The sequence below is a fragment of the Agelaius phoeniceus genome, chromosome 5, assembly GCF_051311805.1.
Source record: "Agelaius phoeniceus isolate bAgePho1 chromosome 5, bAgePho1.hap1, whole genome shotgun sequence".
In the NCBI taxonomy this organism is placed as follows: domain Eukaryota; kingdom Metazoa; phylum Chordata; class Aves; order Passeriformes; family Icteridae; genus Agelaius; species Agelaius phoeniceus.
The window spans coordinates 65,898,366-66,935,552 of NC_135269.1; the positions used below are offsets into that span (position 1 = coordinate 65,898,366).

The window sequence follows — 1,037,187 nt, forward strand, 5'->3', positions numbered from 1 at the left end:
TGTGTTGGTCACTGCTGGAGAAGAGTCAACTACCACTGGCTCCTAAATGGTGACATCTGCTGCTATCAGATTATAATTAAGTACCTGCATTTTACAGGTACTACTGGCTCTGGAAGGACAAAACCTGCAAACTTTCCCCTCTACTATCAAAGAATCCCAGAACCTATTTTTCAAAAGCAAATAGTAAAATCCTTTCTTTGAACAAAGATTATAGATCATTGAAGCTACTCAGTAATTTCCCTCTGTGGCTCTAAGACATAGTTTTCCCCAAACCTTAATCAATTGTATTCAGTATTACAAACACCAACTAACACAGAGCCGAGCCAGAACACATTCTTTGTGCATTTCCCCCCTAGCAAGCACTGTCAAAGCTCAGACAATGACGTTCTGCTAATTTGCCAATAATTTATACAGACACCAGTAAAATGTGTTTAATCCTCAAAGAGATTCAGTTGCTTGACTCCAGATTTCAAAGAAAAGCATGCAAATGCAGCAATAAAATGTATTCCATTTAATCAAGTGAACACATAACAGACTGATTCACATTGTTTTATGGCATCAAATAACAGTTTTCTAATGTGATTCCATGTGGAAAAAAAAGCTGGAGGTTTCTGTAAGTGTATTTTGGCAGAGCACTAGAAGAGGTCACACATAGCTGACTTTTTAGTGAATTCTTAAAGGCTTCCAAAATTTGTCTCTTATGGGAAAATGGAAACTTCCCCTCTCTACTACATCTTTAACAGAAAGAAATGAATAGCAGAAGTCAACTCAAATATTTCAGCTTACGCTTGGTTAATTCTTGGAAAATTCAGTTTTCTTATTTTAAGGTAAATGAAGTCTACAGCATTGGTTTGCTTTCCACTATGTTAGCACTGCACCAGGTACACCATTAGACTGCCTGGGAGAATGTTCAACAACATCATGATAAACCATTTGGAAGCAGAGCTGAGAAGAGTCATACAGCAAAGTCTGTCACAGCTGTCAAAAATTTCCACTCCATTTTATTTGGAAAATATAATGGAAAGAGAAGGGAACCCAACGAAACCTGTGCGGTATTAAGTCAAATTAAATATAGTTCATGAAAATTAAGGCATTTCTGCATTACAGGGATATGGGTCCAGCAATAAAAAAAGAAATGGTGTTCTGGAGAATGAAGTGTAATTATGGCTGAGAAAACACATGGAGAGAGAGATGGGGAAAAATTAAAGGAGATGTAGACAAATGCAACTTGATGGCAGTGAAAAGCTCTACTCATTACTGAAGACCAGCAACATTCAGGGAAGGTTGCAGTGCCACCAAACATCTCAAGTCCAAAATTTCAAATATATTTTTACTTTATTTTATGAATGTCCATCAGATATATATCTTTGATGCTACAACACACTAGTTGAATAAAAATCAACAACATAAAACCCCTCATCATAAAAGATTCAAGAAGTGAAATCCCAAAGCCATAACCATTTACTCTGTGAGCATATCATCTTTGACAACCATATATAAATGACATCATGACAACAAATACAATGTACAATAATAAGTGTGCAATGGTACAAAATATACAAAAAGGAATGTGTATTTAATATACATTCAACATTACCCCATAAAAATCTTTGTTGGGAAAGCGAAGTGCCTTTTCAAGACCAACAGAAAATGTACACCACTTCAGTTAAGATGCCTGAAGGATCTCCCATCAAAAGAGTAAAGTGTGTGTTCTTTGACTGGAACTATAAAATAACAGAGCTGAATTTTCCCTAACGAAAAAAAAATCTAAACTTCATAAAATTTTTGTTCACATCTAGAGTATAATAAAATATTTAGAGTGCAGAAAATTCAGTTTAATTTAAATTTTACTTAAAAGTGGGCCCTCTTTTATTGATAGACCTAGCTCAGTCATATAAAATCAAAAATCTATATTCCTTATAGTAAAAACACCATTTCTGCCCATGTCTCTTTTCTGGTTTTCATGCATTCCACACTTCACATAAATTTGCTGTAATGGAAATATGAGTCTGACCAGAGGTCAATACAAGAATTGTGGCTCATTTTCTCTGGCTCTGTACAAGTCTTGCATAATTTTACTCAAATATTTTTTGCCTAAGTTTCAGATTCCTTTGAGTTCGACCTCAGAGGGAATTTCAGGAAATTGTTACTGTGGATATTATGAAGATCACATGCTTATAATGTGGCTGATTTTATGGAAATAAAATCACCCAGCCTCCAGTTTCCAAGGCACCACTTTGTGCCTTTCCTCCAGAGCTGCTACTTGCACTGACACAGGATGCATTTAGATGCTGTGTAAGTACATAACCCATGCTCAGCTCTGCTGGACATCCATCCACCCATGCATCCCTCCATCCATCCATCCATCCATCCATCCATCCATCCATCCATCCATCCATCCATCCATTTCTCATCCATCCATCCATCCATCCATCCATTCCTCATCCATCCATCCATCCATCCATCCATGCATCCCTCCATCCATGCATCCCTCCATCCATGCATGCATCCCTCCATCCATCCATCCATCCATCCATCCATCCATCCATCCATCCATCCATCCATCCATCCATCCATCCATCCCTCCCCCTTTCTCACATGAGTCAGGATTAAAGGAGGCTGGGTGTTTCTAACAAGCCTCCCAACTGACAGAGCTGATGCCTCATTCCCAAAAGTTGAGATTTTTGCTGTACCTCCAGAATTCAGGTTTTTCTGGTTCCCAGTCCTGGGAAAAGTGATATTTACACGGCCCAAGGGAGAACACTGAATCTGCCAAAGACCTCTCTTGAAAGGACAAGCTTCCACAGAGAGGGACAAGTGCCACTTGCACTGTAGGTACCACTTTACACCTCTATAAAGAGTTTGAACCTGCTACTGCCTACAAACTCATGGGCCCAGACCTACAATTCACACAACAGCTGTTACCAAGTTTAAATTTAATAGCACTAGGTTTTACTCCAACCCTGATGGCCATGACTTAGGCACCAGAATGGGTTCAATTTGCAGGTGCAACACAATTCCTTTTGCATTAGAGGTCAACACAGACCATCCAGACCTTCAAAGCATTAAAATCAAAAGTATTTTCCAAAGTTCAAAACTCACCTGAGGCTCATTCCGAGTACCATTCACAATTTTGATTTCAAGAAAGACTCACAGTTGTGCCAGTAAACAACAACATACAACCTTTGCAGGAGGTTGCAGGCCTCTCTGAAAATAATTTCTTAGGAATATGCACAGGAATGAGAAGGAAATGAAAGGTACCTATAAATCATATGGCATGCCTGAGTGTTGCCCAGGTGAATGCAAAAAATTCATGTTATTTGCAGTATGTATATCTCTTCCTGAGTTGAATTTCATTCCCAGTATGGAATCCAAGAATCTGCTTTCTTTTTTTGGCAAGGTACTCAATCACATGGTAAGGCAATCCAATTTTCTGGTTTGCTTCCTGTCTTCTTTCCTCCTAAAAGGCCAAGCATTTCTCACCAAGATCACCACTATAATGTGTGCCAGAATATGTTTAAAATATAGTCCTGTAAAAATAGAAATTAGGTTTGTTCCTTTGAAGGCAGCATTAATTCTTCATATATTCTGGGATCTTGAAGATTTCAGCTGAACAGATTCAAAATTATCTTCCTTTTCCTGCAATGGAAAGACAGGTTCCCATCAACTGGATTTCCTCAAAATCTCTCCAGCAGTCAGCACTATCACTTCTTCTCTCAATATCCTTTGCCAAAAACTTCACTTTATTTTTACTACAGTAATTAAGTGCACTGTTTGACCCTTTAATAATACAATAGCATTACTAATTCTGTAAAAATTTGCAAAACCAATAAAATTATGCTATAGCTATTGTTCATGATACTTATTTTAGAGGGTACAGGGAAAGTCTGCATTTCATATTCACAGAATAGGACAGGTAGCCTGAGTAGAGCAAGGTAATCATCTCTATGATTATTTTCACTTATGAATGTGTTTCTTGCAATGTATAAAATGCTTGAAGCACAGCACACTCACACGTGAGTGTGAACACCACTGCCTTGCTCCTGGGTTCCAATCTCAACAACTCCTCTGGGAGACCCACAAGACAAAACATCAGTTTCCATCTTAAAAATCAGGGCTAGAGAGTTGAGTTTTCTCTCTGTTTTCATTTGCTGGGTGACAGCCTTGGCCATTTGGCCAGCAGGTATCAGGGTGAGCGAGAAATGTGGACTTAGACACCCAAATAGTCTGCAAACTGTCCTGAACTACCTTCATAATCTGATTTTTAAAGCCCTTTCACACAGATCAGGACAGCCTGGTACAGACATGAGAAAGAAGGGGAGAAATTGTCCTATGCTAGTCCAGTGAAAAATATCTGTTCTGAAGAGCCTGGTATTGTCATGCTGGAGACAACAGACACAGCTAGAACAGCCCCCTATCTGAAACAGGTTTGTAATTATCTGGCTTATATCTTCTCATTAAAAATAAGTCATCCCTTTCTATATTACAGGCCTAGCCCTCAATCCCTTGGGTACTCAAACCCACTGATATCTTTGTGACAAGCTGGCAGAAATGCCATAGCCTGAGGCTTGAACATAGAGTTAGGACAATGCAGATTTTCTTTCTCTCTCATTTTACATTTCTCCTTTTTCTCCCTTGTTTTCCTCCATATATATATATTTATTTTTTTCTTTGTATTTAACATGCATATGTAGCAGGACATTAATTTCTTCATCTTTTGCATAAATGAAAAGCAATGCCTATAACATTTGTTTTTGATAAATATATATTACATTTGAGTTATCTGCAGGGGTACAGGACACAGAGCTGAGAAAGCTAATGAGGAACTGGGAGTTGAATTTGGCAGCTATTGTTATCAAGCAGTAAAAAAAGGAACAAGCTTAGAAATACCTGACAAGCTTGTTGAAAAAGGAGAGAACACTCAGGAGGCCTGCTACAGTGGATATAGGAGCATTAAAAAACTCCAAGTAGGCATTCAAGCTGTCTGAATACTGAAGTACTAAAGCTTAATTCTATTTTAGCAACATCACCAGAAAATTTTATGTGATTTGATTTTATTTACTTCTTCAATATTCTCAATATTGAATTAAGAATTAATATTGAATTTCTGCCCCTTTCCACAAGGAAAAATATTGATTTTGCAGGACAAATAGTCAGGCTGGGGTCAAGGGAAAGTTCTGTATATTATCTGTGCAATGGTAACTTCTAGGAGGGATATCTGAGGAGCAGGTAGTGTGGCAAGATGACACCAGTCAAACAAAAAAAAGTAAAAGAATGAAGAGAAGAGAATAATAAGGGAAAAGAAAGGCAGCACACAAGTTTTAATTATATTGCACTCAATCATAGAAAGAAAAAAAAAGGGATACAAGGAAAAAAATCTCAAAATTCAATATTCTGAGATATTATTTGGAAAATAAACTGCAGTACAACATTTTAAAATTAATTTTTATTATGATCTTTTAAGAGACTTCCTAAGAAATTGACTTCAACAAAACTGTTTGAAAGGGAAAACGTCATTTGCCTTTATCCTGATCATAACGGATGCCCCCAGTGGAATCCCTTAAAGACACTACCCTTTCCACAGCACAGATTTCAAGGCATTTGGAACAAAGACCAAAGAGCTTTTGGGATCTACCATGATGACCTTCAGAAATGTTCAAAGGACACCAAAGAGTTTGGTGCTGTCAATTCAGACATGCAACAATCCACATCACATCTACTGTAGAAAAAAATGCTTTTTTGGTGCTGCTTCCCACTGAAATGGAAGAGGCTGCTGTGTTGGGCAACAGCATGAAGATGATTTATCTTCAACTGAATCCTACTCAAAATTATGGCTCTCCAGGCAGCCATGAAGCTGCAGCCCAGGTGAGCTGCAAGCAGCTGGCTGGTGGCTATGCTGCCAGTGTTAATTTTTTGTATCTCTAATAGCTATGTTTGCCTCAGCAATGGATGTGCCTGGGAGGATTCCAGGCAAAAAGGTTCTCTCTGCCATTAACTGTTTTTTTCTGGTGTCACCCATGCAATAAAAAATGCTGCTGAAATCTCTCTGTGGAGGAAGAAGCATTTACCCAAAAACCCTACAACATTTCTTAATTTTATCCAGGCTGTGGATTTCAGCAGATCACTATGGGCTGGATGAGGTGTGCGTGGGAGGCTGCACTGCTGTGAAATTAGCATCAAAGACTCATCACATCCAGTAATAAAAAAAGGTAATAATTATTTTTGTATTAATATTGGTAATTACTGCTCACCTTTGTTGCCAAGGATTTGAGCTTCCCCAGCAGCGACTGCTTATTTGAATACACAATTTCTTCTTCATTATCTTCTCCTTCCATTATAGCACAGCTGTCAGCAGCTGGCAGTTCACACTCTTTTGAGTTCGTTGTCATCACTAATTTGGAATATTTATACTCCAGCCTGAAGATATAAAGCCACACAGGAATACTTTTTTTTTCTCAAATGTCCCATACTCAGGGGTTTTGTAATTTAGATTGTCTGCAGTCCTCCCACATAGCTACTTCTGAGGTAGTGGAAATTAGATACTTTTCAATCATTAAAAATATGTAACCAAAATAGTATTAACAATACACTGAGCTCTTGCTTTCCTATTAGTCCTCTATCCTTATAAAAGAAGCATGTTTTCCCACAAGACCAAGGGGAGGTCAAGAGGGCTTCCTGCAGGAGGGCTTCCTGAAGAAGTTCTGGTTGGGGTAACAATCAAAATAGAACTAAGCAATATGCTCAAGAACCATATTTATGAACCAAAATTTTTTACCAAGCTGAAAGGGACTGATTAGACTAAAGATACTCTTTTGGTCTTCAGAACTTGAGAAAGCCATGTTGCTTCAGAAACTAAAGTCAACTTCAAACTCTCAAGGGTTAAGAAGACAGTTCCTATTTGGAAATTATGCCATTGCAAATTACTGTGAGTGTTCAATACTTTCCTCACTGAAATTTTTTATAGCCACCATTCTGTCTGATGTTGACAGAAGAAACATCAATTTGGTGTATGAATGGATTGATCCCACAAGGTACTGCTCATCAAGAGTGTCATAAAGTCAGATGCAGGAAAAGTCACTCCATCAAGCTTTTAGCTAACTTTTATATAGAACAAAATTTGCAGTACTTACTTCTGGTTCTTCTTCCAAAAGTAGCAAGTCAAGGCTATCAGCAGAACAGCTGTGAAAGCACCAACACCAGCTCCAACTTTAAGCCAAAAATCCACTGTTTCACAAGTGCTGGTCCTTTTTTCTGGCAAGGGAACTCCTTTAATGCAATGCTTTGGCTCATTCCATACATATAAGGTTTCCTTTCAATCAGAAAACACCAAAAAAGTGAGCTGCTTGTAGGAAAAGAGAGAACTGTTTAGACTTAGAAAAAACAAGCTGTTCTGAGGTAGAAAGGTCAGATGACTTTTCAGTGAAAGCAAACCAAAACACACCCTTTAGGTTTTCAGACTTCAGGTTTTCAAGTTATTTTGTCTAATCAGTCTTCTCCTTGCTTGTGCCTGCAGGTTCAGGCATGGCAAAAGGATTTCTTCCCCTGTATAGGTCTCCATATGACACAATATGGGCTGGACAGCTATTGGGGATAAGTTGTGCCTGCACAGGAGCTGATAATCAACAGGCCAGTTTGAACCTGTGGAAGAACTTCCTAAGAAGAATACAGAAGAATTCTCTTTCTAGAGAATGCAGCAGCAAAAACATTGCAAGCAAATAGGATGAATTTATGAACTGACTTTTGGAAACATTTCCTAGCCTGCCCCTGATGTTTATGGCTATAAAACAACTGAAGTCTTTTGGGCACTCTATCCTTCAGAAATAACTGTCCTGCAAGTCTGAATGCATTGAGAGCTCACATCCTTACTCACACAGCTGGCCAGCACACACCAGCTGTCCTGCAGGAACCACACTGCCATTGACACAAACATTCCTGGCTCTCAACACAGCTCCTCCCTCAGCTTGCATCCCAGCCAGCTCAGAGCCTGGGCTGAGATCTTCCAACCCACTCACACATCAATTTGCACACCAAATCTCAGCAAGAATCCAAGGTATACCCAAATGAGCCCATCTGACTTTGAGACATGGATGCTGTACCTGAAATCCTTTTTTGCAGGCTCCCTCAATCTCATGGTAGTCTTGCTCTGTGCAGAGAGGACAAGCTTCTGCACTTTCCCAGAGGAAGTAGAAAGTGCATCCATCACAGGTGCCTGCAGGGCAGGAGCTACGAGGAGAGCAGAGCTCAGTTACCAGTCATGAAAGAAACACCCTGGGGTTTGCATCCTCATCCACCTTCTGCTGCTGAAGATTGGGAATGGGAAGGATGAGAAATGGGTAAACATCCATCAAGTCAGCAGATGGAAGAATCTGGGGGGAGAATTTTTCCTGGTTTGTAAAGTGTTTCCTTAAGTGAAAACAGGTGTTAGGCTTTCAAAGATCTAAAAGGAGAGGGAAAGGGAGAGGGGAGGGGAGGGGATACTACACCAGCATACACCTCCATCACTGTCCTCCTGCACAGGGTGGCTGTTCCACTTGACTGCTGCTATCTGGTTCCTGCCATTGTTCTAATGATGTCTGGGTGATTTAGTCCATGTGGAATGGACTTGTCCTGTCATGGTTAATTACTAGAAGGATATTCACCGGTTAATGAAGAGATAACAGCTTCTCTTACTCCAAGAAAAACTAATGGCCTATTTTGTATTCAGCCTGCAGAAGGAAGTTGTACTGGCAGTAGCAGGACAGTCATGTAGATTTTTTTTACTGACAATCATATCAGGTCTAACAGCAGCAATGGCCAAAGGCCCTGCAAGAAGTTTGTTCATATAAATATGAAATATATTCATGCAGAAATAAAAATTATTTTAAGTTGTATTATTCTATATTATCTGGAAACCTGGTATCCTGATCTGAAGCACTGAAAAATCCCAGCCCTAAAAGCCCATTCTGGCTTATCCAGATTTGAATACCTGACAACAGGTACATTCCTCTGTGAATTATGGAGCATTTTTCCAACCTACATGGCAAGAGCACTGACAGACCTTTCTTCTCAACTGCTTTCATCTTGTACTGCAGATTCATGTGATACTAAACACCAAGCCTGGAGGATCAAGGAGTTACATTATTTGACATATTTCTGATACCTCCCTGTGTGAAAGCAGCTGACTGCTGAGCTAATCAAAGGGGGATAGGAAAGGAGAAGCCAACATGAACTGAGATAAGGTACTGTGAGCCATTTCTGCCCCTGCTCACACTTTCAAAAGCAAAGTAGGCTGTTCCTTCCTCACTACTGGTGCTTTATCACAGTTCCCATCGTGTTTATCCTGTGGCACTGGAAGAACAACTGAAGAATTTTCATGCAGAAGCTGATAGTGGCTTATTGCCCACCATATTTTGTAGTAGGGCAGGTCCCTCAGAAACTGGGCTAAGCATCTCCAAAGGTGCTCAAACACCAATCATTCATCCACCACCTGTGAAGTAGACTTTACTCTGCCTTCATTCAGCAAGCACAGTTTGTGTGTCACAAGAGGAACAGGGACCAAAGGATCCCACACTTCTCACACTGCTCACTTTTGGGAAGGAGGATGAGTGAGAACTATCAGCAGATTTGTAGCAACATCCAGACAGACTAAAATGGGCCTTGATAACCAAAGAGGAGAATTATCAGAGTTGAAGGAAGCTTCTGAAAAATCACAGTGTGTTGCTAAAGAGTAATAGAATTGAGTATTTTACTGGTTTTTTTTTTCTCTGCAGTTTTTCAATCATGCTTATGCCTTAAGTTATGTTTATGCAAGCATAAACAGGATTTTGGAAGAAAGAAGCTTTTTAAAGTCCCTCAAATCAGACTGAAGGGAAAAAACATCAGGCAAATTAAATACAACTGGTACAGCCAGGATACAGCAATGAAACACATAAATAAATATATCCCAAAAATAAAATAGACAGAGCTCACACAAGCATTGCAATAGCAGATTTCAAAATTCCTAGAGCAGATTGCCTTTGTCCAAAAAAATAATTTTAACTAGCTACTGCTGTAGCTCAAGGAAGAAAAACTATCTCTCAAAGCCTCAACTAGGCAGTTTAATCAGGAGGCTGAAGATTAAAATAAGGAACTGAAATAAAGGAGAAGTGAAAACAAGCAAACATCACTGCTTTTCTTTTTTGCATTTAAGCTCAGAACAATCTGCCACACAGCCTAAACACAGATCAGTTTGTCTGCTGAAAGCTGATGGACACCTAGGAAAACAAGTGACTGATGAGGGACAGAGCTCTCCTCATTGCTATTATAATATAAAATTACTAATGAGTTTTGTGAAGATTACCCGAGGAGCAAAAGCTTTTTGGGACTAGTAGGACACAAAGAGTGAAATACCTGGGCACAGAAAGCTCTCCTTGGTCTGGTTTGTTGGGGTTGCATCTCATTGTCACAACAGTTGCACGGCCATTTTCACAGGAGGTTGTCACTGTTGAAGACCTAACGTCAAACAAGAGGAGAAAAGCAACATATTTCCACTACATTGAATGGATATTACTGTTTCACAGGTCTGTAGACACTCATGCAGCTGCAATGCTAACAAAATACCCTTTACCAAAATGCTTTTGACTTTGCCAGGTGAAAACAAACAAACAAACGAAACAAAAACAAAATAAAAGAGCAACAGAATCAGGGTAGGCCTCACCAATTCATTTAACTCTCAAAGAGCTCTGAGATGCCACTCAGGGAACTGCTCTGGTTTTCTAAATCTGCTGCATCAAGGAGTGAACTTTGCCAGAAAACAGAACGGAATGATTGCAAAGGAGAATCCCAGGTGCTGTGGTTGTTGTGTTACTCTGCTGGAGAGGCTCTGATGGCTCACTCCCAGCCTAGCAGCCTGAGAGCAAAACTGTCCTGGAACAGCACAGGGCAAAGGGTGTGCAAACCCAGGGCACTGGGAATATTTCTGTCTGCTCTGGGGTGCCCTGACCCCCAGGGGAACACTGACTTTGACCCTCATCCATGGAGAAAGTTTCCTAGACTTCAAGACTAGAATCCACAAAAGTGTGAAATAGATTATATAGAGTTCTGTAGGTGTATCACTTGGTGAGAAACATAGGTTTTGGGATTTTTAGTATGCTGTGGATGGAAGCAAGATGGAGGGCACAGGGTGTTGTCCTGGGTTTCTTCTTCATGCTTCTTCTTCATGGGTTTGGGTGGCATTTTGTAATTGGGCAGAAAAGTCAGCACTGCAGCTCTTTGGGATCAGTTATTGGGTTAAAAGGGAAAATAATCTGGGTGCCAGTTCTTAATTGGAGAGTTGAGTCTTAAAAGACCTTGGAACAAGAGATTGTTGGCCATTTTGTGCCTTCTAATGAAAAGCTGCTGGACTCACAGTAGTGACACTGTTTTACTGATAAGAAACAATAAACAGCTGAATCTGAACATGAATTACTGTCTCAAGTGCCTTCAATCCAGACACAGAGAAAACAACAACTGGTACCCCCAGTTAAAGGGGATTTAAAAGGTCTCATTCCAGCACGATAGACCTTGTAAGCCAAGTTCATAGTATGCTCAAAGTAGGGACTCTGGTGTGGGGCTCAGTTTGCAGAATCAGACACGTAATTAAAGTATTCACATAAGCATAAAATGCTGATATCCAAAGACCTATATTCAATTAAGTCCCAGCTTAGAAACACAGCTGACATGAAGACCAGCATGTAGACATCTGAACTGAGCTGATCTTTGAGCTACTTCCTACCCAAACTAAGGTATTCTTTTTATGGAGAAGAGTGAAGAATGGGAAAAGCATACTAGTAACTGTGCATGTTAAATAATCAAGATTATTTTTAATCTTGATTAGTCCTTTTTTGTAGCATCAAAGTAAACACAAATGAAAGTGAAAGAAAATATGCAACCAGAAGTGGAGATTTCAAAGTCATATTTGAGAAAATATGGAAAATAACAGGACATTGAAAGTGGCATCAGGATGGATGATTCAAAGCTCTGGGATCACTTCCTATGGATCAAGACTAATTTAGATTTGAGTAAAGATTTCTGATTTCATGATATGATCTTCAACATGTCAATCAATATCAGGCAGATACTGATTAAAGTGGCAAAGACTAAAGGTGGGTTATAGATCCCCCTTCACAGTTTTACTTTCCTCTAAACAAATGAAGACATCTGACATAGCAATAAGCAGCATTTTTTACCTACTTGTAAAAGAAATGCACATCTGGTATTTTGCTTGGAGAGGGAGGGAACATATCTGCCTTGATGCTGATATTTTCCAGCATTGTTTCAACAGTAGCTCCTAAAATTTAAGAAATAAAAAAAAAAAAAGGAAGCAATCTATTAATGGATTTTTGAGGAGTTCATGTGTAACATTTTCTCAGTCTGAAAGCTGTGGATCTCAATAGCATTTAATGGCATTGCTGTACATTGCACTCACTTTTTTCTAACTAAACTTTGCAGATATATATGTTCCTCATACAGTCTGATTTCCTCACGTAGACATAGCAAAATAACAAAAATAATGAAACAACTGTGTAAATACTTATTATTCTTTTATATTAATTTAAAGCAATCACGGGCTATTAAAGAAACATTAAATAATTTAGGCTGGCAAAGGACTACTGAACTCCTTTATCTGATGCAGCCCCTCAGAGCATTTGCCTTGAGTGTACAACCCTCACACATCAAAACCAGGTAATGACCTAAGCAATTTGCAGTACTTTGATAGATGGAATAACAAGACTCAGAAGGATTATGGAATCATAGGCAAGCCTTGATGGCACATTTTGGAACAAATGACAGGCTGGTGTATGAACTACATGGATTCTGGGCAAAAGCTGAAAAGGAGGAGAATGGAAGTAATCAGAGTTCTTAGAGATCCTTCCAACCCCATGAACCAAAGAAGACAGAAAATATTGGTGCTTCACTGCAACATTGCAGAAGTTGTACAAAGGGGGCTGCATCCTTCCCAGGAGTTAAAATTGACAGAACAAGAAGTGGTAGTGGTCAGAAACAGTGGTGAAAAGACTGAAGAAAAGAAGTTTTCCACTTGCTCTTGAAACAGTTCATAGAATCACAGACTCATAGAATGGTTTGGGTCGGGAGTGTCCTTAAAGATCATCGTGTTCCAAACCCCTGCCCTGGGCAGGGACAACTTTCCCTAGACCAGGTTGCTCAAAACCCTCTCCAACCTCTTCTTGAATGCTTCCAGGGATGGGGCAGCCACAACTTCTCTGGGCAACCTGTGCCACTGTCTCACCACCCTCACAGGGAAGAATTTATTCCTAATATCTAATCTAAACCTACTCTCTTTAAGTTGGAAGCCACTCTCCCTTTTTCTGTCACTGCATGCTCTTGTAAAAAATCCCTCTCCAGCTCTCTTGCAGCCCCTTTAGGTACTGGAAGATGCTCTAAAATTGCCTTAAATCCTTCTCTTGTCCAGGCTGAACAATCCCAGCTCTCTCAGGCTGTCACCCAGGAGGGGTGGTCAGCCCCCTGACCATGTTTTGGCCTCCTCTGGACTCACTTCAGCAGGTCCACATCCTTGCTATGCTAGGAAGGAAAATTTCAACCATTTTAAAATTTAGTAACTGAGATTAAAAAAAAAAAGGTGTCAGAAGAGCTTGACATCATTTCTTTGTATTAGGAAAAAGTCAGGACTATCTCCTTGTTTTTCAAGACAATAACTGCCCTCCCCTATTCCTCTGGTAATATTGGCATTTACTGGCATGAATGTTTGTGAACTAGAAACCCATACCTAAGAGTGACCTTTAACAGAGCTTTTGATGACAGTGAATTGTCAAAAGACTCATGGAGAGGGGATATGGTGACCTGAATTACAATGTGTCTCTCACAATGAGACACAATAATGGTGATGGAAAATGGGTTTCAGTTCATGGACAGATGCACAAGGAGAGAAAGTCAACAAGAATTTATGGAGAACCTCTTTTGTTGAACAAATCTGATCTCATTCCTTGAGTGCTGATGAACTTGGTTGCTAAAGAAAGTTATGTAAATGTATCAAGTATTTCACTGATTACCACATGAGTTTCTAATTAAAAAGTTAGCAGTGTACTATCAATTAAGAGCACACTCTGCATTAAAAACTATTTAGCTAAGTCATTATAAAATTATCTGGCCATGGGAAATTGTCATCAAACATGGGATGTCTCCAGGCTTCTCTAGGCATCAATATTGAAGTGTGAAAATGCAAGATTAACATCAGGGATCTGCAAGTAACTGTATAATCCATGCTGGTAAAGTGTGTAGATGAGACAAAGATTAAGAGGATTAAAAATAAAATACAGTGCAACTTGGTTGCTTGGTTCAATTAGCAAGATGGTCCCAAACTCAATATAAGATATATATATATATATAAATATATATATATATATATATATATAAGTGCAGCAAGAATTGAAGGCCAGTCTTAAGAAAGAGAGATTTCCTTTGGAAACTGTGACTTTGACATCAGATCCAAGAAGCCATCATTAAATCCCTTAAGTCTGGAGAAAAAAGGATGCAGGGATTCCAAATACAAAAGTGATTTTTATTGGCATTATAGCAAATTAAATACTGGAATAGTATTCCATTCTATGCTTTAAAAAATATAAAATGTTACAGAAGATGTAGAAAGAGCCTCAAAAGTAATTTAGGTGCTCAAAATAAATACATGATAGCAAGACAATTAGAAGAACTTGGTCTATTTAATTTATCAGAAGGTGTGTGATGATTCCAGTACACAAAATATTTCTTCAAGAAGGAAAACATTGGTGTGATCTCGAGAAAGACTAATAAAAAGCAAGAGCTGGAAACTGAACACAGGGAAATTCAAATAGGAGACAAGCCTGCTTTAAAAACAGAGAGATGATGTTTGATCAGTGGAAAAAAATACCAGTGACTGTGGCAAAGTTGTTATTGCTGGCAGTCTTAAAAGCCCAGGTTGAATGCTCTTCCAAAGATGTGCTTTTGTCAAACATAAGTTTCTGGACTCAGTGCCAGGGAGAAAGTACAAACACTCAGTGCTTGTAATGGATAGGTGAGCAGAGCAAATGACTTCATTGTCTCATCTGGCCTCAGATTCTGGGAACTTGTGATCTGGACCAATGTAAAACTTAATGATGTGCACAGCCACGTGCTGCCCTAAGCCTCCTGATTCCTTGTCTAATTATGTCCCCACATCAGTTTCTTCTTCTAAAATTGCCCAAGTGGGATTTTGGCAAGGGCAGAAACACTTGGACTGAAGTGAGTATCACAGTCATTGGTCTCGCCCTGAGTGAGGTGGGTACAGAACATAAAATAAAACCAGTGCTTTTTAATTACACTCTCCAGATTTTTGTGCTGAAATGCTATGCACTGTGAGACCCACCCAACCAAGCACAAGGAAGAGTGAATAACACAGAAATGGAAAACTAAAAATGTGCACAGCCCTTGCTTTTCTCCTCCAGCCATCAGCTGAACTGAAACATCAGCAAAACACAAAGGCATCTGTGCAGAGCTGCTTCACAGCTCAGGAACCCTCTCAGACTGATCCTGGGCTGCCCCTTCACCCTTCCCTCAAAGCAGTGCAGCTGCTGAGCCAGGAAGGATTTACCCTGCAGCCCTAAATACATGAGAGTACATTCACAGCAACGAGGAGAAGACAAATTGTGTACCTAAGAACCTGTCAGCAAGGCTGTTGGACTGCAGAGCCAGGGCTGTTCGGAAGCCCTTGCTGTCTGATGGGATGATGGTGGACTGACAGACAAAAGCTCCCACAAAATTGGAAAAATCTTCTGATTCTGCAACCATGTCCTTCAGAGTAACATCTGTGATATTGTCAGTGCAAATTGCCATCTTCTTCCCCTGTGGACAATCAGGAAAAAAGGGAGAAGCTGTTGGTTGTTGAGAAGATGTGAAAGTTTGGGAAGAGAGAGATTGCAAACTTGCTGATTGCAAACTGGATGAGATTCATTACTTTATCTTGTAACAAGCTGATGTCTCTATGTGTCTGTCATAAGAGGGACAAACCACAACAAACTGTGCCATTGTCAAAGCTCCCATTAAAGCCTTGTACAGACTCAGAAATACAATGTCACCTCTGGCAGGTGACTTATCAGAAATCTGTACTGTGGAGCACTCTTCTTTGTTTATCTTGACAGCACAGTGTTTACTTGCAGAGCGTAGTAAAATGCTTGCAAAGGAAAACCCTATTTCTCTTGCCTTTAAATAACATACTGTAGAATACCTCTTTGTTTGGGATTTAATCCAGATAAAATATTTTCAAAGCACAAATACATGAAATCCCTAAACAGATATATAGCCTTCAAGACTGCTTTAATGTGGTATGTCAAGATCAGTGCTAAAATCAGAGCAACAGCAATGAAAGACAAATTACCAGACTCAGTTTTCCTAACAAAATGTCAAGCACTCACCACCTAATCACTGGCTGGTTGTACTGTAGTGCCATTGTAGTAGTTTGGGAAAGTGAAGACCAGATCCACAGAGGAGAGAAAATATCTACATTTGTGGATCTAGCTGTCAGCAGCTGTAATCCAGGTGTAGTTAAACACACATAGAATCCTAAAAGTATGCAAAATGCTGTAAAGAAATGTGACTACTCATTTGTCTTAACTCATGCAAATCCTTTGATACATGGCAAAAAGACCTCAGAACTTTACAGGGCTGAGCATTATTGTTAACTACACATGCTGGCTTTCATGGGACAATGCACAACACTGGTACTGCTCTGAAAGTTAATTTATTAATTTATTTAATTTATCTGCTTCAGTCCAAGCTTCAGGCAGAGCGTGTTTAACTCACAAACTAAAAACATATTTTTCTGCCACTGTCCAAGGCTGCAAAGTCAGCACTGGGCATCTTGGCCACTGGCAGACAGCAGGGTGATCAGGGGCTCTGCATACAGCATCTCCAGCGAAGCAATGAGGGACACATATGGAAAGCAGTTGCCAGCTGAAAGACTCAAACTCTTAATTTGGGCTCCTTGGTGGCAGCACACAAAGGGCAGGGTCATGATGCAAGTGACTTAAAGGCACAGGAAAGAAAAAGCAGGGATGTGACAGGAATTTTCTTCTGAGCTTTATTAATGGCCTATAACACAGTATCTCTGCTCTGGAAAATCACTTGGCTGCTCAAAAGTCCTCTTGCACTGCAAAGCAAGATCCAAAGGGAAGTGTTTGCACAGTATTGGTAACAGCTCAGCTGACAGGGAGTCTTTGTCCTGTCTCAGTGTCACCCCAGAGCATCAACACAAGCAACAAACTGGTTCACCCTCCCAGCCCTCAAGCCCAGCTGAGCTCACCTCATTCCCACACAGGCTGATGTTAAAGAAGTGGAAGAACTTGGTGCCTCGGGAAGTGAAACTGGGTCCACTCATCAACGAGCCCACCTGGCTGAGGTTGCTAAAATTGTAATTCAGGCTCTGGTTTTCCTTGACATAGGACACCAGGCAATCACTGAAGCAGGCAGAGTGGTCCTGTAAGGCAGAGGCATCCATTAAAAAGCAGTTATGGAACAGTAGCAAACCATTCACCTTGGAGTTAAAGCATGGGTGCAGACTGGACTGCTCTCCTTGTTAAGGAATGAAGGGGAACTCTGTCCTATTCCTGTAACTGATCTTTCCCTTGGGGTAATTCCCATTCCCATTCCAGTCCCTTGCAATCACATATCAGGACTAAAATGTTCCCTAAGCCTGGTTTTTCTGTTGTCTGCTGCATTAGCCAAGAGAATGCAATTTCTTGCTTTCTTTTGTTCTGGGTACTTTTAGGATCCCAATGTTCCAGTTTAAATCCCTGTAAACAGACCAAAACATGTCCTTGATTACACTTGCATTTTGTAAAGGAAGCACAAGAAACAGCTCAAGAAACAAGGACAGGATATGAACATAGCAGAAGACAGGCAGAATACAAACAAACTGGAGCTGTTCTTCCACTACCAGCTCCTTGAACATGATAAATGTTTACTTATGCTTACAGTTTCATGTAAGAGGAACTTGTTACAGGTTTCTAAAGGCCCAGAAACATCCAGTTGAGGAAGTCCCTGAGTTTTAAAGAGCAAGCATTGGGATAGCTTTGGTGGAAGTAACATAGATACTTGCCCTGTTTGTTCACTGTCCACAGTACAGCTTCTTGAAATAAACTTTTTTTTGAGCTGAAGTTGTTACTTTTATCTGATTATTTACAAACAGAAATTAGACTAGTGACTGTCACCATTTTTAGTTTTTCTAAGCCTTCTGATGTTTACATTCTTGTAACAAACTTCCTCACATATTTACTTTATGTAAATAATTATTGTTTTGCATTCTTTTATGGAGGAGGAGAAATTTGATGGACTGTTGGTTTGTCCAGTGTCATTGGAGAGGTGGCACTGTCACCCTCCAATCCACTGTCACTTTTGGAAATCTATGAATGTTGAAGTCAGAAATTAAATGTTCTCTTTTTACCATCAGAGAGCTGCATGTCTGTGTTGTGTTATTTGTGTCCTATAGCTGTTGCGTTGTGATTTCAGGATTTACCTTAGAACCTCAAGTCCCTCCCCTGATAATTCCCCTCCCTGAACCCTGCCAAGTACTGTCTGTCAGTCCTGGAATTCCAGAAGGGCGTTGAGTGATTGACAGATTCAAAGGATGCCCTCTACCCCTGGGGGGGCATTGGGCCATCCAGATGTCCTTTGTCCCTTAAGACCTCCTCCTATGTACCTGGCTGGTGGCCTCCTACCCCTTCCCTCCCCCTCCTCCCCAGGGTTCAAAGAGCCAGCAACCACATGGTTCAGAGTTCTGTTGGAGCTGTTACTGGATTCAGAGGCCTGTGGGCCAGAATAAAGGTCTAGATTTAAACCCTCCATCTGAACCAACTCCTCTCCTTCACCTTAGCCTTAAAGCTTCTCCGAAAGAGGGAAACCCAAGGAGTGACCCTCTGTGAGAGGAGCTCCATCCCACCACCACCAGAGCTCCTGCATGCCTGGACTTGTCTCCGTGTGCCCAGCTGCAGCACACAGCTAGCCAAAAGTGTCTCTGGGGTGAAAACACCACAGTTGCCACTATTTGGTTCAGCACCAAGGGCCAGGCAGGCTCAAGCATGTCCATCCATCTATATTGGTAATATTACAATATACAGCAACAAGCGACATCTTTGGTGGGCACATTGGTCATAGCCCTGCTCCAGTGCTCACAAGGCACATGCCCTGCAGGAAAGCACTAGAAGCAGCCCCCTGAGAGCTTCCAGCCCAACAAACCCTGTCTGCCCATCTCCCAGAAATGCTCAGGCTGGGTACCTTGGTGCTCTTGCTGCCAGGCCCGCACGGGATGCAGGCCTCACTGCCATACACCTGGTGGATGGACAGGAAGGTGTTGTCAGGACACTCCTTGCACTGGCTGCTCTCCTTCTCGATGTAGTGTCCTGGAGGGCAGGGCACGCAGGACGAGCCCAACTGCTCGGAGCCCAGCGCACAGGCCCGGCAAGAGGAGGCCACTCCATCCACTGCGTTGGTCACCGTGATGGAGTAGATCTTGGCCATGTCATTGATGAACTGCCTGCTCTGGAAAGAGAGCCAAGGAAACCACCCCGGGTGCCGCCATGTTTCTCTTCACAGAGAAAAACAAGGCACAATTCTTCCCAAGAATATTTCTGGGTTTCACATTCTCTGAATATCAGAGAAAGAAAACACAATTCTTGTCTCGTTTGCTGTGCCTGTGTTTGTGCCAAAGTAGGATGCAATATGGAGATTGTTTACCCAGAGTGATGGTGTTTTGTTTCCTTGGCCTATCAGGGCCAACTGTGTGTGTGTGTGTGTGTTGGGACTGTTGGCTGGCAGTCATGAGATTCAGTGCAGGTGTGTGCAGAGTTAAGTGCTTGGCAGATTCAGTTTAGATATCATGTAATATAGTGTAATATAGTATAGAATAATATAGTATAATGAAGTAATTAATTAGCCTTCTGATAAGATGGAGTCCTCCTCATCATTCCCCCCTGCCAAGGGGATCCCTGCAAATACTATACCCAGTGTCATCACACTGGGGACACCACCCACACCTCTGTGCACCAATTCAGGGATCAGCTTATCCATGGCTCTGTCCTTCCTCATGGATTGTTTATGCACAGCTGCCTCCCAGGGGCTGCTTTTGCTGAGAGCCACTCGTCCCTCGTGGGAAACCTGTGAACTTCAACAGAGGGCTAGAGTTCTGGCAGAGAGTGTCCAAAGAATGCTGTTTTGTAAAGCACCACACATAAAGTACTTACATCTTGGCCTTCATTTATTCTCTGAAAGGCCCAGGTGAATGTGAAGGAAGCATTTTTGGAGATGATGTGAGTGTAGGATTGTCTTTCTTTGCTTTTTTCCCATGATTCCACCACATTGGTATTTTTTCGATTAACATCCTACAAAACGGGCATAATTTAAAAATAAAAAGGAGCAACAAAAAAGTGTGGTCATACCACACTTAGCACCAATGTTTTATGATCTAGAGATTAGCATATAAAAAGGACTCCACAACTGCATTTAACATTTAATAAAGCAAACATACTTATTTTGTTTTGCACAACTGACAAACTTTCAGCCTATTCTAAATTGCCATCTAATTTCTACTCAATTCTCTTCAAACTAAGAGCAGGTTCCTTTAAAAAGCCACTAAATACCAAAAAGAACCAGCTTCCCCTTTCAGTGGAAGGGGCAAGAGAGCCATTGCAGATCCATTTGCCTTCCTCAGCTAATGGACATTCAAACAAACATCTGTCTGCTGCTCTACTGATCCTCCAGGTCACTGACAGGATCAAGTGTAAATTTCCAAACTGTCCTCTTCCCATCCCTCTATCCCAGATCTTGATTTCTCACTCTGTTACTAGATGCTAACTCAACAGCACAAGAGACACTGACAATTTCATCACTCAGTTTAACAGGGGGAAAACTGGCTCCTTAGTGTCCAATGATTATTTAGAATAAGCAGATATCCAGGAATGGTTCACAACTCATGTGCTGGATGAATTTCACTAGGTCATTCATTAAATCCCTCCTGAAAGGGCACTGCAGATATTAAACTAATGCCATGCTTAATCATAATAAACCAAGTACAACTAATCACACCTATGCAGAGGTACTAAAGTGACTTGTGGCATACCAGGCTCAGCCCCCAGTGATGGAGAAAGAGGTCTCACTTACTGCCATAAAGTACAGCACACAATCTGCTGAACAGATGGTCTCAAAAATAAAAGTGATCCGTCCAAGTTCTGACCCAGTTGCTCCCGTCACTGTTGTTGGAGGTCTGTTTAACAGAGAAGAAACAAAATGTTTATACAGTGCTCTCTAGACAGGCAACAGCCAATCCTTCAAATTCCTTTTTCTACAGTCAAGCCATCAAAGTCCTGTCACAGAAAACCTGTCCTTGCATAGTGGGAGCCTCTGCACTGAATATTGGGTGCAGCAGGGTCATTTTTTAAGTGTCTAAGTTCTTTCTTGTACCTTCCCTCCTTATAATGAACACCCACATTTGACCATATTGGTAGCCTTATTATTGAAACACATTACATATGTCAAGTGATTTACACCAATGTAATTGCATCTACCTCAGCTGGAAAACAGCAGAGGGAGGGTGGGGTTCATCTTCCACACCTTACTGGTCTCAACATCCAGCACCTGGTCTGAGCTAAGAGTTTCATCTCTCTAAGTTCACTCTTTTGACAGAGACACAAGCACCTCAAGCAGGTATTTCAGCCTGTCTGAGGGTTCAGGAGTGGTGGCATTCCCATTCTCCTGCAGTGCCTGCATCTCCTCACTGGCTCCAAGGGAAGCACAGGCTGTGGAGGCTGCCTGGAGCCACAGGGCAAAGTAACTTGGGTTTCACTAAAATACTTTTAGGGCAGGCTCCAGTATCCAGCCCACGGCAGGTTTAGCTGGTTACCATGGAATAATTTAGAAACAGAGGGATAGCAATATCTTTTCTCAGCTTCCAGACAGCCAGCTGGCTGCATCTTGGACTGAAGCAAATACTGCTAAAAACCAAGGTCCCACATGCTTGCCTGCCTCAATGGACAAACTGGGGACATGGGAATAAAATTCAAGATTCCTCTTGTCTCTTATTCACTGCATTATTCCGCTTCAGAAAGGAAGACTGAGATCATCCCTGTGATAGTGTGTGAAAGAGGTATAAGAGACAGAAATAACTGAGAAATAGATGAAAAAATATCCCATTCCTTACTTAAATCCTGGGATGTGCAGGCTCAAGATAAGATAGTCATTGTCAGAACCTCCAGCCCCACTCTGGATGTGATCACCAGCCACCTCCCAACCTTCACAGAACAGAAAAAGAAAAAAAATTCAATAAATGGGTGGCAAAGGAAATCTATGTTACCATAATTTTTAAACAATTCAGTATGTCAGTGTATTTTAAAGATGCCTTATCAACTACAGATACAATATCATGATGATTTGAATGTAGAATTTTAGCAATTGTATGAACCACTGATTTTACAGGCAATTTTCACCTTTCAAATCAGCAGAGCAATTGATATTCCCTGATCTGTGCTGTGCAGCTCAAGGGGGAGAATCCATCTGATATCTTTCAGCTTTAAAACAGATGAATCAGTGAATCTGTGTGTTAAATGTTAAGCACATACTTCAGTTCCCCTCTACTCAACACGCATAATTCAAAGCTTGAGTTCCACCAGTCTGACAGGGTGGATCAGGCTGAGGAAAATCTGTCAGAGAAGGCTGGAGGAGTCCCAAACAGGATCATTTTCACCACTGAGCTGTGACTGCTCTCTGCTGCAATTTCAGCACATGTGCAGAGAGAAAGCTCTGAGCACTAAAGAAATAAAATTACAGACTGTAATTAAGATTTCCAAAAGAATTATTTGTGACCTCGATGGGCGCAGTCATCACAAAGCAGAAAATGAGATAAACTAGGGAGAAGACAAACAATGCTTTTTACAATGGGGATATGAATGCATCTGTAGATTCTTTAATGCCAGTGTGGGATAGGTCTTTGCAGAGGGAACTTCACATAGGCTGCAGCTCCTGCCCTCCTCTGGTATACAAGAGATTTTTTATTCCTTTATGATACTGTGACATTGCTTCCCACAGGAAATTTCAAGCCTGGTGCAACTAAAGGAAAGGGAGGAAACTGTGCTGTGAGTCAGGCAGCCAAGAGCACACTGATTTTGGTGGGTGCTCCATTACCACAGGGATCCATGCAGGGGGACATGGGATCACACAACACAGCGAGTTTGGCTCACCATTCATCCCATCACACTTCGAGTTGCCAACATTAAAGCAAGATGTCTTCATGTTTCCTGGCAGGATGTTCCACCACTTGTACTCAAACCCAAGAGCTGGCTCAGTCCCAGCAGGGCAGGCTTTGCACTCTGAGGGTGAGAGGGCAGGAAAGGATATCACACAGCCAAGGCACATGTCAAACAGTGCTTTGAAGAACATAGATACTGCTTTTTTACTCCCTGGTGCAAATAATAAGTAAGGAAAATAATTTATTTCTTTGTAGTTAAACAGTCAAAGACCTATCGGGACCAGGAGAGTGGAAGTGAGACCAGCATTTTGTAAATTGTAGATCATAACATCGTGTTAAGTAATCTGCAACTGGTCCCCCAAGTCACATTTACTTTTTAATAGATTCAGCTGAAAGTTTGGTGAACAAGAGTTCCCCCAAAATGCTGCAGGGGACAATGGGCCAATGCATCTCAGAATCAACAAGCCAGAGTTTAGGCTAGACAATGTTGGCAGGGTATTCATCTGACTGGGATTAAATTGAGGTTTTCATAGGAAAGAATTTGGCATAGACAGGAGAATGGTTGAGGAGGAATTGGTGACTGGAAAATTCTGATTCCCCTCTCAGAATCCCTTAAAATAACTCTCAGGATGTTTATATCAGCCAAGAAATGCATCCAGAACACGGCAGGTCAACTTGGAGCAGTGATCCCTGATAAGAAAGGACTCAGGAGAGAAAACAGATATCCACATCTTACTCTCCAATGTTATTTAACAAGTATGAACAAAATGAGCACTGGCTTATGATGATGGGTCACTAAATTAAGTCACATGCAAGCAGATGACTGCTTTTGGAAACACATAAATTTTTTTTGCAGACTCTTACCCTGTGTCCCATCTGAAAATGTGCCTGGTGGGCAGGGAGTACAGGAAGATGAGGCATTGTTGTAAAAGCCAGGATTGCAGGGTGGACAGTCCTGCCTCTCTCCAGAAGGAGGTAGGGTCAATGCATCAGGGAGATCCTCTCTGCAGATCTTGGGTTCAATCCACTTGTACATGATCTGAGTCTGGAAGGAGGAGACACTGAGTTCACACGAGGTACCATGAAGCTTTAGGACTAAATGCACCAATGAAGGTCCCTCTTGTAAACTAAATTAGGGTGTTCCCATCATTTGAGACCAAAAACAGACCTTGCACACACAGGACAATAAAGGGAAGTGCAGGTAAGGGCAACAGAAATGACCAGGTTCACAAGAGATTCCAAGATATGAGGCTTTAAGGACAAAACAAAAATGTGAAGCTTAAAACAATTACTATTTAATTAGTAAATTTCCTATTTAATTAGTCAATTTAATTTCTCTTTAATTAGTAAATTTCCCATGCAAGGGGTTCTGAGGAACATCAGATAAATAATTCTAACTGGATATGCAATCTCTGCATTATAACCCCAGAAACACAAAATATAACTTCTGCCGTGTAAAAGCCCTTAATTTGGATTAGCAGAGAGAACCCCAGGTTCTGCACTTTTAATTCATACTGGCCTGTTCTTTGGAAAGTCCCCAGTTTCTCTCCTGCCATTTTTCACCTATTGAGAAAATGTCAAAACCATGCAGGAGCTCTCCCCAAGCCCCTCCAATCCCTTGTCATCACATAAAAAGCAGTTTATGAACACCAACTTGAGTCAGTCCATGGTGTTACCATAGTGTGACCTCTTCATCATCACCCTCCTTTGAGGACACAAGTTTCTGTCTTCAGGAGAAGCATTGGGTGAGATGCATCACCCACAAAGTTGTGTTTCAAATTTCATCTGACTTTGTGTCTCTCTCTGAAAGGGTTTTACATCTCAAGAAGAAACTTAGCTGAGTTCCACAGCTGAGAAACCCAACTGGCAAGAGTTTAACCTGTCCACATCTCCCACTCTGGGTACTTCCACCCTTTGGTCCCAGCAGTCAGGGACCTTTGAGGCTGGAGGCTTGGGTAATGGAGATTTCACCTTATGAATTTGATCCAGACCCGCTGTCAGCCTGGGTGTTGAGCTGCTTGCACTCAGGGTTAGCCCTCTGGTAACACAGAGCACCTGAAGTATTGATCCTTCTTGAAGCTGTTCCCCAGAATAAGCTGGAAGAAGCCTCAGTTCAGACCTGAGCCCTGGCTCCTGGGAGCTCCAGTGATGCTGAGGCTGTCACTCTCCACCCCTGCCTGTGCTGTGTTGCAGCCATGCCTGTGCCAGGTCATGTTCCCTGGCTGACCCATGGACACAATGTCCCAGGTTCACACTGGTCCTGTTTTTTCTCCAGGGACTTGTCTGGCCACCTTGGCTCAATCTGGTCACTGGCACAGGGTCCTCAAGCACTGAGGGACTGCTCCTGCTGCCAGAGTGGCACCTCTTCCTATGGATCAGCCTGTCCTTGCTGCTCCTGAAAACCTGGAGGATTTTCTGGAGAATCACCCCAGAAATGCTTCAGCAGCATCGGGGTGCACAGTGTTTAAAATAAAAAGGCTCAGGAGATGGCAAAGCACCTGTGTGGCTGCCCAGAGCCCAGACACACTGCCCACCACAGGAATCCTCCTGCATCTGAGCAGGGAGAAGTGAGCCAGATGGTGCCTGTGGCCATGGGGTGAGGGGTTTCTCAGACTGGGGCTGAAGCATTCAACTTGGGATTTTTAAATCAGCAGGTAGATGACAAGTCAAGAGTAAAGTGCATAAATCTCCAGAGGCTCCTTCTACACATGGGGTGGGACAGCAGAAAGGAGACAATTTATTGTTCAGTGAAAACCTGGCTTATTTTAGCAAGCATGGATCAATAGGCTGGTCCTTTACAGCCACTGTTCTCCTGTAGATGGCCTGCAGAGTCAGGCCCTCTCATTGAGCTGCATCACATGGAGAGATGTGGAGTAGAGCAAAGCTGAACCAATTTCCAGACTTGCAGAGCAGTGAAACCAATCCTGAAAACTCAGCCAGTATCTGTGTGCCTGTGACACCTGCTGCTGTCATTGCAACTGGGCAGGGAAGGCTGTCTGCAGAAAAACACACTTTACACTCTAATGATATCCATCAGTAAAGGGAAAGGCCAGTGGAAAAGGGTCAAATAACAGGAACTTGTTCAGTGTCAGGGAGACTTGGACCACACAGAGCAGTGGCAGAACAATCCACAGGAGGCTGCAATTAGAGCTGTACCTGGGGGGGTAGCCATCAACACTGCTGCTGATTTCTTGAGCCATTAGAGACAGTTAACAGAGCAGAAATCAGCGAGTCAAGACCAGGTTGCAGAGCCTGACAGCTCTGGGGCTAAACTCACTGATGCTTCATTAGCAAAGCATGCAAGCTCTCAGCTGCATTTAGAACTCACTGATCAGGAGACTCCAAAATACCCAATCCTGCCAGCAAATATTAGGCCAGCAACATACAGGTGTTAGGGAATTTGACTATTTGCAATTCCATCTGATAGATGGGATCTAAGAGAGATGGGAAAGGAAAGACATGAAACAGGCGTGACCATGTGTCCACACCTCTGTGGGCTTCCTATTGCAGTAAACAGCAGTTTCTTTTCCAAATACCTCCCAAAATTCCACTTGACTGCTAGGACAAAGCCTAGCTAGCTCCACAAGCAGGTCCCTCTATGAGAGACCAAGTGAATCTAGGGTCTCTGGGTGAAACAATGTCCTGAGAGTCCAGGTGATTTGAGGCATCCCATGGGACAAGCACATTACCAGCAGCTAAGCTGACACACATGAACACTCCAGACTATGTATATACCATTATTCTACCTGTCCACAGGCAAGACTTTAACCTATCCTTTGATGCTTAAACCAAGGGCCATGACACATTCACACCTATGCAGCCAAATACTCGTCCACCTGAAATAGAGATGGTTGTATCCAGTGCTCCTGGGCCATGGTGTCACCTGAATTATGCCTGGGTGCTGCAGGGACAGTCATCACAAAGTATGCCAGAAAGATTATTAACAACTAAAGAGATGGGTTTATGCTGGGACAGTGCTTCACCCTGTGTTCCAGCAGCATGGAAGTATGGAAGCAGCCCCAGTGACCCCATCAGACCCTTCACAAGTGCAAGGAGCTTATCATCTCACCAAAACACATCCCTTAAGCAGACCCATTATCTGGCAGATTCTTACAGAGGGATAAAGGCTGCAGAGAGGGCAGGCAAAGGACAAACCTAAAGCCACAGATTCTACACTGGAAGCAAAATTGGGAAAGTAATTGGGAAGTGGATTCCTAAAAAGAACTACCTTGCTTTCAAATGCAGAGATAGCAATAAGGTCAGTGAGCTTAAAAATAGTATCTTGCCTTCTACTTACTTTTCCCTCCTTATCACATGGGGTATGGATCTGGAAAAAGTCTTTGCTTGTGCATGGAGGTCGCTCTATGCATGCACTGGATCCCTCCTCTAAAAGAAAAGGTGAGAAACAGGATATTAAATTATCAAATGGTCCCTGGAAACAACTATAATGAGCTTGAAATCTGGAGGTTAAAATGAGTCAGCAGAAAAATATAAAACAAAAATGAGAAATCAAGCTCTTAATGGTGTTTGCATGAACCTTCCCCTGAAATGAAGCAGGGGAACAGGGGAAATACCAGCTGTGAAATACTGTCACACTGAAATTCACTGATTCAGTGTATGCAGGGACAATTATTAGGAAGGAGTATTTTACTTTGAAATGGTGACTCACTGGAACAGGTCACCCAGAAAAGTTGTGAATATCCCATCCCTGGAAAGAGGTAAGGCCTGGTTGGATAGGGCTTTGAGCAAACTGGTCTAGTGGAAAATTCCCTGCCCATGGCACAGGGGCTGGAATGAGGTGATTTCTAAGGTCCTTTCCAACCCAAACCACTCTATGATTCCATCAAACCCTCCCCACTTCAAACAAAAATTTATACAGTTTACCAAGCATGGAAATATTTTCTTACTTGATAAGGAACAAAACCACTCTAATCCTGTAGGAACTTCCTTACAACACTGGCCCAATTATTTCTCTTGCCAGATAATTTTGCAATATTTCCATTCCCACTGTGAGCAGAGGCACAGGTCCCAAGGCATTTGCAATCATGGGTGATAGCAGGTGCTATGGTCAGTAACCGATCCTTCAAGAACTTTCTAAAACTACTACAAGGAAGAAATCTAAAGACCTTTTGACTATGAAGAATAGATTAGGACCATGTCATTTGAAGATCACCACCTAACCATAGCTGGAAACACAGAGGACTTTGGGACTAGGTTTTGCAACTTGATCACCCCATTTTCCAACTCCACAGGAGGCATGGGCAAGGCAGGAGAGAGTTTAGAAAGGACACTCCTCCAAATGTGTTAAGGCTGAAGGCAATGATGAAGCAAATTCCTGTCACTACCAACTCATAACACAAATTACCACGAGAGGGCACAGCACCACTGCTCCATCCTTCAGAAGAACTCTTCCCCTTCCCGTTCATAAGGGTCTCCAATGTCTCTTCATGTTAACACTGATGGTACTAGCAATGCTTGACTGTGGCCCATCATGTATCTATGTGCCCTCTGCATATTTTGGGAAGTCAATCTTTTCCCCTTTACCTATCAGCTGGAGACTGTCACTGCTGGATACAACCACACTCAGATCTGAAACAGCCCGTGACTGCACATACTCAGACTTTCCTGGTTTTGCTTGTCCCACTTGGTTTATGTACCTGCATAATACATTTCTTCTTTACACTTGGTGCACTCTTTAGCCCCTTTTTCAGAGTAAGTGTCTCGTGGGCACACCTGGCAGCCAGAGGCACCTGGCTTGTCACTGAAGGTACCGGGCTTGCACGCGAAGCATTCAGATGTGTACGCAACTCCTGTAAGAAAAATTCTGGGTAAAGCACTGAAAGAGACCCAGCTGTAACTGCTGCCTACCTGGGCTTATGGCTGAGAGCAAACCAGCTGTATGAAGCAGCATAAAAATCACACTCAGTTTCACCACTCACTTAAGACACTTTGGCTTCACTGACCCATAATTTAGGTCTTTAATCTTGATACCTCAATTAAAGTCTGACCCGTCTAAGAACCTTATATGACACTCCCAGTTTTATTACTCTTAGCCCAGGACCAAAAGAGCAATTCCAGGAGAAAAAAGATAATTTGACTATTAATTCAACTGTCACTGTTATGACATATATGACATTTATCACTTTTGAGAGGTTTACCAATAACCACCTTCTTTATTGTAGGATAGAAAGAAAACCTATTTATTCCTTTCTCTCTGTATTTGCTAATCTAGTCTTTTCCAGTAGATGGCAACATTTTCCAGATAAACTAATTTTTCAGCCTTTCCTCACTGTGACGTTTTGCTGTTCTGTTTCTACTCTTCAGAGGAGGAGGCAGGGGGCAAGGGGCTAAAAAAAGCCACTTCAGTGCTGTAGGCACAGCAGTAGAAAAAAACACTTGGCAAACATTGTGAAAAAAGAGTGAGATAAAACCTCAAAGACAAATTCTACTTACCTTCAATTGTGATGTTCTTCACTAAAACTGGTTTTACAACTTTGGAGCCCATGAGAATCCCTGTTGTTCTCCAGTATAATATATTGCTACCTGATTTCAGAGTTACCTGCAACAACACATGTGAGTTAGCAAACATCCCCTTGCCAAGACATTGTTTTATTTCCTACCTCCATTGAAACTTCTTGCATCCTAGCAGCTTTTCCCGTGCTGTTTAGTGGGTCAAGAGGTAATGGTAAGACAATAGACAGATGCTGTACAGACATATCTGAGGAGTGCCAAATGTGCTTTATGAAAATGTTTCTCAACACCCCAGTTGGAAAAACACCAAGAGCTGTTTCTGACCTTGTTGTAAGCAGAATTTGGAAAAAGCTGTTCCTGTCTTTATCCAATTACCCCTGGCACTCAAGAGCTTTTATCTCCAGCCTTATGTTCAGATATAGTCAATCAGTTTGTTTTTAAAGCCTTGAGATACACTTTCATAAAGAAACTCGACATGACCCGGAGTTTGAAAATCCAGTTCACAAGTGAGTTTTGTTTATAGGTTTTAAAAATCAAGTTCTGTCTGCATGTAACACCACAGTATCATGACCAGTAAGCCAGGCACAAACCATGGCTATCTCCAGCAGCAGTCTCATCCCTCCTGCTCACTTCTGACTGCAAACAGCAAATGAGATGCAGAAAACAACCTGGTTTCTGACTGCCCTGACCCACTTGTGTTCATGGCATGGTGCAGCAAGTGACTGCACAACCCCTGTGGAAGGATGGTGGCATTGTGGCTGAGGTAAGGGGCAGTAGGAAGGCAGGAAAACTCCTCCAGCTGCAGTTTTGGTGCCTTCTGCCTTCAACTCACTTGTGTAACTGTGGTATCACTCTCATCACTAAAAGCAGCAGGTTCACCAAGCCCCTGCCTGGCCTGGTATTCCATATCTAGTAGCCCAGTACAAGATGTTTAGTCCAATAGCAGGATAATGGCCTGAAAGTGCTATATTTTCACACAAGAAGAGGGATAAACTCTACCAGCAAAAGGGTCCAGGATAATGTGATTTACAGCAGGCCTGTCAGTGCCACAGTTTTTGTTCACCCAGGATAAAGAGTTGAAAAATTTAGCAAAGGGGAAGTACAGCATATTGTATCTCCCACACCCAAACATCTGCTACCCACAGGGGCAGAGGAGAGCTGAGCTATCATGGGTAACAGGGGAACTGGGACCATACTGAAACAGGCATCAGGTTGTGTGAGGTGATGGACCCAACATCAGCTCCAGTGCAGCAGGACCCACCTGCTGAGAGCAGAGACTGCAGCACCTGGAAAATTGTGCTCACAGAAGACACCTTGACAGGATTTACAGAAAAAGCCCTTCAGGACAGCCAGAATCATCATCTCACCTAGCTCATATGTCTACACTTCAGCTAGCCATCCCAACAACTTTTATAGACAGTGAGCACACTTGCCACCCCAGATGAGGAGCTCAGGTGGCACCATCTCCCATGCAGACTGCCAGCATCCCTCAGCTCACCCAGGTCAGTGCCCTGGCCTTGGATCTACCTCTCAGCTCATGGCACCCATCCCTCCTCAGCCAGATTTCCAGCCTCCCACTGTAACCTGCACTGGGCCTTGCACCTGACCTAACAGGCATTTCAACCAGAGCTGGCTCAGGAGCACAGTTTCTCCTCCAGCAGGAAAAACACACCATGAAAAACAGAGTGTGCTGCTGCCTATGCCCCCAAAAGCCATTTTCTTCTGGCACAATGTCCCCTGTGCTGCACCTTTGCTGATATGGCTCTGGGGACAAGGGTGTGATGGTGTAGTGGGAGCCAGGCCTCAGCTGATGAGCTGGTCTGCACATGATCCTGTGATTGTGATGCTCACAGGGCAAACTCAGCCAGCTGGGTCACAGGCCAGCCAAAAGGCTCCTACCCCCAACGTGGACAGGCTCATATCCCTGCTGCAGAGCCACCCTGGTGCTGCCAGCTGGTTTTTCACACAGGCCCGCATGGAGCAGAAGTTGGGTGCAGTCCAGCTCTTCTGCACACACTTGAGAATGAAATGCCCATCCTGCTTGTCTCCACATACACACCCCACTCCCACTGCTCTGCCAAGGCACAGAGAATAATTTTGTGCTCTCATGAGCAAACAACTGCTGTACAAGATTTCAATTACAATCATGCAGAGTGATTGTGGCATGCAGATTTGCATAAATACATTCAACCTCATAAAACACTTAATTCAAAGCCCAGGGAAATCAATACAAAGTCTTGCATCTATATAATTTCCTTTGGGATCAGCCCCTTAGGGATCTCCATGACTTTTCCCCTCAGTGCTAGGAAAGCCCTGCTTCTTCAAATGCATTCACAGGAGCTGGCCCATGTTTGGTGTCTGGACAGAGGAAATTACAGACATTTGGAAAAAAACACAAATGGAAAAAAACTTCATGAAGGAATTTTTCACACACTTACAGAATGAGAGCCCCATTCCCCGTTGTCTGTGAGCTTCACCCATTTGTCTGCTGTGGACTCCATTTCTTTGCACTGGTCATTTTGTATCTGTTAATAAAAACACAAGATCAGTGACTACAATCAGGTGCATCTCTCTGTCAGCATAATGACTTCTAGGAATGGTAAGATTTGGCTCTGTTCCTCTTGTCTACATATTTAGACAGCTGCCTTACTTGTGGCAAGATAAACCCCCAACTTTCAACATCTGCAACAGCTTAACAGTGCCTCCACCAGCCCCCTCTGACACAGATGGTAAAAAAAGAGCAGGATGAGATGATCTCAGGCTTGTCCTCACCCTATGTGATCAGACAAGGATGCTGAGCATCTTGTCTTGCTGCTTCCTCCTTCTCCTGAGCCTACCAAGACTTAATTCTCTAAAACCCAGAGGTTTCTAAGTCATAGGGGAAGCAGGAGTGGATGGGCCAAAGCTGGAAGACAAAGTGTTTTCTCTACAGCCAATATGTGCTTTGCCTTTGGCCTGCTGCCACCTGACCTAGGGATGAGAGTAAAGCTATCAAGGCAGAGGCAACATGCCATGGGGAGTCTGTCCTGGCAGGAGTGGGAGGCTGGCTGTCCCTTGCCTGGAGCATTTCCTTACAGCAGGGTTTGGTGCAGCTCTTTCTTCTTATACCTTTTCAGATGAAAAATATCAAGTCCCTTTGAGGCACAAGATCACATACTCAGCTTTTATTGCACCAGGGAGAAAGGCCACTTCAACATTTTCACACACTTGACCTGGAGTCAAGGATCCTCCTTCAAGTTGCTCGAAATCAAATCTGATATAAGCTATGCAACTCCATATCTTCCAAAGCATCTCTACACTCAATTCTCAGCTAAACCAACTGCATTGAGGAAAAAAGGTGTGAAGAAGCACCTGTATAGAAGGTAGATCCCTAATTATCTTGTGCAACCTGAGCTACAGCACCCTTTTGTCTTGGTTCCCAGCTACAAAGAGGAGGTAAGAATATATAGCCTCTTCTCAGCATATGTAAAGGGCTTCAATATGTAAATAGAGCCAAAGAAGGGCAGATAAAACATCTCACCATTTCCCAGTAACCTGCCACTGAAATGCCACTGTCCAGAGCTAAAGTGTCATTGTTAAATATATTTAAGCACAAATGCATGCTGGAGGGAAAAAAAATTACTTTTACAGAAGAATTAAATATGGTTTCCCTGAAATACTGAGGCTGACTAGGAATTTATGGGCATTTCTATAAAGGGCTGCAGCACTCATTGCTTCTTGAAGAGGGGATGATAAATTCAGAGAAGGCGAATGAGTGGGATATGGACAAAAGCAATAATCAAGAAGCCATTTTCAAAGCCAGTGCTCACAGAAACAATATATTTGCAGATCTGCCAGTCAGTCAAGCAACTGGAGCTGGGATTCCTAATCCTGGCACACTCACCTGACAGCAGAAAGCACAGTTGCTGCTTTCTTCCCATGAAGAAAGCAGGGTAGTCTAATACAAAACAAAATGGCTAAATAACATTGCCTGCATGGTCTGTTATCCAAGCACAACAGCAATCTGTCACACTGATGTAGCAGCATGAAGGTGCCTCCAACAGGTAATTGTTGTCCTCCTTTCCCAGCCTACTAAGGATAAGATACTTGGCACTTTTTCCCAAACTTCAATCAATATTAACCAACACCAGCTAAGAGTTCTCCCTCCTGTGAGGTGCCATGAGCTGTGTTTTTCTGATGAAAAAGAGTTTGTCAGACAGGTAAAGGGGCAGTAAGAGAGGAGACTGAAAGTTTCCAGTCATCTTCCTCTCTGAGTCACCCTCCCATCACATTTTTTTCTGTCCCAAATGGCAGGTACAACATGACAAGGACAGTGGAACCTTCCAAAGCACCTCAGTAATGTGAGGCATTTACACCCCACTGCAAATCCTGGTGCTGGGAGCCCTCCAGCTCACAGGGCAGCAGCCATTCCATCCAGGTGGGCAGAGAAGGGCTGCCTTTCCCATTCTGCTCACGGCTGACCAGACACTTTCAGCAATTTGAGAACACCATGGTGCAAGCCCAGCCAGGCTGTTCCCATGTCAGAGCTAATGATCCCCAGCCCTCCCTCGTCACAGCACAGACACATCCTCAGAGACTAATTCCTACTGAAAGTCACCTGAATTTCTCCTGCTTTTCTTTTCATCTTAATTACTAAATTACTAGGACACAAACTGACCTAAAAACAAAGGTTTCCACATAGTACTACCTTGGAAGAAGTCTTTTTAAATGTCAAGTCCCTTCAAAGACATCTCCAATCAGACACCTCTAAATAGGAGCATCTACCACCAACACCTGTCTTGCAAAAGGCTGGACTAACTGGGGCAGTCATGATCCCTAATGGCAGAATCCCAGTGCATAGCAGACAGAATCAGTTCAGACTGAGTTCTGAAGATTAAATAAATGCCACAAGACACTACAAGTGACAGAAAGAGAAGAATAATTATTTATGTTGTTCAGCAATAACAAGTTATGGGCATGCAGGGAACTTAAAAGGGAGAAAGCTGCTGCTAATGATCGGGGTGAATTCTTACAAAATAAGGTTGGATTCACCATTTTAAAGGCCTTACAAAAAATTCAAAGAAGATGTTGTTGTCAATATACTGATACTCAAAGAAGACAGAGCCAGATTTCTTCAGGTGCACAGCGTAGATGAGAGAAACGGTACAGTCATCTCTGTTTGACTCGATGTAATTCCCTCGAGGTGTCCATGAAGAGCTGGTGAACATAAACAAAACAAGCCTCAACTGAGATCACAGATACTGAGGAGACTTTTTGTACACTACTACACAACATGTTACATAATAAGGACCCCAGAATCCCAAAACAGCTAACTGCCGTGAATTTTTAAATTTATGACAGGATCTCCATTTATTTTTGCAGATACAGTAAAGATAATAATTTTATTTTATATCTTTATATATATTTTTATATAATAATATATAATTTTATATAATATATATCTATTTATTTTATATATAAAAATATACTAATATATAAATTATATGTAAATTATATATAAATTATTTCTATATAATTAATATAGAAAATAATGATTAATAATAATAAATATATAAATTTTATAAATATTTATATAAAAATTGTATATACATATGTAAAAATATTCTTAATTTATATAATTAATATAAATAATAAATCTTTATAATAGTATAAATAATAACCTAATAATAAACAATATAAATTGTTTAGATATAAAATTATTTTATATATTCATATATAGTATAAATTTATATCTTTGTATATAAATGTTTATATATTTATATATAGTATATAATAATATATAATAATATATAATACTTTTGTTTTATATCTTTATATATATTTTATATGTTACATGAATAATATAAAACATAATACTTTCCATTGAAACTGTGCATGGGAAAGGATATGGTATGAAAAATTTAGGACTCAGCCTATATAAGAAAGGTTTATAATCCACAGGTTCAATATACCTTCAATTACTCTCAGAAACAGCCTTCTGCAAGCACCACAGGTCTCTAAATAGGCTATAAAGGACCTTCTAGCCACATTCACTATACCATGACCCAAATAAGAGCAGCTCCAGGCTGGCCTTAAACTCGGTGGCTGCTGATGAGCCCAAGGAGACCAAGCTGACAGCAAAGAGATGGGGCTGCAGATTTCACCTCCCAGCCACCCTTGTTTGCCATTAGCAGGGCTGGCTGCTCTCTGCAGAGCTTAGGTGAGTCATTAAGCAGCTTTGTGCTGCTGAGCTGTCTCAGGTTTGCCCCCAGCTGCCCAGGCCAGGTGCAAGCAGAGCTCCTCACTTGTTGCAGCTGTCGGCTTTGCTCTCGGAGGAGCCGAGCGCCGTGTCCATGAAAGTCGCCACGTTGGAGAATCCTGCTGGCAGCTCATCCCACTCGTCAAACTTGATCCCACTGCCCAGTGAGTAGGTCCCCTCTGCACATTTGCTGCACACCTGGTTCTTCATCTCCAGGTACTCACCAGAGGCACAGGAGAAAGCTGGGGAGACAATAATTTACAATATAGGAATGAATTCACCAATCCTTATTAATTTCCTTTTTTTTTCCCCGCCACTTAATTAATTAAGATTGAATGGCCACTAAAGGGAACCAAACAGAATGTCCTAGTCCCAGGAACACAACAGCAGAACTACCAACATCACCAGCAAAACTGAGATGTTCACCTGGGTTTGCACTGGAGTGGCAGCACTGAAATGAAACCCCAGTGACAGCTCCTGATTGCAGCTCGCCTCCATTGGCAAAAGAAGATTTTTAGAAACAAAATCTCTATTGACAGATTGTGTCAAAAAGCAATTTGTGAAAATGAGTATTTATAATAGAGTTCTCCTCGCCCTTGTTCACCCAAGTGTTGCACTTTGAACTCAATTAAAACCACCAGTACTTGAGAGCCAGAACAGACTTGTCTCACTCACCTAAGCTAAGAAGGGCACACAGCAGCAGGCTGACAGTCATATAACACTACAAACCTTGGCTGAGGCTAGCAGACCTAATCCAAAGGCCTCTCTGTGTTTCTCCTCACATGAACTACCTACAAAGCCTCAAACATCTTGCCTGATAGACCATGTGGTCTTGGAAAAGGTCACCCACAGGGTTGTGACTAGAAGATGAGGATCTTTGATTAGGGTGACATTAACATGCTGAGAAAATAACCACTGGTTGTCAGCACAGCGAAGACATTATTCAAAATCTGTGTAATTAAGGGAAGTACAATTAGGAGGTATATTCACAAAGTGCTTTTTTTTTTCTGATGTCTCTAAAATTATTTCCTCCAAACAGCTGTATGCTGCTTGTCCCCCTGTCACATCTCTGCCTGTTAAGGGAAGGTTATTCCCATTCTGAAAGAGACACCTGGGCAGTAGCTGAAGTCCTGCATGCCCACAGAGCCCCATGCCTGTGTCAGGAATCATAATTCCTGCCTGGACACTCATTTCAATGGCAGGCCATCCCACTTTCCCTCAGTACAATGCTGCATCCTGTCCTCTTTGAGACTGAACATCCTGGATGGAAAACAAATGAGCACTTTCTGCAGCCCATAGTACTTCCTACAATGTTTGCAGATTTTTTAACTACACCAGTCAAGCCAAAGCAGGATCCAGAGCAATGCACACAACTCACGTCCCAAGAAATGATGGGATTTTCTTCTGTTTCACACATGCCACATTGCACAGTGACAGATCTTTCATACACTCTCTTTGACAGACAAAAACTCATTAGCCTGAGAAACTGCAGGATGAGACCAGACTGGCAGCCAAAGTGGTGAAACTGGCCCAAAACAATGACGTCGGCTGAAGTCCCAGAAAATGTGGTTCCACAGATGTGCCAGTGTTTATCTAAGTGCAGAAAAACTTGCTTTATTGTAAGCACTTTGATTAACTCATGGCTGCATAAGATGAATCTCCATCTGAATCCAACTAACAGTTCTGGCTCCCATTTCTGTCCCAGTACCAGCAGGATTTCTTTCTGTAATTGTCCTTTGTGCATGGCACTGGAAAGCAGATTAAAGGTCTATTTTGATGGAGTGGTCTGCCAAAGGGTCATTTTTCCTTCTTGGTCCTATCAGCATACTCTGAATTTGAGACAGATTTCTAACCCTGTTGCTCACTGGTGATGGACCAAGAAGGAAAGTGGGCAGGATCCAGGCAGAGATGGGTGTGGGGTGGGAATAAACAAGGAAATCCTGCCATGATGGATTTCTGTGAAAGACTGACAGACAGACAGAAAATCCACCCTCAGTGAGGGCCAGTGGCACACAAGGTAGAGCTAACACCCCATCTGACTGACTGTGTGACCTCAGCTCAAGCCACAGGATCTCCCTGCACCTGGGGTGGGAAACAGCTTCCTTCAGAGATTTGGGCAAAAGCAGTAAACACATCCCTGTGTGTCTGAACTGTGACCACACTTTGTACAGCTTTTGCACCTTAAATATCTAAAGACATCCTGACTCACTGCTTTAGCATTATTAATAAATCTTGCTTTATTTTTTCCTTTTGAAGGGTGCAGAGAGAAGCTATCAGGAAGGGAAGCAGAAAAGTAAGCTCCCTCCTGACATCTTTGAATTCTTTAACAGTTTCTGTTTCAACAGTTGAAACAGAAACTGTTGAAACTGTTTCTTTTTTAAAGAAAGCTAAATATCAAGAAATTGAGTGTGTTGCTTAACCATTCCAGAACCATGAAATTCAACTAAGGAGTCAAGAACCGTGAGCAATTCACTGCTATAATGAAGATGCTGAGAGCAGCAGAGCCTCCTCTTCCATCACAGTGAGGCTGAGCAGAGATTTTTACTTTAGGTGAACTAATATATTTTAACCCCTTGCAAACTGATCATTTGACAGAAATAAAAGAGTACAAGAGATCAGGCCAGCTGCTGTGCAAGACACATCACACATCTCTCACCTTCCAGAAAATAGGTGAGCCTTTATTTTATTTTGGTGGGAAATTAGCTTCTTTCCTTATAAGAATTGTATTTAAAAGGCAGCAGCATTTCCCATCAAAACACATTCCCCTGCAAGCAAACTGGCTCTGAGCATGCCAGCTGCTTGCCAGGTTCAATTTGGGGCTGGATGTGGCTAATGGCAACATGAAGCACTTTCAACATTGGAACAGATGCAACATTTGGTCTCGTTCCAGCTGGAGAAGGGTGGGGAGGAAATCCAGTGTGTGGTGAGCATGAAGATGGTCTCCTCTCCTAGAGTCCCACAGCTTGGTCTCTCATCAAGGGGGAGACCAAAAACAGGGCAAACTTCCTTTAGTCTAAATTGCATCAGTTCAAGTGTTCATCCCAGCTGGACACAGGGAGATCAGTCATTTGTGGAGGGACAGAGCACAGACAGATGATCCATCCCAGGGGCATCCCAGGAACTTTTCCTTCCTCGTGGCTCCTCCAATCACTAAGACATAGCTGAGCACAGATGCATCAGTTCCCAGCAGCCACAGAAACAGCTGGAATTACTGCAGCTGTGTTTGTGAGGGTGACACACACAAGATGCTGCCAGCAAGAAGGGCTGCATCACAACTTAGGAAGTTAAGGAGTGATGCAAAGTTTTGGGAACACAAATTCTGTATTTTAGGTGTGTGCTCTGATTTGTCCTCCACTAAACCCTCCCTCTTCAGAATCCAGAGGAAAAATTATTCTTCCAAATTAGAGGAAGATTCTGTGAACACCCCTGACTCCAGAGTCCATTTGTTTAGGCATTTAATTTAATTTTCAGATAAACCATCTCTACTGAATAACTGGACATCATTATTTTCTGTCCCTCTCTAACTGCAAACTTTACTATTATACCTCTCAAATATCAGTTTGGGTGTTACACACCAACTTACACAGAGCAATGCACATTGTGAAGACTCAATGTGATCTTGCTTTCTGTGAAATGCATGAAAAGATTTCATTATTTGCCCCATCATGGGCATTTTAAAATTGGGAGAACATTTCCAGAGGCAGTTAGGAACAGCATGACACACTGTGGTTCTGGGTACACTGCTGCCTTTGGAGCTGATACAATTATTGGTGATTTGAAGCTGTAGCTTTCCTAAATAACTACAGAAGCAGGAAAAAAAGAAAAGATATTGTGGTTTGTGCAGGTGACTGGTTTTTCTCACAAAAAGATGTTGTAAAGTACAGTTTAAGTAGACATTGCCACAGGCAGCCACACACATTCCTACACACATGCAATAAAGCTGACAGCATATGCACTTAATAAAAAATTGACATGAGATCCAGTGCTAATAGCCACCACTGTACAAGCCTTGTCAAAGAGACCTCATTTCATTCTTTAAAAGGTTTACAAGTCACTTGATGAAGATGATAGAGTGGATGTGGCATTCACATTCTCTGGAAAAATCCCTTTGCCCAGGATTTTTCTCCTGGAAAGCTGAGAAGTCTCAGAGAAAAGGAAAACAATAATTATCTGATTTGCTTCTTCTGTGTTGTGCTCACATGTGGAATGTGTTTGGAGATTGTTTACCCACAGGTGGTTGTTTCATTGGATTCTGCTGTGAGTTGTTTTCACTCTTTGGCCAATCAGGGCCAAGCTGTGTCAGGACTCTGGAGAGAGTCAGGAGTATTCATTACTATCTTTTTAGCCTTCTGTAAGTATCCTTTCTGTATTCTTTAGTATAGTTTAGTATAGCATTCTTTAATAGAATATAGTAAAATAAAGTAATAAATTAGCCTTCTGAGAGCATGGAGTCAGATTCATCATTCCTCCCTGCTATGAGGGACCCCACAAATACAATAGAGTGGATGTCATGGATTTAGGGTTCCTAACACAGTTAGCTTAGTTTTGCATACCACTCAGATGAAGAAAGGTGGGGAACACCTTAAAGGGATTGAGAACTGCCTGAGTAATAGACCTCAGGTGGGGCTGTTAGAAACCATCCTTGAGCAGGGAGGAAGGGGGCAGTTCTGCCTGCCCAGGACTGAGTCTGATGGCTGCCTACATTTTTCTCAATGATCTGCAGGCAAAAAGAAAAGGAATGGTACCAGGATTGACAGGGGAGAGACTGTTACCAAGCCTGAGCCCACTCAGTGTGCTTTAGCAGAGTCAGAGGTAAAGACAAGCTGCTGAGGGCAAGGAGTGCCAGCCCTGCCTGCAGAGGGCTGAAATGTATCCCAGAGAGCAGCAAGCTGAGGATGACAGCAGACCCACCATTCATCAAGAGCTTCCACTGTCAAGGCATCCAAAAAAGTCACTAGTGAGATCTGGATAAATTCAGAAGGTGCAGGTAGAGATATGGAGGATGAAACATGGATTACAGGGAAGGAGATTGTTATAATGCTGCATATAGATGTGACTTGGCATTTTTATGAGGTCAGTACAAAACAAAAGGACTTCAAATGGTTTTAAAATTAGAGGTAATGTCCTCCAGTGAGAGATCTGAAGTGCTTAATCTAGTTAGTTTATCACAAGAAGATTGAAAGTCAACTTGATTAATATATAAGCATCTCCAGGGGGAGAAAACACAAGATCCTGCTGCACTTTTTAATCAAGCAGACAAATGCATAAGAAGAGCTACCTTCTGGAAGTTGAACCCAAACAAACTCAAATTGGGAATAAGGCACAGATTTTTAATAGGAGGAATGACTGACTGTTGGAACAATCTGTCATGGCGTGTGATGGACCCTTTGTCTCTCAAGTGTTCCATGCCATAACTGGATACCATATGGAAGAAAAGCTCATGCCAAGTACCCATTATCAGCCCCACCATCAGCCTGGCTGGGTGTATTTCAATGGTCTGTGAGGGTCAGACCAGCAAATCTAATCCAACCCCTCACTCTTAAACTCTGTGAGTCGAGATCTGTGGTGCCCTGCCTCCCTCCTAGGACACACCATGAGGACTGGGGCATCCTGAAGCAGGAGCCCTGCCCACGGTGTAACCACTTCCAAGGAGTGCTTGCAGTCCATCACTTGGCAGATCTGATTGCACTTTACAATGACTTTGCTGACATGAAAACAACTCCCCAGAGGGCAAAACAGACCATAAACAAGCTTGTCTCATTTGCCCTTTGACTGCAAGTCTCCAGGGTCACATTCTGTCTTTTAGTACTGTGGTGGCCCTCCTGGTGATTTTGGTGGACTAGGATCAATATTAGTTGGCAAATATCTCTTCTATTAAGTGACCATAACATTCTCACATTGCTTAACTCTCTGAAGCTGAGGATCAGGACAGGATTAGCATGAACAAAGATTGACAAACAGAGTAGATCCTCACATGTAGTTGGCTATTCAGCTTTTCCTGAGCTCTGAAACTTTCCTCTGGAGTGTTTTCTCATGTCAAGTATCTTTCAGATTCTGCCACACTGTGAGGGATCAGAATATTTAAGATTTCACCAGAAGATTAACTAAAGCTGTCTCAATACCCTTCATCCTCCAACACCAAACTATAATGTAATTATATGCTTTCCTCCCTTATGCAGCCCTGGCCTCTAAGTCTTCCCTCTTTCCTCATCCAGCTTCCAATCCCATTTGGACCCACTACTTCTACCTCCACCACTCTTCTCAGCAGACTTTTACTTCCAGACATTTCTTATTTAAAACTAAAACTAAACTATCTCAGGTCTTCTGTTTATTCTGTTGCCACTGAACATGTGCACAGTCATGTGTTTTCTTCTGTGTCTCCCTGGCTCTCAATAATTAGGATTAAAAAAAAAAAACCACACAGGACTGGATTTTACCAGGTTGTACAACATCAGAAAGGGATAGCAATTGAGCAGTTCTGCACAAATCAGTGAAAATACAAAGCAAAGATAATCTCAAACACTGGTTTTCCATCTCTCCCCTCTCCATTCCTGTGTTGTTCACCCAAAGCCCCACGATCTGGGATTCAGGTGATGTGCTGCCATCTCTTGCAGGCAGAGTCAGGCCTGAACTGTCTCAGCTTCCCATGGGCAAAGGTGGAAATGTGAGGCTGGCAGCATCAGGCAGCTGTGTCCCAGAACAGCTGCTGTTTTCAGCAGACACATGCCACAAGCCTGGAGGGGAAGACGTGGCCAAGGACAAGCACATGGAGGCTTTTCAGTGATACCCTGGGGCCTCGGGGTCCACACAACATGGAACCAAGGATCAACCCAAACACAGGATGAGGAGGGAAAAAAAGAGGAATACAAAGGATGAGAGTAAATCATTGCTTTATTATTAATGTTTCCTATAATCTTGCCAGCTTCAGAATGTCTTCTGTGAATAATTTATACAAGGCTTCTCCAATAGACTGTGAATAATTGATGTTCGTTTTCTTCAGTCATTTTTTCCCAATGTGTTACCAGGAACTAGACTGAATCTTAATTAAAAAAAAAAAAGTCTGTCTAGGCTGTTTAGTGTTGAAATGTGATCATACTGAAACCTGATACAACTTGGGGAAGAGTACCTTCTGTGGAATACCTTTGCATTTCATAAGAATACATAAGTTTTCCTTTTATCCAAAAAATAATGAAATACAGCAAAGCTTTTTTCAGTTCACCTCTTTTCCCCAGCTGGCCTGGCACGTAGGACACTTTATTATCACTTTGTTGCATCACTTGGACACTGAGAGGTGTGGGTTTGGAATGGAAATAATCAATTCACAGCCGTGTGGTGTAGAGAGCAGGAATGCAGCGATCACCAAGAGGTTAGGAAGCACATTTCCTACCAGGGTTTGAACAGCCATCCCAGTGGAGATGGCAGGAAACAGATCTGGAGGTGAGTGAGCAACTCTCCAGCCCCTACTGACTCCATCATGCATATTTTGATTGCTCATCAACCAAAGTGGTTCTAGTGCCATTTGATGTTCTCTGCACAAACACACAGTTCTTGCCTCTCATCCCTCTACCAAGCCATAACAAATCTCAAGGTCTTGCCAGCTGCTTTCCTCTTGAAAGAGAAATTAGCGATTCAGAGGAATTTCTTTTTAACTTTTTTAATTACATAGTGTACACAACCAAGGCGAAGAATTCATCAAAAGACTCCAAGGCCAACCTTTCTCCTCATAAACTCAGTACACACATCAACATGCAGTTCCCAGTAACTCTTCCCCAGAGAAGAGAATTAAATTCTGAGGGTTCAGTGCAAACTTTTCAGCTTTTTAAACTATTTACCTATTTTGTTTTGAATCTCTGCTTCAAAAAGCCAACAATGTGACTCATTCTGCAAAGACAGAGTCTTGCTCATGCACAAAGTAAAAATTCTGGAAAAAATACTTGTAAAACTGGGGAGATACCAGTAAAACATGGAAATGCCATGAAGTCTAGCCTCAAGCTTCAGCCCAGGTGAGAAACCTAATAGCATCAGTAAGACTCACAAACCTGACTGGAGTCAGGAACACGAATTAGCAGGGATGCTCAAAGAGGAACAGGAATAATCATCTGCTCAAGTGCTTTGCTAAATCACAGCCTTTCAGTAGCAACTCCCAAACTATGCTGGGCACACCCCTGCTAGCTGAACAGCTTTGCTCCATGGCAGCCCTGCATTAATATGTGTGTGCACACAAAATTTGCAGATGCCCACTGACTTCAGGGGAGTTAGAAGCAGGCCCAGTTCTTACCTGGGATATCCAACTTAACCAAAGACTGGGAGAACATCAAACTCAAAACCTTCATTTAAGTTTTCTGTTCTGAAAGAAAAATGCTAAAACTCCTGCTGTTCACTTAAATTGCCCTAAAGTGTTATAAAGTGTACAGCCTTAAAAAGGTCATTTTGCCTAATTGAGTCTGCAATTAGCAGGAAGATCCGTATCTCCTCCTGTGGTATCCTGGGAGCAGATTACACAAGTTAGAATACACTCAACAAACACAGCTCAGTAGCAATAAATCAGGTCACATTCTGCTCTCAGACTCTAGTAAAGCCCATTGTAATTGAGGACAGTCTATTTTCTGAAGTTGCTGGAGCTTTTCACATTTCTCATTTGGTACAGGCTCACACGACTCTCTTCAAAACTGAAGGACATTTCTGATTTCAAAGAAGTTGCTCCCACCTTAGTGGCACCAGGTGAAGGTGCACTTTGCTAAGCAGAGCCACAGAATCACAGAATCATTAAGGTTGGAAAAGACCTAAAAGCATCTAGAAAAAAAGATGTAAAAGCATCAGGTCCAACCATTAACCCAACACTTCCAACTCCACCAATAAACCACGTCCGCAGGTGCCACATCTACATGTTTTTTAACACTTGCAAGGATTCCACCACCTCCCTGGTGATTCCACCACCTCCCTGGGCATCCTGTTCCAATAATATGATCAAATTCTTCTATAGTATCAACTTTTTTTTTTTGGTCTCTTTTCTTAAGAAATCTTCCTGATTACAACTGGCATTTTGATGCTGACTATAATAATGACCCTATCAGCTCTTGAACACAGCAAATCCAACTCCTTTAAAAATGCTGTATTATTTTCACTATAATTTCTTTATTATGCTCACAGCACTATAAAATGAGCAGACATTTATGAGATGAGGTACAACCTATTCTTGCCTAGGATGGCAAAAAAGAACTAATATTCTGCGGAATAAGAGAGAATCCTTAATAACATATTAACATGGTATTAGCTCAAAATGTGAACCCTTTAAGCTCTTTTTTGGCAAAAATTCTGCTCAGAGATGAGAAAATCAGTGCAGCTGGGCACATGCTATAAAGGGAGGGAAGTGGCGGAAGGAAGTGGCGGAAGGAAGGAAGTGGGGGAAGGAAGTGGCGGAAGGAAGTGGCGGAAGTGGCGGAAGGAAGTGGCGGAAGGAAGTGGCGGAAGGAAGGAAGTGGCGGAAGGAAGTGGCGGAAGGAAGGAAGGAAGTGGCGGAAGGAAGTGGCGGAAGGAAGGAAGGAAGTGGCGGAAGGAAGTGGCGGAAGGAAGGAAGGAAGTGGCGGAAGGAAGGAAGTGGCGGAAGGAAGTGGCGGAAGGAAGTGGCGGAAGGAAGTGGCGGAAGGAAGTGGCGGAAGGAAGGAAGGAAGTGGCGGAAGGAAGTGGCGGAAGGAAGGAAGGAAGGAAGTGGCGGAAGGAAGGAAGGAAGGAAGTGGCGGAAGGAAGGAAGTGGCGGAAGGAAGGAAGTGGCGGAAGGAAGGAAGGAAGGAAGGAAGGAAGGAAGGAAGGAAGGAAGGAAGGAAGGAAGGAAGGAAGGAAGTGGCGGAAGGAAGTGGCGGAAGGAAGTGGCGGAAGGAAGTGGCGGAAGGAAGTGGCGGAAGGAGGGAGGGAAGGAAGGAGGGAAGGAAGGAAGGAAGGAAGGAAGGAAGGAAGGAAGGAAGGAAGGAAGGAAGGAAGGAAGGAAGGAAGGAAGGAAGGAAGGAAGGAAGGAAGGAAGGAAGGAAGGAAGGAAGGAAGGAAGGAAGGAAGGAAGGAAGGAAGGAAGGAAGGAAGGAAGGAAGGAAGGAAGGAAGGAAGGAAGGAAGGAAGTGGCGGAAGGAAGTGGCGGAAGGAAGTGGCGGAAGGAAGTGGCGGAAGGAAGGAAGGAAGGAAGGAAGGAAGGAAGGAAGGAAGGAAGGAAGGAAGGAAGGAAGGAAGGAAGGAAGGAAGGAAGGAAGGAAGGAAGGAAGGAAGGAAGGAAGGAAGGAAGGAAGGAAGGAAGGAAGGAAGGAAGTGGCGGAAGGAAGTGGCGGAAGGAAGTGGCGGAAGGAAGTGGCGGAAGGAAGTGGCGGAAGGAAGGAAGTGGCGGAAGGAAGGAAGTGGCGGAAGGAAGGAAGTGGCGGAAGGAAGGAAGTGGCGGAAGGAAGGAAGTGGCGGAAGGAAGGAAGGAAGGAAGGAAGGAAGGAAGGAAGGAAGGAAGGAAGGAAGGAAGGAAGGAAGGAAGGAAGGAAGGAAGGAAGGAAGGAAGGAAGGAAGGAAGGAAGGAAGGAAGGAAGGAAGTGGCGGAAGGAAGTGGCGGAAGGAAGTGGCGGAAGGAAGTGGCGGAAGGAAGTGGCGGAAGGAAGTGGCGGAAGGAAGGAAGGAAGGAAGGAAGTGGCGGAAGGAAGTGGCGGAAGGAAGTGGCGGAAGGAAGTGGCGGAAGGAAGTGGCGGAAGGAAGTGGCGGAAGGAAGGAAGGAAGGAAGGAAGGAAGGAAGGAAGGAAGGAAGGAAGGAAGGAAGGAAGGAAGGAAGGAAGGAAGGAAGGAAGGAAGGAAGGAAGGAAGGAAGTGGCGGAAGGAAGTGGCGGAAGGAAGTGGCGGAAGGAAGTGGCGGAAGGAAGTGGCGGAAGGAAGTGGCGGAAGGAAGTGGCGGAAGGAAGTGGCGGAAGGAAGTGGCGGAAGGAAGTGGCGGAAGGAAGTGGCGGAAGGAAGTGGCGGAAGGAAGTGGCGGAAGGAAGGAAGGAAGGAAGGAAGGAAGGAAGGAAGGAAGGAAGGAAGGAAGGAAGGAAGGAAGGAAGGAAGGAAGGAAGGAAGGAAGGAAGGAAGGAAGGAAGGAAGGAAGGAAGGAAGGAAGGAAGGAAGGAAGGAAGGAAGGAAGGAAGGAAGGAAGGAAGGAAGGAAGGAAGGAAGGAAGGAAGGAAGGAAGGAAGGAAGGAAGGAAGGAAGGAAGGAAGGAAGGAAGGAAGGAAGGAAGGAAGGAAGGAAGGAAGGAAGGAAGGAAGGAAGGAAGGAAGGAAGGAAGGAAGGAAGGAAGGAAGGAAGGAAGGAAGGAAGGAAGGAAGGAAGGAAGGAAGGAAGGAAGGAAGGAAGGAAGGAAGGAAGGAAGGAAGGAAGGAAGGAAGGAAGGAAGGAAGGAAGGAAGGAAGGAAGGAAGGAAGGAAGGAAGGAAGGAAGGAAGGAAGGAAGGAAGGAAGGAAGGAAGGAAGGAAGGAAGGAAGGAAGGAATTCGGACTCTGCAGTGTAAAACATGCAGCATATGGTCAGGCTGGCAGAAGAGCCTGATGGTGGCCACAAAAACAGACTGCAGCGCAGTGTCAGCAGGAGCACCATGCCAAGTGCTGTTCCCACTGCCAAATCTCAAAAAGTCCCCATTAAACACTGCCTACAGCCCCACAACAAAGCAAAGGGCTCCCAGAGATCCCAGCCATCAAGGGGTGCAGGAAAGGGCTTAGCCCTAAAGGAAGCTGCTCCCAGGGACTGCTATCAATATTTTCCATTTAAAAAGCCAAGCAACTGCCCTGATGGCAGTGATCCTTATCAGCTAAACTCCCTTCCTGCTATCAGACTCATGAAGGGATCAGAGGGAGATCTGCGGTAATTAAAAATGAAGGAGATCAAATTAGTAAAGCACATTCCCAACTGTCAGGAGTGATTCAGAGGTCTGGATTCTGCTGAAGGAGGATCTGTCTGCCACTGCCACCTCCCTGTATGTACCCGACCTCCAGAACAGTATTGGGAAGATGCCCAGAGGGGATACCTTAAATGGGAAGCAGAGGAGAGCCAGAATAGCTCTAGGAGTAATAAATATTACCTTTTCCCTGGCCAAAATCTTTCTGGACTTTTAATGCATCTCTTCACAGGAACCCTTGCAACCATGATGTGGCAGCATCAAAAATGTGACTCAGCTCTGAACAAACAGAAACCTGAGAGAGGTGCCCAAGCAGTCTGGTGTGGCCATGACACAGGTGACACAGATGTGGCCAGCCCCACAGGGTGATCACTGAGGTACCACACCATGCTGAATGGGAAAACACAGGCTGCAGGGTCTGAAAGTGGTGATGACTGGAGCCCCACAGAGCAGGGAGAACAGAAAAAAATAGAGGGGAGTGAAGTACAGAACAGGGCACGTTGCAACTGCAGAGCTGCCACTGCAGCATCCCTCATGTATCTGGGTCACTGCATAGCAGGACTTCCTACATCACCACAAAAATCTCTCATGTGAGCCTCCTCCTTCCTTCCCACCTACATGGGAGAGGTGTGGAGGGCAGGAGTGCAGCAGGAGGGGAAGGTGGATCATTGTGCTGCTCTGTGCTCATGGAAAGAAAAAAGCATTAAAATGCTTCTCCTGGTAACCAGGCCACAAAGCAGTCAAAATATGACAGCCCTGTCTGCTGACGACACTGTCTTCTCTGCAGTTAAGCTGTGCTGATGAAGTTTCTGAAGTCTCAAAAATGGGGTAGAATCCTGGCAGGTTTTGGAGCCTACAGCAATTTCAGGGAATGTTGAGGCTGTGCTCAGCAGGACACAGTCAGCTGTGATTTGCAGGTTACTGTGTGCTTCAAAATGCAGCAGAGCACAGAGACATCCAGCCTATTTTTAAATGGTTTCATCCAAATGAGAAGCAATAAAACACAACATCCTGAACACAAGCACATCTCAGGACACCAACTGAGCTCTGATGCCACAGTCCAATTGCTCCAGATATGGGAAGCACCTGAACTAACAAATTTTTAGCAATCTCCAGTGTCTTTCCACTCCACTGGAGGCCACAGTCTAGACATATTTACAAAGCAGGAGACATTTAACATATTGTTATGTCATCTTTCAAATTTCTAGTTCAGGCACAATTTAAAGAGAGCGACTGCTGAGCATTTGGAAGAAGGAGAGGTTGGCACACTATTCTCAGGATTCAAAATTAATGACAGCCTGCACATCACTTCTCTTTTCAGGGAGCAGTAAAGATCAGTGGCAGATATTCTCAAGGAGCAGCATTTCTGAGTAGAGGGAAACAACTGCAAACATTGTGAAGTCAGCAGTGATGGCAGATGTGCTCCAAAAAAAATCACTTTCTCATACAGATTCCCTCATACCATTGTGTCCACTGAGGGCTCTACCAACCTCAAGGAAACAAAAAAAAAAGCCCTAAGAACTCATGCTATTTCACAACTGCAACTGCTATACAAGTGCAATCCTCTCTTAAAAGCAGAGACACAGTTGGCCACAGGATATCTCAGGACTAATGGATGCTGAACACAACTTCTGAAGATAGCAGACCTCTGGAAGGGGGAAACTGGAAGCTGGAAATTGTCCTACCCAGAGTGATTTTACTGTAGGCCCTGATTCTGCAGGTTGAAAGACCAAAGAGAAACCCAAGGGGACTCCAGGATTCTGCCAAATGCCAGAACGAGCCCCAGTTCCTATGTCCTGGCATAGGCTAGGACCTGTGAGATGAAGAAGAATCATAATTAATTTTTAGAATATCCAGAAAGACTCAGCTCAGAGGATATGGCATAGTTCTGGCATTTCTTCATAGACCTTGGGATAAAATAGCACCATGCCTGAGAGAAGGAAGGCATCTCAAGGAGCCATTAATGTCAGTTGTGTGCAAACCCTGGCCAAGCCTGCAGCACAAATCTCACTCTGCACACAGTCCACAAAGAATACAACTTTAGAAGCCTCAGATAGAGAACCTTTTGTTTTCCTTAGGCTGCAGAAACTCATGCTTTTGATGTAAGATGTCCTTGGTACAGCTGCTGCATTGTCAGATGAGACAGAAGCCACCAGCTTAGAGAATGTGACAAGGAGATATATCCGTCAGCATCTTCAACACAACTCATCATCAACAACAGACCCCACGTGCAAACTCCAGAGATTTGTGGGGCAGTCACTTTTCAAAAGATGTCTCTCCCAGTTTATCCCACCCACTGGAGAATGGACTGTCAGACAAACCCTAAGCTGGTTGAAATATTTTACAGCAAAACCCACTACATTAACCAGGCTGAATGTGAAAGGTGTTCCCTACACATTCCCACAGTGACTGACTGCTGTTGACAGATTCATGTTTTCAGGCTGAAAGATTGGTTGTTCTTTAAGCAAAAGGTGAAAGACTAAGAGATGAGAAAACCTAAAATTACTTTTGCCATCAGAACACAATCAGATCAGAACACAATCAGACAGCCCCTGCTGCCAGTTAATTTACTACACACAGAAAGAAAAGATAGAACTCCAAGAGCCCAGGGAGATGGGATCTGAGGGGTTCAGTAAAAAAGTCAAATATCTGATTGCTTCTCAAACCAGCTGAATTGCCATGGGATTTAACAGCAGCACTACAAGAAGGAGATGAGTTTTCCAGTGTATTTAACAGAATCCTGTATTTTGGTGTATGATATCAGAGCCCATCTCCTGGGAAAAGTTTTCACCTTGTCTAGCAGGGGCCAGATATTGAAAAGCCAGATTCATCTATTGTTATAAACCAGCTGAATTCTCATTGGAATTGATTTAAGACCAAACACAGACACAAACAATAGAAGATGGAGAAGGAAGAGAACCATTTGTCAAAATCTGTAGCAGAAAGTTGAGGATAGTGTAGTATTGCTGGACTTAAACCATTTATCACAAGATTTAAGAAGAAATAATGTACATCACAAAAAAAAATAGCTATACCTATGTCCTCTAGGGTACACCAAAAGTGGTTGTGCAGCAGAAGAAATAAAACTATCTGCTCCTTTATAGAGAAGGCAGAAAAAAGTGATAGGCTTGAAGTATAACAAGGGAGATTCAACAGCAGAAAAATCTTTAACAGGAGGAAAAATGAAAAGGACTAAATATATGAGCAAATATCTGGAGAGCTTCTGGGCTCTTCATCACAAGAGGTCCCTGAAAACAGCCCAGCCAAATATCAGCCATGAATGACAGTCATTTCTACTACAGCTATTTGGGCTGGAGGGTGAATTATGGGATCACCTGAGGTGTTTCTCAGGTCTGTATTTCTGTAATTGAAAAAGCCCATCCTAAGGATATGCAGAGACTCCACCTTTAAAACCCTGGAAACTAAATCCAAATATCAGGAATGACACATTCTCAAATGATGCTTGCAAGCAGTCAGAAACCTTCCATTGATCAACACTGCTACAGAAAATATTTATGTACCTCACACTGGAACATAGAAAAATGAAAATAAACCTTTAGAGGAGCAGAAGTGAGTAAATCTGACATCTGCTGCAATAGAACTGAAAAGACATAGCCATTGCTCATCCTGTTTGTCAGATACAATAATTTATACCCTCTGGTAGAAATTACTGCTAGGATCTTTTGTGGAGAGAATTGCTGGAGCAAGGAAGTGTGATGGGAAAGAGCATTCAGACTGGGGAGCTGTGAAACAGTGAGGGCTGTGTTTGCAGAGCAGCAGTTTGTTTAAATCCCCCAGATGCAAAAAGTGTTTCAGCATTAAAAAAAATGCAGAACCAAGTGATATGAAAACATTCCAAACTGTTAAAAAAATAAATGCATAAATAAATAAAATGCAGGAGCTTCATCATGAAAATAATTCAGGCAAATAAGACATTTACCATTCCTTATGCGTTCAGTTTATGAATTAGCTAAATAATGGAAATAATGAGAATGTGGGCACTATGTAGCTTGAACAATATATAGCAAATATAGCCTGACCACTGGTGGTCACCATTTTGACTGGAGAGCTGCAGAACTGGAGAGCAGGGCAGCTCAAGACAAGCAACCACAGCTCTTCAGGGGATGCTGTCAGAGATGTGCCCTGTCTGTGAATCAGCAGTAAAGGGTACCTGCAGCAGACAGTGACTTTCATGGAGACACTGCACAGACAATCCCTGCTCCACATCTCCAGCAGACAGAAAGCTGGGCTGGAGGGGAAGGACAACTCAGGGAAACTCAGGACATCAGTGACAGCCCTACAAATGTACATAGCACAAAAAAGCAGTAACAGTCTGTAAAATGAGAAGTCACAACATACTGCATTCCTTCCCTCTCACGGGGTCAGGTAGTCCAGAGCACTCCACGGCCGGGTTGGGGACAGCCACCCTCCACCTGGAGCCACTGCTGTCGCACTCCGTGTACTCGAAGTGGTAATCTGTCTGCAAGCAAGTACAAAGAGGTTCAGTTTCATCATAACATTTGCATATTAAGCTCATTAATCAAGGCTGGGATTAGCAAGCTGGGTTGTAATTAAACCAGAGAGGAAGTGGCTGTTGTGGAACACACAGTGCAGCTTTGATGATTGCCGTGTCTCATCCCAGAGCAAGCGCGGCTCCTGTCAGGTGCTGTGCAGCACAATTGCTGGGGCAGAAGGTGGGATTTGCAAAAGCACTTGATAGACAGGAGGAAGATTCCACTAGAATTTTTTTTCCCCAGTCTCTTAGAGCAGGATTGATGGAAAATTCCTGTCCATCACAGTATCTGGTCTACAGCAGCCAAGGAGGCTTCCTCTTTGATCAATGGAGCAAGCCACACTTGAGCACAAGTCATCCCATGATAGGCTGGATGTGTGAAATGCATGGAATGATTCCTCCTGCAAGAGCCTTTCCCTCTTGGTCAGTTTCAGAGGAATCCCAGGAAAATTAGGGCAGATAAACCCAGTATTGGGATACCTGAAAACGTCATCCAGAGTCAGCTCTGAGGAGCACCTCAAGGCAGAATTGTGGTGTGAGGGGAGATCAGTCCCCTGGTCTCTGGGGCTGAGATAAGCCCTGGGTGCACTCAGTGAAAAAGAGTAAGAAACCTCCTAGCATTAGCTAGGAAAGAATATTAGCTATTTGTCTTATTAATAGTATTGATTCAGATCCCACATAAATTCTAGACTCACATTTAATTACATTTTTATTTTTGTGTTTATAGCTCTGTTTTCAAATTCATAGCCCAGAAGTTTGTGATTAAAATAAACCTCAGCAACATCTCATTTTTCAGCCAGTCTGGGTGGAGCTGGCAGAAATGGTGAATAACCTTCTTCAGAGGGAACAGACCCATGTTCAAATAACACTCCCTGGCAAGCTCCATAAGATGGTTCCATATGGGCAAAGCCACCTCCAGCTCTCTCTGCAGTTAATCAAGGTAAAATATTGGTGTTTGTCCTGGTTCAGGGCAAATTTGAAAAATGTACCAAATTTGGATTCATATGCCTATTTTAGACACCTGTTGCAGAGGGGACAAGGAGATAACACATCCTAGAAACACTTCTTTCTCCCCAGTGGCTACAGAGGAAAACTAGCCACTTAATTTGGATGGAGTCTTCTCCATTTCCTATGGGGAACCCCACCTCCAACACTTCACATCCCTTCCTGGCCCATGAAAGCACCACCAAAAAGCATGGTATCAAGGAAAATTTAGCCACAGGCTCGATGTTTGAGAAGCTTTGGGGCAGCCTGGTGTGGTGATCCATAAAGTCTGGTGGGCTCCTTTCAATTTATCTGTCTTCTGCAGGCAAGACTGGCCATGAGCCAAGGAGGGGAGGCACAAGAGCTTTGGGCTGCAGACACAGAGCTCTTCAACAAGAGCTCTTCAGCTGCTGCAGCTCACTCTGATTGTAGCAATCCCCACCCAAGGGGCAGCAGAAATCTGCCTTCCTGCCATGACTGCAGGCCCTAATTCCACTGTCCAAGGAGGAGCTACTCTGTGCACCCAGGGATTATCCTGGGGGCAATCTTCTCCTGTTCCTTTCCTTGCAACTGACATTGTACATGATGGAGCAGAAGAAGGGGGAGCAGGTGGATAAGAGTGGATCCATGCTGGCTCTGATATAGATTGGTTAATTCCTGCAAATATTCAGCTGACTCATATGGAGAAGACTTGCAATGTTGCTGGACTTAAACCATTTATCACAAGACTTAAGAAATAATGTACATCACAAAAAAATAGTTATACCTATGTCCTTTGGGGTACACCAAAAGTGGTTGTGCAGCAGAAGAAATAACACATTCTCAAATGATGCTTGCAAGCAGAAACCTTCCAGTGATCAACACTGCTACAGAAAACATTTATGTACCTCACACTGGAACACAAGGATATTTTGGGGGCCATCTTCTCCTGTTCTTTTCCTTGCAACTAACATTGTACATGATAGAGCAGAAGAAAGGGGAGAAGGTGGATAAGAGTGGATCTGTGCTGGCTCTGATATAGATTAGTTAATTCCTGCAAATATTCAGCTGACTCACATGGAGAAGACTTGCAATTCTCCTCATTTACTTGCAGAAAAACAAACAATACTGAGTTTAATACTTCTCCTACTGTTACCATAGCTCTCCAGATATATTCAGATGTTAATAAAGTTCTACCTAAACATCATTAAAGCCTTTGCTATTTTGCATCCAGGTGCAAATAATAATCTGATTTCTCTGGAATTAATATTTTCATGGCTGAATAATTATCTTTGTAGTTCAACCAATGGTTTAAAATCCTAACTCGCAGCACAGTGAAAAGGAAAAGTATTTGTCTCAAAAAAACTCATACTAACACAGGAAATATTATAAAACACACTGCCAACTCTACAAATATACTCAATTATAATATGTATTTTCCCCCCTTCATCTCATTATGCAATCTTTCAGGAATACTTTAAAAAAATATTCCTGAATCATCTCAGTATAAAATCTGCCATAAGGCAAGCAGAATACACAAATGTAATAGATTCATCTCCTAGTTCATATGACATAAGAAAAAATGTATCTATTAAATTAAATATGCAAGACTGGAGTGAAGCAAAGAAAAGGATATTGAAGTGCTCTGACTTACTTTCAGATCCATTTTCTATTTAATATCAGATTTTTAAAAAATTACAGTGAGCAGTTTGGTGTCAACAATCCAGGTTGCTCTCATAGCCACCTTCTCAAAGCATACTTCAGTGACATTGAGCCAGCAATGCAATCCCTCTGCAGCCAAAGCAGGTCCCAAAAATGGGGCAGCTGTGAGAGACACATCCTGCAGTGCAGAAATATCCCCTCTAATGGCTGGAAAACTGTCAGCTATCAACAGGGATTCAAAATTCAGGACACTAACAAAAATTATAAAGAATAAAAGGCATCTGCTCTCCTTCCATGTTCAGGCAGATAAATTAAGTTTTCATCCCTCCATGGAAAACTCTTCAGCTTTAACCAGTCAGGGGAGGTTCCTGCAGAGATAGACCCAACACATTATTCCCTCTGATCATCCCATCCCTGTGTGTAGCTGTGTCCACAGAGGAGCCACAAGACTAAAAAGGTTTGTAGAGCAGAACAAGAGGTCTGTGTGGTCTCTTTGCATTACTTTTTGCATTACTGTACTATGCATTACTCTTTGCATTACTGTACTATGCTCAAGTCCCTTGTGGATGAGTGGTTGAGGTGGGGCTTTTTGTTTGTTTGTTTTCTATCTGACTTTCAACTCAGCTTTGTGTCTGAAAACACCTCTATGGGCATGGCATTTATCTCATAAATGACTGTATGAGGACTCTTAAAATTCCCTTTTGTCTTTGGGTGCACACACATGCATAGCTCCAAAAATCTCTGCCAGCTACTAATGCTACTCTCTTAAAATCAGAGAACCACAGAATGGTCTAGGTTGGAACATTAAAGATCATCTAGTTCCCACCTTCCTGCAACGAATCTGCAAAAAAAGATTGCCCAGAGAAACTGTAGATACCTCATCCATGGAAGTGTTTGAGGCCAGGCTGGATGGGGCTTTGAGCAGCCTGAATAGTGGAAGATGTCCCTGCCCATGGCACAGGGTTTGGCATGAGATCTTCAAGGTCCCTTCCCAATACAAACCATTCTGTGATTCAATGATTCTATGAAGCAAAAACTGAGGACCCAGCTGTATCCATCTTTAATAACCAAAATACATTTGTGCTGCCTCACAGGCACGGCAGCAGCTCACAACTTCAGCTTTAAATTCACCACCCTGGCTCCTCATGGTGGGTGAATGTGACTGCAGGAGCTCCTGGTTCAGCTGCATGATCCAGCACCTCCAACTGCTTCAGCAGCCATGGTGATGTCCTCATCCCCCAGCACAGCCCAGGTCCATCCCTGTGAGCTGGAAGCACAGCTTGGCTGCAGCACCCACAGCTTCCATCACACACAGTGTTTGCAGGAATGCTTACGGGGAATTGCCCTTTAATGCTGCTTACAGAGCTCAGAGCTTCTAATCTGCCTCAGGAATTTGGGCTCCCAAATATAGAAGGCTGACCATGGAGCCACCACAGCACCATGGGACATTTACACCTTTGTTCCTCATGGAAAAATTTGTGTTGGGATTTCCTCACAGAAATTGAGGAAATCGTTGCCATTATGTTGGGATTTCCTTGTGGAATCATAGAATGGCTTCTACTGAAAGGAGCATTAAAGATTGCCTACTTCCAACCCCATGACAGAAAAATTTCTTCACCCACCAGGTCTCTGAAGTGAATTTCATGGCAAATCCATTGCCAGATTTTATCTGTTGCCAGCTACTACTCTGGCTTTGCTTTCAATATTTTTCCCACTATCATCCACTCACACAGTATCTTTACATTTGGCCACAGGCCTATTTTAATTTTAACTGTAATTCTGACTCTGTTTCATTACTTTTCTGCACTTGGCCTTCATCTTCCAAATATATCACTCCTCCGGTTCAACTATAATTTCCTATATAGAATTTCCTATTTTATTGATCCTAATTCCTAGGATTTGGCAAAACCTGCTTGAATTTCAGACCCAAAGAGGAAGTTTCCATTGCAAAGTGTCTCTCAGGAAAAAATTAACAACATCCCACACAGGGTTAAACTTGGAAAAAATGCAATTGTCTAAATGGAAAATTGATGCTGTTCCAAGAAACCGCTCAGGATCAATGTGTAGTCCTCAGCATTAAATTTCAAATGAAAGGTTAATAGTAACCTGAAAAATGCTACCAAAAATAGGCATCTGCATTTGCTTTACCCTGTGCTGAATTTTGCTTTATTGTTTTTGGAGAATTAGTGAAATCACATCAGCAGTACCATGCAAAGCTGTAATGAGAAACTCTCTGACCTACACATTCTCTCTTTGAAGGACACCCTGCACGAAAAAGAAGCCCTTGTGCATGCACATGACGTCAAAGAGGTGGTGCACTGGTCACAGCCCTGCCAGGGGGAGGAAAACAGGACAGAATGTTTCCAGCACCCTCTGCTCAAAGCCCATCAATATGGGATCGATGGTGTGGGCCTGGCATCCCTGCACCCATGCTGTGAGAGCTCCAGCAGAGATCTCCTGGCTCCCTGGGGCACCCACACCTCCTGCCCTGCAGCCCTTGCCCAGGTCCCAGCCCACCAGGAGCTGCCTGAGCAACCCTTCAGCAAGGTGTGTCCCACCCTGTGTCCCCTGCAGCCCCACTGCCCCCATCTCATACAATTCTTGTCTTTAAGTGGTACCAAGTGTCCCTCTGTGCCCAGATCCCCAGGCCCAGTGCTTGTAATGTTAGATGTTTCCAGACCTCTACATCTGAGCTAGACATGTCAGAAGAGATGAGCTAGTCCTCCACAAGAGTTGACTGACACAGGCCTTTCTAGGGCACAGATCCTCTGTCTTAAAGTAAAAGACTGTTTCAGGGCATTTCTGAAACTCTACAAGTATTGTTTTCATCTCCACTGACTGAAGAGCTTTCTTCCAGACAACCCCCATAGCAATGAGCTTTCTCCATGACGAAGAGCAGCACCTCTTCAGTGCCCTTCCTATTTTTCTGCACCAATTTCTTCATTCCTGCCTTTCACATAGATGGGAGATGCCTTGCACTCCTTCCACTTAATTAGAAATGATGAGCAGAGAAGGCACAAGCCCTTACAACCAGTTCCCAATGCACTGAACCCTCAGTCTGGGCAGAAAGCACTGGAGGAAGCCCAGGAGCAAAGAGCATTTGCCATATCTGTTATGAAACACAATAGCAAAAAGCTCCTGCAATTTAACATCTTGCTCTACTCCTGCTGTTTTCCAACCGCAGACATCACTGAGTCAAATAAAGAACAAAACAAACGAAGAGAAGAGGAGAAGAGAAGAGAAGAGAAGAGAAGAGAAGAGAAGAGAAGAGAAGAGAAGAGAAGAGAAGAGAAGAGAAGATTCTTCTATGTTACCTGGCCAATATCACCAACCAAAACCTCTCAAGAGGTTGTTACTCCTTCCCTGAACGTGGACTTCTTGTTCCACTGATACTTTTGCTTAACCCGATTAACTGCACACAATGCTATTAAAAGATACTGCTTGCCAAAAGGGGCATCCATAATCTTTACAGACCTCTGTGCTGTCTATATTTACATGTACAATAGGGATTAGTTGGGTATTTATTTAAAAAAGAAACCTCAACCCTCCTCACAAATAAAAGCCTCTTTTAAGGAAAGAATGGCTACAGGCGGAGATAAGAAGGGAACCAAACCTCACTGAGCACTGCTGTGATTCCCCCAGACTAATCTCAATGAAAATGAGTCAACATTTTCACTTCCCTGCTACACCAAGAAATGTCACCCCAAAAGACAGCAGATGCAGAGACGTGGCATTCTCCCTGTGTGGCTGTTTCCCAAGTCTGGCATCCATAGCATTAGCACACTCAGGGATGATGCTTTCAACACTCTGAGACTACTCCAGAGCTTTCAAGGGCTGCTTATCAGTCACTTCCAACTCAGGCCTTGAAAAGGAGAAGCAAGTTCCCATTTCTTGTTAGTTTTGAGTTTCTAGCCCTTCCTCCTCTTTTACCACGCTCGTTATTTGGAATTCTATCCAAATATCCCTGCTGCCCTTCTGTGCTCCTATCACCCAGCTCATGAGGAAGCAACAGACCCCTGAGCCAGCAGGGCTGTCACATCACTCCTCCAGACCTAATGTCCAGCTCTACACCTCCCCAACATGAGCACATTCCCCTTTAATCTCCCTTGAAATTACTTATATCAGTGATTTTCAGCTAAAAATTTGAGCCAGGTTTTCAATTACTCCTAAATCCCCAAATTCCTAAAGACATTTATGTGTATTCCACCACATTTCTCTTTTCTGGACCCCTAATTCATTTGAGGCTGTTTTGGCAGTAAGAATCCCAGACCTAATTGCATTACTTAGAACTTCACAAGGCAGCTGCACATATGCAGACTTTCTCAAAATCAGGCTATTTCCATCTTGAATCTAATTCATGCACCGGGTTTCAATCACCAGAAGCTGAAGTTGGAACACTTCCAAAGCCATCTACAAATTAAAGATGAACTGAAGAGGTTTACTGAATGAAAGCCAGAATTCAGCAAAAATATATCATCAATATTTGCAAGGAATCAGAATAAGTGACATTTTTACTAAGTTTTTATATAACCTATTTGAATGTAAACCAGAATTCTAACCCAAATGTGTTAAAATAAATGTCCAGTTGTCCTAGGCCAGTGAGCAGAGTGACCCACAGTGGTCAGATGTCTGCAGAATGATGGGTGAAGTTCAGAGAGCCATGAGCAGCTCTGTCAGCAGGAGGAAGACAGGGACAACCCTTAGCAATGTTTACAAACAACAACTGATAAAAAAGTGTTTAGATGAATATAGTGTCCTGTAGGGGGATAGAACATAGGTAAATAAAGGTGGTATAGAAAGTAATCTTACCCCCTAAAGAGTTGCAGCTGGGTTAATTATAAGAGATAAGCAGCAGGCCTGATATTAACAGGCTGCAGCTGTAGCCAGTAAGAAGAGTGTTATAAAAGAGTGGATTGGTTGAGGGCAGCTGGAGTCAGTGGCTGCTGTGAGGACAAGGAAGAGTCAGTGCCCAGAGGAGATGCCTGCAAGAAACATCAAGGAGTTACAAAACTCTGGCAATATGGAACCCCTGCAATGTAATGACAATAGAACTCTTGCACTATAATGACAACAGTGTCCCACTGGACATGAAAAAGGCATTGAGCTCTCACACTAACCAGGCCAAAGGACTTTCTTTGCTCTTGGTGAACCTGCTGCAGCATGGGATGAAGATCACCAGGGAGATAACCAGGAGGTGGTTCCAGCATATCCCAGATGTTCAGAGTAGGACACAGGAACTGCATCCATTTCTCCCTCCACAGCTGCAGAGTTTGTACAGACTCCTTTCCACACAGGTACCTGAGGTTAGATGGGACAAGTCCTTGCTGTTCACACCTGCTGCACCCTGCTGGGCTGCCATGGACATTCTGAATGTGCTGGTGCAGCCTCTGAACAGCTCCCAGTCCACCTCTCACCTGAGCCTCCCAGAGATGCTGGTCACAGAAATCATGTGCTATTATACAGCAGGGTTTTAAATTAAGAGATTGCAGAGTTAGAAGGGCATTTCAGAAACTATTTAGTCCATGTTCTTGCCCCCCACACCTAAACCTTTCCTGACAGAAGCTTGCCTAACCTTTTAGAAACCTCCCAGTGACGGATATTGCACAGCTCTGCAGGGTGAAGCTCACAGTTATTGGTTCAATCAAATGATGCTAATGCACTCAGACCATTCATCAGGCAGCTAATGAAGCAGATATCATCAGCCAGGGAGCTGAGTAGAAGAGCTGAGAGAAATACCTAGAGGTAAAGAGTTTGTTTGTTGAAAAGTGCAGCCCAAAAGATACCATTTCAGCATATAAAGAGATTCAGAGAGCATGGCTGGCCCCAAAGGCTGGCTTCATCCCTCCAAGAAATCCCATTTACCATGCTATATATTTATATATATTTAGTACATGATTAGCTGAAGATATTTTTTTAAGGACAGTGCATTCCCATGTAACACAGCATCAGCTGCAAGGAACTGCAGGGCTGTGCTCTGAGCAGTTCTCTTGGCTGCCAGGGACCCTCCCTTAGCTGGAATCAGTGGAGATTTCTCCAGCCTCACAGGGCACCAGCCAGGTCAGAGATTGTCATCTTCCAGCAGAGATGGTGCTTCCTCACTCTGACACTCCTTCAGCCTTTGCCAAATCCCTTTCAACAGCAGTCTAGTAATGGCTAGGTGAGTTTTTACTATCATTACCTCATTTTTCTTTTCAGGGACCATTTTCAGTCTGAAAAGGTCAGGTCAGCCAGCAGCCCTTTGACTATGAGAAATTTATTTTTCTTTTAGATAAAACTTCACCAAAAAGCAGCCCAACCCCAGCCATCTTTGGAAGTGTCTGGGATTATTTATTTTTGCAACCTGCAGAAAAAAGTAGCCTCTAGTAAAACACTGTCTCTTTCATCCAGGGCCTTATCTGTTGCCCAGTTATGTCAATAAAAGATATTCATTCGCTTCAAAGGACAACAGGATGAGCCACAGTTAACCAGCTCATGTACTCATCACCCTGATGTTGTTTAAATAACAGGTAATGGTCATTGCCATCCTTGCAAGTGAAGCTCTAGAGAAGGCAAAAACCTTCCTCCCTTTTAAAATAATCCCACTGAATTTCATGGAAGGAGATACCAAACAGAGAATTCTACAGGATGGCACAAAATGGCCCTCAAAAAGATTATTTTCAGCCAGACAAACTGCATTTGCAGAGTCATATCCAGTGATGGCTTAATAAGCTAATAAGAAGTGTTGAGCAGGTTGCCTGCCCCAAACCACGTTTTTCTTTTCTCTTGTGTCAGCACTACATCTAAAAAGAACCTAATCCATCATAAAGTCATTTTTTCTCCTAGTTTTCAGCAGAACAGCTCCCTGCAGACTGTGTCAGCATTGCTGTGGACACAGGAAGGAGTGGCAATGGGTGGCTAAGGCAGAAAGATGGACAGAGGAAAGAAAACATTTTCAGTCAGGAACAGGACTGACCTATTGGTCACACAGACTTAGACTGGATTAAATTGGTGGTGAAACTACTCCTTGATCCTGATGTCTTCTTTCCCAGCTTCCACAGCTTTATTATTCAAGGGTTTGGGTCTCTCAGGCACCACAGAACATTTTAATGAATATGGAAATTAACACAGTCTCTAGGGATACACATCTCCAAAGCCACTCAATAGAATTTCCAAATGCATATTCTGGTTCTTAGCAACAAAGCCTTACAAATCTTCATCAAAGAGAGACTTTTTAATGCCAGTCAGACCATAGAAAATTGAGAGTTAAGAGAATAAGCTTTGTGCTTTAACTGCATCTTTGGTGAAATGCTGATTCCTGTTTCAAAACCTCCTATCCCCACTTTGCAGAAAGCAACTTGCAGGAAAGCCATCAAGAAGAAATTCAGACATGATGATACACGTTTGCATTGTATCTTAAGACCTAAAATATTCTTTTCCTAAAGGAGAAAGGAGGAGTTAAACCTCCCACCCTGCTCCATTGTCCCCCCCTAGCTGGACTTGGGTGGATTGGAGATGGGGGAGTGAGGCTGTAACACATCTCAGATAAAGCATGAGATGGATGTAGCAAATGGCACCTTGTAAAAATGGCAGGAGACATCAAATCCCCTGGCAAACAGGGCTGGGTCTCCTTTACAGTGCACAGGAAGGTCATCATGGGCCAGAGGTGTAAATCCTACTTCTTCATCAGCTGCTGGCTTGCTTGAGGAGTCTCAGAGAAGTCTTCACTCACCTGCCTATCAAATATAATCTCATTTGGCACACCTGGAGATGATACATTTTTCCACAAATTATTCTGGAACCCAGACTAGTTTATATTGTCTTACCTAATGCCAAATACTGAGACAGGTCAGGAGTGGAATCCAGAAGCTGAGTCCTTAAACAGATAATAAATGTCTTATCCACAGGCAAGGGGCAAAACCACAAAACAGATTTGAATTTACTAATGCAATTCCACAGTATTTTGTCCACTGTCTACATGGCTTCTGGGAAATGGAAAGCTTGGAGCACTTATTTTCTTTACATTTAAGACTCTGTAATAGGCCAGTCACAAGTGGAATAAAGAGGATGCTTCTTCCAGGAGAAAGCTTGTAAAAACAGCAGGTTAATAACATTGTCTCTGGCAGGTCATTCCACATATAAGAGCCACCAAAAACACCTACCAGAAAGAGGGAATAAGAAGTGAAATAGTATGGCACAGAAAGCAGAAGAAGTTTCCCACTCCAGTTTCCTACCATCACATCCCTGTCATCATCTGTCCCAAGAAGTCCCATCCCTAGGCTGAAGGGATACTCCCTGCAGGCATTGGCTTTTGGCTTCCACTGCTCAGGACTATGGAAAACAGTGCTGGGTAATGTCTTTGGAGTATGTTTGGTTTAGAATAGGATGCCAGTCAAACAAGAGCAGTTCAAGCATCAGGAAAAACACTTCAGCTCAGGTGGGACCTGCTGCCAGGAGTGGATTAAGGAGTTCCACCTCATCAGAAAACTTTTTATAATATCCATACCTGTATCTCCTAAAATACCACCAAACTTTTCAGCTGAAAGTTAAAAAGTTAGTGGTCTCAAGGGCAACGCAACTTTCTCAGGTCACAAATAAATTTAAATGATGGTATAAAACTGTCTGGCTTGTTTCCAACAGAGAGGATAGAAGAGAAATGAGAGAGACATGTCCAATATCCAGCGATTCCGCTGGGAGGAAAATCTGCTAGACGTGATCAATTAATTCATTGTAATGAAGAGCACTGTAACCTGCTATCAATCATTTTTGTCCTGTGCTTTGTATCACATGGATTTCTAATATATGCACATGCCAGGGGACCTGGAGGAATGTTACTCAGCATGTCTTTCAACTGGCTTTTTTAGCTGTAAATCATGGGATTATTTGTTAACAAGTTGGAGATGTGTTAACAATTTGATGACATTTCATTTATGACTCTTGTCTAGGTAGAGCCTCCAAGGTGCACTAAATACAAGCAAATAAAAAAACAGTCACCTTTAATGAGTGTGTGGGCACGTACACACCTGCTTGTGCATTACTGTATGCACACATAGCAACTCACACAAGGATAATTCTGTCATCATTTAACCCACGAGCTCCATCTCCCCTGGGCTGATAAAACTTGGTACAGCTCTGCTGCCTGCAGAGCCACACTGATTTACACCCACGGAGACTCCAGCTTCTTGTTTATCTTTTAACAGAACGACAAAAGGTTGTTAAAGTAACACACAGGCCTTGGGGGAAGTTTGGGGTACCTGGCCATTGCTCCATGAGACCCCCTGATGGTGCAGCCACAACCAAAACATCTTGGCTCTGCTCTCAAACCCTTCCAGCAATGACAGCTAATTAGGTGCTGCAGAATTAGCTTTCATCTTCCACCTGTGTGCTGGTGGTGACTAATTGCATTCACAGAATGAATCAGTTCACCATTGCAAATACACCAGTAAATCCCAGCATGGACAAGCTTGAGAAGATGCTATAAGGATGGGATTGACCTCACTAGGACACAAATGGCAAGGATGACAGAGCAAGGGCTTGATGTCTTCCCCCCATTTGAACCAAAAACTGCTCTGAGAAAGAGCTCCTTTCATGGCACAACACCTTGCTGCAGGTGGAGCACGGGGCACAGATGCTGCTCCCTTCCAGGGTCCCAGCACAGCTCCTCAGGGTCTGTGGCATGAGCACGTCAAGGCAATGCCCCAGTGCAGTGAAGGAAGATAGCAGCTAACTTCTGCCTTCTCTGCTTGCTAACACCCACTGAAATCTTGTGGCTAAATGCATGGCTGTATTTCCTCACGGGATTCAAAAAACCTATTTATTTTATCCCTCCCTCCCCAGATGCTTTTAAGTTGTGTTACATATCACTGAAGTGCTGGTGCTCTGGGAGGAATATTAACATCAAATATAAATATAGGCATTACAACCAAAGCCATCTGTTCCTTTCTGTTGATTACAAATCTATTCTCTTCTCCCAGAGCTACTCCAGCCTCGTGATCTCTCCTGCAGCCTCTGTCTCTGCAGCACCCCAACAAACGTGCAAATACACAGGCTCCAGTCCAATTAACCTCTACACAGGTTCAGACCAGCCACAAGGGATTGTCAGGAGCAAGGAAACAAGCATCTAGAGCTGGATAGAAAATATCCCCGTGGATCCTGAGAGGGAAACACATCATGGGGGCAATGCAATTGCCCATTCGTAGCACCATGAGTGCTTCAGTGCTTCACCTCAGCTGCTGGAGACAAACCTGTGGCTCTGGTAAGATAAAAATCACAGTTCAGGAAAAGCACAGTTGCCTGCAGACCACCCTAACCTGGCCTGAGACAAGAGCAGGGTCAGATACAGATGCCCCAGGAATACAGGAAGAACAATATAGAATTTGGGACAAAGCATGAAGGCGTTCAGACCCACATGACAAACCAGGAACAACCAAAGGCTCCTCCCTTTCCTTTAAGGACTGTGGCCTAAAGCTCCAGCTAAAACAGCTGCAGTAATATTTCCCCACAAGCTCCACATAATCCCTTTCTCCCTTTCATTATTTCTATTTCCTATTTCTATGCATAACTCCCATGGGAAAAGGTCACAAAAGATTTGGATGGAAATACCCTTCAGCAAGCAGAGCAGGAAACACAATTTACAACCCTTTTCCTGGGGCAATGACAACCCTCTTCCCTCTCTCGTGACATCAGAGATTCCAGTGAGAATTTTCCTTGCATCCTTGCCAAGCCAGCTCAGCCTGATCCTTCCAGCAAGGAGCAGATGCCAGACTCCCCTCTTGTCCCAGTTCCCTTGGCCAGCGCCCAGGACGGCAGCGTGGGGCGGTCAGGCTCTTTGGAGCTGCCCCAGGCAGTAACAATAGCTCAGGAAAGCTGTTTGCTCCCTCAGTTCCTTTGCAGGTAGCGTGGAGAAATGGAGCCAAAAGCCAGCAAACAGAAGTTCAATCAATTTAGGCTCAAAATAGAAACAAGACCGTGCTGACCGCCACGACAGAGCACAGCGAGGGCTGCAAGGGCTCGAGTGCACACAGAGCTGAGAGAGGTGTCACGTTTGCTCCTGGGGCTGCAGGATTTGCATGTGCCTCCCTCTGAGTTTATCAGCAGTTTCATTGCATAAGGAAGTAAATAATCAGGGATTTACAGAACAGAAGGCTCAGGCTTGCTGCCCTGCTCCAAGACAGATCCGCAGTCAGGCTCCACATCCCTGCCATGCAGCAGGGAGGGAGTTGCACACCCTAATATCAAAATCCACAAGAACCAACCAAAAGCACCAAAGGCAAAATTCAAAGCAATTTTGAAATTATAAGAATAGAACAAACCTATGAACCTATGCCTCTCCCCAAAGCATCACCTGAGGCCAGTCTATGAGGGAAGACTATTCCCTACTCAAGTCAGTCTCATTAAGCAAAAGTTTTCCCAGCATGCTGCAAGTTCAGCACATGAGCTCTGAACCAGCTTCACTAATCTTGCTGCAAATTCCTGTCCAAAGCAGGATCTGTCTGCAGGGGTGTCATATTCCTACCCTAACTGGAAAATCTGAAACTCTGAGGTAGTGTTGACACCCAGTGAAATGGGTGAGAACAGCCCTGATGTCCACACCTGCTCTGTAGTGCTCTTCTCAGCTCTAGATCTAAGATCTGAAATTAGAGTCTATTAAAAAATCTGATAATTCAGTGTTTAACTTACATCTGCTTCCTTATGACACAGAACATTGAAGCACAGCTTGGGTGCTCTGGTAACTTTATCCTCAGAGCATCTTTCCAACACAGAACCACAAAATCATTTGGATTGGAAATGACCTTAGAAATCATCTACTTCCAACCTCCCTGCCATGGGCAGCGATGTCACACATTAGACCACGTTGCTCAAAGCCCCATCCCATCTGCCCTTGAACACTTCCAGTGAAAACAAGTGTTCTTATCCCAAATGTAATTCTGCCCAGGAGCTAAAAGCCAGGACATTTAGGTCCTTATTTGTAAAAGGGACAAAAGAGCTTTGCTCCTATCCAGGCACTTGTTGCAACAGCAGCTAGGATCTTCACCACCATGGAATCATGTCCCAAGTGCTGTGGCAAGTGGCACACAAGAAGATCCAATGCAGGTCTGCTGAGGGTCAAAAGACTGGATCAAACTCTTTGTTAAGAGCTTTCTAAATCTGCATTGTTGATCCTGCCTGAGGCACTGCTGGAAGGGAGCTGTGGGAGGAAATCTTGCAGCAGCCCTCGCCAGGGCAATTCCAGAGAGACTTCTGCAGAGCTCGAAAAAGCAACAAAATAGGAACATTTAGCCCCACTTTTACAATTCTGCAAAGCTTTCTTGATAATCCATCTGTTTTCTTGCCAAGGAATGCTCATCACATAAGGGCAGGGGCACAGGGTTCCTCCCTTAGCCAATTGGGCAGGCGGTGCTGCCCAAGGTGCCTTCCCTGAGCAAACAGGCTGAACAGGCTTCCCCTCTGCAGGCACCAGCCTGTGGTGCTGTGCCAGGCCACCAACACCATCCATCTCCATCCATCTTGTGTCAGCCAGCCCCACAGAGCCAGCACAAGGTTAATGGAGTCAAGGAAGGTGCAAAAAAAAAAATAAATAAAGGGAAGAAAATAATAATACACTGATGAAAGGCAATGTGCATATAGAGCAGCTAATTTCCAGATACTGTGAACTCTGCATTTCCTCAGGCTAGTGCTGGCACAGGTTCCACAGCCTCCTCCCACCACTGACCACAGTGTACTTTGTAAGCTCTTAAGTTTTAAGCAAGGTTCAACACTGAAGGAAGAGCAGTGGATATTAAGAGATGTTACATGGGCATGACATGCTTATATTTTGACATGGCAACCAAACATATTTTTAATTTGCTTTGAAAATCAGAATTAAGCACAGCTGTAGCATAATTACATTTCCATTTTTCTCCACAAACTGTACCTATTTCAACAGTATCAAATCTGTCCTGAGTTGGGAGTCTGGAAGTTTGCTATCCTCCTTTAAAAGAGTCTAAATGTCTCTTTTGGTTGTCCAAGGAGAGAGGTGGGGCCTCCAGAGGATGGTAGGTGTCATCTCAGAGGAGTCCCTGCCACCTGGGAGTCTTTAAGCTGAAACCACTCAGGATGTCAAAGCCATTCACTCTGAAGGCTGGAAGGAAGGAGGGGAGGAGGGAGAAGAGTTTGAGCTGTGGGGTTTGCTCAGTTGAAAAGCAAAGGATGTTTCATTCTGAAATACTCATGCAACAGGAGATAGCCTGCTCTCCAGCTAAAAGTGTGCTTGTCAAAATGCATTAGAAAATATTCCCTTCAATGTGGAAGACTGCAAATCCCACCCAGAATAACATATGCTTCTAAGGCCAAAAAAAAAAAAAAAAAAAGGAAATAAAAAGGCACAAAACCAACTCAGTGGACATTTTCCTTCATTTGAAATAATGCAGACATCAAATTTTTTCAGGACTCAGAATACAACCACAGCACAACCCACAGAACCCAGCTAAAGCTTTATCACATCAGATGGAGACAGCCTCAGCACTAATTAATTGTAACACCCAATGCAGAGATAACCCCAATCAATGTGTGTTAAGGGTCTCCTGCAGCACTCAGGGAGACTCCAGGGATAAAGCAGCCCTGACAAAGCCACTCCATCCCTTCCCAACATACTGCCTTCCCTGTGCCTATCTCCCTGCAATGTCCTATTGTCACTGCCATATTTTCTGGAAAAATCCCTTTGCCAGGATTTCTTCTCCTGGGAAGCTGAGAAGCCTCAGAGAAAAATGAAAACAATAATTATCTGATTGCTGCTCCTGTGTTTGCTGCTTTGGAATGTGGTCTGGAGATTGTTTACCAACAGCTTGATTGGTTTCATGTGAATTGTTTTTACTTAATGACCAATCACCATCAGCTGTGTCGGACTCTGAGGAGTCAGTCATGAGTTTTTCATTATCATTCTTGTTAAACCTTCTGTCTGCATCCTTCCTCTTTCTTTGGTATAGTTTTAGTATAGTAGGATAGGATAGGATAGGATAGGATAGGATAGGATAGAATAGAATAGAATAGAATAGAATAGAATAGAATAGAATAGAATAGAATAGAATAGAATAATAAATCAGCCTTCTGAGAATATGGAGTATTCTCATCTCTCACCTCATCCTGGGGACCCCTGCAAACTCAACATCCTATCATATTTATTCTCAACCTGTCACACACCAAACAACTGGCTGCCTAATGCCATAATTCAAGGTTCGTAATGAAACATCCTAATTGTCTGCTCATCTCAACTACAGCAAATCAATATACAACTGTGCACCACCAGGCACAGAGACAGGGAAATCATTATGAATCTTCCACCACTGGCTGAGTATTTCACACACATACAGACAGGCACAGAACCAAAGGCAGCAAATCTCAGTTACAGCCTTTGTACCCGACGCCTCCAGCAGCCCTGGAAAATCCAACACAAGGGATGGCAAAGTCAGCGAGGCATTCCAGGGGTTTCCTGAAGAAAATAACCTGGGGGGGTCTGCAGGAAACCCCCAGTGAAGAATCCTGGGGATTTCCTCAAGAAGTATTACCTTTACATCCATGAAATCCATAAAGAGGAGGAAATAACTGCTTAATCAAATCCCTAATGAGCAATGCCAGAGTCCCTGACTCACAACTGTCTCTATGTCAGTCTCCTATGAAGATCTGTGACCATTTTAAGCTGTTTTGCTTCTGTAGGCTTTTACCTCCAGCCTCTACAAAAGCTTTCCAATTTAAAGGCTGAAATACATTTTTAAAAATACATAAACACAAGTGATAAGCAAAAAGTCACATGTTTGTGGGTTATCTCAACAGGAATGAGGTTGCTTCCCTTTCCAAAAAAGTCATTCTCTCTTCTGTGTGGTCCTTTTCTGTGAGAGATGCCCAAGTGAAGCAAACTGCTACAGCCAAGTATCATATCCCAGGAAAACTGTTCTCTCTGATGGAGAACCCTGAGGAGCAGTGAGCCACAGCTGCTCTGTCAGGAGCCATTATGATGAAGGATTACCAGCACAGGCCATCTGCCCGAGCTTGGGGGTTTGCTCTGCTTTTTGGTTTGTTTTTTACTGTAGGATGCTGCAGTAAATCAGGACAAAATTAAACCCAGGAGAGGCTGATCCCATTGGGGCTGAGTTGCCCCTGGAGCACCACTATCACCACTCCACCATCCAAGGATATTAAAATACAAAACACCCCTGAACAATGATTCAGCACGATATGAACTGATTGGCCAGCGTTTCTTTGTTAAAAACACAGTGCCAAACTGAAAGGAGGACTAAATCAATAGCCACAATTCAGGCCACATTAATTCCAAATCCCTTTCACTGTGCAAATACATTACAGTGATTCACAGAGACAGCCTCAAAGGGACAAGTGCCTCTGCGTTATTACACAGCAGAATGTAAGGGGCTTGGGAGTCACGTGGCAGGCAAATGATGGCATTAGGGATTTAATTGGCTCTTATGGATGAAAAAGCAAATGAGGAAGGGCAGAGCTGTCAGCAAGCAGCAGAAGCCAGGCCACAGGAGCTGAGATGTTTTCCCCATGCTGGCAGAGCAATAGGGCTGCTTGCTGGGTGTGAAAGCCATGGTCAGGAAGCAGAATCACCGAGGGATGCAGGGGTCAGGTCCTCCTCCTGGAGACCAAAGGGCCATAGGATATCAAAGGTGGGTGATGGGTGCCCTGCAGAGTGAAGGAGGAGGGTGTAATCCCAGGATTATCTTTACATTTAAAGCCAGGAAGCACTTTAAGGTACCTGGTGAAGAGGCACAACCTGACAGGGCAGAGGTGCAACCAACAGCAACCCTCTATCAGTGCAATAGAGTGGGAGATGTCCTCATCCCACTCACAGAGAGGACAGAGAAAATGCTGTTCGTTGCCTGAGACCAGTGATAAATGCACACTGGAGGACAGTGATGCACATCCTGATGCCTTTTCCTTTCTTGTTGGGAAGGACGAAAGTTTGACAAGAAAGTCTCACAGATATGGATGCTTAGCAGAAAGATTTTTAAATGTTGAGTCTGATGAAGGAATAGAGATGGAAGCAAGTTTTGATATAGAAGAAAAGAATTGCTGAGCCAGTCTTACTGGATAACCAAGGAGGCAAAGGCTGTGTTAGTTAGAAGGGGTTTCTATGGCTTAGAGCAAAGGATGAACCCACCTCAAACAAGAAGATGTTTTTAGCAAGCAGAAAGAGAGCACAGGCAAACAAGGCAGCAAAGGTGCAAGTAGAAAAAAGGTCTTGGAATTTTCCACTGCAAGAAAACTGAAAAACAACTTCTAGCTTAAACTGTAATGTACTAACTTTTAGTGATTGGAGAATAGTAACATGAATATGGTAATTATGGTAGTTATGATAGGCTATAGATAAAAGTTAAGGTATAGATTGGTTCTGCTGTATTAAGATGCTCAGCAAAGAAAAGTCTATAATGCACTGTAACCAAAATCGAAGGGTCTCCAGGGCTGCCTGCAGCTGGAGCTGACAGCTGTAGGCACAGCTCTGTCACCCACAACCCTGGACTGCTGTAACTCTTGGATGGAATAAACTGCATTTTGGAGAGCCCCTGGAGTCCCACTTCCCTCATTTTGGCTCTTACACTTTCTGCCATTCACTACAGCTGTGCAACTCTGGAACCCAGAGCACTGCAGACACACAGACAGTTCCCATCCTCACGTTCTGCTGCCCAGAAGAAATTTATAAGCACCAATGGTTGGTCCTGCCTGCAGCCCCTCAGCTCCCAGGAGCTGCACACCAGCTCTCACTGCAAGTAATCCCAAACAGGGAACACTCTGAAGAGCCAGGACCTACATTTTGTAGACAGAAGTGAGTGTAACAGGACCATGAAACACCATGCTCACATCCTGCACAGAGAATAATTCCCAGTATTTTGGAATAGTAATGATTAGGCTGACCACCAGCTGTTTGCACAGGGCCATTGCACTTACACAGAGTAGCTTCTAAAGAAGGAAAAATGCTGCAGATGCTGCTACCAGGCACATAATCAAGTTCTAATTACCTTTTTCTTCTACCACCACATGCTACCCAAACCATATGCTGCACCATGTTAGATGATGGTAGACAGAAGCAGGAAAGCAGCTTTTTAGAGCCTTTTTTTGTCCATGGGAAGCTCTTAGCCAAACAAGGTCCCACCTCTTGGTTAGTGGTGAAAAATCTGCAGCCTGCAAGGCACAGCTGACCATTCAGGTGATTTAGGATATTTTCCATCACAAATATTTCACCCAGCTGGGTCCTGGGCAGTAACAGAGGTAAATCATCTGAAGATACCCCATATAGTACAGAATATGAACTAGCAGCTAAACACCTAAATCTCTGCTGCTAATTAGCAACAAACAGAGAATACCTTGCTTAGGAAAGCCAAGCCTAACTGATCTTCCCTGCCTGGGGAAGGTGACCTGCAAGGCTGCTTGCAGAACTGAAGATGTGCCCACAGGGCTGTATTGGGGTCACAGAGGACTGTAGGACTATACAGGCTCTCCAGGACAATTGGAGTGTTTGCAGTGTAATTATCTGTGTCTGGAGATCATGGATTTAGTACAACCTAACAAGACACCTAGCTGGGTGGCTTGGAAAGGAAAATTTCTAATATAATTTAGTAGTTATAAAAGCACAAAGGTTTTCTAGGACTAGCATGCAAGTAAATTTTGTCTTTTTACCTAAGAGGATCTCATACATACTCCTTTTCTTTAAAATCATCTCATTATTCAATATTGCAGCTCATAGAGCATTTCACTTTCATCCTAAGGGTGGGGGGAAAAGTGCTCCTTTATGATCACATTCAGTCACAGGCTCCCCCTAAAGTCCTGATGAACCAGAGTGAGTTCATGGAAATGAATGTGAGCCCAAACAGCTAAAAAACTATTTTTCATGAGCAGAATTTAGGAAAGGAAGAAAGGGAGGCACAGATTTATTGGCATCTCAAACCCTACTAAAAATCACAGAATGCACAATAGTTCTTAACCCTTGGAGCTCAGGCTGGGGGGCTGCTGCAGGAACATTGGGCAGGGGAATCTGTGCTCCTTGTCTTAGAGAAAGGAAATCTCTAATTTCCAGCAATTAAACAATTTACTTGTCCAAAGTTAAGACAGAGATTAAATCTAAAGAGATTATTATATAATCAGAAATCACAATAAATGAGGAAAATGTTAAAGAGCCCAGTTTTGGTGGCCTCTTCCTTAGGTGAATAATGTGCTTTCCTTAGCAAAGGCCATGAGTTTCTGAAGAAAACTCTCCTGGATTTACACCAAGCTTTCATGAATACCCACACATGTGAGGGAGAAAAGGCTTGTCTTAGAAAGGATTAACTCCTCAGGCCAAGCAAGCTTTAACACATGACTAAGGATTCTCTGAAGATTTATGTAGCCAGGAGGAAAGGGGAAATAATAAAATAAAAAAACCAAAAAAACGAAGAACTGGCTTTTGCAGGCCAGTAAGCACCACAGCTGAATTAGATCTGCCTAATGCTTGGTTAAGATCTGTAGCCTCAGGCAATCATTCTCTATTAAACAGATTATATTCAGCACAAACACAGGACATTGGTGAGCTTAAAGCTAAGAGGCTACACATGAAAAGACAGAAAATAAATTGTTCAGGGAATAGGAGCAGGAGGAAATTTAGAGGTAAAAAAACCCTGTTTTTAAACTTAGGAAAGGAGGTGATTAGTGTTTATCAGAGAAATGATCACCCCCAAAAAGCATCTCCTTACCCCATAAATACATCCAGCATATACAGATCCCCTCCTGTCCCCTACTGAAGCAGGGAATGCAATGATGGCAGGTCTCTGGAAGATGCTCTCCCAGGGCTCCAGCATCCCCCAAAGCTCCTGCTGCTGCCAAAATGCTCCAGACACAGCAGGGCACATTTCCCATTCCCCATCCAGGGGGACCTCAGCTGGCCTCACACCATGGCAGAGGCTCTGGCTCAGTCAGATCAGTACTTGTGGACAGGAACTGGCTGGGAGTTTCTGGTTGAGAAATTGCTCTCTGGAAAAGCATCAGTTTCCTGAGAAATTCTGTGGGAAGTGACCACATCATTGTACAATTTTCAAACTGGACCATTTTAGAAAATCTTTATGGCCCTCATATTCTCACTGGCCATTTTATATAGGGATGATTATATATAGATGATTATTATATATGATTTTATATAGGGATGATCCACTTTTTCATTCAAATGGCACAGAATACTTTGACCTCCAAGTAGACAAACTCTTAACATCTAGCCTTGTCTTTTTCAGATTTCTTTTTCATTTTTTGTTTTAAAAATGAAGCTTGACTTCTATATGGATAGGAGTGTGCTTGTTCTGAGTTTTGCTGAGCAGAGAAACAGCTGGTGCCAGAGAAGCTCAGCTTTTAACTGACTCAGAAAAGGGCCACCATCCAAATCCACCAAATCTGTAACTATCTTTCAACTAGTTTCAAGCAGGAAAACAAAAAAAAGTCTTACTCAGGACCAAACCCTGCAATACACCATACTGTGTTCACTTCCACAGCATAATAAAGCTGCAGCCTTTAAAGAATGAACCTCTGAAAGGGCACCTAGGATTTGATCCACAAAGTCCTCCTGCCACTGGGGATTTGGTACTCCCATCAACTGATAAGAAAAAAATGTAATATGATCTGTCAGCAGAAAAACTGGATGATAAAACTTGTGTTATTTGTTCCTGAAGAGGCTGGAAGAGTCCCCTGCTTTGCTGGAGAAACAGCTCCCACTTTGGTTTGTTCTGACTGCATTTGCCACATTTCTGGAGTCCCAAGTAAGCCAAACTGAGCAGAGCAAAGCTGACAGCAGGACCCTCACTCTGTGAACCAAGAAATCTAGTGTGGATAAAGAAATTAAATGAGAGAAGGAAAAACCTCTTTTAAAATGAAAATGCTCCACACAGAAAAAAACTATTTTAAAATGGACCACTGAGACACACCTGTCCCCACCTCAACCCAGAAGAAATCCCTCTGGGGCAGGAATGAGCTCCAAGGGGAATCACACAGCTGAAGTAAGAGAAAGAGAAAAAGCCCCATTGCCATTCACTATTTCCAAAATGCCCTGGTGAAAAAGTTTAATAACAACATGGCCTTCATTGATGTCACTGTATTTTTGTTATCCAAATTATAAAAATCTTCAGGTCCATCCCCCAGCCTCACTCCTTTAGCCATGTGTGTTTTTAGCATGACTAGACATCAAGGACAGACCGAGGATGAGGTTTGATATAGACTGGAGCTGCTTATAGATCCTTATATCTTTAATGTATTTTAGTCTTACAGCATCCTATGACACTGTTGCCAAGCCAACTATAAAAAGAGCAGCTCTGTGTTTTCATTGTGAAGAAGCTAAAACACAGAAGGAAGAGCACAGGCTCTAAGTGAGAAATGGATGGGAGGGAAGGACACAAAGCAGTTAAAGAAACCCCTGAATTCAGAGGGAAAACTTCCCCTGCCTTCAGCACACTTTGAATCCGTCCTCCTTCAGGAGATTTGCATTTCAGACTTTTTTCAAATAAAAACCCAACAATATTTGCTTCAGAGCTAAAAATTGTCCTGGAGTTCAGCTGAGGAGAGAAGCTTTCTCATCTCTTATCGACTTCAAGGACAACTTCAATGCTTTTCAGGATTGCCACATTGCAATTTGCAAATATCTATGAATTTCCAGACTCCTACGCCAACTTGGCTTCACTGGAGGTTTCTTATCAGTTTCCTGTTAGTAGTAAGAGTTTCCTTCCTTGAATTTCCCTAATATGATTTCTTTTCAACTCCAAAGTATGATTCAATAACCAAATGATAATTCCTTTCCTTTAGCTTGACATAAATAAAGTCTTGTAAAAGTTAGAGGGAAAATTATAAATTCAATACAATTCCCAACTTGTAGCATGTCAGACAGGAGATATTATTTAGACTGGTGAGAAGTGTTCTCTAAACCATGAGTTATTTTTTTAATTGGAAGCAAGGGTATCTATATATAGCACATTTGTGTATTAAAAAAATAAATAAAGTCAGTGCTCTGTGAATGTAATGCCCCAAGAAATCAATGAGAGAATCCAACATATTTCATACCTTCAGTATAAATGTAAAGGTTTCACCCCACATCTAGAAACCACTTTTCATTTAAATCTTTGGTATTATTACCAATTTATCTTTCAGCACAACAGAATTGGTTGCCAACATTTGTCTTTATCTTTGCTGCCTATGTTCTCTTTCTTTAAACAAACAACTTGCTCTATTTTGATAACTCCTATCTACACTAAAATGACCCCTCGTGCATTTACATCCAATTTCACAGAACTGAATTTCTGCCCCAGAGAGCAAGCTGTGAAAAATGCAAATCACAAAGATTTCTACAATTCTCTTGATTAAAAGAAATTTCTTTAGCCCAAAGTCACCCTGTTATATCTTTACTGAAGTTACAACTTGTCCCAGTGCTTTTTTTCCTAGAACATGCATTCTTCAAAGGAAACTACTGAGACAAACTCAGTATCAAAATGTAATTTCATTTGCACCATTGAAGTCAATGGAGTTTTTTTACAGCTTGATCCAATAGCACATTTCAAAGAAAAGAGGGAAAAGAAAAAGCACCATAGGCTTATGAGTAGCAGAAATCTTCCCCAGCTTCCTTCAGGATTGATTCTCAAGGTTAATTGGTCTTTTATGTACAGATGACTTACACGAGCTGGCTCTTTATCTCTGTTATTTCAGTTCATAAAACCATTCCTAAACCTGCCTGTGCTATAGTAGGGGGAAAAGCACAAGCCTAGTAGGGAAAGGACATAAATTAAAGGATTATAAGGAGAAGGAAGAAATAAAACTTAAGATGGAGGCAGTAGGCAAGGTCATTGCTGCCAAATAGGAAGTAGGGGGCTGTTTTAACTGTAAGGGATACATTAGAAAGAAATATATCAGCTGTCATGTTATACATTCACAGAGTAAACCAGGTAAATGGTAAACATGCAGATAATATTGCAGCATGGTTACATGAAGTCAATAGAACATCCCACATTCTGGGCTGTTTTCATCTTACAATAATGAACATTAAGCTGGTTCTTTTTCCAGCAGGATATTTTTTCCTTTTTTTTCAGCTTTTCTTGCCATTTCTGGGCAGTGGACAAAGGCAGCAGGTAGAACACAGTGTCGTCAGCTACAAAACACAACATCCTCACAGGAACTAGGCTGCCTTTTCCTGATTAATTTAATGATCCTGAAACCCAAACACCACCTGTAATTGGCCCTCGGTCTCGGCCACTGTGAGAGGCTCATTAAAGGCTTCAGCACTGCTGGGAGCTGCAAGTCAGGAGGGACAAACCTTCCAGCCCTCAAGCAGCCTCAGCAACATGGGGTGGGTGCCACCAGAGCTGTTCCTAAAAGGATGCACAGCCCATCCCAGCCAGGACAGGCTGCTGGATCCCGGGATCCACCATGGCTCACACGGGTGCTCCGGGAAGGGAGCGGGGAAGGGGCAGAAGCTGTGTCAAGATTGTCTTGGTAATCATCTTACCTGCATTTTCAAGGGTCTTTAAAGCCAGCAGTTCCATCAATGCTGGCACTCAGGATACCTGTATTTGATTTTAAAAGGCTAAATCCACCCCAGTTTCCCAGGAAAATGCTTTTACACCACATCTTTGCTCCCCAGTGAAAAAGAAGGGCCCTGGAAATCCTCCACTGCTGCCACCACTGGATGCAGGGATGGACCCAGGAGTCCAGGAGCCAGCCCCAGACATCCCAAATTGTTCACCCTGTCAGCAGTGAGATGTCCTCATCTCATCCTGGTGGTATTCCAGACAGCTCAGCTTCAACTCAGTGCTCAGGGGCCATAAACAAGAGAATAAAACAGAATAAAACTAATGCCAGATTTTCCCACTCCATTACAACCACTTACAATCTATTTGAATTTGAATTGAACTTTTGAATTTAATTTGAATTGAGTTTGAATCAAATTTGAATTTTAATTGGATTTTTCCATAAGCTGTTTATTTACACCCTTCATCACTGGTATCTTCTATTATTTCTTCAGGGAAAGCCTCCACAAGACAGACTAGCACTTTTTGTCACCAAACTGATCTTCCTCACTACTCTGAATTTCATCTGTTAGGCTGACACCCTTTATCCCTGTGTCTATTTAGAATTTCCTATTTACAGGTTTCTACTTTCCACTAATCATGTCTTTTAGACTATTTTTACTACAGATACTTTAATTATTCAGTGGAAGTAATTTTACTGGTTAATATAATTCTCCTCTACAGACTCATTAGAAAGTAATTTTTTTAATTATCCCTAGATATCAGCTATCAGACAGACACTGAATCATCTGGGAGAGAATTTCTACCTGCAGCTACACAGTAGAGTATTCCAGCATGTGAATCCATCATTTAAACCAAAATACTGAGTATTTTCATACCCAGCCCAACCTCAGCACTAAGCAGGTATCTGTAGAGGGCTGATAGATCAGGGGCCAGGATCTATATTCTCTCCTGATAGTTGCATTCCCTGCTGCTGTGTGTTGTGCTCAATGATTTACAGGAGAGACGGAACTTTTAAAATTAAAATTAAAAAATATGCATGTGGACAAAAAGCTGCCTACAGGTGCAGGAACAGCCCTTAAAGGAGATGTAAGACAGAATTGGATTACCATTGCAAATTTGGGCAAATTTGGCTCAGTCTCCTTCTGAGCAAAGCACTGCAAATCTGCTCTTGAGTGGATTCACTGCATATGGCCAACCCTTTCTCCTGCATAGAAACAAGGGAGAGCTTCATGTCATCTTTTTTTTTGTTTGTTTTTTTGTGTACACTTAAAATACTGAAGAAAAAATAAAGCTGACCCTGAGGATGTAAAAATAATTTATTGGATGCTTTGTCACTAAGTTACACATGTAGCAAATTTCCAAATTTCTCCATGCCATGAATTATTCCTTTTTCCTCAGTGTTTCCTGTGCCTGCCAGTTTAGAACTATCTACACAGCTAAAACATGCCCTCATCAAAGGAAATGCTAAATGAAAGTGCTTTTTGCTCTGTGGATGAATTCCCTGCTATGAATCTCTGTCTGGACATGCCACTGCTTTGTTTTTAGTTCTTTGGTCACTTATCAATGTGGAGGGGTTCAAAGAACAGACTGAATTTCCTTTATGAGGGTTTTTCAATGCAATCTGATAGCAAGTGCAAAAATGCAATGAAATTTGTCTGGCATTATTTGTTCCAGTGAAATGCATGATTTTTTTATTTGCAAGATAATGGTTTTCTCTCCCCTGTTATTTGTTACACTGTTTCAATCAGGTTTATGGGCCAGTCATAGCTGAGGGTGTCTTTTCTTTAGAGAAACACTAAGAATTATTTTTTTCTATTTCTCAGATTTTTCTGTTACTCATTATCATACCAAACTCTTCATATACATTAATTGAATATTTGTTCTCTAGATTCCAATCATCCTTCCAGTTATTGTACAAGCTCTTTACTACTAATTATTTTCCATAAAGGTATTTAATGAGTCAGTATCCTTTCATCATAAAATACTTAAGATATTATCAGTAATGAAGTTAGTGTGAAGTAAACATTATTCTCTCTTCCCTAAGAGTCTAAAATCTCTCTCCATTTCTTTGATATATTTTAGCCCAACATCACCTATTTTATATAATATGTATAATTCTTCATTTCTGATGCTATTTTTCCTGTATTACACAAAGATGCCTCATTTTTTGTTCACCTGGTTGTTTACCTTTCTCAGAGCAAGCATCTTTATCCCCACTGCTTTTATAATACCATCACTTTCATCATGACCAGGATGATTAGTGGATCAATTAGTGCTTCTGCAGTCTAGTTTTGATAGTTTTGATCTGTTCAAGCTTTTGGGGGTTTGTTTGGTTGATTTTTTGTTTGTTTTTTGTTTTCTGTGGGGTTTTCTGTTGTTGGTTGTTTTTTTCTGTTTGGTTGGTTTTGATTTCTTTTTTGTAATACCAATACCACTACTACTACTACTACTACTACTACTACTACTAATAATAATAATAATAATAATAATAATAATAATAAATTTCCAAGTCTTGCTGCATACCTAGCTCGTTGGGAAGCAGCTTTTGATGCTATGAGCTGCATGTTGCAACACCCCACATCAAAAGTTCATTGAATCAGATCACTAGGGAGAAAAAAACCACTAAATGATAAAACCAGCCCAATTGAGGCTGCAAACTTTTGCCATTCCTACCCTACACCACACCATGGAAAATGCATGGCAACAATATGAAGAACCTTCATATGCAGCTGTCTGGGAAAATTTAGAAACAACATTACTTGAGGTGAGCGGCTTTCATAGTCAGGTTTTGATTTTAAACACCTTTAGGTAACAGTTTCACAATATCCCAGTCTATCTGCATTCTTTTAACCTGATGAAGAAATTATGACTATTAAAGTCATCCAAGTTAGGCTATCAAATCCATCAAAGCCCTCATCACTGGCTTACAAATGATTACAGCAGGGATTGCTATTTGTGGCTAGAGGTGTTATTTGTGGCACAGCCTAGTGGAGACTCTTCTCTTCCTGCTGACCCCATGGCATCTAACCTAACCTAACTCAAAACATACTGGGAATTCTTGAAGGAAACTATTTCTTTAGTCATGCTTCCTAAAGTGATGAAAGTAGAGCAGGGATGATTGCCTGCATCATCTACTCAGTAAGGCTGGACCTGTGCCTTCCTCTGAGAAGCAGCATCCTTCCTTCAGTGCCACACACTTCATTAGGGCTGTGCAGGAGCTGTGACTGATGGCTTCTGCTCAAGCAAGCCGTCCCTCTGACTCCAGAGAAATTGCCCACGTGAGCCAGAGTTACCAAAAAACACCATTTGTCACAGACTGATGCTTTCAAACACATTAATCTTCCTACAGCTGCTCCTTTTTAAAAAGGGCTAGAAGATTTAGTGCTGATGAAGATGAGTTATTTAGCAAAGTCTGGCAGCCCAAAGGCTGTGGACTCCCCTTTTAGCCACATTAAAAGATGGGAAGCCACGTGGAAAGGTCTGTCTGTAGCACAGGGGGACTGAGCATGCCCAGGTTAATCTGAATGGGCAGATCTCTCCCTGAGTGACCTGGTGCCCAGGTGGCATTGAACACTAAAAACTGGATCATTGAACTGGCATTGAACTCTAAAAACAGGATCCCCTTTGTTAGCACCCTGCTCCAGCACTTCTGTCATGGGCCTGAATATACAACATCCACAGCACCCACCCTCCCAGAGCCACGCTGCCTGGAGACAGGGAATGGAAACCATATCCCACAAATACAGATGCCTTTTCCATGAATTCAAGACTGTTTTTATTAAGAAGTGTTTTTATTTGTGTTGGACTGGCAGGACTAACCCTTACCTCTCTGCACTTCCCTCCTCAACTCCTTCTGCTAGAGACAATTGACAGATTTTGCATGTGCTGCCTTGCTTTTCTCTGCACCATCCAAGAAGATACAGGAGGAGCATGTTCACTGCCACAGCTGCCCAGAAATTGAATTTGCTGCTGAGAATTTAATTACAGAGAGCAATCAAGGCAGCAGACTGAGAAGTGACCAAATGTGAAATGGGCTAAGTGCAGAGCAGAGGTGTGGTACAGCAGGGCCTCTCATCTTACATTTTACACTTCATGTGCATCCACCAGCAAAAGGCTTTGTAACAAATGGGGATGATATTAACCATATAGAAAGAATGGTTGGCCAAAAATAGTGGGGCTTTTTATCAAATTTCATCATCTTCTCCAAAACACTGTTTCTACAAAGCCCGGTGCAGTACAGTAGCTTTAACATGATGTTCACTAAATGGAAATGTATTAACATTTTCCAAGCACACATAATCCTTTATGTACAAGAGCCATTTCTAGTCCCAGAAAAGATCATTTTACTTTGACATTTCTAATTAAAAGAAAAACATTTCTCACAGATAAATAATAAATGAGAGTGCAGATGCTCTTATCTGCATGGCAGAAGGGAACAGGGAATTACTCATGAGTATGTATCCAAATGGAACTACCAGACCTGTCCATAACATGCACATCTGGGTACCACAACAACTACAGTCACTGACTCATTTTCCACCCACTTTTTCCCAATATCCCATCTAATTAATAATATGCTCTTTTTCTTTCTTCCTGAGGAGTACTGTGATGACTAAGTACAATGAAAATGTACATGTAAGAATGAATGCAGTCACCCTTTGAGCTGTGAGTAGTTTTAGCAGTTTCCCTAAGCTGGGCATTAGTTGCCTGCTTTCTCCTGAACTTGAGAAACTGTTATAAATAACTGTAATCAGAGATTAACATAATTTTACTCATAATGGTATAGAAGAGTGAGTCAGAACTGTGCATTAAACGCCTGGGAGGTTGAAGATAACTGGCTTATAAGCATCCTAAGTTTCACTCTCCTGGATATTTCACAACACAGACTTTAGTCTTTGGCTTTGCATTAAGAAAAGTATTCATTAGTGTTTAGAGCAAACACTGGGAATAAGGCTTATAGCTCCTGTTCCTCCTTCTGCCACCAGCTTGGGCTGTTCTGTGGCTTTGAGAGTACCACTGGGCCACCCACTTAAATCTCTGCATCTCTAATACCTTAAAAGCATGATCTGATAAAGCCCTTCTCCAGAAGAAATGGGTATTACCAGATATGATCATTCATGAACACACAGGCTTGTAAATGTCCCACTATGCAATGGTCAAGGGCTGCAGCATACTGGGTGATGCCTCACTGCTGGCAGCATGGAAAACTCAGAAGCAAGGCACATTTAGGGGCTGTTTAACTTCCAGGCAGCAAAGCAGGTCTCATAATAGCTGAGACAAATAGCTGCAAAACCTAAACCATGCACTGATAATAAAAAAATTCAGATGCAGATCCAAATTTTTCTGACTGCACTGGGAGGTTCCCCTGGACATCTGATGGTCTGAACTGACCCTGCTGTTCTTGGAATGATGACAGCAGCTTGTGCACACCCCACCTGCCCATTGCACAATCTGCTCCCACTTCCATGGGCAAGCACCTTCCTGATGGCATCAGAGAGAGTGGGAGCAGAGCAGAAAATGGCTCAGTGTGCTTCTCGTGGAAAATTAACAGAGAGGTCTTGCTCCTAAGAAATGTCAGTGGCAAAACACTAACATTATTTAACACCATTTCATCCAGCCTTACTGATTGGGAAGTTGTTAAGGCAGCAATTTAGGCTTAGTCACAAAAGGACATAATTAAAACTTCACTATGGATTCACCTAAACACCCAAAGCATTTCTCATCTGAATTTTCATTCCTGTTCAGATTACGGAGCCGAGCGCTCCTATCAGTAATTCCACCTCCTTCTTAATTTACTCAGACTGGGTCAGGGTTTATATCTGACTTTGTGTAAATCCTTTCCCTCCTCAAAGGCCATGCCAGCATGGGGGAAGGGAGGCAACACTTACACATCCTCATGTGTTCTCAAAATAATTAGTTCAAAGACCTAGAGATTAATTCAGAAGGCAACATCCAGCAATGGAGAGAGAATGAGCCACCATTAAGTCTCCAGTTTCAGCAGCACATCACTCAATCCTCAAGCCAACATGGCAACAAACAAAAAACCCAATTTCCTCTATAATTTCATTTTTATTACTTCTCCAGTAACAGAGAACAGGACCAGATTTTACCACTGCTAACTCTGTTACTCTGGGAATAAAAGGCAAACACTGTGTTACCCTGTGTAGGAGGCTGAGAAACTGAGATGTCAATTTTTCTCTTTTGTAGAATTAGAGCAAGGAATTATATCAGGCCATAACACTGAGGGAAAATAACAGCTTTGACAGTCAAATTGCCCAAAAGGCAGGAAAATGCTGCCCAATTCTAGAGGTGAAACACTTGAGACAAAACAGATTATAATAATTAGAGACAAAGACCTCAGGACTGTCAATATATCTTAAAAAGCACACCTAATTAATCCCCTAATGAGGAGCTGAGAGGTACAAAGTTACTACTTATCCTCTTAGAGGGCTCAGGGGTACAAGGAGTATTTTATGGTAAATATTCCAAATGTCTGAGGAGACTTTCCAGCACCCTCCACTACCTAAAGGAGATCTGCAGGTGAGGTGGAGAGGAGCTTTTCACAAGGGCACATAATGACAGGATGAAGGGGCAATGGTTTTAAATGAAAGAGGGCAGGTTTAGATTAGATATTAAGAAGAAATTCTTTACTCTGAGGGTGGTGAGATTCTGGAACTGGCTGCCCAGAGAAGCTGTGGATGCTCCTTCACTGGAAGTGTTCAAGGGCAGGTTGGATGGGGCCTGGAGCAACCTGGTCTAGTGAATGATGGAAGTTGGGACTGGATAAGCATTAAGGTCCTTTCCAACACAAACCATTCTGTAATTCTATGATCTCCCCATGCAAATGAAGTTTTTCAGTAGCCCTCAAACACACAAAGCCTCACATGCTTTGTTTAATTAACCAATGCAGTGATGGGGCTGCCCAAACCTCAGGCACCGAGGGGTACTGGCACAAAACTTCTTTGTGGCTCAGAGGTGATGATGCCTGGGGCACAATACAACTCTGGACAGGCAAAAACCTTGGCACAGCACCCAGGGTGGGGGGAGATTCCCTTTCCAGCCAGTACAGCTGCAGCTTGAAGCTTCAAGCTTGTCATGACCCCTCCTGTGATAACCAGTGCTTGTAATCCAGCAGCATTTATTGGATTAACACAGAGAAACTTTAGGAGCAGGAAAACATAAGAAGCTGCCTAGTTAGGAGACCATATTATATAGAATCTAGTTTAGTTTGTAATGTAGATTTATATAATTCTTGTGCAAAAAACAGCACAGACAATGTCCAAACAACTTCCACAAGGAGGGAGCCATTCCCACCACCCATCCCCACCTCCTCCTGCTCTGCAGCCCCTGCTCCTGCCAGGACACCATGCATGTCAGTAGTTCTCACCTGCCAGTGTTTCACCACACATTTAGCAATTGTTCTTCCCAGCCCCTGGGATAGATCTAAGGTTTTGCTAGCCCATGTGTTGATTTGCCTTTCAGGATTCTCAGCAGCAACCCTGTGCTTTTCTGATACACACTCATCCAGTTATAATGCTTAAACCACCCAGGGTCTTGCTCTTTCTGATCCAGAGGACCTTGCTCAAAAGGTTTTACAGTCTGAACACCACCTTGGACTTGATTATAAGGCCTAATTTTACCATTTCTGCCCTTAATAACAGCTGCTTTGGAGGAGGTCAGCTGCTTTAACACCAGCATTGTCTTTAATGTGGAGAAAAGAAATTTCTGCAACCATTTCCCCCCAGTTCTTCCTCGAAATTCTTTAAAACACTTTACCCTTTGTAAAAAGATGTCGAATGCAATAAGCCACAGTCAGACCTCACTGGTAATAGACTTGTCAGAGGCACATTGGCTTTCTGCAGGGTAGCAGCATGTCACTGCAGTCTGTGAGAACTGTCACACTGAGCACTCACAGCCTTTCATGCTCACAAAGCTCTACAAATGTCAAAAGAGACCAACAGATAGTTCAGAGCCTTCCCTCTTGAAAATTAACCTCTATGAAGATGAATTCCCTGTGACTAAGCTCCCTCCCTTCTCCATTTTCTTCCCTAGGAGTGTGCTGGTGAAAGTCCCTTGTACCCGTAAGGGAAATACCAAATTACTTTGTGGTCAACAAGCACAGGTGGAGGAGGGACTGGTGCAGGCAGGACAGGGTGGGATGCAGGTTGAAGAGGGAAGTGCTGCCCACTGGAGAAGCACCACTCAGAGAGATGAATTCCACCCAATTTCACACACTGAGAGAAGCCCAACCCATTAAAATAAAAACCACCAAGCATGCTGTTGCACTTGTGAATTCAAACTGGGGGTTTATTCAACAGAGAACTTGACCATTACTTTGTGACCAGGCAGAAGGGGTTGACCCTTTCAAATACTCTTTTGAAAGCTTGCTTCACACCCTAATTACTCCATAAACACTGAGGTTTCATCACAATTTACCAGCCTTTCTTCTCAGGGAGTTCTCCAGTGTCCTTTACACAGGATGGAGTTAACTGCACAACCAAAGCAAAAATCCCAATGATTCCTTTTATGCCATCAGATTTTGGGTTATGGGGTTTTTAACCCTTCAGTCTTGAAACCTAACAAATTCATCTGCAAAACTCTATTGCTTCTCAAACAGGTTTTAGACAAGACAGATTGGAAAATCATAATTTTTACGTGAGCTTCTACATTTTCTAAAACAAAAACAGGCTAAAGAGAAAGCTGAAGTAAAGAATATGATCATAAAGGATGTTGATACATAATTTGATCTTCATTGTTCTAATGTTATTGAGTCATCTAGTCTTTTAGTCACCCTGCAGTAATATTTGGACAGCTTTAATCCAGTTCCACAAACTAAATATTTTTCCATTAACTGCAACCAAATTTCTATGAGTTTTTGTATTTTTCCTCAGATTTTTACAACCAAATAAATGTAGTTTATCAAGCTGAGAATGACTTTTATTATCACCTATGCATAAAAAGAGAAAACTCTTCTTTAATATTCATGACATGAAAATCTTACAATTTAAAATTTATACATCATGGTGCTTTTTTTTGTGGGCTTTATTTTCTTTTTATTACACACATTTTAATGCACACATAATCATATTTTAATAAATGCACACCACTTCCTACATGACTGAATGTTTTCAGTGATAGTTTCACTATATATGGTGATTTTACACAATCCTACAGATATTCACCCCACTGCCTTGTATCACTTTGCTTTCACACAGCAAGAATCAGCATTTTCAGGAGGTCCAGGCTTTTCAGTGATTTTCCTGTCTCTCTTCCAAAGCAGGAATCCCTATTCCAATACTCAAGAAAAGCATTTTAAAAATAACACCTTTTTCACTTGTTCTTGTTTGTGACAAGAGGTTTTCAGGTCACTGCAAGTGCAGGTTTGTGGTGTCACACAAATCAATGGTGTCACAACGGTGCAGGGCACACCTTGGCAACAACCCCAAAAGACCAATCCCTAAAACCCCCTGCTGAAGTAAGTTCTTAGGGCTTAAATCTGTAATTATTGAAGTCAACTAGATTGAAAGATCATGCATTAACAGAAATGTTATGCTTAAGAAAAAACTGTCAGCTTTAATGCCAATATTCACAATCTCATGAGGGCCCATCAAAGTAGCATTAATGGGCTAAAACTTTTTAACTCTCAATATTTAGGCATCCTATGCATGGCTTAAGTAGTTGCCTTGTTAACTGCTGGAAATCTATCCCTTATACACTCTTTTAAAACAATTTTAAAAAGGCAAAAAGAGGTGTAGAGGTGTAATTTTATAGTATTTTCCCTCACCTATTGTATTTGCAGGGATCCCCATGGCAGGGAAGAATATGAATCTGACTCCATGTTCTCAGAAGGCTAATTTATTATTTTATGATGCTATATTATATTAAAGAATACTATACTATACTAAAAAATACAGAGAAGATACTTACTGAATGCTAAAAAGATGATAATGAAAACTTGTGACTCTTTTCAGAGCCCCGACTCAGCTTGGCCCTGATTGGCCAATGAGTGAAAACAGCTCACAGCAGAATCCAATGGAACAATCACTGTGGGTAAACAATCTCCAAACACATTCCACATGTGAGCACAGCACAGGAGAAGCAAATGAGGTAAGAATTGTTTTCCTTTTTCTCAGAGACTTCTCAGCTTCCCAGGAGAAAAGTCCCGGGCAATGGGATTTTCCAGAGAATGTGAATGCCACACCTGCCCACTGCAATAAATTCCTACCTACAAAACTATAAAGGAGAAAGCTCACTAAATGCTGTTTTGTCATTTGGTATTCACCAGTCAGAGCACAAAGCAAAGTGCCCTGCAGAGGGGACAATGCCAATGTGGCACCAGTGGTTTTCCCCACAGTGCTGGGGCCGAGTGCTGCAGTGCAGGACAGATGGACAGTCCCCAGCTGGCTGGGTGTCCCTCCCTGCTCCCTGCCACACAAACAGAGCAGCATCCAGACAGGCTGGCAGAGATCTGTTTGCACAAGGTCACTTCCATACACATAAACCCAGCTTTTCTCTTCAGGAAAGTAAATATTAGTGCCTGTTATTCCCAACCATCGAGTATACAGCACGCCTTATGCAAACGCTGCGTGCATATGGACACCAGATAAGCCACCCACAAGCTGTATCTCACATCCACACACCCTGGCACTGTGCAATCAGCCAAAATGTTCTCCTAGAACAAGATTCATGTTTCACTACCAATATGGTGAAGCTTTTTATTCAGAGCTACTCTGTTATTACAGTCGAACAGGCCTGACAGTATCAAAGTTGATCGCAGTTCTAATTATAACTTTTAATATGTTGGATTTTATTCATTCCTCCTCCTTTTAAACCTTGATGTTTTATTCCCAGCTATTCAGGGCTTAAGACTCATAAATGAAAAGAGAAGCTTCTGGTTTTTTGAGCATGGATGTTGCTGACTGTTGCCTATTCAGAAGGCAATCTGCACAGAAAGGGTTCAGGGAATAACTATTTAATACCTCAGAAGCAAATCCCAAGAAAGCAATTACCCAAGGTACCTGCAGTATCCCAAGTGGCTCTAATTAAGCCACTGCAAAAAATTGCTGAGCTTTAGTTTCTGAAGGATTCAAGGCCATCAAGGCCTGGCTGGGAGGGGGCCCTTAGCAGCCTGGTCTAATGAAAGGTGTCCCTGCTCATGGCAGAGATGGAACCAGAGGATCTTTAAGGTCCCTTCCAACCCAAGTCATTTTGTGATTCAATGATGCCAGGCCTGAGATGGACAGCAAGCTGCTCCAAGGTGAGCCAGCAGACCCAGGCAGTCTCTACTCAACAGATGCACAAGCTTCCACCAGGTTTCCCCTGGGCTCTGAGTTTTCCATCTCCCAAGACAACTTTTTCCTTTTTATTTCTGCTCCTAGTTCTCCTTCTGAACACCAACACAGTGGCAAATTTCACTGCTTCCTGAAGCACCAGCCAAATGAACTCACTTCTTTTCATGCCTTGTCATGGCCTTTCTTTACCACATGCAAGACAAGATGATAAACTGGGGTCCCTTTTTACAATCTCAAAATAAAGGACATGGGCAAACCCTTACTTTGGGTGCTCCTGAGATGTGTAGAATTCACAAACTAGAACTACATCAGATATAAAACAGCTGAGTAAGACAAAATAACTTACCTCAGATGAGGACCTGAGCTGCTAACTTCAGTGGGGAAATTATATCCATGAACTTGAGAAAAATTAACCAGATGGAGCAAATGGTAAGACAAATTCTATAGCATATGTATCTACAAGGCTCCTCCAATCTGAGTGAGCCATTTAGCTCAAAATTAATATTTCTGGGCATGTGCAAGTGCATCCAGGAGCTTGTGCCTCTCCTTCTGTACAGCCACTTCCTGACTGAGCCACTGCACTGAACCAGGTTTAACTTCTGCAATTACAGTGTCCATAGGGAAAATCCATCTCTGATGATTCAGTTCACTCCTGCCAAACTGCCTCATCCTCACAGGGCTCCCAGAGGGTTCATGTGGAGGAGGATAAAGGTAACAATATTTTACAAGTTGCCAACTTTAATCCTGTGAGGACCTGAACTATGGCCAGATTTAATCATCTGAGGCATCAACACAGCCCATTTCATTGCAGTTCCCCTCCTGCAGCAGCCCCACAGCATCATCCTGTCCAATCTGCTACATAAATTCCATTTTAAAAAGCTTATAAGAGGACATCATTAGTTAGTCTTAAAACATCTGCAGATATATACAGAAGAAAAATTTCTATGAAAACCCACAAAAGAGCATGAAATTAAACCAAACTGACTTAACATTTAAATATTCTTAACACCAATCTTTTTTTTTTTTTCTTTTCAACACTGAACCTAAAGCAAAATCCTCAGCTTACTGGAGGCAAAAGATTTAAATTCAATAATATATCTCAGTTATGTCAGAGCATTGACTCTGTGATACACAGAATTCCCTGACTTTAATCCAGGATGGTATTTAACATCAACTTCATCTTAAATAAGGCAGTCATTTTCAAACTTCAGAGGAATTATTCATGTGCTTAAAAGCAGGCACATGCACGAGCATTTTGCAAAGCTTCCTCCCCTGTCCCTCTGCTGTTGGTTATCACTTTCCATTAGGTGTAAGAAATTTTCACAGCAGGCACCAGAAAATTATTAGAAAAGGAACAACCCAGTTATTAGAGGGAAGCCTGGGTGATGTGATGCTCACTTGTCTGATCTTGTATCATTTTTCTGCCCTGCCACCTCCTCCACAATTTCCTCCCAAATGCATTTGCTCCACGTTTCCCTTTCTCCTGAGAGATGTTGCTACATGAAAAAATGCCCATGAGGTACTTGGCCTGCCCAGGGCAGGGTGTGACAAACCCATCCCTCATTCCCTCATCATGGTGACCCACATCCCTGAGCTCCTGGTGTGCTCCTTCCTCTCTCCATGGGGATATGAGCCTGGCTTACTCTTGGGCTCAGCTTGTCCCATTCAGACTTTGACTTTCTCAGGGGCTGATTTTAGGTACACCCAGGGAGAGAATCAGTGAAATAAACCTTCAATGTCCAAGGGAATGTTGCCTCAATCCACAGTCTCCTCTACCCATACATACAGTCCCCAAAAGGAAGAGCTGTAAGTATTGGTCAGATTTGTGTCAAAACAAGTGATTTGCACCCAAACTCACACAATTTTAAGCAAAGTGGTCACATTGACAGCAAACATGTTTATAGACAGGACTTGGTTACACTTCTATACAATATTACTTATTATATTACACTAATATATAATATTGCATTTACATGTAACACTACAAAGTAAGCACTTTGAAAATTAAGGAAAGGCATGCTTCTTTATCCAAACCTAATTAATCCTTGTGGGGAAGTAAAAATAAAAATAACTTCATTGACTTTAGGTTTTGCCAAAGCTGCATTTACTTATAGGAAGATTATTAGCAAGTTCTGCATTTTACAAATACAAATTTTATCCAAGAGTCTTCTCTGTGGAAAAAGAAAAAAAAACACTGCAAAACCAAAACCCACCAGGCTACAGAAAGACTGTGAACTGTTTCCTTCTCCCATTCATTGTTTTTCAGTGGATGTTTTGCTGCCAATATCCTTCAGCATTTTATTTGTTTGCTGACCAGATGGCTGAGTATTTTCAAACAGGAAAGAAAAAAAAAACCAACTCCATTACAAATAAGACAATTTTTTCTTTATACATTTTAGCTGAATCTTTATCAATATTCAAGTTTGGAAATGCTGTATGTTTTTATGAATATTCCATTCTGAGGGGGTGGAAAAGAGAGACAAAATAGAGACTGATGACACCTGTAACACTAGAGGGACATCATGTTTGGGATGTTTAGCTTGGGAACTTCTGCCTGACTTGCAACCACTCATCCCAGGATAGGATCAGCCCTTGTGAGCACTTAACTGCCTTATGTGAAACAACCCTGTTCATTGAACAAAGCAATATCTTAAATCACAGCCTGACAAAGAGAAATAGGTAACATTGTACATTATGAGCAAGCCTCATCCAATATTGCCCTCCTGGGCTGTCTCCAAGCCCACAGAGCCCATTTCCACTGCAAGAATAACTAATAAATAAATAAAACCAAGGAGAAACTAGCAGCCCAAGGCAGCCTGAGCTAAGTAAACAGTGGAGAAAACACATCTTGGATTTAACTTGGCCATCAGCTACATTCAGCTTCTGGACTCCTTTCTGTGTCTGTGCTGCTGACTCCAGGTAAAATGACCTCCAGTAGCAGGGTCTAGCCAAGCCTTGCACTATTCCTCTGAAGTCCAGATTTACCCACAGGGCTAAGGAAGCTTAGGCAGCTACAAATCCAAATTTGTTAGCATTTCTAGCAGCTAGAGAGTGCCCAGAGCTGCAAGATTCCCTCTTGCATCCAGGCAGGGCCTGGTGAAGGATGAGCTTGGCGTGACAGCAGAAGGCAGAGCTTTGTCCCTAACCCCATGAAACCCTGTTCCAGGGCAGGGTAGTGTGTTATCAAAAGGGCTGCATCAGTCAAATCAATCAGCAGTGACTCATCAGGCCAGGACTGGGGGAAAGGCAGGAGGGAGAGATCAGGGTTTTGCTCAGGCACAGTCCCACAGCTGTCCCTCGCTGCTGATTGTGCCCACGAGCTATGAGCCAGTCTGGGACACAAAGAGAGAAATGCATTCACAGCTGCTTCACCTGCCTGGGCAATGCAGCCAGCCTGTAACCACACACATGGGGAGCCATGAAAAACCCTGCAGCTGCCTTTTTGCAGTGGGAAATTAAACACAGATACAAGGTCTAGCTCATTTGACAAATTACAAGCTAATCATTACATAAGCTTAAGTGTGTGTCTAGAGATAGATAGACAGACAGACATTGGTATATCCTGCATGTATAATACAGAAATTTGCCCTGGCATTAGCCTGATGTTAATTATTTCCTGGAGAGGAAGGGACTCTGCTGTGAGATAATGCACCTTTGGTAGGAAGCTGCTACAAGGCAAAGCAATAAAACCTCTTGGCTCACAAACAGCTCTCCAGAACTAGGGACCAAGACTATGCTCCTGCTGTGTTTCCCTTCTAATTCAGCAGTTCAGAGGCAAAGATTTAGATCCCTTCTCCAGTATAATTAGGTCACTGCAGAGACCTAGCTGCACTGCTGTGATGTCCCAGCTTACCAAAACACCCTCACCCCTGCAGCTTACAGAGTGCTGCAAAGTGACCTTGGGGCTTGTGTAACAGCCAATGCCACTCACAGTGGGGACTGATTCCACTGATGGCTCCTCATTTTGCTTCAGGTAACTAAAAGCTGAGCATCTACCTGGCAAAAGCCAGCATCCCTCTGTAGCCAATGGAAAAAAATGGGCACATTCAGCAGAAAAATCACTTTCAGGATGATAAATATTAATCTTTAATGGTGAATGTCTCTGCCAGATACTAAAGTCAAGCTAGGCGCTCAACTTGTGCAATTAAAAGCAGGGGAAGTTCTTTTTATGGTAGAAATGCTGGTTCTGCCCTGTGTTACTTCCACACCATCAGGATCTCATGCTTGGAACATGCAGGGATCACTGGAGCAAGGTCTCTGCATGCTGATTTTCTGCTGTCCTGAAGAACAATGAGGGTGCTACGTGCTTTCCTAACATCTAACAAGTACCCAGTTATCATCATCCCATCACCAAACTGCCTCTACTCATCTTTACTGCCTAACTGCAGGGTTCCAGAGTTCATCCAGAGCTTCTACTGCAGTGTCCCATGCTGTGCCAGCTGCCATGGGCAAATCCATGCCAGGGGAGGCACATTGACACCTCAGGGACCACAGTTCTTTGGGTCTGTGAAAAACGCCAATCACTTGTTTTTAAAATTTTAGAAGTTTAATAGTAATAAAATGGTTATAAATAGCAATATAATTAGAATAATAAAAATTTGGGCAATTAGGATTAGGACAATATGAGACAATAGAGACAAAGAGTTATGGACGTCCAGGTACCTTTTCTGGGCAACATAAGCCTGAAAAAGGACCCACCTTAACAGAGGATTAACCCTTTAAAAACAATAGCCTGTTGCATATTCATACACCTCATACATGATGCATAAATTCCATTCAAATGAAGGATTGTCTCTGGTCAGTGTCAGCTTCTTCCTCTAAATCCTAATGGTGTTTTCATGGCTGAGTGAGGCAGGAAGAAGTTCATTTCTTCTGATAAGAGGGCAATAAATTCACTTTCTCTGAAGATTTAGGTGTCCTGTGGCTGCTTTCTCACTGCAAGTCCTTTTTTTAAAGTATCTTACATAGCATAGTTTCTATTTTAACATTATGTTATAACCTAAAACTATATTTAACACACTACTTAAGAGAATTAATACAGCATAACTTTCTAACATGATACATATAATATTCATTTTAATATTTGTGAAAAGCCAATCATAAAATACACATTTTGCACAGGTCTGTCCTGTTCAGCAGGCTAGAGACTGCCTATGAGAGCAGATCATTGTCCCAATAATTTATTCCTGTTTCTAGCATGTGTGGTGCCCAATGGGGCACTACTGTGTCTTCACATCAGACAATCTACAGTGTAAATTCTAAATTTAAATCGTGTCAAAGTTTGTTAATCAAATTGTACTTTTGGTAACAGTCACATGAAGCCTCCCAAAACCTTGAGTCAGGCATCATTGCTTCCACCCCATCAAATTCATATAACCTATTTAAGTGCCACAGGATCTTAAAACACTATACAACTTAGCTCCACCTCATTTAACTTTACAGACTTTCAAAGTTCACATTTTCTACTCTTCAATACTGAGAAGCCAACTTAACTTTTCTTTTCTCCCACCTTTTTCAACGAAAGCTGTGATTCCTGCATGAGCACATGACGAGGCTTTAAGGAAATCTTTTTCCCTTGTTTAGCAAAGCAGTTCAAGAGATTTGCAGGTCAGTATCACAATGGGCAGCAATGCAGCAAACCAGCTGGTTTGTTTGGATTTTTTTAATTTAAATGCTGGAACTGCAAAGCAATGACTTTTCAGAGGAGCCAGCAAACATTTAAGTAGAGTTGGCTTTAAGTGCCATTAAAAATACTGCAAAACAAAAAGATACAGGAATTGATTGGTTTTGGCATTTTGCCTCCTCTTAGCTGGGGTGAATGGGAGTGTGATCATTGATCACAGCTATTTCAGCAGCAGTTCAGGGCTCAGTGTTGAACTATTTGTGATACCTGGTCAGTGCCTCCCTGAAAGGATGGTTTAACTCTAACAGGATGTGTTCCTTTGGTGCAGGATAGAGCAATGCCTCTGGATCTACTGCCTCACTGTGCAGAGGCTAACACAGAGAACAGTGGGCTTCTAGCTAAAAAAGGGGAATTCAGAGCACATGTGTATCCTATATTCAGCATCAAAACCAGGCATTAATTGACAGTCATCCTGTCAGATCTTCTGGAAAAGCAAAGAGTTGGCCTGGGTTCAGCTGTTACTTGAGCAGCTCTAGGAGAGAGCCACTCTCCTGCTAATCAGGACACTTGACATTCATCACAAGGAAGACAAGCTGCTCATCAGCAGGTCTGCAGGGCAGGTGCTTGTGAGGAAGGTGCAGCATCATAAGCTGACTCATTTCCCACTCCAATTCCATCATGCAGCCTGGCCCCAGCATCCCTGATGAACATCAGCTCGTAGTCCCTCCATGCAAGCATGAATCCTGCCATAAAGAAAGCCTGGTTACAGCCCCTCATGCTTGCCTTTCAAGAGAAGTCTGAATTTTTTAAAAATTGGATTAAATAAGAACAAACAGAATAGAGAAGAAAAGAACTGTCTTGGGAAATCTTTCTTTTCTTCATTTGCTTCAGGGAGCCACAGAGCTGGAGATAAAAAGCAGCTTAAGCAGAAACAAGCAGCATTTGATCAGCACCGTTGACCTGCCAGCAGGAGGGAGCCATGGATATAAAAGCCTGGGGAAAACCAGCCATCATCCATTTCTGCTGTACATCTCTCCAAAGACACAGCACCACCCCTTGTGTGTATGAAACACCACCAGCCTGTGTGAAGGCTTTCCTTTAAGAAACTTCAGAGAGCAAGTACAAAACCAGGAGGATTTCATACACCACAGGAAACACCGTGGGAAATTAACACTTGAAGAGTCAACAGCCCAGGTCTAAATCACCTTTACCCTTCAGTTTGCTGCTAGAGTCACCACCTGGTACACTTCTGTTTTCTGTGACAGTACAATCAATTTAGACACTGATTTCTCCACCATTAAATGTGTCCTGTATTTTATCAAGCCAGCAGCAATTATGTTAATGGCATCTCCAGGTTTTGCACTCCCCATCTCTCCTCCCTCTGGCTTGGCTATCTAATGAATTTCAATTTTCTGACCATATTCATTACATCAAAAACACCTCTAAGCATGTTCAGGTCAGTTCCACCCTCAGAGGGAAAGCTCACCCTCTCCCTAAAGCAGGGGTTTTTTCAACAAATTGGATTATAAGATTAGCACTAGTAACCCACATTGGTAATTATCATATAGAAAATAGCTCTTTTGACTGGGTCAGCCCTGCTAACTAGAAGAGGGCCAGGGATCTGCCCACACTGATGGACTTGCTCATCTTGTTTACAGGAATATCTTCTCCTGATGCTCCTGTTCTTGGCAGGGTGGGCACAGCCTTTTAACCAATCCCAAACACCCTGAGCCACTTTCCTGCGGATTATCCCTGGAAAATATTTGTACCTCTAAGGTGGAACAAAATCTAACCAAATGAAACTTGAGCTACCCAGCATTTTCACCACCAGATAACAGTTCCTATCACTTTTTGTAGGTACTTTCCAACAAATACCATAAATCACCTCTGTTGTATGTTGTATTTCTTGACCACAAAACACTAACAGGTAAGAGAGGTTAATTCCATATCAATGGGATAAGCAATTTGTCTTCTCTTTGTAGCAGTAAAAACTCAATGCCAAAGAAATTTTCCAGTTGGGAATACACCATCATCTGGAATTATTATTTTTTTCATTGAAAACATTCATGTCTTTCATTCATGTCTTGCAGCCAGCAAATACCTTTCCTTGCAGGGACAGCACTTGTGTCTCTTAAGTCAAAGCACAACAGAGAGCAACAATCCAGTTCTTTCACACCTTTAACACACAGCTCTCATTTTCTTCTTCCTACATGACAAAATACAATCCCCTTGCCATTATCTCAGTGTAAATCCAGGCTAGCTCTATTCCACCAAAACTTTATGTTCTAGGAAAAAAGAAGACCAAACTTGTGCCCTGGAGTAGGTCCCAAAGCCACCTGTATCCCTTCTATCACCCCAGAACCTAAACCCTGATTGAGTCATCTCTGACACTCTCCCAGCTAAACTCTCACCCTTTTTTTTTTTTTTTGTCTTCTTTTAGGTTTTTTTCCCTTGTGGCAGGTGAGTTTGCAGCCAAATCAGCATTAGTTCTGACTCAGCACAGTGACAGGATCATCAGCACCACCACAGCAGAGCCAGCAGCTCAGCGGCACACGTCGTCCTAGATCACCTTAAATCAGCTCTGAGCCCATGTCCCAAGTGCACAGTGATTACTGTCTGGCACTATTTATCACAGAGAGTATCACAATGCTGGTGAAACAAGGTCATGATGAGATTTAGACAATGTTTTGTACTTGAAAGGGTCTTGTTTGTTTGTTTGCTTTAAAAGATGGTTGTTAAAATAAAAAACAAAAACGGGGGGTTGTCCATTTCTCTGCTTCAAAACCAGAGGTTTTTGTGTTCAAAAGACAAAACCAAAATGTTCCCAGTACCAGCAACCAAAATCTAAACACACTTTCAGGTCCAGGGCAAGACCCAAAGTATTAACCCAAAGTACCAGCAATCAAAATCTAAACACACTTTCAGGTCCAGGGCAAGACCCAAAGTATTAACAAGGGCTAGTGAGCAGGACACTCTTTTCCAAGTAGGTGTAAGAGTTAGGGAAGATGTGGCCATGCTGGATAATAACATTGGACCTTCACAGCAGCAGCCCCTAGAAAAACCTTGGCACCATCTGGGAGACATGTGGGACCTGTTCCCAAACACTCTTTCTTTCCTATCTCAAGCATGAGGCACTCAAGGCTGCTTTTCCTTTTACCAACCATTATCTGTTCTTCTCTAATCTTTTTATTTCTACTCAGTTGATGCTCACTACTTCCTTCAGCAGGCGTTGACAGCAGCCTACCATGTGACACAGGGAAGCCTGCAGTGATGGCATCTCCTGCTGCCCCCAGCCTGAGCCCTGCAGCTCTGAGAGCCCCTGGCTCTGCCCCAGGGTGGCTGCACTCAGTGGGAGCCCTGCCAACACCTTCATTGACACATGGTCAGGCTCATGGAAAAGGTTCCCTTCAAGTGATTCCAGCATTTCTGACCTGGCATAAAGCAACACACAGTACTGCCAAAGCCTTCCCAACCAACACCTGGTGGAAAACATGGCCTGGAAAAGGCAGCTGAGAGCCCAAATCCCTGCAAAAACCCATCCTGGCCCCTGGCTGGCTGCTAGTCCTGATGCATGGATGTGTCAGGTGTCCCAGCACAGCTCCCATTCTTACTCAGCCTCAACCTATGAGGAAAAAAGAGAAAATAAAATCATGGCCTTCTTTATAAATGATAAACCTCACCCTGAATGATCCAGTGATATTTGATGGTGGAAGAAATGCAATCTTGTGTTGGTTTAATGGCTAGTACTCTTTTGAGTTTATGGTCTGTTACAGCAGTTTCCACTATGACTAATTCTCTTACCCTTGAATCATTACAGCCATGGCTCACTATCCAGTTTTTATGCCAGCATCTGTCTTCCTTGCCAGGTTTTCATTTCTGACACCTCACCAATCTCCCTGTGCTTCCCCCACCTTGATCTGCTCCTGTGCTTTCTGCTGTGGTACCTGTGTTTTAGCATCTCTCTCCTCACCTTTTGTGCACGTGTTTCCACTCCATCAGCTTCACTGTCAGCAGTTTTGTAGCCTGTTTTTTGCTCCTCTTTCCTCATCTTTATGACCCTTCATCACCATGGAAAATGGAAGCTGTACATTTCTCTTTCCCCCCCAAAGGCAAAATCTGTGTAGCAAGACATGAAAGAAATAAAATGGTCTGTGTAGAAATCTTTCCCCAGCCTCTTCTGCTGGCTATGAATCAATCACAGGTTAAGTGTCTAATATAATATCTCTCAAGGTGGTTAGAAATTAGGGAATACAACATTGGATCATCCCAGAAGCTGGTATAGGTAGCACCTGCTCTGTTGCCAAAATGGCAAATGCAGATGCTTCAGAGAAATGGACGAGGGTACCAATAAGAGGCAGCAAGGAAACCAACTTAGAAGGAGAATTCCTTCCTAAATAAGCTAATCCCTTCAAAGATTTTCAAGCCAACAGAGACTAAATGAATCTCAGAAATCAAATAGTTGCATTTGATCAACCCAAAGGTTGTCTATGGTCACATAAAAATAAAAAAAATATTACCTTTTAATAATAAAAGCATGTAGCCTCTCAAGTGCACAAAAATCATTTTTATTTCTACTTTATCCCATAGATTTGCATCTCATTAATTTTCTCTATCCCATGCATTAATGCATGGAATAATTCTTTTTCTTGCTGTGGTGGTTTGACAGGAAATGTGTTTTTTGGGATGCTGTGTTTCTGGCCAATGGATATTTAGGCGTTAATATTGGCATTTAACCTGGCCATTGAGACATGGACACGCCTCTGAGAACACGGGGTTAAAAGCAGAGCTCTCCCCTGGGAGGGTCCTCTTGGGTTTCCGGTGGGAAAGAGTTCGGGTCTCTCCCCCGGCCCAGCTGCTGGCTGGGCAGGGGGAGGGGAAAGCCATGTGGCCGAGAGAGGTAGGCCTGAGCCCCGGGGTGGAAGGGTGGAAGAGAGAAAGAGAGAGAGAGACACCGGGAGCCATCGGGTGCCCCCCCTGAGAGACAGAGAGAGAGAGAGAGAGAAAGAGCCGCTGCCTGAGACTGAAAAAAAAAAAAAAAAACACTCATTTGACCTAAGTGTAACTTTTAATACTGAAATTATTCATTAGAAAAAGTATGTGTCATGCAGCTGGGCCGGGGGAGAGACCCGAACTCTTTCCCACCGGAAACCCAAGAGGACCCTCCCAGGGGAGAGCTCTGCTTTTAACCCCGTGTTCTCAGAGGCGTGTCCATGTCTCAATGGCCAGGTTAAATGCCAATATTAACGCCTAAATATCCATTGGCCAGAAACACAGCATCCCAAAAAACACATTTCCTGTCAAACCACCACACTTGCTCTGTTAAGTTACTCCCTCCTTACCAAGACAGCCCCACCCTCTGCTGTGATCAGTGTGTGCTCATTAACCAGCTGCAGAACAAACACAGCATTCACGGTTCCTGACTACTAATGACAGGGCACACAACCCCTCTGACAGGTTTTATTCTTTTCTTTTCCTTTTACTCACCCACCCAAATTGTTCCACCACCAGCACATGCACTGCCTCCACAGAGCCTTCTGCAATGACTCCAGACCTCTTCCCGAGCAGGTCCAGCTCACTCACAGCACAGGAGTGTTTCAGATACCAAGGTTCCTGCCAGCACACATCCCTGCCACTCCTGCCATGTGCACTTGGTGACAGGCATGCTGGCTTATGTGACACCTTTCCAGGACTGACACATCTCCTCTCCATCCTTTACATGCAAAGACAGAATTTCACCTTGCTTCCCACACTGCTTAGCTCAGTACCTAATATCCTGATTTAACATACTGATATACTTAAAATACTTCACACTTAGCTTAGGCATACTCAATTTTTTTAACCTTTTCTCCTCGTGAGAATTGGCACTATTTCAGCACACCAAATCCCCCTTACTTGCCCTAAGTTCAATTTCCCTTTATTCTTAAGATGCCTTTGCCTTCAAGTGATTTTATAAGACTCATTTTCCAGGAAAATTTCTTATATTGTTTTTGTCTTTTCCATAAGGATTCTAGCAGACTAGTGCAAAAATACATTCCCTTAAAGAGAGCATTTAGCATTACCCTTTAATTTACCTGTCTACTAAAACAGCAGGTAAACTATGCAATGTATCAGAATCACATTTATTATCAATGTCAAAGGCACTTCTCAATCTGCATAATAACTGAGAGTTGCACAGGAGTATGAAAGAAAACATCTTTGCCAGCAGGATACTCTGTATCTCTCTTTGAAAGCAATTTGGCTGAATGGGAATCAACAGAAGAGTCACTCAGGGAGTTCAATTTTTTTATTATTATTGCAAAAATCAGCACAGGGAAAGATGAAATGAAGAAAAGACCCATTTAGGCTGAGTATCAAATGTCCTAAAAGCAAAATCTGCTCACATTTGGGTGAATGTCTAAGGGGAAGCTGAAGAAGACCCATTCATTTGAAAAGTTCAGAAAAGAAAAAGCACAAAACACTGGAATATAAGATGTAACAACCATTGTCCCTGCAGCAGCATGGGGACTGGCATGAATACCTCATCATTTCCAACATAACAGCTTAATGTGAATTTAATGGCAGTGAAAAGCATGGGTGTCATCAATTCCACTCAAAGTCATAATTTATGCAACACATGAAATATTTGCATGAGTACCCTGATCATCACTGGCACAGCAGAAAGAATTCACCAATGCAAAGACAGAATCTGCATTTCTTCTTCTACCACGGTCCTAATTCGAGCTGCCAGGTCACCAGAGGCACAGGGCACAGAAATGGGTCTCCCCAGGTGCTGTACCCCAGAGGTACCCCAGCCATCCAAGCTGAGCCTGACTCCATTTCTTGGAGATGCACAAATCACCTTGAAATTTGCTGCTGGCACTGGTGAGCTCAGGGAGGGCTCTCGATGTGAATGACCATCACGGCCTGGACTGAGCACTGCTGTGAACAGAAGCTCATGGCTGGATCAATTTACTCCAAAAACTCCCAGGAGCATTCACTGAAGCTGCTTGTACCTTTTGTTTGCAGCACAAACACACCTCTCCTAAATCCTGTGTGCTGAACTACTACAGTCCCTGGCCAATGGAGTCAATGACAAAAAGGTTTCTGGAAAGTGACATTGCTAGACATTATTATTTTACTATCTATGTAATGAGAGCACCACAGAGCCTCAGGCACAGCCAGAGATCCCACTGCTCCAAATGTTGTGCCAGCACAGAAATCTCACAAACCAGCAGATATCTGTGTTTGTCATAAGTGAGGGAACCAAAAACAAGTAGCCAAGGAAGGAGTGGGGAAAGTGCTGCTAAAGAAGGGTCCCCTATAGACTGAAAATTAACTACCTGTCAGTACATTAAGCCTTGTGCTTCTCAGACTTTTTGGGTATAAAACAAAAGACATTTACCAAGTCTTTAAAGGACTGCAATACCCTCTGACAGGCTGTGCTTTCTCATGGCATAACTTCATCCCTGTCTGAGTCTGCCCAAATCAGAGTCAATCTCATCAGGTTGTTAATGGCAATACACCCAGGTCACTCAAATTGGACTGAATTAGGGCAAATGGCAATGTTTTGAGACAAAAAGTATTAACTTCTGTTCTTTCCTTTTGTAAAGCAGTTCATCTGCCATCCTGGTTCTTCATAAGTTCCCTTTTCTTTCCTCCCCCCTCTCTCCTTCCAGACATGCTTGTAATTACATTTCCTGGGACACACACTTTCATGGCTGCACACACCCCAACACAAGCAACACACAGCTTTTTAACCATGTGAGTGAGGGCTGTCTCTGTTTCAAAGAGCACTCAACTCAAGCAAAACAACATTTCCAGCCTCTCTGAAAAGAAAGCAAAAGCCCACAGGTCCAGACCCACAGGTGTACAGGAGCAGGGCTCTAGAGAGAATTTGCACACCTAAAGCCCAATGCAAGATGCTTAAAATACCAGCTCTACACTTCTGGTACCACTGCACAGGTTCAGCTCCCACCTTTAACTGTCTGCAGAGGTTTTCATTTTTTTGATGCAAAGACTTTAGGATGAAAACAGCTCTAAAAGTACCCGTTTCCCTTCACTAGCTGAAAAGGCAGATAGGTAATTTAAAGCAGGTGGCTGCATAAATTCCTCTCTCTGAGAATGACTAACATTTAGGAAAAACATGCCCTAAGAATGATCAACATTTAGGAGAAACATGCCCAAAACAGACACTGATTTGCCAGACATCACCTCTCCCTACTGCAAGATTTCCCACGCTAGGCTAGCGCTGAGCTCTGCCACTTGGAAGGCAACAAGGAAATTTCATAGGCAAAGAGAGAATATTCCCCAGGTCAGAAATGCTCTCCTTCACCACAGGAAGGTCTTCTGCACCTCCAGCCAAGGAGGTCCCATGCTGCAGTAGCCTCCAAGCATGGATCAGGACCCTTCACCAGCCGAGTGCTCCCCTCTGGCTGCAGTCACCCACCCCCAGCCCACCCTGGGAATGGACAAATTCACTCTTGCTAAACGGTGCAACTGCAAGAGGTAACCTGGGGAAGCTCTTGGTCCCAGAGCATCCCCAGATGGGAGGGGGTTAGAAGGAAGGGGATTGACCGTTGTTAATGCACTTACAGGTTTCTGCTTGCCTGAGCAGAGCTCCGGCCACCTAGACCTGTTTGGGATGCTGGTACCCAGCCTCCTCACCTCTACTGCTGGCTTAAAACACAGCAAAGACCCACTTGCTGTTTAATAGCAGCAGAGAGGACTTCCCTGCATGTTGAAGTGAGGCTGGAAACCCTGGAAAATAGCTTCGTGAAGCCCAGGTTCCTTCCCCGGAAAACCTCAGGGGCCACCGGGGGCAGCGCATCCCTGTCCGGCCGCCTCATCCCCGCATCCCGCAGAGCCGTGCGGAGCGTCCCCGCTCCGAGCACACCGACTCCCTCCAGGTTCGGGTTCCTACAGCAGTAGAGAGCCAGAAAGTTTCCCTGGCCATGGCACACGCACGGCTCAGCCCCGGACACACCGAGCTGGCACCGGGCGGGCGGGACAGCTTCCCGCACCATCCCTCCCTTACTCTCCACCTTTGCGCTGATCCAACACGGTATTTTAGAAAAACAGCGAGGCCGGCCGAGCCCTTGGTTTGGAGGGGGGACTCTGCTATTTCCATGTACCGAGGGGAGCAGGGATCACCACGGGCAAGGGGAGTGGGGAGTGCGGATCGCGACCGACGGCCAGGGAGCCGCTCTGCTCGTGATGCGGGGGGGCTCGGCCGCCCCAGAGCCGCGGCTGAGGGTCCTTTCCCGTGGGTCTGAGCCCTCTGCCATCCCCCGAACAGCTCTGGGGAGCCAGCAGCACCCCCTGGCTGGGATACCACCCTCCTCCCCAGCCGGTGCGTACCTCCCAGCCGCCCTTACGGATGGGGAAAACCCAAAGAGGACTCGGAAAACCTCACCTCTTCGCAGGGCGGCAGCTGCAGGGCGGCCGCCTGCCAGCCCAGCAGCCAGCAGCACAGCCAGGCGCTGCCCGGGTACCCCCGCTCCGCTCCGGCCCGCCGCATCCTCAGCATCCTCAGCAGCAGCATCATCCTCCTCCTCCTCCCCCGCTCACCCCTTCCCGGGGCCGGGGGGTGCTGCTGGGGCTCAGCGCCCCCCGCTCCTGCCGGACACCTGCGAGCCCCGGCCGCGGGCTGCCCCTGGCCCTGCGCCCCGCCCGCAGCCGCGCATAACCCCGGGGCTCCCGGACACCGCGGCCCCGCCGGCCCCGGCAGCCGGCACCGGAGAGCCGGGAGGAGGGGCCGGCAGCGGGGGGAGGAGGAGGAGGAGCAGCAGCGGGAGGGGGAGGAAGGCTGGCAGCGCAGGCGCACGCTGCCGAGGCTGGTCCAGCCCCGGCGTGGCGAAGGGAGCGCGGAGCATCCTCCGGCTGCATCTCGCCAGCCCCAAAACCCCCGCAGGCAGCGCCCGCAGCCCGGATCTTACCGGGGAGCACGGCGGCAGCCCCCGCTGGAACCGCTGCTTTCGATAGGCTCCGGGATGGGAGCGGCGCCGTGGGATGGAATGCCCCCTTCCCCAGCCCTGCCCGGGGATGCTCCCCGCATCCCCCGCCTGGCTGCTGGCACGCCTGTCCCTGGCAGCTCCAGGCGGCGCGGGGTTTGTAATTGTTGCGCAGTATGCGAGACGAAGGTAAAAGAACAGGCTTAGCAGGGACAGGAGGGAGCTAAGTGTGGCTGCGGGGGCTATGTCTTGCTTAGTCAGTTCTTGAATGGTAAATTATTTGGGCAGGAATCCTGTCAGGGGAGGGAGTCCTGCGAGAGAGAGTAGGGTTAGGAGTAATATTGTGTTCAGTGACAGAATTTTGGTCGATGCAGTTATTAGGGTAGATAGCTTTAGGACTTTGATTGTGTTTAGGGTGAGGAAAACGGTCACAGTTATTATAGCGTGTAGGTAGAAGTTGAGGAGGGTGAGTTTAGGGTTGTAGATGATAACAGTTGCTATTCAGCCTAGGTGGGAGATGGAAGAAAAGGCTAGGATTTTTTGGATTTGTGTTTGGTTGAGTCCTATTCATCCTCCCAGGGCTGCTGAGAGGATAGCCAGGATAGTTAGCAGTGTAGGGTGGCCTGCACCCACCTCCCTGCTCCCTGAACTGCTAAGGATGCCCCGTGTCCCCCAGGCCAGGCAGGATCCCCCTGGGCAGGATGTGCTCTGGACCACTCAGCCCATGGCCAGAGCAGGGCAGCAACCTGCTCAGCGAGATGGGAAAGCAGCTTACTCGTGGCCTGACCCAAATTGTTCTTATCCTCCAGAATTATGCACATTTCTCCCTCAGTGGTTGACTTTCAGTCTGAATTTTGTCTCCTGTTCCCCAGCAATGTCCAACTATTCATTCCTAATGAAGTGTGTGACTGCCTCAGGCACTGATCATCCTCTGCTTCCCTGGCATCTCTGGGGTTGGCCCTGCTCACTTTCCTGCTCCCTCCTGGGTCTTCCTTTCTGCCTCCTCTGATCTAACTAGCAAACCCCAGCACAGAGCTTCCTATGGCTAGCACAAGATGTTCCTGTCCTTATTGATCCACTTTTCAGACTCCAATAGATAGCCCTTTTTTTTTCCTCTTTCTTTCAATTCATGGAGTGACTTTTTTTTCAGTAATTTTACTGCAGTTCCTGCTCACCATGATTCAGGTTTGACTCAGCTTTTATTCACCTCATGAAAAGAGATGCAAGTATAAGGGCAGAGTCAGATCTTTGCATCATGCAAGCTCTCTGTCCACCCCTGGCTGGTGTCATTGCTGTGACTGTATCCTAACACAAAAATGGTTCAATTTGCTCATTTTATGTCACTGGAGACCCTTGCTGGAGCAGTCAGGAAAGGAGCTCTGTGATGCTCTGCTAACAGAGGCAGGTTTGTAATTTCCCTTTGTTCTTGTACAGAGCCTTGCTCTGATTTGAGCTCCAGCTGGAGGAAGGAAAGTGGGTTATGGTGCTTCCATCAAAGGCCTCACTGCTCACCAGGGTGCCAAACAAAGCACCTTGTGTAATCAGTTACATGAAAAAAATAAAATTATCTTTCCAGAAAAAGTAGAAAACAGGATAGAAACCCTGCTGCTGCTTTATGCTTTGTGCTTCTGCACTGGGTAGGTCACAAGATTGGTCCCAAGGATTTGTTGCTCACCTTAACTGCAGGATAAAATCCAGTGTCTGAGGAGCACTGATTTCAGCTGGAGCAGCATTTCTCTTCACCTTTGGTAAAATAAAACACACACAACTGCAGGCACTCCCAGGAATTTCAGCAATGCTGAAAGTATATGGGAAAAAATATATTGGTTGGATACAGCATGGCTTTCACACAAGGAAAATGAGTGTAGGCACACAGTTTGTGGTGATTGGGATGGGGCTGTGGCTAAGCCTCATCCCCAATGGGTACAGCTGTGAAAATGAGGTGAGCAGCATTGAAGGTGGTGAGACTGGGAGTGCCCAGGTGAGCTACCAACCAGCAAAGGGAGCAGAGGGCACACAGGTGCAATGCATCAACAGGAGGGTTATAACAGGATGGGCTGAAGAGCAATAAAGAGCAGGTGTTTGAAGCTTTCTGAAGTGGTGTTACTCTGTATGGGCTGGTGTTTAAAGCCTTCTGAAATGGTGTTTCTCTGTGTATTGTGGCCATCTCAACTGTGGCACGTGCTCCAGCACAAGGTTACCTTGCAGAAAAGTGAACTTGTTGCTGCAGGGGCTGGCCTGCAGTGAGAATGCAGATCTGGGGGCTGCTGGCAGAATGGGTCCCTGCAGTGTGGGGCTACTGCTGCTGATGGCCAGGGACCCTCCAGGAGGAATCAGGGCCAGCAGAGTCACTTCAGGTGAGCAGAACTTCCATACAGCACAGGGACAGGTGAGGAAGGGGAGTACCAGAGTGTGCTTTGTCAGCTGCTCTGTCACCCTTTTGCATCACTAAATTATTTAACCTTAAAACTCAGAGTAGGGCTACGTCAATTTACAAATAAAAGGCTACATACTCTTCTTCAGGACTTGCTGCATGTTACCAAAGCTTTTCTACTGTCCTCTGTGGGGCTTGCTGTCTTCCTAGCAAGAAAAATCACTAGGATCTGAGATATTTATTTTTCCTACTTTGTTTCCAAATGACACAAGGTCCAGAAATTACTCAATCTTTAAAAGCAATATAAGCACTATGGTTGCTGTGCTATTTGAACAGGATCTGAAATGCCTCTGATACTAAATCCTGAAGATCGTACCTGAAAGCAGGATGGCAAAAATTTTGCAGAGCATAATAATCATGTGGCCAGTAGAAAATAAAAAGTTTAAAAAATTAATGAGCTTAGATAGACATGAACAAATGAAGTAGAGGAAAGCAGTGTGGGATTTGAGACATATTGTGTAGCTTTCATACAAAAAAGAGTAGTATATATAAGGTAGCAGAGATAAAGGAATTTAAAATCTAGTAAGAACAGAGAGTGAAACAGTTTTGAGATCTGTATCTGAAATCTTGACCTAATATTTTGAGTCAAGTGAAAAGATACAAAAGTAATTCAGAAGATTTATGCAATCTCACTTATAAACAATTGCTCAGCTCAACTACATTAAAGTGAAAAAGAAAGGAAAAAAGCAAAGTAGCAAGTAATAATTTATACTGTAATGTGTTTCAAACTGCATCTCCCCTATTACCTGAATTTTATTGTGCATCAGTCTGGTATAAGTTAAAGATCTAAAAGTGTACCTTTATACTGCTATTCTAAGCTGTGCCCAGGAAATAAAACCCAGCAGCTTGCAGGCATTTAGGACCCAGATCTGTAAACAGTTCTTCCTGACACCACCAAGATGCTGAAAGTTAATCATGCACTTTTATGTTTGCAAAGCTCAAGCCATAGGTTTCCCTGGTAGCCCCTGAGCTGGGGCAGGGAAAGAGCCATATGTCACCAATGTTAATGACACCAAGTGAAAGGGAAAATTAAATGGCTGCCAGCTACTGTTTGGATGACAGCAATTAGTAACCACACTGGGGATTAGTCAGGTCTGTAGGCTGACAGTGCCTTTCCTGAGAATACATCACACAGTAAATGAAGCTGTTAACCCTTTTCTGCTCTGCCTCTTTCTGGTGGAATTGCCTTAAAAACCTTGCCTGCACACACATTTCACTGCAACTTTTGGAAAAGCTAACCAACATAAAGGCATTTTGTGGAGTTTCTTCACTGAAACTCATTTTCTACCATTGTTGACTATCCATGTGGTTAAATTTTGTGATTGCTCTGCCAGCATAACTGCTTTCCCACAGAAGGTACCATTCTTTTAGCTTGCTAACACATCCATCTGTGAGCTCCACCACAGTATGTCCTGCTTTGACTTCTTCTTTTTCTTGTAAACCATATATTTTCCCATATAACCTGGTCATCTGTGTACCTTCCACGAGGGAATACTTTATCTGAGACCAAACTTAACACTCTTTCAAGACCTTGTGTCATTCTGGTGCTTTACTGAGTGCAGTTCAAGGTAATCTTAAAATATGTGCTTGCTCCTACAAATGTTTTTACTTATGGACTTCCAAGTTTTGGAAATTGAAGATACAAAACAATACTAAAAGAATGGTTATACCCAGGCCTCTGACCCACTTAAACATCACTTATGCTGTCAAATCATTCAAGGATCATTGTGACTCCATGCTGGAATAATCTGGAGAACCCAGCTGAGAAAGCTGATGTGATGGCTAAGCAGTCACTGTAAAAAATGGGGGGCATTTGCAGTGAGATCTCTCTCAGGTTCTCCTGTAGCCCATGGAAGAACCCAATGCTGGGATCCACCTCATTTAATTTTGTCACCCACAGCTTGTGGGGCTCTGGGAGTATTATTCACCTTCCCCTAAAAAATAAGTTATAAACACATCAGAAACCTTTTCCTAAAGGGTACCTGACAGCATCCAGAGCTGAAGGTGAAGGGAGCCTTCACCAGACATTGTTTTAATCATCTATTTGAGGAGGAGTTGAATGTCTTTTCTCTCCATTAGCTTCACAGGTAGTTCTGATACAGACACCTATACATGGTGCAACAAAGCCACCCTCAATAATTTTCTGCTGTCTAGGGAGTGTCTCCTCTTTAAACAAGGTTCACATCCTCCAGCCTTAGGGTGTATTAACTGGTACATGTCTGACTGGTTTATACCCTGCCCTCAGCCCCACCTGCTTCCAAGCCAGAGCCCAGCACAGGGGAATTGATGTTGTACAGGGGTTGCTGGGCTGTGAGATGCAATTGTGAAGCTTCATCACACAGCTATAGCCTCCTGATGTAAACCCACACCTGAAAAACAAGGCTTCCTGCATAGAGGAAAGCCAGGATCAGCTTGTACACCCTTGTCATGATTCCCACTCCTAGATGTAACATTTGGGTTTTATCCCTTTCTCTCCTTTGCTCCTCAATGCTGTATTTTTGCCCCTTCTCCCTGGAGATGTTTAGAGTGCCTGTATTTTGCTTTTCTAGCAAACTTCATCCTTTGGATCCACTTTAAACTCACAAAGCCTTCTATTTGTGATTTCTTTGTTCATCCTTTCTCTTATTGTGACTTTAGTTGAATTTTCCTGTAAATCTTGGTGTTGGCTTGGCACCAGAACAGCTCCTTGAATACATACAATTTAATATGAGCTGTGCAAAGGTTAGACATAAAGGACCCAAAGCACTTCTGTACCACTTCTATCCACAGGCCTGGAGAAGGGAGGTTAAGAGACATAATGTGCCTTGCTTGAATCTGAATCAAAAGAAATTCAGCTCTAAGAGAGGAAGTTGTCTGCTTTTGAGATTGCCAACATGATTTGACAGCTCTTTCTTTGCTTTCTAAACTAAGGGAAAAATACTAATTCTCAGTTTTATATAGTGTATATATATATATATATAGTGTATATACCATCTCATTCTCCTCCCTATCATATATAGGATAAAAAGAGATGATCACTGCATTAAAATCAGTTAGCATGTTTGTTTTGATTAAGAAGGAATAGCAAGGGTAAATATTTCCAAAAGAAGTGGGGACAACCATCAGGCTCAGCATCCAAAGCCTTTTACTGCTGCTTTTGGGGCTTCTCAGCCATTCATCCACAGGCATCTCTTCCCAGCAAACCTATTTGTCTGCTACTGGGTAGCAAGAGGGTTTTGAGTAATAATGATTCTCTTGACTTTGTGTGCAAAATCCAGCCTTGTTAGAGGACTCTCAGGGACCCCTGGTGACATGGTTATGTCCAAAGAGGGCATGCCATTTGAGGGTGGGGGGTAGGGTTAGCAATCTGAAAGGTAATGCAGTGTAAACTATCAGAAAGCTAAAATCTACATGTTCTGCCTGTGTTGATTCAGTGTGTGATTAAGTTAGGAGGAGTGGCATGGACTAAATTTCTTTCTGCAGAGGAGAGCAGTTATTTTGTGTACCTTTGTACTCATCTCAGTAGTGATGCCAGGTGTGTTGAGGCTGATCACACCCACCCTAGGCTGGCAAGGGCTCTGCAGATGCACTCTTGGCTCTAGGGAGGAGCAGAAGGCAGAGCAGCCTCCCTGCAGTGCTGTATTTCTGACCAAGGGGTCCCCGTGCTGCCCAACTTCTCCAGTCACCATTTGTCCCTTGTTCCATCACCAAAGTGCCAGAAGCCACTATCCCACAGTGTAGTGAGGAGAACTCCCTCTCCTACCTACCCTATCAGAAACATCTTACTTTTCAAGGAAAAGAAAAATCAAAACATCACAAGACTTTCACACAGTTTGACCAGATGACCTTTAAAGTTTGACCAGATGACCAGATGACCTCCCTTCCAACCCAAACATTTTATAATTTTATGATACTGTTCTCTGGAAGGAAACAGGGCTCATATTTTCTATTGACCTGCCTGATCTTGATGGAAGTTTTGTGATTAAAACACTGCATTTTCAATGGTCTCTTAAAGGTCTTTCTGCATCCCCTAAATCAATGACAATATCTCCTCACTCTTCAAAAGCTACAAACAAAACAATACCAGGCACTCCCAGGGATACCAATGGGAGCCATCCTGAGCTAAGATGGCTCTTTAATCTAAGATTAAAATGCTCTGAAAGTCCCACCTGTTTGATAAACAGGAATTTTTGTAGATAGGACATATTTTATCACCTTATTATTGCTGTGGTTGGTAGCAAAAATGAATTGAGCTGACACTGCTGATAGCACTGACACATGCAATGGCAGCAAATGACTGCAACTCAGTACTAACAACAGTATTGATTTTCTGCTCCCAAGCAAGCATTTGTAAACTTTCAAAACCCAGTTTTTCCAAATAAAAAGCACACAACTAAATGTCAGAGATTGTAATAAAGTCATTTTAGTGGAAGCCAGAGGTGTAATTCATCGTGTGAGAAGACTGACTCTGATCTCACATATCTGGGTGTGAAATTGTGCTGGCCCTCCACAAGCACGTGACAGAAATATAAATTTTCAAGGTGATTTCAAGGTGATGCTGTGACCAAGCAGCCTGATCTACCTCAAAAGGCTGATCTACATGTCAGTTCAGAGTCCCATCTCCATTTCTGGGGCTTCAGCTGTAAGAAGGCTGAAGGAGCAACACAAAATATTCCCTTGACTCCTAATCATAGAATGGTTTGGGTTGGAAAGATCACCCAGTTCCAGCCCCCTGCCATGGGCAGGGATGTCACCCACTAGATCAAGCTGCTCCTGTGGGTAAGGATGTAAGGCAAAGCAGGGCATGTGCTCTTAGATGATTTTGCAGCTATGACAGGGAAAGCTTAAAATGCTGAGTGCTCTTAGCAGCTTTCTTGGCACCTGGGAGCCTTTTGTCCATCCTCAGCAGTCCTGGAAGCAATAAATACCCTGAAACATGTGTGCTAATGCAAAAACCTTCATAACAAGCTTCTCTGTGCCAGTTACTGCAATTAGATGAGCACATCCAAGTGTCACATGCATCATCTGTTTGAGAAGTTATTTTATCCCAGCACAGTGACAGTCACCGTGCAGGCTCTCTGTGGTTCAGCTCTGGATGAGTCATGGTGCATTTACCCAGAGCATCAGGCTCAATTATGATTAATTTCTGAAAACAATTTCTGCAGCCATTCAGGTGCCACAGGCAGATGCCTGCGTGCTCAAAAATAAACATTGTGTAAACTCTTTGCCTGTCTTGCTGAGTTTACAGCCTCCCTCTCCTAAAACCCCCACATGTTTTCATTCATTAGACCCTGCTCACTCTATGGATCTTCATGGAAAAAAAGCAAGGTTTGGGGCCAAACCCATCAGAGGAGCAGTATTGTAAATGCACGGTGGGCCCCGTGGAAGGGAAGAAATGATGCATCTGATTCCATGTTGTCAGAAGGCTAATTGATTACTTTGTTATACTATATTATATTAAAGAATACTATACTATACTAAAGAATACAGAAAAGATACTTACTCAATGCTAAAAAAATAATAATGAAAACTCCCAAGTCTCTCCAGAGCCTCGACACAGCCTGGCCCTGATTGGCCAATGAGTGAAAACAGCTCACAGCAGAATCCAATGAAACAATCACTGTGGGTAAAAAATCTCCAAACACATTCCACATGAGCAAAACAGAGGAGAAGCAAAGAGATAAGAATTGTTTTCCTTTTCTCTGAGGCTTCTCTCGCTGCCCTTCAGCTTCCCAGGAGAAAACCCTGGGTGAAGGGATCATGTTCAGGGAGTGTGAATGATGCCACAGAGCAGCACCCCCCATCCTGGGGGCTTTTACCCCTTGCCCAGAGGGAGGACCACTTGTCTGTGGAAAAGGATGCACAGATCTGGGGGACAGCTGGGCTTTGCATGGTTTTCTGCAGGAGGAGGAGGGAGCTGACCTGTACATTTCACATCATCCCTCTCCCCACCTCCAGGAGATGCTTCAGAGCCAGCCTTGGTTGCTCCCCGTGTCGTTTCAGAGTAAATTGTCTCTTAAAGCAGGTGCTCTGAGTCCTATAAAGAGTATTATAGGATCTTTAGCCGTATAACCTGTTTCCCTTACAAGGAATATTCACAAGGAATAATGCAGTATTTATAAAGGAATGTACCTTTCTCTGCACGTTTGTTTCTCCAGCTCCCTCAGGATGATGTTGTTTTGACACAAAGTCTCAGTTTGATTTGCTCCACAAAAATACTGATTGCTCTGTCAGCACTTTTAAATTTGGTAACATACCTCAGCCTTCAAAATCCACAAAGGTAAATGTGCAATTTAAGGGATGAGGTGATTTATTACACTGAAAATAGCTCACTGCATTAACATGCTAGTGTTCAAGTGGCACTAAGCTAAGTAGAATTCTTGTAAATGTAGTTTTTATGCTTTATTAATTGCTCCCTCATGAGTTTGCTTTCCTTGCTGGGATTATGCTGGTGTCTGAATTTCCCCCCTCTTTGAAACCACTGCTTACCTACTACCTTACCCAAAGGTAGTAATTCCATTTTCCCCAACATCTTTCCCAATGCCCCCTTTCCCTACAACTTCAGCTGAAATAAAATGTTTTGAATTAAAAGTCTGTGAGGCACTCTGGTTTATCTTAAACCCAGCTTTCTGAACAGAGATTCCACACATCTGCCAGCCCACTGCTTATGAAGATGCAGAGCAGCACAGCAAGGGTGAGTCCCTGAGAGACAGCTGAGTGTGGTGGTAAAACAAGAGCTCCAGGGAGGTCTTTCCACCCACATCAGTGCCACTGATTCATCCCAGATAAAATTATAAAATTTATTCTTTTGCTGAACATCACCTCAAAACTTACACCTTGGTCAAACAAAGGCTTACTGTGGCTTCTGTTGTCTCAAGAAAGCCACTTTTTATTTCTTTCATTCAGTGTCTTTCTCTGTAAATTAGTATTTAATCAGCCTTTGAGATGTTTGGATGAAAAGGACTTACAGCAGGACAGGAGGAGTTTGTCTTCCAGCTGATTATATCCAAAAAAGTGCAGTGTCTGGCAAGTAGAATGCAAATCTCCTTGATCCAAGCTTCTATAGAGCCATGGATGCTCATGCTGGAGCATTTGTGTTTGTCCTTGGCACATGGATGCTCATTGCAGCCTAGACCTGCCCAAGATGAGGTAGAGGATGATCCATGAGGAGCCTGATCCTGGCACAATTAATTACAGGTGGGTTTTAGCCAGGCCTCCCAGGACATGAGGAGGATCAGACATCTCAGGATGGGACCAAAACAGCCCATCCCAGACCAAAAAGATGACAGATCTCTTCCCCTGCTGAGGGATGGAAAGATTGTTTCAACACCTCATGAAACTATGCATTAACTCATCCCTAGATATTACTGAGATACAGTGAAGGTGAGGGCAAGGTGAATCTTTAGTACCTCTGGCTGTAAAAAATACAAACACTGGCGTCATTAGAAAGCCACAGACCTGCAAGAGATCAGAGGGAGTGAATTTGAAAATAACTTTGCAAAGTGAATAGTGTGTTTGAATTAATCTCTAAAAAATGGGCTTTGCCATGGAGGTAAGGTAGAATGTCAGCCTGAGGTTAAAAGCTTTGTGAAAGCAATCTCTGTTTTAAGACTTAAAGTGACCCTTGATATTTATCAGAGTAATGAAATTACAGGCCTTTCCAAAAGGATGATGAGAGGTTGTGCTCAGCCCACCCATCATAACAACTGGGTGGTTTTGCTGCAGCTGAACAACTTGCTTCTCTATCACTTTCCCACATGCAGAGACAAGTCCTGCAGACTGAATTTTGGTATTTCCAGACATATTTCTGCCAAACTTCAGTGTTAATTAAATGTAGACATATATTGTATTTGTGGGGTTCCCAGACGAAGGAAGGAATGATGAATCTGACTCCATGTTCTTAGAAGGCTAATTTATTATTTTATGATACTATATTTTATTAAAGAATACTATACTAAAGAATGCAGAAAGGATACTTACAGAAGGCTAGAAAGATAATAATGAAACTCATGACTCTTTCCAGCTCTTTCCAGAGTCCTGACACAGCTTGGCCCCAATTGGCCAATGAGTGAAAACAACTGACATGAAACCAATGAAACAATCACCTGTTGGTAAACAATCTCCAAACACATCCCACATGTGAGCAAAACACAGGAGAAGCAAATGAGATAAGAATTGTTTTCCTTTTTCTCTGAGGCTTCTCAGCTTCCCAGGAGAAGACTCCTAGGCAAAGGGATTTTTCCAGAAAACATGACAGTGACAGACATATACGTAGATAGATATAGATGTTTATTTTATATTCTTATTTAATTAACATATTTATATCTAGTATCTAATATAATACAAACATACAGATAGATAGATAGATAGATAGATAGATAGATATAGATATAGATATATATAGATATATTTTCTTTTTTCTGCTGACTGAAGTGGCCAATCAGAGGACACCCAGCTGACCCCAGGCAAAGATGCTGCAGGCAGCAGGGATAACAAAGGTGACTCAGCCCCCTCCTTGCTGTGTCACACCCAGCTGGACAGAGGCAGAGCCATTCCACAGGCACAGCCATTCACTGCCCAGCTGGGCGTGCAGGCTGCTGCCCTATTGGTAATCCATGGATGCCTGAGGCTGATGCTAAAACAGGTCTTTAATTTGCTGAACACGAGACAAACACAGAAGAGAAAAACTCGTGAAGCCAAGGCACAAAGAAGTCCTGTGTCAGAAATATCACATGAGTAAACTATAACTTTTTTTCTAAGTACAAACTTCCCTGTCTAGTCAATGCAGGTATCTTATACTGCCACCTTCCCTTTTTTCTTTTCCCAGAAAGTCACTGGAAAACATTCAAACTTTGGAGAGAAATGAGAACCAACAACCTTTGTCCCTGAGGGTGAGGCAAAATTTAGACATTTTGTGAGCACTTGTGTAAGATGAATTGGGTGCTTCATCCTGTTCCAGTTGCAGCTGACATCTCTCCATGGGGGCCAACATGAGATCCAGCTTCCCAAAAAGCTGCTTTCCATGGGTACCCCTGTGTGTGTCTCCAGCAAACACAGGCAAATGGGATTCCATGAAGAAAATATCAACTAAAATCAAGTTTCTGAAGCAGTGGAAGCACACAGGGTCAAGAATCATTCAAAACCTGAAGGTTTAAAAGTAGCACAGCCATTTGTGGTATTTTCTGAGACCCCCATCAAAGGAAGGAAATGGTGAATCTGACTCCATGTTCTTAGAAGGTTAATTTATTATTGTATGATCTTTATTATATTGAAGAATGCCATACTAAAACTATACCAAACTATACTAAAGAATAGAGAAAGGATACTAACAGAAGGCTAAAAGATACTGAAGAAAAACTCATGACTCCTTCCAGAGTCCCAACACAGCCTGACCGTGATTGGTTATTAAGTCAAAACACTCACAACTGACTCACTTTAAGTCAAAACAATTCACATGTTGGATAAACAGTCTCCAGCCACATTCCAAAGCAGCAAAACACAGGAGAAGCAAATGAGACAATATTGTTTTCCTTTTTCTCTGAGGCTTCTCAGCTTCCCAGGAGAAGAATCCTGGGCAAGAGGATTTTTCAGAAAATATGATGGTGACCACTGTTGCAGACATCTTTTCATGAAAATCCTTTCCTTAGGATTTTTTTTCTCCTGAGAAGCTGAGAGGCATCAAAACCAAAATGTAAACAATGATTGTCTGCTGCTGTGGAATGCAACAGGTGGATCTGTGATTGGTCTCATGTAGATGTTTAGAATTAATGGCCAATCACAGCCCAGCTAGCTCAGACTCTCTGTCCAAGCCACAAACCTCTGTTATTCATTCTTTTCTATTCTTAGCTTAGCTAGCCTTCTGAGATGAAACTTTTTCTTCTATTCTTTTCGTATAGTTTTAATGTAATATATATCATAAAACAATAAATCAAACATTCTAAAATATGGAGTCAGATCCTCCTCTCTTCCTTCAACATAAGATCCCTGTGAAGACTGTCACAGACAACCATTGTCAAGTCTGATTCCATTTTTTATCACCCAACATGCTCAGGCTTTTGTGCTGATGGACTGCAAACCTGGCCAGGACCTTCTCCATCTGTAATACATTCACCCCATCGTTTTTAGACATCCCATTGCCAGCACAGGGGAACTGTAAGGAATATCATCACTTATCTTTCAATATGTCACTTTGAAACTAATAACTGATTTCATATTTTGCTTTTTATTAAGTGATGCTCATTTTACCTTAAAGATTTCTTAGTCATTTCAGAGATTTAAAAAGTTCTTGGCAGAGTGACAGCCAAGGAAGAGCAACATTAAAACAGTCAGCCTGCTGTGCCAAACATCCTGAAGTGGTGTCAGGAATTCCCAAAGCTGACAACTGAGTTTATGGAGAAGGGACTTGCAAACATCAACCAAAGCTGCTGTAATATCCAACAAGACTGTGTGGAGAGAGGTTGTGGGGTCTCCACACAACTGTAGCACTGAGTCTACAATATATATTTAGTAAGTGAGCTAACAATAAGTGTGTTTTGTACCAACTGCAGTTTTGATTGTAAAAGACTGTGGGATGATTGTTATCTATTGAATAATTGAAGGATTTTGTCCTGTTGCACTGATTTGCTAAAAATAGCCTAAAGCTCTCTCTGATTTTTAAGGTGGAGCTGTTGGAGTATCAAACATTTCAGAGCCATCTGCTGTGCATTTGGATTCACATGGCTTATTTCAGACATCTGCACTAGAATAGGATGAATGACATGCAACAGACACCTATTTCTTTCTGGCTAGGATAGTCCTAGGAACCCGTTGAAATGCAGGTATCTGTGCTGTAGACACACCTTTGCTCAGGAGCATCCCAAACTACCTGCCTTCAGAGAATAGTTAAGAGTCACTGCCATTGCTAAGAATATTTCCACTTGTTCCAATGAGGATTAAAAGTGACCCTACAAAGTGACCCTACAAAGCTCCTACAAGGCATTTAAATTACTCAAGCCCATACCAAGCCTGTTGTTTTCACCAAGACTGTATCCAAACATGAAGCTATTTCTCCACACTAGGGTCCACAAGTAACAGCAGGGATTGATTATTCACAGTTGGTAATGCTGAACTGCCCTGTTTGGAATTCCTTATTCTCAAAAACTGTCAAACCCCACAAGGAAACTGAATTTTAAGTGCTTTACAAGTTTCACAGTGCTTTGAATTTTGGACAGGGAAAAGGCTCTGTTTTGTTTTGGTTTGGTTTTTGGGGTTTTTTTGTTTTGTGCAGAAATGCAAAGTTATCATGTGCAATTTATATTAAATTAACATGCCCTCTTTGGTATGATACCACTATGCAGGATAACTGAAAGCAGAGCCCTTCCTAATCTTAGAAACACAGGTCTGGAAGCAATCTCCAGGGCAGGGGATACCTCATCCACATTCCAGGCACTGAAGCTCATGCAGCAATCCTGGGAGCTGCTTTTATAAAGGTCATTATCTTTCTTAACCTCTATGCAAAATTCATGGTGCTGGGAGCCAGGATTCACTTTCTATCAGTCATGGTAATAGTCTGACACTCCTGAAGTCCTTATTATCCCATACAGCAAAGCAATATGTATATATTCAGTTTTCTTTGTGATTTAGACCAGGCAGGACAAATTCCGGCTTATAGAACCAGTTCTGCCTGCTTAATTCATAAAATCACCCCCTGAAAATCCACTTTTGCCCCCCAAAGAACATCTGCTTTTAATCACATCATTAGGAGAATCACCTCTCAGATCTGCTGTAATGCAGAACTGTCCTGGATTGCCTCAGGGAGTAGCTTGGGACAGAAAATAGCATAAGCTGCTCTCTTAGTCTTCCCTGTAAACTTGGAGCCTAATAACAACATTTCTTCATCAAATACAGCAGAGTCAAACCTGCAGATTTACAGAGTAAATGAGTTGTAATTCTGGGACAAGGAATAAATAGATAAAGCAGAAACAAAGCTGATGGAGAGGGAGCAATGTCCCACTTGTGTTTGTTTGATAAATGACTGTTTTCCAGGAGGAAAATACAGGAAATTGATCTGAGACCCTTTCACAGCCAGCTGATTACATGGGCAGAGCTTTAAATTTGGGTGCAGCCCCACCACTGTTTCTATGGGGGATTTCACATGTTATTTCAGGTTATTATTACAATTATGAGAGAAAGGACTACAGTGTGACCCTGATACCTGGGATTTTTTTTGCTTCCTAGCTAATCTCTGTTAATAGTGATGCTTAAGGACCTTCATCATTTCGTGTTCAAATTTTATTGACAGAGGAACATTAGTGCACAAAAAGTATAAATCACACAAAACCTGTTTGCATGCTTAAGTTTTAATCATGAAGGATCTGGGGCTTCCAAATTCTGTTTTGGAAAGTGCAATAAAGACTGATGTAGAGATGGAGAATTTACCTCATTAGGAAAAGTTGCATATATGATGCTAGCTTTTTTACATATTTGGGCTTTTTGGTTTTAAGAATTACCTAAGAATTCACAGGAATAGTACTCCCCCTGGAAAAAAACTGAGAGAAAGGAAATCTCAATGCTGTCACACAGTAAAATACCATCTGCTTCTATTTAAGAAATCCACGATAATGGAACCCAAAACACTTTGATCAGATGTTTAATGTGAGTTTTGAATTAGTATTCCAGATCAGCCTCATAAAAAGTTGGCAGCTCCAAAATTGCTTCTCAGCTCCTTTCCATGACAACCAAGAAAGCAAAAACAATATTTCATTCTCTGAGAACAATAAAATAGACTTCCCCACCAATTTGATGAGTTTGTTACAGCACAGAAGAAAACCCTGGTGTGTACTCAGACTGTATGCAGTGATAAACAGCAGATTTGGGTCAGACCAAATGAAATAGCTCTTACTCTGAATCATCTAATTACAGAGCATTTAAGAGCCTTTTTCTATATATGTAAATGGGACTTGAATATTCTAACATGCTAAGATTGCAGAGTGAATACTGTACAAAATGAAGATTGAGTAGAAAAGTGAAATGGCAGAAAGATGCCTCTTTTACCCCCAAAGATTAGGAACCTCAGACACAATTTCATGCATGTCAAAATAAATGTCTATGCCTGACTGCAGAGACACCACATGACCTTGGAGGGGTCTCTTTAATCATGGTAGGACATGGCCAGGGCAATGGAACAAGAGGCAGGGGGAGACCTTATGATGGCCTTCAACATCCTCATGAGGGAGAGCAGAGGGACAGGCACTGATGTTTTCTCTGGTGATCAGTGACAGGACCCCAGGGAATGGCCTGAAGTTGTGTCAGGGGAGGTTTAAGCTGGATATCAGGAAAAGTTTCTTCATCCAGAGGGTGGTTGGGAACTGGGACAGGCTCCTCAGGGCAGTGGTCACAGCACTGAGCCTGACAGAGCTCAAGGAGCATTTGGACAATGCTCTCAGGCACAGGGTGTGACTCTTGGGGTGTCCTGTGCATGGCCAGGAGCTGGACTCAATGATCCTTGTGTGCTCCTTCCAACTCAGGATATTCTATGATCCTATGAGTTCCTAATGTGATGCTTATCAGCTTGCAAAAGCCAAAAATTCCTCTCCAGCTGCTATAGCATTTAATACACAGATGTCAGAATATAAAAGATCAAACCAGTCTGGGTTTATTCCAATTATTTCTGACTTTCCTGTTTAATTTGCATGTTTGGGATTTGGTGTTGCCCATTTTGCCACTTGTTCGTACAGGAAAAATTACCCAAGGTGTGCATAGCAGTGAACAGAGGTGCCTGGATGGGAGACACCTGAACCTTTGACATGACGAATGAGCAGATGTAATCATTAGGAGATTTTTAAGAATGTCATATTTCCTGTGAAATATACCTTTAGGTTCCCCAAAACACTGAATGCCTTCATGTAAAAGCTCAAGGAGCAAACAGAAAATGCTGTGGTTATTTCAGTCTGTAAATGACTGCAGCCTCATGAAGACAAACTCATTCTTTTCCTTTGCACCAACTGCAGAATTGCTTCCAAATCTGCCTAGAATCTAATAAATCATTCACATCACCTTTTCTTGTAAGGGATGAATATTCATGGTGAAGGTTTGCAATTATCATTTGTAGGATGCTAAATTTCTGGCAAAATTTGCACAGAAATAACCAGTTCCTTTTTTAATTTTAGTGATCACACATCTTTAAGGCACTTGTTGAAGCTGCCTCTAGGAATTCAGATGAGTACTGCCAATCAGTGAAACTCAAAGTATGCAGTGTGTATTGCTAATAAAGACACAGGTGAAAGCTTTGATGGAAGAAGTCTGTCTTGAGTTCCTGGCTTATTTTTATCTTTCCCTTTGGATGTCCACAAAAACTGGTGCAAGTGAAGTTTGGAAACAGGAGATGAATTGTCACCTCTGGTTTTTCCCTGTGTCTTACTGGCACTCCTGGCTGAGGAAGCTTTCACTCATTTGGTAAAACAAAGCCTGAGCTGTTTTCTTCTCTAGGAATAAAGCACAAAGCTGAACACCAGGACTGAAAGAGCTTCACACCAGGCAGGAAATTTCTCTTTGGTATCACAGCTCATCTGTGTGGAGGGAGCATCTACTCAAAGAGCAGCTCTGTCCATCCTGGCTCATTCAGGCCCTGGTGATGGGAGCTGGGTGACTCAGTCCTGTGCACAGGACATCTCCAGTGCCTCTGCAGGTGACCCAAAGCTTCCTCCAGGCCAGCTCTGCTTCAACCCTGCCTGAGTTAGTGCAGATGCACAACATTGACTCTGACCCTCCGACACAACCATCCTGAGGAGCTCACCTGTTCCCACATTGCTCCTATGCAGTCTTATTTTAGTGCAGTTACATTTTTTTATGCTGGAAACTTTCTCATTAAAAATTTAAACGATGTTGTGGCAGAAAAAAGCACGCGTGCTTTTATTCCAGGCTGCCTTCCAAACATCAGAGCTCCTTTCAGAGCTCAAGTAACACAGGGATTGTCACATCAGCAATTTTCTGAAGGCTAGGTACTAAGATTTTATTCATATTTTGACTCTGTAAAACATCCCAATAGTATTAAAACACCCATGAAACTTAAACACAAGTAGCAAGGGAGTTTTCCTCCATTTATCCAGTATTGTACTTTCAGGTGTGTCAGGGCTTTGGCAGGGTCCAGATGGCATGCACCCAAAGATCAGGTTCAAACACAAACCTGTCCTTTTCTTTCCCCTTTTTTCCCTCCCCCTCCCTTCTCCTTCTCCTTCCTTCCAAATCTCAAATATTGAAATATATTTATAGGATATAAACACCTGGACTGTAAGTGTGGGTACACTTCAGGGTTTGACAGAGAATTAAACTATTTTGTCTGCTAGCAATAGAGTGACAATTCAGTTATTTTTTTACAAATATCTGTACCAGTGCTATGTACTGACCCCATCTCCTTCCCTTTGAACCAGCTCTGCTGCTCTCACAGCCCTGCCTGACCCAGGCAGCACCCACAGCACAGCTCAGATAAACCAGGAAGGGAAGAAAAGGAAAGGCAAGGCAAAGAAAGGTAAGGCATGGCAAGGGGGCATTGTGCAATTAACACTCAGCAGCATCCAGTTGGCCTGGAAAGTGTTTTTTAATGCCTGAAACTTAGAAAGTTGAAGGAAGATGACACACTACCAGAAAAGCAGCTTTCAGGGCTCATCACTGCCTTTGTTCCAGATTCATGTGAAAAGATTTAGTATTTTTAAGAGAACTTCTTGCTGGATGTGCCCTGGAAAAGGAAGCAAAATTTGTGTCCTTTAGCCAGCAGGTAGGACTGGCTGGGTCAGGATTGCTGTGGTAGCTGTGAGTGAAAGATGCCAGGGCAGAAATTAGCAGGGTGCAGACAAAGTGCTTTGGAGGCTTTGTGACTCCTTATATCCCTGTTTTTTTTTTCTTGACTTTTTTATACTTTTCTGAAATCCTGCACTGACAGCACATTAAACTATTTAGCTGTTAACTGTTTGTTCACTTGTCACTGTCATATTTTCTGAAAAATCCCTTTGCCAGGATTTCTCCTCCTGGGAAGCTGAGAAGCCTCAGAGAAAAAGGAAAATAATAATTATTTCATTGCTTCTCCTGTGTTTGCTGCTTTGGAATGTGATTGGGGATTGTTTATCCAACAGGTGGTTGTTTGATTGATTTCATGTGAATTGTTTCTAATTAATGATCAATCACCATCCAGCTGTGTCAGGACTCTGGAAGCAGTCGTGAGTTTTCATTATCATTCCTTGTAACCTTTTGTCTGCATCCTTTCTCTATTCTTTAGTATAGCAGAATAGAATAGAATAGAATAGAATAGAATAGAATAGAATAGAATAGAATAGAATAGAATAGAATAGAATAGAATAGAATAGAATAGAATAATAAGTTAGAATTCTAAGAATATGGAGTCAGATTCTCAATTCCTCCTTCATCCTGGGGACCCTGGAAATACCACATTCACTGGACACACGTGTTGACTTAATATGTCCTAAGTCAAACAATGGGAGGAAAAAAGATCCTGCAGATCTCCTCAGATCACTTGAAGAAAATGGAAATGTGCAACTATATTTTAGCAAGGGTATTCCTGATGATGTTCATTTCCCTATGTACAATTAACAGAATTCTGATAAAACAGGAGTGGCTTTCTCCAGAAACTTCAGCTCTTCAAGTTAATTCTGACTCAACTGGGAGAGTCTTTCCTTGATCAAGATGATCACCACTTCATTCAGTGCATGGAGCTGCAGTGCTGAGTGTTCCCAATTCCTAATGGCTATAAAATATGTATGTGAATGGTTTGTGCCTTTTCACAGACTATTTATAGGGTGAGACTCTAAGCTCAGCCATTGGCAGGTATTTTCTGAGGTAATGAAATGGTAGAACCAAAATGCAGACACCTAAAACCCCCTAATCCAATCTGCAACTGAAAAAAAAATAGACACATAATTAATCTAAGTAAGTCTGGGAAGCTCAGCTTGCAGCAAAAGGGAAAAGATACCCCTTTTCCTCCATTTATTGAAGAATGTTAAAAGGTGCTTTGTCCACGAGTGCCTTTTCACAGCTTGTATAAGAAACATATTTTGGATTCTAGGTGGTTCCTTCCCCTCCCCAAAGAGACATAATGAGAATTATATCCAGCTGGAAACTGATGCTAAATAATTTCATATTAAAAAAAAAAAAGATAAGGCATAGAATGGTAACAGGAAAGCCAAGTCATGTATAGGGTTGTGTGGGTTATATGTTACCAGAAATCTTTAAATCATGGTCAGATTTATTCTGAAAGGACCACTAGAGCTGAAACAGAATTTCTCACTCCATGAAGAAATTACTCTGTGGGATTTGGAGGTCTGTGCTATACAAGAGGTGAGTTAGTTAAAGGTGATTACCAACATCCACTTGAAAAATCAAGAAATTCTTTCTCTCTGACCATCTCTCTGAGCTCCATGGAAAGGGGGAGTTTTTAACTTCCCCTTTCCACAGAGCTCAGAGAGATAGGAAGATAAAACCACCATTGTAGCCATAACAGAAAAAGATCCAAAGAGAGCCAAAGCAAACAGCAGCTGGCTCAACAAATATAAATTTCAGGTAATGGTCATAAACAACAGGCTGGAACTGTGGATGCTACTGAAGTGAGAGCAAAGGTCAAATCTTGCTCTTTAATGACATGGTTGGTTCAAAATACCAAATAAAATGGAAGTGTCATTCACAAAAAAGCCCATTTGTTTGAGCAGTGCAAATAGCTGCTCCCCACCCCAGCAGGGCCTCAGCTCCTACAGCAGGCACAGAAGTGGTGCCTCCAAACCACTGGAAAGGCACCTGGGAGACTGAAATTGCTGCTGATCCTGCTGACCAAACTCCCTGTTCCTGGTATTCCTCAAGCTCTTGATTTGCCCCTCTCTGCCATCTCTTCTCTGAGAAACACATTGTAAAGTGCTTGGGGGCAAACCCACTTTTCTATTGTTTCTTTTTGTGTACTGGGTCACACAAGGGGCTTCAGGTCTTGGCTTTGACACTTTGGGTCTATGGAAGCAGCTGGAACAGCTACAAATATTTCATCCTTTAATCACTGCAGAGCCTGCAGAGCCCCTGGAAATAAACAGAACTCACACTGGTACTCAAGTACTGATGTTTAGGGAAGAGATTCAGCATTTACAGAGACTCTGAGGATATTATTTCATAGCAGGTCAAAACCCAGAGCAGTTTGGTCTTGATGAGGTCATTGCTGGAGCTGGTTTCTTCCCCATCTGCCTGTGTGAGATTTTGGATGCAGCTGTGCAGACACAACAGGGGCAGGATGCTGAGCCACAGGGATGTGGAGACTGATCCAGATTCTCAGTTCCTGTGAGAAGCATTAGCCCTCAGATAGCTGTAAGTAATAATCAGATTTTATGCTTGTCACAAGAAAACCCCCATAATTGTCCTAATAACTCTATGAACAATTCATCCCATTATTTATTTCTTTGTTTGCCAGTGCAGTAACCTGAACACAGATGGCCAGGAAATACTTTTTTCCATCATGTGACCTTTGGGCTCTATTGTCATCTTGCTTTCTGCACCATGGAGCAAGCTCATTTGTGAAAAGATAGAGAAAAAAAAAATAGAATAGCCAAAACCTTTGTATTAAATGTATTTACTTGGGCTGGGGGATGCACCTCTGAGTCCAAACTATCCTGAAACCAGCTATTTACAAGGCAGAGAAATCCCTGGCTGACCCAAAGTTTATTTAAATGATTAAAGAAAGTGTAAAAAACCTCACAGGAGAAACTAAGAATGATGCCATGGAGCCAAGGGGGTATTCTGGAGGTACACTGAGGGCTGGGTCACTGCCCTGGGCCAGAATCCAATCCCAAATCCTCCATCAGGCATGAATCCTCCATTTACCATGTTTGTCCTGCCTCTGCTACAGGGACATTTCACTTTTGAAACTCAGAGACAAAGACAGATGGAGGTCAAAAAAGCTCTTCTTTAGCTCCCCATTCTCTAATGAGGATTGTGGTTCACAAATTGTGATGGGGAAATGATGGAAGAGTCCCACAGCCTCTGCACCGTAGCCATTCAGCACTGAAAATTATCTCACACTGGAATGGGCTAAGTGGCCAAGCTAGAAGGAAAAGTTAGAGAGAGGATTTCAAACTCAAAGAATAAATGAATATAAATGTTTGCTAGTTATGTAGCTCCAGGATATTATATCAATATTAATCAAACTTCATGTCATTTTAAGTCATTAAATAATGTTTTCCTTTTCTCAAAAACAAAAACCTGCCAGGTTGACAATGATGAGATAAAGGGAAAGAGGTGCTAAAACACTCAGATTTAAAATGCACAGTGCTTGGACTCTCACTGAAAACCAGCCTTGTCCATCTGAGTGGAACTAAAGTGTGTTATAACCATGTTATGAAACCATGAAAACCTATATAGGAGCCCAAACTGGGATATGTCAGCCATATAAACAGAAATGGACAGATGATGCTCCAAAAGTTAATGAATTTTAAAAGAACAGCTCAGACATTTTCTTCATAGAGAAAGGAAAAAAAATTTAAGACTTTGGGTTAGAGTTGTCTAGATGAAAAGAGATCTTAAAACTTTTTTTTTAATGAAATCCAAATATTATTAACAATAAGGGTTTAATCAAAACCTTTTTTTACTGAAAGGCCCCAGTTTTGCAAAAAGGGTGAACTAAAAATTGAGCAGTTCTTATTTTCAACCAGGACAAGGCAATACTTCATGCAAGGCTAGGCAGCAACACAAAGGCAAAGTGAGGAGATAACTCAGGTTTGCCTGCTCTGTGTGCAGCTTCACCACTATATCACACTTCTTTCCATTTCCTATTTGCAGAAGCAGAGCAAAACAAATTTGCACAGAGCTGTCCAAATCAAAAAGCAATGATTACCTGCAATGAGCAAATAGAAAACAGAGTCATTTTTATAGAAAGCTGTCTGACTCTCATATATGCTGCTGAACTGTTGGTGAATTGGCTTTTTTCAGAGCTTTTTCTTTCTGATATATTTGACTCCCCTGTCTCTTATTGGCAAAGCACATAATAGATATTATTGTTAATTTACTGGGAAGATAGTTCTCTGCAATTTTTTTGTGACTAAACAATGCAATGAACTTGCACAGAAATAACATCTGGGAAAATACATCATATTTTTGTCACTTCATTGAGATATTCACCTCTCTCTGGGCTCTTCATGCACATAATGGAGCTATCACACACAAGGTTAAAAAATAGCTGCACAGAAAAAATGAACTTGACTGGCAGATTCTGTGAAGGTCACAGAGCAAGAGAGACTTCACACAAATTCACGTGGCACTCAGAAAATATCTTATTCTACTGAATTCTGACAGGGGCCATACCCACACACCTTCATCTGATGCTGTGAAAACTGGATGCAGACACAATCTCTACAAGTGACCTTTGCTGCCTCTCTGCCTTGGCTGCAGACATAAGCAGCTCCACATTTAGAAGATATTCAGAGATGAATTCACATTGGAAATCTGCACCTGAAACCTGCTTTTTAATGCTGGAGCCTGACTTGCTGCCACCAATGATCAGAGTGAAGGCAACTCCATCAGCCTGAAAGAGCAGGGTGTGAAAGGTTAGAGCACCTCTACTGTCAATTAGAAGAACTTCTATGGTCAAACCATCATTAAAAGGGGAAAGAGAGAGGAAAAAAAAAACCAGGAATCTGTGCAGCATCCTGCACCAAACCTAATAGATGGACTGGCCTGATCCTCAGCTGCTGCTGCAGGAAGATTCAGACACTTGGCTCTCAGCTCTGAGATCAAAAGCATAGTACTGATAAGCAAAAAAGAAAATAAGCACAAAAAAACAAAAAGCCAAAGCCAAAGCAACAAATTCAGTCAAGGATTTCAGCCACACCACTGCACATATACATACATACATCTCAACAGTATTTATTTGTTCTCTCACCAAATTGATAAGTTCAATATTCACTGTAATTGCAGTGTACTTGGCTTTTTTCCATTTTTTTTGATACTTTCCCATTTACTCCTCACAACTGCCTGTGGTGTCTAGTACATACTACAGAAAAACATCAATTATTAAAGATGTCAATTATTGTCTTTTCAAGAGGGCTGAGATGTTTATATACATTTTTTCATATATGTAACCAAAGCTATATTTTTCCAAAATAATTTTGAATTGCTAGGACTTCTAATCATTGGACTGTTTGCCAGGAGCTGGCAATTATTCTGATATTATATATGGCAATTAATTCTATGGTAATTAATATTAATATTAATATATGGTAATTAATTTAATTTGATACAGCCTACAGTATTTCTCAGCAGGGAATTTGCAAAAAGTCTAAAAGGGATTTGCAGCTCTTGTACACAGACCTCAAATTCTTCCTTTCAGGAAAGGAAATGAAATTTTGAAATCAGAGGATAGAGTTGAACAAACACTCCTGAAAGGAGATATGGTCAATCAAAAATGAAATTGAAAAATCCAGAAAATTTGAAATGTGGCGACTACAACCAATTGTACTGAGATGAAATTGGGTGTAGCGAAATAGACCAAAACTTGCCAAAATTATTCCCTTGGAAATCCCTAAAATCAGGGAAGAAAGATAAACAAAGAGACAGATGAGAAACAGAATAGAAAATTCCTTAAAAAAAAAAAAGAAAGAAACAACTGGGTAGGATGTGAAAACAAGAAAAGCCAATGGGATGACATGAAGTGCAGAAATATGGACCTAAGCTTCCCCAGTTGATCCTCATGGAAATTACAAGATTGAATCTTGAAATCGGAGGACAGAGTTGAACAAACCCTCCTAAAAGGAGTTATGGTCAATCAAAAATGAAATTTAAAAATCCAGAAATTTTTTTTTTTCCTTTCAGGAAATTCTTTCTTTCCCTTCAGACTCTTTAACTTGTATCACTCCCTGCATTTCAGCCATTCTGATTGGGCTCTAAATACCCAAATAGAAATTTAAGAATTTTTATTGCTTGAGATCCCATAATAGAAATTCCTGATCTAAATTCATAGAACTACTCATGATTGAAATTAGGGATATACTGAGGTATTTACACAGTGAGAATGCTAAGGACTGACTTCTTAAATTCCTGCTGCTTGTATGGATGTTCCCATTGTCTCAAAGGGAAGAAAATGTAAGAAGCAGATCTCAAGAATATCATCTCAACATCAATGTCTTTAGATTTTCTTTCCAAAATAGCTGATTGATGACAGAGTATTTTAATTGGGATATTGTTCATTTGAGGTGGGAATACAAAGGGATTTTGTAATTTCTTGTTCTTTTTGTCAGTCCCAAAAGCAGAGATGCCTTTTTTTTCCCTTGAACACAGAGTTTTCTGATCACCAGTGACATATCTCATCAGCTGCAGAGATGAAGATGATTTCCTAGACAATTAACTCAGAATCACCTGTTAGAGACAGTCCAGGGATGCTTTGACTGTTCCTTACACTGATGGGTGAAGCTGGCTGGTTTATGTTATAATGCCTCATTTCCTGGCTGTAGCTTTGCCTTGTATCAACATTTGAAAAAGTTGTATTTCCAAGCTGTGGAAACATTTCAGGTTAAGTGAGAGAAGGAGATGGAAATACAGGTTCTCCATCCAGCTGAAATATCCCTCATAATTTTTTTTGCCACCCAGTGACCTCCATCATCATCAGCATCTTCTTATCCTGCCTCCTGCTCCTTCTAGAATCTGAGCTGCAGTGAAAGGTGCCCTGCCAAGTACTACATGCCATAGCTAAAGATTTGTGCTGATTTAATTTGAGAACAAAATCATTTTAAAAAGATTGAACAGATGAAAACACAAATTGCAACAGAAAGCAGGATGCAGTTTGTAGTATAGCACTGAACTGCTACAATGCAGGAATGTGGCCATATGTTTGGGAGTGTAACATTTTGTACTTTATTTTAATTCTGGTTGGTTCAAGATGGTTAGGAAGCTTTTACAAATGAGTGGAGGAAATGAGTCTGACAGTTGAAACACTCTGATCACTTCACTAGTAAGAGTGATTTTACTGGTTAACTCCATCAGTTTAGACTGAAAATCTATTAGAGAACAGTGGACAGATTCTGACAAGAGTCATCCAGGTAGGATAAATCCAGATTTACAGCTGTATAAATGAGGAGGATATGACCCATCTGGCATGAATAAAAAAATACATAACCACAAGATCTTCCAGACACTTTCAAATCCCTAGGAGGATCACTCCTTTTCTCTCATAAGAGTCCTGTACAGAGAAACCTGCACTCTCAAAATTACCATAATGAAGAAACTCACAAATCATTTGCAAGCTGGAAGCAAAGTTTTCTGCTTGGACACGATCCAATCCCCAGTGCAGCAGCACTCTGACATTTACTCAGGGATTAGCACATCCTCCAGCATCACATCCCAAACACCACAGCACTGCAACAACTCCTGGCCCCACACACAGGGCTGCTGTTTGATATCCATGAGATTTGCACAAATGCTGCAGCTGTGCTGGCCCCAGGTGAGCTGACATTTGTGTAATAGCTGTCAGAGGAGAAAGCTGCCCTGTAACTCAGACCTGGGGAAAGAGGGAATCTCAGGCAATCATGATAACAAGTCTAGAATTTCTTAGTTCAATCCCTTTTTGAGCTGGTTATGGATTGAATCCTGCAGCTCCTAGCTGGGCATCAATTTGCAATGCTCCCCTGTATTGCAGCCCCCAGGAAAGCATTTTAGCTTTTGCCCAGCACTTGCTCCTGGTCTGACCCCACTCAGAGGTGGATGGTGACTGCATGGGAACTTTCCCAAGTTCCCAAATTTTTTAAAAGAACCACCCAAACCCTGTAGGGCCAGGGTGCTCCAAGGGAAGCACAGCCACACACTGCTCTACAGGTACTGACCAGGATAAGGATGGAGGATAAGCTGTGATTAGGACAGCCCTTGGGGAGGATGTCACACACCTGAGTGGAACAGGAGGAGGGGGTGAGGTTGGAGCACCCACCTGTGAACAGATGCCCAGAGTAATTTCCATCTCACAGGGCTAGAATAGCCCAGAGGTTGCTACCAGCAACCAAGCTGGATAAATCAGTGCTCTGGGAACAAAGGATTTGTCTTGCAGCCTGATGTACACACAACCCTTCACCTGTGCTGGAGCACAACCAAAGGGCAGGACTGAGAGGTATTAAAGAGCTGAAAGGCTTTTTATTCCTGAAAGTTGAATTCACAGTCCAGTTTCTCATTTGATGAATTCATAGCTGTCAGCTACAGGCACTTCAGGGCAGATGTGCTGTGTAGGAGCACAATGTGCTGTACACAAAACTGTGATTCTGGAAGACATAAACACAAATGATTGGTTTCTCACTCCTTTGTTCAAAATGTGCCTATCTGTAAATGCTGATTATAAACTCATTTTCAATGAGATCTATGTTCTCATCCTTACTCTCTACTATGTAAAAGAAAAGTATCCAAACTGCAACAAAGAGAAAACTGGTCATCTGGTAAAGATGGGATGTTCACTGCATGATGATGGCATATGAGAAATTCTTCTTACATTGGGGTGCAAGCTAAAACCTGAGATTTTCAATAAACTATGAAGGACAGACAGACAGCCTACATCTGGGACAATCTTCCTACTCATTCACTCCCTACAGATTCACATCCTTAGTTGCTCTAATTCTGCACAGTCTGACTGATTCCTGCAGTGGAATGAGTTTGCAGCAGGTAAATATTCATCTCTACAAAGGTAAGGGGTGTTCAGACCACAGAGGAGCAAATCCATCTACTGCCTGAAGAACTGGATTTATCCTTCTGACCTCTGCCAAGGAAAGAGGATATGAATGAGATAATGAGAGGGAAAATAGAGACACAAAGCATTGAATTAATTGTGAGGAAAAGACCTGAGGCACCACACAGTCTTCCCATCAAGGTAGGAACAGGTGCCCAAAGCAATTGGTTAAAATTCATTTTGCCATTCATTCTGAGGCAGAGAGCAGACAGCAGAGCACAGACTACAGGGCTGAACAGCTTCCAGCCACCAGAGAAGCATTTAGATCTGCTGGGTCTTGGACAATGCTTTAAATGTCCTGAACACACACCTTCAGCTGTGGGACCCTGCAGACTGTGCTACAGACACATGAGAGGGTCTCCTGGAAAGGCAAATGTGGAAGCCCAGTCTGCATTTTCACACTGGTGACTGAAGCTACTGATGGCAGCTTCACTGGTGGAACAAATTCAGGAATCATCCCCCTAGTGAGCAGTTTTAAATTAACCTGATTATTTCATCCCAGCTCTTTGACAAATGAGTCTGATTTATTTAGCTCATTTGAAACAAGTTCATTTTAATGAAGTTATTTATATAACTCTGTGATGCCATTTGCCAGATTACACGCTGTCCAAAGGGCATAATGCATGATCTCATTTCCAACTTAGACCTCTTCTATTCCTTTCATCCTCTAACTTAAGTAGCAGGACATCAGAACATATGTTCTTCTGTTTCTCTCTAGATGGCAAAAAGTCATTTGACAGCTGCCAGGTATTATCAGCTCATTTCATATCAGTCACTTCTTCTCCTGCCTAGGAAATCAGGTTAGAATGCAAAACATATTTCTGCTAAATCACAGTTAAATACAGCCCTGTTTGAGGTCCAGAAACATATCACTGTCACTTTTGGAAATGGATAATGTTATCCTGACCACTACCCTCTAAACTCATATTTTAATTGCTTCTGAAGATTATTCTCACCAGTTTTTGCATGTCTGTAATAGGAAAAAACAAACCTGTTGCAGCTCAGGTTTCAAGTTCTACCCTGCCATGGATTTTCCAAGAGGCAAACTTCTCACACTCCTCACACTCATCCTTCCCTACATGAGTGCATGGGCACATGGGCACAGAAATTCACTCTACAGAGCACCTGGAACGTTTGAGCCTTGCTGTGAGCATGAGAGAGCCCAGGAAAAGGCACATGGGCACTTAAAATCACCACTGGAACTGAGCCCTGGCACTTGGTATCATTTTGCACTGAGACCCATTGATTTTTGTGAGCTCAGGTGGAATTGCCAGCAGCAACATAAATGTATCTGAAGAACTTGGCCATGCAGGAGTGGACTGATGTTCTTGATGTTAGTTATGAAGTGCTGAGTTTGGAAAACACTGCCTGAGGTCCAGATGTGCTCAAGCATCTGGGACCTCCCCTTGGTCCTTCTGATATAAATGGAAACATTTCTCAAGGCCTTGGAGGAGACAGAACAGTGCTCTGGAGATTTCAGGAGGATAACCTTGTCTCCCTAAGTTTACCTCTGTCTCTTATTGAATGTAAAGCATCCACAGAAAATTTTAGGCACATGCATTCTAAGAGGACACATCCACCTGGGCATCACCTCAGAAGTGGTCCCTGATGGATTGTTTTCTCATTAAAAGGGGAAAAAGGTGCTCACTTCTTTTTGCATGAGAGCTTCTGGCACAATTCCTTCCCCAGGAGCTGGCAGGCTTCTGTCCAGTCTCCTCCTCATTGTGGAGCATGGTCCATGGGATGTTCTCCTCAGCAGTGAAGCCACCCAGAGAGATGTCTCCCTGCAATCCCTTCTGCTCACATCCTGCAGCTCTTGTCTCTGACTTTTTAACAACTTTATAGGTTTGGGCTGGAAACTGGGTCACTGGAAAGATCCAGGGCAAAGCAGAAAAACAGCAAAAAATTACCTATTTTGGTAATTGGACATTTTCCTTAACCTAGATCATTTCAGTCATGTAGCATTCTGGCAGGAATGGTGGGGGGGTCTGCTCCCTTCTTACACAGAGCCTGAATCCAGGGTAGGAAGCCTGATGCTCAGATAGGAAGGATAGAACAGGGGTCTCCCACTTAGTTCCCTGGACTTTCAGATTACACTCACAGGAAAAACCCAAGGCAAGTGACAGAAATCCTTGTCTGGCTCCAAGTGTGCTGGCTGCAGGAATAAGGTCTTTTTTTTTTTTTTCTTGGTGCTTCTGGTCTTTAGCTCCAGCACTTTCAGCCACCCTCTGAGAACATGGGCGCTCCATGGACCTCTTGAGCAACACAAGAAGAGTTTGTGCACCTCCTAGACAGCAGTTACAAAAAACAAATGAGATCTAACCCTAATTTTTCAGCAGCTTTTTAGACATTTAAATTTAGATATTAAATAGGCTGATCCCATCCTTCACTAATGCCTTCAACATTCTTTCTTTTTTTTTTTCAATATAAAAGCATTTGGGTTGGTTCTGGGGTTTTTTGTTTCCCAGAAAGAAACCACTGAGAGAAACCTTTAATCACACACTGTACATTGCAAGGAAAACAATCAGCAATGGATCACAGTCTCAAGCATATGATATAAAAAGAAACATTAAAAACGAGGGCAAAAGTGACTCTCAGAGGTTGTTTAGGCTGTGTTTTAGGTGAATCTATTGACAGAAACTTCAGACTGCTCTTAAAGGGAGACTGCAAGACCAGCATGGGTCTGAAAGGCCGGATTTGCAAACATAAGAGAACCTCAAATTGTGGGGAATAATGCCACAAATAGATTTTCTTCCAGTGGAAACATCTGGGTTTGGAGTTGTATTCTTCCTGCCAGCCCTGTGATAATCCAAAGAGGCAAAACCAAAACTGGCTGATCTGCTTAGATAGTTGAATCTGGGAGCATAACAAGAGGAGAGAATTTCATTTAATAGTAAAACATATTTAGGAGCAAACTCGAATTAAAATATAAAGGAGATGCTGCTTGCTCACATCCTCTCAAAGTCGAAAAATCTGATTCCCAGCTCCTGGATAAATCACAGCACCATCTGCCAGCAGAGAGTAGAACTACATCATGAATGGCACATTTTCCCCAAAAAACACTTTGTCCCCTTCAAATGCATAGGAGGTTAGTAATTGCTTTTATGATAACCCAGCATTTAGCAAAAGCTGCCAAAAAAAGCTGAACCTCCATAAAAGCTAAATCAACATGCAGCTCAAAAACAGGAACAATTTTTCCACCGTGGAATACATCACTCTCCTCGCACAGCTTGAATTTATCAAATTATGACCATTCACTACTGGGATTTTATGGGTGGCATAGGCCAAGGAAGCAGCTCTTGGCCCTCTGGTTGTCCCTCCTTGCCCTACACAGCTGCAGCCCCCCTGCACACAACCTGTACACAATGCCATGCAGAAAGCACCTGCCCACTTTTATCTGTGCCTCCTACAGAAAAAACTACACTTACCACCCTCTCCTCATGCCTCTCCCTGTGAAGCAGGATGCTTTGCCTGGAAAAACAACTTGAACAATGCTCTATTTCCAAAGCTATCAGTGATAAATGAAAAAGGGAACCTCATGCTGCTTTAGGTGCTGATTAGTGCTGAAACCAGTGTGACACATCAATCTCAAAATTAAATATCCTGATAGTGAGACAAAGATGTGGTAGAGCTGGTAAAATACCTGGATGAAAGAACAAATAAATGCTACTACTGATCACTTACCTAGAGGTGCTGAGCTGACACAGCTGGCCTGGAGATATATGACTGAGAGTGCATCACTTCACACTATAAAAGCCCAGCTCCAAATTTTAACAGTGGGGTCTTATACACCTTCTTGGGGTCTATGTGTGGAGATTCCTCACTGGGGATGCCCCTAAAGGTTATTCCTGGAGGCTGAGTGAAAGAAATCTGCCCATGGTCATTGGTATGGGTGAGTAACATCAATCTCTACTTAATAATTGTTCTTGCTAGCTTGAATGCAATTGCTTTAATACAATTGCTTTAATGCAATTGCTTCAATATCGCTTCATAGTGCACTATAATAGCTATAGCTCCTGTACTGTCTACTAAATAATTCTGATTAAGATCTTCTTGTCTAATCATAATCATCCTAAATCATATCTATTTATATAAATACATCTGGTTTGCCATCCTTAATGCTGTGAGACAAAGTTGTATAAAGGTTTGATTACTCCTAAATAAACTGTGGAAACCCAGAGCACTGGGAATATTTCTCTGTCTCCTCTGGGGTGCCCTGACCCCCCGGGGAGCACTGACTTTGACCCTCATTCATGGAGAAAGTTTCCCAGACTTCAAGGTAGACTAGAACCCACAAAAGTGTGAAATAGATTATAGAGAGTAGTGTAGGTGTATCACTTGGTGAGAAATTTAGGTTTTGGGATTTTTAGTATGTTGTGGATGGAAGCAAGATGGAGGGCACAGAGTGTCATCCTGGGTTTCTTCTTCATGGGTTTGGGTGGCATTTTGTAATTGGGCAGAAAAGTCCCCATTGCAGCTCTTTGGGATCAGTTATTGGGTTAAAAGGGAAAATAATCTGGGTGTCAGTCCTTAATTGGAGAGTTGAGTCTTAAAAGACCTTGGAACAAGAGATTGTTGGCCATTTTGTGCCTTCTAATGAAAAGCTGCCAAACTCACAGCAGTGCGACTGTTTTACTGATAAGAAACAATAAACATCTGAGTCCAAACATGAACTACTGTCTCAAGTGCCTTCAATCCAGACCCAGAAAAACCAAGGACTAGTACCCCCACAATAAACCTTTACACATAAACTACTGACAAATCTAGGGCTCAGATTGGATCCAGCTGCACTCAGGCTCCTCTCTAAGAAGGACTTTAGAAAGCAAGGGGCATCCTCTCTGCACCTCATGACTCAACAGGAGGGCTTCTCTAATGAACTTTGCCTGAAGCTCCCTCTCTGCCCACCACACGCTGCCAGCAGCGCCTCTGACTCGGGCAGTGCACAGTAAAGCCCTTCCCAGCTGGGATCCATCTGCTCCTCCCATCTGCTCTGTCCTTTTCCCTCCCTTCTCTTCTGCCAGAGATGCTGTGAAGTCTCATTCCTTCTCCTCTTCTGCTGTCCATACACCCTCCTTCCAGAAACCAGTTCCTCCTTCCTAATTTCTCAGATATCCTCTCCAAACACCAAATCCTTATGGAGGCTGTGAACTGCACAGCTGCCTTCCTGCTAAACTCAGCAGCAGGAAGAAAGGCTCATCCCAATGTCACTGGCAGCTCAGATCCATGCAGAATTTGTCCTCTGCTCACTGTCTCTGGAATTCTGATCCTTTTTCTTCCTCCCAGTTAACTTTATCAACAGAACCACTCCTAGTCTTGGACTGGGTTCAGTGGGATTGCTACTGTCCCAAGATATGGAGAGGATTGGGCATGTCCAGATGGCAGCCCAGGTTGTAGGTGTGCAGCCTGCAGTGACTGCCATTGAATTCAGGTGCCCCAGCAGAGGTTTCAGGAAAAAAGAATGACAATGCCCTCATTCCCAGCTCTGCAGACTGGGTATTGAGGGTCCTGGATACATTGCTATTGCTCTAACATTTTCCAGGACTCTGACAGAGGGTAAGTGACAGAGCAGGCACTCAAAACCAATACACAGAGACTTTCAAGGTGGTCAGACCATTACAGCCTCACACAGGTGCAAGTCAGGAAATTACAAGATTGTCACCAAAGTCTCAGAATGAGTGAGTGCCCTTTATAGGGCTCTTCCTAGGCCAGGACACAAGGCAATAATTTTTCTTAGAGTGAAAAACCCACACAAACTGCTATCAGTGCTCTGTTACTCCTTCTCTAGCATCTCTCTCTTTCATGGCAGCTCTTCAGAGCCTGAGCAATTCTCCATAGCCAGCCCCTACCAAACTGAGAGCATACAAATGAACAAGTGTTATAGAAATACTAGATTGTTTATTTATAGATAAATATTTTTTTCTGTCAATGAGTAATGAATATATTTTGCTGTACCCATATGGAGTTAGGTTTCTATCTATACAGACAGAAATCTATAATCTATCTATACAGCTAGAAATAAGAAAAATCTCACAAACAAACAGGAATCAAGGCCTTTTCTAACTTCTGTGCTTTGCATTTCTTCCCTGAATCTTGCAGAATAAAACTTTATTTCTTCTATTATGAAAAAGGATCTGCACCAAGCTTTCTCCCACCACCCATGTAATCAGATTTGGGATTATTAAATTCACACTTTGCCTTCAGGATTTATGGTGAGTCATCAGCATGTCGATCCTCCTTCTCACATCTTTGCCTTATCAACAACACCCCAGTCTCACTTTCCCCCTAGTGCTTGATGAGGAGTGAGTTTGCTGTACCTACAGAGCAATGCTAATTGGGCTTTAATTGGAGCAGAGCTCCATCTCTGGATGCAACTGGTGGGTCTGGAGCACATGGCAGTAGGGACACCTGGTGGCCACCAGGAACACAGGGCCTCTGGAAGAAAACGAAGTGTGAGCTGGTGAAAAGCTAACTTAATCTAAAGAAGAGATTGTTAGGTCTGTAGCAAACTCTGTGTTTGAGGCTTTCATCAAGTTAAATAGGTAAAGATGCATGCAATTGTTCTGTTAACATGAGATAACTCAGGATTCATGAACCTCGTTTGCTCTGTGGAACAAGAATCTCTTACAAGAGTAAGAGTTCATCCTGCTCCTGAAACACCAAAGAATTCCAGTCATCCTTTTATCTACAGATACCTTGAATCTGATATAAAGTGAATGTTCCTGAGTGTAGTTATCTGGGAGGAAAATTAAATTCTCTCTATTGCATAAACAGGGAATGGGGCCCAAACAGAGGTCATCATCCCAAACTCTGCACAGAGTCTCGCAGATCTGTGACTAAAATGGTGGCAAAAAATTACCAGTGACCCAGTCCTCAATGTGCTGCCACTTCACAGCTAATCATCTTTGTATCTTGCTATGATAAGCCCCAGAACAACACCACTGTGTAAAATGAGGTACAGATTTTGCAGTTAAAATAATGTTTTCTACATGGTATATCCAGATAAGTAAGATAAAAATATAGTAAAGAGAAAGGCTTTATATCCAGCATGGGAAAGGCTCATAACTGAAGGGATGACATATGGGGAAACTAATTTATGGAAGGAGTCCTCTTCATGTTTGCTGCTTACTGCACAAGGTCTTTTTAGAAATTTCCACATGGTGAAGGCTTAGATGAAATTTCAGTATTATTTCCTGCAGTCTGAACACAGCCTCTTGATGAAGCATTTTGGTACAGCTCAAGGAAGTGGTATCTTGTTATTTCAAAGCAAGCCCATAGCTAAACAAAAGCAAACCAAACTAAACCAGCCAAACAAACAAACTAAACCCAAAAAACAAACAGAAACAAAAAACCACCACCACAACAACAGAAAAGAGAGGTACTTACTTCATGGAAGGCAAATGTAGTGTTCATGTTTCATTTCCTGCAAAAACTGGGGGGAAAAAAACCCAGAAGCTGCAAGAGATCATGGCTGGTGAGTCCAACAGCTGTAAGCAACCCTAGAATAGCAAACTATGTCTCTGCTTTGTCCAATTAGTGCCTAAGGGTACCAGGCACTTAAATTTTTCCCTGGAAGTCAACTACTGGGTGTGGAACTCAAGATTCCTGAGTTTTGATGTCCAGAAATACCAAGTACACATAGACAGAATTAATGTAAGTGTGCTTTGAACAAAGCAGGTGCTATAAATCCTGCTTTCAGCTCCTTATACCAGTTACCTTCTTGTCCCAGCTACACAGTCCATCTCCATTTTTTACCACCATTTTTATGTGCAGTGTCTCCTCCCCTAAACTGCCCTGTCTTCCCATGAAGACACTTTTTAAAGCTCCCAAGGTTTGGGGAGGACACAGCTGGAGGTCACACATAAGGGAAGTGGCCAAAAGGGGCTTTGTGGTAGAAGTGCAATGAGGTTTTTAGACAAAAAATTGCAGGCAGGGGATGCCATGCACCCTCTTGCCCTTATGTGCCCAGTTTTTCTGTGAGGGACTTAGCTTGTCTGCCAAGGATCATGGCACACACAGGCACCCATTCCACAGGGCAGCAACACCACAAGCTGGGCACCACTACAACCTTGTTTATTCTTGGCTTTATGGATAATTTTTGATTAATATGGTTTGGTTTTGTGAGGTTGTTGGGCAGGAGGGAAATGAAAAGTGACCACAGAGTCTCAGAATGGTTAGGATTCAAAGGGATTTCTGGAGACCATCCAGTCCAACCCCTCCTGCCAAGGCAGGGTCACCCTCAGCAGCTTCCACAGGAATCCAGGTGGGTTTGGAATGCCTCCAGAGAAGATTCCTCCACTTCCCTGGGCAGCCTGTTCCAGTGCTCTACCCCACTCTATGTAAAGAAGTAGTTCCTCATGTTGAGGTGAAACTTTCTGGGTTTTAGTTTATGGCCATTGCTCTTCATCCTGCTGCTGAGCACCACCAAAAAACGTCTGGAACCATCCTCTTGGCACCCACATTTGAGATATTTATACACATTGAGGTTCCCTTCCAGTCCTCCCCAGATTTAAAAGCCCACCTCACACAGTCTCTCCTCATATGAGATGCTTCAGAGCCCTCATCATATGTGTGGCCATTAATTAGATATTGATTGACATCCATTGATTAAACATTGGAAAGGGTTGCCCAGGGAAGTGGTGGAGTCACTGTAAAAAATGTATATTTAATGATTGGCTTCTCACAAATATTAAAATTAATTTTATATGTGTTGTGTTAGAAAGTAATGCTGTATTCATTCTCTTAAGTAGTGTGTTAAATATAGTTTTAGGTTATAACATAATGTTAAAATAGAAACTATGCTATGTAAGATACTTTTTTTAAAGATAAAAATGAGGAACCTGCAGCGAGATAGCAGCCACAGGACACCTAAATCTTTCAAAGAAAAAGAATTTATTGCTCTTATCAGAAGAAATGAACTTCTTCCTGCCTCGCTCAGGTAGAATGACGCCGTTAGGATTCAGAGGAAGAAGCTGACAGTGACCAGACAGAATCCTGTGTTTGAATGGAATTTATGCATCAAGTATGAGATTTATGAATATGCAACAGGTTATTGTTTTTAAGGGTTAATTCTCTCTTAATGAGTGTCCTTTTTAGGGCTTATGCTGCCCAGAAAAAGGTACCCAGACGTCCCTAACTCTTTGTTTCTGTTGTCTTATATTGTCCTATTTCCAACTGTCCAAAATTTTTATCACCCTAATTATATTGCTATTTTTTATAACCATTTCATTAGTATTAAACTTTTAAAATTTTAAAAACAAGCGATTGGCGTTTTTCACAGTCACCATCGCTGGAGGTGTTTAAGGAAGGTCTGGATGTGGCATTGCGTGCCACGGTCCGGTTGACAGGGTGGCGTTCGGCTGTAGGTCGCTGTTCTCAGAGGCCATTCCCAACCCCATCCATTCCGTGCGGATGTTCAGGGGGTCCATCCCAGGGCCCCTCAGCGAGGCGGGGAAGGCTCCGTGCGCTTTGTGGCGCCGCCGGCGCTCCGGGCCGGCTCCGTGCGCTTTGTGGCGCCGGGCGGGCGGGCGGAAGCGCCGGGCGGGCGGACGCGGGCCCTTCCGGCGGGCTCGCAGCGCCTCGCCCCGCCGCCGCCTCCGCCTCCCCCGCTCGCCGCCCGCCGCCGCCCGGCGCCTCCATCCTGGTACTTGGGAGTCTCCATCCTGGTTTCTCAAGTGCCCGGACCCAAAACAGGAAGTAAGTGCGCGGGGCCCTGCGGGATCGCAGGGCCGGGAGCTCCGGGCAGCGGCGGCGGCCGCGGGCGGAGGGGAGGGGACGGGGCGGGGAGCGGCCGTGTGCGGCCCCGCGGCTCGGCGCGCTCGGCCCGGGCTGCCGGCCGGGCGGGCAGGGCCGGGCGGGCAGCGGAGCCCGCGGCGGGGCCGTCCAGCGCCGCCGCCCGCCGAGGGCACGGAAAATGGCGGCGGCCGCCCGGGGCCAAATGGCGGCGCTGGCGGCAGCGGGGGCTGAGGCGGGCCCGGAGCCGCCGCCCCGGGGGCAGTGCCGGGGCAGGGGCCGGGCCGCTGCCTCCCGCCGGCTGCTCCCCTGGGAGAGCCCTGGGCCGGCCCTGGGCCGCGGCTCCCGCCTTCCCGGGGAGCTGCCGCTGCGCGCAGCGAAATTGGGAAGCGGACGGACGGACCGGCCCTGGAAATGACCAAACCCGGCTCCCTTGGGAGGGCAGGGCAAGGGGAGGCCGCCAGCGCGTTGGTTCTGTTTATTATGCTTTATTATTTTTTAATTGTTGTTGTTTTTTGTGGTTTGAACTCCTTCCCCCAAACCTGGATGTCTCTCATAAGAGGCCCACCTGCACGATCGCATTTGAATTTCTCCATTTCCTCTCGCTGGGTCTGCACTTGGGGTACTCTGAGCTTGTGGGCTTTATCTGTTTTGTTTCATAAGCTTTTTTCTTTTCTTTTTTTTTTCTTTTTTTTTTTTTTTTTTTTTTTTCCACAGCGAGAGTTGTGATTTGAGGTTGCTTAGGGCAAGTGGATTCTGAAGTGTTCGACTCTGCCAGTATCAGGGGTTTCATCTTAGGGCGGTACCAGGATTTTCTGCACTAGAGCTATGCTCTGTTCTGCCAAAATAAAGGATTCCGCTTAGAAAAGCCTATTTCTCCCCCCACTTTTTGGGGGGGTCTTTTTGGGTTTTTGTTTGGGTTTTTTTTGTTTTTTGAGGTCTCTTTATTCTTGGTTGTTCCCTTGGTCATGGTGAAGTGTGTTACACTTGTACCAGCTACTTCTTCAGCTGGCTGTGTAGTATTTGTATTCATTCACACGGAGTTGCACTGTTCAGCCCCACCTGGCCATTGTTAGTTGAAGTAATCTAGAAAATGCTTTTTGTTTGCCAGCACTGGCTACAGATCTAAGTTGGCCTCTTGGCAGCATAGTTAGAATTCCTTTGCAAAACCAGGAGATGCGGGTTTTGCATTGAGATGGACACATGTCATTCTGGTTTTCATTTACATCATTTCACATGATTATAATAATAAACAACTTCATGATGTTTTATCACTTACTGAAAAGATTGAGCATTAATTATAACTCCATAAGGAGAATGCCCAGAAATACTGATTTTTGTCTAAACCACAGAAAATTATAAAAAGCAGCCATATAAGAGACAAAGATCTCTCTGCTGTGTCTTGCATGTTCTCCTTTTTTTTGAGCATCATTTCTGTGCTTATCTATCCATCAGAAAGCAAGAAAGACTTTGCTTATCAGTCTTATGATTAGGATAATTTTTCTTATTTTTCTTGAATGCTGAAATTCTACCCATTGTTTATAAAGGTGAAGAAGTTACTGAAATGCTTAGCATGGAACTTGATTTACATGAAGGGAAAAGAATTTTAGTACATAGGAAGATTTCTATCCATAGCTATAGCCTTGTGCCCAAGAGCCAATTCCTGAAAAAGAAAACTTGAAACTTTCTGTGTTTGTTTCTTTTGAAAGAGCGAGGACATAGCTTTTATTTTGTTTTGTGTTGTTTTTTTCCCCTGTGTGACATTTAAAGCATGCTCAGTTCTTTTTATTAAACTTTCCATGGACAGGCTGAAACTCATGGAGTTCTGCCAAATTTGGATCAATGCAAATGAGAACACTTTGTCCCATTGTGTCTCCCATATATTCTGTTTCAGTGATGGCCCACTTCTCTAAACACCACTGATGAGTAGGATGCAATTGTATCTACAGGACTGTAATCTCATGCTGATACAGATTAATAAATCCTTGTATGCCCCAGACTCAGGTCCCTGGGTCCTTGTGATTGGTGTCTGCCCACTTTGGTTCCTTTCTGTATCCATTGTTGGCAGCTGTTAGGGAAAATTTCTGCCTGGTGGAATTTTAAATTTGAGCAGAACCCATTTGGTCTGGATTAAGGTTGGGGGGGGAGTTTTGTTGAATATTAATAAACAGCACTGGTTGAATAATAAAAGCTCCTGACAATGTACTGGAAGTAGTGACTTGGTATGGAATACACTAAACATTCAGGCATCCTAAAAGATGAGGTCCTGTAATGATTTTGTTTCCTTAGTGTTACTCCTGAACAAATGCCTTGAAATCCCAATGTGTTCCATGGGATTGCTCCAGTTAAATGGCACAGTAACTGGGAACTTCCCTCAATAATCTTCAATTTTTGCTTTTTACAGGACTTAGTGAAACATACCTATTGCCCAATTCAGAGAACTTCAACTTACTATAGAAATTTTAAGATTTACAACAGTCCACTAGAGACTAGACATAACATTCAGTTAATAACTAGGGGCAGTGAGAGAATTCTGTCTGCAAGAGTAAAAATACTATTTCTTAGAAGTGCTTATTTTTTACAGCCCACAGAATAATTGAGCCCATCTGTCTGATGAGGGTTATTTAGAATTAAAGGAATTTTGTATTAGGATATTACTTCTTTTTTTTTTTTTAGTTTGGTGTAAAATCAGCTTTGTGGGGTTTTTTTTTCTGTCATAATTCTGCTGCATGCTTCCCAGATAAATAAGAACAGCTCTATTATGTGGCTTTAGTGGAAAACTTGTATTGGAAATCTGTAATAAATGAGTCTTGTAGACAAAATATTTTCCCACTTCTTTGGCTGCATGTTGAAACTTGTTTGAAATTGTAATACTGCTCTAAAAAGTGTTGCATTTGGTCAATGCACAGAATTCCAATAAGGCAAAAAATGCTTATTGAAGTGGCATTGATTTCTAAGTTGCTATTTCATTATGGATTATGGCACCCACACTTTTGGTGCATGTCAATCCAACACTGTTCTCTTCCATAAAAGCTAACACCCTCCTTCAGAAAATGAAATATTAGTGATGGATTCTCTGTAAAGAATGTGTGTGAATCAAGGATTAAAGAAAAACCTTGGGTTGTTAATTTAAAATTCAAGGAAACCTTTTGTTTAAAATAAAACTTGTTTGCATTTTCAAAAGCACACCTCAAGTGAACTTGTGAAAAAAAGGTGACATTTTGGAGGTGATGAGACTACTCAGGTCCTAATTCTCACTAATTAATAAACCATGGCTGTCGTTTACTTTGCATTTAGCTTTTACAAGAGCAGACGTGTGGATGTGCAGGTGTGTGCAATGAGCAGAATTCGTGTGGCACATCCCAAAGCCTCTGCTGTGATCTGGCATTGCTCACCACAGCTCCAGCTTCTGTGCTGGGATGGATTTTGGGTGTCCTGCAGCCAGGACCAGGAGAAGGCATCCCAGGGTGTTGGCTCAGGCAGCAGCACTGGGCTTTGGCCACTGAGCTCCCTGTGGATGTGTTGTATCTGATGCATGTTCAGAGTACCTGGTAGCTGCAGCATTGTTTAAGTGTGAAACAACGAGGTTTGTAAGATCTGGGGATTGTTTCCTGTTCAGTCAAAAGAACCAACACAGTTATTCCTGATTTTGGTCACTCATTCATGTATTAATGGGTTGCTGCCCCTGTCCTGGGGTAAATGTAGCTTGAAAGAACCTGGTTGGTTGGTTTTTCTTTCGGTTTTCTTGTATTTATATGGTCTAATGAATAAAAAATGGTGTCCAAAATATGCATTTGACTTTGGCTTCATTCCTCATGTTCTTTCTACTCAGTGTTCAATTGTGGTCCAAGGCCACATGCATTAAAGTTGATGGGAATCAAGATTGTGGCTCTTTTTAAGTTTTTATCAAGGCTTGGTCAAGGTTATTAGCCTTACTCAGAAAACTTAGGATACACTAAATCATGAGTATCTTACACAGAGCATCATTATTTTTGGGGGGAGAGCCTGCACTTACAGGTGGCATAAATGGTTTTTGGGGAATCGAGGAGTTATGAACCCATCCTCCATCCAGGAACTCCCAATTCTTGGGAAGTCACAGGTCCTTGAACAAAGTGCAGTGCCCAGTGTTGCTGGAACAAATTGCTCTGCAATTTGGGGGAGCTGGAGCTGAGAGCTGGAGCTGAGAGCTGCAGTTGTGTGACTAGATCAGGGCAATCAGTGGTGCTCTCAGATGTGCTGCCTCAGCACTGTCTGGTAAATCCTGTTTCAGCTCTGCATGGAAGTGCCAGGGTGGCAGCTGCTGATCCTGGGTGGAGCTTCCTCCCCATCCCTGGAATGCCATATTTGGATGGATGGATCCCTTTTATGCTGTGTCCTGTTCCCTCCTAACTTGCAAACCAGAAAGGCAGGCAATGTAAAGGGATTCATTGCCCTGTGTTTTTAATTTGGTATCCAAATCCTCTAAATATACAGATTGATTTTTCATCAAGTTCTGATTAACTACTGAAACAATAACACAGCTTTACTGTGCCTGTACTCAATTTTCATCAGTCTTCAAATAAAAAGAAAGAATGGTCTGCTCTGTCTTCTGCTGTGGATGGTGCTATAATTTCCACTGCTTGCAGAACAGCTGTAGGTGAAGTAAATGACTGTTGTAATGTGCCTTATAAATCTCATGTTTTTCAGGCCTCTAAAATGGTGAAAAGTGGATGCTTTCAACTGATTGGAGAAAAATAAATGTTGTGACAACTAGTTGACATAAATTAAGGAAGAATCCTCCACCTCATTTCCAGTAACTTTAGGGATTTTTACTACAGCAGTCCCTGTAGTAAAACTTACTTAGAAAGTACATATGAACATGAAAAAGAGAATCTGTTTATTTTTGTCCAGTTTGTTCACTCCCCAAAAGCTAAATTAATAACTTAAAACTGGGTTGAAAAAGTTACAGCCTGCTAATTTAGCTGTAACGTTTTGGATGTCTTCCTTCTTGTTTTAGCATTAAGGATGCCTCATTGGGCTCCTAAAATCATAGGGATGCCTCATTGGGCTCCTAAAATCAGTATTACAGGCATGCAGCAAACAGCAGCTTCTGGTGAAGGATAGAGCAGAGGCTGTAAAACTCAGCAGCAGATGAATCCCAAGGAAGTTACTCCCTCCTACACTTGCATGTGGCAAGGAACTGTCGATGGTAGATGTGAAAGTAAGCTTGAGAACCCTCTGATTTAAAATGTCAGTGGGATCTGAAATTTTTTACATGTTCAGAAGGGTAATATCACTTCATTTGAGGAATCAGTCACTGTGTGTGCTTAAAGATGTGCCAAATCTTCAATGAACTCGAGAGGTGAGAAGTTTTTTAGAAGGACTGGCAGTAGTTTTATCTTTCTAGGATAACACTTCTCTTGGGGATCTTCAATACTGAAGAACATGTTTTCTGATTAAAAATTAAATAATCTCCTGCTGATGCAATAATGTTAACATTATACAGGGAATTTGAAATCCAGGTTGCAAATTCCACTTACATGTGGTTATATAGCTGTCCCTGCCTAGTACATGCAAAATTTGTAATGTATTTATGATTTCTTTTTTCTAAAGCTATAGCCAGATATTTTTAAACAACATTTCGGCTTCAAAATAAAAGTTAAAAGTAATTTTTTGTGTTTGTTGACATATGAATAAACACAGAAAAAGGACTGAGCAGTTAAAGGAGAAATAGATTATATTTTCTTTTTACAAATCTCTGCCAAAGTCAACAAAAGCAGGCTTAAAAGTGATGACATCTTTGTAAAGCTTCTGGATATTTTAGATGTGATTTCATTTAGCTTCTGCAGCAGCAAAAGTTGCATCTCTTTGTATTTGGATAAAACTTTTATTGTGGAGGTTTTGTTTTATTTCAGATTAATTACTGCTGGTGGTTTACATAGAAGTTCTTAGAAACTTTGTGTTTCATTGCAGTACTTTTATAATGGAAATGAAATTATCAGAGACACTTTATATTGCCTTAATTCTGTGACTTCAATGTATATGGCTTATCCTGGATTACTTATTCTCTCAGTTGCTTTTTGTACTGGTGATTGCTTGCAAACAATTTTTCTGTTGCTCTTGTTGTTTAAATTCTGAAGAAAAACTGCAAGTTTCACATTTAGTTATATGAATGGAAGGAGAATAAAACTTTGCAAGTTGGCAGTCTATAAATAGGGCAGCTATGACTAATAGGACACTAGAAAAATATTTGTCAGTCCTGACTTTCAGTTCTATAATAGCAGAATTATTAAATTAACAGGGGAACAAATACTGGACAAAAATCTTCAGATGTGAAGAATTTAGAAATTCTGAAAAAGCAATAGCCTAGGTTTGTGTTTGAAAAAAAAAGAAATCAGTAGATTGCAAATCCTCCTAATAAAGAGTTTAGGTACTATTTTTAACTGGGAAAGTTACTTTAAAGCTATCTTGTTTTAGTCTGTGCAATATTTGTGTGCAGGAAAGTAAAGGTGGGTGAATGTCTGAAACTGTGGCTTTGTCATGTGAAGGAGCAGGCTCATTCCCTGTGGGATTTTGTGTGGGGGATGGAAGCAGCACTGTGGTCCAGGTGGAGTCCAGCTGCAGAAGGGTAAAATCTGTGTGTTGCTCTTTCAGGTTTGAGTATGAGCACAGTTGAAGAAGAGTCTGACACAGTGACAGTAGAAACCGTGAACTCTGTGACTTTGACTCAGGATACTGAAGGGAACCTAATTCTTCATTGCCCTCAAAATGGTATAGAATTGTTTTACATAGTAATTTTTTTTCTTCTTTGTTTTGATTGATCCGACCACCATCCTTGCCCACAAATTCTCTTACCTACTCAGGTGCAGCTTACTGTACAAGAATTGTTCTGCTTTAGTTTCAAGAATGATAAAGTGTTGAATTAGGTATAAATCCCAAAACTGTCTGTGTGTGCCCAACAAAGATTCAGCTGCTGGTTTATTTCAGTTGAAACAGATTCTTAGAACCAAGCACATACCCAAATTTCTGTAGACTGATTTGTGTTTGACAGACTGTGGATGGAATTTTCAAAGAAAATGCATATTGAAGAAAGCATGGGGACTGTTGTTGCCCATAACTTAGACCAGGTTCCTGGGCAGCAGCAAAGTATGAACCAGCTTGTCACATTTGCTTCTACTGTTTGCTTTGGCCAGCTTTTTAGGAGAACTCTGTCCAAGGCTCCTTAGCTTACAGGAAGTAACCTGGGTGTGTTTTTGTTGTTAGAAGCTGATGAAGTAGACTCTGAAGACAGCTCTGAACCTCCACACAAGAGGCTTTGCTTATCAGAGGATGATCAAAGCCTTGATGATTCTACTCCATGCATTTCTGTTGTTGCAGTTCCAAGTAAGTTCTTTTATGTACTCCTGTAGCAAATATATCTGTTGGTAAAGATTAAAAGTGGACTCTTGAATCACAGTAGAATATTTTGCATGGGGTGTTTTTCTTCCAAATTTTGTTAATATATTTGGGTATCAATTTTTTTTCCCACCTTGAATAGTTCTGCAGCAATTAGTTCTGGCAAAATAAGCCTGTGTTAAAGTAGTTTAGAGACCTGCAGGTGCATTGAATAAAATGAGGGATAAGTAAATTAGCTACAAGATGCTCTCCTACGAAGAAATTTGGGGTTTTTTAATGATCAGACAGTACAGTTAGTATTTCAGTGTTCAATAATATTGAGGTGTGTGTAAAAGAGATTGATGTAAAAAATATAGGATGAATACTGGATTAGTCTTCTGGAAGTTGAATATTAGAAAGTTTAATATAATCTCCCAAAGGGAGACAAAACCAGATCTTGTTAAAATACCATTTTCCAGTACCTGGAGTGCCTGTTTATTAGGTGGAAATAGGTGGAAGTTTCTTTGAAGTAAAGGCATTATCATGTTGAAGTTGGAGGAGGACTGGGGAAAACACATGCAACCAAAAGATTTTAATGTTGTCCCTTAAATGGAAAATACTGGAGGTAGGGCTGGAAAAGAAATATTAATACAGTTTCAAATTTTTGCATCAAACACATTTTGTTTATGTTTCACATTAGGTCATAGTCAAGCATAAAACTGAAGGTTTCTAAATCCGTAGAATTTAAATTTTAAATTTAAATTTTATGAAGGGAAGCAGTTGATAATCATTTTAGTTGATAATCAGTTGAGAATCATTTTAGAATTTACTGTGTCAACAAATAAATACCAAATAAGGCTCTTCAAAATTTTCACTTCAAAGGTAGTAATTTATGAAATTTGTAGGATGTGTAAAAAAATGCTTCAGGGAGTTAAGTATGCAACTAACTTAGCCATTCTGAAGTTTCAGAAAATGACCAGAGCTTTGAGGTGACCATGACTGCTACCGCTGAGGTAGCTGAAGATGAGATTAATGAAGGAACTGTTACCCAGATTCAGGTACAATAAAACTTCAAAATTTACCTATTTGATGTATGTTTTTATTTAAATTGAAATGAAAAAGGAAACAAGTATCAGAAATGCTTACTAAATTAATAAGACTCTTTGATCCAAATGTTTGAAAGCATGGATCTTGTTTGTAAAATGCTGGTCTGTAAAAGAACAATTGAATAATTTTATGTGTGAGAGAAGTTATTTGTAGTCTGAAATTGCTGCCAAAGAACAATACTGCAAAGAGTAATAGAGGTAACCTTCTACTGGTAGTTATGTGCTCTGTTGTGATCTGCATAGAAGACAAATTCATCTGTTATTTCTGTCATGCTTTGATTATAAATTAAGCTTTATAACGTGCTCAGATAGTCTTTATCTTGTCACCAGTCCCAACAGTTACATGCAGTTTTCTTTGTGGGTATAGCATGTTTAAAATTCTAGATTGGAGATGCTGGATATAGTCCTATTTCTACCACAGCCAGTGAGACTCTTCTTACTTACTGTACATTAAACAAGATGAAGAATTTTACCTAATTAATTTTCACAACATCTGTATATTAATATGCTAAATCTTATTCAGGTGTTTTAAGAAAGGTGATAGTTCCAGTGCCATATCTAAGACATGACATTTTGAACAGTCAGCCAGGTGATGAGATGTGCTGATTTCATTTTCCTTCAAACTGTGTCTCCATGTTAATGGTAAAGTGATATAAACAAGGCAATATCTGACTGTATCATTTCATACTGGTCTTTTCAAGATTCTTCAGAATGAGCAGTTGGATGAAATCTCCCCAATGGGCAATGAAGAAGTATCAGCTGTTAGTCAAGCCTGGTTCACAACCAAGGAGGATAAGGATTCTCTAACCAATAAAGGTAGGGTATTTCAAATGCAGTTCTCCCATGCTGTAGAAAGGTAAACTATTCCAAATATCTCAGAACATTTTGCAGGTTGCATAAAGTCGTCTCTGGTCTGGCTTTTTGGAGATGGGCCATGCCTGCAGTGGAGACAGGAGAGGCCACAGTAAAGAAAGGCTGTGGGTGCTGGGTGCCAGCCCAGATTGGGCAGAGAGTTGTGTTTGCCTTGTCAGGGGGTGGAGAGCTGCAGCAGAACTGGGGGACACCAAGAAAAAAACCAATCCATGCTCAATTTTGCTTCAGAAGAAGAGAGCTCCTGTAGACCAGACCTAATGAAATAACCTCTGCTACTCCTAAAATTTCCACCCCACTGGGCATTCCTCCCTTTCCAAATATATCTGTGCAATCATGTAGTAGTTGCTGAACTCAAGAGATTTTGTCTTTTACTTTCCTGCCCACAGGGGAAGTGGCTTTCTAAACCTAGACAAAAAACTTAGTGTCAAATGAAGATGTGTTGTCTCTCTGGTTTCCTTGGCCCCTCTACTGTTTTTCTTACGTTGACTTCTACTTTTTCTAGAGAAAAAATATTTTTTTTTTCAGTCAGTTCAAAGCAACCCCCTCTTTTTGTTAGAAACCTTTAGGAAGAGACACAGCATTATCAGCCAAAGGAGGGCAGTCAATCTGGTGATTCCAGTTAAGAGATTCATAAATTGAGGAAGGTATTTCTAGTAAAATATGCCAAGAAAAATATTTGAGAATCTCTACTGGCTGAACTTTTCTTGTAAGCTCTGTGGTTTGTCACAGAGATAGCAGTGGGGGAATGCCTGTGTGGGTCTTCTTGTACAGTAGCTCAGAATTTGGCATGTGTTGCCTGAGCTCATCACTTTATAGCAGCCTCCACCTAATAATGCTTTCTTCCCAGACCTGTGGGCAGTTATGATCATCTTGACTATGAATATGCAAACATGTGAAGTGCAGAATATCTGTTCTTTCCTAAAATAGTTTGGTGTTAAAGGTTATTCCTTGTAAAAAGTAGCAGTGTCCCACTAAGTCAGTTCAGAGGCTTGGACCTGTGTGAATCACAGTTACTGTAATACATTATTTTGCTGTCTCTGTAACTGTGGAAGAAGAGATTGAAGCTATGGGACACAGGGAAAGAGTACAATCTCACCAGTTCCAGTGGAATTAGTAATAATGCCTGTACTTTTCATTATAATTGGATTTGAGTAGACAGTCTCTTTGGTGTGTTCTGTCTCTCAGCTCTGGTAATTAGCAGGCTGAGAAGGAAGTACCCTGATTTTTCTGAGCAGAGGTGGGCAGATAGCCAGCACACACCAATATGTAAACTGGGTCACACCAGCAGAAGCTCAATTAAAAGCATTGAATGACCATAAGGGGAAAAAAGGATAATTTAAAGTAGGAATGTTTTAATGTTTTGTTGATAGACTTCAGGTTTGAAATTTTCTCTCTGAATAAAGTTGGTAGAATTTGCTTTTAAAGCTTAGCTGGCATTGTAGTTACTGGAGGCATAGACAGAGAGGAAACATTGTTTCTATTGGCTTGCTACTTTTATTTGGGGAAGTAAAAGACCCACCACAAGGTTTTGTGTTGGCTGTGACCCCTGAGCATTACTCCCAATGCAAAAAGAAGGAAAGAGATGAGGACCAGCTTGTCAAAAAGAGACTTAATAGAGCCTTTACCTCTATGAAAAGCACTCACAGTAGGTGGCAGTACTCTCATGTTCAGCAGTGTTAAGGCATGCCAGAGAACCCCACCTTGTTGCCAATTCCTCAGGTAATCTGAATTGTATTTTAACTTCCAGCTTCTGGAATCATTTCAATGCATGGAAATTTCAGCTGTCAGTTTAAAGGCAGAAATTTTCTAGTTGCAGCTGAAGAGAAAGGCTGAAAATGTGACTTGACAGCTCATAGAGGAGTTCATATTCTGTTTTTAAAAATGGGATGTTTTTGAAGAGGGGTCTGACTCACATTATTTAAATATTAGTTGAATGTTACTGTCAGTTATGAAATAACATCTGTTTAAAATTAATGCTAGTTATATTTTAGTACCTAAAATTATTCTTTTCCTTGTTAATTGCAGCATGGGTCATGTTTTCAGATACTTCTGTTCTTGCTGTTTTTTGGCCTTTACTTCAGTAATTAGTTGTCATTTCTATTTTCAGGCCATAAGTGGAAGCAAGGGATGTGGTCAAAGGAAGAAATTGACATTTTGATGAGTAACATTGAACGTTATTTAAAGGTATGTTTAGAGTATATTCCCTGCATGTTAATGTGGGAATGCAGTTCCTGCTGGAATTCAACTTTCTTTAGTACTTCCCAGAATACACAATAAGTGATTTGGATTGGTTTGTTGTAGGAATGGTCATCACCCATTTGAAATACATAAGAAAAATTTTTTCATAGACAGGATTTAAGTGCTTTAATGTACGTAACATTGCTTTTCATTTTTGTACTGGAAATAGCTTGTTTTGAGCATCCTGACATGACATTTTACATGGTTAAATCTCTTTCTCTGACTATACATTAAGGACTCATAAAAAATGAAAAAAAGTGCATTAGCAGTTTCCTTACTGAGCACTGAATACAACTTTCAGACATCCTTGGTGCCAAGTCTGTGATTGTGTACTATACTAGCAGGATGCCTGTGTCTTCTTTCTTCCCCTTAAATTACTGGGGTCAGAGTTCAGTGTAAATGGGCATGTGGTGAACACACTGATGGTGATAATTGCCCATAAATCATATTTGTGGTAGGCTTGCAGCTGAGAATATTTGAGCCCTTACAGCTGAGAATATATAGCCTGGATATTACACTTTCACCATCCTTCACTTGTGGTTTAAAAAAAAGCCCAGAATTTAGTGTTCATTGGGATAAAAATCCACAGTATTAGTTGAAGAGAGTATGTCTGCCCACACACACCTATTAGAGTTTCTGCCACAAAATCATTCATGGGTAATACTACCTTTTAAATCTAGTGAAGCTTTTTTTAAGCTAGCTAAATAACTTTTCTGAGTTACTGATAAACCATTTGATTCATTCTTTTCCCATTTATTGGCTTTCTTGTACTGCTTTGAATAATTGAAATGTAGTGATTCTTAGTTTAAGCTGAAGTTAAGCTTTACTGGTATGCTTCTTTGCAGTGTTTTTCTATTGGATTTGAGTTTCTATCAGAACAAGAAGAGAGTTTGATTGAAAGAAATCACTTTTGCATAAGGAATAGCTAAAATTATGTAATAAATCAATATAGCACTGTTTGACAACCTTCCCTTGTATGGCCCCAGACTAATTTCACCACAGTACATATTCCATCATGTTCTATATGATGGTTCAGTTTTTGATCTTAAAATATGCATTGGACAAATTTTTTTATTATATGTGGATAGGTGTTAGAATTTCTGTGTCTCCCTGGACTCCAATGTGAAAGAACCAAAACAACAAAACCTAGTGTTCAAGGGTTTGTATTTGAGAGAGCTAATCCATAAATACTCAGTTTTACTTTTGGACTGTAGTATTTGTGATACACAGAAAGTTGCATAATGGCTTCAGTTCTTGTGTTCTACTTCTTGATTCCTAGGAGACTTTATCTAAGGTGTTTTGTTTGTGGTTTTTGTTTTTGTTTGTTTTTTTTTTTTAAATGCTTTGTTCTAGGCCCGTGGAATAAAAGATGCCACTGAAATTATATTTGAAATGTCAAAAGATGAAAGAAAAGATTTCTACAGGACAATAGCTTGGGGTCTGAATCGGCCTCTCTTTGCTGTCTATAGAAGAGTTCTTCGCATGTATGATGACAGAAACCATGTTGGAAAGTATGAAACCCTCTAATGCTGCATGGTTTTATTGGTATGACTAGGGTCATGTATTTATGCTTGACATGTTCTATGTGAGACAGAAAATTGTAGCCAAGCAGACCTAGATCTTGCTAATATGTCACCTCTGCTCAATCCTGATAGATCATCCTTGGCAATAGTTGTGTTCAATTGATGGTATTCAATGACAGCTTTAAAGAACAGACAAACCACCCAAAACAGAGGTGAATAACTGATTCTGATATGATGACAGGACTTGGACACAAAGATAGATCTACTGAGATGTAACTTTTTCTAGAGCTGTGACCTGGAAGTAATTGATCTTCACCCCTCATGCCCTTGCTTGCCATTTTTTAAAGCAGTGATCCGGTGCTATCCAGAAAGGATATTATATTTTACTTTTTGAAGGTAGTTTAAAATTAAAAATATCTTCTCAGTGCTGATATACTTTTTTGATGGAAAGTCAGCTTTATGCTTACGGTGAATTGAGACAGTAAGGAAGAAGCTGTTTATTCGAAAGACTAATGCAGAAAATTCTAATTCTGTTCATGGGAGTAAGATCACGGAGAATGAGGAATTTTTCTGACAAATGAGAGGAATCCTTTACCAGTTAACCTTAGAAATGCACTAATGTGGGAAGTGACATTTGTTCCTCACATTCTTCTGAAGTATTCAGTCAGAATGTATCTTACAGCTGAAATTCCTTAATCTCTTCTTGTAGCTAAATGTGTGCTGTGTGGTTAGTAAAATAATGATATTTATGCTGTATGCTTTCTGTTTAAAATAATGTCTTTTTATTTACCTGTTGCTTAGGTATACTCCTGAGGAAATTGAAAAGCTTAAAGAGTAAGTTATCTTACGAACAAGATCACTCTTTCTTGTTTATATGTAGTAGCTTGATCCATTTTTAAAGGTTTCCTTATATGAAATCAATGAAGAGTTACAAATAAATTTGACTGCTCCAACACTACCCAAAAGTAGTGGTTACTATCTAAAGAAAAATGAAACTACATTTGGATTCTTTTATTTTTTTTTCTAATGTATGTTCAGGACCTAACAATATGCAACAAAGTTCTAAAGCAAGGCTTCTGTCGTAACTAGGAAAGTTTCAGATTTTTGCAAGCTCAGTCAATATTTGTGGTTATGAGAAACAGAAGTTCCTTTTCTTTACGAAATTTGAGCAGAGGTTATTCCTGAAGGAAGTGGCAGGTCAAGAGTAGAATCTCCCCTACAAGTCTTAGAGATACATAAATTATCAGCTCAAAAAGCCTAATTTTGACTATGAAACTGATAGATCAAGGAGATGGGGCTGAAGACTTTATCCCCTCCTGCACATTTCCAGGGTTGAGCAGTTGGAAGAAACTGTTGGACTGAAAGGAGGAAAGGAGCATATTGCATTCCATTGATGGATCTGTTTGGATCAACTGAGCTGCTTTGTGTTGTTCACAAGGGGCCTGTGGTTCCAGATGTGTCAGAACTACTCATGGATCAACATTTTAAGCAGCCTGCTGTCATGTGAAGGAGGGAGATGATTGCTGAAATGATGAACATGATTATGCAGGGTTTTGCTTAATTTAAATTGTAGAATGCCTGGGGTTTCATTGGGCATTACTGAAATGTCTCAAGTGCTCTCTGCACCACCTGAAAATCATTGAGGAACCTGTATAGAATGGAAATCAGCTGTTTAGATAAACATTCATATTGTGTTTAACACACTCATTAAGCCTCACAATCTTCCTGCAAGACAGATAATGTGCATTTTATATGTATAGTATCTATGCATTTTATATGTATCTTGATTGATACTGTGCATTTCATATGTATCTTGTGACTCAGCTGGTCCAAAAGGCTTCTAGAAAAACATATGAAAAAGTAGCAGAAAATACTAATAGTGAAGTAGCAAAGTGATTTCCCCATTCTCTCTTTAAGCCTGTAAACTGCACATTCATCCTGTTTTTATTAGCAAATATTTGTTATTTTGGTGATTTCCTAACTGGATATAGTGTTAATGAGCACGTTTCTCTGTAGGCTGAGAGTAAAGCATGGTAATGATTGGGCCACAATAGGAGCTGCCCTGGGGAGAAGTGCTTCATCTGTAAAGGATCGGTGTAGACTGATGAAGGATACCTGCAACACAGGTGAGGTAAATGCTGGTGTCAGAAATGGATATTCTGGTTAAAATTCTGTCCCTTGTGTTTAACGATTATAGACTTACACAGTGTGTTTGGTGTCAAGAGAGAGACAGAGGCACTTCAGGAGTAAAGTGCTGTTTATTTTGTAATGTATATATTCAAATATAAAGGAAAATTCAGCCAGACCTCATGTGAATAATGTGCACCAAATTGTTGCATGGTTAATTCACTCCAGGTAATACAGTTCAGATAGCTTGGATCAGTTTGCTCTGATCACTATTTGGACAAGCTCTGTGTGGCCTTATTCATCTGTGAGAGGAAGAAAAAAGAGAAATTCAGCAGCAGAAAAATGGAATTGTTGATTTGCTAATCAAGAATGGATATAATATAAATTGTTAGTAATTAAGAACAGTTCCATCTTCACAAGTTAATATTTGCATCTGGAATAAGGTGTTGGACATGGCAGTTAAATATCTGCTGGCATGTTATGGATCAGAACAGAGGGTATGTGCTGCTGGTTAAGGTGCAGGGCTTCTCTCTCTTTCAGGAAAGTGGACAGAGAAAGAAGAGAAGAGACTGGCAGAAGTAGTGCATGAGCTGACAAGCACAGAGCCAGGTGACATTGTCACACAAGGTGTGTCCTGGGCTGCAGTGGCGGAGCGGGTCGGGACGCGCTCGGAGAAGCAGTGCCGCTCGAAATGGCTCAACTATCTCAACTGGAAACAGAGTGGAGGCACCGAGTGGACCAAGGAGGATGAAATAAATCTGATCTTGAGGTTTGTTATTTTAGTTACTTTTAAAGGTTTGTAATATGTGTTGCTAGCAGGATTCCCTTGGGGTCCATTTTGCTGGTTTCCTAGACACTGAAAATTCTAGAACCTTCCAAAAATCACTGCTGTGTTTACAGTTCCCAGAGATTTATTATTGAACATATTTTTTGTTTTTTGTTTTTTTAGTGAATGTTAGTGTTCGTGAAAGGTGTCAGATTGAAAACCCTGGAGACTGAAGTCTTCTTTATTCCACAGAAAAGGTACAGCACAGGCAGCAAACCGTGCAAGCTTCCCACACGTTGCCCCACCGATGCGCTTTAACCCTTTACTGGAGGGTAGCTCAGTCTCCCTGCCCGTTCAGTCCTTGGCCTCTCTGCTGAGATGACCAACAAGGGTCAAGTGTGGTGGTGGTTTCTGTGATGTGGACATCTTGTCTACAAAGAGCTAAACTGAGACTGCAAATTAATTTCATGTAGGCCAACAAACACTGATTGGATATCAGCATCTCTGACTACATTTGAACTGGCAGCCTGGTAGTGACTTTGGAAATCTTTTGCTCTCTCCAGTCCTCCTCCCATTTTGAATGCCTTTAACTCAAGCTTTTTAGCCAGTGGATTTTCATGGGTTGGGTGGGAATAAAAAGCCAAGACATCCAGGGAATCTTAAGGATTACTTAAAAAGTAGTATTAACAAATTTACTGAAGCTGTTTGACATAAACTCAAAATGAGGAGCCTGATTCCACATTTCAGAATGTGCTGGGTATATTTCTTAGTATTTCTGGTTTGGTCTGTCCAGATATCCTTTACTTATCCTACAGGGTTGGTTTTGGTCATTTGTTTTTTTTTTTCATTTTTACTTCTTTCTTTCTTTAGCTAGCAAGAGTGCTCTTGCCTTATTTGTGAAGAGGACTTTTCTTAACTTCCACAAAAATATTTTCCCCTCACTATTCACTTCTCTTTCATTATGTACAGATAAGGGAAAGTCAGAGATTTTTAGTGATTTCAAACAGATTCTGGTAGAGAAGACTGTCCCTTATCTGGAGAGCCTGGTGGGATTGATTTATGAGGAAGTGTTTAATGCTGTAGTTAACTTCATCTACTTTGGCTAAGAAGCATCTGAGAGAAGGCAAAAATCTGTGTTAAGGACGGATGGTTGTTACTTAGAAGAAAACAAGTAAATATCATAACATGAAATTAATTAAGTGAATGTTCAGAGTGAATCTCAGGAAGTATTTCCTGCTTTGGAGATGTGTTTGGGGAATGTTTTTTCAAAAAGCAAAGATGCAAGTACCACCACTTGGAATGCTTCACAATAATCCGATCTAAGACCTAATGTAGAAGTAAATAAGGAGAATAATCCTGCATGGCAAGGAGATGGACTGGATCATCTAACAGGTCTAGTCCATCTTCTGTTGTTTATGATTCTGCTTGACCTCTGGCAGCGTGGAGCCTTGGAAGCCTGTGTCGATTCCTGAGCTCTGGTGGGCTGGTCACTAGCATGTCGTTCTGCGCTGTTTCGTGTGACACGGCCGGACGCGTGCGACACCGCTGCCGCCCGGGGGGCCCTTTCTGACAGCTCCATGTGTTCTGTGTCCTGCCAGGATAGCGGAACTTGAAGTGTCTGATGAAAATGACATCAATTGGGACTTGCTGGCTGAGGGATGGAGTAGTGTCCGCTCCCCACAGTGGCTTCGGAGTAAATGGTGGACCATTAAAAGACAGATTGCAAACCACAAAGATGTTTCATTCCCTGGTAATGTACTGCTTGCACACTTCTCTTCTGAAAGCTTCTTTCACATATGTCAAAGAAATAAGGCTGCATTTTGTTGTCTGCTTACAGCATTGCTGGCCAAAGAGCACATTGCTCCTTTGCTGGTAGTTACTGGCCCCTTGGATCTGCTGGCTGAATTGCTCCTACAAGCAATCCTTAAGTGTTTCAGTCAAACAAGCCAAGCTGACATGTACAGCTAGACAGACTTTGCCATCCCTTCTCAGTTTGGCTAAAGTGAGAGTATGTATCTCAGCAGCTCAGCTGGCAGATCTCAGATGATGCTGATCTTTGGTATGGAGGGCAGTGACCTCTTCAGGTGGAAGAGGATATGTATCTGCAGCCCAACTATGGCATCAGGTTAGATGTGTTGCCTTTACTATGTTAAAATGTAATCTGTGTCAGGTGCTGAGCCTTAGCTGTAGACAGAAAGTAGATCTACTACTATCTGCAGTGAGAGGAGGGGAGCAATCAGGAGTATAAAGCTCCCCCAAATATATTTCATACCATTTTGCCATTCTGGCTTGGAGAAACTAGTGCCTAAGGCAAAGGGTTGTTTGTGACCTTCAGACCTTTGTCTTACTTGGGCAGAGGAAAAAAATCAGAGAGATTAGTCATGTCATAATTAATGAAAGATGTAATTTAATGCACACTTGTGCTGTGGTTGACAGTGTGGTTAGGTATTAGTCCTGCCTCAAGGCTGCAGCTGGGAGGAGAGCCCGTGTTACCACACATTAATAGGCAGTTGTTGTAGCAAATAATTCATAGATAAATGCAGCACTGAATCAACAGGCTCTGCTCTCTTTCCCCTGACAAAGGGGAGATGTTTAGGCAGTTTGCTGTAATGAATTCTAGAAAAGCTGAGGCCTCAGGTTTTGTGACCTGCTGTTAAATCAGCTGCTCCCAAAGCAATTATAGAGAAGGAGGGTGGGTGGTTCTGTTGGAGCAGTGGGCCTCCTCAAGCACAGGTGAAGAATTGTGATATAACCACTGTGGGATTCATTCTCTCTTGCTCCCCATTTTCAGTGACATTTCTGTCAAGCTCTTGAACAAATCTGCTTCCATGTTGTAGAAGATTGGAGGATTTACTTCTGGTAGCAGCATTACACAGCTAGTGATACTTGCACTTGATTGTAGCTTGGGGATATATCATGCATCATTCTAGAGAGTTCCAAAATTTTATGGGCTATGTGGTTTTTTTTTCCCCCAAGCATCGTGAAGTGCCTGGGTTCCATGAGGAAATCTTGCTCACTGCTGTAGTTGGCTATAAATGGTCTATGGATGTGCTAAATTTCTAGTTTCTGTATCTCTGGAGATTGCTTAAGTTCCAGATCCTGTAGGATTTTGTTTGCTCTTTTCATTTTGGGTAAATCACCAATTGCAGCATTTCGAATGTGCTTGTTCAACCTGCTTTAGCATGAGTGTTTTTTCTCTCAGTGCTGATAAAGGGTCTTAAACAGCTCCACGAGAACCAGAAAAACAATCCAGGGCACCAGCTTGCAGAGAACAAATGTGGCAGTGGCTTAGCAAGCAGCAACTCCAGCTCGGGGGTGCAGCACGTGCAGATCCGCGTGGCTCGCCTGGAGGAGAGCACGGGCAGCGCCCCCAGCCCCATGGCAGCTCTGCAGATCCCTGTGCAGATCACCCATGTCTGTAAGTACTGAAACAAACCACTCACATGAAACCTGGAACTTGCTTCTGCTGAGCTGGTGAAGGAGGAGTGGGCATGTCTGAAAGAGTTGTATTCATTCTCCCTTGCTCATGCCATAACTTCAGATCAAACATTTCTGTGTTCTCTTTACCTGTTTCTAACTTTGTTAGGCAAATGTAGATATTGCTGGGGCTGTAGTTCCAAGAAGCTACAATTGGAGCACCTGGACCCAGGTGTTGTAGGTGTCTGTTGGTGTGTGTGCACACAGGAGTTTGCCACATAACCTGTTCTTTGAAAAGCCTTCAGTGCACAAACCTCTTAATGCAGATAGTGTATGTTCATTCCTTTAGTTGTTTCTGGTCACTGTGGTGCAGAGCAGTGAGCATCATGTACAAGTTCTCCTTTTGTAAGTTACACAGATTGCTGTCCCTAAGCTCTGATGCAGGGCACTGAGGGGAAGGTATAAGTGTGTTTTCCTAGCTCTTTATTATGCAATTATTTCTAGTCACAAACACTCTGGAAAATGTTAGCTGCTAAGTGCCACCAACAGCCAGTGTTCTGCTGAACCACTGTATTTTTTTTAAAGTTGATGCTTCCCATGCTCTTAAGGATGAACTTTGCTCATTATCTAACGTTGATTACCAGATCTGCTCTGAGTGTAGTTCTTACTGCTTGATTTTGTAACTAATCTTATTAAGTAACTCCAGTCACATGCAGTCTGTCATCTGCACTGTATATTATTTTGTACCATTTTTCATTTGTAAATTTTATTAGGAAAATTTAGTGCTTTGGTCTTGCTGATTACCAAATTAGTTACAGAATATTCTGAATTGGAAAGGATCCATGTGGATCATGGAGTCCCAGATCTTAAATGAGTGGGCCATAGAGGGATTGGACCCATAGCCCTGCTCTGAGCTAAGCTGATCAGTCTACAAACTGATTCTTCAGACTATGCCTCAATAGGCATTTGGCAGACAATTTTCTGTTTATAATTTTAGTAGATCAATCTATCTTAATCTGTTTATTAAGTGCTAGCTTCATTTTATGTGGTTTATTTTCTAATTAGAATGACAGATGACACCAAGCCAAGAACTTTTTGTCTGTCATAGTAATGTCAGTAGTTTCAGACTTTGAGTGAAGCTTGATCCAAGCTGATGAGCAGGCAAGATGGGCTGGGATCCTGGAACCTTTAGTCATCTCTGAATTGAATCCTGTAATGGTTGTTTGTGACTTCACTTGCCCATGTCTGCCTAACAAGCCTTTTCCCCCATTTTAGTCTGCTTTTCTGAAGAATTTCTGGTTGTGTAATCACAGGGAATTTTGTATTGTGTGTTTCACAGTCCCATGGGAGCTGAACCTATTACCCACTTCCAGCTGCATTTGGTGGAAGGCTCAAGGTTTCAAAGGGGCAATTCCTGAGGTTTTATGAAAATACTGGCTGGGTGACTGACAGGCCACACTTCACAGCTCTCTGCTACTGAGTACCAGGAAACCTGCAGCAGGAAACCTTGAACACGCCACTACAACAATAATAGCTTCAAAACTGAGCTTTTATCTTCCTAAGAGACCAAAATTACTGTATTTTGCAGCCATGGAGTCTGAGATGGCAAAGTTTCCATTCCTTGGGTCACTGTTATCATCTTGTAGATCTTTTCCCCTTTTGGTATTTAGGAAATTACTGGAAAACCCCAGACAGAGTATTAATTTGGTTTCAGCTTCCTGGAACTTGTGGTTGATTTTTTTTAAGAGTAAGTAGAAATTGTAATTATGGTTACAAAGTTTTGAGTACGAGTTGTTTGGACCTGGTGATCTTAAAATACCTACATCAACTGTTTCCAGTGCTTCTCTTCACTACTTTTAGAATTAGTCGAGCTAATTGCATAAATAATTACATAGTTGTAGTAAGAATACTTACAGCTTTTATACTGCAGTCATAACACACAGGATAGGCAAATATCTGTAAAGCATCTGAACTTTCAGCAGGGGTGGACATACTGTGGAGGGCGGAAAAGATTAAAAAATACAAAAAAAGAAAAAGAGATCTGTGGGAAACACAACAATATTAAGCCTGATACTGGTTTAAAACCAGCAGTACATGATCCAAAGGATATTATTACACCAAAGGGTATCCTTACATTAGAACCTCTTGCAAATCTCATAACAAAAAGTAATTAAATCATGTTAGAAACTTTATTTTCTGCTTTTATCTCTGTGTGCTAAACCCATATTTACTTTCTTTTCCTCTTATGGATTGTAGAATGCTCTCTTTAAATAGAATTGTATCTTGGGTACCAATTAGAGAACCTTGTCATTAGGACTGCAGCCAGTTTTCTTTTTCCTCTTAGGGGAATTAACAGTACCCTGCCATGTATTAATTATAGTGTGTTATGCTCTCTGCAGGCCTGAACATTCTGGTTTACATACTTTTCTTTTTTTTTTCCTTTCTTTTGCAGCCTCAACCGATTCCCCTGCTGCTACTGTTGACTCTGAGACAATAACACTGAACAGTGGAACCCTACAGACCTTTGAGATTCTTCCAGTAAGTAACTGGTGTTTGTTACTGTGGCTTTTTCTTTTCAACCCAGCTACTTCTTAGACTATAGAAGTGTGCATTTCAAAAAAAAAAATAATAAAAAGGGGAAGGTTTTCAAGTAGGAAGAAGAAGAGTTCTAAAACTTATTTCTGAGAGTAATCCATTAGGGCTGCTGAGTAAACTGTGAATTATAGTTAAATGCTTTAAATTTGCACCAATGCTACAAAGTTTTCCTTTGTGCTTGGATTTTTTCATTGTTGAAATCTGACATAGAGGAGCCAGAGAAAGCTCCCAGCAAGTAAAGATCGTTGCAGTTCCATTGTCCTGTAATTTGTAGCACAGTTTCTCTTCCATCTCAATGTGAAAGTAAGTTGAATTTGTTCCTTTTTTACCTGCTGATGTGCAGCATATTTCAGACCTGCTGGCTCCTGCCCTTAATACTTGCCTTGGTAGCCTAAGGCTACAGCTGAGTTGTTTTCTGCTTTTTGAGTGCAGTGCAGCAGTCAGTGCAGAAGGGATTGGATTGCTGTGATGATTTTCCAGGGGAGTTACAGTTAGGCTGGGTCATGTAAACCAAAATGCTCCAGTATGTCCAGGGCACTGCATTTGGGTATTAAACCTGTGTTGTCTTTGTAGTCTTTCCACCTCCAGCCGACTGGGACACCAGGTACCTACTTACTGCAGACAAGCTCGAGCCAAGGGCTGCCTTTGACGCTGACAACGAGTCCCACCATGACCCTGACTGCCGCGGCAGCTCCGGCCTCCCCGGAGCAGATCATCGTTCACGCCTTATCTGTGAGAGCTCTGGGTGGGGACAGCGGGCACTGGGCAAGGGGAACATTGTCATGCAGGGCCCTGCACATGCCTGTTAAAACTTGCAAAGCAGCTCCTAAGTCATAACAATGTTACTTTGCTTAAAGAAGACTGAGAATTTGGGAGTTTGTGTATTGTTTTTAAAAAACAACCTCAGGTTGCTTCAGAACTTAGCTTAGTGAGGAAGTTCTGAACAGAATGTCTCCATTTAGTGGCTTGGTCCCCAGCAAAACCAAGTCTTGTTGTTTTGTGATGTTTTCAGTTACTCTCACTAATAGATGTGGTCCACAACACTTGGATAGTAGTGACAAGTATTGCTTTTTGCTAGAGGGAGGGAAGGGGAAGCAAACTGGAGATTGAATCACAAAATGGTGAAAAATTCAGTGGAAAAAACACTTTCAAACCCTTTGGAATCTACAGTGATCCTCACCTGAATGGTTGCTTCTTTCATATTATTATGTGTTTACTTTATTTGTGACTTAAAGAACACATGACACCACATTGAGTCTACAAAGTTATCCTTTAGGAGTAGGCAAAGTCAACAGATGATCTGGGCTGACATACTGTATATATGAAACTCTAAACTGCACTTAGCAATTGGAATCTTTTTAGCAATTGGAATCTTTTTGCTTGTATTTGCTTGAAAGATTTGTAGATAGTAACAGGAAAGTCTCTGACCTTGTTTGGGGTTTTGTTTGTCTCTTTTTTGCAAATGCTGCTGACAGCCAGAGCATTTGTTAAACACAAGTGACAACGTCACAGTGCAGTGCCACACGCCGAGTGTCATAATCCGCACCGTTGCTGCTGAAGACATCTCCTCCTCTGTCACCCAGACAGAGCTGACTGTGGATGCAGACATTCAGGCAGCTGACCTGACAGATCCTCCAGACACCCTAGGAACAAATACTTTCCCACATGATATCCATCAGTCCAAGCTGAGTGACGAAGAGCAGTCAGCCTACAACGAAGATGATGCTTCCAAATTTAGCAGCAGGAATAGTAGAGAACTGATGGATGGAGTTATGGTAAGAACAGAGGAGGAGATTGCTGATGCTAGCCTGAAACAGAATGAGGATTCTCACTCTGGTTTACCCAGCACTTACGTTACTGAGGTAAGGGAGGGCATAATACTTGGTGTTTTCCCCATTTCTGCAATTCTGGAGAATTATTTCATTGAGTCTGTGGCCTTGATGTTAAGCTATTGGTCTGAAATATCTCAGTGATTTCATTTATATTGGTAGCTGAAGGGAGAAAGATTAAGAGAGATTATTCATAAGAGATATAGTGACAGGACCAGGGGGAATGGCTTCAAACTAAGAGTGTAGGTTTAGATGAGGCATTAGGAGAAAATTCTTTCCTGTGAGAGTGGTGAGGCACTGGAGCAGGTTGCCCAGAGGAGCTGAGGGCTGCCTCATCTCAGGAAGTGTTCAAGGCTAGATTGGATGGGGCCTGGAATGATCTTCAAGGTCCCTTCCCATCCAAACAATTCTGTGATTCTGTATCACAGTTCTACAAGTATTTGCTGAGGTCCTCTACCCTTGAGCTTCGTTAGTGTGTTACAAGTATGAACACAGCAGCATTTCATTGGGTACCAAGGCTTATATTTGACTTCATCTGGAGCACTGAGCACCTCACTAGCTGTGGAGTTGTTTCACCACTCAGGATTCTTCTGCATGGTGACAGTGGAAAGCTGGAACATTGGTGGCACTCAACAGGTGCCTTCAGGTGATTCCTGCTTGGTGCTGTTGCTTTAAACTGGGCTGTGAATTGTCCAACACACCTGCATCAACAGATAGGTTGAGCAAGGGAGGAGAGCTAGAGTATTTGGGCTTTGCTTTATGAGTCTAATGACATCATTCAAGATGTACCTCAGTTTTCAGTTTTGAGGACTTCTGTTAAACATCCTGCTCCAGTCAAGTATCTGTTAAATGGGAATTTGAAACACTAAGCTATTTCTCTCTCTGGCCTCAGATTTATTCATCTCCAACACCTGAGATGCAGAAATGAGTTTATCCAAATGATTACAGCTGTTTGGATTGTTTCTTTCAGTTGCTGGAATTATGAAAATGACTAAGTCACAGAAAACAGAGGTGCTAAAAAGAAGATAACACTCTTTAGTCAGTACAAAATTCCTCTTCCTTTAGGGATTTGATTAGGTTGGAATTTGGGAAAAGATGAGTTAGAATGAAACACCCCTTGCTGGTTTTTAGAACACTGTTCTCTACAGTAGCTGCATTTCTGCTTTGTCAGCCTTGAAAATCCATCATTAATATGCTTTGGCCTTGTCTTTGAAGAAGCTTCTAATAGACAGTGCATACCTGTTATGCTCTTACAAAAGGGAGAATCTTTGTACATCTCAAATTTGCTACTACAGAAGCATCTGAATCCTGAATAAATCAGAAGATGGGGATTATTCTTCCATTTTCCTCTTTCTGTGTCATGGTTGACATAATTGTGATAAAATTTTCAACATTTGAGGCAGGTCATCAGCTTTCTATTCTCATTTTATAACTTAAGCTTCTTGAGGTAGAATTAACAAACTTTTGATATTAACTTAGTTCCTAGTTTAACTTTGAACAAATTGCTCATGGCTAGCAGAATGTAAAACTAAACTTTTTTTTTTCTATACAGAAAAACAAACTGAATTTGTAATTCTAATTTGCCTTACTCTTCAAGTCAGATTCAAGTTTGACATGTGTACTTAAATTCCAGGAAATAGTGAACTGTCTGTGAGTAATTCTCAGTGAAAAGTTACTCCAGAAAAACATGCCTACATTTTGTTTTCTTTAAGTCAGTGTTATTTTTATGAGCTTGCCAGGGTTGTATTGTCACTGTGGGTGGGTAGTGGGAGGCAGGCAGTCATGCTGCAGGGTTTTATTATTTCTGCCTGGGAAAGGTGCCCATTTGCCACAATGGCTTCTTTGGTTTTTCACGCCTCCTCTTCCCAGTTTCAGGCCTTGCAGCCCAGTGCTGCTGGTGGGCAGAGCTGTGTGCTCTGCTGAGAGCTGCTCCTGCAGTTCAGGCACACCATGCCCTTGTGCATGGCACCTTGTGCAGTTCACTGCTTGTCAGCTCCTCTCCAGCAGGAGAAAAGGAAGGGGTTTTCAGACAGCTGCCTTTGCAAAAACACTGTGCAGTTATGTAGGGAAACAAGTTTTCCTACAAAAAAACAAAGTGGAGGAACATCAGGATTTTCTTAAACACAGAGGGCTGTAACCTCTGAAAACTGTGATAAATCCAGATACCTTCCATTGTGGCAGCAGCAGTTGCTGGCATTTTACATCAGGGATTCCTGAAGTTTGAGCAAACCTTATGCATGTTATGCACAAAAACTGGAATCCAGATATCTCTGCTGGTTCTGGCAGTAATGTGTGGGATGACTTTTCACTGCACTTGTGGAACCAGGAGTGTGCTGTGAGTCAGCCAGATGTGTTGCTGCCATTGCAGTACCACAGGAGCCAGGGAAGGGGCAGGAGCAGCAGCAATGGCAGGGCTGGAAGAGAATGAGGGTATTGATAATTGTACCTGGAAGGAATCAATGTGTTGCCAATCTTATGGTACCATTAGGTTCAGCAAAAAAATGTCTGGAGCCAAATTCCAGCCAGTGACAGACCAAGCAAGGCACAGCAAATAAAGGGGGTCTTTTGAGTTCTGTTCAGTGTCAGTTAAAACTTAACAACAGGAGTTGTGAAACTTAAGGTAAAGCTGTTGGGTTTGTGGAGCAGGTAAGTGCTATAATGGTAATGCTTCAGTCTCAGAACATCTAGACAGAAAGTAGTGGAAAAGCCTAATTATTCCTCTTCACAGACTTAAAACTTGACTTGCAAGGGAACACCACCTTGCAGTGTCTCCCTTCCTCTCCACATTGCTTAACAGGGTAAAATTTTTCTCATCTTGTTTTTGGGTGCCTGCACAAAGATAACATGCCCTGGAAATGCTGAAATAAACTATCTCAGGTGGTGACATTTCAATTTAATGAGATAAAATTCATTCAGAGTGGAGTATGGCTGAGCAATGCAGGTTTTTATTTATGCTACCAGGAATACACTCTCACGGCCTGTTCTGTGTTGTGCAGGACCTGGGTTCCCCAACAATAGAAGAACAAGTTGATCAGCCTACAATAGATGATGAGACTGTGCTTATTGTTCCTTCTTCCCATGGTTTTATCCAGGCAGCAGATGATATGGATAATGAATCAGTCTTGCCCTTGACAACTCTCACAGGTATGACAGTCCATGTGATTAAAGCAGTGTACAGAGCTTCTGAGTCTCTGCAGACAACATTTCATACTTCCTTGCTTTCTCTTAAATAATTTTACATATCAGTGCTATCAAACTGCAAGTAAGCTAACAAATACTCCTCCCCAGAGGAAGCATCTCCCTGCAGAGCCATCAGAGGGCCAGCACTGATAGTGCAGTGCCTGATGGATGCAAGTGTGAGAGTCACACACCATTGCATCCATATCCATCCATATTGGTTATCAGTTACCTTCTCTAAAGATACTCAAACCCCACCTGGATGTGGTCCTGTGCAAAGTGCTCTGGCTGAACCAGCTTTAGCAGGGGGTTGGACTAGGGGATCTCCACAGGTCCCTTCTATCCCCAGGTATTCTATGATGCTGTGAATCTAGAGATTGCAAAGTGCCTAGTTTGAGCAACACTGCCTGTAATTGGTTAGAATTCCAGGCTACATTTCCTGTCTCCTAAGTTTGTATTTTATATGTTGTTATAATGGCACAGCAATAGTTTTAATGCTTTTTGTCCCTTGCCAGATCCTATCCTACAGCACCATGGAGATGGGTCGCACATTATTGGCTCATCGTTGGGCAGTCCTGACTCAGAAGATTCAAAGGATGTTGAGGATTTAGTGAGCTGTCACTGAGAAGCAGCAGTGGTGTCCATTTCCTATTGACCATGTTTGCATTGTGAGGTCAGTTACAACCTGTGCCACATCTCCAAAGAAAGCAGTCACAGTCTGTCTCTTTGAACAGAAGCTTCCAGTGTGAAATGACTACGGTGCACTTTCTCTGCTCAGGCTGTTGCCCTCATCAGGAGGGAGGACTGAGGTGCCACGTCTCACTGGGGTGTTCCAGTGTGCTGAAGAGCCTCTGTTGCAGTGCTCACAGTGCTCAGCTCCATCCAGGCAGTTCTGATCTGACTTGTTACTGATGTGCTGAACTGCACACGTGGAAAACTGGACAGAAGTCAAGGATTGTGGACTGTAGCCTCTTAGTGCTGCAGCAAGTAGTAGTTTGCACAGGTTTCATGAAGAATGGGTGAGGATTTTTGCACTTACTGACTCTTGTAACACATGGAGTAAGAGACTGTTACATTTCAGGAAGGAGTAAGTTCCATCAGAGACTTCAGGGAGCATGGGCAGCATTGGTGTGTGTTCCCATCTCACCTGACTCGTTCATATGTCTGTGGCATAGGAAGAAGGCAGAAGCTTATGGGACTTGCCTGGTCTGCTTGTTCCTGACGAGTCCATTGCTGGCAATGGACAGAGCTCAGAAAGATCACTTGTGGAAAATCTTGGGGTTTTTTGGGTTTTTGTTTTTTTTTTTCTTTCATCACTACAGCAAGCTAAATAAAAAGGAAAGGGCTATGAGAAAGGGAAGCTACTGGGACCCACCAGCCTCCCCCAACAAGCTTGGGATTTCTTGGAGATTGTTGTGAGTAGGTTGGAACGTTTGTCTCTGTTGCTGTTTACCTGACACTACCAGCCACCTCTCCAGACGTGATTTTTGCAGCAAGTTAGCAAATGGGGAGTGGTGTGGAGGTGGCAAAGTCTTGGAGGAATAGCTCTGTGAGAGTCTGGACACAGGGCCTCGAGGCAAAGAAGGCCAATCAATTCCTGCATTGTTTGAAACAGACACTAGGCTGAACAGCAGCCTGTTAGCTAGGAATCAAGAGAAAAAGCTATAGAAACTAAAGACTTGTATAAATTATTTTATTTATTTCTGTAATTAGCTCTTCATAATCAAGAGTTGGTCTTTTTCAGTCTGTGGTTTTGTTAATGTGAAAAACAAGTTGTAGTTTTAAATGGTTGCCTAGGGAACAGAAATAATTGTATATTCAGTTTCAACAAAATAAAGAGTATTTGTCTTACTTGACTGTAAGATGCCATTTATTTATACTGCCACAGATCCTTTCAGTGCTGCAGTTTATTTGTACAGTAATAAAAAAAAGTGCAGTTTTTTTCCAAAATGAAAAAGCTTGTGCCATTCTGAAACATCAGTACAACTGGAATGTTCATTAAGCGCAACAGTAGCTCTTCAAAAAAAAGCAGAATGTCACGTCTTATGGCAATAATTCTCCCCAACAAGAGGGACATTACATATACATTTACATGAAAATCATGTACTGATTTATCCTTGCACAACCCACTTCTTTCCTCTCAGGCTGATGGTTCTCACTTGGATGTCTCGAGTAGAGCTGAGAGCTGAGCTGGAAGCAGTCTGCCACAGCAGCATCATTGCTGGGTATTCCCAATGTCCTTCATTTACCCACTTCATGGAAGTACAGGTTGGCACATATACATAACATGACAATAGAAAACAATATGTAGTAAATTAGATTTCTAAATTTGGGTTCCAGGTCTCCTTGTCGATACCAGTAGATCTAGAAGAGAAGAGGAGTTTGTGTTATTTCAAAAAGCCAGGTATTCTAAGGAAACTATTTTTGGTAACTGAATTGGCAACTTGCAGATTTAGTTTTGGGGGTTTTTTTCCTTCCTGTAAAACAATCCAGCTTCCTCTGGCCAGAGGGACTGGGTGTGTGTGTCTGTATGTGAAACAGGCCCTGAGGACATGTGCTGTCTGGTCAGCTTTGCAGGGAGGGAAGGTGGCTTTAACTCTCAGAGCTGGCTCCACCCTGGTGGATGAGGGCAAACAGCAGCTTTGCACTAACACAGTCCATTCTGGGCAGAGTTGTGGCCACCAGCTGTAGGATCAAAACCTGGGACTGGCCAGGCAATGCAGAGCAACTTCCCAGCATACCCAGCAGGGAGGGGTTCAGGGCTGCTCCAGGTCACAGCTGGAGGAAGGAGAATGCTCCAAGTGTGAAAAGATACAGCAGAAGAAGGAGCCACCAATGTCCCTGCCCATGGAAGGGGGGTTGGACTACATGGTCCTTCCAACCCAAACCATTCTGTGATCCTGTGAACTCAGACCTGCCAGTTCCTTTTGCCAGTGCTTGGGACCAGCTCCCTTGGAATTCTGCAGTTGTTGAGTAGAGGAACATCTTCCACTTGCTGTAACTTCCTACCCCTGTAACCCCTCCCCTGTGTTTGAAAGGGCACTGACTAATGCAAGTGCATGGCTGAGCCCACTTTGCAGCACAATCCATCTCTGCATTCCCATTTCAGTGCTCTGCTCCCTGGTCTCCTACTCTGTGACTCCAGTGGCAGTGCCACAGAGGTGACAAGTCTTGCACCACAGCTGGGCTGCAGGAGCTGGCTCAGTTCACACACTTACTCTGCAGTAAACACAAAACTCACTGCTACTCCCTCATTGTCAGCTTGGGTTATGGAGGCAGGAAAGCTTTTCTAGGAGAGTGTAAAAAAGAAGGCAGCACCACATAAAGCAGATTTTATTCAAAGCCAAAAGCACGGCAAACGTGGCGGTACTTACAAGAATGCCAGCAGAAATGCAACACAAGGAGATGCAGAAAGCAAAAAATACATTCACAGGTTTTGGAGGTAGTTGTGGGAAGACAAAAGCACTGATTAGAGTGACCTGTATGGAGGAAAACAAAGATGAGGATTTCACTCTGGATTTCCAGAGCTGCGGTGAGAAGAGGCTCAGCCCAAGGGCTGGAGCAGAGCAGCGCTCACATCCTGATCTGCACACCCCTCCCTGGCCTCTGCCTCCCACCCCTGAGGAGCTGAAGGAAAATGTGCAAGTCTGGAGGAAAACTGCTTTGATACAGCTGAGAGGAGTGGAAAAAGACTTTGCCAAAAGCTTTGCCACGCTGGCTCCTTGCCAGAAACCACCCTCCAAGTGGCCCTGAAGCCATCAGGCCCAGGGCTGCACACTGCCCATGCAGGAGCATCCCTGTGATTTTGTTTATAGGGTTTGAGGATGAGGGAAGAGACAAGGATCTGACTCCATGTTTCAGAAGGCTTGATTTATTATTTTATGGTATATATTATATTAAAATTATACTAAAAGAAGAAAGGATTTCATCAGAAGGCTGGCTAAGAATAGAAAAAGAAGGAATGAATAACAAAGGCTTGTGGCTCGGACAGAGTCCAAGCCAGCTGACTGTGATTGGCCATTAATTAGAAACAACTCTATGAGACCAATCACAGATCCACCTGTTGCATTCCACAGCAACAGATAACCATTGTTTACATTTTGTTCTTGAGGCTTCTCAGCTTCTCAGGAGGAAAAATCCTAAGGAAAGGATTTTTCATAAAAGATGTCTGTGACACATCCCTTCAGCCAAGTGTTCCACCAGCTGGCACCTCACCTGTCCCCACAGCCTCCCTGCACCCCAGCTCTCCAACAATCCCCCCATGGACCACACTCATGGTCTCCAGTCCTGACAGTGCTGGGTTTGTCTTTAAAGCTTGGGGAAAGCACAGCTCAACACAAAGGGACAAACTTTGGGAAGACTTATATAAGCCATAAATAGAGGACAATAAATCATAAATAGAAGGAAATAGAAGCAAACACGCTCTCCTGGCACATAAGTGCTTTGTTGTCTCACCCAGCCTCATGTTCAGCCAGGATGGACAATCTGCCAGAGAACTTTGGGATTTTATTGCAGCTCTTAAAGAAATGTATTCCCCTTTTCCTGTTGTCAGAGTTTTAAAAGACAGATATGTCCCAAAATTACTGCCTGCCCTAAATCAGAGCCTCTTTGGAAGCTTCACCAGCCATTTTTGGGGAGGAATTCTGGTTTCTTCCCTGTCACTTAAAGATGCAACATGGGGTGGGATGGGAGATACTTACTACAAGCAGCAAGGTTGTTAAGCCACCAACAACTAGATTGATGATTCTGTCCTGAAGAAAAGAGAAGAGTGTTATGTGCACCTAAAAAACCAACAACAAAAAAACCCCAAACCATATAAAACAGAGCATTTCCCAACAGCACTGAGAGCATCAGCCAGGATCCACATTATTGCCAGCACACCCAAGGCTCCCTGCTCAGCTCTGCCACACAGGAAGGTTTCCCCTCCCTCCCTGGACCCCAGGGAGGTTGCACTGGTCAAGGCCTCATGAGGCAGGTTTGCTCCTTTGCAAATGGCTTCTCTGCCACATCTAAACTGATTACAGTTGTGCAAATTGTATTTAAATCTTTTTTTTTAAAGTGGGAGTGCACAGATGGAGGTTGTCAGAAAAAGCTTTTTTTAGCCCCACTGCCTGAGAATTAATAGACTGATAGAGTCTTAGGTGGGAATTTGTGGGCTGCTGCAAGGAGGTGAAGGATTGCCCACACCCCAAATGCTCCAACCTAACACCAGCAGATCTGAAGATGCCACACAGTGGCTCTGCTTGGACAGACAGACACCCCCACACTTCTTTCTGCTGCCCCTGATCAGTGTAGAACAGCTGGGAGGACACAACCTTGTGTGTCCTGGGACAAAGATCCCTCAGTGACAGCATCAGTCCCATGCCAGTGGCACCAGGGCAGGACTGGCTGTGACACTGGGCTGTGTGACCATGGGCTCAGAGGAGCACCACAGCAAGACCCTGTAGTGATGAACCTTCTGGAGCAAAAAACAGAGGAAAAGGAGAATATTCCAATCCCTGCCAGCACACTGCCTCCTCCCTGGTGCTGCTCTGAGTATAAACATGTATCACCACATGCACACAGCCAGGTGTGACACCCCAGATGGCTGACAACTCAAATCAAAGGCTAAAACAGCCACAGCAGAAAAAATGTGCAGAGGGAAAACACCCCAGACTTCTCTTAAGTGTACTGAGAGTCATTAAGTAGATATGGTGAAGGGAAAGTGAGAAAGGAGTTTGAGCAGTGAAAGCATTTTGCCCAAATGCTTTCACTGGGCAACACAGGTTTCCCTCCACCTGCTCTTGCACAGCTCTTCCCTCCTAGAATTTGGATTTGTAGAGGGAGAAGTCCCAGGACACCAAGAAGTACCACAGGACAGCAGCAGGGCACTAGAGAAAAGCAAAGAGGAGGCAGAGAGCAGCAAATCCTGGTTTTGTGGGACACCACCAGCCCTACCTAAGGCTGTGGAGCTCAGGTTGAGGTGGCTCAGGAACAGGTGGATGCTGTGCCCTGGGGACAGAGCCACAGCAAGCAGACTCCAAAGCCTCTCCTATTAGTCCCCAACTCCTCTTTGTACAACAAAAGCATGATGGTCCTGCAGCCCAGAGGCCCCAGGCTGTGGGGGAGCAGCAGTGGCTGCAGCAGAAGGACGTGACCCCCCCTCCATAGGAAATTGTCACCAACATCCCCTTTGCAAGGTCCTCAGCAGCCAGGCACAAACCCCTTCTCCTCACTGGCATTTCCACACATGCAGCTGGTGATGTGACAGCAGCCTCTGAGAGCCAGCTATGGGATACCCACCACTGACCCCAAAAAGGAACCAGGAGAAGTAAACAAGAGAGCAAGGCAAACGAGAGAAACAGCTTGAAAAGTGCAAGCATGAAATGCTCCATGAGAGCACATTGTGACAGCTCAGCTGGACTCCTCCTCCTCACCTAAAATAAAGAACTAAAAGCTGACTTTGGGCAGGACATGGAAGGGTCCTTACCCCAAAAGCCACTCCAGCACCAGGAGAGGATGGCAGTTTTGCTCTGCCCTTGCATTGCAGACCTGGCTGAGCCCACCAAGGCAATGTTACAGAGGGGGACCAGAGCTGGCACTCAGGCTCTGCTCCTCCATTCAGGGTGCCAAGAGGTGAGCAACTGGATCCCTTGTGCCAGGAGGAGAGGCAGCAGGGAATGCCAGGGAGCCACCTGCAGAACTGGCAGTGGGTCACCAGCCTGCAGGGCTCACCTGGTGAGCACAGCCAGCTCTGCAGAGAGCTCAGAGGGATGGACACACAGTCAGTCCCCATCCAGAATGACTGTGCTCCTCATTAACTAGAGACCCATTGTGCCAGGACTGGCAGGAGAAAACAAGGGGGTCAGGCTTGACAGCAATCATGGAGCATTTCTCTCTTGAGTTTCAGAGTGGGAGAGAGCATCCCCCAGCACAGGGACCTCTCATCTCACCCTGCTGACTGAGGGACCTCCCAGGGCCACCAGGATCAGGTACAGATGCCAGCAGTGCATCCAGTCCCTGTGGCCAAGGCAGCCCCTTCCCTGCGTTTAAACCTGAAGGCACTGAGATTTTCAAAACACATTGCTGGCACAAGAAGGTATTTCAGGATGCAGGGATTAGAGACACTGATCCTGAAATCCCAGGCTTGGTGAAGCAGTGAGAGGCTGCATTCCCCAGCGCCCACTGACACTTCAGCCCCAGGCAGCTTAGCACAGCAAAAAGGTTAAAAATACTCAGGCAGAGGCCAAGACGGCTAAAGGGATTGGGGATGACAGAGCCTTTCACCTCCACACAGTGTCTGAGAGCACAGCCTGGCCTGGGCACACGCTGCTGGGCATGCAGGGACTGGCTGTGGCAACCCTTGTGTGGCACCCAGCTGGCACAGCAGGCTCCTGCCACCAGCACAGCTGATGCAGGAAGGATTTTCCTCCAGCATCACTATGTACTGCAATAGCTGCTGGAGTGAAAAGACAAAAAAACCCCAGCAGGGACACCAAAACAGAGAGCCTGAGGTCACCTGGACCAGCCCAGGGTACTGGCACACACACCCCAGTTTCTGATACAGTCCCCATTCAGCCCCAGCTCCCCAGACGTTGGCCAGGCAGGGGATGAATTCCATGTTCCACTGTTGCACAAGATGCATTTTGAAACAAGAGGGTTTCTGCCCTCTCCTTCCACTCTGGGGAGGGGATTGCAGGGGCTGGAGGCATCAGACTTCCCCCAGGGAGCCTCTGCAGGGCAGAGGTCTCCCTCCATCTGCCTCTGGGAAAGGGACATAAGGTCAGGAAGCATCAAATCCTTCCAAAGCAGGACGGGACAATCCAGGATCCTTTAGGATCTGGGTCAAGGTCACTTGGAGCAGCAGGGAAACTGAGGCTAGGCTGAGGCTGTATCTGCACTCCCTCCACAGGCTCTGACAGAGCTTTGCTCTTTGCCCCATTCCAGCTCTGCACCTTCCATCCCGGAATCCTCCAAGTTAGCAGCACGTGGGCTGAGCCCCCAGGGGTCCTGGCAGAGGCTTGGACAGGAGAAGGGAAGGGGCAGGTCCCCTGGAGGTGGGTACCTGGTGCCATCTCGGCAGGAGTGACACAAAGGCCATTTTTATGCCTTACATCAGCAAGTCCAGATGGTCAGCAGCCATTGCAGCCATAGGGGATGCCTGAATGCAGTGCCAGGCCCAGCCTGGTGGAACTGCAGGCAAAGCAGGCTGTGCTCAGGGCCATGCTGGACACCCAGACATGGGGACATCCTGGTGTGTCCTCAAAAGATCATTCCCATCCCAAGCTGCTCAGTCTCTCTATTGCCTTCTGCTTCCAAATGAATTCCCAATCAACTCCCACCACTCAAACACTCCCACCACGGAGGAGCCCAACTTTGAGCCTCTCTCCTGAGGGAAGTGCTGCACCTGTGGCACTCTGTCCCCTCCTTGCCACCTTTGTGCAGCTGTGCCTTTGCCTTGTCTCACACCACTCACTGCATCCCTGGGGAGCACAGCTGCATCCACAGCACCTGGCATCCATTGGTGCCATGTTCCTGCACTCCCTCTGCCCACCAGCCACTTCCTTGGCACCACCTTGCCCCAGTCTCTGCTCAGCATCACACAGGAGAGCCAGCTTGGCAGGAGCAGCTGGACCATGACAGGGCAAGGAGGTGGGTGCTGCTGCCCAGCTCTGCCATCCCCACTTTGAGTGGCTTTGCCCTCAGTCACCAGCTTGGGGACCAGGAGAGTGCAGGAAGGCAGGAAGAGGGAATCCCCATCTCTACATCCATTTCCAATTGCTGGCAACCCTGATTTTGACTCAGGGCTTCCCAGGGCACGAGCACTGCCCCTGCCCTCCCAGCCTGAGCAGAGGATCCTGGTTTGCCAGTATCAGCCATCATTTGCAGAGAGCCAAAAGCAGAGCTGGGGTGTGGGCAGGCACTCCTCCCAGCAGACCTGCTCCCATTTAAAGGCAAAGTTTGGCTTTTCCACTTCTGACCCAGAACATTCCAGCTCGGGACCTCACCAGCGTCCGTTCCTAAGCAACCCCAGTGAACCAGGGAGGAAAGGACCCCGGGCCAGCACATGGTCCCCTGTCTGTGGGAGACGGGTACAGCAGCAAGAAACCATCTGAGAGGTTCCAAAAAAGCCACAGCAGACAGGCAGGGGGTGAAGTGCAGGACGCTGGATCCCCACCAGAGCCCAGAACTGAATTTAGCATCCCACCTTTATTATTTACCACTCCCCCTTGCGAGAAGAGGCGTAGCTGGAAAAATACAGAGATCAGGGATCGAAAGCTTAACCTGGGCTGAAAAGTTTGGGAGTTACGTGCCAGGACTGCCTCCCTGCTCCGATGGCACATCCCAGTCCCCAGAAGTGCCCGGTGCTGGGAGCTTCCCAAAATCCCTGACCCAGGTGCCCCAAAACCTCCAGTGCCCCATCAGGGCAGCACCGCTAGTGGGGTACCTGTCCCCCCTCACTTCATCACCTCCACATCATTCCATTTTCCCCCGAAAATCCGGCGGGTATCACTTTGTTCTCATTAAACATGATAATTGTAGCAGCAGTTCCAAGTTCTCGCAGGGAGGGCGGTGATGGACTTGATTCACTTCTGAATAATCTCAGGCAGTTTCAGCCTGCACCCCCCAAACCCACACGAGTGTGCAACCCCTCCCGACAGGGGACAGCCCCAGGTCACGGACGGATGAAGATGTGACACCCCAGGTGCCGTGGTTCCCGAGGGATCCCGATGCCGGGCGGCCCCAGGAGCCCCCTCCCTCCCCGGCAAAGCCCCGCAGCAGCGCCGGGAGCCGAGCGGCTTGCGGGCATTGACACCTGAGGAGCCGCTGCTGCCACACGCCAGCCCAGGAAGGAGCCACCGCCGGCTCCTCCAGCCCGGGGGGAAAATCAGTGCCCAGGAGGGCACCAAACGCAGCCCCCCCATCCCCATCCCCGACCCCATCCCCATCCCCGTCCCCCCAGACGGGGTGAGAGGCGGCCCGGGCTCCGCAGGGCACACCGGGTGGGACACGGCGGCTCTGTCACCCCCTGCCCCTGCCCAAAGCCCTTCCCAGCCCCACGCCGAGGGTCCCCCCGGCCCTGGGACCCCGAGCCCCAAGTTGCCGATAGTTTTGGGGGGATGTTGCTTTAGGGAGGATTATATGAAAGTTGATTTCCTTGCGGGGAGGGGGAGGGAAATGTTTTGTGAGTTATTTGGGGAGGGGGTCGTGCTGGAAGGGTTTAGTTCTGGGGATGTCGTTCGGATTTTTTAAAAAATTTGGCGCGGTGTTTATTTGGGGTTGACGGATTATTTTTGGTTTGGGGCAATAATTGGGAGACGGTTGTTTTTGTTTTATTTCAGGGGTTTTTTTTATAATTACGCCAAATTTGAGCTTTTCCTTTTTCTGGAATTCAAGGGGCTCCTTTAATATTTTTCATTGAGGTGCAGCCTTTCTGATCTTTGACGCTGTTTTGGAGGGAGACTGAGGATTCTTTCTTATTTCATAGGGATTTTTCAATTTGTTTGCAGGATTCGGGCAGGTTCCTCGCTCGGGCGGGCCGCTCCGTGCCGAGCCCGGGGGCAGGGATGGGTGCCGAGCTGCCGCTCTCCGGGGCGGCCGGGAGGAGGCTCCTCATAACCGGGGGGCATTCACACCGGCAGGGCGGGGAGGGGGGGCACCACAGGACTCCCAGCTGCATTTCCCCGGCGCGGTTCGCGTTGCCGGGGGTGTTTTGGGGGAGCGGGGTGCCGGGGGCGGCGGGTCCCTTACCCTGGCCGAGGTCTCCCCGAAGAGCGGCCGGTTGTCGGCGCCGCCGGTGCCGTACCCGCGGGCGGGGAATCCCTCCATGGCGCGGGGGCGCTGCGCCGGCGGCCGCGGGGGGGCGCCCGCTCATCCTGCGCCTCCGCCCCGCCCGCTCCGCGCCCCGCGGGCCGAACCGGCACCGGCACCGGCAGCGGCAACGGGAGCGGGAACGGGAGCGGGAGCGGCACCGGCAACCGCACCGGCACCGGAGGGGCGGCACCGGCACTGTCACCGGCACCGGCACTGTCACCGGCACCGGAGAGGCGGAGCAGCTCCGGCCCCGGCACCGGGCGGGGCGGAGCGGCGGGAGCGGCCCCGCGGGTGCGGAGCCGCCGGCCCGGCCTGCGCGGGAGGGGCGGAGCCAGCGCTGCCGGTGCCGATTTGTTGCTCAACAAAGTTGCGGTATTTGAGCAAATCTCATTAGGGATGATGATATGGCAGCTTGGAGGAAGAAGCCTGATTTGATTTGGTTTTGATTCGATTTGATTTTTCTTATTATAGGTTTTATTTTCTTTTGATTTTTTTGACTGGATTTGATTTTTCTTATTATAGGTTTTATTTTCTTATTCTTATTTTTTTTCCTTTATTTTGTTTTCCTTTATTGTGTTTTACTCTCGTAGAATTGTAGAAGCAGAATATCCAGAGTTGGAAGGGACCCAAGTCACATCAGTGCAACTCCTGGCCGTGCACAGGACACCCACAAACCTCACCCTGTGCCCGAGGGCATCGTCCAAACCCTCCTTGAGCTCTGCCAGGCTCAGGGCTATGAGCGCTGCTCTGCGAGCCTGTTCCAGTGCCCTTTGGGTGTAAAACCTTCTCCTGATAGCCAACCCAACCTTTGTTTTACAGCTGTTTTTCTTATTTTGTATTTTATTTTATTTTATTTTATTTTATTTTTAGGGGCTTATTTATTTATAAACATCTGATCCTGCTAGAGCTGAAAAATGAACTCACATGTGCTCTTCCTGGCCCCCTACATGAGTTACCCACCTAAACTAGATAAAAGAGAAGGATTATTCCTGGAGCTAGGATTGGTGGCAGTAAAACACTTTTGCTGTATACATTCCTTAGCCAAAGTTATCCCATGTCCCAGCTGCTGCTGCTGCTGCTTTGGAGCTGATGATGGGTTTGCATGTGAGAAAGCCTGGGGGCATTAATTTTATTGTTATTTTAATTTTTTAAAAATTATTTTAATTTTATAATTAAATTGTATTTACATTTTTATTTAAATTCATTTCTATTGGTTTGGGGGTTTTTTTTGTTTTGTTTTGTTTTTACTTTTTAATTAATTTCATTTTTTCTATTTACATCACTTAGTCTCAGAAAATAGTTTTCCTCTTGGGTGTCCCCCAGACCATCATGGATACAACCTTTCTCCAAGTGCACTTTAGGATGAAAATTAACCAATTAAGATGGAGTAAATGTTGTGCCTTCCAGGACAGATTGTAAGTTTTTTGTTCAAATGAGTTCTGTGGTTTCCCCTGACCCTGCTCCCTCCAGGAATTCCAGGGGGCTTTTTGCGCTGAGAGACAAACTCCCCTAAATATCACTGGAATTTAGGAGAAATAGCATGGCCATTTCCTTCTTGCTGGATAGAAGAGATTTCCAGGCCAGGTCTGTAGGTGAGAAGATCAGAAAGAAGAACACCAGCTGCAGACAGGAGCTGTCACAGCAGTTGCTCTCTTGGTGGCTCCAATTCCTGTCACCAAGGTCCTCCTGCAGGTCAGTGGTGATGGCTCATGGGAGCTCCCCGGCTGTTGAGCAAGAGCCGGGTGAAATCAGCTTCTCTTGCAAAACATTTCTGTCATTTTAGGCTCGAGTGCTTGCCCTGGGGCCGTGCTGTGCACACAGGGCTGGAGCACTGGAGCACTCCAGCTGCTCTTGGCCTCTGAGCTCGACAGCTCCGAGACCAAAGTACCACCGCCTCCAAGGGGAGAAGAATTGAATTCAAGTGAGCCTGGGAAATCATCACAGCTCAAAGGGGAAAATCATTGAATTCAAGTGAGCCTGGGAAATCATCACAGCTCAAAGGGGGAAAGTATTGAATTCAAGTGAGCCTGGGAAACTATCATAGCTTTGCCGGGGTACCTGTTGCTGATTCCCCCCCGACTTCTGGGACTCTGTCTGGGCCCTCCCAGCGGGCTCCCCTGTCAGGGGAGACCCTTCTGGAGTGGTTTTGTGTCAGAAAAGAGAGACTCAGTGGATCTTTTTGGTCTTCAGGTTCTTGTTTGTTGTTATCTTATCTAGAGTTTTGCACACTGTCCACACCAGGCTCAGTGCACTGGAAAAGCACCACAAAAATGGCCAACAATCTTTCATTACAAGGTCTTTTAAAGCTAAACTCTCCAATTAAGAGCTGACACCTGGATTATTTCCCCTTTCAACCCAATAACTGATCCCAAAGAGCTGCAATGCAGACTTTTCTGCCCAATTACAAAATGCCACCCAAACCCACGAAGAAGGAGGAAGAAGAAGCATGAAGAAGAAGGCCAGGATGACACCCTGTGCCCTCCATCTTGCTTCCATCCACAGCATACTAAAAACCCCAAAACCTAAATTTCCCACCTAAGTGATACACCTACACTACTCTCTGCAATCTCCTTCACACCCTAGTGGATTCTAGTCTATTCTGGAGTTTAGGAAACTTTCTCCATGAATGAGGGTCAAAGTCAGTGCTCCCCTGGGGGTCAGGGCACCCCAGAGCAGACAGGGAAATATTCCTGGTGCCCTGGGTTTCCACACAGCTTCAAAGGTGAAAAGTATTGAATTCAAGTGAGGCTGGAAAATTATCACAGCTTCAACAAGCTTGACCATGTCCTGAGCTGAAGTACTGGGTGGGAAGGCACAAAGGCCTCCTGTAACCCTCCAGCAGTCATTCCCAGGGTGAGCCTTGGGGAAGAAGGATCTCCAGGACCCAGTGGAGAGACCCTTCATGTCCTCTTGAGCCACTTGGTAATAACAATCCCATGGTGTGAAGGATGTGGCTTCCTGACACACAAGTGCTCTTGACCTACAGAACAGTTGGTTCTGTGTTCATTTTTCAGTACTTGTGTGTTAATTATTTTCCTGAGCAGGCTCTGGCTGTGCCCAGATTAAATACTGAGGGGGTTGTAGGGTCTGGGTGGGGCATGGCAGTGCTGGAAGGGGTGACTGTGGGAGTGCCCTGCATCATTGAAACTTGGAGTTATGGCTCAGTGGGACAAAGGCACATAACCTTCTTCCAACATCCACTGAATAACTGAGAACAAACGCAAAACACATGCAAAACTTGCTGAAAACCACACATTGTTACTTGTGCATAATAATCAATGAATCAATAATCAGGGAATACTGGAACAGGGGAGTCACTTGTTTCTCAGTCTATAGGTACTCAGCCTGTTGCTATAGTATTTTGTTTTTTAAGTGCTATACATCTTCTACACTTAACTAACCTACATGTCTCCCACCTGGATCACTCACTTGTGCATCCAAGTGCTTCCTGGGTGAAGTGATCACTTTGTAAACAGCAGCTCTAATTTGATGAGAGAGAGTCTGATTGAGCCACTAATGTAACAGCCCAAATAGATTCACTTCTTTCTACAATTCAAAGTATATCAATCTCCAGTGATTGATAAAAGTATCTATGCTTCTCAGGTCTGAAATAAAAACCAACTTGCTATTTAATAGAGGAAGTAATATCAAAGGAAATCTTGGATGATTTAACACTGGAAGGATTTGTACTGCTCAGGTTGGACACAACTCCCTTGGTCTTATTTAGTGTGTTTTACATTTATTACAGTTGGCTGCATCTCTTACAGCAGTTCCAAGGTTTACATGCTGAGCTTTGGCTCTCCTTCCTCAAAAATATTCCTGGCATTACTTCCTAGAAATAGATTTGGCCCATAAATTGCGGAGAGCTTTGGAGTCTCTTCAGAACATCAGCCCCACAGACTATATACTTTCTCCTGTCTAATATTTTATTTATATTAAAAGTCATCATGTGTTTTTCTCTGTACTCTGGGTGAAGGTTTAATTCAGCACATATATGAAAATTTCAATATATCCCAAGGCTAATTATATATCACTGTCACTGATGCTGCAGCCTCTGTAACTCACCAGCTGGCTGTTGGAGTGCCAGGGTGGAGGTCAGTAACTCATCTGGGCAGGCAGTGCTGCCTTCAGCCCCTCACTGGCTCCCTGATGCTCTGTGTGTCCTTTCTAGTGATCTAATGTGCTGAGGCTTCTAATGCATCAATTTATTCCATAACTCTTTGGTAGCAGGGGTTTTCTGCTGCCATTTATCTCATTTATCAGACCCTGCTCTCCTGTCTCCTTCCCTGCAGCAATTTCAGCTTCCTGACACAGCCATTACTGATTACAGCTGGTCATTGGCTTTTGCACTTTAAATCAGCCCTCAGCTCCCAGCATGATGGCCATGGGGCTATTCCACTTGGCACACTTTATTTTGAAAGGATAGCAATTTCCTCAGAGCTTTCTAACAAATCTTCCACAACACAAAACTTCTAGGGCAGCCAGGAGCTGTTTCATTGTGTTTTTCAAGTCCAAAGGAAACCTGACTAACAAATTTGGTTTGCTAGAATAGACTTTAATGTCAATCTCTATCAGCCCCCACCTGAGAAAATACTCTGGAAGAGAGAGAAATAAATGGGCAAGACATTTCCAACACTGAGATCTCTCTCCATCATCCCAGAAGAGTTGGGTTTGACTCTCTCTTCAGAAAGGGTCACCCAAGATCATCAAGGGACAACCAGCTCGAGGACAGCCATGTTCCCCCCCAGAGCAAGGGGCATGATTTTCTGTTCATCCTGCCACGATGAGATTGTACATTTCTTATTTTTGCTGGGAGCACATGTTCTGCTGAGAGGACAGGAAGTTTCTGTAGAGAGTGTGTGAAAGGAGAAGAGAATCCAAAACCTCTAAGTTTTGCAGTTCCCACAGTCAGTTTTACCGAGTAGCTGCCTACAAGGACCAAAAGGTTTTAAAACTGGTACCAAGAGGTGTTACAGATATATTCAAACTTTAAAAGAAAAAGAAACAAAACCAAAACCAAACAAAGCTAAACAAAAAACCCCAAACACAAACAAAACCCCCCAAAACCCAAAACAAAACCAACCAACCAACCAACCAAAAAACCACAAAAACAGACAAAATCAAAATTCAGTGAAGTATTTCCAGTATACCCTAGGTGTAATCTAGTGATGTAGCCTAAGGTCTCTGCCTGCATCTCTCAGTTTATGGTAACTTTCCTTGAGTCTCTGCCTTACTGCTTTCAGAGTTTTTCCCCTAAACAAGGATGTTTTAATTCAGAGTTAATGGAGAACCTGAGTGGCACTGGCAGTGCCACAAGGGGAACACAGGGCTGCTGGGGTGACAGCCACTGTCACTGTGGAGCTGGGGCTGATGTGAGCAGCCCCTACTTTACTGCCATTGCCTGGGACATGGGGAGGCACACCAGCCAACAGGAGGGGGAAAACAACCATGGCCTTTTCTGATTTGCAGCCAAGGAGAGAGAGGTCTGGGGAAGCAGTCAGCAGAGGGAGGCACAAGCACACAGATCCTGTGCAAACCTCAGCCCCTGGCATCCTTCCAAGCTCCAGAATGCAGGCAGAGGGCTTCAAACAGTTCTGAAAAACTATTTATTTCACTTTTTTCACATTTATGTTTAGCTCTTGGAGATCAGATGGGAGACTTAGCAAATGAGGAAGCTGAAACATTCTCATTCAAGAATGTATTGTCTGAATTATTCATTATAATCTTCATTCTCCTGTGGATTTTTCAGCATTTGAGTTTTATGAGGATTGTGGATTCTCCCTCTTTTATATTATCTTACTTAATGAATTGCAGGAGCTTTCCCATTTACTCCTTCATGCTCCAAAATCTCAGCAGAGAGTCAGCATTCAGTAGATTTAGAGAAAATTTTCCTTAATATTTTTTATTTTTGAGAAAAAATATCTTCAAAAAGATAAACATGTCATTAATATATGCATGTGTATGCATATACAATGCAAATTTCTCTCCTGGGCTTCTGATAGATGTATAAGCTGTTTACCAACTGCTCCTGTGAGCTGGTGGCAGACATTAAGTGGGGCAGCAGCTGTGGGGCTGCTTCAAAACACCCCTTTGAAGAGCAGAGGTGTGACACCGGTCCTTACACAGCAGCTGAACAGGAAAACAGCCCTTCATCTGCTGCATCTGCAATCAGACATCACCCCTCACCCCACCAAGGGTGGCAGGAACATCACAGGGAAATCTGCATTGGTATTGATCTTCAAGAAGAAAAAAGCTACTTTGAATCGCAAAAGGACACAGAGCAGCAGTACCACCTCGTGATTTTGCAGGATTTCCACAGTGGGATGAACAGAAAAGAAAATTATGCACCTATTTGTCCTTCCTTAGTATGTGCATATGCTCCCCTTTGGCACTGCCACAGCCTTGAAATGCAGGGTTTGTGATTCTCTGCAGAGAGGTGAGATGAAAAACCTTCTTTGCCCACAGCCAGCACACTCTGAGGGGTCATCCCACCAGCAGTGAGGGTCTGTGTGCCTCATCCATCTTCCCAAGCCACCTCAGGGCTTCCTGTCAGCCAAGCACATCCAGGAGAAGGAGATTTTCTTCCCAAAACTCAATGTTCCTGAGGCACATGCTCCATTAAACAATGGCTAGCCAGAGGCTGACTAAAACATCTGCCTGAAATCCAGACTGCTGCCTTTTGTGCTGAAATGTTTCCAGCTGGCACTGCCCCAGCAGCAGGTTTTTTCTTCTCCATGGGCATGTGCAATTCAAAACCTGCAGTGGCTACAGCCTCTGAATTGAAAAGCAAGTAATGCAAATCCTATTGGCACCAGGGAACTGTTATCTTACTGAAGTTTATGGATTTCACAGAGTCTGAGGGCAGAGGGCTCCGTGCCAAGTGAGAGGTGTGAACTCTCTTTTTGGGGTCTCACACTGCACAAGTCACTGCTTACAGTCAGGTAACTCTGGGCTGAGACTGATGACAATGTTTGGAAACTCTGTTAGTCCTCAGGCAGTAAAATAATGTTCCAGAAACAAAACATCTGCCTGCCTGCTCTGTATCTGCCTTACATCTCTGTATCCACCTTGTTTGTATCAGACAAGATGTGTCTGATCAGTGAAACACAGTGGAAAATACTTATTAACCTCTATTGACAGAGTCTCAGTGTAACCACTTCATTAATTTATCCCTGATTAGAGTCTGTTTATCCAGTCTAGTATCATTCCCTTTTAAATACTGGTTCATGTTGACTCTCCATCAGTCCTCTGGCACCTCTCCAGTTTTCCAAAATCTGTTAAGATCTAAAATTAGTGAGAGTACTGAGCTTCTGGTCTTAAGAATGGAAGTGTACATGACCCCAGGTTTCTGAACATAAAGTGTTTGTATTTAGCAGGTGATGTTTCACCTGATCCTCCTCAGCTACAGATTGTAAATTATTTCATCTGGTATGGATAGATCCTACTACCTTGCTCTGATATAGTAAAGCAGTAATTATGAACACTTGGTGTGATGTTTTTCCCACCTGATGATATAAATGGTAAGATTGTAAATAACAGAGAAGCTATTCCTAAATTAAGATTGCCAGTGATATTATAATGTCTTCTTACTGTCTAAACACACTTAAGTTTTTATATTTCTGTTTCTGTTGCCTTGCATTCTCAATAATCTGCTTGCAATATACATTTTATGGCAATGAATATCTCTTGTGAACTCCTCCTTCAGATCTGTCTGTCTGTCATCTGTCTATCTTCTCTGTTGAAATATTGATCTGGTCTGACAAAATATTAATCCACTGATGTTTAAATAATCTCTGTAGTTGCAGGTGTAGTAATCTTTCTCATTTGGTGAGGCCAAAGTTGTGAGTGATAGGCTATCTAAGAGATATTTCATGTTTTTAATTAGCATCTTCTCCAAACAGTGATCTTTCAGCTCTGGTCCACAGACCTCCTCCTTTTTGAAGGGTCCAGTGGAGGGAAGAAGGGTCCTTCTGGACTGTGACTCAAGTTCCTTCTGAACAAGATGGACATGGATCTCTCAGGGAGGTCAGGATAGGAGCTGGCAGGTTGTAACCACCACAGAACAAGAGCTTCACTGTCTGTAGCTTCAGGAAACCAAAGCCATGGAAAGAAGCTGCTCTGCAGGGACACCAGGCTCTTTTCTCCAGAAACACTGCCCAGCACATCCCTGTGTGGCTGTGCCTGGCTCCAGCCCATCTCTCCAGGCACAGCATCCCAGCACTTATCTCCTCACACTCCCAGCCCACCTGCTGGCTCCTCCTCGCTCACATCCAGCCCTGGCTGGAACATCGTGCACTTGGCACGAGGATGCTCCCAGGACAGCACAGCAGACATCCTCTAGACACCCTGGGCAAACATGAAGAGCCTGCCATATATCCAGTCCCCCTGCTTTTTGCTCCATCCCCCAGCAGCTGGCAGCAGTTTATCCACCCGAGCAGGACAGCTCCCACTTGGATGAGGTATTTGGGTGCTCCTGCCAAGGCAGGAGGAACATCTGCAGCGAGGAGCTGGGACTACATCCTACTTCCATAACCAGCAAGAGCTGCCAGCAGGGGAGGAGGTTTCTGTGAGCACGAGATTGCTGGCAAAAGCTGATGCATCTGTGTGCTTGACTCTTTAACCTGCTCGTCCTTCCCTGAACCCATCCCCTTCTTCCCTCCCTTCCCCTTCCCCCTCCTCCTTTTGCTTCTGGGCACTCCCTTCCGTGGATCTCCCCGCCTGCCAGGCCAGCTCCGCGGGGCGTGGGTGCCTCCCCACCGTCCCTCAGAGCCTGCCACAGCACGTGTGAAACTGCAGAGCATCTGCTTCAGTCAGTTGCTCGGTTATTTGGTATCACAGAAATAACAAATAAAGAGGAAAACAGTGATTTAAACACACAGGCACACAAGCATTAACGAGCAGGTGATTAGAGAGACAGTAAGGGAAGGCAGAGCTTGCCAAGCACTGACTGATGGGCCATTAAAGGAGCTACTCTGGCTTTGGAGAGGATCTGACTCAATATTGTAACTGATAAGATGGAGAAAACATGATTAGTGTGAAATTAGAGGTGTATTTGAGGGAGCTTGAATAAAACTTACTCCAGGATGTTTACAGAAATGACCAAAGACACAGGAAGGGAAGGATCAGGGTGGAACAAGTATGGGAAGATGACAAGGAAGGAGGTTGGAAGGATCAGACATGACAGCAAGTGTTTGGGCAGGACAATCACCTGGCTGGGCCCTGGCCCTGATCCATGCAGTCTGGCCTGCCTTCTTATTAAATCCCATCCCTGATTACCTTTGCTGTGTGCCAGGCCCTGGAAAAGACTCAAGGTCTGAGCCAGGGCTGGTTGAGGGAGCCAGGATAGAGGACACTGGACAGGCTTTTCAAGGGATCCTTGAGTGTGGAGTGCCTGTGAAGGCAAAGAATATGGGAGAGGATTGAGGGGAAAAGAGAGCCACAAAAGCAACAAGCAGCAAAGATTCTCTGTCTCTACACTGAGGGATCTAAATACACTGGCAGAACAAAGCATCCATAAAAATGATTATGTTTGTTCAAAGTTACATGGCAGTAATTTTTTGGGTGCCACCCTGGAACTCTGCTGTCAGTAGACATTCCCCAGTCACCATCTCAAATGCTGTTTGTGAGGGTGCTGTGCTTCAGACTTGAATTAAATATAGTCTCAATTGCAACAAGAAAGAAACTGCAGGTTTTTTTAAGTAATTACAGTTGCTAAGAGGTGTTCAGCACAGACAGGCTACTGAGAAAGCAGGTCCAATGAATAAGATAAATTCAGTGGAACTGAAGTACCAGGAGAGAACCTGCAAGGAGCATAGGGCAATTCCATTCCAGCTGCTTTCAAGCAGCCCTCATTTGTATTGACAATGTGAGGAAAAGCAGCACCAACAGCTGCTGAGTTAGAAAGTTGTTTTAATGATTTTGAGGGCAACCATTTTCAACTCTTTGAAAGAAGGGAATAATGTTTGAAAACCAAAGGGTTGAGGTTCTGTCTTCAGAGATGGAAAAACAACTGTCCATTCAGGTGCCTAAGTGAAAAATCAAAACAATTCCACCATCCTTGTGTGTGGAGCTTTGAGCTGCTGTGACTGCAAAGCAATCAAACAACCATGGTATCACTGTCAGAAAACACTGCTCCAAAATGGATTCCAGTAAAGCCTGAAAAACAGAGCACAGCCTGGAACACCCCAGGTTGCACTCTTGTCATTCTACATGTAGCAGTCAAACACAAAGTCTGAAAAGTAGGTCTTGGACCTTTGTTTTCTCTACTCTTGTGAGCTTCTACAGGCACAGAAAGGATTTATTCTTCTTGTACAAAGCTATGAAGGGAATTAGATCAGGCTTAGGCAGCTGCAAGCTAACAGAGAGCCTTGCCACCAGCAATTCCTTGAGCTGCTGCCATTGACAGCAGTACAGTATTCCCTGATAAGAGAAATACCAACAGATAAGCACCTGGGAAAGTATTTGTTACATAATTACTTTTTACTAAGACTCAAATCAGAAAAATGGCACATATTTTCATCTCTAGGCAATAAAACTGTAAATATGTGCTTTATGTCTTTAAAATTCAGTAAAAGAGTTTGTATAATGATGTTCAGAAATTATTTGTGTTGATAAGTACTGTTGTGTCACCCTTCATAACTAAGCTTAAGAGATGAGCTCGTAGCTCTCCACCTGCTTAAAACTGAGGTAGGGATATTTCAGTTAGGAAATATTTCAGATATTTCTCTTATCAGATGTGTCAGATAAGAGAAAACACTGAGTTCTTTTGACAGTTCTTCTGAGTGAAAGACACATCAGCACACAGGCAGCAGGGATACTTGCTGGTACTCAAGTATCAGCTTCATGCTCAGCCAGCACAGCTGAATGCCAAAGCCTGGTCAGGAGGAGCTCTGGCAGGCTGGAGGAGTGGTCACATCATCTTAAGTTTAGCACAAACTGGATGTCAAAAGACAATTAGAAGAGAAACCAACACTGCCAGTATAAAATCTGCTGTTTCCCTAATGAACTGAGAGAATTCCCAAATTCACCAGTCTTGACAAAGGCCATCTCTGTAAACTGGTCTTGCTAATTACAAGCCTTGTTTTTCTCTTTCATCCTGTGAATCTTATAAATATAACAGTGACATTCAATCTTTTTTACATTGACAATGCTGAAAAATGTAAGTAATATCTAGGTAATTCACTGTCTCAAAGTGGGAAGGATCTGTCAACTCATATAAAGTGGAACATGAATTCTCATGCTATTTATTTGAAGTGAAATATCCATGGGCTGCATGAAATGCACACTCATGGTTTTAAAATACAGACAGAAGCATCCAGCAATATTGCAAAAATATTGAGGAGTAGTCAGGTAAAATGAGGCAATGCCAGAATAATGTCTTATATGTGTTTCAACTTCTAAAAATCTTTCTTGAGGAAAAAAAAATCACATGAAATCATAAAAAGTTACCTGCAATTTTAATTCCTGGTTTCGAATGCCCAACTATGTCTTTTTTATGGACTGAGAAAATGGCTGTACCAAATGTTCTCACTACTTCTGTGTGTGCTGATAGCAATAATTTCTGACAATAAATTTGAGCTGGCTATACACCATATCTATTTTTCATGAAATTCTTTAAAGGCTGTTTTCATGTCCACTGGAATATTTTGTTTTTAGGAATCTCTAAAGTTAGAAAGAGAGATTCACTAAACTAAAGTGACAAAATAGACAGGTTATCTGGTAATTGCTCTGTTTCCACTATTTAACTGCAAAGTATGCAAAAAGTCCTGTCTTTAAAAAGTACATCCAGAGCACTCCAAGCATAAAAGAATCCATAATGAAAGGCTGAAGGGACATTCATTGCAGCAATGCTTTATTTCTCTACATTGCAGTAACTCTCTATATGCCATTAAAACTTTCTGAGAATATAAGTTTCACAGTTGCTTCAGAGTATCTTTCAGTCATTTCTCTAACAGAGCTCATCCAAATTTAAGCTAAAACTTTCCAAGTGGTCTAAATAAGATGAGGAGATCATCAGCAGTCATTGTCAATGAGGTCTTTTAAATATTGCACTCATACTGCTTATTTTGACTAGGAGCTGTAAGTCCTCTATTTCTCATCTTGAGTCTGCTTCCATCTTAGGCTCAAATAAATGAAGAATATCCATGAGACAGGTGGTCAAATGTACACTGCTAACTCATGCCTAAAACTAAGTTTAGGTACCCTTGGTCAACAGTCTAGAGATAGGAAGTATTAATAACAAATTTTTTGTAACTACCTCAAACACACCTACTGGTTTACATAACAACAGTCTGTTCTGCTGGTCAATTATCAAGAGTTTTGGCATCTCAAAGTATTTTCATTAAATCCCCTCATGAGTGAAGGTAAGTACAATCCCTCATCTTCATGGAGTGTCTCAGTAGCCCAGGTACAGGCAGCTGCTGCAGAGCTGATGTCACAGCAGCACATTCAAAGAAAACATTACATAGCTGCACTTAAAATAAATTAATTGTGCCAACAAGAGCTTCTCTCTATTCATAACAAAGGCTGTCCAAATGCCAGGATCAGGTGTGGATGTTAATAATGTGACATTTGAAGTTAGATGAGATGAATTCTGCCCAGAAATGCCACATATCATCTGTGCATGTCACTTTCCCCTAAATATTACCTAGTGTGGATTTCATATTCTCCCTGGAGTTTTGCACTCCATGCTCCCAACACCTGTGAATCCACAAAACACCCCTACAGGAAGGCATATGCTACTAAGTCAATGAATACTTCCTCTTTGACTAATTCATACTGGCACCTGACAAAAACACTTTGGGGATAGACAAAAAGACATTTCAGTTGTGACTCTTTCACAATAACCAGTATTTATATCTGTGGCTCAGCACTGGCCATTGTTACTTTATTGTTCAGCATCCTTCACTTAAATTCTTTCCTTGTTTTTCTTGCTCAGCTCCAAGGAAATGTCAGTCAATGCTCTGGCCTCACTTTGGCCCTTTGAAGTCTCATAACCCTTAACTACCACAAGGGACTGTGGCTGACATTAACCAGTGTCTTATATTGTTTGGAATAAAGATTGATGCTTGTACTTACAATGGATCTTATACAGTTAACTGAAATATATGATGACCATTTACCAGCTTTTTAGCTTTATGTCAAAGCATTTGTAACCAGAAAAATGAGGAATAATAAGACTTTTAGTTATAGGAAGGAAAAAGTGAAGTTTCTATGTCTATAGGTCAGGCTTCTCTACATTTCCAGCACTCCCCTTTCTATCTAAGCATGACATGGATACTTAAGGTAAGCCAGATTACACAGTTCATTTCCTTACAGGTCTCAAGAAATTATTTATAAAACCAAACCCACCAGAACAGTAACCACTCTAATACACATAAATTTTCACTTTACGGACATCTTTGTCTTCACATTCTCTTTGCCTGTTGTAATAATAGAATGTATTGTCCTTTCTCTGGAGTTTCTTAACAAATCCAGTTTCTGGCCAGCACTCTACCTACAAGCAGAACAAAAAGGATATAAAATCACCTGAACATGCTCACATTAAATGATGTTTGTGCATGATATTGCAAGGAATATAGGGTATACTTTCATAGGAAACCCTAATTTGCATCTAAATACTATTTTCAGATTGAGAACAAGATGACAGAAACCACTTTTCAGGTTGAGTATAAAGTTATGTGATCTGAAAAGCCTAGAAATAGGAATCTAATGATATTTAAAAGGCTAATTTAAAATTGGACAAGTCAAAGATTTTAAAACACCTTGTTTAGGAATATAACATTGATGTTATTCAGTTATTCAGTAATCTGAGAGGCTGCAAGTGTCTGCTTCTGTAAGACTGACATATATTTCAAGATTTCCTTCAGATCCTTCTGACCATGAAAAATGTGCTTTTCATTAGTATTTTAATGAAAATAAAGTAAGCTTCAGACTGTATCAGTCTCAAAGACAATAGGATCAGTCCCACATCAACTCAGCATCACCCTGGTGCTCTTCACTGTTTCATTTAAAGGTGTAAACCTTTAATTTAAAGACTTCAGCATTTGCACATTTAACAGCTTTATGGCTTTAGAAGCTCTTTCACCTTGAGCATCTATGACTGCTTCTGATTAACTAAACCTTAAAAATCAGGTAATAAGCATCTTATTTCTCTTCCAGGCAGAGCTGACAACAGGATGTCAGACTAGAGCATTCCCTAACTGGAAGCCCCAGAAGTGGTTTCATCACTTACCTTATGGCTTCAGGCATACAGCTGTGTTATTTGCATTGTCTGTCTAAACATAACAACCTTAATATTCATTCCACCTACATTATAATTGCATCTTTAGTAACAACTGCATTATAGACTAATGGGGACTCAACAAGAAATTTTGGAATATGTAAGTTGAAAGGGAATCACTGCCAGGCCCTGGCATGCTGGAACTGAATGCTCACTCACATTGCAATTAGTCAGTGGTATTCTTTAACTTTCATCAGGGTTTAACTGCCAGGGGCTGTGCCCTGCCATAAATCTTGAACACACAGATCCTACCACAATAATTACGTGATTTCCTTCTGCACTTACTGAAAATTGTACCACAGCCTTTGCAGTGGTATCAGAGCCCACAATAAAATAATAAATGGCATTTTATTATGCACATCAAAGTGTTTTGCTGTGTTTCGAGTTAACTTGATGGGGAGTGAGTTTCTTGGAACTTTCTGTGGTTTCTTATGTGCATGGCAGGTCAGCATATTTTAAAAGTGTGTTCTTTGTACTATATTTGCTGCTTTAGAAGCTAAATTACAGAGCTGTAATAAAAATGCTATATTGTTTGCTGTATTAACCTGTTGGTTGCTGTTTTGAACCTAGAGTAACCATGGAAATTTGGCCACTACTCAATAGCTCATTTGATGTGCTGGGGAGCATCACTAACAGCTGCAGTGAGCAGAGGCACAAGTCCCTGGTGTTGACAAGAGCCTGTGTCACAACTGCCTTTAGTACAGCTCAAATATTTGCATTGTGGACATCATTTTGATAGAGGCCAAGCTCTGAATGTGCACAAAGCCTGACTGTGCTACCACACAATCCAAGTGCAAACTGAAGCAGTAGCAGTGCACAGGACTGACTCCACGGACAATCAACAAGTTTCCTATCAAGTCTATTGACAGACTAATGGGGAAGCTTCAGGGAGCTCACTTGGAACATTTCTTTCCTGAACACTGAATGATTCCTTTGGAGATCAGCTACATCTGTTCAAAGAGATCTGTGATGCTTCTAAATGCATCAGAGATGGGGAACAAAACACTGGCTGGGTAGTATTTCTGCTTCACTTCTGTGAAATGAGTTATTCTACACAGTTAACAATAGCTCAAGAATTCAAGTCAGACCTGTGAGGAAAGCCACTGTATCAGAACCTAGCCTAAATGAAAGGAAATAAGCAGCACCTCCATTTTTATTTAACCATTTTATATGAGACAGAAGTTTAAAGTAGCAACTCTTACAAAGTTCTAAATCTTACCTGATCAACTTGTTTTACTTGTTTATATTCCACCTCATCTCTGTATCCAGCTTGCTGAAATCTGTATAAGTTCTCTACAACATCTGACCATATTTTGGCACGATGCATAGATTTTGGTTTGATGTCAGCTTCAGTCATGACTTCAGAAACTTTAGGCATCTTCCTGAAATTAGACTTAAAAAAATTAGAGAAGACAGAAGCAAGTGATTTTGTTGGGGACATAGAGTAATGGATAGAACAAAATTTTAAAATAAAGGAATTACAGAGTTCAAAGTCTGAGGTTAAAAAAGGGAAAAGTTATAAGCAGTTGGAATCCAATTAAATGCATTACTTGATCTCAAACACAACTCATCTGTACTTTTGTGTATATCTTGACTCAACCCTCCTAAAATTTAACTGTGCATATTGATGAATTAAAAAATACTAAATGCAGTAATTTTGAATTTCCCATCTTGGCAGTTGCTGTCCCCTTGGGGCAGGCAGGCAGACTTCCAGATTTTTCTTTCTTGCTCCTGAAGCGGCCCCAAACTGGGAACCACAGAATGAAGATCTGGGCTGTTACTGAAGAACAGCAAACACTCAGGATGGGAGAGGAGGAGAAAAGAGAAATGCACAGTCAGTGACATGGCCACAGTGCCAATGGCAGATGAGGTCCTCAGAGATAAACTGGATAAGGAGACAAGGCACACAGCCTGCCAGAATTCACCTTTCTGCCTTTGCTGAAGCAAACAGGCTGCCACTGACTTCCTCCTCACACAAAACGCATTTGTTCAGTCTGCTGAGACACTGCAAACAGGTTAATCAGCTGCTAAACCTGAATAGAGCAGAACTGGGACAAGCTGGAACTCAAACTCAAAAGGAAATTAATTAAATAGATAAATGAGAAAAAACCCAAACAAACTAAAAACAACAGCAACAAAAAAGCAATTAAAAATTGCAGACAGTGGATACTCGCCAGGGACGGATTTGAACTACATTAAAAAAATAAATAATTTGATTTCTGATTTTCATTGTATTTGCTTTCCTAAGCATATCTTATTTTGCTGTTCAAATAGAACTTTTGTTGCTTCTGCCAGCAAAACACACCCATCACTACCATGCCTAGCAGGTATGATCAGAGATGAGTCCTTTCCCAGTTTTGGAATGTCACCAAGCTTCAGCTTCATAACTAGCAAAGTATCTCCAAGGAATGAAAGCTTCTGGATTTTACAGTGAGCAGATGAATAGTTTCCTTCCCTCTGGGCACCATGCTGCCTCCAAACCCTGCCCAATTTCTTTATTTGGCAAGTTCCTATATCAACAGAGAGCTTGAAAAGTTGAATGCTGAAATCATATCAAATGCAAAATGTCACTAAGTGAGTCTTTTAGAAAAGCAGAAATTGGGAAAAAAAGTCTTGCACCACATGATAAAAATATTTGGAAAAATTATATCAGGAATTATTGTTATCACAATGTGGACTAGCAGAAAGAAGCCTGCACACCTGTCACCTGTTTGTATGAGAGCCAGCAGCAGACAAAGAAAGGGCCTTTCATCTCTTATCAAATACATTTATTAGAGACCAATAAAAATATGTAAAAGGGCATTTTTCTGGCACCACTAAACCATTTCTTGCAGTTCAGTACTCCAAGCATTCTTTTACCAGGCACTGCAGCAGTTTTCAATTGAAAGCAGCCATTCACTAAACTAAAAAAGTAATTTTCCCACCTGGTTATGAGGTATCAAACACAAATTAACAGGATAAGCACAGATGCCTATTCTAAATTCAGGGTAGTAAGTAGGGTAAGTTTGTTTCTCCTGTGCTGCAAAGGGCTCTTTTGTAGCCATCACAGGATTTTTCAAGCTCTGTATTTTTTATCAGTGTTTGATGAGAACTGTTGTCAGTCAATATTGACTTTAAACAGTCAATATGATTAGCAATAATATTAGATCCTAATAAATGCTAAGCTAGAATGCAATGAAGTGTCTTGTGATAACTTACATGTCCTTAGTGTTAAGTACTTCTTTACTGGACATGCTGGATTCACCTAATGAAGGTTTTTCTTCAACACATGTGGGTAGGTCTGGCTCTTCTTGAGTCACCATTAATTCACAGTGCCTGTCCACAGGCATTCCTGCCCAAAAAATAAAGATCATATATTGAAAGTTCCAGTTTACTGACTTCATATAATGAAAGCATCCCATCTTGGGGCTGCTATTTAAAAATTGTACTCTTTGTCTGTTGGGTGTCCAAGTTCCAGGCAGAGCTGTTTTCATTGTACCAGAGCAGGGGACAGCTGTACTCCAGCCAGGAATTCAGGGAAGAGACAGAAGACAACAGACAGACAAAAGCAAATAAAGAAGACAAGAGAATGGTAAGAAAACATTCAGTTTAATATTAACGCTTTTCTTTAAAGGGAATTTTTGAACAGTGAAGTGGACTTTGCTGAGATGACAATGTTTGCCAGCTCCTGATTTAGGGTAAACAGTGAGTGCTTTGGCCTTGGGAACACATTTTTTGATGTTAATCATAACACTGTGGAATCCTAACTAGCCTGGGTTTGCTGATGGTGGTTTCCTGAACAGTTACACAAGCTGTGAGGGTTTGTGGGAGGAAAGTGTCTGCTCCCTTAGGGCATCTGCCCAAGGACCACTTTCACTGCAACACGGGGTTACAGGAAAGGGAGGAAAACATAAAAAAAATACATGAGGACTCAAACCTGAGCAGCAAATGAGGAAGATGATGATGAGAACCAACCTGTGGCATGTGAAGAATGTGAGAATGTTTATTCTAACAAGGTTATCTGATTGGGGACCTTGTCAGTTGGGAAAAAGGGGGAAACAAACAAAATATGCAGACACAGCGACCTGACAAAACAAACACTGATAAACAAACCTCAACTCCAGCACTAATAGATGCTGGAGTTCATGAAACTACAGGAATGACATCCAGGGAGACCAACCTGGACTTTGCACTGGTAAGATTTAACCAGGGGGACCCAGACTTGGAGAGGTGTGGGAATCCATGGAACTGTATAGATCTGTGCAGGAGCAGTGAGAAACAAAGATGGGAATAGACAGAAAGGAATATAAAATAAGCCTGTCCTGTGTAAAACAGGACCAGTCAGTATTACATGCCCAGCTAAGCCCCACACCTGATCATCACAGACTGTCCTACCCTATTGTATCTTCTTAAATCTTAACTGTCTCTCTGCACAAACTCTGTATTCCACATGTGTGTGTGTGTGCTGCAAGGACAAAGTGCCAGCTCCTGGTGACATTTGCGTCTGAGTGAACACTGGTGCCAGCTCTGGGAGTCATACTGGGGGTATGAGCACCTAAGATATCTGGTGTAGGTGGGGGTACTAAGTTTCCATCCACCAGAGCAGGAACAGCATGTATCCTGAAAAATTAGCTACTGGGGGAGGGCTGTCATGAGTGAGGGGCTCCATGCCAGCAGGTGGAGCAGGACTGTGGGTCACAGCCTGTGTGCCTGGTGCTGGGGAGGGGTGGTGTCTGTACCTTCACCCATTTTGGTGTACCTAGGGTGAATGCCCATATTCACTAGCAAACTTGAGGCTGAAGAGTAGGGGCACCTTGGCTCCAGGCCAGGGTATCCAGCAGGCCAGGGAGCCCTGCTGCATCCTCAGCCCTTACAAGGAGCACCATGTCCCCAGGCAGGAGAGGCCCTGGGGCACAGCAGAGGGAGGAGATGGCGGTACCGCCTACATCACTTAACCCAATTCAGCAAACACAGGACCTGCTTGGGGTCTCAGAGCAAGTAAGGTGTTTCATAGGATGTTAAGGGGTTGGAAAGGCCCTTAAAGATCATCTCGTTCCGACACCTTCAGTGAGATCGGTTTGGTAAAAGCCCCATCCAACCTAGCCTTGAACTGTCCCAGAGCTGGGGCAGCAAAACCTCCCTGGGAAACCAGTCCCAGCGCCTCACTGCCCGCACTGTAAAATAATTTTTCCTAACATCTAATCTAAGTTCTCCTCTTTCCAGTGGCTTCTGCCTACTCTACCCGACAGTTCCCTGTACATCCCGAGGTGCTCAGGCAGACATCCCGGCCTGCACCCGTAACTACGCTGCGACCGTAACTTCACCCTGCTCCCATCGCCCTGGCCACAACCCGCCCCCCAGCCCTTAAGGCGGCCCACCTCGGTTCAAGAGACGCAAAACGGGGACTCTTGTCAGGCGGGGCGGGGAGGGGCGGCGGCCGAGGCGCGATGGCAGCGCCCTCACGGCCCCCTCACGGCCTCCCCCCGGCCCCTCACGGCCGGCCCCTCACGGCGCCAACGGTCGCCAGGCAACCGCCCGCCATGGCCTCTTTAAAAAGGCCGTGCCCGCCCCTGATAGGCCGGCGCGGGGCGGGGCCGCCTCGTGATTGGCTGGGGGCCGGGCGGGCGAGAGCGCGCGGCGCCCGCCATGAGCCGTTTCGGGGGCCGCACGCGCGAGTACCCGGCGCTGTCCATCGACCGCTTCGACCACGACAACCTGCGCGCGCGGGCCTTCTTCCTGTCGCACTGCCACAAGGGTGAGGGCCCGCCGGGAGGCGCCCCCGCGCGTCCCTCCGTCCGCCTTCTGTCCCTCCCCCTGTGCCTCCCTCCCCCTGTCCGTTGTCCCCGCCCCGCGTGTCCCTCGGCTGACCCCGTGCCTCTCTCCCCAGATCACATGATGGGGCTGCGGGCGACCGCCCTGAAGAGGCGGCTGGAGGGCAGGTACGGGCTGGAGGCGGGGCGGCCTCGGGGGGAGGCGGCCGGTGCGCGGCAAAGCTTGAGCTAAACAGTGCGAGGAACTGCCACGGGTTATCGATCCCGGGATAGGAACGGGGCAAGGACACCTCCCGCTAGACCGAGTTGCTCCTACCTGGCCTCGGACTCTTTCAGGGATGGGGTATCCACAACTTCTCTGGGCAGTTTGTTCCAGTGCCGCACTACCCTCACTCGTTGTATAAAACTTCTTCCTTGTATCTCATCTAGGCTTGCCCCCTTTCAATTTGAAGCCAGCTCCCCTTGTCCTTGTAGAAAGTCCCTCTTTATAATTCTTAAAAGCCCCTTTTAAATATCAAATGGTAGCAGTAATGTCCGCCCAGAATTTTCTTTTCTCTAGGCTGAAGAACCCCCAGGTATCTCAGCCTTGCTTTCATAGGAGAGGTGCTCCAGCCCTCTGTGCATCTTGGTGGCCTCCTCTGGAGCTGCCCCAACAGGTCCCTGTCCTTGCTGTGCTGGGAGCCCAGAGCTGGTGCAGCACTGCAGGGGGCTCTCACCACAGTGGAGCAGAGGCACAGAACCCCCTGCCTTGTCCTGCTGCCCAGTGCTGGTGATGCAGCCCAGGATAAGATTGGCTTCCTGGGCTGCATGTGCCCACTGCTGGCTCATGGCCAGCCTCTCATCCACCACTACCCCAAAGTCTTCTGCAGGGCTGCTATTAACCTATTTATCCCTCAGTCTGTTTTGTTACCAGGGGTTGCCCAGACTCAGGTACACTTAGCCTTGTTGAACTCCATGATGTTTACGAGGATCTCTCTGTTATTTCCTGGAAGTGTTGGTGCACAGAGACAGTGCTGTGTCTGTGCAGTGAAGGGGCCAGCTGTGCTCTCTGAGGTGTATAAGCAAGCAGGCAGCCAGCAGTTTGAGGGAGACAGTTATTTGCTTCTGGCCAGCATGTGTGAGACTTTTCTGGGGTACTGTGTCCAGCCTGGGCTCCCCTGGATGGTAAATTGATAGGTGTTAGCATCAGCACGCTGGTCTGGGGCCAGGGCCATGTGATGTGTGAGGAGAGGCTGGGAGAGCTGGATGTCTTCAGCCTTAGGAGTAGGAGGCAATCATATATCACTGCTTGCAGGTAGGTGTAGAGGAGATGGAGCCAGACTTTTCATGGAAGTGCATAAAGAAAGGGCAAGGGACACCTTTTTCATCATGAGGATGACCAAATGTGGTAATGAGCCCAGGGAGGCTGTGGGCCAGTTCCTAGGCTCTCTTTGATTTATTAGAGTAGATATTGTATCTTCTCTGATGCAAGCAGAGAATCTCTTTGCTCATCAGGTCTCTGTGCATCAGCTCAAGCTTCATGAGGAGTATTGTGTGTTCTGCTGTGTGCTGGCTGTGCCAAATGCCTGTTCCAGGGGTGTGTGCAGGGGTAGAGAAACAGCAGATAGGTCATGACCACGTACCACACGCTGCATTTGTGTCTGCAAACCATGCAGGCAGGGCTAGGTTTGGGTTTGCTGTGCAGAAGGGAAGTCTGCAGGCTTCCAGCTCTGCAGGTCTCCTCACATGAGAGGTTTCTGAGGGCAGGGTTTGATGTTCTGGGTGCCAGGTGCTGATGTGTTGTTAGATTGTTCCTCATGTCTACTTTAAAAAACATTATCTGTGTTTTTTGTCTCCTCACAGCTTGAAAGTTAAACTATACTGCTCACCAGTAACTAAGGAATTGTTGTTGACTAACTGGAAATACAAGTTTTGGGAGAATCATATTGTGAGTTTGTGTTTATTTTGACAACAGCACTTATCAAGAAGTGATTCTCAGAAAGAAGCAGCTCTCTGCTCCTCAGGAGTGTCTGAATATTGGTGTTGATAGAGTGTTTCAGGGCTTCAGTGCCAACAATGTGCCTTTCCTGCTGCTTGCTATGTGGTATTGGTTTGTTGCTGTTTGTTGTTTAATTATTTTTCCCCCCACAAAATTTTTCCTTTTCTCTCAACTTCAGCTTTACATGGCCTTCATCCTCACATTGATCATTTGTACATCTGAATTTGTATTCATTTTCTTACCTTGCTCATGTCTCTTTGCTTCTGTCCTTTATTTCTCTTTGGCTTCATTTGAAGTCTCTTATTGCTTGGAGTGTGTATAATCTGAAGTTATATGAATTTCTGATTGCTTTTTGGAAAATGAACTATAACATGAAGAAGTTGTAGTATAAAATCACTGAAAAACGTAATAAATTTACATGATTTCCAGTGTTTGGAGCCAGACTGCAAAGGATCAGTGTTATGTACAAGTGTGACATGAAGTTATTTCCTTCCCTTTGCAGATGCAAGCATTATAAAATGAAACATGAGTTTTTTTACAGAAATAAAAATAATTATATCATAATTATTATATCTATTCATATAATATATTATTATATATTATATAAGAGTTACATAATAATTATTAATTATAAAATAGGCATTGTAAAACAGAACATGAGGTTTTTTACAAAAATAAAAATAAAAACCTCTGCACAAATACAGGAAGATGTCCTTCCAGTGATTTGTGGGCTCTGCTTCTGGTAATAGGGGGCAGTGGGAAGTCCTGCAGCACACAGTTGTTCTAGCAAGATCCACTGCTGTGGGACTGGGATTTTTGGGCTTTGCAGTCATCCAGAAATAAGGCATGTGATCCATCCAGAGGAACAAGAGCTGTTGCTGATAGAAGTCCAACATGCTCTAACTCTTTTAGGCATGCACACCTTGGCTGAGGTATCTCCATTTAATTTTTAGATAACTTTAAGGAAAATTTATTCCACTGGAAATGGAAATTTATGACTTACTACGGGAAAATGAGTTTAATTTTACAGGCTTAGCATTAGCCACAGTGAGTGCTACAGATGTCTACATAATAAATAACTAGACATAAGCATGAAACAGAACATTCAGTAAATCCTATAATGCAATTAATCATTTTGTTACAGGTTGCATTGGAAGTTGAAACACCAACTCAGATTTCTTTAGAAGATGAAACATCTGGTGAGGTAAGTTATAGGGAAAAAAGATTTGTATGATAGTCATGGGCAGCAATGCTGTTTACATGAGTACAGGAAACACAGCTGCAGCATCTGAGGTGCACAAGCTATTTTTAAAATGTGTGTGCCCCTCCTCTCCTGTAGTGACAGAAACAGAGGTGGTAGTTCTAAACTAAAAAAGGCTCGATTCAGACCAGATAGAAGGAAGAAGTATTTTACAGTGAAACATTCAAGGTCAGGATGAGGCTCTGAGCAGTCTGATCTAGTTGAAGATGTCCCTGCTTATTGCAGGGGAGTTGGACTGGATGAACTTTAAAGATCCCTTCCAACCCAAACTATTCTGTACTTGCTCACCAGGAACCAAGGATGTAGAACTGTCTTTTGTCCAACTTGCTTTATAAGCACCATACAATTCTTGGTCCTCTCTTCTGCCATGACAGGATGGTGGCTGCAGTGTGAAGAGACTCTCTGGTTTTAAAGCAATGCTAAGTGCTGCAGGAGGCTGTGGGGAGTAATGCATTGCTCTCACTGTGCTGACAAAAGTACTGGTAGTACTTACTACAGTCTGAAGATAATGCTAACCCCTCTCTTCCAGAAAGAAGATGTAGTGGTGACACTTCTGCCAGCTGGTCACTGTCCAGGTTCAGTCATGTATGTCCTTTCAGCACTTTAAATGTTTCACCACCTGGCATTTAATGAGGAGCTTGACCCAAATGTTGCTGTCTGCAGGTTTCTGTTTGAAGGTGAGAATGGCACTGTGTTGTACACAGGGGACTTCAGGCTTGCAAAAGGAGAAGCAGCCAGAATGGAGCTTTTGCATTCAGGGACCAGGTGAGCTACTTGTAGAATATAAAAAGAACAGAAGATCATATGGCATGGGCAATTTGGCCAGGTATTCATTATTTTTTCCACATTTTTTAGTCTAGATTAAATATAATTGCAATACTGCAGTTACAAGCCCCCTTTGATGTATTCTTTGTAATCAAGAGGTAGAATTACCTCCTTTTGAAGAGAGAGGAAGTGGTGTATCTTAGCACTGTGGTATAATGTTTGCTCTGTATTACATTTCTATCCTCCAGGGTAAAAGACATCCAGAGTGTGTATTTGGACACTACTTTTTGTGATCCCAAATTTTATCACATACCAAGCCGGGTAAGTCTAATAAATTGTGAGAAGAAAGGCCCTTAAAGCTGTTAATTCATTAACTACCCCTTTGTTAGGAAGGTCTTACAAGGCAATGCCATTTTGCATTACTAAATCCCAGCAATCTGGAAGCATCTTCCAAGATGATTGACAGCACTTCCCACACTTTTCAGGAGGAATGTTTAAATGGGATCTTGGAGTTAGTGCGAAGCTGGACCTCACTGTCTCGTAATCATGTTGTGTGGCTGAACTGCAAAGCTGCCTATGGATATGAGTATTTATTCATAAACCTCAGCAAGGAACTTGGAATCAAGGTAATGTTTCCCTAATTGCTGCTTTGGAACAGATCCTCAGTGATGATTGTGGGCAGCACTGAGGTGCCAATGGCTGTTCAGAGGGCTGCTCTAGGCCACAGTTATGCCTGTTTCATTAACTTCCCTTGAAAAGTGCAGTTGTGCTCAGAATGAGGTAGCTAGTTGACTTCAGGCTGGAACATCTGGACTTTCCAAAGAGAATTTAATTCCCAGTTTTCAAGCTCAGTGTTTACCTCACTCCCTTTTATTTTGTGAATGATAAAAGTCATTTGCACACAGCATTAATAGTATATATATTGTGATTTTCTCATGAGTATTCATCCTTGTTCAGTATAGGTAGTATGTTCTACTTGTTCTAGATGTCCAAGTTTTGGCTGACACATCTCTGCTTGGACATTTTTGGGAGTAATAATTTAAATACCTGCCAGCATTTGAGCAGAGCAGAATCACATCTATACAGCTGCTCCAGCTGCAGTCTGCAAACACTAATAAAGAGTAAACTCTGGCTTTCTCTAGGTGCACACGAACAAACTTGATATGTTCAGGAACATGCCAGAAATCCTGTGCCACGTTACCACAGACCAGCGCACGCAGATTCACGCCTGTCGGCATCCTCGGGTGCGTTCCTTCTGCACAGTCCCCCCTGACCTTGCTCTGAAAATGAAAATGTGGTTATAGGTGCTGATGTTTGGGGCCTCTTGGCTTAATGAAAACTGGTGAAATGGTGACTTAATGTGAAGCAGAGTAAAAACCTTGGTTTGTGGGTTGAAGTTGTTTTGTTTTGTCTTTTAAGAAAAAAAAGGGAAAAATATTTTAGCTTATGCTAGAAGTAATTTAATTGTATTTGAAGCCTGAAAATTGTTTTTAAGTGAATTGAACAAGCAGCAGTGTGGATCAATCAGGTGTTACCCATTTCAGTGTATCAAAAGCAGCTCAGATGGTGCCTGTGTGGTTTTAGTATGTAGCCATCCATTTCCAGGATGTCTCTCAGACTGGGGGCTCCAGCTTGGAGGAACACAGATAGAACCTGAGATGGCACATTGGGGCATTGGTCTCTGACTGATTTTCTTTTCCAGCTGCACTAAAGAACCAAGGTGTGACAGGGTCTTTCAAGGTAATTAGAAGTGAGAGAGGAACCTGGTTTGGCTAGATACTATGCTACTTAATTTCTGGGTAAAAAAGGTCACCATTGAAGTTAATTTTATATCCATTGGACAGGATGATGACTGCTTCCGAGGGAACAGACTGCCCTGTGGGATGACTTGCCTCAATGGAACTCCCCTGCAAGTGATCAGCATCAAACCCTCCACAATGTGGTTTGGGGAAAGGAAGAAGAAAACCAATGTAATAGTGAGGTGAGCATTTGGGCCACCCTGAAACCTGTTGTTTCAGGTTTGTATCTTGCCTGATACGTGTATAATTGAATCTCAGAATGGACTTCAAGTGTGGGTTATGCTGGTCTGTTGACCAGGATGAAGAGCAATTACCTAATTTTTGTGCCTCTTCTGTTTTTTTAGGACTGGGGAGAGAACCTACAGAGCTTGTTTCTCTTTCCACTCTTCATACAGTGAGGTTTGTATACTTCTAGTACTGAGTATACATTGATTAAAAAAAATAGAAAAGGATTTTGATTATTCTGGTGTGGATGACATGACTTGTCATAATAAGAAAAAACCTGTCAGTAATAAGACATAAGGACATAGGAAGTTCTGAATACTGATGACAAAGAAATTCATTTTAATGTAGCTGCAGAGGACCTTGTTAAAGTAGGGCAGGATTGCAAGTCTATTTCCTGTTCTGTTCTCAATGTATAGGTCACATCTACAATTGTTTTGACTGCCTTTCTATTTTAGATTATTGTGTAACTATGCAATGTTTAAAGCATGGAGTTTTAGTTGACAATATGTTGTTTATCTGCTGTGACTTAGATTTGGGTGGGTTTGCCTTCTTTTCTCAGCCCACATATTTAAACCAAATTTTCTCTCATCCTGACAGCTGCTCTTGCCCCTTTTCCTGTGTTAAAAGACTAAAAAGAAATTGGTTATGGCAGCATCCTCCCCACAATCACACACTTTCATTTAGCATGACTTGATACAGCTCTAAAAACACTTTCTCCTAAGAAACTGAACTGAAACTGGATCAGTTCTAACAATGAACTGTCACAAAGTCTTGTACTACAAAATGGGGGAAGGCAGTACTGTTTTTAACCTCCTGATTAAGTATAAATTTGCTCTGCCATGGAGAATTTTAAATGGAGGTCCCAGTGTGGAATTTGCTGGTGGAATATGGGGGTTAGTGTAACTCTAACACTCCCACTTCCACATGCAAAAGTGGATGGGTCCTTGTCTTGGTTTGAGACAATTTAAAGGAGAACACAAGTTGTCTCTCTTTATAGGTTCAAGTAATCCCTTTCCACCAGCAAGGAATTAACTGGAGTAGATAGAAGTGAAAAAATAACAGTTTCCTAACAAGTGCACCAGCAACAGGCAAAAAACATAACAGTAAATGACTGCTAGATACAAAATTGCAATAACATTGAGGGTCACCCCAGGGCAGCCCTGATGTATGTACAGATAGCAGGGTAACCTGCAAGTGTTTCCAGTGCTCAGCAGGAGTGCCCCAAACCAGACACAATTCCTGAAGAAATTTACTGGAGATCTTCTAGAAGATGACAGAGTAAGGCTTGGAAAAAACAGTGTGTTTTGTCATAATGGGCTTTTACAGGGCACTTCAGGAGAGACTTTAGGAATAGGAAAGGAATACCTGATCTGCATAACTGGAGACTTGAACTCCAGTAAGAAAAATGCATATTTGAGAAGATCAGCAGCAGTAAGGACAAAAGGACAAGGAACCACTGGATCACATTCCAGGTCTGCCCAGCCTTTTCTTTCAGGGACAGGGATGGTCTTGTGTAGTAACTGATGATTGCAGTGAGGTGTTAGGTGAGGCTGAGTTCTCAGCATCCTTTCAGGTCTGTTTCCTTGTTCCAGAGATCCCCACTTTGACAGAGTTGTGGGCTACATTGGTCTTTTCATAAAGACTACTAGTAGTACTTTTGGATGTGCTTGCATCAGTTCTGCCATCATTCTCCATCAGGAATGCCCAAGTGACATTCTTAACTGTTGATGTAATTTGTTAAATTGCCTCTTCTTTTCTGGATTTCAGATCAAGGATTTCCTGAGCTATATCTGTCCTGTGAACGTGTATCCCAATGTACTGCCAGTGGGTGGGACAGAGGACAAAGTTATGGAAATGTAAGTGACAAGGGGCTGCTGGAGGGGATGATTCAAACTCTGTTCCTGTAAGAACAATTCCCCTCCTGAATAGCAGCATCTCAGGAGGGCCACTGCCTTTTGCTTTACTTGTCTGATAATTCAGATTTTTTTCTATATTCAGTCCCACAGACTTGGGTTTTCTGAAGCACACGTGTATGTTGAGCTGAGTCTCAGAGTTTGTATTCTACTTCTGTCTGTGTGTAGAGGCTTTTCTGCTGGTGAACTCTGTTTGGGAGGAAGCTGAATATAGATTCATCTCACTCTGTCCTGTGACCCATTTCTATTTATCATTGCTACTTCTCAGAAGTTTCTTTTAAAGGTGGTTTCTCTGGGGACCTGAACTCCTCCCCTGCACAGCATCAGAGAGGCCAGTTCTGCTGTGCTGCTGTAGATGTTGGCAGCTTAAAAAGCACCTCAGGGAGCAGGAGAGCTGTGGTGTCTCTTAGTCTGGACAGAACAAAGATTCCTGTTCATTTTTCCTTTCCTCCTTACTAAGAAAGGAGACTTGCACCTAATAATCACTGAATAAAACTGTAGTCAGATTTGGAGCCCTGTCAGCTTGTCTTCTATAAAGAAGGAACTAGATGGTTTCCAAAAAATGTACATGTTTTAAGGTAAATATATTGCAAGGACAGATTTCTACCTTTCAGCTGCTGAAGCTCACCAATGAATCAAAGACTTTGCCCTAGGTATTGCTGCCTTTGCTTTAACATTTTTGCTGCTGTGCCTATGAAAGGCATGGAGCACTGTACTTAAAACAAGTTAAAGGATTTACTCTTGCTCCTGAAAGCATCTGCTGAGTTCTAAATATTAACTGCTTTTTTCATTCCCTTCAGATTAAAGCCATTATGCAGGTCATACAGGAGAATCATGGAACCCAGGTACAAGCCCTTAGGAACCCTGAAGAGAGCCCACAAGAGAGAATTATCTGATACAGGTAAAGGTTCTGCTGCTGCTACTGCACCTTAAATGGAAGTCTGAGACTAAGCAGAGGTGCCAAAAGCTTTGGTGTTCACCACAGTCTGTGTGTTCAAAGCAACAGCTGGAAAGGAGAAATAGAAATTATGTGAACTTAGGAGGATGAGAGAGCACTAACTGTGTGAAAACACATTTGTTTGCAGTCTTAAAATGTACTTCATGCTCAACAGCCCTGTAAGTTTTTGGATGGAGTTTGTTCCCTCAGTCCCAGCCCAGCCCTAGGAAAGCTTGTTCTGTCTCTGTCAGGCATTGTGCTAGACAAGGCAAGGCAAACACTGACAATGGCATCCTGCAAAATCCTAGCTGGGTTAAAAACTATTTTCATCAATTTATACGAAATGAATTTTTATTAAAACTTTGCTCTCAATAAGATTTTAGCAGAGATGTGAACTTTTCTTAGTGATCTTCTGTTTGTTTCTTCCCAGATGAAGATGATCTCTTTGATTCAGAATTAATTTCTTCAAGGCCTAAGATTCCAAAAGAGCAGAGAGAGGAGTGCAGGCCCTCCAGCACAGGACAGGCTGAAAACTCTGAAGGAAACATTAATGAGAGCACAGAAAGTTACAAAGGGACCACAACTTACACCTCCCTCAAGGTAGACTTTGTGGACTGTGAAGAATCAAATGATGATGATGATGATGATGAAGATGATGAAGGTGACGATGAAAAAAATGCAGTTCAATTTCTTTCCCATGAGCCAGATGCCACTTCCACAGCCAATTTCAATGGAGTAACTAGTGACCAGCAGGAGTCTAATGCCAGTGTCCCTTGCTGGGATGAATTTTTTACAGGTAATAAACTAGAGGAGAGCTCTGAAAATGAGGATCACCTCCCATCTTCAGCAGATGCTGGTGGGTCCCAGTCACTCTTCAGCGATTCAGATGGAGTGAGTGACTCAACACACATCTCCTCCCAAAATTCTTCTCAGTCAACACACATATCAGAGCAGGGGAGCCAGGGCTGGGACAGCCAAATGGACACAGTGCTCATCACCTCCCAGGAGAGAAGTGCCCTGGAGCTCAGCACAGGTGGGAGCAGAGCAGTGGTTCCTGTGCTGCAGGAGAGTCCCAGGGACACTCAGCTGGACAGCAGCAGGGGGCAGCCACCAGGTCAGGACAGACCTTGTGCCCACGATGGTGCCTGTGGCTTGGAAAGCAAAGGCTGTGAGAAAGCTGCAGAAGATGGCACTGCCCACATTCTGGATGTGCTGGCAGAAATAAGTGACAGCTCCAGGACTCCTGATCTGGAGCTGAGGAGGGACTCCCAGAGCTCCTCTGACTTTGAAATTCCCTTGACTCCTGGTGCTGAAGCCCCTCAGCCAGATAAACTGCACCATTTATACAAGAAGCTTGCAGCAGGTGAAAACATAATCAGTGAGAAAAAAGTCTCCTGAGAACAGGTATAACTGATTACCTTGTGGTAATGCCCAGCATGTCTATTAATACCTGAATTATTTTTCTCTTTCCTGCTGATTACTCTCTGCAGTTATGCTGAGTCATGCTTAATTCAGAAGTATCTTACTGTCAGAACCAGGAATTTGCAGCCTGTGTACCTTTACTGTTCCTTCCATGAAATACTGAAAAGGAAGTATTCCCAGGAGGGACAGTAAAAGCCTTCTACCTCCCAAGGTTCAATTCTCCAGGACTGTAAGGAGACAAAAAATGGACCAGACAAAACTAAGAATAGTACACTAAATGAAATTTAGTGTTTATCATGAGCTCTAAGAGTTTGTCTTTGTAATGTGATCTCAGGTTTTAATAAAATAGCACATTATTAACTGTGGGGAGGAAGATAAGAATGACCATGCAAACAAGGCAGTTGTAATTTGGCTTTAATCCCTCTTAGCACTGTTTATCATTATTATAACAATTTAATCAGTACTCACTGCAGTTATTTTTAAAAATAACTGCAGAACAGATCAGAGAATTACTGAGGTTGTGAGGGGGTTTTGTTTTAAATCAAATTGTTCATTTCAAAAAGTCTCTGTTGACACTGTGCTTTAACTCCTGAGTTAGGTACTGCAGACTGCTGTCTATGCTTCACCTCCAACTGCAAACAACTTGTCATCACTTCCTTTGTGGTCTGGTTTGTTCTGAATTATTCTTCAGAAAAATTTGAAATCCTGTGGTTCCCAAGTTAACAGCCCTGTCCTGCTCTGGCAGGTAACTCAGCCACAGAAGGTAACTTGGTGTCCCAGACAGGCTCTTGTACTACAAAAACTTCACCTCCTCTACAACACTCTGTAGACTTTACTGTTTTAAATCAAGACAATATCAATCAACACTCCATGCATGTGTGCCATCATAACTGCCAAAGTTCTTAGCTTCTAACATAGAAATGTAATTCAGGTTTTTCCTAAACTAGAGTGCCCACAAAATATCTAAACCACAGAAGTTATCTAAAAATCCCTGAGGTTTTCCATCCATGGTTTTAAGTCCCAAAGAGTTAAACATAATTTAGCACAACATCCCTCCCCTCTGAGTGTGCCTTCAGTTGTTGTGCCATGTTTAGTGACATGTGAATGTTAAACCAACCAGTATTCTGTCACAGGGAACAGAGGCAGGAAGGACAAAGCACTGCCATAATCTAGGTATGATTCTAAGGATAAAGAGCCTGTATTTCTTCACTGTTACCTTTCCTGCTGTTTGTGGGATTTGTTAACCTAAATTCCAAATGTGATCCACCAACTCTGGGTTTTTTTTAGCAAGCCTGAGTGAATGGAACTGCTGTTGGAACTACCTCTGTGAATAAAGTCAGACAAAAGAGAACCTCTTGTGTTGGCTCATCTCATATCTGAAAACTGTGCATGTAAGTTCAAGGCTGCCTTTAACAGAATGCTCAAATATACAGGAATCTGTCGCAGACATCTTTTTGTGAAAATCCTTTTCTTTAGGATTTTCCCTTCTGAGAAGGTGAGGCCTCAGAGACAAAATGCAAACAATGGTTATTTGCTGCTGTGGAATGCAACAGGTGGATTTTTGATTGGGTCATCTTGAATGTTCACAATTAATAGCCAACCACAAACCATATAGCTTAGACTCTCTGTCCGAGCCACAGATCTTTGTTATTCATTCCTTTCTATTCTTAGCTAGCTTCTGAGAGGAAACCTTTCCTTTTATTTCTTTTTAGTATAGTTATAATGTAATATATATATATGTAATATATATATTACATTATAACTATACTAAAAAGAAATATATATTACATTATATATTACTATATAATGTAATATATATTACTATATAATTTAATATATATATATCATCAAATATATATATATCATCAAATATATAATGTAGTATATATATATATATATATCATCAAATATCATCAAGCCTTCTGAACGTGGAGTCAACATTCTCATCTCTCCCCTCATTCAAGAACCCCTGTGACCACTGTCACAGGAATCCAGTCTGTTCAGGCAAGTGTAAATTTATACCAGTTCTCATCAGCCCTAAACTGAAAACACATCACTTCCTCCTGGTCCCTCTGCTGGAGTCCTTAACACTCGTAGAAATTTTGGGTACAAGCCAGGAATTAAGAGGTTGCAGTCTTAAAGCAAATTCTACAACTAATTCAGACAGGCTAATTTTTTTTTTAAAAATGACAACAACAAGAGAAAAACTAAATTTAATTTATTTTATCAAAAACTAGGAAGACAGCAATACTAGAGATGACACAGTATGAAAAGAAAATGTTCCTGAGCTTACAAACTGCATATTCTAATACAGTTCCTAAAACATACATTAAAAATAATCAAAAGATTGACTTAACTTGGAGATAAAATAAATAGACAATAGCTTTTCTTACAGGTGATCTTGCAGCTTTAGTTTTGCTACAAAAAATAGAACAAACAAAAAAAGAACAGCTGGAGGGCAGGCCACAGGTTACCAGCCCCCAAGAAGTGCATACACACGACTGAATTGGTGACCATGATGATGCCAAAGGACCACAAAGCAAAACAAAGGCAGAAGCTGGGCTGGTTTAGCTTCCCTAAGAAATTGAAAACAGCTATTTCTCCATTTCCAGTTTGGCAATTTTCTGCCAAACTCATAAAAACAGTAAAAGGAGTTTTAAAAGTGACACAGTGTCCCGTTAAGCTAATTAATTGACTGCAATCCAAATACACTGTGAATACATAAATATAAAATACTGTTCAAGGCTTTTATGTTGGAAACTGGATCCATGGGTTTCCTTCAAATAAATACAAAATACTGCTACCTCCCAGGACATAAATTAACAGTTCTTTATTTATGGCAGAAGATAACACATATATCCTTAACAAACAGCAGCGTTATTCCAGTGCTGGTAATAACATTCTGTGCCTCTGGAAAAGGCAGACACTGCACTCCAGTCCAACTGCCACAGCTGTTACCTTCTAAAATGCAGCTACTTGGAATATTTCAATCAGACTGGGCATGGGCAGAGCCAGAGCCTGCCCCGTGCCCGCGGCACAGGCGGGGCTGGAGTGAGGAATCCACCTCCTGCCGCAGCCGCTCCATCCTGCAGGGACAGCGCAGGCTGCGGCGCTAAGGAGCTGGAGCCTGTGCCTTCCATCCACATGGAATGCACTGCTCATTTGAGCTACATGCAAGGAAAAGCACTAATGACTCCAAACGATGCAAGATCATCTGGAGTTTGCTGACGTTAAAGCTCCACATTCCACTTAAAACTTTAAATTAAAAAAAAAAATCATTAGAGATATGGCATGATAAAAACTGATGAGATTCAGCGTTTATCAACTGTGGATACAGGTTAGCCAGATTACATCAAATACTTTTAAATCTAAGCAAACTTATTCCTAATCATTAAGCAATATAAAGTCTCTATTTCAATGTGTATCTCTGTATTGTAGATTACAAAACTCACACAGCATTTCCAGCAGCCCATGCTCTTCACCAAAAGTGTAAAACTGATTTTGGCTAGTAGCATATAAAATGTCATTTGCTACCAAAGAGCCAGATCTTCAGTACAAATGCAACTGTGCTTCTTAAGAAACAACCTTGAAATGCTCTTTTTGAAGTGCTAATAATTAACATGGAATTTAAGGCATTTTCTAACTAATTAAGTAAACAGTTACATGCTAGGTACTTGACTTCATTCACCTGAGCCAACAGCTGTGCACCTTATAAAGATAACTAGCTGACCTATGATACATAGCCAGCATCCAGCTATGGAGCATCCATTTATGGAGCAACATTATTCTGCCTGACCCTGTCAACATTTACATGACTGGTAAGCAATAAGCAAGTTTTACAAGCTCTGAATCCACGAGAAAAAATGTGTGGATCATTCCTAGAGCATGGACCTTGGCTGTGACTCCACTCATCACCCACCTCAACTGCCCTTCAGTGGTTCTGAAGCCAAGCAAAACTTAGCATATGTTATGAATAAATTGAGACAACTTTAAGATGATCAGGAAAAAGAAAGATGACTCAAGCAGCTGAAGAACAGCACATTTCTCAGCCTTTACATTCAAGAACATCTTACAAATGTCTACAGCAAATGGGTATACTCACCCCTAGTCTAACTTCACTGAAGTTAACATTTTTGCAACCAGAAAGTACAGGCCTAGTATCTTAGAAGTCTGTCACTAGGTAAAAAAGACACAGTATGTAAAAATTGAACCAAGTCGTGAATATACATCAATCCCAGGGCTCTTTTGCACCTAACAGATAACAGACCATATCTCCACACTGCACTGGCTTTGTTAGACAATGGGCTGCTCTCCTTAACCTTTTGCTATCTATTTCCAAACTGTAGCCAGCAACTTGTTTCAGCCACGACTGCCAAATTTCTGTAATGAAAACAAACAGCAAATGTTACTTCTGACAATTCCATATTTACAAATGCTCTGTGGAACTGCAGTCCTCCTATAGAATCCTAACTAAAAATCAGAGCATAACAACTGAAAACATTCTACATAACATCAGCTAAGAAGTTCAAGTTTTACATTTGGGATCTGTTAATACCAATTACAGAATCACAGAATCAATTAGGCTGGAAAAGGCTTTTGAGGTCATCGAGTCCAACCTATGACCAAACACCATCTTGTCAACCAGACCATGGCACTGAGTGCCACATCCACTCTCTTTTTTAAACACCTTCAGGATGCTCCTCTCTGAGCAGCCCATTCCAGTGTCCAATCACCCCTTCTGTGGAGAAATTTTTCCTAATATCCAACCCCCAGCACACCTTGAGACTGTCTCCTTGTCCTATTGCTGGATCCCTGGAAGACTGACCCTCACCTGGCTACACCCTCCTGTCAGGGAGTTGTAGAGAGAGATGAGGTCAGGCCTGAGCCTCCTTTTCTCCAGGTACATGATGCTGAGCTTGGTGAGCTCATCTGCAGCTCCCTCATCACCCTAGGATGGATCCCATGGACTTATGAGCATCTAAGTGACTCAGTAAGCCTCTAACTGCTTCCTCCTGGATCACAGGGGGACTATTCTACTCCAGCTCAGGAGGCCAGTTGTCCTGAGGACAAAACAACTGTCTTAATGTTGAAAACTGAGGCAAAGAAGGTGTTAAGTACCTCAGCCTTGTCCCCATCTTTGGTGACCATATTCCCTCACTGTGTCCAACAAAGAATGGGGGTTTTCCTTGCGCCCCCTTTTGCTATTAATGCATTTATAAAAACAGTTTTTACCATCCTTTAAAGTGGCTATGTTAAGTTTTAATTGAGCTTTGGCCTCTCTAATTTTCTTTCTGCAATTATTTCCTTTGCATGGACATTTTACAATTCCATGGTCATTTTACAATTTGCACTCCTGTGAACCTTTATTTACACACTGGCTCTCCTTAATCCCTCACCCTGGTGCCATAAATGTTATTACTAAGATCTTCAAGCTTTTCTTTATATAACAAAAAAGCAAAAGAACTGTCAACTAAGATTTAGAATTCAAATCAAATGCCTCCTGACTTCTCAAGGTATAGAAAACATGTAGCTTGAAGCTGAGTCACAGGAGGTTTAGACTGGATCAGGAGGTTTAGGCTGGATATTAGGAAAAGGTTCTCTCATCCAGAGGGTGGCTGGGCACTAGAACAGGCTCCCCAGGGAGGTGGTCACAGCACCAAGCCTGGCAGAGCTCAAGAAGTGTTTGGACAATGCTCTCAGGCACATGGGGTGACTCCCGGGGATGTCCTGTGCAAGGCTAAGAGTTGGACACGATGATCCTTGAGGGTCCCTTCCAATCCAGCTTATTCTATGACTCTAGGAATATTCAAATCAAGGTACATTAGAGTTTTCTTTGCATCCATTTTACGGCTTCTTAAACAACTGCTCTAGAATTTTTAATCCCCAGTAGCAGTTCTGTATCGGCTTGAAAGACTACAATCTCTTTCTTTGGCCAATGCCATTTCAAATACAAACACAATACCTTGTTTTCACCATCCTTGTTTAGATTAGATGTAAGAATACTTGAATATATGTGTGAAAGAAGAGTCTTCTTAAAACACATTAAAAAAAGAACAAAATATTTGTGACTTTGGATACCCGAACTCAGTTGAGATAACCTCTGCAACACATGGCTCCACATTTACAGACAGTTCTGATGCTCTTTTTGGATGGGCTAAGACCTTCAGCAGAGTCTGAAGTCAGATCTATTGAACCTGCAACACAGATGAACACAAGTAAGAAAGTTCTAAAAGACAGACCAAGATCATGCCCAGTGTTCAAACAGCTTCTAAAGGCCTTCTAACAGCCCAGTTCAAAGAGCTGTGTGTGAAGCTCACTCAGATTCTACTGACACCCTTGTTACAGCTGCTTGTACAACACCTGGCATACACACCAGAATCCAAAACTCAGCCTTCATCTTTGTATCCCCCAGGTATCCACATGGATTAGCTGAGAGTGCAGCTGGCCTTCAATGTCAGTGCCACAAACAGAGGGAAAGAGGAGTTTTAAGATTCAAGATCAATTTGGCAGTGTGGTGTTTTAAGCCCAGATGGCAATGAAACACCACACAGACACTTTCTCACTTCCACCCCAGCAGAGCAGGGAGGAGAAGCAAAAGTAAAACTTGTAGGTTGAGATAAGAAGAGTTGAATAATTGAAACAGTAAAATATTGTAATAATTATGATATTCTGATCATGCTGATACTGATTATTATTATTATTAGTAGCAGTAATTGTAAAAAAAAGACCAAACCTGGGTGCTGCACATACAATTGCTTACCTTTGGCTCATTGATGCCCAGAGGCCATCCCTGAACTCTGATCAGCCCCTTCTGGATATCTCCCCAGTTTCTGCACTGGGCATGACATTCCCTGGCATGGAATATCTCTTTGACCAGTTCATGTGCCTACGCTTCCTACCAGATTTTTTTTTTTTTTACATTTTTTTTGAGTACCTCCTCACTGGTAAAGCCTGAGACACAAAGAAGTTCCTGATTTAAGAAAACATCAGTGAATTATCAACACAATTCTCATACTGAGTCTAAAACACAGCACTGTACCAGCTACTGAGAAGAAATTAACTCTATGCCATCTGAAACAGCTGTTCCATAGAACCTACATCCACAACTGAGGCCTAGAGGACACCAGAATTCAAAGACAAACTGATGGTGCCTCATGCTGCTGAACTGTTACAACTGCCTTAGTATCTATCTTAGAAACTATCACTAGCAGACTACCTAGCAAGTAGTTTACCTAAAATGCTGATTTGAATAAAGGAAAGCTTTATTTAAGAGCAGCTTGACCATTCCTCAGAGCATTCCTGGGACAAAGCTTCAAAACCATTTGCTTCACCAGTCAGTCTAGCCACAATCCCTGATGTGCTAGGAGCACTGAGGGAGGCAGTGCACTAGAGATGCAGGCAAAAGCTTCTGGGTGTGCTCCTCTCTGCACTACACATCATGAGCAATGACTGTTCTGAAAGCCAGAGCTATGTTATAAAAAGCTCTGCCTGAGCTAAATGCTACCCTCGTTCAGGCTGCAGTAAAACCCACCAGCACCCCAAAACTTCCACAAGAACCAATGTTAAAATGTGCAGACCTTTCATCTGATAGTCAAAGGTTAGCTCTTCTCCAGCCTTGATGGTCCGGGTAGAGAACAGCGCTATTCGAGGAAGACGCAAGTCGAGGTTATCAATAAACACATTGAAGACTTGAAGATTTGGATCACACTGTAAGCAAAAATTAATGCAATTTCTGTTTAGAAAAATTAACATTTAATATCACTGAAGTGTTTAAATAAACCAAGGTCACAGCAAAGAAAGAATGGGTTCTTGTCTCAGTGACAGAAGTCTGCAATTATCATCAGAAATCAACAAATTGAAATAATGAAATAGTAATTCCTAGCTCAGATTTAAGTCCTTCCAGGAAGGCAACCTTTGCACAATGTGCAGACTACACTAATATGCAACAACCTATAAAAAAATAGCACCTTCAAAGGTGACAACAAAAATGGTGACAAAATAATTAGAGCCTACTCTAGGCCAATGTAGGCTAATACTAGCCTACATTCAGAGACTAGTATGTACCAACAAAAGCCACAAAAAGAATTAAAGTTGAAAGAAAACTAAAAACAACCGAGTGTTTCAAGCCCCACAAACTCACTGCTCTGTAGTGATGCTCAAGCACTGCTTCCAGGCCAGAGATAACATCTTCATACTATGCATGAATTTCTACTGTAAACTGCAAACCTGCTTGGCTTCTGAATTCCCTGCCATGGTCTGGGTGCTAGGAGGAGGGTGAAGATCACTAAGCTGGAACTAGAAACCATTTCTTCATTTTGTCTGGATTAAGTGTCAAAAATCAGTAGTCCCTGAGATTGTTAAATTCTGAATGTTTTTTTATTCTTTAACAGTGAAATATATCACAGATTAAAGAATCAGAAGTGAAGTTACAGACATCTAAATTTACACTGAAGACTGAGAATACTTCACTCCCATTTGCGAAAGTGAAGAGCAATTGTCTGTATCTTAAATTCTCCTTGATCCTTCTCCCTGGCAAGCCTGCATGAAATACAAATATCATCATCTCACAGACCTGAAGACATGAATTTTCTGTATTTGTAGAATACTGACTGCATACCTCACAAACATTGGATTAGTAAGAAATAATAATTTTTAGTTCAGGAATCCTTACAAATGCAGCTCAGCTTTCTTGCCTTAGGTACTTCAGTTGAACTTCAACAAAACACTACAAAAACTGCTTGTGAAAATTTACTTTTGAGTACTTTGGCAAATTTAGATTAGGAGGAAAATTTATATTTCACTGCTGTAGATACCTAAGAAAGCACAGGAATTTTCTCTTTTTTCCTCTACCAAGTTTGCAGGATGAAAGTCAGAGTAACATTCCATCCTGCCCAGCTACAAAATAACACATTAATTCCTGTAATCTCTGACTCCTGGGAAATTTCATTAAGGAACTGTCACATGTTAAGTATTTCAGGTACTCAGGAAAAAACACACCCAAACCAACCCTATTTTTGTTGTCTAGAACCAGCTGATTCAGTCAAAATTCCAGTTCTATAGGATGTCCACTTCAGGCAGCATCTCTGCCCCAGATTTTTGTAGGCAGTCAATCCAAGTAAGGCCCAATATTCTGTTCTATTTATTACATCATCTGATTAAATGGACTGTGCTGGCATGAAGCAAACTACTCCAGAAAAACTGTGAATACAGTAAGGAAATATTTACATTAGAAGACATTTCTAGCACAATTAGAATAATTCTCCAAATTCTTAGTATGCAAAACAAAGTCTTACACTGTGGTTCACAAAGTGGGATACATTTCCATATCGAGCTGCATCTACTGTAAATTCATCTGAGTCATAGTCCAAGTCAAACAAGTAAGTATTTCCCTGGTTGTCATAGAACTGGCCTCGCCTCTCTGCTTCCTCACTTGTAATCACCTAAAAAAAAAAAAAAAAAAAAAGAATAAAAAAACCTGCATCATGTTATTAATTATGACTAAATCAAAACAAAAATCACAATCAAGTTAGAAAAAAAAGTTAGAAAAATACTTAGCAAAAAAAATACCACACTAAGTTTTTGATGTTGAAATAGCATCATTCCATCTAATGAATGAAGAATACATAAGAGTACATACAGCTGAACTAATTATTTTGATTGAGGCTTCTCTGGGTGCAATTTGTCTACAGCTGATGCACAGCACTACCTTGTCTCTGGAAAAAAAACCATATCAGCACCCTCTACTAATAATTTTGATGATGACAATACAATCAGCTGTTTTTACTGAAGTTTCTACATACACACGTTCTCCATTAGACCCAGAAAGCCTCGTTTACTTCACACAAAACCAAGATTCAACCTTTTCCCTTTGCAAAGATGATCAACAGGTATCAGTCTTTAAGCCCCAGCCACATTTACAGCCTGATATTCATTTCCTCTCTTCCCAGAAGCATCTCTTCCTGCTATTTTTGACTGCAATGAAAGATCCTATTCACTGCAGCTCAGTCACATCACTTCACAAAGCTCAATCTATTCAACATCTACTAGGCGAGTGTGTCACTCTCAACAGATGAAACAGCTTCAACAACTTCATCTGCAGCCTGTCACATTAAACACATTCTGTTGTGCAGATTCAGCAAAGAAATCATAATTTTGCAGCAAGAGAGATACAAAATGTGATGGAATTGGACAACGAATCCCTCTAAAATCTGACAGATGAGATTTGAGAACTCAGCAGTAGATATTAAGTAGATTCAGGTGAAGCAGTAAAATACACACTCTTTTCTTTAAGCAACAAAATCACAGAATCACCTTTGAGTGAATGCAGTGTATGACCTTGTGTATATTTAAAGGAAATGGATGACCATGAGAAGAAGCTTTGGGGCAGGAAGCATGGGGGAAATCTACTAAACACCAGAAACATTGTACAAAGGGACAGAAGGCAACACTTTGAGTCAACATAGTAGCAAGGCAGATTTGTGGTAGAAATGAAACACAGTGTAACAGAGAGGCTGCCAGGTGTGAAGAGCCCTGGAACAGAGCAGAGGCTGAAGCACATAAACACAGGGCAATACAAACCTCAAGAGTAGCTCAAGGTCTGTATTTTATAACATAAAAGTTCTCTTGGAAATAGTATGAGATTGAATAAGCAGATAATGTCTGTATTATGAATGTTACTCTTGCTGTTAATCAAAAGCAATAAATATGCTTGGAAATACTACCTTAGAAGTGCAGACAGAAAAGGGACTTAAAGTCTGTGCAGGGAGTTTCAAAAGAACTGTGCTTTGGGAATGGCAAAAAACTACAAAAGAGATGATCAGGGAAGAATGAAGAAGATGACTGCCATGAAAGAAATTAAGGACTTGCCTTTAGAAATACTATTAGGGCATTTATCTAAAATAATTCTTTAGTGCCATATGAGATAAATATTCTCTTTACTTTTGACCTTTTACAACTGCTCTGGAATCAAGGAATGTTCTAGACAACATAATTTTGCTGTCAACTTGAATGTCCCTCTCTCTCTACTCAAAAGCAGACCGATCTATTATACAGTAGAATTGCACAGTATCCTGAGTTGGAAGAGTCCCACCAGGATCACCAACTCCTGGCCCTGCCCAGGACATCCCCAGGAATCACACCATGTGCCTTATTGTCCAAACACTCCATGAACTCTGTCATGCTTGTTGCCATGATCACCTCCCTGCAGAGCCTGTTCCAGTGTCTGACCACCCTCTGGGTGAAGAAGTCAAGAAGTGTGAAAACTGAGAGAAAGCTCATTAAGACTTTGTCTAACATTTCCTTAATTACATGTAATTCATCTCTACAAGATAAATACATACCTACCTCTCCAACATACTCCATCACAAAACTGTTGGTTTTAATTTTCTGGAGGGTTTTTACTCCCCAGCCACGGCCGTTGTTGGTTCTGAAGATGCAGAGGGAATATGGGGTCCCTTTCTGCACAATCCTATTGGGGCAGTCAGGCCCACACCTACAATATGAATTGCACTCATAGATGGGCAAGCCAGGCTGGATTTTCAATTTCTTACGTTTATTGTAAGCCAAAATAAACCCAGCCTCCTTTGGACAGCACTTCTCAGCAGGGCAGTCAGCACATTCACAGCCACTTGTTATTCCATTGAGCACATTTATTCCTGGAGCAGGTTTATACTCATTGATGTAGTAGAAGTCTAAAGGAGGGCCTTCAAGATCCACAGTGTTTTCTACCAGAATCATTGCTTTGTGATTCTTTTTCCTGTTGAGTTCTTCTTTCCACCTCTGCAGAGCTATTCTTTGTTTAGCCTTCTTTACAACATAATCTGCAATTGCAGGTTTCAGAGTTTTAACGTGGTTTCTCAGTTTCATTGCTTTGCCTCCTCTCCCCCGAGACAAGTATTCATTCTTGTCTCTAAGAAAGTTCTGAATAAGCAGAGGGCAGTTCAGATGTTTCCGAGGTTCCCAAGTATTTGAAGATTCTGGCCATCCTTTCCATTTCACAAGATAGTATGCTTTGCCCTTGAAATAGAGAAACAGATACAGATTTAGCCAGAGCTCATGTTGCTGAAATCCACCATTACAGAACACAGACAAACACAAGAGATCTGGACTTAAGGATCAGCACACAGGGCAGAAGGCCTTGATGTCCCCATAAAAATTACAGCTGGGGAGAAAGAGAAAAATCAGGTTGTTTGCAAATTAACTTATAGCACAACTTTTCATACTTTACAAATTTTCTCTAGGGGCAAAGAAATCCAAAGCTGGGATGAACTCTGCTAACAGCATACCTGGAGGAGGAGGCTAGTTTGTCAAGGCAGGTGGTAAGTTATGCTAACTTGCTGTATGACTCCTATGCACAAGCAGACTGCAGTCGTATCAAATACAGAACAAAAAAAAAATGCAAAATGTAGCAAAAAAAAGTCTAAAACCCACTATTGGTCATATCAACCATCCTCCCAGAACACTATTTAATTTGATAACTGTAACATTGTATTTACAATGAAGCAGCATACATTTTGCACTTATTTAAAAAGGACAAATAACTGTAACAAGGACAAATCCTGAGACTGAATTTCACAGGAATCCATTGGCAGCACATGGCCCTAATTCTTCATCAAACAGACTAAAAGAATCAAGAGAGAAATACACAAGGTTGTCTGTAAATAAAGGAGAGGCATCATAATTCATACTGAGCTACCACCCTAAAGCATCAGCATCAGATACACAAAGGTGAAACATTTCATATTCTAAATGTCTGTAATTTCAGGAAAAGATCATCCTTCCACATACTGAAAGTAGCAGTTTACACCACTTTCTGTTAAAAGTTTAAAATATATTTAATTTGATGCCATCAAAAGCTTTGTCCTCACTGTCTGATTCTTTATATTATGAGCAAAACTACCTTTTGCTTGCTTCCAAATTTCAGCTGAAAGAGCGATCAAATTGGTCTGTGTTTCTCTTACCTCTTCTACCTTGTAGTCACACAAATATTCCACCTCATAACTCTTTAGACTCCTGTTGGTGATTCCAATGGATTTACATGTGAGATTTTCCTTCCTACATAATTCTTGGAGGGTCTCATGTGAAGCTAGGCATGGCACATACCAGGCTACAATAAGAAAATTGGTAAAGAATCCTATTTAATGTCTCAGCTAAATTGAAATCATTATGCCTCATCCCAGAGTCCCCACACTACCATTGGTGACAGCAGTCCACGAGTCTCTTGTACAACTGCAGCGTCTCCAACTCAACCCTTCCCTAACGGGTCAAGTGAAACACGTTCATGATTCCCTCCCTGCACCTTTATTCTGCACGGTACGTACGCATCCAAACAACAACAAATATTTTGGAGGGCAGAGACTTCCACAGGTGAAAGATACACTAAGCACCAGCAATTTTTCTACAATTACCGCATCGCATAACTGAATTACGGCAAGCAGGAAACCTCCATTCTTTAACAAGACCGCCAAATTTCTGTAGTCAGGCGCAACTGAGTACTTGCGATGCAACCATGGTGACCGGACGAGGAGATAGAGACCCACAGCCCTTATCCGGCAGGATCGCGAGTGCCGGGTCAGCCAGGCGGATTTAGAGGGACGAGACATTCCCTCAGGGCGCCAGCGCCCGGGAAACAGCGGGATCGCGGGGCTGGATGGAGTCCAGAGCGGGAGCCGCCGCTGCAGGGCCGTGCCCGCCTCCCCCCGGGGCTCCGCGGGGCTCTCGCGCCCCGGCCCCCGGCGCAGCTCACGGCACTCGGGAGGGGGCGGCGGTGCCTTTCCCGCGGCCGCACCGGGATCCAGCGCCTCTCCCCGCGTCCCACCCCCGCTTCCAGCGTTACCCCAGGCACCTCCAGCCCTCCTCGCACAGCTCCCCTGGGGCAGCGGGCAGGATCCTCAGGGCAGCGGGCAGGACCCCCAGCCCTTCCCTCCCCGCCCGCCGGGGGTCTGTGGGCAGGGGCGGTGGGAACGGTCCTGACAGAGCCGAGCTACAGGGACCGGTAGCGGCTCCCACCGCCGAAAGCCAGCGGGAGCTTCCCCACCCATCCTTCCCCCCCGTCCGTCCTGCCCCCCAGCGCCCCGGCGGCCGCAGAGCCCCGGGCGGCCGCAAACCCCGGGCGGCCGCGTCCCCAGCCCGCTCCCCCCTCACCTCCCCGCCAGCCCTCCATGTTGGGGAGTGGGGGGGGGGGAACAGCGCCGGCTCCGCCCCCCGCCGGAAGGGGGCGGAGCGCAGAGGGCGGCCCGGGCGCGCGCGCGGCTCCGCCCGCCCTCCCCTTTCCCGCCTCTGCCGTGAGGGGCCCCCGGAGGGACCGAGCCGGAGAACGGCTGAAAGGCAGCGGGACGGAGTTCAAGCCATTTTGCTTTTGTTCTTACTGAGCTCTGCAGTGCCTGGGACAGGCGGGGGAAGCGCGAGGCAGTTTCTTTTCCGGGTCCCTCAGCTGCAGAGCTGAAAAGAACCTTGGAGAAATGGTCCCGGCCTTATTACCCTCACTCCTCAGATGCGGGGTTTACTATTAATGTAGCTTCGACAGAATCGATAAGTTTACAAAAGGCCTCTGAGATCAAAGTCCAACCTATGACCAAACACTACCGTGGCGACCAGACCATGGCAGTGAGTGCCACGTCCAGGCTTTCGTTAAACACCTCAGGGTGTTTAATTAACCACCTCCCTGGGGCAGCCCATTCCAATGTCTAATTACCTTTAATGTGAAGAAATTCCTCCCACTGTCCCACCCAAAGCTCTCCTGTCACAGCTGAGTCACTAACCTCTCATCCTGGGGCTCTTTTTCCCAGGGAACCACTGACAGGAAGGCCCCGTTCAGGCAGATAATGGAATACAAGCCTCTGGAAACCCAGACTGGGAGCCCTTGCTGTGTTCTCTAATTCTTGAGGCTTCTCTGTGACACTTGCAGTGTTTTACACTGTTGTAAGCACTGAACTTGTTGTCCCTTTACTGCACTTTAGGCTGACACCCTCATATTCCATAACCACACTTGCCTGCTCCATCTCATTATTGAAAAAACCTGCCAACTTACACCCACACAAATGTATGACAATACAGATTTAAAACAGTACCACACATAATGGAGATTGCCAGGATCTGCATAAAAAATGTATTTTTTAATAACATATAAATAAGCACACTTAATTCTTACATTTCTCAGGTAATATGAAAAAAAAACATTTTACAGAAAAAACTTTTGAAAAAAAAAATTAATCTGCTCAAGAGGCCAGCACAAATGGGCTCCACCTTCATGGTTTTGGGCAATATCAAGACACCACAGGATTCTGGTATAAAATGAGTAGATTTTCACCAGTCTCATTCTCACTGGTTCAGAGCTATACTACTGAAGCCACAGTTGCACTGGCTGAATGGGTACAAGACCTGATTAGTCAAGGAAAAATCTTCAAACTATGTAATATGCTTGTTGCTGAACCACAGGCATTTGTGCTTTGCATTTTGTAAACCAAGTGCTGGTAATTCAACAATCTGCTGTTCACATGTCTTGACTAACGTTTTGCACCACACTCTAAAACAGACTTGGTGGCAGAATAACTTGGTGGCATTTTAGTTTATTACAGTTCTCTAAGAATCATGAGAGACATCACAGAGAGTCACTGCTTTGGCAGAAAAGCCAGTAAGCGACAAAAATCAAGTTAGAAAAATGTTGCCTTCCAAAATGGCCTATGATGCCACTTCAACAGTGATGATTTCACACTTTCCAGTATCTTGATCTGTGCAGGTGACGTGCAAGGACCCATCCCTAGATAAAAGAGAGAGTTATGTTTAGGATTATCTCAACACCACACTTACTGCATGTGCCAGAGAGGATAAGCAACAGCGTTCACACAGATGAAAGGATGACAGATCAGCATCAAAATATCCAGGGACAAACATGCCTCAACACAGATGAAATGGGTTTATGAAATTAAGTTTAATTTAGTCCATGTTTTTATATGCACTTTTTGCCCTTAAAGCATCTATCTTCTCTACATATGTTGGAATTAATCAAAGAACACATTTAAATATTGCAATTGAATTTATTTTCTACAGGTTTGTAAATAGAATATATGGTAATATTATTCAACTGAGTAAGAGCAGTGGATTGATAAACATTTCTTGTCATAGCATGAGAACTTGACTTCTGAAGTGTAAGTAGTCTTTAAATTCCAAGGATCTCCTTCAACAAGGAAAACCTTAATTGTTAAAATCCAAGACTTTAGAAACAGTATTGAGCCCTATTTCAGCTAGGCATACAGTCACACAGAGTAAATTTAGGTACAAATAGATGTTCCCTACTAAACTTCTCTCCCTTTTACACTCAAATATTTCTTAAACCTCCTTCCAAATAATGATGTTTTTCTGCATGATAGAGTTGCATCTATAATCCCCAAAATGTTTTCCTTATCAGTGCTCAGTATAAATCTCTGTATGACAAACCAGGCATTTTGGGTGAGGTCTGTTAACAGGCATTAATACACCTGACAGCTAACATAAGAAAATGAAGTATTTTGAAACTTAAATAGCAAGTAGAAATTTCCTGTGGCACTGTTTCTCTGTTTAACAAGCCTGCCTCTGAAAGGACAGGGCCACTGTAAATTCTGCAATCCTTCATAACTAAAAAAGACAAAACCTCCTTCAGCTTTTCCCAAGAGTGTGGGCATTCAGCAAAGCTCCCCAACCCACTTCCAGAGGAAGTCTGAGATCCTGACTGCTCTCATGCATGGTCAAACTGATCAACAGTTCAGAAGTTGCTAAAAATAATCTACACAATTGTATTAAGCTTTGTTTCTTTAAGAATCAAACAATGACAGCACCAAAGGTACTGCAGAAAACCCACATTTCTACAGAATTTACCCCTGCTAGGACTGTACAGCCCTGTGACCAAAGAAATGCTGACATTTCTCTCTCTCAAAAAAAATTAAATACTCTGTAACAGAAGCAAAGACTGTCAGAAGTGTGACATAGCAGGGCAAACAGCAGAACAAGTGCTTTGGGTACCTTTTCATTGTGAGAACAGTTAATATATCATGTAGGCCATTCTCCTTTTTATCCAAATCCTGGAGTACAATCTATTAAAAAAAAAAAGGTTTGATTACATTAGATTTTTCAAGTTCTTGATCAGCAGTTCAAGGGAAGTGACACAACAGCTAAGATGCTAAAATTCATGCATTTTAGCTATTTGCACTATTATTTTTATGCTTTGGTTCAGGATGTATGCCCAAGATAGATGATGTACCTATCACTCCCACAGCATCCTTTAGAATCAGAACTGTAATTATTAGGTAACATCCCTTCCCTATCCCCTTTAAAGCTCTTTGGGCAGAATTAAAGTGGAATAACAATCTTCTTAAATATTCCATCAATTTCAGACACATTGCCCCTTCCCTGATGCTTTCCAAGGAAAGCACAACTGTTTCAAAAAAGCTGTGATCTCTCTGTGGGTTGATTCCTAAACAACTTTAAACCCTCACTTGAAAAAAACATTTCATCTTACCACTATGATAAACCAAATTCAACACTTAATAACAATGTCCAATCTAGGGAGATCAAAAAGGGAGATCAACACATTAGCTATACCATTTTCTTCATCAGTTTTATTTTTAAAATGTTCAAGGATCTGTGTACGACTGGAATCACTGGTAAAGATCTCTCATCCCAGGTGATCTTTTTACAGTAGTGCCATGTGTCAAATCCTGTCAGCCATTCAGGAATTCAAAAGGGAAACTTCAGTACTTTACAAAGTAGGTCAATATTTTGCATGTGCAGAAGAAGAATTAAAAGACCAATACCAAAGAAATGCATGTCACTGTAATTTCCTAACAATAAATTTTGGTGTTGGTGAAATTGGTTTCTGTTTTTTTTCCCCAGGAGGCTGCTGTTAAAACTGCACAGGAGTGTGCACACACTCACCTGTGCAAATTTCTCTTCTTCATTCATGGGACTCTTCCCCAATGACTCGTAGAGCTCAAGGCACACAGAGGAAATGTTTCCAGGAGCATGCAGGGTGTGCTGCCTTCGAGCTGGCAGTGGTGTCCCTGATGGAAACAGCACTGTGAATTTGTCAGCCCCTGACTCATCTACTCCCTTAAAAAAGAATAAAAAGAACATAGTTCATGTTTTTCTTTAAGTGCTTCATTGAGCTGCAAGTGTTACAACAATGCTCCACAAGAAGTCCAAGCTTCATTCCCTCTGTCACATTTACCATCCCAGCAAGTAAAAACCCTGACATTCCTACCAATGAGAAGTCCAGCTATTGCAACATAGGAAAGAAACAATTATCTCCCTTAAAATCAGTTTTTCCTGTCAATTTTTTTTATCAATAAACCTAAGTTACCATGTACTGCTGATCTATAGCAAATCTGTAGCAGTAATAACAGACCAATGCTGTTTCTCTAACATTGATCACACATAGCCAGTGCTATATATTCACTGCAGCAGGAAAATTTTCTAATATTCTAATTTTAGCCTTACCTTAAGAAGAATATCTTTGGCAGAACACTCAATGAGTGCATCTTCTTCTAACAAGGTATTCTCTTTTCCTAGCAGGATTCCTGCCTCTATGGCTGCACCAATGGGAATAACTTCATCTGGAGGAATTGAATTCAGTAATTCCACAGTTGGGAAAATATCTTTGATCAGCTGCTGTAGCTTTGGGATTCGAGCAGACCCACCACAAAGAACTACCTGGAAAATACATCATAATAATCTCAAATCTTTAGTCTGTGAAATAAAACAGACAGGTCACACCCTGCTGTGCAAAAATGGATACTGCTCCACTGGGATATTTTATCATCTGCAGTTGTTGATATAAAAATTGATGTAATCTTTGGTTGACTTGATACTTTTGTTTCTGAAATTAAAGGAAATACGGTATCTTTGAAAAGTTTCTCTTACAGCAACAGTCACCTAAATAAAGTAACACAATTGAAAAATTCATCACAAAAAGAACTTCAGGTTCAAAGGGACTTTCAAAGGTGATCTAGTCCAACCTCCTGGCCAGACCAGGCACAGTTACAACAGGCTGCTCAGGACCATTCCTGCACAGATACTGTATTCCACAGACTCTGTAGCCCCTTAATTCAGCATCTGATTTCCCTCATATTACACATTCCTTTCCTGGAATCTAAAATTTCCCCATGCTGTAACTTGTGCTGCTTGCCACTCACACTTCCATCATGTACCTTTAGGAAGGAGCAAGTCAGGTTTTATCCAGAAATCCAAGTCTTATTACAGAGACTTTGGTGAAATTAGCCAGATCTGGAAAGAAAGCTAACTCCTACTTTTCCTCATGTAAAACATAAACCTAATTTACACCTCTGAAGTTATCTATTTTTACATTTTAAGTGTTCCACTGCCCTCCATCCAAAGCACTAAAGCCTGAAAGAGCCTGAAAGGCCACCTAAAAACCACTGCCACCAGAAAACAAAAGCCATTCTTTGAACAATGGCCTGGTATACTTCATTATCAATCAGAGCAACTGAGATGTGACACAAAAAACACTAATTAAAAGTCTGAAACAGCATCAAGTGTCACTGAAAGCACCAGGCAGCTCCAGCTGCAGACCTGATGAGCCAATTCTGGCAGCAATGAATGCAGCACCACTTGCCAAGCACAGGTACAAAGGGGGTGAGATGAATTTCCCCTCTTACACCAAGGCAAGAGAGACATGAATCAAACTACTGCTGTCTGCTGCCTTGCTCACATCTTTGGGACTAAAGCACTCTCTGGTTTGGCACCTCCTGTTGTTTTTAAGCCAGCAAGGAAGAGCACAAGCACCAAGTGGACACTTAGTGATCTGTTCAAGTTTAAGTCAAAACTTTGCCTTTCTTCAGAAGTGTCAGCAAACCCTGTCCAAAGTTCAATGCAGGCAGAACAAAGCCCACAGACTGAACTTAAGGAAGGTACTCCTCAGCTTGAATTTGGGCAGTTACACAAATACACCAAAAGGAGACAAATCCTCCCCACCACTCGATATGCAGCAGTAAAAACACACAATTGAATGTTACTATACCTTATACTTAATTTCAGATACCTGAAATGAAAGCAAATACAACAGTTCTAAAGATCCTGAATCTATAGACTTTGTTGGATCCCAGTCAAAACTGCTTAAATATATCATGACATAATCTCAGACTGCAAGGAAGACAGGCCCCACAAGCTTTGTTCTTGTGGAAGTGTCCTACAGACACATGATTTCTATTATTACCTTATTAATGTCATCTGCTGTAAATCCAACTTGCTGCAAGAGCTTTTTAATTGCTTCTACACATTTACTAAAAAGTGAAGAACAGATAAGTTCAAATCTGGCCCTAAAAGAGAAAAATAAAACATTCAAAAAGGATCATGTCATCCATTAGAGACAAGTACCTGAAATGGAAGAACAGTAATTTTTAGAATACACTTTAGTTCTCCAGCTGGTACTAAAGGATTTAAAAAAAATAGTATTTTCCCATCATTAATCTTCAAGCAATTTAGTTGTTGTGGAAGTACCTGTGCTATTAGTTCTCTCAACAACACCTACATGAATATACATTCATTCTTCAGTGTACTCCAGAGGAAAAAAAACAGTATTGTTGTCTTGACAACACCAGTATTGCTGTCTTGACTCATGCCAAAAAAAAAAAATAAAGAAAAATTCTGGAACTGCTTAATGATCTGTTAAATGAATACAAGGATTTAATTTTTAGAGGCAAATCAAGCTGTGCCCTGATTTTCACACAGGGAGCAGATTAAGCAAATTAAAAAGCAAACTTGTGCTTGCCTTTGTCTATTTCAAGCCTGCAAAGGAAGTTCTACTCTGAATGACTATCACAAACCAAAGTCTGCAACACTGATCCACAGGACTGGCATCCTGATCCAAATGGAGCTGACCCCATTTATACAGTATTGCTTCTCACACTTTCAAACATGCTGTGCCTTATTTGAGCAGCTCCAACTGCTGCAGTTCTGGAATGGAAAAGTCTGTTTCATTTTGCTAAAGCTGCTGCTGCCTAGAAGAGCAATCAAAGTGAGCTAAAAATCTCAGTAAGAGATCATCCCAAGGGAAAAGAGACTGAGTAGGACACAGCAGTAGGAACAAAAAGACAGAAAATGTCTTTCTAGTCCAGCTCTCACTGAGAAGCAACATCAAGACTTGCAGGACTCCTACCATTCTGGATCTCATTTAAGTGAAGAGTCCACATGGCATCTTTTCTTTAAGGAAAGTACAACAAAAACAGTATGGGGAAGGAAACAGCCACCTTGATTCACTGCAGTATCTACTCCCCTCCAATCAACAACCAGACTCTGGAGATGGGGTCTCATTGTGCATTTTTGCACTTCATTTTCTAACCATCGACACTGTTACTGTGACTGCCCTGACCACTACAGATTGCAGCAGAAGAGAACCACCAACATGAAACAGCAGGTTTGCCTTCAATCTTACTTCCTTCTCTAAAATAAACACCATCAGAAATCAAAGCTTACTGAATATCCATAATACCACCTAGAAAAATTTCAGTAGCTTCAAGATCTGCCTTACCTGGACACATTGCAATCAAAATCCAATCCATCATACAATGAATCCACAAAACAGTTTGCACTTCCCAGGGTGGATAAAGAGTGTTTTGCAATATCAGCACTGTTCATTAACTTCATCATGGCTCTGGGATTTCCTCTAATATCATGTTTACAAGACCTATTAAAAAAAAACCCCAAAAGATGATACCAGTTTAAAAAGACAGGAATTTGATGGTAACTTTCTGAAAGGAAGAACAGGTTAGAGCTCTTGCACTTTTTTTCTGTAAACATTTTAGCATTAACTACAATGCCACTACTGAAAGTTTGCACACATCATTTGGACACAAAAGAGTCCACAGCTGAGCCCTTACAGTTTAACACCAACTTCAGGCAACATTCACCCACACCCAGGCATTTCCCAGTCTTCCTCCTCCCAGGCATTCCCCTGACTTCCTCCTGTTTGGGGCAGTCAGACTGCTCCTTCAGCATCATCTTTACTTGAACCATTTCACCAACAGAAATTCTGCTAATTTTTTTTTTTTAAGCAAGCACCACATAATGAAGATCCTGTCCTAACAGCAACATGCTTGGAATTCAAATCTTACCTCTGAAATTCAGAAGCTAAGTGTTGTGCTAGAGCTTCTGTGAAGCAAACCCCACCAATGCCATCATCTGTGTTCGTAGCAAGTACACGATATATTCCACTGTTTACTTCTATAACTGTGATAGAAAGTGATGTTCCACCCAGTTTATAAACCAGCACGTTGCTGCCACATGAAAAAAATGAAATTGAAAGTAGCATTAATTTTGACACATTGTTAAAAGGTTACCACCATGTATTGAAGGTTTTAATCAGACAAGAAATATATGAGAATGGTAAAGAAACACCACACCACAAGAAGAACAAAAAAGTTAAAACTGACAGCAGTCTTTAGTATTTTGAAAGTGAATTATTTACATATTCATAAAGATGAATATATTCAACCAGATGCACTTACTGAACCCAGGAGCTCTGCTTTAGTTCTTCCAGCCAACATAAAATGATCCCATCTCCCCACAATTAAAACCAGCTATGCCAAAATATGTTTAAAAGGGAATGCATTTTTCTTCAAGGCAATCAGCTTATTAAACAGAAAGTTGGAAAATGGGAACAAATCTTTAAAGACAATTCTCAAAGTATAAAGACCAAAGCAAAGGGATTTAATACACTACAAAGTTACAACTTCTAAATGCTTATTGTCTTAAGAGAAAAAAGCAAAACAAGCCTCGTGCTAAGGCAACATGGCATTCCCTCATTTAAGATTTCTCAGCATTTAGGTACAGCAGCTTAAAAATAAATAAAATATTGGGATTTTACCTTTTCCCAGTAGGTGAGTCTTGGCCAATTCCATAAGCAAGGAGAGCTGCAGATGGTTCATGAATTAATCTCATAACATTGAACCCAGCAGCTGCAGCTGCTTCCCTGCAATGAGCCACAACAGCATTTCATTTTACTTTAAGATTTCACCTGAACTACATGTGCCACCTAATCAGACCTTCTTTATAGCATGGTATCAACAAAACTGAGTGACTGAAAAAGTACCAAGGTCAGTTGCTACTGAGTTCTTCAAAGAACTGGATCTTCTGTGTGCTCACTATCAAAGAAAACACTGGTCTATCAGACTACATATCCCATAAAAACTGCAGAAAACCCTGCAACTACACCCCACCCTAAATCAAACTTGGTAACTTATCAGGTGTGCTGTTAAAATTCTTTGATACATTATTTCAACAGGTAACAAATCAATTCACCATGCCTCACTTGCAACATTTAATTTACATGTTTTCTTGAAACTTCAGTAACCCTGGGAATGCCCTACAACTTGTTTCCTCCAATTTGAAATTGTACCAGAGCAATAGAATGTTTCATTATAGACATTGCAAATCCCCAGCTTGCAGCTTTCTGACCAACTTTTAGGTGTGTTTTATTTCTTTCTTTCATGCCAGTTAAATGTAAAGGCTTCTACATATCAGAAGGCAAAAATAGATGCTGCCATTTATGCTCAGCTTTAAGCACGCTTATGTTTACAATGCAGACTTCAAGAGGCCATGTAGCACCACTCTGGGGAGGATGGAGGGCAGGGAGGGGAAATTAGGAGGAGGGTGAGAAACTATTTGCATTTCAAAGGGGTCACTGAAGATCCTGATCTGAAATGTGATTCTATCCCTGATGAAATTAAAATTTCCTCTCACTTCAGTGATTCAGAATTTCCTTTTGGTCACATCAGCAAATTCCCATTGAAAGTTTTCCACTCATGATTAAATCTCTTGCTTTCATATTTTCCCAGTTTAAATAACATCTCAGTATCTTGACTGATGGTCATAAATTGAAGTTCAGCAGCAGAATTCCCAGTGCTGGTCTTCAAGTCCATCTGCTTTAGGCACATAAAATATCAGAAAAACCTCAATGCTCTTACCCAAGGGCATTTTTCTGATTCTCTCCAAAATCAAATGGTACAGTGACAACAACATCATTCACATCTGAACCCAAAGCAGACTGGGCAGTCTCTGTTTAGAAACACAGGCAGAGCATGGTGATTAAAAGCAAATAATGAAAAAATATATGACATCTTAAAAAAGAAAAGGACAGCTTAAAAAGCTAAAACATGTAAATTAATTTAATTATTATATACCTTTCATTTTACTGAAAATTAGTTTTGCCACATCTTCTGGGTTAATAAGTTTGTTATCTATTTCATACTGAAGTTTCCCATTCTTCTCAATCATCTGTAAACAAAACCAACACACCTTGGTCAGACAGCAATTTGGTCAATAACAAAAAGTAATGTTTAATTTAGGCTCTGTTTAAAGTAAAAAGCACTGGACTGTGTAAACACTCCCTGTCTTAGCATTCTACTACAAGGGAATAAACACCTTCAACATGCTTATCAAAGACCTGTAGCATATGACAGACATGACAGGGACATTTAAGACTTTAAAGAGTCAAGATTCTCCCTTTCTATTAAATTTTCCTGAGTACAAAAGCAATGTTTAGAGCAAAAGTACACTCCTGGTTATATTCCATAAGAAAAGTCCCAGCTATTTATAAAATCACACCAATATGAACAGCAGAAATCTCACCCATTTGTTATGAATGCATTTTCCAGGAGAATTTTTCTCCTGTTTTGCAAAATTTTCCAGCAACAAGGACAGCATTATGCATATTAAATACTGAGATTAAATCAGCTGGTTAAAGATGTTAACCACAAGGTGCTGCAACTTGAGTATCTTCCACTAGCTCTAAGAAAAACCACAATGCTACTACCTAAATATATTAGGATTCATCTGTTTGAAGGATGGCCAAGAGAGAAAAAATTCTGTTGGAACTAAGTATATTATGCTGGCAGACCCCAGAACATGGTTATCTACTGGACAAAAACAGAAACATTCCACACAGCAGCAAAGGGACATCATATGATGAGAGCTGATCACTACAGGACACAGACATGGTATGGCCCAAGCAATAATAAAATGATATAAATCATCATACTCACAGAGCATTTGCTTTCTGCAATATATTTCTTTGCCTGAGGGTCACCAGAGCTGTCCATAAAAATTGAAAATAACAAAATCAATCATGCATTCAAGGTTAATTGCACAGATGCATCTTACTGATATTCCTTTTACATTTCTAACACATCAAGCTATGCTTGAACCACAAATTCTTGGTTTCACTCTACAGATACATTTATAGAGTAGAAGAAAACCCAAAAGTTCTGACTGGTGGCATTTTTCATTCTTCTTTCCTAAAACTTATGATTGAAAAAATACCTAATAATTACGGAAAAGGGAAAGCAAAACCCAACACGTTGTTTTAACCTGCTATCCCCCATGAACATTTATAAACTATTTCAGTGAAGTTCTGCATCTGAGAAATACAGAATGGACAACATCTTGTCAGCTCCAGTCAATAAAAGGGCTGTAACACACAGCTAGGTCATCACTAAAAAGTTTTTTCACATCTCTGATGTTTACTCCAACTCAAGAGGTTTAGTTCTACTGTCACTGTAATTGCCAGTGCAAATTATCACAGGTCTCTAACAGGAATCACAAAAGGCACTAAGCAACAGTTTCATTATTGCAATAGAAGCAACACAAAGTTATTTGCGTTTTTCACAAGGTGTTGGGGCATGGCTGGACTCCATGATCTTTAAGGTCCCTTCCAACCCAGTCACTCTGTAAATTCCATAATTTCTCACCGCCCCTTCCACACCCCTTCTCTTACCTTCGCCCAAGGATCTGCTTCACTTTCACGACAGTGTTTGAAATATTTCTTATCCTGCTTTGCTTCGCAGCTAAGCCAACAACCTGAGGGAAAAATAAATGAAAACAAAATGGAAAAGCTAAGTAGCAGGCAGAGCCACCCCAGAGCGCCCCGCGGAGGGGCAGCCTCACCTCCTCGCTCTCCGAGAACGCCACGACCGCGGGGGTGACCCTGTCCCCGGCGTCGTTGGCGACCACGTCGGCGCGACCATCCTGAGGGGAGAGAGAGAGAGAGAGGGAGGCAGACCGTGAGCCTGTGGGGGGCTGCACCGCCGAGGGGCCTCTCCGAACGGCCCTGCCCGGGCCCCCCGAGCGGCAGAACCCCTGCCCGGGCCCCCCGAGCGGCTCTGCCCCTGCCCGAGCCCCCTGAGCGGCAGAACCCCTGCCCGCACCCCCTGAGCGGCGCTGCCCCTGCCTGTGTCCGAGCCCCCCGAGCGCGCCCTGCCCTCACCTTGTACACGGCGGCACACGCACAGGTGGCTCCCAGGTGAACTCCGATGGCCGCCATTGCCCCCGACGTGCCTCGCGCGGGCCACTCCCAGCCAATCCCGCGCCGCGTTGCGCCGTCACCGGCGGGACAGCCAATGAGAAAAAAGCAGAGCGAGTGGCGTCATCGCGCATAGCAACGGAGGCAGACTGCGCGCGCGAGGCGCGCGGTTTTGGCGGGAAGCGGCGCTGAGGCGGCTCCATGAGAGATTGCGTAACCCGGGACAGCGGCGGAGAGAAAATGGGAGAGCGGGACTAGAAAATAGAGAAATTAAATTAGAGAATCGAGATCAGAGCGGAGAAAGCGGCAAGTGATCGTGTGGTTGAAGTCGCTGGCACCTCTCGCGGTTGTGAAAAAGGCGTATTTTATGATTGGCTTTTCGCAAATATTAAAATGAATATTATATGTGTTGTGTTAGAAAGTTATGCTGTATTAATTCTCTTTAGTGTGTTAAATATAGTTTTAGGTTATAAAAAATGTTAAAATAGAAACTGTGCTATGTAGGATATTTTTTTTAAAGAAAGGACTCACAGCGAGATACCAGCCATAGGACACCTCAATCTTTCAGAGAAAAAGAATTTATTGCTCTCTTATCAGGAGAAACGAACTTCTTCCCTCCTCGAAGGCGCTGCTAGGATTCAGAGGAAGAAGTTGACGATGACTAGACAGAATCCTGTGTTTGAATGGAATTTATGCATCATGTATAAATATGAATATGCAACAGGCTATTGTTTTTAAGGGTTAATCCTCTGTTAATGTGTGTCCTTTTTCGGGCTGGTGCTGCCCAGAAAAAGGTACCCGGACGTCCGAAACTCTTTGTCTCTATTGTCTCATATTGTCCTAATCCTAATTGTCCAAATTATTATTACTCTAATTGTATTACTATTTTATTACTATTAAACTTTTAAAATTTAAAAACCAAGTGATTGGTGTTTTTCACACAGTTTAATTACTGGCAGTGAAGCGCATGAAGGGAGAGGTTGGAAATCACAGAATCGCAGAACCTTTTCCATTAGGTTGTGTGAAAAATGCCAGTCACTCGTTTTTAAAATTTTAGAAGTTTAATAGTAATAAAAAGGTTATAAAAATAGCAACATAATTAGAGTAATAATAATTTGGACAATTAGGATTAGGACAATATGAGACAATAGAGACAAAGAGTTTCGGACGTCCGGGTACCTTTTTCTGGGCAGCACCAGCCCGAAAAAGGACACACATTAACAGAGGATTAACCCTTAAAAACAATAGCCTGTTGCATATTCATACACCTCATACATGATGCATAAATTCCATTCAAACACAGGATTCTGTCTGGTCAATGTCAGCTTCTTCTTCTGCATCCTGACAGTATGTTCAAGGCTGAGCGAGATGGAAGTTCATTTCTTCTGATAATGGAGCAATAAATTCTTTTTCTTTGAAAGATTTAGGTGTCCTGTGGCTGCTATCTTGGTGCAAATCCTTTCTTTAAAAAGAAGTATCTTACATAGCACAGTTTCTATTTTAACATTATGTTATAACCCAAAACTGTATTTAACACAGTACTTAAGAAAATTAACACAGCATAACTTTCTAACATAATACATATAATATTAATTTTAATATTTGTGAAGAGCCAATCATAAAATATTCATTTTTCACAGTTGGAAAAAGACTTCTGAGATCACTGAGTCCAACCAGTGACCAAACACCATCCTGCCAACCAGACCATGGCCCTGAATGCCTTGTCCAGACTTTCCTCAAGCATTCCCAGGGATGGTGACTCCACCACCTCCCTGGGCAGCCTGTTCCACTGTCTAATCATCATTTCTGTGAAGAAATTCCTCCTGTTAGGAAAATTAATCCACTAACATCAGAGGCTTATGTCTAAAAAGGAGACAGATGAGTCCTTTTACTTTATTCAAATAAAGAGAGAGGCCATGGGGCATTCCCCTGGGATCTCTCAAATTTTTGGAGGACGCAGCCTCCCCTCCCTTTTTATCCATATATTATATATTCTTATATTATATATCCTTATATTACATTTATATAATTTCCTGGCCACATTTCCCTTCTCTCTTTCCCCATTGGCTGAGGTACTTGAGAGGTACAGACTTTCCAATACACCTGATACCAAAGATTTCCCTCTAATCTATCACCCTCCCTTTTAATTTTTAATTCTTATGGTATTTAGGGGTTTTTCTTCCCCATTGTTTCCTTCATCTTTCAATGTCTAATTTCATCTATCAGCAAACTTAAAGTTTATTTGTAAAAGCAAATATCTTTTTCCATTCATCAGTGGAATCCTTCCCATTGTTTCTTTTATCTCCCAGTGCTAGTTTTACCTACCAGCAGACCCACAGCTTGTTTGTAAAGACAAACCTGCTATTCCTCTCACTCATAATTGTGAAAAACATGCTCACTCTCCTGTGAGAATGTAAAAAGTTTAATAAAGGACAGTAGGAGACCAGGACCATAGGGGTGGTTATTATGGTGGGTGCATCATGGCACTGATCTTCAGAGACACCCCTTAAATACCTTTTCCCTTACATCAGCCTGTTACATATTCATAGACCCTTATGCATAATAAACCTTTCCCCAAGCTAGTTTACATTTCCAAGAATTATATAGCATATCTCCTCCCTGGCTCCACCTTTTTAGAGCATGCATATTCCTTGGCTGTGGTTTTAGTCCTTTTTTATCATCATCTTCAGTTTTGGCCCTGGCCCACATTGTCTTCACGTGGTGAGTGCTGAAAGTTGGCACATCTGTAGCAGGTGTCTTCTTCATATGTTCATTGGATGCTATCCCATCCAAGCAGGCATTTTAACACAAGTATACTTATATCAGCTATTTCACTACTATGTCTGAGCTTAATTAACAACAGAAAAACTGAAAATAGAAACAGAAATAATATATATTTATAACAAAGTTACTCTAACACTACACCTATGGAATCCATTTTAATATTTGTAAAAAGCCAATATTATAATATGTATCTATAACATAAATCCAACCTTCCTATATGACAGAAATATCTCTGTACCTAGTGCTGTAGGTTGAGTTGAAGTGCTGGTTTTCCATCATCTAACAAGGCATGAGCAATGCTTTGCTGAAAGCAAAGCTCATTGTCCCAGAAAGCTACACTGCTGTTAAAGAAATTCATTCTCAATGCCACAGGACAGGGAAGGAAAAAAAAATTATCTCTAATCACTCCTGGGGAAATCAGCATCACAGAAATTCACAGAAAAACACAGAAATTCATCATGGCCAGAGCAGTGTGCCAGCACCTCCACAGATTTCGTGTGGTCCCATAAAAGGAACTGCAAAATTATCAAAGGACAGGCCAGGCCACCTCACACTGTCCAGGTGACAGCACTTGTGTAGGTTTGGGTGCTCATTTGCATCTCATTTCCATAGGGAGGCTAAATGCCCCTCTGGGCCATCTCACTGCATTGCTCTGAAACAAAGATTGTCCTTACCTTGTTTGTAAATGATAAGTTGAAGGTTAAAGGAATGGACCAAGCTCACATAGAGGTGAAAGTTGTGGAGTGGCAAAGGAATTGTCTGTCCCAGAACAGATCCCAAGGTTCTTGAGTCATGGGATGTTGTCATCTTATTTCAAAAGTCTCATGCCTTCTCAGTGGTTTCTTGTGTGCAGCTCCTCACAGCACTGCCTCCTTCTCAGTACATGTGACAAACTCCATCCCTCCCCTCACCCAGCTACCCCACTCTTTTATAGCACTCATCCTTATTGGACACAGCTGTGGCCTGTGAAGGGCAGGCCTGTTCCTAATCTTTGGTGATCAGTACAGCTGCAGCTCCTCAGGGGTGAGATTGCCTTCTGCACTATCTTTATTTTCTTACATTCTGTCCCTCCACGATGGGATAAATCTTCTTTTGGGTAACTGAGCTTGCTGGAGGTGCCCAAAAGCTGCAGCTCAGCTGCCAGCAGTCCATGCCCCAGAGGTGATGGCAGTGTGACAAAGGCAAAGCTTATACAGCTGGGAACAATCCCTTTGGAGGGTGTCCAAACTGTAGCTCCTTTCTGTCTTTTGTAAATGGAGGAATGAAAAGAGAAAAAGGATAGAAGTGGGCAGAGGAGAGCAGTGGGGACTGGAAAAAGGTATTGTAGAAGGGGGATGCTCCCCGTGATGCTTTTGGCAAAAGAAAAGAGAAGGAAGTCTGGGAAGACACACAAAATGTGAGGGTAAAAGAGAACATAGGCCCCGATACAGAAACCAAAATATTTTTCCTGTACTTTCCTTCAAATCCTAATACTGGTTGCACCATTTATGTCAGCATGCAGGTATTTAGAACCCAAGCCAAAATGTGTAATCTGTGCATGGCAAAGTGCTCGTGGCCACCCTGGTAACAACTCCTACACAGCTAAGGACACCCACAGTTATTTTCCAGTTGTTGTGCCACAGACATGGCCATATGGACACACAGAAATTCTGCTTGTCTTAACCAAAGCAATTAATGTTCCTGCCAGGTGTAAGCAAACCTGAGTGGTAGCAGGTAAGAAATTCCTTGGCAGAGGTTTGTGGTGGCAAGTGGTGTTTGCTGAGGAGTGAAAAGCCCTTGTCTGCCCTTCCTGCTTTTGGGAATTGTTCTTATCTCATGGGAAGTTCAGACACTTCACTGAGCTTGAGTGAGCTGATAGATGGGACAACAACCCACCTCTAAATAAAGAGTGGGAGCAGCAGCCTGGCTTTGGAATTTGATCTTGCACTCCTCTGCAAGAGCTATTTCTCTGAGGCAGGAAGAGGAGAAACACCCAGCCACAATCTGACTGGAGTCCTGCACATCTCCATGCATCCAACAAACACCCACCATGCATCAAACTCAGCTCAGAATTAGATGGGTGCTCTGATGAAACCCTTAGTGTTATCTCCCAGCTGAAAAAGCAGGAGCACAAACCTTTCACAGGGTCACAGCTGTCCCTTCCCCTCCTCCAGGCTGTGGCCCATCTCTCAGCCATCCAAAAACCAGAGCAGCCTTATATCTTCATTTCCAATACAAATCACCCCCTCTTTCCATTTAAAACCATCACCCCTTGCAACAGGTCCTGCTAAAAACTCAGTCCCCATCTTTCTCACAGGTCCTCTTTAATGCCTTTAAGGTGGAAGCAAGTGTCTCTATCAAACAAAGATTGTTTTGCAGCTGGTAAATAGTATTTACTCTAAAATGTCCCTTGGGGTGAGGAAAGAGGGATGAGAGAACTTCTTTTAATTATTTTGTGTGTGTTCTGACTTAATTCTCAGAAAATTAAACTTCAAGGAGATCGGATGGCAGCTCCAAGACTGGCCTGTGATCATCTCTGGGCTGAGGATGTGAACAGAGGCACTCAGTGGTCAGGATTCTCAGGAGAGCTTTGTGAGAGCCTGGCTGTGGGGCACTGGACAGGAATCCTCTGTGTGGCACTTAAACCCAGCTTTGAAAACAGCTCCTTCCCCAAGCCAGAGCTGTAAGACCACACAGCCTTACTGGAGGTACTGTCATCTCTGTTAGAAAACTTCCATTTCCCTCACTTTTTTCTACAAAGAGAGGCTTTTCAAGCTCATTGTCTAAATTCCCCAAAGTGATGACACCATCCTTATTCATTGCAGTGCTGATTTTGGGCACACCTGGTGTGGGGGGTCTGTCTGTATATCACCCCCAAAGCTGCTGGGCTTTGGTGGAGGCTGTAGCTATTCCTGGCTTTGCTCTAACACTTGCCACTCATCCCAAAAGTCACTTAATAAAACTGATTTCAGTATCCCTTCTTCATAACCACAGTACATAAATGTTAGGGAAGAAGCAAGCTCAGTTAGTAGGTCAGATTAGTTAAATAATTTCCATAATATATAATAAGCGGAACAAATGTTTTTATGGGTCGAAGGTCGGGGCTGACTGCGGTGAACTCTTCCCTCAGCAGACCAAAAAAAAGAAGTACACAGAGAGCTTGGCAGGCAAACCCCTTGCAGGGCTGCTCTCAGTGCCTGTAGGTGGCAGAACTGCCGCACGAAATCTCAGCTGCAGCTCAGCTGCAGCGTCTATTTGGCAGCCCCGCAGGTCGGCAGCAAAGTTGAAGCCAGCTTAATTTTCTTTTACTCACACCAGAGTGCTTGTTAGAGAGTATCCCAAGGCTGGTTTATATTTAAGAGGACATAGAGTATATTAAACATCTCTGATTTGGATTGTAAAACAAGAATGGTAGTTTTCTTTCTTTTCTTGAAAAACCTTAGGGTACTTTCAAAATAAACCACCCTTTTTTCTTTTTTTTGCACTCCACATCACAAACTTGAGTCTCAAAGTAGGAAAAATTTGATTTTCTTACAACCTGAAACAACCAAACTGTACCTGGGGCACTGATGAGTGCTCCTTGAATGAGCTGCTCACCCACACTGAAGCATCCCAAGGGAATCTGCTGGTGACTCCTCTGAAAACAATATTGTCCTGAAAATGGGAAGCTCTTTCAGGTCACTCTGGTGCATTTCTTCTCTGCTGCCACTCAGCCAATTGTGAATTATTGTTGACAGGAGGCAGGAGCTACTGAAGGCCAATTAAACACAGCAAACACACTCCAAGGCTAGAACAGAGAGCTGGCACAAGTCACCTTTGACAAGGCTTTGTTGAAATTTGGCTATTAGGGAAATCAAACTCATATGAACTACTGTAGAGTAAATATAAGCACATGCCATGGATGATTGCAGGTATATTTGGTGTTAAGAAAACAAAAAATATACAATATTCTCATTGCTGCTTGGGGAATTGCTATTGACTGTGTCAGGCAGTATAATTTTTGGGCACATCTGTGATGACCAAAGTTGGCTAAACAACTTCATTACTTATGTCAAGCCTAAGAACTTTCAAACATACATACCAGCGTTGGGTTTTTTCCCCCAGTAAAAGTGCAAATATGCATATTTTTCTCCATTTTCCTCTCTGTGTTCCAGTTTTTCCATCTCTTAAATGATGTCAAGTTCACTCTGCAGGAATGTTGAAAGGCTTTAATAATAGATAGGAAGTGTGCTGAGATCCTTGGCTGGAGGATGCTCTGTAAATGAAAAATGTTATGGTTAATAATGCAGATCTAAGTTGTGACACGAATTACAAAGGATGCCATGAGGCAAGCTCAGAGCTCTCCAAGCAAACTACATGGTAAAATATGCCTGAAATTCACTTTTGTGCTCTCAGTGGAAAACCTTGTGTGCGTTGAGCACTGCCATGAAGTTCATACTCTGCAGGGCGAGGTGGCTACAAAAGGATGAGAGGAAATGGCCTCAAGTTGTGTCAGGGAAGATTTAGATTAGAATTAGATGTTAGGAGCAAATTATTTGCTGAAAGGGAGGTCAGGCATTGGAGTCACCATCCCTGGAAGTTTCCAAAAGGTGCCTGGGTGTGGCACTTGGGGTCATGGTGAGCACAGTGGGTTAAAGGTTGGACTTGATGTTCTTAGAGGCCTTTTCCAACCTGAACAGTTCCATGATTCTATGAAAACTGAGCAGTGTTTAAACCAGCAGTTTCAGAAAAAATGACTACCACAGCAGGTTATGATCAGCATCAGATTTGATAGTGATTAATGCAGGCAAAGAATGGATTTAGGCATGAGGGTGCCAGCTAGAAACGAGGAGTTCATTCTGCGCCCTGTCAGAGATTTACCACATGTTCTTGTGGAAGCCATTTATTTTTGCTGTTCCCTGAGTGCTTCATCTGAAAAAAACCCCAAACCAACAAATAAACAGGAGCAGCATTTTCCTTCCTCCCAAGGGTGTTCTGAGGATAACCACATTAATTAATTGCTTGCTTAGAGGTGAGTGTAATAGGATGGAGTAGCTAGAACATAGCTCTTATCTCTGCTGACCAGTCCTGGTCAGTATCATGTCAACTAAATTGATTTTTGCAGAAGGTGATTAAATGCAATTAAATGTCCATGTTAAAACCAACACTAAGATTAGCTTTACTGAACTGAGATCAAAGTAGTGATAGATTTTGAGCTCCTTTTATTAAAAAAAAAAAAAGTGTTAATAGGATTCATGCAGAGCTGACAGAACTACTTCCTTTCCCACAATCCCACTGTTATCTATAGACCTAAGAGATGAAATTACAGTTCTTCTTTAAACTACAGAGCAGTCATATTTTTTTTTAAGTGTTAATGATCCCTGCCTTTAGCTAACTTGTTAATATTCCTTTGGCAGTCTCTGCTGTTCAGCTTAAGGTTTTTATTATTGTTGTATGTAAAGAATTTTTTGACAGATTTTTACAATTCACTTAGAGAAATTTAGTTCTTGCTGTGGACATCATAGCTGGTCAGCAGCTGTGGGGATGCAAAGGAAAAGAATGGCATCTGGAACCATTCTTCTTTGTTTGAAGTTCTGAGAAAGCCCTGGTTAAATGGCAGAATTTGTGCTCAGAAAAATCTCTGTCCATCTGCACTCACGGGCATTAATTCAAATCCAAGTAATGACAATAATCATGCTAATTATGAATAACAGAGGACAGTCCTGTGGCCTGTGAGAAGCAGATTTGTGTGGTTTGTGCTTCATTTTCTGCATATATGGCTGTGTGTTGTTGGACAGCCATTGAAATCAGTGGGACTCTTTCCAGCAGCTTCCCTGGTCATTGGCTTGGGCCCTAAACTGACTATTACAGCAGGGGAAAATTAACAGAGCTGTTGGCAGCTCATCAGCTGATGACTGAATAGATACACTGAAATTCCCTTCCACCTTTACAGAGGAAGCTGGGAAAGGCCAAGGCTGCAGAGGAGGGAGCTGCTGTGCTGGTGAGCAAACAGCTGCACTTTTCCTGAGCGACAGCTTCAGGGAATGCCGAGGAATTCCAGACACCCAAAGATTTTACTGTGTGATGCTCTGGTTTTAGTGACCTGGACCCAGAGAGCTGCCTCTGAAATAACAACTGGCACTTCTGTGGGAAACTAAATTTTTTTATGGAGACAAAACCTCTTCTCATTCTGGGCAGACCTGGGGCCCAGGCAGTTGGGACACATCCACTGATCCTCCCTCCTGAGCCACAGGAGGGCTGAACAATCAGGCACTGTCCTAGGGTGATGTTATGATGCTTGTATCCCCATTCATGTGTTCTGTTTATGCTGGATATTATGTTCTCTACCTTCAGGACTGGCTCTGAAGAGAGAATGTTTTGTTTTGGTCTCTTATCAGCTGCTCCCCCACAGATGGCAGGACACACAGACAGGGCAGTACATGGTGCTGCTTTTGCTTTTTGCTTTGCTTTTCCCTTTGCTCTTGCTCTTGCTTCTGCTTTGCTGCTGCTTTGCTCCTGCTTTTTGCTTCTGCTCATTAGCTAGTTTAGCTAAGCAGTCAGAATTTTTCCTGGACTGTTCTTCCATTCCCTTTTTTGGACGCACTCAAACCTGCTCTGGGACCTGGGAACACGGAGAGTTTGCACCTTGTGGCTGCAGCAGCTGCCCCAGTGCCAGAGGGACTGATAACAGAGTGACCACCCCAAGAGAGACTTTCTGAATTTGTCATCTTTTTCAGAGCAGTGAAAGAGTGGTGTCACCCGGTACTGTTCATTTTGTGTGCTGGGAGTGCTGTGCCTGTTAAATAAACAGGTTCTTTCCACTTCTCTCTGAGGAATCCTTCCCAAACCGGTTGCGGGGAGGGGCTGTGTGGGTTTGCTTTCTGGAGGGGCCCCCTTTTAGAGATTATCTCCCAAATTTGCCCTAAACAAGGACAGGCAGTTTGTGGTGAAATCCCTCCATGCTCTGATGTTCATCAGTTGTGCTGCAGGGACTCCTCACTTCTTTGGAAATGGGAGGGCAATCCCAAAGCCTTCACAGAAGAGCTGCTGCAGGAGACAGGCTGATTTCTGGCAGCTCACAGGGGACAAATCCCACTCCACCAAGCAGGGGCTTTAGGCCAACTGCAGCAGAGACATCTGCAGCACTGATCAATTGCATGGGTCTACCCTTTGAATGAAGGTGAATGCTGAATTCTCAGCTCTGGATTTCCCTAGTTTGCCTTTTGGAGATTTTCCTGGCCTGTTCTCATGCCCAGGGGTTATTCCTCTGAGTGCTGTTCAACCACAGAGCCAAAAAGACAAAATCAACTTGAAGCAATTACAGTCAAACCACGAGGAATTTCCTGGGGTGCAGAGAACCAGTGAATCAGCCTGGGCAGAAGAGAAGCAGAAGTTTCTGTGGATCAGCCTCCTGCCCCTGTGCTGAAGAGTGCTTATCCACTATGGGTCCTGGTGGGACAGCCTAGGTGGGTAGAGCTGCAGGAGTCTCATTCTTGATTTAGAACCACAGGTGGTCTCTTTGCCTTCTCTGTGCTGTAAAAGCAAGTAGAAAACCCCTGCTGCTTTTATGGGATGCATTCTGCCATGAGGAGGAGAGCTTTCTTGCTCACATTACTCATTAGTTCATTTAATTGTACATTCGTTATGTTTGCTCATGTGACAGACTGACACAATCCAAGGCACACCTTCAGGATTTATTATAGGTGCAAATTTAAACAAAACGTTGCTAAATAGAAACAACACCATTCAGCGCCTCCTTGAAAACCCATTATTTTCACAGTTACAACATTCATTATGAGCAGGTGTGGCACTGCTGTGCCTTTTGCTTTGCCATGTGTTTTACCCCATGGAAGAGGGAATCCCATGATTTTAGCCAGTGGCTTGTGGCAATCCACATCCCTAGTATAATTGTGCCTTGTACTTCCATGGGTTTGTAGGAGTGTGCAAGCCTTCCCAGCTCTGCAGCATCCTCTCCCAAAGATCTGTGAAAAGTATAAGGTGGCAGATATTTTTGATGAGCTTGGATAAGGTAGGTTGAGGTTTAAAAGGAAGTTGCTGGGTTTTGGGGTCTCACTGTCACATTTGGGTACCTTCCTACAGACTGTTTCTGTTCTTCAGCCTTTCTAAACCCAGACAGAAAGGGAAATAAATAGTTCTGTAGTCCCTTCCTCCCTTTTCTCATCTACTTACAGCTCAGGCCAGGAGAAGTTTGAGCTTTCACTCTCCTGCTAGCCAGAGCAGCCTTTGTTGGAGGGCTGTCTGGATGACTCATGGATGTGGATGGGCACTTTCCCAGCTCTGCACTGAAGGAGAAGCAATGCTGACTCCTTCAGAGGGAGGTTGCTTGTTCAAGTTGAACAGCTGTGCACAAAGACTGCTGAGTTTTAAATAACTCTAATAAGTGAAGTCTCTTCTTGCTTTCTTTGTACATCAAAAACTTGTGTTCCTCTTACCCAGACAGCTTTTCATGGCAGACAAAAACTAAATATAGGACATAAACAACCAGTCCCATGCACTGAATGAAACCTCATTTCCAGTGGCTCAATGACTTTTGGATCTGCTATGTTTTTCCCAGTAAAGTGCAGGGGCTGGCATGAGCTTTTCTCATGGCTGGGCATTTCTCAGACTCATTCTCCTGTGTGATTTTTCTTGTGGCTAATGAGACATTCTAAAGCCTTTCTCTTCAGGAAAGAAATGAGACAGAGGAGATGGTGCCATCCCCTCTGGAGATGTTATGGACTGGTAAAGCCTGGTGCCCAGCCATGAGAAAAGCTCATGCCAGTCCCTGCACTTTACTAGGAAAAAACAGCAGATCCAAAAGTCATTGAGCCACTGGAAATGAGGTTTCATTCATTCCATGGGACTGGCTGTTTATGTCCTATATTTAGTTTTTGTCTGCCCTTAAAAAAGGCTTGGTCCTTGGCTTTAAACACTTGGAGCTGCAGACAGATCAGTGGAAGATATGGGACTACAAGCCATTTCCATTTGGGATGCAACAATTGGTGTCCCTGACTGTGCTGCCTTCTCTTACAGCAGTTCCTCCACAGCATTTACATAAACTGGGTGGAATTTTTTGCTTTCCACAGCACAGAGGAGTTAAGGACAATGTGAAAACTGACATACTCTCTAAAGCATCTCTCACATTCTTTCCTCTTGCAGAAAGGAAACTGGATTTAAAACACACAGAGCTCTCCAGGAGGGTGAGGGAGGCTGGCTGCTGGAAGTACTGACAGGCTGGGGAGAAGGCAGCAGGGTCTGTATGGAGAAAGCAGAGCTTGTTCCACAGTGTCTGTGTGGAAAGCCCAGATCACACCATGAGCTGACACTGCCCATATGGGTCACAAATGCTGCCTTAAAGGGATGGTTGGGATTTTTATTAAGGGTTGCTTTTGTAGCACCTTAGCAGTGCAAGGCATTTGTCAAACACCTTCAGGAAAGATTTCTAACAGACATACAACCATTAATTATTTACCTTGCAATAGGTGAGCAGAGGTCCCAGTATGCCAAGACCTATACATAACACACACATCAGCACACACACACACACAGAGGAACTGTTCTTCTATACTATTCTCTGAGGATATGGTGTAAATAAAGCCACAGACAGAATCCATAAATAAATAAAAGGGCTCTGCCCTGTTACTGGTGAAGTTAAGGGTCTCTCACTGATGATACTGAGAGCAGAATTAGCCATAGGGTATTCCTGGAGCACATGGTACTCTGGAATAGAGATAGGAGAGGAGGGGAGGGCCAAAATGCAGTGGGGGTGAAACTCACGTGCCCTGGCTCAGCTTCCTGAAGCGCAAGGTCCAGGTCAGAGCTAGTTCAGATGTGGCAGAAATGGGCATCTGAAGAGACACCTCCAACTCATCAGGTTATGGGCTCCTGGCAGGTTCCCCACACTCAGAGCTCTCCCTTGCAAGCACAGCCTGGCACATACACACCCTACCCTGTGCTCTCTCTTGTTTTTTCTCTCTTTCAGCACAGGTAGGCAAATGAGCAGCAATACAGAAACAAATTGCAGCTGTTAGTCAGAAAATGCTAACCAAAACTAACCAGCCTAAAGCCTGTGTTGCTAGGAAACAATCTGCCTCTTACTATGCATCATTGCCATTTGCATGCATACACTCTTCTGATTTGCTTATTAATATTCCTCACCTCAGACACTCTTAAGAAAATTCCATTACAAGCTGGCACAGAATCCAGTCCTCTCCAGGTCCCCCAATGGTTTAATTTAACCTCAGACTGCTGATGCAAGTGGCTTCAGTTACTTAATTTTAGTCTGGCAGGAAAATGACAGAATTCACATGCCCACATGCACATGGCCATATGAAAACAGGGACAGCTGAGCTTTGCAGGACACAGTGGCATGTGCTGCCTTCTGCTTTTCCAGCCTGTCTTGGAGCTTTCTTCCTTTCAGTGTTGCTGTTGACTTTTACATGCCTTGAGGAACTAACCTGCCTGCTTGTGATTGTTCCAACCGTACCCAAAAGGAAACTCAGGCAAAAATAATTAATCCTGCTAAAATTATTTTTCTTAGGACAAGTGCCTTTAACCTACAATTTTATGTCAGTTCTAGGTAGCTCTCGATTTACTATATTGGAATTCAATGTAGGTAAATCAATACCCAGCTGCAGTGGAGATTAAGTTCACCATTGATTTTAAGTGTGTGTGACACAGGTAGAGTTTGCCATTTACAAGCACAGGATTTATTGGTGTGAGGAAGCTTTAAATCTCTCTGGCCACGTTACACCAGCTCTGCTAAGATTTAGGCTGGGAGCTGGAGGGGGATTTCCAGTGGTGCATTCCCAGTCTGCTGATAAACAAAATCTCCTGATAAAACATGGTGTGTCACTGCTTCCCAGTGCAGTTCGACCAGAAAACTGAAGTTTAGCAAGAATCGTGGCTTTTGCTTTTGTTTCAGCGTGTTTTCAGGTGAGCTCGTTTCGAGCATGTGCTGATGCTGTCAGGATTCGGAAGGGGCTCTGCCTGCAGTGCCAGCAGCAGCCACGGCAGGGCAAGGACAGCACGGAGCCGCAGCATTCACCGTCCGAGCGCTCCTGCTGCAATCACATCATCTTATCTTCTCACACCCAGGTGCTTGGCACCGGCTGCAGCTTCCACAGGCAGCTCCTTGGCCACAAATCCATCTTGGCTCTCCTGGAAGGCTTTTGTCTTTTATCTTAGCAGTGAAAGGAAGGAGGCAGAGTTCCTGTGGATAACCCTGGCCATTGCATGTTACAGAATAAGGCAAAATCCTGGGGGAAAAAAAGCCTTTTTCCCCCCCAAAAATCTGATTGCAGTGCACAAAGGACAAAATGAGTGTTTCACCTTGCATATGTAATCTTATAATGGATGGGAGAGTCAGTGTGGCATCAATATACATACATGTTCCCTTGTGAAGATTATTCCCTAATCACTAGAGCTTTGCTGCTTGGGAATGATTCTTGAACAAGCCTCTGTTTTCCCTTGCTTGTTGTCTTTGAAGCAGTTTGCCTCAAATACAAAGCCAAATCCACTTAAAGCTACTATAAATGAAAATTCAAGCTTTTTAGACCTACTCTAAATACATCTCTTCCCACATTGTATTATACTGTGTCAAAATCTATAGGTATCCAAGGGTTTTATCATGATCTTCAGATATCCAAAGGGTTCTGCTGCCTCACTTTACTAAACTGAACTTTCCAGAGGTTTTCAGTAGAATTTGAGCTCTCAACTCTCTTATTGTTTTGGTGTTCTTCAAATCCCTTCCAATCAGGGATTGATACAATGGATGGCAACACAGCCAGAAAATCCCATTATTCCAGGGCATTCTGCTTGTTTAAAGGGATTATTGACACATATACAGGTAGGGTCTGTGAATTTAAGTACAGAAAATGTAGGTGCAGGAAGATCACCAGAAGATAATGGTACAAATCATAAAAGGAAAGCAGAAGGCTTTCCCATTATGTTTCTACCTCAAAAATTCCTGTGGGAATGAGCAGAATCCCTTCAAATTCCACCAGAAGGAAATGTGCTATATCTCATTCCAGGCTGCTCTGCCCAGGCACCCTCACACTGAGAAAGGTGTGGGAGCAGCAGGGCAGGTTGTGACATGAGAGCTTAAGCCCTGATGGGCAGGATCTGAGCTGGTCCCAAAGTCTGAGAGTGGCAGCAGATCCCTTAGATCCAGATAGCAGAAACCTTCCTCTGGTAACTTGACCCATCCTGGAAAAAGTGAGACCTAGTTTCTAATAGCAGAACAGAACAAGGTGCAGCACTTAGGAAAGAAACTAGTTCATGCATTGGCAGCCCTTTGAACAGTTTTTTATTTCACAGTCAAACCCAATAGAAAAAAGACTCTGATTGTATTGGTTAAATGCAATGGTAAAATTGGTAAAAAGCAGACTTGTAATGTTACATAAACGCCTAAAAATTCACATCTGAACCTGGGCAGCCTTGTCTTGGCTGGAAATCCTGGACTTGAATCTCTTCACTGAGCAGCCATCTCTAGGGCCATTGGGGAGGCTCAGCTGGGCTGGAAGGATGGGCATCTCCTGGAGGCCCCATTCACATCTGCCCACAATTGGTGTCTCAGCCAAGAGAGTTTGAAATGTGTTGAGGTCACTGAATAGAGCTTGTCTTGTGTGGGTTTGCAGTGAATTTTCAGTATCTCCTGTCACAGAGGGAAACACAAGACACATAGGTGGGCAGCTATATATCTTTATCTATATCTATATATCTATTTGTAAGTTATTTGGGTACATCTGCTTTAAAAAAGGAAGTGGAAGAGGAATTGCTAATTCTTCACCAGTAATGAACCAAGGACCTGCTTTACTCTCAATGTTACTTGCTTTTTGATTGTTCTCTGTCACAGAAGTTAAGTCCATCCCTTCCACCTATTTAAAATTTTCTATCACTTCATAAAAGAGCAGAGTATTACTGTGGGGATGTGGCCAAACACACCTTACCTAAACCTTCCTGTCTACCTCCATTTCCCTCCAGGTTCATTTGCATTTCCTATCCAAAACCACCATAGCTTTTTGCAGTGAGGTGTAAAACAAATGTACAAAATACATAAATTTGGATTTCATTACCAAAGCATTTCAATAAATGGATTTAATTGTGTTGCCTAAAGTTTGCAAACTCTTGTGATCAAGAATATATACATACACATATAAAAATTTAGAAAGATATTTAGGTCCTGTTCAAGACCACTTTCTGCTCAGGTATGACTTATTTGCCTCTGGAATAGGCAGTCAGGTGTGCACCTAAGGATTGACTCAGAGTTGCCAGGAGTCAAATGAGCTCAGCAGAGCCCTGACAATTCCCATCAGCCCATGGCTTGGTGTGGGTTCTTGTGCAAAATTACCTAGAGGGAAAGGCACTCAAGTCGCACACAGCGTTTAAGGAGCAGTTTTAAAATTTAAAAATTAGGAAAGGAAATATTCTCTCTGAACAAAACATGGAAGTGGGAATGTTTTGTGTACCAGGTGGGACTCCCTCATCCACTGAACTGGTGCAGAAATAGCTGCCATCAGCCCACAGCATTCTGGAGCTGTCTCAGTCTGTGAATTGACATTTGCTGATGCCAGCAAACTCAGCAGCCTAAAAAGCTATTTTTTTCCCTACTGCTGAGACCACCATTCCATAGACTCTGGCAGAGGAGGTGCCTTCTGTCTCCCAGCATGTCATGCCAAGAGAAAGCCTTTTGTCCCCCCACAACAGAGGCAGTGGCAGGGCAGGAAGTTGTGAAACACCAACTACTGTTGCTGGCAATGAGCCATAAAGGAGGGTCCTGCCATAAAGAAAGACACAGGCTGAGATCTGACCTCCCTTTCTGTGCTCACAGCCAGTGTGGGTAGGTGAGGCCATCTCCTGAAGGGAGCACTGGAGGGGCTGAGCTGAGCAGAGCCAGGAGCTCCCTGGAAGTTAACTCATGGTTAATGCTGGGGCAGAGACCCGGGTCCCTGTCGGAAGCACAGACAATGCTTCCCCTCAGTCCTGCCACCGAGGGATCCCTGCCAGCTGGCACCTGCCATGGATCTCAAAATGCAGCTATGAAATTGGTAGCTATCCCAAATTCAATAACATCCTGGAGGATGGTGCTGAGCAGTGTTCAGGCCAAATTTGGTGTCTTTTGTATTTGCTAAAATCTGCCTTCTTAATAGTCCTTGCCTGTGTCTGCCCTCTGTGTGCAGCATCAGCTCCAGAGTGTCTGAGCAGCAGGATGAGGTGCCTTTGGGCACAGGAGATGTGTGGATTGGTCCCTGCAGGTGCCCCCTCTTCTGCTCTTCTGCCCTGAAGAGGCATCTAAATCGGGTAGGACACTGATGGGGTGATCCTCTGCATCTGCTCTGAGGGGTGCAGTGTGGGACACTGTCCCAGTGCTGTGTGGGACACTGTCCCAATGCTGTGTGGGACACTGTCCCAGTGCTGTGTGGGACACTGTCCCAATGCTGTGTGGGACACTGTCCCAGTGCTGTGTGGGACACTGTCCCAATGCTGTGCACTGATGAAGGGTCTGTTCCCTCCTTTCTAAAGGTCTCCTCCCTGCTGGAAGCTGCACAGGGCCATAGGGACACATCAGTGTGTTACTGACTACTCCCAGGGTAAACTTCAGACTCTCTGTTACAAGCCCAAGGTTCAGAGATATATTTTAAATGTGGAATCTGAAATTCTGGCATTTCACTCGCCTCTGGGAACCAGGAGCTTTATCTGACTCCTTCCCAAGCCTTAAACACTGCTACAACTTCTTGGCTCAGCTCCTTCACATCTAAATCACACACTGGACCCATCTTTTCAGAAGATATTTTGCTACAATAAGATTTTCAATCCTTAAATTTTGTGGTTAATTTCACATTTGCAGCATGTGAGTGAAATGGCCAGATTTTCCAAGCTTTGAAAGCACCTTGAAAGTCACCATAATTTTTGTTCTATCCAAATATTTGCTCTTGAAGGCAGAGTCAAAAGACCTATGCTGTGGTTTATCATGACCTGATCATTCTGCAGTGAAGTCAAAGGGTGGGTGTGAGGAGGAAGCAGCTATTTAAAACCATTTTCCTCAAAATCAGAGCAGTCTGTGGGAGCAAGACAGCTGCTAGATGCATTGTGGGCACTGAGATGGGAATTCCTGCCTGTTTAATCAGGCAGCCAGCTGCAGCCAGCAAAACTGAGCGGTGGAAAGCTGCACCTGCGAGCTGTGTATGTGCCCGCTGTGGGGTTGGGAAGGAAAAAAAAAAGAAGAAATCTAAAGACTAGATCAAACAAATGAAACTTGAAGTGTGGAAGCTGTACAGAGGTTAAAAAGTAATAGCACCATGATGGATCACCTTGCAGGCTTGGCTGAGAGAGGACTCAGTGCATTGTGGTGAGGAGTCGTCTCTGCTTGGGAAATTTTCTGAATGTCTGCAAAACCAGCAATCCTCTGTTGAAACCTATGCAGCTTGGCTGTGTCCTAGGGTGATGTTATGATGCTTGTATCCCCAGTTGTTGTTCTGTTTTTGCTGGATATTATGTTCTGTGCTTTCAGGACTGGCTCTGAAGAGTGAAAGTTTTGTTTTTTGTTTTGTTATCAACCGCTCCCCCACGGCTGGTGGGACACACAGACAGGGCAGTACATGGTGCTGCTTTTGCTTTTTGCTTGGCTTTCTGCTTTGCTCCTGCTTTTTGCTTCTGCTCATTAGCTAGTTTAGCTAAGCAGTCTGATTTTTTTCCCTGGACTGTTTTTCCTTTCCCTTTTTTGGACCTACTCGAACCTGCTCTGGGCTGGGGCCTGGCAAACACCAAGAGTTTGCCCCTTGTGGCCTAGCAGGGCCTGCTCTGGGCAGCAGCCATTGCCAGTGCCAGAGGGACTGAAAACAGAGACACCACCCCCAAGAGAGACTTTCTGAATTTGCCATCTTTTTCAGAGCAGTGAAAGAGTGGTGTCACCTGGTATTGTTCATTTTGTGTGCTGGGGTGTGCTGTGCCTGTTAAATAAACGGGTTCTTTCCACTTCTCTCCAAGGAATCCTTCCCAAACTGGTTGTGGGGAGGGGCTGTGTGGTTTTGCTTTCTGGAGGGGCCCCCTTTGGAGGTTTTCTCCCAAATTTGCCCTAAACCAGGAGATGTTGCTATTCCCACTGCCTGAAGTTCTGGATAATTAGTCTTAAGGATACTACAGGGATGCCTTTGGATGGTTGCCTGTGAGGTCTCAGCGAGGAGTGTGGCACTGAAATGCCCTCAGAGCCCCGTGCAGGGGCAGTAGCAAACCCAGCCATCTGTTTTGCTCAGGCACTGTAAGCAAACATGGCACAAGTGCATTGCACCAACACACACATGTATTTGAGCCTGTTGGTTGGGAATTGCCCCTGTTGCACATGTGGGCAGGAGGCAGCATGATGCTGAAGGACAGCCCCTCACCAGCTGCCCACACAGGGGACCCAGGCCAGGCAGTCAGTCCAGAGCTTTGACTGTCAGACCTGAGCTGGTTGATTGCTGTGGTTCCTGGACTCAGTGAAGGATGTTTAGGTCACCCACTTCTATCTGAGATGGATTTTATGTGGTCATGAACTGGATGACACCAGACTGGGAGGGGTGTCTGATACACGGATGGATTACACTGATTACACTGATGGATTTCTCCAGATTCCAGTAATCTGGAGAAATGGGCCAGCAGGAGCCTCATGAAACTCAACAAGGAGAAGTGCAAAGTCCTGTGCCAGGGAAGAACAACCCCAGGCACCAATACCTCTGAAGGCCACTCAGCTGGAAAGCAGCTTGTCAGAAAAGGACCTTGGTGGAAACCAAGTTGAACATGAGCCAGCACAGTGCCCCTGCAGCAAAGAAGGCAAATGGTATCCTGGGCTGCACTACACTATTACCAGAAGTTGGAGGGAAGTGATATTTCCCTTCTTGTCTGCTTTCTTGAGACCCCACTTGGAGTATTTTGCTCAGTTCTGGGCTCTCCAATCCAAAAGTGACATGGACATACTGGAGAGTCCAGCAAAAGATCATGAAGTCAATGATCAGCTGTCCTAGGAGAAGAGGATAGGGAGAGTTGGGACTGTTCAGCCTGGGGCAGAGAAGGTTCAGAGGATCTTATCAATGTTTGTAAAAATGTTTGTAAAAACCTGAAGGAGGAGGGAGCTAGGCTCTGTTCAGTGGTGCCCAGGGACAGGGCCACAGGCAATGGGCACAAACTGAAACAAACAAACTGAAACACACAACTTGAAACTGAAACACTGGAGATGCCCTCTGAACCCCAGGAAACATTTTTTTAGCTGTGAGAGTGACTGAGAACTGGCACAGGTTACCCAAGGATGTTGACTCCATCCTTAGAGGTATTCAAAAGCTGTCTGGACAGAGTTCTGGACAGTTGCTCTAGGTGGTCCTAGCTGAGCATGGGGCTTGAACAAGATTACCTCTAGAGCTTCCTTTCAGCCTCAACCTTTGTGCAACTCCATGATCGTGTTTCTTGATTAAATACAGAATCTCAGCCACAGGCATGACTGTTCATTTTCCCAAGCATCAAGCAGGAATGTTGCAAAGTAAACAGAGCTGAGTGATGTGCAGCCATGGCCAAAATTAAATGGAACTGAGCAAAATGATTGAGGACCTTGTTTGGTTTAATCACCTATCTTTGGTCAAGGCCATGGCAAGTGCAGGCTTTATTTAGAGTTTTCAAGAATAGGCTTCTAAACCAGAAAGATCATTTAACAAAATACCATTTCCTGAAATGATAATTGCTTTGGTAGATTTTTTTCTTCCCCTCCACAGAAATGTTCTTATCAAGAAAGATTACTTTGTCATACAAATAAGAAAGAGAGATTTCCTCTCCTGTAAATAAAATGTTTTTTTCAAGTGTTTTTATAAAACACCCAGAGGTTTACAGGGAAATACAAACCAATTATACAATTTAAAAATCTCTCACCATGTTTCCCCTTAATATTGATTTTGGTTTTAACACTCACAAATCACTGCTGTGCTGAGTTGAAGAGCAGATTTTGTTCAGCAAGCACTCAGAACACAAATTACAATATATGCCTGAAGTGCTCAATGATGATGTATTTTCAAGCCCCTGTGAGGGATGAAAGAAATATGGTGCTTTTCTTTGCATCAGAAATTTCAGAGTGAGATTTTTGTGGCCTGTGTGTGACACAGAGTCAAAGGAATTGGGTGAATTTTTTCTGGGAGGCAATTGTTGCATTGTAATTAGCATAGTCAAGAATGAAAAGGTGATTTTAAGGGTGAGAGATAATGAAAGTACCTTGAAATCAAATATCACTGGCAATATTTTTTAGATGGATATGGGGAGGATTCAAAGAAGAAGTCAGTGGGAATGAAAAGAACCTAAAAATCCACCTTTTTTGCTTGCAGACATTGCTCTTTTCTTTTGCACGCCCCATTTCTCTGCTTGCCCATCCATGCCCAAAATCAGATTCCCAGTCCCCCGGGGGCAGGACTGTGCCATAGCCCTGGGTGCTGTGCCATGCCCCAGCTGCAGCAGAGCCTGAGTTACACAGGGATCTCATCTGCACAAGAGTCTGAATTACACAGGGATCTCATCTGCACAGCAGAGAGCCCATGCCCAGCGCAGAAGGCCACAGAGCAGATTTCCTCTCTCCATGATCCTAATGAGCCATCTGTGGTATGCAACTGGAAAAGGGCTCTGCTCAGCAAGCAGAGCAGGGCAGGGGCAGCCAGAGAATGATTCCCCCAGTCCAGGCTGGGCTGCATTTCTCTGTGCACAGCAGTGGAGCTGCCCAGTGCTGCCGGGAGCGGTGACACAGCCGCAGACAGCCAAGGAAGGGCTGAGACCCCCTGCTTTCCCATGACAAAAACTGGAAAAATCAGAGCTGTTTGAGCAAATCCCCACTGGGAGAGTGGCCTTCAGTCCATCCCTTTCCAAAAGGGCATCTGGCAGCTGCTCCATCCATATGCCAACACGTGTGGGCAACGCGACCGTCTGGGATATGAAGGATGGCTCTGGGACAGTGGATCCATCAGGGCCCACAGATGTGCCTGCTGCATCCAAGACATATTTCAGTCCAAAGGATTATTCCCCTCTGCTCTCCAGGGGTAATGTGTGAGGCTGGGGAACCCCAGTACAAGACAGACATGGACCTGTTGGGGTGGGTGCAGAGGAAGGCTGTGAAGATGGTCAGGGGCCTGTGAGGACAGGCTGAGAGACCTGATGTTGTTCAGCCTGGAGAAGAGACTGATATAGGGAGAGCTTACTGTCCCTTCCAGTACTTAGAGGGGGCTTATAAGAAAGCCATTTTCATTGCCAAAGTCATTTCCATTTAGATTGGAAAAGACCTTTAAGGTCACTGAGTTCAACCATCTAAGTGTCTTTTAAATACCTGCAGGGATGGAGATTCCACCCCTTCTCTGGGCAGCCTGTTCCAAATGGGGACAGACAGAGCAGAGTCTATTCTGGTAGCCCAAGGGTAATGGTTTTAAACTAAAAGAAGATCCAGGCTAGGTACAAGGAAGATTTTTTTATTTTCTTTTTGCAATGAGAATGGTGAAATAATGGAACAGGTTGCTCCGAGAGGTGGTGGATTGGAAATGCTCAAGGCCAGACTGGACAGGGCATTGAGCAACCTGGCCTAGTGGAAGGTGTCCCTGCTCTTACATCTTGAACTAGATGACCTTTAAAGGCCCCTTCCAACCCAAACTATTCTATGATTCTAAGTTACAAACAAGATAATCCCCCCTTTTTTATAATTCCTTGAAAATTACCTGCCTTTTGGAATGATTGCTAAGACTCAGCCATCAGGCAAGCCTGTGTTATTTTAAAAGGGCTGCACAGAGACTAGAATGCATATTTGTTAATTCAAAGGAAATCTTTCTATGAAGTAAAATCATTGAAACTCAAAGAAATATTTTGTCATTGCTCCTTTGTTTTACTTAATGCTCACAGTCACACCATGTTAATAGCAGTGGGTGAGAGTGAAAACCGGAAAATTGCTATAAATGAAGAAAATTGTGAAGGTTGGACGTGTAACTGAGAAAAGAGCAGAAAGTAAATGAAGCTGATCATTTACAAAGTGTCAATTATTTGAAACTGTTCTGGCTCAGAGGCTGGAAGTGTCATTTGTGCATGAAAGGCCATTTAAAACAAAAATATGGGTTTTAATCTTGAATCCTCTAAACTACAAAAGGAAGAAATTCTGCTGCTGCCTCAAGGACAACTTGTGCTCAGACAGGAGTTCTATTTTAGTTGTTGTTAATCCAGCTGTAGGAGCAAGGCTCTAAATCCATCTCAGAAACTAGTAGCACTTGTTATGAAAGAACTAATTCATCAAGCAGCCTTCTGATTTTCCCAAGTTTTCACTGATGGAAACAACCTGCCTGGCTGGAAGATTGCAAAGGAAATATAATCATCTCAATTGTATCCATTTCAACAGCACAATCAAGACCTGGTTTACAAAATCTTCTGGCTCCAAGGTCCTGGACTTTGGTTTGGTATGAATATTATTTGCATGGCTGAAAATGGAAAATTTGAACAATGACTTTCATGAATATAAAGAGTGCATGTGTACATCCATCCAGCTTCAGGAATCATACAACTTCTGTTATTAATTCTACAGTAGAATGGCACAATTTGTTGCAAAGGACTTTAGTTTAGCTCTTCATTTCCAGTCTTCTCTAATCTCTCCACATGGGTTTACTTTTTAGTTGTGTTTTTTCCCAGCTACTCAGTAGGAATCCCTTAGGGAATAAGCATTTTCACAGTCCCTCAAGATTATAGCCTTTCCAGGGAGGACAGAGGGGTGTACTCAGAGTCTGCCTCCAGCTGATCAGTTAGCCCTGTCAGGTTTTTGGCATTCCAAGACAGGTTTTTGTAGCCTCTCAGGGGTGACATTTTGACAGGCATGCTCAAGACCTTCAAAAACCAGATTAGCAATGGAATATGGGGGGAGGGGGGTTGTTTGTTTGTTTGTTTGGTGTTGAAAGTGTCAAAACATTTAGAAATTTCAGAAGATGAGTTGAAAAAAAAACTTTAAAATTTCCTGTTCATGTTTGTAAAAACTTGTTTACTATTAAGTAAATTCTTTCATGAATCAGTCTAATTTTTTCTTGTCTAGAAAAACAGGCTCTGCCCTAACTGGATGAGACCAGTAGTTCCTCTCAGCCAGTCACCTGCCCTCAGTGATGCCTACTAGCAGGTATAACAGAAGATGAAAGAAACTCTGAAATTATTAGGGAGTGTTTTGGCTACCATAATCACCTTATTTTTTAACCTCAATCCCTATGTGTCTCAGATAAGGACAGACTATCTTATCTCATTGCTTATCTGGCTGGTTTCTTGTTGCATCTCCAGCTGAGCTCTTTCAAGCCTTCCCTTATGAGCTGGTCCCTCTGGCATCTACAATGCTCTTCTCTGAACTAACTTCTATTCAGCTCCATCCAAGTAGGGCCAAGTTTCTTCCTGATTTCATGATTTCATGGTTTAGCAGCACTCTCTTCAAATCCCACTGATCTATTCTGTATGTGTGCAGAAAGCACACATCACACCAATATCATTCCAAACCCCTGCCACAGGCAGGGACACCTTCCACTATGCCAGGCTGCTCTAATCCCCATTCAATCTGTCTTTGAACACTTCCAGGGATGGGGCAGCCACAGCTTCTCTGGGCAACCCCTGCCAGGGCCTCACCACCCCCACAATAAAGAATTTCTTCCTAATATCTAACCTAGACCTGCCCTCTGGCAGTTTCATATGTTTCATATGAGGTAGGAGAAGACAGAAGCTCAGCTGGTTTCCAGCTAAAGTTTGGGTAATCTAAAAGGAGATATAAGAGATAGCAGGAGAACTGGATTTGTATCCTCTGATTCCCCAGATCTGAAAGCAGTGGAACTCTATTGATTATCATCAGCTCTGATTTAATCTAAAACTTTGGTGCAATGACCGTATTCCTTCTGCAGGCAGCACAGAGGCAGCAAATGGAGATTCTGGCTTTTGTCAGGATGAGAAAGAGGAGGTGCTGGGGAATGCTGAGTTATGGCCAAACCCACCAGACTTGGGTTTGGGAGATGTTTAGAGAGTCAGTGCTGCTGTAGGAGTGATGAGGAAAGAAGGGACAACTCAGAAGAACAAAAGCTGTGAAACAAAATGCTGCAAAACTGGCTCCTGAGAAGTGAGAGACACAGCTAGGCTTAGCTCCTGCTGCAAGCCTGGAGCATCTGAGCTAAATCTGACCTGATGGCTCCTGCTGAGAAGAGAGTATAACATCAGCCAAGGGAAGGAAAAATTCCTCCTGAAGGAATAATACTAAAGACAGGTCAAGAGTTGGCTGCAATTCACCTTCTCCATTTACTCGACATGTCCAGCTCCCTGAGCTGTTTAGCCAGAACATTTCAGCTCATCATTAATTTATGAGCAAATTCAGGAAAAATACAGCAAGTCTTGTCTCTTGTCCTAATAATATCTCATCACACATAAAAAGTGGTTAGTACAGTTGATTGATTGGTGCAAGGAGATCTGCTTGAATGAAATAAACCTTGAATCATGACTGCAGTGTGAGCAAGAGGGATGGGCTTTAACCAAAACCCAATGGCCCCAAGCTGTGAGGAGATGGAGCTCATGTCTCACTGCTGGGGCTCATGGCTGCCACTTCTTAGATGTCACCACCAAGTTAATTTTGGATATTCTCAGCTTGTGAGATTTCTCATGCTGTCTTTGAACTCAGGACAAGACTCTCAGGTTAATTACTCTTGTCCTGATCACTTCTCTTACAGGTACAATGGAGCATTTAGCTCTTTTTGTTGGCTGAAAAAGTATCTCTGTGACTCTCACAGCAAGCAGACACTGAACATCCTCCCTCCTCAGAGGTAATACAAGCACACACCCGATTTTTAGGACAACCACTCTTCACTCAGACATGCATCTGTGCCAGGTGGTGAATTTAAGTGGTCATGACTCACTCATGCAGGTAGTCTCTGTGTAGACTGGTGTCCCTATAAACTCACTAAGTTCTCAAAAACAGTTGAAGAAAAGTTGGCATGGCCAGCTGAAGGCCTGGAAATAATTGAATGTAGGTTGTTGACTGACTGACTTGTTGAAATAATTATTTCAATTCCAAGGACATCTTACTCTTTAATTAATGTCAGCTCATTGAAGTCTTAGTTGTGCATCACTTTGAAATTATTGTTCTTACCTAAGCACTAAAAGCTGTTCCCACATAAAAACAGTTCCTTGGTCCTGCCTCACCATCTGACTTCTCACAGCCACAGAGCTGTGCAGAGGAACAGGGCACCCAGGTGGGTGCAAAATTATTATTATTATTATTATTATTATTATTATTATTATTATTATTATTATTATTATTATTATTATTATTATTATTATTGAATCCACTTCCAAAGGAATCCATGGCCACCCCAGTGGATGCAAAGTGAGAGGAAGTTGCTGCATATCAGCACAGCCAGCCTTTTGTCTCCTGGCACTTGCTGGATGCTGACATTGGTGCTGAAACTTCCACCTCTAGTAAAGCAAGGTGGACCCTGAACCAAAATTAACCTCTGCTATGACAATAGAAATAAAGACAATAAAGCTAATGCTTTTCACTTCAATAGTTTCCAGTTTTACAGCACATTTTTCACCTCTGAGTTTGCTTTTCCCACCATTAGATCCTCTCCTAACTTTTTTCCAAGCCTTTTTGGGTCAGCAGGTACCTGATTCTCATTCCAAGAGCCATATGGTCTTCATTTAAATACTGGGCAGTATTTACAAATGGGGGAGTGATACAGGACAGCAAGAGCCTCTGCAGGCCAAAATGCATTGCTGTGCAAGCTGGAGGCCACTTTGGACCTTTCTAAAACCTAAAACCAGCCACTGAGATGTACAGATGTGCAAGACTCAGTTAGTAAAAGGGTACAAAGAGAACTTTAAGGTTATTTGGGATGAGGGATTGAGATTGTTTTGCTCCCAGTTCTGAAAATTTACACATCAGGAATTTAACCCTCAACATTCTGCACTTTGGTTCCTCATGAGCTACTACTGGAAGCATGAGTTTGTCTTAATATGTCACATTTTTGCTCAAGGTTACACCTTACAGGAATATGAAAGTAACAATTACAGGGAGGCTCTGATAATCTAACGATATCTAACAGCAAACCAGGCTAGAAAAATAAATGGAAAACTATGACCTTGTTGGGAAAGACTGAACCCCGAATTTCTCTTCAGAAGATATTAGCAGGTAAATGCCATGTTTGTATTCAGAGACCTTTTGTACCAGCAGCTTAAGGGCAAATAAGAACAAGCTGCTGCCCTCAAGAGTTTATAACCTTCTACAAAGAGACAGGATATGTATAATGGGTGGAAAAAAAGAAGTGATTACTCTCCTCCTTTTTACAGATGGAGATAGAGATCAAATAACATCTCTGCTATCACACAGGAAGCCTGTGGCAGCACAAAATAGAAGGAACTGGGATTTTCTGGAAGCAGATGCTCTAACCACAAACTCCCTTCTTCCCTCACTTCCCACATATTTTTGTTTTAACAGCCAGCCTCGAGGCACTGCACATTGAAAGAGGAAATGTCTCCCTTTACAGCCACCCAGCAGCAGATGAGTTTTAGTAGGATGCTTCCCTGGTTTTCTCTGGGGAATGGAGAGGGCCGGGAGAGCAGTGGGCGACTTTGAGAGGGGCTGGGAGATGTCACCCTCATATTTTGTGAAAAATCCCCTTGCCCAGGATTCTTCTCTTGGGAAGCTGAGAAGCCTCAGAGAAAAAGGAAAACAATATTATCTGATTGCTTCTCCTGTGTTTTGCTGCTTTGGAATGTGGTTGGAGATTGTTTATCCAACATGTGAATTGTTTTTACTTAATGACCAATCATGGTCAAGCTGTGTCAGGAGTTTGGAAGCAGTCATGAGTTTTTCTTTAGTATCTTTCAGCCTTTCTGTATTCTTTAGTATAGTTTAGGATAGTATTTTTTAATATAATATAGATCATAAAATAATAAATTAGCCTTCTGAGAACACAGAGTCAGATTCATCTTTCCTTCCTTTCCCTGAAAATACCACAGGGCGCTGCGATGCTTCGTGGCTGGAGGAGGAGCTGGGGGGACAGATCCTGCCTGTGCTGTATAATGGGTGTGCTGGACATGGGGTGCCCACACAGCCCCCCATCTTCCCATTCCTGACCATTTTCCCATCTCACCGATGAGCAGCCCAGCCAGAGCCCGGAAGCACATTTTTGATCCAAGCCAGTGACAGATGAACGATTTGGGGGTTTATCGCTAATAAACACCCGAGCAGCGTAACCAGAGCCAGTTTTGCTATTGTTATGATGACACTGATACAGTGTTGATGCTGTTATGGCTGCAGAGCTCGGGCTACATTATCTTTTTGCCTCCTTCACCAGGTAACTTGAGGCCCTGGCACTATTGATTGAGGACCGCCAGTGCTGGAGCATCCGCTCCTGTAACCGTAGCCTGCCGGGGCTATGGGGCTATTGTGAGGGCTTTATTCAGCTGCTGACAGCTCCCAGCAAGAGCATGCAAGGGTTGCAAACGTTTTTATTGTGCCTGCACCTCTTTGCCTTGTAGACAGCAGGAATGGGCTGCAGGGAGGAGATAGCAGGCTGACTTTGGTGGAGGACGGAGCAGGAGGTGTAGCACCCACTTCTGAATGCTCCTGACAGCAGAAAAGGGGGTGCTCTCTCCTGGGAAGGCTGGAATGCTGTCATGCCAGGGCTTTTATTTTGGGCTCTCCTGTGGATGTGAGTGCAGCCTGTTGATTATGCAGCTGTGGAAAGCAGGCTAAGCGGATCCGATAACCTGTCATCCAAGATGCATCCTTTCCCTTGCTCAGCCCTGCTCACCTGCTTCGGAAACACACCTGAAAACACTCCATTTGAGCAGCCCAACGCTGCTCCTGTGTCCATGGAGGAGGAGGAGAAGGCAGAGGCAGCCCCAGCAGTGTGCCTGCAGCCACCCACAGCAGCAGCAGCCAGCAGCATCGAGCACGGGGGAGAGAGGGACAGCGAGGAGATGTTCAAAGGCAGCAGGAGCTCAGAGAAGCAGAGCAGTTCCAGCAATCACACTGCTGCTCAGGCAGTGCCTGCCACCACCCAGCCATCAGTGTTTGCTGCTAAAGAGCTGAGCCAGGAGGTCATTGCACTCTGCACTCACATCCCCAGGCCGTCCATCATCCATGTGCCAAAGGTGAGTGCTCTAGAAGTCCCTGTGCAGCAAGGTAAGAGAGCTGGCTTGCTTTTACTGAGTACAAAAAGGGTAGGGAACAAAAAAATCCATGGGAGCATTTACCTTGTATTGGTTGGCATGAGGTCAGGAAGGGACTAATGGCTGTTCTCAGTAAAATAATACAATATCACAGCTATAGCTTTCCTGCTCTATTATCAGAAGCCTTAGGGGATGTTTGTAATAATACCAGGCACTTTTTACAGTATGTTTTGATCACTTGCCTTCCTATCTCTTGTTGATCTTCCCTTATTTTGTATCTCATCCAAAATCCCTTGAAATGAACAGGCATCATTCTTTCCCCCCTGACTTGAGTGGATGCTGAATTTTTACCTCAGCCAAGTGCCTCAAGGCTGCAGAATCCCTGTCCCATCTTATTTGTAGCTTGTGTGTGCTTGGAGACAACAGTAAGGTTTTGACTGCAGTTTTGGTGAATTCAATTTATTCTAACTTCAATAAGATCACAAAGTTGGGTGTTTTGCCATTGTTACTACTAAAATAATAAATAGTAATGGACAAATAGTGCTGTTCTCATTTTCTCTTGGCTAGGTAACTGGAGACCACAGGCTTTCCCCCCCCCGATAAACACTGAGGAATAGAAGCCACATGTGGGACTCAAATTCTTTATATCACAGCTTTTGTTTAGGAGTCCATTCCTCCCCCAATTTCCCTGCCAAATCACATTTATTCAGAGTGCTGCTGTTTGCTTCCCCTTCACATCAGGTAGTACTGTGTTTGGCAAAGATATCTGTCCTTCTTGTAGAGCAGGTGCTAGAAAAAGGTTTAATGTGAGATATAGCTGCTGGAATTAAGAAACTTATCAGAATCAGGGTTTCCAAGTGGGTTATGCTGCAATTACCAGAGCTGGGAGTTCTTAGACCACCTCAGTCCTGTTGCTATCAACCACAGCTCCTACATAGAATATAAGTAAAAAAGGTAAGGAAGAAATGGAGCTGCCCAAGAACAATAATTTGTAGAAGGAAGGGCTGACTATGAAGGTGCTCTGGATTCTGAAGAAGAGCTAGCTGGCCATTATCTGGGGATGGAGTTAGTATATTTATCCTTCTGACATTCAAGGAGCCAAACCAGATGTTATCAAGATCTCCCTCAACAGCTGTGGTTTCACTTTTTTTGTTGCTTCACTTCTGTAAAACATTTGTCTAGTTTCACTTTTGTTGTTGATATTGGTTTTTTGTCATTGTTTTGTTTTGCTTTGGTGGTGGGATTTTTGTTTGTTCATTTTGTATGTTTGTTTTTAGTTTCTTCTTTTTTTTTTTTTGGTTGTTTGTGGTTTTTTGTTTTGATTTGTTTTTTTGGGGGTTTTTTCCTTGCTTTGGAGGTTCAGGGTGGATGTTAGGAAAGGCTTTCTCACCTGGAGGGCAGTGCAGCATGGGAGGAGGTCACACAGAAGTGATGGGGATGCTGTGCTTGGGGGATTATAAGACTTGGCTGGACAAATCCAGGGCTGACCTGGCATACCCTTGGCAGCCACCTGGCTTTGAGGAGGAGAGTGGAAAAGAGCCCTCAGGAGGCTCCTTCCAGCCACCATTTCTGTGACTGTGTGATGTCTGTATTTTGATGCATGCACACAGTTTATAAGCACAAGGCATCTCTTTGCTGTCCCTGAGACAGCTCTTGTGTGGTTTTTTCTGGGGTCCTCTATGGCAGGAAGGAATGAATCTGACTCCATGTTCTTAGAAGGCTTATATTATATTATATTATAGAATGCTGTACTAAAGAATAGAGAAAGGATGCAGACAGAAGGCTACAAAGAAAGATAATGAAAACTCATGACTGCTTCCAGAGTCTGACACAGCCTGACTGTGATTGGTCATTAAATCAAAACAATTCATATGTTGGATAAACAATCTCCAACCACATTCCAAAGCAGCAAAACACAGGAGAAGCAAATTAGATGATATTGTTTTCCTTTTCCCCTGAGGCTTCTCAGGAATGAAATCCTGGGGAAAGAGGATTTTTCAGAAAATATGATGGTGACACTCTTGGCTTTACAATGGTGCTCTTGGTGTGATGCTCTTGGCTTTACAATGGTTTTGTGACAATTTCTCCCCTTTGTCTCCTCCCTTCCAAGCACTTCATCCTGCCTTTGCTGACCTGCTGCTCTTCTGTGCTGTCAGAGCCACTGCCAGCCCCTCTCCCAGGCTCTGAGTGCTCACTGTGGCAGAAGAGGTTCCTGATGTTGGGCACCTCAAACCTCTACAGGCTGTGGTGTTGGAACAGGCAGTGCTGAAGGGTCAATCCAAAGATGCTCCATGCTTATGGAGCAGGGATTCTGCTGGCTAAGCTGAGCCAGGGGTTTCTCCAGGAGCACACATGGTCTGGTTTTGGAATAAAATTTATAAGAATCTGCAGTCAGAGAAGTCAGGAATGAGCCCAATCCCTCTGGACAACCTGGGTGATTCAAATTCAAACATACAAGATACCACTTCAAATCTTTCATAACTGGTTTTAGGGATTTTTTTAAGAATAAGCTACAAAAGAAACTTCAGCAGGGAGTGGGGAAGAGAGAGGGAGGTTATGGTCAAGGCATGTGATGGGCTGGGGACCACACACACTGCTCCCGGTGTGAGAGGGAGGAAGAAGATGGAGAGGAAGGATGGTGGGAGGCACACAGGATATCTGGTGTACATGTAAGGGAAGGGACTCAGGGAAAATGTGGTCCATGAGGGGAGAAAGAGGAGCACAGGATCTCCATGAGCAGGGTGTGGGTGGCCTTGGTGGGAGGGTGGAGAGGAAAGGAGAGGAGAAAGCACAGGGCTGATGGAGATCCAGGGCTGGAGCGTTTCAGTCCCAAAGCAGAGCTCATTTCTGTCCTAAAATAATAATATCCAGACATTGCTGAAGGAGCCAGTGAGGCCCAATGGAGAAGATTGAGATTTCCATCCTCTTTGTCATATCTGAATTTCCCTTTGTATCTCAGTTTCTCCAGCTATAAAACCGAGAGAATTTGTCCTATTTCTTATGCAATCACAGTGAAATCTATAAATTAAAATAACATCTAGCTGCTAAGTGGCAAAGGCAAATATGCTATGTCCTCACAGGGATCTCACAGTCCTACACAGGAAATCTTTAATTCATGTTCTTGCACCAAATTCTTCAATAATAGCTGAAGTAATGTCAGGATAAACACTTCTCCTTCATTTCTGAAATGACATCAAAGAGCTAAAGACAAATACACTGAGAACTTCCACCATCAAGACCTGCTGTCTACCTGTCAGCATAATCCTGTTCAAGCAGAGAGAGCATCAGTCCACTTTTCACTAATAGCAGCCTACAATTCTCATTTGAACACATAATATACTAATTAAAGAGATCTTCCAGCTGACCCTCCCTCCTGGGACATGTAGTCACATATTTTGGATTACAGTGGAGTTGCATGCATGTAACCAAATCCAGAATTTGATCAGTTATTCCTTTTATGAGAAGACTGCATCTGCTCCAGATGGAGCCAAGCTTAAATCTGATATAAACATGATCCAAACAGAAATTAGACATGAAAATAATTACCAAAGAGATTGAGTTAGAGTTGTTTGGTCACAATTACCATGGCAGCAATATGCTTGTAAATAACCAACCATCATTTTAATATTATGGGGTTGCCTCAGTAATAAAGCATGATTAAATTTCAATGAAGTGCTTGACATCTTGCATCTTTATCCTGATTCTGATGTGTAAAGAATTAATGCTCTTGTGTTTTGTGTGCTGGAGAGTCTTTATCAGCCTTTACAAGGCCATAAATCAAAGCTGCCCCAACTGAAGACAGGAACTTGCCTGTCTGGTCTTTCAACCTCAGCTACAGCATAAAAGATTTTCTCATCTTTTATTTCCAAGTACAGTTTTAGCAACTGATAAAGTCTGGGGTGAAAACTTAGAAGAAATCCTTATTGCTCTGAACCAACAACTGTGCTATGGCTCCAATAAATGTTTCATGTTGACAAAAGCATATCAGTGACCCTTTCTACTTGAAATATCACTCACCTGACTTGAACTCTGTTGACCTTCACAGCTCAGATTGGTTTATTTTCCAAAACAAAAGAAGCCCAAACATCATCCAATGCATCAAGGAATCATTTTTCCCTTTCAAACTGTTTGAGCCACCAGAAAATCAGAAACTGAGACCTCATACCAGAGACCATGGGAATGATATGTCAGATGAAGCTTCCCATTGCTCCTGGGGAGCCTTAAAGAAATTGGTCTCACCTGCAACTTCCTAGATAAAGTGCCAGTCACAGCTTCAGGGTACACAGATCCCTTCAGAGGATCTCATAGCTACTTTCAAATATTGAGTGTGTAGCTTTGTCTGTTTTGCATTTGCACCTTTTTGGTACCTGGAGCAGTTCCTTGGCTAGAGAAGACGCTCAGTGGATTTGACACAGTGAAGTTTATTTTCAAGACTCTGGACATAACAGACAGACAACACAATTCACAACAACTTTACCAGGCTATGGCCCAGAACTGCTCTGAGTGTCAGGCTAAGGATGTAAAACAAAGCTGGTAATGACTTGTGACACATTTACAGGAGGAGAAAGTGCTCACTGAGTGGAGATACAGGACTGCAAGGATGAGCACAGTTGAGATGGAGGATACCCACCAGTAGTGGCCTAGGTGAAGCCCTACACTGAAGTTACACCCTGTAGGTAAACTCCATAAATACACTGAATATATCAACAGTCCCATTGGAAATAATGGGACTTCTCACAGTCAAACTCACTGAATACCAGCTCCTGGGGACACAATGCTCCTGAGGATTCCTGGCACTGAGGAATAGAAGCCACGTGTGGGACTCAAATTCTTTATATCACAGCTTTTGTTTAGGAGTCCATTCCTCCCCCAATTTCCCTGCCAAATCACATTTATTCAGAGTGCTGCTGTTTGCTTCCCCTTCACATCAGGCAATACTGTGTTTGGCAAAGATATCTGTCCTTCTTGTAGAGCAGGTGATAGAAAAAGGTTTAATGTGAGATATAGCTGCTGGAATTAAGAAACTTATCAGAATCAGGGTTTCCAAGTGGGTTATGCTGCAATTACCAGAGCTGGGAGCTCTTAGACCACCTCAGTCCTGTTGCCATCAACCACAGCTCCTATGTAGAAATAGGTAAATAACATAAAGAAGAAATGGAGCTGCCCAAGAACAATAATTTGTAGAAGGATGAGGATGGTTGAGATGGAAGACACCCACCAGTAGTGGCCTGGGCAAAGCCCTACACTGAAGTTATACCCTGTAGGCAAACTCCATAAATACACTGAATATATCAACAGCCCATTGAAAATAATGGGACTTCTGAGAGTCAAACTCACTGATGGATTTGTAACACCAGCTCCTGGGGACATGATGCTCCTGAGGATTCCTGGCACTTCTCATGCTCTCCTGGGAAAACAGCCCAGAGTGGCTGTGCTCAAACTCCCCCCAGGAGCTGGCTGGGCCTGGGTCTGACTGCTGAAGGAAGCATTTCAAGTACACTTTGGGGGTTGTTAAGTATTTTGATAAGCAGCTACAATTAGCAGGAAAAGAACATAATTATTTGGTGATTGGCAGCTGCTCAGTACTGAGCTGTCCTTTTGCTTACCTTGGCAAAGGCTTCACTACACCTCTCAGCAGAAGATGTTTGTGATCATTTCATCATGTAGGACTTGCACAGGGATAGTGGAACAGCAACAAGGAAAAACTACTTTTATTTTCCCCAGTATTACTCTGGTGCAAATTTGCTTTAATTTAATCAAATTAAACCCAAAGGACAAACCCATCTCTTCCAAGTGCTCTAGCTGGATGCTCAATCTCAGGCTGTGGTTGCCAGAGGAGCATTAACACCCTTGGCTCCTCTGACATCTGCAGGAGCTTAGCATCTCAAACAAAACAGTGTCATTTCTACAAATCACATTTATATTTTAATGCTTTGGCAAATTCATTTGGGAGATTATGGCCCTGGACATTTGGCCAGAGCCCTCCAAGAGACTTGAGAGAGTCCTTGGACAGGATTGATTTTTTTTTTTTCCCCTCTCTGTTTCCTTGCTCCCTGTGACCAAAATCTCTTACTAGAGCATGCTACTGTAATGCTTCCCTTCAACTCTCCCTCTTAATCTTGCCTCTGTAGCTGGCAGCTGTCTGGGGAGAGTGTGTGTGGGCTGGCAGTTCCTCACTCTCAACATAAACAGCACCTAAGTGAAACCAGACTTTCTCATTACATTTTTCTCTTTGCTCTCCACTCCCACACAAACACAGAGGTAATGGCAGCTCAGAGCCTTTTATCCTGGCTAACACACAACTCATTTTCCTCCATGGCCTGCACATATGCAAAATAAAATCCATCTTAGTGGGAGGAGCAGCAGGCTCTGGTCAAAGAGATGCTGTGTCCCATCCCAGCTGTGCTGTCCCGAGGTTGGCACATCCCTGCACTGACAATGATCACTGCCAACCCCCTCCCACCTGCAGAATTCCCCATCCAACAACTCCCCTTTCCTCCCTCATATGGCATTGCTTTAGCTGACCCCAACCAAAATGGTGCAGCTTCCCCTATTTGACAAGAAGCTTTTCTTTTTGCTTTTTCTGAATCTCTCTCTTACCTCTCACTTCCTCAGCTTGCATCAGCTGGGTTATTTTTTGTAGAGGGTTTATGCAGTTGCATTTCAGCTGCTGTTCTACAGCATCTCCTGCCTAGCAGAGTGATGAGGGACAGCCTAAGAGCTTCTTTCAGCCCTCTGCCACTCTGAAACCTATTCCAACAGCTCCCAGGAGTAATGAACCTCCTCTGTGCCAACAACAATAATAGTGGAGCTTTTATAGAAATGCAGAAACAGTGGAGCTTTCAGGGAGTGCTTGGAAGTCACGAGAGCCTCATTTAAAGGGAATTAAGGAGAATTTGTGAAGTTTCATGAAAGGTACTTCTGAAAACAAGATATTGTAACAGGAGCACTTTGAAACCTCTAGGAAATTGGAGACCTCATGAAACTTGACAGGTTTTGGGTTTCATCACCAACAGAACAGCCCAGGGTCAGCGAAGAGTTCATACCCCTTCTACTCTTAGGGTGAACACGAGGGTCCTGGGATGCTGCTGTGTGAGTAAACACTGGCATCCCTTTAGCATTCAGGCTTTGGCTTTTGCTCACTTTAGTACCTGCAGAGCTGGTACTGCTCTGTCACCACATTTCTCTTCACAGAGAAAAGCAAGGCACAATTCTTCCCAAGAATATTTCTGGGTTTCACATTCTCTGAACCTCAGAGAAAGGAAAAACAATTCTTATTTCATTTGCTGTGCCTGTGTTTGTGCCAAAGTAGGATGCAATATGGAGATTGTTTACCCAGAGTGATGGTGTTTTGTTTCCTTGGCCTGTCAGGGCCAGGTGTGTGTGTTGGGACTGTGGGCTGACAGTCACGAGATTCTGTGCAGTGGAGTGCTTGGCAGATTCAGTTTAGATGTAACATAATATAATGTAATAAAGTATAGAATAATATAGTGTAATAAAGTAATTAACTAGCCTTCTGATAAGATGGAGTCAGATGCATCATTCTCTCCCCTTTGTCAGGGGCAAAAATATCCACGATACTGTTCAGCTCCACAGGTGTTCATGTCCTGTTTGCATGTTCTCCACAACCTTGCTCTGAACTCAGTATGAATGTTATGGTAACATTCTCCTTCCTCCTGCCTTTCAGTAAATTAAAGGGTGCTTGCAGCTCTTGGGGGGAGATAAGATGCAGTTTGAATCAATGGAGTAATTACAGAAGAATATGATACTAATGGGACTGATTTGAATGCATATCTAAGGATGAATGCTGTGGCTCCCTGCCCAGACAGTGCACACTTTCCCCATGATGAGTTATTTATGACTTGACACATCACAGCTCTGCTGTTTTGTCGTTGATAAAGCAAACTCTGTCAATATTGTGCATTCTCACTGATCCAGGGCTGGCTGCTGAGCAGTTTTCACATCTGGTACAGCCATGGCCACTTGTGGTATTTGCTGGGTCCCCAGGATGGAGGAGGAATTGAGAATCTGCCTCCATGTTCATAGAAGGCTGACTTATTATTTTATGGTATTACATTATATTAAAGAATGCTATACTAAAACTATACTAAAGAATAGAGAAAGGATACAGACAGAAGGCTTAACAAGATACTAATTAAAAACTCATGACTGACTTCTCAGAGTCCTGACACAGCTGGACAGTGATTGGTCATTAAGTAAAAACAATTCCCATGAAACCAATCAATCAATCACCTGTTGGATAAACACTCTCCAACCACATTCCAAAGCAGCAAAACACAGGAGAAGCAATCAGATAAGTATTGTTTTCATTTTTCTCTGAGTCTTCTCAGCTTCCCAGAAGAAATCCTGGCGAAGGAATTTTTCAGAAAATATGACAGTGACAGCCACTCCCTCTGTGGCAGCAAAAGCAGAAGAGAAAAGCTGATAGAGCTTCACCAAGGGCAAGTTGTGCCTGAGTAGCCACAGAAGTGTCCTTCCTTGGCGGAGTGATGGCACCAGTGGACATGAGAAGAGCTACTGATCTCATCTGCCTGGACCTCTGGAAGATCTTTTATATGGTCTCCACAATATTCTTGGTTTGGGCTTAGGTTTAGTAACCTGAGAAGTTCTGTACCTAAGCAGCCTGATCCAGCACCAAACTACTCATCAGCCAGCAGGGCTCTGGGGATTCTGCTTGAGAATAAAGACCAAGCCTTACATGAACCTGACCTTATTTGCCCAGAGACATAGAGCTCAAGAAATCCACAACTTTATAAATCTTATATATATATATATATATATATATATAAATAAAATATCTGGATATAATGATTAATTTATAATGATACACATAGTATGTCTATATATATAATACTTATATATATAAATATATATACATACTATGTATAGAATATATATAATATATACATACTACATGTATTTATATTTTATATAATATACATTATATATTATATAAAATATATATTATAATATAAATTATGATATCTAATATATACTATCTTATATATATTATTTTTATATATGTATTTTCTAGGTATTATATATAATAGATTATATATATAATATTTATTTATAAAAATATATATACATACTATGTGTATATTATATATATGTATAATATACATAATATATATACATACTATGTGTATCATTATCAATTTATCATTATATCCAGATATAATAGATTGTAGCATAGCTACTTTGAGTCCTTCAGAATGCACTCTGTGTGGAATCACACACTTTTGGCATGACAGCATTCATCTTTGCTTTTTTTTTTTTTTTTGTCCCATTGCCATGTGTGGAGGACAACTGTACCCAGAGATATTGTTATATCTAATGCACTGGGGCTGGGTGTTTAAACAAAATCTTGATCTGAAGGGCCATGGCTTGGCAGTCCAGCTCTACACTGAGATCAGCATTCAGCCTCTCCCCAGACAACACACCTGAATACTGAGCTTTAGAAAAGTACTATTTAAGCCACTAGAAGACAGGTCTGATTTCTTGATTATTTTAAATGGAAACATTTAAACCACAAACAGTGCACCAACAGTGTCAAACCCCCAAATCATCTGGGCCATTAGTTCCTCTAAAAAAAACTACTGAGCACAGCCAGACCCAAGGGTTTGATATGGAGGGTCCCTCCCAATGGGGAATGTCACTTATTTCAGAGCATCAGATGCAAAATGCTGTGGTTTGAGCTCTGCTTCACACTGTACACACACACCCAGAGCTTTGTGTTGGGTCAGGACTCCAGTGGAGGCTGAACACCCTCCAGAGCAATGGCAGGCTGCTGTAATTTGGGACTAAACATCTGCTATACATTTGCAAAGTAGCCCTGTCCTGTTCCCCTCTTTTCCCCCCACCAGCAGTCAGGACTCTCCAGCTGCTCTGTCCAGACTGGTGCTTTTTTGTAACTAGCACTAGCAGCAGGGACCCTTAGCTCTCCTGGCCTGCCACAAAGCAGACAGAGGCTGTGCTAAAAGACAAAGCCTTCTCAGGGGACAGGGCTGCCCTCTCACCTGTACACACACACACACAGCTGCCTCCAGCCCTGCTGCTGTACTGGCTACATGAAGAGAAGCTAAGCACAGAGCTAACCAATAATTCAGTGGGTAGAAGCTGCTGAATGATATTTAGTCCCAAATGCTACAAACCATGTGTTCCTTGTTCTGCAATTTAGGATCTAAATAGTGGGGGTCAGTAAAAAGATCTAACTCTCCAGTTTGCTGACAGGATTTGTGTCTGTCCTTTGGTTTAGTATCAGAAGCAGTGGCTAGATGTCAAAAGATAATTTTTAGGTACTTAAAGTGAAATTTTAACAGACACTTCTTGCTGTTGAGTACCTTGAGTCCTTCACTTGTCATGTACAGGAACCAACCCCTGCTAACCAAAACTGGGCAACAAAAAGCAATAATAGGGCAGGACCTTGTTTCAGTGGTAGATCTCAATCTTCAATCCAGCTGTGTCACCATCATATTTTCTGAAAAATCTCTTCACCCAGGATTTTTCTCCTGGGAAGCTGAGAAGCCTCAGAGAAAAAGGAAACAATAATTATCTGATTTGCTTCTCCTGTGTTTTGCTGCTTTGGAATGTGTTAGGACATTGTTTACCCACAGGTGATTGTTTGATTTGTTTCATGTGAATTGTTTTCACTCATTGGCCAATCAGGGTCAAGCTGTGTCGGGATTCTGGAAGGAGTCACAAATTTTTCATTAGTATTTTTTTAGCCTTCTGTCTGTATCCTTTCTCTATTCTTTAGTATAGTTTAGTAATCTTTAATATAATATAGTATCATAAAATAATAAATTAGCCTTCTAAGAACATGGAGTCAGATTCATCATTCCTCCCTTCGTTTGGGGGGGGGCACTCACAAATAAAACACAGCTGCATGATCTAGAACCTTCCAGAGGAAAAAGTTATTATGTGCAGTGAGACTTTGCTGTCCAGGTTGCAGCACAATGAGATTTCAGATGACTGATGGTACAAATCCTTAATGGCTGAGTGTTGTCTTCACCAGCAACAGTGCTCAAGTGACCCAGGCATCAACACCTGCATGGAATGAAGTTCATCTCTCACTAGAGTGGGGCATTTTCCAGACTTTAATTTGTGTGAGCAAAAATCTGCCTTATTCCCTATGAGGGCCAGTAATGTGTGTTCAGCTTCTTTGGGTTTCTCCATGGGAAGGTCCTTTCCTAATATTAAGCTAAATTCATCCTCTGATTCCACAAACCTGTCCAAAAGCTCTTCTGTCTGCTGTCACCTTCCTCTGCAGAGCTGCCAGACCTTGAGAAACCTCTCCTTTAATAACCCAAAACTTTGTGGTACTCTCTGTCCCAATGCTGAGTGTGTATGTGACCTCCTAGACATTAAAAGCAAACATGTCTCAGGCAAAAATCAGTTTCAGTTCTTCTTCCTTCTACTCAGCTCTAAATCCTGAGTCAGCTTCACTCCATGTCGCGTTTTTCTCCTCTCTCTGGAAATTTTTTTTTCCACTTTCTGTGCTATTATTCAATCATATGTGATCATTTGACAGAAGCATCTAATATTCATTATGCTGCTCCCATAAAATTCCCATTATACACAAACATCCACACTTTGCAGCTTTTAAAAACTGTGACATTTGTAAATGAGAAATTAAAAAAAAAGTCCACTAGAATAGATTTTTCATGTTTCAGCCAAATATAGTCATATAAATAATTTCAAATGTTACAACCTCATTATTTCAAGACAAGTTTGTTTTCATTGCACAAGAATTCAGCAGTTCCTCATCTGCTATTATAACTTGGTTTAAAAGAAAAGTGTGTGAAATCAAGTCCCAGACCTTGGGATCCCACATCCTCTGGTCTGAAATCAAGCACAATTTCTGGAAGGGAAGAGTGGCAGAACCAGCTCTCAGGAAACTCAAACAACAAACCAAAGCAGTAAAAGAAAATTATTTATGCTGCATCACCATCCATTACCAGAAAAATCTCCCTAGTAAGATGGAATCTGTTCATGTACAATTTAGAGTGGTGAAAAAGAAAAGTATTTAAGGTCCAAAAATGGCCCTGAGGTGATAGATACAGGTAAATGTATAGGGAGAAGGGGAGAATTTTTGTGCCAACAAGATTCTCCCTGAAAGTCACAGTAAGAGCCTGTGGGTGCCTGCTGCTCCTGCCCCAGCACAGCTCCAGGGACATCAGGGACTGGAACCAGATATTTGGGCTCTGACTGAAGCCAGTGGCCTTAAGCAACTGCTTGTCCTTATTTTTCTGGCTATAATTTTTTGTGGATTTCTCCAGTTTTCAGAGGGATTTGTCTTTCTTGTAGGAGGATTTTCCCAGAGGGCTTTGCTCATACATGTAGGGAAGAAAGCAGGCACAAGCAGATTTTAATTAAACTATTCTTTCAGCTCCCCAGGCTTGTGCAATTTAACTTCTTCTCAGAGATAATATTAACACTTACATCATTTTTCATTATTGTTAGTTTTGCTTGTGGAATTGCACTGGCAAGAAACCCCCTGGAAGCAAATGCTCATTGAATCCTATTGTTTCCATTCCCTTCAGCCATCATTTCTCAGCCAAAGAACAAATGTTACCAGCAACAGGAAGGAGCTTGATTTTCCAACCAAATCAGCAGAATTGCACATGCAGAGAACAGGCATAATATCTCACTAAGATCTGCCTGGTTAAACGAGTTATTTGTCAATGAAATGTTTAAAAATTAAAGAGAAACTGGTACTCTCTGTAGAGGATTGAGATGGGAGACTTGGAAATCAGAGGCAGAGGTGTGGAGGAAGGGGGGGCAGGGGTGTGGGAGGTCGAGGGGGCCTTCCACTGGCCCCCAGTCAGCAGCTCTGCCCCTCTCCTGACCCCTGTGTCAGCCCATGAGCAGCCCTGATTGCCACCTGAAGTGATAAAATAGGCACCACCCCAGTGAATATCCCAGGATTCACCTCTCAGGGCACAAGTTCAAGCTTTGCCCTGCTCTGAAGAATGGACAGATAAACAGGAAAGTGGATTGAGTGAGCTGGTTATTACATTGCCCTCAAAGTGCAAACCCTGAGCCACCTCATGGTAGAGGCTCAGCATTTGTTGCAAGCACAGGGAGAAGGGGCAGCTCTCCTGAAGGTAATTGCAAAGCCCAGTTAGGTTTAAAACCCAAGAGGGAGGAATGCAAATATAATGGAGATATAAAGAAGCATCTGGAGCCCAGTGTGCTCTCTCAGCAGAGTTTGGTGCCAGACAAAGCTGTGATCATGTCAGCAGCTGACACCAACACATTGAGGTGATGTCTCATCACCACATGGGCTCCCAGCCAGAGATCTGCTGCCACTCCTCCCTTTCACAGGGTGAGATGCTCAGGGGCTCCCCTGTTGCCATTATAGTGCAAGAGTTCTATTGTCACTACATTGCAAGGGTTCCATATTGCTAGAGTTTTGTACCTCCTTGATGTTTCTTGTAGGCAGCTCCTCCAGGCACTGACTCTTCCTCATCCTCACAGCAACCACTGACTCCAGCTGCCCTCAACCAACCAATCCACTCTTTTATAACACTCTTCTTACTGGCTACAGCTGCAGCCTGCTAACATCAGGCCTGCTCCTAATCCTTAATAATTAACCCAGCTGCAACTCTTTAGGGGGCAAGATTACTTTCTATACCACCTTTATTTATTTATGTTCTATCCCCCTGGACAGGGCTGGGTGCAGGAGGGTGAGCCCTGGCTGTACCTGCCTTGGGGCATGGACATCACTCCCCAGCACAGGAGGGGACTATTTGAGCTCAGAGGGTTTTTGCATCCCCAGAACTCTCCCCCCAGCCTGCAGGACTGTGTGAAACACACAGGTTATTTAAAGAAGCCATGCTACTCTTCAAGATGCACCAAGGCATTGGAGGAAAGAAGTCTAATCTAATCTGATGGGTTTTTCATGATGACTTTCTTTCCTAAAATTCAGTGTCACTGTGATTTTCCTCTCTGCTCTGATAGCTGTCACAGTATGTGGGTCTGGCCCTTTGGTCCTTTTCCACACTTTTTATTTTCCTCTCCTCTCAGCCTGCCTTTCATCTTTTATTTCTTAACATTTCTCCCTAAAGTACATGTGCTGTTATAAAACTTATCCTGGTTTTTGAAATGCCTGTGTAATGTATAACAAGAAATGCTAGATGTGGGATCTGGAGGATGCTGCTCCCCCACTTCCTTCCCACCCTCTCCAAAACAAACAAATAATTTAAATTTTTGGGCTGATGAGCTCTGTGAGCTGGTTTTGCTTGAGGCTTTGGACCCAGTGCAGTTGGTTCAAGCACAACCAGGTGGACTCCTAGAAGGGCTAAGAATAAATGCAGAGGGTGTGAGACCTACCCCAGCCTGTCACCCAAGAAATCCCAGCCCGAGAGCATGGCCAGCAGGAGGCAGAAGTGGGAGGGAAAAAGAGACTCCTAATGCTGAAAAACTGGGAGTTTTGGGAGGTGATTGAAACCTGTCTTGGTCCTGCTTCCTCTCCCTCCCGAGGTCAGTGTGGCTTGAACAAGAGCAGCACAAAGACCTGACTATGTATTTTGTCATTTCAGTCTTTTATTCCTTGTCCCCAAACCATTTCATGCCTGAAATGATGTCTCTTTCTGCTAAAGAAATCTTTATTGTTGTTTGGCAAACAAAACAAAAAGCCAAGATGGAAAACTTGGATCAGCTCTAATAGGTTTATTAATATTCACCATGACTGTATGTCAGAAAGCTCTAGTTTCATAAAATGGCTTCTAAAAGTATTGATGTTTGCTAACAGTGGGGCTATTTTGGCTCTGCTCTTCTGTCTTTCCTGGCTGCATCATTAAATGCATCACAAGGGTGACACCGGCCAACCTCCAGAAATGCCCAACTACAGTGATGCTGCTGATTGTCTGTAAATGATCACTTCAAAGGCTTTTAATGTGTTCTGGACCTCAGTCCTAATGGATCTTTGAGGATGCCAAAGGGTAATAAGATAATGGTTGTGTATGTGCTTCCCTGCTCCTGCCAGGCTGCTCTGTGCAGGTGGGGCTGGGGCAGGAACCCAGACCAGCTGCGTTGCACATCAGGTCTGCAAATGCAATAATAAGGAGCAGCTTAGGAGGATTACTGGACTGATGCAGGAGTTTGGCATCCCATCATCTTGCTGCTCACCCTAGGGGAGAGTGGTGAACATGTGTGATTCATGTTCTGGGTCTTGCAGAGGACACGGGCAATCTAATATGGCAAGGCATTTCAACAAGAAATTAGAAGTGAGCTACTCCAATTTAGTTTTTTTAACCTCTTTTTTATCTTTGTCCATTGAATGGCTGGAAAACAAAGGTGGGGAAGTTTGGGAAGGAATGCCCCAGGTAACTGGGATGCAGGGATCTGATGCAGAGCTTTCCTTACTTCAAATTATAACATATCCTACCTATTATTATCAGGAGATTTGCGGGGCTGATACACTGCCAAGGTCAGATTAGGAGCTCTGGAAGTTTAGCTTTGGTTTCAAAGGGAGATATTCAGCCACTAATCCTTTGCAGGTCTGCACAGGAATGCAGAGGGGAGTTGTCTGTCTGCAGAGGGACTGACAGATTTATTCCCCTGCTATCTGCACTGAGCTGGGCTTGGGAAGGGCAGCAGTGGAAGGCAGAAGACATTAAGCCCTGCCTTGCTGAGAGAAGCAAATCATGGTGGCTTCCCCCTCCTGGCAGCTCATTTCCCTTTCCCATCTTTTGTCCCCCCTCCTGCCATATCAAGGCACTTTACAGCAGCTCTGGCAGCTGCACCCACAAATTGCTACAGCTCTGCCAGTGGTTTCTCTTCAGTACCCTCTGCTCTCTGAGAAAAAACATGCACAGAGCATGGTGGCTTGTTCTCAACTTAGGGAGCACCTCCTAAACTAACTCTCCTCCCTGCTTCAGAGGGACTTACAAACAAAACCTCCTGCCTAATATTTGTAAAGCCTTCTACAGAGCAGAGTCTGCAACCTCAGCCCCCCAAGCCTGCTAGGTGCTGCTGAAGAGGAGGGTGGCTGCTCTCTCTGGATGTTACACCTGGATTGAAGGTGCATTGCAAGGAGATACTTCCTTACAGTTTTGGAGCATCTCCTGTTGTAACCCAGATTTGGCAGAGCAGCCTGTGCAGACAGCACATGCTTCAGGTTTGTGTAGTGGCTCCTCACCTGCCTTCCTCCCCAGCAGAGCCTTCCTCATCCCCAGAGTCCTGGCTGCAGAGGGAGGATCCCTTTTCCCTCCCAGCTTTGTCCTGTTGGTTGACACATGGATCAACCTTGCCCCACCTGCACTCTTGCCCTGTTTGTCCCCTCTGCTCCCCAATTTCTTGCCACAGCTGGGACTCAGGAGGTTTGGGGCAGGTTTTGGTGGGGCAGGGAGCAGCCTGACCACAGCAACCCCAGAGCTGGAGCTGGTGTCACCACAGGGCTCTGCTGCAAACACTGAGGCTCACTGGGAGCAGCAGTGGCTGGTGAGACACAGGCTCCATGCTCTGCTGAGCTCCTTGCTCCCAACATTGTCTCTCCCAGAGGCATCCCCAGCATAACTGCAGGATAAGGAGCTGAAAGGGTTGGGGTGAATGGCTTCTCCAGGGAGCAATATTGCTCATGGACAGCTCCCACCCACACAGCAGGGCTGCTCCATCCTTTCATTTCCACCTTAATCCAGGATGTACCCTGGCAAGCAGCCTGCAGGCTCAAGTGACCTGTTGGCCTCCATCCACTGCTTGCATAAATTCTGCAAGGAAGTCTGTCAATACTAAAACACCCAAGAAATGAGTTTGTATCAAATTCCTCTGTTCTCTTGTGAGATATTTGAAATCAGACTGTTGCTGGCAGTTAAAGTTTGGATCACTTCACATTCCTGGGAAAGAAGTTGCTTTCCTTCACATCTTGTTATTGGGAGCCTCTCATTTATAGTACTCCCACATCCCTGCAGGATAAAATTGCTCATTCCTGCTGATGTGGTCATGCAAAGTCCTCTAGAGAATTAGAAATCACTGCCTGTCTTCAGAATGTTGATGTAATAAAAAGAAGGCACTCTGAAAGAAATCCATGACAAAATGAATAGCCTGAAAAGGCAGAATCTTTATGCACATCTAATCAAACCTCCCAAAGAGCACAACCATTGACTGTTATATAGCAATATCCCCACAAAGACCAACAAGAAAATTCAGCAGCTTTTCAGCTTGTCTTTGAGAGACATGTCTGTTTTACTCCATCAGTTTTGAAAAGGCATTGCTTAGAGCTAAGGAGCACGAGGGTTTTATTCAATTTCTGCAGAAAAATAAAAGGGGATGCAGCCTTTTTCTTACTGCTGATGGCTGAATTTACTTCTTTCACTAAATTCTTGTAGCTTGGGCCTCCTGCAGGCATTTTTGCCTGGTTAACTTCTAGGAATTGTTCCTCAGTAATGAAAAATTCCTTGTTAGCAGCATCCCAAACACCACATTCCTGATGGGCCTTTGAACTCATGGGAAGACACCACCTTCCTTTTCTGGAAAGCAATTCTGGACCAAGGATTTGAAAGTTATTTGTGCTTGGAATGCAGAATGCATTGGATAGGAATGCAGCTGTTTGTTCCCTGCCAAAAATCACACCTGTGAGCCTTTGATTCAGGGAATCCTATTGTGATGAAAAAGGCTTTGTAAAACAGCAGTGCAGCCTCCCCCTGTGAAACAGAAGATTAAATCATGATTACCCTGCTGTTGACTCAACTGTTAGCAGCTGAAATATTATTTGCTCAACACACTTAACTCAGTTATGATCTGCAGAAAGATGCTGTGGTTAGAGTGATTCTGAAACACAATGGAGCTGCACAACTTCCCCATTAAAAGAGAATTATTCGTATTTACCAAAGGGAAAATTAAAAGCAGGTTTTCACGAGAAGTTCAAGCCAACCCAGCTCTGCCTGGCTGCCAAAAGGGACAATCCTGCTTGCCTGTCCCATCCCACCCAACCCTATTCCTGGCTGTGCATTCCTGCCACCCCCACTGTGCCAGGCTGGCAGCTGTGGAGCCACATGGTGAGGCAGGTCAGCCTGCTAATCTGGCTGAAAAATGAGCTGCCAAACAGATCCAACGGGCTGGAAGCTGCACCACAAGCTGTGCTGACACAAGGCAGCAAGAAGAAACATGCAGCCAGGGCAGGGAGTAGGCAGGACCACATCTTTGGGTGACAAGATGGTCTCAGATTGGCTTAAACTGTGAGCTGTGGGTGTAGGGGCTGATGGTCAGAGCAGTGCTGGGACTGGTCCAGCACAGTCAGGTCCTGCTTCCCTCAGAGCATTTTACAAGCAGAGACCAGAAAATCTCCTGACCAAGTCAAGAGGAAGGCTGGTGCTGGCTGCAGCCAGAGAATGAGGGTTGAGTGTGGTGGGACCCAAGCCCAGCAGCCTGGCCAGTGCCCACATGTGGGAGCACAGCACCAGCTCTGCCCTGCCAAGGCTTGTTGTGGTCAGGAGCTGGTTTGGAGATCCCAAGCCGTTGTGTTTATGTTGATATAAAGCTGTAAATGCACGTGATGGCCCAAGTGAGGGATGGTGCTTGTGTCTGCCATGGACAGGCAGTGCTGCATGTGCTGGGAGGGACACAGGGGGTCAGTATGGAGGGGCTTGACAGCTGGCCTGCAAGCAAAGCTGAGTTAATAGAAAAAATAACAATTTATGATCTTTGAGTGCATCCATAGCAAAGAAGAAGACAGCCTGTCAGCATGGAAACAGATTAGAAAAGATACATGAAAATTTTTGTAAGCTAGAATACATGCCTAAGTAGATGTGTATACGTGCCTTATTAAAGTTCTGTAAAACTTTTGCCAATTATATTGACATTAATTGCTTTGCACCAATGAATATAATAAGTTATTGTGATGTAGTTAATGACTTAAAATCACACTTTGTTAAGAGTATATAAGCTGGAGAACAAGCAGAATAAAATACTTTTTTCTTCTTAGACCCTGATCACATGTGTATGTCACATCCAGCCTAACAGTAACAAGTTCCCAAACCTTTTCTTCTCATTCCTGCACATGGGTCAAAAGATGAATTTCCTGGGGCAATAAAGGAGGGAGTAACCCTCTCCACATTGCTACTACCCTGTGTAACATGCATTTAACAACTTGTGCAATATTAACAACTCAGCTCCCACTGCAGCTCTGTCCTCCCCCAAAGCTCACATTACATGGGCTGCTCCTGGCTCACAGGCTTTAGCACACCCTCAGTCAGGGGATGTCTTTCCCCAGACATCTTTTCTATGGTCTGCATTTCTGGAGGTTTTACACTGTGCTGCAGGCTCTACTCAGTCTCCTGTGCCATTCACATTCTCTGGAAAAATCTCCTCACCCAGGGTTCTTCTCCTGGGAAGCTGAGAAGCCTTAGAGAAAAGGAGAACAATTCTTATCTCATTTGCTTCTCCTGTGTTTTGCTCACATGTGGAATGTGTTTGGAGACTGTTTACCCACAGGTGATTGTTTGGTTGGATTCTGCTGTGAGCTGTTTTGATTTTTTGGCCAATCAGGGCCAAGCTGTGTCAGGACTCTGGAGAGAGTCAGGAGTTTTCATTATTATCTTTTTAGCATTCTGTAAGTATCCTTTCTGTATTCTTTAGTATAGTATAGTATAGTATTCTTTAATATAATGTAGTATAATAAAGTAATAAATCAGCCTTCTGAGAAGATGGAATCAGTTGCACAATTCCTGCCTTTGTGGGGTCGTTCCCTGCAAATACAATAGCCTCCTGCTCTGAGCTGATGCACAGCTCAGCCCTCCACATGCCACCTGCACAGAGGGGGGCTGGAGCAATGCTGAGGATAAATCACTGAGGAGGAACATGCCCAATTAGGGGGAATGTGACAAACCCCTGCACTAAGGCACCCCAGGGCTGTACACTTGTTTTCATCTTGTGAAAGCAGAACATTTTTAGATGGGACTTCTGCCAATGCTAGTGATGTTCAGATAAAAGGGTTTTTCCAAGGCTCTTTGGCTCATTTTCCTATCTAATGCCAGCAGAGGAGTGTAGCCCCTCTGATCTGGGTGCTGGGTGTCCAGGGAGTCCAAGCTGCTGCTGCTGTAGCTGCCCACCCTCCTTTCACTGTACATGTGCCATCAACTGGTTCCCAAATTGTAACAAGGGTTTTCCTCTTAGCAAATCTCAGCTAAAAATGTGGGAGACCTCATCTTGAGCCAGCAGGGGCTGTAGGGACAAGGCTATAAGGCAAAGGGACAGGCAGAGTAGTTGAGGCTGAGAAACTGTCCTTCAAGGCTCCCACAACATAAATTCAAGATCAAATTTATTGTTTAAAATCAGCCAAAAAAGGGCAGTCCATCCTCTCCCTCTTCCTTCCCCACACTGTTGGCCTGGTGCTGGCGTGAAGGTTGGTGCATTTACAGAGTGACCAGGGATGGGCAACTGTTAGAGCTTCACCCCAAACTGTTCTGCTCCCCTGAGGGTCCCTCCTGGCTTTCAGCACTGGTCCCATGGAACTGTTCTGCTAGACAAAACAGTTGCTGGAATTGTTAAAGCTGCTTTGCTGATAAAGATCTCACCACTCCCTCCCCCAAAAGCTCTACCAAGCTTCAGCAGAAATAAGAGCACAGAGGCTGCTGTTCTGCTGCCAGCTGGCCCATCCCACACTGTAGGGTCGAAGAGCAGTTTGGGGGTGATCAGTTCATGGCTCAGGGGGGCCTTTCCAGCCTGACACACCCAGGTGCCCCTGGACATGCAGGGACATGATCTGGCAGGTCTATCTGCCCCACTTCTGACTACACAAGATCACCAGCATGCTCCTTCCAGCCTGTGGGCAATAATTAGGTTTTCTGTGGGGACTGAATCTCACTGCACTGCCCATGATCGAGGCTGAGGGGTCTTTTAAAGTCTCTGCAGGTTTGGGTACCCCTGGTTCTGAGTGTATTTTCTGCACCCAGGGCTCTGTGGGAAATGGGGACACTCACTAAAGGAGATTAACTTTGCTCAAACTTTCACAACAAGAACAAGCAGAATGGAGAAGTCTTTATCCATCAGGTTAAAACAGACTTAAAGCCATTCTCTTCTGGAACAAGAATACAGTGACCCCCATCTGAGTAACTGATAGCCAAGAAACACAGTTATTACACTAATTAATTTATTAATAGCCAAGTACCAGTCCTGAAAGAAAGGTACTGGCTTTTCTGAGACTTTTATCTGAATGATTTAAGGTTGCGTGACTAATTCGTGCTTTTGAGCAGACCAAGCTGTACATTAATCTGAATTTAGTTTTTCCAAAGGGCAGTTCAATTCCAGGTTTTCAACACTAATAGACTTTTATGATTGCAGAAGTGAAGTTGAAAATAAACCAGACACTGCAGAACGTTCTTTACTCTGAAAGTTTGGTGACTTGTGGAGGCCAAGCAGATTTATGTATTTCTCCTTGTAGAGGTCACATATTTTTAGCTCCCAGACAGTTTTGTGAGATGCAGAATCTGAAGCACCAGGCTCTGAGACAAAAGTAACCAGAGACTTTAAAAAGTTGGTTCTGGTGTCTATGTCTCTTGCTCTAGATTCTTTTGGGGTTTATTTTGTTTTGTTTTTGTTTTGTTTGTTTTGTTTTGGGTTTGTTTTTGGTTTTATTTTCGGCTTGTTTCTTTTGGTTTTCTTTTGGTATTATTTTTGTTTAGATGGGTTTTTAAATTACTCTAAGACTAGAACATCACTGGATGCACAGGGATAGATGGATGGCAGAGGCTCTTTGGGAGTGAAGGGTGGTGGCAGAAGGAAGGAAGTTCTGCCATGGTGAAGGGGCACACCTGAAATAAGGGTATGGGAGTTGAGAAACCCATTGAGGAATGTGTAGAAGACACCCAGCATGTCCTCAGGGCCAAGAAGAGAACCTCAGTGCTAGAGAATATCAGAAGGGGAGGTTTGCATTGGAGAGGAGAGGGATGGGGCACTCTGAGGAGCAGCAGGCAAAGTTTCTGCTTTGAGTTTTACAGCCAAGGCTCCAGCTGCTAATCCATGGGGATGGCTGGATGGAAGGCTGCTGGGCTTGTACATGTGAATATCACACAGAAAGGTGCTGCAGAGCACATATCTAAATAGGAAGATCTGCTTGGTGAATTGTAGTGGTATCTGCACACGTGTAGTGCAAAGGAATCTGAAGAAGTTATATCCTGTGATGAGCTGTCCATAGAGTACCTCACTGCAGTGCTCTTTGACAGAAGTGACATCTGCTGTGTCACTTGAGCCATCTAGTGTGCCACTAAAGGCCTGAAAACACTGGTGATTTTTTGAGGCTGGAAGCATTCTTCAAGTTGTCTGTGGCATCCACTTTTGCCTTTATGCAGTGCTCATTTCATCACAGGACAGGCTTTGCCCTCTCTCCACAGCTGCCCACATTAATGTGCACCCACATGCACAGAAAATGTGGGATTAGGATTGATTCAGATGAGCCTTTGGGCTGCTCTGATTTCCCCTGGGAGCTGCAGAGGTTCCTTGCACGTCCCAGGTAATGCTATCAGCATCTGTCCCACCAGTGGGGTGGAGCACCAGGGTGCTCAGCAGGATGCTCATCCCACATCCTGAGCTCAGCAGGATGCTCATGCCACATCCTGCCTGCCCCATCCTGGCATGGAGGCTCCCAGGCAAGGGGCACATGAGGCTGGATGATGGCAGCCAAGTCACTGAGCCCCTGCCCCTTCCTGCCTCCTCTCACAGCACACAGAGCATCCTCTGCCATCCCACAGCAACTTTATTTCCTTCCGCTGCTGTGGCCCAAGGGAGATCAGCTGAGTGCTACAAAGGGAAAAATTAGGAGAAAATATCTCAGCTGTTCCCCTGCTGTGTGGGAGCACAGAAACAGCTGCAAGTGGCTGTAGCTCCTATATTCTGGGAGACAGCTTTGTGGGAAATGATCAACATTACCCAGAACTTTAAAAGCTGTGCTGGGGCGGTGAGGGGAAGGACAGTGCTGAGAACTTCAAGATTTGCTTTTATAATCTGATTATCTCTGCCTTGAGATGGACATACTTGTCTGTGGGTCAGGGGATCCTCTAAGACCCTAACTCCTGGCAGTGGGAAAATGGCTACTTTAACATTTCTAACCAAACTCGACATTTTTAGAAAATGCTTCCAGCACAATCACCTGGAATTCTCTGCAGCCTCTAAGTTCTCTGTCAAACTGAGAAGTGAAACGTTGCTCCCACCCTGTTTCCTCCCTTTTAACCTCAACATGAAGGGCTGGACAGAGAAGGGAAAATGCATGAGCAAACACTTGCTCTTCAGTAAATTCCAACTGAGAAACAAAAGAGAGGACTGCAGCTTTTCCACCTGTCCCTTCGCCTGCCCCACCAGCTCTGCTGGAAGGGACCCCTGTGCCATTCACATTCCCTGAGAAAATGCCTTCCCCCAGGGTTCTTCTCCTGGGAAGCTGAGAAGCCTCAGAGAAAAGGAAAACAATTCTTGTCTCATTTGCTTCTCCTGTGTTGTGCTCACATGTGGAATGTGTTTGGAGATTGTTTACCCACAGGTGATTGTTTCATTGGATTCTGCTGTGAGCTGTTTTCACTCATTGGCCAATTGGGGCCAAGCTGTGTCAGGTCTCTGGAAAGAGTCAGGAGTTTTCATTATTATCTTTTTAGCATTCTGTAAGTATCCTTTCTGTATTCTTTACTATGGTATAGTATTCTTTAATATAATTTAGTATAGTAATCTTTAGTATAATATTAATAATTATTATAATATTAATAAAAAGATTATAATTAGTACAATATTAATAATATAAAATTTAGTGTAATAATTCACTATAGTAGTCTTTAATATAATTTAGTATAATAATCTTTAGTATAATTTAAATAATTAGCATAATATTATAATTAGCATAATATTAATTATATAAAATTTAATATAATAATTTAGTATAATATTCTTTAATATAATCTAGTATAATAAAGTAATAAATTAGCCTTCTGAGAACATGGAGTCAGTCAGATGCATCATTCCCTCCTCTCATTGCTGGACCTGCATTTACAATAGACCCCACTAACCCAGGCACCCAAGCTCTGCTCCTGCAGAGCCCCCCTGTACATCTGGGGTGCAGGCAGTGCTGCTGCCCTTATTGCTGTGCTCCTCCTTGGAAGCTCTGCTGTGCATCCCCAGTGCCCCCCATACCAATCAGAGGGGAATTGTGGGGTGACACAGAGCCTGTATTCCTCTTTTTTGCCATTTTTCATGTCCCTCCACTCCTCTGGTGCAGTTAATGTGCAGCTGATCCTGGAGCTCTGACCCTGCAGCACCCCAGGGGCAGAAGAGGGGCCAAAGGGGCTTTCAGAGAGGGAGAGGAATGAGAGGTGTGAGTGGGTCTGGGGGTGTCCCCACAGGGAAAGGGGGGCTTCTTGCTGTGGGTGTCTCCTGTGAGTTTGGAGAAGCACCTGCAGCACATGCTGGGATGAGGGCAGCCTCAGAGCAGGCAGGAACATCCCTGCTGTGGGATATTTTCCATTCCTGGGTGTTTGGCAGCTGGCTTCAACCACAGAAACCAGCACTTCTGCTTCCTCAATTCTTATTGCAAAGCCTTTGCAGCATTGCACAACTTGGCCTCACATCTGGCAGTATTGCTGTATCAAGGACAAATATATAAATGAGGACTTCATGAGGGTTTCCTTTCTTTTCCTCTTCCTCTTCCCCCTTTGCTTTCAACTTTGCTTTTTTGCTTTGGGCAAACTTGCTTGCCTGTCTTTGTCTAAGGTGTGGAATCATAGAATAATTAATGTTAGAAAAGACCTCCAAGATCAAGTCCAACCTTTGATTCAGCACCACCCTGCTCACCAAACCATATCACAAAGTGCCACATCTGCTCCTTTTCCAGTTCCACAGAGCCAGCAGTGCCTTCCCTTGGCACCAAAACACACAGCAAGAGTGAGGAGGTGAGGGAATATTTTTATTCAAGGAAATTATCTTCTAGACTGTGTTCCTTAAATATCCAGTCTGTCAAATACAGTCACGCACTGGCAGGATCACCAGAAGTGGTGTGGGATGCAGAGGAAGTTGGAGGCAACTGTTCCTAGAAACTAAATGTGTCAAGGACAAGACTTTAGGCAAATGTCAATGAAAGTAAAGAAATGAGTAAAGAAGTCTACATGACTTGTTCTTTGTGAAAAATGTGTGCAAATGGGGTATCTTCTGGGTCCCCAGGACGAAGGAGGAATTGAGAATCTGATTATATTATATTATATTATAGAATGCTATACTAAAACTATACTAAAGAATAGAGAAAGGATACAGACAGAAGGTTTAAGAAGAATGATAATGAAAACTCGTGACTGACACCACAGAGTCCAACACAGCTGATGGTGATTGGTCATTAAGTAAAAACAATTCACATGAAACCAATCAAACAATTCACATGTTGGATAAACAATCTCCAGCCCCATTCCAAAACAGCAAAACACAGGAGAGGAAAACTGTTTATATATTGTTTTCCTTTTTCTCTGAGGCTTCTCAGCTTCCCAGGAGAAGAAATCCTGGTGAAGAGATTTTTCAGAAAATATGACAGTGACGTGCAAATGTCACTGCTATTGTCATAACCATGATCTATTTTTGTGTCCTCTACATAGAAAAGTACCTGGATGTGCTGAGGGCAGACAGGGAAACCTGGCTCATCCCCCTGCCTGTGTCCAGCTCCAACCCTGAATTTCCTCTTCCCACTAGCCACAAACTCCTAAGCTGAGATTTTCCTGCCAGCTTTTGGATGGATCTCCTGTGCTCTGCCTCTGAGCTGCTCCTTTATGCAGAGAAAGCTTTCACCAGCTTCTCCACTGGCAGATATCTGGCCACAGCTCAAGGCCCTATTTTGCTTGAGCTGTTTGTCACCTGTAATAGATTTTTTGTGAGCTCTGTCCTCCCTTTCAGATTTGGGGAAAAGTCATGATGGTGCTGTAAAGCCACAGAAAAGGAATATAATACAAACTATCTTTTGTACAATTATTAAGCAATACTCCCTATTGTAGCCTCCTGCCTCCTTAACTTTCTAAAGCAATGACAAGTAGCTTTAATTTAACATCTACTCTCCCTACAGGTTAAGCCACTCTGTCATTATTCAAAATGAGGCTATTTCAGGTGATTGGCAGTAAATTCTGTTTTGGGTGAATGGGAAACAGCTTGTACTCAGGAGCTCAGGTGTGTGAGTGCAGAGCAAATATTGCAGAAAAGGCAGAAATGAGGATAGGAAAAACCATGGAAATCAACAAGTTTAGCCAGGAAATGTGCTGTGTTGTGGCAGTGAGTTGGTTATAGACAAGCTGTCTGTAAATCACAGTCTGTTCTGGTGAGTAAATCATTCCTGGGAAAACAAAAAGCTGCAAAATTTGACTTGCTTCCAAATCGGTCCAAATGGAAAAGCCTTCAAAAATTTCCATAAACATACGAATTTCTGCAAGAAATTGATAAAATTCCATGTCCACAGTACGGGTTTTATTTTTTTTATTTTTTATCTTGCATTTATTGTAAGACCAGGGATCTTCCCTCCTCCCCTTCATTCAGTTTGTTGCTACAAACCCTTTCTCAATTCAGAGATGCACAATAATTGCAGGCCCAGTCTGCTCTCAGGGCCACCTTTGAGACCCAGAGGGTGGAAGATCAGGACTGACCTTCTGTTTTGGACAAACAGGATGGAGACTGGAATCTGATTCCAAGCAGAGACGTTAGAGTTAAGTGTTTGAGAGGCCTTGGTTATCTTGAGGTGGAATTAAAATTTGTTGATGCATCCAGTGCCTTTTAATACAATCAAAAGGCTTAGAGACAGACAAAGTGAGGCTTTTATTTCAACTGGAAAGTGGTTTCTGCCCAAAGAAATGGTGAGAAAATGTTTCTGTAAGAGGACAAAGAGGTTTTCCAGGCAGAAAGTACAAAAGCTGTTTACATGGGCCTCAGCATTTGATCACAAAGCCTAGGGCAGGGCTGGAGAGAGCTTGTGACAAAGCATTCTTCCTTGAGGAAAACCAGCAAGAGGGAGTGAGCTTCAAGAAGAGAACAGGCAAGACCAGTTTGACTGGCTTTAAACCCCTCCAAAATTCCACCCCTCTTTGTAAAAATGCCACCTCTCTTTGTGAAAAGCCATTCTACCATAAAGAGGACCCTTTCCAAAGCCACTTTGCAGTGCTGGCTTTGCCACTAACCTTGTAATTCTAACAGCTTCAAAATAAATGAGGTGAGAAGTGAATCCTCTCAAAATAAAAAAACAAAACAAAACAACAACAACAAAAAAAAAAACTTTCTCAAATACAATTTTGAGAAATAGTATTTATTTCTATACACCTATTTGTATATTAAGAAAAAAGAAAAGAGAGAAAGCAGACGAGTCCAGGCAATTCCCCACTGACTTGCTGTTGATTTCATGCAGAAAGAGCTCAGATCCTGCAGCAATGGGAAGCTCATGACACATCTGGAAGCTTCTTCTGGAGCTGAAAACCCCAAACCAAGAGCAGCCTCTGGCTCCCACATGCTTTTGGGCTGTGTGACTTGCACTGCTAATGGAGAAATGTGCTTGCCTGAGCCCCACACCTTAAATTAAAGGGGAATATTCTTCTCAGAGAGCTCTGATCTGGGTGAGGGGTGGATGGCAGTGGGGCTCAGCAGCTGTTTGCTGGCCTTGAGGTGAGGCTGGTGACTGTGCTGATGGGGTAGGATGGGATTTTCTTTTTTAGCTTGTATCAAGTTTTACATGCCAAAATTAAACACCTGTTGGGATCCCAGTAAAACCAGCTGTAGCCTGGGCAAGAGAAGTTCTTACACATGCATTTATCAAGGTGAAGCACACAAACAGTGCCAGTCTGGGTGGGTTAGAGACACTCCACTGTCCACCACTTGGAAGGCAGAGATTACATCTGACACCCAGAATGGCTGATTCTGTGCCTCAACAACCCTGGGGCCTGGATTAGGGAGCCTGGCTTGGCTTTTGTCACCTGTCCTGTGGTCCCTGGGGGCAATCCCAAGTCTGCATGAATAATGCATTGACTATTCTAAATTATTGGGAGCTCAGCATGGTGATGATCCCACTGTAAACAGGGGATTCTAAGTGACCCTCACAGTGGCACCTCCCTGCCACTTGGAGGAGGGGGACACTGTGTCTGTGTCAGGGCTTTGGTCAGAACAAGCCCAAAGTCCTTTCTGCTCAGGAGCAGTCATTCTGATTGCTCTCAGATGAGGATGTGGACACTTTGAGGGCAGCTCCTGGCCTCCAGGCATTTGTGTGAAAGGGCAGTGGGGTCCCTTGCTGGGATTTAGGAGAGCCTGGGAGCGGAAGCTGGAAGTGTGGGTGTGCGTGATGTCCCCCATGGCTTATCCAGGCTGAAGAAAACCATCTGTCAGATCCAGTGCTCCCTGCTGGGCACTGAAAAGATACAGCAGACAGGACCTGTGTGAACACCCATCCTCCATCCTTCCTGTGCATCCTGCTATCAGTGGCTCTTTCAGCATCCCACAGCCTCCTCCAAGCTTTACTTTTATCCCTGGAGACTCGGTGGGTTTTGTTCTTTGTCAGAGACCAAAAAGACACAGTCTGTGTTAGAGAAGCACAAAGGCAGATTTTCTGCCAAGAAGAAAATTCTGTGGTTTGTCTATGAGCTGTAGAGGCACATCAGAAACATGTAATAATCAAAGCTGAAAGTCCAAACAGAGCCACAGTCCTGCTATCATCTCTCTCCTTCCCCTGACATGGACCTGGGACACGAATCAGGAGAGTTTATTGATCCTTCATTCAAGTTTCTTGCCTGATCACTCATCTACCACTTACCACAGCCTTGGGCTTCCTTTTCAACTTCTCCCCCAGGCAGAGCCCTTCCAGCCTGTGGGGCAAAGGGCTCTGCTCCCAAACCTCTGCCCAGATTCTCAATGAGCTGTGGCTCTGCTGCAGCAGAGGGATGGAGGTGATGAGTTCCTGCTGGATAGATTCCCAAATAACTCTCCTGTGAGAAGGGTGCTGCAGAATTTAAACCAGTTGTGGTGGTGGGAAGCCAGAGGTGACTTTACCAGGGGAGGTGGGGCACAACACAAGAGGGAGAGGTAAAGGGCCAAGGCCTGGAGTGAGGGTTGTGCACCCCACTGCTATAACCATGGCTGGCTCTCAGCCATATGACCATTTCTTTGCAGGGTGATACAGCTGCATGCTCTGCTGGGCCAAGGGGGAACAGAAAGCTCAGCTTTAATTATTACAGCCCAAATTACATGATGGAATGAGCTGATCATGTAGCTCGTCTCTATGTCATAGTTGGCATGTGGAGCAAATACATTCATTTCCAAGGATTATAGGCCAGAAATGTAGCTATTATAAATCCTCTTATCTATTCCACAAGGCACGTAAGAAAACCTTTTCTTTTTATCTTGGAAGTGCTGAAATATGTATGAAATGTTACTTGCCCTGCACACCCATAAATATGGCTCTTGCCTATCACAGTGCTTTCATTCAAGACATTATTTCATCCCCCTGGCATTAACCACACCACCCCTCCCTTACCAGCCCATCCTGACAGGGAGGAGCACTCAGGCACTGCTTGTCCCATTGTTCCCTGATCCATTTGGGTTGGGCACACCATTCCAGGTTTGGGATGAGCTTTGACCCTCCCTGCAAGGAGAGACACAAGCTTAGGGCTTGCAACCTCCAGAGTCATGGATACTCTGGGAAAGTTTACTTGGATCCAAGCCAAGCTAAACCCGTGCCTGATGGAGAGGGGACCACTTTCCTTTCTCTCATCCTTGGGAGATGGCATGGAGAAGAGATTCACAGCACTGACTGGCAGGGAGTCTGTTACTCCACATGGCTTCTCTCCTAGCTTCCCTTTACTGCTTTTCTGGTAGATACAGAAATTAATTCATTCTTAAAAATTAAAAAGCAGAAAAGTGCCACTCTCCCCTTGGATCCACCTGGCAGCTCCTGACTAAGGAATCCTAAATGGCCCCATCAAACCTGGCCTTGAACACTTCCAGGGATGGGGCAGCTTCTCTGGGCATCCTGTTCCAGAGCCTCACCACAGTCAAGATACTTAAATCTGATTGAATTTTCCAGGAGAGAGTGGTGGCCCCATGTAGCAGGGAGTTACACTTGTTTGGATGCTTTGATGCTACATCCTGAGCTACAAGAAATGCCTCCCTCACCAAAAATTTTGGTCTGCTGCAGTGAAGAGTCACAAGACTTATCTCAAGTCCCCACTGCATTGTGGTCTGTACCTTCCAGGATATCTGCCTTCTGTGTCCACAAAATCTGCCTGAAATTTCCACTTCCTGAAAAAAGGAGATGGTTTTAGAGACAGAGTATGACCTGTAAAATGAGAACAGAGCACTTACAGCATACCCCACTCATCCATGAGCTCAAACCCAAACTAAACACCTGTGAGGCATCTTGGCAACATTTTGAGAATTGCTGCCTTCAATGTCTGATGAACTGTTGTTTTTGAATTTTCCCCAACATGAAGAATTTCCTATTTAGACCTTTCCATCCAGAATTTTCCCATGGGGAAGATTCAATTTGCAGCAAGTTAATGGTGCTGCCATCATGGTGGTGAGGCAGCCCTCAGACAGCTGCTGAGGGATGAATGATGAGAGGGACTGAAATGGTGCAGGGCTTACAAAACCTTTGCCTGCAGAGGGTGTGGCTCCCTCTTGGCATACACCCTTGTGCTGGGCACCATCAGCTTTACTCTTACAGGGACTTTCACTGTGGCCATGAAATGTGCAGCAGGTGGAACCTGGTGTGCTCCAGAGCAGTGGAAAGCCAGGGAGATGGCAAAAGTTGGTGGAGCCTTCACCCAGCTTGTCCCAGTGGCAATTCCAGCTCTTCCCCTCTGTCATTGCTGCTGCCACCTCCTCCCCTCCATCCCCACTTTGCTTCTCTCCCCTCTCTGTTCTGCCTCACTAAACTGATTTTCCTAAACCAATGCAGAACTTAATTCTCATTCATGGTCATCTTTCCCCACCACAAGATTTTAAAGAAGCTTCCAAGTGGAAGAGAACATTTGCTCCTTGCCCCCCACACGGCTGCTTTGTGTAGTTTCTGTCAAAACAAAGCTGAATAGCAGCAAACTGTTCACTGACCCGTCACTCGAGAGGCTGCTGTTGTCAGCAGGTTCTCCATAACCTCCTCATCCATCCTCCCCCTCCACGTGGTGCCTTGGGTGTGTGACAGATTTGCAATCCACACTGCATTTTTAATAAGCCTGTCCTCCCTCTTTGGACGTCAGAGGCCCTGTTCTGAAAGTCAATCTCAGCCTCTGACCTCTCTGAGCTTCCCTCTTATATTTAATCTGGAAATACTACTCTGAAAGACGAATATGATCTGCCTGCTTTATGTCCAGCAGTGCCTCCCTGCCTTGCCAGCAGCTCTGTGGCATTTTGCCACTGCCAGCACAGAGCCCTCCAGGCTGCCTCGCTCACACTCCTGTCCATGGCCCCAGGTGCCACAACAACACATCTTTCAAATACCTCCAGGACTCAGACACCTCCCTGGTGCTCTGGTCTGAGAGCAAAACCAGTGAGAGACTCCAAGTCAGAAAAACTATTTATTAGGAAAAGGAAAAAAAAAACCCAAAATACATGCAATAATACAAAAGAAAAACCAGAACACAACCTGACACCCTGTGGGTCAGGGTGTTGGTAGCAGTCCCATTCAATGGTGGCTCAGCCCTCCTGGAGTGTCAGGGGTGGTTCTGTTGGAGCAGGGATCCTGTAGAAGGGTGGAGTCTTCCTCTGAAGGTCCAATGGAAAAGGCAGCTGTTCCTCTGGGAAAATCCAGCAGAAAGGCTGCTCAGGTGTCCCAAAAATGGAGATTATATCCAGGTAGGAATGCTTGGCTCCTCCCCCTGGGTGGAGCATCTCACAATGGGATGCTGTAATTTTACCAAATTTTATCAGGCATGCAGTGACACTCATTGGCCCATTTACAGCAGATTAATCTCCCTGGAGCATTGGTTTGTGGAAGAGATAAAGAAAACTGCCCAATTAACAGATGGCAAATAGAACACATCTTGCCTTGCAATCTAGGACACCTGGGCAATCAGTTCCACTGCTCTCAGGGTAAAAAACTTCTCCTAACATCCAACATGAACCTCCCCTGGTGCAACTCAAGGCCATTTCCTCTTATGCCATCACTTGTTGATTGGGAGAAGACACTAACCCCCACCTGCTACACCCTCCTGCCAGGGTGGTGAGGTTCCTAGAGGTTCCTAGAGAGGAAGATGCTCCTTCCTCAGCCTCCTTTCATCCAGGCTAAACACTCCCAGTTCTCCCATATGCTCTGCACCAGATTCGTGCTCCAGACCCTTGCCCAGCTCCATTCCCCTTTTCTGGAGTCATTCCAGTCCCTCAATGTCCTTCTTGTCAAGAGGGGCTCAAAACTGAACCCAGGGTTCGAGGTGAGGCCTCAGCAGTGCTGAATACAGAGGGACATTGCTTGCCCTGGTCCTGCTGGACACACCATTGCTGGCACAGCAGATGGCAGGGCTCATCTGATCTGGCTCAAGACATCTGAGTTGGTGAATCAGAAGTTTGGCTGTGAACAGATTTTTCCTCTGAATACTGAAGACATTTGCTTATCAATGGGCAAAATAACACAAAAAAAATTTTAAAAATCAGCCTTTTCTTTGTTCTGTACTTGGCATCAATGGATTTTTCAAAGGAAAGGAGTTAGTGCTTTAATAAGGAAAAGTTGAATAATTCCAGTGAAACTTTCTCCTTTGAAATGGAAAAATAAGCTTAATGACTTCAGCTGGATCATGGGACAGGCAACATTGGGTTCAAATGTCAAGATTAAATCTTAGATTTAGAGGTGGCTCCAGCCAGCTTTTTCAGTGAAATGCTGTGTAATTCTCTGATGATTTCTCAGCTTCGCCTCCTCCATATGCACTACTGACATTATGGGGAGGTGATGCCTGACACAGGGCTGTTGGGAGCCTTGCTTTCATGCTAGGCATGAGTTACAGGAGTGTTTGATGAAAGATGATTTTGATGCAATTCATGTTTCTCTCTGGTATTAGTACTACTCAAAATTTTGTCTCATTTTGACAAACAGTTTAATGGTTTGCATTTTCTCTCTTTTTCTTTTTTCCCGCTTTCTATTGGGAAATGCAACATAAAAGGAAGAAGATGAAGAAGAAGAGTCACCACAGAAGCAGCTGGATTTGCCAGTCTTGGAGCATGAGCCCTTATCAGGTATGAGTGATGTTCAGAGCTTGCACCCATTCTGTGGAGCAAATTAAAACCAGTCTTTTCTAGATGGGCCTGAGCTGGGATGATAATGTGCTGACATTCAGATCATGGCAAATGGAAGGAGAGATATCTGTGGTAACAGGAACTTGTTGCCTGTCTATTACAGCTTGTTATTGCCCTGGGATCTGTTTCCATTTGTGAGCACCATGGTTCTCTGGGTCAGGCACTTGCAGCTAATGCAATTGAAATTGGCTTTCACCTCCTCCCTTGCAAAAGGCAGTGACTGTGGGTACATGCAGTGTTTGATCTCTCCCTCCATCTGCACACTGCAGAGACAGGCTCTGACAGCATGAACAGAGAGGAATTTGTCCATATCCCTGTAGAAAGAACATAATTCCCTTTTTGCTAACAAACAATAGGCCACGAAACCTCTCTGTAAAGTTTTGGATATGAATCACAGCCAGGCTAAAGGTTCTTAACTCCAGTTTGGTAGATCTTGCTGTTAAAATCATTGGCAAAAACATCTGTTAAAAAGACATCCAGCAGAGACTCTTTTTCTGCCACTCAGGCTCTGTTTTTGGTGGGAAGTTCCTGCTTCTTCTACCTTCACCTGCCCAGATTTATTCTGGGAGCCTTGTGCCCCTCCTGCATCCAGACATGTGTTGGGGGAAGTGGACAAGAGATATTTCTCACAGAGAGAAGCCCTCAGGCCTGCTGAGAGAGCATCCATCATCAGTGTCACTGTCCCCTCTCAGGCCCAGCTGCTGTATCTGCTTTGTAGACTCAAAACCTGCAGGGATTACATCTTTCTCTTGTGGCTTTCTAGACAAGGCAAAGCAAAGGAGAGGCCAGCACAGCTTTCAGCTTTCAGCTCTGTAGTTTCCCCTACCTTTCCCTCCCTGCCTGGTTTGCTGTGTGTAGAGCAATAAAATAAAACATTCTCAGCAAATCTGTGGTTATAGATTGAAGGAGGGGCCTGTGTTTAATATGGGCCCACCCAGACAGCAAGTGAGACATCAGAGTTGGAAAAGGAGCCTGGAAAGAGTTGCCTGGTCATCTATTATGGTGTTTAAAATGTTCTGGGCAAGTGAATGAATTGCTTGGTAATATCCAGTGCTGGGACCTGAATTCTCTCTGTTTGTTTATGATAATAATGCAAGCCCTGGTGCAAATGGTGTCACCAGCTGCAGATGCTGAGATTTAGGATGCTGGGGCTGGAGAGGGGAAAATAAACAACAACTGAGCAGCTGCTGGTCAGGGCAGCACATCAGGACAAACCTGCTGAGGGATGGCATTCAAACTGAAAGAGATGGGGAAAAAATGTAGGGGGGGAAAAAAGCCTTAAAGCCAAGCTGTGCCATCCTCCCCACTCATGTCAGCTCTGAACCAGCCTGGCATGGACTCTCAGGGCTCATGTGCAGCATCTGTGCCACATCCTGAGGGAGCATTGCAGGGATGCAGCAGGGAAATGAAACATTTGTACCATTGTAGCTTTTACCCTCCATCACTTGCAATCAGTCACAAGGCTGCTTTCATTTTTTGTGGCAGAGGAATGGAAGTGAACCTCCTGGCTGTGGCATTTACAGTCCAGCAGGCAAATTAGTGGGCAGAGATGCTCTGAGAAGCACACAGCTCTGGGACTGGTGTTTCAGAGTCAAGGGGAGATCAGTACTGAGCCCTCTGAACCACCATTTATCTAAACTCCACCAAAGAGAGAACATGAGCAAGGCTTATGTAATTTTCCAAGCAGATGAATAACAAATATTTTCCATGTAAAGTCTGAAAAGCTCAGACATGATTTTGTTATTGTTTTTTAATATTACTCAGAGGAATGTGAATTTTTAAAAATAAAAACTCACATATTTTCCTGACTAAAAACCAGAATGGTACCAACAGAAAGGCAAGTTTGTGAAGAAAATACTCTTTAAAAAAAACACAAACAACAAAAGGATTGTTTTTAATAAATCATAAAATAATGGAATAAACTGACAGAATTCTTTGGATTGGAAGGGACCTTAAAGACTCTCCTGCCATGGACAGGGACACCTCCCACCTAGATTAGGTTGCTTAAAGTCTAAGTTCAAGGCCATCCAACCTGGCCTTGTACACTTCCAAGGATGAATATCTGAAAAAGACTCAGTTCAGGACCAGCAAGATGCCAAGAGAAGCTGGGAGGAGAGACAAAAGCTCTGGGAACCACACTGATGTCCAACTGCTGTCTGCAGAAGGCTCTGCAGCACAGAACAGCCTTGCCTCAGTGAGGCTGGGCATGGAAGCTGGCAGGAGCTCTCTTGGGTGGCAGTGGAGCTGCTTTGCATGGTGAGGCTGAGGGAGTTTTCCTCTTGGCACCTCCTTAGGCCTCCCTCCAGGCAGGCAGGCACTAGGTCAGCATCTTCCCCTTCTGGGATTGCCCAGGCCTGTTACTGCAGAGGGGGGAAACTCTGACCACAGGCAGCACCCATGTGCTGCTGGGGACCTTCCTGGTGAGCTGGCAGGTTCCAACAAGCTGCAAAGTATTGTATTGCAGGACTCTGGTGGCAGGAAGGAGGGATGAATATGACTCCATGCTCTCAGAAGGCTCATTTATGATTTTATGATACTATATTATATTAAAGAATGCTATACTAAACTATACTAAAGAATACAGAAAGGATACTTACAGAATGTTAAAAAGATAATAATGAAAACTCCTGACTCTTTCCAGAGACCTGACACAGCTTGGCCCTGATTGGCCAATGAGTCAAAACAGCTCACAGCAGAATCCAATGAAACAATCACCTGTGGGTAAACAATCTCCAAACACATTCCACATGTGAGCACAACACAGGAGAAGCAAATGAGATAAGAATTGTTTTCCTTTTCTCTGAGGCTTCTCAGCTTCCCAGGAGAAAAGTCCTGGGGGAAGGGATTTTTCCAGGGAATGTGAATGCCACAGCAAAGGGTGGAAGAAGGAGCAGCACCCCTGGCAGAGCCAGCAGGAAGGGGTGAGGGTGTTTGGCTGCCTGGGGAGTGAAGGAGTAGGGGAAATTGCCTACAATTTCCTCATCTTAGCACCTGCTAACCTTGCTGCAGGAGCCAGCTCCACCTTCACTCTCTGGGCTGGAGCTGCCACGCTGCTCCTCTCCTCTCTTTGGTGACAGGTCCCTCCCTTGCTCTGGGCCATTGCCTGAACATCTGTGGCACAGGGATCCCTGCCAAGTGTGAGCCCTGTGTGATGCACAGAGCAAGTCTGGTCAGCCTCCTCAGCACTGCTCTGCATCTGCAGCCTCACCAGCCCCAGCACCTCTCCCAGCACAGACACCACGAGCAATGCTGGCACAGGCTGTGAGCTCCACAGGGACACAGCATCCAGGGAAAGGTCAGCTCCCCAGCCCAGCCAAAAACCACCCATCCCTCCTCCACAAACCTTGAAAGCAAAGCCAGAGTAGGAAAGCAAAGGAAACGAAGGAAAAACAACATTTTGGCTCCTTGCTAATGAAAACCCTCAGGGTGGCTCCTCTCTTCTTGCTGCTGTGCTGTGGCTGCAGCTGCACCACAAGCCAAGTGGCCATGATCCAAGCAAAGCAGAAAGCACATTTCTGAGCAGGAATCAGGGGCTTTGCAGGTAACTGGCAAGTGGATGTAGCTGCAGTAATTTAATATATTAAGCACTCTGCCTGGATGTGCTGCCCATCTGCTCCTGCACCAGGGAAGATGATTAAATCTTCTAGTGATAAAGAATATGGAAATTCCAGCTCTGGATGGTGAGCTGCCCAGTGAGCCAAGGGCCTGAGCTCATTCCTGCAGCCTTTCAGGTCAGCCTGTGCTCTTGGTGACACTAAAGCAAACATCTGCACTGTTGCAAAATGAGTTTTTTTTTAAATGCCTTTCTTAATCTAGGGCAGACTTCCTTCAATTCTGGCAGGATCAAGCCACAGGTATTTTTAACCAGCTCTGAAGCAACTGCATTTTTGCTCAGCTGCAAACCAGAGTTTTCTGGGTTCAGCAGGTCCATCCTCTCCTCACAGGGCTTCTCCAGAAAGCCACAACTTCCTTCTACAGCTACCAGAGAATGAAATATTTTGTGATCTGGAACTTTATCCTTTTCTAAGATAGCAGTTGCCATAACAAAAGCCTCAACTGCCCAAGATGTTTCCACCTTTGGCAAAAAAGCTGCTTGAGCAACAGTGGAGCCGCAGGTTAAAAAGTGGCAAATGAAGCAGCTGAAGTAACCCACTTGTGCAAAGGGGAGTTCAACCTCTGATTTGGGTCTTGCAAACCAGCAAATATCTCATGATCCAGATTAACCTCTCTGAGCACACTGTGGGTTTCTTTGTGTGAGTGACTGGGGGCCAAGCCAGCCATGATCTTGCAGGAAGAGTGTGAATCTGTGGGTAGAAAGATCTGGATTGTTTCCATCCCTGCTACACAGCACCTATTATGTCATCTATAAATGTGAAGCTGAAAATCCCAGGCAGTGCTGAAAATAAAAAAAGAAAGGGCCCAAGTTGGGCAGGTGTTTTATGACATGGAGCTCCCTCAATGTGGCTTCCCTTCCATTGACAAAATTCTTTTCTTGCTCAAAGCATCAGCAGCATCACAGATGCTCTTCCAAATTATAGCCTCTTTGTTTACATTGAGCCAAAAATAAGAACTTCAAAAAAATCCCTTCCTGCAGCCCAGGATGCAAATATATAGCACACACCTTGAGTATAATTTAAAATAACAACCCATGGCACATGTGACTTGATCCAAAATACAAACAGCACATAACATGGCAGGGAGCAGAGAGCAGATCCTCTCATGTTTGGTGAACCAGCCCTGCCCTGTCTTTCCTGAGAGCAGGAGCCCATCTGAAGGGGGCAGACAGAGGGAGGGTTCCTTGGCAGCTCCCCCAGATGCCAAGAGCTGGGGGTGTCCTTGTCCTTCCCTGCCCTTGGTCACTGACATGGAGAAGGTGCAGGGCCTGAAGCACCTGCCAGCTCAGGAACAAGCTGCTTTGGGGATTGCCTTCCAAAAAGCAGATGGTTTGCAGTTTCCCTGGTGGTGTGGTTGATAGGCAAGCACAGGATGGGGGATTTATCTTGAAATGGCCAAGTGGAGTTGGGAATCTGGAGGCATTTCTGGTATTTCCTACTTTCAATCAGAATAAATGTACTTAAGGATGACCTTTATCTTGATATCTTACCCCTACCTCTTCTAATCCTGATGTGAAAAACAAAGCAAAGAGGTTCCTGGAAATGTGAGGTTGAGGAAAAAAAAAGGTGCTGGTCCTCCTCTTTTTCCATCTCTGGAAAGGGAATGTGGTCATTAAGGGGTTTGGCAGTTCAGCCTGGTTATTTTTTTATTCCATATAAATCCAAAGTTCTTTCATTGTGCTCAGTGAAACTTTCCTCACCTCCTGCTTTTTTTAAATAGAAAATATAAATCACTTACATTTAAACTACTTTTGGACCACCATAGATCCCTAGCCATTAAAAACTTCTTACTGGAGGAATTAGTGCTCTCAGTTAAAATATCAGTGTCCTTGAAACAGAGTCAGCAAAACTTCTGACCAATTGAAGCTTTTTCTTTCAATCATAAGAGTTGTTTCCCAAAGCAAATTCCAGGAGAACAATCTGTTGTCAGCATTGTTTTAGGGAGCACTGAACCTCTGGCAGACCTGCTAGATAGAAATCCTCTTCTGGAAGTTTCTGCAAGGATTTTTCCTCCAACCTTTTGTATCTCCCACATTCCTTCCCTCCAGAATTAGGTCTTCCTCTGTGCTCAGTGAGACATCAGCCACTTTGGCACAACAGGCTTGGTCCGGGTTTTTATTTCTCACTTGGGATTCTCCAGCAGCTCCAAGCTATCAGCTCTTAGAAAAAGACTTTAGAAAAGAACAAAAAAAATAGTAAGTTTTTATATTAAAAAATATTGCATTTCATGCTGTATTTCAGGAAAGTCTGTGTGCAAGGATCCAGATGAGCTGTCCCTCTCCACATCTGCTTCTCCCTCTCTTGTTCTCCTGGAGAGTAAGACTTAGGGCATATTGTTTCTGTGTCCTGAAAGGCCCCTAGCAGACAGGCCTTTCAGGGAAAAAATGGTTCCTAATATCCAACCTAAACCTCTTATTTCTTCTTCTTATATTCTCCTCTCTTTTAACTCAAGGCAATGAAGTACTATGTATGGAGCAAGTAAATTAAGGCTCATTTAATGTTCAAATTCTTTAAATTCTTCAGTCTTGAAACCCTTTTTATGGGAGAGTTTGGAAGATACAGAATTTGCATGGGGCTAGTTGGGGCGGGAGAGAGATAAAAATACCAAATTTAGGGGTGTTTAAACTATTAGCACTTCTAGAAGGGAAATATAATCTTCACAGCTGAAGGGATAAACTTATCTGCTCTTGAAGTCAGTGGTTTCAGACTTGTTTGGAGGTTGGATACTCATCTAGCTGGACTCAGGTCAGAGCCAGTGCAGTGATGCTCATGTTGTTCCCATCCATTTGCAGGTCACACTCCCTGCAGCCAAACTCTTCCTGCTGAGTCAGTTCTGTATCTAGGCTGGATCTGTCCCTAATTCTGTCCCCTTAAAATCCCAACCAGCCTCTCAAACTGAGGGCATAGGAAGCAGAAAACACCTTAGGGTGCTGCTGGAAAGCAAATTTCAGTAACAAGGAGCTGTTTGCACACAGTTCAGGGATTTGGCAGCTCCTCTTACCCAAGTCAGTAGAAAAAACCCATTATCATTATCTTCTAATCTTTGAGTGCTGCTCTGCACACTTAGTGGCACTGTGTTTACCAGTCAGCACTGGTTTTATTTGTGGAAGGGGAGCTGCAAACAAAGGCCCAGCTCTTGTCTCCAGCAGCGGGGGAGGCTGGATTTCCTGTGGGGAGGAAGCTGGGGCAGGTGCTGAAAACTTTGTGCAAAGATTTGTTTTTCCAGCTGTGGTGTGGTGGGACACATCCCAAACACCCCACACCTATGGCTCCTGCTGCTTGTCATGCAGCAAGAATAAAACCTCAGGTCTCCTGGGGTTTGTTCAGACTGGAAAGTGCATCCTTAGAGCCAAAAAGGTCAGCAGAGTATTTCCTGCCTGCAGCCTGCAGAAAGTGGCATTCAGAGAGCAGCAGCACATCTCCAAGGGCCAGGAGGAGGCAGGGGAAGCCACTGAGGAGTTACACAAAGCCAAGTGTTGCTGGAAACTACAAAGAACTGTGTAATATCTGTGATGTAACGGCTGACTAGAGCAGAGAGAGATTCATTTCTATTCTTTCTGCTACAGACAGAACAAAAGCATCCACACTCCTCAGCACCAAGCCATGCCCTGGGCATAAAACCAGTTATTTACCCAAGAAGGGATGAGAGCTCCTGGTGCTCTGGGGTCAGAGCAGGCAGGACACCACCAAGCAGGGCTGCTGCTCACAGCACAGATTGAACAGCACTGTAAATAATTCACATTCTTCCTCTCCCAACCTCCTGTCCTATTTCAGTGTGGAGAGTGGGAGGGTACAGGATTGGTGCCAAGAGGTACCTGAAGATCCTTCAACAGCACTGAGGGAGGAATAAATAAAAAAACAGATGAATTTAGGTGCTTGGTTTTCCAGCTCATGCAATGAAAAATTGTGGTTTTCCTTCCTAATGGCTGGAACTGCATGAAGCATCCCAGTCCCAGGCCATGCTTGGAGCAGGGTAAATGATGTGCTCTGTAAAATATGGTCAGGTTTCTGTATCAAATTGGCTAAATATGCTTCTGAGGCAGCAGGGTCTTCTCCATGCTAGACTTTGCTGCTGTGTTTAAAATACCTTCAGCAAATGCAGATTCCTGCTCCCTCTGAGGCCCCTCAGATCCATCTGCTCAGGCTGGCAGAGCCCAAGTGCAGGAAGCAGCAAACTGCAGGAGCATCTGCCTTCAGAGCAGCACTGCCAGGCAGAGCACAGCCCAACACAAAGGAGCAAGAGCAGGGGCTGTGCCACCATGTCCCAACAGGGCCACCAGGGTCCCCAAAGCACACCCACAGCTGCTTCCCATGGGAAAAAGCATCTCTGTGCCATCAGCTGGGGGCTGAGGAGGGACAGGTCACCTCCCCTGTGCAAATCCTCCATCAGCACTGCTGCAGGGGTAGATTTGGGCCCCATTGCTTGTAGAGAATACCAAGAGGAAGGAAATGGGACATTTTTGTTTTCAGGTGAGAAGCACTTGCTGTGGCACACCAAATAGATCATGGCTCTGATTTCTATAGGAGTACTCCTATACCTGGGGGCCTGGAAGGGAAGAACCATGGATGTGAGCATAGTCCAAGGATTAGAAGAACATCCTGGAGGCCTGGGTTCAGATTTTGTTCTGCCACAGTCCCTCTGTATGTCCCTCTGTATGTATTCCCATCCCTGGAATGATTTAAAAGACAGGTGGATGTGGCACTTGGGGACGTGATTTAATGGTGGATTTGTCAGTGCTGGCTTAATGGTTGGAGCTGATGATCTTAAGGGTCTTTTCCAACCTAAAGAACTCTGTGATTCTATGATCATTGTCCAATTTGTGTCTCACTGACCCAGTGTTAATGGAAAGCAATGCCATTTTCCATGCTAACAGTGGTCTGGAGGAGGAAAGATGTGCAAGACTGCAAAGGGCTGAGCTGTTGCAGAAGAGCACAGGGAACAGCCAGTGCAAGGAAGCTGAGGGTGTACAATACATCCAGCCCTCTGGCAGTTTGTTCTGTGCTTTCTTACATTTCCACTTGGCTTCCTCTCCTGCCCCAACCCAGCTGCCCACCCTCTCTCTCACTGAATATCTGATTTCCCAGCTGGTAATCCTCACCCCATCCACATCCCTGCTGAATGTAGTCTAGACAGCCTAATTGTATATAATCCTAGAGCTACATCAACACCCCAGCTAAACCCTGCAGTTCAGTGCACCAGGGATTCATTTGCACACATATTCATTCTGAGCACGTCTCATTAAGGAGAACTTGGGGATTAAAAGGTCAGGATGAGGTGGAGATGAAGGCACATCCTCCCCAGTGTGGGACAGACAGCCCTGCCTCGCACTGAGTTTTGCTTATGATGTGGCAAATGTTGAAGGGAGTCATGATGTCACCTCAGAGCACCTTGTGCTGTCCTTGCTCTGCTACTGCTCTTGGCATCTCCCTCTCTCTCCTCCTTGCACAGCCTCCCTGTGACCCAGACAGGGTATCTGTGCATATCTGAGAGGGGCACAACTCTCTGCACCCTCTGCCTGCCTCACAGGAACCCATTGTATTCTTTATGGGCACAATGCACTGCTGCCTTCTCATTTCTGCTGCAAGACCTAGAAATCTCTTAAAATAACAACCCATTTTCACTTTTGTCTTCCTCCCCTTGCTAAAGAGGGGCTCAGCAGGGCCCCCCATAAGTGCACTGGGAGACCCAAGCTGAAGAGCTGACCTCTGAAATGACAGCCTGGCCTCTGCTGAGCTGGACAAGGGGCTGTGGCACATTCTGGGAAAGGCTGTTGCACAGTGAAGGCCTGGCTGGTGTTTTTGCTTAACACAGGCTATTCTCTATCAGTCTCAAGGGCATGTCAGCGTGCAAGCTTCAAGTTTTGGAAAGTGTGAAAATGAGCTGGATGAAATCAGGAAGGGAACTTATCTGGCTTTGCAGTAGAGCCAGGGGCCAGATGCCAAGAGGTTACTGGGAAAAGAGATGACAACTTTGTTTTATGACAAGTGTTTATCTTCAGTTGCTCACAAACATTCTTTGTCAGGAGAGGATGGGTGGGGAAGAACAAGATCTTTTTCTGTTTTTTTGAAGGCTTAGGAATAGAGACACATTCTTGCTATGGCAAACACCCTTGGAAGTTCCAACAGCCACATGCCCCAAGGAAGCAGTGGAGCAAGTGGGAGAGGTCTTTGGCAGCTCATGTTGTGGTGTCACACAGCTGCCAGTACCCTGAGGCATGTAAAGGCTAAAGGGGAACTTCATGGGAGTCAGGGGGAAAGGGCAGAGAGGGCAAAACCTTGCCTTGGAACTGGGGTCTTTGGGGTGGGACAGGGTGTGGTGGTGTTTGCAGGGAAGAGATGAGACTCGACTCCATGTTTCAGAAGGCTGATTTGCTATTTTATGATATATATTAAAAGAAAATGATATATTAAAACTATACTAAAAGAATAGAAGAAAGGATTTCATCAGAAGGCTAGCAAAAGAAGGAAGGGAATGATAATAAAATCTTGTGACTGACCAGAGAGTCCGAGACAGCTGGACTGTGATTGGCCATTAATTAAAAACAAGCAACATGGACCAATCAAAGATGCACCTGTTGCATTCCACAGCAGCAGATAATTATTGTTTTTCTTGTCCTCTGAGGCTTCTCAGCTTCTCAGGAGAAAAGATCCTAACGAAAGGATTTTTCATAAAATATCATGGCAACAACAGGGAAGGTGTTGGAGTCAGGTGATGGACTTTTAGGGACTTGTTCACAGCAGGAAAGACTCAAATGTGGCTCCTCTTACACAGAGGACATCCTGAAGGAGATTTCTGAAGCAGAGAGCAGTGGGCAATAAGGGGACTGCTGGCAGAACTCATCTGTGTCAGTGTGAAAGGACAGCCAGGGATACCTGAGAAGGAGCAGCTCCTCACACTGATGTGCACAGCTACCAAAACACCACTATCAAGGCCAGCTTTCATTGGTTTTCCTTCCCTTCACTGACTTCTTTTTTGCCCTTTCCTTTTTTCTTTCCTGTACCCAAAGCAAACTCGCTGTGCTCAGACTGCTGCCCTGACCCAGCAAGCCAGGCTGGCTTTAACAGCAATCCGTGTTTCCAAAGCTCCAGCAGATGAAGTGTGAAGCACTTCCAGCCCCTTGCAGGCTGGCTCCCGGAGGGGGCAGTGGCTGGTGCACCGAGCAATGTGTTTCCTGCCCTGCAGCAGCAAACCAGAGCTGGATGGAGGAAACAGATGTGGAAAATACACCCTCCCCCTCCCCTGCAGCCTGTCTCTCAGAAGCTGCAAAAAGCAGATTTGGGGTTGTTTTTTTTTTTTGGTGTGCTGGTAAGGACTGCTTGGTTTTGCTAATGGAAAAGGGCTGCCGATTCTGGCAGTGGGGTTATCATGTTGCCATGCAAACACACAACGCAGGAGGGAAACATTTTGCTTTTGTCTCTTGCAATTTTTCTTACCATTAGTCAGGTAAAAGCTGCACAGGGCACCGTGGTGGGTTTCTCAGATGCAGCCAATAACAACAGTCTTCTCTCTGAACCACTGGCTGCAGCGGGTGTGATGCCTCTGCTCATCTCCCAACTCCTTGCAATCCCAGCTGGAAGGCTACAAAGGTTCAGCCATCCCAAGTCACCAGAGGCAAGTTTTATCTCCAGCAGAGGTGAGGGTTCATTAGAGTTTGCATTGTTAACAGCTCAGCTCTCTGCTAGGGAATAAATACACCACCCTCAGATGCAGCAACTGCCAAAAGCCTGGGGGCATAAACCCTGAAACACTCATTGGGTTCCCTCTGAAAAGAGAATTTGACAGGACTACACTCATTTGCATGGAAAATTCCTTAAAGATGGGGACTGGGATCTGCACTGCTCTGAGCAGAGGCTTGCTGTTGCCCACTAAATGTTATCTTGTACATTATAACTGATGCACATGCAAATTCTCTCATTCTAATTGGAATATCTAGCTGAGAAAAGCCATTATGGAAATTCCTGCAATTATTAGCTATACACTTTATTTAGTCTTGGATTGCATTGAATCAGGAAGAGAAGTCTGATAAGGGTTTGGAAGAGGGTTTAAATACATTAAAATACTCCATAGAGAATAAACCCATGAGGGATATGGTGAATCTCTTAGTTAAATAGATACACATGGTCCCAAAATACCCATGCAGCTCTCACTTTTGATGAATTTCCCAAAGAAATCCCTATTAATGGATTCCATCTCCCCCAAACACCTGGGAACCCAGAAGGCTTCCAGTGCATCACTGGTGCATCAGCCTTCCTCTTTTCTCTGGAAGAGAATGGACATGGCCATGGACAAGAGAAGTTTTATGAGCCAAGCAGAGCCAGCAGAGCTGGGACTGCTGCCTGGGACTCAGCCATCAGTCAAATAAATAATCACTAAATGAAGAAAGCACTGCTGTTGCTGTCAGAACCAGAGGAATTTTTATCTTCAGTTTCACAGGAAACTGGATGGGCCCCTTAATCTTCCTTACTTAGGGAGGGGCAGGAGTGGGAAAATGCAACTTTTGCTAAGGAAGAAAAAAATATACAGATAATGTGCAGTGTTTTTGTCAGGCTTTTAATTGCTGTTGCCAAGGAAATGTATACACTTGGGTCAGGGATAGTGTAATGACAAAATGCAAACAGCTTGATTCATGTTTGTAGAGACACAGAGCCAAACTCATCCCTGGTGCAATTGGGCTGAAATGCAGAGATGGGTTTGGCTTGTTATCTAGCTAGCAGTTCTGTGTTAACATGTTCTCCCAAGCTATTTTACAAACAACACCTAATTTATTAAAAGGGAAAGTTTAGGAAATGTTTTTTGCATGATTTACTGCTACTTGCCTGCCAGTTGTTCAAACAAGACTCCACCAGTCTGTTCCTCTTTGCATTTTTATTTGCTAAAAGAAATGCTCTGGCTTTGGGATTTAAAATCTGCCTCAGCAAGCTTTTAAATCAACAGCAGTAATCCCTTCACCCTTGATTATCACTTATTCCTATGTCTTTTTTTTACAAGACAACATTTCTAAAATAATCAGCAATTATTAAATTCTCATTTGCAATATCACACTGACTGCACAATACTTTTACTACCAATGTGCTGCATAAATTATCACTGTAAATCACAGTTACAGCTTTAAAACAAGGGATTGGAATTAAAATACTTTTAAAAGTCTCTTGTTCTTTAGGTGTTTCCTCAGTCCCATCTCACTGATATGCTGTATAATGAAGATCAATGGGAGCTTTGCCTCAGTGTGGGATCAGTACATCAGTCTGGGCTGTGATCATGGAATAAGCTCCAGGTGTCTGGGTGTGCACAGGACCCTCTTTGACTTCAGCAGAGCCCAGAGCAGGCTCAGTCCTTGTTTGTGGGAAAATGGGAGCACCTTGCTTGTAAAGAGGAGTTTGGGAATGCTCAGCTTTCAGATCAGGGCAGGTCCATGCCCAGCCACATTAAAGAGCTCAGATCTCTGTACCTCCCTGGGTGTACACCCAGCTCTTCCTCCTCTAGCAGAGTTTGCAATAGATTTTTCCAGCAAAGCAAAGGTGACATTGGCTCCTCCTGAATTTCCAGCAGAACTGGAAAGAAAAGAGGGGCTTCTCCAAAACCAAAATGTGTTTTCAGAGGAAATACATTCTCCAAGACACCTCTGATGTGCACCTCATGAAGAAAATGAAAATGTTACAAGGTTTGCAATACAAAACTGAAAATTTTATGATTCTAAGCCAACATTTTTTGATTTGGGGATTTACAAAAAGCCCCAAAGATGCTTTGGGGGGAACCTCCAGTTAGCAGTTACCAGACTGGATTCTTGCAACTCAGTAATGCTGAGTATTGACATGGAAAGTGTCAGGGTGTCTTAATCTTGTTCTAAAATACCAAAGAGGAAGCAAGCTGAGGAAGAAGAGAGGGAGGGGCATGAAGAGATCTTTGATAAGGAGAGCTTTTAGCTGTGGAATGAACTTGCAGTGCAGTCAGAGGAGAGCTTGGATGCTATCTTTAGCCAGGAAGCAGGAAAGATTAATCCTAATCTTCCAAAAGACCTTGCTACCCCAGCAGAAAATGACAGATGCTGTGGAAACTCTACATTCTTCACTCTAATTGTCACCAAAAATGTCCACAATGTTCTTATGAAAGTTGCAACTGGAAGCAAAACTAAAAAAAAAACCCTGTAGAATTAATCAACATATAAAAAAAATAACTGAAGACGCTAAGAAGTTGATCTGCTCCATATTTTATGTGATAGATGCCTCTGTAGTACAGAACCTGATGGAAAATCCTGAAAGATGGGTGCCACCATTTCCCCACCAGCACACTGCAGAACTGCAGCACAGCTGATGTTTTACATAATTTAAAGAATTGGAATTTCATAGGAAGCTAGAATCACAGAACACCCGGTTGGAAAAGACCTCAAGGATCACGTCACCCAGCTTCTCTTGGCAAAAGCATGGTCTAGATGGCCCAGGACCCTGTCCAGTTAAACCTTGTAAGTGTCTAATGTTGAGGAACCAACCACTTCCCTGAGGAGATGATTTCTTTAGTGGCTGATTGTTTTCATTATGAAAAATTTTCCTCTTGTGTTCAACTGGAATCTCCCCAGGAATAACTTGTCTATGTCTCATCTTTTCTATGGGACTCCTTGTAAAAAGGGAATATCTTCTTTGTAGCCATCCTTTGAGTACTGGGACATGCTGATAGGGTGTTTTCCCTAATCCTTTTCTTCTCAAGGCTGAACAAACCCAGCTCTCTCAGCCTTTCCTCACTCAACAGGCTTCCCAATCCTTGGATCATCTCTGTGGCCCCTCTCTGCACCCCCTCTGGGTGCCCACACCTCTTTTTGATGGGGGCACCAAAACAGAACACACAATTCCAGGTGTGGCCTGACAAGTGCTGAGTGGGACAATGACTTTATCCTCTCTCAGCATCCTGTTCTCTCTTTGAGCAGCAGCACAGAGCTCACTCATCCTGAGCTGGCTGCCCCCAGGACCCCCAGGTCCCTTCCCACAGAGCTGCTCCCCAGCTGGGCTGCTCCCAGCCTTTGCTGCACTCCTGGAGTTTGTTTTCCCATGCTCAAGACCTCACACTTGTCCTTGCTGGACTTCACAAGGTTCTTGCCAGCACATCCTTTCAGCCTATCCAGGTCTTCCTGCAGGGTGGCTCTCCCTTCCAAAGTGTCCAATTCCCCACTCACTTTGGTGTTGTTGGCAAATTTTATTAGGGTACACTCAATCCCATCTTCCAGGTCAGGGATTTTTTGCTAATTTGTCCTTCACAAATATCTGCTGCTATTTTTTGCCTGTATGATCCTAATGCTGTATATTTTTAACCTACTGTTTACTGTTATCTGTTGCACAGGAATGCTGGAAAAGCTCAGGTTTAAATAACTTGGAATGCCCTGGAGAGATCTTATTTTGCTGGCTTTATTTTCAGTTTCAAGTAGCTGTTACATTTTGTAGTAATGTAAAACCACATTTAAAAAAAAAATAAAACCTCCAAGATCAAATTAGGCTGGTCCTGGGCAAACTTAACAAAGTTTGTCTATTTCCTGTCAGACACACAGACTGTTCTGCTCAGGAATTCATGCCTTTCAGTCCACATTTAATTCCATTTGCTGCCTGATTTCTATTTATAATGCACAAAGCAATATTATTTGCCAGTAACACTTTAAACAATGCCAGAAATATACTGCAATGTGAGCAGTATGGGAAAGAGGAGAAGGCTTTCCTAACTAAGTTACTCAACTGAATTTCTGTCTTGTTTGAATGTTCAGAGAACCACAGGAATCAACTACAGGTGTTCACATTGGAGCCTGACAACTCTGTGTTAATAAAGGTTCTGTTAACCATGTGGTGGCCAGAGTGGGAGGTTCTTTCAGAAGGGGCTTTGTTTTCCTCAGGTTTTGTTTTCTTCTGATCTGGGATTTTCTTCATTTTGTGTACACATTCGAACCAAACTATTGCAAGCTAAGCACAGACCTAAATCACAGGCAGAAACCAAATCACTGAACCTTATGCTTCTTTTTCCTCCCTCCATCCCACTGACATCTCCAGCTGTCACCCACATCTCTGTGTGTAGGTCTTCCCCAGATCTTTCCAGAGCCACTTATCTTCTTCTCACAGTTTTCCTTTCCTTTTGGATTATGGCAGTCCACCTGCTTTCATGTTTCCTCTCTCTGTTTGAGCATCCAAACCTTTGCTGAGTGTCTCACTGGGTGACACAGATAAAAGCAAAGTTCTTGAGCTGATGACTGAATGTCTGTGTGTTCAGGGGATCTCACCTCAGGCAGGTCCTTCAAACACATTGGTGCTTTTCCCATGGGGAGCTCTACTTCAGGAGTGCTGGTCAGCAGTCCAAGATGAACAAAAAATGGAACAGTTGCATCTCTGATGTTGGTCTCAAGTATAACATTCTGTCCATTAAACTACCCTACAGCCCACACAACACCTGAATGCTGTATAGGAGGTGGAGTGCTGCCAAACAGCAGATACAAATCAAAGGAAAGTAGAGAGTTCACCACAATGTTTTGTTGAGTTATGGGATGTCTGGGCTACCAGCAGTTTACATGAGTTCATTAATGCAACAATTCATAAAAATCACTGAAATGACTGAAGGTTGGTAAAACATAAAGATACCATCTGTGGCTCAGCACATCCCATACCTTGTTGAGGACTGGAATATAAACCATTATAATTTTATTCTGTTCCTACATACCTTCACTGCAGGGCCTTGTGGAAAACATAAAATAGAAAACAACCATAATGAGGTCAGTCCCATCTTTTAATGACACTTAAATGACAACTAAGTTCAGACTTCATTAAACAGAGACAATTCTTGCTCCACATCCTCAGAAATGTGAGGTTAAACCAGCAGAATCCTACACAGGACAAGTGTCCATCTCTAGCTCTGCTGCCTCCTCAGCTTTGCTGTTCAATAAAGTCCCAATAATTCAGAGCAGAGACACAGTCCAAAGCAATCAGCTCTGAGCCAGGAAATCCCCCCAGTGTCAAGAGCATAAATCTCCCAGCCCACGCAGAGCTTTGCATTCCTGCAGCACATGGGGCCCACTAAGGCCCCTCCCAGCCCTCAGGAAGGGCAGTGCTGGAGCAGCTCTGCTCCAGTGCCCTTCAGCTGCCACATCCACTCTGTCTGCCCCTGCTCCCTTTGGGGCTACTGAGGATTTCTTCAGTATTCCAGAAAAAGCCTGAGTGCATTTTCTGCCCTGCTCCAGAGCCAGGGGCTGCAGGAGGGGCTGGTGGCTCTTATCTGGCTGGCTTTGAGGACATCATGGTGCTGAATCCCCCAGCAGGGCCAGAAAACCCTGTAATTTTGCCTCATTATGTTCTAATGAAGCAGAAATGGGACAGAGCTTCAATTTAGTGGTGTTCTTTCCTGACAAGGCTGACAAATGTCATCTGTCACTGAGCAATGAAGCTCAGAGGACTCAGCTAAGATTCTTCCTGTTCAGATCAGTTCTTTAAAGCAAGAGGCTCCAAAAACAACAACAACAACAACAAAAAGGTCCTTCCAAGCTCCTCATGCCTTTCACCAAAGCTTTTCACTGCTATATTTACAAGTAGGCCAGGATTAGTTTGCAGCATCAGTGGGGGAAAGTGCTCTGGTCCTGGTCCTGGATGTGGATGATAACTTTTAAATCTGAGAAAGGCCATTCATGATGAAGGAGCAGCTCTGTGAGAGACAGCTCTCACTGCCTGCCTTGGCCTCAGCTGTGTTGCAGAGCATGGAAAGGGAAGTGGGAGCCACAGACATCTCTTCACATGGCTCCACTGCCAGCTTTCCTTCCACTACAGCTGGCCTGGGCTATTTGTTGGGGCATAGACCAGCTGGTTTCTTCTCACATGATTACAGCCTTAAAGAGGGAAATGGATTGTAAAATGTGTACACTGTTTTCTCACATGGGGAAAAATAATGCTTGTGTGGATCCTCTTACTGCAAAAAAGGCCCACAGCATTCTCATGGAGCACCTCGACCCATCTGAGCCAACCCTGCCTGAATTTCAAAGTTATTTATAGTTATTAACAGACTTTGGAAAAAGAAACAACACCAGCAAAGCTTTTTTATTGGCTTTGCCTCAATAAGATGGGATGCACAGGGTGATGCATAATGTGTTTGGAACTTGAAAAGTTTTACACCACTTCCAGTCTAAAGGGAAGCCTGACTTTTCCCTGTCTGAATGAAAGCCTAGCTGTGAACCTCAGTCTTACCAAGTCCTCTGAGTGCTGAGTGAGACAATTTCAAATGAAGACATTGAGAAGGAGGCATTGGTAGCCTCACTGGACATGCACTGGAGATATGAGAACTCAATTAGGCACAGCAGGATTTGACCTTGGCTCCCTCATCTTAAGAAAATGCACTAAATTCTGAATTCTTACTATTCTGAGGAAGGACAAGCTGATTATATCACATTCTGTAGATTTCCCCAGGAATGCCATTGTTGCTGAAACTGGTGTGAAAATTCCCCCAGAAACTCCTCAGCTCAGGTGCATGAGTTTTCTTTGTTTTCCAGTAAAAATCCATCTCATTGCAAAATTCCAAGTCTTGTCTTAGCATTATCCTTATAATTTGCACCCATGGACACACAACTGCAGGTGCATTTTGTTTCTCAGAACTAGGCACAAAGAAACCAGTGCCCTTAAGAGGCACAAATTATCCTCCCCTATAACTGAGGACAGAGGACAGAAAACCACACTTACAGTAATTTGTAGGTACAAAAGAAGAAAATTATTTTTAAAAGGAAGAAAAAAGTCAAGGCCCTGTTGCATAGCAGGGATCTGTCAGGTTCAAATGCATATTGAGAGTGTGAAAAGGCACAGAGGAGTGAAAGGAGAAGGCATGGGTGAGAAAGAGAAGTATCTTCAAGCAATTTAAAGCTGTGTCAGGAAAGCAGGAAAGCAAGCTGAGGAGGTAAAAGACACTGTGGAGGGCTGTGTGATATTTAATGAACTCCCTGCCCTTGACATGCTACTGACCAAAGAGATGGGCACAAGAATGTCCTACGGCTGAGCCTACAGAAATTAAATCACATTTACTGCCTTTGTGAGGTTCTTTCATTATAATATTAAAAGTAGCAAAAATTCTACTCATCCTACCACTTTTAATTCATGGCACTGCTGATGTTGGAAAGCCCAGCTCCTGTGTGAGTGCCAAAGAATCCATGTGGCAGTCTACACCATGAGCAGGGATGTGGGACCTGACATGGATTGTTCCAACCAAAACCAAGGTGAGCCAATCTATGCTGGTGTCACAGAATCATGGAATGGCCTGGGGGGCCTGGCTGCCTCCCTGGTGCTGTCATGTCCCCAGGCACAGCACCCTTGGCAGCAGTGCTTCAGCTCATGGACCCCCCCAGGAAGCAGCTCTTGTGCTGCTGTACTTGTTACAGTATTGAGGGATGCATGGATAACTTTGTCCTTTAACCCAGAACCTTTGTGAACAGGCAGACCTCAGTCAAATCCCTGCTCAGCTGCCTTTTCTCAGAGTGAAACTGAGTTTCAGCCTTTTCTGCCTCTCTTTATGAGGCAGCTGCTCCATCCCCTTGCCTTCAGCTGCCTTCCTCTGCACCTTCTCCAGCTCTACCAGGTCCCCCCTCTGATACATCAAAGCTGAGATGAATTGTGCTGGATTTGTCCTGCAGAGCCTTTGGACACATGTGACAAAGGGACACTGCAAATTATGAGTCACACAACCCTGGCTGCTTTGGAGACCTAGAATTCTCCCTAACTCATAACATATTGCATATCAATTATTCCATAATTAATAAATGTTTCCTCATTTGTTTAATTTCTGCAATCTGTTCATGAATAGTTCGTGAATATAAATAGTACAAAAACCAGGGAACAAATTGTGCATGGGATTACCTGCTGAGCTCCCTTTGCCATGAGTTTCTTGCCCTTGTTTTTGCTAAATTGTCACTCTAACTTCTTGCACTTTCTTTGTTTTTAATCACAACCTTGCAAAAATCCCCTGAAATACCTTTTTTGTCTGTTCCTAACAAAACAGATCAACTTGCAGCTGGATTTAAGTACAGTTGATGAGAAAAGCATTTCATTGTTCATCAAACTACCCCTTCTCCTTGTTTCCTTCCACTGTGAACCCTCTAGTTAGCAGAATATTTCCTACAGCAGAAAAAAGCCATCAGGCCTTTGGTCAGACTCCAGCTCTGCTAGGAAAGCTCTTGTGCTGATGGACCAAATGCTTCCAGTTCCACCCTTTTCCTCTGTCCTTTCTTGCCATCACCTCAGCACATTCCCATGATCCCAGGCACCCAAGTGGATTTGCAGACCCAAGTCCTGTATCCTGTAGTCAGACACAGAGCTGTACCAGGGGATTTCAGTATTCAGTAATCTAAAATTGGCTGGAACTGTTGTGTCATATATGAAATATGACAATCTCCTAACCCATATGTACAATTTATTAATGATGGTTGAGATGGGAGAAGATAAACTGATTATATAGACATATTCATGCTCTAGAGTCCTGAACGATCTAAAATATCAGAAGCACTGAAATTTAGTCTAATTCCATAGATCTAAATAGCTCAGGATTGTTTTAATTGGGTTATGTATTTAGTTTAAATGAGCATGAGATGGCTCTAAGTAGTCCCTGAATAATAAGATTAACAAAGGAGATAGATTGAAACCAGAACCAGAACCATTTGTCTAACACTTCCCAGTCAGGGGCTTTTGATTATACCCCTGTCATTCCCACTTTGGATTTTGCAAACAAAAATCTGCCATATGCTGTCATATGCAAACAGGGCCTCAGGTTCAGTGCTTGGGCTGGTAAAACCATGTTTGTATGCAAGATGTGGCAGGTCCTAGGAGGGCTGGTGACACATGCTAAGCTTCAGCTTGCTCCCTCTGATCCCTTGATCTCAGTGGTCTCTGAAATGGAACATGCCACAGGGAACGCTTCTGCCAGCCTTTTCCATTCACTTGATTGCTAACAAAATGTGTGTCTCCACTCTGGATGCTGTGAGACCAGGACAATGACAAAACCAAGGGGCCATGAGTAAGCACTACTGAGCTTCCCTCTCCAAAATTCATTCTGTTAACACATTCATAAATTAGGAAAAAAACATTGATTTTCCATTCTGTCTCTTTCTGGGAATGAACATATGGAAAAACACCACTCATCATAGGAGGCGAAGGAAATACCCCTCCACTGCCATTAAGTCCAGGGAATACAGACAATGAGAGACACACAGGGGAGAACTTGGTGTTGCAGGCAATGGAAATGCCATTTATCCAGGTTTTAATGCATAGGAAACTCCCATAAGGAAGAACAAACAGAATCACCCACATTACAGGGTCTGCCCAGGATCACCCAAAGTCTAACATCAGTTTTGCTAGGAGAATTGGCATTTCCAAAAGAAGATTTTTTTCCCCCCAGAAACAGGTTTTTAGACTAAACGGACTAAATTTGTTAACGTTTTAGGAAGGCATGTGGGTTTTGCTTAATACATGAACAAATCCTGAAAAAAATGTTTGATTTTAAACTGAAACAAAATTGTTTTCAAGTTTTCATTTAAATATTTTGCAAGAAAGCCAGAAATTATGTCTGAACAGCTGTTTTTATCAGATCAGAGTCAGCTTGAGTATTGTATGTCTACCAATAAAGACAAATTTGCAACTCAGTATAACTCCTCTCAGAGGAGTTTATATAAACTCCTGCCAAAACCCACCCTGTAACTATGTCCATCCAAGTGGTGCACTTTCCCCTTATGATTTCCACATCTCAAGGACACTTAGTCTGAGTGAAGACTAAATGCTTTCTGCAGGGCCATGATGGTGAGTGAATACACTGGGAAAACTCCCCTCTTCTCTACAGCCAAGTTGCTCATTCTCTCTCTTCTAGGGCTGTATTTTTCTAAAGATTGATTTCTGATGTTTTCTAACCATCCTTTATTTCCACAGGACACCAAAGTGAATTATTTCACTTCTGTGCTTCCAGGAAAAGGCAGCAGGAAGCCCTTTGTTTCCCTTTCTTTCTCCTTTGTGCTAAGGGGATTTATTTAATGCAGCTGGGAGGTCAGGCCCCTAGAGGTCTATTTGTACGTAATTCTCCAACTGCCTTGCATTATAAAAGAATGCAAATGCAATATGTATTGACTCTATGGGTCACAGTGGCACATCTTGTTTGGGGAAATATTGAAGTTATCTGTAAGTACATAAATAAGGGAGTGCACTGAAGTATGCTCGATTTGCAGGGTGCCTCTGCCTTAGTTAATAACACAGAAGAAACAGCTGATTGAAACCAGAATTCAAATGGCATAAATTTGAGGGAATTACAAGGAGATAATTCAGATTTAAATCCTTTGATAAAAGGGGCCACAATTTAGCAAGATGAGTTCTGTAGCCATGTAAATGAGAGCAGAGCTTTTTGTTGGACCTATTTGTTTCAGTAATTGTTTGTCATGGAGCAGCTCCACTCACCATTCAGCCTTTCATTTCTCCTTAAAAAACACTCTGTAGCTTTTTTTGAAGTGAAATTGTTGTTTTGATGAACACTGCTAGAATCTAAAGCAGGATTACAAAACCAGAACTGCAATAAAGGATACTGGGTACTTAGGGAGAGGTGAAACCTGACTTTGACTAAATTGTAATTTGGACTATTTTTTTCCAGTCAGCCAGGAATTGTAGACCTAACTAAAATTTAGAATCTCTTGCTTATTTTGAGGGGGCTTGAGTTAAACAATACTGCTGAGATCTAACACCAGAGAAGCCTATAGAAGTTTGCCTCCAATAGCCATAGGATAATGTTTCCTTTAAGAAGAATTGTACTAAGCAACAGTGATTAACATTTACAAAACCCTTACTAACCAGTGTAGAATGAGAAGGTTATTGAGCTTTGAAATTCCTTGCCAAAAGACACTACCAGAGTCTCACATGAATTTAAGGGGAGGCTGGACAGGTCCAGGGGAAAAAAAATCGATGGAGGGTTGTGTCTAGAAATCCTCATCTATTTGTAGAAATAAGTAGAAATCTGCAGTCAGTTCAAGAGGTAGTGAGCATCCAGAGACTGTGAGTGGACTATAATGTATGTTTGTCCTTTTCTTGTGGTACTCCTTGGGAATTTACTTTTGTGCATGGCTTGTGACAGATTTTTTCCTGAACACTACAGCCACTCTTTACAGACTTTTTATGCCTTTATACTATGATTGATCAGGGGGAAGCACAAGAAAGGTTCCCAAGAGGATCCTGTGAGGCTGTCCCAGGACAGGCAGTGTTTCCTTGGGCTGGCAATGCAGGCTGAGGAAGGATGATCTGTGTGTAGTCCCACCATGCCCTAGGATGAGAGCTCCTCTTTTATCATCTGACATCCCAATCTAGCACAAATTAATGATCTAGCAAACAGCTCATATAGCTGACAGCAGCAATGAGACAGATTGTTGATTTCCCACCAGAGATGTCAAAATTCACTCTGTATTTGGAGCTGGGTGAACAATAAACTTCTCTTTGACAAAAGGAAATGCTGAGGAATAAACATAATCTGAGACATTAATGCATAATTAGAATAAGTCATTAATGTTATGTTGAGTCAAACTGCCATGTAACCTTGGTGTGGGTTTACAGATTCCATTAATTTAATTCCTAAATGCACATTTTCTCCTGAATGGAATAAATCCTGTTTCTTCCCATTTATCTTGGTGAAAATACAAAGCTGTAAATAAGTCACCCATTTAATAGTGCTCAAACAGTTTTTTAATATTTGCATAAAATCAACATGCAATGTAAAGCTTTTTCCAGAGGAAGGGTTCTCACAAAAGGTGAATTTCAAGACAGACCAGAGCTCAGGCAGGACCTGCAAAGCTGGACTTGGCTGCTGTGGTGTGTGTGTGTAAGACCACAGAAAGTGACAGCAGGTGTCTCAGTAACTGGAACTTGGAGCAGGTGCTGATCCTGCAGGAGCACCAACAGGCTCCTTTACTCACCCTTCATTCACTATAATAGGATCACTCCAGAAAGGAGATACTTTTGTTCATGGAGATGTAAGATGGACTATTTCCATCAGCATTGATGTGCTGAAACTCATCCAGCAATCCAGAACATAATTTATCTGCCTAACACAAAAATATCTTAAGATAAGCTTGTCCCTTTTCCATTTGCTCTCTCACATTCATTGACCTTATAAATTAAATGTCTTTCCTGTATTTTGGCTTGGCCATGAAGCATCTCCCAAGGGTTTCTGTGGCAGGCTGGGGTCTCTAAAGTGACTTACCCAGTACCTTTCCTTAGGTTGTCACCTGAATTGTCATACATGTTGTTCTTGTAGATAGAAATGCTTACAAGTAGTTCTACTGACAGGTAGAACTTTCAAACTGAGTTTTAGAACTGATTATGATGAAATAACAGTCAACATTAATAGGAGTGGTGATATGTTTTTCCTTTGGAAACCACATGAAAATCAGGAGACTGGCCTGAAAATGCTTAGCTTCACTCTTGAGTAGTCATGTTTACCTCATGCAGGAATAGTTTATCTCATTTCATGTTCACTGGGGAAGCCACTTCTTGAATTGTACTCTCCAATAATTGAGGAGACGTGCAGGATTAGATCAGGATTTATAATGAGGGGAGAGCAGCCCTGAGGCAGATGCTCTTAAGCAGAGCTATAATTTACTGGCAACCTTATCTAAGATATGGTCAGTCAATAAGAAAGCCTCAGAGGATGTCAGGGTAGCCACAGCGTCAATCAACCTGCTGATTTCTTCATAAGGAATACCAGCTGGTTACTAAACCACAGGGGGCAGACAATAAAAATTAAGAGTTAGAATAATGATTTATTTCAAGTGAGAAAGCAGGAAAATAATTTGAAACCAATATCAGTTAATGGCTTGCTTTGCTGTCATTACTCCATTACTATTTGTAGCAGAATTGGTGACAAGAGACTCAGCTGAAATTCTAAACTGATCAAGCTGAACTGGACCTATTGTGCTCACACTGTGCCTCCACTGCCCATTGCTGAAGGCTCTGATACAGCATTCCCCATATTTCCTCTCTTGATTTACACAATACACTAATACACAACCCAGCTTCCCAGCCATGGCTGGAAGCTCAGCTCTGCTTTCCCCTGGGATTCTATCCCATTTACTTTGTCTCTTCAGCTTCTTCCCACAGTTCTCCCCATGTGTCTAGAGGACCAAGACAAGCACTCCCATGATGAATGACTCACTGAGAAAGAATCAGAGAGACTTTGAACTTATTTTAGCACAACTTCCCCCCAAAGGAAGAATGACCCCAGAAGTCCCAATTGCATGCAGGACTGGAGATAATCCAGGCAGAATTTTGTGGTGTGACTGCCTAAGATGGGCCTGAGCCAGTTGGAGATGCCATGAGGTGATCAGAGACCCAGTTCTGGGGTGGGCACACACTCCAGTGTGCCACCTGCCTGTTGCTGGGACAGTGAGAACCTGGAGCTCTGACTCCTGTTCCAAGAACTGCTACTAGCCCAGTGCGTTAGGCTGGAAGTCTCTGTCACCCCTACCACTCCTCTAAATCATCTCCCATCCTGTGGCTATTTTTTTTTTTTTTGTATTTATGGAAATTATGGAAAACCAGAGCAGCTTGGCTATATTAAGGATTTCTAGGTGCTCAGCAACTGTTGTGGTATGATAAATTGGGCTAACCTGTCCATGCAAAGGGGTTTGCATACATTCAAAACTCTTTCTGCATGGACCCACCAGTTCTGCAGAGCCTGCACAGAAGGTCTGAGATACTGAGCTTGCTCAAGACTCTCTGCTTGGCACAGCATAACCCATATTCATGGAATTCTGCATAGGGAATCCCACATAGAAATATAGGGAACTGAAAACCTAGAGATTCAACTTTTTGCTTTAGATATCAAAGGTGAGCAAGTGTGAGTTTTTTTCTTTTTTTCACTTTATTTTTAGGCATGGTGATTTCTAATTCTCCCTTCAACTTCAACTAGGGTTGAAAGTTGAAAATCTAGTTTATCATTTCTAAATTAGACATGCTTATAAATTCTGGTGATGGGCATGCTGCAAACACTATGGTTATTGACATCTTACAGTATCAGCTACTAGAAGGAAAATTAACTTTATCCCAGCCAAAACCAGGACAAGTTGTTAGGTTTAACCAGCACATTGAGATCCTGTGATGGAAGATGATGTAGAATCTTGATCCATGTGCATGATCCTCTGCCAGTGTGTACATGGCCCACTGAAAGTTCCCAGAGTGCAATCATTACTGCACAAAAGACAGAAATAAAGCTACTTGTCCCTTGAAATTTGCATGTACTTTATGGTTTAGAGCACAGAGAAAATCTGCCCATCTTTCCTTTCATGGAGGAAAGAGCACTTGACTATTTCTGGTAGTGGGAAATGCTATGAGATTGTCTGTTCCAATTGCTGTAGGGCCACCCCAAGTACAGCCTGCTAACAGCCTGTCATGCTGGGTAAATAAACCAGCTTGGGAATGGAAAAATTTGCCCAGCCTGCACAACAGTGCAGATGTGTCCTGGCTGGAGGCTGGGACAGACCTCCTCAGAGGCTTTGTCTCACGTTTTCTGTCTCCAGCTATTACAGCTGTATTTCCACAGACTTTCCTGTGTCATCCCTGGGAAGACAGCTGGCCATGTCTTTTTAGGCCCAGAAAAAGCAAAATTCCTCGTGATCTCCACAGGAGCAGGAGCAGCTTCCAAGCCTTCATCAGGCTTTGTTGCTTCATCTCATCTAAGAGGCTGACAGAAATACAGGTTCAGTCTAAACTTACTTGAGGGCTGTGGCAATCTTAGCAATGGCTTAATTAGCTGAATGAGGCTTTCCGTGTCAGACATGACTCTAGAGAAGTCAAATGGGAAGGAATTCTGGTATCATTACTTGCAGCACCTCAAGGCTTTGGCCTTTCAGAGGATGCCAGTGATGTGTCAGCTGAGTCTGTTAAAATGTTCTGCATTACAACCCTGAGCCCACCTGTAAATGTATGTCTGAGGATCTGATCTCCCCAGAAAAGTGCCATGGAATGCTAGGCACTGTATATCTGTATTTTACATAGGATGTGTATCCTTTCCACAGATCCTGGATCAAACTGACACATAGGCTCAGAGATCTTGGTACCTGCTTCCCTGTGCCTGTGCCAGGGGTACAGTTTGTGTTTCTAGAATGATGTAAGATCACTATAATGACATGAAAAGGCAAGCAAAGGCACATAAAAATGGCAAGATTTGGGGAGAAGGTGGTCAGAAAACTACAATCCAACCATAACTATAATTTTCTGACGTAATCTTATGACACCTTGAGGTTCTAGAGGTCAATATCGAGTTTTATCTGAAGATGAACCTCACTTAGTGTCTTCTATCTGCAAGTTCAAATGGTGTCAGTAAGGAAGTCAGAGTTATTTTCTCTATTCTACTAGACCAGCACCTGAGGCAAAATGACTTATTTCAGGTTGCCCAGAGAGTCAGTAGTGGAGGCAAGAAGAGAAGCTTGGTCTTAAGTCCTAGCAGAGGGAGTGCAGAACAGCTCTTCAGAGCCCAGACTACAGGCAGGGATAAAATCAGCCTTGAAAAAAATTATCAAATGAAATTCTGCTTTTGGAAGGTAAATTAAATCCCCCCCCTTTTTTTTTTCTTTTCCTGCAGCCTGAAGAATGAGCATGTTTTGGATCCAACTGTGTGACATTAATCACTATATGGAATATTTGAGCCAAAGGTCACCCACAGGGGGCCAACTATTAACATATAGGATTTATCTTTCTACTTCTTCCATAAAGATGCAGTGTGCTGGATAATTAAACTTCTGAGTGCCAGCGTGGAGTGAAGTTTGTTTTTTTCCACTGCTCTTTGTGATTCCATCCAGAACCATTTCCTTTCACTGTATGCTCAGAAGGGGAGGAAGCAAAGGTGGCATCCTGATCTTCATTATTAATACACAGGAAAACTTGGAGGAAATCCCTTTTATGCCCCTGGCTTTGTGTAAAGAAAACCCTGCAAGCTCTGAAGTCAGCTCCTATATATATATGTTCATCTATGTGCATAGCAGATGTTTCTTCAAATACTGAACTGATGTTTCTGCAGAATTATGGTATGGAAAAACATTCATAGCAACCTGCATTCCCGTTGATTTACTTCTATTAAATTAAAAATCTAGGGAAAAAATTACATTTAAAGTGGCTACAGAGGAATAAAGAAAACCACAGTCTCCTGTGATTCAAGTCAGGGCTTCCCCACATTATATGGAATTAAAATCCTGGTGTGCAGGCAGCACTTAACTCCTGTTTGCAAAGAGGAGCAGGACAGAGGGAGGCATTTTGCCACTCTGAGTGAAGAAATTACACAAAGCTAAAGAAATTCTGAGGAAGGCATCCAGCTGAAGCTGGTCAGGTGCTGCCTTGTACACCCACCAGAAGCACTTCCAAGGCAGTCAGTCCAGTTCTAACACAGACATTCAGGGTAGGAGGCACAAATCTCTCTCTGAGGGTACCCACCTCTTGCCCAGCCTTCATGACCTGCTTAGACGAGATGTCTGCTTGCAGACAGCCAAAACTAAGCAAGGGGAATCCCACAGCAGCTGACTCCACTTGTGTCTGCCCTTGTAAAATACTCCACTTTGTTTCTGCTACAGTAAAATTGTTATTGGTATTATTTAAGGTCATAATGTGGTAACACTCAAAGGCCAGGTATGGTGCAGGCACAGCATAAAATGCAATTCCCTGCCTCACAAAGAGGGATTTAAATTAAAGAATGATTTTGCTTTTCATTTTGCAGTTTGACTAAAAAAATTACAAACAGCAACAGGCAATTAAAATACATAATACTTGATTAATGAGATATCAAAACGCCAAAGTACATATTACAAATGTCCAGTGATGATCATATGATAGAATGTCTATGCACTTTTGGCTATTATAGTAACAAGAAGGGAATTTTTCATATTAAGTATTTCCAGTAAATCATTCTGTTTAAAGTGCAGCCAGTTTATTATTTTTTTTTAAATTCCAATACACTGCTTTAAGTTAAAATAAAATGGTAATGTTTTACATTTATATATTATTTTTCATCTAGAAAGATCCCTGAGGCTTTTTCCAGTGCTTTCTAGAGTTTCAGTACCCACAGTGCTGGGGGGAGAATGCTTGTCATGAGTAGAATGCAGTTGTGGCCAAATTTCTTCATCACGTGAACCATGGACTGTAATTTCCATGTGGTCAAAAGGCAAAAGGCACATATGAAGTGCCTTAAAGAAATAATAGGAATTCCAGGGATCTGAGTGGCTCACAGATGGGATACAGTGCTGACCACTGATGTGTTCCTCTTTCAGGGGCTGCAGCTGAGCTGGACTGACTCATTCCCCTGCCAGGGGCCTGAGGTACCAGGCAGCTCTTGCACCAAAGCCAGGCAATGTGATGACTCAAATTATCCCTTAAATTGCTCATGAGATGTTTGACTCAGAGCTTTCATTTGACCACTGTCTTTTATGAGGAATTAAGACAACAGGATAACAGGTTGGTTTCAGCCATTGCTGGTCTTCAGGTGTGGCCTTGGTGAGTCCTTTCAACCCCTCACAAATCTTCCCCTTTCTTGCTTCTGTCCAGCAATATTTTTCAGTCTGGATACAGCCATGGCAGCTTAGGGGCTGCACAGCATTACAGCAATTTCACAAAGCACAAGATAATTCTGTATGTGTGTGGACTTTGCTAAATCTGCACCTGCCACACACTTAAACTGAATGTAACTCTGGAACAAAACCCCAAGAAAAATGCCCGTGCTCCTTTGACAAGCCATGGCAAGAGACCCAGAGTTTTTTTGTCATTTTGCCTCAAAAAAGTGTTACATTCCATTTAAAGGTGTGGATGTGCAGGATCTGCTGGGAAGAACCATACATATCACAACAAAATAGCTGTCTGAGCTGGGGAAGGGTTGGGAAACACTGATGTAACATGTCAGATTTCAGAGCAGGGACAACTGCCTGTGCAGTGTCTAAGGCAACAGAGATAAAACATCTTGATCAGGGCTACTACAAAAAGCCTTTAGAAAACAAATTGTTAATGTTTGCATACAGAAATGATATGGAGAGGTCTGTAAGGTCAAGAATGCAAAAGATAGGGAAATCCAGCATTCTGCTGGCCTGGCAGTTGATTGTATTTCGTTGCAAATTTCTGGCCATAAACTATTTCCCCCTCCCATGCTTCAGACCGAGGGTTGCTCCCAGACCAGGGAACTAATCAATATTTATAGTGCCTCATTCATCCAGGCACATCATTTTACCATATTTATTTTAAAAGAATCAATTTTTATGAGGTTTTCTCCATACAGTGTCCATGAGCACCACATACAGAGCAATCATATCTCACAACACAAGGAAAGAGTGCTGAGGAACGAGGCTGCCCATCACCAGGGCTGACACTGTGGACATGGACAACACAAATAGCTGGCCAGATTGCCATGTCACAAGGGACTTTTGGAGGAGCATTTAGTATTTTTTAACATTTCATCTGTTCACAAGACAGCTCTGATTGTGTATGCAGGTGCTTGGCAGTGGGCTTGAATTGAACCAGATGTGCCAATGGCCACTGGTGCCCTGGATTTCATCCATTTCCTAGGTTTCAACCCGGCTGCCGTTTATTCCTAGTGGAAGAACAGCTGCACACAAAGACCTGAGCAGTCTTTTAGTCCACACCAGCACTCCAGATTTCAGCTCTGCCACACAGAAAACTTGTTTCTCCAACTGGCTCACTGCCCTTCCCATCCTGGGACAGAGGGTTATTTAGGATAAATTCGGTGGAAATAGCACCATCTACTGAGCACCCAACACTCTTCCTGCTGGGACCTCTGGGCATGGGGTTTTGCAGGGGAAGGGTCTCCACAGCCCAAGGGATGCTGAATGTTCAGGTCCTCAAATCACTGAGCTCCCCAGACCAGGCAGAAGCTTTCCATCCCTGAGGTGACTCCAGTCGCTGCGCTGTGATTCAAGGCATCTGTTTTGAAGAAACGCAAAATAATCCCAGTGATAAACACACAAAAGAAATCTATTTAATCCCAGTGTGTACCCCAGTGTAAACATACATTTCATCCCCAAATGTCTTTGTTTGAGTTCATTCCCAAGTCTGTGCACGCTATGCCGCGTCCCCGATTCTTTCTCATGTCCCCATCGTGTAGTGCTCGCAAGGAGACAGATTTTGGATACACTCCTGACCTTTGACTTGGATGGGGACCTTAATTCCTACAGAATGAACGGCGAGAGCATCCACAGCGACAGGGCTCCAGGATCCGGGAAGGAACCACTGGGAAAGTTGCAGAAAAAATTCTTTTCCATGGAAGGAGAGGTGTCTCCCGAGGGTGAGCCCCGGCAGGAGTTTGAGAACACCCGTGGCTGCCCCACGCGCGTTGTCCCTCCCGAGGCGGCGCTGAGCCCGTGGAGCCCGGCCCAGGCCGCCACACAGGCCCAGTTTTTCTCCCTTTTTTCTCGGGATTTCCCCCCAGCCATCCCCGCCACCCCGGATTTTTCCACGCCTGACAACAAAGGAGGCGGCGGGGCGGCCGCGGCGGTGACTCAGCGCCGGGCCCGCCCCCGGCCCGCCCCGCCGCTCCCCTCAGGCGCGGCCGGGCCGGCTCCGCGCGTGTGGCGGGGCCGGGCGGACACTCGGCAGGCATCGGGCGGGCGGGCGGGCTGCGGCCGCTCCTCTCCGTCCCTCCCTCCTCGGCTTCCCCTGCCCTCGTCCCCCGCGCTGCCGGGCGGGCAGAGCCGCCCCGCCGAGGTAGGTTCTGTGTCTGCTCCGCACACAAAGGCGCTGGCGCGGAGGGACGGGATATCCCAGCCCAGGGGGGGCTGAGGGACGGCGGCTCCCGGGGAAGACAGGCGGGAGCGGCGGGTCCCTGCTGGGGGGGCACCCGCGCCTTCCTTCGTGAAGGGAAACACGGGGAGTTCGTCGTGGCTCTGCATAAATTAAAAGGGGAGCAAGCAGGAGGGTGCCTGGGTGTGCGGGGCTCCGAGGTGCTGCCGGTCCCGCCGCCCCCCGTGGGTGTCCCCGGCTCTCCCGCCGAGTGTTCTGTGTGTCCGTGGGGTGTTCGGGTGTTCTTGGGGGGGCAGCTTTGATCCTTGGGTGCCTCTTGCAGCCGTGGGGGCACCCCCATAGAACCGCGGGATCCGTGGGTGCGGGACTGGGGGAGTGGGTGGTGGTGGTCGGGAAGAGGGGCTGGAAAAGCAAATAAAAATGATAAATGTTTTTTTCCTATACGTGGTGCTCTGTAAAGTGAGCGTTCAGAGCAGCTGAACTTCTGGTGTGGACAGTGGATGTCTTCTTACAAATCTTTAAACCAAGTAGAAGCTGGGAGCGGGACAAGCCCCGAGGAGTTCCTCTCCTGTGCTCCCACCAATCCCACCTGGGTCTGTCAAACTTTCCCTCAAGGACCCTGGAAATTCAAATGTCCAGGGTTCCCTGGGCATTGGGTTTAAAGGCTGCGAAGCTGGCCAGGGAAACTGCACGGAGAAATGCTTTGTGGGGGTGCATAAGGGGAAGGGGTGCAGTACAGGAGCTCTGTGTGCCCGAACTACTTGTTTGCCTCTGGATTTTGTCATAGCTTAATGAGTTCTGGCATAAATCGATACTATGCAAATGTGGTGTACGGCTGTGGCTGGCATTGGAGCAGAGTCTGGCCCTGTAAGCTCAGGACATGCTTGTGGCAAACTCGAGGGAACGGCAGAAACATGTGAACTTGTGGGATTTCGTTGGGAATTCACATGGCCAAACCAACATGTAACAAAAGGAGGAAAAAGATGTTTCTGTGTGAGCACAGTGTGGTCGCAGGGTATAGTTTGTGGTGGGAGTATTGTTGAATAACTCTGGCAGTGGAGCTGCTCAGTGTTGTGGTACATCTGTGTGTGTGCTGAGTCCTGTAGCACCAGTCAGGACATTCAACTTTCCTTGACTTGCCAGAGGAGGGTGGAAGGATGTTGCTGAAAATGAGAATGATTGCTTGTGGATCTGGTAGGCAATTTCGGAGGCATTTAAACTGTCTTTAATTTCCTTGTGATATGAACAGGACACTGGGAAACTGTTGCTTTATTGATGGATGTTGTCCTCTGGACAGACAGTGTGTGCTATGAATGTGATGGCTGCTTGTTTGCTGTCAGGGATATTTGCTTAGGGACAGTAAACAATTGCTGAGCTTTATTATAAAGAACCAGAAATTCCCTATATCTCCTGAAACAAAGCCTTTTTTGTCTCAGTGCAGCCGTGGGCCAATTTCATGCTTGGTGTAGTTCCACTGATGATGGTGGAGTTTTGCCAGGGATGATTTTGGCAGGTGAAATGTCACTTCTGTGTCCATAATGCTCAAGAGTAGTGTCACTATATTGTCTTCAGCACTTAAGTATTGTTAATTAAAATGGCATGCTGATGTTCCTGAAAGTTAGAAGAGGGAGAATAATCTCATGAGGTTCTCACAATACTTTCCCGCTTGCTTTCTCCTTTCTGTTTCACATCTCATATCCCTTAATTTATTCTCTTCCTTCTTTTTCAGTCTTTTTTCAGCATCTTTTTTCTCTCTTCAAAATTAAGACGTTTCTCTGAAGTCCAGTTCACCTCCAAGCATTTCAAGGCTTTGAGACTGTGTTGACCCGTGCACCACGCCTGCACCACTGGGTAAGTGAGGAGCACCGTGGCAGCTGCAGCTGGGAGATCTTTCTCATACTCTCCTTCACAACCTGATTTGTCTGGTGCCTCTGGTCATTGCATTTGCTGAAGTGGCAGATTGTTTGTCAGAGTCACACAGTGGAACAGCCTGGCTTGATACAGAGTGATAGACTGGCCTGGGGGTGGGGGAGTCTCTCAATTTTTGCACAGCTGCCCATACTTAGGGCATTGAGAAACTGGTTTTTAGAACATTCCTTCATAACTTCAGTAAGGACAGGGAAATTACCTAAAAATTGGGGCAGAAGGAAAAATGGGGGAAGAGAGAAGGAAATAATCATGTTTGCAAGCTGTGGGAAGAAGAGTGGAACTGTTTAACAAGCGGTTGGCTCTAACAGAGCTTTGGCTCTATCAAAGTTTCAAAGAAAATATTTTATTGAATAAAGCTATGTTATCTTTGTATGCGGTTAACAGTATTAAATACATGTGGCCAACTCTTAATCTGTTCTGGGACTGTGGTAATTGTAAACAGAGCCAGTTTCAGTGCTCAGCTTCTGCTGAGCCGTTCTGTGTCTGACATCTCTGTGCTGTACAACTTTGGATCTATTTGTATCTCACAAGAACCCCAAGAGAGCATGTCTGACACAGCTCAGAGCTGATTCCCCTCTGACACAGTATCAAAGAGCAAGATACATGCACACCTCACTGTGAGGGGAAAGAAAATTCTGAATGCTTCTTCAACTCAGTTATTAGTCTAAAGTTTGCTCTGGTTTGGGCAGACCTGGAGTGTTTTTCACTGTCAGGGAAGTATGGTTTGCAGCACAACATAATGTTGCAAAGAGCCTGAAACTCTTCTGTGTTTACTTAAAAGGCATGTAAGTCAGGGTTTTGATGTTTCATTTTGACATAAAACAGTGGAAAGATTCAGATGTGGAAAGAGAATAGTTTCACATGCTAACCTGAACATAAAGCTGCAAATTTGATAGGAAAAACATATTTTTACAAGAAAGATCAATTATCTGTTTAGAACTGCATTTATCAGTGATACTTCCACTTCCCATGTCTTGCATGCTCTTGCCAGGCTTATCTCTTCAAATGCTTCATTTATATTAATCCTTCTAAAACCATGCTGAAGTGGAATACCATGTGTTCCAGCTGTGGGGAAGACACCTTCCCTTTGCAGACGGGGAACAGGATTCCAAGCAAGAAAATGGGTTGTCTGTGACCACACAGGAACTGTGTAGGGGTGTAAGAACTTAAAGTCATGTGTCCTGAGCTGTTGGCTGGTGTTGAAATGAAAGTATTGCCCCTGCCAGAAGGAGTGGGAGAAGAGGCACAGCCCAAAAGGCACAGTGTGAAAACTGGTTGGGTTACCTGGCTGTGATGCACTCAGTGGGTGACTGCTCTTCCATCACAACTATGCTGGTCTTTGTTAGACTGTGCAGAACAGAAGGGTTTTGTAGTGATGAGTATTTAAACAAAGAGAGTTAGCATACACAGGAGAGAAGAGAAAAAGGAAAGGGACCTTTTTCTTCTCCTTCAGTGGGTGCTGTTTTTACAGATGGTCTCTGGCTGGGTCTTTGGGGAGGTCCTGCATCTCTCCCACTGTACAGTTGTGTGTGAGGAGGTGCCAGCAGAAGGGCAGAGGAGACTTTGCAGAGCCAGGTGGGTCAAGGCAAGGCCAGACTGCCTTTTCTGTGACCCCAGCAGCTGGGTGAGGTGGTTTGAGTATAGATCTCTACCCTGAGAGACCAGGTTTGTGTTTTTTTTTTTTTTTAAACTGTTTTCTAAATGGGTGGCTGCTCTTCATTGTGATATGCACAGACACTCACGTAGCTGCTCTTCTCACCTGGCTGCTTTTCTGCTTTGGCTTGTTGGTGTGAAGGGCTGTGGGTGTTGCATGACAGCAGGGGGTAGCCTGTGGCAGAAATCTTATGGGGCTGTATGAGCAGGGAGCACTTTTTTGCAGGTGTCTGCAAAAAAAGGAAGGATGTGGTCTTTTCTTCCCTTTTCAGTGTAACTCGAAGCACTGGAGCTTACCTGCTACCCCTGTGCTCTGTCACTTTGGAAAACCTGAAGTAAAGCTTTTCCTTACAGTACTGTGTTTGGTGCTTGATGGTTATAATTGTGAAGTCAGTTCTGTTTGTCACTTTGGTTTCAAAACAACTTTTGTGCTGACAGCCTACTTCTTGTGCTTAGGTCAGTGCTGTAAGTTTTGTGCAATGAAGGGTGGGACTCTCACAGGTGGGAGAACAGTGTTTCCAAGCCGTGTCTATTAAAGAATAACTTGCAAAGATTTTGGAGCATTTAGGGCTAGTGCTGTCTGCTGGTCTGTGTCATGTTTTAAAATAACTTTTGAAATCAGTATTTCCTCCACAGGTTTAGCTTGGGTGTGTAGCTGAAAGGGCAAGTTTTGTGGTGACTTGGTGCAGTTTGCTTGTAGCATAGATCTGGTCTGCAATGGAGTTTACTGAGTCTTTAGCAGGTCTTCAGCTTGCTTAGCTGGGACAAGAATCCTAGTTTTATGATATCAGCAGGGAGCACAAATGCAATAACCTTTGCCTTGTTTAGCTTTATTTATCCTAGAAGCAAAACTCCTGGATTTGCTTACATTTTTAAAATGTCTTGGACATCATGAAGGCAGAAGGTTGCCTTTTGTGCACATACATGGTCCTCATCAAGAAAGAAACAGTGCAGTCATTTAGGAGCAGTGAGACAAATCCCTTTCACTTAGATGAGCTCAATTTCTTTATTTTTACATTTTTACCACGATTTTTGGCAGCATGTATGTTTCAGGATGAACTGTAAAACCTCTGTGCTGTCCTTTAGCAAATCTCAGCATTTACATTTACAGCCTCTCTGTGTGAGCTGCATTAGAGTCCTGTAGAGAACTTGTGATGACAAAGCATGAACAGTGCTGGTGCTATGAGGGGTATTTAATAGCCTGCAGAACAACCTTGTTGCTTGTTGTGGTGGGATAGATCTTGTGTTTTATCTTGTACTGGGGAATTACTTACCTTTCTTCTAAGCTATAGAGCTGAAACCCAGGAATGCTTCTGAAGGAGAAACTGCCCTCATGTTTGGCTTCATTTGAAGCAGTCCCCCTGCTTTGTAGTATAGTATATTTTAGGCAGGAGAAACTCAGTCTTGAAAGTGTTACTTTATAAAGGGGAACTCATTTTGAGCTTCTTTGCCTTACTTGATTATTTAGAGTTCTCCTGTGCCCCTTGGAGTGTGTCCAGTTCACTGTGCTTGTGCCCACTGGTGCTGAGTGCCTCACCAGGTCAGCAGTGTCTGCCTTGAAGGGGAGGCAAGCTCTGCCCATCAAAGGTATTTCAATAGTCATGGCATTCAGTGGGCTGGCCAGAGGAGGATGATGATGGCAAATAATAGAACAATTCCTTTCATTCCTTGCCTGTGCAGTGAGTGGGCATTTGTCAGACCTCATGTACATACACAGGCGTTTTTTTGTTCTGGTGCTAATAATAAATCGAGTTCACAGCTCCGAGTGGCCAGGACCGTGTGGCGAGAAGTGGGTCAAGGCCAGTCGTGTGTGCATAACTGCATTCCTCATCCAGGCCAGTGCCTGTGCTGGATGCTTCTAAACAAGCTGAAAAGATTTCAGGGAAGCTGGAGTTCATGCTGTCAGCTGGGTGAAGTGCACCTCTAGCTGACTGGAGCACTTAAGGACAGGGCTCAGAGGGAATGGTCTGGAGTAGCTTTGCATGTTAGAAGGACCACAGAACTACAGCTTCACTGTTTAGTGCCTCTGAAGAGTGAGCAGTTTAAGGCTAAGTAAACTTTCCTCTTCCTGGCAGGATGACTTGCTGAGCAACCCTTTGAACATGTGCACTGCCCTGCTATTTCACTGAAATATGTCTCTGCTACCTCAGTTTCCTCTGAAGTGTCACTGGGGACAAAGATGACTTGCTGAATGTCTCATTGCATTGCTGCCACATCCTTCAGACTTGCTGCAGTGGTTGAGCTCCTTGGTGCCCTTCAAGGAAGAGTGGGTGCCTGGCCTCACCCTGAGATGCAGTTTGGGGCTTGGCTGCTGGTAGAAGAAGAAAACCTATTTTCATCTGAAGCCACTGGGATTTGTTGAGTTTATTTTTGGAGAGAATAGGGAGGAGGAGTTTGATTTGGTTATGATTTCTTTTATGGTTCTGTGCTTAGGGTTTTTTTTTTTCATCCTAGAGCTTTTTGAGGTTACTTGTCCTTGAAGAAGATCTATGACATATTAGGCAAGCTGTATTACACTTGCTTAACTCTCATAATACCTGGCACATCACTGCTGCTCCCTGAAAACAGTCTGTCAGAAATTTATACACAAGTCTGGATGGGAATGGAGGAAAGGATAGGGACAGAATCATGGTAGTTTTGCTATTTTCACTGTCTGGGATTGTTTTTTGGTATCTAAAAGTAAACCAATCTTTTCTTCCAAGCCTCAAGTACATTTGAGGCCATCCCTGTCTAACATGCAGAAGCAAACAAGTGCTGGGGGTTGTACCCAGGGTGTTGAGGGTGTGGGCAGTGGGCTTTGCCACACAAAGAGGTGACCTTTGGGAGGTGAGCATGGCTTGCCTTGGCACTGTCCCACCACCCTCCTGTGTCCTTTGTCATGGTGAGCAGCCAGTGACACAGCACCTGATCAGAAGGGCTCAGGCACAGCGAGTCTGGTGTGTTCTGGAAGGGAGCCCTGGCTGTGCAAGGGCTGTCTGTGAGTGGTTTGTCACCACAGATGGCAGCTGTGGGAGCCAGTGACTCTCCAAAGGCAATGTTAGCCTGCCCATTACTCTCTATTTATCTGTTTGTTCTTTCAAGTACAATAAGGCTGAGCAAGTCATAAACTTCTTACACAAAATATGAGCAAATATATTTTTCCTTTTTCAAAAACTACATTGAATGCAAACTTTGGAATTCAAGAAAATAATGTCTCTGAAGAGCAGAAAGCATTTACCTCTTGGTGTGAAACTAAATCCTACTGAAAAGATTTAAAAATATTTTCTGAAGTATAGCAACTAGAAAGCCAACCTTGAAGCTTGTCATGAAGATTGGAGTTTGTGAATGTCTGTGCCTGTGAGTCTTAACTGGAGGATTTAGTTTAAAAAGCCACAACAGTGTTATAGATGCCATTGTATCAAAACTCTCTTTTGAGGAAGCTCCAGTCTGAGTCCTTGGGCCTGTCTTGCTTTGTCTGCAGTTAATGACTGATTCATCTGGGCATAAAGAGGGAGAGGTTGGAGGCATCACCTGGCCACGTTATATTCTACATCCTTTTCCTAATTGGGCAAAAGTGCAGTACCTTCAAAGTTTCCTCTATAAATCTAACTCACTGCTTGTGCAATGACTGCTTTGGTTTTGGTTTGTTGGTTGGGGTCTTTTTCAGTGTAGCATGTAAGCAAAATAAAATAAATTTCTTTTCTTGAGGATTAGAGGACAAGTTAGCACATGAAGTTAGAAAGTAAGTGTGCCAACTATTGTTTTGTTTTCCAGTGGCCTGAGGGTCCTTCCCACTTATCACTGTTGTAAAGAGACAGTCTCTGCCCTGAAGAATTTACAGTTTAAGTAAGGAAGAGTGTGGGAGTGGATATTAGAGACACAAAAAGCTGAAGCATGTTGGTGTGAGGGTTGAAGTAGAAAAAATTTTCTTGCAATGAATACAGCTGCTTTGATGGAGGGATTAAGATTTTTACTTAAACTTCCTCTGTAGCATTATGTATCTGTATAAAGCTGCTTCATTGCTCATGTTTGTTGCACTACAGGAAAAAAATTTAGCATTGTAAGCTGTTCCAGAGGGTCCTATATAATTTTCAGCTAGCTAGGGCCTACTTTTTCTCTATAGAAGCACTAAAAAAGCATCTCCTCAACCTTGGTACCTATTTCCAGGTAACTAATAGGATCAACAGATCCAAGACAATGTGTTCCTTTAGCTAAATGTAATCCATTTGCCAGCTTCAGCCTAAAATACTGCAGGGAGGAGATACACTGGTCTATATAGTAAATTGAATTTTCAAAAAAAGCAGGGCTTAATACAAGTTAGACCAGTACTTTTTTTCCTAGAAAATTTCCAAAACTGTCACTTTAATTGTGCAATTTTAGAGCAGAAGACTAAAACTGGGAGCCAGCTCAAAATGCAGTCAGGGTCAGGCAGGTCAGTGATACTGGGATAACTTTTGAAAGGAACTGGGAGAAGAACTTCAGGATGGGGAAGGATCTGAGTCCTGGGGGACTTGCATGTTGTGGCAGTGGGCCATATGGATACCTAAGTAGCTAAATTTTTTGCTCAAATTGGAATTCCTGTGTCTGTCTGGTCTCTTCCTAATCCCCTGCCATGGTTTCCTGTGGCTAAGTAGTTCTTCCTTCTCCCAGTACTGCTAGCATGGGATAACTGCAGGCAGCAGCTGCCAGGGGGAGGCTCCTGTTCCTGTGCTGCTGAGGCTGAGGTGCCTCAGTGTGTCATGTACAGCAGCTTTGCCCCAGAAGGATGCCCAGGTTCATTATATTGCTGTGCCAATTAAGATCTTGGTGTCTGGTGTACAAAATTCTTAATTGCTGAAGCATCCTCATATCAGCTTTCAGCAAAGTTGTTTTCCAAAGCATTTTATTTTTCATTCCCCACCACAGAATTATGAAAGAAAAAGGTGACTGGTTGCTGGAGAACAAGTGGTGTCACCTGTTCTACTCTCCTGTGGATTTTTTTGTGTTGATGGAAGGCTTTGTTTTGATGCTTAATTCTTTTGACTGACAGCATCTGGTGGCATACAGGGGAGTGCTGCATGTGTAAGGCCTGTTCTGTGCACTAAAAGGCAAGAGTTTAGAAAGAGCTTTAAAGTAGAGGAGTGTGTGCTTGTGAAGACTTTATTCCTTCCAACACTGAAATTGGAGTAATAAATCAAATTGGGCATGGCATGCATTGATAAAGTGGTGCTTTGTTAAATGACTGCTCTAAGGGATTGTTTCAACCCTTTCCTCCCATTTTAGAATTGGATCTTAATCTCTTTATTGCAAGTAACATCAGCACTAGTAGAATTAAGAATTAAAGTTTGAGCCAGTGGTATTTATTCCTGTTTTATCTCTAATGATGAAGAATCCTCAGCTGATTTCCTGCTCAGATTTGATGATTCACAAGGCTTGAGGTTCACCTTTATTTTATTTCCAGAATCTCATTTTGGTTTAGGGTATTTTCCCCCCTAATAGGAAGCTGCTTAATTGACTGGTAAAACAGACACAGATGTAGTTCATTTATTTTGTAAGTGCAGATGTTTTGCGTGTGAGGAAGTTGGGCAAAGATTGGATTTAGAAAGGCCCAGATAAACAGACACCAGCCAACAAAACACTGAATATCACAAAAAACTTACTGCTATAAAAGCAATGACATAAGGAGCTCTTGCTTCTCTGTATTTTCCCCCAGGAAGAGGAGTGGAAAAAAAATTCTGTACTATAATATTCAGTCATTCAGATTCCTAAGATTAAATGTCTCTGTAATCAATGCACTCTTTCTTTTTTTTTTTAATTTTGTGTTAGACTGTTATAGTTAGGATGCCATGAACTCAGCTCAGGGTAGCATGGTTTGCTACATGGGAGGCTTTTCAAGAACTGTAGGAAATTGTCTCCTTGAGGAAGGAAAGGATAGGGAGTTCCTCAAGCCATTTGCAAAAATTACAACTATTCTAGTTAATGTGGGTAAACTGGGTAATTTTTACATAGAATTCTATAAAATGGTGTATTTTAAAAACTGTGTCAGGGTAAACACATCTTTCCAATATCTATTTAAAGTACATAAATATTTATTATTGTCCTTCTTTTACAGATTAAGAAACAAAGGCTGAATTGACTTGCCTAAAGCTATAACTAATTAATGCAAGGATAGAATGTGAACTTGGGACTTTGAACCGAGAGAACAAACAAGATGAAACACTGCAAATGGAAGCATAATGAAAAGATAATATAAACTTTATATTTCAAGCATAAACTCACTACTCCAATGTACAAATCATCCTCTCATAAATGCCTTTAGGCAAATAAGCAGCCTGAAAAGCTGTTTCTCACTGAAAACAGAATCTGTTTAGATCAGATAATTTCTTTACTTGCCAATTTTGTGCATCTAGCATTAAGCTTGTTGCTTCTGAGAAAATTCCTGAAGACAAACTGGAATTTAAATTAAATTTTCAAATAATTTGAGTTCAAATGAAGAGAATCGGGCAAATTTAAACTTCATCAGGAATAGCTGCAGCAAAATGATGCTTGAAATTTCCTTTACTTATCTCCCAGGTAGATGGTTGGTGTGAGTCAGCCAGAGCACTTGTACTAAATGTGGGAATGGAGCTGACTCAGAGACAAGTGATTGGCATCATTTTATGGGATGTCATCAACTGCAGCTTCAATAAATGTCAGTTTTTCATCTGTCTTGGTTAAATGTTAATTTTCATTGCAATTTTGACTGAACATAGCAGGAATTCTTTTTTTTTTTTGGCTTTTGGTGAGTTCCCTGGATCACAGGGGCCATCCATGATTGTTGTTTTTTTAATGGAAAAGATGGTGCATCTTCAAGCACAACTCTTATTTCTCTAAATTGCATGCCCTGGAGGTGATAGCACAGACATGGTCACTGCACCACTCCAGTGTCTGTGCATTTTAGGAGAACAGTGTGGTCCTGTAACAGGGTTTGGGATTTCTTTCCTCTTTTTCTGGACATTAATTTGGAAGGAATTTTGGAAAGAATTCATTGCAGTGGTTTTAGTGAATGCCTTTGTGTCACTGTTGGGAATTGAAAGATAGGGAGTTTTTAGTGGCATTTCTGTATAACTTTAAGCAATTTCTGACTTTCATAGTAATATTTTTTTTCCTAAACATGCTAAGTTAAAAGCAGACCAAACATTTCCTAGTTTTCTAAGCTGCTAAATGCCTTCTGTACTGGATGTTGTTTGAATTGCATTCCTTTGCCTGAACTGTCTTGTTTGTTCTGGTGTTTGTGATTCATCTGAATGTGCACCAGCCAGCACTTGAATAATGGAAAACCTAAAGTAAATAAGTGATAGTGCCTGCTAGAGAATCAAAAGGTTCTACAGTGAGCTGTGGTGCTCTTTAGAACAATTTAAATATCTTTCTGTAAACAAACTGTTGAATGAAGAGTGGTTGAATGGAAGCTGAAAAGGCTGAGTCATTCAAGTTTGGGACACTGGGAGTCTAGTCTAAATTTAAGTGTTATTACTTTGAAGTTCTTAAAAGGGACTATAGGGCATTCTGAGAAGGGCTTTCATTACCTCTGCTCAGGATTTATAATTTAATCTAGGGTTTGGAGGATTAAACTGCGTTTATTCTCATTGCACCAGAGTTACAGTGTACTCCCATATATGGCATTTTTTTAAAGGTCAATGGGTTGGGGTTTTTTTTCCTTAAAGTGAAAGATGCTTTAGAATTTAGATGCCAGTTCTGTAATTAACAACAGGAAGTTTGTAAAATGATGGGATGTGGTTTTTGAAAGGTTCTGAAATATTAATCATGTTCATCACATTGATGTAGGTATGTTCTTCCTAGTAGAGGACATATTTGTATTTTAAACCTGAATAATTTTGGCTTCTGGGGATTTTTTTTGTTTTGGGGGGGGGGGGGGTTGTTTTGTTTTGGGTTGGGTTTTTTGGGCTTTTGTTTTGTTTTGTGGGTTTTTTGTGTGCGTATTTGGTTTTGATTTTTTTCCTTAAATGTGCCCCAGAAGCCAGAGCTATCTTACAGGACAATTACTTTCAGAAAGATTGAGGAAGGTAGGTACCTTAGAGTTGATCCTTTCATCATGTTTGATAAATTTTGAAAGAAAATGGGTGAGACTGTAACATTAGACTGTAAAGAAAGTGAAATATGAGATAACTAAAAAAACAAGATATATCTGTTTGTACCATATGCATTTACACTTTCTGTCTGAGCTGCATGAGATAAGCTTGTGTGAATCTTTCACTCCATCATGACAAACTTGCCCTCTTCTGTGTCACATAACTGTTGTCATACAGTCCACATGTGGTCAGTGAGGTAATCCTCCAGTTTTGCCTTCTATAAACCTTGGTTTTGTTTTTCTGACAATTCAGTTCCTGTTGATTCAAATTCTTTGTTTGTTTGTTGTTGTTTTTAACATTCTGCCAAAAGCTGTTACTTGAAATTGTTGTCTGGCAGCACTGACTGCAGCTTGTCAGAGCCTGGACTCCTTTCATTGCTCAGCCACCAGTTTACATGAAGTTTAGGGGAATTTCATAGAGGCTTCAAACCTCTTAAAAATTTGGCTGATACTGGCCAAAAGTTATGGGGCAGGTTGCATGTGCACCCTTATGTTATCATACAAGAAATCTAAGAAGGTTGTTTAATGTAAATTCCTGACCTGGTCCTGTATTTGCTTCTGGGTTATGGAACAATTTCCCTCAATGTGTTTTTGCAGCCTTGCTTTGTTCCCAGGGAACTCCCTGTGGGTTTTGCCAGAGCCATACTGATTTCATTAAGATGTGGGCATCAGAATGGCATCCTAGAGTTGTCCTATCTCAAGTGTAAATGCTTTGCTACATGCTTGCTCCCTCTTTAGAAAGGCTGTTGTGCAAGCAAACCACACTGATTTCCTTCAGCATTATCTAACTGGCAGTTTGTGGGCAGCAAGTGAGGAACAGCAGATAAAGATTTTGTTCTTTCTGACTTTCTGACCAGTGAACCACATGAAATTTTGTAAAGCTGGAGGTGGGGAAAAACCCCAGTGTGTTTCAGTCACGTTATTTGGTTACAGCTGTAAAGGGTATTATTCATTTATGATTTCCTTCTAGAAGCTTTCTGTAACTGCATGAGCTATTCCTGCAATTCAGTGACATGTGCATCACAAAGGCTTGAAATCTGGAATGGATGGGAAACTCCTGTTATTTCCAATTATGTAGTTGTAAACTGGCTGCAGGCCTTTGGGTTGAAAGACTAAGCATTGGCTTGTATCACAGAGGAGATAAAAGCTGATTTTACAGGAAGAGGAAACTTAGACACGCTAGTATGGAGCTCAGTAAGCCCACAGTGAATATATGTTGGCTGCTCACAGATCATATCATAAAGCAATTTATTTGTATCAGTGGCCTGTCACATCATGGAGGATCAATCTTTCCTTAAATAGAGAATACTTATTAAGGAAAGCTACTGCAGACCTGAGCTTGCATTCTAGCTGTGATATCTCTGTGGGCCAATAACCACATGTTTTATCTGGTTTTCTTCCCAGTGCAGGGACATGCCTAGTGAGTAACACATGAAAACCAAATATAACAAGGGTTGATACATTTGGCCAACTTAGAGAGTTTAAGTATCTCAATATTTTTTCCTACTTCCTGCCTTTGTTTTTTTGTTTTTTTTTTTGAAATGTATCTATCTAATTTCTTTTTAGCAGCCTAGGCAAGGTTCTTTCCTATTTCATCTGCAAATTAGTCTTTTTATGGGTATGGCTATGTTGAATGATGAATTTGGTTGATATTTATTAATTTTTGTGGTAGCTTTTTTACTTGCCTCTTTCACAAAGTTACAGTTATTTTTTCTTGTTTTCTTTCTACATCAAGGAAGGTGAGGGTCACATTCTACAGGGGAGGAACAAAGAAAGATGTCAGAAATACACCACTTACCACTATCAATAAAACTTTAATTAACTAAATGCTCTGTCTGGCTTCTTGCCCATGTAATATATAAAAATCAGAGAGATTCTCCTAAGTCATTATTACTGGTTATCAAAAATACTTATGTTTCCATTTACAGTAAAGCCTGAAGAATAATTGGCTGACAAGTCTCAATATGCAAAGAAAACTTGATTATTCAGGTTATGCATTTCCTTACATTTGCATGTTTGCACTGGTGTGCTGCACAGTGCAGCATTATCATTCCAATCCATATTTAAAATTGCCTTCATATATGCAAAGTGTGAGTCCCATAGCAGGATCCCTGTTGACATTCTTGTAAGGTCTGCCCAGGGTTTGTAGCATCACAGAAGGGTTTGGGTTGGAAGGGGCTTTAAAGATGATCTATTTGCAACCCCTGCCATGGGCAGGGACACCTCCCACTAGAGCAGGTTTGGTCAGTGCCCCATCCAGTCTGCCTCTGAACACTTCCAGCATCGTCTGCATGTGCTGCAGTATGAGGGATTCCATCTGCAGGAATCCTGGGAGAGGAGAGCTCCTGGTGAGCAAAGCCTGGGCCTTGCCTCCTCCTGTGCCATTAACCTGGTTTCTCTTGATGTGATGTCTTGCTGCAAGTGCTGTTCACCACTCAGTCAGGATTTAAACTGTCTGAGCAGGAATTGGGCAGCTGGGCTGCCACTGCAGATGGTGTGACTCATCTGCCTCCCCTAGGAGGAATCAACCTCCCTGCTCCAAACTTCTGTGAGGTTTTTAATAATTCCCAACTTTTCCTGCTGGAGAGCAGTAACAGTCTGCTCACCTGTCCAGAAGGGATTGAGCCTGTATCAGTTTTGCCTGCAAGTGGATGTCCTTTGGCTGCATTTACAGTCACTTGAATGAGGAGGAAAACAACTCTGACTGCCTTGCTTTACTTTTTATTCCTGAATCTTCTGGTTTTTGTCTCTTAATCTTCAGGCTCAGACAATAAATGGGGTTTAACTGTGGATCCTAACACTGAGCTGATTAGGTGCAGATCTGTGGATCAAACATTGAGCTGTCAGAAGGAAGACTTGCTGTGCTGCCCACGATGAAGTGGTGTTTTGTTAGATCCCCAACAGACAAACCACAGGTCAGTGTGCTTTTCCAGAGCCCAGCAGTCCCTGGGTGCCATCCTGTGTGTACCACAGGAGGGGAGAATGCAGGGCCAGCATCCACACCATTGTTAGGGCAGCCCTGGCACCAGGCAGGAGCTGGGGCTCCATCAGCTTCAGATTTGGTGTGACTCTCCCCCAGCTACCCACTTGTGGGTTGGTGCTGTGGGATTGTGGGTCCCTCTTTCCAAAGGGTCACCTGTATCACCTGCTGCAGGAACTGTGGCACTGTGCCCAGGTGGCCCTTGAGCAGTGCAAGTGCTGGCACACAGGGGTGACCTCAGGCAGCACTTCCCACCACTGAGCCTCCCCACATGGCTTGCCCATTTCCCATTAATTGCAGATGCTGTCAGAGAATCTCCTGGCTCTTTTCTTGGCAGTGTTGTTGTAAGAAAGCATTTTTAGTAGCTGCTTTTCACCATCAAAATGATTATTCTGCTGTGAATCAGAGCTGACTTAAATGCAGGTGAAGGATGACTCCCTAAGCTGGGGTGTCTCTAGCAGACCCCAAAAGCAGTTGAGCTTTCTGCCCGTGTCCTGAGCTGCCTCACATCATCTCCACGTCCCTGAGTGGGGTTTGCCACACCTGACAGCAGCCTGTCCTGACAGCCTGCAAAGGGGGGGGGAAAGAAAACATCCTGAAATCCCAATCCCTACAAATGGAGAGCCCTGGTAGCCATTATTCTTTTGAGAGCCAGGACTTCCCAGGGTTGCTCTTTGGGGCACAGGAAAAGTCATTGTTTTCTTCCAGCCCATTTTTTTCATTCCCTGGTTCGCCATTCACGTACATTTCCTCTTAAGTGGTGTTTACGTTTTCAGCTTTAAAACGTGGGAAAGGTTCTGTCGTGGCAGGCTGTAATACAGTCCAAGTAACTATTTCTGAGCTGGCCTTGCATTGCCTCTTGCCCTCTCATCTGTCATCAGCTCCCTCCTGTGTTTTGTGAAGTTTTTGCTTCACTGCTGAGAGTGGCACAGCAAAAAGTGAGATCATACAGAGCTCAAGTTACTGTTGAACCAGTTCAGGTCTGTTTAATGGAAACCTTCCTTCTCCAAACCCTTTCACACTCCTTTTACTTGAGTCATAAAACTTCTTCTGTTTGAACTTAGTGAAAACAAACCCCAAACCCTCTCTGTTCTAGTTACAAAAACACTTTGATTCCTTTCTCTGTTTTGTTTCACATTATTTACTGAGCTCCTGCTGGAGCAGCGTCTTGGGGTAAAAAGACACTGCTTCTTAGCTGAACAATTTAAATTTTTTATCAAGGGAGATGTATAACCAAACTCTTTGTGAAATGAGTTAGCCATCCATTCTACTCCAGCTCCAAGAAGGAAGTGTGGATCATTTCAAAACCCAGGAGAATTCAGACACGACAGGGTAGGTACCCATGCAATAGTGCTTCATCAGGTGTGGACATACAGGACAACTTCTGTCTGCTTCTGCAAAAGCTGCCATAAATGTATGACTTTGGGTGTGTTTGTGTGTGTATGAGCTCATGAGACAAGGGTGAATTTTTGCATGTTATGCTGAGTAGTGGTGTGTGAGCATCAGCCCATATTTACAAAAACTGTGGTATGTGTCTTTTCCATTTTTGAAATTTTTTCCTGAGGCAAAGATGTGCCAGGATCTATTGTTAACCTTGTTAAGTAAATTCCATCTCTCCTTCTGTGTTCTAGTGCTGCTTTTTGGGTTTCTGTGCTATTGGCTAACCTGTTAGTGATGCTTAAGTTTAAGGGGATCTAAGTTGCAGAGTCAGTCATGTGAAGAAAACAATAAATTGTATTTACTTCTGAGTTTTTTCTCTGAACTCCTTGTATTGCTTTTGTTTTTTTTTTTTGAGATGGGTGATATGAAGTTACTATAGCAGGGTGTGGACAGCTTTTTAAAATTATCAGTCTTGTATTTATGCAGGAAAACCTTTGCTATCTTCTGCAGTCAGAATTTCAGCAAACCCACTATCACTGCAGAATCATTTGGGTGTGGGTTCTCTCTGCTTGCTGTATTTGACTTTCACAAGGATCAGTACATATCTAAAAACATTTAATGAGAACTAGTAAAATATTTTAGCCCTGCAGACTTGTTTCTCTGTAAGCATTCAGCCAACATTATTGAGATCAATGGTTTCCTGTGTTTTATTAGCACAGCAGTTTCAGCTGGTCGTGCAATCTCACATTTCTTTTTATAACTATTTTATAAGGAGAAGGACCCAGTTAAACCAGTTCAGGTTTCTCTGTTGCAGTGCTAATGCTTGCTCTCATTGTAACAAATCTGTCTTGGCTGTCCATCTGCTGTGCTTCCCAAGCCTCTGCTGTGTCTCTTTGGCACACCTGCAGTTGTGCCAAAAGCTCTGCAGTCACTTAGGCAGCCATATCTTTTTGACCATCTTTGCCTCCTTGTACCCAGATGTGTACACAAAAGTGCACAATCCAATGTTTGCTTGGTATTTTTGAGCCAACACAGGCTGAGATTACAGGGTGGTTCCACCTCTCCTTGCAGGACTGCTCTGGACACTGAGAATCACAATCTCCAAAGCCAGAGCTGTGTGTCCCTCACACCCTGGGGACAGAGCAGGGCTGGTGCAGGGACATGGTAAAGAGAGTAGGTGACAGCTGCTGTGGGGTGATTAGGACAGCTTGTGCTATCTGATACAGGGAGCCAGGTGGTTTCTGTTTGTTGCCAGTAAGGGTGGGGAGGATAAAAAGTGGGCAGGAAAGAGGGGCCATCCTGTACCTGCATCCATTGCTCCAGTGCAGGTAGATCAGCTGTAGCAAGAAGACTTTAGCTCTTGGGACCTTGTGCCTCAAATATTTGTTTTCTGCTTCTCCAGACCAGAAAAATACAGGTGAGCAGAACCTGAAGGCTTTTTCAAGACCTAATGCTGAGGTGACTCTGATCCTGCTCTGGATACCTGTGACTGGTAGAGCTGTGCCACTGTGGTCATCTCTGCTCTGCTGCTCAACTGGTGGCACCAGGAGATGAATGGGAGCATCCACTACATTTGTGCCTTTGTCTCCATGCAGGAATTCTGCCATTATTGTGGTACAGGAGTGAGGTCAGGGGAGGGTTCTTAACATCTCAGTTGGGGTGGTAAAAGTTAGGTAAAAGTTAGCTCACTATGAATTCAGGATTGACAAAAACCTGTTGTAGGGTGGAATGGCTTGGTTTGTCTTGGTAACTTCCAAGTATTTTGTTGAATGTATAAATGGGGGTAGGTCTTGAGGATTCTGCAGGTCAAAACGTTAATTTTAACTGGACTAGAAATACATAAAAGTAATGGTGAAATTTTTATTTGTAAATTATTTTTAAATAAATCTGTAGTTTAGCCATAGTGAAATAATTAAATCTAACAGCCTTCCTTACCTGCCCTGTTCTAAGAAGCTTCAGGCTTCCCCTTCTATTACCTCTTGAAATTTACTGGTTAAGAGGTCAGAACCAGGGTTTTTTTTTTTTTTTTTTAGAAACAAGCATAATGTCTCAGTAATCTTTCAAATTCAGAGATATTTTCTTGATTTTTATTACATTCAATGAATTCTGCAACTAGCTATTTTAATTCAATAAATAGCTGCTCCAAAGCTGAGAAAGTGATGAAAAGTCATGAATGTGACTAAAATAGAAAAAGACAGCTCTAGTAGTTCTAAAATCTGGAATCAGGACCAAAAATAATCAATTTGTGAACTTGAGATAATAATTACTTTCATAAATTTTATCTATAAATAAGATGTCTGTTCCACTTTGTGCCCAGCCTGCTTCAGGGGGTTTTAGCTAAGTAAATAAAATCAGTTTTGCTTTGATGCTTTTTGTGGACCTACTCTGCCTTCACTTCCCTCTCTTATTGCAGCGCTGATAGGAATATCAGTTGAAAGTGTGTTCATGTAGAACATTAGAACTGAGTAATTTTCCATGTGTAATGAAGAATTTGGGTAAGTGTGTGTTGTATGTGACTAATTAGTGGTGCAGTTTATTTGCTTCTTCAGCAAACAAAAGGCTCATGTTACAGCAACCCTTCTGCAGAGAATAGCAATCAAGATTTCTGCTTAAATGATTTTCATCTTTTAGCATCTGTTCACTTCTAGAATACAAATCAACACCAGTGCATTCTCCTCTGATATGTCTTCTTTGAATCCTTTTTAGCTGAAGAGAAAAATGGAGGCATGGCATTATTTTGAGCCTGCATGTGCTTTGCTCTTGATGTAAAACAGTGAAACTCACAGACTGCAAGCTTTCAATATGCAGATGTTGCCCCTGGCTGTGCAAGGAGATGTTTAGATGGCAGATCATGAAGAAAATTCCTGGTCTTTTAAGGAAAGATTATATTGGGTAAAAATGAGTTTGAAAATTGAAGCTTGCTATGACTTCTTTCTTAAATCTAATAGATGCCTGGATAGAGGGAATTACTCATAAGAAGGAAGTCATAAAACTGGTTTGAATTAGATTTCAAAGGCAAGGGTTATGTTGGTCATTTAAAGCCTTGGATTTCTCACCACCACCAGAGTCAATAAATAGCAACCTAACACAAGGTTCTGGCAAAGTATGGTCTGCTATGTAAAGGCCCTTTTGCAAGTTAAAACTGAGTGATTTGGGATCAAATTTAGCATCTGTGGCTTGTGCTGGAGTAGTACATGGGAGGAGATGGCTTGTTCATCCACCAGCATGGGATGCTTGGAGATCCCACTGAAACTGAGCCATTATTTTATTTATGCATGTTTTCACTTGGCCTTCAACTCTGAGCTGGTGAATGTAGGTCAGCTGCACAGTGAGGCCCTGGGTTCTGAAAGGAGATTGCCAGTCCTGTCCCAGTGCCTCTTTCCAGTACCTTTGGGCTTCATTAACAGTCTGCTTGCTGGCTCCCTCCAGCACAGAGACTATTAGCCATCTGACACTCCTTTGCCCAGGGGCTGCGTGTTTGCTCAGTAATGAAGGAAATGGGTACATCTTTCTAAAGCTGTTACAATTTCCCTACCACCACCATCTTTACTGTTAACCCAAATATTTGATATTAACAAAATCACAGAAGACTAAATAACATTTTCAATTCCAACTGGATGTGATTGCTTCCAGGATGTTACCAGGCAGTATCTTAAGCCATTTCTATCTGAATACAAAATCTGACTGATGGGAGAGGGAAGAGGCTGCTAATGAGATTATGAAGTGAAGTACTGGCAAACAACATTTTCTGTCATGGAGACTAGGGAAGGAGGAGAACAATTTATGCAAAATAAATAGAGGCCTTTTTTTTACATATTAATTATGGATTAAAATTTGTAGTTTAAGCAATGGGATTTAATTTCTTAGCTGAATCAGATTTTATAGTTAGTCTGTGGAATAGACTGCATTTGGGATAAATATTCAAAACATAATTATTTGTAAGCATATAAACCAGAAGTGAGAAGGGGAAAAGAATGGTGACAAGGAGGAAGCAACTATCTGTAAGGCTCTGAGACTAGGACTTGTGTATTTAATGGAGGGGTTTGTTTTGGTTTTATTGAAGCTTTTGAAGCTTTTTCAGTCAGTAATATACACCTTCTCTTCTGAGAAGTCAAGGATCTCTGACAGACAACTTAACCAGGGTTACCAAATGAAAACATATCATCTGTAGCACCCACCTTCCATTAAACTGTTTCAACATCAAAGGGCTTTCACTGAGGATAAGTTTTCTTATGTTTTGCATGATCCACAGTTCATTTTGGTTCTTGAATTCTTCATAGAACTGTCTGCTATGAAGCCATTTATTGCCTTGGTAGTAAGTGAGGGCTTTTTGCTTAGAAAACATTTTCACAATGATGGTGCCTATTAAACATAAAACGCTTCTGAGATATTCACTGGAAAGAATATCCATGAATAAAAAATGAACCACTTAAATCAAGACTATTACTTGTAATTCTCTGCTTTCTTAATCTTGCCTGTTGCTTTCATTCTCTTTATTAGCTTTCCATGATGGGAAAGTTTTCTTTTCAAAAGAGGCAATGTGGCCCTGTTATTCTCCATTGCTTTGTTTCATCTGCAGCTCATACAGTAATGTGATAGGGACATTGGGAGTTACAATTTCAGAACTGTGTATGCAGGCAGTTTATTCTTAAAACATAATTTTTTTCCTTCCCCTTGCTACTACGTGGGGGTTTTTTTTGCCATATCATCTCTTCTATTTTAGTGCTTTTTATTATTTCATTTTACAGTGTCTTACATAGTCTGTGAACACAAAGTAAATCGATGGCTTCTGAATCAGAGGCTATTACAGCATTATCCTGATTAGATGAGGTCTCCTTGCTCTCACTCAGCTAAATCTTAAATAATCCAAAGAACTTTAGGTGGAAGAATAGTTTTAATAAAACTCACCCTGTGTTGAATTCCTGGAGATTTTTGTCTTTCTATCAGCATTCCTCATTGGGGTTATTAATGTAGAGTTATTAACTTTCAGATGTTCACTAAGGCCATGTTTCATTCACTTCTCTTCAGTTTTCTTTTAGTCTTTTAATAAAAGACTATTTAATAAAATAGCCTCATTAGATCTTTGTCACATCTGGACTTGTCTCTTATGTGTGGAAGGTAGAGGTGATTTACTGTCTTAATTTCAAAGTCCCAGATTTTATGCTAAGTACAGTGGCCAGTGCTCAGTGCAGCTGACAGACCTTCCCCAGAGGAAGGCTGGTTCAGTAACAGCAGAGGAATGAGGATGATAACGAGAGCCACGGGGCTGGAGGAATGGGCAGGTGTTAATGCTGGGCAAAACCAGCAAAGTGTGTGAGACTGAGAGTGACCCTCCAGCACTGACTTCTATTCAGACACATTTTGTTGCCCTATTCTTTCTGTGATCACAAAACTTGATTCTAGTTCAGTGCATTCTCTTCTCTATCCTTGTTAGCATGGAGGTGGCAATGAGCCCAAGCACTGTCCAAAGTCAGGGAAGGCTGCACTTCATTGCTGCTGTGCCCAGGCTCATTTAATAAAGTTTGAAAGCATGCAGCAGTAGTGTGTGCATTTTATGGTGTTGACAGAGCCTCTTTGGCTTTAAATACACTTTATTTCCAGTACCGTGACAGGGTTTTCATGCAGCTTGATGCTGTGTCTAAGGTTTACCTCAGCATTTCCATTATAAGCCCCTGATTTCAAGGTATGGTGCTGTGCAGCAGCCTGGTTACAGAGGACTTAGTGGGGAAGGATTTTGTCAAGATTAAGAAAGGGAGAATTTGCAACTCCTTTTAAAGTTATGTAGAGTAAAAGTATTGAAAGGAAATAAATCCTCTGTGTGTGTGATTAAAATGGTCTTAGATGGAATTTGAGGTGTTTGGAGTAAGAGACATGTCTGTAGTAGAGTGGGAATGTGGAGGGGGTTAAAGGTAGAGTGGGACAGCATTTTCATGCAGTGAGGACTGTGAAGCTGTTGGCACTGACCTGGAGTAGTAAACACAAATGTTAGCAAGGCTCCTGCAGTGAGCAGGGGCTGGAGTGACTGTAAATGCTGCTCTGCTGGAGTTCACCACCCCCGTGTGCTGGGAGCTGTTCCAGCCACAGGATCTGCCTGCAGAGCTGTTTCTCTGCATCACCATTTCCATGAGATGGGATTGCTGATGGCCTCTGGCTCACTTCATGTGGCTTGATGCTGGAATGCTGTCTTCTATTTGTTGGGAATTGTCTCTAGTTTGGAAGGGAAACTCTTGGATCTCTACTGGTGGCATATTTGTGACTTGTAATAGACTTTTCTGTGACTGTGAACCATGTGCTTGACTAAAATGTAAGAGGAAATGAGTGGGACATCTGGCCTTTGTAAGGGTCAGACTTTCATTTTTACTTTCTTGACTGAAGTTTAATGAATTCTAAGTTAATGTGAGTTGAATGACCTTTTGACTAGGGTAAAGCCTATCTTGCCTGTCTTTTTCTTTTCCCAATTTAAAAAGGTTTCACGGATCTGTGAAATTGTAATTCTGTGTGGTGTCTGTATGGTCATTCCTTGCTCATACACTCAGATCTAAACACACAATAGTTGGAGGCAGTTTGTGGTATTAATTAGTGGAAAAGGAAGACTTGAGTTAATCAGCTCCTAGTGAATGAAATCTTAATGGTTGTATTGAGAGATTCCAGTGTTGGCCTTGTGGACTGTTGCAGGAATTCAGCAGTGTGCAGTGATACTCACTTCCCAAATGAAAGTCTGTTAAAAAAGAAGTACTGTCTTTGCATGACTTTAATTCTAAATCATCTGCATTAATTTTTAATTTCATATTTTAATGTAAATTAAATGAAGAGTTGATCTAGAACTAATAAAGCAAATGATATGTCAGATTTTTCGAGTGAGAAGGGATTTCTGGCACTAATGCTAAACAGGCTTACATGTTACTCAGCTTCCAACTTTAGTCTGCCAATCAGACTTTGTTTTTCACATATTTTCTTAATAGTTTGCACATTCAGGGAAGGTTTTTTACAAGAAACACTGTAAAAAAAAATCAAATAGAGGTGATTCATCAAGATCCATTCTGATTATTTATAAAGGCAGTATGTGTGCCTATGTATGTGCATATGTATCTGTGTGTTTATGTGTGTGTTTTAAGCCAGCAGGCCTTACCCACACACAGAATGTAATCACATTGTGGTTTTTTGAGCACATTTGTGGCCAAGAAATGGGCTGTTTAGTCTCCTTTTAAGTCCATTTGTGGACTTTAAAGGAAAACAAATATATGTAAGCAAGACTGACACTTGAGATTATAAGGAATTCTAATACTCTCTGCCAGAGTTGGGGTCATCTTTTTCCAAGGATGTAAAATTCACGAGTCATATGTTACAGTTTAAGTAGGCAGGATTTGAAATTACTGCACATCTAGAAGTGTAAGAATTGGTTAAATGCAGAAAGGCTTGTTTTACAGAGCTGACTTTGGACTTTCATGGTCCACCTTGAGTTTCCTGCTCTACCTAATTCCTCAAGTAAGTTGATTTCTGATTTGGATTTTAAATTTTATTTTAATGTTCACCTTCTTACAAAATAAGGAAGCTTGATCTCAGCTCTCCAGAGTGTCATGAAGGTAAATTGGAGCATGTTAGTAAATGAACACCATGTTTCTGCTCCTGACTTTAGACCTGTGCTACCACGATAACCAGTCAGGTGAGGAGAAACACTTGCAGAAAGTGACCCCTTTTTTTTATATATATATATATATTTCCATATTGCTGTAGAATATGGCAATTTTCATATTGCCACAGCTATGACAAGAAAGTGTTAGAAATTCAGTTTATGAACTCATGTTGTGTGTGGGGGCTTGCAAGGGGAGCCCTCCTGCAAGCTGACTACCAGCACAGGTGCATGCTCCTACATACACGGTGCAAAGCACTACAAAAAAAGCTCTGGAAACTTGAAAAAACACTGGTGTCTAATGAGAAGTCTCATGTAGATTTAAGCCTATATTTGATTTGAATTTATTTAAATAACTGTGAGAACATGTGCTACCAAAGCCACTTTTCTCAAGACCTAATTGCTTTCAAGTCTTGAAGAACTCATCTTGTGGATGCACGTCTGCAATTCTAAACAGCTTTAAGATAAATGTAGATTAATGAAATGTCTTGAGAGTACTTGCCTATACATGCACTTAACCTAAATGGATGAATAACTGATTATATGAATGTTTCATTACAGAGAGACAGAGGAGAGTCTAAAGTTTTTAATTTAAATTAAGAAGGCTGGGAGTGACTTTCATACGTGTCCAAATGGTATTCACGTGTCTCCTTGCTAGGAGTCTGCCACTCATTTACAGTCTGATCTCATCCCTCTCCAACAGGAGCAGATGGGGATTTTTGAACTTGGCCCAAATTCCTAGAAAGTCTCTGCACTGACATTTTGTAAAGTGTGAGAGGAACTGGGAATTTGGATGGCAGAGGGTGCAGTAACAGAGAATGGTACAAGGATGAAGCAGCAACACTTCCTGCACATCATTCAGCACTGTGGCAATGACTGTGATTATAGAATGTCTCAGTGTGGCAGAATAAATGCTCCTTCTTGCCATCTAGGTGACATCTGACATGGATATTCTTTGCTTGATTGTTATGTTCCCCATCACCCCCCCTCTTCCCCTCTCCCATTTAATTAGCTCAAAATTATCATTCTTAATGACATTTCCAAATTGGAACATCCTGATACTTGAGTCTTTCCCTCCCTCCTCTCTCAGATTTGTATGGGAATTTTGGCTATTTTGTGGATATTTTGAGGCCTGTGAAAAGGGTCTGAAAGCCACATGCAGATATTTCCTATTCCTCTTTCTCTGGCACATGCCTGCCTGTTTCCTTGTAGTCCTGGCATTGCTGCTCCCCTCTGGGGGAACCTGGGAAGGAAGGCTCAGATCCCAGGGGATTTTGAACATGACTGGCTCTGCTACCCATTGCTGTCTAATGGAACAAGCAGAGATGAGTGTGTGTATTATTGGAAATAAAATAGAGAGGGAAAATTTGGGTTGTTATATTTAGTTACAATAACGTTACCATTTTCCACATGGAAACATGATTCTGCCTTTTTTTAACAGGCAATTCTCCCTTGCAAGTCAGACTGGTAATCCTGTTTGCCCACAGCTTTTCTGATTAAGTTCTTGTTTGCTTCTTCAGGGGCTGGAGATTTTGTGAGAAATCTTACAAGTTGATTATTCATAATTTAAAGCAAAACACTAAAGATAACAGAGAGTGCTTCTGGTGGAGTAACTTCTGAATACAAAATCCTCTTGCTTCTCTCAAAACATTAAATATTCACACAAGGAAAAGTGTGGAAGCTCTTCTTGAAAATGTGTGACTTCAGCCTCTGTGCCAGAGATTTGTGTTAGAATGAAATTGCCATATTGTGTCTGACTACAGTTGTCTCTGTATTTATTAGGTGTCTATTTGCGTGGTAGGCTTTTCAAAGGAGAGCTGAGCACATCTTTTGTGCATTAGTAACATTTAATTAGAAGCATTATTTTAATGTGTGGAAAACCTGTGTCTCTGCATGTATGTAAAATTGCACACTAAGCTGAATTACTTCCTTGAAAATCATTTTCAGTTCTTGAACTTAAATTTGTTCCCCTTTTTCTTAAAGTTTCAATTTATCATTTATTTGGTCCCCTGTTCCAACACAAAAGTCAGATATTGTTAATTCATGTATTTTAAGTCTCTGGGACTGGGTGACAGCATGTAACAGAAGATTGAAGCAGGAGAGGGAGTTACTGCTGGTGAGTGATTAGATGGATGCTGTCTTTCAGTACCTAGCAAGAAAACTGGCAGATGTGTAGGCTGCACACCCAGTATCTGTTTAATGCAGGCTGTTGGAGTTATTATCTGTCATACCCAGCTCTGACAAGCATGGACCAATATTGTGTGCATCTCTCAGTGTAGGAGTCCTTTGCTGTCTCTCACTGCTTCCTTCCTTCTTTGTCTTTCTCTGTGACAAAACAGCCAGCACTGAGAATAGCTCATGTCAACCACCCTGCTGATCTGAACATACTGAGCCCTCATCCTCAGAAATTCCTCCCCAGCTTCCAGGCCCCTCTGGCACAGTGCAGTGCTGTGCTCTCCCCTTCAGGGTGCCCTATAAACCATGTGCAGTTTGAACCCAGCCCAGAGGCACTCTGGTTCTGCAGGAAGCACGATGCCATTTGGCACTGCTGTGCAGCTGAAAGCCACACCAGAGAAAATGCAAGGAATAGTCTGCCTTTCAAGCTAAATATTCAAGCAGCTGCTTTTGAGCAGCAAGCCTGCCAGCTCTCTGGATGCCATGGATAATAGTATCCCTTGCTGTTCAGTCTCCTTCTGTGCAAGGAACAGACCTCAGCTGACGTTTCTTCTCAAGTTTTTTACCCCCATTTTCAGGCCTGCACATGTGTTTGTGGTTTTATTTTAAACTGTATGATACAGTTCCTATAGTGAATCCTAATTTACTTTTTGTCTGACAAAGGTCCTCTTGTCTGTTTTACAAGAAGCATATGCTGACATCCACCCAATTCTTTTCATCAAGGATTTGGCAGTGTAATTATATACGAAGAGTTGTTCAGTCTGTACACCTGCTGAAAGATCTGGCCTACAGTATGTATTTTTTCCCTGGGTTTTGATCTACTCAACACTTGGAAGATAATACAAATCTGGTTGAGGCATAACCATCAGTATTCAAAATCTGATTTTTTTTAATTTCAGTCTTATCTGTTGGTTTTATATTTAGTTTACTTTATGAAAGCAAAAAACTATAAGCCACACTTGTTAATGCATAGATTATGTAAAGAATTTAAAAAGGCATAAAAGGTTTCAATTGCTAAATGAAACTTCACATTTTGGTGACTGTGAGGTGAATTGCTCAGTACTGAAAGCTTTCCTTCCCTCTTGGATGGACTGGGCCTTAAGGGATCTCTGGAATAAAGGAGACTCCTTGGATCCTTGTTTTGTTGCTTTCTTCAATGGTAAATTGGGACCTAATAAGAAGAAATCACCTGGTATTTTCTTAACTTCTCATGGAGCATAGGTTTTAGTAGCAGCTGGTGGGTTGTTAGACTTTCCTGACTCAGCCCTGGAAAGCTCAGGGATGGCTGGCCCTGAGCTGGCCCTGATGGGTGTTTTATCCAAGATTTAGGTAATGTGGCAGCTAACAGTTGTGCAGTTCTTGTACACCCACTCCTGCCTGTGCTCTATGGGATTCAGCTTAAATGGGTTTGTATGCAAAAGCCCTGGATCCCACATGGTGTCACTTGCTTTTTGTGAGCCAGTTCTAGAGGAGGCATCACTCTGTCTGTCTGGTTACCTCGAGAGGGAGCAACATTTGTGCTGTCTTTCACAGTGAACATGCCTGGAGAGTTTCTGTGATCAGTGACCTGTTTTATTGTTGTCTGAGCTCTGCACATCTGTGAGACTCAGCTTTTTCTCTCCCCGTTACCACAGATGCAGAACAGGCAGATGTTTTTATGAAATGGTTGTGACATCTGTGTAGGTGGTTGAGACCTGAGACTGAATCACAGGATCTTCAGTGCTCTGTGTCCATCTTTGCTGCTGTCACAGTCTGCGTGTCACAGCACATGGATGAGCAACAGGCACCAATGGGAATGGAACTGGGGCAGCCTTCTGACTCTGCATGTGATACAGCCACTTCTAGTGATACAGAGATTGAAGAGATCAGTGTTACTCCAGCTTCTACATCCTTTTTTTCCATGTGTTTAAACTTTTTAGGAGTAAGTAGCTTGATGCACCAAATAAAAAAAGTGTTTTGGGGGCCTCTCACTGGTCAGAGTGACTCAGAGAAAATGTTAGAAAGTCTCTTTTCTCAGCCTGGCACTTGAAGAAGGAGTCAGAGCTCTTCAGTTCTCAGTCTCAAAGTTTTTTATTGTTCCTTATCTATAAAATATTTTCTCTTGTCCAGCTGAGGTCCGTCCAGCAGGGCAGTTCCAGGCACTCTGCCTGCCCCCAGGGCAGTGTTATGTCTTTATACTAAAACTACATGTACAATGTTTACAATTACTTTCCAATACCTATCACCTATGTTAGGGAGTTTCTACTTAAACCAATCCAAAAGTGCCAACATCACAGCAGAAGATGGAGGCCAAGAAGAACAAGGAGAAAGACTGGACATGCCCAGATCCCTCCATCTTGCCTCCTGAACCCTCATTCTAGAAAACCCCAAAATCGACTTTTCCACCCCATGATAAATTCACTATCATTCTGCTTAATGGTCGTGGCCTGCAGATCTTCATCCAAGGCTGGTAACTTGCTCCACAGGTCATAATCAAAACCACAGGGGCATCCTGGGCTCTGTGCCAGGGTCTCTGAGCCCCCTGGCAGGGGTCTTGGCATTCCAGGACAGCCAGAGGGATGTCCTGAATTCCAACAGATAGGGACGAGCTCTCAAATGGAATTAAAGGCAGACTTCTGTAACCAATATAAGGACACATTGCCATTTCCCCTTTCCATCAGCTGGGACAGAGCTGGCTGTTGCAGCAACTGGATGCTCCTGGTACATGGGGAGCAGTTGTTTTTATAGCAGCTGCCAAAGTGGGGCTGGTGGGGTCTTCAGGAGGGCATGAACCGGTGCAGGACACCTCAGGCTTAACTGGGACAACTGTGCTTGTTGCCTTTCCAAAAACAAGGGGAAGTGTGTTGGGGGGAAGTCCTGTGCATGGGCAGCTGTGAGAGTTTGTGCTCTGGGATGGAAATCTGCCAGTGCAGCCCCTGACCACAGTGGGTACAATGTCTGTTATGGGTCAAGGGAGATACCCTGCCTGTCACTTGTACAGAAAGGGACAGAGGCACCACAGATGCTTCTTGTTCAATACTTTTGCCTTTTCTTGGTGAATGCACATTACTGGGGATTTTTAATGCTAACATCCAAATTGTTTAATTTAGTGATTCTCTGGTTTCTAAGAAAATGCTTTGCAGGTCTCCATCTCATTAATGCTTTATTCAAAGTGCAGATCCAAGCAGGAGACTAAAAATAGAATTTAACACTGTTTCTTTTGATTTGAAGAATGGTGTCAAATTACAATACATGAAGAATGGTGTCAAATTAAAGTGCTTAATTTTTTGTGTGTTGCTCTTTGTAGTCTGAACCCTTTTTGTGACAAGTGGCATGAATTTTCTACAATTCTATAAGAAAGCAAATGGCTATCTATTTCTAATTGCTACTGGTTAGGAATGTGATATGTGTGTAATGCAAGAGAGATTGATTAGACTCATTAATGACATGAAATTAAAATGTCAGAGTATAAAAATAAGCAACACAGTCACTGTGTTTTTTATTACACTTTTGCCTTGGGTTTTGCATAATTAAAAAAGGATCATACACACAAAAAGGAATCTTGCCCTAAAAACCAGAACATCTGAGAAGAAAAAAGCCTTCTCAGTTATTGCCAGAGACTGAGTCCCAGGGGACTCAGGAGTTGTTTAAATAATTGCATGAAAAAAAAAACCATATAGGGGAAAAAATAGAAGCAATATATATTCTGGTTTAGAATCACAATGAGAAAGCTGGGTTGCATCTGAACATGAGCACATGGTTGTTTTCAGGACTGGCAGAAGCAGTGGAAACACTTCCAAACAGATCCTAGTGATTCCATGCCTGGAAGATGAGGAAGGAAATAAATGTTCTTATTAGTGCCTTATTTTTTTTAAATAAGCTGCAGTGCCTTGTTACAAGAATTGAGGCCTTGCTTTAATAATTTAAAACTTTAAGACTTGGATCTTATGTTCAGACCCTTCTCCCTTTACCACTGAAGTGTCATCAGTAGCTGTTAGTCCTGAATTCTTCTGTGCTCCTGCGAGCCATCCAAGTACTATTTTTGCAAAATGGTTTATTGAATGGCTTTCCCCACCAGCCTCCCATTTCTTCCCTCCACAGACTCTTTATCTCTGAATTTGTGGCCCAGGAGGTTTGGAAGGCAGAGGATCCATGAGTTCTCTGCTCCTTGGGACTCTCTTCTGACCCTGTGACTTTCTGGTGGGAAAACAGAGGGAAGGACAGGTACATGCCCCTGTGCCACTGCAAGGGGATTCCATGGCAAGCTTGGAAAAGCTGGGGAGGTTAAAACCAGACTTGGTCAGTGCAAGGCAGGAGAGGAGACCTCTCTGGGAACAGAGTGGCCTCTTCTGTATGGCAGTGGGAATACTTGTCCTCTCAGTGCCTGCTGTGGAGATGATGGCTTCAATGAGAGCATTGCAGGTTTTCTCATGAACTCTGTGGTCTCTTCCAGATGTGCTAAAAATATCTACTGCAATGGAGATTAAAAAAAAATCTGTTGAACAGCTTTGTAAATTTCTGCTATGTTTGACTCCTGCTTTAAAGCAATTTTTAATCTACCTGTTTATATCTTCTGCTGTCCCCACATTGGTGAATACTCAGCTCTGTTCACATTGGATCTTAACCAGCCAGATGTTCTGTATGTTCATTAGCATTAAATATCAATGCCCGGGGCTTAAAATCAGATGAACAACTGGGTTTAAGTCACATCTTGTTTTGGATTAAAATCAAGAATGAAAAATTTTGGCTCAAAAATGTCTTTGGCAGGAGAAGACTTCAGGGGTGTGTAGGTGTGCTACAGCTCACCCTGGGGCAAGGAAGGGCTGAGTGGCCTCTTGAAGTTCCTTCCAGATTTTCCATGTTTCAACAAAAATATGATTACAGGGGTTGCTGGCTGTGCAAATTATTGTAGATAAATTGCTTTTGGCAACCTGTGTGTGGTTTATGGCTGTCTCCATCACTGCAGCTGATGCAGCGTTCCGTGGGAGAGCGTTACAGGTGCATCCGTGCAGGACTGCAGCGTCGTGTGAGGCTCCCCAGCCACTGCTCTCAGCAGCACTTCTGCATCTGTGACTTTGTGCAGAGCTGCAGTATCAATACTGCCCACATTCCCTCAGGAGTCAGATAAGCTGAGCATGATAAATTGATTTCAGGAGGCTGGCTCCAACTCATGCCAGCTGAGAGTCGAACCTGATGCTGTTTGTAGCTGTATTTTGTCTGATTGTGTCATCTCAATGTAAAAATTTGAAATCTTGAATCCATGGGTCTGATTTTCCATGTACATCTAATTTCTGAGCTTCTTAATTCATGGTACACAACCCAAGTTGCATATATAAGGTGGCCTTTATTTAAGACTGCAAATACTTAGGTATTAAGAAAAAACCAAAATAAATACCCAAACCAATCAAAAACCCCCACAATCCCTCCCCAGCCCAAAAAAAATCACACAGAAAACAAATGAAAAAATTGAAATATCAAGCACAACAAAACTACCTCCCATAGAACCAGACAGTAAGAATATGAGGTTGATCACCTGAAAACTGAGTATTCTGAAACACTGTCTTGACATTTTCCATCTATTTAATACTGGGAACTCTCTGTTCCAATTTATTTTTAAACAAGTGCTCTGGGAACACAAATGAAAATGTTTCAAGTATTTCCACCCAGATTTATTTTAGTAAAATTTATTCTGAAACTCATTTTTGTTGAAAAAACATTACTGGGCCAGATTTATCCCTGGAGTAATTGCCCTTGATTTTTAATAGCATTGCAGGAAGGGTACATTTGGCTTGTATTTAATTTATAGCACAGGAAATATGTACAGCTACAGAACATCTTTACCCAGGGCATGGTACACAAGGGGAAAACATGCATGGTTCTTTCAGTACTTTGTTAATTTAATTGGAACAACAGATGCAGCATTTCATTTATTTGACTGTTGTTACTGAGTTGCTATTCCAGCTCTGGGGCCCACAAGGTAAGAAGAACAGAGACCTGTTGGAGTGAATCCAGAGGCCCAAAGATGCTCAAAGGGCTGGAGCACCTCTGGTGTGGAGACAGCTCAGAGATTTGGGCTTGTTGAGCCTAAGAAGGGAAGGCTCTGGGGACCCTTAGAGCCCCTTCCAGTGCCTGAAGTGGCTACAAGAGAGCTGGAGAAGGACATTGGAGAAGGTGGAATGGCTTTAGACTGAAGGAGGGCAGGTTTAGATCAGGTAGTAGGAAGAAATTCTTTACTGTGAGGGTGGAATAAGTTGCCCAGAGAAGTGGTGTCTCTTTCCATCCCTGGAAATGTTCCAAGTCAGGTTAAACAGGGTTTTGAGCAACCTGGCCTCGTGGAAGGTGTCCCTGCCCATGGCAGGGCTGTTGGAACTCGATGATCTTTTGAGCTCCCTTCCAGTCCAAACCCCTGTATGATACTCAGAGTGTGTGTCTGTCTTCCCAGCTACAACACTGAGTAAAAAGCTTCAGACCTTCTTGAAATGTTAAGCAGTTTTGCAACTTCCTCTCTCTCTCTGCCTCAATAATCTAATATTTTTGCTGAGAGCTCTTGGTTTTGAATCTCTGAGATGTCTTCCTTTGTGCTTATACCAACACCTGTTTCTTCCTGTGTTCGGAGAAAGAAAAATGCCACAGAGAAAGCTTCTTCCTCTTTTCCTGTTTGGTTTTTTTATTCCCTCCTCTCCTCCCTTTTTAGGTTACAACATACTCAGACTTAATTTTAAAATGGAGCTCTCTAGGAGGTGCAGTTTAGGCACAATTATGTTCAGTGGCATTTGGTATGTGTTCAAATAAGTGCTTCCATTAAAGGCATTTCTTAAATTGGAAACCAGAGTAGTAAACTAGTGAGTGCTACTTGTGTTTGGTGGCCTGGAAATAACAGAAATATTTCTAGGGGTATTTCCAGTGGTGTGGTTTAGATTGCTTTCAAACAGAAATTTGTGCCTCTTGCTTAACCAGGACACACAGAAATGTGATGTTTCCAGCTGTGTTATGGGGAGTGGTGTGTAGCCATATCTGTGGCTGGGGAGAGCAGTAATTGTGCTCAAGGGCTTCCTTCACTGGTGTGGATGTCCTGGCTCCACGAGGGGAGCAGCATCTCTCTCACTGTTGGGAGTGCTTCTGTGCACAGGCTCCCCCAAAATGTGTTTATCTCCTCCTCATATAAATGTCAGCAGTCAGAGACATGGAAGGCTTTGAGCTGGAAGAGACCTTTGAAGTTCATCTTTTCCAACCCCCCCTACAGTGGGTAGGGACATCTTTCACTTGATTGTGTTTCTCAAAACTCCATCCAGCCTGACTTTGAACACTTCCAGTGATGGGGCATCCAGGGCTTCTGTGGATGTGCACCTGTGCCAGTGTCTCACCACCTTCGTCATAAAACATTTCTTCCTTGGTGACCCTTCTCTCCATTCCTTTAAACAGTTTGGCTTCTAGGTGTGAAAGCCCTTTTCTGTCTTTAATTTTCCCAATCTTTGGGACTTTCCACAGCTGCTTCATGGTTTACTCACCTTCCTGTGCAGGGAGGAAGGGTCTTTTATCACTCTTGTGTGGCAGGTAGGAGGGGGTTGTTCTGCAGTTCAGCTCTCATGCTGTAGATCACAGGAGCACACAGCTCTCATTATTTAGATCACTACTTCAGATCAACAGCATTAAAGGCACTTGCAGTCATTTTGTTATCTGGATAATTAATCCACAAGGTATTGCACACAATGTGGTGAATAATACAGGAAATTATTAAACTGAGTATTTTCCCTGGGTTTACATCATACTGTATGTGAATCTGGAAGTAATGGGCATGCTGGAGATCATGTAAAAAGCAGTGGCAGGTTGGATTTGTTCAGTATTGCTGTGGTTTATGAAATTTGAGCTGCAGTTTCTAACTAGTTTGATTTTTGAAGGAACTTTGCCCATTGCTTTAAAAAAGCCATTTGGGAATCTAGATTTTCTAGAGTTCTCATAAGCCCAGTGGAGGAAGGTGAGAGTGTCTGGAAGCTGCTTGAGAGTGATGATATTTGACTTTAGTGCTGAACATAGCTGCTTTGATTTGCCCTCTGGATAACCATGCTAATGCCATAAGGAGCTTGCTTTCCCATTTTAGCTGCAGCAGTTCAAGGCCTAAAGGTAGGTGACATGAATGCTTCTATAAATATGTATGTTTTAATCAAGCCATTGTTTATAATTAGATAATAATCATAATGGTGTAAATAAGGGTTAGAGTGAGATGCATAAAAGGTCTTAAGCAAGAGAGAGACAAGTGGTTGATGTCTTTAGTTTTTAGCTGAGGTATTGGGTAAGATTTAGAGCCGGCAGTTGCAGCTGAACAACGCTGATTCATCTGATGTAAGGAAGGGTAGAATGAGGAGTGAGAAATTGGATGAAATTCTTGTTGCCTTGGCCTTCTGTGTCTGCCTTGCTCATTTAATATGCTGTCTCCTCCTGCTTCTCGAGTCACTTGTTGAAGTAATGAAGCTGTCCCATGGGAGGTTTTTGGAAAGGGATGTTTAAAAGACATGTTCAAAGGTTTTCTGCTAAAGGGATGTCAGCACTTTCTAGCAATAGGAAAAAAACCCTGGATGGGATAAAAATCTTTGAAATCTGCATAGATCTCTTTTCCTGCTAAAGAGTCTGTGCTGTAGCCATTACAAACTTACCCATCTTGGCTCCACTATAAAATTAAAAATTTGTTACCTCCCTAGTAGTGAGAATAGGACTTCTGAGGTGCACAGGCACATTTGCTGGCATGCACTTTACTAAAGCTGCTGTTATGTGTGGGAAAGTTCTTCCATTGATTTCAAACTTTTAATGTTCTTATTGTAATTTTTTATCAGTGTGTGAATTTAACTAAACATTGTTTTCCTGGAAACACTGTGTTTTCAATGGTAGTTAATGTTTATGTTGAATGGAAGCCATAGGAAAGCACTGAGCACAGTAGGGTGCAGATCAAAATTAATTTGTAGACATACACTTCCTGAATCAAAACCTGCACCCCTGCCCAGCCACAAAGACTTGCTGTTTATTTCCCCAGGCCCTGAGGTGTTTGTGTAATTAAGTGTGTTGGTAAGGGGGAAATAGCTCTTGAAAAGAGGATGTTTCACCCAAAACTATAGGGCTGATGGCTTAGCTACATATGAGATAGTGCCATGCTGCTGGGCTCTCATGGGGTGGCAGCCACCCTGCTCGAAGGCACATAATACTGTATCTCATGCAGCCCAATTTGCAGCAAACAGGTTAGTAGTGCTGGCAAGGTCAGATTTGGGGATGAAGGTGGCAACCAACATCTTTTCTATCTGGGAAATCAACTGAACAGTTAGTTAAAATGTGAGCAGGATGTTACCTTTGTGTGAAGGGTGAGCTGACTGTAAGTCTCCCTGTAAGGACACAATGTTGGCTGAGCCCAGTCAGTAAAATTTGCAAAAGCTCTACTATTTTTAAGTCCCAAAGGCCTTTGGCTTCCAGGAAGATAGAGTATATAAAATGGGGATAATGATTCAGTCATAGTGACTCCCTCAAGTATGTGTGAACAGTGAGGTTGCTCTAATTTTGTTCCAATTGCCATTTGTAAAATAAATGTGTAACATAGGGTCTAATGAAACTGGAATAGGATTGATATTTTGTCATTTCAGACTTACTGGGATTCTAATCTTTTTCATACAAACTGTTCTGTAGGGTTCAAGGGATCTGAGTCTCTGCACTAGACAGTTGTGTTTTTGCTGGTACAGCTGTTCCCACTCTGGAGTAACTTTGCTTGAAACTGGTACAATCTGGAGTAACTTTGCTTGATCCTGGTACAGACAGATCCCTGTGCTGATTTTCACAAGTACACTGCACAGCAGCTGCAGTCCCTGCACAGCTGACTGTGCCTGTCTCTTCTGAGGGTTTTGCTTCCTTGCAGGGCTGTTTGCTCATGCAGGTACAGCAGGAACTGCTCTAGAGTTTCTCTAGTGAGAGGAGCTGGGACTGGCTGGAGCAGAGTGCTGTCTGCTGGACAGATATTTAAGATGCACACCTGGATGAGCAGACACTGTGTTCAGCCCATATCCACCATCTTCATTGCCAGTTGCAGTGTGCTGCCATTGGCACCTGTGGTGTTGCTGCTCTCAGCAGTGCTGGAAAGGTGCAGGTGAGAAAACAAGAAGTATTAAAGACAAATCTGTGCAGGGCAAGGCTCCTGGATTATTACTTCTGATAGCCTAGCTTTCATAAATGAATGCCTTTCTAAACTGGAAGTGGATCCTGTTGCTGCCTTTGTTGTGTTTCTGTGCAGCTTTTCTGATCTTTTGTGGGCATCAGTGGAACCACATCCTCTGTGCAGGCAGGCTGCTGGGTTCATTTTATCAGGTCAGAATCCTGTGTTCAACATCACATATCTCCATGATATGAAAAAAGTTATGGCTGGTTTGTTAAAATTCACATTAAAGGATGACTATTAACATTCCTAGATGAAATGGGACTTAATTATAGCAAGCATTTGCTTCAATCTTAAACACTAATGTACATGTTGAACTCCCATTGGGGAAGTGGTGAAGGTGCAGTATTTACACCCTGCTGAGCACTGAGGCTGTTGAGGAATACATGCTGTTTTAAAGAGGACAGATTTTGACAAATGGCTCTCTGTCTTACTACAAACATGCTCAAAAAGAACATGCTGTATTCACCAGTGGGATAGGAAGGCCCTCAGGCTCCCAGCTCTCATTCCAGCTTTTCAATGTGGATTTTTGTCTTGGAGTCATTTCTGAGAACATATCTACCAGTGCAGCTTAAAAAAGCATGTGTTTAATGTGTCTCTTTTTGTCGTTGAGATGAGAAATCCACAGACAAATAACAAAAAAAAAAAAAAATCACTGGGGATTTTGGTAATAACTTGGGAAGGAAGAAATTCATAAAAAAGGCTTGGGGTGAAAATAGCATCAATCCTTTAGGCATGAGACTTCTAAATCCCTGGCGTTTGTTTTGCAGCACCAAGAAGTTCACAGCCTCTGTGTTATTAATTCTTAACATCTTTCTAAATTTTATTCTGTGTATATCTTAATCTATAACTCTGTGCCTTATTTTAAACATCAGCAATTTAATTTTCTAAACTTCTTTCAGCAAATTACCTGTTTGGATTTTGCCTCTTGATTCTAAGGCAAGTCTTTGTTCAATCCTAAAAAAAAAAGAGTGGTTAACATGAAATGGCTTCAAAATGTCTGACAAAATGCTGCCTATAATAGAACAAAGCATAGTGTTGTTGTAATTTATGATGTTTCTTATTGATTTGCTCATCCAAAAAAGCCTGTCTTGCTCTTTCTGCATTCAGTATCCAAAATGTTGTCTTGCACTGACAACCACAGCTTGTTCCAGAGTAATTTAAGGCTCAGCAACTTGCTCAGCATCACAAATCCAGTTTTTGGTGAAGCTGAGAATAGAGCCTCTCTTCTGTCATGGCTCAGTTCCTCACTGTAATTGTGGGGCAGCTTTCCTACTGACTGAGTGAGTCTCTGATGTGACCAAGCCTGTTATAATGAACAGTGCTACTTCAAATTTTGATGAATTCCCCTAGTTCAGTAATTTTTTGTAGCTTTAAAATACAATTCTTCAGTGAATCATGGCAAAATATGATTGTCTAATTAAAAAAAGAAGCAGATGTTAATATTCTACTTTGCAGTCTGGAGTTCTCCACTGCTTGTTAAGCAAGCAGGTTGAGAAAGTGATTGTGTTGTAAGATGAGAGACAACTGTGGTGCATGCAGGAACTTGAGCAACTTGTGTTAAAATGTTTGAAAGTGTTGTGGCAGTTTGGTCTGGTTTACTCAGGTTTATGGGACTAGTAACAGGTCAAGATTTTACAGTAAAGGGCTTCCACTTCCTTTTATTTTTTAAGAAACTGTGCTCACATATGCAGATCACCTTTCCCTCAGTGAATGCAACCCCAGGAATTAGCAATGTATGGGATGGCTACATAAATATCAATTCATCTTTCATCCTTAGTCATAAAGAAAGTTCCTCTACTAAGTCCATAATATCTTTGTAGGTTAGCCAGAGAGAAAACTAGTAATTAATTTAGTGATAGAAAGCATGAGAGGCAGTACTTGTGCAATGTGACATGGCACAATGTTTCCACTTGGAGTGCTGACTATTCACCTGTGACCATTTGTTGGAATGCTTCTCCTTGTAAAACAGGAGTGTGCTTTTTTAAAAGTCATGGATGCCACATGGGCTCACTGGAATTTTAATTACAATTTTTCTGTGTATGTTTTTTTTTTTTTTGTGTTTTATTCTTTAATAGCCCATTTAGTTATTGAAGGAGATCAGGAAAAGGATGACAGAAACACCTCTTGCCATTTCTTCCTTTCTTCTACAAATGTTTGAGACAGTGAGGTGATATCCTGCTGAGGACACTGTGTGGTGACATTTTTAAGGATGCATTTTTACCATGCAGTTTGTTGCCAACAAAGAAAGTTTGCTTGCCTGAAAGTTTCCCCTCTTTGGTTGCAGGCCCAGCAGGTGCTCAGAGCCCTCCAAGTTGTGTTTTCAGCAGCAGAACAAAGAGCAGGACTGGCTTCAGGCATGAAGAGGTGCAGCTGGCAGTGGAGGCTGTGATTGCCTATCAATAGGTACTCACCTTATTAATTAAGCTGCTGCTGTAAACCCAGCTAGAGGACAGCTTTTCAGCCTGCCTGTTGCAGAGTAAGCTGAGTCACCTGTGAAATGATGTTAATAAGAGGGCTCCAAGGCTTGTAAGGAGGCTTTTTTCAAGCCCTCTTCTCCTGGGGCTGGCAGCAGCCTCTTTCAGGGACGTGGCTTCCAGGCTCTCTGTGAATGACAAATGGCACTCACTTCTCTGGAAGCTCTGTGTGCTGCTTTTGTGAACCTTGACTAGCAGGAGCCAAGCTGTGACCTCACACTGCTTTTGTTCCTCAGCTGTAGGCAAGTTATGATAAGGACTTTTGGCCCCTTTCTTGGCTCTACTGAAGTCTTGTTTTGCAGCCCTTTGGTTTTTGGCTTCTTTAAGGTTTTTCTTTATTTTTGAGCATGAAGAAGCAAGCATGTTCTAAGCCTACTTGCACATTTTATTTTCCATTATGAGACCAGTGTAAACTAGTATATGACTTTTTGGGATGCAGGTAGTTTGTTTTAACCATTTGCTGGAGATCCTTGTAGTGCCTCTTAGGACTACTCAGTGGTTTTTTCTTGTTCAAATTACATACTTCAGAGTTCTTGCATTTCAAGTTTAGGTACAGTTCAGTTCCACTTCTGTGGCACATAAAGCAAGTGAGCTGCCCTGTCTAAAGCCCTGGAGAAGGATGTGAGGAGCAGAATGGGGAGTCCTACAAACTCCAGCTCACCCTCTTCACAAGTGCTGCTGAGGAAGGACAGCCTGAGACTTTCCTCCAGGTGGTCTCTCAAGCAGAAAGGTAACAATTGTAGGAAATTCCTTTCCTGCCACCAGTTCACAAGCTCAACAAACAAACCCTTTGTGGAGGCATTGGGGTCATCCTTCTTGTTTCTTACTCTTCTTTGCTAACTAGTTGGAATTTGTTAAACAGTTCCTTTCTGGAGGCATTAGGGAGTGGTGGTCTGTTTCTCCCTTCCTGAACCTTTTCAAGTCTTTCTAAAAAGACAAGAAAGAGAAAAAGTTGACAGTAAACATCCTGGAAACAGTCCCATGTCACCATACACAACAAATTATTCTGCCAGATTATATGCTCAAATCTCCCTTGTGTTCATGCTAAGCTTGTGTGACTGCTTTTGCTTTAGGTATTGACATTCTGGGATCTTCATTGCAGGGAGGCTGGGAAGCAAAGGCAGCTCAGTTGTGTGCATAACACATCAATCCTGTTCAAATGGAGGCTTGTTTCTTTAAGAGAACAACGCCCTTCCTCCGCTGCCCTTTCATGTGCAGCCTTCTGGCTGATACTCAGCCCTGCCCTGGTGCCACAACTTCCTGATTTATGGGCTTGCAGGAGAAGCTGCCGATTGTAGCTGCTCATCAAGAGCACCAGTGAAAAGTCACCAGATTTGACAGATGTGACTGAGTGTCAACATTTTCCTCCATATTTATTTTCTGTAAATTCCTGGGTTTCAGACCTCTCATCCTTCCCATCAAGCAGTGAGCAGATGATGTTCCTCTCCATGCCCTGTGGCATGTTGTGTTGTTCACTGTTGTATTTTGATAGTCATGTGTATTGGGCTTGGCTGTTCTAAGCCCACTTGTAGCTTCCAGGAGGCTTGTGCTGACTACCATACATTCTTACACCCACTCAATCCTTTTAAACCATTAGAGCATCGTGCTCTTGCTTAAGGTCATGAATAGGGTGTGGAACAGCCTTTTTAAAGAATTTCTTACTCTACCTCACTACCAATCTTTTGGAAGATTGGTCATCAGTTTTACTGGTGTCCTCATTTTTGATTTTTCCTTCAGATTCTGTCTTCCCTCCTTTGTAGTGGTTTCTTTTTCCACGGAGTTGCAGTGCAGAGCCTCAATCTAAAATTTATCTGTGCCAGCTGAGAGTGGATAAAACAGGTCTGGGCAAGGAAGGGTGTTCTTTGTGGACACAGTGCAGGCTGGAATGTGGATGTCGTTGCCTGAGCCAAAACTAACTCCTTGAGGTGAAGGTTTTATTTCTTTCCTGTGATTAAGCTGGGAGTGTGTGTGTTTGGAGTAGCAATAGGTTTAAGGAAATGATTTCTTTTTGTTTCCTTTTGTCTGTTTCTAGGAAATCTCCCTGTGTTAAGAAATCAAAACAGAGGCTGAATTCTTGCTCTGAGCCATTTGTCACCAAAGAGAAGGGAGAAAAGCAATCTTTGCTAGTTCTAATTTTTTTTTTCCTCCTAGGAAAAGGGTTTCTTCCTAGAAAATGAAAAGAACTTGAGTTGTTGAGTTGGCAGGTAATTGATACATATCTGCCCGGTCTGAAGAAGTACTTAACTTTTACATAACTACCTATGAGTCCCGTTTAGGAAGCTGCCAAGCTGCAGTGAACGGTGTGGTTTTCATTATGGCAGTGTATTTAAACTTGTTGCAAATGGCCCTCTTTTATGGGTGGTTCGAATTCCTTTTAAGTTGTCATTCAGAGAGCCCCAGAGGGGAGGGGAGCTGTGACAGCTCAGCAGATCGTGCTGTGCCCTAACTCCAGGCAGGATGCTGCTGTGCCCTAAGGAACAGCACGTGGCACGGAGCAAATTCTGGTTCAGTACCCCTGCCGTGCTCCTTTGGCAAGACTTGGGGATTTACAGCACTGGAGTAACTGAGGCAGCATGAGAAATACTTTGCTTCTTGGTCTCATTCTTGATGCTGTAGCTCCTGAATGCATAACTACCTGATTAATGCAGAGATTTTAATCTTCTGACCCCCTTGCAAACACTTATTAATTGCACTCATAGATTTTAAATTTGTAGAACTAGAAGGGATAATTATAATCCTGTAATTTGGTCTCTCCATGCAGCTGAACACAAATCTTTTACTAAATCACTGTCTTTACTCCCCTCACTTTAAATGTGTGCTCCTTATTTTAGGAATTTGTTTTCTAGCCTCAATACCCAGTCATCAAAATTTCTCAAAGCATTGTCAGACTTGTTGCTTATACAATTATTAAGCTGTTACTAATCTTCACTTCTTAAAAACCAAATGAGCAGAGCTGTTAGAACAGCCTCAATATGGGACACATTCTCCCATTTACAGATGTTCCTCTTTAATTTGTTTTTTAAATTCCTAATTTCTTTTTAACAAAGAAAACTTTGTTTGATGTGCAGTTTGTTTGCTGTTGTTTGTCATGTTTACAGGGTTGCTAAGTAACTTGCCTCTTCTCTTGCTCCAAATTTTCTCCCATATATAAAAGGTAATTTTAACCTTTTTGGCTTGTATCTGATATAAACTTCTGCCTGGTTGGATATTTGCTAGGACCCTCCATCATCATCCTCACTATCATCACAGCACCCAGAAGAGGATTCCTGTTCCAGGACAATGTCCTACACCCTTTGGTCCTGGACATTGTTTACCTCACTGGGGCACACATTAGTCTTCAATCTTTTTCTCTGGATCATGTGAAGAAAATACAGAACAAGTGGGAAAACAGCCACTACCAAGATGTTTCTCTCTTCCCTGGAGGAATCTTGCTGAACTAGATTTTAACAGCATTTTTTTGAGGTTCACCAGTCTCCTTTTAGGTATCTCAAGTCAGATGTTTGAAATGTCTGCAGTCTCCCAATTGATAAGAGGCTGCTGGCTGCTCTGGATTTCCCCCTCTCCCTCAGAAATACCTGTTTAATGTTAAGCCTTTTGTATTTGAATAATCACTATTCTCTAGTGTTGATGTTTGCAGAAATAGAATGGCTTAGAAGTAAGACTTCCTGCTGAAATTGTGGAGGATTTAGTATGTTTGCTCTTTCAGTTCAGCATTTGTGTATATAAACATGGATCTGGGTCAGTGTTCCCCCTTCTCCCTCCCAAGGTTTTCTATCATGTTCCTATTTGCAGGAAGTCCTTTACCACTGGGTGCCACTGTTTGATAGTTCTTAACATTTGCTTCAGTGAAGCCCTGAAGAAACTCTCCCCTCGCTCTTTGGACTCCTGATTTTAAATCAAGGCTCAGTTTTCATGCAGCATCCCATGTTTCAATGTAGGAAAATTTGATTCAAACAAATTTGCCCTGATTTTTAATTTAGTGGTCCACACTGATGGGTCTGCAGCACTGATGGTGCACTGTTGCTGAAGGGAGTATAAACTGATTTTATTTGCTTTTCTGCTCTTAAAATCTATTTAAAAAATATGTCATTCCAGAATTGCATGTGAATCACTGTTGACCCATGTATAAATAAATTGCTTGTTACCTTTGGGGATTAATCTAGTGGCAAACTGTGCTGCTGAGTGCCTTTCCTAAGAGGCATAATTTCAATTATCATCTCCTGAAAATCATGTTACTGTGCTATAATTACCTGTGTAGTGTTTTGGTGGAAGTTATGTGTATATTCAGTTGTATACCTTTGTCAGTCATGATTTATTCCTTCCAAAGGACTGGCATAGAGGAGAGGACAGCAGGCTGTGCATGACATGCTATTGTTCTGCAGGGCAAAAGCACTGTAGGCACTTAGGGCCTTTTGGATGAGAGGTGTCCAAACCTCTGGGTCTCCATCAGAATGGCTTTCCACACCCCCAGCCCTGTCATGGGATTTAGATAATCACAAGATCCTGAGCAAAGTGAGTATGGGGAATATAAAGTCTTTCAGGAATACGCAGGGAGTTTAGGAAAGACAAATGATGTAAGATGCACAGTAGGTGTTACCTGTGGTTAGTCCCAGACTGGAACCATGGTGTTACAGTGGGTGGATCACAGATGATGATTTAGGGAAGATGAGTGCTGTTCAGTGTGCTGCTCTTCATCCTGTGTCTGTCTTTTCTACTGCCTGTATCACAAATTAGATTAAGCAGTTTTTTGCAGTGGAAGTCAACATCTGAGTTTTGCCTGTGTCTGACAAAAAGGGGACCTTTTGGCAGGTCTCCATCTTTTTCTCTCTCAGTATTCTTAAAGCACCTTGTGTGCAGACCTCTTCTTGCAGCAGGAGGAGACAGGCACTTTCTTTCTGTCTCCTGCCTCTCATTACACAGCTGCAGTGACACCTCTGAGTTTTAACCAAACAAGAGAAGAAAGAAATGCAACTATTCAGAGCTGATCCTTTCAGCTGGTTTGAAAGCCAATGGCAGAGGCTTTCAAACCAGCTGAAAGGATCAGGTCTAAATAGTTTCATTTCTTTCTTGAATTCTTCCTTGCAGATCTTGCAGCCTAAGGAAAATTTCTTTAGGATTAATACAAATTCTTCCCATTGGGGTTTTTAGTGGAAGGTGTGAGTCCATTCTTAAGGCTGTTTGTGTCTTCTTGCATCTCTTTCCCAAGTAAACGATGGACCAAGAGGAGGGAGCTGGTTTGTCCTCACCAGCACTGCTCTCCAGGCCTTTGCCTCTCTGGGGGTCAAGGCTGTTCCCTCCACACCCAAGACTTGACTGAACTTCAAAGCCCTGGAACAGAGATTGCCTGGTGCTGTTTAAATTGAATAAGAGCCATGAGCAGCTCTTTGCATTTGAGAGAATTGTAACACTGCCCCAGATCTTGCACTCTGCCTTCCTTTAGGTGTCAGTGCCAATGCAAACATCTTTAAAATGACCCTCTTTCTTCTGGTTTCTCATTTATTGGATGTTTTATCTTTGCTTTGTTGATGTTACTCTCAGCAGTACTTAAGGGAAGAAAATGAGTGTTAACTGGATTTCCTTCAGATTTTGAGTGGGTTAGGTCATTTTAATATCGTCTAAAGTGACAACAGGAACAGCTTCAGGAGCCAGCAAGTGCTGCTTCTTTCCATATCCTTGACATCACTGAGATTGCTTTGGGCTGCCCTAATCGAGTGAGCCTTGTTCCTGAGAGAATTCTATGTGGTCTGCCAGTCTTTTGGCAGCTGTGGAACTAATGAAGCCGTGATACCTCGTGTCAGGGGAGTGCTGTGTATTAAACTGTCCTGGCATGGCATGGACAGAACTTTGTCAGCCTTGGGATGGGATGTGAGATTTTGAAGTGCACAACAAGAAGCGGCGAGATTGGCCTTGCAGAAACACATGGTAGTTTCTAAGATGCTCTTCTCTTTCATGTGTGGAGCTGTAAACAAAGGCCAGATGCCTGCTAAAGGGTTTAAAAGCTCCATGATGTTAATTTTGAAGAACAGTAATGTAGGAAGTAACCTGGTGGCAAGATAGTACTCAGTGGGCAGTCCCAGGTACATGCTGCCCTGAATGTGTTTGATTTTGAGGCAGGTGAAGGCACTGCTCTTCAGATCTTCCACTGGCAAGTGGCAGCCTTTTTGAACAAAGAACCAGGGGCTGGGAGGAATTGCAGCCACCAGGACCTCTCTGGTCCTCCCCTCTCCCTCCTCAGGCAGTGTAGCTGTGTTTTGCCATGGCCCAAACTCCATGCTCCCTTTCAGCCACAAAAGACAGTATGAGCAAGAGTCAAATTCCTTTGTTGGTGTCTGGCTGAGCATCTTGGCTGGGGAAGAGTATTTTGTATTCTGTTTTCAGGAACTCTTCCTTTGAATTAAAAGGCGAACTGTGGGAAGTTATTAATGATATCTATAATCAAGGATTAATCAAGTAAATCTCTCTAGTCGAGTGCCTCTTGCTGCACTGAGAGCATGCAGATAAAGGAGATAGCAGTGTGGGCTTTCATGTGCAAACAGTGCTGAGGTGCTGCCTGCAAAGCACACTCTGCATTTAAGCTGCTCTTTTTGCTTTCTACCCAAACTGGCTGATGCAAGGTGGTGCTTGGTCATGTAACATCTGAGCAGAAACATGCTGAAGAATTTTTATTTCAATTCCTCTTGAAATTGGAAGGGGGAGAGTAAAACAAGATTTTTTTTTTTTTCCCAAAGAATGCCTTTGGGGTACTTGTAGCAAACTGCAAGTCTGCACGGTAGTTTAAAAAGCTAAAAATGTAAGTCTTAAAACAAGGTGTTTGATGGTTTACAGTACAGCCCAGAACAGATGTTAAAGCTTTTTCAAGAATAAAATCTTCAGGAGGTATTAATGTTTGAGCTAGTGCTCCTGTGGAAGATATTAGTTCAAGAATTTATTAAGGTAAAAAGGAAATCATGTGAATTTAGTCTTAATGTAACTTTTGGATCTAGTATAGTCTATTATTTTCATGTCCATTGGTATTTTTAGGCATTTATTTATCTGCTTTTTAAGGAGCCTCAACTCTACCTCTGCTTTCACAGCTGGAAATAATTGTGGGAATCATTTGAAGGGTGAAAATGCCATATATATGTGTAATAATATAAATATATGGTGTCTCACAGGAATTTTTATATTCAGATTCCATATGTAGAGGGTGATTTCTGGTATGAAAACTATCAGATAAAAATAAATGCAATTCCCTGAATGCCACATAAACATGAGAGGGTTGGGGTTTTTTTTGTTTGGTTGGGGTTTTTTTGGGTTTGGTTTTTTTTTGTTTGGTTTTTTTTTTTTGTTTTGTTTTGTTTTTGTTTTTTTTTTTTGTTTTTTTGTTTTTTTTTTTTTTTTTTTTTTTGTTTTTTGTTTGATTTTGGTTTTTTGTGAATTTCTTTCTCCTGTGGAAGCCATGGGAGCCCTGTGTAGCAACAACTCTGGCAGCTGCTGAATCCTTAACCTGGCACTGTTAAGATACCTGTTACAAACACTGGTATCTGTGTGTAGTTCTCTTTGTACACGTTTCCAATGTTACTACAATTAAGGGACTTTTGCTGGAAAAACCCTCTGTAGGTAGAATAAAAAGTAAATAACATTGGAAGCAAAGGTATCTGCTGGACCTGTTCCCCCAGGTGTGACTCGCACTTCTGGCATGCTCTGCTTTGGTTGTATCTCTTCAGCAGGACCAGTTTTTGAAGGGGCTTTTCTGTTTTCCCTGAACTTACTTGTGCTCCAAGGATATTAAAATGGGAGTTGCAAGTAGTGACCACTTGGTCTTGGCTCATCAAGGCTGAGGTACTTCTTGATTACTCCAAGAGCATCTTTTTTGTCTGGAAACATTAAACTTCTGTCTGGGAGAATACTTGAAGCAGTTTTTCTGCAGGGGCATTTTTTTGGTCTAGTGGGACGTTGAAATTGCTTTGCAGTTGTTTGAGGAGTTAAAATTCCTCTTCCATGCAGGATCCCCAGTTTATTCTTTCTGTGGATCAAAATCCACATATACTGAAGAAGAGGTGGACAAAGACTGTGTTAGTTACTCAGGCACGACAAATTAAGGATAGATAAATACTTTTGTGCTGCTTGTGCAGTAACAGATGATTCAGCACATGCACTGGGAAAGCACCTGCCAAATTAGTGGGTGTATTAAACTTGAGCCAAGCTCAGCTAAAACATCCCCTGAATCCAAATCTCCTTTATTTGGAGTGAGGTAGTGAGGAAACACAGCCATGGATTGTGCATTCTCAGTCGATCATGGAACAGCAGATGGTTAAAAGGAGCCTCTCGGATGCTCTTCAGGCAGCACATTCCTGCTAAGTGATTATTTGGATTATTAATGTCCCACTGTAGCACCTAGTGATGATCTGAAAGCAGCTTTATGGGCTGTGACTTTTGTGGTGATGAGCACTAGAGACTCATGGAATTAATAATGTTTTAATTGTTATTGCTTGAACATTGATTAAACTTGTTTAAGGACTTTTAAGGGATTCTGTCATTGAGCTGGACTGGTTTATTGGTGTGAGCCTGAACCTCTGAATGAAACTCTGGGGATAAACTGCTCTGCTCCTGTCTGCTCTTGGAGTGGTGAATCCTTTGTGCCTCAGTTTCCTTTTTATGTGCAACTTGCCTGTGCTTTGTAAATGTTAGCTTTGACAGGGTGTGGGTAGAGATCACCTTATCTTAATTGTATTGTTTGCATATAATATTACACAGTGACTATGCAGGACTTTGTTGGTGGCCACCAGCCAGGCTGAGGTTTGCCAGGGGTGTGAGAGAATTCACTGAGTGGGAACTGGGTGCCCTGTGTTGCTGGCTGTGTTTGGAAATCCTAGTTGAAGTCATTTGCAGCTTAATCACACATGGAAAGACTCTTCTCTTCCCAGGAGAGTTTTTATTCATTCATGTTTGCTGCTAGTAGAGTTCATGTTACAGTGGGAAACCACGATTCCTGACCTCTGAGTTGAATACATGTTTTAAAAATAGTGATGGGACAGAAGAAAGAAGAATAAATAAACTTCCCTTTAAGGGCTTGCTCAAACCAAATCGATGTGCTGCAAATTACAGCACCACACTTTGAGAAATGATTGAATCAAATTGTTTTTCAGGGGCTTGTGTCAAGAAAATTGTCCATTGTTTATAGCAGTTGTAGAGTAATTCTGTGTTTTTCATCTCCACCTAAGCAAACAAGAATTATCTTGAAGAAGCAGCAGGCTATTTTTGGATTTACTTTAAAAGAGAGCTGTTGATGATAAATAGTTTCTGGAAGGCTCAGAGGTCCATCAGTGCAACAGAACTGATAGAGGAGTAAAGCAAAACAAATATTTACAGAGAAGGTTTATTTTGGGTGGCAGTTGGATATGTAATATTTGAGTTATTTTAGATGTGATAAGCTTGATGTGAACACTGAGGAAGAATGAAATGTTATGTCCTTATGTAAGAAAAGAATTGCAGCTGGTTTACTCACTGTGCTGAAGAGAATAGACCTCTACAAATGTTTCATTGGTGAAACATATAACATATGTTCTGTCTATGTGTATATATAACATGTAACAGCATGGCTTTCTGTGGTGTGTATTGAGGGTTTTTGGGGGGTTGTTTTTGGTTTTTATATGGCATGCTATGGAGCAGTGAGGGATCTGAGATGTGATTTTTGCCAGGGGGCCCCCAAGATGGGCTGTGGTGGAGGCTGAGGGACCTGGGCTGGCTCAGCCAGAGCAGAGGTTTGGCAGGAGCAGCAGCAGCCCCCTGTGCCTTTCCAAGGTGCTTTCCAAGGAGATTGACCCAGGCTCTTCACCAGAGTGCATGGCTGGAGCATGAGAGGCAGCAGGCTGGAGCTGAAACAAGAGGTTCATGTAGGTGTGAGGAAGAACCACTGTTCTTCCTCACTGAAGAAAGGTGACAGGGGCCATCCACAGAGGCTGTGCAGCCTTGGGGATCTGCAGGGTCTTACTGGGAAATGTCCTGAGCAACCTGCTCTGATCTCATAGCTGTTCCTGCTCTCAGGAGGAGGCTCAATTAGAAGTCTTCCAAGCTGCTTCTGACCTGTTTTCCTGTGATCCTGTGTATTTGGCATGTGTGGTGATAGCTGGTTGCTTGATTGAAGCAAGGAGGATTCTGAAGGGGTGACAGGAGAGGTTTTCTGACTGCATGATCTATGCCATTAAGAGGTTTCTGCCATGTACAGCAATACATTTCCATAGTTTTGAACTGTGGACAATTTTTATAGTAGTTTCAGAGGTGTCTATGAGACCTGACACTGCCACAGAATTCAAAAATTCTTTATATGAACTTGCCTTGAAGAACCCATGAAGGAGCCACCCTGAGAGCAGTTCACACTGGTGAGCTGTTTCTCATTGAAGTTGCTCCACAGAAATTAGGTGTGTGAGATGTAACAGCACTGAAACACAGTTAACATCATCCAATCTAAAAAAGAAGCTGAAAGGTCTTTACCAGGTCTGCTGGACACATTCAAATCTGGAATGACCTTCTTGCATCTGCTGAAAACTTCCATGTTGTTTTGCTTCCTCACCTGCAAGCAACTGCAGCTGGGTGGTGGTGGTACTGTCCAGTTTTAATCTGCTGAAGTATTAAGTGAAAATCTTTCTGCCTTATCAAGTGGATTTGATCAGACCTGAGCAGCAGTATGAGATTCCTGAAAATAGTTCAGGGATTAAACTGCAGCTGAACATAGGTTTTGTAGCCCATGGGGTAAGACAGGGAGGGAAGGGCTGGTAACAATGGGATCTGAATTAAAGCCCATATTCAGCTTTTGCTGGAAACAGCACAGCAAATCCCAGTGATTCTCTGGTTTGTCCCTTAGCTCTGTGGGTACAGTGTGCAGCATTCAGCTGTTCTGCCAGTCAGGAGAATGGAAGGCTCTTGCCTTTTCTTTCATGTCCCACTGATTCATCTCTGTAAACCCACATGCTGTGAGATTATTTTTGGGGGGCCAACATTTCATCAAACTGACAATTGCAAATTCTGCATGCAGGTTTTCACAACAGTGAAGAGAGACAGAATTTCCCTGAATGTGCTTTGTTTTGGATGCTGGTTATCTTGTGAATGCTTTTTAATGGAAAGGGGTATGAATGGTCACATATGAATTATTTGAAAACCATCATTTACTTGTCAGCTGCTGATTAAAAATGTTGTGATTTGATGAGTAGATAAGTTTTCTATAGCAGGATAGGAAAGTGCCACTTTTCCAAATTAAATCAATCATGAATTCATTGTCTTCAGGTCAGTGGATTTCTGTGGATTTTCACTGGATGGAATACAGCCTTTAAAGAACAACCTCACCTAACTTTTTTCTCCTCAGCTTTGCCCCTCAAAAATCAGTCCCCATCACAAGAATTGCAGATCTGGCCATTTCCACATGGAAGCTTTTGCTCAATACAGTTCAGGCCTTGCTTATCCACAGAGGCATTTTCCCCACAGCTGACATGACACTGACAGCACAAAATGAGACTTTGCTTTTGATACACATTCACAGCATTTAATATAGACAGCATTTAAAATGCCTTTAGAGTCTCAGTACTACTGATCCAAAAATGCTTCATCTGAATAGGCTTATTAAAATCAATAAGGGTCTTCACACACCTAAACTAAATTATTTGTCAAGTTCTTCTCAAAAAGGGGAAAACTCTTGTCTCCAAGTCACTGCATGAAGGCTGTTGGAGATGCCGTTGTTATAAAATTGCTGCCTATTTAAAAAATGCTATTGATGTTTTCTCTGAGAGCCTTTACTTTCTACAGACAAAACTAATCCAGCAAAAGCATGACTGTTGCCAGTGTAATGTGCTGCCTTTGTTGTTTAGGACATCTTTAAAAGGCCTTTCAATGTAGATTCACTACAGTTTTTCCCATTTTACAGATACTGTGAACAAGGACACTGAACCCAAAGATCCATTTCCCATTCCAAGAAAGATTATGGCTGAACCAGACTACATAGATGACGACAATCCTGAATTAATTAGACCTCAGAAATTAATTAATCCTGTGAAGTCATCCCGGAATCATCAAGATCTCCATAGAGAGCTGCTTATGAATCAGAAAAGGTAAGAGTCTAAAAATCACTTGTGCCACTCTCCCACCCCAAACACACAATTGGAATTTTAGTTTCATCAAAATGATGTTGTCCCGAAAACCCAGCAGGCACTTTTTGTTGATTCAGATCTTGTAAACTGAAAGACTCTGATTCTGAACCATGGCATTTATTTCTGTTTGAGTTTCAGTGCAAAAGCTTGCCTTAGAAGGCTTCTCATTTTGTTTTTCTAAATACTCAGAGGGTCAGTTTTGAGAGGAAGCAGTTCAGTTCTCCTCTATTACATTTCATAGGAGTTACTTGGCCACTGTAAATTGTCTTGTACTCCTAATGTTATCAAGTATTTGACAAAATTTTGCTGTTAACAGTGGGATGATAAAATCTGTGAGCTTTCACCAGTGCACTGAGTTTATGAGGCCATTTCTCTTAAATCAGAGAAATCATGTAGCTTATTTCACATGCAACTGTTCTCTGTTTGATCTGTCTCAATGCAGTGTGATAGTCTGGGGCCTGCTCTGCTGCTGCACAAGTGTTTCTTTGTATGTGTTGCAAATGCTGCCTGCTCCTCTCTGGGATGGGATGCACAGCTGTTGCTCTGTATATTGCTTTTAGAGATGTAAGCAACCATGTCTTCATTTCATCAACTTCAGAGACACAAGCACCTGGCCCAGAAATAGCTGAACTCCTCTTAATAAATCTCTTCAGCAACAGAGAAGTCACTTAGAAAGCACATTAAGAAAATGGCCACCAGATCACCTGGTGGAGGAGAAGGCAGAAAGCCTGTTGATGCTGCTTTGTTTAAACCAACAGAAGCCAGCTGTGATATCAGTTGGTGATTTGTTGCATTGAAGACACCCAAAATGGATTTTTCAAAGGCAAAGTGTGGGGATCTATAAAATAGAAGTGGAATAACAGTATTTCAGAGTGCATTTGAGCAGAAAGCTGGTGGTAGCAGCCAATCTGACTTTTTGATACCTAGGACCTTGATAAAGAAGAGTAAAAAGCCATGAATTTGGCTACTCCAGCACAAGTGGATTTGTGTATTTGGCAGGAAGAGTCACATTATGGCAGTTATTCTCTCTCTCTCTTTTTTTTTATTTTTAATCCTTTAGCATTGTAGTATTTTGAGGGGAGAAGGGGTCTTTTTATATGTAGTAGCAAAATCCTCACAAATGCTGGGCTTAGAGACTTAATTCTAAATGAATTGCATACACAATATAGCATTTCTTTAGTGATGAAGGAGAGGTATTTTACAGAATGCCAACTGAATTGGAAGAAACTGGCCTAAATAGGTGTTTGTCCTATTTTTCGTTAATGGGATTAAACATCAAAGTCAGTTCCTGGCACCAAGAAGTTTATAGTCATTGAAAGAAAAATAGTTGAAGTTTTCTGATGATCTTAATCTAGAGGATGTGGAGCCTGCAATAAATTAAGACTAGTTTTTTTTTTTCTTTTAAGTTTATGAAAGCATAAAGCACTTTAAAATAGTATGGAGTTCTTTTCTTCTAGGAAAATATCCTATTACACAGAAAAGTTGTGCAGACCTCAATACCCTCTCTTCCCTTATTGTAATTTTGATTAGCTGCAGCTGGTAATTTTAGATTCTTATTTATTGGTGCAGAAATAAATACTTTGAGGATTTTCACCAGCAGAAAAGTTGGTATCTTTTAGGGAGGGTTAGTCTTCTGTGCTTTGTGTCACTGTAGGAGCTCTGATAGGAGGCTTTTCAGTAATGTAGATATTAGGCTCTTTCTGCTTTGTTACACCAAACAGTCAAATGTATGGAGAACTTTCTTACAGAAGTCTGCTTAACATGCTGCTTATTTTGTTGCAAAGACTCAGTGTTGACATCAGCAGCTTCACTTTTTGGACCCATCAGCTCTGAACAGCCAGAAATGGGTGTTGGAAGATGTTAGTACTGGTCCAGTCATTCTCCATGCCCCTGTGAGCTCTATCAGGTCTAGAACTGGTATAGTTATTTACTTACAGAAAGGGTAGCTGTTTTGGGGAGAAAGAAAAAAAAAAAAAGGATTCAGGTGGTTCTACCTCAAGGCACTGGTCACTTAAATTGTTTTTCCTTATTAGGAGTAAACCTCAACTCTGCAGAATATTGATGCTGTCCCTTCCAGAGGTTTTAGCCCTATCAGCTCTCACTTGTATTGTAACACACTTTGCTTGCTCTGTATGAAAGCCTTAGGATTTGTGGTTTAACCAGAACAGTCACCAGGAGGGGATACAAGACCCCAGTTAATCCAGTATCCACCAGTTTGTTGCTTTTCCTTTTTACTTAACAGTGGAAACAGGATTGACTTTATAGTTCTGTTACAGACCTGCCACCCCCACCTGACTGGACTGAGGGCTTTATTTACTTGTAGCTTCTGTGGGTTCCCTTTGTTACAGCACATCTGAGCCAGTCTGTGCCTCTGCTTTGTTATGGTGCAACCTCAGTGACAAAAGCAGCAGCAGTGATGTTATTTAGCAGCTGCTCTCTGGTTTGTGGCTGTTTTGACTCCAGATTGCCAGTGTGGAAGCTTCCACTGACTCTGCTCATACCAATCCAGTAGTAGTAGTAGTAGAAGTAGTAGTAGTAGTAGTAAAAAATTACTCCAGCTTTTCCTGCCTGACTTCAGCTTTATGTGCTAAAATGTAATTAAAATAGCATGAAACATAAAATATGAACACAGCCTTGTAGCTTCTGTTGCACTCAGGCCATGAGATCTATTATGAGAAATAGGGAGCAGCATTTGGTGTTGCTAAATATTTGATTTTGCTGTCAGGGTATCTACAGGGATAGAGTGTTGCATAATATATGGAGTCATTCCTAGATGCCACCATAAAATGGCATTTTAATGTTTTATTGGACATGCTGTCAGATATGCATATTAATGAATAATTAGGCAACCACAGATGTACTGCAAGTAGGAAGGGTAAAAAACACTTTCTGAAAGCTTATTCAGGTTATTGAATTTCTTAAAGTTGAAATAAAAAATGGTTGATGTTAAACTTAACGCTAAATGCTTTCACATAATCATCTTCCCAGGAAAGACAACAATAACAAAGACAAATTTCAGATCTCCCTGCTCTGCTGTAAGTGATGCTAATACCTGAATAACAGGGAGAGCTTTGAATCTTATAACAAATTTTGAAACCATCACAGCGTTACAGAGATAAAAGAAACAGCTGAAGTCACAAAAATAAGTAGGAGTGAGTATCCATGTGTATAAATAATGTCATGCATCTTCCCAAGGAGTGAGCTTTCTCATTCCAGAGTAGCTGCCTTGGAAAGCAATTTGTGCTGAACAGGCTCAAAACATTCAGTTCATGTAGCACCTAAAGGCTTCTCAGAGGGGGAATCCTCCAGGCTTTGTCTGGTCTCCAAGGAGATGGCAACTTTTTTATTCTGGATTTTTGTTGTCTTAGGCTCTTTGTGATGTAGCCTGGGAGCTCTCACTGGAAATAGCTTCACAACCAGGCATGGGTAAAGCTGTCACATTTTCAAGGCAAGGAGAGAATCCATGATTTCCAGGAGCAGTGTGACAGACCAGTTTTTAGTTTTGTCAGTGCAGACTTCTGTGGGCAGAATAGTCTGCACAGGACTGTCTGAACCCAGTCCTTCAGCGTTATCAGGCACCAAGCAAATTCTTCTTGTCCAAAATTTGTTTCTAGTTCTGATAAGGTCTTCATTTGTGATGGTTTTTTCAGTCCATTCTTCTGCAATCAAGATAATACAGTAAAGGCTAAAGATGAAAGTTAATGAATTATACAGAGGAAATACTGGCATGCACATTAAAGGGAAATATTTTAAAGGCTTAAATCTAGTTTAGGATACTGGTTAGAAATCAGGCAAATATCTGCATGTTTTTTCCTTTTATTTATGTATTTATATCCCAATGTATCTAAATAGGCAACTACTTGATTTTAGTGAAGCTGCCTGCAATGCTGTGTGAATTCCTGCTAATTGAAATTGATCTCTTTTTTTCCTCCCACCCCATGTAACTTGAAGGGGTCTTGCACCTCAGAACAAACCAGAGCTACAGAAGGTGATGGAGAAAAGGAAACGAGATCAGGTTATTAAACAACAAAAAGAAGAGGAAGCACAGAAGAAGAAGTCAGACCTGGAAATAGAACTACTGAAACGGCAGCAGAAACTGGAGCAGGTAAGATGAGGAATAACAGACATTTATACATCTGCATCTGAACCACTCACCTCAGGCTCCCTTTGTAGACAGAAAAGAAGCAGCAGCCAATTTTTTGGCATATTTTCCCTGGTTAAATTCAGTTGTCTCTTAGCATAAGTCAAATGATGCTCTTTAATTACCTGTTGTCACTTACTGTATAGGAACTGCTTATGGGGTCTGCCTTTGGTCAAATGCATCCTGCACTAGCCAACAGGAATGAATGTGTGTGGAGCACTGATGCTATTTAACCAATGAAATTGTGGTGATTTAGTCAATTTTTGTAGTCTAACTGTGATCCACTAAGAATGGCTGTTAGGCTGTAGTACATCAAAATTACATTTCATGAATTAAAACCATTTGATTCTCCTGGGTTATGTAGGAAACTAGATAACTTTAAAAGATCTTTTGCTGTCTTAAAATGTGTGAGCCCATTGATGTTTTTTAGTGAAAGAAAAAGTCCTCCAGCCCTGTGCATGGAGTTGATGTGGAGTTGGAGTTCCTTGTGGTGAAGCTTTTTGCCAGGCACAGGACCAGCCAAATATCTCTGTGCCTCTGGCTGCACTTCATGTGCCTGAGAGGAAATATTCCTACAGTGAAACAGCTCATCAGAGAAGTCACTATGCATTGAGCAATTTTAAAATAAATTAATGCTATAAATAAATGCTTTAAAACAGTACCTCCTGTTTCTCAAAAGAAATCAATTAAGCCAAATAATTGCTGTTAAAAATTACATGTAATCCAATCATTATAGGTTTTAGGGTTTTATTATAGCTTTTTTTGGTTTTTGTTTTGTTTTGTTTTAATTAGGTTTAGAAATATTTTTGGAGAAAGTTATTGTATTTTTAAGTGTATCATCCTGTCATTTTTCTTACTTCTCTTAAGGGCCCAGCTTGTGGGAAGATTTCATTTGAAACTGAGCCATCCAACATAGATTATGTAGATCAGAAAATTCTGTTAGAAGAGGAAAAGCCTGCCCATGCAAACAGTGCTGTGACTTTGTAAACATCACAGGAATGGCATTAATTGACAACATGACTCATGGAGGGACATTGTTCTGATTTATAGAAACAAGGCATGTCCCTTGTCAGTGAGCCAGAGACAAAGGAGAGATTATTAAGGTGTGCTGTACGTGGTCCCCATTAATAAGGGAGACCTTGGTCTGATGAAAAAGAAAAAAAAAAAAGCTCATTTCAGGCACTCTTGTTAGTTTTCTAAAGGGTTTTTTCCTCCCTTTTTGCCAGCTGATCTGCCTTCCCTAAGGATGGCTAAGCAATCCATATTCTGTGGGCACTGCAGAGCCTTGCCACACAGAGCATTTCCATTCCTCACATGGAAATTTCAAGTGTCTGCATGGACAGGAGCTCCAGCTTGGTTAAAAAAGGCAGTGAATGGCCTCTCAAAAATGAATGGCTAAGGTCCAACGAAGATTTTTGGGGTTTTATTGCTTTTTGTGATAGACAAACCAGATACTCTCAAAGAGGCTCAAGTTAGATGCAGAACTTCATAGCTAAACATTCAGAAATCAGTTCTGCAGGTGTGCTCAGTAGTAGCTGTTCATGTGTTCTCCCACGAGGCACATTCTTCCTTGTTCTGTTGGAAAAGCCAGAGAAGGGAATTACTGTTGTTTCTTTAATGAAGATGTCCAAGAATTTCTTAAAAAATGCTTCATCTTGTTCTTGTACTGGGCTTGCAGAGTTTTTGTCTGTCTGGCAAAGATGGACATCTGGAACAAGCTAGAGCCAAGGATTTGAAAAGATTTATTGTTTATGAGAACAGATACTCCCAAAGAAAAGCAATTTTATCTTTTCCATGAGACAAAGAAAGGAAGCAATTTAAAGAGTTTGGCCTGGCCAGTTATTGAAACCTTTAGTTTTTTGTCTTGTATTTCAATGATGTGTTTTCTAAACTTTTTTTTTAACATGTGATCCCCTTTTAAGCTGGAACTGGAGAAGCAGAAGATACAGGAAGAGCAGGAAAATGCGCCTGAATTTGTCAAAGTCAAGGGCAACTTGAGGAGGACGGTCCAGGAAGCAACAGAAGCACCAGACTCCTAGAGCCAGAGCCTGCTTAGACTTCCAGCTTTCCTGCAAGGAGAGGCTTTTGCAAGTTGTCTCACATTTGCCCCTCAAGAGGCAAAATAACAGCATCAGCTCACACTTACTGAAGATGAGATTTTTAATTCCTGGGACATGTGGATTAAAAAGACAATATCGTAAACAGATCGACTTGCCAAATAGAGTCCTGAGATCAATGGATGAGGAGTGTCTTTGTCAGTCCAGTGTCATGGGCCAGGCTGACATGCTTTCTCAGAGATTTTAACCAGGGATGTAGAGAAACTCCTTCAGTGTTGCACTGCTTTAACTCTTGTGATCCTCGTTTAGTGGAGATACACAGATTATGTTTTGCTTTAAATCAGAACAAAAATCCTCCTGTTATATCAAGCTTTGCTGAGCAGGTAGATGTCCTCCATCTAGACCTACAGCTTGTGTATATCCCACAATAAAGTGTGTTTAGTTGGAATTTTTATTAAATCTAGGAGAATATGAGGTGTGCTGATTACTGCTGCCCATCCCCACTAGGATAGGTAGGTGTGGGCAAGATGAGAATGCTTAAAATTCACCAGCAGTGAAAAGTTAAGCAGCCTTAAAGCCCATTTCTTGCTGTTTGGCATGTAGAATTTGGGCTATGAAAGAATGAAAATCTGATGATCCTTTCACAGGGAGACTCCAGAGGCTGATTTGTCTCTGTCTGTAAAGTTACACTGTTGTGTACAGGCCTGTGAAGTGCTACCTGTGAATTTACCTCTCAAAGCAAAATTATCTGTCTTCTACTTCTCATGTTTTGAAATCCTGCTTACTTTGGTGTTGTGGCCTTTCTCCTCCAAGGACATGCTGAACAGAGTACAGTGTTAACACATCACTTGGTAGTGTTTGAACTCATTTGCTGGAACTGATCTGCCATCAGTTCCTACTCTTTGCTTGCAGACACTTGCTGCAGTTTCTGCAGTAGAGAAGTGTTTAAACCAGACCAAAACAATTACTGAAATCTGCTGAAATGGATTTTTTTCCCTAAAGTGAGGCATAAAATGAAATTCATTTTATCCCATCCTTCATTCAGCCTCAAGAAAGAAGTTTGTTACCACTGAGACTTTGGGTCCAATTCTGTCATCTTCTGCCTTTCCAAAAGTTGCCCCTGTGACTTGCCATTACATAAAATATTGCTCAGCTTGCACAGGGATGACAGAATCTGATCCTTCATGCTTATGACTACTAGTTATCCAGGAAAGCCTGGGATGAGGAGTGGGGAACAGATTGTTCATGAAGAATTACAGAATTGGATTCTCACCTGGTGTGATTGGGTGCAGATGTATCTTCACAATGTGGGGAGAAACCCTGATCTTCCTTGGTCAGACCAGTCCTAGCTCTCACTGAAACTGTGTTCATACATAACCTGCTGAGGATCTAATCCCTAGCCTTTGCCTTAGGATGCTAAACACAATAATTTCTACTTTGTAATTACATTGGACATAACTGTTTGAGAACACTTTTTATTAATATCAGCAGTGGCATGTTTGTATTGTAAAGGTGTGGTGGAGGGTTGTTTTCTTGGTTTTTATAGTTCCTTTTGCCTTTCCTATAAGTATTGGACATTTTAAATACAATTTCAGATTAGCACTGGGGACCATACACTCGCAATTAGAAATGTTTCCTAGATACAGACTTCAATTTGTTAAGATACAGGCATTTTTTTGAGGACATAATCAGATTGAGGGTAAATTGAATTGTGATAAGCATATTGCCATTGATTTAGACTTGCAGTGTGACTCACGTCTAGAAGATTAAATGTGAAGATGGTCTAAGACTGTTCAGATTATGGACATACAAAAGACAAAGGCCAAATGTAAGACTCTTCCATGTATTATCTCAACAAAGGAGCACCCTGAATGCTGCAGGTACTTCCCTCTCTTCTTCCCTTCTCCTGGCAAGAGAGGATCTTTTCTGGCAATACATCATTCCAACGCTTGCACTGATTCTGTGTTGAGACATGCACTATGTCTGAGACTTCCACACCCCACTCATGCTTCATCTTAGCTGTTCCCAGCCTACCAAACATCCTGCCTCTTGGTTTCAGCTCCACATTAACCTTCTGCTCAGTATGCAAAAGTCTACAAGTGAGTGAGGAAACCTTCCTCTGGTTTGAGCAGACCGTTTGGTGTTAGCCATTTCCCCTTGGTGATCATGGCAATCCTCCCACACATTCACAGTGAAATGGAATCAGTGGCACTGGGAGTGGTGGGGGACAAAGATCCCCTGTTTGGCTTCAGTGGCTGTGCTGGCTCTTGCCCTCTAGGCTAAGGCAGCCTGCTTTCTCCCCAGGTTAGCCTGTGATTCAGGGTAGAGTTTCTCTTTCTGAAGCACAGGAGGCCAGAAAACTCCCTTGTACATACAGCATGAAGTGGTTTTTTGGTTTTCTTTTTGTTTTTCATTGGAATTAACTCTCTGTGTGAACAGAACATCAACGTGTGTGTTAGAACAGCTTTGAGTCCTGCTAATCCTAGGAACCCCAGCCACCTTCATATCAATTTTGACAGGAAAAAGCTTGATTTGAAGTTAGGATTGGGCAACCCTTCAATGGGTGGCCAGTCAGTCTCACCACAAGTGTCCTGTGCAGCTACTCAAGTAAGAAACTGCTTGCAGTGAGGTAAGCAATTCCTGCTCTGCCCTTCAGCTCTGTGGGTTTTGAAGCAATCCAGCGAATCCTTCAGTGATCTGAAAATTGCTCACTTACCACTTTGTACTTTTTTAAAAACTCTTGCTTTTGATAGTATAGTAGTAAATTTTTTAGCATTTTTGTGGCTTTAACATTCTGTTAATATCTGCACTTGTTTGAGTGTACATATATAAATATATATAAATATAAAAAGGGAGCCTTAATGGATTTGTTTTCATAATTTAATATTTTTTGTATTTGCTCTTGTATAATTGTTTTTAACTAAAGGTATTACAAGAATGAGGGTGGAATACTTAGAACCAAAGCTATGCTTAATAAAATCTACTACATGCTTGGTGTATGTGGTGGTGTCTGTCATATCCTGCCAAAAACAAAACTTTGGGGGCTGCACGGAGATATCCAGATTGTTTGAAATTCTGCAGTGTGGGGGGAAATATCAAGATCATGATGATTCTTTGTTCCTTAAAACCCTGCATCCCTCTTTATGTGTGCAAAAGTTGACAGAAAGAGTTTGCTGTGTCTCTAAACAGTATTATCCTTCAAATAAATTACATGCAGGAGGTTTTTAACAGGACTGTGCAGCTGTTCAGGTAATGCAAGGTGAGGCAGAGCATGAAGGAAAGCTTCTGATGGGAGTCAAGTAATTGTGGAAATCATTCCCTGTCAATCCTTGGAATTATCAGCATTGCAATAGCTCCATTTCAAATGGGAGTGAGAAGAGAGTAACAAGCTTGGTCCTGGGTTCAAGTCCTACAATGATCCTTTTAATTTAGCCAATGCTCCAAGGTGTGGTTCTAGTAGGAAAGACTGGGGCATGAGAAAGAAGGTGCAGGCACAAAGGATTTGCTGGGTTAGGGTCAGACAGCTCAGCACAAAGAGCAAAGTCCTGTGCCAACAGTAGACAGGGAAGGTAGCAGGGGATGGACAGGGCTGGAAGAGGTGTGTGCCATCAGTTCTGCACAAAGATCCTCAGCTCACACTGGGGAGCCCTGGTCAGCTGGGCAGAGCTGGAGAGGAGCATGGGGTGAAATGAGGTGGGGGAGGAGGAGAGCAGGGAATTCAGAACAGATGTCAGGAAATGGTTTTTTCCTTCAGAAACTGCTCAGCATGTGGAATGGGTCCTGGCAGCTCTGCTGATGCAATGGTGCTGGAGCCGCTCCCGAAGCTCTGAGATGCGGGGGAGGTAAAAAAGAACAGAGTTAATAAGGGCTGAGTTTCTATGGCCTGCTGGAGATACTGCCCTGTGCTCTGCCTACCTCAAGTGTAGCCAAATGTGCTCTGAATTATCCTTCAATATTTCACTCCAGCTCCATCCAGAAGGAAAATGGTGAGGGCATGTGATCTGCTTTTGTAGCATGTCCAGAAGAAAAGATGATCCTCCTTTTGTCTGCTTTCTTGGATTGCAGTGAGCTAATAGGTTCTGTCATGTGGCTTTGCAAGCACCAGTCCACTTGGGACCTTGCTTGTGCTCCTGTGGCCACAGGCAGATGGGCTGGGTGATGCCATAGCTGTGTGGAAAGAAGTACCTTGAGGTCCCTTAGCTGCTCTTACAGGGTCTGTGAGTAGTGCCTGTAACCTGAAGTGCCTGTGGCACTTGCAGTGACCAGTTAAGGAAATAACTGGAGACCAAAGAGAGATTGCTGCTGTGCAGTTTCCATAGGATCAGAACTGATGTTTATAGGGGGAAGAATGGGAGGGAAGTTGGGTTCTAGAGGCTTTGCAATAGAAAGAGCACAAACACTTGAGATCTGGGGGAGTGGAAATACAAGATGTTTTTTCCCTCCCCTTGCCAGTTTAAACTGTTTGAAATCTTTCATCTGTCAGAGTAAAGGTTTGTTGTGCTGCTGTCAATATTAAGGATGACTCTCCTCAATGGAAGTGGTGGAAATTTTGGCCAGAGGAAATGTTTGGTGGTGGTAACAGAGCACAGATGTCCTGCCTGTCACTCCAGTGCTTGTGTTCCACAGCTTATGCTTTGCTTCAGACCTAGGGGAGGGCTGCACTGGGTCCGTCCCATGGCCTGCAGTGCCTTTCTGAGCTGAGCAGGGACTGCTTCTGTTCTCTGGGCTGATTTTGCTCAGCCTCAAATACATGCATTTGAGCTAATCATCCACTTTTCCTTGCTATCAGGGCAGAGCAATCAGCCCTGTGGAGTGTGTTGCCTTCCTTTGACTGTGGAGGAGCTCACAATGCCTGACTCACAGGGAACATTGTCTACCTTGCAAGGATTCTGAATCCAGGAGTTCAAATGCCACCTCCACACCACCCCTCTCTTTTTCATGGAGTTTTGTGCTCCAGGACAGATGAGGCACTGGATGCCTTCAGGAGATTTGGCCCTTCATGGCTGTGTGGTTCATCACTGGCCAGCAGGAGGGGAGGTGGTGTGGGGGAAGGAGGAGGATGGGAAGCACCTCCCACAGCCAGAATCACACGCTGCTACAGCCACAGTACTTAATTATCTAAGTCATCATTTTGGGAATTAACTTCCATTATGCACCCAAGCCCAGTCTCTCAGGTGGACAGCACGAGCAGTTTAACACAGATTGAAGGTGGCACATGGAAACTTCAGCCTGATTAGATGGGAAGGAGAAACGTGTTTCTTTCCCCCTCTTCAGCTATTCGGAAACAAATCTTTAATAATGCAATCGAAATGCCAGGTCTACTTTATTGTGCTCAAAAATTAAGAGTGCCCAGAAAGCCTAAGCCCCTGAGTGGGGTTCATTTAAGGTGAGTGTTGCCTGGTACTGAAAGGCAAAGGGAGCTGCCTGTGGAGTCAGGACATGGCAACCCAGCCCATCTGAAATGGTCTCCCTGAAGGAGGGGTTGTGTCCATCTGGTTATCAGTCCTTTCACTCTTCCTTTGGTAAATGAAGCCTAAAAGATTCTCTGATGAAAAGCTGATGAGGATTTTGCTTTCATCAGTAGCAGCAGAAAAAGAGAGAGACTCCTTAAATTTACAGTGTTAAACCTGAAAGGTCCTTCATCACTGGAGTTGTGGGTCATAAGGGGTGATTTTCTCTAATGTGCAGTTTGAGCTCTTGTCTTCATCCAGCTTTGTTTTGGTGCTAATACTTTCAGTGAATTCTGCTCCATACAATCTCAGGGAACCAACTTCATGAGCTGAGCTCAGCAACAAAGTGGATTTGGGGAATTTGCTAAGCCCCGTGGGCCCCAAACATCACAACCTCTGGTTTGTTCTAGTACAGATAGAATTAACTTCTTAAATACCAAGGAGTAAATTATCTTCAAAAAGATATCTTGCATTTTTTATAATTTTCTTGTTGCAAGGGAGTTTTTTCTGTTTTATATCGGGAACTCTATTCCCAATGTATTAGGAAATTGTTAAGATAACCAGACAAGAGGTGAGCTGCAAACTTGCTACAGGCCCCTCTGCAGTTAGAGCCACTCAGTCCTGATGCTGGAAAGCAGGAGTTGCTGTCTGGGGAGGAAAAAGGAAGAACAGTGGGAAGGCAAGAGCCTGACTGATGAAGGTTTCCACCTTGCAGCCAAGGTTAAGCAGCAGCTCTGAGGATGATGCACTCAGCCTGCATCTGTGTTCACATCTAATGTACCCTGTGCCTTTTTATTTCCCCTGAAGCCTCATTGTGTTTTTGATTCCTTTCCTATTGTTTCCTTTCACCCCAAGCTCTTCCTGCCTATTCAGGCCTCCTTGCCTTTGGATTATTTCCCAGGGCTGGTTTGTAATGAAAGGCATTTAATTAACGAAGAATCTTTGGGATGGATCCTGAAATGGGTGTTTGAGGCTGACTGCTGCAGCTTGGAGGGAAACCCAGCCTGAGCCCTTGGTTTGTGGGGAGTGGAGATGGGAAATACTGGGTATGCAGGGACCAGGAGCAGATGGGGATAAAAACTCTGAGTGGCTGTCAGAGCATAAACAAGAAACCAATGTAGACATCTCAAAGCTTTTATCTCAGAGCCCTGCTTATAAAGGACCATGTGAGAAAAACCCTATGGGGGTGAAAAGGGGAGTGGCAAAACTTTGTTCCTTGATGCCTTCTCCACTGCCCCTGACCTGGTGAGACCCCACCAGGAATGCTGCATGCAGCCCTGGGCTCCCAGCACAAGGAGGACATGGAGCTGTCACAAAGATGATCCGAGGGCAGGAGCATTCTCTCCTCATTCTCTCCTAGGAAGACAAGCTGAGAGAGCTGGGTTTGTTCAGCCTGGAGAAGAGAAGGCTCTGAGGAGAGCTCATTGTGGCCTTCCAGTACCTGAAGGGTGGGACAGTGTTCACTGTCACATGAGGGAAGAGATGAGGATCTGACTCCATGTTTCACAAGGCTTGATTTATTATTTTATGATATATATTATATTAAAACTGTACTAAAATAATGCAAGAAAGGATTTCATCAGAAGGCTAGCTAAGAATAGAAAAGGAATGATAGCAAAGGCTTGAGACAGTCCAAGCCAGCTGACTGTGATTGGCCATTAATTAGAAACAACCACATGAGACCAATCACAGATGCATCTGTTGCATTCCACAGCAGCAGACAATCATTGTTTACATTTTGTTCCTGAGGCCTCTCAGCTTCTCAGGAGGAAAAATCCTAAGGAAAGGATTTTTCATAAGAGATGTCTGTGACAAAAGGAATCTTACAAAATTGAGGAAGAGCAACTTTTTTTGTGGGCAGATAGCCTGAGGACAAGGGGGGATGGTTTTAAACTAAAACAGGAGAGATTTAGGTTAGATGTTGGAAGAAGTTCTTTACTCACAGGGTGGTGAATCACTAGAACAGGTTGCCCAGAGAAGCTGTGGATGCTCCATCCCTGAAAGTGTTTGAGGCCACGTTGGATGGAGCCCTGAGCAGCCTGGTCTAGGGGGTGCATCCCTGCCCATGGCTTGGGATGGAAATAGGTGATCAATAAATTCCCTTCCAACCCAAGCCATTCTGTGATTAGCAAGAAGCCCAAAATACAGAGAAGCAATGTGAGGGCAAACTCAGCTTGCCCTCCTTAAAGCCATGAAAAGCCTCTTGGAAGGATTTGCCGTGCGGGCGTTTCCTTGCCCGGGTCCTGGGGCAGCGCGGCGCTGCCGGGATGAGCAGGGATGCTCGGGGATGCTCCCGCAGCCCCCGCTCAGCTCCCACCGCCTGCTGCCCTCTCCTGGGCAAAGCAGGGATCCAGGGCTTGCCTGTCCTTCCCTCCAAAGCTTTCCTCTAAAAACACCGCAGCGCTGAGCTGTCGGGACCGAATGACTGCTGCTTCCTTGGGGAAATGCCTTATTATTTCGTGATTTTTCTATGCAAATGGCATCAACATTTCCGCTAAGACATCGTTGATTCTCCGTGTTTAAAAGCCTTGACTGAGTGTGTTTCAAGAGCTTGGGAGCTGGATTCACAAAGGGGTGTTTGGTGTCCTAAACACGAGGGTTCACCATGGAGAGGTCTCTGATGGCTCCTGTGGAGTCTCTGGGGCTATCCCCAGGCAGATCCCTGCAGAGACCCCAGGTGTTCTCAGCACAGGTTGGGGATGTGATAACCCAAATGTGCCAGGGTTGTGCTTGGAGCAGCCTCCTCCAGCAGCTGATCCTTTGCTTTATGTGGTGACAGCCACCACTGCTGCAGTCTGGGGTCCTGCAGAGGATTCACCTCCTGCTGCAATCCCATCAGCAATCCCGTCCCCCTGCCATCCCCCCTGTGCCCCCTTCCACTGCCAACACCACCAGCAGGGCTGTTCCTCCTGCTGTCACCCCACAGAGCACTGATGTGCCCTCTGTGGCCTGGCAGCCCTTCCCAGCAGGAGGGACACCCCAGGCAGAGCCTCCCTGTGCCCCAGGGAAGGAGCAATGGGACCATCAGAATGCAGGTGGGGAGAATCCCCCATTCCCACATATCCCACTCATCTGCCTGCATTTGCCATCCTGGCTTCCATACCTACAACTTCTCTCTCTCTACCCATTCAAACTCTCTCCTTGGCTTTCTAAAAATGTCCCCCATCCTCAGCTCCATCCTCGCTGGCAGCAGACTCCTCCTGTTGCTATAACAACGAGCAGCAGCCCAGCCAAATCAGCCAGACCCTGCCACATTTCCCTGCCTGCATCCAAATCTTCCCCCTAGGTGTGAACACACTCTCTTCTTCCTCAAGCCTTTGCCATCTGCCTGCAAGGGGGAGATTGCTGCCTTTGGGGGGCTGCTGGCCCTCTGCACCCCCCATGTGCCTCCTTTCCCCTCTGTGCATGCTCTGGAGCCCTCCAGCCAGGTCCACACACCTGAGCTGGGCTCACTGACTGTCCCACATACCCTGTGAGATACAACACCACCCTCGTGGCTCCTAAACCCCATGCAGATTAAATTGTGAATGAGGATGGGGAGAATTGCTTGAAATAAAGAAAATATGTGCCCAGGGTTGTATCCTGGTCTGGTTTGAAAGCTGGAAGGTGTGTCTAGCACAAAGGTGCAGGGGAAAGAATTTTTTTTCTGTGTCTCTGCCCTGTGGCCTAAGGCACACATCCAGCCCAGGGAGTACCCCTGGTGCTGTGTAAATCCTGCCTGTCACTGCAGGGGTGCTGTGGGCACAGCTTGCTGATCCTGCAGAGAGCAGGCAAACAAGCCCTGCCACCTTTGAGGTCCTTGAGGGCCCTACTAGCAGACATTGATGGTGGCTTTTCCACCCTTGATCATGAGCTCCACTTAAAACTGATTTCTCCCAGCCTGTCTGGGCTGGCAGCAGCAGAGTGGAAGGTGCAGGTGGAAATGGTGAGTTCCTCTCTGTCACAGAGAGTGTGGCACAAGGCTCCTCTGCTGCCCTTTCCTTGGGCCAGCTGCTGTCCCAGGGCTCACCACAAGGATTTCTAACCTCCCTGTTGAAAAAAAACCCTAGCACAGCCCCTTGGGATAATGCCAGAATGGAGGGACACCAAGAACCACCCTCAGTGCTGTGCCCTCAGCTCAGGAAGGGCACTGAGGGGCTGGAGAGTGTCAGAGAAGGGCAATGGAGCTGGGGAAGGGGCTGGAGCACAAGGCTGAGGAGGAGCAGCTGAAGGAGTGGAGGATGAAAAAAAAGGAGGCACAGAAAGGGACTCCATCACTACAACTCTCTGGAAGGAGGTTATAGCCCCCTTGGACTCTTCTTCCAGGTGTAGAACAGGAGGAAATGGCCTCAAGTTGCACCAGGGGAGGCTTAGATCAGATATTAGGAAAAATTTCTTCACTAGAAGGGTTTCCCAGCATTGGAAGAAGCTGCCCAGGGAGTCACCATCCCTGGAGGCATTGAAAGGATGTGTAGATGGGACACCTGGGGACATGGTTTACTGGTGGACTTGGCATTTGGATTCAATGATGTTAAAGGTCCTTTCCAGCCTTAATTATCCTATATCCTCTGCCTCTTCTCACCTCAGGACAGCTCGAGCTGTTGCTTTACCTGTAACATTTTCCAATTTCCATTCCTAGGCTGGAGGCCAGGGGAAATCTGGGGGTTTCCCAAAATGTATTAAACAGTGCAGCCTCCTCTAGTGAGTGGGCTGGCCAGATTGAGGAGCTGTTTTCCTCCAACGTTTTTTGTTTGGCAAGCAAGGTACATGGCCAAAGAGACCTGCTGAGAGTTTGTTCCCTAAAAGTACCTTTGTGTGCATTTTTAAATCCTCCAGCCCCTTGGCATTTATATCTCACCCTCACTGACTGGAGTGAAATCACTTCAAACCCAGGAAATTGGAAAGCTCTTCAGAATACTTATGGCAATTTCTGCTCTTTTTAGCAGTGAACTGTTTTTGCACTCTTGGCTGCAGCTGGAACTACATATCTGCTACTGTTAATTTTGGGGGCTTTTGTGGCCTCAAAAGCAATATAAATTTATTTCTTTATATATGGAGCTTTGGACTAAAAACCTGTTCTTTCAGTTCATCTTGGATTTCTGGGTTCAAGAGCTCCCTTACTCCAGAGCTACGGATCTCTTCTTCTTTTAAAATGACTTTCAGGTGCAAAATGTTTTTGGCTGGGTGTCCAGATGGACTTTTCACACAACCTGGTTTTGGTAATTGGGAAAAGGCTCCAGAAGACAAATCTGAGCTGCTACTGGCACTCTTCCATCAGGAGGAGACATATGTTCTTCCTGTGACCCCAGGGGACAGTGCCCCTGTGTGCTGAGCTTTGCACCCTCCCAGGAAGCAGTGAGGATATCTTGAATGAAGCTGCTAAATGTTATGGGTTCTCCTGCCAAAGTGAGGTTTTGTCCCATGAGTGGAGACTCCCAGCTGCCTTTCTTTGCAGCTCCAGGCTGTGCAATCCCAACAGCAGCAAGCAGGCCCAGATGTTCTTTTGTAGCTGTGATGGTGTTTGTGGGTCCTCAGGACGAGGGAAGAGATGAGAACCTTGACTCTGTGTTTCAGGAGGCTGATTTATTATTTTATGATATATATTATATTAAGAGAATATTATATACTAAAACTACACTAAGGAAAGAGAAAGGAGACATCAGAAAGCTAGAAAGGAATGATAATAAAATCTTGTGACTGACCAGAGAGTCTGACACAGCTGGACTGTGATTGGCCATCAAATAAAAACAACCACATGAGACCAATCCCAGATGCACCTGTTGCATTCCACAGCAGCAGATAATCATTGTTCACATTTTGTTTCTGAGGCCTCTCAGCTTCTCAGGAGAAAACATCCTGGCTAAAGGATTTTTCAGAAAATATGTCTGTGTCATGTGGCCATATTTCTCTTCACAGAGAAAAGCAAGGTACAACTTCCCAAGGATATTTCTGGGAATTGCAGCGAGGAACCTCAGAGAAAGAAAAAACAATTCTTATCTCATTTACTGCTCCTCTTGTTGTGCTCATGTTGAATGTTTATGGAGATTGTTAACCCCAGGTGACCAACTGCATCCACGTGTGTGTGTCAGGACTGTCACAGAGAGTCATGAGATTTGGTTGAGTGTTTGTGCAGTTTCAGTTTAGATAGATGTAATGTAGTGTGATATAACATAGAATAATACAGTATAATAAAATAATTATTTAGCCTCCTGATATTTTGGACTCCTCCTCATCATCCTTCCCAGACACTGGGGCCACCCTGTAATACAATGTTCTTGTCCTCACCTTGGCTGAGGAACCTGCTGCTTCCAGCCCAACATCCACCTCCAGTGGTGCCTTCCTCAGTGTGGGGAGGCTCCAGAGGCAGGGACAGGAGCAGCTGCCCAGCAGTGACATGGGATGCCCACAGAAGGTAGCCCTTGATCCTGGACTTATCCAGGGAAATGGAAGAAATTCCAGTAGCAGATCACCTTGGTACCAGAAATCCTGCATCTCCTATTTTCTCCAGGGAGAGCATCACTCTTTCATTGATCCCATCCAAACAGGAATGTGTGAGGGATCCTGGCTTTCCACTCTCAGGACTTTAGCTGGTCAGAGTGACCCCAAGATGTGTTAGAAAGTCTCTTTCCCCAGCCCGGCGCTCGAAGAAGGAGTCAGAGCTCTTCAGTTCTCAGTCTCAAGGTTGTTTATTGTTTCTTATCTATAAAATTCTTTCTCCTGTCCAGCCGAGGTCTGTTCAGCAGCACAGTTCCAGGCACTCTGCCTGCCCCTAGGGCAGTGGTTTTTTTATACTAAAACTACATGTACAATGTTTACAATTACTTCCAATACCTATCACCTATGTTAGACAGTGAGCTTCTACTCTAAACCAATCCAAAAGTGCCAACATCACAGCAGAAGATGGAGGCCAAGAAGAAGAAGGAGAAAGGCTGGACATGCCCAGATTCCTCCATCTTGCCCCCTGAACCCCCATTCTAAAAACCCCAAAAATCTATTTTTCACCTTGTGATAAATTCACTATCATTCTACTTAAACTGTCATGGATTGTAATTCTTCATACAAGGTTGGCAATTGTTTTTTCCAAGGGCTAAATCAAAGGCACAGGGGTCTTGGGCTCTGTGCCAAGGTCTCTGAACCCCCTGGGCAGGGGCTCGAGCCCTCCAGGGCAGCCAGAGGAATTTCCTGGCTTCCAACATTCCACCTGCCATTTCAGGGGCATTTCAACCCTGCCAGGCTACATTAAGTGGGGATTTTCTCAGTATTTTTTCCATTCCCAGCTTTTAAGTCATCCTGGAGCATAGGGTTGTGCATAGAGGAGCATGAGAGGGAGTTAAGGCTCAGTAGCTTGAATGTCTTTTTCCTCCTCTTGCTGCAAGATTTCAGACCTGAGCAGTGCTTCTGAAAAGCTGTTTTTATAGGCCCTTGTCAATAAGTTTGTGCCAAAGAAGTTCTCCAAAACTTGTTTGTTCTCACCTTGAGTTGGATTTGTGCAACCAAGCATTCAGGAAAAGATAATGCCTTTTTATCAGCAGTTATTCTAATTCCTAAAGATTTTAGTACTATCTGCTGCATTTCATTCTGGATTCTAGGCTGAGTTTGTAATTGGATTTTTTAACCAGTGAGTTAATATGCAGCAATGATGACATCCCTAAACTTCAGCTAATATAAAATTGAAGATATTTGGAATAGCTAAGCTTCCAAATAAGAGGAAATCATCTAAGAAAATGCCTGAATAGTTTATTGAGTTTATTGCTGTTCACTAAAGGCATTTTTTATGTGCTGCTCCCTCAAAACAGCTGTCTTCATAAAGGCCAGTATTCAGGCAAGGAAGTTTCAAAAATCACTCATTGTCTCCAAAATGCCATGATTATCTCCAACATGGGAAGGAGGGGACTAGCAGACATGCTTGATCCTTCTTCCAGCCATGACTGACTGATGATTGTGTTTCAGCTCTGTTGAGCTGGGGGTTATCTCATGGAAAGGGCACTGAAGGCAGGTCAGAAATATCTCTGCTGATATTTAAGTTCAGAGATGTTTGCATTGCAGGCATGTGAATGTCAGAGGTTTCCAGGAGGGGCTGGGAGTGGTGCTGGAGATGTTTGCAGAGGCTGCTCTGCACGGGAGCAGCTCCAGGACTCTGTTTAAATGTGCCTGGAGCCCACAGCAGGAGGAGCAGAGCTTGTGCAGGGTGAGGTTTTGTGTCTGTGCCAGGGGGAAAATGCCCCAGGATAACTCATTAAGCAAAACAAAGTAGAGGCAGCTGTTGGGGTCATCTCATATGTGCAGTTTGTTCTTTTCCTTTGTTCTAAAAAAAAAGCTTTAATGAGGGGCTTTGTGTCATGAAGGGCCTCTTTAACAGTTTCTTACATAAAAAATTGAGTGTTCCTTTTTATGTGTTTTAGCATTCCTTTTTTGTAAGGAGGGTTGAGGAAACATGGTGAGCCTCATTCAAAGTTGTCAGTGCTCTTGAAAATCTACAAATGTCACATTCCCCCAAGTTCATTAATTTCATCACATATCATTGTAGCAGATAATACTGTGACCTATGTGTTTAATTATTTTTAATCTTAGCTTTCAAGCCAGTTAATTGTGCAGGGTTTTTTTTTGTCTCAATTATGTGTGTTCCAATTTGTCACATCCCTCTCCTCAATTTTTTCCTGTGTTGGTTTCCTGGAACATCAGTCACTGCAGGGATGCACACCCATCCCCAAATCATGCATGTGGCCTCCTGTGTCCTCCTTATTGCTCTTACATGAAATCAGTGGGGAGAGGAAGCCTGATCCTGTGTCTTGAATGGGCAGCACAGAGCCTGGAAGCTCCTGGGTTTTATTCTTGGAGCACTTTGTAGCTCACTGTGTGGTCCTGGCCTCCTCCTCAAGGCTCCAATTCAGCCAAGCATCTCAGCTCTTTGCTCCTGGTGAGACCCTGAGCATCCCACTGAGCTCAGGAAGTAACACAGTAAATGCTTTTGTGCTTGGACCTTAAATTCTGGTGCCAAGTGTTCTGGTGCCAATGTGTTGTGCATGTCACGTACCCAGAATGGAAAAAAATAAAGGTGCATGAAAAATGGGAATATTTGGGTTTCTCACTGCTCTCTGTAAGCTTAGAAAGTGAAAATTAATGAGGTGTAATTAAAACAAAAATGCAGCGTGCGAACACAAGTCCAGAGCACCAATTAACCTGACATCTTGTCTGTGAAGTGAGAAGACATGGATTGAGATGCCAATTTTGCTGATGTATTGTTCATATAGGTGTAGACCTGTGGAGTTAACACCTGCTCTTTCACCCTGTTAAAAACCAGAGACTCTGAGATGCTCTGTGGAGTGGGCAGCAAAAAGAAGATTACACAGAGCTCCTGTGAGACACAGGTCCCAAGGATGGGGATCCTGCTCCTGGTTCCTTCCCAGGCAAGTGCAAAGAATGTGGGTTCCTCAAGCAAAAAATCCTCAGGCTTGTTCTGGCACCCAGAGTTTTCCCTCTGCCTCGCTCTGTGCCTGGCAGAATAATGAGCTGCCTTCAGGTATGATTTAAAGCTGGTCATGGTGATTTAGGGATGGAAATACCCTCACTTTTTAACATGATTTGTCTGCCTCTAAGTGCCACTTTGAAAATGTATTCCCTGCTGATTAAAATTAATGAGGGAGTCTAGAAGGAGGAAAATAGCGTTCAATATTCAGTGCTTTCTGAATTTTGGAAGGTTGCCTGGGAATATTTCTAAATTTTGGAAGCTTTCTGAGAAAAATCTGTAAAACTGAAAAGCACGAGGAGAGTTCAGCTGACATGGGTTATTTTTGTGCCTAGCTAATGAAAATCAAATAAATACACTTGTTCTCAAGCTGTGTTTCCTCTCTGGAAAATCAAGCCATAACATGACCCTGGCTGAGATGCAAACCCCTGTCCCCTGTCCTTTGGAGGGACAAGAGCAAGACCTTTTTTTGGCAACCCCAATCTTATTTGTCTGTCCTGTGGGCCTCATCTTATCCCATCTGTTAGCCTGAGCTGTAGCATAATCCAGGTTGGGAGGGACCTCTGGATGTCTCTGATGCACCCCAAAACCAAGGCCAGCTTAGGGGAGGTCACTCACAGCCTCCTCCAGCTGAGTTTCTGTTGTCAGTGGCCTCAGTGACCACTCTGGGTCCATTCTGCTGGAGGATATTCTGTGATCTCCAAGGAGGAGATTTCACTGCCTCTCAGATCAGCCTGTTCCAGTGCCTCAGCACATTCCTCACCCTTCAGCTGGGTACCTCTCTTGTTTCTCTGGGTTCTTCTTTTGGGCTTGCTCAGATAAGGACATCAGCAGATTTCACTTGGCTGAACATTGCTGTCTGGTCCCATTTTGAGTTCCAGTGAGGAATATCACCTTCCCAGGGCTGCCTGGGGAGCAGAAATGGGGACAACTGGAATTATATGGCAGCCCAAGGCATGAAAATATTCCTGGTGGAGACCTCCATGCTGTCTGTGGAGCCCAAACCTTTGCAAGCCCAGCAAGGATCAAACCTCCCTGCCCTGCCTGATGAGCTGTGCTGCCCAAGGCTACAGGAAAAGCTGAGCTGGGCTCAGTCCCTGGAGAGCTGCACAAGGGGATGAAAGAGAGGAAGGTGCTGGAGTCCATCTTGGAGTGAGTTGGCAGAGCTGCAATGGTGTTGCATTAATTCTGGCTTTTGGAACTCTGGTCCATTATGAGAGGAATGTTGTGTAATTACTGGAGCTACAGCCTGGGGAGGACATGACAGTCAAAATCTCTTTGTATGGAGTTCTAAAGATTTAATACATGTAGAACATCTTATGTCAGTATTGTAATAATGTAGGGGGATACAGTATGGGTAAATGAAGGTGTTATAGAATGTAATCTTATCCCCTAAAGAGCTGCAGCTGAACCAGTTACTAAAGATTAGGAGCAGGCCTGATGTTAACAGGCCACAGCTGTAGCCAATAAGAACAGTGATATAAAAGAGTGGATTGGTGGGATCAAGAGTCAGATGATGGCTACTGCACAGATCAGGAATAGTCTGTGCTTAGAGGAGATGCCTATGAGAAACATTGAGGAGGTATGAAACTCTGGTGATAGGGAATCCTTGCACTGCAATGATATTGAACTCTTGCAATATATAAGATAACATGGACAAGGGATGAAGGGGAGGAAGATGATGCCAGTCCATCTTGGTGTGAGTTGGCAGAGCTGCAATGGTGTTGCATTAATTTTGGCTTTTGAAACTCTGGTCTATTATGAGAGGAATGTTGTGTAATTACTGGAGCTACAGCCTGGGGAAGACATGACAGTCAAAATCTCTTTGCATGGAGTTCTAAAGATTTAATACATGTGAAACATCTTATGTCAGTATTATAATAATACAGATATTTAATGTGTAATGTTAAATTTATGACATGACCAAAGGGTTTATCCTCTGATAGGTGACATCCTGAGCTGCACCAAGGGCTGATGATGAATAGTCAAATGAGCTGCAGGGGACAACCACAGTCAGGCAAGCCATAAATTTAAGCTCTTTGCTCTCTGCTGAGACCAACCTACAGCTTTTATATAAAAATATTACATAGGTGCACATTCTACCTGAAAAGGAGGGGTTGACAACACTAAGATTTCCCTGCACAGAGCCTCTGTTTTTCCTACCAGAGGTGCATTGCAATAGACACAAACATTAACATTTTCTGCTTCACAAGGCAACTGCTGGATGGGGAATTTTTCATCCAATAGTGTGGAAATAAAAAATATTTGACAGAGGCAGAGCCTGAATGGCATGTATGAATAATCAAAGGCACCAGCCTCCATCTGGGGTTTACAAAATGCTGTAGCACACTGAAGGTTTTTTCTAAACAACCTCCTTGAAGTTTGAATTCTTGAGCTTCCAGACTTCTCAAGGCCCAAAGGCACTAAAGAAAAAAAAAGGATGTACAAACAGAATTTTAAATAAAGCTCTCTCCAGAGAGGAAACTAAAAAGGAAAGAGACTTTTCTCCTGCAAAGCAGAAAAAGAGCTGAACACACAGGTCCTTTGTTGCGTTAGACCCTTGAACTTCTCTACATGGTGCTATCATTTCCAGTGGCTTTGTCTCAGGGCTGCTAACACCAGGAAAAAACAATCCAGGGTTTTATCAGCCAGCTTCATTGTGAGGGAGACTTCCAGGAACTAGAAATCCCACCTCAGCTGTAACTGTTTTATTTTTGTGAAGCAGCAAAACAGAGTCTGGAGGGAGGACTCCCTGTGGAGCTGGTCAATGGAGCAGCTCCCTCTGCTCTGGTGCAGCCAGCAGAGACCAGCCCAGAGAGCTGGTGGTCTGTTTGAACTCATAAACTACTGGAGACTTTGAAATGCTCTGCATGTTGGTCACCAAAGCTCTTGCCTCATGCCCAGCTATGCAAATCTCAATCCTGATGTGGATGGCAAATTTATCAGTGACCTGGGTCTTGGCTTTTAATTCCTAACAAAATCCCTGGAACATGAGCATGCATTCAACATCTCCACCCAGGCCATTCAACTTTGAGAAATACTGCCTGTGTCTGTCTTCAGAGAGATGCAATTAAATCAGGGTCCTCAGTTGGGTTTGATCCCTGGAAATCCTTGAGGGATTTGGCTACTTCATGAGGATTTTTTAATTAGGAGCAAATATGTAGTACCTTGTTTTGTACACGTGGCACCTGCTGCTCATTGCAGGCTGGAGACTTGAAGGACAGGCAGGTTGTGGTCAAAAGACTTGAGCAGAAGTTCTGCAGACATCTGAGGGTAATCCTGCCCCACTGACCTGCATGGGATGGAGCTCACTGCAAGGGGCACTCCTGACTGCATGAAAAATTTGAGGAAGGAAAATAAAAGTCCAAGGAGTGTATTGTGAGAAACAACTACTCACTTTTCATAGTTTAGGAAGGTTTATTAAACCTTATCAAAAATACAACAGAAGACTGAAGAGAGAAAAAAGGGAGCAAAAGATTTTCCCTGCCATGTGCTCAGCCCCCTCACAATGGAGGTTTTCCATTTTTAACCCTTTAACCCCTCCCAAAGTTCTGTCCATCAACCCCTTCTTCGCTGTCCAGGGGTGGAGATCTCTTCCTCGAACCCTGATTGGAGGTCAGGTGTCACCACAGTGACAAGCCAGCCCTCCCAGATGTCCCAGCTCCAGGTGTCCCTGGGTAACCATGTGAGGGGGTAAAACATAACTATAAATCTATAAAACATTTTTAACCTATATCCATGATATTTGTCTGTTAATTGTGAGAGTCAATCATCGCATTACTCATCTATCACACTAGAAAGGAAAAAAACTTGTCCAAACAAGAATTTACAGGTAAACATCTGATGTCTAAGTGAATTTTGCAGAGAAACTGGCTAGTTTCAGCACATTATGGCACTGAATAACCATTTAAATGTGGCTTCTGGCTCAGCAGATAAATAGGGAAAAGAAGGAGAAAAAATGAAGGGAAGAAAAAGCTGCTGCCACCTCAAAGTACTCTGGGTTTAAATATCTCCTTGTGCATCCCCACATAAGCATTTTGATCCCTGACAAATAAAAGAATGCATACCCCTGGGAAAGAATGTAAGGAATTGTTTTCCAAGAAAACTCTTTTAGGGATGATTTGCATGCTGGAGAGAGCAAGTAATCTCAGTTGTGCAATTCCTAAGGTATTGCAAAAATGTCTTGAGATGTACCTGTGCACTAATGACTCCCAGGACTACAAAGCAGAGTGAAAGAAATGAGGGATAAGCCTAAGAATGTTCCTCTGGGAAATTCATTGGCCTGTGATGAACAAGAGGCCTTCAACCCTTTGAAAATGCCTCTGTCATATTGGAGAAGTGAAAAATGCTCCCTGCACAGCAGTTCTCATGTGACAGCTAACAAAAAAATGGCTCACATTGCACCCGCATTGTTACAGAGCACTGGTTTAATTGTTGCTGAATAGAATTTCCTTCTGGCCTGGAATTAACGATTACTTAAATAAGAGGATCCCTGGGGATCCCCCACTGTTGATACTGTTTTATATCCCTCCTCCTGCCTCCCATGTCCAAGGGAGAAAGAAGGAATGGGTTGCTGCCCTTCAGCTGCCCTGACATGGGATTTGGTCCTGCCAAGCTGTTGCAGGATGTCAGGGTGCAGCAGGCACCAGCACAACCAGCCCTTCCTAATCTAATTCCCCTGCCAGAAGCAGCAAAATCAAGGATCTAAAATGACTGTTTCCAAACATTCAAAAAAAAAATCAAATGGTAATTAAAAAATTCATGAAGCAAGCTTTAAAAATTTGCTTGAAAAAGACTCAGTGGGATAGTTTCATTTTCTGCCTACAATTTGTCTACAGCTCCAGGGGCCAGACACTTGGAAAGTGATGGATAAGCTGTCTATGCAGTCATGGATGGTAAGGAGGCAGAACTATTAACAAATATGCCAAATCTTTCTGAATACCAAAGGATTTACCAATTATTTACAGACAGCCCTCAGTTTTGTAGAGCTTTTGGTGAAAAATGGGGAGAAGTATCTCTGGAGAGCCTTTCTCCATGGTGCTGTGTTCCTAGGGAACTCTGATAATTCATCCTTTTCTTCTCCATGGTGGTATCTGAACAGCTTCTTGTTGAGCCTGAAGCACATGAGTAATATCTGTCAACACTGATTACAGCTTTACTGCTGCTGAGACACTGTAATGTCAATTCTTCTTACATTTAGCTTCTCAATAGCCCCACTCTGAATTCAGATGTTTGCTGTAATTTAATAAAATACTCTAACAAATATATTTGTGTCAAACAGAAGTGTCCTCAGTGGTAAGTAATAAAACACTTAATCCAGCTGCAGAAGCATGAAGTGTAATATTTCCTGTAATCATTTCCTTTTCTGTCAAGCAAGATGACCTTAAAATCTCTCAGAATGTGTTGAGCTCCAGTGTTGAAGCAGTTCTGATTTGGTCTTCATCATCTAATGAGTATATTTTTTTCCTTCTCTGGTCTCCAGCCTGAAAGGAGAAGATATAAAAGAATAAGTACTGTGCCTACCACAGCACTGAGCGATCTCAGCCACACCTTGCTCAGTTTGTTTTAAGCAATTCAACACTTTCCTTTGTTTTTGATTTTTTTTTAAATGCACACAAATTTGAAAAGATAACTTTTAAAAATTGCTTTCATTTGAAGAGAATATATTCTGCTTTGATTTTTAATTCTGTTAAGAAACAAATATAATCTTATGGAATTCAAGCAAGAACCTCTTCCCTCCTCTTTCACTGCTTTTCTTCCTGATTATTTTTCTTTTATGACAAATTATTGCAGAGTATCTATTACCTGCCTGACTCCAGATTAGGTGGAGGAACACCTAATGTTTCACCCTACAGCTCATAGGAAGGACTGGAAGGGTTTTGGGTGGCTCCCCCTGAACTTGGGATTGGTTGCAAGTTGCAGATTTTTCCTTTTTTGATATTTCCTCCCTGGGGCTTTTAAGCAGGAGAAAATTTTCAATTATGAGCTGCAAATAGCAAACACACGAGGGTGCACCATGGAAAGGTGTGAACATCCACTGCTGCAGCCTGGTATTGCTAAAGACTGCTACCAAGGGAAGGGGCTGTACCTCATCTTTTATTTCTCTCATCTTTTATTTCTTTGTCTGGTGCATAGAAACTTTCTTCCTTGCTGTGCTGTGGCAGATCCTCTCCCAGATCCTCATTTATTTACATGACCATTTAAAATACATATATTTAAAAGCAAAAAATGAGCGTAAGGAGAAAAAAGAAACTGGAAAAACCCCGAGGGATGCACTGAAGCTAAACTTCAAAGCCATTCCTTCCCTGCTGCCTCCTGTGACTCCACATCTCTCAGTTATGGAACACCAGTGCTCCATTTAACTTGCTGCCACCAGCACAGCAGGACCTCCCATCTTTATTTGGGATGAAAGAGGAATCTGCCTCTCAAGGGAGCACAATGGAGAGCAGGTAAAGGAGACCCAGCCTGGCCATGGCTGGAGATCACAAAACCAGCTGAAGATCCGTCTCTGTGTTCTTCTAAGTTCTTCTAAGCCCTCTGATGTTTACATTCTTGTAACAAACTTTCTCACGCGCTTTTCTGTAAATAATTATTGTTTTGCATTCATTTCTGGAGGAGGCGAAATTTGATGGACTGTTGGTTTGTCCAGTGTCATTGGAGAGGTGGCACTGTGATTCTCCAATCTGCTGTCACTGGAAAATCTATAAATGTTGGAGTCAGAAATTAAACTGCCCTTCTTTTACCTTGAAGGTTCCAGTGCCCGCATTGTTTTATTTCGTGTCCTATAGCGACAAAGACAAGCTTGCCACACACCTTGGAGAAGCAGCCCTTAAGCCATGACCTCTGGTTATGGTGAGCAAAAGGGTTTCCCCCAGCATGTTTTGCTACTCTCTGTTGTTCTTTGTACCTCATTGGTCCTTCCCCTTTGTCCCACCCCTGTGCCCTCATCCTCACGCTCTGCCCTGCCCCTCACTATCCCTTAAAACTTATTGTAAATGCAGGTCCACCAATGAGGAGAGGGAATGATGCATCTGACTCCATCAGAGGGTTAATTTATTACTTTATGATACTATATTATATTAAAGAATACTATACTAAACTATACTAAAGAATGCAGCAAAGATACTTACTGATAGTAAGGAAAACTCTCTCCAGAGTCTCCAGAGTCCTGACACAGCTTGGCCCTGATTGGCCAATGAGTCAAAACAGCTCACACCAGTGAATCCAATGAAACAATCACCTGTGGGTGAACAATCTCCAAACACATTCCACATGAGCACAACACAGGAGAAGCAAATGAGATCAGAATTGTTTTCCTTTCTCTGAGACCTCTCTCTGCCTTTCAGCTTCCCAGAAGAAAAACCCTGAGTGAAGGAATCATGTTCAGGGAGCGTGAATGCCACATAAACCCCTGGTTTCCCTGCCTGTTTGGCTCTTCATCCCTGGACCCCCTTGGAAGAAGAGGCTCAATAAAGAGGGATCCTTTCCTTGGATCTCCACGTGAAGACCCCGTCTCTTCTTCTGAATCACGCGGATCCTAAAGGAGCTGAAATCACCTGGGGAGAGCACAGGCATGCCTGTGCCCCCAGGATGTCTTTCTAAGGGTGTGCCTGTGCCCCCAGGACTCTTCATAAGGACGTGCCTGTGCCCCCAGGAGTTTTCCTAAGGACATTGCTGTGCCCCCAGGATCCTTCCTAAGGGCATTGCTGTGCCCCCAGGACTCTTATTCCTAAGGACACTTTTTCAGGAATGTTGTGGCGCTCTGACCAGCACCCTGCCACCACAGCCCTGGGACTGTGCCCCAGGCTGCTGGCCCAGGCCAGGCTCAGCCCTTGGCTCTGCTCAGACACTGCTGCCCTTCCCCAGCACAGCTGCCCCGTGCCCCCACCCAGATGGGACACACCAGGTGGCACTGGGGGCCTGGGAGGGCAGCCTTGGACACAGGGAGGGATCAGCTGTTTCTCAGCAGGCTCCTTCTCCTGCCAGTGACAGGGTGGAGCTGTCAAGGTGTAGTGAAGCAGATCAGAGGATTTGAGACAAGCTGGAAAGATTAAAAAAAAAAAAAGAGCTACAGTGAGAAATCAACATCTCTGCTGTTTTTTATGGCTATAGAACGTTGAGTATTATTCAGCAAGAGTTGGTGGAGGTTGCAGGAGATGGCAAAGCCCTTAATTTCTACAAAAGCTGTGTGTCCTGTGGTTTTGATCTCTTTCATTTTGCCAAAGGTGGTTCCTAAGGGTCAGAATTTGTTTAGCGTCCACACTCAGACAAGTAAGATCAAGGGAGCTGTTTGAGACTGGCTAAAAGAACAGGATGTGACCTGAGCATCTGGGGACATTTCTCAGATAAGCATCACAGCCTTGAGAAGCAGGAATCTAATTCTGAAACTGATGTTTGCATTTCTGGAGTAACAGGGACTTCTGGATAACAGGTCTAATTGCAAAAGCAGAGTCTGAGGTGCCTGAAAATTTGGGCCAAAAATCAAGAGGCTGTTGTGCCCAAACAAGCTTAAGCTGTGTCACTGTGCTTCCTGCAGACAACCAATATACAAGATAAAGGACAGAATGACTTTTCTTCCCCTGACTTTGCCTACTGCCAGTTTTACAGCACCAAATAATTTCAGCATCTCATTCCAATTCCCAGTGATTGTGTCCTGGGTTAAGATTTAGCAAGAGGCACAGACAGGTTTTTGAGTCATATAGAGGACTAATAACCAACAATTAGACCATTCTCTGGAGTGTGAAAGAGCCAGGTGCTGGTCCCTCCTCTCCTTTGCCTGAAATTTGCATTGAACTCAGGCTCCTGCCCCACCAGGGACTTGCATTCCTCCTGGGCATTCAGAGATGTCTAAGCTGTGTCTGTCTTCACTGCCATTTATCCACTTCCTGTGGTAATTGAGATGATGGAAGAAGAGGAAATAAATGAGAAAGCTTGGGAGGGGCAAAAACCATAAAGCATTAAACAAATACTGTATTTGTTTTAAAAGGTGTAAACAATTTAAAGGCTCAAAAAATTATGCCCTCATTTATGACCTCTGAGAATTCAGACCTAAATTTTAAAATGACATAACCTGTCTTGTTGCCAATTCTTCAAAAACAATTATGCAGATCATCACTTTGTAATGAATGGGTTGGCAGCATGAAACCAGCTAGAGCTTTAAGGCTGAGCTTATTATTCAGGCCACTGTCCTCTGACAGATACAGAGGTCCAGGTTAAAAGCTGATTTTATGGCTTGCTCCTTGGGTTCCTGGTGGCTAGGAAAGGTGTCACTGTCATATTTTCTGAAAAATCCCTTTCCCAGGACTCTTCTCTTGAGAAGCTGAGAAGCTTCAGAGAAAAATGAAAACAATAATTATCTGATTGCTTCTCCTGTGTTTTGCTGCTCTGGAATGTGGTTTGGACATTGTTTACCAACTGGTCATTGTTTGATTGGTTTCATGTGAATTGTTTTAATTTAATGACCAATCATGGTCCAGGTGTGTTGAGGCTCTGGAGAGTCATGAGTTTTTCATTAGTATCTTGTTAAGCTTTCTGTCTGTATCCTTTCTCTATTCTTTAGTATAGTTTATTATAGCATAATATAACATAATATAATATAATATAATAATTAATATAATATCCTTCTAAGAACATGGAGTCAGATTCATCTTTCCTCCCCATGATGGGGGACCCTGAAAATACCACAGCAGGGTGGTCAGCAAGAGCAGCAGCATATTTACCTTGATGTAGCTTTAAAGATTTTATCTTAACTATATGTTGTGTGTCAAAGGAAGACTTCAGGTGTGGTATTCAGTTTTCTTCTCTTCTTTTCACCTGCTCCTGTGAGATTTGGAGAGGTGTCAGTCCCCTGCAGGTAGGCCACTTTGACTTAAATGAGAGTAATTCCTCAATATTCAGCAGAGTCTGGTGTAATTTCAGTCACAGCATCCGAGAGGGATTTGATCCATGCAGACTCTGTGGATCTGTTCATTACTGTGGCCTGATTGAGCAGACACATCAGTGCATCTCTGTTCTCACTCACAGACTCCTTGGAGTTCATTCTTCAGCAGCATTAATTACTCCAGTGCTTGATTCTGGGAAGCCCCTTTCCCATGTGCTCCAAATGTGCTTCCTCTCCCCAGGGCCCAGGAATGGCTGGAAAACCATCCCAGCCCTGCTCAGAGCACAGCCTGGGCAGGGAGCTGTGCTCCTCTGCTGCACAGACAGGGAGACAGCCACATCAGGCCCCTCAGACACCTGCAATACATCATATGAAAATGAAATACACATTTAATTGGTGTTGAGGCTTGTGAAATCATTTGTCTTCTCTGAATCTGACCACATTTTATTATTTTTTTTAAACAGCAAGGCTGATGTATAACTACCCCCAGATGTCTGCTGCTGACAGCTACTCAGATAAACCTATTTGGTTGTGCAAAGATCAGTATTGTATGAAATACAACAGTACTTGATCACTGCAGTATTTTTTTCAGGTCAAAAACTGGTGAAGGATAAAGAGCATGGGCCTCATGTTCCTGCATGCACAGACATGCACAGCCACCTACCCCATGTGTCCCTTTTGGGAATAGCCTGGCTGGAAAATTCATGCAGATTATATATATATATATATATATATATATAAAATATATTATAATACACAATATATATCATTATAAATATATATAATATAAATAATATTATATAATATATATTTTATATATATATATATATATATATATATATACACAAAAAGCAATCTTTTATGTCTAATTGGTAACTCCACTGTGTATGTTTAAGAGAGGACAGCTTTAGCTGCAGTATCTGCAATCTGTAGTAATATAGATTCTCTGGAAAATCAGTATCCTTCCAATTGGAAGGCTGCTCCATTTCTGCAAACAGGTATGAAATGCAGAGTCTCCAGGATGGTCCTGGAGCAGCTGCTCTCTGGCTGCTCACATCTATCCTGAATCACAAAATATCAGGTACTTTCAACAGAATTCTGAACACTGGATCAAAAAGTACAAGGAGAGAGCAAGAGGAAAGAAGGGTTTTATCAGCTTTCTGCACCTGTATTTATAACAGGAATTTTTGCATACACTGATGTTCAAGTAACCCTTTTTGAATCTTGTTTTGCAGTTGCCAATAAAAACTAAAAATATTTCATTTTTTTCCACTTCACCTTTACAACAAAAATGGGGGGGAAGGTTGTCTTAAGCAATGTGAGATTCAAAGTATTTACAAAATTAATAGCTTTTGCCTCTTTTTCTTTGTGGGGCAAAGTTATCTTCAAATCCACTTCATGGAAAAAATTCTCTGTGTTTTCCAGCTCGTGCAGACTGGTGACTGTGCTGGTGACCACAGGGTGAACGCTGGCACAGAGTCACTGCCCCAGCCTGACAGCCTAAGTTCTCAGCCCTGCATTCCCCTTGGAAATGAGCTGCTGTTTGTGCTGGAAATAAAAGCCATGAGGTTTTGTCCTGCTCAACAACGAGATGATGAGCAGGACAAAATGAATGAGATGAATTCGTTATTTGGCAGAATTTAAAACTTAGCCCTCACTTTTTTCATCAAGTCCTGAGCTGTTGAGTTTGACATTTTCCCATCAGGAGACAGGCTGTCCAGGCTGGATAAAAGCAGAATTCCCTGGCTCTGGCCTGCTTCCTGCAGCCTCATGGCCCCAGTGGCAAGAGATGGGGCCAGGGTTTGAGAAAAGGTGCCAGGTCAAACGAGGAGGGTAAGGAGCCATCCCCTGCAGACCCTGCTCTCCCTGAACAGATGCTGCCTCCTTTAAACCAGCCTCTGACCATTGGTGCAGGCGCAGTGGGCTTTGCTGTAGCTAAGACCAATCCTTTGTAAATGCTCCACTGGAAGTAAACTTCACAGCTGGAAGTGGAAGAAGGGAAAAAAAAAAAACCATTGCCTTATCTTTGTAGGACCCAGGCTGTTCTGGAGATAAGAGGAAAGACCTGTGCTTCCTTGAGCCCAGAGGTGTTTCATCTCTCTCTGGCAGAAAGAGTCCTCCCTCTTGTGTCAAAGTAGCTGTAGGATTTTCCAGTGGGATGCTGTGATGCTGCACAAACCCACCCCTGTGCATCCCCCGGTGCCAGTTACCGCAGGGCCACCCCTGTGATCGGCCATTCAGACACTCACGCTGAGCAAGGAGACTCACCGGGCCAGGAGGAAGAGGAAAAAGGCCCTAATTGACAGGAGTAGAAAAAACCCAATTACAGAGATGAAAGAGGCAGCCCAGGCATATGTTTCTCGGCTTTGGATCATCAGACCTGCCAGTTCTCATTATTTTCCAGCAAGGCTCAGTCTCTCCCAGGAAGGGGCTGTGGCAGGGCCGGGCCCTTTGTGCCTGCCTGCCTCACCTGAGGCCCGGTGAGCAAAGCACCATTCCTGTGGGGGAAAAAATAATGGAATGGAGGTGGATGGAAGAAAGGAGGAGAAAACAGGGAGATAAGGGAGGGGAGAAGGAAAAGCCTGTCCCTGGAGAACAAACTAATCAAAAGCACGGCATTAAATAAAACAAAGCAGCTGCCATTAATAATTGAGGACGCGCGCTGCGTGCGCCGAGGGTCTCTCATCTGTCTGAAGAATGGAGAGAGCAAAAGGGAGCAGAGCAGGTATGAAAGGCATCATTTCCCCATGCCTCTAATGAGCACTGCTGCTTGCTTTTTCCCCCCACACACCTCCTCCCCTCATTATGCTCCCTTTTTCCCTCACCTATTTGTCATCTGCAAATGTCTTGCTCTTAAGAGGACACCGGTGTGGTGTGGGGGCTGAAGGAGGCAGCAGAGCTGCTTTGTCCTTGGTGATTGTCAGCACTCCTCCCCTGATGAGGGCATTTCTCCAAAGGAGTCAGAGGGGTCAGTGTGTGGCATCTTTGTGACCCCAGACAGTGTCCAAATGTCTGACACACACAGAGACTTATTCCCTTGAGGTGGAGAGACAAGGGTGGATGTGTGAATATCTGGCTCTCACACACTGCATATCAAATAAAGATTTGGAACATTAATTTGGGCACTTCAAACTAGGAGAGGGCAGGGTTGGTGGTACAACCCAATTTGATCTTTCCCACGTGTGCAGATGTAATTATTTCTTATGTGATTGGCTATCTTTTCCATGCAGAGTGAGGAGTGAGGCTCATGGTACCCTGCCTTGCTGGCTGCAGCCATGGGTGATTGCAAAGGTAGCAAATGGGGTTTAATCCAGTGGCTAAAGGGGCCAAATACCCTTCAGAGCTGTATCCCATGTGTCCCTAGTGTGAGGGGTTCAGTGATAGGTGGTAAGTGGCACACATGTCCCTCTTCCCAGGACGCCCCCTGAGGAAACTGTGGCTCTGTTTAGTCTGTTATAAACATCCCCATCTGCAGGGACAAAAGAGATCTGAAAGAAAGCCTGCTTCCACTCATGTTCCTGTTTGGGTTTGCAGAGTCTGCTGCCCCAAGCCTCCTGCCTGGTCAAAAGAGCGGAATAGGAAACTCCTGACATCTGCCAGCCATGAGGACTCATCCTGGCCATGGGCTGAGCCCACCTCTCCCTCCACAAGGGAGGCCAGGGCCACCCAGATGGCCACAGCTGCAGGAGCACAGGCCTTGGGGAAGAACAAAACTGGGCTTCTGACTCTTGCCAGTGCTGCTGTGCTGCAGGGCAGGGACAGGGCTGTGCCCTGGAGTCTCTCCAGCTTCCTTTCCAAAGCCATTTCTCCAGGGAGTCACCGCTGCTTTTCCCAGCCAGCAAAGGAGCAGCCACACACCAGGAGCAGCTTCCAGACAGGGGGGACATGGGAGACACAGACACCCTGTGAGACACACTCACACTGCTCTGGGCAACATAAAGGAGATATTGTGCAATGGCTTGTTGGAAGGCAGAAGCTTTGGGAATGTTTCTACAAGCAGTTTAAGAAACCCCTTAAACCTCCAGCCACACAGATCCAGTAGCCCTTTTTGGAGAATGAAATTGAATTATTCCTATTTTAGTTAACATCAATAGAATCAAAACTGGACATGTGCATTGCTTCCAAAGGACACAGGGGCATTTTCAGTATTTTAAAGTGTACCAAAGTAGCATGGAGAGACCCCAGCAAGGGTCAGAGCTTTGCTTTGGTAAGTTAAAACTCTTCATCCAAAAACATGTAGTCTAAAGCTTCAACTTCATTACCCATTTGCTCTCAAGCCTTGGTGAGATTTGGAAGTGAATCCCCCAGCAGCAGCCCCCATGCAGGATTTGCAGTGGTTTTCATATTGGATTTGGTGTGCAAAGTTTGGGTTCCTTTTGGAGGACACACAAGCTCTGCCACCACCACTGATTCTGTCTAGAAACAGAAAGGACCCTGTGATTTGCACAAGCTCACCTTCAGTGAGCCCCAAACTCCTGGTTTACAGCCCTTCTGAAGGGTATGTGGATGGAAGAGAGCCAAAGGAAGATTTCAGTTTAAAGGAATTCCAATAGCAAATTGCTGAACTACCTGCAGGGGTGTGTAACCTATCACTGGTTACAGCAGGGATATCAGCAGAGAAATTCTGTTAAAAATTAGTTCTACATTAAAAAGGACTCAAGGGAGTCCAGAGAACTATTCCTTGGACTGAAATAGCTATTTGCTGTACCAGTGCAAATATCTTTGTTTACTAGTGTACCTGATGAGTGTGTTTGACTTCCACACCAGGAAAATAATTTAAAGTTATAATATAAAATAATCAGTGGACACAAAGATAGCTGTATCCAAGGGATAGGCATGACTTTTGTAGAGAGAAATCATTCCCCACAGGTGTGTCAGAGCTCTTTAGGTGTGCTTAGGGTACAGAATAACTGAGTGTTCTTAGCTGGAAGGGAGGAGTCGGTGGGGCCAGAGGGGTGAGCAAAGCTGTAGTGTCCCAGTGGAAAGAAGAAGGTGCCTGAGGCACAGCTGTTTTCTCTTTGGGTGGCAAGCATTGCACCAAAAGAGACCTGCAGGTTCCAGGCTTTTGAAAGCCAGCTGAAGGACACATGAAAAACCACTGCACTAAGAGTGAGCAGCAGCAAAATGCTCTGGAGGGACTGAGCTGCTTGTCACACAGCATAGATTAAAATTGTCAGATTCCTTGCTACAGGATGATCTTGAAAATTTTCAGGAGCTCAAAGAGACAGTAGACAAGTTGATGGAAGAAAAATTCCTTAAAAACCTTATAACACAAAAACACTGAGTCAGAGTCAGGAAGCCTTTAAGTTTCATATTTCTGGGTCTGGGAAAGTACTCAGAGGTGATTTATAACCCTCTCCATGTCCTACCCTTGTCCTCTTCCATGGAAAACTCATGGACTCTCCTTTGGCCTTGGCTCCTGCATCCACCACATGCTTTTATTGCACAGTGCTCAGGCGTCACCTTCAAAGTGAATAAGAAGAATATCTTGTCTCAGTCTCTCTGCAAGCCTCTCAAGTCCCTGGGCCTTACCCGGGTCGGCAGAGAGTGGGGGGGGTAGCCCCACCACGGCCGACTGCGGGGAGACACTCTCTGTGCCCCGAGGGTGCTGAGGGCACTCAGGCTGGTTGCCTTCGTTGCAGCAGAGACGACCGAGACGTCGGTGGAAGAGGAAAGGGGCCGTCTCCCAGCAGGGGGTATTCCAAGGTTTTATTAAGGAGTCCCGAGGGAGCTCCTATACCTCAGGGGGTTCCTCCTGCCGAGAGCGCTGGGGGATGTTCGGAGCTTACATTTAAAGGGGGGAGGAAACTAACATAGATAAAATCCTACTGACCAATAGGTATCTCTGGGGGATGGGTGCTGGGGGGATAGACATACAAAACAGCATATGGGGCAGGACTTGGGGGGCTGACCCCTGGCCTCTGGCTAATCACTCGACAACTTGGACCGAAACTTCTGGATAGGGGGCTGGGATGTCGAGGTGACTGACAGAGAGCCAGGGTGGGGGTTTTGGAGATCTTATCCCAGGAAAGGGATAACACAAGTAGAGGGAAAAGGAGGGGGGGGGTACAGTCTGGGATAAGCCATTTGGGAAAAACATGGGGATACAAAACAAACTACTTTAAAGTATTACAAAATATAAGAACGCACTACAACAATATCTTAAATGAGCAATGCAAAGAAATATTCTCACAACACTGCTGAAAGTCTGGCAGTTGCACAAGTTATTAAGGAATCCAAAGTTAAACTGGGTTTGAAAGTAAGCTGGTCAAATCCACAGCAAAAACACCCATTCTGGGCTATTAGACAAGATGCCCCAGAGGCATTGAGAGATTGGAAGTGACTGTGCTGCTGGTGGTGTGGAGGTAAGGAACTCAGTTTCCTATCTCCTCTCTTAATATCCAGCATTATCTGTTGTAAAAATATACATTTTTGCATTTCACATTAAAGAATGTTATCTTTGCCCTCATTGCTGCAGGGGCCCATGGAGGCTTTTATCAGCTCCAAGGTTTTATGACTCAGAGGAAGGGCTCCAGCCCAAATATGAGGTGGGGAAATGATGCACTGGCACAGGTACAGCTCTCTGGGGATGACTGATTCCCTGAACAAGCTAAGCCTGGTGTTAATGGAAGCCTGAGCCTTCAGTTTAAGCTGAACTGCTGAGCTAAGTCATCTCTCCAGCTGATACAGGTCCAGCCTCCTCCATCCAGCTTGCCTTTGAAACACTCAGTGCACAGCCTCTTTCCTTCACAAAGGAAATTTTGTTCAAACTGAGCCTGAAACACCTTCAACAGTTTTTCTCTGGGCAAGCCAAAGACATTTTTTCAAGCTGCACAAAAATCTGTAATCACTTGACAGCAAGATCTAAACCAGACCTTGTAGCAGAGGAAGCCTATCTGAAAAGTACCTTGGATTTATGAAGATGCTACTGCATTATAAAGCCAGCATATTCAGCATTTCTATAAAGAGATTTTACCCAGGCAATCACATTTAACTCCAGCTTCCATCCCTGCTGCTCCCTAATCTGTGAGGGTGTGTTGATAATATACAGGTTTTTTCAGTAGGAAATTCACTAAATTCTAAGTCATTTTATTTCCATGGAAAGCACAGAGCAAATTTGCTTAAAAACCTTTATTCCCCATAAAAACTGATAGGGGAAAAGTCCATGGTTTTTCTGGGGTTCATCTCTGTAGAAAGTGGTTATATGGAAATAAAACTGAATGCAAACAAGATTTTGTTGTGTTCATAGTTGCAGCACTGCAAACCTCATTAATAAAGCAAAATAATACATTTTGCTAATTAAAAGAAGCATTATATGAGCTACTGGCACTGAGAGGAAATTAATTACATGTTTAAGTGCTATATTTGATATTTAAAAGGCTTGGTAGGGAAGGTAGAGGGTTCTCTTTTCTTATGAGTGACATTTCTCAAAAGGATGCTGGGATTCCTATGAGAGTAAAATACCTTCAGTTTATATGGCAAGTGTCAGAAGTGTATGTCTCACTCCTGATATATTTTTCATTCCACAATATATTCATAATACGTCAGACATGCTAAGAAGTTGCTGAAAAAACGTGTTGATGGAAGAAATATGAGTTGAATTCCTGTAGATCCCCTCCAGAATACCAATGAGTAGACTGATCCATCAGAAATCTGTTACACAAAGACCTGATGCATTAAAAAAACCCCTGTTGCTGCAAGTTGTATGATTAACATTGCTGTCAGATGCTTGTTGTTCTCTCTCTCTCTCCCCTTTTAAAATCATAGTTTAAAACATAGATTTTCACAGTCATCTGCCCTCAAAAGTCAATGCAGTAATTTTATGCAGTAATTTTATGCACTCCAGAAGCAGTTTCACTCAGAGGAGCTCAAAGCACTTTACAAATAATACCCAGGCCCTGCTGGAATGGACAGAGTGGCTCTGAGGTGGGTGGGGACAGCTTCCAACTGCATCCACAGACACCCAGCAGTTCCATGCAGAGCTGGGCTCCTGTTTCCTCCTGCCTTCCCTGGGCACAGTGAGCAAACTCTCACATCACCAAAGAGGACCAGATGTGGTGCAGTTGTCACCTCTGGCTCAGCAGTGACATTCTGTTGCAGTTAGGTAGAAAAATTATAAAGAAAAGCTTTATAAAATCAGTCCTGCTCTGGCTGTCCTGTCCTTTCTTCTAAGTCAAGCTAACCCTTTGCAAGTTGACATGTGAAAGCAATCCTATTGTGAGCAGTTAGTTAACAAAACAATCTATTCCTAGGTAAAAAAAAAAAAAAACCAAAAACCAACTTGCATCTGTATAAATGTTTTTTACACTGTTAGATAGAAAAATGAAAACAATCTCTCACAAACAACTTTCCTGAACATACACACCAGGGTTTGAGTGACCAACCAATACAGAGTAACAACTTGTTACTAACCAATAAAAGTAATTGGCAAGAAAACTACTAAACAATTGAGTCACACACAAGGTCTGTAAAACTGTATAAAAAGGAGGTATGTGGATAAAGAATGGCCTTTTCCACCATGAAGGAAGTGGAGTCCTGTGTGATTTATTCCCCTAACATTCTGCAGCAGGTGAAGGTAATTCACAAAGGAAGAAAGTGACCAGGATTTCCCCATCCCTAGTTCACTTCTCTACATGCATATAGAGAAATCTTGAAGTGCTTTTGTAGTGCTTGTCATCAAAAAAGGCTTTTTTTGCCTTTTCATGTATTAAGAAAGTACTTTGATTTTGGAGAGTGACTCAGCGTTTACTAAAAAAGCAGGGATATAATGTCATTCCATCAAAGGCTTTTCCTGAGTAATTTTCCCCTGAGGAGTAAAAAGATAATTAATGGAATCACACATTAAAACAAGGCCTGAAATCCTGAGCCTGGTGGCAATATTTGTGCTCAGTATATTGGTAATTTAAAAAAAACCTTAAAGTCTTCTCTCCTCTTAGGCATTTAATTTACCCATTCTTTTATGCCAATTTTCCAGTATTTGAAAGACTTTTTAATAAAATGCAAGTTTTAAGAGGATAATTGCTAGCTAGAAAAGACAAGACTTTATTCTAAACTCTTTAACTGTGGTTGGAAAAGGGGTCCTTGGCCTCTTTTTAATTAATTCTCCTGGGAATGTCTATGGACTTCCCCAGTTTCAGCACTGATCAAGAACATCCAATGGGCCATTGTTTCTGTGCAGTCTCCAACTCAGCACAAGTCATGGCAAATCCCAGGTTTTTTTAAGTCCTTTAGATTTCCAGACCAAGAATCTGAACTCTCATGCAGTGACATCTATGCCCTTACAGAAACATCAAAGAGGCCCAAGAACTATGAGGATTTAAAAAAAAAAAAAAAAAAATCAAAAATCTGAAGACAAGGAGTTTAAACTGCATCTCCTTGATTTGGCTTCTATGCATAAACTCACTGCACTGAGCTTCCTCCTTTGATTTGGGGAACTGTGGAAACTCATTTTTCTTTAAGTGATCAGAAGTTCTCACTTAGTGCAGTATTTTAAACCTCACTGGAAGAATAAAGTGAATTCCTGTAACTCCAAAATTTTAACTCAAAGCAAACTGTTGGTACAAAAAGCAGAGATTCTTTTCAGCAGGTCTGGCCAATTTTATCTCACATCTCATTTTGGAGCAAACAGATTGTTGTCCAGGTGAAGCTGTGATGTTGGGGTTGATGCCAGCCCTCACGAGCTGTGCCTGGGTGGATGCTCAGGGTCAGTCCAAATTTAGGATGACACTTGTGCCAGGGGGAATTCTCCCTCTGGTGAGCTGGCAATGAGGAGCTTCCCAAAGAGCTCTGCTTTAAGATAGGGTCTGAACTGTTGCTGATACAGATCTTGTACACAGACACTGAGAAGACATGCCATCCATCCATGGAATGAGGAATAAAATAGAGAAATGAGGGATTAAAGCAGAGTACAACAGACAATAGGAGAGGTTCTCTTGCTGTGCATGTTTGACTACTTCTGTCCCACCTGTTATGAGGTCATTAACTCTTCAGTTTGGGATCTGTTTGTATCTGTTGGCAACACAACAAATAGGTCCCATTTTTTTACACCGAAGCCTTAAGCTGCTGCAAGCTCTGGAGATACTGCACTATAACCAAGAGTATTAAAGGAAAGATTAATGTAAGGGAATTTGAACAGTAATGGAGGTAAGAAAACGCCATGCAGAGTTTCAAAGGTGAAGTCTGAAAGGAGTTAAGGAAATGAATCATTCTTACTGTTGTTATTATTCATTTATATTGAGCCATAAGTGCACGTGTCAAATCTGTGGAGCGGAAGTCAGAAGAATCAATGTTTTCTTATTGCATTTATGTTTTTTTGTCAAAGCTTCATAAATTGCTGCCATTTTTGGAATCAGGTTTTGAACTTCATGCCAAATCCAGCTGTTGTTCTATTCCTAATAGAAAGCATTGCTGCCATTTATTGTTAGGCATAAAATTGAGAAACTAACCATAAAAGGATGCTCAGTACTGTAACTCTGACAAATCCATCTCAATGAAGGCTGTTATCTAGGGATATATAAATATTGAATGGGGAGATGCTTGTTTCCTTTCAGCACATCCTCCTGGATAATCCATTTGGCATCACAATATCAAAAGCTTTATTTTATATATTAAAGAGATTTGTTTCTCTGGTCCCTCCTCATTCTGCCTGTGGTTTGCTTTCCCATTAAACTGGTTGAATTTCAGTGGCAGGTGCCACGGGTAGGAGAGAGGGTTATTAAAATACACCAGGCTGAGCAGGTTTCTCCCAACCTGCCGCTTGTTTTTAAGAGCTGCCACTGTTTAAAGCTGATTTTCTAATTACTGCTGGGTTCCTGGTACAAGGAGACAGGACAATTCACCATGGAGGGGCAGCAGTAACTACAGTGAATGGGACTTGTGTAAAAGGAGAATGAATGTCAGGATGCAGGGAAATTATTAACTCACACACTTGGAACACCAGCAGACCATGCACATCCGAGCAGCCATCTGCATTTGAACACTCCCCTGGATGGAAAAGCTGTATTTAGATTAAATATGTCAGACTTCCTCAGGGGATGAAGAGATTATGTGAAGAGGGGATGGGGGGACTACTGTGCTATAAATAGCAGGCTCCTTGAGTGTGTCAAGGGACAAGTGACTGGTTTATCATCCAGACAGGCACAGGAGAGAGCTGCACAGTCCTGCTATTGATACACAGTCATCCTGTGTGAGCCTCTGGCTTCTCCACTCTTCCTTCCTTCACCTAAGTTGGTTGCCAAATAGAGGGGTAATAAAGGAAGAGAGTGAAAAATTTCAAACCTTTGAATGAGATTATGGGTCACCATTTTCCATCAGAGCAAACTCTGCTTTCAGCTTGTGAGTCACGGGGTTCCTCTGCCCTGTGCTCCATCCACTTGATGGCTTTGGGTGCTGATACTTTCCTACTGAATTCTGGAATCCCTTTCAGCCTCACAGTCTGCTGTGCCAATAGGAAAGTATCATTTTGAAGGTCAGCAATATTGCCTTTATTTATGTGTATAAAACTAATCCAGGAACGTGTTTTCCCCATTAAGTCCAAAATACAGGAGTTTGGGGTGGCATAATGGTGTTCAGCACTGGCCCTTGCACAGACCCACCACTGGGAATCCACAGCAGAAACACACATGAGGGAGAGAATGAAAATGAATAAATCAGAAATTGGCCACTTCATGTTTCATAATTCTTGCAAAAGCTGAAGACTTCAGAGGCTTCTGTGAGTGTCATTCCAGATGACCCAATTAACTCTTGTAGATGGGCAAAAGGAAAAGGGCAGGCCTACAGAAGAGTGATCTGTGAGTCTTTTTTCTGAGTCTTCAGCTGATGATTTCTGTGAACAACATATTCCATTTCCCTCTTCTGTGACTTCTCCAGCAATTTGTGCAGCCCAGTTTGCAAACTGTTTTGGCTGAGCTCTTTGAGATAGCTCAGTTTTCTCCTGCAGGGAAGTGCAGCACAAAGAAAGCAGCACCCCTGACTGTGTGGAGCCTTTGGAAATTATTATACCTTTGGGATATTAGCAATTAACTGCACAGGCTATAAGTTTTAAGGAGATACCATTTTGCAAATGTTTAAACAGATGCACCAAGAATATTTTTATATTTTTACTGTCTGACCATCTGTAAAACCAGGTGTCCAAATGACGTGCTTTAAGAAGATTAAAATAGACACATCTATAGCTAATACAGTCAGAAGCTGATGAAATAACTTAAATTACCTCAAGCACACAATTGCATGGCAGCTCTGGTGTGATGTCTGGGCTGGGTAGAGGAACCTTGCATTTCTGCACCAAGGAAAGCATTTATTGCTAAACTGGAGAGGGCCAAACAGAGTGACACTGGGATGGTTAGGATATAGAGAGGCAAATATTGTATTTATGAAGTTCCCCCAATGCAGGGAAGAATGATTTGCAGAACTCCATGATATCAGAAGGCTAATTAATTACTTTATTATACTATAACTATTTTACACTGCATTACACTAACAAGAACTGTACCAAACTGAAGAAACTCGTGTCTGTCTGCTGACCAGAGAGTGGACACAGCTTGGACCTGATAGGCTAATTAACATAAACAATGTCATCCAGAATCCAATCAAGCAATCACCTTGGGTAAACAATCTTCCAACGCATTCCACATGTTCAAAAACACAGGAGCAACAAATGAGATGAGAACTGTTTTGATCATTCTTTTCTATGATTCTCTCTGTTCAGAGGGCATGTGAACACCACATTTCCCCCTGTTTATTATAATAAAAAGAAAAGGAGCTGTGTTTGCAATTCTGCTGGGCCCTTGCAGAAGAGAGAACAAACACATCTCGAGAGGTTTATCTGTTGCCAATCAAAACCTCCATCAAGTGCTGACATAGAGTGATCAAGGAGATTCTTAAATGTAGAATATCAACTTCTATCATATCACTAAAACAAGGCTTACAATATCAGAGACCCAAACAACCATGCAAGAATGCTCATTGTTTCAAGTCCAAACAGCTGAGTTTCTGGAGAAGGTCCATTGGCTGGAGATGTTCCTCTTTGACATCTCTGAGGATCCTTCTTGGTCCTGAATCAGAGAACTGCCAAATCCTGAAACAGAGAACTTGCTAAAGAAAGTCACTAATAACTATTAAAAATCCACCAAATGTGCCATCATATATTATCAAGCACTATTGAGAAAATCTCTGGAATGCCCTGGCCACAGCCTTTAATTCAACCACTTGGGCCAAGGCCGGCTCGTGGTTTTCCAGTACTTTGAGCTGGCAGTGAAAAACTGCTGCCTTTTCCACATTTTGTTTTAATTTTTTTTTTTCAGAAAGGCCAACAACAGGCAAAGGGAACTTGTAAGAGCCGAAATGAGGGATGTGGGACTCCAGGGGCTCTCCAAAATGCAGTTTATTCCATCCAGGACATTACAGCAGTCCAGGGTTGTGGGTGACAGAGCCTGTGCCTACAGCTGTCAGCTCCAGACCCTTTGGTTGTGGTTACAGTGCATTATATACTTTACTTTGCTGAGCATCTTAATACAGCAGAACCAATCTATACCTTAACTTTTATCTATAGCCTATCATAACTACTGTAATTACCATATATTCATGTTACTATTCTCCAATCACTAAAAGTCAGTACATTACAGTTTAAGCTAGAAGTTGTTTTTCAGTTTTCTTGCAGTGGAAAATTCTGAGACCTTTTTTCTACTTGCAGCTTTGCTGAGTTGTTTGCCTGTGCTATCTTTCTGCTTGCTAAAAACATCTTCTTGTTTGAGGTGGGTTCATTCTTTGCTCAAAGTCATAAGAACCCCTTCTAACTCACACAGCCTTTGCCTCCTTGGTTATCCAGTAAGACTGGCTCAGCAATTCTTTTCTTCTATATCAAAACTTGCTTTCATTTCTATTCCTTCATCAGATTCTACATCCAAAAATCTTTCTGCTAAGCACACGTATCTGTGAGACTTTCTTGTTAAACTTTCATCCTTCCCAACAGGAACTGGTCTTGGTTAGCTTGGAAGAGGAAAGCAAGGGTGTGACAGCAGCTTTGTGACACTTGGATGGGCTGGTATGGGAGCCAAGGCCAGACCCTCCTCAGAGGTGCAGTGATCACAGGGTGGGTTTGGGAAAGTTCTTGGAGACTCCCAAAGCTCACTCCATGTGATGCTGGTTTCTCACATACAGATGGTTCAGGCTGCCAGAATAACTAAGTACCTTAAAATGCCTATTATGCCTCACAGCTCCTGGCGGCATGTGGCAGAGTTATTATTTCATTAGAAAAATGAGGAACTTGTGTCAACCTTTTCTCATAAAAGGGAAATTAGTTTCAACCCCCTTTAGCCTTTAGATAGGAGTCTGATTGATTTGAAACTGCAACGGTGGCTCCATGCAAGCCTTCCCTACACAGAATCACTCCTTCAACCAGAACTGAGAGAAGAAGCCCCTTTGGGACAAAGAGAAGTACCTGAGCTATTTTTTCATCCTTTTGATGTTGGAAAATAAATTTAAAGTGGGAAATGATGGAGTTATTAATGGACTTGCCTCATTAACTGCTACCAATTATCAGAAGGCAGCTGTGGCTACTGGTTCTGTCCTGTGGCATTGGGGAGTGAATTCCAATTTATTTTATTGAGGAGTTTTTTACAGGATCGTCCCAATTTATACCAAATTCTGCACAGTCTTTGTAGAATTATTGCAATATTAAAAAAATAGTATTGGTATTAATTTTGGGGGAATTATCTATCCTCCAGAGCTCCTATGTGCTCAGCCTGGTGACCTGATTTATGAGTGAGGTGTTAAGACCAGTAGGGTTTGGTTGGATCTTTTCTACTCGCCAGAAGCAACAAGAGATGATTTCTTCCAGGCAAATATTTTGAGAATTTCCTATTTAAATTTGGCAGACCTGAATCTCTGTAGCCCTAGATCTACCATGGTGTAATTAACTCTAGTTTTGCTCTGTTTTTCCCTCTTCATGATGGGAACCACCCATTTCCCTGTGAAAGTACCAAGGAAATTGTAACTGTGTGAGACTGAGAAAATGGGTAGTCAATCTATGTGGGTGTCTTAGTAAAGCATTTTAGCCCATGTCATGTGAAAATATTAATGGATTTTCCTTTTTTTCTTTTTTTTTTTTTCCCTGATGGCATTAACAAAATCCCCACTGGAATCTCTCACTAGCAGGAGATGTAGACAGCACTGGTGTGGGTCACTCCTTGTATGTAACTCCAAGTCATATAGAGATGACCTTTTGAGGTATTTATTTATATTTGTATGAATTCTCAGGAAGTTCTGAGATGAGAAGAGCAAGGACAGACAGTGACTCAAATGAGTGGAGAGCCCAAATATTGTCCTTCCACGGCAAGATCCTCACACCTTGCTGTCCCATCAGTCCAAGCAGCACCCCTAGAAACTGCACAGGCTACAGGATACTCTGTGATTTGTGCCCTATTTGTGCTCAGGGTCAGGCAGGACAGGGCTTTGAGCAACCTGGTCTAGTGGAAGGTGTCCCTGCCCATGGCAGGGGTTTGGAGCTACATGATTTTTAAGTTCTCTTCCAACTCAAACCATTCTGTGATTCTCTTTATGGCCCATCATTGTGAGGACAGTGCTTGGTAACCTGGTGTGAGAGCTCACCTCAGTCTCATGCATGCATTATGTGTATTTTCTTTTCATTCTCATTCTTTCAGCCCACACTTGCTGATAATAATGAGAATAGTAATTCCACTAGGGAAATTTACTGATCTGAGAGAAACACAACTAAATTAGGATGTAATTTTAGAAGGCATCTAATAGAAAAAAAATAATGCAGAACGAAAATGACTGATAGAAAAATAACATTTTAATTTATGCTAGTGCCATTAAAATCCTAGGCAGCCTAATTTCCATCTCTCCTTGCATACCCTCAGTATGCCAGTGTGTGTATTTCTGTGATAATTATGTCTATGGGATGACCCAGGGATAATAGATTCAAGTTACTTCAGAGCAAAACAGCTGAGCTCCTGGAAGTTACAGGAAGGTTTTGCAATGGGCAGGCCATCCATTTGGCCAAAAAAATGAAGCTGCTGGGTGGTCCTAGACCTCTGCCCAGGGGAAGGTGGTTCATGAGCTCTCACAGAGCTTGGGGTCTGGGGAGTGGCCAGCAGTAAAATTCAGTCACCCGGTGGAGTGGTGGTGTTTGTGTTCAGCTGATGTTGCTCTCAAGAGCATTGAGAATTTCCCTTTCTTTGGAAAACTTGGAAAATTTAGCTTCTGTTGTCCAGCAATTTAGATAAATCTGGAGTGAATCCATCACCTGGGGCTGTTTTCCCTTTCTGCTGTGCCCTTGCCACTCTCCTCCAAGCCATGGGTGGCTGAGGGTGATTCAGCAGCTGCAGAGGAAGGAAGGAAGGACAGCCAGCTGGTCAGACACACATCATTCCTTCTCATCAGTTATCAGGTGGAATCCAGCTGCAAGGTTTTGCTACAGGAAGTAGTTTGGCTTTTGCTGGAGTAATTTCATGGGAGATTCCTGACTTCCTATGCATGCTGTTGTCCAGGGAGGTAAGTTATTCCATGAGAATTGAGGTAATTCCCCAGTGTATGGGAAAGGGTCACTCTGGCCTCCATTGACATTTGAGATTTACACATTCCCTGGTGGTTCAGAGAGCTCAGCATGGTGAGATTTGTTTTACTCTCAGGCAAAATCCAGCTCTCAATTAACAACTGTGCTGTGGAATTGGAGGAGACATATAGGATAAGTGCCTGGGGTAGGGATTTGGCCAAGTGACTTAATGACCCCATTTAAACTAGCCTATTCTTTTTCCTGAACAGTGGAACAGTTTGGCAGGGAGCCTTTGAGTCCCAGAGTGAGCCTGGCTGTCAGCAGAGAGCCCTTTAGCTGGGGTAGCATTTGTACATCACAACCCATTGGTGGTGCTGCCCACACAGCACCCCCAGAAACTGCATCCCTGCTGCCCCTTGCAGCTCCAGGATGCTTTACTGTCACACACAAGCAAAAGGACAAGCACAGAGTCAGCCTGAGTGCTCAGGCTCACCCAAACCTCCCAACAGTACCGAACATAACAAGGTAAAATCTAATCCCAAACCAGATTTTGAAGGATTCATCTCCAAGCCCAGACTTGTGGAGGTTCTGTCTGCTTTGGGATAAAACTTAACTCCCCCAATCTGCTGCTCCTCCCTGAAATTGTTTTGTGTAGCCTGAATTGACATCTGCACAGCAATCCATAGATACTCTCAGAAAAGGAAGTGCAGTTCTGCTCTGCAGATATAGGGCATGACTCATCCACTAATTAGAAAGGACACCAAGAGTGTGTGAAATTTTATTGTGCTGCAGAGTTCCATTTGTGGGTCAGGCATGATCAGCAGACCATGAGACTGAACAGCTTGGGAACATGTAACAATTAATAATGAAATACAGCTGCATTCATTTGTAATTTGTAATCTGCTATTATCTAGCAGGGGCAGAGGTTTGTAAATACATGGTAGGAATTTTGTAAAAAAGGCATTTTCAGCAATGTGAACTTTCAACTGCTGGCAGTATTTTGGTTATGAATGGTTATTATTTGGTTTTAAGGGCTGAACTCTTTCTGCAGGGAAGTATCATCCTGAAGATGTGAATCCTGTTCTTAATCCTAAAGGCTTTGTTCTATTTCTCCATCTTCTCTTGTAGGTGATTCCTATGAAATGAACATGAAACATCTTGGGTGAAAGTTTCCATGGCTGTGCAGGAAGGGTATCAGGTGAAAGGCAAGGGAAGATCAGGGGTGCCAGGGTCTGTTTGAGCCAAGAGCACTGGAAATACAGTTCAGTTTTTATATTTCATGACTGAAAGTTAATATTTGAATACCGAAATTCCTTCCCCTTCTCTTCTTTCTTCTCTTGTGTTTGCCCTTTCCTCTTTATCTTCCTCTTCCTCATTCCCTTCCTGTATTTGTTTCATTGAGTCCAATTCATATTGGTAGAAGTTGCATGCAAATGAAGAGAAAAATAAATGGTGTTTCTTATTAACATTCCTGGCAAAGCTCTTCCACTTACCAGAGCAGGCAAGCTTAACCCCAAGCCCAGGAGTTAATACATGGCAAAATGAGGATAACTTGGCTAATCCAAGCTCTGCCCCTTTTCACATATGCACTCTCACTATCTATTTAAAAAACCTGCTCTCAGTGTGCAGTGTAGCAGTTTTGAATTTCTTCACACCTTCTTCATTCATTGTATGAAATTCAGCATATTTATGCCTCAATTAAAAATTAAATCCACAATTCCCTTGCATTGGAAATAGGGAGCTTTTCCATATAACCTTTGTGGAGTTTCTCAGAATGATGCTTGGGCATCTCACAAATAGTGTTTCCTCTACCCAAAAACAATCCTCTGAGTTTGACAAATATAATTTCTACTACACTAGGAGGGGACTGGGATGCAGAAGGGATAAACAAGACTTGCTGAAAGTCAAAAGTTTTGGATGAGAATCAAACCTGCTTTGCCTTCCTCTTGAATCTGGCTTTAGTCATTGGACATTGCACAGCAGAGCTCAGATCACTCATCCCACAGCCTGATCCTGCTGCCCTAGGAATCCTAGGAGAGTCAAGAGACAGAGATCAAAGAGACAAACATTTTTCTTGTATGATTCCAGAGGGTTTGGTTTCCCTTCATCAACAGTATATGGACACTCAACATAACAGCCTAACTGGTACTGAAAATCCAGGTGCAATGTAGATGCCTGCATTAGGTAACATGGATTCCACCCTTTGCTGACAAGACTGAAAACTTCTGTTCTAGGTCATTATTTTTACCCCATGTTCCATGTTTGACTGTGAGGAAAGTGGATCAGAATAATTGCACTTGATTAATGACATTTACTGAATGCCATTGAGACCTGCTCCCTGCTGAGACAGTTCCAGGAGGAAATTAACCTTCCACCAGGCCTGGATTGCCCCCTGGATGCATTTCTCTTTCTGGTACCTACAAAGTGAACAAAGTGGCTGATGTAGTGAGGCTCTCACCTCAGATAAGAAGAAAAACTCAAAAAACTACTAGGATGGAAATAATATACACAATGCCTACACATCAGGGTTCAAACACCTTGCCAGCTTCCCACATTGCAATCCCACTGTGGCCAGAATGCTTTTGCTCCATGAAACCCCTGTCAGACAGAAAGATTGCTTATGAGCTCCTTGTAAAAAGGGTCTGTATGAGAGCTGAAATGAGGGATGTGGGACTCCAGGGGCTCTCCAAAATGCAGTTTATTCCATCCAAGAGTTACAGCAGTCCAGGGTAGTGGGTGACAGAGCTGTGCCTACAGCTGTCAGCTCCAGACCCTTTGGTTTTGGTTACATTGCATTATATACTTCACTTTGCTGAGCATCTTAATACAGCAGAACCAATCTATACCTTAACTTTTATCTATAGCCTATCATAACTACTGTAATTACCATATTCATGTTACTATTCTCCAATTACTAAAAATTAGTACATTACAGTTTAAGCTAGAAATTGTTTTTCAGTTTTCTTGCAGTGGAAAATTCTGAGACCTTTTTTCTACTTGCCACATTTGCTGCCTTGTTTGCCTGTGCTGTCTTTCTGCTTGGTAAAAACATCTTCTTGTTTGAGGTGGGTTCATCCTTTGCTCTAAGCCATAAAAACCCCTTCTAACTAACACAGCCTTTGCCTCCTTGGTTATCCAGTAAGACTGGCTCAGCAATTCTTTTCTTCTAGATCAAAACTTGCTTCCATCTCTATTCCTTTATCAGATTCTACATTTAAAAATCTTTCTGCTAAGCACACATATCTGTGAGACTTTCTTGTCAAACTTTCATCCGTCCCAACAGGTCTGTCCACTATCCCAGAGGTTATGTGTGGGAATCACCTTTCATTACCCAGTGCATGGTTAATCAATGTACAGAGCAGCCTGCTGAGGAAATCAGGTTTGGTCACACCTTTGTACAGTGCCAAGGAAACTGTGTCTCTCCTTGGCCAACTCATCCATGCCTATTTTGTGGAGTTGGCATCAATTTTTCAGCATTTCCTTGCTCCCATTTTAGCTGCAGTGACTTTGGTGGTGGTGGTGGTGTAACAGTCTGAAACCTGGACAAGGGGAAGGGAAACAAAGGGCTGTGATCCCAAAGGGTGTCCACAAGCCAATTAATTAGGCATGTTAGAAAAGTTGTACTAAGGAAATAGGTCAGTTGCTACCCTCATTTATGCCTTTGTAGGCTCTTGACTCCAGTGGACCAGAATTGATTTTTCAGCAGCAAAGTCTCAGGACTGCTGTCTATCTGACATGCTGCTCCCACTATCGATGTGAAGTCTGCCTTTGCAATGGTTTACCTCCCTTGAAATGATTTCAAAAAGAATGTGTGAAGTCAATAAAGAACAGGCCATTTTTTCACTGCACATTTCCTGTTCCAGCACCAAAAGGGGAAAAAAAAAAATTATTCTGCAGACAATAGGAAACTCTATGGCCATTGAAAAGATAAAGTCTTTCCTTAAAGCAGGTAATATTGTTTTTTTTCAGGGTAATGAGACCTCTCTGTGAGCACTAATAAAAGCTGCAATATGTGAACCTAACTCTCTTTGTACATGTAAGAAAAACCATGTACATCTTAAAAGGTTATGTGGACATAAAAAAAATGTAGTATAGAAGCCACATGAAAGTCAAGAGAACCTCCTGAGAAATGTAACATGTAGTAGCAAACAGAGGGCAACATTTCATGATAGAATATATAGATCATACTGAGCACATAATGAAACACATAGATTTTATGGTGAAATTGCATTCTTCACTGATACATGTGTTATGTGGATGGGGTATTAAAGAAAATAGATGCACTTTTCCAGTAATCAAACCCAACACTCCACAGCACACACAGTAGAAAAACATGACATCAGTGAACTAAAACTGCAGGGTTGTGGAGCTGGGAGCAAAACCAATTTCAGCTCATAAGGGTGGATGCAGGGAAACTGCAGCCCCCCAAACCCACTCCCCTGCCTCTGCCTCAGGGTTGAAGCCTATCACATTTTTGCTGCAAAAAACAGAGCTGGGAAACCTGGGGGAAAATTACAGGTGGAAGCAGAGAGAATGGCTTGAGCTGGGATAATCAGAGGCGTGGGCAAGGCTTGGTAATTACAGCTCCTGCTCTGGATTCACTTTCCAGGAGCTGATCCCCGCTGCTGGGTTAACATATGTGCATTAGCATTGTTTAACATTAACATTAATATGTTTGTGCTTTTGTGTAAGAACCCCTGGTGAACTCAGGCCAGGATGTGGGCTTGATGTAGGACTTCTTTTCCAGCAGAAGGTGCGAGGCCAGGGCTCTCTTTTCAGGGTAATTTAGTCTGTCACATGATGCTGAAAAAGTGGGTCAATTAGTGCCTGCTGAGAAGTGTGCTGCCATTGAAACTGTGACAAACACCCACAGCCCTTCCATTTACTAATGTTTGCAGTGTTCCCACCTTTTCTCTTCTCTTGACAGGAAATGCAGTGCAGCTCCAGCTTTTGCTTGAGGGATAAGTCACATCCTCTAAAGTAAAGAGCAATCAAAGATTCAGTCTGGGAACTAAGCCTGGTTTTGCTGATTTGTGGGTGGAGTGGGAGCTTCAGACAAAGTTTATTAGAGAAGCCCTCCTGTTTTCTAAATGCCTCATGGAAATATCTCTGGGTGTGCCTGGATCCAATCTGAGTCCCAGATTTTGCCAGCGTTTTAAATCTAATGATTAAATCTAAGATTAAATTATCTTAATATTATCTTAATTAAATGTAAGATTAAAAAGGTGTGATCAAAGTTTTGTACAACTTTGTCCCTCAGGATTAAGGCTGCCAAACCAGATAGATTTACAGAAAAATTATTTTTTATGATAAATGATTAGATAAAAATATCTTAAGTAGGATTATTTGCTACACAGTATAGAAACTAAAAACTACTAACGTTGTATAGTGTATGCATGAAAGCAATTGTTTTAAAGCAAAAAACCCCAATTATTAAGTAGAGATTGATGTTACCCATATTAACAACTGTGGGCAAATCTTTTTTACTCAGCTTCAAGCAGTGACCTTGAGGTTTTGTCTCACAATCAGGTTGATGACTCACACTGGTTTTAGCATAATTCAACACCAAGAGCAGCATGATTCCCCCTCAGTTCACCACTGGCAGCCTTGCAAAATAGGGCATTTTTCAAGTTTTTTTAACCCATTCCAGGCAGAGCATCCTGTCTCATCTGTATCTTTGCCAATAGAAACTGGAATTCATGTCCTCAACAACACCTTCCTTGAAACATCTATGGAAAAATGGGATAAAACCTCTCTTGTAGGTAGTTGGAGAGTTAGCAACAAAGGAATCTGAGGCAAAAGGGAGTCCTCACTGGCCCAGTATTAGCCACTGTCCTAAGTCATCCTGCAGCAGCAAATGTGCTCTCTTGGAGCCCTGAATGGAGGTTTCGGCAGCTGGAGCCTGGAAATATTTTTGTTCCTTAATGCCAGAAAATGTTGGTGTCTCTTCCTATGGAAGGATCTTAAAAGATACAGAAAATAGCCACAGACACAACAGTAGCTAGATATGATGCCAGTGAAAGATTTCCAGCTATTGGTGACCTGCAGAGAATAGGGAGCAAATTTTCAAGAGAGACTTGCTCAAGAGTCCAGTCCACTCTTTCTCTCTGTGGAATCTCTTTGTACAGCAGCCACCCAGAGTGCTTTTAAAAAAGAGCTTTATCCTCTCATTGTGCCTCCTGTGACTGTGTGTCTGCTCCTGATGAGAAGCTGGACCTCACATTGCAGATGGCTTTCATATGGCTCTGGAGTGGTACTGAAGAAAATAATAGAAATACTGCATGGGTCTGGTCATGGAAAGATTTTATTTCTCCTCCCACACATCTCCACTAAAATCTTTGAAGGTCAAAGTCCTCTGCTTAGTTAAACTGCGGAAGGGGATTTGGTTCTTCATCTGAAGTCCTTCCTCAGGTCAGCCTAATGACCCCTCTTGGCAGAGGGCCATGGGCAGGGGGAGGGATGAGGCAGCCCTCCACTTTCTGGAGGGCAGTGATGAGAAGTGGAATTCGGTCTGTCCATAAGTCAGGCAATAAACCCCCATTAGTGAAATGATGACAACCTATTAGGGCTATTCAGATGTGTCCCTTTGGAGCCATAGAGAGCTGTTTAGAAAAGATTAAAGCTTGCTACAAAGGCTGTAAATGAGAATTATCGGCACATGATGACTCCAGCCCAACTCCCCTGTCTGCAGCACTTCATGAAGCTACAGGCAACACTGGGAACAGGTTCCCTGCTCCAAGAAAGGCAAATCCTGATGGTTTGTGTTTCCTATCTCTGACAAGTGCCTGGTCCAAGGGCAGGACAGGCTGTGGGACAAGCACACATCTGCAGGCATGACACTTGTCAGGGCTGTGAAGGCAGATAAAAGGGATCACAATTCCTGCCTCGTGGCAGCAGGGAGACTGCAAAGAGCAGTAACTGTGTCCTTTATCACTACTGGCTTTGCTGATCCCATCTCCACTGCTGTAAGCATCAGCAAGAGAAGCACCAAGCACTGGTACAGCCATGTGCTGGTTTTGGTTTGGTCTGTATGTGCTGATTCTGTACATATTGTGTGATACCAGCCAAAAACTGCAAGCTACTAGATCAAAAGATAGGAAGAAGACTTTTTTTGGCCTAAATTACCTATCAAAGAACTCCAGAATTCTATGCAGAGTTGAGATTTTTTCTGCTCAGTGGTTTTTCCAAAGTGTCTTCCTTCATTTGATGCAGCAAAACTCATAGTAGTTTCTGGAGAGCTGGAGCCAGCAGAGTAGCAGCACCACATCCTCAGCAAGGCACTTGATTGTATTTACTGCTTCCATCCAACCATGCAACTCCATTTCTCACTGTAAGTCAAATATCATTCTGGCTAGGGCTGGAAAATTCATAATGCACTTGACTTCAGGGAGAGTTTCTTCCATTGGAAAACAAACTATTTCTACTTGATTAAGTTTTGTGGGTTTTTCCCTGACATAGCTAGAGATAGATTACTGGAGGAATCTACCAAAGTGTGAAAACAGCAAGGAAATTTATGATAATATCTGTAATATTTTTGATAAAAGAACCATGGCCAAAGTAAAGGAAAAGTCTCACTAACTTTATGCCCCCAGCAGACTTTGGTGTCCATAAATCTGCTTGTGAATAAAACCACTGATCTGTGTGAGACTTGGTAGGAGTGGGATACTGTTATGATTTATAATTATGACCAGAATGAATATGAATTGATGAATTTAGGGTGCTCCATAGATATTTTGAAGCAGAGCTCACATGGACAGCTGGAGCTGGAGCCCTTCTAAGTGTGCTTATTCCAACTCCAATTAATATGCCATGTTCAACAAAAAGGATCCTTCCTGTAAGTCACTTCCCAGATGTCTCTCTCAACATTTTGATTATGACACTGAAATTTCATAAAGGTCACCACTGATTTTTATTATTTATTGAAATTTTGGATAACTGCCTCCCATCTAACTCAGACAAGGACAAACAGCTCGAGGCTGTCAGGTGATGATGTGCAGACATACCTATCATATTGCAAAAGCAAGCCATGTCTGCATTAATTTCCTTTTCCAGCATGATCAATAGCTATGAGGTTTATTGACTTCCCACAGCACCCAGCTTGACAATAAAGTATATATCACCCTACAGACCTGTCATCACATCTATCCTTATCTTTGTCATCAGACAACCCTTGTCTGAATCACCCCAGCAATAGGACTGGAAATAAAAGTGACAGGGTTCTAAGGTAAGAAACAATAACATTCTTTTTTAATTTCAGCTGAAAACAAGCCTTTGTACCAAGAAAAAAAAAAAAGGGTTAAATAAAGTGTTGTGTAAGGGACTCATTTCCCTTCACCTGCACTTGAACTCCTGAAATTTTATCTTCTGGCTAGGTCCAGGAAATCATACTCAATATCAGCTCCACTGCAGCCTTGCTGCAGTTCATCAGCTATGATCTGAATGAAAGCAATCCAGGGTCTCTGTTTGAAAAAGCAAAGGATCAGAGAGTGCTAACAAAAACTCAGCTTGGCAATTAGCACATCTGTCAGAAAAAGGGAAGTTCTGGGATGGTTGTCAGTGCTCAGCACCTTTTCTATGTTTCACATGAGACAAAACCCAGGAATGGCCCTGACTTGTCAGCCCCAGGCTGATGTCCTGCTGCTTGCTGAGTGTGGCTTGCTCCTGTGGCATTCACATTCTCTGGAAAACATCCCTTCACCCAGGATTTTTCTCCTGGGAAGCTGAGAAGCCTCAGAGAAAAGGAAAACAATTCTTATCTCATTTGCTTCTCCTGTATTGTGCTCACATGTGGAATGTGTTTGGAGATTGTTTACCCACAGGTGATTGCTTCATTGGATTCTGCTGTGAGTTGTTTTGACTCATTGGGCAATCAGGGCCAGGCTGTGTTGAGATTCTGGAAAGAGTCAGAAGTTTTCATTATTATCATTTTAACATTCAGTAAGTATCCTTTCTGTATTCTTTAGTATCATTTAGTATAGTATTCTTTAATATAATATAGTATCATAAAGTAATAAATCAGCCTTCTGAGAACATGGAATCAGATGCATCATTCCTGCCTTTGTTGGGGCATTTCCCAGTAACTGCAATATGCTCCTGGCTGCCCTTGAGTGCAGCTCTGTGCCCCAGAGACTGGCATCCTTTGCTGACTCTGCAGCAGGTGGAGCTCACATTGCTCTGACCCTGTCTTTGGGGCTGTTTCCTGGGTTTTCTCTGGCACACACAATTACTGGAAGCCTCCTACAGCCCAGGCTGGCCAAGGAGTGAAAGACAGGGGAATGGACATCACATGGTGTGTTTCAAAAAGCAAAAATGGGGATGTGCTCAGTTCTTGTGAGAAATAGAGACCTGCTAGGCTCAAGAAATTGTACCAATCTGGATTCAAAGATGGAGCTTTCTGCTGGCAGGCCTGGAAGAACTTCTGTGCTCACTCTTTGCATTGTCCACCCACAGGGAGTTTTTTCTCCTATCCCTTCCTCTTTTTGAAACAGAATCCCAACCCACCAAACACATGCAGAGAGAACTGCAGTGCCCCATAACTGCATCTGCAGTGCAGCCTCTGTAATGTCTGACAACTGAATTAGAAACTGAAATGGCTCCAAAATAACACTCTCTTAACAAACACATTAGTTATATCTATTTGTTGTGTGAATTTCTAGAGGATCATGACAGCAAAGGGCCATTTCTGAGCCAACATAAATGAGAAGTAGGTCTGCATTTGGTTTCTAGAGGCCCAGTGTGAGATAAGGCCAAGACAAGCATGCTGAAGGACAGCCAGACTCAGTGAAGCTTTGGTAGAGCTCAGTTTTGTAGAGCATTGGCCTCTGTCCAGCCAAGCACTTCAGTGCATGTTTAATGTTAAGCTTGCAAGTAATGCTGCTGACTGCAATGGGCATTTGGAAAAAGTATTCTCCTTTGATAAAGGTCCCTTTATTGCCTCCCTTCAGGTGTTTCCAGACCACATTTCCGTGGGTTTGCCAAATACTCAGTACTTTTTATGAAGGATGTGTTTAAAGGTGACCACTGAATGCACCTTCTAAAATGCTCCCAATTCCTTTGCCACGCTCAAGGGACTAAGATACTGCCACCTGCAATACAGCTTTTTCCTCTAATCACAGTCCCTAAAATATTCTTGTTTTCCTACTGTTTCCAAGGCAAGGTCTAAGTTCAGTGGATGTGCACAGAACATTATGAAATCCACAGGTGGCCCCTTTTCCATCAGATTTTCCATTCCACTCCATCAAATAAATTCTCTCTGTATGGGAGAAACTAAACAAGGAAACTGAATTTTATCATGGGTAATTTCAGAAAGACTTCTCTCTTCTCATTAGCAAAGTGCATGACAGAGATGCATCTTCTGGTGCAGACTGTAGTGGAGTTTAATCAGTCTCAGCTGAGCCACATCAATGTTTATCCCAGCACAGAAAATCCAGAGTTAATTTAGTGGCTGCATATGTAAACGCATGCTTATAAAGATCATGTTTCTTGAGGGGCTCCTGTGCCCATTTATTCATGTCTCCCTTATGTCACTGGAGCAGAGATATGTGTTAAACTGATATAAAGAGGACAGTAGAAAAATCACCACTGACTTATAAATATTGTGTTGGTATTTTTTATTTTACAGATAAATTTTTTTGTGATATTTCATGGATCTTCCTCATCCACATTTCTCCCAGAACTGATAAGTCTTATAAACTTTTATTAAGTATTTCCATGTGAAGGTTAAACTTGGCAGTGTAGCTAAGGAGCTACACTTCATCTTAGTGTAGGAATAAGGTTGTCCTTCTGTCAGGTTCTATTCCAGAAATTTGCCACACCACGTTAAAAATGTAAACTTTATAAAAGGTTTTATTTGATTAGTGCTGCAAAAATTTGTCTTCACAGAAGCTATGATTCCCCAAGAGTGTGCACACACCTGCATAAGCCCTGCCACTCCTGAACTGCTGGGATGCCTCTTTCCAAACCCCTCCATTCAGTGTTAGTTATTTCAGGGGAAAACAACCAAACAGAAGGATATGGGTGTGAATGGGTAATTCCTCCCATTGATTTCTGCAAATAATTACTGATTCAAATTGCCATGGAGAAGTGTATTTTCAGTTCCTCACCTCCTGCTTAGAAGAAAGGAAACCTAACTGCATTCAATTATTGTATAGCAGTTCTACATGTGACAAAGACTTGACTCTATTTTTGAGGCAGGAATAATTACATTAGCAATATTGTTACCATGGTGTCACCACTGCTTTGGAAATTTATTACACTGTAGTAAATAAAATTCAGGCTTCACAATAGCTTCTACAGACTAGTTTAATAAAAATTCCACCTCATTATGAATATATGTATAAAACATCTGTAACTCTCATGGCTTAGAGGGAAGTGTCATGTGATGTTAATATATGAGCAGCAGAAATAGGTATGATTGAAAAAAGAGTAGGGAAAAACCAGTGATTTTCCATGGTCCAAATCTTCTGCTCTTCCTTTTGGGACTGAGACACATTTATTCTTTCCCACTCATCTCCCTTCATCTGCTATGGATGTCCTTTCCTCAGCATCAGGACTTTCTCTGTGTCATTTTGTCCCCCTTAACTGCAAGTCTCAGCCCTTGTCTCAAATCCTCAGCCCTGCCAGGAGCTCAGGCTGCAGGAGGTGAGGGATTGTAATGACCCAGGTGTGACCTCATTGATGAGGAAGGCTTCAGCCTTTTTCTGCAGAAAAGATTCCTGCAGTGGTTTCTTTGTGATGGAGAGTTGCACAACAGTTAATATTTCAGCAATTTATTCCCCATTAGAGCATTTGTTTCGTATCAGTAAAGTACCACCTGTTACAAATTGCTTCATGCTTTTGAAATAATTTAGCTGGTTTTTTCTGCCCTTCAGTAAGCAAGGAAACTGTTGTGATAGAAAGGTTTTCTTTCTTACAAATATGCAAGCATAAATCAATGCCAAGGTGCAGCCACTGCAGGATTATTGCTGAAATGGGACCCTGCAGGCCATCTAGGTAATGGTATTGTGTTAAGCAACAAGGAAGAGCAATGCTTTAAAAAAAACACCAAACCAAAACCAGGCAATAAAACCTCATGAGAATGATGGGTTTAAGCATCATTCTTTTACAGCAGATCTGTAAGGAGATTCACTTTTTTACAGCAGATCTAAAAGAGATTCACTGCAATGCTGGGAGCTGCCAGGTGTGTTTGTCATGAATGAGTGATTCAGGGTCGCTCAAAGAATCACCACCAAAGGTATTGGCAAGATGTTTTTCATATAAATTTATCAAAGGGTGACTTCACAAAGTTTGATGGCAAGGTTCACAGTGTCAGTTATTATACAGATAGAACATACAAAGGAAAATTGAGTTGGAATCAATTTTGAGTGATTTATACGCAGACCAGAGGTACAAAAGGGTGAGTTAGACCTTCCTGTTGAGCCCTGAGGTTCACAGTGCCCCTCCTTCTTTCCAAAACTCCTGATGGAGCTTAGGTTCGATATCAGTCTCAGACTTGGACAGTGGTTTATGTCCATTAAGGAATTAACTACACAGATTTTATCAGTACTGATTTGGCATGCTACCAGCAGCTTTCTGAGAGTGTGTTGTGAATGAGAGGTGTCTTCACCTTGGGAAAGGAAGGATCTCTCAGGCTCAGGTAAAAAATATCAAACCTTGAGAGACATCCCAGCTCAAGAGTCACCAGTGTGCAGTCCAGCTGAAACTGAGATAGAGCTTGAGCTGGACTTATCCAAAGATGTGTCGTTGAGAAAGGGTCTCTCTGCCTCAAGGAACAACTTTGGGGGCTGTCCCAGCTCAAGGGGAGATCACCAGCACACAGCCACACTGCCAGGAATGGAAATCTCAAAGAAGGCTCTCTCAGGCTCTCATATTGATAGGATAAAATGGTTGAATCTAAGTCATATTGTACACTCTGGGAAGGGTGTGAGTCTCCTTGCACCCACAACCTGCTTTGTTCCCTGACAAATGAGTCTTGGAAAGATCACTGCTGTTCACGTGTCAAATGCATGCCCAGTGTTCCCAGCTCACGTGCATCCATGCTCACTGGGTCACTTTTCCCTTTTGTGGGTTTCCTGGAGGAGTTTTTGACCTGAATATTACTCCTGGAATCATGGAATCTTAGAACTTGCTGAGCTGGAAAGGATCCATTAGGATCATCGAGTCCAGCTCCTGGCCCTGTGCCTGACACCCCAAAAATCACAACACATGCCTGAAAGAGCTGAGTCCTTTACCTCCTGTGGAGGCTGTCAAACTTGTGCTGCTTTGGTTACAGGAGTCCAGTGCCTCCATCACAGGGTTAGCACTGTGAACAGATTTCTAAAGAAATGGGATTAGTTATATTTATCTAAATTATTTTGGTAGTGGAAGCGATTAATTTAGATGCAAAGTTAATTAGCATCCTTGGTACAAAAATTTCTTGAGAAAGAGTCAAGGGGAAGAATTTCCCCCGTGTTTTTCTCATTTGATGCCTTAAGAGAAGCTTTAAAAAATGGAGGTCAGAGTTTTTGTGTACAGCATTTCTTTTACTCTTTTTGCATCCTTGTGGATGCATTTTCCACTCTGTAGCTTATAAACCTGTACTCGTGTAACTGGGAAAATAATTCAGAGAAAGTTAGGTCAGAGTAAGTTAATACTTCTAATAAGTAAGCAAACTTAAACAAAACACGACCGAACTCCTCAATTCCCAAATGCCAAAGATATTTAATTAATGTGAGCCTTGCTGGCGTGCTGATAACTCCTAATGAATATGAATGTCTCTGAGTAATCCAGGGAAGGATTGCTGAGAATTTTGTTTGCACCTGAGGCATTGTTGGAGGAGCCCGGCACGGCACCAGTGAGCTGAGATAAAACACACAGGGGCTGCTTGATTTTGATTATTTTGATTTCTCCCCTTCAGCCACAGAAGGTGAGGGTCCCTCTCAGGGAGTTCTTGCTCAGCCATGTCCCACCAGACACTCAAGCTGCCACTGGGTCCCTCTGGCTCAGCCCATGGGATGGAGCCTGTAGGACCAGACACCAGGGATGCTCTGCCAGGAGTGGGAACCAGTTTAGGGAAAATAAAGTGATGGTACAGCTGTGAGAGGGGCAGTGCAGTGTCCCTGTTGGTTTCTGGAGTGAGAGGACTCTGTTTTTGGAGGGTAAAATGAGTGGAACCACTCACTGCTCTGTCTTAAACATTCACTGCCCTGGTAGTAGGACTTGGGGAATGACAAGAAAACAAGCCTCAAGCAGGGCTTGCTTAGTTTGGCAGTTAAGCATGGATCAGAACCTTGCTTTTGTTGCTTTTCCTCTTTCCACGTTCTATCATGTTTTCTTTTTTACAGGAAGTCTCAGGAGGACACTTCCAAACCCAGGCTCTGGACCCTGATAACAATTAAAAAAAAATCCTGTCCTTCAATAGCTCCAAATAAATGTCTTTATTTCTTCTAGGAATATCTTCACTATCTTCTAGACTATATCTTCAATATCTTCTAGGGTATCTTCACACACCTGACCTTATGTGCAGGGTCTGACCCAAAAACCACTCATATATGTCTCTCTCCTACTTTCAGTGAGCATTTGGTCAAAGGAAACACCCCAATATCTCCCTGCAACCTCAGTGTAATGGGGGCTTTAATTGGGATTGCTTTCATTAAGATAATTCCTTTTATATTCCTCATTGAGCTGAAAGACTGTCCAATCAATAACAATTTTATTCTACAAATCTCCACCACTTAATAGAGAACACATTTTCAGTAAAAATTTTCAATATCCTCTCCCAGAGGGTAGATTTTCAATAGAATTTGTATAATCAGTTTGTAGCCTTTTAGCAATTGTGACTTTTTCTCAAAGGGCATGCAAGATTTGAAGCTATTATGGGAAGGTTTTAAACCAGCAGCAATTGCAAGAATGACTTGTTGGGGTTTATTTTCCTCTCCTCCTGGAACAGATGGGCACAGCACAGAGCCAACATTTAGCTGGGGCTGCTTGGATCCACTCTCACACCTGCCTGCAGGGGTGTGCTCTGCAAACCCTCAGTGCCCAGGCAATTCAGCACATCTCTATCCTGCCCTGGAAGGTATGGAAATACCTCTGTCAGCTGTCACAGCTGCCAGCCCCACTGTGCAAGCTGCTCCTTGCATGCTCCCAGCTCCGCCCTGCCTCTCAGCTTTTGGCAAACTTGAGCCTTCACCACATCACATCTCCTCTTACCTCCCACTTTTCAGCTCATATCAAAGGCCCTGAGCACTTCACATGTTCTTCACCCAGCATTTCCCTTCTGAGGTGTCTTCTCACTTAAAATCAGAACTTATGTGGGGGATTCCTGTGGCCTAAGTTGAGATGTCTGCAAAAATGATGACTAACCCTGAGCAGGCTGGCTCGACTGTCAGCACTTTTTTCTGTTGCAGTCTTCCTTCCCACCACTGCTTGGCAACCTGGAAAAATCTGGAGTGAGTCAGCTTGTGAGACATATTTATTGGCTGGCTAATTAATTTTATTCAGAAAGACTGGGTGAATTCTTCTTTTTGAATTCCTCTGACTTCCCATTGACTGTCAAGGGGACCAACTCATATTTTTTTAATTGAGAGGCCCAGAACCCACCCCAGAGTCCCAACAATGGGCTGGGTACATGCTCCAGCACCAGGAGAGAACAGAGGTGTGCATCTGTGTATGAAATTGCAGGGGGATGCTGCTGCAAGAGAAAGAGACACCCCAACAGTGGAAGAAGGTGGCACAACTCAAGACTATCAAACCCAAATTTCTAAAGAAATTTCCTTCTCTCTGGAAGGAATCATTCCACTAACAAGGAAAAATTGACTTTATTAATGCTTCTCCTATGCTACCCTACCACATAAGTCTTATCAGGTCAGTGTTTTGCCTTGCTTGTCAGATGGCAGCAGAGGGGAAGGAGAGTTTTGCCAACACACCATGGGCTGCAAGGCAGAATGAGGGGGCTGAGGTTGAGCAGGGACAGCCTTGTCCAGAGTTTGCCCACCATCAGGAGCCCCTGGCAGTTGTTTTTGCTCAAAAATTGTTACAATGGAAAATAAACAGTTGTGTTTGTCCAGGCTGATAGCAGGCATTTGCCCACAGCAAATGCATCTATATGCAAAAGGCCCTCTTGGTGGATGTGGCCAGAGAAAGTCTGGATAATGAGATGCTTATTGCTTCACTGTCAATTCTCCACCAGGCAGCAGTTTAAATCTTTGCCCCCCATTTGTGTGCTGTATTTGGTCCATAATGGACTTATTTTCAAGTGTCATTTTTAATTTAATGCATGAGAGAACTTATTACCCCTGGCAGAGTTAAACAGTTAAACCAGGTTCTGTCAATTCCTCCTGATCTGTTGACAAGTGGAATAATATTGCACTGTGATGAGTTTTTATGAAGACTTGGGGACAAGCTGAAGCCCTGGGATTCATGCAGGGATTTCTGCTCTGCGTGCAGCAGGCAAAAGAGGCATCTTTTGGGTGTTTTTCTTGTAACCTCCCATGACAGAAAGCAGCAACTTGAACTTAGACAGGTTTGGGTCCCTGAGCACCCCAAAGGTTGAGTTTGCCTAATTACAGAGTTTGCAATGCTTGGAAGATGTTCCCAGGTGCAAAACTCAACACCATCCTTATTGACAGAATTCAGCATCCCTGAAGGTGCAGGTATGGATCTAGGCGTGATCTGTGGACAATGCCAATAAAAGACACTTCCATGGGGAGAGCTACAACTTTTATTTTCCTCATCTGTATCTTTCATGAGCTGAATGAGACTCTGTGAAATAATTTTTTGCTTTTGCTGGGAGGCAGACAGTGAGTTGGAGGCAGCTCCAGTTTTGCTGAGAGCTGTGACACACAATGTCCTGCCTGGTGGAGACTCCTTGCTGACTTTTATTTTGTTCCTCCTACTAAGAAATGAAAGGTCCCTCTGACTGAAGTAGCTGGTACATTATTGTGTACAAGGAAATGTAACACTGAATGCTGCTGTGAAGAATCCTTAAACAGGAAATTATTAAGTAGGAAAACCACATCCCTCAAAAAGACCCCAATGCTTTGGATCACCCTGAAGAAAAACTGTCATGAAATGCTTTTACACAGACCTACACTCATGGAACAAGATGATATTTTATTTATTGCTAAGGATATTTGGAAAAAGCATCACAGCTTGTGTTTGGGTGGGGAAAAATAATGAGTACCAGTTCTTATGTCAGATTTTTCACCAGTAGATCTTATAAGAGATCTGTATCACTGGCTCCATTTCACAGGAGGAGAAATTGAGGCACAGAGCAGGAAATCAACCTGTTCCTCTCTCACACAGAGACCAGAAATGGAGCTCAGGTCTTCTGAAACCTAATGAGCTCAGCCTGACAGCTGAGAATCCTGATCTCCACACATACTCCAATTTAATGTTTTCATTGATTTTTTTTTGGTTGTTGTTGTTTGTTTGAAATGAGGAAATGTTTATTTCCCAAGAGTGAAGCTTTTTGGCTTCCCACATAGCAATTGTGATGGCAGATGATGCTGCCATGCTGCTGCCTGAGAGCACAGCAAACTCTCAGGGTGATTTTTCTATCTTCTGGTTTGCCTCCTCCTTGGCACATTCACTGGCCTTGCCACCACAGCTATTTGCAACGTTTGTTCCTGGAATGGAGATGTCGAGAAGGGAGAAATGGCCAAGTCCCTCAGATAAAACCTGGGCAAAATCAGCCCTTCAATTGTCTCTTACCCTGGTGCAATGCTCATGGCAAAGGTTTTGTTCTCCTTCCTGGGAAAGTGACCCCTCCTGGTGGGTGTTTCTGCATGGGGGGGAGATGGAGCCCTGCCAGCCCTTCCCTCTGGAATGCAGGATGGAGCTGTAGCACTGTGTGCTCACTGACATCCTGCCTGGCAGCCTGTTCATACTGAGCCAGCTCACAAAACCTCTGCCCTGGGACGAGCAGCACCAGGACCTGCTGTGGAGGCACCCAGGGAACAGGGGAACAATTCTCCACAGGCACCACCAGGCTGGCTATTTCTGCAGGCTCTGGTGGCCTCACCCTGCTCAGCAGTGAACCCAGAGCTATAAAGAACAAAGTGACATGGATAATGGCCTTGCATTCCCAAGAATAGCTCTGCAACAGGCAGCCTGCCAGCTTTGTGAAGAAGAATTCCCACATCAGGTGAGACTCTTGTTGGGTTCCTATTATTGAGGTGCAATATTTTTAGGAGGAGACTGATTTGAAAAGGGGAATTACTTTGAACTTTCCTGGTTTAGTTCTACCAATTTTAAATACAGTCGATTTCAAAGGTCTCTGTAATAAAAAGTGTGGCACTGAGAGAGTCACTGCATAGTGAAAGCATAATTGATGATGGTTGAAGCTGTCAGATTTGCTGGAAGCACTGATCAGCCAGTCAAGGGAGGCAAGATAAATCTCACCAGACCATCATATTTCATTGGATGTGACTGCAGTGAGCAAGTTTGCAGCAGCACAGCCACTCTGGGCTGACACAGGGGGCTCTGGGTTGCATTGCAGTGCTGCAGGGACTGATGGAAGCTCTTGCACCACTGCAGGCTGAGGCTGTGGGCATGCAGGGCACAGAGCAGTATTTATTGCTCCCCAGGAGGGTTTCCTGCCTGCTGTTTGTGCTCTTCTTGCAGCTTCAGGTGATCATCCTCCTCCAGGGTGAGGTCACGGCCTGCCACAGACACATTTTACGGAAAATCCTTTCGTTAGGATTTTTTCTCCTGAGAAGCTGAGGCCTCAGAGGAAAAGAAGAACAATGATTGTCTGCAGCTGTGGAATGCAACAGGTGCATCTTTGGTTGGTCCATGTTGGTTGTTTCTAATTAATGGCCAATCACAGTCCAGCTGTCTGGACTGTCTGAGATTCACAAGCTTTTGTTATAATTCCATTCCTTTCCTTGCTATCCTTCTGATAAGGATATAAGAAATATATAAGAAATATAAGGATAGAAGAAATCCTTTCTTCTATTATTTTAGTATAGTTTTAATATATCATTTTCTTTTAATATAATATATATCATAAAGTAACAAATCAGCCTTCTGAAACATGGAGTCAAGATTCCCATCTCTTCCCTCATCCTGGGACTCCTGTGAGCACCACCACACCAGCCCAGTGTTTGTGCTGGAGACACAGCTTCTGTCAAACCCCACAGCCATTTGCTTGCCTTGCCAGGCTGAGTCAGAGCCCTCCTCATTTCCACTGCCCATGCTTTGATGCAGGGATTATTGACCACTCCCACAGTCCTAAAAGAATATTTGTAGTCAGGCACCTTTGTCACTGCATTTAAGTGTTGACACTATGTTATTGTGCAGATGAATACAAAAATAAGGTTTGGAATACGGATACACTTCATACAGAGAGGAGGGAGGGGAAATTTTCCCTCCCAGAGCCCAGGACTGTCAAGGATGTGACATCTGCACTAGCAAGGCTGTGCTGGCATCTTCAAACAAGTGGAGCAATTTTTGTTGTTATTAAAGACACATCAGTCTTTTCCTTCTGAAGGCATCAGAAATAAATATCCTTGAACAGGAAGGAGTAAATCTGGCCAGATGCTCCTGAAGGCTCTAAAAATGAAATTATCTATAAAATCTAGTGTCATCTACCAGGAGCAAGCTCTCTAAAGGATGAAGCTCTGACTGGAGCCCTGACAAATGGTTTATGCAGTTGGGATTCTGTAAGACAGAGAGACCAGGCAGAATTAACTTCCCTATGACCAGACTGTTCAAGTATGTTCTTTCATTTCTTAAATCTGTCTTTCGTGAGAATTGATAATTATAATTGGGTTTGTTGGTTTGTTTTAATTTTTTTGGTGTTTAAGTAAATATATTTCTTTTCACTTTACCTGAATAAAAGTTAAAGGAGATTTCTGGTTGGAGGTGAAGTGACAAGACCTCCCTTGTACACAGCCCCTCTGTGGTCAGGAAGAAGAAGAAGTTTCTTCTGATAAACCAGAGTTGTCCAGAAGAGCTGGGGAAGGAGATTGGACCCAGAGTGTCCCCATGATGTCTCCTACAACAGACTTCCCAAAATCATGTGCAGATTTGTATTTTTACAGTCCTGCTGGGTAGCAGGACTTTGCAGGCCTTCTAAGATGCTGCTCAAAAACTTCTAAGATGTTACTCCAAGACATTACTTCTGAGGATCCTGTTGGAAGTGTGTCTTGCTAAAGGTGTGACCCCAGGTCCCATCCCAGTTCAGACCAAGGAGGAGCAGCACCAGGCACACACCTGGCTCTGAGATGTGTCACAACCCTGTGTTGCAGGTCACCAAAATCTGAGTCTGCATCAGCTTTGCTGAATCCTCTACGTGCAGAGAAATGGGGAAATAATAAATAGCAATAAACAGCAGTCCCAGGTATCTTCCTGCTTTCCCCAGATCTCTGTGGGAGGTGCAGTGTTTTGGGGTGTCCTGAGCAGCAATCAGGCAATTGAGCCTTTGCTGTCCCTCTGCAGGAGTTTCAAGCTTTGCAGGAGGGAAGGAAGGAAGGAAGGCAGTCCCTCCATGTCCTCTTCAGGAACTGCTTTTTTCTCCTTCTCTACTACATTTGCACATAACTGATGCTGCTGAGTGTCCCTGTGGAGCAAGTAAGAGATTCAGCCCATAGATACCACACATTTGATGCACAAGGATGATTTATGGGATCAGGAATTAATTAGATTGCAATGATAGGGTGTAAGTGCTGTGTCACTCTTAATGATGGGGTGATTAAAGCCAGTTAAAAATACAGCTACTGTGATAAAACACAGTGGAGCTGAAGATGGTGGCTTCCCACAACTATCAAGGACAGAGAACCTGATTTTGCAGAAGGGAATGTTTAGCCCCAAGTTAGAACACTGTGGAGATGACCCAGGGGAGGAGAGAAATCCTGGACAACATGCTCATCCCAGCTGGGTGTGTGGGGCTCTTGCCACATCATGGAGATGGGTGCAAATGGAAAGAGCTGTGCCTATAGGCTCCTCTGGTGCAGGAGGTTGGTACAAGGTGTATTTACTCACAGAGCCTTTGCACCAGCCTGAACAGTGCATTTCTCATGGCTCAGGGGTTGCAGGGCTGGTGCATACAGCCAGACATTATGGAAGAGATCTGAACACTGAACACCTGTGCTGAGGGTATCTACCTGCTTTTCACCCTTCATGTGCCCTAAAGCAGTAAAGTATGAATGTTAGTAGTGTCTTTACCAAAATACTGATTCTGTATGGCTGTTTTGGTTGTGTGTCACTGTCATGTTTTCTGGAAAAATCCCTTCACCAGGATTTCTTCTGCTGGGAAGCTGAGAAGCCTCAGTGAGAAATGAAAACAATAATTATCTGATTGCTTCTCCTGTGTTTGCTGCTTTGGGATGTGGTTTGGGCATTGTTTACCAACTGGTCATTGTTTGATTGGTTTCATGTGAATTGTTTTTACCTAATGACCAATCACCATCAACTGTGTTGGACTCTGAGGTGTCAGTCATGAGTTTTCATTATCATTCTTGTTAAACCTTCTGTTTGTATCCTTTCTCTTTCTTTAGTATAGATATAATTATAATATAATATAAATATAATATAATATAATATATCAAATCAACCTTCTTAGAACATGGAGTCAGATTCTCATCTCTCACCTCATCCTGGGGACCCCAACAAACTCAACAGTTGTGGGATGAAGCTGCTGCACATTTCTGGTCCTTTTTCATCCCACATCCATAAGCACATGTGCTCCATCCATAATTTCAGATCTGTTCTTTACACATTTCCATTTCTGTTTGCTGGATGAGGAGCCCTGCCCTGGGTGTAAAGGCAGATTTGGCCTGTGCTGTTGTGTAAATGTCAGCCTGGCAGAGAGGAGCCAGAATGGCGTCAGGGACACGTAAGAAACAAGAGAAACTGGAGAAATGTGAACCTGTTGTTTTTGAAGCCTGGTGAGTAGGAGTCTGATCCTCCAACTCCAATATTAGTTAATGGGATCTGAATGCCTGACTCCCACACACAGCTCTGAAAATTTACTCCATCTGCTCCATTGCTTGTTATCTTGCCTTTTTTCTTTCTTCTTTTTTTTTTCTACAGCAGAAAAGACAGAGCCCTCTCTTTGCCTGAGATAAGATTTGAGAACTGTTACAGTTTGAGTAGAAATGTTCATCTTACCAAAGCCAGTTTTAATACCAATTTGGAATCTGGTTTCTTCTCTGGAGGCACTATATCTACCTTTAAAAATAGATCTGTGGGGCAAATTAATGCCCAAGTTCACAGATGTAAGATAGCAGTAATAGCCAGATTAAAACCTTATACTGTACTGATTTTATCACCCAACTAAAAAATGGATAGTGATCATCTACAGGGTCAAAGGGTTACATTTTATTGATCTCCTAGAGTTCATTTTATTTTTATTTGTGTTGCTGTTATTACTTCTCTGGCACACACAAACACCTAGGTTGTTCTAACTCCTTCAAACCATGCTGGAGTCAGCTGAGCTCAGAGTGACTTACTGGGGAAACTGATTTCAAAGGGAGCTTCTTGATAAAACAACCGTCAAAATCTATTTTGTCTTTTGGCTAAAATCTCTTTTCACCCTTTGTTCTTTCAATGGCTTTTTTTCACTCTTTTGAGAAAGTGTTGTCAAATTTTCTTTTATTTATTTCTATCTGATTTTTCTTTGTCTTCTCCTTTTTGATTTTTCTGCTTTCTTTTGTCCTTGTGAGTTTTTTTCGTTGGTCTTATTAAATGGCTCTAATAGCAATGGCAATTACATGACCCCCCCCCCCATTTGACTTCTAGCATTTTACAGTCTCTGATAAAACAAAACAGAAAATTTTACCCAAGCTATTGATTTCCACAGAGTATACTTGAAAAGCTGTAGAAATTATATTCCTCTCTTTACAACTCAATAAGGGAAACTCAGGCATTCTTGTGCTAAAGAAAAACATGACATATTAAGCTAAGCTGAAGCCCTAAACTAAACTTTGTATTAATTAGGAAAGCAATAAAGACATTCTGGCTCATTATTTGTGAAAAGGCACACAGCACTTACCCTGATGCAGCAATCACTCAGCCATTGGTAATATTGAGGCTACAAATTGCTTCCTAGATGTACTCCCAGAACATGAAACAACTACATCACATCATTGTTTAACAAACATCACTGCCTAATCTGAGCTATACAGGCTTTTATTTATGCCATTTGCAGTAAACATAGCATTAAATATGATGTCTGGATAAAAACTTTCCTAAGAACACTTGAGTCATAAAGAAAGCTGGGAGCTCTAAATTGATTGTAAGTTAATCTGACATTTTAAAGGAAATTGTCATTATCTAATTCACCAGAAGCTGTTCTGGATGACTGTAAGAAAGCTGTTTTCATTTTGCTTAGATCCAGCACTGTAAAAGGTCACATACTTCTAAGGAGACCTCCTCAAATTACTCAAAACACTTGGAATGACTTGCATTAGCAGAATTGGTATATTTAAATGTATTTTAATGAAGACAGTCATGTTCTTTGTCTCTGAAGAAAGGGAGGAAGGAAAGGCAAACTGTGATGTTCATTCACCTGTTTCTGTGTCTGTCAAAGCTCACAAGGCTTAGCATATAATTGGCTGTTTTGATTAAATTTAGAAGTAGAAAGAGCATTTAGGTCAACATTAGACAAAAGTAATATTTTCATATTTATAAATTTGTTTTTTCAAATAAAATGAAGCAATATCTTTTTTCCCTAAATAAAACACATGCATTTTGACTTACCCCATCAGGGTAGAGTGGGAATTCACTTGTACTTTGCTTGAAACAATGTCCCTTTTTGGTTCAATTTGTTTGCTGATGCAAAGCAGAAAGCTTCCTGGCTCTCTTCATTGACTTTATCTGTCCCTTGTTAAGCTCTGGTGCCCAAGGTCTTTGGACAGAGCTGCACCTGGGCTTGTCAAGGTGTGTCCCAGGTGAGACTGATCCACAGGAAGGTCCTTTGAAGATTCCAAATGAAGGAATAAGAGGGGTGGAGAGAGCTACTTGGGGAAGAAAGAGTCATTATGAGAGATATCAGGGGAGTGGCAATCATCTCATTGGCCTTGGAGAACAGCTTTGTTTTGGTATATGTTCCCAATATTATGTTTGTATGGAAAATCTAATACCCTGAAGGCAGTAGCAGAGTGGGTTACAGAATTTCCCTGGCTGTTGGACAGTTTAGCTGAGTTATCTGTTCCTGACACAGGAACACCAATTTGCAGGACAATACTCTTTTACCTGACCCAGAGATGGGGCATCTGAGACATGTTTTAAAACTTTTATTCCATTTTCAGTCCCTTGAGAAGGGTGAGACAATGTAGATGCTATAATTCATGCCATCACAATCAGAAGCCAACTATTTCCAAAATTACAATGCACTATAAGCACTTCTTGGCATAACTTTTTGCTACACCATGCTGTAGATGCCTTAAAGCCAATCACCTAAAGCTACCCCTCTTGGGTACTACTACAATGCATCTTTTATAGCTCTATTTCTCCAAAGTATCTAGTCTTATTTGCAAGGCCATCCTTTAAAACTTGTTTCTAGCTCCATTTCTCTCTCAACAATATCTGTCCTCTTCCATGGCATTTCTAAGTCAGCATTTCTTAATCTCAATAAGAAGATCTTGAGATAAGAATATCTCAATATTCTTATATTGAGATGCATACAGATGCACACTGTGTGGGCCTTCTGTCAGGCCCTGAGAACTCTCTACACAACCATTTCCTACACCTGCCCAGGAGAGAGGAGATACAGGCTTTGTGGATGAATTTCAGCTGCTTGATTTCTGGTTTCTGGATGCTGGGTTTGGCTCTTCCTTCCAAGGACATCCAGTTTGTCATGGGCAGTCAAACCCGCTAGCCAAGCAAAGTGAAGTTAAGCCAACTGAACTTGGTGTGTGGGTTTTGGTTGTTTGTTTTTCTGGGTTTCAAACAGGTTATGAAAATATGTCTGTCACACTTAGATGGGACTCCCATGACATCTTGTCTCTTTGGTGGCTCCTGCATGGAGACACGAGGAGCTCAAAGAGGGGAAGACCAATATGGGAATAAATCATACAGGACTCCATTTTCTTTAGGGTGGAAAAAGGCCGTTCTTTATTCACATAACTCTTTTCTATACTGTTTTACAGACCTTGTGTGTGACTCAATTGGTTAGCAGTTTCTTGCCAATTACTTTTATTGGTTACTAAAAAGCTGTTATTCTGTACTGACTGGTCACTCAAACCCTTGGTGTGTACTTGCAGGGACAGTTGTTTGTAGAGATAGTTTTCATTTTTCTATCTAATGGTGCAAAAACAGTTTATGCATGTGTAAGTTGTTTTTCACCCAGGAATACCTTGTTAGGTTAACAAATTGCTCACAACAGGATTGCCTTCACATGGAAACTTGCAAAATGCTAGCTTTGACAAGGCCAGCCACTGATTCCAGGAGAGCAGGCTTGGTTTTATGAAGCCTTTCTTTATGATTTTTCTGCCTTACTTCAAGAGATCAAAAGTAGCCATCCATGACTTGTGCCCCATCTGCTCAGATTAAAAGGCAGGACTGGCCAAGAGTGGCTCTGTCACCAAACCCAAGCAGGGTAATCAGGATGCCTCTGCCTTGAGGGGCTGGAGATGTGCTCTGGTCAGGGGGGGTTTGGTGGAATGGGATGTTCACCATGACTCTGGATTTAGCCTGGATAGTCTCATGCATCCTGAGGACCAGGAGGAGAGTGGGGCCCTCAGGGATATGTTGAACACAAGAGGAGTGGTGTTGATCTCCACTGAGAAGGTGAGCAGGAGCACTTCTGACCTTGGAGTCCAGTTGGGAGTTCTGAGGCAGATATCCTCGGAGAGGCTGTGTTGAAGTACTATTCCTTAGGATCCCAAGGAAATGCAATGATAACTATTCCTGTTCTCTTCTAAAAAATTCCTGTATTAGTCATGCAAATGTAGCATCGTTCCATGGTGGCACAGCCCCAAGCTAACACTATTTTTTTTAAGCTTTGACTCTGTGTTTTGTTAACAACCACTCTAAAGGCACTGCTCTTCCACACTCCTACCTGTGCCACTCCACATTCTGCTGAGGATACTGGGGACATGAGAGCTGTCAAGTTATGATAATGGTGCAAAATTCATGGTCAGAATATTCCATCTCAGCATGGCCTTTGCATATCTGAGCACTCAGACGTTGTGGCCCTGGGACTGTGCAATGTCAGCATTGCCCTCAGCTCAAGGATGCACTTCACCCACTGGCAGCATCTTGAGGAAATGAACAGGCATTTGCTTTATCCAAGGGAAGGCACTCAAAGCAAAATGCACATCTCTGAGCTACCAGCTATCTGTGTGTACCTAGAAGAGATGGAATTTATTTTCTCAGTGAGAATCTGATGTAAATCCTCAGTAGGCAAATGTATTGAGCTCAGCGGACTCTAATTTAGACACCCAGTGTAGCTGAAAATGCAGAGTAAAATATTATTTCACATGTATTTGCTTTGGAAGGAATGAAGTGTGTTTTTTCAGCTGCCTGTGTAAGTGAAATGGCATATTTAAACTGCTGGTGCAAGGCAGCCAGGATTCAAACATCTGTGTCTGAAGGGGGAGTGGGGAAGGGAGAAAGGGCATTAACACCACATTTAAATCTGGAAAATTAAGGAAACAAAAATGCAACAGAATGACACTATGAAACATAAGGGTTATATTTGTGTGTGTGGAGCCAAGTGTGCCATCAGCATCCTTCAAATTTTTGCTTTAGGTGGGTGCAGGGCAGTTCTGCCAACTCCACCCTATTGTTGGTGTTAAATGTTTTATCGAAACTCAGTGGGAGGTACCACCCAGAACACACTCCAATAATGTACAAGAAGATATCTTCTAGAGAAAACCCTCTGCAGTACCTCACAGACAAAATATTTGGTTTGAGCAGCTTCTCTGGAACGATGAAGACTGGAGATGTGATGACGATGATGAAGACTTGCTGTTCTGCAGGTCTTGAAATCCAGAAGGGTCCCCTGGAATTCCACCTGTGAGGCCATGCACACATGCTCTGCAGGGCAGAGGGAGGTGTCTGTGGGTGGCTTAGCAGTCAGCTGGGCTAACACAGAGTCATAGGAGTTTGAACTCAGTCCCTTGGCCCACTGTGGACATCAGTCTGTGGTGTCCCACACTGTTTGGGGGTGTTCAGCCTCCTGATGCTTGAATGAGGCAATTGTCTTTTGTGTATTCCTCATCTGTACCTTCCTCCACTTTCTGGGCTCCTAAAAGAGCCTGGCCTGAGCCCAGCAGGGCCTTTTAGACTTCAGACTCCTTTTATCACATCAGGTTGGTTGGATGCCAAAATCTCTGAGAAGGAGATGGAGCTTTCCATCTCCTCACTGCTCAGGGCTGTGGAGAGTGCTGGCCCTTCATCTGGAAATCTCATGGTCTTGGGAAAGAGCTCAAATACATCTTCTTGTCCCTGTGCTTGTGTGATTTGAGCTGTGGAGCCCTCTGGGGTCATCAGCACAGTGCTATGCTCACTCCTGGCAGCTGTCACCTCTGTGGCTGTGCCTGAGGTAGGGACAGTAATTAATGGTGAGAGAGGGTGAGGAACAGAGGCTTGATAAGGTGCTTCAATGGCAAAGCCCAACACAGGGGTGGGGAAAAGCCAATGTTTCTCTGAATAAGCTGAGGAGGGTTGGGAAGCCACCTCCCCAGCTGCAAACTGAGACAAGTAACAGCTTCTCCAATGGTTTAAATTTGGTCTTCTAAAAAAGAGACTAATTTCTTCAGGTCTGGTACCACACACACAAGCAACAGATGAGAAGTGGTGAGGAATAATTTTGTACACAGACCTGTGTCATTGCCTTCACACCCACAGATCTGAAGGGGTGGTCACTCTGTGGACCCTCCTGTTAATTGCTGTGGTCTAGAACAACAATTAAACACATTTGCTCTTCCTTTCCCCATAATATAAAAGCTACTGTGCATAATGTGCTCTATGGTGACCCCTGATTTCTAGGTGTAGAGCATCCCAGACAGAGCTTTATCTGTCTACATCATTAGCCAGAGACAACAGACATCCAAAAATCTCTGGCTGATGTGGCAACTTCTCAATATCCCACCAATTTTGGTTCCTGGGGGGGGGAAAAGTAGGAAAATAGAATAAAACCCCCATCTGTGGAAAACTGGACATGAAATGTCCCTAAATGGGCCTGGAGACGCAGGTCCTGGGTGCCCAGAGGTGTTTTAAAGAGAATCTGATTAAATCAGGTGGAGAATAAAATTGTCTTTCAAAATTGAGTTAGATGGGCAACCATAAAAGACTGGACTTAGGATTCATAAAACCAATATTCATTATGAAGTTGCTTTACTGTGAAATCACTGTTGGCTCTTTAATACTGTTAAACATAAAATACAGTAACTATTCTGCAAACTAATTGCCAAGAAAGAAGAGGCAATCCATCTTGGCATTTGTTTATATGCAATGAAGTTTTATAATCTAATTTGCAGATTACCAGCCATGATATTTAAGGCAATTAATGGGCTGAGCTGAATTGCTCACTCCCTTATGTGAGGTTTTCACAGAACATATTTCTGGACTAAGGAAGGGTACTTAAAATTCTGCACTCACTTCTGTTTATTAACGGCCGTGCTCCTCTGGAACTGTAGATGTTACCTTGTGAACACAGTTCTGGTTTTATTACTGCTCCTATAAATTAGTAACTTGTAACAGTAATTCAGAAATGAATAAAACTAATTTTCCTTTTTATTTCAAAATTTACTTCAGTTAAATATGTCATTGTTACCCTGAGTACATTATGAAACAGCAGCTGAATGATAAACCCTTAACGCTCCGATAACTCCCTCTGGCAAACACCAATATCCTGACTCCTGTAAATATTCTACATGCAAAAAACCTCTGAGTGTAATTTTACATCTTACTGCTCTGTGATTTTTTTTCCATCTTAAACCACTGTTTTTTCCATCTCATTGTGGATTGTCAGCTCCTCAGTGTGAGCAATGCATCTTACTTAGGTCATGCCACAGCAGTCACTGCTGAATAGCTGTGGTAGTTTGGGAGGTTACAGGGCAGGGCTGGAAGCCAGGTGAACAGGTTGGGAAAGTGTTTATCACTTTCCTGTCCCCTGAGCCCACACTTTGCTCAGAAGTGAAGGGTCATCCCAGGTCTAGGAAGGTGTGTGCATGTTGTCTAACACCACAGGGTCAGAGATGTCTCTGATGGAAATCCAAGATGCAGCTGTGGTACAAACAAATATTTTTGACAGACCAAAAGTAGATGTTGTATTTTTAGCCTGTGCTATTTTTCTTCCTCAGCCCAAGGGGGATGACAAACCTCTCTGCATATCCCATCCTTGCCACTCTAGGTATGATTTTCTTGTTTTTCTAAGGGAACCTTCCCCATAGTCATTTCTGTCTCCTTCTGGGTTTGTCTCAAGTGGTGGCTGAAGGAAATAGTGAACAAATGGCAGCACCCTGAGTAGTCAGCAGCCTCCAGGTCCTGGGCCTGTGGTTTGCATGTACCCTCAAAGGCACAGGTATCTCTGCAGTGGCACTTCTTGATCTCACAGCATGTACCACCAGCAATGCTGGCAATTGAGGGCAGCTCCCAGTGCTGGTGCTCAAGCTGAGATTTGCTGACAATGTTAGAATGGTCATTTAAGATTCTGCAGTAGCCAGTGGAGAGAGCCCAGACTCTCCAGAGAACAGTCATCCCATTTGAAGATTAATGGGGTGTGTAACCTACCCTCTGGAGCTGCATGTGTTAGTCCATTGACTGATGAGGAAGCTCTAATGGGTTATCTTTGGCTGGATGTCTTTACTCATAAATTGTTTTTACTAGGTTAGGTGACTCCTGGCCTGAGCACAGAAGCTAAGAATAGACAGCTCTCAGTGACACTTGCATTCAGGTACATATTATTTGATTTTACTTGTCTGACTGTCTGCCCTAAAGCACTATTCAGCAGAAGTCACTTTACTTAACATCCAGCCAAACACCAGAATGAAGCCCACACTGTGCAGAAGCTGTTCTGAGGCTGAGAGGCAGAGGCTCAGGGAGGAGAACAAAGAGGATTCACAGGAGGATATAGGTGGGCCTGAAGAAATGGACATGCAGCTCCTTGTTGCACCACAGACTGGCCCTGAGGATGGAGGCAACACTTACAGTGCTGCCCTGAAAGGACCCACAGGGCTTGGGCTCAAAGCCTTCAAACCTTTCCAAGCATTGAAAACTGGTCCACTTGATGTGCTGAGGTTTTTACTAAAGTCTCAAAAGGTCAACTACACCTTTCCTTACAGACCCAAGGACAGTGCATGGGGAAAAGATTGGAATTCCCAGACCCTCCATAATCCCTAACCACTTACTTATAGTCCTGTACAGAAGCACTTATCCATGTTCGTATCATGATTTTTTTCATTAGACTTGGGTGGCCATAAAGATGGCTGCAATGCATTAGCCTGAAAACATATTTAAGAGCTGATTGAATGCATAATGAGGTGCACTGATTAAAAAAATAATTTGAATGCTCATGTCTTTCCTAGAGAAAGAGGAAATTGCATGATCTGTAGAAATACGAGGCAGAATGTAGCAAAGGTGTCAGATCTCATCTGAAACAATGTAGAGGCTGCTGGTCAGTACTGTTCAGGGAAGATAAATCCTAGCTGATGTGGGTAGCAAAGGGTTTCTAATGGAAAGAGACAGTCTTTTTCTTTGGCAGGCTGCTGGAAAATTCACAGAGGGCAAAACAAAAGCTCAGAAGAAATTTGCTTATCTCAAATGCATCTGGAGGTAAGTGATTAGGAGCTAGAGCTACTTCATTGAAATATATTCTCAGCACAAAAATTAACCACTAGTTATCAATAAATGTAGATTGGAAGTTAAAAGTGCACTGTAAAACAAAATCTGAAAAGTTTTTTAACACAGCTACACAGAGCTTGACTGTAGAACTAGCCTCAATGAAAGATAACTCCAGATACCCAAGGCTCTTTTAAATGAATACTATAACAAAAAGAAAAAAACTGAATTGGTTGAAAAGTGCTGCTTAATTTCACTAAATTCACCTGCACAGGTGCACATTAAGTCAAGCAGCACAAGTAAAGCCCAACAGGTCATGCAGCAGCACTGAGGAATGCATTTCCAGAAAACAAATACAACTGCAGCAGGGATGCACATTTGCAGACTCCACATCCTCCACTGGGACTCTGTGTTCAGCTGGACTCATGATATCTGAGTCTGCTGAGGCCATAATCTTGTAAATGTCAAATTAATATTAAACAATCATAATATGAAGCCCAGACCCTTCAAATTGAGTAAGATGGTTATTGAATGTTAATTACTATGCCTCTATTAAGTCATACTTCGAGTTACGACATGTTTATTTTTCTAGTTATTAACCTTCAGGGTTTTTTAAATTAGGATTGTCCCAGTGCACCATTAGTGTTAAGTTCTTGCATGCTAAATTAAATAGAATATAAGCTGGAAGAACATAGGAGGTCAGCTTTCTGAAAACTTTAGTGTTAGGTTTTTCTTTAATCTACATCTTTTCTTGCCAGAGGTTTAAATGCCACAGGCTGTTTCATGAAGTGGAGGGAGTTTGGAGTTTCTCTGGGAACTGCACGTCTCTCCTGGTTTGCTTGGTGTGGGGTGAGATAACTGGGTGGGTGTGGGAACCCAGCACATCCCTCTGGCTGTCCAGGATGGCCAGGACCCCTGCCAGGGGGCTCAGAAGCCCTGGCACGGAGCCCAGAACACCTGTGGGTTTGATTATGACCTGTGGAGCAAAGTACCAACCTTAGATGAAGATCAGCAAGCCACGACAGTTTAGGTAGAATGATAGTGAAGTTATCACAGGGTGGAAAAGTTGATTTTGGGGATTTTGTTATGGAGGTTCAGGAGGCAAGATGGAGGGAACTGGGCATGTCCAGCCTTTCTCCTTCTTCTTCTTGGCCTCCATCTTCTGCTGTGATGTTGGCACTCACAGATTGGTTTAGAGTAGAAGCTCACTGTCTAACATAGGTGATAGGTGTTGGAAAGTAATTGTAAACATTGTACATGTAGTTTTAGTATAAAGACATAACACTGCCCTGGGGGCAGGCAGAGTGCCTGGAACTGTCCTGCTGGACGGACCTCGGCAGGGCAGGAGAAAAATTTTTATAGATAAGGAACAATAAACAACCTTGAGACTGAGAACTGAAGAACTCCAACTCATTCTTCAAGCGCCCGGGCTGGGAAAAGAGACTTTTAACAATCTCAGGGTCGCAGTGACCCGAAAGACCCCGAGAGGTGGGGATGTACTGGGGAATGGGAGATGACACATCTGGTTGAACCTTCCCTGTTTAGGGCAGAAGCAGCTCATGCCCAAGGCTGCCCAGTCCCTGCTGAGCTCAGAACACAAGTGTGGAACTGATGGACGGGAGATGCAGGAGGTGCTGCTGGGTGTCAGCTCCCACTGGCCAGGGCTCTGCAGGAAATTCCAGGAGTTCGGCTGCCAAATATCAGGTGCAAGCTGATTCCTGAAATCTTGCCCAGGGGAACATGGAAGACAGGAGTCTTTCTCATGTTGAGAGGCAGAAGAAAGTAGGCCAACCTCATCTCAAAACTGAAAGAGCAGTAGCTGTGTGACAGATGTTCCTGTGCAAGGGCAGCTGGTCAGCTCAGAGTCCACTCACTGCTGCTGGTGGGAACCCACCCCACTTCCCACTCGTATTTCTCATGTGTGAACATGGTCTGCTGCTGTAAACCAGAATCCTTACTACTGGCTCACCTCTCTGGGCACTCCAGTTCCCATCCTTGCCTACAAAAGCTTTTTCTGGCCTTTTGAGGTTTCTTGAAAGTGGGCATTTTCTTGAAAGGCTGGACATTGCCTCGTGGTTGGCATAGAGGTGACAAGAAGCCTCAATTCTCTTCCCAGCCCAGGCAGCTTCTGCAAAGGGACTGTGGTCTGGTATTGTTTTGCCAGGTATCACCCTCACACTTGTACTGCAATTTTTTGCAAGAATATTTGTACTCCAGTGATAGTCACCATCATGAGGAAGTGTCTTCAGAGGGTCCAAGAAATATCTCTGCCTCTGTGGTGGTATATCAGGAAAGTTTTGTGCAATCTCACTCTTGTCCATACAATAGATGATATTTCCAGGACTCTTCTTATTCCAAAGCAGTGTCTGTCAGAGCTAATTAGTGCTCAGACATAAGTCATCTGGAGAGTGAGACTGCTCAGCAATGAGCAGCCTGTGGGTTGCTTGCACAGCTCTACAGACAAATGATTCAGAGTTCAATCAGGGAAGCTTTCAGCACTTGGATGGAGCCAGAGCCTCTGGTTTGTATCACTCATGAGCAGCAGTTTTTTTTCTTAGTGAACAGTTGCCAAAAAAAGCAAGGCAAGGGAAGTGTGCCAATCAGCAAATTAGAGATGAGTTTGAAATCAATCCTTCTCCTAGCCAGTGTCATATTCCAGGTGTCCACCTAACCTGGATAGACTTCTAACAATATTTTATGTAATACCTCCTCATTGAGGGACAAAAGAAAGTATTTTCTCAAACACTTGATAGGGGAACCTTCATTAAGTTCACCCAAAAGAGTGGCAGTGGAGGAGGAGGCTGACCAGAGACCATCTCCCTCAGGTATCTACGTGTGGTGGCTTCATCTGGCATTCTGCTGGCTCCAGGAATGACATTTCTCTTCCTATTTGGTATTTATTTGGCAGCCTGGAGAGTCATCCTTATCTTATCTTCATCCTTATTTTATCTTATCTTCATCCTTATAAACTGTATTTATAATTATCAAAAGCTTCTAAGAGAGTTTTCAGAAGAAACAGTCCCAGCCCTGCTGAGATCTGTTTGTGGGGCATGACAAGTGGCTTTTAGAGCAATTGGGTTGATGGAAGGGAGCATAGGAAGGTGAGGAGAAAAGCAAATTCAGTAAGTTCCTTCAGAATCTTTTTTAAAGCTGAGTGAATTATTCACAATGAATAATTTACTTGTTAGCATCAGGCTTTTATCTTCTTTGGGGATATGCTACAAGCAGAATGTAGGTCCTCACGTTTGTCTGTTTGAATTATATGAGTATTTTTTTGTGTAATTTTCTACAGCTTGGTTAAGCATCTTAGACTTCCAGCTTTGTTACCTTCTTGTAGAACGTTGTAGGAAGTGGTTCCTCCTTTGTGGATTGAAGAAGAAGCACTTCTGCCATGGCCATTCATCATGCAAATTTGATTTCTGTGACTAACACATACTTGACAATAATCATTGAAGTTCCAGTAAATAGTTTAGATGCATGAGGAACACATGAATGGGTACAGGAAATTAAATAGACTCAGACAGACAGCTTTTCCTATTCTTACACCATATATTCTTTTCACACCACTGAAAGCTCATAGTTCTTTAAATTTAATATTAAACATTTAGAAGCATGGCATGAACTTTGATATATCTCGAGATCCAGTGCTTGTTGGGCTCTCCATTAATTTCTTGGATTTGTAATTGTCTTGTAAATGGGTGTGATTCTGGTCATGCCATTGCTTATGGTAGTATCCTCAACCTTAATGTATATTTTCATGTCAAAACAGTGGCAGGACTTGCTTCATTAACTCCCTATAAATTGAGGTAATGGCTTTTACTCCTCTTGATAGAATAATTTTTTCTTTATATGCCTTTGCTGAAACAAGTGGCCTCCTGGCACTTGTCATATAACTAGACAACATTTCACTCAAGCACACATCTATGATGCAAGAAGGCAAATCAAAATTCATGACAGGATTATGTTCTCTCATAAATGTCACAGCTGACTGGAGGGACAACTTTGACTTTGAGTGGTTAAACATATATGGTAGCAGTGCTTGGGAAATTTACTTTCACTGAAAAACAGAGCTCCTATTTGCTCATTGAAGAAAAAAAAAACAGGAAATAATAAGAAATATAAGCTCTGTACCAGATGGAGTCAAGTCTTGCAATTAACTCTGAATTCTGTCTTGTCTTTATTCATACCTTTAGTAACACCTTCTTCTCAGTCTCCTGTTGAGGACAGCAGGAGCCCAGCAGTGTCTGGATATCCATGAACAGGCAGCACAATGTGCTTCTAGCAGAGGGGTTTCCTACCACATTGCATTACCAGAACCTCAAATTGTGTGCCCAGCAACCACCAGCTCTAACAAAGGTGATCCATTTTACCATGATATTGCATCTCTATTCTTATTTATCCCTGTCAAAGTTCTACCAGTGATAACACTGGAATTGGAGGATGTGTCTATATATGAACCAGTCTGCAAGTGCTTTGTGTCTTCTTACTGGTATCAATTTTCCTATTATTGGGAAAATTAATTAAAATATATAATATAAATATTAAAATATATTTATATAATTAAATATAATATATAATATAATATATAATTAAATATATATAATAATATATATTTCTATAATTAAATATATATATATAATATAAAATACATTAAATTAATCCACAGTTTGCCATAGTATTTTTTCTTTGAGTAATTGTAAGTAGTTACTTTGTTTACCAATTGTAGGAGCCATTTATCTTAAAATACAGAGGGAGAAAAAGAAGACATGTAATCAATTCTTTTGCTAAGGTCTCAGAATCATGGAGCAGAGAAACACAGAATCAGTGAGCTTGGAAAAGACCTCTGAGATCATCAAGTCCAACCTGTGACCAAACACCACCTTGTCAACCAGACCATGGCACTGAGTGCCTCATCCAGGTTTCCTTAAACACTTCCAGGGATGGCGACTCCACCTGCTCCCTGGGGAGCCTCTTCCCAGGTCTAATCACCCTTTCTGTGAAGAAATTCTTCCTAGTGTTCAATATAAACTCTCCTGGTGCACCTTGAGGCCATGTCCTCTCACCCTGTTTCTGGTTTGCCAGGAGCAGAGCCCGACTTGCACCTGGCTACCTCCTCCTGTCAGGGATTTGTAGAGAGCGATAAGGTCTCTACCCGTGAGCCTCCTTTTCTCCAGGATAAACAAACCCATCTCCCTCAGCTGCTCCTCACAGGACTCATGCTCCAAACCCTTCCCCAGCTCCAGTGCCCTTCCCTGAACCCCCTCCAGCACCTCAGAGTCCGCCCTGAACAGAGGGACCCAGAACTGAGCACAGCACTCGAGGTGTGGCCTCAATGTCACAGCTTTAGGCCTTGAAACAAAACCACAAGTCTGTAGTTTTACCTGTCTATCCAACAAGTTCCTTTGGAAAATTTTTCTTCTTGTCTCCTGACAACCTGCAGTGAATAATGATCAATGGTTTTCCTCTTGTGCTACGAAATTTATTCAGGTAAATAGTAGAAAATGGCTAAGCTGTAGGTAAGTTTGCAAATATACCTTGAAGCCATAGATCATATACTTGTACACAGATGGCTCCCTACAGATGATCATTACTCTGAGACTTGCAGAGCTCAGGAAAAACCTAGAATTTTCTCAAGGACACCACAAATCATAACTAGCTCCTGGTGTTTGACAAGTTTTACCCTGCTCAACTGTGGAGTGAATTCAGGAGCTAGAGATGGAAGAACCATCCACACTTCCAGATTCTTCATTTCAGTTGAGTCCAAAAATGTAGGAATAGGCTGTTTACTTAAAATCTCCTGGCAAAGGAGAAACCTCCAACTCCAGAGCTACTGAACACGTCATTTCCTCAGTCCCCTCCTTACAGAACTTCAGACTGGGTTAGTGTAGGGGGAAAAGGAAATGGCCTTGGGATATTTGTCATGGTGCTGTTGAAACAGATTTAGTTACATATTTTATAATCTGATGCCTTGAGACATTTTGAGACATATTTTAAAATTCACCTTAATCTTTTATTATGCATATTTTCCCCTTTCAAGAGACTTTTAAGTAGCCTGTTTCTCCACTCCTTGCAACAGACTTGTCTTCATCCCTGAAGACAAATCTCTTAGGAGGGCAGGAGCAGATCACATTGTGTGACAGCTCAGAGTTTCAGATGGTTGTGAGGAAAGGGTGACCCTCTGCAGACAGCCACGATGGGCCCCATGATTAAAAACCACCTTGAAACTGTCTCAGCTCTTTGGTGGCTTGGAGCAAATGGCTGTAGGACAGAGCTCCCTGATGCTGGGGTACTTTTGTGGATTCAAGGAAGCTGGGCTCCTGTTTTCTCTCAGTGGAGATACACACAGGGGGTGGTGACAAGCATGGCTGCTGGCACCTGTGTGATCACAGCAGCTGCATTCACTGCAGGGAAAACGGTCAGGCCTCAGAAAGAAATCAGTAAATGCCACCTCCAGCTGTAGGACAAACAACTTTCCTTGAGTGTTGTTGATGTCTGTGATCCAAAACCAAGGAGAGATCATCCCAGAAAATGCTGCCTTCTGTGTCCATGAGTGAGTTCACCTCTTGAGAGGTGACCCCTTTGTGCATGAGTGGCTTCTCCCTCCCACACCTCTTGGTGGAAAACATGCTGGCACAGGGATCAGCATGTTTTCCCACCCTTGCCATCACCACCCAGGCTTGGTGACACAGATTGTGGGGAGGGGAGTGGATTTCACTCATCTGTGGATTTAAATGAAACAAACCAAGTTTCCCTATCTTAAAATACAGAGGGAGAAAAAGTCACATGCCCCATAGGAAAGGGGTGGTATGGCTGTGTCACAGATGTCCTGGATGATGTTCCTGGCAATGTCTGCAATCCCCCAGGTCACTGTGTTCCCTTTGTTAAAGCACAGTGAAAGGTGATCAAGAGAGTTTGGGCAAACAAGTACTCCAGGGCTGTACATGCCAGAGCTGACCTGCCAGATGTAACTTCCAGAACACAAGGAAGGATTTCTGCTGCCTTCATGGAGACAGTAATTTGATTCTCTTTTCTATCCTGGTGCCAATTTCTATAAAAGTTGCAGGAATGACATGTGTCAGAGAATTCAACTCTGGCTGAATTTGTCTGAAACTTTTAATTGGGTTCCAAAATCATGGTGGGGGGAGGGAGGGGAGTGTGCACGTGGGAGTTGGAAGATGAACAGACATTGTCATTAGCTGGAGCCTAACATTTTAGGAAAGGAAGCCAAAATTCTGCTCTTTCAGAGGGGTGATATGAATGTTGACACACTGAAATCCAGGAGGCTTCTGAGCCCCACAAAACAGGGCTCTGCCAGGTCTATCAGGGCACACCTGCTTTAGAGGACCGGCCTTCCTACCAGGGATGCTCTGTTTATTTCTAAAGGCTTTCAAAAGCCACCTTCCATTTGCACCTAGCATTTAAACAAGGGGCTTATTTTCAGGGCTAATTTGTCTCTGCGCCTTAAGCGGGCACATTTTGATGCTTAGCCGTGGGAGCTCGGCGGGGTTTGCAACGCATCTCTCCTTGGGAAGGGAAGGGAGGGAAGGGATGGGAAGGGAAGGGAAGGAAGGGAAGGGATGGGAAGGGGGGGCTGCCTGGCTGCCGTTTCCATGCGGTACAGGCAGCGTGATCAGAGCGCTAACACAACAGCCTGTGTAATTACATGTTTCTGCAAAGTGTGTTAGCTCCATGGGGAGCTGAGTCCATTTGGAGGGGAGGAGGAGGAGGAGGAGGAAGAGACTTTCTTTGAGGGTGGTGGTGGGGGGGATAAGGTGAAAAGGGTCAGTGTGTAACCCAGCTCTGGCTCGAATAGGATAAAGGTAATTGTTACTCTCAAGTGAGCACCGGGTGGCTCTGGCTGCTCTCATTGCTCATGTCTGTGCTGTGCAGGCGTCTGCTCTCCCGAGCAGGCGAGAAGAGAGGAGAGCTTTGACCCTGTTGGGAGCGGTACGTGGCGGTGTCTGACGTGCTTTCTGCGCTAGCATCACCAGGGCAGGCAGGAAGATGCAGAGTCAGGGGCACGGCACTTCTGTGCTAGCCAGGATTTATTTAGGTGGAGTAAGGACCAATTAAGAACAATTAATCGCAGTCTGCGAGCTGGGGCAGGGGGAGGATGGCTTGGACCTAACCTGTCATGTAGGTGTTTGATACATGTCCTGTGCTGCTGCTGCTGATTTCTGTGGTGGCGTGCGCCTGAGCTTTAAATATCCTGCAGTTCCTGATATCTTGTTTCTCCAGCCGGCTCTGTGTTTCATTTATTCTCTTCTCTCTAGTGTAAAATTTGGCCTAGCTTAAGCTTCTTTCCCTGGCTGTGAAGGTTATTTCTTTCCCTCCTCTCCTCCCCACCCCCTCATCCCTCCTCTCCTCCTCTTGCAAATGCTCTCCGACCCTGATTTGGGGTTTCTCTCCCTGCAGTGAGCTGTGGGCTCTGTGGATGCTTTGCTGTGACGGAGGGCCGAGGGCTGACCAAGTCGTGGGGAGGATTTGTATGTAGGAAGAGAGGAGATGGCTGTGCAGCGTGCTCCCGAATCTGCTCTGAGCTTGCTGATGGTAAGTGCTTGCTGAAATCCATTTGGAAAAGGGGGGGTGGGCAAGGGGAGCTGCACTGCACGGGTTCAGGGCTCCAAATCCACGGGAGGATTTTTTGTGAGCCGGTGCTTGGCTTTTACAGGTCCCAGGGAACTTTGCAAAAGGCTCATCTGGGGCTTGCATGGAGACATTCCTCCCACGATGGGTTTTAGCACATCTGGACCAATGCTCAAGGCAGGATTTTGAAGTCACCTTTCCGGCACTTGTGTTCGGGGTTTATCCTGAGCAGCAGATTTCATTTTGCTCATTAAATCTGTGTCTTGAATTCTCACGTCCTCCTGCTTTTGCCCTTGCTTAACTGTGAGACAACTTAAAAGATGAGAGGGAGAGCTTGATTTCTCTGCTGGTTGGGAGGCATGCTGTCAGCCGTGACCAGACTGAGCTGTGGCATCACCTGGGGAATGCTCCTCTAATGCAGTGAATCGCCATTCCCCTTCTGCAGAGTGTGTCAGATCTCCCACTGACTGCAGAGCACAGGGTAATGACTGGTGTTTATCCGAGCTATTTGCTACAACATGTTGAGCCACTGACCTACTTCTGAAAGTTCTGCATATTTATAATATTATAAAGAAGATTATTTAGAACACGTGGCTGACTCTAGAAACGTGCCAGTGTCCTGCTGCAATTAAAATAAGCCCTTTTGGTGGGGTATTAGAGAGTTGCTTTGCTTTACTGATTTTATTTTTTTTTTCCCCTCTCTGGTACTTCTGTTGCCATTTTCTGTGCAGCAGCATCAGAGATGATTTTAATGTAAGATCTCTGCTGGATGTTTTTCTATCTAAATGTCACTGTAACATTTCTGCTGGAGAGTTGTTGTAAGTAGCATGTGTGTGTGCACATGTGCGTGAGAATGCATAGATACATAGGCATTATATACATATTTATATAATTATTGTCATTACTACTGATCTCTCTTCTGATTGCATTAGGAAATGGTCTCTAGCACTCAGAGACATGATGAGTTTAGTAAAGGGAATGCTGCAGGATAAGAGCCCTGCAGTGCCTAAGGTTGTTAACAAAGGTCAAGTTGAGAAAAGCAAATTTTATGTCCATTACTCGAAATGCTAAACATGCTATTAAACCTCCGCATGGTTTGTTTTATATTTGTCAGTGACTGACTTGCTGTGCAAGCTCATTTTATCTCCTCTTGCTTACCTCCGGCCTTCCTGGCTTTTTAAACGACCTCTTTCTAATTTCTCTTTCAAAAATGAATTGATGAGTGTCCATAACCCCTGTGTCACTGGGCTCTATATGCTTTTAGTTTCAGTGCCCTTTGAATTCTGGAGTTAAACCTCTCTTTCCTCAATCTCTGTACTCCTTGAACAGACCTTGTCAAACTTCGGTGCAGTGCCAAGCTGTCAGCAAATTTTCCCTTCTAAAATGTGGCTTTCTGTGGTACATGGCCCTGCCCCATTGTTATTTTTAGGGCATTTCTACAGCTCTGGCCTGTAACCAGGACTCCTTGTGTCTCTTCACCTTGGGCACAGACCCACGTGGATGGGCTGGGTTGGGTGGGGGGTCCACAGCCAGAGGGGTTCCTGCTTGGACCCTGTGGATGGCTGGGGGGTGGAGATCTATTTCTGGGCTGAGAATGGATTCATGCCACAGTGGGCTCTGCTCTGGTACTAGAGGTTGGTTATGGGTGTGGAAAAGGTGATTTGTTATGGAAAATGCTCCACTTTGCAAACTACTTCTTTTGCCTTGGGTTTTTCTTGGGTTATGAATCAGCTTAGTTACTTAATTATAGAAACCTCATCCTTTCCCCTCTGTTCTGCCTTGGCTTTGATTGCATGCCTGAGCAGGCTACCCTTGAATCAATAATAAATTCTTGCATAATTCATCCCACAATTAGCAGCTATAATGGCATCTCTTCTAAAACTGCCACCCTCCAGAGATTCAAAGATTAGATGACTTTGGGAAGTCCACAGAAGTAGATTTTAATACTTTAGAGAGAGAGAATTCTCCAGTGAGAGAGTATTCTTTTAGCAGTGAGAAGCATTTCAGTACTGCATTTCCCCTGCAATAGGATGCAGAATGTGCATCCAACCATCCACTTTTCATGAGACATAATCAGCAGCAGCATTTGCCAGTGCTGCATCACAGTCTGAAAATATCTCCTTCTCCATGGGGTACTTCAGAGCACTTTGTGCTGCAAATAAAGAAACCAAGGTATAGAGCCATTAATTGCCTTTCCTGGCATTTGATGCACTGAGTGATCCAAATCAGGCATTTTCTCATCCCAAAATTGTTTCTGGTCGATGAAGAAAGATGGACATCTCTGGGCTCTGGGGCTTCTTTCCTACAGAAGGACCATTCACAGGACATGGATATCTAGCACCAGTGTGCCCCAGCAGAGAGCTGCTCAGGGGACCAGGTGACACTTCAGGGTGCCAGCTGTGCTGAGAGCTCATGACTTACCTGTGTTCAGTAAATGCTGCCCAGGACATGGTGTTGGAGTGGCCCAGAGCAGCTCCCAGTTGGACATTTCTTGTGCATCCATTATCTCATTACACTTGCAGTCTTAGGTGGACAGATCACACTTCTCTTTAGTGGGAAAAAATATTGCCTATAGAATTAATTAATCTAAATTGATTTTTTAAAAAAATTATATTGCTCTCTAGCCAGTTCAATACTCTGGTGTGTTTTTTTCCCCTTGTTTGTAGTGATTATTTTTTTTTCCCTCCCAGACCAGGGAAAAGGCTTAATAAAGGAGATTTTCATTCTTAAACATATATTTTCTTAAAATAAAGGTATTGTTTTCATACAAAAACTGCAGTCTGCAAATATAACTGCAACTTGTCCACTCTGGTAAATATCTTGTACTACAAATGCCTCTGGAATGTGCCTGCTCTGCAGGACTCCTGCCTCTGCCTTGCTCCAGAAATCACAGGAGATGAGGGATGTTGCCTGGTACACCAGGAAGGAAGTTGGGCAGAACTGTGCCCAAAGTGACTCTGCCTGTAGCATTATCAAATCATTAAAACAGAGCTTCCTCAGCTTCTGTGAGTCAAGAAAGGGGAGCATCTAAGCATGAAATAGCAAATTCCATGTCTTGTTAGGACTGATAACACCTGCTGTGTTAGGATCATTAATACTGATGGGAGTGATACCAATAAGTTTTTATGTCTGTCTTATTAGTATATTGTAAAATTTTAAAGCTGCAGGCATATTGACTGCACATATTTTAACAGCACAATAAGTTACGATACCTGGTGTCTCCTGAGACAGCGTTACTGCATCTCCTGAAAATACATCTCAGGGACTTGACTTCCAAACTGTTCTAGGTCATGACACTAACACTAATTAATCTCTGTTAAGTAACAGCAGAGGTTCCAATGAGCAACATCTGTAGCTCAGTGTTTACCAATTAATCTAATCTTAAAATGGTAGGGAAGAGAAGCGTGGTTCTCTGTTTGCAGTAAAGCTCCAGCTTCTAGCTTCATCTAGCTGCTCTCACCCTCGCCATCAAGATGAAGTTTTTTCCCTATTTATAATCCAGCTTTACTCCTTCTCATCTGTATATACAAATATTCTCCTTGAAGAAATAATATAACTTGAGAAAATTAATACACTTGTAAATTAATGGTAACTGCTTGTGTTTGTAGGAGCATCATTATTTTCAGGAGTCTGTGTGATGCTTTCATGCGGTGAATTTCATTACTTTGGGTCTGAGTTGCATCCAAACTGAGGCTGGAATAGAGGTGCATGTGAGATTTCCTAAGTGAGCTTCATTACATGGGCCTTGCTTATCTCTACAGTTCAAGGAGAAAAAGGCCAGCAGGATGGAGTATTAACTCAGTCTGTGGTGCTCACAATGCCCAGGGTGAAGAGGGAGAAATTGGGTGGCCAGTGCAGTATCAAGGGTGCTGACCTTGGTGTTTCCTTGTTCTGTTGGGAGGCAGACACCTGCCCCAGGAAAAAACTGCTCTGTGAAAACTGCTAAATGCATCAGAAATAATTGGCATCTGAGTCATTGTCCACTGAAAATCACAGATTTCTGATGTGATTCCAGCCCTTCTTTTTAAGAGGGCTCTCTTTAATCATCCTTCTATCCCTCAAGGAAAGCTACACTGGAGTCCTCAAAACAATGTGAATCTCCTTGATCTGATAATTTTTCTGGAGTGTAGCAATGAACTCTTCAGAACTGCTCTTAAAGCACGCTCCAAGATTTAACTGTATCCTTACTAAACCCTGTGAGGGCCATGCCCTGCTCAGTTGGACTTGACAACATTCCAGATATTCCATAAATTATTTCATATGTTTAACTGCTATGTTTTATGTCTGAAGTCTGCCCTTGAGAAGACAAATTTGGTAACTAAAATAATAGAGAGCTTCCAAGCCCCATTTAGACCTAGGATTGCCCCCCCCTCCAATAAAGCTGTGCTCTGTCCCCCTCAAACCTCCAGACAGATTGCAGCAGCACAGCTCAGCTTGGAGGATCATATTAAAACCTTTGGGAGCAGCAAGGTTACAGTGGAAGGATGAGGTCATTTTCTGCCTCTCTCATCTCAGGATTAAATTATTTCTGTGTTGACAGCGTGCAAAAGCCCTCGACATTCAAACCTCCTCGCTGCAACCTCCTCTCCAGACCGCACTGCCCAATGCTTGGCACGCTCTTTCCACCAAAACAAAACCCACTCATTGCTTTCTGTGGCGTGGTGAGGAGGTTAATGCAGCTCCAGCTGATGCTGAGGCAGGGTGACAGGGTGACATGTCACAGTGTGTGACTGGCACACACTGCTCTGGGAGTGAGCAGCACTGCTCGGAATGGATAGCGCCTTCCCCCAGGATCCTGCTGCGCCACTGACATCTGGCCCTCTTCAGCTTCATGCCCAAAATGAGGTCTGTGGGGACACTTGCACAGCGAGGGGAGGTGATTATGCAGCCTTCCCCATGCTGCTTTCACAGATATTTCCCCCGTGCAGGTGTGTGGGCTCCACCCGCAGCCTTGCCAGAAGGTCTGGGCAGGAGATGATAATGTGCCACGGCACCCGGAGGTCCCTGGGGAGGATCCATGCTGGCAGGAATCTCCCTTCCTCCCTGGCTCTGTCCTTGCTCCAGCCAGGCAATTTGTAATTTGTAATTTGCTAATGGGCTCCACGAGCAGCAGTAGCTGAGCTGTGCTGGTTGCTCTTTTGGAGGATGGGATGAGAGAAGCAAATTCCTGCTTGGTGCTGTGTGGCTCTTTGCTACCGTGGACTGGGAATTTAGCCATTTCTTGTTGATAATTTCCCCTGTAGCACTGAATTATTTCTGAACTTTACTATTTGCCTTTGTAAACTTGCAGTAAGTCTTCAAACACAGTGATTTAATTCAGCTAAATGAGATTAAACACTCCCTGGGATTACTCTTGGCTTCCCCGTGGTGGATGTCACCTTTTAGCCATCTGAGCTGCACGGCTGTAAAATTGTTATCCTTCCATTCTGCTCTAGTGCATGCCATCAATTTTCTTTTCCCTGTCCCTGTGCTCGAGCATGCCATTGAAGAAGCCGACCATAATGTTTGCTCATCTGAACTCTAATATTTATAACTATGCCTTAAAAAAAGAGTAAGAGGGATTACTGTTAATCTCTTTTTTTTTTTCCTTATGTATATGGCTTTTGCTTTGTGTTCTAGCTGAATTCTGAATGACTGATAAAATTATCTCATCAGAGATGTGGCCATTGATTTCATTTTTTTTTCCAATGCTATAGAGCATTGCTATTTGTAGAAGAGAATTAGTGGGCACTTGAGTAAATGATCATTATGATTAATTGGAGCATTTCTACAATTAGAATAAAAGTAACATAACAATGAGTTGAAAAGATCTCTAAATAAGTCAACTCCTTTTGACAATATATAAAAGAATCATACCACTCTGGCTTTTCATAAATAAAATGCATTGGAAAACTTGACTGATATCCCTAAACTAAAATAAAATGTTAAAAATCCTATAATTGCCCTAATAAAGATGCAAGGTTATGAATAGCTATTAATACATGAGAAGGACTTGTGACATTGGACAATTGCAATTTTTCCCATTCTTCGCCTTCTGGTTACCAATGTCATACTTCTGTAATTACTGTACTCATAATTTCTCAGCACAGCAATGATGCAGCCTGCTGACAGGCTAGTGTGGTTAGCACATCAGGGCTCGGAGATGTACAGAAGTCCCATGTGGATCCTTCCTCAGTACATCCCATGGAAATGCAGATTTTGTGATGTGACACCTAAAGCTGCTGTGCTCAGGTGGCCGGTCCTGCCAACCCCAGTGACGGCTGCCTTGTGTCGTGTGTCTTGATGAAAACAAAAGCCACCACAGTTTGGTGAGCCAAAATCTGGTTTGGAGGGGTCAGTCAGAGAGACTGCGTGGAGGTTTGGGCTTTCACCAGCCAGCACACTGTTCCCAGTTCTCTGAATCCACCACAAAGGCTGCCAGGGAATGTGTGTTTCCACCTTTGCCATCACTGGCAAACCTTGGGTAAACACCTCCCTGTGCTCCTCCAGACAGACACATATATTTTGCCCCCATGTCTCTTGATTCTTTTTGCTTTTAGCTATCAGCAAGCACAGAAACTTGCAGAAGTGCATTTGAAATCAGCCATTTCACAAAGAGGTTTTAATGGCACTGAGGATCAAACTAAGCTGAACCCATCATCCATTTCAAGAGATATGAATTTTCTTGTTTAAATGAGTTCTTGTGCTGGCCTGAAACTGCAGCTCTCAAAGCATGTGATCAAGGCTCCTGCTTGCTTTTTTGAAGGGTCTTATCATATGAAGGAGTCCTGCTCAGAGCCTTGTTAGCTTGCACTTGTCCAGCAGCAGTGCCTGAGACCAAGTCTTGATGGAAATCATTGAGATGTTCCTTGAGAAGCCTCCTGGCACAAAGACACCCAGAGAGTGTCTGTATTTCATGGAAACAAAAGCCACAGTGAATGCCAGAAACATATTAAGAGGAATAGATCTACAGGCACAATCTGATCAGCTTTTTGCATCCTTCATGGGACTGAAGCTGGTAATTCCCAAATTAAAGCAAACAACTCTTAGAGCTAGCTCTAGTGCCCAACCTTAGCTTTTCAGGTCCCCAAAAACTGAGTGATAGTGCTGAAATACAAAAACTGACCAGTACCAATGGCACTTGAGCCCACAGTGCTTGGTTTTCAGGGCATTTTGCAAAAGCCTTGCTGAAACAATAAAATGTAATGAATGAACATAAACTGGGAGAGCACAAACCTGGGTGCACAAATAACCTACCCCAATCTCTTTGTAAATCTGTTGGAGGGATATTAGGACACCACAGAACTTGCTTGAAAGCAGGATAGCCCTTCCTCTTCCTGTCCTTACTCCAGCACACACTCTTGGCAGTGAAGGGATGTTCTCTGCAGTGTGCCCCCCACTGTTTTTCTCCCTCCTCTCAATCCACTTACAACCACCAGAGAGACAAAAATTATTTTTAGGGAGGCTTTTCTAGTGCAGAAGCAGAATTCAGGCAGATCCTTGCTCCACAGCATTTTTCTGTCTGTGGGCAGGCTGTGATAATCCTGGTATTGCGAGACACTCGGCTTTGGCTCGGCGTAATTTGAGCAAAGTTAATGGAGGAGTGCTGTAGAACATATGTTTGGCTTAATATAGGTTCAAGGGGTTTTTTAGTCTAATATACAAAAATAAGATCCAGGACACCTTCACAGTAAATAAGATTGACAAGTTTTTCATTTTTCAATAATATGAGGCTAATTGAGCCATAGTGGCCAGAGCACATTGTATTTCCTGGTAATTAATTGCTGGCTGCAATAGTTGACTGCATAAAACGATGCCTTGGGCCATTAACCCCAGGTCATTAGTACTCGAGGAAATGTCTAGTGAAGGTCATTATTACTGCTGCTATAGAAGCTATTGTAATAGAAAAGACTTGGCATGAGCTTTTCAAGAACCCATTTTCCCTGTTCTGGTCTCATTTCAGAGATCTGGGTGCAAAGGCTGTTCCCAATTAGTCTGCATTTACATTCATTTTCAGGGGATTGGAGTTTGTCCACTTTTGTAAAAACAGAAATCATCTAATTGGAGTGTTTGTGAGGTTGCTCCTTTAGCTTTATGTGTCTTAAAATGTTGACCTTCCCAAAAGATTCACATGGGTTTGTGCTGTCAGTCCCAGGGGGATGGAAAACCAATCTCTTGTGTTGGCTTCTTCAGCAGCAAGGCACAGATTCTGGGTCGCTGGCTGTGGGGCAAATGGGGCAGTTGTTGCACCATGTGGAACCATTGGTGTTTGTGCCCTGATATCTCTGCTTTGGATTGGGTTTACAAGGTTTTGGTGATGGACCAAAAGTCTTCTCATGTGAAACAGCCTTTCTTTGTCTTTTCTTTTTCTTATCTTATCATCTCTGGAAGGGTTTCCAAATCCCAGATAAAGTAGGAGCTATAAGGAAATTTGTGTTTGTGCCATCCCTCAAGCTGTTCTGTAGGTCAGAGTCCCCAAAGCACTGAAAACTGAAGTTAAAAAACCACAGTCGTGAGGGTTAATTTATTTCCTCCCCTGGTGTAGTTGACAATTCCTTTCTGTTGTTGCTGTTGCTCAAGACAAAGTGCTAACAGAACAAAAAAATAATGAGAAACATTTTTTAGTACTTTGGTTTAACAAGATATTAGTAACAATAGCACTTATTTACTACCTCAAAAGCAGTTAAACATTTTTATGTTGAATGCCATTTTCTCTAATCATGTGTTTAAAATGGAGTGAGTATTTTGCTGAAACCAAAGTCCTTGAATCAATATTATGAGGCTGCTGGCTCAAATGACATTGTGAGGAAGCACTTCAGCTCTAAATAGACAAAATTACAGACTGCAGAAGATACAGTGATGGCACAAGAAAAAGGATGGGGGGGGTTTGTAATCTGCTGATGCTCCTAGCAGTGTTTCGCTTTTTACTTCCCCACTTTGAAATTTTGATTTGGAGTTAATTATATGAAGAGACCAATTTTGCCCTCTTGATCAATACAGAAACTTCTTTTGTCACCATCCTTATATAAGCAAAGGTTTACTTGTTCAGAGTCCCCTGCTGATGGAATGCCTCTCTTCCTCTGGATCTAATATCATCACTGTCTTGGAAGAAATAATAAACTAACCATGCTGCTTACATTGGTTCCAACACAAATATTTTTGTTTTGTGGGAATGTTTTAGCTATTCTTCCATCAAAGCTGTGCTACTAGACTTCTTTGGTCAGGCAGGGCTTAGGTCAGTTTAGGGAGTTTCTGATTTTTGGATGTACTACTTAAATCTGAAGATCTAAATAAAAAATCATCCATGTGAAGTTCCTGTGAAAGCTTTGATGCACCAGTAGAAATTAAACCTTAGCTGCAAAGCCCAGAGATGCCTGGTTTCTTGGACAAGGATCCTGTTTTGAATGTTCCTGTTTGGTTTGTCCCTGTTTAGGGATTACCCCTTCCAAATACAGGTTTTAAGATTAACTTCCAAAACTTCTTCCAAGAAAATGCATATGTGCTCACATTGCAAATAAAATGTGTCTGCTGTGGCTAACCATGAATATATTTGGGGGAGAGAGGAGGAGATGAGTGCTCTCCACTTCCATGATAAAATGTAAACTGATTGCAGAGTTACTGAATATTTTAAGACTGTATGACCACGTAGACAAATTGAAAAACCCAGCAGTTTTGTACATGATGGGAGTAAGGAACAAGTTCTATTTGAAATCTGACTATAATAAAGCAGGGGAGGCTTAATTGCCAAAGCATCTGCAAATTGAATAATATAGTAATCTCTTATGAGAGTCAGTTTTAATTTTTAATAATCTTTAATTAAGTAAGCATTCACAACACATTTGGTATTTGGGCATTAGTGCAACAGTCTCTGGGTAGTCAGTGTCATTCTTTCGTATGCAGGCTGGTGTCAATTGATTTTCCATGGTCAGTAGCTGTAGCTGAATCTGTTTAAGTTCCATAGAACTTCCCTCATTGCACAAAACCATTCGTGTCTGAGGGAGAAGGATTTGAGCTTTCTTCTCTTAGGATCATGCTGGGAATAGAGTGTAAATCCATATTATTCTACTTATCTCCATGACATTTCCAATTTCTACAGATGCAATCAAAAGAATTTGTCTCATTGATCTTCAAACTCCTTGACAATTTCACACTCTGAGCTGAGTGGTGTGAGCTGTTCAGTCGCCCCATTGCTTTTCATCAATAAAAGTTTGTACCCAGATCAAGACAGCACGTTTGCTGCATATGAGCTATGCATCTTGAAGATTGTTATTGGTTTACTGGTGGAATATTTATCTTCAAACTGAAATGAGTTCTTAGATGAGTCATTGCACACATACATACCCTGTCTTGATATTTTTAGGTGCTAAAGCCACTATTTCAATGAGGTTGGGTTGGGGAAAATTGTCCATAATGTTTCGGATGTACAATTAAAGTGCCATCTGCCTCTGTGATGCAGCAGATGTATAATTGATATTCACTGCTGATTTGCCTCTTGATTTTCTGCAGACATTGAATGCTGTAATTGTTTATACAGTATGATCCTGAATACCCATGTGAGAATTTTCCTCCTCACATGTTCCTGACAGAAATATCACTACCATCCTCAATACTCATGAGATGGATTCATTAAAAGATAATTTGCAGACAGCTACGCTAAAATCTTACAGAAATCTAGTGAGTAAGTAAAAAACAAGTTTTCAAAAGGAGTCGATTATTCCCATAGGATCATGTTTTAATATAGGAGAGCTTGTTGGGAAAATGTAAAATGCTGATGCAAAATCTGGTTGCCTTTGTACACCGATTCCAATGCAAGTTGTAGCTAGAAATAAAAAAAAAAGTAGGGAGAGTTGTTTTATTTCTCCCTCCTTTTTTGCACAGATTAAAACCTTCTTCAGGGGAAGAATTTTATGTAGAGTAAAACCAAAAGGTCAACTGTAACATCAAAAGAACTATTTTCTCTAGGGCAAAGACTACTTAATAAAAAACAGAGATAGAAACCACAGCAGTGAATTCTGAGCAGACGGGAAAACAGAGATATGCTGCTTTTTCTTTCTTCTTTTTTTTTTTTCTTTTATATGCACTGTTTTTCCAGTTCAAAATTCAATCACTAAAATCTTGATCAATCAGCAGGTGTTAATTTTACCCTATGACTGGTTTCTAAGGTTCTTCTGAGGATACTCTAGACCTGAATCTGTTCACACTGAAATAAAAGCAAAATGTGACCAGTCACCTCAGTGGCTGGAGGTTAGTGGCTCTATTTTATATTGCTGCCCTTCTTTTTGACAACAGTGGCTTTTAAGCACATTAGTTAAACTCACTATGAAGTGGCAATGATTGCCCAGGGCTTTGCATTCAGCTCCAAAAGAAACTAAAATTGGTGATATAGAACCTGAATCTGGCTTTGCTGCCAGTGACATTTTGAGTGATCTTTTCTTAAGCCTGTGCCTGTCTCCCAGGAAGAATCAGCTCTCTGGGCACCCAAAGAAACCAAGGTCCATTTTGGTGCAACCTTTTTGTTCCCTTTTTGTGAGGCATTTGCTGTTGGCTGATTGCTCAGTGTAACCCAAAAGGATCCCTTGTGTTTTCCCAAGGCTGAACATTTGCTCTCATATTTCAGTGGTAGCTGTGCAGATAAAGGACATCCTGCTGATGGTTACAGTCACTCCTGGGGCAGCCTGAGCAAAGGACTCAACGAGGGGCTGAGGGTGCAGCAGGAGGAAAGCACAGGGGAGGCAGAGGATGGTTTGGGGAGGGCAGGTGGAGTCAAAACCAAGCAAATGAGGTGCAATGCACTGCAGAGCAGTCTGGTTCTGTGTCACAGACACATTTTCATGAAAAATCCTTTCCTTAGGATTTTTTCTCCTGAGAAGCTAAGAGGCCTCAGGAATAAAATGTAAGCAATGATTATCTGTTGCTCTGAAATGCAACAGGTGGATCTGTGATTGGTCTCATGTGGTTGTTTCTAATTGATGGCCAATCTCAGTCAGCTGGCTCGGACTTTGTCTGAGACACAAGCCTTTGTTATCATTCTTCTTTTCTATTCTTAGCTGGCCTTCTGATGAAATCCTTTCTTCTATTCTTTTAGTATAGTTCTAATATAATATATACCATAAAATAATAAATCAAGCCTTCTGAAACATGGAGTCAGATCCTCATCTCTTCCCTCATCCTCAGACCCCTGTGAACACTGTCACACTTCTGTTCAAGTTTTCTTTCACATCTCTGTTGCTGTCTGCAGAAATCCCCCAAGTTAAAGAGAACCTAAGAGACAATGGGGAGAATCTGACTATGTTAAAGCTGTTGAACATTTGCAGGAGGGAGAGGAACTGCTTTTTCCCACAAGTCCTTTAGCCACAGCCTTGATGGGTGCTCTGGGATAAACACAAACAGAAATCCAGCTACAGCACCAATGTATGGGTAATTTAACCCATGTTTTTTCTTGCTGAGGTCTAACTGTGCTCTTCATCATGGAGAGATGACAAGATGTGAAGGCAAGACATTTCAGACTGTTGCTCTTGTGTTCTTGAGGAATTTATTTTATTTTAAAATTTTATTTCCAGTATCTTTCTCTCATTCATGTAACAAGCTTTTGGCTATGTTTATTACATAAAGATTCATCTTCAGGTTTGGTTTATAGCTACTGAGAAGGTCACTCCTGGAGGGGAGGTTGCAGACTCACAGATGTAGGGCTTGGGTTAAGCACACAAGAAATTAGGGGACATTATAGTAAAGAAGGTAATGCAGAGTGGACTGGGCTGTGATTAAACAGAGCTGAAACTTGCAGAGACACAGAGGCAGCATGAAACTGGGATCCCAGATCTTGTAAAAAGTAGGTTGAGCACATCCCTGTGCTAGCTCAGCAATACCACTGTCTTGCTGCTACCCTCTTGGATGAAGTGTGGCTTATTTTCTTAATTGCACTGTACTACATATAAATAAATCAGCCATAGAGAAATTGGTTCTGCATATTAGTCACTGGCTGGATGAAGTGCTCAGGTCCTGCTAACACAAACTGTCAACAAAATGAGTATTCTATCACTGTTTAATTCACATGCTTCAAAATGAAATTCCAAAGAAAACTATGAGCTTTTATTAAGATCAAAAGATCAAAATTAACCTTCACTGGTTACTTACCAGGTTTGCCATTCCTAAAAATTACTTGAATATACTTGAAAGAACTTGAATATACTTGAAAGAACTGCTTTCTTTTCAGTAGCATGAAAGACTAAGAGACTTTAGCAGTGGAGGAGAGAGCTGCAGTACCTATTTGGCAGTGGGAATTCAGGGGGATGCTGGCTGCAGCTCCTGCAGCATGTTTGTGTTTGTATAGGACAGGTGGGAGGAAAAGTGGAGAACTCATCCTTGGAGCAGGGGTGTAGAGCACAGGACTCCTGTCACCCAATTGGGTGCTTTCCAAACCAAGTGAAGGTTTAGGGAAAAGCAGAAAGATTTGCCTTTTGCATCCTTCCTTTCCTTGGGGTCCTGGCAGGAGAGGGGGATGTGCTCTGGGACACCTCATTATAGGGCCCTTCTGGGAGCTCACATCCCTACAGGCTTAGGAGAGCCAATGATGCTGATTTCTGTCTTTGGGGGCAAAATCTCACACAAAGAAGTGTGTGGGGAGATGTCTGGCAGGTTAATGGCAGCCTACCAGCTCTCCAAAGAGCAGCTGCCCATCAGCAGCTCTGGGGACACCTCATTCCCTTGAAGACATCACATGCAAGTGACAGCACACATTCATCAGAAGCCTTTAAAGTTTTTTTGGCCCTCTACAGCACTGCTGAGTCTATTTTTTGTGCTAACCAACTGCAGCTTGTGATTCCCATTGGACCTGCAAAAATATGTGGGCCACCCTAAGGGGAATAGTGCCTGGTTCCCCCAGGCAGTGGGCTGGAATGGCCTCCTTGTGGGAAGAAATAAATTTTCTCTCCTCCAAACCTCTTCTTCTACAGTTCAACTCAATTCTGCTCCTGTCAGTCTAAATAAGAAGGCAGCTTCCCCTCAGAGAAGTGTTCAAAGCTTCACATAAAGTGTCTTAATTTTTGTCCTGTGGAGCTGCAGCGTGCACAGAGGCACCACACCGCGAGAAACCACAGCGAGGGCTCCCGGAGCACAGCATCTGCTGGGGGAGTCTGCAGTGATTAGAAAAAGGGCTGTCTTATTGCCAGAATCAAATTATCTGAAGGTGTCCTGCTGGTAAGCATCAAGTACAAGCTGTACTGAGATCTAAATTGGTGAGTACAAGAGAGGTACTATTAGATCTTTAAATCCCTCTTTGGGTTTTGTTGGGTTTTGTCAATATTCTCATCTAAACCTAATGCAACATGTCTCAAGACACAGGCCGCAGCTGAAACAAATTTTATTTTCACTTCTACACATTAATATTCTGGTCCCAAGTTTTGGGGAAGGTTTCCCATCAGGGTTTTCCCTCAGGAGTTTGAAGGGCTTTGGTGAGAAGTAGAAATCGATGGCTCACTTGTCCTACCTGGTTCCTGTCTTTCTTAAAAATAATCTCTTCTGGTTGTGGGGGAGAAAATCCTTCACAGGACAGTAGTCAAGATAACTGTAGCTGAAAATTAAGCTTGCAGGGAATTGGAATGGGATTCTGTGGGATGATCTTTGCCACTCAAGGGATCAGGCCAGTTAGGTGTTACCTTCATCCCAGCTGAGATGAGGTCTCTGGCTGTGTGGATGCTCCCTTTCTGCTCTCAATGCTCTTCTTTGACAGTCTGTGGGAATTGATTTTCCTTTGCTTTGCAGCAGATGAAATTTAACTCCTGGGTGTCAGCTGAAGGACAGTAACCTCAGCTGCTTCAAATCCAGCAGTGAAGGTGGTCATATCATTCCCCATTGCACTATCTATGCAGCTATCAGAAAAACCCAGAAATGTCATATTTTGAAGGTATACCTAATTTTTTAGCAGAGGATGAGGCATCACTGACAGTGGTAGGTGAATTTACTCCTCCTGCCAGGAATCCACTGCTTTCTCCCTTCTACATCTCAATAATCAGCTGGGATAATCTAAACCTTATTCCCTCACCCACAATTATGTACTTCTATATTGCCCCCCTGCTGCTGTGTTTGCACACCTGTGGCACCTGGGCTCTTGTTAGAGGCAGGAACTTTATTCTGGCAGAACTTTGCAAACCTAGTAAAACATTATCATTTCCTTTTCATCCTTGATTCCAAATCTTTTAGATCACTGTAAATTGGACGTTTGTCTCCCTTGGCTGGTAAGGATAGATGCTCCATTGCAGGTTTTCCTCTGGGGAAATTTATGGGAAGATTTAAATATGAAATGAATGGTCCCCTTTAAAGTTGCATATGTTAAAGGAATGTGACTTATGAATCCTGTTAGCAGTAATGGCTGCATAAGGATATCAAACACTTAGTCAAATCAAGATTTTGCTGTGATGCATATCTCACTAGAAGGGTTGCTATAAATTTTTGAACTGTGCCAAACATTTTTATGTACCTTGGGTAGGCAGGCTATGTTTGATGCTTATAGAAGTTGATCCTGTTTTGCTTTTGTTGCTGACTACTGGAGGAACATGTGCATGTGTTTGTGTAGCTGAACAGAGTTAAAACTCATCTTGTTTGCAGACTCAACAACAGAGAATGCTGCTGCCTGCAGTAAAGACAGGAGATAATATTAAACTGAAAATAAACCATCAACCTTGTGCTGGGAAGAGATCAGTGTTATTTTCATAATTTCTAGTGGCCAGCATAGATGACACCTTCTGGATAGAGCAGATTCAGTGAAGACTAGTGACATACTTGAAAAGTGCCTGTATGAAATATGTACATAAAACTTTGCTTCACGCAGTGAATATTTGAACAATTAAAAATCTGTTCACGGTTGCTTCCTGGCCTTGGGCTAAGCTGAGGGGCTGGCTTGAGGATAGTGGTGGTTGTAGGCTGCCAGCTGAACAATACCTGTGAGATCATGCTGGAACAGATGGGAAGACCAGCAAGCCTAGAGGACTGCCATGGTTTAACCCCAGCCAACAACTCAACCCCACACAGCCACTCTCTCACTTCCTCCCAGTGGGACTGGGGGGAGAACTGGAAGGGTAAAAGTGAGAAAACCCATTCATTAAGAACAATTTATTGGACTGAAATGAATCAAATCAAGTCATAAATTTTGGAGTCTACAAGAGATCTGGAGAGGAACTTCTTACAAGGACATGTAGTCATGGAATAAGACACAATTTTGCTTTAAAATTTTGCCTGTGCAAATCATTCCTGTGACTCATGCTTATTTTGTGGGTTAATTGTCTTTGAAGAAAAGTCTTTGTTTTAATGTCATGATAATTTCTGGACTGCAGCAGAGATTTTAGGGCTTCTGCAAATTGTGGGAGCACCAGAATGTCCCAAGGGCTCAGCCTGGCCCTCAGCACCTTTCTAAGCTGGGGCACAAATCTGCAGGTTTGTTTGGTTGTTGACTCAAAATTCCTCTCTTAATGATGAGGCCATTTCACAATGCACCAGTGATATGGATACACTTGTGGCTAGATCTGAAGGAGGTTTTAAAACAAATTCTCCAACACAACATTAAAAAACACAGAGGGGACGCAGGGGGCTGTGATTACACCTCTTTGATCGTTTTTTCTAGCAGGGCTAAAGAGTTTAGTTTCTTTCAGCTTGCCCACTTGAATCCTGCTGAATCAGGAGAGAAAACGACTGAATGCATGAGAGGAGTGCAGTAATCATTTGGGGTCAGTGAGCTATAGATTGCAATATCTGGCAGAGTTATTACCTGCCTGTGAGCCACAGCCGAGTCCCCGCTGCACCTGCCGGGAGAGCAGGGAGAGGCTGCTCTGCTCTTCTCTGCCTTGGCCTCCTCCTCTGTGCTCTCTGGGTCACCAGCCCTTCCCACCTGCTGAAGCCTTCCACTGCTGCAATGGTTATTTTTAATCAAAGAGATCAGAGTTATTTTTCCCCGGGGTCAGTTTAGTTTGCATCAGGCTGCTCACTGAGATGATGAAAATAACCATCCAGATCATGAAGTTTAGAATAGGAAACCTGACTAGCCAAGGTAACCAGATTTATTTGATCTGATGCTTGATGTTTTTTGCCTCTGTCTCTGCATTCTTTGAGGTGTTTTAGTTTAGCTTCCCCAAGGCAATTTACCAATGATTCAATGACAGCTCCCCAATCTCACTCCTTGTTATTTAAGCTTCTGGATACTAGACTTGAATTTCGAGGACCTGTTTTCAAGTACTGGCATGTATTTTCTGTATGCCCCTGGGCAGTCTCCTTCACTTCTCAGAATATTCATAGTTTTGTAAAAGGGCTCAATGTCCTTTTTGCAGGACCACTTTGCCATCTCCAGTGTCCCAGATGTTTTGGCAGACCATTTATTCAAAAATGAGAAAGAGGAGAAATAAAGGTAACTGACCCATGCACAAAGATGAACATAAAGCCAAAAAAAAGGGAGATCTTGCTGGGCTGGATTCAAACTCTGCCTCCTTACCAAGGAAGACTTGTGTGAGCAGAGGTTCATTCCACAATGAGGGAGCCCCAGGCTGCCACTCACCATGGGAGATGGGACTCCTGTCTCCTTAAAACCATTAATTAGTTGGAATTGAGGCTCTCACTGTTGCTACCATGACTCAGTCTATAACAGCAGTGGGAACTTTCAAAGTCAACTTTATGACCATACACTGCCAGCCTGCTTATTAATGATATGCAAATTATAGAAGTTCAAACATTTGCATTTAATGCTCATAGCTGTTTCTTTGATTGCTAATGATGTTGATTCACGAAGAAAAGGCTTTCTAAAATAAAGAGACTATTTCATGTACCACACCAAAAGCAAATGAAAGGATGTTGCATACTGCATTTTTTTGGTCACATTAAGCCCTGTCCAAACACCTCAGGACTCATAAATTAGGTGGAAATGAAATGTGATTTACCAGCTAATGAGATAGGCTTTAATTTTTAAACAGAATTATAACTTAGAGTAAACAATAAACACGCACATTTAGTCATGAACTCCTGTCCTGAATTTTACTGCATGGTTGCCACAGATTTTTATTATTTATTCATGTTACAAGATCAACCCAGCCATTGCCCACCTCTAAAAACTCATTCCTGGAGCAAGTTTTCCACCTCCTGGAGCAAGTTTTCCACTATAAATTTATGGTGTGAATTACCTTTGCTACCCATCCTTGCAACCAGAGCCCCTATGAGCATGAAAGACAAGATGCCAAGCCCCTGACATAGGAAAAGGTCCTCAAAAGTTGTTACAAGGGGGGAAAAAACAAAAGGGATTTTTTTCCTTTTCAATTGCTTTTTCAGACAATGGAACATCACTTGACTCTATGTAGGGAAATTGCTCACAGGGCTGAATTAATCTGGTCTGGTCATCTGCTTTCCAATGAAAGCCATAAAAGGAAAATTTCTATGTCTGGGGCGCTGAACTGTTTTGGAGAAAGTAACAGAAACTGGAGAGATTGTGGCTTTAAGTATCCACTTCCCCTTCATTCACCATAAAGGGAATGTAGGGATCTGGGTTAAATCCAAAGGAGATGGGTCCAACCTTGGCAATGTCGAGGTTCAGTTCCTGGTTTCTTCCTGGCAGGTTTTTGTAGAGGTATGATCCTACAGAAACACAAACTGCACTTGCAGCACTGTCTCATTTCTAGCATTTCTGCCTGGAGTACCAGGCTCAGCATCAGTACAGCAATGCAGTTTGGCTTTATGGATAATTCAGGCAATTGAGTGTCTGATTGGTAACTCCATTATTTACTGGTCATAAAGATGTCCTCTATCCAAAATGTGTCCTCAGACTTCATCATGTCTCTGGTTTACAAGGAACCTGGCTAGTCTGGTGTGTGGGTACTTGCATACAAAGATGATGGCTCAATGAATAATTAGAAAGAGAAGAAATTTCGTTGAAATAAAAATGTGCATTTTAAAAAGTAGAGAAAAAGCTCAACAAGACTGATCAGCAGATCTTGATGATTCAGCTAAGTCCAGCCTATTTGAAGTTTATTTAATCAGACAAACAGAGGAAAAGTTTATCCCCAGATAGTCTTCTTTAGAACCTCTACAAACAATATTCTACAGCTGATTTAAAAAGATGACACTTGGGACTTTAAGTACTGATGCTATTACTTGAGAAATGCAACTACATCAGTTTTGTGCTATGTACAAAACAGAATTCTGCTTGGAAATTTAGAGATGTTTTGCACTTCATAATGTTGCCTTTGTCTCCTATGACACTTTCAATCTCCTTGTAACGCTATATTTTGCTGTGAAAAGGCTAAAAAACTGCAACAATAAATATTAATAAATGGAAACTGGATTGGGAAAGTTGTCATGGCAGACAGCCAAGTTACAAAAGATTGTCTGCTTTGACTTTTACACAATGACACTGAGAAAGGTACTGTATAAACTATTTTCTGGCTAAAATTAAATAGTAATCAGAGTGTCTGCAGATAGAAAACACCATCAGGATTGACATGAATCTTGGGGGCTTTTTTTTCCTAATCTATCCTGGCAAATATGAATCAGAGAAATAATGCCAGCAGTGCAAACAAGGAATGCAGAATAACATTTCTTCAGTGATTTTAAGCAGGGTTTTTATACAGAAACTCTCAAAGGAGTTAGGATTCATAGGCAACCTCAGTAAGATGCATGTTCTAGTGACAGCCAGCAAGATGCACCACTTTACCACAGGAAAGGTGCTGTTTTTCTTTAGTAGAGGAAATAGTTTACTGTGTTTTGGAGGAATTGACATGCTGAGATATGAAGGACTTCAGCCTTCTGTTCCTCTTGAAGCATCCTTGGAAGAAGGGCCTGATTAGGATTTGTAGGTGGATGTGCCCCTGACTCTGGATGTGCATGGTCAGGTGAGCTGCCAGCCCACTGCAGAGGCACTTGCCGTGCAGCTGCTGCAATGTATGGATTGATTTGAACAGTTCTGTAAGCAAAAACATCTTGGAAAACTTGGACACACCTCTGGTTTGCATTAGATTTAGTGATATTTAAAGAGAGGGTAAACAACTGGGGGAGAAAAATGACTGCATGTTAGGCCAACCTCAAAGTAGATCTGCTTCTGCAGAATACAAAAATTTAAAGAAAATGGAGAGATCAGTTGTCAGAGGTCCTTTTAAGTCACTGAGGCTGGGAACCATGTGTTCTAAGAGGCAGCTCACAGTTCCAGACTCCCCATCAGGATACCTGCATGTGCAGCACAGCTTCATGTTACCACCAGCAGTGGGGATTTAGACAGTGGAGCTGAGAGATGCTCCGAGCAGGAGGCAACTTCTGTAGGCAGAACTGGACCCCACTGATGGTGTAACTGATGTGCAGTGAGTGAGAGTCAGCAACCTGGTCACAGGCATCCAGATCTACTTGAGATGCCTTAAGATACCCAAGGTTTTCACTTTTGTCAGGTGGTTGTGACCTCTCGGGACTTTAACTGGTCAGAGTGACCCCAAGATGTGTCAGAAAGTCTCTTTTCCCAGCCCAGCACTCGAAGAAGGAGTCAGAGCTCTTCAGTTCTCGGTCTCAAGGTTGTTTATTGTTTCTTATCTATAAATTTTTTTCTCCTGGCCTGCCGAGGTCCATTCAGCAGGACAGACTGCTGGGGCACTCTGCAGGGGCACCACCCTCAGGGCGGTGTTATGTTATCTTTTTATACTAAAACTACGTGTACAATATTTACAATTATTTTCCCATACCTATCACCTATGTTAGACAGTGATCTTCTACTTTAACCACTCTAAAAGTGCCAACATCACCCAGAAGATGGAGGCTAAGAAGAAGGAGAAAGGCTGGACACGCCCAGGTTCCTCCATCTTGGGACCCTGAGTCCCATTCTAAAAACCCCAAAAATCTATTTTTCCACTCCATGACAAACTAATTATTATTCTACTTAGACTTTCGTGGCCTGCAGATCTTCATATAAGGTTGGTAACTTTTTCCATGGGTCATAATCAAAGTCACAGGCGTCTTGGGCTCTGTGCCACTGTCTCTGAGCTCCCTGGCAGGGGTTCAGCCAGAGGGATGTCCTGAATTCCAACAGTGACCCAGGACCAGAAGGGCACCTCTGCATCTCTGGAGGAGCAGCTGTAAAGTTCTAAAGGGCAGCTCAAATGGATCTACATCCTTGTGTGTGGGCACATGGGCTGTATTCAGAGATTTATTTTCTGGTCAAAGGGAATTGAGGAACCTCAGACTTGCTCTTAACCATAAACCCACAATCTCTGAGGGCATCTTACAAGGTTTGAGTTAGCTGGCTCTAATTTGCAGTTGCCCAGGCACTGGTGGTTCTGTAGGTGCATTTCTGTGCCAGCCTTGCCTTGCAGTCTGGGCTGAGGCTTAAGTCTGCCTTCTTGGGGCCAGGGCAAGACACCAGAACCATTCTGACATATTGATGCACATCTCTAAATCCTTGTAATAACTCAGGACAAGATTGTATCCTGTGCAGCCACATAGGGAGGGTCTGCTACAGGTTAGACTTAGGGAACAAAGACAACTTTTCCAGTGTTTTCTCATTCTACTCTGTGTAGGAGTGAGTGGGGTGGGAAATTATAGAATGAGGGGAAAAAGGAAACAATTTACACCTAAGAGAAAAGGCAGTGGATGAAGTGATGTTTCTAAGGCTAGAATGTGATGTTTCTAAGGCTGCCCCCACTAGAGCAGGGCAGCTGAATGCTAACCTGTCAGGGGAGAATGGATGGAGCTTGTATCCAAAGACACAACCCAGCCTTGGTGAACATGTAGGGGAATAGACTATAAGAAAATAAAGATAGTGTAGAAAGTAATCTTACCCCTAAGGAGTTGCAGCTGGGCCAATTATCAAAGATTAGGAACAGGCCACAGCTGTAACCAATGAGAAGAAGAGGCCTATAAAAGAGTGGGGTGGCTGGTTGAAAAGGGAATTGGAGTCAGTTGGCTGCTTTGTGATGAAGAAAGAGGCAGTGCTCTGAGGAGTAGCCCACGAGAAAACACCAAGAAGGCATAAAACCTTTGTGATAACGAGATAACAGTATGGAACCTCTGCAATAAGATGACAACATGAATGTGTACAAGTTACCCTCACTGCTCTCTCCTGGCAATATTGACGCTTTCAGATGTGTGTGTGTTTATTCACTTTGAAAGCAGAGACTATTAGTAACAAGAAAATGTAGCAGGAAAATATATAGCATGCCATGTGCTTTAAAAATTGTGCTTGGCTGATCTAACTTCATTGTAGTTTTAAACCATTTTTCCCTGCCACCTCTGCCAATGCTATAAGTAGGACAGAGCTGCACCTCCAAGACACAGAATTTGTGTTGCGTTGGTGTGAGCCTCTAATAGGATTCCAGGACAAAGCACTTTAATCCATTGCTAAGTAAGTGACAAGGTAGTAATATGGTTTGAGGACAGGACACAGCTAACATGCTACTTCTGCTCTTCAAAGACTTAGTTTTATAATCCTTTGCAAAAGTCTTTGTTCAGGTTTCTGGAAGTGTTTTGTTACTGCCCACACCTGCCTTGAGATACTGTCTCAAGCCAATGTAGCTGCTGCAGAATTCAGTCTATAATTAGTTATGCTCTCAGTCCCTGAATTACCATATTGTGCTGTGTTGTGTTGGAGCTGAAACTATTAGCTTTTATATTTCAGTAGGGTAATGGCTAATGCAATTTAAAGGAGCAATAAAGTTGTCACCAGCAGATCAGTGGCTTTATCACCATCACTTGATAAAACCCCTGAGTGTGCACATGACATCTGGTCAGGTATAGTGTGTCAGCCTCCTGTCTGAGTCAGGGATAATGGATACTTCCAGCCTCATTTCAACCCCACAAGTTTGAGTGCTTGTGTGGGAATATATTGCTGTGCTGTCTGGTGCTCATGGTGTGGTGTTTGTGAGCTGGTGGATTTTCCTGGTGTTTAAGCCATTTGTGCTGATGTTACTGAGGTCTGCTGTGGTTGAGGACTTCACATTTTCCTCACCTTGATAGTATACTGGGCTACTCTAGCTGGAAAAGTCTAATTCTTTTCTTTACAAAGTATTAAAGAAATCTTTAGCTGTTTGGAACACTTGGTTGTGAATTGTCTTAAATACTGCAGTGCTGATAGAATATAAATGTAAGCCTAGGATCCCTTTATAATGGAAATAGAGCTATTCAAATACAGATACTCATCAGTGCAGCCCAGGTTTGACTGGATGAGTTGCACCCTAAATTCTGTTGACCAGACTTCAAAGGCCATGATGGGAATGTCAGACAATTTGCTTAGATGCTCAGCCCTGTGCTGTGGATTGTAATCCTAGGTGACAGAGATCCTGCCATTGATAGGATTACCAGTCTGGAAGCTCCTTCTCCACCATTAACTCATTAAAATGGGACATTATTACTGCACTGCTTTATGTTGTGTTCTGTTGAAAGAGGTTCTGCATATTTCTGTTATTCCATAATAGCATCCATATGACCTGTCTGGATGCCAAAGCCTCAGCCTGCCCCAAAGCATATTCAGACCTGAGGTCTAACAGTGCTGCTGAGTGTGATTCTGAGTGGGGTGCTCAGCATCTTTACTGCAGCCCTGTGAGACTCACACAAGTGTCTCAAGCTGGGAAATGGAGATCTGGAGAATCCACTTAGCTGAGGTGTTGCCTTCACTTTCTGCTCAGTATGAGCAGCAGGGAAGGTGTGTGTGTGGTAAATGGGCAGAAAACCTGATATAGTATGAAAAAGCATGTGCTAGGGCAAGCTGGAATTGCACCTGTTTTATTACTCTGCCTCCAATACAATGGGAATTGGGGATATCCTGCACTGAGTAAAACACAGCTTTGTCTTGTCCCTTCTCAGGGACCCTGGCAGAGCCACAGGGTGGGTGACAATGAACATCACTCCTCATGCTCACAGCTGTGTCTTTGCAGGGCCAGATCATGGACTGCCAACTTGCTGCTTTTATGCAGCATAAATAATAAACTAAAAAGGCTGATGCTTTCACAAATGATTTAGAAACTTTATTCCCTTGTAGCTCAAAGAAAAACAGGCCGTTAAATCACTGCATAACTCATGGAAATATTGTCCCTTTGACATTAGCTGGCTGTATTAAGTAAATATCCTGGAGGTGTTAGCCTTGCAGTCAATGGCACTTTGGCTTCTAAATGCCTTTGTGAGTCCATTGATACCAGCTTTGCAGGAAGAGTTAATGTCTTCCACTATAGCAAATGATATCTGAGGAAAGGAGAAGAGGCTTTGGGGCATAGAAGCCATTCTTCAGGTCATCTGTACTGTGATTCCAGACCTTAGTTTCAAAGTGATGTACGAGCCCTTCAAAATGTCATTCAGGGAAAAGATTTACGATGTCTGACTTCCCTCTCCCCCTCCCTTTTTAGTGCTGGTGTAAATCAGAAGTGGTTCAGTGGAACTAGAGTGTGTCAAACTGTCCAAGAGACATGGGCAGTGCAGTATATTCTGGTACTGGCATGGAGAGAGACAGTAACTCTTACTTCCTCAGTACATCTTGGAAGGTGTTGGACAACCCTTAGCTCCCTGTCCTTTGCTTTTCTCTAGTGATCTCAAAATAGAGAAGAGCCTGTAACTCAGGGAGAAAAAATGGGAAAAGTGCCCTTTGGCTGGAAGATGGAAGCTGAAGAATTTTTTTTAAAATACTGTATGCTGCTAAGTAAAGCCATGGCTATTTTTACCAAATACTGGCTTTTTGGAAGCTTAATTATCTTCATTCTGCTCACAGAAATCAAAATGATACTTGTTGGCAGGATGGACCTAAAATAAAATCTAGCTGCTGTACTGACAGCTGTGAAAGATTTAGATGAACCAACTTTTTTTTTCTTTTTTTACTTTTTTTGCTTTTCCCTCGAAGCAATTATAGATATGTTCTGTGACCTGCCCTTATCTTTCTCTGGCTTGTCTGTGTACTGCAAGGCTTGTCACAGGCTGCGTGGGTCTCTCTAGCTATGCATGCACAGGTGCAGGGGGAAATGCAAGCTCTGGGTCCTATCTCGTTGCCGGGGAACAGTGATGAAGAAATGCCTGAGCTAAACTCGAATTTTGGGTCTTTGCAATGAGCTGCTTGTGTGACCTTGGGCAAGCAGTTTGTGTGGGGTGAGATTCCTCTCTTCCAGTATCAGGCTCTCTGCAGTTAAAACTTCAGTTTGGTGGAGGGCTCTGCCTATGGGAGGGGGAGAGTGAGGGAGGGAAACTGATTCACTGTTTTAGACATTTGTCTAAAAATGGGACAAACTTCCCAATGGGGACATCTGATTCTCTCCAGCTCCACTGTGAGCCCAGTTGGCTACCTTGGACCGGCACCTTTGACACTTTTACTGAAGCTCAGGCTGACACCAAACATCTGGAATTTGTGGGACTGTGAGTGTGTCTGAGCTCTGTGTTAATCCCTGTCCGAGCAAGATTCAATCTCTGAAGTCTCCACAGTTGTCACGAAGATGTCTCTCTGTGTTTGGTGTTACATGACATGGAGTTGCAATGTCAAGGGGATTTTGCACATCCTGGTATTTCTGAGGGTTGTTGGAGATGAGCTTTGAAGGTGTGAAGGATTCCTCCCTCTTCCTCCCTGTACTCCTGAGGACCATTCAAAGCACTTTGTGGCCATGGCCAGCCCTTGTCTCCAAGAATTTTTGAGCTGAGCCACTCTCTTTAAAAGTGCCATGAAAGGAACTTTTTCCAGCAACAGGGTTGGGATGTTAGGGGATGACTCATGGCACCCATCACCCAGCAGTGTCATGAGCCAAATAAATCAAGATGAGTAACAACAAACAGTCATCAGTCTGTGGTACAAAGATTATTTTGAAATAAACACAGTGAAAATCTGCTTTGAGGAGCTTGGAGGGTGGGTAAGAAGCGGGTAGAACAGCTTCTTACCACAATCATGTAATCCTGATGGGATAATTCTGCTGTGAGTGCATGTTCTGCATGGAAGTGGGTGCATCTTGGTTTAAAGAATATATTGAGGAAAGAATCAGACAGTTGGGACTGTTCAGCCTACAAAAAAAAAATCTCTGGGGAGAACTTAGAGCATCTAAAGGGGGTCTACAGGAAAACTGGGCTGTTTACAAAGGTATGCAGTGATAGGACAAGGCAGAATGGCTTTAAGCTGAAAGAAAACAGGTTTAGATTGGATATTAGAAGAATTTATTCACTGTGGTGAAACACTGGAAGAAGTTTCCCAGAGCAGTTGCAGATGTCCCATCCCTGAAAGTTTGAGCCCAAGTGGGATGGGATTTTAAACAAGCTGGTGTAGTGGAAGAGGGCTTGGAGGTGGATGGTCTTTAATGTCCCTTCCAACCCAAACCATTCCATGATTCTGTGAGTTTGGGTGAGGGAGTGAATCATCAGTTTACAACTTTTGATTTCAGGTCAAGAGAGTTTTCCCCAGAAGGAGAACAAAAAGACTACTTTCCTTAGACACATTTCATTTCAGATTCTCTTCTATTTGATTTAAAGCCATTTCATTCCAAAGGGGAAATGCTTTTCTGGTCTCTTCTTATGAACTAAAGCTGAAAGATTTCTTCTGTCGATGACTTGACAGTTTTCTGAAGCATCTACCTTAGCTTTGATCTCCTTCTCTCCTCTCCTTATTAATTTTTAACACTTGTTAAAAGATTTGTTCTATTTGAGATTTGCGAGAAGGTGTGTTAATTTATAGACAGCTTGAGTATATCATTGCTGCAATTTCAAAGTGTAATTTTTCCCCCTTCAAGGATTTAATTCATGTCCTCAGCTACCATACTGCAGCATAAGTACTTTCCATCTTATGCAACTCTTGATATGCACCTGACAAGACTTCTGACCTTGTTTCTGCTGGAACTAAGTGCTGATTTCTCACCAAGAAAGAGAGGTCTCTGTCAACTACAGCAAAAAAAAATCTTAGATTTTAGTAGAGGAGGAAAAAAAACCCAACAATTTTGATTGCAGGATTGCAGACAATACCAAATTTATCAATATTCATCTAGAAAAATGAGTCCTTTTTATTCAGAAAATAGTTGAAAATACAGCTTCCTTTTTTGCAAACAGCAAAGTCTTCTGGCAACCTCTCAAATGCTGTGCTTTCATTTAATAAGTGTTTATCCTCTACCTGTTTTCCAAGCCTGAAAGTGAATAAGCTTGCCTGGGATACTAGTAATAAACATGAAAAATATATAAATACACAGTCCAGACTTGGCTGTGACCTATGGGAGAGATGAACAGTATTAGTAGGAGCATTTCTTGGGAGAGTTCTGATTCTGTTATTTCTTTATGAATGTAAAGTGACCATATTCTGATCTCCTCTCTCTACAATTAAGTGAAGAGAAGAAATTTGGGTTTTTTTAGTTTTTCATCTGAAAAATTCTGGAAATCACAGGACAACCTGCAGCATTTTGACCATCTTAACTGCAATAAATGCAGGACAGGGATGAGGGCATACTGCAGTACAGTTTCAGGCTGTTGTGTGAAGGGTGAGGTGCTGCAGTTTTAGTGCTAAATCAATCTTTTTTTACTGGAGAAAGTGTTTTCTGATCTGTGCAATGGACAAAATGTCTCTAAGGTTCATCAGCTCGATGAAGGGCCGTGCTGCTGCTGCTGTTGTTCTAAAGCAGCAAGGATGAAATATGCAGGCCATGGTCAAAGAGACAGGGCATCAGAGCCCATGAGAGGAGATTAGGGTCCCTCTGAGAGGGTCTGAACTGGCTCCACGCTGCTGATACTCTCCTGAAACCAAGTGGCCCCTCTTAGAGATGAATTTGGCATTTGCCAACAACCTTTGATATGAGGTGCATTCCCTGGGCAGTGGGTGCAGGTTAAAGCAGCAGGAGCAGGTTCTGTTGCCCTGCCTCATGCTGCCTAATAAATGGCAGGTCATGCAAGTCCCTTAAAGATGCTATTCAGTTGTAAAATTCACTTCACCTCTTCCCCTGCTTCCTTCTGCCCTCCCTGCTATGTCCTTTTCTCTCTTTTTCAAAATTTTTTATTTCCCCTGGCATGTGATATTTGATATCAAAGAGTTTTTGTTGAAATGCAGCTCTCATTCATATCCTCAGCTTTTGCTTTTTTCCTCCCCCAGACTCAGAACATGGAATGCCCAAGCCCTGTGTTGGGGACAAGCCACTTGCTGGTTTTTTTGTTACTAGAGCATCACAAATGCACAATTCACCCATTTGGGGCTCTGCTTACTTTAGTCCATGCCCAGAGACAAACCTGTCTGGCAGCCTATTAACCCTCTCCATCTTCTGCAAGGCTCTGATGGGTGCTGAATGGATGAAAAGAAGGAATTTGAAATACCCCAGTGTAGTGCATTATTTGACACATGGGAGCATTCTGTTCTCAGGGGGTATCTACCAGCATCTGTTCATAAAAGGTGGCATTGAGATCTGGTTGAGTAATCTCTCCTGATCTGGGTAGCTAAAAAATTCTTGCAGAAAATGTAAGAGGTGCTCATGCAAAAATTGATGCACTGTGCTTGCCATTGCTTCCAGGAGTCCACAACCACCCCTCTGTTGTACCCAGCAGACAGAGGCACAGGAGAGCCTGGATCTAGACAGAGAAACCTTTCACATGTTGCATTGACTTCCCTCCTTCCTTCATTGGGCAGTTTGTGGGATCCTCTTTGATGGCACAGGAGCTTTTTGCATGTGCATCTCTTAGTTTGACCCCCAAGTACAGTCCTCTCTAATACACCTTTAGCTGCAAAATAGCTTATTTCATCTCTCTTCTGCTCAGAGCTTTGTGTGTCTCTGCTTTTGCTTTCTTCTCTTGTAAGTCCTTCTGTTTTCTCTGTTGTTTTGTTCTAAACAATAAATTTCTGTTGCTTCACAGGGTGGGGGAAACAACACAATAACTACTTCTCCCACATCATGGTGCCTCCAAAAATGCTTGTTGTTGGTCTGGTCTCAGCACAGACACAGATGCTAAATGCTGTGCTAATTTGAGTGTAAGATTACACAAGATCTTTACAACAAAAGATATCAAGACTGAAGTAGACAAATTTCATAAAACTGTTTTCCTAGAAAGAAAATTTTCACGTATCCTTTAATTAATCCATTTTTAATGGATTCATTCCCAAAATCTTCACATTTAAGAGAATAAAACTTTTTATTCTTCTCATACCAAGCACAAAAATGCTCCAAGGAAATCACAATGATTATGCATTATTGCAGCGAGCACATCTATACTTATTGACATTTGCTAATTAAATTTGTTCAAACAGGCATGTTGTACCCTGAAGAAGGTGCAGAATAAATGTGGGCTTTAGAGGGAGGAAGTGTTGGGAGGGAATAATAGTCAGGAAAATGATAATTATTTGTTTCTTGTGATCTATTTAAAAGGCAACAACAACAACAAAATTTGCAAAACGCTTTGAAATGCAAAATGTCCCCATATCAATGGGCCTAAGATCTGCCCTGAACAAGCAGGAGAATCCCAGCTTTGTTTATCATGAAAAGTTGAAACCGTGCAATGCCTGGATTTCAGCCTGGGTGCAGATGTAAATCTGTGTTGACAAAAAGCAAACTGAATGACTTTATACCACCTTCCACAACAAGCACCAGGAGGAAAGGTCTTGTTTCCTATGATGTTATTATTGATCAGCAATTTCACATCAAGCAGTTCATAGGAAAGCTGTAAGAACCAAACCTTGCTGTTTGTTCCATGTTCAAGGAAGGGGCAGTTTTGATTGCATTTGTTCTTTTCCCTCTGTTCTCTTTCACTCTTTTCACTCATGCTGCACCAGAGCTGTTGTGTTTTGCAGTGCTTGGAGAAGTCTCAGCCTTTCTATTCTGCCCAGCCTCAGTTGTCTCCACCTGAACAAGCCTCTCTGGCTGCCCTTTACTGACAGACACAGAGCTTTGGAGCATGAGTCAGCCATTTAATATGCTTTTTTTAGGGCAAAATGAATTTGAAGTTGCACTTCTAGTTAAAAGGGAAGATAAATAGCAGCCATTTCCATGTGTGAGTGGCCTGATGGATAGCATGCAAGTTGTCTTTGTCTCCCTACCATCTAGGACGTGTCCAATATCGTTCAATATGTAATTTCTCTTGAGCTAGGAGCTCCCAGTCAGTGCTTTTTCAAGTCTCTTGTTACCTCCTGTCAATATGGAGAGTCAATAGAATTTATGTCCCAGAGCAATATCTCCTGTGTGAAAAAATCTGTATCTGACTTAGCCTATGAGGACTGCTCTCTGTAAACCAGGACAAAAGACATGCCAGTTTTAGCAATAATATATTGTTGGAACATCCCCTACATCTCCAGTGTTGCCACATTTTACTGGCCTAATCTGGATATTTCAGGCTCATGGATTGAAGGAGAGGGGCAGGCACTGATCCCTTCTCCATGGTGATCTGGAACAGCAGGGAGTTGTGTCATAGGAGTTTTAGGCTGGATTTTAGGAAAAGTTTCTTCACCCACAGGGTGGTGGGGCACTGGAAGAGGCTCCCCAGGGAGTTGGTCACGGCACTGAGCCTGACAAAGTTTAAGAAGTGTTTGAACAACACTCTCAGGCGCAGGGTGTGATTTTTGGGATTGTCCCACCTTAAACATCCTGTTGTATGATGAGCTAAGGTGACAAGGTGACATGGCCAGCTTTGGCTGCCTGTTGAGGGCTGTGCTGATGCTGTGGTTCCCTTTCTAGAGCATCTTTCTGGGGCTTGCTTGGGCAGTTCTGCCCCTCTGAGATGTGGGGCCCAAAGTCAGGAGATCTGATTCCTTCTGAGCTTCCTATGGAAGCTGTGGGTGAAAGTCTCCATGCATGTCAAATGCACCACAGAACAAACCTGAAAGCTTGCTCAAATCAAGCTTTGCAGTCTGCATGTGCCTTTTCTGTAGCAAAAGCCTGCATGAAATACACTTTTCATTGACTTAAAATGAATAGCTTTTGAGAATCCCTTTGAAAATGTGTTTAATACAACTATTTCCTAGAAAAAGCAGGATTTCACCCTGTGGCAGGGGTTGATTTATGCCACACAGCACCGTGCTACCTGTAACTTTCCTTATTGTTTTAACTCCTCCACAATGTGCCTTCAGCTGGTCCTGCTGAGTGTGCCCTGCATAGCAAATCAGGCTGTGCAGAGCTTTGCATTCCACAGGGACAGAGGCTGGAGACATTCCAATGCATGAAAGAATACAGAGTTAAACCTTTCTCTCCCCATATTAGATACTCTCCATTTATTCACTGGAGGCCAGCGTGCAGCAGGTAGTACGGGGAGAACTCCAGCAATTTTCATTGCCAGATTATTTGATGAAGATTAATGAACAGGGAAGTGAGCAGGAGAGCTCAGCAATCTGTTAAATCAGGGTGTTTGGGCCTGTTTGGAACAAGCAAATAGGTCTGGGGAGAAAGTGATACAGATGAGAGGTGTTAAGATACATTCACTGATTTCAGAGATTTGCAAACAAAATTCCTGCTGTGTGATCTGTCATTCATTTTGATTATGGATTACAACCAGCAGTGCAAGACATCTTTGGATGGTACTGTGAGGAAGTGTTTTCTTGTACTGACAGAGTGAAATGTAGATCCTGTGGGCAGAACTACGCTGTTTCATTTTAAACATGGATTAAAGTGGAAGAAGTGGAGAGAAAGCTTTTGGAAAGTTAGGGTTCTGTTTGGTTTTCTTGTATCTTGTTTTTTTTTTTTTTGTTTTTTTGTTTTTTTTTTTCTTGGTTTTTTTTATTTTTTTGCAAGCATCTTTAATTTTAAAAGATTGAAACATGAACTCCTTTACATGAAATATCAAAATAGTTTCTTCTTGCTGCAAACCAAACTACTTACTGTAGCACTTGAAAGAGCAGCGCCCAACATCTTTCGAGAGTACTAAAAATTGAAATTAAAATGACATATTTTGTGTCTCTGACACTAAATATTTCTTGCTTAGCTGTTTGTAAAATAATAGTTAGCAGGAGCAATTTATAGCTGTGTATGCTGGAATAATGCCATGCCTGCTTAAATGTGAAGTCCCTGGGGTTTTGCAGATCAGTGATTACCAATGCAAGAGGCAGTGCTGGAGCTGAGCACACAAGCCTTCATCCTCCTCTTCATCTCACTGATGCCCATTACTGATGGAAACCTGTGGTGACAACACCCATATATAAACCTCAGGTCCTCATTTTCAGGTACTGGGGCAGGGCATTCCCAGTAACTCAATATTCTTCATGCCTGATGGACTTCTCAGCAGGCAGAGTAGAATCACCCACAGGAGTGGTGTGGGCAGCAAGAATCCTGTTAGAGTCATGGAACCATGGAATGTCCTGGCTTGGAAAAGGCCCTCGAGGATCACCAAGCCCAGCTCCTGGCCCTGGAGTCAAAGGGCCAGGCATGGGCAGTGAAGGCCATTCCTTAGTTGAGCCACGTAGGAAGGAGGGGGTTCCTTCACCCCAGGTGTTGGCAGGGAAGGAGTAGGACAGGTTCTTTTAAAGGCCATTCCATAGCTGGGTGAATCAGACCCCCACCAGGTGCATGTGCAAGGCAATTTCTTCCTTTCATTAGATAGTGATCTTGTTTTGTGTAGAAACAGGTTTTGAATTCTGAATTATTTAAGGGATTGGTTTGGAGGGGGAAGGTTCATGAGCTGGTACTTGGGAATGTGATGGTTTCTTGTCCACATCATCCTGTGAGCAATTTCAAAGGACATGTGACAGCATTTGTCCTCTCTCAGTAGTGAATAGAGACCCCTTCATTGTGGATTTATCAGACTGGTTTTGTCCTCTATCTTTCAGATGAGCCCCACGGTATTAGGGCTGCTGTGGGCCAGTGTTTGCTCATGTGCTGCTTTTCAATGGTGTGGTACAGATATAACTGTTTCATTCTTCCCTTTTTCTGCACAATGAGCAAAGTTATTTTGAGAGCTACCTGATATTTTTTTACCGTTCAGTGTTTTCAAAGTTCATAGTAGAAATTGCAGACAAATTCAGGCACACATGGCTTATGACTGTTATTGATACTTGTTTTCAAAAAATACCTCTTGAAATAAAATCAGTTATGTGGTCAAAGAGATATTAATTTCATGAGCTGGATGATGGAATTCTTCCTTTATGGCACTTTAGTTCAATGGTGCAAATATATTGACTAATATATTTGTGTGTGTGTAGATGCTTATTTCAAAGTGAGGAATTTTTACTGCCAACTGTACCAAAGCAATATGTTAGGGCTGTAAAACAGGGAATTATTCGCATGTAATTAATTTTTCATTGCTGTACATGCATATATGTGCTTTATTGCCTCTTCACCAGGCAGAACAAAAAATATACACAGTTTTACCTATGGGCAATTCAACACAGTAATGAGACTCTTCAGGTATGAAAATTCATCTCTCTTCTTTCTCACTCCCTGTCACACAAATGGGAACTGACTTCTGCTGAGGTGTCAGCCCAAAATTGGTTCTTCACAAGGAAGAGAAGGAAACCCAGGGTATTTCTATGCAATTAGTTCTGTATTGTTACATATGCTGAATGATAAGGCTTTGGCAGACAAAAATCAAAGCACCCCTTTACACCTGCTTGAACACTGAGCTCCTCAACTCTCAAGGCCCTCCTTATGTTTGTTAATATATATGCTATATACATGAGGTATATATAAATATGATCATTTTTTATGTCTCTGAGTTCAGATCACATGATGTATTTATGGGTTTTTACCTGTAACAATTAATGAAAGGACAGAACTGTGGATATCTGAGTCACTTGCTGAAGAGAAGTGCTGTTGACCCATTTTATAAGAGAAGTATTGAAATAAGGTCACAGCAGGCTTGCATGACCTATGGGAGTCCCTGTAGGTTGGACTGTCTTTGTTGGCTGCTTTGAACTCATACTTTATTGATTTGAATGCCATCTTCAGATTTAACTTAATCTTCAAAAGACAATTTAACTTCTTCAATAATATTTTTGTGTTGAGAGCAATGTTTAATTTCACAGAGGAATCATTTTCCAGAGGAAGATGGCAAATGTTAACCTTTAAAATCATAATGATTTATTCCACTAATTTGTTGCAGACTTCTGCTTATCATCCTGAGCTGATGGAGCTGCTCTATTCATAGGTCGTTGCTGCTACTGGATTCACTGATGTTCCTAGACACATCTCCTTGGAAATTGGGCTCAAAGATAAGGTTGGCAGAGCTGTATTACAGAATTGCCCATGAATGGGCATTCCTGCCTTTCTCTGATGTGTCTGGCACCCAGCACACTGAACACAATGGGTTTGGGATATGATCGATGGCTGATCTTAACAATTCCCAGTTTCCTTTGTTATTCTCCACTTTTGCTGAAGTAAAGAAAACAGCACTCTGTCTACCCAAAAAAAGAAGATAACAAGGTTTTCAGGTATAGCCTCCCAAAGAAATTATATAAATTTCTTTATGTCTGCAGCACTAGCTTATGGGAAATCTTTGAAACATTTAACTTTGCTGTAGCATCTGTCTCCCCCTGAAATTCTCTGTGCCTTGCTGCAGACCTCAGATGCAGCCTTGCCTGCTCCCCAGGTGAATGGGGCTGATTCCAAACCCTGATCATATTTCCATTTGCACTTGTAAGGGTTGGCAGTTCATCTATCAATCACCCCCTGCCACCTTGTCTCTCTTCAGAAGTCAAGCTTTTGATACCTTTTTCCAAGTAAGCCCATGAGACCTCTAAAAACCCTTCTACGAATATGCCCAAAGGATACTTGGGATTTTCTTATTGTGCTTCACCGCCAAAATAATTTTTAAAAACCTATCTAACAGATTATTATATAAACACTTTAGACAGATTACTGACTCTGATCTACCATTCTCCATTTCCATATGACCTTTTCAAGAAAAATCAGGATGTCAGGAACTCTAATGATAATAGCTTGAGACCTTCCAGAAAGTGGGCTATTAGGTAAAATAGTTACTGCAATAACTTCTGTCTGGTCAGTGATAAGTGTTTAAATGGTCTGTTCTCTCCTCATCATATTCCTCCCATTTGAATGTCCTGCATCAATAGAACAAGTTCAAGAGGGAAAAAAAAAGAGGCAGAAATTCAGGCTCCTTTAACTAGGAATGAAGTCTGCATAGTAAATTGGAGCAGCAGGGGGAAGAGAATTCCAATTTGATTTGCAAATTGACTCTCTTCCACTCCCATTTGCAGAAATAAGGCCCATATGCCCAGTAAGCAATTGCTGCTCAAGGTAAAGCTCTGCACCACAGAGGGTTTCTTGGCAGCAAATGAAAGGAACATTGCCACTCTGTTACGTATGCCAGCTCCAATAAATCTGTGGATTAGTTTCCTGGCTGCCACAATTGAGCCAACTGAAAACCATATGGTTCTCCTTTCTTAAACATTGCCATTCAAAAGGAGCACGGCTGCCTCCCTTCCAGAGCCTTTTTTGTTCTGAGGAGAGCTCCACAACAATAAGGAACCACAAATATGGGAGAAGTCTGTGACTTTATTTATCCCTCTTGCCTAGTCCAGCTGATGGCATGAGATCACAATTGCATTTTATTGGCCTTCTTGCAATTTCCTTCTATTTGCAGTCTGCCCTCTGGTTCCCTTTATGAGTTGGAGTGTGGCACAGCATGTTCGTCTGGCTTATTTATTTGCAAGGAAGAGTCCCTGAGATGTATTCTGAATCATTCTTTCTTGTATAATCCTAGAGAGTCTTATGAAACAGTTTAGTAGTTCTTGGGATGAAAATGAGATTTTTTGTTCAGGGAATGTGTTATTTATTTTATTTTTCCCAAGTCTCAATGATATGCTCTTTCTTGTTAAGCACTAACCTCCTTCTGTAAAGGTGCTGGAGCCTGGCCCAGCTGTTGTTCTCTTACAGATAGATTTGACTTTCACTAAGATGGGACAAACACCTTGTGTGAGTGAGAGATACAGGACAAAGCCAAAGGAAAAGACTGAGTCAAAGTGGGGGGTGCCTCTGTTCATCTGGAAAGCAAGGAATACCTTCCTTCTTGAAATCAATCTTTAAAGTCTCTTCTAAACAGAAGGGTCCCATTGCCAGGTGTAAATGTAGGCAGCCAGCAGTTGGTGTGGCTGCTACATCAGCAGGGATTTTGGTCAGGAGTGTGAGACTCCCACTGGGCCACCTAGATGGAAGATAGATTCCCTCTTGAATTAGCATAGTTTGAAAACTTCATCTTCATGCTTGTAGAATTGACAAGGCAAGATTTTTTTTTAATTTAAAGTCTGTATTTAGTCCTAATTATGCAGTTTAATTTTTTTTTTTTATAGTGCTTTAGCTACTTTTGGTTGGCTGCTTTTTCCTCTCCTTCTCTCTCACTCTCTTTTTTTTTGGATAAGAGAAGCTTAACCTAAATCTTGATACCAATATAATCTCCAGACCAAATATATCTATACAGGAAAGTTACTTACTCTCCTTTTCAAATTCCTGCTTTTGAAATAAAGCCTCTTAACAGCAACATAAGTGTCTCCACATTGGTGGGCTTGTACACTTCTGCTGAAATCAATACCATTAAAGTTGTTCAATGTTTTTTATGGAGACAAAGGTATTCTTCAGAAGGGCAGCAACAATTTAATTCAACTTGCTGTGTTATCACCAGGTAATCACTGTGCAAACCATTTTTTGTTTTGCCTGGGTAGCATTTCTGCTCTCACCTCTCATTTTGTTGTTGTTGATTCCACTCTTCAAACAGATTTAGATGCATCACTTTACACAACTCTTTCACTCCTTAATATAGTAGGGAAATAAGTGTAGATTTCTAATTCTTTTCCCTCTCTCACCTGTGGTTTTCATTATGAGCTAAGTAATGCCTTAACTCTTTCCAAGCAGTGAAATGGAGTCAGAGGAGTCTTAGAAGGTGAAATGGAAAAAGACACCCCAGCTTTAATTCTCCTGGAAGGCAATTTTACTTATTTAGAGCCTAAACCCAATACACAAATCCTCCTTCTGCTATACAGCAGGTTTCTATTTTTCCAAAGCCCTCAGTCTAAAATACATTTTCCCCAGCAAGAATAAGCTTTTTCCTTCTGTTATCTGAAACCATCTGATGAACTTCAGACCTAGACTCACCAGAAGATTGCTTTTGGCAGTGTGGTTGTTTGCAGTTCTGTGGTTTGCCACTTAGACTTGCAATTCTGGACAGAGCTACAAGATCAGCAATGCTTTATCTGAGGATCCTGCTGGAAAAGGGATGATCTTGTGCTGAGGATGCAGGAATGGGGCTTGTATCCTGTTTCTGCCACTGGATGCCTGTATGGTCTTTGTCGGATTTACATCAGGTGTTTCTTTTTTCTCAGCGTTTGTTCATATTAATTGACCTTTCTCCACTTATTTTTCAAGCCTGTTGCAGAAACAGTTGCTCTCTCCCCTGCATGGATCCTGGACACAAATCCCAGCAGTAGCTTTTATGTGCTGCAAAATACACATTACACATTTGCCTTGACCATTTTCCCCAAAATGCCTTGGTCAACTACAACTAAAGCTCTCAGCAAATGCTTAAACATCAAGTACTGAAACTGAAAGCCAAAATTGCCTTCTGTGTCTTGGACACCCCCCCAATGGAAAAACCAAACCAAACAAGGGGATCTTTGTTAAGTGAAATAGCTTCCCAGCAGAAAAAGATGAGCATGTGTAAGGTGGGAGACAACACAGAGAAAGTGAATGAGCAGTCAAATTGCTCTGGAAAAACACTGGAAGTCTGGCCTTACTCAGTGCTCTCCCCAGCTCTGTGGTCCCACTGGGGTCTCAGCCTCCCACCAGGAGCAGACCTGGAGCAGAAGTTGGAATCATTTGAGCCCTGGACTCAGTTTTGCAGACTGTTCAATTCAATTTGAGGTGTCCTTGTTTCATCTCCAGGTGCAGGAGGAGTAGGGAGGGGGGTAATGGGAGAAGCTCTCAGCTGATGTTCAATGCGAAGTGCTCCTATGAAATGGAGCACATCCCTCTGCAAACCTGCCTCTTGCAGAGGTCTCTCCTGCACCTTTAATACATCCTGTGACTTGGTTCATTCCCACAGAAGGTACCAGCCCTCCCCAGTTGTGCACATCAGAGTTGTTATCACTTCCCCAAGGACAGCCTATTTCTTTGGGGCAAATACATGGGACCAAATCTATCCCTGGTGCAATTCCATTGAAGTCACTGGGGTTTTACACCTGAGACAGATGTGAAGCTATTGCATAAAGGCAGATTTTCTCCCTTTCATTTACTTCTCTATGCATTTGAAATAAGCTCTTTGCTTCTGACTAATTTATGTTTAAACTCTGGGGTTTATCTTTTTTAAGCATGGTGTCCTTTTACATTATTGTTCCTACTGGAAACACTCAAATGATTAAGCAGCAAAAGGAAAAAACATGGGCCAGCATCAGCTGCCACTCTCTCCCACTGAAGCACCACAAGGGACTGCGCATTTTGGATTGCTTTTCATCCCTCAGCTCTCCAAGGAGGAAACTTTCATCAAAAATGGGCAGGCTGTTGTATTTTAAAGGGGAACAGCATCCTGCAAAGCTGTCCTCCAAACTCTAACCACAGATTTGCCTCAGCATCATTGAAATGCCCTCAGCTGATCTCAGTGTGTTTCTCTTACTGTAGGGGATTTTGCAGGGAAGGCAAACAGTTGTGGAGACAGAGATACAGTTTCAAAGCCACCTTTAGGCCTCCTGTTATCTGTGAACTTGCAAAATGTGAGTCTTTCATCCCCTTTTCCTTCCATCTGAGCTCACATAGATATTGGCTTTCAGAGGAATATTTCCCTTCAACAGACAGAGACAAACATTGAAGAGGAGTGAAGACTGGAGTGTATGCATGAATATAAAGAAAAGATTTTGGATACAAGTGCATGGCTCTGCAAGGATGTGATCTCCTTGATCAGCATTCAAAGTTCAAATTCAGCACCCTTCTCCAACCTGGAAGAATCCCACAGTCCTCTCACCAGTCCTTCCCTTTCAGGAGCCTGTTCATTTGGAAGGAGTTTTCTGTGGTCCATTTTTACAATTTAGACACAGCTATTTCAGGAGGTGAAACAAAATCCCAGCATTCAAGTGAGCTCCAGAAGTGGAAGGGATGTAGTATCTTTATCTGGGAGTGCCCCAAATGTGCCATTTGACTCGATGCCTTCTTTTGAAGAAGCATCTCCCAAAAAGTGTCAGAGCAAAACTGCTGAAGCCAGGTGTCTGTACAACCTTCTGGAAACTGCTCTGGATTCAGCAGCATTACAGTAAGCCCTGGGCTGGTTATTAACATATGTTTTCTGTGTGTTATAAGGTTCTTGAAAGTCTTCCAGGTGTCCCTTAAGTACTGTTTTGTGTCCTAGGAATCTCATACCACAGGACCACAAGTTGTCTGCAGCTTGGCAGCTCTCAGGAAAGAAAAACAACAATGAAGAGGATATTTTTTCCTTGAAAAATCAACAAGTATTGCTATGGACAGCATGGCAAGAATGAATTCCTGGGGATATGTAAGCCAGGATGCAGGCCTATGAAATACATTCAGGGGTTTAGTATGAGGGTGATATTCTTTTGCAGAAATGTGGGCTAGAAAAGAGCAGAAACTTGGACAACCAGGTGGGATGAGACTTGGAAGGCTTGGAAAATGAGTTAAGAAGGAAGACAGATTTCTACAAAAGCTCAATATTCTGAACAAAGCTGGCAACTTGGTAGGTGTTTGTTACCAGTGCTTAGGAAGGCTCATTTGGATGCTGAGCAGGGACAACATCTGACCTTGTGTAGTCTCTACAGTATATGTGCTTGCATGTGTGCTATTTGTCTCAACACCTTGTATTACCAGAGGAGAGAAACAGATGTTTGGAGGACCTGACTCATCTCCTCCCAATTTAGCTAAAATAGGACAGGGTGGTTCATGACCTCAGCACTCCCATTTCCATTAAGAGAACAGGGAGCTCAGGCAGCCAGTTTGGATGAGGAGTCCCAGCTGGGAACATCCTTTTCCAACCTTGTGCTACAAAATTGTCTTCTCTTCAATGAAATTTGTGGAGGAAATTGAGCTGTAAGTACCCTGGGTGATGCCATAGGCCACAGGGGCTGGTTTAAATGTGTGCAATGCACATTTTAAATAATTACATTTGTGTTTACACATGACTCTGGGAAATAGCTTTGTCTCATCCTTCAAATGCCCCTCTCTATAAGAAGCTGCATCTTCGCTGACAAAGAGAAGATTTAGTGGGTGTTTAGTGTAACTGATTATCTGCTGATTCAATCAATTCTGTGAACCTGGAGCCAAAGAGAACATTATGTGGCTTTATGCTGGTGTGGCAGCTGCTCTGCTGCTCGACCCCGTGACATGTTTGCTGTCTGCTGTAAATATTTGCATCTGTCAGAGCAACCTGCCCTGTCCCCTACTGCCAAATTGTTCTGCTACAGAGACTGAAATCTTCCTTATTAGTTTGCATTAGAGCAAGCACAACCTGATCAGAATTCAGGTGGAATAAATTGGGTGGAAAAAAGGAATCTTTGAAAAAAATAAATGCGGCGATATTCCAGCAATACAGCCAGAAAGGTTTCTAAGGTGGAGCCTATTCAAAGCCTGCTCTTGCCTTTAGTAGCCTTTCTATTCTGTCTTTACACAGTTGCCTTTTGTACTGAAGCTGTTTTCCCAGATGTAAAAGCAGAGAAAATGAGGCTGGCAGTGATCCTGTGTGGAGTAAATTGCAAAGGCAGGTATTGACAAGGAAAATGATGAGCAGCTCAGCATTGGAAAGGCCTTGGCAAGTGCAATTCCTTCTTTGTGGCTGGAACTTCCCTCCATGCAAAGCAGCACAACCACACAGGGGATCCAGCCAGCTGCCTCAGTGACAGTGACCTTTCCCAAGCAGTGACTGTCACTTTACAGAGACTCTAACACAGCAATTCTCCACTTCAGCTGCCTGGAGAGGCGGGGAGAAATATTCATATATACACTATTGTATCCACCTGCTTTGTGCTCAGCATCCCCCACCAAACAAGAGAAACAAATGCACTTCCTACAGAGACTTGTTCCTGTCTGGGTTTGGAAAGACCACAGCTTGGCTGCTCCTTCCAGCTCAGCCTGGGGGGTTGAGGTTAAGGATGAGCCTGGCCTCATCCTCCCTGCTTTTCCTCATCATCCTCCCTGCCTCACTCATCTTCCCTGCTGTCTGAAGAGCAAAGGAGATCCCAGATCTGTCCCAGGTGTCCTTCCCAGCATTCTGGGGTTCCCTGATTCTGCACAGCTCCTGGCAGCAGAGAGGTGGCACGGGCTGTGGCAGGAGGTGGCAGAGCAGCCCTCACATCACCTGGCTGCAGGAGGGACACCTCAGGTACCCAGCTGCACTGGGGGCTTAGGAAGCTTTGTCCTTGCTTTTCCTGATGAGAAGAAACAGCCTCCAGGTCTGAAAGCTCTCATTCCACCGGAAAAAAAAGTCCTGGCAGTTCACCAAAGTGCTTTGGAGGCAGTGGCTGTGCCTGGTGGAGGTGGGATGCTCAGACTCAGCGTGCCTTGGTGACCTGGCAGTGCCAGCTGAGCTGGGCCTTGTGCTGTGGGCTGACACAGGACAGCTGGCAGCTCTGGCAGCTCACTGCTGGAAAGTGGCTTATCTGTCTCCTGCTTCCTCCACTCTGCCTGCCTGCCTGTCTGTCTGTCTGTCCCAGGCTGTAAATCCTTTAACACAAAAAAGGAGCTTTCCTGGTGCTGTAGCAGCATGGCAGCTGCTCCATGCCAGCTGCTCCTAAATACTGTGATAACACAGATAAATAATTGAAGTGTGAGGTCACTCTGATATAAACAGGGTCCAAAATCAACATCCATCTTAGCCCTGTGTCTTAATTGACTCCACTTCTCAATTACCCTGAGGAGACTGAGATAAAAAGACAAGCCCACAATCCAGCTGTTATAATACAGCTGTTTTACTGCAGGGATGTAATGCAGGAGTTGTCATAGGTTGTGAAGAACAGGTCATTCTGTGCTTAGAGCTGTTTTTAATGCTCACAAACTGACAAGCAGAGGTAAAGACTGAAGGAAGTCAAATAGCAGCACAGCCTGAAAACAGGGACATGAGAAAGCATGAAAATAGGAACCTACCTTGACACTTTTTTTGAGTTTCTAAGCACTTGGAGGGATGAAATGGGAAAGTCTAGATTAAAAAACCACATTTTGCACTACAGTAATTTGAAAGGCCCTTGAAATACTTCTTTGTTTCTTTTGGGGTTTTGTTTTAGGGGATTTTGCTTTAAAAGCAAATGGGGCCAAATTATTGCTAAAAAAACGTTTCCCTAAGGATGATTAATTGTTTCAATAGACTTTGAGCTCTTTGAGTAAACAGATGTGATGTTCTTGAAGGCTTTAAAAGCAAGAGAAGGATAAGAGAGAAAAGGGATCAGTGTGGGATGGGGCAAAAGTGTGAAACCCCTCTCACTGGAGCTGGGTGCAGGGCTGAGCACAGACCACAGCCCCAGGTTAGGGAGGCACAATGTTCAAAGAACCAGAATCAACATAAATTCTGATATTTAAATGTTTTTACAACTTCCATATCAGGGCAATGCAGCTTTTGCAGCTAAAGCCATTGTAGTGAGGAAATAAATGGTGAGTTACAAGCTGTCCAGAGAGGAAGGAGTATGTGGCATTTACTTGGTTGTAATAAACTATCTGCCTAATTACTTTACATCCTAGGACATCCTCAGTGTTTTACAAGAGAAGCACAAAGAAATGAAGGTACAAAGCATGCTCCTACAGCTTATGTTTTCTTGCTGATAAACACCCAGTCATCTCTTTGAGTTGATTTATGCAGCTGTGAATATTTGTATGAAGTATCTATTGAAGTTTCCCTTTAATTTAAGACATGATAAATACAGCTTTGTTTGGAAAGTTAAAAGAATGCAATACAGGATTTGGTAAATGGAGCTATAAAAACTACAAAAAGTATAGGAAAAATTCTGTTTTCAGTGAAAAGACACATAGGTCATGGGATATTACTCCAGCATAGACCCATATACATTAGCATCCAGATCCTGTCTTCACTCTGAACATTGGACATTGAAGTGTCAAATCCTCCAGAAAAATCAAATGCTGTTTAAAGGCCATAGATATTGGATAAGCCACTTCATCCTTGGGCAAATTGCTCCAACAGCTAATTATTCTTGTTAAAAATATTCATATCAATTTATGTTGCAAGCCTCAGCTTTCAGCCACTGGATATTGTTACAGCAATTTCTGCTAAATCAAAAAACCCTTTAGTAAAATCATTTATGTTAAGTGAATTCTTCAAGATGATCAAAGAGATAAATCATGTTCTGCTGATGATTAAAAGGCTACAAAGAAAAAAATAGCATGAACATTTTTGATGTTCAGTTTAGCTGAGGTTTTCTGGCAACTGGACTTTACACAGGGCTGTGTTCTCCAAGAAGTTCCTCTCAGATTTATTTTCATGACATTATATACTCTGAGCCTCAGCAACAGGCTCCTCTAAAAAGCCTGTGTTTCAGATGAAGTCAATTCAGGATTAATTTCAGCCCTGCCATGCAACTCCACTCATTCAGCAGAGATTGCTTATCACCTGAAATGGCTTTCACATGATTTGGCAAAGGACTCCTGTTTTCTCTGGTACATAACAAAATGGTTAAGCCACCAATATTTGCTAATGGCTAAAACAGTCTTGGAGAGAAGCAGCAGTTCCCTCCTCCTTGTAAAGGAAAGTACCTGTGGCACCTCCATCCTGCAGAGCAGCAATGGCAAATACTGACCATGCAAAGCAAATGTCATTCCCATCACAAGCCATCAGAGTCACAGTCCAAAGCCAGGAGATAAACCAACAGGATGTAAAAATGTCATACTGCAGTTCATTCTTTGGTTTATTTAATTTTTTTTCTTTTATGAGGTTAGCAGCCAGAATGAAATTGCTTTTTATAGCTGCAATTAATCACGTTTATTACTGTAATAGCTGGAGACCAACACGATCCCACAAGCCAGCAGAGGATTCCTGTGACTGACGTTATGGATACAGGGAAGACACATTTGCTAAAGGTCATCTGCATTTCATGGCAGAATTTACAGCCTCAGCCAGGGAGACAGATGTGTGTGTGTTTGTTGGGAGCTCCTGGGATGGCAGGAGCTGCCTGGATTCCCATCCAGGCTGTGACCAACAGGATGAGACCCTTCAGCACAGCCCTGCTGCCTGGCCGTGCTGTTGGCAAGGAGACTGTGCCTGTGTGTCACAGAAAACAGGTTTTGCTTCTTTCCTTGGGGATGAAAGCTCCCAGTTTGGTGACCAGAACCCAAACTGGCAGCTGCCACCATCTTCAGGCTGCAGTGTCAGCTGTGTAAATGGATTTACTCAAAATATGGTGGCCAATAAAGGAGATCTGTATCTGCTTGCTCCTGTACCTGTTTGTTTATTTGGCTTGTGATTTTTATCTGCTTTAGTGCACCTTACCTACCCCATGGGTAAGAGCTAAAATCAGTTATTTTTCCCTTTCCTATAAGCCCAGGTGTTGCTGGTTGAAGGTTATGGCTGCTCTGCTGTGAAAGGTGTAATGCAGGTCAAGTTCAAAGCTTGACTGGCTGGTGCTGACCGGTTTTGTACTGATAATAATGAGACTGTGGGATCTCCTGGGAGACATAAATCCCTCCCAGTTATAGACCTGATGGATATTTATGCAACTGGCCTTGCTGATATCATCTTCCATCTGTCCCTGGTTTAAAGTTTTCTCAGGTAATTCTGTAAGAGTAAATTATCCTGTTTGGGACTCAAATCTGACACTTCTGCACTCCCAGGGAAATCCACATGCCCTCAATACATCACTATTGATCATGGTTGGTGCCCAAAATCAGAAAGATGACAGAAGATATCTGCACACTGAGCACTTGCTCATACATGTATCAAGCCTGAGAGGATGCTGAGCTGACAGTGAACCTGCTCTGCAGTGTCCATAATCCAAATATCCTGGAGCAGGCTGCTCTGGTGAGGTCTGGTGGACCTCAGTTCTTGTTTTATTTTACTTTACAAACTGCTTATTCAACTGTAGTTGTAAGTGGAGGAAAAAAAACCAACCAAAAAAAAAGAAAAAAAAAAGGTGTGTTTTATTTTTGATATTACAGTGTTCAGTGTCAGCTTCATCCTCACTGCAGTTCCTGTTGCTGCTGTGAGGAATTGATCAGCCTGTCATGTTCTGCTCTCACAGGATAAGGGCTCCTCCACTCTGCACCTTGGTAGTGAGACCTCAGGGGATAAGGGGAGTTGGGTTTCTGTGTTAGACTCCACTTGTGTTTTGTACTAATCTTGCCAAGTGTTTCACAGTTAAAGAAACCCCTCATGTTTTGTGGGTTTGAGAAATCCAGACCCCTCACTTGGTGCTGCAGGGATGTGACTGCTGAGGCCCTAATCTGGGATCCCTTTGGAGCAGCCCTTGTTACTGTGGCTGTCTCACCAAGCCAAGGAGCTTTGGGCTCAGTGAATATTGTGGAACATCCACACCATCAAATTCCTTCTCCAGTCTGCTGCTGCCATCTGTCCCAGCCACCAAATGTGAGCACAGGCACAGGGCAGCAAGTCCTCTGCACCAGGAGCCAGATTCACTGGTTCTTGCCCTGCTCTTGACCCTTTATCACACATCAGCAATCACAGTATTAAATACAGCTTCCCACAGCAAATCCTGGGAGATTTCTCTGAGAGATTTTCCTATTGCCTCAAGAAACTCCCCTGCTCTTTGACTTTTAATAAAGCAATTAGGAAAAAGGGAAAAAAATTGAATTAATATTATTAAGCAGCACAGTCACTCACTTGGAAGTTAGGAAATCCTTTGAGCTTCTTTGTGCAACTGAAGCAGCCAGCCTGCATGGTTGTGTCCTTCTGTCACACTGCCCTGGGGTGTTTGCCTTTGTGCTGGGTCTGTGTGGCAAGGTTTTGGTAGCAGGGGGGACAGGGGTGGCTTCTGTGAAAAGCTGCTGGAAGCTTTCCCTGTGTCCAACAGAGCCAAAGTCAGCCAGCTCCAAGATGAACCCAAAGTTCAGCCCATCAGCAATAGAAACAGCTCCTCTGGCATAGCATGGTTAAGAAGGGAGAAAAGTAACTGCAGCTGGACTGGGGAGTGAGAATATCTGAAAGGAACAGCCCTGCAGACCCCCAGGTCAGAGCAGGAGGGGCAGGAGCTGTTTCGGGTGCCAGGGCAGAGATCCACCCACAGCCCTGGAGGAGCCACAGAGAGCAGGGCTGTGCCCAAAGCCAGCAGTCATCCATGGGGAGCCCATGCCAAGTAAATGTTATATTTATAAGCATTATATATATGTTATATATATATATTATATATATTATATATATATATATTATATATATATAAAATATATATGTATGTATATATATTGTATATGTATATATACATATATACATATGTATATATACACATACCTGTATATGTGTACATATGTGTGTGCATATATATACATATATACATCTATATGTATATATGTATACATATTTATACATATCTATATAACATATACATGCTGTATATAATATATAACATAATATACATACATATACATATACATATGTTATATATATAAGCATTCACAGTTTAACAGAGTGGGCAGTTCTCCATGGGAGAGCAAAGCTCTGCAGTGGGATTATGGTGCACAGATGACCCTTGATGACTCTCAAGTAGGTGCCACATGGGCTGAGGTTTGTACAGCTCTGCAAAGGTTGGAAAATGCCTTCAGTCCACCTCCCCCACTGCCTAACCATCTTACTATAATGAACTCCAGCTTTTGACTGAATTTAGGAGGAGAAAGGAATAATCATCCAGAATGAAAATTTCAGCCTGAATTATAAATCCCAAGAAAATCATTAGCAAGGTGGAAAGGTTTTCCAGCTGAGAGGGGAACAACACTCTTAATAATGTATGTATCTAACCCTTAATAATGAATATTTCTATGGTGGTCCTAAGTAAAAACTATTCCTGACCTGCAAGTATCCCTTTATATCAAATGTTTACTGCTGCTTCTTCATTCACCAAACAAAGCAACAGCTTTTCACATATTGTGTTTTGCAGAGTAGCACAAATATAAGCAGTTTGAGAGGGATGCACTTTCTACTTCTGGGCTTTTCACACCAACAGCCACATGGCCCCACATCCAGAGGGAATCCCTTTGTGTCAGATATACTTTTTTTTCCTGAGTACATTCAGTCTTCCTCTCTGTTTATTGCTCCATTTTTACATCTTTCCAGCACTGTGTTTATAAAAAAAAAATAAAATTGTGTAATTCCTTTACTATTCATTTTCATCTTTTTTTTATCATCTTCTGGGTCATAAATTTCTTCTAGCATTGCCCTGATGATTTAGGACCTGTTAGTTTTTCCTCCTTCCAAACAGATTTGGCATCATAAAGCATGATTGCTTTAGAGGCTTTTTAAAATAAAATAAAATAAAATAAAATAAAATAAAATAAAATAAAATAAAATAAAATAAACTCCCCTAAAATAAAAACCAAATAACTCAATACTGCATTAGAAATGAGCAGAAAAAGAAGCACTAGGACTCACACACAAATACCATGCCTGAATGAAGTTCTCATTTGCAGATAGGAAGATGCTTTAATGCATCTTTGATCAGAGGCATGGAGTAAATAGGGCCAGCACCTTTGTAAAAGAGAAAAAAAAAATCCATTTAAAAATAATTAGTCTCTAGTCCTGCCACTATGTTTTACACATTGGTAATCCAAGTGAGCGTGGAGAGCACTCACTGCTGGAACCAGCACTGAATAATCAGATCAGTCTTCATAATGCAAATACCAGGGCAGACAGTAGAAGTGAGTGCTAGATTGATATGTTTGGAAGCTGTGTGATACACTCCTGGTAGTCTGGAAGGCTTGGCTGTAATCTGAAGGAAGCAAGATCAAAAGCATGACTACTGAGCATGATTCAGTGTTAGCAGAGCATGTCTCTGTCAGGCTGCACGATGCTCTGCTAACTCTCTGCTTATTTCTCTGTGAACCTGCATTGATTTTCTTGCAGATTGCATTAGTTCCAGTCACAAAAGAAATTGTAGCTGTTCTACAGCTAATGCAAACCTACAACTAGGATTTTTCTGAAGGCTGCTTCTTCGTGTCCAATGCAAGAATTCAAATACATCTGTGAGCGTGCACGGCCTTGCAAAATGAACATTCACATTAAAAAGATGTCAGAGGTGCTATCAGTTAGCACTGAGGGCATTGTAAATCTAATATTTGCTCTATTAATTACTGTCTTCTCAAACTTATGATACATCAGAGAAACCATCCTTAAAGTTTAATTCAATCTGTAGGTGTGCCTAATTGCCAAGAGCAATTAAAAGTAAATAAAATTAAAAGACCCTGAGGATCCTGTTGACATCCAGAGAAAAGGTTCTGTGACCTGGATGCTGGGATGAAGCAGCCTCATCCAACTGAGACAGGGCACCACACTGCAAAGTTGGTTAAATGCCTCTTTCTGTGCTGAGCTCCTTTGCCATTTATTATCTCTGTTTTTCACCATGTCACTGTGTTGATAAGAGATTTTTTTTTCATGAACCGTAGTCTTTCTTAGACCTACATTTTTTTTTTCCTTTTTCAGTCTTCTCTCCCTTCTTGATTTTTTTTTCCTTCTTTCTACTGCATTTTTTTCCACAGGACTTGAATTGCCTTGCATTTAAGGCTGAACAAATCTGTGATCACCCTATAAATAACCAGGTGTCAGATCTCTCTGAGGTGAAGACCATGCTTTTCCCTGCTCCTTTCACTTTCTCATGGTCTTCAGGAGAAAAAGGGTTAATTCACTGCTTCTGCTATTCCCATCACCTCAAAATTTGATGGTTTTTAGTGTCCTGCTGAAACAGCATGTTTTTTCTTGGATAATTCCTCACCCTCCTTTGCACAGGGTCCTGCCTTACTGTATGGGGCAGAGCTCAGCCCAAGGGCCTGTGAGAGCATTATTTGGAAATCCTTTCCAGGGGAGATCTGCCCAGGGATGGGATGTGCAGGGACATCCCAAAAGACTTGGGATTTTTAAGTGAAGCAAAGGACTGTAAGAAAAAAAGGACTTGCCTGTCGCAGACATCTTTTTGTGAAAATCTTTTCTTCGGATTTTCTCTCTTCTGAGAAGCTGAGGCCTCGGAGACAAAATGTAAACAATGGTTATCTGCTGCTGTGGAATGCATCAGGTGTGTCTGTGATCGGGCCATTTTGAATGTTTGCAATTAATGGCCAACCAACAGACCAGATAGCTTGGACTCTGTCTGAGCCAGCTGCCTTTGGTATCATTCTTTGGTATTCTATTCTTAGCTAGCCTGCTGAGAGACAAAACCTTTCCTTCTATTTCTTTTTAGTATAGTTATAATGTAATATATATATCATAAAATAATAAATCAAGCCTTCTGAGCATGGAGTCAACATTCTTGTCTCTCCCCTCATTCAAGAACCCCTGTGAACACTGTCACACTTGCCCATTTTCCAGATGACTGTGTCTGATGTGAAATTGCTTGTATAATGTTACAGTACACCTGAGATGATCCTTCTCCTTCTCCTTCTCCTTCTTCTTCTTCTTCTTCTTCTTCTTCTTCTTCTTCTTCTCCTTCTTCTTCTTCTCCTTCTCCTTCTCCTTCTTCTTCTTCTTCTTCTTCTTCTCCTTCTCCTTCTCCTTCTTCTCCTTCTCCTTCTCTTTCTCCTTCCTTTTCCTCTTAGCAGTAAAGGGGGAGAGTTTTGTCTAAATTTTGACACCTGAATGTCAGAATGTCCCTTCAAATCCAACTCATCCCAACGGTGAATGGTGGCTCTCTTTTGTTTCACTGGCTATGAGTAAGGGTCAAGGAACTGGCTCAGGGTTAGTCCATAGTGTCTGTGTTACAAGGCTCTAAAACTAGTTGAGAAATTTTCTCGCCAAAAAGTCTGAAAGCTGTGAAGAGAGGATTTTAGGCCCTCTACTGTATCCTAAGGATCTGATCAGGACTGAAGGCTGAGAGATACAGAAGGATATTTAGTCAAACAAGGCTGAGCAAGTGATGCTTATTCCAAGCAGAGCAGAATAATCCCTTGTCTGGCAAATATAAGCTTGAAATTCCTGACCAGTTCTCATGGGAGGGAGCAACAAGGCAATGATTCAACTGTAGGATAAACAAGGAAATTCAAATCTAAGTCTGACATAAGATCCATAAATCAACCAGTGGTGCCTAAGTATTATGGCAAATAATATTTCAACTGTTGTGCTGATCTGACAGCTGTGCAACTGCTTGCAATGAAGAGAATGTTGCCCACAACTTTGACAGTCCTGGCTCTTTTGGTTTGAATCTAAATATTGCTCCAACAGGGAGTTTGGTTGAAACTTGCCAAATTTGCAAGTTTGAAAGAGAAAGGGAAGAAATTATTCCTGGAAGACAAATAAAACACAAGGAAAATGGAACAGCACCTAATGAAGTAATTTAAATGCAAATGAGGGAAAAGGTATATGTGAGAATTGCTGGGAATTTTTTAAAAAATAAAAGTTTTTCATTCATCAAAACATTATGATGTCATTTCAGGATAAGCCCTTCTGATGCCAAATTTCAGACCAGAGAGGGCTTTGTATATGTGGTTTTTAGATTTGCTTTAAGGCTGAGATGTCAACTGCCTCAGAACAGGAGGTTTAACGTGAGTTGGCTGACAGCCTTAAGGGGAGCAGTGGGAATAGAACTCAGTAATTGATTTGAGATGAAATATTCATATAATCCCCAGGGAAGAGGCAGCCCAATGCCCTTCTCAGCCCGTATCACAGATGTCATCATTAAAGCTGGCGGTGCTCAAAACACACTTTGGCTTGATTGGCATAAAACCCCCATCACTTTTTTGGTTAGACTTTACCCATTTTGGTTTTTTTTTCTCCTTTAATCCAGAAGACCCTTCAGCATTCTGGCACCATCTGGAGAGTCCTGATTCAGAAGGACCGTCTGTGTTCCCACTGAAAATAAAAATGGCATCCTGAAAAAACAGATGAATTGTAGCAACTCCTCTTGTGGGGGATGCTCAGCAATTAGATGGCATTAGGCTACAGTCAGAATAAAATATTAAAGGAGCATTAAGATCATGGCTGCAACCTTACAGGCAGACACATGGCACATGGCTCTGGAAGTGCATCCCTGACACATCTCAACAGGGGACTAGTAAAGGGATTTCTTTGTAGCACATTTCAGAGATTCCCTAGCCTCATTTAAAGGCTCTGATGTGAATTTTAAGCAGGCTGGAGAGAGGACAAGGCTGTTGTGATCCTGGAGAACAAGCTAACAGCCTTGTAGTGCGAAAGGAGAAGAGACGCGCGTCATGTCCAGAACGGCCACTAGGATTTTGCTAAATTGATAATTTCTAATAATTGCTGAGCCTCACTCTGTGAAGTGAGTGTCTCTCAGTAGGATGGATTTGTGGGAGGGGGAAGGGAGGCTCAGTTTTCTCTGAGGTATAGCTGGAGCCTCCATCGTAAGCCGGTGGAAGCTTGGTTGCCGCTGAATTCCACGAAAAGATGCTGGATGCTGGCGTTGCCCCTAACAACGGTTGCTAAGAGACTTCTGCTGGCATACAGAGGGATGGAAATGGCCACAGATTATGGCCCTATTTATCATAGTTGTATGAATAGTCTTGTTAAGGGAATGCATGACATATAAATTTAGTGTGCACATGATAGAAATGTAACGCACACGTCACAAGATGAAACTGTTCTAGCAGGATATTTGCTGCTTTATAAATAGTTGTCTCAGTCCCTACTTCCCTCTTACTGCTTTTGTGGTTTCTCATTAAAACTTCCATGAGAGTCTATGAATTATAAAGCAGTGACTAACTGCTTAACAAATTGGCTATTTATATAAGAGTCTAGCAGGAGTGGGGAGATGAAAAATCCTGACAGTGTCGATGTAACATCATCATCATCGTCATTATTATTATTATTATTATTATTATTATTATTAGGTAGCAGCGAGTGACGTGGGCAGTTGGCCCAATTCTGCTTCCAATCACTGCAGCTTGGGAGTGGAGCAAGTCCCTCAGCATCACCATCTGATCCAGAGGATCCAGCCCCTGCCAGCCTGGATCTTAACTGGCCACAAAATGAATGGCTCCTTTTCATCATTAGATCACTTTATTAGTAAATTACTGTCGCTCTTCTGATATAATTCACTTCCTGGGGTGAAAAGGATTTATGCCAATACTTGTTTTGTGTTTAATGGATTCATTATGCTTTTCATCATAAAATTCATCAATGTTAATTGAACGGATTAGCTAAATGTAATTAGAAGAGGGATATGTAAGGGGGAGGGAGCGTGTCTCTATGTCTCTGCTTTCTCCTACATCTCTTTGCTTTAACTACTGCCCAAATGTTAATTCCCCTGTTTCTCTTACCCTTTCCAATTTGGCTGATCAATATAATCTCTGCATTCATGTCAGGGCTTGTATAGTGTATTAGATTGCAAGTTAATTCAGGTCCAAAAGAAACATTATTGATTTTCTAGGGCCAGTGGTTTTGGTGGCAGTGGTAGTGTGGATCTTTTCCCCAAATGCTTTACTTTGTAGCTGAGTTTTTGGTTAGAAAATGATACCAGTTTGTCAGAAATGACCATGCAACCTGATTATTCCCTTCTTAGTGGTGCAAAATCATTTCCAGCCCTTGGTGGGGAAGTGTTCAGGGACAGGGTGCCAGGTACAGTTGCTGAGTGGTCTGGTTTTGACTGGCTATAAGTAAATGAAGCAGTGATTAGGTTTCTGTAGCCACTTTTCCTGCAGATAAGATAATTGAAGCTGCAGTATCTGCCTGGGGGAGAAATGTCATACCTGCCTCACCATTTTCTTCATGTCAAGGATGCATTTATGTCACATCTTTATAGGTCAATAAACAGCTACAAGGGAATTTCAGCTGTGGGATGTTAAAGTAATGGAGCTTCCATCCTCACAGAACATTAATGCTTCTAAATAGGCTAAACCTGGTTGTTTCAATCCTCAATTACATTTACTAGAAGATAGGAAGGTAGATCTCAGATCAATCCTTGCAAGGCAGAGAATACAGACAAGAAGACCCTTGGGCTAGGCTCAGTAATGAAATAAAGTGCTTGAAATGGAAGTGTTGCCAGTGCCAGAGCAGCAAGACCTCCTTTGCATTTGGAATGTTAAGATACCCCTGAACTGAAAGTCTTTAAAGCTCAACTGTGCAGAGGTTTCATGATCACCTGTGGGCTGAGCTTCGGAGGGAGCCCTGTCAGGCCAGTGTGTGTGACAGCAGGAGAGGCTGAGCCAGAATCCAGGATTCAGCATCCAGCATCCAGCACCCAGCATCCAGGATCCAGCATTCAGGATCCAGAATCCAGCATCCAGGATCCAGCATCCAGGATCCAGGATTCAACATCCAGCATCCATGATCCAGAATCCAGCATCTAGGATGCAGGATTCAACATCCAGCATCCATGTCCTCGGCAGACCCGGCACCCCCGCGTCGGGTGAGGCTGCCTGGGGCACGAGGCTGTTTGAGGCTGTCTGCACTGGATCCCTCCTTGTCTGCTGGGCTGGCTGGGGAGCTGGCATGTTTCACAGGCAGTGGCAGAGCTCTCACTGCTGTGGGAGGCCATGGAGTGTGTCTGCACAGAAAGTTTCTCACCACACCGGTGGGGGACAGTTTGGTCTAAAGAGAATGGGACCACCTTGGATTTCTCTGATGCACATATCACACTGCAGCAGAAAGGTCATGTCCTGGCTCTGGTGGCTTTAGCTTGATAATGTGCCCTGTTTTTCTCCCATCCCTTCAAATGGATGTGCAGGGATGGCTGGAGAATGTGAGGCGGAGTTTGTCTGCAAGGAAGTGTTAACCTGCACCTGTATTTGACTTCAAATACACATTTATAGCATCCATCTTCCACCTTTACAGTAGTTATGTTCTTTTCCATAGGAAGCATGAGCATGATATTTTGTGTGAGAACACCTCTGCTGTGATCAATCAGGCATGTTTTTATTATCAGAGCTGAGCAATATCTCATGCGAAAAACAAAAGTTCTGGTGTTGAAATCTTCCTTTTAACAACCAGCCAGTTCTGATGAGAAGCTCTGTTTGCAGCCATCCATGCTGCCTGGCCTCTGAAAACACCCCAAGGTGGTTTTGGGGAGACTTTCCCTCATGGGAACTGGAGCAGATATGCATTTGCAATACAGGTGAGAGCAGGAGATGGTTGTGGCACAGGGAAGGGCACAGTAAGGTGATAGAATGACTTGGTTTTGCTGGGGAGCCCCCAGATGTGCTGTGATTCCTGCATGTGCAGGATGGTGTGTGTTTGGAACAAGGGCTGGATTTGTCCCAAGTCCTCCAGGGCCAAGATGTGGCAGCTGCCTCCCCAGCAGGCCAGGAGGGATCAAACTGCTCCAGTGGGGAGGAAAACACTGAATAATCATTTGAGTAAGAAGTTAAGTGGAAGGGTTAAACATTTTCCCAAGCCACCTTTCCCAGCTTGCTGTAATCTGGCTCCATCCTGAAAGTGAGCTGCTTATTCCTCACCAAGTGATAAATCCTAGAACCTCACAGCACCAAATGGTATTATCCTTCAAACTTACTTGTTTTCCCAGGCACCTGACGGGGTCTGCAGGCATGTATGTGCCTATGAACCCCCTCAGCCAGCATTCTCTCCAGCCTTGCTCAGCCTCTCTGTTTCTGGGCACGCAGGCTGGGAAGGGAGGCTGCTGCTGGCCACGGGAGGGCAGGGCCCGCAGAGGGAGCTGTGGCAGCGCTTTCCCCAGAGGGATGCTCGGCTCCCTGAGCCAGGAGCACCCCAGGTCCTCCTGCTGATGTCCCTGCAGGAGCTGTGTGTGTCCTGCACCTACAGCTCTGCCTTCCCAGGGCAGCAATCCCTCTGCAGAACCCAGCCTTGATGTTGCTGCTGTGAAGGTGGGACAGCCTGCCTGGAGAAGCCACAGGGACTGTCCCTTCTCAAAGGCAGGAGGAAGATTGGCCCTGGAGTGCCACCTCATCTGCAGGGCTTTCTGGGGCTCTGTTGCTCACCTATGGAATGGGTGACATTGTAAGACCTTCAGAGGGAATCAAATTAAAACTTCTGCCTTGGAGAAGGTCTTGCAGGGTCTCCCAGCAGTGATGGGCACTTGTGTCCCTGTGTGGGGACACTCAGGGGTGACCCACAGTGGATTATGGCCAACACATGCACACAGGTGTGCAGCAGTGAGGGAGCTCCCTGACCATGCTGGGCCAAGTGGCTTCACCCCCAGGTATTTGTTTCATCAAATGTAAATTCAGGAATAGGCTGTTTGCCTTCTTTGAAAAAGGAAGTGAGTTTCTTTCTTTGTCCTCTGTGCAAGAGGACATTATTTGCCTTTCAGAGCTGTTTATGGGAATGTTTAATTTATTATTTTGTTGCTGGTGTTCAGCAATAGACTTTTTTCAGCCTGTCTTGCAAGATCTGTTGTCAGTGTTCACTGGAGCAGATCGAAGAGAGAAACTGATGTCTTTTATTGCTTGATCTATACATGGTTTGCTACTTGGGAGAATAAAATATTCTATGCTTATTGAGAATCTGCATTATTGAGAATTGTATCAATGCTTGGTTTATGTTCATTGACATTGCATTTAGACTGGCTATTTGACTGCCATGTTGCATTTGATCAAGTTTAACTTTGTTTCTAGGTCACAGCAATCTCTTGCCCCGATAAAAGGTAAAGGGGGAATTCCTATTTTAAATGCAAAATAATTACAATTTAATTTTTTTTGGAGATATGCACATTGATGCATACAAGCCTTGATATCTGCCCAGTCCACTGGGGAGTCATTTTGACTTTGAAGTGCAGAATTGTGTTCATATTTAATAACCATTTCTTTTTAAAGTGAGGCTTAATGGAGGTTTGTTGGTAATTATTCTGCCTCATTGATAAAGATCCCAAACACACAAGAGTTTCAAATTATTTCACAGCTGATTTATATGCACAAAGCATAATTAGAATCATGTAATTTCCTTGCTAGTTTGGTTCTCATTTGAATATAGAAAGATGTCACTAAGAAAAACTTTTATACTTTCTTGTTTGACTGACACCGAAAAATCAAATATGAATTGCAACCAAAAAACCCATGTATAAAGTGCTGCACACTATTACTGAGTACTATTGAAATACTGCTTTGAAGGCAGAATTATAAATTGCCTCACGGGTGCTTTTAATGTTCTCCCTACTATATATTATCAGGGCCCTTCACAAATGTCAGTTTTATAAACACATCTGTGAGGAGCCAAGATGCTTTTACCACCATTTTACAGATGAGGAGCTGCAGTACAAGAGATTTTAAGGTCAAAAATGTCCACTCAATTTAGCTACATTATTGGAAACACCTAGAACTTTATTTTTCAAAGCATTACAGAACACAGTATATAGTTGAAATGCCACCAAGACAGACTTCAGTATTCAGTATTATTTCAGACCTAATTCCAAGATTTTCTCTTGATTTTATCCTGGAGAAAGGTGAGAGCTGCAAATTAAGTGAAGTGCCTGGTGCCAAGCAATGGAAGGGCCAGAGCCCAGGTCTCTCCCAGGGTGTCCAACAATACCTGACCAAGAAAACTTAACTTCAGTGAGAATGTGTGTCATGGTCAGAAAAATTATGTTTAGAGAAAATTGGGGGGTTAGTGGGAAAAAGACGATGCAGAGAAATTTCCACATTTGGAAGGGAGCTGAGGGAATATGTAAGTGGCTGAAATAGCCATTGGTGACATTTTCAGATTAATAGCTTCTGCACTGGGAGCTGATTTTCTTTTGCTTGGCAATTTTTCAGCATTACCAGCAAAGTTAAAGTCCAAGCTTATACTGAAATAGTGACTGCTGTGTTCAGGGGAAGGAAGGAGTGTTTGAATTACCAGACAGCAGAACTTCCCAGGGACTTGTCTTTCCATCCCAGTTTTGAGCCTGTGTGAGACAGGAGCCTTGTTCAGCTCTCTGTTTAACTATCTGCACTTGTGTTAAGCCTAAGCCCACTTCTTTTTCTTCCTGTACCTTTCTGCCACGTTTTTTGCACACTTCCCAGACTCAGCAAGTCTGTGGGCATCACCCTCCTGGGTTACTCAGCCACAATACATTGCCAGCAATTGGCCATCCTGCATCCCAAATGAAGCAACAATCCTTCAGGGAGAACAAAAAAGAAAATACATGATGGTATAATGAAAGGCTGTTTCATAATATAGAAGTACCAGGTGTGGGATTGAGCCTGCCTAATTTAGGGTCCCAATTTGTATCTATAATTTAAGTGCCTAGCAACTCAGTCCTGGGAGGTGGGGCTGAGAATCCCTGTGCTGACAAAGAGAGGAAGGTGCCTTTGGATGTCTCCAGAGGGGGGTGCAGGATGCTGCAATTGGAGGCCTGTGGTGCTGGAGCCAGCTCAGCCTCCCACCCCTGCATTTGATGTTTGATTTTTCTCTGGGTGGTTTGCTCTTTGGGCTTGGGCTCTGCTTTGGACATGGATACAGCACTCCTGAGCATACAGAGTTCCAGAGCTGGGCTGAGAATGCCTGGAGAAGAGAAGGTGTCAAGGAGAGCTTGGAGCACCTTCCAGGACCTGAAGGGGATCTACAAGGGAGATAAGAGGGGCTTTTGACAAGGGCATGAAGTGACAGGACAAGGGGGAATGGTTTTAAACTGAAAGAGGATAGGATGGCTTTAATCTGAAAGAGGGCAGGTTTAGATTAGATACTAGCAAGAAATTCATAACTGTGAGAGTGTTGAGGCCCTGGCACAGGGTGCCCAGAGAAGCTGTGGATGCCCCATCCCTGGAAATGCTCATGCCAGCTTGGACAGGGCTTTGAGCAACCTGGGAGAGTGGAGGGTGCCCCTGGCAGGGGGGTTGGAACCAAATGATTTTTAAAGGTGCCTTCTACCCATTTCTATTCTGTGAGTGTGTTCCCTATTCTGTGATTCTCTGATGCACTGCTAGAAGGCACTCTGCAATCCCACGTGGATTATGCTGTCCCCACAGATGTACATCTTCTGTTTCCCAACTCTGGGGGCAGGGAGTCAGCCAACCTGCTACAGCTGCTCAGCCTGGGAGGGGGTGTCCAAGCAGTTTACAAAAGACGTCATTAAAAGCCACAAGAAAGGAGGGGTTTGTGATAAGAAAACTGACAGCATCTAAATTAAATAGCATATGCAAGGTGCTGTGCATTTGTTTACAAAACATGTTCTTACTCAGAGAGAAGGAAAGATCTTGATACATCTCTGTGTGTGTTTCTTGTCCTGATGTGCACAGGTCAGACTGTGTACAGAGAGTCCTCAGAAATGATCCCCCCTCTGTTTTTCCTAACTCAGTGACATTGGCCTCCTCTTACAGGTGGATGGAATTAATTTTTCAATCTCTCTCCATTGTGGACCCGTTCTGCCTATAGAGAGTCTGTTGAATTGTTGTGGATTCTGTTACACAGCCTGTTTGACACTCAGGTCAGATCTGAACCACAAAGTGAAATTGAATTCTTCCTCCTGAATTTTCCCTTTCTTATTTTTGTCCAGGTCTCAATTGTGTTCAAGTTGTGCTTTTACCAAGTGCCACACAGAGTCCAACACCACGTGTATGTTAACTGCACTTCAACTCACACACAGATGAAGCAGTGTATGAGAAAAGGCTCATTTAAATTCTGTGCTATAATGGAGTGACAGATCCATACAGTCAAAATCATGAGTAATTTTCCTTCCCTGATGGTATTGGCTTCAAAACCATATTAACAGAAAGGTTGTGTTTTGTTGATTTGGGTTTTTTTTAAATTCATATTTTTCATCTGCATTTTGGAAGTCCACGTTTGAAAGTTTATTCCTCAAGAACAAGGGTTGGAAACTTTACTTCCATGCTGTCTGGTTTTCAAAAAGATGAGGCACAAAGCTGAAGGGCACGGATTATATGTTTAAAACACAGGAAATTCCATCCTGCTGTATATTTCACCAAAGAAAATACCTGATATAAGCTGTATATAGTCTGTTCATCCTATGCTGTTCCCTAACAGACTGTATGGAGCTGTCTCAGCTGTGTCAGAGGCAGGAGAGCTCTCAGCTCCATAATGAACTTTGGTCTATCACACATTTTTACCTCAAGCCTTATTTACCAGCCCATTCTTCTTCAGTTACTGAAATCAGCATTTTCTATCATGTTCATCACTCAAGAGCACTTCAACCAGACCTGATTTTCTAATGTGACCTCTGAAAACTTAGGAAGGTCCTTGACAACTTCAAATGCTGTACAAAACAAAAAAAAATAAAAAAAAATAAAAAAAAAGAAAAAAAGAGGACAATTGTTCACTACTTCCATCACTTCCATGAAAAGTGAGTTAAAAAAAGAGCAGAGAAGATGCAATAACAAATGGTTTAGCATTTTCCAGCACATGACTTAAAGGTCCCTCTCTTGCTAAACTCATGAGCTTCTCTCATATCTCTCATGTGCCACTTAGGCTGAGTTAGTACACAGGTTTTACTGATATTATTGCTCCTGTGTTTTGACTTGACTCTCTTCTCTGTACAAGGGGAAAATTGGCTTGTAGTCAGACCATTTCCTAATGTCCCCCCATCATCCAATAGATGAGTTTTATGGTAGAGTCCCAGTGTTTGAAGCCTTTGGCCAAGTTTCCTTAGCAGCAGGTCTGGGAAGTGAAACAATTGGTGCCAATTTTCACCAATTTCCAGGCATTTATTCCAGGCAAGCTTCAACCACATCCCATAAACTGTCTGGTCCATCACTGTTTGGAGCACATTGGCTGCGTTCCTGCAATGCTTCTGCATCATATTTCATTTGGGGTTTACTTGGAAGGAACTTAGCTTATGTGCTTCAAGACCACTTTGTGAGGTGAACCACACATCAACTGAGACAAACCAGAAGATTCAGTCCAAAAGAGCATTCCCCATGTGAAATAACACATGGCTTTACACACACTCCTTGGTCTGGGCAGAGTGGATTAGCTCCATGCTTGTGCTGTCTGGCAGAGCTGCAAGGGTTGTGCTTGTGCTCCTCAGGTTGGCTGGGGAGGCTGCAGTCTCCTCCTCTGGATCTGTCATGAGTTGGGCCTCATGTGGTGAGTTCATGGCCTCACAGGTGAGAGTTGATAGAGCAAAGCGTCACTAACCAGCAGTCCCACAAATCTCACTGAGAATAAAGTCACTCAGAGACTTAGAAAAAGCCCCACTATGGGCTAGAAATGAACAGGGAGTCAAAACAAAGGTAGGAGAAACAACCTTGATCAGCTGTCCCAATTGATAAAGTCTATGAGCTTCACCCTCTGCTCTGGCTGTGACATTGGCCAATAGTCAGCCAAGGGGTGTAAGACATGAACTCATAAAGACCAGGGTCACTGTGGGTGACCTGGTTTGTTGGAAACACCTTCAGGCTGCTGTGAAGTTTCAGCTCATGTAGTACTGGATGAACATCCACTCCAGTTGCTGATCTTAGCACTACCATACAGCTTTCAATAACCATTGTGGTCCTTCAAGTGGTGTGATTTCAAAAGGCTTCTTAGGCTTTTTGCATTCCTGAGTAAAATTTACTGGCTGGTGGAAGGAGGTTTGCTGTAATCTGGTTTGCAAATATGGTTTTTTCCCTGATCATACTGTAAATGAATGGACTTTTGTCAGGGTTTTATAGGAGTATGAGTCTTAAAGTTATGGACATTAAAGATTGTTAAGGACAGGGTTTGCAAGATGAACTCTACAAGATGCAGCACTGGGACAAACTAAGAGTCATATGACATGAACATTCTGAGTTTGGGAGTGATATTCTAGATCAGAGCTATGCACTGATCTTCCTGAAATAAAAGGAGAAGGCTGATTATTGCATGGCTGCTTTCCTATGTCCAAGGTGGATACATTCTCACAGATGTAATCTGGCCAATTTTAAGATGCCTTTTATGATGTTAGACCCTACCCCACAATCTCAGTTGCCTTAAGAGATCTTGTGGATGCCTCTGGATCATCTTGTTATGAACTCAGCCAGGTTTAATAACCTTTTGCCCCACAGCAATCCTGAATGAGCCCAGAGTTATTTTTAATCACACGTGGTGCCTCTGACTGCAAGTGATCCATGCAGCCCCAAAGATCAGCAGGCATCAGTCATCCACAAACCACTCACACACCATATGAAACATGTAGCTCATGACCTCCTGCTCCCTGAAGAACAGTCAATATTAAAAGCAATCCCACAATATTCAATGGCTCAGGCAGAGGTCAGATCACACTGGCCCTCGTTAATGCACTGTGTCAGTGTTTCTTTAGTGACCTCATCAGTCCTCTAAGAATTATCTTTCTTTAAAAGATGCCATGTCTGCCTCTTTATGAAGAAAACTGGATGAGATTTGATCTCACATGGTCCCACACCAAAGAGAGAGGCAGAATCATGGAAGAGGCAGTTTGACCCCTTTAACTCAGGGGGATTTTAACTCTGAAACTTAGCGACACTTATATTTCTACCTGTCCTTTAAAAGAGAAATACAGCCATTCTGGGGCTGTGGGTTTCCAAGAGGTGTGTGAGGGAAGCACCAGTAAATGTACATGTTCAAAAATGCTAAAAATGTGCCTGCAAGTGTTTGAGATGAGATTCAGGAGCAGATGGTCCTTGAGAACGAGGGATTGGCAACTGCGTCACCAAGTCCTTGAGTTCAGGGTGTTGTAGCAAGAGTAAGTGATTTTCACTCAGCTCATATTATTCATCAGAGAGTGTGTATGTGTGTGCTTTTAAATAAAACATGATTATGTTTCTTTGGGTTAGTTTTTGCATACTGTAAAAGCTGAGTATCTTTCATCAGTTGGTTTGGCTTTCAGACTTTGGCATTTTAACCAAACAAAATAAATGTTCTCCAACTTTCTTAAATGTACATGCAAAAATGCTGAAAAAGTTAAGTTTGCCATAAATGCCATCTTTCCACAGAGAGCCAAGCTACCATTTTAATTGTGCTGTCATGTATTTCAAGCTGTCTATTCCACATGTACATTATAAGGGAAGATCATTGTAGATAGGAAATTAGTTGGGTGGGGGTTAGGTCTGTTTGTTTGCCATGTTCTATTTGTTTGGGGCTTATATTTTTGCTTATTTTCATTGTTTTCTTTGCAAAAGCAAGGCATTTATGTCTATAAAAGTGAGCCTTATATTCTCTGGGGCTTTTGGAAAAAAAAAACCCACAACTGCTGTAAGATTTGCACTACAATAATGGAAGCTGGCAGTTCCCAAATAGTTTGAAATTTGTTTAGTTTAGTCTCATTTTTCTGTATCTTCTACTCATCTACCACCCTCCCTGAGAATCAGGCATTTTCCGTGTTTTTTCCTAGTTTTCCTGTGACACTTTTGCTCTCCACTTGACAAATGCAATCAAAACATAGAGCAGAGCAGATCTGGTAAATTAAGGTACTAAAGATGAGAGTTGATTCCAGAAAACAGCCAGGATTCTGTGTGGTTTTCAGACAAAACCCACTGAAGGTCATGCATGCCTTTTCAGCCAGTATTGCCAGATTGTCAGAGACAAGCTGTGGTTGTGGGAGAGGAAGCAAATTGTCTCACTCACATTTCTGTCACTGTATGATTTGGATTTCCCCCCCAAGAAGCTGTCTGGAGTTTTTAATTACTGCTGATTACCTATTCACAAGAGAGGTTCTTCACAGAAATACACATCTTCCTTCCCTCTCCTACAATACATCCATTGTGAAGAAATAATTGCACAAAACAGCTGCTTCCTGTTTCCTCCAGCCTGGCTGCTCCTGGGGAGCTGCACGGTGCAGCCCCCTCTGATCACATCACTCCAGTGGATCTGAGCCCAGTTCTGCCCCTCCCCTCCCTAGAGACCAGGACATTTTGCAATTCTTCATGTTCAAATCAATCTGTGCTCTGCCAGTGGTCAGCAATTTGCTCTTGCAAATCTCCCAAGGATACTCTGAGAGGTCCATTAGCCTTGGGTGGGATCAGCAGGGACCCAGTGCTTGGTTACTGACTTCTCCTTCAGATCCTGAAGGGGTGGTATTGCTCCTCTGATGGCTTGGAGGCAAAATTTAGAGTAGAGGGGACCCCAGGGAGATCCCAAGTTTTGTTTCATGTTGTTGGAAGTGACTCTGAGTTTTTTGCTCATATTACCCAAAGACTGCAATTGTAGTATCTCTATACAGAAGTAAGACAACAGCCTTGAGCAAGCTTTGAAGACCTCAGAAGGGAAAAATCCCCATGTGGGCAGCTTTAAGGGAAAGGCAGCTCGAGGAACCAGTAATGAGATGCTGTTTCAATTTGGGATAGAAACTGCTGGGTAAATAGAGCACTGTAAGCCACAGAGAGATCCAGTGTTGGACCCATCATGTCATGTATTTAATCAGGCTTGCTCATGGAAAATGGCTTGATGATTTGGAGGAATGTTTTGTATACTGCAAATGTTAAATGACCCTTGGTAAATAAGGAAAACCTATTAACAGGCTGCTCTGAAAGCAATCAGCCTTAATTACCTCAAAATACAGGGTTTGCCAGACTATAAAAACCTGTTATTTATTTTAAAAGTTTTGAAAACATCTGTAAGCTAAATATATTTCAATGTGTATTTGTGTATTAACATGCCCATGTATATGGTGATTATTCAAGGAGAATGGACTTCTGCTACTCATTTCTGCTGTTTCCTACCCTTTTTTGGCTCTGGTTGCATTTTCTGACTGCAGCAGTTCAATGCTTGGTGTCAGCGAAATGCAGAATTTTTCTCTGCATTTTTGAGCTTTTGAAGGAAGATTTGTTCTCAGCCTCTCAAAACAAAATCCTCACCCACAACCTGCTGGAGAACCCTTTGATGTCTGCTTACTCAGTATAAATTATACAGGATTCTAGATCTCTACCCTCCCCTGTTTGCCAGTCCAGGCACTAATTCTCCCATCTAATAAAACTTTGCAAGAGGTTAGAGTTGAATGCCATTTCTAATCATTGATCAGCCAATAATTAATCACATATATTATGTTAACACACTCAAGCTTTTATCTCACTGTGAGCATCCTTTTTTTTCTTTCTTAGAAAGGGGAGAAAATTTAACAGACTTTTTGCTGTTGTTATCAAGGGTGAAGAGTGGAATCATATCAGTCTTTTCAAAAACCAACCCAAATGCTGCCTTTTCCAGCTGCAGGGTTTGTGTACACAAAATGAAGATGCCTGTCTGATGGCTCATGCTGAGTGTAGCATTGCATGCAGTCATTAATGATCAAAATCTCTCTAATTCAGGTGTTAAATTTTAAGCAACTGGGCTGGTTAATATCAAATAACACAAGGCAGGAATGGCTGCATTTTGTTGACAAGAGACTGGCTGCTGTGCAGACCTAGTGCTGCCAGAGCACCCTCATTAAACACAGCTCAGCTGTGCTGCATCCCCCTCCAAAATCCAGTGGTGCCATTTCCAGCCTTATGTGCCATTTACCCAGGATTCAAAACACTGGAAATCTCACAGGAATATCTAAATGCACTGTCAGGCTTCATCTTTTTTCCTCTTTGTTGTTGTTGTCACTCTTTTTGTGGATGACAAACCTTTTGTTCGCCCTTAAGGGTGCACAAGGCAAGAAAGAAACAGCCCCTGGTGCCATTTCCACCCTGTTTCCTTCTGATGGCAAACACTTTGCCTGCACTTGCAGAGCCCTTGTGTCACTTGCATGTGTTTGGTTAGCACTGTCAGTCCCAAGGAGCAGGTCAGGGAGGGCACTGAGAGCTTGACTGGCGGCTGCTCCGGGTCAGTGGAGGCCACATGACTGCTGCCCCCCTTATTTACCCATCCTCCTGAGCTCCTGTCTAACTGGATTAAGTGATCCAATCCATCATGTTTGTGATAATCTCACTGAAGCAATTGATTGGAAAGAGTAGGTTCATGTAGTCCTGTGAGCCCTCTTCACTCTGCTCACGATACGGCCACTTGCTCCACGGCTGTGGCCAAGCCCTTTTTGAGACAGGGGGTGTCAAGGTTTGTTCCCTACTCTCTTCCCACTCTCTGGAGAGATTGCCAGGCTGACAGTGATCACTGCTCTTCCCACACCTACCACTGCTGGTCACCAAGGTGCTGAGGTTAGTATATGTATCTATTTTATAAACAAGACACTATATACTAAAGACAAGGCTAATCATGCCTTAATCCTGACCTTGAATACCATTGTGTTACCTCAAAGTAATGAATTCCTGTATTTTTATCCATTTTCCCCAAAATGCCTTTAACACTGTTTACCTGCAAATAGATAATTTCTTTACAAAACCCATGGATGACAACATAGGTGCAGAGCTGGTAAGAACAGGTGGAAAGAAATAAAAGACCATGACCCTGCACTTAGATTATCCCTAGTGGCTTCTCTTCTGCTTCATTATCCACTCTTGGTGCTCTGTGTCATCTTGTGGTTGCTTTTATTGGAAAGAACCTCAGACTAGTGCACCCCATTTGATTATATATCATATATAATATATTTGATTATACACTCTGACTCCATCACCAAGATTTATTTAGGTTTGATTCTCCTTCACCTCACTCAGGAAACTCTTGTCCTTCCCTTCATCCAGATACCACCTATTTTAGTTCTGCTCATGTCCCTGAGCATTGGCCCAAGCAGTTCAGCCCTGCCAATAAGGGCAGGAGGTGATCTTCCTGACCTAATTCAGGACACTTTAAAATTAGACATCTAATTCTGGGGTACTCACTCTCCCGTCTCCCTATAGTTGATGAAAAGTAGTAGGTGTCTCCAACAGGTGGTTCATGTCATCCCAAAATTGGCATCTAAAATCAGATAAGTGACCTCTGGACACCTGTGGCTAGAAGAAAACATAGTGTGAGGTGACTAACTTAAAATTAGTCATCTGATTCTGACATGTCTGAGTTTGGATGAGAGAAACTCTTCCATTAATGACTATTTTAAGTCAGGTAAGCCTAGCTCACACCTTCAGGCTGGACTTGGGAGAGCTGCGTCTGTGATGTTTGAAGTCTTTTCTGAGCATGTTAGGATTTGGGGTTTTTCAGAGCCAGGTGATGACAGTCCCACTCTTTTGGGTGCAGTTAGGGCAAGAGAAAGTTTGTGGATTTTCCCCACTGTCCCACTGCAGTTGTGGGGCAGAGGCAAGGATCTGGAAGGTTGACAGGGTCCCATACAAAGGTAGCTCCTTCCCCCAGTGAACTTTGGGGCCCCTGTGTGCTGTGAGGGGCTCCTTTCTGCCCCACTGCATCTGTAGATCCACATGGCTCAATGCCACTCTGTGCTGGCAGCAAAATCAACTCCACCAGCAAAAACAGTTTGCTGGGTGTCCCTGGGCCACCATCAGAGGCTGTGGATTTCCTACCAAGTCAGCAGAGATGACAAGTCAGGTGAGGCAGCAGCTGTGCCTGGCTGCTGAGCCTGAGCTCCCATGGCTGCAGGGAATGAGTCCCCGACAGCGAAAGAGCATCGCTGCCGCTGATGGTGATTCCCTGTGAGGAGCAGAGCAGGTGGCCTGCTGTCAGGCAGAAGGACAAGAGGCTGGAATCCAAAAAAATGGCATTTCTTATCCTTTAGCTGCTCCCATAGTGCAGGGTTTTCTGAGATCCCCTGGGTGGTTGTCCTGGTTTAGGGCAAATTTGGGAGATAATCTCTAAAAGGGGGCCCCTCCAGAAAGCAAACCCACACGGTCCCTCCCCACAACCAGTTTGGGAAGGATTCCTCGGAGAGAAGTGGAAAGAACCTGTTTATTTAACAGGCACAGCACCCCCAGCACACAAAATGAACAATACCAGGTGACAACACTCTTTCACTGCTCTGACAAAGATGGCAAATTCAGAAAGTCTCTCTTGGGGGTGGTCACTCTGTTATCAGTCCCTCTGGCCCTGGCAATGGCTGCTGCCCAGAGTAGGCCCCACTAGGCCACAAGGGGCAAACTCTCAGTGTTTGCCAGGCCCCAGCCCAGAGCAGGTTCGAGTAGGTCCAAAACAGTAAAGGAGAAACAGTCCAGGAAGAAATTTGGACTGTTTAGCTAAACTAGCTAATGAGCAGAAGCAAAAAGCAAAAGCAAAGCAGGAGCAAGAGCAAGAGCAAAGTGAAAAGCCAAGCAAAAAGCAAAAGCAGCACCATGTACTGCCCTGTCTGTGTGTCCCACCAGCCGTGGGGGAACAGCTGATAAGAAACCAAAACAAAACTTTCACTCTTCAGAGCCAGTCTTGAAGGCACAGAACATAATATCCAGCATAAACAGAACACACAAATGGGGATACAAGCATCATAACCTCACCCTAGGACAGAGGGTCAGGATTGGGGAATACAGAGATGCTTGGTGCCTCTGATGCTCCATCCACAGCTGAGGCTTGGTGCTGTCCCAGGGAAGCAGCAGCAGTGTCCAGGCAGGCAGCAGCACAGGAGGGAGAGGTCTCTGCTGCCTTTCCCACCTTCTCACCTCCTGTACAGCAAGCCCTCCACAGCATGCATGTAAATACATTTTAATCAATTGCAAGAGGTGAAAATGTTATGATTGAGGCCTGGTAGGCTTGCACAAAAGAAAGCCTGCCAGGATTTAAAAATGCAATGGATTTTAATGAATTTCTTGTCCCACTATTTAACTTTCATGTGTTGGCAGCAGCCAGGAGAAACTGTTAAAGGTGCAGTTAATGGCAATTGTCAAATCGTAACTCAAATGGGAAAAGCAGAGAGAGTCAATAAAAATAAATAAGAAGGATGGCCCCCCAGGTGGGATGGAAAAGCCATTGCTTTTGTTGGTCTGAAAATAACCTATTTTTCACCCAATATACAAGGGTGTTTCATTCTGTAGAAAAACACAGGTAAAGTAGTAGTGAGGTGACTTGACCTAAGACTGCTCATTGTGCTGTGCACCACAGGAACTGCATAAACCCAAACTGCTGCAAACAAACAGCAAAGGAGCCTGTCCTGGCTGCTGCTCTGACTGCTGCTACCCACTGTCCCCTGCCTGAAACCTGCCTCACACAGGAGCAGCTTTTCTCCACAAACCTCTGTGACTATGGATTAGTCCTCTATGACTTCTCCCAGAAATTTACATTTCCCAATAGTATTTACCTTCTTCCTGGTCAGGTGCTCTGGTGACACCACTGGAGTTTTCTCTAATTAGTGCTTCCATTAGAGTTTTGCTTGGTGCAAAACTTCACATGCACTCCGGGCTTTGCCTCTACCATCTCTGCCCCTATCCCCAGGAAAGATGCTGGTTCATCACTCCCTGGGTACCAGGGTGAACTCCCCAGGTTGTTTCAACTCCTCAGTGCAGACAGATTTGACCTCTGGCCTTTAAAGGTCAAAGGCTGCAGCCTGATGCCATTGTGCTCTCTAACTTCCACTTCATTTGATCTGTTTATATGGCCACTATTTTCCACATCATTGACAAGGCACTGGGTGGGTGATTTGTCACAGGGCTGACAGTTATAGACCGTAATGTGTATAAATAGCCCCTGTTTTTTAAGGTAATCAATGGAAAAATGAGTCTCAAAGCCTGAAAGGTTACAAATAAATGTATATGTTCCTGCTTTTTGCAGGGACAAGGGGTGGAGGTCTTCACTGGAAACAACCACAAAAAACATTTATTTTGTGGGCAGCCCATGAGCCAAGACCTCATCTTATACAGGGGATCAGCAGCTCTGCTTGTGACACAAGGGCTGCCTTTCTGTGCCAGACTTTATTTTACCATCACAGACAACCCTGCTGTGCAGTTGTGATGCCCTCACAGAATAGGGTCAGTAACACCTGTATGAGGCACCCCACAACTGTGGGGCAGAGGCAGAAAGCCCAAGGTCCACCATGAGTTCTTATAGGGAGGAATAAGGACCTGGATCATCCAGCAGTGAGTAAATTTTCTTCCTAAGCTAAAAGTTGCAGGTGTGCCCTTGTGTTTATCAGCCATGGAAGGACTTAACAACTCTAAAATTGTTAAATTCTTTTTATCTATTTACTTTTGAATCACTTACAGAGTATCTTTTTGCAGTAGGTTTCAGTTTAATGACATAGCATAAGGAAAGTGTGGTGTGAGGTTCATTTGAAATGACCAGTGACATTGCTGCATGCCCAGTAGTCCCTATTTTATGAGAAACAAACCAGTACTATTCTTCTATTCCACTTTGTTGCACTTTGTTTGTGATTTTAAAAACCTTTTGCTTCTCTTCAGCACTCTTCCAAGCCCAAAAGTTCTCTATTTTATTTCCTCCATTTTCTGGAAGTCCTGCTAAACTTTTGATCATCTCTACCTCTTGTCTGTCTCTCTTCTCTATTTTTTCAAGACAAAGTCATCAGAACAACATAGAGTCTTCAAAATAAGGGTGCACAGAGTTTTCTACAGTGGAATAATAAATTCTGTATTTTATTCTCAACCCCTTCCCTTACTTTTTCTAACATTCATTTTGTCTTTCTCACCACCACTTAGTATGACCCAAAGTTTTCAGAAAACTCTCCAGTGTCTCGAGCATCTCTCTCATGACTGCCATCAGCACTGTAAAAGCAGCACTGCACACACATAGGTAGGTTTATTTTCTCCCCCACAAGTCTCTGTGCACTAATGGGCACTGAATACCATCTGCCCTTTTACTGCTGCATAATCCAGTGCCCTGAGATCCTCCCACAGCCCCTCTTGCTCTGGAATTGGCTTTCCTGAATGATTTGTGTCACCTGCCAAGTTGTGACACTTGAGTGCCCATCCTTTCTGGGGTTGGGTAGGGGGAGCTTAAGGGATACCAGAGATGCAAGAAAAGACACTGCTGTTGCTGTGAACTTGGCCTCCACCCTTCTCCAGCTCTCTGCATAGGAGGTAGAGATTCCACAGGGCTCAGTGGAGGATTTCTTAATCTGTGGAGCAAACAAAAGAAAAAACAACGCTGACGGTGCGTGGCTGAAACAGGAGCTGCTCCATATTGCATGAACATCACAGGCTTTTTATGGCCTCATTAAAGTCAATGGGAGCTTGCCATCTGCTTCAGCAGGGGCAGCAGCAAGGTATAGAAACACTGCACACTGTTTGGATGATGGTTTTGCCTGAGCACTGGCTGATCCTTGCTGCGACCTGAGCTAGGTGTGAGGAATCACTTAGAATTGTGGAACCAAAGGATTGGAAGGGACTTGAAAGATCACCTTGGGCCAAACCCCTGCCATGAGCAGGGACACCTTCCACTACACCAGGTTGCTCAAAGCCCCACTCAAACTGGCCTTGAACACTTCAGGGATGGGGCATCCACAGTCCGTTTCAATGTCTCACCAACCTCACCGTAAAGAATTTTTTTCTTAATATCCAATCTAAACCTACCCTTTTTCAGTTTAAAGCCATTAATCCTTTTCCTATCACCACATGCCCTTGTCCAAAGTCCCTCTCCAGCAATCTTGTAGTCCCTTTTGGTACTGGAAGGTGCTCTTAAGGTATCCCAGGAGCCTTTTCTTCTCCGTGCTGAACACCACCCTCGCTCAGCCCGTCTTCACAGGGAAGGTGCTTCAACCCTCTGATCATCTTTGTGGCCTTCTGTTTTTCAGTAGGCAAAGCAGAAACTGAGAGTAACACAGAGACTTCAAAGATCATGACTGTCTCTCACCTGGTCATGTGTGTCTGAGTGCAGGGAAGGAGAAGCAGATGAAGGAATTCTTGGCAATCTGTCCTGTGTGACATCCCATGTCAGCAGGTCTCTGTGTCTGCCTGACTTTCTCTTTTCTTCAATCTTGCAACTTCACAGCAAGCTGGGAGTCTGCCAGGAAGGTTGTGAGCTAAGTAGGTGACAGTGAGACACAATTGCAGAAGCTGTAATAAGCAGTATTGATTTTGAATAAACACGTGAGAAATATTGACTTGGAGGAGCTCTCTCTTACCAAGTGGAAGGACTGACTGAATCCAAAGGATAGAAAAGTGTCAATCCCACTCTGGAGCTGGGTAAGGCAGATTTTAGTCATAGATATGAAATCAAGGTCTGTTTCCATCATCCTTTTTCTCAGTCCTGTTAGCAAATAAGAACTACAGGCTTTGCAATTGAATGAAAAATTTTAAAAAAGTTTTAGATGGATTTGTAGAGGAAGGACAACAATGAACAGAGCAATGTAAGCAAGTGGTGAACAAATCATGGTTCAGAAGAGGTGGCCATCTGAATGATACTGAAATGTTAAAGGAAATAATAAAGTTTAGATCAGGAAAAAAAAGCTCACAATGAGGCCATAATGGTTATAAGTGATTAAAAATAAACCCAAACCCAAAATCAAAACCAAACACCTGTTTCAGATCCACACCCTCAGGTCCCCTCAGGATAAATGGAGATATGCCATGGACTCAGTGGACTTTGAATCAGGCTCACAATTTAGGAGTTGGGAGCACTGAAATCAGTCAAGTAAGACACAATGGAAAATTATCATGTTGCCATTACTGCTTGAACTAAGGCAGAAGTGCCCTAACACTTCCCATTTCTTGATGAGCAGATTCCAGTTCTTTGGGGTAAGGATCCAACTCTCACCTCTGAGACTTTCCTGGGGTACCTCTCTGTCCAGGCAGGTAGCCATAGAAAAGTTTCTGCCCTGGGTGCTGCTGCAAAATTACTTTGGACTGTTCATGTGAGGTTCAAGATCACCCTGGACACGTGGACCTCAACCCTGGACCCCACAACCCTGATATCCCATGGATATATATGGATTATACTATCTGCAGTAATGCCACAGATGCCTGGCACAGAAGTAAAGAGTTCGAGCTCCTTTGCATAAAATCACACAGAAAGGAAAAGTAGGGCATCTGGGAGGAAAAACCCCATTTCTTACAGCTCCCTGGTTGTTTTTTCTGTATGGCAGCAAGAAGGCTGCTGTATGTAACAGGGGTCTGCTGAAATGAGGGCATCCCTTCTGCACATGCATATTCAAAGGCTAAAGAGAAAGCTTTGAAATATTTTCAGAAAAGGGGTCAATTATGTAGATTTTACATGGCTTGTTATTAAGGCCAAAACTCACATCGTTTTCACAAGGGCTGGAGGATACCAAGGCAAAGATGTAAGGGCTGGAGTCCAGATTTGCCTGGAAGAAGGGAGGGAGAATGAAAACATTGTTAATTATATCCTCTCAAGAAAGGGCTTGTGGTGCTAGGAATTCATCCCAAGAGGGTAATTTCAAGGCTACAAGTTTTAATATAGATCACTGCTGGTCTAAGCAGGAGCAGGGAGGAACTCCAGCTCTGGCACCTTTGGTAGCTTTTTGCAGGGGACTCGAGTTGTAAGTTAAACAATCTATTTTGGGGAATATGATATCCTTGCCTCAGCCTGGCTGAAGTCTTCAGCACCAATACAATAATGACTTGAAAGAAAACTAGTCAACAATGATTCCTGTGGACTTTACAAATGCTTTGATGAATTTTATTACAAAGGCTCTCAAGGAAACCAGAGCATTTGGTGGAAGGTAAAGTATTGTGCCATTGATTAAAAAACAGAACTAAAAACCAGAGGAGGAATGACTAGTTAGTTATTACAATGCCAAACACATAACAGAAGGCTATCACAGGGAACATATTAACCAACTTTTCATGCATAAATAAAAGGTTGCATTTAGAGGAATTAAGACTATTGTATTTCTTTTATATCCAGTGAAAACTCGAGAAGTATTGCTTTTCTCAATTAATATCGTATATATTCAAAGGTTATTAAAAGGTTACTGAAAATATGGTGCCTTGAAGGAAAGAAAGAGCTGGGTTTTATGATGTCCTGACCAGTGTTTGATGTCTTTCTTGAGCCCAGGAAGGAGAGCTGGGTCTTGGTGTTGGAAAAGCATTTTTGTGTTCAGTTTACACAGTGCAAAAAAGGAGAATGGAGAACAGGTGGGAAGAATCAACACTTTCTACCTGGAACAAAACCTCACAGTAGGTACAATGTTATATTTGGATAGCAATGAAAATTTAAAATCCCAACAGAGCAGCTTGCTGTTCCACACCTGATCAAAATTGATCACATAATACCATTTTTCAATGACAAGATTTCAGCTAAAGATTTAAAGATTATGAATAAGTATCACTTCCCATGACAAAATACCCAGTTTTCTCAAAAAGCTAAAACATTTGGGCCCAGATAGTAATTTTCAGAGGAAATAGTGGAATCTTACGATGTACACAGCTTACATCAGAGGGAAAAACCTTTTCTGATCAGCTTTGTAGGCCCTACTATTCCTGACTTCTTAGCATGAATCAGCTCTGAGTAAGGAAATTATAGGATAGTGGTATAACACTTTTCTTCTAGAGATGTCAAAACATTTCCCAAAGGCACTGATGTCTCCTCACCATAGGAAGACTGAGGAGAAGGAGAAGGAGAACTGAAGGAGGTTTTTAAAGCCAGTGTGAGGAATGAGACCTGCACGTCCCAGTTCCCCATGCAGGTGCCCTTTCCAGTAAATTGTGGAGTTGCTATCATCAAATGAAAACCTCCAAGCTGATTTTTCAGAGTTGGCAAAAAGAGGCAATGAATAGTCACAATTGGAAAGCTAACCCTGACTTTTTCTAAAGAGGAAAAGTACAGGACTGCCCATTTACCTCCAGACTGAATCGAAGACTGCAGAACTCTGCGTGAGCATTGTTATTTTCCTTTATCAGCAAGGCATTGTTTTGTTGCATGAAATCTGTGTGTTCAATAGATTTGATTTTCCAAGCAGCTGGGTTATCTTGCGCTGTGAAGACTCTGTCTTAATCTCAATTGCTGAGCTTTTCTCAGTGCCGTTCCCAGCTGCTCAGAAATGAGCCCTGTGCTTTCATCTGTCTTTTCTTGCTCTTATTAGGTGTGACAGTCTCAACAATACCCATATGTAGGAAAATATGAAGGTTTTAATTTTTTTTTAATGTGATTGTCAAAAATTATGGGCAAAAGGTGTTGCTTTTAAATAATAAAATTCTGCCACACTAATGATGTATTTCTTTAGAGGCATGGGCTTTTTTGCTCTAATACATAATTGCAGCAATCCTTATCTATCCACAGGAGACAAGGGAACAGAAAAGAGCTGAAATATGCAGAGTTGGGCCATAGGTGCTTTCCAAGCGAAGTTGATACACAGTTAGGATTAATGTATGCATCTGATCATTTGGCTTCTAGCAAACATCTGTTGAGACACTAGACTGTGGGTCAGCCACTTTTTTTCCTGTCCTCATAAGCCATTTTTGTGTAAAGAAACCCTCCTCATGATGTGAGGCAGCCATGATTTTAGAGAACACCTCTTGGCATGACTGAAGTACCAACATAACAGGAGAGAAAGGGGAGAGCAAAATGGTGTGTTGTCATTTCTGCTGGAGCTTGCACCTTTCAGTTCAAGGCACTGTTTCATAACCCAACCTCTGTACAGGCAGGACCAAGGGTTTTGCTGTCCAGAAAGAGCCAAGCATGCTAAATCTTCAGATTTAATAAAGTGGTAGCCATGCACAGACTTGGCCCAGACATTTTTCTCCTTGAAGCCCTGAGGAAGAGAGCAAAGGAAAGAAGGTTTGCCAGGAAGGAGGAAACAATGTGTTCAGGATGGAGGATTAGATTTGCAAAGGTGTCCACGTTTGCATTTCCTACCAATAGTTACAGCATGCAAAGCAAGTTCCCTTTTGGAGATTTTTCTGGGCTGCAGTGTTGCCAATGGCTCAAGAGAACAGGCTGCCCTTAAAGCAGAGTGAAAAGTCACCACACACCCAGCTCAGCCAGCCCAGCTGCAGGAGTGCTGCCCTGGGGGCCAGAAGGTCTTTGTCTCACTGCCCTAAATCCAGCAGATCCCAGACAGGGCTCTAAGAAATGTAGAAAAAAAGAGGATGTTCTCTTCTCTGGACCACAGTCACACTTTGTCTGTCATTGTAACAAAATGTGTGAGACAAGGAAATAGTGACAGAAAGTACTTTTGCTCTAGAAATGTCACCATCAGGTCTTAAGTTAATGTCACTTGGATTAGAGGGGGCTGTTTACATCAGCTGGAAATGTGGCCAACAAACTAAGACAGACAAGTAGGTAGGAAGGCAGTCTGCATGCTATTCAGTTTGAAATATTCTCCTATTTTCCCACTGCAGCTGTATTTATGAAATATGTGCTCAGCACACAGCCACTGTGAGGTTTTTCAGTGTCAAGCCAATGCAATATCTGGCCCCTGTATTTTAGATGTAGTGATACTGAAACTTTACATACCTGAGGCTACAATAAAGACTGTTAAACATTTTTCTTTTCCATGTGAAACTCAAGAAAGCAGTTGATCTACACAATAGCCTATTCTGCATTCTTAAAGGTTTATTGGTAAAAGTTTGATCTACAGCCCAACCCTCCTGGGTTGGGCAGCCCAGGGCAAAAGAGGCCTTTGTGTAATGTACTTCACTGAAGTTTTTAACAAAATAGATTACCAGCAAAGGGGTTATTTTGCTAGCCCAAGTGTGCCTAAGGACTTTGCCCGCATAAGAAAAGCTGACTTAAAAAAACAAAACACAACCAAGCAAAGAACAAAATACAATAAGTTACTTCTCACCAGTGATCTGGAAAATGACACTGCAAGCAGAAGCAGGAGTCCTGTATTAGACTTTCTCTAGCAGCAGATCAAAGTCTCCCCCTTCTCCTGGGTGTTTGCTCTTTCTGCTGTAACTTACTGCTCTTCACAGGGCAGATAATATAAACTTCATTAATTCACTTCTACTTTTTTTACCTTGCATGTTTTTTTACTTTTACCTGGGGTTCTGTTTCTAATCCAACATCTCCCAGATGAATGGGCACACAAATTTTGGGAACTGGGGAATGGATTTGGGTTGGGACAGGATGAGGAAGGACAGGAGCCCCTTCACTTGCTACTGCTAGATAAATTATCCCCTGATATCCTAAACTGCATGCCTGACACTGGTGCTTAGAGGCTGCAGTATGAGCTTTCCTTAGGTGAGACAGTTTTACCTCCCAGATGGTTATCAACAGTGGGTAATAAATCCAGTGATGTTTCTAAGTGACCTTTTAAAGTGAAGACCACTTAATTATCTATAGGACACTGATTCAGAGAAAAAAAATATATATATTCTATACATTTTTTCAAAGCACAAGATGTTAAGGATGTTTTTAAATTGCATTAAAATTAGAAAAGCGTCCTTTAATAGATTTCCAAATCTATGTGAGGCCCTGCAGGAATTAAAAAGTGTCTTGAAGTGAAACTATGGCAACTCAGTAGGGGTCAGCTCTGGCAGCCAAACACGCCCTAAAGACCAACAGGTTTAGGTCTATATCTATGACACAGCCAAGGAGAGGCTGCTGCTCCCTTGGGCATGCAGCATTTGCCAGGCAAAGGCCAAGCAGTGGCCAAGGGCTGCCCAGGTAAGGGTGTTGAGCCCAGGTGGCCTCACTCCCCCCTTTCCCCTTTTCCTGTGCCTGGTACTGGTGGGGATGCCCCATTAACACATTAAGCAGGACTATAAGGAGCAGCTTGCTGGTGATTTTTAGTCAGGGGAAAAAGAAAGGATCTAAAAATGTATTTGTGCCTGGCAGGGTTGTTCTGCAAAACGAATCCTTTACATTTCTTTGCATCTTCCATCTGTGATTTCACAGTTAATTGACTTATCCATGCAATGTTCCTCTGAGGTATAGATTATTTTCACTTTCATAGTGATAAACCCAAGTGCATTGGGGTTTGAGATGGAACTTGCCCTAAACCCTCAAGGGATTACAAGGCAGAGAATAGAGTAGACCTGGGTCCCTCCTTTACACCCCCAGGGTAGGTTCCTTTTACCCATGGAGACACACAGCAGTGCTCCACAAGCAACAAACCACCACACTGCACCCAGTGCCCCTCACCATTGCCCAAAAACTCCAGCAGGGATTTGTGGGTGTGCCCAGAGCATGAAGTGTGGAGCTGCTCTTGTCCCACTCCTGTGAGCCCTGAGGTACAAGTCAGGCCACTGTTCCTGGACAGATGCCACAGCCCCCATCATGAGGCTGGGTTTATTTTTAGCTGTCCCAGCTCAATATCCACACAGCAGCCGCGGCCGCATCGATCGCGCTGATGCTTTGGAGATCAATGTTTGTAACAGCCCTGGCTACAGCTCTTGGGGGGATCAGAGCTCCATCCTCCACTCCCAGGGCTGAGCTTCATCCCTCTGGAAGCTGTGGGTGGCTTTCACCTGTTACATGCTTTGCATAACTCCTGTAAGGACTCACAAGCATCAGCTGCCTTTGGATCAATAGCACACAAGCCCCCCCATGCCAGGGATTCTTTCCTTGGCTAAATTGACTTCTCCCCCAGAACTTTAACTGTGTTTTTGCACAGTGATGATGCCTTTTAGATTGGTTTTTAATAAGCAAAATAAGATAAAGAGGGGAGGGGAGCTAAGAAGTGGTCATATCATCACAAATGCAGGTGTGGAAACACTTCACAGGAAATTTGGAGGAAATTTGGGTGCCTAGCAGTCATTACATCCAGGTGATGCTGAGACTTCAGTGTAATGTTAATTAGCTGTTTAATTTCTTGAACTTTGCAAAGTTAATGACCTTTGCAAATGTCCCAAAAAAAAGGTTTTAAGCAGAATTCAGGTTTTTGACACATATTGTGGAACACCTACCATTATTTTTAAAAGTTCAGCTCCATTATCACAGAGATTGCTTTTCTTATTGCATGCAGGGTATTTCAGATGGGCAATCAGAGTGTCAGGATAATGAGCAGAAACCTTAATGAGATGCTGTCATCCTTATTTCTGCCAGGATAGTGGCACAGAAAACACACAAAAAGTTACATTTTTTCTTAGGCAGTAAGGGCACGTGTCACCTTTTCCTAGCACAGGTCAAGGGAACTGAGCCTTAGAAGTGCCAGTTCATGCCACTTACTATGACAAAATGATGATGGACCAGCTAAGCTGGAGCCAGTCACACTGCAGATATTTGAAGTTGTCTGGGATGAATCCCACCTCTGACATGTTCTGATGAGTTTTCCTGTTGTTTCCAGATAAAGAAAGACTGGGTTCCCTGAATTTTGACAGCATCTAATAGTGCCATGAAATCCAGCATTGGATATTAATTCAAATGAGGCTTTTATGCAAGTGGGGATTGTTGTTTAAATCAGGCTGAAAACAGGCTGATGATATATATTCATTATATTTAGAAGCTCTCCTGTGCCTTGCTGCTGTGCTGGCATCTTAATTTTATGTCTTTATTGACATCCTGGGAGATGCATAAATGTCCCATTAGCCCCTGCCCCAAGGAACTGAATCTGGGAATTTTGTGAAAGGCTTTGAGAGGACCAAGAGTTTGAATGACCTGAATGGATTCTAAACAAACCTCTGAATTTTTTAGCTCTTGTTTTATTTCCAGTGTCAGGGAAGCCTTGGCCAGAAACAATCCCAGCTGGGACATGCAGTGACCAGTAGCTGGGTGGCCAAAGGCATCACCAGGGGAGCTTGGAGCACAAAGAGGACAGTGACCCAAGGAGGGGCTGAAGCAGCCATGGGCACAGCTAGAAATATCCACTACAGCATAAGGAACATGCTACCAACATCACCTTTATTTGGGGCAGTGGTGGGAGCCCCAGATGAGATGAAAGGGAAGGGATATCTGGCTCCTACCCCAGGAGGTAAATCTAAGGGATAGTGATGGCTCTGAGTTTCAAGCAGTTCTCTGGTTCTAGGGAGTGGGGTTCATTAGGGATGGACAAACAAATATAAAAATACCAAAAATGAAAAAATGGAGGATTATCACAAAGAAAAATGGTTTCACATGTTTCCCTTGGTCCTGTGCTCTGGCATCTGACTATGTCCTGTGAAGCACTCTATCAAATAAGGGGAAGTGCAAGATCTACTTCAGACTCTGTCATCCAGGGGATCCTCCTGCCTGCAGGGTGTTTTCCATGCAGAAATGCCTTCTGAGACTGCAAAATTCTGCCCCAGCCTTCACCCTCAGAGGCATCAAAACTGCACACACACTTTGGAGAAGAGATGGTCTTTGGGGGCTCTTTTCATTTGGGGTTCTGATTTGCATCAAAACTAACCCAACCCTTAAAGATTAAAAAAATTTAAAAATCTCTGTGCAAAATAATATTTTATAGGACTCTTTTTAGGCAACCCCAAATTATTATTATTTATTATAATTATTAATTTTTTTCTTTCTCAACCCCTTTCTTACCCTTGCTCCATCTTCAATTTTTGCCAAGCCTTTCTGTTCATTCCCTCCTTTTCTCTTCTTCCCCAGGCCAAAATACCACAGTCCAGGATTTGCAGACTTGTAACAATATTACACTTCAGAAAAATGGCTATTTTTCTCTTAATGCCTTGCCTGTCTGCCCTGTGAGAGCTGGTCTTCTCTTCCAGCACACACAGAGATGTGTCCAGAGAGCACCAAATGCATTATGAGCTTTTGCAGAGTATCTGGGAGTCACTTTGCATCAGAGCTTGTGTTCTTACAGACATGAGGTGGCTCTAATCAAGTTTCTAACTGAGAGCATAATAGCTGTGCTTTAGCAGATCTGTAGCTTTGGGAAACAGTGTTTAATTTGACAGAGATATTGACAGGGATGGGATTGGAGCCCTTCACATTGGAAAAACAGCTTCTCTTACCCTGTTCTGTTGATTTCTTCCTGCAAACCAAACACAAACACTCAGTGTTTGTTGCTTTCTGCGTGTGCCCTGTTTGAATGGTTACTGAAGTGGATGAATAAATCATCTGACTGTTGGAACTGCATACACAGACCTAATGCTCTACTGAAAGCCTTTGTGTGTGTTTGGACTGTTAACGTCCAGAACTGCAAATACACCAAGCAGCAAAAGGAAAATATAGCTCAGTTGCTATTTAGGGAAGGGACCCCCTTCATATTTCTAGCACATGTTTTGTCAGAAGACTGAGGAGGATGCTCAGCCTCATGGTTGTACCTGCTGGGAGCCAGGACTGCCAGAGGCCATTTTCTCTGCTGGGGCAGAGATTTTGCATAGTAATTCTCAATTTGAGTCTGTGACCCCCATCTCTACAGCTCCCATTTTTCATCTGTAGATCTTCAAATCATCTATAGATCCTCCCAGTGAGACAGGATGAAGGCAAGAAAAAAGAAGGCAGACAGAGCCTTGCCCAAGCCACTGAGCCAGAGCCTGATCCTGGGAATCTGCTGGTTCAAACCCAGCAGTCCCCATCTCTGCTGAGGTGGTTCATTTATGTGAGAGAGGCAGCTTTACCTTCCCAAACTGCCTCACTGGCTTAGCAGGAATCATGATAACAATGGCTGAGATCACTGATGTGTCATAGAGATAATAAATGCCTTCCAGTTATTGGAGGAGGATGGACAGACCCTGATGGTCCTGCCAAGCAGGGCAGGATGCTGAACTGGCTTTGCTGTAACCCAGCCTTCTCACACTTGTATAATGACCTATGGTCCTCAAAGATGACTTTTTATGTCTGCCATCAGATTTGGAAGGCAGCTAAGTCAGCCTTATTAATACCTCGAGATTTTAATATTCATCATGCTGCTTTTGCTCTTGTGGAAAAAAGCCTAACTGTTCTGGAAAAAAAGCAGGTCACTAGAGCCTTAAAGACAAACTCCAATAAAACAGCTCGAGTTTCTGGCCCTTGCTGGAATTGGTGCCACGTAAGGGTAAGTGGCAAATCATTTTGAAAGCACTTACTCATGCAAATGCTGCATCATGGAACAGCTTGCAAAGAGCAGGGGTGTGTCCCCTCTTAACCTCCTCAGAGGCAAGTCCCTCTCCCTGAGAACACACAGAGCACATCTCAAAGGGCTGCACTGGCAATATTGGAGGGGAAAACCTTTCTCCATTTTGAAAATACGCCCTACAACCAGCAACAAATAAACCCAGCTCCAGTTTCTCAGTGCTGCCAAAGCAACACACCCAGTACAGCACTGCTCCTCCCTTTGCATCACTGACAAAGCTGCCAGCTGAATTCTGCCTCCATCCTTGGTGCCTTGGCCTGCTACCAAGCAGGAAGCACACAGATAAGCTCTTGGGATCCCAACAGCTTTTGGAGGGCTGCTAAGCTCAAAAAAGAGCCCAGTGCCTTGCTACTGGCTACTAAAAAGAGCACATTTCACTCTTTAAATCCTTGCAACAATTCTGGCCTTTCTGAGAACAAAGCTTTATATGTGCCAGGAGATTGCTTCAGAAAGAGATCTGATATATCACATTTTTTAACCTTGTTTATAACTTAATCTGTAACTAAAGAGGAGACTGAAGAGGAAGTGCCATCCCAGAGAGGATGCACTCAGCCATCAGCATTGGCTGGGTGCATGGCCTTAAACTGGCCTTAAACATGGCCTTAAAATGGCCTTAAACTGCAATATCTACCAACAGGCTGTGCCAGGCTGCATCCTCCTGGCACCTCTGGAGATGGGAGTCCCCAGGCTGGCAGTGCTGGGAGCTGCACCCACATGGGTGGGCACCTCTTCCCCCTGCCACCCCAGCCAGTGCTGTTCTCACTTCCCTTTGCCATCCTCAAAAAATAAATCAGCTTGTTCCTCACCAGGAGGCTCCAAATCTGCCTGCACAGCCTGGGCAGTAGCAGGTGGGACTCACCACCATGTCCAGCACATTTGCTTTTTAAAAAATGTGTCATAAAATAAAGCATAAAAAAATGTGACATAAAATAAAGCACATTAAATTATTGACAGTTTGGGCTTTTTGGCAGTTAGACCCTTTTTTTTCACTCCTGACCATTTAGGAGAAAAGGACAGAAGAAAGGAATTTCAGGACATTTTCAGGTGTGTATTTTTCCTGAATGAATGAATGAAAGTTAGATTGACTGATTAATTAATTTATTTTTTGCAGCACAGGGAATTAATTGTTGAAAGCAGGTATTTTTAATGAGGGGGGAAAAAAGAAAGCCCTAAAAGGAACAGGCTCTTGCAGAGCATGAGCAAATCTTTCCCTTTTTTAGGTAACACATGAAAAGTTTGCTTTCATGAAAAGCAAAGGAAACCTGGAGAAGCAGTGATGAGAGAAGCACAGTAGCAATAATATTCAAACCATTTGGAAGCAAATGTTGTGCTTATGAGAGTATGCAACAAAAATAAAAAAAAAAACCAAGCATGAAAGGCACTCCGGGTGTTAAATATTCATTAGTATTCCCCGCACCGCCTGTTCTAAATATAAGATCCGTTTCAGCACAGCCCTGGTGTGTGACTGGGATGTTTTCCCCTCCCTCCTAGGATGCTGCAGCCACTCAGCTGGCGGGGCGTTGCCATGGCAACACGGCGATGCCACCTTTTGTTGGATGAATGAAGTGACCGGTGCCGAGGTCGGCCGGGGGCACACGGGCAGGGCAGGCTGCGCTGCCATTGTCCCTGTCACAGGCAGGGCTGGGGACAGGAGGCAGGAGGAGATGGCATCATCTCTTTGCATCAATGGAGGCAGGGTCCAAATCCAAATTCTCTCCCATTTTTCAGGGCTGGTACAGGCAGCACAACTTGGATCTGAGCTGGCAGCCCCACCCCGAAGGTTAGGAGTGTTCAGCTTGCAGAATTTTATCCCAGCCTGGATGCACCCACAACGGGTGAACAAGAAGAAAACTGAGAGCTCAAATACATACTACAGAGTTCAGCTCTTTCAAGGACCCTCAGCCAGCAGTCTGACAGTGAACATAAGGATTTTTGGGGCCATAAAGATTTTTGGGGCCATTTTTCCTAGGGCAAGATTAAGCTCTGGATACAGGCATCTAACATCAGCCATTTACAACTACTTGGCTAAATATGAGGAGAATTTCTTCTCTCTTTCTGGTCCGTGGAGGTTGGCCATGGTAGTCAGCAGAGCTTAGAAAGAGATGGAGCTCCAAGGCTGGAGCCAGGTGGGACACACCAGGTTCCACATCTGCCTTGGTCTGCTGTCTAGAGTCCAGCAGACATTTAAATTATGACAATATAGGAGGGGATTGCAAGGTGTCTCACTCCCATGACTAGTTAAGGGTGATTATATTCCCATATATTCCAGGATCTGATGGTTTGAATCCATGACAGGATGAACCTCTGCAGCACCTGTGCAAACCAGACAAGTTGGTCCCTTCTTCCAGAGTTTGAGAGCCTGAGATACTCTGGGTGTAGCTGCCCAGGATCTGAGTCAAATGCTGCTCTCCTCTCCAGAAATAGAATGAGGATGCAAGTGTTCACATGCTCCTTTTGCCTGTGCAGTGCCTTTGATGTGAAATGGCAGGAGCAGAGGCTGCAGAACGAGTCTGCAGTAATTTGAGCGTTGCTGTGAGAGGCAGCCCAGCAGAGGAACGAGGTGTCAGACCATGGCACACACTGCTGGGGCACTGCTCCCCCAGCTACAGCAACCAAAGCTCTCATTTTGAAGTGAAGATAAACTTCCTTGGCTCCCACAATTTCAGTTGAACTTCCTTGGCTCGCTCCTACAATTTTAGTTGTAAAATTGCTGCTCTGAATGTGAAGGAGGGGTTGCAAGCAGTCTGGAGCACACCAAGTGTTCATCCTGCTCCTGTAGCACAAGGAGGGCAGGCTGGTGGCTGCACAGGCTAAAGCAGAGCATCTGCCAAGGTGCTGGTACAGCTCTAGTCACACCTGGTGCCTGGAGTTTGAGAGGAGGATGATGTGATGCACGATACCCATCCACCCGGTGATGCTCCAGCTCTTACAGGGGACTGCCAGGCTCTCCAAGGAGCCAAGACAAAACTACACTCAGGCAGAATCCCTGGGGTCCCCTGGCCCCACTGGTGAAGATGGATATGAACAGACCTTGCTGTCACACACATCACTTCAGCTGTGGCTCATGGATATGCCATGCAGGAGCTGGTAACTGATAACCAGGGACCCAGAGCATCCTTGGGATGCAGCTGGGGGGTCACAGCTTGCACTCCCTGGTTGAGGAGACACTGCTGGCCCACAGCCATTGGTGCTGCTCAAACAGCACCATACTCTTTCACTCTTTCCCATTCCTGCTCATCCTGCTGAGCTGGGCTCTGCTCTGACTCATGCAGTATCAGCACAATTCCCAATCCATTCAGATCAGAGAGGCTTTGAGTGCTGCTGAACCAGAAAGGCCCCAGCTTGCTTTTCTGGTCCCAGACTGAATTATTCTTTTGCACTTTAGGAGAAATGCCTTTTTCTTTTTTTTTTTTTTTTTTTTTTGCCTGTAAACAGAGATAACATAGGGAAGCTCGTGAGCTCATGAGGCACTGTGGTGTAGCTGAGTTCACAGCAGAGCTGAGCTTTAAGAGAACTGGGTGTTCATACACTGCCATGGGTGCATCATCCATATTATCCTATTGCATTTAACCTGGACCACCTGACCTGACATCTCCAAAACACCCAAAAGCTCCTCTCCCTTTATGTTCCTCTTGAGGCTATGGGCAAATTCCCCTGACAATTTGGACAAGATGATGCTTCACAGATGCACAGACTTGTAAGCCTTTCATCAGAGCCTGGCACAATGCTGTACAGCAGAAATCTCACAACAGCCTTGTCTTATTGGAGCCTGGAATTCCTGCTGCCATTTATTCAAAGTCTTATTAAAGTCTTGGAAATACCAATAGCAAAATGCATTTATATACAGCCAGCAAGAAATGGATGAGCCTGCCAGCATTCTACAGTCTCTTTAGCTCTGGAAAACTTATCTCTGCCTTCAGTATGATATGATCAGATTCATTCAGGTTTGATAAGAACCTGACTTTGGCTGAGAACACTTAATACTGCTTGAAATTAATATTAATCACTGTAGGGGGCACCTCCCCTCCCTGTTTTTACCCCATAAAGAATAATAAGAAAAATGGTCTTAAACTGCTATATCTACATGGTCAAAAGGACTGGAAGAGATAGAGAAGAAAAGGGATGTGTGGGGTTGGACACCCTCATATGTGTCACTGTCTGAGAGCACTTCTGCTGGGGCTTGAAGGGCAGGAGTTTTGTCTCTGGGTTCATTCCAGGCTTTGCTCCCTGGGATACCATGAACCAACCATGAGCATTTTCCATTGCACCTTCTCCTCTCAGTGTAGCCCCCAGGAGCCTGAGCTGAGCATGAAGGATACATGGGGTCAGAGATGGTCCCTGGTGTGAACAGCCAATCTCTTTGAGAAAGAACTGGTTTTGGTTTTGCAGGAGCCTCAGTGGCTGGCTTGGACCAGAAAGCAGAGTTTTAGTTGGTGGAGCTAATTGAGGTGAATCCCCATCATCATCCAGAGAACATGTGGTATTTTCAGGAGTTAACCAGACCCAGCTCAGTTCATGAATCAGACAGCAACAGTCCCTGAGCATGTAGCTTGCAGCACGTAGCAAGAGTTGGTGTTAAAGGGCATTAGAAATTTCCACCTGTAATGTGCTCCAGCCAGCCTGACAGTGATTTTTCTAACACTGAAAATCAAGTTCTGGTGGTGTAACAGGGTTTTTAATTTTGCTTTTGGACAGCAATTGGGTACTGGAATGTGGAAGGTTACCCCCTGGGATGAGGAAGGGAATCCTTTTTGTGTTTGTGTTAGGAAGTGGGGTGGCCCCGGGGGGAGCTGACCTTCAGAGCAGTGATGGGCAGCTGTGCTCATTTGATGGCATTTCAAGAGGGTTTGACTTTGGACTGGTCTGGTCTGGTCCTGTGGACTCAACACTGGTGTGTTTGTAGGTGTGAACCTCATTTTTCAGTTGGATTTTTCTGAAAGAGCTTCACTCCTAGCATCACCTCACGATGGAAAACAAAATGCACAAAGCAGGGGCAATCAGGGAATTTTCCACAAAGACACCCTGTGATCTGAATTAAAATGCTAATTGAAATGCGTTCAGGGAGTACCTTTTGCCGACCAACTTTGCAGGAGTATATTCCTTTTGTTTAGTGCGCTTTTCTTCCTTTCTCTCCCTGAATTCCCGGCTGACAATTGACAGGAACTCCCTTTCAGCGTGGGTTTGGTCACTCTGGCAGCAAACGCGCCCAGCAGAAAATGCTCCAACTGTTGGCGTTTCCCGAGCAGGGAAAACCTCCTGCAAGGCTGAGGCTTGCCATGAGGATTACACCCTTTTAAGTCAGTACCGGGGAATCCACGATCTGCCACGGTGACGAAGTTTTTCCTCAGTGCTTCCGTCGCTCGCAGGGAGAGCGGAGCAGCATCAGCGGCACAATAGGCAGGGCAGGGTCCCGCACCTCGCATCCCTGCGGGAAGGGTCCCGCACCTTCCATCCCTGCGGGAAGGGGCTGGGATCGCCCGTCCTGGGCTGGATGCATTACGTAAGGCAGGGATCGTTTGTCAGGCGCGATGGTACAAACATAGCTGCGGGCAGATTATGCACAGAGAGCCAGAGAGGAGGAGGGACAGGGAGGAAGGTGTCTCCGGGAGCGGGGCTCCCTCCCCGCGGCTGAGGATCGCGGCTTGGCAGCGGGCTGAGCTGCCCTGGACGGTGTCCCTGACATGCTCTGCTTCGTGTGGGCTGCTTGAGACGGGCACGAGACACTAAGTTGAAGGACCAGGATTGGCATGAGGATCGGAGCAACATGGAAGGGCTTCTGTCTCCGATGAGAACGAAGGTAGGGGAAAGATGTTCGTGTCTTTTGAAGCTCAATTTACCCTGCGAGGGGAAGGGGAGTTGCGGGGCGAGCTCTGTGAATAGGGGGCTTGTCGGGCTTTTGTCTCTTTTCTTTCCTGCCTCTTTTTTTTTTTTTTTTCTTTCTTATTTTTCAAAACTATGCTGGTGAATGTAACTCGGCAGAGCAGCGACAGCAGTTGCCTCCAAGAGGGGAGTAACGCATCACTCTTCCTCGACAGAGATGACCTTTGTAAATGAGTTTGCCTTTTGGAGTAGACAGCCATATTTTTGTTTGAATTTCCAGTTGGAGGCTCTCATTGTGTCTGTGTGTCTGTGCGGGCTCCCCGGGGGACGCGGACCTTCCCTGCGGCACAGGGATGGATGGATGGATGGATGGGGACACCGGGATACCCCAGCCAGGTGTTGGCAGCAGCAAGGGGGGCATGGGCCAGCAAAGTGGGTGATTTTGTGCCCAAACACCCTGCCAGGGTGCCAGACCTCTTGTTGTGGACCCAGAGCAGAAAGCTGTAACAGAGAGTGAGCGTGCAGAGCTAAGGGATTGCTGCACTTGTCTGCTGCCTTCTCACACTCTCAACTCTCTTTAAAGGTTTGACAGGAACCCTCAGTATTAGAGAAACTTGAATTCCAGCAGGCAAAAGACAGAGGAAAAACAGTGATGGTTTAGTTGGTAAAATTTCTCCCCATGCCATTATTTCTTTCTGGTCCTTGGGGATAGACTGAATCCTGATTGCATTTTATTTAGTCACTGCTTCCATCCCATGTGGTAACTGCCTTGGGTAAATCCTTCTGATTTCAGCCCATCACCACATCCAATCCAGCTCTGTTGTATTGTATCTCAAGACTGGAAGAATTGGAATTCAGTGGCAATTCTTGCTGGCAACAGGGTGTCTTTGTATGTCTTAGATGCAAACAGTTTTGAAGGGGCAGTCAGACAAGAGTTGCTTTCTATAAATGCCAGACTTGAAAAAATTCTGAGAAATTGTCTGGTCCAGCCCCTGTGCTGAAGCAGATCAGCTAGTCTGGTTTCCTCAATTACATCCCTGCCATTCACTATCCTAAATTAAAGGCTCTTCAATGATTTAAAGTCTTTTCAATATTAAAACCAAGAAAAGTGATTTAAATAAAAATAATTTGCCAGCAAATGTCTGCACTGCAATTCTCCAGGGGAGTAATTTTTTTTCCACTTTAATTCAGTTTTTTTTGTCTTGAGCAGTAAGTTGATAATTTAAAAAAGAACCTGCCAACTTCATATAGCTCTCCATTACCAAGAACAATGCTATGGGCAGTTTTTAGAATGAAAGATTTATAAGGGATTATAGACCCAGCCATTCATATCTCTCATTACTGAGGAATACATACATTAATGTTAGGCTTTGCAAGGCATTTCCCAGTACTATTTTTTAAAAATCAGAAAATAGAGGAAACCTCTAGCAGCTGTCCAACATTTCCATCTCATTTCCATTATTAGAAAACATAACTTTCATTGGTTTAGCTGATGTTTCCATTCTGCTGCTCTAACCAGGCTTGAAAGGACTGCTGAAGGCAGTCTTCCCCAGGACTGGTGAGCTCAGGCTGATGTGTGGATTACAGTCAGACCTGTGTACTATCAGCACCTGCAGCATGTGGGAAGCTATAAAAATGACAGAGTAAGGGAAGTGGTCCAGGACTGGGTATTCTGTTTGTTCATCTGATCTGCTTCGTAGCTGTAGTGTAAATCCCACTAACACCATCCATAAAGTGTAATCTAAATTGCCACTGTCAATTTATTGATCCTATAGAAGAGCATGCTTGGGAGTATAGACATGATCCTTTGGATCACAATCTGCCTTAATATTAGAGAAAGAGAGAAATTCTGACCTCCTTTGTGTGTGGGAAAATCTTCTCAAGGCAAAGAAATGTGATTTTAAATCAGTTATTGCAATGATGTAAGATCAGTGGGATTCTCTGGAAGATCCAGACCCTGACGTTGGTGTTACGTTGCTGTTAATCCAGAGTAGCTCCATGGCAGCTGATGGAGATTTCAAACAGACTCTGTGAAATAAAGGTCAGGATTTGGCCCTAACATCTTTACCTTTCAGAGAAACAACAATGCATAGGTCACTTGAATAGATTTGAAAACTTCTCTCATTTCCAAGATGCTTCATGACTGGCAGTGGCTCCCTGATCCCTGCCAGATAATCAAGTGTAAAATCTATTAAATCTCCAAACACAACGTTAATATGTGATTACTACACAAAAAAAAACTTGACAACAGTGAGGCTGCCAACGTGCTGAGACCCCTGCCTGTTCCACTCCCTGATGCTGCCTCATTTTCCTCCTCTATTCGCCCGTCTGTCTGATCCCATCTGTTGTCACTTGTTTTACACCAAGGCTGAAACTGTTGGGGACTAGTTAGAAGGTTTTTTGTCCTTTGGTTTGTACAGTGACATGAAGGACAGTGGGCTTCTGGTCATTTCTGGCAGAGCTGCCTGGAAAGAGCCTGGAGCATCTGGGAGCTCCAAGAGTTGAACCTGTGTGAAAACATCTCCCTGCCACAGTGAAATGCAAATAGACTCCATTTTATCCTTAGAGTCCCAAGGAGCTCTATCTAGCCTGCTCAAATGTAGACAGAAAACCAAAACCAAAGAATTTTCTTTGTTTCCATGGGTAAGTAGGGGCAGGAGCTGACTCTGCAGGCACTTCTCACAGTCTGTCACCAGCAGATGAGGACAGCCTACATCTGCCTCTGATAGCCAAATGCAAAGGTCCCTGGAATTAAAATGAGCTCTAAATCCCTGCAGGTGGGCTTGGGTGAATCTCATGGTGGCATTTGAAAATGAGATTGCTGTCAGCTCTCTGGTCCCTGTTGTTCACAGAGGTTGTCATCCACTGACAGAGGGACAGGTGGGCACATCTTGGCTAAAGAAGTCCAGTTGATTGTGCAGGAAGGCTGGAGCTGTGGCACTGGACAGAGACATGGACACCCTGTCCTCACTTCTCCAACCAGCTCCATGGCAGGGCTTGCCAGCAGAGGGCTGGGAATGTACAACCAGGAGCCTATTTCATAGAGAACTTGTTTCTTATTTCTTATATCACAAGGTAATAACCCATTTGGTTGCTGGGCCATGCTGGGTGATCATACAGTGGGTACCTTAGAAACTCTTTAAAATATTTGGTAAATTAGGTATTGAACACTAAGCACATTACACTGTGTAATGGACTCCACTGCAGCAAGATGTGGGTGCTTAAAAGATTTCTGCTTTTGTATAACCAGGGTGCACAGATGCAGGAATTGTAGGGAAATGGAAGGTATACCTGGTAAAATGGGCTGGCATATCAAAATTGAAGCAGATTAGTAGAATGCACTGAACAGCAAAGTTATTGCATTTTTTGTGTTGATGATTAAATTTCACTTGATTAGAAGTAATGGCTGGGTTGTAAATATTTGGTAGGTTAATAGAGGTACTTATAAATTATTACCAGAACCAGTTAAATTCTGTAGCCTAGGATGTCTGAGCCCCCGTTTTCAGAGCAAATGAATGTACACAATAGCAATGTCCCCATGCCACCTTAAGAGACTGTGAAGTTGATTGAGTACCACAAAGTGAAAAGAATGAAGAAATGCATAAATATTGCAGTCCTTTTGTTAGCCTCCATTTTAATTTGTTTTATAATCCTCAACACATGCACAATTTGCCTTAACCCTCAGTGCATCGCCTTCAGCAAATTACCATGGCATAAGAATTTCAGTAATTTTAGTTTCTCTGCTGCTGACACTTGCCAGTGCATGCTACTGAATTTGCAATGAGCACCTGGCTCGAACCACGCAGAACTGGCTACTGCTCTATTTTCCTTTCAGAAGCTTGTGTTTGGTGCTTTTTTGTTTATCAAAGCACTGCTTCTCTTTCAGAGAGGCTGAAAGAACTTTTTCAATGAACTTTTCGTCTGTTCAGAAACACACGCGGAGGGTAAATGGAGATTAATTACTGTCAAATTTACTAAGCTTTGCATCCAAAGATAATGAATTTTGAGTGTTCCTGTGTACAGCAAATTCAGCAAGGGAACTCAGTAAATAAAGTGTGTAGTATTTAGATAGTGCTCTTTAAGCATTAATGGGGCTGTTCTCATTTATTGAATCTTATTAACTTTATCTGTTTATTGTAGATTTTGGGGATTAGCAAACTCCCATGGTGTTACTGTTGGTTTGTTAAGCCCTGTTGGCTCTGCTTTCAAAGCCACTTAGTTTTTGACCACTGGATCTCTCACAAAGAATGGTTGAGTTGTCCTTGTGCCTTACTTTGAGAAGTTCACAGTGGCTCAAAGCAGAGAAACTTTGGAAAGTACACTATACCCTGAGAATCCTAAATAGCAAAGGCTGTGACAGCTGGCCTTTGAGATTGTTGGGGAGGAAGTCAGGAGGGGAAATTAACCCTGGGAAAGTGAAGTCTGGAGTCTGGGTTACACCTGTAGTTTTTCACCCTTCCTGAATGGCACTGAAAAGAAGTTTATATAAGCAGTTTCTTTGTGCAGCTGCATGCAGCAAAACATTTGAACAGATTCAAAACTTTAATCTCACAAGCTATCCTGCACAAGTTCAGGTTAGAATCCTGCACTGTCTGGACAGCTATGAATACTAAAATCACTTTAGAGCGCTCTTGTAAAAGCCAAGAGGCAGAATAAATCCTTTATGTGTGTTGTGAAACCAGTCCTGGTGTTTTTAAGAATACCAAAACACAAAAGTTGCCCCCATCCCTCCAAAAGCCTTCATGTTACTCCTATGGAGTCCAAGATCCCTGCTTTGATACAACTGTGGTTTTCACTCTCATTTTGAGTATCCCACCATGATAGACACACACTGGTGCTAATGACACAGAGTGAGGTTTCCAAAGCCATTTATTTCTGGTTTTATTTATTTATTTTGGGGCTTCTCATCTCCCCAGTGGAGTGACCTCACATGGGCAGTGACACAAACACAAACACAACATTTCAGGTTCCCACAAACCCAGGGAGCTCTTAGATGAACTGGGGAGGGCTGGTGCTCCCCCAGCAGCCCTTCCACAGGGCCCCTGCTCAGGCAGCTGAAGGGGTACCTCCTTCCCTGCCTTATTACCAGTTTGACACAGAGGTTAATGAGGCCATATGTAATTCCCTGAGCTTGTAGATAGTTAAAAAGAAAGGCAATTCAACAAATAATGAAGCCCTATGTCGGCTGCTGTTAATCATAATTTAATAAATACCTGGGAGAGAGGATGTAGGGGCATAACTCAGAGCAGAGTTTGGCTTTGGAACAAGTGTACCATAACATTATGCCTCTGGAAAAGCAGAGCAGTTTCTGTCCTGTAACATTTCCTAAACCCATTCAGATTTAAAGGCGATATATCACTGAACATAAAACTGAAAGGTTATTTTTCCTCCCAGGCTGTGCTTTGCAGCAGAGCAGTGAGCTCCATGCCTGACTGGGCCCTGCACTGGTGCCCAGTCACACCAGGGGTGGGTTATTCACTGGCCAGGGAGGGGAAACTCTGTGTACCCTGGGCTGGACACTGCACTGCTAATAGGAATTGCATTGCAGAACATCAAAATCCAGCACAGGGACTTGGATGCTTAGTGCTGGATCATGAGAACACAATCCCTGTCCCCAGATGCTCCCTACTAAAGGTTAGGAGGGAATAGGAGCATTTTGCCTCAGTTTTTAAGGAGGAAGGACTGCAGTTCAGACTCTGGTATTTCATGCAGGATCCAAAGCCTGGGGAGTGCTGCCCATTCTCAGCATCCTCAGGCTCACAAGTGAGTCCAGGCTACACTGTCCTAGGATCTGCCCTTGGCTGCACACCAGTCTGAGTGGGTTCAGCTCTTGCTGAGTTCTCCCATGACTACCAGACAGCCCCTGAGATGAACCAGGATAATCACAATACTGGCATTGCTCTGTCTTTCACACAGTTTGATCCCCTCTCTGCCACCACCAGCTCAGCACCAGGAGCACATCACTGGGAGGTGCACTTAGGCTTGGCACACTCTTGTGTTGGGGCCTGGAATGACCACAGCATGCCCTGGTGACCAAAGCTGCCCCATGGTGTATCAAATACCACTGGATCATTTCAGGAGATGGAAATAGGGACTGCTCCCACATGCCCTGCTCACCTCCCAGTGCCCAGACACCATGGCCCAGCTGAAGCCAACCTGCACCCTGGCCTCAATTGTCCATGTCTTGTTCAGCCTGTGCACAACCAGGCTGTAGCAGAGGTCCCCAGGAAGGTCTGACATTCCCTAAACCTTCATGTGGCTGAGGTTGCCTGAAAGTGCCAAAATATCTTCTCTTGGCTTCCATGGGACCTCACAGAAAAGCACTGGGGGGCTATGCAAAGACCACAGAGGTGCCAAAATGAAATTAATAATAGCAATCATATCAACAACAACAACAACAACAACAACAACAACATAATAATAATAATAATAATAATAATAATTTTTAAAATGCAGTATGGCAAGTCACAGACTGGAGGGAAGAAAGCTGATGATAGTGGCACTAAGAGCATAAAGCTTGCTAGCTCAGTGTGTGGGTCATGGGCATTCTTAGGAAGTGCAGAGAAAATACACTGGTGAACACTCATTTTCCCAGTCATTTCATTATTTTACTTAATGGCAGCTATTGTCGAGGCAATTTGCCACCCTTTTCAAAAGCAGAGCTCAGACAGAGACACCCACTCTTTAGCTGTGAATCACAGGTTGCATTCCCTGGGGAAGGTCACAAAGTCTTAACTGCTGCAAATATGGGAAAGCTGAAAAAATGAGAAAGATATTAGTGAGATGATTATGAAGCAAAAAAATGATGGTTGCCCCAAAATGCCAGCCTGGTAGTTATCTGTGGAGGATAACAGCTCTCCTGCATGTTTGCCTGGTGTATTAGGTCATTCTGAAGGCAGTGATGGTAGGGAGTGCATGTGTTTAGTGTTTGGGACTCCATGGAAGGAAATGAAGCACTTGAATGATGCACAATTCATGTAAAAAATGTCTGATATGTAACCAGTGCATGCCAGCATAGCTCTTAGCACCCCAGCACAGACTTCAGTAATGGTCAGCTATTTCTTATAGTATTTTACTGGATTTAAATAAATGGAAAATATGTGTGCAGCTGGGCATGTGGGCTTTCCTCCTGAGAGCACACACCCAATGTACCTTAGCTTTCCCTGCCTGCCTCCTTTATCTACATTGCAGTATAAACCCCACCAAATCTGTGAGACCAAAACTCTGACCCTGTTTGGAATTCAACCAGCAAGACAAAAATCCCCAGCCCTTCAGGTTGCTCCAGTTCAGAGGAGAGCAGAGGGCAGATGCAGGTGTCTTTTTGATGTGATTTATAAGCATATTACAATATCAATAAACAGACAAAGTCCTGTTTCCCTGACCACAGCAGATATTAACAAATGAGAGAGCAGTTTCCCTCTTCAGGGTGGCTTCTTTTATGCAACATTCATCCACACCTGTTTTTCCTTGGTGTCTTAGTCCTTGGCTTGATTATCCTGTGAGGATACAGTCACAGGGTATCACAACACATGGCAGACCAGCTGAGTGTCTCAATCCCTTCTTCTCTTCAAGCTCCAGGTCCCCATTTTGGTGATTTGTTTGGGGTTTTCTAGGGAAAGCCCCTGTTCATTTTGTGCAGGAGCTCAGCTGTTGTGGCCATGCTGTGGTGCAGCACCCAACATCTCCTCATGTTCAGAACAGGAAAATCTCCCCAAATGCAGCTGTCCTGAGGCAGAACCATTGACTTGGGTCCCACACAACAGGCTGAACAGCTATTTAAGGCTGATTTAGTAGTAAATGCAGTATAAATATCAGCAGTAAAAATGCACCACTCCTTTTTTTTTTCTTTTTTTTTTTCCCCTACAAAATCTTGTTCATGGCTCTCCCATCAACAAACACCATTGGAAAGTGGTGGCTCTCAGGACATGACATGGGATCCCCTGGGCCACAGCACTGATGAGGCACAGCCCAAAGCAGCAGCCAAACCCATCCAGTCCCTCTGAAAACAGGCAGATACCATCACTCCTCTGCTCCTGGTGGCACAAACACTTGCAAAGCTTGGCTGTGCTGAAGGAACATTAAAGGTAGAAGACATCTCCTGGGTAGACAGCACTCAAACCACTTGGGGCTTTGAAGGCAGGAGGTCAAAAACAATATATCAAGTGAGTTATCAGCCAGTCCTGTCTTCCCTTCCTCCCCTCCCTCTGGCTCAGAGCTGCAGGAGCTCAGGTCCTTTGATGTAAACCTGTCAGACACTTTGGTCTCTTCTCTGCCCTGACCTATTCTTGCACACACACATTTGTGTGAGATTTTAATTATAGGCATGAGCACATTGGTAAGAAAACCCTTCCTTAATTACACGCTCAATTAATTCTAGTAGCTTAGGAGTTGAAATACAAAGTTAGGTGAAATTATTACTGCTTCATCTAAAGTTGAATCTCTCCATGGCCAGGTTCCCAATAATACTGTGGAAGTAATTTTTCTTTAGAAAAATGGAATTCATTTAGAAGAGATTAAATTGTTGTGGATAGAGGGAGTTAGAGTATTATCTACCACTGATATTCTTTTCCAGAAAGACTAATTACTTATACGACTAATCTTTTCAGCAAATATTCCATGATCAGGCCAAAGAATTATATGGCACAAATAAGGCAATATTTAGCCTCATTAGGGCTGGCAAAACCCCTCCCCTAATGTATTGTGGTCTTTAGAGAGAGATCAAGTGAGATGGGAGATTAAATGTGTCTTCATAACATCAGATACCCATCCATGGCACCAGGGCCTCAGTGCTCACACCCTCACTGGAATTTGGGTGTCACTTTCTGCTGCTGCTGATGGCACCCTGGTAGAGATGGCTGAGAAACACCTAGGCTGGGACCTGCTCATCTGAGCTTTAAGCCAGGATCTGCTCTTGTCTCTGTAAAACTGGAGACTCCCAATGTGTGGGACAGGAAGCCTGTGCTGCATCCCTGGGATCCCAGCTGACACCCACAGCAGCGTGGAAAACAAGGCTCAAGTGCAGGGGAAACACAATCTGAGCTGGAATCAACAGTCTAGGAGGAGGGGAGCATGTGGACAGAGGATTAGGGCTGGAAAAAGGAGTTTGAGAAGAGGCAACCAGCATTAAACAGATAAGTTCTGGAGGCAGGGGTAGAGGGGCAGAGGTGAGGTGGAGCACTTGGAATGGCATGGAAACCCCCTTCAGCCCAAACCCCTGTCCCAGCTGGATGTTCATGGTGAAATTACACCTGTAAAGCTGCTTTTTAAAGAGGGAACACCATCAAGATGAGAAGTTGGGAAATACTGGAGCAAGGGACATCCCTGCAGCCCTATCCCATCTAACAATGCAGTCCCACAAATGTTTTTTTCATGGGTTTCTTCTTGTCTCCTGCATAAGATGGACAGTGCTTAGATAATGAGCAGCTATTCCTTATTTTCCTCATTTCCTACCAAATAACCTAGGTCTTATTTACTCAATACTGTCCTGAAAACAGAATTTTTCTTTTTTTGTGTGTTATTTTTCTGAAACATTAATTACAACAGTATCAAAGGTCATCAAAACCTGTAATCATGCTCTGGTTTGTCTCTGTTTAACTGATGTAGAATTGAGCCATGAAGGAATCATTTAAGGTCTCTTTCAGTTTTGGGCCATTTCTGACTTCTTTGTATCCTCAACATCATACAGCACTTTCTGTGTTCATACCCTCACCATTTGCTTCTGGTAGAGCCCAGGCTTTCTTCATGTGCTAGGAGTGTCTCTCAGAAACCCAAAAATAAAGCTTAGATGTCAGGGATCATTAGTAAAAGTTTGGGATATATGAGTCAATCACCACATATCTGCACCCAAAGACTTCTCCACCTTCTGCAGCACTCCCCTGCTTCATTCCTTGTGCACCTTCTGTCTGCCACAAATGCCAAGGAGCCCTTTAGAGAGCAGACACCTCCCCTGATTCATCCTTAAGGCAGCTCTACCCCACACAAGGAAGAAGGAAAATATGGGTGCAGAGGTTAGGGTGAAGGGAGCATCTGATCATGCAATTAAAAATTGCATCATGAAACATCCACTCATGCCTGGCCTTTTCTGAATTTTCACCCTGATATCCACTCAATGAGGTGTATAATATCAGCAAGCACATGACTGCTGTCACCTGGCTATTTTTTACTTAAGCTAATGTTATTCATTCCCTCTAAGAATTCCACATAAATTGACTGCAGTTAATCATTTCTCCTTGCACCTTTTTGGAGTAAGCCAGGCTGACAAAACAGACATTGGTGGGAGTAGGTGTGAGCAGGGCTGAACTGACTGTATGGAAATGCTGGGCAGCCTTGAATGCACAAACACAGCACTGAGGAAAACCATGTGCTGAGGGTGGGGAGGGAATTTGTGTCCTCCCATTTGCATCTCTCTGTATGCCATCTTTGCCTGGAATAAATGTCTTTGTCCACATGAAAGCTGAATCTGATTACTTCCCCCCATTTGACAGGGCAGTAAAGAAAGCTTTGTGAAATGGGTGTGACTTTTATGATGTTTTGCAACTCATTTTTAGAAATATGTGTCTGCATATGCCAGTAGTTACCCTATTTTAAATCACTCTTGGGCATTTACTAATGGTCTTTGCATTCTTGTTGAGTGCAAATTTTCTAGTTAGTAAGCACCACATTATTATGAAAGTAGACTGTCAGGTAGATTGAGAAGAAAAAAATTAACAAAAAAGTAATTTTTTGGCATTTATTTAAACTCCAACCAGCTCTTTACAAGTTCTAAGTACTTTTCTTCTATTTTGGCTTTGTCACGTGTGTCTGGGTTTGAGGATTTTTGAACATCATTTTAAATGGTGGTAACAGTGTCCTGGTGCCTCAGCAAGGGCAAGGGGAAACATCAGCCACATATTTCAAACCTCTCCCACAGACATAACAAACCTCTTTTGCCAAGTGAGCTGGCTTTTCTCCTGGATAGAGCAAGAAGAAAAGGGAAGGGTGGCAGAACAAGCAGGTGAATGGGACTACAACAGTGTAGGGTCAAAGTCTTTCCTGGCAAAACTCCTGAAACTCAGCAGAGATAAATTCTAGTTTCTCATGCACTCAGCCCAGTCCCAGGCTTATTGGTGGGAATGACTCACATTAATATGGGAACATCACAGATGTACAGAAAGATGGTAAAATAATTTAGGAGGCTATCAAAGACTGGAAAACAACAAATATCAATGGAGAAACATCCCCCAAAAAACTCAAGAGAAGATAACATTTTTCAATCTGGGCAGAAAAAGAGAAGGGGCTTCTTTTTCTTTTCTTTTCTTTTCCTTTTTCTTTTTTTTTTTTTCCCCTGTGGAAAGTATTCACACCATTAAATCAGCTTAAGTCATTAATCTTCCCTGGGAGATATCACCCACAGAACAAACAGGGAGATGAAATAAAGCTATCTTGCCTATTACGTATGTTGTAAAAGAATTAATGTCAAAAAATGAAACCCAAAGGGAATGAAATGCAGGGCATGGAGTCAGTGATGCAAACTTGTGTTATACCACCACCCTTGAGGGAGCTGTTCCTTGAAGGAGCTGTGCCAGTTTGTATTCAGCCAAGAGCGTGGCCACTCCTTTGTCTCTATGATGCTCCAGAAAGTGCAAAATAAGGACCAAGAACAAGGAATTATTTCAAACTCTAATTTCCAGCAAATAACTGATAAATTCAACAAACAAAACCAATTTGAATATCAGGACCGAGGAGAGATTCATGCCTATTCACAAAATGAAAAACACAGAAATATTTCCAAACCCTAAAAAAGCACTTAAAGACTCTCAGAAGCAAAAAATTATTGCTGAGCATTTACATTAATTTGACAGAATTTATCTACTCCCCTGCTCCATAAAACCTAAGTGCAATACTTAACCTGCAACCCCCAGTGAGGTCTGGTGTGTGTTTTACTTCCAGATGTGCTCTGGAATTCTGAATGAAGGATACAGTGGGGTCTGTGGGCTGAAGGGAAATCATTATTGCACAATAATCAATGCTGTGCATCTTGTGTGGCTTCTCAGCTTCTCTGGCATTCTACCACAGCTGTTAGAAGCTGGGATTGGGTTTTTTTTAATTTGAATAAGGTCATAGTTTGTTTGTGGGGTTTTGATTTGAATTGATTTTCTTCCTTTTATGGTGATGGCTGCACTCCTGAATTAGCCAGCAGTGCTGAAGCCTCAGTGTACACATTTTAGCACTGGGGGATAAATGCACTAATGGTGGGAGAGAATGTAATTCTCCCAAAATCAGTGCAGCTGAAAGTGGAGCGTTTTAAATTAATTAATTCTATATATTTTGTGGCTTTTTAAATGCATGAGTGAGACAGGGAGCAGTGACACCAAGTGCTTTCCTCCCTATAATATGTTGACAAAGAGGATAGACACAGTCCTGTCCATGCCAGACTTGAAAAAGCAAAGATTTTTACCATTCCTAGGTAGTCCTAGAGATGGACCATGTGGACACAGCTTGGGATGGACCATGGAGCCAAGATCCTTTTGCCAGACAGTAATGGGACTCACTGAGTCTGTAGGAGCAGCACAGGGTGGAAATTTGGCTTAAAATTTTCCTGTCAAAGCTTTTCCAGTTTGTAATCTTGCTTCCAAGATGTCTTGGTCAAATCATGAGCATTTCTCTCAGTCTAAGTCAAGGCTGCAGCAGGAGCTCAGAACACTCAGCTGATGGATTCCCCAGGGCCAGGGGCTCTGGGATAGCCCAAAGAAACTCACCCACAGGGGCCCTGCACCCCACAAGTTCTCTGGTGGAAAGGAGATGGATCTTGCCATCTTTGTCATGGCAAGATCTTGGCTCTGGTCCTTTGGAACTTTTAGGTCCTTTGGTTTGATACCAAGGTTCTGAAGAACTCTGGCGTCCTTGCTGTTCAGTGCTTCAGTTCTTCCTCAGGAGGGATGAAGATCTTGATACCTTTTTTTGTTTTCAGGGCTTCACAGGGATCTAGCTGATGGGCCTTGTCCTGGGAGTAGGGGTTACAAACACTTATAAGCATTTTCCAGTCCAGAACCATCAGTTCCCCATGCTGCTTCATCACCATCTTCTTCAGCAAACAGGGACTTTCAGTGTTTTCCACATGAGCCTCAGAACCCTCTTTGTGTTGGCTCCCTGCCCTGAATCCTCCTCACTGTCAGACCCAGGACATTCCTCTGACTGCCCTGGATGAGTCGAGACCATGGCAGAGGGCTCAGAGACCATGGCACGGAGTAAAAATCACCTGTGCCTTTGGTTTTAACCCATGGAAACAATTACCAACTTTGTGTGAAGATTTACAAGCCACAAGACTTTGAGTAGAATGATAGTGAATTTGTCACAGGGTGAAAAAGTAGAATTTTGGGGATTTAGAATGGGGGTTCAAGAGGCAAGATGGAGGAATCTGGGCATGTCCTGTCCTCCTTCCTCTTCTTCTTCTTCTTCTCCCTCTTCTTCTTCTTCTTCTGCTTCTTGTCTTCCATCTTCTGCTGTGATGGTGACACTTCTGGATTGGTTTAGAGTAGAGACAGATTGTATAACATAGGTGATAGGTATTGGAAAATTGTTGTAAATAAAGTGCACATAGTTCTTAGTATAAAAAACTAACACTGCCCCAAGGTGGTCACTGTGCCACAACCCGACCTGCTGGACAGGTCTCAGCAGGACAGAGAGAGAATGTCATAGATAAGAGAAAATAAACAACCTTGAAAACCAGAGCCCAGGAATATCAACTTCTTCCTCGGTCACAGGGCTGGGAAAAAAGACTCTTAATACCTTGGGAGCCATTTCAACCACAGAAAACCCAAGACTCACAGATTTGTACAAATGCTGTTGAAATAACACACTCCCATGGATAACACCCCATAAACTTCTGCTGCCTTCCCCCACCTCCCTCACTGTGAGATGGGGAATGTCAATGCCTCCAGGGCATCCTCTGAATTGTGTGGCACCCATCCAACGGCAGCATATGCACAAATTAGCTGTGGCTGCTGGGGCTCACGGGGCTGGGGCTGCCCAGGAAGGGCTGTGCTGCTGCTGTGGCACACACAGGAGGTAATTCCACACAGGAGTCAGCCATGCTTTGGCATCAATCCTCCAAAACAAGACATAAAGATTTTCTGGCTTGACTCTAAAAGAACCTGTGGTGATAACAGGGTCCTCCAACCAGCTGATTGTGAGAGATTAATTAATATCTGGCATATTGTTAGGGATTCCATACCTTATGTAGAAAGGCAGAAGAAAGTGGAAGGATATTTTGGTGAATGAGCAAGTCTCAGTGAGGAAAAAATGAGAATTATTGAATTACATCTGTACTATTCTAAATGTGATTGTTCCTAGTCCCTCAAGGCCGTGGCTGCCTTCTAAGTGAATTGAAAAACAATGAAAGGAATAAAGAAAAAAAGCAATGGCTGTCAATCTGAAGTGATACCACTGTTGTATTTGTTGTTTTGGCAGACAGAGCTCTCATCCTTAAGTGAGTTTGTGGTGTGCTCAGAGAAAGCAACCTCCTTTGTCAAGAACTCACAGAACACCAGCCCTCACGTTGTCCCAATGCCAAATAAAAGCTGATCAAATCCCAAATATTGTTTATTTCCTTCTGAAACTGACATTCTGAGCTGGCTAGGAGGTTTTTCCTGGGGATTTGTTTAAGGGAATAGGTTGGGCAATCAATGAGCACTGCTACTTGCACTCTTGCCATGTGCTGACCATCTTCCAGGCAAGAAGGAAAAATCCCCTCCCATCTGATCCAGCCCTTGTTCCTGGAGGTTTGGTGGTGTCATTGGTGACGGACTTTTGCTCACTGGGACAAAATCTTGGGTCACTCCTATGCTTTAGGCAGCTCAGCAGAGCTTTGGTAGAAGAGTTTGGAGGCTGCTTAGGAGCTGTGTTCACCTGTCATAAGGCAGCCACAAACTCAAACTGTGCAATTATTGATGTGGGGACCAACAAAGTGCTCAGGAGGAAAAAACAAGGAAGCTGCCAGGCAACTGTATGAAAATAGAGGCAGATGAAAATTGAGCCCTGAAAGGTAGATGCTCTGAGATGGAAAGGGTGGGTGTGGGCTTCTGAGGATTGCTGGGTGCAGAAATGCTTGTACTTGAACCTTGTCTGACATGCTTGTTGCTTCCTTGGCCTTAGGGAAATTACTTAACCTACGTTTTTCTCTCCCCCAGTTTTCTACACTGAAGTTGTAATACCTGCCCACCTACACACCTTTCAAAAGAATATTCTGAAGCTCTGTCTGTTTGTAAACTGCTCAGGAAACAGCATATGCCAAGCTATCTCAGTATATAGTAAAATTTATTTAAAAATTAGGCTTGGAAGGCTCTCAGGCTTGGACAGAAAACAGGCACATTTGCACTGTTCGCTGTAAGAGTATGCACAAACTATTCTCAATATTTCAAAGAGGACATTTGACTCCCAGGTAACCAGCTCCTCTCTCAGTGCTCATCTAGTCTTACCCTTAAAGAAGTTTTTCTAAGCCCACTTCATTTCTTCCTGCAGAGTAAACCAGATTGTCCTTCTCTTGTAATTAATCCCTGCCCTATCTTACACCTTTCCATCATAATCTGTTTCACAGCCCCTCAGGCTTCTCTTTCTTTTGTGGACCACAGAAACCTGCATCACTTAACCTTTCTTCACCGGTCATGTTTTCTATATCATAATCATTCCCACTGTTGTCTCCCAGAAATTGTCCAATATCTTATTAGAAGGTGGTGTGCAAATGTGGACACAATCTGTGTGTCCTACATCTCCCTTCATCTACATCCTGAACACATCTCTCAGATGAGATCTGCCTTGAATATAAATATATTTTATTATTATTATTATTGTAATATAGCATGTTGCTCTTAACTCATGTGCACTTTGGGATTCAAAACGCTATTTTTGAAATTATCTTTTACATGTCATGAAGATTTACCCAGCTGGTAAGCTAATGCCTGTTTTTGTTGTGAAACCTCTCACATTTTTTCTAATTTGTCAGCCTCTGGTATTTTTCTCTCTGCACATACCAAAATGCCAATTTTTATTGGCAAAGTGTTGTAAAATATAAGAGAAAATGCTATTATTGCTACAGTTTTACTTTAACCCCCCTATAAAAATTAATGTAAAATAAAATAAAAACCCTGACATAAAATGCTTTAAAAGCCCATGAGCAGGATATTCACCTCTGTTACATTTTATAGGGTTTAGAGTGACTATAATCCCTATGAATTTAGGGTTGGATCTTTATCATGTGTAAAGATATTTGCTTTGACTCCACATGTAGCAATGATTCACAGCAAGCAAGAAGCCAGCCTTTAACCTCCCCTGCAAGCCATGAAACTGAGACTCTGCACACTTTGGACCAGATCTTCTTACCCTGAGCACCTCAGGAGGGAGCAGCACAAGTGGTGGGAGGAGATGACCTCTCTGCATCTCTGAAGTGTGACCTGATTTCTCTTTTCTGGGACAACTAATAAAACCTTGGCACAGAAGTGCAGCTAAAACTCCCCCTGTTTCAAGAATGAAATAGTGGAGGTATCTGCCAAGTCCTCAGTGTTGAAAGCAGTTTCATAGGGTGCTGATATTTTAGTCCTGGCCATCAGATCCAGGTCAAGTTTGTAGCCAAAGGCTACAATCCCAAATTCCAAGCTTCACTGCAGATCTTCCCATTATGCTTCCAGTGACTCCATCACACCCAGCAACAGCAGGAACCAACATTTAGTCCTTGATCCAAGCCCAAAATTCTGCTTGGCTCACAGTCAGACATTGCATGCTGGGACATACAGTCCTTGCTGGATAATTAAGGGGAAAGATGGACACAATCTGGTAAATAACCCATAAATTAAGCCCTATGCAGTAGCTCTTGGCAGCAGGCTGGTGAAACACTTAGCTGAGGAAAATTTGGCCCTTATCATTGCTCCATGTGAAGCTAGCAAGCACCTTGCATATTGATTATTTACTAATCAGGAAATGTACTTTAACAAGTTTATTCCTGTATGAACTTCTCAGGCGTGCAGATGTTTAAAGCAGGCTACATTGCCACCAATTGTATTTTTAATTGCTGTGTTTAGAGAGTCTCATTGATCTAATCAGAGCTAAATAAGCCCCATGGTACTTCCCCTAGTAAAGTTTACTGAGGATGTGTTTCTTTCATTTGCTGAAAATGAAGCCTTCTGCTGTGCTGTGCCTGGTCAAACACAACCCCAGCGAGCAGAGGGTGATGCTCCATCCTTTTATAAATTTGTTTTTTCTGCAGTTCAGAATTCCTGTCACCCAGGCAGCAGGAAAGCAGCTGGGTGACATTATCAGTAATTGCTTAATATTGTCATTGCATTTGCTTACAAGGAAAAAAAAGCCACAGACTATCAATCAGCCAACAGAATATTCATAGTCTATGATAACACTAAGTGCTTTTTGAATGTCATGGCAACAGTCACACAAGCAACGTGATCTTGTACTTGATTACTTCCTGCTGCATTCCTGATAATGTCCATAAAGCTCCATTAATTTTGCTCTCTTTTTTTTTATTTTTAATATATTTGATTTGTGTTTGGCAAGTGTGCATTACACACAGTACCTTTTCCCAAGCTCCCAGGACTTCTCGGGGTATTTGCAGTTCTTGTGTGGCCTAAATGTGTCCTGTACTGGACCCAGCATTCCTGAGTGCATTTTAGGAATTATGTCTGGATTATTGCAGCAGGTAATCTCTAAAATCAGATTTAAGGCTGACTTCTGTGAAAAAGATTTAGGATAATCTCATTAAATAATTTGTCAGAAGCGCCTTTCAGACAAGGGAAAAGAAATTGATTTGTCTAAGACACATCTGCACCTGACTCATTCTCTGTCCTAGTGGCCTTTGTTTTTCAATTGCTTTATCTTATTCAAATTTGTGAGTTAATGGATTTCAAGGGCCAGAAAACATTAGTAGCCTTCTGCATCAGAAAATAATCCAGTGATTTCTGTATCAAGTCCATAAATTTTGAAAAGCAAGTGGCATATATTTTTGAAAGAGCTGCTTGAAAATCTGCAGCTGGTCAATATGCTGCTATATGCCCCTAATAGGTTGTTGTAGATATTAGCAAACATTCTTCTTAACAACATAAAAAATAACCAACAAAATGAAACAAGGAAAAAGATGATATCCTTACTTGCAATCTGAATTTGCTCAGCCTCAACTGTTGTCCCTGAGAGCTCATTATGAACTTAACTTCAGCTTGAAGAACTGAGTCCTGTACAAAATCTCCTCATGCAAATGCTGATAGGGTGTAATTGAACTCTCAGTAAACCTTCCAAGGGATAAACGACTTTAGATAAATTGGTTTAACAAAAGTGAAAGGTTCTGTTGGGCACTGGCGTCAGAACTCAAGTTAGACACCTAGAATATTGGTTTTCTCCGAAGAAAAATACTGTGTTTGTCCTAAGGACCATTTTTAATTCCATGAGGACCTGAACTAATGGTCACAAATGAATATGCTCTGACAAGAAGGTGCAAAGGGGTGGAGGGACCACGACTTGAAATAATTTCCATACAGCTCTTGAAGAAATGGCCCAGTTCCACCATCACCCACAGAAATGGTCCCTGCTTTCTCGATGTATTTTAAAAAATTAACTACATTGATAATTTTGTTGTAATACCTGGGCTGTTTTTTTTCTCTCTTTAAAAATCCAAAACAAAACAAAACCAAACCCCAAACTAACAAAAAGAAAAAAAAACCAAACAGACAAAACAACAACAACAACCAACCAACAAACAAACAAACAAACAAACAAACAAAAACAGAAGGAAAAAAAACAGAAAAAAAAAACAACAGAAGAAACAAGAAATGCAGTGTTTGACCAGAAAAGTAAGGGAAACAAGGAGCTTGGTCTCCTCTGAAAAAACAAACTCTAACTTGAGTTTTACCTTTTCTATTAGATCCATTTGTCTTATTCTCAGGGGCTGAATTTCTTGATTTCTACAGCGGAAATAATGGTGAGGTTGAGTGCATTTGGTCCATCCCTGCAGGCATGGTCTCCTCTGGGGCAAGTGACCACTCACATGATGGTGCCCAAGGACTCAGCTGCTCCTGTGCCTACAGATTATTTGGTTGTATTATTCATAAAGTGCTTTGATAGGCTCGTTTACTGGGAGCTAAGTAATGGCAAGGCCTTTGAGGGCTGGATGCTTGTCAGACACTACTACATTAAGTCTACAAGTGAAAATCAAACCTCCTGGCTTCAAAGAGGTTTGGTTGGTGTAAATTAACCTGTATTTTAGAAGTTCTGGAGCAGATGTCATGCTTTGCCCTGGAGATCTCATTACTGCTCAAATGTATGCACAGATTTTGCCACGTTAATAAAGCAGCGGGGCCCCCTCCCCCAGAAAGCAGGATTAGTGCCTGGTGTCTGTAGTTATTTTTGTCAAAAACCTTTTGAAAGTCTGTGTGAGAAGAGGAGGAGGGAAAGTTCAGAAAAAGCCAGTATCTGTCTTTATTAATTACAGGATGATTAATTATTTAATCTGCCCAAATATCTGTATGCACAACTTGGCTGATTCTCATTTATCAGGTTTTCAGCACCATTAATCAAGGGAAGTTTTAAATGTGAGGGAAGACAGGTTGATTTAAGGTGTTGTGTGGTGATGACCCCTCCAGAGCACACAATGCCTGGCCCCAGCACCAGGGCCATTGATCATGGCAAGGGATGCTCCTGCCTTCTGTCGAGGAGGGCGTGGAGTTTGGGACACTCCATGGTTTGCCTTAGGCTCCTCCAGGGCTACTTCTCCAAATTTCTTCATGGAGTTTGAAACCCACCAAGTGAGAGCACAAGCTAAATAGCAAGGGAGCATCTGAACACAGAGAAGCCAAAGAGAAGTTGCCCCACTTCAGCTGAGACTGTTGTGGTTCCTTTTCTGGGAGCATCTTCTGGGAAGGAGTGCATTTCTAGGCAATACTGAATGGTTCCTTAGCTCAACCCTACTGCACCATGGAGTGTTCCCTCAAAAGTGCAGGCAAGTTTCCAACATGCACAGTCACTGACAAAGACCCAGGCAGTTTGCCATGCCACAAGGTTGATCATCCTGCTCAGCTCCTGAAGTACACATCCAAGCAGATATCACTTTCCTACCTCCTTTAAATGTCTAGGAAAAACCCACAGCTCTGTGGTATTTTCTTGGGATCCCCCGTGGCAGGAAGGAAATGATGAATGTGACTCCATGTTCTCAGAAGGCTAATTGATTATTGAATGATCTATATTACATTAAAGAATGCTATACTAAAACTATACTAAAGAATAGAGAAAGGATACAGACAGAATGCTTAACAAGATACTAATGAAAAACCTGTGACACTCTAGAGTCCCAACACAGCCTGACTGTGATTGGTCATTAAGTAAAAACAATTCACATGTTGGGTAAACAATCTCCAACCACATTCCAAAGCAGTAAAACACAGGAGAAGCAATCAGATAATTATTGTTTTCATTTTTCTCTGAGGCTTCTCAGCTTCCCAGGAGAGCAAATCCTGGCGAAGGGATTTTTCCAGAAAATATGGCAGTGACACAGCTGGGATTCAGGAGGGAAAATTATAAACATGCATGGAAAATAAAGCATCTTGCATTGCTTGTGTACTCTTCATAGAATACAGAATGGCCTGGGTTGGAAGGGACATTAAAGATCATCTCATTCCAGCCCCCTGGCATGGACAGGGACACCTTTCACTAGACCAGGGTGGTCAAGCTCCATCCAAACTGACCTTGTGCACTTCCAAGGATGGGGTGAGCACAGCTTCTCTGGGATGCCTGTTATAGTGCCTCACCACCCTCCCAGTAAAGAATTTCTCTCTAATATCCAATCTAAGCTTACCCTTTTCCAGTCTGAATCCATTCCCCTTGTCCTGTCACTCCAGGCTCTTGTAAAAAGCTTCTCTCAATCTTTCTTGTAGGCTCCCTTTACATACTGGAAGACCACAACTGATTCACCCCAAATCCTCCATTTCCCTTGCCCAGTTGAACAAGGCTGTCAGGAAGGTGTAGATGGATGTAAGCTCCAAGCTGGCTACAGACTGTTTCTTCCATTTTTTCCCCCCACCTTCTGCTTAGGACTTGGAAAGCACCAGTTTATCAGACTGCAGGTGTCAACTCCAACTGTTTTAGAATTAATCTGATGTTATCAGAATGGCTTTTAGACCCTTAGCTCCTGAAATCAAGTTTTACTGAAAGTTGCCAGATTTCATTTTAAAGCACAATTTAGCTTTATGATTGCTACAAGCAGCTTAAGGGTAAACCCCAAAGGATTATTGAAAAACCAGAGGCTTAAAAGTCAGATAACATATACAAACCTGAAATTTTATTTTTCATGTACTATTTTTTTATGATTTATGGTGAATATTGATGACTTAGGATATTTAGAAATATTCATAAACAATTGAGCCAAGATATCTGGAACACTTGCACACTATTTTTTCATGGCAGAACCTTCTCATTGCTGAGATAGTATATCCTCATCCTGCTTAATTGCTTTGCTTGCCACTGTGTGGCCATACCAGGCAGGGACTCTGCCAAAATCTGCAAATCATTGTTGTTCATCCATTTCAAGAGCTAGCTAAGAAAAAAACACAAAATCAATGTCCAAATTTGCCTGTGCTGCACTGAAGGTAAATGTATACCTTGCCTTTATAAATAAATCTCAGTTGAAAAAATATAGCTGAATAGCAAGGAAGTCTTACAGATCAATAATTGTTTTAGGATAAGGAAATTGGTGACTAATTGGAGTTCCAATCCTTGTTCTGGCCCTGGGCAGCAGAACAGGGACAAGCCTAAAGTCTCAAGTACAGCTCATTTCACTCACAGATTCCTGCTCCTGGAGAAAAGACAAGAGCCTCACACTCCTTAGCCATGGCAGCATCCTGCACATTAAATTTACCCACTGGGCCAATCTCCAGGCATGACTTTAGCAGCAGAAGGAGGGGTGTCCTGTCTGCCAGGAAGAGCAAGGATTATTTTCCTTTCTAGGCAGGGTTAGAGGTCCCCTCTCATTAGTGTCCTGGCAGTGAGTAAGGTGTCCCTGTCCTCCCATTAGATGGTCAGGGAAGGGTGGATCAAGCCAGCCAAGGGCACTGCAGACCTCAGAACCCCACTGCAAACAGCTCCTGGAGCTTTACTACACCTTAATTTATTTTAGGCTTTTCCTTTCTAAGCAGAATCTCCCCCTTTCCCCTGCACACATCTCGTTTTTGGGAATGGCTATGCATTAGTCATTATTGCTGTGTTATTCAACTGAAGCTACCAGAGCAGAGCCTCAGTACCCAAAAAACCATGCAGAGCAATTCAGATGCCACTCAGGCAGCAGGGTGGCCAGTACAGGTGTGGGCAGGCAAGAGGTGGCCTCCAGCACACACCTGGATATAGGCTCTCATCCACTCCTCCTTGAATTTCTCTATTTCTTGATCCCTCCACAGCAAGGGGCCATGGGCTATTTCTGTAGATTTAATCCCATCCTGTGAATTCAACCCCCATCCAGACTGCAATGATTCATGTGGCACCAGAGAAGAAAGAACATAAAATCAAAATTTACCTTTTAATGAGGCACCAAGCCAGAAGCCAAGGGATAGGAGTTCTCTGCCTATTTTGGCTACAGTTTTTGGCAACTGCCCTAATCTCCCACTGTGACAGTGTTCACAGGGGTCTGAGGATGAGGGAAGAGATGAAGGATCTGACTCCATGTTTCAGAAGGCTTGATTTGTTATTTTATGACATTATGACATATTACATTAAAACCATACTAAAAGAGTAGAAGAAAGGATTTCATCAGAAGGCTGGCTAAGCTAAGAATAGAAAGGAATGATAACAAAGGTTTGTGGCTCGGACAGAGAGCCTGAGCCAGCTGGGCTGTGATTGGCCATTAATTAGAAACAACCACATGAGACCAATCCCAGATGCACCTGTTGCATTCCACAGCAGCAGATAACCATTGGTTACATTTTGTTCCTGAGGCCTCTCAGCTTCTCAGGAGGAAAAATCCTAAGGAAAGGATTTTTCATGAAAAGATGTCTGCGAGACTCCCAGGCTGCCATTCCTACAAAGAATAGAAAAACTCCTATTTCCTTTTCCTCCTAATCTCTATGTGGGTAAATTTTCATTTCATTGTCCTCATTAATTCAATATAATTTGAGCTGGGAACTGCTGTCCAATGGACAAGCATCTGAATATCTCTGTGGAATATTTTTTTGACCTCCCTTTCCTTTCTGCATCCCAGTGATGGACTTGTGAGTCACAGAACACAGCAACAGAGCCTCTTCCCATCATAAAATTCTAATTGCAAATTAACCTTTGTTTGATTCCTTGTAAAAACATTATTCTCCCTGTAATTGAAAAAGAAAGGAGTGCAGTAACAAAGCACCTGTTTATTGCTGAGCTTTTCCTGAAATGTTAAGTGTTATGTTATCAACTGTTGCCTAACTTGTGAACTAATTAAAAATATAATGTAAGTACATAGGATTTCTCAGGATTCTATGAGTAATAATTGGACTGCCAGGATACTTTAACATCTTAAAAATGCTGCTTCTGAATGGAGCTGCTACAATATGTTTTGGATTTTTAGCATGACTACATGTTCATATAATGAGGAATAAAATTTAACAGTGCTCGTAGCTAAATTATCTTTTGCTATTAATCATTTCTCTCCACTGACATCAATTCAGTTTTTCTAAAAGCATTTAAATGCTGAGGACAAATTTTGCAGTCTTTTTGCATGCGAACTCTCAGAGAAATCATTTGAGATTTTTATGTACCATCAGCTTGCAGTACATTAATAATCTGATTTAAAACATTGTGGAACAGTGGGGAGCCTCTGTTTGATATCAACTACTTTTTCATCCAGCCATAAGTGAAGAGCAGAGATGTTTTTTCCTGCTGAAGTTCTTTCATATGAAAGTCCCAATAGATGCCAATAAACTGAACATGTGAGTTGTTATGGAAAGATCAGAAAAAAGGCTTTTAGTTAGTGAGGAATGATATCCAGTATTTTCCTGATGCTTTTTGTTGGCTGAAGTCAACATTTTTGATGATTAAAAACATCTGTGGAAGCAAGTTCTGAGTGTAGTGAGGAGAAAAGAAATATTTCCACTCAAAATTCTCACTGCAATAAACAATTCTTTTCCTGAGTCTGTAATGGACTAGAGCAGTAAAACAATTGATGGTAACCATGGGAGAAGAAGAAGTACAACCTCCTTTAACATTTCCAGACTGATGCTGCTGAAAGACTTTCTAAATGCTTTAATTAAACAGCACAACAGCCCTATGATATACCATACAGGAAGAGTTATAATCTGTATTTTACAGGTGGAGATCAGCACTAAGGGCCCCCTCTGCAGGGTTTTGCTAATTCACCCCCAGCTTTGGAGGGTATATCCTCATCTCTATATAATGTTATTTATAGGTCAAGCTTCACAATAAATGGCCTTGTGACTAAGATTCAGATCCAAAAGAGTTTGTTTTGAGAGGAAGATGTTGCTGCTTTGGGTACTGAGAATCTGTTATTCTGTGTGTGGGGAGATTGGGAAAAATCAGAACAGAAATTATGAGGAGACAGAGTGGGAAACTCCACGAAACTTTCAGAGCAATATTTGCACATTACACATACCACCTATGTGTTCCTAATGTACTTTTTGGTATTTGGGTCCAGCTTATCAAAAATCCTGGTTCATAAGAGTTACTAGGGGCCCTGGGTGGTCCCCAATGTGTGATCACCTGCAGCTAGCCAAGAAACAATGAAGAAAATGGAGTTTACACCCTGACATTTGATGTTTAAGTGTCTCCAAACTTCCCTTCAGAAAATTGACCAGGGAATATTAGAACAGAAATATTAAAGAGGGGAAAGAATCTTCCTTCTTGTCTTACACTGTTCTCTCTGAAGACAGGAGGGAGCCAGGCTCAGTTTTCCCCTCTGTCAGGTGTCACAGAGATCCCAGGAGCATGTCCAGAGGTCTCCTTGGAATGGATTCCCACTCTCCACCAACCCTAGTGAGGCCTTCCCACCACATTTTCCTGGAGAGAAAGGAAGCATTCCAGAGCAGGAGAGGTCTTCTCCCAGGAGACCTCCCCATTATTTTATCTGAAGTTCAGCAGAGTGCATCTGCCCTGGGGTTTCTGCAGTGAAACTGCAACATATACAGTCCTAGATGCTCAGCTGGTGCATGGCAAAACTGGCTCCATTCCCAACAGATTTTCTGTGTCTTTTGTTTTCTTTCTCTCTCATCCTTCCATACATGTCCTTGATGTGAAACATGACCAGTACTCTTTCCTCTGCTGCCCCTCTGTCCTCCTGAGCTAAACAGTGGCTCCTGCCTTGCTTTACTCTTGGCACTTTTCTGTTGTGTTGGATAATGGGCAGCTCCAAGGGAGTGACATGTTATGAAAATAAACACGACCAAAGCACTTGCAAATGCAACATATCAGGTCTACCAAGAACTGGAGCCTGCTTCCTGCACTGGCTTTTCCCAGGCTGCTTTCACTGACAACTTCCAGCCCTTGACCTTAGCTGGCAGTGGCAACAGCAATGAATGTACTTCAGGGTATGCAAAGTTGTTCTTCCAGGCAGAGACCCTGAAATCCCCTCATTAGGTGCAGAATGAGCCATAAGACACTTATTTATTCAGGGATGATTATGTCATCTTCCAGTACAAGCACATGTGTGCCCAGGGAACTGAGCTGTGGCTGCTTTTCTACATCACAGACCCCTCCCTGGGACATCCAAAATGAGTTTCTCTTGGAAGCACTGAATAACTACATGTCAAAAACCATGGCTGTGCCTGTGCATCCCCTGCATGATGGGAGACACACTGGGGTGTTCTGGAGTTAAATTTGGCCTTTCAGACATAAAATATGAAAAGAAATGCTGTCCTTTTACCGTGGCTGAGCATGGGTCCTTCTCAGTGCTTCAGAGTGGTTTGTCTTGTCTTGAAAGCCTTTTTCTACTCAAGGCAACTGCTATGGGACCAGCCTCTGATTCAGGAAACTGTTTATTGAAATTAGGCTAAATTTCATTACTCAGTTTGGCAGACATCTCTCTTCTCTCATCTCAATTTAAAAAATTTTTAGACCCATCATGCATTCATTCTCTTCAATTATATCCTGCCTCTCATTGCAGCAAATGTCTCTCGAGAGCGCATCCGACCCCTCCATTGTGGAATGGAGTCAGCTCCTGGGCCCTGGGCCCCACAGCTCCCCATCCCTGGCTGCAGATAACCTCACCTGGCAGCTCTGTCCAACAGCTGCTGTCCCATCCCTGCTGTTGGCTCAGTGAGAGTTTCTGTCCTCCTGACCCTTTTCTCCTGTTAGGAGCCATGGCAGTCTGTGTTTGAGAGAGAGAGATGAGAAGCTGATGGCAGATTTCTGTTTCCCATGTATTTTTTTTATCCAAGCAGTGTTTGGAGTAGGTTGCATTTACAGGCATCATAATTGCCTGGAGTGCTTTTACCAAAGAGTGCCTGGTAAAAATGGCCTTTTGCTTTCCCCTCCACAGTGCTTTCAAGTATCTCAGCAGAGTGCATCTTTTATCTTCAGCAAAACCAACCAAGAGATGGAATTTTAAGCAGGGACTTTTTTTTCCTCATTGCTTTTCTGTTGCTGCTGTTGTTGTTTGCTTGATTTTTTCTTTTTTTTTTTTAGTTTATAAGCCAGTCTTTAGGGTGAAAGAAATGTTTGGACAGAAAGGAAAGTGATTATAATAGATAATGTAGTAATCCATTTGTTGTGGCTGCTGTACTACTGAAATTTGTATATACTGGAGACCACTAATAAAAATGGAGCCATCTACACATAATTTAGTTGATTGAGTTAGCTCTAACTCTTTTGCAGCTGCCTCTGAAGTGCATAGTTACTTAAGGTTATTATTTTGAGAAGATTTTTAATTTAGATGGATGCCAGAGATGTAGGCTACTCTTATTAGGAGACATTCTGTGCTGTCCTTGTACTGTGCTTTATATAATTAGTACATACTTAAAGAGTACAGCTATTTAATAACCCCTTTGTGTGTTCCACATAATGATTATAATTACACCAATGACTGAGCACAAAACAGGGGTATCCTACAGGATGTCTTTGTGGTGCAAAATGTAAATTTTAACCAATTCCTCACTCAGATTTGGCTGGGTAATTCCAGGTGCAGGCCACTGCAGTGCACACCACACTTTGTGGAAACAAAGTTCTTTGTGAGGCAATCCCAAGGACTGATCCATATCCCAGTCAACAAGTCACTCACATACTGGGAAAATTTAGAGATGCAGAAATGCAGAAAGCCTTGGATCATGTACATGGACAGTAGGACCTGTAAGCAAAGTCATCCTCTGGCTGTGGTGGCTAAAATCTAATGCTTTCTCCCCAAAATAAATTTTTAGTATCATTTTTTATTTCCTTTTAGTAGCTGCTCATGTATCACCAACACACTGTACATACTTCTTGGCAGAGAGAGCTCTGCAAAGGATGACAGATAAGAATAAAAGCCTGGAGTGCAAGGGTAGTCATGTGCCCACAGGCATTAAAATCAGCCAGCAGTCCCCCAGTTCATTACACACTTCTCTGCAAGATACATTTCAGCAGCTGTGGCATTTGAGCCAAAGAGGTACAAGGCAGAAGTTGATAAAAAGCATAATTTCCTTTCAAGATTATTTTCCTAGTAGGAATACCCAGAAAACCAAGCTCACAGCCTTTAAAAGTAATAATGCTCTACAAGTCTTGTGTGAAAATTATGTTTTCTCCAAGTCCTACAGTTGTTCATAGGCCTATCTGCCCATTCCTAGTGTAAGGTCTTGAAACATTCTCCTGGGAGGAAGGAATCATACCTTAACAGCAAAATGACCCAGCAGGCCCCCTGCCCTGCCTCTTTGAGTTTGTGCTTCCCTTGGCCAGCTAAAAACTCACATCAGGAGTAAGAGGAGTCCAAAATTCTCAGTGGTGCTCAGTGCCGTTCATTTGAAATCTTATTTAGGGATCAGCATTTATATTGAAAGAACAAATTAGATGGAGTCTCCTTCACAGCTTTGTCCATTAGCAGAGAAAGCATCACCCCATAACTGGATCTCTACCTGAGCTTGGTGTGTGCAGGGCAGGCAGGGAGGTCCCCATTGACCAGATCTGAGCTCTATCCAGCACCTCCCACATGGTCCTGGTGCCAGACCTCACACACAGAGAGATTCCCATTCCCCTTCTGCCAGGTGGGTGCTGCCCATGGCCAGGGCACCATGGACTGCCCCTCTCTGCAGCCATTCATCACTTTCACCCAGTTATTCCCAAAATTTCTGCTGACAAACTTCAGCTGGTTGGTTGTTTCTAAGTTGCCTCACTCCCATCCCAGACCCCACTGCAGCCACAGGAGACTCAGCTATTTCACACCAGGGGAAGACCTTCCCCCAAAATGCTGACATCCCTGATTTGCTGCAATGTTCTTCTCATTTTCCCCTTTTGAAAAGGAGAATAGCAAAAAGCAAGTGACTTGCAGAATTATTCATGCTAAACTTCTTCAAAGCTCTTAGACATTCAACACATTCACAAGCATTTGTTAGATCTTGGAAAAATTTAGCAGAAAGAGTAATCTGATAACAAATCCTTCAGTTTATTTACCTTCAATCCAGTCTGCTCCTTGAGTTATTCCCTTTGGCATCAAAATCCTTTCAGGCAAAATGTCTTTTATGTTCTTCATTGCCAACCCTTTGCTCATTACAGCTTGAGATGTCTAGTTTCATTGCTGGTAAGAAGGAGGACATTGGCCCAATAATTTTAATTTCTTTGGAATGATAAAATAAACAGATTTCTAGTGCAAGTTGTTGAAATTAAAAAAAAATCATACCTGCAGTACAATAGGATGAACTGAATGTATTTTGGTGTGGTACAGTGACAAAAGTTAGACCTTTTCCTGCCTCATGCAAATGCAGAACTGGCTGTGCTGTAGCTGAGGGAGAGACACAACCCATGGCAGTGGTGTCTGCCCTGCTGTGTCTACATCTATGCCCTGGGATGTGGAGAGGGGGACAAATTTCTGTGCTCAGCTCACAAGGAGCATCAGAAAGCTGCATTCTGGACTGATCACAGCTGCTACAGTCTGAAACACCTGCCTGAGAACTGCAGCCTGCCCCAGGCAGCTTGTATACTCCATGGAGAGACAGGCACAGCAGGCAGGAGGGCAGAAGTTAGGCTGAATGTGACAAGTGCTCCTTTTTAAACATATTTCTGCTCAACTTGAGACTGAGATCTGGCATGAAACTCGGATTTAGGTCCTTGGTATCTTTCAAACCTACAACACTATCACTATCTATCAACTGAGAGCACCTTCAGACTCAGCTCTCCACACCTCATGCAAGGAAGAGGGTTTTTATTCCAGAAATGACAGTAATGCTGAGGGAATAACAGAAAGAAGATTTGCTAAAATGCACTGTGCCAGTGAACAGAAAAAATGTGTTTCATAGGTTAGCATGTTGCCTGTAAGCAGATTTGACAGCTTAATTTTCTAACATGGTGCCTGGAAAACTTGAAATGAGCTTTTCAGTTGAGTGCAGGACACAGTGTCTCCACAGTGTGCCCAATGAAGAGTTTCAGCCATATCTCCTCTCCCTGCTCCTCACCTTCCTCATCCTGTCTCTTTCTTTCTATGAGATGCATTTCCAGATATAACTACCAAACCAAAAGACTCTGTGATTTTCTGCTGGCTTTACCATGGCATACTGTGGACAGGGATACCCTTATGCACTTTTTTACAACATAAACCTTCAAGACCTGAGCTCTGAGTATCATCATTGCACATATGACTGTTTCCAGCTGGGAGAATGATGCAAAAGTACTTCAGCACACATGCAAATAAGGCATTATAATGGAGTTATCTTTGTGTTAAAAAACCCCACCCAATTTTCATATCCAGGATGTACAAGACAGTAGTCAGCACTGGCATCCTTGTTCCTATAATGTGAGGAATAAATGGGACATCTCTTCCTGGCCCTGGGAGAGGGAGAGGTCTGAGGATCACATTGTCTAGCATAGGACACATATGGCTTAAGGTACAAGGTAGATACCAAACTGCTCTGTGTTTTTTCAGGACAGCAAAGCCTTGCACAATTCCTAGAGGAACAAAACTCAGAGACCTGGATGTGTTTAACCAAGCACTTAACTTACAGAGATGTACAGCAGTTGATGTTGCAGCACTGAAAGTTTCACCTGCCATAATAATGATGTAAACTCTACATCTCAGCTGAAGGTCCCAGAGAGCAAGCAGTGACACAGAGAGTGCTGCAGACAAATGTAGCTACTGTGATCCAAGGCATTCCAGGGAAAAGGAAAAGAGTCCAAGCAGAAGTCTCCAGATTCAGCAGAACAAGGGCAGGCCTTGGCACAAACGTATTCCAGAGTGCTTTACAGACATTAAAAGAAAGTCTTTTGCATAAGTCAGATGCTCAGAAATTCATTCTGATGGTGGGCATCATTTTTTCCACCTAAACCACGTGTGCAAGCATTTGCCAGTTAAATGGCTTCTGATGCTGATGATAAGTTTCTGGCCTAAGACACCCATAGGATGCAAGTATGAACCTTCATTTCTGTGTGTGAGGGTGTGACAGAACGAGAGAGACTACAGCTCACTCCTTTCTTGCTCTGACTTGCTTTTGGTCACCTGCATGTGGTAATGCCCAGGACACCACGCCTGAGTGTCACTGTTGGTGTGAAACCCATGAAGCTGTCACAGGTGCAAGAGCAGATGTTTCAGCCAGCCTTTCCCTTTCCTTCTCCTTCCCACCATGGAGTCCCAGATCTTTAAGGCTGTGAGGCCTGTTTTGAATATCAAGCTGTGGCCCTGCAGTTTGCCAGCAGCAGGCAGTAGGCATTGCTCTGCTTGGGGTTAATGGGCAAAGAGGAGAGTGTATTTCCCCAGTGCTTCTTGCTCACCAAGGTCAGATTAAGGCCAGTGAAGACTTCGATCTACATCCCTGTGTAGCTCAGGAACAAGCATCCCCATCCTGAGATCAAGCTCTTTTCTCTAGGAGAAGTTTCAGCACTCTCTGTTAAAGGTTAAGATAAAATTCTTCAGCCTCAAGTTCTGGCAAGCCCAAGCTATGACCATGGAGGATCCATTTCCACAGCCAGCATCCCTCCCAGTCAGAAATGAGTGCAGTGTTCCCAGTCAGAAATGAGTGCCGTGTTCCCAGTCCAATGAGTGCCATGTTCCCAGCCCAATGAGTGCCATGTTCCCAGTCCAGTGAGTGCCATGTTCCCAGTCCAGTGAGTGCCATGTTCCCAGTCCAGTGAGTGCTGTGTTCCCAGTCGAGTGAGTGCTGTGTTCCCAGTCCAATGAGTGCCATGTTCCCAGCCCAATGAGTGCTGTGTTCCCAGTCAGAAATGAGTGCCATGTTCCCAGTCCAATGAGTGCCATGTTCCCAGCCCAATGAGTGCTGTGTTCCCAGTCAGAAATGAGTGCCATGTTCCCAGTCCAATGAGTGCCATGTTCCCAGTCCAATGAGTGCCATGTTCCCAGTCCAGTGAGTGCCGTGTTCCCAGTCCAATGAGTGCTGTGTTCCCAGTCCAATGAGTGCAGTGTTCCCAGTCCAGTGAGTGCTGTGTTCCCAGTCCAATGAGTGCCGTGTTCCCAGCCCAATGAGTGCTGTGTTCCCAGTCCAATGAGTGCCGTGTTCCCAGCCCAATGAGTGCTGTGTTCCCAGTCCAGTGAGTGCCATGTTCCCAGTCCAATGAGTGCCATGTTCCCAGTCCAATGAGTGCCGTGTTCCCAATCCAATGGGTGCCATGTTCCCAGTCCAATGAGTGCCATGTTCCCAGTCCAATGAGTGCAGTGTTCCCAGTCCAATGAGTGCAGTGTTCCCAGTCCAACGAGTGCCATGTTCCCAGTCTGATGCTGTCTGAGTGCCATTCCCAGCTGCTGGATCTGTTCTCCCAGCTCTCCCCCATTCTGAACCTTTCCTCCCTGCAGACACTGGTGGGTTGTGCTGGTGGCAGCTCCTGACACACACATTTTGTTCCTCAACTCCTTGCAGCTCCTGCATGCTTTACAGAGATGCCACTGTGAAATGCTATGTGAGCAAAAACGTTATCCTTCCATGTTGGCGGCTTGAAAAAATTATAGCTGAGTTTCTGATTTTTTAAAAGCTGGTAGCTCTATCTCACTGCCCAGAGTAATTTAACTTTGCAGACTATGAAGGGAGAATGCTAAAGTGGTTTTGACTGGGAGTTAATCCATTAATTCCACCGAAGTACCCAAATATGTCAATCTTTGGCTCCAGCTCTCAGCTTCGAATAATTGCCCAGGGACCCAATTTGGGTGCTACCTCAAATGTGAGATGACAAGGACAACAACCCAGGAGTTTATAGCAGAACATGCAGGGTTTAATCTTCATTATCAGCTTCCCCCCTGCAGAATTTGGGGTGCACCCAGCAGCCTCCCCAGCCTCGTGGGTAAGCTTTGCAGTGTGCAGAGCAGGGCCAGCCTTCCCAGAATACAACACAGCTGGAAATCCCCTTTGGATGAGCTTCTCATTATCTCAAGAATTTTGTCAGTCAGAGCTGCAGTAACCAGAAAGAAAGCTACTTCAAACAGCTCTGGTTGTGTTAAGGTCCTTTAGGAAGAAGGGGAAATAATTTCAGGATGTTTTCATTTTGGCTTCTCCAGAATCAAAGACTGCAGACCAGTACACAACACAAGAAGCACTTAGAAACATTTCTACATGGAAATGAGTGAAGCAAGAATCAGAGCCTATTATGTACATCAGCTCAGCCAAGAGAGCTCCCTGGTTTTATTGCTGGTTTTATTTTTGATCTTTCTGATCCAAGGAGCACTGAGGTGAACCCAGACTGGGATGGGGCCTTTTTTACAAATTGTAGTTTCAGGAATAGTTTTTGTAGAAATTATAGTTTCAGGTATATGATGGCTCTTGCCTGTCTGGAAGAAATGGATGTGATGCAGCCTGTGTGGAGGTGAATGTGTGCTTATGGCTCAAGATAGTAGGGTTTTTAATAGATGTCTCTTGCTCTTTAAGCAGACTGTGATTCCAAGTGTCTTCATAGCTTCCATGGAGGGTGAATGACACAAAGTTATTGAAAACATTACTCTTCCAGACACAATGATTAACATAAAAATTAATTGGACAGCTAAAGAAACCCAAAGTTAAACTTTGCTCAAACAAATGTGCAGTGCATACAAACCATTGGTGTCTAGTTAGAAATGCACACCTCACAGAACACACACAAGCACTGTTTTTGCCCACAGCAGCATGGAGATGTAAAGCTTTTTATTTTCTTGCTGATATCTATCCCAAGGGATACCATTTCTTACAGGAATCCTTCCCAGCAGAGTTTAGCTCCTGCAAACATGTGTCTCACCTTTACATTAGAGTGACAGTGAGAATCTTAGTCCTGTTTTGTGCCTTTACTCCTGCTTTGGAGTACAACTGTACAGATTGCTGAGCTCCTTCACCTTCCACCAACATCACCAAAAGGCACAGAGGGGAACTCAGCACTGAGCAGGATCAGGCTGTGATGCATCAGTACTGAGGTCAGACTTGCAATGCATTAATATGGCTCAACAGAAATATTAGCTGTCAAGAAGCTTAGAATTATTCTTTTTATGGCTTAGGGAACAGTATTACAGCAGGAATGATGGGAATATAAATTCAGAGGGTGTTTACAAGGAGGGAAAACACGAGTCACCATAAAGGGGCGATTATCTGTGTTTGGGCTTGCCCGATTCTCAGTGAAATGAACGTGGACAAGTTGTGCTGAGTCGGCTTTTCCAAGGTTAGCAGGGACACAGATCCGCTCCGAGGGGAGGGAGAGGAGCAGAGGGTGATGGAGATCAGCTGCAACACAAGATGTCAGGTTCTGCACCCCACAGCAGTGTTTCCAGAAGCAAATGATGGAAGATGACTATGGCCCTGATGAAGCCATTTGGCTCATCATGATCTATGAAATACTGACTTTCCCTCCTACCCTAAGCCCCCAGCAGACCTGCAAGGGTCAGTGGGGTCAGCTCCTTCTGTCAAAAACGCTGTGGCTTGCCAAAAAGACGTTGAGACAAGGCAGAGAAATTTCTTCGGAGAATTAGAAATATAAAAAACCTTCAAGAATAGCTACAAATAATATAAAATAAAGCTGTGAACTCATTATGTTTGTTGCTTTTAGAGTTTAACACCAACACAAAAATACCATCAGCACAAGAAATCCAGAGGTGAAACTGCAAGAGGAAAACAAGTAAAGTCAGCCACTATTTGTTAATAAATGTATTTCAGAAAAAATATTTTGCTCTTAGGCACAATTAAGTCCATTGATGACATTAACTCTCAAAATATATCACATAAAAGCCTGGTCAGGTCAAAAGAAACATTCTGGCCTGGACTTAAAAGGGAATGTTTTGAAAAACTTTCAGCAGATTCGAAGATATAACAGACTTCAATTTATATAAAGATGGTGATTCCAAATATTATAATATCTTTCATGGAATGGAACACCATGAAGTTATTAAAATATCTGGTGGAGGAAGTAGTGAGACAAAAAGTAAATATTGCTTGTAAAGAAAATCTGAAGTAATTTTTGGCTTCAAGGGACACGTCAGGCACTCACATGGGTTGTGGTAAATCACAGTCAGATCTCAGCTTCTAGTTCAAAAATTGTTAATTTGATTGAAAACATTTCCGAATTATTTACCACAATTCAAAATGAAATGGAAAAACTTTCTATCATCTTTTTTCCCTTTTCTGGAGATAAATCTACTAATTCAACTGTATCCAAAGCTTCAAATAGTTTGGTTATTTTTCAGAGATGTTAAATCAATAACTGTTGTTATTTTACTTCCAGGATAGGTTTACAAAAAGGTCATACATTTAGTGCTTCTGAAATATAAAATGTCTTGGAAAGCTTCTAGAAAATATTTCCTAAAAGAAGACTTCAAAATGTTTTCTTGTGAATAGGAAAATCTGTGGTTCTGCCACTGAATTAATGGAAAAAAAGAAATAGATTTGAAAGCGAGAATGATGAGGTGAAATTCTATGACCTGGTGTTTTCAGGTCAGGCTAAATAATGAAAATTGCCAAACTGTAGCCTTAATATTCTATGAAAAAATATCCTCAAGGTATCCCAGTAATGCAGACATTCCTCCTGTCTCAAAAGCAATTTTACCACACTGGGTTTTTTTTTCTGTCTTCCTCATGGCAAAAGGTCCCACATCTCAAATACATCATGGTATTTCTACTGCCTCCAATTTAATTCACCAATAATCACATTATACTTCCCCTGTATATTGATCTTGATGAAGCACTGGCTCCTGCAGCTCCCTTTGGTGCTTTTAGGTGGAATATCTTCAACTACTGGAATAATGTCTGCTGTAATTAAAGACCTGGTGCTGGAGACTTCACTACACATACATGAACAGTGTTTGGTATGCACACACTGAGTTAGTCTTCACACAAAATAGGACTGCAAATGTTTGGGCTGCTACTAAAACAAAGCTCCAAGGCTGAAGAATTAATTTGCTTTTCCCAGAATCTGGTGGTACCCACACTATGGTAAATACTCAGATGTGAGAGATTCTGCAATGTGCAAATAAACCCCAGTCCCAGCATCCTGGAATGGGATTGGTTTGGGTTGGAAGTGACCTTAAACCTCCTCTAATTCCAAACCCCCTTCCATGGTCAGGGATACCTTCCACTAGGTCAGGTCACTCCAAGACTGAGTTGTGTCAGCCATGGTGCAGGCACTGGGCTGTGGATAAGCTTTGTGTGTGTTAGTGTAGAGTAAGCATGCAAAACCCTCCCACCATCTGATGGTGGCTCTGATAGGTGTTAGATGTAGAAAAATATTATCCTTCCTTGCTTCATAAAAACTTGGCATTGAAAGTACTTGATTGTCACACACTCATCACATTCATCTCTGTGTTCATGTATGAAGACAGCCCACTTCTTAGCACTGTTGGCTTTGCTTAAAAAAAACAACCCAAAATTAGCAAATAAATCTTGAGAGACCTCCAGTCCAACATTCCTCAACTGGTAAGACATCCACAGCAAGTCTTTCAACCCCCACACCTCAGCAGTCACTCCTTCTTTTGACCTGACTGAGTGAAAAGTTTGTCCTCCAAACCTTCAATATTAAGACCTTCAGATGTGGGCATTTCTTCCAACCTGAGAGCTGAGTGAAGGCTACATCCCCTCCCTGACCCCCCATGCAGTTTTACCTGGCTCCTAGTCAGGTCTGACATGATCTAGCCATGTAAACATTTCCTGAAGGGTCCTCAGTGCCTTCAGCTCTATCTTGATATTTAAGGGGTAGGCTGCTCCTGTTTGGCTTCTTCATCTTTGTGAAGTCCATCTGCCCCACTGCTTTGGGATAATATATCACAAATAGCTGCAGTCAGGACTGTTGCACAACATGCAGGACACAAAACTGATCTATGTTTGTGGAGCTTTGTTACTGTCTGCACATTTTTCAAACAGATGAACCCCTGGTTGTTTCCTTGCTGGAAGGCAGGGTGGCATCTGAGGTGCCCCAGGGCTCTACATGGAACACACAGCATGAGGAGAATTGGCCACTTGTAGCTTAATTTTCAGGATGCAATAAATTCAGTGCAAGTGCTGGTTAGAAAGGCCATACTTCTTTAGCAATTAGCTCTTTCTCATTTGGCATGGGAAATGTCAAAGCTTTTTATATATCGGAAAGAAACACATTGGCTATGTTTAAATGCAGCTCACTAAGCTCTTCTTTATGATAAAAACTTTCTGAATGGGAGTTCTGCATAGAAAACATCTCATTCTGTGTTTGAGAAGCTGAGGTTCTCCTGGTAAAGCCAGGAGACTTTTCCCTGCTCCCTTCCCTGGGCTCTTGTTCCTAAAGTGCAATTCCATGTTTTGGGGCTGGCTGTTAGCTCAGCACAGCCTCGTGCTTCTACCTGCCCACAGCCCTCATCCACATCCCCACCTTCTGATCACACTGCCATGCATAATTGTATTCTAGAGATTAGGAACAGGAAAAGGGAGCCCAGCCCTTCTTACCAACCTGTTTTAAGGAAACAAACCACTTTGGAAACTCCTCTTCACTGCTGTTCTCTCCTCTCCAGCTAAGGTAAAGGGTCCATGGTTTTGCCTCTTTCAGGGGGATCCACAGGGGTTATCACATGAGCAAAAGTCATGCAGGGCAGCTGGGTAAACCTCTCTTTGATCTAAAATCTTCTCTGCAAAGTCAGTAAACCTTTCAGAAATGGGATCATCAAGTACAAAGTGTCATCCTATCCTTCTGTCCCTCACCTGCTGCACAGTGATGTGCCTGGAACAACTGTTGCCTGCAAGGATATCATCATCATTCTCATCCTCCTCATCATCATCATCATCATCATCATCATCTTCCTCCTCCTCCTCCTCCTTCTCCTCCTCCTCCTTTTGATGGGTTTTGGGGGACAGGGAGGGTGGGGGGATGGAAGGAGAGTAATCGCCTTCCCAGCAAGTTTCACTAGATGGCAGTAAGCTGAGGGAAATGAGGGAGAAACCCCATTTTCGAAGGACTTGCTAAAACCTCAATGACAGCTGCTTACTCGGCGTTTCACCCCAAAAACAAGAGACTGTTCCTTGGAAGTAGCACCTCTGTAAAAGACATCATGACTTATTTACAATTAACCTCTCTTCAGGCTCTGTGAAGGTTTCCATGGTCAGGAGACTGTGCTGGAAAACTCCTGCCTTCACCAGCTGCTCTGCAGGGATACTGAAATTTGCCTTTTGCTTCCCAGCTTCTCCCTCTGCCATGTCGGCTCATCACATCATTTCCTTTGGGGGTCCAGCTCCTCTGTAACCCCAAAACAACCTCAAAGGGTCAGTTCATGCCCAGGAGCCTGGAAGACTTCAGTGCCCACCCTCAGGACACTGAGCAGGACACTCAGTGCCAGCAGAGCAGTTTGGTTTCCCTGCTGAGCTTAGATGCTCAGAACCTGCCATTTGGTTCAGGTGGGAATTTTTCAGCGCATTTATTATTTTATCAACTCATATCTGGTGTAAGTAACCCTTTGATTTGAGGCTGGGCACCTGGCTTTGCCCCTTTCTCCTGTTCCCTGGTGGCAGTGGTGGCAGTGTCCTGCCCCACACACGGTCTGGGGCTGCAGGGCTGGGTCAGACTGTGCAGGGAGATCAGAGAGCAGTGCAGCCACTCACTGACTGGCACTAGAAGGTGCCACCTGATGCCATAAGGCTTTTCCTTGCAGGTTCCCTGTGGATATTGTCAAAGCAGGCTGAGGACAGCCAGGGAAGAGCCACAGTGGGAAGTGCTGTCAGAAATGAGAGACTGACAAAAAATTGTGCAAATGGGTTTGTTTTAATAAAAGCTTTTGCAGGAGACTTCCCAGGGCAGCAGTGGGAAGGAGTGTGTCAGGGTGACCAGTCACTGAGTGAGACACTGCCCTCAAGCCCCTGTCCCAGGCAGGAATTTCAGTGCTGGCACAGGGACACCTCCTTCTCCAAGCTCCTGTGAGAAGGTCCAGAAGTCTCTCAAGTTTTGTTTCCTGAAAAAATGCAACAACCCCCAAATTTAAATTCACATATTCCTACGCTAGAAAACCTTCTAGTGGAAGGTCTCTGTCCATGGCAGGGGGGTTGGAACCTAATTATTTTCAAGATCCCTTCCAATCCAAGCTATTCTGTGATGCTGTGCTCAGAAGGGAATTTGAGGATATTTTTTTCCCTCAAGCTCTCATCTCAGTCTGCACAATGGAGCACAATGAACCAACTTCCCTGTGCATGAAGAGTAAAAGGACCCAACTCCCTGTCAGACCCAGGAGAACCACAGGGTGCCCCTGGTGCAAACACAAAGCTTGAACAGCATTTCACATTTTAGCACATTTAGAGGTGAAAAACGAGAGAAATGTTTGCAATGAGTGAGGACTGTGTCAAGACAAAGCTCACTGAGCAGAGGACAAGAAGGGGATCTGAGCTACCATGAGGGACACTCCTCATGGAATAGAATCAGCTGGACCATACCCCAAGAAGCCCTAAAATCCCAGTCTCCCCACCTCACAGCCTGTGTCTGTAATTGGTGGAAGGTGCATAAGTCAGAACATGGGAGTTTAGATGAAGAATTCTACCTGCAGTGGTCTCTGGAAGGGCTTCCCTCTTTCTGTTGGCAATTGGGGGAACTTAGACTCTTATTTTAGGAGATCTGGATGACCTGCTTATGGCTACTCATTTCACATTTCAGTAATGCAGTGCCTCAATGAGACAGAAGGCCCCAAAGCCCAAGGCTGTACATCTCATATCAATCTCTCTTACAAACAGAAATAACCTTCCAGGAGCCAATTCTCCCCAGTTTTGTTATAGCCCTAAATATTTATTTTGAATTGAAAATCCTTTCTAAAGCGTGGCTTTAAATGAAGTATTTGCTGCTTGGACAGATTTACAAGTTGGGCAACACTCTGCAGAGATTTTCTCACCTTTTTGTAGCCTTTCTTCCCTGCAGGACATTGAAGTATTCTACAGAACAATGCAATGCCATTTTCAGTCACATAAAATCAACCTTACTTTAATGGGTGATAGGAGCTCCCAAATGCATCTTGGCTATCCCTGAGGGTTGGCTGTGCAAGATCCATGCAGCCTCACTGGCATCAAGGATGGCACTGCCTTGACTTTCCAGGACTTTACTCCCTTTTGTTCCTCATGCCCACTGAGAATGGAGTTGCTATAATGAAATAAAGATATTAAACCCAGCTATTTCTTATGCATACTTGTCATGAACCCACGAGCTGTTGTCCCAGGAAGTCTCAGCAATCTTTCAATCTCATTGCTATTAAGCTTCTTAAAATTACTACAAGCATCAACACCAGTGCTTGGATTTGTTTAAAATCAGAGGCAAAAATGAAGCTTCAGTGATAACGCTGATGTTGATAATATCAGTCTCTCCTACCCTGGGAATGAAGAGTCATCTTCTGCTCATAACCCATCAGGGATTCCAAATCTGTCTCAGTTACTCAGGATGTGAAGCTTGTGAAAGCAGCAGCTGTGCTGTGTTAATTTGCTACTACAGAGCTCAGTGGGGCTGGGACACCAAATCAGCGCTCCTGCTATTGATGTGGCTGATCAGGAGCTTTCAAGGTTGGTTTGAGGTGATGTAACCTACACCTCCCTAAGAAGATTAAACACATTAAAGGGAGGTTACTGCAAGCACTGGACTGTTGCATGCTTGGCAAGGCTCTGCTGTTAATTATTGCAAAGTCTCTGCTGCAGGGATTGTGTCAGCTTTGATTGCACTGGTTTAGGAAGCAAAGAGACAAGGGGTGAATTTTAGCATTCCAGTTAAAAAGGACTCCATGGAAAACTAGCAGATAACTGAGAATACAACCAAGAAATGGATAGTATTGCCATTTTCCTTGCATTCATAGGTGCTGTCCTTACAAGCTGCTGTTTTCTAAAAGCTTTCGGGTTGTCACACAGGAAGATGGAAATGCAGCCTGCTACTGCTAATGAGATTACAGACTCTAATGCCCTCCAGAGAGACCAAAAATCCCCATTCAGTCGAGGGCTGAGAAAACAGGGGAGGGGTGATTAAAGGTGAGCTCTTACACAGCTCTTACTGTCATAACAGTGTCCATCCCCCTGCAGGAAAACCCACTGCACACACCAAGGATGCCTCCAAACTGCTCATCCCACTGTGGTCAACCACAGCTATTTATTCATAAATACTCTTGAGAATGTATTAATTGCCACTTGTTTCATGGGACGACATCATCCAGTGGAGGAGGAGAGCACACAGACCCTGGCACTAAGCCATATTTTAGGTAGGGCAAGTCTAAATTTTGGGTACATCAAACCCAGAAGTCCCTGCAACAAATCCCTCTCAAAAAAAAAAAAAAAAAAAAAAAAAAAAACCACCAACAAACCACAACCAAACAAATTCACCAAGAAAACCTCTCTTAAAAAGACTTCAAATAATTAATTTTGTGATTTTGTGACAAAAACAGCAGAGGTTCCTCAGCCCCAGGAATCCATCCAAGGTGTTTTACCAGTTGGCTCAAAGTACTGTGATTGTTTCTATACACATTTCTATGCTTAGGGGGAGGAAGATGGTGCTGGTATCTTGTATACTTAGAGTCTCTGATGGTGTAAGGAAGAAAATAGGGCACAGTGTTATTAGAAAAAAACAGTCTCTGGAGAATTGAATTCCTTATGGCAGCTATAATGATGGGAAATCTGAGGAGAAGGCTATCATCTCTCAGGTCAGACTTCCTGCCATGAGACATGAAGAGTTAGACCTTCCAGCCTTAAGGGATAGGCAGCTGGAAATGTGGAGCTGGGTCTCCACATGGATTGGACCTAAAACAGTGAAGTCAGTGATTTGGGTAACTCAGTCCTACTTTTCACTGCTGTAAATGAGAGATTAGCCAGGGCCTTTGTGTGTGTGGTGGGTACAGTGGTCTAAATGCAGCATTGCTTGGACTCAGAGGAAAAGGGGACTTTCCCATGAGAAAGAAGGGCTAAGGGTTTACAGATCCTGTTCCTACTAACACCTCTGATCCCCTCAGGCACAGTCATCCCTATCTCTCATGATAATAAGATGGGAGCATCATCCTTCTCCAAAGGAGAATGCCTGTATTGCTCAGAGTGCACATCCCTGGTCTGCTGTGCCCATTGACATCACAATGTGGAGGAATTCCACCCAAAGAGGAGAAGCAGGTGGAGTGGTGATATTTAATATTCCAGTAGCATCAGAAGAAAGGATACTTTCAGCACTGAAGCCTTGGGATCTTGGCTCTTGGGAGCATTTCTCTAGTTCCAATAGCCTCTGACAGGAGAGGGCATTTGCAGCTGCATCAGTGCAGACCAAAACTTGGCTGCACACAGACATGTCTGAGCAGCATTTTCAAAGTGCTTGGTAAAACTTGCCCTGAGCCATAATTGTGCTCTTAATCTTCTCTCCATAACATTTTCCTCTTTCTCTCAGTATCACTTTATTTTGCCAAAGTCAATATTTCAGCTGTTGTTTGCTTTAAATTTGATGTTTATTCTCAGCGTTCAGCTTTTATTAATTCAACTCCTTTTTATTACTGTTTGTCAGCCTTAATTCAGGAGTGTTTATCATTTGTAGATGGAGTAATATGACTACTAAAAGGCTCCCTGACATAATTTGCTGCCCTGTTAACAGCAGCAATAATTTGAGCAATTAGCAAGGCCTTGACATGGGGCTTAGCTTCTCTGTCACATAGGAACACCTCCTTGGTGCAGCTGCCATGCTATTCATCCTCCTCCAGCAGGTCCCAGACTGAAACAGTGCCCAGGAGAGCAGCCTATAATCAGTCCCCTTGCAATGGCTGTGACTGGATGAGCACTAAATAAGTCCTGGCCTTGATTATATTAATGAAGCTGTGTGGGGAATGCCCACTGGGAAATCCCCAGCCTGTGTGCACACAGCATCCCTGACTGTGTCAGCCCCTTTGCCAGTGACCATGGCTTTCATAACAGAAGGGTCATTTCAGCTCCTGGAGATCAAACCTGGGGGATCCTCCCCCAGGAGAAGCTGAACCAATGCCCCAAATGCTCATCTTCATCCTCTCCAGTAACTCTTGGCAGCAATGGTTTTTGCCCCTCACATTAAATACACCTCTCTGGCCCCTTGTATGAAGTGCAAGGTGGCAACATTAAGTCTCCTACACCAGTAAAAACTGGGAAAACTCCTGCAGACTGACAGAGCATCACTGGTTCAGCCAAGGGGCACAGCACAGTCTCAGAGGAGATCTCCAAGGCACCTGGGGATAAAAAATAAAACCTGTGTTTTGCCATCTCATAGTTTGGACAGGGAATTGTGATGGGGATGTCTCACACAGAATAAAAACTGATGGAGCTGGAATTGCCTCAGATCCTGAAGATACCTCTGCACCCTGAGACAGTCCCTTTGCCCATCAAGGCAGGATTAGACCCTGAATTAGAGGAGCCATGGAAAGCAACCCAAGCCTCTGACTGGCCAGCCAGGTAGGACTCAGAGCCCATGGGTCCCTTCAGTGCACAAAACACAACCCTTTCACTCTAGGAAAACCCAGCTTCATTAAACACCCTGGAAAATTTCACATAAAAAACCCTGTGCAATGTCAGAGCTTAAGCCTCCATGTTAAAGCTCTATTTTTGGATCTTATTAAAATAGATACAATCTGTGCATAAAATAAATTACTTGCCTTACAATTTTCAGTTCAGTTAAGGATTTACAAGTGCAGCAATTAACAAACTTGTTCTGCTTTTTGCCATCAAGACCCTGATTCAGCACAGGGTTTTGGTGAGGTCTGTGCTGGATGAGGGTGGTGACAAGGTCCAGGTGGATGAGGGCAGGTGACAAGGTCCTAGCCCAGAGGGGTGCTCCCCTCTGCCTCTGCTCTGTGGGCTGGGAGGACTCATTCACCCACACCTCAGCCTTGACTCTGCACAGCAAGACTCACACAGGAGGGTTGGAAGGCACCTCCTCACCTCAGCAGTGTCTGGGATGCAGGGAACAGGGGTGACAATATTTGCAGGTGTCCATCCCAGAAGGATGGGATTAGAGGACAATGGCTGAGGTCCATGCTGGTCAGCAGCTTGGCCTGCAGGCAAGTTGGAGCTGGCTTGTAAGTGTCTAACACACTGTGTTGATTTACTGTAAATCTATAGATTATCTGTTCAGGAGGGATCATTAGGATCAGCTAATCTGCCCTACAACACAACAGAGCGCTGCAGCCTCGCTCCTGCATGGGCTGTGTGGGGAAAGGTCTGTTCCAGGAACCTCTCCTGCAGGGCAGGTGCTTGGAGCCAAGCTTGAGCTGCATCCTAGACTTGCCCTTTCCTTTCACTGAAGTTCATCAGCAGGATCTCAGAATGAGCTTAAAGCTAAGCCTGATTAGCTCACACCTAAAATGAGTTAAAGTCTGTGTTTCACAGAAACAGACCTCAAGACTGACAGGTTAAAAGACTGCACAAAATAAGGTCAGAATATACAAAAGAGTGCAGTCTGCTTCAGCAAGCAACTAGCATCTGCAACCAGGAGCAATTTCATTCTTTTCCTGTGAGCTGCTGCATAACGTGATCAAACAGGCATAAGTATCTGGAATTAAAGGCCAAAAAAATAGAGCAATTGAATTGCTGATTTCTCTGTAAGGCTCCCTGAGATAAAAGAGCTGTCCCCAGGGAAAAGAAAGACTTGGGGAAAGCATGAAAGGCATGGCTGATGTTTGTCTGCTTTGCATATAATCCCCTGAAAATTGGAATGTCCAAAAGCTTGTGACAACACAAGCGGGACTAATGCTGTGGGATCACATGAGCCATTATCTGATGCACAGGTGAAGATGGTAATAAAGTGGCTGAAAAGCAAAGTGCCAGTGAGAGAGAGAGAGAGGAGCAGCAGGCTCACTCACTTATGGGTTGTGCCAGAAACACCTCTTGAGATCAAGCAGTAAAAATAATTAGGGTTGGGAAGGCAAGGAGTGAGGTTCCCAGATGGTGTGGGCGATAGATAAGGAGTCTCCTTTTTATCTGCTGCCAGGCCATCGGTTCAGCCAGTTCTGTGGCTGACTCACATCTCTGTCAACATGCAGGGCTCTGTGGCCCTGGAGCTGGCAGGGCAGTGCTGCTTCCAGCCTGCATGCAAGGCTGGGCAAGCCATGGCTTGTTTTGAGGTTTGGTTATTTGCTTTTGTGTTGATGCAACAGAGAGGAAACTCTTGCCGAGGTGAAGATGGGCTGGCACCCCTCTCTGGAGGATCACAGCTGGCAGCCCGAGGCTGGATACCCTGGCTGCCCCACACATGGTCCCACACCCTGCTGAGTAACTCTGGATGCAGCAGGGATGAGCTCTGCCAAACCTGTGCTCCTGCATGGAACTTGTGGAAGCCCTGCCCAAAGATCAGCTCCATCACTGCTTGTTCATCCAGCAAATATCAGACACAGGGGTCATCTGACCACAGCCACGACCAAACCAATCTGCCTTTCCTTTCCACATCTGCCCATGTCCACACACAAAGTTGTAATTTGCCCAGGGAAGCTGTAATTTGCCCCTTCTCTGACAGAGAAGGTCACAAATGGTCTTTCATAGCTCCCTGTGTGTGCAGTTTTGTTCTGGTTTCCCTTTGGTTAATGGTGCACCTGATCAAGACCTTTATTGAGCGTGTGGAAGGAATGTCCTCTGTTGCTGCATTACCTGAATAGCACTAGCATTTGCAATTACACTACTGCAACAAAACTCTCTCAGGCATCCCCAGCCTCCAGGAGACAAGGCAATCAACCCTGAGGTCAGGAAAACACTCTGCTCCTCAGGGCAGCATTGCACAGGCCAGGGCTGCTTTGCAATTCCAGGGCCTTTCTTTCCAAGCACACAGTCCTAAGCCTCCAAGAGACAGTGGCAGGTTTTTACAGTGCAGAGATGTGTCTTAGAAGGACAGAAAGTGGATGAATAACAGGGCTGGTCAAAAGCTGATGTCTGTCAAAAGGTCTGTCTGAAACTCAGTAATCAGAAGCTGCTGACTGAGCTACCCAAAAATTTTTCTGGCCATGTTGGTGATGGCAGAGCAGACCCAGACTCTTGAGTGTTCATGTTAGGATACCTGTGGTGGAGTCTTTTTTTATGGGTCATGTCACAGACATATTTTATGAAAAATCCTTTCCTTAGGATCTTTTCTCCTAAGCTGAGAGGCCTCAGGAACAAAATGTAAACCATGGTTATCTGCTGCTGTGGAATGCAACAGGTGCATCTGGGATTGGTCTCATGTGGTTGTTTTTAATTAATGGCCAATCACAGTCCAGCTGTCTTGTACTCTCTGGTCAATCACAAGATTTTATTATGATTCCATTCCTTTCCTTGCTAGCCTTCTGATGAAATCCTTTCTTCTATACTTTTAGTATAGTTTTAATATAACATATATCATAAAATAATAAATCAGCCTTCTGAAACCTGGAGTCAAGATTCCCATCTCTTCCCTCATCCTGGGACCCCTGCAAACACCACCACAGGTCATGCAGAGAGGACACAGAGTGCCAGCATTCCCTACACCTCCTGCATTTGGTGGTGTTCATGGAAACCTGAGAAGTGCCCAGAGTGGGAAATCTATCACAATCCTTTGCAGGGTGGCTGTGAAGCAGCCTCATTCCCAATCCCATGCTGCTTTTGAACAGCTTCTTGCTCCACAGGATTGGGTCAGATCCTCCTCCTTCACACAAAGATGTGCCAAAGGCAGGGACATAAACCTCTGGGGGGAGGAAAAACCTCACTGGGGAGAAGAAAAGAAACTGGAATGACAGAAGGAACCCTGTGTTCACTGGAGCTTTGTAGAGGTGGTACTTGCAAGGATATGACCAGGAGCCATCAGTGAGAAGCAGAGGGAACACTAGGTCGTGCTGTTTCCCTAAATTCCTGTGCAGCAGGGCTGTGCTGCTTGCACATTTCTCACAGGCATCGAGGGATCTTTTTGTGCTGTGGCTTAGCTTTTATCACACTGTTTGGGTGTTCTTGCAAGGAAATTAATTGCATTTTCTGCATGAAATGCTTTGAGCACACAGGCAAAGGAGTAGGGCAGTTTTTTACAGGGGACCAAAGCTCCTGTGCTAAAATGTGAGATAATGCCTCACTTCATAGGGAAGGAATGACGAGTACCAGCAACAGTTCAGAGTTTAATTAGCCTTGCTGCTATTCCTATCATGACAGGAAAAATAAAGCTGGAGTTGTCTGAGGACACAAACTCAACCATGTGCTGACATGAGGCATGAATTAATGCACCTGGGCATGGGGAGGAGGTGGCTCTCTGACTCTCTTGCTCTGCTCTAAGTGTGTGGAGCACTTGAATTCACTCTACCCAAGGGCTGAGCACTTAGCAAACTGCTGCAGAGTTATCCCATGTCTCAGTAGGGAAGGACCTTCAAGTGAGTGATTTATCAGCTTTGTTTCCTCTGCACAGTAAAGAAAACTCTGCTCCCAGAGAAGAGTTTCTTTGTGCTGCCACTGTAAAGTGTGGCTTGTGCCTCCCAAGGCTTTTCAGTGAACACATGGAATCACTGGGGGCAGTTCCAGCTCTGTGATATTCATTGCTGTGTGTGCATTTGAGCAGCACACAGGAGCTTTAAGCATTTTTCTTTAATTTAGCAGGGAGCTGTTGCAGCTGCTGAGGCACTTCAAAGACCATTCTGTGTATTGCTCCTGCACCTGACAAACACAAGGCCATGGTGTTGTTAAGTTGCCAGTTTGGAGAGAAATGGCTTTTGCAAGCAGCAGCCAGTGCCAGCTCACACTCTTGGGTCTGGCTGTAGCCCTACCATGTCTGTGTGTGCTTCTCCATCACTACAAACCTCACATGGCTTCAGAGCCACAGGAGGAGAGTTGTGGATCTCAGACAGATGAGAAAATGTGAGCTCCATAAATAATTTGCAGGTTATAAATAGTGGTATCTCCCCCAAGACCCAGTATAGGCAGGGCTGGACCAGCTCTTGAGAGCCAGGGATTCAGAGTGTCCAGCAGCCCTTTCCCCACCACAGATAACCAAATCATTTATATGCAAATGTAATATTTAGAAAGCTCTGCTCTTGTGCCTGATATTTTAACCTGGTCCCTGAGCTGATGGCTGAAAAATGGCCCTGACATGGAGAAGACTGGTAATAAAAAAAGGGAAGTTTCTGTTGTTTAGCTCATAGAATCAGAGAGTGGTTTGAGTTGGAAGGGACCTGTAAACCCTCATCTACTTTAACCCCCCTGCAGTGAGCAGGGACATTTTCCATTGGATCAGATTGTTCAGAGCCCTGCCCAACCAGCCTGTGAATGTTTTCAGGGATGAGGCATCCACCACCACTCTGGGAAACCTATGCCAGTTTTAACCCCACTCAATGTAAAAAAACTTCTTTTTTATGCCTAATCTGAATCAACCCTCTTTTACTTTAAAACCATCACCTCTTGTCCTGTCTCAACAGGCCCTGCTAAAATGTTTGTCCCCCTGTTTCTTACAAACCCCTTTTTGGTACTGAGAAACCACAGTAAGGTCTCCCTGGAGCCTTTTCTTCTCCAAGCTGAGCAGCCCCAACTCTCTGACAAAGGAGAGGTGCTCCAACCCTCTCTGTTGCTCTCCTCTGGACCCACTCTAACACATCCACATCCTTTTCATGTTGTGAGCCCCAGAGCTGGATGCAGATCACCAGGCTTTGTCCTCTCTTAGTTAGTAGCAGCCAGCAGATGCAGGTAAGAAGGCAAATTTTGGTCACCCAGGGGCACAAGACAGCTGTGAACATGGATGAACCTGGGTGAACCTGGGTGGACCTGGGTGAACCTGGGTGAACCTCTGCCTAGCTGGGAAGAGGAAAAGCAGTGACTGAGTGAAACCGGCCGGTGAATTTTTGCCTGCTTGGCATAATAAATCGAAAATAAATCAATAGATTGAGCCTGTTGGCTGTTAAAGGAAAAGGTGCCAGCCCTGTGAGGTTAGGAGCAGCTCTGTGAGCAGGGATTTGTTACACAACCTGCACACATCACCCAGGACCTGCACTGGAGGTAGCAGGGCCACAGAGCACAGCGCCAGGATTAGTCAGGACACGAGCTCACATCACAAAATCATTTGAGGCTGGAAAAGACCTTTGGAGATCATCCCATGCAGGGTCACCTCCATACAGCAGCTTGCCATGTCCAGGTGGGTTCTGAGTATCTCCAAGGATGGAGACTCCACAACTCCTCTGGGCAGCCTTAGGCAGTGCTCAGTGCTTGTCACAGTGAGAGGTGCCCCCCCAGCCCTGCTTCCACCAGCCTCAGTGCAAACATTGCACAGGCTTTTGCCTCCTGCAACAGAAGGCTGAGACACCTTGGCAAGGCAGGTGGGACTCATTTTATCTGTGCTGTACCTATTTCACCAAAAGACAGAAAACATCAAATGCCAAAGCAAGCAATTGGACCCCTAGACAATCCTCAAAATAATGGAAAGTATCCACCCCTGTTCAAGCTGCACATTTTAATGCCTTTCTTCTTATCTCCATTTCTCTTTTTTCCCTTTTTTTTTTTTTTGGCTGTATAATGACAGTTTTGAAAAGGACATAATTCCCCATGCTTCAGCCCAAAAGCTACCTCTTACTAAGAGGGGTTAGGAACAATTTTATTTTTCTTTTATTTTACTGCCTGACAGGTTTTTTTTTGGGGGGGAGCTTTAGGTACAGGGGCTGGCAGAGACCTGCCTACATGATGTTCCATTGATCTTGGCTATTCCTGCCTTCCTAAGCAGTTTTGTGACCATTTCATACCTCAAAGCTACTGAGAACAGAATATTTGCTTACAAGGATTGCAGTCATATCTGTCAAATGCTGTAAGACTGTGGTTCCTTATAAGACAGAGCAACTGCACAAACAGGCACTGAGGCTGCAAAATGGAATAGCTTAATTGGTTTGCTTTCCCAAGGAGATACTGTGCCAGACAATGAACACAACAGCTTAAATCTACACTCAACAATAGCTTTGTCTAAAAATAGGGCATTTTTAAGCAATGGGAAGAACACTTGGGGTAGAACTAGATAACATTTTTCAGGTGGATAGTTTATTTGCTAATAAATGCTGTTCAGGCTGACTGAAACTATTCACAGACTTAGCCTGAATTCAGCTAATGCATTCTGCTATAAAAAGGGGAACCCCATTTTTCTTGACAAACCAGAGAAGGTTCATTTTAGCATTTCAACGTGAAAAATTTAAAACGTAAAAAAACCACTCCATCTCAGACTTCAGCTTGATTTTATTTCTTTACTTTGAAAGCCATTTTATTTCTTTACTTTGAAATGAATTGTTTTATTTTATATCCACCCCAGATAAATCCTTTCTGTTTTATAGCAGGGAAAGCAAATAACTTAAAAGGGATTTTTTTTATTCTGTTCCCACAGGCCTGCTCTGGGGCTTTGCTTGCTTTCTCCAATGGCTTTGGAGTGTGAACATAATGTGCAGCTGGTGAGCTTGTCTTTACAGCTGATAAAGCCAGTTACACCAGGGTCATGCTGAAATGAACCCTGCACACAGGTCGAGTACATAAAATAAGAGTTCTCCTCCAGCAGCCTCATGTTACAGACCTGATTTATGTCCCCAGCACTTTGGTTCTGTTTGGAGCTTGGCATGGTTATGTGCAATCTGCCCAGCCAAGCTTGAAAGCTTCCCTTTTCTCAACTTGCTTGTGCAAGGCAAGGCAGGTAAGAGGCATAAAAATCAGCCTGAGAGGTCAGAGATGGATGGAGGCAGCACCAGTGGCTCTTGCTGCACAAAACTCCCTGCCTGTAACCTGTGGGAAGAAAACTTGCTGAAATACTTCTTGCAAACAGATAAAGCATGTCTTTTCCAGGCAATCTAACACTTGAAAAGCCTCATTAATAAGGATTGCAAATTGTGGAGGAACTATAGCTCTATCAATGGGTCACAAGGCATTTTCCAAGTATTACCTGAACGTCAGAAGATAAAAGGGAAGAAATCAATCTAGACCTGATTTTCACAGTTTCATGGTGATACCTGCAGAGATTATTAAAAACATCTAAGCAGATTAGGCACACCTAAGCCTTCTTAAAAGCCGTGGGGTTTAGACACCTCACTTGCTATTGGTTTTTGCAAATCATACCCAGAAATGGGGACATTTTACCTAAGCAACTTCAGGTGTTTAAGGCACGTGATTAAACAGGCTGTGCTGTCCCTGAGCTGCTCTGCAGGCCAGGCAGGGTGTGGGAGGGAGGGCAGGCAAAGCTGCAGCACAATCCTGAGCTGAATCACACCTGGGAGGACCCCCTGTGAGATAACAGGACCTGTGAGATAACAGCACAGCTTTGCTAGCTCAAAGCAAGGTGCATCTGCCCCAAACAAACAGCAGCCAGCCACAAACTCTTGGGAGAAGTGTAAAACAAGGCAAGGCTGGAGAGATGCTTCCACTGAACATCCTCCCACTGCCCAGGAGTCATCAATCCAGCCACTGCCTGACTTCACCAGGTTTAACAATCCTTTATGGAATTTCCTGTGGGACACTGTCCCTACTGTTACCACAAGCTATTCAAATAAGAGAATTCTCTTGTTCTGAATCTGCAGCCTCACCATGTCAGTGCACAGTTCTTTGGCCTGGTGTAATCGTATAGAATGACTAAAAAAATAAATTATCCTTCTCTACTCACCATCTCTCCCCCCTTCATGATTTTATCCACTTTGATCCTATCTCCCCTTTGTCATCCTTCCCAGCCTGAACACTCCTTATCCATTGAATCCCACTGTACAAGAAATTGCTCCCTACCTGTGCAGGGAGCCTGTGATTAAAGCTCAGTGTGGGTTGCTGCATCAGTCAGTGAGGAGACATTCCCCTTGCCCAAAACCAAAGTACAGGTACCTTTGATATGGCACACAGCAGGCACTGGACTGTGCCCAGTGCCAGGACTGACAGGGAATGGGATGGGCAGAGCTGTACTCAGCTGCCTCTGGGGAGGAAATGTATGAGGCAGGAGTAATGACAGACCTGTTCAAATATACTGTCTTTAGGACACACAAATGCTGCTTCTCTGGGATTCACAGACCAAAAAAAGTCTGCAAATCTTTTAGGAGAAGCCCCAGATCTTGGGGTTTTTTTCTTAAAGGTTGTGTGGATCAGAAGCCACTGCAATGCATTCAGACCTCAGTCCATGATGTGCTTAGTCCCAGCTCCCAGAGAGGCCCTAGAGAAATGTGGATTCTCCACATTTATCATGATCAGTCCAAATGTAAATGAGAGAGTCAAAATAACCAAGGGTTGGCAACCACATCAAAGTCTGGGTGTGCTTCTCATTCAGCTGTGCTCAGGTGTTCTCAGAAGGTGAATTTTCACCTTTCTTCAGCAATCCTGCATGCTGCCTTTCCCCATCCCTAGTCATTTTTCACACTAGAAGGAAAACCAAAACCTTTTCCAGACTGGGGAGAAAACACGTGGAAAAGGCAGAACAAGAAAAATTGATGAATTACAATAAATGAGAAGCAAGTGGCAGACTGTCCTGGGGAGGTGGGAGAGCCTAGTTCAGGATTTCTGCTGCTGTCCTCCATTTGCTGAGCACTGATTTCTCTCTTGTTTCAGGAAAAAAAATTCTGTCATTGGTCATAGAAACCACCCCACCACAGGTTTGTCAAAATTAGCCAGTCATCCTAAAATAATGAACCTTCTTTTTGTTCAATAGGTGTGTTTGAAAACATCATAAAAATCTTTTTCTAGGTGATCTACAAAGGAAAGTGTTCCTTGTATGTGAATGTCTCCCCATTCCCTCAACCCAGTGAGAGTAATCACAGAAACCAAGGCTATGCAGATGCTTGCAAGTGACTGAATTATCATAGATTAGCTACTTATTACTGCTGGTTCAAATTAATATGCTTTATATTATAATGTGCTGGAAGCATAAAAACATCTTCAAGCTGGTGACTAGCAATCTGTTAAGCCATGATAACTTCTGCTCTTGCAGTGCATCTCCTTTCTTGAGGGAAAAGCAGAAATATCCAATGATGCTTTAACCAGTGACAGGTGACTGCTGCAGTGGCATAAATAAAATTTGCATGTCCTTGATGCTTGAGTCAGAGCACACCAAGATATCATTTTGAAATGAAGTGGAACATATATTTTAATGCCTGCAAACATCAGAAAGATGTTTCAAAGAACAAACAGACCTTCTTCCCTTGTGGTTAAATGCTCCTTGAGCTTTCCACCATCCAGGTCCAGGATCAGTTCAGATAATCTGGTGAAATCCAGAAATTCAGATGTGCTGGTGAAATCCAGCCCAAATCCTATCCTTGGAGGGTCCCATGCACCTTCCAGAAAGGAGAAGCACTTTTACCCCAACCCCAACCATCCTGCACAGATGTTAAGTGGTGTTTTCACACACTTCAGCTGATTGCTCAAGTGGTGTGGGAGGCTTTTCCATACAATCCCAGAGCAGCAGGGATCCCCAGATATGTGGTCCCAGCCATTAGGCTGCTTCTTTGAGTGTTTTCCTCTTGCTTTTTAGTGCATGTGGCATCTCTGTGCTGTGTGCTTTTTAATCTTTAGAGATCTCCAAGCACCCCATGCTGCCAATCTTCCCCTCTCCAAGCCCTTTGATCAGAGCCCTTTCCCTGCCATGCCCATCAGTGACAGTGGCCACATGGCCCTCTGTAACTGTTGGGCACATCCCCCATAGACAGTGATGAACAGCTGATTTCCAGGCTGATTTTCCCTCCTGGATAATTTTTCCCCCTCCCCTCATGCCACTGCTGCTTGCTTCCTCCTAATGAAGGCTCACCAGAGCCAAGCTGCTCTCAAGGGAGCTGCTCTCAAGGGAGCTGCTCTCAAGGTGTTTCACCCTTCCCTGGTTTGTCTTCCAGTCTGCTCCCTGGAACCAGCTGGGAAATCTTTTGGTTGTGTGGGAGCACTGGCAATGCATTGGTGCCTTCTGCCATGGTTTCCAGCCTTACTTGCAGTTGGGTGTTGGTGGCTGTGAGTGACACTGAGCTCCTCAGGACACCCTGTGCCCCCTGACCTCCAGGCATGGACACAGGGAATGACTGAAGTACGTGGCCAGGATGGTGGAAAGGATGGGGATACTCCCTTTTTGTTTTGGTGGCCTTCCTTAAGGTGATGAATGAGCCCATCTGATACCTCTGCACCTGCCTGTTTTCCTCAGCAGTACAGGAGCAGTCTGCCAGAGCTGTCTGTCTGTCTGCTTGTTTGATATGATTGCTGGGAGAGAAGGGATGCATCAGTGAGGAAGATGTTACAGCTCCAACATTGTCCCAGTGCCACCCAAACCTTCTCCATTTCTTCAGACTAGGCCAGAAGGACATTTGGGACTTATTTTATGGTATATAAAGTGTGCAAAGCTACAGAGACACCCAGAAAACCCTTCTGTGGGTGTTCATGTGGCACCTCACACCCAGGGAATGCACTTCTGGGGTCAATGGGGTCCCTAATGTGACTTCTTAGATACGGAAAAAGAAAAATAATGAATGCACATTGCTTGGAGAGAAGCCTCAGGAGGGACTGTGCCTCAGCAAAGAACATAACCACCTTCACCTTATTATTAATATTTTTTTAAAAGAGGAGGAGGGTCATCTTGAAGCTGCCTGGTGTCTGGGCTTTGCTGGAGCACAGTGCTCTAAGGAAGGACAGGGTTAGAAGCATTTTGGGGCTGAAGGAATTAAGCAGCTGGCTTGTACCCAGAGTTGAAACAAAAATTGCTGTGGGGCTTAAACCTGTTTTTAACAAGAGTACGTAGCCTGCCAGATCTGGTGAGAGATTAGCAATTTAATTATACAGGCCCTGGCTTCCTGCTTCCCACTAAGTGCCTAAAACCCCTCTAAAGAGGCCCATTACCATCCTTTTTTTTTTTTTCTCTTGCATTAACTAGGCAATTCAGAGCAGCTTAAACACAGAGGAAGGACAGGGGTTCTCTCTCCGAGATCTCAGGGTTTTAAGTGCCTCCTGATGGCTCTGTCAGAGCATCCCACAAGAGCAAACCTGTCACTCCCCGCAGCGACCATTAGCTTCATCTCCAGCATCCCTGGGAGCATTTTCTGTGTGTCCCCTCCTGAACTCACCGAGGAGAGCACAGGCTTTTCTCGGGCTCTGGCTGACTTTGGGAGAGACAGAGGCAGAGTGAGCAGCTCTGGGCACAGGGCTCTGGGGCAAAAAGCCTCCGTGGGAGCCTTCGGGGATGGCTGAGCGCTGCTTCACGTGGGAAACAGGGGAAAGGCAGGCAGAAAGCTGCTGAGAAACATGTGACATGCAACCTGCTGAGCTCCAAAAGGCTGTTTGAGAGAGGGAGAAGGAGAAAGAAGTGGCAGACAGGAGGTTTTTGTCTTTTTCATTCACAGGAAGCAAGTTTGTTAAGGATTGTGAGGCTCCCGTACCATAAGCGATGAATTCTCTGCAACTGTTTTTCTTTCCAGCTCTGTCTGTGGGTGGTTTTCAGGCAGTCCTGCTTCACAGATGCTCTTCAGAGGTGGGAGTTGACTTGTGTTACTACTGCAGGTTCACCCATGCATGCAGCCATTGCAGTCCCCTTTGGTTTCCTAGGGCTGTTTTGGTGTCTCTGGGTTCATCTCTGCTCTGCTCTCCCAGCACCACATCCCCAGCCAGGCACCCACTGATGCACAGGGTCTGGGTCCCACTGTTTTATGTACCAGAGCTTGTTTTGGCAGTAAGGATCCTGATAAGGAGTGCAGGGAGCAGGTACCTGTAGCCCCACATTTCTCTTCACAGAGAAAAGCAAGGCACAATTCTTCCCAAGAATATTTCTGGGTTTCACATTCTCTGAACGTCAGAGAAAGAAAAACAATTCTTATCATTTGCTGTGCCTGTGTTTGTGCCAAAGTAGGATGCAATATGGAGATTGTTTACCCAGAGTGATGGTGTTTTGTTTCCTTGGCCTATCAGGGCCAGGTGTGTGTGTGTGTGTGTGTGTTGGGACTGTTGGGTGACAGTCATGAGATGAGGGCAGTTGAGTGCTTGGTAGATTCAGTTTAGATGTAATATAGAATAATATAATATAATATAATATAATATAATATAATATAATATAATATAATATAATATAAATAGCCTTCTGATATCCATGGAGTCAGATGTATCATTCTCTCCCCTTGTTGGGGCCATCACAGAATTGCAATAAGGACCAGATACTTTTAACAGGTATTTTCCTGATAAATGCCCTCATGATGCAGAAAAGTAGTGATTTCTCCATCTCCTACACCTTTGTACATCCAAAGGGCAGAGCTAGGAATGGATCAGAGCACCAGGCTGCTGCTGGCAGAGCTGTTGGCTGTTTTACCTAAAATCCTTCAAAAACCAGAGCAAAGACTCTGCAGGCAACAGGAAATCTTGCAAGAATGTAAGGGAGTGTAATCAGTGACAGATTTGTCATCTCTGTTCCATGGCTGAGGAAAAGCATTGTGATAGATGAGACCATGGCCTCTTCAAGCTATTTTTATGCCATGCTACGCCAGGCTTTAATTTCTGGGACAGTGAGGGAGAACTCCATTCCTCTTTGGTCAGCCCACTTTGGGGTCGTGCTGGGGTAGGGACAGGATGTAAGACAGCAGTGGCACTGATTGAGGTGCTGCAGTGTCCCCAGTGCCCAATTTTTGTGAGCTGATTGCACCTTCAGAGGTGAGCCACACTCCAGATTTGGGATTGGAAAGTCATTTCTCCCAGTCATATTGTCAGGTGTTTCACCCTTAACCTGGTTTGTCTTCCAGCCTGCTCCCTGGAACCAGCTGGGAAATCTTTTGGTTGTGTGGGAGCACTGGCAATGCATTGGTGCTTTCTGCCATGCTTTCCAGCCTTACTTGCAGTTGAATGTTGGTGGGGTTTGGGCACACAATCCAAGACCTCCCCTCTGCAGGGAGATCACTGAGGGTGAAATGAACCTGGGGGGAACTGGATGTCAGGTCACAGAGAATGGTATCCCTCTGAGATTCTCACACTCCCTGGACCCTTCCTAAAGCCTTGACTCCTTCAACCAAGAGATTATCTGGCCTCAACAGACTTAGTCATAAAAAAGATTTTTTACATTTCATTGTCCTGGGGAGGAGCATTAAAGTACAATGAAGTATAAAAAACAAAACGAGGAGCCACTAAGAAACACCCAAAACAGCATTTTATTCTTTGGGTTCCATAGTTGGAGGATTTTATTTATATTTTTTAGCAAATAAAATCATGCTGAGGTTTGATTCATGTTATTTTAATTCCTCAGAAGTCTGCAGTGTCATTCTCCTGGTTTGGCATCCTAATTCAAAGTGAAATACATAAAGCCAAAAGGAGTGTGTCAAGGAGTTTCTCTAGCTTTCATCATCTTTTTTTTTTTCCATCAGCAAACGCCATCCTTTTTGAACTGACTGGCAGTGTGTAAAAAGGAATAGAGGGAAGGGCTTGGTAATAAAATGTTAATGAGATTTTTATTATTGTTTTCAGTGACATCAGCATAGAACCTTTATGCATATAGCAACAGCTAAATATTCAACTACAGAAACTTGTTCTTAGCAAGCTTCTAACAACACTCTACAGCACACTCTCAGTGTCCAGCCTTTAGGACAAATTAACAGCTATCAGTACATGCTGCCTGAATCTGGATAGACACCATAAGAGGAGCTTTATCTTTACCAAAAAAAAGGATATGAAAAAATACGCGCGGATGAGGCACAAGCTGCCGCGGCTCTGCAGAGCCCCGCCGCGGGTGCCAGCCGAGCTCAGGGTCTGCACCCCCCTGCCAAAGGTGAGCTGCTGGCACCAGGGTGGTGCCAGGGGGTGTGGAGGGCTGGGATGGTGGGCTAAAACTTCATTATGGACTGCTGCAGGAGTTTTCTGAAGATGAAATTTCTGAAGATGGGGAAGGGAGGGGGATAGCATGAGATGGGGAGGTGGGGATTTCTGCTCTGTGGGATGAAGTGCTCTGGGACATCCTCTGTCCATGTGAAATGCTTCATTGCATTAAGTCTCTTCAAATTCAGTCTAGAAGGGCAAGAAGAGGCCCCAGGACCTCTGAGAGTGGTCAGCTGGGAGCAGGTTGGAAAAACATCTTCCCTAATCCCCATCTGTGGTCAGCAGAGGCACAGGTTTCTGCTCCAGCCTGCCTCTAGAGAAACCTCTCTCTCTCACTGATTCTGCAGTGTCCTTTAGGGGGGGTTAAAATCTCTGAAGATCTCCCTGTTCCCTCTGTCCTCCATGACCTCTACAGCATTATTGTATCCTGTGCATGTTTGGAGTTCCAGGACATTGCTTCTCCTTGAGTCATCTAACTGCTCTCCAAAAGCCCATGTGTCACATGGCAGGAAACACTGCAAGTAAATGCTTGCCTGTACAAAGAGTGCCAGGGAAATACCCTGGAAGTGCCTGAGGATAATTTCTGTGAGCAATGTGGATGTGAGCTTGAGGAGGAAGGAGGCAAGGTGATGGGAGTTCAGTGGTTTGAGCACAGATTGTTATTTTGGTACTTCTGGATGCTGGGGTTGCTCTGTGCCTCTGTGCATCTCACTGTGAGTGGCACTTGTGACTGAGAGCAGGGTACCTGCCACAGGCAGGGGATTCACTGCTGCTTCCAGCTCACCCAGGAAGCTCAGCCTCAGGTGGAGGGGTGTCCCTGTTCACTGATGGCTGATAAAACCCATCAGCAAACACAGTGGGATGGAAATGCCTTGGCAGCCCAAAGCCCCTCTGTGAGGGCTCCAGCCACAGGGGTAGCACAACAGGAGTGGCTGCTTGCATGGCCAGGGCCCCAGCTCTCTTGCTGTGCCAGACTTTGTAGAAATGCTAAAAGCAGAATTATGAGCGTGCATCTCCAGGGTACCATAAATATCATTTTTAATTAACTGGCAATTCTACAGAGGAGACTTTGTGCAGTTCTGTAAGACATGGGAACAAAGTTCAGCCTGTCCCTGTGACAGAGCTCCAAATTTCCCCTGCACTTTCCCAACCCAACGCCAGCAAACAGATGTGCTCTGTGCCTCCTATTTATGCGCTCCCAAGAAATTAGCACCCCGTTAAGCTACACAATGCAGTGCATTTATTTTTATTTCACTGTGCTGCAGCCTTTCAGTGGGGACTCCACATTATTTCTTACTGGAATCAAACCCAGACTAGCATCAAGGGCTTCTTAAATCAACAGCCTATGAGGGTTTGAATTTTGTGCAGCAGAACTAGTGCCTATAGCTTTAGATAACGTAAGATAAAGCAGCTGCCAAGATGCTAAGTGCAGTGTTTGACTCCAGTCCAAAAGGGAAGGGACAGAGAGGAAGTTTTAATTTCCAAATACCTGAAGCTGGGACTGTGATTTGTTTGCAGACCCAGTTTAAGGCAATAAACAGCTATATTTATATCCCCTGAATGTGCCTATTATTTCAAGATCTCACCCACCAAGTGAAAGCGACATGACAAAGCAGCACTGTAGGGAGCCAAAAAATGTATAAAAAGCAATTGATCCATTATAGATGCAGTCTCAGGCAAGCTCAGTCTATTTTTAATCATTTTAATAATGCAGCTGATTTGCTACATCAAGGAGGGAAGCTGAAGTGGGATCCCTCACGGCGAGCTAAACAATGGGCTCATGTGGCTCAGTGGCATCTGGACATCTCTGGGAGTGTGCATGGCTCAGCCATCTCCCAGGGAAATGGTGTCACTGCAGCAGCCCTGCCCAGCAGGTCACCCTGAGACATGGCAGACCCCAGAGACCAATGGATGGTGCTTTAGGAAAGCCAGGGAAGAAGTCAGTGCGCCATTGAACTGTGGGAAGTGGGATTAGAAAAGGGGAGGGTTTATCAACAGCATTTAAAAGGTGCATTTCTATTGCTGAGATTTGGGCAGATGGATGTGATGCAGGTTGCTGCCATGCCAGGCCAGGCAGATTTGGGCATGCACAGCCACGTTGTTATAGAGCGTGACACGGCACAAAGCACCAAGACTCCATCAGAAAGGTGCATAAGAGCAATTTATTATAGCAACATGTTGCTTTTATAGTTTGCAAGGTATTTACATTTACTTAACAGACACATTCACTGCCCATTGGTCATAAGAAAGAAACAAAGTTCTCAATAGGTGAACAAGGAGCCACATCATTCTGTGAGCCAGCTAGAATCCGTATCTTTTAACTTTCTCTCCTTCATCACATCGCCATGGTGACAACCTTGGTGTCTTCCTCAAGAGAGATACGGGGCTTTCCTTGTCTTTAGGAAGCCTTCACTGGCTCACAAGAACAGCACAGAATGTCTTTTCTACACAGCCAGACTAGGAGACTGATTCCTTCATGTTCTCCACATTCTCCATGACCACAGCTCCCTCTCTCCACTTGAAAGAGACAAAACCCCTCTAAGCAACACCCACTCAGCTTATTTGTGCCAAAATGGCTCCTTCATCCTTGGGTGGCTTTTTTGGCCTTGGGGGAAGTCTGGAAAAAAGAAAACTTGAGGTTTCCCTTCCCTTGCCCAGGGTGGCCTTTAAATGAAAGCGCATGTGAGAAGGACAGTAGACAAATGCCTTTAGCCAAAGGGTGGCTCTTAGGACACTCAGTTAAACCATGAAAATATGGCAATTCCTTAGCTAGAGAGCAGTGGGAGGCCATCAAGGAGAGAGGGACCACCCATGAGAAGCAATGCAATGGGGACAGTGAAAAAAGTCAGCCAGCAGCAGCTATGCCCAGGAAGAAGATGAGATGTTGGTCAAATATAGTGACAATAAAATAGAAATTATAGCCACATTTTTTTTCACTTGAAAGCTGAGTGCTCTGCAGCACCTGGGACTCCTCAGAGGCAGGATGATCTGGGACTTTATTTTGCTGACTTCTAAGCTCACTTCATAAAGCAAACAGGAATGTCCCAGTTAGAGGCTGTAAAAGGGCTGGGACAAGCCTTGGTGCTAAACCTGCCAGGACTCTGGTCATTGCTTTTCTTCCCTGAAATACCTCAGAGCTGCTGGCATCTCCCATCCGGAGACTTCCTTCTAAAAACGTTTGTGTTGTTGTCGTGTGGAAGCAGCACTTTTCCCTCCCTTATGGAGCCGTGTCAGTCCCACTGTGGGCAGGAGGTCAGGAATGGGACTCCCACGCTCATTCTTCATCTGGGAGCACGGGCCAGCCCCAGCCTGGCAAACCCCTCGCATGGAAGAGTGGCTCCTCAGTCCCATTGCCAGTGAGACCTCAGCTGGCCCATGGAGCAGCCCCAGATGTGTTGTAGCCTTGCCTGGCAGTGCATTGTGTACCTGCAGGCTTGTTCCACACAGTTAGGATGGGGAGATGCTCTTGAAGGAAAGGAATGTTTTACCCTTTCCAAATCACTACCATCATTCTGTAAGTCTCTTTCTCCTTATTTTTTCCCCATGGGCCAAAGAGTCCATTTTGCTTATTCAGTCATTTCTATATAGAAGCCATTTTTCTTACATTTAATCATCTTCATTGCCCTTCCTTGAATCCTGCCCCCCATCTTTATGTCTTTTCTGGAGATAAAAGGATCAAAAGACAGTATTCAAGATGTAAGTGAACCCTGGTTTGATTCAGTGGCATATTAATATTCTCTTTTATTTGCCCCTTGGTAAATGTTAATATTTTATTTGCTTATTCAACCACTACTGAGCAATGAACTGATGTTTCATAGAATTATTATAATCCAAATATCTTACTCCTGAGTGAGTCCAGAGCCCATAATCTTATATGTGAAGTTCAGAACATTTTTCCTGCTGTGAACATTACTTCACATTTGGTCACATTAAATTTAATTAGCTGTTTTATTGCTCATTTACTTAGTCTCATCATATCTTTCGGCAGGCCCTTGTTCTCACTAGCCTGAATCCCACAGTGTCACCTGGAAACTGCTCCCTCACTGCTCTCCCTCTTTCACAGACTGCCTGTTAGTAGGTAGAGCAGTGTGTGTCCTGACTCAGATCCCTGGAGAAAACTCAAAATCATCTCCCTGCTCGTTGCCTTGACTGCATGAACTCAAGGTTTGCAAGGTTCCTTCTCTGGAGATATATCACAGCTGGATGCCTTCATCAGATGAGGCTGTTGCATTTTATCCTGGACCAGAGATTTGAGGTGGAGCCATAGGCTGATGTCCACCCTTTGCTGCAGCACTAGTTTAATTAATTCACTGAAAAATTATCACCAAGGACTTCAGGTGACATTGAAAGCTACTGCAGGATGGGCTGACTTACAGCACCATGAACCAAGGTGAGGGCATATGGCTGTGCCCTGGGCCAGCTGGAGCCTGATAGGCTTCACACTCAGCTCCAGGTTCAGTGAATTACCACAGTCCAACCTGGAGGTGTCAGGTTGATCAGTTCCTGTGTCCAGGTTTTTGTGTGGAAAGGGAAATTGGAGATGGAAGGAAGGTTTTGGAAGCTGGTGGTTCTCTGTCATCCAAGTTTACCAAGAGTACGGGATGTCCCTCTTCACCTTCCCCAAAGAGAACAACTCTTTGTTGAGAGGAGAAAGCAAAGAAAAACCTGGGGAGGAGATCAAAAAGATTCTTCAAATCCTCACTTGGATTATCTCAAGTACAAAAGTTCCTAAAAGTTCTCTGCCAGTTGTGTAGAAGAACAGCCTGACTTGCCACAGCTGAATTGGAGCCCATCCCGCACCTGTGGGATGACAAAAGCACTGTCCCAAAGGCACTTTTACCCATATTTGTCACACAGATTCACAACTGAAGCCTTGGTCCCCTGGCTGGAGCAGAGGAGGAGAGCCAGGATGCTCTTCCAAGTGGGCTCCATGACCCAGGAATGTTTTTTGCCTCACGGACAAATAGCCTTCCCATCCTCTCTGGACTCCTCAGCTCCCAGCTTTGTAAGCTGGGCTGGCCCAAACATAACATTCTGGGACTAATTAAACTCAGATCAGCTCATTAACCCTTTCTTGTCAACTTTTGGCCTTACATAGTAAACTTTTTGTTCTGTATTTACACCCCTGTCTTTGTAAGCCTGTGCTTGCAGGGCAGCTCTTTCCTACCACCACCAACCACCTTCACCCCTGGAACTCTCCTAAAAAAAAAACAATTCTGGGACCCAGCGTGTCCCCAGATAACACTTCAGCTTTTGAAAAACAGCATATTTTGCTGAAATCTCATTTTGGCAAAAATGCTACAGTAGTCTCCCCTTTTGAGCTCTTTTCTGGTATCTTATTCCCAAATGGTCGAAGAAAACTGGGAAGGAAGTGAGGAGAAAATGTGGGTGTAGAAGAACATCCTGTTCTGCACAAATACCCTGGTGTGTTGTCAGATGGATGCTCTGCTTTAAATAGAAGAGGTCTCATGCTTGCAAAGGCCAAAGTAATACATTCTCAGAAATTAGAAAAGATGGAAATAATGATTTAATAAAGAATCATGTTTGGACCTACTGTGTTAAGAATTAACCGGGTTAGAGCTTCTCATTTTCACATGCAATCTCATTTCTGTGTGCACCTGTAATGCACAGGCATAGAGATTTTGGGAAAAATCCCTGGGGAACTCAGAGAAATTCTTTCTTGTTTATTTGAGTGGCTATCTCCATAAAAAGAGGTCACTTGGGGTAAGCAACGTTGAAGCAAGAGCTTGAAGAGATCCAATGGGATAGATTCAGAGCTTTTGTTTGAAGAAATACTTCTGCTTTGATCTGATTTTGTGACTCTGATTTCTGCTATCTGCTATTTCAAGGGGTTGAGTGAAACAGCTTTCTACACTTTAGCTTGAGAAAAAGTAGAAATCTACACTTTGGTGCCCTTTTCTTTCACCATCAGTATAATTCTACGACAGCCACACTAACTGCTTCATTCATCACTGGAACATCATGATTCTTTTTTCTCTTCTGCACATTTTCTATAATTTACATTTTTTTTCCCATTGTGCTTTTCTTTGAATCTGAAATTTTATTGCAATTTGAACAAAAAAAGGAAAGAGATAAACCCTTGAGTACAAAATGCCCTGCACTCTGGGAGTCAGGAAAATTCCACAGGACTTTCAGCAAAGCAACTTTTCCCAGCAACATCATTTTTACCCAAACTGAGACCATCTCTACAGACAGTTAATATTGATCAGCAGGAGAACTTCTCAGCTGAATATTGCAACTGCAAGAGCCTAAGACCTGCTGTATCAGTATATATTGTTGTAATAAGGGAATCCCAGGCCATGCAGAGCTGAGCCTGGGTGAGAACCCAGGAATTCATCCATCCTCCTTGCCATTGCCAGTGGAGCACGTGGTGTTTTCAGTGCCAGGTGTTTCTTGAGTGGGCACCAGAAAAGGCATTATGTGTTCCCCTAAGCCATTTTCTTGTGCCTGATACTATTTTCTCCATCAGTTTTGAAATAATCTTGAAATACATCTTTGTGAAGACAAAAATGAGCCTGTGTTGGAGTCAAAGAGTCTGTCACATGGACGCTGCATTCTGACCATGAAGATGTCTCCTGTTGTTTATCTCTGTAACCAACACAATGCAGCTACAGGGACACTCAAGGGGCACAAGTGACATGCTTGCCCTGTTCTACTGCACAGAGGGAGCCTACAGAAAAGAATCTTTAATTTAGTGTTTCAGTATTTAACACTTAGCCTTTGTGCAATAAATGGGGTGAAGAGGACAGAAGGGATCACATGTTTGATTCCAGTGAATTTCTTGTTGTGGTCAGACTGGTTGGACAGCAGTTGGGTCAATTAGAGGTGGACAAATGCATGATTCAGTCTGGCTGGAGCACTGCTGGCTCCTCTGACACAGCCCAAACACTGATCTCTGGGGCCAGGGACCTGCAGAAGGCCAGTCAGGTGTCCCTGCACCCAGCCTGGCTGTGTAGAAACCATAGACTCCTGGAATCTGAATTTCCACGCATGCTGGAGAGGATGAAGACCTTACCAGCCATCAGATCTTCTACAAATACTTCCTAGAGAGCAGAACACGTGAAATCCTGTCTGTGATGGGCCCTGCACACCAGCTCACTCATTGCCTTACTGCATCCTGATTCCCTGGATTTCCACCACCTCCCCTCCAATGTGTTCCTCTTTGTCTTGATCCACACTCATTAAAACACCCCTGCACTCACTCTGGTGAAGACAGACACTTTGTCAAAGCTTTAATGAAAGGGCAGCATGTGAATGATTAACAGGCTTTTTTGCAGCAGACAAGCTTCCCATGCTGGGTTTATTTCTGGAGCAGTCAACCCATTATCTGATGTAGGGCCATGTGTGAATGAGAGTTGGTCCAGCTGGAAAATGAATGACCATGTCCTTCTCTGCTGCTGAAACCATCCATCACAACATGTCCCAAATGGTCCATCATGTTGTTGTCTGGTAAAACTCGGCCATCAGAGGCAGCTCCTGTTCAGATGCTAATGGGTACATGTCTGAAAATGAGATTTCAGCTATAACTCTGAGAATATTTAGTTGGAATTTATGAGTAGGGGTCTTTCTAAGTTCCATCAACTCTATCCATCTCACACCTTTATAAACAATGCTGGTCTTCAGTTTCTGAGGCCTTCAGAGCAGCCTCGTGGATATTTTTTGTCCAGTGTCTGGAATATATCACATACAAGATTTCACTCTCAGATTTCAAACTAAGTGGGTACATTTCAAATAAATAAAAAATAACTTGGCTGGGCAATGTGAACATCATGAAAGTTACATTGATGAACCTGGCACTGTCTAGGATGCAAGAAGACTTTGACACCGGTCCTGGCCATATCAAGACTTTCAGTATTTCTCCTTTTTGTGCCTCAGTTTCCTTTCTAGTTGGTTCTAGTTAACATTATGGAAAAATCCTTGAAGGGAACCTCCACTGGGTTTTGCTTTGGTTGGGTCATGTCCATCAATACCTTCCCACTCCATGTGGAGCTGTGAGAGCTACAAAGTGCTGAGCAAGCAGAAACCTTTTCTCCATTAAGTGGGAGCAGATGTGTGGAGGAACAGCAAGCACTTGGGCTCATGCTTTAAACTTTCCATAAACACAGCAAATGGAAGGGTCTAGTCCTGAGAAGTGCTCAGGGATTGAGGATGCTGCAGAGCTGAAAGGGTTGAGTGGAGGGAGCATGTGCCAGAAGCAGTGTTTGCAGTGTCAAACCCTGCAGTGTTTTTTGGGGTTATTCCCCTCCATACATAACCTCAGCAGTCACCACTGCACGCCAGCGCCTTGGGGAGTGGGTAAGGGGATCTATTAATACTCTTAGGAAAGAATGAGTGCCAAACAACTTTTGTTTCCTTGTTTTTTACACGTCTGTGCTCTCCTCTGTCACTGCTGGAGCGCAGAGCCTGGTATGCTGTGACAAAGAGCTATTGATGGAGTGCTTGTGTGAATTGGCCCAGCACTGGTCACAGCCAACTTCTGTGGGACCCGCTGCCCCTCCTGTACAATGTGCTCCAGTGTGCTGGGCCATTTGTGAAAGGTCAGAAATGAACAGAGAAATGGACTGGAGTCAAAAACAAGCAGTCCTATAAATATCAGTCATAGTCAAAGGCAGTTTATTCCATTCCTCCCCTCTCTCTCCTTCTGTGTGTGTCTCTCCCTCCCTCTGTTGTGGTTTCCCAGATATAACTCCATGCTTCTGGCTGGGGAGCTCTGAAAGGAAGGCAGCACACACGCTGCAGCTTCTGCTCCCATCCTGCACACATGGAATGATCCTCAGCCCTGCAGCAGGGCCGGCAGCCGGCACTGAGTCCAGGCGTCATCTGGACTCTGATGTTAACTTTTGATTTCTTGGATTTTCCTTATCTGTGAGAAACTCATTTGTGACAGTCTGAGAACTAGAGTTGGCCACAGACGCTTTGGATTGCGACTTCTGACAGCTTTGCTCTGTTTGCCTTCACAATGACTTTAGCAGCTAAATTAGAGGATATTGAAGTGACGCTGGAGCACCTACTAATGGATGTGTTTGTAAGTAAGCCACAATTTCCCTTTTAAATTGAGTTGCCAATAATCCAGAAGACAGTATACAAGTTTTATGGCATATCCAAAGTGTTACATTGACTTAATTTCTTTGCATTTCCTGATAAACTGTGTGTAATCCAACTCTACAATATGTTTTGGTTTAGGCATCTCCTGTAAGCAATAACATGCAAAACTGGAACAGTGTGGGATCCAAGACAGGACAGATTTGCACTGGTTTTGTGTATTATCTACAAATGTGATGTGAAAAGGAGGAGAGATTTGGTCAGTTTGAGGAATATCTCTGTAAAACTATTGCATTGACAGAGATTTAAATTAACATCAAGTGTCCTTGACTTTAGGATTTTGACAGCTATTAGATTACAATTTTGACTCTTGGGTTATTTTGTAAGAGATGTAGGAACAAGCAAAACAGTTGTGTTTTCAAGAGAATCCAGTTTATGACTCCTGGATGTATCAAATACTTTAAACCCGTGTAAATCTGGGATTGCTTCCTTGGAATCATCAAAGCTCAGTGAAGCAATGTTTGATCTGCTTCTACACATCTGAGATAAGAATCTGTCTTTATCATCTCATGTTAGAGTTTCTTAAAAATATCAAAGCATTTCTTGCCTTTTCCAACACAGCTTGATGGATTTCACCTAAAGGTCAGAGATGGTCATGTTTTGGAAGGTTTTGTGGTGGGAGGGGATGGAAAGTAATAGTGAGGGATTGCCAGTTCATTTGTCTTTGTGAAAAAAGTCATGCCAAGGTGATCTGTACTCTCTGAATTCAGGCTATAAGAAATAAGATGGTGAGTGACCTTCTGAATTTTCAGAAGAGTTTTTGGCATCTCTTAAATGGAATATTTCGAATTTCAGGGTCTAGTGATGAGGAATCTTAGGCATCAAGCACAAAAGTGAAAAACAGGAGATCTTGCCAGATTTCTAGCCTGTGGTCCAGTTATTGTGATGTCCATCTGTGCTGTGAAATGGATTCAAGTTTCTCTGTGCTGGCATCTTCCCTCAGTACTTTGGAAAGTGCCTTTACCCCTTTCCCAGGCTGCTGAGATTGGGGTAGATGAACATTATTGGAGGCTGTCCTGTGAAAGCCTCTACATAGGGCACAAGATACTGAAATACTCTTTGGGCTGTAATATCTGAATCAGCCCAATGATTATTTGCTGCTCTGTGTTCAAGTCCTTTTCCCAGCTCTCAGCACTGTGAATCCCAGAGAAAATCCCTGAGGATTTCAGTCCCCATGACAAGCAAAGATGTAACATCCTCCTCTCACCACCACAGCACACTGTGAAAGTTATTCTGTGTGGGAAGGGGACAATGCTTTCTTTGGAGTATTTGCAAATGTTGTAGGATAAACTTGGCACCACAATTCCTCTTGGTCTATTTATAGCTCAGTGTTGCTTCACTGACTTGGGTGTTTGGCACCTGGGGGACTGAGATTCTCCTGGCACAGGTGTCATTGAACAGTGGGTGCTTAAAGCCCTTTATCACAGGGTAGCTCCAAGCAGAATCTCAGAGATTGACAACATCTAGAAAGCCAGGGTTGACTGAAGCTGACCAATCCTCCATGTGTCTGATTGTGTTTGAAGGGCATGAAAAGCCTCCTGTCTTGCTGGGAACCACACAGCCCAGTAAGACAGGGAAGTAGGGAATCATATCTTGGCTCTTCATGTCCCATTGTCTGTTTATATGTCCATGCCTTGATTCCATCCAGATGCCTCTCCTCATGAGTTTGTGGGTTTGGTGCTTGGTGACTTTTGCAATCAGGGTGAGAGTTGGCCAAATAAAATGTGGGCCAAATTCTCCAGAGGTGAAGGTGACCTCAGTTTGTGAAACCAATGGAGCTCTTCTCAGGTTGTGTTTTGAACCGCTCTCTCAAATTTGTAGTTCTAGAAACCCAGTGAACCACCCCCAGCTGGGACAGTGCAGTCACAGCTGAAATTGTGATGCAGGGACGTGTCAGTGCAGTGCCATGCTGTGCCACCCCTGGGCACAGCTGGCTCTGGAGGAGCTGGGGTGTGTGAGCAGCATTGTGCAGGGCACACTGCAGCAGTGCCACAGCTCTGCACAGCCTGGGGCAGCATGTCCAGGCTTCACATCTCACCTCAGGGCTGGGAATCCAATCTAGCCTCTAAGCAAATCAAGGAAAAAGGTTTTCCCTTATGAGCAACTATGTTTGCAGCTAGCTGGGCTCTTCTAAAACTTACCTAGGAATTAAGTCAGGAAGAATTTTGGATAATCTAGATCAAATGCCATGTGCAGAATCACCACTATCAGGCACAGCTTTTCAGGCTTTACTCATACATCACCTTGCCTTGCTGCTGTGTTTGATCTTCAACCACCTATTCATTTAGCAATGCTAAAAATAACCTCTGGATATACTGGATACAGAAAAGTAAATATGAAAGAAGGGCAAAACATCAGGCTCTGGCTGTTACAGAGCATTCTAGCAGCCAGATTTGTGCAAGGTCATGGATCCACTACCAAGTGTTTTGCTGCAGCAAGATGGGTATTTTGGTGAGGAGCATGGGCCAGACTGGTCAGGCTGGATGGGCTGTGGGCAGACTGGGAGGTAACAGGACCCTCCTGGGAATGATCTTGAAGTCTCCTCCAAGCCATGCATCTTCATCTGTGTCAGGTTTATTGCTGAAAGAGCGAAGCCATCTGTCACCGTAATGCTCCTCTTCCAATTCTTCAGTGCCCTCCACTGCTCCAAACCAGGTGATTACTTACAAAATTGGGAAATTGTGGTCTGTGGAGCCTTGAGTTATCTTTTTTTCCTTCCAAAGAAACTTAGTTTTAATGCTTCTTGGACCTTGGGGGCAGTAACCCATTCCTGGATCAGTGGATCCTGACAAAGCTGACTTTAATAGCTTGTACCAAGCTATCAAGCCCATTTTGTCACAGTGTAAAAGGTTACAGCAGACAACAAATGAGAAGCAACCACCAGTTTCTAACAAAAACTGAGACATAGCTCAGCTCAGACTAATACACCTTGATGTAATTTGGCTTCTGCAGTAATGCAGACTGAAGAAAAACTATAGGATCAGGCCAGCTTTTCTCTGGAGAAACTTTTTAGCTAAATTCTCCTGCAGGAACTCACCTGGAGTGGATTTAGCTGTTTTGCAGGGGTGATGGCAAGCCTCGCCAGCAGATGTGTTAAACACTTCCTCCTGAAAGCTTGTATTACATGAGAACACTTTTTAAAACATTTTTCTTTCTTTCTTTTTGTGGAGACCAGAGATTTGCATCTACATGGCACGAGCTGCCACTTCCTTGCAGGACAGGCTGTTCTGGCCACGTTGTCATCCTGCTATCAGAGAAGCAGCTGGTGCTGCTCTGACACTTCCTTCCCCTGTTTCCAAAGGGCACTGGAGAGCTTTGCTGGGCTGGATGAGATGAGATAAAAGGGAAGCCTCTGACATGACATTTCATAATTAGCTGTCATCACCAGCGGGCTGCTGCTCCATCAGCTGGGGTTGGCTGCCTGGAGAGAGCTGGACAGACAGACAGACAGACAGACAGACAGGGACCAAAGCAGGGGGGCAGTGCAGGGACAAGCTCAGCAGGTCCCTCGGGTGTGCTGCAGGGAAAAGGGAGTCTGGAAATGAAATGCAGGCTCTGAATCCTGGTTTCATAGCTTGCAAAAGGCATCCCTGAGCTAAACCCTCCTCGCATCTGGATACACTGAGCATCCTTGCGCAGTCTGAGACCTTTGAGGGAACCCTCAGTGTCAGAACTCAGTGCATCCCTCTGGGTGTCCAGAGTTGCCAGGACCCCTGCCAGGGGGCTCAGAGACCCTGGCACACAGCCCAGAACACCTGTGGGTTTGATTATGACCCGTGGAGCAAATTACCAGCTTTGTATGAGGACCTAAAAGCCACAGAAGTTTAAGTAGTGTAATAATAAAATTATTTACACAGGGTGTAAATGTAGATTTTAGGATTTTTGGAATGGGGGTTTTGGAGACGAGATGGAGGGACTTGGGCGTGTCCAGCCTTTCTTCTTCTTCTTCTCTACCTCCATCTTCTGCTGTGATGCTGGCACATTGGGATTGGTTAAGAATAGAAGTTCACTGTCTAACATAGGTGATAGGTATTGGAAAGTAATTGTAAACATGTTATATGTAGTTTGTAGTATAAAAAGACAACACTGCCTCAGGGGTGGTCAGAGTGCTGCTGGCTGCCCTGCTGAGCAGACCTCGGCTGGGCAGAAAGAAAATTTTATGGATAAGATTTAATAAACAACTTCAGGACCAAAAACTGAAGAGCTCTGACTCGTTCTTCAGACACGCGGGCCAAAACAGGGACCTTTCCCACATCTTGGGGCTGCAATTGACAACTGAACTCCCAGACCTCAGGATTAACCTTGCTGCCTGCCAGGCCTTGCCTTAGGACAGGTAGAGCAAACCTCCAGGGTATACCATGCCCAGCATGCAGGGGATGTCTGGAAGGGGTTGAAAGTGAGAAGGGTTCTGGAGCCTGCCCCACCAAGGGATGCTTTTCCTTGCATTATGGATGTGGCTTTAGACCTGCTGAAAACAGACTTTCAAGCAAACAGGATAAGGGATAATAATCCTGTTAGGAAAGTGAGCCTGAGGTGGTCAAACATCAAAAGGAGACTTTGGCATAAAAAGGAGACTTTGGATAGACATGGTGGAGCTGCAGTGGATATCCCAGGAGAGAAAAAAGCCCTTCAGATGAAGTCTTTAAACCATGAACCCTGTGTGCTGGCCCACTCCAGGTATCACCTGGAATACAACAAGCAATTTACCTCCAGTGGTTCCTGGGGCCTTAGAGCCCACCCAAACACATCCTGTCATATCCACAGTACACTCTATAGCTCCTTCTACATTCCTGCAAACATCTATTTTCACAGCTGGCTCCTCAGGCTTCTTCTCAGCACACTCCACAGAAAAATATATACTTGTGGTATATATATATGTGTCTATATATATATATGTACCTATAAAAATATTTAAAATATATTTTTAAATATCTGTATCTACATAGATAGCCTACATGTGTATATATCTGAGAGTATCTTAAGAAATTAAATTTGTGAGGGCTTTCTGGCATGGGGAAGGGCTGTGATTACTTTGCCCTGGGTGGATGCAGCAATCCAGATTTTCTGTGCTCCAGCCTCCTCCATCACCCAGAGAAACAGCTGCTCTTCTTCCTCTCCATGTTGTCAGGTTCTGGCAGAGTTAACACCAAGGTACCAAGAGTATGAAACTCAGTCAGAAGAAATGACCTGGGATGAACTGGAATTAAGGTGGGAGTCAAATTCCTGTATCCAGGCAGATCTGCAGCTGGATATTTGAAAGAGAGGGACTCAAATGCTAAGACTGAAGGGTCTGAAATGACATTCAGGTCTCTTGGCCAGTGGCACCACAGGAGACAGAGCTCCCTGGTGGACTTTGGCAATGGGGCTGGCACTATGAGGTGCACAAGGCCATCATGTTCCAGTAAAGATTTGGAGAGGTGGCTACCAATACTCACAGATTCCAGCTCTTAAAACTAAGCAGTGAAGGGAGGGGCATTTAGTTGACCTGGGTCTTTATTAATAATAGTGAAACAACAATAAAATCAGCACTGATAATTTTTAATGTTACAGAGAGAGAAGCTGAGACAGAGGGACATGGAGCCATTTAAGCAGCCTCCTCCTCCATCTTCCCACTTAGAAAAGAGGAGAAATTCAACTTCCAGAAGCTCAGTTTGGTGATTTGTTCCCTCCGGAGTATAAGACTCCACATTACTGCAGAATAATCCAACTATCAATGTCTCACAGATCTCTGATGCCAAACATGAAGTGTGACTTTGAATCCAGTCCTAGCATGCTCTGGCAAAGACAGCTGTGAAAATTGTCCATTCTTTGGGCAATTATACCATTAACCTTCCCATTTTCTCTTGCCATCAACACTAGTAAACAGTGGCCATCCTCATGGCTGGGCTGAGGACACTCTGGAGGCAGGAGGGGTGCAGGAAGATGGTTGTGATGAATTCAACCACCATTTGCACCATGAGCCCTGCAAGCAGCAGTTCCCCTCCCTGCAGTAATCAAACAAACATTCTTGCAGCTGCTATCGACTCCTGGTGTCTGTCTCACATTTTTCTTAATAACCATTGTAATTATAAGACACTATCAACATGTAAAGTGATCCATTAACCTCTGCAGCAGCAATAAATAGTGTGGCTTTGCCAGGCTGCCAGGGCTTGCTAATCGAAGAGCAAGAAGCAACTTTGTACCCAGAGCAGTCACAAATCAAGCATAATGCACAAGTCTGGGTGCTAACTCACCCCCTGCAATATAATGGGTATTTCCATGTGTTTATTTATCTGAGAAATTGGTTCTTTGAAGCAACTCCTAATGACTTTCTGTCTGGCAACAGCAGCATCTCCCAGTTTTTCCTCAGTATCCAGTTTGCAGGAGATTTAAAGCTTCACCCTCCACCATAGGAGTCAGCATGAGTTATGGCAGTGCAGAGAAGAGAAGCAGAATCAGGCCTCTTGACCTGCAGTAAAAGCTGAGGTTGCTTAGCAGGATTGTGCCATTAAAGAGATCTAATTAGGCAGCTTGCCTCAGGTTTTGTTTAGATACTTCTGAAACTGAGAAATGAAAAATAATCACATCAGGTATTCCCAGTGAATGATGTAGTCCAGCTCCATGTCTTGAGCAGCAGATAACATCAGGTCCCTAGAGACAGCTCTAAAAGAAGGTAAATCCACAATCCCCACAGTTAAATTTCAACAAACAGTTCCTTTCATGACCCACAACTAACACCTTCAGATTTAGCACCCACAGTAGATGTCCTTTCATGAGTTTGTTGGGTCATTTTTTGAGCCCAGCCCAGGGATCCAGCTGCCATGGACAGTCCTGGAGCAGAAGAAAAGCCAATGTGCTGTGCTGCCACCCTGCACACGGTGCCATCAGCAGCAGAGAGCTCCCACCTCACTCCCAGCAGAGTCAGGTTGTGCTGCTGACCCTCAGAGAGCCTTTGTGGAACAGAAGAGCTCTGTGGAGCAGCCTAGGCTTGGCCAGCCATGCTGAACAACACACAGACACGAGACAGTGAGAACGAAGAGCTGGGAGGGTGAATGCCAAAAGGGATGTTAGCAAACACAAGGTAATTAAATACAGCTACCAAGAGACAGAGGAGAACCTCTGAGAGCTGGCAAGGCAGACAAAGAGTGGCCAGTTGTCATGTTGTTTCCTAATTGGTGGGGAGACATGGACACTTTCTGGTTCCATTCAACCCCCAGTGAAATAAGCAGCTAAGGCAGGGCTGGTGTCTCAAACCTTGCAAGTGCCCATTTCCTTCCAGCTATGACAAAAGGAGTCTAAGTGACAACCTCACATAAAGGGACCAAAGTTAGGAGAGGTAAATGCCACTTTAGGTGTGTCCTACATCTGGGGTATGCTGTTGTATGAGCAGATAGGGATTACAGGGAGAGACTCCAGGATTCCAAGACTGAAGATCCAGAGAGTCAAAATTTTCACATTTTTTCATCTGCCCAGAAAATACACACAAAACACAACCAAGTTGGGTTTGTATTTTGCCAATGTTAGCAGCTCCTCTTTCAGCTTGATGCAGTTTTCTCCTCACTTGGAGAGAAGTCATCCTTATTCCATGCCTGCTAGACCTCAGCTACAAAACATAATTTGCCTGAGAAGCTGTTTACCAAGTCTGGCAAAGCTTAAAAAAAAAAACCCTTGTAACATCTCTCAGGGGTCTTCTACTTCCCTCCTTTCTTTAGGGACATGTTGGTCTCTCTGCCATTCATGTGGCTTTCTCTTGGGGCAACATAGCTCCCTCTCCTTCCCTTACACAGACACATATGCTTTCCCACAATATATTAAGATTAATCAAAGCAGTGCAACAAGGATGAAGTTTTAAAAGAGAGAAAATTGCACAGAACAAAGAAGCATTTATCTTCACAGTGTTTGACACAGTCCATATGTCACATATCCTGTTTAAGGCTTAAATCAAGCTCAAGGCTGAGTACCTTCCATGCCATGCTGAGCACGCCCCTATTTCTTCAGGAATTGAAGCAAATCAGCAGTGCTGAGCATTCCACAGGAACAGCCTGCTCACATTTTAAGATTTGATACTGAGATACACCAAGTATTCACACGTTCATTGCAGTGAGCAGGATTTGCAAAGGCTTTAGACCAGACCCCCAGCAGAAATATTGTGCAGTCATCCCCCAGCTAAGAGCTGGTGTGTGCATCACACCCGCCTCTGCTGCACAGCCTCCATGTGGGAATGTGCTATCCTTGCCAAATATCTCCTCCTTTGTTTATGTTAGCCCTGGAAGTCAGAGGTGGCCCCTTCAATCCCTCCGTGATGTTTACAGGGGCGTGTCTCCAGGGCAGTGGGGTCAGGCGAGTTCCCTCCCTAATTAATTACTGTCTCTGTGAGTTATGTGGGAAAAGAACTGACCTGCCAGCACTCTAAAACCCAAGGGAAATGTCCTTCCATCTAGCAGAGGCCCTGCTTGCTATCTGCTGCTGTTCTGGACAGGGTTTTCCAGGAGCCCACCTGCCTTGGGTGCTCCAAGACTGGGATCACCTTCCCCAGCCAGGACCAGAGAGGTCAGAGGATGCAGAGGAGAGCTGGAGGTGGGATGGGGGCAGCTCTGAGACAGCCTGCCTGGTGGCAGGAGGGGAAGAAGAAAGGTGTAGGTTGCTCTGTCCCCTTTCCTGAAGATATTTCCTGGGGTGTCTACACCTGTGTCATGATTTTCAGTAGGGGCTGAGCCAAGAACTTTCTGGCTTGGTGGACACAGCAGCTGATGGGTCTGAGTGCTTGGCTGGGTGTCACCTGGCTCAGCAGGTGACATCCTGGGCTTCACACTCTGTGCTGCCATGAACACCCAAGGCTGAGCTACACAGAGCAGCTCATGGGCAGCCATGCAGATATTTGTGCTGGAATGCCAGTGAATGAGGACATTTAGGAGCACCTGACATAACATTCTGTGTCAACCTATAACAACAGATATGAGTCCAGAAGGGCTTGGTTCTGGGTTTCTGATTATGCTTATGCTATTCAGACCCACTGATATATCTGGGTAAACAACCATGCTGCAGCACGAGGTAAATTTGTGACAGGAGCCCAAATTGCCTTTGCTGGTACAAGTGATGGACATGCTGCAGTCCAACACCACCACCCTGACCACTGCATGACCCAGAGCACCAAAACAGAGAGAAACAAAGCACAAATCTCTGCTGCAGTGTGGGGCTGACCTTCACATCCAGCCTGCACACAGCAAAGGCTCTCCCATGCACTGCTTGCCCAGGGGAGACAGGGACAGGATGGTGCAGGGGCCCCTGATGTGACACAGCCCTGCCACACACAGGGGAAGCCCCCAGGCTTTCTGTGGCTGGGGTTACCACCCAGAGCCTCTCTCTCTCTCTCTCACCCCTGCAAGCTGCTGGGTTATTGCCAGCTCTGATGGAAAGGACTCACGTGGGAATGGAGCTGCACCCAGTGTGTTTTCCCACATCCCTCCCCAGGCTAGAGTGATCATAGCATTTCTCTGTAAAACACCATGTAAGACTGGAAAATTGTTTAGTTTTTTTTTAAATCAAAGGCAAGCTCGATTTGCAATGACAACCTCTGCACATCTTTCACTCCCAACAAGGCAATTTCCTTTGCAGGCTGATTCTGAGTGCAATAAAATGTAAGCTAAGTCACTGTAGGGTTTGCAGCCCCAAAGCTCTGGGGAAGCTCTGTTCTCCTCATCTTTCCAACAGAATAGCTAGGGAGGATTGCTTACAGTGGGAAGAAAGAAATCCCACAAAGATTAATAGGAGCTGCTGAAGAGCTCAAATAGAAGTGGTTTCCCTATCAGGGCTCCAGGGAAGAATTTGGCTTTGCTACTGACAAACCATAGATATTGTCCAGGGTGGAAAAGACTGCCAGGAGCTGCAAATTATCCTTATTTCCCCCTCAATCTGTTGCCATACTTGTGTCTTCATGGAATACCAAACTTAAGTGGATTTTTCTGCACTGAGTGACTTTTCAATTTTACAATACAATGTCTTATTGATAGATCTGATGGATACCACTCACTGCATTTCAGGCTGTTCCTCTGCTGTCACTGGTTTCCATTCATTGATCTCTGCTGGGAGTACCCTGACTTGAAACTTGACTCCTGTGCTGCAAATATAAGACACACTTTGCAGCAGTAAATGGTTCCTCTCTCCTTTTCATTAAAGACCAAAAAAGAAATCTAGTCCAAATAGCAATCCATTGGATATACTTTCCTCTGATGCATTGTTACCACAACCCACTGCTCCTGGCAGCCTGCAATTAGTACTGAAAAGCATCCACTGCTTTAAAGAGCCTTGTCTTTCAGCAGTTAGTAAATACAGTGTGTCCCTTCTGAGGGTCTGTGGAAGCAAGGTCAGGATGCTCCCTTTGAATATTTGGGGATTTATTTCCTACTGCTCTGTTCAGTTGGAGATGGTCTCTGCAGACAGTGCAGTTAAATGAAGACTCAGTGATGAGCTTGGTCATCCAATCTGCATCTGCAGCCCCCTAAATGGGAAAGGGGGATCTCCAGAGGCAAATTCAGAATTTGATCGGCTGAAGTGCCCTTGGATGTGCTCGTGCTTGCCACAAACACCCAAACTCATCCTCTGGGAACAGCTAGAAAGACCCTCATGGGACCATGTTTTACATTATTACCTTTAGGCAACCTATCAAATGAATTCTAGCAGACTGCCCTGTGCAGTTGCCTACCAACATGCTTTGAAGAAGAAATATAAAGCAAACATCTCATCCTCCTGGATGGTTTCCACAGTCCTGATGGTTAGGTTTTGGCTTCCTTTCTCCAGGCTCACACCACCTGGGAAATGAGGAATGAAACAGGAGAAAGTGTCATGGTGGGTCCAGGTCTCCAGTTTTACATGGAGGGCACCCACAGAGTTGTGCCTGGGGTGCAGCACAGTGAGGGAGCAGGGAGTCAGTGGGGTATATGGGAATCTTACTGGAATTGGCTCCAGTAACATGAAAATGGATGGATTTCTTTTACTTTTCCCGTGTTCAAGATGTTTCCTGTAAAGAAGAGTATTTTTATTATCATTCAGCTGCCTTGAGCAGTACACAGATTTGCATTTCATTGGCAAGACCTAAAAAACCTAGGCAGGAACACTTGAGGTTTGTGGAAATGACTGAATGAATGTTCCCCTTTCCCCTGTGGAGAATATCAGTGTGTGGTGTTTCATGCTGGTACCACTGGACTGTCTGTGCCTTGTCCCACAGCCTGATGGCTTACAGACACATCTCCATGTGTCTAGTGGCTCTTTGTCCCCTCTAGTGGATAAATTTCTATCTACAGAGCTGCTATTTCCATGAGCTGGACCCTCAGGAAGGAGAACAGGCTTGCAGGAATCTGAGAGCTCCTGGGTGAGGGGGCTGGCGTGGGCAGGAGCCCCATCCAGGGCTGGGTGCGGTGAGCAGGGACAGCTTTGCTGCTCTGCTCTTGTCTGAAGCACTCACCCCCGAGCTCCTGACTCAGGCATGACTCAGGTTTTATTCAGGAAAAGCTCCCAGCAGGGCTAATTGCTGCCACCTTTGCCCTGTTTCCCCAGCAGTCAGTCCCAGGGGCTCTGCTGGCGCAGGCAAAGGCTCCCCCTGGGAAATGCCAACCACTTCATGCTTGACAAGAAGAGGTAGGCAGGCTGTGAGATAGCAGGGGGGGCACTAACAACCATTAAAAAACCTGCAAGACCCTAAGTGTACACCTATTCCACATAAAGAACCTATATAAGTCAGTCATGCTTAAGATATTTCCATCTTTTCCTGTCTTTTTCACTCTCTTTGGCAAGACACATATGGAACTCATTATGAACAAAGGCCAATTGTTTTAATATTTAGAGTTTCCCACATCAAGCTGCAGGTTTTTTTTTCTTTGACTGGTTTTAATGCATGTACATATGCTCAGCAGATAGAGTTTCTCTTTTTTTTTATTTGAAATGGTTGCTTTAATGTCATGTCCCTAACACCTTCATCCCAGCTTTTGGACTTGGATCAAAACAAAGTATTTTTAGTTTTGCATTAAAATGAGAACAATACATGGAGGAAGGGACTGGCTCTCCAACTCAGCAGATTTTTGCTCTCCCAGCTAGACTGCTTCAAGGAAAAGGACATGGGCCAACAACTTTTCCATTTTACTGGGCAAATTCAGAGTACCACTAGGGAATTGCTGGGTTGAGAAGCTCCCACTGTGCCCACATTAACTCTAAACTGCATGTGGACCAATATCTCTAACAGAGTATGGAAATGAACACAACACCCAAAACACTTTCCTATAAAAGCACAGATTTATACCTGGCTGCTTTAGGATAACTCGTGGTCTTATGGAAAGTCTGTGGGAAGGGGAAGTATTTTTCCCCTTTCCAAAGCATGTGTTTATGATTAAGAGTGTAAATAAAGTTTCAAACTTTTCTAGCCTCTAAAGTGGTTTTATAAGAGGAAAAAAAAAGGTAGACATTGAGAGTGACTTTCTGAAAGTAACACTTCACAATCACAGACTGCAACATAATCATTTTTGTAAGTGAGTACACATAGAAGCTGCAGGCATCACCCATCAGGCTCTCAGTGATGTGGATGTGAGTGGTTCTGCCTGTTCCCTGTCCCGATGCATGTGCTGCTCTGTGCCACACAGAGCCTGGATCTGTGAGCCCTGAGCTCAGCTGAGCAGCCCAGAGGAGCTGCCTGAGCCCTCTGCTCTGGCTCTGTGCTTCCCAGCACCCAGGAGGGAGGAATATCCGAACCAGGAATTAACACTAATCTCTGCACCAGATGGTGATACACCAGATATTCTTTTTAAGGTGGACATGTGATCTACTGTACAGCAAACCAGAGGGGTCTGCAGTCACATGGCAAAACGTGCAGTAACTCAGATAGAGCTTTGATTAGACAACTGACCTGGTTACCATCTGTAGCAACAAGAAGCGGGCTTGACGTTTTTGGAACATTCTCCCCAGAAGCTTAATTCTTCCACCTCTATGGCACAGCAATCCTGCTGAGCAAACCACACCAAGAAACAGAAGGAAGCTAAAGATATGCTGCTTGAAGCATGTTGTTAAGGTTACAAGGCTTGGGGTTTCCTTTTTTTAATTTTTTTTTTCCCGTTTCCCCCCTCCTTCTTTCAAACAAGCCACATCTTGACTCATATGGTCTGATGTGAAAACCCACTCAGCTATTTGATAGTTGGGAAATCTAGATGAGACTGTAAGTTATTTCAAGGGAAGCCTGTGTGTGCTGTGAGCTCTCTCTCTCACACACACAGATGAGTTAGCTCTGCACTATGGTAGTACAGGCAGCTGTGACTCCGGGTAGGACCCGAAGACTTTTATTCAAAATTCCATATGGATCACTGAGGAGACGCAGTGTGGAGAGGGTAAGCCATGATTTCTTTGTCCTGAATGCATGCCCAGAGGATGAGGAGGGTACCATTTGATGGCAGTTGTCTGCCCTGTTAGTAGTCAGAGCTAACAGGGATTATGTCATGGTGTGAAGAAATTACTGCTGGGGTGTGCCATGGCAGGAATTACTGAATTACTGCTGGTGGGACCCGTGAGCTGATGAATGGGAATTAATACTTGTCAGGGGCTGTGTGGTAACTTAGGGTGGAAATTGGTGCCAGAAGGAACTGTAAGATAACCTACAACAAGTGTGACTAGTTAAAGACTCTGTGGCAATACTTGGGGTAAAATTTCTGAAAAAAAAAAAGTAGTTTCAAATATTCAATACTCACTGAGAGAGCATGATGGCATATGGCAGCACTGACCTCTAGCAATGGGGAGTAAATAATAATGATAATAATTATAATAATGATGATGAGATAATAATAATAATAAATGTCAAATAATGAACACCAGAGGAAAGCTCAGGGTGTTGTGTGTGTGGAAGGGCTCTGTGTAAGTGAGCAGAGATGCAGATGCCCATCAGTGTCTGTCCCAGCTGAGATACTCAGTGAGCACTGGTGGCAGTGAGGGCTCTGCCGTGCACAGGGTCCCTCTAATTGGTGCCAGCTGAGGGGACACCTCAGGGGTGTCCCTGGACAGCCAAGGCAAGGCTGCTGCTTTCCTGCTGCAGCAGGAATAGCAGGGGACCCCAGGCAAGCTGCAACAGTGCCATTGATTAGCTGGAAGCACATCACCCAGCAGCAGTGCCCAGGGAAGCAGGGCGTGCTGGCACTTTGATGGGCTGGCAAAGGAGCAGCAGTGGCACAGGGGCTCAGACAGCACAGAGCCCCACTGAGCACACATGTGGCACACACCAGGTGCTCTCAGGCTGCCTTTGCCTGCTGAGCTGCCTCTGACAGAGCTGGCAGGGGCAGCACAGCCCCCAGGGGACGGGGACACCTCGCACACACGCTCACAGCCCAGCCTGTCACCGCTGATGTCCCCAGAACAGTGGTCAGCTCGAAGGAACAGGCACCCTCTGCTCATTCCTGCCCACAGGGGTTTTGGGTCGAGTGCCCCACGGGTGGGCAAGGGGGGCTGCACTCACTGGTGGCAAGTGCAGAAGCTCTACAAGCCCAGAGTGGCTCAGAGTTGGTCCTCTAATCCAGGACAGAGGAAAGCCTTTGCTTCAGGCTTCTGTTTTGCTGGAAAGCAGTCTGGCTGCAGCTGCAGCCACCTGTGAGTTTACTTCAAGTCTGTTGCACTCAAAAAAAAAAAATTAAATCTGCTTTGTACATTTCAAACCCTTTTTTTTTCTGCATTTTTTCTTTCAAAAAGAGTGTAATTTCATTTAGACAAATTCTTTCTTTTTTTTTAAGGAATATGAGAAAAATCTCAAAAATTAAAAGCTGTTCCAAAAATGTTTTTGGTTGAACGCAAAGCCTTTTTGTTGTTTGTTTTGCTTTCCCCTCCATTTGGCAGAAGAGAAAGCAGAATAACTTTGTGTCAACCTGAAAAATATTTCCTTTGCCTTTCCAGTCCGTCAAGCAAACCAAAGATAATCAATTATTCACACAGCTCTGGCCTGCTATTGTTTGATTGTGGGCTGTTGCTTTGGAGAGCATTCAGAAAGGTCCCTCCCGGTAAATTTGGGCTTTGTGGTTCAAGATGCTCATTCTGAGGGGCCCAGGGCAGGCAGCCCTGATGCCTTAACCTGCCTTGGGTCAGGTTTTATTGGGTTCCTGTTCCCTGCCTGGCACTGCTGCCACTGGGTCAGGGCTGGCATCTGGTGGTGTGCAGCTGCTCGTGCCAGTGTGGGCAGGCAGAGCACGGTGTCCCCTCCAAGGTGGCTTCCTGCAAGGTGGCAGATGATTTTCCATGCAGAGTGAGCTCTCAGCTGCTGCAGGGCCACCATCTCTGCTGCTGATGGCCACAGGGGGTCCCTCCCTGTCTGGAGTGGCTCATGGTTTCATGGAGACCGTGCCTGAGGCTGAGCAGAGACAAATCATAAAACTGTAGAATGTCTGGGTTGGAAGGGATCTCAAAGATCATCTCATTCTGACCCCCCCACTGGGGGTAGGATGCCCCCATCAAGTTTCTCAGGAAACCTGGCCCTGAACACTTCCAGGGATGGGCATCCACAACTTCTCTGAGCAGCCTGTGCCAGTGCCTCACCACCCTCACAGTAAAGGATTTTTTCCTAACATTTAATTTAAATCTCTTTTAATTTAAAACCATTCCTCCTTTTTCTATCACTATTTGAGAGACACATAGCAGTGCAGGAAATGTGAGGCCACTCTCCTCCATGCATGCACATATCCCCTTTGGAACATTTTATCCATACTGCCCTGCCTGGCAGCAGCTGCCTGAGCCTTTGCTTTGCTCTGTGCCTCACCCATGTGATGGAGAGGTGTAAAAACCAGCAGCACTCTCCCAGGGTGCTTCCAGGACATAGCCCCTTGCCAGGGAGCAAGGCAGAGCATGGAAATACCTTCAGAAGAAGGTGTTGGAGAATGTTAGTTTATATAGGAAGCAAGAACTGCATAAGGGTGGCCAGCACTGCAGGAGACTTTAGCACTGTGTACAGACTTAACAGCTCCACACACAGCCCAAGTGACACTGTCAGGGAGCTTGTGTTGTTTTATTTTCACTCACATCCACAGTTTATTTCTCTGCTTCCCACTTCTTGACCTAAGGTTGAGGTAGTTTAGACTTCTCAGGCAAATGCTGGAGCCGTGCTTTAAGGGTTGCCAGAGAATTTGATGGGATGATTTTTGCAATCACTTCTCTTTTTCCAGAGCCTCTGTCCTTGCTGCTTTTCTCTCTGCCTCATCACAGAACTGCCTCATCAGGCACTTGGCCCATGAGGTTGTGGTCAGCCTGGATGAAGGATGTTCATCATGTTTTCTTTCCCTGGAGCTCCCCCCCAACTTGAGCTGGCAGGGCAGATTCTCTGCACTTGGGCTCCTGAAGCCACCCAAAATCTGTTTCTAAGCTCAGAGCCTATAAAATTCCACAGCAGCAGTGAAAGAGCCTGAAATACAGTCCTGAGTGAGCAGGTTTCACATGCAAAGCCTGAGATGTGAGAGATCTGGGCAATGCATGGCAGAAGATAGGGTTTTACAAAGGCTTTTACAAGTGGAAAAGGGCATTGCTAAATCTTAGTAGGTATGACACAGAGACCACCAGACATGTCAGCTGAGGCAGAATGAAGCTTTGTGCCACAGGCCACACCAGCAGCTGCTGTCAGGACTGAGGTCTGAGTTGGGTCCATCTAATTCAATGCTGATGTCCATGAGATGTTGTCATCCTGACCAGCACTTGGGATTGCCTTTGGAACCACTGCAAAGGCAATCAGAGTACTGTGGGGGGCTGCAAAGGAGGACCCCTGAACACATTTTTGACTGATTTAATAACTGCTTCAACTGCAGCCAGCTCTACTTTAACCAGCACATACACCTTGGTTAGAAGACAATCCCCCCAACCAAAAGAAAAAACCACAAAAAAAAACCCACCAAAAAAAAACCCCAAACCAAACAAACAGGAAACATGAATCCCATCCCTAACAGAGCATTTCTCAACACAGAGCCCTCCCCACCAGATCTTCCTTCTCTGGGTCTTCCTCCCCCAGCACGTTAAACATGCAGTCCCTTCTCCCTTTGCATTATTGATGTGAGGCAGTTTGTGCCTCCCAGCTATGTTTATTATATCCATGTGCTGCAGATGTGTGTGAGAGGAAGATGAATGGAGTCCTGCTAATGTCTAACAAATGCCTAGCACCATCCAGAGATCCCTTTCTGCTGCTTCAAGGCACTCAAGGAAGAGCACAATTTACTCCTCTCAAGAAGTCACTGGCTATTTTCCATCCAGGGGAATGTTTCTCACCACAAACACAAAGCATTGTTTTTCTGAGTTAGAAAGCCCAGAGAAAACATGCAGCTTTCATGTATTAAAAAGGAATAAGTCTGCCCTCTCCTCTGCCTTTGAGGCTCAAAGCCTGGCACTACAGAGGCTGTGTAAAAAGGAAGGCCATCTCCAGGCAAAATGAAGTGCTGTAAGAAACTAATCAAGCTGGGAGAGGTCTGGCTGGAAAAGCCATTTAAAATTGGGTTTTGTGCCCCAGCTTTAGGTCACAGTTCTCAGCAATGGTAAATTAAAGGCCTCGTGCCCAGTTGTGTCAGAGGATGCTTGCAGCTCAGCAGGAATTTAGTCCAGATAGCCCAGATTGCTTTTTTATTTCTTGTGCTTCCAAAGAAGATAAGTAAGATTAAAAATGCAGCCAAAGCCCCAAGCCACAGCTCCACTGTCCATTACCCAAATGTAAATCTATACCAGCACAGAGCTGGGACTGCTATTCACCTATGACACCTCCTCCCTGAATGGATATCCATGAACACTCACTCGTATCATGACTTTAAAACACACCAGGCAAAGATAAATCCCTAAATGGATATTTATTGCCATAGAAAACAGATGGCAGAAGACAAAGCTCCCATGTTCTTATCCCAAGCTGCAAGCACGTTAAGAATGCAGCAGGAAACGTCATTCCTCCTATAAATAAATTTCTCTTGAGAAGAGAGAACCCAGGGCTGAAAAAAAGTCAGTCTTTCTGCTCTGCAGGCCAACTCCAAGGCAGGTTTTCCCACGCTACTCTGCTGCTTATGGCGACCTTTGCTTTTGGCAAGAGAGGAGATTGCCTTCAAGCAAACCCAGCAAAAGAGTTCCAGTATGTCTTGCTGCTGTACAAATTTTTTTTTATTATTATTCTTATTTTTTATTACTTTTATTATTCTGAGCTACTGATTTTTCTTTCTCTAGTAGACAAAGCATAATTCAGCATTCAGCTTGCTACTAAACCATTTTTCCAGCACAGATTCAAGAGCAGAGTGGTGAGAAAGCTCTCACAGTGAGGGCTGGAGGGCAGGGTCCAACGGGGTGGAACAGGCAGATCCTGCAGCCTTCACAGAGGAGTGATCCTGGCCCCTGGGACCCTTTGTGCAAACCCTGTGAGTGATGCTGTGAGCACTTGCTCTGACACCACAGCTCAGTGAGTGCTCTGAGGGAAGCTGATCCTTCCAGTTCATGCCATTTACTTGAAATCTCCTCCCCTGGCGTGCAGGTCCTGCAGACCTTTGCTTAGCACCTTCAATGACATTTTTTGGATGGGTGTCTTGCCTTGACAGCATCACTACTGATCTGATAGACTGCCGAGGTGACAGCAGAGTTACTCAGATATCACAGATAACAAACAAACAGCAGATATTTGAGTGCAGAACTTGCCAAAGAAAGAAGAAAGACCTTGAAGCAAGGAACTCCTGTTGTCTTAGCTGTTTTATGGAAGTTACTCAAGTCTCAAGGTGACAAAAAATAATTCACCCTCCCTGTAGTCAAATAATTGTATCCAAAAAGTATAAATTAATAAAAGGTTAATCTTAAGTAGCAAAGCTGTCACCTATGTAATGTTCTGATATAATCACTTGTGACTGCTGAAACATCAATTTTATCTGCTTCATCTGAGCTTTATCTCTTCTGACCTGTTCACAAGTATTTTGGAGGAATTGGTTTAATTTGAACTCTACCTAGACAGATAAATGCTTAGTGCACCTCTCAGGTGTCTGGAAGTTATAATATTTTGTGACACTTCTAAAAGGTGTAACAAATCAAAACAGACTTCTCTGTGAAGCGGATCAGGAGCTGTGCCAGACCTCATCCCCCCAAAATGCATGCAGGTTAACAGTGCAAGAGGTAAGAGCATGGCAGAGGCTAATGGATAGTGACTGGTGAGCTCTGAAGAATTTGGAACCAGGATACTGCTCAAATTGGCTTTCAAATGGTTGGAGCTTAATTGAATTATCGAACGCTCTCAAGGCCTGGAGACCTCACGAGCAGAGGTTCTGCTTTGAAATTTCCAGTGCTTCAGATTCTTATTTTGATGAGAAAATGAAAAGCTTTTTTCATTACAAATTGGCATTTGTTGCCTTCACATTGGCCAAGCACTGGGAGAGAAAGGCCAGGGGACAGAGCAAGGGCAAGCCCAAGGACAGAGGTCAGGAGCCAGAAATGAGCCAAATGTTTTGGATTTGGGTGAAGGGAAGGGGGGAATCGTGTGAATTCAGTTATAGAACTTCAGAGGGGGTGGAAAGGCTCCTCTGATTCATGGATCCTTTTGGCTAATAAGCCTGCTCAAATGGCTTTTTCAGGTAGCTGCTACCATGGTCACAGTCCCAGCAGCAGCCCCAAGCTCACACAAAGGAGCTGTGATGGTTCAGTACCAGGTTAATCTCTCCCAAGGTGGTGATCCACAGCCCAGGAGGCAAGAACTTGCCACCCCAAATTGAAGGTTCCTGGAAGGGCTTTTCAGTTCTGAGACAGTTTCTTGCAAAGTCAGCAGTGACAGATAATGCAAAGTGGCAGTTTGGGTGGTTGAAATACCTTCCAACCTGTCCCAGCCTAAAGTCCTAGTCCTAACTCATCTTCTAGCCAGGACTTATCCCTGGATAAGACACGCCTTCAGCTGGGTTTTAAAGCCCAGACACAGAAAGTCTTCAGACTTTATCAGTTCCTGATCTGTACAAGGGATTGCTTGAATGTTGGTTCAACACTTTCCAGAACTAACAGCATTTTCAGGCATCAAGTAGAAAGTACAACACATGACTTTTTCCACTTCTTAACTTCTTCAGTCCTTTCATCCAATTAACTCAGGATAATGTACAGTGTTTGAGGGAAAAAAATCCAAACAAAACAGTGGATGAGCAGCACATTTACTCCTCATAGACCTTTTCCATTTTCACTCTAAAGACTTCTTTGGTGCAGACTAGACACCAACACAAGCCTCTTAAACACCAGCAGTGACTTCAGTGAGGCTCACAAGCACCAGGGCCCCCCAGCCAGCCTGATGGAAATCATGGAAAAGGCTGTTCTGAGGGAATGTGTTGTGCAGGTAGTCACTCAGTTCCTATTTTGCTGAGATTTCCAACATATTTCCAAACTTGTGGCCAACCTTTCTGTCCGAGCTTACCTTATTTCCTGGAGAAGTTTATATTATCCTCATTGTCTCAAAAACTTCTAATGGCTTCAAAGAAAGATTTTTCATTCCACAAGAAAATGGGTATGATTCTTACACTTTAATTATTTTATTTTTTTTACCAAATTTTCACACTCTCCAAATTGCACAGACATGGAGTGCAATTTGTCTCCACTTGCCAAAGATACCACATGAGAAGCTTCTGGCAAGAAAATGGACAGCAAATGAGACCATTTAATCACCCTCACACTCTTTACAATCCAGCTGTATTTCTGGAATATATTTAGAAGGTGCATTTAGGGTTGTGTGTGCTTTGAAATAAGTGAGCAACCTTCTTAACTGAGGTTGAAAATCATTTTAGTTTCCAGTACTCCTGCTATACAAGCCACCAGTCTTGATGGGGTGGGACCATGGATATCTATTTTCTCTCCAAGTTTTGCATCAACACACGTTAGGTTGACTCTAAGGACTGATAGCCTGCAATTAATGTTGGTGCACTAAGCATCTACCCTTTGGGGATCTATGTGCAGAACTAGTATCATCTCACAGTTTTACTGTTTTAGTTCAGTACAGAAATCTCTGCAAGTGCAAATCAAATCAGCCTAAACTCAGAAGTTCCTGCCAGGGGGAGTTTCCACCCTGCCAGCTCCCAACAGATGAGTTGGGAGGATGAGATGAGTTTTGGAGAAACTCAGCTAAGAGAGATGAAAGGTAGGGATTGGTGTTTTTACTAAGGTGTGTTCCTCATGTCAGCTTCCTTCCAATTGTACCTTCATTCAGCTTACATCTACAATTTCATCATGAAACTGTAGTAATTGTTATTACTGTTTTAGGACTCTTCAGTAGTCAAAGAAAAGACAGTAATGTGTGTCTTCTGGTGACAACACACCCCATTATATTCAGAGATTTTGCATGGGATGAGTTGTTCTTTCCAGGACATAAACACGGTGTCTGCTCTGCATGTTTAGTCCTGGGGAGCAGCTCCTGAGGAGGCATCTGAACTAACCTGTTGTTCTTCTATTATTTCTAGAGTCCCATATTGTTGTTATTAGATTTCTAAAGTCCATACCTCTCTGATGTATTCTCATGGCTGCATATCTTTGCTGCACAGACTCCTTCTTCTGCATGCTGTTCTCTCTCAGCTCAGGGCTCCTCCAAGGCTCTCCCCAACTGGCTAACCCACCCCCTTTTATCCCAGTCATCTTCATTGGTTACAGCTGCAGCCCAATTAAGGACATCGCAGCTGCAGCCCATCAAGGGCAACCGGGACCTCTGGGGCAAAGCCTCCATACAGATATTCAAATACATTTCCTCTACTATACTAACCCAGCTCAGATGGCCCTGTGAATCCTCAGTTACCAGCCCAGGGTTTGGCTGGGAAGCCTTGCACTGCCATGGCTGTGGGAGTCTTGTTTGTCCTTGGAGGAGAATGCTAGGGGGGCATGTGCACTGCAAAACATATGGGTTGCACACCAGTCTAGAAAAAATATAAATCCATACTATACAGTTGTGCTTCCTTATTGCTGTGGATCACTGGAAGGTCACCTGAGTCCCAGCAAAGCTAAAATTTGTGTCATAGTAGCAGCAACACATGGTCTTGACAACAGCATTGTCCACCAAGCTGAACCAGGGCAGGTTTAGACTAGGATACTCGGGAATTTTCCCTAGGATACTAGGGAAAATTTCTTCACTGGAAGGTTGGTAAGGCATTGGAACAGGCTGCTCAGGTAAATGGGGGAATCACAATCCCTGGAAGTGTTCAGAACACTTGTGGACGTGGCACTTGGGGACGTGGGTTTGTGGTGAACACAGTGGTTCTGGGTTAACAGTCAGGCCTGAAGATCTTGGAGGTCTTTCCCAATCCCAATGATTCCATGACTCTCCTGCATGACTCCAGCAGGCACAGGGAGGTGCCAAGCAGCAGAGCCCTGTGCTCCAGCCAGCTCTGTGTCCTTGAGGCTGTGTCTGCACAAACAGTTGTTCAATTTTAGGAGATTCTGTTTGAGTCTTTTGGGTGCAAAGGAGAAGGGGAGTGAAGGGGGCGTCCTGGTGCTCACTGTTTCTTTTGGAGCCATCTGTCTTCAGGGACCCTGAAGAATGTCTGAAGCTGCTCTGAAGGACAGATCCATGACCATAGTCTGGAATAGTGTTCCATATTTATGTGTTTTCAGGCTGTGGGCACCAGGAGTAGATCATTGAGATTGCACCAGTGGCTTGATAAAGGGCCAGAAACCTCACCAGAGAACTGGGCAGCTGGGCAGGTACAAAAGGAACTGGATCCTGTACTTGCACCCTCTTCAAATGCCCCTCCTTGTTTGCAGGAGAGATTTAATCTGGCATTCAAAGAGATACATGTCTCATGTCAGTTTCTCTGCATAAATGCCTGTATTTAATGGATCTGTAAAAGATGCTGAGGTTTTCCTGGGTGAGAGCACTGTGGGATGCTCAGGGAAGATCAGTGACCTCCCCTGACTGATGTGATCCATGAGAAATTGCTGCTGTGCAGAAGGGAGAATGTCAATGTTCTTTTTGTCCTCCACAGTAATTCAAAAAAAGCTCTCCAACATCTTGCTTTTATTAACCCATTTGCTATAGATTCCATAGGCACAGTACACCTCTTGCTACAAGACTTGTCCTGCATGGGTTGTAATATTATCCATGATGCTTTGGAGCATCTTAGGAAGCTGAATGGGGTTGGCATCAAATAACTTTTTGTCTTTCAGTCTTCTCTTAATGCACCTGCAGACAGGGGAAGGAGGATGATCAAGGCTAAAACCCTACAGGAAGTTTACCCTCATTAAAGATCCAGATTTTCACAAAAAAACCCCAAGAAAAGTGAATTGCCAATATTTCACAGGCTCTCCTTTCCTCAGAGCTGACTTCAAAGCTGTTGCTGCTGCCTGAGGGCAGAGCCTGGAGTTCCCAATATTTGAAAGCATCATGCAAGAAAACCTGTCAAGGCCAATATGATAAACAGGCTATTGTAAGAGGGGAGTTTGGCAGCCCTACACCACAATTTAAAATTATTCCTTATAATACATTGGACTTTACTGCAAGGCTCTGCAGACACTGATCCTCTGCAGACCTCTGCACGACCCAGCCAGTGCTGCTGCTCCCACTTGGCAGCCAAGATGCTTTCAGGGTAAAAGCCAAGGTGAACTGCCAACACCCTGCAAATCTGGGAGTGTTGGATGCAGGATCAAACCTCAGGGCTCCCATTAGCTGGAAGTGCAGATCCACATCCCCTTCCTCCCTCTCCAGCATCTCTCCACCCAACTCATGCCTGCAAACCACACCAGAGACTTGGAGGAGGCTTTCTAATTTTCATAATTTCCACTCTGAAATGTTGGAAAGCTTCCTTTTTCCATCCTGGACTTTGTTGCAACGCAGGCATTGTGTATCATCCTGTAAACTTTCAAATGCACCAATAGTGGCAGTTTCCTGCAGGGGAAAAAGGGTTTGCTTCAGTTAAACCAAGTGGGAACCTGGCCAAGAAGAGTCATAAAACCAGAGGATGCTGATTTTTAAAAGCAGAGTTCTGTTAGTGCATTCCAATGTAGCCAATCAGTCACCAGAGAGTGGTTAAAGTGTCCTTGGGGCCAACTTCTGGCTTCTGGGGAAAGATAATCAGGCTGATGCCAGTGGATGACCTGGCCCCTCTTCCTGACAATCAGTCACAGCAGACGTTGTGCTGCTGGCCAGGCTCTGGGTCACTGAAGTATTTTGGAATTTTTTTCATTCCTGAACTTTGTTTCGTTTGAATCCATGGATGCTGTTATCCACCCTAGACTGGAAGGGAAACTGCTGAAAGATCAAGAGCAGAGCCAGGGTGTAGGCAGCATGAATGCTTTCCTGCAAAGGCCAAGAGATACCATGGAGCCTCTGAACATCCCTTACAGCACTCAGCACTAGTGGCTTTTTTTCTGAAATCAGCACCTTTTTCCCCAGGGTCCTCCAGGCGAAAGAACTCCATTTTAGAGGGAAGGGAGCAACGCATTTCTGAAATCACTGTCTTTTAGAGAAATTGCAGATGGAAACTCACAAATCCAGACACCCTAAATCATGTGAAGATGAATCAGGCATCTTGTGCAGCCCTACCACCTCAGCCTTGCACTCAGCCCCTCTCCTGTGAGGTCAGGACTTTGCAAGGAGAGACTGCAGGCCTGACCTCAAATTCCCTGGGCAGCAGCCTCTGAGAAACCTTCTGTTGTTTCTGTTTCATAACCATTGCCCACTGGGGAGGCAGTGACCAACTCTCCCTCCCAGTTCCTAGCTTGCAAAGCCAAGAAATACCAACATGAAAAGGTCCACATTCTCTTATCCTGGAATGAACTGACCACGTCTGGTCACACAGGGACAGAGCCCAAAATGCCATCTACATGAGCTTTTCTTTCCCATGACAAGTTTCCCAATCAGAGCTTGAATAAACATTAGGTCATCACCAATTTATAACGGCAGAAATTTATGTCTCTCTTGATCACATTTTCATAGAAGAAGAAATAAGCTTTCATTCTTGCTATTCTACCCATATCTTAATCACTCTCTGACAAAACCAAACACACCATTCTGAAATCAAACAGATTCACAGAGGGTGTTCCCTGCCCAGGCAGTGATTCTTGTCTGACTGGACCACTGCCGTGTTCAGTGTTGATTTTGGTTGGCTTCAGACATAAATCTTCCCAAAGACCATTTTCTTAGTGCACAGAATAAGACCCCCATTGTTACAGCAATGATGCATTTGGGACACATTTCCATTGCTCTTTAGACCAAGGCAGACACTCAATGGGGCAGTTCTCATAGCTGAGTAGCCTTTTTCATCTCCTTTTCATGATGGAGCAGAATAGTCCAAGGTACTGTACCTGGGGAAGGTTCTTGCTCTCTGTCCTGAGACAGAGTAGAAATTCTCCAGAGTAGAAATCCATTTTGATTTAGGTGAAATGTACGTCTTTGAGTTAAGACTCTAGTTTGAAAACATAGCTATTTAGTCTGACTGCAAAAAGCTTAGGCTCAGAGAAACTGCTTCAGTGAAAGACAGAGATAAAGAGGAGGAGACAGAGGGTGATAGAGACAGAGACTGCTATGAGAGCAGGTCAACCTGACCTGAGAGTTCTTTCTGATAAAGAAGAACTAGCGGCAAATGTCAAGCGAAATTCGTAAAAATGAATATGTATGAACCTATTGTGAAATTGTATGCATATGTATCTGAGAGGCAGATAAAAAGGGACCTGAAGTTCCCAGAAGTATGCATGTCATTTTAAGAGAACGATTCCCACATGTGTCCAGGGCTGTAATAAACATACCGGCTTTACAACTTTCACAAAAGTTGTAAAGTTTATTTATCTCCCAAAACAGTCCCCTCCACATTGGTGGAGCAATGGCTTGGAGCAGTGTTTATACTGAGGTCTAGGCAAAAGCACCACAACAGAAATGTGCAGTCATTGATGCTTCTCCTGAGTCCAGAAATAAACCAAATGAGGTGAATCAGGACCAGCTTGGAGTGCCTGGTTCTCACAGACCAACACCTCCGCCTGTGCAGGAAGTTTTCCCCAGCTTTGCCAGGCTGTGACATGGCTCTGCCAACTGATTCCTGTCTGTGGTAAGGCTGAACCAGGGCTCTCAGAGCCCTTCAGAGGTTGTTGCTCAACCCACACGTGCATGGCTTATCAATGGATAGTGCACTGCTGGTGCTGCCTGTGGGTGCAGGCAGTGGTGCAGGGACCAGGGGCAGCTTGCTGTCCTGGACTGTGACAGTGTGCACAGGGGTCTGAGGATGATGAGGGAAGAGACAAGGATCTGACTCCATGTTTCAGAAGGCTTGATTTATTATTTTATGATATATGTTATATTAAAACTATAAGAATAGTTTTAGTGTTAGTTAGTTAATGTTAGTTAATGTTATATTAAAACTAAAAGAATAGAAAAAAGGATTTCATCAGAAGGCTAGTTAAGAATAGAAAAAAAAGAAGAATGATAACAAAGGCTTGTGTCTCAGACAGAGAGTCTGAGCCAGCCCACTGTGAGTGGCCATTAATTAGAAACAACTCTACAAGACCAATCACAGATGCACCTGTTGCATTCCACAGCAGCAGATAACCATTGTTTACATTTTGTTCCTGAGGCCTCTCAGCTTCTCAGGAGGAAAAAAATCTCAAAGAAAAGATTTTTCATAAAAGATGTCTGTGACACTGGGCAGAGCTGGGGTGGGAGCCAAATCAGGGCAGCACAACGACACAAATCATCAGTGCAGATCAAGAGACCTTTGGCACCATGGGAGCTTCATGTCTGGGTAGAGATCCTGCTGGAGGTCTGAGCTGCATCTGGAGCTGGGGAGGGTGTGGGGGACCCACAGGAGAGGACATGGTGTGGCATTCCAGGCTGACACAGTGGAAACTGCCCAGAAGAAATGAGGGCAGTCTTGCATGTGGTTCAAAGTGGATTGCATGTGTAGAATATATGGCTCTAAGCAATGAAGTAGTGAATTTATTTCACCCACATAGAGCTATTCAACTTGTGAACAACATTAGCTGGGTTTTGATCGCTCCTTTTTTTCTGAGCTACTGTGGTGCTTGGGCAGAACTTCCAAGTTCATCATTCTCCTAAAAGTTCCTATATTTGTTTTCCTTAGACTCTAGACTTCTTTTTAAAAAGAAAATCTGCCATATCCTTCAGCTGCAAATGATTTAATAGCTCTTGGCTTTGTGTGATCTGAATATTTTCTTGTTCTCTTGCTTTGCAGCTGTGACCTACTTAATTACAAGCAGGAAACAAACCCCAGAATCATTAGACTTTCTGCCTGGCCTGAAGAAGGGGAAAAAAATAAAAATCCTATGTTGTTAAATACTAGGATGTCCTTCTTAATAACAGGAAGTCAAGCTGCAGATAGCAACAGTGAACATTTGAATTCTTTGTGAATCAAGATAAGAACAGCAAAGAGCTTATGGGTTTTAATTTTTATGGCATGGATGTTTTGGGGGCAGGGGAAATAACAGCCGCTTCTAACAGCCAAAATGGGAATGAGTCATAAATTTCTAAATCAAGAGCGTAAATCCTCTTTGTTTTAAGTTCTGAACAGCCTCAGTCTGCTCTGTCCACAGAGACAATGAAGTGACTGACTTGCTGCTTCGATCCACTTTATCCTCTTTTCAGGAAGTATGAGCAAACAAGGCAGGCAGTGAGTGAGGATCCCCCATGGCAAACCATCAGGCTGGAAGACAGAGCATGGGAACGTTTGATTAACTTCTCTCCACCTCTGCAGGAGTGTGGGCTACTATTTATACCTCCTGAAACTCAGAACCCCACCTGGAAATGCTGGTGTGGTGGTAGCTGTAGAAAGCAGTCAGGGAAAAGGAAGGCCAGGACTGCCAGCCTCTGAGAGTGCCTGTCCCACACTTCAGCCCTCTTGTCCCTGTTTATCACAGCCCTGGTGGCAGCTCAGCAGTGCAAACCTCCCAGTGCATCATGAGGCAATAGAAGCTGATGTTTGCTCAGGGTTTTAAACCAACCAGCAGCAGAAGTGCGAGTTATCCTCTTCTGTCAACTGTGCATGCATTATCAGTGCAGATGGCATGGATCCAGCACTGTCCTGCAACAAATGGAGATTTTCCATTAGCAGGAGCCACAGGGGTCTGGGTTTCAGCAGCAAACAGGGTAGAGGTCAACTCCTAGGCTCTACTGAGAAGGTCTAACTGGTCCCAGCTGGGGAGATGTTCTCAGCAGGAAGATCTGCTCCAGTACAGAAATCCCCCTCTGTCGACTCCTGCATTTCCCATCTGCAGATTAATTGTGCTGTAGACACAGCCAAAGAGTCCCCTGTGATGCAGCCCCAGTGCAGATGCCATGAGTGAGTGTGCAAGGGTGTGCACACTCAGGGTGCTGTGGTTTTAGCAGCCCAGTGGGGCTCAGGCTGGGACATCCCCTCCTCCCTGGCAGCCTCCCTGCGCACATTGAGCATCACCTGGATGTGTACAGCACTGCTCCCACAGGCAGCACACATGTACATAAGCAGTCTGCACCTCAGGGAACATTTATTTATCCACAGTTATGCTCATTTTGATAACCAGTGTAGGCGCTTTCAACACAGAGGGTATATTATCAACCCAAGATATCTTAAGTATTTCTGATTTTTTGCTGCAGAACTCCCATGGAACGTGACCAGCTGGCTTTCTAGAACACTTACTTACTATTTAATGTGAAACAGTTCCCCTGAGATTTCATATCACCTGACAAATGACAGTGAATTAATCTATTGAGGAAATGGAGACCCATAAAGCTATGTGACTCTTCTTATGTTGCTCAAGAAACTGATGACTTTTCTGGAATAGGATCAGCTTCCTCCTCATTTTCACTCTGAAGTTTATATTTAACCTGCTTATCTTCCTCTCTGTCCAGTGACAATTACATCCTAACCAGCAATATCAGTATTTACCAGTAACGATTTTTTATAAGGAGCTTTGGAATAAATTAAATATGCATTCTTTATATTAGGGAGGAACAGGCTTTCTAACCCATAAGCAAGATCAAACATGACAAATCTGGACTACTGATTTTCTAAAATATGTTCCCTTTGCCCTCCTCTTTTCTCACCCTTGTCTGTGAACAGAAAGGACTTTGTATCAGTCATTGAAAGCAGTGAGTGTTACCAGTGGGTCTGAATGAGGCAGATACTTAAAGATATCTGCAGGATAAGTTGCAAGAAAATGTTCTGCTGCAAGGGGCCATTTGTGCTGTGTGTAGGCTTGTTTTGCATGGACAGCAAGGCTGCCCTTCATTAAATTATCTACCATGCCATAGGGCAGAGCTGCAGACTGGCTGTTTATGAGCCACCAGATTTGTCCTTTCTCACAGGCAAATAGTGCCAGTTAGGGGACACCTGCAATGTGAAAAAGTGTGTCTTCCAAACCACAGCCCTCAGCCAAGGCCATTGGAACAGCTTGATCATCACCTGATAAAGGGTGGGAAGCACAAGATAAACATATAATTCAAAATTAAATGAACTCAGATGTAACATAAAGAAATGTCATAAAGAATCATAGAAAGGTTTGGGTTGGAAAGGATCTTAGTGACCATGTAATTCCAGTCCCCAAAGGCAAACACCCGCTCCAGTCACCAAAGGAATGAGCAAAAGCTTGAAACAAGAAGGGTGTAACTGCACAAGTGTGTGACTTCTTTTGTGGGCAGCCAGGTGTGTTTGATCCTCAGCCTGAGATTCAGTGCCCACCTGATGGGCACAGACACAGGTTTGTCTCAGATTTGTATTGTTTCACCCCTGAACCTTGTCAGAGGCTGTTTTAGACATGGGTTTTAGACATGGAAGGAAAACAGCTCAGCTGCTGGATGAGCTCTAGGCTGTTCCCTGTTCATACATGCCTCACAAGCAGGGTGTGATTTTTTTCTATTTTCTTCTGGTCAAAAATAATTCTCCTGAGAATTCCTGCACATGATAGCAGAGAGCAGAGGGTGAAGATGAACCTTGTGTTGTTGGGCAAGTGCAAGCACGTGCTGCTTTGACTGGAGAGCCTGGTCACAGTGCCCAGCAGGATCAGAGTTAATCATAAGCTTGGGTTTCCAAAGTGAATAATCGTATTTAGGATCTCACCATTCACTTTCTGTGGCTGTTCTGCACTATTTCCTTAATACATTGTCCTGACCTACATCCCCTCCTGCAGACTCATTCACCACAGCAGCCATGGAGAAAGAGGATTGAATAGCAAATCTCTGCACAATCTCTTTCACATCTCTGCATAGCAGAAGTGAAAATCACTTTAGCTGGTGGAATATTAGGGACAAGTACAAGCCCAGCTTTATAGGATTCACCTACTTTTAAACCTTGTTAAATCACTAACAGAACTTACTTTAGGCAATGAAATGTGTGTGATTTGAGGAGATGACATACTCTCCTGTGTCAGTCAATAAAAATCTCTCTGGAGTGAGGACACGAACAGCCTTACACAGGCAGAGCTGCTGTTGGCATAACAATAACACTTAGCACTACCAGAGCACTTCACATTTTCAAAGAGCTTCAGAAGTGTTATGATCAAGGTGGATGACTGGAATAGTAAATTTTCATTCTGTTATTACTGTGAAGCAGCAGTTCATTTCATTATGGAACATTTTAGGCCATATGGACTCGTGAGAACATCTTGAGGAAATTGGCCAGGATTTCTGACTCACGACGTTCATCCTAAAATGCAACCAGCAGGGAAGTTTTCAGTTTCTTGAATTTTCTCTGCAGGAAAGTTTTAGGGCTGTCAGCAGTGGCAGACCAGGGGAGCCAGGGAGAGGCTGTTCATATCTGTGGTTTTGGAGGCACGTGGAAGGTGAGAGTTGGGAGATAACTGAAGCAGTGCAGACACAGGCATCATATTTGCATGGGGCAGCAGATCCTTGGGCCAATACTTCCAAGAACAATTGCTTGTCTAGAGGCTCCAGAGAGGTGAGCTAGGGGTGTTTGTGCCTCCTCTACAAGCCTTTAAAGGTTCAGGCATGATCACTGTCCAGATGTTGTGGCCCAGCCAGACTGAGGTCACAGTTTTTTAGCAATCCAAAATTAATGCAGGGCCAACTCTTAGCTGATCAAAGCTCTCAGCAGACTCAATATGGAGGACATCTATACTTTATTTTCACTCCTCTTAAATTTGGGAGAGTTTCCTCTGCCTAGAGCATATATGCTGCATAATAGCTGTCAAGGTCTCAGGATTTGCTTTTTCAAATGAAACGCCATTCCCAGATCCTTTTAAAACCCTTCTCCCAAAGCTTTCCTTATACAAAAAAAAGTACAAAAGTAAAAGAAATGCAACTAATAATAGAAGTACGACTAATTGCAGTCCTTGCACTCCAGGAAGCTCCCAGCTGGACACACAGAAACCCACCATGATCTCTCCTTGGGTGGCAGCAAGGTCTCATGTCAGGGGAAAGATAAAGAAGCCCAGATGAGTCAGCATGAGGGATGACAGCACCTTGACTTGGGGGGAAACAGGGCACTCAGAGACTCAGGCTCTCAAGTGGATTTGGTGCACAATGACCATTTGAAAATCTTGGGGGATTCTGTGGTTCAGAGCAGCTACAGGAGGGAGGTCACTGCTGTGAGTCCCCCCCATCCCCTGGCTCTGCCTGGGCACATGTGAAGGGACAAGGGTGGCTCCTCACCCATGTGTTTGATAACTTGGCAGCAGGACATCCCTGAACTGCTCCCATCCTATCAGACACTAAACTTATGTGCCATTAAGGCAAAAGGAGAAACTTGTAACCAGTTAAATATCTCAAAACAGCATCTTCAACATAAGAAAGCATGAAGCTGTGACATGAAAGGGGGACTCTGGGCACAAAGATCTGACAACATTAATCCTCTTTACATTGTAGAGAAATAAAGGTCAAAAAGGGCCCTGAATTTGAAATAGAACCTAAAAGACCACATTGAGCTGGATCTACAGGGACCACAGGGGCCATGTGTGGAGCAGAAACAGGATGTTTCTGGTGTGTCTATGGCAAACTCAAAGGAAACTGCCTCCCACCATGCAGATCCTTCTTTCAACACACCCAAACACATCCACACCCATCAGAAAGTTGTGGGTAGAGGTTTGCTCTAGAGCATGATGGAGAGGGATGCTGAACTGCTCTTTCCAAGGCCAGAACACACAAAGGTGAAACTGGACCCACCTCTCAAGCTCCTGGTGCATGTAGCACCCACCTACCCCTGTGCATGGCAGGGATTTGCAGGGTCTGCAGAGAGGAGGAGCTGCCTGCAGGGTTTGGGATGGGAAATCCACCCCCAGCCTTCAAGATCCAGGACAGTCCCATGAAACAACACAGCAGCTCAAGGTTTTTTAGTTTCGTTTTTTGCTTTTTGTCAAGGGAAGTAAGGAGCTATTTTTATACCCTAGTAACAGCCTCTGGACTGTCAGTAAAACGTGGGAGGTTTCATAGTAAATGTTTTGGCTGACATTTTCTCAGAAACAGCGGGAAATAATCAGCGCATAATTAGAGAGGAAAAGACGTGCAAATGTCTACAGACCTCTGTAGAGCTTAAAGGGCTTTTTTTTTTCCTAACTGACCTTAGTGAAGGTGAAGCTGAGCATGTTTTGTACAATGATAAGATGATTTTACAGAAATTCACCAAAGGGTACAGCAGTGGAAGAGCCAAGTTGATAATGCTCAGTAATTTTTTCTGCTCTCTTCTGCCATTCCCTGTAGCAATAACCTCTTCTGACCATTTTGGATAAGAAAGAGCACATTCTGTGGTGTCTTGCTTGAAAAGAGCTCTCTTGGTGGAGTATCCCTTGGCTCTAGAGGGGATGGGCTATCTTTGCCTGAGAAACCTCCATGGTTGCAATTCCCTTGTGTCCTGCAAGGTGGGTTGAGCATTCAGTACTCAGACAGCTTTTACCCTCTCAAAAAACACTTGTGTCGGGTCAGCAGGAAAACCTCCACAGGAAACCAGACAATCTGCTCTAATCATGAAGGTAAATCTATCCACTGAAATGTTCACTGGGCCTTCTCCAGACTCAAGTGACTCCTAAGGAGACTGCTCCAGTCTATCAGTTAAATAAATACATAGGAGAGCTGTTTTCAGAAAGTCTGATTATGTCATCAGCCAAGTGAAAGGACTCCTTCAGAGCTGCCCTCATCTGTTGAGTAATTACTGAGTTGGGACAGGGGCTGAAAATCTCCTTTCAGCCATAAGGAAAGACTTGATGCACATATGGAGCAGCTAATTTTAAAACTGTGGTATATCCTCCATTTCCCCTCCTCTCCTCTTTCCAGAATACCAAAGGGGTTAGGTCACATCCCAGAGCAATCACTTGCTGTGGTTTCTTTTCCCCCCTCTGTTTTCCTTTATCAAACACATTTCTTTCTTTTCCTCTCTTGTGCTCCCAGGCAGAGATCTCATATATCAGGCTGTTGCCTGAAGCAAATATTGTCTGTATAATTTTATTTATATATATATATATATATATATACACACATATCTATACATATCTATATGTATGAATATATGTGTATATATGTATATAAAAATACATTTTAAATAATATATATAATACATAATATAATGCATATTATATATAATAATAAATTATATATATATATATATATATATATATATATATATATATATATATAAAAAATTAATTTCTTCCAAATGAGGCTTTATAATGGAGATGTTCCTGGTCCCTTCTCTACATTCCTGCTAAGAGAACCAGTGTGTTACCAAGTTTAAAGGCAGGAAAATAGCCAAGAGAGGATGAGCAGAGGGAGATTACAGCAAAGGCTGGACACCAAGAAAACAGGCAGGGACAGGGAGAGGAGGAAGGAAAACTGCACTTTGCAGAATGAATAGCTCCTAACAAGTTTAAAGGAAACATTATTACAATTTTATTACCATATTTTATGAAGCTGCTCTAAAAACGAAGTCCTGAAGAAGCAATCAGGCTGAGAACATGAATTTTGCAGCTGTATTTTCCTGGCCCTCCACCTGCCCTGTCAATGAGCTGACGAGCATCCTTGTGCTGTTATCATGTGATGCACAGCTCACTTCGTGTCCTTCAGTCCTCAGAGGACAAAGTATGGATGGGGTCATGGTGGGACAGACTACAGAAAACCAAGCAGATATTATTAATATTCCTGCTCCTTCCCTATCCAAGAAGTTGAATCAGGGAAGACATTGAGGGTTTTTTTGGAAAAGATGCCTTCTCACCTCTGTTAAACCAGCTGTTTTAGGAGTTCAGTGCATGCAGGTCCATCATGATTTTAGCTCAAGCTGTGCTGCCCACCCCTCTAAAAAGTGCCTCCATGTAGGCATTCTCCAGCTGACTCCTGCCTGCTCCCTCCAAATCCTGTGGCCTTTTTGCACACATTCCTCTGAAGGGAGAGTAAAATGAGTGGAAAATAGCACTGACAGGCAGCTGTCTCCAAGGGCACTGGCTTGCACTGTGCCTCTGATAAAAATATTTCCAACCTCAGTTTCCCCACCTGGTGATTAAATAGGAAGAAGGAGCACTGGTTGAATTTAGATGGAAAATGTCTTGCAACTTAGCTCCATGATTTTGTGGTGATTTACCTGAACTGCAAAATCCTCACCTTGATAATGTATTTTTGCCCTCACTGGACCACTTCCCCCAGCTCAACTCATCATAGATGGTGACAGAATTGAAGTCTCCACCCAGACAAGCTGCTCCTGTGGGGAACCAGGCAGGGAACTGATCTCTTCTCAGCACTTATTTTAGGAAGGGATGCCAGGAGTGAATATTTGTATCCATAGACCAAAAAGGGTATTTTGGCATCCAGATCTTCTGGAACTTCCTCCTGAGCTTGTTCAGATGAGACCCACCCTTATGAAGGCGAGCTAACCAAAGGTTAAAAATATCTCCACATCAGCTGAATCAGACTGATATTAAAAGGCCATCAACTTTCAAAAATATCACCCCTTGGATAAATAAGGTGCTTTGCAGACTGTTGCATAACTCTCATGTAAATATTAAGTTCCCTTACGAGTTCAAAACACAAAAAGGCTCCAGAAAAGACAGCTGGGTGGGGAAAAAGAGTGGAGTGTAACTAACTGTGCAGGGGTGAGTTAACACACAAAACAAAAAGATGAAATGTTGCATGTGGCAGAGCTGCCTTCTCAGATGCTCTTTGGGAGTGTTTGAAAGAGTTAAGCCCAACAGTGGAATGTCTTGGGAATGCTGGCAGACGGAGAGTGAGCAGCTTTTTTCTTCCCTCTGGATGGAGTCCCAGGACTGAGCATGCAAAGTGATGACTTTGGATCCCAGTTTGCCTCTCGGGTCTGCAGCAGAGAGCTGGGAAGTGATGCAGTGTTACCAAGAAGTCCTTTGCAAGGGATGTGCAAATGCCCTCCTAAGGCAGGAGAGGTATTTTTACCTCTTCCTTGCTCATCCTTGGGGGCAGCAGGACTGGCTCTGAGAAGATCCACAGAGGGAGAAACCACATCCTGAAGGGCGTGTGCAAAGGGAGAAAGACACATCCCCAAACAGTTTACTTTGGCTGCTGGTTTTTGTTGTCCGTTTTGGTTTGGTGGTTTGGTGGTTTGGTTTTTGGGTTTTTTTTGGTCCTTGCTTTTCGTTCTTCTTCTTTGATGGAAATTCCAGTGACTCCTTAACCCTGCAGCTCATAAGGCGCCTTGGGATTAGCTGGTTGCCTCGGAGCAGGGAATCTGGGGTGATTCACACAGGGAGCTGGCATGGCTGCTGTGCTCTTTGGCTTTGAGGATCTGCTGTACAGCTGGGACAGCCTGGTGTGGAGCCTGACGTGCCGGGCTCTGAGGAGCTGCCGCGTGGGGAACCTGAGGCTCCTGCAGCTCATGCTGAAGCCATGGTGCATTTCCAGAGACCTTTATCAGGTAGGGTAAAAAACAGCCAGGCCAGACCCCCAAACCCCAAGGCTGCAGGGGGGAGACCCCCTGGGAGTCTCACAGGGTCCTGTGCTGTTCCTGCCAACCACTCTGGGTCCTACACAAGTGGTGGGACAGAGGGGATGCTGTGGGCAGGGGAGGTGTGGCAGGAGAGGCATTTTGGTTTGGAGGATGGAGATGGGATCTCCTATGGTGGGACACAGGTCCAAACTCTCCTTCCCACAGAGCAGGGGGGGAATGAGTGAAAGCAAATTAATGTTCAATCTGCTATATCCCCTTTCCTTGAACTTTATATTCGTAAGTGTAACCTTAGTTTTTCTTCATCCTAAGGCTGTCCCTACAGCTGCACAGGAATAATTTAGAATTTACCCAGAGGAAAGGGTGCCTAAAGGCACCTAATCTGTGGAAAATGGGCATTTGCAGAGGGTTTTCAACTGTAGTATAACTAATTACCCCTAAGTGACTTGTGCAATGCCTTCTGACTGCTTCATCTTGCAAAGTCCCAGGCATCTGATTGCCTAAAATTTCTGGTTTGCTTGATGTATGGTTTATGTGGTACAGAGAGCTTTGGGGCTTGGACAACTGGCTTCTCTGTAGAGTTACATTAATTGCTTACAGCTTGAGGTATAGTGACACAGCTCTAATAAACTGTGTGTGTTTCTGAGACTGATTAAACTGGGTTAAACAAACTGAACAGCACAGAAGGAACTAGTCCTGAATGTCACTTTGAAAAGCAACTCGTTCAGTCCATAGGTGAGTCCAGGCTGCAGTGCAAACCCACCAGCTTGTCTGCTTTTTAAATCAGCCTTAGACAACTGAGGCTAGAGGTTTATTCTGCTGTGGGGACAAGCCCATTATGATATTTATCATCTCCACAGATTTGTCTAATGCCGGACGCAGGAGTGACTGATTGGTATTTGCATTTGGAAAATGGATTTTCTGCTACTCCCATTTACTTGGTATTTTGCTTTTCCTGTGCTTTGGAAGTCTCCATGTGTGAAGCCAAGTCATACAGAAGGCAACAGATTAAAAGCCTGTAGAAATTGTGTGTGTTGGTTAGAGGGATACCAGGGCAGGGCTCTTAGTAATTTCAGCAAACTTTGAACCAGCTTCAAATCATGCTCTGGTTTCATCAGACTTCAGGAATAGATTTTATGGTCTTTGGAATTCAGCAAGCATGGGCAGCATTTTTAGGTTAAGTATTTGTTTGTTCCAGAAGGTACCCACAGCCAGTAACACAAACCCATTGCCCAGGTTTGTGTTACCCACGGCTTTGAAACCCCACTGGGATGGCTCCAAGTGAACCACGCTGCCCTCCCTGGGCTCTGCTGGCTCTTGGCTGAGCTGAGCCCAGGGGTCAGGGTGTGCAGTGGCTGCCCATGGTGTGGGGCTGCCCCACCCTCTCTCTGCAGCTGCTCTTAGGAACCTGAACCTGAAGCCAATCAGCTCACACGGGCCTGGGAAAGGGGAGGGGAAGCAAAAGGGCTCAATGCTGAACCTCATTTTTACGCCCCATTATGTAAAACCATCTTTAAAAACTAAAGTGTTGATTTTCAGGTGTGTCCAGGTTCTGATTACTGACAATGCATCCCGCCCTCTGCTCCATGCATCAGGGGGTGCCACTGCCTGTGAGGACTCCCAGCATTGGTGTTCTCCCAGCAGATTTATGTTGCTGTAAGCATTGACCAATCCACAAATGCGCTTTTTCCATTGCAAAATGCACATGCCTTGAGACATTCCCCAAGGCATTTTATCACAATCCTGGCATATTATCCCCCTTTGCCAGAGTCACCAAGGAAATGGGACCAGCAAAGGTGCCTCTCTTCCCACCCAAACAAGCATTAATGCAGCCTGAAAGGCACTCACAGGTCAGGCTGGACTTGAATAGTTGTTTGTTTCTCAGACAGAGTCTGTGAACATCTGCAAAAGCTCAGTAAAACCACGTCACTTTATTTGTCAATGCCCATGAGCTTGCAATTCTTTGGAGAGGATCTGAAATGCTGGGTCAGGTACCAGGAGAATTGCTGCTGGGTGGAGGTTTGCTGGAAAAAGCATCTCATAGCTCATCACTGTGCAGTTCCAGCAGCAGCATTGTTATTAGGAGCCAGCATGAGCTGGTAGCTAACTCTACACTTATGGATATTAATCCTAAAAGCATTTCCCCCAGTAGCCAGCATCGTCCAATTTAAATGCTGGCAGGGTATTTTAGCAGAGTATTGCTTGGACAGAAAGCCTGACAGTTTAATCACTTCCCAGAGACAGAAACTTCTTCCACTGCTGATTATTTAGATGAGCAAATAAGCTCTTGACTGTGCTAGTTTTTGTTGTTACTATATATTAATCCCTGTTGCTACTGCACCTTGAGAGCAAGGCAGACCAGTGTAGGACTCCTGCCTGCTACCAGGACCAGAAAAACCCTAAAAAGAAACAATAAAGAGAAACATGAGTCAACTTTGTAAAATTAAGCCATGCTTTTTCATACCCTGAGAGGTATGTTTTGTGTTTTTCTTTGAGTTAATCACATCTCAGTGCAGCTCTGGTTCTGGTGCCTTTTGCTGAGACAGGGCTGGGGGCAGCAGAGCAGTGCAGCACACAGCCAGGTTCTGGGCACCCAAAACTGGGGGCAGCTCAGCTCCTCCACCAGCCAGGATCAAGGTTGTTCAGGTATGGCTCTGACTTGGGTAATTTTTTTGTGTCCTTGCTCTATTCTGTTGTCTCCATCATACAAACATCCCAAAGCTTGCCAATTGCCTTCTACTGTCCCACCTACAAAATGTATAAAAACTAAGGCAACATCGTACAGAGGGTAGATATTCACTATCAATACAAGAGGCAATGGGTTCTTGGAAACAAAACAAGCTTCAGGCATCAAAATAATCAGTGTAATTCCCTTATTTATGATGAGAGACTTTACTTTGCTCTCAGAAAATCAGCACCAATGCTTTAGATGAAATGCAGTTTTGGGGTGATGCTGGTGCAGTGGTTAGAGTGGGATCTGAAACATTTCAGTGTTCAAATCCAGTCTGACACAGCAACTGGAAGTCTGGACTTGCTCAAGCTGCACTCTGAGCAGCAGTTGTTACAAAATAGGTTAAAACAATCAAAAAATGGCTCCTTCATTCTTGGTCTCCAGACTGTATTTGTCTGAGGGATGCTGAGTGACTCCATTTTTCACTGTCTGTGAGCAATGCTTTGGTACTCAGGCCATCTGAGCAGTACTGAGAGCCAGAGGCCTTTGGTACCCTGAAGAATACCATCATCTGTCTCAGACTGCATTTCTTTCCTGGCAAATAAATCCTCCCCCAAGTCTGCTGTGATTCCCAGGGACACATTTATCTGCCCAGTCTGAAACAAACCTCTTGCCTTGATCTGTTTTCAGTGGGGCTAGTATTCACCAGTTATTATAATTTTAATATTTACACATTTGTCTGCCCAGTCTGAAACAAACCTCTTGCCTTGATCAGTTTTCAGGGGGGCTAATATTCACCAGTTGCTACATTTTAATTGTAATGAACGCTTGCTATATTTTAATTGGGTTTTTTGTGATCCAGTGTGTGGTTGTCTGACTGCACAATTGGAATTCATTTGAAAAAGGAGATGAACAAATAATAAACTTCCAGGCAGGGCTCTCAGACAGTCAGTTGTGCAAGATGTCACCGAGCTGTCGGATGTATTTTTACCAATGCCCAGATGTCTGGCTGCTCTGACCTACTAAACAAATGGCCCTGTGAACTAACACAGAGCCTGCTTTTGCAGAAATACTCACATTTCAAGAAGTACTGGGGGAGGGCTGGCTATTATGGGATAAGCAGTCAGTGCTGCATTTTAACATCCTGAAGATAATTCACTATTTATTTAATCTCCAAATCCATCAACAAATGTTTTAGTTTCCCAGCTATGCCTGTGCAATGTCAAAGAACATTAGGCAGTGCAGGACCTACATCTACAGTAAAAATGTGTTTATGTGTCTCGACTGTTTACAATCCCACCAACTGCTCCTACCAAGTCAGAGGCAGACCACTGGATGCAGAGCCATCTCTCAAGGATACCACTCACAGACATTTAATTCCTCACTCTCTGTGGACAATGTGCACTTTTTACACACTGCTTCTTCTCCACCAAGTGCTTGGAAAGACAGTTAAGTAATTTTACTGCGATAGAAACCGAGGCAGAATCAGATTAAATTCCTTCAGGTTATGGGCACAAGTGCAGAATTGTCTGCAGTACCTCACTGCTCCCCAGATGTCCAGTTACAGGCAGTGGAATTAAGGAAGGAGGTGGGATGTAGAATTTTGGATTGGAGATTTTTGGATTGTAAAATTTTGTAGATTAGCTGGGTGCTAATCTAACATGAGGAAGAGGAAAGAGCTTTTGCTGTGCTGGCAGATATGGAAATTCATGGAATATATTCATGGAATATATATATATCCTATACTTTAGCAAAAAGTTTAATTTTGGCTATTAGGAAGAAATTGTTGTATATTAGGAATTAATTCTTCACTAGGGCAGTGAGGCACTGGAACAGGTTGCCCAGAGAAGTTGTGGATGCCCCATCCCTGGAAGTGTTTGAGGCCAGGCTGGATGGGACTCAGAGCAACCTGGGCTAGTGGGAGGTGTCCCTGCCCATGGCAGGGGGGTTGGAACTGGAGGATCTTTGAGCTTCCTTCCAACCCAAACCATTCTGTGATTCTAGATCCAGATCCTATAATTTTCCCAGAGAAGAATGCCCCTCAGGTACATTCACACTTCTGGCCATGGGGTGCTAATGGTTTTTCCCCCAGCTGCCATGGGCACTGGGAAGTTGACCTGGAGGGTTTTGGGGTTTCTCCCCCATTCCCCTGGTGTTTTGCTGGCACCCTGCTGGGTAGTGCACCAAAAAAGGGACAGAGGACAGACTGTTTCCACCTCATGGTGGGATCTGAGATATCCCCACAACCCCATGTACCCTATGAGGAATCATGGTCTTCCTCCTCAGAAAGGAACAGTTTGGAAATTCCAAATTCTTCTTTCACCATCATTCTTCACCTGGTTGCCTTGAAGACATCTTATATTTAAGCACAGTTAAAGATTCAGGAGGAAAAGCAGCATTGCTGCTGTAAAAGGCTGTGCAAAGCAATTTTGGGCAAGAGGGAGGAAGGAAAGGGCTGAAATGTTAAACACATCATTTCAGATTGGCAAAATTTCCAGGTTTTGATTTATAGCTTCATCACCAAGTAGATTAATGTGGAATTCAAACACAACCAGCTCTTTGCTTTCCTTCCAGGCCTGACATATTAACATTTCCCATTAATCTAGTCAGCTCCAGCAGGATGAAGGCTGAGGAAATGGGGGATTAGGCATGTGGGAGTGATGGGTGGGCAGGGGAAAAGAGCCAACAAAACTCACTTTAGCTAACTAACTAACTGAAGTACAGAGCATAGGACTTTTTTCAGGTCTCAGGTTCTACCTGGAGCTGTTTCTGACTCCCTTAAAGACATCAAACTCTGATTCTTTCTCTTCTGGTGCTGGGCAGAGGGGTTTCAGTGGGGCTGCTGACTTTCTGCTCCTAAGGACAGGGGTGGAGGTGGGCACTGGTGCCCCATGAGCTGAGCATGAAGGGCTCTTTGCTGGCCACTGTTCTCAGAACTTTGCCATGCCCCAGTGCAGCTGGGGTTCAGGAGGCTCCAGGCCTCCAGTCTGCCTAATTCCCACCTTTGTGGGGAGGCAATACGAGTTCTTTTCCCCAGCACTCTCTGCTGATCTAGCCCACAGTCTCTGGAGTTGCCCTGGAGACTTCTCAAACTTTATTGCTACATATTTAAGCATTTATGAGATTTGAACAGCTTCTCTTTGGAAAAAAAAAAAAAAAGAGCAATGAAAACACCCAAACCAACAACAGCTAACAAAAATCACACCAAAAAAAAAAAGAGAGGGGAAAACAACCATCCACCCAGAGCTGCAGAAAGGCCTGATGAGCCTCATTGTGTTTCCAAAGGCAGCTCTGGAACTTGTGGCTTGCAGAGTTTCTCACCCCATCTTCATTACAGGCAGAGCAAAGAGGGTTAGACAGTGAGAGGAGGGGAAATGCAAATGCTAACAATTCATTTTTGCCAGAAATCATATCCAACAGACAGGGGAAAAAAATAAAAGAGCCTGTGGGGAAACCTCAAGGCATTTTCATTCAAGTTGTCTGTGGAGAAAGCAGAAGAGTGCTCACTGAGTTCCCACCCCCAGATATTTTTATAGCACACTGTAAAGTTGCCTTCAGCATTTGATACAGACTTCCCCTGGCTTGGTGGGGCTGGGAAGGGCTGGGACAATCTGGCAGGATCTGTGCCACTGCCAGCAGCCCCACCACAGCCCCTCGGGGGCCAACGTGGAGCTGCACCAGGCTGGGGCTTGTGCTCACTCATTATTAGCAAACACAACCCTCTGGTGTTTTCCACGGGCTGCAGCTCATCCAGTGCTGCTAGAAAATGAGGGGGAGCTTAACCCAACATTGACCCTCCTATGTGCCTTTACATGAACTTTCAGGGATGGTAGGAGGACACTGAGTGGTCAATCCCATGACTGAGCTTTTTTTTGTTCAATAAATACAGCAGCCTCCAAAGAGGAGGTGTACTTGGCCTTGCTTTGCTGCCCTGTGAATTCTTCCAACCTTCCTCCCTGTGGGAAACACTCAACCCCAGTTCCAGGCTGTTCATGGGACAGGAGTCTGGCTGCCCCTGTTAGGGACATGGGAAAAGTCCTTCATGGTGTTAAATCCACCCCACTAATAAATGGGCTAGGATTGCCTGTGGTGGTGTTCATGGGGGTCTTAGGATGAGGGAAGAGATGAGAATCTGACTCTATGTTTCAGAAGGTTTGATTTATTATTTTATGATATATATTATATTAAAACTATACTAAAAGAATAGAAGAAAAGATTTCATCAGAAGGTTAGTTAAGAATAGAAAAAGAATAGAATGATAACAAAGGCTTGTGGCTCGGAGAGTCTGAGCCAGCTGACTGTGATTGGCCATTAATTGGAAACAACCACATGAGACCAATCACAGATCTACTTGTTGCATTTTAGAGCAGCAGATAATCATGGTTTACATTTTGTACTTGAGGCTTCTTAGCTTCTCAAGAGAAAAAAATCCTAAAGCAAGGATTTTTCAGAAAATATCATAGCTTCAATTGCCAGTGCAGCTTACAGAGGCCACCAGCTTGAGCAGACACAAGCAATGCTGAATTGTTCCTAGACAGGGTGGATCTGAGTCTGTCCCAAGGCCGAGCTCTCTTGAAGTCCACCACCAGTGACTTGGGTGTTCCTGCACCATCTTTGCTTTAGTCTGCAAGGGATGAAAACTGTGTTCTCCTCAGGGAATACAAGCTGTCTCAGCTGTGAGACACTCTCCAGCAGTTCACCCTGCTTATAACAAAAATGCATCTTGCAGCAAAGCAAGGGAAGTATTTTTTGACCCCCTGGGTTTGCAGAAGCCAGGTCTGAACTGCTTCTTCCTAGGCTTCTCTGTTTTCTGCTCAGTGTCTCGAATCAGGAGATGGGATGCATCTTCTATTCCTTAATTTATCATAAATTAGGCAATTCATCCATGCTGATTCCTTCCAAGATATGCATCTTGTGCAAGTCATTCTCTAGAGGTGCCAAGCCCTTTGTGTGGAGACTAGAAAGAGCTGAGACTGCTAAACCAAACTGCATGCTCAAGTATTAAACACCCACAGTCCTGTGACCTGCAGCTCAGTCATGCTGTTCTGATTAAATATATGTCATCCAAGGCCTGGGTGGAAAGTTCTGGGAGCCTGCAGGAAGGTCAGCAACTGTCAGGACAGTGCCCAGCAGTCCTGCTCAAGTCACCAAGCTTCAGCTGCTGGAGTTACCACAACATGCTCTGCTTTTGGTAAAGAGCTTGGCTTCCCCAGAGAGACATTTGTGAGCATTTCAAACCTCTAAAGTAACTGAAAACAGCAGGGAGTTCCGCCAGCAGCGTTTTTGTTTGGTTCCACCCCTTCTGCCTCAAAGAGAAATCCTTCTTGAACATACAGCTCAGAGTAGCCCCAGAACAGGGTCCAGCCCCATCAGGCTTCCACATGTGTCTGCTCTTGCATAAAAGAAGATGATCATGGGGAAAAAAGGCTTTTTCCTTCACTGTTTGCAACATGCCTTTGAGGCCCCACCAGAGTCCTTGTGCAATGGAATCCATTTCCTTCATATGTTCTCCTGGAGCAAAGGTGGAGCTGGCTGGGGCCACTGAGCCCATCCTGCCCTGCCTGTGTTTGCAGAGAGGCTGCCATGATTCATCTGTGCTCTTGCAGAAACTCTCTTCACACCCAGCCAACAGCACCCAATTGTTTAGAGATAAACAGGAGCTCTTGGCCATGGGAGTTTTGGGAAAAAAACAGGGCAAATTAGGCACTTCAAAGATGACTCTTTTGTGATAGCAAAAAAAAAAAAGGAATAGAACAAAGGCTCTGAATGCCATGCAAGTGTAAGTACCAGAGGGCACTGAAGTTGAGGGATGGCTTGCCTCTCCTTTGTTCCCTCTGTCCCTCCCAGGTTGGATTGAGAGGATAAACCTGTGCACCTTTGACACCCACAAGTGGCTACAGGAAACATTTGCACATTAATTACTTCTTAAGCTTAAATATAAATTTCAGATTTCTAGTGTCCACTCCTTTTGATTCATCTATAAGACTCTCCATTTAAATCTCCTATGCACTGCATGTGTTCAAGTGAGATCACAGCAGAGGAGGGTTGTTGTTTTCCTAAATTTGAATCTTATGAGCCCAAGCTGGAGGGAAACATGGGATTTCAAACCCTGCCTTTTTCCTTCCTCTCCTTTCAGTCCAGGAGATGCCTTTTTTTAACCATGTGAGTCCACTGAGACTCCAAAACAGCTGACAAAGAGCAGTTTCAGGCCAGTCCTCTCCCCTGCTGCCTGGAGAAGAGATCGGCATGGCAGCCAGTGCTAAGTCCCAACCACAAAACGTTATCCAAGGTCAAATTCCTCCATGCTCTGAACTTCCATCTACCCCCCCAATGGGGATTAAAGTCTGTCCAGCACCTGGCAGGAGTCACCCCATGCCTGCAGCATTGCATAACCTGCAGGCCCCATTGTGTGCATTTACTCACCAGCCTCACTGTCACTGTGCTGCTGGAGCTGCTGAACACTGGGGTTTGAGGGGCTCTCATAAAGCTCCAGCAGGGCAGGAATATGGGGTTTACAAGTCACTGCAAACCTGCTTTGCTCCTCTTCCATAAGGCCTGATCTTAACCCCTCTGTGTTCAGGGCCTTAGCACATTTGTCCTGTCACTCCCATGCCCATAAAGAGGCAGATCACGATGAAGAGAGACCTGATTGAGGGCTGGGAATCTTTGTGTTACTGTATGTTGCTGTACTTGGGTTGACCTCTGCTTTTTTTGACCTCTGCTTTTTCTTCTTTTTTTTAATGTTTTTTTAAAATATTCTTCAGAACCCCACAGCCAGGGGAGCCTAGAGTCGTGCAGGTCCTCATGTGCACAGACACAGCTGAGACAACAACCTCCAGTATCATCAGGGCTGCAGGCTGAGCTGGGCTTTGCAAAACCTCAGGTGATCAATCAGGGGTTTTTCAAAACCAGACTGCAAATGAGGAACCGTTTGTGCCAGACAAATTATATCAGAGCAGCCACTGGGATGAGGAGGTAGTGAAGGAGGAAGGGGAATAAACAGCACAGGAGTTGGGTAATTTCTAATTAAAGTGAGAATAGAGCCAGTGTTCATCTCAGAAAAGAGAGGTTCTGGGAAGTTCAGTGCATCGCATATTCTCAGGCATTCGTCATCTGAAATGTCTTTTAATTGCCACTATTATATCATATCACAAACATTCTTGTAATTTATCAGTCATAACCTCCTACAAAGGGATTCTTTCATTCAAGCCATTTTCACAGAAATCTTTTCCCCTTGGATCCACACTCAGACCGGGAATCTGGAAGTGGAACTTTTTTCTTCTTTTTTATTCTAAACACAAGTTGTTGCTTTGCAGACAACGTTTCACTAACGGACTGTGTCCCAGTTTCAACTTCTTTCCTCTTCATCCCACGATAATCAGCTCTTAACAGCTCTCTTTCCTCTTATGGTAAAAGCTGAAATGTAAATAATCAGGATGTCCCAAGTGTCAGGAGCCAGCTGAGTCCTGCTAGCCCAGACCGTGGGTCTCCGACACCCGGCTGCCTTAAACATTTGGCTCAGGCAACAGACTGTATTTATAATGTAAACTCCCCTTGTCAGCTCCTAACTCCTGGCTCCAGTTTTAGAAAATTTAACATTTCTGGGGGTTGTATTTTCCCACCACTTAGTCAAGAGCTGAAATTTTTCCTCTCAGAAAATACACTTGTGTGTCAAAGGCCAACAATGAAAAAAATATCAGTAGTTTTGCAGCCTAAATATAGCACAGAGCTGAGATCCCAAATTCCTGTGAAAGAGCCAGTGTAAACAGCCATAGTCTGTGCAACATGGGAGGGGGCTGCACCCAGGGCTTTTTCCTTATGTTATTTTACACCACGGTGCCTGGATGTCCTGGCATGGGTGAGGAGCCCTTTGTGCAGGGACATCCTGGCCAAAGCCCTTCCCATCTGTGGCCTTCACTATCCAGCCTCAGCAAAAGGCTTCAGAGGCACCCCAGCCTGGAGATGCTGTCCTTGCACTGGCTTACACCCATGGGTCACAAAAGGTTGGTTGGGTAGTATTGATGTGAAAGCCCCAGGTTTAAGTGCTGCCCTTGGCTTTGCCAAAGAGTCACATTGCAAGGATAAGCCATGAGGATGATCCCCTTGTGACCACAAAACCAGCCAGAAGAAATTAAGCCTTGTCCCTCTGTTGGGTGCTGGTGATCAACACTGGCTCCAAGGAATAATCCACTGCCATCATGAGTGGGAGAATGTACAATAGCAAAGCTGATCACATCCTTACCCACGGATGGTTTAACAAGCACACACTCATTCCTCTGATCCAGCTCATCTTACAGTTCATACATAAAGCAAAAAGCTCATACATAAACTCTTTCTTACCAGTAGCTGGGGGTCACCAGGAGAGATGAATCCATTTGCCCTCCAGAGGTCTAGAATTGCCCAGGACCATCTCCCACCCACTTCACCTTCAGCCTAGGACAGTGTCTCTCATTTATTAATACAAATGGATAATGTCTTAACCATTAGCTGTAGATGGGAAAGACATAATAACCATTAGAGCTTCCCCTCCCTCTTGAATCAGGCTTGGGAGGGTTGCAATTAGATGAAACCTGGCCAAGGGAAGTGCAGCAGGGAATACAGTGTGCATGGTGCTGAAATGGTTTGTGAATGCTCCAGGGTGGGCAGAGCTAATTTCTGTCAAAGCTGATAACGCTGGTTTACCACATCCCTTTTCATTTCACCAACCCAACTCTCAGTGGATCTCATTATCCTGGAATTCATTCAGGAGTCCCCATCTCCTCTAACAGGGCTCCAGACACCTTGCAGGTCTCCAGGGATTAATTGATATTAATACAGAGTAGTCATAAGTTTTCTCAGTGGGGCATTTGCTCCCATGTCTCACAAGTTTGTTGTGTTTTAGGGATGAGTATATTTGGATGGCCTCTTGGGATTTTCTCCAAATGTTTTTTCAAAGGAAAGGTCTTCTCCAAATCTTTCTACTCGCGTGTATCTTTTTGTGGGATGTGCTTTCCTCTTTCATTCTCAGCCACTATTTGCTTTGGTGCAGCCAGGCTGCTGTTTGAGTAGCAGGTATGAGACCAGAGCAGGGTGACAAACCCAAAGGGATGACAAACCTGCAGCCTTGGAGAGCTGCAGTGCCACTGAAATACCAAATATCTGCCCTCTTACAGATTCAGGCAGACCTGCTTGCCTCCATCTGCTATTTGTCCTCTTGCTTTTCAGTATTTTTTGCCCTGCCTGTTCTTGCCAGGAGTTGCACCCTATCTCGTGTTCATAAGCAAATTAAAGTGCTTGCAGGTGACACTGCTCCTAACCTCCTCTGAGGCAAAACCCAAATGCAGCTCAGGGTGCCAAGTGCTGCTTCACAAGTCCATGGTGCACCCCAGGAGTGAGAGCAGCTGAGTGCTTGAGCATTGTAGTGCAGCAGCTGTGGAGCATGGGACCAGCTATTTGAAGAAGACTCCTATGTTAGTCATCACTGACCTCATTTTGATCACCCATCAATATGCTCATCCTTTTATTTCAAAATACCCAGAAAGTCTTCATGCAAAATGAAGCACACTCAGAAAAAAATACACCAAAAGGATTTTGCTGGGCTGTTTGGCAGTTTGGGAAATCTGCAGAATCACTATCATTTGACAGGTTTTCATAGCTATTTTTAAAAAAATGAGTTTTAAATTAGTACTGTGAGAGCCATGTGGAATCTGGAGTCAGACTGGGACAAAGCTGGATCTCAAATCAGCATTTGTTCTGTTCTGGACTGAAGAGGCTTTTGGGGCTTATTCAGCTTCTCAGTTGAATGCTGGGAAGTGGTGAATAAGCTGCTTCATATTTGAAGGAAAGACATGAATAGCAATATTAATTTAAAAGGACAAATTTGCCTTGGATCCATTGTCCTGGCCTGAGACAAGGACACTGGGCTCTGCACCCAGCTTTGCCAAGGACTCTGTAGCACCTTGGGATCTTGCAAGACCTGTGATGCCTGTGTTTCCTCCTCTGTTGTCCAGAATTGCTTTGGGACAATCTGAGTTTATAAAAGTGCACTTGACAAGAGAGTTCAGCCCAGCTACAAGAGGTGCACTGTGCATAATGAACAGCTCTCTTCATGAGAGAGGCCACCATCCTTCAGCACCAAATTCATGCAGTCATTGCAGTCATGGGCCTTCATCTTGAAAATGCAAGGGACAGCTTCCTCACCATGGGCTGACCGGAGCAAAGATGCTGTGCAGAGCTGAGAACAGAAGTCAGGAGGCAGAGCTGGATTAACTTGTTTGTACAGCAGGCCCTGGTGTGGAAGCAAGGGTAGGTGTGTTTTGTTGTCCTGCTGTGCTGGGCTGCTCAGACTTTCTTGCACAAGCAAGAAATATCCCTTTTCCAGGTTCCTTCAAGTCCCTTGAACTTGGATTATTGCCAAGAAACAAAAGGAGCACAGTGGAAATCCAACAAATCTCTCTGTTGTCCTTTTCCAGGCAGTGATAGGACTGATAAGGGGTCTTGTTACCAAAAAAAAAAAAAAAAATTAGAGATCCTATTTCTTTCCCTGTTTTCATAGAACCATTCCTGGTTTCTTTGTGTTTTCCTTCCCTTTCTTGAGCCTGAGCATCTGTACCTGAAAGATTTCATAACCCACCACTAAATGGCTTCACAAGGCAGCCTTAAACAGGCGCTGTTTGGCAGCAGGAACTCAAGCCAGGCACCAACCCCAAGTATTTGCTGAATCAGAGTCCTTAATTGTATTCAACAATAAAATCTGTAAAGTGAGGAGCAGTGAGAGGACTTGAACAACAAAACACAGTATTTACCAGTGAAACATCTAACCCAGGGAATGGACAGAGGAGTGAGGAATTAGGAGAAGGCACGAAGCTGTGATGCACAGTACCACCTAGTGACAGAGCCTGGCTGCATGAGAAGGGCAACCCCATGTTTGCAAATTCAGAGTCCATTTCCCCATCCCATCCTTAATCCGATTTCCCAACTGCTCCACATCCGTGTCCATCTCCAGCAGTGGAGGGACAGCACCGTTCAGGCAGCTGCTGATTTTTTCCTCTTTTTCATGGCTTCTTTTCTGCAAAGCAGGGGTTGGATGGACAGGGTTCCTGTGTCCCATCAGAGGCAGCAGTGGGTGCTGTTTTGTTGGCTGTGTGGGGCGTGCAGGTTGGGCTCAGCGTGCATCTCCCACTGAATCACCCACGAGGAATTCCTCAGTGCATTGTGCAAACAGGGAAGGGAAAAATGCAGGGTCCAGTGAGTAATGCAGCCTTTCAGGGCATCTGAAATGAAAAGAAATGCCACAAACTTGTTCCATTTGTAGAAACGATGTGAAAGAGCAGCGTGACAGGCTCTGCTCAAGAGCGAGCTTGTAACCTTTTCCATTAATTTCTTTTCAAAGAATTGCTTATTGAAGGCTAAGCTGCTTTTTATAAGCCTTAGAGGCTGAGTGTGTCTTTGCCCTTTTTTTATTATTATTGCTGCTCCTCTCCCTTGCTCTCTTTTTAGAGAAAGCAGTTACTGTAGAGTGGTGGTGTTTCTCTCTCTGAGACAAGCCCAGCATCGAGATGGGAATTCTGTCACCTTTTGGCAGAGGTGGGATTGCATACAGCAAAGTGAACTACAAGAAATCCAGTTCTGTTGAATTTCCCCATATTCCAGCTCACAGATTAACCCATGATCCAAGCAGATGTTCTTAAAAGAATTTGATTCCTTCTCCTCATTAGGGTCTCCTCCACACGTTCTGGAGCGAGGGCTAAAAGGCTCCGCTCAGTCTCCACGTGTGGGTGAGGAGCACAAGAGCTGGTGGGAGGCAGCACAAGAGCTCTGCACCTCCCTGCAAGGCCCCATCCACATGCAAGGCTCCTGCACACATTCTGCCCTAAATGTTTGTGTGAATTACACTGGGGCTGGAAGAGCCTGGGGCCACCCTCTGTGCTCTGTGTTTTGTGTGCAGACAGGGTGGGTGTGTGTAAGGTTAGAGTTAGGGTCAGGGTTAGGGTTAAGGTTAGGGTAGCCTTTTTGTCCTCCTTCCCAGAGAAAGGCTCCCCAGGAAAAGGATTTTCAGGCTCTCTCCTGGTCCTCAGCTAAATCTTCCCTAGTTGATGGGCAGACTCTTGCTTGCACACCAAGCAAGCTGAGATGATTTTCTTAAACTGACATCCCTTCCCTGAGTTTCACTAAAGACTGGATGGGAACCCAAACACCAATGCTGCCTTTCTTTCACTTGCTAAAATCTACTAAATCACTGGAGTGCAAAAAAATAGCACACTTGTTGGGGCCACCAACATGACTTTGTCCTGAAAAAGGTGATGTTAGGCCCCTGAGTGCAGTGATACCAGCAAGAGCACCTGGCCCCTGCCACCCATGGAATGAGGCCTCTCATGCAGACAGCCATCCCACAGCAAATACAGCATTTCCAGCATGATTTCTTCTTAGCTTTCTTATTCTTCTTCAGCTCATTGCTTTTTTCTTTCCCACAATCCATGGTGCTATGTCCAGCTCTGGAGGAGCTCCTGCAGCTGGGTAAACACTCCTGAGTGAATGGGGCCCTTCACAATGGAGCCACCAGGAAATCCAAACACTGTAAAGGCCAACAATTCAGCGGGGACATAATCCTGTCATTACAACCCAAGCACCAGGAAAACACAGTCTGAACTGAGCTGCACCCCAAACAATAGGTTTTCCACCCCACAGGTCTCCAGGAGTGGCTCTTTCCCTTGACTTTGTTCAGCCATTCTGCAGATGGATTTTGGGATCTCCCCCCTCCCCACCCAGGATATTGGGATGTCTCCCAATCAGATATTGGGATCTCCCCCCTCCCCACCCAGGATATTGGGATGTCTCCCAGTCAGACATTGGGATCTCCTCCCTTCCCACCCAGGATGTTTCACCTACACCAGGCTGCACCAGCCTTACTCCCCTTACAGGCCCTGTGGAGATAGGATGGAGGGATGATAAATGCAGAAATGTTAACAAGTTGAATTCTGTCCATGTTTCTGCAGGGGTAAATGTGAATTATGAGAGTGAGTTTAGTGCTGATTTATACCAGCCAGGCTGATGGAGGGCTGGGTCAGGTTGGCTGCTTCCACAGGCAGAGGGGTTTACGGCCTTTTAGGCAGCAGGGTGAGGAGCAGGAGTGGAGCAGTCTATTCCATAATGGTTTTCCCTGTCATGTGGGAAGAGGTGTTGGAAATCCAGTGTCATTTACTTCAGTCTGTGCATTTGTACAGTGCCTTTGTCCACTGTGGCCTCTTCTGGCTCTCAGATTCCTTGCTTGGACCCCTGCAAGCTGCCTTTCCCCAGGATGTACTAATCATATATATTTTTCTGGAATGCAATCACATGCAAAGCAACTCTCATTAATCTCTGTCCGTTGCTTCAAGGCAAACTTCCTTAGCTGTAAATTGGAGATTTTACCAGGATCTGACCTTGAACAGAGAAGCCAATATAATACATGCTGATATGGGCAAACTGGCTGTGAGTCTCAAGTGAGCAAACACCAAGCCAAATCCCCAAGTCCAGAATTAGGCAGCTTTATAGTAACTGAGGAGCTGGCTCACTGTGCTATTGGCATACAGGGAAATTAATCATATCCTGCAACAATGTTCACAGGATGTGTTTGATTTATTACTAAGCCTGTACACCCTTGCAGCTGCTGATGTGCTGCCAGAGGGTGCTGTAATGATGCAGCTGGCACCCCTGTCGTGACAGCCATCAACACAGCCAGTGCCTGCTCTGGATCCATCATCCTCAGCATCTCCTACCTGAGCTGAAAAATCAAGCCCTGGAGCACAGAGTTTAAGTTTGTCTCCTATATAAATAATATTTATATTTATTATTTTATTGATATTATTATTTTATTCATATTATTAATATTTATTATTGTTATACGTTCTTATACAACAATAAGAATGTATAATGTGCCCAGAGCGAGGGAGCATGTGTAAAATAATAGATACTTGAAATAATAGATACTTAGATATAATAGATATTAAAATAATATATACTTCAAAATATTTGGATCTGCAGGACAAAACTGATCTTGGCTCAGCCTGTGTGAGTTTCTATCCCAGCTGCCCCGTGCTGGGCAGTCAGTGGGGAAGCTGTGCATCACCCTGAGGCCAGGATGGTTTGTAATTGTGAATGGAAAGACACAGCTAGAGCAGTGCTGTCTTCCCAAAACACATCTGACCCTCGTGAGATTAGGCCATGGAAAGAGGATATGGAAGAAATTAAATTCTCATTCTCTGAGGGGTTCTTGCCTTGTTTTAGTCCTGGGCCTTGCCTGATAAAAGGCATTTCAGATTTTAAAATTCACAACCCAGTGTTTGGAAAAATTGAAATATATTGACTATGGCAGCATTTCTATTACATGTTTTGCTTAAGCTTTAAAGAAAATGCAAATTAATGCCTCTTTTTTTTCCAGTAGGAAAAGTCAAAATAAATTGTTGTGAATTTTCCCACTTTTTCACAACCACATATGACTCTTAGCAAAACATAAATTTCCAGGGCATTTTTTCATGGGTACTTTCTCTGCCAAAACACAATTTTCATCAGCACCTTTCCAGTTTACCCAAGCAGTCCCTTTGCTCAGGGAGGGGCTGGTCATGCAGACAGCACTAAATGTGCCTGCTGACCAGGAAAGGGCTGACTCCATTCTCACACCAATGGCACCACTGACTAAAGGAGATCAGACTTATTCAGTTCAGCTCACTTCCCATGGAAAAACCTGCCTTGTGCAGAGCACAAGAGTCTGATTCTCAGAGCAAGGGTGATGTGTTTCCAAGTGTAAAGATGAAATGCAAGGTAAGACAGCTTCTGAAGAGGGTCTCACTGAGCTCAAGGTTGCTTCAAAAGACCTTTCTTCTCTAGGATGTGCAGTCATGGCATGAGTTAAGCCTGGCTTTAAATCCCTCAAAATCAGAGATTGAGTGGCAGGGCTGGTTTAAATGCACATAACTCATAGCTGTGCACATCAAGATATAAGACTTCACCTGTTTTATTAACAGTGTTTTTGCCTGACATCCCTATCTCCTTCCACCCTGGCCAATAAAGCAGGGGGAAGTTGGTGCATGGCAGGAGACCCTTGCATCATCTGGAGATCCTTACCCAGGGCAGGGGCCTCCTCCTCCAGCACAGGCAGGACATCTGTGCCCCACTCTGGGGCAGAGATCCTGGTCAGGCATGGCCCAGCCTGGCTGTTAATTATCCCACAAGGAAGAGGAACCTGCTGTGTAAATCATGAAACGAGGGCTGTCAGCATCTGAGGGGATTCTCACTGGGATGACAGGCATGACCTGCTTTTCATGGTTTCTCTTTTTATTTGGTGACATGCTGTCATTCAGTGAATAATCTGGAGTTTTTCTCTCGGGGGTTTCTCCCTTGTTCCTTCAGTACTGAGGATAACCAAGGAGGGGATGTGGGGCAGCAGTCACACAGCTTCAAATGCCCCAATACAATCTCCTGCAGCTGAGTAACTCTACTCATCCTGGATGCATAAAGCTACTAAATGACAATGGTGCATAATGCACAGCACCTTCAGGATTGCCTTCAAAATCCCTTCAGCATGGTCACCCACTAGCCCTAGTGCTCACTGAGATGCATCCCACACCAGAGCAACAAATATCCATCAATTTTGCACATAAACACATGCACGTGTATGGGGAAGAGTCTTTAAAGCAAGCAAACTGCCAACCCTCCTGCAGCAGCTTTTGGTTTTATTCTGTGGGCTTGTTCAAAGAGGGAAAGCTGGGTTCTGATTTAGGACAGTCCTTGTTGTGCCAGGAATGGAGATACCAGCCCAAAAAGCCTATTCAAACACTCCCAAAAAGTGGGGTTGGTTTCTCAGCACCTAGGATTCAGCATGTACTTGCACATCACCCCAAATGAGTTGCATCAAGTTAATGCAAGTCTCCATTTGAGCTGAACTAAGATCTCTGTTTGCCTAAATGTGACATTTGGCACAAGGTCTCTCAGCCCTGCACCAGGGCAGCATTAGGCACCAAACATGAGATGTGGCAGCATGTTTAGACAGGTGGACATTCAGGCCCCATCTCCCAACCAAAATCTACCATGTTCAGCAGAAACTTGCTTTAATCCCTTCTAGCTCATCAAGCTGTTGATAATTATAAATCATAATTATATTATAATAGTAAGCCATCAATTACTAGAGACTACAGAGAGAGAAATGAAAACATTCTCTAAATTTATGCTGTTGCAAAGTGATTTTGACAGACTCTGCTGACAGCACCTTGCATCTGCCATACTGAGCACAACAGCAGGCTCAGAACAGGTCACTGCCTAAATGGGGGTTGAATTTTTGTTTTAATACATTGCAGATCTTCAGTCCTGTAGGAAAGGAGGCTCAGGGGTGATCTTATCTCTAGAACTACCTGAAAGGAGGCTGCAGCCAGGTTGGACTCCTCTCCCAGGTGATAAGTGACAGCAGGAGGGGAGATGGTCTTAAGGTGTGCCAGGGGAGGTTCAGGTTGGACAGTGGGAGGAATTCCTTCCCAGAAAAGGTGATGAGACATTGGAATGGGCTGCCCAGGGAGGTGGTGGAGTCACCATGCTGAAGGTGTTCAAGGAAAGCCTGGATGTGGCACTCAGTGCCATGGTCTGGTTAACTGAGTGGAGCTTGCTCATGGGTTGGACTTGATCTCAGAGGCCTCTTCCAACCTCATTGAGTCTGTGATTACAGCAGGGTCCATCAAAAGGTCTGGATGCTGCAGCATAGGGACAAATGTGCCCTTTCACAAGCATTTTCTGTGCCCACATAGCACCCAAAATGCAGGGCCAGCTCCTCCTGCCTGGACAATCCTCAATGCAAAGCAGAAGCAAAAGCACTTTTTGCAGTGATTTTTTTTTTTTTTTTTGCAGCCATCCTCAGGGGAATCATTCCCCAGGAAGCCTCAGGTGGCTTTGGGTACTCAGTGCTTTCCACAGCTACAAGCTAAAGAAAAAGCCAGAACATCATGGTTGCTCAAAACAGGCAAAGCCCATGGAAAGCTGGGTTATGTTTATGGCTTTAGAGTGGCTGGCATCCTCAAACCCCCCTTAGCAATGCTGTAGCCACAATTATGGTCCTTCAGCTGCTGCCAGTGGTGCCAGGGCACGTGGGTGAAGAAGGAGCAGTGAGACACAAGCCACTGCTCCCACTCCATTGCTCAAGCTGCCAGTGAGGCACAAGGAGCAGCATGGAGAAACAGCCCTGTGTGCATGGATACCCATCCACAGGGGCTGTGAGGGGGTGCTGGGTTTGTCATATTTATGTAAAAATAAATACATATTTATGTAAAAATTAATTTAAAAAAAAAAAAAACTTTAGGCTCTGTTTCAGATGAAGACAGGGGTTTGGGCAGGCCAGCTCCCTGGGGCTGCTCTGTAATTCAGTCCCTCTTCCCTTGGAGGCAACCAGATTGCACTGAGGGTTAGCCACAACCTTCAGAAAGCTATGGAAAAATGCACTGTGCCCACCATCCTCTGTCAAAGCACTAAATAACAGCCTGCCAAAGTTGGTAAATATTCCATGAAAGGCACAGGAGGCCACAAAGTGCATGTTTTATCAGTGGCCAGTCCAACATTTGCATCTGGCAGAGTTCATGCTCTGCACCCAGAGCCACTGTGAGTTTTCAGCATTAGCATTGTGCCTTGAATGCATTTTTCACCCCATCTCCTTGTTTCTAGGGCTGCCATTATAAACACAGGACCTGGTTTTATTATTCAGTAGCAAATCAATCCAGCTATGCTGAGCACAATCCAATTATTGCTTGTAGTTACAGTAGGCTGAAGAAGTCATAAATAAATGAGCATGGTATTTAACATTTCAGTGGCACCCTAAGCACCCAGACCCTTGCTGGCTCTGTGTGAAGGGCTTGGTTCAGGGAGGATTTTTGGCAGCCATGGCAGGGCAGCACTGTCAGGTAGTGGTGCTCCATGAGGGCCCAGACCATTGCAGGATAAATGAGGAGTAAATGCAGGTGCCTTTTTTTCTTTTGTTTCCCAGCATGAAGGTCAGCAGGAGCCTCTTCCTGCTCCTCTTGTGCTCACCCAGTGGGAGCAGAGTGAACTTGTGTCAGCCCATGGGTGCAGGAAAAGCACAAAAAGGTGCTCTGTGAGACCCCAGACAGCTCCCAGGGGGACAGGGCTGAATGCTGGGATCACTTTCCTCCACTTACCACCATTCCCAAAGCATCCCAGATGTTTGGTTTTGGGTTTCAAACCTTATTTTGAGAGGGTTGGGGTTGTTCAGTGGAAATAAAGCATCCTGCAGTACACTAGTTACTCATTACCTCATTATCACAATGATGCATGAGCAGCCACACAAGTACAACGATGCTCAGCTGCAATATAAACACACTCACTGCTAAACTGACTCATTCAAAAAAGTATTCCTTACATCTGCCTTTCTTTTGGATTGTTTTTTCCCCCTCTGTTCTATTCTTTTCCCCCAAACTCCTTTCCTATTTCTAACTTCACTTGTCCCAGTTTGTGCCAGCTGTCACAAGTGCTGCAAGGAGGGAAGGTGTCCCCAGGCAGGCAGGGACCTGCCACACAGAGCCTGTGTCCATGTCTGAGTCCCTCTCCATCGTCAGCCAAAGCAGCCCAGAACTCCACCCATGCTGTGATAGTGGGGAGGAGGATGCTGGTGTTTAACTTGTGCACTCATTTATATTCAACGCTATTATTATTATTATTATTATTATTATTATTATTATTATTATTATTATTATTATTATTATTATTATTATTATTATTATTATTATTATTATTATTATTATTATCTGTTTCTGCCAGGGAGTGTATAAAAATAAATGACATTTGCAATTCTGCACCATCCCTTTATGTGATTTTGTTCCTGGTCACTTGGTAGTGCTGAAATCAGTTTTCTTCACTAGTTTGGAAAAAAGCAAGTGAAGCATCAAAGCAGGTGGCAGCTTCTTGATTCTGTTTGTCAGAAGCAGCAAGCTGTCCTCAGCCACCCAGCAGTTTAAGGATTTTGTTTTGAGGGAATAAAAGGATGAGAGGGAAATGGGGCATTTCCTATGCATTGCCTTGTTTATTTGCTTGAGCTTGCTTGTTTCTCTGTGAGAGGAAACCAGCAGGAAAAATAATTTCTAGTGAAAGCCATGAAAAGGGAAGACTTCCAGATTTCCCTCCAGATATTTTGCACAGCTCTACATAAAGTATTTAGTAAGCTGCTACTGAAATCAGCTCCTCTCAAGGGTTGTTCTTCCCTTCCCTGACAGCAATAGAATGGCCTCTTCTGGGGTCTCCACTCTCCAGGTCTGAGGTGTTGGCTGCATTTTAGCTGAAATAACCATCTGAAACATTGAGAAATGACATCCTTGTTCTTTGGGGGAGCCTTCTAACATTGCTCTCACTCCCAGGGCTATAGGGGCATGGAAAGCCACAAGGACCAGCCAGGTCCTGATCTCCAGAGTGATGGGGTTGAAAAGCAGTGGCTGCTGCACACTGTCCCAGTTGCTCTAGAAAATCAAAGGCTAGAGCACACTGCACACAGATCCACTGCATCATCCTTAAAAGTTAAAAATCTAGTGACAAAACTTGAAAAACCTTCCTATTTCTAGGTAGGCTGGAGCCCAGAGGCCTGAACTCAGAGCTGATGGGATCCCTCCCTTGACTCAGAAGTGGCAGCAGATTTTTTCTGTGGACTGGCACAATCCTCAGACTTGACTGTAGGTCTGCTCAAAATCTGTGCATGTGTGCTCTTCCTAGAGGGTTTGTTTGTTTATTTTGTCCTTGGTGGAAGCACCCAGCCCAGCCCTGGCAGCTGCAGGAGCAGTGCTATAAAGGCTCTGGGAATAACCAGAGAGACAACCTATGTGATCACCACTGGAAAAACCCACCATTCACCACCAATTACCACACTCTAGGTCTCAAGAGAGGCTACAATTATTCCCTGCTCCAAGTCTAGAGCAAATCAGCATTTTCCCAGTAATTGCAGTGTAGTAACTATTGTAGATGTTGACTTTTTAATAGCAAACACTGCTCAAGCATTAGATTTACAGCCATGTTAGTTAGCTTTAGTGACTTGGGAATCAATTACCTTGCTGTGGAACATGACCAAAGATTATAGGGTAGCCCATGTAATAATTTACACTGCCATCTAGGAGGGAAACTGTACCTTCAGTGTTTCACATAGACAGACACCCTGTTTGCACAGCAATAATTCCAGTAATAACAGCCATAAAAAGGGAAAAGGGGAAAAGCAGTGACTACAAAATAGAAAAAAAGTGACTACAAAATAGGGGGACACGTGTGTAGAGAGCACTGGGAGGTGTTGGGAACTTTGCCATTCTCAATTATTTTTCAGAGTGATAATGGTGGCAGCATTTAGTTAGTGACTGTGTCTCCCCAGCTTAACTCACTCGGGTTGGTGCTGCCCAGGAGAAGGCTCAGCCCAGGCACTGGGACACAGCCACTGTGTGTGCTGTGCCATCAGCAACACAAATCCCACTGCCAGCCCTCACTCACAGCTTGCCCTCCTGCTTGGTGCCAGCACTGCTGATTTCCAGGATCATTTTTCTAGGCAGCATTTTGCCCATTTTCTGCCCACCTCTCTGCTGCCCAGCACTTGTTCCCACACTTGACTCTTTTATCCCACACGGGGCAGGAAAAGCTTGTGCCTATTTCTCCAGGTCCCTCTGCACAAAGAAAACATCTTTCCTTCAACTCCTTTGAAACAAGACCACCCAGGTCAGCTTTTCAGTCTGTGTTTCCAAGCAAGTTATGGACAAAGAACATTTAATTAATGTTTTTCCTCCTGCAACCAAGTTGCTGCTGTGACCCTTTAACTATTGGCTTTGTTCATCTTTCTCTCATTTATTTCCCATTTATTTCAGTCCTCCCTTCACATGAAGCTTGCAGCTGAGCTTTTGGAAGCATCCAAGTACAGCAGTCCTCCTCACGAAACAGCAACCAGAGAAATTATATGAAAACTGGTTACTGTCATTATAAAATGAAGTAGGACAGAGTCTTCCATATGCAAATATCCATCACCATACAACAAAAAGTGTATAGTAATATATCAGACAATTCCCTTGACTCTAACCAGTAGAGCGCATTCCGTTTTCAAAATTACTAAGGTTCCAAAAAATTTAAAATAATGGAATTAATAAAATGCATAGAATTGGGCTCTATTCTCCTTCACCTTCTGGATTCAGCCCAGAAAAGCAGGTTTTCAGAAAAATGTCATCTACCATGAGATTTGGCAGCCTTGCACTGTCAGACCGTAAGGTCACTGTCACTGCAGCTGTCCCTGGGAGGAGGAGGAGGAGGAGGACGGGCACAAGTGTCTGACTGCAAGCCAGGGGACAGGAAAATTAGCATGGCTCTAAATGAGGAGCCTGAGCCACAGGGGGAGACAGCATCACTGCCCCTCTGAGATGGTCCAAATCCTACAGGGATGTGTGACCCTACTCCAGCCACCTGCCCATGATGGGGGGACATCCCGGCCAGGGTCCCCAGAGAGCAGCACAGCCCTGCCACCATCCACGGTGGTGGATCCTCAGAAATCCTCTGCAGATAAGGCACAGAGAACCTTTCACCATCCCTTGCTACAGCTTGAATATGCAAAGGATAATGTACAGATGCAGTGAACTCCCAGTGCAGGTGTTTGTCCTGTTTTGGAGGTGCAGTTTATTTAAATTTAGTTGCAGTTAAGCAGTGATTGCAAACATCAGGGACTGTGGGGCATTTGGGTTTTATTTCTCTCCTACTCTCATACAGCTTTCCATGAGAATTGCTGCAGAAATTCTTGTTTTGCCTGAAAATATGTATTTCACTAACCATGACTGTGTTTATGCCTGTTCAGTTGCTTTAATACCAGCCCTTCCAACACACTTAATATGGAAGTGTTTTCAATGTACTCAAATTCTTATCAAGAGTGCAGTCGCCATCACTGTGTTCTGCAAAGCCAAACCACAAATATTAGTGAGTTTGTTGGATAGCTTAATTGCCAGGTATCCTTTCTGACCAATGGAATATGCTGCTATAGCTAATCTGAATAGAAATTCTTACCATGTTTTGAATGAAACAAGCCCAAAGAGTCACTGCAAAAGATATCACTTTAACAACAGTTGATTTGTGTTTTATGTCTGAAATCTCTATTCACCTCTCATGGTTTTATGAGTTACACTTCGCACTCTTAGGACAGAGAGAGAAGCGTGCTATGATTAAACTCAGGTTATAGGTGAGGATAGAGGGATAATACAAGATGAAATGTCACTGAGAAATAGGTGGGAGAGAACAAATTCAACCATAATCACAACCTTTTCCATCTGAAAAACAGGCACTTAGTTCTTCTTAGCCCAAAGACTGCAACAACACTACAGAACTGCAGAAACTACCATTATAGTAACCATCAAGCACAAGAAGTTCAGTGGAGCCCATCAGTGCTCAGAAACAAAACAACTCCTGTTTCTCACTGCCAGCAGCCAAGGTGGTCATGGGGAAAAGGTGCTACTGCAGTGCAACTCCCACATCTCACCTCTGAGGCAGACAGGTTGAAGAGGTTCTCAAAGTGAGGATTAGATGTATAATGATGAGTTTTGATGAATCAGCACTGATCCATCCTTTCCTGCAGAAATGGAGCAGGGGATGGCAGGCTGAGTGATGAGAGCATTTTTGAACCCACAGCAACAAGGGTAAGATGTTCACCATTTTAATGCAGAGGCTCTGTGGTTTGAGACCTCCCTAGGACATATGAATTTCAGTTTCTCATCTTATTTTTGGGAGGAAATATCTATTCCACTTATCCTACAGCCTCACAAATGTCTGCAAGGCCAGTCATTAGGTGAAAGACATAAAGACTCCACTAAAAGGCATCAATACTCAACTCTTGTGTCCCAGACAGCAGCAAGGACTGCTGAGTCCTATCACTGGGACACTTCCAGGCTCTCCTGCCCTTCTCAGGGCTGGTCTCCAGCAGCTCTGGGTCTGTGTGTCCCGTGCAAACAGAGTTAGACATCACAGGGACATCCCAGGTTGGTGAAGACCCCGGGATGCTCAGAAGCCAGACCACCACTGTGTATAGAGAGGAAATGAGCAGCTTTTTGTGAACTAATCAAACCCTTCAGTCTCCTTAGCTGAGGGTTAGCAGTCTTTGTGGTGACCACCCTGGACAGGGTGTCAGGAGAGCTGGGGTTTATCCTGGAGTGCCTCAGTAATGAAAAGGAAATAGTTTTCAGATGAGCAATAAAGACATGCTCCCAAAGACATCAGATAGGCAGCAATCAGACTCAAGTTAAACAATAAATCAAGGAACACTGAGCCTTTGCTCTAGCAGAGCACCATTATGGCTGGTTCTGTGTTTATTTAGAAGAGATTAGCCCATTTAAAATGTTTTCATATGAAATGTAATTTGGGTGTTTGTTATTGACTGGCTCTAAATACAAACATTATTGGTCAGATAAATATTTTCTGACATACAAGATCTGTTCACTGCACTTTTATGACATGAGGCCTTACTTGCTCCAAGATTTATTTTCTGTTCCCTTCCTCTCTTTGTGGGGATTGCTTCATAAAGATTAAAAAAAGTGCAAAGTAGAAATCACTGATAAAACTGTCAGAAATGGAGCAGCCTTTGTTAATCACCGATTCATTAGCTGGGGAAGAAGAGGGGTCTCGAGCCAGCACAAAGGGTTTGGTGTCACAGGCCTGTGATTTATTCCCAAGTCTGTCTCTCCCCCTCTCTCTGTGCCCAATTGGGTACAGGATCTTACCCAGGTAAATTGATCTCTCCATGACTCCATTTTCCCATCTGTTCAGCTGAGGTAATGATCTTGCCTCACAGAGGCAGTGAAAACTTTCAATAAGAAAAGGTTACCTGCAAAACCACACCTGCATCTGAAATTAGGCTACCCCCTACTAACACCTACAGGAGCTTTCCCTGGGTTTGTTTGGTGGGCAAGAAATGGAGTAGAGAAAAACACTTAAAGAAATAAAATAGTATAACCAAAAAGGAACAGAAATTGGAAAGCAAGCTTGCAGTACTTTTTATTTCAATTGCTAAAATTTTCATTTTAGTGTGTCACTTTAGTATCTCCTGAGCCCTTCTTTAAGGTTGCAGTTATGTACTGAAACATTGTCTGAGTGGCTTTTTATTTTTGCCACATTTGTTTAGAAAAATATTTTCATAATTATTTCAATGCCATTTTGAAATGTTCTCAGGATTTTCTGCAAAATGTGAAACAGAAAGCTTTTCTAAGTGGTGTAAGTTTTGCAATCCTCAGTAGAAGGCAGTGTAAAACTACAAAAATATTCTTCAAATCTGAAATCATGCAAAGTACAAAGTCTATTTCAGTACAAAAAGCCAAACAAATGAGAATGAGTTTGATTTATTCCTCTGTGCAAAAGAGAGTAGTACTTCATTATGTAGCTCAGTGCAAGAAGTGCATGTAGATTTTGCCTAACAGGAGGCACGTTTTTGGGCTTGGCACACTCAGCTGATTCATTTGATGTCCTTCACAATTACCTGAGCTGCCTTTTGGCATCAAAGAGGCTTCTGGCTGTCCTTCACCAGCACCACTCAACTGCAGCATCTGAGGAAAGCGTGGGGGAGAATAATTTTGCCTTTTTCCAGCCTTGCTCTCAGGTCCTTGCCCTTCACTGGCCATTTGCTCAGCAGTTCCCCTGCATGGATGAGGTTGCTCCCTTGCCTTTGCATGAAAGAGGTTTTCCCTTACTGGTAGCATTTTAATTCTGCCTGCACTGTAGCCATGCTGGTGGTCTGAGAGCATCTCTCCAGGTGCCCCCCAGCCAAAAGTGCTCTCTGCCAGCACCATGAGCATCTGCAGCTCCTGCTCCTCCCCTGGGGAAAGGCCTCTCCATCTTCCACCACCACCAATCCCTTTTTACAGATGGAAGGGGCCCCTGCCATGTCTGCTTCTTCCTGCATTGGTTTGTTTTCAAGCCATTTCAGGTGAAAATGTCAGTATTCTGTGAACAGGAAGAAGTTTCTGAGGCAGAGCTTAGCTCAGCTCTGAAGGAAAGGGAAGCACGTGTCCCCTCTACCCCAGGGGAGAAGGGATTTGTGAGGACTTGACCTCCATCAAGGAGGGGAATCCCTCATCCCTTCTATTCCTCCTGCAAGGACAGGCATGGCTCACAGCACGTTCCATCAGAAGATTTCCTTCCTTCTTCTTCTCAGTCCCAGACCCAGGTGGGTGCAAAGAGGAAGGAACTGCAGGATTGTCTGCTGTCTCCAGCATCACTCCACTGAGTCATGGGTGACCCTGGGAGGGCTGGTGGCACACCAGGCTCCTCTTTGGTCCCTTATGCACACTTGAGCTGTTTGCTTTGTTTGGCCTCTCGGATGCCAGGATTACCCAGAGCTAACTGGGACACAGGCGACTTACACGTGGCTCCTGTCCCTTTCCACAGCAGCCCCAGGCTGGAGCTGGAGGCAGCAGGCAGGATTTGGCAGCCCAGGGTCATGGCACCAACCAGCTGCAGTTGGCTTGTCCCCACCATCCCTTCCAGCTGCCTCGTGGGGACCCAGCTTTGCTTCCCTGCGTAATAATCCTGCCAGCATGCACTTCCCTTGCCTAATGAAGGGAGGATTTATTGCACCAGCTCTCTGGGAACGTCGAGGTCTGCTTCCTTCCCTCTTCAGCTCTCTGAGACCCTTTAAGTACAGTCTGTGTGAAAATTAATCAGACGCCCTGGAGGCTTATTTTGTCCAAAGCTAAAGTCCTGCTTCTCCCTTTCCCCCCGCCTTTTGTGCCCCAATTACTTAAGGGATTGTCCTGGAAATTAATGAAAGCATGACAAGGGAATAACACCCACAGTTCATCTCAGAAGGGAAGTGTTTCTATGAAAGGCTTAACTGGAAACATCTCGTGGTTCACCCAGCAAACCTGGAGACCTTCCCGGTCGGAAGCACGCTGTGCCATGACAGCTGGTGTTGCATGTGCCCTATCCCCATGATTTAGAGGTCCAGACTCAGTTATGAGTCAAGTCCTGCTCTGAGCAATTGCATTTTGCTTTTTTGAATGAGATCCCTGTGCCTTCCACCTGGTTTCCAAAGTCCTCAGCACTCATTGTCACAAGGTCACAAATCCTGTTACGGAGGAAAACGGAGTGATGGGGACAGGCTTGGTGGTGGTACACGTAACCTTCCATCCCTTTTTTGCTGGCCCTGGTCCATGGAAGGGGGTGAGGGCAGCCTGGTGGCTTGGGTGACCAACTGGGTCACATTAGTCTTTTCTACCTCCCAATACTGAGGCCTATTCAGTGTATGGAGGACACAGATTGTTTCAGATGAAAAGAGGTGATGCCATTGCTTCTTCTCCAGCCAAACTACATCAGAGCTCATGAGCAGTAAGACCATTTTATACCATGAATTTCAGAGGGACCATATGAATTAACCCACAGGCTAACCTGACATTTCATTTTCTAGGTCTGGCTGACCCTTGTCATGGCTACAATAAGTCAGCTGCATTGATTTACAGTGAAATCTGTATGCCTAACAGCTTAAATCATCTCTGGAAATGGATTTCAGCTCCCAAGTTACTTAGGCCCATGTTGCTTTTTAAGTTTTGAGGCTTTTTAATCTTTTACTGCCACTCAAATACCAAGAGTTAAGAGTTGTGCAATCAATGAGAGTTAGGCCATTGAACACCTCCCACAGGGAGGCAGGCAGTTAGACACCTTCAGCAAATCCTGAATGTTCTTTGAAAGCATTTTCCTCACCTTCCATGGGTTTTCAGATGTGCCATATGGGGAAAATGGCATTGACTTCTGTAAAGCACTGCACCTCTTACAGATGCAAATCATGGAGTAAGTGTGAATATTACTTCATGACATGACATCTCCTCCAGCCCGTTAGTGCTAATTAATGCAGTTCTGGGGGTAGACAGTATTCATTAAGCTTTTCTGAAACTACTAGAAATGTTCATGTAACAGCTCACACATTCTGATGGCACCCACAGTCCTATCACCACGTTCCCTGTAAAGTATTTTGGTTCTTTAATCTTTGCTAACGAGAGTGGGAATGAATTGTCAACAGTAATTCTCCAGCACAAGGCCATGGTGTTTCCTCCTAGCTTTATTATCAGCATGTTTTTATTGTGGCACAGAGGCATCTGCTTGCTGGAAGCTGGATTTTGTGGATGTCAAAGTTAAATATATGGGTTGCTGTTCAGCTTTTGGGACTTGCCACGATAGGAACCAGCTTGGGAGAAGCGTGGCCATTCCTTGCTTGTCATCATTGCAATGACAGCAGCTTTGCTGCCTCCAGACTGGATGTTTGCTGCCAGGGTGTATTGTTTGGGTAGTGCCAGCTCCAGAGACTTTGTGAGATTATGGAATTTCCTTGAAGAAAAGGACTTTTGCTGCTGCTGCTGCTGAATTATAACTGGGAAATTTGGAGAGGAATGTGTATGAGGTGAATGGCTTTTTTACCAGGGAAGAAACCCAGATCTGGCCACTTTTTCTAGGAAAGAAGGGTGCAATGAATAAATGAGAGGAGCTGGGGCAAAACCCTTGTCCAGTTCTAGGGAATAACCACTCTTTGTGGTTGAGTAATCTTTCCACATTATAAGAAACAGTTCCCATCTCTAAGTTCTAAACTGTTAACTCCATCAGGTGCCTAGAGGATGTTATCTTCACTACCCATCCAAGGCCCCACGAGCAGCACTTACCCAAAAGGATGTGTTAACATTTCCTGCAATAGTGGGAGAAATTCCTGCTACATTTCCTTTATCCATTTTCATTTAGACAAGACACTTATTTTTATTACAAATGGTACTTCATATGGGAAGGTGATTTTTCCTTGCTAGTTCTAATCAGGGTCAGGCCTGAATTGCTGCTGGGGTTCATGCTCTTCTTCAGCACTGCAGACAGAACCTCCTTATGTTATGATATGTTAGATATGTTGTGTCCTCTGCTGAAGGAAAGAGCAGAAGAGCCTTTGGGAGCCAACTTGAAGTTTTATTTTTTCTGAAATTAGTAGGTTTAAAATTCCAGGAGGTTTTGCAGTTTGTGTTCTGATGGTTTGCCCCTCAGTGTTGATTCAGCAGCTGGATTTACATGTGGATGAGATGAACCAATAAATCCACAATCTTTACCCTTTCAATGGAGCCATGGACAGCCTGCATCCCCTGGAGAAGGGATGGATACCTTTGCTGCTTCTTGGTCCTGACCTTGGGATCGCCTCCAGAGCAGGGCTGGGCCACCTCAGCTACTTGGTCCTAACTCTCAGCAGCCAGAGGTCAGAACTGCCTCAATATTTATCCCCTTAATCAAAGCCATCCCCTTGGGTGCAGTGAGCTGGGTGGGTGAGCCTGCCTGGGCTGCATGCACAGCTCTGTGTTTATGCCCATGCCCTTAAAATCAGGAGAGGGAATTGTGCTCCTGCTCTAGCATTGGTTGTTGTATCCAGAAGGACTTTGCAGCCCACTGGCCCCTTTATGTCTAGAGAGTACATAAAGACTCATGGTCTTGACTTTGAGTCTGACAGCAAATCAAACCCAGCATCATCCCCAGTTAAAATGAGACAATCTGCTCCTTCACCACCACCATGTCAGGAGAGTGACTTTGTCATCTTCCTGTGGGGCAAAGAGGGAAATTCCCTGTATCCCACGTAAGCTCCAGATCCACCCTCACCATGAGCATCCTCATGGTGGCATGAATGCCAGCTGAAAACAAATGAAGAAAAGTGCTCACCTCCACACCTCCCCTTCCAAAGCAAACCTCTCCCAGCCAGTCTGCTCCAGAGCATGGCACAGCTCTGGTTCTTACCCAGTGAGAATAACCCCAGTCCCAGAGAGAAAATACTGATGGAGGGGCAAAGCAGTGGAACAAGCCAGAGCTTTAACTACAGGCGTGGTTACTTCATGGTGTGGGTGCTTCATGCTGTGCATGTTTAAATCAACAAATCAGCACTTTTTGCAGGCCCACACAATCTTTCTTGACTGATCTAATTATTTAATAGTGACACCCTTGCATGAGGGTTACTCTCCTGCAATCTGTAGAGATGTTCTATTGCTGGGCAGCATCCCCACTCTTTTACACCATCACAAGCTGCACCCTTCACCCAGCCAGGACCAGGGGGGAAAAATCATCAGAAGGGAGGCTGCCCTATTTTCCAGGGCTTCAGCCTGGCAGGAACTGCTGTTTCCAGCCCCACGGGTTCTCGGGGCCCGGGGCTCTGCTCGGAGCATCCCCGCTGCTCTCGCCTCTCTCCGTTATCATCTCAAGGTGTGCACGCGTGGCCAGGGGGGTGAACACCGCATCCCTTCATCCCTTCATCCTCCTCCCAGAGGCGAGGGGGAGCCCAGATGTTGGCAGGCCCGAGCCAGGTTCATCTGTTTCACATGACCCAGCGCCAACTGCTGCTCGCTGCCCTCCTCCCTCCTTCCTCCTCTTTCCTCCCCCTCCTCCTCCTCCTCCTCCTCCCTCCGCGGCTCCAGCCTCGCAGCCTCGCAGCCGCGCAGGAGCCGGGGGCCGGCAGGCGGGGAAAGGGAAGGAGCAGAAGGGGGAAAGGAGGGTTCCGGCACGCCGGCAGGGAGGATGGGCCGGCCGTAGGAGCGGCGGGGAGCGGAGGGCAGGGCCGCGCATCCCGCGCCCCCGGCAGCGGCGGAGCGGCGGCGGCGATGGATGCGGGGCGGTAGAGCCGCGGCCTGGAGACGCCGTGCGGAGGGGATGCGCTGGTGCCGGGCTCGGAGCTGAGGGGCCGCCGGGGCCGCCGAGGCAGCGGAGAAGGTAACGGGGTCTTTGTCTGCCGAGGGCAGGCGAGGCGAGGCGGGCCGGGGCTCTCCCCTCGCAGCCCCGGCCCCCGGGGAAAGCCCAGCCGCAGTGTGCGGGCTGCTCCACGCCCCCTCCCTCCATTTACCTCAAACGGAGAGAAATGTGGGCAGCAGCTGCTCTGCCTGTCCTTTCAAAAAAAACCCATCCCCAGCCCCAAGCCCTTGGGTTCGGTGGGCGAGTAGCGGAGCCGAGCGCGGCGGCGGGGGAAGGAGACGGTGTGTGTGTGTGTATGTGTGTGGGGAGAGGAGCCGGAGCTGTGATTCCTTCCCCCCTTCCCGAGCAGTCTGGCTGTCTGTCCCCACTGACTGCCAAGATGGACTGCTCCTTCCCTTCTCTTCCCTTCCCTTCCCAAATGGCTGCAGCAAGTTTAATGCAGAGCCGGGGGCTTCGCTGAGGGGAAAGCCCCCGGGTTGTTTTTCCTTTCCCCATGCGCACCTTTTCGTGAGTCGGGAATAGAAAAGTTGCTCCAGATTCAGGGCTGGAAAAGACAAATGTGTGCAGCTCTGCTTCCAAAGTGTGCCCGTATGGGAGTGCATCTGCACGCCCTGCGGGCTGGCTCGGCGTAAGGAGGGTTCTTGGCCGCATTGTTACCCGCTGGCTGCTGCGGAGGGCGGCAGAAAAGTTGTTTCAAACCTCTCCATAAAATTTCCAGGAGAGACAATTGTTTCTAATAATAGCGCTGGCAGCGGTTTAGCAATACGGCACACACAGATGCGGAGCTATCTAGCAAATCTCTCGCAGGCAAGTGAGGTCGCAGGGAAAGCTGAACTCCCAGCTTGTTGGTTTGCTTTGGGGTTTTAAAACCTTGTCCTGAACAAAAACGCCGGCACCGCTCGCCCTTTCCAGCGGCGAAGGGGGTGTGGTGCCTGTGCCGGAGCGCTGCATCCATGCACTCAGCTGAACCGGGCTTTCCTCGTGCCCCGGGTACCGGGAGGGCTTGGATCCCGGCTCTGCCCAGCTCCAGCTGGATCTCGGGGTGTCTCGGACCCGCTCCCCTCCAGACTGGTACCCAGGGGCTGATGCGCATCCCCCCCCGTGCATGGAGGGCTCTGTTACGGGCGTGGGTGTCTGTGCCATCTTCCCTGCCTGGAATTGCCTGCCAGGCACCAGAGAATTCCCGAGGGAGCCAAACGCCTCTGGCTGGCCCCTTTCTCCTTGGGGTGATGGCAGAGGCCGGCTGGGGGCTGCTGCCTGCACTCTCACTTGGACCGTGATGCCGACCCTGGCCGGGCTCAGCTTGGTGGCTCAGAGCTGCTGCTGGGCTCGGCTCTCCTGGCACAAGGTACAGGTGGCCTGTTCTCCTCCAAATATTAATATCTGCAAGGTGGTTTTAAGCATCAGTGCCAGGCAGGTATGTGCCACGCTCTGCAGGAGGGGTGGTTTCTGCAGCCCAGCTGTGCTGCTGAGCAAGGGGCTGTGGCAGAAGCATGAGGAGGCAAGGATTTATTGCTTCTTGGTACAAGAGGGGATATTTTGAAGGGTCTTCAGCTCAGTACCACCTTGTGCCTCTGCTAAGGTCAGCTGTGTCCCTCAGAGGACCAAACAGGCTGAAGGAGTTGGCATTGCCCATCCATCATGCTGTGTGATCAGTTCCCACAGAAGGGAGAAGTGCACCAGTGGAGCAGAGCATGTGGATTTATGCATGTGAAAAATAAGCATTTTGTTCTTCAGTGAATTTTTGTTCTAAATGCCCAGGCTAAAAATATAGGATCTCTCATCTTGAGCATAGATGCACCAGTGAGCCACTCACAACCCTTTTGGGCAAGCTACTCTTGTCTCCTTTAGACTATTTCTGGTGGTTCTGTTGTTGCATGTCTGGAGTGGTTATTGCATTAAAAATGCAACTTGATATTTGATGATACCTCTGGTCACAGCACTGGGCTGCTCAGGGCCCTACAGCAATGCAGCATCACTTGGTGCAGAGAGATCCTGTCAAAGTGTTCAGCCAGGTCAAGAGCTTCAGCTAGTGCACTGGGTGTTGTTAAGAGGGACATAAGCCTGGGGAAGACTTCCCAAGTCATGGAATCTTGTCCCACACATCACAGGTAATTGCAGTGGTACATATCCCTTTGTTGCTACTGTTACTGGGTGAGCAATGGCAGAAGCCTTGAATCAGTTTTGAGTAAAGCTTAAAGTAAAGCCAAAGTAAAATGCAGGTGTGGATGAAGCAGAAAATGCTTTATTAGGGAAAATGGAAAAGGGCTGGGGAGTCACTGAAGTCTCAAGCTGCAATCTGTTAGCACTGTGAAGGAAGGGACGTGCATTGCAAGGGGGGTGACACGTGGGGAAGGTATTAAGGAGCGTGTTGATCCAGCATTAACCAAATTTGGGGTCAGGGCTTAGTGGTGTCCCCTGAAGATGCAGAAAGGCTCTGTATGACCCACTTCTTGTGAGCTGGATTGCTGGGACAAGCAAGGGCTGCTGTGATGCACACTTAGGCTCAGCTCTCAGGAAACTTGGGTGTCTTTTACTCAAAACTCTCTGTGTTTGAGGAAATCAAGGTTTCTGCTACTCTGAGCTGCACCCAGAATCTCCATCTAGCTGGGAGCCACCCCACAAATGCCCAGCTGGGGGAATGGGAAGCTGGGGGATGTGCCATGGGGTCAGCCACAAGAGCAGGTAGCTGTAGCTGCCTGGGATGATCCCCATGCCTCATCACAGGATGGGGTGCACAGCTGGCTCCCAAGGTCACTCAGCAATGCCAATCTCCAGTCATCCTTGCTGGCTTGCTCCTTCCAGCAGCTGGAGTAGAGAATTGCCCTGCAGCCCCAGGGCAAGCAGAGCACGGCAGCCCAGCAGGCAGCAAGGTCTGACAAGGTTAAGCTGTGATGGAATTGCTGACAAGCCTCCTCCAGCTCCAAATCCCAGGTTGTCCCAGCCTCTCTCAGGTTCCCCAAGCCAGCAGTGCATTGCCCAGCATGGCCTCGGGGACCACTGCAGCTGACAGCATCCACTGATATTTCTTCTGCTCCCTCCCAGACTTGTAAAAACTTAATCCCTAGCCCTCCTGTAAATCTCAGTATGTGCTATGTCCTAGAAAGCCACAATTTGGCAAGGCTGCACAATGAGCTGGAGCTGGAGTCTCTGTCTTCTTTTCTGGGGATGAACCTTGTCAAGGACCAAAAATGACTTTGATTGCTTTTCTCTCTGATCTCACACTGAGAAGGGACCCCAGACAGATATTTGATCAGTGCTGAGCTTCTGGGAGCACTTTCATGTTGATGAATTGCAAGCACACAAGTTTTGATCTTGTCTCCTCTGCTCCAAGTCACCTTTGCACCCCACCTACTCACGAGTGGATGTCAGCCTGAAGGTTTACTCCTTGCCTGTGTTTGCCTCTGGTAGGCTGCCTGCCAGAAAAAGTAGAAGACCCTGATGTACCTCCCCTTCCCAGTGCACCTCTGCTTCATGGCTGTGTGATACTCCTCTGATACTCCTCTGAGGCCTCAAGGCTGGTGCCAGATGCCCTGGGTGCCTCTCTGTGGGTAAGGTGGGACTTCAGCCCTTGCCCAGCCTTAAAGTGGGAGGAGGCCAGAGGAGCTGGGACCATCTGATTCCCAGTGCCACCAACAATGTTCTTGTTTACAACCCACTCTGCTCCTTTCCTAACAGATAGACAATACTTCTGTTTTTGTCCTGAGCTTCTCTGGGACATTTTCACACAGTGTGGAACAGTTGCTGTGTCCCCACACTCAAGAAAAGATCATTAGTGGGAAGCTAAATTATCTTTTCACCTCTGTCTGCACTGGTGGGGTGAGGTGTGATTTAGTGTAGTAATCTTTGGGAAAAGTCATCAAGGCAAAAAAAGAGGTAGGCAAGTTGACTTCTTGTTACTTAAATTCACTGTAAAAAGGTCCAATGAAAATATCCTGGAAAGCTGCAAACCAAAAAGAGGTTGATATTCCCATTTTGGCTAGAGAAATCCTTTTGTATGTACACTTCCACACGTAATAATGCCTAACATTTTGACAGTGGCTGTTGGGCTTGCCAACCCACCAGGCTCAGCCTCTAGTGTTTGGATTATTTATTTATTTTTCTTCTTAGAAGTCTCCAGATCTCCCAATCAAAATAAACCCACCCTTGTTTGGGTTTGCTGGCCGTGTGGGATTGAACGTGGCTGCAGCTGTGCCACACACACTGTAAGCACTGCTGGCATCCCATCCTTCCCAGCTGAAACATTTCTTGCAGGGAAGGGCTTTGCAGATGGTGGAGCAGCCCTGGCTTTATGCAGGACAAGCAGGGGATGGAAAGCTGCTGCATCAAGTGAGCAGCTTGGAAAGGCAGCACAAAATCTGAAACGTGGCTCCTGTCCTGGAGAGGGGAGTGTGGATTGAGCTTTTTCCACACTTAAGCAAGGTTTTGTCCTCGCTGTGCAGGGGGAATGTCTGTGCTGGCCACCCCCAGCCAGGGTTTTGTGAAGACACTCATCATCCCAACACGTGGCTGCCACGTGTGTGCTCACACACTCATTTCCTGGTGAAATGGGGCACACAAGGGGACAGGGATGATTTAGGGGATGTGTAATCAAACACAGTGCTTCCTTTGTGCACACACACATCCTCCCCCAGCGTAAAAACATGCTGGAAAATAAATCTGGAAGGTGACTTCCACCGTCTTCTGCAATTCTGAACTGCAACATCCAAAAGAGAAGAAAGTTATATCTGAAGTGGGCTGGGCTCCCTGGGATGCCTTCAATCCCTGCTGGGGTGGTTGTGCAGCCAATGAAGGTGTCACCTGGGCTTGTGCTGCAGGAAGTGGTGGGAATTGGGAGAAGGGACTTGTTCCTCACCAAGACCAGGGAGAACTGCCAGGAAGCACCAAGTCTGCTTTGCCTCTGTGTTGCACCATGGAATGTGCCTTCTGAATTGCTCTGGTAGTGCTGATGGCAGTTCTGAGGGAAATCTGTACATCCAGCAGTGCTGGGCTGTGTCCTCACTTTCTCAGTCCCCTGTCACAGGCAGTGCTGACTGTGTACACAGCAGAAGGCTGCTCCAAAATGGATATTGAATCTATTGAATCCTGGGAGCTTAGAGCTCAGAGGTATCAGATCCAGCTGCTGAGTTTGCAGACATTGCATCAAGGCTGTTCCCTCTTGTCTTCTCTTCCTTAACTCTTCTGCATCGATTCTTCATAGCACTAAAGAGCTGCTGAGTTTAGTTCCAGAAAGGAACATCCTTCCCTGGCTCTTAAAAAGCAGAGGCATGTGGTTAAAAAAAAGGTTTGTGTTGAAGTGTTTATTTCAGGTCTCTCCTCTGCAGAGGTTACAGACTGTCCATATTTAGTATGTCATGATGCAGAGATGACCTGCTCTTGCTGCACCAATAGCCAAAGAATTCTCAATACAGGTGGTGCAATATCCTGGCATTAGTCAGGCTGTGATTGGGGGTATAAAAGCACAGGCTGTCTCCTGAAAGTAGTTTTCCCTGCTTGAGCCCTGAGTGGGGCTAGTCTGAGCTCTAGCCCTCCCCAGAAACACAAATGTTTATACCCCCATTCACAGCCTGACTAATGCCAGGATATTGCCCCACCTGTATTGAGAACTCTTTGGCTATTGGTGCAGCAAGACCAGGTCATCTGTGCATCAGGGCATCTCATGACATGCTAAATATGGACAATCAGGAGCTGTCAGGCCTGGAGAAAGCAGGCTGGACCCCTTCAAATCCCTCATCCAGGGTGTGCAGGCAGAGCCCTGGGAGATGTCTCAGCCCTGCACTCAGGAGCAAAGTGGGAGCAGAAAGCACCAAACCAGACTCCTGCAAGCAGGACTGGTCCTGCAAACACCTGCATCTCTGAGGATGAGTCAGCTGCTTGTCATCTGAATGTGCTCTGCATCTCACCCGTCCTGCCTGTGAAACCCAGCTCTGGGGGATGATGCCCACCCTGCACTGACCCTGGCAGCTGCTGCTGCTGCTCAGGCAGAGCTGCTGGCAGCTGCCCAGCCCGGGCACAGCCACAGCCCTGGCTCCCAACATCAAGAGTGTGTCAGACCTGCTGGTTAGCAGTGGCTGGAAACAACCCGGTGACATATTTTCCCACTGGAAGCATATCAGTTCTTGGAGTGTTATTCAAAACAAGAAGGGGGAAAAAAACCAACAAAACCAACAGTTCTGTACACAGATTAACATTTAGCCTTTTTTTTAGTTCTTTCACATCTGGAATGGCTTTTGTAAGCGTGTTTTCTGTGATGTGCTGTATCTAACACTGCTCAGTGCTCTCCCTTGACCTGCTCTGTTACAGCACCTGAGTGATGCAGTGCCCAGAGCCTTGGCCCCATTGACCAGGCCAGCACCACTCACACCTCCCAAGGCTCAGTGATACACCAGCTACAAAACACCCAATGAGCACTAAAAGGACACTTCAAGACATAAATCTTCATTTGTCCTTTAGAAATATTTCACACATACTATCACTTCCACTGCCTTGGGTCACTTTGGTCATCTTTCTATGAACCCACATTGATTTTTTTTTCCTCTGGCAAATCACATTAGATTCAATAGCAAATAAATTGTCCTGTTTTCTTCTATAACTAAACAAAACCTCCTGTGAATGTGTTCCCAGAAGACTTGAATGCTCTCATGTAATTACACCCTGTCTGCATGCACAAACAAGTGATATCTGGAACATTTTGCTGAAAGTATGCCACATTTCAAGTGTGAAACTGTACAAAAAATTAAAATTTTATGTGTGTTTGAAAGAAATTTAACATGTCAGATGGAGGAGAGATTAACAGACATGATAATACCTTTGGGGAAAATAATAATAATAATAGTAAAAATAACCTATTGCCAGGTACTTTTTTGCCACATGGTCATTATCCTATGATGCATCACAGTTCTTGCTGCAGAATATGGAAAGGAATGAACTAGAAGATGACCAGGAGTCCCTGCAAAGAAGTTTTTGTGACTTATAAAGGCATCAAGTCCCTCATTGGTAAAGGATTTTCCTCGTAGATAATTTACATCATTTTCCCTTTGTGTCCTTTGTGCATAGCAAACAGAGTGAATACAGAGCTCGTCCAGGGGAAGCAAGACCCTTCCCAGGCATATCTTGGTTTTCTTGAAGCACAGCTATGCTCAAAAGTTGCTGAAGCACCTGTGCCAGGACCACTCTGCTTGTCCTTGTGCAAAGACACCAGAGATCCTTTATCCTCTTTCCCTCTGGGCCTCCCATTTTAGCTCTGCTGTTGACATTTATTTCTTTGGGCTGCATTAGGGACTGGCAGCCCAAATGATGGATCACAGCTCTCGTATGCAAACATGGGATGAAACTGCAGAACTTGCCTTAGAGGGATTATTATCCAGAAAATAAGTTCACCCTGGGAGAAATACAAAAAGAAAAGATCACCAAATAAAGATGTTCACAGAGTTTGGCTAAGCTGAGTTAGATCAGGAGAAGTTATGTAAAGGGCAAGTTATTTTGGGTGTTAACTGGGAAGTTGGCAGCAAGGAGGATTATCTACCTGTTGTCTCATTACCAGAGGTATGAGGGGGACTATTTTTGCAATGTTTTTTTCTTGTGCTAGTGGCAGTTTTTCAGTCTTTGTGCATTCCTTTGGCATGCAGAGGAATAGCATAGTCTGGACAAGCAGTCCCAAGGTCTGTAGGGTGGAATGAGGCTGCCCTTGCCATTCCCCTTCTACTTCCCATAGGATGCAACCCTTTGGCTGTAGTGGTTTCATGTGGATCCAGTGGTTTCACCAGACTCAAAGATGCCCTAAATGTGAGCAGCTCATCATCTGCTCTGTAAGAAGTGATGGAGTTCTGAGCAGGACTGTAGCTCTTTCTCTCTCACCAGGGCTTGGTGCTGGCTCCAGGAAGGAGCTGATCTTCCAGGTCTGTGAGGCTGTGCAGGGAAGTCTGTTGGGAGAGGATGGAAACCCCATCCCCTGACTCATTCAAAACTCATCTGCCTGACAGTGCTGCCAGCAGGGAAGAGCCCCAAGCTGGGGGGAGGAGGAGCAGCTGGGCTGCCTCTTTTGCATTATCATTTATTATTTATATCTTCATCCATTGGTGGGTCCAGCCAGCTTGCTGCACGTGCAGAAAGGCTGTAGGAACAACATGGACTTCCCAAGCAAAAGAGGCGGAGACAGCTACAATATCCCAATTTGAGGCAAAATTTTAACAGCTCTAGGTCATGTTCTTGACCTAAAAATGCTGGCCCCAAAGCAGGTGACCATGGTGAACCACCTGCACAACTGAGCAGCTGAGTCAAGGTTTATCAAAACACACTTCTGCTGTGTGCAGAAGGTGTTTCAAATCTGTAAGGTTTAAGACATCTGTGACCAGTGAATACTCTAGACTAAAAATAATAAATAATACTGAAGACTGTGTAACCTCCCTGTGGTCAGCCCCAGCTCCAGAGCTCAGAGGATGCTCTGACCAACCATATCAGAACTCCTACACTCTCCACTCCTGCCTTGTAAATAGTGGGGATAATTCTTGGAAGCTGGTATATTTTTACAGTGGCAAATGGTTTATTTTCTTGCCAAGAAAGGGAAGGGACAGAGCTACAGGGGCAAAGGAGTCATAGTAAAAAGTCTGCGTTGGGAATGCCCTCTCCTCCTGCCTCAACATCACAGGGCAGGGAGGGTGCAAGAATTTCTGCTTCCCTTTGTATTTGAACAGATTTAGATCTGTATTATTTTCAAGAAAGAAAACAATACGTGACCTGAGCCAGCCCAGCCTCCACTCTGGTGAGGAAGCTGGTCTGTCCAGGAAAGGACTCTCTTATCTCAGGATATAACTGCAATCAGGCCATTGGGGCTGGCCACGCTCAGAGCAGTAATTCAGACATCTGCTGGGTAATGCCCTGCTCGGTTTAAAACGTGGTGCTGGAATTAGATTTCATTCTGACTACACGGCTCAAGCACCAAGTGTTTTGAGGTTAAGACGCGGCATTCCCGGCTTTAAAGTTCGCCTGAGAGTTATTGCTTGATGTTGTAAATGGACTTAAGGACCGTAGGAGAGGGTTTTTCATTTCAGCCCTGATACAGTAAGCCACTTAAACACTTGCTTATGTCACACTGAAATAAAGGGGATTTATGGACACAGCTATGGGCTTTGCTGAATCAGAGCATTTTTGCTGAGTGCTGTTTAGGGGGAGCCTGAAAAATAACCTGTGCAGATGTCCCTGGGTGATGCCGAGCCCGAGCAAGGCTGGAAAGAGCTGTGTGGAGGAAGCGAGGAGCCCCTGGGCAGGCCAGGAATTCTTTTGTCCGCTCCTAAGACAAAACAGGGAAGTCACCAGGTCACTCAGCTTGCAGCTTGCCTTAATTTTTGTCCCATTGCTCCGTGTCAGCATCCACGCAATGGCTGGGTCGCGCCATCCGTCCCAGCGGTGCTTCCGACAGGGCGACACCCCAGCTGACACTGTCCCACCTCCCTTCTCCAGGAGGACTCTTGCTTTCTAATTACTGAAGCTGTTCTCCCCTCTCCTGACAAATGAGTGTTGGCAGAAATCATGGCATCACTTGGTGCCACCCCTCTGAAACACATCCCTGTGCAGTTCCCCCATGCAATGGGTAATGCCGAGCACCACTCCCTTCATGTGGGATAGGAGAGGACTTTAGGAGCTGTATCTGTAACCATGGTTTTGACACTTTTGCCTCCATTCACTAATTCATTGGAAAGGACATTTATTTTCAAGGAGTGGGATAAAGAAGCTCTCAGGGAAAGCCAAAGGCCTCGCACGCGATACGTTCCTCTGGTGCTACCAAACCTGTGGGAGGTGCTGCACCATCGTCAGCTCCTGTTTTCTGGCCAGTCAATCCAGCTGTGGACTGTGAGTGCATTTCACAGAGCCACAAAGCACTTCCATAGCAGGGAAACCCACACTGCTTTAGAGGGTGAAGTCTGGTTATGCATCAGCCATTGGCTACCTCTCTTTGTATCGCCATCGTCCATTTCTACAGCATATTTCTGGGGCCTTTCTTCTCAGCTTCAAAGCTCCATTTGCCACCAAGTTCCCTTGAAATGGAATACTTAAAAGGTTGTTCCTGTTTATTTGAATATGCAACATCTTGGTTTTTTTACCAAAGTACTGCTAGAAGGTGGCAAGTGCCTGAGAATACAGCTGGGGTACCCTTCCCAGGGGAAAAAACAACTGGCTTACAGCTAACCTCTCCAGAGTACCAAATAGCCTTTCCCATAAGAAATAATAGCATGAACAAATTTGAATTAAAAAGTGCCTAATGGGCACACACAAAAAGTGTCTAGTGGGTTCCTACTTCTTCATACCCAATTTGTGGAAGTGTTCAAGGCCAGGGTGGATGGGGCTCTAAGCAACCAGATCTAGTGGGTGGCATTCCTGCCTGTGGGACAAGGGTTAGAACTAGATGGTCTTTAAGGTCCCTTCCAACCCAAACCATTCCATGGTTCTGTACTGCTTATTTCAGAAAGCTCAGCTCGTGTTCTGAACTGCCTTGCTGATCTTGGCAGACAGGACAGGCTACATGGACCTCTGCTCACAAGCCAGGAGTAATGGGCCAAATTAAAATAATTTTTCTGCCTTTTTAAAAAAACAATAACACAAACTACTATTCATCATTTATCTAGGAAAGACTTGTGGAAATAAATAGTCAAAATGAGGACTGTATTGAGAAATAACAGTTTCTCCTGTCTCACATCCTTAGAGCTTCAAGCCACCAAGGCACAGGTGCCTCAGATATTGTCCATTTTAGTGAAAAGGAAGAGCAGGGAAGTGAGTGTGAGGGCTTTGGTCTTGGACCAGGGGATGGCATGAGCAGTGCTGCAGACCATGGTGATGTGCTCACCAGTGCAGGGCACTGGCCAAGTCCCATGGCTGGGACAGGTGAACCAGATTTGCACCAATAGTTGTCTTCCTCCTCTTCATTAGGTATCTATCCCATAGAGTCACACCTAAAGGACCAGATTTAAGCATTGGAATAGACTTTCCAGGGAAGTGGAGTCACCATCCCTGGAAATGTCTGAAAAAGGACTAGGTGTGTCACTTCACAATATGGTTTAGTGGGGATGATGGTGTTTGGTTGAAGGCTGGGCTTGGTGTTCTTGGAAATCTTTCCAACCTTAATGATTCTGTGATTCTATGACTGCAAAAACAAGCCAAGGGCAGAGCCCAGCCAGTGCTCCTCCTCCTCCCAGCTCCCCATCAAGGGTTAGCCCTGTGGCTCAGCTCTTTGCACACTCACAGCCATCCTCATCCCAGCCACCATCAGTAACATTTATTAGGTGCAGATGCAGACCAGCAACGGGGAGGATGCTCTGCAAACACATGGCATAAAAATAAAGATAGTCCATTCCTCCAGGGTCTTGAAGTGTGAGTGTAGGACAGGAGACAGCAGATGGATGCAGGCACATGAAGAGGCAGTGCTGGTCAGTGCTGCAGGCAGCTGCTTGCCAGACTGGCCTCAGTTCAGCAAAGTGAAGTGCTGCCACATGTGCAAAGCTGTGCAGACATCAAAAACACACTGCTTTTCCTCCCTCTCTCTCTCAACAAGCTTAGGAGTTGCCAGCATGAGAAGGCGGTAAGAAGTGGTCAAGTGGGAGCAGGATGTTTAATCTAAGAGTTTACTGTAATCAGTGGGCTGTCATCTCTCTCTATCTCCTTTCAGCAGCTCTGTCCAAACAGTGGACAGAGTGACACAGATTTTTGTGGATTCAGCACAGTAATTGCCTCCAATTATAATTTCTGATGTGATTCAAGGAAGAAAATGCTGCATTCTTCTTTATTCCTGCAGTCACCGGCTAATGAAACGTGCCACGGATATTTATAGAACTGACATTGTAAATAGCATTTGCATTTGGTGCCTTTGAGTTATTTAGTGTGACAGTACTTTCACCAGGAGGGTTTTTTTCATTCTGAAAGGGAAAGTTTCTCTTTGGAGCTGTTTCCTCCCATCACCTTGGCTGTTTGTGTTGGATGGAGCAGCTCTGTGGGCAGTTGTGATAATTTAGTGACAAAGTGTTGGGTGTACAGGGATTAGCTGAGCGTTGTGGAGGTTTTGGGGCTGTGTCACAGACAGTTTACAGGATTCTCTGAGACAATGTTTGAGTTACAGTGAAGATGAATAGAGAGGAGGGCAATCATCAGAGCACTTCATGGCACAAAGCAAAATAACCGCCAGCCTGCCTTCCCTAGGAAACCCGTTGTGTAAATATTTGGGTAGAAGCCTCCAAAGGAGATTTAAAGTCTTGTGATAAAGGTAACTAAAACGTCCTTTCCTTGAGAAAAACAGCTGCAATTCAGAAGATCCCATGAGTAACCACAAGACAGATTTCCTTTCTGTAGCATCTCTGTATTAGAGTAAACAAACGTATATGTCAGGACTTGCTGTCACTGATGGACCTCAAAATGTTTTGCAAAGGTCAGGATCAGATTTTCTGTCCTCAAGGTGCAGAAGCCAAGGAGCAGAGAAAGAATGCATGCCCTGTGTACAGTCAGCCCTCCTGCAGACTACTGCAGCTCCTCAGCCACACAAACACATTGCTTCAGGTCTTCACATGCCTTAAAAGCAGTATCTGTGTTTGGGTATTGAAGATAAATTATCTCTACACACTCACATGTATAAATGACAGAGCTTTTTAAAAGCACTCATGCTCAGTTCTACAAGCTCTTGGGGGGTCATGTTGCATGTGCAGGCACTAAAAGAAGTGGCAGATTTTCAGAATAAAAATATGAGTTACTGAGCTGCTTTGGGTGGGGAAAAAATGTGTTCTGCATTTTGGCGCAAAACTTCCATCTGAGCTTGTGCTAAGTGTGGTCCATGAGATGCTCATGGCCCATATTCACACCCAGCCCGTGCAGCTTGCTGCCATATGGGTGAACTGTTAGCACTCAGGAGTGTGTAACACACTCCCACCTCTTCACATGTCTTGAGAAGCTTTGGAAATCTGAGGGATTGCTGTGGATACAGCATCCTGGCAGAGCTGCAGCTGAGTGAGCAGCAGGGATAGCCATGGAACCCCACTAGGAGCTGTCTCACCTCACTTGAAATGTTTGTGTTCTCTCTGCTTTGAGCATCAAGGGCATCTCAACTGCTAGGCTGAACTTGGCTTTTTAATTTCTGGAGTTAGGGAAGAGGGATCTTGACCTCCAGAAGGAAAGTGGGGACTGTGTTGGTACAGGAAATCTCACTGAGCTCACTGTGAAAACCAGGACTTGGTCAGGACTCAACTCCCCTGTTTCCCTGCCACATCAAGTTCCACTTCTGTCAGGAAGCCTGCTCAACCTTGTTGTGCTTGTTTCTTGTCCCTTTGCTGGGATTTTGCTTTTTCAAAGTGAAGGAAAAGCTATGGCTTGGTGCCTCTTTAGTTCAAGTTCCTCTTAGCTTAGTTCTCCCCATCCTTCTCTGGGTAAGAGCCTTGGGAAGGGAGAACCTCAATCCAGTCCTGTGGTCTCCCTCCCTGCATCCAAACTCTCAGCTCATTCTGGTGACCTTCTGCTCCCATCCATAAGGCTTTGGTGTTGATTGTGATTCTCTGATTGCACAGGGAAGCAGAAAGCATTCCCTGACTGGTTTTGCAGGAGCAAGCCACAGCCCCATGCACAGCAGAGCAGCAGATAGTGCAGAGCAGCCAATTTGCACAGTGTCAGAGGCAGCATCTTTTACCCAGACAGGCTGTGCTAAATCAGGGCCTTCTCGCTGTGCTTTGAAATGCTCCTGTTCCTTGCTCTGACAAACCAGCAGAGTTTGTATTGATCCAACAATGCAAAAAAGCACATAATGTAGGCTTCAGACACCTGGTGGAATAATAAAGCAGAAAGGAGGGAGGGCAGGACCATCATATTTTAGCTTGTATCAAGTAGGAAACCTGTCTCTACCTTCTTTTCTTTTCTCTTGGAAAGCACTGCTCATTTCTAAGGCAAATGAAAAGCCCTGTGGCTGGAGGAAGGAAATGCTGCAGCAGATCTCCAACCTGTGGACCTGCTGAGCTTCAAGGGATGTTCATGAAAGGCCTTTCAATTAGTCAACCATCATGTGCTGCATTTCAGAGCTTTGCTTTATTCAGATATTTATTCATGTTCCCAGCTGTTTGCATTTGGGATTTCTTTTAGCAGTGAAAGCACTAAGGGGTTATGAAACTCTGGGCTGGAAAAGTACAGAGAGCTAAAGAAGCTCCATAGTGCTTTGCTGAAACACTAGAGCACAAAGTCAGACATCTCAGAAAATGTTCCCTCTTCCCCCTTTCACTTGCTTTTATTCATATTTCAACTTTGTTATAGCCTATGGAGCACAACACACGAAAGCAGGACTGTGTTCCATCCCTGCCATCGCCACAATGAACTCACTGCTTTATCTCTTGCCTTGGCTAAACTCATATCAGTGCATATTCCCCATCTTGGAGATGCAGTGGATATGTGACAGTAAGAGGATGAGGGAGATGTCAAAGCACAGCTCAGGCACTCAGAGTTTTATCTGCTGGGGAAGCCCAGTGAAGGAAGCTTGCAGTTCCCCAAGCCTGTGTGAACATGACCCACACAACTCTTCCAAGCAGGAGAATCCATTGCAAAGCCCTTCTGTGAGCCTCTGGCATATTTTTACAATTGAGCTGAAAGCTGTTTAATAGTGAAAAATCTCGCTCACCAAGTAATGCACCTTAGGAGAAGCTATTTTTTGCATAAAATTTCTTACTGGAGGAAATTCTCGTAAGACAATTTATTGCCATGGCGGTAACTGGTTGACATTTATGAGAAGCCTTGTTTTACAAGGCTTTCCTCTGGCTGCAATGCCAGGGCTCCAGTTATTCTGATGGAAGAAGAGAAGGAAGGTGATGTTATTTGGCATGCAGGGTAGAGGCATGTTGATGTGAATAACAAAAAGGGCTAAATTCTGCATGAACCGCATGGGATTGTGCCTTCCAGAATTGTAAATTGTGGGTGAGTTGAAGGGAAGAGCTCATTTTGACAGAAGTTTTCTCATAATAAACTATGCCTCTTCAATGGCCAGCTTAAGGTTCAACAGAGTTGTTGGAATACTTGAATCTCTGTTTTGTGGAAGGGGCTGGGTAAGACTGGCTTCAATCTGGTACCAGGAAGGGGAGAGATGGATGTGGAACAGAGCTGTCAAGAGGGAGGACAGAAGCACCCAGAAGAGGCTGATGGGCTCCTGTGCTGAGAGATAGCAGGATGAGGGTGATGCTGCTGGAGATGGCTGAGGTTGCAGATCCTGTGGCAATGGCCACACAATGCCTGGATTCTTGAATGGGCAAAGTTGCTGATGGAGCATCCACCACTGCCTCCTGGATGCCAGCACACCCAGCCCCATCAGCCACAGGGGCAGCTGATTTTTAACCTGCAGAGCTGGAGCAGAAAGCTGAGCTGTCCTCAGTTAACCCCCCAAGCACACTTCTCACTCTCTGCTCAGCTTGGCACTGGTAGGAAGAGGTGATGGATGAGGGCAGGAATGCCCAGGATTCTGCAGCACTTGTGTCTCCAGCAGCCTGTGACCCCCTCCCACCGCGATCCTGTGGACTCTGTGCTCACTTCTGGTGGTACTTTAGGACTCACCATGGCAGGCAATATTAATAAATTGAGCTGGGGATCCATGCAAAGCACAGGAAGGTGCCTTGGTTGCAGGTGGTGGGTCCCTGGGGGGCTAAGCTGAGCTGTGGGGCTGCTCTGGGTCTGTGCCAACGTGGGTCCAGGTGTGCGTGAGCGTTGTAGGGTGAGCCCACCCTGGGGGGCTGCCTGTGTGCTGCCTAAGTCATGCTGAGAAAGGGATTTCCAAGAGCCAAAGAGGCTTAAGGCTGACCATATCCCATTAACAGATAGTGGGATTGTGCCTGTCTCTGAAGGGCTTTGTGGGACTGAGCTGGGATCTGTAACTCTGCAGAGTGTAGTTGCTCCTCACTCACAGTGTTCTGTGCAAGAGAGGGCTTGGTGCACTGTAGAGGAGTTCCCTCAGACCACAGCTCATTTATTTCTTAGAACCCCAATCTGTGGACCTTGGAAATCTCATATAAGTCTTGTACACATAATAATTGTATTGATATTATTTGTTAACTGTTGTAATAAACTGCTGGTGTGGAAGCACCTTTGGACCAGTACAGTGATGTCAGAAGTGGTACATCCTAAATAGGATACTCCAGGTAGGACAAGCCCATTTCAGGATTCAGGGCCAAACAAGCACCTGGTGCCACTCCAGGGAGCAGCATCAGCACAGCCCAGGGAGGAGCCTGGCTCCCCAGACCCTGTGGCATGGCTGGATCACTGCTGTTGAGGGGCTTGGGGAAGCTTGCCTGGATGTCTCCTCTGCCAGCCAAGCCAGCTGCAGAGCTGGAGGCCTCAATATGAAACATCAGGGCCCCTGTGCTGCAAAGCTGCCCCCACTGTGCACACTGGAGCACCCTCCTCCTGGCACCAGACACCGCTCCATGACAGCTACCAGGGCGGCTTCTCTTTTTCTCCTTCCAGCCTTTTCTTTACCCTGGTGCCAAAAGAAGGGGGATTAATTTGAAAAGAAATAAGTAAACACAAACCAAAAGGACTGCACTGAATGAAAGGCTTCAAGTTGTGCTGGGGGAAGGCAGCAGCCACGTGCTAAGCTGTGACTCCAGACACTCTGACACATGTTCCTCTTCTCCCTTGCAGATGACAGAAGGTCGCAGATGCCAAGTGCACCTCCTTGATGACAGGAAGCTGGAGCTCCTTGTTCAGGTAGGAACTGCACATTTCATCTTTTGATGGTTTGCTACAGCCCTGGGTTTTCACCAGGGCGGGGAGAGTAAAGGGTTTTCAGCTGGTTTTCTCAGCAGCTTCATGCTGTGATTGCCTGCAGAGCTCAGGGAAGCTGCAGTAGGGCTGCCTGGGAAGGATCTGCAAAGGCCTATCTGTGGGAAGGACTAATTCAAGACATGTTTTTACTTTATTCTGTGCCAAAACTGTCCCAGTCCCTGCCAATGAGATAGAAAAGCACCTCTGGTCATTTTTGACACTGTTACTATTATATCTCTTAACTATGTTTTTGAGGCAGTGCTTAGCTATGAGAAATGCATTGCATCTGCTTAAAATATCTCCAGCTTCTCTGCTTGCCATCCTAAATTGCTGGGCTGCACATCAGAGGGGGTTATGCCCATGCTCCCACCTGCACTGGGAATGTGGTTGGCAGCAGAAGATGCTGTGGTGGTCATGCCACAGACAGCGATTTCTTGTAGGTTCATGTGTCAAACACAAATATGTATTAAAATTAGTCCATGTTCCATCTGCCTTATTTTTTACTTAAAAAAAAAAAAAGAAGGAAGACTGGAAACAATGAGAGTCTAGTGGTGGCTTTGTAAGGAATGGCTGGTGAAAGCTGTAGCATCCTACACTTTCCTGACAATTTTGGCTCCTGTCTCAGAGATCCCCAACGGGTTAACAGCAAGAATTAGAAGAATGTCTTTCCTTTTACAAAGGCTTCCAGAGGCAGCCAAAGCAGCAGGAAATGAAACTTCCCATAGCACCCAAATGCCCTGGCTACAGCTGATAAGATGGGAGGGGGGGCAGGATCCTGCCCAGCACCTGAATGGGGATGGCTGGAGGGGACTTGAATCACAGGAAGCACGTTCAGCCTCACGTTCTGGAAAGTTGCTTAAAAATAACACTACAAAACCGTTAATGGGTAATGTTTTTACAGTCATCTAGGAGGTGAAATCCCTCAGCTGCCCCTGACACATAGTGTGTTCAGAGAGTGCCTGGATAACCGTGAGTCAGGCCAGTGGTGGAACCAGAACAGCTAAATCAGGATGACTAATTAAAACAAAAGACCATACCAATGGTCTCTGCATAGGCTGCACCAGGTTCTCTGATGCTTTGCAGCTGGCTGGGGGGGAAAGTTTAGTCACCTTCATCACAAGGACACAGCACTTGGCTTCCTGTGTCATCTAAATGCCTTTTCTAATTTTTCTTAGTTCAATTAAAAATTAAAATGGACTATTGGAGAATAGCTCTGCTAAAGCACTGCTCAGTATATTAATAATCACAGCTTAAAATATACTGCAGGAAATCTATGAGAGCTGCCCTGGCCAACCTACTTATTTGGGGTTTGATCAATGACACTAAAAAACCACAGGAAGGAGGCCAAGAAGGCTGGTGTGGGAAAACGTGTCCACTTCCAAGGGAGCAGAAATGGTGCCACGTGATATCATGTTTTTCTAAGTGTTTGATCACACCTTCAGTGGAATTCCTTGTAATCAATAGAGGAAGCAAATTGCTCTGTAAATCACACTAACTAGTTTGCAAGTGACCCATGGTTGAATTTTATTAGTACAACAAATCGTTTTGCTGTTTTCAAGTAATGTGTGAATGGGGGAAGGCGGGAGGGTGATGATGAAAAATTCATGCCCAGAAAAAGCAGTAACCTCTGTTGCATGCAGTACTCAGATCTCTGAGTTCCCCCGTGCTCCCACTTGTACAGGAATATCCACTGAGGCACCTCAGATGCTTTTCTGGCCTAATGACAATGCTGTTGGGTAGCTCCTAGTCAGGGTGAAATCACTTTTGGGTGGAGCAGATGAAGGTGGATGTTTTGGACTTGAGTATGTCTCCAGTATTGATTCTCTTTGCAGACATGGGCACAGCACTTTGGTTTGCCTGCTTGTAAGGCACAGGCAAAGCCACCAGTGTTGGGTGGTCCTGGAGCTGCTCCACTCAGCAGGAGTGGTTGAGGTTACCCAAAGAGATGAGCAGCTCTTTGTCCCTGTGGACTCAGCTCCCTCTGGGAGCAACATGCACTTTGCTAGGGGAAATCTCACCAGCTGACCCACATTGTTTGTATCTTATAGTGAGATTTCAGATAAAAATTGTTTTGTAAGATCTGAGCACCGTTGTTTTTATTAGTGTTACCTTATCTTGTAAGCTGAATTGAACTAGAAGCTGTAAATAAAGTGTTCATCCAAGCCCAAGCTTCTGGCTGTTACTTCAAAGCTGTATTTTTCTGTGGGTGTCTTGCCATGGGCTGGAACAGAGGGCTGGTTTGCTGGGTTTTATCATGAAAGAGGTTCCTCTATAGCTCTGTTGGGCCTCAAGATCCAGACTTGCATTGGCTTGAATTGCTCAGGAGCCAGTCTCTGAAATTCTCATGTGAAATTTCCTCCTTTACACGAACCTTTCTTGGAAGCTTTTCCATTCCTATGAGAGTTTAGGAAAGAGCACTGGTAATCAGTAAATTTGATTTCTCTCCACAGGTGAGATCAAAATAACAGCCTAACCTGGATCTGGCTTTACAGGGCTTGTGTGTGTGATATCAGGTGCTCTGCCTGGAGGAGGGTTCAGGGATCCTGCTGCTGTATTTTCATAGGATCACAGAAAGGTTTGGGTTGGAGGGGATCTTAAAGACCATCTAGCTTCACTCCCCCTGCCATGGGCAGGGCCATCTTTCACTAGAACTGAGTAAAGAATTTCTTCCTAGCACTTAATCTAAATCCCTCCCTTTTTTAGTTTAAAACAATGCCCTCTTTTCCCATCTCTATATGCCCATGGAAAAAGTAACTCTCCCTCTTTTTAATAATCCTCCTTTAAGTACTGGAGGGTTGCAGTGGGGTCTCCCTGGAGCCTTCTCTTTTCCAGGCTGAACAACCCCAGCTCTCTCCTCTTTTCTTCATGGGAGAGATGCTCCAGGCCTCTGCTCATCTTTGGGGTACTCCTCTTTGGTGTAGAAAAAAAACCAGCAGAACAAGCTGGGTCTGATTGAAGGAGAGAGCTGGGTGCAGCTCCCTCAAAGGGATGCAGGAGGGCTCATGGAGATCTTGAAACAGCTTTGGCCAGTGACTCTGGGGAGATGAAATTATTTCCTATCCTGCCTGAAGTGCTGCTGGGCAAAACCAGATGCATCTGGGAACAATTAGGGTGTTTGCAAAAAGCAGTGTATTAAGCAAATGTACTCCTTTTTTTGTCTGTGAATTAGCTGTGATCAGACATGGGGGTTCATGAATCTGTCATTTGAAACATATCATTGGTGGGTAATGAGGGCCAGGCTGCAGGAGGACAGGGAGTGGAATTGGTGCTTCTGCTCACAGGAGCCAGCAGTGGCTCAGTGTGACAGCTCTGCCAGGCCAGACTGAAATGTTTCAACACCACAAATTCCCTCCCAAAACTGCAAAAACCCCTCTGACAGGCCACACAGCTATTGACAGTTGGACCCACCAGGCACATAGGTTTTATTTGCATTACTGTCCCCCAAAAGAGAGATTTTGGCTCAGAGGCAACATTTATAACCCCTTCTGTGAATGTTGGCTTGCTTCAGTGTTGGCACATAATGCAAGGGCTTGGGGTTACCATCACCAGAAAAGAGATCCTGGCTTTACTCAAACAAAGGGTCCTGACTGAAGTCTTGTCCTCCCAAGTCAGGCAGCTGCAGAGTGGTGCAGCAGCAGCTAAGGAAAAGCAGAAACAGAGGATTTGTGGATAAAAGAAAACCCTCCCCAATGTGTTTTGTCAGATAAATGCTGAAATTTAGAAGGGCTAATCATAAACAGAGACAGAGGAGGATCATATGGAAATCTCTTCCTGAGGGTCTGAAACTCAAAGGCTGTTTGACTTGGGATTAGGCAGAAGAGTTGCATTTGGTGTGTGTTTCATTTGATAAATGCCTGTTGAAGATCTGGGGTGTGTGGCAAGTTTATACAGCATGTTTCTTGGACAGTTTTTTCTTTCTGAGCAGGAGCAGAGTGTAGCTCCTTGGATCTTACAATATGGGGGTTTTTTCCTGTTTCTGTTTGATGCATGTTTAGTTTCTAGCACAGTTCTTTTTTTTTTTTTTTAAAGTGTTTGGCTTTATCCAGCTAATCTTTTTCAGTGAGCAAGTCCATTTTCATACTTCTGGAAAATGGATTTCCTCCATTCCCAACTCACAGCCTCCCTATCAGTTATATTATTTCCCAGTGACCATGTATCATTTGCCGGCTGTACATGAAAGGTTTGTGTTGCTTTATTTAAAGACTTTTGTGTAATTGGCAATTCCTTCCTTTTCATGTGGGTTTTATAAACATGGCCCTTTTTTTTCTGGGATGCCTGAATCAGACAGCCTGGCTTGATCCTGGCTCCTGCACTGGCTATGCCTGTTATCTGACAGCAGCTCAGGCAGCTGTCATCCAGAAGTGTTAAGCCTCCTAATTCTTTCTCTCTGGAGGAGCTGTTGCAGAAATGGAGCTCATCTGAGGCTCGTAGCAGAGCTGTCTGTGGGGTCTGAAATCTCTGCAATTTGATTGTGGGAAATAACTGGGTAACTTGTATCTGACCTCCTTCCCAGGAAGCACTAAGCCAGGGAGAGACAGGGCGGTCAGCACAACCTGTAGGTGTTTTGGTGATTAACCACATCTATCTCCATGTGGACACTTTGTAGGTATTTTGGTGATTAACCACCTCTATCTCCATGTGGACACTTTTGAGTAACTCTTCCTGCAGCATTTCCATCTCCCAGTGCCATGCAGGTGCATGCAGAGGCACAGTGACACCTGTACATGCACAGCCAAAATTACCAGGATGCACTGACCATCCCTCTTTGCCTTGCTCAAAACCAGCTCTGCTCTGAGTGAGTGAGGAGTCTTTCAGGAGCCCAGGATTTGTTTGCAGTGTGCCTGCCTGGTGCAGCATCTCATCCCCAGGAACCTCCTCAAGCCAGGCTGGGAGACATTGGAGCTGTGAGCTGGCAGAGTGCCCTGTGGGCTGCTGACTGACTGCCACATGGGTGGCTGTCACCATGTCACCAGCGTGGCTATCCCAGGGGGATGCTCAGTTTGGAGCTCAGTTTTGGTGTCCCTCACTCCTCTGGGATCAGCCTCACTGGCACCAGCCTGAGGCTCACTGTCCTGGGGAAGCAATGGCACCTTTTGAGAGCAATAGGTCCCTTAATTATGGCAGAAGGGAGAAATAAAACAGCCTGCTCTCCCTCCCAAGAATCTGTTAGAGTTTTTGCAGTATTTTCAGTACTGCTCATGATCAAGAAATTGCAATCCATGGGGCTTTTCTTACTTCCTCACTTGTGTATGCCAGTGAGCAGGGTGGTTACCTGGGCTGGTGGAAAAACCGCCAAGGTTCCCCTTTAGGTGATGCTGAGGCTGGCACCTGCCTACATCAGGAGAAGCTGCCTAACTTTGGATACAGGTTTTGCATTAGGACCAGCAGTATATCCCATCCTCACTGTGGATAAACAAGGCCCAGGATGGCCTCAGTCTCCCCAGGGAAGGCACAATAATTGCAGAAGAATGGGGTCCAGCCCTGCTCTACTGCCAAAACTGGGGATCCTTTTGGAAACATCAGCTCCAGAGCTGATGCAGAAGTGCAGCCCTGACCGTAAATGGAGATGTTTGGGTGGCAGTAGCTGTCCTTGCCATGCAGGAGAGGCAGCTCCAGGCCCTGCAGAGCACCAGGCTCTGCTCCAGAGGCATTTTGAACCATCCCTGTGGAAGGCAGTGGCAGCCAGTGCTGGGCTGGGAGTGAGCACAGGGGTGAGTACTGCCCTGCCAGCCCACTGCCCTCCCTACACCCTTGCAGGAGCTGCCCAGTGAGTATATTCTTGGAGTTGTCTACAGGGCATGTCCTGCTGGGCATGGAGAGCTGGAATGGGCTCAGTGATGCCCTTGGTGAGTGCCCAAGGAGGGATCCCTGCATCCCCTCTTCCCACTCAGCCTCTCCATGCCTGCAGTGAAGCAGCTGGAAAATGTTCCTTCATACAAGGACTTGATCACTGTCCTCTGAGTGGCTCTGAAGGTTATGGGGTGGTGTGTTGCTCCTCTCCAAAACAAAAAAAACATGTTTTCTGTAGGGCAGACAAACAACTGGAGACCAGGCTGAACTTGAGTGGAGTTTTACACTAGGACTCTGGCAGGATCCAGTCCTTCACAGTGAGAAAACGTGAAAACATTGAATTTGGATCATAATTTAAAATTAATTTGAGCTGAAGGGGGCTCAAATATTCCTTCTAGAAAGAAGACTTTATTTTCCCAAATTGCAGTGTTAGGACTGTGGTTTCTTTCAGAAATAAATTCTGATTTACTACACCAAGAGTGAGACTGTAGTCCAGCCCAGCAAGTATTTGCAAAATTGCAGATGGGATGTTTTAACATCTTTGGCATTAAAAATTATGGAAGTCCAAAGCTTTGGATCAACTTAGAAGGATCCTGCCAAGCAGTGTCTGAAGTGGGATTTATATCACTGGGACAAAGCACAGAATTGCCCCTTCCCAGCCTGTGGCTCAGGGCAGATGAGGAGTGTGAAGCCACTCTCTTGACAGGAAAGACTTATCCTGGCCTTTTTGTGCCTCCCAGGCTCCTGTTTGAAACTTCTGATCATTCTGAACACAGCTGCAAACTGCAACTACATGGCTGGGCTTGGTCACCATGGGATGGGGAGAGATGGAGGAGAGATTGCTGTACCAGAAGGGAGGTGGGACTCCAGAGTGGCAATCATGTCTGTGCTCTCACTGACCAACCAGGGAACTATGAGCTAAGAGCTCTTCTGCTGAAAAGTTCTCTGTTTACCAAAAAAAGATCCATTTGGCATTGCTTCAAGGTGAATGTGGTGCTGGGAGCATTCCCAGCCAGCCCAGCTCCTGCAGACACGCTGTGCAGTACCTGCATGTTGTCTTACAACAGGTAAATGGATACATGAAAAATAGACCAGGAGAGCCAGGTGTGTTGCCAAATCCATCCTTCCAGCCTCCAAGGTGTGCCTCTGTTGAACTGCTCTGCAGAGCCTCTCTAATTCTCTCAAAAAGCATCCACCACTGCCATCCATGGCTCACAGAACTTCTGGTGTCAGACTGCAGGGCTGTATCTCGGGGGTTCAGTTCTCAGCTTAGGCTCCAGCAAACCCAGAAGTCCACAGAAGTCAAGCCTGGAGAGGAGAGTGTGTGCTGGGAAATGGAAATAGAAGAGAGGAGGGGCAGAAAATAAAAAAAAATGATGTGCAGAGCTGGGGAGTTCAGCTTAAGAGCCAGAGGGATCTCAGGCAGGGTGAAGGTGGCAAAGCAGATAATCTCAATCAAGGTTGCCCTTGATTATGAGGGCAGAACTGAAAAGATTTAGGACAGGGGGCAGAACTAGCATCTCAGAGGGAAATCCTGAGCCAGGCTCAGATTTAGGGGTGAAGAGCCTGTGCTCTGCACCCTGGCTTGGCTCCATTAAGAACAAGAGCGGTGCTGGTCCAGGCTCAGCAGCTCCCAGGTGTGCTGCATGCTCCAGGCTCCCCAGAGCTCACCGTGGGTGAGAATGGACACAACACCCGTGCTACAGATGGTGCTCAAGGGATGGAGCTGCCAGAGGAGAACATTCCAGCAAGGCAGGCTGTGCAGAGCAAGCTGGCAGGTCATGCACATCAGCGAGGGTCACAGGGAGCAGGATTTGAAGAGGTCAAGTAGGGTGCACAGCTGCAGGCCCGGATCAAGAGCGAGCCCAAACAGGGAACATGGAGAGCCTCCAAGGGGATCTGCCGTGCGCCGAGGTCAATCTGGTCAAGCAGCTCTAGAGAAAGCAAAGCTGTGTCTGGGAAAAGCTGGACTGGAAATTAATGAAACCCAGCAGGGATGGTTCAGCCTGTCCGGATTTGTTCCTCAGCAGAGGCATGGGAGGAGCATCAGCAGAAGCTGGGACAGGTGGAGGCAGGGGGCAATAGCTACTGGGAGCAAAGTATCCCCGAGAATGTGCTGGGTCAGTGTCCTGGTTTAGGGCAAATTTGGGAGAAAACCTCCAAAGGGGCCCCCTCCAGAGAGCAAACCCACACAGCCTCTCCCCCCAGCCAGGAAGGATTCCTCAGAGAGAAATAGAAAGAACCTGTTTATTTAACAGGCACAGCACACCCCAGCACACAAAATGAGCAATATTGGATGACACCACTGTTTCACTGCTCTGAAAAATTCAGAAAGTCTCTCTTGGGGGTGGTCACTCTGTTTTCAGTCCCTCCGGCGCTGGGGTAGCTGCTGCCCAGAGTAGGCCCCGCTAGGCCACAAGGGGCAAACTTTCGGTGTTTGCCAGGCCCCAGCCCAGAGCAGGTTCAATTTGGTTTAAAAAAGGGGAATGGAAGAACAGTCCAGGAAAAATTTGGACTGCTTAGCTAAACTAGCTAATGAGCAGAAGCTAAAAGCAGGAGCAAAGCAGAAGCAAGAGCAGGAGCAAAGGGAAAAGCAAAGCAAAAAGCAAAAGCAGCACCATGTACTGCCCTGTCTGTGTGTCCCACCAGCCGTGGGGGGAGCAGGCTGATAAGAAACCAAAACAAAACTTTCACTCTTCAGAGCCAGTCTTGAAGGCACAGAACATAATATCCAGCATAAACAGAACACACGAATGGGGATACAAGCATCATAACCTCACCCTAGGACAGTCAGGAGTGACCTTGCCGAGAACAGAGGTACTTGTGTGTCCTGAGGAGGTTAGCTGGAGGAGGGGATGCTATCCTGGTACAGAAGTGCTGCACATTCCCCTCATTCTGAGCTGCCTGGTGGCTTCTGAGCACTGCTGAGAGCTGGTTTTACCCCATGTGCTCAGAGCTGGTTTTACCCCATGTGCCCTTGGAGCCCTGTAACTGAGCCCTGCATGTCTGCCAGGTGCCACGTGAGGAGCCTCAGGAGAAGACTCCCACAGCAAAGTCCTTCCAGCCCCAGGAGAAAATGAACTGGGAATGGCAATCATTGCCCTCCACAGAGGGAAATGAGAGTGTGATTTCCAAAGGCCTGCGTAATCAATACCCCTATTATCAGTCTTCCAGAATAAATTGCATTTAAACTAATACAGGCTGGGGAGCTATCCGTGAGCTGTCAGGAGAGAGATAAGCTGAAGACACATGTTTATTCATATTGCATATGCTGAGAGCTGAATGTTCTTTACAGCTGGCTAAATGGGGGCGAAGATATTCAGTATTTTTTGCAGTTCTTCTGCTAAAATTTGTCAAAAACCCTTAATTTTGAGCACACCTGGAACTTTTCAAAATTATGGGGTGGGGAGGGGAGGGAAGGGACTGATGAAAATCCCACTAAAACATCTGGTGAAGGAAGAAAGCTATTTCCTTTCCTGTGAGGTAACTCCTGAAGCTTTGCAGAGCATCAGCAATTTAGGTTGTCCTGCTGACCTCCCACCACATACACCAATACAGGAATGGGACACCCAACATCTAATGGGTCCATTACAGAGAAAACATCTCACTCACAGTCACTTGGGAGAAACTCAAAAAATTCACTACTGTTTCTGCCAGGCTCAGCTGCTCCATGTCTTCAGTGGAGCTTTTGTTCAGCCTGGACCAACCTGCCAGTGTCCAGCAGTGGCTGTGAAACATGTCATTGTATTCCATGAGATGCTGCCCCAGCCATGGACCAGCCAGTGTCACCCAGCCTTGCTTCCCCCACCCAGGAGCAACTGCAGGATCTGCTCAGCTGTGAGGCACCAACAAGCTCAACAGTGGAAGTAAATTGGGTTTAGCAGCAGGACAGTGAGGCTGAAATTCACAGAGCTCCTCCTACTCTCTGCTGCTGCTCCTTCATGGTGGAGTAGCCCTTGTGTTGGTGCCACATCCCATCCCTCACCTCCAGCCTGGGTTGTCTGATTTGTTCCACAGCAGGCAGTGGTGAGATTCACCTCTTTTCACTTTAGGCACAAACAGTGTGGGTGTCTGTGCCTGAGCCACACTTTTAGAGGTGGTGGAGGGAGGAGGGCACTTGTAGGGCACAGCTGAGCTCATCCTAAAAGGGATCATCTGGAACGAGTCGTCCCTTTCTCTCCTCAACTGCAAAAAGATTCTCTGCAATCAGCTCTCTCATAGGTGTTCACACTGTGGGTGGTTGTACCAGTCCTGTTCTGGCTCCAGCTCCTCCTTTCATGTCCTCCTGGCTGGACAAGAAACCCAAGTAGTAAATTCAGGTGAGAAAGTGCTAAATGTGGCACAGGATAAAAGCTGCCTCCTGGAAGATAGTGGAAATAGAAAATTATTTTTTTATAGCATGGTCTGAGCAAGCAATTTTTAAAAATAATAACAGATGTACTGGAGAGGATTCCAGGAGATATTGAACCATCTAGAGGAGTGTAGCTCAGGAGAAATGATGAACGAGGCAGCAAAGCAGATTTGCTTTCCTGCAAAGGTAAAAAAGGTGCATTACCAATTGGAGCTAGCATTTCAGGATGGAACATTTCCCCTTATTGCTGCCATCAAGCTTTGCAGTACAAATACTAGGCTGATAGGGAATGGATGAGCAGCTTGATTGTCTAAGCTGTGTTACTCAGCTGATAGAAAATTGTTTTCTATTCCCTTTCCTTTTCAGCCTCAATGGATGCAACTTAGACAAAAGATCTCAACTTTCAACCAAAAGGCAATTCCTTCAGCATGACACAGTGAGAGCTTTGGCCATGAGTGAGGCTCCTGGGCTCAGGGGCATTGCACATAATGAGCAAAAAGGGTCTTAACTGTCTCACTAGGAAATTATTTCCTTTTCCTTTCCCTTGCTGCAGGTAACCCAAAGCAGCAGCTGGCCATGGCTGCATGGTGTCAGGTGGGAACGGTTTGCCTGCAGCAATGGATTCAGGCCAGGTGGTTTAGAGCAGCTCAGGCGTGCTTACACAGACACAGGTTTGAGCATCACACCTGGCAATGACACTGAGCAAAGCAAGGAGGAGCTGGGTCTGACACCGTGGTGCTGCTGGGGCTGGTTCAGCCCACTGCCTGTGGCACAGGAGGGACAGGAGACACCTGCAACCACGCTGAGGGGGCAGGAGGCTTGGGATGGGCAGCACAGGCATGCAAGGAGGCCATGCTGCCCTTCCTGAGGGACACCTGAGTGTTCCCCAGCCCTGATTACCCCACCTCTCCCCCTACAGTCCTGGTCCATTCCCTCTGTTTTTGTCCAGGAGTGTGTTTTTTAGGACCATTCTCTCTGGAAATGATGCAAAATGCCTCAAGTGCACAAATCTCCAACCCCCAACCCTTGCTGTATTCCCAGTGTGTGGCTCATTGGTCCTTTCTGTCTTTATTTTGGAGAAGTGCCTACTTATGGGGAAGCTTTGGGCTCTGGGAAGTCGAAATGGATTTGTCTCAGTCTTTGGTGGATTATTTCCCCCAGTTCCCCTCCTCCCCCAGGGCTGCAGTAGCTGCTGACAGCAGCACAGCCTGAGTTGGGTGCCTGGAGGAGGAGTGAGGCAGTCACTGTGAGCACAGAAAGGCTGCCTGTGGCACTTGTGTCGGCCATAATACTGGATATCATCAGGAAAACCATCAGCTTTTCTAATTTTCAGGACAGAGGAGATGGCTCTTGGCTTATAATTGGGTCATGCTGTAAAAAAAAACCTGCACTGGCTCATCATAAGCAACAAGATGTACCCATTCTCCCCTTTCATTCCTGCCCTGACCTCTCCCAAAGAGGCAATCCTTTTGGATGAGAGGTTGTTCATACAGATAGGATATCTTTTACTTTCCCATCTCTCTGCACTCAGACATGGCTCATTACAATTATGTTTGAATGAAAACTCTCCTTTTATTACCTTTGCTGGGAAACTGCCCATATTTGGGGAGGAAGAAGCACAATTCTAAATCTGCCTTGGGAGGAAGCTTCAGTCTCTGTTCTGACTTTGAAGCTATCTTGGTAGCAGGTCAAACACGATGCTTGGAGGTAAAGCCAGCAAAACATGCCAACTTTTATCTTTGGGAAAACTGGTTAATGTACAGATTTTGGTTCAGTGACTTAGTACAGATTTTGGTTCAGTGACTTATCTCCATCTTGGTGAGGAGTCTCCTCTCCTCTGTGCTGCCCGTGTTCAGCATCCCCATTAGCAGAACAAGTGCCTCCTGTGTTCCCCTGTACAGGCAGGCAGCAAGCTCTCACTGCAGCCTGGTCCCTGTCACATCTGCCTTTGGGAGCCACCATCCTCTTCAACCCCTGGAGTAACACTGACTGAGCACTATAGGCATCCCCTCACCCTCCCTCAGGCACAGGTACATTTTGGGCAAGCTGCACACTGCCAAGCTGCAGAGGTACCAGTGGCTCATTGCTGGTGTATAACCCTGTGGTTACAGTGCAGGATGGAGGAGTCAGGGGGGCTGGAGCAGGAGGTGCAGTGGTGACTAAATGTGACCTGACGAGATTGTGAACGGGCCAACAACTCCCAGCTCATCCTGGCCCTCCTGGTTTGGCAGCCCAGACAGTGTTAGAGGCTTCAGCTTGTCAGAGTGGATCTTGTAAGAGCTCTAAGTTATGCTTGTCTCCTGGAAAAGGAATGAACTAAAGGGATTTGCATCTGCCCTTTTTAAGAATAAAACAAACCACACCAGCCAAGACATTTTCACTTAATTTCCCCTCCTCACTTTGAAGCCAGGACGACCATTTAATGTGTAGAGTTGTTCTGACCCACACAATGATGTGGGCAAGGCCATTGCTCATGTTTCCCCAGTTCCTCTGATGTTTGTTGGCTTGTTGTGTTACTGTTTGTTGTTTTTATCCAGCATCCATGCATCAGCCCCACGTAGCAGCCAGACCATTGCATGGGATGTGCCTCTCAGCAGCTCAAAGGCAAAAAGGCTGTTTGGTTGTGGCATTGGCTTGTGGAATTTCCTGATTACCAGAAAGACTAGTTTTTGGATTAATTTTGTTCTGTCTGTTGAGGACATTCAGCATAGATGCCTGATTAGAATAACCTTTCCACCTGGACTCTGCCTTTACTCCTTCTTCATCCTGTCTCTAGTGGGCAGAGGATGAGCAAGCCTATTTCATTATGTTTGTTCTTCTAAACTTCATCTTCTCTTTTCATTTTTTATTGTCTTTTGAGCAACAAGAGAGTTTATATGTATTAATATGCTTTAAAGAGGAGGAAGTACCATCCATGCCCCTGACCTGATTCATCTCATGAGCACTGGATCCCATTTCTGCCTGCTTCTCACTCTGCTGTTTCCCTCCACTCTTGTCTCAGGCAGATAAATTGGGAACACAGACAGCAGCTGGGATAAGCCCCAGTAACTCCATTGTCTTTCCTCCCTCATGTCCCTTTCAAAGGCCTTTTGATGCTCCTTCAGCAGCCAGAGCTGCATCTGTGTGCTCCACCATGGCTTTGGGTCCAGGCTTTGGGATAAGGGGCGAGATCTGTCCCTGGCAGCACATCATATATTCCTGAGAACGGGTACCCCACAGCCAAATATTTCTAGAAAGCAGGATGGTGACTTTTATATGTATCTGGGAATTTGTAAAATGATTCAGCAAATGTCACTGAGCTTCAGAGACACTGATGGTCAGGCACATTTGCTGTGATTCAGAGCTTGTCACAAGCATTTTGCACAGCTCTAGCTCTTGGGCTCTAGTGGCTCGTTCTAAAGCAGTCCATTCCCTGAAAAACACTATGGAGGCAGAGAGCATGAATTATTATTTGTTTTCACTGTGTGGACAGTTGATCAGTGACAGATGTTTCTAATTGCATTAAGCAAGTGGAAATAATGAGAATTAGATAGCAGATTCTCCAGGAATTTACATTTAGATTGAGTTACAATTTGCTATTAAAGAAGCAAATTCAATGTAGATGCATTCGTTCCTCAGCAGAAATGGGAGACGATTATTTTTAATTATTATTTGATTACTTAAAAATGAGCTGTGTTACTGTACTTAAAAATATTTGACTCAAGGGGATGACTTAATATCTGCACTTTATGTCTCCCTTAAAAGATATGGAATGATGAAATTGTTCATCAACAAACATCTCCACCTCCCCATTACAGTCCCACTGAGAGGCAAATGAAAACCAGAGGCTGCCAGAGCCCATCTCTGAGTGCCCAATTTGGGCAGTGCTGGGCTGGTGGTGATGGGGTCAGGCTCACCCAAAGCGTCTGCGTCGCTGACAAACTGAATTAAGTTGCACTGATGGAAGACAAGCTGCATCCCCCTTTGGACACCACGCTTTGCTGGGCCTGGCAGGAATTCCAGGCTGATGATTCCTGTGCTGTGTGTTGTGTGGAGCTGAGGGGAGAGGCAGCAGGGCTGGGCAGAGGTGGGTGCTCAGGCTGGAGCCGGGCGGGGGACGGGCACGGCCTCGCAGGCAGGGAGCAGCAGCATCTGCTGCCTCCAGATGACACAGATCTGACAGCTCTCTCCCCCTCCATGCCAAGAGGAAATGAGCTGTGGTTCAAACCACTGGAGGTTTTCCTTTTGGGACTCTCTCTCACAGCTCTTTTTTTATTTTATTTTATCTCCTAGATTTCAAGTTCAGCTTCAGACACAGAAATGTGTGAGTTCCCTGTCAGCACAGAAGGGATTTATGTGCAGTGCAGATTATTGTATGTCTCTGTTTAGCACAGAATCCAAGCTATAAGATTTTTTTAACCAACTAGCTGGCTCAGCTTTTAATTTTTTTTTTCCTTTTGCCTAATGAGAGCCTTATCCAGAACTCCTTGAAGTCAGAGTCTGTCTATCAGCTTCAGTAGGCTTTGGATCAGATTTCACATCACTGATTCATTATTAATTACACATCTGGGACTCCCTTTTCAAATAGTTCATTGTTAAATAAATTCACTTTTAGACATTACAGACTTGGCATTCTTGTGCATTTAATAAAACTCTGGCAAACCAGCAAAGAGCCATGGGCCAGCTTCTCTTCTGGTATTGATGGATGAATCTCCACTGAGCAGCAGTGGTTTACACTATAAGGATATAACATATCTCTTTGCTCTCATATAACCACTTTCTGTGTGAGATTAAGTCTGTGTTTGAGAATTTTGCCTTTTCTGGGATTTCTCCTCTCTTTTTTATAACTTTTCCTACCAGCAAGAGCTCCTCTGTGGATTCAGACACTGCAGGGTGAAATATATTTGCCATGGAGTTTCTTTTCTCTTCAAAGAGATTCCGGCATCTTTTTCCTTGCACAAGCTGCAATCACATCTCCAGAGCTTCCTGGGACAGTAGACAGGCAGGCAAATGTTTTCCTGATCCCTAGGGCAAGTGGAATGGAACATTTGTCTTTCTGAATATATAGGGTCTTTCCCATAGTCCTCAATAACCTAGATCAAGTCCAGACATTGAAGTGACCAAGAAGCTGCTCTTGAAACTCTTTTTACAGAGGAATAATTTTGGCAGAGGAATATGTAGAAATAAAGGTTTTCCTACTGAATTCCATTCAATAGGAGGCTATATCCTTGGTGAAAAAGGACATCTTATGTTGTGATTTTATGGTGCAGGGTATTATTCCCACATAGCAGCTGATGGCACAGGGACCAGCAGCCCATACAGGTGTTTCCTGTGCTGCAAGGATCTCCTAAGCTGCACTCAGCCCATCCTGTGCTTTTGCAGGGCTGCCCAGGCACATGAGGAAAAAAGGATGGGGTGAGACCTTCTTTTTCTCCTGATGCTAAATCACAGTTTGGCTGAATGGTCCTGGTTAATACCAAAGCCCAAATAAATTGTGGGGATATATTCAGATGATGGCTACTCAGTTTCCAAAGCTTTCACTTGGTCAACAACTGTTTAAGGCATATGGAAAGGAAAACTAGTAGAAACCCAGCTCCCATTGTTTAAATAATGAAGCTCTGAATGTTGATCAGAGGCAGACATCCACTGAGTCCATGGCATGCTCCCAATGCAAGGGTTAAAAACTGCTACACAGTTGTGGAAGGGTCTGTGAAGGAAGTGAGAATTTTGACACTGGGGCACTTGAGCCCCTCAAAAGTCAAAGCTAATTCCCTACTACAAGTGAAACATCTCTCCTGCTTTATCACAGAGAATGACAAAACCTTTTCCCTCCCCAAATTCACCTTCCTCAGTTTTTCAGAATTCACATTAAATGTGATTATTCTCATCACCCTCATGTATGAAGTGCAAATCTTTCCAAAACTGCAGCCCTTCAGCATAAGAAATTATAAAGTTGTTTACTCCTTGCCAAAGAGCAAGTTTTGGGGTCATTCCACAGCCACCTGGTAGGATATGAGGAGGGAGAGAGGATGAGAGGGATCTGTCACACAGGCAGTGTGATGCTGGCCAGTCAGCAGAGGTGCCTTCAGTTGCCAGAGGCCATCAAGACCTCCAGCATCATTTTCTGGAGGTGTTTGTGCCTCCAGCATCTGCCAGCAGCATGACTGATCTCCAGGCTAGCCCAGAGAGTTTGTCTCTGTCACTCAATGAAATTTACTGGGAACAGGGTCTCTGATATCCTTGCCCACACTGCTGCTGTGGGATCTGCTCCTGCCCATCTTCCACATCTGGTTTAATGAAAGCAGGAACAGATCCACTTGCCTAATCACTTCCATCTCACTTTGCAGTGAGCATATGGCTGGGTAAGAGCCAGAAATACATTTTCTGGACATTGTCAGGGAAGCTCAGGCCGTGCCCAGCATCTCCCTGTGCCATGCCACTGCATGGCACACTTGGACATTTCCCCATCCACAGGCCAAGGATCACTCCCTTTCAGAAGCCAGGCTGCCTTTATTTGCTTTCTACCCCTCCTGCTTAGAAAAATTTCCTCAATTCTCCATAGTCTTCAAGCTTCTCCTTTCATGGTTCATTACATTCATTGGTAATTCTGCTATCACCCCAGTATGTGGGTCATCACCCACATTTGTATGCACTTACATTTTCCAATTATTTTCTTAGTAACTGTTTATCACTAACAGTTTCTACCCTGCCTGAATTCTCTCTTAACCATTCCGTCTCATTTCTTTGTTCTTTCTTTGCAGGAAAAAAGATTGGGTTTTTTTTTGTTTGTTTGTTTGGTATGGGGTTTTTGGGGTTTTGTTTGGTTTGGTTAGTTGTTTTGTTTTGTTTTGTTTTTTTAATAAAAACACTCACTATCTCATCATTTCACCCTCCTCCTTTATAATGGAACTAGTTTATTACCAGCACTTCTTTTTACAAATACCAGGGGAAATAAGCCTTTCTTATTCTCCCAGTAATTCCTATGGTGAGCAAGTATTATTTTGCTTTCTTTTCTTTTGAATTGTGGCCAATAATCATTTTTCTCCATTGCCTCCTCCTTTACTTATGGGGGTTGCACTGTGACATTGGTGAGCCTGGAGTCAGAAAATGAAGCCCAGCATCCTTGTCCCCTTCCCATTCACCTTCAGGGTTGCCTACAAGGCATTAGAACAGAGCTGTGAGGAGGGAGACTGCTAGGACACATTTAGGCTCCTGACTGCCCTGAAGTGCACCAGAATGATCCATCTAGAAGTGGAGATGGCCCTTGCTTGTGCCCAAGGTTTCCCCACTGAACCCTGATCTGCTCCTTGAAGTGTCCTCTCCCTTCTGCCACTCACATGGGCAAGTGCTGGATGTGGTGGCTGCTGTGACTGACAGAGGGGACCAGACCAGAGGATCCAGGCAGCTTCCTTGCTGTGTCCCAAGGCATGCTGGACATGGAAAACTTTGCTTCTTAAGGACACACACTGAAGTTGGCTTCATATATAGGCTCTGAATGTACAGACTCAGTAGGGAAGACTGCAGAGGTGCTGGAGGCAGGGTGAGTTTGTGCTTCTGCAGATGAAAATTGTTGATTTTTTCCATTCCCTCTGAAATAACCACAGTTCTGTCACAAACCTAATCCTTGGTTATGTCTTGCATCTTCTGCTGACTCAAGAAGCAAACCCAAAGCTCATTCAGAGTGGAGGCACCCTCTGTCCTACAGAAAAAGGTGTATCAGACCCTGCCCCATGGCCCAGCTGAGTCAGGGGCCAGCTCCAGCCACCACTCTGGTGAACGTGGGACCCCACTCAGGCACAGGAAGCCAGACTACCAGCAAGGAGTAAGTGGGGTAGCACTGATTTCCTGTGCCTTGGGAACTGCACCTACACAATGCAGCACACTCTTATTTGACTCCAAGGTTAAAGCAGCTTCCTTGGCTATCCCATTTCTCTCTTACCCTGACCACTTGACACCCCATAACATCTGAGCGTTGCCATCAGGCAATGAGCAATGTAGCCAACATCTGGCAAGTGAAGTTCAGCCTCTCTCTCCTGACTTTCCCAGGGGAAGAACTGTCTGTCTGATGTGCAGAATTTTCACAGAGTGATTTACATGTGAGTGTGTTAAGCCAGAAGCTTCAAAACATTGTGGTATGTTCTTAATATAGCACAGATAATTAAACTGATGAGAACATCCAGGAAGACCAATATGCTTCAACTCCCAAGTTCCTTAGGGGAGGGAAATCCAACATTGCTGGATGCATGGAGAATCTGCTGGTGGGGCCAGCTCTTTTTACTGTATTCCTGAGTACAGATAGAGAAGATGAATGCAGCCCATGTACCCACTATGCTTCTGCAGGCATTCACCTTCCCCAGTCTCAGCACATGAGGCTGCAGATCTTGTTAAGTTTAATTTATTTCCCTGCACTCACAATTGGGGTGTAAAATAAACCAGGATGACTTAATCCTATGCATCTGACCTAGCACTATTATTTCCTTTATTTACTTTTATTAACGTTGGGTTTGCTAACAGAGGAGTTTTTAAATAAATTATTTTAATGTGTTTAGAAAATGTTCTACAAAAATAAGCATTCACTTAGCTTACTAAATATTTTCAGCAATGAAGCAGTGGCTTTGAGTGAGGATGGAAATAAACATCCTCATTCAGGAGAGATTTTTCAAAAGCAAACAGAACATAAGAATGCAGCTAAGCTAGTATGTCTTGGGAAATTATTTTTCCTTTTCCACATCAGCAATAACAGATCAAGAGCATTTCCAAGCACCAATTTCTGTAGGCTGCATGAAGGGAGATGGACATTTCTATAGTTGATTTGAAACTGGATGAACTAGAGCGCTTCAGAGGTTTACAGTCGAAAAGATAAATGGATTGTGTGAGCTGTCCAATTTCATTATGTGCCCTAACCAAACTCTTTCTTTAATGTTTGATAGAATTATGATCAAATATTTCAAAATAAAAATGCTGACCTCTGTAGAAATTGTTGTTGACCTTGTCAAGGTAGGTTTAATGCTTTAAAAGAATACCAACAATCTCTCAGTGATATAAAACTTTAACAGACACCACCAAATCGAAATATATATAGAAGGCACCTGGTTATTCACACTGGCTGAGTGCTTATCAAGCCCCATTGTCAGCTGAGTGTGAAATGGATTCCTGCCCAGAAAGCTGCCTCTGAAGCTTGCTTCATGTTCAAAGTTTGATTTGCCACATGTGATACAGTCAGATGATTTAAAACACAATTGACTTTCTTGCAGCAGTTGACTACCCTGTTTCAAAACGTCGCCCTGATTTTTTGAGATTTTCTAAGCCTTCTGATGTTTACATTCTTGTAATGAACTTTCTCACACACTTTCTGTAAATAACTTATTGTTTTATATTCTTTTATGGAGGAGGAGAATTTTGATGGACTGTTGGTTTGTCCAGTGTCATTGGAGAGGTGGCACTTTCACCCTCCAATCCTTCAGTTTTGGAAACCTATAAATGTTGGAGTCAGAAAATAAACTTCCCTTTTCCTTCACCTCGAGAGCAGCAGTGTGTGCTCTCATGTTGTTTCGTCAAAATTCTACACATCTCCAGAAACTGAAAGGCAAATACTCATAAAGACCCAAAATACTTTAAGCCAAATATTTACAATACTGATTATCTGAATAAATTTATCACATACTTTCTTAAAGTAGGCCACCTCACTTCTAACCCAGAGTGTTGCACAGAATGCCATATCTGTGTCTTTTTTTCTTTGCATTAAGGCAAGGGTTTGAACCAAAGCCCTGCACACAAACCCTCTTAACTCCCCAGCATGTGCAATTAGCATCTTGAGCTGCTTCAGTTTGTATTAATTTAGCATCAATCTCCAGTTGGAGAGCTTCATCTAATCTGGCCTCTGTATCCCTCACTGTTGCACTTTACGTGCAAAGGAAGGTGAAAAATCTGAGCCCCCAGTTCTGTGACAAAACCATGAGATATGTTTAGCCTCAGTAATATCATTGCTTGCTTAAACTGATTGCAGATAATGACAATGAAATCCATCTCTGTTGCAGGGGCATCATCCACAGGTTAAATGCCTTTGTGTTGAAAAATGGGACTTTTCTGACTCTTTGCAAGGATGAGGGAAAGAAGAAAGGGTTGCCTGGTTACCCAGGCTGCTTTGAGGCTATGGGAGCATGATTTGCTATGGCCTTCTTCAGGTAACTAGTGCTGCTATAGCCAGTGCTGCTAAACCATGGAGATCCCAGTGCCAAACACCCAGTCCCAGTGACCTGCAGATCAGGTGGAGTGGGAGAAGCTGAAACCACCATGACCTTGAAAGTCATGGTTTGCTTTAAAGCACAAATGCTTCACTCCACTGCTTGTATGAAACTGATGGACCTAAGCCAGTGCAAAGTCCTCCTGTGGGGGGGTATCTTCCTTCTGCTCTGCTGATTTATCATCCATATTTTTCTCATTTATACATACAAATCTCGTAGATGCTTCATGCATGAGGAGATGGGAAGCTACCAAATGGATCACTAATAGGTTCAAGACATTGAGGATGATTTAAAGGGCTAGTAAATCTGATCATCACAGATGGGAATGGCTTTTCTTCTGCTCTAAAGGAACTGAATTTTCTTGAAAGTTGCCTGTTTGGGTCCACATAAGTGAGTACCTTTTCTTTGCACCAGTCCTTCTGAGTTAGTGCCTCATAAGTTTGCTCTAAATTCCCTGAAAGTTTAAAAATAAAATCAATCAGACCTGTCAAATTTGGGATGTATTTTCATTAAAACTGTATTAACCCACAGCATGCAGCTCTGATGTTACTATAAAACTTCTCATGGACTTAACAGCACCTCCTGCAAACACAGTATTTGCTGGAGTAAGCACATAATGAAGCAAGCAGCCAGCCAAGCTTGTCCTCAGGAGTGTCTTGTAAAGGTCAAACCAGATTTGATGTTGTGTTAGGATTTGGGAGAATCACAAAGAAAGATAATAGAGCAAGGATCTGTTTCTTCCAATAATGCAAAAACAAATCTAGAAAGTTTAAATAAAGAAAAATAAAAGTTGCATGTGCAAATTGACTTGGGGCAACTTTTTAACTTGCTTCAGTGATGTTTTCATGGCTGATTAGATGAGCTGGCAGTGACTTTGGCAGTGCTACAAAAGCCATTTTTACATCAGTCAGCATAAGGAATTCCACACTTGCCATCAAATCCCTCCAAAAAAGAATTCTGCTTTCCTTTCCAATCCAGTTTTGCTTCTGTGGTTGGCCAGATCTTCTCACTCAGTTCCTGCTCCTGGCCACAGTTCAGTTGGAAAGGACTCGAGGGTGGCTTGAGTCCTCACACAAGGTTACCCTGTGTGATCTTTCTCAACCTCAGAAAAATATCCCAGGGGGATATGTGAGGATTTTGACCACTTTCCTCTGGAAATGCTGTGCAAAGGGACTGCTTGTGCATGCACAGATCAGCACTCTGGCACACAGGAGGTGCACTGGGGGACACAGGATCTGGCACAGATACTCCATGAAGGGGATGTGCACCAAGCCTTCACATCCAGACTGCACAGCCCAGAGATGCAGACTCTTGGGGGGTCCCAGGAAGAAATACATAACAGTGTGCTGCTCCTGCTGGCACCCCATGTAGTCAAGGCAGACCAGGACATCAGTTTGAATGCCAGGCACAGCATCCTTCCCTCTCCCCAGCCCTGCTGGAGACAGAGAGCCAGATTCTCATGTGGGATGTAGTGCACTAAGGCACCAATTCCCTTTGTACTTCAGGTCTATGGACAAAAAAATCAGATCAGAGCCAGAGCCAGCCCCAAACCTAGGGTTTTCCTTCTGCCATCCTCAGCATATCCAGGCCAGGCTCTTTCTTCCATGTATGTGGGGAATTAGCTGTTCCTAGTGGAGACAGAGAAGGGATGGAGTGGGCAGAGGGCTGAGGGAGGGAAGAGGGAAGTGCTGAGGCTTTTGTTGTGGATGGGAGAAAGATCTGAGCATGGAGCAGATTTCCTGTCCAGTACCAGTTGCAGCTGGCTGGCCTCTTTGGATGCAGTCACCTGAAAACTCTGCAGGAGTTGTGGGATCATACAGATGGCAACAGAGAGGAATGGGGTCACTGGGCATTGACACAGACCCCTTCTGAATGGGGGAAGAGTGCAGCTGCCTCTGCATCAGACAAGAAAGGGAGGAGGGATGCTAGAGACCCAAAAGTGTCTTTTTCATCCCAACAACTGCTTCTCATTTTGGTTTTGACATGAATTTCACATGCAGACTTGGCCAGCTCATGCTTTTTGCTTTTTGTGACTGCTAAGTTATTTAAGCAGATTCCCATTGCTAATATATAGGGGAATTAGAGAGTATCAGCAATGCCTTCTGACTTAAGAGATGAAGTGCCAGGTATCAGCTGAACCCACAAATGCAGATATCTGTGAATGTTTCTGAGGCAACCTGTCAGGAGGGTGTTTCTAATCCTTTTACCAAACAGATTTTTTTAGAAAACCTGGGAATTTTTTTGTCTGTTTCTCTCTGACCCTAATAAATCTTAATTCCCACAACTTGCGGGTGTTGACTTTCCAAGAAAAAACGTCAGTGGCACTCTGTCACCACCCTCCACACTGCCGAGGTGGCTGCTGGAGGCAAGTTGTCTCATTTGCTTATGTAAATGAAGAAAAGAGATTTTTAGAGCCAACTCTAACTTTGGGAAGGAGGTTCTGCCTGTGCCAGCACGAGCAGTGCTCCTGCTGCCAGTCCCCAATGCTGACGGAGTTCAGCTGTTCCATCATAAAAAATAAGGCTCTCCCTCTCCAGGCATTTTGCATTTCAATGAATAATTTTTCACCCAACTACATCCCAGCCTGCTTTGATTATGTGCACTCCATAAATTGACATAATAACGTGGAGTTGAGGAATAGAGGATCTATCCCAGAAGGGGAATTGCAGCCCCTAAAGCCCCAAGCCTTTAGCCTGAGCAGTTCTGTACAGTATTATTACCCTGGATTCAGATGACATAATTACCAAAAGGGCCCTTACTGGGTATTCACACAACATTATATGGAGTGACTTTGGGTTTTTCTTTTCTTGGAAATGCATGAAAGGGGTTAAACAAGAGGATGATAGAGCTGTTGGCAGACCCAGTCTGACAAGAGGAGAATTGCAAGTGAGGGACAGTTCAGTGGCCCCTGGATGAAAGAATTACGTGTTCTGTGTATGAGGAAGCAGGGGAGGGAAGGAGTTCCAGTCCACAGCTGTCATGGGGCAATGCACTGCACACAGTGAGTGTGGAGCATTTGCTGGCTTTCAGCAGATAAGGCTGCTGACAGTGAGCACCAATGCCCAGAGGAACAGAGTCAGAACACACAGGGCCTGGATGGGTTTCTTTAACTGCCCTTATCTCCATGGCACTGGACCATAGGCTTGTGGCTGGTTTTAGCTGATGATCTAATTCATGGGGAGGACCTGGAGTTTGCTTCATTAGCAAATGCTAATAGTCGGTGGAGGGGAAGAATTGTGTGTGAGGCAGCATTTGGCACTTTCATTTCCTCCTGATTACACTGCCCAAGGCTCCAGCAGACCCAAGGAGCAGCCCTGTTCCCTGCCTGGTAGGACTGCCTGGGCACAGCCATGGGAGGAATTGCTCTGCATTCATGCAAACTGTTCCTTTTCCACCTCACCTCTTCTGCTGATGGACTGGCCACACTGCACGCATTCCCCAGCCTGCATTGCAACTCAAGCCACCAAAAATATATTTTTCAAACATTCAGCCTTTGAATGTTGAGCAAAATTTGACCAAATCAACAGGACTTGAGAGGCTGGTTTGAACTAAACACACTTCACAGTCCATCCTGCAGAAACCAAACCTGCTCACAGCTAAATACCAGCGGTTTGTGACCTGGAGCCTGTGCCTGGCCACAGCTGGCTTTTAGCACAAAATCAGTGCTGAGCATTGCAGCACTTGGCTTAGCAGTGTCTCATCTCTGCATTCTTGTGCTATTTTGCACTGCAAGTCCCTCCAGCAAGGAGACAGGGGATGGTAGCAGTGTTTTTAACCTCAATGAGTGAAGCATTGCTTGGGGTGAGTTAGGTACCTGATTCCCACAGCTCAACGTGGGTCTGTGCTGGATGGATTTGGGTGGCACTTGTCTGTCCATATGTTGGAAACATACATTACCCAGAAACCTTCTGCTGCAGAGAATTAAGCTATGACATGGGGGAGGGGGAACAGACAGGCTTGTTTGACAGTTAATAAAACAATGAAATATACTTTGTGTGTGCCTGAGTTTCTAGGGACACACCAGCAGCTGCTAATACCATGTCATCTGTTTTTTATTCATGGCACTGCTGGACTGTGGATAGATAATCTCTCTCTATAACTCACTCATTTCTAAGCTTAATGGGAAGCTGTCATAGAGAAACATGCTTCTCTGCCAAAAGTGGGCAGTCTGTCTTTCCACTGGGGGAACACATGATTCCAGAGTTCCTTGCTCTGCCTCAAATCCCAGTAACATTGCCTTTTAATTATATTGAGTATTTAATACTGGAATGCTTGTGTTTCTGCTGTATTTTCCACAATGACTGGCAGAAACAGCTCATTCTGCCTCTGTCAGACAAAGAGGAGCTCCATCCCTCTGATGGGATCTTCTCCATCCCTCTGGTCATATTTGTGACCCTCCTCTGGACCCACTCCAACAGGTCCATGTCTTTGCTGTACTAAGGGCTTCAGAACTGGATGCAGGACTCCAGGTGGGATCTCACCAGAGCAGAGCAGAGGGGAAGAATCACCTCCCTCAACCTGCTGGCCATGCTTCTTGTGCTGCAGCACAGGACACATTTGGCTTTCTGAGCTGCAAGTGCTGAATCATGCCCAGCTCTTCATCCACCAGTATCCCCATGTCCCTGTCCACAAAGCTGCTTTCAATCTCTTCATTCCCCAGCCTGTCTCTTGGGAATACCAGATACCAGGGGTTTCCCTGACCCTGTATGTTGCACTTGACCCTGTTGAACCTCGTGGGGTTCCCGTGGACCCACTCCTCAAGCTTATACAGGTCTCTTTGGATGGCATCCCTTCCCTACAGTTGGTGCCAGGCTTCTCCCAGTCTGTAAGAGATCCATCTCCCCAGAAGCCCTCTTCCTCCTCCTCCCATCCTGTGGCTAGCACATGCCTATAACAAGCCAGTATTATCACTAAACCTGTGTGACAGTGACTGTGGCTGGTGTTAGGAGGCACCAAAATGGGGTTTTCATGGGGTTTTCATGTCACCTGGGGCAGCAAAGTCTTGCTCTGCATCACCTGTATCTCACATCCTCCTTTTCCTCATTTCAGCACTGGGGAGGTGTCCCATGAGCAGACCCCAGCCTGCTCCCCCAGTGGGTACAGCAGCCCATATGAATGAGCTCATGCTAATATGAACTCATCCAATAAATACATCAAAGAGCCACGAAACTCTGGGATTTTGACATTGAATCAGTTTGAATCATCGTTCCTCATGCAGCTTCCCTTTTCCAAGGAGCTCTCAGGCTTGTCCTTCCCCTCCCTACCTGCCTTCAGTGCTCTCTATGCTCTGCTGTTGTTCAGGGAAGTTGCCATCGTGTCTAATTGGGAAGAGACACCTGTAGAGTGCCTCTGTGCAGAGATAACTGGAGTGCATGGAAGAGAGACTCATCCCCTGTGGTTAATTTGCCAGTGCTGAGTTCTCCTTTAAATCGAGGCAAGGAGATACAGACAGAGCTAGGACATGGCATGCATTGACGTTTTCTTGGTGTAGCTTTTGCTAGCACAGGCTGTACCTGTAGTCTAGGGTGTGGAGTGGGCCCTTTAAGCATTGGGGAATTGCAGGGAGACATCTCTTGGAGTGTCAGCCAAGTGTGATCCTATATGGACCTTCCTGCATTGCCTTTGGTGCTTTTTCATCATCTTTCTTCATGGCAAGTTCAAGTCACAGAGCTGCTAGTAAGGCTCAGCCCTTTCCCTGCCACCTCCTGACACCACTAATAAAGCTCTCCCTTTCCTCTAAGTCATTATTTGAACAAACTTCAGCTGTTTTGGAGGGCAAGGAGGGAATGAGTTCACTGCTTCAAGCCTGCAGGGTTGCAAAGAGCCCCAGCCATGTGCTCACTGTGCTCCTCACTGCTGAGGCTTTGTGGATGCACAGCATTATCATTTCAGACAAGCCTCTCTGGCATGGCCCAGGGAGCAGGGAAGGATGTCTGGGTCATTCTACTAATCAGGAGGCAGCCCCTAATGAGTCCATCTCTGCTCCCCTGCCTCTCCAAGAGGGAAGGAAGAAACCTCAGAGTGCTCTGAAGTCAGGCTTGACTTCACAGCAGAGTTTTCTGCTCTGCAGAGTATCAGGAGTCCCCTGGACAAGGGTTGGTGCCATCATACCTGGCAGGTGGATCCTGACGTGTTAGGTTGTATAGAAAATGTCATGTTTGCAAGTCCAGGAAGTCCAGGCTGCAAAATGTAACTTGTTCCAGGCTGAAGTAGGATTTGGGGAGTACAAATATGGATCCAGAGCCAAGAAAGCACTCAGGTTACTGCCATGCAGAGAAGCCTCAGGGACAGGGTTTGGATAATAAATGGCCAGTGTCTGTGCCAGAGACTCGGATACACAGCAGTGTGGGGCCCTCAGCCTTTCCTCCTGGCAGAAGTAAGAACTTAGCAGGAACAGACTCTTCTTCCCCAGGGCCACAGCTCCAGTGTGCTGGGACTACAACTGGGTCCCTGCTGATTTCTCTAGTGGCAATAGCAATTCATTTACAGAACACTGTTCTTTACCTGCCTTTCTGAAAAGAGGGTCCTGTAGCAGGAGGGAGCAGCAGGGGATTCCCTGGCTGTGTAATGCTGCTCTGACAGCCTATCCCACCAGCAAAGCATGTTCAGCCCTCACCAGCCCAGATGAAGGATTTCTCCTGGTGTTCCCCATCCCAAGTTCAGGCCAGCCAGCTGCAGCTGTGACAGCCCCACAGGCTGCTTTTTGTGATACAGGTTACATGGAGCACTCCAGGAAGGTGTAGGTAGGAAAGGGATGAGGAGCAGCAGATGGAGAGGGGTCTCCACAGCTGCTTGGGCAGCTCCCCAGGTGACACAGTCCAGCTCTGTAGCTCTGCATCATTGAGGACACGGTTCAACTTCTACTTGGAATGCCACCTGTTACCCTGATTTATTTCTGTGGGATGCACAGGATGCATCTTGCTGACCATCCAATTGTATTGAATCCAGAAGGTCCCAGGCCCACTTTCTATTGATTTCCCTGCTCTCACAGAGCAGTCCCCATCACCTTCAATGTATCTGTGATGGAAGTTTTATTAATGCAAAATTTTCCCTCTGGAAAATGAAGTCCAGAAATTAATAATGAATTAAAACAACTTGCCACAGGCATTGCTAATGAGCTCTTTGTCTGTGCAGCTCACATGAAAGGAGGTCATTGCTCAGCCTTCCCATGGCGAATGGCAAGAAGATTAACCGCGAACATCCCGCCTGCGTGCGGGTCTCTCCTGAGACAGCAGGACAGGCTGCAGCTCAGCTTCTGCCTGGCTGCCTTGTCCTGCCTTATCCCTGCTGGGCAGGTTTGTCTGGAGGAGTCTTTACCACCTGGAGAAGACACCTTCCTCCCCTCCAAACACTCAGGTTGGCTGTCTGTGTTGGGAGGACACCTGAGTCATTCCACTGGAAAGGACAATAACCTTGCAGAGCTTAAGGGGAGAGAGGAAAGTAATCTTGGAGGGGACTAGCAGGGCTTAACTTCACTGCCATAAGCCTCTTCAGGGACTCTGGCCCAGAAACTAACCTGGCACCACTCCAGTGCTGGGTCTGCATCTATTGTTCTTTTCCCTTATCTTGCAAGGCAAAGGGTTATCCTGCCTTATCTGCTACCACAGGCTTTGGAGGAGGTCCCACTGCAAGGGTGCTGGAAATCGTGCCCCTGCTGAGCCTCAGGGGGCTGTGCTGGGAGAAGAGCATCCACTTCTGGGCACTAGGCATGGGAAAGCTGTCACACCATGCTGACCACCTCTCCTTGGCTTTTTTAGCCTGGTCTCACTCAGCAGAATAAGGAAGCAGCATGTTGCATTTACCCATCCTGGGGTGCGTGGGTGAAAGCAGGTGGTTATGGGTGCTGCTCCTCTCTTGATACACCAGTACATGGGGCAAGGGACATTGAGCATCACTTCTCTATGATGTGACTGAAGAGCACAAGGGGCTTTCTCCCTTGTCCAGTGTGCCTTGTGGCAGTGTTGTCTGACTGCACAGAGGGACCCACACCTTCCCCATGTCCATGGGCAGCCTCTTACACATCAACTCTTTATTGCAAAAGCTCTGTTCTTGCAAAAGCTCAACCTGTAACTTCCATGTGCTTAACCCAGGCTTGGGAAAACTCTGTTGTGTTTGAGACATGATGCTTCACCACTCTTTCCCACCCTGCTCTCTCAGGTGAGACACCCAGCCAGGCTGACTGATGGCTCACTCCCTTGCTTGGCAGCACAATTGCTCGTTTGTCAAATAACTGAGTCACACAGAGCACTGGGCACCAGGCAGTGACAGCCACGCAGCTCCCAGCCTGCAAGACACTCCAGCATGGGGGTGCCTGGATTCACCTCCACCAACTGTCCCCACCACAGCCTTGGCCATGGAGGAGTCAGTCCTGCCATGCATTCCCACCCCTCCTCTTGTAGCTCTGGGCTGTGAAGAAATCCCTTTCTGGTGCAGAGAATTTGGGCCACCCTGAAGAGAAAGGAGCAGGGACCCTTGGGCAAGGGGAAAAGCGAGGCTTCAAACTGTACATTTACAACAGGAAACAAACCCCTCTTCCTCCCTCTCCTTTGTCTGTTGTTAAGCTGAAAACTCACCCAGTGCCCCCAGTAACTACCTGCACTGAGCCTGTGTATCTCTGAATTCACCTGGCAGTCTTGCCATCCTCTTCATCACAATATTTGTGTATATCATAAGTCAAACTGTAGCTTGTCCTTAGAATGCTCTGACAAAGAAAGGTTCATCTTGCAGGAGACAGGGATGCTGCAAATGTCTATCCCACTCAGCACAATGCCAGGAGGGAAGTACCTGAGAAGCCCCCAGTGAGACTGGTGTAGCTGGTGTGCTCTTTGCTTGGGTCTTTGATTGGACTCTAGGGGACAGGGGACCTGACCATGATCCCATGCCTGCTCCATTCATTTCTGAGCACCATTTGGGAGCTTGTTCAGGAGTGAAGGTCAATGCAGTCACCAGTCTTGTCATAGCAGAGCCTCCAATAGTTGTGCCTGAGAAATTTGACTTGGAATTAAAACGAAGCTGGTTGCATCCTACCTATTTGTTATCTGCCAGGCTGTTCCTCCTACACAGCAGCTTCTCTCATATTCATTCAGAAGCTGCATTAAGCCAGGGCTGCATTTAGGCACAGCTATTGTTTCTTTCTTTGCTGGCATGACCTAGAAACCCCCCATGCATTGCATGTCCTCATAGGGTGGGTAGAAAATGCTGTGATGCTCATATGAATACCAGGGAAATATACAGAGAAGTTTGCCCCGGCTGTGTCAGATACTGTGATAGTGCTGGGTTTAGGGACATTTTCAGACAGTCTGAGTCTTATGAATCTGTTTGAAAGTTAGGTACAAATCAGAGAGTTTTTTCTACTACAGCTGTGTTTATAGGACAGAGCAGTTGATTAGGACAGCAGGGTTCTGATGTCCCTGCCACCCGTTTTCTGTACAGCATTATAATTTCACCTCCATTTAACAACAGGTTCATGTCTGGGGTAACTGACTCAGCTGCTTGGCAGACTCATTGGGGCAGTCAAGCCTGCAGACAGTTTTATTTCCACTGAGGTTTGCAGCACAGAGATTTGTAGACCAAATCCTTGTAAGTGGTCACCAGGGAATATTGTTGGTATCTCTGACCCCAGCCATGCCAGTGCTGCTGGAACAATTGCAGCTCTGGCATCTGGGGCTATTACAAGGCTGCAGTATCTGCATCCTTTGTACCCCTGTTTCCTACAAGAGACAGGATGAGCTGTGCTATTGCCAAGGCTTCAGAAATCTGGTTGGAAGCACCAGAGCCCAGCAGAGCAGATGAAAATTCATAGAGGCAGGAGAACACATTAGAGTTAAAAGACAATTAAGGTTTTGCAGAAAAGGCAGTAATGAACCATCCTCTGTTTCTCTGAGCGTGGCTTTTTTTGTCTTACAAAGAGTATTTTGAAAGTGTGTGCATCCAAGTGCCTAAATTTGAGGATGTATCCTTATCTCTATATGACAAGCAATAGTGAATGGGAAACTATTTTGTTCTGTCATTTACTTCTCATTTGGTCCCGTCACATCCTATCTTTTGGCACTATGTATTTTCTTAGTGTTATGAGCATATATCTGTACTGTGTGTGAGAGAGTGGGTGTCTGAATTGTGTTTGCAAAGGCCCTTGATAAAAAGCTTTAACAAGTAAAATTATCAGAGAAGCAGGAGTGGGCTGGTCCTGGTAGATCCGAGCACTGGCAGGCAGCAAATCATCTGTCTGCAGAGACATTAAGTGCTGAATAGGTCAGAATTGCCAGGTTTTTAGTATTTACCTAGGAGGGAAACTACTGCTCATTTTAAGGAGCTAATGTTCCTTGCAGATTTAGCTTGAACACCAGAGGGAACATAAAAGCAGCAGCTGTGCAGTAGTTTCAAGGATAGTGTTTTCCTCCTCAAGCACAGTGCAGTTCTATCCAATTCTCCTCATTAATCACTTTCTTTCATTTTTGTTTTTCAGCCAAAGCTTTTGGCCAAGGAGCTGCTTGACTTGGTGGCATCTCATTTCAACCTGAAGGAGAAGGAGTACTTTGGAATTGCATTCACAGATGAAACGTAAGTGTGAGAAATCAAAGACTTAAGAGGCAACTCTTGGTTACAGAAAATCTTGGTGTAGAAATACTGTGTACACCAAGGTCCTAGACCAAGGTCTAGGAAGGCATGGACCAAATTACCACTAAATTTAAGGGTTTGTCTCAGGACAGGCCATATGTACCCCCAGATTAAATTACAAGAATAAAATTTGCACCAGAGAAACATTAAAGGTCTGCCAAAGGCAATGATTAGTCCCAGACTGTGACCCCTCAGTGCTACTGCACCACCCTGTTACATTTTTCCAGCTGTTTTCTCTCAGGAGTTACACCATCCTTGGCGTATGGACTGTGTCTTGTATGGACACCCACCTTGGTTGGCAATAGGTTTTTTCATTGTATGTTAATCAGGAAGAGGCTTCCCACAACTAAATAATTTTAAAAAACCAAGATTTTCAAGCCAACACTGTGTCCCCAGAACAGCTGAGTCAGCGGTATTGCTGTCACGAGCCAGTTCCTCTCTCCTGCTGAAGTGGCAGGGAAATGTAAATTATCTGCTGGAATAATGATTCAGGATCGGGTAATCAGAGGCTGCAGGATAATTGCACAAACATATCCGCATTCATCTCGGCAGCAATCACCCCTCTAAAGTCAATTCCTTTGGCAAGCACCTGCCTTGGACAGCCTGAGGCCATCTCAGGACACAGCTCCAAGGATGGAGGAATGCTCAACAACAGGCACGTGCAGAAGCAGGACCCAGATCAGATGAGATCCCAGAATCCATCCCAGCTCACTGACATGAGTAGCTCAGCCCTGTAGATCTCCAACCCAACACAAATTAATGAGACTAATCCTCCAAGGAGAAACAGTAGGAGGCACTTGCCTTTTACAAAGCAGGAGTAAGAAATTGCTCCCATCACTGTGTTTATTCTTGGAGAGAACAAGTTACTCAGTGGGTGCTGCCTGAGAGGCACAGGAAAGCCATGCAGGGAAGCCACAGTACACTAGGAGACAAAAATGTTCCCTTAACAGTCCCAAGAGCACAGGTGAGAAACAAGGCACCTCTCAAACTGTAACCAGAGAGCAGCTGAGCAAGTCCCAGCTCTCAGTTCAGTTCAGCTGGGTGGGCACAGGGCCCCCCTGGGAGAGCAAGGGAAGCTAATGAGGAGGTGTCAGCAATTAGAGAGACCCAGCCTCCCCTGGAACTTCCAGGTTTAACTGGGTGAGCAAAGATCTGGGTTAGCAAAGTGAGGAAGTGTGAGAGCTGGCAGAGCTTGAAGCTACATAGCAGATGCAGATGGATCTGCACTGTCCAGGCAGGATTCAAAGGGTGAGGTGGTGGCATCCACTCACTTGGTCACCTTCAGACCTGTAGATGTGCTTTCCAGGAGATGCTAGCCAGCCCAGATGAAAGATCTGGGGACAACCTCACTAAATCAAGGAAGTACAGTCCAGAAACAAGCAATAAGTCCTAGCTGGTCTGAAGCTGGTCTGAAGCCCTTCTGCTGTCCCATAGTGACACTGACATTTGCACTGAGGCTTCTTCAGTGCTGTGAAAATAATTCTGACAAAAGTATTTCCTCTTCAGTTGTAAAATGCTTTGAAGAGAGTTGGCACAACCAGCAATTGTTTTATTTGACTGAACACAGCCAAAGAATATGGCTGGGGCCTTGGGCAGAGTCTTGGAAATAGATGTCCCACGCCAGCTTCAGAAAATAAACTGGATTGTCTATACCACAGATCTTAACCTGCAATGTGAAATGGAAGTTTGAAAAATCCCTTTTTATGAAAAAGTAGTAAAAACAGTCCCTTAACGTTTGTTTGCAGGGCACATAACCCAAACCTTTAGCTAATACAGACCAGGAATGTAAAAAGAAACCCTTTAATTCTGTGACACAAGCCCTCAGGGACTTCTTCACTCTCCACTGAGTTTCCATGTGCTTTACTTGAAGAGGACTCATAACCAGCTGAAACAGAACAAGCCTGGTTCATAAATGTAGTCGGCTAAATGGCAAGTTTAGAAAGAAGAAAAGCCACTAAAGTATTAAATCAATTCTTCTATTTAAGAGTAAAAGCTCTATGAGAGTAATTTATTTAGAAATTATTTAGACTGGGGATTTCCATTCATTAGTTGTGCTCTATCATGACAACCTTAGAAGAAAATCAATAGGAACAACCTTTGCGTTGGCAACTTAATAGTTTCTTGTGATAATACAGGGTCATTACTGCCTTCAGCGTGACTAAAATTAGATTGTCAGACTATTATGGAGGGGAGAATAACGCCTCCTATTTTAGTGATCATAGGAACCTTTTATAGTGTGAGCCATTAACTGCAGGAGAGCACAGGTCAAAAGGGTGTCCCTGTACAGCACCAGGGGCCAAGCTTCACAGGAAGCCAGAAGAGCAATATCCTGCTTGATTAAAAGTGAAAAGGGATGGGGGAAGAGCTTGGGTTTTAGTTCAGCTGGTTATGAATCTCCACTAACCACCCCTTCCCTTCAGATCAGCTCCTCCAGCATTCACTTAGAGCAAGTGGCCAGGATTCTGTTCACTGCAGACTGCCCATGTGGGCCATGGGCAGGGTTTCCACATCCCTCACTTGCCCTTAGATCTGAGTCACCTGCTCTGTTGAGAGCTACCAAATTTGGGATCCCGCAGAGCAGGGGAGCACCCTTTCCTGGAATACCCTCTCATCCCTGGGAGCTGGGGGGAAGCCTGTTTCCACCTTCCAGCCATGTGGCAGAGCCAGAGTGAGGGAGCAGGTGTCCCACATCCTGGTTGAACAGCTGGTCCAACAGAGGGCACAGCTCAGAGAATAACGTCCTGCTCTGGCACTAGACCAGTTCCTTTATCACCAAGTCCACTGTGTTGCAAAATTTGTATAGTTAAATTCTTATGGCCTCATGAGCTTCTCAGCCTCTTCAAAAGTAATTGAGAAAATCTGTAAGCTTAAAGGGTTTTTTGTTTCTGCTGCAATTGATGGAAATATAAATCGTTTATGTGGGTTATATTATGTGAATTGGTTTTTCTCAATGTCCATTTAATTCAGAATGAGTCTGACACTGAAGGAGTGTGAGTTGGTTTATTGGCCCAAATACCTTTTTAACACAAATCAATGTGGATCCACTTTTCAGAAAACTGGACACGAAGCAGTAAAACTGTATAAACAGAACAACCTGAAGGCAAAGTACTCATTGATGTGCCACTCTTTACTTATAAAAGAAAACAGAACTACAGCACACAATCAACAAAATGGACCCTGGGCACCAAAATCCATACTCAGTCTGTATCCTAAATGGACCCAGGTTTTTTTTCATTAAAGTGATGATGTGGTTGTTATTGACACACCAGTTTAACTGCCAACATGAGTACAACCAGCAGAGGAAAATTATCTGGCTTCCAGTACTTGACCTCCCTATAGGTCCCCCAAAACTGTTTGCACCATTATTTCTGAATACACTGATAGAAATATCTGAAAGAACAAATCGATGGCAATAGTGAAACAAAAGCTACTTTGTGTCTCTAAATTGAACCGTGAAGGAAATCCAGCTAGACATGGGCATGTATGAATGGGATCCCAGTGCAAGCTTCCTAAATTGGTCCATGAAAACTGTCAGGATTACTACATGCCTAGGGTTATATTCCCATATTTTTCCGTGTCTTACATGGGATTGTGCTCCGTGAATAGTTCTGCTGACAACAGGAAGACAGATTCCAGAGCAAAGCGTTCTCTGGTGCAGTGGCACGGGAGTTTGGCTCCCTGATAGCCCACATTCACAGGCAGATACCAGGGACTGCTCACTGCTGCTGTTCTCTACATGCCATGCTTCAGAACAAGGAGTTAGCTGACAATCTGCAGTGCAGAAGCCCCCAGTGATGAAAGATTGTAAGTAGTAATTGAGTACAGTGAGCAGTTAGCTCCTGGCAGGGATTTAAGTGACCTTCCTCCTCTGCAGGAGCTTTGGATTTAAGCTCCATGCAGATGAGACTAATGAAACTCTTCAACCTAAAAACTCGGTGGCAATTAAATGTGTTATCCAGTGTGGAAGATGAGACAATCCAGTGCTCAGAACTGTGTATGTGATCAACATAAATGTGGAATTGGTATGCCTATGTGTATATATATGGTTATACCTACCAGTTGCTCCTGCTAAAACGCAATGAGAATGAAAAGAGCAAGTCTTTTCAAAATAAGAAATACCTTGAAGTGATTTTTTGTTCTGTGCACCATGGCTTCTCAACCCTTCCTTGTGCACGTTAGGCAAACCCAGACATTGCTGTTGAATAAACACAGAGGTAGACAGTAAGTCCATTGTCAACAGCTCGCCCTCAGTGGGATCTGGTGTGTAACACCATCAGCTGCTGGTGGCTGCTGCACTGGTGATACAAATGCAACTGGACAGGTTCAGCATAGGATGTCAGGTTTAGTGGGGCTTTTCCTTGCTCTGACAGCATTTTGTACCATGGCCTACATGGCAAATGCTCAGGTTGTACTTAGGCTAGGAATGGGTGAGCATGGCTAGTTTCAATCCCACGTGTAACTGGAGCCTTCACAGCTAATTTCAGCCTTCCTGAGGCCTGTTAAAGCAACAGAGCAGCACTTCATGACCAAAAAAAAAAAAAAAAACAAGTAAAATTACAGATTTCAAGAAGGGGGATGCAGCAGGAAAGCTAGATACCTCTACTTTTTTAGGCTGAGAATCTTTCCATGGGGATTATTTTTGACAGCCTGGAGTATCTGCCTTCTAAAAGCCAAACCTTGTTAAAGTACACATCTGTGCTGAACAACAGGGAATGGTGCATGGATCTCACACTAGCATTCCAGCAGCAGAAATGATGGAAGGAAAACCCCTGCATCTTGCTGCATGCCCAGCTATGCATCCTCCCCAGAGCAAGACCAGTTAGTTCCTACATCCAGATGAGTTAATATGGCAATCCTCACCCTGATCCCAGGCTGGGCAGACTTGTCCTCAGCCCCTGTACTGCAGTGGAGACATATGGGGTGACCAGTTTGGCTTGAAAATCTGCATTATATCCCTCCTTTCCAGCAGACACACTGCCAGCACGTCTTTGCCCCTAATGCACAGTATAGGCTGCCTTTTACATAAAGTGAAAACAATAGAGAAAAAAATTATTAAAAATTTTACCTAGAGAAAAAGCTGTCTGAAAGTTACAATATCTTGGAAAGAAATACATGGGTGTCTAGAGCAGGGGATAAAACAAGCTTTGTTCCTTTTGTACACCAAAAGATGTCCAAGATGAGTCTGAAAAGTCCCTGACTCCACACATATCACTGGTACCTAGTTGAGTCTTGGTACTTTTGCAAAACAGATGCAAAAGCTGCTTAAACTGAATGCCTGACTCCTACATGGCAAAATTTGAGGAGAGCTTCTTTCTTGACATATTGATCCTGAGCCCACGAGAGTGATGGGTGGAGCACAGCAGTAATTTAGAAGCCCTTGGTGGAGCTCAGCAGTAATTTAGAAGCCCTTGGCTTGAGGCAGCACGCTGTGCTGAGGTGAGCACACACAGTGTCCCAGCAGGGTTCCAGAGCTGCCTGGGCAGGAAGGTCCCTGAGCTGCCCATCTTCTTCTGCACCTCCATAAACAGTACAGAAATTCCCATTGAAGCCAGGTGATTCAAAGCCTCCTGAAAGTGCTACTTTCCCCTTTATTTATTTTTTGGGAAAGATGGAGTGGGGGGGCTGTAAATCCAGTTAAATTGCTACAGGGATGTCATTGCTTACTTTGTAAAAGGGTTTCTCAGTTGCCCAAAGCTCATGCACATGAAAACCCTTGTGAAAGCCAAGTGTTTTTGCTGTATGTGTCCTTTGCTGTATATATAAGCCTTAGCAATGTACCCTGTATATACAAGGTACATTGCTAAAGCTTGTGGCAATCCTAGAAGGTAATTTAAGAGTTGGGGTTTTTTTTCAAAGCAGGCTGGTTTTTTCTCTTTTTTCATTTTCAGTGGAATGGAGAATTATTCTTGAGGATTATCATGAGCTGGTGAATAGGCACTGGAATAAAGCTCAGGACATCTGAGTTCCATTTCCTGCTTTATTTGCTGCAAGATTCTCCCCCAAATCATTTCAGCTCTCTCTCCCTTTGCTCGTCTAGACAGCAGAGTACTGAAGGCAAGGGCTGCCTCTCCCTCTGGGTGAAATCTGGTCTGACTGAAATCAACAGCCAAAAGCTCACAGGATGCAACCCTAGCATCACTGAAGGCAATGGAAAAAATCTGGCCAGCTTCAGTGGGGCCTGAATGTCACCCTAGGTATTTCCACAGTGCCTAATTTAACAGGGCCTTTATCTCAGCTGGGGAGCGAGATGCCCCCTGTAATACAAATGATGGTATTTATAAAGTACCTCTCATGCACACACAGCACTCTGCAATGTGGGGAATGTGTCAAAGAACAGAGCTCCTGCCCAGCAAAGCTTCCAGCAGCAAGGCAGGAATGGATAAATTACAGGAGAAAATAACGACAGGTACCATCTAGGCAAAAGAAAAGCAGCATGTGGTAATTGTAGCTGGAACGCTTCACAGAGCAGCTGTTTTTCAAGAGCTCTCTGAAGAAGGAAAAAGGAGGGCTGGGCAAACCTAGAGAGGCTATTGCAGGCATTTGGGTGGTAAATAAACTGTCTGAGACTGTAGAGTCAGGTTTAGCCTTGAGTGAAATACTGCAGGTGTCATGGAAACTCTTAACCATAAGGATTTCTAATGAAAATCTTGACAGACTTTTAATGATACAACTGCTCCAGGGGCCTGTAATAAAAAGGTGAAGCTTATAACATTTTGGGCTGTCCTGATTGCTCAGTGCTGCCAGCTTTCACCCTGACAGATTGAACTTTAGCAGTTCGATTCCCAGACTGAAACACTGCCAGGATGATATCGCCTCTGCTCCTCAAACATTTACTGTGTGTTTTCCAAATACCATGCAATAGTCCAGGGCAAATAGCACACGTTTTGGTTCACATTTTGTAACACCTCAGACCTCATTGCTGTGAGCAGTGAGAAAGCTCTTTGGTGCCAGGCTCAAAACTGTCTCTTCTCTTGCCAGGGGACACTTGAACTGGCTTCAGCTGGACCGCCGGGTGCTGGAACATGACTTCCCCAAAAAGTCAGGACCAGTTGTTTTGTACTTTTGTGTCAGGTAAGTGCCTGATGGCAACCTTTCCCATGGGATACAGCTACAGCCAGCCTGTTTCCTGGAGGCCAGGAGGAGAGGCTGTCAGTTTCTCAGGAACACCTGTGGGCAAACAAACAAACACTTCCACAGAGGTCTCTTTTGAGCTCTTTGGCTTTGCAAACTCTTCTCACACAATTGTAAACAAGTAGTAGCCACACTGACACCCATAGCTGTCCACAGGGAAATGTTGTATGAGGGCAAGGTCAGATGTTATGTATTTACACTTGTGGGCTTTGAGCTGCAAAGTCCAAGCTGAGTAGGGTGGCAGAACAAAGCCCTCTTTCTGCCAGGATAACCCACCTGAGCCAGCAACCTGCAGGGAAAACACTCATTTCCTCACTGGTGAGCCATCAGTCTCCTCTGTGGATTGCCCACAGAGTGCATTCTGTCAGAGACCAAATTAATCCCTGTACAGTGCTGTCATATTCACCTTCTGAACTCAGTGCTATAGTGAATTACCCACAAATAGCAAATGATGGCGTTTTATGGCAGCAGTTGGTTTCTACATGGCTGGACCAGACTATAAAAGTTTTAATGAAGATTATGGCAGTTTGGGAGCTTCAAACTTCATCTGGGATTTTTACAAGGAACTGTTAGTGTTTGGAAGCTGCTGGAAGCTGGCAGTGCTTTTATGCACAGAGTGCCTTTGCCTCCAAGGGAGATATTTTCTGAGAAGACAAATTTGCTCCTGCAGCTTTGAAACGCCCAGAGAGAGGCCAGGGGCTGGGATGGCATATGTACAAAATTAAGTTGAGGGTTTTGACTTACTTTTAATGGATAGCTCATGTCTAGAACAAGCCAGCACAGCGTAACTGTGTCTTTTTCTGTTAGGCTTTCCACTCCAGTGTTATATTACATCTGACATCACTCTCATTCATTCCATAGTACCCACAAAAAAATGAAGACCTACTTTTGAATTTCTTCCCCTGAGTGAAGCTTTTTTTTTTCCCTCCACATAGTGATTGTCATTCATTTAACTTCCATTACAAGGCAGGCTTTTCAGGAGAAGAGACTCTTTGTTCTGTTATGGCCCCATATTTAGTGGTGGATAGATCTTAGGACAAATCAAGACTGCACAAAGCCCTGTGAGCCCAGAATTAGCCTGATATCTCCCAAGAGAAGAATTTAGTCCATATTTTGGGTGCTTCAAACCGTAAGGGTAGATCTAGAGCTGAGCACCTTCAGCACCTTCAGAGATCCAGATCCACCTGTGCTTAGAGCTACATGAAAATGTTGATGCTCATTGAGAACATGGCCAGTCAGTTAGCAGATATCTTGTCCAGGGGCCAAACTGGGAAGCATGTGCTAAGACAGAGATCCCATGGAAAGCAGGGAAAGCCCTGAGTGAGCAAGAGCTAAGTGCTGGGCTTCAGAGTAGAACTGTAAAATGTGTGAAAGCCTGTGCTACTGAGCCACTCTCATATTCATTTCAAAGACCACTCAACAAGCATAAATATTGCCATCTGTATTGTTTTATGGAAGTTGGCAGCACAGTGGAGACCAGTCATTCTAGCGGGATCCCAGCCAAGAGGCATCCTAGGATACAGATCCATCTAACAGTTAGTGAATGAGTGACCCCTCCTGTTCTGGAATCTCAATCCACAGGGAAAAACTCAGTGCCTGCATGTGTGAAAACCAGACTGACTCTGGGCTTATACTCTTGCTGATGGCAGTAATGAGTGGGTTGTCACACTGAGTTACAACTTGGATTGGACTGGGAGCCAGATGCCTCAAGAGTTAGAAATGGGCATTAACTTACTGTGCCTTTTCTGCTGCTTATTTCCCTTGTGGATGTCAATGCTGGCAGAAGTTGAAAAAGTTTCCCAGCACATAAGGAGTTCCCATGTCCATTCCTAAATGTGATCTGAGCAGAAGGCAATTGAAGACACCAGCTCCAGCCAGATGGCTGAAGATGGAAAGGCCCCACAATATCTGTTACACAGTTCTGGCTTGGGAACCAAAGCAATGGCTAAAGGAAAGTTCTAAAGAGACCCACCAATAGACAGGAGTTTATTTTCACAATCTGGGGGTGTGCAGCAGCTTGCAGAGCCATTCATAAACATACCATAAACAGAATGCTCCCTCTCCCCTGCTGCCATCAGGCAGAAAGCAGAGATAATCAGTGCTGTACTATACCTAATCACAAATGTGTTAATTTGTAAGGAACTTCATGCCCATGACACCTACTCTGTCACAGGTAAAGGCTTGCCTGTGATTGCAGATGCCTTTTTGCATTACCCGAGCATTGCAGCTGACAAAGCTTAGGTTGATGCTGGGAGTCCTAAATGGAGAGATACAAGTAATACAAGTAACTGGATGTGCCAGATGCTCATGACACAGAATTCTGTTTATTGCATCAGGATTTAGTAATTGTGTGGGTTTTTCCCTCTAGTTGAAGTAAATGTACAGCTCAATCACACTGCATAACTACTGAAGAGATGAAGCCTCAGGCAAGAAAAGTAAAGGGTAGTTTGTGAAGAGGAGAAGCTACAGTGAAAACATTTTCACTTTTAATGTGACCATCAAATGGTTTTTACCCTCAACATTCCTGCAGCAATGCTGAAGGGCAGCATGCCCACCAAAGATGCCACAGATTTTAGCCTGCTCTAAAAGTACATTTAAAGGGAAGCCTGCCTTCTTAAGAAAAGGCTTCTTGAAAGAACTGTGCCGAAAATAGGAAGTTTCACAAGCTTTGCAGTGTGAAATTCTCCTCCCTTTTTTTAAATCTCTGCAGCACTGTTGAAGCTTTGTCTTTTGACACACATTTCCTTGGGGTTTGACATTGTTGAACACTGATCTCCAGTGTCTTTCCTCTCTTCTGTTATCAAAGACCAAAAATTTCACAGCACTGTGTCAAAGGAGGGGGATTTTAGAAGGATGTTTTTAGCATTGGTTTGTAAGAATTTGCTTCTTCCATTGTTCATTTACACAGCTACTGAAGCCTCCCTGTCTTCAGGTTGTCATCTAGTGCTTCAATGAAAGCTTTCCACTGAGAACAGCATAGGAATCTAGGAAGCAATCAGAACTGTTGGGCAGCTGTGAACTGCCCCGTGGCTATTGTGCAATATTATTTTATAAGACTCTTCTAATATCTGTTTACATGGCTCTAAAGACAAACATGAAAGCAAGAGGGAGTGCCATGTAGACTTGCAGAGGAGGAGGGATGTTGAGCAACAGAATGGGAGTGATATTACTTTTCACCTTAGAATTAGCTTCCCTGGATGGCTTCCTATAGCCCTGGTGGCTTGGTTGTTGGAGAAGCTAATTCCCTGTCTTAGAGAGTTTACAAGTCAGATGAGAGTCACCACTGAAGTCCAGGAGAAGCAAAGGATGGGGATGAGGAAATGAGGGTTTGCCTGATTAGTTGATTTTACAGAGGTGTTTTGAGGCCAGAGAAGAACAGAGAAAATGTTCTCACCATGAGCCTTGGGGTAAAGTGCAGGAAACTGAGTACAGTGTGGAGACCTGGGCAGCAAAGAAGGTAAATAGAGATTGCAGGGTCCAGATACAGGTACATCCTGTTGGCTGGGAAGGAAGCATTTTGCTCAGACTCATACAGACAGAAAGAAGGCAGAGTTACTCCTTTTGTGTAAAGCTTTGATGTGAGAGAGAACCAGAGCACAGACACAGTGTTTGTTCATGGAGAGCAAAGCTGGCCAGGCTCTGCAGTGAGTTCTCATCTTCAAACAATGGCCATGTGAGATTAGCAATCCTTAGCAAAGGAACCACCAGCATGGGTCTGATCTCTTTATCTTCTGTATGTTTGTCATGCTGTTAATTTATATGAACAAGCTTAGCAAATAAAATTCACTCCACTGGTGGATCTTTTCCCAGGAATGAATATATTTGTTCTCAGGGCAACTCCACCAGCCAAACAGTGACAACTCACTGCAGAAGTCGTCACACTAAATCAAAATATGTCTCACATGGAAAGGCTTTTCTTTCAGAAAGGCATGGAACAAAATGTGAAATAAATCCTCAATACTCAAATACACTGTGGGGTAGAGTTTGTATCTATGGGCTGGCAGTATTCCCACAAAGGAATGCCTGTGTTCAGCAACATCAGGCATGTGTTCATATACACTGGCTAGGCTGAAGTCAGCATGGGAGCTGTGGGGGCTCAGGACTCTCAATATTGAGGCCAGACATTTTGCCAGGTTGCCACAGTTACTACAGAACAAAGTGGCCCTAAATAAGAGACTGGCAGTGAAACACAGAGTGAAAGCTCCTGGGTGTCTGTGCCCCCTTAACCTGAAGGAACATAGCTCTGTGTGCACTGGAGGAGGCCCAGGTCTGAGGCAGGTGGGGCAGGTGGGCAGTCTGAGATGAGATTCACCACACCAGCTCTGAGATCTTTACCTGGCAGACAGCTCTATGTCTCAGCTAATTACTGCAGCCTCCCTATATAACCACTGGAAAGAAATAGTCACCTTTCAGGAGCAATTAATCTGGCTTATTTCATCTGACTCATCCAAAGATGACTGCTTTGGAATTCAACAAGTTGCAAGCTTATAAAACCTGTGTCTCTTCTCTGACCTCAGAGCCCTGCTCAGATGTAGGCTTATTCACTTGATGCATCCCTCTGTCCTACCAAGTCTGTAAATTTAAAATTATTATTTCAAGCAGGTTGGCACCGTCAGGGTTGAGGAAGCATTTCCTATCTACATGGTTTCACCTGGCTATCTAAATGGAATTGGACCAGATTTCAGCTGTTAATGAGGCCTTAGGCTATTTTAGTCTTTCAGCTCTTCTTTGTAGGCATCTTTAAACCTGTATTCCATTAGAAAAGGACTAATGCTAACAGTGAAAGAAGCAAGAGGCCATTTGAAAACAGCTGACCTGGGAAGGAAGAGAGATAGTTGTTCTTCATAGGGATAACTGGGCCTTAGAACTTGCCACTGAAATGCATTTCTGCCTCACTCATGGGCCAGAGACACTTATGGGGTGCAGATTCAGAGTATCCTGCTCCCAGCTTCCCCAGCTGACTAACGTGGGATCCCAGCACACCATGGCTGTGTATGCCACTCATATCCACTCAGCTTTGCTTCCCTCCAAGAAATCAGATTAGGGGTTGTGATGACAGCAGCCTGCCTTGGCAGGAAGAGCTGAATAGAACCACACAAAATTAACCCCAGCAATTTATTTCTCTCGCACGTAATGGGCTGTGTTTCTCCATCCACAGTTTTCCATGGCAGAGAAGGGTATGTGGTGGTCCAACACTTTGCTCCAAACAGGGAGTGAGGGAATCACCAGCTCTTGTTTCTCCCCTCTGAGGAGGGAGAAGGAGCAGACAGCCCTTTTTCTGCCCCATGGTGTGAAACTGGGGTTTACAGGGGCTGGGGAAATGCACAAGCAGATTATCAAACACATTAAATTTGCAGCCAGGGGAGAGGAAGAGAAGTGGCAGAATTTGCTCTCACCCAAGCTTCATCACACCTGTTACCACCCAGGAGAAGTTGCTGGGGCAAAATTACACACACACACACAAATCACTCTGCTCCTCTGCTCTTCCTTCATCCTGTGCAGAGCCCTCTGCACTGCAAGGAGGGCAGTGCCAGATCCCAGTTTGCCACGGAGCTTGATCATCCCAGGAGAGCTCAGGGAACTGCCCTGAGATGTTTCAGCTCCTTGGGAGGCTCCATCCACATTCTCATGGCTAGCTGTCCATGGCACATGGACATTCTCATAGCTGTCTCTTCCCAGAGCTCCTTGCAGCTGTGCTGTCTCCCTCACCCACTGCCAGTACCAGTACTGAGCCAGAAAATCCCTGAGTTTGTGCTACATATAAGGGGAAACAAAGAGCCATCTCCTGCTCACATTATAGCTCTACACCTCTGTGCACTGCTGTGGGATGCTGTAGAAACAATAGCAAAAAACAGAATAAGAGCCCACATAATCAAGCCAGTTCCACCAAGCTGCTTTCAGGGGCTCCTGTGAGCTGCTCTGTCTATGAAGTCCCTGCCATAGCCCAGATCTCATTGCACAGCATGTGTTTTGCTGTTTGGTGTGCACCAGCTGTGTGTATGCTAAGCAGGAAGATCCCAAAAGCCGGCAGCCCTGCAAACCCCCTCCTCCCAGGCAGCCACAGTGTATAAATACAGCCACTCAGACCTTGTTTGTGCTGGAAGACAAGGCTCCCTGCAGACAATTTATTGCAGCCTTCCCAGGGTGGCCCCCTGCTCTGCTCACCCGGGGGAAGGTGTAATAAATTGCCTGCGGGGAGGCTGTGCTCCTCAGAGGCTCTTTAGAGATATGAGAAACTTCTGTCCAGTCAGAAGATTTACTTGTGTGAAAACCGACCTTTGCTTGAGGAAGGGAACTAATGGGGCTCTGCTACTTAGCACACAGCTCTGAGCTAAGCCATCCATTACACACACATCTTAATAGCAGTCTGGCTCTCGAGTCCCATAACATCATTTCTGTTTTCTGCTTAACTAGGAATATATTTGTATAAGTGAGCTGTGTTGAGAGAAGGGGATAAGTTGTTTCTCCTTTCCATTCAGCTACCTGAGGGGGCAGAAAAAGCAGCATTCTGAAAATTTGTTGTTTTGAGCCACATTTTGAATGTGTTGATGCTGGCAGCATTGTCTTGTCTAATTTTGGGAAGCATTTAGACTGCATGATAGGTACCATGCAGAAATGATGGATTCTGTCAGTGTAGGATTTGTAGCTAATTTGGATCAAGCTGCAGTAGCTGTGTCAGTGCCTACACACGGATTCCCTGACTGGGTCAAAGTCATGCAGACATTGTTTCTGTTTTCACTGCAATTTGTGTGCTCATACCTTACACCAGTGGGTGTGATGGGCTGTCATCAGTGCACAACAGGAAGGTCTGCCATGAGGGGTCCCAACACCATGGCATTGACCAAGGGCTGAGTCAGTAAATAAATGACCCTCATGCCAGCTTTGACAGACAAATCCTTCCTTCATGTGCTGCTGACAACACATGGGACAGCTGGAGGGATTTCTATTCCTAAAATGGTCTGAAATCCTCAAATAAAAGATGCTCTCCAGCTGCTGAGGGGTGGTGTTATGTGAGACAGTGCACCAAGCAAGTTACCTTTGATAGCCAAGATGTGACTCTTGGTAATGACCAAAGAGCAGGAGAGGGCTGAGCTGATGCTCAGGAGATTGAGAGGCAATTCCCCTGGTAACTGAGGGAAAAGAGGAGGAAGCCAGTGTGCTGCTGTGATCCAGTCACTGCCCTCACCTCACATTTGGGACAGATAAGCACATCACTCCAAGCCAAGAGGAGCTGCAACAGCTTTTGTACAAAACCACATCTTTTTGTGCAAAGATGCACTCCTCTTGCAAGCCAAGCTAAGCTCTAGGGGACATTGCAGTGGTGGAGCAATTTACAGACTATGTTGAGCTGGGTTGCTGCTTTTATAGCATGGGCAGGCCAGGTTCCCCACGTGGGTAGGGGGCAGAGGACTTACTATACTCAGGTCAGTGCCTTTGCTTGATGCTGTAACCAAATATGAGGGAGGAATGTAGCTGCACTTCCACCTTGATTCTTTCCCTTCTCTATGTTCATACTAGAGCACTTGGTATTTTGCAAAGACTCCCAGGATATACAGCCTAGAAGAGATGAAGAGAGTCGGTCTCTATATATTCCAAAGCAGATCCCTAAGTATTTTGTACATGGAGAAGATGAGGCATAGGAATGAGCAAATATCCCCAAAGCACATGGTTTTCCACGGATTCAGTAGGCCAACATTTTAGAAGCACCAAGAAAAATTGATATACAGAAGGTAAAGATGCAGACAACTTCAGAATATAGTGCAGCTGGTGAGAAAGAGAGAGGGGATAGGCTCAGGTTAATTTTGTTTATTTTGTTAGCCGTGATTCCCTGTATTTCTGGAACCAAATTCACCTCCAGTGTTATGGTTTCCCCTGCAATGAGGTAAAAGTTGACACAGGTCTCTCTTGCTGCCTCCTGTCCCCTGCATACCAATCCCAGGTGCTGGATGTGGTGGGGCTTGAGCACAGGAGACATGGCATGGGATCCAAAGCAAAATCAATGCAGAAGGAGAGGTAAACGGAGCTTTTTAGCTGATTTTCATTCCTGACTGATTACTTAACAGGCCAACTATTTAGCATGAGCATTGTCTGCTTCTAAGTGGCAGCACATAAAAGTGTGTAGCCATGACTATTAGCAAACAGGGCTGGAGCATAAAAGGAGCTGTGCAGCCTGTGCTGGCCAGAATTCTCATTTAGCATGCGATACTGGACATAATGACATCTGCATTTAAGTCCATTATACCAACACATACAATTTTTCTTTTCCTGGTTAGCAAATGGCCTCATATTTTTCAAATTATCCTCTGAGGTTCTGAATGATGTGGTGAGGGATAATGAGCCAGACCTCAGGATGGATGAGGCAGAAAAGGGGTGTTCTCCTTTACCCATTCCTTTGTAATAATGAAATAAGGGGTAGTCCACTGAGAGGGTTACTGAGCTCTGCTGGCAGCTCTGTCCTGCATCCCAACCAGATCAGAGTCAGCCAGCTGGGAAAGATGTGAACAGAAGTTTTTGGATTAGCTGGCTCCCACCAGACTCAAACTTGACAAGAATGAGGATGGTATCACTGCCTCAGGAAAGATAGACACCTGAAGTAGACAATGACATCCATTTGCTGTGGTCATATTTTGAAATACCACTGTGGTGAAGATCACAGTGAAATATTTTTACCATTTGGCAGGTTTTGCTTGGCAGTAAACACATGGGCTTGTGCTCTCAAATGCTATGACAGTCTATCTGCCCAGTCAGCAGCTCAGCTGCAGAGAGCCTGGTCCTGCTAGGTGATAGATGGCCACGTTCAGGCTGACAGGATATGTCTAGAGCTGGGTGTTAGAGGCAATGCTAAATATTTTGTATTTGACAGTTTCTTTTAGTGTATGGAGATCAGGAGTGCTGCTCATTTTTTCTCTCACAGTGCACACAAGCACCCCACCAGCTCAGGTGCTTGGCAGTCCTGAATTCCTCTATTCCCACTGCAAGGAGAGAGCACTGGTGTCCAAACACCTTCCCAACACTGCTGAATTTGCCCACCTGCACACAGACACACCTGGGTTCACAGACAAGACTGGCAGCAGCACTAAGGGATTCTCCATCTCCTGAAGAACCACTTACGAAACTGCTGAGTCCAGGACCCAGTCAGGCATTTCTCTGAGCCATGAGTCAGAGGTGGATGAGCCTGTGTGTAATGCAAGGGAGAAATTGTGGTGGTACCAGTTTCCCCTCACCCAAGGATCAGGAGTTTCCACAAGCACCACTGTGAGGCTGTGCTTGGCTGGTTGTGATGGGAATTGCCATTCATCACAGCTTGAGGGGGCTTAAGCTGTCTCAGAGAAAGTTGTCAGTTAACCAGTGCTTAACAGAGAGCAATCTGATCACTATGAGACATGTCCTCACAGCTAAAAAGCCTTAAACATTTCAGATGCAGCAGCTTCTGAAGTCTTCCAAGACACCTTCTGCAGTGCTCATTATTATTTCCCTGCTGCTGAGAGGGAGCAGCTAAGATAGGCACTTTGTGTTCATTATCCAGCATAATATTCACTGGTCTATTTAATTAATGCTTAGAAAATGTACTTGATGAATTTACAAGTTACTGGGGGTGGGGAGGGAGGGGGAATGCAGAAATAGATTAACATTGGCTGATCTTTTAAATTTTCTCCAAAATCATTCCTTCGGTTTTACACTCCCCAAGTCTCATGGGGTGTTCCCCCTTCCTGCAAGCAGCTAATTTCTCACAGGTACAGTTGCTGGCTATCAAGGAACCTCTTGTAGGAGCTGCTGGAGGCAAAACTATTTGCTGGGTGTGTATTGCAAGAGATGCAGGTAGTGGAGCAGAGAGGTCTTGGACACATTGTATTGCCTATTCCCCTGTTCAACCTATCCATTATATCCCAGGCACATCAGCTTCACATAACAGGAAGGAATGCTGCTCTCTGGGGAGTCCTCAACAGAAATCTGAGAGCTGCCTCTCAAAACTGATGATCTTGAAACACGCCTTCAAAGGCTCCTAAGCTTAGCAGGCAAAACAGACAGAGGGGGGCAGAGAAGAGAGGGGTGTTTCCTAAGCCCAGCTCAACAGCCGAAGCAGCTAAATGATTTTCTGAAGGTCATAAAGGAAACCTGTGTCCAAGTTGGGAATTCAGCCCAGATTTTTGTTTGCTTGGTTCATTGCCTTAGCAGCTGGATGCTGCTGCCTGCCTCCTTAGTCATTGACATTGGTCGTTGTAAAGTGTGGGTTCCTTCACTGTGCTCATAAAAGATGGAAACAGGAGGAGATGTGACAGAAACTAGTCATAAGTGCAAAAAAAAAATGTCTTTCCCTACACTTTTTGTTGTTACTGCACCAACTGTGAATTCAGGGTAATCTACTCCAGTTCAGGTTTTCTGAGCTTGCCACACAGAAAATCCCACAAGAGTTCCCTCTGCGAATCTGTTTTCCTGTAAGTAGCACCAGTTTCCTGGTGCACACATTTCACATTTGTCTGGGTGCATGTGTGAGAGCCAGTAGCTTCCCAGCTCAGTCTCCACTCTGGAGATCACTTGAGAATTGGGTTTTCTTTGTGCGATGAAGTATCATGTGCAGGCTCTGTGCTCCCAGAGACTTAATTTTGTACAGAAAACGATCTAGGTCCATGTGGAAAGCCTTGGGAAAGCTCCCTGCAGCCGTAAGAAATGCAATATTGCCCTCTAGTGATGGTGAGAGCGGTCGCGTTTGAGCTGCTGAAACAAAAGGCTTTGGGGCTAACCTTCACTGGGATTCAAAATGGAAAAAATGTTTCTTGTTTTCTTCTGACCTTGGAATATGAAAACCTACCACCATAACCTGGAGAGCTCTGGTAGCAGTGATAAGAAGAGAAGGTTGTTCAAGAACCACAGAATGTGTCAAATTAGCATTATTCTCCATTAATTCAGCAGATGGGAAGCTAGCTGCACTCAGAGAGTGGATCTAGTAAGAAGGTTCCTTTTTTAATGCATCAATTTTTGCATTTCTAAAGCCAAGTATTTTCTTTATTTGAAAAGAGGCCACTTTAAGGACAGGAGGTGAAACAGTGAAAATAAAAATAAAAAAATCTTTGTGCTTCATCATCACTACATTCAAAAATGTTTTTGGTGTTTTGTGGGTTTGATTGGTTGTTGGTGTTTTCTTGGGGTTTATTTTATTTTATCCAGGCTTTATTTTTATTTCTCTTCTGAAGAGGGACAAGGAAGGGTAATATAGACAGGAGCCCTTCAGCAAATGAACAAAATGTTTCTCTCACTCTAATAAGCAAGGAGTTGGTTCTGCCTGTCAGGAAGTAAAGTGTTTTGAGGAGCCTTCAGAAGACACTTAGGAGCACTACAAAGCTTTGATCTCTGCCCCTAAGTAGGCTGCATGTAAGGCCCTGGACTCTGCAAATAGCTGGATGTGGACAATCCCTTCAGCACTTGAGTGAAGCCCCAGGAGTGTCTGCAGGTCTGTCTGCTCCCAGACAGCAGGGTCAGGGAGTGGGGTTTCTCTGTAACTAGACCCTGTATGTCAACCCAGATTTCTAAGGAATTTGGGTTTTTAAAAGTCCCTGGTGCAGACACCATTTCCCTGGCACCCTCCCTATTCTAATTGCATCTGACAAGGCACGATAGCACTGGAATTTATGTAAGGAACATTGCTGTCACTGCACTGCAATTTGAAGATCACTACCAAACAGCATCACAATCTATTTAATTTTCCTTACCTAAAACACTAAGTAAATGCAAAATTCACCTTAACATTCACTGAACATAGCAAGGCTTTCTCTGTTACTACAGGGACACACAACATACCTCTATGGAATGATCAGTCATTAACATTGACAGTATCCAGAGCATTTTTTTCCCCAAAAAAAAGATCTCAAGGCAGAATTAAGGACAGGAGTCAATTCTCACAAAGCTCTCACTAAGTTTATTGCCAAAGCATCAGGCCTTCAGAGCAGGCAGGACATGGAGTACTGAATAAATTCACACATATCATGGGCTTTCAACATAACTGCAACTATTTGGGGCAATCAGCCAATGCAAATGAGTGGGTTTTTCTGATACTGAGGGTTTGAGCTTTCTCTTGAGTTCTGAGAAATCACTTCAACTAAAAGAAAAAAAATTAGATTATGATCATTCCCTGTCATCCTTAACATTATTATTCAAGGTACTGGTGAACTGTGCAAGGTTAGTAACTACTGTCTTACTGTGAGACCATAGATCTAATATGTAAAAAACCCTTTATAAAATTTGCTTTATGCAGAGCTGAAGGGGACAGGGAAGGAACCCAGAAGTGCATTTTTGTAGATGAATATTTTACAGGATGCAGGTTAACAGAACAGAATCGTTGCGATGGGTAAAGGAGTGATGAAGAAATGATGATGGTGAAAATGTGATGGCAAATGAAGGTGAAGCTTACAAAAAAGAAACCGAATAAAATGTTATTTTAAGTCTGAAAACAAAACAAAGGATTATTGAGAACCTGAGTCATCCAGTTGGCATGGCTGAGGTGGTGCTGACTGATCGTGTCCTGGAGTGTGCACAAGCCTCCTTCACCACCTCAGCCTGGTGTAAGAGAAGAAAGTTCCTTTTTAGCACATTCATCATGACTCCATTGACCACATTTTTCATTGAATACGTGCATTTCCATGTTTTGCCCTAGTTCCCTCGTGTCTCACCCCTCTTGCTTTCCCTTTCAGGTTCTACATTGAAAGCATCTCCTATCTGAAGGACAATGCCACCATCGAGCTGTTCTTCCTGAACGCCAAGTCCTGCATCTACAAGGTGAGCACTTGGGGGGCTCACAGTGGGCTGAGACACCTGGATCTGCATCCCCTGCCCCAAAATTTACACGGGTCACACCTGGACTTCCAGATACAACCTTCTTTTCTTCCTCCTCCTCCTCCTCCTCCTCACACATCCCTCGCTCCTCTCTCGCCAGCTGCCACTGCACTTGGCAGCAGCTTTCCTGTCAGAGAGTGGTTCTGAGGTAAAGCATTTCTGGAAGGAACTCTTGTGGCTGGCAGGAGGAAATCGGAACTGCCAGAATTATAAACTGGCTTGTATTTAGAAGGAAATGTCTGGGTTTGTGTTAAAAAGGCGCTCTGGGCCCAGCGGCTGCCGTGAGGGTTTCGGGCCCGCAGAGGGCGGCAGTGCGGCGTGGGCGCCATCTTCGGGGAGGGGGCGGCGTGTGTGAGGGGGAGAGCGGGAAAGATGGAGTGGCTTCAGTTGGAAGGGAACCGCAGGGATCGTCCTGAGCAGCTCTTGGCTCTGCACGCATAAACCCCAAGAATCCCACCATGTTCCTGAAAGTGTTGTCCAAAGGCATCTTGAACTCTGTCAGGCTCACTGCTGTGACCCTGAGGACCCTGTTCCAGTGCCCAGCCACCCTTTGGGTGAAGAGGCTTTTCCTGATATCCAACCATGTGTCAGTTTCGTGTCTTCCCTCGCCATGTCACTGTTCTCCACATAAGAGTTCAGTGCCTGTCCTTTCACTTCTCCTCGTGTGGATGTTGCAGATCACCATGAGGTCTCCCCTCAGCCTCTTCTCCAGGCTGAACAAGCCAAGTGACCTCAGATTTGTGGGATAAGACGAGTTTATATGTGAGTGGGGTAAAGGTGTCTGTGGATATGCACCAAAGATCACCTTGTAGAGGAACAAGCCATGCACTGAGAAATGTTTTTGTATGGGTATTTGCCCTCCCTGGTCCACTCCTGGAAGACCAGGCTGCTCTCCCTGGCACTGCCCCTCGGAGCAGCCCCTTGCCAGGTACTCTGTGCCAGAGATGAGGCATCCTGGCACACCCTCAGCTTGGAGGGGTGCCCACAGCAGAGCCATGAAGCTGATCCCTCTCATGCCACAAACCAGCTGTTCATGGCAAGGTCTGGAAAATCAAACAGCCCCAGACCGCACGGCAGTGGAGATTGGCAGTGTGCAGACTCAGCCAGGTGGGCTGAATGTCTGGGACTGGGAGAGGTTTGTCAGCAGCTGGGATTCCCTGGGAGGATCCCTCCTACCTCCCTCTGTGCTGGCAGAGGCCATTCCTGTGACTCACCTCCATCTGCCAGAGAGGAAGTGGTAGGAAAAGACAGATGTAGTCAGGGAGAGATTGTTCCGCCATCCCACAACCCTCAGCATGGTTTTCACCTGCTAAGACAAGTAGATTACACCAAGTCTGGAGCCTCACTTGACATTTATATGTCCTAAAATACATGGACAATAACTTTGTATTTTCTAAAATGCAGGGCAGAAGCCAGAAAATTCCTTTTTTTCAGTGCCCAGGAACTAGGCAGGGCTGCTGAGCTGAGCTGTGCAGTGCTTTGCTCTCCGGCAAGGCTGCAATTAGATGTGCTTAGTCAGCCCTCTCCAGCAACAAGCTCAGTGAGCAGCACGTTTTGGTTCCTGGGGAAAGTTCCTTTTTGAAGTACTGCCAGGAAAAGCTTACACTGTTGTTCTTTTTTTGGAGGAAGCTTAATAAGAAAAAGAGGGAAACAAAATAAAGAAAACAAAGTGCCTACAGATCTAAGTTGGTCTATTTTAGTCTGACCTCTCCTGAAACCATTACTTTGCACATTCAAGCTGAGCATCTCTATCCAAAAAATAGCCCTGCTGAAGTCCCAATCTCCCATGCAGATCCTTCCCCATTTGACTTCCAGCCACAGTAAGCCATATTGTGCTATTGAAAAGGGCACTGAATTTGAAAGTTGGGTGCAAAGTGTCTGCTAAGGCTTAGGGTGAGCACCCAGCCTGGCAGATTCCTCTTAATGTGATGTGGGGGATTTGGTGTCCAAGCACAGCCAGTGCTTGTCATTCCTGCAGCTAGCACATGATGTCGCATGCTGCCAAAGCTTGAGAGCTTCCTTGTTGCACCAAAAGTTTCCTTATTGGACTTCCCATGGATACCTCCAGCCCTGGCTCCCCTGCAGCCTAGAAAGATAAATGTGTATGAAACAGGGAAAGGTCTGAGGTGCTAGCACAGTGTTAGGAACAAACGCTGTGCTAGCACCTCAGACCTTTCCCTGTTGATTCTCCAGACACACATCCTCAAACATCCCCTTGCTCAGGGGTGGAAAGAATAAAACTGAGGCCTAGTTTGGGGCTGCTGGTCATTGGGTTGCCAGCTGGCCATGTGTTGGGTGCTGTGTTCCTCTGCCTGTGCCCATTGCCCCCACTCACCAACCCTGTTGAGTAGTGAGAGATTCATGAACCCACACACCCTTCCACAGGACCAGCAAGCCACTTTTGCCAGAAAGGCCAAGCCACATTTGTACTACCAAAACAGGCAGGGCTTGGCATCAGGCACTGTCCCTTGATCAGACAGGCTGTTTAATGACTCGCACGTTCTGGCGTGGGTTTTGGCCTGTGCCAACTGGCTCTGCCCCAGGCAGAGATCAAGGCACTGATCAAGGATGCACACCTGTTCCAAATAGGCAGCACAGTGGTGGAAACCCCATCTGGGACTGGGGGAGACAGGGTGAGTGTTTAGTCATGAGCTCTGCTGCTCCCCAGGTACCCTTGGGGCCAGAGAATGGGCTCTGGCACACTTCACCTGCCAGTACAGATTTGCCATAGCATTGACACATGGTTGCCCGGGCTGGTTTGTCCGTGCCATGCCTGATGCTCCCAGACAGGAGGAGGAGCAGGTGCTCTGGTTCTACTCTGCATTGCCCTTTGCTATGGGATTGCCTGGTGGCCCCAGCCCAGCCCTGCCTGCAGCTGAATCAGCCTCTTGCACCAGCCGCTTCCCTTGGCACGGGCTCACCACTGGTGCAGTGCAGGTGCCTGCGTGACTCAGGCAGCTCAGCTGAGAGGGGAAAGGCGTGTTTATCGCCCCTAGCAGAGCTGCTCTTCACTCCCCAAGGAGCTGTTATGAAAGAGGTGAACTTATTTTAAAAAGCTGGCACTAGTGAAAGCCGAGGACACCTGGATCTTATCCTGCGTTTTTGTTCCCTTTGTTTTTGATTTTGCCAGAGACAAGCCAATGCAGCAATTGTGGCTTGTAAATGAGGTGTGGCCATGAGTTGGCTGGAGCAGGGATCACAGCAGTGATCTATATTTAGATCACTCATTTCTTGCCAGATGAAGTAAAATATTAAAAACAGCAGCTTAAATAAATACAACAGAAAAACCACTACAGGAATGAGCTGAACAGTGACCCAGTTTACTGGGCCATGTCCATAGGAGACAATGTAGGAGTTCTAGTTGCAGAATAGAGACCTAAACATTATCTCAGTAAAAGCCCACTAGCTTCCCAAAGACAGGGACCAGAGAGTCAGAAATAGCATGCTTGGCCTCCAGAGTAATGCTTGTGCCTCCCATCTCAAGCATCTTTGATGCTTGGACTGCATTCTGCACATTCAGTCAGAGCAGTGCCTGGCTCAGCAGAGGAATCCTGAGAGGATCTGTTGGAACCATCAGTATTCTTCATGTGACCATAGCGTCCAAGTAAAACCCTCCAAGACTGCTTTCACTGGTGGCAGGATCCTATAAAATGGAGCAAGGAAGATCTACCAAAAGACTTGCTGTCACAGCTCATTCTCAAACCACCCCCAGCCTCAGTGCTCTTTGGGGGTGAAAAGAACAAAACCAGGGCTCAAATCCTGCAAGAGCAAATATGGTTCATTTTCCATTGAGTTTACTTTTTGCAGGGGCCAGAGGAGTCCAGTGGGGGCTTTGGTACCACCTCAGTGTGTCAAAGACAAATTCTCATTCCCTGCTTCTGTGAGCCAAGGACAAAGCTGTGTTCCCTTGAACCGTGATCACATCTGAGGGCAAAAAAATCTATATGCTGGACTGCTTTTCACTAAATCACACAAGAGAATAAAATGTACCCTGATCCTACCCCTTCCACCTGCCTTCTCCTCACTCCTCCCCCAGGAATCCCTTCATGCCACATCCAGTTATGCTTCATTAACCAGCACATTACACTGAATATTTGGCTTTTTCCATATCTGAGTGGGCAGGTTCTCCCTCCCTTTTGTCTCCAGGAGCACAGGGAATACTTTGAAGCCTAGCCAAGGGAGAAAACTGGCACTGCATGCTTCACCATGCAGTAGTCAGGAGGAGATATATGTTCTTCTTACAGCAGCTCAACTCTCTTTTTCTTTCTTGTTTTCTTCACCTTTCAAGGAACTCATTGAGGTTGACAGTGAAGTGGTGTTTGAACTGGCTGCATACATCTTGCAGGTAAGCACCCACCTTCTCCCCCTTGCTGCTTCCTCATGCTGCATTAACTGTTTTGATTTACCAAATCCACAATGGCTGTGTGGAAGTGTAGGAGTTCCCCCCAGCTGCAGAAAAAAAAATGTCTGTGCACAGTTTTTATTGTTTCTGTCAAAATGGGTGTAGAAGGCTCTCAAACTAGACCTCCCCACTCAGGGAGCAGGTACTACTGTTCAACATTTTGCATACAGAAATGGTGTTATGTTTGCACCAGTGCAGATATCCAAGGCTCTGGGGTATGATGTACAGCCAGAGAAAATCTAAGTGATGAATCCAAATTCCTAGGTGAAATCCATATGCAATTTTTTTTTTAACTTGCATTTGTTTTCCCAATGGGGCTCGGTACTCTGATGAGCTGCATAAGCTTCTACGTATGCAACTGTCTGTATTCTCCAACGTGGGCAGAATGGTTTAAAGACCTTTCTAAATATTGTCTTTCAAAGTTCTGCTCTTCAAGAAGAGGGAAAAGGGTCAGAGAGCAAATGACCAAGCAGTGTTTGGTAAATGTCTGGTTCCCAGAAGGGAACCTTTTCAGGGTAGTGAGGGTGGGTTTTGTGAAAGTTCTCTTTTTGGAAGCACGACTGTGGGAGCAGATTAGACGTAATTGTCAGATGATCTTTGTTTCCCCTCTCTTACAGTCTGTAGTTTTAATTTTGTTCCCATCAGCCATGAAGCTATGAGGAGCCATGTGAGCGGACAAAGCAGCTCATCAGACTGCACTAACAAATGACAATGCCCTGCACTTCTAGAGCACTTGCCACGTTAAAGAAGCAATTAATGTGTAGGGAGTTGAACCTTCATTAAAATCATTTTATGTAACAAGAATGGAGCGAGAGAGTCAGGATGGAGGACTCAATTAGCAGCACATTAAAGAAATCACATATTGGCTGTTGGGGGAATACACATCAAACAACAGGCTCATTGTGAGGAGCAGCAGTGGGGTTATGAATCTATTGTCTGCTCATCCTAGTGAATAACTTAGTGCTTAGTAATTGTACAGCCAGACCCGGAGCTGTAACTAACCCTTGTTGCTGGGATTGTTTCTTGCCACAAACACAGGATGTTACGCTTATTCCTGTAGTAGTTTGATGTGTAACTTAATGAAAACAGTCAAAACAAGCCACGCCTTTGCTGCCTGTATCCAGAAACTACTACAACCTGTGTTTGTGACAGGATCCAAGCAAAACAAAGGGAAATTTTTAATGCAATACTGCATTTTGTTCTACTTTTTTTCTACAGTATTGCATTAATGCAATACTGCATTTTGTTCTACTTCTTGCTGCAGCATTTAAGTCAAAGCACTGAATTATAAAGAATATACACTACAAAATTGTTTTTTAAATTCAGTATGCTCACACACATGCAGGCAAGAGCATATCCTTTGGGCTTTGTTCTGTGTTGAACTGTAATCATCACATGCTCAGACTCCTTCCTATGAACCAGAGAAGTGCTTGTCTGCCCTTTACTTCACTCAGAGGGAAATTGAAAGATAGTAAAGGTCTGTCAGAACTCAAGTGATTTATTCTGCAGCCCTATTTCAAATTGTTTTATAAGCAGAACAAATTAAAGTACCACCAGAGCTCTGAACTTTACCCCAGCCTCAGGACTGAAACACCACTGGACGTGGGCTGGCAGGTTTTGCCGGTAGATGAATGGATGTAAAGACAAAAGACCTGAACACAAAGCCCAGTCCTTTTGGCAGTGGAAACTCCCTCACTGCACAAATTACATTCTTGCACTGTGCTTTCTGTGTAGCTGGTGGCAAATGAGGTGCTTCAGCATGAATCATATGAAAGGCATATTGTCTGTGGTAAATGGAAAATGCAAAATGTGTGCTAAATCTATTGCAGAGGGCACTCACCAGATTCTGAGCATTCTCCAGGTGTGCAGTAAGACTAACTACTGTAGTGGAACATTGTCCAACCCTTTAACATCAGGCTGTGATGGTAATTAATAGAAGTATCTAGATGTACAAGTAAGAGAGCTAAATACTCCCCCAAACACCCAGCAAGGAATTAGAGAAATCTGTGTCTGGCATCCCCTTGAAAGCTGACAGTGAGCAAGCTTTTTGAAAGTCTAGGTACTAGAAAGTGGCCAGAATACTTGTAAAAAAGTAGGGAAGTTGCAGTCTCAGAGGCTGCAAAGCCACTAAGACTTCAGATATTTTCTAGTAATGTAGCACCCAGAATTTCTTATTTACTGGCATTATTTCCTGTAGCATCTTAGGTATCCACAGCAGAACGAGGAATCATCTGGCCCTATATTAGATCTTTTGTTTGTTAATCTGCCCAACTCACTCTATCATGGCACTTGACGTTAGATACTGGTTCCAAAACCTGCATGAGGAATCAATTACAACAGGAAATTGCTGCTAAATGAATTTTGCAAATGGAAAATCTTGAACAGCCTTCTCTTCTCTTTTTTTTTCCCTGTTTTTAATTATAGTTTTTTTCTCTCTTCCCTGTTTTACAGGAGGCAAAGGGAGATTTTTCAAGGTAGGTGAACTTAAAAAGTTTTTGCCATTGTTTGATGTGAGAATAAATCTGGTAAAATTCCTGTGTGAGACATGCAACTCAGTTGTAGCTGTGTAGCAACAGGATTGCCTCTGTTAGCAATGCAGCTTTGTGAGCATGGCTAACATAGACATCGTGTTTCCTGACATAATTTCTTCACCAAACACAACCTTTGGCCAGAGCATGCCTTGCAAACAGCGTTGTTTGTGATTTTGTTGTTGACAAATCTCATTATGTGGTCATGAAGTTCAGGAAATAGACTTAGTCTTCGGAAGGAAATTGCTACGGAAATGACTCTAAAATCACTGCTACATCACAGATCCTGCCAGAGGCAGCATTAAAATTCCATCACTAATTGATATTTCAGTTTGGATTTGGACAGTTCTCAAAATCACTGATTCGATAATTGGTTTTGTTGAACATCTGCTATCCCTTGAGTCAAATCTTCAGACTTACTGTAAGAAACTCAATGAGGTCACTGTACTTGGTGTTTCAGAAGACTGTTAATGAAATGCCCAAGAATTTTCCTGTAAGTTGACCATGTCTGTGATTTATGCATTAGTAGCAGCCAAAGGTCAGATGGTTGTTTGGTATCTCATGTGAGAAACATGGAAGTTCTTAGTGTGAAGCTCAGGAGAATTGATGATGCTAAAAATTTCTTATAGTCTGGAGGACTTAAAATATCCATTAAAGTTAGTTTCAGAGAAGAAAAGAAATCAGCAGTGGGGTTGAATTTTCAGGTGAGCCCAAAAATTGTCTTAATTTTGTCAGCATTGCGATACACTGAAACATGACTGTAATGATAGGAGGCCATGAAGAACAGGCAGGTTCTACTTTCTGGTGGATTGGAACTTCCAGCCAGCTAAAATGGTGACTAATCAGTGAAAAGGAACTGCATTGTAGATATCTCCTGCCCATCATGGAATCTGAGATGACATAAGGTAGCCCTTGATAAAAGGAAGTTTGAGCTCTGCCTTGTCATTTCTCAAAACTTTAATGAACTTGTGAAATCCTGACTTACATCTGACCACAGAGACACAAACCCAGTCTTGCTTCATTTTTCAGTTCTGCCCAATTTGGAATAACTTGGCTATCAGCACTGTTTATTTAGGGGGTACTGGAGTGTATGTGGCTCTGACTTTTCAGTCTGGTTTTCAGTGCACTGCCAAGCACTCAGTCCAGAAGAGTTGTGCCAAGCAAAGTTTTGCCATTTCAACCTGTGATAAACCACTGGTTTTGCTAAGAAGAGCAATATCTGTTCACCAGAATGTCTTGGTTATGGTGAAAACACACTCAGAAAGTGTACATTCAGGCTATGAAACTCAGAACAGAAAGGAATCAGATAGCTCAGAGTAATAGGACTGAAAGCATTTTATCTTCAAGTGCCCATTTCCATACCAGAAATGGAAACAGCTGGTGGAAAGTATCCACCTGCTAAAAGTTGTGTGATGTCCCTTGTAAAAAGAATGGTTAAGTTTATCACAGTGTGTTTCTCTAGGCCACAGAGAATTGAGGAGTCTTCTCTGAGGGCACAGAAGATACCTCAAGCCATGGTGTTAACTGCTCCCACCACATCAGTCTGGCTGTCATCACCAGGCCCATTAAAACAGCTCTGAGTTCTTTCCCCTGTGGGTCACAGTGGTTTGAAGTGGAAGGGGAATTCCTTACATCCAAGTCAGGCAGAGAAGGGGTGTCATAAAAACAATTTGAGGGCACTGCCAGGGATCTTAATTTATAAATGCACTTTGAGGACAAATCTATCTGCCAGTTTGGAGGCTGTTCTTGGAGGAAGGTATAACAATGCTTCCCTGATCCTCTATGGTCTAGAAGACTTCGCATCTCCCAGGGATGTCTGTCCAGCAGCTCCCATCTAATGTGCACTGACACAGGTTTATGTGCTGGGTGAGATCCAGGTGCTACTGAAGTTAATATGAGGTTGTTGTGGTCAAGATTTTTGCCTGCTGAGATTTGTGGTTATTGTATCAGCAGTGTAAAATCTGGCAGGCAAGCCAAGCCTCAGGCCAGCCAGAGGAACTGCAGGTGAAGGCAAATGTTCTGACTTTTCTTAGGGATCAAGTGAGCTTCAGTGTCTGAAATTAGTTGATGTTGAAATACTGTTTAAAGTAGAAGTGCCTACTCTTTGAGACAGAGAAGCTTTGCAGTTGTGATTGTCTTGCTGCTGAGATTTAAAGATTATATGTTGTGCATGGCAACATATGTTGTGTGAAGGCTGAACTCTTGAACTCTTTGTTTTTGAAGAAATAATTTAATTCTAAAGGGTTGCATGCTTGGAACGCAGACTGCAGCTTTCCCACACCTGTCCTGTCTACTGCCACCATCAGATTTATAGCCTGTGAGACTACTAGTTTCTCTCTGGCCCCCATCCAGAAAAGTGCATAAACTCTGGCTCATTGGTGGTGATGGGAGAATTGCTGTTCCCCGTGGGAGCCTTCCTGTGAGTCACTGCCAATCACCTCAGGTGCTGGGACAGTCAAAGCCAAAGTGTCCCAGCTCCAGCTGCATGTTGGCATCTGCCCATGGTGGCCAGAGTGGGATTACTCCAAACCCCACCGCAGCCACGTGGAGGATCTGCAGCTGGCTCAGGACTCTTGAGTGCAGTCCCAAGTTTGCTCTTTGGGCCTTGTGGGAACTCAAAAAACAGAATCAATCTTACAAACTCCAACACTCAGCTTTCTACCTCTGTGAACTGATACATGCTCAGTGACAGCAGCTCCCACTGCTGCTTTTGAGGAAATCATCCCATACCCCAGAATAATCACTGTGCTCCTTTTTCCTTTTCTAAAAAGCAGCTCATGTCATTTCAAACACAATCCTTTGGTAGGGCATTACCATTCATGAGCCTGTTATCACTGCCTCTTGTCACCTTGGGCATCCCAGTGACTCTCAGGTTTTGTTAAGCCTGGGGAGCACAGTCCAAGTCACCCTCACCTGTCTTGAAGTAAAATGCCACAACAGCCCTGACAAATGAGTTTAGCAGCTATAGTGACCAATTCTTTAAGTCCTTTTCCATTTCCAATGTGTGTTTCATTTCAAAAAGAAGCTCATCAGAAACCCTGAGTTCCTGATCTTGTTTAGATCAATTAAGTATTTCTAAATATTTGCTGTGAGTGGCCTCCATCTCTTAGTTGATAAAGATTCAGTCAGAATGAGGTTTAAAATAAAAAGCTTTTCTTCTTAAGTTCCTAGTCCTCTGCACTAAAGAGCATTTTCACATTACTGAAAGAGAATCCTTCAGCTGACAAGACTTAAATATGTTTACTTTTAGTCTGGAACATACCATTGAATTTCGGACAATCACATTTCCTTGTTCAGCTGGTTTTCAGGTGGAACCGGACACTTAAGTTTGGATCTGTGCTTTTCAGTATTAGCTGCAAATATTTTGACTTCAAAGGCACAGAATTGCATGTATAAAGGTCCTAAACAAGTACCCTGCAGACAGATCTAAAGGTTATTAGCTCAAACTAATCTTGTTTCTAGCTGGAAGCTGAGTCACGCTTGGTTGGCAGAGCATGGGCAGGACAAATTTCAGTTCCTTAGATGGACACAAATCCCACAGGTGTGACTCTCTTTAGGCCTACATAAAGGAATTACCAAGGCTGCCCTGGTTAATTTATGGGGGAATACAGCATATTGTTAAAATAATTGGGACTTTTTTCTAATTTAATCCTAGATTGAGAATCCAGTCCCAAAATCTCTGGGAAACTCACACCAGCTTTGTTTTTAAATGTTCATAATCCAGTTCTTCAGCCTTAAAGAGCTTGTATGTCAAAGCAGCAAGAAATGGCATATACAGATCATTTGTCCCTCAGTTTGAGGATGGGAAAGAAAAACCTCTGAGTAAAACAAAATCCTGAACCACTGCAGCTAGTTCCTCATTGCTATATTTCTTCCAGTTAAAAAGTATGAGACATTTCAATTGAACTCCAAGTGTCTCCCAGCAATACATGAAAGAATAACAAGGGAGGAAAGCTAACAGCCAGTTTCCTGCTAGGCAGAATTTCACAATAATTTCAGCGTTTGGGCAGATGGTAATCTAACATAGTTTTAGGCTTACTTTTCTTTCTGTGTAACCAAGTGACATTTAACCAATTAGAATGAGTTAAAGGGTTAGAAAACCTGAGCTGCATTCTTGCAGCCTAATGGTAAAATCCTAAACACTGTATTTTGAAAAGTACCATCTAATCTGAGAATCTGAGAGTATGCATTTCCTCCTGCATTCTACAGAATGAATTACCATGCTGAGAAGAGTTGGTAACTTTAACCTGCAGTTTTGTTTTGTTCCTGATCATTGTTATTACACATACTGGAAAATGTATGAATTTCCTGAGACAACTGCATATATAATCTTGCTCAAAATTATTTATACAGTATGCAAAAACTTCTTTTTCACAATATGTTTATGAAGTTCTAGGCAGGCCTTTTGCCCCCATGTGTAGATAAAGATACTAAGAGGTGGTGACTAATTTATTTAGACAAGACTCATTAAACAGGCAGTACCAGAACAAACCCAAAAAAAAAGGAGTTCTGTTTTCTAGGTCCACTGTTAGTCACCCTTACTACAGCTTTCTAACCAGCTTTCAGGAACCATGCAGATGGCTTTTCCAGTTCAGGTTTCATATTGTTATTCAGTTCTTTAAATATTACCATTTCCACCATAGGAAAAAAAAAGAAATAAAGTGGTCTATGGGACACAGAGAAAGTGTGTTTGGAGCCTTTCCCCTGCATATTAATAAATCTGTGTCCTAAATATCCTTCTGTATATATCAGCCCTAGAGGCTGGACACTTCCGAATATAAAATAAATGCAGCACAAGTGACCGGATTAAACAAACACTTTCTAAATACAGTAATAAAACAAACACACTGAGACATTTCACTAGAAAAAGCATGAAAGGCAATAAGTAAAAAACCACTTGAGATCCTGCTGGAAACATTTTAAAAATTGAGGGGTTCAGTGTTTTACAAGGAGCCGAGAGGAAAGTGACCTCATGACCACTAGTTCAAATGCAACCTGAGTCATTATTTTTTTTCCTTTTATTGATTTGACATCTTTTTGGGAGTCTAAATTAATTTGTCTTGAGATGAGTCTTGCCAGAAGGCTTAGTGAATGCATGGACCACAGAATGAAATAACTTTTTGTTCCTGGAAGTGGTTACCTGACTTTTGAGGCGCTTTGGGGCCGAGGCACTATCCTTACAATATTCTCTAGATGCTGAGCAGAAATGTTAATCCTGCCCAACATCACTAATGTCTTTTTCTCTGATTCTTAAAAGACCTTGTCACAGCACAGGCAAACTTTGTGCCTCACTGACAGAAAAAACAGAGCTGACTGATGTTAGCCCTTTCTTTTATAGGAGCCATTACTGACTCAGAGTTTTTCCCAGACTCTGAGGGATCATTAGTCACCACTAATCTTGCCCTATTTGATAGATTTCTGGGCTCAGAAAGTCCCTGTTTGGAACTCACTCTGTGCTTTCCCAGAAAAGTTTTGGAAATCTCTCAACTTCCTTCTCTGAGCAGCCAGCCTCAAAAAAATCTTCATTTGAGGGCAGTTACTTCTGCTTGTACTCTGATTGTCCCAAGTTCTATTCTTTTTTCCCAGTTTCTTTCAAAATGTCAAAAACCTCAGTAAGAGCTGAGTATGCACATGCTGTGGAGGAGACAGCTCTTGGCAATAAACTCTAAAAAGCAGCAACTTGTTTTCTAGGCTGTCAGTCACAGAACAGAGCTTCCAGATCAGCAGATAACACAGTGCAGAGCAGCTTCATGTTCAGACTTGTGCAGATATTTACCTGCCATGGAAGAATAAATCTGAATAGGTTTTGAGCATTTGCACTTAGAAGAGAAGAGCTCTCTGATGGCCAAGTGACCATGGGATTTGGGCAGGAGTGGGTGTTCAAACACTGTTTGTCAAGAGCCTTTTGGCTTGGCATGGGAGGTGTTACAGAGTGGTTTTCCATGTGCTTGGCATGGCAGCAGTTGCCTCAGTTCTTGTGTGCTATTCAGCACATCTTCACTCTGCAAAATTTGAGCCTCATTGAGACTTGGCCATCTCTCACAGATATGTCCTGACTAGAAGTTTGGTCCTGTTTAGAAACTACTTAATTGATTGTCAAGGAACTACATAATAATAAATAACAAATGTCTGTAGACATGCCCAAAATGCCTGCTCCAGGATTTATGTCAGTGGTTTACCCTCTGGCCCAACCTAGCAATTAACCTGCAGACTCCAATTAAGACAAACCCACCTAGGTCTCAGGCAGAGCCTGCTCCTGGGATGTGCAAATGGAGAAATGCTGTGGGAAGATTTTTACAACTGAAGCAGTGTCACTTCTCTACAAGTCAACATACAGACTGTCCAAGAGACAAGGATTTCTTGGGTTTCATCTGGGATGTCCAAGAGCTCCTCAAGTCTTTAGCAGATGTCAGGATCTCTGGTCTACAGCCAGGTCAAGACTACCTGTCTGCCTGTCTACCAGCCTCATGGGAGAAGCCAGTGGGCTGGGGGATCTGGAGCTCTGGAAGAGGTATCTCTCTCTGCAGCTCCAGGACAGCCACATGTTTGGGTAGGATAAAGGGATGGGTAAAAGAAGGCAGAAAAACTTCCTGGAACAAAGTAAGCCAATAAACATGAATTCTTTGGCACTCCTCCGTGTCCTGTCTGGCCCTCTTGGCTGTGTATTTCTACAATTTTAAAAATTAATAGCAGCACTGCCTTCCTTCCCAAGCCTTTGAGGCTTTTTTTTTTTCCTATGTGCACAGAATTCCATGTGTGTTTAAAAGTGGGAAGGGAGGCATTTGGGGTTTGTAGGAGAAAATCCCACGGTTCCATCTGTGAGAAACTGCCTCCCATTTGATGAGCTCTCCCTGCTCTCTGCTGCACAGGGTTGCTGTTCCAGCTGGCCACTGTGGCCACTGGAGGTTGCAGGGAGAAGGATGTTAGTGAGGTGGTTGTGTAGGAAGGTTTTGTGTAGCAGGACCCAAATTCAAAGGGGAGTCTTATCAGTGAATATGTTATGCAAAGGACAGGTCACTGGGCAACTGGTTAAGAACAACCTGTGATGTGAAAAAGCAAATTACTTTTTGCAGAAGTTTGTAAAGCATTAAATAAAGGTGTATAATTGCAGCTGAAAGCATCGCTTTCTCTCCCCCTTGTGTTTTTTTCTCTATATGAACATGTCTCTGACACCCTGCTCTGGGACATGTGACATGGTGGCTTTTGTGTCCAGTCACTGGTAGGAAGTGGTTCAACATAACCATCTGGGAGAGCTTCTCTCCAATTTTGATAATAGAGGGAAAAGTTAACTGGGCTGCCATAAAACAAATAAAGAGAGGAGAAAAAGGAAACCCCAGTGCCTTTTGTTAAGAAGGAACAGATGTAGAGCCATAGCAGCCTGCCAGCTAGGTCAAGTCATATCAAATATTGTGGTTGTTTTCTTGTAGCCTGATCCTCCTTTTGAACTCTCTTTCAGCAATGAAGTTGTAAGGAATGAATTAAAGAAGCTGCCAGCCCTTCCAACGCCAGCGCTGAAGGAGCATCCTTCCCTCGCTTACTGGTAATGTGTCACTCTCCACAGTCCTTGTGCAGGACCTGGCTCTGGCAGTGGGGTCTGAGAGTGGAACTGGGATGCAGAGATTCCTGCCCTCTGCCTCTGGGTCTGTCACTGACTCATTGCATGACTTAACACAAGTAGAGCTACCATCCTGGGCCTCAGTTTCCCCATCCCAGGCCAAATGCCTGGCCAAAAATCTACTGTAAGTGTGCAAATTTCCTGATGAAATCGAGAGGCCTAATGTGCCATTTACTTTCACAGCACTTTGCACTTCTGAAAGAGTTTTCCCAGTTGGAAATGTCAGTGTTTTGCACTGCCCTGTGTTGAGTAGTTCAGTTTCATCTTGGAAATCCTCTCTGTATGGCACAGCTGAACTCATCTCCTTTTCTATGAACTCAGTGTTTGGAGGTGGATGCTTGTTTGCTCTGTCTTTATTGCACTGAAAAACAAGCTCAAGGTAGGAGCAGGGTCACATTTAGATTTTGCATGCCACACACATAGATTCTTTGTGCCAACCTGCATATCCCTTTTATCCCTCTGTGCAAATAGGAAAGAATTTGGGGAAAGACTATTCATTAAAGGGGAGATACTTTCACTCCATTTTCTGCTTGTTGCTCTTTCATGTTTGCCTTTAAAGCATTAGGCTGTAAGCCTGGGGGTTGGATTGAGCTTCTTTATCTGCTACTCTTTTCATTTCTGCATTTTGGTAATCTGAGGATGGCAGGGGGAAACAAATCAGTTTGTAGGCTATGATGTCAGTCCTCCTCTTTGCCAAAAAGGTCATCCTCTTCTCCTAGCATGGCTACAACAGTGGAATTAACTGTACCTAATGTCAAGTCATAGGCAAGCTCATCGTGAGGTCTCCTAATCCCTTTCTGAGAATATAAGGAGAGATTCAGAGTCCCCAGCTGAAATTAGGATCACTGACACAATAACTGTGGATCATCACAATCTCCTGATATTTCTCTCTAAGAACCAAATCAAATCTTCATGAAAAATGATAAATGTAGGCTGCCATCTCATTGAAGAATGGTCTTCCTCTTAGGAGCATTGCTTTTTCCAAGGAGCATCTCTTTTTCTTTTCTTACTCCACAACCTCAAAAGCAGTACATTTCCAGGTGGCTTGGCTGACTGACAGACTGGAAGCTCAAGCAGAAAGCCATCTCAAAAGGAGTGGTGGGAACAAGTAGGCACTGACAGGGAAGGCAAATCTGACCATTCAGCAACAACATGGCCTAAGGTCTCAATAAACTGCCACATAGTGAGGAGAGCCATGTAAAATCCTCGTGCTCAGAATATGAGTATTTGTATTTATACACAAGGTGCAGCACTTGCAGCTGTACTTAATTTTGTGGGGGTCTCATGTGACTGAGAACAGGTCACCGGTTGGGAAGGTGGTGTTGCCAATGGAGTAATAAAATCAGAAGCTACAGTCCTGTGACTCCCTTGTGATTTCATGTCAGTAAGCAGGTCTAAAAGACCTCTTTAACATTAGTAGTTCATTATTTTTTAATGATGGCTTTTTTCTAAACACCCTCTGAAACACTTAATGCTCTCAGGAAGCATCTGTTGGTGAATCAGACAAAAAGCCTCAAAATTACAGATCAAACTTCAGTGATCTAAGGGAGCAGATTTTTAAAACTGTGTTCTCTGACACTTTTTCACATCATATGCAGATTATGTACCAGGTGCAGATTTTATCCAAACCTTTTCTGTGAGCAGTCAGTTTTATTCTGCAGTTCTTCAGCGTGAGTGCAAGCAGTCACAAGTGAATATCCAACCCTGGAAAGAAACTTTTAAAACATTAAAGATGGGATGAGTAATGGCTCTAATTAGTTTAAAATAGACAAACAAAAAAACTTTGTACTATATTTTTATCAGCTGAAGTGGATTAAGAGATAATAAAATAGATAATCAAGTAAATATTGTGACACCTTTGGCAAGATGCTGTAAAAGATCTTCATAAAATAATACATTTCCATGACACACCATTAAAAAGCATTAGCTATTGCACCTACCAAATGTAGCAACACCTGTGGGATGAGTCCTGGATTCTTAGATCAGCACAGTTTGTGCCTCTGATTCCAGCTTCATGGAATCTCCTGGTTCCATACCCTTGAAGCCTTTCCTTTCACTGTAATCTCTTGCAGTTTTCCCCAGGTTCAGAATAATCAGTTGCACATCTTGTTCTCAAGCATCTTTTGGCATCTCTGATTACTGGTATAGAAAGAAGGGACTTTTTGGTGGGTTTGTTTCTCTTTCTTTTTCTTTCAAACGAAAGCTGAGCTTCTGGTCCTCCCACACAATCCAGGAGTTGAGGGCCTGAGTTTTGATTTCTCTTGGCCATGCATGGAAACACAAAACCAATCACAGAGACTGGAGAGAATCTTTAGAAATGTGTTAACTCACAGTGCTCCTTTCCAGACACGTGTCATTGCATTTTATGTCATTTCAGATCCTCCCTAACAAGCCAGCCCAGTACTCAGTTGTCACTAATAAGGCTGATATGAGGTGCAGCAACAAAAAGTGAATGTTAGTATGGGATTTTCAACAGACCAGGGGGAAGATAGACTTCTCACAGGTTCCCACAGTCTTTGAATGTGAGCTTGGTTTAGCATCAGTGTTGCCAGAAAACCCACCTCTGAAGATGTCAGCTGAAAATCACTATTTAGTGATTTTCTCTAGTTCAACACAGACCTGAGGCCCTGGTCCAGCTCTTGGTCCCTTGGCCTAAGAGGTGCTGGTGGCTTCAGAGGGACAGCATATGACTGCAAATAAAGACATTATTTGTTCAATAATGTAATCAAAATGGAAAAGTCAGGTTAGAAACAGAATAACACTAAGGAACAGCAATGAATGGACAGCTATTTAAAACAGCTCAGTGTGCTGGGAAGAGAGGGAGGGAACAACTCACTTTGAAAATCTGGATCTGATGATGAGAAACTCAAGGCCTGCATTTGCTTGCAAGTTGTCTGCTGTCCAGTTCTATAAGCTGCTGGGACAGGAGGGATTTCTTGTTACTTCTAAAGATCTTTATCAGAGTTGTCTGCTGCAGAATATCATCCATGTATTAATTTCTGCAGCTTTGGGGGGAATGTTTTATGAGCTGGCCAACAGACAGCAGTGCTTCGGCAGCCTCTGTGTCTCTGTCTCCACATTAGTTAAGCATCCTCTGCCAGCCCTGCACTGTGAATGAGTTTCTATGTCACCAACACAGCAACAAGGCAGAGCAGGGGGGAGAGGAGATGTCAGCTGGTGGTCCCAGCAGTGTCCCAGCACTCTCCCAGCTGTCAATAGCAGCATGGCAGCTGCCTGGAGATGAACAGCTGAAATGATAGGGGAGCATGTTTATAGGCTCTGCTAATGCTCCCTCTGACCCATGAATGATTTTGCTTGTTTTCCCTGGCATGTGTTGGGCTTAACCCTCCAACCCAGAGGCAGAAAGGAACCTCTGTGCTGAATGATCCTTCTTGCACAGGGCAGTGGAAGGAAAAGGAAGTTCAGAGAATTGTTAGAGGAGGGACTGTCACACTGATTGTTCTGACTGTGAATGTTTTTCCAGTGTGGACATTGCTATCTGAGCTAGGTGCCCTCAGCTCCCTTTGCCGTCAGCAGAGAGGAGCAATAGTAACCTCCTCCCAAGGAATCTGTCCAAAATAGATTGGATGAATTGTACTCTGGAGTACATGTTTCTTTCCCCAGTGACAAGGCCAGTGCTGCAGGAAGGTGAAGGACCACAGATCCCACTCCTAAATATGGCTTGATTGATATTTCAGGCTTTATATTTTTTGTTCAAAGGAAAGAAGAAACAAAGGTGATATTTGCCTGGCACTTAACATCTGTAGACCACAAAACATTTTACTTAGAAAAACCATCAGTACCCTAACAGAGCAATGGAGGTATAGCATTGTCTGCATTTGCTTAGAAGAACTGGGTAGAGCCTGGACTATCCCATATTTCTAGCATGGGTTAAAAACACAACTCCTTGTCCTGCTGTTCAGGAAGGCTCCCTGACATCTGATCTGTCCTTTTGAAGGAAATGGGCCATCAATTGGCTTCCCTACCCAAGGAGTATGGTCTAGGAACATATCAATTCTTTTATAATAAGAATTTGTAAGAACGCAGAGCACATCCGGAATCACATTAAGTAATCAGCATGTCCAGGTACATCTACCCTTTCCTTGAATGGCAGCAATATGAGAGCTTGATCTGTGCAATAAACTGCACAGAGTGGAAAATAAAACTAGGAGTGTTTTCCAGTGGAGAAACTCCATTATTTTCTGAGAAGTCACTCCTGGTTTGTTCCTGTCTGAGACAGAGGAATTGCATCCACATGTAATGGTTTTAAGAGGTAATTTCAAAGGGCTGTAAGCCCTCTCTGTCTATCTTTTTTATTAAGAATGATGTTTTTTGGAGGTCTTCCAATACTGAACACTCATGTAATTCAGTTATTGCTCCAAAAGTAATCCTGTTTATGATAATCATGGCAGGAGACCCAGGCTCTGCCTTCATATGCACACCCATAACATCTGTGGTACTTGCTTGGATCAGTGTGCTGAATATGTTTCATAGCTGTAGAATTTAAAGATCATTTTCTAAGCATTAAAATGATTCTGAGGGATTTGATGGGAGAGCTGGACCATTCCTTTAGCCTGTAATGTGTCACTGGCTCAGTCAGCACCCTGTTCCTGCTGTGGCCTGCTGATGGGACGGCTCTGAAAAGGGCTCTTTTATTTTTGTAGGATGAATGGGGTAAGCCATTTGGTGAGTGAGTAAGGAAAGCAGTTAAATAACCTCTCTGATAGACAACAGGCTTGTGAGGGAAAAGCTGGCCCTGCTGACAATCTGACACTGGCTCTGAATTGCACTTTGCTGCCTTCACTGATGTTTCTGGTTCTCCTTTCTCTCTTCATTATTAGGGCTGCACAATCCTTAGCTTCCCTGTGGCTCTTCTTTCTAAAAGCTGTTGTGGCTCTGGAGATTCTGGCTCTCTTTCTAAAAGAGGTTCCATCCTCTCTGGCACAGGGGTGCAAATGGGGAAGGCAGCAGTGAGAAGAAGATGCAGTCATGTTAAGCTGGGCTGGTGAAATGCTTTGCAGTCGTCCACAAAAGCCCCCGTGGGCATCTCTGAGCAGCCGTGGTGAGGTCATCTACCATCATCCCACCCTGCTGTGCTCCTTCACACTGCCTAGCAATGCAGCTGGCTTCAGTTCTGCCTGGGGAAGGATTACCACATGGTGGGCAGCTGAAAGGCCCTATTAGGGGATCCTGCTGGATCCAGGAAATGCAGGGAAGGAGGAATGCCAGTTCACATTGCCCTAAACCACATGCAGTGTGGTGGCATGGGATAGACACAGACACGGATGGAAGCCCATGCAGGGCCAGGTGGGGAGGGCACTAAGGTGGAATGAAACTAGTTTAGGTTCCCCTCCTCTTGGTCTGGCAAGTTCTGGACAGAATCTCCAGGGGACTCAACAGATTCCCTGTCCCTGAGAATCAAAATTAAAATACAAAATAAAGAGCAAGAAATTGGTTTTAAACCTGAGGACTTCAGTGTTCTGTCATGCTACTGTAGCAGAGCAGGTCCTGTGTGCATTACATTGGATCCTTGGCTTATATTTTGCCCTGCTGTGACCTTGCTGGCACTGCTGGTTGTATGCATCAAATAGCTCTGCTGCCCATTCACTGGAGAAGAATGAGTGAAATTCTTTAAAAGTGAACTTATATTTGTCTCTCAACCTGTCATTTGGGTCATGCTGATCTCTCCTGGATGCTCCATCTCTACTGCTTATGGCACACACTCAGAATTGTTGTCTGACACAGAAGCCCACTGATGTGAAACAGCCTCCATGGTTCACCTCGGAACACATGATGACATGGTTCATGTCTTCCTAAAACATAAAATGATCTTAGTCTCCAAGGAGCTGTTGGAAATGGGCCCCAGCTCATGCCAGCTCCCAGTGCTTAGCCAGGAGTTGCCTGGGGGAATGCAAGTTAGTATAACTCAAAAGTAAGCAAAGGCACATGAATACTTTAGGAGTAAAGAAACTCAAGTTTGAGTGCCCTGGAAAAATCCCTTGTCACTGCTGTTATTGTTGCCTGTGTGTAGGAATTAGCTCCCTGGGAGAGAGATTGCTCCAGAGTACTTCCAATGGTGCACCTGCAGTTATGCAGTTGAGTGACCTGTAAGTCTTAGGGCTGTGACTGGCCACCAATTTCTGACAGTTCTGCCCATCTTTCAGAGGACATGATGGGCTTGAAAAGAAGTTACAGCAGTTAGGACAAAGCAGATCTTAAGCAGATCTCCAACACAAATCTGTTTGCCCTCAGTGTAGTATTGTGGGTATCATTTGTAGGTAAGGAAAGAAATGCAGAGAGGGAAAAGTCTGTACAAGTAGGTACCGTGTTTGTGAGGAAAAAGGGTTCTTCCAGAGACCCAACTCTTAGAAAACCACTTTTATTCTCAGTCTGTGACTTCCCCTTTTCTTACCATGCTCTGCACCAAATCCCCTCATCTAATGGTTTTGCTTGGCATCTTTTGGTTCCATCAGTCAGTAACTGTGTTAACAGAAGTATCTCTTCAGCTTTTGACAAGATTTTCAGTCATGATAATGCCATTATATAAAACATCCAATTTTTTTCCTTTCCAGTGAGGATCGAGTCATTGAACATTACAAGAAACTAAATGGTCAGACAAGAGGTCAAGCAATTGTGAAGTAAGTGAAACAAGAATGATTTCTTTGTGACCTTTGTCTTATTATGAAGTATTTCTACAGAACTCTAAATACAATATGTAACTATGCTTCCCATCTCATTTTAAAGTATTTCTTGGCATAATTATTTACTTATCCAAGTTTTTTTTCAGATCATCCTCTCAGCTTCTCAGATGTATTATTCTCTTCTGTGTTGTTTTGCAGTTACATGAGCATTGTAGAGTCCCTCCCAACATACGGAGTGCATTATTACGCAGTAAAGGTACGTGCTACAAGAAGGTCCTTCCCTGAATTAAACTCTTGTTGGAGAGGGAGGGAGAGGGGTACAAACAGCCATCCTGCTCTCAGAATACAATACACTGCTACTAAAGTCTCGTTTCACTTCCTGAGGTAGGATAAACTTATTTCAGCTGTGTGTGCATGTTTAGTAAATACAGTTCCAAAGAGGAAAATCCTGTTCTTGGAGATAAAACTCCTGCAGTCCTATTGTGCTGGAGTGTTCAGCTCAGTCAGCAGCATGGCAATGCCAGTGAACCACCACCAAAGGGACAAGCCAGACACATCTCTGGCAGACAATCCTTTTTGTAGCTCCCAGAGGTCAGATCTTTCCCAGATGGCAGATCCATGAACACCTATTTAGGGCCAGCCATGACCTGAATACTGTAGCTCCCTTGACATGAGATATGTAGATGGATATAGAGATTGTACATCTTTTTAATGCCAGAAGAGTCTTGTACCCTAGAGATAGGTAGCACATTCTATCCCCCAAACAGCTCTCCACTTCTGTGTAGACTTCATGCAGCTATTCATGAAGTTCCTAATTTCTTTTGTCTAATGATTTATCACAAAAATTTCCAGCCTCATAGTATTATCATTATTATTATTATTATTACTTCTCTGCCTGACCAGCTGTGTAGGTTTGGGGTTTTTTAAGTAGAGAAATCAATAAACATGGGAAGAAAGCTAGAGCCACATTCCCCAGAGCATATTCCCTCATTTATCACCCCTGAAGTTTTGATGTGTTTCATCATTATCTCTGTGCACAGATCATATGGTTTTTCATGCATCTGTAATGTCTTGTACACATGAGGTACTATAAAAACACAAATATCTGACTGTACCTGTCTCAGGAGATGTGTTTCTAGTCTATTCCTGCTAATAGGATGTAATAATAAAGTTGTTATTATTATTTTGCAAAAAGCATTAGCCTCATCTTTTCTCAGAGGACAGGATCTCTCCAGCACCCTTTGCATCCAGATCTCTTAGACAGCTCTAGAGCAAGAAAAATCTAGTGGATTGGGCTGGATGTTCAATACTGCATAGACTCAAGAGCAATTCCAGTGAGCTCCCCATGGTCAATAAGCAGCAGTGAGCAGCAATGAGGCAGCAAATATTGCACATAATAGGGTTTGCTTCTGCCTGATGTGGGGGTTTGGTTTTGCTGTGTTTTACCCTGCCATTCTCTATCACATTAACAGAACAGATGTAATTTCATTGAGGACTTCAGCTCAGTAAATTGCAGAGACTGGGATCAGATATCAGCCATTACTCCATAAGGACATTTTATTGCACACTCAGACACAAAGCAGTTGGGTCTGAGCCTGTCAGACCTTATCACTTGGTAGCTCTCAGATCCCATTACTGCTGCATTTTCAAGTCTAATGCTAAAATCCCTCCACATAATTCAAGTCAGCTGGGTGACTTGCTTTCCTTCCTCTCCAATCTCTGAGTGTTCAGACTGAATAATTTACAGGGAAGAGAAAGAGGATGCACCACTGCACAAGGGACCCATGTCAAACCTCCTCAGCACCCCTGACAGCATTTTGAGTAACTTGATCACATGTGATGTATTTTAAATTGCTTTATATGTCATGGCCAAAAGTGAAACAGATCTCTTCTAAACACTGTGGAGCTTTGTGACTTGCAGGAACTCGGCAGGGGGAAATTTAACAACACCCATTCAAAGATATTACTTAGAAACAAATCTTCATCTTGAGCAACAACACAGGAAAAGTCCAGCATTTCTCCATCATATTCAATATAACTCCCTCTGTTTTCTATTTCAGGACAAGCAGGGAATTCCATGGTGGTTAGGACTTAGCTACAAGGGGATTTTTCAATATGACTACCATGATAAAGTGAAACCAAGAAAGGTAAGTGTTTACTTTTCTACCAAGGTCTGGGCTTGCCACACATGTCATAGCTTGAGTCAAGGGTGTGATATACACCAAATGCTGGCATTGATTCATGTGATTTTTGAAGGATGTTTGTTTCCTCCCAAACTTGTCTCAATGTCTGCAAAGAATTAATGGACAAAAGTAGCTCATAATTTATTAAAAGCTGTGGGGTTTGGAGGAAATAAGTGTCACTTAATCTTGCAATTTATGTTTCTTTTTTGTGTGTTTCATAAGACATAGATGGGAACTCAAGGGCTGATCCTCTCAGGTGCTGGAGGCCTTCCATTCACTGGCAATGGTGGACTGGGGGTGCTCAGCCAACCCTTGATATTGTACTGTCAAGCCATAAATGATCTGAGAGAGAAAGGAATGAAGAGACAGGAAAACTGCTTCCATTTATTACAAAAAGAAAATTACATTATTTTCTCAGGACCAGCATTACATTTGATAAGCAACAATTTTCCTAACTGAAGAGTTAATGTCAAGGTAGCAGGGAAAGTTGACTTTCAACACATGCCTAAAAAAAAAAGGCAAGGGAAGTTTTAATTCTCGAGCTCAGACTATGAGGGGGACCTGTGTGTTCTGATTTTCCCAAATAAAATGCTATCTAATATAAAAAACCTCATCCCTGAGCACAAGCCCTGCAGGTGGGAATGTAGAGCCTGTTAGCAGCAGTGTTTGTTGCACTGCAGAGCTGTGGAGACATCAGGAGGCAAGGCTTCAGGCTGGCTTGCAGGCTGCAGAACTGGATGATTTCGAGCAACTAGGCAGCTCTTCTGTGGATGCAAAAGCTTCCACAGTGAATTGAGTTCTGTATTTGTCTTTGCATTGTTTCTGTACCAATTCTTCTTTCACCTCCTGTGGTCGCTTTCAAGTTGGACACTGCCTGGTGCTCACAGAGAGCATCTTCTATTAAAATGAACGAGAATCGAGGTTTTGGTAGAAAACTGAACTGCTAAGGAGGCAGCAAGAGACAAGAGGTGCATCAATCAGCCTTTTATTCACTGAAGGCTGCAAATGGGACTTTTATTCATTAAAAGAAAGGACAAGGAGAGTAAGGACATCTTCACAAAGGCTAAAGGACACATCTATTTGGGATCAATCATTACCTGCAGGGCAAGCCATCTTCACATATGGTAGTTTAGAACATGCCTAGGCTAGGTGTTTGCACCCACATATCTCCAGTAGTGCCAACCCCCCAGGGAAGACATGTACTTAAAAGATGCCTTCAAAAGTCTTAGGAATACAAACATTTCTTTGGAAGAAATTAGTGCCCTGCCATGACAGGACTCAGCCTTTCACACATTATAGTAATTACTGTCATCCCTCTTGGGATGAGAGGGTTGGTGGAGAGCATCAGAAGGAAGGAGAGGAGAGATCAGGTGCTCTGACTGCATGAGAGGAGACATATTTCCACCAGAAGGGTCAAGCCTCCTTTCTCAGCTTTTCTACTTTCTCTTCTCAGCTGTTCAAGGTGATCTACTCTGTAGCATTGGTTTTGGAACCTGATTAAATCTTCACCAGCCTCTCTGTGTCTCCACTAGGCTACCTCTAGCACTCACACTGCACCTCAAATCAGGGGCTTTAGGCACCTCTGATCCTTCTTCTCCAAGTGCAACCCTAAAAAAATAGGGTGCTGGTTTTCTCTTTACTGGGAATTAGTTTTTTTGGTCTCAGCAAATCATGTATGAAATCCATCAGACCCAAAACAATGGTGCTGCCTTATGTATAAACCACTAAGAACTGTGGCAGAAGTGGTCATTTATCTGAGGAAAGGTTGGGTGGGAAGGGAAAACAGGAATTTCCAGGCTTGGATCTGTCCATTGCCACAATCCAGAGACCACAGCAGTGAAAAGACAGCCTAGATGAGCATTTCTCTGCTACATGATGCTTGCAAACCCCATCTGTTGGCAGAGCTATTCCAAAATGAACAGCCTAAATCAGGGATGGGACTTGGACAGAGTGGCTGAGGCTTCATTATTTCTCCATGGAGTGATTTTACCTTCTGTGGAGCAAGTAAAAAGACTTCTTACCCTACACAGGTGGTAAAACCCCTCTGGCAAGAGCAGATCAACTGCCTCAGTGAGGCATAGTGTTTAATCCTCTTGCTAATTAGATTGTAAAATTGCACTCGATAACCCTGGTATCTGGGAGCAGCCTGCCACAGTATCTGATTCATTTCACTGCACCAGCATGTGCTGCTTCAAGCCTTTGCTGTGCAGATGGGAGGGGTAAACTTCACTGAACTTTCTGCAAGGTAAAATTAGTGGGGGAGGGGGAAAGAGATTATGGCTTTTTCTGATCTTTAATATTTTGTTCCTGCACCCTGCCGATGCCAGAAACAAATTGAAAACTTACAATGGAAAAATAAGTCTCCCTGGAAAAAAACACAGGCAGAGAATTTTAGCAAGAAACCAGCTGAAATCAAGACATTTATATTAAGTGCATAGAAAAACCTTGCTTGTCTTATGAGGGAGATTGTAATGTTTTCCTATATGTCATCCTAGATAGATTTCCATGTTTCTTGTGCTTGTGAGTAAAACTGTAACACACACTAAGCAGCTGAACCTATCTGGGGCCATCCCATTAGCAGTCACTCAAAACCATGATTTCATTAAATTGCTGGAGTAAATCAGCCATGTGTCTCTAGAAAACTAACCAGGTTTGTCAGCAAGTTAGATGAGACTGGAGAGGGGAATTGAGGCTGATGCAAGGCCAGAACCTCATCCTGCTTGCACTGTTCTCACTCAAGCACCAAGTTCTCCAGCATTACTGGGGATGCAGCTGAGATGGGTATCTGGCACCTAGTCCTGGGTGGTTCAGGTGGGAATGCAGGGCTATTAAACTGGAATGCAGTTGTACCTAGACTGCAGAGACTAATGTGTCTCTGCGTTTCTATTTTTATATTCCTTCCTGCCTATACTTGAATTTTGTGGAAGCCCTGCATCTACCCAAAGCCATCACTTTGAGTGTCATCATTTTTCTTCTGTCTGTTAAGGACCAGCTCACAGACTCAGCAAGCCCTGTCAAAAGCTCCCCCTTGAATGCTGCCTGTTGTAGTGCAAATTTGGGCCCTATGAGTTATAATCTGCTGGCTATTCATTCTTGGGTACGAAACAATTGCAAAAGTTTTGGTATACTACACAAAATCCAAGACTCCAGCTCAACAAAAAGGGAGTATCAAGTGTGGAAAGATGGCTGCTATCCTGCCAACCATATATTTGAGGCATTCTGGATGCTGGGCTTGCAGAACCAGTGTCATTTGTGTAGAAGCAGCTCACAGCTTCCAAGGTGGACAGAATCCATTTCCCTCTATGTTAAACTTAGCTTCTACAAACCCTTTCTTGTGAAAAGACCAAACCCATCATTTTCAGTGAAGGGTCATTAGAGGGTTTTTTGCTTGAATTTCAGAGCAACTGTAAAGAAAGCCAAGGCACTGCAGCATCCCAGTGTGAGCATTTGTCTGTGAGTGCTGTGTGTCCATTTTAACCAGCACACAGGGATGTGACTCCACTCCATCCCCAGAGACCTGTACACAAAGAGCAGCAGTGTAGCCTGGAGCTGTGAGATCTGCACACCCAAGTAGTAGCACCAGACATATCTCTGCTGTTCCAGTGAGATATTCCCACTGATTTAAGAGCCCAAAGGCATTTTTTAGTGCAAACAGCTTAACAGTTAGTAAACAATTAACTCCAAACTGAAGAGTGAATGATTAACAAAGTCAGCCAAAGGACTTCCATATGGCAGATAAAAAGACAGAGAAAATGTTTAACTTATCACCAAAAATAAAATTACCTTAAAGGAGAGTCTGGTAATATTTAGTTGCTTTGTAAGAGATATGTTTATACAGTGTTATCTCATTTTCTTCTATAGAAAGCTAGTGGCAGTGAAACCTCAAGTGAGCCTTTTTTCTCAGATTTATAAACATTATCACTGCTTGCATTATCTGGTTACTGAAGAGAACCCAAAGGGAATAAAGGTTTTTTAGAAATAAGATCAAATGTGAGGCATCACAAAATTCAGACATTAATTTAACTTGACAAAAAATTTCCTTATGACATCTACCAGTTTCTGCTATTTCTTCTCAGCATTACCCTTTCTCTGAGATTAAATGAAGCATGCTGTGAGAATGCTCTGTCACTTTCCATAAGGTCTATACAACAGTCTTTGGGTTCTCATGTCAAAGAATTTGAGTTTTAGTTTGTAGTGTCATCACGAATCCAAAGCAAAAGTTGGGTTGACTTCCCATTTAAACATGCAAAAAAAAAAAGGCCAGTTGGGCCCATCTTACCAAGCAATGCAGAGCACAAGTAAATTCAGTAAGTTTTAGTGTCTGATCAGAGAAAAATCACCAGCTTGTGAGAAGCATGAGCAAAATAATCAGCACATTAATTGTGTCCAGAAAGTGAAAGATTGCTGTCCAGTGCCACTTGGCCTTTTCCAAACAACAAGAGATAGAGTGAACTTTCCCAATTCCAGAGGCAAAATGAGATATTTACACAGGAGGAGCAATAGCCTAATTAAGAGCTGCTTTATTGCAAAACAAATAGATCCTGTCTGCTTTAGGGCATAATGAACCATTGTCAAGTCAGTAATTGCATTGATGGAGTGGTTAAACTTGTGCTTCCTGTGGTGAAGGAATGACAGACCAGTAACTTAAAAAAACGTAAAGTAAGGATTGATGTGAAATGTCCAGAAAGTAGTGAATGATGGGGAGGAGGAAGCTGACAAATTGCTCTCTGCCTAACTGATCGTAGAACACAGGGAGAGTCAAAAAGGCAAAAGAAACATGAAATTCAAATTAGTTACAGGGAGCCCAATTCACTTGCACACCTCCTTGCCACATGATATAATAGAGGCTGAGAGCTCAGAAGGATTGAAGATAGCACTAAAAGTGTGACCTTCCATCCAGGGTTTGAACATGGGGTTGGTTATTTTCAGAGAGGATTTTGGGAGGGGTTATAAATCCCCATGTTCAAGGAGGGTGTTTGATTTGACACCAAGTTGGTTTCTGTTGTCAGAGGTATGGAGAATGTGTCTCACTCCTCTCACTGGCATGCTGCTGATCCACAGGGTGTATTCAGAACAAGCTGGACTTTCTCTAGGGCATCCAGAATCAAGTCAGGTCAGAAAATGTATTGGACTCATGTTTCATTGGGCTCCTCGTCATTTCCTAGGACCTTTGCAAACACCTTTGCATTGCAGACAGGGATAAAAGATTTCAAATTTACAAATGATAAAAAATGAGCAGAAACCATTTCCAGGAAATACTGGTTTAAAAGCTCATGGAGTCTCAGTGGCACTGCTGCAATAAATTATTCAGTGTGATTAGCAGGCTGTTAAGGACTACCTGCTGACTCCTTCTGCTCTGTGCTTTCATTTCTCTTCCCCTTGCTGATCCCTTGTGCTTCTTGGGTTATGGACTTGGCTGTAAACTGAACCAGTCTTCAGGTCACGGTGGGTTCAACTCATTTTATAGTGCAGTAATTCAGTCTTGGTTTAGTATTTGGAAATGTGGAGCATGGAAGGAGGGAGACGTATACAAAGCAAGGTTCCTTACCATGCTGTTCCTTCTCCTAGAGAGAGGTTGCTCACCCAATTTCTTTCTTAAAACATAATACCCAGGCCTGCAAACACTGAAAAGCAGGCACAGTTTAAAGCCTTTCCCTACAGAAATGCCCTATTCCATCCCCATAAGACAGGAGACCATGTTCTCACCAGCACCTTTTTTTCTGCTGTCTGCCCTCAGTTTGGGGTTTCTACCATCCAGCACCAGGCACTTCCCCTTTCAGCACCCACTACTGCATGCCTTACCACTGTGCCAAAGAGCTGCCAAACACACTGGGAGCTGAATAAATGACATCCAAGCACACTGGGCTGGAAAGCAGGATTATGTCCCTGACACTGAGAACTTCCACAGGATTTGGCTGGACATGCCACTGGGCTGTGATTCAGTGAACATTTCTTTTGGCAGCAGTATCAGCTGAAGTGGCCTTCAGCACTCTCCTCCCCCATCACAATCCTGCCCCCACTGCTCACTTCCTCCCCTGGGCCCCCTCCTCAGCCATCCTGAGCTGGTGTAGCTGTGCAGTTGGGAAGGAAACTGCTCCAGAGAAGGGATCAGCTGGCTTAGCATCACGCAGCCATAAAAAATGGTCACTCTCAACCTCGATCAGCTCCCAGTCCCACTCACCATCTGACCCACAATCAGTATTGTGTAGGAGCTGGATATGGATACAGGCTGCATAAATCACTGCAGCCAGAGAAAGAAGCAGCATTTACCTACACAGTAACTTTGTGGAGTGAGACAAGAGCTTCACAGCTCAGAACAAGTTGGAAGGAGTTCAACTGCATGGAAATTGTCGTGGTTGAACCAGGATGAATTAACAGTTGGGTATAAGGTCATCATCCCCACTTTTTTCTCCTCATAAAAGTTGGTAAAAATTTGCTTTGGTGTGTCTCCCAAACAGGGCTGATTTCAGACAGGTGAGTAGATTGTCTAGGTAAATGAACTTTTTAGAATCATGCAATAGTCATGCGCAGTTTCCATTATGTAAGTAAATAAGTAGTTTTATCAACTACAATGCTTGCAAACATTAATACATAGTCTTAGGCACTGCTGCTTTATAAAGAAACCAGCACTATTCTGGTGGTTTAGTGTGCTGTGGTGATACCATTAGACATTTGGTTCCCAGGATTTTCTGTGAGAATTCAAATTCAGAAAGGCTAGAGCATGACATCCCATCCATGATCTAGCCAAGTCAAGCCCATGGTTACCATTAAATATAGGAGTAGTCCCATCAAAATAAAACTCCCTTCTCTAAGTCCTTTGTCGTATTTAGGTCTTAAAGAGTGATTCTGTGTAAAAGCAGCAGCCAAGTCTTAAATGATTCTGCAGCACACAGCAGGAACTTCAACAAGATGCAAAGACAAATCACTCCGACAGCACAAAGTGAAACAAATTGGACCTCAGAGCCCTGGAGTTAGGGTGGAGATCTGGAGAGAGATTGAAAACTCCTTGAGCACTTATGCTTGGCTCTGAAGTGGTAGCAGGCTCCTCCACACCCCACCCTGCTCAGATGCTGTCTCTTAGCTCACCAGGGCTGCTCCAAAGGCCTGGGCATTTTTACCATCAGATGAAGCCAGGCAGGGGTCCCATTACTCTGTGGTTGTGGCTATGAGGCACCTTTGGTCAGGGGCCTGGGCAGGAGGCTCAGAAGGTTCACTGCAGCCATCACCATGAGAGTGGGATTGCTGCTGCCATGGCACCCCCTGTGCAGACACCCAGCATCAGGAGAGTATTTTCAGTCACACCAACTACTGTGCACTGCCACAGCAGCATGGGATGGGAATGGTGATTCCTGAATTTTGGTTCCAAGACAGAGGTACTTTAGCCAAGCCACTGGAGAAAACAGGAGGATCTTTAGACTAGAGAGTAGCAGTAATGGTTTGTGGGCAGCATAAATCCTTCTAGGGTGCCACAGCTGATTCATAGGCTACAGACCGGGCATCCTTTATCTAATACTTGGTGCCAGAAAGGAGAGCTCTTCAATGCAGAAAGATCCAGTCACTTTGATGTCCTTTCAGAGAATAAAAGGGAGAAAGTTTAACTTAAACCAATCAGGGAAAAAAGGTTCTTTGTAGATCTATTGATTTAGACACACAGAGCATGGTGACAGTAATGCACAATCTAACAGCAGCTACCAGATATATATGTGCAGTGAAAGTGGATTTGGTTGTATATAAAGTCAAAGTCTAATCTCCCAGTCTGTGTACAGTTACAGACACAAATATCAAGTTGCATTTATTTAGACAAATAATGCTTTGTCCAAATAGCAGCTCTTCCCTCTGTGATCTGATGCTCTGCTGTCTCTCTGAGCCAATAAGCCACTTTGAAATTTAATAGGGAATTGTGTTTCCATAATGGAAATAAATGCAGAGTGGTTTATTATATAGACCTAGATGCAATTTGTGTTTGTTCAAGCCAGAAATGTTTGCTGGGGTGGTGTAGTCCCACAAGAACAGCACACAGCAAAAGGGATCTCAAATTGGACCAGAAATTGTTTGTCTATTTGGCAAAACAAGAGGCCTGAAGCCTGAGGCGAAGAAGTAATTAGATAGTGAGCTGGGATTGCTGACAGACCACTGAAAGTCCCACTTAGCCAAGCCATTCTCTCATTCCATGAGGGAAGGGAGGACGGCAAGCCTCTGGGAAGATCATTGGTAGGGCTTTTCCCACATCAAATCACTCAGGAAATCTTTTATTTTTTTTTCCTTGTTTTGAGAAGCGAAAGAAAAAAAAAATACCCCAAACTAATAAAAATAAAGGAATGAATGAAAGTGTGGTAGGATGGAGGACTAAGTTATGGTGCTGTGGCATCCCCATCTCATGACCCAGGGGCACCCTCAGCAGTGGGTCACACTAATTCACAGGTGACAGCCCACGGAAATCTCTTGGTAAATCTGCCCCTGAAACAAGAGCCCATTTGTTTGAGCTAAGATGGTGCTGTTCTGCCTGGACCAAGTCCTTCCTCCTTCACTCTAACTAGTTTGACAGAGGTATGATTGATGGGAGCAGGGTTGGCTTGAGGCAGAACACAAATCCATGTCCGGAAACCATGGCCCCACTGAAATCACTGGGACAAAACTGCCATTGACTACTCTGGAGCTGTGATTTCCATAGAGTTTAAGGCCAAAAGGGACCTCTCACAACCTCCACTCTGACCTCCTGCATAACTCAGCTCCTAGAATTTAGCTTGCTGGTTTGTTCAGTGGAGGAAATTACATTTCCAAGGAGGAATTTTTTTTGTTATGTTTGTTTTGTCTTTAAGCTGCGGGACGAAAGACTTGGGAGTTTGTAGCTTCACTCATGCAAGCTGTGTGAAAATACTGTCATTGTTTTAGTTCCATTGTTTAATACCAGTTTTAGTATTGGGATGTCATCCAGTGCTGGCTCTTGCCCATAGTGTAGGCAAGGGAAGGGGTTGCATTGGAAGTGTTAGAAATGCTCCACATTGTTTCTCTGCCTTTCCTAAAAGCCATTCATAGTATCCAGTCTGGGTGGTAGTCCGTGCATTTGGAGGGATGATTGTTCCTTCTGCATAGTGTGATTTAACAAGGCATTAATCATCTAGGAAGTGGCAAGACTTGAAGGACTGGGAGATGCCTTATAGGACAGCAAGTCCAACAGCAATTACAGTTGGTCATTTATTAGATCTTTGGAATCAAAGAAAAATATGGGTCAGGTATGCCTCTGGAGGTCTCTAGTCCAACCTCCTGCTAAAAGTTGAGCCACCTTCAGAGTTTGATCTGGTTACTCATGACCCTAGTGTTTGACCACTTGCACTGATTGTTTTGGGACTTGGGGTTTTAATTTATAGATCTAATAATTTCCCTTGCTGCAACCCTGCAGCCTGTGTCTGTTGCCTCTTATACTTTAACTGGGCACCTCTGAGCAAAGTCTGTCTCCATCTTCTTTGTAAATCCCCTTTGGGTTATAAAACAGAGCTAACAGCAGGTAGATCCTCTATAGATTTCTGCAGATGATTTGATGCTGAACAGCCACCAAGCATGCTGAAACCCTTGAGAGTGTGTGCATTCAGCCTGTGCCTCATCTCAGGTGATTCAGCACACAGAAAAAAGAAAGAAAATGAGACTCCTGGGCATTTATATTTGTTTGTTAAGAGACCAAATGCAAAATGGCTCACTGTGTCCCCACAGCATGCCCAGCCATAGTGCACATTCCCCAGTTCAGTACCAAGTGTGGCTCTCCTGGGCACAGCAGGCAGAAAACAGTATCAGGAACCTCGTACCCCAACCTCAGGATTTGGAATTATTCCAAAAGGTATCATTAGGGCATGCTTCTCTAGGTACCATAGTCCAGAGAGCACTGTGCACCAACCTCCAGTGCTGGCCTTCAGCAACTCCCTCTGTCCTGAGCTGAAGGGCAACACAGAACGAGCAACAGCCTCATTACTGCCAGGGGCTCCTAAATAAACGGCACAGTACTTGTGCTGAATACTCCAGCAAGGCCCCTGAGCACAAAGGGACAGAGCACAGCCCAGTGCCTTGCCTTGCACTAACTCAGGTCCCCACACCTCTCCAAAAGTCCAGGTCACCCAGGCCATGAGTGACCAAGCCAGAAGCAATCCTAGCTATTTCATTCACAGAAGACATTCCCTGCTTTATCACGAACCTCCAGCATTTTTCAAGTACTCTGACACTGACCCTTCCACCTGGCATGGGCAAACTCCTCAGTACCAGCATGGTCAATAAAAATGGTAAAAAATCCTTCAGACCCACATGGCTGAAATGCATGCAGATCCCTGGCCCCCTCTCCTCCAGGCTCAGCTTAATTACAGACCAGCCAGCAAACCACAAGTGTGCTCACAAAAGGAGATTGCGTCTGAAGGGTTTTGACTGCAGCTCTTTGTAACTAGTCACAAACATCTGGTGCCTGGCAAGCTTGCCAGCCTCTTGGAAGGAGCTTCCAGTGAGAAAATTCCTGTAGCTTGCACCTGAATTCTCCACAGTGCACCATGCAGCACTCAGATCACTCTCCTGGCTCCTCTTCTAAGGTGCCAGCTTTGTAGAAGCCATTTCTGGCACTGGTTTCCCCATCATGCCCTCCCCACCCACCCCAACACATTTTAAGCAGCGTGGTCTGATGGGGAACAGTTATTCCCTTGAATGTTCACAAGTTGAAAAGCAGTTTTTCAAATTCAAGTGATAGTGTCAGTTCCAGTTTTATTGGCATGATGAAACAGAGATCATGGTGGGGACAGGCCCCTTGGAGGAGGAGGGAATAAGGGTAATTATTTTCTTAATATCTTAATTTCTCTTTTTCAAAGGGTAATTATTTTATTAATAAGGGTAATTATTTTCTCCTCTTTTACTAGCCCCTTTCACATGCATGTGTGAGTGTGCAGCTGTGCAAAAGCCAGTCACATGGATACTTCCTTAAGTATTTGTTGAAGATTAAATCATCTCATGTGCAGCCTGTAATGATGGCTGCTACCAAAAATTGTTCCCATCTGAAAGCTGCCCAGTGCTGCATGATCCAAAAGGAGCTGCTGACCTCAGAAGAGAACCCAGCAGGCAAACCACCACATCACAGACTTGGCCCTCTGCACTGCTATTTGTCCCCTTGTCTGCAGGCACTGAGTGAAGGCAGCTACTCAAGGGCAGGGGAACTGTGCTCCAAGCTTGTGTTAATGATTGACTTTCTCCTAAGCTCCAGTTCCAGTGTGTTTGGGGAGATGCTGTCCCAGTCCCTGCTGAAGTACTCTTTGTCAAAGGGTCATTGCACCTCTGATGCAATCCCAGTAAAACCAATACAAGTTGTCCCACCCACATGTGCAGGCATTAGATTCAGCCCAGGAAATTAACTAAAGACAATCGTAAGCCAAATAACCCAAAACCAGACCCAGCCTCAGTGCAGGGAGAGGCAAACCTGCCATGAACATGGATGCTTTGACTCAAACCAGCCCCAAAACCAGCATGCATCTGTTGTCACTGCATTTCCACAAGATCCTGCTGAAATTACGACCAGCTCCCTGCTGGGGCTCAATTCCCCAGTGAAGGTTGCAAGCACCAGCGTGGTAAAAGGATCTTGATGGGTAAAAATTATGCTTCCATTTAGGAAGACCTACTAATGGCACCTTGTGCATCTGTCACTGCATTAACAACATCAATTTGAGACCATACATAAGGCGGGCAACTGGTGAAGGGAACAGCTTGCTTACATTAGGAGGTCTGGCTGAAGGGGCACATTTGGCTTTCTTTCTCTGGAGGGATTGTGATCAGCTAACAGGAAAGTGGATACTTTCTTGTGGGTATTCACATTTTTGCAGATTGGTTTCCTTTTCTATAGGAAGGGGGAGACCTCTCAGATCAATGTGGGAAAAAGGAGTGGGACACTGTAGAATAATACTTGGGGAGCAAATGGAGCACAATTACAGCAATGGTAAAACACACATGTACGTTTGGGAGAGCAGAGCTATGGAATAAAAGACAAACTTAGGTTGTGGGGTCACTTCCACCCCCTCTCTCCCAAGAGTCTGGATTTGCCTCCTTCTGCCAAGAAAAACAACAAAGCTAAATATAAAAATACAGCAATCTGGGGAGCTGCTCCAGTGCCCAAAACGTAGGTGTCTAATGCTGTTTTAGGCACCGCTGGTGATCCAAGACATCTGCGTGGGGCTGGCAGATACAGCACCGGACCTATGTCAGGCTGCCTCCCACCCAGGGCAGCAGCCAGGGGCCAGGCAGGGAGCCCTGGGGCATGGAAAAGGGCACTCCATGCCTGCATTTGGGCATCTGAACAGCTTCCCCAGAGCCCTGTGTGTTTGGACAGTTGGAGTTAATCATAGCAGAGAAACGAGAAACAGAGCTTCCCTTAGCAAACAGCACTGTGAGATTTGGTAGCAGAGAGGGTAAAATAGAAAAGGATCTGAGCACAGGGGACAGTCCAGCAGAGACAGAGGAGGAGGCTGGGCAGGACAGCATCCAAACAGAGCAGCTGCCAGCAGCTCAGGAAAGCTTCAAATTCCTTCTGCGCCACGCCGAAGTTTAGTCATAAATGACAACGGGGGACCTGGGGACAGAGGGGTATTTTCTGAAGGGTGTGATCTGCTGGCTTTTTAGACTCTTATGCGTTCCACATGTCTGAACGCCTCCCAAACACGTCCTCTGCACATGCCGTGCAGCACAGCCGCCTTGTCCTCCCCGCCTTGCAGATGGGCATCTGGAAGCATGGAGGGATGTTTTCAGCTTGACCCCAGTTGTTGTCTGTGGGAGTTAAGGCCCCAAACTTCCTTTTCATGCCTTTGAAGCCAGGCACTTAAAGAGGAGTCAGACTTCAGCTCCCGGCTTAACCCTTTCACCCTGTGTCTATCCTCCCTCCGTGGGTAAAATAATGGGTGTTTCTGTGCTTCGTTTGGTGTTTGCAAGTTTTATGCAGCAATTAATATTTCCAGTGGAGGAATAAAATAATCCCCTAAGGACAATGTAACTCAGCCTTTCAGACTTCCCATCTCTCCTGGCTCCCTTCTTCCTCTACCCCCTCAGCAATGTGGACAACCCTAGAATATGGAGTAGCTCAGTGCCCTTCTTAATCCCTACCATTCCTTCCATAAGCACCCTGTTATAGAAAGGAAAAAAAAAAAAAAGAGAGGAAAAAAAACTCCAACCTTCCTTAGAAACTTTAACAAATATTTTCAATTTTGCTGCCCCTGAAATACCAGCAAGGAGAAAATTTTGGGTCCTCTCTGAGGTTTGTTTTATTCTCGAGATTTCAGCTATATCAGTGCAAATCAAATTACGCCTCCTGTTTACTTATCTCCAGAGCGCTGACACTGGCAGCCGAGGCTTATCTCGGCGTGTCAGGAGCCAGCGCCTTCCTCGGGGGTAGGACAGGAACTCCACAGAAGCTACTTGGAGTGGGAGAGGGAGTGTAAATCAGGGAAAGCGCTGCTGCCTGTGCTCCCCAGCAGCGGGGCTACGTTCCCCAGCCCTGCTGCTTGCTACGGGCAATGCAGGGAAGCCGAACTCCGAGATGCCAAGGGAGGTGGAGGCTGCCTCCTCCCTGTGGATTGGCAGCCTGGAAGCCAGGGTTTGGATTCTAGCTTACTCATTTGTAATGAAGAGGCAGTGGTGGAGCTGCCCGCAGTGGTGACGGTGTGATAGTTTGCGGAGCTGGCAGTATTTCGCTGTCACCGCGTCCTTCGCGCTGTCCTGAGGTCGGTCCGCCCTCCTGCCTGGGAGATGGGTGTTATTTCACTGAGAAGTGTGAGCACAGGGGCCGTGTGTAAGCGCATCCCGCTGCCCAGGAACACGCGGAGCCCTCCAGGGCTGGCCCAGGCTGACTCAGGGGCGAGGGCACGCCGCATTTCACTCCCATGAAAAGCTTCGTGCCTCAGTTTCCCCTTGGTGGTAGTGTTGCCTTTGTCCCAATGCTGCTCCGAGATATCCCGGCAGGGCAGCCTGTAAAACAGAGGCTGAGATATGACCTGCTCATTGCCGTGTTTTGTACCGCTGGGAGCACCTGGAGCCTTGGGCATCGCCACCACGAGTCTGACAGCACCTGGGACAGATAAACTCCACTCGGCTCATGCTCCTGCCAGTTTTACGTGGATAAAAGCAGAGCTGGGTATTAGCACTGGAGTGGAGCGGGGATCTCATCTCCTTCACGCCGGGGAGAGCCTGCTGTGCCAGAGGCCGATGCACCACGCCAGGTGCCAGCCCTCCAAGGAAAATGTAGTGGAATCCCGGTTTGCCCGGGGTTTGCATGTCTTCAACACATTTGGCCCCGCGAAGTGAAAGCGGCGCCCTTCCCCGCCCGCCCCGAGCACCGAGCCGGCCGCGGGCAGCGGGGCCCGGCGGGCGGGATGGAGGGAGGGAAGGAGGGAAGCAGCGAGGGAGGGACGGAGGCCGCTGCCCGCCCCCGGGGCTGCCCCGCGGGTGCAGGCGGGCGGGACGCGGGGCCGGGGCGGAGCACAGCGGGGCATTCCCGCCGCAGCGCCGGCAGCGGGGCTGGGCTGGGCTGGGCCGGGCCAGGGAGCGCGCGGAGGCGCCTCATCCCCTTCTTCTCCTTGCAGATCTTCCAATGGAGGCAGCTGGAGAACCTCTATTTCCGCGAGAAGAAGTTCTCGGTGGAGGTGCACGATCCGCGCAGGTGAGCCACGAGACGGGCCGGGCTGAGCCGGGCTGTGCAGTGCCGAGCCGGACTGAGCTGGGCTGTGCAGTGCCGAGCCGGGCTGAGCCGGGCTGTGCAGTGCCGAGCCGGGCGAGCCGGGCTGTGCAGTGCCGAGCCGGGCTGAGCCGGGCTGAACTGGGCTGTGCAGTGCCGAGCCGGGCTGTGCAGTGCCGAGCCGGGCTGTGCAGTGCCGAGCCGGGCTGAGCCGGGCTGAACTGGGCTGTGCAGTGCTGAGCCGGGCTGTGCAGTGCCGAGCCGGGCGAGCCAGGCTGAGCCGGGCTGAGCTGAGCTGTGCGGTGCCGAGCCGGGTGAGCCGAGTGCTGCTCCCGCTGCTGTGCGCGGCTCGCTGTGCTTGGTGGCTGGGGAACTCACAAGGGAGGCAGCGGGTACCAAGCCGGGGGTGCTGCTTCCTTTCAGCAGGACATTTCGGGTTCTGGTGTGCGTTTTTGAGGATGTGTTTCCCCTCGGCTCCCAGCGGGTTTTTTTCCCCTTCCCTCTGTTCTGGCACCTTGTGACCCCTGGGACTGTGTGGCCTCGGTGGCTCAGCTGCAGTGCTGGCCGCCCTCTTGTATGAAAGGGGGATTTGCCTTGTCCCCGTGTTTCGCTCAGAGCCCTGAGATGAGCGCCAGATTTTGTACTCACACGCTTCTTTGTAAATAAATATTTAGTAGAGCAACTGAAAGCAATGGCACAGAACCAGAGGTTTACCACCGGCAGCCTGGATGAAAGCCCATCAGTCTTTTTGGCACAGGAGCCTTTTTTTTTTTCTTACTTTGGAATCCTAATGTGAGAGTTCAAGGGACTGTGCTGCATCCCATCAGTGCATTCAGCACCCCTGGTGTGTTTGCATTACTGGATGGTTACTGCACACAGTGAGTGTATGGCTCTGAAAATAGTTCTGACTAAAAGCAATGTCTCGTTTGTACTGTAAGTATGATAGATGCCACTGATGGAAACCATCTCTCTGCCCAGATTGATTTGATGTGTTGCTGGTAGTAGTGTGATCAGTCAGCTGTGATCCAGTTTCACCTGTTTCCCATGCCTATCTGTGTATTAATATATGTACTTTTATTGGGGGAATTTTGCATGCAGTTTCTATCCTTATTTTCCCTGATATGAGCACAGCCACACCAGTACAACGGTGCCTGTCTGCATAGATGCATTTGTTAAAACAAGCTCTGAGTAAAAAGCAGCTCATGTCATTGTGCAGCTCCAGGTCAGCAGAACCTCTAAGCATCTGCTTAATATTAAGCATGTAAACAGTCACATGGAATCTAGCAGAGTGAATTCCCAAAGTCGAGAATACACTGGGAGATATTCCAGCAGCAGGAGCTGGGGGTAGTGCACTCCTTCCCCCACCGAGGCTCCGGCAGCTGGAGAGGCGTCAGAAACGTGTGCTGGGAGCAACCAGCAGCCAGGAGCCCCTGAATGCCCTAAGTTCTGCCTGTTTCCTGAAGGAGCAATTGCAAGAAAAATAAAGGAAATAGCCCTGGGACCTTAAAATCATGGTGACATTTGCAACTCGATGTCGTGCATGAAATGTGACTGCACAGAGCAGCCTCTTCTGTCTCATTTGTATTTAGATTATAGGAATTAGTGACACGGAAGAGCTTCCGTTCTTTATTCCATTGCTCTGTTTCTCTGACTCAACACCAGGAGGACAAAGCCCTGTCCCCGGCTGTCAGCCTTGTACTTTCTTGCTACAAAGGAATTAGTTTGGTTGGATTTTGTCTAATTTTCATTGCTTTTTGTATCCAGAGTGGCACCACCCAGGTGGAGCTGCTGCTCAGGCTGTAATGCAGCGCAGCACATTGCAGTGCCATGGTGGGAAGACAGCTCTGGTTGTAGTCTCCCAGCCATGTGGGATGGACTCCTGCAAGGAGTTGTTCAGCGTGTGGAGGCGGAGGAGTAGCCAACGCAATGCTCTCTCCACATTCCTCTCCTCCCAGCCAAACCAGAGCCTGAGTCAGCGAAGCCACAGTCAGGAGAGCGAGCACAGCTCCGTGGTTGTGGCCAGGGCTGGGCAGCACAATGTATGTTTTTAAGCCTTGTCTCTGCCCGTGGCTTCCTGTCCCCAACAAGCCATTTAACCTCCTTTCACTGCAGTTAGTTATCCCATGAAGGAGGAAAATGATACATTTTAGGGGCTATCAATAGGATTAGTTCCATAGCACATGTAGCATGCATGGAGGGAAGTAGTGGAAAAAACACCCATGATCCATATCTCTCAGGTCTTCAAACACAGCTATGAAAAGCAAATCCACAGCTCTGACCAACAGTCTGCAGACATTCAAATGGAGTCTGCTGTTTTGATGGAAAAGATGTACAGATTCCAAAAAGGAAAAAAAAAATTAGAAATCACTGCTTCTACAGTGAAAAGATGAATGAATTGCAGAATATGTTTCTAAGAATTCAGGAGTAACTGTGTTTGAACTGAATAGTATGACACCAGAATTAAGGCATCAGCCCATTTTTGAGTGCCTTAATTTCCTTAGAGCTTTATGTGCCATTGTGCTGTGGTGGTTTGTGTCCTTAGACCAATGCAAAGCATCCAGAGCTGGATCCACTCTCCAGTCTCAACTTCAAGAACACCTCCCAGCACAGCCTTCATTCCCTGTCCAGTGACAGAAATGAGGCAGCCCAGCACCATCAGTTGCATCCCTGGAGACTTTTCTGACAAGAACAATACTGGTAATAGGACAAGGTCTCTAGCACCATTCACAAGGAAAGGACTCAGCACAGGGTAACACTGAAACATGAGATCCCACTTGTCTCAGACCTTGTTTGCATTGGCCACAGCTGCTTTCTCAGAAATTTCACTCTGATTTGTAGCTCCATAATTTGACTTTAACACATTTTGAAGCAGTGAAAAAGCCCTGATGCAATGGCTGTCAGCCCTCTCCCAGACTGAACACCGCCAGTAATTCTCATTTTGCTGCAGAGTTCTGGTTTTCTTTCACTCTTGGCTCTATCACAACTTTCTTCAACTGTTCACTGCTCCATGTTCAACTTTGGACAAGGCCCACAAGCCCCAAAAGAGAGGTGCCCAATGCAGCTACAGGTGCAGAGGGGAACCTTAGCAGGCTCGAGGACTTGTGAGTGCTGGTGAAAGAGTTGACTGCCCCTTGCATGGCACAGTAGAGCTCCTGGGCTGTCCTGCAGTGTCACCTCCACACCTGCATGGCTCAGAGTCCCTGCTGACTGTGGATTCTGGCACCCCTCTGTAGCACAGCCCGGGCTGTCTCTTGCACTGGTCCCTCTTCAACATCCATGTCCCTAAAAGTGTCACATTTCTGAGCGAGCCTCTGTACCCATGTCACATCATTTCATAATCCTACTCTACCACAAGACCCATCCAAACAGACTAGAGAGGAGGCCCTCATTTATTTGGGGCTCTGTAGGTCAGTGGTGTGGTTTATTCCAGCCAGAGCTCCATCCCTGCAGTGGGAGGAGTTGCAGAGATTCAGGCTGAGAGCCTGAATGTGCACTCTGCTGGTGTCAGGGGCTCTGCTGGTGGGGTTGCTTTTGAGGGATGGGGAGGAATAATCAAGCAGGTTTGTACAGCTGTGAAAGCATGGGGAAACCTAACCTGTGTTTTTTTGCTAATGTTTGAGAACAACTGGGAGTCCCAGAGAGGAAATATTTAGCTCTTATTTTTCCTGTTTTTAAATTCACTCAGCTAATCACTGAGTCCCATTCTTCTCTCCAGGGCACTAGGCAGCCCCCTCTGAGCCTCACAACTCCCTGCCCCCATGCCATGTGGCAAATCCTGCTACATCTGTTTACAAGTGGGGAAAGCAAGGTTCATGAAGAGTTTCTCTCACACTCCCTAAAGCAGCCTTTGATCCTGTGGATCTTTAGTTGTTACCTGGATCCTAATATTTGGGAGGCAGTGGAGGGTGTGAGGACTTGGGCTCAGATGTCTCTGCATGTGATGAGACATAGAGGATTCATGCAGGCTTGGCCTTGATGGCTCCCCTGGGATATGCAGCAAGTCAACATCAACCCAACCCAGGGATACAGTCTGAGCTGGGCAAACTGGATGATCTTTACTGTTAGTCCTTTGGAGTTTGCTGTCTTGAGGAGATATTTGAAGTAAATGCTCTCCTGGCTTGATTAGATATTTGTTGCTGGTTTCTAAGCGTTTTTTCCCATTAACACAAGGGTGTACACAGTAAAGACAGCAGCTTTTACTATAAGATCTGTGACAGGTTCTGCTACAGAAAGCAATCTGGTGAAACTTTTGTGTAACCCCAGTTCATTCTTTTCTCCTCTCCAGGGCATCTGTGACCAGGAGGACTTTTGGGCATAGTGGCATTGCTGTGCATACGTGGTACGCCTGTCCAGCATTAATAAAGTCCATCTGGGCTATGGCCATTAGTCAACATCAGTTCTACCTGGACAGGAAGCAAAGCAAGGTAAGCATGGCAAGTGCCAGTTGTGGTGGGTGAGTCCTTCTCACTCCCCACAGTCCCAGCCACATCATGTCCAGATGGTGGCTTCTTTCCTGCCCTCCCTTTCTGCTGCTTGAGATCAAAAAAACGGTGAATTGACTGAAGATATTTTCTAGTCTTGACCAGATTGAGAAAATTTGTATTCAAATTCATGCCTGTGGGAGTAAGGATTGAGGAAAAGGTTGTATTGAACTGTGGCCAAATTGAAGGAGCCAAAGTTAGCAAGCAGATGGGGTCAACATCCCTGTCTGGATGGTTTCCACATCTTCCACGTCTGTCATAAAGTTAGGGCAGCTTCCAATAACTGAGTTCAAAGTAGCTTCACAACCTACAACTGTCTCTGAATTCTTCTTGCTGTGCCTTGATTTTTACTATTGTATTTTCCTAGAAAGGAGGGGTAGGGATGTTATTTTAGCAGGGGGGCAGGAGGCTGGACAGCCTGGCTGTACAAGGAGCTGTCACAAACTGGTGCTGCACAAAAAGCCAGGCAACACACAAAAGAAACCACCTTGAAACCAGAGAAGTATGTGTTCTTCCTCTTAGTTCTTTTCATCAGTAATTTTAGGCATACCCAGAGCAGCAGGAGATTGCTTTGATCACTTTGAGATTACTTTGATACAGAGAAAAGACTTCTCAGGCAGACTTCCCTCTCCATATGAGCATGCTGGTGTAAAGCTTCACAGAGAAGACAGAGCCTGCACTGAGTGGGTACCTGCATTGGTCCTCATCTCTGGTGAAATGGCAGAATGTGCAGGTGATGGTCCTATGAATGCCTGAAACAATCTTAACATCTTGCTATTGTTGAAAGCACTGCATGCATTTTCAGGCTGGGGGTGTGCCCTTCCTTGCTCAGGCTCTGGCTCTATCAGGTTCCTTCACAAGCCAGTTCAGTCCACTAAACTGACAGAAAAATAATTATTTTTCCTGCTTTTCCTTAGTGCATTATTTTTTCTGTCAGTTAAATGAATCGAGTTGGCTTTCTGGAATTATATGAAGGGCCATGAGTGTGCTCTTAGTCCCACTTGCTCTAAGCCCTTCTGACATTGCTTTCCCCATCATAAGCTCTGTGACTTTATTTAAGAGGGGGTAGGGCTTTTGGATGCCTTGGGCATGGTTGCACTCACTTTGGCCATGTCTCATCTAGTGCAAAAATCCAGGTTTCACCATAGTTGTTGTAAGCTGTATTGAATTTAGGGATGTAGCCCTGCCTAAGTGCCAGCTGTAATATGGACAAAATTGAATATTCACTGATACCAAGGGAAGCTTTCCTGTCCCCCTTCTCTGCTCAGGACCATCAGGACAGTGCATAGTCCTCTCTGTCAACTCAGGGATAAATTTCAAGCAAATAGAAGTTTATTTTTCTTTACTTTTAGCCAGATAGATTTGCTGATCTAGCTGCAAGGTATTTAGGTCACAAGCAACCAACAAACAAAAGGAGATTCCCTCCTCCTCCCATTTCTTTGGTAAGAAACTGGGTCTCTGAAACACCCAGGACTTCCCTTCAGTGACTCCTTTTGTTGTTGGCATATTGTGTTTCAATTTTATCTCCCCTCTCTCACACTCCTACAGGCAGAACCACCCACCAGCCCTCATTTGTCAACCTGTCACGTCTGTGACCATGTCAGCATGCTTTGTCACAATAATCCCAGTGGTCATGCTGAGGCTTTGAAGTTAAGGCATACAAATATTTTTGTCCCTTTCTCTTAAGAGAACTGATATTTTCATCTGTTGTCCTCATATTTGACATGTCAATATTGATAGATCCATCAATTTTCATTGATCTGTTCAGTTCATCCTGCTGGTCCTTTCAAGGACACACTGCTCATGTGAGCTTTGTGAAAATAGTAAACTTTGGGAAAATAGTAAATCATACCCCAGAGTGGGGTGATGTGAAAATGTGAAATGTCTTTGGTTCAGCTCTCAGGGGCCTAGACAAACATTTATTGAGTTTCAGGTCACATGGGTTTGCAGCCCCTTAAATCTCAGGCCCCACTTCAATTGAATCCTCAACTTCAAAGCAAAACTTAGATATTCCTTCCTTTCATGTCCAAACTTGGCATTTCATATCATTTTGACAAAAGAAAGAAAAACAAAAACAAACTTAGAGGAAAAAGCCTGCTGGAGCTCACTGTACAGCTGAGCCTTTCTCCAGTGATACAGATAAGATGATGGGAGATGTGACATAGTGATAAAGAAAGCTTGAACTCTGCTCCTCACATAACTGGGCACCAGTTGGATCTGTACCAACAGCTCCACTGGAAAGAAAACCCTTCACTTGATTTTAAAAAGAAATAAAATCCTCTTTGCCTGGATTGTGACCTTTTTGCAAGTGAGGTCCCAGCCTCACTCCATGCTGAACTCCTGCCAGCTCCCTGGGAACCCAGCGTCTGCTCCCTGCTGATCTCTCTCTCTCTCCCTGCAATCCAAGCGTAGCACGGAGACTGAAAAGATCCCCAGCTTCCCAAAGTGAGCTTGTCAGCATGCAGAACTCCTGTCAGCTTCCCTTTTTTTTGGGAGACAGATGCAGCAGGACTTGAAGGCATGTCTTTGCTCTGTTGACTGCACTGAGTCAATCAAACAGTTGGCCTAGAAACCTTGAGAAGTCCCATTTTGTGGGAATTTTCAACACCACATTCCTCCAAGTTGCAAGGCTTTTTGCCTGAATGAACTGGTAGAAAATAGGCCAAGGGTTTCAAAAAATCACCTCCAGCAAAGCCCCATCACTGCAGCAAGAGGGATAAATTCATCCCTAGTGTCCATCTTCTTCCTCATTTCACTTACGGATTTTTCTTCACCCTCTGACCCTGTCAGAACAGCACTGGGGATCAGTTTGGCCCCATGCTTTGAAATGACTCATGAATGAGCCAGTCTCCCTCCATGTAAATGAGACTTGGCAGGTCTGTGCTAAGTGCTTTCAAATTTGTGAGCCTGGAGGGACTGTGGGGCTCGGGGGAGCACTAATGGGGTGTAACCCAGCTTTGCAGTGCTGTGCTGCAGCACACAGCCTGCACGGGCCAGAGCTGGCTGCTGCTCAGTGGCCTGTGTGAAATGAGCTGTTGCTCTCATTCCTGCTGCTGCTGCTGCTGCTGAGAGCCTGTCCAATGCACGAGACCACCCAATGCTGACTGGCATTGCTGTAGGCAGCAGAGGCAGCAGGGACTGAGCAGCAAGGAAAATTAACCCCATTCCTTTCAGGAGATGTTTCATCTGCAGTGTTCAGTGCAGGGCACCATTAGCACAGCTGCAATATTGGATCTAAACCCTTCTCCTGTGGTTTCAGCAGGTTTGAATTGTACCCTCTGCAGAGGAAGCTCACTCTGCCCTGCTAATCCTGTCTGCTGGTTTGTTTTTCCTCTCTCCTGGCCCCAGGGATGCCAGGCTTTGGTCTTATATCACTTTTTCATTTGCCCTGTATAGGGTACACCTCCAGCCACTGCTCCTTGGCCAGGAACCACATCAGCACCCAGCAGCCACATTGCCCTCACTCAGCACTTTGGTTGGTGCCCAGTCAGACAGGTAGGGCCAGACTGTGCCCTAATTTGCATTCTGAAAATGAGTGGAAATAAACTACAGGGCTGCTTGCTGTAACTGTCCAAATAAAACAGGAAAACCACTGCTTCATGGAACAGGAGAGATGGATCTGTCCATGCAGACCTGGGATTTGTGCCTTTCTGAGGCATCCACTGCCAGGACTCAGTGTGTTGGGTCAGGCACACACTGGGTTTGACCACTGGATGTGGTCAAACATAACCCTACAGATAACACAGGGTTATACCTGCAGAAGATTTATCAGCAGGACAAAGGCAGTTGGAAGGCTTGTTACCTCCAAAGGTCTGGCATTGCAGCAAGACAGCAGTTCATGCTTAGGCTCCTTATCAAGACTTCAGTAGAAGGAAATCTTTATCATTAGATAAAAGCAGTGATTTTCCTCTTCACCTGGAGCTAACTTTCCAGAAATATTTGAAGAAGATGTTTCACAGGCCTTCTTTCTGACCAGAAACATCTGATGCAAGAAGCTAAAGAGTGCTGTCCTTCTCCTGGGGCTGATTTTAGGGATGAACTGCTGAAAATGAGAAGTGTCTAACTGGTTACAACATCAGTTGAAGAGGGCCAGTACTGGTTGACTGATCTGCTCTGATATCTTATCAAGTAGTTCAGCCTCTGCACTCACAAAGACTGCACTGTTCACTCTTGCAAACAAGTGATAACACGTGCCCTGATATTGGGGTTTTTGAGGAAATAAGCTGTGAGGCATTTCGGTTCCTCAGAATGGCAGTGATGGAGCCTATAAATACCCAAGAATATTAAATTATGATAATACTTCTGAGGATGTTTTCAGTGTAAGGCTTTCCCAGTGCTGTCTTCATTTGCAGTTTTAAATTAATCTTAAAAATACAGTGTGCTACAGGGAGACATTTTCCTTCCCTTATTATTTCACTGATATGCAAACAGAGGTGGGGATCACTAAAAACTTAAGTGTCTTGCCCAAAGCCCCACACCACATCAGTAACAGAATTAAGAAGCTCAGTAGTGACCACTCAGCCATCAGTTCAGGTTTAGTTCTTGTTGGAATAGTTTATTCTTCCTGAGGATGTGCAGTAACACTGAAGATCCCATCATGACCAGCATTCCTTGCTGTCCTGTTTCATGTTATTTCCAGTGGGAACAGATCACGCCCTGCTATATGAACATCAGTCAGCTTTGATTTGTTAGCACAGTAATGATGTGCCCATCTCCTCAGCTGTATGGCCAGGGCTGAGTCTCTTCTGGCCTTGAGAAGGTGCAGAGGTGAATACTCAAGTGATCTTGAACTGGGGCTTCACCCCCTTTTGGATAAAACTCTTCTTGCAGTTGGAGAGTCTTGGCAAAATGTGCCAACAGATTTCTGTGTTCTGGGAAATTAAAATTGCAGGTCAGTGGCCCTGCAAGGACAGATTAATTGAAGCTCAGAAGCACAGGGCTTGTAAGATTTGAGCAGTGGGCTGAGATGACTGTTGGAGGTCCATTCCAGCTGAAATATAATATTCTATTCTATTCTATTCTATTCTATTCTGTTCTCTAGGTCTATGTACTGTGCATTATTTACTTTCTTGTAATTACAAATTTCAGCAATCTTGTTGACATTTGGTGGGGAACAATGGCCATGCCCTAATGTGGCCAGTTACTGAGCTGGGCTGGCTGTTGTTTCCTCTAGAGTGATGTTAATGCTTTGAAGAGGTCCCTCACAGTAGGGGCATTGCATGCAGTTTGTTAGTCTGGACAATAACCTAAATGTGTTTTCTTGTCACTATTTTCTTCCAGCTTCTCATGACAGCCCATTTAAGGCATGTCCTCACTGTGTCTTGTTCCAAAGCTTATTGATGATTTGTGAAGGCCCCTTCTGGCTTCCTTTAGATGCTAGAGATGGTCCTTTGAGCTTTTCAGCTGGTTATTATGATGGCATTTCTGAAGGTTTCTTATTGTATGTGGTAAAACAGTCACCCCATACATCCTTTGTTTAAGAGAGAAAAATGTGCATGGCAAAGCAGAGAAAAACCCAAACAGGAAGCAATGCCAGAATCGTACCCACTTAAGAATGTAAAAAGTACAGCAGTGAATACTGTGCCAGATTGCTTCTATTCTTGTAAAATAATCCCAGTTTGCTGTGGAGGCCTGTTTCCTGCCACAGCAAAAGGTCTTTTTATTTCTGTGAGCTTTCAAAAGGCGTTAAATCATTACTAACTCCTGTGTTCACCTCCAGTCCAAGATTCATGCTGCAAGAAGCCTGAGTGAGATTGCAATTGACCTGACTGAAACTGGAACCCTCAAGACCTCAAAGCTGGCCAACATGGGGAGTAAAGGCAAAATTATCAGTGGAAGCAGCGGGAGTCTCCTGTCATCAGGTAGGTCCTTTGTCCTGTAACTGGAGGGAGTATGCTGGGAAGGGCCATGGCCATGGTAAATGGGGAGCAGCCAGAAGCTGCACTGCAGAAATGAAAGTCACTTCCCTTTAGCCTTTCTGTCTGTCCAGGTGGCAGTCCATCTCTCAGCACGTTGCTCCACAAACAGCACAGGCAGCAGCCTCCCCCTCTCTCTTCACCACCACTCGTTTCCTCCTGGACTCCAGGATGTCATCTCCAACCTCTCAATTTCCAGCTGAAACCTGGTCTCTCTTCACAATTTCTACCCTAACCATCCCTTGGTATCCAGCTTATCCTGAAGCAGATGGGTTTGTGAAGGAGTGCCCAGCCAGCAGTGGGGAAGCAGTCACCCAGTGCAGCTCACAAGGGAAACTGAGGCTGGGAACTGGTGATGTTCCTCAGCATTGTTGAGACAGAGTGTCTTCACTGAGTGCACATCTGCTTTGCCTCTCTGTTGCTGGGATTTGGCTGCTGTCCCAGGCTCAACAGAACTGTTCCCTAGCACTCTGCCAAACTAGTGCCAGGGTCCTGAAGGTTTCTTGTTGTGGCTTAGAGCACTTTGCTGTGTGAGGAAGATGTCATGTGTGAGAGAACCCCAAGAGAAGGTGATGCAGAGGAGAGCTAGAGCAGGAGGAGAGAAGGACTGGAGAAGGTGGGTCAGGAGGCTGTGACTCTTTGATACTTTTCTGTCAGTCTGAACCAGGCAAGCTGTGTGTAAAACAGTGAGAAATGTCACTGCAGGCTTAAAGCAGCAGGTGATATTTAGCAAAGAGCTTGAAGCTGCTTAGGTGAGCTTTCCAGGAGGGCAAGGTTTCTGGGATCACCATAATTAACAGTTTCAGACAATTAAATACCTTCTGTTAAGCATCACTTCAATTTATCAAAACCAAATATGCTGAGATGTGTAACAGCAGAGAATACCCTTCTCAGGCTTGGACAAAGGCAGAGTCTATCTAAGAATGCAAATGCTTTAAAACTGAACCCACACTGATGTAGTAGATTAGCTTTGCATCACTGTATCCCTCATGTCTTTTAAAACCCTGCTTGGAAAGTGTTCAGGAAGGGGTTAAAATGTGCAGTGCTTCCAGAGCTGCTTGCTGTGCAATTCCTTGCCTTGCCTGCAAACAGAGTTGCCTTTCTGCTCCTGAGCTCTTCCTGACAAAGTGTACAATCCACTGTCTGTGCCTCCCATCGCTTGGGGAGTTGCAGTAGCTCAGCAGCTCCCAGATTGGTGTCAGGTTGTTGGAACTCTTTGTTTGTTTGGCATTTTTTCCAGCTGGAAAGTAAATAATGTTAAGTACACCAAGAAAGCTCTTAAGGTCTTTCCAAGATCTCAGCCTCCTGGGCACCATTCCTAAGTTTGTGAGAGCTACTTGGTAGTAATCCTGTTTCCATGTTAATACATGGACTTTTTATGTTCCTGGAAAAAAAAACCAAAAAAAAAACCCACTGGGGTCTGCTTCTGCTCTTGCACCTGGAGAGGGCAGTAGCCATGTGAAAGCCAGCAAAAAATCAGGCCCAGAAAAGCTGGTGTAGGCCCAGGATCTCTCAGGGCTAAGTGTAATGAAATGCCAAAATGGGAGCTGCCCATGCTTTTACTTCTGAACTTTTTGTGCTCCCTGCACCTTTCTAGCTGAGCACAGGGTTTGTAGACTCACCAGAATTGCACTAGTGACTAGACCCACCCAGAGTTCATTGACCAGGTGAGTCATTTCTTCAGTCCTGGAGTGGATCTGCCTGCCTGGGTGCCTTCACAGGACTGTGTGAACCTCTGTTTCTGTCAAGGTGCTGCTGGTGGGCCAGTGAGCACAGCTGCCTCTGTGTGCCTTTCTTCAGAGCTGCCAGCTCTGAGGACAGGGCTCTCCCAAAAATGTTGAGGAGAGCTGCAGAGTTTGCTGCTACAAGCAGCTACAAGAAAGTATTTGGAGAAAATGTCTGGCACAGGTTAGGTATCAGGGAATTGGAAGCCTTGGATTGTTTCCACACTCAGACTCCTGTGCTCCAAGATCCCCCTCCCTCGAGCCTGGCTGGTGGAGGTGGCCCATCCCTGTCCCACTGGATGGGAGGGGGCATTCAATGTCTGTCCCACTGGGCACAGTCACTGGCTCTGTCCCAGGCTTTGTGTTTCCTCCCATTGTGCCAAAGATTATCAGCACACAACCACAACAATGATGGGTTATCACAGTACAGCCTGCACGCTGGAGAGAATAAGTGCAAATGATTAAGTGGCCACAGCAGACTTCCAGGCTATAAATACCTCAAGTGACTTGAAATCACAAGGTCAGGAATGAATCTCTGTTTGCCCCCACTTCCCTACTATTCTCAGTCCTTTTTTTTCCTGAAAATTATTGTAGTCATTTCCTCCTTCCATCTCACTCCTCCTCACTGGGGGGGCTGTCAGAGCCATGAGGAGCGTGCCAAAACTGGCATGTCTCCCCTGGGCTTGCAGCAAGTCTGCAAGGAAAAGTTTGTTGTTGCTTCCAGCTGTCACACTGTCTGGAGAAGATCCTGCTGTGCAGTACAAGGCAGTCACTGCTCCACATCACTTACAGTCTCAAGAGACAGCAGAGGGGAGATGGAGTCTTACCCTGGGAAGTGGCTTCCTCTTGATCACAGCACTTCAAGACCAAAGCCTCAGCTCCTCCATTTTTCCCACGCTCTTGATCTCAGGCTGTCCTGTGCAGATTTGTAATTTTGATGATTAAGTCCATTTCTGACAAGCTGACTCTAACTTTTGTCCTCATTTTGGATCTGAAGGGGCCTCCCTAGGACAATGCACTGCTGTGATTTAGTTCAGGGATCTTCTGCTCAGGATCTGTGGGCCATCCCCGGACATCTGGGGAGAGATTTGCCTGTGAGTGAAATCTCTGCTTTTGCACAGGCAGGAACCAAATCAAAGCCAGCAGAACAAAACCAGGTTGGTTCTAAGGTGGATTTTTCCTTCAGAGTCCATCCCATAAGAGCTCTGCAGGTCTCCAAGCTAGTGAGGAGCCCTGTGTTCTCTGGGTTATGGTTGTGTGAGAGACAACTGCTCACTTTGAAAATGTAAAAAGGTTTATTAAACCTTAACAAAAACACAACAAAGGAAAAAGCTGCAGTGCTGGGAACTGCCCCTCGTGCATAGCATGCAGCCAGTTCATCTTCGAGATGGATGCTCAGTCTTTTATACCCCTGGGGGGTTACATCAGCCAGCCCTGGCCCCTCCCAAAGTCTGCCAGTCAGCTCTTCTGTGCCATTTATGGGTGGAGGTTGCTTGATTGGAGGTCAGGTGTTGCCATGCTCCCCAAGCACCAATCTTTTCCATTCCCAACTGCCCCAAGTAAGGGACACGTGTGCAGCCTTCTTTCCACCTGTCCTAGACAACCCTGGCTGTCTGATAGCAACAATACAGGAGGGGAAAAGGGAACTATGGGGAGAACAGAGGACATCTAAACTAGAATAACATAACTATACATCACTAACATAACTATACATCCCTTTTATTAATATTCACACAATAGCTATCTTTTAATTGCGAGAGCCAATCATCTCATTATCCATCTACACCAGTTGGACTGAACTCCAGACTACCTTCCATCTCTGTGGGCAGAGGAGACACCCAGAGGAGCATCTCTGCTTTTGCTCCATGGGCACATTGAAGGAGCCTCCAGCCCAAGCCCCATTCCTTCTGCAGCAGTGGAGGTTTCCTGTGCAGGGGCTGTTTACAGCAGAGTCCAGGCAGGCAGTTCCCAGCGCTGCCGCAGCATCCGGCGGGGCTGTGTCCCAGCTGCAGCGCTCGGCGGCTGCTGGAGCGGATACAGCAGATACACAGCACCCACCAGGAGGGAGGGAGGGAGGGAGTGAGTGAGTGAGTGCAGGGCTGGTGAAGGAGAGAGCCCACAGGATATCTGAGCTCATCCTGTGTGGAGCAGCTCCAGCTGAGCTCCCGCGGTGTCACCACATTTCACAGAGAAAAGCAAGGCACAATTCTTCCCAAGAACATTTCTGGGTTTCGCATTCTCTGAACGTCAGAGAAAGAAAAACAATTCTTATCATTTGCTGTGCCTGTGTTTGTGCCAAAGTAGGATGCAGTATGGAGATTGTTTACCCAGAGTGATGGTGTTTTGTTTCCTTGGCCTATCAGGGCCAACTGTGTGTGTATGTGTCGGGACTGTCGGCTGACAGTCACGAGAGGAGGGAAGTTGAGTGCAGAGTTGAATGCTTGGCAGATTCAGTTTAGGTGTAATATAGTATAGAACAATATAGTATAATAAAGTAATTAATTAGCCTTCTGATAAGTTGGAGTCCTCCTCATCATTTCTCCCTGACAAAGGGGTCATCCTGTTTCAATACCACGCTGCAGAGGAAATCCATGTGTTGGGTAGAGAGCACAGATAGGGGCTGTCTGGGGCTGCTGCTGGTTGTGCACTGACATCCTGGGGCAGTGAGTCAGCCCAGGCTCTGGCACAGAGTGAGCGTGGGGGAAGCTTCTCTCCCTGCTCAGGGGACCTTCCACAGGGACCTGAGCCAAATGCCAGCGAGCTGGAGCCAGCAGCCGGATGTAGTGTGAAGGGTTTGCCATATTTAGATGTGTTTTTCCTGGAGCAGAAGACTTGGAGAATGAGAAAGAGAAGAGATGCCTGGATGTTTTTGCCTTGCTGCTGCTGCTGCTCAGCCACCTTGTTGCATCTCCTCTCCTCTCCCCTCACAGCTGGTGTCACCAAGACTTGGCTCTCTCTGCTCTTCAGCATTCCATCTGTCCTCCCTGCTTGTTTTCATCCTTCTCATTCATCCCTTTTCCAAATTGACTCCACTCTGCTACAATAGATAGAGGAAATACAACCAATGAGTCACTGGTAGGACTCTTCTCTCCAAAGTGGTGTTTGCTCTCACCCCTTTGGCAGGCTTTAAAGCAAATCTTGTCTTGGACCCCAGCAGACTTATACCTGCCTAACAATTGACCAGATCCTTCTGGGGTGTGACCCATGTGCTGCATGTCCCCTTCAACATCACCAAGACTGTCCTGACCTCACCAGTATGGGAGTGAGCAGAACCCAACCTGTTAGCACTGGTGAAGTTCAGCCATGAATTCTGCTGGAGAAGGAGTTGGACAGGGAGGACCATGTTCCCCCTACATTTCTCAGCCCATGTTCTCCTGAGTGTCAGTGGATGCAGAAATCACTCAGATAGGCCATGTGATGAAGATGAGTGCTGCTTCCACAAATTAGTAGGGCATTAAGTGGACATTTAGGTCACCAAGGCCTGTGTCCCATCCTGTAAGCTGAGACAGAAAGGGCACATACACATAAAACCAGCCTCCAGTGCAGCAGGTTCCTGGTGCCCACCAGAGAGAAGGCTCTGTGCCTGCTGCCTGGTGTATTTTCACAACCCTTTTTGTTTTAGGGACATCAGATGGTTCTGCAGAAGTGTGTGTTAAAATGCAGAGTTTGGTAAATCCTTGCACTGCGAATGGGAAGGAGGCTGAAAAATAATTTTCACAAAAAGGTTCAAATGCCATATAGGAAAATCATATATTTCAGCAACATTTCTCCCATTTACTGCATTAGGAATTAACCCTAATTGTGGGAGATAAAACACCTGAGAAAGCCTCCCAGTCAGCCATTTCTGTTGCAGCAGGAGCCTCTTGTGTTAGGACTGATCTCTCAGGACTGATTTTTCTCTGTTGCTGATCCCCTTTGGAAGGCACTGGGCAGCCATGACTCAGTGACCATATCTAATAAGGCTGATTTAAGGTAGTAGCTGCTTGATTGGTTTGATTTGTGCTGGTCTTTGTTTATTTCTTGGTTTTTTTTACGGTATTTTGATTTGTCATGACATTTTTGGGTCAATTGCCACTGGGTTTAGAAGTGGATCTCTGATCACAGCCTTATTTAAGGTAGGATTGATACATATTTATAAATAAAATGCCTCTAATGGAAGCCATAGGAACCCAGCAATACAAAGCATTGTTCTCTGCTCATTTACAGTCATCTCATACAGTGGTGGTTCTCTTGACTAATCAAGTTACCAGTTCCTTTTCACCCATGAGAACAAGCAGAGAATCCAGCCAGTAAAAATCTAATAATACACTGCAAAATAATTCAGCTTTTAAATAAAAATTCAAAACCAAACATTAGTGCCAACAAGCGAATGACTTTGGTTTCAGCAGGAATCCCACTGTCACTGAGAATGTGACAGCATGCTTCCAGGTCCCCTCCAGTTCCTTTGTTTTGTGGGAGCAGTGAAAAAGATGGCAAAATGGGCACTCAGTGGACAAAATGTGCACCAATTGTGTCAGGGTTGAGAGCAGCATGGTTCTCACACAGGGAAAGCACAGCTGGAGCAGATGCTGTGAACTGTCTGGGCTTGATTTGGGTCCCTACCAGCTCAGCCAGAAGCCTTTTGTTTCCTTCTTGTGGGCATACCCCAAATCAGCACAGGGGGCTGGCCAGATGCTTGTAAATGTTTCTGTGTAGCTGCTGTGGCAACCCACACAGCAAAAAGGAATAGCTTTTAAAAATAAATCTGAGGCTGCCGTGGAGGTATGGAGCAGACAGAGGAAGGAAAGGGGAAGAGCAGTTGAAAGGGAAACATAGGTCATCAAAGTTGTCAGAAAAGAAAAAAAGAAAAAGGTTCAAAACATCTGCTGGAATCATGAGCAACTTTTTACCAGGACTCTGCAGTTTGTTGACAAGTCCATGAAGAAAATCAGCAGTTCAGTTTTTCTAGTAACTGCTCACCAGGGTTACTATTCAGAATTACTGAGTGCTGGAGAGGAGTTTCCTTGCCAGTGCAAATACAGGGCTCCTCTAGAAGGTCCCATCAAGTTCTTCCAGCACAGAGGTGTCTGCAGAGTTGAGTTTTGTTGCTTTATGAGGGCAAACAAATAAAATGAGGATGACTACAGCAATTACACAAACATCTTACTGTGAGGTTCTCCTCCTTTGTCTGATAATGCTCATCCTGGCTGACCTTTAGAGAGATCTTTTCCACCACCCCCACTTCAGGACAGCCCAGTAAAAGGTGTAAGTAAGGTGTTTCATTGAATAAATGCCAGCTATCTTCCTTCATGAAAACTGCAGAAAATACTGGTGGAAAAGATCTGTGAGAGACTCTGCTCCCCCTGAGCCAATGCAGAACTGCCCTGTGGCAATTTTTGCCTCAATCCCCTTTCAATTTAGCTTTAATGGTCTGCTGGAATAGTAGCAATGAAAGATGAAGCTGAAAGCACAAATTTCACTGTTTTGCTGCCAAAATAAAGAATTGTTCCCAGATTCCCTCCAAAGCTCTGTGAAATAACAGCTTTTTCAACCTCCTTGGGCTGAGTGTTTTCACTGAATGCTTGGAGGCCCCTCTAACCCCCATCTGATGACAGGTGCACAGAAAATTTCATGTAGCATCCTGTTGTATCTGACTGCTGCAGATAATAAAGGTCTGCTTGCTCTGTGCCATTGCTCAGGAGGGGCAGGGAACAGGTCACTGCTGAAAAAAAAATGTTTCTATTGATACACCAGCAGCAAAAGGAGGTATAAGAGAATATCCATCCTTTATTGTGTGAGGGGGAAACATAGGGACAAAGGATGAGGTTACTTCATCAAAAAGTTCCCCTGAAGAGCTGAAATTACAAATGTTGTCATGACATCTGAGCAAGAGTCTGACTTAATGCACAGACCTACTTCGGTGGGAGTTGCTGGTAATTGCCACTTGAAAAGCCAAGCCATTTGGACATGCAGTTAAATATCTCGACCTACACCTTCACAAGAAACAGCTACTACCCCAGAAGGAGCTATGGTTGGGGTTTTTTGGTGTATTTTACTGGAATCTTCCTAGGTAATTTTGTTCCATTACAGTTTTTCATAGAACGGGCCTTGTAAGTGGATTGAATTACATGTTTGCTACTGGGATAATTGCAGTTCTTAAGAAGTAGGCTGTATTGTCAAATGGTTTCTCCCAGATTTAATTTCCAAAAAATGCCTCTCCAGGGTTTTGTAAACTGTACTTTACAATTGGGAGGTTTCCTGGGAATTGTATGTGGGTTTCCTCTAAGATCTTTAGATGAATAATTTTGCTGCTTTTATTTTTCCAGATAATGGTTACAAATGTCTTTGTGTGCTCCACTGTTGAATCTCTGACTGTTAGCTTAAACATTAAGGATTTGCTGTAAACAAAAGTGCCTGGGTAACACCTGCTTCATGTCACAGTCCAATTTCTTTTTGGAAGGGCTGCGTCCAGGCTGTGGTAAAATTACAGGCACTCCAGATGTGTGTTCTGCTGTCAGCTGGCCTAGTGAAATCATTGTTTATTGACAGGTTCCCAAGAGTCAGACAGTTCTCAGTCTGCCAAGAAAGACATGCTGGCTGCACTGAAGTCCAGGCAAGAAGCTTTGGAAGAGACGCTGCGCCAGCGCTTGGAGGAGCTGAAGAAACTCTGCCTGCGGGAAGCGGTGGGTGCTGGACACTTTATAGCCTGGAACACTTCTTGCTTTGTTACAGCTGCTTCTTTGGAGCTGGGGTGGGGCCAGGAGATGAGGTTCCTTCCACAGTCACCTCTTACAAAACCCATTGTACAATGGCCTCAGGGAGATCCAACTGTTTCAACGCCAGATTGCAAAGTCCAGGGCTTTTTTCCCCACATCAGCTGGGTGCCCTGTTGGCTTGGGGCAAGGAGGGTGCTCAGCATCCATGTTTGCTCTTTGAAATTGTGAATAGTTTGCATTCAGCCAGGCTTCTTACTAACTTTGATAAGAATGTCCTGCTATTTAAATGCCATAGAAGGCTGTTCTATGTGCTGGTCATCACTTCTCAGAGACTTTTTACTCCACTAGCAAAAATAGCCCCAAGGCTGGCACACTTTCTTCTTGGAGCAGGCCCAACTTTGCATGATTTTTTTTTCTTCTCCAAGCACACTCTGCCATACAGCACACAAGGTCTTATCTGCTCCCTGTAGATTGCCTTCATCCAGTCAGCTCTGGCACTGCTGGAAAGGAATGCCAGTGTGGAGGCAGATCTTGCAAAGAGGAAACACTGTGGTCATCCCAGGTCATGCAGGACAGCTCAGGAACTCATAACCTTCCCACTCACCTGCCAGCTCATTTTGGAGTACATAGGAGGCCATTTAGTGATCAGTTTAATGTTTGGGGAAATCACAAGTCTGTTGCAGCTGTGTGTGGAGATTAGCAGCAGTGTACTCAGGTCATTCAGCAATCCTCCCATGTTTACCAGGCCTGTGTATCTGATTTTAATAACAAATTGTGACATGTAGCACAACAGGAGGCTGGCTGCAGACAGTGGCACAGAGATCTTCCAGTTCTTGCTTAATGTTTGGTGTGTATCTACCTTTTGACAAAAATGGGAGAAATGGGTCACTGATTCAGGTCTCATTGCACTTTGTTTCAATTAATGTATGGTTTTAATGCCAAAAAGAACAAATTGGGGAAAATACCTCTCAACAAAGAACATCAGCAGAAATCTCCGCTGCCCCTGTTCCCATTCTTTACTCCATGGGAGCAATCCCTTCCCACCTGAGAAGTCCTGGTTGATTTCAGCCAACAACTTGTGCTGTGAGAAAGGTCACAGGATCAGATCCAATCTCTAAGTCCATTGAGCTGAGATCATCCACAGGAAAAAAATCACAGCTCTTCAGGGGCTGATTGTCAAGGTCTGGAGGCTCTACTTGGCCCAGAGGAATTTACTACCCTGAGCTAACCCTGCCTGACTGCTGATGACTAATCCCTGCAGCAGCACCAGATGCAGGGGAAGATGTGCCTGTGCCACAGCTGCAGGAGCTCACAGCCCAGTGCCTTCCCTTTTAACACCAGCCCTGTAGTGCCTTCCCTTTTAACACCAGCCCTGGTTCTGCTGCAGCCTCAGGCACTTCAGGAGCAAGCAGGATGCAGGCAAAAGCTCCCACTGGGGCAAGGAGCTGGGGATGAGGAGCAGTAACTCCTTAATGTGCTGTGGCAGGACTGGCCAGAGCCCATCTGTCAGCACATTAAGAGCTGGTAGAAAGTGTTAGTGCTTTCCAAAGGTGATTTGAGAGAGGCAGTTAATGGACACTTGGAATCTGACCCCATCTTGCAACCCTTCAGCTCATCCATCAGCAGCTGCTAGTTGAAAGCTTCCTCTCAGGCTGCCCTTCTTCCTTTCTGCTTTGGCATGGAAATGGTCAAAACAGAGGAAGAGGGTGGCAAACCAGGAGATAAAAAAGAGTTAAAAGTGGGGGCATAATTAAGAAAGCATGGCCAGAACCATTCATAATTCTGGCATCAGGTTACTTTGGGCCATCACTACTCCAGTTACTTATTAATTTAGATTACATTTCACGATCGTGCCTTTGAATACTTTCTAACTTGTGGAGGCAGCATGGTAGCTCACATTCATTTTGTTCTGCTCTGATCTTTACAGATTTTACAGAAGATTAACTCTTTACCCACTGCCCTGCTTCATATCACATTAGGAGTTATAAAGAAAATATCCCTGTTGCCCTTAGGCTACAGGAATCTGTATCTTGGTGCAGTGCTTAGAGCCACAGTGCAAGGAACACATTTTGAAAGAAAAACTGAAATAACCCCACAGGGCTGGAGGGGCATTGCAGAGTGGGACTCTGATATTGCAGCCATGCCTCTTGCAATAGGGGTCTGTGCACATCATCACAGAGCTCTGTTGCAAAATCATTTTGCTGGGAATTGCTTAAAGGGAGGATTTGAAAACGCCAGGTCCTTGTTTCCAAGTGACCTGAAAAGAGTAGAAAGAAAAAACCCCATTAGGGAGTGGGGGAGAGGCCAGGGCAGGCAGGGACTGGGCTGTGCACCCACACTCACATTAAGGTCAGCTGCTGTTCTTTGGGATTCAGATGATTTAGGTTACTCTGCCAGCTGGATCCTCTCAACACTGATGCTGAGGAGCACAAAAGCCTTTTGTCCTTCATGGGGAGACTTTTGAGTACAAGGAGTCTGGGCTGTGCTGGTAGTCAGGCTTCTGCCTTTTTCTGTAGGCAGTTCAATGCCTTCAGTTCAGATGTGTGTGCCTGTATTGTGTAGCCTGGGGCAAAAACCCCACAGCATTAACATCAGAAGTGGTGCTGCTTCCTGTTGTCCACTTATTCTGAAATTCTGCGAGGTTTGCTTCAGATCTTGAACATATCTTTGCAAATAACCCCATCAGTCTGACAGAGTATCAGCTAATAATTGCTCCAAAGCTGCCCATGACATCATTGAGGTTTGGAAAGCATTCTAATACATGAAGTGTTATCAGACAGGTAATGAGGTACCAGGCACTGCTTTTAGTGACCATTTCCATTGCATTCCTCTCAGACACGTCATGAATCAGGTGGGAATGTTTTTCTGTGCAGGTCATAACCTGTGTGGCTGTTACCATTGCAGCTTTCTGACTCAGCAGACCTGCATCCTGCACGAAGGCTCTGGGGTCTGCTCACCCCTCTCAGAAGCAGGGCAGAGCAGATAGGAGCTCTTGGTTCCTGCTCACCCTGCAGCAGAGATGAAAGTCTGTGTGCTGCAAGCCTGCTCAGCCTCAGGCCCTGACACCCTGGGGCTGGGCACCACTTACAGACCTGCTCAGGGCAGGCCACAGAGCTCTGTATTCATGCACAGGTTAGAGAGGAGGTCCCCACCCTCAGTGCTAGGTTCTGAGTTTGCAGGGCTGAGTGCTCTCCTTTGTGTTTATCAGCTGGCTGAACTGGATATGTTGTTAATGAGTACCTGTCATTTTAGGGTCACACAGGAGTGGTGGTGTGCTTTGCTGTGCTGCAGGATTTCCCAGAGCACTAACAGCATTTTCTGCTTACAGGAGCTCACAGGGAAGCTGCCACGAGAATACCCCCTGGATCCTGGGGAGGAGCCACCTATTGTGAGGAGAAGAATAGGAACTGCCTTTAAACTGGATGAGCAGAAAATCCTGCCCAAGGGAGAGGTGAGGCTGTGCCCTTCCCTTCCAGACACGTGTCCCCACCTCAGGTCTCTGAGGTGTCCAGTGAGCATCACCCAGGAGCCATCAGTCCCATGGTCGTTTTTGTTTTAAATTACTGTAACTGGTCACAGTACCCATGTGAGTTTTTTTAATATCCATCACAATAGGGAAGGAGTGAGCGAGTTGGGTAATTTCCTTCAGACTAAAGGTGAAATGATTGAGGTTCAGCCCTTGCTTTTCTAGAGGTAACAGAAATAGCCTAGGTGACCAACTGACCATTGCAGTGCAAGTGCTCTGGTGACAAAGTGCAGTGATTTGTGTGAGCAGGGAGCATATCAGGAGCCCCCCAGGTCATCTGAGCCCTGCTTCTGCCTGTCTTGTTTTTGCAAACAGCCTCTTGCTTTCCACTCCAGTAGCAATCCAAATTCAGGCCCCCTCTAACCAGGGAGAAAAGCATCACCATTATCCATCCTAGCCCTGCCACAGCGAGATAAAAGCATTTTGCTCCCCAGTCCTTAAACAAAAGAGCCTTCATCCCTACCTATGGGGAGCTGGAGTTACATTTTTCTAAGTTTGCCAGGGAGTGTTTGTTCCCTTCCTTGCTCCCACAATGTGCTGGGTCAGTGCCCTGAACCGTGGCTGTGAAAACAGGCCTGCAGCAGCTGTAGGGCAGGACCGGATTCACAGAACAGCTATTGTCTGTGGAGGCACATTTGTCTCAAGACACTTGTGTATATTCCAGTCTTGAGTTTCCTTTTTATTTTTGTGGGAGGGGAGACTGAAGCTGGTTGTGACTGTGTGGTTTGAGGCTCAGTTCAGCCAGGGAATTAACTGTTTGTCGTTTTGTTGGCATTTTCCTTCTGCTGAAAAAATAAACAGCTGGAGCTCTTTAGTTTTGTTCTCAATGGAGCCTGGGAGAGGAATTCCACCGCAGTCAAATATTCATGAACTAGCACCTTTAATTAAGCTTTTCAAAGGGAAGCATGTCTTAGCTGAATTACTCCTAAAACCCCTGCAGTCTGTTGGCTGCTCAGTTATAACCTGATCTCCTGCTTCCCCAGCTCCTGTTGCTACAGGGCAGCTTTTGGGGCCACAGGGTGAGGAATCTCCTTACTCCAGTGGCAGGATTAGGTGTGGAGAGCAGGAAGGTAAAGCAGCTCCTCCCCAGTGCAGGTGCTCAGAAATCCAAACATGCTGACTCAGCTTTTTCTCTGCCTCTCTCTTCGTCTGTCAAATTTTAAGGCTGTGTTGAAAACCATAAATTTCTGTTCTCGAAGAATGATGTTGAGCTGTGTTTGGCTGCCAGTTTGAAAGCATTTAGGGAGGGTACCAATGGTTTTCATGCACTTTTCAGCAAGTGCAAACACTGGAAAATCAATTTTTTTAAATGGTGAAATATTCCCTCAACCACACAAATCCAGGACTGAAATTACTAGCTGTGACAAGGACCTGAAGCAAGGCACTTCCATCTGAAGGCAGATGATAGCTCTCATTTCCTAGAGCTTTATTTATAGGGGCCTCACTGGAGGAAAATAGACAGTTGTGGACAGGAGGAAAATTAATATATTTTTCCTAGGATATACTGAATGATTTAAAGCTGAATCTGTGAAGGTCTGAAATAACAGCTCTCACATCAAGCTCACCATACCTTTAGCAAGACCTTTGTCAGATCAAGACTTGGAGGGAAGGGTCCTGGTTTTTTTCTTGGTAATCACCTTTACCTGGTCTGTAATTCCTGACTCTGGGAAGGCTTTTACCAGGAGATGATGAATCAGATTCCAGGCCTTAAAACCCCATCATGTCAAGTTCACTTTTAATAAGTCTGGCGCTAACAGAGTTTATAAAGTCTTCAAACAAAAAAGGATCTGTTAAAAAGATAGAAGGTGGGTTCACTCTTCAGTGAAGTGAGGAAAATGATAATTATAATTCTAAGGCAATGCTGACTCACCACTGATAGCAAAAGTATATTTTTTAAGCCAGAAACCCAGAATAAAAACTTCAGAGAATGCTTCAGTCTGATTAAATCACACAGCATCAGCTCTTACACTGCTGCTGAACAAAGAGAGGATTTGAACTTGGTAACAGGGATCTCCAGGAATATATGACTGTCTCACCATTCACTAAAAGTAGAAAAACTTGTCTTTTCTTTTTTTTTTTTGTTAATTTGCAGTGTACTGGGTTCCTCTTTCTAGCAGACTAATTCCATTGAGCTGGGGGAGGTAGCCAGATCCGTTGCAGATTAGCAAGGCCCTTTGAAGCTCACAGCCTGGGGTCCCTGTGCAGACTGGGAAGCTCCATATCAGCTTATGCTTTGGCATAAGTTGTCCTAAGTCCCTTATCTTTGGAGGATAACCAAAAATGGCCAGGTAGCTTTCAGGGTACACCGGATTGCATTCAGAAACTCAGCTGAGGCCCTGCAAGGGCTAATGCTGAGGGCTCTGGTTCTTTCTGGCATACAGAAAGCTTGCTGTTGCACACTGCTGGCTCTGAGATCACCCTCCTGGCTGGTAACTCGAGGAGACAATTTTCTGGTGCCATCAGTTGCAGCAGCCCATAATTACTTCAGCTTGTATTTACCCCAAAGTGTTTGGTGGGTGCCAGACAAACCTGTCAAGGAGGATAAAGCTGTGGCTTTGCATCAATACATAGCAGTGAAATCAAATGGGGCTCAAATGTGGAGATAGAAAACAGGGAGAAGGAGCAGGTGGGAGGCAGGTGTAACCCAGAGTTGGGTGTAAAAGGATGAATGTGAATTTGGCCATATTGAACTGCTTGAAAAGTCAAACAGCACACCAGGGTTAGGGCTGGAGCACACATGGCCTCCTTGTGTAGGTCATCCCTTTCACCAGCTGGGCTTCCAGGCACTTTTGAGAGCAGGTAAAGGCAAGATGGGTATGCTCAGAGAGGCCCTGAGGGCAGCAGCATGACTGTGGATGCTTTGCTGATGGAGAACCTTTGGTGGAGGCCACTGGTCAGGTTCTGGAGATCTTCCACATAGGTGGGCTCAGAGAGTTTGGTGGTAACCAGAACCCACTGGCCTTTCACCAGGAGGCAGAGCTGGAGCGCCTGGAGAGGGAATTTGCCATTCAGTCCCAGATCACGGAGGCTGCACGCCGCCTGGCCAGCGACCCCAACGTCAGCAAAAAGCTGAAGAAGCAGAGGAAGACATCCTACCTGAATGCCCTGAAGAAACTGCAGGAGATTGAGAATGCCATCAACGAGTACCGCATCAAATCTGGCAAGAAGCCAACCCAGAGAGCCTCCCTGATCATAGATGGTAAGTGGGACTTGGTGCCCACCAAGTGACACCACCTTGGTGCCCACAGCATCACTGTGGAGGGCAGGGAGCAAAATTCTTACCAAATTTCCCTTCCCTCCTCCTCCCTGTTCTGCCTGGAGGGCCCCAGGGGTGCTATCAGAGGGTGCTGTGCATTAGGGATGTGCTGGGTCACAGCAGCAAAGCTGTGGTGTGCTGTGGATGATCAGGGTGTCAGCAGAGCAGGCTGTGACTCCTTTGTTCACCTGTGAAATTGCTCTCCTGGTGTCTCCTCCAGAGCAGTGCAGTACAAATGTAATTAATGTTAGCAGATAGGGGTGAGCTCTCTAGCTCAAAGGCATTTGTAAAATCAAAGCGGGAGCAGTCTCATTGCTGTGTTCAAATATTTCTTTTCATTTTCTTTTTTTAACAATGTAATTCTCAGGGCACTTTATGGTTTACTGGGTTGTTGATTGATTTTTCATGAAATCCATGACTTTCTGCCATGGTTCTTTCTCTCTTGTGGATTTTCCCCTTTCCCTTTGACTTGCAGAGCTTTTCTCTGTGCTTTTGTGCAGGAACTGAGATTAGAGCTGCTGTATTTGTGACCTGGGTACCAAATTGCACCTCAGTCTGAGATAACAGACAGCCATGAGGACACAGGTTGGGGGAGGCAGCTCAAATATCTGCATGCCAAGGACCTGAGAGCTTTTACTGCTGCTGCTGAGGATGCTCCAAAAACATTTCCTTGAATTCCACAGAACTTATACTTGGTGTGAGCCTTTAGTTAGCAGCAGGATGATCATTTTAAGATGGATCAAACCCAGAGTCCTTAAGGGCCAAGATGTAAATCCCACTAATGGCACTGTGCCAGTTTGCATCCTCTGGGGATCTCAGCTCTCTGTTGTTACTCAGTCTTAATCCCCAGTTATTGAAAAGACTTAGCAGCTCCTTGGAAGGCAGCCTGCTATTGAGAGACCTGACCTGCAGCTCTGCCCTCCCAGCCTGAGAGTGGGCTGAGTCAACCATTCATAGGAATTTTGCCTCTTGCTCTGGGGGGAGGAAGGCGTGGGTGACTGCTTAAGGCTAAGACTCAGTGGACAAAGACCATGGTGCAGTTGAGCACTCAGTCATTGCAAATCTTGGGACCATCTGACCATCTTGGTATTTTCTTCTCTTCAGAAGGAAACATTGCCAGTGAAGACAGCTCCCTCTCAGATGCCCTTGTTCTCGAGGATGGTATGTTGGCTGCTGTATGTTCGGGAGAGTGGGAAGGGATGTAGGAACTCCTGACTGACACTCAAAATGGAATTACTGTTCTGTGTAATAGTCCACAGACAGATCCCAGAAGAAAAAAAAGTTTGGTTTCCCCTAATGATTTCCCTCTTTGACTCTACTTCAAGCCAACTAGGACTAATAATAGTTACAATCAGACTAAACCTCCCCAAACTGGCCTTCCTCCACATCTCAGCCCACGCATTCTTCAAAGCCGTGCTCTTCCTATGCTCAGGCTCCATCATTCACAGCCTAAATGGCGAACAAGATATCCAAAAAATAGGAGGGCTCCAAAAAATACTATCCACAACCACTGCATGCCTTACCATCAGCAACCTCGCCCTAATATGAACACCATTCCTAGCAGGGTTCTACTCAAAAGACCAAATCATCGAAAATCATCATTATGGTTTCCCCATAATGTCTGACTCTTTATCTTGTAGTCTGACATCAGGCATGGAGCAGTTAATATTGCTATGGTTACTGCTCTGAATTATTTCAAAAGACAGTCCTAGAATGGCCCATCACACACTCTTGCTGGCCATTCTCTCCCAACATGAGAATGTCAGCCAGTGCCCTTTTGAAAGTCAGGTCTTCAGGATGTCCCTAAGCACAGCCGGGGGAAGCAGGGCAAGGAAGCAGGCTCTGGAGGTGCGTGGCATCTCTCTAGGCTGTGCTGCCATTGGGGGTGTCACACAGCCATCACCTCTCTCCCTTCTCTCCACAGAGGACTCTCAGGTCACCAGCACAATCTCCCCCCTGCAGTCCCCGCACAAAGGCCTCCCTCCGCGGCCGCCGCTGCACAGCCGGCCCCCGCCGCCGCAGTCGCTGGAGGGGCTGCGCCAGATGCATTTCCACCGCAGCGACTACGACAAGTCCCCCATCAAACCCAAGATGTGGAGCGAGTCATCCCTGGATGAGCCCTATGAGAAGGTCAAGAAGCGCTCCTCGCACAGCCACTCCAGGTGAGCCAGGTCTCTTGAAGCTCCAGTGTAGGAGCGTCGGGAGGTAGCGTGGTCGGGATGGACGGAGACGAGAGATCTCTGCAGCCAGATCGTGGAACTTGAGGTTTATTGCAAAGGGCCTGGGTGCAGGGGCCTGCTGGGAGCTGCCAGCCACAGCTTGGAGCAGGCCTGAGAGCAGAGAGGGGCAGAGAGGATGAGAGGGTAAGAGAGTAAGAGGGTAAGGGAGTAAAAAAGGTAATAGCATTGAAGGGTAAGAGAGTGAGGTTCCCATTACAATACAATAAATCTTCTTCTGTGTTGAATATTCTAATTCTCACTAACCAATCTACTACAATATGCAAATCCTATAGCATTTGCATGCAGCCTATAAGAATCATTACATTACCATACTGTGTTACATTTTAAACCCTAAACACTCCTCTTTGGACCTCTTCTGCCAAGCTAGTAGGGTCTGCTCTGACCCTTGGAGCTGTCTACAAGCAGAGGGTATTGTTTCATCAAAAGGGGATTACCTTCAGCCAGCCATACCATTGTTTTCCAGTTGTTCAGTAACTAAAGTATCTCAAAGCTTGCTTTCATTTCAGTCTCACTTATAGTTTCTATATTCTCAAAATCTTTTGCCAGACAATCATATTTATAAGGCTTTCCTGTTTCATCTTCCCCAACACTCCAGCACAGAGATATTCCCTGCTTGCAGGAGGGACAGGTGGGAGCCCTTTCAGAATTTACAGTGTTGTCCCTTACTAAAAGGAGACTTTTGGCCAATAGGCAGGTCATCAAAACAGGCTACAGCCACATGATTGCTGTTTGGTATCTCAGTGTTATTCTACAAAACATTTAGAAGGGTTGGATGGTGGATCATCTGAGGGCTTTGACAGGGCTTGGCCTTGACCTCTGGCACCACAAGGGCTGGGACACAAGCTCAGAACAGCGGCTGACCCAACTCCCACTCACCCCTGCAAGATCCCAGGCACGTGCCTGAGATCTGGAAGGATGTGTGGGAGCCACTTCCCCAGATTCCTGTGGGAGAGCTGAAGCAGGGTGTTTCTCTGCAGCAGCCACAAGCGGTTCCCCAGCAGCGGGAGCTGTGCTGAGGCAGGAGGCAGCAGCTCACTGCAGAACAGCCCCATCCGGAGCCTTCCCCACTGGAATTCCCAGTCCAGCATGCCGTCGACGCCGGATCTGCGGGTACGCAGCCCGCACTACGTCCACTCCACGCGGTAAGTCATGCCAGCTCCAGCCTCACCTTGCTTACCCCGAAATAAATTGGTCTTGCTTTATCCTTCCCTCAGGGTATGGACTAATTCCCAGTTCAGGAAAGGACACAAACCAGTCCTGTTCACATAAGAGGCTCATGTGCTTGTGCCAGTTGAGAATCTCTCCTGAACTGACATCCTGAAATCCCTTCAGATAAACACGATTCTGCCCCTCATCCCTTCCCTGAAGTGATCAAGCTTTTCTTTGCTGGGACCTTTCATCTCAGACTGTTTATAGGTTCTACAGGCCACTTTTAAAATGCATTTGGTGCTACTGCTTAAGTTCTGCAGTAAATTCCTCCATGGATCCAGCTGGAGAGAACATGTTTCTTCCTGTCTGATACAAAATGTTGAATAGTGTTAATTTTCCCTCATGGATGAAATGTTTGCAGGAGTGTAATGTTATGGGGAGATCACGAGCAATCCAGCCAGGGACCCAGGTGGCAGTGGAATTTAGCCCAGGGTTGACAGAGGAAAGAGCTGAAGTGTGTAAGGGACATGATTGGATGTGTGGGGCCAAATTTCACTGTGATCTTTAGCAGGATTTTTACAAACTGTTCAGCTTCATTGCTCTTTTGCTTTTGTGGCAAGCACCGTGGCCACTGCAGGGAGCAGAACTGATCCAGAGCTGTGTTCTGGTCTGTGTCCTGCCCTAAGGGGAAGTGCTACCATCATTTAGCTCAGAATAAATCAAGAGTTATGCCAACACATCAGCCTCGGGCAGAGACAATACAAGGCATTAAAGCTCTGGGTTAAATTTGTTACAAACTTTTGGCTGAGGGTACCTGTCAATGGTGCAATGTCTGTTAACCCTGGAGCCAAGCTGTATGAGAAATGAGCTTGGCACAGGGCTTGAAAAGTGGCCTTAACTGAGTAGGGGACATTTGGGTGTTTGAAACAACCATTTCTCAGTCTGTAGCTCATTCATGAGCTGCATGCGCTGGCCTTAGCCATCCATCATGTAGATCTGTTTCTGCTCCTTGAATGGATGGGTGGAGCTCTTCAAACAGCTGGGGTGAATAGAGACCTCCCAGACTTGGCCATGAATCAAGCCTTGTAAACTGTGATTTGGGGTGGTTGCCTGAAGGGCTGTCACCAATGATGGGCATTACCCATGGTTAGGCCCCAGTAGCACCAAGCTGCTTGGCAAGGGGTGACTTTTTCAATGGCCGGTGGAGAAATCACAACATTCAGGGCTAAGTATGGGCAGTCTGTCTGTCTGTCTGTCTGTCTCTCATCAGGTGGATTGTGCCCATGCAGGACTTTCATGGGCTGCTTGCAAGGGAATCTCACCACATTTGTGGTCTGTGAGATGCCAAGGCTTGAGGTTCCCCAGCTTTACCCTTCAGACTGGGCTTTTCCCAGGCTGGCATGCCGCAGAGGAACTGGATTGGGCAGGGGTTTATGTCCCTCATGGTGCTGCAGATTCAATGTCACCACCAGGGAACTGGAGAGGAACAGGAACAGGACCTAATCAATCAAGCCCTGCAGCAGGGAAGCAGATTGCATTGCAGGCAGCAGCCCCAAGCAGTGCTGGAAGGGTTCAGGTTTTCAATGCCCTTGAATTCCTTTGGTGTCTGTGTGTACGGACAGGGATGGGGAACGATTCAGCCTGTTGACTTACAGCCTGCTTTTTTTCCTGGTGCCTGCAGGTCAGTAGATATCAGCCCAACCAGACTGCACAGCTTAGCTCAGCACTTTAGACACCGGAGCTCCAGTTTGGAGTCACAAGGAAAGCTCCTGGGCTCAGAAAATGAGACAGGGAGCCCTGATTTCTACACCCCAAGGACTCGTAGCAGTAATGGCTCTGACCCCATGGACGACTGCTCTTCCTGCACCAGCCATTCCAGCTCGGAGCACTACTACCCTGCTCAGATGAACCCCAACTACTCCACCCTGGCAGAGGATTCCCCGTCAAAAGCCAGAGAGCGGCAGAGGCAAAGGCACAAATCAGCAGGAAACCTGGTCTCTTCCAATTCAGGGAGCATGCCCAACCTGGCTGCGAGGAACGGGACGGGACACCACCGTGTCTACCTGCACAGCCAGAGCCAGCCCTCCTCCCAGTACAGGATCAAAGAATATCCCCTGTACATCGAGGGCAGCTCCACGCCCGTGGTGGTGCGGAGCCTGGAGAACGACCAGGAGGGACACTACAGCGTGAAAGCACAATTCAAAACCTCCAACTCCTACACGGCAGGGGGAATGTTTAAGGAGAACTGGCACGGGGATGAAGTGGACTCTGTCAGGCTCACCCCATCCCGCTCCCAGATCATAAGGACTCCATCTCTGGGCAGGGAGGGCCACGAGAAGGGCTCGGGCAGGACTGCGGTGTCGGACGAGCTGCGGCTCTGGTACCAGCGCTCCACGGCCTCCCACAAGGAGCACAGCCGCCTCTCGCACACCAGCTCCACCTCCTCGGACAGCAGCTCCCAGTACAGCACATCTTCTCAAAGCACCTTTGTGGCACACAGCCGGGTCACGAGAATGCCTCAGATGTGTAAAGCAACATCAGGTGAGAGCCAGGCCCAGGCAGGGGCGGGAGGGATGGGAGCCTCATTCAGCCCGGGTCAATGCCAGGTGTTACACCCCAGCTGGAGAGCAGTACCAGGACACAGCATGTTATCACAGTCTCAAGCTGCGCCAAGGGAGATACAGGCTAGAATTAGGGAGGAAGTTTTTCACAGAAAGAGTGGTCAAATACTGGAATCATCTACCCAGGAAGGTGGTGGAGTCACCATCCCTCGATGTGTTTAAAAAAAGACTGGATGTGGCACTTGGTGCCATGATCTAGCTGAGGTGTTAGAACATGGGTTGGACTCGATGATCTTAAAGGCCTCTTCCAACCTAGAAATTCTGTGATTTGGCCTGCACACACTGCTCACCAAGCCTGGAGGTGTAACACTGAGGGGCAAGCCTTGCCCAAGACGTTCATCAATGGGAATGTTTGGAAACATCCATGGAAATCATCACTTTGCAATGATGGGCTCAAAAGACAGAGAGGGACCAAAGCCTGGTTATTGCCAGGTCTTTCCTCAGAGTGCAGTTGGGTTTTGGGTGATGGCACTAGAGGCTGAAGGTGACAAATCTATGGGAGCATCACTATTCATAATCCCAGCAAGGGGAGCAATGAAGCAAGCAGGGGTTCAGCACAGACTAGGAGAATATCCATATATTCTCAGTGTACTCATATATGTACTCAGTGAAACACCAAAAGTATGAGAAAGGCTAAGTGGGGCATCCCAGCCCCTCCACCCCCCATGAAAATGTTTGAGCAATGACATCTTTGTGCACTGCTGAGACTTAGTTTTCCCATGCAGCTCCAATAACTCTGCTGATAATACCCTGAAACTCAGAGTGCTGCAGTTTGTGCAGTATTTTGCCTCTGTGTTATGTACAGAGCGTTGCTGTTAATATTAAACATATATGTTACGTACACCTCTGTGCTGTTAATATTAAATGGTAAGAAAACAGTCAAATTCATTACACTGGGAAGGAAGGCTGCCATGTGTGTGAAACAGTCCAGGGTTAAATATTTACTAGCCATCAGTCACTCCTTGTCCAGCCAGTGTGGACAGATCAAGGACTTGCTAAAAACCTGAGCCACATGCCTCAGCCTCAGCATGGGTGACACCATTGCCCCAGCTGCACTTGCCACTGCCTCCCAGGCAGAGCAGTGCATTGTCCACCCATGCTGGCTGCTGGCCTTCTGCCATCCCAGCGTGGTGTCCAGTCCATGGTGAGCCCTACCCTGGCACCAGGGGGGCCCTGCACTCGCTGCCAACTCCAGTGTGGAGTCAGAGGCTCCTCGTGGGCCACCAGCAGCTCCCCAAGAAGGGGCTGGTTGATGTGTGATGCCAACACTCATAGGAGTACCAGGGGTGTACCAAGACACAACTGAGTAGCTGCTAGAACCATCCTGTGTCTCACTATGAAAATCTCTCTTCCTCCCTTTGGTTGATGGGCATTTCTGTTCCATGCAGCAAAAGAAAATTCTTGAACACTGGAAAGCTTTTGGTTAGCCTTGGAAATGGTACCAGTTCAGGAAAATGGTGGATTGGGGTGAGAGCACATAAAGATCACTGTCAGGCAGTCCATTCCTTAACTCAGCTGGGTTTTAAACCTGAATGTGATACCTGTGCAGCCCAGGAATGTTCAGTAATCACAGTTGGCAGCATAGATTGGTTTTGCATTCAGAGTCTGTTCCCAATCACAGCTATGGGAGGATACTGACCTCAGGAGCTGTCAGCTCCAGAAGCAGATTAAAATTTGCTTTGCCCTTTAGGTGTCATTTGGCAGCAGCTAAAGAATTTAACAGCAGAGAGAGGGGTGCCAGGCAGAAGCCTCCATCATTTCAGCAGATAGGTCAGTTGGGCTGCACACTGTCCTTCAAAGAGGATGAGACTTCTAGTCATGTATTACATTCTAGACATGTGTTAAATTCAGAGGTCACTGTATAGACTTGAGGAGGAAGAAAGATTAGTGAGGTGGTTTTATTTGCTGGACCCTCACCAGGGAAATTTCCCCAAGAGCCACTGCCCATTTATAGTCCAGCTTGCTTCTGTCTTTGCTTCATGCTGAGCCTTCCTTTGGTCCCTAATAGGACTGTCAACAAAGGCAGGCATTTTTTACAAACCCACAGTGAAAGGGAGTTGTAGCTTTTGAAATCTTCACAGCAGTGTACTTGTCCAGGCTCTCACCACTGCCAGTCCTGGCTCCTGGGGATACAGAGCATCTCCCCCCACCCCTGGAAACAGGAGGCTGAGCCGGGCAGGCTGAGCTCCTCCACTTCAGGATTATGGACTCCAAGCAGCAGTAACCAAGTTACTGGGAGAATGTGGTGTGTGCCAGGCCAGGATCAGGAGAGCCTGGGTGGCTGTGCTGAGCTGGAGACTGAGTGTTCCTGCAGAGCTGAGGGCAGATCCAGCCCGTGACGTGCAGTGGTGTCAGCACACACAGGCTGTGCTCCCGTGCCGTGTTCGGGCACAGTCACCCAGGAACGGGGCGAGGCCTGTCCCAGGCTGTGTTTGCTCACAGCCAGACATGTTCCTGCTGGTCTGACCAGCTGATGCTTCTGAAGCACCCTGACCTTTGTGTTCTCCCCTCACCAGTCGTTTTTCTCCACCCTTGGTTGTTTTCCAGCTGCCTTACCTCACAGCCAGAGGAGTTCCACGCCATCGAGCGAGCTCGCAGCCACGCCGCCGGGCAGCCCCCACCACATCCTCACCTGGCAGACTGGGTGAGTGTCTGTGGGGGCAGCTCAGAGAATCCACCTACCTCAGTGCCAGTGGGAAAAAGCTCCCCACACACTGTGGGGAATGTTTCCCATGTGCTCCATAGCCTACATCCACATGGAGCATTTCCAGTCCCCCACTTGTGCTCTCATGGTGATGGAGCTCTGGTTTAGGCTGAGCAAGACATGGCTGAGTCATCCACACCCAGCACTGCTCCAAGCAGTGTCAGATCCACAAGGAAAGGAGCCCTGCAGGTTCCTCCTGCTTGGACTGTCTCCTTCCTCCAGTCTTCTTCCTATGCTGAAATAGCTGATGTTTCTTTTTTAGCAGCCATCACACTGGCTGTCCACACCAAGACCTTGTTCGAAAGGCAAGGTTGGTGCCTGCCATACCTGCGTGTGCAAAAACCTCATTTTTCTGCTCAGTTTTCCCCAGCAATGTGTCTGCATGACTTTTAGGGGCATCTTTTTGTAGCTACCACTGACATGAAGGTGCTTCACCAGAGTGTGAGGAAAGCATTACACACCCATAGCCATTATGATTGTAAATACAGTAATTGGGTTCTTTGGCACCTCTTTACAAGGCAGGGAGTTCCAGGAGTAAATAAACAGCCTTTTGCAAGCTCCCATGGGTATTCTCTAGCACTCTCTGTCCAGCAATTCTGTCCTGCCATGTGAAATAAAGGTCATTTCCAGATCCCATCTAACTCAGCACATCCAGTGGGATGAGATTTTGGCGAGATCAGCTAGATCTGACACTACAGTCCTCAAAATACCCCAGTGCTTTGAATAGGAAAACAGAGCTGATACCCTGAGTCATGAGTTGGAACTAACTTTGAAAACATTTCACTGTGCAGCCACTGGAAAATCTCCTGCTCTTTAATTACCCATGTCACCTATGACCAGGTTTGACCTCTGGTTTTACTCCAGCACTGTTTGTGACTGCACTTTAAATTGGAGCTGAGGAGAGCCATAGCCACAACCCCTTAGGCTTACCTGGATTTTAAATTCACACATTTGACATCCAGTCTCATATGGTCTTTGAATGTGCTTTCAGCTTTAGAACAGAAAAATGTTCTTGGTCCCATTTCACTAAAAGTCATGGGATAGCAAGATAGGCAAAATGGTACCTGCCTTTACCATACACTGTAATTTCCACTATTTAGGTTTTGAGACTAAATTCAAATCTTAGTCTCAGTCTCCATCCCAATTCTAATTCTTCTAAATAACTCAGTGATCATCAGAATTAAAACTGGTGAGCAGCCAGCTGAGACATCTGTTTGGATAATCCCAGCTTTTCTTATTTTTCCATTCAAGCTGTCCTGCACCTTGCATCTCACAGCAAAAATACTTTTAAGCTAAATTCTCAGCTGGTGAAAGCAAAGCTATCTGGATTTATAGCTTAGGCCCTGCACCAACAACTAGTGCAAAAAGAACTAGAGACAACTCAACACTTGTTTTGTACCTGAGCATAGCACCCAAGTGTATGTGTATAAATACAGGAGTGGATCCAGTCTGCCATTAGATGCACAACAGATTCCTCCACTGCAGGAGTGGCTGTGCCCTCCCAGATTGACAGTTCTCCCCAGCCTGTTTTTGTGTCACTAACTTTTCCTAAAGATGATTCACCAACTTGTTTCCCCACTGGATTAATAAGCTCATAACAATGTCTGTGTCACTTCTTTTCTTTAACATTTCCTCTCTCCTCTTTCCTCCTTTTTTGCTCTCCTTTGTTCAGAGAAGCAACAGACAACTCACCCACTATGGATGAGTCTCAGTCTCCAACCCACCAAAGTACTGATGAATAGAGGTATAGTAAGGGAACGTTTTGTTCTTTCCTCCTCCTGCCCCACAGTCGGTGAGCACAGTGCAGTGTCCGGCCTCCTGCTGGAGCTGCCCTTCAGCTCTGTGCCCCTTTGTGTGCCAGCCAGGCTCCCTGCAGGGCTGGGGAGCATTCCAACCCTCTGTGCTTTTCCAGAGAGCCTCTGCCTGTGGCACTGTCCCCTGTGAAAGGGACTCGGGGCCAGCCTGCTCTGTGTCCCTGCCCTCCCCTGTGAGAGGGACTTGGGGCCAGCCTGCTCTGTGTCCCTGCTCTCCCCTGTGAGAGGGACATGGGCCCAGCCTGCTCTGTGTCCCTGCCCTCCCCTGAGAGAGGGACATGGGGCCAGCCTGCTCTGTGTCCCTGCCCTCCCTGTTAAAGGGACTCGGGGCCAGCCTGCTCTGTGTCCCTGCCTTTCCCTGTGAGAGGGACATGGGGCCAGCCTGCTCTGTGTCCCTGCCTTTCCTGTTATAGGGACTCATGGCCAGCCTGCTCTGTGTCCCTGCCTTTCCCTGTTATAGGGACATGGGGCCAGCCTGCTCTGTGTCCCTGCCTTTCCTGTTATAGGGACTCATGGCCAGTCTGCTCTGTGTCCCTGCCTTTCCCTGTTATAGGGACTCATGGCCAGCCTGCTCTGTGTCCCTGCCTTTCCCTGTTATAGGGACTCATGGCCAGCCTGCTCTGTGTCCCTGCCTTTCCCTGTTATAGGGACATGGGGCCAGCCTGCTCTGTGTCCCTGCTCTCCCCTGTGAAAGGGACATGGGGCCAGCCTGCTCTGTGTCCCTGCCTTTCCCTGTTATAGGGACTCAGGGCCAGCCTGCTCTGTGTCCCTGCCCTCCCCTCAGGGCCAGCCTGCTCTGTGTCCCTGCCTTTCCCTGTTAAAGGGACTCGGGGCCAGCCTGCTCTGTGTCCCTGCTGAGGCTGAACGAGCACAGAAAGTGGGGAGGGAACAAATCTGTGGCTGAGGAGAGCTGAAAGCAGCCTGGGCAGAGCTGTGGGGACAGTCTGGGAGCAGCCTGCTGGGCACACCAGGGTGAGCTCAGCAGCCCTGGTCAGAGCTCCCAGGCTCGCTCCAGCCACAACTCCATCACACCTTCCTCCTCCCTCCCTGCCACAGAGATGAGGCTGTTTGCAGCACCAGCAGAGAGGTTTTATGGAACAAGGAGCAGCCCTGGCCCCATTCCTGTGGGAAGACAGAGGGGGAAGGGTGGAGGGAACAAAAAAACCCTCAGAGTATTTCTGTTTTAATTAAACTGCCATCGCTGTCTGACACTCTCATTTGAATCTACATCCATTCACAGCTGGCATCTGTCAAGTACTTCAAGCCCAGCTTTCTAGAGTTATCCCATAAACCTCTGTACTCCAGCACTGAGCTGGGAAACAAAAGGCTCTTTAACATGCAAATGTCGATGCCCTTGCTCAGGTTCCTCTCAGACACCAATCCCAGGGAAACCAGGTGGAAAACAGGGCAGAGGAAGCAGGAACTGCACCAGATGTGAGATCAGTGCTGTGAGGTGGGGAGGGAATGCAGGAAGGAGTGAGAATCCCTCAGTAAACAGAAAAAATATGCATCTCCTGCCTTTGGCCTCAAAGCAGTCTCTGGTTTGGAAGTTGGTTCAAATCAAAGTGTGAGGGAGAGACATCAATTCTGGCTGTGACTGCACAGATAAAAAAGCAGTCACTTTTCAAAAGATCCAGATTTTGCCCTGTTTTCCTCTGGGAAAGAGCTCCACAGTCTAAGCCAGGAGCTGATGCTGGGTAGAGCTCTTAACATAAATAGCAGAGAAAATTCTTATTAATTGTCTCACCTATTCAGTACAGGCAAAGAAAAAGCCAGGCAGCAAAAAATTTGTCAGGAAACAGCCCCAGATGAGGACTAGGCCCCTGCAGCAGAACATGGTCCTTTCCACATCAAACCTGGCATGCTCTCACTAGTCCCCTCCTGGTTCATGCCTGGAAAGCCACATCACTCTGGGACTGCTCAGTGATGCACAAGGCTCTGCCCAGAGCAGAAGAGCTACAGAAAGTGCCACCACCCTCCTCCTTCAGTGTTCCCACTGGGTGGTACAGCCCATGTCCGAGTGAGCTGCTCTAAGGAGTTGCTCCCTGGAGAGCATCCTATAGAAAAATCTCTATCCCAACTTCCTGCTGAGCAGGACAGCAGGCAGAGCCTCAGGCAGGGCAGAGGCACAGCACTGCTGCTGTACCCAGGGCAGGGGGGAAGAGGACACAGGCAGAGTGCAGTGGGGTCTGTGAATGCCCTGTGTTCCTCTCCACCCATAAGACAATGTTTTGTGCTCATGGTTGAACTGCCCAGGAGCACTCACTGTCCTAACAAAGTTTCCTTTCTCCTGCAGGAACTACAATGATAGCTGTTTCCTGGATTCTCCCCTCTATCCAGAATTAGCAGATGTCCAGTGGTATGGGCAGGAAAAAGCCAAGCCTGGAACTCTAGTGTGAACCCCTGACCTCAAGTTAATCATATCAATGCCATTCTGAGATCACCTCACTGCCTCTCATTTGCCTTACCCAGATGCACTGTCACCCAGCACCAGCTTCAACTCTAAGCACTTTTCTCACGATGCAATTCCAGACAACATTTGTGGGACACCAGCCCTGAGCCATACACCCTGGCAGAGCAGCACATCCCACTGCCACAGGGTGCCCATCCCTCCCATGGCCACGGGGCAGCAGGCAGAGAGGAGCAGCCATCTGCAGAGTCAGTTTCAAAACTGGGTTTCCTTTCCTTCCAAGGCTTGTATCAAAGATTGATGTTCCACAGCACGTAACAGCAGCAAGAGTTCCATGACCTCCAAGCTGAAGCCAACAGTATTAGTTTGAAGGGGGTGGGAATAGGACAGAGGCTGAGAAATGGAGACCATATTCCTGAAAGTGCCATCTGTTCTGAAACAGTAAATCCCATCACTTCAGAGACGTGTCAGTCTCACAATCAGGTCAGCACTGCCAAAGATCTCCACACCACTGTTGGCAGGATGAGTTGCTCAGCAAGTTCTAGCTACAAGAACATCTCCCTTTAACTCGATGGCAGACACGACCACCCCCTGCAAAATGGCATTTCCTTCTTCATTTGGAGTCCACCTACACACAAGCAAAAGAAGCCCCTGTGCTGCAGACACACCCGAGGTCTGGGCTGGCATCACAGCATCGCTGTCTGCGAGCCACTCCTGAACTGGACAGACAAGGTTTACAAAGGCATCACCTGAAGCAGAGGCGAGTACTGCACTCACAGCATCTCTGTGCCTGGCACAGAGTGCCCACCAATACATGGAGAGGTTAGGATTGTATTGGTTGATTTGATAGAGATAAAAATTGCCAAAAAAACCTTTCCACAAGCAGACACAGCCAATAAATTGGGATCTATCTCTGCACAAGGGAAAGCACATCGCGATCGAGCTGACGCGGCCAAGCTGCGTTTACCTATTGGTTCCACTCCTCTTCCCTTCGTTAGCACCAGTGTAGCAAAGGGCTCGTCACCCGTGTGCTGCCGTGTGGGAGAACTGCTCTGGCCCCTGGAAGGCTCCTGGAGCAGGGTTGGACAGCCAGCAGACAGGGAGATCTTCCCCTTGAGAGAGAGAGAAAGGGAAGCGACCGAGCGAGGCGCCGGACGAGCGGGAGCAGCACGAGCGCGGCCTGGAAGGAGCTGCGAGTTTACACATACTTTAGAGCAATGCTTTATACATGTCAAGCCATGGAACTTTCAAAGGCCTCAAAGACACTTTTGTAAGTAAGGAACAAGTGCACAATCTAGGTGGATGTTGAAGCTGGCACGTCTTTGTCTTCACCGCGGTGCTATGCTGTTTTTATTGCCACTCGATGGGGGCGGCGCCCGGCCTTCCCCCGTTGGTGCGTGCAAACGATGATTTCCTATGGGAAAGGCATTAACAGAAACGGCTGGAGGGGGTTACTTTGTGAAAAGCAGAAACTGAAGTTAGCTTTAGTTTAAGGAAAAAGGAAAAAAAAAGTGTGAGAGTGTGTATGTGTGTGTGTGTGAGTGTGAGTGTGTGTGTGTGTTCCAAGAATAACAACAGCGTCTACCAGACAAAGTAGAGCGAAACGTTTCAAATTAAACACCGCGACTTGGGGGGCTGCCACACCTTTTGGTATTAAGATTGCTGGAAAACTGCATTCCAGGCTTTAAAAGAGAATGGGTTCTGTGTAATTAGGCTTTGAAAAACGATGGGGTTTCTAAGCATTAATGCAAGCAGCTCATGCCAATTCCTTTCTGCAACTCACACCAGAAGTGTTGGCTTTGGTTCCCTGCACTGCTGCTTTGCATCCCTGGTGAGGTGGGGAGGAGGCTTTGCAGAGATGAGGCAGTGACAGGCAGAAAGGCTGTTACTTGTCCAGGGAAACCTGTGGCAGAGCCAGGATTGCATGGGGCAAGAGGCCAGGCTGGATGGGGCTCTGAGCAACCTGGTCCAGGGGAAGGTGTCCCTGCACCATGGCAGGGGTTGGAACTGGATGATGTCACTTCCAACACAATCCCTTCCATAATGCTATGATAAGGAAACTCTTTTATGTTCACACATGAAGCGTAAATGAATTACCCCTCTGAGAAAAACCCACAAAAACACTGGCAAAGGGTTTACAAAGGTGACCACACAAACCTTGTGCTTCTGGGCCTCCCTGAAGCATCACCCAGTGATGATGCAGTGCACCGTGACAGTAATTGAAGCCTTGCTTTCAGTTCTGGAAGAACAGCCAGTGGTGAAATTGCAGCCTTTATCTGGACAAGCAAAATGCTGTTTTCACCATCTCTTTGTGCTTTGGGGTCTTTAACATGGGAATTATTTCAAGCTCCTAATTGGATTTTTAGCTGGATAAGAGATAGTACTGATTAATGACGTTTACTGATAAAATTTGGTAGCTGAAGTAAAAGGATTAAATAAGGACCAAATTAAGCTACAGCAAATAATTTAGCCCAAGGATTTTTAGGGGCTCTGAGCAACTGTCTGTTTTCTTTTTAATTTCCCTGGTAAGTGGTTTGGGTTTGGTTTTTTTTCTGTGTACCTTCTTTTAATTAAAAAGAATTCAACAACAGCGGCACTATGAGGCCTCTGGGCACTACAGGAAGAAACATTAATTCCTCCAAGACCAGCTCTGCAGTTTTGCAGCAAAGGTTAAAAGGTGGCAGCCCTGAAATTAGGGGGGAGAAATAAAAATATTTAGCCTGAATTGCAAACAGGCTGGAGTGGAAGAAGAAGCTTTCTAGAAACGGATTGAGTTTTGCTTTGTGTTCTGCTTTTCTGGTTTGCAATCAAGGCACATGTGAGCAGCCAGTCTGGTAGTAAAGACAGATTAAGTAAAACAGGTTTTACTGTTTAGCTCAATTCAATTAAACACAAATGTACATAAAATGTTAATCATATGAGATTAACATATTTAAGTATAACACAGAGGGGCATATACATAGCTATTATAGACAAGCACTTGACTACCAACTTAACCCCTCCTTTACTTTTTTATTTTTCAAGGCTCCATCTGCCATAAAGCCACAACCACGTTCAGTCTCTGTGTCTGACACTCCCTCTGTGTGGGCAGGAGCCAGGGGACAGCCCCTGCAGGGGCTGTGCTGGGAGGCAGGGTTTATTTTTAAATGATATTATATGCAGTCGAGTGTTGAAAATGTTGAATCAGTCCAATTTGTTTTCACTCTGTATTAGTTTTAGTTTCAGGCATAGCCAATCCCCATTCAGGTGCTATCAGATGACCAGTTACTGCTTAGTTAACTAGATGTAAAGTTTTACATATATATTAATGTCAATAGTTTTATTACAAGTTGTGTAAAATGGACTCTCTAGTTTAAAAAAAAGAAAAAAAAAAAGAAAAAAATTAGGTCTCTCCTGAAATTGACTTTAGAGCATGGAAAATGATTTTACTGGATTCTGTTCAACTGTAATCAAGGAAAAAAATATGTATGTTGTAGAAAAAGTTGCAGAATTAAAAAAAAATCTGCTTTTAATTTATTCTTTTTGTATTAAGAATTTGTATAGTTACCTTTACATTTTGCAAAACAGTGTTGTCAACACTTCCTTATTAAAGCATTTTCAAAATGAAACCTTGCCATGGTCTCTTTGGGAGGGCAGAGCCCAGGCAATCCTTAGCCCTGCTAGAGATGCTGCTCCAGATGTGTGCACAGCTGGCCAGGGTGTCCATGAGGGACCTGCTCCTTGGCTGACTGCAGGACACGCTGGCATTGCCCCAGACAAGCCCATCCTGAGAGATGCCTCAGGATTCAGCACCCAGCTGATCCAAGCTGCCTCCTTGCCATGTTCTCCCAAGCACTGGGCCAGGGGCTCAGGAGGAGCAGGACTGTGACTGATGTCCCACCAGTGTGGGAAGCAAAGTCACAAATAATATTTACTTCCAAAACACAACTGGAAATAACTAAAATTAATGCTCACCTACGTGGATTGGATGCCAAGTGGCTGCAAGGCTGTTCCAGCAATGCCAGCAGCTGTGGGACTGGCTGCAGCACCAGCACATTCCCCATGCTCCAAGGAAGTGACTTCCCCAGGGAGCCCACTCCAAGAGGCTGCTCTGGCTCAGTAGGGCAGCAGTGACCCCTGCACAGGGTTGGGGACATCACTGACATCACTGGTGTCCCCTCTGTGGCCCCTCTGGCCACCCAGCACCCCTCAAAACCACAGGCAGCTTCCAACAGCCACAGAGTCTCACATGGGGCCACCCACACTTGCCAGTGCTTCCGGCTCCTTCCATTTATTCCCACTGTCCAGGGAGCCTCTTCCCCTCCCAGCACCTCCTGTATCATGCACCCAATGCCCCCCACATCCCACTGGGAGCAGCAGCCCAGAGCCAGGCAAGCCCCTGTGACCATCACCCAGGAACAAGGCATGTTATTGATGATGATGATGAAGTTCATCACCTTTGCCTGCAGTAAATCCCCAGGAGGGTCTGGGATGACCAAACAGCCACAGCAAAGGTTTTCAGACACCCCCTGCTCTCTGGGATCTTGGCTCAGATTTCTTGGCAGTGACTCCAGCAGTGCTGCACTCACTCTTCAGCACCTCAGCTTCCAGGGCAGGGCTGCTCCAGGTCTGACAGCAGCACTGCCCACCCTGCACCAGCCCTCTGGGGAGGCACCACGCTGTGTTCTCATCCCTGGGGGCAGGAGTCAGAGCACTCTCCTCCCCCTGAGAAGTGAAGCCACTTACACCCCAGTCAGGTTCATCCTTTGGGCAAGACTGGAGTGATGGTGGTGATGTTATGGCAGCCAGCTGAAGAACCCAGTTCCTCCATTAAACTCATCTCACACACACCTACCCTAAGAACCTTCCCAGCAACACAAACAGCAAATAGGGAATTTAAGGCATTGCTCAGCTTCAAGCAACAACAACAAAAAAAAGTGTTAAAAATAATATAATGGAATAACAAATGAGTTCAAGTGCTTGAATTTTGTAACTGTTAAAAAATTATAATAATCTGATTGCATCCCTGTGGAGGACAAAAAGAAGTTACAAGAAAAAAGGTCATTTATTCAATAAAAATAAAAATTCCACAGCAAAACCATCATAAGGTGCTTCATAGAGAAAATAAATACCCATGCAAATGCTTGGCCATTTGATATCACAGCAGTTTCTGTTCTGCTCTGTCAGAAAAACCACCAACCACTCAACAATCTTAGGAAATTCCCTGGGTGAATGGTCTCACAGCTTGGGAAAACTCAGCTTTGGGCTTTTTGTCTCCTTTCCCACCTAAATGCCATAATAAAATCCAAGTAATGTGGTGTTCTGCAGCATCCTGGGTCTAAGGGGCTCCAGGTAAGGGGCCATGTCATTCTCTGATGACCCATTCTGTCTTCATTTGGCACAATAACACCAGTATCAGGCAGGTACCAATAGTTTTAGAGTTCACCTTGCACAGGCCCTTCCCCAGCCAGGCCTGGGGAAGGGTCAGGGACTGCAACAAATGACCAGGGGCACTGAAGTCCCAAAACCACTCCAGACACCACCATGGTGAACTCATGACTTCATCCTAAGGCTGCAAGTCCTAGGATTCAGCAGAGTTATTTCCGCCTAACGCAGGAATTATCAGAAATAAACATCTGGAAAAGCCTAGAGGGAAAAGTAAATTGCTAAACTGAAACATACCCTCCCCACAAAAAACCCCAAACTGTCAAGCAGTGTGACAGCTGCACCACACCCACTCCTCCCTGCAGTGACTGAGGGTTGGGATTTTTTTGGCTAAGAGGCATTATTAACTATTTGATCACGGTCTGGTAGCTGCAATTTGGGGCCATGCAGCTGCAAAGAGCCTCCAAGCCATGATGAAAAGCAGCTGCTGGAACAGTGTCCCCCTGGCCCCTGTCCCCTGAGGACCAGAGCTGGCTCTCACGTGCTGGACAGCTGGAAATTCTTAGCCTGATGTGCCGTGAGAAAGTAGTTCCCAGCTCCTCAGTTCCCCACACAGCACCATTCCAGGGATTGCAAGGGGATAAAGTTCTTCCATCATGGGATTCACTCAAGCTGTATTTCAGGGATTGTCAGCAAGGAGCAACATTGCTTCAACTGCATTCCTTAAAACCTGATCAGACTAAGACATTCCAACCTCAAATTCACATCCCTACAGGAGGCACATCCCCACTCAAACCAGCACTCAGGGTACCATTAAAATTCTCCTCAATAATTAGCTCCAAGGCAGGAAGGAAAAATCCATCTAGCACTATTACAGATCCCCTAAGGAATCTGCTTCCCACTAAAGCAGATGATACAACGCTCCTTAAACCATCTCCTGGCCACTCACTTGCTGCAGTTTCCAGGGAAATTACAGCTCTTCTGAACAAGGGACAATATTGTCCCTCAATTATTTACAGAGTTCAAAACTAAGGTCGAGATAAAGATTTAGAAACAGTTCAGGAAACCGTCGGGGTGAGGAGAGGGATAAAGTTGCAGTGTTACAAATGTTTCTGCTGCAATAACGCCCCCAAAGAGTATCTGGACAGAGCACTGCAAAGAAAATCACCAGAAATCACTGTCAATGAAACCCTCCCATGCTCCTGACACCTGCCCAGCTGCTCCCCACAAATCCCCATCTCCTCCCCAAAGGCCCTTCCCCCAAGAGACAGCCAGGTCTCATCAGCCTCATTTTATTACTTCCAAACTCTTGACATTTTCTCTGGGGTCAAACACTCCAGACTGAAAATCTCCTGTGTCCAGAGAAGCACTTGAGAATCTAAGAGAGTCTCCAGAAGAACCTGAATTTGTCCAAGATACTCTTCCAGCTGACATCCCCCAGTACCCCTCTCTGTGCCACAGGACACTGGGAACACCCAAGGGACACAGGTCTTGAGAACAGGGCTCCAGCTCCTGCTCCAAGCTGCCAGCTGAGGTGAGGACCCAGACAAACCCATTCAATGGAACAGGGACACATTTCTTCTGCTCAAAACTAACAAAGTTTCAATGTTTCACTGTTTATGCAGAATTAGACATCATCGTTCCCATGAGTTTCCTCCCCATCCCCAGTCAGGATACACAATGGTAAAAGATTTGTGGCTGCTAGAAATACTGTTCATGGTCATGGGAGGTCCTGATTATTTTCTCTGCAATGCCCAGCAGATTGAAAATTTTCTCCAGATGTATAAAAATGGAATTTGAAAGCCTCAAGAAGCCATAAGATTACTTCCCCCCAAGCCCAGAAGGTTCATATTAAAAATGTCATTACCAAAAAAAAAAAAAAAAAGCCAAATCAGATGCATTCAAGATCAAAAACTCTTTGCACTGAGGCTGAGAAATACATAAACCTTTTTTTTTTATTCCTGATAAATACCACATGAAAGATTAACCAATAAAGTCTTTATATTTACAGAAATAACCAAGATTCAGATTCAACTGCTTCCCTCTAATCATCTCCCCACATCAGTCTCCAATGCAAAATCAGCCAAAAAAAGCTCCACATATGCTCCTTGCAGGGCTGAGACTCATCTAAAGCTCTGAAATATGGGAAACAGTTCAATTTGCACAGTTCCCTGAATAACAAACTGAAATAAAAGCAGTTGTCATGTGCATTGTCCCTTGGTCATTGTCTTGGTCTTACACTCTTCAAAACCCATCCCTCTGCTGTACATTGGATGTGTTCAGCAAAAGGCACAGATTCCAAAATAAACCTAAATAAATGGGGCTTGGGAAAAGGAAGCTGTAAAAAAAAAAAAAAATCCTCCTTTCTGCTTTTTTTGCAAAGCCCACCCCAAGTTCTTGTTGGTGTTCAGGCTCAAAGTTTGCCTCTTGCATCCTCTGGGTGCTGGAGGCCAAAATGTGAGTCCCAGCAGAGCCTCACAGAGCATTGTACTCCACACACTTGGATGGATCTGTTGGGAAGTGCTTCTGGCAAATGGTCATGAGCCTCTTCAGCCCCTAGGAAGCAACAAAACAAAGACAATTCTGTCATAAGGCTGCAGCTGTTGAACAAATTTAATAGTCTACAGTATTCTTAACAAGAAGAATTAAAAAGGCTGGGATTTTTATTTTGGTAGTTATTCTGTTTAAAGTTTGAGGTTCTCTTCAATATTAGAGGAGTTTGTGGCAGAATCAAAAAGGCTTCAATCCCACCTGGTAAGATTCACAGTGAAGAGTCTCAGCAATTCTTTAATGCCTCTTTATCACCAAGGGAATAAATGATATCATAATTAAAGATATTTACAAGAAAGCTGAATATTAAAATTAATTCTAAAGAGCAAAAAGCAATTTCAAAACAAGCTGCAGAGCTAAGGCAAGAACCAAACACAGGACATCACAGAGGCAAACTGAAGCAATCAAGGAGAAAGGCAGAATGTGGACTTTTCAGTTCTTTCAAGGCATCAATTGCCAAAACCCTGACAGGAACCCTGTGATTATTTTCTTTCAAGTCTCACAGAAAAGTCTAACAAAGAAGAAAGGCAATGCTGTGGTGGAAGTGCAATTCAGCAGTGACACTGCACTCCACCATGGCAGAGTCATGGCCCTGTCATGAGACTCTCCCCATGGAAGGCAGCTCCATGATGAAAAAATGATTCACAGGATGATGCTCTGGCCCTTCTCATGCAGGCAAGCATGGACAGTCTGTCCCAGCACCACAGTGACTCCTTGTTTGGGATGTTCTCACTCCAGAGCGCTGCAATCTGGAACAAGTTTGCTTGATGCAGCTGCTGGGAGCACGGGTAACAAATTCCCTGTGCTCCAGGTTGAACCAAACTTGTCAAACAAGACCCAAATATCTAAAACCAGCATGAAGAACATAAATGTTTAAAACCAACTCTGTCTTGGTGCTGCACTGAGTTGAGTAATCTAGAAGCAGAGGTATGAAATTTCCAGTGGGAAGATGAACTCAAGGATTTCCTTGGCCAAAAGAGGAAGCCCCAAAAGCAGAGAAGGGACAAACTGGGGAATTCACACACATCTTCCACAAGGTCATGTTATGTTAAAAGAGACCAAGCAACACTCCAGAGTAGAGATCCTTCAGCTCCAGGAGTGGCAAATGGACAGAGAAAGCCAATTATTGAGCAGCCTGCTCTGGAAGGTTCCCCTGCCAGGGGAGTTGGAACTTGACAGTCTCTTAAAGCCTCTTTCAATCCAAATCATTCTGTCATTCTATGAATTATTCACCCTTATGACATGGGGATTAACACAGACCACAACAACATTATTTAGTTTAATTTCATCCATTAAATACTTCCAAGCATAATTGGAACCTGACTCTGAAGATGCATAATCCACATGCCAATTTTCACCTTACAAAATAATTGGTCAAATTTAATTTGTTGTCTCTGTAAGTGTCTGGAGGCCCCTGTGACTTCACAATGATATTTTTTCAGGTTATGCTATTAAAAACTAGAGTTGAAGAGAAACCAAAGGTTCTATCAACAGCCCAAATACAGAAAGACTCAGAGCAGAAGGGGAAGTTGTATTTTGCAAGCAATTTCCTTGCAGACATCTGCAGGAGCTGAAAAGCAACAGGAGTCCTGCTGCTGAAGAAGGAAGACATTTATAAACCTCCCCTACCAGCTCCATGATGCTGTTCTGGAGGCTTCAGATTTAACCCAGAAGGTTTTTTTATCTCAATAAAAATGCAACTGGCAACAGCCAAAAACATTTAACAATACCAAGAGAGAAGGCTTGTTTCCCCAGCCCTGTCCACCCACTGTGTGGAAAGGGCAGAGTAGAAAAACAGCACTGCTATCATTTCCACAACCAGAAACCCACATGAGTATGAAGATGCCCAGAAGGAGCTAAACCTGGAATTTTGAGCCCAGATTCCTGAACTTATTAATGAATGCATTTATTACACATAAGTATATAGTATATATTAGTATATAGTATATTATTTATTATAGTATATTTCTAATATAGTATATTTATTAGTATATTATACATTAGTTGCAGAAGTAGTCAGTAGGACTGAATTTTAAAGTATTAAATTCTGTGCATGTTTAAAGCACAAGTTAAGCAGTGAGAGGCCTCAGGAGAATCAAGCCTGTCCTCACAGCTGCTTTGGTGCTCATGCAGGATCACAGCAGTTCAGAAAACCCATCAGACTGTTCCTGGCCCAGCACTGAAGGGCCTCCAGGTCCAGGATGAGCTACTGTCCATTGGATGTTCTGCTTGACACAAACTAAACCTGCCCATTTCTGGGATCCTTTGACCACATCACCTGATGTTACCATGACACTGCTGTTTCTCACAGACCCCCCCAGACAAGCAGAGCTGTTGGATTCCCAAAGCTGCCATTACCTGGATGTATTTCCTCTGAGTTTCATCGTTGAGCACGTGGGCCACGTGCTTGGAGAAAATCTTCTCGCGGCCCGTGCGCGCGTGGATGCCGACCATGGTGACGCCGATGGGCCAGGGGGCGTTCCCAATGGCCATCTGCAGGTAGGCATCGTTGGCCTGGAGAGGGAAGGGCACCACTCAGCACCACACCAAGCACTTGTGCACTGCCAGCTGCAGTGAAAGCCCCATTCCAGTGTCCCTGATCTGGTGCCACTGCATGGCATTCACCAAGTGCACAACGCAGCTTCCCACGGGGAACTCCGAGGGGAGCAAGGACTGTGCACTGTCCCTCATGAAAAAACAGAACTGGATAAGGCACTCTGGTTATCTTGACCAAAACTAGGGTTTACTGGGATTATTTTCAACTCAACCATCTCTGGTTAAATAAGGTTGCATTTGTAACCATGCTTAAGGCCAGAGCAGTAGCAGCAGTAAATCGATCAGGAAATTCCCATCAAGAGCACAGATCCTGTTTTAAAGCTGTAACAGACAACATTCCTGGGGAAAAACAGGGATAAAACTCAAAGGGAAAATTAATAGAAAGAAAGGCAGAAAGGAAGAGAAGTATAGAGCTTAAAAAAATCCAACATAACAACTGAGAACCAGCAAGTGAGATACAATTGCAGAAAAAACCTGAAGGACGTGGAACAGGACATTCCTTCTCTATTAGAGAGCAGCTACAAAATTCACTGATAAAGAGTTCATTTATCACCTCCTATTCAGAAGCTGGACAATAAGAAGCAGCAATCATGACCAGTGGGTGCAGATTCTTTCCAGCTAGCACTGAACAAACTGGGAGGTGAATAATGAACAAGGCAGGGGTGCCAGACAGACCAAAAGCAAATCTGAGGAGAGGACAGAGCTACCTGAGGCAGAATCTGAACAGTCTTAGTCAAATACCTACTTGCTGACTTAAATATACTTTTGTGATGAAACAGTGTGTGAACATGCAATTAAAGACCCTTGCAGGACTGTCACAACAGGGTTAATTAAGGCTGAGTGGACAACTTGTATTCTGGCATTTGCCTGCTGTCAACACATTGGTTTCAAAATTAAAACCTTCCAAGCTTTTCAACTAACAAAGCAGCAAGAATTTGTGGCTGACAGTATTCACTAGGGTGCACAAAGCAAGCAGCAGGCAAAAAGAGACACAAGACAAGAGTAGGCAAAAAGAGGCAAGTCTCTTAGGAAGTAAAATTGAAAAGGATGTGAGTATCTGTAAAAGCATTAGCCTAATGTAAAAAACAAAATAATAAAACATCCAAATGTGTACTCAAGTCATCCAAAATCTCTGTGAAGTTTACTTAAAGGCAAGCACCTCCAGGAGAGAGAAGCACTGCTGATTAACCCAGAGATACACCACATTCCTGCATGCTCATTAGTTTGAGATGGTATTGGAAAGGAATTTCCACATAATGATGACAACCAAGAGAAAAAAGAATGCTTCAAAATAAGATCTCACTATCATACATCCCACATGTTCAGTTCTGCTTCCAAATGATTCGGATTAAATTTGCCTCAGGCCATACCAAGTTTTTTTCAGCATCAAAAGAAGGTTTGCTTGCTTACTTGACAAATTATGTCAAATCCTCACAAGAATAGTAAGAAATACTAGAAATTTAAAGGCAAAAGACAGCTCAGTTTCCTCTGCATATACAAGCTGCTTCAGCAAATGCTATTGGTATTTCAGTGTCACTTCTGAAGGCAGTTACAAATAAAACCTAATACTGCCTTTGATCTTGTGTCCCAAAGTACTTCTGCCTCCTGCAGTGAGCAGACTTCTTCCAAAAATCTTCTCATTAACTCACCTCAACCTTACCAGGCCACTTAATGTGAGTTTAGACAAAGAAAGGGACAGTGCCTCATATTCAATAACTCCGTTTGCCTCAATTATTTCCTAATTAATTAATCATCAACGCCCTATTACTATTAAATCCCTTCATTTAACCTTAGAAAATCAGCTTTCCCCTTGAGGAATGCCTCTGCAGCTTAATATACCCATCTCTGAGAAAAATTTTCTTCATGTTTACAAAGCTGTGCAGTTTCATGAATCTCAAAAGCTCTTCTGTCAGGCTGTGGATCAAACACTACTTAGAGCCTAACGTTTCACAGCCATTTTTCATTTTGTTGGGATAGATGTTGTATTTCCAGCTATGCATCTTCAAAATTAAAAAAAAAATATGGGAATGCTGAAGCAATAAACTCAATCTTTTAAAACCAGACAGCGTGAACATGACAGAAAAGTAGAAACAAACATACCTTCACGTATTCTCTTTGCAACATAAATTTAATAATATCTGTTATTGATTCTTTGATGTCTGCAGGAAGTGTCTACAGGAGAGAGGGGAAAGAAAGAAAAGACATTTACTTCAGAACAGAAGCTCAGGAAAATCATCTTACTCAGCATTTATGCAAAGTTTAGCAACTACCCTTGCTTGAGGAGTTTCACAAAGGAAAACATGTTCATTATTCAGATGCAGGATCTGAAGAGGAGAGGTTAAGTGGTTACACCTGGTAGCTGATGGCAAAGTGCAAAATGCAACCCCAATTTTCTGTCATGTTTGCAACCCAGGGAGCAGGTGCTGCTTTAAACAGCTGGAAAAGCAGTGAGTGGGCAGATTTCACTGACTGAGATAAGATCAGAACTGGGTGTCAGGAGCTGCAGATACAGAAACTGTCACCAATTCGCTTATCCCCTCTCCTGGCAAGGGCCCTGATGCTGGGTACTTGGCAATCAAAGCAGAGGCATTCCGAGGTGATTTACCCTTTTGCGGAGCTTCCTGAAGAGCGGCCGCAGGTAGGACTCGGTCTGTTTCTGGGTGGCGCTGTTCAGCTTCCCCTGCACGCCCCGTTTCACGTAATCCTCCCTGGCATTCAGCTCCTTGGCCCAGACTCCCAGGAGGAACTGCAGGGAGCAAGCACATCTGTGTCATGGTGCCATCTACTGACAGAACGCAGGGCTAAGCCAGCAAGGCAAAGTGAGGCTTTTTTGGAGAAATCCGAGTTAAGAAGGTAAAACCTTTTTCAGAGGGATAGGAACAACTCTCTTATCTTAAATGTGCACACACAAATTAAAGCTTCAGCTCTTGCTGTGACTTTGATTACCACAACAGTTACACAGGCACTGGCTGAACCAGCTGAGAGGCAACACAGGGTTCTTGCCAGGAAACAATTTCCTGCCATCCACTTGAACCTGTGGACTTCCTTTAAAACTCCCTAATTTCACTACCAGTATTAGGTGACATTCCAATTCAGCTTGCACTGTTCCAAGGAAACTCCTCCAAAGGTTTTGATGCCACACAGAGGCAGCTACAGACAACTGCCTCAAATATCACACGAAAATCAAAACCGTGTTTATTTTGTCTGGAAAAGCAGAAGCAGATTTTGAAGAATTGCTGCTCTCCCAAGAGCTCTTTCCCAGATTTGGCACAAGTCACTGTTGTGACTAACATAGGCTGTGGAGTGCCAAGCATTTCAAAAAACCCACATCTTACACATAACCTGTGAGATTTTCCTCTCAAGCAGCTGAAACCCATCCTTCTATCCTTGAAATGTAACTGCATGGAAGAAACAATATGACACAAGTACAGAATAATTAGAGTTTGTTACCTTCAAGAACTTGGTTATGATGTCCATATCATAGTGATCATCACCCCGTCCTAAGGATTCTCCCAAAGCCTGGAACAAGGGGAAAAAAGGGCCATTATTTCTACTTTGTCTAGTCTAGTCTGGTTCACTGCACCACCAACTGCAATAAATCCCACAAAAAGTCCCAAACACTGGTCATGGAACAGCTACAAATGCTACTGAAATTTGTTAATCTATTAAAAACATTTACATCATAATGGCAATAGGATTATTTCTGCAAAGTCAATGCAACAGTAATTCTTCAGTCATTACTACTAAATTATTGGCATAATTAGCAGCTGACAGCACTGTATTAAGAGGAACTGTGGGTGCACTGCATTTTTTGAGATCCCCAAAGCCATCAATTAACCTAATTATTTTGTTATGCTATTTCAATTCTCTGATGTACTGGGGCTTTTTATAATTTAATTGCAACTGTGAATCTGAGGGAACAAATTTTTTTAAAAAACCCCAAAACCTAGCAACAAACCACTAAAAAAGCCCAGCTGTATGCTCCAATTCTCCACCATCCTGCCAAAACCTCAAAACTGTAAATACTAAAAGTAAGTTTTATAAATATTTTCCAGTAGGTATAGTTGGATTTATTACCAATTCCATTGCCCTCATGTTTCCAAAGTGAGTTTTATTTTTAAAAATCTCCTAGATTTGAAGTCAAATTCAATGTAAGCCTTCATGCTCAAGGCAATACAGCTGTAGAAACATAAAATTAAGACGCAGTGTTTTCAAACTTTTTAGAAAAAGAATGCTTGCATAGCTCAAACCAAGCCTGCCCTACTACCACAAAAAGGGGTTATTTTAAGAGCTAACAGATCAATAAAATTCAGGTGCAATACAACTGCTGCTATCCACTCTGGTACTGCAGTTATTTTAAACCAGAACCTCTGGCACCATAACAAAAAACCCAGACTATTTCTTAATAATAATGTGTTCACTTCAGCTTTCAGTTATAAACCATATTATTTCTTAAACACACTTTTGGAAGGATGTTATGAAGATTAACTCCTCAAAGAGTTTTGAAGATTAGGGGTAAAAGTCTTCAGCTCAAGTTAATGTCCTTTTCAAAACATTATCCTGAAACACCAGGTGCAGAATGCATTTCCTGGCCTCACTCACACAAACACTACAGGATTCTTTCAGAACAGAGCAGCCACTTGCACTCAAGTTTTTGGGACACATTATGTCTGCACTTATATTTCCTGTGGTCTACCTCCTTCTGATGCTCTTTTTTTTGTCCTAGATGTTTTTATATCAAATATTCTTTCTGTGTGTGTATTTTTCAGAGTCCTTTTTCCTTGTATAGGGAAAATTAATTGATACTGACCTTATTACCCTTTCAAATATTTATTGGAAAGGCTTTGGCATTTATGCCTAGGTAATGTACTGGAATTAAACTCTCTACTTCTGAAATCCTGGAGAATTAATCTTTACTGTATCACTGTCTTTGCAGGCAACACCTGTCCCCTTTGGGATGAAGTGTTCTAAACAAAGACCACTTGAGTTTTCATTTGTCTCTTGTAGGCACCTGCAGTGCAACTCCAAGCTTGGAAACCTAAATTTTCTCCTCAAGAATACTTCAAAATGCCCAAGTCAGCTGTTGAAAAGAAGACAATTTTGTCTAAACAATCCTGAAGCTTTCTCACAGCAACATACTACATCTAACATCCATTAATTGTGACCTATCCCATACCTCTAGCTCTTCAATAGTAGTATTCTCCTCATGGACTTTCAGGTCATTCTGGGAGTCATCATCTCCTGCTTCTTGGCCACCCACAATTTCATTCAGATATTGCTGATCAATCTTATCCAAAGCAGCCTTCAGGTCATTTCTCAAGCCCTAGGAAACAGGAAAAAAAAAAAAAAAAAAAGAGACTGGTTTATAAAAAAACCCTCAAGTAAATAAAAGCAGTTCAGCACTGTCAATGTGAGCATCTAACTTCTGTTTAAGGTGCAAATTCTGTAAAAACACACATAAGGGTTTAGTGTTGTTTGAATTTAACTGAACTCCAACAACAGTTTCTGCTTCAACACTTAACAAAAAGCAGGTGCATGAACTTCTCAAGTGCTCATACCTATGAAAAATACTTTTTACAGTATTTTCACAAAAAAAAAAAAAAAAGCCTGGAGGATGGAATCAACCTCTAGGACTTTCTTCAAGTCATTTTCTCCAAGCAATGCACTGAACCACCCCAAAACAAATGAAAACCAGACCACAACCATCATCAGCTCTACAAGTCTTCAAATCTGCCCTGAAAAAAAGTTGTAAATAAGTCTCACTCCTTCAGTGCCAGACATAAAACAATAATGTTGTTTCCTTTTATTGCAAATTACTTAAACATAGTAGAATGTTTTACATAGATTCACTGCTTAAAACCCTCAACTTTAGAAGAGGTGACTAAAAAATCCACAATCAGTTTAAAACCATATATAAAGTTAAAAGGTTCTTTCAAATAGAACCTTTCAAATAGAACAAAACCCACCTTAACCACAGTTGAAGGATTTGCCTTCTCATCTTGAGACATAAAATATACAGCTCTATAAAGGAGTATGACATTTCTTACCCTCAGATAAATCCAGCTACTCCACAGGGAATGGATATGCACAGTTACTTCCCCTCTTCCATCATCATATTTAGCTGTCTGGAGCATTTCTATTAATCATTTAGTTACTCTAAAAATGTCTGAACCACAAGGCTGACTGAATAAGCAATGTCCAGAATCCCCCTAGACAGCAACAGGAGTGACTGAAACATGCAACAAAAACCCAGCACAACACTGTTTATGGGCTCTCTATTTCCTAATCCTGCTCCTGTGATCCATGTCACTGGAGGGGAAGCTTTCATTAGCAGAGCTTTTCTTTCTAGATCTGTTTATCTATATTTTAAAGACTTGGAGAGGAAAAGGCTTCCCTTTTATGGGCAGCCCCAAGAAAGACACTTAAAACAATTCAGTTTGCCACAAAATAGGGAAGAAAATGCAAATTGCCACTCTGTCAGTAAGGCTGTAAACTTGGTTAACAGTGAATGCAAAACAAACCTCAATTGTATCTCCTCACTTAACTGATCATTCCTTAAGGCAAAATGAATAAATTAATTAGATCTTCAAGTCAGTTTTTGAGTTGATGGCTACTTTAAAGGGAAAGGGGAAAAATGATACTTCCATAACAAGTTATAGCTCTGGAATCAAAGGATTTGAAAAATCATTTCTATTCCAGAGAGACAGTACGCAGTCCTGCTCTTACTTACCTGTGCCTTCTCAGGGTGCACATAATCACAAACACAGGATTATTTAACAGTAAATGAGTTCTCTGCTCTTTAAAAAGCAGGGGCAGAACAAGCTGGGGTATTAGTGCCACCTGAAAACCCCTTTTCCAAGTGACAAGGGCCTGGTAGGTTTCTAGGGCTGAACTCTGTAACTTAATTGGAATTGTGCACAAAAATTTGATATTTAACATAGTTTCTCAGGGAAAAAAAAAAAAAAAAAGAAAAAAAAAGAGAGAAGAGCATGTATTCTCTTCGATGTTTATTACCCCCTCCTCTTGAAAATTAACAGCTACTGAAAATGATTTTCAGTAACTTTTCTAAAGTTACTTATTCATTACCCCACCACAAATAAATAACTAAGAGCCAGGCTTACCTTGTTCACTTCAGGTGCAAGAATTTCTATCTTCCTCAGACGTTGAAATGCATCATAATCTGTTTCTCCAAAGAGCCTGATGGGCTCACCCCTCTCTCGTAACCTCCTGATAACCTGAAAAGAATCAAAGCACTCCCTGATGCATAAAGGAAGCAAAATAAAATCCAGAATGACAGATTTATTTACTTTGCTTAGAATAACAAGCTGAGCTAGACTGGAGAGGAAATGGCAATATTTTAAGCAGTCAAAAAATGTTCCAGACACTTTACAATCTAAATATAAAATTCCCACGGTATTTCAGTGAAAGGTCATTCCAAATATTACTGATCCAAATTCTGCATAAAATCCCAGGCTGTCTGATACAGCCAAACTTCTTCCTGCTCTGACTTGTTTAAACAAATACACAAAAATCATCCCTCTGGCAGAGCTTAAAAACCATTTTCAGAATCACAAAGGAACTTGACAATAATCTCACTCACCTATTTGTCTTGGCAATAAAAACATGAACTGGGCTGCAGGTTGTCCCAGCACAGCTATGAGATGATCTGCTGAAAACCCCCATCATTAAGCATTTGGGAAATATGAAGTCCCAAAATCTAATGGGATAGTTACTTTAAAAGTAGATATAACAAAAGGGGAAAAGCCTCCCTCAACTTCATTCAAACCTCAAACCAAACATAAAACCAACAGCCCCCATTACAAGTCCTATAAAAACCTGAATATCCTGACAAATTAAGGGGAGGTGTGGCATGCTTGGATGACCTCAGCTGTGAATTTCAGTATTTCCAAGATTAGAGTGTATTCCGTACTTCTGAACTTCCTGCTTCTGCTTTGGGGTGTGGATCTGTTTGTGAACTTAAATCCACATAGGCATTTTTACTCTTAGAAAAGGCAAAGAACACCCCAGCTGCCCTGCCTTTAGGACTGTTTCTTCTAGAGGCTAAGGTGAACTTCCAAAACTTGATTTCTAAATTTGTGCCCAGACCAACAAGTTACAAAGAAAAGAAGCTCAGGGAAAAATAAATATTGGAAAAAGTCAGCATGCCATCTTCAGTGCTATCCAAGAATAATGCTGATATTTAGGGTATGTCTCTGAAAGAGCTGTAAAATGTTATAAAATATCTGTGTAAATCCCTGTAACAGAGAGGCTCTACACATCTGCACCTCCCTATGCATTCAATTGGACAGCAGAGCCCTGATAAGCAAAGATAATCATTAATTGCTAACTGCAAAAATGGAAGCTTATTATTAAATAAAACTGCCATAAAAAGTACAGTTCACTGGATCAAACAGCCCTAACAAGAAACTTCAGGTGCATTTGCTGTAAACTCAAGGAGTCACTTGATGGATTTTGACTTTACCTCCTGTCTGGAAAGAGTCATTGGTAACTTTTCCTCTGCCAGTTCGAGTTCCAGCACTGGATTTGATGTAGCCAGTGGTTTCTCCTCCTCTTCCTGCTGCTGTACCTACATTTAACAGACAAAGTTACTGATGTGCAATGGAAACAAACCCACATACGGATGGGAAATGATGGCAAGGTACAGAACTCTGGAACACAGACTTTAGTATGACTAAATTAACCTTTAGTTTCATAGTTTAATGGCTTCATGTTCCATAATTGCATCTCACAAAACAATAAAAGCTCTTGATGGTATCAAGAACTAACACTTCTGCAGGTTGCAGGAAGCACTCTCTCCAGCAAACAGAAAGGACAATTGCTCAAGTTTGGCTGTCACTTCAGCAGGCAGATGCCAGCACTGGTGCCAAAAATAACAAATCCACCCTCTGCCTGTTGATTCCTGCCCCTGTTCCATCCTTCCTACCCATGCAAGACCATTTGCATCAATGTGTGATGAACCAGAAGGGGAAATTATTCAAACAGAAAATACTCTGACAAACACAAATACTGGTACTGCTCCCAGCCTGCCTCACTTCCTCATGCAGCTCCCAGCACGTGCACGGACAGAAGGACAGGAAGGAGAACCCCAGAGCAGGGTGAGAGTGGAGCTGCCTCTCCCAGGGTCAGTTATAGTGTTTATTATCTGCAGTTTCAGCAAGCTGAGCACAGTTAGCAGTGATCCAGAGTTTCTGTTGGGTTTTGAGAGGTAATGAACCTCTCCAACCTTGTTTTAGGTAATGCACCTCTCTAACAACCTTGCCAGTTTCTTACAGGTAAAAAAAAAAAAACCAAAACAAGACAAAAAAGACACAACTCCTCATAGGAACAGGATTCCTCTTAGTCTAAAAGAAGGTCCCTGAATCAAAGAGAGCATCCCTTCTTCATTATTCAGTATTTTAATAATGCAAAACAACTCTTTGATCAAAGTAACTTTGAGGGAGCAGCCATGTACCTACAGCTCCCTGTATAAGCTCAAATTCAACACTTCTGACAGCAGGAGCAGATGGCTGGTGGTAATATTCCTATAATCAGGAAACCTCTTCAGTGCTCACTCATATCTTGTTTATTCCTAATTTATTTCCTTTCTGTACTTGCTAAAAGGGAAACAATCCAAAGAGTGCTAGAGCAGCCTGCAGCATTCCCTGTGCATGGGCAGCCTGTATTTCTGTATTTGGGCTGATCAATATGAGGAAGGTACTGGACAGAAATTATTTTTTTTTTTATTTTTAATAGGCTTTTTATTCTTTCAGGGGACAGTGCCAGCCTTGCTCAGGTGTCAGTGTGACTCTGTGGGGATGGATCCACCCCTGGGGCTTCAGCTACAAGATTCAGCAATTTCAGATGTACAAATCTACATTCAATGCTGTATTAGCAAACAGAGAAAAAAATCAATCCTACAAGTACAGATGTTTGGAATGAACAAGGGAAAGACAAATCGATGTTTAACACATAAAAGGAGGGGGAAAATAAAATTTCCATCAATGCAGGGAAGGAGGAATTGACAGGGGACAGAAAATATGGAAGAAGGTGTAATTTTTTTTTTTTTTTAATATAGTCCCAGAGCAGAAGGATACATACAAATTTTAACTTACAAACACTCTTGAAAACATAAAGAGATAGCAGCACTGGAAGAAAAGATTTGATCCATTCTGTCAGCTGGACTCCAAGTTATAAGCAGTATCTTTACCACTGTTATTTTGTTTCAGTGCTTTCTTCAAGCAAGTGAAATTATTCCAATTTATTAAGTCTAAGCAAAGTAAAAAAAGCACCTGCATTGAAAAGGAAATAAGTCTGTGTTCCATGTCTCATTAACAGAGTAAAGAACCAATGCAAAAATCTGGGAGGCTCTAAAAAGATGCTAAATTCAACAAAGTAACTTATTTTAAAACCATTGTCAGGGTAGCATTTCACACCCAAAGTGGTGCTGCAGCAGCACAGGTAACCCCACTTGAACCACATGAGGTTCTGAAGAATTCAAGGTAATGCTCAGAAGGCAGCAGGCAGCCATGTGCCCTTGGAAGAGCAGCTGGATTCCCAGAGCTTTCCCATGACTTTACGCTGCGCGTTCCCAGAATCGTTTTGGCACTGATGTTCAAATGTGCACAAACAGATCAAGGTTTCAGAATAAGTCACTAACTGGGTAAAGGTCACTGGAAAACAAAGCTCCTATTTGTGCCCTCTAACAGCAAACAAGATTATGAAACTGTCTTCCCCAGGGAATGCATCCCCCTCCCAGACACCCCATCAGGCAGGCAGGCAGGCACACACACTTGGAAAAGACAACAACATTCTTTCCATTTCAGGAAACTCTTGCCCTGACACCATTACAAGGCAGATAAAGCCTTCCAGATCACCCATTTGTTGCAAAATGCACCCGAGGTTACCAATTGTTTCTAATATTTTGCCAGCAAGAACATAAATGCTGTTGTTGCACAGCGTCAGTGCTGGGTGGTTAATGGCCAAAACCCAAATACAAATTTAGGAGAGTTGGCAAATCTTTTTTGATGCACACCCACACTATACTGATTTCTTTTGGACATTTTGACAATGAAGATGGGATAAAATTATCCAAATGTATCCATTTTTCTCAGTAAGGGGAGGAAGGTGGCTATATCAGATCCAGTGTTCATGCCTAACAGCACAATTTCATAAGAAAGGAAGACAAGCTTTGATCCCGAGCCACTTCATGCTTTCCACAAATAAAAACAAACAAACAAAAAAAGAAACAAAAGGCAAACCAGAACACAAACTTAAGTAGCTGTATGTCATGCATATCTTTTCCTGCATTGAAAATGGTTTTGGAAAGTCATACCTCTCCAGGTGGCTTCTCATTTACAGGCTAATGTATAACATTAACAGATTGAACAAAGAACAACAATTATCATTAACAACATTGATATTGTTGGTAAAAAAAAAAAATGCAGACTTCAAAATAAACACACCAAGTCCTGGAAGAACAATTTCCATACCTTGTAGCCACATCTCTGGAAATAGGCCTCCTCTTCCTTTTTAGCTAACTCACTGCGTTTGAAATACTTCTTATTGCTCTAAAAGAGAGGAGAGTTGTTACCAGTTCACAGTTTTGCATGGTTGAGCAAAAATGGCTCAAACTTTCTTACTTGGCTTGGTGAATTCAGCTACATCCTTTCCCAGAGATGCCTAGCTGGAAGCACCTCTGAAATCAGCAACATATAGAGTTACTTTGCAGGATATATGTAGAAGCAGAATTCAAAGTACAATGCGCTTGCCAGCACTTTAGAAAACCCAAGTTTTTTGTCATGTAAGGCCAAGGTGGTCTCTGCTGTAAAGCCTCACCTCAGACATGCACAACCAGGCCCAGGCTGTTTAGATAAATCATACTAAACACATCACTTGCCATTAAATCAAGGAGATGGGAGAGATCACCTTTACACACAGTATTTTATAAGCTTGCCTGGAGGAGCTTTGTAGAAATGTGCCTGAAAAGACATTCCAGACACAGAACAGCTAGAAAATGTGGTCACCCCAAAGCATTTTCCTCGATTAGTACAAACTACAACTTCTTCCTTCATGCTTTGCCTAACTTAAAACAGCCTCTGACCACAGCTCCCTACTTCAGCATCTGGTGCCAAAACTCAAAATTAGACACCCCTGAAAGGGGCTCTGCTGTACTGTGGGGATTTTAGGTACACACCCTGCTCAGACCCTGCCTGGATATGGGGTTTTTAGGCACACACACCACTCACACCCTGCCTGGATATGGGGTTTTTAGGCACACACACACTGTCAGACCCTGCCTGGATATGGGGTTTTTAGGGGTCCACACATTGTCACACCCTACCCAGGTATGGGTAGGGTGTGACAATGTGTGGCTGACACACTCCACTCATACCCTGCCCAGATATGGGGTTTTTAGACAAACACAAAAAGCTCACTCTCTGCAGGGATATGGGGTTTTTAGGCACACACACAGAGCTCACACCTTGCCTGAGTATGGGGTTTTTAGGCACGCACACACACACCACTCACACCCTGCCTGGGTATGGTGTTTTTAGGCACACACACACTGTCAGACCCTGCCCCGGTATGGGATTTTTAGGCACACACACAGAGCTCACACCTTGCCTGGGTATGGGGTTTTTAGGCACAGACCCTGCCGGGGCATGGGGTTTTTAGGCACACACACTGTCAGACCCTGCCCCAGTATGGGGTTTTTAGGCACACACACACCACTCACACCGTGCCCGGGTATGGGGTTTCAGGCATACACCCTGCCCGGGTATGGGGTTTTTAGGCACACACACACTGTCACACCCTGACTGGATATGGGGTTTTTAGGCTCACACCCTGCCCGGGTATGGGGTTTTTAGGCACGCACACACACACTGTCAGACCCTGCCCGGGTATGGAAAGAACGCGGCTGTGGGGAGGAAAGAAACCACACTGTTCACCAAAGTTCGCACTGACTTTTCTCATCTCCCGGTGCCCGAAATAAACTAAACCAGCTCCAAAAGCCCATGGAACACAGGGAGGCTAAAGCCAGGCTGGACCCCTGCCCCTAAACCCCTCCTGGCTCCTGCCCGATCCCATCCTGGCTCATCCCGGCTTTGGGAAACCCGGCCTGGGCCGCTCCGTGCCCCTTCTACGGCCCATCCCGGGCCGCTCCCGCCTCACCCCGGCCCCCCTCCCGGGGCCCACACCCCGGGCGGCTCCTGCTGTCCACGCCGGCCGCCCTCACCCCCAGGAGCTCCTTCTCCTCCAGCTGCTGGCGCTTCCTGCTGATCTCCCGCTTCAGGATGTCCATGGCGGCCTCGGGAAGCAGCGCAGGAAAACAACAGCGTCACTTCCGGGGAGGCCGCGCCGCCGCCTGGCGCCCCCTGGTGGCCGGGAGGAGCGGCGGGATGGCGGCGCGTCTGGCCCTTCTCCCGAGTGACAATGACAGACGAGAGGAGATGGCAGGAGATGGCAGGAGACGGCCTGAATTGTGCCAGGAGACGTTTAGACTGGATATTAGGAAAGGTTTGTTCAGTATTTATGTAATATCACACTGTTGTTGGAAGCAGATCATTTAAAGTGATACACAGGCGGTATGAGGCACACTGCCCGTCCTTGGGGCGGTGTTGTCTTTTTATACTAAAAACTATGTGTACATTATTTACCATAACTTCCCAATACCTATCACCTATGTTAGACAGGGAGCTTCTATTCTAAACTAATCTAAAAGTGCCACCATCACAGCAGAAGATGGAGGCCAAGAAGAAGAGGGGAAAAAGGCTGGACACGCCCAGAGTCCTCCATCTTGCCTCCTGAACCCCCATTCTAAAAACTCCAAAAATCTATTTTTCGCCTCGTGACAAACTAACTATTATTCTACTTAAATTCTTTTGACTTGTAATTCTTCATAAAAAGGTTGATAATTGTTTTTTCCAAGGGCTAAATCAAAGGCACAGGGGTTTTGGGCTCTGTGCCAAAGTCTCTGAGCCCCCCCCGGGCAGGGGCTCCGGCACTCCAGCGCAGCCAGAGAAATTTTCTGGGTTCTGACAACGGTATAATGACAGTAATTATGAGACAGAGCCAAAATATAGCTGCTTTGTATCAAGGAATGTAGCAAAAGAGGTGGAATATGATTTTTACTGGGGTCTTTCCCTGTTTTAGTACAGCTGATTTTACAAAAGGGTGCTTGACAGGTTCTTTAAAGAGAGTCTGAGTGCAATTTATTCAGCTGTCTTCTCTGTTTAGCTTGAAAAATCTTTGGGGAAAAGTCTCTCTGACTGTGTTTGTGCAGTGCCTCATGCAATGGGCCTTGGCTGCAGATGACAGCTAATACCAGATAAATCATGGCCTCAGGAAAAATTTCTTCTCCAAAAGTGTTGCCAAGCACATGGACAGGCTGCTCAGGGAATTGGTGGAGTCACAGTCCTGGGAGGTGTTTAAAAATATGTAGATGTGGGACGTGGGGATGTGGTTATTGGTGGACTTGGCAGGGTTAATGATTGGATTTGATGCTTTTAGAAGTCTTTTCCAACCTAAATGATTCAATGAGGCTGGTTACTGGCCAACCACACAGGGTGTAAATGCCATGTGGGATACCTGTGATATCTGGAATCTGCTTCCTTCAGGCCTTGAGGACAGCTGGTAGTTACTGAGTTCCTTAGAGTGCAGATCCCAGAGCTAAATGCTTTTGTCATCAGCCTCTCAGCATTTGTGACACAGGTAGTAACATCAAGAAATCTCTTGTTTTCCTTATTTACCTGATTTTCTCCAGCTATTTCCACCTTGTGGCTTGCAAAGTCCAAAGGGTCCAGAAAACCAGAAAAGCTTTGAAGAATGAGTAAGAACTCCTCTCAGGTGTTTTTTTTTCACCTTTAGGTCCTCACAGATTTCTTCCTCGTCTTTCCCCTTTGTAAGATCCTGTTTTGGAGAGTTGTAACCACAACTGGCTTTTCACCCACTTTAAATAACCTGAGCTGTGTGTCATGACTCTTCCTTGTAGAAAATGGCACAGGGGTTTACAGGGTTTGTTTAACCCCAGGCTGGAGGGTTCTGGATTTAGAAGTCGTGCACTGCTGTACCTCAGGCTTGAATGCAATTGCTTTGCAATGAGGAAGCAGGAAGAGCCCTCCTACGCTTCTCAGAGCTCTCTAAAAGGAAATTACATCACATCTGATGGTGATAGCATCCAAGAATGTCTCTGTATGAGTCCTGGGGGAATGTGCCCACATTTGGGTAAGGGCACAAGTCAGGAGGCTGGAGGAATTCCCTGTAGTGGACTTTATGGTAAAGGAATCCAGATGCTTGTGTCAGAGTGCCAGCTGCCCCCTCATTTATTCTAGAATACACACAATTATAGACCTTCTTCATTTCCTGCTCCAGTCTCACACTGGCCTGGTTTTGGCAGGGATACAGGTAATTTTCTTTCTAGTACTTAGTGCAGTTCTGTGGTTTGGATCAGGTATGAGAATAACTGATAACACACTGATGCTTTAGTTTTTGCTAACCAGAGTTTATACTGAGTCAAGGACTTTTCAGCTTCTCATACCCTGCCAGCAATGAGACTGGGGGACACAAGGCAGCCAGGACAGCTGACCCCAACTGACCAGAAGGATATTCCATACTGTTGGCATCACACTCAGTATATAACAGGGGGGGAAAGTTGGTTGGGGGCTGCTGCTCAGGAACTGGCTGGGCATTACTTAGTAGATGGTGAGCAATTGCATTGTGCATAATTTGTTTTGTGTATTATGTTGTTGTTATTATTATTATTGTTGTTGTTGTTGTTGTTGTTGTTGTTGTTATTTCCTTTCCTGTCCCATTGAACTGTCTTTCAATCCAGAAGTCTTCTCACTTTCTCACTTCCAATTCTCTCCCACATCCCTCTGTGGCTGGGGAAGAGTGAGAACCTGTGCACCATTGGGGATTAAACCATGATAGACATTATATCTCAATTAGAGACAGTCCAAAAGGAAGGAGGGAAACCAACTCACAGACAGTATTTGTGAGAAAGATGCAGTTACTGCCAGGTGACTCTTAGACCAAAGATCCCCTGGTTTGTTTGGTTTTTTTTTTAAAAAAAGGTGTTAGGGAGGGTTAAAAGGGACAAAGAAGCAGCTGACTAGTTTATGTTGGTGAAACAACTTTGGCAAGGTTGGAAAGTAATGCTGTACCTCTAAAAGTGACCTAAAAGTTCACTATTGATGATTTAACTTTCCACAATTGCTCTTTTTCCAGTACTTCTGGTTCTGTGCTCTCTTGCCTCCAAATCAAAGCATCCTGTAATGTAAATCCCCTCTGTGATCAAGACTTTGTCTTGTCCTATGGACCAGAAGTGGCAATCTCCAGAGTACTACATCTCCCAGAAGAGTTACTGTATGTAACTCATATGCAAATATGTAGTTATATTGCTTCTGGTTTTTTGAGAACATTCACCAATATCTCCCCCAAAAAAGGAAAGAGAGAAAAGAAAATCTTTGGTGCCATCTATCCATTGGAGATTTGTCTTTTTGAAGGGATTACAAAACCTTCTAATCCATAAGAAGAGGTGATATCTTTTTTCTTTCACTGACACCTCATGAAGAGATCCACTCTTGCTTCCTGTCTGATCTCCAGGATGGCAAATCTGTTTGACTCCTCTTTGCCTTGAGGTCAGGGCAGCATTTTCTGAGGGACATGGATTGGTGAGATGGCTGGGCCAGGTCTTGACTGGGCACAGTTGAAAGCTCCTCTGTTCCTTAGAACATCTTCCTGAGGCAATATCTGTGCTGGCAATTTGCTATGGTCCCTGCTTGCTTCATTGTGGATCTCTCATGCTCTGACTGTCTCCATTCACACGTGCTCCTTGGCCCTAGGGTGGGTAGATGGAGCTCCACTAGCTGGACAAACTCATGGTGCTCATGAAAGCTCACAGTGTGAGATATCATCCTTGGATCATGGAGTGGAAACTGTTCCTGCACACTGCAAAAGGATTTCTCCAAGTCACCACCATTCTGAGAGTGTGGAAACTGTTTAACTGTGTTGTGAAAGCAGACAATTGCTTCCCTGTGCCAGTCCCTCATCCATGCAATGATCCCTTAGATGACATCACTGTATAAGATATTTTTAACATAGTGAAATGTGTGCTTTTCCAGCTGTATTTCAAATTATCAGTTTATCATACATGGCATTACTCTACTCATTAGAGTCAATTAGATCATTGCTATAAATCCAAAGCTTGACTATTTGTTTTCTACTGCTCCTGTTTTGCTTTTCAGGGCAGTCCTGCTGATTTGGTACCGCTATGGCTGTGTATTTCTGTCTCTCATGTGATTAATAAATATGGTATTTGCTGTCAGGGCTGTAGTCAGGCCTTTAAGCTCTCACAAAATCATTTGCAGAGTCTTGAGAGCTCCCAGCAACTGAGCTTGGGTCTGGAAGCAATAGTGTTACCCACGTTTTCCCCATATCCAGGTTTCTGCAGACCTCTGGAACAGCCCACAGGGTTAACCACAAAGATACTTTGAAGTCATTTCCTTCAAAACATTAAATATGAAATCAAGACGGGAAAGGGAAATCTAGAAGTTATTCAAAATCTTGGAACATTTGTAAGAGCCTTGTAAGCAATAGAAATAGAAGCTTAAAACATACATGAGGTGTTTCATTCCAATTTCTAGCTGGTTAAGTGATTGCTCAGCTTTATCTGCTGCAAGCCAACTGTCAACCTGCAGACAGATTATTGAAGGCAGCTCAAATAACCCAGTTTCACTCAAATAACCCAGATGTCATCTATTTGCCAAAGTGGTAAAACGGATCAGAGTAATTTTGACTGCTCTCAGTGGTTGTATTCAGTTTACATTTAGTTGTTTTCAGGTCATATCTTTATGGGCATCCAGTTTCACTTATCTATTTGATATTAGAACAGGGGAAACCCCCAGTTCAGCCAGCATATGCTTTCACTTGCACACAGGAGGCAGAACTGATGCCTTGCAGCTGACCAAGATTGCAGAACTCATTTCAAGTAACAAGGGCACAGATGATTCTTGGAAACCCTTTTTAGATAAGTACATGGTTCCTTTTATTCATCTTCAAAACACTATACCAAAAAAGACATTGGATAAAATTGCCTTATACCATGACTAAGTATGTCCGCTTCTGGCAAAGGCAGCTCTATACCCAGTCTGAGTTTTATTTTTTTATTAAAGCAGTCCTTAACTTTTTGGGAGGGATTAACTCACCCAATTCCCCATTCTTTGCCCCCACATCTACTTTGTTACAGGTACCTCCAGTTTGTCATATCTACAGGCACCTCCAGGTGTTCTATCAGAGGTGTTAGTATTGCTGCTAAGGATTGCAAACTGCACTTCCCTACAGCCCTGACACTGGGGATGGGCCCATCCCATCCATTTAGTCAATTTAAGCCACTCTGGGCTTTCACTTTTCCAAACAGCACACAATCTCCAGGAGATCACACTCAGAAAAACACTCACCTAGAGAGAAGGCTGAGGAAGAAATTGGAGGTAGCGCTCCACCACAGGTGTCCAAATCACACTAAAAAGACAAGGAAAGCTCACTGGGGAGGAAATGGCAGAAAAAAGGTTCCCACATTTCTAATATAACTCTTCCAAAGTGTAGGGCATCTGTGTATCATGAAGGTGACATTTCAGTTTGCTTTGTTTTGCTTTTTAAAGTATCACTTGATTTGTTCTCATGGTAAGTCAACCCCTGCAACTGCTGTCTACCAGGACACACCTCTGGAATGCACTGTTAAAATAGGAAAGTAGTGACATCCGTATGGATGTTACTGCTTAGTAAGGCTAGTGTGGCTTTTAGAAACACACTTGAAATAATGTTTGACTGTTAATTATTCTCTGATTTTGACAAGGCAATATTTATGAGCATTGTTTAGGTTGTCTATAGGATACGTGAGTCTTTCCTATCCCAGCAGCTTTATCTGTAAAACTGAGGTGGTGTAAAAAACTCATTGTTGCTTCTAAAATGCTTTGCATTTAAGAACAGCTAATTATTGCCAAACTGACTGATATGTGAGATATCTGATGAAAATTCTGTTGTTTCAGGAACAGTATTCGTGGCTCAGCTAATGGCACTGTGTCATCGGAGTCCCTAAGGAATTGGTCCCAAGATGTCACTAGGGAGACTGTGCTTTTTAGACAGCAGTGGCCATTTGTGGCTGTTAAAGAATCCAAAACATCTTGGAGGAAAATGGTCATGCTGCCTTTTTTTTGTTGCTTTGGTTTTGGCTTTTTGCTGTTGTTGGTATTTTTGTAGCTGTTCTTTCTAGCACTCCAGCAGTGCAGGGCAAATGATGTGAAGCACTGAACATCCTTACTCCCAGCATCAGTTTGCACTACACATACCCAAACAACAAAGTCTTTCCAGGAAAGGTGCAGTTACAGGACTAAGCCCTGCAAATACAGGCTATGTTGTCAAACTGCATGCACTGCATTTTAGATCCATTCAACCTTCCCCAAAGGAATATCTACACTTAACATCCCTTGGTGTTGAGACATTTTAGCTGTATTAACAGACACCATTCAAACACCAAATAGATCTTGTTGGATGGTATAAAAGCACATAAAAACATCTATTTTTCTTCCACTTTAATGCATATAGAAGATAAATGGTTGAGCATAAAGTATTGTACTTCTGAGTTCATTAGCTTCTATTCAACACAGGCAAGAAATCTCTCAAAGTTATTACTAAATGATCATAGTTCTGTGTTGTCAGTGTGATCCCTGCAGGATGTGTCCATCTCAGAGAAAATGCCCATGCAGGTGCACTGGCTGCCTCAGCAGAGAGGTCAGGGATTGAATGGGTGATGGAGTCTTCAGTATCTACACATCTCTGAAGGTAAATCCAGGGGGGGTCACATTAATGAAAATGCTGCTGTATGTATCTTACTGCTGAATAAAAGCACCTTTTTCAGATGTTGTCAGTCTGCAGCCTGACAGAGATTTAAAATTCACATAATCTCTCTTTAAAAAGTACATGTGTGAGTAGATTTTGAACTCCATTGTACCTTGCAATGAAATATTTTTTTTTTTAGAACTGAAAAGCAGGGCAGGTGGTTACGAATGTGTCTGAAGCTATTTCACCAGCCTGAAATGTAAGTACTGTTGGAAAACATTTAGGAAAATAGAACATCTTAGAAGGAGATGCAGCAACTTTTCACGAATGTATTTTAGTTTGCATCAGTATTCTGAGCTACAGGGATTATTAGTAGAGAAACTCTCATTGGGAGAGGGGATTGATGGCGTTGAGGCAGCAGCCCTGTGAGTTGACAGGGATGCTAATATAGCCACGGCACAAGTTTAGAGAGCAGATCAGAGCAGCTGGGTGGGCTGATAGAGAGGATCAGGGCAGCCCAGAGGAGCAGTAAGAGGATCCAAATAAGTGGATTAGTAGCATACCAAAGCACACATTACTTTTAGTTTTCAAACTCCCATTGATTTTACTGCAAGTGCATTTACTAATGTGTGGCAGGAGAAATGGAAGAGGATCAAGGCAGAATCCAGACATGGAGAGCAAGTCCCTGTGGCAAGCTGGAAACAGAGAGAGGCTGGGCTGGGGAGCATGGCACAGCATCCCCCCATCAGGCTCAGTCAGGACTTAGAGGAGCATGGCTGCTGCCTGGGCTTCACCCTGCAGCCTCAAGGAGCTGTCTAATGGTGTTAAATGCTTTTGTTCCTGCAGCTGAGGCTGCATTTGTTTTCCATCTGTAGCCCCAGCGATTGCATCGCTGCACTCTTACATCTGCCTTCAGCTGCTGTGGCTGAAGCAAACTGACACAAAAATGGAGGAATGATCAGCAGCATGACCCTCTTGGAACTCTCCCTAGCAGGGGGCTCGCTGGGCTGCTGGACCCTGAGCTGAGCTTGCTGCAATTTGTGCCTGCAGCATCCATCAGAACTGGGAGTGCTGACTGCTGTGCTTGGGCTGGCACCACTGACATTGACTCTGGGATGACCCAAAGCTCAAACGTGCCCTTTCTGAGGACACCAGCCTTGCTTTACATTTCATCTCTTAGGCAGAGGTGGTAGTGATGTAAAGATACATCCAGCCTAAAACTTCTAAGCACTATTACTCTTCATATAGCCTGAAAGTTCAAATTTCTAGGCAAAATAATATACTCATGTTGTTCTCAGCTGCCTTGAAGGACGTGGGTTGTAAGGCCAAAATTAGTTCAGCCCATGGTTTCTCCATGTTGCAGAGAAGCAGAGGATGTCCATGTGGACAGATCTCTTTTACTCTCCCACATCCTCTTTCATAAAAAAAGAGCATTGTTGAGACCTTTTCTTCTTCATCCTTCAACCACATCTGTTGCTTAGACACCTTGGTCTCCTCTCCATTCCCAGAATTCAAATCCAAACACTGGTTTGTCCTAAGGATGACTTAATATCCAATTATCCCATAAGTATTGGATCAGAGTGGATGACCATCAAGCATTGACTCTTAGAACACAGTGCCCTTCCTTGAAACCTTAGTCCAAGCTGTACATAAATTCAAAAACAGGGGGGAAAGTCCAACCTTACAGTCAAAAGGGGGTTTGCATTCTGATATGGAAATGTTTAGAAGGTTTGCATTCTGATATGGAAATGTTCAGAGGGTTTGTGACTGCACACACAAAGAACACTTTGTACATAGATTCAGTTATATTCTTTATTGTTGAAACAGTTCTGGAATGTTTTGGTCTCCCTGAGCTGGCAAACAGATGAAAACATTGGTCTGTCCCTAGAATTTTTTTCTTTAAAATTTATATGAGAAAGATTAACAGGCAGCAGGATGGACAAGAAGGCATTTCAAAACTGTGTTCCAAAAGAAAAAGAGAGTAAGGACAGAGACATGAAATGTCAAGTACTGTGACTCAAATGGTCAGGAAAAACTTAGGGAGGATTGGAAAACATGTTAAACTGCACTCCTGACTTCAGAATTCTTCAGGACATCCAGACACCTTCCTCTCTGAGTCCTTGGATATGCCAGCCTGAGAGCCTGCTGAAAGGACAGCAGAGCACAACGTGGCCTATTGTCAGCTTTGGGGCTAAGTACTGCCCACATATGTCATATGACCTCAAAACCACCACTGGAAACACTACTACAGTTTATAAAATCCTCAGTGCCATTCATTACACATAACTAACCAAAATAACTCACCTATTAAGCTGTCACCTGTGCAGCTCCTGGTCTCCAATTTACCTCTTCACCCTTCTCCTGCTCCCCAATACCAAACAGAACCTCGTCAGGCTCCAGGATGAGTGGTAATCGTGCTGCTATTAATGTGACAGTCAGCAGCCTCTTCCCTCTTCACACAGCCTCACATGAATTCCTTGACATTAGACTTTAAGCCTCAGATCAAATCACCGAGTTTATGAGACTTTCTCCATTATCATTTTTCCAACTGAAAAGCTGAAGTGGTTCTTAGTACACTTATTTAATTCTCCTCAGCTCTAGGACTCTTTAGTCATCGTTGTCCTATGTCATACTACTTCTGAATAATAAGATATTATCATGAACTGACACACCTGGAAACAAAAAGTCTGGGACATCCAGTGTGAAGAGCACTGCTGCTGTTAATACTGAAATATTACTAGATTAATTCTATTTAATCAGTTAGCTCATGATCTGAAATGAAAAAGAAAACTATTTTGCACATCAGAAAATTGTTGGTAAAGTTACTATCAGTTAGAATGGGGAGGGGATATTTTGAAAGTAACTTGAAGTATAATAAAATGTTCACTAGGAAATAATCAGGGATGATCATACTGACTTGGGACATGTTGCAAGACAAAGCCCTTATTTAGTTGGCTAATTTCATGGCATTTTGAAAAACACACTGCTCAGTCAATGGTTTGAGGAAATACTTTGAAACCATTCGTGAATAGATACAAAATGCTCGAATTTTTCATATTTTCACCAGAAAAAAAAAGACCTATGGGTTCTTAATATGTAATAATAACAACATGATACTGAGACAGAAACTGAAATAAAAGATGAAATTAAAAGCTGTCTGCTCCCCAGAGCCAGTGTGCACTTCATCCTAAGTCACTTGGCTGCCACAGCAATGCAGGCAGTGACTATCTAGGGTGACACAAGGCAGCCATTCTAGTGGGATAAAGAGGACTTTCATCCCTGCATTTCTCCAGCTGGAATAATGCAATGGTAGCTTGTGACAAACGAGCAGATGATCCCAGCCCAGTTTTAGGATGGCCACCCCAAAATGCCCAACAACATACTCACAGCTCCCTGGGAGTTGTGTAGCCTTTGAGTGGGAGCCTTTGAGTTTGTGTAGTTTTTTCTCAGTCCCAGCTGAGAAGCACCAGCAGTGCAGGACAGAAAGCTGCTTCCAGTTACTGGATCCTCCTACGTGTTGTATGGATAACTACAAGACTTTGACCTAAAGTCACCTTGTCCTAGTTTCTAATTCACTTTTATGCAGATGAGATGGCAGGACTGGGGCTGTGGTATCCACACTGGCTTGTACTTTCAGAAATGAAAGCTGCAAAGATTTATTCATCTGAGCGACCACAACTAGGCTAGCTTGCAGGATCAGGCTTATTCTGCATGAAAAGGATGGATCTCTCTAACTCACAAAAAGGAAAATGAGAAATATCAGTGGAAAAGGGGATGTGCTAACTCTTGGAAAACATTACTGGAAACTGCATTGCCCAGACCGAAATGTCATTTAAAGCCACGAGTGCCCCTTTAAGCAAAATATCAGCACAGGGAAGGAAGAACTAAAACCAGTAAAAGAGCAGCTGATAAAACATTGCCATCACATTTTCATAAATTATACCCCAGAATGTTTCACAAAATTGAGTAACAGAGGAAAACAGAAAAGATTTTTGTAGCACATTCCTTTGGCAAATGCAGGATAAAGCTCATCATGTGAGCTGAACTGTAAATGAGGGCCTTATGCTTTATAAAAATTCTCCTATTGTCCCAGGAAGGATGAGAGTCAGTTTCAGCATGTAAGTCCCATAAATAAAGTTAGTTAGCAGACAAAAATCAGCAGACTGTTTGGGGAGGAAAAAAAAAGAGAAAATACACTTTTTGTAGGAAAAATATAAGCACACTGCTGCTGCATTTCAAACCCGACTTCATTACACTGTACCAGAGATTAATTGGACCCACAAAATCCAGCAAACAGCATATGACATCCATCTACCTTTGCTGCTTCAGCATCCTCCCAAAAATATATAATGCAGGATTTTAAATAGTACGTTAGCCCAGTTTCCTTTCATAAAGTCTTACAGAGAAGTTTAGGAAAATTCCAAAAGTAGCATACTGATTGCCTCTGGGATTTTCCACTTAGAAATTTAATAGAAAATTACACCCCTACCCAATCTGTGAGGTTTCCATAACCTCCCTCGTGAATTTAATTTTCCAGCATATAATAAATTTTACCATTAGGCATATTTTCTGATATTGCTTCACCATTAAGGCTATTTCCCAATTTTTCTTTTCAGAACCACGTATACCCTCTGTGTAGTGTCTGGATGGCACCTTGAACTGAAGAGTTCAGGTCTGACTATGTCCATGCACACAGTTAGGATACAAATCGCTACTGTTAGTATTCAATTTGCTTCCCTCCTGCTCATTTTATGTCGTTATTCTGAGTGATAAGGTCGGTCAATATTACTGGAGCTAACGGGATTCTCCTGGGTACTCTGAGGAGACCAAGGCAAGATCTGCATTTGCATCTGTTCAAGTAGGCGTATGCAAGTATCACATAGTCTTCTCCTTGTCACAACACAGTCTGACTACACGTAAAACACAAGATGATGATCGGAGCTGTGTTTGCAGTTATCAGCAGTCATAACTGTAAACGCCTGGGTCCTTTCTCTACAGGCAACAGGCAAAAGCACTCTCGGCTGTAAAAAAAACCACTCGACCCTCAGTGAATTTAGCACAGTGAGCGAACTGGAAGTGTGGCTGAAGGCGTCAAGTGGTGAATAAATCAAAGCACTAATTTCAGCTGTGTTCGGGCCAGCCGTATGGCTGCAGTGACCTCACGGTGACCGTCGGGAGGGCTGCCAGACGCCCTAAATCTCGCTCCTCTGGAGAGCCGAGACTCTCTTCCTCTTGCTAAGGCGATCCAGTTTTTGGCCGAGGGACTCCCTTCCTCTTGCTAAGGCGATCCAGTTTTTGGCCGAGGGACTCCCTTCCTCTCGGTAAGGCGATCCAGGTTTGGCAGAGCTCAGCCCAGCTGGCGGCTCGGCGCTCTTCTCCAGGCCTCGGTCCATGACACCAGCGGACACATCGCTGCGATAATCCCTGTAAAACACAGCAACAAACAGGTGTTGCCATCAGTTCCTGAGGTTTACCCTCTTCCGCACGCCAACTTCAACCCCCTCCCCGCCGGCCCTGGCCCGGTCCTGCTAAACACGAGGAGTTCCCCCCGCTGAGCCCCTGAGGGGAGCCGCGGGCAGCACCGCGGTGCCGAGCGGGCAGCGCCGGTGCCCGTGTGCGAGACGCGCGGCGGGAGGGGGACACAAAATGGCGCTGCCCCTCAGCCCCTCGCCCTCAGCCCGCGGCGGGGCCGAGTGGCGGCGGGCCGGCCCCGGGGTGGCGGCGGCTCCCGGCCGGCGGAACCGCCGCCTTCCTTCCCCCAGCAGGTGGCACCGGGGTCCCGGCGCCGGCGGCGAAGCCATTGCGGGCCGCCCTTCGCCGCCGGGCCGCGGCCGCGCAGCCGGCGGGGGGGAAGGCGGCGGCATCGCCCCCGCGGGGCTCCCCCCGCCGCACCCCGCTTTTCCTCAAAGTTCGGGGCGGGAGCGGGGGGGAGACCGGAGCCAACTTGTCCCGGATCCCTTTATTCGCCGCCGGAGCCGCCGTCTCTCCCAACCCCCGCGTGTATTGCTGATCGGAGGGACGGAGCTCGGTCCTGTGTCCGCCCCGCTCCTTCCTGCCCGCACCATGGAGTTCGCCCAGAGGAAGAGGAGCAGGAAATCCCAAAGCTTTAAACTGGTCAACGAAGGTAAGGCGGGGGCGGCCGGGCTTTGTTCGCTGGCCGGGGGCAGCCCCGACTTTTGCCCCGGGGGGAGCGGGGCGTTATGAAACGCCGGCGCCCCCGGGCCGCCGCTCCCTCCCGGCTCTGTTATTGAACTCCGCAATCCTCTCCCTGAACTCCCCGGAACCATTGCACGCCTATCTTTTTTTTTTTTTTTTTTTTAATTTTATTTCTTTCGCCCCCTTCCCGTTTCCTCTTTCTTTTTTTAATTATTTTTTTGCATGTGTGTTACGTGTTGTTGCAAAACCACCACCTCAAGCCTCCCCACCACCACCTCAGGTGGACGTGTTATTTTTTTCCAAGCAAAGAACCTTGCACAAAATAAAGTTGGATCGTGTTTAGTGGTGAATCCTGCTTGGGCGGGGGGGAGAAAAAAAAATCGGGAAGCGAGCAAAAAATAATGACACTTGAGCAGCGACAGACCTCCTTAGTATTCAACTCTTGTGGATTTATTGTATTTGGGGTGGTTTTTCTCCTCTCCTCGTCTGTGTACATCCTTGTATTTCAAAGAAAAGCTGAATCGAGATCTCTTTATTAAAAATCCACGCAGGTAATTAATTGTACGTGGGCAGGGGAGAGCCGCTGGCGTGTAACTTGTTCGCTCGGGGTGTGTTTGCTTTTGGAAAAGAGGATATTTTAAAAGGGATCGTGAGGGGAGAAATATTTGAATTCATGTCGGGCAAGAAGCACAGCTCTGTGTTTCAGTCTTCTTGTTGTTGTTTTCTTTAATTAAAGGGGAAAAAAGATAGAGCCGCTGGTAGGCATTTTCACAGGTGGACTTCCCAGCCCTAGGGATTTATTTTGCTTGGGGATTTATCCTTTCTCCGGCCGATGAGATGTTTTTGCCCTGATGGAATTGATTCGAGATCGTTTCTCCTTTTGTGTTCTCAAGTATTGGACGGGAATATCTCCATGAAACGCTGTGTGTGTCCTGCATGCCAAGTTCAAGGCAGGTGACTGCTTGGGTGTAATGTCACGCTGGTGAAAAGGGGGACACACACACGAGTGTCAAGACTTGCTGTCTGAGGAGTGCTCTGCAAAATTACGTTTGAAGCAAAGAAATTCAAAGATGGAAATAAACTCACTTGGTGGGAATAGTAAATAATGAGTGCTGTATTGTGGTAGGGGGGTCTGGGGCATCACACATGGTCCCTGTTAAAACTAGAGGGGCAGGGACTTGCCAGACGTGTCTGAAATGCATTGGAGGTCTGCATCCATTACCAAACCTATCAAAGGTGTAATTTTACAGAGAACGGGTTTGCTTTGTGGGCTTTTGGTAGTGAACATGCTCCCAACTTGGAGGCAGAGTTAGTGCATGACTGGGCTGGAGCATGGAGGTGGTGAAAGCAAAATGTGGAAAACAAAACTGAAATTTTGCTTTTTTTCTTTCCGTCCTAATGGGCCTGTAAAAAGAGTATTTGCCAGAAATAGGTTACTGTGTTGCCAATCTCAGTTGCCACGTCTTACAGGTTTAGATATGCCTCAGTGTATGAGACAATCTATTTAACCTTCTTTTAATAGGTAAATCCAGTTATGATGGTACATTATTAATAATATTTTATCTGTGGTCTCTTTTTGGATGTAGAGAGTCAAATACAGAGCTACACTAAAAGCATATGCTAGAGAGAAAATTATGTCTTTTTACTTTGAGAATGGAGGAGATAAAAATCAGGTTTTGTATGTGAGTCTGCACTCTCATACTCTTTTCTATCACAGTTGATTAGAAAGATAATTATGTATAAATAGTTGTCTCTTGTAATTGGCCTTTGCCTCTTGCAGGAGTTATTCTGTAATGTCACAGTTTAGTGTTTACTGTTGTGAAATTGATACAGTTTTCCAGTGCCTGGACTGTAACATCCGAGGCAGAAAAAGGAAACCAAAGAGAAAAGGCTATGCTGTATGAATTGGTTGGTAACACACCATCTGCTATTGATGTGTGCCCATACAATGCTTATTCTGTCCCAAAAATTACTTTGAGCACCTTATCACAATTATCAATAGTGACCAAATCAAGAAAAAGTCCATTGCTGTGCTAAATCAGAGCCACCTCTGGGGTGAAATGTGGTGACTTTAAGGCAGCAGCTGCAGACCAGAAGAATATTGTGCCCAGCTGGATGTACAGGGAAGTGCTAGAGAAGAAACTGGGTGTAATCTGTATATCTAAGGACCATGAGTCTGTAGGTCATTTAAGTCCTAGTTTCCACTTACTTGCTTCCACAGATCTTGAATGTCCTTGAGAGGATGAAGGTGCAGAGTGTGGCAGGTAGACCCTGACTGGCTGTGGCCATCAGGTGCCCACCAAGCCACTTCATCCCACCCTCTGCTCAACAGGACAGCTAGTGATCATGGAAGGCAGCACAAACCCTGCCAGTTTAGTCTCATAAAAGAAGATTTTACTTCCTCAATGTCATATCTCAGACTTCACCTTTACCCATTTCATTGGCTGGGTGTGCTCGGGAAGCAGAGGAATCCTTTGTGTAGCACCTCATTCCTGACCTCTCCACTTCTGTGGTGTGCTTGTTTCCCCCTCATTTTCTTTCCAGGCCCTTCTCATTCTGTAGAATTGCTGTGTTAGGCTCGACTTTAGTTTACATACTGGGTTGTTCCTCCTCTTGTGCCTTCGAGACAGTTGTGCTGTACAAATAAACACACCTAACAAAAAAGTGACTTCCAGGAGACTTTTCCAGTCCCGTGCCTGTTTGGTCAGAGGTGCAGGTGTGCTGCTTGTGGAAGGAGCTGCTTCTGCTGCCCTCCACTTGTGTTACACCTTTTAAGTGAATCCCCCCAAAGTCCCTTCCATGAGTTAATCTCTGCCTCACTTTTTGTGAGGCAAGTAAACGTAAAACCAGTTGAAGGAGGGAGTAGCTGAGAGCGTTGGCAACTGGGAGGGCATGGAAGGAGTGAGGTGGGGAGGTGGCTCTTTCAAGACACTGAATATATTGTTCAGTCTTGAATGATTTGCCGAAGGACAGAGCGTGTGCCAGTGTCAGAAACAGCATCCACGACGAGCTGCCTTGAGATACTTTTTTTTTTTTTTTACTTGGACTTACTATTTCTCTCTGTGTAAACAAAGCTTTGGTTTTAGTGAACACCTGCCTGGTGTTACAACAGAGACCTTCACAGCAAAATATTCTTTTATTTAAAATAGAAACTTAGTGGTGATTTTTTTTTTTAATATCTTGTAACATCTCTGTATATGAGATGCCAGTGCTAATTCTCCAGGTCATTACAGGCATTCATTTCTATAGATGGATATCCTAAGGTGTCACTGATCCTCCTTTCTTCAGAACTGGGAGGCCAGTGACATCAGTATGAGTCAAGCCAGCTGAGCAATAGAGCCCTGATGTACATAGCTGATTCCTTACTGAGGTGAAGTTTGAAAGTTTGCCTTGGTCTCTGGGAAGGTAAAGTTTTCATTATAAATCTGCTTTCCTTCTGTAAAGCAAGAAGCCAGATAATTGGCATCTGGTGGGATAATTTGCTGTGAAAATGAACACAGTAATTTAGGGCAGGCATAGCTATTCCCTAAAATCTGTGAAATATTTGAGCTGAGTCTCTCCAGTGTGAGCAAAGGTTTTTTAGGAGGTGCTGATACAGAGCACATTTTCTGTGCTTAATTTGATGTACATGAAATAAACTGCAGATATATTGATAAATTGTGTAGTAAAACTGTAGCAATGTGTTCAGTGTTCATTTTTTCCAGATCACTTGAATTCTAATTTTTTTTATCGTTTTTCATTCCAGATTACCATCATGAGATATATAAGATCTCTGACTACAGCAATGATGTTAATGGGGAGACCAAAGAAACACAACCAGTTTTTTTAGGTATGTGCTTGTGTTGATTAATTTTCAAGCAACATTGCGTGGCCATTTGCAATTAGGGAGGAAAAAACCTCTGTGCAAGCACAGAAAGCGCCTGCCATTGTTTAATATGACGTTCTTTTCAAGACCCTTTTATTCTATGAATTGCCAATATATCCTTTATTAACACTGCTAAAAGTTGTAATTTCAGACATAAATGTTTATTAGTGTCTACACACAGTGCTAATTATCACTCACTCAGAGAGCCAGATGCTGACTCTGCAGTTTTGCAGCTCTGTACTCACCCCATTTACATTGCATATTCCCTGGCATGCTTCACTGGCAATAGTTTGTGTAATTGGGGTATTACATCTTTGACATCTGGATAACAGAAATTCAATTTCCAGGAAGCTGCTATTTGTTTGGTTTTGCTTCTGCCTTGGGTGGGATAGAGGATTAATGTGCTGTCTTAATGTAATGTCCTTTCACCTCTGGAGCTTGCCTGCTAATCCTGGCATGGCAAAATTAAATTAAATCAACAGTTAAAAATGTGTAAAGAAAATACAGAAGTAATATAGAGTGTGCAGCATGATATGTATTACAGCATATCAGTGACTGTTTATCAGTGAACCTTTACCTTTCTTGTGTGCTTTTTATCCTCTATAACTCCTCAGCTGCAGAGTGCTTCTTCTTTTCCTGCTTCTATTCCCTTCCAGTTGCATCCAGGACCTCACCTGGGTAAAGCCCCTCTTGGCAAAGATTTGGCAGGCTAAATTCAAAGAAGGAGAGGCCAGTTTTTTGAGCTGTATAAAGCAAGCTTGTGAACACTCTGTTCAGGCTTTGGAGAAAGCAGATGCCTTTGCACCAAGAAACTTGGGAATGTCTGCCTCTCCTTTTCAGCACCAGGAGCCCAAACATTTTTGTGGGGTGATTTAAGGTTTCTGTAGCCTGTTTGTGTTGCCCCCTGGAGCCAGCGAGTAGCATTGAAATGTGGGAATTGGCACCTGAAGATACTCTGCATGCAAAATGCCTTTGTCTCCTAAATTCATAGTGCCACATCCTCTTCTAGAGGTCAGAAGCAAATGGGAGAGAATAGGAGGGTGTGTTAAAAATAAAACAGGGGTTGTATCTGCCTTAAATTCCCTTCTCATCTTTTCACCATTTGAGCAAGTATTTCTTCCCTACACCCATTTCCAAGGAGAAGCAAAGGCCACTGCTGTGCTTTGTGTTTGGATTTCATGTTCTGGATGTACTTTTGGTGAAGTCTGATAAACCTGATGGAGTGAGCTCCACCACAGGTTTACTTGAAATGCTTTTTCTTCCAACTCTAAGTCATGAAAAGCTTTAGCAAAAATGAGGCATCAGCCAGGGTGCAGTAGTCTGTGCTTTGACATTTGTGCTGCAAGTCAGACCCACTGATCTTGATTTTGGCTTGGTTCTGTTGTCCTTAGATTTGTTTGGGTTTTTATTTTTTAGTAAGTCCAGCTTTTCATTGTGACTGAAAGTGTTCTGGCATTTAAGTGCCTCAAGTTCACCTATTTCAAGAGTCAGTCAGAATTTAACCTTTAAGAATGTGAATCCTATCAAGGATCTTCTTATCAGGTATAGTCAGGGTGTAATCACTGCTTCACTTGATTTCACTGCTTTATGCCAAAATTTATCTCTGAAGGATGTTTATTCCAACTTGGTGATTTAGAGTCAAGTTTGTTCTCCAGTTTAAGTGATCCATGGGATAGGCAGTTGAAACCTGAGTGTGATGCAGCATTTAGTATGGAATGGATGCTTTGATACAGCATTGAAACTATTACCTTTAGGGAAGGTGAAATGTTAGTGGCAGTCTATAAATGAGTGGAGCTTTATGAGGAATGGGAGGTGGAAATGCCTTTGTTGCACAGCTGAGCATGGTTAACTCAAAACTGCTGTTGAGAAGAGGGGAGCTGCTAGGGTAAATGAGTAAATCACAAGAATCCAGTTTATTTAATGTACAGATAAAATAAGGATGAGATGTCAAGAAGGACCTGATGAACCTAGATGGTCTTTTTTGCACCAGCATAGATGGGCACAATTGGAGAAAATTGGAGAAAGCTTCAGTGCAGTTAAAGGAACATGGTACTGGATATGTCCTCTGATGGCTGCAATGGTGCAGAGTCCAACTGCAATCTGAATAGAGCTTGGGAAGTTTTCTCATGTAGTGCAGTGCTGGGAGTGGGGATGTGGTGGCTTGTCCTCTCCCCCAGTCCTTTGTTCTGATAAGATGATGAACAAGAAGTCACATCTTTCTAGATGAAGGACATGCTAACCACAGTCTTTACAAGATTCCAGGGGAACGTGGAATATATTTTGTGGATGAGGACTGGCATGTCTTTTGTTTTGAAGGAAAGGGCTTAGTTATCTGGTACCAGGACAGACTGCTTAGCCTGAGAAGGAGGAGGCAGCCCAGAGTGAAATGCTTAAACCTCAAACATGGGTGAAATTTAAAACAGATCTGACTTCTGTTTTTCCAGTAAAGTCACAGGGCTGCTAGCCCAGACTTGGTATTACAAGCCCTAGAAGGGATCATGTACACTTGTGTCTTGTGGACAGTGATGATTAAACTTACACTATCTATTAAAAAAATCTTTTGCATACACCATATAGGTTTTTTCCAGTCTTAATATTTTTATTACCAACACAAAAAAGTGGAAATACAGTATACTTCCAGACTGAGTGTTTTTACAATGCTTTCAACTTGAAATTCCGGCTCTATGTTTGAAAGGTTAATGCAGAAAACTAATTATATTATCCTGGTAATCAAATGTGTGATGAGACATTTGTCTGTGTAATTAACAGTGAAGAACTTTTATAGTTTCATAAAATTGCACGCTACACACAGTGTGCTTGGAGCATTTGTTTTGAAGAGATGTCCAAAGCAGAGATGTTTATGACTGATATAAAGTGGAACTGAAATGTACTGTAATGCAGGTGTCTGTGCATTTTACAGCATTTCACATTGTTGAAATGGAAGGCAGCAGATTAATAACTTCACTGTGTCATGGTAAAAATAAATAATGTGTTCTTGGAGCAGGGGAGCAATGCATAAGTTACTCACTAATTTCAAGAATTTATTCTGTCCCAGAAATTATATCCTTTTCAATTTATTCACAGAGAAAAAGTTGACTTAACAAGTAACTTCACAGACTTGTGTTACTGTTAATAGGATTATATCCCAAGTCTGGTTGTTGCAGCAGTGGCTTCTGTAATTAAGACTCCATAGAAGTTTATTTTATGTATCTGTGTTCTCTAATGATCTAACTTGGTAAAGTATTTCCCTTGGGGGCTAAAGCGTGGTCTTGGCCTGGGCTATTTCCAAGAACTGGGGGATGTTGATACATATCTATTATTACTTTTTTAATTATATGACCCCATTAATATATACTTTTATTGAGTAGTTGCTCACTTGTCCTTTCCCAAGTGATTTAGTATGGCATGAAAGTGTGTAACTTGGGCTTCTGTAGCTTCTCCTCTTGGGTGTTTTCAAACTCTTTCACCAGGCTCTTCCAAAGATTTACTTTGTTTGTGGTGGGAGTGGTGGCTGGGCCACCTGGCATGATCCAGTTTCCAGGGAAATAACCCCAAAAGCCTGAATGCTCTCAGGGTCTGATCCTGGGTTTGATTCTGCAAATTTCTTTGCTTCCATTAGTGTTTGTGGGGTTTAATAACTTTGTTTGTCTCATGATAGTCAGGGTTATCAAACCATGTGTTTCTGTGCTTGCTTTGTAAGAGGACTGATTTGAGGGTGATCCAGTTTTCCTGCATATCTAATTCTAGTGCTTTGTGTGGTGACATGAACATAGCAAATGCTTTGAGGTGATGTTTTAGAGCATTGCTAAGGTGCCTCAACTCAGACAGCTTCAATGTCCCCACATGTTAGTTTAGCAGAGTCACATTCTCCAGCTTGTAACTCATGTAGCTTGTGTGACCCTCTGACTGTTCATGACCACTGCCCTCCCTGCTGACTTGGGGTTTAGGTTTTTAATTTGCCAAGGATGTTGTTGCCTAAGTGTAGAATCTTGTATGCTGGCAAAGACCTGGGATCACTTTTTTGGGAAATGTGTGCTTACCCCATCAGTTTAGTTCACAGATGCCTGATTCCAGTTATGCACAGAGAAGCCACAGTAAGATTCCACGTGATTGAGGAGACCTTTGCTCTGATAAGGAATCATGCACATGGATCCTCTGTTTTCCCCATGCTGACCTCTGCAACTTTCTGTTTCAGGACAACTTGTGGTACAAGATGACCAAAAAATACCTAGATTTTTGAAAATTAGGATTTGATGTGGGTATAGTTCTTGCTGAGAAGGGATGCTGAGCTTCCTTCTAGGATAACTGTCTCTGATGGAAATACCTGAACAGTGTGTAGCATTCCAAAAGGTGTTTTGGTGAGTTCAGCCTGGTTGAGCAGTGGAGATGTGTGCCCTGTGTGTACATACTTGCTGATTCCTTGAGCTGAATCAGCCCTTTACAGTCTTCAAACACAGCAGGCGAGTTTTGCTGGCCCCCTTCCAGAGAGGGCAGCATTCAAATGGCATCTAATAAATTGCAGTTTAATATGCTTAATTATATAACCCTTTGCACTTACTTATTATTTTTTTTGTTGAGCTTTCACACCATATGCTTCAACTTCCACTTTTTCTCACCTCTGAAGCCTTGTTTCCATACAAACCAGACTCCTGTTGTCAGCTCACATGTGTTTCTCTGGCTGCCTGTTGCTGCCATTCCTACCCTCACAACAGCTCCACCAATTTCAGCCTAGTTGGACACAAATTGGTAAAATCTGAGATAAAAGTAACTTCAGTAAGCAGCCTGATCCAGGAGAAATCCCTATTTGTATGTTCAACAAATGAAAAAATTCCACAGGTGTTTCGTCTGTCAAAAAAACATAAAATTAAACTATAATTAATAGAAAAATTGTATGTTCAAAGTCAGCTTGTGAATATTTCCCAAAGTATATGAGAAACACAAATGTTAAAAATAAAGGAAGGAATTCCAAAATACTGGACAAAGAGATCATGATGGTTATTTGGTTTTGTGAGTCAAAGGAAGGAAATCTCAGATACAGACATTTGTCCAACTTTAATTCTGTTCACCCATTTATACACTTTAAAGCACACACATTAATACAGTCATGGTTGCACTTCTGTGATACTGGGATAAAATTAATGCTTGAACATATCAATATGGTCACATATAATTTTAAAATTGTTTGCAGTGCTACGATAATATTTGATAAACTGTTCAGGAAAAGCATAACAAGGTGTTGGTAGGCAGTGTGATATATTAAGTTTAATAAACATAGTAGTGAAAAGATGGACAGGCATATAGGAGTGAAGAGTGTAATAAATAAATTATCATTAATATGTTGTTAACTGGAGTTGTTTACAGGCCTGTTGCTTCAGACAGCTGCACACTTAGCACGTGGATGCTACTGCAGCCTGGAACAGTTTTCTGGTTTCCATTTATTACTTTGTAATTTTAAACATTCTTGCATCTTTCAAAGAAGGAAGTTTTTATGTCCTGTACACTTTCAGTAAGGAAATAGATTGAAATTAATTTTGAGGAAATTACTGTTTATGTTGTGTAGCATTTATTAAAGGGCGTTGTTTTGGGGTTTTTTTTGGATTTTTTTTTGTTGTTGTTGTTTTTATAAGATTATAGTTACATCACATAGGAAAAAGAATAGCTTGTTTGTAAGGGGTCATCGTGGAAACAACTGTAACAGTAGTTATTTCAAATTCCTAATATGTTTTTGTTATGACAATTGACATCTCTATATACAAGTTATAAATAGGGCTCTAACTTGCCATGGTTCTATTTGAATAGCATTTTGTAAGTGTCTTAGTGTTTTGCAAGTAACTTCAATGGTTTCAGATAAAACCCAGGGTTTTACATGGGGTATCCAAATGGCAAATCCTGTAGGCAGCCTTTGGAGGCATCCCCATCTCCCTGGAAAGGGTGAGGAGCTCTGGTATGTGTACAGAGAGAGGCTGAAGTATGCACCCCTCTTCTCTTCTCAGGCCTCAGCATCTATCTTAGAAAGCTTTGCACAGAGAGATGATGCAGATTTCTATGTAATAAATGATTTTTTTTCCAGTGCTTTATTATTCTATTTAGCATTTAAAAGAAGGCTGGCTCTTCCACAGGACATACTAATTTGAGTTGTTGTGTTTTCTCTGTGCCCCATCTATTTTTTTTTCATTTTAAAATTACATGGTTATTATCTGTGAAAATTATCAGCAGTGGAATAACTGATAACAAAACGCTGTCCTTGGGCTCTAGAGCTAATAGCCAAATGAGGTAACCAGGAAGCAAGAAGTTAAATCTGTTACTGGTCTTGCACCTATCTGCAAATTCAGATGGTGTAACATCATCTGCTCTCCACTCCTGTGGGGAGGATGCTGCTGTTGCTGGTCAGCTACAAACTAAAAACTGGAAAAAGGCATGACTGGGAGAGGGGAGATGTAAACTTGCACTGAAGACTAAGTCAGGCTTATAGCCTGTAGGATTTTAATATGCTTTCTTGCAAAAGGGAAGACCTATTTTAAAAACAAAACAAAAAACAAACAGAAAAATCCCTGAAAAAACTCTGAAAACCCAAACCCCAACAAACGAGCTTACAAAAGGTGAATCTCCCTGTAAGGATCTACCTAATCAAAAAGATAAGTTTATGTAGGGTGCAAGTTCAGGGTTTATTCTAACATAAATGTAGTGGTTTTTTCTGTCTGGAGTTAAGTATGCTCATGTCACTGTATAGAAAGACTTCTATATAAAGGAACAAGGGAACAGAATCAAGGCTGAATAAGCTCAATTAACATTAATATTTTATGTAATTGGGTAACGGAAATTTAATCTTTCTAACAACATGTCACCCGACCAGACACGTAGCACAGTCCCTGCACCCAGCAGGAGGAGGTGGGTGGGAAGCTGTTTTGATACTCACACACTTTTTGCCATTGAGTACAAATCCAAATTGCCAACTTAAAACTCCCAGGGTAATGTTAAATGGCAAGACAGGAAGGGACTGCTCCAGGCTGTGGTGTGGTGGGAACATTTGGAGCTGGGACAGGGGCAGGTACAGCTGTGTACAGGAGAAAGGCAGCGTGCAGTGTAGGGCTGTGAGTATCTCAGTAATTGGAGTCCAGTGCTACTCTGCAGCCTTTCAAGGTTGGGAACTGCAAACAGTCAACCCCTGCTTGGGTTGGGGCCAAAAAGTGTCATTCTAAAGGAGTTGGTGCTGTTACTGTTAATGAAATCACACCCGCACACAGAAATCTGCAGGCAAACCAACAAAATAAATAAATACAGTGCAGAACTTCCTTGCAGAGGGTTTTTCTCACTGTGTTAGCTGGAGTGGAAATGGTGCTGGAGTGTTGCTGTACGGGGTTGGCAAATATTTTTCTAAGTTTGGACTCAAAGCTTTCTTGCAAGCCGCCCACTCTCCTCGCTGGATCGGGGTGGGCTGGAGCCAGCTGGCAGCAGCCCAGGGAACCGGTGCACCAGGTCAAGCAGGAGATGCTGGGATCCAGCAGAGGTTGGAGCACATTGTTCAGCTCCTCTCCCCTTCTGCTCATTCTCCTCCCTCTTTTGGATGTTCAGCACACCGGGCTTGCAGCAGCCCCAGCCACACTGAGCTTGGCCTGTGTTGGGGAGGGTTTGCTGCTCTTTTAGCTGTCTGGTTTAGCTGCTACCTAAACGTGCACCTAAGTTTAGGCAACTGAATGGTGCTATTGAGTTGATAAAATTGTTCACATGCCTGGAATTTAGCACACTTTCAAGTACCTTGTTGAACCAGAGACGGCACACCTTGCATCTTGGGTTTTTGGAGAGTAGTTTTTTTTTTCTTCTAAAGTTTCTTTTGTACACTTGCTTTTCCAAAAATAGGTTTATTTAGGGAAGCAGGAATATAAATTCAATAGAGGATATCAGGCATTTTTGTAGTAAGTATTCTATAAAGGAAAGTTCATTCATCAGTTTCTAGATCTTACTTATGACATTTGCTTAGGGTATTTAATTTTTCTATTACCAGTAAGAAAACCAGAAGCTTCTTTCTTCAGAAAGGGCAACGAATACTTCCTTATTACTCATGAAATGTAATATATGCTTTAACAAGCAAAACAGGCTACTATCTGCCCAAAACACTCTATTCATTGTGCAATCAGCAGTTTCATATGTAGAATTAATACTTAAATGGTGCCAGGCATATTAAGTATGCAACTTTTATTATTTAAATGCCCTGAATTTATTTGGAACAGTCACATTTTTCTGGTATATATTTTCATTTTCTTTTTAGAATCTACGTTTTTAAGACATCCAGCAATTCAGCTATCTGCAGTTACACACATATTAGCTACTGTTTAATTTATTCCTGTATAATCCAGTATTACTAAATTCTGTGGAATAAGGAACTAATTCTGTTCATTAAAATCAATAGATGCAGTGCTGTTCTGCATGTGTGTGGTGTGGTGCTTTCTGTGCTTTATTTTTTTTTTGTAGGATCTATCCTTGAGCATACAGCAACCTGATACATAAAGGATCTGATCCTTTGGGCTTTACTCAGGGAAAATATCCACTGATGTCAATGCCTGAATAGGATCAGGCTCTTAAAAGGACAGTTTATTTGAAATTGCTGTTATTATTTCCTTCTGGCAAAAAATAATCTTACTCATCAAAGCCTTAGAAACAACATCAAGAAAGCCAAGTTCAGCAGGTCTTTCAGGCATGAGAGCTGTCAGCCATGGCTGTGTGAAGGCATAGCCTGGTACATCCCAATGACCATTCAAGCATCCCTTTTCTTTCTCGTTGTTATTTATTTATTTATTTATTTGCTCCAACTCTTATTGGCATCTAAAACCACTAATTGCTACCCATTACTGTTTTTGCTAATTTCCAGTGATAACTGTGGCTCTGTTTTCATTAGGAGATGAAAGCCGGGAAATTAAAAAACAAATTACAGGGATGAGAAGATTACTGAATGACAGCACTGGAAGAATCTATCAACGAGTTGGCAAAGAAGGAGAAAAACTGAAGGAGGAGCCCCAAGATTTAGACTTAGCCTGGGCCCAGCGCCTGAATCCCCCTGCGGAGTCCCAGGCGAGCCTTCATCCGTCCCAGAGCGGAGCATGGAATGAGTTATCACCCCAAGCCAGCCACCTGTCAGGGCAATATGGAACTCGATCCAAAACATTCCAAAATCAGGCTCGAACTGTGGCATCCAATGGTATGACCTGTTAGACACTGAGAATGGTGCCTTTTTTTCCCCCCCTCTCCTTGTTGTCTACTAAATATCTGCCTTTGTTGTGATGATATATTGTAGCACTGCACTGAAAGCAGTTATAGTTCAGAGTCTACAAAATGAGCACATAGTTATCACTTCAAAAAGGTGTGAAAGTGGGCACTGTACATTCTGCTACCATCTGTCTTAGCTTTTAAAATGGTGATAGGATAGAATTACTCCATGCCTTTACAAGCTTAATTTCTATACAGTACTTACTAAAACAGCTTTTGTCATTGTTATTAAATTCATGGCTAATTAAATGTCAACCTATACCACTCCTCTTTGCTGTGAGTAATGTAGCACTGTTGTGACACCAGTTGTGGAGCAGGATTCTACTGCCTTTCATAAAGCGATGGCATCAGCCTTATAACTGGCCACTGAACTGCAGGTACAAAATTCCATCACAGCCTTAGGCTTTTATTCCAATGAGACTATTGGAGAAAAGAGATGATGGAGTCTACCTGTGAACAGCATGTTCTAGACTGTGGCCAATCCAGTACTGGCAGAGAATTCTGCCCTGAAGTAGATGGCAGTGTGCCTTTAAAAAGCCTTTTTTCTTATTAAGTCCCAGAGAATGGAAGTTTTGCTGCCAGATTAAAAAACTCTGCTGTCAAAACCCCACCATAACAATCTTCTAAATATGGAAGGACCCAAAATTCATCACACATCTCCTTCTTTGTCCTCAGAGGCCCTGGGCACTGGCAGGGACAGTTCTCTGCATGCACAGAAGTGCCCAAGCCTGCATAGATTAGGTGCCTTGTTCCCAAATCCAGAAAGTAGGTGGAGCAGCACCTCTATCCCCTCAGGGGCCTGATTCAGCATGTGAGCTAAAATGTGTTGACAGGATTTGGCCCTATATGCAAGAAAATGTCAGCTTTGATTTTTTTATATGTGGAGGAAGGATTCAGTTGATTCATGATCTCTTAGAGGTTTGAAGTGGTCAATGGGACGTGGAAGGGTCAGGTTGAGCAACCTGCTGGGCTGGGCAGGAGAAATGCCCAAGCTCCCAGCCCTTGGGGGAGGCACCCAGGGGGCACCTCCCTTTGCAGCTGTCCTGCTGCTGAAAGGAATGCAATCTTTTGGGTTATTACATAAAGGAGGGTGTGGGCCTTCTCCTCTGGCCGCCTTTGAAAAGACAATCTGTGTAGCAGTTGGGTTTGAAGTGTCTGCCTCTGATGGGCTCTTGTGATCCTGACTCCTGCTTGGGCTCCAAACCCTGGTCTCTAGGGAAGAAAAACTTTTGATGCATTTCTGAGCAGTGAGAAAAACTTTTGATGCATTTCTGAGCCCTGAAACTGCTCCTCACCCAGTACATAGCTCTTCTGGGCATTTTAACAGCCTGATTCCCCCCCCAACCCTTGCATTGAGAGCCTGAGCATCAAACTCAGTATTTTAGATGTTATTCAGAGGATGGACAAAGTTCTTAAAAGCTGGGTGTAGAAATGCTGAGCAGTACTTCAAGAGAGATTTTACTCCTTGGTTCTCACCATGGTGTTTAAGTTACCAGAACAAAACTGCCAGACATAATGTTATTACCTGGGGCTGTCAGGCTTAGGTCATCACTGGGGAGATGTTCAGGCATCTGTAGTAGGTGATGAAGAGTTTCTGAGTCCAGAAACTCTTTCTGTCCACTGTGGATAGATACTATGTAAAAAATGAAGACCTGTGTTGTAGGCCATCTGAATTGCTCAAAGTTGAATGTAATAGACACATCAAGTCCATCCCAGTGGTGCACTTATCCACTCACAGGGTGAGGTGGTTCAAGGAGAGGCTGCAATAAATGTTTCATAGGTGCTGGTGTGGAAAACATTCACGAGAAAGTTATTGACAGTGATGCCTGGAGAGGGTACCTAGAGCAGAGGCTAGACAGAGTAAGAGAAATAAAGTAGGGATTTGTTAAAAAGGCCTTCAAAGGATACACCTTGGGCAGTGCAAGAGCCTGGCCCAGGCTACACCCAAGATGGATGATGGGTCACGAGTTTTTCACTCTTTTATAAGTTTGGTCCATTTACATTTTGGGGTTAATTGTCCAATCACAGCTTCAGGTAATGAAGTGACATTCTCCCAGTTTTACTCCCCCTAATTTGCTTTTGTTTCTACTTTTTGGGGCTTGGAAAAGGATTGTTTTGTCTTACTAAACTGTGAAGAGAACTTTCTAACACTCTATATGAATTTCAGAGTTATATACTAATGCAGTACAGAATCTGAAAAATGTGAGAGCTAAAACTTAAGGCATCAACTAAAATAATAGACATTGCTGCAAAAGAGGGAAGAGTAGGAACATGAAAACTAAAGGGATTTATTCCAGACCAGACTTAAGGTGGTGGTTCCACAAGTCAGGGTGTAAGGTAGACATCTGTGACCCACTGTTTTAGTGGCAGCCACCTGGACTACAGATAATGAGCACCATGTCTGTCCTATTATAGACAGTAAACTCACACTTGAGTTTCATTCCTTGTGTTCTGTACCAAATCCAGCAGTGATACAGCAGCTGAATTGTTTTTGGGTTGCATCAAGATCATTCTCACTGGGTAGTTCTTGCATGCTTTTCCAGTATAAACTGGTAGCAATGTTAGTTACAGTGAGTGAATTCCCCCTCAGCAGATGCAGCTGGAAGAAAACACTGTCCTGGGCTACTTACTGCTCACGTGGGGGAAGCAACTCCTGTACTTGTGTCATCTCCTTCTCTCAGTCACACAGACAGGTATCAAATTTGCCTGCTGGCCAGCTTCCAAAAGAGAGGGAGATGGCTCTTTAAAGACTCCTTCATAAAAATAAAAAGTCTGATCTCCTTTTAAAATTAAAAATTGATTTATAACAGTTGAAAAGGGTTGCTTTTGTCCTCTAAAAATGATAAAGATAGTGCTTAGAACAATGACTGAGAACACTCTACTAGATATTTCTTACAACACAATAGCTGATCAGAGGAGGGAGGATAGAAAGAAAATAAAAAACCCTCATGAATATGTAAGGAGTCAGTAGAACCCTGCTTTGATTTAAAATATTGGTGGTCTCTTTTCCCATTCCCAGTACCTATGGTAGATTTACATGGGTAATTTCTATCAATGCTAATGGGGATTATAAAGTAAATCCCCTATGCCTCAATGGGAAAATAGACCCTGTGGTTTTCCATCAGGAGCCTGTGTGCCTGTGTGTTTTCATTAGGAACATGTTATATTGCAACAGGAAAGATGCACAGGTATTTACTGATACAATTTGTTCAAGTTTTCACGTGCAATTCACCATGATGTAGAGCCTTGGTTAAGAAGGAAACAAAAACCACCAACCCTTTTTCCCCCCAGAGTCTTTCAGATATCATTTCCAGAAGAAAACACTTCCAGAAGCCCTCTAGAATATTGAATTCTGATCAAGAGAAAGGACAGGCTTCATCCCAAGGATCTTTTAGTCTAAAACAACTGAGAAAGGACTGAGGGAAGGATGGTCTTACTTTGTATTAGTCTGTTAATAAAACTCTTCTAAATTCTGGGGCTCCCATTTCTGGGGTACCTGCTTGTCTTACTGAAAGGTAGAGTTATGCTGGTGCTATTAAATTATAAGTTGTCTTGAAATTCAGCTACTTAAAAATCTATTAAAACATGTAGGAGAAGGGTGTTGGTGGAGCCAAGTTGAGGGATTCTGATTAATCTGCTGCAAAGCTAAAGATAACAATTTTTTTTTTTTACCTCTGTACCTGTAACAATGGGCTAAACATTTTGTGGACCATTGAAAAGGTAAAATTTCATCCATGCCCCAAGGAACTTCCAGTGAATAGACTGTGTACAAAGGAAGGGTGAGATCAAACTAGGCAGAGTCCTGCTGAGTCAGAAGCCTTTTTGTTTCATTTTGAGATTCTCAGCCTGTTTTCCAAATAACTTCTTAGTATAAAAATTGTTTTATTTGCAGCTGAAACCTTTGAGAGATGAAGCCAGTGATTCTGTGGCATTTGCAACTGCTAGATTTGCAGGGATTTTGTTAACTACTCCATTTATCTTAATACAGTTTTAACAGATTTTATCCATGTATGATATTTTAAAATACCAAAATTTGTAATTGCAGGAGTGTGGAGTATCTAAATATTGGAGGAAAAGAGGAATGGGACACCCAGAAGATGCCAGCTGGCTTTAAGTGATGCATTAGTTTAGCTTTACAAGCAGCTCACCTTTGGAGTGTTACCATGAGTTTGCTCAAGTCTGATAGAAGTTGCTTCAGGTCTGAAGGACTGTATGGAAGGAGGCAGAGAACAAGTGCCTGGTGGTGGCCAGATTTTCACTTATTTCAAATGAGGATTAAAGTCAGGGCATCTGTGTGGATCTGACATCAGGGATCTCTGATGAAAGAACACAACCCAAACCTGAAAAGGTATTAATAACCTGGTTTGGCTTCAGAGGAAAGCAGAAGTAATAATGAAAAATGAGAAGATTTATAAGTGGAGATTAAATGAATTGCTTCTGTTCACTTTAGCTAGGTAAGGATTAAAGGGCACCTGGTAAGTGTCAGGCTACAGAAGAAAAAGGGAAATACACTGGCTGAAGTCCATATGTGACACCAAGTGAGGTTATTTTGTTAGGTGCATTTGTACCTATCTTCATGAAATGGTCATCCCTCCTCCTGCAGTCCTGAGCAGTAAAATAGCCATCAATTTAAATCATTGTGAGGATATTTGGAAAGGAAGGGAGGTGCATCCCATCTAGTCTCAGCTTCAACCAGATACTGTTAGGTGTTTTGTTGAATTTTGAAATTTTTATTTGCAGCTAGGGATAGCTGTCTAGGGATACAGCTGTCTTAAGCTAAAGTGCAGGATACAACTATCCTGCAAAGTTTGAAATCCCTCAGCTGTTACAGCCTGTTCTAATTCAGAACAAAAAATGCAAAATTTCTGGAAAGTAAGGCAGTAATAAAAGCACTGCTGAGGGCCTAGAACTATGTGAGTTCAGTTAAACACTCATAAGAATTACTAGAGAAAAGGAATGTCTTGAACTACTATATTAATTTTCAAAGGGAGACTCTGGAAACCCCATCTTGCAGGTCACAGTGGTGGAAAACATTGAAAACAATCCCACCCTACCAAACAGAAGAGCAGATTTGAAAGCTTTCATGTGGCTCTTTTCTGTCCTGCTGTTTTGTTTGGTTTTTTTTTCTCCAAGTAGGGTATTTTATTTTCATTCTCTCTTCTTCACATGGTAAAGAATCACCTGTAAGATTCAAGCAGTTTAAAAATTGCTAGACCCTCATTTTATGTACAGCACAAACCTTTATTGCACAGTCTTCATTCTTTGTAAGACTGTTCCAGGAGCTGGGCTTTTTTATGTGTGTGTGATAAAATAAGTATGTTTGTAATGAGGTTTGCTGCTTTTGTTATTCAAGATGATCCAGCCTGACAATAGAAAGCCCTGCTGTGAGGAGTGCATTATATTCACACTCTGAGCAGTCTTCTCCAGCCCATGTAACATTGCATCCCAACTCAATATAATTGCACATATTAGAAATTGAGTAAAAACTAGTGGTCCCTTCCTCTTAAAAGGAATCATGTTAAAAATTACTTCCTTTCATGCTTTTGATCTGATTTTACAATCTAGTATATTGATCATAGCTTCAAACACCTGCCAATTGTTGTCTGGGTGATTTTGTGTGGCTTACATCTCACCCATTTCATTCCACTCTCTTTCAGGAGAAATTCCAATGGTGAATTCATCAGTTGGACCAAACTGCTGTACGTGTAATTGCCAGTCAACCCTGCAGGCCATTCTTCAGGAGCTCAAGACCATGCGAAAATTGATGCAGCTGCAAGCAGGTACAGTGACCAGTCCTGTATGTGCAAACCTGTGGCAAGCAATGACTTGAGGATGGCCCAGTTTGATGAGATGGTCTTTGGAGACCCTTCCAAACCCAAACTGTTCTATGATTCTGTGATCTTCCTGTTAGGGAATGGTCTAGGAGATTAAAGTCTGTGTGGGCACTCAGGAAAACTTGGATTGTTTCCTGCTGTCCTGACATATCAAAGTCAAAGTCAAATTTTCACAGGTTTCTTGGAAATGCAACTTCTACTTTTCAGATCTTTAGCTGAAATATGGGATTTTATCTTTAGCCTTTTAAGGCTAAATTGAAAACAAAATTAATGTGATCAGATACATAATGAGAGCTGAGTGGGCAGGTCAATATGCCCACTTTGTTTTCACAGTGTATTGATCCAGGGGGGCCAAGTGCTACCTCACCTGTGTTCTCCTTAGCACTTCACTAATCTTAGGGGTAAGAAAAGTAAAATTTGAAGGTAGCTGAAAGTTACCAAATAGTTCTTCATTCAAACCTCTTTTAGCTCTGTGGTAGTCTCAGCTGAGCTAGCTACTGCATGTTGTGGCCTCCACCCTTCCTCTGGCTGTGAAGCACCAGCTTTTAGTGTGTATACCAGCAATAATTTGTTCACTGGGGAAAATTACTGAGTCTAGTTTTCTCCTAGGTTGGGAGCTGAAACAGAACAGTGCAGAGCCAAAGGAGTAGTTGAGCCAGCAAGATAATGAGAACGTGGTAGGTAGAGTTAAGTCATCATAGGCTGATGTGAAGCTGCAGGCTCTGTGCTACCTAAAAATTAGTGTTAATACTAATGAGGAGATGGAGATGTTGGAAATTTTGTCAGCTGACTTGCCCATCCAGCATGAGTGATGGGGACTGGAGCCATGGAGGCTTCTCTTGTGGAGAGGCTGGATAAGACCTCTGTAAGAAAAGGGAGTGTTGAGTAATTAACTGAAAGATGGGTGGAGTGAAGGGCTGACTAAACTCCTTGTCTCCACGGTGTATAATGTTTGAGTGAGTGATGGGAATGATCAGACAGGTTTTGTAATATCAGTTGGCACACATAAAAATGCTTTTCTAGAAGTCATCAGTTTACAAAGAAGTACACCAAAGCCCAGTTTTACAATTTTTGCTGGTACATGGGATTTTTTATGCAATCACACCAATTTATGTCATTGAAATCACATGGGTGATTGAAAAATGGCTTGTGAGTGAGAGTTAGAAAACTGGGGTCTATGCCAAAAGAGCTGACTCCTCAGTAGTAGAACATTTCTTATTTATTATGTATCTACAGAGTAGGTACCTTTGTTAATTCATGAATCTTTTGATTCACTTGGAATACTTCATATTTTCTGAAATTAAGGTTTTGCAGAGAAAAAAATATCATTTGGCATTTTTGTCGCTAAAAGAAAAAAAAACGTAAAATTCAAACCTATAAGTGAAAGTGTAATAACTTATTTTAGTATTCAGACACCCTACTGTCTTAATTATAAACTACACATCACAGTCTTGTAAATCCTTGCCAGAAATGAAATATTCCAGAAATATTTTAATAAACAGTAGTCTGAGGTTTGTTTTCTTCCTGAAGCTTTGTAGATGAGGATTTTTTGTATCTTGCTCATATCTTGAATAAGTTTGATTTGCATGTAGAGCACTTGTGGCTTTTTCTTTGTTTTGACCTTGATGTTAGTGATTTATCCACACACATAATGGTATCTTGATAGCATTCTTCTGGAGGGCTTGTTCATATTGGTACAGGTTCAGGATTGGTGCCTTAATTTATACAAATGATTGTGAATGCTGGAAAATGCAAAATATTGATAAATGTAAAATATGGTTTCTTATATTTCAGAGGTAATACATGTCAGCTTTTGTGTATGAGCAAAACAAACTGATGGAATTTTGGGTTACTTTTTTTCCCCTCAGAAATTAAACTATTGAATAGTGTTTTCACTCATTCTTGACATAATGGTACTTGAAATGTTCTTGCTGAGCTAATTAACTTGGAGACCACTGTCATAAAAATAACTGTAATTGCATTAGCACTTGTATTATCTTACTTTATCAGGAGCAGATCCTCAAAGAGTGAGATTCTCAGTCATTCAGAGGACACACAAATTAATCATCACTTAAGTGCTTCATGTCACCAGCCATCCAGTGGTCACTAGGAAAAAGAACTGTGTATTCCTCATTTCCTTAAAATACTGTTCATCAGTATGGCTTGAAAAGGCTTGAAAAGCCTCACCACAGAGCTCACTGTCATTATCCCCATTGTTCAGATTGGAAAATTATGCAAAGGTGATAAAACTTATTTGTTTCCCATGCACCAGCAGCCCTGAAAATCACATCACTTATCTAGAAAATAAGTTCAATGAGTCAGTAGTTTAATGGTGCATCTGTGTGGATGTTCATGGGCTTTTGTCTGTAAAATTAATGCATTAATTTCTTTCACTCAGTTGGGACTCAAAACAGACAGCAGCCTCCCGTTCCTCTGATTTGTGCACAGAAGTCAACAATATCAAGAAAGAGAAATAAAAAGAGAAAACTGCCCCTCAAAGTTGTTGAAGCAGTTTCCACAAATAAGAAACCCAGCTCTCCAGAGAATGAGAAGAGGCTGACAGCAAACTCAGAACAATCGAGTCTGCAAGCAATTGAACCCCCCCTGAAGCCAGAGACCCCTGTTTCAGGGTTTGGAATTATCCTTGAATCAGCTTCATCAGATGTAAGTTAAAATTTTAATATGCAGCATTGCAAGATTTTGAAATACTGACTCATTCAGAAGAATCAGTACTCGAGTCACATTGATGCATCTTCCCACTTTTTGTTAGAATGAACAAGCAAATCTTGGTAGGAGTGAATGGAGATGTTAGGGTTAGATGTGGGGAGTGCTCATTACAGGGTTTTGGGTCTTTTTTTTCAACTTTCACAAGCAGGAAGTTTTCCCTTGAGTTCAAGGCTCCTATTCTTTGAGCTTTCAGTGGAAACTTGTTCTTCATCTCTCCCAATGCCAAGAGTCACAGTTGAGATGAGGAGCCATGAAAAGTGCAAGGTGTGTAAAGCATTCACAGCCCCATCATTGCTGATGAGCTCATGTAATCCACACGTGGGTCTTTATCCTGCCAAGGAGTATTTATGTGCCTTCCTGCTTTTCTGGTCCCACTGACTTTGGGGGACTCTTCATCTCTAGAAAAATTCATATTCAGTCTTTGCTGAATTGGGTCCTTTGGTCTTGATTGCTGTGTGTGCTGTAGTAGGGCCTCAGCACTGTTGATGATGTCAGTGTGACTAAAATGGCCAAAATTTGCCACTCTAAGAACATGCACTTTTCCCATAGAAAATTGCAGTAAGCATGTTTTCCTGATTCATGTACACACTGATAGAAATTACATGTATTGGTGGATGATTGGCTTTGTTTAATGACCAAATTGATGTCATCCAAACCAGTTCACTGACAAGTAAACTGCTCATTAATTTCTCTAATATATTTTTAATTTTGAGCAGGCTCTTTCCAATTTCCTAAGTACTATGAGCTAGAAAAACATAATTAAATTCTGTATCAATAAGCATAAATGAAAACAATGCAGCAGATAATATTCTATCCTTCTGGAAGAGGGAACTAATAATAAAAAAGAGCAGTCAGGATAATTCAGTTACAGAGATGCAAGCCACACCACTAATTAGGTTGCTACAGAGTCAGTGTAGTGATACAGAGTAACTAGTTTATGCTTTTTTTCAGAGGGTTTCCTTTTGTAGTACTGAGCTTAATAATGTTTGAGGTAAAGGTTTAGGGAGGACTGGTAATTTATCTCCAGTATGCAATTTGTGCTTATAATTTTTCTTTGCTTGTGGCACTCTTGTCAGCTTGAAACACGGTTTTGAAAACAGTTTTGTGCTTGCAGTGGAATTTAATTTGGCTTTATGAATGTGTTTCATCACTGGACACGATTCTTTGTAGTTGCCAGTTTGACCTAAAGAAAAAAAAGAGAAAACATTTGGCTCATAAATCAGGTCTTCATCTGTCCTTCCATGCTTGAGCCCTTGCTTGCCACAACAGTTGTTTGACTAAATTTACAGAGTCAGAACCTTGAGACAAACAAATTGATTTTGTTTTGTCTTGAGAAAGAAAACATTTGAGTTCTGAAAACAGATATATTTAATGCAAAAATAAAATGTGACCTTAAATATTTTGAGAAGGCTTAAGAAAGTCACTTCTTTGAGAATGAATGGCAGCATTATCTTTTTCTACTTTTTTATGAGCATCTCTGGTGTGGTCACAACCAGCATGTCTGTGTGCCTGAAAAACCCTGAAAGACATCTTACAAAGCACCATAAATGAATGTTCCCTTGAGAATATTCCACAGGTTGTCTGTAGTGTGTGCTGTGTCATACATCACCACTGCTGCCACTGCTTTTTGCCAACATTTATTGAACTTTAAGAAGAATCCAAGTTTAATGGGTATAAAATCAGGGCTGCCAAAACCAGTGCAATTAGTCCAGACCTGCTGAGATGAAATAGTGCTACTTACAGAGCTGGAAGATGTCTTGGTGAGACAAACCCTTAATCTGGACCATGGATCACAGAATCTGCTTTTTAAATGCAGTGGTCTGATTACAACTCTTAGTTGAACTTGTGTTTGTTTTACAGTTGTAATATTTCATTTATAACCTAATCATTTTTAATCTACATATTACAACCTACTAAAATATCTAGGATTAAATCTAATTCACTGCCTGTTAATTTTAGCACAGCAAAAGCCTTTAGCATTCAGGTCTTCTTTATTTTGTTATTCACAAATAGTTTACCCTCCAGTTCCTTTTGCCATGATCATTATCTATTAATAAGTGCTTTTTCTTTGAGAAATTACATTCAGAGTGATCATGAAATTCAAATGGTTACTGATTGTCTTTGATTGAAGAATAGCTAACTACTAAAGGAAAGCAAGAATAAATCATAGCTTTGCCTCCAAACTGTTTCACTGATAAACAAATCAATCCCTATATTAAGAATAAAACAATCAAAACTAAAATAATACTGACTCCTCTACACTGGTAGAATGGTAAGATTTGAAATGTATTTTACAGCTCTATTGTAGAGAGGTTGATGCACCTGCCAAAGTGTAATGCAGGTGTTCCAAGGTAAAACCAGGGAAGAGGAAAACCATGAAGAGAGAAGAGAAGAGAAGAGAAGAGAAGAGAAGAGAAGAGAAGAGAAGAGAAGAGAAGAGAAGAGAAGAGAAGAGAAGAGAAGAGAAGAGAAGAGAAGAGAAGAGAAGAGAAGAGAAGAGAAGAGAAGAGAAGAGAAGAGAAGGGAAGAGAAGGGAAGAGAAGGGAAGAGAAGAGAGAAGAGAAGAGAAGAGAAGAGAAGAGAAGAGAAGAGAAGAGAAGAGAAGAGAAGAGAGGAGAGGAGAGGAGAGGAGAGGAGAGGAGAGGAGAGAAAAGAGAAGAGAAGAGAAGAGAAGAGAAGAGAAGAGAAGAGAAGAGAAGAGAAGAGAAGAGAAGAGAAGAGAAGAGAAGAGAAGAGAAGAGAAGAGAAGAGAGACTCACTTGATTTTTCAGCACAAATAGAGAAGATAATAGCAGGGCCTCATGATCCTTCTGGTTTTTTGGGTTTTAAGTAGGAGGTTTCAGAAAAGGTACCACAGGAACAGCTGGCTGTTGGTGAGGGTACCAGCAATAGTGTGGCCAGTACAACCAAGGCAGTGACTGTCCCTCCATACTCAGCACTGCTGAGGCCTCACCTCAAATCCTGGCGTCAGTTTTGGACTCCTCACAACAGAGACACTGAGGGTCTGGATCATGTCCAGAGAAGGGCAATGGAGCTGGGATATTTATCCTGCAGAAAAGGACACTCATGAGGGGACCTTATCACTCTCTGTAACTTCCTGACAGGAGGGTGTAGCCAGGTGGGTGTCAGTCTCTTCTCCCAACTAACAAGTGATACGACAAGAGGAAATGGCCTCAAATTGCACCACAGAAGATTTATTTTGGATATTGGGAAAAATTTCTTCCCCAAAATGGTTGTCAAGCACTGGAACAGGCTGCCTGGGGAAGTGGTGGCAGTCACCATCCCTGGAAGTATTTAAAAGATATGTAAATGTGGCACTTGGGGACGTGGTTTAGTGGTGGGTTAATGGCTGGACTTAATGATCTTTAAGGCTTTTTCCAACCTAAACTTTCCTGTGGCTCTATAATTTCTCTGCCCTGGATGTCTGGATCATTGAGGTCATCTTAGATGGCTGTCACAAGACCAAAGAAACAGAATAGGGCAGGTATCCTTCATCACCATGTCAGCTGCATTCTGGTTTTTGATTTATATGAAGTAGAATTTTTCCCAAGTTGTGAACTTGGCCCGCATTTATTTACTCTTGAAAATCTGTCACCAGAAGTTTAGAAGTAACATATTAAAAACCAACCTACACTGGAATATTGTCAAATGTCAGTAACTGGCTGTTTTGCTGGATCCAGCATTTTCAAAGTTCTTGAGGTAAAAATCCATATTTTCATCTAGGACAAGCTGAGGAACTACATGCTTCTTATAATTTTGTTGTTGTTGTTGTCTGCATATTTTAAGATTCTTCATCCTGGCCTCCCAAAGCATGGTAATCTTCAGTTTTATCACACAGTACACATCCATATATCATGACAGTACATGCTTTGGAAATACTCTACTTGCTGCAACACAATCCATACTGATTTTTAGAAATCCATGGGAAAAGAATTACACAAATTGTTCTTAGACTTCAGCCCTTTTTTCTGTCTGGACTCAAGATGTTTGCAGGTGATATGATGGGAGATGGCATTTGCTCTTGCTCTGTAAACTTCTCTGAAAATGCATCATCATTGCTGAATATATTTCATGTAGGGCAAAAAAAGGGCAAGTTCTTAGGAGCAAGGCTGTAATATTGGCTTATTTCCTCACATCATGATCACTGATTGTTTTACTTCCTTGCCAACTTCTAAACAGTATTTTCAAAACTTTAGTTTATTCCCAATGTGTTTTCTAGATATATAATTATTCTGTGAAGAAATCTTACCATAAGCATTGTATGGTACTCACAGAAGAAAATTCTGCAAATGCTGTTTGTGTAATTTCTGATATGTACAGACAGGGGCAGCAAAAAGACTCTTGGTAAGGGGACTTCCTCAAAGGCCTTTGTCTATTTTGGCCCTCAGTGTACTTGAGAGAAGACTCTTGTGAAATACAGCATGATTTTCTTTTCTCTTCTTCCCCTCCATTTCACCTTGGCAGTGATTTAAACCCCTGTGATTCACTGTTGAGGATTTTTGTACTGAAATAAACTGTCTGTCTAACATCATCCTCTTCTAAACATGCATTATGGGACTGTGAAAAGGAGGGACAAATGGATGCTCAGCAAGTGCTGGCTCCAGGGGCAACCTCAGACTCATCATGTGCTGATGCTCATGTGGGCCATATCTTTGCTGGAAGCCCTCTTGGGAAGCCACATGGATTGGGCCAGTATCCCTGCATTTGTGCTTCTTGGAAGTGCCTGGCTGCCCCACAGCACACTTGTTCACAGCATTTGGCAGTGAAACAAGTCCATTAAATGATTAGATAAATGTTCAAAAAGCAGCACTTTGGAGCACTGCTCTGCGATGATCCTGTGCTTTGTCGTTATTACCCAACATTGAAAGGTATCTCCTGTCTTTTTGTTAGCTGTATGCCTAGAAATGATGTCAGTAGTTGTTAACTTTTACAGACATTAGACAAGGAGTGTGATTGTTTGATTTGCCTTTTAAGGTGCTTATTCACTGATAGGGTTTGATTTCAATGAATTAGGCTGCTGTGGTCCTGAATAGCTAGAAAAGATTCATGGTTTGATGAAGTGATTGTAAAGTCTCACCAGATGCATGATTGAAGTAAAATAATGTCTTTGAATGCTCGTTTAATTAAAACATTTGTATTCTTTTGGTAGCCAGAAGTGCAACTTGCAGAAGGCTTTGATGTCTTCATGCCAAAATCCCAGCTGGACTCTATACTATCAAACTACACTCGCTCAGGAAGTCTGCTCTTTAGGAAGCTGGTCTGTGCATTTTTTGATGACAAGACTTTGGCTAACTCTTTACCAAATGGCAAAAGGAAAAGAGGGCTCAATGACAACCGGAAAGGACTAGACCAAAATATTGTGGGTGCAATAAAAGGTATGTTTTCTGCTTTCCTTCCTATGTGTAATTAGAACATATTCTCAGCTAAGGAGAGTGTAAGGGGATTAGAATTTCTGACGTGTGTTAGGTCTATTAAAATATGCAGTCTTATTTTTATTCCCTTTCATTCACTTGTTAAAAATAGCTTCTACAGGGACAGCTTGTGTTAATTTTAAGCCAGTGATCCTGGTTTCTGAAGTCAGGCTCTAAGGTTGGAAACTCAATGTTCATGTAAGATAATTATTTTTCCCCCAGATATCAGAGATGCAAAGAAATCTTGAAAACATAATGACAGTGTAAGTGATACACTCAATCAAGGTTCTGAGTCTTGCACTGTATTTGACTATGTCTGCTCTGTAAATTTTTCAGTAGTTGGTGGCTGGATTGGGGAGAGATGGAGGAAGATAATACTGGCATGAGATTAGTTTGCTGCTCTTAAGTACAGTGGTCCTTCTCTTGGGGGAGCAAATTTCTTGGTGTGAGCACCTTTTGCTGGTTGATTTTTCCTAGCAGTCACTGCTGTCTAGCTTCCAGAAGAGCACATGTTCCTTCAAACTCTGTGATGACAGCATATAAAGAGCTGATATTATTAGGCCAGAGTTTCTGAACTAGATTCTATTTTGAAATCTGATATTGTAGGGACAATACCCACATTACCAAAAGACAGGCCAAAAATAAGCTCTAAGAGTGGAGCTTATTTTAGAGTCTGTGACTTGTTCTCAGGTACAGATTGCTAACTTAGGAGACACAGGGCAATAAGAAGAGCTTCTCTGAGTCCATTGGCAGCAAAACGAGGCAGGAAAATCTTCTGCATGCAGCTCTGTGCCAACTTTTGGACCCCTCTCCCCATGAAAGAAAGGCATTGACAAACTGGCTTGAGTCCAGTGGAGGGACCACCAAGACTTAGGACTTCACCACTTCTCTGCTCCAGTATCAAATGAGGACAGGCTGAGAGAACTGGAGAGAGGATGATCCAGGAGAAAGCTTACTGCTGTTCACTGCTACCTAATGGGATGGTGTGGAGAAGTGGAGTCAGACTCTTCTCAGAGGCACCAGAGGCACTGAACACATGGAAAATTGCAATTTGATCAGGAGAAGCATTTTCAACATAAGGGCTGAGCAGTGCAGTAGGGGCTCAGAGGGGCTGCAGGACCTCCACCCCTGGAAATACTCAAAATGTGACTGGTCACAGGCCAGAGCATTATGGTGTAGTTGGCCATGCTTTGAGCAGCAGGCTGGGCATGGAGGCCTTCAGAGAACCCTCTAAAGTGTGCTGTTCTGCAGCAAAGTGTATGCTGTGCCTATGGCATAATCCTAATATATCTTACACAGCAGCTGACAGACTTTCTTACAGTTATGCTTGTATTTAGGTTTAAATCACAAACACTGTTTTGTACCTTCTTTTCTTGAGCTCAGTAATCTGCAAAAATCTGTCTGAATTTTCTCTATCTGTATCTCATTGTTTTTTAAAAGCTTTAATGAATAAGTTAAGTGAAAGAAAGAGGAGCTCAAAATTGCTTCAAAAAAACCCACTCTAATTTGAAAAGCACTTGATAAATGTTTTACAGTAAATGCAACAGGACTACTAAAATAGCAGCTGGTACACACTTCAGAGAGCAATGTTTCTTAGTAGCTAGGATTGTACTAATGGAGCAACTTCTGAGGCTTGGCTCAACCTCTTCCTTTGAGTTTAAGAGAAGAAAGGAGGGACTTGTAGTTCCAACAGAAAAATTTAATCTGTGATGGTACTACAAGGTACCACTGCCATAACAGTGATCTCTATTGGCATTTACAGTGTTGCCCAAATGCTGGTGCCTGATCCCTGATAGGGAAGCCTGTCCCTAAAAGCTGTGATGGAATAAGATGCCAAGGCCTGATGTCCTGTGAGTCTTCACTCAGTCTGGCTCCAATAGCACCCTTCTTCCCTCCAAGGAGCTGGGCTATCAGACACTGTGGTTTCATTTATTCCAAGAAATAACTGGGCCAGTATGAAATCTCTACAAGAACAACATCATGTTGTTTGCATTATTATCATTAGGACATTCTTCTACCACGTGCCCAGATATCCTTTAGTGGCACTTTCAGTCCTTTTCCATGACAGAGATACAAAAGGCTACATTAATGACAAAAATGGGCAGAGAATTTAAAGGAGGGACTGTTTGCTTGAAAATCATTCTTCCTGTCTGAAAACATTTTCACTGCTGTCCTTAAAAGTAATTTAATGCTTCTGCAACAGAATGATTAGCCAGGGAGCAATTCTCTCTTTTGACTTTGGGTATTCAGTGGCACTTGTTGTATCAGTTGCAGTGTTTCTCCTGGGCAATCAGCTTCTCTTGTGAGTCTTGCACTCAGAACTGGGGGAAAAAAAAGATGAAAAAATAAAACTAGTCAGAAGCATTTTTCCTTTGAGTTGTTGACTAGAAATGCCAGTGAAATCCTTCCCTGCAGAAATCAATGAGCTGTGTTCAGATATAAGTGTGATGTGTCCCTCAGGGATCCATAGTGGGACCAGTACAATTTAATATTTTCATCAATGACACAGGCACTGGTTTCTAGGGCACCCTCAGCAAGTTTGCAGATGACACCAGGCTGAGTGGTGTGGTTGGTTGGCAGGAGGAAAGGAATGCCATCCAGGACCAGGCAGGCTGGAGGAATGGCATGTGAACCTCCTGAGGTTTAACAAGACCAAGTGCAAGGTCCTCCATCTGTGTCAGGGCAATCCCCAGTATCAGTATAGACTGGTGGATGAAGGGATTGAGAGCAGCCCTGCAGAGAAGGACTTGGGGGTACTGATAGACAAAAAATCCACAAGAACTGTGGGCATGATCCTGTGCCTCTGCTCCACTGTGGTGAGAGCCCACCTGCAGTGCTGCACCAGCTCTGGGCTCCCAGCACAGGAAAGACATGGACCTGTTGGGGCAATTCCAGAGGAGACCCTCAGGATGGTCAGAGGGCTGGAGCACCTCTATGGAGCATCTCTATGGATCTCACTCAGCTATGGAGACAGGATGAGAGATTTGTGGTTCAGCCTGAAGAAGAGAAAGCTCTAGCAGGCTCTAGCAGACTTTATTGTGGACTTTTAATATAATATAAATTTATAATAATAATAGAAAAGGGGCTTGTAAGAAAGACGAGGATGGATATTTTAGTGACAGGACAAAGGGGCAGTGGCTTTAAACTGAAAGAGGATACATTTATTTGAACATTAGAAAGCCTTTTTTTTTTTTTTTTTTAATGATGATGATGAGACTATAGGAACAGTTTTCCCAGAGAAGCTGTGGGTGCTCCATCCCTGAAAGTGTTTAAGATCAGCTTGGACAGGGCATTGAGCAATCTGAGGAAGTGCAAGATGTCCCTGCTTATGGCAGGTTGGATGGTCTAGATGGTCTTTAAAGTCCCCTTTAAATTCAAACCAGTCTATGTCTCTATGGCAGAGGGTCTGTTAATACCATACAGCTTGGGTGGGCTAGAAAGGCAGGTCCCAATTCTCCTGCCTCCTTGCTGCTGCATTCCCATTCCTTTTTGTCCATGTTGTTATTTCTCTAAGCACACATTGAACAGTTGCCTGGTTTAAGTAAGTAGGAGTCACGAGTCATTGATCAGGTGCCCGTTGTGTCAGATACGATATGGATTCAGAAGGGAAAGATTATTTCTACCTTCACAAAGGTGATGTTTGTTGCAAATCAAACACTGTGAATGTCTGGGGATGTATTGACTTCTGTGGGCAGCCCTCAGAGTTGGTCTGATGTCCTTGTGGATCAGAGTGCAGAGCAAAGTGTTGCTGATGCCTGCCTTGCCATGGTTTTGTGAAGCTGTTAGCATGGAAGGAGTCTGGAGGGGGGATTACTTTTGGTTCTCTTATACTTAGCAGGTAGTGCTGCTTCAAAGTGTGTGTATAGAAATACTGAAATTGTCATTTTTTTGTTGCCCGTTTCCCGATCCCATTTGTGTGATACTTATTCTCAAGGATTACAAATCCCTTGAGCTGGTACCAGCTTTTTCTCTTTGCTTGCCAGTCATAATTGGACACTGGGCTCTGAGACCTCTGACCAAGTTTACAATAGCAATACTAACAGCAAGAATATTTTTTCTATTTCTGCTGTTTGTTTTTTTTTTGCATACCTCTCAGCTGCATGATGAAAATCAATTGCATCAGTTTCACTCCATTTATAATTCTGTATTTTTGGTAAAACACTGTTAGGTTTGTTGTAAATATGGATTTAAAGATAATGTTGACTCTCTCTGTACCTTTTTTACAAAACACAAAATTGGACCTGCAGGATATTTTATTTCTCAGTAATAGTGCTTCTTCTTTTTTTTTTTTTTTTTTTTAGTGGCTTTATATAAATTCTATTCCATCTGGTTTGGCAGTATAAAACTGTGGAGATTTCCACAGTGGTAGGACTTTATTCTGTCACAACTTTGCCTGCAGCCTCAGGAGCCTGACCAAGAAGCCCCCAAATGACCAGATCTTCAGCTCCCTACCTGTACCATATGGCAGGCAGCATTAACAAGTGCCTGCCACATCTGAAACTCAGTTCTAAGTGCACTGTTATTTTTCTGTGATCATTTTGTGTGAATTTCATGAAGACATCAGGTGTAGAACATTTCTCTGGGACAGGCTTTTATACGTAGTAATGATGCCATTCCTGTGACATTTATGCAGCCAAGTCACTTCTGAATGCTGAACTTGTGAAACACTGAGTTGGGATTTATTCTCACAATCCTACATTTGTGAGAATAAATCCTCCATTAAAATTCTGTTTGATAATTGAATCATTTAATATATTTTGATTAACATCCTCTCCCATCTCCTTTTCTCCATTTTTGGTGGCATGTTTCAAAAATGTGGTATCTTTTTATTTCAGTCTTTACAGAAAAATACTGCACTGCTAACCACGTGGATAAACTTCCTGGTCCTAGGGACTGGGTCCAGATTCTTCAGGATCAAATTAAACTTGCAAGAAGACGATTAAAAAGAGGCTCAGGTATGTATAAAAATATGAGTTACAACATGTGAGTGGAAGATTAAAAGCTTAGAGCCTTTGTATCCACAGAAGTATTTTTCCTGTTGACTGTAGAGTTGTACTTGTTCATTCTATGAAAATTAGAACTCTTAACACTTCAGCAGGTTTTGTGGTTTGGAATGGCTGCAGGTTTAGGAGTGTCTCTACAGACAAGTTTGAGTGTTTCTCAAATGTTGTCTCCTTTCTTTTAGCATCCAAACTCTTCTTCCCAGAAATTAGCTGATCCATCCAGGGTTGCAAGTAGAAGTTTTTTAATTCTATGTTATTTAGTCTGACAAGCCACTGACTGTACTGTTAAGACATAACCCAGCTGACCTTTCCCTCTAAACTGTATGTGTCTGGAAGAATAGATGAGTCTTCTCACATTCCTTGTGAAAGAATCAGAAAAAAAAACCCAAAACAAAAAAAAGAAAAGCCAGCCACCCACCCTTGTTGTGCCAGCAAGGCTCTGCAATACGTGGGAGGCAGCTTGCCAGCAGTGACAGGTAATCTAGGCAGGGTTTTGCAGCAAAGCTGCTCAGCTTGGGCTGGGATAACCTGGATGCTTGGGACCAGCCTGCAGCAAGCACTCAGTGCTGAGCTTTCACCCTGCCAGCACCTGGCTCCTGAGCCCTCAGCTCCAGCCATGAGTGTGCAGCCTGGAAATCCCCAGTGGGGTTCTTGGGAAAGCAGTGTTACTGATGAAGAGCCATGTAATTACCTTATAAACCATAACTAGTCTCCTTCCCATCTTCATCCCTCCAGTCCTACAAGGGGCTGTCTCCACACGAGGCTTCACTTCCCCTTTCTCAGCCTGCAGGTTTCTTAAGGCTCTCTCAGGGTTGTATTTCTTGTCTTTCTCTCCCTGGCTATATCTGACACTGCTGTTTGAGGCACTTCACTTGTGCCACCTCCTTAAACACAGTCCTTTGCTGTTACTGTATTTAGCTGCCTGCCTTTTCCCCTCTTCCCTTCTGCCCATCACCACAATTAAGTGCCTGTTAGTATCCATGGATGGGAAACCTGATGGCTCCACGGGGGATGCTCACCCTGTGGTCCCTGGTGGTGAGTGAGACCACAGGAAATGTCCTCCCCATCTCCCTGTCTCACAGGGCCAACCTTTTCTGTCCAAAGCTGCATCTCTGAAACACACACTTAGGCTGGCATCTGAAATCATTCTCCACAACATTATTAATGCCAGGAGGGAAAAGCATAAGAGAGAGGAAAATGAGAAACACTCAGAGACAGAAATAACGCAGGGGGAGGACAAAAGTGCAGATTATTCAGTAGCATAAGCTTCCCAGGGTAGAGAAACAAACCAGCATTGGCCTTAAAAAGGGTTTCTTGTGTGTTGAGGGAGGGAGGACAGAGGGATAGGAGATAATCTTGTTAAAGGCAGTGTCAGATTACTGGTGTTGTACAACAGGATTGTTTTCTGCCCCTTCCAAAGCTGCCTTTCGGCCTCCCCAGGACAGGAGGGTGGAAGTGGGATGTCAGGCTACAGTAAGGTGAAGGGTGCAGTGCAGGATGTGGGGATCACAGGGTCCTTGCAGAAGATCCCTCAGGAAAGAGGATTGACCTAATTTTGTTTTGATTTTTATTTTCTTTCATCCTTTTTTATTTGCTTTTCTTCTTGCCTCTGCAGGATATTAATTAAAATGACAATGACATTCAGCTTTTGCTTTTCAAATGGGGCCACCTCTATCTCTGGTCCTTGCTCAGGATGGGAGAATCTGAGCAGAAGATATTGTATGTAAGCTAGCAAGACTATGAAGGGAAAGAAGTGAAGCTGAGTAGTGTGCCAGAATCAGATAGGCTCCCCTGTCTGTGCTGCAGAGGGAAGGTAACTTGTTCACCTGTATGTGGATGCATAGTGAGCAGCAGTGTACCTAGCAGCCCCTCAAGCTTATTTGTTGAAAAAAACCCTGCACAATACCTAGATTGGTAGAAAAGCTCTTTTTTTGTGCTGTTTACTGGCCAATCCCTGAAGTGCCCCAGTTTCTCTCTGATGTGGCCACAGGCAGACATGCTGTTTTCAGTGTGTCAGGAGTGACTGAACACACCACTGTGGCCACTTGCACCTTTCCAGCCACTGCCATCTCCTCTGGTGGCTGTAGCTAACCCAACCTGACCTTGCACTAAAGCAAAGAGGTTTCCCAGGCCTTTGTCACAGCAAAACAGTAGATGGGAGCAAAGAGGCAGGAGCAGACAGCTGGTTGCAGTAACATCCTCGTGTTGTTGAAATAAGATTTGTTGGTACTTTTATGCTACAATTGTGAGCTTCTGATAGGAGGAATCTAGAGCTGACCAGGCAATAGATCCATCTACTCCCATACTTTGTGTCCAGCATTGGCTCTTAGCTGATGCCTGGGGAGGTCTGTAGGACTGAGGGAAGGATGTTGTGGTATTTGGTAGGATAGTCTCTCAGCCCTCAGCAGCTTTATCCTGATAGAGAACTGGTGATGTTGGAATTATGCACAATTTCTCTATTTATTGTGAAACCATACCAAAATTGTGTGTAATTTACAGAGACCAAAACAAGAGTGGAGAGCAAACATGGAGGGAGAAGCTCTTCCAGGACTTCATTTTGTAAACCTTGGCTTTTAAGTATTTTAAAACTATGGGACTTGCAGCCACTGAGATGTGGGATTCATCACTCTTCTGGCTGAGCTCTTAAGCTCTCCCAGTCTGCCCGTGGCCAGAGGAGCAGAAGCTGAGCAAGTGTCCTATGTCCATTCTCTTTGAGTTTTGTCTCCATTTGCTCACTGGAACATGCCAGCTGATCTTGTGGGGATAGGCTAAGGTGCCCAAAGAACAAATCTGAGCCACCAATTATCTAACTTCAGGCAGGACTTTCTGACCCAATGTGTCTCCCTGCTGCTTGATCTCATTATTTATCTACATCAGTTCCTGGTTTGTCATAATGCACAGGCTTTATAAGGAAAAGGCTTAAGATGATCCATTTATTTCAGAGGTCACAAGACAACTTTTTAGTCAGCACTGTGTTGAGCTAAATTTTAATAACAGAAGTTGGAGCAGTGGCCGGTGAAAAGTGAAACGCCCAGGCTAGATAAGTGTCCAGCCAACCTCCAGCCAGTAAGGCACTTCCCCAACCCGGAGTCAGGGGCTTGTGCCTAAGGCGATGTCAAGCCTTGCGGACGTGTGGCCGCAGTAAAGAGCTCCGAAGTCGCAGGATGAAATGAAGAGGCGACCCTCAGTTTCTTCGGGGGGGTGGTTTTATTGGTAGGGAAACGTGCAGGTTCGGTGGAAGAAGCTGAGAGCCCCGAGGCAGGGAAAAAGCCTCGGTTTTACAGAGGGTGGGAGGGGTGAAAGATAGCAAATCAGAGAGGGATACATTAAGGATTGGCATGATCGGAGAACCCATCAAACAGAGTTGCGGGAGGGACCCTGGCCCCTAACCCAATCACTCGACACCCTGGCCCGAACTCTCTAGAAAAAGAGGCAGGGGTGTCGAGTGACAGGCAGGCTGCCAGGGGTGGGGAACAAGAAAGATACATTTGGTAACCAAGACAACTGGGGAGGGGTTTGGGGATTGACACAAACTGGTAACAGGGCAGGACTTTCTGAGAGAACAATGGAGGGAAAACTGAACAAGCATAAAACACACCACAACAAGAAGTATTTAAGAGGAGGGACAGGCTTTTCATCCTGCTTGCCTTCCCCCAAGCCATTCAGTGCATCCTCTGATGAGTTTTTTATTTCAAACCAGACAGTAAGACACTGCATTCATGAGCAGCCCTCTCCACTTTATGCTGTGAAACATTATTTCAGTCTGAAAATGTAAATCCTGTTCTATCTTTCAATTACAGTAATAATTTCAGAGAATTCTATCAAACGACTGGGGTGGATCTGCTTTTTGTAGCCCCTTCTATAGGGTGTACTCCCATGAGTGTTTCCAAATTAAATGAAATTATGATCACTAGATCATAGATGCTGCCCAGCTTCAACCTTATTTACCATATTTGGCTCATCTCCTAGAATTAGGGACTGAAAAAGCTCCTTATTTCAAAAGCTAATAAAAAAAAAAAAACACTTAAAAATTCTGCTTTCTAGAAAATAGTTCCCCTGTGTAGATTTTGAAAGGTTGTTATCCTAAGCCAAATAAAACTTCATTTACGTTCTGAATCAATGACAATATTTTTCATAGCTGGGAATATTCTATTTTTTTTAATTTATTTATTTTGCTTCAGCTTGTTCTTAGTTCTTTTAGATTATTTCCTGAGATCTGAGACTTGGGTAGGGTTTTTTTATTTGTTAGATCTGAGAATAAAGCTGCCGCTGCCATTAAATTTTTATTGGGCCTGTTCAGTCTTTTCAAAATTTCACAAGTTAGCTGTCACTAAGGGGAAAAGAGACTGTGAGGTTAATGTTACAAACAGATGTTATAATTAAAATTAAAGAGTATGATAATATTCTTCAGCCTTGACTATTGGTCCCATGTCATGCCAGCAGCTTCATGATGCTGTTGAACACAGGTCTGTGTTCTCCCAGAAGAGGAGCTGAACCGTTTTGGTGGATGGGATGGGATGCAAAGTTGCCCTGGAAGGAAAGAAGTCAAAGGAAGTGTGTGTGCATGGGTTTCCCCTCTTAAAGCAGCATGAATTACAATGTAAATTGCCTCATAATTTACGGTGCTGGGCTTGCCCCAGCGTGGTCCCTTCACCCTGCAAAAGAGAGCACGAGCAGGTGTCTGGTGGCCTTGCCAGTGGCAGCACACAGGGACACAGTCAGCCATTATCACAGAGATCTTAAATGGGTAAAATCAGAGGGAGCTGGCTGGCTGTTCCTGTCACCTCTGTGCAGGCACTGCATTTGAGCCTTTTGATTACTAAACTCTCCATCCATTAATAAGCAGCAGGTCAGGGTTCACACATCTCCCACAGTAAGTTCTTCCTCCCTTTTTATGTTTTGAAGAGCCCGTGAGCCATTATTCCATAGCAGCTATCCATGGGAAAGCTGATGCTGTGGGGGTAATATGTAATAACAATAATATGTAAATTACCACACTGTGGGATTCCTGGGGCTGTCCTGTGCAGGGCCAGGGGCTGGATGATCCTTGTGGGTCCCTTTCAGCTCAGGATATGCTCTGATTCTGTTCTAACACTGCCACAGTGCATGAGCTGTTCATGCCAAGTGATTATTTGGGCATAACCTGGAACCTTTGGATTGCCTGGCTCCTTAAAGGAAAATACAGCAGTTTTGGAAAACATGCTGAAAATTATTTAAATAAATCATGTGCCATGATGCTTCATCCTTGAATTGTTGTTTAAAATTAACATTACTTTGTTGCACTGTAAAATAGTGGGGAAGGAGGAAAAAATTATTTTTTATTTATTATTTTTTTCCCTGGGAATATGCTTTCTCCCATGTCCTTGTTCAAACTGCTGCTTCCATTGTTTTACATGAGGTTTTATCTTCTTTCTGTTTTTCTTCAGCCTTCTGATTCCCTGGTTTCTGCTTTTGACACAATATCTACATGCTGCAAGAGATTAGGTTGATTTTTGCTTAGCAATACACACAGGGGCAGGAAGGATGTAGGATGGAGTCCAGCATGTGGTACAATGTGTTTGTGGCCAGTATTTTAGATAAAAACCAGCAATATTAAAATAGTAACTGCTGTATTCAACTTTCCAGCCCTGAGCACGTGTGTACTTCTTTCCAGGAAAGCAGCAACTTAGCAGGCAGACATGTACCTCAGAAGCTACACAATTTGGGGGGACTCTAAGGAAATGACTACCAGCATTATTTTGCAAGGTCTGCAACACTCTATCTAAGCAAAGGACAGAGAAGAGGCTCTGAGTTCCCACAGTAGGCTCTCTTCCTGCTTGCCTTGTCTTGAAAGCTGGCCCAGGACAGTGAGGTTTGGCTTGCAGTCTGTGGGTGTGGTTGTGGAAGGCAAACCTTCCTTTCTTCTTGGAATGACATGTAAGAGACTGGTGGTTTATACCCATGTTAGGAGGTTGAGATGTTTGCCATTCCCCTGTGTTATTTCCAGCTTCACCTGGAGCTGCAGTTACACATCCAGTTTCATAAAACAAATCCTGGCAGCTGCTGAGAAGAGTGAGTAGCTCTCTGGGCATCTGCTGTGCTCCCACTCCCTTGCTGGTGCTGGCACAGGCATTCCTGTGGCCATCTTGTCAGTTTTTAACTGGATCTGATCTTGGTGACTGTATAAACATTTGTGCTGGCATGAGGAATGAGACTGGAACAATTGATGGAGAGCTGAACCTCATTTATCAGTCTTCTGCCAGATTAAAATGGCCAGGTAACTTCTGGTTCTGTAGAGTTGGAGACTCAAGTCCTTACCTTCTGGAAGTTCCATTTTTTTCCATTTGTTTCTTTCTGTATTATTGCTTTCCTTTGGTGTAGGAAGAGCAGTTAGGCAGAAAGGTGACCACATCTTTGGAGCTATTTCACAAATTGCTGCAGAAGTTTCTAGAAAAGCTGTCACTACAGTGGGCAGCCCATTGGCACCACCCCTGATATTCACAGAGGGAAGGCTCTCCAGTCCATTGCCAGCATTCAGATCCAGCTTCCCCCATTTCCATAGCTTGGCTCCCTTCTACTCAAGGGGCCAGATGCAGCTTTGTCCTTGTATGCTGAGTTGTGCCACAGAATCACCTGGTGCAGGTAGTTCTTCACAGCATTGCTAGAAGTTGGCCTCAGACTGACAGGATTTTTAAAGCCATGTATATCCCATGTGAGTACAATGTATATCCCATGTGAGTATAATGTATATCCCATTGGCTGAGTTTTGCCTTCTCATTGCACCGTGCTGTCTCCTCCCTTGCACATCCAGTCCTTCCATCACTGAGTCTGGTCCAGATTCAGACCAGCCTAGGTGATCCCTTCCCACTTAGTGAGCCACCTGTCCCTTCCAAAATTCAAGGTTTTCACAGTGAGCTGTACCAGGCACTGAATTTGTGGCACCTTCTCCCAGAAAGCAGAGAAAGGTCTCAATTCCACTGAGTCACTTGCAAGTCTGTGCCACATGAACTTAACCAGGGCTCTGCATTTAAACCTTTTGTGGGAGGAAAGCTGCCTGATAGTAGGGTTTTAGTTTGTTTATGTTTTCTTTGGTTCAGTTAATTTTGCAGAACTGAGAGCATATAGCTAAAAACTAGCTAAAAACTAACCTGACATGCAGGCATGTGGGAGAGACAGCAGTCTCTTGGCCCAGGGATGGAGAGACAAGGGTTGATGGATAACATTAGAAAATTAATGTAGATTAGGAGGTGGATTAGACATTATCATAATGAAGGCAACAACTGAACATGCTCATATGCAGAACCATGATAAAGATGATCAGGACAGTTAACTTAGGCTCAAGTGGGAGGTGAACCGAGTTGTTTAGTTTATCTGCAGCTTTGGTTTTGATCCCTGTGGATATTGTGCAGTGAATGGATGTGAGCAGATATACATCCACCACACTGACCTTGTACAAGATAGTTCATAGACAAGGGGTGATCATTTTAAACTACAACATGGTTGATTTAGATTAGATACAAGGAAGAACTTTTTACTATTTTTTACACTGGCACAGGCTGCTCAGAGAGATCCTGTATGCCCCATCCCTGGAATTATTCAAGGGCAGGGCTCTGTGCAACCTGATCTAGTTGAAGCTCTCTCCCTGCTAATTTCAGGAGGGTTGGACTGGGTGACCTTTAAGATCCTTCCAACCCAAACTATTCTGTGATTCAGTGATAATGGGCTTGTCCTGTATGACCACACCTCATTTGCTGAAGTGCCCTCAAAGATCTCATTGTGCTTCAAAGGCCTTAAATATCGTGCTGCAGTGCCAAAAGACAAAGGTAATAGGATTTTGAATAGGGCTTGTTTAGGTTAGGCACGGATTTCCTGTTACACACCTTTGATTTACTCAGGGTTCACATGCACGTCCCAGGTACTACAGCCTAACAAGTCCCTGCACATCTGCTGAGTGAGGCAAGCTATGTCTGTGCAATCCCTTGGCCTCTGGCAAACACAAAATTAACAAATTAGGCTTTTAGCCTCCCTTCACCGTGGGCCAAATTAAGTCAAATGCTTTTGTATAAGCTGTGGGTTGAAAGCATGTGTGTATATACACATTAATTGCCAGTGTGGTCACGTGCTTTTTTAATTACACTGGGCACCCACCTGCGTTTTTGAAGACACTTTGCCCTAGTAAATCTGTCCCCTGCAAAGTGAGCTTGCCTGTGGTCATGGGAATTTTGGGTGCAGAAATGGGAGTGTTCCTTTCCCTGCAGGCATCCGATGACTGTCGGTGGGCGGAGTTCCAGCCTGCAAGGCTCTTCCTCTAAGGACCGCTGGGGACTTTTCTTGTGACTTTACCAAGTGATAACAACTCCTCTTATTATACAGATATCCTGAAACCTGAAAAAGAACAACTGTTACTCCATCCCATTGCTGGTACAATTGCTTCTTAATACCCAACTCCCTCTTCCAAGTTTGCATTTTTATTATATGACCTTTTCCTCCAAGCAGTGAGTTTTTAACAGAGCACTTGCAAATTTGCAGCTGAGGAAAGTAGATAGAAAATGCAAAATCACTTCACAGTCTGCAGCTTTTTAATCACATTCCCGTATTCAGTAAAAGTAATGAGATTTCTTGTTTATATTTGTCATCAGCAGAGGCAACTGACTGTGATGAGAAGCCGGACATTTCTCTACTACAAACAGGTAAAATGCATCAAAATTTTTATCAGTCTTCCATATGTGTTTTTGTTTATTTATGGCACAGAAGCACTTTTCAATAATCCTAACTTGCCATGTACAGCTGGGTAATTGCACACAGGACTCTGCTATCTAAAGTTTTGAATGGTCTGTGTTAAAAAACAAATGCATCAGAATCTTACAATTTTCCCCTCAATTTCATATTTATAAAACCTCAAGGTCCATGGGAGCAGCTGAGCTAATAAGGCCTGTAAGTTACACTTCTTATGCCAGATAGGGACTTGTGCTCATCCCTGATATTTCTGGGAGTATTTTTTATCTCTTAACAGAGTTATTGGTAGGGACAACCACAATCACTTGTAGTGTCACATCTGTTGAGTTGTTGGCGGTATTAGCCATAATATCTTGGACTCACAGAAGGATTACAGACAATTTTACATGCTAGTTAAGTGTTAGTTTACTTATTCTTGAAGTGCAGCCACCCTGCCTTAAAAGCCTGACAATTGCTATGCAGCAGCTTGGCTGTGCAGCTGTGTAGACTGGGAAATAACATTTTTCCACACTGTTGAATTTGGTGCTGAAATCACCAGACTGAGACTGAAATTTGAAGCACCCTCACATTAAGAGTTAGTCCATCAGTAGGTGCCATGATGGTAGGAGCTGAGCTGCCATCCTCTGAAAATCCAGTGGGGCCAGAGTCTGGGGAGGTGGTCATTTCCCTGCATTTCCAAGTCTGTAATGTCACTGAGATGCTGCTTCTTATTCCCAAAGCAGAGAGGGTCCTGGGCAGACAATGTCACTGATTATAGTGCGGTTTTGTGTTATTTCATTTAACAACAAAGGGTGGTCAGAGCTCAGCAATGCCACTGCTGGAAGAGCAGGACAGGGCTGGTACTGAGTTGCTGAGCACACCACACACTACCTGCCAGCTGTGGGGAGGATGGGAGACTACTGGTGACCATCACAGCATCTGTCTCCTGTGCCAGGACTCCCTAATCTCTCTTGCACAAGGGCTGCAGAAGGAGCTTTCACACCGCGCCGCTGTGTGCTGGAGCAGCAGCTGCCAGCCGTGGAGCGCTGTTGGAGCACGTGCAGTTACTAAGGAATAGGAGCAGCAGAGCAGTTGGGAGGACAAGCAGCTTTAGTCTGGCTCTGGCAGGGACCCAGGGGGGGCTGGGAGCACGCGCTGCCTGGGAGCTGCCGTCCTGCTTTCCTGGCTGAATAATATGGCAGGCTACGGCTGGGATGAAAGGTGCAGGAAGCTCTGCTTTGAAAGGTCCCTTCCAAGCAACATCCTGTTGGTTTCTTTTATCAGGGAGGGAAGCAATTCCGCTGCCAGAGGACCCTAATAAAGGTTGTTAATGTGGTGTAGTGTTATCTCCTCGTTGCTCTGGAGCAGAATTAACAGTTTGCTGCGGGTTTCTTGGAGCACTTTCTGCAGTCGCTGCTCAGGTTGTACATCAGGGATGGAGATGAACGTGCTGAGATGGTTGTGGTAGAGAAGGCGACTCCCTTTCCACTCCACTGCAGATCACCCTTGTGGTCTGCTTGCTTGTACACCTCTGAGCATCCATGCATGCAGCTTTGGAGCTGAAATGCTTGTGTGTGATGTGTACTGCTCCACACTACCTGTGGAAGGATGCCTAAATAAACCACGCTGCAATTTGCATTTGGGGGGAGGTGATGCTCACAGGCTGTGAGCCAAGAATTTGATTCACACCCATTATTATATGTGTGCCAGTGCTTCTTTATAGGACAGATCTGTGTAATATCATACTGTTGTTGGAAGCAGATTATTTAAAGTGATACACAGACAATATAATGACAGTAATTATGAGACAGAGCCAAAATATAGCTGCTTTGTATCAAGGAATGTAGCAAAAGAGGTGGAATATGATTTTTACTGGGGTCTTTCCCTGTTTTAGTACAGCTGGTTTTACAAAAGGGTGCTTGACAGGTTCTTTAAAGAGAGTCTGCGTGCAATTTATTCAGCTGTCTTCTCTGTTTAGCTTGAAAAATCTTTGGGGAAAAGTCTCTCTGACTGTGTTTGTGCAGTGCCTCATGCAATGGGCCTTGGTTGCAGATGACAGCTAATACCAGATAAATCATGGCCTCAGGTATTAGGAAAAATTTCTTCTCCAAAAATGTTGTTGAGCACAGGAACAGGCTGTCCAGGGAAGTGGTGGAGTCATGGTCTTGGGAAGTATTTAAAAAATGTGTAGATGTGACACTTGGGGATATGGTTGTTGTTGGACTTAGCAGTGCAGGATCTTAAGTATCTTTTCCAACCTAAATGATCCTGTTACTCTGTGAGCAGTGGTTAACCTGGTGCTTTGGTGTAATAAAACCAGAGTGAATTGGGTTGGTTGAGGGGATCTTGCAGGAGACTGGATGGGGAGAAAAGATGGGGCATAGGAGCTATCCATGAATAATTCCTCTCTTGATCTTCAATAACTGAACAAACTGCGAAGCAAAAGCACCCAGGGAGAATTATTTAAATCAGTGATAAGCACTGGTGCCAAAAACCAAGGGAAAACTCAGATGCCTTAAATCTGCCTTTCCAGCTCTGTCAGTCCTGCCTGTGACACCAATGCCATTATGAACAAGATCTGAGTATATGTGGACTATCAGTGCTGAAATGTCTCAGTCTGTATGAGTTTGGATTGTAGCCTCTGGCTGACGCTTCATTTGGGACACCTCAGTCACAGGTGTGGTTGCTCTCAACTCTCTCCATCATTGGTGGCAAGAGAGCTGCTTCCAGAGGGAAGGCCAGGTCAGCTGCAGTTGTGTTTGGAGGTGTCTCTCTTTTGGTGCCAGCAGGATCAGGCTCTGAGTGCAGTTAATTGGTGCCAGTGCCCACAGCCAGGTCTGAACCAGCTCCCTCTGTGCCCACAAACTAGCAGAGTCCTGGGATTTGAGGAGAGCAGGGGATGCTTTGTTTTCAGAAAGCTCTTTTGGAACTCAAAAGCCTGGTAAAAAATAATGAAGCTGGTACATCCTCATAAAGCTAAGACATTTTTCCCAATTATATTTTAGCACTCCTGAACAGAAATGATGCTCCTGTGTTAAAATCACCCTCTATACTAAGAGGGCCTTGTCTTTAAAGGCTGTTGATTGAAGGGTGTTTAAAGTAAATTGGAAGAACTGTGGCAGTTAAACTTGCTGGGAACTTTGGTTCATTGACAGATAAATCTCAAGAAAATACTAGAAGAATTGTCCCTAACAAATGTTATCAAAGCTCAGGTCTCAGAGAGTTCCAGCTTTTGCACCTAACCAAAGCTGCAGGCTGTGTCCAGACCTGAGCTGAGACAGATCAGACAGCTCTGGGGGTAATTATCGTGGGCTCAGTGGAAAGGCTGATTAGTTTCTTGGTGATACACAATACCTGGAGGGTGTGAGATAGATCTTTATCAGGATGAGGATGAGGCACCTTTTAGAGTCTTTCTGTGTAAGATGGTATTGTGAAAAGGCTCATCTTATTTCAGTGTACAATTTACACAAAGCACTGGGATTTTGTGGTTTCAAAGAAAAACAAAAGGAAGGCATAACCCATAAATTCTGCATGTGAGAACAAATGTAACACAGCTGCAACACCCTTTTCTTGAATCCTCATCTTGTAAATTGGATTGGAAAGATGTAGGCAGGTTTAGGACCATGAGGTAGCACTCCTTACCCCTGCTTTGGACCACAGCCATGCTGAGAGTTTGTGTAGTTTCTCCACACTGGGGTTAATTTTGAGATGAGAAAGAATTTTGATATCCCTAACGGAAGCTGAAACACTAACATCCCAATCCTCAGGTCTAGGGGTGATACAGCTTTGTGAAAAGATGAGAGCAATCTCTTGGTAAAGAAATGGATGATAAGAAAACAGCAACAATCCAATTCTATATAGGTTGTCTCCTTTTCTCTTGAAATACAATATCAGGAAAATGAAACTTGGGAAAAAAAAAAAAAGAAAAATCTTTTCCAAAACCTTAAATATAAATCCTTTATTGTAATATAAATCTTTATCCTTTCAATGCCTGATTGTATGAGTCTTCCCTTTTCATTGGGATGTATTTGCCTCTCAGGCTGATTGATGTCTGTCTTCTCTTTGCCCTGTGTTCTTAGTGCCCTCGTTGTAATTCTTCTGTCCATCTTTTCATTGTTCTGTTTAGAAAAAGCACATTCTTAAAGTGCTTTTTAAAAGATGGGATATAATCATACAGTGCACCTTTTAAAGGTGTGTGTGTGTATATATATTTTTTTTTCTCCTATATGCATTTAGACTGCTGTGGAGTGGTGGGGGTTTTTACCAAATAAGATCCCAAAGTATGTACTCAAGGTTTAAAATTCATGGGGTGCTTTTTTCACTTCTTCAGAACCTAAACTTCAAAGGGGTGAGCATAGCAGTGCAGTTTGTGCTGAAGACTAATGGAGTGCTTTACATCTGAAGTGGGCTGCACTGTATGTTGTGTGAAAAACTTGGCTGGCAAATTTTGTATTCAAAAAAATTTATTTAATTTGCTTTTCTTTAGCCAGTCGAGCTCTACTCTAACTGGAATTCAGCAGCACTGCCTGTGTGCACACCAGCAGTTCAGCCTCATCACTAATTAAAATTAAAACTCAAATACATTATTTCCATAATTCTAAAATACTATGGTTTTTTGTTTCAAATTACTGATATCTTCAATTCTTTCATTTTTTAACTGATTCCTTCAAACTCTTTCTCCCTTCAGGTAACCTTTTCGACACCACAACAGACCACCTGATAGATGCAAACCCAGATTTTTCAGTTTGAATTTCACATCCTGCATCAGTGTTCTTAGCGGATAGAAACATCCTCTCCTTTGAGCAATGTTCCTGCAAGCTCAGCACGAGACCTTCAGTGTACTACAAGACATGGGCATCCATACAGTTTTTCTTACAAGTCTGTGTATTTTCCATGTAACCTCAAGTTAATGAACCACCAGATCTCTTCACTGTTCTTCATCTTAATTAAGATGATTTCCCTCTGCATCCCATGCATTACTGAATTAGCGGGGTACCCACTCTGAGGTCATTCTCTTGCCTGTGTTTCTCCTCCATGATTGTATTTTTCCACATGTTTGTATGCCAGCAGTGTCTCATCTTAAACCACAACCAAGTTGTGACTCTTCCTGTCCCCAGGGACCAGGGTGGCCTCTCTCTCCACCATGAACCCTGGGGGCTTAATGAGCATCTGACCTGGTGGAGCTCTTTGCTTCTGCAGACCCACTTTGCCTTTCCTGGCTGCTGTGGTACCAACGACCAGTCACACACAGCTCTGATTAAACAAAGTCCTTACTGGGTTTAGGAGGGAGTAAAGGAGGATTTCTCCCAGCAGTGCCCAGGTTCCTAGTTAGAGCAAGGAGCAGCTATTCCTCAAACAATTTCCCCTGTGTGGTCCTAGTGGGATGGCTCTGGAGCATCTTCGTTGTGCAGATTGCTGGAGGTGGTCATTTTCCCCTCACTGTTGCCCCCAGCTTGCTCAACACCTCAATTTCAAAATATATTATTTTTCTGTTTTCTAAGAAGAGGGTCTGCTCACTGTGATGTTTCAGCCCCTGTCCTTGGCAACAATACTCACCTATTTAAAAAAAAACAAGTCACCTTTCAACTGGCACTGTATCAATATCTCAGCAGTTAAGACAAGGGAATCGATCAAGAAATTGCACTACCCTCTTAGACACTGAAAGGGTCAGGTCAGGGCTAAGGTAAAACTGTGTGTGGCCCCTCCTGCAAACCTTCATTTCTGCACCTTTCATCAGCACTAAATTCACTTTAAAAATGTCACAGAGAAATCTGGAAGGTCTTACCTGCAACACCTATTGATCACCAGGCAGTTTGAGCACGTGTCCTGCAATTCGAGGGAGAGCTTGCTAGAGCCTTTGCCATTGTGTTTCCTTTCCCTGTGTGTATCTTATCTTAGGTACTTTTTTTATTTTTTGGAAACTGTTTGGCCTTTGAGTGTCTCAACAGAAGTGCTATTACAGAGTGGGATGGTTTTCAAAATGTTCAACCTCTTTTTTTAACAATCCTAATGCCTGTTTCTCAGGTGTCACAGAATACCCACAAATAACACTGAAGCCAACGTGAACAGTTTGTTCTGTTGGCACCTGAGAAACCAGGCTCCCAGCTGTTCCCCACCCACCTTCCATGGACTTTTAGGAATGACCATGTTCTCTCTGAAACTGTGGAATAGATTGAATGTGCACTGCAAACCTTAAATTTTGAGTCTTTCCTTCCTTCATGGCTTGGAGTTGCCTGCATTGGGCAGGGGGCACCAGTCCGTTGTGTTGTAACCCTTCAGCAATGAAATCAGCGTTTTGTAAATTTGGAAGATTGCATTTGTGTTTACTTACTGTGACTACTGTTCAGACTTTCTTCAGAAATCTTTTTATAGGGTTTATTAGAGAGAAGAAAAAAAAAATCATTCCATATTTAGGTAAAAATGTCTCAATCTTCTGTATATATGTTTTATTAATATGTAAATATTTAGATATTTTTAAATTACTATGTTCTTAATAAAGCAACAAGGGACTAGTTGTGAAATGGTGTATAACATTGTGTTGTGTTACCAATCTCTGGGAAATCCTCTTTGTCAGTTCAGAAAAGAAAACCTACAATAAATAACTTTAATTGCATGTGTGCTCCTGTGTTCTATGCTGGATTCCCATATTTTAGAGGAATTACTTTGCCACCAGTGGACTACACATAGGAAAACCCTGAAAGTTCCCACCAGGATGCTGTTTTTCCAGCTGGCTCAGCCAGAAACCACACTGGCCTTGCCAATCACAACATCTATATCCAATCGTGTAATAACTCTTGAGCATTACAAACTGATATGCTTGAAGTCTAATTTTAATTGAATTAGGTGCCTTTATAATCTGCACTTAAAAGGTTAAGCTCTGCTTCTATGGAAACAACACACAGGAAGGACAAACCAATACTCAGAGGTTGGAGTAGCTGCAAAGATATATGCTTGGTAATTCATTATCACACCCTCATCAAATGTTTAGCCTTAGAAAATACTTCCTGCAAAAACACGTTCCTGGTAATCTTCCACCAATTCCAAGGAGCCAGTGAAGTGAAGTGAAGCAGCAGCTCACCACACCTTTTTGGCTTTATACAAGAAGCACTATGGAGACACTGATGGTAAAAAGTCCCAAGGAGAGCTTCCTTCACATTTCAGTGGCTGCCGGGATCAGATGGAGCCTGGTGCAGAGCCTGCATCCGTGTGGGGTGACTGGAGCCAGTGCAGGCTCTCCCCTCTGGGGGGTGCTGGAAGAGCATCTCGGTGATCACAGAATGGTTTAGGTTAGAAGGGACCTCGAAAGCTCCAACCCCTGCCATGGGCAGGAGCATCTTGCACAACATGAGGTCAGCCAAAGCCCCGTTCAAACTGGTCTTGAACACTCCAGGGATGGAGCATCCACAGCTTCTCTGGGCAATCTGTTACAGAGCCTCACTGTAAACCAATCTCATTGTAATACTGTTTTTCTTAATAGCTAATCTAAATCTAACCCTCTTTCAGTTTAAAACTGCTGCCCCTTGTCCTGTCCCTACAGGCTCTAGTAAAAAGTCCCTCTCTATCTTTCTTACAAGCCCCCTGTAAGTACTGAAACACCACTCTAAAGTTTCCTTTTCTCAAGGCTGAGCTCCTCAGCTCTGTTCTCCCTTCTCTGGACACACTCCAGCACTTCAATGCCTTTGTTGTAGTGGGGAGCTCAAAAGTGTCCCCAGGATTCAAGGTGTGGCCTTACCAGTGCCAAGTTCAGGGTGACAATCACTGTCTTGGTCCTGCTGATACAGGCCAGGATGTTAAAGCGTGGCTTTGTTTGGTTTGTGTTTTAAAAAACAGGGACCAGGTTAATACACTGTGCCTTGCAACATTTAAGTGGAGCACCTGAAATTAAGTCTAAGGTACAATTCTGAGCAAGGAATGTTCCTGTGTGCTGTGATCTGCACGGCACCAATCTCATCTGTGCTGCAGAGCCACCAGCACATGCTGCTGCCAGCTGCAGGCTCCCCTGTTGGAACAGGTTTGGGATGGAGCAAGTGACTCTGGCAGCAGCCACACCTGAGCTCCAGCCACCCTCCTGCTTCCTTGCTGGCCCAGTCAGCCAGTGCATCCCTCTGTCCTGTCTACAGGACACTGGAGATTAATACTTTGGGTGAAAAAAATCCTTCTGAAGATGAAGAGGAAAAAGGATATCCTCCTGGTAACATGAAAGGAAACCGAAGCCTGGGCTTTATAAAAAATGCATTAATTGTGAGACAAGAAGAAAGTCATCTCAAGTGCCTGTGACATGTTGGTTTAGAAACGGCTGGCTGAGTCTTTCAGGGGAAACACACTCTGTCACATCAGGGGGGTTTGGGGATGGGTGGTCCTGATGCAGCCACCCCTCCTCTAGAGAAACCTTCTCCCCAAAAAGCCTCCCCTCTGCTGAGGCCTCGCTGGGAAGTGCATTTCTCCTTCTCTGGGGAAGGGAGGGGGCACAGTCCTAAAAAAAACCCCATGGGGCCACGTCCTCCTAGAGAAACAGATGTTGCCAGCATTTTGCAAGACTTCTCAAATATAACCCCCTTGTGCATGTTCTCCCCCAAACCTAAAGCAGCAAAATGTCTTGTAGGAGGTGCTGAGATATCTCTTCTCCCTCCACTGGCTCTCCCACTGCTTGAGCATCCCTGCAGCTGGGCTAGGATAAGCACCTGCACTCCTTCCTGCCACGCTGTGATCACAGAGAGGCACGAGAGGAATTTGTACAAGTAGGTCAGGTATGATTTCTCATCCGCCGACTGCTAATAAAAGCCACTGATGTGAAACCTATAACATTATGTGTATAAATAATTTAGCTCCGGAGTGTAAACATCAATTCTGAGTTTTAAAAAACCCAAAATAATTCCATCAGCTTTTTCTATCCCCTCCATGCACATGTTGTTACACCCAGCTGATAACAAGGGCAGTAACTTCATGTTAAAGCGTTCACAACACCACCCTTGCCCCTGGAGCTACCAACAAGCAGGGGGTGAAGAGCTTCATCCACCTATGCCCAGCAAGGGACAGGTGAGGGTACCATGGTGGCCCATGGCTCCTGCTGGAGCCCGGCCACAGGGCCAACTTGGAGTGGCAACCATCACCATGGGCAGAGATGTCCCCTGGTTGTGTCCATCACCAGCACACTCAGGAGAAGTGTCATTTTCAGGTTGGGGTGGATGGAAAAGGCCAACCCACATAGTTCTGCCATCCACGGACCTGCAGGTGGCCTGGAGGATCTTTCCTGCCCCAGGATGGTTCAGCAAATCATACAGACTGCACGTGCACTCCAGCAAAGGAAATCAGTCCAGGAAACTTTAAAAAATCTCCCTGGCAGCAATGCTCCCACACCACAGGATCCCTGCTCTGCTTTTGCCCCATGCCCAGCACTGCCCTGGAGACATCAGGTGAAAGGGGTGTCAGCTAGAGAAGGATGAGGGGGGCATTTGTGTGTCAGGACAGTGTGAGCCTGTGCCAGCTCCCCAAGGAGTCACTGGGAAGGTAGCAGGGATGGATCTGGACTGGAACCAGCATGTGGCTACTGCCATTACCACGGCTTAGAGAAAGCAAAGATTAATGTAATCATTTAATCCCGAGAGATTTCAGGATTCACCGACTGTATCTCATGTCTCCATTCATCACAGCACAGGGGACGTGTGTAAACTGCTCTGCTCTTAGCTGGACCTCTGCTCCCTCCTGATTTCCCTTTTCCTGAGTTCCTCACAGGCCCTCAGTGCCCAGCTCTCCCCACTGCCACATCCCTGCCTCCTGACACAGCTGTGGTGTGGGCCATGCCTCACTTTTTGGCTGGTGAGAAGGGTGACATTGTTGCAGTGTGATGCCATTTCCTGTTTCACCTATCCAAACCCCTCAGGTGTGCCAGCCTCTCCTTTCCCCTCCTGCTCAGAGCTGTCCATCAATCTCAACATTCCAGCAGGGTCATGGTGTGGTTGGCAGAAGTTCAAAAGATGCCCCTCAGGTCCAGGCTCACTGGCCTGTCCAAGTGTCTTTATCCCTTGAGCCTTCCCCTCCTCCCACCTGGTTGGTCCTCACCTGTCCCTTGCCCTCCCCCTGTCCCCAGGGCTTAAAAGGAGACGGGACCACGCGGTCTGGATTCTGTTGGGAGCTGTTACAAGATTCAGAGGTCTGCCATCCTGGAATAAACTCTGGATTAAAACTCTACAACAGAATCCTCTCCTTTTTCTCTTCACCATTGCCTGAACCTTTTCCACCAGAAGTAAACTGAGTTCCTATTTTGCCTGGATTTGTTCTGAGTGCCCAGCTGCAACACCCAGCCGGCCAAAGGTACCTCTGAGGTGAAACACCACAGCTGCTGCCTTTGGTCCAGCAGCAAGGGTCAGACGAGGCCGGGCACGTCCCACCCGGTAATATTGGGATTAATATTCCATGTGACATCATCCACCCTTTGTTTTCTTCACTTTTACCTGGTCATGGCTCCATCCTCAAAACTGACAGGCCTCCACCTCCCTGGCCTGATGCTGGCAGCACCAGTGGGGTATCCTCTTCCTGCATCACCATCCACCCTTCATGTACTGTTCTGATGCTGTAAGAAGAGCCAAGACTGGGCTGGACACCCTGCAGGGAATGGGGTTTGCCTCAGGGTTAAAAGGAACCTTTGCCTGCATAAAATTTGCCCAATCACCACAGTCTGGCTGGACAACAGAACAGCAGCAGTGACAGCTGATGACTCACTGTGGATTTGTCCTTTCTGTCCCTCTGGCCCCAGGTACCACAGATGTGATCTGACACCACAGAGTCCCATCCTGCCTGGGGGCCCTGCTGCCTTCACTCCTTCCCCCAGGGCTAAAGCACAGACAGAGGCTCCTGAGCAGCCCATGGCCACCTGCACAGCCAGGTGCTGCTGCCAGCCCCAAGGAATGGCAGTGGATGTGCTGCATCCCACAGAGGTGGAGCACTGCTCTTCCTACAGCCTCTGCTCATCAGGGCATCATGTTCCCAGCTTCATCTCCTGGACAGCACAGAGTACCAAACCCCAGTGCATTAACATAGATTTTACATTTAACATTCATTACAAATGGGCTCCCACATGGCTCCTCTGCTGCCTTTCACTGAGCATGGTGCATCATCTCCCACCTCTCATTCAAAGCCCCTTTGGAGAGGCCTTGGAGCAGTGGAGACTCCTGCCTCACGCAGGTCCCCAGCACTCACCCCAGTGGGATGGTATCATTGTCATTACAGTGCAAGAGTTCTATTATCATTACATTGCAAGGGTTCCATATTGCTGGAGTTTTGTACCTCCTTGATGTTTCTTGTAGGCAGCTCCTCCAGGCACTGACTCTTCCTTGTCCTCACAGCAGCCAACTGACTCCAGCTTCCCTCACTCAACCAATCCACTCTTTTATAACACTCTTCTTACTGGCTACAGCTGCAGCCTGTTAACATCAGGCCTGCTCCTAAGCCTTAATAATTAACCCAGCTGCAACTCTTTAGGGGGCAAGATTACTTTCTATACCACCTTTATTTACTTATGTTCTATCCCCCTACATGGTGTCCCTGGGGATTGCCCTGACCCAGATGCCAGACCTTGCACTTGGCCTTGTTGAACCTCATGAGGTTCACACAGACCCACCCCTCAAGCCTGTGCAAGTCCCTCTGGAAGGCATCCCTTCCCTCCAGCACATCAGCAGCACCACTCAGCCTGGTGTCACCTGCAAACCTGCTGAGGGTGCTCTAGAAACCACTGCCTGTGTTGCTGATGACAATATTAAATAGTTTTGGTACAAGCCCTTAAAGAACATCACTCCTTACTGCTTTCCACATGGACATGAAATGTTTGATTGAACTCTTTGGAAATGACCATCCAGCCAGTTCCTTCTCCACCTAACAGCCCCTCCATCAAACTCATACCTCTCCATCTCGAGGCCAAAGTGATGGGAATGACCATATCAAAAGCCTTACAGGAGCCCTGAACCCCATTGCTGTGGCTTGTAGGTCATACAGGATCTAACACTGTTTGAAGAGTATTCAGGTGGCAGCCTGTCTCACCCTGTGACAGAGTCAGAGACAAATCCCATCCACTGAAACACCTCTGTGCTGGATCTAGGGGTGCTGTGGGACTGAGACCTCTTCTCCTGACCTGGCAAATCAGGTGCTGCAGATTCACACAGGATGCTGGCACAGCAACAGCCCTGGGAGGCTCTGCCCCAGCAAAACCCAGCCTTGGCACACAGAAGCAGGGCTCTGAGGCTCCGTGTTGGGGTATGCAAACCCCCTCTGCTTCATGCAAGTTTTGGTCCTTGAAGCTGTGAGGCAGAACGCTGCTGGGCTGACCTTGAGCAGCTCTTCCACGTTCTCCATCCTCCTCCGAGGGGGGCAGGTGAACCCACCCACCCCACACAGGAACCCCTCTGCCTTGGTGGGCCACAGAGCCCTCTGTGAGTGCCAAGGTTAATGCACAGCAGTGCTGCCCTCCCAGGGAGGGCTCACTGTGAGCCCCAGATCTCTTCCTCCAGAAACAAATTGCTCTTCAACTATTGCCATCTTGTGGCGTCTGTGACCCGTTGCTCGTTCCTTTTATCTGCTAATGGTGTTGGTGAGAATCAGCAGTGTACACAGGCAATTTTAAAATGAAATGTAAATGAATCAGAAATGCCTACGGAGGAGCCATTAGCATAAATCCAATCAAAGGGCTTTGTTTAACTTGTTAAAAATGACTAAATATTTAGTGAGTGTGGGTGGGTGAGGTGATTCTTGCTCACACTTGGGAAGTTTTAGAAGAAAAACTAATGCTGATATCCTAAATGGCTGAACTTATTAAGCAATTTTCTACCCTGAACTGTGCCTCCTCGGTCTATAACTCACTGGAATATTGTCCCCTGTTGAAAATCACCTCTAAAATATTATCACAGAATATGCTGAGTTGGAAGGGACCCACAAGGATTATCAAGTCCAGCTCCTGGCCCTGCACAGGACACCCCAGGAGTCACACCCTGTGCTTGAGAGCATTGTCCAAACACTTCTTGAACTCTGTCAGGCTCAGTGCTGTGCCCTGGGCAGCCTCTTCCAGTGCCAGCCACCCTCTGGGTGAAGAACCTTTTTCTATTATCCACCCTAACCTCCCCTTACACAACTTCAGGCCATTCCCTCCAGTGCTGTCACTGTCACCACAGAGAAGAGTTCAATGCCTGTCCCTCCTCTTCCCTTCATTAAGAGGTTGAAGAGCACAATGAGGCCTCCCCTCAGTCTCACCTTTCTCCAGGCTAAACAAACCAAGTGACCTCAGCCCCTACACATACAGCTTCCCCCTCCAGACCCCTCACCATCCTCATGGCCTTCCTTTGCACACTCTCTAATAGTTTAACATCTTTCTCATATTGTGGTGCCCAAAACTGCACACAGTATTTGCTTCTAGGAGCAGTTGACTCACTCAGTGAGATATGTGGACTCTTGTGAGCACTGCAGGCCTCTCCTGGGAGTGGAGATTCCCTTGGATCAAACCCTGCCCATCCCTGTCATGCCAGTGGTCCCACCCAGGTGCGATGGTGAGGGTGCAATGCAAGATGGCACCACCAGCAGTGCAGGACCACCTGTGCTGTGCACCACAAAGATCACCTTGGGGATGGTAGACTCTGATAGAAGGGAAATATTTTCTACAATGAAAGTGATGATGCAACACTGCAAGAGCTTGCCCAGAGAGGTGGTACATGCCCCATCCCTGGAAACATTCATGGTCAGGTTTGTTGGGGTTAAAGTTTTCAACTTCAACCTGGTTTAGTTGAAGATGTCCCTGTTCATGGCAGGGGGTTTGGAGCCAGGTGGCTTCTAAAGGTGCCTTCCAACCCAAACCATTCTGTGATTCTATGAACAAGAGACATTCCAGTGCCTATAGATTTTATCCAAACTGGAAGGGCTCACTTCTTTGGCCCCAGTGTTACCTGCTGAGTGTCAGGAGGTGCACATGAAGCTGATGTTTGGTGGCAGTTTCAGTGGCACCAGCAGCCAGCCCCAGCTCCCTGTTCCTCTGCTGCAATCCACCCATCCCACCTCCACTCCTCATGATGCCACATTCACAGCAGCTTGTGCAGAGATCAAACCAACCCTAAAGTAAAGTGGGGAAACTCCATTTTTTGAAGCACACATCTATTCCCTGACCCATCGGTTACACTCTAGCTAAATGGATAGTGCTATGGATATTGCTCATAGAGATGTAGCTCTGCAGCTTGGATTAAATCAAAATCCGAGTTAAAAACAGCGCTCAGCCTTGGCTCTGCTGACTCCTTGGGCTCCGCAGGGATCACTCAAGCTGGCAGCAGACGGGGCTTGGGGCAACGCTTTGCATTTGGGAAGAGCAGCTATTTCCTGCTGCTTTGCTCTCTGCAATGGAGCTGCAGCGGGCGGGTGTTAATTGCCTTTCTGGAAATCAAAGCAGCGGCACGGGGGCTGGCTGCTGGGCTTTGCTTCCCCCAGGCGCTGCCCATCGGCCGGCTTTGCCTTCCTGTTCGCACAGGGAAATGCCTCACCTGGAGGGATGCTCTCCGCAGGCCGCTCCGAGCATTTGCCCCTCTCCACGCTGCCCCTTATCCCGCTGCCCAGGCGTCAGGTCCTGCAAAGGCGGATGCTGATGTGCAGAGTTTACTTAATGCCGATGCTGGGCACAAATCCTGGGAAAACGCACTCAAATCTGGTTGCAGAGAGGGGAGGAGGAGCAGTGGGATGCAGGGAATGGGAAAGAAGTGAAGAAATGGGAAAACTTACTGTGTGATTGTTTCCCTACCTGTGGGATCTTGTGGGTTTTACTTTTAAATGCTGGGGAAAAGCCCTTTAGGAGAATGTGGAGCACTTCCCACTACTGCCAGGTGCATCTGCTGAGTGCAGGGCTGCATTTGGGGGTACAGAGATATGGGGAGCCCTGACACCCTCCTCCATCCACCCCCACATCCCAGCCAGTCCCACCAGAGGGGTCTCACCTCCTGGCAGCTCCAAGGATCCAGCACTCCATTGAAACAGCCTTTGCATGTCTTGGTGCATGTAAATCAGGGGCTTTCCAGGAGTTTCCTGGAGGAGCCACTGCCTGTGGGCTCAGCAATCCTCATTCCTCCTGCCAGCTTGGACTGGGAGCAGGAGAGATGTTTCAGTGCCTCCTCTGCTGTGAGGCTGTTATGGCAACACACTCACATCCAGCCCCTCAAGGTGATCAAACCACCCAGCCCCTGCTTAGAGGCTTGGGTTTGGTTTGTTTCTGCTTTTCCACGGGGAAAACACACCATGGCACAGTGGTTATCCCTGTGGAGATGAGAGGTGGCATTGGGCACACCTGGTCTCTTCCAGGGCACCTCACCTGCAGCTCTGAGAGCGCTCTGCTGATGTTACACATGTTTCCCATATAAACCACTTTTCCCCATTTGCTCAAGTTTTAAGTGCCTGGTTGGCACAATTCTGGGTGGGATTCAGCTTTGTTTTGACAGACAACAGTTCAGGTGTGTTTAGGGGATCCTAATTACATGCCCATCTAATGGATACTGTTGGGACAGAAGAAGGAGAAGGGACAGGGATAGACCTGGAGGGTTGGCTGCATGTCACCCTAGGGAGGGAAAAGGGAAGCTGGGAGCAGCAGCATCCTTTATTTCCACACCCCTGGTTTCCAGGTTTGCTGAGGCCATTTTGCTCCTTGCAACAGCCACCTGTTTCCCAGGTTTGTTTCCCTGCTTGTGCATCCTTAATTCAGCCTTAATTCAGCATCAAGAAGGGCCTGGCATCTCAAAAACCTGTGGGTGCCCCATCCCTGGAAGTGTTCAAGGCCAGGCTGGCCTTGAGCAACCCAAAATATCAAATGCTGTCCCTGACCATGGCAGGGGGTTTGGACTAGATGAACTTTAAAGGTCCCTTCCAACTCAAACCAGTAAGGGATTCTAAAATTCTATGGTTTAAACAGCACATTTGCCCTCTGCTGTGCTTTGGCAGCAGGACATTTCCCCTCTGGATTCACCTAAATTCCCACCCATCAGTACCACCCCCCAGCTTCTACACAGGGCTGGCAGCAGAGGAAAGCAGGAAAATCCTGGATGGAGAAAAAGATTCCTTGCCAGAGAAATTATCTGAAGCAGGTGGTTCCAGCTCGGAGAAACTCAATTTATATTCCCAAATGACATGCTGGGAGCTGCTCACAGCTCCATCAGCAAGCACAGCACAGGCAGGCAGATGTTTTGGCACGTGCCAGCAGCTGGAATAGGATTGCTGGCTCAGCTTGGCTGCACCCTTCACTCCAGACAGTAATTTGGGAAGTCAGTGTTGGAGGCAAGGGAGCCTGTATTGGGTGGCTGCAGCTCTGGCTGGCAGAACCACACAGCTCATTCTGCAACAAAGAGAGGGAGCAGAGTGCAGAGCTGGGCAGGAGGAGACACTCCTGGATTATTCACAGGCTCCAGCCCTGGGGAAACCCTGGCAGTGCTTGGGACCAAAGGCCATGGTGGTGATGATGGGGTAGTGCCCCTGCCATCCACACTGCAGGAGCAGCTCTGCCCAGGGCTCATCCCTGCCAAAGGAAGTGGGAAATGCTTGGGGATGCCAGGCTCAGAGTGGTGGGATGTGGCTTAGGGACACAAAGCCCTGCAAAGGGAGGAGGACACAAGGAGCATTCTGTGGGCACTGCAAGGCACGAGGCTTGTCCCCATGCAGGTGGTGTCAGCACAGGTGAAATTCCAGGTCTGGAGGGGGAAGGAAGTGGTTCCCACATGGGCTGGGCAGTGGCACTGAGGGGAGTGGGGCAGAGGCTGCTGCCTCACCAAGCCCCCTGCGATTGTTTTATTTTCTGTGTGGTGGCCAGTAACAAAGAGCAGCTGTGCTGTGCCTGCTGCCCCAGACTGGCAGAACAAAGGGGCTCCAGGAAATGCTTCCCCCACATGTGACACCATGAGGATGTGACAGGCAGGGTGGGAATACCAAATCCAATGCAGTTTTGCAGAGATTTGTGTAAATCCAAGAGGGGTTCAGCAGAAGCCACCCCTAACACTGCAAGAGGCCGTGGGAGAGCACACAGGCACATCTCAGACACAAAATGCCACCTTCCCAAAGTGCCCACAAGGCTTCCCAGAGCCAGGCATGCTTCCACCCGAGGTACAACTCAGCCTGCCCACCCTGGGGAGAGCCCTCACCACCCTAGCCCAGGGCTGGTGGCTGCTTGTACAAGCCATGTAGGTGCCTGGCCAAAAAAACAAATAGAAACTGAGCAGCGAACTTTCCCTTGCAGCTTTTGGGGAGGCCAAGTGCAGGAGCAAAGTATGAGATGCTGCAAAAGGGATGAGGAAGAGACAGATGTTGTGAGGGTGCTTCTTAGTAGGGAGGGTTAGAGCAGCTTTATAGCACAGGGGTGTTAAACTGCTGGTGCAGAAGCAGCCAGGAGCCCCTCTCTGGGCACACAGCAAGGGAACAAGCACCAAGACCCCAGCAGCAGCTGTGTACACACCACCCTCCCCTTCCCACATCAGCAACTGATGGAAAATGGGGTCCAGGTGAGTCTAGTCAGACCCCATAGGTCACTGACAGGCAACATCACCCTGTTTGACTGCTACAGGGTGGAGATGGCAAGGGACTGGTGCTGGAGCATCATCCAGGAGCAGAAGCCCAGGAGCCCTGCCATGGGTGCTCCCTCCATGGAGGATGCTCAGCTGGGTGCAGGGGATAAGTGCAGCCTGCAAGAACACAGAGAAAACTGCACTTTCTTGAACTGCTGTAAACCACGATGGGAATGTTTAAAAGAAGCTGCCAGGCAGGTATGATTTACTTGGCTTTTGATAAAATCTCACATCAGAGACTATTAATGCACCTTACCAAAGGTTAAAGGGGCAAAGTCCCCATTTGGCAACAGAAAACAAAGACAGACAACATCTGCTGCTTGAAGCAAAAATGAACAAACACCAAGGCACAGCAGAGGTCAATACTGGCACCATTACTATTTAATACCACTTGTATATTAATGAGAGGCAGGAAAAAGACAAAAAGCAAGGCAAAGAAAACCAACAATAGCCCAAACTTACTTTACTTTGTCAAAACAGAGAGAGGTAGGGAAAAAAGTCATGCTGTGAGATGTGCTTTACATGAGAAATTAAATTATCACACTAAAGTTTGCCAGTGGAAGTAGTTTCAGCACATTAACATGGTATTCAGCCCAAGTGGGGCTGAACCAGCTGGTCCCATTTTACCAGCCACTTCATTGTGAATTCTGAAATGAGGAAAAAAAAAAAAAAGACAAACACTTTCGCTGTCATTTCTTACCCTGGTTTTAATCAGCCAGTGTTTCCTCATGCTCTTGTGATGCCACAGTTTCTTGGTTACAAACATTGCAGGGGAAGGCTGCATTGTTTTATTTTAAAAAAATAAGAAAAAGTTTCTGCTGACATTTAAGAAACAGAACAGAGAGAGTTCAAACTCTGATCATTTTGTAAACACCAGAGACGCAGGACCAAGTCAGAATCCTACATGGATCAGAAATATTGCTTAGCTTTAACCCGGATGTGTACACAACAAAGCACCTTGGCCAAAGAAATCTGAGCTGCTAATAAACCACACTCCAGGTCATCCATGGAAAAAAGACTGATGAAATGCAGGCCCTGCACCTGTAAAGGCTACAGACATCTGTCATGCCCTCAAGCCAGCACAGGAGGCAGCTGGCTTTGATGAGTGATCAGGCACAGCACAGAGGGTTTCACCTTCTTTTCTTTCTCCTTTTTGCTCTTCCTAAAGTGTGTGGAGCAGTCCCTTCTCATGGCATCGGACCAAATTGCTCCAATCATGGAGTTTCTGCTGGAGGTTTTGGACACAGATGACAAAAAACACCTTTGGGAGGGAGGGAGGAAAGGAAATGTGATCAGTTTTTAAGTCTAGAAAACCACTACTGGACTCCAGGAAAATATTCCATGAAGCTGGTGGCTCCAGCAGTGTGGGGTCTCCCCAGGGCTGCTGGATCCATCACTACTCTCTCAGGGTTTTGTTTATGATCCTGCACAAAAAGGACACTCCCCTGTGTGCACAGGACTCCCTTCCTGATGCCCTGATTCCCTTCCTGCAGCTGTTCCAAGCGTGGAGCCCCTGGAGAAGCCGGGAGCAGGTGAGAGCTGGGGGCAGCAGCACACCTGAGGCTGCAGTGCAGAGGTGGCCACTGCTCCTCCTGGCTTGGCTTCCTTGGCACAGCCACTTTTCTACCCCTTGCCTGCCCACACAAAGCCTCATCCCCAGCACAGGCAGCAGGGCCCGGGGCACACGTCCACAGGGACTTGTGCAGATCCACCCAAGGATGCTCCATCACTGTCTGTGCCAAGAAATTGCTTTTAATTAATCAGGGCTTCAATTATGTGCAGTTCTCAACTCTATACCCTGGTCCTGGTTAGCTTCAACTCTACAGAGTCACATCCGTGGTAATACTAATGAGCATGAATTTCCAAGTATTCATGTTTTCTTTCAGCCACGTTACCACCTGGAAATCTCAATTTATTTTATTGTCTTCTCTGTTAAAGTAATGTCTAGTCCTTACAGATGGGGTAAAAGAAAAAGAAGATAAAAATATGATCCAATTCCCTCTTTCCTCCAAAAATATCAGAAAGGAAAATCATGTAAGTCAGGGCTCAAAATCAGCAATGTTATCTCATGGTTTTCCTTACGCTTCATGTTTGGTTTTTTTTTAAATGAGGTATTGGTTGTAGAGGCAATGGCTAAATGCTGGGGAAATGTTAGATCAGAGCATCTGATTTCCAGCTCTCAAGATACTTACAGGGGTTTTTTACAGATTGAAATCATCTCTCAAGGAACACACAGATGTGATACGAGGCCAGTGCTCAGCAAAATCAGATCGATGGCAATCAGAAGATTCCGAGATCTTCCGCCTCCTCTCCATCTGGGAGGAGGGAGAGGCACTAAAGGGTTCAAATTCCAGGTCAGGACTGCAGATGCCACGTCCTCAATTCATCTCTGCTGTCAAAACCATCAGCCAAATGCCCCACAGCTGCTCACTGAGAAACAGCTTCTGCATGTGGAGCTTGAAATGCTTTCAGAGAGCAACACGGAGGAGCCTGAAAATCAATTAATTATCCAAATATTAGTGACTTCCTAAATGTGCTCAGTGCCGGGAGCTCCCATGCACCTCTGGTCCCCAGTCCTGGGGCACTACATTCTCTGGGAGATAAAGAGAGTGATTAAAATCAGCCAAGAAAAGCAACACTTTATTTTTTTTCTCTTTCTGCTTGTTTTTAGACAAGACTTTTTCAAAGCCAGTTGCACGAAAAGCAATCTTTGAATTAACAGGCAATTACTTAATTAGGTACTTAGCTGCAAATTACATGAAGCAAAGTGCCTGTTTTATCTATCTGGAAATGTAAACTGGGCCCTGTGCTATCCCTAACACAGAAATTCCCTCCTTTCTAGAGAAAACTTGTCTTGCACATGAAGCAAGAGACTCATCTGAATCCTGATTTTAATCGTTTGGGAAAAGGGTCTTTGGAAGCACAAAAAGCACTTTCAGGGAGAAAAATGAACTGAGAAGACACTGGAAATCAGACATGTTAAAGACATGTTAGATTCCAGTGATTTGTATGTTAAATGCATAAGAAAAAATGGGATGCTTTGCAAATCAGTGGTGGAAAAGGGTTGAATTGAGCAGTAGTCTGTGACAATCCTGGCTGTTGGCTACTAAAACACACCCAGCATCCTAGAGTTGTGCTGAACCCATCACCACCTGCTGCAAAACAGGATTACATTTTTCCTGAAGCATGCTCAAAACCACATTCTGGGGTAAAAAAAGTCACCAGCTGACACACCCAGCCACATTGCAGTGCTCCTGCAGCCTTCCATGGGCCACGCACTGATCAAACCCCTTGGAGATGACACCTGAGGAAATGACACCTCTATCTCCCTGTGGCCACGGTCTTGGCTCTGCATTCAGAAAAATTTAATGTTGGCCAAATTTTGCCCGTTGTCAGGTCCATTTGAACACCTCACTTTCCTTTAGCCCAACATTTTGGTGTGACATGGCTCAAATGTGACTTTTTGTCCAGTTTCTGGGCAAAATTCAGCATCAGCGGAGGACCTGGCTCTGCAGCTGTCAGGTCTTCTCAGCTCTGGTTAAATTTCCCACCCAAATTGTTCCCAATCCCAAAGTTTTATATTGAAGGAGAAGGTGTCTGAGCAAGGAATTCTAGAGGCAGACTCGTGCTTCTCAGGGGAAACATCAGTGTGAGGAAGAATTTCTTCACAGGGAGGATGATTAGACATTAGGAGAGGTTCCCAAGGAGGCGATGGAGTCACCATCCCTGGCGGTGTTTAAGGAAGGCCTGGATGTGGCACTCAGAGCCATGGTCGGGTTGACAGGATGGTGTTTGATCACAGGTTGCACTCGATCTCAGAGGTTTTTCCCAATCGATTTCTAATCAATTCTGGGATAAGGGGAAATGGCTTTAGAGACAGGGGAGATTCAGATTAGATACTAAAGAAGCATTTTTTTTCCTGGTAGGTTGCCCAGACAGGCGGTGCAGTCGCGGTGCCCGGAGCTGAGTTCCAGATGTGCTGAGGTTCAGTATCCAAGGGGTTACAGCGGCACTGCTGCCTCGCAGTGCTCCATCTTAAAGGTCTCTGCCAGCCTCGATGGCTGCGGGACTGCACGAAGGCACCGGACCCCACACACGCACCGGGGCTGCCCACACGGGCCGAGCTGAGGGGCGGGGACGCGGGGACGTCTGTGGGGTGTGTGTGTGGGGGGGCGGTGTCGCGACATGTCGCGCTGCAACGACAAGCGCCCCCGCGCGGGAACGCGCGTGGGATGCGGCGTGAGGGGGAGCGGGAGGGGGCGGGAAGGCGGCAGGGAAAGGGAGGGAAAAGCAGGGAAAGGGAGGAAAAGGGGGGGGTTTAACCCCCCCGTGCCCGGCGGCGGCGGCGGCGGCATTTTCTATTCAGGCGGCGCTGAGGGAGCCCGTCGCGCCCGGTGCATTGTGGGACCGCGCTGGGAGTCCCGTTCGCGGGAGGAGGCGGAGGGCGAGGAGGCGGCGAGAGCCGGTGAGAGGGAGACCTGAGGAGGGAGGAGGAGGAGGAGGGGGGGTGCAAGGCGGGGAGATTTAAAGGGGAATTCGCCTCCGCCGTTCCCGCCGGGCCGGGCGCGGGGGGTGGCGCGGCGCGGCCGGGGCGCGGGGTGCCCGCCCGGCCCGGGCCCCGCCGCCCTCCCTCGGCCCGGCCCCGGGGGAAGGGCGGAGGAAGGAGCGGGGATGGGGGGGCAGCGCCTCACCGCGATGCGGCCGCTTTAAAAAAATTTAGACGCCGGCAGCGGACGGGTTAAATTTTTCGCCCGCCGACATTTTTTTTTCCCTTTTCCCTCCTTTCCCCCCCCATTCCTCCCCCCACCCCCGTGCTCCTCTCCCTCCCCGTTACGGAGTGTCGGCGTGGGGGGGGCGGTGGGGGGGTGCTGCTCCCAACATCCCCCCGGCCGTCCCCGCCAGCGAGGGGCGAACCCCGCCCCGGTGACACCGTACCTGCACGTGGGGACACGGGGGACACCGCGGCCGGACACCCGCGGGCTCCGTCCCCGCCGTAGCCCGGGCAGGGGCCGCTGCCACCGCCGCTCCGTGCGCAGCTCCTTCCTCCTCGTCCTCTTCCCCCGCCGCCTCTCCGGCTGCACAAAGAGCGGCAGCGAAGGCCCCGGGTTTGCCTCTAAAGGCAGCGGCTGGAAATTTAAGGTGTCCCGGAGCCATGTCTGCCCGCAGCGCTGCCCGCCGCATTCCCCGGATCGATGGTGGCTGCAGCGCCTCGCCTCGTGTGCCTCGGGCGGTCGGGCTGGCGCTGGGTGCGCTGGGGTTGGTTTGGGGTATGTACCTGGCTCCGGTTCTCCCTCCATCCCTCCCCCCCCTTTTCGCTCCTGTGCTCCCCTCTCTCTGCTGTTTAGGAAGGCAAGGGTTAAACTTTAGCTTTTAATATTTATTATGCCGCTCTTTTAAAGTAAGAAACGTCTGGGTTAGGAGGTGTTGTCTGCTGCTGGGGAGGGATGCTTGTCACTCACATCGCAGTGCTGCATAGACTGCCAGAATCGCAGAATGTTCTGAGTTGCAAGGGACTCTCAGTGCCATCAGTGCAGCTGCTGGCTCTGCATAGGACAGCCCCAAGAATCACACCTCGAGCCTGAGAGTTGCCCAAACTCTTCGTGAACTCTGCTAGGCTCGGTGCTGTGACCACCAAAGTCACCAAAACTTGGAATGTTGCTCCCATGGGAGTCTGCGAATTACACAGTTGCATGCAGCTTTAATCAGATCTTTATTAGAAAAGTTACTGTATTCTTGCACTGGGGATGTTTTCCACTAAATGAAATCGTCTTGCTTGTTTCACGAGTTGTTTTCAAACGGGGCAACTGTGTCCTTACAGTCCTCAAGGCTGCAAAAAGTTCCTGGTAGGCTGTGGCCTCTGCATCCATCTCTGTAGGCAGGGGGTGCTAAGCTTTTTGCACTTATTGGTTAGATGAAGGAAGATGTTTCTCTTGTGGGGCAAGCTGCTTTTTTTAATTTTCTGGAATTAATTAGAATGAAGCGTTAAAAAAAGAATGAAGGAAAAAAAAACCCTCCTTGAAAAGCTTTTGTCTCCTATTTCTGTTGACAGGTTGTTTTCCAGACACTTTTCTTTTTTTTTTTTTTTTTTGCAAGTGCTTAGTGTCTTGCATTGGAAGACAACGGCTAGGAACTGAATTCATTGCTCATCCAAGACACGTTCCTGTAACTAGAGTTTGGATTTCTGCCCGAGCCTAGGCTTTGGAAGATTTGTTTTAAATAAGTGCCACACCTCCCAGAGAAGGAGGGAAAACACAGTGAAGGGGAGTTGGGCTCCACATCAAAAAGTTCTCAGGGAACTTAAAACTTCAGTTCCTACAAATTACAGACAATAAATTGACTTAAAGGTTTATGGAACAGATGTGCTTGTTAATAAGTGCTGTGGAGGGCAGATAGAGCACAGTCTGTAGATTTACTTCTTTCCCTCATTTAGCAACGTTGAACTTGGCAAATACCAGTGCCTTGAATTCTTCTTTTCAGCTTAACCTCATTAGGGCATGACCATCAGCATCAGGTTTTGTCAGTGATGCCACTGAACTCTCTTCTTGTTGCTATTCCATAGGAACCTTGCTTTTTAAGAAACTACTGCTAGACAGATTGCTTTTAGTAATTCCTGAAAACTTGTTCTCCAAGAAAGATGAATTGTATTTTATCACAGCCGTTCCTGTTTAGAAGTCAGTGTCTCAGTTAGGCCTCTTATTAGTTTTGGAGTGTGGTGGATGTGAGTCAGAGTGGAAAAACGTTCTAAAATTAGACACGCATTGTTAAGAATTTTATTAAATGAATTGCATCAGTGTCTTTTTACATTACTATTTTAATGGACAATTCTCTGATTTTCCGTATCATTAGTTGACTAAAAAAGGGCTGAAGAGGCAAGAAACTTTTCAGTATTTTTTTGTCTGTGAACATGCTGAAAGGTAAACTGGCATGCTTGTAGGTGAAGCATTCTGCTCAAATACAGCCTCTTTGTTCTTCTGCTACCTGTACCAACAGAACACCAGGGCTGTGCCTTCTCCCAAGGAGAACAGGTGTATGAAGCTTTAGGACTGAAGCAGAGCCATAATTTGAAAAGCATCCCATTTTTGAGATTAATATGTTAATGCTAAAATCATGACCCCACACTGAGCTGAGTACAAACAGATGTCTGTGCTGAGCATGCTGCAGGAGCAGGGCCCAGGCTGCCTTTTGGCCTGTGTGCTCTGGGAACTATTATTTCTTTCATTACCTCTGTGTTAAATGAGGACAGTAGGTGTGTTAGATTCTTTTTTTAATGAAATCCTTACGCAGCATATCTGGAAAAGAGCTTAATTCTCTGATTCACCTGGCAGAGTTGTAGTTTTAAATGTCAGAAGGTAGGATGAGGAGTCATCCCTGTGTAGTCGTAGGGAAATGAGTTGTGTGAGATGTGCACACCTGTCTTAACAGGTGAACAACCATAACAAGCACTTTCTTTTTCTTTTAACTTGCACCGTGTGGAAAACATGTTGTCTTGCAGGTCACAGGACTTTGCAATGTTCCCTTTTCTTTTTTTTTTTAATTGTTATTTTTATTTTCCAATAAGAGTGATCAGCAGAGAAACTGATCCCGTTGCTCTGGGCTGGGAGAGGCCGGCAGTCCGTGGGACAGAACCATGTCTGTTCGGGAGTCCTTCAACCCAGAAAGTTACGAACTGGACAAGAGCTTCCGTCTCACCCGATTCACTGAACTGAAGGGCACAGGCTGCAAAGTGCCACAGGATGTCTTACAGAAATTGCTCGAATCTCTACAAGAAAACCATTTTCAGGAAGATGAACAGTTCTTGGGGGCAGTTATGCCCAGGTTGGGTAAGTAGTTGCTGCTCTGGACGTTGGTGGTCCTTCTGCTCGGTTTCCTTAGTGCCACGATCACATTTGTGGTTTGTTCAACCAGTTTGAAAATTGGGTGTTGTATAATGCATGCACAGCATCCAGAAAGCTGAAGAATGAATCTCATGCTGTCATTTGTTGGCATCTGGGATACAAGAATATTATCTTAATTATTTAACATCCTGCAGTGCACTCAACTACAAAGGCAAAACACTCAGGAATGGCCATTGTGATGGGCACATGCTTAGGTGTTAGTCTGCTCCTGCCTTTCCCCCCAGTAGATGCTGTGCAAACTGAAATCCTCTCAGTTCATTTCTAGACTTTTATGTTCATGCATTGCATTTGGAATTTGATGCAATGGACGAATGAATTTGGATGACTCCCAGGTGAATTTCCCCTCCCTCCCCTCCCCTCTGTTCCTGGGTCACAGAAAGTGAGCAAGAGAACTTCCTTGCTTCAGCTCACTGGGAGCAAATTGTTTCATAGTTGTCATTATTCCTTTGAGTCCTTTCCTTGTTCCCCACTCTAACTCTTTTGCTCACCTGTAGAAGCTGCCTGGGAAAGGCTGCCTTTCCAAGACCTCTGTGTTCTTGCCAGCTTCACTTTCTCTTTGATATTTGCACAATGATGCAAGCAATAAGGGAAAACAACCTGCACAAGCCACCTACATGGGGAACAGGGCAAATGTAGGTATTTTGATACCAGCTACTGTACCTAATATTGATATAGATAAATTAATGTAGATAATGTGTTTAATGACACTTCTAATTCTGTTTGTCTATTTACTCAGCCCTGCATATTCAATTTCTTTGCAGTGCAGAATGGTTTTTTCCCCTCAACTTAAGAATACCAATGGAGCATTTATTCTGAAGTTATTATCAGTTTAGTGTTCAATAACCTTATTTAAAATTATATAAACATTACTAATTGTCTATTAGCAGGCTAACAGGCTGCAACCCACTATTCTGGTAGAGATTGAATATAATCAGAGATTAGTAAGGCACCCATGCTCTTGCTTAAACAATGAGGATCTTTGTATGAAGTATCTAAGCAGCAATTGTGTGTGAAGCTGGGGTGGCACTATAATTTAATATTCCCTGATAGAGGACACTTCCATCCTTTTTCATCCCCAAATTGCTGTTTATATGTATCTTTCTAGATTAAGTAAGCTGTTCACAGCAGCATTTCAGTTTGGCAATTTTGTAAAATCAGCAATAGTTTGGTTTAGATTTCTTTTCTCTTACAAACTTACAGGCTCTAAACAATAATGGAACTGCTAGTAGACTTCTTCTACAGCTATATGAAAAGGTATAAAAGTAGATTTATGCCATCAGTGTGTAGGTGTGATACTGTGTAACAGAAAATCTGTTAGTAATAGAAGGTGAAGAGTTCAGATCTCTTTTCAAATATGCTTTTGTGATGAGTGTCCCTTTAGCAAACGTGTCTTTGGATAAGTTTGGTGTGAGATTTGCCTTTGATGTCTTGTGCTAAAAAGCTATAGACACATAACTTTGCTCCCTGTGCATAGGCATCAAGCTTTTGAAATGCAGTCAGGAGGGAGGTTGCCAGCAGCAGGTTCGAGCTCTGCCCTTTTTAGTTCTGCAGGAGATGTTACCCAGAGCAAACTTAAATACAACTGAGAGTAAGAAACTGCAAATCTGATGTTTATTCCCAGAGTGTTATAGATGAGAAATCAGTCATGGCTCTGAACAGATTCACTTGTTATTCAGAGCTGTTTTGGTGGAGCATTAACACAGCCTCAGAAGGACCATCATCCTAGCCCCTGGGTCTGTCTGGCAAACAGAGTCGGTTTTGCAGCATTATGGCATGAACAGGTGAACTGAGGGCAAAACAACTCCTGCACCTGAGCCACTTCTCTGTAACTGCTTATGTGCCCTTCCCTGGAGGCACTGGATGTCAGGCATTGTGGCTTGGGAGCTTCTGTGGAGATTGAGCAGCCCTAATTGCTGCTTGAGAGCTTGTTAGTGCTCTTCCAAGGCAAGATCCTCTCCACCTATATACTGACTGCATGGCAGACCTCTGTCCTCTCAGTGACAGCAACTTGCTCCATCCCTGTACAGGACACTGCCAAGCACTGCTTTGTAGCTCTTGCTAGGGTAGTGTGTTTCATTAATACATGGTGAAAAGTTCCTGTGAGACATCTGCTCCCTAAAAATGGGCTGTTGTGAAGACTCTTGCCCTGTGGGGCATGCAGAGTAATTCCAGGTAGCTTGCTGCCAGCCCAGGAAGGAGATAAGCTTCCTGCCACTGCTGCAGGGCACAGGGCTATCCACAGGGGAGTGTGGCTCAGCCAGCATGTTGTGATTTGTCACCTACCCCTTTGGTGTGGGCTCTTCCCTGGCAGCAAATGCTGGGAGGTTCTAATGTCACATGTTCTGTTTGAAATATCCACTGCCAGAGAGAAGGTTGTGGTGCTCAGAGTTGTGGTTTTCTCCAAGGGGTTCTGTGTCTATCAGGTGCTCTGCAGCCTTCCAGCTGTGCCAGGCGAGGCTAATGCAGTTGCTAAAGCTCCAAGTGGGTCAATCATCTTCACCAAGGGCCTGGGCTGTGACTTGTGGAGTTCTTGTTGCTTGTGAAGTGAGGGAATGTCCTTTATGAGATGCTGTGTCCCTTCACAACTGTCACTGTGTTTTTGTTGAGATCAGAGTTACAGGAAAACCTATTTGCTTTTGACGATATCAGTGTGCTTAGTTCCTCTTAACTTTAAATGTACTTACATAAAAGCACAGATGTTCTTGATGTGCTGCTATGTTGCTGCAAAAGAATAAAAAACATTGTAGTTTAGTTCTTGCCTTCAGCCATTTGCACTTATGTTCAGTTCCAACCAGGAGTTTTCTTTCTTTGCTTGTTTTTTCCTCTGACTTGTGCTATGTGCTTTTCCTGGCAAAGGAATTTGCCTTGTCTGTTTAGGCAATGTTAGGAGTGGTATTTCACAGACATGTTTTATAAACTCTTTAGTTAAAAGCAACAGATAATTTAGGGCACAGTTACCCACTTCACTCATGGATTTCTGTCTTTGCAGGAATTGGGATGGACACTTGTGTTATTCCATTAAGACATGGAGGTTTGTCATTAGTCCAGACGACAGATTATATTTATCCTATTGTGGATGACCCTTATATGATGGTAAGTTGGCTAAACTTGGTTCTTGGGTCTGCTGCTGATTTGGGCTTCTCACCAACCTGATGGCAGTTCTGACATTTTCTTCTAGATGTGTGGTGCTATTTGTGTGATTAATTGCATTCAGAGTCTTTCCTAAATAGACATGAAGAAAGAAATGCATAATTTCATCCTGGAATCTCCCATGTTGGCCAGGAATGCTGCAGTGCTGCTTTCTATGTAGGTGAAGGCTGGGAGAACTGCCACCTTTAATTCAGATTTCCCTTCATCTCTTGTTCTGTGGGATTTGGTTTGAAAAGCCCAAAAGGAGGAAAAAAGAGCAGCCTGTGAAGTAGCAGAGAGTAAACCCCACTTACAAGCAGAACCACATTATAATTGGCCTTTTTTGAGGTATTGGAATAACCAGGTAACCCATTAGAACTGGAAACACCTAATGTCAGTAGTTGTCAGTAGCACCTGGCAGCTTCAGAGTGCCTTGTGAACACCAGCTGTCCTGTGGTGCTACCTCCACCTGAGCATGGACACATTGAAATGACTGGAGGGAACTGGTGTGTGCACTTTGGCCTTGGTTCATTCTGTGCTCCTGTCACACTTAGTCTGCCTCAGCAGAGATTCCTGCATGTGTGGCAGTGATCAGAATTGACTGGAACACATCCCGGGAAACAAATGAGCTTTAAAAAATACTTTAATAAAGCTATAAGGAAATGTTAAATGAAAGGTGCTAGAATTTATGTTTTCTGTGGTTTGGATGTGACTCATTGCTTTTCTTGTTCGTGTGACTGAATGTTTTATGTGCTGCTGTCAGTTTGTTTGCTCTGTGAGACCTCTCTGGTAGGTTTTGGACAAAGTTTGAGATTGGGACCATCTTTTTCCTTTTTTTTTCCTTAGCCTGCTTGACCACGTGTTGTGCATATATGTAAGCCTAGCTCCTGTAATTTCTCTTCCAGGAGAGCTCTCTTTCTGCAAACTGAGCAGCCAAAAATCTCAGGCTGGCCTCTGGAGAATGGAGTTGTTGAGCTCTCCTGAGAAATTTGATTCAAGTGGGTTGCTTTAATATCATGTGGGAACTTGTCAGGGACCAGAGGAGAAAAAATGGTTTGGAGATCTGTGTTCAGGTTTGTCATCTGAGAAACTCTTTTCTCACCTTGTAACAAAAACTTGAGGGCCAGTGTTGAAGGCTGTGGTGTAGGGGGAGGGTTGCTTTGTTTGCAGATACAAATGCCACAGGAGCAGATAGATGGGCCTGTGCCCAGATGAGGTTTAGGTCAGTGTGGTAGGAGTGGAATGTAAATTTGGCCTTAGTCCAGCTTCAGTGGTTGCATCATAGTTACAGAGTGTGCTGTGATCCACATGCACCAGCAGCTGTAACCTTGGTGCTGTCTAACTCTCAAGTCCTTCACTTTTCATTCTTGAGGGCATTTATTTTAATCTGGTGGCTGGCCACTTCCTAATCTGTTTACATATGTGTATTTCTTCCTAAGAGCTAACTGAGGATGGGGATTCTGTCTCAAGCCTTCTTGCTGATCCCACCAGTGATGGTCCAGCAGGATATTGCTCCTGGACCCTCTGCTCAGACCTCTCTCTTGAGGGCAGGAGTACCCCAAGGATCAGTATAGATTACCTCTTACTTGTGTGGACCAGCACTGGTTAGAGGACAGTCAAATACAGTTTGCTACAGGGTTTATGGATGGTTGTTACAAAGAGAGGAATTGTGACACTTGGGAATGTTGAGTTGGTGTCCAGGCTGTATAAAGGGGTGTGCTCTGGCCTCCTCTGCTCAAGAGATGCTAATGCTACCCTGCTTCTCCAACTGCTTCTTCCCCTGCTTTAAGTCCAGGTGTCCCCTGACCCATGCCTGTTGTTACTATGGACCAGTATCACTCACCTGCAGTGCACACCCTCCTTGCCCTTCCCTTCAGTCTCCTTACCCAGGCACTTCTGAGTGGGTGTTTCCTGATCTAGAGTCTCTTCCTTTCTCTGTGCACAGGGTTTACCTGCAGCTCCTTATCTGATCTCTTCCTAATTGGAGGAGAGGAAGCAAAGAGGGAAAGCCAAAAGTGCAAATGAACTCCAAGCTGGGTGCTGTGACAGAAGGGATTAGGAAACAGCTGAGGAAGGCAAAACTGCTTGTGGACTCAGCTGAACTTCCTATTTCTGCTCCAGAAAACAGCTTTCACTCTCTTACTGCTTATTTTAAAACTACGTTCTGCAGTTATATGCAAAACCATTCTTCCTTCTTTCTCCTTCACTTTCACTTTGTCCTTGAAAATGCTCAGTCCATGTGCAAAATTATCCCTAGGATGTCCACCTGTAAAATCTGTACCAAGCATAGGATTTATTTAGCTTAAATGGCTTATTATAAAAGTTACAAGCAATCAAAAAAAAGGTTTCATAGTAAGTATCAATCCACTGGGACTAGTAGTGGATACTGGCCTCTGTTGTGGCACTGTGGAGACACCTGTTTGAGTGCAGGAGCAGGGAGCTGGCTGGTTTGACAGAGCACATCTTTCCCCTTCCATCCAGGAGCGATTTTGGTGCTGTTTTAGGAACCTTCACTCAAAACTGGAGATGGCTGTCTGATTCTTCATCCTTTGCCCTTACAAATAGTTCTTAGTATTGCACACAGACTTTGTGTTTCAGGGCACTGTGCAAGCAGGCAGGTGACCTGCAGGACCTGGCCAGGCTGACCCCTGCCTGTGAGCTCTGTGGGGTTGGCTGGTGTTCACAAGAGCCCTGTGTTGTTCTCTCTGCTCCTTCAGACTTGGGAATCGCACTTCCCTGAATTTGTTTCCATAGTGGTTTTGGCAGTTGGCAAAAGCATTATTAGACTGACCTCTGACTGTCAGAGGTATTGTCCTTATGGTTTTAAAAACTTATCTGTCATTCCTAACAGAGAACAAACCAGCAGTTTGCTTGGTAAATACTGGAGATAACAGAGAATGGCTTGATAGTTCCACAAAAGGGAAATGGCAGGCTTATAGAAATTTAACAGCTAATATCCATCAGATAGTGCAGTACACAAGTCTTTTCTTAATAGTTTAAAATTTGAATTATTAAAATATATTCCAGTTCCAAATTTCAGGGATTTTGGTGATGCCATTGAAAACTCTTGAATTTATGAAAAACTGTATTAAATTTATTTGTGATGGAGATGTTTCATTTCTTCAGCAAGTGAAGTAACTGCCTGAAAATACTACCTATTTGCAAATTGTATCAAATAAGCATGTTATTACTTTTACCACAATGATGTTGCCTTTGAACATAATGAAAAGCACAGATTTAAAATCATAAAGCCAGGTGTTGGTTACAGTTCTGCAGCTGTAAACCTAAAACAACTTTCATAGAATGCATGGAGTCTTCCAGAGTAACACAACAGAATTTGTCCTATATTTTAAAATATCTTGCTGTCCCTTAGGACACACACTGTATAAGGCAGTTCTGCATATTCATCAGGAAACTTGATGTGCCATGTCTTTTGGGTCCATACCTCAGAAACCCTGACTCAGATCCATTAATTTAGTAAAATTAGAGTAACTAACCTCATGCAATGTGAGTGATGGCATCTCAGTCCTGTCAGCTTCCTGACTTCTTAGAGCAATCTTCAGCAGACAGACAGTTTTGTATCTTGTACAAGTTTTTGTTAGTGGAGATACTCACATGCACACACAGCAGTCAGTAAAAGTTGTTGGTGCTGTAGCAAAATTCAGCCTGATATTCAAAATTCACCTGGAAAGTGCCAGATAAACACATAAATCTCTCTCAGTGTGAGTGGTGGGGGTACACAGCTTCCCCCAGTGGTGGCAAATCCAGAGAGCCCTGAGCTTCTCTATTCCCTGTACATGCTGGGATCCCCAGAGCAGAGGAAGCAGCCCAGTGTGGGTGTGTGCTGGCAGCACAGATGTATCCTCAGGGAAGAGGAGTTCTATCCTAGAAACTGAGGATTGCAGACATGGCCTCCAGAGGAGGGCAAGGAACAAACATCTTTCTCTTCAAGGACCCATCTCCTGCATATTCTGATGCACAAGTTCAGCAATATGTGCTTTTTGGATGAACTTCCTAGCAGTTGTGAGTTCCATGCCATGGCCATCTCCATCAGGATGTACAGTTTTGTGCTGGAATAAAGTGAATAGGAATATACCATGGAAAGTGAACAGAGCTTGTTATGAAGGATAGACTGCTGATCTTAACTTCAGCCTCTCAGTGTGATCCCAGTGTGAACTCTGGAATTCCTGTGGAGTCAGTGGAGAGAGTGCTGACCAAGACAGCTGGGATGAATTCTCTCCATACCTGTAAAAGGAAGGATACCTGCACTTCTGGGTGGGCACATAGCACATAAAGGACCATACCACATCTCTAGCTGGGTTTCTTAATGCTGTGGAGTAAGAAGCTGTGTCAGAGTGCAAACTCACACTGGAAGCTTTGCTTGTGGAAAGTGTTTAAACATTCACCAAGAGTGCTGCAGATTTTTTTTCTTGTCTCTCTTTGTTTTTCAGGGACGAATAGCGTGTGCCAATGTCCTAAGTGACCTTTATGCCATGGGGGTCACAGAATGTGACAACATGTTGATGCTCCTTGGAATCAGCAATAAAATGACAGATAGGGTAAGACTTTTGACACTTTTTCTTGAAGGAAGAGTCAAACAGCTAAATGTGCTCAGAATGTATTTACCTTTAGTACATTTTCTCCTCAAAGTTTGAAGCTGTGTAAAGAAGAGATGGTCTTATTGAGTCGCTTAGTTTGCAGGATCTTGCCTCGTAAATATTCTGAGATCATGTGTTAAAAGTTTAGTTTTCTGTGGCATTGTAATCTGCTGCCTTCATCCCCACCAAAATGGGGTGCCTCCTTCTATCAAAGGCCAGCATTTGATTGCCAATTCATCTATCAATCTGGATAGATGATTATGGGATGGTTTTGCTTTTTTTTTTGCTTTTTTTTTTTTTTGTGGAAGAGATCAGCATGTATGTTTGTTTTGCTGTAGTAAAAAAGGAATGTATATTCTTAGAAGGATGTAAGTTGAAACTTTGATGGTCAATGGACCCCAAATGCCATCTTGGCTAAATGTTGCCTTTTAGCACTGCTCTGCTGTGGCTGTACCTGATTACAGCAGCAGGATAATTGTTCTGAGTTTCCAGAACTCTGATGACTCTTGTATGACCTTTTGAACAATGTTTCTTCAGTGTAAGAGTGTCTCTGCTCAACTTCCACAGGGAGCTGTAAAACTGTAACTCTGTGGGATAACATGAGGTTTCAGGAGGCCAGACTCTTCCTAAGGGTTGCTTTTCTGTCATGAACTATTTGCCATGAGGGCATTTGGTTGGAGTGGTTAAAGCCTTGGACCAGTCTTGCAATGACTAGCACTGCTGTGTATGGAACTCTGACTTCTGTTTTGATCTCTAGGAAAGAGACAAAGTGATGCCTCTAATTATCCAGGGTTTCAAAGATGCAGCAGAAGAGGCAGGAACATCTGTTACTGGTGGCCAAACAGTGTTAAATCCCTGGATTGTTTTAGGAGGAGTGGCCACGACAGTCTGTCAGCCTAATGAATTTATAATGTAAGTTAAATCACTAAACAATCAAAGGCACTGGTCTGAGGGATACAGTAAAAATCCTTTAAGCACTGTGTTGTGATCTTGTGGTGTGTCTCTGATGAATAAAGCAGTACCTTCTGCTTGCTTTTGTCCTTAGCACTCAACAAGATGCCACATCTCTTTGTACATATTTGCTTTTTTTTGAACAGGATGTCCTTTTACTTCTCCGCACACCCCAGTCCTTCTTGATCCTGTTCTCCTTTTGACAGGAGAATTAAATGCCTAATCTTTAAAGGCAGTGGAGATGGTTTTGAACATAAATTTCTGCCTCACTTATACATATATTTCTAAACCATGTCCCAGTTATCCTGTTAATGGCTGTAGAGAACTACAGAACTGCTGTCTTTAGAGCATTCTGTCCATTTAACAGTAGCTGATTTTGAATGTCCCACTGTGGCATGTTACTCTATACAAATGAACTCACTCATGATCTTAATGGTGGATATCTTATGCCCTGGGTAAAAAAGGTAAATTTTTTCCCTTATCCTCTCTTATGTCTTCTCAAACAATTTCAAAGACAAGGTGTAATTTGGTGTGTGTCTGACTGCAAGCATTGTTTTTTCCAAGAAAGAAGGATTAGCACTTTTTAAACAAGTTTTTAGCATTTTCCTCAAAAATACTGAGTGGCAATGAATGCCAAAGGGTAATTCTGCAATTAGTCAGTTTTTTAACTGTGCAGTAAGATGTGTGGGTCTGTGAAAATGTAATTATCAGCACTTATTCCTAATAGCATGTTTGAATATCACTGTGTAGTTAATATATGAATTCTTTGTTTCCAGGCCAGACAATGCAGTGCCAGGAGATGTGCTTGTATTAACTAAACCCTTGGGAACACAAGTGGCTGTAGCTGTCCACCAGTGGCTAGATATTGTGAGTACACTGCAAAAAAAGAAATAGGGAAGGGCTGTAAAGGTGACCTTCCTCATTCCCTCAACGTGACAAAGTTCAGCTCAGATGGGAGTCATCTGTCACCTCTCTCCTCCTTCCTCCTTGATATGCTCCATCCTTCCCTACTTGTGTGTAACATTTCTTTGGAATCAAGGCAATTTACAATTTTGTGCTTAGTGATCCCATCTTAATTGCACCTAATTCTTAGTTATTTCTCAGGCATTGCTGTAATAACCAAAATTGTTTACTAACAGAACAACAGACTATCACCCTGGGCAACATTATGCCCTACTCCACCTGCCAAAGTAATTTTCAACACTTGCTGATGGCAGTTAGGCCAGGAATGCTCTCTCTGTGTTCTTGGGCTTTCTGCTTGTGTACATGGAAGTTTATCTGCGTTTCACATGTATTGCCCTGTGCATTCAGTAAGAATATTTCTAGCAGCATTATGGATGTAGACATACTTCCATCTGTTACTTCAGGCAAAAATGTAACTACTGAACTGAAAAGTAACTGCAAAATTGGCATCTGCTTATGTTGTCTGGCTCCCAGTAAGTGACTTCCAAATTATAACTGCTCAGTTTACACTCTAAAAAGATGCATCTTTTCTACTTTTGGGACTCCTGAGCCAAAAGACTGGCAGAGGAGTGAGCTGGAATCTGCTTTAGTTTGGCTGTTGGCCACTGCATTGTCAGATGAATTCTAATTAACACAGCTAGTGTTAGCAAAGTGGGAGAGAACCAGCTTAAACCTTCACTGGAGTCTGAAGTGTGAGCAACAAGGGAAAAATATTTTTCTCCTTCTTCATAGGGTCTGGCCTAGCAACTTGGACCTCTTCAGAATCCTGTGTTTTCCACAGATACAAGGATCAGGGTCTCAGATAATCTTGAAATGAAAATGAAGTGAAACAAGATCCTAATTCCATAGTATGTTTTCTGGCCATAATCTCACTTTTTAACATATCTTCTTGTTGTACTGATGAGCAGACTTGCAAATTAAGGCTGTTCTAAATTTCCACATATTTCAAATACTACTAATTTCCTTAACTGTCAAACAGAAAAACCTGGTCTGAAAAATGAGGAGAGCCAGGAAATCAATACTGCTATTATTGTATGTAAGCAGAATATATCTTTGATTGTGGTAGGAAAATTTCTGAGTAGCTATGCTGCCTTTTCTTTAGCTTTGTTTTGTGAAAGCACAGGGAAAGTGAAACTAGAAATAATTACCCATCACAAATCCACCTGTAAATCAACTTTTGGTGGGGAATTGGACTTCACATTAAAAGTGTGTGGGAGAAGGTATAGTATAGCAAGTGAATGCACAGGCAAGAAAGGCAAACTGGAGTGCAGAGATATGCATGCTTAAAGGCACAAAAGGGGCTGAGATGTGCCCCTTCAGAGAGGGTTTTCTTGCTCTTTGCTGTTGTCTACAGACCCTTCCTATTTGGAAATCCAGTCTTGCTTTTATAATGTGTTTGGGAGTTTTTGCAAATTCTTCCACCCTAATTCCCTGTTGACTAACACCAGTACTTTGATTGCTGTAGTGGAGAGGAATTTTCCTTCAATTCATATCTTACCTGTGTTTGTGGCTCTTCTACCCTCAGCCTTGAGTTCTGCTTCCACATTGTTTGTGATTTCCATTGCCATCATCTGACCAGTTTCTGTCCTGTGATCAGCCTCAGAACTGTTTCTGAAACCTAAGGCAGAATGACTGCTCAGATGTTTTGCAGTCATTCCCAGACTAAGAATAATCACTATTCTGTCATGTCTGTAACAGCCACATCATATTTTTTTACTTGGTCTCTAATTTGTGTAAACAAAAATGCTTTTTTTTAATTGGTAGATCCAGTTCAACCTAATATCAGAAAATCTGGTCCAACTGCCATCGTTCCTTGCTCTTTAACAATTTATTTATTTTGGCTGACCAGTCTTTCCCCCTTTTGCCATTTCTGGATTCTCTCTTACACCCCTTGAAGTCAGCACTCATTTGTTAAGACCAGATCCTTCCCAGGGTAGCATCACCTACCATTTCTTAGTAGTTCCTGCACTTTTTGCTAAGTAAGATGTTTGTTCTATACATTTACTCTATGGAATGGCAGTGTAAGTATTGTGGCTTCAAAAATCCTGTGTTTTCTGACATTCAGTTCTCTGTAATTTTATTTTCATTGAAAAAAAAAAGTTAAATCAGTTGTAGTGTGGCTTTTAAAAATAAAATAGTAGCTTTGTTTCATTCTGGATCTGGAATCACTTCAGCTTTGAATGAAACAATTACTCTTTATAAAGGTACTGTTTCCTAAATTGTTGTGAAACCCTTCTGGGATGAAGAGCATTTATGGGAATATTATGAAGGGATGAGACCATACCAGACACTGGAGAATGGGTGGAAGATGCTGGTATTAAATTGTAGAGGAGGCTTATGAAACTGCCTTAATCCTAAACTAGAGTGATTATATCCTGCCTTAGCATACATTCCTCTGACCAGGACTGTGGATGTCAGTGGTCTTTCCTCATCAGAGTGCCCAGGTGTGAAGTCAAGAACAATCTCTTAAAAACCCAAGAAGCCAGAAATTACAAATCTCAACATCCAGCAACAGAGTTTTGTTTGTTTTTTTGTTTTTTGTTTTTTTTTAATTTGGCTGTGGGAGTTCAATCCAGAGAGTTGCCTTGAAGGAGTTCTTTCCCTAGGGTAGTGTATTTCACTCCACTCAGCTGCTGAAAGTAGGATTTGAGGTACTTAGTGCCTAATAGATCTTGAAATGAACTTTGCTGGGGTACAGCACACTAAGGCACACACCTGACTGGAACATTTTCCCCCTCTTTAACTGTTAAAAAAAAGTACATTTTGGATTAAGAGTTTGGGGTTTTTTAAGTGGTCAGGGTGTGCTTTAAAATGTACAGCTGAAAATCTAAAAGAAACATTTTTATTTCATCCATTAGCCTGAAAAGTGGAATAAAATCAAACTGGTGGTAACGCAGGAAGATGTAGAACTAGCATATCAGGAGGCAATGATGAACATGGCACGGCTGAACAGGACAGGTAAGAAGAGATGTGTGTGTCTTGGAAGGGAGGGGTTGTGAGTATTTCCAATTCCATATCAATTTCATTTCAGTGCTTTGGGGAATTGTGACACAGCCACTTTGTCCCTTTCATTCTGCCCCATTTCTCTGCTGTTCAGTGTTAGCAAAACCAGCAAATTAAAATCAAACGCTCTCTTGTAATTATACAGCAAAAACACAAAGCTGCTGGATATGATTATGACTCATGTGTGTGCTGCAAGTAACATCCCAGTGAGTTAAAGTATGTTTGAAAGCGAAAAATATTGGATTTGTTCCTTATTTTCTTGCATAGAGAAGGCCTGGCTGTGATAAGATTAAAAGAATTTGAAATAGAATAAAAAAAGGAAAAGCTCTGTAAGCTTCAATTTAAATTTTGATTTTTAAAGAAAAAATTACTTTGTCCTAATTCGTTCTTGTACTGTGTTTTCCACGGTGTGGAGTATATATGTGGATATATGTGGAACATACTTTTTTTCCTGTTTGTCTTTTTCCTGTTCCTGTAGTGGGGTTTTTGTTTGTTTTTTTTTTTTTTTTTTCTTTGAATTTTGGTAGAGGAAAGGTTCTGCTTTTACCCTAGAAGTTTTAATCCAGGATTTCCCTTCTTTGTTCAAAGTATCTTTTGGCAGAGTGGAGAACTGAGTTAAGTGTTTCCTTACTTACTTCTCACTTGAAGGAACAAGCATAGTTAAATATCTCTTTTCCCATTTATTCAGTTCTCATTTCTTATGTCATCCCCTGGTTTCTCATTCTTTGTCAAAGCCTTCCAGGGAAGATAAATGACCAGCATTGCCTTATGGAAAAGAACTCGGTCCTGCTCCTGCATTGGGAAGCACCCAAAGAAAGTCCAAGTGTTCTCGGTTTTGTTTTTCTCTACTCTTGTCAGACACCTTTAACAACACTTAAATACTTTTAACTGGTGCTATTGTCCTGCAAGCAGGGGTGCCCTTTTCCCACCCTGGAGCTGCAAATGTGCAGGAATTTCATGAATGTATAGGTGGGGAGGCTGGGGCCCTTCCCCCACAGCCGCAGGCTTTGTTCTTCAGCTCTTAAACTTCGAGTGTCCACATCTCAAGTTCTGATGTCAATATTTCAGGGCGGCAGGGGAATAGGTGGGAGAAGACTGAGCTGTGTCTGGTCCTTGCCCTTAGTGGAGCAAAGCTGAGCTCAGAACCTCCCTGGCTCTCAGCTTTGGGAAGTTTGGATCTGAAGCAAACCCTGTTTCTTAGACTGCCAGTATAAATGAGTAGCACGTGTCTAATAGCCCATGCTCATAAAGGCAACTTCCATGACAGATTTCCAGCATGATTTAATGTCTTAAGTACAGATTGAATTTTTTAAGTGTAACATGCACTATTGGTGAATTCCAATTCTCTTCAAGCACGATTTTATTTCTTTTATTTATTTATTTTATTTCTTTAACCCAACCTGGTTTGCATTAAAGGTTCGCAACTTCATTCGCAAGCGTGCACGATATTGCTAAAGCACTTTCCTGACAATTGGGTATTTTCTGATGTGGTGTTCTTTCCCCCTCCCTCCCCTGTAGCTGCTGGCCTCATGCACACGTTCAATGCACATGCAGCTACAGACATCACAGGCTTTGGGATCCTGGGCCATGCACAGAACCTTGCCAAGCAGCAGCGCAACGAGGTGTCCTTCGTCATCCACAACCTCCCCGTCCTGGCCAAGATGGCTGCTGTCAGTAAGGCCTGTGGCAACATGTTCGGCCTCATGCACGGCACTTGTCCAGAGACTTCAGGTAGGTGACAGCTGTGCCACCCTCTTCCTTCCCTATGCAATAAACAGGACAGGAGATCTTTCTCCTTTTTAATGCCTTTATTAAAAATCAGCTCTGGTGGGGAGAACCGAAGGGTTGCGCTCACGCCGCCACTGCTCCCAGTAGTGGCATGGAGGAGGAGGAAAAGTGCAGCTTTGTCCACTGGTCTGTGGGCAGAGCTGGGGCTTCCATCCTCACAAAAGTTCCAGGAGATTCCCCATTTTTCAGTTTGACATTCGAGGTCCTCTTTCTAGCTGACGTCTTTTTAGGTTAGGGTGAAAGGTAAAAAGGGTCTTAGCAGACACTGGAGTCTGTTCCTCACCTCTAGACATTACTTAGATCTCTTAATTCCATGGTGGCTCATTGCTTTAGGGGTTTTTCCTGATAGATTTGGTGAGGAGTCTCCTCATTTACATACCAGCCCCAATGTCACCTCCTCCTCACAGTCCCAGGTGCCATTTTCCAGGAAGCAGCAGGGTGATACTTGACAAAGGGGGATTTCTAACCATCCACAACAGGTAATTAAAGAAAAATTATTAACAACAGGTGATTACAACATGAAATTATTAACAACAAATAGTTAGAACTCCAACTTAGCAGCAATTGGTTTAACCTGTTAACTCTGAAACCTTTAAAAAAAATGGACAACTTTTCTACTCATAACACCCTACCATTTCAGATGCACAAATTGGTGCTGTGTGTTCAGAGTCACAGTTGGTTTGGCAACTGGCCAGGCTAATGAGCAGCAGCCACACAGCTGTTCACAACTGACTCCTTCAGCTGGACTTGCAAACCACCATCCTGTCCTGAGTGTCTTTTGCTCATATGGAACACTATTAGAGAAGCCCTGCAACCCTCCAGTTTGCAGTTAGAAGTTAGTGATGATTCTGAATTCTTTTGAAACTCTGTTAACTGCAGAACATTAGATATCTGGAAATTCCACCACATCTGGCACAGTTTTCTCAAAAGCAAAGCCACTGGCAGTAGTTTTGCCTGACAAAGGATGGTGTTTGGTTTGGTACTATAAAATTTAGTGTTGGGTGGGCCAGTGTTGGCAACTGAGGCCTTCTCTGTCCACAGCATACAGACATCCAAGAATACAGCTTACAGCTTTTCTCCTTTACTTGTATGAAATCTGACTTCAGGGATTGTGACAAGCAGCAGAAAAGTCAGTGTTGCTTTCTGACCCATTTAATACTCGAGTTCAATAAAGCTGCCACGTGCAGTGACAGTGAGTACAACAGACTGCACTGAAAACCTGGCTATGGACAAAAACAGAGTCTTCAGCTGATGAGAACTTCTGATGGTTTTTAAGTTGCCTTATTAAGAGTAGGCTCTTCTCTGATAAGCATGATCACTGTCATCTGCTGGATGTCTTTCTACTTAACTTTTGTTCTGAATCTTCTGTTTAATTTTAATTTTTTCTAATTTAGTCTGACTCTTCTTTCTCTTTGGGAAATGGAGAGATGTAGCAACTAATCTGTATTTTTCTCTTATTTCATTTTCCTGCCATCTTCTGGCTCTTCAGAAGTATTACCCATGTTCTCTGCAGTTCACAACATAGGGGGCCCCTTGAAGCAGAACAGTTGGAAGATTTGGAAAAAAGCCTCACAATGAGAGCAATAAACTTTTCCCCTCGTGAATACATAACTTACCCTGATCTGCTGAGTTGTTCTTTGGCCCTCTGTGCTTGAGCAGACACTCTGTCCTACAGAGACTGTGTGACTCAGATGATGTGTAACAGGATATGGGACATGAACCCTTTTCAAATCCAGAGTCAGTCAGAAGGGAGCAGAAATATCTGGTGGCAGCTTGGCAAGCTGTGTCAATAAGGTTGGTAATACCAGTCAGATTCTTAAAACCCAGGAGCCCACATAGCTGGAGTGCCAGTACATTTATTATTTGGAAAAAGCCCAAAAAATGACATGATACAGAGTTGGAACTGCAAGGTGCCCTTCCAGGTGAGTGGCTGTAGTAGAGGTTTGGGTAGCAGTTGGTGTGGGAATGGTTTAGCTGCAAACCAAGTGCTTACATCTTCAGAGCTGCCTGTCCTGCACCTTGGGGATACCCAATTCTCTTTTCACTGCAGGAATGTAAAACAGTGCAGATGGATGCACTGCCAGGAAGTGGGAAATGCTTGACTTCAGAATCTCTTCTGGGAGTGAGAGCAAGAGGTCTTTTTGAAATGCTGAGCAGCTTGCATTGTGCAGAGATGGATGATGATGGGAAAAACAGCCAGACAGATCTGGCTGGTGGTGAACTGCGGGTGCCTCAGAACACATCTGTCTGATTTGATCACAGCGCTGTGTTTCTCGCGTTAGAGATGGCCACAGGGATTTGTCACAGGGCAGTGTCTGCCAGATCCCCAAAAAGGATCAGTAGCCACGTGGACACCCTGGCCAGGAAGCTGAATAACCACCCACAGGCTTCAGGCTTGCACTGCAGGGCCTGGTGAGTGTCAGCAGTGTGAGCTGGGCAGGCTCTGCTGGCATGGCTCCTTAGCATTCACACCAGGCTGTTTGCACTCCTCCTGTCCTGGCCTTGATTTATGTGAAGGCCAAGGCCTGCCTTGCTGGGCCTGATACCCAGCTGTGGGGAGGCCTGCTGGGGCTGCTCAAGGCTCTGCTTACTCTGACACTTCTTCTCTGTTGGCTTCAACTTCTAGACACGCTCTGTCTGTAGCTTCTTCATCTGGGAACAGATGTTTTTCAGCTGAGTGCACAGGCAATAAGAAGTTTACTGGAAAACTATTTGAATGGATTTTAGGGTTATTGAGTTGGGGTTTTTTTCCCCCCTATGTGCATTTGCTGGGCACCTGTTGACAAAAGCCAGTGTTGAAAAGATGTATTATGTCATCTGTTCCATCCTTGAGGTACTCTTGCTAATGGTGTAGTCTCCTAAAATTGCACTTTTATATGATTCTGCACTCTCTTTTAGGGAACTCCTTGGTAATGGTTAAAGTTGCAGTCAGGGATTTGGTTTCAAAAGAATGAGCTGTTTGTTAGAGTGGCTACTTGCAGAGATAAGTCAGTTATTGTTTGAGACATTGATACATGTATGTATTTTTCAGTCCTAATAACTTTTGGATGGTGTCAGATGACTCTTTTAGTGTAGTAGAGGTATCTCAGCAACTTGGTATTTGTGGAGATTGGGTGGAAATAGGCAGATGGATGGAAAAGAAGGAATGGCTGTGGCAGTGCCTGACAAGAGGCAAGGCTAATGATGTCATCCTGTTGTAGTCATTGTGGGAGAAAGCCATTAGCAGGAGCAAGGACTTGGTTTTGATTCATGAACTATTTGTATCTCTGCTCTTAATTACAGAGCTTTGTCTGGCCTGCTTTTGAAGTGTTCTGTGTCTACTTCCCTGCTTGAAATACTACTTGTTAAAACCAGCAACGTTCAAAGCCTGTTACAAAAAAAAGCCTTTTGTTCTTCCAAAGATAAGCCAGGACAGCCACCAAATATCTGCATCCTTTCAGTCCCCAAAAAGCAGAGCAGCTGGGAATGCCAATAGCACAGACTAACCTAAGAAACACCTTAAGGATTTACCCAATGGGTAAAGAGACTGGTCAGTGTACCAGAGACATGACTATAATCCCAGCATACAGGAAGCCTGCTGCTGGTTGAGAGTAGCCCATAGCCTTTTTAAGCACTATTGATCAGACTGGGATGTAGCCAGCAGGTGGGGAGTGATATTTTTTTTTTTTCCACCAGAAACTGGGGTTTTGTTCATGCTTTTGGTGTTGCCAGAGGATGATAAGGGGGTATGTGTACAAGTGATACAAAATTGCAGGAAGAACCTCTGTGTGTGTATGTGTGTGTGTGTGTGTGTGTGTGTAAAATTGAGTCAAGATTACTTTGCACATCTCCCTCCTGGCTAGTTTGCACCTTCTCTGCACTGCCACTTGCATGCATCTCCCCTGCCTCACCTGCACCATGACATAAGTTTCTCTTCAATTGAATTTAGAGCCTTCCATGGGAATGTCACATAATTCCTTTGCAATTGATTTGTCTGTTACATCTGGAGTAGTTATAGCCACTGTCATTCAAGCTTATGGGTTTTTTGTTGTGTTTGATGGAAATACTGGGATGTTATTTTGAAATGTCAGAGAGGTAGGCATTTTTTGGCTGGTACACTTTTCTTCATACAAAATCTAAAGAAATAACTTTCACACTCCCACTTGCCCTTTTAATTAACTCCTCATGTTCAGGAGCTGCTTGTTCATGGCCTTAAATGAAGTGTCTTAAGTCACCACCGAGGGGTCTGTGTGCTCAGAAAAGCAAACATCAAGGTGCCCACTGTGCTGAGGAGTTGCCTGTGGAGGAGGAGGATGTGGCACCCGAGCCCAGGGTGACCTGCTCAGCAGGTGATGATGGCCCTTTGCCCCAGGGCTGGCTCAGAGCTGGTTGCAGAACTTGTGAGGATGAGAATGCTTGGGGTCAAAGAGAAGTGACGCTCAGCATGTGCCCAGATTCCTCGTTGTGTGAATCTACTCTCTGCCTGTGTTCTCCAAATATTTTCAATTCACTTGCCAACCTGTCTTTTTCAGTGCTTTGGGATTCTAAGAATGGAAGTGCTTTTGGGTTTAACTGTGGAATGGTGAGCTTGCTAACTCATTACTGCTTCTGAAAGCCTTCATTAGTAAATGAAGTAATTTCTATTGTGTCTGAGAAAAAAACTTACAGGAAAGGCTAAAAAGGTTAGAAAATTGTCAGACAAAGGGGTCACAAGGGCAGTCACAGGGAGCACTGGATCAGGCCTGTGCTTCATGTTCTGCCTCTTGCATTCTCAGCAGGGCAGTGGTCCCTGCTTGGATGAATGATTTCATTGCAGGCAATGGGATTACTCACAGAATCAGCTGCCACCAATATGTGGTTACAGGTATCTGCATATGACCTTTATCCAAAATGTTTCTGCATAGAGGCACTCTGCAGTCCTGTGAGGAAGGTCACAATGCTGGTGTTGTTTCAGTATGTCATTTGTTGGCATCAATACCACGTCCTTTTGCCAACATCTTTTGTGTGTATTTGGCTTCATTTATCTGCAACTAAATACTGCATTCAGGCACAGACATCTTGCTGTAGGGCCAGAGCTTGGGCTTCTCCTGCGTCTTTTCTTGGAGTCTTTGGAGTTCAGCAGACTCCACTGAAGTCACCAAGTACTTGTCCAAGTAGGGCTCTGGCAGGAAATAAATAGGGCAGGAGATCTTACTCCTTTTAATGCCTTTATTAAAAATCAGCTTGGGTGGGAAGAATCGATGGGTCACGCTTATGACAGTGTTCACAGGGGTCTGAGGAAGAGGGAAGAGACAAGGATCTGACTCCATGTTTCAGATGGCTTGATTTATTATTTTATGATATATATTAGATTAAAACTATACTAAAAGAATAGAAGAAAGGATTTCATCAGAAGGCTAGCTAAGAATAGAAAAAGAAAGAATGAATAACAAAGACTTGTGTCTCGGACAGAGTCCAAGCCAGCTGACTGTGATTGGCCATTAAGTAGAAACAACCACATGAGACCAATCACAGATGCATCTGTTGCATTCCACAGCAGCAGATAATCATTGTTTACATTTTGTTCCTGAGGCCTCTCAGCTTCTCAGGAGGAAAAATCCTAAGGAAAAGATTTTTCAGAAAATATCATGCTCATGCCGCCGCTGCTCCCAGGAGTGGCACTGAGGAGGAGGAAAAGTGCAGCTTTGTCTGCTGGCCTGCAGGCACAGCTGGGGCTTCTATCCTCACAAGAGCATCAGGAGATTCCCAGTTTTTTGGTTTGACATTCGAGGTCCTCTTTCCAGCCAACATCTTTTAGATTAGGGTGAGGGGTAAAAAGGGTCTTAGCGGACACTGGATTCTGTTCCTCACATCTAGATATCACTTCGACCCCTCAATTCTTTGTTGGCTCGTTGTTTTTAGGGGGTTTTGACAGGTTTGGTGAGAGGCTTCTTCATTTGCATGCCAACCCTGATGTCCCCTCCTCTTCACCATCCCGGGTGCCATCCTCCAGGAAGCAGCAGGGTGTTACTCGACAAAAAAGGGGAATTCCCAACCATCTACAACAGGCAGTTAACGAAAAACTATTGAAGAACAGGTGATTACAGCAACAAACAGAACTCCACCCTGGCAGCAAGTGGCCCAACCTGTGAACTCTGCAACCTTTTAAAAAAATGGGCAACTTTTCTACTCATAACATGGCAGAGCAAGGCTGAAATACTTTTCAGTCAGATGTTCTGATGCTCTGCCCTCTCTCTTTGCAGGAGGCCTCCTCATCTGCCTACCACGAGAGCAGGCAGCGCGTTTCTGCGCCGAGATCAAGTCCCCGAAATACGGCGAGGGCCACCAGGCGTGGATTATCGGCATTGTGGAGAAGGGCAACCGCACGGCCAGGATCATAGACAAACCCCGGATCATTGAAGTGGCGCCGCAAGTGGCCACTCAGAACGTGAACCCCACGCCCGGTGCCACCTCTTAATAGAGATGAAATAGCTGTTTGTTTTTGAATAGATCTATTCCCTTATCATCCTACAATTTAAAGAACTGTAAAAAGAAAAGAAAACTTGTTGTGTCTGCACATCTGGTGGCCTTAGGTCAGTTTATGAGTGGATACAAATAATAAAATCCATTGCCTTTTTTTCCTGTTACATTAACTGAAGATGCACCTAATCTTGAGGCAGCTTCTGAGTTGAGAATTATATTGTTATCCAATACTGTTGATTCATTTTGAATCTTTAGACACTTATCTCTTGCCGCATAGGCTCTTTTTAAAGGTGCTTTCACGTAGCACAGACATTACCAGTAGTAGTGTCGAATAGCAGTTTGTGTCCTTTCATTATGTGTATATTTATCATGAATCTAATTTTGATGCCTTGAGTGATATTCCAGAAAGGCAATAAATTGACAAGAGACACAGTGGGTTACCCAGTAGTAAGAGTTGCATGATTGCATTCAATCTTCGATTTAAAAAAAAATTATTTTATTTTATTTTATTTTCTAAATTTTTTGGTAAAGTTTAGTCTTACCAAGAGCATCTACGACCCTGGACATTGCTTGGTAGTGCACTCAGTTTAAACAGCAAGTGCTGACTTTTTGCATGGAAAGCGCTTCAGAGTCGAAGGAGTCATTTTGAATTTCATTATTTGTAGACCTGACAAATATTTACTGTATTATCAATTATTGTTTTCTTTATTGATAGTAAGGACAAATAAATCTTTTTTTTTTTTTTTTGCAACGTGATTGGATGTGCTATAGTGCAACAAAGGTTTTGCAGACCAAAAGGAGGTTACTGTATAATATTCATTTACAATTCACTATATAAATAACTACACAAATAATTTTTAAATATAATCAAACTAAAATAAACCTCTGTTCTGTGGATGGTAGTGTTTAATACATTTTATATTTTGTATAGTGATTACAAGCCTTTTTTGTTTCTTTAAAAATCAGCAGCTGTTTAGTATAATTCTTAGTATTATTTTGTTCTTTGCTCAATACAATTTTCTGCACGCTTTTGTGATCTGTGTTTAAAACCAACATTGCCAACAATGCAGCTTGAACTTAAGCTTGTTATTCAAAATAAATATTTAATTTTTTTTATTGCTCTTGTATAAGTGCATGAACTTTTTTGATTCCTATCTGAATTATTCACTTGAAAGAGGAGAAATCCTAATTTTTAAAAATTATATTGCATGTGTGATTATATTGATAATTGTGATCGCTCCTTGAATCAGTTCTCCAAGCTGTGATGTCCAGTGGTAACCTCGAGTAAAGCTGAGGGCAAGTAGATTATCTCCAAGTATATTACCCACTTGATTTTGTTTATTTTACTTACCAGCACCAAGTCTGCAACATTTTGAATTGTTTCCCCTGCAAGTGCTCCTGTGCCTGCTGTCAGCAAGAGGAGGGCTCGTGGAAGGGATGCTGGAGCCCCTGTTTGCCCAGCCAGCACGGGGAGCTGCCCCTTGCAGCAGCCTCGCCGCTGACCCCGCTCTGCCCAGACGCTCCCTGCTGTCCTGAACTGTGCCAAACCCGCTCCCCAAGCTTCTCCCGGGTTCTGGAGTTTGCTCCTTGATATTCAGACCAGCAAGAAGAAAACCTTGGATAATTGTTACTGCAGCAAGAATTACAAAGGCTTCCATCTATAAAAAACGAGTTACTGGGTCAGATCGAGTCTTGCATCATGCACGATTTACATTTCCAGTCTTCCTCGTAACAGCACCTCTGGCAAACCTTGGCTCATCTTTTTTCCACTCAGCAGTGTTTTTAACAGACACCTTTTGCAAAGCTAGAATGTTCTTTTTTTTTTTTAATTCCTCCCTTGTGAATGGCTTAAACCACACAGTCCCCCTCATGCTCCTTTTCCTGGAAAAGAAGTCTGAGAGTTGTGGGTTCACCACAAAACCTCAAAGCAGTAACCAAGTTTTTGACTTTGCTTTGAGAAAAAAAACCCCAAAAACTGTTAGGTTTTTCATGGCAGTTCTGAAAATAAAGTATCAAAAACCAGTTGTGCAAAAAATACTGATTTAATTCTTCTTTTTTTCCTGCTGTTTTGTGATGTTTGTTCTGTTATTTTCTCTGTGGTTGTGGGCAAGACTGTATCGATATAGGTTATTTTAGTTTTAAAAAATCGTAAGTATAGCAAATGGGCGCAGAACAGTTGAGTTCTTCTGTATGGGAGTGCATGCAGAAAGGTCAGTTGTAGTTGAAAGTGGCGCTGGATGTGTGTCAATTCCCCTCCGGCAGAAGAAGGTCCCTGTGGGTCGATGCTGTTGGGTTTTCTCACTCGCTGTGATAATGGGTTCATCGGCCAGGTGTGAAAGCAACGCTTGTCCTTGCCTGGACGTGCCCGGAATGGCAGAAGGTCCATCTCCAAGGAGGCTGCCTTATCTCGGGACTTTCGGAGGAAGATTTCAGCTATGAGGAAAACCCCTCGGGTGAGCCGATTTAAAAGCCTCTCTCCCAGTGCTTCCTGATGGCTGGAATTTACATCCCAAAGCGCTTCCTGGTGCGCCGCTGAGTGGGTGATAACTTGGGAAGTCCTCTGTGAGCAGCACCTTTGTTGACCAAGTTTTATGACTTGTTTTGCTAAATCAGAGATTGTAGATCCCAGTGAGCTGTAGGAGGGTATCTTGTAAGGGACTGGCAAGTCCTAAATCCTTCACCGTTAAGCAAAACGCTTGGAGATTCTTCTGAAATGAAAGGGGTTTTGAGATGCTGGTGTCAAAAAGCTGTGAGAAAGCAACAGTGAACAGTTGTTTTTAGTAGCCACGTCATTTATACAAACATGATGTACTTTGTTTGCATACACAGGAATCTCTGCATGCACCAGCTCCCATCCCTGCTTGTAGAACTCCATCCAAGTTGTGAAAAGAGTGGAGGGAAAAAACCTATCTTTCTTTGAAAAGAAAGCATTTAATAATCGAAATATTCACTAGGCTAAGCAATACATCTGATAAGTAGCATATGTTTTTGGAAAATTTGTAACAGTTGTTGCTCTTTAGTCTGTTGTTTTCCTCAGCGTTTTGCTTTCCCCCCTGCATCCAGGAAAAACAACACTCTTTAAATCTGTGGCAGTAATATAAAGCCAGAATAGTTTGGCCATTTTTGTTAGGTATTTTTTTATTTCATATTCTGCTCTAAATTCAGGATTGAAGCTTTTCTAATAATGAGATAATGAAATGTGACTGCTGCAGTGAGAGGGCAGCAAACCTGAGTTGGTGGGCACGGTGGCTGATATTTAGTGCTTCACTGATGTTTCACTGGAAGTCAGGTGAACAGCTAGGAAGAGCCACCTGAGTCCATGTCTGCATTCTGACCACGAGATGTGATGGCAACGCCTGTGACTGGTGCTGGAAAAGGGGAAAGGTAATAAAACACCCTCTTGTTCAGCCCTTTGGTAGGTGTTTCTCCCAGCTGGGTGGTCATGAGGGAGAATGGGAACCGTTTTGGGAGCTGTGGACACCAATTAGAGCACCATGTCCATGAGGGAGACTTCTCCTTTCTGGCTCACTGGCACTGCAAGAGCCAACCACAGCTGGGGTTCTTACGCTCTCTGCTCAGAGCACGGGCGGACCCAGCTGTCTCTGGTATCTCCAAAGGGATGTGTCAATAAGGAATGGGTGGGCACCCCCAGCTGGGAAGTTTGGGACAGCTGCAGAGAAGCCTGGCAGTAGCTCCTCCTTGGAATTCAGCAGGGGCCAGGAACTAAAGCAAAGCCCAAGGCAGAGAAGTCATGGAGACCCTTGACCCTTTCCATATCCTTTGTCACTATGCCCCTTGTTTTGTTCTCTGATTCATCCATATCTCCCTTTCCCTCCTTCTCCCTTCTACCATCCATAGAAGCCCTTCTTGACTCTTCTGGTGATGAGAAATGAACCTGCATGTTGGTGGTGGATTTTGTTGTTATTGTCTCATCAACATCTGTTTTTCCTGGCACCTCAGTTAAAAAAGCTAATTTTGCTGAGTTGGAGCAGCTGCCACTTCTCACCACAGTAAATTAAGCTTTCAGAAGACCTCATCTTTGGAATTACAGTTCTGATCATAATGTGGATTTTAATAGTCAATTGAGATGCTTATTAAATTATAAGACTGTGCATTAGGAATGTTCCTGTGCTGCTGGAGGAATCTCAATCGTTTAGTTTTTATTAGTTTTGTGATTTAATGAACAGAAAACATTAAAACAAAAAGCCAAATGCAAACCATCTGTATAAAAATGTTCTATAAAATTCAGGAAACTGACAGACATAGCTGTAAAAGTACTTTGCAAAGACACAGCCTCTCTTAAATGCCATCCATTTTAATACAATGATTAATGCCACCATCATTTTCCTTAACAAAGAAAATTTCTGCCTTGTTTCTTTTACTGGGTTCATGACATTCAGCCTGTATTTCAGTGATGCTATCAATGGATTTGAAAATTATTCACTCTGGACTGTTTAGATGCAAAGGATGGAGCTGTTTTTTGGGGTTTTTTTAGGTGTCCACACATTTCTAATTCCAGGGGGTGTGGCTACACCACCAGCCGCCTCCTGTCACCGCGTGGTGCCGGCAGTGGCCGAGATCGATCTTTTGTTGTGTTCAAGTTCGATCCCTCAGCAGGAGGGTACAAATACAGGGCAATGACCTCAGCCACCCGCTGCTCCTGCCACGGTGGGCGGGGTGTCCTCAATTCTTTGCTGTGTGGTAGAATACACCAGGGCAGTCCAGCGACACGGGAGTCGCTGGTATGGAGATTGCCAGAGAGGCTGTATGTAATTAGGAATAATAGTCTTTAATGCACAGAGATATTGGGGATTTTTGAGGCTCTTCTTGTTTAAAAATGCATATATTAGGAAAGGGTTCTTCATCCAGAGGATGGTTGGGCACTGGGACAGGCTCCACAGGGAAGTGGTCACAGACCAAAAGGCTGACAGAGTTCACGCAGCCTTTGGACAACATTCTCAGGCACGGGGTGGGATTCTTTGCTTGTCTTGTGCTGGACTTCAGGAGCAGGACTGATGGTTCTTGTGGGTCCTTTCCAACTCAGGATGTTCTATTATTCTATATATATATTTATGTACGTGTGTATTATGTATATACAAAAGCATATTAGTTCTCCTAAATCAGTACAGCCAAATCCATACTCTTTGTTCATTTTTTACAGGTATGAAAGACACCTTTGCATAAAATGCTGTCAAACATGTACCTGTGGAAGAAATATCTACATTGCAAACAGGTCCATGGCACAATAGGCGTGTGTAGTATTATTCTGCTTCATCTTTTTGATAGGGCTTTTACCTAAACTTTGCAACACATGAGGATTTATTGAGGTTCCTGTTTCAGTTTGGATTGTGAAAGCAATTGCAGCATAGATCTAAATTATATATAGGCCTTTCAATGCAGTTATAATTAGGAGTTCAGTAATAAAGCTATTACTCTAGTTGCTTTTTCTTCTGTTCTCTCTCACTAGTTTGATTTGAGGGACTTTTATTAACTTTCTGTTTTCTTATGACTAAGAGTTTTCCTATGGCTCAGGAGTCAAAGGTCTGATTTTATTGGCAATGAAGGGTGCTGTCACTGTTGCTGCTGTTGTACTTTCACAGTGCCTGTACTCCTACCTCTGTGACTACACCAAATCGTTTAGAGAGGGTTTTTTCCTGGGTTCCCAACCTTGTTTGTCCCATTTCCGTGAACAGCCTGTTCTGTTACGCCCCTGAAGGGAGTGACTCCACCAAGGATACTGTAAGAGCCATAAACACCAATGCACCACAGACCAGAGCAGTTTGTAAACCTGCTGTAGTTTATTTAAATCAATGGGAGTTTTGCCTCTGAGTTTTAAAGGGAACCAGCTTTATACAGGTTATGTACAGAAACCCTTTCTACCCACGCCTTGGCTTCTGTTCATCTGCAGCACTAACAGGAAGCTTAGTGTATTGACAGCTGAGATTTTGATCTACCAACATGTCAGCCCAGATTCCAGCAAAACCTGTTGCAGAATGGCAGTTGAACTTCCTAAAGCAGCTGCAATTCTGTAAGCAGAATTTTGCTGCACACTCTGTCATCATTGGCCTGCCTGAATCTACAGGAGACTTGTGATGGGAACAGGGCCTGGAGTGCTCGTGAGCAAGGGTTTTATGGACAACCCGGCAGGTGTGAGAACTGTTTTCACACTGAGGCCACAAGAATCTCTCCAAAGGTTTTCATGGAGGAATGAGGTGAACTCTGACGGTCTCCTTAGAGACGGGAGATAAGGCATCGATCCATGCCGGCCTCAGGAGCGCATTGTGCCAAGCGCTGCTCTCCACACGGGGCTGATGTAATTCACTGCTGGCAGAGAACGGGAATATGAGGGGAAGCGGGAGGACAAACACAAAGAAATCCGCACGGAAAATTCCAAGCTCTCCGCACGCCTGGCCCGGCCTCCCTCAGGCCCTTTCCCCGCGGCTCCGGCGCTCTGAGGGCGCCGGGTCCCTGACGGCCGCCTCCCGCCCCGCACACTCCTCGCACCACGGAGCCCGGCGGGACCCGGGCTCTGAGGGCTCCCGGCTCCGCCCTGGCTTCCCTCAGGCCCTTCCCACCGCCGTCCCGTGCCTCCCGGCTGAGCCGGGGCTCTGAGCATGCGGCGGCTCCGGCTCCGCCCTGGCCGGGATAGCGCTGAGGTCGCCCGGGCGTCATGGAGCGGCTCGGGGAGCGGCTGGGGGAGCGCTCGGCGGTCCGGCTGGACACCATCCTGCGGCACCTCTCCCCGCGGCCGGCAGCGGCCCCGGCTCCTGTATCCTTCTGCTGTGGGATCGGGATGGGGCGGCAGCCGCGTGTTGGGCCCCCGTGGGTCGGGGCTCCGCTTCCCCCAGCCCGGCGCGCTTTGCCCCTCGCTCCGCCGCCCTTGTGGGCCCGTGCTGTGTCCGACAGGGACACCGGGCTGGCAGGGACACACGGGGCGATCGTGCCCTGTGCCTGGTGCTGGAGGACAGCGCTTGCTGGCAGCCCCGACTGCAATATCGGGGTCAGTAGCTGACCCACGCCAAGGCCTCTCCCCGAGCTTCAGGCTGTGGGGAGCCGTGGATCCTGGCAGTGCCCCTCAGCATCCAGCCAGAGGCTTCCCTGCAGCGAATTCTCCTCCTAGAGATTCAACTCCGCATGACTTAGAAGTTGCACGGCAAGTCACAGGTTTCGTTGAAAGGTACACCCTGGACTGGTAGAGCAGCAGCAGGAAAAACATCAAGATTTGGTTTGTGAGTGGGATCCGAGGTGGAAATGGCTGCCAACATAAGGCAAAGGAAACCTGGGTAGAAATAAGTTTTTGCGTTGATATGTCCCGTGGTTCCAAAAGTTAAGTGGAGACTGCTTGCTGAGAATATTTTTAAAGCTGCTGTCATAAATGTTGCTTTTAAAAAGCTTTTTCACAGAGCAGAATACTGACAAGTTACCTCTGAATTATAATACATAGAAAAGGATGTGATCAAACAGGATGTAGAAGTCCTCAAATCGATTAAAAATATGAAGGCAGATGGATAGTTGTTGACTCAGACTGGCATAACACAAATAGGAACACAAAATTAGGAATAAATTATAGGAAAAACACCCTGGTTGTAACATACAGGAAGTAGGGAGAGGTGCTGCACAACCTGTTTGTGTTTAAATCTGGGTCATGATGCAAATAGCTTTGGACCAAAACCGACTAAGCTGGGCTGGAGCAAGAAAGGTGTGTGGGTAAAGTAAATTACAGACTAATAAGAATGATTTATTTGATACATCAAATGGTACATCAGTTCACTGGTTTTGTTTTAATATCTGTGTCTCATAGTTTCAGTTGTCCAGGCAGCCCAGACTTGTCCTCTGCATGTTGCAAAGTGTCCAGAGGAAAACCCAGTGAGAGGAAAAGGCAGGGAGGAAGGTGCTGAAATGGAGTCCAGCACTGGGTGGGCTTGTCTGCCGTCCCCCTGCTGGGGAGGTGGAGGTGCTGAGGAGAGTCCCATGCTGGGCTTCAGCCGGTGCCTGTGTCTCCATCAGCTGTCTGTGGACATTAAGGAACCTGAATGATCAGGAGTCCCATATTCACTGAAATTAGGCCTGAAATGTGTGTGGAGCTCTGGTGCCCTCAGTTGGGGGATTCCTTGCTCTGGGAGCTGCTGTGGCAGCAGGTCCCCCATGTTCTTCTCTCTGTCTTCCACCCAGTTCCCAGCACCTTTTCCTCCCTCTGGCTCATCATTTCTTGCCACACGTTTTTGCGTGTGTTGTTCTTCTCCCGCTCTATGTGACCCATGACAAGATAATGTTTAAGCTTCCTGGTGTGGGGACACAACTGCTGTGATGAAACTTATTTCTCATTCCCAAAGCATTCATGGTTTTATGAGCAGTAGAGGAAAGTCAGTGGTTTTCATAAAACCCTGAAGCAAACGTGCATGTGCAGACCAAAAGATCAGCGTGAAAATGCTAATTTTTGTTATGGATGACACTTCAATACCATGCATAAAGCTCTTGTGAGGCTTCTTGAGCAAGTAGGGTTTAATTGCCCTGTTGATGAGAATGTTGTCTCTGCATAAGAGAAAATAAAAAGCTTTTTAAAAACCTGTTGAAATGACTTGAAGTGGAGGACAAGCCTAAAGCTCTCCTCTGTTCCTGCCATCCCTGTCATTTGGAAGGGACCTGATCTCTGCAGTAACTGGAGAGGTGGTGAGGGTTTGCAACACTCTCTGAAAACATGAAACCTCAGGTTTACTCCTATTGCTTTATTGTTTTAGATTCTTTTCATTTATAGAATATTTTTTATTATAATTTATTATTATAGAAGCAAAATTAACAAGAACATGGATTGAGTGTCCAGCACAGCACCTGCCTTTAAGATGAGCAGCACTGTAGGATCGAGGACTCATACCTGTACATAATGTTCTAATCCATTTTGCTTGATTGTATATTCCTTAATTCCCACCCCAGATAAGCAATCCTACTTCAGCCCAAGTCAGTGTTGCTCCTCATTCAGGGAGGTTTTGGTAAGCTCCATCTTCCTTGGTAGAGATGAAAGCAAAACAACCTTCAGAGCTCAGCTCTTTCTTCCCCTGTTGGGAAGGATGAAAGTTTGACAAGAAAGTCTCACAGATATGTGTGCTTAGCAGAAAGATTTTTAAATGTAGAGTCTGATGAAGGAATAGAGATGGAAGCAAGTTTTGATAGAGAAGAAAAGAATTGCTGAGCCAGTCTTACTGGATAACCAAGGAGGCAAAGGCTGTGTTAGTTAGAAGGGGTTCTTATGGCTTTGAGCAAAGGATGAACCCACCTCAAACAAGAAGATGTTTTTACCAAGCAGAAAGACAGCACAGGCAAACAACTCAGCAAATGGTGCAAGTAGAAAGAAGGTCTCAGAATTTTCCACTGCAAGAAAACTGAAAAACAACTTCTAGCTTAAACTGTAATGTACTAACTTTTAGTGATTGGAGAATAGTAACATGCATATGGTAATTACAGTAGTTATGATAGGCTATAGATAAAAGTTAAGGTATAGATTGGTTCTGCTGTATTAAGATGCTCAGCAAAGAAAAGGTTACAATGCATTGTAACCAAAACCAAAGGGTCTGGAGCTGACAGCTGTAGGCACAGGCTCTGTCACCCACAACCCTGGACTGCTGTAACTCTTGGATGGAATAAACTGCATTTTGGAGAGCCCCTGGAGTCCCACATCCCTCATTTCAGCTCTTACATTCCCCCAAGCACACGTGTGGGTCACTAGGTGTGGTTCATGTGTCCCTTGTGTCCCAGCTACACCCTGGACAACGATGTGCTGAGCACGGAGCAGAGGCAGTTCTATGAGGACAATGGGTACCTGCTCATCAGGAACCTCGTGTCTGACCAGGACATCGAGCGCTTCAGGTACCAGGCACTTCCCTGACGGTCTGGGGGGAGCTCTGGGGAGCTGGAGATCCTTGGGTTCTTCCAACAGGGATGTTCCCTCTGGTTTGCAGGAAGGAGTTCACCAGGATCTGCAAAAGAGAGGTGAAGCCACCGGGAGTTATGATTATGAAGGATGAGTCCCAGAAGTCCCAGTTTGGTCAGTCTGAAAGCGTGGTTAATAAAGTGCAGGACTTCCAGGAAGATGAAGAGCTGTTCAGATACTGCACACTGCCTGAGGTAAAACAAACAAAGGGTGCTGCTGGTGGAAGAGCCTGTATGGAGGTATCTGACCCTGCAGGTCACTCCCATAAACACACAAGTGAGGAAGGAAGATAAGTCAGCTTTTAAGAGTGAGCAGGGGATGGATGGAGGTTGGGCAGAAGACCTAAAGCAGTGCTGCTCTGCCCCTGGTGTGGAACCAGTCAGGAATGTGACTTGGCCAAACCATGCCAGGCTAGAGGGGCAGATCAGCCACATGTTCTGAGTGTGTTCCATCCTGGCAAACATCTGTCCCTGGGCAGGTCCAGCCTTGCAGCCAAAATTTATGTGGCAGATACAGCTCTGTGGGGATAGCTTCCCCATCTTTTCCACCCCTCTCAGCAGCCTGCAGCACCATCTTCCCTCTTGGCCTCCTCCCACCATTCCCATTTGTGTGCCAAGCCAGATCCTGCCTCCTGTCCTGCATCCCTCCATCCTTCCCAACCTCCTCCTCCTCCTGTACCCTTGTCCTCAGCCAAACATCCAGCTCCCAGTGCTTCCTCAGCAATATTTCTTCTTGTTTTTCATGTTTCTGATTTCTTTTCCTAATGTTTTTGTCTTTGTAGATCCTCAAATATGTTGAGTGCTTCACAGGGCCAAACATCATGGCAATGCACACCATGCTGATAAATAAACTTCCAGATTCTGGTAAGGAAAACTTGGATTAGTGGAAAATGGATGAATTATTGTGTGCATGCCAGAATTGAACTTAGTATTTTAGAAAAGCTGTGAAAAAACTGAAACCCAAATAACATTGAAAATTTACAAAGCCATTTTGGTGATTGTTTTCTTTTTACCTTGGTTTAATGAGACAAGATGAGAAAACACAGGAGAGTTTTTGAGGCTGCACAAAGTCTAAATAGTATGGCAAATGAGGCAACTAGAAATATCCTACTGTATCTATTTAAGGAGCAAAATCAATGGCCAAATAAGTATATAAATTATATATAAAAGGATCTTCTGGTGTGGATGATGTTTCCATTTCCATAGGGGGAAAAATAATAAGCAAAACTTCAAGAATATTTATTTATGTTTAGACTTCATGGAAGAGAGCCTCTAGGGCAGAGACTCTCTGTGGGGGCTGCAGTCCATAAACTGAGATTTTTTTTTCCCCTCTTTTAAAGAAAAAGCTAAATAAGCATGAGCAGGGTGCAGCAGAGACAGGGTTGGTTCTGCTTGCATCACAGCAGTACATCCAGTGCCTGCAGAGAGCACAGCTGTTGGAAGGGCTTTGTGCTCAGGAGGTTTGTGCAACACTGTGCTGGTTAAAGATCTCAAAACTGCAGTGCAGCCAAAATGAGTGATGAAAAATGTGTGCTGGTGGTAAAGGCCAGCAAAAGGAGCCTTCTGAGGGGTCACAGGCTAAGCAGCTTTCACTGTGTGACCGAAGAGCCACCACCATGGTCCATTTTGGGCTGGGATGGCAGCTTGGCTTGGCTTCCCTGGCTGGGCTGGAGCGGGCACTGAGTACACCAAGTGTCTCCAGCAGGAAGCAGCAGCTCCTGGGATGTGCCACAGTGGTTTAGCAGGAGAAGGCTGTGTCACACTGGTGAGCTGGAGGTTTCTGTCTGTGTTGCAGAGCAGCAGACCTTCCTGCACCCCATGCATCAGGACCTGCACTATTTTCCCTTCCGGCCCGCGGCCCGCATCGTGTGCGCCTGGACCGCCATGGAGAGGGCTCACCAGGACAATGGCTGCCTGGTCGTGCAGCCAGGGACACACAGGACAGCCCTGAAGCCTCATGGTTATCCTCAGTGGGAGGTAGGGAGTCATGGAGGGCTTAGGAAGGGGATGTGTTTTGCCTGGGAAGGACTCACTGTAGGGGGAGCATGTGCAGGTCAGAACTGAGCTTTTCAGTGACTTTTTTTTTTCTGTTTATGCCAATACTGACATTGATTTGGGAGAGAGTTTCTTGCATGACCTCACTCCATGTGACAAGGGTGGATTTGCCTCTGTTCCCACCTTCACCTGGAAAATGTCCAGCACGTTGTGGCATGACAGTATAAACACATGCCAGCATTTTCCACTGCCCTTGCCAAGTGTGAGGGCTCTGCCTCCTCCTGTCAGCTTGTTCCTGCCTGGCAGCATGTGGAGGAGAAGTGTGACAGTAAACAGCTGGATGGAATGAAATACCAAGTGATACCTTCCTCTTAAGAGTGTGTGTTTCCTGGCCTGGCCTGTCACTGGTGATGGTTATACCAGGAGCAGAAGGCTGGACTCCAGCAGTGGCATCAGGCCACCCTTGTGGGGTTTCCCAGTGCTCTTCTCTGTTCTCTCCAGCTGAGAATGTCTTTGTCTAAATCCAGCTGCAGAAAATACAGAAAGTGTCATTTTTCTGTATGTCAGGCTTGAGGTAGAAGGACTAGTAGGCAATAGTCAGATTTTTAGCTTGGCATGTGGAATATTCTCTCCAGGGGAAAGCAGATCCATAGCTGTCCCTGCTGTGCTCTGAGAATCAGCACTTCCTCTAATTCTAGCTGAGTGATTTCAGTTCAGCCTTTTTCTCTCCTAGGGTAAAACCAACAAACTTTTCCATGGGCTGCTTGATGAGGATGAGAAGATTCCCAAGGTTCACCTTGTCATGGAGAAGGGAGACACAGTGTTCTTCCACCCCCTGCTCATTCATGGCTCTGGGATAAACAGGACATCAGGCTTTCGAAAGGTAGGAAAACATCTCTTGATATAATTTTTTATATTCTTAATTTTTTAAAACAAAATTATCCAACTGTCCCTCTATTTTTATCCCCCACCCCCTTCGAATCCTTTCTCAGTTCATGAATATGTAGATTAATGTTTTAAAGAGTTTTTATCTTCCTAATATACTTCAGCACTCTCTTGTTTATTTATTATTTTATTTTTAAACATCTGTCTTCTGAAAGAAGAGCATGCTGTGCAGCTGCTTGGGAAAAACAGAACAGGAGTAGAAATTAGATGTTGAATCTACATTTAAATTAAAGCCTGTCTGGCTCAACTTGCTTTTCTGAAAGTTCCCTTTCAGCTGTCCCAGATATCAGGACTTTATCTAATCTCTTTTCCCTGTCTTCTTGGTATCCCATCTCTGGATAACACGAGTCTCCATCATTCAATAAATAATATTTATTTATATGATTGCACAACCTATTTTTCTATAAAAGATTTGTTGACATGCATGATTCTTTAACTGAAACAGGCAAAAGTGCCCTCCTTTGGAGGCCTGGTCCTGTCTCAGGAGGGATTCATCCAGGCACTGCAGCATGGGCTGCTGTTTTTATTTTGGTTTTCCTGTTGTGTGGCCTATTCTTTCAGCCCCTGTGGCAGTTTGTTGGTGGATTCAAAATAAGTGGGTTGTGACCCTCTGGATGCAGGAACTAAGAGCCCTTAGAGCACACACAGGTCTGCCCCAGCCCTGACTCTCCCTATTTCCACTCCAGCTGCTGATACTCTGAGATCAAGCAGTACAGCTCATGCTGAGGGAGTGAGGGGGAGAAGGGAGGGAAGAAGAGGGAGAGAAGGAAGTCAGCAGCAAGAGTTTCCTCCAAGGGGACACTCTCTAGAGCTGTTGGAAAGGAGGAAGGGTTTTGCTGGCACAATCTGTAAGGAAGGAGTGATGTGCCCACAATCTGGAATGCATGAGTTTTTTCCCAGCAGTTGTTTGTCTCAGTGTGACAGTGAGTGACACCCATTTCCTCACACAGAGCATCAGCTGCCACTTTGCCAGCTCCGAGTGTCACTACATTGATGTCAAGAACACAACTCAGGAGCACCTGGAGAAGGAGCTGCAGGAAATGGTTTGCAAGAAATACAATGCAACTTCTGTGGAGCTCAAGGTGAGACTTGGCTCAGTGCCCTTTGTTACAAACCAGGTCAGTTCCCTTTCCCAAGTGTCTCCTGTGGCACATTGGTGCTCTTTGCTATGCCTTGTGTAGCAGGTCTGGCTGTACCAGGCAGAGGTGCTTGGCAGGATGAAAGGCCTGATGTTCAGGGGATGGCTGGCAGGCTTTTTTGGGGCCTTTTTCCTCATAATGCCTTGTTCACTGGCAGCCTTTTCACATCCCATGATCTCCAGAAATTCCTTCAGAAGCTCTGCTTGTAAATAAAAAATGTGGTCATTTGCCCTGAATTCAAAACTATAAATTGGAATAAATTCAGTGCTTGTCCAGTTTTTATGTCCACAGTTTTTACAGTCTCCCCCCCTCCCAATGGTTGGTGGATTTTCCTTTTAAAACAAACAGCCACATCTGATCACAATAACAAATGGATTTTTTTTTCTTAAATATAATCCCACATCAGTTGTTTATACTCGAGGCTATAGCAGGTTTGTCAGCAGTGATACATATCTGCCTCAAAAAAAAAAATGGGACTAATGGACTTTGCTGAATAACTGAGACCATTGAGTAAAACTGAAAGCAAATGTAAATTCTTCAGGGGTCCAGCCACTGGAAGAAAAATAAGCCTTGTTACTGAGGTGAAAATGTTCTGACTATCTTAATCCACAGCAGTTCCCAAGTGTGTGCAAAGCCAGTATCAAGGCAGTTAAGTCTAGATGTAAAAGCAGCAATTTTATTTTAAAATGTACTTGTTTTACAATATCTAGGGCTTTCTGGAGGGGGGAACTTTCTTTGTCACTGTCACTGCAGGCCCCCAGCCAGGTATTAATTAGCATTGACTCCATGATTCTCAGGAGGCTGATCAATCACTTTATTATACTCTACTTACTAAGAAACCCATCACCCTTATAGACAGATACAGGTGCACCCAACTGGTCCTTCAATCCAAACACCATCTCCATTGGCCAATCAAGAAACCACCCTTTGGTAAACAAACCTCCATTACACATTCCACATGTTCACAACAACAGATGGAGCCAGTGAAGATAAGAACTGGTTATCATTCTTTTCTCTGATCTTCTCCCAGCCTTTCCCAGGACAATGCCTGGGAAAGTTGTGCCTGTTGCTGTCTGTGGCCAGAGAGCTGCTGCCACATGTCACCCTTGCTGGTTTTGTGTTGTTCTGTGTGTTTCCCCCCAGTGTGCCTGGGTGTGGTGGGGTGCCCAGCTGTGTTTTGCAATCTGATCTTTCATGGCTGTAAAGCCACAGCTTGCTTGGCTTTCAGTTCCTGGGGTTATTTAGGAGCTTGGTGAAATCCAAAGGGATTCCTTCCCCTGAGTGGAAATGAGATTGTTCTTACAAACCCCAGAGAAGTCTCTGTGTTTTTGTGTGGCTTTAAGGATTGTTTTTAGCCAGAGTTGGAGTTTTCTCCCAGAGGAGTGCCTACATCTTATTTCACCTTCACAAGATGATCAGAACTAAGTAATCCTCTACTTCCATCTGTGTAAACTGAAATCCTGGTCACTCTTTTCTGGCCCTCAAGGTGCTTTTTCTTTGTCTCATTTTTGTTTTGAAGGATATTTGGAACTTCCGAGCACGGCTTGTGCAAGGGGAAAGAATCAACCTGTAGAAGAGCAGGATGCAAAACATGGCCCTGAGAATGAGCTTCTCTGAGGGAAGAACACAGAATTCTGGGCAGGCAGAATTCCCTTTGTTGACCTCTGTAATGGTAACTTAGCCAAATGCTGCACTGCAAAATCGTTCTATGCTAATTCAGAATAATTGCACTGAGCTTGGGCAGCTGATGTGTGTCAAAGGAAACCTAACCTAGAAAAACAGATTTACTGCAGGTGTCTTAGACAATCGAAGAATCAGAGTCTTGAAAGAACACTTTGATTTTCTTGGTGTTTTCATTCTTGATTCTTAAAAGTTTTTAACATGACACAGCTCTAGAATGATGCTATACCAATATAGGATTTTATGCAAGAATTTCCAGTACTTCCAACTTACTTTCCCATGCCAAAAAAAAAAAAAACAAACCATCAGTTTCAGACAAGCCCTGAGTGACATGGGGAGTTACTAGTGTAGCTGATGAAGATGTGGGTGTTGGTACCAGCACAAACAATGGTGTAAGGAAGTGGCTAAAGAGAAAGCAGCAACCACTCACAGAGAAAATTGGGATTCATGGACAGGAATATGATTGCTGGCAGAGCTCCTCAAGCATGGCTTGGTGTGGCATCATACCTGACCAGGCAGCTCTGGCACAGGTGAAATATGAGTCTGACAGTGTTGGGAGCTACTGGGCCAACCAAGCAGCCTCCCACTGGCCTTGCACAGCTGATCCAAGGCTGTGTGAAGTGGGGGAGTACTTTGAGTCTGGAGGTCTGGGAAAAGGAGCCTTTTGCTGCTGCCAGGTTGAGGAAGTGTTTGGATGCTCCCTGGGATGCAGTGGTGGCAGGGTGGAGTGATGCACACTGAAATTATCCTCTTGCCTTTGACAGTGTTTTTCCTTGCTTTCTGAAAGATTCTTTCGCTTTCAGAATCTATTTTTTGAAATAAAGAATAAACCAGAGCAAAACTGCACTTGAGGGCTGTGTTGTGTCATTGCTGCTGCTCAGAAACTGGTGCTGGGGATGTTGAACACCCCAGTGCAAAGCATCAGCCCTCAGCTTGTTTCCACTCCTCCCAGCCCACCCAAAAAAGGACCAAGGGCTGCAGTGATGGGCTCTTGTGGCACCTTCTGCCTTGTTTTGTGATTCTTCATCTTCATGCAGCATCTCTAGGTTTTCTTGTTTGTTTTTTAAAGGTGAGGTTTGAGCACAGTTAAGTGTTGGTGCTGCACCCTTGGTGCTGGAGTGAGGTATCAGGGCTGTGGTTCCCTCCTGGAGCCAGCCATAAGCTCTCAGCAGCCTCTGGTTTGACCACAGCACCAAGAAGGCTGATCAGGGGTCACTTAGGACAGACCCCCCAGCCCGGCTCCGTGGGTGATTTTGGGTGTCCTGCTTTCCCATGCCCTCTGTAACCCTGGCACTGATCACTCCTGTGGAGAGCAAGGGCCCAGCTGAGTGATTCCTGTGAGTTGGAGATCCCTCTGGTGGCTTTGCTGAGTCCCTTCCGTGGGATTTTTGTGAGGACTTGGTGCATTCTGTCTGGTTCACAGCACAGGATTTCATGGAGAGACTTCCCTGTCTGGCGTCACTGGTGGAGCTGGGGTGACTGCAGAGGGAGCTGTGCCCACAGAGAAGAGCTACAGGTGTCACACTCCCAGTTTCAAGACTGAGTTTCTCTTACTATAGCTAGGAAAGAGAAGAAAATGAAGAAGTTTACCTTTGTTTTAAGAATTTATGCACCTCTGCCTATGGATTTCAGCTTACAATTGCCTCTTTCAGAAGAACAAACCCATTAGGGACCTCAGAGATCATCCAAACTCAGCACCTGATAAGAGACTTGTGTCCTCATTCCTTCCCACACCTGGTTGGGTAACCTCCCTCTGGGGCAGGCTGTGCCCTCTGCTGGGCAGAACACAGCTGGGGGGCTGGATTCTCCCAGAATGGATGTGTGGTGTTGCTGGATGTCTCCTCTGTAGCAATAATACCTTCGAGAAATAAACTTTCAAATCTGTTAGGCAGAGCTCCAAGAGACAGGGAAATGCAGAACCTGATGAAATGTTTGGGTTGCTGGGTATTTTTGTGAATCAGCCCTTACCCTATTAGAAAAGTTGCTTGAATTGAATCAAATTAAAAGCAAAATATTTATTTTGGTAATAGTGTGTTTTAGTTTAGCCCTGGCTTGGTGGGATCTTTCTTATAATTTGGTTTGCTGTAGGTGTTCAGGTTCACATGTTGGAGATACTAAATTGATGCTCCTAAATTGATGCAACAGCATGTTACATCTAAAACTTTCTTTCCAGCTAACTTCATGTTACTGCAGGAGCTTAACCATGTTAGCCCTTCTTGGATGATTTTTTTTTAATAGCAGCATCCAATTTTCAAAAAGGACCATGTAAAAATTGGACATCTGGCTGCTTATTTGGCCATCTGCAGTTGCACGAAGCCCCAGTGTTTCAGACACTTTTTTTTCCTGCCTTGACATTTCACATGTGTTGAAAACAAAGGCTTCCTGGAGCTTGGCAAAAGACAATAAACACAGAGAAGATCTTCTGCTCAGAATTTATGTGCTATTTTCCAGACTAACAGTTCAGAAATGTCAGATTTAGTCTGACTCCTGACCTTGCTGACAGCTCAGCGCTTTGATGTGAAGACACTGGGTAGGTGCCAAAGGAAGGATTTTGAATCCCAGCTTTGGCTTCTGGTGCTGTAGATCAAAGTCCTACTTCATGCAAGAGAAATGGGGAGGAAAAGCAAGTTTAATTAACTACATTATAGTTTTTTCAAAGTAGATTTGACGCTATAAGCTGATCTGGGATGTGGGAGATCCTTTTCCAGCAGTCATGTATAATCAAAGTGGCAGTGAGTGATGCCCAGTGTCCTCCCACAGCTGTCACCTCACCAGCTTAGAGTGCAACTACAGGGATGTTAAGAACATGATCCAAGAGCAGCTGGAGAAAGAAGTAATTGAATTTGGACATGCAAAATATAAAACTGTTTCTGCTCCAGACCTTGTGCTAATCTTAAATCACTACCTTATCTTGTAACTCACAAGTAATTTTGGCCTTTTTGCTGATAAGGCTTCTTGCTGCCTGCCTGTGCTGGAGAAGCACCCTTGCTCCACAGACAGCCCATTCACATCCCTGGAAATCAGCCCAGGAGCTCTGCAAATCCAGCTCTACTCATCACTGTTCCCACCTCTGGGCTGCCAAATTTGATTTCATCCACGCTCTTTCCTGTATTTTCAGTGGAAATCAACCCAGGTAGGACGAGCTTGTGCCAGCAGGTGTTTAGATAGGAGAGGCTGTTATTGAATCCCTGTAACTGGATTTGCAAGAAGAGGACATAGTTTATAGAACACCCATCTGAATGCCTTCTCTGCTCACCACATCAATCCAATGAGCCTTTTGGCTTACACCAAGCAGGGTTCTGTGCCTTGGAGCTTGTAGCTTTTAATTTCATTTAGTGTTGTCTGTACATTTCTGTTTGAGACTTTTGAAGAGACAGTGAATAAGTGAATGGGTGTTTCTATGGGCAAACAGATCTGCTCATACCAGCAAGAAGCAGGGGACACTGCACTCAAAGATGCTGTTCTCTGGCTTTGTTGCTGTTTTGTGATTTTTTAAATGCAGGTAGCTAGGAAGAAATGAGCAAAGGTAGTGTAAGGAAAAAGAATCAATCTTTAAAGTGACCTCCAAAGACCAGGATGGGAAACCTGTGTCTAAGAGCCAGATTCATGTGCTTTTTGCCCCCTGTGTAAGGAACTTGCCCCAAATGCTGCATTACAAAAGTATTTCATGCTAATACAAAATAGGTGCAGCAAGGCTGAACACCTGATGGACTTCAAAGAAAACCTGATCTACAGAATCAGATTGCTGCAGCTAGTTTAGGTAATCAAATGATTACCTACTAATAATACGGTGAGTTGTGCATTACTTATTTTTTCTAGTCATTCTCTTGATATGCTTTTGGGCTGATACTTTATTAAAGTTACTAATAATATAGTTGGTAAAATCATACTAATATAAAATTCCATGTGTAATTATGTGTTTAAGGTTTTTAACATCCTTCTTCTGCACAAAATCAACCAGTGAATCAGTTTCAGTGTGAGCTTACATGGGAAGTGATTGGGAGAGCTGATGGAGAATGTGGATTTTATTTTGTTTTTGAAACAAAGATTAAATTGTAGCAAAACCAGCTTGAATGGCTGCACTGGATTATTTCTGTGGCTCAGAAATTCTGTTGTGGCTTCTTTGGCTGAATAACCCAAGTGAATCCTGGAAAGGCACGTGCTGGGTCTGAGGCAAACATTGGGGAGCTGCAGCTGAGTCACCCAAAAATCCAGCAACTGCTGGTCCTGCAGGATGTTTGGGCCAAGCTCATTTTGGAGAGCTTTGGGCAAAGCACCTGCCAGTCTCTCCTCCTCTCCTTGCTGTGACCATCCTGACTGATCCCAGCTCCCCTGGTGTTAGAGCAGAGTGTTCAGGAATGGGGGTAGTAGTGCAACCTCTGGCACAAGAAAGCATCTCAGAACAGTGAGGCACACAAATCCCAATATATCCATCTCCCCCACTCCTTGTTCACTGCTAGAGCTTAAGGAAAGGAATTTGTTTGGTTTATTCACCCCGTTTTTGCACACAAGCATTGCTTTCACTCCCATGGAGATACATGTCTTACATATCCCAGGCCTGGGGGCATTTATGAAAACAAAACATTAACCCTCCTTTGACATTTTAATTTCTGCAGAATCTCCTTTCCTTGGGCCCAAGAGACAGGAACTGGCAAAAGTGTGAAGCTTTCAACATGCTGCTTGAAGGCTGAGACCAACGTGGAATTCCATGGTGGTTTTGTGGACTCCAGGTGAGAAACTCCTGTTAAGTCTGAATGAGCAAATTCTGTGAAAGCTGAACTAACAGACCACAACAAACCAGTTCCTTTTGGTGATTCAGCACTGAGCTTGTGAGAAAACAAAGATGTTGAGGAAGCAACTCATCCTCTTCCTCAGAGAAATACCATGCAGACCCAGGCAGGGAGTGTTTTAATCTGTACTCTATTTATTCTGAATGAGGAATCCACAGGAGACATTGCCAAGCAATGTCACAGTTACTGATGCTGTCCCCACTCAGCAAATGGTACCAACAGGAGACTGAAATCAATGCTACAGGGCACCAATAAAAGCACCAGTAAGAGAGGAGGGCTGCAGAATGCTGAGGTGAATCTGTCCATTTGCTCCAAATGAAGTCACTTATTTCTCTTCCAGCCCCTGTGCAAGCAAACAAGACACATTGACAAGACCACTGGGACATGTGAGATGTTTAGGAGCACTTTGATTGAATCACTAAGGTTAGGGGGGGTTTAGGCACTTAAAAATATCCTGTGATCCTACTGGGCATGAGCTAGGGGCAGGAAAAGGCTCAAGTCCAGGATAAGCTGGTTTAATTCCCCAGGCATCCCTAGAGAGATGTGCTATCAGAAAAATGCCTGTATGGAGACCACCTCTTGGAAGGAGATTTCATCCTACTTGTTCTGACATAGCTACTGTTCCTATTTAATATCCCAGAAAAAGGGTAAAAACCTTTAAATATAATCACTCAGCTCTTTAAAACCACTCACAAAGTGGTGCCAGATTCATTAAAAAGTTTTTCAAAGTGGGAGCTACAGGTCTGTAGCCACAAGAGCGCTGTAGTGTGGATGGTGCTGAGTTTCCAGCATAAGCACTGCTGACTTGCAGGGCCAAAGCCATGGAAGGGTTTTGTAACAGGTAAGCCAAGGAGAAACTCAGGATAGCAGTTTGCCATCTATATCTAGGGTTCAGAGTGAGTAATTTTGAAGCCAATGGAGAATGCTCTGTGCCCACAACCCTCTCCCCCCCTTTTTGTCCAAGAGCTGAAGACAGGTTGGCATGAACACATCAGGGTATCAATTTCGTAAGTGCTTATGGAATCTACAGTCAGTCCCATTCATGATGATTTGTCACCTAATAGTGAGGTCACTCTTGTGTTGTTAGCTGGAAAGAACAGGCATGACTGTGCCTTTCACATGAAGCCTTCTTCAGTCAGTTAAAAGAAGAACAAAGTTCCATATCCACGCAGCAGCCTGGTGGACCCTTGGCAGATGATCCTTTCATCAAAAACTGATTCCCCTAATGATTTATCACTAAAACCTGAATCCTCTTAGCAGTCCAGTATAAATGTGTTTCAGACACAAAAATCCATGCATATGTTATGGAAGAAATCAACTCCAGGTCACTTGAGACTATTGAGAAATTTTGGTTGTTCTTCTCCTCTCGGTAAAAGCGTTTCTCCACCAATCTTCGGACCTTTTTTCTCCTGGAAACACAAACCATGGAGAAAAGAAGTTAAATGTGTGGTAGCAATCTCCCAAACACTTCTCTTGCAGAAATTGTGGTAGGGCTAAATTACCTGACTAAGCACTGACAGACCCTCTAGGGACCTCGACATTCTGAATTCTTACAACTTTGGTCAAATGCCATTTCCCCACAGTTAAATAAAACAAAGCTTTGAGGACAGAAAGCAAAAGTAGAAGTGCACTATAACACAGCCTGCAGGCACCTGTGTGTACCTGCCAAAATACAGAGCTGGTGGCTTTGCTGGGAGCTTACAGGGGCACAGAAGCAAAGAGGGGGACAGAAGTACCACAGGAAGCAGCCAGAGTGCTGAGGTGCTCACTCACACTCACCTTTAGCATCCCATCTCGCTCCCACTTGAAGAGGCCACAGTAACTGAAAGATGAAGATGGCATGTGAGGATGTGAGGATCACTGTGCTGTGTTTGCTGCACAGGGTGAGGGGATCCTGAAGTAGCCCCACACCCAGCCCATGCTCCTTGCCACAAGGGCCACCATTGCCCTTTTAGGACATGGTTATGTGACTCACAGCAAGTTACTTGTGAAGGGACAGTACCTAAATCCCAGTCCCTATTTCATGAGGCTCATTTCTTACCTGCAGGGCTTTTTTGGAAGCCTGTCAAGGGAAATAGCTCTGCTTCCACAAGGACATTTGAAAAATCTCTTGATGGCATCATGCCAGAGGTAGTTGTGGTTATCCTGCACACAAGTCTCCAGAGGCTTGAAATAGGTGTAATTACACTGTCAGGGAGGAGAGAGTGTGTATGAGACCTGCTCTGGGGACTGGCAGCAGCTCAATGTTCAGAGGAAAGCATCCCTGTCCTCTCCCATCCCGAGGAGCCCAGCAGTTGGATCACCACCCCAGGCTTTGTCACTGCTCCTTCTAATGCCATCCTCCCCTTGCCACCACCCTGTGGTCCTGCTCCCAGCACTTCATGGGACACAAGTCCCTCTGTGCAACCCAAAACAGGTAGGGAAGGCAGCAAGAGGTAAAGTTCAGCAGGGGCTGAAACTTTGGAAGTGGGAGGAATGCTTCCCTTCCTCTCAGCACATTTGGGACAGTCATAAAGCTCCCATCCTCTTCCAGATAGCAAAATCCCTGGAAATGCAGATAGAGGATTCCCACGCAGTGTTAATGTTTTCAAGGACTTTGCTTATTTTTTCATGAAATATGGGGAACTGAGGGTGCTGGTACAAAGCACTTCATGGAAGAAATGGAGAAATTCAGGACAGCAATACCCATGGAACCACTGGCATAAGCACTGAAGCCTTGCCATGTCTCAGTCACTCTGAACTGCTCTCAGCAACAGGCATGAGGAACAAAGCATCAATCCCTGCACTGGACCACAGCCAAGAGAGTGGCAGATGGGAGTCTGCAGGATAGTCCTGCACCATTTTGTAGGATCCATGTTCCACTCCCCTGCTGGTACCCTGGCTCCCCTTCACTCACTGTTTTACATGTCACAACTCGGCATTTCACTGCTTTAATGTTCCTCATCTTCTCTTCCAGTTCTTCCTTTTTCACCAGGGGCTGAAAGTATTTCTCCTGCAGTTCAGCCTCAGCCTGTGGGGCACACAAAAAGGGTTGTGAGGACACAAAGAGGGGAGAAGCCACTCCATAAATAGCCCAAAGGCAAATTATTATCAGGCCTGCTTGAAGCAGACTGCAGTCTGGGAGCAGAGAAACACAACATCTCTCTTGTTCCAAACAATCCATTATTGTACACGTGCTGTAGCTCACTGCAATGACATGAGCCAGCTCTGAAATGCACGAGTGGGAAGGTTAACAACAGCAGGAAGTACTGAAATGAGCACATAGCCACGAGGACAGTGCAGAGAGAAGTCAGGTAGGCAGATGGAATTAATGGAATGGGTTCTTAGCCAAAATATTACTCCCCAGAAGACCTTAAAACAACTATGACTTGTCAGTAAGTGTCCAAGACAAGAGCCCTGTGCCATTGGAGGTGCTGTAACCCTGGGGAAGTGCTCAGCAGAGACCCCCAGTGTGACAAAGCCAACCTCTCAGCTCTCCAGGGCACCTGATGGCATTTCACAGCTGAGCCCCAGATGAAGGTGGCAGCTGGCTTTATGTGGCCAAGATGTCAAGTAATGAGGGACAAAATAGGCATGTGGCTCATTTGATTTTAAGGCAGAGGGATTTTTTTGGTTATCCACCAATAGGAAACTTCACTGATTCTTCCAAACTCAAGAATAAAACTGGTGTCAGCTGGCAACATGACCTTACCCTGGCTATGGCAGCAGTGCTGACTTGCAGGCACTGTGCCCTGTGTGCCAGAGACACCCAGCCCTACTCCTCAGGACAGGCTGGAGCCTGTGAGATGCTGGGTGCCTGCTTCTTGCTGAATTCATGGGGAGTCCAGTCAGCTCCCAGTTCTAAGCCCTCAGTCACAGCTGGATGGAGGCCATACCTCTTTTAGGACATCTGTGTGCTTGGACTTGGCCTTCAGGATTTTCTGGAACTCTTCTGACTCCAGATAGGCCAGCTGCTCACGCCGTTTCTTTTGGGCAGGCTCCAGTTCATCCATTTCTAGGGAGACAAAAAGGTTCAGTCCTACATAACAAGGCTCTGATGGCTAAACTTGCTCACTGCAGGAGATTTTGGAAGTCTCAGGTCTCTCAGGCAGATGTTCAGGTCAAACAGCAGCCTTCCATAGTTTGGGAACATGAAAACAAGTTCAAATATGGCTTCAGAAAAAATAAAAGTATTTTTTAAAAATAACATTGCATCTTCTCTCAAAGCACTGTACTAGGAATTTTCACATTGCTCCCAGGAGTGCAAGCAGTGTTCCCTCACTGACTGATGAAGAAACTTTAAAGGGAATTAAACAATTCATCCAAGATCACACAGTAAATCACCAGCAGGCAAACTCAAGTTCCCACAAAAAATTCAGATACTTTCCCAGGTGGGAGGGTTCTTGTTCTCCCTTGGTGAAGTCAGCCTTGCACTGCAGATGCTCAAGTGCCAGAAGAAAGAGAACAGAGAGGAGCACAGGGAGATAGCAGAGATTACATCTCACACTTTCTCCATAGGGTTAGAGATTTTTTTTTTTAGTCTTTCCAACAAACCCTTGGAAGTTCCAAACAGACCTAACTTGGCCTCTTTTTAGCACAGCAATTAAGTCCTTAACCCAGAGCAACTCCTGCTCTGTCAGTAGGACAGAAGCACATTTTTTCTGTTCTAGAAGCTAACAGTACATACCACTGTCTGCTTCTGCACCTCGTGGCTGAGCAACATTTTTCTCAACTCTTTCAACAATTTCTAGGACATCCTCAGCATCAGTCCGTTTCCTCTTGACGCTGTTTGGGTCTGTTTTGGGAAGGATCTGGCCCTTTGCTCGCAGCCGCCGTATTGCAGCCAGCTGGAAAACAGAAAGAGCAGGGAACTGAGGCTGTGACCTGTCTGGTTCCAGCTCCTGAGCCCAGGAGTAGCAGAGAAAGGCTCTCAGCTGGAAGAGACAACATCCACTGGCCTGAGCATGGAGCTGTTTGGAGAGAGGCCCAAGAGAATTCCCAGCTCTGACATACACCCAACCTTTTGGGATTTCCCAAAGCAGAAAATCACCTCTCCACGGGTGTTACCAGGCCTGGGGTCTCTGCAGCTGAGCTTTACCTGCTTCACAAATCAGCAAGTTTTTCAGAGAAATCAATTCACTTGAGATTTCCACATAAATTTATAATAATTAGGAACTAATAGAAAATTTATTACAACTATTCCTTCTCATACTCCCAGAATGCTAAGACCTCCTCATTCTAGCTGGAAAAGTTTCTTTGACAAACAATGAACATATTTTTGCCAAAAAAGATGCAGACTATTTTGGCTGGAAAATAAAATTATCCAGACTCATGGCACAACACAACTAAACCAGTTGCTTACCTACCTGTCAAACAGAAAACACCTGCATTACACTGCACTAGCAGTGCCAGAGTTTAGCTCTCGAGGGATTTTCAGCACAAATCCCTTCCCTCAAGAGATTGACTGAAGGCAAGATGGCAGCATGGACTTTGGCACTGACAAGTATCCTGTGTGATCCCACAAATGAGAAACTTCACTAACACCAGAACTGAGCTGACCAAAGTCCTCTTCTACCACAAACCAAATTTCCCTTAACCTCTTTTTAATACTTTAAAGACCCAAAGAGCTGGTACCTTTTTGGCTTCTGCCAAGCTGTCTAGCTTTGGCCTTGGAGGAGGAGACTTGTCAAAGAAGAGGATATCTTCTCCTTCTGAGAAGCCTGTACCTAGCCTGGGCCTTTGAGGAGTTGCCATTTTTGCAGCTTTGGGAAACTCTGCCCCAGGCACTGGGGAATGGAGGGAGGTCTGTCTGGAGGAGGATGGGAGAGCAGGAATGCTGGCTTTACCTGTGTTCTGGAGAAACCTTGTAAGACAAGAATAATTCATTCAATTAGAGACATAAATCACAGATAAAAAGGTTTAAGAAACCAATAGGAGGGGATGCAGACTAAGATTTTTTACTATTTGACCTTTAATTGCTAAAAGAAACACACAGCAATTTTGGCATTCAGGAGAAGAAAACGAAACTGGTTAAGGACTCACTGGGTCACTGAAATCAAAAGTGACTTGAACAAGTCACCAGAAGGAGTGAATGACCAATTGTTTTCAAAGCTAAAATCAGAGAGAGACATCACACAAAGCTGAGAAGAAGTGAAAACAGAGCTATCCTTATGGATACAGTAACAGAACCTTCCTGTGAAATCCAGTGTGTCTTACCGCCTCTGAATCTCTTCAGATCGCTTTCTTCTGGCCTCCAGCAATTTCTGTTTCTGTTGCTTGATCAGGGCTGAAGCAGAGATAGACTGGAAATCTGCCCCTTGCTTCTTTTCAGCATCTGTGAAAAAATAATAAAGCAAAATAAAAAGCCACTTTGTTCAAAAGGAGGTAGAGTGATTTTGGGAGTGGGTCTTCCTTCAGGCAAAAGGACAATACCTGTTTTGGTCCAGTGTTTGCAGAGGTTTCGTGCTCCAAAAGTTGGCTGTGCCAGCAGTTCCCTGAATTCTTCAGAGCACTGCATGGGTCTCTTTGCTGCACCTGAGTGGAAGAGGCAGAAATACAACAGATTTGACCTGAGGAAGGGAAGCAGGCCTGGCTTTTGAGATGTAAACTTGTCTAGGTTGGAAGAAACCCTTGCAGGTCAGCTGACCACTTCTTAAAGCAAGACCAACCTTTACATTATATTTGGTTGCCCAAGGTCTTGTCATTTGTCACAGACATTTCTATCACTTCAGCAACTCAATCAGTTCCTCATCAGCCTTGGCTGTCTGTGTTACTTGCACCATTCCTGTTTTTAGGATGCTTGACAGTCCTGAAGGCTCCACACTTTATGGAACACTCCTGCAGAATTCAGAGCAGCTAAAAGCTGCTATGGACATACTCTTATGTTGTCTGAAATGGAGGCAACCAACAGATGGAACTGGAAGATGTAAATAAGACTAAGTGGCACCTAGAACACAGTTTGAATAATCTGTCACCTGCTGTCCAAAGAGCATAGAGAGTGTAATATTAAGAGCTTTACAGAAACAAAACAGAGGCAGGAGAGACTGATGACATCCCAGGGGCTACAAAAGGAACATGCTTTGACACAAAAGAAAAGCACTAGAAACAAGGTGGGTTCTCAGGAGGTGGCCTGCATTGCAGACCTGACTCATTTATACTTAGTATTCCTTAGAAGCTTTCAAGGTGGCAGAAGTAATTTATTTTAATCAAATAAAATAAATCCTCTGGTTCAAAGTTCTTAAAACTTCCAATTCCCATTAATCTGGCAAAGATCTTCTGTCACTGTCCAAAGACAGAACAGGAGACTTAATTTGGGGGCACTGATGAAAAAAAGATGCAAGAAGCCACACAGTTGCTTATTACATTTGCCTTGAAACTGTGATCTCAAGAGGGAAGAGGAGTTTTGACCAACTGAGGAAGCAAATGACCCCTTCTGCAGCAAAGTGACTGCCAGGTTCAGTTAGTGACTAGAGGGCCCTGGGACACATCTACACATCAAGCTGGAAACATCTAAAGAGTGAAGAGACTACTTGAGCAATTGGGTACCAATTTTCTGCCTGGTTTCCTGGACAATTGCATCAGATCCTTTCACGACCAGGTTGGAGAGAGTGGTTTGAATCTTCCTTTTTGGCACAGCAGCTGTAGCACTAGAAAAAGGAAATAAATACAGAATATCAGAGTTTTCCCATGCTTAGAGCAAGGACAGAAGCTGAATACTAGCCCAGTGCTACAGCAAAACTCCAGCCACCTAAAGGGCCAGCTGTCTGGTTTTTGGAAGGATGTGACTCTAAATCCAAATTCCAGCATAATGTTTAGGATCTCCTATTTCTCCCTTTGTTGAGATATGTATTTCCTTTGCATTACAGGAAAACTAAACATAGATCCAAGCTTTGCTTTGCTCACAGGTCATTCCAGAGATGGAAATGAGGTTGGAATTGCTTCATTACTGTGGAGTCAGACCAGGTATCAGAGGGCAGTGGTAAGGGAATAAAAGCTGTGTCCAAGCACAGGGCTGGATCCAGCTGTGACTCATCTTTCCACAGCTGTCTTCATGGGATTTGGATAAAGGACCTGGCCCCTATGAGATGCATACTGATCTTGGTCAGTCCTGTTTCCTCATTAACCCAGAGTGACAATGTATTATTTCAGCCAGGGAAGACATGAGGAAATACAGAAAACACTGACTCTGGGATTGAATGCAATAAGCCCTAAGAAAATACACTTCCAATCTCAGAGATTCAAATGCTTGGGATCTCATGATCTCAAAGTCCATTAATCTACTGAAACATAAAGCTGCCTGGCTTCACACCATAGTATTAATGTAGAGGTAAAAACAATCCTTACCACATCTTAGTACCAACTTTAAATTTTCCTGTCAAACAGCAGCTCTGTTACCCCATGTGGCCAGTAGGATTATGCCAAGTGTGGGGCTTTATTCCTGCTTGGTGAATGTAGTTAAGGCAAAGGCATTCTCTAAATGAATAGATTCCCTTAGACATAGATTCAGGCTCCCTTGTATATGTAATTCTGGGAAATTCTGTTCAAAAGCAAGGGAAATAAATGGTTTATCTTACACTGAGGCTGCATATGCTGCTGAAGAGACTCCTCCATAGTAAAAGCCATCCTGACACAGCCTCTCCTTCAAAGTGGGATTTTTCCGAGCAGCTTTTCTGGGAATGCGGCCCCCAGAGAAGGTGGACTGCAGATCTGCTCGCTTCGAGCTGAGCTTCTTGTACTGGGACTGGATGTGGTACTGACAGTATTCACAGTCATTCTGAAAGGAAACAGGAGAGGCCTGTTACAGAACACCAGCAATTACAATTCCCTCCATTCCTCTCCCCCACATGCATCCTTGTATGGCTAAAATGAAGTAACATCTCTACTGTGGTACTCCAGCATTTGATCAACGAAGCAAAAATGTGCCCACACTTGAGCAACAAAAAACAAAGCTAAAATTGCCTGTACTAATCACTAGAAACAACTCTGTGCATCAAGGAATTTTAAGGTATTCCTTGAAGTCAGCTCATTTCCCACCCAGGACATCTTGCCCAGATTCTGTATTCCTCACTCAGTTTTATGTACTGTCTGCACATTAGCCTCCTCCCAGAGTGGGTCTGCAATCACAGACTTGATTGGCTACAAGTACCTCCTGTGTTTTTCTTCTTCCCAGTTCTTAATTCCTTCATTTTTTCTCCTCCTTCTGATACCCTACTATCTTCAACCCTTCTGACTCAGACAAGGTTCCTTTCAGCTATCACAGCATCACCATAGCCATGAAGTAACATAATCCACAAATCCTTTAAACTAGTACAAGTCAGTAATGTCCTAAAAGGATCCCAAAACTTTTTTTCTCTCATTTCCAGTGCCCCACATTCAGGTGTAAGTACTCTAACAGCTTGCAGGTATGCTGGACAAGGGAGCTTACTGGGTTAAAACCATTCCAAAAAATAGCCATTCCCCAAAAAAAATCTCATGTTGTTTTTCTCTGAATGAGTTTTCTAGTGCAGTGCATGGAAGCTTGCAATGGAGCAAAGGAGAGTGAAAGGCTGTGGCCTCATGGGTCAATACCATCTCCTTTCACTGCAGCACCAACCTGGCATTTAGGGAAATCCCCTGCACAGTGACAGCACAGAAAGAGCTCCTCTGAGTTTCATTTCTCACTTTCTCCACCCACTTTAGTTAGTTGCAAGTCAAGATCCAGAAGTACAAGTAAAAAAGTCAGAGTATCAGTACAAAATCAGCAGCCAGATTTTCACCAACAGCTTAGGAATGCCCTGATTACTGAGATACAGACCAGGTTCACAATCTGTGCACAAGGATCACCATTCTTCTTCCTGGCTTTGCAGGTGCCCAAATCCAGAGCTTCTCCCATGAGGAGGATCTTCTGGGGATGGTCAATGGACAAACACACCTAGACAGAAAACAGAACACTCCTGGTCAGACCTCTTTCTAGAAGTCACTGGTTTGTCTCTGATCTGGTTCAGTACCTCTGGTACTAACAATGTAGTCTTAAAATATAGGCCTAGCTTAAGAAAGCCAAGTGAAAGACATTTGAGTTCTATGCTCAGAGCCTCAGGAAACCAAACAACAGCTAAAGCAGTTCTAATTTGCTGTAAATGGTCCTGTACAGCTCCTTGGCTCTGATACCATCATTAACCTCCACATCCAGCAAGGGATGGGAGGAATGCTGTACCAGGGCTCTCTGTCCTTCTCCAAATGTCTTGGTCCAATCAAAACTGAGTCCTGTGCAAGAAGTGTCTGCTTCACACCCCCAAATACACCAGGGACTGTGTCTGTAGCCAAGGAACAATTTCAGAAGTCAGTTTTAATGTAGTAATAAATGTGAACATTTCAGCTAGGAGGAGCCATTCTTGACAGTTAAATGCAGCCCTCCTATTAAATCTGGTGTGCCTTTCTGCTCACCAACGGGACTATCTACTGCTTATTCATGCTAATTTAAGCAATTATATAGCTTAAAAGACAATTAATGAGAGCCTTAATTTTTCTATTTGGAGAATTTAACACGCAGAACACTACATGATCAGCTACTAGTCTGAAATCCCCCTTGACAGAAGTAACTGGAAATGGGTTCCATTGCAGTGCAATGAAAAATATATTAATTTATTAGCAAAATGAAGCCATCTTAAATGTTCTGCATGTTCTGCATTTATAAATAATCAATTAAACAAGTGAACTACTATGTATCAGCTGACATATATTTACATAATACATGGTTTGTTTAATAAATCAAATATTGCTGCCTCTCTGTTGCAATTTTTGAACCAGAAACATTTTGAAGTCATATCTCATGCTTCAATTAGAAGAGAGAAATGTATTTCTCCTCCTTTTTCAGCTTTGAGAGACCTCTAGGTTGAAATAGGTGTTACACTGAAATAGTTGAATAAACTGAAATGAAAATACACACTCTATATTTGTGGAAGAGCCAACTGCAACTGAGAGCAGATTAAAAACTGGTATAAACTCTGGGTTTAAGTGTTTAATATGAGTTCTTAAAGATCAGTCTCCCAGGAGGCCAGGAGCAGATACACACCATGCAACTGCCTGAATGCAATTCAAACTGTTGGGCAGACTGCTGCAATTTAAACATGAAGATGTACTATAAAATGAAATCTCAGCCAAATATGAAAAGGTTCAGTATAGGTTTTTATCTACAGCTGAATGAAAAACCCTCTCACCTCGTCTGAGCCTTCTTTAGGTTTCATGGGGTTGGCATTGAGCAGGCCAATGACTGTGCCTTGGTCAGTCTTCCAGTGCTCCTTGTGGACTTCACCGAAGAGGAAGAGCGAGACGCATTCGTTGAGGTTCCGCAGGTCGTTCAGCCGCCAGATGCTGAAGGTCCTGCCCTGGAACAGACACCCCCTTTCCTCTCAGCTTTGCTGCACACACTGACTGCCTCCCCACTGGCTGTTTCTTTTCAAGAGCTACTCTGACGTTCCCCCTCCCAAGGTTTTCATGATTTAGAAAAGCACAATTTGCAATCACAGTAGGGCTTAGGTACAGTATCTCCAGCCATCCACTATGCCAGTTCTGGGGTTCCTAAAGGCCAAAATAGCAAATAATTCTGCTACTGCCCTACCAACCCTTCTGATATCAAAGCTGGGCAGCACACTTGTTTGTTGAATAAAGAGGTTTCTACCCCACTGAACATGCAAAACCATGGCATATCCAGATCTGTTTCATCAATGACTTTCTACAGGACACAAACACTGGATGAAACCAGACAAGCCCAGATCTTTACTACAGAAGTTTTCCATTAACTACATTGTGGAAAGACAGAGCACTGGGATATTTCTGTCTGCTCTGGGGTGCCCTGACCCCCAGGGGAGCACTGACTTTGACCCTCATTCCATGGAAAGTTTCCCAGACTTCAAGACTAGAACCCACAAAAGTGTGAAATAGATTATAGAGAGCAGTGTAGGTGTATCACTTGGTGAGAAATTTAGGTTTTGGGATTTTTGGTATGTTGCGGATGGAAGCAAGAGGAGGGCACAGGGTGTCATCCTGGGTTTCTTCTTCATGCTTCTTCTTCCTTCTTCATGGGTTTGGGTGGCATTTTGTAATTGGGCAGGAAAGTCAGCACTGCAGCTCTTTGGGATCAGTTATTGGGTTAAAAGGGAAAATAATCTGGATGTCAGTTCTTAATTGGATAGTTCAGTCTTAAAAGACCTTGGAACAAGAGATTGTTGGCCATTTTGTGCCTTCTAATGAAAAGCTGCAGAACTCACAGCAGTGAGACTGTTTTACTGATAAGAAACAATAAACACCTGAGTCCAAACATGAACTGCCATCTCAAGTGCCTTCAATTCAGACCCAGAGAAACCCACAACTGGGACCCCCACAATTCATGAAGTTGGCTGCTTAAGTTGAAGATCTAAGGAAGTTTCTCAGCAAAGACCACCAGCATTTCACTTGAACTGAGCAAGGGATACAGTGATGTTACTTACATTATTTGCACTCTGAGGAGTGACCTTCTTCACTATGACTCCAAACGTTACCCAGTCTATTTCCTCCAGATTTTCAGTAGCAAGTTTGTTCTTCAGCTGAGACAGTCGGATGAGCTTCCTGTTAGCCATTTTCCTGTCCATTTCGGCTGAAGACACCCGGGGTTTTCTAGATCCAGTAAAAGCAGGTAAAAGACAACACATCCATTGGCACAAATGGACAACCAAAAAGAACCAGCACTTCCCTGGGGAGGCTACATCTTCCTGCATAACACCTCTGTGCCTTGCTTCACCCTGAGGTCACGTGAAATAAAACCCCCCATATTAGAAAGCTACTCAGCCCCAAGCCTACATTAACTCTGCTCAGACTTCAGACTAACCAAGAATGGCTGACTGAGCTGGGAATACAGCTCGTTCTGGTGAGGACACTGTGAGGATTCAGAGTCCTCTTGTGGCCACACTGAGTACAGGGATGGTGAGTGGTTCCTGAGGCTTCCATGTGCAGCAAAACCGGCTCAACTGGAGCTCAGCTGGGCTTTGCACATGGCCACTGCTTTCCTGCTCTGCCACTGAGGATATCCCAGGGAAGGCAGTGCTAGTGAAATTAGAGCTTTTCTGTTAGAAAAGAGCAGAAGTGAAAACAGAAACATGGTACTGAGCCAAAAGTCACTGTTACATGATTACTGATCAACCAGCCAGTGCTGTGGCTTTGTGTTACATCCCTTCATGATAAGTGACTAATCTGACATGGTTAAACCACCTACATACATTTTGTTTTCTTTGCCTTTACTGGAGGGGATAGCCCCAGACAGGGCTCAGAGCTGGGCTGCTGACCTTAATCTCAGTCCTGAGAAGGTTTCCACAGACACTGGCTGTGTGGCTGTGCTGGAGCATGCAGGCACATGAGGAGTCTTCTCCCTGGTCACCTTACTGGGGGTGTTCCCTGCGGCAGACTTGAGAGGCTGGAACGCCAGACTGAGGACTTGCCGTGGAGGAGGAATCTTGTTCTCTTTAGCAGAAGAAAAAAGGAAGAGCTCCCATTACAAAGAATACAATAATTAATTTAATAATTAATTAACAAGCTCTCTGCCACTGTGACCAGATCACTCCTGGTGCAGTGAGTAGTGTAACACTGTCCTGGATGTGTCCACACCACTGCTGGGAAATACAAGCTTTCAACAGCAGCTCAGTGGCTTTAGTAAAAGGTAGACTGGGAATGGTACCTGCTGAGGATGCTTTTGATTTCTGCCTTCCTTGCTTGGCTGGTGGTAAAGGATTGCCCAGCTGGGCTGAGAAGCATGGTGACTCTTGCAGCTTCTGAACTTTCCTTTCCTTTAAGGGTGGACAGGGAGATTTACCTGGCCAAGGGAACAAAAAACTATGAGACCTTGAAATCTGGACTAGGCTCTAAGCACTGCTCCAAAATGTGTAATTCCTGAAAAACAAGCCCAAGTCAGTGCCCCACATGGAAACCTTTCAGCCAAGTTGTCAGCTGAAATGCAACAGCTGAAAAAGTGACAAAGACTCTTCCCCACGACAACTTAAGACTTTGGATGTCACTGCAACCTCAGAGCTGTGGAAAGTAGAAACATTCCCTGTTTTGCAATCTTTCCATGAAGGTTCATTACTACATCTAGCACACTCTAGCAACAAACACAGCTGCATATACTGGATGTACCAACATCTGCCAGTAAGAAGAGACACCTCCAGAAGAGTCTGGAGCACTTTGTCATGAATCCTGTCCAATGTAGAATTAACTCATGATCCAGAGACCAAAACTGATTTCATCTGTAGCTGTAAGAAACAACCTGTGTGGGAACACACCAGATCACCACTCCTCCTTGCTACTTAGTGCCTGCTTCAGGATTATTTTAAGTCCTGCCTATAAACTCACATGGGTAAGCCAATAAATCATAAATCCATTTAATTAGTTTCATTACCAGGGGTTTTCTTCTCAGGGCCTGAACTGGATTCTTGCCCAAGAGCAGTCTTCTGCAACTGCTCCTGTAACGTCTTCATCTGTTCTTGCAATTTTCTCAGCTCAGCTAGGAAAGAAAGGAGAAGAAAAAGGATAATAATGAAGACAGCAGGAAGCCATTGCACACAGGGATTTATGAGATCCCTGGAAGTCTGGCAGTTTTACTGCATCATGGAAACTTAAATGAAGACTTGAGTCTCAATGCAGATTTCCTTGATTCTACATAGTGAAGGCAAACTTTTCTATACAGCCTGGAGCTGGGTCCTCTAATAAAAATATTTTACTTAATTGTGGTGTTCCCATGTTGAATAAAACTTTTCTGATCACCATGAGACAATTTAAATGGCTGATGATTGCACTCCTTAGCATTAAGAAGTACTTCCTTCTATAATCAAATACACAGCCTGGACACAGGAAAGCTGTGGCCAGCTCTGCTTCTACACTGCTGGGGCAGAACCTCCTGTCAATAATCCTGGGTGGGAAGGGACTGGTGTGCTGGTGAAAGATGCCAGGATGATATGTGATGCCCTGAAGACTGAGGCAACATTGCCCTTCATCAGACAAGGCACAGGTACACAGGCAACCTTCCCTATGCTACTCAGCACAGCTCTGTTAGTCTCCCTGCCTTACTTAAATCCTCTCTCTTTCTTTTGGGAAAACAGGTTTGGTGAGTTTGGCCACTGGATCCTGAAAACTGAACTTAGAAACTTTCACAAGGCCTTTCAGTATTTCCTCTCCAGCCATCATCAAGAAGGGGCAGGCTATGCCTCCTGCCCTCTAGCTCTCTAGAGACAGAATATATCAAAGAAAACAGATCAAAGATGCTGTTGCAGAAACCTTGCAGTTCTTCATTGGTTTTCTCCTTTGCTTGACTGGGAGCTGAAGTGGGGACAGCTTTCTCTGCCTCCTCCTCTTCCACCAGGTCCTCTACATCTCCAAACAGCGTAGCCAAGTTCTCCTTCTGCTCATCAATAGTGCTGTCCTCAGCATCAGCCTCCTCAGTGTAGGATGCATCATCTTCTGCATCAAAGAGCTCATCGTACTCATCTGGTTCTCCATCTTCATCCTCTGGTGCATCTTCCTCCTCAGGAGAATTCCCCTCCTCAGTTGCTTCATTTTCTTCCAGAAGAGAAGCCAGCAGATCCAAGTCATCATCAGCTAAGGCAAAAATCAAACTCAGAGTTATTTCTGTCAAGTTAAAGAAAAGCTGCTAAGGAATAAACATCCAAGACACCTTGATTACAAGCTAACGACAACTGAAACTAAATCAGAGCAGCAAGTAGCATTTAAAAAAAAATACATTTCAGGTTTAACTAAAGGCATCTAGAGCAGCTTCTGGCTGTGAGGCCAGATGGAAATGTAGTTGCAGATGCTCTCAGCTCGTGGCACAGGCTGGCAAGTCAGCAGAAAACTTGCCAGCTACTCAGCACTGGCTTTTCCTCCTCTGCAGTTCCTCGAACAGCAGCTGCTGTTACACAGAAAAGCCTGGAACCTGTAAACATGTAGCCAACAGACACACTGATGTGGCTTTTGCCAAAGAAAGGGGAAGAGGGATGTGCAAGGCAGGCAACAAAGCATCTCATAGGATACAGTGTGCTCCTGGAAAAACGAGGAGAACAAAGAAATAGGGACAAATATGGAGAAGAGATAAGTACAGAGAGAGGAATGTGACAGAGCAGAAATGAAAATCTCAGCAAGCCAAGAAACTAATTTAGCCTTTGCTGCTGAGGAAAACACCAAACCAGGGAAGGCAAACAGCAGCCTCACAGGAAAGTGACAATAAAGAAAGCAAGAGGCAACCTCAAAGGACTCAGCAAATAAACTCAGGGGAGTGTAAATTCCTTTGCTAAAAGCCTCGCCAGGTTTTCTGAATACTTGAACTTATTAGCTAACAGGCTGATAACGGAACAGAATTTTCTCCCTTACCGTCCATAGTTTCAGCAGGATTTCTTCAAGAGCTCCTCAAGGCAAAAATATTCTGTTACAGGAAGAACAAAAGTGATACTGTTAAAGTACATATAACTTATATAGAAATATATATTGTTATTGTGTTCAGGCTCCTTGTTTGACAACTTGCAATCTTCCAGCTTGGTTTTGTTTAGAGCCACAGATGAGAACTCCACTCAATTTAAAACCCTCACATACATTTTCTAGATCAAAACTCTGACCCATGTTTAACCCGCTGCAGTGTAAGGACACTATTTTTATAAAAAAAGCCCACTACAGACAAAGAATTTAAGAAATGCCTACTACATTCTCACAGTAATAACCAATTCTACCTCACCTGATTACACTGAGTACACCATAATTACAACTAGCATTTAACTATAGTTATTAAAGTCTAACAGTTGTTATTCTCAAAAGTGCACATTCTGCTTTACTCACAGCTTCTCCATAGGTCCGTGAAAAAATAAATCAGCACGGCCGGACACGAATGGGCCAGGGAAGCTTAGACAAGAAAGATGGGATATCCACTGAGGCCAAATGAGTCAAAAACCCTAACTCCAACTGTGCTTACAGATCTTCCTGCTGCAGAATCTTTTGTTTCGCCCACTTTTGATAGTTTTCTCTGGTTCGAAAGTATTCATTTTCAGCAACACTGCTTAACCCGCACGAGCAGGGAAGGCCGGTGACCACCGCGCACCCCGCGCTTTTTCCCTCACAGTTCCCCTCTCGCTCGGCCGCCTCCCTCACCCAGGAGAACCCCGACCTCCAGCGGGGTTCCCTCCTCCGAGGCTCCCCGACCCTCCGTACCCCGGGAAGGCTCCGTGTGCCCCGGGAAGGCTCCGTGTGTCCCGGGGTCGCTCCGTGTGCCCGGGATGGCTCCGCTCCCCCCGCTCTCCCGCTCCTCTCACACACCCCGCTCACCGCCGCGCGCGCCTCCAGTACCCGCCAGAATTCGGAGCGGCCCCGCCCCTTCCCGCGCATGCGCGCTGACGCCATCTTTAGTGCTGGCAACAGCGGCGCTGCCGGCGCCATCTTGGCTGTGGGCGGGCGGAGGGGAAGGGACGGGCGCTCGCTGAGGGTGGGGGGAGATGGCGGCGTGGGGATCACAGAATCGATGGGATTGGAAAAGTCCTATCGAGTCCATCCTGTAACAGATCACCACCTGTCAAATAGATCACGGCACTCTCTGCCACGTCCGGACTTTCCTTAAACATTTGCAGGGACGATCACTCCAATGTGGAACCATCCTTTCTGTGAAGATATTGCTCCCACTGTCCAACCTAAACCTCCCCTGGTGCAGCTTGAGGCCATGTCCTCTTATCCTGTTACCTGGAAGAGGAGCCCGACCCCCACCTGGCTACATCCTGCTGTCAGGGAGGTGCAGAGAGTGAAAAGGTTCCCCCTGAGCCTCCTTTTCTCCAGGCTGAGCCCCCTCAGCTGCTCCTCTTCAGCCTTGTGCTCCAGCCCCTTCCCCAGCTCCACTGCCCTTCTCTGGACACTCTCCAGCACCTCAATGCCCTTCATGAGCTGAACCGGGCAAAGGATTCGAGTTGTGGCCACACCAGTGTCCACAACAGAGGGAAGAATCACAGCCCTGCTCCTGCTGGAGGACATTATTCCTGATCCAGGCTCTGGGTAAGCCCATTTGGCTGCAGATTTGCCCGTGTCTGGGCAGAGTGGCCTCAGGAGGGGTCACAGAAGGTGCCATCCTCATCTGGAGAACCTAAACAATGTCAACACTTCTTTTACACCACCAAATTCAATCCTTGTTATTGTCACATGCAGTGGACAACATTTTGTAGTTTGGTCAGTTTTTCTTTGGTAGAACTGTAATTCTGTGAAAAATGTACAAGCTCATTGCTGGACTGCAGCAAGTAATGACAGCAAAAAATAATCTTCCCAGTAACATGAACAGGTTTCAGTGTATCGTGGCTTTATTCTTTGCAGTCCCTTGCCCCTCCTGATTTGTACTATTAGACCTGTTCTTTTATCTTTCTGTGAAGACCTATTTCACTTAATGCCCATGTTTTCCTCTTAGCACTTCTGTGCTAACATCCCCTCTCTCTGAAACCTCGTCAGATTATTCATCTTGATTTGACGAATGCATAAGTTATTCCTTCTTCCTCCTTTCACATTGATTTTCTGTGTTTTCATTAAGGTTAATACTTCTCAGATGAAATCAGCTCTATTATTCTGTTAGTTTGCTTCTGGCCTAGTAGCATTTCCATCAGATTTTGATCATTGCAGAATCTGTAACCATCACAGCTCCCATGATAAAACTGGATTCGGGGTAAAAAAAACCTATAAATCCTACTGTCAAAAGGAACCAGTTAAAAGCCAGTAAGAGACTGCATCTGCTGGGACTACTTGTAATTGATGAAGAAGGTTGCAACAAGGCTGATAAAAACCTACTCACAACAGTCAGCTCTTGTGTTACCTGAAATTATGGATGAAGCTATAAATAAGCTATAACAGAAAATAAGAATCCAGAGTCTAAAAGTGATAATTAAAACAACAGTGACAACAAGCAAAGTAAAAATCTTACTCGAATTACAATGACAAAAAAGGGATTTTCTCCTTTTTGTTGAGATAAAAACACCTGGGAGGACAAGAATAGAACTAATCCACTACAGTTGTTTCTACACAAGCTTTTCAGACATAGGAATTTGAAATCCTGTTCCAGTCTCCCACGTACTCACAGGCACAGATAAATTCATAATCGTAATAGATTTATTTTGATAGGTGAAAATCCACTATACTCTTTTTAAATTAGGTTACATCCATCTCAGTGCTTTCTACCACAATACTGTACAAGTTCAAATGCTTGTATTATAATAAAGAAAAATTAAGACAACATCATAAAAATTAACAGTTCTATAAAATCAAGTGACTTGAGTACAGCAGGAGCTACATGTATCAGACCTAGCTGATCTATTTTAAACCTTACCCACATCTGGCTAAAGCAAGGAGTTACATAAGCCATCAAAAATTTAACATCAGATTAGTATGGTCACAAGGGCAGCAATGAAATGGCCATCTGGAGAAAGATCAGGGTTCACTTCAAATTCTCAATGAATACAGCACTATTCCATTTTGTTGAAAGCTTCTCAAACAGCTTTTTTCGTGTATTACTTTCCTGGTATATAGTATGTAAGAGATGAAGTATTTACAGGCTTACATATATTTTATATATATATATATATATATATATTGATCAGCAAATATCTCATCTCTCCTCTGACTTCAGTGATTCAGCCCTGTTCTGCAGAGTAGCCATGGAGCAGAGCACTTCAGGGGAATGTTCCTGAAAGGTTTCATAGCAGCAGACACACTGCAAGTTCTGTAGCACATCCATGTTGTTAATCTATGAAAACTCCTTCCCTAAAGCAGATTACAACAAGATTAGTCACTACAGGACACGGGAAGAGTTTTTACCCTTTTCCCACTGAATTAGCAAAGCAAACTCCTGAAAACCTCCTTCATAGGACATAAGAGCTGAGCATTATTTGAGCAAGAAGGAAAAAAACCCCAAGTATTTGGCAGGTGAAATTCCAGAAGACAAAGAACTGGAGGGCATCACTCAATTAATGCAGTCCATAACATGAATCTGCAGTGTGTCCAAATCAGGTAGAATTTCTTCGCATTTAGGACATGAATAAATAGAAATATTCCGCTGCTCTGGCCAGTCTTGACTATTCGTTCCTGCAAGCAGAGAAGATAAATGATGAACTGTTGTATCACCCAGTTTTGCTCTCTGCAGAGGGATACCCACAGGGAAGCTGTCTGCAGCAAAGCAAAGCTGCTTTAAGCTGAACCTGACCCCGAGAGCTGCAGAAGGTGCCTGCAGTACCTCTTTGGACAAGGTGAGGTGAGTGCTCCTGATCCGGCATCCTGGCTCCGTGGCGACTCTGCATCTCTGCCAGAGAGGTTCTGTGGGTAATAAACAGGTCAAGAGCTCTGAAAACAGACTCCTGTCAACTGCTCATGCATTTAGTTCACAACTGCTGCTCAAGAACAGGGCCTAGAAATGCCACTGCTTTGTGAGACCATGCCAGAGGTCTGCTGAAATCAGGGTCATGCAACTGACACCAGCAGCAGGATTTGGGCAGGCACACACACCTAGGGATCTAGGGCACCCTTCTCTGGAAAACTCCAAGGACTCTCAGCTGTTCAGGGAAAACTGCAGATTTGCTTTAAGTAGAAAAGCAAGTTATACCATAAAAAGGACTCAGTGTGCAGTTAATGTGAAATGCAACTTGATTCAACTACCACAGTACTCAGAACTGTGTACTCACTACTGCCTCCTGGAGAAGCAGCCGATATCCCTGGCACACATGCAGGAACATTAGCTGCAGATTCACAGCTAAAACTGAGGCCAAAACCCAAAGAAACTCACATGGATCAACAGAGAGAATTAACCAAGCATGCAATCACTCAAAATGAAAACTTACTAAGGCACCCAACTAAGAACTAACACACTTTACAGACATTCTACCAAAAAATTGAGAAGTCAGCCAATTCTTTTTTTTTCTCCTTTTAAATTCAAATTAAGCAAGAAATGTCTGCAAAGTTATTTGCCTTTCTATTGGGATGCTTACAAAGACAATGTTGGTCAACACCAGCACACAGAGTAACAGGACAGTGCAAAGGCAGTTCAGCCAAAGTCTGTTCTCACCGGCCAAGGTCTTCAAAGTTTTGCTGCTCTTTTAGTAGGTAGGCCAGCTGGACAGCCAACTGCTCCTTCTCCTCATGGATCTTCTCTCTTGCTGCCCTCTCAGCATGGAAATCAGAACAATAAACCTCCATCTGATCAGAGAAATGAAATCAGACTGAAAATTTGTAACTTTGACTGAACCGTATTTGTGTATTACATATCAAAATCACAAATCTGTATCATAATCTGCATCTACTCAAAACACACACACAGTGCAAAGCCAAGCCCTGCACTTCTCCCAAGGTGAAGGAGACCTAATGCTTTCTGGACTCTGTAAAAGATACTCTGAGTGTCTTACCTGGGACACAGGTATTGCCTCTGTACAGAAATGAGGCACAGACAAGCAGTGAGGAGGGGACTTGACTGATTACACACACATATCTGTGGTTCAGACAGTGGAACCAGGCCAAGATGCCAGTTCTGTGCCTTAAATGTGAGGCAAACCCTTTTTAGTCACTTAACACATGCTGGTTGGAGTAAAATCATATGCAGTGATTCTTAAGCCAGTGGTTCTAAACACACATCTACTCCCAGCTTCTGTTTGTTGTGCCAGACTCCAGCATACACAGTTCCTCCTAGAGCCCTAGAATACAGTGAGTAAAGGCTCTGCAAGTATCTGCAAGACAAGCCAAGTAAGGGGTGTTATGCTTTCAAGTTGAGAAAACATATTCAGCAGTCCAGAGTGAGCCATTAAATACCTCCTGGTTTCTGAATACTGGGTGGGGAAGTAGCCAGTTTGTGCAAAGAGCTGATACCTGAGCACGGAGCACAGACATAGTTTCAAGGTCCTCCTCTTGCTTAGCAATCATCTGCTTCATTTCATCTATCTGGAGCTGCTTTGCAGCAAGGGCTTGTTCTGCCAACTCCACCTTTGCTGTCAGCTGTTCCACCACAGCTTTCTCCACTCTGTCCAGCTGCAAAGAAGAATTGTGATTACAACATGAACTCCTTGAAGTGAAAGTTTGCTTCTTACTCCTCCTGTCCTTGGGAAAGGTTCCCATTTTGGTCACCAAAGAAACTTGGACTAAGACAGCAGTGGTGACGGATATTTTACCTTAAAGATTAGTTTTGAGCTTTCAAATTACATTGTATCAAGTTAAAAGACAACCCCCTAGTGGACACTGTAAAAGCCTTTTTCCCAGTTTCTGAAATTACACAGAGCAATATGGTACTTCCACGGTGGTTCAGTTCCTAACAAGACCTCACTGTGGCAGGCATTCTATTTAAGAATACAAAAAAGTTTAGAGATTTACCTTCCCACATTTTTATAAATGATGCTGCAAGAACATGGATGTATCTATCACTTCTGTTTGAGGACTGGACTCTGTGCTGCACTGCACTGCAGATTAGACCTTACCCAGAAAACACCATGGAAGGACTGATGTGTGGATAAAGTTTTCTGTTACTGACAGCACAGGATCTATGTTTATCAGAGCAGTGCTGCTATGTTGCATGTAATTATGTAGAAGGGATGACAGTTGTTTCCTGACCAAATTTGATTCTAAAGATGTTCTCCCATCCCTTCCCCCTCACCCCTAATTAATTATGATTTCTTCTTGTGATGAGTTTACCTCTTTGAGTTTCATTTCATCAATTTTTTTCTTTGCCTCAGTGAGTTCTGGAAGGAGCTTGCTATATGAATCCTGAAGGTTATTGTATCTTGCCCTGTTTATGACAAGAGATGAAAATTTGAAACAATTATTTGAAATCTAAATAATGTTAGAACTTAAAAAAAAGCCACTACCAACTCCTTGCAAATCAGTGTGCGTTTCTGGTGAGAAAAAGTCATGCCCCATGTCTCAACATCTCTCTTGCAATGAGTTGTGTGCTGCTCTATCCATGGATTGAGTCAAACCAATGTCCTTACTGATCATGTGCATTTCATATTAAAGAATCCATCACTCAGTTTTTTTATATGAAGCTCACAAATTCTAGTCAATGTAACACCCTTCTTTGGAAGACATCCAAGTCTTGACTCAGCCTTCAAGTGAAGCAGAATTTATCAGAATAGCCAGACACAGACTCTGAAGACAATGAGCAGCTTCTGCAGCAGCTGAAGATGTGTCCTTCAGGAAGCCCAGCCTCTCTGAACAGCTTGGAGTGACATTTTCACACTCCTTACATGGACTGCACATGAAAGGGAGCAGGGAGCCAAAGCAAACAGCCTCTCTTTACCTCAGCCTGACCACACACTTAACTCTCCTAGTGCAAACATATTGTAGGGATTGCAGACCTCTTCAGAAATGTCCCTTTCCCAGCACTGTCACCACCTGACTTGTCTGTGCCCTCCAGGATGTGTCCACATTTACCCCTGCTAGTCAGTGGCACAGCTGTTGTCACTTATCTGCTTCCTCCACTTGTATGTTACACCCAGCTCTATTCCACCTTGGACTTTATGAGTAAAGGAAGATACAAGTCAGAGTTGACAGCTCAAGTATTCCTAAGTGAGGGGTTCAGTAGAGGAAAGAATACAGACTTCTACTTCATAATCTACAACACAGCATAGTTTCACAGGGTACAGGACACAAAGTAGTATTTCAGATTCAATTCTCCTTTGGCTGGGTTCCCTTGGACTTCTCTTCTTCACTGACAATACCTTCCTGGAATACAAAGCCAAGTCATACTCACTTTTCTTCATGTGTCTTGGCTTGTTCCAGCTTGACCTCTGCCTGCATGCTCTCCACCTGAAGTTCCAGCTTCTTGATGGTGTATATTAGCTGCTGCTTCTCCTCCAATTCTGATGCAGCAGCCAAGCTTTTTCTTTCCAGTACCTGGCACCTGATAGAAAAGAAAAAAAGGTTGATTTCTTCTGTTCACTCTCTCCTGATGGATTTTTCCCACGAGGCATATAGGAAAAAGAGTATTTGTATGGTTCACTTTAAAGGCTTATTTTGATGAAAAACACGGAAAGACAAAAATCAGTCTATACACAACCATCAGAAAACAAAGCTATAGAAACAAACATTTATTTTCTTACTATTATGAATCCCAAAGAACTGGAATTTGACAGGAAACAAAGCAAAAAAAGTGAGGGTCTTGTAACCACTTTTATAACCTACACAATTCTCTTCAAAAGCCCAGACAGCTCATGTGAAAAGGTTATAACCAAGTCCCTTGGCTTCTTCCCCTAAAGCCAGAATAGGGATTGATTATGTGAAGGAGAAAACAGAAAAGATTTTTTCTTTACATCATGAAGGGTTACAACCCAAATCTTATCATTCAAGGCACTGAGGTTCTATTTGCAGAACTAGGTTGGCAGCTCAGACTTTTTGACAATTGCTGTATTTCTGCACTTCACCACTTACAAAGAAAGAGCACTCTTTAACAGCACTTCTATGAAACAGTTATTTTAGTTGGTATTTGTAGAGCTGGTGAGTTTCCCAAGATGGGAGTTGTCATACAAGTACTGCGTGTCATGACAGAACTTTTGCTCTTCTGAGCCTTACTTTTCTTGAAGTTTCTTCTGAATCAATTCTGCTTCTTTTAACTTCTCATGGGCTTCCTGAAGCTCTTTAAACAGAGCACAAACTTGCAGATTCAGAGCTTCTACTTCACTGCCAACCTTTTAGAGAAAAAAAAAAAAGAAAATTACATATGGACATTTCAAGATAGTAAAGTTACAGGCTAAGAAAGATAAGTAGGAAGTCTCACTCTAGAGAAAACTGCCTAAGTTAGTCTGCACAGTTACAGTCTATACTCAGTATTAAGGCCTCATCTACAAGGCTTCACAATTATTCCACACTGCACCCCATTCATTGTTCCACTAAAGATTTACATTTTACCACAGAGGCAGGTAACATGAGCTCTGCTGACAGGAGCCTCTGCAGAAACACAACAGTGTACATGGAAACTGCTGACAGCACAAGCACAAGGGCTGACCTCAGTGTCCACTTCAATGAGGAGTGTTGGTCCCAGGCTGTAACTCAGGCAAAGTGGAGATAAGAGAACTGGGAAACATTAATTAACTGAGACATCATCTGCTTTCCCTAGCAAGGGCATCTCTTGGCCTGACTGCAGACTGGTCTTGTTTAACCAACCCAGCCCTGCCCTAAAATACTCTCCTGACCTTCAGAAGGGCACAGGTCTCCAGCAGGTCCCATAGCATATTTCCAATTCCCATGCAGCACTTCACAAACTCACCCAGCTCACATAAAAGCACTCTTAGCTGCCTGTATTATGCAGTTGCACTGAACCAGCATGGATCTCCAAGGCTATGGGGTTGCACTCTCACCTCACACAGAAGCTTACAGCTGCAGGCACAGAAGTTTAAGCATCTGACTGGAGCTGAATGCCAACCCCAAATCTTGAGAACATCAGGACTAAGTTTCTGCCTGGAACTGTGTCTCAATCCAAAATAGTTATGCCCCACCACTGTAATCCCACTAAAAACATGAACAAACCTAAAGCAGGTGCCATATGAGCTCCACGTTTAAAGTCTGTTTTACAGTATGCTGTCACTGGATTCTGATCCAAAAGCTGACTTAGGCAGCAGTGAGGAAATTCACACAGTCTAGATGATTTCTGGGGGTAGAAATTATTGTATTTCTCTCTGATTACTGGGCATGGCCAGGGCAATGTGGTGTAACTGCAGTTATGCCAAGCTTCCTGAATACTTGGCCCCCAGTCCCACCCCTTTGCAGTGGCTGCTGGAATGTGGAACCACCTCTAAGACACATCAAAGTTCACTTCCATTACCTGTGCAGGACAATTGCCCTTTGCTCCCTGAGTGCAAGTGGAAATCTAGACCCTGAGGTTGGTGACCTCAGCAAGTCAGCTGTATGTTGTTATATCTTGACTGAGGACAGGAACTTACAGCTTCTGAACTCTCTTCTTCCTGTTCAGTTTGTGTCCCACTCTCCAGGCAGTTTCTGGTCTCCTTCTCCAGCTTTGACAGTCTGGAAAAAAGAAGGAGCCAAAAATGATGGATTTGGCTTATGCTTCAGGTGAGACTGTGACTATACAAGGATTTCATGCAAGTGATGACTCTCTTTGTAACATCACAGCCACAGAAAAACCACAAGCCAGAAGAGAAGCAGACATACAGGAAGGCCTGCACAATCATGGGGGTTCTTGAAGAATACAGGACACTGTACATTTAATGAAAATGGATGTGTAAGTCTGCAGGTGTGATGAAGGTCATGACATTCAGTCCAAAGGGATAGATCTTTGGTACAGTCCAAAACTGCCAACTCTTTGGAAACAGATCATTCTGTTCACTGAATCCAGTGATCAATATTGTCTCTGTTTTCCTGTGATATTTTCAGGGGCTGAGGTTTCTAAGAATTGTTTGGTTATGGCTCATTACCTCTTCTAGGAAGACCACATAGAAGCAATTACTGTGACACCAACCTTTCATAGTAGATAATGTCTTACTCTGTTTCTCTGAAGTGGGGATCTGGAACTGCTTGGGGAATTGGCCACTCCTGAACAGTCGTGCTGATTTACACCCACAGAACTGAGCTGAGACAGACCCTCATACAGGTCTCACTGTGAAAACTCTGGAATTAAACTTATTTTAGACATTTCTAAGGAGCTTTTGCAAGCTCACACACTGCAAAATGTAGCATGCCAGTATCACGAAGAGGACCTGTTTTAGGCATAGTGATTTGGTTAAGGCCGCACACAGAGATGATTCATCCACAGCCAAATAACTATGGAGGAGTAATGGGGAGAGCAGCCTCAACAGTCATCCTATCTTTCTGAATAACCCAGGGATAGTTCAAACCCAAGAAGAAATGGGTCATTTGCCTGGATCTGTGGCACTTCAGGAAATGAAAATAAAATCCCATGGAAGAAAACTGTGGTTTATCCCTATACAGAAAACCAGAAAATATTATAACAACTGAGAGCTCAGGAAATTCCCCAAATCACACCGATATTTCAGCTTGTTGCTGTTCATTCAAGCAAGAAAACAGCTCCAAATGTTACAGTGCACCTACTTCATACCTCTCTCTGTGATCCTGCAGCTCCTTCTCAAGTTCTTCCCTCTTCTGAGTTTCATTTCTAAGGCTGCAGAGCAGCTGGCTCACAGTTAGCTCCTCAGACTCCAAATTCTTTGATTCATCTGCAGATTTGCTCCTGCTTCAAACCAAACCAAACCAAACCAGATGTAAATAACAACAGCTACCCCTATAGCAGCACACTCCCTCCACCCTAATGCTGGAATCCAGTCTGAGAGGCCACCAATTCACACAGTGCTGGAAACCAGTGCTCTGAGCAAAGGGTTCATTCCCAATTGCCAAGAGCCAAGACCAGCAGCCACAGCCCCTGTGAGTGCAAATGAAGAGCAAAGGCACTCCCCTTCCAGCTGAGGGAACAATTCAGCACTTCAGCAAGGGCAGCAAAAGCAGTCATGACAATACAAAACCCAGTGCACTTATTCTGACCTATTTTGCAGCCCTTTCTGCAAAGTGCTGCTGTCCATTCCTACTAACGACTTTTTCTCGCAATAAAGCACGGAACTTTTCTTATCTCTGCCTTGCTCCTTTATGGAAAACAAAGTATATCTCACTAAAAATGGTAATCAGAAATCACTTTCTTGTTCAGAAAAAAAATCTCTTTAACACTTTACCCTCCTCACCTTCTATAGCTCTTTTCAAAATCATATTTTACTACTGTAAATTGAACCAGAACAAATACAAAGCTCCAAAAAATAGGATAAGTGATAAAATACTGTGTTCCATTATATCCATTTTTATGGCCATCTAGACAGAAAGTCAAAATCCCCAAACTGTATGGATGACTTAGTATATTTCAGTCTCATCTGTAAAACAGCATGTGTTAAAAGTTCTGCTTTTGTAGTTCAGAAAAGAAAGCAAAGCAGAGTCTTCTGTGTGCTTCTGAGAGCTAGAAACCTCTGGTGAGCAAAATTCAATACCCAAAAGACAGTGTCCAGCCAGGATATTTTAAGTAAATAACTTTTATCAGGGGATTTTTAGTGCAGTTCTACCCTTACAGAAATAAATCCATCTGAGTGGTTCACATTTCATTGAACCTGTTAACAGCACCCGTCTAAAGTTTCAGCGCTGGACAAAGGCACGTGGTGACACTGGAAATATTTTCAGAGCTACGTATGCCTCCTGTTCTTGTAGATATGGCCCAGATTCTCCTCCAAAGGTAAGCAAGTTCCACAGGGAATGTCTTCTAATCAGTGTTCTCACAAGCCACAACTAACAATAAGCTTAATACTTGCAGCTTGGTCTGTGGTCAGCAACTCTTTCAGTTTTGTCCACAACTGTAACACCCTTATTTTTTTTCCTCCTTCAACTTCTTATCTGCATGCTGAGGGACAAGTTTCTCTGATATTACACTGAAGCACTGTTCTCCCTTGCAGTGACATAAGAGTGACAACATGGAGCACAGCTTTCTGGCCTGCTACATCCTTAGCATTTTCTGTATTCTTCCCTTTCCTTTTGCACAGGCACAAAGTAAATAAGAGTTCAGCCAAAACCATCTAGCTGCTAAACTGGGCAGTATCCAAAGTAGAAAGTTGAACAGTATCAGATGTCTATGTCCACGAGGAGTAAAGGTTCAGCCAGGGGCAAGAAAGTCCCTTGTGTCCTGGAGCTGATGTAAAGATTGAATTTTGAGAAGTAACCTGAACAGAATGCTGCTACCTTAAACCCAATAACCTGAAAAGCAAGGACTGTGTTGCACTGTGTGTCTACCCCATCATGGAAACACTTCATACCAACCACACTCCAACAGGGTCAGATCTGAAAGACTGTAAGACCTCTGACTCTTACCAACACCAGTATAATTGGGTAGAGGACAGATACTCTATTGGATGGTCTCCAATGATTAGGAGGGAACAAGTCCCTGCAGCCTCTTTGTCTTTTCTGTTTGGCCTCCCTTAAAAGCCTGAAGAGCTGGCAAGTCAGAATGTCCACAAATGCCTGGCCAACTTGCCAGAATATGCACTCCCTCTTGTCAGCTAGTAAAAATTGGAAGGAAAAATGTCAGAGAGAGCTGAGGGTCTTGCTGCATGCTATGAGGTAGAGCTACTGCAATGGAGGGGTGCAAAGCCAAAGAAAAAGAGGATTTTCTAGTGCATTCCTCATAGAAAGAAATTCCCTTACATTGAAAACAAAACTCAAGGCAGAAGTCTGAATCACACATATCACACAAGAACCTACGTACATGTAGACAGCGACATCACTGGAGATTTCACCACCATTCTCTTGATGTTCCTTTGCAGTTCTATTTATTTCCCCTTCCTAGAAGAGAAAAAAAACACTATTAGCTCAGTATTTTATCTAAGCAGAACAGCAGGACTTTATTTATTTGAGTTAAGGAATGAAGAAAAACAGAGAATTGCTATCATGACAATACAGATAAATAAAAAAACTCCCACAGATAATCTTCATGTTTGGAAATTCTTAATTTAAATACTTCACATGCCTTTCCCTGTATCTCTTCCAGCTTGATTAGAGAACAGGAACAACACTGAGACTTGCCCTTCTCCATTCATCAGCAACTTCCACAGCCACTCTCCCCTGTGAAGATGACTGGGCACACAGCAAGTCAACAGCACTGCAGGTAACTTTCAATATAAGCCTAGAGATCACTCTCCAGCCTCCTAAAAGAACCACTCTTCTTTCCCTCTACAAACCCCACTCCTTGACAAATTCCCCACTCCTACAAACCCACTTTGTAGCCCAAAGGAGAATCCTTCTAGCAAATAAAAAGGAGAATGCACCCCTATGTTTTCTCTGACAACTCCAAACAAATTTTAATTACATTTTTAAAATTTCTTGTTGCACATCTACTTTCCAGAGGGATGATATGGGGAATAGAGGGGTAGCAGAGGCTACATTTTCACATTTCAGTTTATGAAGAGATTCCAGATACAAGAACAGTAAAAAAAGTACTTTTTTTTTTGCCTCTAAGGAATACTCTCTAGAGCTTTGCACTTATGTTTTGTTTGCCTGCATCTCTATTTATCTGTCAGTAGGAAGTAAGCCCCATTTTCCAAAGAAAATGCCCCATTTATGCACAGGTGTTGCCCCTTAACAAAACACAGTACTGATGTTCCCAGAAATTTCAACTAAGACAAGACTTAACATTTTTAATTAATGCAATAGAGGCTATGAAATTAATTTGCTTAGAGCCTTACAGTGGAAGGACAAAAACTAATTCCAAGTCCTTTAAGACACAAGTGCTCTAAGGCAGGTAATCTAGGAATGACAGAAAGAATCAAAGAATGACAGAATTTTTTAACCTGGCTGCAGGTTCCTGTGCTCCTGTTGTTCCCTTTACTTACATTCATCCCAATCTCCACAAAGGAATCCTCTGCTGAGATGTTCAGCTTGACCTGCAGCTCTGAAATGATGGCGAGCAGATCTGCCTTCTCAGCCTGGAGCCGCTGCACCTGGGCCTTCAGCTGCCTCACTTCCTTCTCAGGAGCCTCCTGGGATAAAAACACCCTGCATTAGCCAACCAACAGGGAACAGCAGCCAAGGAGCACACAGCCTGAACAGAACAGTGTCCTGCATCCCTTCTCTTCTCTTCAGGCTTGCCTGAAAACCCAACAGGACAGACCCCTAAAGTATGTTCTGGTTCACTCAACAGAAGAAGTCTAAACTGTGAAACCAAGGAATCAAACACTGGGCATGTCACTGCTGGAAAATATGGGACTGGTTCTCTGAACACACACATAATTAGGATGTAAATTTTTGCCCGAGTCTATGCCTTTTGCTACTACATAGGGTATCAGCCAACCTCCAGAATTATTACATTTTTTCACCCATATTCCTATTCCTCTTCTCCCAAATCTAACCAAGATCCAGAGAAGAAAAGACCAGTGGACAGAGAGCTTTCCCACACATCCCATTCTTAGCCTTTCCCCACCTTCTAGCTTCTTTGTACCCCATTTCCATGTATAAATTCTCCCAATTCCTTGACCTTCATACAAAGTCCCAGATCCCTTCCACAAAGTCTCTGCTCCTCAGAGATTCTCCCCAAAATTCCCTATTTCCAATCACAATCATCTCCTTTACCTTCTGCCTTCTCCCTTTCTCTAGGTTACTCAAAACCCTCTCCTAAGCCTCTACATAACCAGCAAGATTCATTATTTCCTCTCCTTTAAATGCTGCTCCCCATTATGAAACTTTTCCCTGTGAGTTTGTTTCTTCCTCATTTTGTAATCTGAGCTTTCACCTCCTGATAATGCCTTTATAACAGCACATACCATCAATGCAAATTCTGAACAATTCCTGAAGTCTGAATTACATTCTAAGATATGATTATGCTAAATCTCCAAATTATCTCTGTGTTGACAGTGCCTCTCATCCCAAAATACCACTCTGACCCTCTGCTGCCTCTGATTTTGTGCTTATACTGTAAGAGGATGCGTTTAGAGTCAGTTCCAGGGAATGAGAGAAATTTTAGATTTCTCAAGCAGGCTGGAAGACTCTGGCCACAGCATCCTTCAGGCATTCAAAGTACAAGAAGTTCTACAACAGATAGAAAGATTATAAATCCTCTGGATACCCTTAAAAAATATTCCAGATTTATGAAATTCTGAACAATTTATGAAATCCTGAATTTTCCTGACAATCCTGAAACACAGCTTTCATTCTGTAAAGACTGTGTAAGTAATACTCACACAATCACACTATTTAAACATGACTTTCTTCCCCCTTGCATCTTCTGACCTATTGGCCAATTTTGATTTACATGCTGAAACATTTCTTACAGAGCTCCATCAAACAGTCAGGAGGAAGGGAGAGTCTACTAGTGACCCTGTAGAGAAAAAGGTTAATACACTCATTTTTCATCAGACAACAGAGAATCCACATGGGTCTTGGAGGTACCAGACACCAGAATGCATCAGTTTGGCTCTGCATGAACTTCTTAATTAACTTTTCACATGACTATTTGGGACACAAAGCAGGTTTTGTTTTGATCAGCTTTGCCCACAGATGCCTTTAGTACCACCTGCAAAATGTTGCCTGGCTACTGTGCAACCACCTGCAACATTAGAAATGATGTGTAACAGAGCCAAAGGCAGGACACAGAGAGAAAGCTCAGTCACACTCAAACAGAGCAGCAGAAATACAGATCTAATCTGACCTCAGCAAAAGAGCTTTCAGAAAAGAAGACTGATATAATAAAAATAGATGGCACTTTTTTTTTTGCTTGTTTACATGTTTGTATGTAATGCTATCATGGCAATACAGATAAATAAAAAAACTCCACGGATAGTCTTCATGTTTGGAAATTCTTAGTTTAAATACTTCACATGCCTTTCCCTGTATCTCTTCCAGCGTGATTAGAGAATAGGAACAACAATGAGACTTGTTTCTCCCTGGAAACACAATTAAAAAAGCAATTAAATGATCATGAGAGACAGGTAATCTAACAAGTAAAGAGAAGGATAAAGTAAAGAGATATCCAAGGATAAATGAAAAATTAGCAAGAAATGCCAGTTCTTATTTATTATGTAAAAAAGTTTAATTATTATTGTTTACTAAATGCTAACAAAAAAAGGAAATTATCTCAGGTGTGCCATAATTTTCTGTTACTACAATCTGAAAGGCCTCACTTTATAAAGTAAGTCAGGTGAAGACCATTTCTCAGAGCTAAGGATAAAAATGGAGATATTAACAAATCTCCAAACCATCCCAGTGTGATGAATCCTAGAATCATAGAAGGGACTGAATGCTCCAGATTTTCAATTCAAAAGCATGTCAATCTAACCAATTCCTTATTTACCATTTCAGCTCCTTCTTCTCTTTCCTTTAAGCTCTGAAGTTGCTGCTGTAGCTGTTCATTTTCAATGCACTTGGCCTGCAAGCACTGCTTTGCCTCCTTAAACTTTAACTCATAAAATTCTCGCTCTTCTTTCTGCTTCTCTCTCCAGGTGGAAAGCTCCTCATATCGGTCCTTCATAGCTTGGTTGTGCAACTTCATGGCTTCTAAATGGTAGCCAGAGAGAAGACATTGAATCACATCAATACTCTGTCCATGAAACAGCAGATTTCCACTACACTGAGCTCAGCATTCTTCAGCATCAAATGGGTTGGCAATAATTGGGTGTGAAATATGAGCCTCTGCCTGGCGTACCTTAAATACCAAAACTAAACTTATCATAGTCCATTAGCACTATAATAACCAGCTTTAAATCCACTGCTGAGATCACATGCCCACACTCACTGACTTCTTGACTTTGTCCTAAACCAAGAAGCCAGAAGGATTGCTCACAAGAGATACTTGGTATCTTGCTGTGTGTGGTATTCACATGATCAGCCCGAATGAAACTGCTGAACTGAGCTTCTGAAACTACTGAGACTTGGCAGGGAAAACATCCTAGACTGGTGAATTACTGCATGGAAACAGATGCTATCAAATCAAACGTCTCAAATATGCCCAACAATGCTCTCCCCCAATGTGCTGTTACATTTTATTTAAATGGTATGCTCTGTCTCACCCTTTGAAAATGTATGGTTTATTTGGTTAAGATTTGATTGCAAGCATTGAAAAAATATACCAAACAACTTACAGCCAAGTCAGCTCCCTGTAACTAACAAAGTCAGTATGTAACAGTATCAGTCTTGCAAAATGCTTACAAGATTTTTAGGCAGAGTCAGTGAAATTATTTTAGACATGCTTTTTTTTAAGCAAGTAACTCAAAGCTGGTTACTTAAAAATCCTTTATACTTGTACTTTCCAGTAACTTCCATTACATCCTGATGTTATATGATAAACTGCCCATGAATCCTTCAGGTTATGGAAAAAAATATAGTCTGGAGAATGATTCTGCAATTTATGGGTTACAGGAGCTGTAAATACTACCTTATATAAGACTTTTTAGCAAAATACCAGACGAACTTCTACAAACAACTTTCCTGCTAGATTCCCATGAGACAGAAAAGTTGGACCATGTCCAAAAATGATTCAGGAAGAATTTAAACACCGGTGTAAAATCACAATACAGGAGATATGTGACTTCATGCTCTGCTGTCAAATAAACAGTGAGATACTTCTGTCTTTTACACAGAAAATTCTCAGATCCCCCAGGTTTTGCTCTAACCGTTTAAAGGAAGAAATAACTGACACCTAAATTCCAGATCCAGAAGTATCTCACACAAAGGACTCAAATCATTAGGAATTTCCAGGGAAGGCTACTGGTTTCTCCCAGATGTATCCTGCCATAGCCACCATTCCTTTTTGAAGTATGGAAGGTACAGTACCCACCCCTCCCAATGCAGCTTTGGCAAAATGTTTGTAATGGATCAAAGAGTTCTACAATACAAGCCAAAAAATTCTTTTAGAGGTTGATGAGCAAATAGCACATCATAGGAAGAGATTTTTCATGTCACCCTCTAAAATAGACAGTGCTTATATATAAAACTCAAGAGCAAGTAAGTCACCTTTACATTGGGCTGTTCTCCCCCTAATCTACCACACCAATTCAATTTGATGTGTGCTACCAAATATCCTTTTCATGTGTATTATCAAACTGGCATTGTCACTTGCAGAGTTGTTTATACAGCAAATGCTACCCAGCAAGGGCAGATAAGCACAGAATTCATACTCATAGCACAAAACAAACCCTTCAGAAGAGATTCGGGGCTCTTGAATTTCAAGACCAGCTCACGTGTGCATTCACCTTTTAGCTCATTGTTCTCAGTGATTAGTTCTTTCATCTGTTGCACCATCTCTTCCGGGGTGTAGGTGTTAAGGGCTGGGGCTGCCATGCTGTCCACTCCATTTTCCATTTTACTCTTGGAATGCTCTCCATTTTCAGCAGGACGGCCCTTCGACTTGCTGGACATCTCTGAAGCAGCTGTTACAAGGTTTGCCAAGAGCAAACTTTCAATTTCTTGCCCAGTTATAAAGAAAGCATAATCACACACTCATTTTACTAACACATGCAAGCCACATCCCTTGTCACAGCACACAGGCACCTTCAATCCCTCTAACCCCGCTACACCAGAGTATCCGTGAGTCTACATAATCCCCCATGGGCCTAAAACACACGATCCCCAAGACGTCTTTCGGGCTAACCAACCCTTCCTCAGGAGCCCATTTCTCTGGGAATGAAACGAGACTCCCACTTCTCGCACTCCTTCCCATCCCTGACAGCACCCGGGCCCCTCCGCCCGCCCGGCCCTGTCGGCGCCCCGGCCGAGAGCCCGTTTCCGCTGATTTTTAACTTTCATTTTCGCTTTCCTGTCCCCTCTTCCCGTTCTCCTCCATACCCCACCGCGGTGCTGGGGAGGCTGCGGCGCCTGCACCCGCCTCTGCCCAGGCACGGCCGCTCCGTCCCTGGGCCAGACCGGCCCCCGGGAGCCGCAAAACGGCGCTTCCCCGCCTTGCCCTTCCTTCCCGCAGGCCCACCCCGGATCCGCCGAGTCACCGGGCGAGCCCGGCCATAACGACCGCCACCCCCGCACTCTGGGCTGGCCTCAGGGACCTCGTCCCCACTCACCCCTCACGGCGCGCCCATGGCCGCTCAGCTGACGGACGGACTGCCCGCCCTCCCCCGCCGTCCCCGCCTCCGCCTCCGCGGGGACCTCCCAGCCCCGCTCCTCCCGCCGCCTCCCGGGCACGCCGTGCTCGCTTCCTGCTCGCTTTCCCGGCTCCTGCCCTGAGGGCCCCCGGCTCAGCGGGGTGGGAGCCAAGTCCCCCATGGAGCTGCAAGGTGGCGCGGGGAGCACTGCTCCGAGGGCGAAAAATCCTGCGGGTCCATGAGGTTGGAGAAGACCTCTGAGATCTTCGAGCCCAGTTTATGACTGAGCACCGCCTTGTCACCAGGCAATGGCACGGACTGCCACTTCCAGACTTTCCTTTCCTGTCACCTCCAGGGACAGTGACTCCACCACTTCTCTGGGCAGCCCGTTTCAATGTCGAATCACCCTTTACGTGAAGAAATTCATCCCAATGTCCGGCCTAAACTTTCCCTGGAACAGCTCGAGGCCATGTCCTCTCATCCTGTCGCTGATTTCCTGGCGGCAGAGCCCGACATCCCCCGGGTACAATCTCCTGTCAGGGATTTGTAGAGAGCGATAAGGTCTCTACCCGTGAGCCTCCTTTTCTCCAGGATAAACAAACCCAGCTCCCTCAGCTGCTTCTCACAGGACTCATGCTCCAAACCCTTCCCCAGCTCCAGTGCCCTTCCCTGACCCCCCTCCAGCACCTCAGAGTCCCCCCTGAACAGAGGGACCAGAACTGAGCACAGCACTCGAGGTGTGGCCCCAGCCCTGCCCAGTACGAGGGGCAGGAATGGCTTCTCCTGGCGTGAGGCAAAAGACAGGATCGAGAGGTGGGTGTGAGGTGAACAAAAGGGAACGTTACTGCACAGGACATTTTAGTGATTTTTGCCACAGGATCAAATCAATTAGGAAGGGTTTTGCCATGCTGTGGGGATATAGTCCATTAATGGCTGTCAAACGATGTGGTTGGAAGCCTTTAAATGGCAGATTCCCGGGATGGGGTTAGCTGGGGTCATTCACCCTGCACAGCCCCAGGGCTTTGTGACTGTGTTTAGCAGCAGGTGGGCCTGGGAGTTCCTCAACTTCCAGTTCTAAAGTAACAAAGCATTTTGGTTCCTTTGTTTACAATGTGAAAAATTGTAGCCGTTGTAGCTAAAATGTCAGTTTCCGATGTGGAAAATACCAATCTTTCATTAAATAACCCCATGGCTCGAAAATAAGCTCTTTTGATTTGAAAATGCTGCTTTGCCATGTCCTTTACTTGTTGTCTAAATAAAATTGGTCTCCCCAGCTGCCCTCCAAGTGCCACAGCCAGGGATTTCCCAGGATGAGGGAGAGAAGTAAGGAGCCCATTGGATGTTTGAATGGTGGACACTGGCAGGGAGGAGTCCTTTTACAGGTTCAGTATTTAAACAGGATGTAGCTTACAAATCTGCCAAGACATAAAGCCAGCAAATATTTGAGACCACCTACATGGTGCAAAGAACAAGTCTGACAGCAGATTTATGCATGCTGGGTCCATAATCCACGTGCTTTTTGCTTACACTGCTAATGAACAGAATCTGTCTCCTTGATGGTAGAGTGAGATCTTCTCTGTGGGAGGGAATATGGTTTTGGAATTGCTGTCGTCTCCCATCACTGCATCTGTGGCTGGATGTTAGACAGGAGTTAGAGGGGCAATAAAGAAACCTTCTGAGAGACTGAGGAACAGAATTACTACAGCTCATCATGGCTTTTTATTTGAGCTCTGAGCTAAGTTCTTGCAGACAGCATGACCTTACTGCATGTGCAGCAAAGAAAATTGAATTTTACTTGTCAGAGGAGTTTAAATAAACATTAGCTATTTTTTTTTCACTCCTGATAGCTACTTGTTCCCTCAGTAATCCCAGGTCTGGGATTTAATTCAGAAATTTTATTCAAAATTAATCCAGAATTAGTTTTTGGGAGCAGATATTATTTAAGCCACAAATAACCAAGTTTTGGGGGAGCAGTTTATCTTTTCAGTGTGTGCTTCACTGCAAGTAAGATTTATGTATCTCACAATGCCTTGAAGAGATCCAAATGCAAGAATTATCCTTGCTTGCAGTTCTAAAATGGAGGTGGGTTCCCTGGAAGCAGAAGTCATATATCTGATTCTAATTGCAATGAAACAGTTTGCTTTTTAAAAGCCAAAGAAAAATTAGAGTCCTTGGAGATACAGAAAGGAGATAAATAACCAAAGAGGCTTTGGGAAAAATAAAAAATATGAGACAATTTATTTACATGTAAGAAAAAAATGGCTTCTGTCTAAGGAAGATTAAATTGTTTGCACAAAAATTCTGTTGCACATCAGCCTTGTGGGAATACAAGGGATACAGCAATTGTTTGAGCTCAGCTATTCAGATATTTTTTTCACCACAGTTTCTCATGTGATGAATCCTTTTGTCCATTCTGCAGGTTACAGGTGACACACAAATGAAATGTGTGGGCTCTGTGTAGGAAGGAGATCTGTTCTGGCTCTCCTGGTGAGTGCTCTGAACTGCTGGGCTGAGTTAGGAGTAGCCCATCTCTCTATGCCATACAGCACAGATAATAAATAGTTGGAGGTAAGAGGTATGAAAGTGTCCAGCTTTCCCCAAACCACTCCATAACATTTGTTTGCAAAAAAAGACACCAGGCAGCTCTGGGTCTGAGGGCTCAGATGCAGTCAAGTTGCTTAAGAAATTTCCCTGTGGCATCTGAGCCATGGAAACAGTCTTTGTGTGCACCCTGACTCCATAGCAAATGTGGGATAATTCAGTTTAGATTAGTCTGAAATGATGAAGAATTGTGCTGAATTATCACATCAGTCTGGGCTAACATCTTAGGTATTGTTTTTGCAGTTATCTGGAAGCTGAGTCCTGAGAATCAGCCAAGGCTTGAACTTTGGAAAGCTTTGGTACAAAGAACACCTCTCCATGAATATCTCTATATATATACACTCAGAGCTTACAATTTATCCATCTCTCTGTCTGTTGTGGATTATGTGGAACTCATGTGCCTCTGAATCTCTTCTGCTGGCTTTTCTCTTTCTGTCTTTCAAGTCTCAGCATTGCCTTCTTGACTGTTGCTGCAGTAGCTGCTGGAAACTCCTGATTTTGGCCAGGATCCCATAGATAATGTACAGACACAACCCAAAGACTGACTTTTCTCTCAGGACACAAGGAATAGCACTATCCTGTCTGGATCATGTCCTCTGAGCAGCTCAGGTGCCTAAAGAGGCTTTGCTTAATCTGCCACAGAGCTATCTGCATGTCTGTGGAAGAACTACTAACCTTGATTAGTACCTGGGCCTCTTGCCAGCATAAATGCTGGAGTGTTTGCTGTGACTTCAGATTTGCTGATTAAGCTTAATTTCCAGCTGACAGGTAATTTGAAAACACCATCAAGATATGTTCTTTGCAGGCTTTGAGCAGATTAAGTGGGGGAGAGGAGTTGTTATAAAGCACATCCAACTTCTGCAGTCAGCAGTACTCTGTGATGAATGTCACCATAACCTAGAGAGAAGTAAGATGATGAAATGCATTCATTTCTTCCAACAATTAAGTGCTACCATGGCCTGGAGAGGGCTCAGAGCCAGCTGGTAAAATTTACATTAAGCAGAATCAGGCTTTAGATTATCATCTACAGTAAAAGAGCTACAAAGAGCATGAAAGTCAGATGTATGATCTGAATGTTTGTCTGCCACTGACAGATAGTAGGACAGGTTAAATCTGGGATCATCATGGATTTTTGATTATCAGTCCAGCATTGAATCTATTGCTATTGATACTGTTCTTACCTTCCAAAGGAAAATGATCAAAAAGGAAGATCAGGAAGCCAAAAGATGACAGAAATGAAGTAGTAGAAAAAAAAAATTACCCAAGGTCCTGTTTTCAATCTAATAACCCTGCCATGGGCAGGATATGTGATGCAAAGGTAGTGCCAAAGAATGTGTCTAACTAACTGGTTTTGGCCCATTGCAAGTTTAATGCAGTGTGTTGTGTACCTCTTTCCCTCCCACATATAGCCAAATGGATCATTTCTTTTACAACTGCAGTTATATAACACTCCTGTGCAATGACACAGGAGAGTAAAGATGCTCTGGAACAATGTTTGGATGATCTAATACAGAGACTGCTGGAATGTAGGGAAATTGTGATGTCACGGTTTTATTTTGCAGATTTTTCCTTCGTCTAGTGAGTTGCAGTTTGATTGTGCCAAGTTGCTGGAATTCCTCACCAGCATCTCTGATTTCTTTCTTGAAAGCAACTCATTCTGTCACCAGTCAAAAATATTATCTGTAGGTTTTTTTTCCTAATAAATTTAGTGATTTGAGTCAAACTAGCAAAAATATCCCACTGATGGACAGTCTAGCATGAACAGCAGAAATGAAAAGTATTCCACACTATTTCCTCTAGGTACCTGGCCCTGCCTTAGGAGCTCTGATGACAAAGTAATTTTCTGCCTGTCAGTAAGCTGCTTTAGAAGTTTTGCAGAGGAGAAGAGCAAAATGTTAACCACAGATCTGATGGTTTTGTGATTTTGTGTCTGTCATTGCAGAGGAGATGAACTGGCTCCTGGCTGTGGAATAACTTGTTCAAGTCCTTGTTCAGGCTGTCTTCCCTTTCGTGACTGCTCAGCAGATACTGGTGTCAACTCAGGATGCAGTACATTTCACTCAGCAGCTGCCATGCCAAAAATAAGATGGATAAATGTGCAGAAAATCTAAAAACCAAACTGACCACCATCCTTTTCTCTTTCCAATAGATGGCAGCAATTCTCTTTCCATATCATCATCAATTGAACAGGTCAGGAGCTCCAGAATACCAGAAGAATTAAAAAATACAGGCATCTTTGCCCTTTTCTTTTGCTCTTTCTGAGTGTGAAATTTGCACCAAGAAGGCAGCAGACTGAGAAAATGTCTGAAGCCCTTGGAATGTGGCACTGCTGCCAAGTACAGCCGTGCCAGGAAAACACAGGCAGGTCAACCAGCAAACGTGACCCAGGGCTCAGAGATGGGGGAGGGAGGTTTGCTTTTGCCTAAGAATGATCAAAAGTAAAAGTGGGACCATTTTAGGGTTTAATTGAGAAGGAATTGGAGATCCATGGAAGAAGGGAATGGAACATGAGGATTCCAGGTCAGGTGGAGAAGTCTCAGACAGCCAAGGAGCAATGTCAGTGCACCTTGTGGAGGGAGAATCACACACAGTGGACTGTCCCCTTGGAAGAAGTGACTTCTTAATTTTCTATATAAATCTTCAAGAGGAAATGAAACAAGAATTGAGCTGAGGACAGCTCTCTTCAGAAAGTTCTGTGGCAAGAATCTCTGGCAGATAAGACTGTTTTCTGTATCCTGAAATGCACCTGTGTTCCTCATTAGACGAGAACAGCTCCATACCACCAGATGGGCCATGGGGAGGGATGAGCCAGGTTTCCATCACACATCATGACATAAAGAAAGCATTGCTTCCTGGCTGCAAAGAGATGGTCAAAATAAAAAAATAAAAATATTTAGATTTAACATTATTTTAAATGTAAAAAAAATTATATTATTTTAAAAACATTATTTAAAAAAGCATAACTCTCAACTATAGCCTGGAGGCAAATGAGTTCTTCATGAATTTTACCACTTAAATCCTTTTAAAAAATATCTTTCTAATGTTTTCAGTCATGCATGCCCCTTATTTTCTTTTTACCTCAAATGTCTTGCTAGGATTTTTGGTTGAAGAGCTCTTTGACTCCACAAGCTGCTTTCCTGCTAAATGTGGAAAATGTCACTCTAGTGGGCTGTGTAATTGCACCCCTCACTATTTCTCTTTTTACACAATCTGGAGGAGGGACATGGTGCTACCCCAGTGAACTGAGTTGCACTGGCATTTTTGATGGGATGCAGCAAAGACAAACCACTAAGAGGAAAATTCCAGAACATTCTGGAGGCTGTTACAGTACAGAATTTCCCAATAAGACACCCCAGACCACACTCCTGATAGGAGCTAACTGGTTTTTTTTCTGGAGCATCTTCTGGGTCTACAAGCCATAAACCCTGGGCAGACATGGAACCATATCCTCATCTTGCTCTTGAGATACTGTGGTTTCTACTGGCTGGAAATGAAGCTTGCAAGCACATCTCATAAATTGCAGTATTCCCCATATCATTTAAGGGATATTCTCGTGTTTCACCCTTGGCTTGTCTCTGTGATGGCTGTAGGAATACCCCAGCATCCCTGGGAATGTTGCTGCTGCAGGGAGCCTTGGAGTGCAGTTTGTATGGTGTTTAAGCCTCTTTGAGACAGCACTGCCACTGAAAGAAGTGCAGATGGAGACATACAGATAACCAGATCAGAGTGAACCAGGCCAGAGGTTTTTCACCTGGATCAGTTTTTACCTAAAGCAGTTTTGCTTGTGCTGACTCAAGACATGCTCACATGGTTTTGATAGTATGCTGGGGAGAAGTAGCCTTTGGACCTGTTGGAACAGGTCCAGAAAAAGGCCATGAAAATTAACAAAGTGCTGAAGCACCTCTCATGTGAACAGGCTAAAAGAGTTGGAGTTGTTCAGCCTGGAGAAGAAAAGGCTCTGGGGAGACCTTATTGAAGCTTTTCAATACTGAAAGGGGGCTTGTAAGAAAGATGAAGGGAGACTTTTTAACAGGACTAGTACTGACAGGATAAAGGAAAACAGTATTAAACTGAAAGAGGGTAGACATAAGAGTGATTTTTTTTGCAAGGAGGATGGTGAAAATGGGCCCAAGTTGACCAGAAAAGCTATGGATGGATGCCCCATCCCTGGAAGTATTCAAGGCCTGGTTGGATGGGGCTTTAAGAAGCTGGATCTAGTGGAAGTTGTTCCTGCCCATGACACTGGGAGAGCAGTGAATACTGGGAATAATTTGGTTTGCAAGAAAAAGTAGAGAAGGAGAACTTTTTCTGAGGCTATTTGAGACCGTAAACTCAGACTGAAATTTTGTCAGAAAACAAAGTGCTTTTCAGACAGCTGAGGGCGCTGAGCACTTCTTAAGTGAAGCTGGCGTTTTGCAGGTTTGGGCTTTAAGTTACAGCACTAAAATGCTCTAATCACACATAGCACTGCTGGTGAGCAAGGCCTGGGCAGGGGCTCAGGGTCCAGCACTGCCAATAGCTGAAAAATTAAAGACCCAGAGCTGGGTAAATAACTGCTTATGTGCTTCAGTACAAGCATAAATGTATTGCCTTCATTTTAATGGCACCTTGAAGGAACTCTTTGATCACTGATTTCCCCTTCTGAAGCAGCAGGGTTTTGTTTATTTATTGCAATTTCAAGTAGCACCATAAAAGTAGAACTGGAGAAAAATGTTAGGCTCATATACCTGTATATTTTTATTCTGGTCATCTTCTGTCAGTTTTCTCTCATCCTGGTTTTATCCTTATCACTGAGATCTGTTTCTTTGCATGACACACCTTTGCCTGAATCACCATCTAGAGCTGTCCCAAATTTTCCAAGAAATAGCCTCTCTTGTGATGGAATCTGCATTTTGGGCACGTCTGTTCAGGTCTGGAAAAAAGACACAGTGATTTCATTTCACCCAGACTATGATGCATGATTCTTTTTAGGGATTTTTAATATAAATCAGATTTCTTTGGATTCTCATTTGTCTTGCATTGATTTCTCTAGCTTATTCAAGCTTCTTAAAATGGTTCTGTGGTTTTTGTTTATTCACTACTTTTTATTAGTAAATCCTTAATTCCTTGTACTTCTAAAGCTTCTTAGGACACGAAACAATGCTTCTGATTTTTTAAACTTTTATTATTACCTCTAGTGGTATGAATAAAAATTAGTTTACTTTGATGAAATACACTTAATACATCCACTTATTTTATTAAAGTCAAGTAATTACTGCAACTAAAGTCTTTCTTAGTTGGATACTTCATGTCTTTAGAAGAAAGGTTAATCTACTTACTGTGGCAGTCATTTCTGCAATTTTTTCAGCTCAAAAGGGACATCTTGGCTTAGAAAGTTAAGGATTTTTGAGTCAGTCAATTGCCTCGTGTTCATCCACAGAAACTTTGATTTGCATTTGCAAGTACTGGTAATTAAATTAAAGGATCTGTGACTTGCAAGGCCATTTGACATTGGGCATGTAACATCTCTCAGTGTCTTAGGTTGCAAGATGTGGCTGAGAGTGTGTATTTTATTGCCATCTGTTAGAGGTGGGGCAGTTATCTTTTGTTAATTGGGCAGTTTTCTTTATCTCTTCCACATCCAATCCTTCCTCCAGGAGATAGCTTCTGTTGATGTGCCATTGAGTGTCACTGCATGGCTGATAAAATTCCATCATCCCATTGGGAGAGGCTCCACCCATGGGGAGGAGCCAAGCATTCCTACCTGGTTATAATCTGGGATTTGGAACACCACAGCAGCCTTTTCCCACTGGATTCCCAGGGGAGCAGCTTTCTTCTCCTCTGGATTCCCAGAGGAAGATCAGGTCCATCTACACCACCACTGGATCTTCAGAGGAAAATTCCACCCTTGTACAGGATCCCTGCTCCAACAGAACCACAGCTGGCGCTGCAGGAGGGCTGAGCCACCATGGAATGGGACTGTGCCACCACCCTGACCCACAGGCTGTCAGGGCCCATTCTGATTCTGTCAGTGGGGTTTTTTTGTACTATTGCATTTGTATTTTTAATTTCCCTAGTAAAGAACTGTTATTCCTATTCCCATATCTTTGCCTGAGAGTCCCCCCTTAATTTAAAAATTATAATAATTCAGAGGGAGGGGGTTTGCATTTTCCATTTCAAGGGAGGCTCCTGCCTTCCTTAGCAGACACAGTCTTTTCAAACCAAGACACTTAGGTACATGTGTGCATGGTGAGTTCCCCACATGGAGAAAAATGTCTTAATTTAGGGTTTGTACATGACAATGTGGCTGTGATGGTGTCTCCTAACCTGAGCTGTGCAGAGCCTCAAGGCATGGCATGGGCCACCTCATTTTTTGTTCAGGTGCCCTGGCACTTAAGGCTCTACATTTTGTCATAGAACAAATGTCTTCCTCTTTGTCTTCTGTGACACACAGCCAGGCTGCAGCTGGCATGGGGCCTTTGGGAGGGGTTTGCTTTCATCCCTGAGCACAGGACTTGGCTCCTGAGCTGCTGAGCTCCTTGGTTTTCCCACTGAGGGATGAAGGACAGAGAAATGATTCTGCAGAGAAATGGCAGAGCATGTTTCTCCTGTCTCACCACTCTCTTCACTGAGAAAACATAATTTCTCAGTACTCATAATGTGAGATTCCCAACCCATCTCAGCATTTCCAATAATATAAAAACTGCCTTTGTCAATGCATAAGTTCCTCATGGTAGAGCCAGGCAGCACAGGGAACATCTATTTTCTCCACATGAAGAAATACCTGTGTATCAAAGGGAGAGATGTGCAGAAATCAAGTCCAGCTGCCTGATGAGATGCAGACTGATACCCAGATGTCAAATGGTTGAATCCATGTTTCTGTCTGTCAGATCTGCTGGGGGTGATTCAAACTGGATTTATTTCTCAAGGGGTAGCCTGTGGGTGTTTCCCAGTGACAAGTGATCTCTCTTGGGTGTCTCCTGCTTAACATTTTGTCTATTTCTGCCCTTTGGGTGCTCCAGGCAGCACCACAGCTATCAGACCCAGGGGGCTGTCTGAGGAGCATGGGCCTCTGGGCAGGTCAGTATCTCACAGGTGTGACCCTTGGGCTCTGTGGGATGCAATGACACAAGACAGAGCCATTTGATCCCTCCTGCCAGCCTTTCTGCCTCCCTCTGCAACTCTGATCTCTCTTCAGCCAGGACCAGACCCGGGTGGGGTTGGTGGCTGGAGGCTCTTTATATATCCATCTGCTCCACTGGAGGCAGACTGCACCTCCTGAATCAGGCACCCTTAATGGCAAATCAGGGAGGGGATGGATGCCACAGACAGCCACCACTCTAAAATAAATCCCTGTGGCTTCCTAAAGTGACATCCAGCCAAGGCACAAAGCAGATGAGGGAGCAGACCTTATGTTCAGGTTTACAATTTGATCAGTTGTTATCATAGCTGCAATAGCCTAGTTACAGAGATGGGAAAAAGCTGGTGTCATAGAAAGTCAGCTACAAAAAGTGTGTTTCAAGACATGCTGAGTTCTGTGAAGACAGAGAAATAGCCTATTAAAATAACTTGTTAACACACAGGTTGTAGCCTCAAAGCTGCTGCTTGCTTTATATGTGTTTTATTTTCCTTCTCATTTTCACTTGTTTCTTTGCTGTCTTATGTAAAGGGATATTGTTTTACTTGGGTAGATTATTGGATAATGTAGTGTACAGGAGGTAAACACTTGTGGTTACTTATATTTGCTCAGCTCTCTCAAGGTGAACAGGACATGATGCAGACCCAAACAGGAACCCAGGCAGTTTCTTTGCAGTAATTCCTATCATAGAATCATAGAATATCCTGAGCTGGAAGGGACCCACAGGGATCATCAAGCCCAGCTCCTGGCCCTGCACAGGACAAGCTCAAGAATCCCACCATGTGTCTGAGAGTGTTGTCCAAGCACTTCTTGAACTCAGACAGGCTTGGTACTGTGACCACTTCCCTTGGGAGCCTCTGCCCAACCATCCCCTTGGTATGGTGTTTACTGTCTCACTCACAGTCATCTCTTCTTCTACCTGATTTTCCCTAGCTACCTGATTTTTCTGGTTGGCCATTGGGTTAGAGGGTACAAAGGAGAAAGGATACCTGGCCTCAACTCCATGCTGAAGAGAAAGAAAAGTCACTCTTGTGCTTGACTGAATTACATCACTACTTCTGTCTATTAATTTAGTCAAGAGACAATGAAAGGGGAAGGAAATTTAAAAAATTTTAGCCACTTTCTCTCACTGAAGGGTTAGTATAATAAATGAGTATAATATTAGTTTGACTATTACATTATTTTTCCTTATGCATTTATTAGCATTTCAATGTCAGAGTAGGGTTAAATGACAGAGTTCCTGTCCAGGTCCCATTGCTTTGATTTAGCCAGCCATTTATCATTCTGCAGGAAAGGGACCTGTGACAAAATCTGAATCAAGCCCAATGTCAAACATCACTAATATCAAATATCACTGCCACTGTTCCTGACAAAGCTTCCATTTAAGAGATTGTTTCTACTTGCAGTTTTTCTCTGGTGCATCACTGTAGGGTCTGAGCTCCCCCTGATGCTGTAGTAAAAACCTATGGATCTATACCAGCCTGTTCTATTTTCTGCAGAGTTTTTTTTCTTGGCCTGATAACTTTCCCTTTGAAACCATCCCCCTTTTTATAGGCTGTGCTCTGGGTGGGGATTAAGTACAAATCTGTTATTTAAAAGCCCCAGTAGTTGCTCCTTGAGGCCAAATCTGAGCTGAACACACTGCTGCTGGAGTCACAGCTGGACATGGTGAGGTTTGGCAGCAATAGTGTGTTCCAGAGTAGAGAGAAAATAGGGGAAGGCACTTTAGGGTCCTGGAGGATTTTTGTATAGGATATGTGAACTTAGGGCTGGGTCAGAAGACCTCAGGAAGGTAAACTTCTTAAGAGGCATTTTCTCTTCTTTATTCTTTGAAAACAAAGGGTCATCTAAGATTTTGGGCTGCCTGAGACTGCAGCCAGTAAAATACATTTTGAGATTAAGCAGGGGAAGATTGAGTTTGGGAGTAAGAGCTAGGTTAATATATTACTTTGGTTTTGCCCCTTGTAAACTCTTCAGTGTGTTGTCTCTACAAACCAAATTTCAAAGAACTTCCTAGATTAGAGCCAAGGTATCATTTGCCCAAACCATTACCCCAGACACATCTTATCCTTGAACCTGGGAAAGAAGAGTAATGTTGAGTGAATGTAACTAGAGGAATTTGAGAGAGAAAAAATAACTGCTATGGGAATGATTTTACACAGATTAATGTATTTCATGGACCACTTGGATTTCAGGTGACTGAACTGTTTTGGAATATGCTGTTTTCTCCCTGTTCCTGTGCTTGCCACTTCCATTTTTCAGCCCTTGTTCACCATTAAGCTCAGAGAAGCAAAATCAATAGTGCTCCAACATTAATAATTGAGCAAAGTAGGCAGCCAGCTGAGTAAACCCCATCTCACTTGAAATCAGAGCAGTTACTCCTGGCTTGAGCTAATATATCTGAGAATTAGGTGCAGGCTGAGGTGGAAAATGGGATAAAAACACCAAAATAAAATCAAAAAGCCAAACTGCCGGCTCCCCCCTGTGCTGTGCTGTCATGATTCTCACCAAAGGGGTGGCAGAAGTGAATAAGGATTGCTCTCTTGAATCATTCTGTATCGGGATGCAATCAGGCAGAATGGTTTGAAAGCATCTTTAGTTTGGAGGAATGAACTCTCCAGGGGTCTGAGTGCCATTTCCAGGTTTCATCCTAAAGCATAAATCACGTACTTATTGAGAGCTGATCAGATAAAGAACACAAAGAAGAAAAGAGTCTGAGCTTTTAACTTGGAGAGTGAAAAAAAAAAAAAAAAGAAAAGAAAAAGCAATAAACACACTACTGGAAGTGTTTCTGAAGGGCATTTGGATACTTTCACAATGCAGGGTGAGAACCCCACTCATGTGAGAGAATGTGATGCTCCACAACATCCCCTCACTGAAATGCTGCCATTTCTGGAAAAGACTGCAATAAGTTCCTAACATCCCTGATGAAATTACACAGTGCTTAAGGGACAGGGTCTCTTAATCCCAATAAACCATTGAGAAATGAGAAATAGAATGTCACATCAGATTGTCATATCACCCTGGTGGCTTTTGCAGTTTATGAAAGTTGCCTACATGATGTCTTCTTTGAAAGTACTGGGTTTGGAAATCTCTAGATCAAACCTGCTCATAAATATTGAGAAGAGGGGGCTTCTCTGAGGGATAGTCTTGTTTTAGTGGGGCAGAATATCAGTAAAGGCATAAATCATATCTGAGACAGCAGGATATAGCTGGCAAAGGAATTCAGTGAGAATTAATGCCAAGGTGTCAGCAAGCCAGGAGATGCATGATAGTATCACTGCAGAGCCAACAGATAAAAAATACCATGTAAAATTTCCCTTTCTTTCAGAGAATCTCCTGGGTTCCTTTTGCAGCATGTCTAGGAAAAGTGCTCTGAATCCTAAGGAGTGTGAGGAGGCTGACAGCCTGATTTAAAGGTGTTAAAATATTGCCAAGGGATGGGAGCATCCCCAAGGACAGCACTCTGGGGTGGTGCTGAGCACTCACTGCATCAGGGCTGCTCGGTGTGTGTTGAGGATGAGCACCAAGTTATCCCATCAGGAATTTCTGCAAGGAGTAAAAACTGCCTGTGATCTCTGTAAGGGGGAACAATCAAGAAAACATTACCTGGTGCATGGGGGAATCCTACTACGGTGTATCAAAGCATCCTTTAAAGGGATGACACAAACTCCAGATGGGGACCAGCTTTGTTATTTGGATGAAGTCTGTAGGAGTGAGTTTATGAAAAGCTCAGCTAGGGCTGCATTTCAGCAGGTGGAGTTTGTAGCTTTTCTCCCAAACAGCAGAAGAAGATCAAAACATTTTATTTTCATGGCTTGCAATGTGTTTTTTTTTATTATTTGTTTACAGTGGCCTGCAACACCACAAGAGTTGTGGCGTAAAGAGATCGTGATATTCAGAAGCAAGTGAAACAAAAGCTTTTCTAGATAGGCCCCATCTGTATCTCCTCTCTGAGCTCTATCTTTCCCCTTTGGCTTTTTGTGCAGCATTTGGCAGTATGTGTAAATCCAGAAAAGCCTTGCAGAGCCAGGGGAAACCCAGGAGGCAATTAATTCATCTTGAAACAGCACAGCCTAGACAGTCACCAGTGACCTGGTCTGTCTATACAGAAAGTTTAAGTAATTGTGCTGCCAACTTGCCATCAGGGCTGGGTTTTTATGAACAATTTTTTGCAGCAAGCAGCAGATATTGTCTTTAAAGGTGTCAGTGAAGGAGCAGTTGCACAGCTCTCAGCTGCAGCAACCACTTCTACCCATCACTCTTTGAGACCAAGGTGGCTCCAGCAGAGACCACTGGGTTGAACAAGAATCTCCAACCATGAACTCAAGGGCCAGAAGAAAGGAAAGAAAGTAGAGGCTTGTTTGTCCCTGATGATCCTCTTGGATGTGTGCAGCCTGGAGGTGTACAGCTGGAATGGAAAATAAGACCATATAGCATGATTCAGCTGATCCCAGGCAAAGGTTAGGGGCAAGGAATTCCTATGTGAGCAGAGGGAAGGTTTGCAGGGAATTTCCCCTGGCTGCCTTTCAAAGTTCTGGCTGCTGCATATTGACCTGTGAGGCATTTGTTTGGTTTGGCTTTTATCTTCTTTTTCTTCCTTTTTAATTTTTTTTTCCTTTTCAGTTCTTGTCTGTTTTGTTTCTGAAAGAATGACATCCTGGCTCCTCCCATTTCTGGAGGCAACACACACATTCCTTGCAGCTCTCTGTTACCAAGAGGACAGAAAATATTCTTCATAATTACACATGATTTGACCATTCCAGCTTTTCTACCTCTTCCCAGAAGTTTTATTATCATAATTAATTTTTCTGGCATCTACTTACAGCTCTAGGCAATTTCCCAAACCTTTAAACACACAGTTAGCAGTTCTGAACATTTCACTGCTGTATTTCTTTTCCTCAATTTGCTAGTTATAAATTCTTTGCTAGTAGTCTTTCCTGCAACATGAGCCTTATTCATGTAGTCCCCATTACTGTGGTATCATCATACTCCAGGATCTCTTCTTCACCACAGTACCACGATCAAAGAAAATGGGGTTATCCCTAGTTACAAATGAAAATCTGGGGTGCAGTGGGACTAAGATTCATCTTTTGGTGACTTGCCCAAAACGCCACAGAGGCAGGAAAGAGAATTACACTCTGGTGTCCTGGCTCCAGCTCCTGCTAGGTTTTGCTGTCTTAAAATTCACAAAATGTTCTGCAATTTCCAGTCTAAGCAGAACTTACCACTTTCTCAAATGCCTTTAAGGAAAGATGAACCAAATGCCTTTCAGGAAAGATGATCTTAAGAACCAAGGATTCCTCTTGGAAAATTGTCTTCTAGCTTCTAGATATTGGGCAGAAAAAGATCTTTTGCTTAAGAGAGATCTGAACTCTGATCTAAACTGTGGAGTATTAATCATATGTTTATTATATCTATATATAATTGCACTTGTCCATAGTGAGTTCCTTTGATTTCAGAGGGATGTAGGAGAGATGACCACAAATAATGTTGGGTTTCAATAAGCAACCCAAATCACATTACAGACATCAGTTTCAGCCTCCTGTTTGTTTCAGTGAGGGTTGGTAGATTACTGAAATGAGAAACTCTAGTCACAATCCAACACAGCTCTGGGTGTGATTCAGTGTGATCCCTCAGTCATCACTGTACATTAGCCTGGACTGCACGTCCCCAGGAAAAGCCATGTACTCCAATGGTGGAATCCATCCTACCTCTGTCATTGCAAATTAATTGTACAGGCTGCCAAAATTCCACAGGTTCTCACTTTTCATCTGTTTAACCTCAACCCCATGTAATGCTCTTGACACAACTCACAAGATCCACAGGTATCCTCAGTGTGAGCACAGGCTACCTGTGCCTTGTTTGCTGGAATGGGAGCAACAGCCTGAAAACAAAGCTGCTGATGGAGATGCCAAAATCGTGCTCTTTGTCAGACAGAAACTGAGTCAAAAATCAGGTTTCAGCCTATGCAGAACTTGGCCAAACCTTACCATTAATTTGGCTTCCTGCACAAGCAGCGCAGCCCTGTAATACAAAACTCCTTGGTGGGTGAACCATTTTCCACATACTGTTGGATTATAGCTGAGCAGGATTAGAGATGTCCTGGGGTGGGCAGCTTTCTCCAGTGTCAGAGAGAGGGCTGGGCTCTCTCCTGGATCAGCACCCTGAGTCCTGGTGTGGTTCAGGGTGAGTAATCTGGGCTCTCCAGTCCCATCAGGATGTGCTCCTGAGACTGTCACAGGAGGGAACTGGTCACCGAGTCCATCACAGCTGGAGACAGCAGCTTGCCAGACTTGGCCATGGTTACTAGTGGTACCCAATAATATCCTAAATAATTTCACTGCATATAGTCCAAATATGCTTTTATTAATTAACTGGGCAAAGCCTTAAACAAGTAAACAACAACATAAACAATCCCTGAAACAAACAAGATAAAACGCCCCCAAAAGAAGAATAAAAAGGACTTCAAAGCATTTCACTTACATTAATTAAGCTATTTGTCTATGTCAGTCCGTGTCAGCCAACAGATACTCAGCAATCCTTATCTCTACACCGTCGAGCCTGATAAAGGTCTAATTGCCTGAGAAATGTACAGCCCTCGGGACAGCAGTGGCAAAAGCAATTTCCTTCTGCACAATGGAGCCTTAACGAAAACACCTCCTGCTTAATGAAAGCCTGGAAGATGAAGGGACAAAGGTAGGGGTGTGGAGCTGGGCTGCAGCCAGAGGGGTCAGTGTGGGATGGCTGGGGGCAGGAGGTGCCTGTGCCATTCCCGCTGGTGCGGGGGCCCTGCCACATGCCCCAAATCCAGGTGCCACCGAGGGGCAGCCCCTGCCTCCAGGTGCTGTCAGTCCTGCTGGGTACAACTAGCAAAGATGAGCTCAGTCCCCACGGCTGCCTCCACTTCCCTGAGCAAAATCTGGCCACTTGCTGCAGAAGCGTTTGGAGGTGAAAGGATTGAGGACAGAAAAATGTTTGTAACAACAGTGTTTCTTTGTTGGGAGTTAAAGAGCCGAGTTTAATGCAGGATGCAAAGCTGACCCTGGGGTGAAACATCACTGAGCGTCCTCAGAGGCTGCCCTCCCACGCAGGAGCCAAACTCAGAAAATCTTTGATGCATTAGTGTTGAAAAGTGAGAGAGAGGGGGGAAAGCCCTACAAATTGTTCTAGAGGGAGAATAAAACAGCAGAAGCAGCAAAAGAGGTTAAAAATGTGGATTTTGCAGCAGATGCTTATAAGGGATAATTTCCCCATTTCCTTTCTGGTTTAGAAATAAGATTTCATGGACTCAGAGATAGTTATGGAAGAGCTAATGAAGCATAAAGCTGAGTGAAGGACATCATGTTCAGGGGGCTGCTCACAACTTACAAGAAAAGGCTTTCTCCCTTTTTTTTCTCCCCACAATTAAAAAAAGAGGAGTTAACACCTGTGCTTGCTTTACTCTGCCATTTTTCACATTTGTAGTTATTCTCAGGGGAATCAAAGTGACAGATTTATGCAAAGCTGCAGTTTGGATCTTTTCTTGCCCTGGAGCAAGGCTTTTATCCAAGCTTTTCTTTCCTCCTTCATGAGGGGATGGTGAAGAGGAGGAATGCAGCACACTTAAAAACAGCAGAGAAAAAAAATCCTTCACAGCTGTTTCTAGCAGCTGAGATATATTTAATCCAAACTAGAGATTAACATGCACCTCTGTGTAAGAGATATTTCACCTCCCCCTGTGGTTGTTATCACCTGTGTAGCAGACAGGGCTTGGAGATGAACTCATGGTGAGAGGATGGAGGGCTGCGATGGGAAAGCTGTGAGCAAGTGACTTTGTGCTCTTATTCCCAGAAATTCCTGCTATTGATTGATTCTCCAAATAAGGTCGACAGATTCTTTGGGCGGTCTGCATAATGAATGTCACTTTTAAGTGCTTCAAGACCTCAGGTTTGCCTGTGCCCAGCTCCAGCTCCAGCAAGCCCCTGTACAGCAGGGTTTTTAGCAGGTTATCTGCAGGGTTTTTAGCAGGTTATCTACAAGAAGCAGCTCTGCTCTAACTGTTGTGTTGGAGATGGGATGAGCAGAGAAGATCCCTCCCTCTGTCCCAGGGCTACGTGCATGTAGATGCAAACGAGTAATGGTAAATTTTCAGTAGCACAAGAACTCCTGCTGTCTCTTCAGGGCGCTGAGCCATGAGCAGCAGTTTGGAATGTGACCTCCTAGTGAGCATTTATGTTTTATCTTCACTGCTCAGTGTGCAAATGTCCTGAGATCCCATCCTTGAATCTGTACGGGTTTGAGAGACAGAACCTGGGAGGCAGAACTATTAACACCTGTATGGACTTTCCTGTGGTGCTTGTCTTCATATCATCTGAGTGCAGCAAACAAGTTAATGGATGTGAATTCACAATCCTTTTATGAAGTAAGAAGCTGGTACCCATGTGACCTACCGGGCTTGGCATTTTTGTCCCCAAATCTTATCATTCCAGTCAATCTCTTTCTCCATCCTCATGTTTCAGCCAGATATGAAAGTCTTGCCTCTACTTGTAGGAAAAAAGTCTCCTACACAAGAAAAAAAAAAGCATTACTCTTTAGACTGCCATGATGAAGAGAGCATTGAAATCTTTTCTACAGAAATCTCACCCAAGATAAGCATGTAAAATGTGATATTTCAGCCCAAACAATTAATGCAATCCAAGGGAAAGCCAGGCAGCTCTGCTGACAGGCCATATAATCCAGCAAATCATTTGCTTTGGCTGCTGCTGCTAGACCTTGTAGCCTTCACTGGCTCCAACAGCACCTGTTTTGTACATGTGTCACCAGCCCCTGAAATGGTGGCCAGGGGACAGCTGTCCTGGACTTGATATATAACTTTGCACTGGCTGCTGTGTGTGTGCAAATGCAGCAATCCCTGTACAGCAGCACAGCTCAGTCCCTGCCACTGGGTCATCAGCAGCTGTGTGGGTGAGTTTCAGCTGAGGAAGGTTCTGGAGCTGTTTCCTTCTCCTTTGCAATTCTGATGGTGTGTGTGAGCATCTCATTGCCAAGGAACTTGGGAGCAGAACTAAAGTACCAATAGGAACCCATCAGCAGCATTGCCCTCATCACAAGCAATCCAGTGAATTCTTCAGGAATCTTGGTGGCATTGCTGACCCAGTTCTGGAGGAAGGAAATTCCCCTGAGTCAAGAGGACAGTGGTGCTCAGCACCAAGCCAGCTGATTGCCATGAGAAGAGGAGGATTCTCCTCCTGGAGAGGAGCTGGATCAGAGCCCATTTCACTGCCTTGGCCATGTGCTTGGGTTAACTCTAAAATCCAAAGAAACCTCCTGCACAACAGTGGGGGGATGTCAGAGCTTTTGTGTCAGAGCTCTATTGTAGAGCATGGCAGAGATGAACAAGACCTTCTTAAAACAGAAAAATACAAAGCCCATATGCTAATAAAGCAGGACCTCCACCCATTTTGTGAGTTTTTTTCTGGGTGGTTTGATGCCCTCTCAGCAGCAGCAGTTAAAGAGAGAAGCTTGCTGCCTGGTGGTTGGGGAATAGATGGCTTGAGTGGGCATATCTCATGTGAGTGTTGCTGGAAGTTGGTGTGAAGTTTGTGACCCTGCACTGTCAGGGACACAGTTTATAAGACCACCCCAGACACAAAAACTCACCTCCCTCTTCTTGGTACTTCATTTAAAATGGCCCAGAAATTGAAGTAGGTGGCAAAAAAGGTGGTTTGGAGGTGATGGTGGGCTGTGATGGGGCAGGCACAGCAGCTCTGTGGTTCCAGGAAGATTGGGAGCATGAGGAACAGCTGAGAGAAGGCATGAGGCAGGGCATGGCACTCAGGCTAAGCCCAGCTTTCTGCAGGACAAGAGGCCATGCAAGCTGGCCAGTGTGATGGAAGCTGTGTTATAGAAGGTCTGACAGCTCCTGTGGGGATGTACAGGTTCTCTGATGGGGTTTGTACTGGACTCCTCCAAGGCTTAATGTTCTCATTGTTCTTTTTGTCCTTCCTTTCTTGTTGGTATTTCTCTAGTTTTACCATATACTCTTCATTTAGTTAACTGAATTCCTTCATTTGCTCCTTCTTTGCTTTAAATTTTCCTTTACAAGCTACTTCCCTTACTGCCCTTTTCTTCCTGTCCTGAGTCTCTTTCTCCCACTTCCTCTGCCTTTTCCCCACTGTCTGTAGCTTTCTCCTGGGCTCTGCATCCCTGTGTCTGCCTCATCCCTTATCATTTCCTACCCCTTCATCTGGGGGGTTCCTGGGGTGCAGGGGCACGTCTAACCCCATGGTAGTCCACAGTAATCTGTCCCTCAGTAATCTGTGCTGCCTTGCCCCTCTTTGGCACAAGTCTCCCCCTCCAGATGTGCATGCACATCTGTATGAGGGCACACACGGCCCCAGAGCCAGGAGACTGAAGTGAGACCCAGTTCAAGGAAATTCCAGCTTCAGTGGGATTCCCCACTCCAAACCCAGAGCTCCTTGGGTGTTGAATGAGACATGGGATAGGAAGCAGCTGTTTTTCTTACCCCATCCCATGAAAAACAATCAGGTACTCCATTGATTAGTGCAGTTTGAGAGAAGAGAATTAAAAATTCTGGAAATTAAGCATCCATTGCTTTATAATGGAAAATATTTTAAATAAAAATGCTTTAAATTATATAGAGGTGTTTTGTAATAGAACTGTCATATGCCATGAGACAACTTCACTAGAAAGAACATCTATAATGAGAAACAAATCACACTGACCTTTGCTATAGGCTTGAAAGCAGGTTTCTCTGGGGTTGTGGGGACTCATTTGCCCTCCAGCAGTGGAAGAATTAAGATGTTATGTTTAACATAAACAAGAGAGGTTTAATCCCAAATCCTTGTGGGAGAGCACTTTGTGTTCTCTTGAAAGTTCAGTAATTCCATAAGCAAGATGGACAGTTGGGTTATTTTAGACTCAATGGAAGCAGGGGAGGGACAGAAGGGACGTCAAAGGGAATTAACTCATCAGAGTAAGAACCCAGTTGTGAAAACTGAGCAGAGAGTGAGTTCAATTGCATTAACCATACACGGTGCCAGGGTCTCTCATTATAAGAAGCCCTTTTCTCCTTTTTGCTCTGTCCAGCCAAAGTGCAAGAAGAAATGTTTGTCTGTGTGGGATCATCCCAAGCTGAGGCTGGGCAGCCTCCTGTGCACAAGTGCCCATTGCTGTTCAGGCAGCAATAGCAGGAGAGCAATGGTTCTCATTTCCATTTGGGCTCCACACCAGAGCCTCTGAGGGCAGGTGCTGGTTTCTGAGTGATGAAGGAAGAAAGGCTGCACAGGGACACTTGGTGTCTCTGATGATCTGTCTCTGCTGGATCTACCTGCACACCTCTGAACTCACAGAGTGGGCTTTGTTTGGGAGCATCTTGGCCCTTTTGAAAGGCAACCCCTTCCCTCCCACAGCTCTGACGTGTCCTGCTTCTCTTCTGCTGGGGGCACAGACAGAAGTCAGGCCCAGCAATCTGTTACCACTCAGCACACTAAATTCACTTTAGAAGAAGACTGTGTCAAACATGTTACCTCCAGCTGTGATTCAAAAACTGAAGAAAGTTCAGCTCTCAGGAAACATAGGAGGGACAAGATATAAATCCAGGAAAGTTAAGCAAAGACAAAACATTTCACATCTCTATCTTTTTATTTCCAGACAAGAAGCCAAAATCTTACAATATGATTATTACATTAGGACTTAGATATGTAAGCATCACTTTCTTCATCACTCTGCTGTGATCCTGTGAGTGACTGGGTGCTGGAGGATTATTGCCCTGGCCCAAAACCAGGCCAGAACTGCCTTCACTTGATCAGTGAAGCTTGGATTGAAGGGCAAGTTGTACTTTGCCAATACAATTTTTCTTCAGGAGTGACCAATGAAAATTGTTCCATACTTGTGTAATGCTGGCTAGCAGAATAAATGTGGTTCTTGGATAAAAGAACAGAAATCCAAAGAGATGTGGTGGTGCTGCTCTCTCCCTGGCTCTTTGGAGACCAGGCTTTATGATCCTGAGTTCATCTCTGGTGTCTGCTGAAGAAAAGAACTTTAAAAATCTGGGGCAATCAAGCTACAATAATGTCCAGTTATCCTGCCACCAAGCAAAGGAAAGTGTAATCAATTTATTCAAGGGACTACTTATATTAGATTATAAATGCCAAAGCTGGGTGAGAATATCTAATAAGGCTTTTTTTTTCACATAGCATGACATGAACTCATGGATGGAATCTGAAGCCAGGCAGATCCAGAAGGAGAAAAAGCACAAGATTTTAGCATTGGAACAACTGACCAAGGGATGACCTATCTTCTCCACCACCTGAGATTTTAAAGTGAGAATTGTGTGTCTTCCACTTTGTTCTTCTAAATTCAGTAATGATCATGACACTGGAGTCCCTGGGTGAGATCATCAGCGTGGACAGGTTAGATTTCCTAACAGTCAGAGTTTAAAGGCAGAGTGCCTTTAAAACCTCTGATGCTTAAAAATTGCATTTACCTGATCCAGGGTTCACCCCAGGGACAGGGGAATTAGATGTCTCTATTTCCTTCTCCCCAGCTGTGGGAATGCTGTGTTTGGATCTCTTTCCCATTGCTGGTTGTGTCAGTGGTATGTGTTATGCAGATGTGTGTCTACTGGGAGCAACGTTCAGACAGCACATTTCACTCTGATTTATGAACAGACCTATGAGCACAGCAACTTCTGGCCTCTGCTGGCTTGGGCTGCAATCAGCCTGCATGTTGTTGCTATTCTCATTCTCAGACCTGCAGTCACAGCTCAGGAACCATTTCTGCTGCAGAAATGCAGAGCTGAGGGAGTCCCTGCCTCAGAGCTCTTTGGTAAGCAGGGGTGGAGGAGGCAGGTGGCCAAGGGAACCCAGGCAAAAGATGGGAGGTAAACATGCCCAGTCATGATGAGCTGGAAAAGGACTGGATAGGCAGTGGTGAGCCAAGGCTGGGTCTGCCCAGGAAAAGATGCAGCAGGACTCCAGGCATGAGACAAAAAACCATCTTTGTTGTGTGAATGGCAGGAAAGGGAGAACATCTGGGATACAGGGCTACAGGGAAAGTGTTGACACAACCTTGAGAATAGAGAGGTCTCTATTCTCAAGTCTAAAGTGAGGATGTCATCCAGGTTGTAAGTCCAAGTGATGGATAAGAGAAAAACAGTTCCCTTTCAGACACAATGGGTCTGAGATGAGGACCAGATGTCCCCAGATGTCAGGGAGCCAGCCTAAGGTGGGAGTAGGAGAAGATGTTTCAATAGGAGAACACAGCTAACAGGACAGAAGCCCAGATCCAAAGGAAACTGCATTTGAATTGGTGAGAGAATTTGAATTTGAATTCAATTTGGATTGAATTGTCAGAGACCAGGGCAGAGGGAGAAGAGAGCAGGATGCAGTGACCACAGTGAGGGCAGAATGGAGAAGGGGGATTGGTTTCAAACTGAGAGTAGGTTTATATTAGATAATAGGAAGAAACTCTTTACTGACAGGTGATGAGGCACCGGCACAGGTTGCCCAGAGAAGCTGTGGGTGCCTCACCCCTGGGAGTGTTCAGCATCAGGTTGGATGGGACTTTGAGCAACCTGTTCTAGTGTAAGGTGTCCCTGCCCATGGCAGGGGGGTTGGAACTTGGCAATCTTTAAGCTTCCTTCCAACCCAACCCATTCTATGATTCAGTGCAGATGGAAAGAGGAAAGGGTAAAGGCCAAAGAGGACAAGAAAGGGCAGAAAGATACAGTGGAGGTGTAGCCAAAGATCTCCATCTATACCAACTACCTGATCCTTCTACTTTTTAATTCAAATTCTAATTGTACTACTGTGCATCAAATAAGTATTTCCAAACTCTTTGAGACAAATATTCCCAGCTGATCCCAAAAGACAGGTCCAGTTTCTTCATGGTCATGATTACTCTTCAAAAGAAAAAATCATTAACAACTATGGACAGGAAATGTGATTTATTTTTTTTTTAAATCGGAATCAGCCAGCCCAGTATTGGTACAAAAATAGTTAAATACAATGGACCAAATGTCAAACTATGAGAAGAATGACTCAAATTAGAGAAGCATAGATAGAAGAAGCTAACAAAAACATCTCTTCCTGTGGGGATGCTAGCACGGCCAAATACTCATCTTTGTAGGTCACCCAGTTTAAAGAGCAGTGCACGGGGGGAAAAAAATCTGGGGTTGATATTTTGTACCCTGGACTACAAAGGAATCACTGCAGATATAGAAATAAAAGACAGCTGGGCTGAGGTTTCAGATCACCTACACCCATCAGAAAGGCAGCCAGACCGAGCACTGTGCTCTCCTGTTGGATACCTGGACTAATGCTCCACTCAGTCAGTACTTTAGGGGCAAAGAGAGACAGAGCAGAGCAATGTTTTATTAAAAAGTTTCAATCACCTGCACTGCCACAGAAACAGCAGAGAAAATTACATAGCCCAGGGGGAGAAATCTTTGATTTAAATATCTGTAAAAATGTGTGAAAAAAAGGGAAGAGCTCCTGCCTGGGAAAATCATGAGCCTGTCTCAAAGTCTACAAGACTATCTAAGCAGAGGAAGTGAATGAATAACTGTGGCACATGCATGAGTGGCTGAAAGTGCAGCCTGAGCAGTAATTGGCTCTATTGGTGCTCCTCTGATTAGCTGGTTTTGGCTACAGCACTTGTCAGACCCACGCTGAGTTCACAGTACAAAAGTATTCACACTGCACTGAAAAACGTCTCAGATCAGCCTGTGGATCCCTGCAGAGAAACAGCAAACACAGATCTGAAGGATGCAGCCTCCAGGGAGGGCTTTAAATCCTTACTTCATGTCACTAATTCCTCGTTATCTAGAGCTGGAAGAGAAAGGACTCCTGGAATGGATTCAGATGCTCCTGTTATTTTTCACTACCTCAGAAATGAAGGAAGAGAGGAGAAAATTGATGGTGCTTCTGTGGAGAGAAATTTAAGAACAAAATCACAATAATCACTGAACGTAGGTGGTTTGAACTCTTTACCAAAATACCCATCTAAGTTGCTAATTAATTGAAACAGCAAAGGGATCATCTTATTGGTATGGGAAGGAAAGGTTACACACTGATAAATCTCCAGAGAGACTCCTGACAGGGAGAGGTCTCAGCTGGGGACATGTCACAGAGGGCACGGGAGAAAATGAGCCACCCCAAGTCCTCACAGTGACAGTGGGCACAGCACCAGCAAACATGAATGGAAGAGACCAAGGAAATCAGGCACTTCCAAATGAGAGTATTTTTATGTGTAGACTTGCACACCTACTGTGTCTGCTTCAGGGTTATAAGACCCTCCTTCAGCTCATTCAGCTCTAAAATCAACTCTATGGATGCCTGCTATATCCTCAAAATGCTGACTTGACCACTCTGCAGAATGACAGGGAAATTCCACAGAGCATGAATTATTTGCACCCACACTCTGGTAATCACCACCAAAAAGCAATTTGGAGAGCATCAGCCAGCACCGGAGTATGCCAGCAAATGCTGTTGTGTTTTCTGAGCTGGCTCACTGATTCCAGCACCCTGATCAAATATAAGCACTTTAGGCTATTAATAGTAGCATTAAGGAGAGACTTCCATGTTTTGCTTGTGAGCTGCCTGTCCTTTCTCACCCTGTCCTCCCTCCCAGCTAAATTGTGTTATGTTTTGTGGTGGCTAAATGAAATGTGAGGAACAGCAGAACAGATCAAAGCTTAGATCAGATATGTCCAAAGCAGTTTGAGGACAGATGACCATTATTTACTTGCAACACACAGTAAGCAGAGGTGAAGGTTAAATGTGAGGCTTTTTTACCCAGAAGATATCAATCTTGTGTGTATACACAGAGGAAACAGCAACTGCATTTCACACAAGCTGAGAATTTGGTTCCCAGGACAAAACCAACTAACCTGTGGTTACAAACATCTCTTCAGCTTCTTGGGGCTCTGCCTCCAGACAAGTGGCACTGAAGTAATAAAGCACTCACATGCTGCTGAACACAAGACTTGTGTGAGTGAAGCTGCCAGGCTCTGACACCAGTTGCACCGCTTGGAAAGACATGGACAGACATGGAGACACCACCCTGCATGGGCTGAACATCTCTCCCACCACTTGCAGCTTCCTCCAAAACTGCCTCAGCTTTATCTGAAGTCAACATCAGCCTCAATTCTTTGTTTTACTCTTTATTTTTTATGTATTTATCTAAAACTTACTGAAAGAGGCTCTAAAACCTTCTCTACCACAGTTTTGTCCCTTCAGGTTCCAAAGCAAAAAGCAGTTTTTCCTAATGCTTAACATTAAAGAAATACTGAGCTGGTTGGCCTTTTGGGATTTCTTGAGGGTATTTTCTTAAGAAAATGCAAAATTGTCTTTAAAGCTTTTTTTCCTGAAAGTTTGAAGCAATTTGTTGATCTTTGAGAAACAGGGAAAAAATAGAAAAACACTGTCATTCTGAAATTTTTTCTAGGGAAAAAAAATCCAAATCTGTTGATCTTTTAGCAAGAAACAACTTTGCACTTCATGCATAAAGCTATGGTGAAATATATTGTAGCATCTTGCCATCATAAAATATGAATACTACTTTGTTAAACTTTTCAGC

The 1,037,187-nt window shown here is 43.9% G+C and overlaps 15 protein-coding genes and 1 long non-coding RNA gene across 47 annotated transcripts; 7 read left to right on the top strand and 9 right to left on the bottom strand.

The window, feature by feature from the left end:
- Nucleotides 1-496: 496 nt before the first annotated feature.
- Nucleotides 497-104,113, bottom strand: ELAPOR2 (endosome-lysosome associated apoptosis and autophagy regulator family member 2). Its single transcript, XM_054631595.2, has 22 exons — nt 103,751-104,113; nt 52,174-52,294; nt 35,974-36,169; nt 34,738-34,885; nt 32,128-32,214; nt 29,672-29,777; nt 28,876-29,028; nt 27,516-27,604; nt 24,083-24,263; nt 23,211-23,339; nt 22,175-22,265; nt 21,139-21,241; nt 20,223-20,360; nt 19,258-19,521; nt 17,288-17,461; nt 15,642-15,831; nt 12,190-12,286; nt 10,369-10,470; nt 8,097-8,223; nt 7,131-7,309; nt 6,252-6,417; nt 497-3,639 (listed from the first exon to the last, which is right to left on the bottom strand). The coding sequence occupies exons 1-22, from the start codon at nt 103,880-103,882 to the stop codon at nt 3,580-3,582; spliced, it is 3,033 nt and encodes a 1,010-aa protein (XP_054487570.2). The 5' UTR covers nt 103,883-104,113; the 3' UTR covers nt 497-3,579.
- Nucleotides 104,114-140,807: 36,694 nt separating this feature from the next.
- On the top strand, nt 140,808-169,997 carry DMTF1 (cyclin D binding myb like transcription factor 1). Of its 3 annotated transcripts, none has more exons than XM_077179200.1 (17): nt 140,808-141,106; nt 147,776-147,892; nt 148,385-148,504; nt 149,459-149,553; nt 150,303-150,417; nt 152,582-152,658; nt 154,066-154,223; nt 155,037-155,069; nt 156,252-156,361; nt 156,903-157,131; nt 158,727-158,878; nt 160,331-160,546; nt 162,998-163,083; nt 163,714-163,872; nt 164,616-164,915; nt 167,966-168,113; nt 168,662-169,997. In XM_077179200.1, exons 2-17 carry the CDS (start codon nt 147,784-147,786, stop codon nt 168,769-168,771), a joined length of 2,217 nt encoding a protein of 738 aa, XP_077035315.1. In that variant the 5' UTR covers nt 140,808-141,106; nt 147,776-147,783; the 3' UTR covers nt 168,772-169,997. The 3 variants fall into 3 exon arrangements, with proteins under 3 accessions (XP_077035315.1, XP_077035316.1, XP_054487785.2); XM_054631810.2 differs by having other exon boundaries at nt 140,816-141,106; nt 164,616-165,002; XM_077179201.1 differs by lacking the exon at nt 164,616-164,915 and having other exon boundaries at nt 140,812-141,106.
- Nucleotides 169,989-179,116, bottom strand: TMEM243 (transmembrane protein 243). Its single transcript, XM_054631811.2, has 4 exons — nt 178,878-179,116; nt 172,847-172,897; nt 171,521-171,625; nt 169,989-170,510 (listed from the first exon to the last, which is right to left on the bottom strand). Exons 1-4 carry the CDS (start codon nt 178,953-178,955, stop codon nt 170,388-170,390), a joined length of 357 nt encoding a protein of 118 aa, XP_054487786.1. The 5' UTR covers nt 178,956-179,116; the 3' UTR covers nt 169,989-170,387.
- An 8,506-nt stretch (nt 179,117-187,622) lies between these two features.
- Nucleotides 187,623-199,013, bottom strand: MEIG1 (meiosis/spermiogenesis associated 1). 3 transcript variants are annotated; one of them, XM_077179207.1, is made up of 5 exons: nt 198,579-198,743; nt 197,381-197,458; nt 196,420-196,552; nt 194,441-194,603; nt 190,168-192,435 (listed from the first exon to the last, which is right to left on the bottom strand). In XM_077179207.1, the coding sequence occupies exons 3-5, from the start codon at nt 196,548-196,550 to the stop codon at nt 192,307-192,309; spliced, it is 423 nt and encodes a 140-aa protein (XP_077035322.1). In that variant the 5' UTR covers nt 196,551-196,552; nt 197,381-197,458; nt 198,579-198,743; the 3' UTR covers nt 190,168-192,306. The 3 variants fall into 3 exon arrangements, with proteins under 3 accessions (XP_077035321.1, XP_077035323.1, XP_077035322.1); XM_077179206.1 differs by lacking the exons at nt 190,168-192,435; nt 197,381-197,458; nt 198,579-198,743 and adding exons at nt 187,623-188,331; nt 198,916-199,013; XM_077179208.1 differs by lacking the exons at nt 190,168-192,435; nt 197,381-197,458 and adding an exon at nt 187,623-188,331 and having other exon boundaries at nt 198,579-198,705.
- DCLRE1C (DNA cross-link repair 1C) lies at nt 198,795-210,626 on the top strand. The gene is made up of 14 exons (XM_077179202.1): nt 198,795-198,955; nt 199,088-199,139; nt 200,814-200,898; nt 202,094-202,153; nt 202,740-202,795; nt 202,874-202,975; nt 203,224-203,296; nt 203,461-203,601; nt 204,118-204,219; nt 204,820-204,956; nt 205,119-205,173; nt 206,767-206,855; nt 207,713-207,813; nt 208,280-210,626. Exons 1-14 carry the CDS (start codon nt 198,847-198,849, stop codon nt 209,245-209,247), a joined length of 2,130 nt encoding a protein of 709 aa, XP_077035317.1. The 5' UTR covers nt 198,795-198,846; the 3' UTR covers nt 209,248-210,626.
- Nucleotides 210,627-211,473: 847 nt separating this feature from the next.
- SUV39H2 (SUV39H2 histone lysine methyltransferase) lies at nt 211,474-223,486 on the bottom strand. 4 transcript variants are annotated; one of them, XM_054631467.2, is made up of 6 exons: nt 223,414-223,486; nt 222,231-222,376; nt 220,615-221,286; nt 218,565-218,711; nt 216,849-216,978; nt 211,474-215,465 (listed from the first exon to the last, which is right to left on the bottom strand). In XM_054631467.2, the coding sequence occupies exons 1-6, from the start codon at nt 223,430-223,432 to the stop codon at nt 215,356-215,358; spliced, it is 1,224 nt and encodes a 407-aa protein (XP_054487442.1). In that variant the 5' UTR covers nt 223,433-223,486; the 3' UTR covers nt 211,474-215,355. The 4 variants fall into 4 exon arrangements, with proteins under 4 accessions (XP_054487442.1, XP_077035319.1, XP_077035320.1 ...); XM_077179204.1 differs by lacking the exons at nt 222,231-222,376; nt 223,414-223,486 and adding an exon at nt 222,678-223,075 and having other exon boundaries at nt 211,474-213,651; nt 215,350-215,465; XM_077179205.1 differs by lacking the exon at nt 223,414-223,486 and adding an exon at nt 222,678-222,798.
- An 879-nt stretch (nt 223,487-224,365) lies between these two features.
- Nucleotides 224,366-235,639, bottom strand: HSPA14 (heat shock protein family A (Hsp70) member 14). Its single transcript, XM_054631753.2, has 14 exons — nt 235,520-235,639; nt 235,201-235,281; nt 235,031-235,113; nt 234,300-234,348; nt 233,439-233,532; nt 233,223-233,313; nt 232,124-232,228; nt 231,372-231,533; nt 230,789-230,944; nt 229,475-229,577; nt 227,740-227,952; nt 227,179-227,352; nt 226,267-226,337; nt 224,366-225,028 (listed from the first exon to the last, which is right to left on the bottom strand). Exons 1-14 carry the CDS (start codon nt 235,574-235,576, stop codon nt 224,950-224,952), a joined length of 1,518 nt encoding a protein of 505 aa, XP_054487728.1. The 5' UTR covers nt 235,577-235,639; the 3' UTR covers nt 224,366-224,949.
- A 92,774-nt stretch (nt 235,640-328,413) lies between these two features.
- FAM107B (family with sequence similarity 107 member B) lies at nt 328,414-388,819 on the top strand. 4 transcript variants are annotated; one of them, XM_054631698.2, is made up of 5 exons: nt 328,831-328,992; nt 330,758-330,879; nt 379,400-379,583; nt 383,574-383,727; nt 385,686-388,819. In XM_054631698.2, the coding sequence occupies exons 3-5, from the start codon at nt 379,456-379,458 to the stop codon at nt 385,800-385,802; spliced, it is 399 nt and encodes a 132-aa protein (XP_054487673.1). In that variant the 5' UTR covers nt 328,831-328,992; nt 330,758-330,879; nt 379,400-379,455; the 3' UTR covers nt 385,803-388,819. The 4 variants fall into 4 exon arrangements, with proteins under 4 accessions (XP_077035326.1, XP_077035325.1, XP_054487675.1 ...); XM_054631700.2 differs by lacking the exon at nt 330,758-330,879 and having other exon boundaries at nt 328,798-328,992; XM_077179211.1 differs by lacking the exons at nt 379,400-379,583; nt 383,574-383,727; nt 385,686-388,819 and adding an exon at nt 332,429-332,532 and having other exon boundaries at nt 328,414-328,992.
- A 76,296-nt stretch (nt 388,820-465,115) lies between these two features.
- On the top strand, nt 465,116-834,903 carry FRMD4A (FERM domain containing 4A). Of its 11 annotated transcripts, none has more exons than XM_077179219.1 (24): nt 465,116-465,134; nt 466,235-466,369; nt 703,652-703,717; nt 734,604-734,698; nt 741,734-741,826; nt 754,573-754,657; nt 759,003-759,059; nt 761,568-761,590; nt 769,101-769,184; nt 775,832-775,897; nt 776,099-776,156; nt 777,961-778,047; nt 792,669-792,745; nt 797,046-797,184; nt 802,961-803,102; nt 811,409-811,542; nt 814,904-815,026; nt 818,072-818,300; nt 819,462-819,518; nt 820,282-820,519; nt 821,575-821,739; nt 823,428-824,287; nt 826,915-827,011; nt 831,182-834,903. In XM_077179219.1, exons 2-24 carry the CDS (start codon nt 466,325-466,327, stop codon nt 831,282-831,284), a joined length of 3,123 nt encoding a protein of 1,040 aa, XP_077035334.1. In that variant the 5' UTR covers nt 465,116-465,134; nt 466,235-466,324; the 3' UTR covers nt 831,285-834,903. The 11 variants fall into 11 exon arrangements, with proteins under 11 accessions (XP_077035334.1, XP_077035332.1, XP_077035330.1 ...); XM_077179217.1 differs by lacking the exon at nt 465,116-465,134 and adding an exon at nt 465,521-465,639; XM_077179215.1 differs by lacking the exon at nt 465,116-465,134 and adding an exon at nt 465,633-465,766.
- A 3,686-nt stretch (nt 834,904-838,589) lies between these two features.
- Nucleotides 838,590-855,119, bottom strand: PRPF18 (pre-mRNA processing factor 18). Of its 3 annotated transcripts, none has more exons than XM_054630910.2 (11): nt 855,003-855,119; nt 853,255-853,332; nt 853,098-853,124; nt 850,248-850,352; nt 848,887-849,000; nt 846,942-847,088; nt 845,216-845,284; nt 844,371-844,511; nt 843,866-843,937; nt 841,568-841,723; nt 838,590-839,215 (listed from the first exon to the last, which is right to left on the bottom strand). In XM_054630910.2, the coding sequence occupies exons 1-11, from the start codon at nt 855,066-855,068 to the stop codon at nt 839,135-839,137; spliced, it is 1,056 nt and encodes a 351-aa protein (XP_054486885.1). In that variant the 5' UTR covers nt 855,069-855,119; the 3' UTR covers nt 838,590-839,134. The 3 variants fall into 3 exon arrangements, with proteins under 3 accessions (XP_054486885.1, XP_077035338.1, XP_054486886.1); XM_077179223.1 differs by lacking the exon at nt 855,003-855,119 and adding an exon at nt 853,405-854,183; XM_054630911.2 differs by lacking the exon at nt 853,098-853,124.
- Nucleotides 855,120-866,817: 11,698 nt separating this feature from the next.
- BEND7 (BEN domain containing 7) lies at nt 866,818-915,165 on the top strand. Of its 3 annotated transcripts, XM_054631476.2 has the most exons (9): nt 866,821-867,725; nt 871,503-871,586; nt 880,516-880,815; nt 886,541-886,663; nt 889,116-889,381; nt 894,594-894,819; nt 899,691-899,810; nt 908,477-908,527; nt 913,240-915,165. In XM_054631476.2, exons 1-9 carry the CDS (start codon nt 867,248-867,250, stop codon nt 913,299-913,301), a joined length of 1,710 nt encoding a protein of 569 aa, XP_054487451.2. In that variant the 5' UTR covers nt 866,821-867,247; the 3' UTR covers nt 913,302-915,165. The 3 variants fall into 3 exon arrangements, with proteins under 3 accessions (XP_054487452.2, XP_077035339.1, XP_054487451.2); XM_054631477.2 differs by lacking the exon at nt 880,516-880,815 and having other exon boundaries at nt 866,818-867,725; XM_077179224.1 differs by lacking the exons at nt 908,477-908,527; nt 913,240-915,165 and having other exon boundaries at nt 866,818-867,725; nt 894,598-894,819.
- Nucleotides 915,166-926,797: 11,632 nt separating this feature from the next.
- Nucleotides 926,798-931,185, bottom strand: LOC129119853 (uncharacterized). Its single transcript, XR_008534159.2, has 3 exons — nt 931,046-931,185; nt 928,303-928,600; nt 926,798-927,371 (listed from the first exon to the last, which is right to left on the bottom strand). It is a non-coding gene; the product is annotated as an uncharacterized LOC129119853 (long non-coding RNA).
- SEPHS1 (selenophosphate synthetase 1) lies at nt 930,405-956,900 on the top strand. Of its 3 annotated transcripts, XR_013182504.1 has the most exons (10): nt 930,405-930,575; nt 933,669-933,930; nt 936,995-937,098; nt 941,586-941,693; nt 942,490-942,644; nt 943,460-943,550; nt 946,505-946,604; nt 948,168-948,380; nt 954,659-954,988; nt 956,233-956,900. XR_013182504.1 is itself a non-coding variant. In XM_077179225.1 (9 exons), exons 2-9 carry the CDS (start codon nt 933,738-933,740, stop codon nt 954,871-954,873), a joined length of 1,179 nt encoding a protein of 392 aa, XP_077035340.1. In that variant the 5' UTR covers nt 930,405-930,575; nt 933,669-933,737; the 3' UTR covers nt 954,874-955,994. The 3 variants fall into 3 exon arrangements, 2 of the variants coding, with proteins under 2 accessions (XP_077035340.1, XP_054487253.1); XM_077179225.1 differs by lacking the exon at nt 956,233-956,900 and having other exon boundaries at nt 954,659-955,994; XM_054631278.2 differs by lacking the exons at nt 930,405-930,575; nt 956,233-956,900 and adding an exon at nt 931,238-931,377 and having other exon boundaries at nt 954,659-955,994.
- Nucleotides 956,901-961,455: 4,555 nt separating this feature from the next.
- PHYH (phytanoyl-CoA 2-hydroxylase) lies at nt 961,456-986,091 on the top strand. 2 transcript variants are annotated; one of them, XM_077179226.1, is made up of 10 exons: nt 961,456-961,647; nt 963,810-963,865; nt 964,629-964,739; nt 964,832-964,997; nt 965,585-965,666; nt 966,598-966,779; nt 967,531-967,680; nt 968,693-968,824; nt 975,178-975,291; nt 985,176-986,091. In XM_077179226.1, exons 1-9 carry the CDS (start codon nt 961,549-961,551, stop codon nt 975,250-975,252), a joined length of 1,053 nt encoding a protein of 350 aa, XP_077035341.1. In that variant the 5' UTR covers nt 961,456-961,548; the 3' UTR covers nt 975,253-975,291; nt 985,176-986,091. The 2 variants fall into 2 exon arrangements, with proteins under 2 accessions (XP_077035341.1, XP_054487048.1); XM_054631073.2 differs by lacking the exons at nt 975,178-975,291; nt 985,176-986,091 and adding an exon at nt 970,401-971,407 and having other exon boundaries at nt 961,460-961,647.
- On the bottom strand, nt 976,131-991,748 carry MCM10 (minichromosome maintenance 10 replication initiation factor). Its single transcript, XM_077179227.1, has 19 exons — nt 991,696-991,748; nt 990,607-990,927; nt 989,732-989,836; nt 989,015-989,149; nt 988,626-988,800; nt 987,795-987,960; nt 986,526-986,693; nt 985,124-985,240; nt 983,904-984,103; nt 982,876-982,976; nt 981,763-981,864; nt 981,547-981,664; nt 980,965-981,193; nt 980,052-980,177; nt 979,227-979,382; nt 978,248-978,361; nt 977,393-977,538; nt 977,131-977,173; nt 976,131-976,760 (listed from the first exon to the last, which is right to left on the bottom strand). Exons 1-19 carry the CDS (start codon nt 991,700-991,702, stop codon nt 976,677-976,679), a joined length of 2,613 nt encoding a protein of 870 aa, XP_077035342.1. The 5' UTR covers nt 991,703-991,748; the 3' UTR covers nt 976,131-976,676.
- A 2,680-nt stretch (nt 991,749-994,428) lies between these two features.
- On the bottom strand, nt 994,429-1,011,081 carry OPTN (optineurin). Of its 5 annotated transcripts, none has more exons than XM_054631068.2 (14): nt 1,010,865-1,011,081; nt 1,010,043-1,010,219; nt 1,008,146-1,008,348; nt 1,005,693-1,005,839; nt 1,004,570-1,004,646; nt 1,002,377-1,002,511; nt 1,001,244-1,001,325; nt 999,877-999,992; nt 999,059-999,208; nt 998,002-998,095; nt 997,186-997,344; nt 996,392-996,522; nt 995,567-995,646; nt 994,429-995,418 (listed from the first exon to the last, which is right to left on the bottom strand). In XM_054631068.2, the coding sequence occupies exons 1-14, from the start codon at nt 1,011,064-1,011,066 to the stop codon at nt 995,297-995,299; spliced, it is 1,875 nt and encodes a 624-aa protein (XP_054487043.2). In that variant the 5' UTR covers nt 1,011,067-1,011,081; the 3' UTR covers nt 994,429-995,296. The 5 variants fall into 5 exon arrangements, with proteins under 5 accessions (XP_054487043.2, XP_077035344.1, XP_077035343.1 ...); XM_077179229.1 differs by having other exon boundaries at nt 1,002,377-1,002,508; nt 1,010,043-1,010,255; XM_077179228.1 differs by having other exon boundaries at nt 1,010,043-1,010,255.
- Nucleotides 1,011,082-1,037,187: the final 26,106 nt, after the last annotated feature.

Bases quoted from the DNA above. Each gene is read 5' to 3' on its own strand.
- ELAPOR2 (XM_054631595.2), bottom strand. From the start codon at position 103,882: ATGATGCTGCTGCTGAGGATGCTGAGGATGCGGCGGGCCGGAGCGGAG. The intron at 36,170-52,173 runs GTATGTTGTGAC...TTGTCTCCCCAG, and splicing joins CGTGAGAGGGAAGGAATGCA to CTTTCTCCTGTGCCTCTGGT. The intron at 6,418-7,130 runs GTAAGTACTGCA...TTATATCTTCAG, and splicing joins TTTTGGAAGAAGAACCAGAA to GCTGGAGTATAAATATTCCA.
- DMTF1 (XM_054631810.2), top strand. From the start codon at position 147,784: ATGAGCACAGTTGAAGAAGAGTCTGACACAGTGACAGTAGAAACCGTG. The intron at 154,224-155,036 runs GTATGAAACCCT...CCTGTTGCTTAG, and splicing joins GACAGAAACCATGTTGGAAA to GTATACTCCTGAGGAAATTG. The intron at 156,362-156,902 runs GTGAGGTAAATG...TCTCTCTTTCAG, and splicing joins GAAGGATACCTGCAACACAG to GAAAGTGGACAGAGAAAGAA.
- TMEM243 (XM_054631811.2), bottom strand. From the start codon at position 178,955: ATGGAGGGATTCCCCGCCCGCGGGTACGGCACCGGCGGCGCCGACAAC. The intron at 172,898-178,877 runs GTAAGGGACCCG...TCTTTTCTTCAG, and splicing joins TCGGGGAGACCTCGGCCAGG to GACAGAATCATCAATCTAGT. The intron at 171,626-172,846 runs GTAAGTATCTCC...TCCTCCATACAG, and splicing joins TAACAACCTTGCTGCTTGTA to GTCACTCTAATCAGTGCTTT.
- MEIG1 (XM_077179206.1), bottom strand. From the start codon at position 196,550: ATGCCTGTGGACAGGCACTGTGAATTAATGGTGACTCAAGAAGAGCCA. The intron at 194,604-196,419 runs GTAAGTTATCAC...GTCTAATTTCAG, and splicing joins GTACTTAACACTAAGGACAT to GAAGATGCCTAAAGTTTCTG. The intron at 188,332-194,440 runs GTAAGATTTAGA...TTGCCTTCACAG, and splicing joins AAGTAAAACAAGTTGATCAG to GCACTCCACACTCAAGGATC.
- DCLRE1C (XM_077179202.1), top strand. From the start codon at position 198,847: ATGAGCCGTTTCGGGGGCCGCACGCGCGAGTACCCGGCGCTGTCCATC. The intron at 200,899-202,093 runs GTGAGTTTGTGT...ATTTTGTTACAG, and splicing joins AGTTTTGGGAGAATCATATT to GTTGCATTGGAAGTTGAAAC. The intron at 203,602-204,117 runs GTAATGTTTCCC...GGCTTTCTCTAG, and splicing joins GCAAGGAACTTGGAATCAAG to GTGCACACGAACAAACTTGA.
- SUV39H2 (XM_077179204.1), bottom strand. From the start codon at position 222,872: ATGTCTCGTCCCTCTAAATCCGCCTGGCTGACCCGGCACTCGCGATCC. The intron at 218,712-220,614 runs GTAGGTATGTAT...TTTTTTTTTTAG, and splicing joins TGATGGAGTATGTTGGAGAG to GTGATTACAAGTGAGGAAGC. The intron at 216,979-218,564 runs GTAAGACTTTGT...TTTTGCTTACAG, and splicing joins CCCACTTTGTGAACCACAGT to TGTGATCCAAATCTTCAAGT.
- HSPA14 (XM_054631753.2), bottom strand. From the start codon at position 235,576: ATGGCGGCCATCGGAGTTCACCTGGGAGCCACCTGTGCGTGTGCCGCC. The intron at 235,114-235,200 runs GTGAGGCTGCCC...TTTTTCCCTCAG, and splicing joins CGTTCTCGGAGAGCGAGGAG to GTTGTTGGCTTAGCTGCGAA. The intron at 230,945-231,371 runs GTAAGATTTGAA...TTTTTTTAATAG, and splicing joins TTAGCTTCTGAATTTCAGAG to GTCTTGTAAACATGATATTA.
- FAM107B (XM_077179211.1), top strand. From the start codon at position 328,465: ATGAACGGCGAGAGCATCCACAGCGACAGGGCTCCAGGATCCGGGAAG. The intron at 328,993-330,757 runs GTAGGTTCTGTG...CTTCTTTTTCAG, and splicing joins GGCAGAGCCGCCCCGCCGAG to TCTTTTTTCAGCATCTTTTT.
- FRMD4A (XM_077179212.1), top strand. From the start codon at position 618,759: ATGACTTTAGCAGCTAAATTAGAGGATATTGAAGTGACGCTGGAGCAC. The intron at 803,103-811,408 runs GTAGGTCCTTTG...GTTTATTGACAG, and splicing joins CGGGAGTCTCCTGTCATCAG to GTTCCCAAGAGTCAGACAGT. The intron at 818,301-819,461 runs GTAAGTGGGACT...TCTTCTCTTCAG, and splicing joins AGCCTCCCTGATCATAGATG to AAGGAAACATTGCCAGTGAA.
- PRPF18 (XM_054630910.2), bottom strand. From the start codon at position 855,068: ATGGACATCCTGAAGCGGGAGATCAGCAGGAAGCGCCAGCAGCTGGAG. The intron at 853,333-855,002 runs GTGAGGGCGGCC...CCTCTCTTTTAG, and splicing joins AGGAGAAGGAGCTCCTGGGG to AGCAATAAGAAGTATTTCAA. The intron at 849,001-850,247 runs GTAAAGTCAAAA...GATTCTTTTCAG, and splicing joins TGACTCTTTCCAGACAGGAG to GTTATCAGGAGGTTACGAGA.
- BEND7 (XM_054631476.2), top strand. From the start codon at position 867,248: ATGGCGCTGCCCCTCAGCCCCTCGCCCTCAGCCCGCGGCGGGGCCGAG. The intron at 867,726-871,502 runs GTAAGGCGGGGG...TTTTCATTCCAG, and splicing joins CTTTAAACTGGTCAACGAAG to ATTACCATCATGAGATATAT. The intron at 886,664-889,115 runs GTACAGTGACCA...TCTTTCACTCAG, and splicing joins ATTGATGCAGCTGCAAGCAG to TTGGGACTCAAAACAGACAG.
- SEPHS1 (XM_077179225.1), top strand. From the start codon at position 933,738: ATGTCTGTTCGGGAGTCCTTCAACCCAGAAAGTTACGAACTGGACAAG. The intron at 937,099-941,585 runs GTAAGTTGGCTA...TTTGTTTTTCAG, and splicing joins TGGATGACCCTTATATGATG to GGACGAATAGCGTGTGCCAA. The intron at 943,551-946,504 runs GTGAGTACACTG...TTCATCCATTAG, and splicing joins TCCACCAGTGGCTAGATATT to CCTGAAAAGTGGAATAAAAT.
- PHYH (XM_077179226.1), top strand. From the start codon at position 961,549: ATGGAGCGGCTCGGGGAGCGGCTGGGGGAGCGCTCGGCGGTCCGGCTG. The intron at 961,648-963,809 runs GTATCCTTCTGC...TTCCCACCCCAG, and splicing joins CGGCAGCGGCCCCGGCTCCT to ATAAGCAATCCTACTTCAGC. The intron at 966,780-967,530 runs GTAGGGAGTCAT...TTTCTCTCCTAG, and splicing joins ATGGTTATCCTCAGTGGGAG to GGTAAAACCAACAAACTTTT.
- MCM10 (XM_077179227.1), bottom strand. The intron at 984,104-985,123 runs GTCTGTATCTCA...GTTTCCTTTCAG, and splicing joins GTGCACAGATTGTGAACCTG to AATGACTGTGAATACTGTCA. The intron at 981,665-981,762 runs GTATTGTCCTTT...ATTTTTTCACAG, and splicing joins CAAACACTGGACCAAAACAG to ATGCTGAAAAGAAGCAAGGG.
- OPTN (XM_077179228.1), bottom strand. From the start codon at position 1,011,066: ATGGGGGACTTGGCTCCCACCCCGCTGAGCCGGGGGCCCTCAGGGCAG. The intron at 1,004,647-1,005,692 runs GTAAGTAAAGGG...TTTCTCTTCTAG, and splicing joins TTGTGGAGATTGGGATGAAT to GAAGGGGAAATAAATAGAAC. The intron at 999,209-999,876 runs GTAAGGCTCAGA...CTTTTCTATCAG, and splicing joins CAGAAGAAACTTCAAGAAAA to GTGCCAGGTACTGGAAAGAA.